General features: G+C 48.7%; 5 protein-coding genes, 2 long non-coding RNA genes and 1 pseudogene across 15 annotated transcripts in view; 4 read left to right on the forward strand and 4 right to left on the reverse strand.

Moving 5' to 3' along the window:
- Mct1 (Monocarboxylate transporter 1) overlaps positions 1–14,830 on the forward strand; it is a 190,408-nt gene extending 175,578 nt beyond the window's left edge. For all 4 annotated transcript variants that reach the window (XM_065440701.1, XM_065440700.1, XM_065440702.2 and 1 more), the window contains 5 exons: positions 23–221; positions 3,081–3,349; positions 6,658–7,043; positions 8,908–9,033; positions 12,217–14,830. In XM_065440701.1, the coding sequence (XP_065296773.1) occupies positions 23–221; positions 3,081–3,349; positions 6,658–7,043; positions 8,908–9,033; positions 12,217–12,515 (1,279 nt within the window). In that variant the 3' untranslated portion in view covers positions 12,516–14,830. The remainder of the gene's footprint in view (positions 1–22; positions 222–3,080; positions 3,350–6,657; positions 7,044–8,907; positions 9,034–12,216) is intronic.
- A 14,956-nt stretch (positions 14,831–29,786) lies between these two features.
- LOC135908897 (solute carrier family 22 member 7-like) lies at positions 29,787–32,169 on the forward strand. Its single transcript, XM_065440734.2, has one exon. It carries the CDS (start codon positions 30,204–30,206, stop codon positions 32,034–32,036), a length of 1,833 nt encoding a protein of 610 aa, XP_065296806.1. The 5' UTR covers positions 29,787–30,203; the 3' UTR covers positions 32,037–32,169.
- A 56,461-nt stretch (positions 32,170–88,630) lies between these two features.
- Positions 88,631–201,885, reverse strand: l(1)G0289 (lethal (1) G0289). Of its 2 annotated transcripts, none has more exons than XM_065440696.2 (14): positions 201,719–201,885; positions 165,801–166,291; positions 154,268–154,405; positions 151,076–151,145; positions 139,198–139,320; positions 135,728–135,781; positions 133,668–133,732; positions 132,137–132,227; positions 126,492–126,587; positions 124,612–124,754; positions 118,732–118,858; positions 106,004–106,081; positions 98,162–98,316; positions 88,631–97,346 (listed from the first exon to the last, which is right to left on the reverse strand). In XM_065440696.2, the coding sequence occupies exons 1-14, from the start codon at positions 201,807–201,809 to the stop codon at positions 97,278–97,280; spliced, it is 1,791 nt and encodes a 596-aa protein (XP_065296768.1). In that variant the 5' UTR covers positions 201,810–201,885; the 3' UTR covers positions 88,631–97,277. The 2 variants fall into 2 exon arrangements, with proteins under 2 accessions (XP_065296768.1, XP_065296769.1); XM_065440697.1 differs by lacking the exon at positions 201,719–201,885 and adding an exon at positions 200,580–200,897.
- Positions 187,518–189,101, reverse strand: LOC135908896 (uncharacterized; annotated as a pseudogene).
- Positions 201,886–203,606: 1,721 nt separating the features above from the next.
- Positions 203,607–217,459, forward strand: LOC135908895 (uncharacterized). Its single transcript, XR_011514177.1, has 5 exons — positions 203,607–203,674; positions 214,078–214,320; positions 215,936–216,101; positions 217,051–217,167; positions 217,344–217,459. It is a non-coding gene; the product is annotated as an uncharacterized lncRNA (long non-coding RNA).
- An 8,449-nt stretch (positions 217,460–225,908) lies between these two features.
- Positions 225,909–237,786, reverse strand: LOC135908894 (uncharacterized). Its single transcript, XM_065440733.1, has 3 exons — positions 236,586–237,786; positions 229,495–229,681; positions 225,909–226,317 (listed from the first exon to the last, which is right to left on the reverse strand). The coding sequence occupies exons 1-3, from the start codon at positions 237,699–237,701 to the stop codon at positions 226,043–226,045; spliced, it is 1,578 nt and encodes a 525-aa protein (XP_065296805.1). The 5' UTR covers positions 237,702–237,786; the 3' UTR covers positions 225,909–226,042.
- Positions 237,787–292,557: 54,771 nt separating this feature from the next.
- On the reverse strand, positions 292,558–929,267 carry LOC135908902 (uncharacterized). 4 transcript variants are annotated; one of them, XM_070532479.1, is made up of 53 exons: positions 880,385–880,514; positions 878,617–878,692; positions 857,538–857,594; positions 795,834–795,995; positions 548,811–548,937; positions 479,806–479,955; positions 478,115–478,314; positions 473,975–474,196; positions 472,088–473,001; positions 464,993–465,253; positions 454,266–454,403; positions 411,047–411,257; positions 403,956–404,207; positions 402,756–402,882; positions 402,024–402,227; positions 394,568–394,734; positions 392,583–392,807; positions 391,409–391,569; positions 389,356–389,484; positions 388,264–388,323; positions 384,927–384,989; positions 384,216–384,434; positions 381,471–381,743; positions 380,741–380,840; positions 379,685–379,898; positions 378,906–378,962; positions 378,016–378,231; positions 376,395–376,567; positions 375,676–375,859; positions 373,734–373,876; positions 371,062–371,156; positions 370,564–370,765; positions 366,336–366,642; positions 365,138–365,241; positions 358,736–358,845; positions 355,461–355,567; positions 351,872–352,045; positions 350,873–351,375; positions 349,635–349,795; positions 348,335–348,503; positions 344,370–344,454; positions 342,765–343,144; positions 324,751–324,861; positions 314,437–314,652; positions 312,369–312,452; positions 311,904–312,015; positions 310,625–310,726; positions 307,456–307,590; positions 304,966–305,106; positions 301,472–301,693; positions 294,637–294,804; positions 294,418–294,564; positions 292,558–293,103 (listed from the first exon to the last, which is right to left on the reverse strand). In XM_070532479.1, exons 1-53 carry the CDS (start codon positions 880,416–880,418, stop codon positions 293,086–293,088), a joined length of 9,372 nt encoding a protein of 3,123 aa, XP_070388580.1. In that variant the 5' UTR covers positions 880,419–880,514; the 3' UTR covers positions 292,558–293,085. The 4 variants fall into 4 exon arrangements, with proteins under 4 accessions (XP_070388580.1, XP_070388582.1, XP_070388581.1 ...); XM_070532481.1 differs by lacking the exons at positions 478,115–478,314; positions 479,806–479,955; positions 795,834–795,995; ... (1 more) ...; positions 878,617–878,692; positions 880,385–880,514 and adding exons at positions 615,499–615,567; positions 670,925–670,970; positions 700,194–700,288; XM_070532480.1 differs by lacking the exons at positions 478,115–478,314; positions 479,806–479,955; positions 857,538–857,594; positions 878,617–878,692; positions 880,385–880,514 and adding an exon at positions 928,367–929,267.
- Positions 716,290–718,989, forward strand: LOC135908864 (uncharacterized). Of its 2 annotated transcripts, XR_011514186.1 has the most exons (3): positions 716,290–716,359; positions 717,515–717,549; positions 718,469–718,989. It is a non-coding gene; the product is annotated as an uncharacterized lncRNA (long non-coding RNA). The 2 variants fall into 2 exon arrangements; XR_010566470.2 differs by having other exon boundaries at positions 716,305–717,549.
- Positions 929,268–1,005,000: the final 75,733 nt, after the last annotated feature.

The following is a 1,005,000-nucleotide window of genomic DNA, read 5'->3' on the forward strand; positions in this document are numbered from 1 at the left end:
TCGCTCTCACCCATCGTTGCAGGGAAGGCGTGCCCCGACGCAACGGAGGCCTCAGCTCGTGCTCGGCGTCCCGCGAGCTGTCCCTGTCGACGGGCACCATCGCTGCCATGCAGGCGGCCGATGGCGTCGAGCAGCAGTCGGATGGCCGCCGCAACCGGCGACCCCGTTCGGCGCTGTTCGCCCGCGCCGGCGGCGGAGGAGTCACCCTGCCCCTGCTCAAGGTGAGCGTGCCCGAGCATTCGTCGAGGTCCTGTTACCCTTTTCAGAGAGAAAGAGAGAGCGAGAGATGGGGGAAAGAGCACTTCGTTTTCTACAAAAGGGTACGATAATTGCATTCGATGACAACTTCAGAGCACAGTGGCAAATCATCATCATCAGTATCAGTCTATTTTTATGTCCACCGCAGTACGAAGGTCCCCCCGAGCGATGTCCAATTACCCTTGTCTTGCGCTAGTCGATTCCAAGTTGTGCCTGTAAATTTCCTCACTTCATCGCACCACCTAATTTGGTGCTGTCCTCGACTGCGCTTCCCTTCCCTTGGCACCCATACTGTCTCTCTAGTTGACCACGGGTTATTTGTTCTACGCATTACATAGCCTGCTAAGCTCCGTATTTAACGTGTTAGCATTCTTAGGATACTTGATGAACTTTCCGGGGACCAAGTATCATCTACATATGCTTGCATCTAACATTATTCCGGCCTACCTGGGTCACTGGGCTGTTCGTGGTCGAATGGGTACGCATCCGTCTGCTGTACTGAGCAGACAAGGTTCGAAACCAACCATCGGAACAAATTGGGTCACTAACTACGTGGAAATACGTATATATGTGCCGCTCTTCAACGAACTTCTTTCATGCCGACATGGCTCACTGCAGATGCGGGACTGGGTAGGTGCCGCTGTTAAAAAAAGAACTGTTTCACACCGACTTGGAGCTCTGGGTTTTTGCCACTCGTTCTGTAATGGTCTTCAATGGACCTCTTAGATGCCAACATGGGTCATTGGGTATGTGCCAGTTGTTGTAGTTCGCTCTTCAATGAACGTCTTCGACGGTAGCTTGGGTAATTAGGTATGCGCCACTGGGAACGTGCCGCTCCACAACGACGAAAAAGATGCCTTAAATTTCTCGCATGCTGATCGGAATCGAGCCCACGTCACAAGGGTTTCTCAACAACAGCAACCAGACGCTTTAGCAGGCTGCGTCATAATTGCACTGGGTATGTGCCACTCTCGAATGAACCTTTCGCCTGCTTGGGCCGCTGAGTATATGCCAGCGAGTGTGCGGCAAGCGAGGGAACAATTCTCAGCGTTCGCAGGCACCCGCGCGCCACGTTTCTCCGTCTCGGAGGCCAAGCCTGGACATCTCGGCAGTGCCACTACATCGTGCCCAGAAAGCAGCGCGAGAGAGAGGCCCGGTTTGCCGCATGACGCGTTTCGAAGCATTCGCGCACACCGGCGCACCATGTATTTCGGAGGCCACGCGCAAGCTTCGCAGCGGCGGTGCTAGATGGCGCCGAGTGTCCTTAGGGGAACGTGAAAGAGCAGTCCCGCCACAAACACGTCTTATACAGAACTCGTTTCGAGGGTGGCAATACGTCATGTCGCTATATTGATTCAATGCTAAACGCCATCGCCAAATTACCATTGACAGTCATCGCGAGACGGATTATGCCGAACTTTCTTTCCTCTTAGTGTCAACTAGTATATCGGCTACCCTCGTTTGTTCTTTGATTCACACTGCTCTCTAGCTATCTCTTAATATTACGCCTAATACTTTTTGTTCCATCGCTCTTTGCGTAGTCTTTAACGTATTCTCAATCTCCTATTCCCATATGTTAGTACCGGTAAAATGCAAGTCCCCGAGTGGGCCTAGCCAGGAGACGTTGAGTTTACTCGAGTCTATTGTGGACCAAATAAAGTTGTCTCACTCACTCACTCACTCACTCACTCACTCACTCACTCACTCACTCACTCACTCACTCACTCACTCACTCACTCACTCACTCACTCACTCACTCACTCACTCACTCACTCACTCACTCACTCACTCACTCACTCACTCACTCACTCACTCACTCACTCACTCACTCACTCACTCTTTCACTCACTCACTCACTCACTCACTCACTCTGATTTTCTTCTCGTGAGGATCCCTTGCGAGTAATTGACCTAGATACAGGTATGTTTGCGCAGATTGTAGAGGCTTACTGTCTGTCATGAATTCTTGTTCTCTTGCCAGGCTTTTGAAATTACCTTTGTGGTCTTCAGTGCCTAATACGCACTCTTAAAAGAAAGGCAGTTGTATAGCTACCCTAGTTGTCACAGTATTCATTACCTTGGTATAACTGCAGTAGGTAACGGTAGATTTAGCTACATTAATGACTAAACAAGGCAGTCACTATTACTAATGGGTCTAAGCTACCAATTCGACACGTAGCTAGCACCACTGAATATAAACTTTCTAGCCTTACGCGTACATTGAACCCACTCTGGAATGTTAGCATCTCTATCATTACTAAACGCACTTCTATCAAGGTAGTGAATGCTTCGAAAACTAGGTAATAGCTATGTTATGAGATCGGTTTAGCAAACACAGCTCTCTGCTGCTTTAGATGCCAATCAGAGAAAAGTCATTATCGTTGGGGTATCGTGTCGCCATTGTCGCGCTAAATAACTAAAGAATGCCGAAGGTCTCTAACCTAGTCTCGTTCTTTTTATCTTCGTTTACGTGTATATTCCTTGGCTGTGCTATCAATCGCACAAGCGCGATGTTGTGGACAACTGAGTAGAGCTTAAAGGGACACCAACGGACGCAAGACATGAGACACAACACATATACTACGATTCGACATACGTCGTTCTTCTCTATTTAGCGCTACTCAGTTTCCCAAATGGCAGGCCAGCTAGACGGTATTACTGCCTCGGCCATGTTATACGCTTTAGTGGGCTGATAGCTGCAGTTTCCGAAGGAGTGTTCGGTGCCAGCTAGCTCTTGTCCTTACATTTAACTTCACGCGGAGACGGCTCTCTTTCCTTTGTCCTCATTCGCGTTCTCTCACCCACCCTGATTTGTGTTCGCAGCTGGAGGACGAGAAGACGTCCATGTCGTGCGTGCACATCGCCGGCTCGAGCCCGCCCAGCCCGACGGGCCCGTCGGCGCCCGCGCTGCACCCGCGGAGCCTGCTGGTGCGCAAGGACATCTTCTACAGCGGCAGCATGCAGAACCTGCCGCCGGAGTACCGCGCCTCCTCCTCCTTCCTGTCGCGCGACATGTCGCTCAGCGTCACCTCGCTGCGCACCATCAAGTCGGTCACGGTGCCCACCTCGGACGAGCGCAGCCGCATACAGAGGTGCGTGCCCGTGGAGAGAAAAAAAACAGAGTTGCGATCGCTTTGTGCATGACGACCGCAACCTGTGCTTAGAGTACACAGGTTGCGGGGCTCTCGAATCTCACGAGGGATATCGACCACCGCGGACTCGGGCTCACGTTATCTTGCGCGCCGCTGTGAACGTGCTCAGACGGCAAAAGGGGGCCGACGAACGCTGCGCACGCAAGAAAACGCAGTACGGCCCAAATTTAACGGAAACCGTTTATTTACTCCGGCGACACCCAGTGCTGCCCAAAACGTCCGGAGCGGCGCGGGAACAAATGGGCTCCCGCGCCAAGGGCTGCTAGCACGTCGCTGCGGGAGCTGCCAACACAGGTTCCGGACGTACACTACGCCGACACCACGTACGCGCTGCCCGACTTTATGGACGGCTTGCACGTCGCTCGTACCAGTCAGTCCACCTTCTGATTCGACTGTGGTGAAGCTCATAATTTGATTTGCTACGTAGCCTTCGTCATGTATCGCCCAGCCTCGATGCGCCTGACGAACGGTTGGAGTGCTCGAGGACAGATACCGCCAAACGCCGTCGTTTGTTGCGCAGCACTTCGAGAGGTCCCGTGTGCGCAAACGGGAGGGGAATATTGTTTCCTTCAATCATTACTCACCCACTGATTGAAGGCAATTCAATAAAGCACTGAAACGACGCAGAAAGCAGGCCGTATCGATACGCGGAGCACGGACTGCACGCTAGCCTAGGCCTTATTTTCCGACCAGTCGGCGTGGCGCGAGGTTCTTCGTTTTCCCTGCAGGTGGCGCTCACAATTTTGGAATTTCGAAAGTTTGCGTTGAATGGGAAGGGATGAGGAGCGAGGAGAAAGTTCATATCAACAAGGAACTGAGGCAGGGGTGCCCATTATCCCCGCTGTTGTTTATGATGTACATGGTGAGGATGGAGAGGGCGCTAGAAGGAAGTAATATCGGGTTTAATCTCTCATACAAACAGGCGGGTACAGTAATAGAGCAGCAACTCCCAGGTTTATTTTATGCGGATGACATTGTGTTGCTAGCTAACAAGCAAAGTGATTTGCAACGTCTGGCTAATATCTGTGGACAGGAAGGCAACGATTTAGGCTTGAAGTTTAGTGTTAGAAAATCAGGTGTTATGGTATTCAATGAAAACTGGGAACAGACAGTGGAGATACAGGGCCAAGAAATACCTCGGGTAACAGAATATAAATACCTTGGTATATGGATAAACGAAGGCAATGGATATATGGAAACACAGGAAAAAAACCATAACAGTAAACGGGAAGAGAAATGCAGCCATAATGAAGCACAGAGCGCTATGGGGATACAATAGGTACGAGGTCCTCCGAGGTATGTGGAAAGGTGCAATGGTTCCAGGACTTACTTTTGGAAATGCGGTTGTTGCTATAAATCAGGGGTACAATCAGGACTCGACGGGTACCAAAGGTCAGTGGGTCGCCTCGCATTGGGCGCTCACGGGAAGACTACAAATGAAGCTGTGCAGGGTGATATGGGCTGGACTAGTTTTGAAGTGAGGGAAGCTCGCAGTAAAATTGAGTATGAAGAACGGCTGAGGAATATGGAAGAAAGTAAATGGGCTGGGAGAGTGTTCAGGTACCTGTACAGGAAAAACATTGATTCACAGTGGAGGAAAAGAACTAGGAAGCTTACCAGCAAGTATGCGGCCTGTAGGGTGGACAACACAACAACAAAGGTCAAGCGGAAAGTCAGAGAAGCTGAATTAATCTCATGAGTGGCGGCAATGGAAAAGAAACCTGCCATGAGTAACTACTTAATAGGAAAAAACGAAATCAGGAAAGAAACCATTTATGATAACTCAAAGGGAAGCTCATTACTTTTCGAAGCGAGATCAGGATGCCTTAGAACACGCACCTATAAAGCGAGATATAAGAAGGAAGAAGAAGAATGTGCTTGCTGTGGTAAAGCTAGGGAAACTACGGAGCATGTTTTATTAGAATGTGAAGACGTCTACCCAGCGGTCGATTTAGGCACCACTGGCCTCCTTGAAGCCTTTGGGTTCAGCGGGAGCAGTAGTAACGCAAACATGTCCACAATAGGCATTAGTAAGAAGCGATTGGAGGATTGGTGGAAGAAAAGTAGGGAAACGACAAAAGACGGAGACGTACAAAAGCACTGTTCGCAATAGGGGATCAGAAAATTTGGCGTGGTAGTTCATAGTGTTTTTTTCTTCTTTTTTCATTGTTTAACCTAGGTAGGAGATTAAGCAGTATAATAGCAAGAGCTTGGTGGCGCAACCCACCGCCCCGTTACAAAGGGGAGGTTCATAACATCCATCCATCGGACCACGCGCGAGCACTACAGGAGAGTGCTATTCGGCTTAGCGTTCGGGAAAAAAAGAGCAACCCAAGATACGCGCTCGTCGTATGTGCACGGCAACGTAGACGAGCTCAAGTCCAAACGATGCCTAAACAATGAAGCCGGCAGACGAGAGGAAATGCGTGTGCGTACATTTTGATCTCCAGGAGAGCTCTCATTCTCGCGCTGCCTCCCCCCGACAACCACCGCGAGTGGAAAGGAGGACGCGTAAGGTCGACAGAATGGGCGAATGCCCACGCAAAGGCGCCGGGGCGCACCTGAATCCCCACAAGGTGTACAGAAAGGAGAACAGGCACACAAGTCGCTCAGCGAAGAGCGCGGTGGACACCATCTTGCGAAAAACAACTGCGCACATGCTGCAGTCACGCGGTCCTCACGTCCCTTGGGAACAGGTGGAACGACATGAAAGGCGTACAAAACTACCGCACACACTAGCTCCTCGAGGCGTCTAAGTTCCCTGCATCGACCAGCGCACTGTTTACCGTCTCTTTAAGACCATTTTATTGCAGTTCAGGGGACCTGTCCCAGTATCGAAACGGGTAGGCGGGAACACTCTTTCAAGCCGTCTATAAGTCGTGGTTGCTAAGCGAAGACCTTGAGTATCCCACGCGATTGCCTGTACCTATCGTCGAGCGACGGTGTTTGGTATCTGTTCGTAGCTTGATATTCCCACCTCCAGTAGAGAGCAAATCCCAAGAGCGACAGGAACAACAGAGGTAGAGAAGATGGGCTGCTACGGTACTCGAAAAACTGGTTTTGACAGAGATAAAAGCCTCGATGCGGGCACGTATCTCGGAATTCCCGCTTCAGTAAAGCCCTCTCACTGGAGCTAGTTTTATGAAACTTCTCATTGTTCAAGTTGTTGTTTTGACGGAGTCACCCTTTCAATCTCTTTTCTTTTTCGTGCATGGAACCTGCATCAAAATGTGCATAATCCTGCGCAGGTTCTTCTGCTCGAGCGAGATGGAGGCGGCCCTGCGCGAGATGATCAACTTCACGCTGCTCAAGTCTCCCGTGTTCCTGCTGTTCGCCACGTCCAACTTCTTCACCAGCGTGGGCTTCAACGTGCCCTACGTGTACACCAAGGACCGCGCGGTCGAGGACCTGCGCATGCCGGAGGAGACCGGCAGCCTGCTGCTCTCCTGCGTCGGCCTGTCCAACACGCTGGGCCGCGTCGTCCTCGGGTACCTGAGCGACAAGTCGTGCGTGAACCGCCTCTGGCTGTACAACGTCAACCTGACGCTGTGCGGGCTCGCCACGGCCTTCAGCTACGCCGCGCAGAGCGCCGTCTCCATGGCCGTCTACTGCGTCATCTTCGGTGCCACCTCGGGTGCGTAGCACGTACGCCGCCTTGACGTTCCGAGCGTGATATAGCTGCCATCGTTAGTCTAACTGAGACCGTCACACGACAGCGAGCTGACCCGTAGGACTGCAATCGCCGCTGTACTTCGTGGAGACAGAAACCTCCAATGCTGTATTCGCAAGTTCTCCAATGTCGTCGCCGCGTTGAACCCCCGTATGCCTAAACATGTCTGTACTGTAAGCTCGTTATTGAATGCACCGAGTAGGCACCACCGAGCGGAGCACAGCACCACCCCGTAAACTGAAGATGACATTGCGATTCAACAACGCTCTTCGGTGATTCCTACGACGAGCACTTGTGTGAGAAACATACCTTCGCTCCAGTGCATTGGGGTAAACGCCGATGGCACCTGGTCACAATATTTAAACCTGGAGCGCTCATGGAATGTTAAGGAAACGCAGTGGCCACTTCAGTCGAGAGGTGGTGCTGCCACCCGCTTTTCTCAGGACCTGCACTGTATATCCACTTCTGAATGGTATTATGAAAAGCTGTTGGAAGACCAACAGTACATTCCATAGGTCGTTTCGAGCGCTCGGAACTCATTCGCCTGGTTAGTCCAGAGCGCCTCTGCTTGAGCTCTTGCTTTCTCTGGGAGCGCTACTGAGATCCGACAGATCACGTGGTGCCTCTGACAGCGAACAGCTTAACGTTCGGCTCGGGCATGCTTCCTTCTGCTCCGATATCGAGAGGCCTGCCTCCGCGTCGGTAGGAACTAGTCAAATGTGCATACCGTTAGGTTAAGTTTTGCCAGGAAAAGAAGAAAACTGCAAACGAGACTGTACCATATATTCATCTCGTCTCCTTTGTTCACTGTCAAGACGCTCCCTTCTCGTTTATACGAGACATAAGGTAATCCTTCGATGGAATTTGTACTTGGCCCAGTTGGTTCTTCCTGAATGACATAATTGCCGCAAAAAAGCTCACACGGAAAAAGTAAAAGAAAACACACGAATCTTTAGTTGCGAGTGTGAAGGAACGAAGGGCAGGCGCAGCGCGCGTTTAGGGCCAGAGCTTCTTACGAATTCCTTTCTGTCCTGTAACTGACTATGATATGCTGAACGAACGATGGACCGAAGTAAAAGACGCATTGCTCCTATTCTGTCGTACTGTGAGTGAAGACGCTGTTGTACCACTTTGAGCTTGCGCATACGTCACATTAATTTCGGACTTCGTTCGCGCGCCTTTTCCCTACATAACTGAGGTTGCCGGCTTTGTTTCGGGAGGATGGGGAGGGTGGGGAGGGAGGGGGGCACGCTGCCCTAGTGCACAATGACGCGCGACAGTTGAAGAAGTTGATTTTCTCGGTATACAGGTCGCCCGTTGGCATCTACCCTTTGCTGGCTCCAGACAGCTCGTGTGCGACTGAGTGATGAAGTGGAAAAAAAAAGAATAATGAGGCACTCCATGCTCTTGGTGTTCTGTGCGCTTTCCCTCTTCCTTCTCCTCAAAAAAATGAAACGTGAAAGAATTGCTTTTTTAAGGGCACGTGTAATGCGGTTTTGGAGGTACAGCTCGCACAGTCAATCCTATTAGATTACGGGACATTACGTGCCAAAACTACGATCTGATTATGAGGTATGCACGCCGTAGTGGGGGAACCACCTGGGGTTCCTTAACGCGCACCTAAATCTAAAGAACACGGATGTTTTCGCATTTCGCCCGCATCGGAATGCGGCTGCCTTGGCCTGGATTCGATCCCGCGACCTCGTGCTCGGCAGCCGAATACCGTAGCCACTAATCAACCACTGTGGGTCTGGTCAGTCCTATAGCTGTCACCGACTAGCAGCGCTAATGCGTCACTGTGCTGACTGACTCGAGGCGTGCCGCGCAGGCGCCTTCGTGAGCCTCACTTCCGTGATCCTGGTGGACATCCTGGGCCTGGAGCGGCTGACCAACGCCTTCGGGTTGCTGCTTCTCTTCGAGGGCGTCGCCTGCCTCGTCGGACCGCCGGTCACCGGTGAGAGGAGACGCGCCCGCTCGAATGTGGTGGTCGAGCGTGCAGTCTTTAAGGGTCATTAATAAAAAGAACACTAAATTTCTTTAGATTAGCAAACTGTTCTTTAAGAATTCCTCTTTTTCGTTCTTTCGGTAGCAAAAAACGAAAAAAAAACGAGAAAAAAAACAAGGTTGACTATTAGCGCAGGAAATAAAACCTAAACTTCCCATACCTCAATTTCACGCTGAAACAACCGCACCGGGAAGTTACCGTGATGTCGTCGTGCTAATGGGCACAGCGCGAAAGAAATGCCAGGACGAAATAAAATCAGACGCCACAAGTGCTGACGTGCAGCAAAAGTGCTATTGCACAAACGCTGAATAAAATTGTGGTGTCTGTCATTGTGTCTTCGTTGTATAATTTGCGCTGTACCCGTTGCCATGAACACGTACCAATTGGCCCAACTTTTCCATCTCGCGTTAGTGTCGATTCACTGCATAATCAAGGCAGCTTTCTTGTAATCCGGTATTTCTAGCTCAACAAAAGCCTAAAAACTTGGTAGGTTTGTCGTTTACTTCTATCAGAGTGCAAGGCGGCCCTTCGTTATTGACAGTGGCGTAGCAACAGGGAGCGGGGGTGCAAGGGGAAGTGGGGGGAGGGGGGGGGGTCATAAATGCCTGAAGACACCTCTCTTTCCTCCGGCTTGACTGGACGCAAATTGCAAAGGATGCTCCGGTATCCCGTAGCCCGAGCTCATGCACCCAATGCGTTGCGCCGCAGAATTGTCGGCTGCAGCTCTATCAACACCCCACGAAATAATTGCACGAATGTGCGGGCTAAAAAAATTAATTCGCGAAATGGTCGCTAAGCTACTCGCCTTAGCGGAACGTTTCATGTAGAGTGAGCTCGTGCTGTGCGTTCATGCTGAGAGCAGGAGTCGCTAAACATACCGTGAGGCGTTGTAAGGCGTTGGGGCTCTTGGGTCCCTCTTCCGTTCAGAACGCGCAGCGAAGACGAACTAAGACAGCAGTAAGAGGGCGTTCAACCAGCGCGCCCGGCGCTCGCGTTTACGGCGAAGCGTTCGTTGAGAGCGACGTTGCATAAGTGGGGCCGTCAAAAGTCGCGAATGGTAATTTCTGGATCGTCTTCAGACTCGGTTCGGCCGAAGAGTTTGGCGGCGTATGACCCGTAATAATCCCGTAATTAGTACTTATAGAGGAAGCATTTCACTTCGAGAATTGATGACTCAAAATCATATTATTAACTCAACAAAAACTTCTTAAACAAAATTGTTTTGGGTGCTACGACCTTACAGTACTTTGGCACTGCGGGCGGTGCCCAGTATATGGCAGCAGCGAAAGAAATACGAAATAGTGGACCAGTGACGTTGATCCCTTAATCCTCTCCATTGCGAGTGCAGGCCAACAGTTGTGCAAGCTTTCGCTGGCCCGGGCTTCATCGCGGCCTTTTCTTTCTTTTTTTATGGTGACGCCAAGAATCGACGTGAAGCGTGCTCTATTCTGTTCCCAATCTTGCGGTGGTACCGCAGCTCGGATAATCACGTTTGTCCGTATAGCAGCAAATGAAAACAAGGCTTTATTGATCAGAATGAAGAGAACTCGCAGTTGTCATAGCATTGGCGCCCGCGCAGCGGGCAGACAGGTAGCGTTTTGTAATAGGGTGGGGAGATCAGCGTCACTGACAAACAATTTAATTTTCGTTTTCGTTCAGGGCTGCCCACAGACAAAATACTGCGTGACATAGTACCTACGACGATTTTTGTTGCAGTTGTTGTTGGGCAAGATATTAATGTCGGCCTTCAATTTTGAAAATGCAATATTGCCGCTAAAATTGGTAATTAAAACTTTATTATAAATATATTTTTTGTTACTTGTGACGTCAGTCGTATTTTCCACGATGACGCATTTGTATTGGCTGCCAAGCCTTACAGTCTGACAGAAGGCGTGCACATGGGCTTATCACGCGTTATCAGTGCAGCACCATGTGTTATTTGGCGCAGGAAAAAAACAGCGTGTATATTTGCTGCATTCGCGATCTCTGGGAAAGAAAGCGAAGGAGATGGGGACCCGGGGAACGTGCGCGGTATCCAAGGCGGCTGTACTGGTGCTGAAACCCGGAAATGGTCGATATCCTCGCCTTCCTCGACTATATCGGGGGGGGGGGGGGGGGTGACAGAAGACGTATGGGCCCCGGGTGCCAGACGACCTAGCTACGCCACTGGTTTTTGATGAACTTTTAGCTAGACCTCAGCAGATGGTACGCCAGTTCACGACGTCAGGAGGGACCGGTACTAGAACGTGAAGCTGGCGTCGCGGTCTGTGTTCTTGCATCTTTCCTGGACTGCCATACATTCTCTTACTGTAAGAGCTCGCTCCCTGCTGGCGCAAAAATGTAGTTTATTAATGCAGCCTGGTTTAATAGTCCTCTTTAATGACCCTTAAGTTATGTCAGGTACTGCAGCATATGTCCTGACGCTATCAAATACACAAAGCGAAAAAAAAAAGAGAAAGTTTATTATGCAATTCGTATTATGTTTAGAACACCTAATACCGAAGCGCATAACCATGCGAGCTGTTAAAGCTGAAAAGATAGTCACAGATGACTTCGGGCGACTCACTAAGTGAATATATAGCACGCAAACGCGCACGATTCGCATTTCAAAGAACTGACACGTCATCGACACTGTTTTTACGAGAATGTGACATGTCGCTGCTTCATAAACTATGCGGGCAACAAAAAAGGGATGGTTCAGCACGCAGCCAGTATTTCGACAAAGGAACCTGTCTTTGTCGCAGCACTGCCTTGACGAAGACAATCACCTTTCTTGTAAGCTTATTGTGTGTGTGTGTGTGCGTGAAAACGGACTCCGGGCCCGTATTCGCAATATATATCCTTTCGCTAGAATATTTCGTAAAAGAGGGTGTCAGCTAATCGTAATTTTGGACCATATGGAGGTATTGGCGAAGGTGACTGTGCAATGACAAACAATGCTTGCGAAAGAAAAGCTTAGTGAATAAGCCTTAGTTGTCTTTTTCCTAATTGGTTAGTGCCTGTTGAGTCCACCTCGTCGGCGTTTATTTGTGCAGCTATTGGAATACGCCTGGCTATCTTATCCGTAAACGTATTTCGCACGACCGCAGGAAATAAACGTGACGCCTGTGCACGCCTTTCTCGCACGCGCAGGCTGGCTCTACGACTACACTGGCTCGTACGACCCGGGCTTCTTCCTGTCCGGCGCCATGATCGCCTTGGGAGGCGTCATGCTGTTCCTCATCCCTTGCACGCAACGCTGCGAGGGTCAGGAGGAGAAGCCGGCCGCAGTCACCACCACCACCACGACGACGACCACGACGACCACGACGACCAGCGGTACCGCCAAGTCCGGCAGCAGCTCGTTCCGGGAAGAGACCACCGACTCCAGCCTCGGCCACACAGTCACCCTTTCCTCGTCGCTCAACGGTCACGGTCCGCACAACGTGTGAGCCGGCCACTCTTCACCCGCCCGCGTGAACCAGGGCGGGCGAACCGAGCGACGAGCTGACCAGCAGCCAAGCCACGCCGCTACGCGCCCGTTTCGGTGTCCCCGCCGACTTACGGCCGGCTTGCAGCTACGAAGCAAGGGTCGCTTGGGACGACGGCCAGACCAAGGCCGTTGGCCGAGGGCGCTTAAGCCCACTGTGTCGAGTTTGGCCGACGCCCAAGCGGCATGGCGTCAGCGGGGTTTCTCCGATCCCACGGCAAGACGTGGCTCAATAACACCCAACGTAGAAGCACGCCGTACTGTAGCGGGCGTGGCGACCCGCCGACGGTCGTCTCTGCAAGCGGAAAAGGTTTCGTCAGAGAGATCCGCGCACGACGGATCGCAACTGTTCTTTCTCGTTACGTCTTTCCAGAAATGCCTCGCCGCTCTTCCGACCAATGCTGCTGAAACTGTGCTCCCACGAAGTACGGCACACGTGCCAAGCAGAGAGCGTTTCCAGTCCCAGGCGCACCGTGCGCCGCGTTCCTTGTTGCGCGCACGGTGCGCCTGGGGCGCGCTCGTCTCTTGGCCTCGAAACCACACCGGGCCGAATGAAAGGGTGACCGCAAAGGGGAGGGACGGGCCTGCCGAGCCGGCCACTCGAGGACGTCGATGCCTTTCCCACGGCGATCGCACCATCCACACCGTGGCCGCTTTGCGTTGCATCACCGTGGCAGTGGCGAAGTGGAGGGCTGCCCACACTGCAAGTTCCTCGAACGGTGTAGCGTGAGCCCGTAAACGTCCAACGCCACTCAGTGAACCGACCGAGTGCATTGCGAACGACACCCCAGTGATGTGTCTGTCCTCTTGGGTTACAGTGCCGTGCTTTGCAGTGCTCGTAGGCAGCAGCTGTACGGGCTGCTTCGAGTGAAGTGTTGACAGCTGAACATTAACTGTCACAGTCACGACGGTGCCTTCGCCACGACTTTCCATTCTGAATTATTTCTTCTTTTTTTAAACTTTTTATCATTTCAGCAAGCGGCACAACCGCATACTTTGCACTTCGTCAGCCTCGGAGGGCTAAGCTTGCCAAAAGAAAAAAAAAATGTTGGCTGTATATTGCATTTGCGACGAGGACGTCTCTTTCGGCGAAATCGCAGCTTAGCTAATCGTTATTTGTTAAATATGTGTATGATTCGCGCTCAAACCATTACCGCGTTAGCACATGTCGTCTATACAGATCAGCGACGCGAAGCTAATGGTTCGTGAATTACTAGGTGGCTCTGTTGAAAGAGCTCGAATGAAAGGAATGGCAAGCGTTACACGTGATAGCGCGCTGCTTGCACACGACGGTGTATTGTATGTGCATGATTATACAAAACCGGCTGTGTATGCCGAAAGTTGAGTAGTGTGTGCAAAGAGCTGCGGTACGTTGAGATGTACTCAAATGTTGTGCCATTGGGGAAAGACGTACTGCTCAATGCCTATTTGGTACGCAGTATGTCGAGCGGAGAACTTGTCAAGGGGAAACGGGGAGGGGTCGCACTCTCTTCTGGCAGTATTGTGTCATTACGCACCGAACACACTCACCGTAGTTCGCCTGGTCGAGTGATTCTGCGCGTATACCGAGTGAAAATGTGCGAGTTCCAACTCTCCCTATTTTTTCTACGCCTACAATGTCCAACTCCCTTACTCACCTTACTCATCTTCCTTCTTCTCTAGCCTGCTCACGGCGCACGCGTGGACGCCGAACCACGAGATTCCGCGTATAAGCAGCTACAAAGTGTGATAACACTCGCCTGCGTATTACATCTCCGCATAAAAAAAAGGAGCCCTGAAGTGACCTTATCGGTGCACACATCACTCGCTGCCGCGCTCCGGTACGCGGTGAAGAAACTGCATGCTTTTATTGCCGAGTGAAAGCGTTTACCCCTCAACTCGCGGATCTATGGACTCGTGTAATCTTAACCCATTCTCTATGTACTTGATCGAGGCTGTTTTACTCGTTCTTTGTGGTGCGTCGTCAGTGTTCGTCGGACAGACAGCCTTTCGCCAAGCAGGCGGAGCAGTGGACAGCCGTGCTGACTGCAACGTTTCTCTTGTAGGAACTCCACGACATTGTGCGCCTTTGCTCCATGCTTCGTGCTGTTTTCATGTTCTCTTCTTTTTCGCCTTCGTGATGAAACGTGATCTAAGCGACTGTGTTATGTAAGTGGGGGAGCGCAGGGGTGAACTGGAATGCTCGCTGCCTTACCATTGCGCAGCTACGCGCCCGTTCTGTTTAGACTCCTTGCGCGTCTTCATTAAAGCCCTAAACGGGAGAAGCACTCGCTGGGAGTACGTTTGCACTGTCTTCCGTGTGTGTGTGTGTGTGTGTGTGTGTGCGTGTGCGTGTGCGTGTGCGTGTGCGTGTGCGTGCGTGCGTGCGTGCGTGCGTGTGTGTGTGTGTGTGTGTGTGTGTGTGTGTGTGTGTGTGTGTGTGTTTATTACGGTGAAAATCGCTCGAAACCATGACCAGAATTTCCTTATCGTTCAATTCTTCACATGCTTTCGGCGTCTTTTGCGTCATAAGAACTTGATTCTCGCCTCGGAGTAATGTAACTGACGCGCTCTCAGCTGCGTTCGCTTCTATGATTGCTGCGACGTGGCAAGCGTACGAAACGTCTCGAAGTGCCAGATGCCACAGGCGAAAAAGATTGATTAGACTGACATTTGGTTCAGTCGTTCCATGCGTGTGAACCAATCATTCTAGCATACGGATATTGCTCTTGGAGACCCTGCGTCAAATTGCAGCACCAGGCAAATTGTCTATTCATTAAAAAGGCCCCAATCGAGAACGCACAGGAACCTGCCTCTCTACCGCAAAGTGTCTGGTAAGAAGAAAAATAATATATATATATATATATATATATATATATATATATATATTTATTTATTTATATATACATATATATATATATATATATATATATATATATAGTAGGCAAAGAGGGTTTCTTCAGGCTACCTTTCAAACGTAAAGAACTTGAGTGGTGCTACAAGGTAAACAGAACAAGTATTTAATTTCGACAGTTTCGATCGGTGGACCGATCTTCGTCAGGGTTTACAAAAATATATATATATATATATATATATATATATAGTCGCAGTACAACGCGAGCAGTAGACAGGGAGACGTTCAAGAGTGAGTGAGTGAGTGAATAAACTTTTATTTGGTCCAGCAAAGCGCGATAAAACGCGCACCTGGCTAATCCCACGACGGGACTGACAGATCTAGTCTGCCGGCCCGATCGCGGGCGCGCTGGACGGCCAGGATTTGATCCGCAGGACAACTTGTTCAAATGCAAAACAGGCCAGAGACACGTCTTCTTCGTCCACGCCGAATCCCACTGACCCACTAGACGAAATCCGTTAATGTCCCTATCTTCGTTGTCGTCTGCATAGAAGAATAGACGCACGCCTCATTTGTCCCTCCCTAAGAGAGCATCGTCCCGATGCTAGACCAGAAGTGTCACTTGCGGAATTAAGGGTCGCTGGCATAGTTATTCGCTCACATACGGCTTCATGCGGACAACGTGCACAAGTTCAGGACAGTGCGTGCGGCGCCGCGTACAATTGGGACTATCGGGGACGACCTCGTACGTGACGTCACTGAGTCGGCGCAATACTCGATATGGTCCGAAGTATCGCCTTAACAGCTTCTCGGAGAGGCCTCGTTTTCGTATGGGTGTCAACACCCACACTCTGTCGCCGACGTCGTAGATTACTATTCGACGGTGAAGGTCATAGCGCCCGGCGTCGTAGTGTTGCTGCTGGCAGATCCGCAAGCGCGCGAGTTGCCGAGCCTCTTCTGCGCGTTGCGTAAACACAGCGGCGACCGTATCAGTGTCGTCAAAGTCATTTGGAAGCATAGCATCCAACATCGTTTGTACATCCCGCCCATGAGCAAGGGTGAACGGAGTCATGCGCGTCGTCTCTTGTTTCGCCGTGTTATATGCAAAGGTGATATACGGTAGGATGTCGTCCCAATTTTTATGTTCAACATCCACGTACATGGAGAGCATGTCTTCAATTGTTTCGTTTAGGCGTTCTGTTAATCCGTTGGTTTGTGGATGGTAGGCGGTTGATTTCCGATGCGCCGTTCCACTTAGCAGCAATACGTGATCTAAAAGCGCAGCCGTGAATGCGGTCTCTCGGTCTGTTATTACGACGGTTGGTGCGCCATGTCGCAACACAATGTGCTCAATGAAAAAGCGCGCCACCTATTCCGCTGTGCTTCTCTGGATTGCCTTTGTTTCAGCGTAACGTGTGAGATAGTCGATTGCTACGATAACAAAGCGATTCCCGGCAGGAGAAGTAGGAAGCGGACCCAATATATCCATTCCGATTTGGTCAAATGGTCTTCGAGGAACCTGGACGGGTTGTAGGAGGCCGGCTGGTTTCGTCGGAGGCGACTTATGCCTCTGGCAGTCGAGGCAAGTGCGGACGTGATGTTTCCCGGTGGTGTTAAGTCTCGGCCAGTAGTACCTCTGCTTCACTCTGGCCAACGTTCTCGTGTAGCCCAAGTGACCAGAAGTCACCTCGTTGTGACAGGCTTGAAGTACTTCCGTACGAAGAGCTGCAGGAATGACGAGCAGATAGGGTACCCGGTTGAAGAAAAGTTTCTTTTGTAGAGGACTTTGGCCCGCAAACAAAAGGACAACAGACCTCTTGCGAAAACTCTAGGCGGTTTCGCAGATCTGCCCTCTAAGTAATTGATGAGCTCAAGCAACTCAGGGTCGTCCCGTTGTTGTTGGGCGATGGTGGATGTGTCCAGAACACAAAGAAATGCCGAGTCTTCTTCGGGTGGAGCAGACGACTCTATCGGCGATCGAGACAGGCAGTCAGCATCCGTATGTCGTTTCCCCGACTTGTACTTGACAGTCATGTCAAACTCTTGCAACCGTAGGCTCCAACACGCCAGTCGTCCCGAAGGGTCTTTAAGGTTTGTCAACCAACACAGTGAATGGTGGTCGCTGATAACTGTGAAGTGGCGGCCATACATATATGGGCGAAATTTCTTAGCAGCCCATACTACGGCGAGGCATTCCTTCTTAGTTGTGGAGTAATTGGCCTCTGTGCGTGAGAGTGTTCTGCTTGCATAGGCAAGTACTCTTTCTGTGGCCTCCTGCCATGCACAAGAATAGCTCCCGAGCCAACATTGCTGGCATCAGTGTGGAGCAATGTATATAGAGCGGTCTCATCAAAGAGAGCGAGCACTGGAGGTGTCTGCAGACGTTCCCGCAAGTCAGTGAATGCACCTTGCTCTTCGTCGCCCCATACAAAAGCAACGTCGTCTCTCGTCAGGCGAGTTAACGGCGACACAATGTGAGCAAAGTCCGCAATAAACCGCCGGTAATAGGCACAGAGGCCCAGAAAGCGCCTGACAGCGGTTTATCGGTTGGTACTGGAAACTGTGCTACCGCCGCAATTTTCTCAGGATCTGGGCGAACACCTGCCTGGCTGACGACGTGACCGAGAAACTGTAGTTCCCCGAAGCCAAAGTGGCACTTCTCCGGCTTCAGGGTGAGGCCGGCGGACCGGATGGACTGCAGAACCGCTTCAAGCCGTTGGAGGTGTTCTTCAAAAGTTGCGGAGAACACGATGACGTCGTCCAGCTACACTAAGCAGGTTTTCCACTTCAGACCCGAAAGCACAGTATCCATGAGGCGTTGGAATGTAGCAGGGGCAGAGCACAAGCCGAAAGGCAAGACTTTGAATTCGTATAGGCCGTCTGGCGTCTCATAAGCAGTTTTTTCACGGTCTCTCGGATCTACCTCGATTTGCCAATATCCACTTTTTAAGTCCATTGAAGAAAAGTAACGCGCGTGACGAAGCCTGTCGAGTGAATCATCTATACGGGGAAGCGGGTACACGTCTTTCTTTGTCACTTGATTTAGTTTTCGGTAGTCCAAGCAGAAACGCAAGCTGCCGTCTTTTTTCTTAACTAGAACTACAGGAGATGCCCAGGGACTCGTTGATGGTTGAATTACGTTGTCTTTCAGCATTTTTGTCACTTGCTGTATGGCTGCACGTTCTCTGGGAGCCACACGATAAGGATTTTGGTGAATTGGTCTTGCCGTATCCTCTGTCATTATCCGATGCTTCGTTAGAGGCGTCCGTCCGACGCTGGACGTCGACGCAAAGCAGTCACTGAACTTCGACAACAGCGTGAGAAGCCGCTCTCGTTCGTGCTGCGACAAAGCAGTGCTGACGTCGAGTGCAGAAGCTGGGCCTTGCGTAGGTGCTTCTTCGAGTAGCGAACAGCAGCCTCGAACATCCGCAACACCATCAAAATAAGCCACAGCCGTGCCCTTCGGAAGGTGCCGTCGCTCTGTGCTAAAATTTGTTAGCAACAGGTTTGTGCGCCCGTCGGTGACATTCACGATTCCTCGTGCGACCGAGATACCGTGAGGAAACAACAACGTGGTTATTTGGTCGGCAACAAAGCTTCGCAACGAAACGGTATGTCACATGCTACCGAAACAAGGGCACACGATCGAGGGGGGATGACGAAGTCGTCTTCTGTTAGACGAAATGAGTTTGTTGCGGCGATAAGCAATGGGCTAAACCGGAGCTCTTATAGAACGTCACCATGCGGTCCGGGATGTTAATTACGGCGCCATATTCGTTTAGGAAGTCCATTCCAATAATCAAATCTTTGCAGCATACAGGAAGGACGATGAAAGCAGCCACAAAAGAAGAATCCCCGATGTTAACTCTAGCAGTACATCTTCCAGTAGGCATCAGTGATTGGCCGCCTGCCGTCCTTATGTGAGGTCCCGTCCATGGCGTCTTTACTTTCTTCAGGCGGAGGACGAGTTCCTGACTCATTATAGAGAAGTCCGCACCAGTGTCGACTAACGCTGTCACCGGCTGCCCATCCACGAAAACATCAATGTCAGCGCTCACAATTTCTTCAGTGTTTATCGGCTTCACGTCGTTCTGCAGCGAGAATGTTGGGGGCTTTTTAGTGTCTTGCGGCGGGCCTGCAACCTTGCCCCCAGAGGTCGCCGCCTTCAGCTTCCCCGACGGGGGCTGGGCGACCTTCGTCCTCGGAGCTCCGCAAAAGTACGTGCAGTAGATGAAGCGATCTGACGTGGAGGGTTTGGAGAGCGCGACCGACGGCCTCAATCGGACCTATCATTGGGCACGTATTCGTCATTCGGGTGCGCTATTGGGGGTCCCTGAAAAGCAGCGTCGTCGCGGTGTAGCATGGCGCCGTCATTTGCACGTCTACCATAGGACCACGGACGAAGAGGTCGAAATGATGTGTCACGATGCCAGCAATGGCGCGAAATATGGCCGGCGCCTCCGCAGTGAAGACCGAGTGGGCGCCTATCTACACTGCGCCATACGTCGGTTCTCCGAAGTTGCGGCCGTCCCGTATATAGCGTCGTGTTGCGGCGGTGACCAAGACGCGGCGAACGACGGCTGGCGGTGTGACTGAAGTGGCATATCGGCTGCGCGCTTCGACGCCTCCTCTTGTGGCGGCGACCAAGGAGCGGCTGTTGGAGGTTGGTGGTATGGCGGTGTGGTTGCAACCGGTGGTGGACATCGGACAGCGGCGGCGTAACTCAGGGGTCGCTGGTGGTCTTGAAGATCGGTTACCGGGAACGCCTGCCGGATTTCGTCACGCATCACTTCGGCGATCGACGCGACGGGTCTATCTAGTGTCGGTGTCATGATCTTTTGAATTTCCTCTCTGATGAGCTCTCTGACCAACTCACGCAAGGAGTTCTGATACTCGGCAGTCACTGCGGCGGCATTGATTGTAGTGCTGGTGGACAGTCGATCGTATTGCCTGCATCTTTGATGAAGGGCCCGCTCAATAGCCGTCGCCTCTTTGATAAGCTCAGCGACAGTGACTGGCGGATTGCGCACAAGCCCCGCGAACAACTGCTCTTTTATACCTCGCATGAGGTAGCGCAACTTCCTATCTTCGGTCATGTTCGGGTCGGCTCTACGAAAGAGGCGGGCCATGTCCTCGGCGAACATTGTGACCGACTCATTAGGTTGTTGCGCGCGTAGCTCCATCATTTGCTGGGCGCGGTCGCGTTGGTCGGCACTCGCAAAAGTTTCCGTGATCCTCTACCGAAAGTCATGCCAACTCGTGAGGCTACCCTCGCGGTTCTCGAACCAAGTACGGCCACTGTCGTCAAGGGCGAAATAGACGTGGGAGAGCTATTGCTGCTCAGTCCACTGATTAATCTGTGCGACGCGTTCATAGTTGTACAGCCAGTCTTCAATGTCTTCGAAGATTACACCACGATAGCGATCGGGAACCAGCGGATGCAGAACGGTTACCTGTTGTGGATTGGGAAACCGACTGGTTTGGGGTGCTTGTGGTGAACTGGTTTCGGTCACTGCGAGATGTGTGCAGCTCCTGGAGAGAGGTGGTTGAAGAGCGGAGAACTCCGGGGCAAGGCCTAGCAGTCGACGACTAGAGCGATGCACGGGTGTCGTCACTGGTGACAGTGCGTCCGGGCTAGGTGAACGACGTACTCCCAGAAGGACTCCGACGCATCAGACGCGATCAGTACCCCGCACCTCCACCAGTGTCGCGGTACAACACGGACAGAACACAGGGAGACGTTCTTCACGAACAACAGGACAATCTGGTCAAAAACAAACAGAGCAGAGACACGTCTTCTTCGTCATCACCTAATCTCACTCTGACCCTCTAGGCGGAGTACGTTAGTGCTCCCGTCGTTGTCGTCGTCTGTATAGAATACACGCGTCAAAATGCAACACTTGCGAACAGTGTTGTGTCGTCTACGAGAGGCCAACTAAACTGTCAAGGCTCCCAAACGCGAATTAGGACGCGCGGAGGTAGCTTATCTTGGTCACGTAACAGGGCGAGGCCATCGTCGGCCTTCCGAGGTTAAACCGACCGCAATAGACAACTTCCCGCAACCACGCATCAAGCAGGATATCAGGTCATTCCTTGACTTGACAGGTTATAACCAAAGATATGTCCCGCTTTACTCCGAGATTGCAAGTTCTTTAACATGTATTCTCAGAAAAACAGAGCCACAAACGATAAAGTGGGATGACGCAAAAGAAAGCGCTTTTAGTATGCTGAAGAAAGGACTAACGAGTCAGCCAGTGTATTGAACGCGCCCGACTATCCGCCATTTATTTTTCAGTGTGATGCCAGTGACAGGGTTATGAGGGTGGTGCTTTGTCAAAAGAGAGATGACGAAAACGAACACTCTGTACTGCACGCCAGTAGAAAGATTTCAGTTCGTGAGAAAGCATACAGTGTATCAAAAAAAGGAATGCGCCTGCGTAGTATGGGTAGTGTACGTTAACTTGCTATATCACTGGTTCAAGGTTCACCATAGAGACTGACCACTGTCCCCTCACATGGCTGCAGTGTATGTCTATGAAAAACAGCCTTCTTTTGCGCTGGAGCTTCGCTCTTCAACAGTACACCTTCGATATTCGCTACAAGAAGGGTAAACTTAACGGCAATGCCGATGGTCTGAGTCGTTGCCCTTAGTGTAGCGAAAGCCTCATGCTCGCTCTGGTTTCCGTGGCATTCTTACGTTGGTACTCTATTTTCATACGTTTTTTTTTTATTATCGCGAAGCTGTAGTTGATTGTCAGCTGATTTTATTAACCACGTCTTAACGCTTTCAAGAAATGGCTGTTTTTAGTGTTTAGAGGGGGAGGACGCGCGATAGGGATGGGAAAGCAGTAGTGGGTTTTCTTTTTTTTGTGTGAGGCCTGGTGTATCTTGGGGGAGGGTGGCCTTGTGCTCGCTGCTTTGTGGTTGAGGGTCAAGTGCTGTTATGGAGTGATTACTTGCCCAAAGAGGAGACGAAAAGTTGCGAGACCGGTATGCAAGTGCAGTTTCAGCGGACCAGACCAGGGAGAAAAGGCATACAAGTGCTCATAGTAAAATATTTAACGCGCACAATTGACAAGGACAGAGTGAAGGGGGACACACGAGCGCTCGTGTGTCCCCCTTCACTCTGTCCTTGTCAACTGACCACGCTAAATATTTTACTATGAATTTGTATCAACTCGCCCAACTATCAGTTCTGCTGCATACAAGAGCGCCACGAGGACTGATGAACGACTCCAAGGAATCTACAAGCTACGAATCATGGGTTCGTCACACCGGAGGGAAATTCTGCTGCTGAAACGCCGATCCCTCACCCAGTGGCTGCTGGTCCCTACGCGTCGGGATCTTCCTACCCCGCCGGAGATGCTGTTAGTACTGGCGTGTATCACCCTGGGGGAAAATGATGCTCGAAAGACCCTGCCAAGCCGAAACGGAGGGTGGATTCCCAATTTTCTATAGTTGTCTCGAGTAGTTGCCGGTCTGGCGGGCGCCCCCAGTATTTACAGACCCTTTGTGTGTGTGCGACCAAGGGGAGAACCCTTTTTGTGAAATGTCCGACCCTTTCCGCGTACCAATGTCGCCTAGAAGAAAAGATCAGCCGCCTATGATAGCTGACCCGCGGGTTACCGTCAGCGGAGGCAAGCAAGTGCAACGTCGCCAAGGAAAGTGGGAGCAGCGGCCAAGCACCGAAGGGACTCGGTGCATGTCACGTGACGTTGACGTGAGCAAGATCCCGCTTCCGATTTTAGTGGGCCTACTTTAGGGGCCCCGCAATGTACTTTTTCAATTCATTCGTTCTCTTCTTATTCTTCACCAACCATTGAATAAACCGTGCAAGTTTCGCACTAGAAATCGCCTCGTCCCTACCTGGTCGCCATGGTCTACCAGACGCTTGCAGCCTGCCGACAACGCCACGCTGCCCAACAGTAACGCCGGCCGAGCTTCGAAAAATAGGCGTCGCAACAATGTACGTTTTTTTTCTACTTTGGCCCTCGCCTGAATGCGGTCGCCTCGGCCGGGAATCGAGCCAGCGACCTCGTGCTTACCAGTGCAGCGCCGTATATCCACTACGCCACCGCGGTGGGTGACTTATAAAGTTGACTTTAGCTGCTAACGACAATTGTGTTGCATATGTGGGGTGTCCCGCGTAACTTTAGGCAAACTTTAAATATATGCAAATACCACGTAGCCGGACAGAATAAGGTAATGTTTACCGTCGCTTGGCGATATTCAGATTATTTTTTGCATTCCGCCTAATTACATAATTAGTACTAATTAATTAGTCAACCTCTGAAATATAGAATGAATAGAATTTATTGATTGGAAAGACAGAGAGGTCGACCTGAGCTAGTGCGCTCTAGTCTGCTACTCTGTACTGGGGAAGAGGGAAGGGGAGTGAAAGTATTGGGATGGATGATGATGATAAGAGAAGTGGTGAGTGCTTATGTATACATGAGACAGTTGCCTCGCTAGAGCCGCTCGTCGAGCTTGGTGTCCTGCAGGAACTTCAACAATACTTTTGTTGCACGCACTGAAATTGCAGTGTCGGGCCATGGGCCGAGGATAGCTTCCTCCGACAGTAGTTGTCTGCCAACGCTGGCTAGGAAACTGTCTAACGTCCTTCGCTCCAGCATATATGCTGGGCAGTCGCACAGTACGTGTTGCAGTGTTTCGGGCATCTGGCAGTGTACACAATCAGGGCTGTTCGATTGGCCGATGAGGTGTGCGTAGCGACGGGTGAAAGCAACGCCGAGCCGAATCCTGTGTAGCAATGATGTTTTGCTCCGTGTAAGCTTCGGGGGCAAACAGAATTTACCGTCTGGGTCAATCATACGTAGACGTCTGTGAATGTTATCAGAGTGGGCTCTGTAAGCCTTTGTAAGGTCCTGCATGAGTGCCTTGATCATGGAGTTGGTGTCAGGTTCTGAAATATAATTATATGAAAAGTGTAGAGCAACAGAAAGCTGTATCGGGTGTTTTTCATGTTGCTGAAATATAATTATATGAAAAGTGTAGAGCAACATGAAAAACACCCGATACAGCTTTCTGTTGCTCAACACGTGCTGCATAAAAGTGTTTTTCTGAGCGTGAAAGAAGCCCGCAAATACACGCAATATTACCGCACCATTGGCCTCTCAAGGCACTTTACGAGCATTCGCGAACTTCTTTCACGCTCTTTCTTTCACGCCCGTGGAGGATCGGGCACATAAATTGGTTGGTAGTAGAAGGTAAATAAAATTAGTAATTGTTCATGGTGAAAATTTAAAAAAAATTAAATTGTAGGGGCTTTTTGAACAAGCTCCACCCGGACATCGATCCACTCTGCCCAGATTGCGGCACTGAATTTAGCTCATTAAATCGCATGCTCTGGCAGTGCCCTGTGTTACAGGATTTTAATACAGAAGAAGAGTGGACGAAGGCCATCACAGACCCGAGACAGGACGTCCAGCTTTTGGCTGTCCAGAGGGCCCGTGAACGAGCGGAGAGGCATGGCCTCTCTGTTCCGACATGGCACTAGCCAGCGGCTGGGTAGGGACCTGCAGGCCCCCGCTTAGCTCCTCAGGACCCCAATAAAGTCGTTTGCTGCTGCTGCTGGGGTTTTACGTGCCAAAACCACTTTCTGGTTATGAGGCACGCCGTAGTGGAGGACTCAGGACATTTTGACCACCTAGGGTTCTTTAACGTGCGCCTAAATCTAAGAACACGGGTGTTTTCGCTCCCATGTAAACGCGGCCGCCGTGGCCTGGATTCGATCCCGCGACCTCGTGCTCAGCAGCCCAACACCATAGCCACTGAGCAACCACGGCGGGTTATGGTGAAAATTCAATACACTGTATTAGGTTCATAAAAGAGTAAATGTTTTCGCAAGACACAATAGTATTTGTGAGTATTTGTGAGCGTTAACATGATTTAATGGTTGGTGGATTGTTTTGTAATGATTTAGTCTAGATGAGTGCTTGTAACGGCCTCGTAGGTAATTAGAACGTGTTATGTTGAAATGGCCATGGTATAACTGATAAAAAAAAATTTTAGTCGTGAAATTATCCTTCTCTGCGAAAGTGGTTTAACGTTTGTCCCTGCGAGTAAACCTGAAGCACGAGATTGCCTTGAGTAATCCAAGTACATAAATCTGACTACTAGTTTATGTATGCGTTCTGTTTTATGAATGATGCGTTTTTTTTATGTGGACTCCAGATTAAGTCGGTGTATTCTAAGCATGGTCTTAGTAGTGTCTTTTAAGCATTTAGTCTTTCATGTGGAGGTGCTGTACGTAATTTCATTCCCAAGAATGATTGTTTTCGCTCAGATTTCTGACATATGGCTGTGATATGTGGCTCCTAATTAAGGTTAGGATTAAGGTTAGTTCAATACCCAAGCATTTTACCTATTCACACTTATTGATTTTAGTGCTTCCAACCGCATATGTGTAGGGGCTTTTTATTATTTGTAAATAAAACGCAATAGGTTTTTGGTGTGTTTAATTTCATGCTCCAAGTGTTACACCATGAGTAGATTGTCTACAGTGAATTGTTAAGTTCTATATGATCGACTGAGTTATGTACGGCTGTATACCCGCCGTGGTTGCTCAGTGGCTATGGTGTTAGGCTGCTGAGCACGAGGTCGCGGGATCGAATCCCGGCCACGGCGGCCGCATTTCGATGGGGGCGAAATGCGAAAACACCCGTGTGCTTAGATTTAGGTGCACGTTAAAGAACCCCAGGTGGACGAAATTTCCGGAGTCCCCCACTACGGCGTGCCTCATAATCAGAAAGTGGTTTTGGAACGTAAAACCCCATAATTTTATTTTTTTACGGCTGTATAAACAATACAGTCATCAGCGAACAGTCGCATCTCGACGGGCTTCATAACGGTAAACTGAATATCATTAATATACAACAGGAACAAGAGTGGTGCAAGAACCGGCCCCTGAGGTACTCCAGAGTAGACATCAAGTTGCTGTGAAAGATAGTTGCCGATTGCTACATACTGTTACCGATTTTTTTAGAAAATTGGAAATCCATGGTTCTACTTTGTTCTGAATACCGAAAGCCATTAGTTTTGCGATTAAATCCTGATGCGAAACCACGTCGAACGCTTTAGAGAAGTATAAAAATATTGCATTGAACTGGCCATCGCCGTTAATTGTGTTAGCTAAGTCATGAGTTAATTCAGCAAGTTGAGTTATAATTGAAATACCTCATCTGAAGCCATGCTGTTGTTCGTAGATTAGTTCATTTTGTTCAGGAATTCGGAAATGCCCTGGAGGAGAGGCATCATCGTCATACCCAGGTATTGAATTTTCGTGGAGACGGTTGCTGCCGTTTTACAGCGAAGCTGTACAGGCGCTCTCAGAATAATTCGGAACGCAACACACGCGGCCGCTCGCCGACGGAGCGCGCCCGTGGAAAAAGTAGTACCATGGTCTGCGCGTGCGCGGTCTCCCAAGCGAGCAGGGTTGGCTCCCTAGTGCATCTAGTTTGGGTTGCGCTGCTCCAAAAGGGTGGCCCTAGGTGCCCCTTAACGTTTTCTCAAGGGGGCTGGGCGGGTGGTGTCTGTGACAAGCTGTGTCTGCGCATGCACTCGCGTTGGAGCATAAGCGCTCGTGTCTGCGTGGTCGGGTGCTTGGGCGCCTTTGTTTTTCATTTTTCCTGCGGGCCGTATTTATCATTTGCTCAAAATATTTATGGTAGGTGACCATGACTAGCGCTGGCAAAGGGTGGCGTTTACGTCTCTTATAAACAGTGCAAGTTTCGCACTAGCAAAACGTCGTCTCGCCCTTACTCGGTCGCCGTGGTCTACCGGATGCCTGCAGCCCGCGGACAACGCCACGCTACCCAATAAGTAATGTCGGTGGAGCTTCGAGAGACAGGTCACCTGCAGTGGGATCGCCTACAAATGCAACAATCTGGTTGCTAACGGAGGGACCGCCCTGAGGTGCAACAATGCCGAGACTGTCAGCGACGCAAGACACCACCAACAAGGCCAGCCGGATTACTACAGCCGATCAAGCCTCCTTGCCGACCTTTTCAGCAGATCGGGATGGACTTGTTGGGACTGTTTCCGACGTCAACATCCGGAAATAAGTGGATCTTCGTGGCGACGGACTACCTCACCCACTTCGCTGAAACTAAAGCTCTGCCGAAAGGTAGCGCAGCCGATGTGGCAAAATTTTTCGTCGAAAGCATTCTGCTGCGACATGGCACCCCAGAAGTCCTCATCACCGACAGGGGAACGGCCTTTACAGCAGAGCTCACCCAAGCCATTCTTCAGTACAGTCAGACAAGGCAGAGGAGGACAAGTGCCTTCCACCCACAGACGAATTGTCTTACGGAGCGCCTGAATAAAACCCTCGCCGACATGCTAGCAATGTACGTCGACGTCGAACACAAGACCTGGGATGCCGGCCTGCCGTACGTAACCTTCGCTTACAACACGGCGGTGCATGAAACAACTCAGATGACGCCGTTTAAGCTGGTTTACGGCAGGAACCCGACGACGACGCTTGACGCCATGCTGCCGCACGTCACTTAGGCGGAGAATTTTGACGTCGCTACCTATCTCCAGCGCGCCGAAGAAACCCGATATCTCGCCCGCTTACGGATCAAGAACCAGCAGCGTACCGACAGCCGACACTACAACCTCCGACGACGCTTCGTCGAGTTCCAGCCCGGTGACCGTGTTTGGTTTAGACCCCAATACGTCGACGAGGACTCGGTGAGAAGCTATAGATTGCGACACTATTTCGGACCCTACAAGATCACCCGACGGGTTGGCAAACTGTACTATTAGGTCGTGCCTGACGGCATTTCGCAGTCACAGCGGCGCCGGGCACGATCTGAAGTGGTCCACGTAGTGCGTCTGAAGCCCTTTTACGCACGCTGACGAACTTCCTTGTTTTGTTGTTTTCTTCGCTACAAGTGCTTTTCTTTATTACTTTCGTTTGTTTGCAGCATCGGGTCGACGCTTTTTGAGAGGGGGGTATTGACACGTGTACTTGTCTTTATAGGGCGACATGTTTCACCGCCTAACAAATGTTATCACACGGTGCAGGACGTGCCTGCATGTATCGGAAGTTTCTGGAATGTTATCGATGGTTCCATCCGCTGTCTGTGACTGAACCTTGTGAAAACTGATTGCATGTGTGCGCGACACGAATAATGTAGAACTTTGTCGAAGACACGCGGGTCCCAGCGATTAGTCTGGAACATTCGACGATTGATGTATAAAAGCCGACGCGCTTGACCCGTTGATCAGATTTCGACGACCGCCGATCATGTCCGCCGCTGTTGCCATTTTTTGAGTGTAGCCTGTTTTTGAGGGCACAAGTTCGCCCAATAAAACGCCCGTTTCGTTAATCACAGTTTTGCTGTCTTCTTAACTGTCACTACCACGTGACAATATAGCCGGGCTGACTCCGTTGCCGCTCATTATTCCAGCGTAGAACTTCACTTCTGTCGTCGTAATGGGGAAGCCGCGTTAACGGGGGCATCAATCATTGCTTAAGGGGATGTGAGCCATTCATTGTCTTACGTGACGGAGAGATTTAATTTCGAAGAATCGCAAGCGTCAATGGCGGGCGGATGCTGCTAACCACGCCGCCGAGCAAATTCGAGACATCGATCGCAAGCGACAACGGCGGACTGCGGGGATACCGTCACTGAGTCGTTCTCTTCGTCGCAGCTGAACATGTGTGTAACCTCCTTAAGAAACACAAACACGGAACCAATAATTGAGAAAGACTTCAATGAACCATCGGGATTAGCCCAGTGATAAAATCTGGGGCCGCACATTTCAGCTTCGCTGGTTAACCAGCGCTGGTACGAAGTGCTTGGGCGGTGATTTTTTTTTTTTTTAGTTCGCGCCCCAGTACGCCGAATTAGCTTGTCCTGCGTGTCTATCCGGGTGCGTACCCAGTGGAACATAGCCATTCTGGAGGATTGGCCAAGGATGTTCACATACCTAACTTTGAGCTTTGTTTTCACCCGCCGCTACGCACATTCCATCGGTCAGTTGAATAGCCCTGAGTCCGAGCACTGTCACAGGCCTGGAACGCTGGGACACATTAAGCTGGACGCTGGACACACTGGAGCGATGGACGTTGGAAAATTTCTTAGCATCGGCACGCAACCACAGTCGGATGACTTCATTCTCGGTCCATGTCCTTATTCTGCAACTACAAGGTGGACCACGAAAGTGCTGTTGAAGTTTCTGCTCGACACGAAGCTAGACGAGCCGCTCTAGTAGAAACGCCATTTAATGTACATAACCATTCAGTTCTCCTACTTCTAATCATCATCATCCATTACAATTCTTTCACTCCCTTTCCCTTTTTTCCAGAGCAGGATAGCAAACTAGGGCGCACCAGCCCATGTCGACTTTTTGCCTTTTATGCAAATAAAATTTCCCTATCTCTCTCTATCATGTAACATGCGCAGTTGCACATACCCAATGTCCCGAGTTATCTATTCCCGCACATACCCAGTGACTCATGCACAGTTACACATATCCAGTGTTCGCGTGAAAGAAATAGTACGGGCGGACATACCGAAAAGTAGATGAAGTTCTCAAAGAATGCTAATCGTATTCAAATTACCTACACCAAACAATCTGTCTTGCAGAAATCATGGATTTACAATTAGGCAAAAAAGATGAAGAGGAGGCACACGTGACGGCGACCAAGAATCGGGGACGAAGAAGAAGAAGCGTTCACTGAATGAGCGGTCAAAGGCGTTGTGTCTGGTCCTGCGTTGCCGGCTGTCCAGCGTCGTCTCAGCATCACCCAGTTAAGCTCTACAGAAACGGGAGCAGCGCGCCAGCATGGCACGTGTCCTGAAGGAGCGACTCGGAGCAGGTGACCTGGAGCCGAGCGAAAGTTTCGACTGTGCCGAGGCATTCGGGTACGGCAGCTACCAAAAGGGTGTCTTGCTCTTCGCCATTGTCGGTGTATGGGTCATGCACTCCCACACGCTTGCCTTCCCGCTCATCTCCAGCGAGGTGGACCACTGGTGCAGCAAGCCGGTCGGCACCAACATGTCAGACACAGAATGGAAGGAGACTGCCATCCCCATAGAGGACGACGGCCAGCGAAGTCACTGCACCGTCTTCGCGAAGCCGGGATATCTGAACGACACCAGCGTGGTACGGTGCAAGCGGTGGGACTATAACGCCGAGGCTGCTCACACCACCATCATCAGTCTTTGGAACCTGGTGTGCGATAGGCGGTGGCTCGTGCACATGGCCAATGCCGTCTTCATGGCCGGCGTCCTGGGCTCTCTGGCTGCGTCTGGCTTCGCCACGGACATCACCGGCCGAAAGCTGGTCATACGTGGTGCCGCGTGCGTACTCATGGTTGCGACGTTCGGCGGCTGTTTCGCCGACACATACCTCATGTACCTCTGCACGAGGTTTGTCATATCGGGCTCGTCGAGCGCTCTCTCCATGGTGGCCTGCATCCTGCTGACCGAGGTGTCCACGAACGCCCACCGGGCCGTCCACGTCAGCATGTCCGGAATCGTCGGCCTCTTGCTTGGCGACGTGTGCTACGCAGCCCTGAAGCAGGCGCGTCTCAACTGGATCGGGCTGCAGCTCCTCATGGTGGCCCCCACGCTCCTCGTTCCGTTGGGTTGCTTCCTCGTAAAAGAGTCGCCTCGATGGCTCATCGCCCGGCGCAACCTCAAGGGTGCCGGAATTGCCATGCAGGCAGCAGCCAAAGTGAACGGCTTCCCAGTCGACGCCGCCGATTTGCTGGTAGAGCGAATCAAAAACCATGACGTCGACAACGCCAGGCGGCCTGCGGCCGCCAGCCACGACAAGAGTGCCTCATCAGCCGTCCTTCGTCGTGGCCTGATCATATACGCCTCCTCTTTCGGCATTATGGTCGCTTATTACACGCTGCTTCTGGCATCTTCGGCACGCGACAAAACTTGGATGCGCTGGACGTCGGTCGTTGCCGACGCTGTGTGCTACGCACTGTACCTGTTCGCCGTAGGCAGAATCGGTCGAAAGGCTCTCGTCACTTCCGTCTACGTTTTGGCGGGCACCTACTGCTGCTTTCTGGCCACCACGCTCAGTACCGGCTCTGCTGAACTATTCAGCACCACCCTCCTGATCCAAGCCAAGGCTGTCACGGGCGTCGGCGTCGTGGTCACGTCACTGTGCGCGGCCGAGGCCTTCCCGTCGGCCGCTCGCGGACTCGGCGTGTGCCTTGCGTACTCCTGCGCTCGGCTCGGCGGAGTCTTCGCCGCTGCAGCGTCCAGCCTCCGCGCGGCGGGCCGGGAGGATCTGCTCTTGGTCATAGTGGCCGGCGCGTTGTACGCCTCGGCGCAGATCTTCCAGAAACTGCCGCGAAAGGTCACCCCCTTCAACCCGGACAGCACGTGGACGACCACTGTTGTGAGCCCGTCGGACGCGGTGGAAGGCATGAAGAAGTCGCTGGAGCAGCAGCCGAAGGGAAAAGTTCGCAAGAAGCGACAGAGACTCGTGGCTACCCATGACAGCAAGATGATCAGTCCCGACAGTGGGGGTTCCAACGTAGATGCCAAGGCGTCTGGTGTTGTTTCACCGGTCAGCATGTCCAGCGCCGACCAAGCGGCAATGAGTCCCTTCACGAAGAAAAGTCACCATGGTGACACGCAATCGCCAGGCAGTTAGTCACCTTGGCCAAACGATGTTTATTTTTACATTTTCTTGCTATTTTACCACGTGTAGTTTTTTTCCTTTCTTGTGTATCACAGAAAGCAATTTTGCCTTTGTATTTTGGGAAAAGGACATTTCTACAAGTGTACTGCGACTTAAAACTTGTATAATTAGGCGTCATTCGATTTCCTTCTAATTTTTGCATTTTCCACTTAAATGTATCGAAAATATTGTTCCTCTGCTTCTGCTTTTCAGCCCTTTCGAGGCTGCAGGGTGATTCCACGAGGGATCAACACGGGAGCAAAAATTCATATTTTAGATTTCCTTGAATATCGTATATTTTGTGTGACTTGGTATCACAAAAGTGAACTTGGCTTTTTGCCAAATGAGTACTTAAGGAGGAAAAAAATACCGAAATTCTTCAGTGTAAAGGCGCCATTTTCAAAAGACATTGTGGCAAATTCACAATAATGTGAAATAGAAAATATTACGGCTACAAGAATACAGTTTTTTGTGTAGGACGTATCCATAAAGAAGAGCCATGTAGCATTGTTTGAGGTTTCTCTGCAAAATGGAGGTATTTTAGAAACATTCCCTAATTTGATACACTTTTCAAAAGTTGCCATATTTACGAATTTTTATCTACTCAACCAATGTATCTAGCCTTCTAAAATTTAGTGGGCTGCGAGACCTTAACCTATTCAATAATCTTGTTGAATATTGTTGCTGTACCACAAATTATCATTTTTATAATTTGCCTCAAATGTGAAGCTTTCACGAAAATGAACACTATTGAAAAATGAAAATAAACTCTCGCTAATTTTTTCTCAAAATCTCGTAAATAGCTATTCCCCTATGAAAATGGTCATTGCCTTTATGTTTCCTTCTTGTGCCCTATGTGACCTTTATGATTCCTTGTCCTTTGTGTGACCTCCGGGACGCCAACTTTGTGTGTACCACATGTTTACTCATCCTAACGTATACCTCGAGGAAGTGACCTTTATTATGCCTCTAGGATGTGTCCTTTATGTTTACGGCAGGATGTTAACTGGGTGTGTACTATGTGTTACCTGAGTGTACACTTGAGTGCACATGTAGGTGACATAGAGTGCACATAACAACTGTCTGTACATATAATACAGGCAGATATATCTGTACTGTGTGACAGCCATTGATACACTCTGCAGAGTCATTGTAAGTACTAAATCTTGATTTATCCTTTCACATAGAAAACAACCCTTATTATAATTATTGTAGTATGTGCCCTTTGTGTTTACGGCGGGATGTTACCTAGGTGTGCACTTCAGTGCACACGTAGGTAACATAGAGCATTATTCTATATATGGTGCATGCATGCACTCTTTATATGTTACCTACATGTGCACTTGAGTGCACATGTAGGTAACATAGAGCATTAATCTATATATGGTGCATGCACTCTTTATATGTTACCTACACATGTAGGTAACAGAATGTGCGCAGTAAGCATCTTTTGCGAATAGTACAGTTAGAGCTATCTGTACTGTATGTTAGTCACTGGCAGATTCAAGGAAAAGGCACTGCTTGCACCCCTCGCACTAGACATGCCGACCGGCACTAATTGTGGCTATATTGTGCGGAAAATGGAGCATGCCATGAAATAGGATGGTGTATATCATGATTTATGCCATGCATTCTCTTAATATATAAAGTATTTCTTACTTTTTCAACCTGCTATTCTCCAGTAGCAAGTCATATGCAGAAATCTGCAGTATTTAACCTAATATGCATGAATTTCATGAAAGTTGTGCGCCAGGCTATCAAATATAGTTGATTGAGTGTTTAAGACGGTTCTCATAGCAGGCGTCTTTCAGATGCTCCGCTTCGCCTCCAGTTTGGGAAATAATCTACTTAATTTATATATCTGGCTTTATATATATATGAGCACTATGTTACCTGTGTGGGCACTCTATGATACCTGGATGTGCACTCGAGGGAGTACACAGCCAGGTAAGATAGAGTGTGCTTATATATAGTGATTATCTTTTTACACATGCTACAGATAGATCGTCTACTTGAACGTTGTATTAATTAACTTTAACTACTGGCGTATCCAAGCAAAAAAAAATATGGGGGGTGCACCTGCCTCCCAATCCTATATCTATCTTGGCCGTATTGATCACCACGCGCCATCAACACTACATACGTACATCAAAGCCTCATGCAGCGAATAATCCCTCACGACAAATAACAATTGCGCGGCGGCTGGAGACGCGGTGGCACGACGCGCAGTGTTCGATGGCTTGCGCTACATGAACCGCAATAGGGGCGGACGCCTCCGCGGCCAATCTGCCGCTTTGCTAGTGAGCGTATATGATTATACAACCATTTAAGTAGCTGTTCTCGTCGCTTTCGTGCTGACCGCAAGTACGAGTAACTGCTGTGCCGATATTAGCACGCGTAGAAGAAGGGCAGCGCGGATCCCGTAAATGCTTGCTTGGGCGTACAACTGAATAATTTATAATTGTGAGTTGGCTGAGTATGAAAGTTGTGTGCGGGGTATGGCCGTATTTGATTACGCGAGCATGCAAGCAGTGTGCCTGCTTCACTTTGGCCGAAGTTCCGCTACCGCTGCAAGCCAGCCATCGCCACATTTTGTTGCCTTTATTCCTTACGCTACGGAAAATATGGTTCCACCTATTCAAGATAAGGCCTGACATTCTCAAAAACACGCCACTGGGCGCCATAAGAAGCGTGTATATGTGTGGCGATTCCGAATTTACGATCGGTGGATGTCACAGCTATCGCGGCTGCCCGCCCACCGTCCGCCATTCAAAGCAGACGGAGCTACATATGGTGCGCGCTGATTGGCTCGTGTCCGCCGGCAAAAGTTCGTGCATAGTTCGTCTAAAATCTCTGTATATACTTTAAAAAACAAGACAGCGCACCAAGACACTTTAAACTCAATAATTTGTGTTTAAATACCAGCCTTCCTTCCAGCTACGATTTTTTTAAATCTCGAAGGCCGTGCTTTTTCAACATGTACGCCCTAAAAGGAAATGCAGATCTCGGAGGCTAAATTCACTTGTTAACCGCAGTGCGGCGCTGCCGCAGTGTAACGGTTGACGGTAAGCTGGGCCACGTTATGTTGGTGTGAGCTGGAGAGTGCTCGTTGCAGTTACACGGTAATTTAATCATATTTTCGAAGTGCCTAAACAAACTGTGATCCGTACCGTGTGCATAAACCATCAGGAAACCTCTGGACTCGTGTAGCGCCATTAGTTCGCCTTATGTTTCCTGTTATACGCCACTGTCTTATGTGTACTACAGCGCCCGTACGAGCTGCCTTTGTTCTCGCCTGTCCGCGTTCGCCCGTGGAATACCTGCTACCGTGGCTTCGAATTATGGTGCGTGGAAGAATTTGTTGAAAGTTGTGCTTTCGTGCGCGGGTGTTCGTCGGCAATTAGACAGTGTTCGCGCTGGAAAGAGCGTCGTCGCGTGGTGCCTGCGAGACGAAGGAGCCGTTTGCCGACCACATTCAAGGTAAGCATGTCTGACGCTTGCGCGCATTCTCGCAGCTTCTGGTTCACGTAGTAAGCTTTGTGGAGCGGCAACAGAGCACTTTCTGAGCGTACGTTGACCACGTTGCTCTGCACATTTAGCAAAGCGTTTCACGAGGGGAGTTTCCGCTTACTTACCTATTTCTTACCGCTTACTTGCTTTATGGAGTGATGTGCTACCACCGCTGATCGTTGGGACTTAATGGGAAAATATTTACGTAAACGCTGAAAGTTACTGTTTTCTCGGTAGTTTCCCGGCCAGAAATCCTTCCGTAGCTATGAATTTCCGCAAGTTACGTGTGTATTACATGTCGATGTGTCACGGGCATCGCGAGTTGGCACGCGACTGCGATGTTTGACACTTGAACAGATATTAGCTTGTGTGAAGATTACTTTATTGATAGTGTTCAGTTTGAAGTCCAGCTTCGCGAGAACTTGTCTGCATTGTTTGTGTTCGACGTGCTCGCGTATTTGTCTTTTATATTGTAGGACAAATATAGACCGACATAACAACAGCGAAATTTCTTGTTAATCGAGGCATGTCAATCAGACGCTCGTTTTCATTAATATTTTCATCCGAAGAACAGGATGTCAGTGCCTGCGATTGTTAAAGACAGTGGCTTGTAGCACTGCCTAATAAGGGATGCGATTTTCTTGCGATGCTTTCCGCTCGATGTTTGCCACTCTTATAATCCACCTTCCATGGCTGGCTGTTCTAGTTAATAACGATAGCCGAATGTCGGTCAGATCAATGAGCAAAAGGAGTAGCATCGGAAAAGGGATCGCTACAAAATCGCGGCCTAGGTTTTAGACCCTTCGTAATCGATTGTTCGTTTCATTTACTAGATATTTAAGTTTTGGTGATAATTTCCCAGGTAGTCTGATGTTTGCTGCTGGTTTTATTCCCGCCTGAATTTTATCATATAACAGTGTAACCACTTGAGATATAGCTACGAGACATCTGTACAAGCAGGCACACAAAGATTTGTTGGCCAGTTGCCTACTCCTAAATGTCATGTACTACTTAGCAGCTGCTGCAGAAATGTTTAAAAGAATTTGTGAGCAGTTTAATACCTGAGTGGACTGGCAGCTCAGTCTGTTTCAAACAACAATTAGTTTAAAGCTTCTGTGTTGCCCTGATGTTTTTTTGAGCTGTTTGTGACTGCTCCACGTTTCTTAGCTGTGTGCATACCGGCCAGGCTGTTCTTGCTTATATGAATATTTTTGAATGAGTGAAAAAGATTGGCTTTTGTTTTATTTTTCAGGTCCCAAGCACCACATTCCAGAGGTCTGCTGTGAGCAGACGTGGCAAATTGCAGTAACATCCAGATAGTCCAATAAACTGTTCGTAGTTTCAGACAAACCTTTGCAAAGCATAGTCACAACTTTCTTTTAAAAGTGCGAGCACTGATCCGACCTGATCTTTCTATCCAAACATTACATTTTATATTAGTAACAAAGACATAACTAGAACAGCAGCACTGCAGTGAGGAACGTACACAGGGCACTCCCAGTGTTATACTGAAATAATCTATGAAGTCTAATTACTTTGTAATTTTAGAACAAATTAGCACGAATTTCTGTGCCATATCAGAGTTCCAATCCGTGCGCTGCATCATGTAGGGAACAGTAACCTTACAATGAAAACCAATGCAAAACTTTTTAACTCAGGAAATGTTTATAAAAATAAAATGTGCACACGGAACTTTTCATCTATGCATGTCTACGTAAAATACAAAAACAAGAAAGGGGCTGGCAGATGGAATGGCACACTGTAGTATAAACTTTTTTAAACAGGGTTGAAGTACCTCAGACAGGCTGGCCAACGTTTCGATAGGTGGACCTATCTTCGTCAAAGGCGGCCTCGTCATCCTCGGCGTGTTAGTTTTAAAGGGTTAGTGCAGTGACGTCACGTGCGGGTGTTGTCGCTGGCGGCTGGTTTTAAAGAGAGAGATTACAAGAGGGAACAGGCGCTGTCGTCCGACGTCTGTGAGCCTCATTCTCAAGACGAAGGGACAAGAGCGTGAGAGTGGGCACGCGGGGAGGAAAGAAAAGAAATAGAAGCAGAAAAAAGGGGAAAAGAAGGAAAAAAAGCAGGGGGGTGCCAGGGCCGTACCAAGACACAACAAAGGGGGGGGGGGGGTGAAAGAAAAAGAAAGAGAAAAGTGAAATCTTTAAGAAATACGGGGGCTTGGGAGCGTGTTGGGGATGCGAAAGGTTAGGAGGTAATCCGGGGGAGTCGTTGGCGGCATGTTTTTGAGGCATTAGAACGGCCGGTCAAGCAATAGGTCGAGTAATTTTGAAATAGTTAAGGTGGCGACGGGGAGTCTGCGGTGCAATGGTGGGGTGACTGAAAGGCAGCGGCATGGTCTGGGGCAGTGCCCCTTGAAAGACCATGCCGCTGCCTTTCAGTCACCCCACCATTGCACCGCAGACTCCCCGTCGCCACCTTAACTATTTCAAAATTACTCGACCTATTGCTTGACCGGCCGTTCTAATGCCTCAAAAACATGCCGCCAACGACTCCCCCGGATTACCTCCTAACCTTTCGCATCCCCAACACGCTCCCAAGCCCCCGTATTTCTTAAAGATTTCATTTTTCTCTTTCTTTTTCTTTCACCCCCCCCCCCTTTGTTGTGTCTTGGTACGGCCCTGGCACCCCCCTGCTTTTTTTTTCCTTCTTTTCCCCTTTTTTCTGCTTCTATTTCTTTTCTTTCCTCCCCGCGTGCCCACTCTCACGCTCTTGTCCCTTCGTCTTGAGAATGAGGCTCACAGACGTCGGACGACAGCGCCTGTTCCCTCTTGTAATCTCTCTCTTTAAAACCAGCCGCCAGCGACAACACCCGCACGTGACGTCACTGCACTAACCCTTTAAAACTAACACGCCGAGGATGACGAGGCCGCCTTTGACGAAGATAGGTCCACCTATCGAAACGTTGGCCAGCCTGTCTGAGGTACTTCAACCCTGTTTAAAAAAGTTTATACCACAGTACGTAAAATACAGGATTTCATCACTGCGGCCACATAACGGATGCATAAAGGTGGGACACACGAAGGAAACATAAAAGCAGTGGCCAAATTTCAACATGGAGGAAACATAAAATATGGTAACATAAGGGATACATAAAGGGAGGACACATGAAGGAAACGTAAAAGCAGTGGCCAAATTTCAACATGGAGGAAACATAAAGTACGGTAACATAAGGGATACATAAAGGGAGGACACACGAAGGAAACATAAAAGCAGTGGCCAAATTTCAACATGGAGGAAACATAAAGGACATTTCCTCATGTGAACTGCGGGAAACATACAGTAAACATAAAGGGCATAACCGTTTTCATAGGGGTATTCGAAGGTAGTTGAAAGAAAATAATAAGAGAATGAAGTATCAAGTAAGAAGTACATGGTATGAAGTATCAAGTATACAATTTGGAGCCACTTACATAGGCTCTGCTACAATCGTGTGGGCGGGATCTTGCTTGCGTCGATGACACGTGACAGGCAAAGAGAGAAGGCCCCTCCTCCTGCAATACCAGGCACGGGAAGGAGAAGTCGATCCTCTTTTCGAGGAATCTGAAAGGAGCGGAAGAGTGAATGACCTCTCCGGCCCTCGTGGGCTACGGCGCAGGGGGTAGAGTGAGGGGGACGAGGTATGGCGCTTGGCGTCCGGCCATACCTAACAGACTCTCCGGCGGGGGAGGAAGATCCCGACGTGTAGGGGCCAGCAGCCGCTGTACGAGGGATCGGCGTTTCGGTTCAGGAATCTCCGAAGAGGTCACGAACCCTTCGTTCGTAGCAGGTAGATTCCGGGGAGTGGTCATCCGTCCTCGTGGCGCTCTTGACATTTCTCCCTAGTCCGGTCTGGTGAAGTTGGTCTTGCCATTTTTCGTCTCCTGCGTGGGCAAGCAACCACCACAGAACAGTGCCGGACCCACAACCACAAAGCAGAGAGCACAAGGCCACTCTCCCTCAAGACACACCCGGCTTTTAACAAAAAAGGAAAAACCTGCTACACCTTTCCCATTTCCTACGCGCGTCCTCCCCCCTTCAACACTAAAAAACAGCCATTTCTTGAAGCGTTAGGACGTGGTTATTAAAATCAGCTAATAATCGGCTTCACTTCGGAAAACATATGAATGCACGAAAAAATGCCATGGAAACCCTGATGAGCATGAGGCTTTCGCTACTCTAGGGGCAACGACTTAAACCGTCGGCATTGCCGTTAAGCTGACTCTTCCTGTAGCGATATAGCAAGCTAGCTTCTGCACCGCCCAACTACAGGAACCGCATGTTTCCAGCCTATCGCAGTGGCGTACTTATCGCACGTATTGGTGCCACCGAACAGTCTGGCCATCTTTACAAGTACGAAATCACAAGCGCGCTAGCCTTGTGGTCACTATTCAGAACGCGTACTAGCGTCGTAGGCAAACTTTTCATTACGCTTACTCACGTTTCTTCCTTTAGTCCCTACAGGACACGTAACTTAAACGAGCAACTAAACTTGCGTAACTTACGCACTCCGCAGAACCCTTAACAAATTGCGTCTGCTAATAACTCGTTCTACGCACGCTCACTAGAGAAGTCAGAATACGGCTGCCCTCAACACACATGAGTAACCCAGTCATAATTCTGCTTCCATCCGTCCACACAGGACAGACGCTAAAGGAACTAAAAACGCTTTTGGTGCAAATCATGCACTCACTGAAAACGTACGCGCTTAACCTTCGAAATAAAAAACGCATAAAAAGATAAAAGGCTCACGAGGTTCATCGAACACAAGGAACTCTACCCCCACACGGTGATTGGCTTCAGGGCAGGTCTGTCCACACAGGACGCCATGAAGCTCATCAAGAGTCAGATAACCGACAATGACACGCGGGACACTCGGGCCATCCTTGGATTAGATTTGGAGATAGCCCATCAATTTATACTGCAATCGATATCCGAGCTTGGTCTGGGCGTAAGATTCCATGATTACGTCAGGTCATTTTTGCACCGAAGAACAGCGACTCCGCGCACGAGACATGATCGCGGAAGAGGTGGAGCTTGGAACAAGGGGCACACCACAGGGCTCGGTGATCTCACCCACTTTTTTTAACCTGACCATGATCGGCCTTTCCAGAACACTCTCACGAGTCGAGGGCATCAGGCATACCATCTATGCGGATGACATTACCATTTGGTGTGTTGGAGGAAGTGATGGACAGGTTGAGAGTGCGTTACAGGAGGCCATCGAGGTCACGGAGGGCTATCTTCGACCCACGGGATTAAACTGTTCGGCTAAGAAGTCAGAGCTTTTACTATACCGCCCCTTAAGAAGAGGTCGTAAGCCCATGGTCTGGAGACCACTGTCTGACAGCACCATTTGTCTTCGCACGGGCAAGGGAGACAAGATTCCTAGGGTCGACGCAATAAGAATACTCGGCATGGTAGTCGAATCTACTGGCTCTAACGCGCAAACGATAATCAAGCTCACGACCAAGACGGACAACGCAGTACGTCTCATCCGAAGGGTGGCTAACCGCCATCATGGCCTTAAAGAAGATAATCTGTTACGGTTGATTAACGCCTTTGTGCTTTGCCACTTTGCCTACGTGGCGGCTATGCACAGATGGCAAAGAGCAGAGAGGAACAAACTCAACACGTTGCTCAGGAAAATAACTAAGCGAGCCCTGGGTATACCGATCTTCACCAACATCAATCGCCTCCTCCAGCTAGGTGTGCATAACACTCTGGAGGAGATTGCAGAGGCTCAGGAAAAAGCGCAACTTGCCAGACTCTCCACGACCGCCGCCGGTAGGAGCATATCACAAGAGCTCGGCTACCCACCATCTGCAGAAGCACCAAGAAAATGCCAGTTACCACGGGACATACGAGATTTGATCTCCGTATCGTCGATACCAAGAAATGTACACCCTGAATATAACAAGGGTAGAAGGAAAGCAAGAGTTTCCGCCATACTCAAACAGATCCAGACAGAGGGGCGTAGAGCCTGCTTTGTTGACGCGGCCGCATATCGGAAGGGGTGCTCCTTTTCTGCAGTAGTGGTGGATTCCAAACAGCGACTCACGAACTGTGCATCTGTGCGAACCGGAGATCCGGCGATAGCCGAGCAGGTGGCCATTGCCTTGGCGATGCTTGATGACAGCAGCGACGTCATCTACAGTGACTCGCGGTCGGCCATTAGGGCATTTCAGTGTGGAGTGATCTCAGAACAGGCTTTTGGGCTGCTTCGTAAGGCAGGTCCGGATAGAATCAAGTATCACTTGCTTACTTGGTTCCCAGACCACGTTGGGCACATGGCGGGTGTCCCCACGAACCTCAATGAGACGGCCCACGCTGCCGCGCGCGCACTGACTGACCGCGCTGGCGCTGTAACGGCCGAAGAGAGAGTTACGCATGGTAGGGACGCGCCTGCCACTTATAATGAACTTCTTAAACACTTCTATCTCTCACGGCGACAATACGCTCCTCCTCACCCCAAGCTCGCTAGGCCTCAGGCACTGACATTCAGACTGTTGCAAACAGAAACCTATCCCAACCTGTTCACGTTACATGCGATATATCCGGAGATTTACACTGATGACGCGTGCCCTGCTTGCGGGGATAGATCAACACTTTCGCACATGCTCTGGGGATGTATCTCTATAGCAAGCCCTGACCTCAGCTCAGCTAGGTGGGAGGCGGCCCTCCGCAACCCACTCCTGACTGAGCAACGTTGGGCTGTCCAGCAGGCCCACGATGCGGCTGGCAGGCTAGGCCTGTCGGCCCCGACGTGGGAGCGGCCCGCGAGGTGCTAATACGCGTTCTGCAGGAATGTAAAATAAAAGTTGCTCAATCAATCAATCAATAAAAAGATGAAGGTTAACTAAAACACACACGCGTTACCATAGGCCTCTCAACGATAACCTTGACACTCAGGTTACTTACACACCAAATTTGAAAGCCTATCTACTTATTAATAAACACCTCGCGAGACTAAACTTTTACCTAAAAGGCATCTTTCCAAACATGGAGCTTTTCAAACTAAAACACAAACAAAGCTCCTACCTTACATATTGAAAGAAATTCCTAGTCTCAAATCGCGAAAATTTCCAAATGTTCAAAAATAAAACAAAACACTTCCTTTCTACGGAAGCTCCCTTGGTCTCCCGTTTCAAACGTTGTTGACTGACTCATACTTTGAGCCGAACTCGAGGGGGTCGCGGACTGAAAGCTACTCTGGCTATGGAGAAACAACAAAAGGGCTGACTCACTATCAGCTCCCCCAAGACGTTACAGTCCCCTGCCAATTTGCGTCCTCGCGCCTCGCTTTCAGCATGACCTCGATTGACCGCGTCGCTACTCCCCACCTGGTCTCGTCTTGCCACCTTGCGCTTCTTCGTACTGCATGCTGAGCTTTGAAAACAGCGACGCAACGACGAGGAATTCGACTGCCCCGTGCCCTTTTTCCGCGTCCGTGCAGAACCTGCTTCTCGGACCCCTTTTGACCAGTGGCTCGAACGTGTTTGATGCGTCAACATCGTCCGTGACGACCGCACCTTTCTGTTCACTGCATCCTGCCTTTTCGCACCTGTTGCCGTCTTTGGCTTCGCTGCTTTAGCCACCGCATTCCTATCCTTACGGCGCTTCTTTCTGCGGCGCTTTCTCTTTGAATTCTCCTTCATGTCGCCTTCTGGCTTCGCTACTTTAGCCACCGCATTCCGATCCTTACAGCGCTTTTTTCTGCGGCGCTTTCTCTTTGAATTCTTCTTCCTGTCGCCTTCTGGCGCCTCGTGCTGGCCGTTACACCTCTCATCGGCCCGGATTGGTCTCTTGCCCGCCCAATCTGAGTGATTATCATTTAAATCGACTCTATCTCTGCCTCGACTGGCGGACAGCTCAACCGACTCTGGCACAATGCAGCAGGCTTTACTCGAGCTATGCAACTCGCACTCTTGCGAACTGCCCTCTACTGCATTGTCCAGCTCACGCTGTGCATCGAAACACAGCCCGTCGGTCTCGAGCGCTGTCTCACACGTACAGTCCGAATGATTCCTAATTAAATCATCCATCACTAGGCTACCTAGACTCGCGGAGAGCCGCACCAATCCCTGAACCATGCAGTTGTTCTATCGTAAGCTACGGAGCTCGCCATCCCGAGAACTACTTTCAACTGCATCGTCCAGCTGGCACCTCACTTCGGCACGCAGATCTGACTTTGCATGGGTACTCGTGTCTGTCAAGTCCGCAGTATTCTGTACCTCGCTAACGACCTCGCTACCATGAGATGCGACGCACACGCGCGGTAACTGTGCCAATTTGTTCGCAGCTGGCCTAGCTGTCTCTACAGTTCTCTGTTGGCACAGCACCTCGTCGCTCTCACTCTGGCCTTTAAAGGCCTCTGTTCCCACTAAGGCATCGTTAGCAGCTAGCCCTTTCCGTTCGAGTATGACTGGGCCATTAATCTCACAGGCAATACTTTTCTCGTCGGCTTTTGGCGAAAGTCTGCTAGATAGATTCTCATTCTTTTGCTCTGTACTGCCTACAGAATTTTCAGACAGGCGCTGTCTTTGTTCCTTTAACTGCTGAAAATATTGTATCTGTTTTTTTTTATAGCCGCTACCGCTTTCTCGTGCTTTTGCCTACGTTCTTCTCCTGCCTCCCGTACAGCGCGCTCGCGCTCTTCTTTTTCCTCTTTCTCTAGGCGCTTACGCTCTTCTTCTTTCTCTTTAATGCTCTCGAGGCATTCCGTCAGTTCCTCGTCGTCTGCCCCGATCGCTTCGATCGCCTCAATGATCTCCGGCTTTCTCTTTGATTCAGCAATTTGAAGGCCCAACTCTTTGGCCAAGCTCAACAATTCCGGCTTCTTTATTGCCTTCAAGTTCATGGCTGCCCTTAGTGCTGCTAAACCTTCACTCAACCCTTCAACGTTTGAGTACTCAACCCTTCAACGTTTGAGTACTTCAAACCTTCAACGTTTGAGGACGTCAAGGACAACCTTGACGTACTCAAACTTCCGTCAATGGTTTAAAGAAAAAATCACTGCTATGTACTTTCCAAAAAATACGTAAAAGCCAAGTGATATCTCAGTGAAGAAAAGCCGTGCACTCACCATATTCAGTCATGATCCAGACACCTTCTTTCCGAACGTTGTTGCCAGGATGAAGAGGCTACGATCTCGTGGTTGTCGTCCAAGTTGGGGTCTCCAGGATTCCGTATCCCAATCGCTGCCAGCCAGTTTGTTGCACCTCAGGGCGGTCCCTCCGTTAGCAACCAGTTTGTTGCATTTGTAGGCGATCCCACTGCAGGATACCTGTCTCTGGAAGCTCCACCGACATTACTTATTGGGTAGCGTGGCGTTGTCGGCGGGCTGCAGGCATCCGGTAGGCCATGGCGACCGAGTAAGGGCGAGACGACGTTTTGCTAGTGCGAAACTTGCACTGTTTATTAGAAGGTAGTTGAAAGAAAATAATAAGAGAATGAAGTATCAAGTAAGAAGTACATGGTATGAAGTATCAAGTATACAATTTGGAGCCCCTTAAATAGGCTCTGCTAGAATCGTGTGGGCGGGATCTTGCTTGCGTCGATGACACGTGACAGGCACAGAGAGAAGGGCCCTCCTCCTGCAATACCAAGCACGGGAAGGAGACGTCGATCCTCTTTTCGACGAATCTGAGAGGAGCGGAAGAGTGAATGACCTCTCCGGCGCTCGTGGGCTCCGGTGCAGGGGGTAGAGTGAGGGGGACGAGGTATGGCCCTTGGCGTCCGGCCATACCTAACAGCATGTCTTGACGTAACGGGCGACGTCGGCGGTTAGGCGCGGCCAATAATACCTTTCTTGTATCCTCGAAAGCGTCTGGGAGAAGCCGAGGTGCCCGGCGGTCGGATCGTCATGTAGGGCGCGCAGTACTTCTGGACGCAGCGCCGACGGAACAACAAGAAGGTAGTTGGCGCGGGCTGGTGAGAAGTTCTTCAGAATAGATTGTTTTGAAGCGTGAAGGAAGATAATCCGCGCTTAAATGCCCTAGGGACAACGTCGGTGTGCCCTTCCAAATATTCGACGAGGCCTTTTAGCTCCGGGTCTGCCCGTTGCTGTTCGGCGAAGTCTTCCGCGCTTATCATTCCAAGGAAGGCGTCGTCATTCTCGTCATCTTGCGGCGGCGGGTCAATGGGTGCGCGTGATAGACAATCGGCATCGGAGTGTTTTCGTCCGGACTTGTAGGTTACAGTGATGTCGTATTCTTGTAGTCTGAGGCTCCACCGTGCCAGTCGTCCTGAAGGATCCTTTATATTCGCTAGCCAACACAACGCGTGATGGTCACTGACGACTTTGAATGGCCTGCCATAAAGATAAGGGCGAAATTTAGCTGTAGCCCAAACGATGGCGAGGCATTCCTTTTCGGTCGTAGAATAGTTGCCTTCCGCTTTTGACAACGACCGGCTAGCGTAAGCTATCACCTGTTCGACTCCGTTTCTCCTCTGGACTAGAACGGTACCGAGGCCTTGGCTACTGGCGTCAGTATGGATTTCTGTACCGGCGTACTCGTCGAAGTGCGCAATTACCGGCGGCGACTGCATGCGTCGTTTGAGTTCTTCAAGTGCGTCGGCCTGCGGCATTTCCCACTTGAACTCAACATCCCAATTAGTTAGACGTGTCAACGGCTCAGCGATGCGTGAAAAGTCATTGACAAAGTGCCTGTAGTAGGCACACGTGCCAAGGAATCTACGCACTGCCTTCTTGTCGATGGGTTGCGGGAACTGTGCGATGGCAGCTGTTTTTGCAGCTCTGGGCGGACACTAGATTTGCTGATTACGTGGCCTAGGAAAGAAGCTCATCGTAAGCGAAGCGGCACTTTTCCGGCTTAAGAGTGAGCCCTAATGACTTGATGGCCTCTAGTACTGTCGCAAGCCGCCTGAGGTGATCGTCGAAATTTCCGGCGAAGATGACGACGTCATCCAAGTAAACGCGACAGGTGTGCCATTTCAATCCTGCTAAACCCGTGTCCATTCCGCGCTGGAACGTTGCAGGCGCCGAGCACAGTCCGAATGGCATAACCTTGAATTCGTAGAGGCCGTCTGGGGTGATGAAGGCCGTCTTTTCGCGACCTCTTTCGTCAACTTCTATTTGCCAATAGCCAGACTTGAGGTGCATCGACGAGAAGTATTTAGCGTTGCAGAGCCGATCCAATGCGTCGTCTGTCCCTTGATACGTCCTTCTTCGTGCTCTTGTTCAGGCGACGATAATCGACGCAGAAACGTAGGGTTCCGTCCTTTTTCTTCACCAAGATTACAGGAGATGCCCACGGGCTTTTGGACGGCTGGATGATGTCGTCGCGCAGCATTTCGTCGACTTGGTGCTTTATAGCTTCAAGTTCTCGCGTCGAAACTCGGTAAGGGCTCTGGCGGAGAGGTCGAGTGCACTCCGGTTATTATGTGATGCTTTGCGACAGGGGTTCGTCGAATCCTTGATCACGTCGAAAAGCACTCTTTGTATCGTCGAAGCAGACTTCTGAGCTGTTGCTGCTTAATCACGGGTAGAATTGGATTTATGTCGAAGTCTGGCTCGGAAACTGCGGTCGCCGGAGTAGATGCGGCGGAATCCGAGAGGACAAACGCATTTCTGGTTTCCAGAATTTCCTCGATGTATGCGATCGTCGTGCTCTTGTTGACGTGCTTGAACTCCTGGCTGAAGTTTGTCAGCAACACTTTCGTGTTTCCTCCGTGCAGTCGAGCGATCCCTCTTGCGACGCATATTTCACAGTCTAGCAGTAGACGTTGGTCGCCTTCGATGACACCTTCTACGTCCGCGGGTGTTTCGGTGCCGACCGAAATAACAATGCTCGTGCGAGGCGGGATGCTCACTTGATCTTCCAGCACACTTCCGGCGCGGTGACTAGGAAGGCTCTCCGGCGGTATCGCATGATCTTCCGACAGCGTTATTGACTTCGACTACAGGTTGATTATTGCGCCGTGTTGGTTCAGGAAGTCCATGCCGATGATGACGTCTTGTGAACACTGTTGGAGGATAACGAAGGTGGCAGGGTAAGTCCGGTCGTGAATGGTAATTCTTGCCGTGCACATTCCAGTCGGCGTTATGAGGTGTCCTCCTGCGGTCCGAATTTGAGTGCCTTCCCACGTATACTCTTAAGTTTCTTCAACTGGGCGGCGATGTGTCCACTCATGACGGAGTATAATCAGCCCCTGTGTCGACTAAGGCGGTGACTGCGTGGCCGTCGAGAAGCACGTCGAGGTCGGTGGTTCTTTCATCTTAAAACATTTTTTCTTCGCAAACAAACAGGGATGAAGAATAGGGGCAACACAAGGACAAACGCTTCTTTGTTTTGCATTACAGTTCGGTCTTGGCGTCGGATCGCGGCTGCGTCGCATTGACCTGTGGCTGGTATGTGACGTCGTCAGGTCGTCTTTCGTCGTCGTATTCTTTGCTTCCAGACTTCGTCGGGACGGCGGCGTGTCGTTATGAGGTAGTTTCTTCGGCGTCTTCGTCGGCGGCGGAGGATCTTCGTCAGTTCGACGAACAGCAACCGCACCTCCATCGGTTGCTGCTTTTAGTTTTCCGGATATAGGCTCGCTGACCGGCCCCGGGTTGGGCCAGTGTATGGTCGGCGCTGCGGCGACAGGTAGCGGCCTGGTGATGGCGAGCGAGACGGTCGTCGAGGGCTCCACTGAGTGGCGTCGAGGTAGTCGGCAATATCGCGGGGCGTTCGCCAATCTGTGGTCGCGGTGCGTTAACGGCGAACCCTCGCAATCCCATCTCCCGCTATGGGCATCGTCGGTAGACGTTACCCGCTTCTCCGCAGTGGTAGCAGAGTGGGCGGTGGTCAGGGGCGCGCCAAACGTCTGTCTTCCTCGGGTAGCTGCGCTGGGCGACGAGTTCGCGTGCCGGCGGCGGCGGTGGTCGACAGAATTGCGGCGTTACAGGGCCCTGGCGCGGTCGTGGTGGGGGCCCTTGACAGCGGGCGACGACGGCGTAGGTCATTGCTTCCGGCTGGGGCTGCGGTGATTTTGTTGCAGCTTATGCAGGAACTCCAAGCGATCGCTCAAGCTCATCTTTAAACGATTTCGGCGATTGAGGCTACTTGAGGCTGCGAGCTGGGGTACAAACGATTTCGGCGATTGAGGCTACTTGAGGCTGCGAGCTGGGGTACAACCTCTGCAGCTCTTCCCGTACGATCGCTATGATAGTCTCGCGCAGATCGTCGGTGGCCAGTGATTGAATTCCTGCGTAATTGGTAGAGGTCGTGCGGCGGTTGAATTGCCGGTTCCTCATTTCGAGTGTCTTCTCGATGCTCGATGCTGGTGGCCTCACGAAGGAACTCTTCTACGGTCTTCGGTGGGCTTCGTGTCATTACGTCGAAAAGTTCTTCCCTCATACCCCGCATGAGAAGGCGGACTTTCTTCTCCTCGGGCATATCCGGGTCGGCGTGGCGGAACAGACGGTTCATTTCTTCCGTGAATATGGCAACGTTCTCGTTAGGTAGCTGCACTCGGGCGTCCAGCATGGCTTCGGCACCTTCCGTGCGCATGACGTTCGTAAAGGTGCGCAGGAAGCCGCTACGGAACAGGTCCCATGTTGTAGAGGTCGACTCCCGGTTCTCAAACCACATTCTGGCGGCGTCTTCTAAGGCAAAGTAGACATGTCACAGCTTGTCGTCGCTCTCCCAGCTGTTAAACGTAGCGATCCTCTCATACGTCTCCAGCCAGCTTTCCGGGTCCTCAAATGTGGAACCGCGGAACGTCGGTGGTTCCCTGGGCTGCTGAAAAATTATTGGGGCCGCTGCGGCTGCCATTGCGGATGTCTTCTTGGCAGTTTCTGGACGATCTTCTTGGACTGTCTTCTTGGTCGTATCTGGTAGAAGACCGTGTTCCGGGGGCAGCTGTTGTAGCCGGCGGCTTGCTTGATGTTCCGGGATGACGTACGTTGGTGTTGTCTTTTCGGTCCGGGCTTGGTTTGTCGGGGGCGTCCGGTACATGAACGTAAAGCACCTCCACCAGATGTCACGTGGTAGTGACGGTTAAGAAGGCAGCAAAACTGTGGTTAACGAAACGGGCGTTTTATTGGGCGAACTTGTGCCCTCAAAAACAGGCTACACTCAAAGAATGGGGACAACGGCGAACACGATCAGCGGTCGTCGAAATCTGATCAACGGGTCAAGCGCGTCGGCTTTTATACATCAATCAACGAATGTTCCAGACTAATCGCTGGGACCCGCGTGTCTTCCACGAAGTTCTACATTACTCGCGTCGCGCACACATGCAATCAGTTTACACAAGGTTCGGTCACAGACAGCGAATGGAACCATCGATAACATTCCAGAAATTTCCGATACATGCAGGCGCAGTGGCGTAGCAACGTGGGGGGCCGGGAGCCGTGGGCCCTGGGTGCACGGGGCTAGTAAGGGGGTGGGGGCATCATATACGTCTGAAGACACCCGAAAATTGTCGATATCCTCACCTTCCTCAACTATACCCGGGGGGGGGAGGGGGGTTGACAGAAGAGCTATCGGCCCCGGGTGCCAGACGACCTAGCTACGCCACTGCGCAGGCGCATCCTGCTGCACCGTGCGATAACATTTGTTAGGCGGTGAAACGTGTCGCCCGATAAAGACAAGTGCACGTGTCAATATATAGCCCAGCTGTAGACGACGACGACGAACGCGGGAGCAGTGGCACGAGCGCGTTCGCGGTTGCCCCGAGGGCGCCAACGAGCTAGCTGTGCAAGAGGAGGACGACGACGCTCGAGCCATTGCTTATAATGACAGTTTTCTGTACGCAAGCGCAGACACACGCATTCTCGTTTCGCCTAGCCATATAAAGCTTCGCTTGAAAAAAATTCGAGGAAAAAAGTAGCGGTTGTCGAGTCTTGAGTTGCGGTCTTTCCGTCGCACGGCGGCTGAAACTACGGTGGCGTTGTATTCTGTTTAGGCTGCCCAAGAAAGCGCCCAAGTCAACTCGGACGTTCCTGGTAGTGCTTCCCTTTCTGCCCGTGCCACCTCTGTGCTCAAGAAAGGGCCCAAGGCATCTGATGAGATGCCCCAAGGCACCTGATCAAGTCCTGGCTCTGAACTGCAGGGTTTCTCTAAGAACTCCATAGGGTGCTGTTCTATCGCCCACCCTTTTGAACATTACTATGATAAAATTACTTGACAACTCAATGCAGTACCAGGAATCAGGCATGCAATATACGCCGGTGATTTCACTATCTGGACCACCACTGGCTACGAAGGAGAGAAACAACACACTCCAACAAGCCGCCGACGTCGCCCAGCAATATGCAAAAACAAGTGGTCTCCGATGCTCCCCTAAGAAGCTGGAACTATTAGTCGCTTGACAGAAATTGCGAAGAAAACTCAATCAAATATACCTACTCGACAACACACTCACCCTCGACGGCAAAGAAATACCTACACTAAACCCCTTCCGCATCCTCGTCCTCCACATATAACAGGACCGCGGAGGCGAATACACCATCAAACGTCTCAAGCAGACCACCTTTCAAATGATGCGAATAGTCAGCTGCATCACCACTAAACAATACGGACTGAAAGAAGGCAACATAACACAGCTCGTCCAGGCCCTGATAATCAGCCACATCGACTTTGCTGCCCCATACCTACCCCTCACTCCCAAAGCGAGAGAGAGAGAGAAATAACTTTTATTTATATAGCCGGCAGATTCGTGGGGGGGCCAACCCCGCCTAGATGGCGGCCAGAAGCCCTTGAGCTCTAGCGGCATCCTCGGCCTGCTGGACAGCCAAAAGTTGGTCTTCGGGGGCCGAGCTGAGCAACACGGTCTCCCACTGCTTCCGATCCTGAATTTTTCGGCCCTGCCGTGGCGCCCGAGGGCAGGCCCAGATAATGTGATCCAGGTCCGCCCTTTCTTGACAAAGTTTACAATTGGCCGAATATTGGTCTGGGTAATAATGATTATAAGACACCGGGTTCGGATATGTATTTGTTTGAAGGAGGCGCCATGCCACCGCCTGCTGCTTATTAAGTGATGGGTGTGCGGGAGGAAAACGCACCCTTCCCAATCTGTAATGATTAGTAATATCCCTGTAGCCAACCATCCGGTCCCCTGTCAGTCCCAACCGCGGCGCCCCGGTGGCTCGGTTTGCGAGTCCTCGAGCCACGGTGTCGGCCGCCTCATTGCCGGGGAGAGAGGAGTGCGCAGGCGCCCAGATGATATGGACAACCCGCTCACCGCGAAAGTTTGCCAGGATACGTTGTGATTCCGGCGAGATGCGTCCCTTTGCGTAATTTAAAATGGCGGTTTTAGAATCACTGACTATTATCGTGGCCAGTGTGGAAGCCATTGCGAGAGCAATGGCCGATTCCTCAGCCACCTCGGCTCTGTTAGTTTTAATAGATCCGCTGACCTTACGCTCACCTTGCGAGTTCACAGCAACGATACACATATTCTGAGTAGTCGTGTACTCTGCCGCGTCGACGTACACCACGTCCTGAGAGCGTTGGAATCTCCTCTGTATAGCTCTTGCCCTTTCCTCCCGCCTTTCTCTGTGGTGTTCAGGATGCATGTTTTTGGGTAGCGGTGGGATAATAAGCTGCTTTCTTATGTCGTGGGGAATGTCTACTTTAGTGCCATACTGTGATGCGTATGTTACTCTAAACTTGTTAAGTATGTGTCTGCCAGTAGGTGTTTGTGAGAGTCTTTCATATTGCGCTATCGTATGGGCTTCTATGAGTTCTTCGAGCGTGTTGTGGACACCTAAGGCTAGGAGCCTGTCATTTGATGTGTTTATCGGCAAACCTATGGCTTGTTTGAATGATCGTCTTATGATGCCGTCGATTTTTGTCTTTTCTGCTACTTGGAGATTTAGGTAAGGGGTTACATATACTATGCGGCTGATGACAAACGCCTGGACTAGACGTACCAGATTGTTCTCTTTCATCCCATAATGGCGATTAGCTATTCTCTTAATTAGTCTCAGTGTTTGTTGTGCGCTGTTTTCTAGTATTCTGATTGTTTCCCCGTTGTGACCGTTCGCTGATACGTGGAGTCCGAGGACTCTAATGCTGTCGACAATAGGTATTTGGGTGCCATTTACAAAAAGCGTGATGTTTGGTTTACCCGTAGAACTCTTACGGCCCCTGCGTGTCGGTCTGTATAGAAGTAATTCTGATTTTTGCGGCGAGCATCTCAATCCTTTATCCATAACATATTTCTCAACCGTATGTATGGCTGTTTGGAGGATTTCCTCAATCTGCCCATCACTTCCACCTGTTACCCAAAGGGTGATATCATCGGCGTACAGGCTATGCTGTAATCCTTCTATATTTTCTAGTTCTGCTGGCAGGCCAATCATAGCTACATTGAAAAGAAAGGGAGATAAGACTGAACCTTGTGGTGTGCCCCGGCTTCCGAGTTTTATCTCTTTGGATTTCACTTCACCGATTGTGATTTGCGCAACACGGTCAGAGAGAAAGTCTTTAACATACGCGTGGGTCCGTTGGCCCACTCCTAGGCCTTGTAAGTTTTCTAAAATAGCCCTGTGGGTGATATTATCAAAGGCCTTCGTAAGATCAAGACCAAGGATAGCTTTTGTATCTAGTGTTTGAGGTCCCGCGTCTATTATTTGGTGTTTTATTTGCAACATAATGTCTTGTGTAGACAGTTTTGGTCTAAACCCAATCATGGTGTGCGGGAAAAGGCCGTTATCTTCCATGTAATTAGTTAGACGTGTGAGGATGACGTGCTCCATGAGCTTGCCAGCACACGACGTTAACGATATAGGCCTGAGATTTTCAAGGTGAAGTTTCTTTCCCGGCTTTGGAATCATTATAACCCGAGCGGTTTTCCATTGACGTGGAATATTACCCTGTTCCCAGCAGGTGTTAATATACTTGGTGAGGGCCGAGATAGATTCATCATCGAGATTTCTCAGGATCTTGTTAGTGATTCCATCCGGGCCTGGCGTGGATTTCGTGTTGAGCCTCATGAGTTCCGCTCGAACTTCAGCCTCGGTTATGGGGCTGTCAAGGTACGGGTTCTCCTTACCAGTATACGGATGTTGTTGTTCTTTGGTTGTATTTCCTACGTATAGCCTTTGTAGTTCCTGTAAAAGTTCTTCTTCCGTGCCTTTGTAGCTGTGAATTATTTTGTACAGGCAGTGTCGTTGTGTGGACTTGCTGTTTTCCGGGTCTAAAAGATAACGCAGAAGATTCCAGGTTTTAGGTAGCCCTATCTGTCTCTCCATGGCGTTGCACGTGGCCTCCCAATTTTGACGCCTTAATCTATTCGCATAGTCCTCTATTTCCTTATTGAGCATGGCGATTTTCCTTCTCAGGTTTCTATTAAGTTTTTGCTGCTTCCAGCGTTTCTGCATGCTGTTTTTTGCCTCCCACATATGTAGGAGTTTGCTGTCCGCCTCCTCTATCCCTGCTTTTTCCGGAATAGTCTTAGTGGCTCGTATCACACTTTGATGAAGTTTTTTAGTCCAAATATCGATGTCTTGTATGACCTCATCAGCTTCCTCCTCCCGGATTTTGCGGAAGAAGTCCCATTCGACAATTGTTATTTTCCTGCCTTTCTTTCGTGATGGGCCTGCGTGTACAGTTGTTGCTACAATGAAGTGATCACTACCCAGATTTTCCTGTGTGTTTATCCATTTTGCATCAGGTGTGTTCTTTGTAAAAGTTAGGTCTGGTGTGGTGTCATTGCTGACACTGTTACCCATTCTAGTGGGCGCCTGTGGATCCGTTACGAGAGTGAGACCTTCCTGCTGAGCGTCTAGCCATAGATTACGGCCCTTGACGTTCTCCAAACGGTATCCCCAAGCCGCGTGGGGTGCATTAAAGTCCCCTACAATTACCATTGCATTTCTTTCTGCTAAATTTAAGGATTTACGAAAAAGCGGGCCGAATCTCACCTTGTGTCGAGGGCTACTGTATACATTTAAGATGAAAAGGCTTCCTTCTCCCTTGCGCGTGGGAATGATTTCAATCAGGACGTGGTCTACACCGGTCACGCCAGTGGTGTGTTCTATGACCGTAAGGTTTCTATGTACGAGAGTTGTAATAGACGCATTCTCGTCGGAAGCACCGTATGCTTTGTAACCGGATAATTTAGCCAGTCCCCCCGTTTCTTGCAGGGCGATGACGTCTGGGGCCTCCTTGCTACTTAGGAACTGCTGTAGGTGTCCCCGTTTCCGGCGATACCCGCGACAGTTCCATTGCCATATTATGTATTTATTACGCGGAGCCATGTTTAATTGTTTGATTCTCCCCGGTGACTTTACTGGTTTCTGTCACCACGGGTCGATGATATGGTTTGGTGGTCGCTTTTACCGGTCCCACTCCCGCAGGCCTCAAGTCCTTTTGCGCGTTTTCAACGACTGTTAATCGGGTTTCAATGCCTTCTATTCTTTGTATAATTTCCACGAACTGTGCCTGTAACCCGGCGAATTGTTGTTGTAGCGTCTTTGTTAACTCCACAAACATTCCCTGTACTTGCTTTTCTAAGTGCGTTGAGACGCTGCTTTGCGCGTCTGACGCGTCTTCGGCTTTTCTTTTGTGGGGCGGCGTCCCTGTCATTTGCGCGAGAGCGGGCGTTGACTCGCGGCTAGGCGTCTGTGCCGTACTGGCGGTAGGCGTATGACTTGGCTCGCGTGTCCTATTCTGCTGAAGCCTAGCGTTTTCTTGCTTTAATTGTTGAATTTCCTCCCTCTGCTTAGCATTCTCACGAGTAATTTTCGCGAGCAATTTTCTAATTTGGATCATTTCCTGCTCCAGGGCGGACCCTTCTATATTAGGTGTTATATTAGATGGAGAAGCAGCGCCGGAGACCGTGTCTGCCCAGCTCACCTGCGTTTTGTTGCCGTCGGACCCGCCAGAGCCCTCCGGGGTTCCGTGTAGTGGTGATCCTCTCGATCTCGATTCAGACCTGGGCCGGGACCTGGACCGGGACTTGGAGTTGGACTGGCCGCCACCGCCTCCACCGGGGAGTCTTGGGAAGGAACTAGAGCGGCTCCTGTCGCGGTGTCTGCTGCCGTGGCTGTTGGTCCATGTCGATCCCTTGTGCGATTCGGTGCTGCCCGACCGCTCCCTGGACCGACTTGGGCGATTGTCCGCCATAGCTTTCTGCGGTGGTTGTTCATTCCGTTGTTGTTGGTGGTGTTGTTGTTGCTGTTGTTGTTTCCACTGCCTCTTTCTGAGAAGATATGGGGTCTTGAACCGTTCACGGCACTTTTTGTCTCCTGTGAGGTGTCCCTTCCCACACATGAAGCATCTTGGCTCGCACTGATGATCTTCGGGTGGATTGAGAGTTCCGCACCCGCGACATTTCTTGCTGTTCGGTGTCGGGCAAACATCCGCTCGGTGGCCGAGGCGGCCGCATGTGGTACATGTCTCGTACTGCTTACGATATAGTAGGCATCGGTATTCAGCTCCGCGGTAGTACACGTAGTGTGGTACGTACGTACCTTCAAACACTATCACAACCGAATCGGTGCGTCCCATGCGTCTTGCGTGTAGTATAGTCGGGTTTCTGCAGTTCACCAGGCTTTTTTCAACGTCTTCAGACGTGTCGTATTCTGGTATACCGTGTATGACTCCCTTGGAGGTGTTCTCCGGCGCAGTAATGTAAGCGGCTGTACTGTAGGTGTTCGATCCAAGTTGGATTTCCCGTATCTGGCTGTAGCGTTTCGCGTTCTCCAGTTTCGGTGTGCTCATGATCATGGTGTTTTGTCTTGGATTGATGCGTAGCGTATCTTCTCCGGCATTTTCTGGTGTCAATGCGGCTGCCAGCAGAACGGCATCCTTTATGTACGCAATGCGTTGCTGCGCCATGTCGAGCCCACCTCTCGGGCGGATCACGACCTTGTAGTCATCCTCCGGTAGCTGCGGTTGCCTCGGGGCCATTGGTCGCTGTAGAATTCGTGCGTTCTTGGTTTTCCACGCCGTTGAAACCGGCGAGTCTCCGATGTTCTTCGATCGTTCATCGAGGTCTGGGCGTCTCTTGGCGTTACTGCGGCGTTCGTGAGCCGCAATCCAGCCCTGGTCGTCATATTCTTCCGGGGAAATTGGCTCCCCTTCCACTTCTACGACGTCCATCCTCGCGTCTCGTGGCGAAGCGGGGGCCCGCCCGCACCCGAGTCAGGCAGCGTTCCCGCCGAAGTGGTGGGAACAGTGGCGTCGTAGACCCAGCTAGTTAGGGTTAGGTTAAAACTGCCTTTGTGGCTCAAAAAATCGCCCACCTGGGATAATCCCGATGTCTTCGGAGTCCGTCGACCTTCCTGTGTTAGGGGTGGTAGTTCTAGACTCGAGAACTGCCTTTTTCCGCCACAATCAGGGAAAGTTTTCGGAGCCCATGTGTAGCCCGTCTTGTCGGCTCGGCCCCCTAGCGGCGTTCCTAACACTGCGGAGTCTCCCAAAGCGAAAGATCAATTAGACATACTTCTGCGGAAAGCATATAAGCAAGCGCTCGATCTACCACCGGGAGCAGCCACACATGCAAGCGATCTTGCACGAGACAGCGACAAGCGATGCGATGGAGATGGCTGTCGCGTTGTCAGATTTGGCGGACGATCCTACCGCAGTCAAGCAGATGTAGGACTCGTCGGACTATCTCGCCGCTGCCATCATTTGAAGGAGTTGAAGGTAGTAGAGAGGAACTCGGTGAACAGGATTTATTTACATATTAAGCATTTTAAGACAAGACATACATTGGCAGTCTAGCGCGACTCCCATATGGAGCCCGCAAGACTAACATGCAGCAAACAGTTTACGAGCACACAGCTCACTACTACATTTCGAGCATAACAACGAGCACTCAGCTCCCGACGACGAGCACGACACGAGCACCCTCTAGCAGCCGGCAAACGCTGCTTATAAGCTCTCCGCTTGACGTCATTGTTCGACGTCATCGTTCGGCATGGACGGAGTCCGAGTGGTCAGAAACGTTCGTCCAATCATTGTAAACTTGCCGCCGCCCCGCAGTACGGCCCACACACACAAAGGCACACAAGTTCGAGCCTACACACACAAAGGCTCACACGTTCGAGTGCCCCGTGGACGCAAATGTTCGTGTTGCACACACACACAGCTCTCAGTGCCGCACAGCTATCGGTGTTGACGTCAGAGGGCTTCGTGGAACTCTGCTCCGTACCACATTCCTGAGCTGACCGCGCGCCACGTGGCTGCCGGTCATCTTAGTTTTCGGAAGGGCGCCCCGTCTGGTGGGCTTGGAACACGTGCAGCGGGCTGAAAGCTGGCACGTTGCCACCCCGTACGGCCATTCCTAACAGCTCCTCCACGGCCCGGAATATCTCGCCTGGCCACTGCTGGCAACCGCTGGGCAGGAAGAGAATGGCTGGCGAGCAAGATGACGCCTTTGCTCTCTGCAACCCCTGCGTATTCGGAATGCCTTCAACCATCTACAACAACTGGCACAGAAGAGTCGACCCGGCAACACAATACCGCTCAGCGTTCAAACGCCCGGAATTAGCTGCTAACCCACCAGGCCTCCTATCACAATTTCCATGCAAGTCACTCAAGTGGGAATCCCAAATTTTGCCCCAAAATTTTGTGCCGCCAAAGCGAGCGTTCACGTTCCTCTTGAGTTCGACCAAACCCGAGCTTCGCGCTGCACAAGAGTAATGGTTTACGCAGAATTAAACCGAACGCTTTCATACACCACTACCCAAACATAACTTAAGCAGCCTAACTTCACGAACAGCCTGTTCTTACCCTATCGCAGTGGCGTGCTTATTTCATGTACTGCTGCCACTGAACCGTCTGGCCAACTCCCCAGGTACGTCATCACAAACGCGCTAAGTTTGTGGTCCCTATTCCGAACACGTGCTTGCGTCATACAAAGTTATCACGCTGACACTTGCGTAACTTACGCAACACAGAGGAACCTTTGAACAAATGTGTCTTTTACTAACCAGCTCTTCGCACGCGTACTAGAGAAGTCAGAATGCGGCTGCCCTCGACACACACGAGCAACCCAGTCATCAACGTTCTCCTTCCTTCCGTCCGCACAGGACACGCGTTAATGGACCTAAGAGCTCTTCTCAGTGCAAATCACGCACTTATTGAAAATCTACGCCCTTAACCGTAGAAAATTCAAAAACACTTAAAAAGAAAGAAGGTTAAATAACACACACGCGCGTTACGATAGGCCTCTCAACGATAACCTTGACCTTCAGGTTACTCACGCATACACAAAAAAAACATCTCGCGAGACTACAGGTTTACTTAAAACGCGTCTTTCAAATCTCGAGCTCCTCAAACAAAACATAAACAGAGCTCATACCTCACATATTGAAAGAAATTCTAGTCTCAAATCGCGAAAATTTGCAAATGTTCAAAAATAAAACAAAACAACACGTTTTCCTACTGCGGAAGCTCTCTTGGCCTCCCGTTCCCGATTGCTTACGACTGACTCATACTTTCAGCCGTACCCGAGGTGGCCGCGGTTTGAAAGCTATTCTGGCTGCCGAGGAACAACAAAAGGGCTGACTCACTATCAGCTCCCCCAAGACGTTACAGTCCCCTGCCAATTTGCGTCCTGGCGCCCCGCTTTCAACATGACCTCGACTGACCGCGTCGCTACTCCCCACCTGGTCTCGTCTTGCCACCTTGCGCTTCTTTGTACTGCACCTGAGCTTCGAAGAGAACGACGGAACGACGAGGAACTTGACTGCCCCGTGCCCTTTGTCCGCGTCCGTGCAGAACATGCTTCTCGGTCCCCCTTTGACCGGTGGCTCGAACGTGTTTGAAGCGTCAACATCGTCCGTGACGACCGCACCTGTCTTTTCTCCGCGCCCTGCCTTTCTGGGTCTCTCGCCGTCTTTGGCGGCGCTACATTAGTCACCGCATTCCGATCTTTTCGGCGCTTCTTTCTGCGGCGCTTTCTCTTTGGCTTCTCTTTCATGCCGTCATCTCGCGCCTCGTGCTGGCCGTTACACATCTCGTCGGCCCGGATCGGTCTCTTACCCGCACAGTCTGATTGATTTTCATTTAAATCAACATTCTCTCTGCCTCGACTGGCGGACAGCTCAACCGACTCTGGCACAATGCAGCAGGCTTTACTCGAGTTATGCAACTCGCACTCTTGCGAACTGCCCTCTACTGCATTGCCCAGCTCACGCTGTGCATCGACACACAGCCCGTTGGTCTCGATCGCTGTCTCACGCGCACAGTCCGAATGATTCCTAATTAAATCATCCCTCTCTAGGCTACCTAGACTGGCGGAGAGCCGCACCGATCCCTGGACAATGCAGTTGTTCTCTCGTGAACTACGGAGCTCGCCATCCCGAGAACTACTCTCAACTGCATCGTCCAGCTGGCACCTTACTTCTGCACGCAGATCTGACTCGACATGGGTGCTCGCGTCCGTCAAGTCAACAGTACCCTGTACCTCGCTAACGACCTCGATACCATGGGATGCGACGCACACACGTGGTAACTGTACCAATTTGTTCGCAGCTGGCCTAGCTGTCTCTACAGTCCTCTGTTGGCACAGCACCTCGTCGCTCTCACTCTAGCCTTTAACGGCCTCTGTTGCCACTAAGGCATCGTTAGCTGCTAGCACTTCGAGTTCACTTATGAACGGGCTGCTATTCTCACGAGTACTACTACTCTCGGCTTTCGACGAAAATCTGTAATCTACTTCCTCACCCTTACGCTGCGTCCATCCAGCCTACAGATTTCTCAAGCCACTGTTGACTTCCTGCGTTTAGCTGCTGCTAATCCTGTATCTGTTTCTTTACTGCTGCAATTTCTTTTTCAATCTCCTGCCGTTTTTGCTCACGCTCGTGGCGTTTTCGCTCGCGCTCTTGGCATTCTTGCTTAATTGATTCCTGTTCCTGTCTTTTTCTTAGAATTCGGTTACCTAGGTTTTCGATTAGTTTCAAATCATTGCTACTTGCGAGAATGGTTTTCCGAATCTCTGATTCCGTCAAGTCCTCATCTACGTTTACCTCGATCTCCTCACACAACCACAACAGGTCAGCCCTCGTCAAACACATTAGGACCATGGTCGCTACTTTAAGCTTTGGCTCTGCTGTCACACAATACTTGCTGCGATACCCACGCAAATCAAAATACAAGTAAAAGATCCCCAGCGAATCAAATCCAAAAACACAGAGAAATTGAAGCCTGGTAAATCTTACAGCCAAAACCAAACGCTTACCCACTGAAGCAGCACCATATCACCAGTCCTTCCCCGCCGTATCCAGTCAGTTGCAAGAGGTGGTCAATCTCAAGTCGCCTCCAACTTGATCAGGATGCCGGTCGGTCACCATGTGCCAACGTCCGTCAGCTGCTGTTGCTGTCTCCGAGTCGTAGGCCGATTTACGAGCCGCAGGCCGATCTAGGAGCCGTAGGCTGATCTCACCGCTGCCAACCAGATGTCAGATTTGGCGGACGATCCTACCGCAGTCAAGCAGATGTAGGACTCGTCGGACTATCTCGCCGCTGCCACCATTTGAAGGAGTCGAAGGTCGTAGAGAGGAACTCGGTGAACAGGATTTATTTACATATTAAGCATTTTAAGACAAGACATACATTGGCAGTCTAGCGCGACTCCGATATGGAGCCCGCAAGACTAACATGCAGCAAACAGTTTACGAGCACACAGCTCACTACTACATTTCGAGCATAACAACGAGCACTCAGCTCCCGACGACGAGCACGACACGAGCACCCTCTAGCAGCCGGCAAACGCTGCTTATAAGCTCTCCGCTTGACGTCATTGTTCGACGTCATCGTTCGGCGTGGACGGAGTCCGAGTGGTCGGAAACGTTCGTCCAATCATTGTAAACTTGCCGCCGCCCCGCAGTACGGCCCGCACACACAAAGGCACACAAGTTCGAGCCCACACACACAAAGGCTCACACGTTCGAGTGCCCCGTGGACGCAAATGTTCGTGTTGCACACACACACAGGTTTCAGTGCCGCACATCTCTCAGTGCCGACGTCAGAGGGCTTCGTGGAACTCTGCTCCGTACCACATTCCTGAGCTGACCGCGCGCCACGTGGCTGCCAGTCATCCGCAGTTCTCGGAAGGGCGCCCCGTCTGGTGGGCTTGGAACACGTGCAGCGGGCTGAAAGCTGGCACGTTGCCACCCCGTACGGCCATTCCTAACAGCGTTATCTAGTCGCCTACAAGCTGTACCCCATGCGAGCAACGACTTAGAGCGACGTCTCCTCGGTGTTGTCAGCATGGTTGTCGGTATGAGGGCAGCAAATACGCGTTGTAACTGGCGAGACGCATGCTTTATTAATATAAGTTGATGTGTTTTACTTTAAAAAGCAGCATAAAATATTTCTGAAGGTCTTGCAGTAGGTTCTTATCCTTGCGCTATAAAAAATTCAGTTGTTTGCTCGTTCCGTGCGACAATCGGTAGTACTTGAGTGATGTACATCCAGTTCTCGCTTCGCTGTCTTACATATACAATTGAAGCAGACCACTTGTTCAAGAACCCCTCATATTACCATATATATTTGTATTTCATTGAAAATGTGTCATGAATCATTCATAGCATCATAAGCAGCTACCCACTGCCAATAAGCCTAATCACTATACCAACCTCTAGCACTAGTTGCTATTGGCTAGTCGCTCATAGCACTTCCGGGCGACGAGCGACGAATTCTAGATTTCCAGAACCGAGCGATCCAGCGACAAGAGCAAGCGATCTGTTCAAGCGACGGCCCGATCTGTCGCTCGAAGCCGTCGCTCATCGCCGTCGCGCACAAAATCGCTCTCATGGGATTTAGCCTTTAAGCTCGAAGTCCTACTAGTCTAAAGCAATAAGAGAAATCATAGACAACCACCTCACAAACCACCGAGAACGTCTAGCCCTGACACCAACTGGAAGAACAGGCGCCTAGGCTACCCCACACATGGCAAATGCCACGAACAAGCCATCTATATGGCTCCCAACATCTGGGAGCATGTCAAGGTAGCCCCTATCCCCAGAAGCATGCACCCGAAACATCATGCCGGTCGTCGCCGAGCTCGCGCATGGACTCCCCAGACAAGATATTGCAGTCTCCCCACCACACTATACACATATGCCGTGCAGTACCCCCAAAAAGCAGCCATGGCGGCCATCATTGTCGACCATAATGTTCCAGAGGTGCTCTCAATGACGGTCTGCACTGCCAGCACCCTCGAAGCGGAGGAGACAGCCATCACCTTGGCCACCACCTCTAGCCTCACCAATGAGCACGTCACAAGTATTACGGACTGCCAGGCAGCTTGCCATAGCTACGCGAGAGGCAGAATATCTTCCATCGCCCACCGACTCTTCAAACAAGCTTCCCAATTCCCGGACGTTGAAATAGTATGCACTCCAGGACTTGAGTGATCATGATCATCATCAGCCTATTTTATGTCCACTGCAGGACGAAGGCATCTCCCCACGATCTCCAATCACCCCTGTCCTGCGCCAGCCGATTCGAACTAGCACCCGCAAATTTCCTAATTTTGTCGCACCACCTAGTCTTCTGTCGTCCTCTACTGCACTTCCCTTCTCTTGGTACCCAGTCTGTCACCATAATGGTCCAACGGTTATCTACTCTACGCATTACATGACCTGCCCAGTACCATTTCTTTCTCTTGATGTCAATTAGAATATCGTCTATGCCGGATTGCTCTCTGACCCAAACCGCTTTCTTTTTGTCTCTTAACGTTATGCCTAACAATCTTCGTGCCATCGTTCTTCGCGCGGTCCTTAACTTGTTCTCAAGCTTATTTGTCAGTCTCCAAGTCTCTGCCCCATATGTCAGCACTGGTATTTATTTATTTATTTATTTATTTATTTATTTATTTATTTATTCATTTATTTATCACAGTACCCACAGCGCCAGTTTGGCATTACAGTGGGGGGGAGAAGTACATATATCATTGAGAAACAGCAGTTGATATAGAATACATGAAAAAAAAAAAGATACAGATCAGGGCAAATCGCCGTCACAACAAAAAGAAGAAACAAAGAAGCAGAGCATAACCGTACATGTGCGAAGTGAAACAAAGCGGTTCTGTTGACGCAAGCACTAAGTACAGAAAAAAAATGCAAGTCATACGGCTGAGGCAAAGGCATCATTTGAAGATAGCGATACAACATCGCTGGGCAACCTGTTCCACTCACTGACCGTCTTAGGAAAAAATGGCATCTTAAAAAGCTCCGTTCTGCATCTATACTCTTTAATCTTAAGTGGGTGATCGCGCCTGCCAGAAGTGTACTCCGGTGGCCTTATGTAGCTATCACGATTGATGCCGGTTTTAGAATGATATATATTCTAAGCACTGATTGTGCACCTTCCTTTTGCAGCAGAGGGTGCTAAGAATCTCTGGGTCCGAACAGGCCGCCAATGGAAACTGATTCTGTCAACCTCGAATCGCCGAACTCTGTCGAGTGAGGCTAGCTTAGCAGTACTGTTCGAGGAACTATCCGACATTGTTTGGGATATCATCAGCCCTAGCGAGGTTGGAAGAATTGGTGAGGCTGATACGTTGCTGAATAACAGCCATGTCCTCTGCTATAGAGGTCTTCCTGATAAGAAGCAATACGGAATAGGATCCTTAATCCATAAGGACAGAGCGGGCAACATCGACGAATTCTACAGCATTAATGAGAGGGTAGCCGTAGTCGTAATTAAAGTTATATAGAAGTATAGATTAAAGGTAGTAGAAGCCTATACTCCAACATCCAGCCGCGACGATGAGGAAGTAGATCAGTTTTATGAAGATGTTGAATTAACGATGAGAAAAGTGCAAGCTCGATATGCAGTAGTAATGGGCAGGGCCGGATTAAGAAAGATGGGGGCCCTGGGCTAATGCGCATGCAGGCCCCCTTTCCCTACATCGACCCCCCTCCCCCATGTCGCCAGTTACGCTACTGGAAATGTGCCATGTTTCATTTTAATTCCACCAAATTAAAAAGAACAAAGTGCGATCGACGGGATTATTATTATTATTATTATTATTATTATTATTATTATTATTATTATTATTATTATTATTATTATTATTAGGAAAACGACAAAACTTGCTTGAAATGCGTGCTGTTGTAAACACCAACTTTGTAATTAATCTGCATTCTGTTTTCAGCAAAAGATAGGCTTTAAGGAATAGTTTAGTGCACTCGAGACCAACAAGAACATAGAAAAGACAACACAGCTCAGATGTCGATCCTTCTGAAGCTAGGCTTTGTTTGCGTCACTAAGTTTAATCCCGTGAGGAGACGCATGGTTGTATCCGAAACATTCTCTATTAAAATTCAAGCATCAGAGTGCAGTAATCATCATACACGTTACTCTATAAATACGCAATAGATATATACAATACTTAAGGCAATACAAACAGCATAAAAATTCGCTAGAATACAGATGAAAATTACCAACTGTAATTACAAAACATTATTTGAAAATATTTTTGTTAAAGGTGAGACAAGCAAGGGCAACACCAAATAAACGTGGCACTATCAAAAACAACAAAAAATTGGAGGACGCTTAAGCTTCGCCTTCAAGAGTGGAACGCGACAGCGTTCCCGTCGACCCGCCAAGGGGTGTAAGACAATGGGCTACAGGACAGCCATCACTTACGAGGCGCCCCGCATCGGACGCGGTGAGCGTCGAGCCATATGGTCGAGCAACGCTGCGTTCGGCACAGCAACGAAACGTGCGCCTGAGCAAGCGGAACGAACCAAAGAACTCGGTATCTCGGAGGGGGAAATGATGCACGCCAGCCAAACGTCGTGATCGGCACGGGCAGAGAGATAGACAGATAGTGATCTAAAGAAAGGAAGGACGCTTCATTCTGCAGAGGGAGCAAGGCGAAGCGTTGTCAGGGGAGAGAGAGTCCGGGCCGCGACCCGCCTCGCACCGGTCCTGGCACAGCTCCAATGCGCGCGTGGCGCGCCATCTGTCGGGGCAGCGCCGTACATGGAGAGGAGGGGGTCTTCTGTGTTTGCCGCAAGATGGCTCTGCGTGTGCGGAAAGCGCAGAAGAAATGCAGCGGAAACGCACTTCGTTACTCGTGTAATTGCGACTTCTGTAAGTTACATGTTCATAATTAACGAGAAGAAAGGGGGTTAACCGAGGGGCCCGATATTTATTAGTCATATGATAAGAAGCCAACAAAGACTGACACCAAGGACAACATAGGGGAAATTACTTGTGCTTGATCAATGAAATTAAGAAACTATAAATTAATGAAAATTAAACTGGATGAAAAAACAACTTGCCGCAGGTGGGAACCGAACCCACAACCTTCGCATTTCGCGTCACGTTCTCGTGACGCCTGCGGCAAAAAAGACGTTCCATGTCCACCGCCAAGGTCTGTGAGTGGTGGCGCTGGCTAACACTCCCAGGGTTCTACTAGGACACATAAATACCCTAGAAAGTGGATGGGGAAACAGCGCCGCGGTAGCTCAATTGGTAGAGCATCGCGCGCGAAATGCGAAGGTTTTGGGTTCGGTTCCCACCTGCGGCAAGTTGTTTTGTCATCCACTTTAATTTCCATTAATTTATAGTTTCTTAATTTCATTGATCAAGCACAAGTAATTTCCCCTATGTTGTCCTTGGTGTCAGTGTTTGTTGGCTTCTTATCATATGTTCATAATTACCTATATACACCGAAGTATAACTTTCCACGGCTCGTTTCGAAGGCAACACCGCATTCACTAGAGGCGCGTTTGTACCGCTTGGAAGCAGGGAACTCGTGGCTGAGTGGTAGCGTCTCCGTCTCACACTCCGGAGACCCTGGTTCGATTCCCACCCAGCCCATCTTGGAAGTTGCTTTTTATTTATGAAGTGCCTGCCGTGATTTATCGCTCACGGCCAACGCCGCCGACACCGACGACACCGGCGTTTCTGCGACACGAGCTCCTTAACGCTATCGCGTTAAAATACAGTTCTTTATAAGCACGCTAACTATCACAAGAAGAACAAACAAGAGACGAACAACGAAGATTTGCATATCTCGAATTACACTGCTCAACGTTACATTGGCAACGTGGAGGTTGGGAGGCGACACAGTGAGGAACATAGATTCATGTATAGCGCAAACAGTCCTCTTTTGAAATGGCATGTTTCGCGCCTTCGCTTTGGCTAAATCAAATATAGTCTGTTCGAAGGATAGATCGCGGAGGAGGTCTCTTTGAATGGACATGATAGCAAGCCAGTTCACCTTGTCGTCAAAGGGGCTTGAACGAAGGCGATTTTTTACCAGTGACAACTTGTAAAACGATCATTTAGTTTCACAGTTTGCCACGGGTATGCTTAAGTACATTCGCAAAGCAATAGATAGGTTCGGAAACACATCAATAAGCTTTCTTTTGTGCAGCAACTTCATTATTCCCGAGGGACTCGTGTCCTGGCGCACAGAGTTGTGCAGAAAGTTCGCAAACTGAATGATTTCAGCAGAAAATGCTGGCTCCAAATCATTCTTGTAGGTTTTCACCAACATCTCAGCCTGCTGTGCCAGAGAGGCGTGGCTCCCAACTTCTGTCAGCAATTTTAAGAATCCGAACCTTTCGCAGAGTTCAGTGTAGGCAGCCTTTCGCACTCGCAAAGCAGAGTCTAGACTGTCAAGTACAACGTTGTAGGTCTCTACGATAAACTTTTTTCTACCTTGTAGCGCACTATCGCTTTTCCGTCTGGGTGCTTACTCAAAATGATGCGTTTGCCCTCATCCTGATAACATTGATCGGTACTTAGCATGCGTGCTCTCTCTTCGAAGGTATCAAAGAGAGGTCGCAAAGAATTAACAAAGCCTTCTAGAGAGCTCAGCAGGTCTACAGCAGTTGAAATGTCAAGGCCTGGTTTCTGAAATGCTACGCTCATTTTGTCAAAGCGCTCCAAGATTTCACTCCAGAAAATCGCCATGAATGCAGTTTCTAGTTTTGTCATTTTCTTGAAGAGAGAGTGCGCTTCGTTCCTAGTGTCACCGTTCTGTTCCTCATTCTTTGATATAGCTTCAAGGCAACACAAGACTGCATTGAAATTTTTCAGAATGGCCTTACATGATTCAGCGTGTCTTGACCATCTGGTCTCAGAGACTTTTCGCAACAAGCTACTGGCCAGTTCCGCCCATGCTGTCTAAAAGATACCTCCATCGCTTAGGTGAGGCAGCAAAGAACACATACAGTCTCTGAATTATAGTGAAAATGTTGACTGCCTCAAGGCAACTGTCAACGCTACACGCGCCAACTAAGTTCAGTGAATTACCAGCACACGGGACGTAGACTGCCAATTCGTTCAGGTGTTTGATTTGAGCTTGCAGTCCTTTGTATTTTCCTGAGATATTACTCGCATTATCATAAGCTTGACCTCTACAATCATCAATTGAGATGCCATTGGTCGTCAAGAGGGACATCATGGTATCGAAAAAATACAAGCCGGTAGACGATTCAATTGGAACAAATCCAAGAAAGCGTTCGTACACTTTCCTATTTAAATAGTATCGCAAAACAACTGACAGCTGATCAACGTGAGTAAGGTCTGGAGTCGAATCAACAATTAAAGAGAAGTATTTCGCGCGTTTCACTTCGTCGACGAGACGTTCCTTGACAGCCTTTGGCATATGCTCGATAAATTCATCACAAATGGTTTTTGTCAGATATGATGGGTGGCCTTTTCCTTTGTTCCCGTAGCTTTTGATGTGCTCCTCTAGAAAGGGATCAAACTTGGCAATGGCCTCAAGCACTCCCATATAATTGCCATTTCTCGGTGAACCAAAAATCTCTTCACTGCCCCTAAACGCTAGATTGCGCTCAGCTAGAACTTTAACTACAACGACAACGCGCTTCCAGCACCTCTGTCCAGTAAGCGGTCTCAGTGACAAGATGCTTAACTAGCTCCTTGTCAAGTGTACTGCTCGAGTTAGAGCGGGCGAGCCATGCTGCCACGTAGTTCCGGTGCTCGACGCTATTTTCATGTGTGCAAACCTTTTCTTCTGCTCTTTTCCAATCAGAAAAGCCGTGCGTGGTGAAAGCACTGAGGTTGCTTGAAATCGAAAATAATTTGCACATGAAACAGTAAACGGTACCTTTGGATTCTGAGTACATTAACCGGTGTCGCTCGTACGCCTCCCTATTTACAGCCTTTCGCATGAAAAGATGAGGTGACATATAGCGTTTGTGAGTTTTGTATTGCCTTTTGGAAGATGGAAAATTTTCTGCCCGATTTTGAAAATACAATGGCCCTTTCTCAAGGTATACACTCCGAAAGCTGTCAGTAATAACGTCCGGCCACTTACCAGGGTCACTTCGGAGATCTTGCAACGTACCTCTTGCTGCAGGAGTGTCTCTACTTCTCTGTTGCCGTAACGAGAATCCATCTCATTCGTCCTCTCGAGGCGCACTTTGTGGGTGGGAACATGATTATTTGAAGCCAAACTAACAGGAAACAAGTGAGTCGGTTCTTGGAGTGTTGTGTCCTGGCGCTCGTCAGTAGATGTAGGCTCATCGGGGAGGTCTGGCATCTGTTGATCAGCAGTAGTAGAAATGGGGCGTGGCGGACCGGACACCTGGAGCTCTGTGGCAGGGGCCCGGCTGAGTAGCATAGACGTTGCTGACTTAGGAACGGGACAGGGCTCGGTTAGCGTCGGTTGCTCAGAAATATGGACCGAGGTTGGCACCATTTTCACAGGATCCAGACAACCAAGGTGAGTCAAACCTTGCTTCTTGCCAGGAAACCGCGGTGATGGAGCTGGCAAGTCCTCCACAAAAGCACAGTCGGTACTATTGGGAGTTTAACACGGACTCTGGGTAGAGCAATCATACTGCTCCGAGGAAGCTGCATTCAGTAGGTACTTTGTCATCTTTGGTAGCTTCTTTGCACGCTCTTCTCTTTCTAACTTCGCCTTACGTTTAGATGCACCACTTTGATGCTTTCGACCGAGCATTTTCGAAAGAATGGATGCTGATTGTTCACCGGGCACTTCGTCAGTCCGACGCGACCACAGGTGTCCAACGGTGGCCGTCCCGATGACTGGCGCACGCTGCCAGGGTAGTCCGTGGCTGGCCGAGAGTGGTGCGTCCCCTGGGAGCTCCTCAGCGGGCGGGCTTATGCAAGCCTAACCAGCGGCTCAGGGCTGAACGCAGCCCGCGATCAACTTCCCTTTATACACGCGCACCGCGTCTGTCTGTTACTAGTGCCAAAGCAGGCGTTCACATACGCATAGAGTTCCTTGTACAAATTCCCTCCTTCTCCATACAAACTCACTCCTCCTGTTCCGCTCTTGTCTTCCAATTGGCTAGAAGCAATCGTTTGTTCTGGGAGGTTCTAGATTTTTGTTTCGCCCCGTCGACGCCGAGCGCGAGGACGAAGGGGAGAGGGTGACTCCTGGCGCGGGCGAAGTTAGGTGCTCTCTGTTGCCTCTGAGTCATCTCTTTCTACTTCTTTCTGGAAAGTTTGGTGGCCAGTCTGACCTTTTTCCGTGTAGCGCGCGCGAGGGTGCGCAGCCACTAGGCAGGAATGGGCCCTGGAGACAGGCCTTTGTGTCCGGCTCTCCAACTTCCCCCTTCACTCTTCCACAACCCTAGCCCGAACAGTGAACATTCCATGCCCCACGACACGCGGACAAAAGCACGCGTGACGTCTTCTTTGCTTTCCTGCCTAGACTCTGCCATCAGACTCATCATCAGCTGCTATCGGACTCATCCTCCCCCGCCCAAATTACCATAACGGCAAAGAAAAGTCGAATGGGAGACAGTGTTGGGTACTGCAGCCCATCCTTTCTATGAGAAGGAAAGCGGCGGAGGAGGAGGAGGAGGAAGTAAACATTATTGCTCTAGAAAGAGTAATTCAGCGGTCGGGCCGGATGTCTCCATCTTCTATTGGTTGATGACGATCTCCGGCCTGCATGGTTGGCGCCCCTATTCCAGGGCACCACTCAGCGTGGCTGCTCGTCGGGCAAGATCCACCAGCCTCCGTTGTAGGTTAGGGTCGCCGCTGGAGAGCACGCTCTCCCACTGCTGCGCACTCGGATTTTCTCTTTTGTGGAATGCCTTATTCGTATTGCGCTCCCAGGTGATGTGATAAAGTGTGAGTATTGCGCCACACCACGGACATGTGTCCCTGTATTGACTTGGGAACATTTTGCATAGTATATGTAAATTTGGGAAAGTTCCTGTCTGCAGCTTTCGCCAGTGAACTGCCTGATGTTGAGTGTCTTTTGAGGCGGGGGATATCTGATCCTCGTCCCTCTATGGTAATTTAGTATGTCAGAGTACGTTGGTATCACTGTCATGAAGTCCTCAGGATCTCTGGTTAGGTCCGCTCGGTTTGTATGCTCGCGAGCGATCCTCTCAACCCTTTGGTTGCCCTCAATCTCAGTGTGCCCCGGTACCCAAAAGATGGTGTGTCTAATGCGTTTATTCTGTTGGCCAGCGCGGAGGAAGATTTGGAGCGCTTTTAGACCGATTCTGCCGTTAATGTAGTTTCGGCATGCTTCCTTGGAGTCTGTTAGAATTATAAGGGATCTATTTGTACGGTAGCCCTCCACAGCTGCTAGAGCAACAGCCATTTCCTCTCCCTCGGTTACCGTACAATGCCGTGCCGACGCGCAAGCGATTTCCCTATAGTCCGAGTCTATCACTGCCGCGACGACTCTTTGTTCTGTTTCCCTTTGTTCTCGAGGATATACCGCAGTCCGCAGCGTCCGTGTAGACCGTGTTCGCCTTGGTTGCTAGGTATTTTTCTACATACTTTGCCCTAGTGTTCCGCCTGGCTGTGTGTAAATTCGGGTCCATGTTTCTTGGCAGGGACCCTACCAGCTGCGGTACTCATCGGGTAGGTTTGCCGTTCTTTGTTCTTCCATTTCAATTTCTTTGTGCCCCAGTTTTTTCAGGAGCTTTCTGCCCGTGGTAGTCTGCTGCAGTCTGAGTAGCTGTGACCCTAATTGTGCTTCTTTGAGCTCCTTGAACGTGTTGTGGAGTCCGAGGGCCAGCAGCTTCTCTGTTGAGGTGTTGGCCGGCAGGTGAAGCGCTGTTTTGAATGCTTTCCTTATGATGGCGTCGGCCTGGTCCCGTTCGCCTTTGTTTGTGTTGTAATATGGGAGGGCGCACGTAATCCGGCTGATTATGAGGCTCTTAACCAACTTGACTGTATCTTCCTCCTTCATGCCGCTTCTTTTTTGTGAGACGCGGGTGATCATACGTGCCACCTGTGCCGTCGCTAGCTTGAGTAGGTTTATGGTGTGTGTGTAGCGTTGATTGCTCTGAACCCACATTCCCAGAATCCTGACGGCTTCTTTTTCTGGTATCTTTTGTGCTTCTAGGGTCACGCTGATTTGTTCTTCCGAGCGTTTTTCTCTTCCGACTCTCAGGAGCTCTGACTTCTCCGTCGAGCAGGCGAGGCCTCTTTCCCTAACACATTCTTCCACGCATGTTGCTGCGGCCTGTAGTCGTTCTTCTTTTTGGCTAAACGAGTCTTGGTTTGTCCAGACGGTGCTAATCGTCGGCATAAATGGCGTGATGTATGCCGTCGATCTCTTCCAGCTTCCAAGCTATCCCAATCATTGCAATGTTGAAAAGGATCGGTGAGATCACGGATCCCTGCGGGGTTCCTTTGTTAGCTGGCGTGCGGAACGTGTCTGTCCGCAGGTCTCCTAACACCACCGTGGCTGTTCTGTTTGATAGGAACGCTGTCACGTAGCCGTGGATTCTTCGTCCGCTGTTGAGATCGTCCAGTCCCTTGAGGATGGCCGCGAGGTTGACGTTGTCGAATGCTCCTTTGACATCGAGTGCCATTATTATGTTTTCTCCGTTGTAGGGGATGTTGCTTAGAACCCCCTCTTTAATTTGTAGTAGGACGTCTTGGGTTGATAATTTGGTGCGAAAGCCGAACATGCTGTGGGGATACAGATCTTCATCTTCCATGTATTAATTGTTGTAGCCTCCTTGTCACGATTCGCTCGTACAACTTGCCAAGGCACGAAGTGAGTGATATCGGCCGTAAGTTTTCTACTAGTAGCTTTTTCCCTGGCTTGGGGATCATAACTACTTCCGCATGTTTCCATTCCTCCGGCAGGGTCCCCGCTTCCCAATGTGTGTTGAGGAAGTTCGTCAGCTGTGTGACCGCCTCATCACTTAGGTTGCGGATTAATGCGTTCCTAATCTTATCCGCACCTGCTGCTGTGTTATGGGTCGACGCCTTAACTGCTGCGAAAACTTCCTCCCTGGTGATGGGTCTGTCTAGGTCGGGGTTTTCTTCACCTCGGTATCTCTCCGTGTACGCTCCGGGTTTATCTTGCCCGTAGCACTTTACACGGACTTTTTCCAGTAGCTCTTCTGTCCCTTCAAAGTGGCGTACTAGTCTTTGGATGGCCTTGTTACTTTCCGACTTGGTTGGGTCCATCAGAGCCTTGGCAAAAGTTTAGCGACTCGCTGAATAGAACCCTCAGCACCGCAAAGACCTGGCGTATCCTCAAGGCTCTATAGGCCGCGTGCACCGCCTATAGAGGCGCCACTGATAGCCACCTAGCGGGCGCTTCCAACAATACGCGTGGGAGCAGTAGCAGACGACAACGCTTTGCAGCAAGGGTGACTGAAGTTCGCGGCTGCGATTTGTCCTTTATTCGGGCGCCAGACTGCTTCTTCTGCGGTGACAGCTGTAGGGAAGACGCAGACCTCTGTGGGAGCGGGTATGAACAAGATGTTACCGGTGTTTGGGGCAACATGGTCCACATACGCGCCAGGTGCGTCCCGCAGACAAACGCCATTTTACATGAAGTGGAGCTGATGTAAACTAGCCGACAAATTTTGTTGACTAATGCGATGTCTCGACCGTGTTTTCTTTTTTAAATTCTACCCTTGCCGTAATGCTGCTTCTGTACCTCGGTAATAAGCACCCGTCGTTAGTGCAGACTTAGATAACAAATCCGCACGGTGCGATGTCTGCATATGCCGTTGTGATTATTCTGCCGATGAATACATGTGACGCCGCCGAATAAGTGTAGTGAAAGTCGCCTGAAGAAGAATAATTGCGGATTTATTGATAGAAACGCGTACACTACATAGTCAACGAAGCCACCAAACGCACGGGTTAATAAAAGCGCGTGTTAGCGCTGTACCGCCGATGAACTGCCGTTCGCGCTGCAGTTTTTGCAATTTTAAATTCCCTAAGGGAGCTTCTTGGAAACGTACAAAGCTATAGTCTGACTAACTTTGCAGTAGTTTTTTTTTTAAATGTTACTAGAGAGAGGTGCCACATGATATATTTAAAGGCAGAGCAGCGCCAGTCAAATTAGATCCAGCGCTGGCGGCAAGGCCGAATTTAGTCCTATGCGGCGTAAGCATAATACGAATTCAGTTGAGTACAAAATTCACTTGCAAGAAGCGACTACGTTGTGAAACAAACAAATCACTCGGCGTGTTAAGTCTGCTCAGAAAGCATCAATGTGTGATGACTTACCAAACGTGACGCGAACTATTCAGCGAAAAATGGATCAGCGAAAAATGTAACAAAAATACCATATGCAGGAACTATTAGCGATTCTCGCCCTGAGCTACCTATTTTCTAAACACAGTTCCCAAAAAATCAGAATATTTAAGATGCCATCGGGCGAAATGAATAAAGCTGTTAAAGAAGCACTTGCTTGGTGTCATTCCGATAAGACACAGCGTGATTTATACCCTTTACAAACGAGGCAGGGTGAAAACCTCGCAGCTTAAAAGAATCAAGAGTTATGCATGAAGCAACTAGCAACAGTTAAACATGTGCGAAGCCACGCATAAAATCGATGTAAAAACATGAAGTGCGCGTGACAGCTGGTGCGAGGATTTACCGAGCCACATAAAACTAACAATTTCAGTTCTTGCAAACTTCTGTAGCTTTAACATACAATACAATGCGCTCGTGCAGTCGTGCTGCCTAGCTAGCCCAACGCGGTAAAGAAGCGGAAAACAATATAAGCGGCAAACGGCATTCCGAACTTTAGCGAAATGCCTTTAAACCGCATGTTGCACTGCAGACGAACTTCGTCGCTTACGCGTCTAACAACAATCGAGTAAAAAATAATAATAAAAAAGAAAAGACACCGAAGCGACAAAGGAAAGGATGAGAACAAGAAATTTCGCGCCGAAGCGACGATCCATTGCCACCGTTGCTCCTGCTGATGAGGCTTTGCGGGGAATAATTGGAACCGTATCGCCGGCACGTTTTCGCCGGTATTTGAGCCCCCCACCCTGCAACAATTTTTCTTCGACATTCTTCGGAAGCTTTGGCCATCCCACACATGCGAAGGGTGTTGCCTATTTTGCTCTGAAAACACAAATAAGGCGGAGAAGCACTATCAGCGACGCAACAAACTACGGCGTGCTACGGCGCGCGGCTCGCTCCTCTCCCATGCGTTCTGCGCAAGGCCGCCACCAGTGGCGCGGCCATCGGCGTGCACGCCGCGTATAGACCCAACCAAGACCAAGTCAGAAAGTAACAAGGCCATCCTGTTAGGAATGGCCGTACGGGGTGGCAACGTGCCAGCTTTCAGCCCGCTGCACGTGTTCCAAGCCCACCAGACGGGGCGCCCTTCCGAGAACTGCGGATAACCGGCAGCCACGTGGCGCGCGGTCAGCTCAGGAATGTGGTACGGAGCAGAGTTCCACGAAGCCCTCTGACGTCAACACCGATAGCTGTGCGGCACTGAGAGCTGTGTGTGTGTGCAACACGAACATTTGCGTCCACGGGGCCCTCGAACGTGTGAGCCTTTGTGTGTGTAGGCTCGAACTTGTGTGCCTTTGTGTGTGTGGGCCGTACTGCGGGGCGGCGGCAAGTTTACAATGATTGGACGAACGTTTCCGACCACTCGGACTCCGTCCTTGCCGAACGATGACGTCGAACAATGACGTCAAGCGGAGAGCTTATAAGCAGCGTTTGCCGGCTGCTAGAGCGTGCTCGTGTCGTGCTCGTCGTCGGGAGCTGAGTGCTCGTTGTCATGCTCGAAATGTAGTAGCGAGCTGTGTGCTCGTAAACTGTTTGCTGTGTGTTAGTTTTGCGGGCTCCATATGGGAGTCGCACTAGACTGCCAATGTATCTTGCTTTTAAAATGCTTAATATGTAAATAAATCCTGTTCACCGAGTTCCTCTCTACGACCTTCAACTCCTTCAAATGGTGGCAGCGGCGAGATAGTCCGACGACTCCTACATCTGGTTAACAGCGGTAGGATCGTCCGCCAAATCTTACAATCCAAAGCGGCGGAACTATTTGAGAGGTGGAGGGTGGCGTGGTGGTGATGAGGGGCAAGGGAGATTAAGGTCCTCATCCCACATTACATGTTTTAGGTGTTTCGCCCTTGCCCCTCCTCTCCAGACAGCAATGGACAGACGGACTGACAGGAAACCATGAAAACTTCCAAGCAAACGCACCTCGCTTCGTAGGAAAGAGGGCCCCGCCGGGGTGGCGGGGGATTCCTGTTTTTGCAGCTCGACAAGCTCTCCCCAAATGATCAGGCTAAATGCATGCGCTAAATGCTCAGCTAAATGCACTTAGGCGGGGGGCCCCGTCTGCTCGTTCTGGTTTTCTCGCTTCATACATGTCACTCGAAGTTCTGTTGCCCATGGTTCCATATACTAAGCAGGTTAGAATAAATGGGCCCCCTTCTCCTACTGTCCGAGGTGAGGCCCTGGGCTGCAGCCCCCGTAGCCCCCCTCTTAATCCAGCGCTGGTAATGGGTGACCAATGCAAAAGTGGGGGAAAAGCAGGCGGGTGAACATGCAATTGGCAACTACGGCGTCGATTCTAGAAACGCTAGAGGAGAGGTGGTGGTAGAATTCGCAGAAAGGAATAAGCTGAGAATAATGAACACCTTTTTCAGGAAGCGTAGCAACAGAAAGTGGACATGGAAAAGCCCTAATGGTGAAACAAGGAATGAAACTGATTTATACTTTGTGCCGATGCCAGCATAGTGCAGGATGTAGAAGTGACAGGTAGGGTAAAGTGCAGTGATCGTAGGTTAGTGAGCAGTAAAATTCATCTCAATTTGAAGAGAAAGAGTAAAATTGGTCAAGAAGAAACAGATCAACTTAGAGGCAGTAAGGGTAAAAGCAGACAAATTTAGGCTGGTACTTGCAAACAAATTTGCAGCCTTAGAACAAAGAGATGATGATGACATAGAGCCAGGCACGTACCCAGGGGGGGGGGGGGGGCGGGGGGCCCGCCCCCCCCCGAAATCAAGTGGCATACCCCCCCCCCCTCCCCACCCACGCCACCACTCCTCACACATTCCTAAAGCGCCGCCAGATTAATGTTGAGACTTGGCAGCTGTTCATCGGTCAGCCTTATGCTGCCTTTTTCACTCCTTTTAGATGGCGGTAGTTATCGGCATTTCTTGTAATGTGAAGGACAGTTTTCTCATAAATTCCGCACCCGCGCGATTAACTCGAGATGCTCTCAGTTGTCACCATCTTTTCAACCGTCACGCGCATAGCTGTTGCTTTTGTTAGTTCAACCTTCTTTGTATAGGCTGATCCTTGTATAGGTCTGTACTCTCATGGAACGAGTTGCGGCCGGAGAAAACACCAATTGCGTTTACCTTTTCCCTTTGCTTCATTATTTCCTTGAGTTACGGCTCGCCGCGATGCTGGCAGATGCCCGGAACCATATACACGTGATATAGGTCAGATAAGGTGGGAAATAAAATGATGTGAAAGAGCGTCCATCATGAAACCCTGCAATAACCTTTAAACCCATAAGCAAGATGACTGTCGCCAGTTACCTCGTCTGTTTTTCCTTAATTGTATAGCACTTTTCGTGCAAAATTGGAAACCGGAAACAAAAATCCCAAGGAGTTGAGAAATTAAGCGTTCTACTAAGGGAGAGAGCCAACGCAGCAACCAAACTGCAAGCAAAAGCGAATAATAAAAATGTTAACCGTTGTTTATGAGAATATTTATGGATCAACATCTTTTTATTTAAAAAGGAAGTAGAGAAAACGCCGCCGGAAGTGGAGACTAATTACTTGCTTTGAATGACGCTTCTACAGTTATCGGTCGAACCGCCTCACGTAGCCACTTCTCTGCTGTGCTTATGTGGGTTTTTTTCTAACCTTTCTCGGTGAGCGCAGTACGTCTAGAATCGCAGAGTCCTGCGCTCTACGCGGTTGTATGGGACTGGCGGCCGCACAGCGTTACGCAAATCGCGGAACTGTCCAAACTGATCCACAAGGCGAAAATAACTGATATTCGAAACTATAACGTGTGAAAGACTGAAGAAGCCGTAAAAAAAAAATGAACGCAGCCTGAAATCAGTAAAAAAAAAACCTGGCATAGGACACACCATGGTGTATGCACTAAAAGATAAGAGGGATAATATCATAAGCAATCTCGAAGATACAGTAAAAGCAGCGGAAAAATTCTAAGCTGACCTGTATACAGTACCCAGAGGAGTCACGATACCTCACTTAGAAACAGTAATGAACAGGATACAGAAGCTCTCCTATAACTAGCGATGAGGTCAGAAGGGCGCTGCAAGACATGAAACGATGAAGAGCGGGAGGAGAAGGTGGAATAACAGTCCATTTAATCAAAGATGGAGGAGACATAATGCTTAGAAAACTGGCGGCTCTTTATACGAAGTGTATATCGACTGCAAGGGTCCCAGAAAACTGGAAGAATGCAGACATTATACTAATCCACAAAAAAGGAGACGTTAAAGGATTGAAATATTATAGGACCATTAGCTTGCTCCCACTATTATATAAGATATTTACCAAATGATCTCCAATACAATAAGGGCAACACTGGATTTTGTCAACCAAGGGAACAGGCTGGCTTCAGGAAGAGATACCTTACAATGGATCACATCCATGTCATCAATCACGTTATCGCGAAATCTGCAGAGTACAATAAGCCTCTCTATATAGATTACGAAAATGCATTTGATTCAGTAGAGATACCAGCAGTCTAGAGGCACTACGTAATCAAGTACAGAACGCTTACGTAAAAAGCTTGAAAAATATTGCTACATGTGTGTGGTATTTGTTTGTTTGAACGAGGTGCGTGGGCGCCATCACTCCAGAAAAGAGGAGGAAGAACGAACTGGGCTCGCGCTGTGAATCTAACCGGTCAGCGCTGCAACCGTTGTTGTAAATATAATCTGTAAATAGTTTCTCGTCTTACTGGCTCGTCCTTCGCGTAAGTATATATACAGAGGTTCTACAGCTACTTTAATTCTACACAAGAAAAGCAGGGAGATACCTATAGGGAAATGGGTCAGACAGGGAGACACAATTTCTCCAAAGCTATTCACTGCGTGCTTAGAAGAAGTCAAGCTATTAAACTGGGAAGGCTTAGGAGTAAAGATCGATGGCAAATATCTCAGGAACATTCGGTTTGCCGATGACATTGTTCTATTCAACAACAACGCAGACGAGTTACAACAAATGATTGGAGACCTTAACAGAGAGAGTGTAAGAGTGGGGTTGAATATTAATTTGCAAAAGATGACGATAATGATAAATAGCCGGGCAAAGGAACAACAGATCAGGATCGCCAGTCGGCCACTAGAGACTGTGAAGGAGTACGTTTACCTAGGTCAATTAATCACAGGGAACCCTGATCATGAGAAGGAAATTCACAGAAGAATAAAAATAGGTTGGATCGCATACGGTAGACATTGCCAGCTCCTGACTGGAAGCTTACCATTATTATTGAAAAGTAAGGTGTGCAATCAGTGCATTTTGCCAGTGCTGACATATGGGGCAGAGACTTGAGAATGAGTTAAGGACCGCGCAAAGAGCGATCGAACGAAGATTGCTAGGCATAACGTTAAGAAAGAAAGAGAGCGGTTTGGATCAGAGAGCGAACGGGTATAGACGATATTCTAATTGACATCAAGAGGACAAAATGTAGCTGGGCAGGTCATGTATAGCGCCGGTTAGATAACCGTTGGACCATTAGGGTTACAGAATGGGTACCAAGAGAAGGAAAACGCAATCGAGGACGACAAAACACTAAGTGGAGCGATGAAATTAGGAAATTCGCGGGCGCTACCCAGGTAGCACAAAAGAGATACGTAACGTTTTCGTAGCGTTTATCCAAGACGATAAAAACGGGTTAAAGAAGACACGAATGAGAGAACTTCGGCGGGAAAACGTCGTATATCTCTGCTAATGTCCGGCTTAATTACTTTCTTGAGACGATCTAGAACAGGTCTGCAAGACGTATTCGAAAAGCTGGTCTAGAAATAGGATTGGGAAAGACACAAGTAATCCCTTTGCCAAAACTATTCGTAACCAATTTCTAAACGTTTTTAGGAGGTTATCAAAAAGCTGGTCTAGAAGTGGTCTTGAAAGGTTTATGATCATCTGAAGCTAATTTTCGCGAGTGACGGGTGCGATCAGACATCGTTGTTCAAAACACGCGTTTAGTTTCGCCTCACGCGACTGGCCTATGCCGCGCAGACGTCGTCAGCCGCACCCGTCGGCACGGCCTAGGCCAATCGCGTGAGGTGAAACTGATCGGGCGTTTCGAACAACGATCTCCAATCGCGCCCCAGATGAGTAGAAGCGTCGTGTTGACTGTAAGAGCCATGGCGCAGTGCCAAGCACTGTTCCCCGCATGGCCGGCGTATCCTCTACCAAGTCCCACGAAAATAAGCCTGTTAAGAATAATGAATCCTTAATACCACCTTTAGTAAGCTACGATGCTTACAACCAAAATTGGAATGACATCCTGCAAAGAACAAATGGTCACGACTTGGCAGGCGGCAAAACCAAGCCCTTCATGCCAAAAGTGAATGAAATGAGAACATTGTGACCAAGCAAAAACACTTTATTAAAATGTAATGCTTATGCAAGCTTCGAACAAACTGTGTGAGAAATGCAAATAGAAGTAAAAGTACATCAACAATGACAAAAGTCGCAGAAAGGATTCGTAATGAACTCGAAAGTGAACATTCACTAACACATAAACAAAATTCCAAGTACACATAAAAAAATGAACAGAAGAACCTGGAGTGTACTAAAGTTTCTCATTTATCATAGTAAAGAGCACGTGCTATTAGATGGACTAGAGTTATGCAGAAGTGACATTCGGAGCGAATGGAAGTAGACTGAAAAATGCAAGAGTATGACCCAGGTAGCACACAAAGTCTTGAAAACGTCGTATTAAGGGATTCAACGTCTGAAACGGATTTTTGACCAAAATCGACGCATCAAAGACGTTGCAAACAAGATAGCTTAAAAACGAGGGGTGAATACGTTTGGATAACGTTGGAAGTCAGGCAGCTTAAAAACTAGGGGTGAATACGTTTTGAAAACGACTTCATATGACTCGCTCTATCTCTTTAGTTATCATGTGACCAAGGTGGCCACGTGATTCGTGATGCCGGGCAGCCGGGCGAGCCGGGCATAGTCGCGTCTTGATGGCATCGTCGCGTCCCCGCACTCGCATTGCGCTGTGGTGTGTTTGCGGCTGTTCTGAGTGTGCTGCCGCTGCCCTTTGCTATGTAAGTGTTGCAGTGTTTTGCTGTCAAGAAAACGATATTCTGTGATTAGTTTGGGTTGTGCAAAATTGTTTGTGTGGTTTTAATTCGGAAATCAGTAGTGTTTTCAATTGTTATCGGACCATGGTGGCCACGTTATTCGTGAAGCCTGGCATAGTTGCGTTATCGCACTTGCATTGCGCTGTGGTATGTTTGCGGCTGTTCTGAATGTGCTGCCGCTGCCCTTTGTCATGTAAGTGTTGCAGTGTTTTGCCGTCAAGAAAACGACATTCTGTGATTAGTTTGGGTTGTGCGATCTGTTTGTGTAGTTTTAATTTCGAATTCAGTAGTGTTTTCAATTGCAGGGCGCCGAGTGGAGGGCACTAATCAGCTCTTCAAGTTCATTGTCATGTTATTTGAGGCGCCTTTTCACTGACGCTGTAATTCAGGCGTTAAGGGCAGTATAAGGACGAAAGTTAGAGGGAATAAATTGTGCCTGTGTGTCCCTAGCGTCGGGATCGGCCGCTATGCGCGATCCTAACAAGAAAGCATTTTGCAGAATGCGAAGAAAGATGGCAAAATTGCTGTCTGTGCGCACCTTGCCAATCTCCGCAATAGAGCCGTCATCGTGGTATTTTAGTCTCCCGTTTAGCAAGAGTGTTGCAGACAAGATAACTGGTTCAAACAGGCTTTTTTTTAATGATTCAGTACTAGTACGGTATCCCAAAAGGTGAGGTCAAGTGCTCGCCCTATTTTCTTCCCTCGCGCTACAGCGCACTGACAGAATTTTGCGTGCACCATATATACCGTGCTTTTATCGTTTACGCTTCAGGTTCTCGATTGTGTTTTCGCCCCCTTTACCCACGTGAGCGGTATTTCATGGTCTTACGGGGTACCACGTGTGTCCATATATTGTGTCCAATATATGAAACGGCCCAACTCTATTTTATTTGACGCCTCAAATGGTATTAATGTATTGAGTCCCTTGTAACTTTGTGCTTGTTATCAATTTTACTACTTGGCGAATGGATACAGCATGTACGCTGCATAACTCGCTTGTGGATACTGCGTACGTGAGTCGAGTATGCTTCAGGTAGTACGATTGTTTGCCGTTTGGGACATGTGTCGGAATGTACGCTGTGCGCCCTTCGCGCTTTAATTAGTCGGCGGCCTGCCGAGTTCGTGCGGGTGCAATGTGTGCGCGTGGAGTTAGCGAAGCGCTCGCGCGGTTTTTTTTTATATGTGTTATGTTCGCGCGCTTCGCACAGCAGCTAGGGCATGCCGCAGTTCTTTGTCCTTGTGCAACACATTTTCCTAGCGTACGCCTGTGCATTATTTGATACCGGTTTTACACGGGGCTCTTTTAACCGCTATCCAATCCGTTACAAATCGAATTTCTCGGTCGTGATTGGCTCTTTTGCGCAAGCTACGACAGTGAGCCAGTCGCATCGATAATTTCGATCCGGATCGGGCGTGATGGCGATCGAGAGTGGTCGCGTGACGCCGGTTTTACACATGGCTCCCACATAGGGAACACTTTAAGTTCAATGCTACTGAGTGAAGAGCAAGTGCATATATATGCCAGTGGTGGTATGTGGGCAAGTCTTTCTGGTGAAGCCAATACTTGTGCATTCAAAACATTTCAACTACCAGCGTAGTGCATCAATGTGTCTACTTCACAAAACCGAGCACCAGTGCAGATATCTGAGCATACCTGTCCAGGGCAGCAAGTGTGTCTACATTTAAACCACTACCAGCTTGTGCGGCAGTTCTATTTCCAGCGGGACTGCAGAATAATCAGTAGGGTGCGCTCAAGCTGTTTATCTATGAAGCTCTGCCTCGACTGTGTGCCGAATATTTTTGGACGTGAAAGTGGGGGTGAATTGGTAAACATCAGTGGAACTATGCCTGGACTTTGTGGCAAATGTTTTTGGATGTGAAAGTGTGGGTGAACTGGCAAAGAATTTGCTCTGGGCTACATGTGTTAAACGTTTTTCTCATTCAGAGTGCTTTTTTTTTTTACTTTAGGAGACTGAAGATGTGCGCAAAGTGTGACATGTCAGTGTGCTAATTAATGTATTTGCTGGTTTGCAAATTATTCGTTGCAACTTTGTCTTTGGCAGAGAGGTACAACATTGCCTCTTGTACAGGGTTTTTTAGATAAAACACTTACTATTTATTACGAGCATTGCTTCCTTTGTTACACAAATGCAGCTTCCAGTGCATTCCAGTTTATTTCCATGTTTATGTAAGTTACTAATATGAGGCTTGCATATTCATTTCTCACGTTCTGGAGTGGCAAGATGCAGCATTACTGTCTCATCGATCGCTGTACTGCAGTCGTGTTCACTTGTTACACTGGATCCCCCGTTTAAGTATTCTGTACTAATTTCACTTTATTGCTTTTTTGTTGTATGGTTATTTTTCTCGCCATTACCTTCTTTGATATATCCTAAAGGCGATATTTCCAATTTTGCATTGTTCCCATTTTTTTATTTCTGTCACAGAAATAAAAAGGGAGACTAAAATACCACGATGACGGCTCTATTGCTGAGATTGGCAAGGTGCGCACAGACAGCAATTTTGCCATCTTTCTTCGCATTCTGCAAAATGCTTTCTTGTTATGTTAGGATCGCGCATAGCGGCCGATCCCGACGCTAGGGACACACAGGCACAATTTATTCCCTCTAACTTTCGTCCTTATACTGCCCTTAACGCCTGAATTACAGTGTCAGTGAAAAGGCGCCTCAAATAACATGACAATGAACTTGAAGAGCTGATTAGTGCCCTCCACTCGGCGCCCTGCAATTGAAAACACTACTGAATTCGAAATTAAAACTACACAAACAGATCGCACAACCCAAACTAATCACAGAATGTCGTTTTCTTGACGGCAAAACACTGCAACACTTACATGACAAAGGGCAGCGGCAGCACATTCAGAACAGCCGCAAACATACCACAGCGCAATGCAAGTGCGATAACGCAACTATGCCAGGCTTCACGAATAACGTGGCCGCCATGGTCCGATAACAATTGAAAACACTACTGATTTCCGAATTAAAACCACACAAACAATTTTGCACAACCCAAACTAATCACAGAATATCGTTTTCTTGACAGCAAAACACTGCAACACTTACATAGCAAAGGGCAGCGGCAGCACACTCAGAACAGCCGCAAACACACCACAGCGCAATGCGAGTGCGGGGACGCGACGATGCCATCAAGACGCGACTATGCCCGGCTCGCCCGGCTGCCCGGCATCACGAATCACGTGGCCACCTTGGTCACATGATAACTAAAGAGATAGAGCGAGTCATATGAAGTCGTTTTCAAAACGTATTCACCCCTCGTTTTTAAGCTGCCTGGCTTCCAACGTTATCCAAACGTATTCACCCCTCGTTTTTAAGCTATCTTGTTTGCAACGTCTTTGATGCGTCGATTTTGGTCAAAAATCCGTTTCAGACGTTGAATCCCTTAATACGACGTTTTCAAGACTTTGTGTGCTACCTGGGTAGTTGAAATCGGTTGGCACAGGACAGGGGTAAATGGAGATCGCAGGGAGAGGCCTTCGTCCTGCAGTGGACATAAAACAGGATGATGATGATGATGATGATGGAGGTGGTGCCCCCCCCCCCCCCCCGAAAAAAAATCCTGGGTAAGTGCCTGCATAGAGCTAATGAATGAACTGTAACGAGGCTGCTTCAGAGGCAGCAACTGAAGTGGGAGGCAATGCACCAAGGCAACCAGTAGGCAAGCTCTTCCAAATAACAAAGGAGCTGATAAAGAAACGACAAAGAATGAAAGTGTCCAACTCAAGAGATAGGATAGAATTCGCAAAACTGTCAAAACTGATCAACAAGCCAAAGATAAGTGATATTCGAAATTATAACGTGAGAAAAACTGAAGTAGCCGTAAAAGATAGTCGCAGCCTGAAATCAGTGACAAGGAAACTTGGCATAGAACAAACCAAGATGTATGCATTGAAAGATAAAGAGGGTAATATCATGAGCAATCTCGAAGGTATAGTAAAAGCAGCGGAAGAATTCTATACTGACCTGTACAGTACCCAGAGGACTCGGGAGAACTCCATTCAGAACGATAATGAACAGGAAACAGAAACTCCTCCTATAACTGACGGTGAGGTCAGAAGGGCCTTGCAAGACATGAAACAGGGAAAAGTGGCAGAAGATGGAATAACAGTCGATTTAATCAAAGATGGAGGAGACATAATGCTTGAAAAACTGGCGGCTCTCTATACAAGATGTCTATAGACTGTAAGGGTCCCAGAAAACTGGAAGAATGCAAACATTATACGAATCAACAAAAAGGGAGACATTAAATAACTGAAAAATTACAGGCCTATTAGCTTACTCCCAGTATTATATAAAATATTTACCAAAATAAGCTCCAATAGGTTAAGGACAACACTGGACTTTAATCAACCAAGAGAACAGGCGGGCTTCAGGAAGGGACTCTCTACAGTGGATCACATTCATGTCATTAATTAGGTTATCGAGAAATCCGCTGAGTACAATAGCCTCTTCATATGGCTTTCATAGATTACGAAAAAGCATTTGATTCAGTAGAAATACCAGCAGTCATAGAGGCATTGCATAATAAAGGAGTACAGAGTGCTTACGTAAATAGCTTGGAAAATATCTACAGAGATTCCACAGCCACCTTAATTCTACACAAGTAGGAAAATACCTATAAAGAAAGGAGTCGGGCAAGGAGACACAATCTCTCCAATGCTATTCACTGCGTGCTTGGAAGAAATATTCAAGCTATTAAACTGGGAAGGTTTGGGAGTAGGGATCGACAGTGAATGCCTCAGCAACCCTCGGTTTGCCGATGACATTGTTCTGTTCAGCAACACTGCAGTCGAGTTACAACAAATGAATGAGGACCTTAACAGAGAGAGTGTGAGAGTGGGGCTGAATATTAATATGCAGAAGACAAAGATAATGATGAATAACCGGGCAAGGGGAACAAGAATTCAGGATCACCAGTCAGCCTCTAGAGTCTGCGAAGAAGTACGTTTACCTAGGTTAACTAATCACAGGGAACCCTGACCATGAGAAGGGAATTCACAGGAGTTGAGTCCCTCCGCAGAAATGAGCATGTGCATGCTGCAGCCCGAGCTCATGCCACCCGGGCCCCGCAAGAGAAGGATACGGCCGCATGTATGGAGCCCTTACTTTTACAATTCAACGCCACAGATGGAACAGACAACACCTACCTCTACACGAGACCCTCTCATGTGTAGATGCCGTAGCATGGCAACAATCACAAACCAACACATACCTCCATTTAATCAGACTGCACGCAATACAGCTTGCACTATACTCATACGAATGTCCCCTTTGTAACGACTACGCCTCCCTGTATCACACCACATAGACGTGCCCTACGTAAAGGCAGCTCCGCAAATACCCAACCCCACACCCGAGCAGTGGGAGGCCGGGCTGACCAGCTTGGACCTTCGTGACCAGCAGCAACAGGTGCGGCGGGCCCGGTAGACAGCGAGAGCTGCAGGAGCCCTGGACTGAAGGCGCCTCCTCGCACAAGCACAAAGACGCCTGCTCATCCTTTTTCTTTAAATAAATGTTTTCCCTCCTCCCCTAAGAGCTAAAGAGAAAGAGCGGGAGCATTGCCTTCTTGAAGATGCTAACTCGCTCTTGAGAAACTGCGACACTGTTCTACCCAATGTCTCAACAGTAAGAGTGGTTTCTTCCTTCGAAAACCATATCGCCCTCCTTCAGACAGAAAAAGTTGACTTTGTCGTGCTTAACCCATTTTCCTGGAAAAAAACCTCCTTTGCTCAATTGCAACTTTGTTCCTTTGTCTGCGAACACACACACACACACGCACACACGCACACGCACACACACACACACACACACACACACACACACACACACACACACACACACACACAAGTATTGCTGTGGACATACGGTATGCAAAAAATTCAATTTGTCTAAACTTGCAATATCGTTGCAATTGCCAAGCTACCTACTAAAAGTGGTTTTTCGGCAAAAACATTTAAATAAGCTTCAACGTAATATCATCCGTTTACAACTAAGAACTCCGCTCTAGTTACCTCTGTCGTTGCCTGTGGCTACAGGAGACAGCGTACCCAGTGGTGTGGATGCCTCTCTTCAAATAAATTCTCTCCTTCTATAGCTCGCTTGGCTTTGACCACGAGCAGAAAACAGCGCTAGACGACGGGACGAAGAGAGGGATACAGACCACAGCGCTGCGGTCCCTGTCCCTCTCTTTGTCCTGTCATTTAGCACCGTTTTCTGCTTGTAATCATGAACCAACCAGCCCAAATGTGTACTCTTCAGTGGCTTTGACCCTTACGTGCACCGCAGTGTGGAGAGCGTAGCCAGAGGTGTGGCCGTCACACCGCCTGGAGAGGCGGCCCCTCGCTATGCTCTCTCTGCACTGCTGTGCTTGAAGCCAAGGGTCAAAGCCAAGCGAGCTATAGAAAGAAAGTGAAGGAGGTAGAATTTATTTCTCCGAGACTGCTTAGACAAACATTCACCAAGCTCGTCAAGGTGAAGCACCAGATGCTCGATTGTTTCATCGGAGTGCCCACAGGAGTGGCACACACGTATGAGGGGCAGCGGTGCTCCTGGCTAAGCCCTTTCCGGACAATGAAATGGGTGGAGCAAGGGTGCACCATGGCGATCTCGGAGGCCACGGGGCGACCGACCTCGACATTCCAATCTGTTCACTCTATAGGGGAGCAATACGCGCTCGTGTCACTTGCGGAAAGTTACTTGCCTCGTCCACAGCAGAAAAATAGGAACTTGCCCATCATGAGTTGCTTTGCAAGAACCGAAAAAACATCACACGCGGGAATTGTAGCCATGCGCCCGGCTCAGATATGCACGACTCATGGTAATGAGCATTCGGATTCCATTGCTCGAATGTTTGAGCACTCAACGCAAGCATTCTTGCAGTGTGCAACTGCAGTTGGCCAAATGACTTGATTTCTTAGCAATCGCTACTTTCTAGTAAGAAATCGGAATATACTACACAATTTGGCACAATGTTGACTACATACATTGCGGTCACAACATACCGATTACATCTGGATCTACTAACCACGGTACGAGTGGGGCAACACGATTATATGACAGCACTCCTTCACAGAGCACTGCCTGCATTCGAAACCAAAACATTGCACCAAATACTTTAAGCTTAAGGCATACGAATGATAGGTGGTGTGACGCAACAATAACACCATATGTTGTACTTATAGTATATTTGGAATGAATTCTGTAGAAGATATTGCAGGTCACAGGTCATTTCACTGTTGAATTCTCACAGTGACATATTCGTGACTGCACTATTTGCATAGTCTCTGTAGCGCTGACTGCTATGTATGAAACAAAGTATAAGCGGCGGACATAAGCATTGTTATCAGCAGAATAAAACAGTCGCATATGAATGGAGCACGTTGCACATGGAGATTAAAGTCGTTGGGCAGACACCTTTTGTATTACTCTGATGTGCAACTACATAGAATGTAACGTTGATTGCAATACGGTATCTTGCTAGGCAAGCATGAAATATTTTTAAAGAGTTTTCAAGAGCAGTGAACTCGATAAAATTGGAGGCATGATGATGCAGCAAAAGTGCCAGTTTGCCCAAAGGACAGGTTTAAAGAGCATTCATTTTATTCATATTAAGAAATGGTGTCACAAATGTTTTAAAAACATGCAGAGCAGAGGGAGGATCAAACACACAGTATATACCAAATCTTGCATTGCATAAAATCTGTAACTGTAACAAACACACTTTAAAAATGACCTCTCTCTCTATATATATATTTATATATACGTATACAATAAAAACACTTTTTCAGCAGTTACCATGCTGTTCAACATTTGTTACAAAGAAGAAAGGGCCACAGGTACGCCTTTTATTGAGAGCTCTGGAGCCAGACTACTCGTCACCTGACGACAGACAGTTCCTACTTGCCAGAACACTAGCACACTTATGCCACAGCAGAAGCAGAACGTGCTGCTTGATATGTATTCTCAATGCCTGCTGTAAATTCCGTTGAATGCCAATATCTGATGTGCTAGGTACTGCCAAGGTGACAAACAGTGAGGCTCTTTATGGGCAAAGGCTCTTATAATGCAACCATCAAAACACACAAATTTATTAGGTCCCAAGGGGAGGCCTTCAGTCATAGGTTGGAATGAACCCTACGTGGCAAGCTCTTACAGTGGCGATAAGTTTTCACATGTTGCCCCGTTAGAGCTGCAAACTAACTTTGCCTGCAAATGCTTATGTGGACTGTGCTACTGTGGATGCAAGTGCATGAAAAATTACTTCCCTGCTCAATCTTGCAAGGCAAGGACAAAATTTGGCATAATAGGCTGCGAAAGACTACTTTCTTTTCTATATTTATATGTGAAATGCATGCCTATCTTACACAAAATGGTTAACGAGTACTACTATGCCACACATAACAAATGGCAGTACAATGCCAAGTATTCTAGCCAGTTAAGAATAAAAAAATATCCCAGGATTATAAGCAACAAAATAAATCAGCTATATTTACTTGCATTGTCCGAGACTCTTGACAACCTGCCTCTCGAATTCCAAGATGTGGGATGGGAGTTAAAATGTGCCACACACTTGCTTCCCAAGCGCACACTACCACAGATACCAACGACTACAGAGCATGAATGCTACACTGCAAGCAGTCCACAAAAGTGTGCTTAATGATACTCATCTGGCAAAGCTGATGCCTCACAATGACCCACTGAATGGTAAATCTCAGGACTTACTGCACACAAAGATCTCCAAACACATAGAAATTGGGAGGGGAAAAAAAAAAAGTCATTTCAGCATAGGGGCAACAGACAGAAGAGCACAAGTATGAAATCAAGGAGGTACCATGCAGGGTAATCACGACTGCATGTGTTTACAAGCCAAACTGTGTGTTTCATGGCAAAGAGCACAGTTCTTTACATTAAAACACTGCAATTTCCACATGCAAACATTTTTCTCCCATTAACACATTACAAAAACAAAAAGAAACGAGGCAAGAGATGCGAGCCAAGAACCTGCACCAAGGCAGGGCTGAATCATATTGAGATGCTGCTTTAATTACAAACCTTCATATATATTCCTTGCGTAACCTTGAGGAAACTTGACAAAGAAAAAGAAATGCTTATGAGATTCTGCAACTACAGATCCAACAGTGACTGACACTTTTTCCCTGTACAACATGCACTGCTGCAGTCATGACTTTTTGCAACAAGCATGGAACTCCATTTTGCTTCCCTTCATCCACGAGGAGCACGACACCAAATCTGGCAAATGGCATTCCATGAAATATGGAACGCACTCCATAGTGCTGCTCCCCACACAGCGAGACTTCTACTTGGTCTTGCCTTCCAGCACATTTTTGAGACTCCAAGTGCCACTGTACAAGACGGAACTATTCACTCTATATGGGTCACTCAAGAGCTAGGCTACCACACAATGTGTGTGTGTCGGGGGTGGGGGGTGGGGTAGTTACAAAAGGAGACCTGGAAGGAATGCTCAAACATCTTGACAGCATGCATGTTTGTACACACTGAAAGTTTTGAACTTAGAAGGAGAAAATATCTACAATGCAAGCATCGGCACAAGTGTGAAATCGTAGCGGAAACAAAAAGTAGCACTGCGATTTTCATAACCAAGTTCCTTGGTTGTACAATGGTTGACAACACCGACTTTCTGTCTACAAAGTGACTGGCGCTGCCATATTCCTCCATCTCACTTGTCTGCCTCCCTACTGCACCTGCACTCCACTGCATGATTGAGCACCCATTCTGCGATTAATGCTGGGTGAGCTAACAATCGTGGATCGCACAACAGACCGTTGTGGCACAAAGGCCATATAAAAAAGAGTACTGTACAGACCAGCGCTTCTCAATCTGCTCCAACGTACTGTTAACGACTCTCCGCTGACTCCTTCCTCCATTTTAACTTTGAACGCCTATACTAAGCAAACTTGCATGCCTGCAGCGAGAGTAAATAGATTTTACTGAGGCTGACTTGCTGGCTTGTTTGCAAGGCCGAGCTAGGTGCACAAAGCATGAAATGTTTCTTTTGGAGTGCTCGACCGCAGCATGTGGCAGCCTGACTTAGTGATGCACTTAGCCAACATCAGACCTGTAACTGCTGAACGGAAATAATACCGGCTGAACCTCGATCTCTTGCTCTTTGTAGTGAAACTTATTTTAATCCTTTAACGGGACGACAAAGTAAGATCGTTTCAAAAATGCTAAAGCTTTGTTGCACATGCAAAGCTTAATGACCCTCACAGCGATGGCCATGCCTGCAAAAACAAAAAAACTTGAGGAAGGTTGTGGGTCAAAACGCAGCACCCAAAATGCAAAGCAAATAGAACTTCCTTTCTTATACCTCAGCACACTGTAGCAAAACAAGGTATGAACATATTACAGAAATAAACCAAACCCATGAAGTTTGGAGTCAAATACCAATTTGAACAAACTGCAAACTGCAGGGGAAAAAATAAAAACGAAGTTACATTCACCTTGTTCTGTGTATTCCGTTGAACACTGTGGCACCAAGTATACAAACGTAAATATATATCAACAGTATAGCAGTGGCAAAGGGGCCAGTGCATGCATTGATCAATCACTCACTTTTCTTACGATACAGACAATGGCAGCGTGCACCAGTCTTATTTTTGGACACTGCAGCAACACGGCCTTCGAGCTGGCTTGCACATACAAACAGGATGGTGTCAACCCTAAGAAAGTTTTAGAAATACTCGCACATGACTGTCTGCGGGTATATATATACATGCATACGGACAATGGATTTCACTGCATTGTAGGTTTGGTCGAAGAGAAGCTGTAAGCCTGCAGTGACCTTGCGAGTTATCTAATGATAGGTTTTCCACCAACATTTTCCTTTCTTTTTTTAAATTTCTGCACCAATTCATGAAAAACCGGAAACATGTGAAGACGCTTTCAAGTTGAATTTTTTTAGCGGACAGATAAAGGATCAAACCTGTTGCAAGTATCTTTCAAGATGTATGTTCTATAACATTTTTTCCAGAGGCACAGGGGACTTGCTTAACACTGAGTGAGGCTGTATGCTTAACAATGGAAGTGCATCTGTGGATTGTGCAAAGAACTATCTTGCCTGCTTCTGTGAGTCCACTCTAGCGTTTTTGTTCTACCCGTCAGAAGAAAAAGAAAGAAAGCAGGTTTACGCAATAATGAGCATCACAGGCATGTGAGCGGTAAGAAGGTAACAAGTTATATTTTTAAGCGCTACAATAAACTATGATACTATAACTACATATACTGTCTTATGTACATACTAAAGAAAAAAAAAAAGAACACGCCCAGTAATGTCTTTGTCGAAATTGAAAAGGTAACATTATGTGAGAGAGACAGAATGCAGATGTAAAACTAGCAGGCATAACCGAGCCATATGCTTGACAACAGTAAAATAATGCACAAGGAACGTAAGTTAGAATGCTAGAACACTCCCCCTCAACAGAAGATAGTGGCCAATGTAGCTATTGACAGCAAAAGAGCTTCCGCCCAATGGAACAAGCGAGGTACTGAACGCATAAAAAATAAAGTGTCACTCTGTCTGATGCACAACAAAAACTGCTGCAATTAAAAAACATGTATCGCTGCGCTTAGGGAAAGTTGCCACGGCTCGTATAAAAGTAAAAAAATTAAATAAAAATAAAATAAAAAGTGCCTCAGAAACAGAGCTGCTAGGTCTTTCCTAAAAAAAGACCACCACTGTCGGGAATGTTGCGAGTTGCTTACTAAGAAGGGCATAGTAAGCGTAGACAAGAGCCATGGCCAAACCAGGTGACACCAAGTAGACACTGAGATGGTTGGTACAACTAACAGTTTACGAAAGTGCCCTTCTGTGAGCTTCTGTAAGCTGTTACGCTGCGTTTTTCAGTTGCTGCATTCTTTCTCAGTTCCGTGCATTCTCTTGACCTTTCCTCTTTCATACAGTGTTTGACCAGCAGAGGCCAATCCAACAGCAGCTACATGATGCAGTGAGCCACTCATTTTGCATCCCTCTTGAATACCATATCAATAGTAGACTGGGGAAGGGTGGGGAATGAGATAAGCTGGGCTTGGAAAACGAAGAAGAAAGTAGTGAGGTGCGAATGTTCGGCACAAACTGTGACCCTCAGCTTGTAGGAAGAGACCCGACAAACAGTGCCAATGGTGTTGCCTTCAAATGTACAGACACTGGCCCATGGACAGGAAAGGACAGAGTGCAAAGCATGCATATGTTCCAAGGTAAAGCAGTGAGAAGCTCTGAAGGCAGCATGAAACAAGCAGTCGCGACCAATGTCGTGAAAGCTGTGCTCTGTCCTTGCTACACCAAGAAAGGCACTTTGTTTAGATACTGAGTAGCGGGGTTATGAGGTTCTTGCAAGAAAGAGATTGTCATTTAGCATATCCTCAACCACTGCAGCACTACAAGCACACGGATATGCATCAGTGGAGACAAATCCTGAAGGCAGAACGATAACAATGCAACTCTGTGTCGCGGTCACGAAAGTGAGATGCACTTGATAGTAGATGTAATGAACTTACACGTAGTGACATTTGAAATCGCACTATCGAGTTCTTCCACAGAGGTGTACATCTGAAAGTGTGGCAACATCTTGCAGGGAAGTCAGCTAGAAGAGATTCACCTGTGCGGCTTCCTTGTGTCTTGGAATTAAATTTAGAGCACGGTGCAAAGCAGAAAGAACGTTAGGGCCATATTTTCGAAACAGTTATCAAAACTACCTGTGCCTACAAAAAGTGAATTCACATTATGAATCCAAACCGCTGATTCAATCCACAGAGGAGCACCAAACTGTGCTGCAAATTGTCTTTCAACAATGCCCTTACACATTTCCCGAATTAGTGCCAGTGAGATATGTGATGTTCTGTCTGCAAGACGAGTCTGTAATTTGGTCAGATCCAAGAGTTTACCTTTCAGAAGATTACACTGCCAACACAAGAAGCGTGCAGTCTTACAGAAGCAGCTTTCATCACGAGGCAGGACACTGCTACGTCCACAGCAGTAACCTCTGCGAGGTAGCTTAGTTTTTGTCATTGGAGAAAACAGCATGTTGAGCACAGACAGGATGGTACAGCCAAGCTAAGTTCGCCGTGTTGGCTCCCACTTTAGTGAAAGTCGTGGAGCCACAGTCATAATAGAAGGTGCACTGTCACAATCTGTGCATTGTAGTGCACTCAACTAATGTGGAGATGATGAAATGTGCCAACGAATTCAGTGCTAGTGCAATGCTGAATCATTTAGCTAGCACAGAATTGTGAATTTCTTTTTTCAAGCTGAACACATTATACAATGCGTATGAGGTAACTTAACTTTTGATTCCTGTCAGTTTGCTGCCAGTAAATGAGTGTTGTTAACAGAAGCTTACAGAAGCTTACGGGTGAAACGCTGTGAGCAATGGCTAAAGGCACAAACAGTGGCAGCATGTGTTGACCTCTGTGAACCTGTAAAATTCCTCGCGAAGTCCCTCAGTCAATGTCTTACGACTTGTATGATACGTAGGGGTTACCTCCATGCAGCCAACGAAATTCAAGACCATTAGGTGAAGCTATCCCTTGAGTTTGTCTGAATGGGCGCAGCACCTAAACACTGATGTGGCTACATAATGTTGCCCACCACGTAGACCCAAACAAAACTTTTGGGTCAAGAGCACAACGGAATGTAAGTGCAGCAGTAGCCTCCAAGCAAATAAAGCCTTTCAGCCTTGTAGCAGCAGCTAATGAATGAGTGCAGAGTGGCTTTCACAATCAATTTGAGAGAGCACTATGGGTGCCTGAATGACAGCACCACGGCAATTCCAGCAGAAAGTTTGCAAATTTTTTGTACTTTAATAAGCATTAAACCCCAGAGTGACAAAGGTGGCCTCGACTACGAAGTTGAAGACAACATTGCCTCTTGACTGAAAGAGGCCCTGCACCAGCACTCTCCTCCAATTTCTACAGAGAGGCATTGCAAGAGAAATTCCTCCCGATCTCCCCTCTCCAGCCCTTTCGCATAGAAGCTGATGCTGCCAAGTTACAAAAAAAAAAAAAAAAAACTGTGAGGAACGCTGTCGAAGTGCAATCGCCACTTCAGTTCAGGGACTGTATTGTCCACCAGTTTCCAGAACCAAGTTGGGGTATCAATTTTGAGGACTGTTTAAAAGTGTGGAGGCCACCATCTCCCTTCCCTCAGTTAAAGCGCTGAGTACTTCCCAGTGTGGATGAACAGGTGCAACACGCAGCATTCTAGCTGTGATAACAGTGCAATAAATAGCTGCTGCAGCCAGTTACGTGCACGACTGCTCCGCTTGAGCCATGCATGTCTACTGCATAAGGTTTTACTCCTAGGTGCCTATTGCGACCGACTACAGTAGTTAGATGACGTGAGGTGATAGGTGCATAAATTTTTGATCTATCGTGTCCTGCACCAGCAATGCTACGGATCGCTTTCACTCTTCCCTGTGCGAGGACCATCACTCATGACATTATCGTGACATAGCAGCACCTACGAGAAGCAAGCAGTGAGCACTTGTGTGGGCATTTACACAGGCTATCCACACCGGGAATCGAAGTACTACCCAACTAGGAAGAGCCGAGAACTCTACTGATGAAAGGTGCCAGCTCTTGCGACACGTCCCAACACCCATAGTACAGCTGCAATTGTACAACAGAGGCTACACCACTGCACTGAAATTAAGCCCACCGTTGCCAGCATGTTGTAAAAAAATTAAAATTAAAATTAAAAAGAAAACTGCTGCAGTAGCGGATTAGTGTCTAGTTAACCTTGTGGTGGGCCCTCGTAACAGTGTAGACAACTTACCACAATTAGTCTCCAAGTTTTCTAAGGGCAAGCAAGCTCTGTTCTGCACAACACTCAAGTCGGCTGAGGGCCAGAGTTAAAGCAGGATTCCTACAAAGTATCCAGTGCAAACTTATATGGTGGCTGAAGTCAAGTGAAAACGACAAGCATTTTACAACAGGTTTGCACTGGACGCTAGATGCCACTAGCTCCACACTTAACACCTCAAGCGCTGACCCACATTCATTATTGATCACTACAAACAAGACGTGAATCTCGCGACATGGCATTCCGCACAATTTCTCACTGAACCAACGAGTACTCGTTCGCATTGCACTTCTGCTGTCTGCCTCGTCAAAGTACAGTAAAACCTCGTTAGTTGGTGGGGAATGTGGATCAGGTATGCCCTAAGTAAAGTACTAATTAACTGTCAATGGTAGATGAGCAGCTATAGACTTACCCCCCCCCCCCCCCCAAAAAAGGGGTTAGTTCTCACTTAAACACACAGAAAGACAAGTTCAATTTGCAAGCAGGCAGCAAACTAAATTTCCTTGCCACCGTAGCAGCCTTGCAGTGACAATGGCATCCTTAACTCCGCAAGTCCGCAAGTCAGTTTCCCCATCATCTCTGTGAATTCCCTTAAGGTGGTCAATGCATTAGCCATGTCAGATACAGAAGGGCCATTATCCACTTCGTCAGCCATGACGAAGACGTGGAAATACCAGAAGCTATGGGAGCAGGAAGCACGTCATGGCTACCATGTTTTGATGTCACTATCAGTGGCAACTGTAGTCTGGGAAAGATCCATGCACTGCAATTTTGCCTATCCATGATCTGCGCGTATGACAGTTCACAATTCCACACTTGTTTGTGCCACAAAAAAATGAAGTAAATACTACGCACTAACCATTTGGAATGTGTTAAATGACTACGGCTTAAGTGGTCAGCCAATGCACTAGGTTCGATGGCGACAGGATGGGGATTGATCGCAACTATATTTGAACCAGAATTACTTATTAAGCAGGTACATATAAACAAGGTTTTACTGTACTTGACAGTGCTGAAAGGGAGGGTTGTGGACCCATAACTTGTTTGTCACGTCTGCTCCTGCTGTCCACTGAAACATCTGCTATACTCAAAACAAATGGTCAACGGAGAAGGCAGTCCACTGCTTGTGTCTTTCTCCATTGACTGCCCAAAATAAAACATGCCACGACATGTTTGCCTGCTGCACAGACGAGTCCAAGCATAACAAGGGGGAAGTGAACAGAAGAAGGGAAAGAGGGGGAGAGCTGAACATCTAGATGAGTCAGTGCTTGAAGCCAGTGGAGCTGATGTCCCCATAGCAAGAACTGGCCCCTCCTTTCGATGTCATGTCTCTGCTCCTGAGGGACCCACGTTCTCGTCAAAGTCGTTTGCCATTGGCCAGCTTCCTCAGATATGGACCGAGGTGGCAGCCGTGTAGCGGGCTTCACCGTGGAGCCTCCACTGGCTCGGACGATACTGCAAGCAAGGAAAAGTATCCAGACAATCAAAATATCTTCACGGATGATGAAACGGTGCAAGCTTGATAAGAGCAGTGCTTCACGCAGCCGATTTAGGCGAAAAACATGCCCCACAAACATTGCTTGGCTAAAGCAGCGGACCTTACAGATGCTCATGGAGAAATGTGACACAGCTGCAACTGACCACAGAATCTAAAACATCTAACATTCACTGCAAAAAGTTTCACTAGACACAGTATCCCAACTGCAGCCAGTTTTGTCCCACTGAATGTGTAGAATTATGGCACAGCAATTAGAGCTGTGAATGAATGACTGCATGAGTACATGGGTATCTTCTGCAAGCATAAAACTGAAACACCCCGAGCACTCAATCTTCAGATGTGTTGTGCATCTTATCAGATGCTGCATTGTACAATGTGCCTCTTGCTTTATTCTGGCATGAAAGTATACAAGAATGTTGTATGCCTCCAGGATTATGCTGCCACTGTGCTAGAAACAAACAAATGAGATGCACTGAAAAAAAGAAAATGAGCTTTTACGTGCCAGAACCACAATCTAGTTAGGAGCTACAGCATAGTGGGGGGCTCTGGAGTAATTCTGATCACCCGAGGTTCTTTAATGTGCAGCCACTACACAACCCACAGGTGTTTAAACATTTCGCCCCCATTGAAATGAGGCTGTCGTGGCCAGGATTTGACCCTGCAGCTTCGTGCTTAGCAGCACAATGTCCTAGCCGCTAAGCCATTATAGCGAGTTGCTGTGCGCTACAAACAGCACCGAATACTCCTGAAAGTGGGCTGTGGAGCAACTCACCTTGATGAGGAGCTGTCCAGCAGGCGTCTGGGGGTTACGGTAGGCATACAGCAGCCACACGCCAACAGCGACTACGAGCACCAGGATCATGATGACCGCAACCACCGTGCCAGAGCTGACAGCGTGTGATGGTGAGGAACCCTCCGACGGCATAACTGGAATTTAATTGGAGGTGTTTGTGATCTGCCCTTTAATTGGCAACAATACTGCACCGACTTTCTTTCGGCATCCTGAGACCAGCATGCGTATTCCCTGCATGCATTACCTGACACTACAGCGTTGCTGGAAACTTCTCAGCCCAATCAATGAAAGAAACAGCCCATGTCCATGTAAAGGGCTCATCGCAGGTTTGGAAATGAGAAGGAAACAAGTTCGACGTGTAAATTGTGTACTTTACATAAAGTATTGCTCTGCAATCATTGCAAAAACGGTGGAAATTTGAACTAAGAACCAGTCGATGCTTCTCAGTGCAGCTGATCTCATTACCTCGATGACAATGAAAATGAATTAAGCTTGTTACAAACCCAGAATGCACCCGCAAGTCGGTGTATTGTTTGCAAAAGTCCATTTTACTTTGCTGCAGAATCTCAGTTCCTTCCTTGGTTGCCGAGGTAAAGTTAAAGCAGTACTACCTTCTACAGTTGGCGACAGATTTTTCGGATTTCGAAAATTTGAACGAATTTAGGCCCCAAAGTTCAATTTTTCGGACTAAATCGCTTGTTCCAAGCCACGTTACCCGATGCTGGGGAGCCGCCATGTAGGATTTCCCACTGGCATGGCCAGGCTTGACTTGCAGTGGCTCGGTTGATAGCCTCCAAGATCACGACACTCACGTTTTCAATGGGCCTCTTCAATTTTACACTTCTGGCTACCCGTGGGCTGCCACAACCAGCCAGGATGATTTTGCTATGGCTGCTCTCTGGAAGTTCTCTGGCTAGCCGAGGACTAAAAGAGATAATGGGTTCTCGCCACCATCTTTGTGGGCACTTTATAAATTGAAACGCGGACGCTTGAGGACTTTACCTCGCCCAGCCAACTGTGTACGGTCATCTTCGGATTTCCTTACTTCTAGCGTTATCTTCTTGGGTGCAAACGCACCGTTCCGCATTGCAAGGCAATGCGATAGGAGTGGCGGTAAACCGCTTGAAGCTTTTTTGTGTGTATGTGTGTCCCATGAAGGCTTCTTTCCGGTGGTGATCAGCGTGCCACGCTTTCATGCGTGCATGTTATTTGCACCGTGTTCCGTGCAAGTTGTAGACGCTCATTCACACACACTGCGGTAGATTTTCGGTTTGCCTTTCTCTGGTGGTGTTCCTTTTCACATATCTAGAGTATGTATCTAGAGCGAAGGCGTTGCGGCTAGCCCGTGCTCGCTCTGTCTCTCCGCCGTATGCTTAGGTGGCAGCTCGAAACCGATATGTGTTCGAACTGCAGGTCGTTGATGCTAAGATTGCACTGGTTGAGTAACAGGCACACGTACATTAGCTTATTGCTCTTATGATCGCGACCAATATTGTTTTTTTGTGTGAAACTTTTCGCTGGTCACAGGTGGCATGCATTTTCATGCGCTAGCCGCATCCCCAGCTCCTTATGGTGGATCCACACGACGGACGAAATCCGTATTTTTTTGCGATGGATGGCATATCACGTGACTACGCGTCACAGATTCATGCCGTCCGCATGTCGTCCGTGACCCCCACGGACGGAAAATGCCGAGCTATTTTTCGCATCCAGATTCTGGGGGTCGAATGCTGCGGATTTAGCCTAGCATGCTCTAGTCTGGCAACCAGCGCGGCTTTGGGATCTTTCTGAGACAGCTTCATTGCTGCTGACACCATTCGTGCCTGTCTACGCTCGCGACTCGCACAAGAGCGACTGCAATTAACTGGAACGACGAGGCAACTTTCTTTTTCGTGCATGTTGTGGAGCAGTTCCCCGCGTTGTGGGACATGACTCTCACTGATTACCCAAACACGAGAGCCAAAGAGACAGTTTGGCAGCAACTGAAGAAACTGCTCTCTTGTCACTCAAAGCAGCATCCGTTATTCCTCAATGTCACTGACCAACAGCTCTCGGTACAAGTGGTTTTGCATACTGAGATGCTTGTCGGCGATATACAGTGGACTCTCTTTAAACGGAACATCAAGGGACCAGGGAAATTGGTTCCGTTTATCAGGAGTTTCATTTACTGAGATACAAAGCTGAATACAATTGCATGAATACAAAACCAACCAACCATGAGGATGGTGTTCAGTTTAAGCGGCAGTTCCGTTTAAGAGGAAGCTTTGGCTCGGGTGCTCCTATCTAAACACATGTAAAAGGAGAATTCATTTTTCTTGGCAACCACTGCACCAAATTTGATGAGGTTTGTTGCATATAAAAGAAAAACTTAAAATCTAGTGATTGTTGGTTTCAAATTTTTGAGTTAGGTTGTCAATTTTTTATTAAAAATTGGCAAAAACAGAAAATTTTCAAAAAATGAAATTATCAAGTTTACTACTCTAACTGAACAATGAAAAATGACAATACAATTCTGTGAATAGCATCTAATAGTACATCTAAAGCAGATAAAATTTATATGTCACACATGAATATAAAAAAATTTTGTAATAGGGAAATACAACTTTTGCAGAACCCTTGTAACCAATGTAACAATGTCACGCAAGATGTCAAATGACATATCGAATTTGTCTGCTTTGAATGATCTAATGGATGCCGTTCACAGAACCGTGATATCAGTTATTGATGCAGAGCTATGAATTTGTAAACTTCCTGCTTCCATTTTTTTTTCAAACGGTCAAATATTTGAAAATCTTTTTAAGAAAATTCAAGCCGTAAATCGAAATTCCGCTTCCAACAGTCACTAGAATTTAACTTTCTCTTTCAAATACAATGAATTTCATTAAAATCGGTCTAGGGGTTATCCCATAAAAACGTTTATGTGTTTTACATGTATTTGAATAGGCCGCGTCGGAGCTGGGCTTGAGCTAAAGCTCCCTCTTAAGCGATTTCCATTCATCGAGATTCCACTGTAGTCCTTTTGGCAACAAGACCTATTTTGATGAAATAAATACTCATCATCATCCAATTCGAACAAAACAACAGTCATTGCGGCCAACCATCGTTTCCTTTCGATCTCCATCTTCATTCACAGTGAAAAACACATATGATGGTATTTATTACACCAATGGTGCCATCAAGAGTGATAGAAACAAGCAGCCATTTGTAGCTTACAGCCACTGAGATCCACCCAGGCCACCGCAACATCTTCGAGGCCATGTTAAGCCACAACAGCCACTGTAAGCCTACAAGCCAAGAATCTGAGTATGGCTTTATGAAACGGTGCCCACTCATCACGAATACTTTGCTATCGAAGCTTCTAGACACTCACTTAAGCCAAATACAAGCCTGAGTTTGAAAGTTACGGGCCACACAGTGGACGATGACGACTTGACCGATTCGAGGCGGCAACAGTGGCTTCGGGCCGTGCCGCCGTCTTTATTTTGCCGGCGCGGTCGTCTGCTCACTCCGTCCGTCGTGTGGATGCGCTTCGTAGTCGGACGGGCGGCGGAATGAGCGTCCACGGAACAGATTTTCGCGAAGCCGTCCGTCGTGTGGATCCGCCATTAGGGTCAAAACAGGAAGCACCATCAGCCGAAACACACTTTCTGAAATTGAAGCCCAAGTAGGTCGGCATGAAATTTTATGCGTATAGGACCTACCCGATATCCTGCTTTTTCATGTCTTGTCAAGTGATGACACAACGCCAACTCATCAATGTCGTCAGTGGGCGACGTGATCGCTGCAAGCAGGGATACTCGAGCGATTGCTTTTAGGGATAGAGTCACTTATGTGTGGTTTTGTGTCTTGGCATCAGACGCATCGGAGGCGGTCTGTTGCGCTGTGCAAGGTGAGGTTGGCCCAGTGCCCGTCCTGTGCAGTGTCGTGTGAAATCTCGTGAAAGTGATCATATCCATGAATGCAACTATATATTTTCAAGGTGGCAACGCATAAATGGGCCAACTACACCGAGCGCTGCTAGGCTGGTAGCATGTTTACATTTGGCCAGCTGTCCCGACGTTGAATTTTGCAAACTTCGGGCAGCTTCAGGTTGTCTTGGGATCCCAGCCCACGTGGCTTCCTATCAGAACCGGAAATAGCTAGCTGCCATCTGGCTGCCAGCAAGCTGCCAGAACTCCAAAATTTGAAGAAGCCCAGTGCAGAGCGCATGACATCCTCTAGTCTCGGAGGCCATGCCCGCTCTTCCTTGACTAACAAAATGCTCTAGGGGACTGCACTTTTCCTAGTTTATTTCATTTTTAGTCAGCGCTATTGTAATAACCACGTAATGCGGGATCCATTTTTATTCATTTATTTATTTTAAAGTTTCTGTTGCTATTTGCATGTGGTGTGTCCACAAAGCAGGTGTGTCTCGAAGACGACGTTGCATCTTTGTGTGTTTGCGCAGCTTTCCACTTGTTTGATTAGCACCACTTCGTGTGCATTCATGACAGCGAAGTGGCGTGAATAAATGGGGCTCATTTCTTTGATCTCCATGGTGATCTCCAGCAACAGAGATCGCAGATCGCCAACACAGTGAGACGGTCTCGTCAGACTGTATGCGGAGATGTCACTCTTGTGTAAATCCAAGCAAATCTGATTGCCTCCAAGCATAGTACATTAGGCAGGGCATTATTAGCGATTTTTGTAAGCCACCCTAAGCGTAATATAGCATATTTTTCTTTTGGCTGAACCGTGTTTTTCTGACTGTTCGATTTTTCAGACTATTTTTTGGTCCCTGCGAGGTCCAGAAAATCGGTCGGCAACTGTATTGTGAGGCAGCTGCATGCCTTGTTCCTACATGCACCTTCCATGCAGTAGCTTACCGCAGCTGTGATGACCCCTTTACCTATCGTAAATACCGGACTATAGGTTGGGCCGGAATATAGGTCGATCCCTCAACTAAAGATTTCTAAAAATGAAAAAAATTTTTTTCAATGGCAGAAGTACCGAAAGACACCCTTACCTTGAAACAAATGCGACTCAGCTAATTGCACAATGGTGACAGTATTTATTTAAACGTTGCTCGCATATGCAGCTGGCCAAGTTTTTAACAGTATCGCACGACCATCGACCCGCATGCTTGTCAGCACCTTATTAATGGCGCTGAGCGGCGAAACAAACGAGATGCGTGCATGTGTACCCATGCGCTTACTTTCGCTACTTCGCCGCTCCGTGCCGTGATGATAAGGTGCTGACAAACACGCGGGTCGATGGTCACGCGATACTGTTAAAAACTGGCCAGCTGTACAGTACACAGAAGGGCACGAAGTACGCAAGCGCTACTCGAAATCAGAGCAACGCCTTTGATCAGAGTCGTCCGAACTAGAGTCGGATGACGAGTGCTTCTCGCTTCCCAGACCATAGGTGCGCGCGATCTTTACCACTTTCAAACAGATGCATTGGCAGACACAGGCAGTGATCTTACACGCAGCTCCCGGACGAACTCCGCAACCTTGTTTTCCAATTCTGCGGTCTGCGCTGCGATCCGCCCACGAAATGACATTTTCTTTTGGTTGCTGCAAGTTGTAACGCGTTGCTTTTGCCTCCGCCACTACTGAATGCTCTTTTCGGATACTCCAAATTCACGCTGTGCCACCAGGTTGCCGTGGGCTTCCACGTACTCAATCGCCTTTTTCTTGTGACGGTGAACTGACGTCGGCTTCAGCTCATTTTGAAACAAAATGTGAAAAAGCAGCCTTTAAAGGGACACTAAAGGTTAATATTAAGTCAACATGGACTGTTGAAATACCATCCCAGAAACCTCGAAACGCTTGTTTCGTGCGAACAAGAGACCTATTTTAAGGGAAAATGCGTTCTGAAGCGTCCGCATACCTCTAGCACAGTTCAAATCAACCGCCCTCCGATCGAGGAGTATTGACGTCATGGTCTCATAGTGACGTGGCGCCGTCAGTGAGTAAAACGGCTCCACAGACGGCACTACAGCTTTCCTGCACAAAACGCAAACGTGCGGCCAGAAACAGAGCCAAGACAGAGCCGACAGCAGTGCGAAAGTGGAACTATGGTGGCTAGCGGAACGGAAAGCGCACGACGATAAGTTGGTTCTTTATTTTATGACGCCAACTTCGATGCTCGTTGCAATGGATGATCCTGACAACAACACATTAGCTCGCGATGCTGGGCTCGAGTTCAGCGATTTAAGCACTGATGAACGTGACCTGCTGATGGGGACTCGCGCTGCTGGTGTCGTTGCGTACTACTACGACGACTGCCTGCTTTGAAAGGCACCTCACGCGACTTCATTAAGTCGGCGTTGAACTCTTAATCCTCTGGACGAAAGTGCAGCGAGCACACTACGTGACTTTTCGGCTCTTTGCCAGCGTGCTGTGGCAGAGGTACGGCACTTAACCACTTTGAATGGAGAGGCTCACTCGTTGGCACAGTGATAAGTAATGTTGGATTCGCCACTGCAACTGCCCTTGGCCAAGTTCCGCGGACCGTTCACGCATCCCACGACATCACATGGACGTGGAATTCTCGCTACTTGTTGCAAATGCAAGTTTCGCGAGCCAGCAGGACCACCACAGCACGACGCGATAAAGAAACAACTGAAACTCCAATCCGCGCGCGGCGCAATGTCAAGCGCGCAGAGTCGAGTAAAAACGAAACTTTTCGATCATCTACACTACTCATGGGTAACGTCAAAATGTTATTTCTTTTTCTTAGGATCAAATAGAAGTAGACAAGTAGCATTTTCTTCCATCTTATAATCTAATCAAATCATCTTTTCAACACGAGTAGTTGAGTACTAGTGACATGAATTATGATGAGGAGTGCTTTCGTCATCAGGCTAGTACAGGAATGTCGCTGGGGTGTCTCAAATCATGTCGTGCATTTACCTTAATTTCTTGGTTACTAAAGCTCTGTTCGCGATTATATTGACGCATTAGACGTTCTAGAGCATTGCATTATCACTTTAACTTGACTTTCTGGTAACCTTTAGTGTCCCTTTAACCAATACAACTTTGTGACAATGGAAACGCAAAGTGCCGGTGCCACAATGTCGCCACGCCGCGCTGCTGCTGATGGCGAAGGCGGCTGTTTACTTCATCCGCCCATTGTTGCAAGACTTCCATAGTTTTTCCGCTAATGTCCGGTATACAAGACGAGGGTCGACTTTTCGCAATGGTTTTTTGAAAAAAGTTCAACCTATATTCCGGTTCTTACAGTTAGCTTGAAAGAATGCAAACAAAACATGTTCTTTGTTGCGGTAAGGATCCCTGCATGCCGTGCATTTAATGATGCCTAAATGCCTCCATTATTTTTGTCTCTATTATGAGCTGTGCCACCACAGTGATATTGCTGTAATTGCGAACTGTTTTGCGCACACTTAATTTTGGGTTTTCTACACTCCAAGAAAAGTTTTTCACTCCTTGGGGTTTATCTTGTCCCCAAACAATAATCGTCATCAGTATTATTGCTTGCGTTTCCTTTCTTGAAAATTGTGAGCTTGCTACTTTCCTGTCCAGAATATGACGTGCTGATAATTCACATTCCGTTCGTGACCTAGAAGTACCGGGTGCGCAACGTTAAAGAAGGCAAATTCACACAAGATTCGAGATGGTTTTTGTTTTGGGGAGAAGATAAGCACCAAAGAGTGCAAACTTTTCTAAGAGCGATCTCTAAGTGCCCTATAATCTGGCTGCACCAGAGGGTGTAATGCATCTGCCTAGAGCTTGTTGATGAACAGGGAATGCTCTCTCGTGCCTTTTCGTTAAACTGACGGCCATCCGTAGTGTCCCAAGCAATTGGTGGACTTACCGGATGCACTGTGTGCCGCTGCATCACCGTGAACATCGTTGGTGTGAATGGAAACCACCTCAGGAATAGTACTGGTCGCTGCACAGAAAAGGCGACCACACGACGTCACTTTGCTTTGTTGTAAATGTGGGCAAATTGCATTCTGGTAGTGCTGTATTTAGGGATTTATTGATGTGGTTTAACGTCCCAAAGAAATACTGGGGCTACGAAGACACCATAGCAGGATAGGTGGCTCGAGGTGAATACAGACTATCCAGAGTTATTTAGTGCACAGGCGCCTTTGCATTCGAAGTTGAATTTTCCATGTCATGTGTAACAGTGCGCCGTAGTTCAGCACGGACGTGAGAAATGTATAGCACAACCTTACATGACACAGGAGACATTAATACAACACGAGACTTTTCTTTTTTGTAGCTGAGAGCTTAAGAAACCCTTACCCATCATATTCCAAACGTGCTATAAATATAACATGAGAAACTTCATTTTCCTATATTGTGCCTCAAACTGCTCAGCTTCCAGGCAGCTGAGCGTTAGAGAGAAGAAGCTAACATATTAATGCCCATAGGAGAATACAAAACAGGAGGGCTAGCAGGAATACAGTTGAGCCGACTTATAATGAACCCGATGGACAGGCTGATTGCATTAGTTACAGTAGAACCTTGTTCATACGTCCTGCAAGAAATACGCAAGAAACATAAAAGAAACATACTAACCGGAAAAATGTACAATCAAAGTAACTAAAAAAATTTGACAGAGTTAACTATTGTTTATATCTACGTAACACAAAGTGTCACGCGGATCATTGCGGCCCGAGACACCAACGAATTTTGTTGCTTTCCTATTGCATGGTGTTTTAAGATGGCTATGGGAAACTAAAACGAAATCGAGCTAGTGGGCGATGCTGGATGCTGCCGAAGCGAAACATGATGACCACATCTTGCCACCTGCGGCAGCGAACGGCAGTGCGTTTGGATTAACGCCAACTAAGAGTACGCAGTATGCTACCAATAGCACTGTGCACCACGAGCTGTAAAACAGAGGTGAAAATGCTTATCGCAACAGGTTTGGCAGCGGCATGCGACCACCTGGGTGGATATATACTGCTCTCGATCGCAAGCACTCGCGCTTCTTCTTGTTCACATGAGATCTAGCGGCTGGAAAATGTATACGAACACAGTCTGCAGCCAGGAACGGTGGCGCGTCTCGATTATCGCTTATTAAAAGCATGCGCTACGCTTCCGACAGCACCATGCGCTGTCAAACAGGTAGGTGAAGATATTTATTGCAATAGGATTTGTGGTGATATCTGTCGATGCCGCAGCAGCTTCACCACAATATTCGCCCACCTGTCTCATGCGAAAACGCCGGTGCGAACTCAGTTTCTCATTTCGGTTCCAGCAAATCGTCTTCGGGGTCCTCACACGCGGCATTCAAAGCTATCACCGCCAATTGTATTGTGATAAGCATCTTCGTCTATCTGTTTAACAGCGTCTGGTGCTGTCAGAAGCGTAGTGCACGCTTTTGACAGGCGGTAACTGAAATATGCCACCATTTGCTGCTGCAGACTGGTCGTACACGTTTTCCGGATGCTAGATACCATACAAACGAGAAAAGGTGCAGGGCTCGCGCAACTGAGAACAGTATCCGTCTCACGTGAAAATGACGCCGTGCACAGTTTCTTATTCCAGTATCAACCAGCAAATCTATGCCTGGGTGGTCACACTCCGAATTCACAGCTATTGCCACCAAACCTATTGCGATAAGCATCTTCACCTATCTATTTTACCGCGCATGGTGCGTAGTGCCATTGGTAGCGTGCTGCACACTTTTAGCAGGTGATAATCGAAACGCACTGCCGTTCTGTGCTGCAGATGGCACAATGTGGACATCAGGTTTCATTTTGGCTGCATTGGGCGTCACCCACCAGTTCAATTACGTTTCGGTTTCCCATCGCCCTCTTAAAACGTCATGCAATAAGAAAACAATAAAATATGTCTCGGGCCGCCAGAGTACAGTTGTACCTGACTATATCGAACTCGTTTACATCGAATTATTCTATATATCGAACAATTTCTGGGCATGGTGTAGCTACAATGAGTATATATAGCAAAAATTACGCTTACATCGAACAAAAATAGCAACGACTCTTGATTTATAGAACGTCAAGCGGCGGAAAAGTGCCCCCAGAAGTTGGCTTTCTCTTGTGGTGGCGGAGAAACCCAGCGGCGAGGGTCCATCCAACTGCTCTTCCTACCGTGAGCACGCTGGCTTGAGCAAGCCGTCGACACCACCCTGCAAGAAATGATCCTGGCCCACCCGCAGCGTTTGCTCAGACAGCCTATCAGAAGCTCTTGTGCCCTCGTCGTGCAAGATGGCAAAAGTGCGAGTTGTCTCGCTGCTTTTGGTTCATTATGTTGCGCCTTGTGGGCCGAGGCGGCAGATTTTGCCTTTTATCGTGAAGCTCGAAATCATAAATCGGGTCGAATGTGGTGAGAAGTCGGATATCCCCGCAGCGTGCAAGATTCCAAGGAGCACTTCCAGCGCGATCTTGAAGAATAAGGGAGAGATTAGGGCTAAAGTGGACAAACTTATGACCCGGTGCCCGTGGCACCCGATGCGTTTGCACCGCCATGTATAAGTGGTTCATCCGAAATTGCTTCTGACATGCCAGCTTCCGCGTGCTCGGTGATGACTAAATTCTGATGAATGCGACGAAGCCGTTGCCGGTGTTGCCAAAGTTTGGAGCGAGCTGTCAGAATTTCCGGAAGCTGTCAAGGAATCAATGGTGGCCGAGTTTGTGAGTGCAGATGATGGTGTCGCGACCGCGGGAGAGCCCGAAATCAAAGACTACATTGCCAACATCATAAGTGAAAGTGGGCAAAATGCCGGCACTTGCACTAGTTTGGTGCTTCTGCGCGAATGCAGAAGGTTGTGGCCTCAGCTGCTCCGACTCCTTAGACAATGTGGAGAAGTGTGTTCATCGCAGGTAGCGAAATTGCCCAAGCAGAAGGAAATGCAGGACTATTTCATGCAAAACTAAGCTAGTTTCATCAATAAATTGTTTTTATAAATGGTATGTGCTTTTATGACATTCAATTATTTAGCAGGCTTATATCGAATTATGCTCCATATCGAACTGACGGGCATTTTCTTGCCAGTTCGATATAGCCGGGTTTGACTGTATCACCAGCTCCATGTGCGTCGGCATCTCGTGTTGCAACGATGCTGCGCATCGCTTCGCAACATGTAGATGTCACTGTCAAATTTTTTAGTTACTTCATATTCTACGTTTTTTAGTTACTTCAGATTCTACGTTTTTTTTACCCAAACCGTATGAATGAGGTTCTGCTGTATAGCGGAACCCACTTAAAATGATACCGGTTTTAACAATACAGTGGAACCCCGGTTATACATCCCCCAGTTTTACGACTACCCAGGCTTTACGATGGATTAGCGCAGTCCTGGCGAAGTCCCCACAGAAGCCACACATTAAAAACCCCGGTTATCCGACGCAATTTTACACCTGACCCGCATTATACGACGACACTCGTGAAGCACGGGATGAAACGGCAGACGAAAGAAGAGTGCTGCGGGTCTCTTTCCTCACTTCGTCTCTCCGCTCCATCTCTCCCCAATCACTTCCTCCCTCTCTCCTCGGCGGCGTCGCCTCTTGTTGCGTTGGGGAAGCATTTCTCTCCTTCCAGTTTCCCAGCAGCAGATCGCCGACAAGGTAGCGCGGAGAAGCCTAGGTTTATCGCACGTGTTCTTTGTCGTGATCCTAGCGACCAGCGTTCAGCGGAGGTTTTTAGTTGTGTGGAGCAACGCAACGCGCGATGTACAGAAAGCAGACAGTTCTGGCGCTCGGCAATAAGCTGAATATTATCAAGGAAGCGGAAAAGCGGCATGGAGCCAAGAAAGCCAGCATTGCCCGGGACCTTAAGATACCCAAATCTTCGCTTAAGACGATACTGGAAAACAAAGTGGTGATATTGCATAATGCCAACAAGTTCAGGCTCAAGCGGAAAGAGGCAAAAGAAGGACAGCATGAGAAGTTAGAAAAAGTTCTGGTCAAGTGGGCTGCATCAAGGACTGAGCTCTGTAATCAACGTTGACGGCGCCATTCTAAAAGAAAAGGCGGACCTTGTAGCATTGCGCCTCGGCATCGTCGAGTTTCAAGCATCGAATGGGTGGCTGGATCGCTTTAAAAAACGAAACAGGACTGTGTACAGCCGCTCCTGCGAAGAAAGCACTTCCGTGGACGTTTCGACGGTGAACGAGTGAATGGAGTCGCTGCCGGAGATGATTGCTGCATACAAGCCCTGCAACATTTTCAATGCCGATGAGAGGGGTATTTCTTACCATATGCAGCCCGAGCAAACCATTGCGTTTAAGGGCGACAGCTGTCATGGTGGCAAGCGTAGTAAAGAGCATGTGACGGCACTATTCTGTGCTAGCGAGGACGGTTCCAAGAGGCTGCCCGTGCTCGTTGCTGGAAAGTTTGCAAATCTACGGTGCTTTAAGAACTTGAAGACGCTGCCATGCAGCTCCTTCAACAAAAAGGCATGAATGACAGCTTCGCTCTTCAGCAATTTTTTGCAGCAGCTGGATAACAAAATGGGTGCTAAGGCGAGGAAAATATTGCTTTTCGTGGACAATGCACCGTGACACCCACCTGATACGTCCAGCCTGAGGAACATAAACGTCGTTTTTGTTCCACCCAACTGCACAAGCCGGCTGCAGCCGCTAGATGCCGGCATCATTAAGTGTGTCAAGCAAGGGTACCGGAAGCGGTTAGTGCAGCGTCGGCTGGCGGCTATGGAGCACAGTGAGTCGGAAGAAAAGATCACTGTGCTCGAAGACATGCATTTTATTGCCAGTTCGTGGAACGCAGTGTCGCAAAGCACAATCGCTAACTCGTTCAAGCACTGTGGCTTTAAGCGAGAGACTGCCTCCTCTGCTGGGGACGCAACAACCTCGAAGCAGCTCGAGGCCGATGCAGGCTTCGCCGACGCAGATTTCGAGGGTTTAAACATCACCATGACCTTCTCAGAGTACCTGGAGGCCGACGACAGTGTTGTGATCTGCGGCGTTCGCGCCGGCTGGCGGGAATCGCGGCAGTGAGCCATGGAGTGCCGTAAAGGTTCGGTTGAATAAACATGATTGGTACCTGTACTGCAGCATTAATTCTTATCGAAATAATTTTTTTTGGTAATTTGGGTTTCCAAGCCCCGCAAAGTATGTTAGTACATTGAAGTTTCTCGCAAATCCGTTCCGCGAAATTAGTATTTTTATAGGCATAATTTATGTTCAGATTTTATGACGCCCACATTTTACGACGCTTTCTCGCGGTCCCGAGAAATTTGTATAATCGGCGTTCCACTGTACATCGGTTATAACAATGAGAAGCTGCTGCACCATCAACTTTTGTATGTTTTCCATGGTGAAATAACCCGCTTACTACAATTCCCCAATGCCGCATTATCGGTTATAACAATGAAGTTTGGCTGCTGGAAGTCCGTGCCGAAAGGTAGTGAAATGCGAAATCCTTGAAATGAAAAAAAAAAAAAATGAAAATGAGAAATTCGAGCCATTGCACGATGCTTCCACCCCTCTGAACACGAATGGACTGTGCCCATAGCTTTATGCCAGGCCACCCTCCGAAACATGAATTTACCGCACCAAGTGCACTGCTCCCAGATTGCTCGTTGGATCCTTATTCAGCACAGTTCTGCAAACCGCTTTGATTGCTCGCGTTCACCTTTGCTGGTTGCGTCGAAATCGTTCTTGGCCGCATGGTTTCTCAGCCTCATTTGACTCGCTGCCGAAACGGAAGATAGCTGATCCGCCCACTTATCATCGGCAATACACGACGTTGCCTGTGAAAAGAAAGCACACAGCTATAGATGTGAAAGCTAAGTGCTTCCAACCGATGAGGTGATCGTCGCGAACATGCTTGCATCGGATAGTGATGGCAACGACGGCAGCGATGACGCGGTAGGGCAGGCTGCCTCAACGTTGTCCTCACAGGAGGCCCAGCAAAGGATTCATTCCCTCCCTCTGGGGCTTTGTTTACGCGGGGAATCTTCCGTGGAGCACATGGATGCGTTGGAGAAGGATGTCGGCAAGCTTTGCATAAAGTGTGCAAGGCTGACGGACATAGGGCTTTCTCGTGCAAGCCAGTGAGAAGTACATGGTGAGATGCTTGTAGCGATCTCACCTCAGCGTTTCTCCTGGATTTCTCAAGATGACAGGCTGCCGCAGCAACCTTCTCCCATTTTTTTAAAAGGCCCCTTTAGGGCCACCAGAGCGATGTCTCAGCGGAGCTCACATATCACTTGCCGTTCATTACACCTCTTAGCAGTTGTTATAGCAATGCCATTCTTTGATGCAGACAGCCACGGCTTGTTACCCACAATGGGAGCGCCCAGGAAGCAGGTAAACGAGTGAACACAATCAGCAGCCAGATGGAGGAAAGTGGTGGCGAGTGGCACTGGCCTTCCCACCATTATAGTTTTCTCACATCAGCTCTGCCATCCCCCTATTTTGATTTTGTCGTGCAACCTCGCTATAGCAATTAATGGTTGTAACAATAGAATTTTCGTGGCACTTTAATGCTGTTAAAAGTGGCTTTGACTGTATACATAAAATATATCCAGTGGAACCTTGTTTATATGATCCTGTTACGTACGACTTTCCGGTGCCAATGTTTGCGATAGAGAACACAAACAAGTGACCCAATACAGTTATGTGTGCATTTTACCAGTTAATACATGTCCGGAACACACAATCTTTCGGCACCAACATTCAGTGGATAGCCAAAAGGCGATCGTGTGATATGTTTCCTTCCAGGCCACTAGATCCTGTGTAAACAAGAAAAGGTACGAGGTGTGTGCCATTGAGAACAGTAGCCGCCCGTCCCACAGCTTCACCACGATGCTCACCCACTTCGCCCGATAACGGTGGTGTGAACTAAGTTTCTTATTACGGTATAAGTAAATCTCCTCCCGGGTTATCACACACCGCATTCACAGCTATCGCTGCTAACCCTTTTGCAATAAGCATCTTCACCTATCTGTTTCACAGCACGTGGGGCATAGTGCCGCTGGAAGGATACGGAACACGTTTAATAGGCAATAACCCAAATGCGCCGCCGTTTGCTGCTGAAGGCGGTGCACAGAAAGCATCATGTAATGCTCTGGTCGCATTGCAGGCTTCATATTCTGGTGTTGTCCATGAACTCGATTTCATTTATATTTCCCGTCGCAGTCTTAATACACTATGCAATAGAAAAATGACAACGTGCCTCTTTGGTCTCTTGGGCCCTACCATCTCGGCGAGTGTCCATGCCTGCCTCAACAATTTGTGCCAACAAAACAGCACCAACCACTCGTAGAAGCTGCCGACCCAGGCTGAATTCGAGGAGCACAAACATAAGCTCGCCAAAGCCATAAAAGCGGCAACATGCTTCTCAGTCCGCTCAAGCCTCACCCGCTCGACTCGCAGCATTGGCATCTTGTGCTGCAATGATTCAGCAATGGTTTTCATTGCCGTATTTATTAGAATCCAACGCACACTTTTTTTTTCCGCTAAAATAGGTCCGAAAATTGCGTGCGCATTAGAATCGAGTACGACCCTGAATCTGTGCCACCACATCGCCATCAGCACTTCAAAGCGGTCGCCTTGCACACGCTTCGAGCCTAGCTGCTGTAGCTTCCTCCATGTGCTGTAGTACGTGCTCTCAGGTTAGTGCACCATCCGTCTTCCCGTTCTCATTTTTCGCGTTTGCTCTATCAGCATAGAAGGGCTGACTGCAAAGACATGCCGAGTTCATCACAATGCCGCAATTAAAAGGAAAGCGATCATGTATGCGGAGGCGGACGGAAATGGGGCCGCATCACGGGCATTCCGAGTTCCTGAAACTTGTACGCGGGACTGGCGCAAACAGGAGAGGCGTTCTACTCCGGCAGCTGCTACATACGGCGCAGTCCCTATCTTGAAAGCAATCTGCGATGCAGACAGAGTCTACACATCTAGGCGCACCATGCTGTCTTCTCGTTGCTTAGTGCGCACTGAAGCAACAGTCCACACAAAGGTCAATTCGCTTGCTCCTGCTACCGCACTTCTCCCTTCCAGCATTTTGATAAAGAGCTTCTGTGGTCATTGCATAAGACTTGTTCATGTTTGCTTATTCACACCATGCTTGTTAATTTAGTTAGTAAGCGAATGTTTAAAAGTTTATACGGCCGATAAAACTAGTATCCTTACTTTTCGTATAGCTGTCTACTAATTTTCTAACGTAATCGATGCTTCACGTTTCTGCCGAAACTGTGACTTTTTTTTTTATTTATCGCAACTTTAGCGCATTGGGAGTAAATCTTTGTTACCTTACTTACTCGAATCTAGGCCGACCTCGATTCTAAGCCGATCCCCTAAAGTCCGAAGCCAAAAAAATAAATACCATATATTACCTCGAATGTAGGCCGAACAAAAAAGCGAAGACAGCGTTCACAAAATACAAACAACATTTATTGAATCTGAACGTGCAGAGCTTATTCAACGTCATCGTCGCTGCTAGACTCATCCCTGTGTTCCTTGTCACTGTCATCTTCAAACAGTGCACTATCTTCGGTACCGTCAAGCGCATTAGATATGCTGCACTTTTTAAAGGCGCACACGATCAAAGTACCTGGGATGTCGTCCTAGGCTGCAGCTACCCAGCCCGTCAGTTGCGATAGCGATGCACATTTGATGCGGCCCGTTGCTGTTAGCATGTGGTCTTCGTCAGTCAACCAGTCCATGTAATATTTACACAGACGGTCCTTGAAAGGTTTGTTGATGCAGACATCAAGTGGCTGCAACTGGCCCATCATGCCGGCCGGTATGACAGCGAGGTCCGTGTTCGCTTGGGCGAGTGCAGCCTTCATGTTGTCGGTCAAGTGCCCACGGTAAGAGTCGACGACAAGGAGTGAGTTCTTTGTCAAAAGGGCTCCTGGACGCCATCACCACACAATCTTAACCCACTCTTCCACCATCACACTCGTCATCTACCCATTCTCATTTACCTGCACAATGACATTTCTTGGGAAAGTTTCTCGAGCAGGCAGTGTCTTCCTTTTAAATATCATATGAGGGAGTTTATGTCCATCAGCTGTGCAGCACAGCATCACAGTTGCGGGCTGCTTCTCGTAGCCTGCATAGCGCACCTTCACCCCCTTGGCACCCTTTTCATTCATGGTGTACGCTACTGGCATATCAAAATACACAGCCGTCTGGTCGGCGTTGCCGATTTGCCCAAGGTTGTAGCCTGCCCCTTCTTTCTGTCACAGCATGTAGTGCTGAAAAGCTATCAGCTTTTCTTCGAAATTGCTTGGCAGCTTCTGGGTGATTGAAGTGCGACGTCGGAGGCTGAAAGCCAAAGCGCTTCATGAAAAATCTAAGCCAGCCCCAGCTGGCTTTGAAATTCTTTGGCGTTAGGCCTCGCTCCCTCGGAAGTTCCCTCGCTTTCGCTTGGAGCACTTCTGTTGTCACTGGAAGGGCAGCTGCTCTCTGCGTCCGAACAAAGTCGGCCAAAACTGTTTCCACTTCGTCGTGACGGCCTTTCTTTGGTCTGCTAAATGCCATCCTCATTGCGGCACACGCAAAAATGCTGCTGTCGTTGTTCCCTCCAACGACAGACGTTTTTCTCGTCGACGCTGAAGTCCCGCCTGGCTTCAAGGTTCGACAATGCCTCTGCAGCTATCACAACTTTTCGCTTGAAAGCGGCCCTGTAGTGGCATCTCCTGCTTGGTGCCATTGCGATAACACCACGCCGTACACCGATACAGCCGGCATGACACAGGTCTAAAAAGCGACCTCGCTTGTGTACGGTTGGCTACTGGCACGGCTAGTAGCGGCTGCGATACTGACTTTTCTAGATGGCGCTAGCTATGCACCATATTTAGTAGTTTCAATGAAAAATCTGGCACATTTTTTAAAATCCTCGAATCTAAGCCAACCCTAGAGTTTGGAATATAATTATTTGAAAAACACTATCGGCCTAGATTCAAATAAATACGGTATTCCAAATGAGAGAAAGTTGTATTCCTGTAAGAAAGAATGAGGTGCGCGGTACTGTAAAAGACTTTTCTTTCTTTAGGTTGCGGCAAACAGGTGTGCCTTACAATTGAGAGCGGTATCAGTTAAAATTGAGGGCGTTACAATTGAGTAAATACGGTATGCGGATATCAACTCAGGGTGTCTACCAAGTTGACATTTCCAAATTCCCTGAGTTTTCCAGGTTTTCCCTGAGTGCCATTGCAAATTTCCCTGAGTGATGCAGAACTATGTTTTATGTCAAGACGGGCTGAAAACATGTCGCCTGATGCTATCACACCCTAGTAGGCACATGAAGAAAATTTCAAAAGCGACTTAATCCAATTTGAATACTAACGAGTAGTGTTAATGTTATTCAAAAAGAGAATAGAAGGCAGTGGTTAGTAAAATGCACAGCAAAATAAAGTGTCTTCGAAAAACATTGCAATGGAGTCGGACATTCTCAAATATGAATCAAAAGGAGATGCATATAGACGCAAATATTTTCGAATATGAGCTATTTCTATCAACTGATCGCAAGCTCAGTGGTATGAGGCCCGAACTTTGTAACAATTGAGATTCTCTCTAAACAGCTCGTAAGTCAACCTCAACTGTTCTAACATACTCTCAGCCCGCGCACGACACCCGAGTGTTTTGTTTCACTGCATTAAAGAGTTTATTTTGGTTTGGATGAGGGACACGTGCACCTCGGCATCAGCCAAAACTAAGTTTTGAGCTCAAGCTCCTTCAAAATGGCGGCAGCAAGCTTCCTTTCCCGTTTATTCCTCAATGAGTAGTTCATTTCTGTTTTGTCCTCCTTCCGCCACTCGTTTGCCCCAAGGACCATTTGAAGCATCTTGGTCAGTTGCACAGTCCACGACCGGTTTTTTCGAACTCCCTAGGGGCCGCGAAAACGTCCGTAAAATCGGCCAGTTGCAAAAAAAGTTGGAGGCTTAACAAGGTTAAGCCCAGTGGATGCGAAGCTGGCTAGGCGTTCTTCGCGTTCTTCATCGGTTTCCGTAGCACGCTGCAGCCTTCGTTTTGCATTCCTATTATTAACGTCCTTAGCGTTTGAAGGCATGTTGACCGCATACACGCCCGGCGCAAAGACGCTGGCGCGGTTGCGGGCACAGATACTGACGCGACGGCGGGGGCGCGCCGCTTCATCCCTCGCGTGACGTCACATATCACGTGATGCAGCGATGGTGGCGCCGCCGCCGCGTCGCGCGCGACGGCGCGAACCGAAGCGTGGAGGCCTCCGCCGGGCGACGTCCGACGGCGCGATATGAGGCCCCACCTGCAGCCAGTGTGACGTCATCACGTGACGTCATGCCACGTGACCGACTTGAAGGTCACTTGAAGGTCAATGGTGGCCACCGCCGGGAGGCGACCGACGGCGCGATATGAGGCCCCATCTGCAGCCTGTGTGACGTCATCACGTGACGTCATGTCACTTGACCCCACTTCGGGGTCAATGGTGGCCACCGTCGGGCGTCGCGCGAAGGCCCGAAACCTACGTTAATATGCTTCGCAAAAAATAAATGCGTGTCATTTACTGCCCTTAGGGACTCAAATCGCCACAGGCACGTTCGAAAACGCTCTGAAGGCCTGTCGCTACACATATTAGACATATCGGTGCACGTAATGTGACAGGAAATACCGGCTGCACGCGTGTATAATTAAGGAATACATACTGTGTTCCGTGGCAATAGTCCCTTCCCACGCTTGTTATGCTTCACTGCAATACTTTTGTGTATGCTTCACCAAGTAACATTTCTTTACAGAGTCAAAGCTGATTTTCAGGAACTGGCATTTTCTATGTCAATCGCGAGGATCACAAAGGCGGAGTCCATGCCATTGCTGACAGCAGCTAATTCTTTCAATAAAAGCTCGGCACCCAACGGCAAGAAGTTTCATGGCGAACGTCGAAGCAGCTAGGCCTAGCGTCGCCGCAGTGATGGCAATGGCTGCCAGCGGATCTGCGTTCGAGATCGCCGGTTCGGGGTGACGAAGTAATCAAAACGGCAGCCGTGGTGCCTTTGATTATTGCCGTTTCGGACCTGCTGTCACGGCAAAATGTCCGGAAAATCGGACGGCGAACAGTTCTTGCGTCGGAAATTTCACACGTTCTGATACGTTGACTCTATCGGGTACGTGACGGTGCCGCGAAGCCGTCCAAATTATCGGGAATCCGGAAAGTCAGTCCTTGACTGTACACTAGCAACTCCTCCAGCCGACGACAGGGCGTCAAAGACGATTCATTACGATTCCTGTCTGTTACTCGAGCCAGCATTACCGCGACTTTCGACCCTTTCAGTAAAATTGCCGCTAATTTTCCCTGATAGAGGCCCAAATTCCCTGAGTTTTCCCTGACTTTTTCCAGACTACTAAAAATCCCTGAGAATTCCCGGTTTTCCCGGTTTTCCCGGTTGGTAGACACCCTGCAACTACAGTTGAGTGTTTCTTTTTAGTGCCTTGGGATTGTTCGTTATCTCAGTTGGTACGTCCTTTCCTTAATTGTTTCCCAAAACATATGAAGAGGTTCCATGTCAGCACATATGCAACATGGCTACAAAAGTAAATGCACACAAAAGGCTGATATGCACAGGCAAGCACTGGATTACTCGAGTGCGAGGTCACAATTGCAGCTTTCTCACCATTGGCGACAGCGATGGAAGCATTGGCTACTGTCGCTGTAGCGGAGCTGCTTGGCGCTGTTGGAACAGCTGGCGGTGGCACTGTGGGGCGTGGAGCGGCACTGCACTGCGAGGCATTCTTCTTTTCCTGCAGAAAGAACAGCTGCTGATTGAGCACGATTCTCAAACCTACATGGCAGTCACTACCACGTGATTAAATGTAGATGTTACCCAGTTGCAATAAAAACAAGTGAAAGTGTCGTGGAAGCAGCTCCACTAGCCCCCTTCGAAATACGATTCTGCGCACTGAACCAGCGACCAAACGCATGTAGCTTCAATCCACGGATCGTGTCTGGCCACGCAACAATAGGGCAGGCTACATGAAACTATTCAAGTAGAAGGCACAGTGAGAGATAGTAAAGACAGCGAAGACTCGAGAAAGTGTGGCAAGCGATCACAAAGCCAGTGGAAACTGTCGCTGCCACCAAGACCAGCAAAAATAAACCGCAGCAGTCACGAATGAAACAAAACTAAGATGACGTCGGTAGATTAGACGGTGTGGAAACAGCATTCGCTCAAAGTCTGGCTTAATCAGCACTTGCTCACCACTGCCGTAGCTCGTTATATATAATGATTTGAAGTAGTTTCATGATGAATTAGGCACTGATACCGTATTTACACGATTGTAAGTCGATCCAAATGTAGGACGACCCCCACCCCCAAAAAAACTTGCGAGCACATTTCACACAAGAGAAATTTATTGACGTGGTTGATGAAGACTACTCATCGTCACTGGAGTTGTCCTCACCGGTGCTGCTGCCGTCACAGCTGCTGCGGTCCCACGGCACGTCGTCACCAAGTGTGAGTCCATATTTGGTGAACGACCGCACCACAACATCGCGCGATACCGCCGTCCACGTAGAGAGGACCCACCCGCACACAGTAGCCATGGAGGCCCTCCTCACACGCCCGCTTGGGGTAAGTTCGCGGTTTTTTCTGGATATCCACTCGTATTCGCGGCGCAGCAGGTCCTTAAAAGACTTGTTGACTCCCTCGTCGAGAGGCTGAAACTGCTCCGTCAAGCCACCGGGGATTACGAGCATGTCGGTGTGCTCCTTGTGAAGCACCGCTTTCACCTTGTCAGTGAGGTGGTCCCGGAAATAGTCTGTAGTGCGGGACGTGAGCGCGGCTGGAAATCAGCACAAAGAAGCGAGTGATACGTCCCCGAAGAACAAGCAACAACTGACTTAATTTTTGCGTTCGTTCAGCCTTTACGGCTCGATTGCACACCCTCGCACCACTTCCCTTTCCTGCATGCTTCACGATGATATTTTATCGAGTCAAAAAGGAAAAGGGTGTCTGGCTGCTGCCAGACACCATATATCACTTCCCCTCCTAGTGAGTTAGCAAACGTTCATAGGACGATTTAAATTGTTCACAAGTCCATATGACGGGACACCCTGGAGACTCGTCTACTGCGTGTCCTTGAGACTTGGCGTGATCCTGCGAATGAATGTTGCCTTCAATGCCTCGTAAATGTTGTCTGCTGGTGGGGAACGTAGCAGGTCTCGAATTTCGCTAGCGGTTGATAGGGGCAGACTGCTCACCACATAATGGTATTTCGTGGAATATGCTGTGATGCGCCGTGCAGCGAATTGTGAATCTACCTGAATGAACCACAATGCAGGGTCCGCAGTCCAAAATGGAGGCAGTTTGACATCGATGCCGGAGAGTGTCGGAATTTCGGTGCTTTGAGGTGTGTCCATAGCACTTGCTGCTCGTCCGGCTCACCAATGTAGTGTGGGACGCGAGCGCGGCTGGAAATCAGCAGAAAGAAGCGAGAGATGCGTCCCTGAAGAACAAGCAACAACTGACTTTATTTTTGTGTTCATTCGGCCTCTACTGCTTGGTTGCACACCCTTGCACCACTTCCCTTTCCCACACACTCCATGAGAATATTTTATCGAGTCAAAAGGGGAAAGGGTGTCTGGCTGCTGCTGTGTGACCTTGAGGCTGCCACAAGTCCAACACTAGCAGGTTGGCGATGTCTCTCTTGAGAGATGCCCCCGGCCTCAGGAGCCACACCAGACAGTACCACTCCGCTACCATATCATCCGTCATACAGCCCTTTGCATTCACCCGTACCACAACGCCTTTAGGAAGTACTTCTTTAGGCATTGTCTTCCTTTTAAACACGATGTACGGGCGAAGCTTCATGCCATCCGCCAAGCATGACAACATGACAGTATAACGCAGATTTTCATTGCCCGTTGTTAGTAAATTCACATCGCATGCTCCCTTAACACTCACTGTCGTATTGCTGGTCATATCAAAGTATACGGGAGTCTAGTCGGCATTGCCGATCTGGCCGAGCAAATACCGTTGGGAGTCGTGAAGTTTCAGGAAGTGCCTATGGAAGGCGAGGACCTTCTCCTCATGTGCAGTCGGCAACTTCTGGCACACGCTGGTGTGTCTATGTAGGGAGAAGCCAACCCTCATCATAAATTTAGATGCCCAGGCCCTGCTAGCTTTGAATTGAGTCCTCGGTATTCCTGCTTCCAAAGCGAAGACACTGGCTTGTTGCGTGATCATTTCACACATGACGAACAGTAATCGTTCGCGCAGATCAGTCACATATGCTGAAAGCTTCGTCTCCAGCTCCGGAAAACGTCCCGACTTAGGGCCGCGGAAACCATGGCACTTGGAGTCGCATGAGAAAATTCCCTCGCGTTGAAGCCGCCACTGCCGCACCACACATTCACTCACTCCAAACTTGCGTCCTGCTGCACAGTTGTTAGTTTCCTCAGCATGGAGCATAGCAGCCCATTTGAATGCTGCTGTGAACGAGCGCCAACAGTTCCTTGGACCCAGGGCACCCATGACAGGCGTGACGATTGAGCACAACCGGCACAACAGGAGCACAGAAGTGACAATCACGTGGCCGTCGAAAAAGCCATATCTCAAAGAGAAGCTCTTCCGTCAACTACCAATACCCCCCAAACCTGTGACTCTTCCACCAATGATCGATGCTCCCACAAGAGACTTGCGCTCGCGGTGCGTGCAATAAATGTTTCTTTAAAAAAAAAAAACCTGCTGTACAAGCTTGTGGAATAACCATACGCTGTGGGTTGATCGTGAAACTTTATTTGCAAGAAGAACACATTCGCTGAGAGATGACCATCCAAGCAACCGAAAGCGGCCACTGCCGCACACGATTTCCTTTACCTCGGGAGTACGTTACTCGCATTCAAGGAGTGTTTTGTTGGTCTCTAATAAACAAAATGAGTATTAGCGAATTCCTTGATTCAATTCATGGAGCTAACATAGCCAGGATTGTATCACATTGCTCAATACATTTCCGAACTCGATGGTGTACGGTGGGCACAGATTGGGAGCGCCAACTTTCAGAGTGGGCATCGCCTGTATTGACGTCAAAATGTATGCAATACGGTAAATTAATGTGCTACGCTTCAACCGTAACCATGAAAACGTAGGTGCAAAGTTTTAACCACGCTGTAGTATCGCTGATTTCACATAAAGGAAAGGTAGTTTATGACATATACAGCCCAAATGTGCTGTTTTCTAAAAATCCAGCTCTTGGCAATTTTTACGTTTTTCAAAGGCCGCGGCACCCCCTTAGGTAATTTTGTTCCACAGTTTTGATTAATCAAAGACCAGGCACATCACACACACCTGGAGCCTTTAAGACCAGTAAAAGGAAAACATCACCAAACAGTAGTGAGCTCGTTATTGGCTTGTGTGCTTGCACATTCGAACATTGCTGGCAAGCAGCAAGAAACACCAAATGTCATGCAGGTGACAGAGCACACCCCTTGATGTGTCTGTCATGGCGGTACGGAAACTGCGCTGACCATGTCCTATCCATGCTTGCAGGTATGCTTGCAGATACTAAGCTCTCAAACATGCCAGTGTCCAGTCGAAACAAGAAAGCACCATCCAAAAGTGAGTTTTGGTACCAATTAAAGGAATGAGCATTGTTTCAGTAGCAGCATGCCGTGTTGTTATTGCAAACATTGGAAAAAAAACCAGGAGGCAATCAATTACGCTAATAAAATGGAAATTTAAAATTATATTCTGGGGTTTAGCATGCTAAAACCATGATCTGATAATAAGGCAAGCTGCAATGGGGGACTCCAAATGAATTTTGAACACCTGTTCTTTTTTTTTTAATGTACACCAAAAGCATGGTAAACAGGTGTTTTTGCATTTTTCCACCATCCAAATGCGGCTGCCGTGAATGGGGTTTGATCCCGCGACCTCATGCTTAGCAGTGCAACAACGCCACTAAGCAGCCATGGTGGGTCAAAACCAAGAAAGCTTGTGCACACAGCCACCCACAGCCCACAGGCACCTAGCAACACCAGAATCTTAAGTAGATGCCTTATGAACAGCTGTCGGCCTTCTCCATGGTGCATACTACTTGGGAAAGGCCAGACAGTCTTGCTACCTGCACACTCGCATGTAGCAGTGCTGTGCCGTGGAATTTGGTGGCTTCGGTCGTCATTGACTTTTGCTAATCAATCTTCCAGAGAAATGTTACTGCCACAACAGATTGTAGATGTGGACAATCATGACGACATATCACCGAACATATCTCTGAAATCGGTAAACGCTGGTGTTCCTCAAGGCAGCATTCTCGGACCGCTCTTGCTTACTTTTTGTTAATGATGTCGCTAACATTAATAAAACCCGTACCTATAGAACCTGCCCGAGCGTGAGGCACGGCTTGAGTCCCGCCTGGTCGCCCAAGCAGCGCTATGCAGATGACGTGACTATTCCATTTTGCAAGTCTAACATTAAAACACTTCAGTTAAACATCAATAATTTTTTCAAAGGCCTGGTGACATGGAGTAAAAGAAATTCATGAAAAGTGCAAAACTAAAGCAATCCTTTTTACTCCCAAACAATCACTGGTAGTTCTCATAGAAGATCTTATGCTTCACCGAAAGACTGTAGAGGTTGTTGGACCCTTAAAAAGATTCAATGTATACTACCACAAGCATGTGTCCTGGGACACGCATGTTAAGCACATTATCACCAAACTTTCGAGGACTGTTGGCATTTTGGCTTTTTTTCTGCCGCCAAATATCCAATTACTGATTTACATCACATTATTTTTGCCCAACTTAAACTACTGCTTTCTTGTATGGGGCAAAACGACGTCATCCAATTTACTTTAATGGAGTGTACTTCAGAAGAAAGCCCTTAGACACATAGCTGGCGTGCCCTCAAATACACATACAGATCAACTTTTGAAGCGGTTTAACGTAATACCTGTTCGTAATCTTTATTCATACAGTACGGCCATACGGTGTAAACATAGCATGAATACTAGGGTAGACATCATAACATTGTTATCGCACTTGAAGATTACGACACCGATATACAACACACGAATCAAAGAGTATTGGAAAGTCCCGTTTTGTCGAACAGAATACGGTGAACAAATGCTTCAATACACCATATCTGCACTTCTAAATTTTTTTCGTGAAAGAGAGATCGATATCGCAACTGTTAGCAAAAACACCCTGTGCTCGATCCTTGCAATGCATTCATGATACCATTTGTTCTGTGTGGATGTGCTTTTCATTATATGCATTTTATGCACGCATCCCTGCAATTCTTCGGATTTTCAGTTTTTATATTTTGATAGCGAAATGTATGCTGTTTGTTTTTAATGCTTCTTGCACTCACGTAACTGAAATGTTAGAAAGTGGATTACTGGTTTCTCCTACTGTATGCCTAGTAAAGGGGGTCCGAGCCACTGATGAGTGAATTAATTTTCACTTTTAGTTCAGACTTTCCTCAATTCAACGTGGAAATAAACTAAACTTGATTCAATTCAACATTCTTCCAACACCACCCCCGCAGGGTACCCACCTCAAGGTCACACTGGTTCTCCAGCCAGCTCTGGCGGTGCCGGTCAATGCCGCTCGAGCAACGCTGCACCGCGTCGCACCACGAGCAGCTGAATGAGAGCTGCGCCGAACGGCATTCCTTGCAGGTCTTCAGGCCCAGGCATGCTGGGAGACGGCAAAGGGAGAGCAGAGTCAGTCACCCCAGACTTGCCGTAACGCAAGCACTGTGTGCGCCTTTGCAAGCACATCTTGCCTCATGTTTTGAGCCCCACTGCCGAAAAGAAATGTCGCTTGATTCCGAAAATGAATTCTGGAACAACTACTTTTTATGAAAAGTGCCACTAAAGCAGAACAGAATTATTTCAAAGGTTTTAGACCAACAGTAGCTTTTGCACCAGGTGTATAGCTGCAAGCGCATGCTACTGTGGACAAGAGAAACACAAATGGCAGTGACAATCTTACAAAGCAAGAAATGTCTGAAAAGACAGGCCAATTACTTTTAGTAAGAAAGCTGGAGCACACAGGTATGGATGCTTGCAGCCTGATCTCTGTATAACAGCTCGCATTATCAGCTAACTGCTCACATGCCCTGCCACAGCTTGTCGCGAATAATTATCCATGCTTTCCACTGTGTTCAAAGAAACAGGGAAACTTTACTAACTTAACCCATTTGCTACTGTGTGCCATGCACGTGGCTTCAGCATTTTGTGTCAAATGTTTGTTGTGTACAGTGCAAGAGGCATTGCACACCTTTGTACAAGTGAAGAGGATAAATTTGTTCCTGATGATAAATGACATCAGCACGAAGCCTGAAAGACTTCCTCATCAGTTGACCAACATCTAATAAATAAGATGACTTAACCTATTTTTGGTATAAAAAGCTTCATCTCATTGAGGCATCAAGTCACCTGGATATTTTATAATTCAGTTATAATCAAACTAATGCTTTGAGCAGCAATTTTCATTTCGCATATGTTCATGGTCAGCGCAGTGGTCAACACTTTCCGTACCATCGTGTTCTAATAAGATGTCCATAATTTGTTCCCTGAAAGGCCATAGTGACAACTAACCAATACCATGCTCCCACTCGCAAAGCCCATCAGAAACACGCAGCAGGCAAAAAAGTCATGGCTAAATATAATACTAGACAACCAGCACTACATGTTCAGACGGTCTTTCAACTTAAAATAAGAATAAAAAAGAACAAGAGCAGCAGCAGCTTGACAAATCAGGCATAAGTACCATGTTTACTCAAATACAGGTCGACTTCAATATGTTGAACTTGCTGAGAAACAAAATAATACAATATTTGACTGTTGGTTGACATATATATATATTTCTTTTAAACAGACCTCTGAACATGACACATCTTTATTTATAGTAAGATCAGCTTGCACATCGCGCTAGTCGATGCAACAAGCTCTATCGTTGGGGCAGTGCCAGAGAATATTGTCCGCCGTGCCTTCCAGTGCGTGGGATGGGCAGCATTTCTTAAAGCTAGTCTGCATAAACCTCACACTGGGTTTATGGCAGGTACTACGAACAAATACTGTTAGCTCAGCATTTCTTCATTGTTCATGAATAGAGGTCAATATTGTGCGGTACCAAATATAGATCAATAGCTCACTCTGAATTACATTTTTAAAAAAAGGTCGACCTATATTTGAATAAATACAATACATGTAAAGTCAGTGTTCTTGCACACCGATGTTTTGCTGGGTTTGCAATTTTCTGTGGCAGCATGCGAGGCTGGTGACCTACAAGCTTTGGTAGCTAGTGGTTTACACGCGAGCTGTGCACTCCAGCACTGCTCACAGTAGCAGTTGCAAGGCTATGTTTAGTAATGACAACAGAGCTATGAGAAAGGCAATATCATGCATATGGGAGAAACCACACACTCACTGGGCAGGGCGGTGAACACAATGGCCGTGTTGCTGCGGATGACGTCACTCTTCTTGCTCACCTGGTGGTACTCGTAGATGGTCTTCCGCTTGACAACTGCAGAAAACAAGGCAGCTAAGTGAGACACAGAGGTGGGACACGTGGCTGCTGCAAGCAAAACTTTTCAGAGACAACTGGCAAGCACACATTTCACCACCAGACAACTTTAGGCAGACCGCAAAGGGCAAAGGCCTCTCCCGGATATCTGCTCTTAAAGGGTCACTAAAGGTTACTATTAGGTCAACGTGGACTGTTGAAATACCATGCCAGAAACCTCAAAACGCTTGTTTCGTGCCAAGGAGAGACTTATTTTAAGAGAAAATGCGTTCTGAAGCATCCGCGTACCTCTAGCGCAGTTCAAATCGCCCGCCCTCCGATCGAGGTCATGGTCTCATAGTGACATTGCGCCATCGGTGAGTAGAACGGCGTCCGCAGACGGCGCTACGGTTTTTCTGCCCAAAACGCAAACGCGCGGCCAGAAACAGAGCCAAGACAGAGCCGACAGCAGAGCGAAAGCGGGAGTATGGTGGCTAGCGGAAGGAGAAACGCGCGACCATAAGCTGGTACTTCATTCTACGACGCAAACTTCGACGCTCGTCGCAATGGACCCTGACGACAGATTGGCTCGCGATGGTGGGCTCAACTTCAGCGATTTGAGCACTGACGAGCGCGACCTGCTGCTGAGGGCTCGCGCTGCCGGCGTCGGCGTACTACAACGGCGGCCTCGACACCGGCTCTCGGAGCGGGAAAGCAACGAGGGCTCCCCACGACATCGCATGGACGTGGCATTCTCGCTGCTTGTTCCAAATGAAAGTTTCGCGAGCCAGCAGAACCCTCACAGCATGACGCGATAACGAAACTACTGAAACTCCAAAGCGTGCGCGGCGCAGAGTCGAGCGCGCAAAGTCGAGCGAAAACGAAACCTTTCGACAACCCATATTACTGAAGGGTAACGTCAAAATGTTATTTTTTCTTAGAATCGAATAGACGTAAACAAGCAGCATTTTTTCCGTCTTATAATCGAATGAAATGATATTTTTAATACGGGTAGTTGAGTGTTAGTAACACAAACTATGAGGAGTGCTTTCGTCATCGGGCTAGTACCGGAATGTCGCTGGGGGCTCTCAAATCGTGTCGTGCATTTACCTCAATTTCTCGGTTACTAAAGCTCTGTTCGCGATTATATTGACGCCTTAGACGTTCTAGAACATTGCTCTACCACTTTAACTTGAGTTTCTGGTAACCTTTAGTGTCCCTTTAACCCTTCAAGAGTCAAAGATGTGAATATATGGTGCTGCGAACAAGTTCCAAATGGTCGATGCTGTATATTTACGGCACCATCTATGTGTTTGAAAAAATGCACCATCAGCATATCAAAATGATTGCCTCGTACGCGGTTTGAGCCAGCTGCCGTAGCTTCCCCCATGTGCTGCAGTATGTGTGCTTAGGCAATACTTCCTTTGGCTTAGGTTAGTGCACCGTCCATCTGCATTTGCTCTATCAGCATGGAAGTGCTGACTGCTACGACACGCCGAGTTCATCATGACGCCGCAAGTAAAAGGAAAGCGATCGTGTGTGTGGAGACGGACGAAAATCGGGCTGCATCACGGGCGTTCGGAGTTCCTGAAACTTGCTTGTGGGACAGGTGCAAACAGGAGAGGCGTTTTACACCAGGGGCTGCTATGTACGGCGCTGCCGTGCAGCCCCTATCTTGAAAGTGATCTGCGATGCAGACAGAGTTTACGCATCTAGGCGCACTGCATCGTCTTCTCGTCGCTTAGTGCGCGTTGAAGCGACAGTCCGCACAAAGGTCAATTCGCTTGCTTCTGCTACCGCACTTCTCCACTCCAGCGTTTTGATAAAGAGCTACCGATGTCATTGCATGAGACTTGTTCATGTTTGCTTGTTCACGCGTGACACCATGCTTGTTAATTTAGTTTCTAAGTGAATGTTTAAGAGTTTATACGGCCGATAAAACTAATATCCTTATTTTTTTTTATAGCTGTCTACTAATTTGTTATCGTTATCTATGCTTCGCCTTTCGGGTAAAACCACGACTTTTCTTATTAATCGCAACTTTAGTATATTGGGAAGTAAATCTGTTTTTTTTTTTTCATATGAGAGAAAGTTTCATTTCTGCATGAAAGAATGAGGTGCGCAATACTGTAAAGGACTTTTCTTTTTTTTTTTAGGTCACGGCAAACAGGTGCACGTTACAATCTAGCGTTTCCAGGGTGTCTACCATGTTGACATTTCCAAATTCCCTGAGTTTTCCAGGTTTTCCCTGAGTGCTTTTGCGAAATTCCCTGAGTGATGCAGAACTATGTTTTATGTCAAGTCGCGCTGAAATCATATCGCCCTATGCTGTCACTCTCTAGTAAGCATATGAAAAAAATTTCAAAGAAAACCGACTTAATCCAATTTGAATACTAAGGAGTAGTGTTTATGTTATTCAAAAAAAAAAAGAATATAAGGGAGGGGTTATTAAAATGCACAGCAAATAAAATGTCTTCGAAAATATTTTCAAATATAGTTGGACATTCTCTAGTACAAATAAAAAGTAGATGCATACAGAACCAAATATTTTCGAATATGAGCTATTTCTATCAACTGATAGCATGCTCAGTGTCATGCAACTGTCCTGACATACTCTCAGCTCGCGCAAGACGCCTCAGTGTTGGGTTTCACTGCTTTAAAGAGTTTATTTTGGTTTGGATGAGGGACACCTGCATCTCAGCATCAGCCAACAATTTGTTTTTTAAGCGCAGGCTCCTTCAAAGAAGCGGTCGCATACTTTTTTTTTCATTTATTTACCCTTCACGCAAAATCACGCAAAGCTTAATTCCCCGTTCATTGCTCAGTGCGTCGATCCTTTCTGTTCTCGTCCTCCTTTCGCCGCGCGTTCGCCCCACGGACCATTTGAAGAATACTCTTGGTCAATTTACAGTCAACGTCCAATTTTTCGGACCCCCTAGGGGCCGCGAAAACTTCCGAAAAATCCGGCAGTCCGAAAAAATAAATTCATGTCTTTGACTGCCCTTAAGGGCTAAAATCGACACATGTACGTCTGAAAAAGCTCCGAATGCCTGTCAGTGCACTTATTAGGCATATCGGTGCTCCTACTGTGACAGGTGAGGGCGGGTGCACACGTGTAAAATTAAGGAATACATACAGTGTCCCGCGACAATTGCCCCTTCCTACGCTTGTTACGCTTCACCGCGTTACATGAGTATAATGAGGCGAAGCAGACTTTCGGGAAAGAGCATTATGCAATGCGCCGTGCTTTCCGAGCTTCAAAGACAAAATTATTACTGTCAGCGGAGAAATGAAGAAACACGGCACCGAACGACAAGAAGCTTAACAGTGAACGTCGAAGCAGCTAGGCCTAGCGTTGCCGCAGTGGTGGTTACGGCTGCCAGCGGATCTGCGTGCGAGAGCACCGGTTCAAGGCGGCGAGGTAATCAAAATAGCAGCGGTGGTGGTTTTCATTAATGCCGTCTCGGACCTGCGATCACGCAAAACGTTTAGACAATCGGACGGCGAAGAGTTCTTGCGTCTGAAATTTCAGACGTTATGATACATTGACTCTTTGGGGTACGTGGTGGTGCCGCGAAGCCGTCCGAGTTATCGGGAATCCGGAAAGTCGGTCGTTGACTGTACACTGGCAACTCCTCCAGCCGACGACGATTCGTTACGAGTCCTGTCTGTTTCTCGAGCCAGCATTACCGCGACTTTTGACCCTCTAAAAAAAATTACAGCTAATTTTACCTGATAGAAGCACAAATTCCCTGAGTTTTCCCTGAGTTTTTCCAGACTACTCAAAATCCCTGAGAATTCCCGGTTTTCCCGGTTTTCCCGGTTGGTAGACACCCTGGTTTCTTTTTCTTTCCTTTTTTTGGTCATGGAAAACGGGTGTGCATTACAATCGAGGGCGCGTCAGAATCGGGTAGATACAATATGCAAGCCCATCTGTATTCATGAATAAACAATGCATGTTTAAAAAGGCTGCAGCACACAAAAGGCACATATAGAGACGAGACAACAAGGACAAGCGCTGAAATTCGAACAACATTATTGTGAATGGTTCACGAATATATACGTGCTGTCCAAGCCAGGGGTTATCATCTACGCATGTGTAAATTTGCCAACTCTTTGTCTGAAAGCGTGATGGAGGCCATGCTGACACATCCCTACCGAAGTCTAGAAATCCATTCAGATTCTGCGTTTTCCAAAGCCACACACATTTTACTCCTCTTGATAACGGAAGTGTTTTCAAGGTTGGGTGAACAGTCCTTGCAAGTCAGACAATGACTTGCCAGAAAACCTTAAAATCTTTTCCTTCACGCGCATTCTTTAGGTTCTTTGCGTGCTTTCTTAACCTATCGTACACAAATCTCCCAGTTTGGCCAGCGTATACTTTTCCGCGCCTTAAAGAAATTTGATAGACTATACCTTCTGCCCATTCAACAAAAGACCATTTATGCTTTGTAGGCACAGTCATGCAGATGCTGCTGGGTTGCCGCCGGTTTGGTCAACCTGCAAAGCTCTGACAGCTGGTGGGGGGCAGACAATGTGAATTTCACTACGTAATGGGGGGCCACCTATTCCAGATTATGTGATAGCGTGTAAATGTAAGGGATCCCAGCTACCTTCTGCCTACGCTGTGCACATCTTTCTCAGAAGGCCCTCTGCGATCGAAATGAGGTGGTGCTGAGCATACCTGGTGCTTGGCAGTCTTTCAGCTAGATTATTGAATGCATCCGAGACACAGTGCGGGTGTGATTTTCCGATGAGCGCTCTTTAGGCACAACGTGGCAACAGCTCATTTAGCGAGTTTAGTGCAGATGGACTTGAAGGCACTTAGAAGTGGTTTGTTGGTGTGCAGTTTCTAGTTCTTCCAGTTGACAAATAAGGTGGTTTCGCTGTTTTACCTAGTAACATTTTTATATTGAAATCGAGTGCGCCCATCTTCTCTGTGTTCAATTCGTGCTCTAAGGTATCCCTGCATCACTGTACCTCAGATGCGTTCAATATTCAAGCTGAAAAACCACTGAGCGCCAGATATCCTCGGCACCTCCTCATTTCAGTCGCAGAGGGCCTTCTCAAAAAGATGCACACAAAGCCGCAAACGTGTGAAGCTTGCGCATAGCGTAGGCAGAAGGTAGCTGCATTCACAGCAACTTTTTCAGCAGCTTAGGTATTGTAGATTTTTGTATGTTTCACGAACTTGTCTTTTTCAAAGCTTCTTTGTCGAAGCTTGTCTTTCTCGAAACTTTCTCGAAGCAGGTACTCTCCTTGGATCCTTTCACCATCAGGACACTTCTAAACTGAAGCTTCAAGGACCGATAGGTGAAACTTTTTTGCAAACAAAATTTATTTTTATCTTGATTAAACATTCGTAAAACAATTCCTAATTGGTAAGCATTATGGAAAATTTGGGAGAGTGAGCAGGAGTGAGCCCCTCAGCCAAATTAGTCCAAAGTGGTGGACATAACAAAAATAACCGCAAGTCCCTTTGAAAGTACCCTTAGGAACTTCGATATTTAGAAATTCTGCTTCCGGAACATGGGTCTATCTCATGCCGAAGTCAAATGGTCACTACTCACAGAAAACCATGCGGTCAAACATGTAGGCATCCGAGATTCCAACTTTGACTGGGTGGCTCCTGTCAGGAATTTCCGTTACGGCCATTGGCAGCTGAAAAATGCGCAGGCATCACCACACGAAATGGATTAAGTGATGAGTCTTCCAACATGGCATATCCCATGATGTAACATGTCACCGGATTGATGTTGGGTCATGATACCATATTTGGTACCACATTTACACAATGCCAGCAACAATCCTGTTTTAATTTATATCATATTCTTGCTTGGGAAAGCACTGGCTTCGATTAAAGTGATCCTTTCTAAACAATGGAGCACTACCTAGCTTGACGTAATAGTTCTGCGGAAAGCAGCAAGGTGTAGAGAAGTAATTAAGTGAAAATGAGACATCCATCCAATCGTAGCAATTAATACAAAGGAAACCCATACGGGTTCCTCGAAAGGAAAGCCTCACAGTTGAAAAAAAATTCGTCCTGGTCCAGGACTCGAACTCAGGACCATCGCCTTTCTGGGGCATCCGCTTTACCATCTAAGCTAACAAGGCGGCTAGCAGATGGGAGGGCGAAGTCAAATTTACCAACAACTCGAAGCAAAGGCAAGAATTTGACGTAATAGTTCTGCAGAAACCCGCAAGGTGGGAAGAATTAGATGGGAGGGCGAAGTCAAATTTGTCAACAACTCGAAGCAAAGGCAAGAGTTTGATGTAATAGTTCTGCAGAAACCCGCAAGGTGGAGACAATTAGATGGGAGGGCAAAGTCGAATTTGTCAACAACGCGAAGCAAAGGCAAGAGTTTGACGTAATCATTCTGCAGAAAATTGCAAGGTGGAGAGAAATAATTAAAAGAGAAAAGCAATTAAAAAGCAAGAGTTTGACGTAATAGTTCCGTGAAAACTCGCAAGGTGGAGATAATTAATTGATTAATTACTTCGAACTCTTGTCTTTGCTTCGAGTTGTTGACAATTTGACTTCACCATCCTAGCTGCTAGCCACCTGGTCAGCTCAGATGGTAGAGCGGCTGCCCCGGTAAGGCGATGGTCCCGGGTTCGAGTTCCGGACCAGGCCGATTTTTTTTTTCAACTGCGAGGCTTTTCTTTCGAGGAACCCGTATGGGTTTCCTTTGTAGCAATTGCTACGACTGGGCGGATATCTCATTTTCCCTTAACTACCTAGCTTGTTCAAATACAGTCAAATCTCAATATACGAGACATGGATATAAACAATTTGTCGAAAGAACAAAACAAATCTAAAATAGTTTCTTTTTTCCATAAGCATGTATACTACAACAAATGTTAATATAATTAGGGTAATTTCACGTTGGACGTGGCTTCATTTGAGTGAGATTGAACTGTATGTGCCTACTGTGTTTTTTGAAAGGCATAAGAAAAACAATTTATTGCCTTGTTCCATGCGGTAGACTTCGAAACACAGGTTGATCTATGTTAAGTATGTACACCTCTAATGCAGCTACTAACACATAAGGCTGACCCATATTCATGGCCAACCTGATTAAATTAAATGAAGTCACTCACATCTTTGTAGACAAAGACAATGTCTCCACTTTTGTGCAGCACAGCCTGGAATGTGTAGTTGCCTCCTGCAAGAAATTTCACACAATAAAAAAATCACCAAGGGGTACTGCAACACTTGTTAGGCCTTTGGGATGAACCAGTCTTCCCCACTACCAGAAATTCAGAAAAGCTCACTTTGACTTGCTTGGGAAACGCCATCACCTCATTTTTAGGCTATAACACTTGCTACATACATTTGCTTGCTATGGCCTTCATAAGCAAGAATAAAAAGGGAGATGTGTTTGTACTTATCAAAAACATCCACAAATCTAGCAAAAGCCATAGAAAGCACCCACTGACCAAGAATAATTATCAATTGAGGTTGAAGAGACTAAATAAAGCCCACAAGGATTTCAAAGCACTACATAGAGTTCCTTAGCACATAACTGCAGGCTAAAAGATTCTACCAGACAATCTTTAAGGACCTAATTAATGCCTAGGCCTGTGCCGACTGCTGATTTGCTATCTTCAGAGCTTCATCTTGACACCTCTAGAGACAATGCCTTTGGGGAATCCTAGCTAATACTTTTCTGAACAAGACTGCTGGCTACACAGAGAATGCGGTGCTGGCAAATGTTGAGTTCATCTGAGCATGCCTGTCCATGCTTCCAAGGTTCACTGCAACTTTGTAGCTTAGTTACACTTCGGTAACTTATCACACACATTATGAGAGTGTATTTCCACTACCTACACACATTCTAATCATTATGTAGCAACGCTTCAAGTCAATGCTGTGTCTATATGCCTGCCATATGCGCATTCTTTGAAAAACTGCCCTCCATGCAGGGAAGACAAATATGAAGGACGGTGTGATGTGTGTAGTGCACGACACGCTGCGGTGGTCAGAAAGGACAGAAGCAGACGACAAGTAGCACGCGCGCCGAGGCGACTGCCGTGCTGGAGAGAAAACGACAACGCTGAAGAGCGTCCGGCACATGGACACGCAGCGCAAGAAAATGAACTAAAAGAAAAAAGCCAACCCAATTAGGAGAAACCACGGAGCGTCAAACAGCCAATGAGAAAATGACGAATCGGCCAGAGCGGGATAAAAACGAGGCGTGCTGGCAGAAGTGGGGAGACGCAGGGAGAGTTCCAGGAAGCGACGCCAGGAGAAGGTCGGGCACCGGACCGGGAGTTGAAGACAGGCCGTCGGGTTCCGGACCCGAGCCACCAGGACTTCGCCCGACCAGGGCCGCCTGCCAACCCATTCCTGTGCGTCGCCACTCTACCCAATCGTGCCGCTAGCTGCCCAAGAGCTTCTGCGCCCCGTGGGCAGGACGAGAGAAGTAGGGCTGTGGGCCCGAGTTCTACGCCCAGCTGCCCGGCCAGAACGCTGCCGCCGCCTGCTTGTGCCGCTAAGCTGCCTGCCTTACCTATCCAAGCCAGAGGTGGCGCGCTCTGGTCGCCCGGTCAACCATCCAACACCCCGACCTTTGGTGAGACCAGCACAACTTCTCTGATCATCTTGTCACCGCTTCTCCACGGCGAGACTGTTATGCACCCCTGCAGTCGTAGTCAACCCGGACTCGCGTACAGTTAACGCCATACTAGCCCTAAGTGTGTTCCTTGCCGTGATGTCTGTTTGAGTGTCTATTTTATGCTTTATCCTCTTTCCAGTTTTATTAAAAGTTTGTGTGTGTATTTGAAACTAACGGCTTTGTCCTCAATTAGGTTCTCGGAGGCTCCGCCTCAGAGAACTGTCAGAACCTTTGAACACAAGAACCTGAATCACAGATGGATGGATATTCACGTTCCAAATTCTCTCGTTCATATAAGAATCAAACAGCAATCACTATACAATTCATATTTGCAACCTTGGATATTCACACACATCTAGAGTATGAGCATGTTCAGATGTTTTTCTAGTCATGGAAGCGCTTATTTAAGATAAAATTTGACTAAAACCCCCTTCCATAAATAAAAAAACTCCCATACCTTCCATTCCAGCTCATGCAGCAACTATTTACTTCAAGGTTGCAGTAAACGCAGTAAACACAATAAAAATGAACAATGAATCTTACCATTGGGTTTGTCCTGCAGTACAACCTGATGCCACTCCACCACAAAGGATGTGCCTGCAATGCAAGATGCATGATTTCTTCAACACACACTGTTCAGGCAAATAGAAAAAAAAAATGCTTGAATGTTCGTTCTGTAAGAAACAATATATCGGTGGAACAGGTAAATCAATATAAGTCAGATTAAACGGACATTGCGCGGACACATCTAAAAAGCTTCCCAAAGCCGTCGCTGAGCATTTCAACCATCCAGGTCATAACTTTGATGAACTTAATCTCCACATCTTACAGTCAAATTTCCGTTCTGAGCGAGAAAGAAAATACAGAGAATCATACCTTACCCACAAGTTCAAGATATTGCAACCAATAGGCATAAACGTTTTAAAGGGAGCTTTAGAATCTATTCGCTTTGCTAAATTTCAAGGTGTAGGCGACAACATTTAGTTTCGTTTCTTAGTGTTTCCTTTTTTTCCTTTTCATTGTTTCCCCCCTTTATTTATTTATACCATTTCTCCTTTTTTTTCTTTCTTTCATTTTTTTAAATGAGCATTGATTTCTGCCACTCCTTCTATTATCTCTTTCAGAGAAACGATAGCCTACGACCACCAATGAAACAGGTAATAGAGGGCTGCTGTGCCCGCCGTTGACACGCCGACTGACACGCGATTGACAGATGGCCGGGTCCCTGGCTTTGTGCACAGCACTCCTTTATTCTCAACTCGGCACGGAGACGCACCTTCGCTCGTTGCTGCACGCACCCGCCTTTCAACCTCTCCCTTTTAAAAAAACCCCAGCTATAAAATCCCCAGCTAGCAACGGTTAGGTTAACAAGCTTTTATTGTGGTTTCAAATCAGATTGGCAGCATATAATGCACTAGCCAGGTTCGTTCCAGGCCAATAATGGCTCAAAAAGGGCCAAAGTAGCTGAACCACATTTACAACTGAAAAGTAGCAGTCCTGAAAGTACTTTCACATGCAGAAATAAAGATATATACATTGAAACCTCGTTAAATCGTAGTTGGCCGGAGCTAGGAAAAAGTATGTACTAAACGGTCGTACTGTTTAATCGAATTAGCATGAGATTGCCTACTTACCTGTCAAAAAGGGAACTCGGAGAGAGTGCGATAAAAGGGGAAAAAACATGCAGTATTTATTCACTTCGCGCGACAAAAGTGTTATTTTCGTCTGATGCCGCGGCGGCCTTGCACGACGTCAGCGGCCTCAAACTTACTGAAGCTACGTGTCAGCTTTTCAGCCAGCCCCCTCTTCTCGACAAACACTTGCATTGCAGATTCCTCGTTGGCGTTACGTATTCTCCATGCAAGCGCGCAGTAGTGCTGCAGAAGTCCCGGGGCGCCCTTTTCATTGCCGGGTGCCAGAGTTTGGAATACTTTTCGTTTGAATACAGTCAACGACCGATTTTTCGGACCCTCTAGGCAACGTAAAAACGTCCGAAAATTTAGGCAGTCAGAAAAAATGAATGCACGCAAAAAAAACGCACCTTTTTTCTTTTTTTCTTGGATCTAGAGGTAAAGAGTGAAGTACCAGGCTTCCAAAACCCTGCCAAAGCATCAGTGAAGTGGCTATAAAAAGAGGCGTTTAAAAACTCTGTATGCAGCCGACTACCGGTTTATTATGTACATGTGCATCGTCGGGCAGCCGGTGTTATTGCTGCAGTGGCTTGAAGAACTTGCTGATTGTTGTTCGGACTTGTTCTTGAGGAAATCCGAAACTGTTTGCTTAGAAATGCCCAACTCTTTGCTCACGTCAGCCTGTGATCGGCCGCTTACGACTTGCTTAATAATGGCAGCTTTCTTCTCCATCGTTAACCGACGGTACTGCTTTCCACGCTTCGATGCCATTGGCAAGGACGATGAAGACAGAGGGAGGGCCATCGAAGGCAAGCGAAATCCTCAAGTTGCGAACAGTGGAGTTCGCTGACGAGTGTCGAAGCACCTAGGCCTAGCGTCGCAAAGCACACTTGATACAACAGCATAACCATACACCACGCTAGCCAAAACGTGGCCTGCGCAAACAAACGAAATGGCGCCGCTCCGGAAACTCCGCCGGAGGCGGAAGTGCGGCGATGAATGTAGCTAGCGTGGCCAGACTAAATCTGTGTGTGATGGCTAGATTCGGCTAGTTGTGGTTCAAAGCGGTGATATGCTTCGGCTGCAATTCGATTTCCGTCGCAAGGGCGCTACACGAGGAGCTAAAGGACCTTCCGTCATGTCACAAAGTCCGGAAAATCGGACGGCGGGGAGTTCGAGCGTTTGAAACTTCAGATGTCCTTATACATTGATTCTATGGGACTCGTGGCGGTGCTGCGAAGATGTCCAAAATATCAGGCATGTCTGAAAATTTGGGCGTCCGAAAATTCAGTCGCTGACTGTAGTTACGTTATCGCGCCCTGTTCTTGTCGCGACGATTGCATTCGTGAGGCTGATGTAATGACCAGCTCCTGCCACTGTCGGGCCTGAATCGCCCGTGCTATCGCTTTTCGTATCTTCCTCATCGCTGTCGCTAGTCGACACTTCGGCAACAACAAAGGCAACGATGGCGAAAAGTCGATCCTCGTAACCGACAACTCTTCGCCGTCGCAGCAGCACTGCCGAGCAACTCCTTCGCATTCCAAATGCCACACACTGTAGTCAACAGCAGATCCCTGTCGTGTGCCAGTGCCGACTTCTTCGTGTCACGTTCGATAGCACAGAGAATGTCTAATTTTTCTTCTATGCTGAGCACTAGGCGTCTTTTTTTATCCAAGCTTCGGCATGACGCGAATCCTCGCTTGAACCACCCCACAACGCTCTCTGGCACGGCGTTGAAATGATGTTGATGTGGCTTCACGCACAAACGCGCAGGGCGCTTGGAGGCCATTGCTCCGATCTCTGAGGCTTGTTCTTTTGCCGGGCCACCCGATGGAGACTACGCACCGCCGTGTTTGCACGACGAAAAGTGGGAATGCTACGTTTTAATCGATGCGTATGCAATAAGCTGGTACAGTTCATGCGGATACAAAACACATTATGTTCAATGGCCGCTGAGTCAGGGATTTGACTTTACTACATTTAAAAGGAAACTACTGTTTAAGCGGGTACGGTTTAACGAGGCTGTACTGTAGACAAATTGTACTTGGATTGCATTGGTTCTTATTGCCTTGTTGTGTGCCACACCGAGCACACTTTTACATGTACACTGAAACCAAAACCAGTGGATGTTGATGCCTCTAACTTCGATAAGTAGAGGTTGAATTCAGGAACTGAACGACTCGAAGCAATGCTAAAAATTTTCTACATTTGAGTGACTGCACACCCCCTTGTAGACAACACGCAATTATGATCCTTCAAAAAGAGTTTGAGAAAATTCTGTAGGTAAACACCAGTAAAGGTACGTTGTGATTTGCAGAAATGAAAAATAAACGTGCTTGTCTACTAGCACACAACTTCCCAGGCAAGTAACATAACACTCACCGTTATCAACGTACTTGATTGATGACTCGTTGCTAGAGATTGTCTCAAAGTTGGCCATGAGAGGCGCAATGAACTGCGTTGCAGCCAGCCACACGTGCAGCATGTAGCCTGTGAACAGGAAACCTGGAGAGGAAAGGAGAAAATCTTGAAGGGGCACAGCAACACTTTTCTTTAACATTGTAGACAAACTTGCATGGTTGCGAGGCAATACTGCCATGAACATCTGAGCCTAGCATTTCCCAAGCAAATGCAGGTGGGAGCCCCTAATCACTCTTGAAAGATTGCACAACCTTTCCTGTAACTTTGTAAAAGTACTGCCACATTTTTCTTCAACCTAAACATGAGAGTAAACACGATGTCTACAAAGTAGATTTCTTTAATACTGTAACAACTAGTGACTCTGGCAATATCTGACAGACTAGTGGTACTGCCTGGCGGTGGAAAACAATATCGGCACACAGATAGCATGGCTTTTGAGATGGGTGACACAGGGTTGTGCTTTACGCTCTTGAGGTCATGGCAATATAAAAGCTTGTTGCAATGATGAGTGTAGCATGGCTGTTGTCGTTCCTTTGGGAGCAGTGGCACAGCCTCAAGAGCAGTTTACATAACACAATGACAGAAGGAGAAACCTGCGAGGGCTTGGCAGCACCAGCATTTCGTGGCCAATAAGTAGACAGAGTTATACATTTATTACGATAGAAAAACTGAACTACATATGTCAAAATGAAACTGAAACTGCGTTTATGGTGTTGGCAACAGCCTACGGTAAGAGCAAGCAACATTGGCATTGTCATCAAAAGACAGCGACAGAACAAGTTCGCGTGTAGGTTGGCAACAATAACAGGGCAATGATGACATGTCACCTTTATGACAAAAAATTAATTCCATGAGGAAGGTAGCATATTTTGCTTGCTAAGCTAAAATCAAGAGATCTGCATCCCATAATTATGGCATTCTGGAGACTTTCGTGCCCCATAGCACCAACTAGCAAGTTGTTAGCTAAGGCATGAGCCACTATCCTGTTGGCGATTGTTGTGGAGTCATTGTGAAATATGAATTAATGTAATGAACTGCATGGAGGATGCGTGCTCCGTACACAGCAATAAAGAGCTGCCTGACAGTGCCAATAGACAAAGCATGAATAAATTGTGTGAATGTAAATTACGCATGTTTCTTCCATTTTTTCAGAGGCATGCAACTTTTTCTTGTTATGAAATCGGGTGCATGCTTGAATTTGGTGCCCATTGAGCCATAAAAAACTGGACGAGCATTTGGATCAGGCAAATATGTACTCAGTTTGTATATTCCTACTGTATTTACTTGAATACGGGTCGACCTTATTTGAACATGTTACCCAAAATGAGCTATCGACCTACATTTGTTACCAAAGCTGGCAAAAGTGCCAAGCTAGCATAGTTCCTCCATCACATCTGTTCTACAGAGTCTGGAGGTCATCTCAACTGGCTTCGAGAGATGCTGCATATGGAACGCATGGACAGCTTGGAGAACGGCATCGTTTAGGATTCAGAGGATGCCTGCAAAGCATCCAACCAGGATGCAGCTTGTGGAATTGACTAGCAAAATTTAGTAGCCAAGATTATGGCAAACAAAGATTTGTTATGTTTAACGTTTCTTGTTTTTCTTATACATGGGTCGATCTGTATTGAAAGTAAACCATTTTATTTCTCGGCGAGTTCGATATACAGCAGAATCTCGGTGATACGATCACGCCTGTTACGAATTTCAAGATTACACAAATTTTTCAAGTCCTAAAGTTCTAAATCTCGGGTGCTGTGAACTGCTTTTCGGGCACGGCAGATGATACTGCTACGACACAGCCACCACAGTGTGGCTGCACTGAAGAGGAGGAAGACGACGTGGACTCGCTTGATATAGCGTCGCCATTGTGGCCTTATGTTAGCTTCCTCTGAATAAATGTATACTATAGCATTGGGCTACAGCTACACGTAACATTAATTTGGTGGAGGTGGACGTCCCCATACCCGTCACGGAGCTTCGCAGCGGTCGCGATGGCGACAGTGCAACTTCGGCTCCTGCTGGCGGCACTTCATCTACACAACCGTCTCCGCCTGCGGCCCTACCTACGTCACCGTTTCCCCACCTCGGGATCCTGGTGTTTTCAACGGCGTCGGCAGTCCTGACGTTGACGACTGGCTCCGCTTATACGAACGTGTCAGCACCAGTCACAGGTGGGATCCGACTATTATGCTTGCGAACGTTCTTTTCTACCTCGACGGAGCTCCACTTGCATGGTTCCAGACTCACGAAGAGGAGATCTCGAGCTGGGATCTCTTCAAAGAGAAGCTCCGCGACCTTTTTGGCAATCCGTTCGGTCGCCAAGTCAATGCCAAAAAAGCCCGTGCCACACGTGTACAGACGTCGACCGAGTCCTACGTGTCGTACATTCTCGACGTCTTGGCCCTTTGTGCCAAGGCTGACCCGACCATGTCTGAGGACGAGAAGGTTAATCACGGCCTCAAAGGCATTGCTGACGACGCCTTCAATTTACTGGTGTATACGAATGTCACCAACATCGATACGATCCTCAAGGGGTGCCGCCATCTCGAGCAGGCTAAAAGCCGCCGGGTATACCAGCACATCACGCGACTTCCCAACACAGCTGCTACGTCCTCCTGTGACGACCTCTTCCACCAGCCGTCGCGATGTGACAACTTGAGCCGCATCATTTGTCGTGAGGTCGAAGCGGCACAACCAGCAGCCCCTTTGTTCCCATCACCTGATCATTCTCCGGTGGCAATCTCCTTGATACAGGCCGTCGTCTGTCAAGAGTTGTCCAATGTTGGCCTGCAATCCATTCGTTCCGTACGCTCAGAACCTCTCTCTCCACGACGTCCCCACCGCACTCTTTTTACTCTTATGGACAGTGCAACACCTCCGAATGGCGAACCGTGGACGACAAGCCGATCTGTTTTTACTGCCGACGCATTGGACATGTTGCTCACCATTGCCGCAGCCGCTGGACTTCTCCGACACTCTATTCTTCTGATTACCACCCTCGCCCCTCTAGCGCATCCTTTTCCTTCGCCCCTTCTATGCCCGCTGCGTCATCTGACCCTACGACACCTTTGACGCGACCCCGCTACTCCCGCTCATCTTCTCCCTCCCGTCGTCAATCTCGTTCGCTCCCGTCGCGCCGTGCTCCTTCTTTGACCAACTCGCCGCACCCCCGACCGGAAAACTACAGGTTTTCCCGCTGAGTTTAATCCAAACGCCATTGAAAATAATCCAGGTGCCAGCCAATTTAATCTGAGCGCCAGCATTTTTAATCCCAGTGCCAATAATTTAATCCAGGCGCCATCACTTTTAATCCCAGCGCCATCCGAATTAATCCGCTTGCCAAGTCATTTAATCCCTGCGCCATCCATTTTAATCCAAGTGCCACACAATTTAATCCCAACGCCAGTCAATTTAATCCTGTTGGAAATTGATTGAGAAACGAATAATTCTTGCAGAAGAGCTCGTAACAGGCGTCATGAATGCCGTATATTCATTGATGTGATCACTATATTGGCGTCAGCACTATAGGAGCACAGTTTCCACGCTACCGGTGTTATGGTTTCTTCAGAAACACTTCCGTGTGTTATACCACTCGCTCATTTCCTCCTTTTCAAGTCGCATTTCCGAGTGATAAGAGACTCACATAAGTGAGGCACAATCGGGACGGATATTACGCGACTTGTGTTGCGATCATGACATGCGATTTCCTTCACAATCGCCTTGCATATCGATCGACATTGTTCGCAAGGGTAAAAACTTGCTCACCATTACTCAGACACTTGGCATAATCACTAAGCACCACTCTTCTCACGCATGCACTATCCTAAACTGCCGGCATGCTTATCAAACGAAGTGCATAGTTGGGTGAAAACCATGAAGAAATCATGTGAGTCACTAGAGATCACCTCATTGGCTGCGTGATAGTGAGCCAGTTATTACCGTTTATAGCCACTTCATTTGATATGCATGCCAGCAGTTTAGGATAGCGCATGCGTGAAAAGAGTGGTGACGTCACGAGAGTCACTAGTGATCACGTCACTTCAGTTAATGATAGGGAGCAGGTTTTTAAGCTTTGAAAGCGATTTCCTTTGATATGTTAGTTGCCTGATCAGGATATGTGTGACGGCGGTGACGTCGAGTAGGTCACTAGTGACCTAATTATGTCACTCAAGAGTAAGCTGTCACATTCTCAGAACCAATTGGTTTGATATTCATGTTGGAAGCATAAGAGTGTATGCAAGACACAAGCTTAGTGAGCTATATTGAGAATCGCTTAGTGATTTTGTCAAGTGCCTGAGTAATGGTGAGCAAGTTTTCACCCTTGCGAACGATGTCGATCGATATGCAAGACGATAGGGAAGGGAATCACACGTCATGTTCGCAACTCAAGCCGCATAATATCCGTCGCGATTCTGCCTCACTTATGTGAGTCACTCTTGTCACTTGGAAATGCGACTCGAAAAGGAGGAAATGAGTGAGCGATATAACACACGGAAGTGTTTCTGAAGCAGCCATCACAACACCAGTAGCGTGGAAACTTTGCTCCTAAAGTGCTGACGCCAATATGATGATTACATCATTGAATATACGGCATTCATGACGCCTGTTACGAGCTCTTCTGCAAGAATTATTCGTTTCTCAATCAATTTCCAACAGGATTAAATTGACTAGCACTGGGATTAAAATGTGTGGCACTTGGATTAAAATGGATGGCGCAGGGATTAAATGACTTGGCAAGCGGATTAATTCGGATGGCGCTGGGATTAAAAGTGATGGCGTCTGGATTAAATTATTGGCACTGGGATTAAAAATGCTGGCGCTCAGATTAAATTGGCTGGCACCTGGATTATTTTCAATGGCGTTCAGATTAAACTGGGCGGGAAAACCTGTAGATAGTGCAGCTTCTGGAGGTGAAGCTGCAATGACGACATTGGCACCAAATCCTCGCTTCACATTATCCACGAACAAGAATCTTTTGGACGTTCTCGTCGACAATGTTCCTGTGTGCGCGTTGATTGACACTGGGGCGCATGTGTCCATTATGAGTGCTGCTCTTTGCCGTCGTCGGCTCAAGAAAGTTCTGACGCACGCCCCGAACCGAGTTGTACAAGTCGCCGACGGAGGGACTGTCGCTATTGTTGGAATGTGCTCTGCCCGATTCACCATTGCTGAGAGACACACCGTCGATCTCTTCACTGTCATCGAGCATTGCCCTCACGAACTCATTCTCGGTCTGGATTTCCTTGCCAATCATTCTGCCCTCATCAAGAGTTCAGCCGGCTCACTTCGCCTTGACTTGCCTCTTCTTGACGACGATGTGGACCCGCCTCCAAGCTGTTCGAGTTGCATGGATTTTATTCGCCTACCGCCCCACTCTGTGACACACGTCGACTTGTTGTCCTCACCAGCTGTACCTGACGGTAATTATGTGGTCGCACCAATTCCGGCAGTTACACTTACACGTAGTGTTGCCGTGCCGCACACTGTGCTGACAATTACTGGCAACCGCACCTGCCTTCTCTTTGTCAGTTTCGCGCTAACCGCGCAAGTTCTGCTTCAGGAGATTTCATTGGCTATAATTACCGCTTTGCAGGATGATGAGATCGAGCCATTCACAGTGGAAGATCGTCACAGCTCAGCCCGTACCGTGACGTCATCGCACGGTACTGACGTCGACATTGAGAAGATGGTTTCCTCTGACCTTACACCTGCTCAAGCTGAAGCTCTTTGCCGCGTTCTTGAAGGCTATCGTGACATTTTTTACTTTGAAAATCGACCCTTAGGTCGAACGTCCGTCGTGACCCATCGCATAAACACTGGCGATGCCAACCCTATTCACCGACGTCCATATCGTGTTTCTGCGTCCGAACGAGCTGTTATCCAACAGGAAGTCAAAAAGATGCTTGTAAAGGACATTATCGAGCCTTCCTGTAGTCCCTGGGCTTCTCCCGTCGTACTTGTCAAAGAGAAGGATGGAACGTGGCGTTTTTGTGTAGATTATCACCACCTCAACAAAATCCCAAAAAAGGACGTGTACCCTTTGCCACGTATTGATGACGCTTTAGACTGCCTGTACGGTGTCGCCTATTTTTCTTCTATCGACTTACGGTCCGTCTACAGGCAGATATCCGTCGACGACATGGACCGAGAGAAGACTGCATTTGTTACCCCTGACAGCCTTTATCAGTTCAAGGTGATGCCTTTCGGTCTCTCTAACACGCCCGCCACCTTCGAACGAATGATGGACTCTTTGCTTCAGGGGTTCAAGTGGTCCACCTGTTTGTGTTATCTGGACGACGTCATCGTTTATTCGCCCACTTTTGACACGCATCTAGACCGTCTTTCAGCGATTCTTGACGTGTTCCACCGCACCGGTCTCCAGCTGAACTCGTCAAAATGTCATTTCGCTCGCCGCCAAATCACCATCCTTGGACACCTCGTGGATGCCCGAGGCGTGAGACCTGATCCAGACAAAATTCGCGCCGTTACGAACTTTCCTGTTCCGAAGTCTACCAAGGACGTTCGCAGTTTCGTAGGGCTGTGCTCTTATTTCCGACGCTTTGTTAAGGATTTTGCGACCATCGCACGTCCCCTTACCGACCTCTTGAAGAAAGACGCCCCATTTTCTTGGGGACCTGACCATGCCACATCTTTTTCGCAGCTCACTACTCTCCTTACCACTCCTCCAATTTTGGCCCACTTTGACCCATCTGCCTCAACGGAAGTTCGAACTGATGCCAGTGGTCACGGCATAGGAGCATTGTTAGCACAACGCCAGCGTGGACATGATCGTGTTATAGCCTATGCCAGCCGACTTCTATCACCCGCCGAGCGCAATTATTCAATCACAGAGCGCGAGTGCCTCGCTCTTGTGTGGGCTGTTGCGAAGTTTCGTCCATACTTGTACGGACGCCCCTTCTGTGTCATCACTGATCACCACGCGCTCTGCTGGCTATCCTCGCTTAAGGACCCCACGGAACGACTCACTCGCTCGGCATTATGCCTGCAAGAATATACCTTCTCCGTGGTATATAAGACTTGACGCTTGCACCAGGATGCTGTTTGTTTGTCCCGCTACCCCGTCGATGAACCAGCTGATGCGGACGCCATCGCTTGCATTTTCTCTGTGTCCCAGTTGCTTGAAATCGGCAACAAGCAACGCCGCAATCCTTCATTACGAGCCCTCATCGACCATCTGGAGTCAACGCCTGGCGACGCTCCGGATGTTTCTCCTTAAGGAGGGGACATTATACCGCCGCAATCTCGATCCACATGGCCTTGACCTTCTGCTCGTAATTCCACTGCACCTGCATTCGACTGTCCTCCAACAACTTCACGATGCTCCCTTGGCTGGACACTTGGGCATTCCGCGCACATACGACCGTGTACGACGTCGATTCTTTTGGCCGGGTCTCGCCCACTCCGTGCGGCGCTGTGTTGCCGCTTGTGAGCCCTGTCAGCGCCGGAAGAAGCCCTCCACACCTTCAGCTGGATGTCTCCAGCCCATCGACATCCCACCGGAACCCTTTTTCCGTGTTGGTCTAGACCTGCTTGGACCGTTTCCTTTCTTGGGCTCCGGAAATAAATGGGTCGCCGTCGCTACTGATTATGCTACGCGGTACGCAATCACCAGAGCCCTTCCGACAAGTTGTGCTACTGACGTTGCTGACTTTCTGCTCTATGACATCATTTTAGTGCACAGTGCTCCGTGCCAATTACTCATTGACCGTGGCCGCAGCTTTCTGTCGGCAGTTGTCGAGGACATCCTCTGCTCCTGCTCGACAAAGCACAAGTTCAGCACGTCCTACCACCCACAGACCAACAGCCTCACGGAGCGCCTCAACTGGACCATCACCGACATACATTCATAGTACATTGCGACCGACCACCACGACTGGGATCTTCACTTACCCTACGTGACGTTCGCGTATAATTAATCGCGTCACAACCATTCACCATTTTACCTCCTATATGGCCGAGAACCCGCGTTGCTCTTAGACACTTTGTTGCCCTCAGCCACACGTTCAGCCACTGAATACGCCCGCGACGCAATCGCACACGCCGACCACGCGCGCCAGCTCGCCCGCACCCATCTCGAGGCCTCACAGGAGCATCAGAGACGCCTCTATGATTGCCACCATCGCGACGTGCACTTTACTCCAGGTTCTCTGGTGCTTCTCTGGTCACCCATCCGACGTGTGGGCCTTTCTGAAAAGCTGCTGTCGAGCTACACTGGCCCATACCGTGTGGTGCGACAAGTGACCGATGTCACGTATGAAGTCGTCCCCGCCGACCCCTCAGCGTCATCGTCAGCTGCAAGTGAAATCGTTCACGTTGCGAGACTAAAGCCATACCATACACCTTTCACCGCGGATGTGTAGATTAAGCACCGGGACGGTGCTTCTAGTGCCGGGGGTGATGCTACGACACAGCCACCACAGTGTGGCTGCACTGAAGAGGAGGAAGACGACGTGGACCCTCTTGATATAGCATCGCCATTGTGGCCTTCCGTTAGCTTCCTCTGAATAAATGTATATAGCATTGGGCTACAGCTACACGTAACAATACGAACAACTGAGCCACTTCATGATCTCTGGCGGAGCTGGCGAGACACCGGCACAGTGGTAGAGGTGGCAACGATGTGCACTGGCTGCTATCACGCCAGCAAAGAGGCCTCGCCAATGTGCCGGTTGCATTCCTATTGCCAGGGCAGGCTATGCCACTCCACCTATTTCTATGCAATCCTTGGCTTTCTTTAGCAGTATCACGCAGCTTTTGGGTGTTTCAAACGCCTTGCAACATCATCATGAGCCAGCAATCTCATGCAACCAGTCTTGCCGTGTCAGCAAGATTGGTACCATTTGCTTCCATCCATCACGCAGAATACCCCACGCCTTCCATTGTCTTGGGCGCAACTGAAAACTTTTGTACCTTTGCACCCATCAGTATGCATGATACAAAGTTGCTTCACTGCAGCAAAGAAAAGTAAGCAGGTAGCCTTATTTTGCTCAAATCATGTCCTTATCACCATCAGGTAATGGCAGCTAGGTCACAGCAACGAAAGAAACTCATGATAACCGGGCGGATTTTGAAATGTTGGCGTTAGAACACATGATGTGTGCAGCCCGCTGCTGTCAAAAGTGTGCGAAACAAGCGCACCAATTATTGAACTCCGTGTCAGCCAATAGGAGCGCTTCCTGCACTCTACACGACTACAGCAACGAATCGCTGTGCTGGTTTTCCCCTTTTAGCGCTCATTCTTTTTTTCCTTTCATTTATATTATTATTTCTGCATGGAGAAATGAGGCACAGCGGCTATCTGAAGCTCTAATCTCTATTGTTTATGTTGATACCAAGATGGAAGCACTGTGTCAACGAAAAGCCGTGCCATCAACAGTGCGATAGCACCTCCGAAAGCCCATTTTAATGTGATTAGCATTCTTTGCATACATCAGATGTTTTGAGCCTATCTATCTAGCCTCTCATGCCAACACAGTGGGAAGTTGTCTACCAGCTTAGACTGCCAAGTACCGTATTTACTACAATCTAGGCCAGCCCAGATTTTAAACCGATGCCCAAAAAAGTCCAAAGAAAAGAAAAGAAAAATAGAGAGAATAAAAAGGAAAGAAAGAAAGGAAGAAAAAAACGTATTTATTCAAATCTGGGTTGATATTTCTCTCCAAATAATCATATGCCAAACTCTAGGGTCGGCTTAGATTCGAGGGTTTTTAAAAACGCACCAGTCTTTCACTGAAATTGATAAATATGGTGCATAGCTGGCACTATCTAGAAAAGTCAGTATCGCTGCCGCTACTAGCAACGCCAGTAGCCAACTGAAGTACCCTAGCGACGTCACTACGATGGCTACATGGTGTTACTGTAATGGCACCAAACGAGCGATGTTCCGTTAGTGCCTCTTTCAAACGAAACGTGCGCTAGCCGCGGGGGCATTGTCAAACATTCAAGCCAGGTAGGACTTCGGCATTGATGAGAAAAAAGTACTATATTGGAGGGGGCAGTGCCAGATGTTTTGTGTGTGTGCTGCAACGAGGATGGCATTTGATGGCTAGCAGCGATAATGAGATAGAATGAGTGTGACACGTTCATCATCATCATCATCATCATCATCATCCTATTTTATGTCCACTGCAGAACGAAGGCCTCTCCCTGCGATCTCCAATTACCCCTGCCCTGCGCCAACAGATTCCAACTAGCGCCCGTGAGTTTCCTAATTTCATTGCCGCACCTAGTCTTCTGCTGTCCTCGACTGTGCTTCCCTTCTCTTGGTACCCACTCTGCAACCCTAATGGTCCAATGGTTATCTAACCTGTGCATTACCTGTACTGCACACACAAAGAAAAAGCCAGAAAAGAAACAAACAAAATAAAAAACTTTACCATGATGCAGTGATGCCACGGTCATCACTGCATCATCCTCAGACAGTCGCTATTATGCATCTGTTGTCATACCATCCTAATTTTGCCATTGAGTCGTGTCACAGCCGTCATTCAACTCGTTACGCCGTCATCATCCCGTCATCATTGTTGTACAGTTATCATCGCGCCATTGTTGTCGTACACTTGCCGTCGCCTCATTGTCCTTACGCCATGGTCATGCCATCGTTACCATGCATTTATATCATGTCGTCGTGGTTGTTCTGTTGTTGTCATTCTAACTTCAGCATGTGACTCTCGCCACACTATTGTCATTATGGTTATCATCATACCACTGTCATAATACCATCTTCGTCACGCTGTTGTTTTACCACCGTCATCACTTAAGTTGCATCATACCACTGTCATACTGCGTTTGTCAATTCATCAGCATCATTCTACTGTAATCATGCTGTGGTAATTCAATCATGATTATGCAATCATTGTCACTGCATTACTGTGAGACAGCTACTATCATGCATCCATTGTCATACCGACATGGTGGTTGTGCCGTTATTATTCCAGCTTCATCATCCGTTTGTCATCACCATATCATCCCCATGTTGTCGTCACGCTGTTGTTGTTGTACTGCTTTCATCATTTAGGAATTGTCATACCGTTTTTGTTGATCCATCAACAACATTTTTTCTTCGTCATTCCATCGTCCCCACAACATCGAGTCATACACTTGCCGTCATCCCGCCATGGTCATGGGCGCCCTTGGCAAGCGAACATTAAAGAGAAGTGGGACGATAGCAGAGCATCTTGTGTATAGCCAAAGCAATGGAAATCTCAGAATGATCACTACAGGTATTCAACAAATATGACTTCGTAAATGTGGCATGTCACTACATAACTCAAACACTAATCACATTACCGTCAACAGTCATCGTGAGTTGGGTTCTGTCGTAATATTTTGGAAGACAACCCAATAACAGAGTGCGATTTTCTCCAATGATGCTGCGTATTTCTTTGTAAAAGTTTGCCATGATGAAGGAAGGTCTTAGGATTACGAAAAAAAATTAATTAGACCACTGTAACCACCTGCCTATCAAATAATTCCAAGAAATGTGAACCTTTTATTATGATGTGACATGTTTGTTATCATATAACTGTAAAAATTACCCCTCGTGCAATGTGTCAAAGTCAAGTTATATGCAAATGTCTGAGGCACCAACATTGAGTCAAGATACTTGGTGGAGGGAGGGTACACTGACTGTAGCCTTTGAACAGCACTTCTATGCCTGTAACGTGGCTGTTTGGGTGTTGGTAAGATATGACAAAAGACTTCAAGCGCACAACCAGACGAGGACGATGAAAGAAGACACACACGAGCGCTCGTGTGTATTAGCCTTCTGTCACCGTCCTCATCTATGCCTGTGGTGACAAATGTGGTGCCTCACCTCCAGTGGCGATGGTGATGTTCCGCACTGGGTGACCATAGAAGGGGAAGTCGAAACTCAAGTTCACCGTCTAGAAGCACAAACAAGAAGATAAAGACACAAAACACTTAAGGTACTCAGTAAAATCTCTCTTCAATGTATGGAAATAAACTGCTACTCAAAGCTGAAGCAAACGGCAAACCAAGCTTAAATTATCGCTCTGACCAAGTACAGTTGCCAATCTATAAGTTGGACACCGATAAGCCAGACAGGCTAGGTAATTTGGACAGCTTCACAGCACCACCAATGGCCACGCGTAGACTTAACAGGTAAAGACGACAAAGGAAAAAGACAGGACACAGCACTAACTAACTGAAAGTTTTTTGCCCGAGAGCAGATATATATATATCACCGCATGAAAGGAAGGGAGACAGATGACACAAACAAATCAATCCAGCAAGATCAACTCATCTTGCCTGGCTAACGCGACAAAAACAACTTGGTTGCACGTAAGTGGAAGTGCATGCAGCAATGAATCAACCACTTCTTCCTTGCACCGGGGCCTTGAAACATAAATATGATAATATTTTTTGGATATATTTGTTTCTTCGGACATTCGATAGTTCAGGCTTCCTTACGTACGCCGTGGAGTACGAATTATCAGTCGTCGACTATATAACAAACTACAAACACCTGTTGTGGATTCCTACCATGATCAGGGAGCAGTGCTCAGCAACGCTCGCAGGTTACCGAGAAATCGGAAAGGGGATGGCCACCACTACATCTTAATTTATCAGCATACAGCCACCTTATGATTGTGGGTTTATTTTTTGCTGGATATGCTGTCACGTTGTCCTTTGCCTTACGTCTCTCAATCTTGGACAGGAACAACCCCACAAAACCGACATCCCCTTGCAGTTCGATAAATCGTGAGGACTCGATAACTCAATAATCTACTTATTATCGATCGACTATTAACCCTTTCAGGGCCAATGACGTAAATATACGGTGCCGCGAACAAGTCCAAAATGGTTGATGCCGTATATTTACAGCGGCATCTGTACATTTAAAAAGCGCACATATTTTCTAAATTTTTCTTTCCTGGCATGTGCTGCCAATATGTGGGAACACTGAGAATTTTTTCCTCGCGCCTCCCTCTCTCGGTTTTCGTTGCATGGTTTGTTTTGGCGCCAGTTTGCTCCGGCGCATCTATATACTACCACTCACGCATTGGCGTTCGCGCGGGCGGACAACGGTTTGGGTTTTGTTCCATGGGCGGTTTCAGCGTCTCATGCTCGCAGAACTGATGGCTATCTCATTACTAATCACTCAAACGATGACTGCCTGTTTCTCACTCGTTTAGTGCACACAGGGGTGCGCGCGCATAGGAAAGGCGCCACCGAGCATGCGTATTCTTTTCTTTTCTTTCTTTTTTTGGGGGGGACTGGCGAAAACTAATTGCCTCTGGTTGGCGATAAGATGAAAATTAGCGGAAGTTTGTCGCATGTTGTACTTTTGTGACGGGCACACAGCCACACAGTTTTCCTGAGTGCACTCACCTATGCAGTTCGATTACGCTATGGACGTAAATATTAGTGTCAGAGCAGGAACATTTGAGACTTGCAAGGTATTCTAATGAATAAAGGGAAAATCAGACATCCACCCGTTTGTAGCAATTGCTACAAAGGAAACCCATACGGGTTCCTCGAAAGAAAAGCCTCATAGTTGCAAGAAAAATTCGTCCTGGTCCGGGACCTCTCCACCTTGTGGGTTTCCGCAGAACTACTACGTCAAAGTATTCTAGTGTGCGCATTTTCTAAGCCTTGAACTATGTGTATAACAATGTATAAAATTTATTATTCTTATAAGTTTATTTCCTTTTTTTATTGTTGTTATTCGTGAATAAACAGTACATATAGACCAACGCAAAATATATTGTTCTCACTTTATGGTCACCCTAGAAAAATTACAGTAAATTTTTTTTTCAAAATAGGTCCCTCAGAGAAATTGGGATCTGCAATTAAAAATATCGACTCTGGGTGGTCGCATATGTAAAGAAAAATCGACCCTGAAAGGGTTATTTGATAAATAAATTGGACTCGATAAATCGTGAAGACAAATCGTGAGGTGGCTTGAAAAAAAGTTTCAAGCCATAACTTCTATCTTGTCACTCTCATGCTCTTCACAGACAAAATATTTTGCCATCATCAGTGCCTTACGCTAGTTTTGCAACAAACTCATGAAGGTGAGAGGGGTAAAGTGTGGGGAGTTTCTTTTTTACACGTTAGAAGTTTTCATAAATGTCTCCAATGAGAATGATACTCTCCTGCTTCACTTAGTACGCTTATCTTTCCAAGTTGTACTTTCGACAGAGACAAGTGCTGCACAAAAGTTTACACTGACCGTTGTTAAAAGCAGCCTTGCATTTCAAATCATCTCGAGCGACCAACCAAAGTACTGCTGGACGAGATAAACTTGCAGTTCTACTGGAAGTGCGAAGCATTGAAGTAACAGCTTGGATGACTAGGGAGGCCTGTCATTTGCAAATCTTCCTTTTTCTTTGATTTCATTCCAGGCCTCAACTGTGTTTTGCCCAGTTTTTCCTCCCAGGGCTGTCTCATTTCGTTTGGGTGGACAGTGTGCCCTGGCAAACTGAAATACTATAAGAAGCCTCTGCGCAAGGCCCTTGGCATTGGTAATTATGAAAAAACGTCGCAGTTTCACCTGAAGGCGAAGTATCAATTGCGATAGCAAATTATTAGACAGCTATACCAAGTAAGGATAGCAGTTTTACTGGCCATAGTAATCGTAAACGTTTACTTACTAGTAGCATTAGCAAGCATGGTGTCATGCACATCCAGGCAAACGTGAACACGTCTCACTCAATGACTGCACACACTCGGTGTCCAAACGCTAGCATGAGGAAGCACAGCAGCAAGCAAATTGACCTTCGTGCTGCCTCTATCTTCAATGTTAACAAAGCTGCGAGAACACAGTGCACATGAAGTTATGAGCCCTTGGCACACCTAGACTCTGTACTCATCACAAATCACTTTCAAGATAGGGCTCGCTTGGCTGCACTCAGCCGCTGGCAGAGTGGAACGATGTCTACAGAACAAATAACTGAAACGTTTTCCATTACTTCGGTTAAAATTGACAGTAGATGCTTAGCACTAGTAGACATACACTTGGAAATGATGCCAAGCAACTTACGGCTGCCCGTCGGTGCGACACAGAAAGCATGTCATGGGTGATGACATGCTCACTGGGCAGCGCGTCCATGTCGGTCCAAAGGCTCCGCACAGTTGCTGGGTCCATGTAGAAAGTGGTGTTGTAATAGTCATGGTGATCCTGCAAGCAGAAGACACGGCAGACCATGTTTTCATGACGACACAGAGAATACAGTGTTGCACAAACAGCAAGTGTCAACACAGCAAACACTACTTAACCCTTTGGTAGACAGTGTGAGATCTCACTTTGCAAGGCAAAGTCACTGAGCTGTAGCAGTGAAATAATATAGTAAAATATAAATATATAGTCGAGCCCACATATAATGACCTCAGAGCAGTTTTCCAGCTTCTACAAATAGTTTCTCAACAATCAAAAGGAGTCTATGAGAGAAGGGCCCAATTATAATGACTCAGTGCCCTGCTCTGTTCAGTTACAACGAATGGAATGTAGCGTAGAGTGGCAGTATCTCGACGAGCAGGGAAAGGTATGACGAGACGGGGATTGCCCAATGTCTGCCAAATTGTCTGCCTTCAGCTTCATAGCTTGCTTAAGCATTTTCTAAATGCAAGAGGCTTTATCTAAAACTGCACCTACAGCTTGAAAAACTTGTACAGCACTGTTGTCAAGTGAAAACTACTTAAGTGGAGCTACCCAATGCATGCCAGTAAATGTAGGGCACGTCATTTTCACAAATATCATACTTGCACGGTTCTAATGTGCCCCAGAGTCCAATGTGCACCCAACTGTTGCGTGCTTAAGAAAATAAAATAAAATTGCACCTGAATGTAATATGTGCCCTATTACAACGAGGATCTCGCAACCTCAGCTAGGCAAAGCTACTGCACCCCTCGAGAAGCGCACCCACTTAACCTCAACAAAGGTTTATCAGCTGGTCCTGCAGCGTGCTTTTTCCCAAAATGAGAGAACATTAAGTAAATGCGGCCACATGCATGAAGCTCACTAAACTTTATTGCTGTGTATGTAACGGCCACTCAATTCATCACGAGACACATCAAAAGAAGGCATGCGAGCTGAAAAATGCCTGATTTGACTGTGTACAGCACAGCGCTTGCCTCATCTGTAAATTTTTCTGAAAGAAGCAGTTTTACAGGCTGGTCAATGTGTTTCGTGCTTTCGACGCTGTTGTGGCACTTGAAAGAGATAGAAGTATACTGTGTACAAAGCTTATGGGATGACTAGGCCACGCTTGCTGAAGTTTGAACACAAACACCGGATGAATGGACCTCAACGCAAACGGGCATACGGTTGCTTCGACAGGAAAGGAGGCGACCAGTGGCATTAAGAGTCCATCTGCTTGGGGAGCAATTGGTACTGGCATCGTGGGCAGAAACTCGAGGTTGTCTTGTCTGTGTCCACCCATTCACAAACGAATAAAATGAGACATGCAGAATTTTCACAGCAGGGAAACGTTCTTTAAATGAGCTTTCATAGCGAAAGCGACGCATCAACGCAGTCATCTGCACTTCATTGGCCACAGATATTAGGCAAACAAGGAGGTTTGTCAAGCGATCACTTACAGAGATACTACTATCACTTTCAGAAAATTTTATGTGACTCGGCACTGCACTTGTTAAAATATGCTGCAGAGAGCGTTTCTGCCACTCTGCACAGATAGTGAGCTTGGCATTGCGCCAGTAATACTGGTACATGTACACGATGACCGATTCGCCGAATTGAATTGAATTATGGGGTTTTACATGCTAAAACCACTTTCTGATTATGAGGCACACCGTAGTGAAGGACTCTGAAAATTTTGGCCACCTGTGGTTCTTTAATGTGCACCTAAACCTAAGTACACGGGTGTTTTCGCATTTCACCCCCATCGGAATGCGGCAGCCGTGGCCGGGATTTGATCCCGCGACCTCGTGCGCAGCAGCCCAACACCATAGCCACTGAGCAACCACGGCGGGTCCTATTCGCCGAAGAGTTGAGCAAAATCTCACGCAAGTGATAGCATCGTCATAAGTGATCATAGTCTAGAACAGAAATAACCCACAGCACACTTCAGGAAAATGTGCTCTGCCGCTATCTCATGATGGCGACGATGCTGCATCTGCCGGCTCTGATGGTAGGCTGTTGCCAAAGCCGCGAACACCGTTTTCATTTCTTATTCTGTTGCAATGAGTAGGCAATTTTCACTCGTTTTTCCAGAAAAAATCTGCGCATTTGAATCGTACAAATAAGCAAGGTGCCTCTTCTGCACCTTGCCGATTTCTAAACCGTTCATGTTGAAAGAAAGAAGTATGATGAATTTCTAATACAGTGAGCATATTTTGTGCAATGAAGGTGTTCAATGTATTCTGAGCTAATTGTACGAGTGTTTTCATAAGGCTATGTTTCTGTATTTAATATGAAGCTGGTCAGTTAAATTTCAAACTTATCAATAAGGCAGGACACTTGTACTGGCTATTTACTTCCTCTTCCACTTGAGCCATTTTGTCAAGGCTGCAGGGCCTTAGGGTCCTTCTCAGCTCCTCAGAGTTGCAGTGTACTGGTTGGTGCAACACTGCATTTGAGTAGAGGGAGCACTGACAAATATTTTTTAAGTGTAAAAAACTATACCACACATTTCTTGCACGTAAAAGAATAAGGTTTAGCAAGCATGAAGGCTGGGTACATAAGATATCATAAGTTAATACTAAAGGGGTCTGAAAATGCCTCCCTGGCATCATTGGCATTATCACATTGCCATGACAGAGCAATATTTAATTAAATTATGGGGTTTTAGGTGCCAAAACCACTTTTTGGTTATGGGGCACTCCGTAGTGGAGGACTCTGGAAATTGACCACCTGGGGTTCTTTGACGTGCACCTAAATCTAAGTACACGGGCGTTTTCGTATTTCGCCCCCATCGAAATGAAGCCGCCGTGGCCTGAATTCGATCCCGCGACCTTGTGCTCAGCAGCCTAACACCATAGCCCCTGAGCAACCACGGTGTAGGGGTTGAAGGACGGGCTTCGGGATGAAAACCAAACTTGGGAGTATTTATTTTACATTATGTACAGGGAGGTGAGAGTCATTTAACAGTCGTACTGTCATTACGGGCCGGCAGCAACTCGGACGCTGCGGCCCGCGGCAAGAAGTTCGAGAGAGGTGAATCAGGGAATCAGGGAATGCTCTGGTCTCTCTGGAAGGCTTCTTATAAACCCTTCGAGCACTGGAAGTCACGTCATGTTCGACCAATGGGAGAGTCCGCTCAGATGACGCCACTTTCAGCCAATGGTAGGCGCCCGTGCGATGGTGTCATACCCAGCAAAGAGAGTCGGCGCCTGGTCCTCCTCTCTTGATCACTTGATCCCCCTGCGCTCTTGCCTCGCAGAATTACAATCCACTTCTTCTAAAGTGGAGAAGGAGGGGGGCGCTCATGCTCCATTGTACAAGGGCCCACTTGCTCCCGGTGGCTCGGCTCCGCAGTGGTGGCAAATGCCTTCTTCAAAGGCGAAAGGGGATGATTGGGCTTCATTGTCCGAGGCCCCCTTCTAATCCCGGCGGCACACGACCTGGGGGCCGCAAACTCGTTTGCACTTGTCTGGTGCTCCTCTGGAATGTGCTTTCCTGCTTCTGCATTCCTCAATTAGCTGTGCTGCGCTTCGAAGTGGTTTGGGGAACTCGAAGTAGCCTCAGGAAACGGCGCCATATCTAACAGCTCGTCCTCGCCCCGGTTGTTCTGAATGGCCGGTGAACTCAATTCGCCGGCCATGAGGAACGCTGAAAGAACCTGCAGGGTATTGGTGTCGAGCCACGTTTGACGAACTTCGGGATCCTGGGCCCTGGAGAACATACGTCAAACAAACCAAACAACACAGCGCTGCACCACGTGTAAGCGCAGGCTCTTCACCCCTGACTCGCCAGGCTATTACTGCGTCAAAATGAACCCTGATCTTTTCTTTCCCCAATTTTGACAAAACAGTTCCAACCACCCCTCCAAACAGCTATCCATTTCTCCTCGAATGCCGACAAGACCAGAGTACTATTGTTGTTGCAAAACAAAAGGGTCGCTGACGATACAAACAACAAATGAAAACAGCCGAACATTACTTAAGTGGCCTAACTACACGAACAGCATGTTTCCAATCTATTGTAGTGGCATACTTATCGCACGTATTGGTGCCACTGAACAATCTGGTCAAGCTCACAAGTGCGTAATCACAAGCGCGCTAGCCTTGTGGTCACTATCCAGAACGCATACTTGTGTCGTAGGCAAACTCTTCATTACGCTTACTCATGTTTCTTCCTTTAGTCCCTCTGGGACACGTGACTTAAACGAACAATTAAGCTCGCGGGACTTACACACTCCGCAGAACCCTTAAAATGATGCGTCTTCTACTAACTCTTTCCACGCACGCTCAGTAAAGAAGTCAGAATACGGCTGCCCTCCACACACGCTAGCAACCCAGTCATAAATCTGCTTCCTTCCGTCCACACAGGACACGCGCTAATGGAACTACGAACGCTTCTCCGTGCAAATCATGCACTCACTGAAAACTACGCGGTTAACCTTAGAAAAATCAAAAACACTTAAAGAAGGTTAAATAACACACACGCGCGTTACGATAGGCCTTTCAACAATAACCTTGACCCTCAGGTTACTCACACACACAAAAAAAGACCTATCTACTTATTAATGAGCATCTCGCGAGACTACATGTTTACTTAAAACGCATCTTTCAAATCTCGAGCTTCTCGAACGAAAACACAAACAAAGCTCATACCTTTACATTGAAAGAAACTCTAGTCTCAAATCGCGAAATTTTCCAAATGTTCAAAAATAAAACAGAACACTTTCTTTCTACGGAAGCTCCCTTGGTCTCCCGTTTCAAACGTTTTTGACTGACTCATACTTTGAGCCGTACTCGGGGTGGACGCAGTTTCAAAGCTACTCTGGCTACGGAGGAACAACAAAAGGGCTGACTCATTATCACCTCCCCCAAGACGTTACGGTCTCCTGCCAATTTGCGTCCTGGCGCCCCGCTTTCAACACGAACTCGATTGACCGCGTCGCTACTCCCCACCTGGTCTCGTCCTGCCACCTTGCGTTTCTTCGAACTGCACGCTGAGCTGTGAAAAGAACTACGGAACGACAAGGAGTTTAACTGCCCCGTGCCCTTTGTCCGCGTCCGTGCAGGACATGCTTCGCGGTCCCCTTTCGACCGGTGGTTTGAACATTTTGGGTGCGTCAACATCGTCAATGACCACCGCACCTTTCTTCTCCTCGCGCCCTGCCCATTTGGGTTTCTCGCCATCTTCGGCGGCGCTACATTTGTTACCGTCTTTTGGTCTTTACCGCGCTTCTTTTTACTGCGCTTTCTCTTTGCACTTGCTTTCATGTCGCCTTCTCGTGCCTCGTGCTGGCCGGTACACATTTCGTCAGCCCGGATCGGTCTCTTACCCGCACAGTCTGAGTGATTTACATTTAAATCTACTCTCACTTTGCCTCGACTGGCGGACAGCCCAACCGACTCTGGCACAATGCAGCAGGCTTTACTCGAGTTAGACAACTCGCACTCTTGCGAACTGCCCTCTACTACATTGCCCAGCGCACGCTGTGCATCGGCACACAGCCCGTCGGTATCGATCGCTGTCTCACGCGTACAGTCCGAATGATTAACAACTGAACCATCCCTCTCTAGGCTATCTAGCCTGGCGGAGAGCTGCACCGATCCCTGAACAATGCAGTTGTTCTCTCGTGGACTACGGAGCTCACCATCCCGAGAACTACTCTCAACTACATCGCCCAGTTCGCACTTCACTTCTGCACGCAGATCTGACCTGATATGGGTGCTCGCGTCTGTCGCGTCAACAGTACCCTTTTCTTCGCTAGCAACCTCGCTAACATTACCAGCGACGCACACGCGCGGTAACTGTGCCAATTTGTTCGCAGCTGGCCTAGCTGTCTCTACAGTTATCTGTTGGCACAGCGCCTCGTCGCTCTCCTTGCGCCCTTTAACGGCCTCTGTTGCCACTAAGGCATCGTTAGCAGCTAGCCTTTTCCCTTCACTTATGAATCGGCAGCCAATCTCACAGGCACTACTCTTCTCGTCGGCTTTTGGCGAAAATCTGCTAGATGCTTCCTCATTCTTTCGCTCTGTACTACCTACAAAATTCTCAGACAGCCGTTGTCTCTGTGCCAATAACTGATCACAATACTGTATCTCTTTGATCAGTGCTGCCTTCTCTCTCTCATACTTTTGCTCACGCTCAAGCTTACATTCCTGATACTCACGTTCGCGTTCCTTCTCACATTCGTGACGCTGACACCTAAGAGTAAGTTCTTGAAGCTCATGCTTCCGTTCATTATCGCGTTCTTCACACCTACTCTCACTCTTAAGTTCACGACGCTCTCGCAAACGTACACGACGCACACGCTCCCGTGGCTCCTGTATCACCTCCCAAGCAAGCTCAATGCTTTTGTCATCATTGCCACTATCCTTAATCGCCTTTATGATAGCTGGCGTTTTCATCCGTTCGTCCGCCTCAACTCCCAAATCGTCGCACACCAACAACAAGTCCAACCTCGTCAACCTTCTAAGATCCATGGCAGCTGCCCCGACAGGTGGTTAAAACTGTTTTCCTTAATTAATTTGTGCAAACACACAATGCATCAAACTCCCGATTCCCAGAACTATCAAAATGAACACACAACATTTGAGTCTGGCGAATCATAAGGAAAAAAACCACGCGCTCACTTACGGTTGCAGCACCCTGCCATCCGGTTCATTTGTCCGCTGTTCCCGGTTCCTCCGGACTCCCTGGGTCGAAGGCTCGCTCCTTCTTCGCTACTCCCAGTTTCTTCGGACCTCTTTCGACGAAGGCTCACTCTTCTTCGCTCTTCCCGGTTCCTTAGGGTCTCTCTCGACGAAGGTTGATCCGTAGCGCTGCCACCAGCTGATGCATTCGGAGGCGATCTCACCGCTGCCAACCAGATGTAGGGGTTGAAGGACGGGCTTCGGGATGAAAACCAAACTTGGGAGTATTTATTTTACATTATGTACAGGGAGGTGAGAGTCATTTAACAGTCGTACTGTCATTACGGGCCGGCAGCAACTCGGACGCTGTGGCCCGCGGCAAGAAGTTCGAGAGAGGTGAATCAGGGAATGCTCTGGTCTCTCTGGAAGGCTTCTTATAAACCCTTCGAGCACTGGAAGTCGCGTCATGTTCGACCAATGGGAGAGTCCGCTCAGATGACGCCACTTTCAGCCAATGGTAGGCGCGCGTGCGCGCGTGCCTGGTCCTCCTCTCTTGATCACTTGACCCCCCTGCGCTCTTGCCTCGCAGAATTGCAATCCACTTCTTCTAAAGTGGAGAAGGAGGGGGGGGGGGCGCTCATGCTCCATTGTACAAGGGCCCACCTGCTCCCGGTGGCTCGGCTCCGCAGTGGTGGCAAATGCCTTCTTCAAAGGCAAAAGGGGATGATTGGGCTTCATTGTCCGAGGCCCCCTTCTAATCCCGGCGGCGCATGACCTGGGGGCCGCAAACTCGTTTGCACTTGTCTGGTGCTCCTCTGGAATGTGCTTTCCTGCTTCTGCATTCCTCAATTAGCTGTGCTGCGATTCGAAGTGGTTTGGGGAACTCAAAGTAGCCTCAGGAAACGGCGCCATATCTAACAACGGCGAGTCAGAGGTATACTTGTTGATGCCACATAGCAATAAGTGATGATGATGTTGCAAACTAAAAACAAACAAGACAGCTGAACACCTGTCTCTCGATACCATGTGTCTGTAGCCATGTGTCTCTAGTCTGACGGCGTGTGGCAGCCGTGGCGATCACAGGAAGGGAGGGTGAACATAGCATGCCATCATGACTCGTATAACTTATGGGTACCAAAACTAAAGCTGATCTGTAGAAAGCAGTACAGTGAAAACATGTTAATTTGACCCTCATTTAGAAAATTTGATAATTCAGACTAGCCATCCAATGCTGGCAATCATATCCATTATTTATTGGCATCAAACTCTCATTCATTTACAAATATTTGGCTGTGCAATAGTAAATTTAGAGGCTCCCAGAATGTGCACTGAGAGACACAGTTGAGTGACAGAAATGCAAAAGTGGCATCTGGCATCGCTGCTGTACTGCGAAGAAATCAGCAAGGTGAGAATTGCAAATTGCAGCTGCCACGATGATGTTGTGCAAAATGAAAATGGGGGTTGCAGATTGTTTACGTAAATCGAGCCAAAAATTAAATGTCAGTATTCATTTAACAAGCTAACCCAAGATGAAGCAGTTCATTTTACCTAGATTATTATCTCCTGAGAGCCAATTCATGACACAATGGCTTTTCAGGTCATCTTTTAGTGTTGACTACAGTCGATCCCGGATATATCGAACTCGAAGGGGATCGTGAAATATTTCGATATACAGATAATTTGAAATATAAAATATGCATGTCAAAAGCTTCTCTAACAACTCCACACATCTCAAGGCAGCTTCCCAATGTCGTGACTAACGGGAACTTACCGATCTGTGCCTCCAAGGCGCGTAAAAAAACAAAAACACAGCGCGATGACCAGAGCACTTTATTTTGGAAGAAAAAATCTGCGACCTTTGTTAGCTTTTTCTTCTGCACCATCAAGTTCATTAGGCTGTCCTCAAGCTTGTTGACAGTGTCCAAATGAGAAGACCAGCTCCTTCCATTGTGCCACAACAGCGGCGAATGGCGCTGAAAGCTGATGCAAGTTCAGCTGCAGTGCATGGTGGTTGGTCCTCTTCGTCGGAACCTTTGCCGCTGCTCGAGTCTGCGTCCCCATCACCCATGATGTCAGCCACAATCTCCGCATCAGCGTGATCCGCTACAGTTTGCACGCCGTCGTCAGCGCTGAAGAAATTGCATGCTGTAACGCCGCCTGGGATGGCGCCTGGGAATGCCGAGAGCTCGCGAAATTTGCTGTCCAGGCATCCATCGTCTGCAGCTACCACAAAGCCTGCTTTGTGGAAGCAGTTCACAATTGTGCTTTTCTTCACGTTGTTCCAAGCACCGGCCAAGCAACCAGCATGGCTCCGGAACACATGCCAAAAGCGGAAAGAAAAACGCACTGCACCACACGAGTCTCAAGCCTTTGCGTTGGCCTCGTGAATAAAAGGAACAAAGCAAATCGAAAGGCGCACCGCTCCGCGTCTCTGCACTACCACAAGCCCAAGCTGCACTGACCTCGTTCGTCTCGCTGCGCCAGCGGCGGCAGCCGACCAACACACAGGAAACGGGCGCTTGCGGTCAGCGTGGTTTCTCCGTCCCACTTCCCTTTCACACCCAATCGCACTCCAAGTGCTCCTCGTCACGTGCCTTCTACCCACACGCCCCTTTCTCAGAGTGCGGGGTGGCGCGCGCGAGATCGCGGGAACATTGCGAGAGCTGAACGCAATTGTTGTTTTGAATGAAGCCTCCTTTCTGCCCCATGAAGTAGCGCTACTGCAAATCGCCGCTCATCATCATCGTTTCTGCCTCGTTCATGGCCACAGCAGTTCCGGTCTCAGCTTAGTAAGCCATGTCAAGACAATCCAGCAGCCGATTTGTTTCTTCGTGCACGACGCTGCGAGTAGGCTACGTTTTTCGTTTGTGCGACTGGTGTCGGCGTGACGGCGTGGTGATGTTTGCGTTGTGTGCTGCGTTGAGGTTGCGGTGATCCAACGCGGCATATGGAAACATCGCGTCAAGTGTCTAATGGCGCTGACAGTGCCCACGCGGACTGCGCTGGGGAATGCCGGGAAGCGGGTGCTGGGAGGCCTATGATCTGTCACCTTCCGATGTGCTACCTACTGACGCTGAAAATGTTCTGCCAAGACCTGCGCAGTGGTTGCATTGCGATTCCGGACACCGTCTCATTTGACAGTTTCACAGGTGCTGACACTGCTGTACTGACATGCGCAGGACTCGACGGCGGCGAGATCATTGGTCAGGTTTCTGCTGCACCGCTGGACGATGACTCTGAGTTGGAAGGTAACGCACCGTGTGCTACGCTGCCGTCGCATGCGGAGTGTGTACAAGCAGTGACTGTGCTTTTAGCCACCTATAGTGACTATATGACCCTCTCCGAGATTCAGGCTTATCTGATTGTGCGTAAACGGAACAGCGTGCAACGGCTCATTCACAATTTCTTAAAGCCTACTGCCGAGCCCGAATAAGTGCGTGAAAATGAAGGATTTCTGTTTCTTTTTTTTGCTAACCTGCTTTTTCGGACACCTGTTTATTCAGACATCTCTGCAGTCCCCGTGAGGTCAGAATAAACTGTCGGCAACTGCAGCATGGTTAAATGGCGACAGCCACATCTCCCTGAATGTGGAAAAAGCAATTATCTTCAGGTTTGAATTAAAAAGTGTTTTAATTTGCATAATCACAGCAAATAATGCTACATAAGTGTTTGACAGGTTTGCACGTTAGTACTTCTTGAATGGTTCCCCCTTCCCAACTTTCCATCATCTCGGAGTATTCAAAACATACTTCACAGATGCTTTTCATCGTGTGTGATAATACAGCAATACAGAATACAGAAACTGAAGAAACAATCAGAGGCAGACGTAATGGAACCAATCTGTAAGGGGGAATGCTATGAGCACTTTACCTCCAAAGCTGCTGAATGGATCAAAAAGGACGGGCAAAAGTAAAGACATGATGCCCTCAAGTGCCCATGTCTATGCAGTCGAGGCACCAAGACATGCCTCACTAAGTCCATGTTGACATCCTGTTACAGCCCTCCTCCCCTTGAATTTCCAAAACAGCACTGTGTCCCCTGTTCCTCATATCACATAGTAAAGCACAGTGAGACACGTACCCTGCTGAGCAAGAAGAATGCTGAGATGCCTGAAGCATGAATTTGGCAGCTTTGATGCCATGAGCTGGCATACGAAGGTTTATTGCCCAGTTGCCTGCTCCTAAGCTCATGCATTATGTGACACCTGTGGTAAGCCAATATTTCGCCTTCGCTGCCTTGGCTGTGCGCAGCACTGGGTAATACTGCTGGGCTACTCTTGTAAAACACAGGAATAGCTGAGAAAGTGGGTTGGAGGAAGGCTGCTGCGGTAGCTGAGTTGGCACACGTAATGCAGGTGTGGGTTTGGTCCCTACCTGTGGCTAGTTATCTTTTCATCTACTTTCATTAACCTTTACCTTATTATTCCTACGTTTCAATTAAGCTTAATTACCTACCTTTATGTTTTCTCTGGCTTCATTGTCTTCTACTTCGTATGGTTAACACAGGAAGGTGAGAGATGGAAATTAAAGACAATGACTAATTTTTCATATACTGTGTCGAGGAAACCATATGTGGCCTTGCAAAAGACAAATCTACTTGTCGAAACGCTGCCTCCCACTTTTACCTCGTTCTCGTTATGCACTTTGTATGGTTGTCACATACATTAACATTTGGTGACTGATTTCTGTTTGATTTGATACTCTTGCTTACAGCAAGAATAGCACTGGAATGTGTTGCGTATGAAACCGAATGTACCGCCATGAGTGACTGAACCAAGATAACGGCTTCAGCAGGTGTTCAGCTCTCACCGTCTGGTTCTGGTATCCTGGTGGCAACGTCACATTGCCCGATTCTACCAGGCTCTCCAGCTCCTCTTCGCTGAGGAAGGATGTCACCAGGGGCGTCACCTGAGTCGTTGTCGACACATTGCCTGCCTCAGCACTGGCGGGCACAACTGCGGGCACAGCAGGGGCACTGGGGGGCACGGCAGGGGATTTGGTGGTAGCATTGTGCATCAGATGCTGCTGCGGTGCTGGCTGTGGAACAGCTGTGGTCAGTGGGGCTCCAGCGGCTTGTGCCGGAACTGTGGCCGGCACCATGCCTTCGACTACTGAAGATTCCTTCTTTGACAGCTCCGGCGTTTTTACAAAGGGTGCCTTGGTAGGCATCTTTTTGTTGTCCAGCGTCGGCTTCTTGGTGACTTCAGGGGCACCGGAGCCCCGCCTGACACGGTGGAGCGGCACGATGTTCTCACGTGACATCTCCGCAGCACCGCCACCAGACACATCATAATGCACGGCTGCAAAAAGGAAAACACATTGCTTGTTAAAGCTTTGCCATCACTGGGCTGCAAAAATTACTTAGACAAAAGAAAGAAAGAAAAACAGCAGAATTATAATAAAATACTCAATACTGCAATGCAGCCAGAAACTTCCACCCAATACAAAAATTCATGTCCTTCTGTTGCTGTATGTAAATACAGGCAATACCTTTAAGAGCCCTTGTCCATTTCTTGAAAAAGCTTCAACTAATGAGGGCAGGTAACATCCTACCTTCACAAACTAATACAGCATCTGACACCCATTTTGTTTTAAATTTTCAACTGAAAAATGTTTGTGCTTTTTGGAGCTGCACATGCCTGTTTTTGATGCACGTATATCATATAACAAATTTCAATCAATCAATAAATCATAATTTTGTTTCCAGAAAGATAGTTGGGTGAAAACCAGGCAAAATGTGGCCAGTGGCAGCTGGAGGGTGTTGACACAAGGCAGCATGCACAGGCATGTATGCATAGCAAACATGCAGTGAAGGAAAAGAACAAGTACAATTAACTAGCACACAAATATATATATATATATATATGTGTGTGTGTGTGTGTGTGTACAGTACGGTGTATGCTGCGGTAACAATATGAGCCAATTCATACTGGATTAGTCATGAGTTATAGGTGTGTTCTCAGTGCAGTAAAGGTTATAAAAATAATAATACAGACAAGCACAAACAACCAAACATGACATTTAGGTATGCTGAAATGAAAGTGTTGGAGAAGAAATTGTGTAGAGTACCTGGTATGGCGTTAAAATGAAAGAAATTGTTGTGCAACTGTTTTTCCAAAAGACCATGAAATTGGTCACAGTCTTCTGAATATTTAGTCAAGAGATATGGGACACTTAAGAAACTGTTTGGCATAAGATGTGTGCCATAGTGCAACTAACCAACTCTCGGGGAGCCTACTGCAAGGATAGATTACCTTCCTTTTTCAGTTGCAAATTATAGCCAAAAAAATGATGCTCTTGTTCATGGGAAAAACAAGTGAGCGGTACTCATATTTCAGCAAAAAAATTTATTACTTGATAAGGGAGAGAGGAAGAAGAAGAAGTGCAGCGTCCATAGCTTGTGTTTACATCGGCTCCATCTTTTCGAGATGTTTTCGCCGCGATTTTCTGTGCATACCAGCTCTAATTTTGTACCATTCGAACCGTGAGACCACCAGGACTCTGTAGATACCAAGTTATCAGGTGGGACATTTATTTTTCCGGGACTGCGACCACTTTTGTGTTACGATCAAGCCATCGCCGCGCTAAGGCTAAGCGCGTGCGCCAGGTGCTCGGCCTACCAGGCTACCTGGCACGTTCCCGCGCGTGTCCGTGCGAGCTCTGCTACGACGCACAAGCCCCTGGCCAAATCTGCGAAGCATGGAAGTCCAAGTATGTGGCAAAGATATTTCCCCAGAAGAGTTAACCGCCGAGATGGGCTGGTGTACCGCCCGTTCCCGTCGGTGTACCGCCCGTCGCCCAGACGGGCAGCGGAGCCGAAAACTATCCCAAGACCAGCAACCTAGGACGCAAGACTCTCGCTCTCGCTATAGACCCAGGCAGCAAGTTAGAACTCAGGTTCTCAAGGCCGGGCGCATGCTCCCACTACCAGCAAATGAGATCAAGATCATCGTCAGACCCAAAGGAGCACTCAATATTACCAAGGTCGGCAGCCCTACAGTGACTGCAGCTATTCTTCAAGCAGCGCAACTTAGCTCAGAAGCCAGTCAAAACGACACAATATGCTCGAACAACCAGCAAAACATCATGGTGATCAGCACGCCCAGCCCGCAAAATGCGGACCGGTACGTAAGAATCAAGTCCATCCAAGTCAACGGGGTAACCCACGAGGTCAGCGCGTACGAAGCCGCCCCAGATAATACCACCAAAGGAGTCATCAGAGGCATCCCTCTCACCGATGACGCCAGACAAGTCGATGCTAACATCATAAATGAGCGTAATCCTCTAGCCCTGGCCGCAAAGCGAATCGGTTCCACCACGACCATCGTCATTGCCTTCGACGGACCTGACGTACCATACATGGTTCGGTATGGCGCAACATTAATCCCATGCTCCCTGTACCGCAAACAGATCGACATCTGTTACCACTGCGGCCGTCTCGGGCACCGCATGGACGTTTGCCCGTTCCCTAATAACAAGATCTGCCGCGGCTGCGGAGCTCGCAACCCAGATCAAGATCACCAGTGTACACCCAAGTGCATGTTGTGTGGTGGACCCCACTCCACAGCGGACAAAGCTTGTACTGCCAGATACAAAACGCCGTACATTATACGAAGACGCCTCGGAGAACGCCGAGTAGCACGGCATTCAGCCCTTCAGTCAGAAGATTTCCCCTCCATGGAGACCAAGCACCGGTCCCGGTCCCGCTCCCTCTCCAGACCGAGGTCGGACCGAGGTCGGTCCAGATCAAGATCCACGTCGACTCCAGGAGCCAGATATACCTCAGAAAAGGTGAGCTTCGCAGAGGCCTTGACGGGCGTCTCGCGAGAGGGTCACGTAAAATCCCCCCCACTGCCTAAACCCAACACAGAAAACACAGACATAGAACACCTTAAGAAAGAAAACGCAATTATGCGTGATTTAATCCAAAAGCTTACCCAGGAGGTTCACAGCCTCAAACAACCCAAAACCCAACCCACACCTAACATCCCAGAACCCGCTACCAGCAGCCAAACCGAAGAACTCTCAAGACCAGCCCCAAAAAAGCGAGCCCTCCAAGAAGGAGCTCAGGGCCAAGTACGCTCCGAGGTCAAGGATATGCTCGTGACACTCCAAAGCACGGTGGAAACTTTACAGAATTCTCTAATCGCCCTTATGCACAGAGTAACCACCATGGAAGCTAATATTCAAACCCTTTTCACGCACACCGCTTCCACCGCTCAAACCATAGCCATGGACACCACAGGAACCGTCGCCGCCACCCTGCCACCTGTGGCATCCCCTATCCTTCATCATGGCCCACACAAAAACTGACACAACATTGTGGCAGTGGAACTGCCGAGGCTACCTCCATAAACAACCCGTTCTCCATCAACACCTCCGTACTACTGCATGTCAACCCGACGTAATCTTGCTCCAGGAAACGCACAATAATCCGGTCAGCCTTCCAGGATATAACTCTTTCACTGCGAACAACGCTCCGCACGGAGTCTCCACACTCGTTCGAAAAAGAATTACCGCAATCGAACACGACCTGAACGATCGGCGCACCGAACACCTCTTCATTGAGCTCATCCCGCACAGAAAACGAATGGAAGGAATATTTATCCTCAATATCTACAATACTCCATCTCAACGCCATAGCCGATTTCTAACCCTCTTCAAAAAGGCCCTTAACACCGCAGGCAGCAGCCCCCTTATCATCGGAGGTGACTTCAATCTCCCGCACACAGGATGGGGTTACAGACACAGCTCTGCTGCAGGTCGTAACTTATGGCAAGACTCCCATGATCTCGGGCTTACACTCATTACTGACCCAGCCTTCCCCACTCGCCTCGGCACTTCTACTGAACGAGACACGACGCCAGACCTCACTTTCACGAAAAACGCAGACAACGCCCATTGGCGCAACACCCAACACGACCTCGGGAGTGATCACTCTATCATCGAAATTACTCTCCCACACCTACCAGCCGTTATGAGAAGAACAAGGGACTTTACTTGGACGGACTGGGATGCGTTCCGTAAACGCCGTATAACAGCAACGACGGACACTCCCATTACCGACATAGAATCATGGTCATGCGATCTACTGTCTGATACTAAATCGGCCACCCGCATTATCCCAACAGACGCCCCGACTGAGCGCATGGACAGTAGACTCGCTCACCTTATCGAGGCCAAATCATCCATCCTCTCTAGATGGAAGGGACAACGGCTCAATAGGAGACTCAGACGGAAGGTCGCACTTCTCAACAAGGAAATTGAAGCTCACTGCCGCGTTCTAAATCAACAGCAATGGACAGAGCTCTGTCACTCTCTAGACGGGCAACTCCACCACCCCCGATCATGGAAAATCCTCAAACATTTGATTGATAGCACCACCACCCGCTCATATCAACAAGATCGCCTCACCAAGCTTTTATTCACAGAAAGCAAGACGCATGGCCAGGACCACGTTAAGAAGAGCTTATGTCAAAAGTACATCCCATCTGGGCCCACTCAACCTCACGGCCCATACACAGGGACCTCCAACCCTGCCCTTGATGAAGACTTCAGCGTGGCAGAGATTCATGCTGCCCTACATAAGCTGAACAGCCGTTCGGCGCCAGGCCCAGATGGTGTTACGAATAAAACACTAAGAAATCTAGATGACCCCTCGGTGCAACAACTCACCGAATACATCAACAACTGCTGGCGCCAGGGATCCATTCCCTCGACATGGAAAACGGCCAAAGTAATTCTCATCCCCAAACCCGGTAAGCCATCTAGCCTCGCCAATCTCCGGCCCATATCGCTAACTTCATGTGTAGGCAAGGTCATGGAGCACGCACTCCTAACCCGTGTAAACACTCACCTCGAAGACACATGCGCTTACCCCCACTCGATAATTGGCTTTAGACAGCATCTTTCCACCCAAGACGCTATGCTCCAACTTCAGCATCAAATCCTAGATGGCAAATCTCGTCACACGAAGGCGATCTTGGGCCTCGACCTCGAGCGCGCCTTCGATAATATAAGGCACTCCACCATCCTCGAGCGTATCTCCTTGCTCAACCTTGGAGAACGCACTTACAACTACGTAAGAGACTTTCTATCCAATCGGAAGGCCTTCCTGTCGGTCGGAGACATCCGATCGGAGGAACTCTCCCTCGGCAGCACGGGCACACCGCAAGGCTCTGTCATTTCCCCAATACTGTTTAATCTGGTTATGCTTGGATTAGCACAGGAACTACAAAAACTCGACGGCATTGAACACACCATATACGCCGACGACATTACAATCTGGGCTGCAAAGGGCAGTGACGGCCAAATCGAAACTGCCCTACAAGACGCCATTGACATCGTAGAAAATTATCTTGAGGGCACGGGACTCCGCTGTTCCCCTGAAAAGTCGGAGCTTCTCCTATATCGCCCCACACTCCGTGGACGCCCCCCGCGGGGCTCCACGACTAAACGCCAATACGAGGAAATCGAACTCCACTTGAGGGATGGCAGACCCATACCCGTGGTCCCTTGCATCCGCGTTCTTGGTATGACCATAGAAGCCAACGGAGCTAACTCTACGGCTATCTCAAAGATCCTTCGACAGACCGCCAATACATCCAGACTGCTGAAACGAGTGACCAACCGGCGAGGGGGTATGAAGGAAGAAAGCCTCATCCGCCTTGTCCAATCTTTTATCGTCTGTCACATTACTTACGTTGCGCCCTTTCTCAACTGGTACAAAGCTGAAAAGACTAAACTGGACATCATCATTAGAGGAGCCTATAAGCAGGCTTTAGGACTACCCAACCACACCAGCACGGAACTTCTATTACAATTAGGTATCTATAACACGCTAGACGAGTTAATCGAGGCCCAACGTCGATCTCAACTAGAGCGGCTTACTCTCACGGAAACGGGCCGTAGCATTCTAAACAAGCTTAATATCACCTACCACCGTCAACACGGAGACAAACACCCAGTACCACGCGACATTCGGCAATGGATACACGCCGACCCTATTCCGAAAAATATGCACCCAGACTACAACAAAGAACGTAGGAAGGCACGAGCTACTTCCCTCATCAAAGCTTACGCCAACACCGCGGGCGTCACCTACGTCGACGCAGCTGAATACCAAGATGGACGGCACTTTGCGGCGGTTACCACAGTAGGCGGCTTGCTCCGACATGCTGCCAGCATCATTACCAAAAATGCCGAGACGGCCGAGGAAGTGGCCATCGCTCTGGCCACTCTTGACCCAGCCTGTCATACTATACTGAGTGATTCTCGCACAGCAGTCAACAACTACATCGCAGGTCGTATTTCTCATCAATCACTGCGTATCTTACGACAAGCCCCGCACTCGCCTGAAAATCAAATCACACTCGTCTGGATCCCAGCACACGCCGGCGTTGTCCACCCGCACCTCACCAACCTCAACGAGGTTACACACTCCGTAGCACGAGGACTAGTCAACCGTGCCGGAGACGGTGCAGGTGCACCCGCAGGACGCGACCGCCTTACAAGGTACAACGACCTTGTAAAGTCATTTTACCTTGCAAGAAGAACCTTCCCCACCCCTCATCGCAAGTTAAACAGGGCACAGGCAACCACCCTTCGCCTGTTACAGACGAATACATACCCCTCCCTCACACGCTATCACACTATATACCCCGACATCTACCCGAGCCAGACGTGCAAGGTCTGTCAAACTGAATCGGCAACACTCCCTCACATGCTATGGGAGTGCAAACATCAATATCCAGACCTTAATCCCGTGACCCTCTCGTCGAGATGGCACGCCGCCCTGCGCAGCTCCCATCTCGACGACCAACTCTGGGCGACCCAGCAGGCCTACGAAGCGGCGAAGAGGCAAGACCTCGACGTCCCATCGTGGGAGGCCTAGGCCCAGCCGACTGAACTGCTGGTGCTCATTAAAGTTTACTCTCTCTCTCTTGATAAGGGAGAGAGAAGTCCCTGGTAAAATCAGTGCATGAAATGCTAGCAATGATTGCTAGCAATGGATTGCCATTTTAAATACAATAAAGTTGTGCATAGATTAGACGGCATGATTGCATTCCATACAAGTGCATGTAAAAAAGTGCGCAGAAAGAATCGCAAGATCTTTTTCAGTAAAATATTTCAAGCACACTCTCCCAGACTTCTCTGAACGTGCCTGCTAGGTGTCGCTGTCTTGCCCAAAAGCTCACAATTGGGAAAACAAATTTGAATTACGTGCCTGAGGGGGTATCGAACCTTAGTCCCCCTGAACAGCAGCCCAATGCTGTAACCCCAATCGCACGTATACTTCTACCGTGCGAATTCCAATTACTGTATTTATGTGAATCTAATGCGCATCTTTGTTCCAAGAGAATGGGTCCAAAACTTGCCTGCGCTTTACAATCAGATACGAAACCAAATCGAACTCATAGCATTGGCAACAGCCATTCACCAGAGCTGTCAGACGCAGAATCAGCGACAAAGCACGTTTTTGCCAAAGTGGCTGCTAGTTTGGTGCTCGGCTATGCTCTAGAGAGGTATTCTTGGCCAATAACTTTCAGAGACACTTTCACTTCTGCCAGATTTCATGTGACTTGGCATCGAATGAATCAGCGTAATCAGTCCATAGCATTTCTGGTGCTTAAAGTCCCCAGACAAAACAAATTTACAAGGTAGCAACAGTCACTGTTCTTTGCACCCTCCTCCTCACTCTCGCACTTACTCTTTTTTCAACGTCATTTGAGCCTGTATTGGCACATTGTTTGTTGTGTTCATATAGAAGGTCCGGACAGGCCGCCAATGGAATATGAACCTGGCAACGTGTAATGCTAGAACGTTATCTAGTGAGGCAAGTCTAGCAGTGCTATTGGAGGAATTAGAGGGCACTAAATGGGATATAATAGGGCTCAGTGAAGTTAGGAGGCCAAGAGAAGCATATACAGTGCTAAAAAGCGGGCACGTCCTGTGCTACAGGGGCTTAGCGGAGAGAAGAGAACTAGGAGTCGGATTCCTGATTAATAAGAATATAGCTGGTAACATACAGGAATTCTATAGCATTAACGAGAGGGTGGCAGGTCTTGTTGTGAAACTTAATAAGAGGTACAAAATGAAGATTGTGCAAGTCTACGCCCCTACATCCAGTCATGATGACCAGGAAGTCGAAAGCTTCTATGAAGACGTGGAATCGGCGATGGGTAGAGTGAAAACTAAATACACTATACTAATGGGCGAATTTAATGCCAAGGTAGGCAAGAAGCAGGCTGGAGACAAGGCAGTGGGGGAATATGGCATAGGCGCTAGGAATAGCAGGGGAGAGTTATTAGTAGAATTTGCGGAACAGTATAATATGAGGATAATGAATACCTTCTTCCGCAAGCGGGATAGCCGAAAGTGGACGTGGAGGAGCCCGAACGGTGAGACTAGAAATGAAATAGACTTCATACTCTGCGCTAACCCTGGCATCATACAAGATGTGGACGTGCTCGGCAAAGTCCGCTGCAGTGACCACAGAATGGTAAGAACTCGAATTAGCCTAGACCTGAGGAGGGAACGGAAGAAACTAGTACATAAGAAGCCAATTAATGAGTTAGCAGTAAGAGGGAAAATAGAAGAATTCCAGATCAAGCTACAGAACAGGTATTCAGCTTTAACTCAGGAAGAGGGCCTTAGTGTTGAAACAATGAACGACAATCTTGTGGGCATCATTAAGGAGTGTGCAATGGAAGTCGGTGGTAACTTTATTAGGCAGGATACCAGCAAACTATCGCAGGAGACGAAAGATCTGATCAAGAAACGCCAATGTATGAAAGCCTCTAACCCTACAGCTAGAATAAAACTGGCAGAACTTTCGAAGTTTATCAACAAGCGTGACACAGCTGACATAAGGAAGTATAATATGGATAGAATTGAACATGCTCTCAGGAACGGAGGAAGCCTGAAAACAGTGAAGAAGAAACCAGGAATTGGCAAGAATCAGATGTATGGGTTAAGAGACAGAGCCGGCAATATCATTACTAATACGGATGAGATAGTTCAAGTGGCTGAGGAGTTCTGTAGAGATTTATACAGTACCAGTGGCACCCACGACGATAATGGAAGGGAAAATAGTCTAGAGGAATTCGAAATCCCAAAAGTAACGCCGGAAGAAGTAAAGAAAGCCTTGGGAGATATGCAAAGGGGGAAGGCAGCTCGGGAGGATCAGGTAACAGCAGATCTGTTGAAGGATGGTGGACAGATTGTTCTAGAGAAACTGGCCACCCTGTATACACAATGCCTCATGACCTCGAGCGTACCGGAATCTTGGAAGAACGCTAACATAATCCTAATTCATAAGAAAGGAGATGCCAAAGACTTGAAAAATTATAGACCGATCAGCTTACTGTCCGTTGCCTACAAACTATTTACTAAGGTAATCGCAAATAGAATCAGGAATACCTTAGACTTCTGTCAAGCAAAGGACCAGGCAGGATTCCGTAAAGGCTACTCAACAATAGATCATATTCACACTATCAATCAGGTGATAGAGAAATGTGCGGAATATAACCAACCCTTATATATAGCTTTCATTGATTACGAGAAAGCGTTTGATTCTGTCGAAACCTCAGCAGTCATGGAGGCATTACGGAATCAGGGTGTAGATGAACCATATGTAAAAATACTGGAAGATATCTATAGCGGCTCCACAGCCACCGTAGTCCTCCACAAAGAAAGCAACAAAATCCCTATAAAGAAAGGCGTCAGACAGGGAGATACGATATCTCCAATGCTATTCACAGCATGTTTACAGGAGGTATTCAGAGGCCTGGAGTGGGAAGAATTGGGGATAAAAGTTAATGGAGAGTACCTCAGTAACTTGCGATTCGCTGATGATATTGCCTTGCTTAGTAACTCAGGGGACCAATTGCAATGCATGCTCACTGACCTGGAGAGGCAAAGCAGAAGAGTGGGTCTAAAAATTAATCTGCAGAAAACTAAAGTAATGTTTAACAGTCTCGGAAGAGAACAGCAATTTACAATAGGCAGCGAGGCACTGGAAGTCGTAAGGGAATACACCTACTTGGGGCAGGTAGTGACGGCGGATCCGGATCATGAGACGGAAATAATCAGGAGAATAAGAATGGGCTGGGGTGCGTTTGGCAGGCATTCTCAGATCATGAACAGCAGGTTGCCATTATCCCTCAAGAGAAAAGTATATAATAGCTGTGTCTTACCAGTACTCACCTATGGGGCAGAAACCTGGAGGCTTACGAAAAGAGTTCTACTCAAATTGAGGACGACGCAACGAGCTATGGAAAGAAGAATGATAGGTGTAACGTTAAGGGATAAGAAAAGAGCAGATTGGGTCAGGGAACAAACGCGAGTTAATGACATCTTAGTTGAAATCAAGAAAAAGAAATGGGCATGGGCAGGGCATGTAATGAGGAGGGAAGATAACCGATGGTCATTAAGGGTTACGGACTGGATCCCAAGGGAAGGGAAGCGTAGCAGGGGGCGGCAGAAAGTTAGGTGGGCGGATGAGATTAAGAAGTTTGCAGGGACAGCGTGGCCACAATTAGTACATGACCGGGGTTGTTGGAGAAATATGGGAGAGGCCTTTGCCCTGCAGTGGGCGTAACCAGGCTGATGATGATGATGGCACATTGTTTGCACATGATGTGCTAAGGTTATATCTATAATATTGCAAAAGGTTCAAAAATAATGTGCATACGCTAATCATCTGGTCGGATGTTTGCCGGAAGAAAAGGCGTAGTTCGTAGACAAGACGTAGGACGATGTTTTAGAGTGTGCTATGACAGCTGGCATAAAAAAAAGCACACGGCGCTGTAATAATCTGCCTGAGAAGCTCCTTCCAGCCCTGTAAAAGTTACTGGGGCCTCAGACGAGGAACACAAACACATCGAAATGTTTTCATCTGTGTTTTGCTGCCTGCTACCGACTGGTGTAGTGTCCCAAGTGACCACAATGTCCATCGTTGCGCAACAACATGAAATGGGGCGTGGTAGCTGACATATGAATTAAACTCAACTTCTGCAAGCACCTGCATTTCCATATCTTGCATCCTTGCCTCTGCTAAACGCCATTTAGAGTAGACTTCATTGAATGCAAGTATTTTTTTTTTTTTAAGTGTGAAACGCCACCACGTTGGAGCCCCAAAACAATTGTATGGCCTCACCAGGCTCTCGTTGCGAACACGCAGCCAGATTCCAGAGTCGGTGATGTACCACAACAAATGTTTTTGCGCTATAACATAGGCTGCGTTTACTTGAATGCTGGGGCTTTGTCTGATTTGCAGTAAATTTTTCCTGAGCAGTTCCTTCAGGTCTGCTTAGCCGACAACAGGGGCAAACATCCTTCTGAATATGCTCACCCACACTGCATCGTCTGCTCGGCATCTAGTTGGCATTTCAGAGTAGAAAATAGAGTAGAGGTCAGAGTAGAAAATAATAATGCAATCAACCATTAGGCTTTTAAAGCGTTCCACCTCGTCAATGCATAATCAGCTGTGTTGCCATCTGCTAGGTTAATTTAAAACCTCTTTTGTACCTTGGCATCATCTGTGTAGGTCTAAAAGTGCAAAACAAAGAGCTGATCTAAATAACGACGACAAATCATATCTAACGTCCTGCCTTCAGCATCAAGTGACACTAAGCAATGGTTGATTTCATATTTTATTTCTTGCTGTCAGAGTGGAGAGTAAGTAACAAGTGTGAATTTGGATCGAAGCAGGCACATGCGAGGCGCCATGGTTAGTGGTGTAAAATATAAAACATGCACAATATCGCTAGTTGAGCATCACGCATTACACTTTTTCCTATACTGTACCTTAAACTTTGAACTAAGCAACTGCTACTATCAAAACATACATGTTTCTATTCTGCAAGATAACTCGCACCAAACATTCCCTTTTTTATGCATGCCCTCGTTAGTTTTCACCCTTCTCAGGGGTGCACCAGTGCAATTTGGGGTGGAGGAAACCAGCAGGAAAGGAGGAGTGGAGCTACCCTGAAAACTTGCTTTATCTAGGGACCTTACTGCTGCTCTAACAAGCTCACCATCTGCGCACAGTGCCAGGAACGCTGTCGGCCACATAGTTCGTCAAATCCAATGCAGTCTCTTGCAAAAGTGACAGCAATATATGAAGTAATCATTCAAGAATACCATTCCTGTGTGGTTGATATCTGTGGCCAATGACTCACAAATGGCAAGGACAATGCGTCGCTTTCATTATGAAAGCTCAATAAAAAAAACATCCCTGTCTGTGAAGGTAAATTCTGCCTGTCTCACTTTTCGTAATCATGCATGTGGAGGGCATGCTATATCTTTATTTTCAAAAATCGGCGGCATGCTATATGGGTGCCCGGTGGTGCATTTTTGATTGCGATCGGGCGCAGTCGGGATTGAATATTTGGGTCACGATTGGCTTCTTTCCTCAAGCTATGGGAGGGAGCCAATTGCAGTTAAGAATTGCGATCCAAAGTGGAAGTGGCCTTGTGACACCAGTATTATATTCAGGTGCACTTTTATTTATTTATTCTTATTATTTTTATTACTTTTTTTTTCTTTAAGCCCTCGAAATAGCGTGTGCGTTAGATTCAGGGGACAGTTCGAACCAGGTAGATATGATAGCTCTCTGGAGGTGATTGCGGTGTGTCACATTGTGTGTACTAGTGCATGAGACCACATGCACATGAGAGTTTCCCTTGTGCTGAAGACACAGGAATGAAATTGGACATATTTATAGCATTTGAGTAACCACTTCATGAAAGCTTCACTAGGTTCCAAGATGTGCATTAGATTTGCAAATTCTTTTTTTTTCTAATGCCGCCAAGACAAAAGAAACAAAACCTTTTGTCACAACGAACGAACAGGGGGAAAGGGCTGTTGCATATTTTGAATGAGCCATGTGGTAGAGAGTTTGGAAGCTAATGCAATATGGTTGCAAGTTTCATGTAATTTCTTCTTATGTGCCTCTTTGCCCGTGACGACAAACATAACATATCACATAGATGCACTTTTTCATATGAAACAGCTCAAATGTAAAGTACCAGTAAGCTCATACCCTGTCAACTACAGCCAGCAAACAACCAACAAGGCAGTCATTCCCCGGGAGCTCCATTTAACGATTTTTGCATGCTTCAGATAGGCCACTTCTGTAGACTATGAGTAATACATGTAACTAAAAAAGAAGTGCTACATCCTGGCATAATCGGAGAACATCGCACAGCTTGCACAGCTGCTTCACTAAGCACTCCCTTCAACAGGCAGACGCCTCGTGCAACGTTTCCTGCATGGTGCAATGTGGTCTGCCTGTGTTTCCTGCTGTGAATTACATGGCACAGCTTGCAGCATGTGTGTGTTTGCTCTTTGGCAAGCTTTGTGCTCTGCTTTCATCTGTGTCCACTTACAGAGAAAGCTTTACAGGCAAGAAACTTCTGCTGCACCAAATGTAGGAGGTAGCTTTTACCATAGGCCATTTTCCCACTGAAATGAATGTGAAAAGCAGCTCGCGCAGGAGATGTGCACTCGAACACAAGGACTGAGTTAGAGCACACGAAGGCTCATACGGAAGGCCTACCCCTTGCTCAATATGCAATACCAACTCACCCAAAAAGCAGCACTGCTAAAGTGAAACATGGAAATGTACCAATTTGACAACCGCTGTAACAATCAATCTGAAGAAGATATGTCGCCTCTGAAACCAATAGGCTGCAATATACAGGGTGTCCCAGCTAACTTTAACCAAGGTTGGAAAATATGCAAAGGACTCTAAAAGGATGCAACCAATGCGTGTTATTGGCTATTGTATAGAGCAAGTCACACTATTTCTTGTATTTTGCTTAATTGCATAAAAGATCAACTTGAATTAACAAACTACACAATTATTAACTCTAGGCCAGAACTTCCAATGAGAAGGTTGTAGAGCACTCCAGGAACAACTTCCTAATTGTTAGGTCACAATTTTTTCTGTGTTTTAAATAGAGTGCGAAATATGAAAGAAGGCACTTAATATGCATGCTTGCGTGCCGCGATAGCAGTGCTCTCAAACATGCCACACAAGTAGGAATAGAACGTTTAGCCTGATGTCCAGCCTGATCTGCTTATCACTATTATGAAGTGCCTCGAAGGAAGCACATCACTGGTGTAAATCATGCAGTCAACACCTGCGCCGCTGCCCTGTCACTTTTGAAGTGGCAGCATGTGTTGTTCGTTCATAAGTGGCATGTTTGAGAGCGCAGCAATCGCAGCACACAAGCGGACAAGTTACATACTTTTTTTCATATTATGCAAGCTTTCTTTAGGACACAGAAAAAAATTATTACGCAACGAGTAGGAAGCTAGAAGCTGCTAAATTAGATGTTACTGTAAGCACTCTACAACTTTTTCATTGGAAGTTCTGCCCTAATGTTAAAACTTCGAAAGTGGCTCATTAAGCTTGACTAATTACGTAATCAAGTAGAACAAATAGAATAGTGTGACTTGTGCCATACAATAGCCAACCATGTGCATCCGGTCACATACTCCTATAGCGCTTGGGCACATTTTCTAACCTTGGTGATAGTTAGGTGGGGCCCCCTGTATATTGCTGTGAGGAGTTTCTTTTGTACACTTTGTACTGGTGTAAGAATGTCCACAGGAAAGTGGTATCTTGCAATTCGCCGTACCTCAACAGTCAACAAAACATTGCATGTGCCTCTTTTCACAACATAGCTTTGTGCCTTCTCTGCTAAACTTTTCAAAAGACCAAAGAGTTTGTTGCATGTACTGAAGACTATTGGCTGCTCCAGCTTGCTCTGCTGCTTTCCACCTGTAGTGGGAGACATGATGAATATAGGGAGTGACTCTGACACTTGAATAGAGATTGTTTTATTGTTCAGTCATTTCATGGCTAACAGAAAATAGAGAAAATGCTCAGTAATGGCTACAGCAATGTTTGGAGGATTGCAATTAGGTACTTACGGTACTTAGGTACTTATTTTATTTTATGGATGCACCATATTAATATGATGATATATATCCAAATAAGTCACAAAGGATAAACACTAGTCAAGTGCTCCGCTATGAGAACGATTATTTAGTTTCTTTTATTGCACTAACGAGCCAGGCAATCAGCAACTTGTTGAGAAATCTGACGTTTCACTCAGAAATGAAGCAACTTGTTTCGATTTATGAGCTTACCAATAACGATAGATTTATTATCCTGACATGCAATTAGATGTTAGCAGAGACTATGCATGCTGATGGTACAAACCCATCGTTTTGAAATGCATGCTTTCCTTCATGACAGACTAGTTGGACTGACGTGACTATGTGTGCTCCAGTACATACTGATGAAGGATGGGAAGACATTTTGAATTGCACCCTTCCTGCCAAGACCATTCAATAATTTGGAAGTGGCAGTTGCGGCCGTTGTGCAATGCCTAAACTCTGCGCTTGCACTTTCAGGAGCCACAACACATTAACACTGCCCGGGCCCTCTTGGCTCTGGATTTATCAAGTTTTCAAATGCTCAATTCTGGATGCGACGGGCGAGCTTGTGTGGACTAAGCACATGCCGCGAATTCCTGGAGGGTCATAGCTGCAGCTGCGTGAAACAGCTCCATTCCACATCAAAGGGCACACAAGGAAGCTTCAGCAGTCTCTCAGATCATTTGGCAGAGGCAGTTGCGGCAGTTGGCTACGCCTAAACTCTGCGCTTGTACTTTCAGGTTGGTTATTTGCATGTTGTTTTAGCTGCTTCAACTTTATTTAGCTGCAACTGTTGCCAATGTTTGTTTCATTTGCCCCTTTTACCTTAGTTCATTTTTTCTTGCTAGTCCACACCTTTGTTACGTCACACCTACGTGTCAAGAAGTTGCCAAAAAAATTTGAACAGCTAGAACGACATTTCATGGACAGGATGGAATCTCTCATGTTAGAAATGGGCTCTAAATTCAAATTGAAATTGAATGACTTTGGTCTGCCTAAAAATGCCTCGCTTCGCAAAAGCACCGACTTTATGAGCAACCTGTTTGATGAGTTCAAAACCAGGCAGGGTGAAATGATGGCTTCAAACAAGGCCTTGTTGGCCCAAAATGAAATGCTTCGGAAACCTGTTGCTGATTTGGAGGAATATTCTAGACTAAACAACATTGAAGTTAAAGTAATTCGTCTGACAAAGAGGGAGGATTGCCGAGCCATTCTGAAGCATATGGGTGATGTCACTGAGTGCCCTGTATCTGAATCTGACACTGAGACAGTTCATTGTGTTCCATCTAAATAATCCGATCAACATTTTAGGTGGTCACTTTGTTTCAAGAGACAAGAAAAATGAATTTGTAAAGGGGGCCTGCAAGGCCCAGCTCCGAGTGAGCCACCTTGGGTTTTCTGGCACTAACGACACGGCTGTTTCCGTGAATGACCATCTGACAATCAGTAATAACATACTGTTTGCAAAGGCACTTGCCCTGAAGAAGGCAAAAAAGTGGTAGTGCCTCTGGACTGAGAACAGCCAGATCAAAGCACGAAAAACCAGCGCTAGCAGTGTGTTCAGAATTTCAGCCGAGTCGGATCAGTGGCTATTCATGTAAGAACCTTTTGTGCTGATCACACATGCCAGATCGCTTTCTCATCACAACATCCTTTACGTATTCGTGTAAACTTCATTTTTTACTTAGCCACAATAATCCTTCATTGATAATTTTATTGCGTGCAGTCTACAAAAGAATCACGAAGGGATAGATAAAGTTTTGTCTTCGCTTGATCATGATTTTTCTTTCATTTGTGCTTCTGAAATGTGGCTTTCTAGCGATGACAGTAATGTGCATGGGTTCCGTTCTTACAGTGCTAAATATTGTCACCGTTTAAACAGTAGGCATGGCGGAGCTGCTATCTTTGTTTCTCCCCGCATCAGTTACACTCGCAGAAATTATTTAAGCTTTCATGTTGATTGCTGTGAAAGGTATGGGTGAAAACTAATGAGCCCCTTGAGGCATGCAATACTAAATGCTTTGTTCTTGGTTGTGTTTATAGGTCACCAGCTTCTAACATTTCCGATTTCCTCTATGCTCTTGATAACACACTTAAGTTACCGCTGGAAAATAAGAATAATGATTGTGGGGCATGTGAACATCAACCTGCTGGATGTTAATTCTAGCTTGTATATAGCCTACACTGACTGCGTTAGTGGTTATGGCTTTGAATCCCTCATCACATCACCTACAAGATGCATTGGTGAGGGCTCTCATTCACTAAGCGATCGTGTTTTAACAAACCTAGACGGTCCCGTTATGGCAGGCATCATTAACATTGACCTCACTGATCACTTTCCAATTTTTTTAGTTTTCGAAACTCGTTTGGCTATCATTGTCACTTCTTACTTCACTATAGTATTTGACACATAAACTCCTTTCTACCATTAGCTTCACTGACTGGTCAGATCTCAATTTTATTGAATACTCAATAGATGCTCTTAATTTCTTCTGCAATTTGTTCACTGAAGCAGTCAGTACTTGCTCTAGAACTGTGAAATGTAAAATTTGATTTAAACGCCCTGAAATTCATTGGATGACAGATCGTCTACGAAAGAGCTCGCAGAAAGCGTAATTTGTACAAGAAAACTAAAAGACAACTGTTCAACTGTTTTCTGCTAGAATGGTACAGAAAATACCGTAACGTTCTTAACACGACTCTCTGAGAAGTCAAAAGGTGTTACTATGAAACAGTGTCCTTGCAGAACAAGAACAACCTTAAAAAGCAATGGCAGCTGCTTAACGACTTTTTGAACAGCGACCTGCCTACGTTTATCCCTAAAATTGTACCTGACAAAAATACTTTTAGTCGGCCTCCTCAGATTGGAAATGTTTTTTCAGATCATTTCGCATTACCTAAGAGAAGTGTGTAAAGAACATTTCAACCTAAAATAGACTGCCTGAGCCATTCATTTTTCCTTCATCCTGTCACGCCACATGAAGTGCTTTCTACTACACTTAATCTTCATAACACAAGTCCAGAATTAAATGGTATCTCAGTATGCCCCCTAAAACTAGTCGTGATGCATTTGCGAGCCCCTGAGCGTAGTATTTAACGTGATCTTTAAATCTGGTGATTTTCTGTCTGCTAAAACATGCAAAGGTAATTCCAGTTTTTGTGAAAGGTAATCAAGAATTTTTATCAAATTACTGTCCAATTCCTGTTCTTTCTTCTTTATGTAAAATAACAGAAAAATTATTCTTGATCAGATTAAGCTAGTAATTGGGAAATTTTCATATAACTAAATCCTGCCAGTTCGGTTTTTCGTCAGGAAGCTCAACTACTTGCTCTACTTTGTCTAACTGACTTTATTAAGAATAGTCTTGAGAATAATGAATTCATTGCTTTCATTTTCTTAAACCTTACTAAAGCATTTGACACTATTAATGATACGATTTCATTTCATAAACCTGAAGACTATGGAATAACTGGTCCCGCTCTGGCCTTTTTAAAAAGTTGTTTGTTGGTAGGAAATTTATTGTAATTGCATGTGAAACATTTTCCCATTCTAAAAAACTTAACCAAGGGGTGCCACAAAACTCAATACTGGGGCCTTTGCTTTTTTTCTGTTTACATTAATGATATGCCAGAGGTCACAGACTTAAGTTATTATGTTCTGTACGCTGACGATACAACTATATCTATAGCTGATAAATATCTCTTCTCTACTAATCAAATTAAATAAAACTCTTGGCTACTTAATGAAGTTGTGCGACGACAACGATCTAATCATTAATCCATCTAAAACAAAATTTCTAGTCTTCCATTTGCACCAAGAGTAGCTAATTAATACTCCTTCGTTAATCTTCGACAAACATTTTATTCCCATTATCAATTCCATTTCATTTCTAGGTGTTATCCCGGACAGCTATCTGAAGTTTCACCTGAACACCAACCATGTCAAGCAGAAGTGCGTTTTTGGTAACCGTGAGCTTATTAAGGCCCGGCACTACTTTTCTTCTTGTGCTTTGTTTTCGCTCTACTTCATGTTCATTCATTCGCACATTAACTACAGATTAATTGTTTGGGGTGATACATATATATATGTTATTCGTTATCAGTCCAACATATGCAAAATCAAGCAGTATGCATCATCACCCACAGTTCACCCCGTTCAAATGCTACCGGCCTACTTGAGCACCACAAAATTTTATGTGTAAAAAGTTATTCAACTACAATTTAGCAATAATGTTTTATAAATTGCTCGATTCCCTATTGACTTTTCCATACATTTAAAGTAGCTCACTTAAGAATACCAACTCCATCAAGTTCGCTTCTAATTATAATTTTTTGTTACATTCAGTTCAGTTCAGTTCAGTTTTATTCCTTAAAGGCCCCCATCTCAGGGGGTGTTACATAAGGGGTGGGATTACATTTGTAGTGAGAAAAACAAACAGCGATGGTGATTTAACATTGAAGGTGATCTGTTACGCGTTCTTGAAAAGCAGGTGTTGAAGCGATGGCGACGATGTCATGGGGTAGGCCGTTCCAGTCCGTGGCTGCTCGAAGAAATAATGAAGCTGAAAACGTAGTAGTAAATGATAGTGGGCGGGCAACTTGAAGGGGATGACTGGTGCGGTGAGATATGCGTGATGCGGCGGCGACATACGGTTCTTGATTGAGAGGAGAATAAAAGAATTTGTGATAAAGGGTGAGGCTAGCAATGCGACGACGAAAAGAGAGGGGTGGCAGTCCGGATGTAGCTTTCAAGGATGAAACACTGACGTCAGATGAGTATGAGGAATGAATGAATCAGGCAGCACGATTCTGCACAGCTTCCAATGCGGTGATTAGATATGCTTGATGTGGGCTCCAGATGGGGGATGCATATTCTAATTTGGGTCTTATAAGTGATTTATACGCGAGCAATTTAACATGTGGTGGGGCAAGACGAAGGTGGCGTTTTAGAAAACCGAGTGTTTTGTTTGATGCTGAAATGATGTTACCGACGTGAACCTGCCATGATAGATTAGAAGAGAGGGTGACTCCTAGATATTTATATGATTGTACTTGCTCAATCTGTGTGTTAGAAATTAAATATTGAAAGAGATATGGATTGGGACGACGAGTGAAGGACATGAGTTTACATTTACTAGGATTGAGGGACATTAGCCAGTTATTACACCAATTTAGTACGCTGTTAAGCTCTGTCTGAAGAGTGTATTGATCGTGACAGTTATTAATGGTGCGGTAAATAACACAATCATCTGCGAAAATTCGAATACTACAGGAAACATGCAGGGGCAAGTCGTTAATATATATTAGGAATAGGAGGGGACCGAGGACAGAACCTTGTGGGACGCCTGAAGTAACCGGGAGAGATGTAGAGAGATGGCCGTTAAGATAGACAGACTGAGAACGGTTAGTTAGGAATTCTTCAATCCATTTGAGAATATTAGGGGGTAGGTTCAGCTTTGAGAGTTTTAGTAATAGCCGGCGGTGGGGAACCTTGTCAAAAGCTTTAGCGAAATCAAGAAAGATGGTGTCGGTCTGCATATTACGGTCTAGATTAGTGTGCAAGTCGTGAAGGAAAAGCGCTAGTTGGGTTTCGCAAGAGAGGCCCTTACGAAACCCATGTTGTGAAGGGTGAAAAAAATGGTTTCGGTCCAAGAAGTTTATGATTTGTGAGTAAATGACATGTTCCATGATTTTACAGGGCACACTAGTCAATGAAATGGGGCGGTAATTCAACGGCGAGTCTCTGTTACCTGATTTGTAGACTGGAACGACCTTCCCCGTTTTCCAATCAAGAGGCAAAATTCCTGAGGAGAGTGACTGTGAGAAAATGAGACATAAATATGATGCGCAAATTGATTCCACATTTTTCAATAGTTTTGAATTAATCAGGTCCATACCAGCTGATGATGAAAGTTTCATATTATGAATTATGGATGAAATGCCTTCTTCGACGAACGTGACTGCCGGCATGGGGGTATCTAAGTTAAAGGGTGGTAATTGTGAAGGTGCGTCGAGTTCGGTAGTGAACACAGATGCGAATGCATGGTTAAATATTTCTGCGCAGTCGTGGTCAGTCACCGCTTCATGTGAATAATTCGTTAGTTTAATATCGGGAGGATGTGTTGGGTTTAAAACTTGCCAGAATTGCTTGGGGTTTCTTATAAGTAAGTTAGGTAAGTCATTATGATAAAATGAGTACTTGGCGTTACGAACAGAAAGTAGGTATGATTTTTCGGCCTCGAAGTATTTTCCCCATGCGGCAGGCGTGTCGTTTCGTTTGGCGGTACGAAACAATCGTTTCTTTTTGTTTTCGAGTCGTTTTAAGTGCTGGGTAAACCATGGTTTATTGCGATTAGTATGAAAGGTAATCCTTGGTACGAACATATTAGTGAGATGATTTAATTTGTTCTTGAATATCAGCCAGTTTTCATGAATTGAGCGAGTGTGAAATGCAGATACGTATTCAGGAAAAAAGGTGTTAAGTTCTTCAGTTATTGCATTATAGTTACCCTTATCGTAGAGTTGTATCGTTTTATCGGATGTCTGTTTTTAAGTCGAGGTAAATGAGAATAAAGCATGCATGACTTTGTGATCGCTGATTTCAGGAAGGTAACTGATGGATGATACATTCTCGGGGCTGCTTGTTAGTATCAGGTCAAGCGTGTTTGCTGATTCTCGTGAGACACGGGTTGGTTGGGAAATTAATTGAGTGAGGTTAAAATTTAAACAGACATCGATGAAGTTCTTCTCCTCTGCATGACACGTTATTGTGGAACTAGCTATGTTCTGCCAATCAATATCCGGGTAATTAAAATCACCAAAAAGAAGAATACGGGCATTTGGATATGTGCGGACAAGTTTATGAAGGATGTTGTTCAGATGACGTGGGAAGTCTGGATTAGTCTGGGGGGGCCTGTAGCAAACGCCAAGCAGAACTGTTACGGGGGGAGCGCAGCAGATGAGCCATATGGCTTCAATGTCGGATGCGACGTCAACAACAGAGCATGATATGCCTCGATGAATGGCAATGAGAACACCGCCCCCCCGTTTGCCTTTTCGATCGTTTCGATACACGTCGAAATTGGGTAAATCGGCCAAAATTTCCGTATCCGTTACGTCACTATTTAGCCAAGTTTCTGTTAGTATTAGTATGTTGCTCCCGGATGACGACATGATGTTTGATATGAGTTCGCGCTTTGGAAGAAGACTACGGATGTTAGTGAATATTATCGAAAACGAGAGAACATTGTGCGGTGGAGCGGGTCGACGATTTGTTAAAGTTTTGTGACGGGGCAATTGCTATGCTATTTCCTTAACGGTTTGGGATGATGCGTCAAATACATAGCGTTTTGGGCCGATGTGCAGGGTTTTGAAGCGCAAGGAGTACTTGTTAGAATTGGCTTTGGCAAACACTAACAACTGTTTACGCGCATGGCGAACGGTGCGGGAGAAGTCCTCTCCAATACTGTAGCTTGTGTCTTTCAATTTACGGCCATTTGATAGCAGTGCGTCTTTGGTTTTATGAGATAGGAATTTTACGATTACGGGACGAATTCGATCGGCTGAATGATTTCCGAGGCGATGCGCTCTTTCAATGTCGTTAGGTTCCAAGGTTATATCAAGATTCTTGCGGCAAACATCAATGACTAGTTTTTCTGACTCGGCCCACGTTTCAGCGCTAGCAGGGTCGGGGATACCATAGAAAATAAGGTTATTCCGACGCGATTGGTTTTCCGCGTCATCCAGGCGTGTTTCTAGTTCGTTAATCTTTTTAGCTTGGTCGATTGTGGTTGACTGCATTATTTCAATATCGTTTCTGAGGTGAAGAAGTGTTTGGTAATGCGTTTCGAGATCGGCCATTCGTTTGTCTAGGCTTGCTATGGTTTGGTCTGTTGTGTTCAGCTGTGTTTTGAGGCCCTGTATTTCCGTAATCAACAGGGTCTGTCCCGCGCTTAGCTTCTGTAGTTCGGCGAGTACAGCAGCGTTGCCCTGAGGGCCAGGGTTAGTCTCAACATCACCTGATAGCATGAGCAAGGAATGAATTACGTGAGCACACTCAACGGCAATGGCAACACAGCAGTGCGGGCTCGGAAACTGCACCAACATATAATTACTGGATTTTTTAGTGAAGAGGGCATACTATGAACTGACCTGCATCGCAAAGGTAAGCGGATTAGGTGGCTGCGCTGTGGTGCAGTCACCGAGCCCACGAAGCGGCGTCAGCGGATTCAGTTCGCGCATCTACATTTGCTACCATAGCCGCGTTTACATGAATGCGACAGTGTCGCATCGCATCGCATTTCTAGCGCATCACATTCATGTAAACAGCAGTAACGCGCTAGAAAGGCGCATCGCATTAATGCGCCAGGCGAGGGTAGATTTACGGGCGCGAGTCGACTCTCGCGGAGCATGTAAACGCAGGATCGTCGCATTAGGAATGATGGGAAGGAATTGCCAAACAACATGGCGGCGGTCCCGGCTGCCCGCTTCGAAATGAATTTGGCGTTGCTTTTGTAAAATGCACTTCGTTCGCAGCAAATGAATGTGTAAACGGCTTTCGCTTAGTCTCAGGCCGCTTCGACGACAGGGTATTATGGATAACCTTGTGGTGTTTTCGAGATCACTTCTCGTTTCGAACGAGGCGAAGCCTAATGAAAGAAACATTCTAGATGTCAGCGCTACCTATCGCTATAGTCGGAAAGTAGCCGCAACGACGACTAATGGCCTCCGAGATCCGAAGATCTCGCTGGCCGGCTAAAGCTGCAAAAAACGTGCGCTGCTTCGCGTCCGCTGCACTATAGCGTATAGCGTACGCTATAAGTTGCGTACGCTAAACTAAAACTGTCTATTTCTCGGCACTCAACCACCAACGTGCACTCGGCCCACAACCGGAAACCAGTTGCACCGGAAGTCGGTTGCACTTCACTTATACGACACCATGTGCGCTACGTTTTTGCGAGAGTTAAGGCGCTACATGTAAACGGCGTCGCATCACCTTTCCCAAATGCGCTTGGAAATGCGATGCGCCACTGTCGCATTCATGTAAACGGGGCTCATTACACTCTGCAATCATTTTCCTGGTTCACTTAAGATATGGCCCACATCTATTTGTTTCAAAGCATCGCGAAAAAAGACTTTCTACTAACCTGATAAGTTTCTCTAATAAATATTTGTATCTTCAAGTAGATACTATTATTTCTGCCTCGCACCCCATCAACTGTTTTTTCTTTTCATTGCAATGTTCACACTGCGTCACATCCTCTCTTCTTGTTCATTCTTGCTTGTTCTTCTACTTTTAAAATTGTAGAGTTTTTTACACTTCCATTGTTACTTCTGTTATACCACATGGCATTAGAGCATTGTTTGTAGGGGTTTCCATGTTTATTAACATTTCTTTTTTAGCTAATATACTATTACCTCATCCACTGTTATGCTGCCAACAAGTGCACAATTCTGTTGCAGTTTCTAACCGAGGGTCCCGTTTTCAGTATTAATACTTTGGGACCCTCGTCTGCATACTAGATTTATATATTTGTTTTGTGTATGAATAAACTCGAACTTTAAAGCATTATAACTTAGAACTGAGGTTGAACAGCGCAAATAAAGCAAGGACATGAGAAAACAAATATCACAGACAAGCGCCAACTGATAACTGGAAGTTTATTTGATGTTCTCCAGCCATTCTATACCTTTTCCACCATAGGCATGCGTACACCAATCGCATATACGCCTGCAAAATGAGCAATGCCTGTAACGCGAGTGTTCAGGTACACTGACGGCTAGTTAATTGTTATGAAGAAAGATATGTGTATTTATTTTCATGACCCAGTCGAAGAAACTTTGGACATATTCATCAACTCATCAGGAGGACTGAAGTTAACATACGGATTACCAATTAACAACCACATTCTGTTGCCCAATATTAATCTGTTTTTCTTTGGATGAGCATGTATGCTGGGCATGTCATCCCAGATATAAGAAAACCTTGCTGCGCTACAACAGTGCACACTCAAAATTGGTTAAGAGTGGCATAACAACCACTTGCATTAAGGCAGCACTAAGAGTCGTGTGAGCATTAGTGTGAGTGCAGTTTTTTACATCAGATAGCATGATTACAGAATGCCCATTTTCCCTGTTCTGTCCTCACTTCAGTATGTGAAGCGATCTTGCAGAAAGAAAAACAAATAAGTTTAGAACCAACACACAAAAAAAGAACAAAAAGAAAAGACCAGCACACACCGTACCATACTTGCGCAAGTTGTTACACAATCTAAAGAAAGTTTCCAATAGACAAAACATTAATTTACTTTTCAGTGCCCCTTGCAAGCTTTCCTCGATATGCAATCGTATGAAAACACTCGAAAGGCCCCCGTGCACCACCAATCATAAATCTCATTTCACTGACTGCAAGCGCAACATTATCTATCAGATACCGCTGAGCTGTGAAAAAGCTTATATAGTACAAACGGGACAGTGTTTCACTGACAAAGCTCGCCAGCACAGCAGTAACGTAAATAATGGCTATGGGAGTCATTTAGCAGGACACTGTAACAAGAGTCTCTGCACTCCCATATATGAAAAAACAAAATTCATAGGGAAAGTAAAAGATAACAGAGAAAAAGGGAAATAACAGAGGCACATCACATTAGACAGGAAGGAGATAAACATGTAAGCGCTTCCTCTCTTGCTTTGTCAAAAAAAAAAAATAGCTTTCTTGCTTGAAAGTTTATGATGTTGCCGATTTTGCAGATGTATATGCGACTGGTGTACGCATGCTTATGCTGGAAACAGTATAAAATGGCTGGAGAATTCCAAATAATTGTCCAGTTGGCAGCCAGCGCTTGTCTGTGGTATTTTTTTCTTTGTACTCTTGTTTTATTTTAGCTGTTTAACCTCAGTTCTAAATATGAACCAACTAGCCCTCACCAAGATCTCATAAAGCGAAGCAATGCAGACGAGTTGTGAGTGCAGCCAAAAATGTGTGGAAAGAGAACACGCCCAAATAGAAAAATGTCCAAAGAGAACACATCCAACACGTAGTCATGCAGTGCCAAATGAGATCAGCACCGCCTGAATGCACAAAGGGGCACTGGTCAAGGCGATGTGGCAACATCTTAGTTCTCAGAAAACATCCACTGGACAGGGAGCTATGGGAAACAGCGACATCACTTACACCTTTTCAAACCACCATTGAGCAGTTGAACAGATACTGTGATGCAGATTTCAGAAATATTTTTGCTTGAATGAATTTGTTTTATTTCTTTTTCCTAAAGGGGTGACATTATTTGACAAGAAGCATGCCAAGTCCTTACTTGAAAAGTGTTGCTGCTCACCACAGCACAGAAAGAAACATTCATTAGTGGCACTGATGCAATGGAATCTGTGCAAGAACACACTAATAGCACCTGTCTTAAAACAACGATTCTGCATAGTATCCTGTGCACTCACAAATGACGACAGTCTTTTGTTCGCAATGCCTGCCCATCGTACACATTGATGTATCTAACATTAACAAGCTCTTCGCTGCCACTAAACAAAACAATACCACCTGCGCTTTCATGCGCAGAAGCAGAGACTGAATTAAGTAGTCACCTACTGCGCTGCATTTGATGAATAGGCTTCCCGTGACGCAGTGCAACAATTGCAAATGCCAGCATGGGCTCCGGATCATCCCTCACACATGCCAAGAGCTTCATTTCTGCTTTGGAGAACTTCAAAGAGCCAATGAATACAGATTATATTTCATTGCCAACAGCCTAAGTCATTCATTTTCAAACGAAAAACCCATCTTGTTTGAGTTCATTGTTTGAACACCTCAAAGACCTCCTGGAGTTATGTAAGACAGCCAGGACTTTGTGATGTGATGTATGTGCAAGGGACTGCACAAGCACTGCTAAGTACCGTTTCATTTCAGAGATTGTTGCATTGATAAGCTGATAACAAAGCAATGTCAGAAAAAAATAATGATCTGGTGCTGCCCAGCATGCAAAATAACAGAGCTCCAAATTGTAGAAGAAGAAAGAAAACAAAGCACACAGTACGAGTAAAAGGATGTGGTGGATGGGAGTGCCCAAGTTTCATTTTTACAATCAGGAAAATGATTAAAAATGTTAGCAATAAAAATAAAACCAACACTGCCTGCAATGTAGGACAATGGTATAAAGAAAGAGCTAGATGGATTGGATTCCTATGGAAGAGAGCTTTGGAGCAGAAAACAATGTACTGGTCCAGAGACTAAGCTGTACTACATTTGGCTAAGCAAAAAAATTATGCTAGCTGTACAATGACTGTTATGGCCTTGCTCGCATTAAATATGAACTTTTCTCAACAAAAATGCGCAGTATCTTCAAAATTTGTCTTCAGCACAAGCAGCAGCATAAAAATGTCAGCTGAAGCCACTCTCCACTTATGAAGCAGTCACTGATTGTCATTATGTTCGCAGAATCTTACCAACTGTCCCACGTGATTGCCTTTTTGATCAGAAAGGTTGATCATTCATGGAAACCGTGTTAAGTGTCAAAGTGGAAAAATGTGTGCGAGTATGAAGTGTGCGACTGCGGTCATGTGGTAGAGGTAGAGAGGGGATAGGAAAGTTTAGAAGAGCTAGAATGTGTGTATTATATATATATATATATATATATATTTATATATATATATATATAGGTACAGGGTGATCAATTTTAAAATGATCACGCTGTACCATGAACGGTGACCAGTAAAGTACTTTACAAGCCGGAACAAGGCGCTGTTTTGCTTTGACTAGTGTTCTAGATATGGCGAAGGGAGGGTGTCCAGCGCGGGCTTTCCACTGAGGCTTCTTTATTGAGAAGTTGGTGATGCCACCATCGCCTTCAACTGAATAAGCAGCCCTATGGGCCGGCAGGATACTTGTCGCATCATAGACACTACCGCAGCTGCAGGCAACTTTGACGGGGTTTCAGTCTGCTGCATATATTTTTAATATCCAGTGGTGAAAACAGTAATTTTATTTCCCACCCACCTGTAGTCAATAAAATAGAGAAAAAGCAACAAAAACGATGCAAATGACACAACAATGACGGTGCATCGAGTTGACAGCTACTCAGCACGTGAGCTCTTCTCAGCCAATGGGCTCTGCCGAAACTGCCGGAGCTTCAGAACAAGGAGACGGCAGTGCCGCTGCAATTTCAGCATTTTTCGCATCACCCTCGGCGCTTGCCAAGGCGTCTAATGCACCCACTTCCCTATGTACACTCCACTTGGACACAGAACGGTGCCAATAGATGTTCGTTGGGCGGGAGCAGTGAGCAAATGTCATATAAAACTTATGAAAAGGTGACTGAAGAGCAATGCAAAATCAATGTTGACTGGTTTAGTACTATTTGAAGACCATATGCGTCTATATGGCAAAAAAGTTACAAGTGTAATGATGTTTATTGAGCGAGTCCAACAAACGGGCGGTAGCTCGGAACAGTGAGCGCGGAGAGCAAGATGGTGGTCTTCGAACGCCGGTCTCATGCCCTCTGTTCTTGATGATGATCGGTGTGCCATTCTCCTCCTTTCTTCATTACAATTGCCCCCGTCGAGAAAGGTGGAGCCATCCTGGCGATCTAACAGGTGGGTACAAGAGGGTCGAAGTACGGCTTGAGGCGGTTTACGTGAACAACATCACGTCCACGTCGACGACGGTCGCCTTGCAGCGTAAGAGGCTCAATGACATAGTTTACGGGGGAAGTACGCTCGACGATGCGGTAGGGACCATGATAATTTGGGAGCAGTTTGGACGACAAGCCAGGGGCGCAGGGTGGTACAAGCAGCCACACAAGTGCTCCAGGAGCGAATGTTGCGGCCGGAGAGTGATCATCATCGCGGGCGTTTTTCTGGCGTTGTTGGTCGGCTGTAGTAAAGCGCTTGGCTAGTTGTCGGCAATCTTCAGCGTAACGGGCCGCTGCTGACACGGGCGTGCACTCTGAGGTATCTGGTGCGTATGGCAGCAACGTGTCGATAGTGTGCGTCGGCTGGCGACCGTACAAAAGGAAGAAGGGGAAAACCCGGTTGTGACTTGCGTAGCGGTGTTATACGCGTATGTCGCAAATGGGAGAACCAGGTCCCAGTTTGATTGATCAGATGCAACATGTGTCGCAAGCATGTCGCCCAGAGTCCGATTAAACCGCTCAGTGAGACCGTTCGTCTGAGGGTGGTAGGCAGTACACGTCCGATGTACAATTTTGCACTGGTGGAGAAGTGCTTGAATTGCATCGGAGAGAAATACGCGGCCACGGTCACTGAGGAGTTCGCGAGGAGGACCATGCCGAAGCACAAAACGCCTCAGGATGAAAGAGGCGACGTCCTGTGCTGTCGCCGTGGGAAGAGCAGCGGTTTCGGCGTATCATGTAAGGTGGTCGACAGCAATGATAGCCCATCGGTTTCCGGCCGTGGTCAAAGGTAAAGGTCCATAAAGGTCAATTCCAACGCGGTCGAATGGGCGTTCTGGGCATGGAAGGGGCTGCAATGAACCTGCGGCAGGATGCGGTGGTTTTTTTCGTCGCTGACACTCGTGGCAGCCGCGAATGAACTTGCGGACAAAGCGAAACATTCCGCGCCAGTAGTACCTTTTCCGTAAGCGTTCATAGGTCTTGAAGACACCACCGTGAGCACACTGCGGGTCGGAGTGAAAGGATGCGCAGATTGTAGAGCGAAGCGTTCGAGGGATAACTAGGAGCCACTTCCTACCATCTGGCGAGTAGTTGCGCCGGTACAAGAGGCCATCACGGATGCTGAAGTGCGAAGCTTGGCGTCGCAGAGTTCGAGTGGTCGAAAGAGTGGGTGCCCCGGATAAAATGTCAAGAAGCGAAGCGATCCAGGGATCGTGGCGCTGTGCAGAGGAGACGGTGGCGACGTCAGGAGCTGACAATGGAAGGTCTATAGTGGATATGGACGCAGTTTCGGTGGATAGTGGTGACCGCGACAGTGCATCAGCATCGGCATGCTTGCGTCCGGAACGATATATAACGCGGATGTCAAACTCTTGAAGTCGAAGAGCCCAGCGGGCAAGGCGACCTGACGGATCCTTCAACGAAGACAACCAACATAATGCATGATGGTCCGTAACTACATCAAACGTGCGGCCATATAAGTAAGGGCGGAACTTGACAAGCGCCCAGACTATTGCCAAGCATTCTTTCTCGGTGACGCTATAGTTTGATTCAGCCTTGGTGAGCGTTCTGCTGGCGTATGCGACGACATACTCTGCGAACCCAGGCTTTCGTTGCGCGAGAACAGCACAGAGGCCGACACCGCTGGCGTCTGTGTGCACCTCAGTTGCGGCCGTAGGATCGTAGTGGCGCAGTATAGGTGGTGACGTCAGGAGACGGCGAAGTGTGGAGAAGGCTTGGTCACATTCAGAAGACCATGACGAGATATTGGAGGCGCTGCTTAGTAGTTGGGTCAAAAGCGCAATTATAGAGGCGAAGTTGCGCACAAACCGACGAAAGTAGGAACATAACCCTATGAAGCTTCGTAACTGCTTTAGAGTCGTCGGTTTGGGGAAGTCAGTCACGGCACGTAATTTAGCTGGGTCCGGAAGCACACCATCCTTTGATACAACGTGACCAAGAATTGTAAGTTTTCGCGCAGCAAAACGGCACTTCTTGAGATTTAGTTGCAGCTGAGCGGTTTTCAGACACGTCAGGACATGGTTGAGGCGTTCTAGATGGGTTGCGAAATCTGGCGCAAAGACAACAATGTCGTCGAGATAGCAGAGACACATGTGCCACTTCAAACCCCGCAGAACCGAGTCCATCATGCGTTCGAAGGTGGCAGGCGCATTGCAGAGGCCGAAGGGCATGACATTGAATTCATATAGACCGTCAGGCGTGACGAAGGCTGTCTTTGAACGGTCGGCCTCTGCTAAAGGTACCTGCCAATACCCGGAACGCAAATCTAACGACGAAAAAAACTCGGCACCTTGTAGGCAATCAAGGGCATCGTCAATTCTGGGTAAAGGGTACACGTCTTTTCGAGTAACCTTGTTTAGGCGCCGGTAATCCACGCAGAAGCGAATCGATCCATCCTTTTTTTTAACGAGAACCACAGGGGATGCCCACGGGCTTTGTGAAGGGCGAATAACGTCGCGTTTAAGCATATCGTCAACCTGGTCGGTAATAACTTGACGTTCCGCGGTGGAGACGCGGTAAGGGCGTTGTCGCACTGGCGAGGTGGAGCCGGTGTCGATGTTGTGGACAATGGTAGAAGTTCGGCCAAGGGCACGTTGGGCAACATCGAAGGAGTCGCGGAACTGGTAGAGCAGCTGGAGAAGAGCAGTGCGTTCAAATGGGGACAGTCCGTCTGCGATGGACGAATCAAATAGGTCAGCAGCTGGAACATCAGAAGGGGTAAGAGCACTGATGACGTCGAGGTCGCGTCGAGCTGAATCTTGCTGCACGGAAAAAATTTGGCCGACATCAATGGGTTGCACGCATCCAAGGGATTCACCTTTAAGCAGTCTGATGGGATATGGAAGAAGATTTGTGAGGCAGAGAGCGCTTGTTCCATTCGAAATAGAGAGGGTCGAATAAGGCAAAAGAAGTGGCTTCCGATTTAGAAGAAGGCATGATGGTTCAAAGAATGCAGCTTCATCACATATGCTGTTGCAGAATACGGGGAGCAAAACAGCTGCTGTCGGCGGAATTTCTGTGTCTTCTGTGACGACTATTTTGTGTGCGGCTTGATGAGCGGGGTAGTAGGACTCGTCACACAAGGGGAAGAGCTCAAGTTCAGATCTGGCACAATCAATAACGGCGTGATTATACGATAGAAAGTCCCAGCCAAGTATAATGTCGTGCGAGCAAGAGGAAAGGACGATAAGCTCGACAATGTAGTGTTCTTTAGCTATAATAAGTCGAGCAGTGCAGGCAGCTATAGGCCGAACAGGGTCTCCATTCGCTGTACGTAAGGGCATCATCTCAAGAGGCGTGGTCACCTTCCGAAGCTTGCGGCAAAGTGTGGCGTCTATAACAGAAACGGCAGCACCGGTATCGACAAGAGCATATGCACGGATGCCTTCTACGAAAACTTCGACAATATTCGACGGCAAAGTTCGAGGACTTGAGCATTTCGACAGCGCAGTTCTTGCCTCACGAACTGCGGAGGCTAGTTTCCCTCATTTTCAGGGGCTGGTCGACGACGCATGGGCGACAAGGAGCGGCGACGGGGTGAAGGTGAGCGACGAGACGTGGGTTGCGGATAGTCACGTGAAGACGTGCTTGGTTGGGGACCCGGATCTTCATAACGAGAGCGGGGACGATCTATGTAGTTCGGTGAACGGGCGTCTGAATATCCTGGCGCGCGACGGCGGCAGAATCGGGCGATATGACCAGGGCCACCGCACGCAAAACAGATCGGCCGGTTGTCGCGCGTTCGCCAGGGATTTGCAGGGATGGGAGCAGACCATGTCACGGACGGCTGAATCGGGGCTGCAGCATACGACACACCATGGGGTGGTGAGGGCTGTTGAAGCTGCTGCCGCTTTACTACCTCAGCGTAACTAAGAGGCGCGGCGACAGGTTGCTGCTGAATGGGCACCGGCATGGCCTCGGAAATCTGCTCTTGAATGACGTGTCGAAGCACGGGAGCCAACGGGATTGGTCGCTGCAGTTGCTGCTGTTGTGGGAGCTCCTGACGCTGAGCAAACGGCAGGAGAGACAACTGACGGGCCACCTCCTCACGCACAAATTCTTTCATTTGTGCGATAAGGTATGGCTGGGCAGGCATGATGTCCAGTGCAGCGAGCGGTTGATTGTACGTCTGAGATGAACGTCGGGTGAGAGCCCGCTGCCTTCTCAACTCGTCGTAGCTGTGGCACAGAGTTACCACTTCAGACACTGTGCCAGGAGACTTCGCAAGAAGCATCTGAAAGACATCGTCGTCGACGCCCTTCATGATGTGCTGTATTTTGGCACTTTCGCTCATTGAGGCATCGACGCGCCTGCAGAGATCGAGTACGTCCTCAATATAGGCGGTAAATGTTTCATTCGGTTCCTGTGCCCGTGTGCGCAGCCGTTGCTCGGCGCGTAACTTCCGCACGGCAGGGCGACCGAAAACGGCAGATATTGCCTCCTTGAAAGCAGACCAGTTTTCAAATTCCGATTCGTGGTTCGTATACCACAGCTTCGCCACGCCAGCCAAGTAAAAGTTCGCGGTACTCAACTTAGTAGCGTCATCCCACTTGTTGGGTCCACTAACTTTTTCGTAGGACGACAGCCAGTCCTCGACGTCCTGGTCTTCCGTACCCGAAAATACCGGGGGGTCTCGCTGGCGAACGGGGCCGGGACAAACGGCGGCCGGGAGAGGTGGCGGCTGTTGGGCTGCGTCAGCTTGCATGGTCGAGTGCAACGTGCGGGATCGGAGTTCCAGGGTGCCGACGATGTGCGTACCCAGCACGATCCACCAAATGTAATGATGTTTATTGAGCGAGTCCAACAAACGGGCGGTAGCTCGGAACAGTGAGCGCGGAGAGCAAGATGGTGGTCTTCGAACGCCGGTCTCGTGCCCTCTGTTCTTGATGATGATCGGTGTGCCATTCTCCTCCTTTCTTCATTACACAAGTGATAAGTGAATACAAGTGAAAACTGCCAGATGCAGAGCACTTTTCCAAAGCATAGCTATCAGCTGGAGAAGAACTGACGAGATCCACTCATTTTTACAGCAAACTCAACATCGTGCTCCCGAGTTGCTCCAAAAAACTCAGTCTGCATGGAGTGAGCACGTCAGCTGAAATAGCTTGTGTCAGTGGTAAAACTTGGGGCTGTTGGGGAAGAACGATAGACGACTACAGACTCCGCTTTTGACCACCTGGGTTGCAACAAGCCTCTAGACCCTCAGTACGATGGTAATTTTCTTTTTCAAGCCTGATTGGAACATTCAGAAAATTAAACTGGCAATGTTGTGCTTTGTGGAAAACGTCAAAGCTACTATAACATGGCCAGCAGGTTGCAACTAACTGCCAAATACTTATTTCACATGCAATACCTAGCAAAAGCAGTGCACTAACTGTGCATTGCAAGCAACACAGGACACTAAGGTTTCTTGGTGCACACTCGTGAACAGTTCTTGCAGCAAAGGCACTTTGGTGAAGTTCTGGATGCCTGCTGGCCACGTGAAGAAATCAGATAGAAAACAAACTGCCATTTCTTCACATGCTGCAAAATTATTCACGCGTGGTTGCGTTTTGCAATGGCATTGCATCATGCTGTTACCAATATCGAAGGGCATGTATCGTCTGCCCGCTACCAAGTAGCACCGCGGGTCAGCAGTGAAAAGGCAAGCACAGCGGTGCAGCTGACGATAACGTCACGCATGGTAAGAGCAAGTGCACCGCGCTTAGTCGTATCTCAGGATCATCTCCTTTCCCTCCTCGACCCTCTCACGAGAAGTCAGAAAAGCGCTGCGGGTCAGCAGCCCGCCGCAAGACAAGAGAAGCAGGAAGGATGCGACACTTCGCGTCGGCTAGGCACGCGAGGCGCGCCAACGAGCCTCGATTAAAAGGGCTGATAGGGGTAGAAAAAAAAAAGAAAAAAGAAAGGAAGGAAGAAAACGCAGCGAGGCGATAGCGAAACTTTGCGCGGTTCCGAAAGCGGCTGAAGTTCGTCTACGCACCAGTATCAGGTTTCGGCGGCAGATAGCGCAGGTCGTGCTTAGTCCTGCCTTTTTATCCTTCCATCCGTGGCGAAGCCAACCAAATGAGGCACGGATTCGCGACAAAGGAAAAGAGGGCGGCTCGAGCACGCGCGTCGAGGAAAAGGCGCACCGCCTGCACTGGCTGCGGGACCGCGCGGCTTCAGCGACAACACGAGGGGCGGCGCAACCGTGAAAAAAATAAAAAAAAAGAAAACGACTACGCCAAGGCGCTCGCACAGGTAGCTACTGCGCTGCCAAAGACGGCAGCCGCTACGCCCTGACGGCAACGTCTTTCGTGAACGGACGGCAAGGCCACTCATGCCAAAAACGCCTCATCGGCGCAGAAGGGTCGCCGAAATCGACAGCAAGTGCGCGCCTTCTGTTTCATTTCGCCAGAGCACGCTTTGCGCGCCCCGCGCCGCACAACAGGGGCGGCTGGGCGACGCACGCCGCTTTGTGTAGACAAACAGCTGTTGACAAAAAGGAAGCACGGCGCAGTCGTTCACCGCGTCACCGAAGGCCGAATCGCGACTTAGCTGCGCCGCCAGCGCCGATTTCGAGGTCGAAAACGCGAGCGGGCGACGGTAAATTAGCGTCCGCGGTGACGCGGAGCTTCGGCGAAACGCGAAGTGGCTGCGGGAAGATCGCGCTCGACAAAATCGCGGTCGCCGGATCAATCCGCGGGCAGCGTCCTTGCCGCAGACGCATGGGGCTGTGCGCAAAGAGGAAGACAGTAAAATAAAAGGAAGAAAAAGAGCACGAACACGATACTCGGGCGCGTTTCATCCGAATCTTGTGACACCAATACGGAAATGACACTGCTACAGGAAACGGCCTTTCCGGTCTCGATCTGGTTAGTGCGACAACCGTATCAAGTATACTCAAGCAACAGCAGCGCGCATATCTTGGGACAGCGCAATTAGTGGAGGTTACTGCTGCAACAAACACTGAAGCCTCTGACAGATGCGTTGCGTGCACGGAAATCGAATCGGCTGTTTTGAAAGAAAGCTCGTCTGTACACACGACGACTTTTCCTTGGACCAGAAAAGTTGCTCGACTAATGCTTGCATCGTGAAAGCTCGTGAATGGTCACCTGTTGTATTTACAAATTCTCTTACCTGAAGTTTCCACGATGAGGAGCACGCAAAGGCTTGAAATTGTAATGATACCCATTGACGAGCGTAATACAGTACACACTCGCGACGCCATCTTCGAAAGTTCACTCGTACGCTGCCTCACTGTAGCGCAGAGTTGCGTCAAGTGCGGCGACCAAGCGCAAGAATGAGCTTCGGCTGTCATCCGTGAGATGGCTGCTGTGCGCCAACTTCGTGTTGATGGCGATGAAATTACGCTTTACGAGCAACTTCTAGCTTTGGCCTCCTCGGTCCTCGTTGTAGGAAACTCTATGGGTCCTTCCACTTGTATGGCTTAGTAGCTCCAGTGAGGCTTTGCACTTTGTAGGTCTAGTGGAGCTGGGCCATGAAGCATAGCCTTTAAGACAAGCGAACACCTGGCGCATATTAATCTCGAAGGCGATGTAAAGCGCTGAGTGTAGTCACTTGCGGCGTTAGTGCGTACTAGAAAGAGAAAGCCTTGGGTAGCCTTGGCAAGCGCCTAGGGTGATGCAAAAAACCATGAAAAACGCTGAAATCGTGGTAGCGCTGCCGTCGCCTTATCTTGTATGGGCTCATACAGTTACTAACCAACCCCCCCCCCCCCCCACCCCCCAAAAAACAGAAAGAGAGAGAGAAACAGCAGTTGGCAACGAAGGTACATGGACCACACGGCCGCGCGGGGATGTGTTACTCCGCCAGCCAATCACAGAAGCAAACAAAATCGTCGTCATGCATTTCGTGATGCAACCTTTTCAAACTGGCTTCATACTTGAACCAACGTACTTAGACATACTTCAGTTTCGCAGCTCCCTATGGGCACATTGCAAGTGCTAGGCGGCGCCCTGTCTTTCGGACCCCTAGCGCCATCTGACGAATAGTTGTTCGAATGCGGTAGGATTACTCACAGCCACACCGTGCTCACAGCGGCTCGCGCTGCGTGTTTGGCGCCCTGTGAAACGGTAGTCATGGCACGAAACAGCGTGCCGATATTAATTTTAGCTGGGTTTCAGGAATTACAAGATATTGACAGCTTTTTTCCTAGAAGGAATTTCGAGAAAGGAAGTCGTCTATATGAAGCGGGGCGGGACATGAGGGAACTGCTGAACTCGCACTGATCGGAAGTGACTGCAAGGTGTGTTCCGCAAACGAAAATCAGCGCACGACCGAGATGCGTGAAGCTCAGCGTAATTTACTTCGTTATCTACGGTGTGGACGCATGAAATTATAGGTGACATTGATTTTTGCAGATCGGCTACAGCAGACAAATCCTAGCGGGGAGCTGCGATTGCCGTGCTGGCATCGCAGGGAAGCGCAAGCACGCCGCGGTAGTTGCCCTGTACATACAGGACGGCAAATGCGAATCGAAAACAAGCCATCCAAGAACGTGGGGCGTACGAACGCCTCGTAAGACCTACCGCGAGGTATGCTAACGTTGCTCTCCCCAAACACAAAAAGTGACGAGCTTACCAGCTGCGTAAGACTACGCTGGGAAAATATTTTCGCCAAGTTACTGGAAGTTCGAGACTTCTTATGTTGCGATTTTTCAGTGCGCGCAAAGGAGGTTCCAATAAACCACGTCGTCAAATATTTTCGTGATCTCAACTGCCCCTTAGTTGATATGCTGTGTGCAGAAGGGTCTATGCCAGCTGAGCCAGCTGCAACCCCTCTTAGTAGCACTCAGCAAGCCCTGACGTTGTTTGAATGGGAGAGGATTGGGAAAGAGTTCCGCAGCTTTACTGCGGTACAGTGTGGAAACAAACTACTTTGTTTTCTGCATATCCTGGTACGCAGTGCAGGTATTCCGTTGCTGCCGTAAAAGCAACGAATTCAGCGTTAACGTACTTGGCATAACGCCGGAACATAAAACAGCTTGCTTCTGCCGTCGGACAAGCGCGATCCAGTGTTGACGCTGTTCTACTTCATACAGTCGGCTCGGAAACCTGTAACACTTCGTTCCTGGTGAGTTCCTGTACGTGCTGTTGCAGCCCACTACGCAACAATTCGTGTTGGACTTCGGCATTGCTCAGAAAAGGCAACAGCTACGCGCGAAACAGTGCGCAGACAGGCTTTCCGAACGCAAGCGGGCCGGTCGTATCCTACCGGGTGCGCGGTAGTAGGCGCGGGATCTACGTTCGCAACCTGCCTACATATAGTAACTCTATGCCGCTGGCCGGCGTGGCCACAGCGGCTGTCATAGGGACTAACGGCGCTGCAGTCGCATCTTTTGCCGCGCGTCGGCTGCTACTGCTGAAATGCGTCGTTTGCACCAACTCGCCTGTAGCGCTTATCCGTCATTAAATGCAGCTTAGGGACGCACTCTGAATTTTGTGACAAACCTGCCGAGCTTAAGCAACAGCGACTTTACTGTGTCGATGTATCTATGTCAATTTGTCTTGCAGTCACGTCTCCCTTCACGCACGGTGCTTCGGCTACTATGATTGGTGCGACGCGTCGTTTGTCCCACCTAATTAACCTGTACTAGTTGCTCGTTAGTGAACGTGGTTTAGCTGCCCGCTCAAATTTTTATGCCAAGGTTAAGAAAAAGAAAGAAAAGGCCAGGCTTAGCTTGGTTAAGCCAAGAATGTGTTGCATATTGCGCGAGTTGGGGTCCAGCTTTTCCTCCGGCTGTCGTGACGTCACGCCGCGTGGTTGCGCTAAAGGTCAATGGTGGCTGCCCGGCTGCGCCCAAGGGCTGAACTGAGTGATTGCAATATGCAACGTATAAAAATTGAAGCAACTTAATAACAAACACAGCGAACTTAAAAGAGAATAGACCCACATATGAGACGCGCAGCAATGAACAATGGCTCATACCCTCAATGGTGGCTGCCCGGCCGCGCCCAAGGAAGGGCTGAACTGAGTGATTGCAATATGCAACGCATAAAAACGAAATTTCTCTGTGCCAACATCGAAATGCACGTGTGGTTAGGAGGCTGTAGCTGTACGGGGCAAATGAGCAGCCAGGCGCGACGATTTGGTTTTCCAACCAACTTTTCCTAGACAGAAGCGCCACACTGGTCTGCTCACTGCTTTTTTTCTAGGAGCGTATTCATGCCATGTGTAATAAAGACGAGCTCCTGTATATAATCTGCAACGGTATTAAGAACGTATCGCGCACAGCTCGAGATTGTAAGGTTCACCAAATGCTACTCCTCTGCTAGTAAACTCAGAGCCTCTCATTATTTTAATGCATAACCCTTCTTTGGCGATTACTCCTTGCAAAATCTGTCTGTCATGCGAAAAGTGTAATGTGCCTTGTATCGACCCAAAAATGTGCCATTTCCGAAGTTAAGACATACATTAATTCGTTAATGTAGTGTAAATGTAGATGATTGGCATCTGAAAAAGCTATAAACAATAAACAAACAATACCCCTATCTGGAAACTGAATGTGCTCGGTGAACTCCGCCCGCCATCTGTTCCTTGTCAAATAAACCTAATTTGTGCATGCCTTTTTGCATGTCCCTCAGGCATCTCTAAATTTGTACCTTCAATGTGATCGGCAGCAAAGTGGCAAGAACTGATCGGACAGCAGAACATTCATCGGTCAAAGGATTATTTTGTTTCCTACGAACAAAATTGGCAGTTAGCATTTGGAGACATTTATTTACTTCATCAACCTTCTTTCAAAGTAATCTTGCATTTTTTTTACTAGTGGGTCACGTGCACGTGCTCTGTAAGCGGCCGTTTCATATCCTTTCTTTTCTCTTTTTTGTCAAGTGAATACGCATGATCACATAAAACTTGATTAGTCATGCGAACGATTACGAATCTTCCGATTCAAATATAGGCACTCGCGGATGGTTTCTCCAGTCTAACTGGGATGTTCCAGAATAAATCGCCGGAAGCAGCATTCACGAAAGTGAGATACATTAATGTTTAATTCTGTACGCGTTCAATAACGGTGAATATACCAGGATTGTTTTCAATGGCCTCATATCTCTGCGAATAAAGAAGCCTGTGGGGGTACAGACTCACGCACATTTAAAGCTACAGACATTTTTCTTCATAGTATTGCACATACTTATGCTTCGGTAGTCGCTTGAAGGTTGTGTTCGGAGGCTTGCTCGAACAAAGTTGCCTCTACAGCAAGACATAACGTTCACAAGCTTTTGCAAGTACTGCACTACGCTGTTTGTGGTGCACATGTGATCTTCTATGTGTCGCTGTTTTACTTTGGCTTGATGTTATGCACACTTGACCGTCCTTAATTGTCAAGCCGTCTGCTTAGAGAATGATTTCAATTATGCTTTTGAACATAGTATAGCCGCTCGAAATAGAATTTTGTGGATTTTGGTGTAGCTTTTCATGCTGCAAATTAGGTGCGATACTCTTCAGGGACAACACTTTCCAGAACTCAAAAGGTTCCACCTACGAGTTGCTTCATGTAAAACGATTCCCATATGGCTGCCGCATGTCGTAATCTTCAATAAATTAAAGCTTTCAGAGTACAGAAGCCAAAATCACTATTGTGAGTTTTCTAACCACAGTCAGTAGGGCATATTTCGAAGGCAAGCACAACAACATTCCAAGCACAATTGGTTTGCCACCTGCATGAAGTGTATCCCTGCAAGCTTCCGCCGAAGTGCTTGCCAACAATCGAGCTGCTTCTGTTGGTGAGCTTCGCTTTTGCATCACATTTATTGGCTTCGAGATGTGTTCGCGAAGACCGGTAAAAACTAAGTTGTGAATCGCGTCGTGAGCAAGCGTCCATGTTTCCAGCGGTGTAATCAATATATATTTGTTCTCAAGAATCAAAATATAGCTCGTCATCTTCAACATGACGTTCACATACGTCGACTTATCTGTGGGACATTTTTTCCTTCGCCGCAGCATAAACTCTCTGGCGTCAACGCGGTGCAAAAAATTACCGACGATTACGTTACTTCCTAATGCGAAATTTGAGCGCAGCAAATAAGCTGTTTCACCTTTTCGATAGATCGAGGCAAAGAAATCGAGCAACACATGTATGCGCTATCACAGAATTTTTTTTTATTTTTCACACGTATTCCATTAACAAAGACTCCACTAACAGTTCTTGACAGTCATGAAGGAAGCTTCGTGGTCGGAGAAATAGACTGATATATGTTCGACTTGGTACACCAATGCTTGATTCTCAAAGACGAGATCTATACAAGTGCCTCGCGAGGTTGTCACAGCCGTGCCACCGATCTGGCTCTCTGATTGCCACCGCACAGGGCGAACGGCAGCGGCAATTTCGGCTCGGGCGGTGCACATATACAGATCCGCCACCACCGATCTGGCTCTCCGATTGCCACCGCACAGGGGTTGCATTGGAGGAGGAGCGAAGAAAGGAATTAAGTTCGAGCCGGCGCTTTGACAACCGGAGACTCGCAGGAAGAGGGGGGAGGGGGGCGGCGTGTACACCCAGCGGCAAACGATGGGGGCAGAAGCGCGCGCAGCAAGCGGACAACACGATAAAGGGAGGAGGGAAGAGATAGCAGCGACTGACTGATGCCGCTGACGCCGATAGTGAGTCAACCCCAGCTGCGGAGTTGGTTTCAGGGACAACGCCGCCGATGCCGACACAAACAATATGATACCCTCGCTTCCGCAGCGCTAAGAACCAGGTCTAGCCGTGGGAAGGTGGTCACGTATTCGTCGACGTGCCGGGGCCTACGTGAAATAACCGGCGCGTCGGCAACTGAAGAGCACCCTATCCGCCACACAAGAACAGGGGGGGGGGGGGGGACCCTTTCCTCCTCTTTCTGCATGGCGGCGACGGTGTTCTATGCAGTCACGTTATCTTGACTCTCTAGCGGCGTCAGCGGCATCCAGCGGTATCAGTCGGTCGCTGTTAGCGCTGGGGGGATGAAAGGGGGGCGGAGCTGGTTACGAGGCCGACGACAACGCCGACGACGACGCGAAACCCAGGAACGGACGCCAAAGAGCTGCGCTCTAAAAGATAAAAAATAGTGACTACCAGCATCACGTTTCATCTGGCCTCTGAAGCAGCCGTGGGCAAAGCAGAACTGCATAGAAAACTTTTTCCTATTATGAGACGCCGAAACGCTTCTGCTCAAAACATTTCACTGGAAGAAACCGCCGCACATCACACGACGCCAACAACATGACCACAGATGGCGACAGACGAAGCAGCACTACCGAAATAAAAACAGAAATGAAGCAGAAGCGAAACCAGAAGTGGTAGAAGTGACAAAAGATGCTGTCGCAGCGCTACTAGTTCGCGTGACCACCACTTTGGCCACGTAGTAGTATGTCTAATAGCGTCCTCGATCACCCGCACCGGTGCGCACCGGGGCGCCTTGGTGCGCACTTTCATCCTCGATCAACCGCACCGGTGCGCACCGACCATCCTCGATCACCGGAAGCGCACCCTGTTTTCCATTGCCCCGTCTCGCACCGAGAAAATCGGTGGTGCGCCGGGGTGCAATCCCAGCAAGCACTGCGGGACGCGTGCGTGCGCTGCCGACTGCAGAACCGTGGATGCTCTGGCCCGATAGCTGCGGTTGCGACGGAGTTGACGGAGTTAGCCAGTGGAGATGTCGGCAGTGAGAAAGGAAGCGCTGCTAATTGCCGCAATCGATGAGCTTTTTTCAAGTTCGTCTGACAGCGAAGATGGCATGCTTATCGACCTCGTCCTAAAACAATGTGGTGAAGAGCGGGCGAAAGTGGACAGGTTCGTTGAAAGGGTCGTCAGGAACGGGTCGTCAGGAACGGGTCGTCAGGATTAATTATAAGATCCATCGGTGTTTGCTTGCAACCAGGTATGTCGGAGCACGCAGTTTGACAAGGTTCGAGCGCTTGCCGCAGATGCTCAGCACCTGCAAACAACAAAATGTGCGCGCGCGCGTGTTTGCGCACGTCTTGCGCGCCAGGGGCAAAGTAGCGCTGCATGCAAGCACCCGGCAATGGGTGCAGTTTTGTCCTCGATGTTGACCCTCCGCAGTGCGCCACCACGGCGGTGCAAGGCCACCGTAGCAAGGCGCACCTAAGAACGTTGCTTGATACCTCCGGACAATTTGGTACTAGACAATGGTTGAATGACAATGACAGTGACAAGAACTTTATTGAAGTGTCATGAGGAATTTGATTGAATGCATAGAGTTTCTAAATAAATAATTATAGTAATATGAAACTCTATGGTTAAATACATGGTCGAATGGGACGAACGAATGGCGCTCTCCTGAGGCGCCGCGTGTGGAAAAATTTTGCGAGGGCGCTTCGAGCGAACTGGCTTGGGTTGCAGACGCGCTTCGCGGCATATTCAACGTAATTTCGCTGCAGGCGCTGAGACCGATTGCACGCGTACGATCTTATAAAAGTGCTTTATTTCAACAGCAACTTTATACTGACATCTTTTTGCTACCTATGCATATTTTACGAATGGGTTATACAACATGATTTTGCTGTCGTTGTCAAGTGCGTCATCTGCTAGCGAGCGCGCGTTCGTTGCGCGGACACTGGCGGACATCCAGTTTTTCCCGCAGAACTGCTGTGGAGTAAATTTTTTTTATGGTATTGCTTGCTCTGGTGCGCCCGCGACTCTTGTCGGCTAGTACAAACTGTAGTTTTAGCCAGGTGAACTTCTATTTTAAACACACTTTTCTAAAACTAACACGTAATTTTTGCCACAGAAGGCGCCTGTCTGCAACATGTAGCTGCGAAAGAGAACTTCATTATCGTGCTATTTTACGCCCTCATCTCTTGGTGGAATATCGATCGGAGAGAATGATCAAATAAAACAGTATTATAGCGAAATAAACCAGGTATAGTGTACACTATAAAACCAGGTTTATTGACTGCGTGGCGCGAAGAGATGCAGATGACTATTGCAGATTTACACTGTAAAAAATTGCGTTTTTTTTACGGCAGATATGCCGTAAAATATGCCAAATCTATACCGTAAATTAGAAAGCAGTGCCACCACTGTTAAAAAGCTTCGAGAGCCTGGAGAGGGACGAAGAGAGAGGAGCTTAGAGAGAAGAAGGACGAGCTGCGCGGATGCTCATTGGCGCGCCGGCCGTTCGCGGCGCGCGAAACGCGCATGCGCAAAGGCATTAGCGCGCGCTGTAGAAGACGCACGCTACAGCAACTTCGGCCGTCCCGACGCCGCGGCTTTGGAGCCAAGTGGAAATCGTACAAGCTTCTAGCTAATCTCTTTCTCCTTTAAAATGGCTTCTTCTCTCACTATAGCTACATTTAACTGTCGGGGTTTGTCGCGCGCTTCTAAGCAGTTAGAGGTTGTAAATTTGGCTAAATCCAGAAGGGTAGATATTCTCGTATTGCAGGAAACTTACGTTCATAGGCTAGGCCAGATCAGCCACTTCGACCGGATTTTTCGCACTCGGTCTTACTGGAGTTATGGCGCGACGGGCAGCCGGGGTACGGCCATCGTTTTGATGCCGCATTTCGACGGCCTTGTTATTCGCCATGCCAGGGATTCCGAGGGCCGCGTCTTGTCGGTGGATCTTGATTGTGGCATTCGAATTGTTAACGTGTATGCTCCAAACCAGGCTAGGGAACAAAAAGAGTTTTTCGGTACATTAGAACCCTATTTGGTCGGTCCCTCTCGACTAGTTCTAGTAGGCGACTTCAACTGTGTGTTAGAACTGGTTGACCGCCTCTCGCGTAGAGGGACTCCAATAACGAAAGATAAGCGTGGTAATGCTGTACTGCGAGACCTCGTCGATGAGCTGGGACTGGTCGATGCTTGGCGCGTGCTTCGCCCTGGACAGTCAGGAATGACATGGACAGGGAGGGGTGGGCAGAGCCGCATCGACCGTTTTTACATCTCGTCGTCACTGGCTCCCAGTATGCATTCTTCGTGGTTAATTCCTTCTGCTCTTAGCGACCACAGCTTCCTATTTCTGCGGTTTGCCGATTCTAGCTTAGTACCAAGAGCAAAGAGACCGTGGCGCTTAAATCCACGTCTCCTAAAAGATAGGCAGGCAACCGCAGAGGTATCATCCATACTATTTCGATCGCTTCACAACACAGCGAATCTAAGTGGTACGGAATGGGATAACGTGAAGGTCAGTGTGCGTGAGTGCTTCATGTCTTGGGGCAGGCGTCGAGCGCGCGAGGAGCGTGAGGAGATAAAAATCGTCTCCGACGCGATCCTCCTGCTCTCGAGGCCACTGTCCGGCGGGCCTGGAGTTGCTCCGGCGCTGGCCTCACTCCGAAAGGAACTTCGCATTCTCCTGCAGCGACGCTGGGATGGCTTGAGGGCCACAACCCGAGCAGAGCTGTGGGAAATGGAAGCGTGGTGCAGCAGAAATGTCCTACGTAAACATCTTTCAAGGAAGAGCACAACTCTCTCTTCCCTAATAGATCCACGCGATAATAGCATAGTCGACTCACCAGACGGAGTGCTTGCACTGGCGAGGCAGTTTTACATGTCTTTGTATGCCGAACCAGTTGCCTCTCCAGCTGTTTTTCCGTTTGCTTTACCAGCTGAGCCGCCGCAAGTGTGCGACTCAGCCATAGATGAGGACGAGCTATTTTCTGCCTTGAAGTCTATGAAGCGTAATCGCAGTCCAGGTTCCGATGGCCTTACAGTCGAGTTTTATGTTAAATTTTGGACAATGTTAGGGAAGCCGTTCACATCACTGGTGAACCGGCTACTCAGTGAAGGGACTTTGTCAGCGTCTCAACGAGAAGGGCTAATCACTCTCCTTTGTAAGGACGAGTCGAGGAGCACTGATCTGCGAGCATGGCGTCCAATCACGCTTCTGAACTGCGATTATAAGCTCATAGCAAAGTGTCTGTGTACGCGACTCACACCAGCGCTCAGCACTGTTTTGGGTCCGTACCAGGCATGCAGTGTCCAGGGGCGCTCTACTCAGCTTCACGGTATAGCATTGAGGGACCTTCTCCTGTGGGCAAACACCAGGAAACTTCCAGGTATTCTTTGCACCTTTGATCAGGAGAAGGCTTTCGACATTATTAGCCATAGGTACCTTTTCCGTGTTTTGGAAGAAGCTGGTTTTAGTGTGGGTTTTCGACAGATGGTCCAAGCTTTGTATTCTCGACCGACTTCTGCTGTTGTCATACGGGACCGCGTCTCGGAGGCGTTCATTGTGGGGCGTGGTGTACGGCAGGGGGACCCCCTCTCACCTGCCCTCTACGTGCTCGCTTTTGAACCGCTTCTGCAGAGGTTGTCTTGTGACCGCAGAATTGGCAGGTTCCTACTCCCACCAGGTTCCCCTCCGGTTGCGCTATTTGCCTATGCGGATGACTTGTCCATTGTCGTCCCGGACGAAGCCTCAGTTTGCGGCGTCTTGGAGGTCATGGACAGTTACTGCGGGGCGAGTGGTGCAAGGTTGAATAGGTCGAAAAGTGCAGCCATGTACTTGAACTCCACTCCGTCCAGTCCGCAGCCCGTTCATGGTCTCCCCGTGAAAACGCGGCTGCGCATTCTAGGCTTCCAATTCGAACCAGATGGTCTGTCTCCTGAAAACTGGCAACAGGCTAAGGAGAAGCTTGAAACCAGAATTCAGCAGTTCAGCGCGTTGTCATGCCCATTGACTGCTCGAGCGACAATCCTGCGCTCACTTTTGTTTTCATTCCTGACGTATGTGGCGTGTGTGTCTCCTGTTTCAACCCGAACCAAGCTCATCTTGGAGAGGGTTCTCTTTCGCTTCCTTTGGAAGGGTACAACTGGTTGTGTAGCTAGGCGGGTGCTCAAGCTGCCCAGGGATAAGGGAGGACTCGGAATTCCCGACCTGGGCATCGTGGCTACCGCACTACACGTCAGATGGACCCAGGTCGCTCTTAACTCGGATATGCTCCTGACTCGAAGCTTTACCTCGTTTTTCCTTAGCACCCGACTCCGCTTGTTTTCGCAGAGCACATTTTCCCACTGTGCTCCTCGTTCAGGAACCCCATCCACCATTTACGCTGCGGCTGCCAACTCTTTGGTCAGCCTCCGCACGGTTCGCCCCGACATCGACGTAGTTTCAACTCCACTCCAAGAGTTAGTAGACATCCTCACCCCAGGCCTCCCTCCGCATTGCCATATGTATGACCTGTCCATTCACAGGCCAAACTGGAAGCTCATCACGGCCAGTTTCCTCGACGCTAGGCGTGCCACTTTCATGTATCGCCTGGCGCGAGGGTGCCTGCCGTTGGGCTACAGGCCCTTCACAGCCGTCCCGGTTCGTGGAGCGTGCCCGTTCTGTGGCGCTCGTGAGGACACGGTTCATGCGTTTGCGCAGTGTTTGCTTCCTGCAGCTATTCTCCGTAGGATTGCTAGTCTTTTTAATCTCCCAGGCATTCCTTATCAGACAGTCCGATTTTTGCACCCTTTGCCTAATCAGGCGGTCAACCAGTTCGTGCTTCTCCTCGCTGAGTGCTCCTACCAAGTTTGGTTGGCACGCCGCGATGCAGTTTTCGGGGGGAGGGCGCCGGGCCTTCACGAAGTGCTTGTGAAAGCACGGAAGGAGGTCTGGTTCCATCTCACCCGGGAGCGGCACCGCTTGGGCGAGAAGAAGTTTCTCGAAGTGTGGGCCCGTCCTGCGGTAATTTTTGATGAGTCAGGCGGAAAGCTTTCCATTAAGTTATGATGCATGCTCCTAAGGTCGCTCGACTCGGCCGTGTGCGCCAGTCGATCTACGGGGTTTTGTTTGGTTCAGTGGAACCCAGAGCTAGAACCGGTGGCGGCGCACCCTTGGTTGGTCGCGCTGCTCCGCGGACGGCTTTGGTGCTCTGCATGGTTGTATGCCTTGGCCTCTTTTGCGCCGAGGCAGTCCGAAGGTCAGTCAGGCTCGAGTCCTGTACGACCAGCACGGCTGTTTGTGTGTTGCGTGCGGTAACTTTGTGTTGCTGCACCACAACAGCCCCCTTGTCCGGGAAGGACCGTTGGCCCGAACCAAGTCCCCCCACCCAGTCAACCCGGGTTGTGGGGGAGTACCGGGGTCGACGTATCGGATGATGATGGGTTGATGAGATATGTATGCTCATGGACGCGGTGCCTTCAAAGGTGCCAAGTCCTCCTCCCATCTGACAACGGTACAAAGAAGAACGGTTGGTCGCCTTGTAAGTGCAGGTAGGTCGAGTCATTATGCACGGGTCAGTGGTGTTCTGCGAAGCGTACGCGATCTTGTTTGAGTGTTGAGCTAGCGGTTGAGCTTGCCAAGTCTGCGGTGTCGCCTGTGGAACGCTTCCGCACCACTCTTCGGCTTCGCCATGTTTGCTTTCTCCCGCTTTTGATTTAAACGGGTTTGGCACATTCATTGACTTGCGCACGTGGTAGTGCTGTTGGAAATTGTTGCTATCCAGTCTGAGCACTACACGTGATGCAGTGCTCTTCGTCACTTTTGCATGCTTTCGTGAGCCCGCTGCTGCCTTTGTTGTGAGCGTTGTGGCCTTGTTCGCAGATCGCGGCGCGGCGGCGGAAGCGGGCGTTGCAGCGCCATTGGGGAAGTCGAGGTGGTTCACGTTGCGGCTTCCTCAACTATGCTTCTCTTCTCCGCCCGTCACCGCAAGAACTCTGGACGTTCTCTCTTTGGTGTGCTCGCATGCCACGGACTGTGTGCGACCCATTTGCAGCCATGTCTCATTGTAAGACAGGTTGATTTGATTTGAGGACACACCGCTTTCTCCCTGCATAATCGCAGCAGGTACGTGCATTCAACGTATATTTGGCATTTCGTTGGCTATAAATGGTGCCAAAAACTTCAATTTTTATTGGATAAAGAAGTTATAATGTAGCAGCCGTATAGCCCCGAGTGTTTTGATGATTTACCTTAACGAATTACATGAGGCACTTGCAGTTATGGGCTGACCTATTACACTGCCATGCTACAGAAAGCAGGCCGTAGTGATGATTTCACTGTTGTACAGGCCTCTTTTATTTACGGAACGGCAGACCAATAAAATTTGGTGTTCACAGTCTAGTTATTGAGAAAAGAAGTCAATATAATGCGAAATGAACGTTAAGACGGTGTAATAAACTAAAGTATGTAACTTTTGTTCTCTGTTTTATACCAAGTATAGTGATCGGAAAATTAGGGCTAGTTATTGTTTTAGACTGGCGCATTTTTGGAAATATCTAACGCAAGCACCTAGTTCGAAATATTAGGCTGGAAATGTTGGTGCCAAGTACATCAGCACTGCATATGGTTCTACAACTGAGACCTCCATATACAAGGGTTTACAAACCAATATGGAATGTTGGTATACTTGAAGCCGATATTTCAAGGCAAGTGTTTTAAACCGCATGCTCTCTCTCTTGAATTTTACAAATATTGACTTACAATAAATATTCACTGGGACCATTTCTATAATTTCCACATAAGCCGTGAAACCTGTGATGAAAAATATAACTAATGACTTCCTGTGAATATCCTATGCTGACAGTATGTTAGGGTCTCATTATGTTAACGACAGAGCTTACTACACAACAGCGAAAATTAATATTTAGTACTCGGTTTTCTCAGGACAGTTCAGCAACAAAATGCAGCCAATATGTGTTATTATTCCCTTTAAACAGTGATCTTCGTGTGCACCATGTAGGGAAGTATGAGTATGCTATATAGTTAATTTGACTGAAAACAAGTGAAAGAGCATACATTTGATCACTGAGCCTGTTTTTTTTTGGCTCTATGCAAAATTTTTGTTGCTGAATTGCAGTTTTAATGTTCTTCCACATATTTTATATAGCAGTTCCATGGGTTACGCAGTCTGCCAACTACATGGACATATCCTTAATATTCAGTTCATTTTCGGGTTGCTTTCTGTTATTCAGTATGCTGCCAGAGAGCCAGTATCTGCATTTTTTATGTGCCAGCAGTCTTCACAAGTAACTGTATAGCAATGGCTTGTAAACCGCTAACTGTATGCAAATGAGTCATAGTCAAGTATTAAAAAAATTGGGTCAAATTTGTCGCAAATTTATGTCTTTGAATGGGTATGCATATGGTAGACGCTCTTTTTGTTCGAGGATGCCTATAGTTTCACTTCTCTTTATTTAAATACTCTTGATAACTTTGCCCAAAATAGTTTTCAAAAGCCATTTATAGTTTCTTTCCTGCAAGACTATTTTGTGGTTTAAAGAAAACTAAAGACCTGCTGGTTTAGGAACAAGTGGCACACAACACTCAGTGAAAATTAGAAAGTGCCCTAGAATGTAACTTTTGGAATGCATATACTTTGCATACGACTGGTAAAGAACAGTTGATGCAGCAGTCAGCCCTATCATGTAAAAGTGACAAGTACTCTTTTCATTTTGTTTAGGTGATGACATCTGGATGCCTGAAGAGTACCTATTGCTTGTTGATGGCCATGTTGTGGCAGCAGCAAAGATGTTCAAGCAAGCATTCCGCATGCTGTTTGCAGCTTACTGCTGCTTCCACATTTGTTATGCAGAGAAGGCGTCATGCACACTTGAATTCATACAAAGGTATATTTGATTTTCTGTTTATGCTTGTATTTGTTTTACATCATGCGCATTAATAGCATATATTATACTGGCCTTAAAAAACGAAACTGTATACAAGCACCTTTAACAGTGCTGTGGATATTGTAAATTCAGTGTCCTAGCTTGATAAAAGAAATTGACGGTAGGTAGTTGGCAGCAGGAACCAGCAGACATTGCTTCTGTGTAATCAAAAATAACACTGGACGATTTGAAGCTTAGTCCACTTTTTTTCAGCTTCATAGTACACATCTGTAAAGCTGAAAAATGTTGAGGCCTAAGTTTCAAATTACACAGAAGTAATGCGTTCCGGTTCCTGCTGCGAGCTACCATCAATTATTGGAGTTATTTGGAAGGTCAAGCTGTTCCCATATTTATAGCAGCGAGATTTATATTCAGTTTTCAAGCCCCCAAGGTAATAAGCAGGTCTAAAATATCCATAGGTAAAATGTGTTCACATTAAAGAATGAAAGCACTTTAGAGATTTGTTGCATCTAAAAGCAAAACCCATATGTGGCTTTTTTCTATGATGAAAGTCAGTCAGACCTCCCACGTGCACCTTACACCAGATGCACCTGTATGATAAAAGTCAAAAGTCACATCTCCTGGGTGTTAGGTGGAGAAACGGTGCACGAAAATCGGGGACAAGACGAGAAGTACACAGCAGGCGTTGTCGGTTACTAGATTTTTTTGCGCTGTTTCCTATTCAACTTTCTCATAAAACAACTTGTCCAACTTTGAATCCTTTCGTAGGCTGGAGTTCTTTAAAACAAAAAAAATGTATTATTTGTATGTCATGCTTGAAATCAGCGCGAGCTGTGGCATTAAAAATATTCCAGATTATCCGAATCATTTCTTTATTGCCGTTATATATAGGCTTTATTGCAATTTTGCCTGCCTTCTCTTTAATGGGGGGGGGGGGGGCGGCATTTAGGGTATTTTCGGCATAAACCCAGACCGTGGACGGAAGGGCAAAAAAGGAAATGTGGCGGTCAGCAAGAAAGTTCTTGCCTTGGTGCAGCGCATTACTGAGTGTGAATGGAATGTCCAGGTAAGTCTGCCCGATATACCTGCCTTCTCTGTTTTGTGCTTTGAAAATATGTTATAAGTCATTCTACCTTTCATAAAATGCAAACCACTCTTTTCAAGAGCACTCACATTCTGTGTAAGCACCTCTTTATAGCATTTGGAAACCCACTGAGTCATTTTTTTTACTTTGCCCCACAGCATGGACTAGTTGACCACACGCAGGGATACTTTTTCGTCTGCCAAGCAGCCCAGAACCTTACAATGCGAACTACAGAAATGGTTCCCTTTCACCAAGTCATCTACATAAGAAATAATTTTAAAGCTACGTGAAGTGCAATAAAGTGTTTTGAAATATTTGTTGTTCATTATAAAACATCACTGGATGTTTCCCAGTGTAAAGTTTTCATTCTGTATCAGTGGTGCTTCAAAACGTGAGCTGGCCATTACAATAAGTTAAGCTCCTCGCTTACTTTATTTGTATTTGATCCGTTGACAGGGCTGATATTTTGTAGCGATGCCTTTTCTGATTCTGTACTTTTTCGTGCTTGGCCATTGGTCAGAGCGACGGTGTGCCCTCATTATCAGTAGGATCAGACAGCCATTTGTGGTGGATTATAAGAATAGCAAATAATAAGGCATCGCTACAAAATAGTGGCCAGGAGTATGGTGCCCCTAATTACCTGCAAATTACTGGCAGCTGTCTCAGTATATTGCATATTTTCTCTGATGCGGTATTTGCACTGCATTGGTGCTTAGTTGTGTTGCACCCTATTTCAGCTTCAGTCAGTAAGTGCGATATATCTTGTTGCAGGAAGGGGAGAGTTCCGCATCCCGACTACCCTGACTAGAACATTCAGATTTGGAACAGTCAGACCGCGTGAAACAAGCGATTAAAAGTACAGCATGCGAATATATTGTTTTTAAGGGACAGTATGTTCAATATTGAAATTAAAGATGCAGTTGTGCAGCGTCTAGCTTCATTTTCGCCGGCGGAATTGATGCCGTAACGGTGGTATTTAATAGCAAAGTAACACAACTGACGAGCGATTTTCAGCAGGAACTGTAAAATTTACTGGCGGTACCCGTAAAAAAATATTACGGGTCTGCGTTATTTTTACTGGAAAGGTGTGAATTTCACGGGCAAGGCCCGTGACTAAGAATAACTGAGATCCGTAATTTTTACGAGAACAAGTTGGCAGCCAAAACTGACGGTCGAATTCCCGTAAAAACAGCGGACAATTTTTTACAGTGTAGGTATATCGAAGGGTACACACACACACACACACACACACACACACACACACACACACACATTATATATATATATATATATATATATATATATATATATATATATATGTATATATATATCTGATACATACACGTAAGAGAAAAATTATCAAATATTCTAAATGCACTGATTGAAAAAGCGAGAACTCCCGACCGGAATGGCGTGTTTCTTTCAAAAGCTGCACCAGCCCCAGGTGCACCAATCTACTTTCCGAGAAAAGGAATCAAGGCAATTATTAGACGTCAATGTGAACAATAATGTTAGGGAAAATATAGTGCACATGTACGCAAACTGAACCAGGGAGACCGGGAAGTCTTTACCAATGTAATGTCCGTGGCTTGTCTGGCGATCTCCTTCAACGTGCCAGGAGGCGAAATGAAGGAGAAACATAATCTAATCGAATAATCTAATCTAGTAGTCTAATCGAATGGTGTTTGCTATTGAGATCGTATTCGACTTCAGAATTCAGTACGGAAAATTATCGAATAGCCGTTTCCGTTCTAATGTAACGCAGAACAGCACTTTTGAAGTCTTGAAGGTGAGGGGCAGATGCAAGCGAGAATTCCTCATTCCGAATGTCTGCACTGCTCGAGAGTCGCGGCTGTAGCGCAGAGGCGCATCAGTTCCCGAGAGAATGAACGCACGGGTGCTAACCGGTTCTGCTGAACAAGTTCGCAGCTGTCATGCAATATAAACGCCCCGTTTTCGTGCAGCCTGTAAATCTGCTAACTTGATTCAGGCAAGGAAAACATTTTTTTCGACGGTATCACCATGTCTGCAACCCATTAAAACTGGGTGCCGAATGTGGTACCACACTTACCTTCTTCAACGAACACAGCAGATTTACAAATGCCTCTACGTGTATCTGAGTCATACCGTTCCTTTATGTGCTTCATTATTGTTCTTATGATAGTACATCGGATAACTGAAAGCAGTCGCTTATAATACAGAAGCTGCCTAGTTGAGCGGACGTACCGTTTGGAATGGCATTAAATTTAGGTATGAAATATAATATAAGTGCAATGTGTTTTTCTCAGAAGTCATACTAGAGAATAATTTATTTCGTTTACACCCCTTAAGAAAGTCGAAGGACGCAGCTACCTCCTTTTTTGTATTTTTTAATTCAAACAATTCTGGCGTTGTACGTCTGGCGACATGATTACGAAGCACCCTGTTCAGTTCTCATCACCTGAAGACCGGACTAAAGAGTTTTGTGCAAGCGGGCCCAGGTGATGAGAACTGAACAGGGTGCTTCGTAATCATGTCGCCAGACGTAAAACGCCAGAATTGTTTGAATTAAAAAATACAAAAAAGGAGGTAGCTGCGTCCTTCGACTTTCTATTCTCTAGTGAACTTCACATTGACTTGTGTACTCGTTTATCTTTTGCAGTGAAAACTTTACTGGCCGCGAACTTGCGATTTCGCCGTGGCGGTGCTCCGAGGAGGCACATGACGTCACAACGCGCGCCTCGCTGCGGATATTAAAGCGAAAGTTTTGCTGGCCGCGAACATGCGATTTCGCAGTAGCGGTGCTCCGCTATTACAAAACAAGATATGCCGTACCAACAAGCCCCTATTGCTATCCTCATCGGCTCCAAGGAGGCACATGACGTCACAACGCGCGCCTCGCCACGGATTTTCACTCTCTCGCGCGCTCCCTAGTCATTACTGTGCATGCGCCACTAGTAGCACCAAGCCACAGGTGTTCCGCCGCTGCGCAGCGCCGAGTCTTTCCGCCGGCGCTGTTTGGTATGGCGTCACACCGCGTTCCTCGTCGTTGCGCTCGCCTCCGCTCGCTTCGCCAGCTGATAACATGTCGGAGGATTGAAAAGGAGAGCTCGCGTGCGCCGCAACCACAGTTGAAGCAGCAGTATGGACGGCGACAATTCTGATAGGTACCCACCGTGGTTGCACAGTGGCTATGGTGTTGGTCTGCTGAGCACGAGGTCGCGGGATCGAATCCCGGCCACGGCGGCCGCATTTCGATGGAGGCGAAAACACCCGTACTTAGATTTATGTGCACGTTAAAGAACCACTGGTGGTCGAAATTTCCGGAGTCCTCCACTACAGCGTACCTCATAATCAGAAAGTGGTTTTGACACGTAAAGCCCCATAATTTAATTTATTTAATTAATTCTGATAAGCAGGAAGAGGCCTGCAATCGACATCGGAACGACATGAAGAGGAAACGAATCGCACAGGAAACAGACGAACAGCGCGCCGTACGACTGGCTAAACGTCGCAACATAGCTAGACAACCAGACTAACCTGGACTTGCAGTCAAGTTTAACCAAGGCTAACCATGCCTTAGCTTTCGCTACGTATATCCTGGCAGAGCCGAGCTAAGCTACTGTCAATTTTTTTTTCGGGTGACCGCTTTTCGCCGTCAAACAAATGTTATCGCTCAGCGCGGAATGCGCCCGCATGTATCGGAAGTTTCTCGAATGTTATAGGTCGCACATCCAGTGTCTGTTGTCGCCGAACCTCGTGTAATCTGATTGCATGCATGCGCGACGCGAATGATGTAGAACTTTCTGGGAGACACGCGGGCACCAGTGATTACTCTTGACCGTTCTATGGCTCGTGTATAAAAGCTGACGCGATTGACCCGCTGATCAGATTTCGACGATCGCCACTCTGTTCGCCGCTATCGTCGTGCTTTAAGTGTAGCCTGTTCTTGTGGGCACAGGTTCGGCCAATAAAAGGTAATTTCGTCATTCACAGTATTGCTACTGTGTTCCTTGACGTCACTACTACGTGACAATACTGACGCTGTTTGTGTACCCGCACCAGCTCAAAAAAAAAAAAGGCGCGGTTGATTGTTGTTTGTACCGCGGCGCGTTCTAAGAAGTAGGTGCCCCTCGAACGGGGTATCACCGATTTTGCTCATTCTGACCATCTTTTTTTTGCATTTTTGTGGATGTACACACACTTTATGTGGGTAAATAACGTATGCAACTTCGCATTCTGTTGGCCTACCAACTTCCTGTGTATGCAGGTACGCCTAGAACATGGCACACCATAAAGCAAGACATGCAGTGGTGAAACGTGATATTCACCCTAACAACTACACCTCATGCCCTATTCAAGTCACGCGTTTTTGTGCATACTCATGCTGTCTTATTACTTATTCGTTTTACGCCACAGGTGCAGCGGTTTCAGGCCAAGGAGGAGCTTGTAAAGCGTTCCCGAAGCTCTTCTTCCAGCCGTTCGTCACGCTGAGGAAAACTCCGAGTGCAAATCATTCACCAGCGGGCTCGATGGCTAGCTGACGATGACAAAATATGACGGCGTGTACACGTTGTTTCGGTCTTGTCTCATACGCTGCTTGTTTGGTCGCGAGTCTCGAGTGAGGTGGCTGTCGCGGCGCCTGCCAAATTGTTTCTCGTGGCCAGCGCACGATGGCGCCACAATGCATCGCAAAATAAAGCCCCTCAATTTTCCAAAAGTAGCGCCATTCTTAGATCTTTCCGCCACCCCGCTCACCCAGGCGCTTCCTCCTCCACTCCTCCTGTCGCCCCAGCCTCCTCCGCTCCCCCATTGGCCAATCTGTGTCACGTGAAAGCAGGCCCCGCGCTTTTCTATATTTTTTTCTTTCCGGCGCAGAACAGGCGCCGCGCTTTTGTATATCTTTTCTTTCCAGCGCGCTGCGACCCCCATTCTTGGGCCTGCGCGACGAAAGTACGGCAGGCGGTTTGAAGGAGCGCGGTAGTTTTATACAATGTGTTAGGGCCGAGTGCTTAATTGCGATGCCGTGATGCTGCGCCTACGGTTGCCACAACAGACCCAGTGACGGCAAAAAGCTTTTTGCTTTACCATCCGCCGGGCGCAACGCAAAACGAAGAAAAGTGTGGATTCACAAGATCGGGCGGCTTTGTGAAGTGCCACGGCTCCTCCAACCTCTTCTTTTGACGCCCGTGTCAAAACGGGCCCGTGTCCAGTGCACTGGGGGCGCGTTAAAGAACCCCAGCTGGAAAAAAAATTAATCCGGAGCCCCCATTATGGCGTGCCTTATGAGATCGTGGTGTTGGGATGTAAAACCCAAGAATCAACTTTTTTTCTGTCTTGTGTGCCTTGACTGTTCCAGTTAACGCAACACTGCTTCCTTGTGAAAACTTACAACGCAAAAGAATACAGACGCACGTAGTATACAGAGATAAAATTAGCACTTCAACCAAAGTGTTGCTGGTGCCAATGAGGGGAGGGGGATAATTATTTTCTGAACCTATTTCCAGTTGTCCCATCAAGTTCCTTCTTTTTTTTTCTATCAAATTCTAACCATTTGCATTGTAATAAATAAATAACGATTTCATATGCTGGTACGTTGTTCAAATTATCTATACCGCCTATGTGTGAAAACGCTGCTCATGGCCACCACAACCTGTGCATGAGCTACGTACATCTGTAAAAGGCGCGGAACAGAAACGGCCCTGCTGCCAGGCATTGCTGACCGCAGACAGTCGGAATCTCTCACGCGCCGGCCGAACAAAAGCATCCTGCAGGTGCGTAAATTAACCTACGAAACCGCGGGCACATACTTTCACGCTGTCAAAACCTGAAACTCTGGTAATTACTCGCGTGTCTGAGCACACCGCGTGCTTGTGTCGTGTTTCAGCAACACGAACTTTCGACGTGCGCGCGCTTTACGCCATAAATAGGCCTTGAATAATGGTGCTTTTCTCTATTTCTTTCGCAAATCCGACGCGACATTCTTAAGGCCAGTTACCGACTGACAAAGCAAGATCTAGATTGAAAAAACTGCTCCGCAGGACTCGAACGAACTTTTCCGCGGATTTCCTCCCGTAGCGTGTTAGCCGTCGTCTGCTACGGGAGGCCCACCACCGGCGGCGCCACCGTCGCGGCCGCGCCGCGCGGAGGAGGGGGGAAGTGAATGGCGCTACTTTGGGAGATTGAGGGGCTTTATCGCAAAAGGCTGATTGCAGCTCAATCTCGCGCATATTGGGGGCGAGCTCCACCACTGGAAAAGATAGCGCCACCGTCCACGTGACGTGGCATGAGGGATCACGTGGACACAGCGGCCGCGCCGGCTGCTTCGGAAGCGCTGAAGCGAGCTGAAAACGAAAGTTTAAAGTCCCACCTGCGCCGCGGTTCTGATTAAGTGGTGAGGCTTTGCCGCCTTGGGTGTCTGCTTGACAACATTTGAGAGTACTATAACAGGTAGCGGCTGCCTTTGGAGGTGTGCAGCATGGTAGGCTACTGCTCGGTGCAGCAGTGCCGCACGTACGCAACGGAGCCCGGTGTCAGCCTTATTCACACGTAGCCGCAGGGAAAGGAGCTGCGCGAAGCTTGGCTGGCGAAACTTATAACCGGCAGACAGCCATCGGCTACAACTCGGGTATGCAGCAAGCACAGACGCGAGGAACATTTCTGCTACCGGGACTGCGCGATGTTCGGTGAGTAGGAGAAAACGCGCACTGAGACGCTCGCCCGCGCCCGCTGCCCGGCTAATGTCATGACGGCTTGGTCTATGAACTTGCTGATGCTAGATACTGGCATGTTCACTGGAACGGAAAGGAAGCGGTAAGACGCACATTAAAAAAAAGGCACGGCATATGGTCATGTTTGTGTTATGAATTAATGCACTGGATTACGAAAAAGAAGCACAGGGAAATCGAACGCTGAGAAGACCGATAAACATAGTGCGACGCAACTTGAGAAATAATATTGAAATGTCCAAGAATTTAGAAGACAAAAAAATATTGAATCGTCGCGACGGCACATCACAGTCGCCGTATAGCTAGGCGTCGAATTCTCTATAACAGAATTATTTTTGAACAGTTCTGATAGCGTCAACAATGGTTGCTAGTGTACTGTCAAATACTCACAGGCTGCGGCCTAAAGCTCACGGCATGGTGCGAAAACGCGCTCACAGCGAAAGCAAAACATTGTGCGCGGACATGCATGCAGACGCGCAGTCGGTCGCTGCAAACCCGTGCGATCGCTGGATTGAGGCTTCGTTCTGTTATGCCCCATTTGGTTATACAGACAGCCCACTGTAAGAACATTTCACATAGTTTACTCTCAGCGTTGGCTGCCTTTCACGCAAGAAGCCGGTTCGGAAGACTCCGTCGCAGCGACCGCGCGCAATGGCGTTCACTGTACGTATTCGGTAAAGAGCGTCTGTAAACGATTCTGTGCTTTCAGTTTGCCCAAGATTATTATATCGACAGTCAAAGACTTCCCTAGTTTTGAGAGTATACCTACATAAATGTCCAGGAGGGCTGCCACGTGTTGTTTTTATTGAGCGCCGTAAGCGAAACCTATGAGGAGCGCGCCGCGTGATCCCTCATACTACGCAAGGAAGGCGCTTCCGACAGATGGCGACTCCGTAACTCCTCCCCACCAATATGGAGGAGAGCGACCGCGCGCAATGGCGTTCACTGTACGTATTCGGTAAAGAGCGTCTGTAAATGATTCTGTGCTTTCAGTTTGCCCAAGATTATTATATAGACAGTCAGACTTCCCTAGTTTTGAGAGTATACCTACATAAATGTCCAGGAGGGCTGCCGCGTGTTGTTTTATGCGAAGCATATTACGAGAGCTCAACCCAGCTCCTCGGGCGCGGCGGTGTCGCCTTGAATACCACGTGACACTGTGACGTCACGACAGAAAAGAAACGGGGCTCCAACTAGCGCCGTCGCTCGCGGCGTCGCCCCCCGCATCGGACGCGGTGAGCGTCGAGCAACGCAGCGTTCGGCGCGACAACGAAATGTGCGCCTGAGCAAGCGCCGCATGCCTGAGCCGACGCCGACGACACCGGCTTTTCTGCGACACGAGCTCCTTAACGCTGTCGCGTTAAAATAAAGGCTAGTATGCTTCGCATCCTGGGCTTAACCTTAGCTAAGCCACAGCCATTTTTTATTGAGCGCCATAAGCGAAACCTATGAGGAGCGCGCCGCGTGATCCCTCATACTACGCAACGAAGGCGCTTCCGACAGATGGCGACTCCGTAACTCCTCCACACCAATATGGAGGAGAGCGGGGAGGCAGCGCGGAAAGGAGGGGAGGACGGCTTCGACTCCGCCAACAAGTGCGTACCACATGCGTACTTTGCAGGCCTGGCCGCGCGTAGTCACGCGCGTTCATCTTGAACTGGTTCTGCAGACGGCCCATACCTTTGTGCGCGCTGGCTTCTCGCCGCTCTTACGTTGACGCGAAGACCGCACGAAGGTCACTTCGTTCGCTGCTGCTGGCGAGCTTGCTTGCACTGTCTCGACCGGGAGTGTCCACGCTCATCGAGCGCCATGTGTTCATATTTGTTTGTGCACGCTTACACCGTGCTTGTTAATTCAGTTAGTAAGCGAACGTTTTAAAGAGAATACGGCCGATAAAACTACTATCCTTACTTCGTATAGCTGTGTACTAATTTACTTTCGCAATCGATGCTTCGCCTTTCAGGCCAAACGGCCATTTTTCTTAATTTGCCCGTTAAACGAAATGCGACAAGAGTATACACTTTTTTTCGTAAATCCACATTGCCGTTATCCACAAAATTTAAGCAGGCGCCGTAAAGTCTTGAATGAGTCGGTTTAAGTGCGCATTTCCAGAAGGCGGCTTCCGGGTTTAAACAAGCCAGGCGTAAACTTTATCGGAACCGAACAAGTTGTACCGCCGAGCGCGAGTGCGAGCTGTCCATCGTGCTTGTAGTCGAGCTTCCATTAGGCGAATCCTCCACACCGGTGGCTTTGCGACCTCGGGCTTGAGGATCAGTGCTCGTTAGGCGTCCTCGAGCCGCGGCCATTCCCGATACCTTCGCAGCGACCTGAAGGGACGCCGTTGTGTTCTTACGGGTCGTCATCGAAGTCCACTTGGTGGCACTGGCGTCGATCAGCGTGCCTTTGCGGTCCCCGGAAGTCGGCTCTGTAATAAAAGGTCGACAGGGCGCATCGGCAACACGATCTAATTATGAGGCACGCCGTAGTCGGGATTCCGGCTAAATTTTGACCACATGGGGCGCGAGCGTTTTTGGATTCCGCCCCCGCCGGAAACGTGGCCGCGGTCGCGGCCAGGATCGAATCCACGATAAGGCACACTTCGTGTACTCGATCCAGGCGCCCGGTAGAGTGCACTCATTTCAGATTCCTAAACCCTCCACTTCAGCATTTATTAATGGAACAACCCCTCCCCACCCCACCCTCCAAAAAAATATTACTGGCCCTTTATTTTGGCCGGACCATTGTGCTCAGCATTGGCCTGTCTGGCTGCTTCTGACAGCTTGGCATGCATGGCCTACGCCTACGTTCCGTCTTACCACACCAGCTACTTCCCTTCGATTAGTATTATAATGATGTGTTGATCATGACGATTTCTATTGGCATCCGCTTTGAAACAAGGCAGCGACAAACGTGCTTGAGTTAATGAGTATAACATACACGCATAGCAGCCTAGCATTTTCCCTATCAGTTATCGATCTTTTCTCTCTCCCTTAAAACCTCCATCTCTATATTTTATCGTTACCTATGCCTGTAACGACTGTGGTTCTGTCAATCTCTTCCCTGCTTGTTCCGTTAATACTCTAAACGTGTCTTGCTCATCTTGACTGCTACCTCTCATTCGGTTCCTCTCTGTCTCCCTTTCTTACTTTTCTTTCATTACACTTTTTGTTTACAATGCATAAAAATAGGCGAAAGTGCTTAAAACCATAGTCAAAAAAGCTAGTCGGGGGTCTAAACTAAAAGATATGCAAGAACGAGCAATAAGTTTTACAAAGCAACGAAGAAATGATAAATCTATTTGTACTCAGAAAAAATAAGCGCAAAAAGCAAAATATGAACAGTGAATCAGTATAGGTAATATTTAACAGCAAGAAGATGGATGCTAATACAATTAACATAACCTACAACATGGTGCTACATACACTGAAATTAAGTTAAAAAGTAATCAAGAACAAAAAGTGTGCGCGAAGTTTAGCCGTTTTTCTGGGGGAGATATATTTATATTTAAATGCGCCTGAAAATCCTTTTGTTTCTTTCACGTTGCGTGGCCTCTCGTTCGGCTTTCACTCCGTTAAATAGCACTAGTCGCTATCCATAAGCGTTGTTACTCGGCTGAAGACTCAAACTGTGTAACGTAACGCGTCTAGATAGGCGGGGTGAAGAAGAAAATATTGACATATTGAAAGGGTTGTTGTGTTCAATGAGGCCAGAGACTGTAACATCAGTTTTACGCTCTCGTCAGATATCAAAAAGTAAGCTTTCCATTCCATGAATGCCAGTGCTTCTGGGAGGTGTCGACGCTCTCCACGTGCCTTATATCTCAATACACTCGTATACGAGTATAGTCGATTCTACGTTGAGTTGGATTATTTCGAGAGGCGGACATTATTTGCACGGGAAATCGAAAAAACATATTCAACTAATTAACGAAAATCCACTAATTCTTTTGAGTTAGTTACTTTACGGTTGCGAATTGTAGCCGGTGAGTTTGCAAGGCGTGTCGACTTGTAATGAATTTCTAGATTGACGCCAGTTTGGAGATATGCGCCATAAACCTGCCGTAAAAATATGCATGGTGGTTCCTTTTTTTCACAAAATTCTCTTTTATATAATGAAGCCCAAAACTAACTGGAACGGCTATGTATTTCGTTCCACCACTTTGGGAAATAATATCTCGAAACTGGTGTCATCCTGGAAATTAATTTCGAGTCGATACGTCTTGCAAGCTCACAGGCTAAAATTTGTGAATTGCAATGCGTGCCGTAAGGTAACTGAAACGTTAATTAGTGAATTTTTCTTAATTAGTTGAACGTGTGTTTCGATTTCCCGTGTTATTAATGTCCGTCTCTTCGAATAATCCCGGTCAAGGACAAGAATTATGCTATCTGCCACTAGCGATGTTTAAAAATTTCATAAAATTTAAGAATTATCTCCATGTATGCTTGTAAAGATGGGGGTATTGCGCTAAAACACACAGACAGCAGAAGTGGACAGGAAAGATGAACATCCACCAACTAGCCCATCTTGCCGCCTTACATACAATTATCTGATGGACACCTAAATGTTGTCGTGCATTAACCTTATACACATATGATTGACGTTGAGTTCAGCACAATGCATTAGCGGGATATCGGTGGTTCTTGTCTCGAGCGCGTCTACCTGTCTCCTTCTTGTACCATCCTGTTTGCGATAAGGCTCATTATGAATTAGCGTTCAGTCATCACACGTTGCATGCAATGTGTCGGCCGGTGTGTGGTCCGAAGAAACTTCGTCTCCTCCTTCTCCATTCCCTGGCCTTGTGCATCATGAGGCAATATGACACGTACTAGGTGGTATCAAAATGTTTCGAGCCTGACTGTTTTGAAGGAACTATCCTATTTATCTGTATTCAAATTATGTCACCTTCGAAATAGTCCCCTTGCATAGCACTACAGCGGTTCTCGCGGTCCTGCCACTTAGCAAGTATCCCCTGGAAGTCTCTTTTCCGACACCAGTCGAGCTCTTTTGTGAGATTCCAGCTTGGTCTAAGCAATCGCGCAAAAAGCTGCGACCTTTAAGAGTTTTTTTTTTAATTTTGTGAAGAGAGCGAAATAAGCGGAATCGTCACCTTACGAACGACGCTGACATGGAGGATCATCAGCAGGGACGAAACTTAGGTGTGTGGTATACGATGCTGAGACGAAGCAACAATTGGCGCAGTGCAAAATCCAAACGCTTCCACGGCTGACAAAAACAACGACTAGGGATCTCTGCAGCGAGCCATGGCTCCTCGGCTTGACCCCCGAGATGAGGCGACGCCAGCGGCGCACTGAAAAATCCCGGACGCGAAGCGCTGGTACTTACGTCATAGCGACAACCACCAGGTCCACGCGTCGTATGCTTAGGTTTTCTTCAAAGGCAGCAAACAACAAAAGCATATGTTGCTACCAACCCTGCGGCTTTGTCAAGGTTGGTTCAGTGGTACACTATACTCATTCACAGCAAATTTAGCCCAAGTGAAATTTGGTTGCAGTTAGCTTTTAAATTACCAGCATCATATTTTTTTAAAGAATACTGCTACTCTCATTTGAGAATTGCAGTAACAAATAGGCCATCCACCTACCTGGGGAAGCGCGGTGTGACGCACTCGCTGCAGTAACACCGCCGAGCAGTTCACTCGCCCCCTTTGGGGCACCTGCGACACCCCTCGTGGAAATGGCGGCTCTTTTGGTCCCTGTGACGTAGCGACGGTGTTTCGACGCAGCTACCGGCTGCGCGCGTAAAGCGGAGCCCGCTTTCGGCACCTGCGCCTGAAAGGGACGCGCAATATTTGCATCGTACTCGTAGTGCAATCCAGTGTGTTGCAAACGCTCTGACAGAGTGTTTTAGCTTACCGTTACCACGATCCTCCGCTCACAGTTAATTTAACGCGCTGCCACGACTTCGCGTTCCCGACGAGTGTTACGATTCTACATGCGGCCCCCGACTTCGCACAAGCAACCGCATCCAAAAAGTTACAAAAGAATGTTCCAACAATTTCCAGCAGTCGGAGCAGCCAACTTTACGACGCACCGTGTCTTCGTCGCATTCGTATCAGGGCCGCACCTCTACCCTCAACGCGACAGGGATACAAGCGGCGTTTCCGTTAACACAACAGCAACGCATTACGTAATCTTAACTGCGCATAGCATACTTGTGATGCGTCCAATAAAACGGGGTTAATGCGCCTTCCTAAGTGTATGCTCCCTAATGGGCCAGAAAGTAGTAGATGTAGGACGTCGAGATGAATATACAGGGTGTCCCAACTATGGATGCACCAAGATTTAAAAACACGAAAATGCCACGTAGTTGGACAGAATCAAGGTATGGTTGTTTGCCGTCGCTTGGAGATACTCACATTACTTTTTTTTTGCATTCCGCCTAATTAGATAATGCGTCTTACTTAATTAATCAACTGTTATATTACTAAATTAAAAGTGTCAATGAGACATTTGTAGAGCAACGTGGAAAACTCCCGATACAATGTTCTGTTGCTCGATACCTGCTGCATGAAAGTATTTCTCCGGCGTGAAAGAAGCCTACGAATACACGCAAAATTGCCGCGCGACTGGCTGCTCTAGGCACTTTGTGTGTGTTCGCGGCCTTCTTTCACGCTCGGAAAAACACCTTTAGCAACAACTGTATCGCAACAGAAAGCGGTATCGGGAGTTTTTCATGTTGCTCTACAATTGCCTCATTGACACTTTTTATCTAATTATAATACTTGAGAAGCTGATTTATTATGCATTTAGACGGAATGCAAAAAATAATTTGAGTATGTCCAAGCGACGGCAAACAACATTACCTTGGTTCTGTCCAGCTATACGTGGCATTTACATATTTTGAAACCTTGGTGCATGATAGTTTGAACACCCTGTATAACAAACCAGCGTAAACGGATAAATGTTCGCCTCAAGGGGAAAGTGAGATAACCGGACCAGCTAGTGCTCCACTCGCTCTGCAACGACCGCGCGAGACTTGGTGCGAACGATGTAGACGCTGGCACATCGGCCGTTAAGATGGCGGATTTCGAACACACTGGTATCCTGCATGCACGACTACAGCACAGCACACCGCTACGCGCTCCGCGTCGCCAGCTCGAGGACGAATAGGTAATTTTGTCCCGGCAGCAGGGTACCCACACGAGCGTTCGGTGCGTGCCCACTTACGTTCTTGGTTGGCGGCCGAGTGGGGAGCTGTACAGGGCAGACTGATTTCACGGCTCTCTGAGCAGTTTGCGTAGACCGGCCTCATCTAACGGGAATGTGCAGTGCGCGAACGGGAGCGAAACTTTTCCACTTCACCGAAGAACTCATAGACCTGCGCGGCTCCCGCAACAAAGTCACAGCGTATGCTGGAGGAGCGGTTACACGGGAGCTCTATTTACGGCAGCACGCTCTAGGGGGTCCTCACGGCGAAGTATCTTGGCCTCGTTTTCACGAGAACGATCTGAACTGTCCGTCGGACGTCGACGGCGAGCTGCGGCCTGTGCTGCTCTCTGCAGAGCGGTCTGCCGAGTCCAAAGTTGTCTGGTTGCTGCCGTGCGCGTAGCTCTCTACGATTCGCTTCTTCGGCAGTGGTTCGTGCCTTGCGAGGAACTGCCATAACGTGCACTGAAGATCTTGTAAACGCAGGTATTCGGACTACGCGGCCCGTATGTCGCCTCCCTTGATCCGTGGCACGATACGATGTTGTTGGTGGCTCACACGATTTATTGGCATGCCCTTTGAAAAAGGGGCGGTGACAAATGGTCCCCTAGCCTGCTTGAGTTAACCAGGTCCAGCTACGCGGGGCATGCAACTGCTACGTACAACTGCTACCTGTCGGGACACCTGGTGGAGAACAACGAAACTGCATTACAATGTTTGCAGATATCGAGGCTACGTGGCGCGCACGTCACATCGCGTGACAAATGGCACTATACTTTCATTCTATAATTTTTGTACACATCTTAATCTTCGTTTTCTTCCTCAAGCCTTCTCTATCTACCTTGTATCACTGCCTATGCGACTGCTACATGGTATGCCACCTGGTGTAATAATATGTAACTACAATACAAAGTGTGCACGTATCGAGGCTACGTGGCGCTCATCTCACGTCGCTTGACAAGTGGAACGACACGATGCTAATGAAGATGATGGTGATGATGATGATGGGGATTTCTCGCCATTCCCCCTGGAACAAACCTGTGACCTGGTGGCAAAAAGACACCTAGCCTGCTTGACTTATTCCATGTTATTATACATGTTGTTAAATGCGAGGCATTTCTTGGCGAACGTTAGCCAATTTGACAGTATCTATCTAGCCGCCTATGTCTTGGTGCTCTCATGGTCGTTTCGTTAACTTGGTATGTACTAACATTGGCATAGTATGACAACTATATGGCGAACATAAATGATCAGTCTTGACATGAATATCCTGACATGTGTGTCATGTAGGTAATGAAACAGCCACCTACATCTTGGACCTCTCATGGTCGTTTCGTTACCTTCGTAGGCACCTAAATTGCCATAGTATGACAAGAGTGCATGACGAAAATAAATGATAAGTCATGACATGAATATCGTGATATGTGTGTCATGTAGGTCATGAAACAACCGCCTACGTCTTGGTGCTCTCATGATGCAAAGAAGGGGTAAGGCGTGCAGACACAGACACAAGAGAAGTGATAACACGTGTTGTCCACTTCTCTTGTGTTCGTGTCTGCACGCCTTACCCCTTCTTTGCACTATGAATCCTTACCAACTAGCTAGCTTTCTGTCGTTCTATGCTCTCATGGTCGTTTCGTTAACTTTGTATAGCATAGTATGACAAGAGCGTATGACGAACATAAACGATAGCTCATGACGTGAATGTCATGATATGCGTGTCATGTAGGTCATGAAACACCCGCCTACGTCTTGGAGCTCTCGTGGTCGTTTCGTTAACTTGGTATGGCCTAGCATGACAAGAGTGTATGACGAACAAAAACGTTAGGTCACGACATGAATGTAATGACATGGGTGTCATTAGGTCATGAGCCAGCCGTCTACGTCTTGGTGCTCCATGGTCGTTTAGTTAAAGGGACACTGAAGACAAATATTAAGTCAAGCTAAAGTGATAGATTAGTGCTCGAGAATCTCTAAGGCGTCAATATTATCGCGAACAGAGCCTTAATAATCGAGAAATTGAAGTAAATGCAGGACATTATTAGAGAGTCCTCCGGGACATTCAAGTACTTGCCCGATGACGAAAGCACTCCTCTGTGACTAGTACTCAACAACTCGTTGCAAAAGAAACATCCTTTTATTGCATTATAAGACGAAATAAGATGCTACTTGTCGAGTTCTATTTCCTTTTTACAATATAAAAAGAACTCATTGAAATTACCGTGGATAACGACGCGGTCGGTTGAAAGGTTTCGTTTTCGCTCGACTCCGCGCCGCCCACGGTTTCGTGTTTCAGTGGTTTGTGCGATGGTTTCGCTGGCTCGAGAAACTCGCACAAATTGCAAGTAGCAGAGAATTCAACTTCCATGTGACGTCGTGGGATGTCCGAACGGTCTACGCCACTTGACCAAGAAACAGCTGCAGTGGCGAATCCGCCGCTCTGTCTTGGCTAGGGACCACCGCCTGTCGGGCGCCGTTTTACTCTTTGACGGCAGCAAAGGGTGGTGATGGCGTATGCAACGTCACAACTCTCCCGGTTGGGTGGCGGGAGATTTGAATTGCGATAAAAGTATTTGGACCCTTCAGATGCAGTTGTCTCGTAAACTAAGTATTTTCTTGGCACGAAACAAGCGTTCCGAGGTTTCTGGAAGGGTATTTAAACAGTCAACGTCGACTTAGCATCAGCCTTTAGTGTCACTTGATAGGCTTCCCGCACACTACTTTGCATAACATCGACTCCTACAGGGCGTGGGATCTGCCGGATTTTTTTCATTACGGCAATTTTTATACCTCACCATAAACTTTTTCTTGAAGCTTCAAGATTTGTCCAACTACCTTTTAGCGCTACCTATGCAACTGCTACATGGCGTGCCATCAGGTGCATTAATATGCAACTGCAATACAAAGGGCGCACGTATAAACGTTACGTGGCGCGCATCTCACATCGCAAGGCAAATGGCTCGATACGATGTCAGTGATAATGATGATTTTTTGGCATCCCATTTGAAACGAGGCGGTGACATAGTCACATTGCCAGCTTGACTTAATCTGGTATGCATGTTTTTTTTCCCTTCTGGCATTTGTGCACAACTCAACCTTTTCTTTCTCGAACCTTCTCTATCTACCTAAAGGGGAGTGTGTTGGGAGGCTAGTGAGTAAGACATTATTAGGGAACTTTAATTGCGCTAAGGACGAGAAAACCGAAGTCGAATAAGACAAGACGTTGTTTGTCCGCGTTCGCCCGGTCTTATTCTACTTCGGTGTCTCGTCCTTAACGCAGTTAAGTTCCCTATCTACCTTGTATCGCTACCTATGCAACTGCTTTATGGCGTGCCACCTGGTGAAATAATACGCAACTGCAATGCAAAGAGAGCACATATCGACGCTACGCGGCGCGCATGTCCAATCGCGTGTCTCCTCGCGCGCTAGTGCGTGTTTATTGGGCACGTTACCACCACTCCATGCTAGCAGGCGCTGGCGTGGCACTGCTAGAGCTGCTCATTCCCGCGCAGAGGGCCCGGTTTCTGTTCCGGCGGAACGTTTTTTTCTTCTTATTCCCGGCGATAGCTGCTACGGACACCGGCGGCGGCGGACACCATCGCCAACTGAAACGGCTATTGGAATGAGCCCATAACAGCTTGGCTGTAAACACACTGGCGACCACTAGAGCAAGTATGTGTGTTTAATAGTCTGCATCGACGGCTGCGACTTAGCAGCCTCTTTTGGCCGCGAGTGCTAATAGCTGTCCACGCCAAATAGACCGTGATCAGACAGCTTTACGACTCAAGTCGGCGACCTAATTCTTCTTTACAATGGCGATGCGCCTACCTAAAGTGGTGCCCAGACCACCCCAAGACTATTCCTGCCCACAACGCTGACCTAGTAGCTATGGTTCGACTTCCGGCAGCGGCGGCCACTTTTTCATGGGGAGGCAACGCAAAAATCATTATGCACCGACCTTCGCGGGCATGGTGGAGAAACCTGTGAATGTTCATAAGGATTTGTCAGCTGAGGAATTCCTCACAGTCTCCTGTGTTCCCTTGGACGCCGAACCTCATCAATCTATCCTATATCAATAATATCGGTCCACCACGTGCATATGCTGCGTCCTAGGCCTGCGGTCTCTCACATAGGCGGAATACCTTCAACGCAGAATGCAAACGTTACCTGCGCGCCTCATATAGCTGATGAAATAGAGTGAGCACACAACCGTTGTGCTTGCAGTGAAAATAAGGATTTTTCAGGCATACTTAAGAAAAATGTGAGGCCATACGTATTAGGTATCTTGCCATAAAAGTGCCAGAAATTAATCAGATAGGTCGTCATTTCATTAAAGAAAATAAAGTACGGAAATTGACAGGCCCCGCTAACCCCCATCCAGTAAACTTCAAACACGCTTGAGGCATGTTAGCAGCAGTCCTGCGACATTTCAAAGAGAACAGATGAAATAAATTGATATTTTTATGTTAAAGGCTCATATGTCAAGGCTCCATGGGTAGTAATTTCAACAGACGCGTATACTCAGAACCGATGGAAAGCTGCTTTGGCGAAGGCTCGCCCTGAGACCTCAGGTTGGGCGCGAACAGCGACCTGAACTATGTGCCCCTGTTCTCGCTCACTTAGTGGTATTTGCACATATTCGTTTTCCAGGATACAAAGTTGTAAACTGTCGATCCTGCAGCAACGACTAAACGCTTCGTTACGGACAACTAAGCAAAGCAACTCGACGATATGCATGCGTACGGCGTCCGTGTCGCGCTTAGAAATAAACAAGTAAGCCGCCCCGCTTCTGAATATGCTTAAAGGTGGACCTGGTGATATTCCTGTACTATACTAGCCAATTTTGTGTTACTTCGTTTCCTCCTAGTACGAGTGCGGCACATGCGGACCATGAAAGCACTTCCTAAATTTTAGTTGTTCTTAAACGGCACTTAAACAACAATCGCTCACCGTTACCACGGCTAGCCGCTTACTGATTAAGCGATAAGTGACTGTAGGCATTAAATTCATTAAACAGCCAAGGAATATGCATGCATCGGAGGAATACATGAAAAAATGGCGCGTTTACAAACGCACAAATAAGCTAAAGTAAGTAGCAAAAGTTTACAGCATTCAGTACCCTCAATTTGAGTTGGCCACCGACTGTATTTTTCGCTCGTGTCAACACTGCGTCGATATCTCATAGTGTCGTAGTGTCCATTAGCGCGAACTGTTGTCTGCGTTTCAGCTTAGGCTGTGAACGATATGTAGCGCATAAACATATACATTACACCTGACTACAATTGTGACCAGTTCATAGAATAAACATAGACAGCATCAGATTACACGTTGCATATTTGACTAAACGACAATAAATATAATTGCACGCACTGCGTTTACTTGTTTAGCATTTAAGTAACCGCTACACGAAAGGTTCGCTTCACATAGACACCAAAATATGCGTTGGACTTGCATAGTTTTTTTTTCTCCTCTGTTCTCGTTTTTTCGCGCAGACAAATTTAAAGCCTCGCTCCATGCCCTTACCTACCTTTCGCCTCAGCGAAATCGATGGGTTGGCGTGCTCATCCATTCGCCAGTAGTCGGTGACTTCTTGAACGTCACCAACCACGTGTCCGTCGCCACCGTCGTTGGCCACGGCGGTGACGTCTTTCAACTTCCCAGGACGCGTCGGACCATCTATCTGCTGCGTCGTATAGCTTCCGTCATCGTGGCTGCGGGCGGCGATCCTGGCTCCTTCGTCGCTGCCGCCGTCGTGTATGCGAGGCCCCATCGCCACCACGCTCGCGCTCTCTTCTTCGATCGGGATCGGCAACGAAGTGCCGTCCTGGTCGAGCATGACGCTCTGGTCGGATCGAGACGCGCTCCCCTCTATGCTCGCCGTCACAGCGGCCACCATAAGCATCAGCAGTCCAGCCAGCAGCGTAAACGCGGCGTACCTCTTGCGTGCAGCGCGCTGCGCCACGTCCTCTTCGGCGAGCGAGCTCCACTCCCCGCTCGACGATCGACTGGCGGGTAGCGACGAACCGCTCGCGCCGCCGCCGGGGCCGACGTCGCCTAGCCAGGCGAGGCCGGTCAAGTATTGCCTGATTTCCTCCGGGATCCAATGCCTCGCGCGCTTTTTCCAGCTGCCCTGAAATTCACTCTTTTCGTCGCTCACCTCAAGGCCTTTCCTGCTTCCGCGGCCACTGGTCGACGACGACTTGGCAGAGCTGATCTCGGAGGACGCACTACCGCGGTTCTCGGAATGCGACGACGATCCGCGCTTGGCGACCTCTGTCGGAACTTCCGATTCCTCCGAATCTTCCGACGGCGACGGCGGCGGAGTCGCTACGTTGCTTTCCGGTGGCTCGTCCTCGGCGGTTATGGTGGACGACAGCGCGGTCGACCACGCTTCATTCGACGTCTCCGCCAACTCTACGCTCCCGACTCCGGAGCTGGCCTGTCCTATGGCTGTAGGCTCCAGTCGGAAGCGTAGGGTCTTTGCAGGTTGCGCTTTCCCTGGATCCGGGATTCCTGTACTCGACTTCAGTATCCCCGAACGCAGCGGCCGTTCTTGGAGCGCAGGCGTCGGTACGGCTTGTCTGATTGGCACAACATTTATGTGTTCTGGAGCATACCACATGTAAAGCGGATAAGGCTGCATGACGGACGGACGAGGTCTTCTTTTCCCTCCTCTTCTACACGAGCACTGGCAACCGTCCTTCAGTATAAATGCGCTCGCTGCTCGCGACTCGAGCCACGCGCACATGAGCGGCGATGGCTATGATATGTGATGTGGACGCGCGGTGACGAAGATGACGCTACGTAGATTTTGACTCAACAATAACCTCCTTGTCCAAGCTCCCGTTGTGGGTAAGTGCCATAATATAGAAATCATTATCGCAAACAACACGCGGACATGGTTCCTTTTATTTCAAATCAAGTCTGCTACATTTCCAACACGTTCGTGGGTCCACGAAGGCGAGAATGTATACGATCTACTCATCGACTGTCCCAGTTACATTACGCATGGAGAGCGCCTCGATAAAGATTGAGTGAGTGAGTGAGTGAGTGAGTGAGTGAGTGAGTGAGTGAGTGAGTGAGTGAGTGAGTGAGTGAAAACTTTAATGTGTTCATAAAGGAAGCGTTGCTCTTGAGCTTGGCCGGTTGCTTCCTCCTTCCGGGATTCCACTGGCCTTGGCCGCACGCCGCACCCGTTGAATGAAGCCCTGTTGGACATCCAGGATTTCGCTTGTTCGATGAACCCCCCCACTGCTTAAAACATCCGTGTGGCGTCTCTAATTCTTTGGGCTTACTCCCACAAGAGCTCCGTCTGCTTGATTCACATCGGGCTTTTTCACTTGACAAAGTATTAGGCCCATGCCTATCCAAATTTGGACTGCATCACAAAGCAATGAGATCACTTCAACGCTTCTTTGCAGACGGTGACATTTGCGACGTACATTGAGGCTACAGCATTGTGTGTACCTCATTTTTCATCTGAGAATTGTGTACCCCAGAGGTTCACGGACTTTGTTACAGTCGGAACTTTTTTATATAGACTTTTACTCTTATTGCTGCTACATATTCTTGTTTTATTTAGGTATCGTCTACTGCAACAATTTATATTTTTAACCCTGCTTTATTAACTAAGTCAAAAGGGGGAAACCGTTGCGAGCAAACCGCGACAATTCCAATGTTTATTTTTTATGTTTTCATAAAACGTTAAAAGAGCAATTCCTTCAATTATGGCACATACCGTGAATGGGAATGGCTACACAATGCTAAATGAAATGCCTAAGTCGTTGGGAGTCATAAATAACAAGATTTGAGAAAAAGCAGGAAAACAAACACATTTTAAACGAAATTATATTAAAATTTTACGATCTACAAAAGGACATGTTACAGAAAGCGCAGCAGAGACAGGCTTTCCAGCAACTCAAGTTGCCAGATGCTTCTTTAGACTTACGAAGTGCATTGCCTCTTGCAATGTAGCTGCGGCAAAACTGCACAGCTCTGGAAATATTAAATTGAGGCAGCCGTCGAACCCTGAAGATGAAGAAAACAGAGTTTAAGGAAAAGTTTGGCTGCTTGTCCAAGTGCCTTCTTACAGATCACTTTTTTTTACTACAAATTGGTTTTGTATTTACTCCGCTGACGTTCTCACGTTTAAGAAAACGGAGCTTAAAAAGGCCTAGTTGGTAAAGCTTCGTCTTTTTTTGTTTTTTTTATGGCACCGCGGCAGGCACAGTGACACACGCAGATCGTGGAAAACGAGCGCATGAAGCGAAGAATGGCGTGCGTTGTTGCCGTCAACGCCTTGCCCGAGGGCAGAGCTCGCACGCACACTCGGAACTTGACAGTACAGTGAACCGTGGTTTAGGCGATCTTCTCTGTGGGTAGCTCTTTGGTAGTTAATAAACTGAGCTCGGTGGACGTTGCTGGCCGCTGGAACTGCCCCTAATCGTGACTGACGACGCCAGCCAAACACCACCGCCGGCCTTGCCCATACTACTTTGTTCTGGCTGGCTGCGTCAACAAGAGCCAGCGACTTCAGCGGGTCCGATGAAAACAAAGTCGAAAATTGGCTCTCCGCCAAGACGATTGGGAGTACCGTGCTGAATTTGAAAAATGTTCAATTATTCCTGTTATCTCACTTCTTTAAGTTAAATTATTTTATGTATGAATTCTTAACTGCACTTTTCCTATATTCTATATTATATTTTTAACCCACAATCTGCTCTGCAAGTTTAACTTTTGCTTTAATTTTAATAAGTATGTTTGAAACCGCCTGCTTCTTGGCCAACCCCCCGAGGTATAGTGGGTATGAGCCAGCATTTGGGGAACGGAACGAAACGATCGCGACAAGTGAAGCGCAAACTGTCAACTGAGTTTTATTCACTTGTCGCGAGTTCCTTGTTTTCCACTAGGCACCGACTATAGCGAGGGAGCCCTTCACTATAGCCATAGCACTACACCGACGGGGCAAGAGCCGCCGATGTAGAACCTGTGTAATAGACCTTTCCGTCTGGTTTCATAGGGCCCTTCTACTAACTGATTAATGGTTGGGATACGTGTTTTCGGAGAGGACGACGACGAAGTTACTGTGCTCGGTTGCTGGTTTTCTTCTTGTGCTGCAGTCTTTCTCTATTTATGTTATTTTCGGGCATCAGTAACAGGCAACGACGTTTGTGCAGAACCCTGAAGTCTCCTACTCTGCTGCGAGATTCTCCCCGCGGAGCTTGCCATGGAAGATGTGGTTTTGGACGCGTCTGGCAGTCAGCATAGACCGCCCGCGGCTCGGAAGCGGCTCAGTTCGGCAGTAAGGTCCGACGCAGCTGATTCCGAGCTTTCTGACTCAAGATCGGAAGATCGGATGCTCTCATACCTGTCAAGCGCCGCCGTCCAAGACGGACGTCTCCGGCATCGTCCTCAAGTGAAGGGACTATCATATTGTCACGTGGTGGTGACGTTGAATAAGACAGTAGCAATACTGTGAACAAGAAAACTAACTTTTATTGGGCGAACCTGTACCCACAAAACAGGCTACACTTATAGCGCAACGATAGCGGCGAACACGCACGGCGATCGTCGAAAATCTGATCAGCGGGCCAAGCGCGTCGGCTTTTTTAGAACAGTCGTCGAATGTTCCAGACTAATCGTTCGGACCCGCGTGCCTTCCACAAAGTTCTACACCATTCGCGTTACGCAATGAAATCAGATAACACAAGGTTCGGCGACAACAGAGAGCCGGGTAGAAGCATCGATAACTTTCCAGAAACGTCGGATACATGCAGGCGCGTGCCTCGCTGTGCGATTACAGTTGTGAAACGTGGTCGCCCGATAAAGATAAGTACACGTGTCAATACCCCCCTCTTAAAAAGCATCGTCCCAATGCTACAAAGATAAGAGAGCGAAACACAAAAGGACACTTATTAAACATAAGCAGCAACAAAAAGAAACAAAGTCGCGAAGCCCCAAAGTTCATTAACGCTGGTAGTAGGGCTTGAGTCGCACAACGTGGACTATTTCAGGTCGTGAGCGGCGCCGCTGTGATAGCGAAATACCGTCTGGCACGACCTCATATTCCAGTGCGCCAATACGTCGGATGATCTTGTACGGTCCGAAATAGCGACGCAAAAGCTTCTCGCTCAGTCCTCGTCGGCGTATAGGGGTCCAAACCCAAACACGGTCACCGGGCTGGTACTCGACGAAGCGTCGTCGGAGGTTGTAGTGTCGGCTGTCGGTCCTCTGCTGGTTCTTGATCCGCAGGCGGGCGAGCTGTCGGGCTTCTTCGGCGCGCTGGAGGTAGGTACGGACGTCAAGGTTCTCCTCATCAGTGACGTGCGGCAGCATGGCGTCGAGCGTCGTCGTCGGATTCCTGCCGTAGACCAGCTTGAATGGCGTGATCTGTGTTGTTTCTTGTACCGCCGTGTTATAAGCGAATGTTACGTACGGCAGGACGGCATCCCAGGTCTTGTGTTCGACGTCGACGTACATCGCTAGCATGTCGGCGAGGGTCTTATTCAGCCGCTCCGTAAGACCATTCGTCTGCGGGTGGTAGGCCGTTGTCCTCCTGTGCCTTGTCTGACTGTATTTCAGAATGGCTTGGGTGAGCTCCGCTGTAAAGGCCGTGCCTCGGTCAGTGATGAGGACTTCTGGGGCGCCATGTCGCAGCAGGATGTTTTCGACAAAGAATTTCGCCACTTCGGCTGAGCTACCTTTCGGCAGTGCTTTTGTTTCAGCGAAGCGGGTGAGGTAGTCCGTCGCCACGATGATCCACTTATTTCCGGTTATTGACGTCGGAAAGGGTCCCAGCAAGTCCATCCCGATCAGCTGAAATGGTCGGCAAGGAGGCTCGACTGGCTGTAGTAATCCGGCTGGCCTTGTCGGCGGTGTCTTGCGTCGCTGACAGTCTCGGCATGTTCTGACATAACGGGCGACGTCGGTGGTCAGGCGCGGCCAATAATACTTTTCTTGTATCCTCGATAGTGTCCGGGAAAATCCGAGGTGTCCAGCGGTCGGATCGTCATGTAGGGCGTGCAATACTTCTGGACGAATTCCTGACGGGACAACAAGAAGGTAATTGGCGCGGACTGGTGAGAAGTTCTTCTTCACGAGTAGACTGTCTTGAAGCGTGAAGGAAGATAATCCGCGCTTAAATGCCCTGGGGACAACGTCGGTGTGCCCTTCCAAATAAACGACGAGGCCTTTAAGCTCCGGGTCCGCTCGTTGTTGTTCGGCGAAGTCTTCCGCGCTTATTATTCCAAGGAAGGCGCCGTCATCCTCGTTATCTTGCGGTGGCGGGTCAATGGGGGCACGTGATAGGCAATCGGCGTCTGAGTGTTTTCGTCCGGACTAGTATGTTACAGTGATGTCGTATTCTTGTAGTCTGAGGCTCCACCGTGCCAGCCGTCCAGAGGGATCCTTTAAATTCGCTAGCCAACACAAGGCGTGGTGGTCGCTGACGACTTTGAATGGCCTGCCATATAGGTAAGGGCGAAATTTCGCTGTAGCCCAAACTATGGCGAGGCATTCCTTTTCGGTTGTAGAATAATTGCCTTCCGCTTTTGACAACGACCGGCTAGCGTAAGTTATCACGTGTTCATGTCCATCTTTTCTCTGGACTAGGACGGCACCGAGGCCTAGGCTACTGGCGTCAGTGTGGATTTCGGTATCGGCGTGCTCGTCGAAGTGCGCAAGTACGGGCGGCGACTGCATGCGTCGTTTGAGCTCTTGAAATGCGTCGGCCTGCGGCTTTTCCCACTTGAACTCGACGTCACATTTAGTTAGCTGCGTCAGCGGCTCAGCGATGCGTGAAAAGTTCTTGACAAATCGCCTGTAGTAGGCACACATGCCAAGAAATCTACGCACTGCCTTCTTGTCGATGGGCTGCGGGAACTTTGCTATGGCAGCTGTCTTCTGCGGGTCGGGGCGGACTCCAGATTTGCTGATGACGTGGCCTAAAAATAGAAGCTCCTCGTAAGCGAAGCGGCACTTTTCCGGCTTCAGAGTAAGTCCTGATGACGTGATGGCCTCCAGTACTGTTGCAAGCCACCTAAGGTGAACGTCGAAATTTCCGGCGAAGACGACGACGTCATCCAAGTATACGAGACAGGTCTGCCACTTCAATCCTGCTAAAACCGTGTCCATCACGCGCTGGAACGTTGCAGGCGCCGAGCACAGTCCGAATGGCATAACCTTGAACTCGTAGAGGCCGTCTGGGGTGATGAAGGCGGTCTTTTCGCGATCTCTTTCGTCGACTTCTATTTGCCAATAGCCAGACTTGAGGTCCATGGACGAGAAGTATTTGGCGTTGCAGAGCCGATCCAATGCGTCGTCTATCCGTGGGAGGGGGTATACGTCCTTCTTTGTGATCTTGTTCAGACGACGATAATCGACGCAGAAACGCAGGGTTCCGTCCTTTTTCTTCACCAGGACAACGGGGGATGCCCACGGGCTTTTCGACGGCTGGATGATGTCGTCGCGCAGCACTTCGTCGACTTGTTCTCTTATAGCTTCGCGTTCTCGCGGCGAAACGCGGTAAGGGCTCTGACGGAGTGGTCGAGCGCATTCCTCGGTGATTATGCGATGCTTGGCGACTGGTGTTTGTCGAATCCTCGATGACGTCGAAAAGCAGCCTTTGTATCGTCGGAGCAGACTTCTGAGCTCCTGTTGCTTAATCATAGGGAGATTTGGATTAATGTCGTAGTCTGGTTCGGGAACCATAGTCGTCGGGGTAGATGCGGCGGAATCCGAGAGGACAAACGCATTACTTGTTTCCAGAATTTCCTCGATGTACGCGATCGTCGTGCCCTTGTTGATGTGCTTGAACTCCTGGCTGAAGTTTGTCAGCAACACTTCAGTTTTCCCTTCATGCAGTCGAGCGATCCCTCTTGCGACGCAAATTTCACGGTCTAGCAGTAGACGTTGGTCGCCTTCGATGACACATTCTACGTCAGCGGGTGTTTCGGTGCTGACAGAAATAACAATGCTGCAGCGAGGCGGGATGCTCACTTGATCTTCGAGCACACTCAAGGCGTGGTGACTGCGAGGGCTCTCCGGCGGTATCGCATGATCTTCCGACAGTGTTATTGACTTCGACTTCAGGTCGATGACTGCGCCGTGTTGGTTGAGGAAGTCCATACCGAGAATGACGTCTCGTGAACACTGTTGGAGGATAACGAAGGTGGCAGGGTAAGTCCGGTCATGAATGGTTATTCTTGCCGTTCAGATCCCAGTCGGCGTGATGAGGTGTCCTCCAGCGGTGCGAATCTGAGGGCCTTCCCATGCGGTCTTAACTTTCTTCAACTGAGCGGCGATGTGTCCACTCATTACGGAGTAATCGGCCCCTGTGTCGACTAAGGCAGTGACTGCGTGGCCGTCGAGAAGCACGTCGAGGTCGGTTGTTCTTTGACTGGCGTTGCAGTTGGGTCTTGGCGTCGGATCACGGCTGCGTCGTGTTGAACTGAAGCTGGAACGTTGCGTCGTCAAGTCGTCTTTCGTCGGTGTAGTCTTGGCTTCCCGACTTCTTCGGGACGGCGGCGTGTCGTTATTAGGTCGTCGAGATGGTTTCTTCGTCGTCTTCGTCGGCGGTGGAGGATCTTCGTCAGTTCGACGAACAGCAACCGCACCTCGATCGGTTGCTGCTTTTAGTTTTCCGGATATGGGCTCGCAGAGCGGCCCCGGGCTGGGCCGGTGTACGGTCGGCGCTGCGGCGACAGGTAGCGGCCTGGTGACGGCGAACGGGACGGTCGTCGAGGGCTCCACTGAGTGGCGGCGAGGTAATCGGCGATGTCAGGTGGGCGCTCTCCAAGCTGTGGACGCCGCGCGTTGACGGCGAAACCTCGCAGTCCCATCTCTCGGTACGGGCATCGTCGGTAGACGTGACCTGCTTCTCCGCAGTGGTAGCAGAGCGGGCGGTGGTCAGGAGCACGCCAAACGTCTGTCTTCCTCGGGTAGCTGCGCTGGGCGATGGGTGGGCGTGCTGGCGGCGGCGGTGGTGGTCGACGGAATTGCGGCGTTACGCGGTCCTGGCGCGGTCGTGGAAGGGGACCTTGACGGCGGGCGACGGCGGCGTAGCTCATCGCTTGCGGCTGAGGCTGCGGCGGTTCTGGTTGCACTTGAGGAACTCCAAGCGATCGGTGCACCTCTTCTTTTACGATGTCGGCGATCGAGGCCACTTGAGGCTGCGACGAAGGCCAGACCTTCCGCAGTTCTTCGCGCACAATGGCCCTGATGGTCTCGCGCAGATCGTCCGTGGCCAGTGATTGAATTCCTGCGTAGTGGGTAGAGCTTGTACGGCGGCTGAATTGCCGGTTCCGCATTTCGAGTGTCTTCTCGATGTTCGTCGCCTCACAAAGAAACTCTTCGACGGTCTTCGGTGGGCTTCTTACCATCCCGGCGAAAAGTTCCTCCTTTACCCCACGCATCAGTAGGCGGACTTTCTTCTCCTCGGCCATATCCGGGTCGGCGTGGCGGAACAAACGGCTCATTTCTTCCGTAAAAATGGCAACGTTCTCGTTTGGTAGCTGCACTCGGGCGTCCAGCATAGCTTCAGCCCTTTCCTTGCGCACGACGCTTGTAAAGGTGCGTAGAAAGCCGCTACGGAACAGGTCCCACGTTGTCAAGGTCGATTCCCTGTTCTCAAACCAAGTTCTGGCGGTGTCTTGTAAGGCGAAGTAGACATGCCGCAGCTTCTCATCGGAGTCCCAGTTGTTGAATGTTGCGATTCGTTCGTAGGTCTCCAGCCATGATTCCGGGTCTTCAGTCGCTGCTCCATGGAAGGTTGGTGGGTCCCGAGGTTGTTGTAGGATAACAGGGGACGCTGGGGCAGCCATTGGGGTTGTCTTGACCACGATCTTCTTTGTCGTCTCAGGTAGAAGTCCGTGCTCTGGGGGCAGTCCTTGCAGTCTGCGGCTAGCACGCTGGTCTTCGGCGATGTTGGTTCTGTCCTCGGGCTTCGGGCTTGGGTCACGGCTTTGCGGGGGCGTTCGGTACATGAGCGCACAAGCACCTCCACCAGATGTCACGTGGTGGTGACGTTGAATAAGACAGTAGCAATACTGTGAACAAGAAAACTAACTTTTATTGGGCGAACCTGTACCCACAAAACAGGCTACACTTATAGCGCAACGATAGCGGCGAACACGCACGGCGATCGTCGAAAATCTGATCAGCGGGCCAAGCGCGTCGGCTTTTTTAGAACAGTCGTCGAATGTTCCAGACTAATCGTTCGGACCCGCGTGCCTTCCACAAAGTTCTACACCATTCGCGTTACGCAATGAAATCAGATAACACAAGGTTCGGCGACAACAGAGAGCCGGGTAGAAGCATCGATAACTTTCCAGAAACGTCGGATACATGCAGGCGCGTGCCTCGCTGTGCGATTACAGTTGTGAAACGTGGTCGCCCGATAAAGATAAGTACACGTGTCAATATACAGCACAATCAAGACGACGACAGTAGCTTTCATGCCCGTCGACGCGATGGTAAGCCTGAATGCTATCTCTCGTCAGAAAGTTAATGATTTCTTCTTCAAACTTGCCGCTGGACTAATCCAAGAGGTTCGCGTGAACCCCTGAAAAAATGTAATTGCTGTTGACACAACTGATGACAAGATGGTGCAAACTCTACTTGGTTTGTCTGAAATATGTGGGGTCCACACGCGTCCCTCCATACCATAGGGTACAAATATAGCAGCTGGTGTCTTATCTGATGTGGACTTGGATCTCAAAGACGACGTTTTTAAGAATATCATCGTTTGCATGCCACCATGCAAAATATTTAGCGTTTGAAGGCTGGGCTCGTCAAAGTATATGAAGATACTTTTCGCCTCCGGAAAGCTGCCTAGTCATATAAAGGCTGGACTTGTGCGCTATCCTGTTCGACCTTTCGAACCAATAATAATAATAATATTTGGGGTTTTACGTGCCAAAACCACTTTCTGATTATGAGGCACGCCGTAGTGGAGGACTCCGGAAATTTTGACACCTGGGGTTCTTTAACGTTCACCTAAATCTAAGCACACGGGTGTTTTCGCATTTCGCCCCCATCGATATGCGGCCGCCGTGGCCGGGATGCGATCCCGTGACCTCGTGCTCAGCAGCCCAACACCATAGCCACTGAGCAACCACGGCGGGTAACCTTTCGAACCACGGCCTTTGCAATGTCATAAGTGGTTTAAGATTGGTCATGTTCAGGGCTTTTGCACCAGAGATCTGGTCTGTGCCAAATGCGGAGGGAATCACCATGTAGATTCCTGTGAAAGTCAGGCATAACGGCGCCCTAACTGTAATGGTGAATATTTGGCAATGGATAAAGTATGTCCCTCATTGAAAAATGAACAAAAGGCACTAAAAGAGAAAGCCCAAAAGAAGGCAGCAGGAGATGAAAGCTCCCGTCGCCGTAGTGCTGCCCCAGCGACTGGAAAAGCAGCGCGTTCAAAGAGTGACAGACACAACGCATCGGAAAGTAGGGGTGCGGACCTTCTGCCTCTCAGACATATCGTGGCCAGCGCTTCCATCGAAACCGTCGGAACAAGTATCTACAAAGACTTCGACCACAGTGGAAAGCACTGCAAACACAGCACCTAAACCAGGATCAGCCAACGACGATGTGCAACTTGTCAATCTTCTGAAGATGCTTGTCAACGTCATCAGATCTCTAATCGCGGGTCGCCAGACACCAGCAGCGTCAGTAGCAGAACAACTTTTGGAGGCCCTCGTTCCTGTCCTCGACGGCCTTCACTAGACGTTTTACCTAAAAAAACTCTAACAGTTGTCAGCAGCCTCGCCCCTTTGTGGTGCAATGGAATGTCAAGTCGATGCGACCGCGGCACGCCGATCTAGTCCTTCGACTCATCGCTATGAAGACTCCACCAGACGTTATAATGCTTCAGGAAACTAACGTAAGGAAAGACGAATATCGATTGCCAGGCTTCGTGGGTGTCCACAGTAACACTCGATGCGCGGAACCAGCTTGTGGCTCTTTCCAGTGTGTGGACGCGGCGCATACGCGCAATGATTCAAAAGCATCAGTGTACGTTCCTGCTGACTTGAACTTCGCGGTTATTGACACAGACGGCATCTGTGACGATGAGTTTGAGTGTGCAGCTGTTACTGGGAGCCTCAGAGGTGTGTGTACGATGGTGGCAAGAATATACAACAGGCCTACACGGTCTTCCGATACCTCGCTACTTGAGTGCTTAGTGTGTCGGTGTGGTGCATCGTATGTGTTATGCGTAGATTTTAATGCCCACCATCCACGATGGTGTAGCCGTCACCAAGACAATCATGGGGCAGAGATTAACGAGATCATTATCAAGAACGATCTGCAAATACTGAATGACCGTTCACCTACATTTATAGGTAGAGGAAAGGAGCACTTCACTATAGACCTTGCAACATCAACGAAAGATGTGTGCTTAGCCTGGTCATGTGAACCCGACCCGTGGGGCTCAGATCACCTACCCATTTGGTTAGCACCAACACATACTGCGGGACGCCAGGGTGTCGTTTATACAGTGACTAACTGGGACAAGTTCCGACAGCTGACCTCAGAGGCACCATCTCAAGATAGCCTATTTAAACTTATGAGTGAGTGCTTATGAAAAGCTACAATACAGCGAAGACGGAGTACCGGCAAACCAAACCCCGATCTAAAGCTTTTGCGGCTCCGCGCATGTCGACGGCGCGCTTATAGACGGGCACAGCGCTCTAAACGACGCACCGACTGAACTATATACAATCGCATTGATGCAGCCATACGGCGGCATACAAAACAGCTTCATCGCAAGATCTGGGAAGCTTTGTGTAGTTCGTTGCATACTGGAAGTGGCTTTGAAAATGTATGGCGCTTACTGAAGACTCTCCGCGCTCCTGAAATCTGCAAGAATCCTATGGCTGCATTGAGCATAGCGACTGGCTAGTCACAAAAAGTAATAGCGGAGGCATTTGCAGACATTTTCGTCTCTCCTGCATCCAGTGACTCCTCAATTAGTGACTTTCCTTCTTTGACAAGTCACAGCACCATAACCCCTTCCTACGGTCCAGCCTGCCAGATGGACGAGGCAGATTTCACTCTTGAGGAGCTGCGACACGTGCTGAGCCTCTCCAAACACCGCACTGCTCCAGGCGAAGATGGTGTGACGTATCAAGCATTGCGGAACGTTGATAAGAGTTTTCATGACCGTATATTGGACGAGTATAATGAAGTACAGAGAACCGGTGTAATCCCTGCTTAATGGAAATCGTCCGTGGTAATACCAATTTTAAAGCCCGGGCGTCCTGCAAGGCACCTCAAGTCTTACCGGCCAATATCCACTATAGCTATAACTGTAATCAAGTTAATGGAGCGAATGTCTTGTTTCGCTTAGATGCCAGACTAGAGGAGCTGAATTTTTCATCTGATGTCATGAGTGGCTTTCGCCGCCGCCGTTCAGCTCTGGACAGCATATCAGACCCTGTCTCAGCGCTCGAATTTGCTAAAGGAGTCAAGCATTCCGCCTACATGCTTTTCCTAGACATACAGCAAGCTTTCCATTCAGTTCCGCATAGGGCGATTATTTTCGCTCTTGGAACCGCGGGAATTTCGGGTCGTCTGCTCCACTTTGTGCATACTTTTCTGTCGGAGCGCCGGATGAAATTGCGTGTCGGAGGAATAACCAGTGAATACCGAAATGTGAAGTGCGGCGTTCCACAGGGCAGCGTATTATCGCCACGTTTGTTTAACACCGTCCTCGCCGCGCTTCCAAGTCGTTTGCCTCGGGACACTGACTTCCCTGTGAGCATAGCTGTCTACGCAGATGACATTGCTCTGTGGATAAGCGGCCCTTCGCACCTTGGTCCGCGACTTCGTGCAAGCTTGCAAAGAGCTCTCAACGCTACTTCGGAGTACTTGGGTGAAGTTGGCCTGCTGATATCACCTGCTAAGTCGGCTGCAATAGCATATCACCCTAAACAACGCGCTCGTCGAACAATGAGCCGACTGTATCTTGACGAAACGCCTATAAACTGGGTGCGACAATACCGTCATTTGGGGTTAATCGTGAATGATCGCATCTCTTGGCGTCCTGCCGTTAAATCTGTGCGACGCTAATCGCGCTCCCTCCTTAAGTATGAGGCCGCCTTGACTTCTAGAGTGGCTGCGGCCAAACAATGGCTCTCCAGGTGAACCAGTCATCTGCACTCTCAGGCATGATGTACGCATTACCAGTTTTGAACATACCACCTAGTTTGATGGCCCAACTGGAACGAGATCATCGCGTTGCCCTTCGACTAATGCTTGAATTACCTCGTGAGGCGCAATCTATTGCATTACTCACTGAAGCGCATCATTTACCCCTGAGGCTGCAAGCAGACCAGAGAGCTCTCTATCATATTGAGCGTCTGCACCGCGTATCGAATGGTCAATCGCTCCTTGATCGTCTCATTCACCGCCCGTTATCTCGCATGGAAAAAATGGCGGCTTTATTTATGAATATCACTACCATTTCTGAACATGCTGCTTCAGATGCGTATCCGCCTCCAAAAGATATCACGAAACACGTGTTCCCCATTTACCTCACAATCCCTGACATGCACAAAAAGTCTGATATGCCTGTTTCGGCAATATTCCAATTGTCTCAGTCTCATATGTTCGAAAAGTTTCCAGATTATCTTCAACTATTCACAGATGCATCTGTACACACCGACGGTCAAGGCGCTTCTGCAGCTTTTTTTCTGCCCTTCAACTCAAGTACGGCGTATTTTTCAAATACCTCATCCAACTTCGTCAACAACTGCTGAGCTAGCAGCGATTAATGTTGCACTGAAATACGTGCAAGAGGAGTTAACTACATCGAAGGTTGCCATCTTTACGGACTCCCGTGCTGCCCTTAGCAGGTTACAACGCAGCGAGATTGACTGTCCACTTCTGCGCAGCATTACCGACTATGCGAGCAAAATTACATCCCATGGGGTGTCTCGTTGCTCAATGGATACCTTCACACGTAGGAATCGCCGGAAAAGAAGAGGCTGATCGGCTCGCTTCAACTTGCGCTTATAACAACGGTGACTGCATGCGAAGAAATTTTGTGCAAGCTTGATGACGCTTGTCTGCTGATTCGTCGCCACCTACTCCAGCAGCACCCAGACCATCGCGTCGCAAATGGAACGTTCCCGCGCCGTGTTCGTGGTCGAGGCTTGCCTCATCGCGCTAGGGCACAACTGCTCAAGCTGAGGTTTGCTTGCGTGAACGTGCACGAACGTTTATACAGACAAGGGCGTGCGGAAAGTCCATTGTGTACGTCTCGTGGCTGCTGCGAGACACTTCAGCACCTTATATTTGAGTGTCCCGCTTTCAGTGCGCAGCGCATGTCGCTAGTGAGAAACTATCATCTCCTTGGCCTGCGGTGTGCGACACTCGAGGAATGTTTATACCCCAGTGGTTGTGCGTCTAAACATGATCAGGCCCATCGCGCTCTACTTAACTTTCTACAGTTAATTTAGGTTCACGTTTTTAGCGTGAACATTCAACATTATGTAGTAGCGTGAGCTTCAGTGACCGACCCTACTTTGTGTGATCTGTACTGTGTTCTACTTTAGTCTTTAGATTTGTCCTGTTGTTCCTCCTTTCCTCTTTCCTGCCCTCCTTCCTATCTTCCATTTCTGTGTTGCTGTCACCTCGCTTCAGAAGAGTAGGCAGGCGTTGTACCCCTTCCGGTGGCAGTTGCCAGGCTGCTCCTCGCTTTACCTTTCCTGTTAACTGTGTATATGTGTTCAAAACAAATAACAATAATAATACTAACTTCGAGTCTCACCATAAAACGGTGACACTGGAACTACCACAACGCAACAGAATGATGATGTTCAAGCTTCCTAAGTTCTTTATCGTAGTCGTCATACGTTGCATTCTTCTTTGCAATAGCGTATGCCGTATTCTATTATGTGTTTGCCCATCCCCTACATAATGTACTTTATGTACACTGAGGTTACTATAAATAGATAAATAAATAAATAAATAAATAAATAAATAAATAAATAAATAAATAAATAAATAAATAAATAAATACTGCGTAGGGCGAGAAAAGCAAGGTATCAGGAGCCTTACTCCGATGAGGCACAGTGACACCGTCCCCACTATGGCGTAAGCGCCGAGGAAATCAGGACAACGTCGAAAACGGCACATAGAAACTTGCAAAGAATGAAAGCGTGAGTCGGTGCTTGGTCTCAAGTAAAAAGGTACGCCGCACAATATGGTGGATAGGCCGTAAATGATGCAACAAATGAAGTTTTCCTTTCTATACTCAAAAAAACGCGATTGTATTTGCGACAGACGCCGCGAATCCTGGGGAAATTACAATCAAAAGCTATAGACGCGAAATAACATCAAGTTCAAAACAGGCCATTTAGTTGCACTGAAGGCATATAGTTAGAACGGTGCTGCCATTGTGCTAGGCTTTCTGTGAAAGACGAAGAAAGAAAACTTAGTCAAACAGACCAACGGTACAAATATTTTTGTACATATTTATCCAGTGCTTTTCACGCTGAAATCCTACACGATTTGATATGCAGCCATAATTGAAGCCTTCGGTGCTCTGATGCGACGTAACTGTCTCGTAAAATCAATTGATTACCTTGTTAAATGCTTTCTTCTTACCGTACTTCTTCAATTCAGTGTCTTGATTTGTTTATTTGTATTCCAGCACCCTATAAATGTTATCGATGTTTCTATGCGCTGTCGTCACCGAAACTAGCACGAAAATTGTGTTGAACTTTCCGGAGGACACGCGACCACCAGCGATTACTCTGGAAACCTCGATGACTCATGTATAAAAGCCGACGCGCTTGACCGGCAGATCAGATTTCCGACGATCGCTCAGTGTTCGTCGCTGTCGTTCTTCTTTGAGTGTAGCCTGTTCTTGAGGACACAGGTTCACCCAATAAAACACTAGTTTCGTCACTCGCAGTTTTGCTGCTTTCTTCACCGTCCCTACTAACTTCGTGGGTATGCACCAGAACACGTTAGATTCGAATCCAGACTATCCGAACGCGTACTCTCGCACCCGCGTTGTCCGGTCGACCAGCGCCATTTTGTACTGGGCTGCCCAAGTGTGTTCGTCGGCGAGCAGTAGACATGGCAAGCGCTAGCTCTTGGACTCCAATGTGCGGAAATGTGCCCATTTTTTTTTCGAAGGGAGCGCCAACAATACGATATGGCCTCGCACAAGCGAAACAGGTCTGATACCAGGTAGCTGCAGTTGCTGGGCCTAACTTTTTGTAATGCAGGTGCGGTTGTTGTCTTGTACCAAAGAGGTCCCTGATGATCCAGCTTTAAGTAGAGATGGTAGTTTTATGTGCCCCATGGTTTGTGCAACAACTGTTCAACACCTGCATCTGTCGTGCTCACCCTGTTATACAGGCTTTGGCTACACATGTAGTTGAACATTATAACCCCTGTATTGTAGTTCCTCCTTTTCCAATGAGTGCAGGTTTAGCGTCATGCGCTGCTTGTTCACGTGCTGTAGGCTTGTGTTCTGAATGTTGTGCTTTTAAGTAGTTGCATGATACAATTGGTCTTGTGTATTTTCTATTTCATTTTGAGAGGACTTGATATCTTACCAACAGTTACGGCATGGAAAAGAACTACAGCCCTTCTTGCTATAACATATAGTTTGTTTTCAATGCGCAGGTGGTGAAGGGCATGCGTCTGCTAATCAGGCAGGCTGTGAGCCCAGTCAAACGACCTCGCCATTGCGTTGCCGAACGTGGCCAACCCAGTAGTGACCATGACAAGACCAAACTAAAAGTGGAGAGGAGAATGTTCTGCGTGCTGGTGGAAACATAGGAACGTTGTTGCATGCTGATATCCAAGCACTATCTGCTGCCGGTCCACAACAAGAGCAACAGATCATTCAGCAGCAGGGGCACACATCACAGCAGGTAGCGTCTGTTCACCAACCTGCAGTGGATGCCCTGAGTCAAACAGCGCAAATAGAGACACCAGGTCACCCTAAAACAAGTGTAGTAGAAGATACAAGCACAGTAGAACTGTATAACAGCAAACTGTAGGAGTTGACATCCCAACGGCTTGATATTGTCCCCGCTACATACGGGGTAGTGGTTGAAAGCACTGAAGAGGTACAGGGCAGCCTCAGATTTTTATTTTGTGACGTATTATAATGCAGAGAATCTTCACACTGTTGAGCTGTCCACAGTGTCATCACTTTGAGAGCCCGAGCAAGCAATAGTACCAATGGGCGTTTCACCTGAGTGTGCGCAAAGAATTTTGCACGAACACTGCTACTTTTCTTGCAGTGTGAAAAATGTTGATGCAGGAAACCAAACATGTTTTTACAGTACAGTTTCGTTACCACCTAGTCAGTACCAGTTTTACTCTGGATTTAGCTATTGCACCTTCTTTGAATTAGTGAAACTTGTGGAGAGTAAGGTCAGCACTCAATTAAAATTAAGCATTAGTGATGCTGTTCTGCTAACTTTGATGCGGCTTAGACTGGTCATGCTCTATGCTTATTTGGCGTTTCGGTATCTGTATCTCTTGTTGGTAAAATTTTTCGCACAGTTCTTCAAGCACTAGCTGAAAATTCCAGACGACATTTTATCATCTGGCTACCTCAAGAGACCATACAGAGGTCACGTCCAAAAACATTCAAATATCGCATGTACAAGAGCACTAGATGCATATTATACTAATATACTGCACAGAGGTACACATGCAGCTCCCTAAGAAGCTGTATGCTCGTTCCCATGGCGTACAGCCAGTAGAAAGGCGGAAAAACCGCAAAATATCTATTAGCCATAGCACCCACAGGCTTCATTATGTTTGTATCTAAAGTATATGGAGCAGGCACGTACCCAGGGGGGGGGGCCCGGTGGGGCCCGCCCCCCCCCCCCGAAATCATGTGGCATACCACCCCCCCCCCCCTCCCCACCCACGCCACCACTCCTCACACATTCCTGAAGCGCCGCCAGATCAATGTTGAGACTTGGCAACTGTTCATCGGTCAGCATTATGCTGCCTTTTTCACTCCTTTTAGGTGGCGGTAGTTATCGACATCTCTTGTAATGTGAAGGAAAGTATTCTCATAGATTCCGCACCCACGCGATTAACTGGAGATGCGTTCAGTTGTCACCATCTATTCAACCATCACGCGCATAGCTGTTACTTTTGTTAGTTCAACCTTCTTTGTTTAGGCTGATCCTGGGACCAGGAGAGGGATGCGACTGTTACTCAGCTGGCCTGTACTCTCATGGAACGAGTTGCGGCTGGAGAAAACGCCAATTGCGTTTAACTTTTGCCTTTGCTTCATTATTTCCTTGAATTACGGCTCGCCGCGACGCTGGCAGATGCCCGGAACCATATACACGTGATATGGGTTAGACAAGGTGGGAAATAAAATAATGTGAAAGAGCGTCCATCATGAAACCCTGCAATAACCCTTAAACCCATAAGCAAGATGACTGTCGCCCGTTACCTTGTCTGTTTTTCCCTAATTGTATAGCACTTTTCGTGCAAAATTGGCAAGTGGGAACAAAAATCGCAAGGAGTTGAGAAATTAAGCGATCTACTAAGGGAGAGAGCCAAGGCAACAACCAAACTGCAAGCAAAGGCGAATAATAAAACAGTTAACCGTTGTTTATGAGAATATTTATGGATCAACATCTTTTTATTTAAAAAGTAAGTAGAGAAAACGCCGCCGGAAGTGGAGAGCAATTACTTGTTTTGAATGACGCTTCTACAGTTATCGGTCGAACCGCCTCACGTAGCCACTTCTCTGCTGTGCTTATGTGGGTGTTTTTCTAACCTTTTGCGGTGAGCGCAGTACGTCCAGAATTGCAGAGTCCTGCGCTCTACGCAGTTGTATGGGACTGGCGGCCGCACAGCGTTACGCAATTCGCGGAACTGTCAAAACTGATCCACAAGGCGAAAATAACTGATATTCGAAACTATAACATGAGAAAGACTGAAGAAGCCGTAAAAAAATGAACGCAGCCTGAAATCAGTAAATAGGAAGCCTGGCATAGGACAAACCATGATGTATTCACTAAAATATAAGAAGGATAATATCATAAGCAATCTCGAAGATATAGTAAAAGCAGCGGAAAAATTCTAAGCTGACCTGTATACAGTACCCGGAGGAGTCACGATACCTTACTTAGAAACAGTAATGAACAGGATACAGAAACTCTCCTATAACTAGCGATGAGGTCAGAAGGGCCCTGCAAGACATGAAACGATGAAGAGCGGGAGGAGAAGGTGGAATAACAGTCAGTGGCGTAGCTAGGTCGTCTGGCACCCGGGGCCCGTAAGTCTTCTGTCACCCCCCCCCCTCCCCCGGGGTGTAGCCGGCAGTAAGAGGGGTGTCTTCAGACGTATATGACACCCGCCCCCCTCACCCCCCCCCCATTGGCCCCTTGCACCCGGGGCCCATGGCCCCCCTGCCTCCCCCCCCCCCCCCTGTTGCTACGCCACTGATAACAGTCGATTCAATCAAAGATGGAGGAGACATAATGCTTGGAAAACTGGCGTCTCTTTATACGAAGTGTCTATCGACTGCAAGGGTCCCAGAAAACTGGAAGAATGCAGACATTATACTAATTCACAAAAAAGGAGACGTCAAAGAATTGAAAAATTATAGGACCATTAGCTTGCTCCCAGTACTATATAAAATATTTACCGAAATAATCTCCAATAGAATAAGGGCAACACTGGATTTTGTCAACCAAGGGAACAGGCTGGCTTCAGGAAGAGATACCTTACAATGGATCACATCCATGTCATCAATCAGGTTATTGCGAAATCTGCAGAGTACAATAAGCCTCTGTATGTGGCTTATATAGATTACGAAAATGCATTTGATTCAGTAGAGATACCAGTAGTCATAGAAGCACTACGTAGTCAAGGACTACAAAACGCTTACGTAAAAAGCTTGAAAAATATTGCTACGTGCGTGTGGTATTTGTTTGTTAGAATGAGGTGCGTGGGCGCCATCACTCCAGAAAAGAGGAGTAAGAACGAACTGGGCTCGCGCTGTGAATCTAACCGGTCAGCGCTGCAACCGCTGTTGTAAATATAATCTGTATATAGTTTCTCGTCTTACTGACTCGTCCTTCGCGTAAGAATATCTACAGAGGTTCTACAGCTACCTTAATTCTACATAAGAAAAGCAGGGACGTACCTATAGAGAAAGGGGTCAGATAGGAAGACACAATTTCTCCAAAGGTATTCACTGCGTGCTTAGAAGAATTCAAGCTATTAAACTGAGAAGGTTTAGGAGTAAAGATCGACGGCAAATATCTCAGCAACCTTCGGTTTGCCGATGACGTTGTTCCATTCAACAACAATGCAGACGAGTTACAACATATGATTGGAGACCTTAACAGAGAGAGTGTAAGAGTGGGGTTGAATATTAATATGCAGTAGATGAAGATAATGATAAATAGCCGGGCAAAGGAACAAGAGATCAGGATCGCCAGTCGGCCACTAGAGACTGTGAAGGAGTACGTTTACCTAGGTCAATTAATCACAGGGAACCCTGATCATGAGAAGGAAATTCACAGAAGAATAAAAATAGTTTGGATCGCATACGGCGGACATTGCCAGCTCCTGACTGAAAGCTTACCATTATTATTGAAAAGTAAGGTGTGCAATCAGTGCATTTTGCCAGTGCTGACGTATGGGGCAGAGACTTGAGAACAAGTTAAGGACCGCGCAAAGAGCAATCGAACGTAGATTGCTAGACATAACGTTAAGAGAGAGAAAGAGAGTGGTTTTGATCAGAGAGCGAACGGGTATAGGCGATATTCTAATTGACATCAAGAGGAAAAAATGTAGCTGGGCAGGTCATGTAATGCGCCGGAGAAGGAAAGCGCAATCGAGGACGACAAAACACTAAGTGGAGCAATGAAATCAGGAAATTCACGGGCGCTAGCAGGAATCGGTTGGCGCAGGACAGGGGTAAATGGAGATCGCAGGGAGAGGCCTTCGTCCTGCAGTGGACATAAAACATGATGATGATGATGATGATGATGATGATGGTGATGATGATGATGATGGAGGTGGTGCCCCCCCCCCCCCCGAAAAAAAATCCTGCGTACGTGCCTGATATGGAGCGTGGGCTTCTGATCAGTTTATCGTGCCGGACTCAGGATTTTGCGGCTACCTCGAAAACTGTGATGATGTATTGGCAGATCGAGGCTTCACCTTGAATGAGGAGATGAAAGCAAAATGTGTTCGCCTATGTATGCCCGATTTTACACAAGGAAGGAACAGTCTTGAAGAAGTGGAGGTCACGAGGACAAGGCGAATTGCTTCATGAAGAATACATGTCGAAAGAGAAATTGATCGTATTAAGACATTCAGAATACTAAAGTATAGTGTCCCGATTCATCACAAGAAACTTGTACGTAAATGAAATTGTTGTAGTTTGTGCAGTACTTTGCAATTTGAAGTCACCCCTGATTCGCAGTGTTGTCATAGTTCAAGAAGGCACACAGTGCGCAAAAGTATATGGCCACAGGCTCGCTGAAAAACACTGAATCTATTCGTAATTCAGACATACAAACTGTCAAGTGGCCGGGAAAGCTTGCAATGTCATGTTTGTACTGCAGTCCTCTATTTAGAGTTATATGCATATATATAGGTGAAAAAAAATCAGCTTAATCGCAGAATTTGTGGTACGTATAATTTTGCTCAGGGTAGTACCTGTGTCAAGTGCATTACTTGCTAGCAATGACTTAAGCGTGGGTGCAGGATTGGTCTTGCAACACTTGCTCTAAAAGAAGGCTCTGTTAATTTTGTTTTGTTGTGTACGGTAAGCTTTTTTATTTTTGCGAGTGATTTCACTTCAAAATCTGAGACTTGCGTTATGTTTTATACATGTTCATAGAGAGCCCGGTAGACTTTTCTTGCGAGAGATTTCACGTGAGCTCTGAGATTTGTTCTAAATATGCCAGAAAAAAATACTGCAAGACACTATACTTGCCAGTCGTCCATCATGTGTACTGACATTTTTTGTGCTTATTTTTATAGTTGTGTTGTGGTATTAAGTGCAATTTGCCAGTGTACATGTAAGGTCATCTCACACAAGTGATCATGGGATTTGGAAGATTATTCTATTATGTTCTTATAGATGTTCACAAAGGAGAGCCTGATAACCTTTTTTTTTCATGTTGCGAGCGATTTCACTCTGAAGTCCAAGATTTATTCTGATAGATTCTGTCAAAGGTATGCCAGGAGGAAAGCATGCAAAATGTATTCGCAGGTTGTCCTTAATGTGTAGTAGCATTTTTTATACAGATAATTAGACCTTTGTTGTAATCAGTACAATTTTATAGTGTACATGTAAGGTCATATCGCACAAGCGCTCATGTGATTTGGAAGGCTATTGCATGATGTTCACAAAGAGGAACCAAGGCGAGTCACCACTGTGTAGCTTCTTGTTTTCTATGAAACAAAATTTTAGCACTAGATTGGATAGTGCATTTCACTGTCCCGAAAAGTACAAGGCTGGAAACCATTTTTTTATTGATTCATCAGCATAAATGACAAGTATTTGTGTTCCAAAGGTGACATCTGTGGACAAATTTCTTTGTCTGTCTCCAGAAATTGTATATATATATGTTGTTACACATTCTGCTTTGACTGCATTGGCGCCAGCTGCAACACCAGCAGCTGGGATATATGGTCCCCACAATGGATGTTTGCTGGACCTGGTAAACAGAACAAACTTTGCGTGGACATGTAAGATGCGCCACTTGTTTTATGCCTCAGAGGAAAACTTCCAAATTAAAATAAACGAGCTATTACACATAGGTGTTGCTGTTTGTTTTTCCGGGCTGCAGAACTCTAGCTTGTAAAATATTCACAAAAAATAAACAATATGCTGCAAATGAACCACTTATGCCACACTGTCATTAATTAAGTAGCAGTACATAGGAACATGTCGCATGCTTCAAGTGCTGTCGAGCGTTGAGTGGGAGAGTCGTCTACCAAAGCTGGAAGGTACACAGAAAAGTAAAAGTTGCGCGATCTTGCAAGGCTGGAGCTTAAGCATGCTGGGTCATAGTTCACATTAACCAGGACAGTTCGCCTGTTTGTCCACACATAAAAAAAGTAATGTTTCCTTTGGCAGTAGTACATAGTGAATTGTGCTTGACTGTAGTAGCCCCCCCCCCCCGCCTCATTTAGAAAGAAAATATTCATCATCTCCCTTACTTACAGCATATTTTCCACTGTACAAAAAAGGAGCAGTCTTCTGCGTAAGGGCACTTAATTTCAAGAATGGAGTCTGTGCAAACAAGTCCATCTGGCCTTGCAGATAGGTACGGTTCAATTTTCGACACCACAGTTCCTAGTCTTGCCACTTTCAGGCCAATTTCTTGCTCAAACACCTCCCTGGCTATAGTTTCACACTAAGTACCATGCATAGTTGCCTTGTTACCTCTGAAGCTAGACCTCTGTAGGGAAGCAAGTGCTTTTATGCGAAGCATATTACGAGGGCTCAACCCAGCTCCTCAGGCGCGGCGGTGACCATGAAATCACGTGACACCGTGACGTCACGACAGAGGAGAAGTGGCTTTGGCTCAACTCTTGCAAGACGGGCTGGGTGGGAATCGAACCAGGGTCTCCGGAGTGTGGGACGGAGACGCTACCACTGAGCCACGAGTACAACGCTTCAAAGCGGTACAAAAGCGCCTCTAGTGAATGCGGTGTTGCCTTAGAAACGCGCTGTTTCTAAGGCGTGCGTCTCTTGCTCAGGCGCACATTTCGTTGCCGCGCCGAACGCTGCTTTGCTAGACGCTCACCGCGTCCAATGCGGGGCGCGTAGTCGCTGCCCTGTAGCCCATTGTCTTACACCCCTTGGCGGGTCGACGGGAACGCTGTCGCGTTCCACTCTTGAAGGCGAAGAAGTAATGCATGAGTTGTTTCTTCGTCTAGCCGAACCAAATATAGCCAAGCAACAGCAGTTCACCAGGCTAAACAGTGGTTCAACAACTAAAATAAAGGCTAGTATGCTTCGCATCCTGGGCTTAACCTTACCTAAGCCACAGCCATTTTTTTTTTCTGGCAATGTTTGCTTGCGCTTAGGTATCTTTGACGTGACTGACGCTGTTATTCTGACCTTTCTACTGCCTTCCCACACACTGCCACGTTGCTCCACTGTTCCTTTGGCCAGTCTAACTTGTGCATCTAGAGGTATGTCTACATACATTTTATAGAAATCAGTACGGCACTGGCAGTTGTCAGGTCCAGCACCACTATCAAAGTCACGAGACGGGACACTACGGGGTGCAAGTATTTCATCTGTGGTTTCTGCAGCTGGTACATTTAGGGTTAAGTTTAAAATTGTGCCCGGTACTAATGCAAGACCTTTCAAAGGAACTGTATCAAAGCTTTTCACAAGCGAATCATGGTCCCTAAACTTCTGAAACTGAGGATAATGTAGCCTCGGTGCAGGTTTCCCAGTCTGGATTTGCCTTCCTATGCTGAAGTCTACGCCTTGTATTTCTCCTGGAACTACGTTCTTCTTTGTGCCACGGTACCATTCAGCACTCTTGTCTGTACATGTCGTGCCAGTCAAACCAAGTCTGACAGCAAACTCTGTCTTCCAAAGTAGAACTCCTGAAAAAAATTTGTAGCAATTCATACTTCATAAGAGACACTCGTTTAAAACTTTTGCACTACTGGGACTGATCAAAATACAAGTTACTTTTAGTTCTTAGAGACATTGTACCATCCACTGCGACTGGACGTGGCATACACGAACAATTATCTCTACCGCATAGGGCGTACCACTAACCCCTAATGTGATAACTGTGGCAACTTAGAGACAATGGAGCACATATTACTAGAATGCCCCACGTACCGCGACGAGAGACAATTTTTTGAGCAACAAATGAACATGATTTGCGACGAACCGCTGACATTAGCCAGCATCTTAGGTCCAATTCCCGGCCCTTCAAAACAGCGGCGGGTTTTGGATTTATTGTTCAAATACTTCTCAGAAATTTGTTTAATCGGAAAGCTTTAAAGAATCACCATTTCACATAGAAAATCATAATTTACCCGACATCTCACTTGTAAATATTATTATCAGGTCCACTTACGCATTTCATAATTATTTTTATTCTCTGCTTTTTTTCCCATTATCCTCTGGAATCTTTTAATCCCATTACCCTTCCCTATACAGAGTAGCATGCCAGCGGTTGTATACGCGCCGGCAAAAATCTGTTCTTCTAATAGAGTATCTCTCTCTCTCTCTCACACACACACATTTAGTTCACTTTGCATCTAAGCAAATGGCAGATGGTCACATTTAAGTGCACAACTCACCCAGCAAAACTGCGTGGCTTTGTAATGCATAGGTTTGTAGCATGTAAGATAATTAGCATACCAATGTGGCTGCAAGCATGCGCTGCAGCTGCCATGCAAGAGCAGTCCGCTGTGACGACACTTCCACTGGGCTGAAGGCAGACTCAAGCTTTATGCGAGGGCGCACTTAACGCATGAGACCTTTCGACTTCTCCTTTGACGAAAATGGAGTGTGTGGCCATGTCCTTGTGTACAAGCAAGCCGCCTACCTTGCCACTTTCAACATAGTTGTAGGCTTCAGTGCTTTTGATGGCATTCACTTCTTCAAGGTCACAAGCTTTTTTCTTCAAAATTAGTAAATAATATGGTGTTGCTGCACAGGAGGCCAGAGCTTCAATTCTTCGATCCACTCTTTGATTTCATTAAATTCAGGCGAATGCAAGGCACATGCACAAAGTACATAAACTGACACGTAAATATACAGTACTCAAGCCAATGTCCTTTAGGTCGCAGACGGAGATATAAAATCTGAAAGCGCTAGTTCTAACAATGGCTAAATAATTCGTCTATGCTGGCATAGCGCGCCTGTAAACCTGAGGAATGGCGGGATTTTGCACATTAACAACACCCGATTGGCTAACAGTAGCGAAATTTAGCTTTTAAGGCTCAATTTTCATAGGATCAGGATGTCACAGATACCTTCTGAAAGGGATTGATGAACGATACACTTTTATTGGAACTCTAAATCGCAGGTGATGCTCGGCAATTGCATGCTTTCAAAACATTTTAACTCATAGGGACCATTAAATAATGCTTTTGAAAAGTCACGGAGAGCACAAAACGAAAAGATCGGCACGAGCGAAGATACTGTTCCAGGAGAGCAGGCCCTGTTTCTACAACGGCCCCTACTGCTCCCGCGGGAAAATCAGTGATGCTATTTTGAAGTTAGAGCACCGGAAAGCGCGTGAATGGTACAATCCGGCATGGCTGATACAGCACGAGCGTCACAGGCGCGAGAAACTCTGTTCGATGTACCGCGCCCATGCGAGGAGAACCATCATCATCATCATCATCATCATCCTGGTTGCGTGCCAGGTTCGCCATTGCGCCATCCAGCCGGTTGCGAGGAGAATAGGTGACGCCAACTAGGAATTTAGCGCATGCTTCTGAGTACTTATGGGAGAAACGCCGCTTTCCGCGAAACTCGCGGCAACGAGTACGCCCGGGCAAAATTTTGCAGCGGGATGCATGTTGAAAAGTAGAATTTTCATAAAGCTTTATAGCACAACCATTAAAAATGTATGGCACCAACACAGTGCTGTATATTCCTCCACAGGTTACGTGCCAAAAATATGGAGATATTACAGCTCACACGTGTTCTTGCATATAGCGCGTGGTTTGTACAGTAATAATAGCGTACTTACCCGATGTATTCGCTTCTGCAGTCTGCACAGCACTCAGTGTGGCCATTGCGGACTTGCATGAGATCTTGAAGTTTGACTGAATCGAGACAGCGAAAATGGCAGATTAAAAAAAAACGCGAAACACGCCTTCCGCCCAGCTGAAAAGCCCAAGTTTCGCTCTTGCGCTGGGTCGCATCTCCCGGTGTCGCAGCCCAGGCCTGCTACTTCGCGGCGTTTGGGATAGATGGCGCGACCGGCGCTTACAAATTAAAGTCCCTTGATAATTTGAAAGTAGCGACACTCTTTGAACTCTGCCGCCGCCGCGCGACCTCCTCGCCTCCTCCTCGCCCCTTGTGCGTTCCCCCCGCGGCAACCAGTTTTGCCCCCGTTTTTCTGCACGACGATTGGTCTCCTTGCCGTCGCCCTTGGAAACGCGCGGATCTTGAGTTTTGCTTGTGTTTTTCTTTTTCGTTCGCGCCATTTTCCTCCTGAGCACGGCCGGCTCGGCGCTTTAGCTCGGCGTAGCGAACGTTGTACGCTGTGTTGTACGCCGGGCTGTTGCGCATATAACTGCAGCAAGAAGCCTGAAGATGGTTATGCCGTTTTTATGATACCGCAAGGAAAGCGTGACGGCTTGCACAGGAAGCAGTGGCTGCATGACATTGGCCGAAATAACTTTGTTCCGACATAGAACAGCGTTGTTTGAGAGCTGAGGCGTTTTTTATAGCTCGTAGCAAATCATCCCCTAATGCTGCATTTTTTTCATTCTTCCGGCCTGGTCACCAGCGTTTTTGTTGCGGTTGTCCTCAGTATGCTTAATATTCTGGGGCGGCTCCATCACCTCGCAAGTCGCTAATTGTTGTTGTTCAGTCTGAAGTGCAGCATTATAGATTCTGCTTTGCGCCCTGAAAAAAATAGTGGCAATTATCGCCGTGGTATTGCAGGTGATGAGCGTTAGCTAGTCAACATCGAGTTTTTTTTTTTAAGTTTAAAGGCGAGAGCCTTTAGATCTCTGTTTCAAGGTCGCGTTGTAAACTGTATCACGTGACCCAGGGAAGGCCAGAGGTGATCCAAAGCATGTACACCCATTGTTAGATATGGCGCCAGATGTCGGGGTTGAGGGACGGACTCCGGGATGGAAACTCGAACTTGGGAGGATTTATTCTACATTATGTACAGGGGACGTGAGCGTCAAGTAACAGACGTACAGACATTACGGGCCGGCAGCAACTCGGACGCTGCGGCCCGCGGCAAGAAGTTCGAGAGAGGTGAATCAGGGAATCAGGGCATGTCCCAGAATCCTCAGGTCTCTCTGGAAGGCTTCTTATAAACCCTTCGAGCACTGCAAGTCACGTCATGTTTGACCAATGGGAGAGTCCACTCCGATGACGCCACTTTCAGCCAATGGTAGGCGCCCGTGTCGTGGTGTCACACCTGGCGGCTTGCTGCGGTCTTGCCTCGCAGACTGGCAATGCACTTCGAACGAGGAGAAGGGGAGGGCTGCACCTGCATCATTGTCGGATGCCCACCTGCTAATCCCGGCGGCGCACGAACTTGTTGGCACGTAAACTTGTTGCCTTAAACTTGTTTGCTCGGCCGCTTCTCTGGAATGCGCTTCCTGCTTCTGCATTCCTCAATTAGCTGTGCTGCCATCCGATGTGGTCTGGGGAACTCGAAGTAGCCTCAGGAAACGGCGCCATATCTAACACCATGTATAAGAGAATGATTACCCAAGTTAATTAATGAATCATTAGTGATTGACATAAGGTGGATTAGGGAGGATTAAGGTTTATAAGAATGTATTAAACAAGATTAAGGTGGATTAGAGTGCATTAAGAAGGATTAAGATGCATGAGCAAATATTAAGGTGGGTGGAGGAGGATTAAGGCGAATTATGGTGAATTAGGGGGAAGGGTTGATGAAAGAGTATTAAGACAGATTAGGGTAGATTAGGCTGCATTGACAAGGATTAGGGAGGATTAAGGTTGAATAATTTGGATTAAGGTGAATCAGGATTGATAAAGGAGGATTAAGACCGAATAAAATGGATTAGGGTATATTAAGGTGGACTAGGGACCATCGCGCTGGATTAGGTTTGATAGAGGTGGATTAGGGTGAATTAAGATGAATTGGGACTATTAAGCAGGATTAAGCTGGATTATCGTGCATGATTAAGGATTAAGGTGGCTGAAGGAGGATTAAAGCGCGCTATGATGGATTAGGGTTGATAAAGGAGGATTAAGACCGTATAGGGTAGGCTAAGGTGCATTAGGGGCGATGTAGGTTGATTAGGTTGTATTATGGGGGATTGGGAGTACTAAGCTGGATTAAGGTGGATGAAGGAGGATTAAGGTGGATTAGGGTGGACTCAGGTGAATTAGGGTTCATTGAGTATTAAGACCGACTAGTCTACCATAATCCTCCTAATGCACATTAATCCACCGAATCCACATTCATCGACCTTAATCTACTCTAACCCTCCTTAATGCACATTAATCCTCCTTAATCCACCCGAATACTCCCTCATTCAATTTAATCCACCCTAATCCATGATAATTGTCCTTAATTCATCTTAATCCACCCGAATCTACATTCATCTACCTTTGTCCACCCTAATCCACCTCAATCCTCCTTCATTCACTTTAATTCACCCTAGCCCACCTTAATCCCTCTTAATCCACCTTTATCCTTCATGCACTTTAATCCACTATAATTGTCCTTAAGGCACCTCAACGCACCTTCATCCACCCTAATTCACCTTCATCAACCTTAATTCAACCTAGTCCTCCTTTATGCATGTTAATCCACCCAACTGCACCTTCATTGACTTTAATCCACCTTAATCCTCCTTAAGGGGACAGGGTAGGTCCTATTCTAGCCATGCATTTTAGGCTATGTTCGTGACCCTTTTTCTCGTGATCTGCTGGGGTTAGAACATTAATCTTGGTGGCATTGTAATCGGCAATGCTAGGTAGTGTTACTGAACTAGGATTATTTCTTTTTAGAGATTAGATTTTTTTGTTTTCATTTTTTTACAGGACCCACCTAATTTTAGAGCCAAAATCTGCAGTAAATAGCCTGTAAACAAAAATCCCCTACAAGAATATTTAAAATCCTAGTTCAGTAGACTTTCTGTAATGTTTGCTCAATATCTGGGAAATGTTATCGCCCTAGCACTTGTAGTTTCTGAAAAAAAGGGTCAAATGCAGCAAAATTTGGTGTTCTGAGATAATTGGCTTTGAAGTGGAAGAAAAAGCTTTATTGCAATGTAGGACTATAGAAACGAATTCTGGCGCATTTTTTCAATAGCCACCAGCCTGGTAGTCCCCTCCATCGTCAACACTTCTTTTCTGTGCTAGCTGCCTTGTTTTCCGGGCCTCTTTAGTTACCAGTCGTGTAGCCCTCTCTGCAAAGTACAGTCGCCGCCGGTCAACTTCGCGCAACCACTGGACTGTGAACCGTCCTGGAGAAACTCCGAATGACCTCAAAATGTCACCTCGAGCAATGCTACGGTCATTAAAATTTAGCACAGCATCCATTGTCACTATTTTCAGCGTCTTGAGGCCAAGAGAGACATTCTTCGGAGCCCGCTCCCATACAACCTTGTTGAACGCCTCATTCGCGTTCTGAGTTTTTCCATGGAGACATTTCTGGAGAAGCTCAGGCTTTCAGAGCTGCTGAAACACCGGCGTTCTGCTTCGAGCGTTCCACAGTGCGCGAAAGCTTCGATGCAGACGCTCACGTGGTGGCCGCAGCGCCCACTCCTGGATTGTGTTGCGGAGAATTGGCGTCATTGGAGGTCGACTTATGCCGGTTTCCGCGGAAGAGAGGTTTTTCAAAGTACTTCTTTGGCTTCGTTATTGCATTAACGCTAAATAACCAGCACCAAAGTTTAAATAAATTCGATTATCCGCGAAAACACGAGCAAAACGCCCCGCGTTGCGAGTAATCCAGCTGCGTCTTAGGATTCGTTTGGCTAAGTGAAATATGCTAGCTAGGTTTTCACTGTTGGTAGATGAGTGACAGCCATTCCGCTAAACGTGACAAAAAATAGGCGGTGAAAAAAATTTTTTTTTTCAGTTTAGGAGAGGCATGGATCCCGAGCATGTGTCAAAGGGGGCGTGGCTGGATGCTGCCTAGGTTTCGAAAAATGTTGATTTTGAGGTAAATATTTCGCGTACGGGCAAATGAAACACTGGGCCATGTTAAGGAGAGAATAGAGATTTTAAATTACACAAAAACAAAAAAATTATTTTTTTCGGAAAATTTGCCTACCCTGTTCCCTTAATACACCCGAAATCATCTTAATCCAACCACTAATCAATAATTACTTTACTAATCATTAATCCTATCTTAACACGGCTGCACATGCTTTAGTTCGCTTCCCGCCTTCCTTCAGTCACGTGATATTTTCTGTAGCTCACAACGGGACCTTGAAACAGAGGTCTAAGGCTTTCGCTTAATAAGCCACACACAAAGGGATGTCACGAGCAATACTAGATCAGACGCACGAAGTAAAGCATCGGATCATGTGGCAGAAAAATTGTCTGGAGTATAGAACTCGCCTCAAAGCTCCCTTTACATCGGTATACCACGTTCATATGGCTTTAAGAAAAAACTGACCTCCTCATAAACGTTGCCACCAGCATTACCGATGCTGTTATTAGCATTTCTCAAAATTTTCAACCCCACCGAGGCGCGCAACTGGCCCAAAATAACACGCCTCCATAGAATCCTGCGGCCCGTCCGCGGGAGCCCAGGAGGAAAAGCGCGCCGTGCGCAGCTGGCGGGCGAGAAGAATCGAGGAGGAAAGCGCCGTGAGGAGGAGATTGTCACTACTTTCAAATCATCAAGGGGCTTTATTACAAATTAAAGCCCCTTGATAATTTGAAAGTAACGACACTCTCCTCCTCGCGGCGCTTTCCTCCTCTATTCTCCTCGCCCGCCGGGTGCGCACGGCACGCTTTTTCTCCTGGGCTCCCGCGGACAGGCCGCACCATTCTATGGGGAACCAGCGCTGGAGTTTTCACGGCGCCTGCAGCGCCGCCCTGGCGGTCAGAACGTGGACAATGCAGCCTCTCCCGCGGACGAAAATTGCGTTGCGTGCCCTTAAAGTCGAAGGTAAACAAAAGGGCGCCGACGATACTGTTGCGTATACAAGTGCTACCACTAAGTCGGGATGAGGGAGGATGTATCCTTCTGCGTCTTTCCATCTAACCCTTACGAACAAAAACGGAGGCGGCGTTGGATCCAAGCAGTCAGGCGAGCGGAGTAAGCTCCCGTCTTGTCGCCCTGTCAAGCGGTGTCGCGCTGGTTTCTAAATCAAATTTCGCGTGTATCCTTGGTTTATTCGATAGTGAAGACGGTCAGCCATGGCAGACAGTACCAAACAGCAGAATCTGCAGTCGGTATTTGGTCGGAAACAAAATGAGCAATAGCATGCACCATCCGGCATATGTACCATTTTTCCTTCGCAATGCCACCACCAAGCCCCTTCCAACGCCACCGCACCAAGTGAACGATACGAAAAATAAAAATTATCCATTCATTGCCAAGAATTATGTGGGAGGGAAGCTGCCTTGTAATACGAGTTGTATGCGCATAGTGCCGGCGCACGCGCGACTAATACACCTACGTGTTTATAATAATGTGCATGCGGATGAGGACTCGACGCTGAGATGCATCCGCCAAATTTATGTATTTAGTGCTAAATGTAGCCAGGATTGTTACGGATCAAGCAGCGGAGCACTGAAACCTTTGCTTGCGCGAGTCAGCTGATGCGATAAAGCTTTCTTCTCCATTGGCTGCTGTGGCGAAGTAACATCAAAATTTTTTATGTCTACCCAGAGAAATATGGAATATCTTTAGGCCAACTAATACTTACGAAACCATAGCGCAGCACGACCGGAGCCATAACTGCTAGATTTGCGAGGCAGGCAGCCACGCAAGCATGGCATCGATACACGACTCAACCGTTAAAGAAACACACGTGCTCGCCGCGACGCACTGTGAAAAATATATAAAGCTTAAAAAGCTTCTTTCGTCATTTCTTCACTTGATGGCGCTAGCTTCTTTACAAGAACTGTCCACTTGAAGCAGCGCGAAAACGGAAACATACGAACTATAATACGGCTGCGTATATGTGTGTGTCGTCTGGTTGTGTGGCTGGAATATGCCGCTTTTCGTCGCCAGGGCGGCGTGCAACGCACTCTTTTCGACGCGCCGCCTATCCAACGCTGGTTCCCCATGGAGGCGTGTAATTTTGGGCCAGTTGCGCGCCCCATTGTAGTTGCCAATGTTGAGAAATGCTGGTAACAGCGTCGATCATGCTGAAGGCAACGTTTATGAGGAGGTTGGTATTTTCTTAAAGCCGTATGAACGGGGTATACTCATGTAAAAGAAGCTTTGAGGTGAGATCTATATTCCAGACAATTTTTCTGCCACATTACGAGATGCTTTACTTAGTGCGTCTGATCTAGTATTGCTTGTGTCACATCACTTTGTGTATGGCTTATTAAGCGAAAGCCTTAGATGTGTTTCAAGGTCGCGTTGTGAGCTACAGAAAATATCACGTGACCGAAGGAAGGCCGGTAGCGAACCAAAGCATGTGCAGCCGTGTGAAGAGATGATTACTGATTAGCAAAGTTAAGTAATGATTGATTAGTGATTGTATTAAGATGAATTCAGGTGTATAAGGAGCATTAAAGTGCATTAAGGATAATTAGGGTGGATTAAGGTGCGTTCTGGAGGTTATGGTGGATTAGGGCGAATTAAAGTGAATGAAGAAGGATTCGGGTGGATTAAGGATGATTAAGGTCATTAAGCAGGATTAGGGTGGATTAATCTTCCTTGCTTCTTCATTATATAATAACCCACCCGTCATGTAATGCTTCCAAAAAAGGGGCACTAAGGTAATAAAACTGAACTGAATTAAGGTGAATAAAGGTGGATCAGTGCGGATTAAGGAGGATTGAGATGCATTAAGGAAGATTTTAACATTAAGGAGGAGACATTAAGGAGTTTAACAGTCTCGGAAGACAACAGCAATTTACGATAGGTAGCGAGGGACTGGAAGTGGTAAGGAAATACATCTAGTTAGGACAGGTAGTGACCGCGGATCCGAATCATGAGCCTGAAATAATCAGAAGAATAAGAATGGGCTGGGGTGCGTTTGGCAGGCATTCTCAGATCATGAACAGCAGGTTGCCACTACCCCTCAAGATAAAAGTGTATAACAGATGTGTCTTACCAGTACTAACCTACGGGGCAGAAACCTGGAGGCTTACGAAAAGGGTTCTACTTAAATTGAGGACGACGCAACGAGCTATGGAAAGAATAATGATAGGTGTAACGTTAAGGGATAAGAAAAGAGCAGATTGGGTGAGGGAACAAACGCAAGTTAACGATACCTTATAGCGTCCTCGATCACCCGCACCGGTGCGCACCGGGGCGCCTTGGTGCGCACTTTCATCCTCGATCAACCGCACCGGTGTGCACCGACCATCCTCGATCACCGGAAGCGCACCGTGTTGGAGCGGTTTTCTGTTGCCCTGTCTCGCACCGAGAAAATCGGCGGTACAGTGTACTAGACTGTATCGGCGGTGCGCCGGGGTGCAATCCCAGCAAGCAATGCGGGACGCGCGCGCGCACTGCGACTGCAGAACCGCGGACGCTCTGGCCCGATAGCTGCGGTTGCAACGGAGTTGACCGAGCTAGCTAGTGGAGATGTCGATAATGAGAAAGGAAGCTCTGCTAGTTGCCGCAATCAGTGAGCTTTTTTCAAGTTCGTCTGACAGCGAAGACGACATGCTGATCGACCTCGTCCAAGAACAATGTGGTGAAGAGCGGCCGAAAGTGGACAGGTTCGTTGAACGGGTCGTCAGGATTAATGATAAAATCCATTGGTGTTTGCTTGCAACCAGGTATGTCGGAGCACGCAGTTTGACAAGGTTCAAGGGCTTGCCGCGGATGCTCAGCACCTGCAAACAATAAAATGTTTGCGCGCGCGTGTTCGCACGTTTTGCGCGCCAGGGGCACTGCATGCGAGCACCCTGCACGGGGTGCAGTTTTGTCCTCGATGTTGACCCTCCGCAGTGCGCCACCACCACGGTGCAAAGCGCACAATTCTGGTTTCGGGGCAACCCCGGGGCAAGGTGATCGAGGACGCTATTAGATGAAATCAAGAAAAAGAAATGGGCCTGGGCAGGACACGTAATGAGGATGGAAGATAACCGATGGTCATTAAGAGCTACGGAATGGATTCCAAGGGAAGGGAAGCGTAGCAGAGGGCGGCAGAAAGTTAGATGGGCGGATGAGATTAAGAAGTTTGCAGGGATAACATGGCCACAATTAGTACGTGACCGGGGTAGTTGGAGAAGTATGGGAGAGGCTTTTGCCCTGCAGTGGGCGTAACCAGGCTGATGATTATGATGATGATGGAGGATTAGGGTGGGTTAAAGTCGATGAAAGTGAATTAGGGCTCGTGAAGGCGGATTATCGTGGATTAGAGTGCATTATAGTGAATGAAGGGGGATTAGTGTGGATTAAGGTGCATTATGAAGGGTTAGTTGTGGATTAAGGTCGATGAAGGTGAATTAAGATGGATGAAGGCCTAGTAAGGTGAATGATAGATTAGCATGGATTAAGGTAGGCTCTACAACTTTAATCCCCTTTATCCACCCTAATCCTCCTTAATCATTGTTCATGCACCTTAATCCTCCTTAATACACCCTACTCCTTTTTAATACACCCTAATCGCTCTTAATACTCCTTCATCAATCCTAATTCACCTCAATCAACCCTAATCCATCCTAATGCTCCTTCATACACCTTAATCCTCTTTCATGCACCTTAGTCCTTATTCATGTAGCTTATTCCACCTTAGTCCTGCTTAATACACCCTAATCCACCGTAATAAACCCTAATCCACCTTGATATACCCTGATCCATCACACTCGGTATTAATGCTCCTTCTCGGCGCGTCCTGCATGTAGCGGATGACGCGTGGGGTTCGACACATATATACACGCTCGCATTGCGGATAACACCTGGCGCAGGGCAATTCCCGCCCCCTAAGAAACTGTCAGCTTGCGCGACATGCATCATGCCCAGTTATCGGGGGACCGCTATATCCGTATTCCAAAATACAATCACCTTGGTGCATGTAAGCTGCGGGTGAGGAGGAAGTCCGGATAAAGTATTATAATCAGCCGCGCCCAACGACTGGTTTGCCTTACGGCCAGAAATCGTTGGATTATCAAATGCTGGAACTGCTTAATCTCTGTCCGTTGCAGTCTCAGCATCTTATCACCATCAGAAATCTAATCAAACCTCTTACATGTATAACTGTGGAATTTCATTGTGTAATCACGACTTATCGTAGATATGCTCGCGAAAATGACCTTGGTCAAACTCGCAGCGCCATTTCAATACCAATAGAGCACTGACTTGAATTATTTATGAAGACATGTGTCACTTCTCTCTGACGATTTCATTTCCAGGATGTTTATAAATAAGAACTACTCTATTACTTGTTTCCCGGCAGGAGCAATAGCAGCACATATTTCAGATTTTGAAAAAAAATCAAGGCCACTATTTGGTTATGTGTATCACTGTAAAAAATCGTCCGTTGTTTTTACGGGAATTCGACCGTCAGTTTTGGCTGCCAACTTGTTCCCGTAAAAATTACGGATCTCAGTGAATCTTAGTCACGGGCCTTGCTTGTGAAAGTCACACCTTACCCGTAAAAATAACGCAGACCTGTAATTTTTTTACAGGTACCGTCAGTAAAATTTACAGTTTTTCCTGAAAATCACTCGTCAGTTGTTTTACTTTGCTAATAAATACCACCGTTACGGCATCGATTCCGCCGGCGAAAATGAAGGTAGACACTGCACAACTGCATCTTTAATTTCAATATTGAACATACTGTCCCTTAAAAACAATATATTTGCGTACTGTACTTTTAATCGCTTGTTTCACGCGGTCTGACTGTTTCAAATCTGAATGTTCTAGTCAGGGCAGTCGGGATGGGGAACTCTTCCTTTCCTGCAACAAAATATATCGCACTTACTGACTGAAGCTGAAATAGGCTGCAACACAACTAAGCACCAATGCAGTGCAAATACCTCATCAGAGAAAATATGCAATATACTGAGACAGCTGCCAGTAATTTGCAGGTAATTAGGGGCACCATAATCATGGCCACTATTTTGTACCAATTCCTTATTCTTTGCTATTCTTATAATCCACCAGAAACGGCTGTCTGATCCTACTGATAATGAGAGCACACCGTCGCTCTGACCACTGGCCAAGCACGAAAAGCCCGAAAAAGTACAGAATCGGAAAAGTCGTCGCTACAAAATATCAGCGTTGTCAACGGAACAAATAGAAATAAAGTAAGCGAGCAGCTTAACTTATTGTAATGGCCAGCTCACTTTTTGAAACACCACTGATACAGAATGAAAACTTTACACTGGAAAACATCCAGTGATGTTTTATAATCAACAAATATTTCAAAACACTTTATTGCACATTACGTAGCTTTAATATTATTTCTTATGTAGATGACTTGGTGAAAGGGAACCATTTCTGTAGTTCGCATTGCAAGGTTCTGGGCTGCTTGGCAGACGAAAAAGTATCCCTGCGTGTGGTCAACTAGCTCATGCTGTGGGGCAAAGTAAATATAATGACTCAGTGGGCTTCCATATGCTATAAAGAGGTGCTTACATAGAATGTGAGTGCTCTTGAAGAGTGGTTTGCATTTTATGATAGGTACAATGACTTATAACATATTTTCAAAGTTAGCGCAAAACAGAGAAGGCAGGTATATGGGGCAGACTTACCTAGATGTTCCATTCACACTCAGTAATGCGCTGCACCAAGGCAAGAACTTTCTTGCTGACCGCCACATTTCCTTTTTTGCCCTTCCTTCCACGGTCTGGGTTTATGCTATAGCGAAAATTTACACTGTGTAAGTTGCTTATGCACTCTGAAAACAGTAACTGACTTGTCACTTCATCCAAATTTTTATGCGTTATACACGGTATTTAGTTGTTTTCCCACGCTTTGCTCGGTAAAATGTGCGGGGCACGGCGTTTATATTAATTTGACATACGAAACGCTGTTCCGAGTGACGACCGATTTGTTTATTCTGTGTTGGTCATTGCAGCCTTAGTAAAAAGTTCCTCACTGAAACGTTCTAGGGTGTCATACTGCCGCTAATCTAGATGTTTCCTAGACTCCTAAAACAACGCTCGCGATACCGACATGAATTTTCGTGAAAATAGGGAAATATGAAGCGCAATGCGCTGAGAAACTTTCACTTTCCTGCTTTAAATGCAAGTATCGCAGATCATTACTAAACCCTCGTTTCTTCAGGTATTTTCGTGAAATACCTTCAGTCAAGAATTGCGATTGACTGTCGATAAATGGGTGAAATTTACATAACTTTATCCCATGGTGCTGGAGACTCCATATATAAAGCAAGTCAAAGTGGGAGAATGACTCTGCATTTTATAGTGGCCCATAATAATTACACAGTATTTAAATGTTTATTTATAGTAAAGTCAGTCATGCAGTATAATAAATCACCCGCTCGAATTACATGCACAGGGTAATTATTGGGCACAAGCATTACACCAAGGGAAGAAATAATCTTTCGCGATTACTACCAAAACGCCCCACTTCAAATGTCCCGTCAAAGATGGTAAGGGCCTTCATGAAAGCGGTCATGTGAGTCATAGGTATTTATATTCTTTTACGCGGTGTATTTCCTGGCCCTGTATTTATACTGTATCTTCACTGTTTTCATTGAATACCTTAACACCTTATTTTCTAGCGCTAAATTTCAGACCTAAATTCTCGCCTTCCTGTCCAGAGATATTAGCCAGACGTTGCATATCACTTTGCTTGTTTCCTAGTAACACAATGTCGTTTACATAATACAAACCTGGAAGCTGCTGCTATACTACTGTACCCGCCTATTTGTATGAGATTAAACGCGATATTACTTCCTTCTGGCGCCCTTTTCATCCTCACCATGTACGTCATAAACAGCAGTGGGGATAAAGGGCACCCCTGCCTCACTCCCTTGTTGATATGAACTTTCTCCTCGCTTCTCATCCTTTCCCATTCAACGCAGACGGTATTTTCTCGGTAAATCTCTCTCAAAAGCTGTAGACAATCGTCGCCTAAGCCTTCCCCCTCCAGAATATCCCACAAAATGTAGGGGTCTGCGTTGCCATACGTTTCCATAATATCTAAAAAGGCCACATATAGCGGTCCCCTTTCTACTGTTGCTATTTCAATACGCGGAGTAAGAGCAAAATAATCATCATCCAGACGCCTACCTATTCTGAAACCATACTGAAGTTCTCCCAAAATGCCATTCTCTGGCCATGCTTGTAGCTTTACTTTAATTACCTGCACTGCTGAATGTATTTATTACCGATGTAATGATCGGCGGTCTATACGAGCGCCTTCTTTCTCCCCCTTACCTTTACAAATTAAATTCATTCTACTTTGTCGCCAACTGTCTAGTATTCGTCTATCTTTTGAAGTTTTTTTCCACTTCTTTCAACAGGGTTTCCTTACTTTCTGGTCCTTGTTTAATAATCAGTCTAACGGGAGCCTCGTCTAGCCCTGTGGCTGTGCGCTTAGGAGGCGAGCGCCATCCAAAGGTGTTGCAAGGAACCGGGAGCGCCGCTCCGTAGCGTACGAGATTTGCGCACGCTGTAGGCAGTCTATGTATCGTAGAAACGCTGGAAAATAGGCTTTTTTAAATTTCCGCGTAACAAAATTGTATGTTCTCGAATATTAAAATTACATTCCGATGCTATCATGTCCGCAGATGTGCGTAAGTCGTACTTTACGATTTTTCTGGTGTATTTTACTTTGAGAAATTCAATTAGTGCAGTAACATTTCTGCGCTAGACGGAGGGTCAGCGTGGTCGGGTATGTGTGGTTCGGTTTGTATGGCTCAGTCAGGCCCCGCACACTTTCAAGTTCCAGCGGTCGCCACAGAGGGCGAAAAATCTACCGGAGCGCGTTCCAGCATGAAGCGCGGAAGTGGAGCTACGCAACTTGGTCGCATACTTTAATTTGCATTTTTTCTGCTAGGGGCGCTCAATGCGGCTAAACATTTGATCTATATATGTTCACATAATAACCGAAAAACATGGTTAACATGCCATTCTGTTACAAAATAAGTAGACATTTGCATTTATTGAACTTCTGTTATAAAGTGTGTGCTTTATTACTTGAATAAAGGTTTTGAGACCTCACTGATGTGTGATAATCAGCAGCCCACTGGCATCGATTGCAGTACGTGCCGTTTATCGATTCAGATTGTACGGCGGTAATGTTTGAGAATGGGGTGGTCGTTTGAGAAGCGTCACGCAGGTTTGCTTTAATTAGATAATAATGTCTTAATCAGTTTATGCGTTCAACATTTGATAGCCGCCACCAAACGATCATGTCTGAAGAAGGTGACTTTTATCACATGCGGCGTTTCACTGGCATAACGGCTGCATGCACGGCTTCCGTCGTTAGTGATGTGCCGCGTCTGGCCGCGTAATGACGTGTTGCTTTGGCAAATGTGTTAGCTAGCGTGAAAATTCGATACTGGAGCCGAGTACAGTCCGTTTGGAAACTATCCACCAAAGCGGATTAACCTTGCAGCCTCTAGGTGTGTGCACCGGTGAGTAAAAGAACACTGCTTCGCATTTTGGAATTTGAATTTCTTTGCCTGTGACTACGGCCTCCAAGCCGCTGCTCATATTGGTTCACCCCCTTGGACTCTATTGTCTCTGGACGTACAAGTCAAAAGTGAATGTGTCACCACTGGGCCAGAATCATTGTGTGTTTCTAAACACTTCACCTAGAACGCTGATTTGTTCCTTTATTTGAATAACTTTTGCAGCATTTGTTGCTTCTTTGCATGGCCTCATGTTTTCTCTTTTGAGGAATAAAAATAGCGATGTGGGGGAGTTGACTTAGATCCATGGTGTAAATTTCTGCAGGGCGAAGCATTCAAGTGCTGGAAGAAAAGGACAAATACGGACGAAGGAAAAATTATTGCAGGAGGACCGAGGAAGACGGATAGAAAAGAGATTATTGGTCTGCAAGCGGCCCACGATAAGCCATAAGAAGCTCAACGTTCACCATAATGACAACAGGTTCTTTTGAACTATGTGCCTAACCAAGAAATGTTTGCAAGTTTATCAGATAGAGGGGTGTGAGCCTTATCAGGAAGATGAAGAAGTGGTTCTTGTGGGAAATCAGGAAAGGCTGGCACTATCTTCTGCAACCCATGCGGGAGCACGGCTCAGCGCCAGCAGGGTGGGGCATATGGGATTAAAAGAAAGAGAGGGTAGGAGGGAGAAAGGTAGAGGGTCGTCCCGGCAGCATCAGAGCAGCCCGGCCGGGAGGGCCCAGTGGCTTCGACCGGAGGAGTAGGCTGGAGGTAGACCGTAGTGAAGTAGTGGCGGATCAGGAAGCCCGAGGTGGTGGGATGGCCGTTAGGCCACCCGTCTTTGTAGAAATTTCCTATAGTCTCGCCGAGAGCCCCGACGAGTCGAGGGGGAAGACAGGGGAAGAGGATATCTTCCTGTCGTGAACATGGGAGCCCCAGGCGGTGGAACTCTTGCAGAAGTCGGCCGCGGTGCTGCAGGTGAGCAGGGCAGGCCAGCAGGAGGTGCTCCAGAGTCTCTGGTTCACCACAAGAGGCACAGGCTGGCGAGATGGCTTTCCCAAGGCAATGCCGGCGGGCTGCCGTCCAGCAGCAGCCAATTCGCAGTCGGAGCAGCAACGAGGCATCCCTTCGTAGGAGGCCGTGCTGTGGAAGAGGCCGTGGAGGCCGGCCCAGGGATACCCGTTTGTCCGGGTGGCAGGCGATGATGTACCGGCGCAGCCTGTGTCTCGAGAAGACTGCGGCCGTTACAGTAGGGCTGAGGGGGACGCTTGAGTGGTGGGCACTTTTAGCAAGAGTGTCCGCCTCTTCATTGCCCGGGATCTCCACATGTGCCGGTAGCCAATGCAGGGATAGTGAGCATCCTGCGTCCTGAAGGGCCGTCAGTCTTGAAGAGAGCAGCGCAACCCCATGGCTAGCCCTGTCAGGGCTCTGCAGGCAGAGCAGCGCCGCCTTGGAGTCGCAGAAGATGGCTGCCGGAGTCGCTGGTAGCTTCCCTGCAAGTAGGTCCACAGCAAGGTGAAGTCCTGCTAGCTCTGCTGCGGTAGAGCTTGCATGTCCCGGGAGACGGCACAGCTTGCTCGTTCGTAGGGCGGGTGCAACGCAGGCTGCTGTGGATGAGCCCGTCTCCGGTATCGCGTATCCATCGACGAAGATGTGAAGCAGTCTAAAGTGTTGTATCGTACCGAGCGGGAATGCTGTAAAATTTCACATAAAAGCTTACTTGCATTTAAGGGCGTTTTATGACAACCGGAGAAGTAAAATGTTGAGTACCAACTTGTTTAAGGTCGTTATAGCTGTGACGACCCGAACACAAACAATGTAGCAAGCTCCTACTTGCTAATTCACAAACTATGTCACCTTCTCATTGCAAATCAGCTTGACGAGCATTACCAGCGACTATCACATGCTCCCTGCCAACATTAATTTGTTACGTCAAAATGCAAATAACTTTAAAACCTTCAAAAACACTCAATGCAATTTTGAGGAACTTATACTTCATGTTGACTGGAGCTCTGGTAGTCACTCTTCAGGTTATTATTATTTTGTAGAAAGTATCATCAGAGGCATATGGCATTAAAGAAGGGAGTGGTTACAAAGTAATAGAGTAAACACACCAACAAGTGCAGTGAATTCTGGTAACGTAATGATTCTCCTGAGCGTACAATGTAAGCTAATGTTTTGCAAAAAAGTTTGTTGTCGGTAATGAACACTATACTTAAGGTAAGGTGGTTTCATTCCTGAGATGTACGGTGGATGAAATATTGAAAGGAAGACTTAGTGTGACATGAATCGATTCCTAACTTACTGCGATGATCAACGCGGCTTGAAATGTACTGAGGCCGCAGTATGAAGTCGTCGTGAAGTGTGGCGTGATGGAAACTCTTATAAATTAGCGAAGGGAGGGGCGCTCTGCGGCAGTTAGCTAGTGGAATAAGTGCTAGGTTAGTTTTCATTGAGGTTATACTCGCGGTGCGGTTATAATGAGAAAGTATGAAACGAGTAGAGTACTTGTTGAACTGAAGTAATAAGATTAACGCTACTGAGATCCCATATTGCAGATGCATATTCAAGTTTCTAGCATATTAGTGTGCTGTAAAGCTGTAGCTTTAAAGTAGACGGTGCTTTGGAAAAGTGGCGCCATAAGAACCCGAGATTGTGATTAGAATTGTTGGTGACGTACTTTATATTAATTGTTCAACTTAAGTTATTTGTAATGTATACATCGTGATATCTATACGACATGGTGAAATCTAAGAGAACGTTGTTAGACGGTAAGTGCTAGGATTAGAATTAGATCTGGATACGCGCATTATTTTACATTTGTTAACTACAGATGGCTCATGTACAGTTTGCATGAAATTAATATCTAGGCTAGCTCTGCACCGTAAGAGATAGCTGGGAAAGGCAAGTGCACACAACCGGCCTACTCCAAACTTCTTAAACATGACAAATCACTAAAGATTGGCAGTGGCTTAGCTCGGCTATGCCAGGATATAGCGGAAGCGATATATAGCGGAAACTAAGGCATAACATGGTTAGCCTTTGCTAATCTTGATTGCAAGTCCAGATTAGTCTGGATGTCTAGTAGCTATGTTGCGGCGTTTAGCCAGTCGTTCGGCGCGCTGTTCGTCTGTTTCCTGGGCGATTCGTTTCCTCTTCATCTCGTTCCGATGTCGATTCCGGGCCTCCTCCTGCTTATCAGAATTGTCACCGTCCATACTGCCGCCTCAACTGTGGTTGCGGCGCATGTGAGCTCTCCTTTTCAATCCTCCGACATGTTATCAGGCATGCGACGCAGCGGGCGAAGCGAGTGGAGGCGAGCGCAACGACGAGGAACGCGCTGTGACGTCATACCAAACGGCGGCGCGTAAAGGCGCGGCGCTGCGCAGAGGCGGAACACCTGTGGCTCGGTGCTACTAGTGGCGCATGCGCAGTAGTGACTAGGGAGCGTGTGAGAGAGAAATATCCGCGGCGAGGCGCACGTCATGTGCCTCCTCGGAGCACCGCCACGGCGAAATGGCAAGTTCGCGGCCAGTAAAGCTTTCGCTTTAAAAAAAATTGGAGCACGCCTAAGCTTCGTCTTTAAGAGTGGAGTGCGACAGCATTCAAAGGCTCCTGACTGCTTTTCATGCTTCCCGGCAATTGCAGCTTATGTAACCGTAATTTTTACCGGGAAACGCTGCCGGCGAACGCTATGCCCGAAGGCAAGTTTTCTGGTAGAAACGCGGCCTCTTGCGTGCGTCGATTTTCTGCTGTTCTTTCGCACATTCCGTATTGCAGTCTGAACAGGTCTAACATAAAAATATGCGTTGTCGGTGTTTTTTTATAACATTTGTTTGTTGGCTGCCGTTCACAAAATTCCGAGTAATACCATTGTAAAGGATGAAAAACAAGGTGTGGACAACTTTGGTGATAGGAGAGTGGTTGAGTATACGTGGTTCGGAAGGATTCCATACCGAAAAGACGGTCGACGCTGTACGCGGGACGCCGAATTTTATATGAGAAGGGGCCCCTCACGCTATCGCGTTAAAACATTTTTAGAGCGCAGCTCTTTGGCGTCCGTTCCTGGGTTTCGCGTCGTCGTCGGCGTTGTCGTCGGCCTCGTAACCAGCTCCGCCCCCCTTTCATCCCCCCAGCGCTAGCAGCGACCGACTGATACCGCTGGATGCCGCTGACGCCGCTAGAGAGTCAAGATAACGTGATTGCATAGAACACCGTCGCCGCCATGCAGAAAGAGGAGGAAAGGTTCCCCCCCCCCCTGTTCTTGTGTGGCGGATAGGGTGCTCTTCAGTTGCCGACGCGCCGGTTATTTCACGCGCCGGCACGTCGACGAATACGTGACCACCTTCCCACGGCTAGACCTGGTTCTTAGCGCTGCGGAAGCGAGGGTATCATATTGTTTGTGTCGGCATCGGCGGCGTTGTCCCTGAAACCAACTCCGCAGCTGGGGTTGACTCACTATCGGCGTCAGCGGCATCAGTCAGTCGCTGCTATCTCTTCCCTCCTCCCTTTATCGTGTTGTCCGCTTGCTGCGCGCGCTTCTGCCCCCATCGTTTGCCGCTGGGTGTACACGCCGCCCCCCTCCCCCCTCTTCCTGCGAGTCTCCGGTTGTCAAAGCGCCGGCTCGAACTTAATTCCTTTCTTCGCTCCTCCTCCAATGCAACCCCTGTGCGGTGGCAATCAGAGAGCCAGATCGGTGGCGGCGGATCTGTATATGTGCACCGCCCGAGCCGAAATTGCCGCTGCCGTTCGCCCTGTGCGGTGGCAATCAGAGAGCCAGATCGGTGGCGGCGGATCTGTATATGTGCACCGCCCGAGCCGAAATTGCCGCTGCCGTTCGCCACTGCGAAATTATCTGCCAGTTCTTTCTGAGCCATGAGCGAGACGACCGATGGAAGTCCTCCGTCTGCTGCTGCTGCTGCTGCTGCTAAACGAGCTGCCAGAGCAGAGGCCCAGCGCCGTCGCCGTCAGAATCCAGAGGTGCGTGCCGCCGAAGCAGAAGCTTACCGTCGCCGCCGTCGAGATGATCCAGGAGTACGCGTCGCCGAAGCAGAGGCTAAGCGCCGCCGCCGAGAAGACCCTGCCGTTCGCGCCGCCGAAGCGGAGGCCTATCGCCGCCGTCGAGAGCAACCAGCAGTAAGCGAGGCTGAAGCAGAAGCTCATCGCCGCCGCCGAGAAGACCCTGCAGTTCGCGCCGCCGAAGCGGAGGCTCATCGCCGCCGTCGAGAGCAACCAGCAGTAAGCGAGGCTGAAGCAGAAGCTCATCGCCGTCGCAGAGAAGACTCTACCGTTCGCGCGGCCGAGGCCGAGGCCAAACGCAAACAAAGGCTCGCATTTGCTGCGCTCAAATTTCGCATTAGGAAGTAACGTAATCGTCGGTAATTTTTTTTTCTTTCTCTTAAAACAGCAGATGACAAACCTGAGAAGTGTGTCTTCAAAAGCTTTTTGAAATATAGACTTACTAAGGTTCGCTTAACGTTCAGTTAATCAAAAGTGGACCGGCAAGGGAAGCCTCTGCGTGGAAACTTATGTTCGTCATGGCCCTCACAAATAAGTTTGCTTGTTGAAAGGTTGGCTCCAGGCTGATGCCCCTTCGTTTCCTTACCTTTGTTACCCAATTGAAATGTTTGTCTCCTTGCAACCTCTTCGACTGGCTTCAATACACAAACCGAGTTGTTTTTGCAACATGAAACCATAAATTGAATTTTCCAAGTATCCGTGACATTAATTGGCCTTACTTATATGTTTAGTGTCCTTGTTTATTCACACAATATTTGCAGAATTTGCAGAGGTTCTTCTAAGCACTGTTGTCTCCACAACGTTCCTCGCTTTCCTACGACTACTCCACTTGTATCGAAGCCTTTACTGCCGCACATGAACACTAAATGTGCAGCAGAAATATCTAGAGCAGACAACGTGTGGTGTAAAAGTTAGCATAACGTCTTCTTTCTCCCCTACATTTCGTGTCTCTCGCCAATGTGTTATGAAAACAATGGGACATTGCAGCTCGAGCTTATCTTGCTGACAGTACATCTTTGCCGAGCACTTGTATTGCGATAGCAATTATATGGACACTCCAGGCGCATTTCACGGCGTCGCCGTCGCCGTGAGGTGACGGCGACACACGAGCGCCGGCAACACTTTTCCATATGGCGTCCGTCAAAGGCGTCTGCTACGGTGTCCACCATTCACGTGCCCAACGCCGTAGTAGACGCCGCAGGTGCCTTCACTTTGTACGGTGTGGCGGCCGAGGAGGACATTGAGGCACACCAGCAGCCGCTTTAGCAGTCGCTGGAGAAGAACGCCCTCCCTCGCCTGACTCCCATCCCCTCGCCCTCCCTCGCCCTCCCTCGCCTGACCCTTGCGCCGTCACCTCATGGCGACGGTGCAAGGGTCAGTTGGCGAACGTGGTTCAGTCTCGCATGCGCGAGCGAGGAACGTGGGCCGGAAGCGTGCCCTCTCCTGTCGCGCGCGAGGCATGGGAGTCAGGCGAGGGAGGGCGTTTTTCTCCAGCGACTGCTAAAGCGGCTGCTGGTGTGCCTCAATGTCCTCCTCGCCCGCCACTCCGTACAGAGTGAAGGCACCTGCGGCGTCTACTACGGCGTTGGGCACGTGAATGGTGGACACCGTAGCAGACGGCTTTGACGGGCGCCATATGGAAAAGTGTTGCCGGCGCTCGTGTGTCTTGAAAGCAGTGTGCGACGTGGTTAAAGTGCGCGTCCTTGCGGATCTCATCTTCAAAGCGATCTGCGACGTTTACAGAGGGCGCTTGTGCCGGTAGCTTCGTATGCGCTGTGCTTTCGACGTTTCGTTCGCGTTGAAGCGAGAGATGCCCGAAGGTCATTTCGCTTGCTGCTGCCGCGATTCGTCACTCCAGCATTTTGACAGCGAGTTTGCGCGCTCGAGCGAGGTGTGTTCATTCTTACCTGTGCGCGCACGACACCGTGCTTGTTAATTTAGTTAAAACACGTTGGCGTGCTAGTTGGTTTGAATCCATGATAGAATGTCTAAGCGTGACTGAACAAGGACGGGAAAAGAAGCACATACACAAGGACAGCGCTCTCTCTGTGTGTCTGTTGCTTTCTACGTCTTCGTTCAGTCACGCTTACACATTTTATCATCAATGTTTAGTTAGTAAGCGAATGTTTACAAGTTTCTACGGCCGATAAATCTACTACCCTTACTTCGTACAGCTATCTACTAATTTGTTGTCGCTGTCGGTGCTTCACCTTTCGGGCGGAACTGCAATTTTTTTTTCCTCTTTTAGTATAGCTGAAGTCGTTGAACGCAGACAATGTTCTGTTAAACACGTCAAGCAGCACTGTACGCAATACAAGTACGAGGATAGCCGAACATAAATATCCTTGCCTGAAGCTTCATTCTCACTGCTTTTGCCGAGCACGATGAGAAAACTCAGCTTCAGCTTTCAATTTCATTAAATAGATGACTACCCCTGCTTCTGTACGCTTGTAAACTCAGTGACTTACAGCATTATATCCAGCTGACCTGTACAAAAATTGTGCGCATGTAAGCTTACTTGTTTGACGTGTTTTCTTTTGTCATTTGGGGCCTCTCGGTATACTGGCGACATAATAAAGATATCTGTAGTCACAGTACCGTACACACGAATACCGCCCCGAAAGCGGTAACAAAGCGCACGAAACCAGCGAGCGAGCAGCACAGTCGAGCAGCGCGGCGAGTCCCACCAGCCGCTACCGTAGCGGGCATATTGCTCACTATGTAATAACGATGATATTAATTTTGGTTTTGCAAGCGCCATCTTTTGGTCGCATACTTTAGTTCGCAATGTCGCCGCTACTCTTTTATGCATTGCACTGTGTAAGGTACGGTTTCCCTTCTCTAAGTTTCGTGGTTCGGTATAACTTATATCGAAACGATGGTCGACGCTGGACGCGGGACGCAGAATTTTCTGCGACACGGGGCCCTTAACGCTATCCCGTTGAAACTTGTAGCGTGCAGGCGGGCTGCAGCCCTTTAGAACGGGGCCAGACGCGGTGGTGATACAGATACAGAGATAGGTGATAGGTGATACAGAGATGTGCTCGGGGATAGACCTCTAGTTGGTCGCGCCCCTTGCAATACTGGGCGGAGTCTCTCATTCCGGGACGCCGTTGGTCTTGACCGCTACGCAGGTCCGCCGAACTAGGGCTTGTTGGGCCGATAGTTCCTGGCAGCCGAGTAGGGCCGCCTCCCACTCCTCTCGGGAAGGGGAAGGGGTCATGGGGGGGAGAGAAGGATTTTGCCTGCATGCCCAAACCATGTGGAAGGTGTCGGCCACCTCCCCACAGAAAGAGCAGCGGCCGTCAAAAGAAGGGTCAAAGTGCTTGAGAACCGCCGGGCAAAGCAGGGTGTTTGTAAAGAGCCTAAGGAGTGTTCGTTCGCCAGCTTTAGCCAGTCCCTTCATAGGAACCGGGTAACGGCGGTGTTCGGCACGATAGTGCTCAGTAATCTCTTTAAAAGAAAGAAGAGGGCTGTGATCTGGGTCAAGGTCCTCCCAAGTGATGCCTGGTGCCCGGTAAGTGAGTGCGCGGGCTGCCTCATGGGCGGCTTCGTTACCTGGCATGCCTTGGTGGCCGGGGACCCATATTATCGAGCGATGAGTTGGATCGCAGTAGCGAATACAGCGGCGAAGAATTTTGTCGGCGAGAGGAGTGATCCATCCCAATTGAAAGTTACGACAGGCTCCACGGGAATCTGTGAGGATGAATTTAGAATCGGGATGGGAGGCTGCGAGGGAGATCGCCACCTCCTCCGCATGCATTGAGCTGGGTGCTTTGAACGAGAGGCCGTCCACTTGTCTTTCCTCGTGTATGATTGCAGCCGTGTACCATCCCCCCGTGGAGTGGTTGGGGCCTGCAATATCGACGTAGAAGACGTGTTTCTTAGCGCCATAGTGGCGGTGAAGGGCATCCGCCCGCGCCTGGCGCCGGCCCTTATGGTCCACCTTGTTCATCTTAGTTGGAAGGGGTCGAACGTAGAGGGCGCTTCTCCACAGATCGGGCACTCGAACCCTTTCCATCATATGGTGGTCATGTTCAATATGTAACCGATCTAAGAGGCGGCGACCGGACACGGTCTGGGCGAGACGCGTGTATTGGTTAACGAGATGCGCCTCGCGAATTTCCCGATAGGTGTTTACCACCCCCAACGCGAGAAGACGCGCGTTGGAAGTGGAGATCGGGAGGTCGAGGGCTCTCTTGAACATTTTGCAGAGTACTACCTCCAAGCAATCTTCGTCATGTTTCCGTAAGCGTAGGTATGGGGTCGAGTACAGTACTCTACTAGTTACGAAGGCATGTGCGAGCCGCAACGCATCTTTACTTCGCAACCCTCCTCACTTGTTGGAAACGCGGCGAACCATCAAGGCCCACCTGGTCGCCGACCTTGCGGAGTTTGGCAAGAGTTGTGCCTGTCTTGCGGTGTTGATTAATGAAGAGACCGAGTATTCGAACCTACTCCACTTCTCGGATGGGGCCACTGGCGAGAGAAAGCTGAACTGAGATTTTGAATTTCGGGGAAGTTCGAATATGCACAAATTGAGACTTGGACGGGGAGCATTGGAGGCCGCAGTACGTGGCATAGTGGTCTACTATGCTCGCCGCTGCTTGCAGGCGTTCCTCCATCTCTCCTATGTTTCCCGTAGTGGCCCATATGGTGATGTCGTCGGCGTACAGCGCATGCTGAACACCAGCGACACCCGCCAGCTGTGCCGGGAGGTGTGCCATGGCAATGTTAAAAAGAAGCGGGGACAACACAGCGCCTTGTGGTGTGCCCCGTGTTCCCATCACAAATGGGCCGTACTCGGTCTCTTGTAGGCGTATATAGGCCAAGCGGTCCGTTAAGAAATGTTTGATATAGTTGAATGTACGAGCGCCGCAGTTGGTCTCGCTAAGGTGCTTTAGTATGACGGCGTGCTTAACATTATCAAAGGCACCCTTGAGATCGAGTGCCAGGACTATCTTGTCGTTATGTGAGTGTTCTGTGGGTTCAAGGATCTCGTGATGAAGCTGTAAAAGGATGTCTTGTGCCAGACGCGGCCGCCGAACGCCTTCGTCAGAACAAGACATGATGCGTTCGCACACCAAGCGCGGTAAGGCGTTCTAGGCTAAACACCCAGGCTTGCCAAGGTGAATATGTCCCCTACCCGCCGTGGCTGCTCAGTGGCTATGGTGTTAGGCTGCTGAGCACAACGTCGCTGGATCGAATCCCGGCCGTGGCGGCCGCATTTCGATGGGGGCGAAATGCGAAAACACCCGTGTACTTAGATTTAGGTGCACGTTAAAGAACCCCAGGTGGTCGAAATTTCCGGAGTCCCCCACTACGGCGTGCCTCATCAACAGAAGGTGGTTTTGGCACGTTAAACCCCATAATTTTTATGCGAAGCATATTACGAGGGCTCAACCCAGCTCCTCAGGCGCGGCGGTGACCATGAAATCACGTGACACCGTGACGTCACGACAGAGGAGAAGTGGCTTTGGCTCAACTCTTGCAAGACGGGCTGGGTGGGAATCGAACCAGGGTCTCCGGAGTGTGGGACGGAGACGCTACCACTGAGCCACGAGTACAACGCTTCAAAGCGGTACAAAAGCGCCTCTAGTGAATGCGGTGTTGCCTTAGAAACGCGCTGTTTCTAAGGCGTGCGTCTCTTGCTCAGGCGCACATTTCGTTGCCGCGCCGAACGCTGCTTTGCTCGACGCTCACCGCGTCCAATGCGGGACGCGTAGTCGCTGCCCTGTAGCCCATTGTCTTACACCCCTTGGCGGGTCGACGGGAACGCTGTCGCGTTCCACTCTTGAAGGCGAAGAAGTAATGCATGAGTTGTTTCTTCGTCTAGCCGAACCAAATATAGCCAAGCAACAGCAGTTCACCAGGCTAAACAGTGGTTCAACAACTAAAATAAAGGCTAGTATGCTTCGCATCCTGGGCTTAACCTTACCTAAGCCACAGCCATTTTTTTTGAATATATCCGAACGATGTGAACGTGTTGTACCGGCGGTACAAAACAAATGTCAAAGGTGAACAGTTTCTGTGAAGGGTTTGTTGAAGGTTTTAGTGATTGTTTAATAACAGCCTTCTCTGGGACCACATGTAGAGCCGACTTGGAGCGTTATAGACAATATGAAGATTCCGATTTTGCGAAAACTTAATGCCAAGCAAGCCGCACCCCGACGCGTTTCGGTGGTTACAAGATGCACCTTGCTATGACTTTGCACCGCTGCACCACTATTACGACTTTGTGGTCCCGTAGCGCTCGTCACCCGTTTCGTGACAGAGCGCTGGTAGCGAAGACTCCGAGCCAGGCGTCGATGAGAATAACAAAAGGGACTTTATACACTATATACAGGTCATTATACAGGACATGAACGGGTCGGCACTGGGGCCGAGAGCTCACAGCAAACGCGACTGGTCTCGCACGGCGACGTCCGGCGAAGACGCGTGACACATCTCACCCCAGTCGAGAGCGGCACTCTGCTCCCGGTGGGTCAGCGGATCCGGTTTTCGAGGCGGCCGCCTCGCGGCTTTATAATCCCCGAGAACCATTGTCACTAAAACGGCCCAATACAAAGCCAGCACTCGACGGTCGTCCGAGAGGTTCAACCAGCGACCGCGCTGGCCACCCGGTTCAAAGTTCGCGCGCGCGGTGACCCCCAGGCAAAAGGAGGCGCGGCGCCGGGCTGTCTGGCACTTGATGACACGTTCGAACATGTTGCCCACCGATGCTTCTCCGCAGGACACCGCTGCCTGACGGCTCAGCATCATGACTTGCCAAGGGAGAATTAGGGCGCTCGCAGGATAAATTCTGCACCTTGCAGATTCGGAATCTGGGCTTGCGGTAATGGCACAACAACCTTCCCTGACTTCGTACGGCAGTGGGAGGCACTACTCGCAAGCGAGGATCAGGAGAGCCAGTTGGCTCTCCTGGACCAAGCTCAGCGAGCCGCAAGAGCCAGTGGAGCCCTGGACTGAGGGCCCCACCCAGACCTGCCATAACTCCGATTAACTGAGCAATAAAGTTGTTTCTCTCTCTCTTCCCTTGGGGCGTGCCTTCACCGATCGAAATGCAACCGATCTCTGAGGGCCCATGCACTTCACGTCGCGCGACGCACAGAGATAACAAGCCGATGCGTTCATAAGGATGATGAGTGATGAGGGATTATATGGGTGTCAGCACGGTTGATCGTGGTTTGAAGCGTATGGATAATGTGGTAAACAGTGATGCGGGCTTATATTAGAGCGAAAGCTCACCTACGCCATGTCTTGCAAGGTCATTCATCGCGCAACCTTGAGCCGCCGGAGCGCAAGTGTGGTTCATGCGACTTAAAGACGCGTTTATAGTCCGATGTTATCGGCGCGCGGGCGAGCGTCGCTGGACGCTGGACGCGTCGGAGCGCGTTGGCCGCGTCCGGTTACGTTGGTTGCGCCAGTGCGTCGAACCATCGGTCGAACTATTGGCGGCGAGGAGTTACGGAGTCGCCCTCTATCGGAAGCGCCTCCATGCCGTAGTATGAGGGATCACGTGACGCGCTCCTCATAGGTTTTGCTGTCAGCGCTCACTGAAAACACCACGCGCGAGCTTTCCCGGACATTTCTGTAAGCACTTCCGAAACGAGAGAAGTTTCTTACTGTCTAAATAATAATCTTGGGCAAGCTGAAAGCACACAATCGTTTACAGCCGCTATCTCTTTACCGAATACGTACAGTCAACGCCACTGCGCGCGGTCGCCGCGATGGAGTCTCCCGAACCGGCTTCTTGCGTGAAAGCTAGGTAAACGCCGAGAGCAAACTATGTGAAATATGTTCTTATAGTGTTTGTAAAACTAAATGGAGCGTAATAGAATTAAGCCTCAATGCAGCGATCGCGCAGATTCGCAGCGACCGACTGCGCGTCTGCATGCTTGTCCGCGCACTGTTTCGCTTTCTCCGCGCGTGCGTTTTCGCACCGTGCCATGAGCTTTAGGCCGCAGAATATGAGCATTTGACAGTATACAGGCAACTATTGTTGCGTGGGCGCTATCAGAGCTGTTCGAAAATAATTTCATTGTAGAGACTTCGACGCCTACGGGGACTGTGATGTGCCGTCGCGACGATGCAATCTTTTTTTTCTTCTAAATTCTTTGACAATTTCAATACTATTTCTAGAGTTGCGTCGCACTGTATGTTTATCGGCGTTCTCAGCGTGCAATTTCCCGCTGCTCCTTTTTTGTAATCCAGTGCATTATTTCATAACACAAACATGACCATATGCCATGCTTTCTTTAAATGTGCTTCTCACCGCTGCCTTTCCAGTCCACTGAACTTGGCAGTATCTATAGTATCGACAAGTTCATAGACCAAACCGTCATGACATTAGCCGGGCAGCGGACTCAGGCGAGCGTCTCAGTGCGCGTTTTGAGAACATCGCAGACCGGGCGCCGTAGCAGAAATCTTCCTCGCGTCTGTGCTTGCTGCATACCCGAGTTGTAGCCGATGACGGCCGGTTTTATGTTTCGCGAGCCAAGCTTCACACAGCTTCTTGTCCTGCGGCTACGTGTGAATAAGGCCGACACCGGCCTCCGTTACGTGCGTCCGGCCCTGCGGCACCGAGCAGTAGCCTACCATGTTGCGCGCCTTCAAAGGCAGCCACTACCTATTGTAGTGCTTTCAAACGTTGTAAAGGAGACACTCGAAGCGGGAAAATTTCGCCACTAAATGAAAACCGCAGCGTACGAGGGAATTTAAACTCGTTTTCAGCTCGCTTCGGCGCGCCCGAAGCAGCCGACGCGGCTGCTATGTCCACGTGATCCCTCCTAGCACGTCACGGCGACGGTGGCGCCAGCTTTTCCAGTGGTGGAGCTCGAGGCCAATAGGCGCTTTGTTCTCGCCAACGTGACGTAACGTGTGTGCGCGCTCACGCCACGTCGGACTGTATTAGTCCTTTAATGGCTGCTTCGCCGGCGCTTAGTCGCTCAATTTGGCCATGGATGGCGCGCCGGCTGGGCCGTCTGTGCGTGCGCTTCAGCACAAGCGACAGGTTGAATCCAATCATTCAGTAGCTATAACTAGACGACAAGCTGCGATTTCTCAGGCAAAGGCAAAGTTGCCTCCTGAAACACTGGAGGAAAGGGAGGCCACATTAGCACGTTATAGAGAAGCTTACCATGCGCGGAAGTGTACCGAGATCAAAGCTACTGCGCCGTTGTTCAGCAACACGAACAACGAGCAGAAGGAAACGAAGAAGCCGTGGATACAAGCAAAGGCACCCACAGCGCATGTTTGATGAACCACACCCTTCAGCTGACGGTACACTCGACTGCGACGGCCAGGTTTCACTGCGACTTCACGGACAACCCATTCGGCAGCGTGTATAACGTGTGTGAAAGACTGTAGCCTAACTTTAATGAAACACTGTCGGCATAGTCTTAGCAAAATCAAGTCAAACAGACCTTTCGCTCATGATAGCTAGGTCTACAAGGTCTTATCTCAGCCAATTTTTGGTCGGAGCAATTCTAACAAGATTAATAAGCACCGATAATGGCTGATATGGGTCGGATCAAGGTTAATAAGGACTGATAAGAGTTGATAAAAGTAATTCATGTTCCATAAGGTTGATAAGGACAGATAAGGGCTGGTAAGGATCGGATAGATTGTAATAAGGTTGATACCGACTGTTGAGGGCTGATAAGGCTCGTACAGAGTCCGATAAGGCTTGACAAGCGTTGGAACTAGTCTGATAAGGTTGATAACGACCGATAAGGGTTTATGCTAATAGGATGAAGTTTCATACGTTGATAATGACACCGGGCTTCGTAGAGCTGAGCAAGTGGTACGATGCTTATACATACTTAGGCAACTCCAAGAGAAGTTTCTGTATGATTTTTAAAACTTTTCCCTATTATAAGCCAGAGGAACATTAACACAATGTGCACAGTACTTCTAATGATTAATAAAAATGCCCCATACCAGTAGCTTCAGCAGATTTCTTACGAAGAAACAGGCCGTCAAGTTGGTGCCAGGCGTGCTACGCCTAATAGAGAGGTGGGCCACACTGTAAACCGTGCCTTCTCCATGATCAATGCCGATGAGTGCTGAAGGAAAACGTGACTCGTACATCATGAACCATGTGTTTATTACTTTAAAAATTATACATGAGCGCTTATTTGTCAGCTAACGATATGGATAAAGAAAAAAATACTTGTGCGACCTGCACGTAGCACCTGCGAAAGAACGGATGGCGCCGGAAAGTAAATTGCTAGATCATGGAAAACTAACGTGCATTCGCTTTGCACAAGCGCAAAAAAAAAAATGGCATAGAAAGTGCAGTGCAGCTTTTTTATACTTAAAAGAAGGAACATCAAATACTTCTAAATCTGCTTATCTAATGCAGTCTTGCACAGTACTAAGGGCTCAATGACAATACAAATTATATTGCGTCATTCGTTTGTATAATGTTAAAAGTTAACACACAGTGTAATTTTTCCGGCCATAGTTCTTGGAACTTGACAAGCTCTATGCTCACACCGTGCTGTTTCTTTCTTTTCTTTCTTTTTAACCGATGGCAGTGAGGTATCACCAAATACTCCTTTCCGTAAACTAGAAGTGTACACCGAAGCAGTAGTAGAGGCGAAGTTGGAGGATCTTCAGCCGCTTTTCTTGCTCTGAAAAGAAAATAGAAAGAAAAACAATGAGCTTGGCTTTGACATAAAACGCATCGACTAAACTCGATATATTGATTGCAAGCACTTCTGCACAAGTTCAGCCATGAAGCACTTTCGCTACGCCAATAAGAACGCATATTAAGTACACTACCCTGAAACGCGCCGTCCCTCGATCGATCAACAGAAAAATACGATTGGAAGTGAATACGACACTCGGCTTGTGAGGCGCAGCCGTGTAGCGATGCAACTCGTGCAACAGATGTTTCAGTTGTGCCTGACACGTTTACAGACACCCTCGTGAAAATATTGGTGCTAAAGAAACGACGCAACATTACATAGGAGCGAAAACAAGGCAAGATTTCAAGGCAATTTCTCATAGAACGAAAGGCAGTTGTCAAATACAGGCTCTACGCCCTCTCCAGGGCACGCAGTTATACGTGGAAAATTTACATTGAGCGAGAGGGCTCCGACCAACTGCTCCTGTTGGCCGTGCTCGCGCCTTTCGACACTGTAGGCTGAATTCACGAAGCTTCTTGTTCGTAACTACCATACGTAGTTATCTGTAGACTACCTTATGATCACAATCGCGACTGGTTAGTGTCGCTGCTTAGAAAGCGCTATAGCCTATTAGAAAACTGGGCACAGGTCTATTCGATCAAATTATGAATATCACCGACTCGCTCGGGTGAATAGACCCGTTCTGTACTACAGATTAAGTGCTGTTCCATATGTGTTACATCCACGGATTCCACTGAAACTTCTTACGATGGGAATCTTACGGGAAAACCGTACCGAAAAAAAAGAACTTATCTTTAGTAAGAACGTTTCGTCATAGACTCGCACCTGGGCGCCCACCAATAATGCTATTTCACGCCTAAAGACTGGCGTGACACCTAGACGATCGTCCTGGCGTTAAGCGTTCGCATACGGTGCTTACAGAAGAGAGGCGAAATTAACGAAGGTTTTCGTTCGTAAGTGCTGTTTGCCATTGGCCAGTCGTTTTCTCAATCCAAAGGCGCCGTACAACATTACAAGTGGCCAGCATCTGCTCTTACGTGCAGTACTATCGTAAGGGCTTTCTCGTTAATACGGAACAAGAACTTTTGTGAATATTGGCTCTGATCATAAAGGTAAAAAAAGAAGACAATTCAAAAGGTGCAGTTAATAAAGAATGCGGCACAGTGTCTCTGTGGTTGTTTTTTTATGAGATCCAACACGCGAAGATAATTTTGCCACGAGTTTTGTGATACAGTTTCGCATGTCTACCATGTAAAAATGAGTCGACCAAATAGTGCAAGGTCGCAGCCTACTCACGCTAACAGTGTTGGGAGCGGCGTGCGTTGCTTTCAGGTGCAGGGACTTCCAGCGTTCAATCTTTTCTTCGTTTGGCACGGCAAACAGGCGGTCTGCTCTTTCCGCCATTTCCGAGGCCACCCGCTCCAGCTCCAGCAGTAGTTTGAGCTGCGAACGAAGCAACGTGATGAGTCGGTCTAGGCTGCCCTGCAGAAAGAGAGCACCGTGCAGACTGCTCACCGTGTCTGGCGGACTCGAATCGGAGTTGCCGGCGGAGGCACTTCTGCCGGCGGCCTGGCCCCGCAGAATGCGAGTTTTCAACCAAAGGTAGCTCAGGAATTCACGGAACGGCAACACTGGGCAGGTCTGGTCACGACGCAGCCTTTGTCGCGTGAAGAGGCGCGCCACCTGGGAAAGATCAGAGTAGAAAAATCGCATTACATTTGGACGTGTGCGCGACGTTTGCAACAGAAAAGCGTACACTTGTTGGCCCGTTGGTGAAGTTCTACCCTAAGTGACAGTTACAGAAAGGCGACGAAAATAAAGAGAAAGCCTGCCTGAAGGACCTTTCAAGGACGCCTCTAGAGAATGTGAGGGCCAAACTATCCCTTCCGCAAACGTGGTCAAAGTTGTTGCCCATGATCGTGTCGATTAAATTCATTTGTGCAGCAAATGCTAAAATGTGAATAGTCACTGGTTGCACCTTGCTGCCTCTTTGTGGCCCGTAATTTATGTGGCTTCGTGCTGCATGCCTTAGCGGAGTGTGGCTTTTTGCTGCTCTGGTGTCTCGCCTTCACACGTGCTTCCTCTCAGCTTGGTGAGTTGGGAATGTTGACAGACCACAACAGTTACCTGAGTGTAAAACACGTACGACTTCGGTTTGATCCAGAGACAGGCTCTTCCCGCATGTTTCTCAACGTTTGAGCAAACGAGCGCACAAAAGCGCGAGAACTGACACAAACACTTCGATGAGACGACGTTAGTGTTTGCGAATCGGACGTACGAACGCCAACAGTTTCCCTTGCTACGCTACCACTGAAGCATCAGCGCCATTACATTACGGTGCGATCGCCAAAACACAACTGGTCGGCTGGTTCGATCGTCCCCGTTATCGCGCAGTTCTTGACCTCTGTTCACAACGAGCGCCTTTGCAGTTCGGAACGGGACACACCAGTGCAGTGCGGGCAGCGACAAGGTAACCCGGCCAGTGATTCAGACTATTTCTTTTAATGTTTATCAGGTGCAGTTTGCAAAGCTGATATTGTTTTTGATTTCTGTGTTACAAAGTTGTACCGTTAATACTCCAGTTTTTCAAACCTTGCAATTTTCAAACAAGTTTTTCAAAAATATTTCTGGCATAAGTTGGAACTCCGCTTCTTACTATTGCTACGTTTCTCAATTTACTTTTTAATCGAACAAACTACATCGAAATCGGTGCAGAGGTTGCCGATGAAAACTATTTCTCTGTTCCCATGTATTTAGATGAAAGCTGCCGAGCTAGAACTCCCTAAAGTCTGGCCATTTTGAGCTGGTGAGTGCAGCGCATACAATGCGCGCTAACGATCGCGTCTGCTAAGTATTACATCCCTACGCGCCGCGGAAAATGCTTGGATTTTAAACCAAACGTCATCTGCCTTTCTCCTCGCGGACGCCGCGCTCCCAGCCGGAGAGTCGACGTCAATCGCTCAAGTGCACCTACGTACAGGGTAGTGATGTGACGTCAGTCAAGATGACACGTGATTTCGAGAATTATTCAATACAAGATCAATTATTTGTTTAATCTGTTGCTGCCGACCGTCTACAAAGACAAACCGAACGTCTGCATGTTTTTGTTTAGCTTCGCACCATAGCAAGTGAGATACGTACTTCCGTTTCATCTGCTTGTTCCGACGTCCTAAAGTGTGGCGCACAGAGAACGAAACTATGTCATTTTCTACCCCGCGCTCCAATGCCGCGATCACGCTCCTTCATCCTCTCGCGCCTGCCTCATGCAGTGCTCGTAATTGTGGCACTGACTCATACCACTAATCGGATGTTCTCGCGCTGAGCGCGCAAAATCGTCCGCTGCACAAAGTGAGACAAACGTAACAGCTCGCCCGCGAGACCGCCACCGGAAGTGCGCCGCTTGATAAGAACGCGAGAGAGTGAGAAAAAAGAAGACGGGGCCAGTGACGCATTCGTGACGCAATTCTCCGGCTCCGGTATGGGAGAAGGCAGGGAAGGAGGAACCCTTGCAGACGATAGACGGGGCAAGTGGAGAGCGCGTCTGTGTTGGCGCTGACGCTCGCCTCTTGAAATCGTGGGTTTACGGCACATCAAATAGTTCTATCTCTGCTATTGACGAACTAATTTAAAAAATTCTTGCGGTAGAACACTACTTAGAGCGCATGTAATAACTTCCAACGTATAACCAAAATTTGCTATGTGGTCTGGTGAGGGGCCCTTTGAAATATAAGTGCCTCATAATTTATCATATAAGGAAGAGCCGCAATGGTTGTAAAAAAAGTTTGTTAACAAATTTTTATTCATTACTCTTAGGAACCTTGTGTTATGAGTGGTAAAATATACGTCTACTTCCTACTGGGCCGCTATTGCAAACAAGGTGTCAAACAGAAAAAGAAAATACCGGTGCGGTTTGGGTTCGGGTTCAACGGGCTCCGATTTCGTTCTGGTTTCAGTTCCGGTTCGGAGAAATAAAATCTTATAAGGGTTCGCGAACCGGTTCAGGGCAGTAAACTTTTCTTGTCATATGAAAGCTACACGCTACGCACCTGATGTGATATACCAGACGTGATAAAATACTATCACGTCTGGTGCGCGCTGACAGCAGCGGTAATGAAAAAGAGGAAAGGCATGTCCCAGATGAATTTAGTGAAAAGTAGTGCTCGCTGAAAACTCCACAGGTATGACTATGAACGCCACGCATCGCTTTGAAAGAATCCGAACATGCTGAAGTGGGTCAAATAACAAATTGATTTTTCTAAATCGAGACAGCGAATTCATACACTCCCGAAGACGAGACCTGCTTACCCGATGGCTGGTAACTATTGTGCATAAGCAACCTCCTCCGTGCGTTAGCTCAGGAACTCGATCGCCAACGCAACAGCGGTCCTTCTAAACCATAATCATTCATAAGATTCTCCAATCGCATCAGTCTTTTTTTACCGTAGACTCGAAGAACCATTGTTGTCACTGCTATTTTCCAACATTCAGCTTACACAGGATGCGTGCCTGACGTCTGGAAGACTGCGCGCGTGATTCCCATTTTTAAATCTGGTCATCGCTGCTTAGTCTCAAACTATAGGCCCATTTCACTAACAAGCATATGTTTTAAACTAATAGAGCACATAATATCATCCACCATCACGAGATTTCTAACACAACACCATTTCTTGTTCAGCAATCAGCATGGTTTCCTTCGTGCTCGTTCCTGTGAAACTCAACTTTTCGAATTGTTGACTGATCTCCACGACGCCGTTCATTGTGCATTAAAAATAGATACTATAGTCATTGATTTTGCAAAAGCATTTGAGAAGGTTCTGCACATCCGCCTAATGATGAAGCTAACAAATCTCAACATCAACAGTAGGATTATAAAATGGATAGCTAATTTTTAACTAACCGAAACCAATCAGTCTATGTGAACGGGCACTCATCTACACTTTCGTATGTAAAATCCAGCGCACCTCAGGGTTTGGTCCTGGGTCCAATCCTGTTTCTTATCTATATTAACGACATAGGGAACACTTAGTCTTCTACTATCAGATTATTAACGACTGTATCATCTACAGATAATTAATTAACACCGAATACAAGAAACTACATTTAGAGCTCGATAAACTCGCATTTCCATGTCACCAGTGACAAACGGAAATTAACATATCTAACATTAAGGCCATGACGTTCAAGAGAGCACATAACCCGGAACTGAACTACTACACAATTTAGTGAATCCATGCTGAAGAAGTATTCACATTTAAATATCTCGGAGTTCCCTTATCCTCTGACTTACCTGGGAACGATCACATCAATATGATAACGAGTAAGGCACCTAAAACACTCGGCCTCATTAAACGTAACTCATACTTGGCGAACTCTGATACTGAACTATTAGCATACACTACGCTTTCGTTCAAAGCTAGAATGCGCACCTATTAATTTGTAATCCGCATCAAACGTATCTGCTCGATCAACTCGAAGCAATACAGTAGAAAGCAGCAAGATTTATCAGAAAGAAATACCTTGGCAACTACAGCGTCATCAATATCGAGGAACCACTTTCATTGCTCTCTCTTCAAAACCGCTCGCTAATAGCGCTGTTATCACATTTTTCACGCGCTTTATTACAGTAAACATTCGCTCTGCGATTCTCACATCAATGCAGTTCATAGTTCTCTTCAGCGCTTTGATCATCCATTTAAGTTGCAACCCTTTTCTGCACGCACTAATTTGTATAGTCGCTCACCACTACTTTTGGCAATATATCACTGGAATAAACTACCGAGCGAGATTGTATCTCTCATAAATCATGGTCTTTTTGTTATCGAGTTGAAGGTGTTCCTCAATTTGTGGTTATTTCTGTGTTCAGTGCTTACTTGATTATCTTTTTTTCTTTATATAATTATATCACTATATTTTACCAATGTTCTTTGTACGTTCGTTATTGTAACTGTCCCCCCCCCCCCCACACACTTCTATGTGATGCCCAAATGGGCCTTTTGGGTATATGAAGAAATGAATCAACATATAAGCACTCGAATGAAACCTTGAAGATACCTCACAGATCCGGGCGTTGAGGTGCCGACAACGCGAACAGCGACCGCACAGTTTATTAATTTTGTCTTCTTTTTTTGTGTCATTACAAGCCGTCGTTAGACATGTTGGTCATATCATAGTCATTAGTAGCCATTACAAGTGATTATTAGTCATTACTGGTCATTACTAAGCATTTTAGACATTTCTAATGAATTGTAGTAGTTACAAGTTGTCGTTAGAGATATGGGTCGTTTCGGAGTCATTAGTGGTCATTACAAGTCATTATAAGTCGTTAGTAGTAATTACTAATCATTATTAACCTCTACCGATCTCTATTATAACGTTATCATTCACTAACTGTCACTATCAATCATTTTTCATTCTTTAAGCTGTCCTTAATCTGTCTTCATATGGCGTGACGACACTTCGGCGGACACTCCGGCGGTCAGGTCTGCTGACAGAGACTTCACTATGAGCCTAGAAAGGCTTTCGCCTTAAAACACATTTCACGCGACGTTAAGCGCCGTTGCTGCTGGGAACTGAGATGGTGACGACATTCATATTAGTCACCGCAGTGTTATTGTTCTAAAATGAACTCGCTTGTTTTCCTTTTTTTCCCTTCTGGAGAATACAGTTATTTTTGTTCTCCGTGTATCCTAGCGTGAGCGTTTTAAGGTATATCTAGTACCAGTAGCAAGCCGATCGTTTATAAAAAGACCGAATCGGGAGCTTCAACAGAAACGACAATTTTTCGGGGCTCCTGAAACTAAGTTTCGGCTGTGGGACAGAAGTGGCATATGGCCGAGTTCAGAAATGCAAGCCTGTTTAGACCTACCCCCCCTCTCGCAAACAACACAACTCGTGAGTCGTAACAACCTGCTAATGGGGTGTGCCTACTGGAGAAGCAAATATTTCGAAGAATCACTAATCTATTAAGCACCCTATTTGCCTGAACTGTTTCGTGTCGAACCGGTAAACATCATTATTCTATTTTTCAGTTCCCGGATTCGGGCGCGCTCTCAGAATATCGGTTCGGGTTCTGGCCCAGTTCCGGCTAAAATTCCGGTTCGACTACGGATTTCGGTTCGACATCCTGATTATCCTGACTACGGATAACCAGTTCAATTCGTAAAGACTTGGTTAAATTGAGGAGAATCTGAAAATGGCATTGCTAAATGGAGAGGAGTAAAGGATATTGCTTTACATTCAAAGAAAGGGGAAAAAATTGACATTCGCACAACAGTAAGACGAAGCTACGAAAGGAACCGAAGCAGACTTCTCAGAAAGAAAGCTTCACACTTGAAGAGAAGCTTCACCTATTCCAGAAATTGAACCCTCGACTATGGAAACCCATGCGGGTGAACAAATATTTTTTCAACTGTGAAACTTACGGGCTTCTTGGAACAAGAAGTAAGAAGAACAAGTAGGTTTCGCAGTTGAAGAAATATTCGTCTAACCATATCATTTCACTTCATAGCTTCATGTATACTGTCGTGTGGATAATAATGTTTCCCTTTCATGAAGCTTCCCCACTTGCAGATTGCTGCAGAACTGAATTGCTAAATTACCTAACTCTGCAGGCGTCGCGTTTCACTCTCGTCCCTTGTTTAAGCCTCTATTATTCGTCACTAAATCATAAGGCAGTGCTCAATGGCATAAAAGGATCTGCGTAAGGGGGCAACTCAATACAATTTCATTTTAGCTAACTTGGTTTGTTAATTTTTATCAATCAGAGGATATATACATTCCAACTGAGTAACCTTGACAAAGCCAAAGAAGGAAACTCGTCCAATTATTTTAACAGCCTTTAAACAGCACTTCAGCCGATGGCGCAGGCACCTTGCTGTATGATGATGTGACGCAGATCAAAGTAACATACATGCGTGCTGATCTCGCGGCTGGGCCAGAGCGTCCAGGCGCGCGCTGGCTCCCAACATTCTGGGTTCTGTCATTTTCGGCAAACGGTAATGGTTTAAGTTCCGGTATCATGAAATTCTAGCTTTTCACGACGCGTCCGCTCGCATTTCCAAAGCTAAATTTTGCACGGAAGCTGCTTCATATCTACACTATCTGAAACTAGACTTCTGATTAGGCGGTCAAAAATATCGCTGGAGCTGACCTCCAGACAATCCATTTTATTACGTCGAGGTTCCTTAAACCGACAATAGTGCACGCTGGTTTTCAATAATCCTCACACGACTATGCCAAGAGAAAATATTCGCAGGCCTCCCAGGTGGGGATGGGGGCGGCGCTTGTGACTCGACGATGGGGGAATCCATTTCAGGCGGGGTAATAAAAGCAAAAGGAGGAACACGCTTACCAAGGCGAACACCAGGAATCCACCGAATACGGCGGCGAGCATCCCGATCAAGCTGACGAGGCGGCTGCTTCCAGCGAACTCGCAGCCGTCTGGCAGCAGGACAGTGGGTATCCTCAGAAGGCGGCCCCACGCGGCCACGCTGCCGCGCAGCAGACCCCGCTCACGTCCTTGCTTTGGTCGTAGCAGCCAAGATGATGACGCAACCAAGAATAACCAGCAGAGCTACGGAGAAGCAAATGTGAGAAATGTCTAGTTATGCCGAAGTAACCAAGTGTTACCGCTTAGCTCGACGGACAATGCCGCCTCCCCACCCGGCACTCAGTCGGGAGGAGGCCGTGATCCTAAGACAAATACAGACCGCGTCGCTCCTCGCCCCCGCAATGCTGCACGTGCTTCACCCAGAGCTCTACCCGAGTGGGCTGTGCGGTGTTTGTGCAGCGGGTCCGGCGGACCAATGGCACATAATGTGGGACTGTGCCAGGTTCCCGACGGCAGCTACCTCCAGGACTTACCCGCCAGAACTTCAAAGTGCACTGCAGTCTACAGACAAGGACTCACAACTATGGGCCGTCCAGCAGGCCCGGGGTGCGCTCGAAAAGCACAAGCCTCATGACCCACTACAAACGGGCCCAACTGGGCTAGTGCAGAGTAGAGTATAACCCCGGGTCGACGCTTAGCCAGCGTCACGACTCGTTAAATCGTCGTTTGCCGGCACTTTATTAAACTTATCCCTATCCTATCCTATGGCAGCTTCGAATGCAGCTACCAATTGGCATTAAATCAGTAAAATCTTGGCACTCAGTAGGCATTAGCATTATATCGCGGTTACGTAAACCCGTAGAGAACGTGCGTTACCCAATGTGTAGCAGACTCCCGCCGCTTCACGAACGGAAGCACCCGCGATGATGATGATAATGAGTTTTGGCATCTTCTTCGAAACGGGGCAGCGACAAATTATCACCTAGCCTGCTTGAGCTAACTGCGCAATCTATACATGCTTTTCACTATAGCGTTCTATATGCCCATCTCCTTAATCTTATCTCTCTTCCTTAAAACATTTGTTGCTACATTGTACAGTTAACTACATCTAACGTACCCGGTCCTATTAATATCCTCCCTGATTTTTTTTTCCCGCTAATACCCGAAGCGTCTCTTCCTTATCTCGATTTGAGTGACTCTTGCTGAGGCGTTTCTTGTCACCGATACTCCGAATGCCCCTTGCTTATCGCGGGTTTAACATTACAGCGCATCTGGCGACTGCTCACTGCCAAAGCTTCGGGCTCCTCAGTGTATTCGCGAGCCGCTTCGGCCACTCCCCATTATTTTACGTCCCTCTCATTGAGGCCTCCCATAAACTTCCATTGCACATATAGAATTCCAATTACGTGATCGTCCAACATGGCGGCGCCTGGTCTGCCTAGGTCTGCCCGCTTGAGGCCGTGCGCGTAACCGTTTCTAACCCAGTCGCCCTCTTCACGGGAAGCGAATGCTGTTTTAGACTTTGGCCACGCTTTATCTCATCTCGCGCCTCCTGGGCCTGGGGATGGTCAACACCTTTAAGGAGCTGCGAGAGGCACACCTGATGAACCAATACACGAGACTCTCTAAAACGCCGTCGGGTCGCCGTCTCCGTGCCCAACTACACATTCATCATTCAATACGTACGGAAGAGCGCGTACATATCCCATCACAGTGGAGGTATGCCCTGCACGTGCGCCCTCTTCCGGCCAACATGACAAGAGAGGACCATAGTGGCAGACGCCTCGCGCGGGCGGAAGCCTTGGCTCGCCACTACGGACACAAACACGGAGTCTTCTAGGTGGACGCCTCCGGCCCGTACCATGGGGGTTGGTACACGGCTGCAGTCGTCCACCAAAACACTGCAGTAAACGGACTCACTTTCCGTGCACACACCATGACACACGCGTAGGTGGTTGCCATCACGCTAGCCGCCGCAGATCAGCGCTCGCAGGTCACCATCACCGACTCGAGGGGTGCCTGCCGCAATATTGAGTAGGGGTACATACCGTACCTTGCCTACAAAATTTTGCAAAACAGCGACTATCTCCGGCTCACACGGGCCTCGAGGGAAACGAGACGGCCGGTGCCGTCGCCCGCCGATGTGACAGGCGCGCTTACTTTCCGGGCACCACCCTCGTGCCCCACTGATCCGGACCCCGAAACCAATCCCGTCTATACTTTCAAAGAGATCGTTCAGCTCTACCACTCTGGCCATGCCTTCTATCGTAGGCCCTGTAACGGCCTCACAAAAGCGGAGGAGCGCATTATCCTTCGCCTTTAGACCAAAACTCTACTGTGCCCGGCAGTCTTAAAATACTTTGACCCCGCTTGCACGGGGAAGTGCCCGCACTGTGGGGAAAAGTCCTGAGACATTTTCCACATGGTGTGGGCATGTCAAAAAAGCCCAAATCTAGCCCACCTGCCCAACCCTTCCCGGGAGGATTGGGAGGCAGCTCTGCTCCGCTACTATGACCTGACGAGCCGGGCGTTGCCTGACGCCAATAGGCTCCCGTAAGGGGGAGCCCACCTAGTGTTTGTATAGGGCAGCCCCTTAAGGACAGCTCCCGCACCCTCCCCGTACAAAACTTCTCCAAATAAATGTTTTTCAGACAGACAGAGAGAGGCAACAAGGCTCGAGCTTTATCTCAGCGGTCTTCTTGATGTTGATTACAGATGTCTAGAATGATCTAGAATGTGCTTATGGGGACACACAGGTAGCTGGCATTGTCACTGTAACAGAACGGTGGCTCCATCTGTACGACGAAATATTCTGCGCAATAAAACAAAGCGCCACCGTTTCACTGAACAGAAATCGGCGTCTTTTGAGCAGCGCAGGCGACACACACTTAGCACTGCCTTGGATTGGCGTAGCTTCATGCAGCATACACCAACGTATATGCTCCTATCGCTCGTGCATCAACGCTCAGACGCATGAAATCGGGTTTAAAAAGATGCAACGACTCCTTAACGCATCCCCCACTTGCCTGAGCTTCTCATAACTAAACTTCACTTTATGCTTCACTGAAGTGGTGCGACAAACCTGCATGCCTCCTTCAGGAGCGACAGCTGCATCGACGGCAAAAAAAAAAAAAACCATCAGCAGAATTCGCAGTTCCGCGGTAACCAATTTCAGTTCAGAAATCAAATAGCCCTAAAAATATTCTAAGTGGGAAATTAAAATTTGATTTCCGTTCAAAGTGACCTTAATGCTCTTTTTCAGCCTCTTGCATTTTTTCCACGTAAAATTTTCTCCCACTCTGCAAACGACATTTACATGGCGTCGACCCGAAGTTGCATCACACAACAATATTTCAAGTCAAACAGGTGCGTCGTTAAGCTGGGAATACTTCGAGAACGAGTCGAGTGTGAACCCCGACACGTTAAGAAAACATCAGTCGAATCGTACAAAAGCGTATGCAATGAGAAAAAAAGAACGCACAAGTAAGTAACACAATGTGAGAAAGGGTGCTTACGACAAGGTATACCAGCTGCTTGCGCCACGTCCTCAGTTGAAGTAGGATGGGAAACCCGTGTGGATGCCTGCTTACGTAGACACCTCGGAGGATTCCGAGAATCGCCAAGAACAGTAAACATCCAAGTAGACTTTGGCAAGCCTGGGGAAAGTTGCGTGCCACAAAAACCACAAGCTCAAGAAACACTTCGTTAGCCTTGAACAAGTTTTCACGGTCACCTACGTCTATATAGAACACCTCCCCATTGTCCACGCCAGTACTAAAACATTTTCTGCAGGGCTCGCGTGAAAACTAAATTGCTATTAGAGCTCGACTGATATAATACTAATGAAGCCCTTGGACGACAATGACAGGCCAGCAGCGAAGAAAGCTTGATAATCAGAGCGTCCCGGGCTTTTGCACATTCGATGCCACGTTATAATATGCTCAGGAAGGTATGAGGCAGCACGTCCCCTTCGCGTCAGTTTTACCATTTCCCACAGCTTGTAAGCAAGGCCGAATGAAACGAAGGCCGCGAGCTCGAAATATGGCATTTCGAGCACGCTGTTGGCTCGTTCAATTATGAACAAAAGAGTAAGTATTGTAACAACTACACTATCAAGTGACACACGCTTACTATAAAATACTCTGGCCATTTCCGAGCATGTGCACACTGTAAAGCAGTGATTTGGGCTTGTTGGTAAGACATCGTGAGGCTTATAGCGCGTTAAAAAGGACGAAAGTGAGACGCGTGCCTATATCCACGGCTTATCGCACCGTTTAAAGAAAATAGGCCAACGTGCGAATGTTAGGGTTGTGTTTTCAGCTTCCACAAAATTGCAATGCCTGTGCAGACTAACCAGACCAGGCCTCTCCGATAAGCGCACGTGCAAAACGAAGCACCAGGAACGGTTCGTTGAATGTGTGGAAGCAGTTTTTTACAACCTTCCTTTAAAGTGTGGGAAGAACTACGTGGGGCAAAGCGGAAGGTGCCTCAACGAGCGTTTAAAGGAACACTGGTATAATGTAGCAGAAAAGCGGGGTGGGTTCCTTGACGCCCACTGCAGGCATTGCAGCTGCACTGTTGCCGGGGTGGATGATGGTGACCACTCGACGTGTGCTCTAGCATACAGAGACTGCTCCAATGTGGGAAAAGCCCGAGGTAGGATAACTCGCGAAATTATAGAAGCAGAAATGATTGATAGGCTTGGCGATAACCGTGTGTCTAAACCATGAATTGCCCTTTCCCGTAAAGAGTTATCGTACCTGCGCAATAGTGTGTAAGGGTTTTTTTGCAAACAGCGCATGTATGATGTACGCGAAAAAGTTGTATATATGTATGGTTCCCTTGCTCGAAATAAAGATTGTTGCAAATTAGCGCCTGTGTGTGTCACGTCTCACTTTCGTCCTTGTCTTTTTAACACGCTATAAGCCTCACCATGTGCACACCACATCTGACCCGGTAAAATCTATTTGTGGTACACGTATGCCTAATATAACAAGACTAAACACCAAAGAAGGTGCGGAGCACACACAAGAGGCTGCGGACGAGCAGTGCAACCGCCTTTCCATTGCAACTGCGCGAGGATGCCATTCTTAGGCCACGGAGCGCTCGAATCGGCCGATAGCCACCAGCAGTGGCCGTTTAGATACTTCTATAAACCACAGCATTGCTATACGCACAATGATTAACATTTGGCCCATGACTAGCTTGAGTCTTCAGTCTTTATTTGTTTCGAACATGTACACTTTTCGTCAAAAGTATGCGGGCTATGTTGCCTCTGACAGTCAGGCTCACTACAGGCTACGTAGAGGAGTTCCTGTAGGAGGTCATAAGTTCGAATGCCCTGGGAAATCAACAGAATCATTGTACCAGAGGCCTGGACTACGGAGTGTCCGGAAGGCCACGTGAACCACAACGCACACCAGAACGACAAATCTATGATGGAAGTGCGAACTAGCCCATATACTTTTGACAAGAGCTGTACGTCACATGGCTGAGAAGGTGGGAAAAAAGACAATCGTATCGTGGCTTGACAAAGCCCCCACCTCCCAGAAGTACACTATGCCGTGGAATATGAATTATTCGAACTATCGCTGTTACGTCATCGCTCAGGAAATTTATCAATGTTGTGATCGCTTCGATAGCAATATGGGTCCATCGTACACAATCTAATATCGTGAGCATGGCGATTTATAGATTTTCGAACCGACGTGAGCACCATCGGCTGGTTTGGAATGCACGATTATAGGCTTATTCGAGTAGTGTGATTTGGCTTGACGACAGCCCACCGTGCTCGCCGCAATCGTCACTGTGTGGTGTTCTGCGTCTGGGAGCAAGTTCACGGAATAAACAATAACATTGCTCCAGGTTATTCTTTCAGTTAGTCTTTCTGTCCGAGCAACGTCACTAACTCGTGAAAAGACAGAGCGGTAAAAGCGTCACTATATCTCTTGGCAAACAAAAACAAGACGGCTAACATTGCAACTATAAACAAATTGAACACTCACGCTGTCAGTCACAGATAGTATTTCAACCACCGCAGACAAGTCTGCGTCGTGCAGGTGAGACGAAAGATAGCATCGATAGCTTGCCCGGATGAAGTAGCAAATGTAGTAGCACACACCACACACTACAAGGGATATCTGAAAGTGAAGTCGATACAAATGTTTACTGGGAACATTACATGCAACAGACAACGAGCAAAGCTCTGCAGAAAATACTATTCCCTGAAGATAAGCGAAAAAAAAGTAATTTTATTCTGAGCGAAGTTTACAGCCTTTTTCCTTACACAATTCCCAACACTGCATAAAGTCTTAGTGCAAAATATACAGTGTACATATCGTATGACACACAAATTTTTATGGTTGCGAACGGCACAGCAGGGGTTGTTACAGCGTAATCTATTATGGGCTCAATCCACAGCCGTTTCAGTTGGCGATGTTGTACGCCGCCGCCGTCAGTCGCAGCTATTGCCAGGAATGAGATAAAAATACCGAGTTCCCGCCGGGACCGAATCTGGACTCTCAGCGCGGGAGTCAGCTACCCTACCACTGCGCCACGCCAGCGCTTGCTAGCTGCTGCGGAAACATGACCTATGCAGGCGTCCTAGCATGCGAGGAGTCACGCGATGTGACATTTGCGCCGCGTAGCGTCTATACGTGCACATTTTGCATTGCAATTTCATATTATTGTACCAGGTGGCACGCCATGTAGCAGTTGCATCGTATCATATGCCACGTGCCACGCAATGTGAGATGCGCGCCGCGTAGCGTCAATACGTGCAAACTTTGCATGAAGTTGTGTTGGGTTTCATGTGGTGTCACGACATGTAGCAGTTGCACGGTGTCGTGCCACTGTTAAGAATGGCGAGCTGCCAAACAAGATTGCCACACAGTTACGACAGGGCGACACGACGCGCATCTCCCCCTCACCGTCGCTGCAGCTGGGAGGCGTTCGAAGAAGCGGCCTCTGTGGTGAAATCCGCCTCCTTCCTCCAGCCCCTTCGACATTGTGACGGAACTAGTTCGGTGTATGAACAATGATTCCGGAGTTCCCCAACGCGGAGCTGATTTGACACGCATGGACAAGCTGCCGCGGGAACGACGTATTTTTGTGCTTTTCACGCTTCGGCGTGGCGCAGAACAACGAGCGACCCTCGATCGGCACCGATAATTCCCGGAACGGCAACCCTCCAACGCCGTCGTTTGGGCTTCGGAATGTGTGTGCCTTTGTGTCTGTAAACTGATCTGCAGAGCAGCGGCGAGTTGGTGATGAGTAAACGAACAGTCGCCGCGTCGTATGACCGGCGGATCGAGTGTATAAAAACTGTGGTTGTGCGAATGCTGAGGACACTTCTCTTGAGCAGTCATGTTAGACTGAGACACTTTTCTCAAGCAGTCATGTTAGACTGATTTAATTTCTGTAAATAAACCTTTTTTCCTCGTTCTCGATGAGAAACAGTTCTTCACTTCATCAACGATCTCAGCGTAAATAAGTTGGACGACGGCATGGGCCAGCTACCTTCGAATTCATGCCGTACTCCAATCTTGGCAAAGGACCACGGACGATGGGATTGAGCCCCCAATCCTGACACCACATGTCAGGGGATGTGACATGCACACCGCGTAGTCTCAATATTTCTTTTTACTCTTCGGTACACGTTACGGCGCCTCCTCGCAAGGTACGAACCGCTGCTTAAGAAGTGAATCGCAGACCTACGCACGCGGCTGCAACCAGACAACTTTGGACTCAGCAGACCGCTGTGCAGAGAGCAGCACAGGCCGCAGCTCACCGTCGACGCCGGGCAGAGTGTTCAATTCGTTCCCGTGACGAGGAGTGTGTTTCAATAAATGCGTGCAAATTAAAACATTGCTTTCCGTATACTCAGTACTTGCAGTTGCCGTCAACCAGTTTACGACGATCTCCTATGGAGCCGCTACTCAAGCTTACGCTATGAGTGTGCTGCGTGTGTCGTACAGGCCTTTGACATTCTTTTACTCAAAAGCCTACTGAACCCCATCATTTTCGCACGAAGGGTTCTTGCGGGCTAGAAATTTATTTGCGACTGCACGTATATGGACACTTCTCGAGAATTTTTGTCGTCGCCGTGACGTTCCGTATAAAGCGTAATTTCCATAAGGTGGCGCCCCGCGCGCCATGCATATGTTGTGGGTGCGAGGGAAAGTGAGAGGGTAAGCCGACAAAGACGGTGACGTGATGCGCACCGCCTTGCTGCGCGCCCAATTTTGTAGGCTGGCATCGCTTCCTCTAGCCCGGCCGTGGCTGCCCAGTTGTCCGCGAGGCCGAGTGCACACGCGGCCCGCGCTCCGTATCTCGGAGATAATCTGCGGCCGGCGCAAAGGCGAGCAGCGATGGCTGGTGGCTCCATGCGCGCCTAGTGTTGCGAGGTTGCGCTATCCCAGGTAGGTCACGTTCGCTCCCCGCTGCCAGTGCTCTTCGTCGCGCCGGCATTGTGACAGGAGGGGGGGGGGATCACGATAATAGAGCGATAAGCGTTCATGCTTGTCTGTGTGCGCGTGGCACCATGCTTAATTTGATTAGTAATCGAATGTTTACTGCAATTCGTACAGTCGGTAAACCTACGAACTTCGTGTAGTTGTCTAATACCTTGCCTATGCTTTGACGATTTTGCCTTTCGTTCTAAACTGCGACCTTTTTAAGGTAAAATATTAAACGAAGTGATTGAACATTAGGAAGCCACGGTTTCGATATAATAGAGGTCGTTATATAGAGCTGTTCTGGTTAGTTTCGACCTACTAGCTTTCTTGACCTGTATAAACTTCGATGCACAACGTTTTCGCATTCTGCTGGCACATAAATGCAACTGCCGCAGCAGTAATTCGAACCCGCGATCTCTCGTTTAGAAAAGCAGAATGTAATAACCAATTTTGGTGGCGCAATTACTTTATTTTGACAAGGTACATGCCAGTATTTTGCTGCAAGTGGCGCTAAATCAACATGACTATGCAATACGGCAGTAATTCTCAAATAATATATTTATCCTAGCATGGTAGTGCATGTATCGTTCACTACGGCTGTCAAAAAAGCAGTCCGCGAACTCAACCAAATTCGTCCTAACCGTTTATTCGTCTCCAGACAAGACCAGCGCAGTTTCATGAAATAAGCTTGAAATGGCTATTCTTCGTTTATACCTACCTCGTGGATGTTCCAGAATTGAAAAAGCAGCGGCCATTTCAGCTTGAGGCCCCTCCAACATAACGATCTCAACCTGCAGCATAGAACTGCTAGGAGGCATACCTGGAGTTAAACGAAGATAAATATTACATAATTTTTACACTCCGAAATAAAAAAAACGTAGAGCGAAAAACACACAAATAAAAATATCTATGAGGATATAGATCTATACACCCGAAAATCACACGGTTTTTATCTTTATTTCAAACAGCCCTTCGTTCGTGTTGTCATCTAATTCAGTATCACGTTATCACGTGGCCTCCGGCGAGAATGGAAAATTCACAGCCTCATTTTCTCGTTGCCGCGAAATACCGCACGCTGATTCTGAGACGATGGTTCAGAATAATGATGGTTCAGAGCCGAAGAACTCGCTAAAGTCTGCTGCTTTTATTTTATTACCCTGACAAGGGAATGTTCAGAAAAGTACTATGCTGATTTTTTTCTGTAATGAACAATTCACGAGTACATGGCGGCCGGTATATCGTTAAAATGGTGGTTACTGGGCAGCTGGTGCATATTTCTCGCTTTTTTTAACTGCATGATGAGAAAGAATGAACAAAAACAACAGTGCGCTAACCTGCAGGGAATCAGCATTGTAGAATTCGTAAGCTACCACATTTTTAAGTAAATGTCTACTGCGAGAAGGATATCTGGACCCCTTTCTAAAGAGTCCGTTGCAAGTGCAGGACGTGGCCCTCGTAACATGAGCACAAATATATTTGATTGAAGCTTACGGACAAATATGCATCCTGAATCTACATCTGGTTACCATTATTCTATAAAATAAATTATTTTAGGTAAATTGTGTGATTTTACGTACCAAAACCACAATATAATTATGAGGAACGCCGTGTTGGAAGACTCCGGATTAAATTTGACCATCTCGTTTTTTTTTTCTTAAAGTGCATCTAAATTTAAGCACATGGGCGTTATTGCATGTAGCCACCATCGAAATCATCATTATTTCGTGCCGTACATCGCACTGTGAATTGCAGTGTTAGGTTGACCTATGTATGGTACGTGAAAACGTAAATTGTCATCCACCCAGATTATAGCAAGAAGTTACAAAGAAACCCCCTACGGGTTTCTCAGGTGGAACGCTTCGCAGTTGAGGAAAAATTTGTCCTAGTCCGGGAGATCGAACCTGGAACCAACGCATTTCCGGGGTGGTCGCGCGACAGTCTGAGCTAACCAGTCGTTCGCCGGAGACGCGGAAGATCTAAGCAATTCGGAACTCCACCTCTAAGAACCCCGCTGACAGCGCTGAGTCCGAGTGAGGAAGCAGGTGTGCAGAAACGGAGACGTGGGAGTTGGTCCGATTGAAGGAGCACGTCTGAACTACCGCCAAACAGCTGGAAGAAGACAAAAAGAGCACACAGTTAATGGTGATCTATGAAATGTACACGTTATAGATACGTTACCTATATATTGAGAGACTAAAGCTAAGCTGCTGTCTCATGACAGTGTTGACGCTATTAAGAATAGATGATATGTGAAACGGCCAACAGATATCTATCATGCCACTTATCACACGACTACCTCAAAAGCGTGCAAGAACAACTATTTGAAAAGCGTTAGCGCTCGTCCTTGCCTGGTGTCATCGTGTTGTTACTAATTCTCACTGCGCATCCATCCTACATAACAGAATATCAACGAGGCCAATCTGCCACCCTTCTAAATTACGAAAGCGTTAACGGAGGCCCACCTGAGAATTTTCAGAGCATGATTGTACAGTTGAAGCTTAAGTGCAGGGTCCCGTACGGCCGCATCGTCTGAACGTTCACGACACCTGAAAAGTGAAAGAAAATGGCTATTGAAATGGGCATGCCTCTTGTTAAGAAGGCCGCGGAAGCCCGCGAAAAGTACCGCGCGACTACTCACACGGTACATTTTCGTGTTCTGCAGGCTTTCTTTCATGCTCGGGAAAAACATTTATGTAGCCCGTATTCAGCAACAAAAAGTTGGATCAGAAATATTTCGTATGGTCTACAATTCTCTCATTGACACTATTGCTTTGAATATAATATTTATGAACTTGATTAAATTCATAATAGGTAATTATGTAGTTGCGCGAAATACAAAAACTCTTCTAGCGAAAAGAGTCTGACTGCCTCCAGGCGACAAAAAAACAATATTATCTTGGTTCTGTCTAGCTACAGGGTAGTTGCTTATCGTAAAATTTTGGCGCAAGTTACGCGGGAGACATAATATACCCGAGTGCGTATGTGACGAAGGTGCGTCGTAAGAGCTACGGCGGAATCCTGAGCCCGCGCCCATACACGTACTCAAATGTGAGCGGACACGCGTTTGGCGAGCGCTCTGATCGAGTGGCGTCCCTGGGCAGAAGGCGAGCATGCAGCGAAAAAACGAGCGAGCATGGCAGGGTGGCCGCGCCCTTACTCTACGCGCTGCCTTCTTCAAACGCTCCTCCCGATCCCTCACCCTTCCGCGGATGAGCCCTTCCTCGCTCCTCCGTGTCATCCTACCATGGAGGAAGGAAAAACTAACGAGAGGCCTTGACGTCACTCCTTGCGAAGCTCAGCGACACCGGAATTTGGCGTTACTCCGTCATGTTGTCGTGGCAGGTTCTCCTCTCTTGTTTAGAAACCACGCTGGGCTGCGCGGACGTGCGCGCGCTAGGGATCCGACCACCGGATCCAATCGGGATGTATACCACCGTGATACCGTTGCATGTCATTTCGGCCGAGTACTGTGCTCTAGCCTTGAAAGAAGTTCCTAATGGACTCTGCAAGTTAGACTGTGAGCCCAGACCCCCGGTACTTTTGCCGTCTTTTCTGACAATAAATATGTGCACTCTCACTGCACTAGGAGAATGCACAGGCGATGACCGTCAGCACACTTTACGCACATCACGAGCTATGGCAAGCCCATCTGCAGTTCATGAGGACAAACAAGTATGCCGGCCGTGGCTTTATAGGAGTCGCTTTACTTTATTCAACAAGTTTCGGGCCGCCGCGCGCCATGGAGATAAGTGACGAGCCACAGCGCGCCGACGTAGAGGACAGCAGAGGAGAACGTCGCTATGCGTATAAATACACTGACTGCGGCCTGAGGTATATTGTTCTCACAGTAAGTGAAGCTTCACGGAAACAAAGTTATGTGGTATCCTCCGCGCGGTGCCGAACAGTAAGCGTGTATGCATGCCTGCAGCCAGCACGTTGACCGGACCGTTTGATGTGCGCCCAGTCGTACGCGCGCAGACGACGCACCACCTCGTAGTCATCGTGGCCGCAGAGCCTGTCTTGCAGCACGAAGCTTTTTTCTCGCGTTTTTGCCATGCCCTCCTCCTTCGCTTTCCTCCTCGCGCGATCATATCGCTATCGCCGTCCTTCATTTCCTGTTGCGCTTCGCGTTCGCTCTTTCATCTTTCGCTGTGCTCGTTGGCTAGGTTACGAGGGGCGCCGACGTTCGCCGCAGGAACGGGCTCCTAAGAGCTATGCTCTAACACATTGGCTTCTTCAGTAAGTCGAGCAGCCGCGGTCTCGGAAATTACAAGTCTGCAAAGTCTTCACAGTCATGAATCACAAAAAAAGTACGAACTTGTTTGCATCTAAATGCTACTTATTACTGTTTTGAAACACTGAACTGTTTTGGAACAGTGATCTAAGAACACATGTAACTCCACAATGTGTGTAGCATGCTACAATGATCAATGCAAAGCCAAAGGTCAATGAACCAGCTTAAGTTAAGAACAACTGAGTTGTCTCAAAGTGCCAATCACGTCATTCAAAGCTCCACGTGCAGCACCTTACCTTTGAAATGTAGCATGGCCAGCTTCTTTTGTGAGCAGTGGGCACAAAGAGTGGTTTCTGTTGAACATCACGTGTTCGCCGTGAATGCACACCCGAGAAGACTGCAGAAGCACTGATCCGGTGGCAAGAAGCAGGCTGTGAGAATCATCATCGCACAACGTGGTCAGAAGCTGTCTCTCCGGTCGACCGTGGGGATCGCAACCGACTCCATTCGTGCTGCAGAGAGATTGAGGAACACGAGTAAAAACATCTTCAGACATTTTGACTAAACTATAATGACCTTAAAAAAAGAAACGATAACGCCTCTCGACATACATGCTCTGGGCCCGTCGATCAAACAAAAGGTGACCACTTTATCATCATCAGTTGTGCCGAAAATTGCAGCGCATCGAATCCTGCCCACAAATATCAAGGCCTCTTTGCCTTTGTGCCACCTGCGACTAGACAGCAGCCTGGCAATAATCAATTTTTCTGCCGCACATTATCCGCGGCAGTGGGACCAGAAACAGTACAGTAACTCAACTCTTACAACCTAAAATTCACTAATTACCTTTTTTACTGTGCCTGTCAGAGCACGCGCTCTGATCATGAGATTGAAGCCCGTGAGCGCTCAAGGAGCATCGATTTACCAGGAGCCCAGTGAGCCCCAGCACCCATTTCGAGACACTAGGCCGCCCTAAAAGCATCCCCAAAATTACATCGGCGTTCCATGTAGTCCATCCCGCTCTGCGTACAAAGGCTTCATGGAAGCATAGGTGCGATACACAATTGCATTTATGCTGCATTTTTAGGACGTGTGCCTTGGTGAAAGACGGCAGTGGTCTCAGGATTCCTACTAAATGAACGCATTCCAATTCCACAATTAGAGCACATCTGCTAAAGTTGATAATTAAAATGTAAGTTAGTGAACCATGCCTTATAAATAGTTTTTAAGATGTTATCGCAGATTCCGCACCCAAACAGCCATGGATGATGCGGTGGCAAAGAAGCTGCTCCACAAATCATCGAAAATAGTTATCAAAGTAAGCGAATAGCTTATGCGGACTGTGGAAATCGAATGGGCGCAGCAATACTTTCCAAGTAGGCTTCTGCCGTTGATAACATTGTTTGATGATGTCGACACAAATTTGCGTCAACGTGTTTTGGTGGATGTCATGGCCGCGTGACAACGACGACAGCGCGACGACGATGGATTGACCACGAAGGAGATCGTGACGGCGCGACAACGACGGCAGCGCGATAAGACGGACAAAGGAATAACGGCAGCCTGAATAACGGCAGGTGGGTGCTGGTGCAAGGTTTCGTCTCAAATAGCCTAACGTTCAGTCAGCATTGTTAATGGCATATTCAACATGCATATTTCATGAAAAGTTGCTATTGATATACAGGCCAGGATACTTATAGGAGTTGACAACCGACAGGGCAGTATATTTAATGGGAGGCGGGGATATATCACAAGGAGTAGAGCTAGAGGAGACGCGCATACTTTTGCATTTAGTTGTGTTAAGCTGCATTAGCTATTTGATGCACCAGTTGAATACCCTACACTATACAGGTCGTCCTGTAGCTTACCGAAATCAGTAAGGTTAGTTATTTTGCGATAGATGACACAATCGTCCGCGAATACCATAATGGTTGCATTAGAGATACAGTCAGGAAGGCCATTAATGTAGATGAGAAAAAGCAAGGTACCGAATACCGATCCTTGTGGTACACCGGATGTTACGGAACAAGGTCTGGACGTAAACTCGTCCAGATAGATAGATTACCTAGGACAGAGGGCGCGCGGCCGTACTAGAAGCGGAGACCCGCGTTAACATGCCCCCCCCCCCCCCCTAGAATTCTCCTCGCCCCTTTTTTGCGGGCGAGAAGACGGCGCGCATCAAGCCAACGCCACCTATAATAGGTTATAGGTTGCCTCGCACCTACGGCATACGGCGCACGGCTGCGGTCTTGTCGCGCTTGGACTTTATAGGAAACATAAAGGCGAGGTCGACGCCCACACCAACGACGACGGCGGAAATTCACCTGGAGCGTCCATATAAACCTTTTCACAGACAGCAGTGCGCTCAAAGCGCACTAGGGGCCACCACAGGCGCGCAGCCATTGAATGCCTTTGGAATCGGGAGCAAGCAGGTATCAGCCGCCGCCGGCCTCTTCAGTTGCGTTCCGCCGATCGGCCGGGGATCGCTTAGTACTATTTATTTGACATGCGGAACAGCAGAAGGAAGATGCGCTCTGTCATGAAATTCAAAAACTGCGACAGAGACTTGAAGCTGTGGGATGAGATATGTGTGCGAGCTTCACTTCCCCTCAGCTGCACACGGAGTGCCCCTTGTTACGACCATTCGCCATGCACACATTTCCGCAAAGCGATCACAAGCTCAACCACCAGCGCTAGAAAGCCAACCACCGGCAAGAACCTCCAGGAAAAAACCACCTGCAGCAACAACAAAGCCCTATCGCCACGGTTCGTACAAAATATCACGAAATGTAATCTAACTTCGACAAGCATGCAAGTCAGCGCCACGTCCTCCCCACGCAAGCGCGACTGACATACTCGAGCAACTTCACTTCCCATAGCAATGAAGTCAAACGCGGAATGATATATAGGCGAACACCGCGAGCTTTCATTTCTTAGCCGGAAATAAAACAGCAGGTGCGCGATCGCTAAGATATTCGCAACATTCCTGTCCACGCGTACGGGCATACATTATAAAAAATTATGAGCCATTCCACTCTGTGAATGTGGATGACCAGCGAAGCTGCAAACATCGTGGTGAGAAAACTTGTGGCAAAGACTTTATTGCATCACTCGTTGTCACTTAATAACGACGGTCACGATATCCTTGTGGTCGCTATGATATACACTGATCGGCATACTCGCAAATGCGGAAATATTCTTTGATAATGTCAAATCGATGTACGTACACCGCTGGGTTGTTGGTTGGGCCGTATCGGTGTGGCACCGCAAGCGATGTGTTTGCAACACAAAACGTCTACGCCACTACCTTTTCGGTCCCCACACATCCACAATGAGATTACCGACAACGACCAAAGGTGAGATATCATGGGAACTAACCCACGCAAAATGAGTAGACATGAACCTTACGGGGCTAGGAGCCATTGAATTGCTTGATTTCTTGCAGGGGTATTGTTTACGGAGGCATGAGCCATTGATGATGAAAGCTCTCGAGATGCTGTTCTGTGCGGTGTTTGCATGATTAGAAATAATGTAAGCACTGTTCCCTTCACTTTGCTGAGTGTTTGTAGCTTATGCCTTACGGGGCTATGAACCATTGCGTTTTTTGCGTGTTTACGGGGGTATGAGTCAGTGATGATGATAGTTTTTTGTTGACGGAGAAGAAAAATGCACGTAACCCTAGCCACATACAGCTTCGCTCTAAAATTGTCGCAGTTTCACCCGTGAGGCGAATAATCGTTCGCAATAGCAAATTATTAGAGAGCCATACGAAGTAAGGATGGTAGCTTTATCTGCCGTATGAATTTGTAAACATTCGCTTGCTAACTAAATTAACAGGCATGGTGTCACGCGTACAGGCAAACATGAACGCGTCTCACTCGATCAACGCGGACAGTCGCTGTCACAACACTCGCGTGAGGAAGAGCGGCAGCAGCGATCGAATTGCCCTCCATGCTTGCTCTCGCTTCACCGCGAAATGAGCGGCAAGAACACAGCGCACACGAAGCCATGCCCTATGCACACACAGCACACCGCTTTCAAGCTAGGACCCACGCGGCCGTGCTTAGTCACACTATACGCAGCCACCTCCGGAGTAGAAGGCACCTCTCGCTGCTGCCTTGCGCGAGATGGAAGACGGCGCGCTTCCTCCTCACGTTCCTCACTTGCGCGCGCGAGGTCGAGCCACCCTTTTTCTCAGCTCACTCTCGCACGTTTTCACTCGCAGCCACAGCATACAGCGCGCGGCTACGAGGCTACGCACTTGGACGTTTACGAAACATCACGCCGACGGCGACGGCGCAAATTCACCTGGAGTGCCGGCATAATTTCAATCGCAATAAAAGGGTTGTAATCAATCAGAAAAAAAAAAACACTCCTAATTCATCTTATCAGCCCTGGCGACAAGAATTACGCGGTCGGGACCAACCACCGTGGTCGGAGCAGGTCGCTAACAGGCATTTTCTGCGCGCGTACACACGCCTATTCCCAAACGAATCTGTTGCACATACAGGTAACGACAATATACGTACGACCGTAACATCCTTACAAATCTACCGGTGTAAAGAGTGGAATAGAGTAGAATATAAAGGGTAAAATCAAACGATTCGACTGTGCTATACAATAGTCGCCTTCAGTCGGTAGGCTTGCGCACAATAAGCTTGCAGTGCAGACAGAACGGATAACTGAACGGTAAACTTAAACTCTTAAACTGCCCGTGCAGCTTTGGCCAGTCTTGTGTCCTCTACCCATTCATTGCGCACCGTCAGGGCCGAAATAGAGGCTGTCTGAGCCATGCCTGCAGCCACCCCGGGCATTGTAAACAAGCCAGCAAACGTCGCTCAGAAGGCGCCCAATGGCAGGTGCGGTCACAAGCCCAAATATATGGCGGTGACCCTGGGTATGGTGCTGTAAACGATTTATAATTGATAAAGAAAAGACGCGCAGCACACATTGGCGATGAACGCCAAGCGATGACAGAGCGCCGCCACAGATCACAGCCCATCTAAACCTCCAGACGCTGCAAAGCTCTCGCGCGACAGCACGTTCTTCCCAAAGAGCCAGTTGGGGTTCGGCGACGAATGCACCCTGCAGCAACGTTCTTAAACATAATCCCTATAGCTCGGTCGCAGAAAGCGCGTGCATTTGCATCAGCGGATAGAGAGCTCGGGCACCGACCACCACGATAACGGGGGAAAGAGCCACTTCTCTACCTCGAGTGAACCGTTTTTAGGACAGTAAAAGCCACAGGCCGCGCTCTCCGACTGGCGTGGCGTCAACCACTTCCTGTAGTATTCTCTGACGTTACGAATGGCGTCGTATATGGTTCGGCTGCACTCTGCCATTGGTATTGTCAAACGCGGTGGCATGCGGAGCGCATCTGTAAATCATAAACTCATCCATTCTTGATGTAAAGGTTGTAGGCATTCCTGGCACGTGACGTCATCTGCTATTGTACTAAGTAAAGCTTTCCCGGTATGTTATCAGATTTATTTATTCATTTCCTCAAAGGTCTCTGTTGAGACATTACATGAGGGAGTGGGGAGTTAGTGACAAAGAGATACTACAAATTACAAAGGGATATTTCCGATGAGTCGCTTGAATGCAAGTGGGTCGATGATAGTGGCAACTTCGGCGGGCAGGCCATTCCAGTCTCGTGTTGTGCGCAGAAAAAATGATTGCTGAAAAGTAACGGTATGGGCTTGTGGGGGATATACTGTATTAGAGTGACTGGTGCGGCCAATGCGATGTGCTCTTTTTATGTACGGGTTGTCAAGAGGCAAGGAATGAAAGAATTTATGAAAAAGATTAAGACGGGCTATTCTACGGCGTGAGGCTAGAGAGGGTAGGTTTATTTGGGCTTTTAGTGCCGAGATGCTTGCATGGTATGAATAAGTTGACAGGATAAATCGTGTCGCGCGGTTCTGAACCGACTCGAGGGCATTAATAAGGTTATTGTGGTGGGGGTCAAAAATAGCTTCGGCATACTCAAGCTTAGGCCGCACAAAGGTTAGAAAAGCAAGCTGTTTAATAGAGGGAGGAGCGAGGAAGAGGTTACGGCGCAGATAACCTAGAGTACGATTGGTACTCTAACATGGTACTTTACTAACAGATGGTACTTTACTAACAATAACATTGTTAGCCACAGTCGGCGTCACTCGAAAGAGTAACATCGATTGCGGGCAGGCAAGCCGAGTCTGTTTCCTCAGACGCGCAGGATAGACGTGCCAGACGTACCCCAAGGAATTAGGTAAAGGTGCAGAAAGGATAAGAATAGTGAGGGTGAAATTTGTTACATAAACATGCGGGGTGGTTGCAAGCAGGGAAAATGGCTGGAAATTCAAATGCAGCTGAATGACAAAGCGATTAGCGTGTACGCCTTGACCTAAACGTATCTACGAGATTTGGAGAAGACACCTGTTATTGATAGTTTTGTTTAGGAAGAGTGCAATAGAATGACTGAATAAAGGAAAGGCGGAGGCGTAGGTATGCTAATTAGGCGAGGTCTGGAGTGGTAAAAGCTAAAATAGACATGTAAGCAGCATTTACGGATTAGCGGCACATGGCAAGGCAAGAAGACGTGGCTGGGAGTAGCTTACCTATGGACAGTTAGTGATAGCAGAGATAGAAATAAGGAAGTGATTGGTTGCATTAGAAGACAGGACAGACGGACGGACAAGGAACTTCATTGATAGTCCTGAGAGGTTTTGAAGACAGAAAAAGAAATAATTGTTCGATTGGAAAGACGAAACCATATAAGTGGTGGAACACGGAAATAAAGCAAGCTATAGAAGAGCGTAAGCAGGCGTCTAAGGATCATCAATAGCCAAAAAGTTGGGATTATATGAAGAGGAGGTGCTCTTTAGATGGAACAGATACTGAGAAAAGAAAAGGGTGGCGAGTGACCTCGTGCAGAAGAAAAAAATGCGCAAGTGAAGGTTGGGTGCATATCATTGGCAAAAAAGACAAAGGCGCCCTAAAAAGATCCTGGAACCATGTAAAATCAGTCGTAGCTTCAACGAAAAATTTTCAGACGGCTATAAGAGATGAAGATGGTAACATCTTCGAAGGAGACGATGCGCTGCGGCACATCACGGACACTGTTAGGGCTTACTTCGGCACAAAATAAAGCATTGTTCGGACCCAAAGAGATCCAACATCAGCAGAGAAGCCTGAGAGATTAAAATTTATATAGAAATGTTGAAGAAAGCAGAATAAAACTTCCCTAATAACATCGCCGTAGGACCCGGTGAAATTTGAATACAGCTACTCAAAAACCTCTGTTCAAAGAGCAAGGCACTGCTGACTAATGCCATTAAACAAATGCTTAAAACGAAGAAATTACAGTTGGATGGCATGAAAGCAAGATGAACTTCATATACAAAGGAAAAGGTGGTAAGGATAGGACGAGCTCGTACAGGCCAGTTACAGTAACATCGGTGCTTTATAGAATGGCAATGCAAGCCATAAGATTAGAACTGTTGAAGTGAGCAGTGCGATAACGGCATGAATTGACTCAACAGTGCATTCAGTGCGCATGTTCTTTTTTGTGTGAACTCATCGCAAGTGTGCCGATAAGCAACACGTCGTGCCTACATAAACTCATGTTTTTCGTGCAATAAAATAATCTTGCAAGAGCTGCTGCTGCTGCAACCACGTAGGTTATTACAGGCAGAAACAAATGATGTGCTGGGGGAACTACGGAATGATTTAAGACCATGCAGACGCTTACGAGATAATATCTTTGTTTCTGACTCAGTGCTTAAAGACTTCAGCAGCTCAGAATAGACCTTTATGGATAGGAGTTATCGCTATTAAGGGAGACCGCAAGAACGTAGACACGCAGTTGCTATGGGATATACTCAAGTATGAAGGCACATATCACGATTCGTGCAGCTTCTGAGCGAGATATATAAGGAAAACCGTGTAAAAATTACAAAGGAAAGCCGAAATTGTAATGAAGTGGTGGAAATACACCAAGCACTGAAGCAAGGAATCCCTCTATCTCCATTGTTGTTCCCGCTTTAGGTTAAAGGCATAGAAAGACAACTGGAAAACAGCCAATTAGGATTTGATTTACCATAAGTGCGTAATTTACAAATTGTACAACAGAAGGTCAGCGCACTGGTGTATGCGGACAACATAGTGCTACTAGCGGACAATGCAAGAGATTTACAGACATTGACCAATAGGTGTGGCAACGCAACGACAAATCTAGGTCTTAAATTTAGCACAGAGAAATCTGGTATTATCATCTTTAATAATAAGACGAGTAGCTACGTGGTGTCGATTCAACAGCAAGTCATGCCCACAGTCAAGCAATATAAATACTTCGGTGTAGCGCTGACGTTCACAAGTATTATTATGTGCCTAAAATCGTATACATTGTCGGCGTTCGAAGTTAATCAAAGATCGGTGGGCCGATTGGCTTTGGGAGTGCACGGCTAAACCACAAATGAGGCAGTGCAGGGTGACAGGGTTTGGGCCCGTTGGGCCTCTTTCGAAGTCACAGAAGCGGGGAGCATAATTAGTTTTGAAGGAAGACTGAGGAACACAGATCAAAATAAACGGGCGGCTAAACTGCGCAAGTATCTGCACTTAAAAATCGTGGGCACAGAACGAAGGAAGAGGTCAAGAAAGTTGGCAGCCAAGTACAGGGTAATTGAAAGTGTAGATAAACAACCACGAGTAATCAGAAAGAAAGTGAGAGAAACGGAGACAGCGAATCGGATGCAATGAATGAAAACGAAAAAAAAAGACCATTAAGATTTACAGGAACGAGAAAAAAGAAATTAGGAGGGAAAATCTGTAGGATATCACGAAGGGAAGTGCCTTGCTATTTGGGGCTCGAGCTGTCTGCCTAAGGAAAAAAAAAGCATACCGAAGCAAATATTCGTAATTAGATGAGGCATGCGTATGCTGCTGCAAAAATCCAGAGACCACTCACCACATCCCAATGGAATGCGAAGGTATTCACCCACTGAGTACAGTACGTGACGTACAACTTCCAGAAGCGCTTGGATTTAACGCAGACGGAAGCATCAGCCGGTCAGCAGTCGAGATAAGCAAGAGACGTTTAGAGTATTGGTGAAAAATAATGCAGGGAATTGACTGATACGACCAGATCCATTACAGGAATAGGCAGCGTTACAAGGTGGAGAGAGAAGATTAAAGAGATGTATGCAAGAATGCTAGAAGGAGAAGCATTGATAGCATAGCTCAGTAACTTAAGCAGGCTAGGTGACGATTTGTCCACGCCCCGTTTCAAAGGGGATGCCAATAAAACGGAAGACACTTTGTCGAGACTAAAGTGTGAAACGGGGGAAGCCTGACACCATTACCAATGGCGATTTGTTGCGTCGGAAACACCACGGAGGCACACAACTCGTACACTGTTATGTGAATGTTTGTTTGTTTATTAAATGCCTGCGACGTCGTTCTGGGCGCAGTGTCTGTTAAAGTAGTTTGTGGCCGCCTGGATCTGTTGCGGCGCCGTTTGTGGATCAGGAGGAGACGCGTCTTCCATGTGTTCGGGTGTAGTTGGCCATCCTCATTATCCACTTCGCTCGATTGACTTGTACTTGCTCTGCTTGCCGCGGCAAGATGGCGGTCACGAAGCTTCCGAGCTTCATTTGCCTTGGTACGCGGAGATGCAGCGAGTCGCTTCAAACGCATTGCCTCTCTTGCGTAGGCCCGTCGCGTCCCTGAACTATGTAGTGTCGGATGCGCCTCGCCACCCTGGTGGATGCAACCTACACGCTCAGCCTCTCTTGAGCGCCGCTTGCGTTCAGCGGCTGCCGTACGTCACGTGTTGGGAGACACTGGTTTAGCGAGACGAGGCATCCTTCCCACACGATACCGCAAAGTAAACTGCCGCCAGCGCCGCCGCCACACCAAACATAAGCAGACGGTCGCCACGCGCGCCTCGCGACAGTGACGTCAGGCCACACAGCGCCCAATCGGGACGCCACCTCAAGCGCCTTACGACAGTGACGACAGGGCGCACCGTCGAACACACGGCCGCCACGCGTGCCGATTTGATCTGTCATCCCACGCGGCGCCGAACCACCCCGACACCCGCACTTGACGACGGTGACATCACGCACGCGAGGCAATTAGGAGACGCACACCTGCGCCTAGCGAAGTGACGTCACGACACAGAGGAGACCAATCAGGAGGCCGGAAAGCTGTGACAGTTTCTGCTAACGGCAGATGACCGTGACAATGAGCCATTAAAGGCTTCCGCCTTAAAATCACCATAATTATCGTAATAAAAAGAAAGCGAACGCTGCCAAAGAGGGGAGAGAGCTGGCTGCGGGTAGACTCAAGCTGCGGGACGGAGGTGGCGCACAGGAAGCAGTTGCGGCGGTTGGCCGAGGGAAATCTCGGCGGTTGATCCGTAAGTACCATGGCGGCACGTTGATGCTTTATAAAATTTTCAGGTATATGTGAACTATTTGATTCGTAATGCTATTTAACTTTTTTATCTAAATCTTTTGTCCCTTCACGTTTGCCTTGTCTCCGGAACCCGTGCACCTATCAAGCAGAATTGCTGCAAGGTGGGTAGGGCTTGATGCTGAGCAGGTCAGAGATACTACATTGGCGTTACTTACCTGTTGATGAACCGCTTGATGCTCTGACGCTGACGGTACAACTCTTCCACGTTCTCGCTTACGGCGTTTGCCAGTAGTACCGTTATCAACAATGCAGAGGAGACGCAATATCTGTAAAGAAAACAGTAAGAATGAATCCCTGTGGCTAAATATATCGACGGCACTGTCGGAGGGACTGTGCGCCCGATTATAGCACGGATATGTGGTACCTCAAGAAATTATGACACACAAAAGAAAACACAGTACAGTCTGGTGCGCTGCATGTTCGTGCACCCCCACTGGAACAATATGTTGGCGGCAATATTATGCTTTATGCATACGCTCATTCTCCATGCGCTCACGAGTGCCTCCCGTCCTCACATCCCTGCTCCTGCTAAAAGCCGCTGTTGCTCAAAGTTATTATTGCGATAATATCGATGAGCGCTCGCGCCGTCGACCTCGCCGTCATCGTCATGCTGTCACGGTATCAACGACGCGTGCGCAGTCCGCGAACGTGGAGGGTTAGGTCTCCAGACTCGAGAGACGCGCAGTGATGCGTATGACTGAGAAAAAAAAAAGCACTCGCAGTTTCTCCCAAAAGGCGAAGCATCATTTGCGGTAGCAAATTAGTAGAAAGCTATATGAAGTAAGGATAGCAGTTTTATTGTACGCATAAAGTTGTAAACATTCGGTTAGTAACTAAACTAAGAAGCACGGTGTCATGCACGCACAGATAAACATGAACACATCGCACTCAATGACCAGGAAAACTCGCTGTCAAAACGCTGCAGTGAGGAAACGCGGCAGCAGCAGCGAGCGAATTGACCTTCGTGTTGTCTCTGACTTCAGTGCGCATTAAGCGTCGAAAGCACAGCGCATACGAAGCTACCGGCACTCAGCGAATGCACTTTGTCCACCTCACAGATTGCTTTGAAGATGAAGCCCGGGCATGTACTTTGTCCACAGCGAAGATCGCTTCCAAGATAGGTGGCCGCGGGGCCGCATCATAAGCAGCAGCTGTCCGGGTAGAACGCCTCCTCTCCCTCGCTTCACGCCGTGCCTCTCGGGCTGTCGTGTAAATTATGAGTGCGCCGCCTAGCTACCATTGACACTGGTACTTAACGGTACCGGGCTCTGCAATCGCCTTCACCTTCTATCTTTCCTTTCTTCTTTATGTCACCTTTTCTTTCCTCAAGGCGTTGAGTAGTGCTCCCTAAAGGGCTGCAGAAAATAGCACTTCTTCCTCTTCACAATCACACTGCCTCTCTCAGTAGACTGCGCGCTCCCGCTCCGCCTTCCTCCCTCGCGCGCGAGAGGGAAGAAGGCAGAGCTCGAGTCGCGATCGTCGGCTGACCCTCGCAAGCTTTCATTCGCACGTGCAGCGTATGGCGCGTGGCGACAATGTTATCGTGTTTGGACTTTATACGTAATGTAACGGCGAGGACGACGGCAGAAATTTGCTCGGAGTGTCCATATAATTGCTATCGAAATAAAAAAAAATGGCTGTGGCTTAGCTAAGGTTAAGCCCAGGATGCGAAGCATACTAGCCTTTATTTTAACGCGACAGCGTTAAGGAGCTCGTGTCGCAGAAAAGCCGGTGTCGTCGGCGTCGGCTCAGGCGTGCGGCGCTTGCTCAGGCGCACATTTCGTTGTCGCGCCGAACGCTGCGTTGCTCGACGCTCACCGCGTCCGATGCGGGGCGCGTAGTCGCTGCGCCGTAGCAAAGCCACCTAGAAACAGTCTCTGTAGCACGCCGCAACCTTCGCTTCTCATTCCAACGAGCAGCTCTGTCTCCAGGCGGCATCTCACCTCGTGAGTGTCTAGCAGAGGCAAGCGCAGCTGCTTATATACCGCCGCGACGCCGCGAGCGACGGCGCGCGTTGGAGCCCCGTTTCTCCTCTGTCGTGACGTCACGGTGTCACGTGGTCAGCCTTGAAGGCGACGCCGCTAGCGACGGCGCGAGTTGGAGCGCCGTTTCTCCTCTGTCGTGACGTCACGGTGTCACGTGGTATTGAAGGCGACACCGCCGCGCCTGAGGAGCTGGTTTGAGCTCTAGTAATATGCTTCGCATAAAAAACGACGAAGTGGACGCAACGTCACGCTCTGCTCAATCGGCTGCGCAGCGCGCAGCCAATACCGGAGCCAGCATTGTGCACACAAACACCAGCTTTGCTGCCAAGCAGGTGTGTCCCCACCACACCATGGTGCATGCAATGATCTCAGTGGAACGAACAGTGCACTGGCACTGCCCGTTCCGGACACTGGCCGTTTTGCTTCAGTTTCACGTCGCGCACCATTTAGTTGCGACACCTGCAACGCCGCTGGCAACGTTCCTCGTCACGCTAGCGCCGTAAGACGCCTGGTTCCCAGGGCGCTGTTTCTGCTGCGCAGCAGGAGCTACCTCGCGTGCCGTGTCGCGCCAGCATGTCAACCACGCGTATTGTTAAAGGGACGCTAAATTAAAGTATAAGTGGAGCTAGAACAGTAGAGTACTCGTCTAGGAGCCTATCGTATTTTTCTCTGTGCAAATATATATCTGTGTTGCGTAGGAAGTTGCCGCCACAGCTCCCACTGCTGGTCCTTAATTTGAACAGCCTTCGCCAAGAGAACGAGCTAACGTAATCTCCATGTGACCCCATCTATGCCATTGCTATGTTATTTTTTTAGAAACTCTTTATTCGGCTAAATATATGGTGCGTACTGATTGGCAACAGCTTTCTGTGTCTCGGCGGCTCTGCTTGCGTTCAGGTTACCGGATACACTCGCTCGAGTCCCGGAGCGGACGAGGATGGTGCTGGTGCTTTCGTGGTTGTAAACAGAGAAAGAGATGCGGCTCGCAGCGGTCGGACATAGTGGTCACTCTCTGTAGATAGGTGTTACCACAGGGCATGAAAAAAAAAGAGTAGCCCATTGTTGCTTAAAAAATCAGCACGAATCAGTAGATTCTTGCTGGTGAAAGAGCCATTTGGTTCAACGAGTTTCTTGCTGTCACGGATCCAGTGCTAATTGTTGACACCACAATGTGCAATCTACGAAGCAGTTAACACGATGCAGTGACTTTCAAAATTATTCTCGCGGTAAGTGGTTTGAAAAACCACATTACAGGATCCTAACCTTTCAATCTAGCTAATTTCAGCATTTGGTTAAGCGACCCTTTAAGCTCCGTCGGAGGAGCTTCAGACGCTAAACTATACGAAACAATGCTAAACTGCTTGTAACCTGTTGTACCCAGATATGGCAGCAGACGCACGCTTCTGCCTTCTGCTATATAGTTCTCACACCTCTAAGTATACATTTAGCTTTAGGAGGTATGTATTACCTTTGTCAAGCAACAGCGTCATCATCTGCACATGAGTATCCCTTAAGGCTCAACCAGACGTACGCGTTCCAATGCGCCCGCACGCGCCGCACCACGCCTGGGCGCGTACGGCGTCAGGCGCGGAGGCTGTTTCGCGTGTAGGCGCGCGGCGGCGTCGAGACCTACAACCGCTAGGTTTCTCGCGCCCGCGCCGGAAGCTGCCGCTCGCGTCAGTAGCATGACGCACCTCACATGACCACGGCAAGCCAACGTCATTTCCGGAACGACTCTTCGCGCGACGTTCAGGCAAGGCCGGGTAGGGTGGCCAGAATGGGAGGTGTCAGCATCGGCTGGGCTGCGCCGCGTATGGCGGTGCGGCATTTTTTCATGACAGCGACAGGTGGCGCGCTCGTCGTCTCCGAGATGCCTAGCGTGATGTGTTTGAGCAATCTATCCGGCTCCACGCGCGCGTCGTGAAGTCTGTGGTGAAGTTAGCTTCGCCTTCCCCGCTTTTATTGTGTTTTCTTGCAATATGTAACACACATGCTTAACATGGCCGTTAAGCGAAGGCTAGACTGCCTTGAACGTGGCAAGCTAGCAACACTGCGCCGCCGCGGCGAGACGCGCGGCTACGCGCGGCAACTCGTGCATCGTTTGGGTGCGCGCCCTCTTCCTCCGTCGGGCGCGACGCGACGTCGAGTCAGTGCGGCGTGTGCGGACGCATTGGAACGCGTACGTCTGGTTGAGCCTTTAAACTATGTTAAGGGTTTCGCGCTAGTAACGCTAAACGGAACGCCCCTGGTGAAGAAGGAGACGGGATGGCAGGGCCCGCGGACAGCTGGGGCACATGCATGGCGCATGCGGAGCAGCTCTAGACGGATGCTGCGCGGTCCTTAAACGGCCCTACGGCACAGACGCAGTAGGGCGGTAGTCTTCAGTAAAATCTATAGTTAATCAAAGTTGGCAACATATCAGCTTGTAAAAAAATAAGAAAGGCGGGCCGGGGGCAATGACTAAACACAACACTAACAACAGCATTAGTTTAGTCTACTCCATTCTTCTCTAATGTTTTGTGCACCTCGTAAACACCACACCTCCACCGCTTTCAATATGACGGTGTTTATCACTCCCAAAGCGTTAGCATCGCACGGGGTAACCGCGAACTGCAACAGAGCGCGAGTATTATCGGGAACATTCCTACATTTCAAATCTCCGCTAAGCAGACAGCACGAGTGTCTACTGTCATTACACTAAAAAGGAGGAGGAAGAGAACACACAAATGTCACAGGATGAGAAGACTGTCTGCTCTCCTGGAAGGGCTAGGAAAAGAAACAGAAAAATAAATGACTGCCTGTCTCACTAGATCAAGACGGAACAAAAAGATCACTAAAAATAAATCAGTGCCCTTCCACTCTGTGAAGGATGACCGGCGAAGCTGTGCATGTGGGCCCCTTAATGGCGAACTGCAACTCCGTTGCGAGTCGGCGCGGCATTGCACCCTGCAGGATCGGCGCACGTACGAGGAGTGATTAACGCCTGCTTCACCTCCGCCGCGGGTCTGCCCGGAATTGCACCATCTTCGGGATCGGCCCACGTATAGGCACGTAAGATAAGACCGGTACAACTAGTTTGGCCGAACGTTAGGTTAGCCTCACTACGTCTTCTCTTTCGTCCTGTTGGTGATCGTCGTCCTTAACCCTCTCGCGGCACCGTGACAATATATTCAAGATCTTCCTTTACGCAGACACGTGCAGCTTCTCCTGATGACGACGGCGAGCTGTTTGTTCGTAGAAGCTGTCCGCAATGGGGAAAGTGCAGCCGGTACTTACACTGCCTAGCCTCCCTGTCTTTCCTCCCCTTCACCCGCCGTGGCTGCTCAGAGGCTATGGCGTTGGGCTGCTGAGCACGAGGTTGCCGGATCGAATCCCGGCCGCGGCGGCCGCATTTCGATGGGGGCGAAATGCGAAAACACGCGTGTACATATTTACACCCGGGTTAAAGAACCCCGGGTGGTCGAAACTTCCGGAGTCCCCCACTACGGCGTGCCTCATGATCAAAATGTGGTTTTCGCACGCAAAACCCCATAATTTAACTTTTTTTTTCCTCCCCTTTCCGAGACGCACTTTCCGAGGCCCCATCGCGCGACCTTGGTGCGCGCGGCTAGGCTGCAAAAGACTTCCCAGCAATATAGCTTCTCTGACGACTTGGGCACTCAATTTCTAGGACAGAGATCTCCGGCATTAGAATGCTGGTTATGCTTCGTGCTTCCCTTCTTTTCGCTCCCTCATCCACCTCCACACTTCGCATTATTCCCCTGTTCAACCGCGAAGCGCCATACAAGGTCTCCCTTGCGCGATATTATTGGAAACTGCTATTCTACCGTCGTTTCTTGTGCAGTCTCATGCTGCCTGTAACAATCTTGCTCACGATGGCTGCTGTTAAATGCCGCGTGCTCCAGTTCTCCCCGCAAAACGTGCAAGCCATGCAAACACTCTTTTCTCGTGCAACTACGCACCTCGCTTTACGATTGCATCTTGAATCCCCTGCTGTTGCGATCCCACCTGATATCTACGGCTTCATTTCTAAAGTTGGCTTTATAATGGTGTTTGCTTCCAACGATCCTGTATACTTGTAAGAAGTTCTTGTTAGTGCAATGTAGGAATATATATCCTCCTTATCCAATTTCCCAATAAGTGTTCTTTAACGTTTTGCTGTTCTTACCAGATAAAAAATTCCAAACATAGGGTCATCAAGTGAAAAAAAGTTCACTTACAAATCAAGCTTTATAATTACTTCAGCACCAGCGGCATACAGTTAGCATTAAACTGCATATACAAATGTAAGCTACGTATCACCGTTCACAACGCTGAGCTGCAATACCTAAGCTTTTCCATCACCAGGCCTAGGACTCGGATTACGAGGTCAGCACAGTGTATTTCCGCTATCCATATGCGGAAAGTAATCTGATATCTGCTACCGACAGCAATGCTGCGATTGTTCGGTCTCTCACAGGCTGTATCGTCTGAAAGAAATCATAATCATCATCATCAGCAGCAGCAGCAGCAGCAGCAGCAGCAGCAGCAGCAGCCTATCTTATGTATCCTGCAAGACGAAGGCCTCTCACAGCGGCCTCCGATTACCCCTGTCCTGCGCTAGCTAATTCAAGTTCACACCTGCAAAATACCTCACTTCATCACCCCACCTAATTTCCTGCCGCCCTCGACTGCGCTTCCCTGTCCTTGGCAGTCATTCTGTAACTTTTATGGTCAACCCATACGTCGTTACTTTTGTGCTTTAATGCATAAAACGACGTTTTGTTAAGAAAGTAACTAGAAGGCCAATACATTTCTACGCAAAGTTCGGGAATTAATATTGTAAGGAAGATAACGACCGTGAGCGCAGAGTCAGCAGCATCGGCAGCATCAAGCGCGCGGCAGAGGCTCGAGCTAAGGGACTGTGCTCGATCGGTACATCCTAGAACCAGCGGTCGCTACGAACCTCGATAAATCACCTTTATAAGTGGTGGAGCCATGCGGGGTAACGTTCCACTCTACTATCCTGGAACTCAGTTCTCAGACGCTACCCTCTGCCATGCCGGACGCCGACAGAAGAGCTATCGGCCTCGGGTGCCAGACGACCTAGCTACGCCACTGGCGGAGACTGCTGCTCTACCAAATGCTACAGCGCAGGAGGACCCCAATCTCATACTTTGCCGTTTTCTCCTTCTTCATGGAGGTCCACGTGAACTTTTAAGCGACAGTGGCAGCGCCTTATCTGAAGTCATCGAACAACTCCTAGCTGAATGCGCTATTGTTCATCGGAAATGCACTGCCTATATCACCCACAGACTAACGGTACCACGGAACGCTTTAATCGAACTCTTGGTGACATGCTCGCCATGAATGTATCACCTGATCACTCTGATTGGGACCTAGATCTTCCGTTTGTCACCTACGCCTGCAACACCGCGACTCAGGCCACTACCGGATTCTCACCCTTCTACCTTGTTTACGGCCGTCATCCTTCGCGCACAATCGACACCATTCTGCCCTACCGGCCGGACCCATCCGAATGCCTGCCGATCTCGGAAGCCGCCAGACACGCCGAAGAATGCCGCCAGCTGGCCCGCCGATTCACCTCGGACGACCAGAACCGTCAAAAAGCCGTTCACGACGCCCAGAACTCGACTCCCACTTTTCTCCCGGGAGCCCTCGTCTGGTTGTTAGTGCCACACCGCACACCTGGGCTCGCTTCAAAACTCCTTCTGAAGTACGACGGGCCATACCGCGTCCTCGAGATAACATCACCCGTTAATCACCTGGTTGAGCCGCTAACGCTGCCGTCCGATATGCGACGTCGTAATCGCGAAGTCGTTCACGTTCAGCGTATCAAGCCGTATCACCATTCTACCATCCTTCCAGAAAACTAAGCCGCCAGGATGACTCCTTTATTTCCGCGGGGCCATTGTAAGGAAGATGACGAACTTGAGCGCAGAGTCAGCAGCATCGGCAGCATCAAGCGCGCAGCAGAGGCTCGAGCTAGGGGACTGTGCTCGGTGCTTCCTGGAACCGGCGGTCTCTACGAACCTCGATAAATCGCCTTTATAATAATATATTGATGCTGGTGTCATCCTTACAATTAGTTCCAAGTGGATCTGCCTCGCCAACTCCACGGCTATAGTTTGTAAATTGCAATATGGGTCATAATTTGTTAGAACGTTAATTAGTGAAGTTTAGTTAATTCGTCGATTAAGCATTTCAATTTTTCGTGCAAGTAGTGTCCGCCGCTTCGATTAGACCACCTCATGAACTAGAACTGTGCTATCTGTCACAAGCAACTTTTAAGAATTTTCGAAAGTGTTTGCTGAAACACCCTCTTTAATGGTCTCCTTTCTACTCTGGATATTAAAATACACTGAGTAAGGAAAAATGAGCTATCGTCCGGACGCCTACATATTGAAGCCATTCTGAAGTTCCCCCAAAATGCCATTATTCTAGGCCCATGCTTGCAGCTTTAATTTAATTGCCTGCATTGCCTTTATATTATCAATGTAATGGTCAATGGTCTATATGAGTTAATTCTATCTTTTCCCCCCTTACCTTCATACATTAAAGTTATTCTACTTTGTCGCCAACGGTGGGGTTATTCTTTTATGTCTTAAAGTTTTTTTCACTGCTTTCAACAGAGCTTCCTTGCTTTTTGGTCCTAGTTCATTAATCAGCCTAACGGCTACCTTGTCTAGCCCTGTGGCTGTATGCTTAGGAATTTTCTCTTTGGCTTTCTTCCAGTTAAAATTTGTCAGCACTAGCTCCTTTTCCATCTGGTTCTCTTTCGTGTTCTTTATATCCTCAAATACAACCTCGCCATTGTCTTGGAAAGACTGGGCTGTTATCTTTCGGATGTAATTTAATGCTCCGTTTCCTTCCAGTTTGTTTCCATCTTCGTGTAGGATATGTTGTTGTATTGATCCAGACTTCCTGCCCAGTCAGTTTATGTGGTCCCAAAATATTCTAGGTGCGGCCTTCTTTTTCTCGCATATTTCTGACACCCAACGTTCCCTTTCACCTTTTATCTTTGCTTGAACCAGTATTTGAAACATACATTTCTTCACCCGGTATATTTAACATTTTCTAGCTACTTCATCCTGCGTCAATTGCATTTTTTTTTTTTTTGCCTGCCTGTGCTCTCGGGACACTTTCTGTTGTTCGGCGATTTCCCTGTTCCACCAGCTGTTGTTTCTTTTTACCTTTCCAACGACTACGTTGCTTCTCTTTCCGTAATTTTATCTTTATTACACTTAGAAGCTCACTATATTTCCTCTCTTTACTTGGACATTTGCCTAGTTCTTCGTCGGCTCTTGTGACTATAGTTATTGGTTCAGCATTAAAATTTGGACTGGCCATTTTGCGCTCCTTGCTTTCTTTCCCAACTACAAATCTCATTTTCAACATGACCCTTTTAGGGTGCCTCCCTATGCTGCTATACCCTTCCTCATCAATGACCATTTCTCTCAACTTATCATGAATTCTTTCTGTCATCAGACAGTAATCAATGGTCAATTGCCGGTTACCCACTTCCCACGTGGTCTGCCCATCACACTTAGGCCCTGTATTCACGATAACGAGGTTATGTTGCTCACAGAGATTTAGCACTGAATTCCAGTTGTTGTCGGCATAGCCATCTAGATCCTGTGTGCGGGCATTCATGTCACCTAATAGGATAATTTCGGCGTCATTCCCGAAACCCTCACTATCAGCACTCAGGCATTCCACTAATTCTTGATTCTGTCTGCAGTTATTTCAGGCCCACAAATACGTTGTGCCCAGCCAAGTTTTCTGTCCACTCATTGTGCCTGATAACCAAAGATACTCTTGACAATTTCACTTTACTCTTTTTCATTTGGCTCCCTGATGGATGAGCAGTCCGACTTCCCTTGCTTTTCTTTCCGACTTAGTTCTGTTGCGCCCTTCCCAAACATAATTCTCAATCACTGGCGTCTCTTCTCAGTCTCTAAGGTGCGCTTCAATGACCACGTGCACCCTTATTAGTTATCTATTTAACTGCTCCTCAACCTCTACCCACTTTTCCTTTCTTCTGCCGCCTTACCACCCTAGGAGTGTTAGCCAGGGCCACCCCTCATGGCCTTGGCCGCGGATATGGAACATCCTTTCTGCCGCAGGCGTCACGTCTACGTGAACTTTTTGGGTGAGGGCAACTGGGCAATAAACCCACACATGCTACCTGAAGGCATCAAATCTGCCGAATTCGAGACCCTCGCTATGTGATGAACAAGAAGAACATATATAGTACCCACTCTTCACCTATTGAACTAGAACTTATGCCGTACAATTAATATTTAAATATTGATCGTCTATAAAATATAGTCTGAATGACTCAAGATTACTGCAAACAACACATTGTTGGTCTTATTGGTTTGAAGTGTACTACTTTAGTTTTAAAGTTTAGGTCAAGTTACATGAAACACCCGGTACAACAGCGCTTATCGTTCTTACGGTAGCACAAGCACTTACATGCTCCCATAAATAACAGCAGCAGTAGATTTTATTCTATATCATAATAGCAAAATGGAAAACGCAAATGAATGCCACAGGCGTCATACCTGAGCCACTTTTCAATGAATATCTGAACTGTACCGCACCTATCGTGAAAATAATCGTACAAAGGGGTAAAGAAAGTTATAAATTATACTAACACTCGCTATAAAGAAGAGAAAGTACGGGGAAAAAAGAAGGAGACGTGCATATGTATGCATAAATACTTCGAATGTACCGATTACTACGAGTAAAACCGAGATTGTTTGTGTGTGGCCTTCTCCTTGCAATGTGCCTTACTGTGGGAAAGCCAGCTTTAAGAACCCGCTTTAGGTACGTTTGCACACGTAGTCAATTGTTAAGGCACATTCCATAACATACTTCCACCCGTTGAAATTGCAAGCAAAAGAAGTTAAAATAACAATATGCGGCGAGATAACAGACGTGCCTGTGACGTTACGAAACCACTCAGCGTCCCTTGTTAGGTAAGCACGAGCCGCGCTGGTGAACTGATGTCGACTCCCGTTATTGTAGCAACGGTACTTCCTGTACAGCTAGCCAACTCGGTGGACTGCGATAGCTTGGTAACCTTTTATGCTCTCAACCCTGTTTCTTATGCAGTACTTCATCAATTTACGAAGCATCTACACAGTGCTAGCAAGTGTTAAGAGCTTTAGCTCGAGTGCTCCTATCTAAATACATGTAAAAGGAGAATTTGTTTTTCTCGGCAATCACTGCACCAAACTTGACGAGGTTTTTTGCATTTAAAAGAAAAACTTAAAATCTAGTTACTGTTGATTTCAGATTTTTTATCTAGGTTGTCAAGTTTTTACTAAAAATTGGTAAAAATCGCAAATTTTCAGAAAACGAAGCTAGCAAGTTTACAACTCTGTAACTCAGCAATGAAAAATTATATCACAATTCTGTGAATTGCATCTCACAGTACATTTAAAGCGGACAAAATTGATATGTTGCACATGAATCTCAAAAAATTTAGACATGTGTAAATAAAGCTTTATAAACGAATTCCCGTAAAATATAAATTTACATATCAAATTTGTCCGCTTTGAATGATCTAATGGATTCCCTTTACAGAGCTACGATATCTGTTCGTGACAGAGAGCTATTAAGTTGCAAACTTTGTGTTTGTTTTTTGAACTTTAGACTTTTGAAAATTCTTTCCAATAAAATTCATGCCCTAAACCTAAATTCCGCTTCCAACACTCACTAGAATTCAACTTTCTCTCTCAAATGCAGCAAATTTCCTTAAAATCAGTCCACCAGTTATCTCAGAAAAGCTTTTTTGTGTTTTACATGTATTTGAATAGGTCGCGTCGGAGTTAGGCCCAAGCTAAAGCTTCCTCTTGAATTTTGATTTCCACTGTTGCATATATGTCCTGAATAGCATGTTGTGTTTGCTTACCTGGTCCTTTTCAAAGACATTAGAGAACAAAAAACTAATGAGCTCTTTTATGTAAACGGTTTCCGTCAACTTAGGGCATTACTGTGTTCTTGCGTGCGTCGCTCGGTAGCCCCTTGTGGCCTGAGCTCGCGCGCAGCGACGCTAGAGGCTGACGGCTGACGCGTCCCTGTAACTCCTTTATACAGCAACCACATTTGCCGCGGCTTTCCGAGGGCTCTACCTTGGCGTTGCATGTAAAAGACCCAACCAGACTTGGTTTGCAGTGCACTTTTTGAACCGAAGCAAACAATCAGTTCAAATAAATATTGTGCAGACCCCCCCCCTCCTCCACACACACACTGTGAGAATCAATGGCATGCGAAGCATTCTGCAGGTAGCTGGCTATCCAGCACGGTAGGGGGTTCTGCAAAGTGACACCAGGTGGACCAACGTGTTTGTGGAAAATGTTGTAACATGTGGGTCGCAATAGTATGTGTGAGTGACGACGGCAACACGACGACGACCACGCTGAAGAGTGTTGTATGATGGCAACGGCATAATTTTAATTTTCTGGGCGAGCCTACGACATATGGCGATTGTTGGGTTCTACATAGGTAGTCGATAATCGATAGGACGTAAGACATAATCGATAGGTAGTGGACAAACATAAGCAAGAGGAACCTGAATTGTGATGTCGAGAGCGATGTGCTATACAGTCGTATGTGTTTATATGGCTTGTCATATGGTGTACGCTAAAACGAAGATGGCATTTGTAATCCAGCAATGTAATTTTAAAACAAGATTAACAATGGCCAATCGTGAAGTTGGTGCAACATTGCAGTTTCTACATAGCGTAATTAAGGTGCTACAAGGAAAGCACTGGAGCAAGTGGGCCGGTCCTGGAGATAGACAAAAAAGCACGGCACCTCAAAGCGTGAGCTGTCACAAGGAAAAAAGACAAAAAAGTGGCACGGAGCACACACACACACCCAGTCTTTCAAAGAACTGGCTGGCTTTGGAACGAGAGAAGTATATGCACGCAATTTTGGCCTGAACCGATGTCTCGATAGCCGTACTTGTTTCTATTTGGTCAATGCGTTCTTTGCCGTGTCCATAGAATGTGCATATTGCCAGCAGTGAAAACATTTTTCTTTAACCTGCACACTTCCACCCAGCCAGTAAAAACAAGGCTCCATGAAAAAGGAGTATATGTGCACTGGAATGTTTATTGCAGACCTTGCAACTAGTTGATCCGAGACCATAGAACACATACTGTTTTATTCTTTGTCGTGACACTCTCTATCTTGGGGCCATCTTACAAAGAACTATTAAAGAAGCACTTCCTACCAGATATATTATGGTATCCAGTTTCTCCAATTCAAAAGGCAATCAGTAACACACTATATGATTTGTTCATGCTATTAGGATTTTTATTCATTACGGAAGAGTCACATGATCAACGGGCAAACTGAGCCACACTGCTTGACAAGAAACCCTTTCGAGAAGAGGCTGAAGAGGCTACTCTTTTGAGTAGAGGACAGGGCTGCTGTGCTTGACAGCAGAGGTTTGCTTCCACCATTGGTCACACATTATTTTCTTTTTATTAAAGCAAGGCAAGATGGGAACTTACCTACCTACTGCAAAATGCCAAGAATAAGGCGGAGAATGCTACACATTTAAAAGTCAGCTCTGCCCAGTGTAGGGTCTTGGTATGACAGAAGACAATGCGTCAAAAGCAGCACCTCATTAGAGATCGCGAGACTTTGGCAATACCTGGGTAAGCACATAAAGCTTGCCTCAATCCAAGGTACTAGGCAGAGCCCGTCATAAGTACATGTTTCCTGTGTCACATAATGGCTTGCACAAACTGAGATTGACAAAGTTTTCCCTTGAGACAGTCCTTTTCCCATAGACACTGTGAACCCTGTCAGGTAGAGTCATGCATTCTTTGTCTCTTGTGTACATGGCTGCTGCTCTTCACAAAGCAACTTCTGTGGTACATTCTCTCCAACTTTCACGTTGCACAAAAGCTCGCTGCACATTTATAGAACCACACCAACCATGAATAATTTGATGAGTAGGAGAAAAATATTCTCCATTCTAGGCAGTGTGCTGTGAAGACTCCCAACTAAAATTTTCGGTAAAATCAAAGTAGAACAAATTTAGCTAGATGTTCTAGATGTTCTGGACACATTTCTTGAGCCCAATCAATTAGTCTGCACATATATGGCCTATTTCAGGTGCATTAACCAATAACAGCCCCATGCATTGTCTCATTATGGTCGTTAGCTTCTGCATCCATTTGTGCAACAGTTGAGGAAACTGCGCAAGCGCTTTAACGATGCGCAATTGCTGCTTGGCTCATACAGTAAAAGTTCTGCTTTGTGCAGAAACATCTGCCTCTTCAGACAAAAAGCATCCAGGAGGACCTTCCTAGTTTTTTCACTTGATGTTACAATGACATATGAAAGCAGTCATTATGAAAAAGCTTAAAACGTGGTTGTAAAATGGTATAATTTCTTACCTCTCTGTTAATGCCCAAAATGTGTTTATACCTACTTGCACTAGTATAACTTCATTGGCTTCATTTCTTGTTGAGAATCACGTTATACATGAAACTGCCCTTATTCGGTATTTACATGATGAGTGTGTATTGTATCCACTATGTCTTTCCCATTTTGTATATGCCCTCCTGCTTTGATCCCAATTGGGATATGTATAAATATGTATGTATTTGCAGTATGTATGTAAATATGTATGTAAATATGCAGTATGTATAAATAAAAATAAATACAACAAATATTAATTAATCAACAAGGGTAGTGATAGCAATGATACTGCCCTTACAGAAAATTCTATCAGTTTGCACATACAAATCAAAATGAAATTATCTCGTTGAACATTACCACCACTGCAATGTTCTAATCCCAGGATGGAACATGCACTATGTGAACAAAGTGTTGAACCATTGTTTGGCACTGCACGTAATGTGCTATTGACATTCAGTGATATGAGTTGAGCCACGTGGTGGCAGAAAGGAAGTGATAAAAAAGAACTGCAGCAAAGTGCTGGCCTGAGAAAACTGCCTGCAGTACCGTATCCACTCTATCCACTCACCCATTTTATCACCTCACAATGGGGACCTCATAATGCTGAAATCTTTCTGGTCTGAATTCTTACCGTGACAATAAAATTCTATATTACATAGATGTGAACAACAAAAGATAGAGGAAGATAAATAAAAAATTCCTGATGGAGTTTCTAGTAATTAATCGAAGGTTTTTCTCATGGACTGCCCAAAACTCAACGTGTCTTGAGAAGCATGTGGCTCTTCAGACTTCTACACTCCCAGTCATAATGGGGTTTAATATGTACAGCCACAGAGTACTTGAAGTCCATTGTTGGGCTACCCAAGGAACAGGACATATGTACTAGGCAGCCGGCTCCAGAGATACAGCACAGAGGCCTAATGTTGGTGTAATGAGATGCACGAATATTTATGAAATATCAGCGAGAGCCATTCTTATCTGTGGCACAAGCTATAACTAATTATTTAGTTATCATTGTTGACACTCATGTTTCTGAGAATAGTTTTGTTTGTTTTTCTCGATGATGCATATTTTTTGCTAAATATTATGTACAATTCCTACAGGAATCATCAGTGCAGAAAGGGTTAAAGAAAATGACAAGTCAAGGCAGTTTAGAAAGATATTAGAAAGGCTGTCCATGCAGTTCTTCTAAAAGAGACATTCTGCTTAGTGGGAAGCATCAAAAACATCAGTAAACAAGTTATAGGAAGAACAGAGGAGTTTGAGGCCAGTCATGGGAAATGACACTGTGCTACCAGCCATGAGAGTAGGAGGTGGCAACAGCAGTTGGGTTAGTACTCAAATCTCGGTATAGTGAACATAGATATAACTAGGTAAATCTAAAAATAAATCGAGGATTTCACTGAACCCCATCTAGTCAGGGAAATCATAGTAAACAGTACACACTGCATCGACCAAGGCAAAATGTACTCAATAGACGTTTCAGCTCCGCCATATGACGATTGTTCACAGTGACAGCGAACAGCGAAATACACTAATTTAGCATCAGAAGTACACGCATGTAGTAAGATAAACCTCGATATAAGGAACCTCAATATAACGAAATTCTCGATACAACGAAGTTTCAACTTTTCATAACCTCTTGTCTATAGAACACCATGTAATTAGAACCTCAATATAGCCGAATCATATATAACCTCAACCTCAACGAAGTGTGTTTGTATGCGATTTCAATAACGAAATTTTCCTTCATCAGCAAAGGAATGCTGAGACAATAATTGGAAACTTCCACAGACACAGATGGTCAAATGGTTGAATTATAAGTGGCTGGTTGCAACCGCACAGAACGACCTCCAAAATGAAGCCACATCATGTTCCCTATAAAGTCTAAGTGCGATAAGATCCTATTGCGCCCCACGCACTTGGTGCTTTAGGTGCGAGTGAAAGTGTGCGAGGGTGATTATGAAAGATGGTGGCTTCACACATGAGTGCTGCCTCCCTGCGCAAGGGAAAGAGGGGGAGGGGAACGACCTCACGGTAACGCGATCATGCGTGCGCGAGGGCTGGGGCGGGGCAGAGAGGGGTAGGGGCAAGTTGGTGCACATCTCGGTCGTGGCTGCGCATCACTGTAAGTGCAGCTGAGTGCATACACAGCAGTGCAACCTGCTTTAGAGGTATTAATCTGCCATGCATGTGCAAAGAGTGGGCATGCCAAGACGGCGTGGCATCATGTAAGCTGTCTTTTGTGTGTTTAGTATTGAAGGTTGCGTAATCTCAAATTTCGGTAACCCGTTGGAGCGAGAGGCATTGGAGGGAGAGGCAGACGAATCATTTACTCCACACTGGCAGCGCTTTTCATGATGGCGTTGTCCCAGCTGATGGCGTTGTCCCAGCGCGGGCAACGTTATCAGCCGTGGGGGCAAAGTGCACGCTGTTATGATCGGCCTTTCAAGTGTTCCCTAAGTTATCCAAGAAGCCATCAACTACCACATTTGGCAGCGGGGGTGCTGTTATGCCTGGCGGTCCCTCATAGCGGGCGGATACCCCACCAGCGATATGCAGCTGTCACGGTTGATGTTCACGCCTTATCATTCACTTCGCTTCAAGATAGCAACATCATCCTCCTGACCATCACGGAGTGGCCACATTGATGACAGGGTCATCGCCAAATACTCCCAGGGAAAAGCGTCGACGACAGGTGGTTGCCTTCTATTGTGACACGTTGGAGACAGGTGCACCACGTACCCGAGCAGCACGTGGAAGACATGAGCACCACGAGCAGCACGTTGAAGACAAGTGAGGGGCGATAAAGGTGGTGAACGACTCGGCATTTGTGATTGGCCAGTGGATTCCCTCACTAAGGGAGAGAGGGAATAAAAAGGGCATAAAAAGCGAATCCGGATGGCTGTGAGGAAAGAGAACTGCTCGGACTCGGATAGAGTCACAACCATGTACGAATGAAGTGAATACATTCTTTTCTGCTTTTCTTTTTCCATCATCACAATGCTCACCTTCGTTGTCGTTTCCTGATTCTTCCACTGAAAACCCACCTCACCTGGTCGAGATTGTGTCAACACGAAAGCGTGGATGGCTTTGCTTAATTCATACCACCTATGTGGATATCGTAGACATGGCATGAAACCATATCATTCGTCGCCGACTCCCAAATTTATTAAAATGGATTGTTTTGTTATTCAAATCTGTTTTGTTTTTTATTGCCTGATAATTTCGAAAATTCTGCGGCCCTTTTCCGTGTAAGAATAATCGATCGGTGACTGTACTTATTTGCATAAACGGTCGATTTTCAATACAACGAAATTTCTATATAACGAAGCAAACTGCCGATTTTACATACTTCCTTATATCGAGGTTTAACTCTAGTAGATCGAAGCGCACTTATAAATGAGTGTACTCCACCATTTGCTGTGATTGTGAACAAGCTGCAGTGGTGCAGCTGAAATGTCGTTTAAAGTGAACACACTTTACTGTGGTCAGCGCTGCATGTATTACTTGCTATAAATCTAAAATGTTTCTCGTCAATCTCAGCATGCAATGAATATATGTTTATAAAGAATATCTGATATAACAAAGACATCTTGTCGTATATAACTTTGCTATAGGAAAATTCAACTGAAACAGTAGTGGTAGTCATAGAATTAGTGACAGTAGCAGTTGTAGATGAAGAGGTAACACAGGCAGCAAAAGTGGCCACAGCAGCAGGCAACAGTTGGTACCTCGTTGCTTTGAAGGCTGCTACCATCGCCAGACACTGCCTCCTGATGGCAACCAGCTTCCTCTCTGAAGGATATCGCATTAAGTGGTGCAGTAGGTGACCGGGATGCCAGCGCTGTACCCATGCCGTGTCCAACCCATCAACTCCAGCGTAGCAGTGTCCACTATCTTGAGTCATAAAACCGGCCGCGCGATGTGACGGGTGTTTAGATAAACGCTTGCAGTGCCGAAGGGGAAACAGTGGGGTTGCAGCGGGGATGCGGATGCGTCGAAGAAGGCGCTGCAGGGCCTCATTGCACGCACATGGAAGCATCGGGAAGGCACTCTGCGGCTTCTGAGAGAGGTGCCAGCACATATATGTACATGTGGACACCACGCAGGCCTGCATTGGAATGGATGAAAGGAGACTAAATTAGTGACACAAGAGGAGACGAAACTAAAGCCCTTCCTTCTTTTTTCATTCCTTCTTTCTGTTTTATCAACGTGTGCATCCACTTCCAAGCTATTCACATCTTTCTATCATGTTGCTAGCCTTGGCATCTGCACTTGCTCAATCGAATAAAGCCGGTATGAGGGCAACGGTTCATCGACAATAAACCAGTAGTTGGTAGTTTGCATTCTCTCATCCTGTCTGGCGTGTCGGTTTGTGTTATTTACCATGATAAGTGCCACTCAGTGCAGTTTAAAATGAATGAACAACTAGACCAGTTCATCACCTTACTTAATAATCTCATACTTTAGCCTGACAAAAAACTCAATGATACACTAAAACTACCTAATAACCAAAAGTTGGCCAGCTGGGAACAATGAATCAATAGTGCTTTGAATGCATCTCATTTCGTAGATGGAATGTGGGCCCTGAAATATGTATAAGAAAAAAAATAGAGAATGGTGAAAGTTGCATTCATGGCCATGGAAAGATGATTCCTGTGCATGAGGCTCACGCCTGTTTTCCTTTAGTGGCTTCAATGAAAGCATCCAAGCCCAAATACCATTTACGTGAAATTAGGACATCTGTTATTCATTTATTATTACAGAATTTAGCACAGAATTTAATAAATAAATAATGCTTTGGAAACAGAGTGACACTACATTTAACAGACTGCATATTTCCCAACGCGGCACACAATGTCTTTTTTTTTATTTGTTATAGCTGGCCTAAATTAACCAGCGATGATCTCGGAACATGACCCAGATAGCAAAACCTTCTTTGCTACAATGGCTTTGCGTGCTACTATAATTATAAGATGCATATACAGTCGAACATCATTACAACAAAATGGCATATAACAAAATACTGGATATAACAAAGTAATGGATATAACAAAGCGAGTGAAGTTTCCCTTGAAACCTTATAGAGATTCATAGTGCAGTATATGCATATAATGGATATAGTGAAGTAGTTGATACAATTAAATAACTCTGGCTCCCCCTTCAAGTTCATTAGAGCGAGGTTTCACTAGGTTTCAACAGGAGAGCCACATTAACATAAAAAGCCTTCTGTATAGCCCATATCCATCATAGAAACAGGTTGTTGACAACAAACAAGACATGACTTGGGAAACCATTCAGAAATAATGACAATGTAATAGAGTGGAGGTACTTGCTTGTATTGGGTAAGCTACGAAGATTGACCACAATACAGCCACTGCTGTTATTTCGAAACACAAAGCATTTGCACCAGCCAGGAACCTGAAGGTGAAAGAATTTGGACAAATCAGTTCTGTGGAAGCCCACGAGGTGAGGAAAGCTCACGAAAGGAACAATTGTCATCCACCTGACCTGTAGCACGAAACCACAAACGAAACCCATGAGCGTTTCTCACGAAGAACACTTTGTTTTCTTTCTAAGGAAACATCCTGATTTCGATTAGGGTGAATTTTTATTCCGCTGCGAAGCTTTGACTCCAAAGAAAAAAAATGGGTTTCTTTTGTAGCTTCTTGCTACAAGTCAGGTAGATTAAGATTACATTCTAGGGCTTTATGCGCCGAAACCATGCTCTGATTATCAGGCATGCTGTATTGGGTGCCTCCAGATTAATTTCGACCACCTGGAGTTCTTTAACGTGCATCCACTGCATGGCACATGTGCGTTTTTGCATTTTGCCCCTATCGAAATGCAGCCGCCACCGCAGGGATTTGATCCCCCGACCTTGTGCTTAGCAGTTTAATGCCAAATCCACTAAGCAACCACAGCATGTCAGCTATGAGTTCACTGTTTTACCTACTGAGAGATAATTTTGTACACACAATTAGAAACTAGCTTTAACAGGAAACAAGGTAAATATGGTGCCTTCATTTATAGTTACAGAGCATCGGCATGACATTTTCTACTATTCATTTTTTTTCCGATTTAGTATAGCTCTTGGACTACAGAACACGTGAAAAAAAAATCTTGCAGAAACGATTTATGATGAATTTCAATGTAACCAAACAGCTGAATGCTTGTAATAGTTATTTACTTTATTAAATAAATGTTGCACTTGACGGTGTATATTTGTAGCAGTGAGGATATTTAGGAAACATTTGCTGATTCATTGGGTAATGTCATGGAGAGCGTAGTGGTTAGCCAGCACATCAGTGGCTTTTGTACAGGCGGACAACATGTACATCCCAAAGAGTGTTAACAGTTGGCATAAGGTGACAAATACAACTCGGGTGCGAGAGAGCATGCACCCTTTACATCGGCACCTTTGTATTGCCAGCAACATTTTAACCTTCAACCATGAACTATGAAATTGGCCAAAAGAGCCCATGAGAGCTATTTGCTGTATTATACAGGAAAGCCTCAGAGTACCTCAATAAGTTGTTATAATAGCTTTTGTACAAACCACTTTCAGTTTATTTTTGCAGGAGGTGTATTTGCCGTGACGTTGTGATGTAGAAAATGGTCATATTGTCAGGAGATCAAGAAAAGTTCATCTGGTCAGGTTTTTTTTCACTTTGACCTGGTCAGCGACCACAATTTCTACTTCAGAAAATGGTCACGTGGGAGCAGGATATCGCAATGTCTGAAACTCACTCCAGCTTGCTCAATCGAATGCAGTAGAATCTAGTTAATTTGAACACCAAGGGGGCCAGAAATTTATTCGAATAAAACGGAGTTCAGACTAAGGAGAGCCCCCTTAAATATAGTGGCCGATAAGTTACGTCACACAGCATGCAAAACCAAAACCATCACTGGGCTTGCATTGAAAAAGTCTCATCTTTCCTCTATCAGTTCACGACAAAATGTGCCAGGAGAAGCCTAGGTTGCTTAAAAAGTAAGTGTGATAAGAGTGCCCCTCATGCACCATTTGCTGTGAGTGCGAGGGAAAACGTGTGAGGATGAGCCTAGAAGGATGGTGGTACGATGTGCACCATTGTTGCAGATGACAGGATCACATGCATGCTAGCAGGGAAGGGGGGGAGGGGAGGCATAGGTGAGCACATGGTAATGTGATCAAGCGCGGGCTGGGTGCTCCTTCCTGCTCCTTTTCATCTGAATGGGAAAAGAGGGCGTGCACCACTCTGCTTGCTCCAGTTTCATCTCAGCTCTTCACGCCTTCCTTTTTTTCCCGTCATTTTTACGGCACATGAGATAACGGTAGAAAGTGATGCGTTGAACCTTTGCCTTTAGCTCAGGTTTGTCCAAAAAGCAGTCCATGGGAGTAAGGAATTGTGTTTGAGATAACCATTGAGCAATTTTTGGAGTTCTCCACTCAAATACACAGGACTTTGCCGAGACCAACAGAGCACTTTGAATTATCCGTCAATGTAAATTCAAATTAACAGATTTCGAATCATCAGGCTTTCCCTGTACCATGCTTTCACTCATTGTGTGGCCCTGTGGAGCAGCATAGCAGACCAACAGGTGAGCTGGAGCAAGTGCCAAAACATCACGATGTCCTGCTCCCACATGACCACCTTTCACTTGCTGTCACAACAGTCTGAAAAATGGAACTGAAACTGCTTCATCAAAAAGCTATTACAGTAATTTACTTAAGGCTCTCTGAGGCATGGCAATCTTTTTTATGGCTTTGAGGTCCACAATATTATTTAAGAAAAAAAAATCAAAGGTAAAAAATTTTATCTGAGTACCTGTTTAAGTAACAAATGTCTTGTTTTGTTATTTTTAATACTTACTGTGCGAGAAAGTATGTAAGCACCCAGAGAACATCAAATATTGACCAAATGTGCCAACCGTAGTGCCAACAACATGTACAGATCAAGTATAGTTTGAACCAGGATATAACACAGATATAATAGAGTAACATAAAACGTAGATATAAATGAATGATCTAATACAGTTAAACCTTGTTAAACCGTACCCGCTTAAACAGTAGTTCAGATTTAAAAGTAGTAAAGTCAAATCCCCAACTCAGCAGCCATTGAACATAATGTGTTTTGTATCCGCATAAACCGTACCGGCTTATTGCGCACGTATCGGTTAATACGTAGTGTTTCCACTTTTCGTCGTACAAACACGGAGGTGCGTCGTCTCCATCAGGTGGCCCGGCAGAACAACAAGCCTCATAGATCAGTACAATGGCCTTCAAGCGCCCTGTGCGTTTGCGCGTGAAGCCTCATCAACATCAACGTCATTTCAGTGCCATGCTAGAGAGCGTTGTGGCATCATGCAAGCGAGGACTCGCATCATGCTGAAGCTCAGATAAAAAAAACGCCAGATGCTCAGCATACAAGAAAAATTAGACATCGTTCGTGCTATCGAACGTGACACGAACAAGTCGGCGCTGGCACGCGAGAGGGATTTGCTGTTGACTACGGTGTGTGGCAATTGGAATGCGAAGTTGCTCAGCAGTGCTGCTGCAACCGCAAGGAGATGTCGGCTACGTGGTTCAACTTTTTGCCATCGTTGAATCTCTTGTTACCGAAGTGTCGGCTAGCAACAGTGATGAGGAAGACATGAAAAGCGACAGCACGGGCGATTCAGGCCCAACAGTGGCAGAAGGTGCGCGTTACGTCAGCCTCATATATGCAATCGTCGCGATGAGAACAGCACCTCACAATGAAAAAAGCGCCCCGCGGCTTCTGCAGTGCTACCGTGCGGGTGCATGGAGAATACGTAACGCCAACGAGGAATCTGCCATGCGAGTGTTTGCCGAGAAGAGGGGGCTGGCTGAAAAGCTGGCATGCAGCTTCAGTAAGTTTGAAGCCTCTGTCGTTGCTGCTTTTGTGGCATGAAGTGAATAGATACTGCATGTTTTTTTCCCCTTTCATCGCACTCTCTCTGAGTTCCATTTTTGACAGGTAAGTGGTCGATCTCATGCTACTTCGGTTAAACAGTACTACCGTTTAGTACGCACTTTTTCCGAGCTCCGGCCAACTATGGTTTAATGAGGTTTCACTGTATAAGGAAAGTAAATAGAAATTTTTGCTATTATTTATAAGCTGTTGCTTAGGTACAAACATGAAAATTACGTACAAATAAAAGCCAATAAACAACAATGAACATAAAAAAAATGCATTGATCTTGACAGTTTTTTACTGCACCATACAAAGCATTCAGAAATTCATTTCAGTGATGTGTAATTCTGCTGTTGCAGTGTGGCGACTGACGAAGGAAGACTCACATTTCAGTGCAACAGACAAGGGTGCCGAGAGAGCCCAAAGTGAGCCCTGCCACCAAGAGCCAGCCAAGCGAGCCGACCAGCCAGGTAAGCCGGTCGGCTGCTGCGTCTGCCACTGAAGGCACTTTGTATGCCACTCCAGAGTCATCACTATCTTCATTATCATCAGTATCTGGCAGAACAAGACAAAACACGGATAGTGACACAGCCGTCTGTCCATCTGTTAGTCTGACTATAGATCAATAATGTGTTGTAGTGGGCCAGTTGGCTTGGTGACATGGTGAAACACTGCACTACAAAGAAGTACCACAGAGAAGAATATGAAGAACTGGGACACACATGAAGCGCAGCTGCCTGTCAACTGTTTAAATGAGTGTGATTTATTGTTGCCCTAGTTTGTACAGCTTCACCTTCATAGAAATGGCACTGAACAAGACGACACATAGTAGTAGAAGATGGGATAGGTTGGCACCTGTCCCATCTACTGCCATGTGTCATCTTGTTCGGTGTCATTTCTACAAAGATGAGCTATCATTTAATGACAGCAACGGTAAAAGCATAAATCCTACGTTCACTTCTGCGAGGACAAGATTCTGGTATGCCAGAGTATTTTTCACAACCTTGCTCTGATGCCGTTACATATTGACACTTTGTACAACACACTGAAATGCCCGCTGAAATGAGTCTAGACTAAATTGAAGGACAATTAAGGCAAATATTCATTCAAGTCAGGGTAACAGAGTAGCACATCAAGGTGTACAAAGAGTCACTTTTACTGGGAACAGCACTTTAGTTAGTGAGGAAGTTATGTAAGCAAGAGTTAGGGTCAGCACCACTACTGTGAGGACGTTGTACCAGCTACCTTAATGTATTATGTCCGGTTTGCTTGCAGTCAGCCGTATACTACTAATAGTAAAGCAAATTGTGCTACATTTCAATATGAAAGAAAACTCAGCTTGTCTAATCTGATTAAATTTTCTTGCAGAAGAACCAACTAATATTACCGCTTCACAAAGCTATGGTAGGTGCCTTTTGCGGGACTGTGCCACCCTCTAGCACAAGGACAGGCTACAATAAACAAAACAATTTGATAGTATGCACCTGTCTTTTCACATGCGACTACAACATTCAAAATGAAGGACCAATAATACGTATGCACATCTCACAAGACAACATGAGTGTGATAACGCAAATCGCATTTAATCTCAGAAAATGTATGTGGCAATGTAAAAACGAGTAGTCACTGCACTCACATGAATTAATTTTGTTAAGTGTGAACGGAACTGGATAAAAATTTACCGACCAAAATCAAGGCACGTTAACTCAGAGTCTCCAAGAGAAGGTGAAGGGCTTCTCTCCTGGCACTCCAAGTAGCCATCTCCAATAGTATCATCATTTCTCCGGTACTGGCGTTGAAGCTTAACCAAGTTGGCCAAAGCTGCTTCCAGCGGGGATGCAGTGTTGCTGAAAAAAAAAAAAGAAAGCACACAAGTTCGTAGGTTGCGCATCCCAGACTTAGTATCTTCCGTTAGAAACAAGTGGTTCAGAAATACTGATGTCCTTCCTAGCTTGCACTGACACAGCTGTTCTGCAAACACTGGAATGTTTAGTGCAAGAATGGGACAATCGGGACAATGAATGTTTTAGCAGATGCTTTAAGGGATTTTTAAAGGGACACTGAATAAGACTATTATTGGAAAATGGTTAAAGCTGCTAAAGAGCAGTGTAATGTTCCCTTTCTGAGGGAGGAAAATCTAATGATGCTACTCAAAATATGTTTTCTTCCACGTTGAAATGCAGAGTAATCAATACTTTTCTTTATTATTGACAGTAGTTGATAACCCTTTTCAGCTGCCTTTTCTTAGTGGCAGTACCAATACTGATCTACATTTATGTAATTTGCTCAATTACAAAGTCTCAGTTCTCTGTATAAGTGGTATGTATATCAAACACCTCAAAGCCCTTATCTACCACTCTGACCTGACTTAACATTTGTCTTCAGTGCCACTATGAACAAAAGGATCCGCTTCAAATTTTAAAAACTATGGATCGAATTCATATTTTCATAACGTAGAGCAACTACAGCCTTTAAGTCTTCCCAGTAAGGTCTTAGCTGTTAAAGTTGCACTGCTCAGGTAAAACACACAGAAATACTGGCGAGAAAAATAGTCACACAAAGACCTTGTACAGACAAAGGGTTCACAGGAAGACGGAGACAAAAACGATCGACAGTGACTCGAACAAGGAAAGCCTCTGGCTGACATTTTGACCAGAGACGTTGTCTTCACCAGGGCCTGGCGAAGACAAGTACTCTAGTATGAATGTTGATTCGCTCATGCCAGAAGCTTTCCTTGTTCAACCACTGTCCATTACTGATCTTGTATGTTTCACACTTTTGTGTCACTGTTTTAATCTCAGTTACCCAAACAGTACGACTCTGACAGATCGAAACATGCCATTGCCATGCTAACTAATCCCCATCAAAGCACTTTCATTGAAGCACTTCCAGTGAAGTCTCGTGGCAAGCATGCAAAGGCTAACCTAAAGACAGCTTCCTCCTCCACCTCCCTGCTTTCCAAGTTCTGTCGACCTGCTGCTGCTTGTTCATGGGGAGATCCTTCACGGCTACGGGCAGGTGTGCTTTCTTCTTGATGCAACTGCCCTTTTCTCAGTTGAGCAGAACTGTTGGTGCTGCTCAGAGTGTAGCTAACATCTTCTTCGTTGAACTGCGACAAGTGAAATGACTGGCCACCAGCACTGCCTCCGGTGCCTTCAGTTCGCACTCTGTATATGCCATACAGTGTGTACAGGCTGTAGCTGGATGATGAGTACGAAGGGGTGCTTTGTCCCCGAGTTGCCCGGCCACATGTCGCATCGAAAATGCAGAAAAGCAGCATCCTGAACCTGGTCCAGAGATTTCGCAGCAAAGCCATGCAGTCATAGTGTCTGAAGATTGCCGTAGGGACTTGGTGAACTAGGTGGACTATGAGACAGACAAGGCCTGCTTCACCAACGTATTGTGCTGACAGACCAGTTGCTGCAGGCTGAAAAAAAAGAAAGAGTGATTGTTGTGCATACTGTTGAAGCAAGCAGCTGCACGGAGCAACATTTCAGACTTGTAAACCATTTAGGCTGTCAGTTCAAATACCTCTGTTTCCCCACCACCAGTGTTTCCTACTGGTGTAGTGAAGCATTGCCTTGACCAACTGACCAGCTGATTGACTGACTGCCTAAATCAGCCACGCTTACAATGTACTTAGTTTCAGATTTCAAGAAACATGAAAGGAGGCCATGCGCTGGGCAAAGAGGGATGAAAATGAACACAATAAAATGTAACATTGGGAGGTAGAGAGGCAGCAGTTTAGATAAAGAACCAAATGAGCACCCTCCAATTGAACTGCCCTCCAACTGAGATTAAGGGAAAGAAATAGGGTTGCGCACGTCATGTGATGTGTCAATCAAATAGATAACTGGGGATCTTTTAGAGCCTTTTTTTTTAATTTATCAAGGGCAAAGGTGGTCAGTCCACAATAGCCTTACCTGAACATCTGTGAAGAAGATGTGAAGTGCGCTCAGTGCACCTGAGAAAAGCACTGTCGAAAGGCACAGTAAAAGCCGCTGGCCACGCGAGAAGGAAGAGCAGCTTTTCATCGTCACAGTAGAGTGCCATAAGTGATGCTCACAAAGTGCATGTATCAATGAGCGCTGCATAGTCTGCAAAAGGAAACCAAGGCATACAAACATTCAAGCACAGAAAAATGCAAGCTATCTGTCACAAAGAGCAGCATCAACAAAGTGCTTCAGTGTAGAGTACTGTTCTGGCGACATAAAGCGTGGGCGACCATTAAGAGTGCAAGCACCTGTTCATGCGAGTGCTCGTCTGGTGTAACTGATCCACAGCGCCACCTCCACCGCCTCCTTTACGCCTACCTGATGCCAGGCCCAAGCGAGGCCTGGGCTTGCTCACTTGTTTCAGTTCAGTGATGTAATAAATGCACTCTGTTAAAGAAGTACTGTAATGTCACCTTTACTTTCCATGCCACTCTAACGCTGCCAGTCATCAAGTCCAGGCCTTCTCACAACAAATAACACCTAAGCAGCATTCCAGCATGAATTATATAGATTTGATATCATAGCTCATTAATGATTAAGCATTCTTTTGACAGATGAGTGATGAATCCATATAATATTGGTTTTTCTTGTGCATGAAAACTGATTAAATTTCCGAACTGCTTACAAAAGAGTCCCAATCTGATACTCAGGTTGCAGTTTATGCTGACAATATCTAATACAGTTAGACCTCAATATAACACAGTCGGTAAAATCTGCTATTTGCTTTGTTACATCAAAACTGTGCTATCATGAAAATCAACATTTTATGCAGATCAGTACAGTCGCCAATTGATTATCCTTACATGGAAGGGGCACGAAATTTCTCGAAGTATCGGAAAATTGGAAAAAGCAAACTTGAATGAGAAAAAATTTAATTCTTTTGAACTTGACAGCCGGTGACGAAATACAATGTTTGATGCCCTGTCGATCTTCACATTGGCCAGTGGTATGAAGCTAAGCCAACCACGCTTTCGCATCTACTCCGCCCCCATGGCTGATAGCACCGCCCACAGTGGGATGATGCCATCACGAAAAGCGCTGGCAGAGGGGAGCGAATGCTTTGTCTGCCTCTCGCCTGAACAAATCTCCGAAACTAGAGATTACGCAACCTCCAGTACTAAACGTGTGGGAAGACACCACACATGCCATCATGCCTACTCTTTGCACATGCAGCAGATTACCTCTAAAGCAGGGCGCGCAGGCTGCATATATACGTCAGCCGTGCTGACATTCATTCAAAGCCATGGCACCGCTAGAAAAAAAAATAATAAGACACACGCCCCCTCCCTCTACTTGATACGTTGCTGCAAGCGGGCTCCCCTCCCTCCTTTCCCCTTCCTCGCGCGGGAAGACAGAGCTCATCAAGCCCCCATCCTTCTCGGCTCACCCTTTCACTTGCACCCTAAGCATACAGAGTGGGGTGTGCGATAGGATCTTATCGCACTTGGACTTTTTACCAAACATGATGCTGCTGCGCTTGGACGGATGCGCTTGGTTGTGTGGCGCATGATTTTCAAAATGCGTTCGCAAGTGGCAATATAACGAAGGGGATTAAGCGTGATTTCAATATAATGAAATTTCCCTGCCGCTTGCAATTCAATGTCGCCATCTGTGTCAGTGGAAGTTTCCATTTATTGTCCTGGTATTTCTTCAAGGTGGCAGGGAAATTTCGTTATATTGAAATCACGCTTAATCCCCTTTGTTATATTGCGATTCTGTATACACAAGGCGTTTCATAGACAAGAAGTTATAAAAAGTTAAATACTTTGTTATATTGAGAATTTTGTTATATTGAAGTTCTCTGCTACATCGAGGTTTAACTGTACGCCGTGATGCTGCCGACGACCCAGTTGCATATTTGTGGCTTCGAAATCTTCATATGTGCCCTCTCCTATCTTGCTTCCATAGACTCTGGCAGTGAGCAAGCACAAAATTGTTTTGTTTGTTTATCTGTTTGTACAATACGTGAAAACCGCAGCTGCTCTTTTACGGTACCTTATACAAATTTGCATGATTCAGACAGAGATTGGTGCACCATGTGAGCTTGAATTATTGCAAACAAACTATTACCGATGCTCGTAGTTACATTAGAGTTTGAGTTAACAAGCATTTACATAATTGTATCCCTTTGTATAATAACACGTGAATATAGTAACTGTTCACTACCATACATTATCTAACCTTGGATAATTAAGATAAAAAATTGCCGCACCATGGGAGCTGCATCTGGGATACCAGCAAGCAAGCTGTTCTTTCACTTATGAATGGACATACACAGAAATCGGGCTTGGCCACAGGAGATTTAATCGAAACCACTGCAGGAGTGGTCTGACACTGATGTTCCCGCATCCCTCCCATCCTTTCATCCCCAAAACAGGAAGCCAAATATAACACTACCCCTCACACAGATGTTATACCTATGTCATGCACATAGTATTCACACATACTAAGACAACATATCGATGAGGTAAAGAAATGTGAACTGGGCAGGCTGGTACGCATTCATGTCTGATGGGCAGTACTAAAACCTACACAGAATGAATGAAAGACAAGGAGCAGGCAGACAAAACATTCCCTTTCAACCGTGGGTTCATTCACAGATAGGTGGAGTTATATATAAAAACATATAGTGACTGGTATCAGTTAAGATCAACCAACCACCTGTTGTTGACATTTTAAAATTACATGAACAATATTTAGAACATAATATTTGTAGCAGCAAAAGTGAATCCAAGCTTATTTTCTCGACAAAAGAATTATTTTACCCAGAAAAATATCCAATATTTCGTACGCCTCAGACCACCCTCCATAAACTGCGCATTATTGACACTTTCCCAAAGTATTAAAGGAACAGTCTTGACACTGCAATCGATACAGTTCTTCTGAATGCTATTAACTATAAGTTCTCTCTGCTAGAATAAATATAATCTTGTCAGGATCTTCATATGTAGAGCAAAAAAATTACAAACATAGCACAAACTTCAGTTTGTGCTCACATTTCCACGCTTTCTTTTACACCACATGGCTTTCACCCACAGTGCTGAAATTTTTCACACATTACAAGCGAATCATTGCATTAACTTATGCTAAAGTTTACCCTTCCAGCCATTTTCTTTCATGTACAAAATTGGCACCAAACATACCACATCCATAATTTAAAGGAAATTTCAAGAAATTGCACAAACTGTACTGCGTGCACTGTATGCACCCCTACAGCATCTCTTTAATGAGTACTGGATTAACAACAGTGAGGAGTGGTTTGGCATCAGTTGGAGCTCTGGCCTCAGAAACCTCTCAGACAAATGTAAGAGCTCATGAGCACGTCAACTTGGGAAACAAATGTAAATGCTGGACATAGCCGTGAGGCAGCTCTTGGTGCAATGGAGAGCACATGCCATGTGACTTTTGCTGTTGTTACCATCACTCACGTGCCTTGGCAGCAAGACACAGCATGTGAAAATTTTCGTGCAAATAAAAGCCGCCAACGGACTCCCTGCCTCACTTTGCCACCACTTACCCTCAGCACAGGTGGGCTGTTCTTCGAAGCGAATGCCTCCCTCTCGATTCTGCCATCCTTGCTGCTTGTGGAGAGCCACTCATCGAAAACGAAGCACCAAGTGCGTTCTGAAATTAAGAAAACATATGTGCTTACTCAGGAAAGCCATTTTCAATACACCATAGATGTATCTAATAGAATTTTTAAAGGTTCTCTTTTTTGCACTGTATCTACCAGACGACTAACAAGCACAAGAAAAGGGAACAAGTAATGTGTAACGCTATTCAAACATTTGGTTATTACATGGTCATGCTTGAGTCCAAAGTAGTCTTGGGTTGCAGTGCAAAGGGACACGGACACAGACACCCTCTTGAATTTTCCTCTTGCCATTCCAAGCTTGTTAAACAGGGGGTAGCTTACTCAGCTCTTAGGTCTGTCATTACTAAGTCATGTCCACACAATATGCAACAAAGTTTTTCACAACAAATAGATGGGCTCGAGAAGGCTAGTTATCCTGTGCAGTTATTATCACTAACCTGCGAAAAGCTTTTAAAATGGGTAAAAAGTTCAGCTAAGAAACAAGAAAAACAGAAAAAGGAGAAAAGGTTTGCTGTGGTGCCCTATGTACATAGATTATCCCATGGTTTACAGAACGTAGCCAATAGATACGACGTCAACACAGTTTTCTCGGCCCCCTGCAAGTTGTCAATCATGTGTCCTATAATAAACAGGAAACTTGAACAGGGTGGAAAAAATGAAAAGATGATTGTGGCGTTAGACATGTGTCCCCTTTTGTGCCTTGTAACACTGGTATAGATTATCAGATTCCACTCATGTGTGGGAAAACATACATTAGACAGAGCAGCAAGTGCATTAATATATTAGACTAAATAAAAGAACACAAACATTCACTTAACAGCCCTAATGCTCCACATCTAGCGTCACACTGTTTCAATTGCGGTTGCAAACCTTTGTTTGATGACACAAAAATTCTTTCAAGACACAAATGCCAAACCACATGGGAAATAATCGAGGCATTCCACATTAAAAGATTAGGAGAGACTTGCGTTAGCCATGCATCTTTGTCTCTGTTAGAATGCGAATTTCAGTATCTTCACAACACGTGTGTTAATCTGAAGTAGTGTCTTTTTGTTGTTTCATTTTCTTTTTTTTTGACTTCCCCTCCTCCTGATATGTTTAACTAATGTCGTTATACCTTGTCATGTTCTTATGCTGCGGTTGTTTGCAATCACCTATATACATGTTTTTCGTTTCAATAAAATTTCAGTTGAGAGTTAGCGCTCGTCCTGTGTCCGTGTCCCTTCGCGCTGCAATCTAAGATTATGTTACCATACCAACTCGCCCAACTTTTTATCCTTTTCCAAAGTAGTTGTATAATTGTGTGCAGGTCAAAATAAGATGAGTGCTTGCCTAGGTACTTGCGCAAGGGCTCAATGTATTGTGCTTTTGTCAAATGTTAGACTAGTACTATATTCCCATGTGATCTACTGCAGTAACTCAAAAGCTACGGCGTTCTGCTGCTGACCATAATGGTAAGCATTTAATTCCCAGCCACAGTGCCCAAATTTCACACCGAGTCTCTTACAGAGCCTCGATGCAAACATTTGTATGTACTTAGTTTCAGGTGCACGTGAAAGAACCCTTGGTGGCCATAATTACTTTGCAGCCCCTTACAGCTACATCTGTATTTGTTTCAGTGTCATTTTCTGGGAATAACTCCCCATGAATTAATCGGTCAATTAATGCATCCTCATGTGAAATGAGGCGCAGATATATAGCTACATATAGACATATATAGATATATACACAATACAAAACAAGCTAGAAGCAGCCTATTTTAGCAGTAAATAAAATTCAGTTTAGCAAGCATGGTTGTTTGAGTAGAAAAATTTGTTAAATTGAATACAAGCATAAAAGGACTGGTTTCAAGTAGCGAAATGAATAACCATAATGTTTTATTTCTAGAAGCTGGACCTTTATGATACTGGCAAACGTGCCCTTTGGCAATAAGCTGACCTGTTGTAATGCTTCAGTGCCAGCAAGGAATCCAAAAAAGCATTAAAATATTACTTTTTCTTTTATTGTACACCTGAACAACAAACTTGTTGAAGATTCGAAATATATATCACATGGGGATAGTAAATTACCGACTTGTGTCTGAAAAACTAGCTAGTATAGAAAGTATAGCTAGTTACTTTCAGGCTAGCTATACTTCATGAAATTGAGATTTTATGCATTTTCCACTGACACAAAGTCAAACTCAGTAACACACACTCAGCCTAGGCTGCAAAGCAATCTGCTCGGTGTTATTTTCCTCACAATAACATGGCAGCACAATCTGAATCACACATTGGTGCTGACTTCTCAAAACTGAGAGTCATGTACACCTTTCGCAAATATGGCCAGATATCAATACATATATCTATATTGAATGCAATTGCTAAGAACATGCATGCTACAAATGTCGTTTAGTTAGAAACTTTCACTTCATGTTCTCTATGTGTTTATTAGCTATTCCTGTAAGCATTTCCTTGTAATGTGTACTGGTTGAGAAGACACATGTAAAATAAGCATGCGAGTTTCACTTAAACATGTTACTTACATCTTGCCTATAAAACAAGCTTGCCAGTGGACAGGTGAAAACATTATTTGACACAACTAATTTATATCTGTCTTTGCGTAAACACCTCAACAGCCATAACAGATGTCCCTTTTGAATATGTCTGTCTGCGACCCTATGTGAGTATCATTCATGGATTTTCAATGGAAATCCTCAGGATGTGTTCAGCTGAGGCGTTCGGCCATAGCCAGGTGTACCTCAAATACCTGCAGTTATTAGAGATGGAATCGTCACATGCACTGTACAAAAGAGTGTGCAATACTGGCACACAGCAGTCATTCCTTAGCGGGCCAGTCACTCTAACAACCCACCCAGACAGGACACTAGTAGATTCCAGGTTGAGAGTGAATTAATAGAATACTTGAAGCCACAGACATATTCAATGCTCAAATGCGCAAGTTCAGCTCAAAACCTGCATAAGAGAAAAGGGACATGCCTGTAAATTGTACCTTTATGCTAGATACTTCTCGGCAGATAACCATTCTCCCTTTTCTGAAGTTTCCTTGGCTTTGTGTATTTTTGTGGAATTCATCTACCTGAACAACCTGAACAATAGCTATAAATTTTAACTATATCGCACATAAATGCAATTAATGTTGCAGTGCCTTCCTTTACAGTGGTCTGTGCATAAAGAGAGGTGCTTTGTGCCACTTACGTGTATTCCAGTGTACCACAGTCAAGTCTTCCAAGAACCAAGATGGAAATTCTCCAGAGTTGTCATGCCAGACCTCGACACTTGCAACATTTCCTAGAGCGATCTTCGTGCTGAAGAATGCAAGGATAAAAATTAAAACAATTTTATTAAAGGACACAACAATATGCCTGCATGTAAGTACATGCAATTAACTCGCATTAGCTTAGGTACCCATATGATTGCATGTCTGTTATAGTCCTTACTTTAATGGGAAGCATTCTTTGTGAACTTCAGGCATTTTGAGTCAGTCCGTCCGTCTGTCTGTCTATCCTCCTATGTCATAATGCCATCTTGGTCATTTTTTCAACAGGATATGTATCGGAAGAGGCATGGGACGGACCTAGCTGGCATGCATACTTGGCATGAATGACATTTCATGACATCAGTGACATCACATGCTTGTCATGGCATGTATGCCATGACAGATGATACGAATGACAAGATGCTGCAGTGGTTGCTTATATATAACTGGACATGAATGACATGACATGCGTGCATAACCTGACAGGACATAAATGTCATCACATGAATGACATACATGTCATGACATGCATGAGCATGTAATTCCATGTCATACACCCATGTATCGCCACACCTATCTTGATACCTATCCAGTTAAAGAAATTCTCACGACACCATCGTCTCATGTTTGCATCATTCATGACAATCCCATCATGACATGCATATCATGTCCTTTCGCTCATGTCATGGATATCCTGATATACAACTTGTGAGAAAATAGAACTGACATGAACGACAATCATGTCATAACATGAATGTCATAAATGAGATTACTATAATGAATTGAATGACATAATGTGCATTTCTTCAACTGAACATGTTCTGGATATGCGTGTTATGACATGTACAGTGCTCACGGAATGAAACGCGTCAATTTAGGGCTAACTAATGCCCAGACTTTCGTTTGTACCGGCTGCAGTTCGTGTCACATCGACGTAGCTTTGGTGTGTACACTTAGAACGGAGTCAGAGTCACCTTTAGTGACCAGATTCATAGCGACATGACATGGTACTCTCGAGTTCTCTGCACATATGCTGGGTTCTACCAAATACTCGCTGTCGCGTTTCATTCCGTGAGCACTGTACATGCAACATTAACGACATGTCAAGCCATGTAGGTCATAAAATGAATGGCATACGAATGCCTGTATGTCAAACCATGCCATGATTCCCATGATTATCATGACATGCATGCATACATGCACGGCATGACATTAACATGACAGGAACTTAAGCCGACCCAGTGGACCATGTTGTTCTTCCCAGAGCTCACACCGGACTTTCACAGCTTTTCTTGTCGTTACCAGGCCGCTTAATCAAACATCGAGGCGTGCTTTTTACATAGTGTCCGACTACGACAATACTGCATTGAATTCCACTATGGCGGCACCATCACGGCTCAGCCAAGGCAATCAGCTGCACCGTACCACTTGGCGAAATGGCTATGAAAGCACATGGGCTTCAGGTTTTGCTGAAGTATCGCCATCAAGCCACTCGTTTCTGTTCTCTAAGTGATACCATGTGCTGCGGTAAGCGAATTTCTTCATTTTTTACCCACCTCACACCTCCATGCCACTTGTTCACATCAATTCGGCTGTTCTTAGAAATGCAATCGTCATTACTGTTGCCATCGTCTTGCTGCTGTTGTCATGCACACACACTAGCGTTACTTCTATGTCACTGTACTCACGTCGCAGACGAAAATACTGGACTTACATGAGCACACTGGTCAACCTGGCAATGCTTTATGGAACCCCAAACAATGCTGCATAGCCAGCTGCCTATAAAATGTTTCGTATAACATTGACTCCCACAGTGCGAGGGATCTGTACTATCTTTTTTATGTCAGATGTTCGTGTTATCTGAGCGTTAACAAAATGCAATCCAGCACAAAATTATGACTCATTTTACACACATACAAAGCCGTCTAGTGTTTGACAAATGTTTGTCTGGTTGGGGATGATCATGACATAGTCACATGAAACATGAACACCAACCACATAAAAAAGCTAGGCGACTTAAAAGGAGGACATTAGACATTGTGCCTGCCACACAGGAGCCTTAATTCCAATATAGTTAAGAACGCCTAGCTGTTCCCTTATTTATAGAACTTCTAAAGCAGTACTGAAACTATATTTCCAACTTGTCCTTTTCTGCATTTAATGAAAGTTCGAGCCCTCTAAACCTTAGAAAAATACTGGCAAGTATGAGAGTTCCCTAAATAATCAACTATAACATACTTGCTTCTACTAACCAGTTTCAATACCCAGGATTTGGATGTGTCATGTTGTCGCGATACACTGGCTCACTGCTATTGCTACGGCTTCCACACGCAGGGTGTAGTACAAATAAATGTGCACAGCATTCTTGTTTTTTTTATTAGCAACACCATCACACCTAGCCTTGTTGCTACATAATGTTTGAATTTTGATGCGAAATTTTGATGTTGATGACACTGGGTGCAGCATATCGAAATTAACTTTAACATCAAATTAAGACGTCCTATAAGTGTTTTCCAACTTCATTACTTGCCAGTTAATAAAGCAAGCTTTATCTTTGAAAAAGAGAGAGCAATAGACAATACACGGTGAGTGGCAAACGCATACAGAACGGGGATTTTCAACACATGACCAGTTTTCAATGTTCACAGACAACATTCCAAACTGCTGTGCGTGCATACAATACTATCCATTACTCCTACTTTCTATCTTGTTTTGCTTGTGTTCCAGTGGACTGGTCAGTTATGAAGGACGATAACTGTGAGTTAGAGTAACACTTGGCCAGCTTTATCAGAACAGGAAGGACCTCGATCAAAAAACTGGAAGTAGTCAAAATGACAACAAAAGCTTAAACAAACATGAGTAGCTCAAAAAACGTATATTATCAAAAGGTAAAAGGTAACAATAAAAAAAAGAAGGAAATATAAAAATACATTAAAAATAATAAGCTAGTGCCAGCAAAAACCATCAACAATAAAACTCCTGCCTTGTGCCATCTTTAGTGCAGCTCCATTAAAAAAATGTTGCCTTACCAACTAACTCAAATTCAGACCTTAATTTTTAATCTTGTCACACTGCCAATCATCTGTGTTTCCTTTCCCTAGGCATCCATATTTGGTTGCTCTAACATAATATAGTAATGGGGAAGGAAAGAAGTGGAATATATTTGAAATGATGATTTACAGCCACGCGCAATATGGCCCATCTGTGCACAAGCCTAGGCACGCCTTTGTCCTCTTTACTTTGTTGCATCTTTGTGGGCACCGCTGATTGACTGTTCCGTGACACAACCCTCCGGCAGCTCGAGCATCGTTTTGGTGCTGCTTAAGTATGACAGGAGTGGGAGCCAGGGTGAACGACGTTTCGCGCACATGGAGCGGTTTGAGGCGCACAATGTGCACAACATCACTATACTATGGACAGCGAGTAGACGGTGTTGTTGGTTCGAGAGTTGTCATTTTGTAGGTGAGGCCGGTGACTTGGCAGAGGACATGGTAAGGACCAGTGTGAGGATGGCAGTACTTTTTCCAAGAGCGCAAACCTACACACTGGAGTCCATAGGAGCATAAGGGAACTTGGGTGAAAATTGGTGAGCCGGCAATGCCTGTCATTTAGCGTCTTCTGGTGTTCTTGTGATGTGGCTAATCGCTGGTAGGCAACCCGACAGCCGTGATCAGTTCGGGCAGTGGCGTCGTGGATATAGCCAGTAAGGGTAAATGCAGGGGCACGCAGAAGGGTGTCCATAGGTAAAGTAGGATTGTGGCCGAACAACAAATAGAACCTCAAAAGTCCGGTGACATCGTGGCGTGACAAATTGTAATCAAACATCACAAATGGTAAGCTCCTATCCCAATCATGGTGGTCCAAAGAAACGCGCATCGACAACATCTCTGTGAGGGTGCAATTCAAGCGTTCTGTGTTGGCACATTTGTCTGGGGCTGTTAACGCTGTGGTAAGCATGTGTCGGGTCACGCACAATCCTAGAATGTTGGCAATCACTTTAAATAGAAATTTCGGACCCCTGTCAGTAAGGAGTTCTTTAGGAGCTTTGTGATGAGGGATGAAATTGCAATACATACACGGAAAATGATGTGCAAGAGTGGCAATGCAAGTCGGACGAGAGCTTCTTCAGTCTTCTACTTTTTTCCCTTCTTGCACTCCGTACATTCATTGGGTACAAGAGTGAGTTATTGGCACCACGATGTTGCCAGTCAGCAGCCTGTAAACCTCGCAACAAACTTGCTGTCTATGCTTAACCAGAATGCTAAAGTAATCTACCTCAACAATGGAGTGACAGAAAAAGCGAGATGATGAGGTGGGTAAGTTTGTTGCAATTCATTTTAAACGTGTAACACAACGCAAGCAAACAGAGGCACAAGGTAGAAAAAAAAAAGAAAACAATGACTTGCACTGTATTATAGTAAATTATTCTCTTGATATAACACCACAGCCATTCTTACTGCACGAAGACGCTTGGTAAGACAGAAAAGACACAAAAACGAAAAGAAGGTGGTGACACCGCCTTGAAATTCCTCTACCAGTATGCCATGATGTTGTGCATTTTGAACCCGTCTCCTTGTTCCCAGTTAAATTTCCGCGGTTAGAAAGGAATTACATTGCATTGTAATAGAGCCAGTGACTGCACCTAGGAAGTTTTAAGAGCTTTTACTGAACCACAATGGCTGAAATGTGAAAAAATACTTATTTTTCACATTTTTCAATACTTAGCTATTCATGACGTCATACCGACGTACCAGCCTGGGTTTCGGTGTGAGATCGAAACAAGAAACTTTCCCCGTCATTTTCTTTTCTAAAATATTACCATGAAAGCAACAATACTAGAGTTTTTCAAGAATACTTGATCGATCTGGACTGATTGAGTGTTCCTCTTTAGTGTCCCTTTAATGAAATCACAGTGTAAATGCTGTTTTGTAATTTATTTGCTGCCTTTTCTCCCTGATTGTTTGCGTAGTGTCACACATTTAAAGTGACAGAAAAAGTCACGTAGCCAGCATCAGTGCCTAGCTTTCTCGATTTGCATGGAAAAATTTGTGCATTTTCAGGTGGCGCTAACCTTTGCAGCACCATCAGAAGAATGAATGTGACATTAAAATGCAGTAGCCATGCTTTTCTGCTTCTGTCTAACTTGTGTTCTGTCCAGATTAGGAGAAGGGACAAAGAAGATAACAAGGAACAAGTCTATCTCACTGACTTTGGCTGAACTTTCCCAGGTCTTTGCAAAAGAAGTCAAGTGCACACAACAATTTTTTTAATGTTACAGCTGTGATAGAGGCTTTCTAGACGCACTTGTGGTGTTGCTACATGTTGTTGTAGTCACTGTTTGTCATGCTGTAGATTGCAGCACTTTCCCAAAAAATGACCATTATCACAGCATCATAGCGATAATCAAATGCTTATAGAATCTTTTTCATTGGCAAATTGTGCGAATGATATACAAGAGACATGTAACAGACCATTTCCACCACTCGTGAACTGCCATGTGCAGTAACCAGTTGCACCAAAATGAAGAAAAAGAAAGGGCGATCTATGCCTGTTCGTAAGAAATCGATGCAGAAGCTTATTCTAGAGGATCATATAAAAGAAGTTGCCCCACCCAGTACCAAACCTGTGAACTTCGCTTGCAGAAACTTACACTTTCATCACTGCATCACCTTAGCATTATCAATATGTGCATATGCTTAAGGTAGTGCTTCTTCCAAGACAGTGGTTGAGGCGCGTGCTAGAGCTCATGCAACAGTGGTAATAAACCAGCACCAACGTAAAGTTGGTGGCAAGAAATGAAAGACGGGATAAGAAGACACGCGAGCAAGAGTTGTGATCGCGCTAAGAAAATGTTTTAGTCCTGTGACATATGGATTCACCTAACGCAATATGCACATTTCAACGTCGTTGTGGAGATGGTGGCGTTCACTGTGAGAATCTGCTGCTGTCGTAGTGAATGACTTCGAAACTGGAGGAATCACTACAAGGTGTCCTGCTTTCTAACACGAAGCATTTTTCCCCGAGTCAATGCAGTTTTTGGTGTGCATCTGGCCACTCTCGTGGACCAATCCTGAAGATTGCGCAGTCTAAAAAAAAGCAGCCAGAAAAAAAAAATGTAGAAAACCATGGCTTGGATAGTTATCCTATATGACTTTTGCCTGAGATAAATTAAAAGCTCTGTGTATATATATATATATATATATATATATATATATATACGCACACACACACACACACACACACACACACACACACACGCACAAGCAAAATGGGACAGTTCTGATAGAAATTGAGCAAAGTTTCAGGTGCTTGTAAAGAAAAAAATAGTGCTGCTGACTTACCCAGCCAGGAAGGAAACTGTGGAACATCTTTGAAGAACTTGGTGGCTGTCAGCAAGCTTTATCACCTCTGAATCTCCTGTCTCTCCATGAAGTATCATTGACACCTGAAAAATAAAAGGCTTGATTACTGCCACGCCCAATACCATGCCAGTTGCAGCATTTCCAGCACAACACAGTTGTTACCATCAACACAGGCAATGCTAATGGACCTACCATGCTAGCTAGTTTAGAGGCTCTTGGTGTTGCACTGCTGAGCTTGAGGTCATCAGTTTGACACCAGCAGCAGCAGCAGCAGAATTTTAATGGAGGCGAAATGCAAAAATGCTTGTTATTTAGATTCAGGTGTACATTAAGGAGCCACAGGTTTTCAAAATTAATCCAGAGTCCCCCCCTACACCATGTTTCATAATCATATTGCGGTTTTGGCACATAAAACCCAAGAATTCATTTCAATGCTGCATGGTAGACGTGATTAGGTCCCAGAATTTGTAGAAGTTGCTTTGAAGCTAGGAACTTGCCTTTGATACATGTTGTAAGACATTATCATGCTATTGCATTACTTAACATTTACATGCTAATTAAATTCATGGAAGCACTTTGGAATGGGAACAAAAACAGAGCGTAGAGGAAGGAGGGTGGTGCTGTCAAAAAAGAAAAGGTCATGTAAATGAGACAAGTAAAATTTTGATGTAGAGTATTGTATGTTCTGTTTCCTAAATGTATTCGTGACTATGCACTGGTCTATACAACAAACTTTCCAAAAATGTAACCAACTTGAGAAAAATGTTTATAATAAATTAGTTTAACAAAGGATATATGCTTGAAATACATTTTCCGCTGCAGGAAATTATGAGTTTTGCCTTGCTGTAACATATTATTTTCCTTTCCTGATTCCGACCCTAAGACCACGGTGAATATTAAGATATGATGTGTACCGGAAGTGCCCAGCACCACATCAAGCAGGTATGATGCCTTTAGTCCAGGGCTCCTGCTCAGTGGCTGTCCAATAAAAAAAAACTGAATTGAGAATTGAATTTTAATAACAAAAAGAATCTCAATAAATGCCTTTAAATATTGCTTTCTTTCTTCTTGCCAGCTAATACTGCGAAGAAATATTTTGAAATAAAGTTAAAATTTGAAGCCTGTTCCCAACCGGAAATATCCCTCCCCAACTGCCAGAAACAAAAGCCATGCGTACCGCTGCTGACGTCCCTGCATTGAAGAAAGGTCCAGTCTGAACAGTGATCACGTACAGGTGTTGCGCTGTCGATCGTGCCGTCTTCAGTGCAAATACGTGGCCCCCTCTTGGGCCACCACGTACCGCACACTTGTCACCACCGCACAACCACCACAATGCCAGGGTGTAGGCAGCCATGGTTGCCACCAGAAAAGATATGACAACCAGGTTGATCTGTTTGCCAAACACCTTGTATGCTGGCAGCTCAACAAGCTGCAGTTCGAGAGAGCCTGAGATCACGGATATGATGGGGGGTCCTCCCTGGCACCTGCAACAGTACCAACCCATGAGGCAGAGACAGACGTCTAGAAATGAGGGAGAAGCGTGCACTGAGGGATTAAACTTTCAGTAGAGATGTGCAAACAGCAGTTTCTGAGACTGAATCGAATATGAATCCAATAGTGCCAGAAGTGAGTCAAATCGAATTTAGTATTGAATATGTTTCTATTAGTTTATGAATTATTCACAATCTTTTCACCCACTTCTGGCACTATTCACAGAAATGAGAATTTTCTCTCATTACACTGCACAAAGGAAGCATTAGGTACAACTGAGAAGATTGTTCTCGGGACCCTTTGGAGCATATGCAATGACACACTACTGTATAAAGTTTGTAGAGGTGATAATGTAGGTCAATCAGATGTGTGTGTCATCTGCAGTGATGGCAGAGTAAAAAAAAAAGAACATTTTCTACAGTTTGAATGGTCATAGAAGATGGTGCTGCTATTGTATAAAGTATGTTGCAATGAAACATATTCTAATTTAGTCCTATGAGGGTTAGAGGTGCTGCATGTACGAATAGTGCGAAAGTATACCCACAGCAAAATGCCGTGTCTCAACAGCATTCTATTACAAGTGACCTTGTTTAGCTGTAAAAAGTCTGGCAGTCTGAGTGACATAGCATGCTCTGCTACATTATGTCCAGAGTGGATGGGACAGAATTTACATTTTTCCTTCAACTTCACACTTGCTTGTGTAGAGTTGACAGTGTAAAGTATTTGAAAAGTATCAGACAGATATTCAGATTTTTTTAGTCGTAGCTATTCAACTCGATTACTTAATTGAATAGTGGCTATTCAATTCGAACACCAAAACAAATAGGACAATGTTTGATTTAATATCCAAAATTTTTAAAATATGCACACACCCTACTTCTTAGTCAATTAAAAACCATATGAAGCAGACAGGCAATAATTTAAAACAGCTTAGACGATATTGTTTTAAAGCGAAGCTATCTTTGCTGCTGTCTTACCAAGTACAGATGTTCATCATCATCATCATCATCATCATCATCATCATCATCATCATCATCATCATCATTAGCCTGGCTACGCCCACTGCAGGGCAAAGGCCTCTCCCATACTTCTCCACTACCCCGGTCATGTACTAATTGTGGCCATGTTGTCCCTGCAAACTTCTTAATCTCATCCATCCACCTAACTTTCTGCCACCCCCTGCTACGCTTCCCTTCTCTTGGAATCCAGTCCGTAACCCTTAATGACCATCGGTTATCTTCCCTCCTCATTACGTGTCCTGCGCATGCCCATTTCTTTTTCTTGATTTCAACTAAGATGTCAACATCTGTGTAACATCTATGTAACACAGATGTTACACAGATGTTTATTACACAGATGGCTAACACCTACATGCAATAAGGCTATGCTCATGTCCTCTCCTGCTACTGCTGCTATTTCATGGACTCAAACTATCTTCATGCCATTTAGATTCCAACAGTGCGTAAAAAGTGCATCTTTTCTTCTTTCCTTTTCCCTGAGCTCTCAAAATAATTTGAGATGGAGATTAGGTTAGCAGCAACCTTTGTGCAGGAAAAGGCAAATGAAAGCAGAAGAAAAGACAATGTTGCTGCCAGTAGGAGCAGAGCCCATAGCCTCTGCGCAACATGCGTGGTGCTCTACCAGTTGAGCTACACTGACAGCTGTTTTTCCATTCCTGCTCCGCGGGCATTTGCGCATGGCTACTTATACCTTAACTAAAGGACGTACTGGTCATTGCCACTTACAGCCAGGGCAGCGCATGTGGTGCATTCAGTAAACTACAGCTATCAACTGTGTCTTCTTCACCTTTCTCTTTTTTTATTAGGAATATAAATATATAGCAAAATTAACTATGTACAATAGTTAGGAAAGAGCAGTAAGATAACTTGCTATTTTTTCCCATGCTCCTCTGAACTTTATGAAAATTGTCAGATTAAATTATGGAGGATTATCGTCCCTAATAAACAGATCGGCAATGAGATGTCATAATAGGGGGCTCTGAATTAAGGGGGGCCACTTCTCTTATCGGTCACATTATGATGCTACTTACATCACTTATGATGAATTTTGACATACGGATTACTAAGAAATTTATGTGTTTTTTGTGGACCATCTTGTAGGTGAGCTCTATTAAATGCTGCTTGTTATGAAGGAGACTAGCATACCAAAATGATGTTCAATGATCAGAGCTTGAAATGCTACACGAATTAATGTTCCACGTTGATTTAGACCAAAGTTGCATCATGTCCAGCTTTTTAAAGTATGAACCCATGGTAAATACCCAAGATAAATTATACCTTTTGAAAGTTTCTGTAATAACAGGTTCATATTTTAGGCCTAGTTCACTGTATAATTTTCTACCTCTCTGACAAAAAATAAATGTACATGTTGTGATGATATAAGCAGAACAAAAAAAAAATAATATATTGCCACTGCAAAACTGCTACATTATCAGAAATGCTGTTTTGAGAACATGAGGAAAAACATCACACGACATGTTCATGGCAATTATGGCAAAAGCTATATAAATTGATCGAGGATGATGCAGAGGTTCAATCAAGCAAACATAACTGCCTTACACGAACCTGGAGCAAAGGGATCCGAAAAACATTTTGGGCCAGCTTTTGGCTCCAATGAGCAGTGTCTTTCCTTTTACCACCTGAAGTTATTTAAGATGCGCCTAAATCTAAATACACAATTATTTTTGCATTTTGCTTTTCCTGGAATGTGGCTGCTAAAGCCAGAAATCAAATCCGCGACTTCTTGTTCAACAGCAGAATGCCACTGATCAAACATGGTGGATGCTTCTTGGCTTTATTGTCTATTGTCTTTCCTTTTCCCTCTCACTTCCCCCTCGCCTCATATAAGGTAGCAAACAGGGTGCAACAGTCAACTTCCCTGCCTTCCCCTCTCTTTTGCTCATTCTTGGGCTCACTTGCAAGTTTGCAAAAGTTGCAAGTGTAACATCTGGCCAATCCAATTGGCTCATACCATGCAAACAGTCACGCTGCAAACATACTCTCGCACAGGCATGCAGCTTTAAAACAGCAAACAATTGAAGGGCGGGGAGCTCACATATTTGACAACTTGTAACAGGTTCCTTGTGCCAATAATGTTTCAGAGTGGTTCTGCTCCCAGCTGTCAAATATGGAGGGCAGAGGACACTAAGAGACTAGTCCGATTTTCGTTGGCTAAGCCTGAGACAATTTCCTGCAGGGCGGGAACTCCTACAGGACCTCCTTCTGTATATACTTATCATGTAATTATCCCCATTTTTGTCTTCAATAAACTGATTCTGATCCTGAAAAGCGTGCCGCATGACACCTGCTTTCAGTTCTTCCCTTCACACCAGTTCTTCTAACAACCAAAATGTCCAAGTGGCAAAGCAAGGAAATGCATTCATGCTCAACGCAAGCACCGGCCTTCTGACCAGCACCTGTGTTCTCATCTCACATAGTAAGAATCGGCAAAGTTGAGTTTTCTGAGCCTCAGGATGTGATACAAGAATAATAAACAAGGCACCGTGTTCAGCCACTAGTGGTAATCTCAGAAACACAACTGTCACCAGTGATGATATAGCCAAGACTGGATGACCCAAAAAAAACAAAATTTCAGTTTTCAGACCGTAGGCACAAACTTATGAGTTATTTCTTTTCTGCAGTCCAATATGTTCTAATCACAAGCTTTTGTCAGTTCAGATTATTACTGTTGCTGGTATACTGGTCTGTACATCATGCGAGTTTGCAGAATGTGGGAAAGAGGCTACTGGCTAGGACCTAACATATTTCAAGTAACTTATGTCCTTGCCTCACACTGTGCAACAACTCGTAAAACAAATGAAAAAAAGTGAAGCGTAAGTTCTGCAAACAGTACTAACTTTGTGAAACGGGGAAATTCATGACAACGGTACGCACTTGCATTGAACAGACTGCACATTTGTCGAGTCGGTCACCAAGCAGCCACGTGAGTCCCACACAGCCTTTTCGGGAGAGAACTGCAAGCACTCCTGCCCAAAGCCTTCCAGTTGATACGTCAGGTTTGAAGAACCATGTGTTAGCTTCCAATTTCCAATGCGTTGTGGCTCTCGTGCGATGGTCAACTGGCAATCATTGTGGTCTAGAGGAAACCAGAAAGGGATCTATCAACGCAATCAACCGATTGATCAGCTGACCAACTAATTCATCAGAACAAAGATAAAGGAAGTTCAATTGTTTATGCCATTCATGAAAAATGTTACGTTTTGAGTTTTCCTTCATTTTTTTTATTCCTTATGTAGTATTCGGTAACAAACAGATGCAAGCAAGCACGTGCAATCCCTGCAACACCTGCCCAAAATTGAATTCACTAGCACAATACATTCATGAATTTTCTTCACTAACAAACTAAATGAAGACACCACGTTAAAAACTCACCATAAAAGGCTTCTTTGTCAATGTAAATCTCCGTCACATTAAATATTTGATGAACTCTGATGCCATGAGATAGGACCAGCTGTTCGGTACCATGGCTGCAGGACAAGAAAATGAAAGCATTGAATTGAAAAGAAAGGATGTATCTGACATGGCACACACTGAGCTAGCTAACAATTAAACTCATGCCTCAGGATAAAGGCCTTGCCCGGTTTGAGCTGTCGATGATGTTGCATACAGAGCAACACACCTGAAACTTTGCTCACCTAAGGAGAAAAAGGTTGAGACAAACCTTCAGGCAGGATGCCCTGAAGCACTCATAATGTAGCTACAGGCGAAAGGGCGGAAGAAAATCATGCATCTTCCTTTCACTGTGGCAATAGGCGTAGCTGACGCTTTGGTGAACCATGAAAACGAAACGGCACAACATGGTATGGCCAAATATAAGCTTGTGACTGAATTGCACCTCTGCCACACGGAGTTTTTTTTTTCTAAGCATAATATTTTATCCTCGCTGGTCAGCTAGCCGAAAAGCTACTGCTGCTGTAGATGATAGTGCTGAATAGCTAGCGGAGGGCTGCCAAGCAGCAAAATGAGACCCTGCTGAGCCTATCAGGAGAGAGGGCCGATGATGACATGCCAAGCCTAGAGGAGTTAGGAAAAGAAAGATTCACTTTAGAGCTTCAATTGCAAGAAGGGCACAGAGCTCGGCAAGAAAAACATTTTTTTTTGGCTGCTTAAATCCAGGAGCAGAGAGGAAAAGAAAGGCAAGTGAAGGCTACAAGAAGAAAAGATGTAATGATATGGCAATACAATGACTTGCAATTTCACTCAAAAACCTTATTGCCAACAGCATTTGCTGGTTTCCTTCAATGAAACACTTGTCATCTTCACTAGCCTTGATTGGCCAAGACAAAATTCAATATCAGTGCTGTTGTGTGCAACTCCCTGTCAGAGGAGCAAGCTGTGGCAGAGAGGCATAGACTGGTTTTGCTAACAGCCAGCTACTGAAAGCCTAGGTGAAGCAAACGACAATGCACACATATATATACAGAAAAAGAATGCCTAGGCCAGTATTTCCACAAAGAGAGAAAAAAAAAACACTTTCACATAAAATTTTCCCACACAGAAGGGACTGCTAGTAGGTAGAGAACATAAGTAACCGACGAAGTCAGAACAAGGCACTGGGGTATACTGTTTAGTTAACAATGACATTTTGGATCACCGCTAGGCTGATAGGTATCCTCACTCTCAGAATGACACAAACAGCTGTACCAAAGCATAGGCAGCAAACGTGTAGCGACCAATGGTTGAAAGCACAAAGGTGTCATTCTCAAGTGCAGTGGCTCTTACGCATTCTCATAAGTAGTCTTGAATGCTCAAAGTATGATCAGGGTGCTTGAAAATAACCATGACAATATGACAGTAGGGCTACATAGCAATCAACGTGCCTGCCCAGAGAACATCATTCCCAATATTTCTTGGAGGTGGGCCGATGATTCAAAGTGCCTGCAACACACCTGAAACTTTGCTCACCTGCGTATAAAGTCCAGGTTGAGACAAAGTTCCGGGCACACCGCAGACACTCAACAGTTGCCAGTGGCTTGTCCACCAATCCCCACAACCCATTTCTACATTAAATGCTTGCCCACACTTTCCGGCATTTGAAGCCGCCACATTTTCTTACCAGTTCTATTGCATCAAATTTGATGTGTTTCTTCGTATCGCAGAATACAAGCATTACATTTCGCACTTCTATGCACTATTCGCCTATGGAATGTCCTTTTCATTAGCACCATGAAACAGTTGAAAAGAGGAAAGTCCTGCCAAGGACAGGCACATCTCTCTCATACCAAGTGTTCATACACAAGTGCCATGTAATATGTGGAAGTTTCGTCTCTTCCGTGAATGTTGAAATCTTCCGTGCTTTGCAAAGTGATAATAGGTTGTCTTACATTGCTAACAATCATCACAATGTACGTACGTGCCTTCTATAGTCCTTACGTTCTAGCTTATAGCCTTATTTGTTAGTTTTGTCGGTAGTTTCCTTGGTATTTCACGTATAGTACTGGTTTGTTTCGTTTGTTCGGAACTCATGCTAATCTGCTTTTTGATATTTCTCTGATTTTGCTTTGTGACGCCTCTTTTAATCAATGCCCTTAATAGTGCCTGTAATGTATTCTGAAATATATGACTGACTGGTATAATAAAAGACAACAATAAAAAAGCAGCAAGCAAAAGTGAAGAACAAGGGTTGCATCTTGCAACAGCCGCAAACTCTAGCTACATCACCATGCCAGAAGCCGTACACTGGCTGTTAAGTGTGGTTTCGTTTACTGAGTTTTGAGTTTTAAGTCAAGTGAAAAACATGCCAAATGAAAGACCAGCTTAATGTCATTAGCAAGCCCTATGATGGAAATCCTCATGAGCTTTAGAAAACTAAGAGGACTTCTATTTTTTTTAAATTGACAGCACCAAAAGTGAATCTTGCGATTATAAAACATGGAAAACATTCTTGCGTGCTTCAGACAAAGACAATTTGGGAAAGCTTGCATCTTTAGCGATAAAGGGCAGGCGAGTTGCTAGAATGCATCTTCTTCCAACCACTCCAGTGGATAAACCCTCGCTGTTTGCCACGGTATGCTGAGTATATGATACCCATCAGAAGAGCTTACCTCAGGTACACTCGAAGATCATTGGCGACGTACCCTGTCTCCACTCTTATGTACAGGTGGGATCGCGACTGATCTTGCAAATTCTTCAGACTGTGTGCATGAACTGTGCCTGGGCTCAGGAGAAAATCTTTCTTGTGCTGCATCTGCGACAGGAAAGCAGTGTTTCAGAGTAAAGAGGTAATGCCACAAATTCAATATCTGTATGTAATGCCCCGCATTTTATTCTTACAACATCAAAAAGAAAACATTAGCGCTGCTTCCTTTTTTTCATTTTAGTTAAGCAACAGGATCGCATCTTTCAGTCTGCATCATTCAATAAAGCACTTTCCACCTTTGCATGCTTTGTTTGCCTGCAAAAGAATTTTAAAGTTCTGTTGTGTGTATCCCTCACCACCAGAGGAGCAAGCTGCTATAGAGGTGTGCGTGTATTCTGTGTCGACCACTTTGACAGGTGCTTGTTTATTTATTCCTGTACACTGTAAATCCTACGGGTGGGATTACCACAGGGTGTACCTACCGTGGCTATAAGATGCACAAACTGTGGGTCACTCAAGAACTAGCGAAACTTATTAACATGAAGAACACGATGTTAGAGACCTTTCTTATATATATCTCATGACAGTAATGTTGCAAGAATTCAAATGATTTAGCAACAAACTGAATAAAGCCATTGCCAAATCAAAAGAAGAATACTACAGACGAATTTTGGCAGTGATTGCCTTAGGAAAGGTGACATCGTCTGGAAAAAATTAAATAACACACTGAATGGAAAGCCTTTGTCAGACGCTGCTGACTACATGGTAGTTGATAATGTTTTACTAAGTGGGGAAGAATTTGTAGATGTCTCTAATCAATTTTTTGGGCATAGAGGAAATACTGCTGATTCCTCGGTTGCTTTTGCCGGTGTTCCCAGATTCCCAGTTTTTTCAGCCTATTTCTATTTCTGTGGTGACAACACTTTTTGTGGGCCTTAGAAATAGTCACAGTCGTGATGCAGACGGATCAGTAACGAAACCTCTTAAGTATGTTCTTGATTTTATCACATCTGCGATTACGCACATATTTAAAAGAGCAATTTCCAGTTTCTTCAGCTGGTATACGAGTAGCCAGAGTAACAGCAATAAATAAAGGAGATGACAAGAATAGCTTTTCTAACTACCACCCAGTTTATATTTTTCCAGTTTTTTCGAAAGACCTTGAGAAAGTTATTAGTACCCACATCAACAGTCTTAGTGAAAAGTTTATTCTTCTAACTGACTGTCAGTTCGCATTCAAAAATAACTGGTCCACAGAAGATGCGCTCCTGCTTCAGAAAAACATTATGTGTTAGGGAACAGTAGTTGCACATGTACAAAGACAGGCATTATAGGCATTTACAGCAGGAGCATACTGGGCCCACCACCCCAAGGCCCTTAGACTGTTTCCCAGAGACGCTAAACGAAAATATTAAGTTGAGCTAGGTTGAAATAGGCTTCTGCAATAACAAGTCTGCCATTTGTAGTGACAACAGAGCGTTTGGCAGCAAGAGAAGGACACAAAATGGCAAACCAGAGTGGCAGCACCTGCTGTGATTTATGGTACCAGCCAGCACTGGTTGATTCCTAAAGTGCCCCATAGAGGGAGATTACTTGAACTCGCCAGTTTGGTGGTGGGCGGTTCAAATTGAGGAGTAGCAGTGGGACCTCTGGTGGCAACTATGTGCGCAATAATATGACGTATTGGCACAAAGAAAACGAAGATAAGCTTCTAGAGAAACAATTTATCTATCTAGCTCAGCTTAATGTTTTTCTTTAGTGCCCCTTTCAGCTCTCGTAAATGCTTGCTCAAAAGCATGGGGGACAGCGGCACCACGTGCGCTTTATGAGCGTACAAAACAGTGCAGAGAGGGGTGACATCCTGCCCCGACGAAGAGGCCTATAGGTAAAGGAAACGAAGAACTCACATTTTGACGGGGAAAATTCACTACGTATGTTCCTTGCTCAAGAGTCGCGGCACTTGGGTTTAGGGCAAACGTTGATGCCACACTTGGGGGTCGGCAATTTAGTAACGGTGCTTGAGGACTGAATGCAAAGAAAGGAAATCTGTACACCAGACAAAATGTAGGCTGTGATGCCAGGGCGCCCGAACTGAAATGAGAGCAAGAGGAAATACAGTAAGCGTGCAGTCCACTAGCAATATGACATTTGTGAGGGAAAAGAAATTTGTTGCACAAGTGAGGGTGATGCTGCCGGAAGTTCAAGCAGCAGCTAAAAACATTACATGTTGAAATATTACCGTGACAAATAAATAAGGGCAAGGAAATGACTGAACATTCTCTTTCTGAACATTGTCTTTCTGCAAGCACTTCTAGCTCCTATTCTAATTAAAATACTAATAAAGAAACACATTTCTAAGCATTTTTCAAGCATGAACACAAACTTACTTAAAACCCCTTCATGTCTTGTTCATATGCTCGCGCATCATCATCTCTGTATCTTAAATGTTCGTGTTAACGAAACTATCTAGGTGTGCTGCATATTTTGTGTTGTGCATCCCTTTTGCACTGTGAAGAAGCATGCGTTACCCAGTCGTACAACACTTTAGTAATTGCAGCCTGTTGACACACGTGCATTGCATTCATAAATAATATTCAAGGCATAATCATTGGTATATATCATATACCTGTTTGGCGGAGTGACGCTGGGTGATATAGTGCCAGTGTCCGAGTGAAAAACTGTTTTTCCTGAGGCCACAGAGCACTGTACATCCATAAAAGCATCAAATACAGAAAGTTCAAGCCAAGCTGAGGAAAAATGCAGCGCATCTCGAGAAACATGGTTGTCTTCAATGAAACTCTGCAAAAAAAAAACAAAAGTGATAAATAACCCAGAGCAGATACAATCCAGGAGGGTGTGCTGTAGCCAGCGGCTAAACATTCTTTAGGTGCCACTTAAGATGAGTAAATAAGTAAAAACTTCAGATACAGATGCTGGCGTATGAGCAATTTAAAATTCTAGAGTTTAACATCATGAAACCATGCAGTGAGTTATGAAAAATGCCACGGTTGAAGCCTCCATACTAATGTTGACTGCGTGTTCTTTCTTTATCATGCACATAAATCTAAGTACATAAGCATTTTAAAGCGAAAGCCTTAAGTGGCTCGTTGCAATGCCTAATTCCCGAAAAAAGCAGCGTCCAGTTCAGCAAGACAAAAAATATAATGCAGGAATGGCTCATACCCTCTTAAGCAAGCAAAGATGCAATGGCTGAATATGAATGAAGAAATGAAAGGAAGAACAAACGAATGAAGGAAAGAAAGAACAAAAGGAGGAATGAAATAGAGAAAGAATGAATGAAAGAACCAAGAAAGAAAGACGGAGAGGAAGAACGAATAAAAGAAAGAGCAAAAGAACATTTAGGTAGTGCATTAGGTGCTCGCATATGCTGTTGAGGAGGTCGACCTGCAGCGCCATACATTTAATTCCCACTGCGGCTCGTTTTGTCTTGCAAGAAGTCTGATCTCTCCGATTGTATGAATTAATGCATTACCCCACATGCAGCAGGCTTTCGCCTTCACATGTTACAGGAGTGTAACACGCTGCCAAACTTCTTGCATTTTGCCTCCATCAAAATGCACCTGCTGCAACCAGGAACCAAACCTGCAACCTCCTGCCCGGCAGCATAGGCACTCAGCCACAGTGGCGAGCATTCTAAAGGCCCCTTCTCTGGATCTTCCAATGCATGCACATGCCTTAGTTACACACGAACCCCCGAATCATTATCATGGCACATCTGCACATAAAACATGCTCATCGACCGCGGAATCGAAGCTCAAGTGAAACGAAATCCATTTTGATTCCCATACGGGAGAAGCCTTGTTCTCAACCGATTAATGAGCAAGGCCTCCGTATGAATTAGCTGTAATGTCACTTGTTTCTTTACAACTTCTTGTGAAACTTTTATTCTGCATTAGGTGTCCCTGTTTCTTAGGTACACAACATTGCCATGATCATCCTCGAGCAGACGAGTTTTCGTCAAACCACCGATTTCAGATCGTTATCGTCGACCACTCTGTTGGCTGCCAGCATTGGGAAACAGGTTAACAGCATTGAATGCTGAAATTGGCAGCATATTTGCCAGTTGAAACCCAACATCCGTCCTGCACACTTCATATTTTGTGTCTTGCATTCTTCAATGCTATGAACAAGTTTCACAACACTCCGCATACATTTTCTTTAGATAATGAAACAAAAATGAAAGAAATGCTACTGGAGAACAAAAGGAATAATTCCTAAATACAAACCTTTATCATGTCTTCGATATTGTGAATGCATTCGTAGAACATGTGCCACGTGTGAAGACTGAGTGTCTGCGCTGATTTAATTAGATGGCCCAGAGCAGTCACAAGTTCCTGCACTACAGCTTCAAATTGTCCCGACATGGCTAGTTGGCTCGTTTGAACATCCTGAACAAAGAACTGAAGCAACTGGGATGCTGCAATGAGGTCGTGTTCTTCTCCCTGCAAGGAAAAGCCAAATCTTATCTTTCTTGTCCCTTCTTACATCTACGTCTTGTGGCATTTCTGCATCACCACAACAACAACAGCTGATACCAGCGCCATTTGGGAATGACACATTAACATTTAATGATAATAAATCTTAATGCCATTACTATTATGATAATGTGACATAATAACCTGATGTAGGGAGCTGGAGCCGAGTCAGGCTGCAATTCGCACCATTTTTTCTGTCCCCTTCATATTTCTCATGGAGAAATAAAACCACCTTTGATTGATAGATTTATAGATTAATGTAATGCTATTAGGAGTTGTGAATAGCGCAGAAGCATTAAAACCCCCTCCATTCATATAGCAGGGTGTCTACCCAATTTACATTTTCAATTTCCCGAATTTTCTCGGAAATGCCAAATTCCTTGATATTTTCTGGTTTTCTCAGTTGTTAGACATGCTTGATACAACAAAAGCAATTATGGAAGTTGTGCAGTTGTATGAGGGTTATGTGGAACTCTGTGGTGCAGCCTGGACAGACACAGTATTCCAAGAGTTGAAAGAGTTCCTATCATTTAAAAATGCATAACCAGAAACTGCATTTCAGTGAGATGTGGAGGACAGGCGACTAGTGCGGCGGCTAAAATAGACACAGACAAAAGCGCTTCACCAAAAGTGCTTCTCACCGGGAATCTGGGCTCCACAATAATATTCCATGTTTGAATAAAAGCTTGCACTGTGTTCTGTAATAAAAGAAACACAATAAAAATTATTTCTTTTAACATATGGCTACAGAATGCAATAAAATATGCCCCATTTTATCCTAGAGATGCCATTCTGTGATAGCTAGAGACTGCCCACATTGCCTGTATTCAAGATTGAAACAGAGCATGCCATAATTGCAAGTAAACATGTGATCACATTACACGATTCAAAATTTAAGGCCCTAGATTTAGGTCTATATCCTAAACTACTAGAAGCAGTAGTTAAAAAGGGCATTACATAGAGGGTGCTTATCCAACTGTTTTCTTTTTCCATTGTTTACTTGGTTATTGTGTTCTTGATTGCAAGCGTTGTTTCCTGTGCCTTAGCGACACAATTTTCAATAACCCACTACACCGACTCAGTGGTTATGGTATTGTGCCCTGCTGAGCACAAGGTCAACGGTTCAATTGCCAGCAACTGTGACCGCATCTTGATGAGGTGCAAAATGCAAAAGTGCTCTTGTACCATGCTTCTGGGTGCACATTAAAAAAAAAAGGGAAGGTCAAAATTAATCCAGAGTCGCATACTATGCGTTGTCCCTCACAAGCCCCTGTGCAGTTATATAATCTAATCTAATGATATTATACAATTATGTTGAATATTCCACACGCTAACAGTACTAACTATATTAGCACATGAAGAAGCTACTAATTTAAAATCAGGTCTGCAAAATTCGCTCAGCGCTGTGCCATACACTTACTACAGGAAGAGATTCCAAGTCTCGCAGTACGCATATTGCGAATCGCCACACACTTCTGAAGAGGTCGAGTTGGTATGTGGGCAAAGTGCTCTTTGGTGCTTCAATACTTCTAAGCGCAGCTATAAGTACTTGAAGTTTGTTCAGCGCTGCTTGGTATTGCTGGTCATCAAATAGTCGGGTTATTCTTGGTGACAGGTGGGATGTTTCGTTTTTCCTGAAAAAAGAAAAAAAAATGCTGTACAGATGATTGCTTACATGTAAGCTTTACTGTCCCGAAATGTGAGCAATGGTTAGCCAAAAAAAAAAAAAATTCCATGCCTACACATGCAACAAAGCTGCAAAGCTTTTGAAAAGAACAAAAGAAATCCACTCTGTAGAATTAATCTAAACCAAGTTTTGCCAGATATGTATGAAACTATTTTTCAACCCCAATTCTTTACCTCAACAAATATTTCAGATAAAGACCAGATGTCTACAATCAAATGTGAAACTGCTAGGCATATTTTTTTTGTTACTCGAACAATTATGACTCATTCAGAGGCACATGCCTGGATCTATTCACTGGGTGGAGTAGATATCATCACCATAATAATCATAATAAGCATCATTATTACTAGGTCATTTAAGTCTACAGTGTGACGTAAAGGCCTCTCCCAGGTATCCCTAACTATGCAGGTTCGATGTCGACTAATTACCAACTCTAAACCCAACAGGTGACAGCACGCCCAGTTTAAACAACAGCAAAATCAACAAATGACCACAGCAGTCCTCTTACGTATCATGCTGCACAAAAGCTTGGCCTTCACTTCTTTCAGTACTGACCTTATGGGTACCATTTAGACACTAAAACTGGACAGCGAATTCGAAGAGACGCACATGGAATAATTTATACAAAGCATAAAATTGTCTTTAGTTTCCTTTAACATTCATTAACTACACCTATGATTTCACATATTATAAAACTGACTGACTCCCTAACCCAAGGTTCTTGATTTTCAATTGTGAATTATGCATGTGGTAAAGCATAAAGCATTGCATAAAGTAAAGAACACTTACATAACAAAAAGTTCCATCGAATTCAGCACTCTCAACACATTTGTTTGTGGAAGGCACAATCGAAATCCATCGGCATCCTGGATGACCATCCTGATGTGCACTGCAAAAGTACAAAAAAAATTACAGTTAGTTCAGGTGGCCAATCAACCACATAAGAAAGGAGTTGATAATGAGTCACATACCTACGGACAAAATGTTCTTTCGTGCAAATAGCATTCTTAGCATTGTCAGACTGCTTCTCTTTCCGGCTATCTAGCTATCACACCAATAGTGTTGGCCAATCTCAAAAGCAGTGGCAGTCTAAAACATGTGGGCTGTTTGCATGGGCATGTGCCACTTGGTATGTGACCCTCTTCAATGAACCGCTTTGATGCCACCTTGGGTTTGTGCTGCTCCTCAATTAACTTATTTGATGGCTACTTTGGTCACTGTGTGCGTGCCACTGGGCACGCGCGGACTTCCCCATCACGCTGCCAGAAGGCATAGCATGTCCAGAGGGAAGGGCGAGAGAAGGGCCCTGCTGTAGCACCATGCCTCACGTTAAACGTGTTTCCGCTATTCACACCTTTGGATAGTCATCGCTCATTAGTTCTGTCCGAATGTGTCTTCAACTGCGAAGCTTTCTTTTTGAGGAAGTAGTATGGGTTCCATTTAGAGCTTCGTGATAGTCTTGAGTGGATGACAACGTTTCCACTCAAATGCCACAATTTGACAAACACACACTGCTCACCAGAGTTGTTTTGCGAGGCCATCCCGGGAGGCAGCCAAAATGAAGCGGTGGAATGAGAGCCGCGGTAAAGTTGTCGCCAGGGGCCAGCAGGGGACAGGCCATAGCTGATGACGTACACGTACGGTTTACGGCCACCTTTCCAGATGGAGCAGTTCACAGTGAAAAGTGTCTCCAGAGCGACACCAGTAGGAGGCTGGATGTTGCACTGACCTCCTGACGTCCCACCTCCAACTATTATCCTCTCCCTTGCTTCTCCCACGGTGTCATTTGAACCTAATAATATTGAAGGAAAGAAACAAAAAGAAAAAAGACCTTTAAATAAAGAGTGTACGAGTCACGGTTTGAAGGAAGCATTACACTCCAAAAGATTAAAAAATAAAGAAAATCAGGTTGTTGTATTTACTACCTAGTTGTTAAAGCATTCACTACCTTTGTTTAACTGCAGCTCGTAATGGTAGAGTTATCAACACTACTGAGTAAACAGGGTAGTCATGCTTACCTGATGGCTCCTGGCTACCAATTTCAAATGTAGTTAGCACGTCTGGATACAGTTTTTAACCTATAATGCCATTATGTCACCCACTATGAAATAAGCCATTTTCTCCCAAAACCAGCGCACATATTTCTTCTGTGAGGCCATTTGCCCTTGCTTTTCTAAGCAATGAAAAGTGAGTGTGTTATGATTCAACAGCTTTGCACTAGAGGATTTCTCTTGTGCGGCATCCGTGGTCATATTATTTTATGTACGTACTGTGCTTGTTATTCATACAGTGAAAAATTTATTGAGAGAGCTGTAATGCACTTGACATTTGGAACAAAAAGTAGTTGAAGGTAATAAAGGCACTAGCATTTATATATATTTATGTGCAACAAAGAGAAAACACTTTTAAAACCTTTTAGCGTGCCTTGAACTTTTCAAGCATTTCCATCAGATAGTATTGATTGATTGATTGACTGATTGATTGATTGATTGATTGATTGATTGATTGATTGATTGATTGATTGGTTTACATATACTGCAGGCCCATGCAGGCCCAAGCAGGAGTGGTGGAATTAGAAAAAGTAATCATACAAGCCTTCAGAACAATTAAAACAAAATGCTCACACCTCTGTTGGGAAACTAACAGATAAAAAATTAATCAGATCTATTGAGTCCGTGCTGTTTAAGAATAATAATGGTAGTTTCTTCGATAGTATGGGGGAAAAAGGAAAATTTGAAAGCGTTAGTTCATGTTTGCTAGGGAGTTCAAGATTCAGAGTGATGATGCCTGGTTAGTCTAGTAGTTAATGGGTGTCCATATAGAGCAGGATGGATTGATAGTTAATTATTTTTGAGGAGGAAAAGAAATTTATTCCTAAAGATTTTCTGCGGTAGTTGTAATGTCTGTATACCATGATTGTGCATGATAATTGTTGGTGAGTCGTTGATACGGTACTTAGAAAAAATAAACCTAATGGTTTTATGCTGAATAATTTCTAGTGCAATAATATTGCGCTTATTATTTGGATCCCAGGCGGTGCATATGTATTCCATTTTTGGCCTAATGAGTGAGCTGTATACATGAAGTTTAGTGTCCAGGGGCATTTGTTTTAGTTTACAACACAGAATACAGGGGTCCCAAAATGAGGCAGCACACACATTAGAGATATCAGAATTCCAACTTAGGTTGTCAGTTATTGTCACACCCAAATATTGATATTCATTTACTTCAACGAGAGGACGAGTAGGAAGACTATATAGAAACATCCACCTATGTTTTTTCTTGGTTATCTTTATGTATACTGTTCTTTCTTCATTCAACTTCATGTTCCACTGTTTACACCATGAAAAAATGTTATGAAGGTTAGTATTCAAAAGTTCCTGATCCTCTCGGCAAACAATCTCAAGAAAAGAAATGCAGTCGTCTGCAAATAAACAAACTTATACTGGTTCAATAATGGCATTAACAATATTGTTAATAAAATAAATAATAAGAGCAGCCCCAGCACGCTACCTTGTGGTACCCTGAAAATGTTTACTAATACACATAGTACTTTTTACGATAACAATAACACAGAATACACACTATGTTTAATTCAAATAAAGAATTGATTGAGTGATTTCATTCCACTTCCAATCCCCAATGATGTCGATCAACTCAGTGCTGCTTTCTTAGAGAAGAACCAAATAAAAAAATTTGGCAGAACACATCTTTTGGGGATGATTACCTACATTTATGCAATTAGCATTCAAGTTGTGAATATTTGATTTGGTAACGGGAAATTCATTATTGGTAGAGATCTTAATGATTATGTTTATGTTTTGTAATTATAGAGTGTAAGTTTCCCGTTCAGGGACATACCCAGCAATTCAGTGACCCAAGTTCGTCTACTAGGTCGAGCTGCCCGCAAGCAAGATTTTGTCCATTCAGGCACATACCCAATGACCCAAGCTAGTAGACAACTTGGATAACGAGGAACAGTATGCATAAGGAGGCTAGATAGATAGATAGATAGACACAAAGTTGCTGAAGTAAGCCAGGAATGCTAATCCCATTAAAAGGATTAGCAGGATGTGGGAGTTAGTAATTCATTTGTAAATGTGCAACACAACGCTTGATTGAGATAGAAAAGCAGTGAAAGGGACACGCACCAGTAAATCACTACCTTCCAACTGATGTTTATGATGAAATGGCACAATATATTATACATAAAATGAGGTACACTATATGCATGTTCATACCAAAGAAGCATACATACACGCACCTTTTCGGCGAACCTTCACATGAACTGCGTAGGAACATTTGGCTATCAGTGCTCCTGGTTGGAGGACGAGCCAACTGCTGTGGCGGAACGAGCTCACAAAGCTGCTGACTTCAACTCTTTTTCTGGAATATCCGAAAATCTTCCTCAAAACTGACGCAGACCTACTGTCCGCAGATACAACGCCAAGCCTGCTGTCAATTCGTCTCGGTCCTTTTGGAACTGAAAGCAAGAAGAAAAATTATGCATATTTTTAGCAACCAAATGATCACGAAAAATTGTTGGGGACCACGAACGGAAAGGAGAATTACTGCCACAGAAACTGAAGGCAAAGCTTTCTCTTTCCAAATTCTGCATGCAATATCATTGCAAATTTGTTGGTTTGTTTTTCACCACTGTTCAACCCCGTGTAGCATTTTTCTGTAGGCCCATCTCTCCTGTCAGATCAAACCCATCTCAAGCTCATTTCATGCTCATGTCATGCAATAAAGTTGGCACAACCTTTGTTCCTGCAGAAGTGCTCAATTGATTGAAACATGCGAGACATTATTCCACATTAACTCCATCAGCAGCCAGCCCTATAACAAAATTCATTGATTTAATCCAACGCAGAAAGAAATTTATAAATGTAATTTTCATCACCAAAACTGCTTGCATTAATTATCACCATGCTTTAAGGCTGGAAGTGTGTCTGAAGTTTCACAGTCAACATACCATTAGAACGTTGTTGTTTTCCAAGGCGGGTGAACCGATGGTTTTCAGTTGGCTCAAAATGAACTGTAGCAGAATGGGAAAAGAAGTAGTAATCAGGCATGCAGGCCGAATAATTACTATGTCTGTAGTGCAGACATAGATATTGATTTCTTGGCAACTTGTGAGTGAAGTAAATTACTTTCATATTATCTGTAGTGAGCCCCTGTGCCCCAAAGTTGGGCACATGAAGCTGCTGACATGACGCTGTATAACCTTAGTTGCCCTTCCCCCCTTTTGCTTATATCCCATAGTTAAAAGGACACTAAAGAAAACATAATTTCACCACTGTTTATAAATTACCATCTCACAACACCCTAACAAGCTACTTTTACTTTGAGAAGATGCTTAGTAAGCCAGAAAAAAAAATGCTAGAGTGAAAGGTGGATGACGACAACCACCTTGAAATTCCTGTACCAGGTTGCCATGATGTCATGGATGGTGATGCCGTCTCCTCGGGCCTACCGCAATATCCCCAGAAATGCCCCACCCTCAAGACAATAACAACCCACTTTTGGCATGATTTGCTATTTTTTATGAAACAGCTAAAGATAGCCTACTACAAAGACCCTATCAATGCAAGACTGTATCGTATTTTCAAAGGGGTATAGGGACACTGTGCCTCCAGCACAACCACAGTGACTACTCCATCGTGAACATAGACCAAACAATGATGCGCGTGAATTGACCGGCAACAAAGACCAAGCACATCACCAGCCAAACGAACATCTACATCACCAACGCTGGTGCTCTTGTCATTGGTTCACGGTTGCATTAGAGCCAAGGACTGAACTTCAAGAACATTTGCCGAAATGTGAATAAATCCAAGCACACCTAAGCACTTGTTATGAGTTGTGAATGCGAAAGCATTAATGTCCAATTGAACACCGCTGAGTGGACTTCCGAGTTTTGTGCTGTGAGTAATGTACCAGAGCAGTACAAGCTTTTCTTGTGAGACTCAGCTGGTAACTTTCACTAATGACTTACATGTATATCTTGATATCGGTTTTTTTACTGATTGCATATTTTTGGATTTTTCTAAAGCTTTTGACAAGGTGAAACATGTACTGCTACTACACAAACTAAGCGCACTCAACATTGACCCGGGAGTACTCAGCTGGATCCAATCGTTCCTTTTGTCTCGTTCAATTTGTTGTAACTAGTGACTCCACATCTAACGCGGCTCCAGTTGAATTAGGTGTTCCACAAGGGTCTGTTCTTGGTCCTCTTTTATCTTTAATATATGTTAATGCCCACATGCCCACCCCTCATGTAATGTCCTATTTTGGACCCTTGAGGTATTAATAAATAAATAAATAAATAATGATTTACCTGATAACATTTCCTCACAAATTTGTTTATTCACTGATAACTGTGTTATATATAGAAAAATAATTGTTTGCGTCTGATATAGCTACCGTTCAACCTGATTTGAATAACATATTTAATTGGTGCCTCACTTGGTGCGTGGAACTCAACATTAACCAATGCAAATCTATGCGGATTTCTCATTCTAACACAACTTGCCCTACCTACGCCCTTAATGACTGCCCCCTTCAATCCATTACACCCTACCGTTATCTTGGCATTCATATAGCTAGCAATGTTTCTTGGAAGCAGCATGTACAATATGTAATATCTAAAGCTAACCGCTCCTTAGGATACTTGAAGATAACTTTTTTGTTTGCGTCAGTTTTGTTTAAACGGCTGTTGTACGCGACATACGTCCGCCTCAATTAGAATATGCCTCATCCGGTTGGGGTCCTCATCAGATCACATCAATTAACGAAATTGAATCAGTGCAAAATCGCTCTGTTCGTTTCATCTTAGCTAACTACCATCGCACTGCTAATGCTACATTAATGAAGAGTACTCTTCAAATCCCATTATTATCTCTTCGCAGAAAAGAATCACACATTTCCCTTTTCCATAAAATCTACTACAGTAACGCATCTCTTCACCCTCTTTGGATCCAACCTGTGCCTTATTATTCGGTTCATCGTGACCACGTACATAAAGTTAACGCACCCCATCATAACACCGTCGCGTGCTCAGAATCATTCCTTCCTAGGACTTCAGTCGACTGGAATAATCTACCTACATCATTAGTAAGCATCAGTGACCCCACTCGTTTTCAGAATGCACTAATCAACATAAAATAATGTATGGAGGCAAATGGCATAATTATGTACTTATTCGTGAACATTGTCTACTTGCTAAAGTGTACTCTTTCTGTATTTTCATGTTATGTAAGTCTCTGTTTTATTTGTTATGAATGCATTACTAGTTTTTTCATATTGTCGCAGCCAGTAGGAATTTCGGCGCCGTTTTGCTGCTCAAGACGAAGATGCTGGCTTTCTCACTCAATGGGGCATTTGATGCTTTTGCATCAAAAATACTTCACAATCCCTGACGTCACGTTGATGAATTTCAGTGCGAAATTCAGGCATAAAACTGTGACGGTCATTTTTTTTTAATAATCAGCCTTTTATCATAAAATAGATGTAAGCAGAGTACTTAAAGACTACTTTATCAATCTAACCTAATTCAATGGTTCTCTTTAATGTCCTTTTAATGGTGTTTCATATTTCAAAGCTGCACAGTATGCTGCAGGACAGGCCTTAGTGAAGGATTGGTTGTGGTCACCAGGGGTGCTATTCATGTACTCCTATCATCATCAGCAGCATCAGCAGCAGCCTGGCTACGCCCACTGCAGGGCAAAGGCCTCTTCCACATTTCTCCAACTACCCCGGTCACGTCCTAATTGTGGCCACGTTCTCCCTATGTCTATGCACACCTAAATACTTAGCATGCTTGCATACCAGAACCACAGAAATGGAGCCAGCATGGTCGAGGATCAAACACATGGCCTATTACTCAGTGACAGATGCCATGGTCACGTGAGCAAAAGCGGCAAGTTTATTTGTCATTCTCAGCAGTTAACCTGTTCAAGCTGCTCATACTGCTTTATGCTTTCTTTCCCTTGAAAATGCTCAAAGCCGCATGCATTCTACTTTTCAACTTCCGTTTTTCAAAACATTTCACCAACTCTTATTTTCTTTGAATGGCATTATGAAGACAGTGGAACAAAGCAAGAAAGAAAAGCAAGAATGTGATGCAGGAAACACTTTTGTATTGTTATTTCTTGATATATGATTAATATTTTGATACATCTGTTCAGCCTTTACACATTGTGAGTTTGGTGAAGCAGAGAGATAAAATTCAAGGCTATGTGCAAGAACCAAGAAAGAAAAGAGAAGGAAATAAAAGCAAGATATGAGCACTGAGCTGCTGTTCATACCATTTTTTGCAGATCCTGTGCCATTGGCAAAGTCTGGAAATGGTGGAAACGGTGGAATTCCTTCAAAAAAGAGAGCACCATATATATTACCATGGACTTGAATGGAGGCCAAACAATGCAGTCAACATTTCTTAATAGACAAATACAAGCAGCCATTTGGCTGCGTTTGAATGTGAATACTACCCTAGCAAAAATACCAATAGCATTTGTTATTGTTTCCACAAGGTGAGATCTATTTGACGAATATGCTGCCATATATTGGTACCAATATATGATTCAATAAGTGGCCGAGCTATTCGTTGCCTCTCTGTTCTCTACTGATCCGATATGCAACAGATAGATGTCACCTATAGAATCCTATTGGTCCAGCATGCAACAAATAGATGTTACCTGTCCTATATTGCCACCAACAGAATTCAAATAAGAGCCCTAAAGTTCCAGTATGTTTCCAGTAGAACCTTAAGACTTGCTCTACTTAACCAACAGAACAGTTTATTCGTGCTTTTTGCTGGTGCTGCGATTGCCCATTTCAGAAAGTGATACCTATAATAAAAAGTGATCGTTCATTTTTCTCCTGACAACTGAGCTTTTCAAGAAGAAGCCAACCTTTCTATATGTCTGTTTTTCTTGTTCACCTTCGGTGTCAACTCTATGCTCATCATACATAAAAGTCAATCATAAACCTCTGTGCTCCACAAACGCCACCAGCAGTCCCCATCTGTTTCCATATGAGACAGAGCAGAATGTGAAGAGCACAAATGCTGACAAGGTACTGGGCTGGCAGTATGCACCGTGCATTTTGCATGGTGCTTCCATGTGGATCCAACTTGTTGATGATGTGCATGTTATAAGGGAAAAGGCTTCGCTAAATTGTGCGAGTGACAGAATATTATTAGCTAAATAACGAATATATGAACAGAAGGCCCAAGATCCAGATGGAAAAAGTAAATAATTAAATTGCAAGTTTTGCAAACCGAGGTTTTACTATGCTGTGCTATAATGCTAACCTAAAGCTGTTCTGCTGGTTTTCTGCAGCAATATGCTGTTTGGCACATGAGACATTAGTTGTTGCATAAGGCAGTATTCACTCACTTGAACCAGCTTGGTGCAATGTGTGTTGAATGTCATATGCTCTTCGGTGAGGAGTTCGGCCAACGTGAGCCCTACTGTTGCCCAGACGCATTTGGGTGCTGCCAATACTGCCATAGCAGTGGTCATCACCTATGTACAAAATGATATACATAGGTTAAATGCGGCCAAAGTGACACTTCCACAAGGGCAAGACTGCGGATGCAGACTAAGAGTCTTACTTGGACCTATGACGACCATGCCAATATACATCTCTTTCGAGAGCAAAGAGCACCTGTCATAGCACACAGTTCCCATTTTTAATAGACCTGTGCTTGCCTCTTACCTTGTTTAATATCTGAATATAGAAGATGTGGCCATTAAAGAAAACTACATCGAAAAATAACTAGGGTGACATATATGTAGGGAAGCACAATTCACTCAGTGCTGGAGCACCTTACAAACTTATTCTGGCCTCTGTAATGGATGAATAATGTTGAAAATGAATGAATGTTGAAAATGAAGTACCACCATTGGCGTAGCCAGTAAAGTTTTTCACCTGGTACCCGCTTGTCCGGGAAGCGGAAGGAAGGGGAACGGGAGCTGGGAAGGTCCCATATTAAGAAATTTTGGAAGGGGGGGGGGTGCGGAGTATGTGCCAGGTGTGCCACTCCCTGGCTACGCCACTGAGTGCCAGCAATGACCTAGCTGTAGAGTTTCACAGAGTTAAATGATCAAAATTCCATCCCTTCTTTTGCAGAACACCATATTCCTTCTTGTGTTGATGCCAACATACTTTCAAACATGTCAAAATATATATTTTGCAACATTCCTTTCACTAGTTTTTGCCTTTGTCACTGGCTCGCATGCCACTGTGCTTCCATTGTCACTCAATCGGCCACTTAACGCAGGACATAATAAGAAAAGAACAGAAAAGAAAGCAATGAATTCCTGGGTTTCTCACATTATCATCTGTGAGAGATGTAGATAATGCAATGGCACCTGAAGGATTCTATTATTTGATGATCAACCATCAGACATTCACATGGAGTGAATGTCCTCATACTACTTTGAGGCCTTGCATTACCATGACTTACTGTTGGCTTTTGCCTTAGCATGATGAAAAGATTTGTGCGCATTTTCTCCCATGGCCTTTTTTAAATGATGTACATTTGATGTCTGTGTAGCGCATTGTTCAGGTGTCTCAGCAGCCTGACATTTCTGTGCTGCATCAGTCTGACAAAAATATCTGCTTGCTCTAACAACACGGTCACCTCTTTTTCGAACGTGACCTCCTTTTTGTAGGGCGTCATGGGGACTAACGCAATTCATACTGCAAAGGCCCTGTACTGCAATAAGTGTAGATGACGTATCTGAAAGTGCACCTGGCGGAGTCTACCAAGCTTTGAGGCTGATGCAATTGGCTCTGCAACCGGCGCAACCCAGCACGCGAAGTAGATCATTATCTCAACGTGCACCCATGGCAATGCAACATCAAGATAGCTTAATCACTCAAGTGTGGACCTCTTCCACTTCTTTTTCCAGACAGCACGAGCAGGACTGTCATGTGACACTGGCATAATTGCCTGCTCCAACCTACCCCTCTCCTGCACCATCATTTTTGTCAGCCCTCAAACAATTTTCTTGCTGTTTGACAAAGGACCTCCACCGGCCCTCCCCTAGCTCTTTTCGATAACAACCCACAATGCCAAACATCCTAGAATTGAACTAGGGTGGTTGCTTGGGCTAGTTGGTAATTCATGATCAAAAATAACGTACAGCGCAAAGGACAAGGACAGTGATAGACGACATACACAGCGCTGTATGTCGTCTGTCGTGTAAAAAAAAAAAAAACAGCGCTGTGTATGTCGTCTATCACTGTCCTTGTCCTTTGCGCTGTACGTTATTTTTGATCCTAGAATTGCCCTTATAATGCAATAATGTTGCACGGATCATTCTGTAATGATGTCACATTATATAAAATGCCTTAATAAGTGTAACACTATTACATGAAATACTATAATGCTACATCACGATGAAGAATAGTTAGAAAATGTGGATCGTAAGTCCTGCTTACCATGGTGGAGGCTCTTGTGATCTGAGAGGCTCCACACTGACCACTCGAAGTCGAGCTCCTCACTGGGGTCGCACTCTTGGCACGACGCAGTGAGCGCCACTTTTTCGTGACTTCGCACGTGTCTTTCATAGTCACATGACTGGCAGCTTACATCAATTAGCCTGGAAGGTGAGAAGAATGTCAAGAAATGATCAGCAACGCCTACACAAGGACGCTGTACAGAAATACAGTTCATACAGCAGAATAAGTTTTGGAATACCAAAAGACTCAGCGAACCAATGTTTTACAAAAAATTTTGTAGGTGGCTGGCTGTCTAGCATCATTTCCACTTTCACAAAGCATTACTAGATGCCACAACACGTCAGTATAGGGTAAAGTGCATCAAACATGGTGCTACATATTGAGGTACAATAATGAAGGGTCCTATGGGAGCCAGCAAACATACTCTATTGTAAGGCAAGAAATTTTGTGTGCAATGTACGTGTGTTTGTAGAAACAATGGCACGGTGATGACGATGATGGCACAATGAATGATTTTTTCTGTTTTGGACGATAAAATGATGAAACCTGTTTCATTACAATCTGGGCCAATCACGAATGCAGTACACTGGGTGACCTGGGCCAATTCAAAAGGCAATGCAGTTTGTCATATAAGTCCTTAAAGCACTAGTTGACATAATAATAATAATAATAATAATAATAATAATAATAATAATAATAATAATAATAATAATAATAATAATAATAATAAAGCTTATTTTCATCTCACCACACATGATAGGCAGAAGGGATGGGTGAAGCTGGCATGCTGGCATACAGGGGAAGCGAATTGTTGCAATGTGGCACAATGTGTGCACGAATTATCTCAAAGTCCCAGCATGGAGATAGGACAGAGTGTCACGCACACATCAGTGGTCTGACTTGCAGGGCATGGGCTGTTCTGCTAGGTGGTCCGGGTTCAAATCTCATAACTGGACAAATAACTTTATGTTTATGTTTATGTGGCCACAAACGAGGTGGCACAAGAACCTACCTACCGCAAAGTGCCTGGTAAGAGGCAAAGAATGCTCCTCGATATTAACAGAAAGGAATTTAAATGATTAAACAAAGTTAAAAAAATAACAACGTGAACCCTCCACCCCTTTCCACATACTTGTTATTAATGTATACCTACCGAGATCGAGGGCCCGTTTCAGATGCATTCAGGACCTGCTGTGCAATGTGAGAGGAGGCGTTCCCCAGAGTCAGCATCGCAGTGAAGAGGAAGGCACTTTTGGAGTCCAGTGAGGAAGCGAGGAAGCGCAGCGTCCTGGTGCTTCGCTTGGCCAATAGCGATGGGACAGGGTGCGTGAAACAGTCGGCGTGAGCGTCGTTCAATACCTCGCACTTCCAAGTAATTCTGCAAATGGAGTTGAGAAGTTATTGATGTGCAGACAGAGGAGGACGCTCGCCAATGCACAGTGGCTGTAAGGAGCTGTGATGCTGCATCTGTATACAGTGTGATGATAGGTCTCGCAATACATTCCCTAGCCCAAAATCCAAATGGTATAAGCTCACTAATGATGTATTATTACAGCGTTTCCTAAATTTGTTTACCTCGCATCTCATGATGTGTTCTACAGAACCTAACTTTTAAAAATCCTGACCAAAGACTAAAATGTTCTTTGGTGATGTAAACTGCTTCGCTTGATGCACGGTTTCCCCCAAAGCTACCTGTACTTTCCTGGTGTTTGATAAAATGGTAAAATCAAGCAGCTCTTATTCTGTTCGGCAAGGATATTGTATCCGAATGCACTTGTAAATAAAAAAAATAAATAAATAATAAATGACCATGTGAGATGCCATCAGTGGCTTCATGCTGGGATCCCTGTGTTGCTCTAGTGATGCATACACGCCACATAATTCCATTGTTACTTTGCTTTTATGTATATAAAGGAAACCTACTTAATTAGCATGGTCTACCGACTCGCCTCGAAAGGTGTCAACCCGTCCGCGCGCTGCTCCTTGCGCTGCGCGGGCCTGTAAATTTGGTTTTTCCACAGTAGGACTGTTTGTGAGGGGAAGCGTGCACCTTGGACCCTTCGTCTTTCACAATAATATGTGGCCCACATAACGTTAAGTGAAATTACAGACAGGTGCACGCACATACACACATGTGCACGCATACACACATGTACGCACATACACATACGCACACACACCCGCACGCACACGCGCGCGCTGACACATACATGCACTCACGCACATGCACACACACAAATGCACACACAAGCACATAGAAATGAATTAATTTTTGTTTGAATGAACACATCGCAAGAAACCTAAGAGGAACCTAAAAATTCACGTATACGAGGGCGAATCAGAAATCTTTGCCTCTATATTTTTTGCCAAATTAGGGCTTTAAATACGAAGTGAACACATCAATTCCCAGCGGTAGACCTTTCTTGCACCGGCCCGGCCTTATCTGCCGGTAGCTCCGCAGCTAGGCGCTGCTTTCAGTAGTTGAAGATGGCGGTTATGCTTCGCACGTCCACGGTGTACGAGCAACGAAGTGTAATTTGTTTTCTATGGAGCTAAAGGACGAACGCCCATCGAAATCCACAGGGAAATGCAGCCCACGTATGGGGGAAGGTGCCTCGCTTTGAGAAGTACGCCGAGGAAGTTCCAGGAAGGACAGCGATTCACGTGTAACGACGAAGCCAAGACAGCAGCAGTCCGACGGCGTTTCCAACGTCAGTCGGACAAATTCTATCTCAAATTCAGTGCTGCAATGCGGCAAACTTCTGAACCGTTGTGGGCACTGTGTGGAAAGATAGTGTAAGGTACGTAGAATAATGCGTATATTTGTAATTACCAGTATGCACCTTATTTTGGCTAATAAAAAACTGGGCCAAATACTTTCTGATTCGCCGTCGTATTTCATTTTCCCCGAGTTTTGCATTCCAAAAACATTTGTCGACGACTTCTAGATTTTGTATTGCTAAAGTCGCTTTCAAAGTGGATATATTTTAAACATTCAATGCCTGTTGTTTATTATTATTTGGTTTATATATTTTTGTTTACTTCTTTATCGTTATTACTTCGCTATATCGTAACGTGCTTTGCTGACTTCCATTAACCTCCTGCAGCACGAGCACGAATGCGGGGTCGCCCACGCACATGTAGTCGGAGAGGTCCGGCGGGTAGACCTCGGCCTCGAGGATGACGATCGCAGACGGGCCGACGGTTCGCCACGAGCCGCCCGCGATGCTGAAGCTGACCGGAGGCGGCACGACGGCCAATGTCGCGTTCGCGACGGCGTACACGGCCGTGGGCATCATGCGGACCTGCACGTGGGAGAACAACGAGATCGGTCACAAACTACGGAACCTTAGAAGAGCACAATCGTGAAATTTCTGACCTGCCGTTTGTTTCGATGCGAAGGCGTCAAAGCGCCCACTGAGCGAAAAGTGCCGGCGTCTGTAGCAGCGAAGCGGTGCCTACGGCTGCGGCGCCACGTCACGATCGCGCCTCGACGGAGCAGAGCGGGCGAACGGGCGCTGCCGCAGTAGCGCGCCAGGTGTTGAGTGAGGGGAGAGGGCACCGCCGCGACGCAGCGTACGTCACCTTCGCTCTCGCAAGCCTGTGTTTCCAGAGGTGAGTCTGGCTGCGAAAGCGAGGAAGCCAAGTGGACGCACCTCGATCGCTCGCTCCATAGAGTTTCTCACTAAGTGACAAACTCTATGGTTCGCTCAGCCGACTCATGAGCATAGCCAGGGCAGCGTTATGCCTTCCGCTGTTGGCATGAACGTTGTGCTGTGCAGCTATATCTGCATGTATAACACCGTGGTGCACACAGCGGTCTGAGTGGAATTGACAGTGCACTTCACGCTGCAAGTTTACGCTCACGCTTTTCCCTGTGTCTCGCCTCGTGCACCACTGATGCGTGACGCCTGCAACGCCGGATGGAGTCGCTCCTCCTCAATGCCCCTGCGTTGTGAGACGCCTACTGCATATAGCCGCCAGGGTTAATTCTGTTGCCTCGCATCCTGTGTCGCTGCCAACATGTCGACCCCGCGTTTTTTTATAACGCCATCTGAGGAGCTTTCGCGCAAAGCTAAACCTTGACATCGATTTCAATGCTTCGCTCTTCAGGTGAAACTATCCAATATTTCCACGAGCCCAAGGGCTCGTGGCAGACGCCCAGGCAAGATGAAGCCCACCCTATTAACTTGCGGGACAAAAATAAAGTTTTCACCACCACCACCATTATTATTTTCTGTTAAATACAGATCCTTGGCCTCGAACCCCCCCCCCCCCCCTTCCCCCCCAAAAAAATATACGCTACAGCGCTCGGAATAATTAGACGATAATAGGTTTCCTACGAGACGGTTTTGATTTCGTTTCCCAGTAGGTATTTGTCATGACAGCGACTACTTTATTGTAGACCAGGCAGAACAACCGGACTCACAGAAAGGCACATTAGACAGCACAAAGCGCTATGTCTTATCTATAATGCGCCTTTGTGTGTGACCCGTCGTTATGCCTGAGCTACCAAAGTACAAGATGCCATACCAACAAGCCAATATATGATTACCCTCATTGATTTGTCACGACACGGAAGCTGGTCACACGGAAGCATCCTGACCACTGTTAGATATGGAGCTGTTTCCTGCGCCTACTTCGAGTTCCCCGGACCACATCGAATCGCAGCACATTCCAGAGGAGCGCTCGAGCCAACAAGTTCACGTGCCAACAAGTTCGTACGCCGCCGGTGGAGCCGTGCCGCCGGGAGGAGAAGGAGCCCTCGGACAATGGAGCCCAATCGTCCCCCTTCTTCGCCTTTGAAGAAGGCATTTGCTACCACAGCGGGGCCGTACCGCCGGGAGTAGGTGAGCCCTCGGACAATGGGGCCCCTCCTCCGCCTTTGAAGAGCGCATTGCAAGTCAGAAGGCAAGACCGCAGGGAGCCGCCTGGTGTGGCACCGCGGCACGGGCGCCAACCATTGGCCGAAAATGGCGTCATCTGAGCGGACTCTCTCATTGGCCGAACATGCCGCGACTTCCAGTCCTCGAAGGGTTTAAAAGAAGCATTCCAGAGAGACCAGAGCATTCCCTGATTGACCTCTCTCGAACTTCTTGCCGCGGGCCGCAGCGTCCGAGTTGCTGCCGGCCCTAATGACTGTACGACTGTTACTTGACTCTCACCTCTCTGTATATAATGTAAAATAAAACCCTTTCAAGTTTGTTTTCATCCCGAAGTCCGTCCTCCAACCCCTACATCACCTTGACGTTTGGCGGACCCTCTGGCTCACTCGGTAGTCTTCCTTGCTGCTATCCGTTGCGCGGCCCGATGTAGCATCATATCAGGCGACCGAGCAAGCCAGGGAGAGCTACAGAACGTCAAGAACAATCTGCTGCCACCTGACGGCCGTCTGTGTCATGACGTCATGACATGCGTCTACTGGGAAACGAAACCGTAACTGGTTCGTAGAATGACTATATAACACAAAAAATTATTTAAGGCGCTCCGGCGCTCGCCAGTATATCTTCTGGGGTTTCGAAGCCAAGGTTATTCAGTTAAAGCAGAAAGTGCAAAATCAAAAATTTATTAAATTGACTAATGCAACTCAAGTTAAAATTCACGCAGAAACACTCCTGGTAGTTTTCTAAGCATGCGTAAGCATTGTGCCGCTTGCTCGTCTCCACGCAGCCCAGTGTCATTATCAATGTTACGGAACTTGATCCGATCGATATAAACCCCTATCAACCCTCATCGGTCGTTCGCTGATCATGTCCGATAGCGAACATGATAAGGCAGGTTCAGAATTCATTACGGCAGTCCAACCCACGACAATTGGTGTAAATTAATGTGAACTTAATAAACCACAGTTAATTGAGGCACTCGAACCCCCGACCTTTGATGGGAGTCGAACCCACGACCTTTGATGATAGGTGAACTAAGGTTAATTTCGCGAAGCTCTTGCAAAACCGCCACTACATTTGCTGAGGGAAGTATGCAACGCTTTACTGATGGTTCGGATGCTTGTTTCGAGCTTGTTCTTTATTGAAACGCACGCTGTTCTGCGTTTTGTATGGACACATATCGCAAGTGAAACGCAAGAGATAACGCAAGGTGTACTCGTACATGGAACATCAAATGGTTCGTTCCAATACGCGCACGCGTTTTCGATCGTGCTTCTCAGTGCCTACAGGGCTCACACTCGCTACATTGTAGGCCTGAAACAATCGCTGTGAATTACTGTACTTCATATTTCTCAGCACAGGCGAAGGAGAGAGAACACGCGATCAAGGAACACGAGGTGATCTGCAGTACAGCGGCGTGCCATGCACTGCACACGATATGATGATAAATAGAACAAGAGCGCCGCTCGGCGCTCTGGTGTGATCTTCTTTCACACTGTCGGTCGCACGCGTCGGACGAACCGCCAAATGCGGGAAGAGAACGCGGCTAAGAGAAGACCGCTATAGCGAATGGAAATGACAGCGGGAACTGCATTGCCGGCTGCACAGACGCACTCATTCTAGATACGTGCACTGGCGCGCACTAACAAAAATAATATTATACAAGGAAAGACAGAAATAGGAAAAGAACACGAACTACAGAGCAAGAAACGTCCTGTCCAGACATTCCATTGGCCCATCTCTCGCGCACGGCTCTTTAGGCACGAAGAGCTCGCGTCAGCGGAGTCAACAGCCGAGTCGCGACCGACGAAACACGAGCACGAAAGTGATGGATAAACACAAGGGCGACCGATGGGCGCAGCGACAACCGAGCGTATCGCGCGCGCCCGTCTCGTCGGGCAGAAAGCCTAGCTTCACGGAGTGTCCCCCCCCCCCCCCCCCCACGTTGCACTGCTGCTATCTGTGCCGTGACAAATGTCGCGACGCGACAGCAAAAGCCGCCTCGGGAATACGGCGGAGCGGAGCATCGGCAGCTGTGAGAGCAAACAGACAGCGCCCGACGCGTACACAAGGGGTACCGCGGCGCTCATAGTAATTGCGGGGCTCGTCGGGCCCCGATCGGTGCGCGCGCGCGATATATATATATATATATATATATATATATATATATATATACAAACACGTCCCGCAGAAGCCCCCGCGCGAGATAAGGCATCTGCGCAGCCGCTAAATGCGGGCAACAAGAACGAGCATAACGAGGTATTAAGGAGGCGAAAGAGAAACAGACAGTGGCTTAGGTGCGAATAAGCCGCCGCGAATCGAATCAAGCGCGAGGGAAGGGGAGGACACGTTCGGCCGAATAGGGAGATAAATGCGAGCGCGGAGCATTTATCCGTGCCAATGAACGCAGCACAAACGTCAATAAGGAACAAACGAGGATTGAGAGAAGGGCGAGAGAAGGAGAATAAGACAAAGCGACGCGAATGAAGCGAGAGTGGCGCAAAAAATCACGAACAAAGTGACGAATTAACCGAGGAGGAGCTAACGGATAGAGAGAGCGCCGCAGAAAGACGCAGGGAAGAGAGACGGTGACATTGCGACTGACGAGTGAGAAGGGACACGAAGAATAATCTCACGGCAGGGAAAGGGGGGAAAGACAGTGAGCCTCGGGAAGAGTGGGTCGCTAAAAAAAAGCGAGAAGCACAGAAGCAGAGAGAGGAGTCATCGTCGTGATTAATGACGAAGAGATGCGCCATTTCCTTCCCCTCTGGACGAGCTGGAAAGATGGCACGACGGCGAGGGGTGGAAGCAGGAGCGAATGGAACGGCTGAATTAATAACAAACGCAATTAATCGCCCGCTGCGCGATAGCGTATGCGCCACGGCTTCCGCAGCCCCGAGGCGCTCGCTTCCGCGGCCGACGACGATGAGGACGAGTGCCGTCCGGAACAGCGGCGCGCAGAGGACGACGACGTTTGCGCTGCTTCTTTTTGTTTCTCTTCATTCGATGTCGCTTTCGCTGCGCCAACAACTATGCACGCGTGTGAGCGAGCGAGTCTGCGCAATCTCCCCCCCCCCCCCCTCTCTCTCTTTGCATAAGCCTGCTTGTAGATTCGACCGCCTTCAATATTGTTACGGGCAGAAGAGAAGCACTATGTTGCGTTTCCTGTACACTGCGAGACAACATTTCGTCCGATGCACTTTCTTTTCGGAGCGCCAGGACGGAAGAAAGAAAAACAAGCAAAGTAGTCAAGAGTTCGACGAAAGTTCGTCTCGTCAGGTAACATGATGATGAAGAAATTACGGCCACTGACCAAGTCAAGGTGAAAAAACACGCAGAGACGTTTCGGGACCCGTACGGGTTCCTTGATCACAGTCTGTGATCAAGGAACTGTGATCAGGAACCCGTACGGGTCCCGAAACGTCTCTGCGTGTTTTTTCACCTTGACTTGGTCAGTGGCCGTAATTTCTTCATCAAAAACAAGCAAAGCACCCTTCTCGTTAATTTAACACGTGATTAGTTTCGGCTTTGATTGACAGGGCTACAATGTGATTCATCGTCATCGCAAGGGTGCTACCAGCGGAACGCGAGACACCCGAGCGTACCAGGACGTGACTGTAAACTCGGCAAAGACGTATTGTACGTAGTAGAGAGTTTAAATTCTGGCGCTGGAGTGCAAGCTGCGATACTTGCTCTGGTGCTGTACCGAGTGCCATCGAGGCTTATCAAAACGCGTTCTGACGACTAGGAGCAGGGGAAACAGTATAGGGACAAGTGCGATAGCGATCATGACTGGTAGACGCAAGACGCAGCTTCCACTGACTCGGGAGGCTAGTGACAACGAAAACCTGCCTGCGCCTGCGAAAGACTGCACAGAAACGTTATCAGCATTGGTTCGGCAACTAGAAAGAGTCGGCTTATGGAGGCGTGTATGTTACAAGCTGGTATGTCCCCCCAGTTCATAGAAGCAACCGTTTACGGCAATGATTTCGGCATGATGTAGGGAGTATCATTACAAAGTTATATCAACGAAAAGCTTGACCTTGCCATTTCACCTTAGAAATCCCTTAATGCGCGACCTGTCAGCACAAAGATAATGAGTCGATATTTTTGTGGCATAATGCTATTACCATTAACTGTGACAGATCTTTTGCTGGCATAAATTATAATCGGCGATTAGCCCTGTCACTGTTGGTTATGACAATATGAAGATTGATTGGCTCATAGATTCAGTTTATCGTCCCAAACCATACGATCGCTCCGAGTGACGCTGAAATGGAGGGCTCCAGATAAAGTTCGATCAAGTTTATTTAACGTTGCACACCGGAGGACGAACCCCCGACCTCCTCGCGTTTAGCAGCACAGCGCCACATCCACTATGCCACCGCGGACGGCTAACAGTAGGCTTTCATTCTTGAAACATCGAGCATTTATAAATGGCGACAGCGTCGAGCATGCATCGTTACACCCAGTCTTCAAGCTCGCAACGGTCAAAGTCAATAAAGACATTTAGAATAGCAGGCGAACCCACCAAGCGTTGGGAAAGGGGGGAGGAGGGGGAGGGGTTACGCACAAGCTCCATTGTAGACACTACGCGCTTTCTTTATGTTCGCCTCACTTTTTTTTTTGTAAGCCCGGTGGCTTACGTCCCTCAACACTTGGGCGCCCTAAAATAATTCTCCCTAATGTTTCGTAGCGGCGCGGCGACAGCGCAACACCCCCCGCAGTCATAAAGAACTCCGCAGGTTGTCCCGCAGGCGCTCCGTTACGAAGCTATTGATCAGGCGAACAGACACATGATCCGTCCGGCCGTGCCGAATGCCGCCTAGTGCACAGGTGTCCTTTTTCTTACTCCTTTTATTGCGATGGCAAGTATATGGACTCTCCAGGCGCACTTATGTCGACGCCGTCGCCGTGATGTTCCGCATAAAGTCTAAGGGCGATAACATCATCGCCGCTCGCCGCATGTTGTAGGGGCGAGTGAAAGAGCGCGAGGAAAGCCGACGATAGCGGCTAATCTCGCGTGCGCAAGGGAGGAAATCGGGGAGGAAACACGCCGTTTTCCGTAAAGGCCCCGGGGGAGAGGAGGTAGCAGGGGCAGCAACTGCGTATTGCGCGGCCACGCTCTCTCTTTTTCTGGAAAGCAATATGCGTCGGCGCCTGAGCCGCGACGGCAGCTCACACCTTTGTGCGTGCTGCGTTCTTGCCGCCCAGTTTGCGTTGAAGTGATACACAGTACGGAGGTCACTTCGCTCGCTACTGCTGTCGCGCTTCTTCACGCCGGCGTTTTGACGGCGAGTGTCCGCGGTCATCGAGCGTGATGTGTTGATGTTTGCCTGCGCGCGCTGACACCATGCTGGTTGATTTAAACAATAAGCGAATGTGTACAATTTCATACGGCCGATAAAGCTACCATCCTTACTTCGTATAGCTGTCTACGCATTTGCTATCGCAATGAATGTTTCATCTTTTTGGGCGAAACGTGTTTTGTTGAGCTTTCCTTTCGCACAAAGTCCCGCGCACAGTATTGACCTCGTCTCCATTTTTCTCTTTCCTCCTCTATCTCTCAACTTCTCGCCACATCCGACATGCTTCGCGCACCGGCTAATTGTTTGTTTCTTTCTTTTACAGTATTAAAATAGTCCCCGTCACCGAAAAGACGAGTTTCCGTCTGATCCAGCATGGCTCTACAGTTTGTCACGACGTCTCACCTTGAGCGACAGCAGGTACCGGCCTACGGGCAGCGTTCCCGCAGGCAGGAGCAGGTCCTTCCGGGAGAGGGCGCCACCACTGTGCTCTAAGACGACGTGCGACCCTGTCGCGTTCAGGACGGTCCACGAGTACCTGATCTTGGCCGAGATAGGGCACGATGTACCGACGGCTGCCTCCACGTACACGGTTTCGTTGAAGCGGACCTATTATCGGACGGAAGGGAAATAAAAAGCGGGATAGGGAAGAGTAAAAGGAAAACACAACCCGTTTTATAAAAATGACCGACACTATTTTATATTGATCCAAAGTGTAGTTTCAGTCGGTTATAGGTTATATACTAGGGACTACAAATTGTTAACATGATTACATCCTCCCACTCTCTCCTCAATTTTTGTAAGCCGTGGCACCAAGTGAAGGCGCAATGTGACTCCAAACGCACCTCTGTGCAAATAGTTTTCCAGCTGAAAAAAAAATCGAAACCAATCAATTTTTGCTTTTTGCCCTAGTAATAGGAATCCTTGCCATATCTTGGAACGTACTGCCGTCGAAACGTTACGTATTTTTGTCGCACGCAGAAGCAATTTCAGATTGGTGTGCTTGGCTGCGCTGCACAGCGGCAGTCCTTCTATGGCGCAGCCAGAATGAGTTCTGGTATTGGAGAAGTCATTACTGCGCTGGTATACGTCTGAGCTGCTTGCATATACAACCTAGATAAGTTATGCGTCACTCACCTCCGTGTACCGGTGGAGGCGCAGTTCGGGCTTGCTGCAGGGCTGCTGCGTCGCGAACACGTTCGTCTCGAACTCGGCGCGACTGAAGGCGTTGTAGGCGACAACCTTGATCCAGTACTCTCGCACCCTGTTCAAACGAAATTCAAGAACGAGAGAGTGTGTGTGGTAAGCACGCAGACTGAACAGGAAGCCGGAGAGCGACAGAAAAATAGAAGGCAGAGAGGTTAAACAAGTAATCGTATAACACGGACGTACTCTTTTCTTTTTCTGCTCTATATGAAGCTCTTGGACCTCGAAACCGTGTGACATCCAACACTGGACGCGCCGCAAGACGGTGTGCATCAAGCCACCCTGATACTGCCTCATTCCGGCACGCATTAATTCCCTCGTACCCCGAAAATATGGTGCGCGGGGAGCGACAGGTTCTTATAACGCTTAGACGTCATCAGGAACTTCACGGCAACCCTGACGGCGAAAACTCATCTGGACTGCCTTTAGAACTGTTATGGCAATGGAAAGACCGTTATTGTAATAGCAAAGGCAGTAAAGAAGCTCCGAAACACGAGCAGCGGATGTTTCGACCTTAGCGCTAGAAAAAGCGAGGGCGTTTTCCTACTTTTATTACGTGCGTGCATGTAACATGCTAGTTTGTCACGTGTGTTTCCACACGGCATATTACACGTAAGTGCTTACAGGCCGTCTCCGTAAAGAATCTGCATAAGTGGCCTGCGGAACTTGTTTGTAACGTGCCCGTAGTCTGTAGGCTGGTTTGCTCCTATCCCAGCACCTCCAAGCACATTTGTTTAGTACGGCTAATCTTTGCTCGTAATCTCGGACGTCATTTTTTTCCCCACAGTTTGCCTTGCGGCAGAATACGGGTAAAGAGCCTTAGGGCACGCACGTGAACCTGAACATCATAGATTTTTCCCTCCGCTAAGAGTCCCAGGTTAGATTCCTGAAATCGAGGCCTCTTCTGACAAGGTATTCTATTTTCCTTTTCTCTCTTCTTTTCAGGCTCAACAGTGAGTTAGAAAATTACCCGTGCGATTCCGCTACGCTAAGGTGGCTTAGCTCTTAACAGCTGACGCTGCCACGCGCATGCGCCAAGCGTTAGCGGCGACCCGAAGAACCTGGGACAGGACAGGACTGCTTTTCAATTGACGCCTTTCTACACAGCTAACGTAGTAACCCTGTTCGCACCTGGTGAACGTGTGCGACACCTCAGGTCCGGCGGTGACCGAGACCGGATCACTGCCGTCTCCAAAGTTCCACGAAAAGGTCAGGTTGCTGCCCGTCGCGTAGACAGCTCGCAGGCGCGTAGGCCGAGCCACCAGCACCGGTCCCAGGACGTTGATTCCGTTCAGGTTGGTCACCCGCTCGACAAGACGAAGCGCCAGCTCTGGCGACGACACAGAGCTCACGTGATTCTGGCAGGTTACCCTGACCACGTAGCTGCAAGAGGATAGAGGAGGAAACAAGTAAGCTGCGTATGAAGGCACTTCACGCGTGTTTCTCCACGCGGAGAAGCACGCTTAGCGCCACTCTCACTTTTGCGTTTGCTTAGGAGACTCGCTTTAGTTCCACAAGAACTACAGCTTGTGAATTGCGGCGCCAGTCCTTCGCGAATATGTTGTCCTTTGTCTTTCTCTACAGCGCTCATTGCCGGCATACTTATAGCGACATACAGCGAGCGTCGCGCACGCTGCTATGTAGACACTTGGCCTTAATCCTCGGTCGTGAGAATGATCTTTCGAACCACAATTGTTCTGACGTCATCGCGCCCACGGTGGTGTTTGTTGCCGTGGAAGGATTGAAATGACGAAGAGAGAGCGAAAAAATAAAACTGTTTAATGGCATTTGGAGAAGTTTGGGTACATGCTTCGCATGCTATTCTCGGTGAGATGGTGAAAAATGTAAAAAAGGAAGTGAGAGAAAAATCAATAAAAAGGAACACACACACATCGACGCATACACACACGCACCTACACGCTAATACCAACAGGCGCGCCAAATGCACCAGCAAAAAACTTATTCTGAGACACAGTGATGGCTGGATAATGCAAGAACGCCTTGAAGGCGCGCAATGTAAAGCCAAGACACTGCCGCGGTCCGAGTAGGTGCCGACGCTCAAGTCGCGCGTCACATCTTTAAAGCGTTTCTCATGACAGCCCTTGAGGTTTTAAAGCGAATACGAACTGGGCGGTCAAAATACTGGTCAACGCAGCAAGAAGGACACGACAGCATGGTCGATAAAGAATGTTATTCCTACAGCGATTAAGCGCAATCACCATTTTCCGCCGTCGTCGCTTCCATTCTGTTGCGTATAATGTTCACATGCGAAAACAATGAAAGGGTCCGCACACAGTATGCTGGTGGTCACGTGATGTGCTCAGGGTGCGAGAGAGAGCATGCGAGGGCAAGCAGAGAGAAATGGTGACCGCGGCCAATGTTGGAGGTCACGTGATCGAGCTCGCGTTTCCTCACCGTCAGGCTTGAGGCTCTAGCCCGGCCGCGACTACCCACGTGGCGGCACATACGCATCCCGCGCGCCGCATGCCGGAGGCAACTTGCTGCCGGCCGAGTGCGAGGTTCACACGCAAAGGCGAGCCGACATGGCTGGTGGCTTCGTGCGTGCTCTCCTACCGCGCACCAAGTATTTGGAGGTCGCGTGATGCGAGTTTCAGTGAAGTGACACGGTTGAAATGGCGAAGCGAGCGGCACCACGAAGCGTTCGCTTTGAGACAAGCTATCCGCTGCCGGCGCTGGTCACCATGCTGGCGTTGTGACTGCGACCGGTCGCGGTAAGTGAATGAGAGCCGTTCATGTTTGTCTGCGAGCGTAACACCGTGCTTGTTTAGCTGGTAAGCGAATGTTCACTGCAATTTATACCGTGTACTAAACTACGAGCCTTAACTACGTGAAACTGGCTAATACTTCGCTATCGCTATCGATGAGTATCTTTTGGGTTGAAGCTGCGACATTGGAATACATAAACGAAGCAGAACCTTCATCACTCCATAGCTACACAATTTCGAAAGGAGTTAACTGGGCAAAAGTAAGCATAGAGAAAATATACATACAACCAAATAGTGAAAAACGGGAACATACTGGAGGCGCAAGGGCTCAAGACATGCGCCACCACTGTTTTGCAACTATATTTAGATGCCCCAAGAAAGCGAGAAGTGAATTCGCGTTCTCCTAGCTTGGCGATACGAAGGCAGAGGCGCGTCGGAAGCAGACTCGCAAAGCAGGCGTTCACTTTCCCTCTCCTGCCACAACTTCGAGCAGGGTGGTACTAGCGAAGTGGACAAAGCATCGGCGGCAGAGAACTATCCCGATAGGTCCTCTAAGCGCAATTCAAGCGTCCCTACACGACAACGTTTTCACGGCACGGGAATGTGCGAATATCTGGTATTTCGAATACTACTCGAACACATTCGTTTCGAATTGGAGTATTCGATTGGTAAACTTCAGATAAGATGTTTTAGAATACATTTACATCACCGAGTATATGCGACAGCTATATTACTAACGCCAGCATAGTCGCCATGAAAAATCGCACTTGCGCGTTGTCCGGCAGCCAGTTTATGAGCGCGCTAAAAGCGAACCAGGAATTGTCATGACTTTTCACTTCTTGCCCATACATAAGCTGTGCCGTTTCTGCGTATTGTGTGTAATCACGAAAAATGAGTTCTTTCTGGGGTTATAACGACTCAGGGAAAAGGTGCAGATGGTGCGGAAAGGGAAAGATGACTCGCCGAAAGAACTAAAGCAAAACTGCAGCAAATATTACAACGGAATTCAAAACAAAAATAAGAGAGAACGACTCGCAGCCTCTTGTGTTAGATAAATGAATGGAAAAAAAGAAAGGGAACACACCGACTAACATTAAGCGCATACCAAGGTGGAGACGGTTGTTACTGTTTACTATAGCCATGAAGTGTGGCAAGTTTTGTCACTGAACACCCCGCTATCCAGCAAACCAAGAAGCAGTCACTATGAGATAGCGAGAGAGAAAAAGAAACAAACAAGAACACAAAATGGCAAAAAACTACCAGACCAAGTCTGCAGAATGTTAAGAAAGAGAGAGAGAAAAATAAATAGTAGGCGACCGTAATATTTGACTTGGGGCTTCTCTTAGTGGCATTCGCACCTCGCCGTTCGTGTTACTTAGGTTAAGCGAGCGAACGTCTTTCCCCTGGCACGATACGCGGGCGAGGAGCGAGGGAGGGCGAGGAGGGTCTGTAAAGTCTTCGATTCTGTGTTTTTGTGTGCGGTAATCAGTTATTTCTAATTAATTCTAATTACTCGAGACACTTCAGTAGCTCAGAGAGAGAGAGAGATAGCAAAGAGAGGAAACTCTCTTTGCTATCTCAGTAATTCAACTTGTAACTAAACTTATGCTCTGATATAATATCTATAATGAAAGCATGAATTTAGTACCATACTATATTTTTCTTATTTATTTTGAATTTCGTCCTCGGTCCTATCAGGAGGTGAACCGAGAGCGCTGTGCAAGAAACAAGAGTGTCACTCGATGCTCGTGCCACTAAAGAAAGAAAAGACTCGCCATGCCGGCCCTGCGAAAGTGGATGTCCAGCAAAGCTGTGGGAGAGCGCCACTACAACTGCTGAGGAGGTATTTTTTATAAAAACGAAATAATTACATTGCCCACGATGGGAAACATCTGGCGTTAACATCCGATGGTACCAAACCCATGTGACCATGTGGTGACGTCCCGTTTGATGTGATGATGAAACGTGATTACGTCATCACGCCAAAGGGCGCGTGATGACATCGTCACGTCAAACGTTACGTTACGTGATAACAGCATCGTCACGTCACAATATCGCCTGATGATGCCATCGCGTCAGACGTGACGTCATGCGATGGCGTCATCGTCAAGCGATGATGCCACCTGACGAAGCCATGTGATGCCTCCTGGAGAAACAGCACACTGTGCGCGGCCCGCTTCTTTGGATTGTCTCCGGGATCGGCTCACATTCTTGTGTGATCAATGGTAGCGCGCGCGGACACGAAACAATATCGACCAACTAAGGCTGTTATAACAGCTTCGCTATTAAGAAAGTAATTTTGGGCCTCGACGCTCTCCGCGTAGACGGCACAGGTCTGGTATGTTAACCCACCTTGACGCGCTATCCATTGATACATTGAGTCCCGTTCAAATCGCACGCGGACAACAAGCATAACCGCTGCTTTCGCGCCTTGTTTTAACTACCACCTGTAACTTAGTCTTAACCCCGGCCCTCAGTCCCCAGCAGCTGCGAAGCAACTGACCACGGCGGCGGTCAGACCTGCGACGCAGCAGAGGGTGCTAAAAATCACTGGCTCCGGACAGGCCGCCGTTAGAATATGAACCTGGCAACGCTTAACGCTAGAACGTTATCTAGTGAGGCGAGTCTAGCAGTGCTGTTGGAGGAATTGGAGGGCAGCAAATGGGATATAATAGGGCTCAGTAAAGTTAGGAGGCCAAAAGAAGCATATACAGTGCTAAATAACGGGCACGTCCTGTGCTACCGGGGCTTAGCGGAGAGAAGAGACCTAGGAGTCGGATTCCTGATTAATAAGAATATAGCTGGTAACGTGCAGGAATTCTATTGCATTAACGAGAGGGTGGCAGGTCTTGTTGTGAAACTTAATAAGGGGTACAAAATGAAGATTGTACAGGTCTACGCCCCTACATCCAGCCATGATGACCAGGAAGTCGAAAGCTTCCATGAAGACGTGGAATCGGCGATGGGTAGAGTGAAAACTAAGTACACTATACTAACGGGCGACTTTAATGCCAAGGTAGGCAAGAAGCAGGCTAGAGACAAGGCAGTGGGGAATATGGCATAGGCACTAGGAATAGCAGGGGAGAGTTATTAGTAGAGTTTGCGGAACAGAATAATATGAGGATAATGAATACCTTCCTCCGCAAGCGGGATAGCCGAAAGTGGACGTGGAGGAGCCCCAACGGCGAGACTAGAAATGAAATAGACTTCATACTTTGCGCTAACCCTGGCATCATACAAGATGTGGACGTGCTCGGCAAGGTGCGCTGCAGTGACCACAGGATGGTAAGAACTCGAATTAGCCTAGACATGAGGAGGGAACGGAAGAAACTGGTACATAAGAAGCCAATCAATGAGTTAGCGGTGAGAGGGAAAATAGAGGAATTCCAGATGAATCTACAGAACAGGTATTCGGCTTTAACTCAGGAAGAGGACCTTAGTGTTGAAGCAATGAACGACAATCTTGTGGACAGCATTAAGGAGTGTGCAATGGAAGTCGGTGGTAGCTCCGTTAGGCAGGATACCAGCAAACTATCGCAGGAGACGAAAGATCTGATCAAGAAACGCCAATGTATGAAAGCATCTAACCCTACAGCTAGAATAGAACTAGCAGAACTTTCGAAGTTAATCAACAAGCGTAAGACAGCTGACATAAAGAAGTATAATACGGATAGAATTGAACATGCTCTCAGGAGCGGAGGAAGCCTAAAAACAGTGAAGAAGAAACTAGGAATCGGCAAGAATCAGATGTATGCGTTAAGAGACAAAGCCGGCAATATCATTACTAATATGGATGAGATAGTTCAAGTGGCTGAGGAGTTCTATAGAGATTTATACAGTACCAGTGGCACCCACGACGATAATGGAAGAGAAAATAGCCTAGAGGAATTCGAAATACCAAAGGTAACGCCGGAAGAAGTAAAGAAAGCCTTGGGAGATATGCAAAGGGGAAAGGCAGCTGGGGAAGATCAGGTAACAGCAGATTTGTTGAAGGATGGTGGACAGATTGTTCTAAAGAAACTGGCCACCCTGTATACGCCGTGCCTCATGACCTCGAGTGTACCGGAATCTTGGAAGAACGCTAATATAATCCTAATCCATAAGAAAGGGGAAGCCAAAGACTTGAAAAATTATAGACCGATCAGCTTACTGTGCATTGCCTACAAACTATTTACTAAGGTAATCGCAAATAGAATCAGGAACACCTTAGACTTCTGTCAAGCAAAGGACCAGGCAGGATTCCGTAAAGACTATTCAACAATAGATCATATTCACACTATCAATCAGGTGATAGAGAAATGTGCGGAATATAACCAACCCTTATATATAGCTTTCATTGATTACGAGAAAGCGTTTGATTGTGTCGAAACCTCAGCGGTCATGGAGGCATTACGGAATCAGGGTGTAGACGAGCCGTATGTAACAATACTGAAAGATATCTATAGCGGCTCTACAGCCACCGTAGTCCTCCATAAAGAAAGTAACAAAATCCCAATAAAGAAAGGCGTCAGGCAGGGAGATACGATCTCTCCAATGGTATTTACAGCGTGTTTACAGGAAGTATTCAGAGACCTGGATTGGGGAGAATTGGGGATAAAAGTTAATGGAGAGTACCTTAGTAACTTGCGATTCGCTGATGATATTGCCTCGCTTAGTAACTCAGGGGACCAATTGCAATGCACGCTCACTGACCTGGAGAGGCAAAGCAGAAGAGTGGGTCTAAAAATTAATCTGCAGAAAACTAAAGTAATGTTTAACCGCCTCGGAAGAGAACAGCAATTTACAATAGGTAGCGAGGCACTGGAAGTGGTAAGGGAATACATCTACTTAGGACAGGTAGTGACCGCGGATCCGGATCATGAGACTGAAATAATCAGAAGAATAAGAATTGGCTGGGGTGCGTTTGGCAGGCATTCCCAGATCATGAACAGCAGGTTGCCATTATCCCTCAAGAGAAGAGTATATAATAGCTGTGTCTTACCAGTACTCACCTACGGGGCAGAAACCTGGAGGCTTACGAAAAGGGTTCTACTCAAATTGAGGACGACGCAACGAGCTATGCAAAGAAGAATGATAGGTGTAACGTTAAGGGATAAGAAAAGAGCAGATTGGGTGAGGGAACAAACGCGAGTTAATGGTATCTTAGTTGAAATCAAGAAAAAGAAATGGGCATGGGCAGGACATGTAATGAGGAGGGAAGATAACCGATGGTCAATAAGGGTTACGGACTGGATCCCAAGGGAAGGGAAGCGTAGCAGGGGGCGGCAGAAAGTTAGGTGGGCGGATGAGATTAAGAAGTTTGCAGGCACGGCATGGCCACAATTAGTACATGACCGGGGTTGTTGGAGTAGTATGGGAGAGGTCTTTGCCCTGCAGTGGGCGTAACCAGGCTGATGATGGTGATGATGATGATGATGACGCGACCGCCGCATCGTCGCGACGTTAAGTAAGCACGCGACGCGAGCCTACTGCAGGTGGACGCACGGCACAACTCACGTTCCAGGCCCGGTGGGGCGAAGGTTCACCGCGGCCGCGTCCGTGACGTAGCGTTCTCGCTGCGGCATCAGAGACCAGAGGAAGCGCAGCGTCTTCTCCGTGGCGGGCACCACCGAGGCGCGCAACAGAAGCCGCTTCTCCAGGGGCAACGTCACGTCCGCGGGCGCGCACGTCTCTGCAGCAGCGGGCGGCCCGACGCACAGGGACGCCTCTGAAAGAAATGCTCGCCGTCAGCACTGCCTCCGCGGGAGGTGACTGTATGGGAACGGTAAACGTGCGAAAACGTCTTCTTTTTTTAAGTCCAAACATTTTTTTTTTAGAGTCTACAGTTATCACTGCTGCAGAAAACTTATTACTACAATCCGGAATTAGGAAGTGAACTTTTGTCCGAACCTGCATACATATAATCTCGTACTGGCCATCGCCATAAATTGAGCGTTCCACATTGTCGCACGAACCTATGTTTTTATTCATTTATTTCTAAAACTACCAATTAATGCCATCATCTGCCGGCCTCAATTGTTAACACAACCGATACATTTGCTTTTAGAACTACTATTGAAGGATACATTTGTTAATCTGGGTTTTAAATGTTTTTTTATTATTATAACCTGTCACCTGCACATGCTCTGTATTTCGTTCCACTCCTTTGCTTTAAAGCCTTGAAGGTTCAATAAATAAATAAATAAATAAATTAATTAATTAATTAATCATCAATTCGAGTTGATGTCACTACGAAGGCGTTTTTTTGGGGGGGTAACCATTGACCAAACTTGGCATCAAAGATGTCTATTAAAGAGCGCCACACTTCCGACGGCACATAAGCAGTGGCCCCAGTTGTACACACCCAGTGTTACCCAGTGGCAGGCAGATATCTTTAGGCTGCACTCTAATCGGCATCGGCCGACGAAAACGCCGAGATGCACCACGAAAGCTGGTTTGACTCAAAGAGGAATGGTTCGCATTATAAAAAAAAAAACACGCAAAGCGCTTCAATTCGGCGCTGATCTAACCAAGCACCGTGGCTCTGTGGGGGGTAACTAGCTTCATCATCAAATAATGTGCTCGCCCACTACAAGCGTGAGCATTAGCATAACTCAATGCTTTCCAATTGTGGTTAACGTGTGACCCACGAGAAAGTGAAATGACGCGTCGCGATATTCACACTTATATAATTTTGCAAAGGCACACTTTTATTCATTTCGATTTTAGCGCACATCACTATCAAGCCGGCACTTTCGGTGGTCATTGACTTCCATCTTGATTGGAACCTCACAAACGCCATCGAAGCACAGAGCAATTTTAACGTGAATGAAGTCAATCACGCTAAAAAATAACATGCAGTAGCACCCGATCTGCATTGTAAATTTGTAATCGATCTGAATCAACAACTGCGTGCTCGCAAGTGGCCGTGTGGCAGGAGTAAAAAATAACTTGCATTTAAAATTTTACGCGGTATTTTAGCAGTCACAAAGAAATTAGTAGGTTTCAAACTATGGCAAGATATACTAGTCGAATGCGTGCGCCAGCGTGGACGACTCTTCCTAAATTGACTTTGTTCGCTACAGCAGTTTATTAAAACGGCTGCAAAATATGGATACTAAAAATTTCTTGGGCACTGTTGTGCAAATTCAGAGCGCGCTATACTTAGAGTTCGGGACGCGGAGTCAACAGATTAAGAAGAAAGGGCGGCTTCGCGAGACCAATCCAAGTCCACTAAACATGAAACGCCAACTAACCTGACCGCTTCCCATGCTATCCAAATGTACGGGCTCCAGGCGACAGAGGAGCGTGTTTTCGCGTATGCACTGTTCGCCTCTATATACGTTGCAATGAAAACGGCACGTCGCCGTGCCGGGAGAACTCGAGCGGAACTCGAGCGCCTTGCGAATCCACGTTTCCAGCGATCCACACAACGAACACCCTAACTGACACGACAGCCCCTTCGCAAAAGCACAGGGAAGCAGGACGCTTCAGCACAAGGCAGCGATGCTTCGTGCTCATCAAAATAGTGGCGGTCAGCGGTCAGTCATGCTTTGCAACACGTCGTGTTCTTCGCAAAAGCGTGCATTCAGAAGTCGTTGTTGCTGCGGCGATTGGTGAAAACAGCGCGAACACGTGGGCGCTGTCGGTGGGAAAGTCACTTAGCTTCACGCTGCCACAAGAGTGTTTCCCACAACAACATTTTGTCAAAGTTGATGTACTCGTTCATATCCTATGAAATTAGCTGTATGCTCCGCGGCGCCCGACTCCCAATACTTGGAAAGTTGCGTCACCACAAGACGAAAAAAGGCGTAAAAACGTACAAACAGTTACAACAGAATACTTATAGAAAAGGAAAAGACGAACAAATATTTAGGGGACATCAGAACAAGAGCACATGAGCGCAGGCAGAAGTTACAAGCTCGATTTGCTCGCGCCGCCGTAGTAAGCAAGGTCAAAGCTGAAGTAATCGCTCAAGAATGTAATTTTAAATGTTTCTCTCTGAGAGTCAGCTGTGTGTCAGCGAGTGACAAAAGTTCTCTTTCAAATTTAGAAACGAACTTGGAGGGAAGCCCATAACAACAAATGCGGCAGTCGGTACTGAAATGAAACTTAAATTATATTCCCGCAAACGCATAATTAAAGCGAAATTCGTCAAGGTTTGTCTTATCGCCAAAGAAGTACGTAAATAGTTGAAGTGAGTGCATGGGAATGACACGAGGCAAAATGAACAACATTGCAGCACTAAGACAGCTTCTGTAACGTTGCGTAGTGTAGCCGATTACTCAAACCAAAAACAAAAGCCACAAGAAAAACATTTGGAGGACGTTTAAGCTTCGCCTTTAAGAGTGGAACGCGAAAGCATCCAAAGATCTCTGAGTGCTTCTCACGCTTCCAGGCAACTGCAGCTTACGTCATAATGTTTACCGGGAAACGCTATCGGCTAACGCTATGCGCAAAGGCGACCTTTATGGTATACAAACGCGGCCTCTTGCGTGAGCAGATCACGGAGATTGTGCACAGCCGCGCCAAAAAATATTACTTCAGTTCGAGGGTTCTGTTATTCTTTCGCACTGTTATTGTTTCAGTCTAAGCAGATTTAACATAAAAGCGTGCGCTGTCGATGTCTTGTTTCATGACATTTGTTTGCGGACTGTCATTTTCAAAATTCTTAGGACTAATTTTGTCAAGAAGTAATTTTGTAAGCCAAGAATGTATGAGGAATTTTAGTGATAGAATGGTGTGACAGTATAACCCGCATATGCCGCATGTCATATAGCAAGACGTGGCACATGCGTGTACCTAAACACACGCAGCAGTTTTCGCTCACTAAAAACTCCACCGACGCCGACACCGGATTTTCTACGACACGGAGCTCCCGTTGACGATATAGCGTTAAAAATTAGCTCTCCAATTTTTAAGTTAAATCAAACGTAATGCCACACGAATGTTTATGGTAGGTGAAAAATAAATAAATGTAAAGATAAGACAGGGAAGTTATTTCTGTTAGCGCCTTGCTGAGGCAGACGCACGTAGAAACAGTACGAGTGGCTTACAAGACTGAGGAAAACGTTACAGAATGACCGAGTTGGAACATAAAAATAAAACGTGTTCGCTCGAACCAATTCACTGCAAAGTGATTCACCCTCCAGCCACTAAAACGCAGGGTAGAAACAAGAAATCACCCTCATGCTGAAACTGCGATTCCCGAAACGACTTGTTCGGCGAAAACGAAAACAACAATCGATAAACTGAAGTTTCAAGCTGTGTTGCGAAGCTCGCAACACATTCGGGGAAGCACGACCGCCAGCGGCAATGAACCGCCGGGGGTCGACGTCCCGTTGCTTTACTCGTCGCTTCATCATTCTTTTTTGTTTTTTTGTTCTCAGCTGCCAAGAACGAAACCAAACAAAAAGAAAGACAAGAAACAGTCACTGTGCGAATAGGAGCAGCAAAACTGACACAAAAAGCTGAAAACATCGTGAAACAGAGTCACCGGAACCGAATCTGCGAGGTAAACACGGACGGTGGATTCCTCGCTCAAAAGAGAGAGAGATAACAGAAACAGACGCCGTAATGACAGGGTACTTAATATTCCTCGCAACAAGCTGGCACCGAAGCGGCGGACGGCACGGACGAAGAGCCGTTTCAAATAAAGTTTTATTCATTCATTCATTCATTCCGGCATAGGTTCTGCACGTGAGTACGTGCGCCCAGTCCAAGTGGCTCGGTGCACAATTGCAGACGCGGAACGACAGACGCTCTCGGAGGAGGTGCGAGGCGCGAAAACCCGAAACATGCGGAGATACTGAGCGGATTAGGGGGTCGCGCTTCGGTTTGTCGAATGCAATTTGAAGCGACAAGAGCGTGACATTGAAAGAAGAAAAAAAAAAAGAAAGATCTCGATGCCCGTGAAAGTCGCGCGAAGTTCGCGTGCCGGTCACAAAAGAAGAAGTAAAACAGGAGCGACGCGAACCTCGAAGAAGACCCCCCAAAAATAAAAAAAATAATAAATATATAAATAAAGAGAAACAAAACGATTCAGTCTACAGCGACGTGAATCTATCAGAAAGGAAACCGAAACAGCGCGAGCGGCACAAAATTCTCTTTGCTTTGCCGTTCTTCAGACTTTCCTGTTTTGCGGGCAGCGCAACCGCGAACGGAATGCCTGCGAAGCGAGGGAGATCTAGAGGGAAACACGTGACAAAGAAAGCGAACATCTCGCTGCCGCTGTTTTCGTCACTTTCGTTTTATAACGATTTACTCTTCCCTTTTTTGAATATACATACAGTCGGAACGCACGGGGCGCACCGATGTCAGAAGGACGTCAGCGACACTAAACCGTGATTGAATTTGCCTCGGTCGTCGTCGTCGTCAAAAAGGCAGGAAGTCGCGAAAAAACTGCAGCGGCGAAAGTGGGCGACGAAACATTCTTGAAATTGGACATAAATAAACCCAAAATGTTATGTGCGTTGGAGGTAGGAAGTGGCACATACCGAAAGTAAGCGGCGGTTCGATTAAAAAAATAAATAAATAAAAAAGAACCAGTAGTTCCAGAGAGCAAAATATATACATATACGGGGTAGGCAGACGAAACTAAAAAAAAAGAAATAATCGTAAAAAAATTCAGCCAGGCGGCGTGTCAGAGCGGAGGCTCTGCGATGAGAGGATTTCGCAGCTGGTGAGCTAGGCGAGAACGAAATGAAAGAAACACGCGTATGAGATAGGGGTGTGGGGGGATGTTACGTTCTTGTTCTGCAAAACCAGCGCGAACAGCTAAAAGACGAGGAATAAGTAATCAGAAACGCGAGTTCCCTGCTGAAATTGATTCCGGGAGGAACAGAAAAATCGAACGAGAAATGCAGTGAAGGGAAATCTGAAAATAGGCTAGCGACCAGAAAAGAACGCGACGCCCAGTTAGCGCTCGTGCGTGACGTCTCTTATATACTTACAGTGTCTGTAAATAAATAAATAAATAAATAAATAAATAAATAAATAAATACTTGCCTCGCAAACTTTTGTCTCGCTTTGTAAACTACGAACTAAAAGAGCCAGGCACCGAGACCGGGTTATGCAAACGCGTTTCGCTGCCGCCGGCAAAAAGTGACAGACGAGAACGCGGCGACAACGGGTTTCCTCGCTTCCTGTGCCCCGCCACTTGGCTGCCTCCGGCGCAAAGTTGTCCCGGTTCACTTTTTCCAAGAAGAAAAGAACTGCGCAGTGCTCGCGTGCGGAGTGCCTGTGTCGGCTATTGTACATGGTGTTGCATTTGGAGAGGATCCCACCGCTGCCACCAGATGTTGGATCTGGAGGACAATACCAATTGCTGTCCCTCAGATTTTTTGAACCTTGCTGTTGGGTGCGGGAGTTGGCCGAGGCTGAGGAGGAGTTGGAGATGAGACTGGAGGTTTATTTACATTATTTACAGTGAGAGTACAAAGAAATTAGCAGTAATAAAGTCATTACGGGCCGGCAGCAACTCGGACGCTGCGGCCCGTGGCAAGAAGCTCGAAAGAGATGAATGAAGGAATGCTCCCGCTGCTCCCGGTCTCTGGCTTTTAAGTCCTTCGGTGTCTCGAAGACACGTCACGTTCGGCCAATCGGGGAGCCCGCTCAGGTGACGCCATTTTCGGCCAATCGGCGAGCCCGCTCAGGTGTCGTCATTTTCGGCCAATGGTAGGCGCCCGTGCGATTGTGTCACACCCGGCGCTAGGGTCGCTCCTTGGGCTCTAATTGTCCGAGGGCTTACTTTTCTCTGCGGTATTGCCTTGCTGGCTTGCAAGCGCCGTCACACTAGGCGGAAGGGGGCATTGCTGCCAGGGCTTCGCGGTGCATTACAGAAGTTTTGCCTCGGGACCCACGTTACCTGGAACAGTGCCAGGCTCCCGCTACACTTTCGGGAAGAGTCAAGCAGTGAATAGCTCCACCTGCGGCTCACGAGGTGGGGGACGCCAACTCGGTTGCACGTGCCGCGCCTCGGGAACGGGGTAGATCTGCTTCTGCGTTCCTTACTTAGGTGTGGCGCGATTCGATGTGGTCTGGTGAACTCGAAGTAGGCTCAGGAAAAGGTCCCGTATCTAACAATGGCTTCCAAGGTAAGACATACCCAGTAACTCTAGGCTATGGTCAGATTACAATGGCCGTTATACTAACGAGGTGAAAAGGTACGTGGCGATCTGTTCTTCGCGCAAAAAACAATGTCTCCCCATGTGCTCACACCATGTCGACTACAATGTGCAGTGACGCCGTCTCGCACAGCACGAACCGAGAATTTGAGTTTGATAAATTGTAGCGACCCCGCCATAGTGAGATCTCTCAAACGCGACCCTTCCTGTTCGGGCGGAGAAACGTACGGCCGAGTTATGCCTCTCTAAACGCCAAGCGCGAAGCTAAATTTAGCTCCGATGGTGTCATGCTTGTTGCGACAACGGCGCCACCTGTGCCCACGACACAGCATGGCCGAATAACGTTTTCTTTTTTCTTCTTTTTTTCCCTCTACACAACCATACCAAGGTAAGCAGCGTGGGTAGTAAGGTTGCAAAACTATGATAGCACATGCTTTCGTTACACCGGTTTCAGCAAGCGAGCGACACCCATGGAGCCACTTCCGACACGTTTAAAGGAACCGTCACAAAGTCTGGCCGTTTTGAGCTGACAAACGTAGTGCGCGCTAACTATCGCGTCTGCCAAGTAATGCATCCCGACGCACCGCGGGAAGAACTTAAAATCTGAAACCAAACGCCATTCGCCCTTCTCCTCGCGGGCGCCACGCTCCCAGCCGGAGAGTCGACGTCAATCGCACAAGTGCGCCTACGTGCATGGCAGTGCTGTGACGTCAATAACAGCGACGCGTGACTACGAGAATTATTCGAGACAAGATCAGTTATTTATTTAATCTGTTGCTTCAGTGGCCGAATTGAAGGCACTGCTGTGGGTGTCCTACGGTCCCTGTCTTGATCACGTGACTCTGGAAAAGCTATTAAACGACTATTCGCTTTACGAGAACCGCCGCATGTGCTAGTTTGGCCGTCATGCTGGAGAGCTCATAGGCGTTGCCGTGAAAAAGTGTCGAGAACTTACGAGTGTTTCAGGTACACACGTGGCGCCATATATTCTGTTCTCCCTCATTCCGCCGCTCGGACTAACTAGTCCCCTTTCCAGACCGCGCTTGTCAGATCAGGCGAGGAGGTCGCAAAGAGTGGAAGAACAAAAATGGAGCAGGACATCAGGGAGGATCTAGGAAGGACTGCGAAGGAAGCGATACGATGCGAGCTTCGCTAATAAAGAAAAAACTAGACGGCGGTGCAGAGACGGGATATTACTCCCTATAGTCGCGAACGGAGCGCGCACCAGCACAGTCGTTCAGTCTCTCTCTTTCTCTCTCTCTCTCTCTGGCGGGCTGGTCTAATGGTGCCTTGATCCGGCGTGCCAGGGTCGCGGGCAAAGGGCCAAACGAGAACTCAGAGGTGAACGGAGGTTACTGCGTAAGCGACACGCAGCAGTGGCTCTGCGATTATGGCTTTCCGCTGTTCAACGCGAGGTAACGGGTTCGATTTCCCGCCGCATTTCCTGACGGCGCAGTGTAAGAACCCCAGCGCGCTCAGATTTAGAGCTCCTTATTGTTTTTCCATGAACCATTGAGTACGGTGTCACTTATTACCAAGGTGTTGTTTTGGGAAGTAAAATATCAATCAATCAATCAATCAATCAATCAATCAATCAATCAATCAATCAATCAATGCTCTTGTTTATTTGCCTACTCAATCAGGACTGCACTGCACTAAACCACTGACGCATAGCCCATTGCAGCAGATAGACTATAATAAGCGAAGCCACTGCTAAGTGGTAAAGGACGTAGGACTGCTACAATGATAAACCCGTTGATGAACACTATGATCGTAGCACTAATGCTAGAATGACGAGCCTGCATGCACGCGAAGCAGTTTCTATTGTGGCGGCTCACCACGAAATTTATTTGTATGCTTTGACACGGAAGAAGACCACCGCCAACACCTCAGCTGACGGATGGCAGGCGTCCAACACATGCCACTTACGTGCAACGGGCGCAGCTAACTCGACCCATTCGCACATAATCATCTCAGTAATGGGCTCGAAATTCTTTCCCGAGCAGTTTGTTACGAGGCTGCTCGAGTAGATTCCAGTCAGCAGGGTCATGAATTGTGCACGATTTGAACTGTGGCGCGAATAATACACAGAAAGCAGAGAGGCAAGAACAGCACCTACTCTCCACTGAATCACAGTAACACGCCACAGAAGCTGCATGTCACGGCTATGGCGTGCAGCACTGCTGAGCGCGGGGTCGCGTTTTTGACCCTCAGTTGCGGAGGTGCGTCATTCTTATAGTGGTCTAATTAAAAAAAAATAAGAACAACAACATATGTGTACGTTTACTTATGTGCGCGCTAAATACTCCGTAATAGACAAAATTAATCGGGAGGTACTCGCAAGACGGTTTCCTTCACAGGACAGCTAGGAGTTGGTTTAGGCCACGAAAACCCGTCGATCTGATTCAGAGTCACGCATGCTCATTCAGTGCTGCATCGCCGGAAGCAACGACGTTCAACGCTAATATTATTTCGCAAGCAACGGAAAGCTGTTTTTCCCGCGACAACGCTCACGCTGAAAGGAAAAAGAAAAAAAAATCTGCCGCGATTTTTCGCGCTCGATCCCGTGTTTCAATGATCGGTCTATACAGCGATCGACAAGAGCGGGTGCTACCGAATCGTTGAGTTCACGCGGCGAAACAAACCGAACACAACTTTGTAGGCAGCGAGAGAAGAACAGCGTGAACGCGCGCGACTTGCCCATGTCGCGAGCTCGCTACGCCAGACTCCCCCGAGCGGCTGAGGATGCGCCGCGTTGGCTGCCTCGTCGTAACTCGTTTAATTGGCGCGCGCGCGCTCACGCAAGCTTGCGGTCATCGATCGCTCTTCGTGCAGCAGAGAGCAAACAGCCGAGCCTGGCGTGAGAGCGACAGACGCGGCACCCTGGCATCTATACACGCATGACACAGCCGAAGACACGCGACGTGCTCGAGTGTCTTTGCGGCGGGTGTGATGGCGCTACTGGCGCTACTGCCCGCTGAAGCGCGAAAAAAAAATAATAATGGGCTCGATCCGTTGTGCACGCACGGCTCGCCGCTGTCGCTTACCCGCCACCACTGCAGCGCTCGGCCGTCGAAAAGTTAGAACGGGGCAAACAAATGAAGAGAACGACTGCCCTCACAGAAGCAGGCCCGAGTCGGCTGTTGGTAATAGACAAATGGTCACAGTGTCACCTGCTTGGAGTGCTTAGAAATTAAAAAAAAAGACACCACGCTTACGTGGCGATATATTCGTGTAGCGTGCGATAGCAAGGGTGCAATTTGCGGGCGCAGCTGCGCGTCGTCTAATGTCACATCACACGCAAAAAAAAAAGACAAAAAAAAAAAGAAAGGGGGGGGGGGCTACGAGGGACGCAGTCGCTGGATTTCACGCAGGCGCAATGAAATTGAAGCGATGGGTCAGTTTTATTTGTACGTTGTGTGTGAAGTAGCATCTTAGCAGCGCACTGTGTGCCGTTGTTTCGAAATAATCGATACCTTAACGTAAAGAGTGGAAGAGTTGTCTTGCAAATGTTCGCTGCTCCTTATAGGTTTCGTCGTAAAGCAAATAACGACTTTCAGCTTTCATAAGGAAAAGAAACAATTAAACATTGCAAGTGTTGAGTGCTAAAGTGCACTCGAAAAATATGATTCGTTGTGCAGATGCGACACTGGGATAAAAATGAAAGAGAACAATATCTTTAAAACACATGGAACGGTATAACGTCGACTGAAATTGGCCTAAGGACGTCCCTTCCCGACAGAGATTATCAAGTACTTTCTCAATCGCTCTTACTTACCACTACAAACCTTGTAACATTGGCACACCCATGTACACCTCAACGTTCCATGAACTCAGCAGCAGGCAAGCCGATATCCATGCCATCCTATTTGCCTGCCAAGGCACGGCACGGCCTCCCCGCTTCGGGAAGACGAAACAAACGCCACCAAATTCGGCATTGTCTACTTCATCTGTTCAGACAGATAAAAAGGCGATCCGGGCCTTTGTTATAACATCTCGGCGATCAACAGCGCGGCCCAGGTTGCACATCGCCTAGTGCTCAAAGTGGAACGAACTGGAGCGCATGCAGTGATCCGCTGGGTGCCACGTTCTCGTGGAGTAAAGGAAAATACGTTGATTGATACAGACTCGCAAGGAAGGAGCTTTATAAAGCCCTCAGTCACTCATAATGACGTAAGTGCACCTTATCCTAAGACCTCATAAGGCGGTAGCGAAAACTTGCTCAGACAATGTTACCCGAACCTACGCACATTCTCATTAAGTCGCTCTGGGCAGCGGTCGTCCGTCCCAGGCGTCTGCCGACAGTGGCTGTCACAGTACCGGCCTCGCGTTGACGAGTATAGGTGTCATGCCAGAGGGAAGATACTCTCACTGCAAACGAGACGCCTGAGCTGACCTGTCCCACTTGATGTGTGCCTGCACCTGTCTGCAACAGAAGCGACACAAATACCTAAGTGTGCTGCCAGCGACACTCGGACCCACGGAGATTCTCTCGTCGCTACACCCTTCACCTGGCTCCGGACATACAAGAAACACACTTCGAGAGTGTGCATCTGTATGTATACGATCGAGCGAATTAGCTCACGTTCTCGAAAAACTTCGGTCCTTACAGCCCCCTTGCCCTTTCATTAATATAGTCAATGACAAGGGATGATTGTATCCAAAGACAGAAATCGAGGTGTCTTAAGCGGACAATAAAGCAAGCAAACACCATTCGAAGTATGACTACTCGGGCCTCGCCGATAATTTTCGTTCCACGTGCTTCACTTTCATTTTGACGTTCATGCAGGCAATTCGTGCCGTAAGCGTATTTTCATCGGAGCCACACGTCTTTAATATATACAGAATCCATCTGCGCACCTCTGTGCTCACCGTGGGGCGAGCCATCGGTAAATGTTCAGTGCTACGGGCTGAAGTGCTCAACCAAAACAAAATCAGCCTTTCTGTTCTCCGAATGAAATCGATGAGCAGAAAAAGCAAGCAACAGACACCCCTGCCCACGCACCCCCTCCCCCCCCCCCTCCGTCCCCACACACAAACCTCATCGCGAGATATCGGTTGCTACACGCGTCTTATTACATTGTTTTAGGCATCGCAGGTCTTCGTTCAGCAGCATTTTGTTCTATTAAAGCTTAAAGTCAGGTCAAAACAATCTGTATTCTGCTCAAGGCGGTTTTCATCTCCTCGCAATTTCTGCTCAACAATGAACGCGCCGCCTACAGGCCTGCCAGTGCACACGAGATGGACGTGGGTGCAGAACATGGTCGGAAGAACGGCGCTAGAACAAAAAAAAAGGACCAGCACACACCAAGGCGAAAAAGAGAGACAAGATGCACTAGCTAGAGAAGAAGAAGAAGCGAGCAGGGGAGATTGGAGGGAGGAGGTTAATCTAGAATGGAAATTAATGCTCGATTGCGCTCGATAATTTGGACTCGTGATCTGCGCAACGTCGACGGCTCAAAGCCGCGGAGCGGACGCGTCCAGAACGCGAATCATGCGGCAGACAGTAGCGGGAACAACGACTAAAATATAAGTGAACGGCGCACTGTTGCAAAAACTGAGCGCCGGAAAGCAAACCGCCCAAGTGTGGCGAGAAGAAGAGGGGAGCAGGATCCGCGAAATAGACACAGCGCGAGCACGCAAGCTAAACAACTAGCAAGCAAAGTTAATGAGCTCCCGAAGCAGGGGCTCAATCTCCTGTATCGTTTTTGTAGGCACGGTCCGTTATCCTTTTTTTTTTTTGCTCCTGAACATCAAATTTTAAATGAGAATCTTTCTTGTTTAGTTTGCAATTTCATAGGCGATTTCTCTTGTGCCTCCTTTCTGTGTATACTCTTTCTTTGTTATCTTCAGAGGACGCTTCGCGAGTGGCGGCACGGAGCCCTTTTTCGTCGCCCGTATCTCGCCTGTTTGTCAGCACTCTGTTATCTCAAGCAATTTGCTGAGTTACGAGCAAACAAACCGTTATTCAAGGGATAAAGGAATGGACGCACCCTAACGGCCGGCACAACCAAAGGAGTGCTGCAATACACGAAGGATGTCTGCGGGGTATTAAAACACGACTCACCATGACCCGCATGAAACTCGAGTTAGATTGCCAAGCTGAGTTGGCAACAATGCAGCTTCGTCTTGTGATCCACACAACTGCAGCTTTCAACGTCCTCCGTACAGATGCCCTCAGATAACCAGGCAGACGGCGTCACAAGTGCGCACAACGATGTAGAATCCCATGGCCATCATAACCTTTAAATGTCGACTACAGTTAAAAGTCTGTACAGTCTCTAACTATTCCAGTACAAACCGAACTACCAACAAGATTACGCGCTTTCACGGTACGCATTCTGCCACAGTAACAGACATTAAATTAAATTATGGGGTTTCACGTGCCAAAACCACTTTCTGATTATGAGGCACGCCATAGTGGGGGACTCCAGAAATTTTGACCACGTGCATATAAATCTAAGTACACGGGTGTTTTCGCAATTCGCCCCTATCGAAATGCGGACGCAGTGGCCGGAAGCTCGCGACCTCGTGCTTATTAGCAACCCAACACCATAACTACTAAGCAAACGCGGTGGGTATATACATGTATATATGGGTACGCCAATATACCTGGTCGCCTCTAATGGTTAGTCTACACCGCTGTTCGCCTACCTCTGAACGTCACGTCTGTAGCTTTCTTTTTTTTCTTTTTCTTCTTTCTTTTCTTTTTTTTTTTTTTTTGCAGTGGGGTTGCTAGATTAATTTCGCCGCGTCTCTCTTTGCGTCCGCAGCTTCGCTGAGTTGGGGGAGAGAGAGTGAAAGCAGAGTATAAGAAATTATGCGTGGCTCTGCTATCGCAAACACCAGAGACCAGTGGAGCTGGAGGAAGGCCAGCAAAGGAGTGCCAAACCGCACACAAAACACACGAGGGCCGGCAATGCGCCACTACGGAATCCTCCAAAGGAGTCTACTACGGCGTCCGCGATTTGCGTGGCCAACGCCGTATTAGACGCCGTGTTTGTTTCGAGTCTCAACGGAGCGGCGGGCAAGGAGGACGTCGAGGCACCCTAGCAGCCACAGGAGAAGACCACCCCTCCTCCCTCGCCTTACCCCCCTGCCTCACGCGCCACAGGAGAGGGCACGCATTAGGACCGCGTTCCTCGATCGCGTGCGCCCCGCTCCTTATTGGCCTCGAGCTCCACCACTGGAAAAGCTGGCGCCACCGTCGGCGTGACGTGCTAGGAGGGCTCACGTGAACATAGCGGCTGCGTCGGATGCTTCGGGCGCGCCGAAGCGAGCTGAAAACGAGTTTAAATTTTCTCGTACGCTGCGGTCCTCAATTAGTGGCAAGATTTTCCCGCTTCGAGTGTCTCCTTTACGATGCTTGAAAGCACTACAATAGGTATGGCTGCCTTTGAAGGCGCGCAACATGGTGGGCTACTGCTCGGTGCCGCAGGACCGGACGCACGTAACGGAGGCCGGTGTCAGCCTTATTCACACGTAGCCGCAGGACAAGGAGCTGTGTGAAGCTTGACTCGCGAAACATAAAACCGGCAAACAGTCATCGGCTACAACTCGGGTATGCAGCAAGCACAGACGCAAGGAAGATTTCTGCTACGGCGCCCGGTCTGCGATGTTCTGAAAACGCGCACTGAGACGCTCGCCCGAGTCCGCTGCCCGACTAATGTCATGACGGTTTGGTCTATGAACTTGTCGATGCTATAGATACTGGCAAGTTCAGTGGAGTGGAAAGGCAGCGGTAAGAAGCACATTTAAAAAAACATGGCATATGGTCATGTTTGTGTTGTGAATTAATGCACTGGATTACAAAAAAGGAGCAGCGGGAAATCGCACGCTGAGAACAGCGATAAACATACAGTGCGACGCAACTCGAAAAATAGCATTGAAAAGTCAAAGAAGTTCGAAGAAAAAAAGATTGAATCGCCGCGACGGTACATCACAGTTCCCGTAGGCGTCGAAGTCTCTACAATGAAATTATTTTTGAACAGATCTGATAGCGCCCACGCAACAATGGTTGCTTGTATACTGCCAATGCTCATATTCTGCGGCCTAAAGCTCATGGCACGGTGCGAAAACGCGCGCGCGGAGAAAGCGAAACAGTGCGCGGACAAGCATGCCGACGCGCAGTCGGTCGCTGCGAATCTGCGCGATCGCTGCATTGAGGCTTCATTCTATTACGCTCCATTTAGTTATACAAACACTATAAGAACATATTTCACATAGGTTGCTCTCAGCGTTTACCTACCTTTCACGCAAGAAGCCGGTTCGGGAGACTCTATCGCGGCGACCGCGCGCAGTGGCGTTCACTGTACGTATTCGGTAAAGAGATAGCGTCTGTAAACGACTGTGTGCTTTCAGTTTGCCCAAGATTATTATTTAGACAGTAAGAAACTTCTCTCGTTTCGAAAGTACATACAGAAATGTCCGGGAGAGCTCGCGCGTGGTGTTTTCAGTGAGCGCTGACAGCAAAACCTATGAGGAGCGCGCCACGTGATCCCTCATACTACGCCAGCGAGGCGCTTCCGATAGATGGCGACTCCGTAACTCCTCGCCGCCAATACCCCGCTGAGCTCCACCCGCTAGCTCCACCCACCCTTGCCGCGTCGCTATGCTGCGCGATGCTTTTTTATACTCTGCTTTCACTCTCTCTCAGCGCTCTCTCCCCCGGCTCGACAAAACTGCGGACGTCAAGAGAAATCCAGCGAGGTTCTAACAGCTCCACTTTAAAATATCATCGCATAGTATTCTCTAGCGTAGCGTGCTGAATCCTTTCAGAGGCGTGGTAGGGATGTCCGCAAGTCCCAAATGAATCGCGACAGTATGCATAACGGATTGACCAAAGGTGTACTTTGCATGTCGTAAAAGCGGTTGGTCGGAACGGCGCAAAACATGGTATAGGGCCAGCGCAATGTACGATGCCAGTGCTCAAGGCACAGCTGTTGTTGAAAAAGAAAAGAAAAAAAGAACGCAAAGAAACGTGCTACATTCTTATGCACGCAGTACGGAAGTGCGCATTAGCTCACAACGACGTTCGAACATAATACTCCCTAATTGGCTTCATGCGGGCTTGTTGGTACATGGCTTATGAAAAATCGGGGCGATAACGGTATACAGCGCAAGGTAACACATGCGCACTGCGCGCAAGAAAACCTTTCCGCAAAGCCTAAGGTATACCATATCGGACGCGCGTCTGGTTGATCTCCATATCTTTCCTTCCACTCAGTCTGCTCCTCCAGGTGAAGATCAATGTTGATGCGAAAGCATCAAAAGCCGGCATCTGTCACTTGGACAAGCGAAGAACGGCACGTAATTCCTATTAGTTGAGACGTCTAAAGTCCCTGAATAAAACTAAAGGGTAGCGACATTCCTCCTCGCCCAGTCTCTCCTTCTCCTGGCCTTGTCGCAGCTCGCTCTTTCTCTCGTAGCTCGCCCTCGCAGTTTCGTCGTTTGCTCGGAAGCCGCCCACAGAGTTACACGAGGTGAGACATAAAACTGTTGTGTGGTTACGCATGAATTTTTACCGTATTCAAGGCTTGATTATTGCGATATGTGCTAGGAGCGATGACGGAACGCTATGAAACTGGCAGAAGGAGATGTTTTTTTGTGCTTTTCCGACCCATAACTGCGCGCTTGTTTTGCGGCTTCGGGTTGGCTGCCTGCTTCCTGTCAGAAGAAGGCTTTTGAGGCTAGTTTGGTGGACAAATTCGTTTTAGTGTCGAGTACAAGCACAAAAATCACAGTTCTTTGTCTCGCCAATAATATATACGCAATGTACACGATGTTTATATACATGACACAGCTTTGCTTGAGTGTTATGTCGTCCACGGCCATGCATTGTACTCGTAGGCAAAAACGCCGTCGCGGCTTGCACAGATCAACCCGCTTCGCGAGTCATTTCTATTGCATTGATCAGATTGTTCATTTGGCCTTCTAAATACACTTGCCCGGCGTGAAAGGACTGCGATGAAGGTTTCGCCGGTACACGCCAAAGGCGATGAGCTTGCGTGTGTGCAGCACTACGTAGCTGCCGATTCAACCTCTCGGATGCGTTTGCGGCGCTCGAAGCGCGTACGTGTGTACTTGCGTGTACCCAATCGACTGCCGTGTGTCCGGCTTGTACAACTTCATAACTTAATCATCTGAGTACCATGATGACAGAGCGCAAGGCGCGTTACATATTCGCCTGAATAACGCGAGCGCCATATAGAAACGTGCGCGATCAACGCGCAGCACCTCAGCTATTCTTGTCGTTTCGTCATGACGCTGGCATCTCTTTATGCAGTGAAACTGATCCGTTGGCTATCAAGCGCAAACATCACAGTGGAACCTGTACTTCATTTGTGAAAAAAGGGTATGCAAGGACGCAAGTTACACATAGAAATGGTTTCGATCAATGAGCACTTTCCCCCTTTTCTTTACGCAGTTCCAAGTCAATATGAGCCAACAAATTCGTGCACCACTTTATCCTGCGGAGAAAGCCTACTCACAATAGGCAAAATCATCTGCATTGCTAGTAAACAGCTTGTCCTCGCAAAATATATTTGAAGCGCCTAACAAGAGCATGGACTGACAAAGCTACGCACTCTCAATACTACAACAATAACACGTGTTACGTTTCTAGCTCGATATATGACAGAACACAGCCTGCGTACTCAATAGCTTCATACACCTGTTGACGATACCGCGATCAGGAAAACAAGTGTGAACGAGCACCGGCAATAGCACCCGTGCATAAGCTAACTATGCCTGAGCTCCGTACCCCGTCACAAAAGAAAAAAAAGAAAACTCTGTTTGTACACGTTTGCTCCTTTAGTACTATTAAAATCAATCCCTACCATGAAACAAAACAATAACTTAGTTCTTCAATGACGCGGTTAGCCACGAAGCTTAGCCGAAACATACGAAATCCCTTGCGAACACCTCGTCGCGGAAACTCGACGGCCAAATCTCATGGTCGTGAGCGCGCCGAGACGCGGAAAAGAAGAAAAAAAATAGAGAAAAGGGCGCTTCCAAGTTCTAGACATCGTGCACGTTCGTAATAGGGGTGAAACATAGGCCGTCATAAGGAAAGGCTGTTGTTACTCTCGCTCTCCAGTTGGTGAGGCACGGCTCCTGGCAGCCACCGCTGTACGCCATGTGATCCTCGACAGTCACTAAGCTATAGATATTTTCTAGTTCACTGTAACTGAGTTACAACGGGAAGGCGTGCCTTATAATTTCACGCGTGACCTATCGCCTGTAGTGCAGCGGCTGTCTCCGGCGCGTCCTCAAAAGCCTGACGTAGATGGGCAAAACTGGACCGGCAGCATCCCACTGTATCGACGTAGACGTCCACACCAGATGGCGCAAACCTACTCCGCAGAGCATCGCCGGTGCTCTTTGAGAGCCCCTGCGGGAGCCAGCGTAGAAACGCGCAAGCTGCAAAAGTGCGGACACGGTGGTGGTGCTACCGGCTCGGACCTCGGTAGATTCATAACGGCCAATGAAACCCCGTCGGCGAGTTTCGGCCGGTCCGCGTGTGTGCAAGAGGTTCGTAATTACGACGCATGGACTGCACCATTGCCACGTTCGTCAGACAACCTTGCGTTTCTTCACTTTTGCTTCGTAACAAAGAGGGAGAGAGGTGAAGGGCACTGCAGCGAAGTGCCTGGCCCGGGGAGCACCGCTAACGGCAGACAGACCGAGGTGGTCAGGCAGCGATTGCGCTGCAATTAAAAAAAATAGACAAGCAAGAAACAAAGCTGCGAGCGAGCCAAACCTTATTACGGGCCGTCGATTTCAGCGCACCGCGGGCGGGCGACCAGCAGAAACGGTGCTCGCGTAATACGCACTCGTAGGGCCGCAGGAGAGGAGGCGAGGCTCCTCCCCTTCGTCGTCAGTTCGGGACTGGCGCTCATTTGCGATTTCCGAGGCTCCATTAGAGGAGCCAGCGTGCGCGCGCGCGCGGATTTATGACGAGACCATTTTTCTTGGCCAGTGGGAAAGGAAGGAAGAGGACGGGGAAACCTTCCGCTTGCCGCGGTCACTGATATGGATATATGCCTTCGCGCACGCATGCACACACGCCGCGCTTACGTAGTGTGAGCGAGCACGGACAGGGAACGGCCGGCAGCACGAACAGCGCCGCGACACTTTCTTTTTTTTTTTTTACGACTAGTCACCCGGTCGCCACAGCAGTGCCTATATAATAGGCGAGAAATGAAGATATACGCGGAAGCTTTACGCCTCGTCCTGCTCTCACCCGTCCTGGCTTCACCTACTTCTTTTTTTTTTTCTCTTATTTCTCTCTCCTCAATCCGCTCCGCGGCAACTAGCTCGCGGTCGTATAAGGAGCAGATCGGGAAGGCGTGCCGCACCGCGCGAAGGCCTTCTTAGCGCCGGGCCTGTCTCGTAAATAACCGGGCGTTCGCCGTCCGCTGTCGTCGGGCCCGAAGCACGGCAATACAGCGGGCAGGATTCATCCCGCGCTGGCGCGCCGAGATACTGCCGAGCGTGGACTTTCGCGGGCGAGGCATGCGCAAAGTGTGCGGCGGCAACTAGGCGATCGTCTTAACGACGAGCGCACGGGACAGCGGCGTGGGACGAGGAAAGCGCCGCCGCGGTGGATTGGCACGTGGCAACGTTACGGAGCCCACGCGGCCGCTTGGCACGGAATCCGCGTTGCGATAACCGCGTGCCGGCGAAGCAGAGCGCAATTAACGCGCAGTTCTTCCACTGCTGCCCGCAACAGCGGAAGCGCAACTCACCATGTGACGGCAAGCGAATGGCGTAACGCGTCGCTAATTGCAAGCACAGCTCAGCTCGGCGGGACCGTACAGTTACTTCTTCTCCAGCTTGCCCGACAACGGTTCTGAGGGAGCAGTTCGTTTCCACTCGGGAACACGCATTACGTAGCAAAAAAAAAAAAAAAAAAATCGCGCCTGCAAATGATCCTCAGCATGCTGGCGACTGAGCAGAAGTACGCAAGAAAAGTTCATTTTCCTGACCTCGAAAATCGATCACTGTGCATCGATTCTTGTTTATTTTCACTCACAAAACACAAGCAAGAAAGCGTTCAGTAAAAGCGTACGTCGCTTTTACTAATGCCCTACCGTGGACCGTGCGGAGCGACTCAAGGGCACGCGGTGCGCAACGCAGGCGCAGGACACGAAGCTCCTCGCGAAACCTCGGCGACATCGATGGTTGGGCCGTCCGGCAGCCATCGCGCTTCCCGCCGGAGCTTCGCGTTCTGCGCCCACCGTGCAGGCTGCGTCTTGCGCTCGAGTCGCACCGTCGTAACGGTCGCGAGCTCGATGTGCCAGAGTAGGTCGACTCCGAATGTCGAAAACCAAGACGATTCGGCACGCGGGTTTCCGGCGCAATAATTTTTTTATTTTCTTTAATGTGGAAAAGAGTCGACGGATGAAGAAACGATACCAGCTGCGTGCATCCATCGTGGGAAATTGTAGGTTACATTGGTGTTTAGGTTTGCAGAATCAACAAAGTAACGTCATTCAACGACATTGGCGACTGTGTAATGAATCTGTTTATGCCGCTGGGCACCAACCTGGCGCGGAAGCTTAGTGGCTGCGGAGGTTGCACTGCTGAGCTCGAGGGTTCGATCAAGGCCACGGCGGCCAGTTTCGGTAGGGGGCGGAATGCGAAAGCGCTCGTGCAAATTTAGGTGCATGGTAAACAACCCCAGGCGGCAAATATTAATTCGGAGTTTGTCACGTACTACGGCGTGCCTCATAACCAAATCGTGATTTGGCTATGTATCCGCACAACTCCAGTTACCTTTTCTGTATACTGAAGGACAGGGAACACCAAGCAAGTACGCTGTTCAACGTTCTAGCCTGATGTCTTAAAGAAAACAATGCCAAAAGCAAAAAAAAAGAAGCCCGAGCAAATGACAGATTAAAAGGGCCGCAGAAAAAGACAACAATAAACAAAGGCCGGCGTCTGGCTCTGCAAGTCTTGCATTTCTTAGAGTTTGTCAGAATTCCTCTGACGCCTATTCGCCTGCAAACGCGGGAAAGTGACCTCGGACGTAACTGCACTGCGGCCTAAATGTTGAGTTCTCAAGCCACATCCGTGCCGCGGCAGCGCCTTTTTCGCGAAGGCAGCGAGCGTACTCTACAGAAGCGAGCTCCGACGCGCCATCTCGAGACCCAAGAGAGAGAGAGAGAAACGCAAGGTGAGGAGCAATAATGGGAGCGAAGCCCGCACAAACGCACAAAGCCATCGGCTATGGACTTAATGCGGGACATCAAAACCAGACACCCCGTGCACCCAGAGCTCACTGCACGGAGCGCAGTTTGGGCGGACTCTGCGCAGGAAAAGTCTGCTCGCTATATACGTGCTCACTGCTGCGCGAACCGCAGTTTTAATCCGAACGCCCAGAAATAGTCGGCGATCATAAAGACGACGCGTCTGCCCGGAAGGCGCTAACGACTTTGGCGGACTGGATGGTACGCCTGCTCGCAGTAGTTTATACGATTCGGATCGACTTTGGTATATACGAAGCGCCTGTCCGCCCCCATTCGCGCTGTGGTATTCCAGCGAGGACGGAGAGTAGAGGGGGAGAGGTGGGAGGGGGGGGGGAGGCAGAGGGGTACGCGCAAGTGAGATAAGAGCGCTCACACGTACGCATGCCATTTCCAAATGATTTCTGAGTTTCGCAGCCGTTCATTTCGCGGCGACAGCGACGATTAAGAAGGCCGCGCCACCGCCGCGCAGATACCTGAGCTTGGCCCCCGGGCGCGCGATTTGCGAAAATTATGTTCTCCCGCTTTTTTACGATCGCCCCGCATCGCGAAACGCCCATTTTGTGGGGGAAAAAAAAAATCACGAGGGAAGTAAAACAGGACCTGTCCGTAAAAAAACGCCGTTGCAGTTCGAAATCGAATATTTTCGCCTCGGTTCGCGCCGGCGCAGATGCATAAAAACATATATATAAAATATATATATATATATATATATATATATATATATATATATAAACGTGAGCGTCAGACTTCGCAACCGAAACTTCGAATAACGCGCCCCGCGAAAGGCCGTTATTAAGGATTTTCGACGAGCCCTTCGCACTACAGCGACCACCACCATAATCTAGAAAGGGCAAAGTTAAACTCATCGTCAAATCCAACAGCGATGCGCCCACGGAGCAATGACGACCGCGTGAAGTAAACGAGGCTCGTGCTCCGTTTCTCGCACGAGCGGCGTGACGCAATACAACGAGCTCGAACTCTGTGCCGATATGCACTGACTTTCGGAGATCTCGATACGCAGGTTTCGTTTGACTTAGATCAGCTGTAGCCCACGTCAACGCTCTGTAGCTCAGAGAGAATTCGCGACTGTCTCGAGTGGTTCTGCCACGTTTCTACAAATATAGGAACACATGCAAGCCGCGTGAAATGAAAAGCGGCCTCGCACGACTGTTGTCGCGCGACTGTTGTAGCATGCGCGATGTTAGCACGACCAGGTTATACGACAAAAGGAGAGGCACCTGGAGAGTCGTGAAATTTCATGACCTGTGGCTAAGGTGGGGTAAGGAGTTCTGGTCCTCTCCATAACTCTTGATGTGCCTTTTCCTTTCTTTTATTTCTTTCTTCACCTCCCTTCGTCTTTGCAACGTGCATTCATTATTGATGATTGGAATAACAGACTCTTCGGCAACCTAGTGTCCGAACTCCGTGATAAACATCGGCTTCAGAAACCCGTATAAAAACATTAACGCTATCTGTGAGCGAGGCGTAAAAAGCGTTCGCCGTAAGAGAAGTTCGTTGGAACTGCATTTTCGTCTCATAATTACACCGACGATTTCAGGGACCTGTCGAAACGACGATTGACGGTCTAAAAGAACGCACACGGCAATTCTTTCTTTTATGCGGAAAACGTGCGTCTTAGTGAAGCACCTACTGAATTACGTCACCATCGAGGTTAGTCAAGTTATATTCATATTCTTGTCACACGTAGCCCAGCGCCGCGAACATGCATTGGCACGAGGCTACAGAAAGAGTTTATGAGCGGACGGACAGACAGGCGGACAGACGGACTGGGTGAAGTTCCCGAAGAATGCTAGCAGCATTAAACATTCTTTCATTTCAAGCCTATATATAGCCTGTCGTTTGCCTGATGTTGGTCCTTGTCTAGGTGGTCAAACATTTCATTTGCATATAATTCGTTTAAGAATGTCTGTAGCGCAACATACATTAGACTCGGCTGAAACTGAACGCGAAGGGACAGAAAAAATGTGTTCCGTTTATTCGAAGTTTCAATCGAGCCAAGTACACGGGAATACCCCGGCGATTATTCGATGCAAAGGGCGTCGAAGTCTTTCTCTATTACTGTGGTGAAAGAAAGCGAGAGAGAGAGAGAGAGAGAGAAAGAGAAAGAGAGAGACTTCACCGCACCCTGTTTAGAGTATTGTATTTTTCTTTCCTTTTTTAGTTTTGTTTTCAAGGTTATGATTATGTGCGAGATTCCCTATAATTCTGCGCAGTTCTCGCGTTCAAAATAGCACTCCAAACTGCATATTTTGCTGTCAGGTATGAAACAGCAATGCACATTGAAACAGCAACATCCCTGTCTTCGACACAAACTTCACCAAAACTTTCAACTGTCTCCTCAGAGCAGATAACATGGGCACTGTCTGATCTCTCTTCTTCCTGGCGGTGTGTGTAAAGCAGTAGTGGCAGCCTGACTGCAAGATCCCGCCTGCTCTGTTGTGCTCCATTCCCCCTCAAGGATCATTACTTGCTTAGCGAAGTCTTTCCCGCAGCTGCCTGATGGATTTATAATAAGGCCATTTTATAATATGGCCATTTTACATGTCTCTCGAACATTTTCAGTTACAAGTGCGGGTGAGGTAGGTGGCAGTTTTGGTTAAAGTTCCGTTTAACCGAAGTTCACCAAAACATGGGTTTCGTTTAATCGAAGGTAGTTAACATTGTGTCTGAACGTTAGCTGAATCTTCTTATAACGCGTACTGAGGGCCCCAGCGTGCAGCAGAAGGGCCTCCGAAGGGCAAAACGAACTAGGCAATGCCAATCATTTGTCAACGGAGCAGCCAGATTTTCTTCCGCTTGCCAGTTGGCCAAATGTAGGAGTGCATTGAACTGTCCAAACTTTACGAATCGCGAAAATGAGAGACGAGAGACAGAGCAGAGCGAACAAGCGCGCACACGCACACACGAACGAAAGCACACGCAAGGCATTCCTCACTTGGCAGGCGCGCAAATACCCTGAGAGAGGGAGAGAAAAGGGTTGCGCGGAAGCCGATCCATCCAGCAAACATGTCCGTCCAGAGTTACCCGAACGAGATGGAGAAAATAAAGCAGTAGGAAAAAAAAGGGGGGGGGGGTGAAGATACAGGAAGAAAACGTCGCCAGGATGAGACGACAACGCTTCGCCCCGCCATCGAGTAGCGAAAGCGCCACGTCGGCTCTGCACACGTCGAGTGGGCTGCAAAGGCAGCGGCACCCGATAAGAGGGGGGACGACAACAGGCGCGTCAGTCGGGAACCGAAACACGAGGGGCGCGGACTGTCGAGTGGAAGGAGGGGCCGAGGTGGCGAGGAGAAAAGCGATAGCGCGACAGCCCCGCGCACGAAAGACAAAAGCCCGAAGGGCGACAGTGTGGACGAGCGAGGAGAGAGAGAGTAGGAGAGAGCGAGAGGCTGCACCGAGGCGAGAAGGGCCGGCTCAACCACAGCTGCGAAACACGGGCGCGCCACAAGCCAGCGGTGGCAGCAGAATGCGACAGCAGCCGCAGAGAAAAGGTTTTGTTTTGCGCCGCTGGTGCTTCGGGTCCCACGCTCGCTCCGATTCCGAGCTTTGCTTTTGCCTGACACACTGTGTGTAGACAACGCCGGCATCTCCTGACTCTCTTTCTCTCGGTTCGACCACTGCGTGCTTATCTCGCGTTTTATTTCCTCTATACTTCCCCTCTTGCACTCTATACAGTCTCCACATTCTCGGACGCGAAGCCGGAAGAGCGCCGACTGAAACCGGAAAGCTTTCGATCGCAACGAGCGAGCGAAGACGATACAGCGGGACTCGGATAAAACTAGAAAGAAGATGACACTGCGGGAGGAGAGGGGGCGACAGAATGAGAAAAAGAAAAGCGAGACACATGATCCAAGCGACCGCGCCTCCCTCGAACAGAGTGCGAGAAAAGAAAGAAAGGAGGAGTAGAAGATGCCAAAGACACCATGCGAAAGCGAAGGTGCATTGGAGCTGGGGACGGCGGCGCTGCCAAAATGCAAATAGGCTGAGACGCGCGGGAAAAACCCGATCACGCTTTCGGGTCCCCACCCGTCGCTGTCGCGCTGCCGACGACGTTACGCAAACACACGTCGCGAAGGCACGTGACGATAAAGCGGATACGCGCAGAAAGAACGCAATACACGAAGAGGAAAGGCGAACAATGCACACGCGCAAACTGCGAAGATTGAAAGACAAAGGAAACATCGGCGCCGCAAAGTGCTTCTTGCTCCGCCGTTGTTTTCTCACTGTCGACGTTGTGCTGCTATGGCAGCGACACGTTTCCCACGGGTCTCGAGAAGGGAGTTGAGAGCGCCCTCTGAAGTCCTCCATGCTACTTATAGCATCGACGAAGGAACGAAAATAAATACGCTGCGGGAAAAATATGTCGAGATGATCCCTCCGTCCCTCCCCCGGTCACCCTGCGCCTGTCACCTTCGATTATTTCCAGCGGGCGCCACAGAAAAGTGCCGAATGCCGATATAAGCGGGTGCGGCGGTGACTGCTTTCGGAGCGAAGAAACTGTCTGCCCGCAGTGACGTCGCTTTCGCGGATGTCAACTGCTCGTGTGATCTCGTTAGGGAGTCCGCGAATGATCCTATCTACTCTGGCCATCGCTTCCCCATCTCCTCCCGTTTTCGGTTTCCACGGCCGCCTTTATATGACACGGGATTGTCTGTGGGCTGGTTCCTTCCACAGTTGGGGCACCCTGGCTTGAGATTGCGTTCCTTCTCCGAGCATGCGTCCAGCAAATTTCGTATCCTATCGTTGCGCTTCGAAGAGCGCAAACATCAATTCGGTGCCCGAATTTTGTGCACTTCGAGCATATCTGTTATTTAGGTTTACACGGGAGATTTTCCGCCTCGATATACTACATCACCTTAGTACACGTGCCAATATGCTTATGGTTGAACTAGGCACCAGTATGAACGAAAAGAGATGCGACTGAATACGGAGAAGAAGAGGTCGGGGCGGGAGAAACTGGCAGGAGGCGATTAGAAAACATAGAATTTGGGTTGTCGGGTTTCCAAACACAAGCGAACTATGGCTTTTTTATGTTTACATAGACGCTTTAATTATTTACCTCACTATATATTATGTAAACACTTCCCTTCCTCTCTTCCTACGGTCTCTTCCACGCAGCTTGGTAATTGTCAGCTGCCTTCGACGTCTTGACGTTCTCGATTACCCTTATTAAGGTGAATTGCTGCCATTAGCGTCAATACCACCCTGCAGTATTCTATCGACGGCCCCGGTTTCAGCTACTGCACATCGGAACTCACTCTGTAAACTTGCATTTTGCAATTACAGAGTGATTCTCGCTCTCGGCTCTAAGGTTCACTCGGGTTCATAGCATGAAACGCAACGGTGCCTCCTCTTTCCCTTCACATATTGTTTCTCTTCCATAGCTCGGAATTCTGACACAAACTGTTTTTCAGCCGTTAATGTACGGATACTATTTCACATTTAAATTCCTCACATTTAAATTTTGCGCGCTAATGCATTCGTCGTATAGTGAATGGTATTGTCGCGTTACATCGCAGTTAAGTTATAGAATTACATTGTAGGGTTTTACGCGCCAAAATATCAATCTAATTTCACGCCGTAGGGGGGTACTCCGGAATAGTTTTAACCACCTCGGCTTCTACAACGCACACCTAAATCATCTAAGTACAGGAGCGTATTTCTAATTCCACCCCCATCGGGATGTGGCCGCCGTGGCGGGGATCGAACCCGTGATGTCGAGCTCGGCAGCGCAACGCCACAACCACTAGGCTACCGCGGAGGGTCGGCGTATACGTTCTTGTGATTTTACTTTTTTTGTTTGTTATTTGTGATACGTTTGTACGATGTGATAAGTTGACGAGCTTCTTCGTGCTCCACTTACGGTGTAACGCTCGTCTAAACAAAATATCGTCGCGTTATTGACATCGCCAATCCTATGTGCACGAATTGCCAACCGGATACTCTAACTTCGTGCGCTGTTTTAAAAACGCCTTGAGCCCAAGCTCACTCCCCTTCTCTCTACTCCCGCGAGCCTAAATGATAAATCCCAACTAAAGTAAAGTAAAAAAAAAAATGTCCCTTTAAAGTATGCATACGTCGCCAGGAACACTGGGAATAACAGCGGCGCAATCTTTCGACCTCCGCCCATAGAGAGAAAAAAAAGGAGCAAGAGAAAGGGTGAGGCTAGCGAAGAAAGGAAGGCAGGGAGAGAGAGAAAGGAAGCCACGCACCGCGCCGAGAGAGAGCTCAATCGGACCCGAGCAGACAACGGGCGCGCAGCATCCGTAATAAGGTCTCATAATTGCCGGCACGCGCCTGCCGACGGCGACGACGGGCGCCTGTAATTACCGCGCGCCCCGAGCCGTCCGGCGTCGCGATGCCATCGAACGCGCACGCGCCGGGCGACAGCGAGGAGCGCACGTCGCGCTGGCGCCGCCGCTGCGAGCACGTCGCGCAGTTCTCGGCGTCCGACTGTCCTTCCGCGGCGCCTCCAAGAGCTGGTGGGGGGGAAGATTATGGCGGGGTGGGGGGGGGGGAGCAGTAATGAGGGGGACCCGGACACTCCGCGAGACGGAGCGGCCGGCTGGCCGCCGCCAGTGCCACGATAGAGTGACTGGCTGCAGCGCACGAGTGGGCGATCAGTACTTGCGCGAGGAAGCTGACAAGAAAAAGAACGAAGGGAGCGGAAGAAGTGAAAGGGAGAGTAACAGAAGGTGTCAAAAGAGTGCCTTTAGCTAGTCGGTGACTGCGGCGGCGACGACAGCGACCACGGTGGTGATGACGAGTTACGGCTTCACGGCTAAGCAGCCATCACGACCAAGGGCTGCACGGTTTACGCTCCAAGGGAGAAAGACATTGCTAACACGAGGCGGAAAGTAAAAAAAAAATGAGTGCAGTACAATGTTTCGCTAAAACGGGCCGGTTAGTGGAAACGGGGAGGTTCATCGTCAAGTACTAGCGGTGGGTCGAATGCGGCAAGGTCCATACAGCGTTGTTACTTAAACATATCTATCCTCGTAGAAATTAAAATGGGGAGATCGGTTGCTAGTTCTCTAGAGAGCCGACATATAGCAAGATATTCGTTCAGACAGAAATGGAGACAAGGAGAGAAAGAAAGTCAGTTTAGGCGTGTGTATATAGCAAGCAGAACAACTGGTGCTCGCGCTATCACTCGATCTTCGACCCAACTCGAAGCAATCGAATTAATTCATTCTTTCTTCGACACAAAATTATCATTATTATTATTATTATTATTATTATTATTATTATTATTATTATTATTTGTTATGAAGGCATATACACAGTTAACAGGAAAGGGAAAGCGAGGAGCAAGCTGGCAACTGCCACCGGAAGGGGCACAACGCCTGCCTACTCTTCTGAAGGGAGGTGACAGCAACACAGAAGTGGAAGATAGGAAGGACGGGAGGAAAGAGGAAAGGAAGAGCAACAGGACAAATCTAAAGAGTAAAGTAGAACACAGTACACTACGCACGTTCTTCTGCCAAATTTCGACTCTGCAGCCGGAATTAAAGTGACGCCGCGTCGAACAGTCTCCACAATTATCAATCTTATCCATGGCTAGTTCACTATGCGGCTAATTGTGCGCTCCACGATGAGACGCCAAGTACAGCTGCACGCAATCACGGTTTCACCGGTAGTCGGTTCACAATATACACTACAAGGTGTTTGAACCCGCCACCTTTCATCTTCGAAGGAAGAAGCGACACGAAATAATTCATTCCAAAGCACGCAATCCTGAATGCTGTGTCATGCTCACACCAATCGCAAGGAGAGGCGATAGCGCTAACTTCAATATCTAGTATCCCTTTCAGATACAACAATTTAAGAAGACTTCTGCTTTAGTGATTGTCACAGACCGGCGCCAACCATGTTATATATATATATATATATATATATATATATATATATATATATATATATATATATATATATATATATTTCTTTAGAGTGCGTTTTTTTCGGGCATCCCGCTCAGAAGCTACGGGAGGAGGCCGCGAGAGAGGGCGGAGAGGACTGCCCGGGGTCGAGGGGCATCTGGAGACGGTCGGCTTTGTGAGCCGCGCAAGTGGCTGTTCTTCGGAGGCGGCTTCACTGTCCCCTTTGACGGAGTCGGGTCTTGGCCGCGGTGTAAGATTACCAGAGTGGAGCAGGCAGAGCGCACGGTGAAGAGAGTTGTGCGCCCTGTGTCCACTGTTCGGTCGCTTCCGCTGGTCGGGATCGCGGAGACGGCCGGGGCCATAAATCGACAGTGCGCATGCTGTCTTCGGTGGCGCCGAGAAAAAAAAAAAACGCCCGTAAATAACCGATGGGAACAGCACTGTCTTTCACCAGCGTCTTCCCTCCGCCAGCTCGTTGGCAGTTTGGTGGGAAGGGACACAGTCGGTTGGAAGCAGGCAGTGAAGAAGGTTGTGTGAGTCTTTGCGGCGTGCGGGGCCGAATTCCTGACGGCGAGGCGCGCGTTTCATCGCACCGGGCGCGCTGCCTTCGAGCCATCGCCGCAACGACTGCCACACGAGCCGTCCCCGTTCTTCGCTGCGCTCCGATATGGTCTGTCCGCCGGCTTGTCCTCTTCTTCTTTTCTGTTAACTATAAACGACTCGTTTGCCTCTAAACTCATTTGTTTACTGTTGTTGTAACCCTGCCTGATTATTGTGTGCTCTGGTCGTGTTCCCAATTGTGTGTACTTCTCGCCAATTCTGTTCGTTCCTACTTTGAGTTCTTTGTTCCCTTATGGTCCTTGATCAGTTTTGTGTATCAGTGATCAGTTTTGTGTGCTTTGTTATCCCCCTTCAACGAGTTGCTTCGTGATTGCCGACGCACCGATACCCGGGCGCCTTGCTCGGGCTGACCAATCCTGAATAAATAAATGTTGTACAAAAAAACCTCTCGCTTGTAGGCCGGGGCAAAGCGTAAAGCGGACCCCTGTGCTCCGTCGGCTTGCGCCTGGCAGCCGGATCGGCGAGCGAGGTGTAGGGTTTTTGTGACAGTGATCTATTTCGGTCTCTACAATCAGCACAACTGAGGGACTTAGCCAAATTATGATAAGCGCACTTGGCAGCAGATAAACGTGATTACCGCGTTTTCCGAGCTATGTTCCGGATTGTCCGGCCCGTTTATGTATTATATATAGTAATGCTTAGAGTTTACGCCACTCATGCGTCCACACGTTACATCACAAGTTCAAACACCTTACTTTTTACTACGCCACGCTAGCCCACACCACTGGGAAAGAAAAATCCACTCACTTGACAATAAAATCTCTCTCTCTCTCTCTCTCTCTCTCTCTCTCTCAACGTTTTATTTTTTATTTTCGTTTTCCACGTGCTGTGTCACACAATAGACCTTTAGCCTTTAAGCCACCTTATTTTCTTCTCCAAATGGTTACGAGAAACAAAGAGGTGCCGGGACTTGCATGCTGTGGTAACGTAAGGCTCAAACATGACCTCCCTATTAATGGAGGTTAGGAAAAAATAAACAAAGAAACCAGTAACGAGCATACGTTCTCATATGCTAGGCCGTCTGTTCATACAGAATGATAAAACGCTCAAACAAACATCAACACCAAATTTAGCTCTTTCTTCTAGCTACCCACTAAAATAACACCAAAGAAAGGCCACCCTTCTCTAGCGTCCGGCTCATTTCTTCCCCCGCCGATAATACGCTATTCGTCTAGATTCTCAATTTCACCACGAACAACTTTTTTCACTTGGTGGGCGAGCATTCCTTTCAGAGCATTACGTTCGTAGTGACGTAACTGTGGAAGAAGAAAGAATGTTTAACATTTAAAAAATTAATGAACTATTCCACTATATGAACGTGGATGACCAGCGAAGCAGTTGAAAAACTGTCGCCACGGCAGCTTGCGCAACAGTGATCTCTACCGTGAAATGTATGCAGGGAACGCTACGTGCTTCGCATAGTTATCAGGAGCACCTTATCATCAATTATGTGATTCAAATGCTTTTCTTTAGCTTCTTCTTTTTATTGAAACATGCTGTTCTGCATGTTTTATGCGTGATTCTAAAGAATGTAGGCACTGTGCGCAGCACTGTGCTGAGTGTTTGTAGCCTCTGCCTAACGGGGCTATGAGCCACCGCATTTTTTGCTTGCTTACAGGGGTATGAGCTATTGATGATGATAGTTTTCGTTGACGGAGAACAAAAATACACGCAACTCTAGGCGGCTTCGCTGTAAAAGAAGTGAATCACTTCGGGCGAGGTACGTTATGCTTGTTACGGCAAATGTGCGCGCAAAATAGTCGAGCCCTTGATTTTACCCCATATACTTTATTTTTTTATTGCGATAAAGTCTTGCCTTAAGGCAATACCATCTGGTGTGTAACGTATGTGTGCTGTAAGGCCTGTGTAGTGTAAGAATTCACGCAGTGTTTTGCGGTACTTGCTGTCGTGGACTCCGCGATCAGGGCTGGTCGTGTCACCGTAGTGGAGGCTAGCCTGCTCCCCTACCTCACAGTTTTTGGTGATTTCAAAGATTTCAAGAATATGGGTTCCGCGCACTCCTTGCACTGCGCCTAAAAGTCGTTCTCTGGTGATTTTTTTTTTCATTTTCTCCCATCATTCATTTTCCTAGCGCGGCAGGATGTCGTCTCTTTTCCCGCACCAACGACTCGTTTCAGGTCCCTGTAGAGCGTGCTCTGCCTCTTACAGACTGCGCGTGCGGGAAAGCTACGTGCTTTTGTTCGTAATGAAGGAAAGCTGACGCAAAGACTTTAAAGCAACAAGGACAAAAGAAGAAAGGGAAAATGTGGCCGTTCGTTAAGAGCTTTGGTGAAACATTGAAAGTAATATAGACCAAGAGACAGTTTCTGCCCGTTGATCTTCTTGATTGTAGGCAATCCGACGCGGCAGTAAGAAAATGCCAAGCGCGACGCCACAAAAAAAGCAAATGTACTTTTCTTTTTTCTATTTGTGCATAAAGAGCTGTAAATTCAGGCTGTGTTAGAGGTACTTCATTTTTTTTTGAAAAACACGGTTCCACGATAAGTGGCGGCGAGAAGCGCCTGGCCGTAATAATGCACTGTGCTTGCCTGCACAGCCATGTACGGCTGCGAACGGCTGTGCAAGGCTAGGCCACGTGTACACACCGCTCCTATTAGGCGCGTACTTTATTTCTGCTTGCGTAAATGTAACTTCGGCCTCTATAAAAATATATATATTTGGCGCAGTTTACATATTTAATAATGCCAGACGCTTACTGCGGCAGCTGGTGAAATCTGCGGCCGATGGGTGCTGGCGCGCGGGAGCGCGTGCTGCAACGCGTATAAATTGCTGCCGAACGTTTTGCCGGTGAAAGGTATTTCGCACTTGGTAGCGGTGATGAAGGCCACCGGTCGAAAGCCGTGTTGCCATGACGACGATGTCGACGCAGTGTACACGCGCCCTGTGACGTATTTGGGTATCATTAGCTGGGCTGCGAAACTGGAAATAAACCTGTCCTAGTACTGTGTCTTGTTTCACGTGCCTTGTGTGTCCCGTGTCTTCGTGCTTATGCTACGATAATTAAAAGGAAAGAGGTCCTTAACTCCAGGGAGCGTTTTAACATTTACCTCAGTTTGTCGCTATGTTTCTGCTGCCGCTATGGCTTCCCACCATTTACTCTCGACATCACTTTTAGCTCGTTTTATGTCGCTGCAAGCGGCCTGTAGACGCAGAAAAAGGAAACACAAAATTAAGCTACCTAGAGCACCCTCTGGGAATGTTTATAGCTGCAACCGACAAGGAATGCGTCCTAGAAAGTTAAAGCGCGCGTTGAATTATATTTAAGAGACAAGAAAACCGAAAGAGGATAAGTAAGGAAAAAAATGGAACAAAGCAGGAGGAAAACTTAAACGCTGCTCGCCATTTCGCGCGCCGCTGCCCCATACTTAAATGGAAATGTCAAGTCCGGCTTATTAAAATCGCCTTTATTTTTTTTTTATTTTTTGCATACGGTACTTTTTTTTATAGTAACGTCATATCTGCACTGCGCGGTAGGAAAAGCTCGAGCAGGCACGTTTCCTTTATGTAGCTTAGGGTCGGCTCTTCACTTGAGCTGGCCAGGAACACCCAGAATAAACTGTAGAAAACAATGTTCTTACATCGATAAAAAAAAGGGTAGGGGGGGTATTCTGCGCTTTTCTTCTTTAGCTTTACGTATGCGTTCTCCATGTTTACGGCTGAGAAAGTTACGTTAGAACAGTTATGACTGAAATTCCTCACAGCGAGATTCGCCAAGTCGGATGCTAACCGCTCACATCGTACGAGACACCAGCGTAATTGGCTCTGCTTAACTGTGTTTACTTTATCCTAAAAGAAAACGAAACAAAATGATCGTGAAATGCTGGGTGCAAACTTGCACGAAGGTGACTGACAAAGTGAGTTCCGCTAAACGATAAAAAACACAAAGCCTTACTTTCAATATTTTTCGTTCGCTGTAGTTACGCGCTGTAATCTACTTCGTCGTTTATTATTTTTCACAGCCACACATCGTCAAAGAAATGGCCACTGGGTCTTTCTTGCTTTGGGGGAAAAGTTGCGCACTGTTAGACTGGGCCCATATTCACAAACAGCTTTAATGATAGAAGTTTTCGTAAGAACCTGTGCCAGCAAACTGTGATGATGGACATATCATTGGCGAAAGCGTTCGGACATCGGCAAACGTCACTAGCGAAATGAGAGAGAGAAAGAGAGAAAACAAGAATAGGAAAGGCATGGAGGTCAACCAGAACAGCATCCGGTTTGCTACCCTACACTGGGGGTGGGGCAAATGGGAATAGAAATAGGAAGAAAGGGAAAACTAGCGAAATGAATGCTTCGTGAAATTCTGCACCTGACACCGAGTGCGCAAAGCACTTCCATCAACCCGCGAAGTTTTTAAACGCGCTGTGCGAAATTCTGGTGAAATCGTCTCGTTGAAAAAAAAAAAGCATTTTTCTTTCAATAAAGAAACAAACCCGACCGGCAGCCTCGCCACTTCAACAGTTGGGAATGCAGGGGACGTTTAGTTGCTCGCACACTGTATAATTTTCATACAGGACACATTTATACCTTCATGACATGTTACAGTAACAAGAATCTAGCGCCACCTCGCCACGCTCCGGGCACCGTAACAACGCACACTTCTTTACGCCTTCGTGTATTTCGGCGACTCCTCCGTGATACGCGCGCGCGTTCGTGAATTTTAACAACGTCTCTGTAATGCGTGTACTGCCAGGAAGGCAAACTAGCAACAAGGAAACAAAACGAAAACGTCACGAAGGAAGCGCTCCAAAACACATGTACTTCTGCGAATTCGACGATGCGCAGCAACAAAGCGAGCGTCAAGGGGTAAAAAAAAAGGAAACGAACAGAAAAATACGTCGCCGATGATAACGGTCGACACATAACGAAGTAATGGCCAGAAAAAAGCAAGCGGAAGAGAAGGAAAGCAACGAGGGAAAGAAAGCTCTAAGTGCACCTGCCGACTGAATCGATACTTACGCGAGCAGCTACACTGAGTAAAATGTGAAAACGAATAAGAAATAAGAAATGAAAGAAAGGAACCGACGGGGGGGGGCGCAGATCGTAGCTGCGCTTTCTGAGAGCGGCGGGGGCCCTCCGCGTATCGTCGTCTTGACGCGGATCATACGCGCGCGCGCGCGCATAATGGACGTTCGACAATACTTTCGCGCGCCGCGGCACATACGTGTGCGAGCTCGCCCGGGTGCGACGTGCGTCTGTGCGCGCGTGTGTGCGTGCGTATGCGCGCACGCGAGCAGAGAGTACTTCGACGCGGCGCGACAGCCCACGGAGAATCCGGCCGGCCGGATTGATATCCATTAAGGCAAAAAAGAAAAAGGCTAGGCACACTGTGAGAGCGAAAACGTGGGACGCACTATAAGAATGGGAAGCTGACTGGAATTATATGCAAGAATGGAGGAGCGTAAACGAAGTGCATGAAGAAATTAGAAAGAAAGAGAACGGTAGAACGGACACAATGAAGACAGAGAAGGGTCAGTTGAACGGAGAACAAGGAAACGGGAAGCGGTGGAGAGGGGGGGGGAGGATTTTTTTCTTTTTGTTAGAATACGCGACTTCTATTAAACGCTGAAAATCGCAGTCACGTATGGAAGAACGTCGCCAGATCAGAAAGAAATTAAGAAGCTCTCGAAACATAGAGGGCCCACGGCTTAAAGGATTAACGAGACGAGACATGAAAAGAAGAAAATAGAAAGCAAAGATGACATTTGAGGACATAGTTTCCAAGTGAAGCGTAGATAGAGCATAATCATCAGACAACCTTGCCGGCCCAATTAGGGCGCACGAGACTCGTTGTGTCTGGACATCTCGAATTTTCGTTCTCTTGGCTTCTCCTACTCTGCCATCCAACTTCCATTCGGTGCGATAAAGACGGCAGACAGAGGATGATCAAAACGCAATAACAATTTGGGTTAGGGGGGAGTCACACTACGTAAATCCTCGACGAGACTGTGCTCGAAAATGCAAGAACGGAAGCCGATTCGCGACCACCCGCTAACCAACGAGCCTGGCGACGTCATCTGTTTGCGAAGCTTTGGGTTATACGACTGTAGTGTCAGCCTAACCTCCCTGGCTCAGCCATAAAGTGGGCACGTTGTAAAGAACCGAGACGTCGACATGGGCGCCGTACAAGCACTGCCAAACAAAATTTTAAAGATGTAGGAAGGAGAAAACTCTTGAATTTAGCGGTAACGCACGCAGGAAATGCGGGCTTAGCTAGGGCTGTTCATGTTTCAGTGCGATTTCCTCCTCTCTTCTCTTTAGTAAGGCGCCTGCTCACTCAATCTAGGCCAGCCACATCGTGCAGTGCCTGACCAAATGTAAACGGTCGACGCGCTTTTAAGGCACGTTCACACCGAAGGCGGAGCGGACAAGCGTGTCCGGCCAAGCGGCCGGATCACGCCCGGACCTATTTTTTTCCGCGCGGACAAGTTGGCCGCTTTAGCCGCAGCCAATCAGAACCCGACACGGCGGAAGCGCTGGTGAACGAATGTAAACGAATGTCTTTCTCCGGGCTTTTCGCTTCTGTTCGTGAAAAGCGTCAAAACGGCAAGTTGGGCCAGTTGGTTGGGATTTATAGTAAGGTTTGTTACAGCGCAACACAAGAAACGAACAAAAGAAGGTATAAAACGACGACACGGTGCCGTGTCGTCGCTTTATGCCTTCTTTTGTCCTTGTCTTGTGTTGCGCTGTAACAAATCTTGAAAAGCGACTATACAAGTGGCGAGTAAAATGCCAACGATCTCGTCTTCGTTTGAGTTCATCATTTTGCAGAAGTAGATAGCTGACGCGAGCGCGCCAACCCACGACGAAAAAAATATCGAAAGTGCGCGTACAAATCCAAAGTGCCGCGAGATGGCGGCACGTCCCTGAAATTTCTAAAGATATTGCGAGATGCCCCGCCTTCCCAGCGGCGCGGACAGCCAGACAACGCGGCTGGTCTGAACAGGCGCTCGCCACCTCGCCGCTTTGAGAATCCGCTTGTCCGCTTAGACGCTTCGCTTTCAGTGTGAATACGCCTTTAGGGAACGCAAGAACTGCTATAGTTTGCTCTAGGAATTACGTCGCACCCAAGTCAACACTTTACCCTCAACAGTCATATTTCCTGCGCATCCTCGTGCCCACGAGCCATGTTCGCTCTCTCCCGCTTTCTATTCCCCCTTTGCCTTACCCGCAGTGCAGGGTAGGAAACCGGACGCTCATGTGGTTGACTTCCCTGCCTTTTCTGTCCTTGCTTTCTCTTAGTCTACCCCACAAATAGACAAACCCCTACCCACCGCCTCTTCTTTCCCTCTTGTGTTACGTGCACCACAACCGCCACATTGACTGCTTTCCTGGCGCCCGCCTTTCCCATTAGAATAAATCAGCCTTAACGTTTTCACGCAGCCGACAAGCACCGCTTTCTGTGATCGCCGAGTCTGCGCCCGCTCTCCCCGATCCCTGCCGTGCCGACCGCAGTCCTTTTCTCGTCCATCGTAACCGTGCAGACGCACAAACCAACGATCCTCGAACATATTCACTCGTCACTTACGCCGAAGACGGCTTGCCCTTACCGGGCTGCGCAACGTCGAGACCGAGAGAGAGAGAGGTCGCTGTCGGAACGAGCGCAGCGAGCTCGCCCCGCCGGCGTTCCTCCTCGGCCCGTTATAAGCTTATTACGGGGACGCCGGAAGGGATGCGAGCCCGCTACGTCATTTCCTCCCGGAGCGAGGCAGCGCCAGGCGGCTGCACTTCGTGGCGCGCTCGCGCGCCTGCGGCCTGCTTCGCTGCGCCGCTACATCCATCCGACGCAGAAAAAAAAAAAAAGAATTTCTCCGTCGAACGCGCAGAAGGGGTCTTCCCGAACGCTGGAGGAGATGGGGTGGTCCTCAAAAGGAGGTTGGGTCGGTTGTTATACGTATCGTGGAAAGAACGCGGGGACGAAACGCGGTAAAAGTAAAGAAAGAACGGAGAATGCTTCGACAATCGGCGAAAGATTGATGGCAAGAGAATGATATGAAACACTCGCCATTAGGTATATGCGATGGGAAAGAAAGAGAGAGAGGGAGGCGACTCCCACACCCAGGCACTTTTTTGTCTTCCCTTCGACAGCCGCTGCTGCGTTTCCTTCTTAAGGAAGCTCCGAGGTTTGCCACGGCGCGCTCACCACACGAGCTCATTTCCGGTGCGCGTAATTACTCGGCGCAGTAAAAGAAAGACGACGGGGCATCTCGCTTTCCTCTGCAGGGACGGCCTCGCCATCCCTTAAGGCCCGTTCCTTCCTCTTCGGACGGCCAATTTACAGGAGGGAACCCACGAGAACGATGTTTCGAGGCTGAGGGATGCGCCCGACTGTTGTATCGAGCCGACAAACGCGGGCCCAAGCCCAGGGCCGGGATTCCTTGGCGTCACAGCGCGTTCGTGCGTGTGCACTCGAGAAATTCTCAGCGCGCACTTCTCGATAGTGCGCGGTAGTCAATCGCTCAAGCGACCTCGGGCATACCTGTTTCAGTCCTGGCTTTCGCGACTGGTCGTTGACAATAGACTATTTTCATAATTCGCAACTGCGCTTCTCTACTTGTGCAAGCCGCCCATATAACGGGACTCTCGAACATGCTTATGACCCGAGAGCCGCGTCTAGGTATTTCACGTCAAAAGGCAAGTAAACTATGCTCGTTCGCACTGATCGAAAAACAATGTCACACCGACATAAGCTTGGCAAACTGCGTCGCGGTAAAGCTACCTTTACAATTGTGAAATGGTTCTTTTCCTGAAAAAGCGAAAGATGATGTCTCAGTTCTCTCTAAATTTTAGACCGGTAACCGCTATAAGCTCTTTCAGTATTCGATCTCTTCATCCATGGCCCGTTCCCAAAACCTACCGTCAGCACGTCGTCACTGCAACAATAAAATAAAACAACTATAGTCTATTGAAGATTCTCCCCGAGAGAGCTTACATCTGTTTTGGGTAGAACTTGACGATTCCGTTCCGCTGAAGTATCTATATGCGTATTTTCATCGAGCGAAATACGAGCCCATCGCGTACACGAGCTTTCCATTCGACGCGACTCGGTTACGGTATTGCGAGGCGAGGAAGGAAGAAAACGAAAAATCATGAGCCCTTCCACTCTGTGAAGGTGCTTGACCAGCGAAGCTGTTTAGCACACGGCCCAGAGGTGACACATAATTTTGAACAAATGTTCGAATTTATTTATTGTCTTGATGGCTGGTCATCGTGACGAAAGGTGCGCACACTCATTTATTGTCTTGATCGGTGGTCATTATTTCACTCGCACGCAACTGCAATCACACTGATAATGATAATGGTAACTTTGATAATGTCAAATCGATGCACATACGCCGCTGGGTGTTCGGTTGGGCAGGATCGGTGTGGCATCGCAAGGGATGTCTGCAACACGGAATGCGTGAACCGCTCCCTTTTCGGTACCGACACATCCACATTGAAATAACCGATAACGACAACAGGGCTAGTGTCATCGCAGCTAAGTCACGCAAAGTGAGTAGCCATGAACCTGACGGGACTACGAGTCATTGCATTTTTTTCTTGCTTACGGGGGTATGAGCCATTGCTGAAGGGTTATGAGCCATTGATGATGACAGTTTTCGACATGCTGTTCTGTACGTTGTATGCGTGATAAGAAAGAATTTAAGCACTGTTCGCTTCACTTTGCTGAGTGCTTGTAGCCTCTGCATTACGGGGCTATGAGCCATTGCATTTTTTTCTTGCTTACAGGAGCTTGAATGCTTACGGGGGTATGAGCCATTGATGATGATAGTTTATGTTCACGGAGAACAAAAATGCACGGAACCCTAGCCATATACAGCTTCGCTGTAAAAAAAACTGCATCTTTCGCAAGTTCACAATTTACGCCACTCATAAAGATTTCTTCACCATGGTACAGTAGAAAAACATGCGCCGTCCGTAGATTCTTGCTCAAGAAAGAAATGTGATGCGTCGCCGTGAAGTGGTTGCCGAACTAAGTCCGCCAAAGCGACCTTCTATCTTAACGCCTAGTTTCATGGCAGCGATGGAATTCATCCCACCGCGTTTAATGCGCCAGCATTACTTGGCTCACTGTCGTCGCCGGAGCCCATAGACGACGAATAAGATGCAACGTGCTTCAGGTACCCGTCGGACGACGACCACGAACACCCCCCTCCCTCTCCCCTCCCCCCCCCCCCCCCCCTCCTCCCAAATTATTAGGTTGAGTTCGCCTACGAAACCGATGAAGAAATGTAGTTGCAACACCATGGTGCCGCTCGGAAATGTACTGTCATCGCTCGGCAAAGTGGTGTCATCGTGGTGTCATCGTGGTGTCATCGACAAAGAACACTCAACGCAGTGTGCGTCAAACACTACTTTAATGGGAACTCCGCAAATAAAACTCAGCGGAGAGATCGCAACACGGCCGCTTTGTCGAGTTGTTTTTCTGTGACCTCTTAAGCAGCAACATTAGATTCGGAAACACAACGCACCAGCACTAAAATCAGCAACATTTCGCCGCAGTGTTAAACTCAGCGACATAACTTGGCGGCACACTCAGCTACAAGTAATGCCCTCGCATTTACGGATCACAAGAATTGCTTTGGTGCACCCATAGTTTTTTTTTTCTGCCACGGAGTGTGCTCTGCCTTGCTATAAAACATCGTTCTTTACTTAAAGAATCAAAATAGGAATAATTAGATCCTGAAGAAGGCGGAAAAAGAATAAACAATTTAAAGCATGCGCTTTGCTCGTTATTCTCCTGAGCATACAAGGCAATAAAAGGCGCACGGTGTTGCTTTGGATCTTTCCACTAAGAAGCAACATCCAAAGAAACAAAGGAAGGTTAAAGATGAGACCGGGATAGAGATTCGCCAAGGAGATAGAGAGACGCAACCGACCCACAAGCTTCTCATAGCCGAATAAGACGAGCCAAACGAGGCCAGCTGGGAAGAGGCCCTCCCGGAGAAAAGCACACTCCGTCTGAGTAGTAACTGGTGAGAGGCCGGCGAACGACGCCAGAGAGGGACAAACGCTGCCGCGGATCGAAAGCTAAAGTTGCGCCCGCTGCAAAGCCGGAACACAACGACCGGCGACCTCAACAAGCGTCTCCGTTTCCTTTTGTTTGTGTGCCTGTCCACTTTCTATTCCTCGTTACTTCTTCTTTATCTCCAGATGCATCTGGTACACTCGTTTTGAAACCGGCCTCCGTTCCACGGCCGCTTCAAAACGACGCCATTTTCTCGAAGGTAGGCGGCGCCGGGCGAGGCGTCGCCTCTTGCCAAAATGGCTTCTCTTGAGGACCACCGCATTTCCTCTCTTGTTCTTCCTCGCTTACCGCTACCTCCTCGGCCCAAAGTTCCCACTTTCCTGCAGTTGGGAGGACTACGACGTGGGCAGCGCGATCAAAAGAAGGCGCGCGGAAAAGAAGAAGAAGAAAAGAAAGATGCGAGACAAGAAAGCGAGGCCGGGAACTTAAAGTTTAACAATAGGGCTGTCATCCCGTGGCAGACGCAGGCAGCCCGATCATCGCGGCTTCTCTACACGCTGCTCGGACTTCAATGGCCTCTTCGCGGGAAAGGAAGACCGGCACCAGAACAAAACGCGCGTTTGCGCGCTGTCGCTAAAAGAGCGCCGCTGTCTTTTCACCAGTGCTCACCGTCCTTCGTTCATTCCACGCTCTCCGTACCGTCCTGCCGTTTCACTCTTCCCCACGGTCCTCGACGGCGTAGCCGTGCTCGTCGAGTGGCTCTGTCGCTGGTCTCCTGCCGTAGGCTTCGATTACCGCCTGCACCGCGGCGGGCGATTTCGCCGGAGAACATAGCAGACCGAAAACCAGCGCGATAAGACCCACCCACGCGCAGAGCGCGATCAACGAAAAACGCGCGCTCTAATTTTGTTCCATGCGGCACGTCCCCTACAGCGCCTCACAGAGCGCAGGCTTTCCGACGAAGGGAACATGCCGCACATTGTCGCTATTACTGTCGTCGCCCGTGACCTTTCAGAAAACGAGCTTAATGTTTGTCCGCTCGAAGGAGCAGCGCAGACTCGGATCGGCGGTGTTTCAAAGTCTGCTCTATCGATCAGCGACGTGAGAAGCAGGTGGGCTGGCAAGAAGTGATAACGCTTTCTATCTCTTCTATCACGTGCCCCATAACTGAGTGATTGCAACAATATAGAAAACGCTGGCACCAGAAATGTCGCCCACGATTGCGCAGCGTTGAAGATGTCGAATAAACGGAACGATTACACGAGCTAAACATCACGAAGTAAATTCACGAGTCCTATTCCCGCCATTGATTGATTGATTGATTGATTGATTGATTGATTGATTGATTGATTGATTGATTGATTGATTGATTGATTGATTGAAAACTTTATTATTCCATCGAGCTGGGGTGCCCGCCTTTTAATCTACACCCTAGGACTGCGTGCTAAGCTGCGACAGCGAAGTGTGTCGCCGCGTGCGTTTGTTCACCGATTTCACCATGAGCTATTTCTATGTCCACTGCAGGACGGAGGCCTCTACCAGCGATCCCCCGTAAACCCTGCCTTGCGCTAGCTGATTCCAAGTTGTGCCTGCAAATTTCCGCACTTCATCGCACGGTCTAATTCTATGTCGACCGAGACTGCGCTTTACTGCCCTTGGCACCCATTCTGTAACTCTAACAGACCACCGATTAACTGCCCTATGCATTACGTGGCCTTTCCGGCTCCATTACCCCCCTCTTAACGTCAGCTAGAATATTGTCTACACCCATAAATATCACCGCCTTCCATTCTTTTGACGTTAGGTGTAACATGTTTCGCTCCATCGCCCGCTGCGCAGTCCTTAACCCCTCCTCAAACTTCACCGTTAACCTCAAAGTTGCTGCCCCCCCACATGTTAGTATCGATAGAACGCAATGATTATACAATTTTCCTTTCAAGGATAGCAGTAAGCTGCCGGTCACGCTTACGCCGAGTACTTTGCACCGATTTACGTCTCTTCACTTTCTCTTTCGAACCCGTTTCCCTTTCACGCCCTTTGCAGAGTAGAAGACCAGGCATTTCGTGGTTAGCCCCTTTGCAATTGCCTTCTAGCTCCCTCTCTCGCCTCCCCAGAGCAGCGTGTCGACCCCACCGAGGGTCGCAAAGCGTTCCCGACACTGAGAGCTAGCTGCGCTAGAAAACGGTCGGCACGCAGCAAACACCAGCATGCCGCAGTGCGACGGGACCGAGCCCTTCGCGGTGCGGCGCCGCCTAGTTCTGCTAATATTAATGTTCGCTACGCAACGCAAGAAGAGCCATTTCAGCGAGAACAAACCACCCGAGCAATAGTTTCAGGGCTGATTATCTCTCAGCAAGCGGCTGTATCCTAGTGGTGGACTCAAATGACTCGGCACGTTGTTGGTTGGCGACTTAATTCCGATGTGCTCCTCAAGAACGGTAATTCCTGCAAACCTTTTCGGTGAAGCTGAGCCCTGTGTATCAGCCTGTCTACGAAATTTCACTTGGTAGGCAGCGCTGGGCCCTCGCCGTTACCGGCCACTTGCGCGCAGCTTGCAACGGATGGTGTCGACGCACACGTGTTTCCCACATTACTCCTCCGTCGCGAATCTATGCGAATCGAAGCGACGATAGGCAGGCATTTAATATTCGTGGACGTTAAATATGGAGAGTGTTTAAACTGTACACGTTAACGCACTTTTATATTTCCTGAAAAAAAAAGAAGAAGAAAGACGGGAACAGGACGAGTGCGTCCTTCCGACTGATTCCATTTAAGGCAACTCAATGGTGAATGACGCGACTTCTGTTGAACCGGAGCACCGGGGAGTGAGACCTTGAGCTCCCTTACCTCGCAACAATTCCTGCACGAGAACCTTGACTTGAGCCCTGGGGCGAGGGAGCTGAAGCCCCTCGGTGACCGGGTTACTTGCTTCGGCCATTAGGTGGTAGGTTCCAGGCGATTCGAACACGCGCTCGAAGGTGGTGCCTGGAACGCAAGGAAAGATCGGAATTATTAGTACTTTATGATAATTAGAATGAGAACAATCATGATGTTATCGTGAAATAAATAAAAAGTGAAAAAGAAAGAAGCAACACACAGTGACGCAACTGCTGATGCCAGCGGTGGAATGCGTGAGTGGGCCCTGCATAATGGGCTAAGACATCTATTTAGTTGTGTTGTGTACTCAGCATTCCATCACAGCAGTCCTGCTGCGTCAAAGGAGTCAATCAAGATACCATACGATGTAGAAAGTACAAGAGTGACAAGACAGAGATTGCAAGTGTACTACTACTTCCGCAACATTATCACAGAGTAGGAAAAAAAAGTAGGGCTACTGGATTTCCGAACTAAGCCCTGTTGCCGCAGTAGCCGAGGCTGGTGGTCGCTGAAGGAACAATGCAAGCAATCACAAAGACGTATGCGAGTATAAGACCCGTGGTTGGTGTAATCCAAGTGTGTGTGACTGGTGCGGTCAAAGCGTTCCTTGCTCGGTTCGAAGGCCCTCCGCCCGACGCTCCCTCTGCGTACCACGTAACTTAGTCCGAGATATCTTTGCCGTGAATAATGCGTCTGCTCAGGACGCATTATTAACGGGTTGTCGTGAGGCACCGCTAAACCAGGTGCCGCCCAGCCAGTTAGAAATTCTAAATTGAAAGGAGCGAGCTGTCCTCGGCGCAGTAAAGCGTATGCAAGCGCACGCTGCCTGACGCAGAGCGTATGCAGGCTACTAACATGGCAAGCCGCTTACGTCTTACCGCAACGACGGGTCCGCATTGGTGGCGTGGTCGTCATCGCTCAACATCGAGAATAAAGTTCACCGCAGAGATGCGAGTGCGGTAAGTAGACGGATTTGACTAACCATTGTGCTATAGTGTCTTCAAACGTTGTTGCGATGTTGCTCATCACGCTTCATATTTCTAAATTTCTAGGCACCCACAGCTTTCTAAAAGCAGCAACGCAGTTAGTATCTGCGAACACGTGTAGTCATCACGCATTGTTGCCCTTATAAGGCAATATTTTTTTGAATATCATATATATGAAAAATTCCGAAGCCGTTGGAAGTCAGAAGGGCCAAGGTATGGCAAGTCCACGTATACTGCACATTTTTCCCTTGCTTGTTAAACCACTATACCTCCAGCTTCCGTAGACACTGGTGCCAAAGATCCCTCTAGCAATTTTGCATGATGGGAAGCTACGGGGTAAACCACTCCTGTGGTAAAAACAAAAAAAAAAATTATCGACAAACACGCACTGAATTCAATACTGATAATCATAGAACTAGACAGGAAAGAAAAGCAGGACTAAGAATTAAACGATCAGCTAATAGAGCAAGGGAAAGCTGAGCCCAGAGTCATCTTCTTGACCACGGGACCCACCTCCGTAAGCGCATCGACGGAACTTTCACTAACCAATACAAGTCACCTGGTTGAAACGCACGCTCCGAAGTGACGCTTGGCGACTGTTCGCATAATATTATTCAATTCCCTTTTCCATCACCCTGTGACCCCCTTTGCTTTGTTTAAACTTACAGCTCGTCACTTGAATGTCAGAAAAAGAGACACGCATGATAGTAGCTGCGGACGGCGGGCGCGGCTATAAAGGCGCCTACGTCTGTCCACGCAGCTTGTTGCGTCTCAACACGGCCATATGCGTTAATTAGACGTTTGCCACGAGACGACCCACACCCATCCGTCAGCGCCTACCAAGAAGTAAACGCAGCGTTCATACCGACGGCCGACAGGTCCGCAAAAGGCACCCACCCCCACCACTACCTGACAGCCTGAACTAACTATGAAACGGGGCCAACGTCAAATGCTACCGAAGAGCAGCACCGACCGTGGTTTCCTAGGTTGCTATCCGGCCCCTGTTATGTGCGCCGAGTGAGCGAAGGCTTCGGAAAAGGGGATGCTGCGGACGGTTGCGATAGCATGGGCGTGGTATCGCAGCCGATTCGACGATTGCGATTGGCTGCGATACAGTCCTCAGATTCCCCAGTCAACTCGCCTAGGGAAGGCGACGGGATTAAAAGCGGATACTTTTCGTGCAGTAGGGCGGAGGGTGCTGATGTGAACTCAGACGCTTAACTTGCTCCTGCATGCAGTGGGCTTCCGTAACTGGAGCCGTGTAACTAATGTCAAATAAACTCTTTTTCCTTCATTCCGACCACTTGACGTATTCGTCGATAGGCTTGGTGTAATCCTTGCCCTATCGTCACCAAGAGCCGCAAAAAGCGATAACGCGATCTCGCATGTTTCACTGGGGATTTGGCGTTTCGCGTACTTCATACACTCTGCGTCGGCTCTCATCTCGGAGGGGGGGGGGGGGGATATCTGTAAGAGCCCACCTTGTGAACACGTCCATCAATTCTGCTGCTGAAGTTCTGATTGACTGGGCCGGGGTACGTGTCGGAAGGAGACAGGCGCACCCGGCCAAGCAGCACTTGAACAGCAGACGAAATGGACACGTCGACTAAGTGGACACTTACGGCGAATTCGGCAAATCGCACCGTTGCGGCCCAATGCGCCCCAATGCGCCGTTTCATCCAATCACGGTCGCACCAGAACGACCCGGTGCGATTTGCCGAATTCGCCGTTGCACAATAGCGCCCCATGTTCCGATGAGCATCGTACATAGGTGTACGAGACGGGTCGCGCATACCGGCACAGCGTCGTATCGGCAACCGATGCTCCAAACTGGGCCGAACGCGCGGGACCCGTTTCGTGTGCGCGGGGCTGCACTTGCGTAGCGACGTTCGGACGCCGCGTGCGACGACAACAACGCTCGGCACCGCACGCGCGCTTCGCGAGCGAATTGATTTAATTAACATAAGCGAACAAGCGCCCCCACGGGCACCGCACGCAGCAACAGACGTTGCTCAATGATCGCTCGCGGCGGGCCTCTTTAATTAGCCGCTGCTGAAACCTCGCGCGAGAGGGCGGAGAGAAGCGCAGCACTGAAGCGGCCACTTCACTTACGGCTTCGCAGCTGCTGCACAGCGTTCGCGGCGTCGACGCGGGAAAGCGGATTCTGCACGGAAGAACGTCGCGCGGCACGCACAAAAGAGCACGCACTACCTCGCTCTGAGATTCGCGAGAAACCTATTGACCCCGCATCGCGCCTCAAGTGGCCGAACTCGAGGTGGAGCGCGCAAGCTTCGAGTTAATAAAACGAGAGCGTCTCTTTGTTGCGACATTCAAACACGGGTACTCGATTCAAACAAGGGAGCGTATTGTTCCGTGCCGTACGGGCAATAGGCGAGTCGGCGGAGATAAATGAGGGACGGCAATGATGGAGAAGGAGAAGAGCAGGAAGATTCAGGTGGACTGTGGCTAACGCGAAGTAATGAATCTCAGTGTGTGAGGCCTTTATGTACTGTGTCGTAAAAATTTACTGGAAGCAATGGGAGCGGGATCGCACCGATGGCTGGCGATGTGCAAGGTTAGAGATGCGGACCCTCGCGGCAGCTGACAAAGGGACGAGTGTCCTCTTCCGTATCGACGGATAGGTCTTCCGCACATATTTCCAAAACTACGAATATCAAGCGCTTTGGTGTGTAAGAGAACTTGTCGATACACTTGGTACTCCCTGAAGGGCATATATTCCAAAAGGGCGCACACGAAAACGAAGATACAAGAAAGGCATTGACGGCAGCATTCATTAAGGATAGAGCAGGGGCAAAGGAAGCGGTTATAGAATTTTAACCAAGGGCAGCATATGACCTGAGATTGCAGATGCTTTCGCAATCACATCCATAACTTTCAGCAGGATGAGCTTTAAGCATATAAAAAAAAAAGACACACACGTACAGGAAGTGGGGAAGGGCGCCTGGGGATAGAAACGAAAAAAGGGGGGAGGGAGCTCCATATGAGACATCTCTAGAAATATTTCGTAGCGCACGACGTACTCATGCGCAGCTGATTTTTGTTTATAGCGACGTCGATAAAGAAACTGTCAAAAGTCTGGTTAAATCTACGTGAATATGCGAGAAATTATTCTCTTCCGAGTTTATTATACTGCGTAGCAAAGCCAGGGGCGCTATAACGTAAAACAATTCAAAACTTTTCTATTCCATTTCTGCTATCAGCCCTCCACGATTGGTCAAAAACATTTTTTCGACCACGCCCACTTCACGTGTCTGTCACGCGACGTCACGAAAACCGCGATACCTCCTCATCTGATATGACGTGTGCTCACTGATTATGCATGATTTGACAGAAAAAAGAAAAACAGTTATTTCTGATTCGACACCTTTTCGCCATTAGCCCTCGGCTATTGGTAAGAAGTTTTCGGGCTGCACCCACTTCACCTGCCTGTCTCGCGACGTCACAAAACCGCACAAACTCACCGCGTCAAAGTGACGCGTACGCGATAAAGATGAATTAATCTGCCGAACAAAACTGTATTTTCTTCGGAAGAGCCGCAGGCTGCCCCGTTCCGAAAGGAATAAAAGATGGCTGCCGCCGATCGCTGAGACGCTGGCTACTCGCACCTGCCGGAGAGCATGGGTGCACTTGAGTATAATAAAACTTCTTGCGTGGCCGTGTAACGTTTTGGAGCCTTTTCGGAACGTTTACCACCTCATTCTGCCTACTCTTCTTTGCTGAGGGTCAGTTTTAGCGTCATTCTTAAGCTTCCGTTGCATGCCGGCGTGATTTTCGACCAGCCACCACAAGCTATAAGTAAGGGAAAGCCGACTAATCACTGACGCTGGCACCACCCTCTTCATCCGGTTATCGATTTTCAGTGCACTGGCTCTGCCCCAGCGAATCCCTCTCCACTTGAGCGTTCTCCTCGCTTCTTGTCAGCCAATTAGATACGACAAGCCGCTCACTGTAGGCAATGTTATTCGTTTTTCAAGCAAACAAAAGTGTACCTCCTATGAACGTGGAGAGTGTTTGATTGGTCTGTTCAGACAACGCTGCGGGTGACCGCCCGGTGCTTGCGTCGGTGGTTACGCAAATTTGACGTCAGGAGATTGGAATAGAAACATATTGGAATAGTTTTACGTTATACGGCCCCAGCGCTGTTATCGCCCACGTGTTCATACCCTTTGCTACGATTTCTAAGGCTACCGGATTCGCTCTAAAGTCATCGTATTGAATGTAAACTAGGGGTGCGATCTTGTACGCGTTCCAAAATAGAACGGAGGCGGTTCGTTCCACCGAGCCAAATACAATTCGTCAATTTGAACCGTGCCGAACGCCATGATGTCAATTGTGACGTGATATCTGCTGTCAATCATTCCGTGTCTTCTGCTATCGGACGAACGGAACGGAACATACCGCCTATTTCATGACGTAAAGAACGAACCGCCTCCGTTCTATTTTGGAACGCGTACAAGATCGCACCCTAGGAGTGCGGCGTAAAATTTCTCAATGGCTGTTGGCGCGATGAAATATCGCTCGTGGAATCACTGAAAACCCGCATGCGCGGAAGAGGGAATGTTGTGGATTGAAACTTTATACATTTCACGGATTGTACTACTCGCACCACTTATACATCGCTGCAATTGCTTGCGCGCTTGATATCTCAAAGCACGTAATAAAGGCACTGTTACAACGAAAGCCTATAACGAGAACGCACGTTAGCTTAAGTGAAGGCGCTGTCACATACGAGTGCACAGAATGCCACTTTAAGGTAAGAATTAATTTCTATGCGCGAAACACGAAAATTCACAGTCAAGCCGTATAGGAACACCGACCGAAGCACGCCTTTCGGTTTACGCTGTTGCACCTGGTCATTTACTGTGCTCTGTAGAATTAAACAAATTCCCAGTTTAATACGAAAAATGTAAATAAATTGGCGATAAAATGGCAATACGTTAATTGATTAATTACATCAACTTTGCATTATTTATACAGTTTCTATTATTCTGTCTTCCCTTCGCCCACAAATCTTTTCAGGTTGAAAATATTTCACTCGTTCCTTTTTTATTTTGTTCGACTGCTTTCAGCCTTACATGTTACCGCCGAAGCGAACGTCTTCCTGATCTTGCTTTCGCGCTGCCATGCGTGCTTAAATTTAACCTTTTACCAGTAAACTCTTTCGCAGAATTACCTCAGTTATCTTTTTATCGCCCTCACTCAAGACGCACTCTTGGCGTTTAATGGGGAACTTGGTGAACGTAGTCGCTCAAGCCAGCATAGCGAGACAAGACATGTCATACCAGACTCTGAACACGACGCCCCAATAGTGTAGGTCCTTTCTTATGAGGCACGCGAGCATCGTGGACTGATCTGAAATGTACGATAACGCGCACGCGACCAGAATCCGAAGAACGCTGTCCAATGCACTCTAACACACTTCTAAGTAACAGGCGTCGGCCGTCGTAGACGGTATAAAAGCCGATGTCTAAACGCGTTGAACTGACGACTCCTCGCGCCCACAACTGTCACGCGCCGGCACTGGGACGAGCAAGCCACTTCCAACACCACTGCTGCAGTGACAAGCGACACAATAACCGTTGCAACCATAAACGGTGATCCTTGCTGTGATCTCAGCGAATAAATGTAGTGCTGGTCGTATGGGAGTGTCGATTAACTATGAAACGTTGCATTGTCCTGATAGAAAATAAGACGTTACTTATTGTCGTAATCGGCTTGTCCCGACCGCGTTCATCTGTGTTCATGTTGAGGCACGTGGAAAACAAGTTATTATATCACACTCTTGTTGCAATAAGCTCGCCAAGGCTCTCGAGGGCCACCATCGCCAATATAGTTCTAATTATGAGGGTCAGTTTAGAATTTATGGGTATGTTGTCACTTAGAAGTACTCAATATGGCCACACGAAGCGAGAGCTATCTTTCGTCCTCCTTTTTTTTTTGTATCATATAGTATGCTTTTCTTTTTTCTCAAAGCTTACACTCTGAGAGTCACCGCTGTTCACATATATGCAGCCTTTCAATGTCAGAACGCAGTTCAGGGACGCATTAATCAAGCACTGGAATGCCTACTAAAAGTGAAATTAATAGAAGCGGAACGCTATTCTTCATCCAAGTTGTCTTATCAGATGAAAGTGGTTTAAATTACCACACTAATGGCTGCTAGCGGCCTCGTATCACGTATTACTTACATTCCGCGCAGTAGAGAGTCACGGCATGCTCTAAACCAGGGCTCGGCGAACATATTTTGCAGTTGTATCATGATGCGATACAAGACACTCGGGAAACAAGTATTTGTGACAAAGACACACGATACCACCGCAATCAATGAATCCGATAAAATGCTTTCCATTTGTACCTTAAGATACTGCGATACATTCACAACTTTCTTATTACGGACATATATATATATATATATATATATATATATAACCTAGCAGCAAACGCGCATGCACAAAAATGTTTGCTTGGAAATTTCTTAACTCCGACCACCCTTGTATCATTTGAATGAAATGCCTGTTCGTATCTCAATATGTTTGTCTTCCTCGCTCAAAGTATAATATTTTCATTCCGAAATAACTTATTGGGGTTGCTTTAGCTGCTTAACATGAAAGCTCTTCATACGCTGCGTCGTCAGCGGTTTTTGCTTGTCACTTTTGTAATTGATGGGAGTCGCTTGCCGATCAGACAGCGGAACGCTATCTTATTACAAGAACGCCAACTCTGCACGATGACGCAAATACAGCTGCGGAGTCTTACCCTGTCCGTAAACGTATTACCGTTAACGCAATACCGGATCACCGTGCAGGTGTACAGCAGTACAGGTGTACAGCAGCAAGAACGCTGGTAGCGGCATTATTTTTTTTTTTCGCATCGTGTATGCAGAGAGCATATACAGCTGCAACGGCTGTGCCACGTAACTCCGCTCCGCCAATTGGGACGCGCAGGCCTCATCGTCTGCCCTGGCTTAATGGCTCTACCGGAAAGATAAAAAAATACCGCTGCCTTTAGTTTTATTTATTCAGTTGGCTTAGTGGCAGCAGTATCAGCTTGAAAAGCAGAGTTTAGTCAACGTTTATAGTTTCGCACGATGACGTTGCGATAGCAGCATATTGTCATCATCATCATCATCATCAGCCTGGTTACGCCCACTGCAGGGCAAAGGCCTCTCCCATACTTCTCCAACTACCCCGGTCATGTACTAATTGTGGCCATGTTGTCCCTGCAAACTTCTTAATCTCATCCGCCCACCTAACTTTCTGCCGCCCCCTGCTACGCTTCCCTTCCCTTGGAATCCAGTCCGTAACCCTTAATGACTATCGGTTATCTTCCCTCCTCATTATACGTCCGGTCCCATGTTAAGGTAAATGATACTTTCTATCGTGTATACAGACACTGATACACGTCTTGCAAGACGTATCGTGATACAGATACAAGATACCAAAAGGGTATCTAAGATAGCGTCCGAGATAGTATCCGACACACACGCATCCTCGATACTGCGCAGCACTGCTCCAAACTCACCTCACGAATCGCCGCGACTCACCGTCGCATCGGGCGCACAGCGGCCGCTCGTGTACGGGCGGAACCTTTCAATTTTCCCTCCATTAATAATGCAGCACCAGCGAACTTGGTCGTGCCTAAACAAGGCGACGGCGCAATGCCCCCCCCCCCCCCCCCCCGCCCCTTTTTTTTTATACCAGCGCGCAAAAGAACACCACAAGGCAACAGAGCCCAGCCGGGGAGAATCTGCAACCCCTTCCCTCTGCTGCGAAATGCAACTGCGATTGACTTCTCCCCGGTGTTGCCGTGCCGGCAGCGTGCCACGCTCAGCCTTCGCCCACCCGAGCGCGCATTTTGGGGCTCGAGCCCGCCCTGGTGAACGCGGCCTGCTCCGGGCGCACGTCGCTGGCGCGAGTGAGGCGCTCCTCGCGGATGCGAAGGAAGCGGCGGCGCGGAATTGGACCGTTAGCCCGCGCAAGAAGATTGCGTGCCCGGGAATCCAATACGGCATCGGGGCCCACGCCGAAGCGCGCGATGGCGCAGAGGGGAGAACAAGCATCGACGTTCTATAAATACGTACGAAGCAGCTCGCGCTCCCTCGTCCCACGGCACACTGTTTCAAACCCGAGCTCGCGCTGGCGTGCCTGCCTGCGCGGCAAGAAGCGATGCCGCGATACGCCGATTGGGAAGGCTATACGTAATGCACTGCCGCCGGCACTTCGGTCGCTGGGCGGGCGCTTCGGAGGCTGCTTAGAACAGAAGAGTTGTCAGTCTATTTGGTAACGCAGCGCAAGCCAGTGTAGTGACATTGCCAACGTTGACCACATATCGAGAACGACAGTGTACTGCCTTCTGTGGGGTTTTCTACTGGACGTCCGAAAAAGACACGGCCTTGACATTTGAAATTCTGCTTGCGACGGTGCAACGATCACTACAGGAGATGCCGAAAGATGTCCACCACAGGCTTGAAGAGATGTCTACTGACGACGACGCTGCATATTGATAATCAACACTGGGTGGAGTTATCTGTGCAATCTACTAGGTAGTGGACGTCTGCAGCTCCTGGAGTTTGTGAGCATTGTTCTCGTACGCCCGCCCTTTAAGGCCACCCCACAGACGTTATCAGACCAACTACAGGTCACGCGCTTTCATATTACACGTGAGCCTGCGATAACATAAGAAGCCCACAAACAAACACACCAAGCATAACACAGGGGAAATTACTTGTACTTACTAACTGAATTAAAGAAATTGTAAGCTAATGGAAATGAAAGCGGATGAAAAAACAACTTGCCGTGGGCGCGGAACGATTGCACGTCTTCGCGTTACCCGTGCGATGCTCTACCAATTGACCTACCGCGGCTCGGTATCTCGAGTGGTAGATCATCGCACGCGTGTTGCGGAGACGTGGAATCGTTCCTCACCTGCGGAAAGTTGTTTTTTCATCCGCTTTCATTTCCATTAGCTAACAATTTCTTTAATTCAGTTAGTAAGTACAAGTAATTTCCCCTGTGTTATGCTTGGTGTGTTTGTTAGCTTCTTATGCTATGACTAATAAATATCGGGCCCCTCGGTTAACCCCCTTTTTTCTAGTGAGCCTGCGATGCCACTCACAATTTTTATCACATGTTTGTTCATTTTCTCACTGGACATTACCTTTCGGACAACTAAGTAGCCTTTTCTGTCTTTTGATGGTTCCATGTGACGTTTTCAGAGACAGCCGAGTGTAGCGGTTGGAAAGCGCGAAGTCACTGTTTCCAGCCGAATCAACCTTTACTGAAAACCGCCAAGGCGCTGCCGAACATTAACGAGAGTAGCTCATGGCCACGTGAAGAAAGTTTGGCTCATCTACGTTGACGAATAAAAGGATAAAGGAGTGGATGTTTCATCAGAGTGTTGGTGGTGGTAGAAGCGTGTCTATTTAAAACTGACATACTGGCCTCCAGGCCAGAGTTGGTAAAATCTACAGGAATCCCTCTGGGGCGTCGCTAGAGGTAGCGACTAAAATCGACGCTACGCCCTGTACCGCCTCCTGCACCGGCCGATAGGTGAGGTGTCTTGTCGCTGGGTGCCAGACGAGAAACGAAGGCACGTGGCGCCGGTCGAAGTGTCCTAATCACACTGGCGTCGTCCTTAACACATAGCCGTAGCCACAGCAAGGACGAAGAAGCCGAACAATCAAGCACTCACCGGTGTTCCTGGCACGTAGCCGCCGAGCCGGCGCCTCGGCGGGTTCGCTGGCCGAGCGCAGTTCCCAGGCGACGGTGGCGTTGGCGCCCCGACGCAGCGCGGCCCGGAACGAGCCGCTGCGGCCGGCCGCGACCACGGCGTACTCGCTCGGCTCGAGCGTCAGGCCCTCGGCGGGGCTGCCCACGTACACGGGCCGATCGATGAGCCTGGTCACGCTGCCCAGCGGGTTGCTGGCCGTCACCGACACCGAGAAACGTCCTCCTGCGGAGACGCCCCCAGAGGAGCACGACACCGAGGCATCATCTTCTCTGCGGCGCTAACTCGCTTTGCATCGACCTCGAGCGGGCCGCCACAAAGGCATGGGGGAACAAGAAAGACAGAGCCTGCCTTTTCGGCCGCGTTCGCCTCCGCCCGCTGTCATGCAGCGGCGCGCGCAGTTTCGCGGATCGCGAGACGCAGTTACGGTCACCGGGATGCGAGGAGAACGAGGCAACGGAGCGACGCGCCTCGCGGTGTGATCTGTGCCCCTACAGCTGGGGTGGCGAGACTCTTAATTTTCACTCGTAACTGCCAGTTCGTGGGTCCTGGATTGCATAATAAATATAGACATGCCCTAAAGAGCCAAGCACGCCCATCTAGGCCGCTGCAATTTCATTTCCCCTTGTTTCTATAAGGTGCCGTTTGCGTTTCGCAGCTGTCCGCGATAAACCTGCTGCCCCCGCGCAGCAAGAGACAGCGCTTCGAGCTCGCAACAGAAAGGGGAAGAGAAAGTTGCCATCAGTAAAGCAAAGCCGCGGTAAATGACTGTCTCTCACAACGGTGGTCACCTCGACCGCAGTTACTGGGAAAGCAAGTGGGGAAAAGGAAATAAGCATTTGGGTGACGACAGGACCGACAGGGAGGCTCCGAGAGGGATGCTTACCTCATGGCCTACGGGGTGAGCAGCCTTCGGCCCCTTCCGTGCATTGCTCTACACTTTCAAAGACTGCTAGGCATCTGAAGCGTAACTTTGTCGCACAACGATATTCGTCATAATTCAATCTTGTGTTCATTACTCTACGGTGAAAACCTTATATGGCTCGTGGGTCGAAAAATCCTGTCTCCGGCGTTATGGCACCAAAATTCATGGCACCAAAATACACAGGGAGTAGAACCCACGATCTTTGGTGTTAATTAGGGCGAATTAGGCCATCAATTTTTAACAAAGCGCGAAGCAGAGACGAAGAAAAAGTGTCAGCACGACCTGTGATGTTAATTAAGGCAATATATATTAAGATACAGTTAATTAGGATAGAGTTTATTAATGTACTCGAGCCCGCGACCTTTAGTGGGAATCGAAGCCAGTTGGAGGTACGGGCGAACCGGCGATATCTGCAAGTTGGATTCCAATTGACATGGTGAGGGCCGAGTGTCGAATACATGATGTATGGTAGGAGTCGAACGCTCGATCTTTGGTGTTAATTAAGGCAAAGTTAATTTTAAGGTACGCGAACCCACCACCCAACACGGAGATATAGGTCGAACCGGCCATATCTCCAAGTTGAATTCCAATTGAAATTGTGAAGGTCACGAGTCGAAACCAGCACCTTGGGAGTTAATTAAGGCAAAGTTAATCAAGGCACAGGTAATTACGACTCTTGAACCCACCAGCTTTGGTGGAAGTCGAACCCACGACCATGGGTGTAAATTAGGGCAAAGTTAATTAATACATACTTAATTAAGACATTCTAGCCCATGACCTATGGTGGGACAAAACAAGTAATAGGAAGCAACAGCGCGTTCTAATTAAAATGTGAAGTAATATAATGAATGCCTCGTGAGCGCGCAGGCTTTTGCCTTCATACTTTTTAGCGTAAGCTAAAGTGACTGTCAGCTCTCTTTGGTTTAACGACGTGCGCGCGGTAGTTTCTGGTGAGCATAGCTTTCCATTTAGTACACATTCTTCTCTTTCTCGGTCTCATGTATCCAGACAATCAATCGATGGACACGACCATACGGGTGAGAGTGTTTGAGCTCCCACGGTAACGACGTCTCCAATATTATTCCGTAGATAAATGTTTAATATCCTGACAATGTTTGGAGGTCCGTGGAACACGTTATGTGTGATTGGCAGTCGTTAGTTGTCTGACAATATCCGAAGGTAGCACCAAACTTGCACCGCGACTTGAACTTTCCTTTTTTCGCATCTTTAAAAGGAAAGAAAACAACATTCAGACTTCAACATTAACCTGCGGGGCATTCTAGGCTCGGGGAAAAGCAGCGCGGGCTCACGTCAGCCATGCTAACATCTACAGCATTTCCAAAAAGCCACCGTCTCTTCTTTCTCTCAGGCTGACTTCATTTCATCCCATATCACGTCACTTCGCTCTTTGAGCCAGCATTCCGCGGTCCATGAACGACACGATGTAATTGTCGCGATATCCGTCGGACAGAACACTCGTGCTTTCGCTAAACAGCAGCAGCGCGCGCACAACCGCAACGCTGGACCTTTGCAGAATACTAAATAGGTGCGCACTTATTCGCAACTCCTCCGTGAGATCCACGTGGGACAAGCTTGTAATGCGTTCCCTGTTCGCAAGTAGAGTCACGTACATTTCCATCACGTTACAGATTAAGGAAGTTAAAGGAGTGTACTACTAGTGTATTAATATTCTTGATGCTTTTCTGTACGTTTCCTACGGCAAACCGCGTATCGACCGTCGCAAGCACTCGCGATAAAAGTGAACGTCGCAGACAACAAGTCGACGCCAGATATCACTCCAGTTAAGCGACAGGGCGTGCCCGCGACGGCACTGAACAACTACGGTGCGGGGGCGGAGAGAAGCACAAACCACGCAACGATCATTCCGCCGCTAGAGAGAATCCTCTGTCCTCCCCGTCGACACGGGCCTCGTGCGACGTCAGTCAGCGCCCAGGACCTCAGCATCGGCTCGGCACTTTCACGGCCCCTCTGCAAAAGCTAAGTCAGCGAACGCGTAACTGCCTCCCGAAATCGCGTTACGAGATCCGTCCGAGCGGGAAGCGCAAAACAACTACGCGAAACGACCGAGGTTTGGGAAATGCGGTCGCGCTCGTGAAATATGTAAGCCACTTACAGCGACAGAAAGGAGGAGAGGCAAGGCGAAACGTTGCCGAGAAGGGAAGAAGAATGAGCGACGATTACGCGAGCACAAAGAGGCCGCGGAAGTGATGACGAAGGCGAGACGTGTCCTCAGTTCGAGCCCGCCGAGGCTGGCCGTTCGGCGCAGCCGATATAAATCAGCTCGCCGATAGAGATGCGCGCGAACGGGCCATTATTTCCGCGCCTTAGCACCGCCCGTCCCTCCCAGGGAACAAAGCGTCCTACCAATCACTCGCGGCCGTTGCTTAGGGAAGAAGCAAAGGAAGCACCGGGGGAGGAGGCGGCAAAATGTAAACGCAGCGTGAGGCCGCAGCACGGCGACGATCCGCTTCGACCACGCAGTCGAGAGCGCTCGATCAGTCCTCTCGACGGCGCGTAAATGATACGAACGACCGCAAACGCCGCGGGCGAGTTGCCGGAACGTACAGTATACCAACGGTGCGTGCGCCTGCGGGCACAGTTCTCCTGACCCTAGCACGTACGAACGTAATCCCTCTTGACGAAAAAGGACAAAGAAAACAGAAACGACTGGCCACACCGGCCGCGAGAAACAGCGTCAGATACGTGACGCCGGTGACAGTGTCCCCTCACATCAGCCCGTTCTCTTCATCGGCGCTCCTCAATCTTCCCGGACCCTCATCACCGCCGTCGCGCCGGATAACCTCCCGGAGGGAAGACGGGGCAACGTTTCGCACCCTCGCGTTTACGGGCCAGCAAAACTGGGAGCAGACGTCGCAAACGAAGGCAAGAGAGATGGAGAAAGGCACCACCACTCGGCGTTCCGAGGAGTCCCGAGAGATCGCCCTCAGCTGGTCGACGAGAAGAGCTGGCCGCTCGCTTTCTCTCTTTGTCTTTATGGCTGGAAAGCAGCGACCACGCAAGGGGGCTGCGGCCAACGGAGGAGGAGGCGAAGTGCCCGCCGCATTAACGCCAAATGGGCACGCGAGGACCATCCGTTTCGGAACGGCGGTATAGGGGGGACGGCGAAGCGGGGCTGCCTCCGCGGTGGCGGCGACTCGGGCAATAAGAGACCGGCGGTAACGACGGCGGGCGCACGGCCGGCTCGTGCCCCGTCGTTCACTCCGCCGTTCGCGCTGGCCTCTCTCCTCGGTCGGCATCGCCCGAGGAGCGATGGCCGCTCCTCGGCCGGACGACGCGCGCTCGGATTCCCGAGGAGGAAGGACGGCGAGCGCAATCACTCCCCCGGCTACTCGAGGGGCGCCTTTGTCAACGCGGCCGCGTCGTCTCTTCCGGCCGACGACCACGGGCGACCGCACTCGGACGGCACGTATAGAAGTCGCCAGTGCGTGCGTCTACGGGGCGAGCTGTTTCTGCCGACGGACGTCGCCTCGGCCGGCTCTTTTGCTTTCCCGCTTTTCTCTCGCTTGTCTGTCGCGTGGGGACGTGCGCGGCTTCGTAACATGCGGAACGATGTCGCCCGGTCCAGACTTGCTTGCCTCTCGTTAGCGTTCTTCCGCAAAGACGGAGCGCTCAGACGCGAGTCTAAATTTCTGACGTTATACTTTACGAGAGTTCTAACGTAACCATCGTGTTATTTTTCTGTAACCTTAAACAACGGAAACATCCGCTTGAGCTTAAACGAGTGTAATATGAGCGGATCATACGTAACTCCGGCGACAGGTGTCATCTTAGAGCACGTAACACAGAACGAACGGCACTGATGTGCGTATTGCGTTAGTAAACTTAATAACGAATAACCTAAACATATATGCCTGCTATCATTATTTAAAGTCAACAGCGCCAGTTGCATATAGAATGTGCAACCTCTATAAGGGATACCCTGTTTCGAGAGTTCAGACAAATATACACGAGAACGTCGAAAACACGGACTGGACCGACGTACCGACCAACCACCCAGTATTTACTGAGTGAACGCTCACGATTTCGCAGCCGGCGAATGCGTTCTACCTTTCCCACGGCTTCGCCCGTTTCACGTGCCTTCCCCGAGGAATAAATCAGTTGCTGTGAACACAGCTAACTAAATCTTTCAACTTACAAGTTGCCAACACGGCTTGACAAATTAATTCTACAAAAATGAATAAGAATATGAGACCGAGAACAGGCAGAACTAAACGGCCCAGCAGGCAAAGGAGAATGTCCGTTTCGGAGTCCTTGCGCCCTAAGAAATTGCGCGTACTTAAGCTGTGGAAAAGTGATAAGCGACGGTAACGACTGAAGCAAAGGCACTTCCCATACAAGTACACCCATCGCAGTAGGCGGAAGCATAGTGCAAAGAGTACGCTCTGCACACCCGATTCTATAATTGCATGTTAAAATGCGTAAGCATTTCTGTGCTTACCCAACGAGAAAACCGTCCGTCCCACCGCCCCTCCATAAGAGAACGGCTTTCGAGATGGCGTCCGCAGCAGCAAGCGAATTCAACTTCGCGTTGCCTCTAGCTTCAACGCCAACGAAGCGGTGAGAATAGCGCTCGCGGCGCAGATCGCTTTCAAGATACGGGCTCGCGCGTCTATATTCAACGCTAAGTAAGCGACGAGAACACAGCGCGCGAAGCTATCAGCAGTCGGCACTCTTTGTCGGCATCGCAGATCGCTTTCAATGTGCGGCCCGCGCGGCGGTGCCATACGAAGCCGCCGCCTCAGTACGTTTGGTCACGGTTCATAATGGTTCGACGCAGATGGATAAGGCGGTAAAGAGCGATAACGGCCTATAGCGATCGGAACGTCATCAGCGCACCTGGTGCCGCCACCTGCCGTACTTTCCTTGCATCCTCAATGCGCCTTGCGCCGACGTCAGCACCAGTTCGTGTCGCCGCCGCACTGTCGTTTGTAGTTGCCTTATCAAGTTTCATAACATTGATAATGACACCGGGCTGCGTGGATATGAGCAAGTGGTACAATGCTTCCGCATACTTAGACAACTCCCAGAAAAGTTACCGCGCGATCTCTTTCTTTGTTTTTAGTGCGGTCCGCTTTCGTAGCTGCATGATTATTACAGCGATCGTTAAAGGTAGTAGCATTGAAACTGTTGACACCTTGGACGTACGTCTACGACGACTTTCAGTCTCTAGAATAGTTCTAAATGTCTGGGGCGCTAAAAGAATTGACTCAATTGCAGAGGAAGCAAATAATGCAAGAAATGCTCCGCATATGCATAAAAATATGTTGCTTGTCGCAGTCAGACCAGAGAATATTCCCTGCAAAGAACAACGGTAACGAGTTGGGCCGCCACCTTAATTGTGTGCTACTGCCACTGGGCCTTCGTCTTGCTATCATTTTCTTTTAATAACCACACCCAACGCAACCACGGTAATACTTAAATCCCGAACACTTGCGAATATCTTGTTTCATCGGGGAATAAATGCAGCTTTTATTGCTTTATTTATTTTTTCTGGGGGGGGGGGGAAGGGTGTACTATTTCTACAGCCCCCGGGCATGTCATAATAGTCCCTCTTTGATGGCGCATAGTATTAACGATAGCTTGGAGTATGGCCTTCTCGAAGCACATATTCGACCTCTCGAACATTGAATAAAACCATTCGCCTTTCGGTAGCAATAAGGAAGATATCGCACTCTCGGACCTGCCGTAATGACAATGGGGAGCGGACGGAACTTGACTTTCGCTTTGCGCACGCTTGCGTTGTGCACAGAACACACAGATGCACTGCTGCCCAGTGCACAGATACGCATCCCTTATCCGACCGAACAATCCATAGTTTCTCGATATGAACAGGCGCGTCTCGTCCACTCTACTCCCCGAGGACACTCCCATCGGAGAGCCGCCGCTGTTACAAGGCGGGATAAGAATGGCGAACGTGAGCGGAATCATTAGCCTCGTCCGCGCGCAAAGCCACTGTCCACACGGACCTCGGTGAAACAAAGGACGCGATACAAGATGGACACTGCTCTCCCCCTCCCCTTGCACTCCTTGTTCCATCGCGTTACCCTCTTCCTCTTCATGTTAGCCAGCTGTGAGGGAGAAGAGACACTCACCGCGCTTGTAGTGATGGGTCACGACGGCCGAGGCAGCGGTGTGCGCCATCGATCCGATGCCTTGCCTGGTGGCCGGCTCCACGCGCTGACTGCTGCCGTCACCGAAATGGAAGACGAACACCACGTCCGAGCCCCGGGCAACGTGGGCGCCGAACTGGACGCCACTCGAACGACAATCGCGCGGCTGCTTTTGATGCTGCGGCGGCGGCGGCGAAGACGATTGGCGCTTCTGTTCTCGCCAGAGCCTCGGTAGCACTTCGTCGTCCGGACTTCGCACCGACAAGCCCTCTTGAACCGTTGGCGACAGCCGGTGGACGTCGTGACGTTTTCTTGCAGTCCCCCGGTTCACTTGGCGAGGCGCACGCTCAGGTAGGAGCACGCGCGGGGCACTTGTTATCGCGGTACTACGGTCACCTTGGACTTCCTCCTCCGCTCCCGGAAGGGAGGCTTCCAGATTCCGCGAGGTGCGTTCATTCCGGGAGATGGCAGACGGTAATGTCACCGACCGATGTAGATACCTCGCCGCGGACTCTTCTTCTAGGTGAACAGCGTGAGTGTGTCCGCCAGGTCTTGAGCGTATCGTCTCCGAAGGATGCCCGCAGTCCCGAAGACAAGGCTCGCCGGTTCCACGACGACCGGTAATGCCCGTGGAGGAAGGCGTCGTCGGCAAGCTGGGGGTTCCTTCATTTTCGGAATCGCCACTCTTGCGGCAAGGCGGCAGCAGAACCGCGTAGCGGCCTCCCATGACGTCGGCGGCGAGGCCGTCGATGGCTTCCACCACTCTCAACGGCCGCCCGACGTGGGCCGCGCGATGGGCGCCATTGCGCGACAGCAGCCCGTTGGAGGCGGACACGCTGACGTTGTACGTGCCCGGAACGCTGAACCGGTGACGTGCGACGCTGGTTCTTCCTCGGCTGCGGGGGGAAGTAGAGAATTGAGAACTATCGCGCTTATTCGATTGTCTTGTGTAACCATACTAAATCGTGGTGCGCTTCGTAAACAGCGAGCCCAAGACATGCAAATGCGCTTCGCAACGTTGGTGTCACGTGCTGCGCTGTTTTCGAATAGTAAAGGGAAATAACACGGCTCCATTCTGTCTTAATATCTCCTCCGATGTTCTTACGAACGCCATCGGTCTTATGTCCCATTTCAGAACCACGGAAGTGGAACACACGTGGAAAGCCCACCTGGCGTACTTCTGGCACGGCGGGTGTCTCCGCATCACTTTTACGCCGCGCGTTTCGTATTCATGCTGTAATTCAGGTTCAAATACATTCTGTATGTTTTGACCTGCGATCACACAGAAGGCCATCCACCCGCTACTGCAGAGTCGGCCTCGTGCGGCACAAAGGAGACGCGGCCACTGATGTATGCCTTTCGCGTAGGTTGCTTCCCTAATTGTAAGTAATCGCGTCTTTACTTGTGCGTCTAATTTCCGCGTGTTGAGTTTGTTGCAGCTGCAAGAAGAGCGAAGACTACGTGACGAGTTCGAAAACTGCAAACAAACAACGGATCTTCGAATTGATTTCCAGATTTTGTAACTGTTCAGGAAATATCAATCTGCTACTTCGATCCCCGCTACGTCCAATAGAATATCAATACTCGGCGAATGACTGAATGCGCTTCGCTATAGTATTTCAGCTGAAACGAGGTGCCTCAACACCGAGGGACATTTTAAAACTGAGGCAACCCGAGAGACATAGCCCGATCAGAAGCATGACAGTCATTTTTTTTGTTTTTTTTTTGTTTACCGACCAGAACGCTCTGCGGCATAAACGTGTGCTTAAATAAAAGCGTGGAGGCTCTCCTCACTTTACGAGTAAAAAACCTGTCCGCTACACCTTCGGCGCATAGTTTCTAGGCTCGTAACGACAGAATGCGGCTTACGTTTCCACGGTTGCTGGTTCGTTGATCGATCTTTCATCAGCGATTCTCCAGCGAAAAGTCAGTCCCGTGCCAGATATCAGCTCGGCCTCGAGCTCCACGGTCTCGCCGAGCGGCACCAGAGGAAAGGACGCGGGCCTGCGTACCGTCAGCCTCAGACCGGAGACGGGTTCTTCCACGACGGCGACGGCAAAGCGAGTTACGGTGCCGGCGCGGTTCGTGCAGCTGCAATCAGGGGTAAAGTTGATAAAAAGAAAAAGAAAACGACACTGTCAGGGTAAGGACGCTAGAACACTAATACTCTCGAGCTCTGGTAAACAAGGCGGTGATCTCACTACAACGCTAAAGTAAAACAGCAACTATGGGAAAATGATGTCTGCCTGTTCGACGTTCCGACAAGTGCACTTGTGTTCTTCAAGGCCTTGAAAAAAGACTAGAGCACTTGTCGAAACGTTGGCTCCCGCATTTACCTTGTTCTCGTTTTGCTCATCCCTTTTGAATTTCTGTTCCCCTGCCTTGCGTTTTCCCTGCCTGCCTATTCATTTATTCATTTTTGGAACAATTTGCCAATACCACTGAAACTATCGTGATCTTTTCCTATTTTCGAAAACAACTCTAAATTATTTATTTTAGATGGCTAATTTTTGTTATAGCCTATTGAAATTAGTATTTCTCCTTATTACTTATAACAGATTACGTCTCCTAAGTGATTTGGAATTTCCTTCAACACGTTTTTGCCGTTTGCACGCATATTTTATTGCTGCGCATACATTTGTTTATATTTATTAGAGAGCTCCGTATTTCTCCTCAACGTTTTGTTTTCGTGCATTGGTGATCTACACTGACTTGGTCGGTCTTCTAGTTGTGTGCTTACGTATTATTTTTACGTTTTAATGTTGACTTTACTGTTTGCAGATTTATCACCGTTTTACTAAGTAACGGTGAGCGGTGCAGCGGTGGCGTAGAGGTAGAGTATCCACCTCGCTTGCAAGAAGACCGTGGTTCGAATCCCAGGGCCGCGAAATTTTCCACCAGACTTAAAAAAAAAGAAATCCACGTGTTGATAAAATTGTATAAACAGGCCTGGAGCGCGGCCTGATCCCGGTGACTAGAACCAGTAACGCACTCGCTCACCAGAGCCGGATTGGCCACCCTGGTGCAGTACTTGGCCACAACCTCCTATACGAATACAACAATCAAACCACGACCCTCAGTCCCCAGCAGCTGCGAATCAACTGACCACGGCGGCGGTGAGACCTGTGACGCAGCAGAGGGGGCTAAGAATACCTGGGTCCGAACAGGCCGCCATTGGAATCTGAATCTGGCAACGTTTAAAGCTAGAACGTTATCCAGTGAGGCGAGTCTAGCAGTGCTATTGGAGGAATTAGAGGGCAGCAAATGGCATAAAGATGGTCGTTAAGGGTTAGGGACTGGATTCCAAGGGAAGGGAAGCGCAGCAGGGGGCGGCAGGAAGTTAGGTGGGCGGATGAGATTAAGAAGCTTGCAGGGACAACATTGCCACAATTAGTACATGACTGGGGTAGTTGGAAAAGTATGGGAGAGGCCTTTGCCCTGCAGTGGGCATAACCAGGCTGATGATGATGATAACTAAATAACAGAGTGTCCCGTTACAGTCGTTGACTGTAGCACCGTTGTCAATACGTAATTATGCTACCTTGTTTTAACTTTTCAGGGGAGTGTAATGAACATTCTGGCAGTGAATGTTCACTATATATGATGTAGCTATAACGAAATTGCAACCGCTTATAGTGGAGGGCAGTCAATAGTGTTTGACGTCCCGTGTGACACAGGGACTCCGAGATACGCCGCAATGGAGAGCTCCGGATTAATATCGACCACCTTGGATTCTTTACCGGGCGCCCAAAGCTAAGCACGCGAGCGCGTTCGCATTTCGCCTCCAATGGAAGGCGGCCACCAAGGCCGGCGATCGAAACCCCGACCTCGTGCTTCGGCAGCAAGAGGCAGCCACTGAGTCGTCACCACGTAACTCGGCCAGCGGCGTTCTCGGTGTATCTCATTATTTCGCTTTATCCGCGGACAAAAAGTAACGTAAGAGGAACGCGCACGTTCCTCTTACGTCGTATTCTCTTTGACATAACTCTGCACCAACTCATGCTATAATAATGGCTGAAGGAAGTGGCCAACGCTCCCCTCTCTTAAAGCCCCCCGCGCCCCATTTAAAAAAAAAAGAAAAAGAACGAAGTTAAACGAAACCCTGAGCTCAATACGCCTGCGATATTGTGACAGGAATAGCAAAGAGATTTTCAATTTGGTCATCCGCACAGTCACGCTTGCATAAGCATGGGTGTCAGGTGTCCCGCAACCAGTGCAAGATGGGTTACGCATTCGAGGGAACAGAAAACCACGTGATACGCTTACATTACGACAAAGGCGGCCGTTTCTAATCAAGGTATCGCTTTAAATGCGCTCGAAATTAGACGGCAGCGCTATAAGAAATAGGGCATTTTTTAATAATAAGTCGGCGTGCATTAGTTACGAAACTCGGCAGATTGCCCGGGGTTCGAGTGGCTAAACTCGAGCCCCGGGCAATCTGCGCGGAATACGTAACGTTTATATTCGGCCTCGGGCGTGCGCACCGCTTAGTGCGTTCGCTCGAACTGCTTCTCTGTTTCGCTCGAACTGCTGTTTCTCGCGAGGAATAGTTTTCGTCAAATTAATGGGCATATCCTAAAAAATTGCATCAATCATAAACCTTGTTCCCATCATTTTGCAGTGCAACGCAGTCATTCGAAGAATTTGTGACATGATACAAAACGCTGTTATCTGGGCATGAGATTATGTGAGATGATATGCCATTGCATATGCAGTTCATGTATAACAAAGAGAAAAAGTGGTCCTAAAATCAAGGCCTCGGGAAGCGCCAATTGATGCAACACTATTCAACGAAATACTACGACGTCTCAGGTTAAAGTATTCTGTCACCCATTTAACGACATAATTGTTTGTATTACACCTTCTGAATTTCTCAAGCAGTAGTGAATTAAGAACAACATTAAAAGCTTTATTTTTTTTATGCGAAGCATATTACGAGAGCTCAACCCAGCTCCTCAGGCGCGGCGGTGTCGCCTTGAAACCACGTGACACCGTGACGTCACGACAGAGGAGAAGTGGCTTTGGCTCAACTCTTGCAAGACGCGCTGGGTGGGAATCGAAGCAGGGTCTCCGCAGTGTGGGACGGAGACGCTACCACTGAGCCACGAGTACGATGCTTCAAAGCGGTACAAAAGCGCCTCTAGTGAATGCGGTGTTGCCTTAGAAACGAGCTGTTTCTAAGGCGTGCGTCTCTTGCTCAGGCGCACATGTCGTTGCCGCGCCGAACGCTGCTTTGCTCGACGCTCACCGCGTCCAATGCGGGGCGCGTAGTCGCTGCCCTGTAGCCCATTGTCTTACACCCCTTGGCGGGTCGACGGGAACGCTGTCGCGTTCCACTCTTGAAGGCGAAGCAGTAATGCATGAGTTGTTTCTTCGTCTAGCCGAACCAAATATAGCCAAGCAACAGCAGTTCACCAGGCTAAACAGTGATTCAACAACTAAAATAAAGGCTAGTATGCTTCGCATCCTGGGCTTAACCTTACCTAAGCCACAGCCATTTTTTTTTGAGACAGTCGATGGAGTTACCTTTGTCTAGGGCCTTTGATAAATCGTGCACGAACTATGCCAGCTGTGTTACGCAACAAAGAAAAAAAGAAAGAAAAAAAGAAAGAAAAAGAACACCGCCACGACAATCATGTTGTTGAAGGCTCAGCAATGAAACCTCACCTAAATGGCGCGTGATATTACTAAAAATGACGTGTTCAAGATGTTCGTAGGAAACGCTTTTGAGGTATACGGGACGGCAATTCAAGACCGAATCAAGTCCGTCCATCTCTCTATACCTGACAGGTGACAGAGCACAATCGAATAAACCGGAGCGATGCCGCACAATAAACAATCACGACAAGGGGGAAAATGACTCGAGTTTAAATAACCCCTTCACACATCAGGGCCCCACTCCTCCCCCTTTCCCCCCAAAAAAGAACAGAAGTGAAAAAAAAGAAAGAAAAGGAGACCGAGCGAAAAAGTAAGCGCGAGTACAGCGAGCAATTCTCGCAAGTCACTGACCTGAGAGTCACGTGGAACGAGCCGGTGCGGGCGTAAAGGCGGCTGAAGCGAACCGTCCACGCGTCGTGCCTCGTGGTCCACCGCTTCTGGGCGCCGTCGTGGAAGACAGCGCGCACGGACAGCGGGGCGGTGCCGGACACGGACGCGCTGAACACGCTGCGGTCCCCGAACGCCGCGGGGGACGCCGCGAAGCGCAGCACCTGCGAATCGAGAGGGTCGGGTGGGCGTCGTGAGAGGCCGAGCACGCCGTGGCACCACGCGTCTGGGCATCGAGCGCGTATGCGTGGGACGGGCAGTGCAACGAGCACGTCGACGCGTTACTGGAGCTCACACCGAGATGACGCGCTCCAGTCCAATGCGCGCAGGCATCCGCGAGACAACTCGTTACGCATCCACTGAAATCGATTATAGAAGCGTGGACGTAAACGAAGGAACTGACATTACGACAGGGTATTACGGCCGGGAGCAAGAGGCGCAAGAACAGAGAGAGCGCGATAGGAGGGGAACGACAGTGAGGCCGACCAAGTGAGGCCGACCGTGTTGCCATACGTAAGGAACAGGGGACACAGAAAAAGGAAAAGGGGCAGCGAGGGAGAACAGTGCTCGCACAAATCGGGCCGCAAGTATTACCCGAGCACGGCGATCAATCAAAATACGGTCGTGAAACTTCCTCGACTACATTTTGGCGCGGAACTCGGATGATTTCTACAGATGCAGCACAAATCCACGACGAACTAGCAATAAGCTACTTAGAAAACCGAAGACTGCTTCACGAGTTTCCCGCGATAGAGTTTACCGTCTTCTGCCGGCAAATTGCCCCGGTTCGTTAATAAGAATAAATTACTGCAGTCTTCCAGCAGACCGAGTGAGTTACGCTATAACCGTACCGGGGAACGTGCACTAAATGTTGCCTAACGAAAATGGAGATCAAAGGAGAACGCATTACGCGATTGGCAACGCAGAGTTGGCAACGCAGAAAGTATAGCGAACAGGGGCTCGATCTGAGGTAGATATTAAGCCCGTGCGACACAACTCACACGAGCTGCGTCCTATAAACATGCTTGTACATTTTGATAAAGCTACACGTTGCACGAGACTTCACGAGCACCTTTAATACGTATGTGCGCAATCGACGGAGCAGGCGCACTTTGTGCGTCTGTGTGATGAAGCTGTGTATGATCTCATTTCTTAGCGATATCCTCAAATTATTTCTCTTTCGTATCGTGCGCTCCATTGAACACGGTGCAACACGATATAAATGACATCGCTTTTGTTTGTTTGTTTGTTTGTTTGGCTGCACTGTAGCTCTTCATTACTTTCCTGTCCTTGCCCGGTTCATCCAGGAACCGCACTCAGGGCATTTCACTCATTGCAATGCACCGACCGCCAATCAGCGATCGAAGCAGTGTATTAAGTGAACTACCAGTCAGCCCATCAGTACTGCTTAATCGATTGGTGGAACGAGTGAGTAGTAAGATTCAACATCCGATCGATATACACCGGATTACGTCAGGCGCGTGCTCCCCTCCACGTGGCGTGTTAAGGATTCGTGTTTGGCCCTCAGCTCGCCCACGCAGCAATTGTTCAGAGCACAAGGACGTCGTTTTGGTGCGGTGTTGCACGCCCTCAGAAGACAATACAGAGCCAGCAGAGAGACATAGGGAGGAGTGAGTAGGGGGGGGCAGGCCAACCTGCGGGCATCGCAGCACGGTAACGTTGGTGGAGGCGCGGAGCTGAGACCGCCGTCGTCCTCGTCCGGCGACGGGGTAGCCTGGCCACGCCGACACCGTCAGCAGCACAGAGCCGGTCACGTTGCCGAGACCGAGCGGAGGCCAGGAGAACTGCGAAGGGAAGAGAGGAGAGAGAAAGAGGCGTGCCTGAGAACGAGAGGCAAGCGCTGGCATCGAAGACAACTGCAGCCCCTCACAGCGACAAGTTATGGTTCAACTGAGGACGCTGAAGATAGTCGAGAAACTAATAAGCAATACGCAAACTGGAAAAAGAAAACACACACGCACGCGCACATCGGTAAGCGAAAGCAAAAGTTATCGCGGGGGAAACGAGCGAGCTCTGTGGCGCCCGGACGAGAACGCGGCCGCGGCGCGGGCCGAGCGACAAACACGATACGTGACCGCACTGACAAGGCCCGCGCACGACGCCAACCGCCGCGACCGCACGACGCGCGCGCGCGCTTATTCAAAATGGCCGCCCCGGCGAAACGGCGGCGAAAGAAATAACACGGCGCTCCACGTACATAACCAAAGCGACGTGACGGGGATGTGTACTCGTCGCGGGCCAGCAGGCGTTGCCAGTCCCCTCGTACATGTACTAAAACAGAGAAAAAGAACGCCGTCGCTCTCGGAGTGTCGTGTACCGCGTGTGCTGCTGCCGCAGTCTTCTGCTCACATCTCCAACTCCACGCGCTTGTCTCCGGCGCCAAGCGAGCCCCGGCCCCCGCCCACCCGCCACGACTTGGGCTACAGGCCCCGTGCGCGTCGAGCTATAGGCATTCCGGCCGCATCCCGCCGCGGGCCATCCCAACGCAGGGCACGACCACCCCGCCGGCGCCGTCGACGCCGGGAATAGAGAAGACGCGTCGGAGTGCTTGTCGTCGACTGCGGGGACGGAGGGAGGGGAAAGGCGCAGACGTCGCGTAGTCAACGTCGCGCCGTTTCGATTAAATGCGAGAGCTACGTCCAATCTATGCCGCGGCCCGAGCCGGCCGCACCGTGTCACTCTTTCCCTCCCTCCTCGCAGTGCGCGCGCCTCGATGCCGCAGGCGCGCGGTGGCGGCAGGCCTCTACGGACTCCCGAGATCCACTGTGGCAACGGGTGCTGCGCTTCTGCCGTGTCATGCACAGAAAATTATTTAAAAGACTTCATCTCATTCCGCGAATCGCACAGCAACTTGACTTTCTTATATTTCTGCGCGCGGCTTGCCACGCCGCGCGTTGTGGAAGTTAAGCCATTCAGAGGCACGGAGGCCCGTTTCATGCAGATACTGCAGGAGCGACTCGCGAAATGTGCTGACCCAATGCTCACAGTCACCAGGTAGGTCTGTTTCAAACAACCCGGGATAAGTTTTTACGGACAGTCTCGATGTAACACGCAGATTCTGCGCATCTGCTGTAACCGCAGGAGGGGAACGATTGGGCCATTGGACGTGCTCTTTCGATGGTAGAACCCATGCGTTAATGACAGATGTAAGGGGGTGCCCCAGCCGGAAGTTTACCGATAGACCACTTTCGCCTAAGAAAGAATGTGAACAAGGCATTCTACACACGGCTTGCTCAAGCAAGGGCACTCCAAGGTATTGCATACATTGCAGGGGTACATATTTCTTGCATATTAACTTTCCAACAAAAAGTAATTGCACGTGGGGCTCAGATCGGAGGAGCTGTGTATTACATGTCCAAGAGGTAGAACTGTGGATTGCACTAGGCATGTTGAACAGACAAGCCCTGATCAATTATACATAGCAATTGAACGTTCAATCTGTAAGTCGCAATTTTCGAAAGCACTGGCACCAAAGTGGGAGAGTGATGGCGATGAAGAGCACTCTGTTATATAAGCCGCTCTGCGCAAGCTTGCATTGGCACACACTGCACCGTAAATAAGCGAATACGACGTGGCGAGTGGACACCGAAACGGTTGACGCCTGCGAGAAGGCAAAAACTGGTAGCATTGTTTGTCGCACCAGGGTGGACGTCTTGCAGACAGGGTATCCTTCTGGGAAACGTAGCCAAAACTGTCTGTAGGAAGGATATTGTGACAAATTACTCACGGCGCTCTGAGAATTGTCACCATTTCTTTTTCTAGAGTTTAGACCTATGGGACCTTCCTTTAACGTAAGATAACCCCCGCACCTCCACCGAAATGTTACGTGACCGAGGGATTAAGCACTGAACGCTATTTACGAGGTATATTTATAAAAACAGCTGCAGCGCTGGCCAGTTCAGCCGACAAATCGAGGCCCAGGAGCAGTTCGTCTTCTTCGTCAGGGGCGCCTGCGCGCATCATCCAAAATAAACACGCAACATACATGTATCAATATCACGTCGGTCGCCATTTAAAGGTTGCTATCGAGAAAACTATGCAATTACCAGTCATGATTGCTTTAACGGTATATACTACTCATTTATAAAAAATTTTGCGAAGGCGAAATTTAGTTGCAGTCGGCCTTTAATGCGGTGTCAAATAGTACAACGTTCATAGAAACTTCAGTTAACCAAGATGCCAGTTTATGATACTACAGGAGATTGGCCGTGGCATGAATCTGACAACAAACTCCTCCAACCCCCTTCCGACCTAGAAAAGTGGATTCATGGACCTGATACTACAGTTCCCTCTTGGACTTCCAGGACAAAAGGAATCTGTAGAGTAACTTATGAACATATTTTTGCGTAATGCCTAAAGGCAGCTTCGAAAGTTAAAAAAAAGAAATATATACTCGGTAAAAAGTAACAATTCACGGAGAAAGACAAAGAGAAGTAAACGGTGTGACCCGTAACGTCGCCATTACCCCAACAAGCTGATCAGAAACGCTCGAAAGCAAAACGTTTCGATAGTGTAGCGGAGCCTGCAAAATCTCCGAGATCAGACGGCGCAACGAGCGTCGAATCAGGACGTTGACGCCTACGAGGCACAACGTTTGACTTTGGCTGCTTAGCGTGCAAGAACTACACCAAAGAACGTGTGCATTCCTAGTCCGGCTCTCCCCGCAACCTTTGTGGCGTGCTCTTTTTATTTTCGTGCCAAAGCTTTCGGTCGTCTAATGCGAATAGCACTCGCGTATTATGCCAGCCCGAAAAGGAAAGTTCGGTGCCCTGCTGTCAGAAACACTTGAGTCTTAGCAGCTCCATAAGTCTCGGCCGCGCTACAGCAAAGCCACGCTTAACGAGTCCCACCGCGTGGGTTTCTTTATTTTATTTTTGTTTCTCTCTCTTTCTTTCTTTTTTTTTTTTTTTGATCCGCCAGCTTTACCGACCTCGCCACCTGTTTCAAGAGCTCTAGCCGAAGTATTCCGCCAATATGCGGCTCTGCTCCTATGAAAATACGTCGAAGAATGTGGCACGACTTCTAGCAAGAATAAAACTGAATAGTTGCAAGAAAGAATCGGAACACCGACGATTATCATGCTCCCTAATGCGAAATTCGAGCGCAGCTCTATACGCGCATTCATATCGCAATATATTGGCTGGCGCGGACAATCTGTTTCTTGCGGCACGTTGCAAACGAAGCGAAGCGTGACGAGACTGCCTCGCTAATCGAGAAATCACAAGAGGCAGCGCGTGAGCGACGTGTGGGTGCGATTCAGAGCAGTCGCCGCAAACAGACCCCCGGTCATGCAGCGCTCTGTTTCCATAGAGACGACGCTCGCTACTGTTAGGGTTGGCGTCTGACACCACGTGGCGACATGAATTTCACCCGACCTTCTACCAGGCTTCGTCGAAATGAGGCTTGACTTCTCCTGCGATGGTTGACGTCACGCACCTTGCGCACAAAGGACCTTCTACCACCCGGCCTTCTACCAGGCTTCGTCCAAATGAGGCGTGACTTTTCCTTTCCTTGCTCCGAGGATCTTGTACATGACAACCCACAGAGTTCCACACGCGTCCGACTTCATATTCGCCTTGAATACTTTACGGAAATTCTTCCGAGTTGACTTCGAATGGGACTGAAGGCAACTTGCAACATAATGTACAAGGGATCTCAGAAGAGCATTTCGGCACAAGATGGCGCCGGCCGCAGCGGGCCAGTGGCCTCTCCTTGCGCTTCGACGCGACGGGTAAGGAATCGTTAGACATTGGAAACGGTTGCCGGCACCCTTCAAACCTGGATGCGGTCATTTTACTGTGATTCTGCCGAAGCTTACAAGTTGTGCCTACCACTCTCAACAAATGAACGATATTGTTACGCGAAGGACGAGTCAGTAAGACGAGCAACCATTTACAGGTTATATTTACAACACCGGTTGCAGCGCTGACCGGTTAGATTCACAGCGCGAGCCCAGTTCCTTCTTCCTCCTCTTTTTTCGAGTGATGGCCCCCACGCGCCTCGTTCAAACAATCAAATACCACACGCGTGTAGCAATATGCGCTTTACTCTGTCTTTCACCTCACCGTCATCACAATGTTTAGGCAACAACTCCCTAATTAAAACCGCACCTCGACCACGCCTAATTGTGCGTGATGGTTTAGCGCATTGGCACGGACTCGTGACGTCAATGTAACTGGCAAAATCAAGCAAGTTCGATTTCCAAGACAGTAAGGGCGCATTGTGATTGGGCGGAGGGGGAACGCTAAAGGCGCATCGGGTGGCCAAATTGTTCCAGATACCTTCAATATGACCTCTTTCACCGTCAGTGCATTTGCCTTAGAATGCTATGGCCCATCAAGAAATTGGTCAACGAGACACGAAGGGAGACGTTTCAGAAAAAGCGTGCACGACCCGAAAACGATGTCCTGCATCAGTTATTATGCGAAGCATATTACGAGAGCTCAACCCAGCTCCTCAGGCGCGGCGGTGTCGCCTTCAATACCACGTGACACCGTGACGTCACGACAGAGGAGAAACGGGGATTCAACTCGCGCCGTCGCTCGCCGCGTCGCGGCGGTATATAAGCAGCTGCGCTTGCCTCTGCTAGACACTCACGAGGTGCGATGCTTCCTGGAGACAGAGCTGCTCGTTGGAATGAGAAGCGAAGGTTGCGGCGTGCTACAGAGGCTGTTTCTAGGTGGCTTTGCTACGGCGCAGCGACTACGCGCCCCGCATCGGACGCGGTGAGCGTCGAGCAAGGCAGCGTTCGGCGCGACAACGAAATGTGCGCCTGAGCAAACGCCGCACGCCTGAGCCGACGCCGACGACACCGGCTTTTCTGCGACACGAGCTCCTTAACGCTGTCGCGTTAAAATAAAGGCTAGTATGCTTCGCATCCTGGGCTTAACCTTAGCTAAGCCACAGCCAGTTTTTTTTTACTTTTTTTTTGTGAACAGAACGCAAGCTTAACACCCTCTCTCGTAGCAAGACACTTGCTATTTGCGTTATTTGCGTTCTTTTGCTTCGAGCGCCCTGTAGTCGAATTAAGTGTCCGAGTTAGACGTACACTTCGTTCAATGTTCAGCAAGTGAACCACAATAAATGCTCCCCGTAAAAAAAAAAATAATCTACGGACGTAATTCACAATGTAAGCTTGTCAGACCGTCAGGGTTCATTCCTACAGCGAGACGAAGACTTATGAGTAGGCAGGGTAATAGTAGGCGATCTTCGCAGCACAATATAGAAACTAAAGATAGGCGAAATTGGCCCGAGTTATATAGTTGTTTGTAGCAGCATTTGAAGAAGCATCTTTGTCGTTACAAGTTATACTCACGCGCATCCAACGTGAAACGGCTCCTTACATTAGGACATTCCAGCAAAGCGTCTAACGGGCTGTAGTTGCTTTCTCCTCGCGCCTATGCACTCGGCGCCTGGCAACTGTGATAACCGTTGCAGTGAGGCCGTCATATTATGTTCAGCCACTCTATCACGAGAGCGGGTGCGAAAGAGCGAGCAGCAGCAACAAACATGACCCAACAAAAAATCATGGAGAAACCTACCGCCCAAACTAATACTGCAGCGTACAGAGAGCGCACGCGAGCTTCCCGCACAGAGCCGCCATTTTGAGATTTAACGTTGGCTCCCTCTGGAGGGGGAGGGAGAGAGAGAGGGCGAGGAAGATGCGGCACAGTACTTTTTTTTTCTTTTGTTCGCACGTGTCACGCCACGCGGCAGTCATCATCAATTCAAATCTAGCCCAGATCGTGGAAAGGCCGCTCAACGAGCCGCTCCCACGAGCAAGCCTACAGTGCCGTGCGCGCACATGTTGGCTTTCCGCGTGCCTCCGACGCGTAGAACGCGCTTGCTCTAAAGTGTATTTGCACGCAACAACCAACTCCGACGGGGGGCGTGGGGGGCGGAAGAAAGAAAAGCGAGGCATACGCTATTTGCTGGCTCAAGAATTTTGGACGCTGCAAACATTAAAAATAAAGTACGGGAAGCCGGAGACACGCCCTTCTGTATCATCCGTCATCGTCAGGCTCGACAGAATGACCCAGCGTATGCGCCGGGTTACGGGCGAGACGAAGACGACGACGACGACGACGGCAACATCAAATCTTCCGACGCGTAACGCCGCGGGCACGCCGGCTGCATGTTCGGGCGAGAGCTCAACCCTCTTGCCCACCTCCGCCCACCTTTGAACTGCACCCCTTACCAAGCCCAACACCATTTGGACAGCCTGCCTCCTAGTGAAGTGAAAAGTAAATAAGAATAACCCGTCGATGAGATGAACAGACTACACGGCAGAAAGAAAGAAAAAATAAAAAAAGAAACTGCCCCTGCGCAACTCTAAGCGCACAGGCAGGTGATCACAACAATCAAGGGGCGAACAGAGATTTTTGACGCCGAATAGAATACACATCGAATCGTGCCAGAAGCGAATCGAATAGAATACTGCATAGTTTTCGATTGGTTTTCGAATAATGAACAGCCGTTATCATAGATAATACAGAACTGTGTTCCCAGCAGTCATAAAGTTACAAGCGTATATCATTACATACTACGTTACGAAGCGTTCTCTATTAAAAGCACAAATGGAGCATTAGGTGCAGACAAGTAGTTACTTCACACGCACAGGGCTCTTCAGAGAGTGCGAACGATCGCTGTACAGCCTGTAAAGTATGGATACCTGAGCGACGTAGCCTGCTCCACTGCGCAAGTTCACATGTATTATGTCTGTACTACACGCCCTCGGGTGTGAAAATTTACCGTGCTTTTCCTACAATGTTATGTTTAATTGGGCGCAGTTAACGTCTTGAACTATTCGAAAATTATACGGAAAGTATTCGCATCTACGAATGGTGACTATTAGATTCGAAAACCGAATCGAATAGAACACTATTCGACTCGTTATTCGAAATTTTCGAATATTCGCACACACCAAAGAGAATCCTGAGAATAATACGCTTTCCGAAGGCACCGTTCCCTAAAAGCACGTGCAAACACTTATCTCTCTCTCTCTTACAAAAAAAAAGAAGAAGAAGGAGAAGACAACACTAGAAACGCAACAGTCGAAGTGTATCATAACAGCAACGCATCACACAGATATGCGTGTCGATGTGCGAGGAGAAAGCCAAGAAAGAATGCCGTGCACATGCGTCATTGTGGAAACGTAGACAATATACTGTCACTCAACACCTGCAGGGTAGCATGCCAAGACAGCATGCCAGAATAGCAACTCCAGCTTTTCACGAAAGTAAGCACTTTTTAAGGAAATAGCGCCTCTTCCTCTCCACAATCTCTCTCTCTCTCTCTCTCTCTCTCTCTCTCTCTCCCTTGCGATATCCGAACCTAAACAAACCTTACCGCGGGAAGATTCCACGACTGCCCACTGAAGAAAAAACGAAGGTCACTGACTTCGACAAACTAATTTTCCCCAAATGCCGTGCGGAAAATTTTCTTGCCGGTTGGCACGCAAGTATCACCAGGTGGACGTTTATTTGTATGACCACGTAATCGCACCATCTCCACGTGGACTGAAGACATGACGACAAAACAATGCCTTTTAATGGCCCATCTCCTTGCTTAGAACCGCACAAGGAAGTTTCAATGCTGTAATGTGTGTATAGAATGTGTCGGCTGTTTCGGCGAGCAGATACCTCCATGTCCGAGGAGGAGGCAGCTGCAGCTTTCACGATGCCTGGAGTCAAATTGGAACTATTTGCCGGCCTTGTGCATATATCCTCCTGCTACTGTAGAGGGGTTCCTTGGTGAGGCAACCACATGGGTGATGCTTCGGCAGCAGTCGTCGCAATATGAGCGTCTCACAGCCACCGCCTGCTTCATAATAATAATAACTTCTTTTATTTCCATCAGTGATGGAGGAGACTGCGGGTAAAAGTCGCTTTGGGCAAGCGACTTGACTAGAGCCCGCAGCCTCCTTTACAAGGCAAACAGCGATTGCACAGGAGGCATATATATACATAACAATTGACTATATGTGAAAAATGCACAAATATAAACGCAAAAAACACAACTTATCTGAAAAACGCTCTTCAATTATTTAAGAAAGATTGAGTGACAAAATGTTCACGTAAAGCTCGTACACCAGTTATATAAATGTCAAGACCTGATTTCAGAAACAAATTTAAAAGTGCTGGTAGTGTGTATGATATCTTTTGTGTAGAATAATTGGCACGCGGAGTGACCACCTTCCACTGTTCCGTACACCTTGTAATGTAAGAATGTGTGTTCCTGGTGAGATTAGATAATTCGTGAAGAAACTTTAAGTTCTCTTTTACCTCCCGTTTGAAAGCTTGACTTAACTTGTAATTATAAAGGTTAAAAACGGGTATTACATTTGCTGTCTGAAATAAGTCTGATGTGTGGGCATTGTAAGGCAGGTTAAATAGTATTCGCAAAAATTTTTTCTGCAGTATATGTATCATTTCTAGATTCGTATGTGATGTGGTACCCCACACGAGCAGACAATAATAAAGTGTAGAAAAAAATAGGGTGTTATAAATAAGAACCTTGATTCTGTAAGGTAAAAGAGGTCTCAGCCGCACCATCATCCCAACTACACGAGATAATTTGCCCAATACCGATTCTATGTGCATGTCCCAAAGCATATTTTGTGTGAAAATAACGCCAAGTATTTTAAAACTATCTACAATTTCTAGGTTTACATCGTCATAAACAAGGTTGATGGAACTGGTTATTTGCTTGGATTTTGGCCTAAAGATTATTGCTTTTGTTTTGTTTATATTGATTTGTAGACAGTTTTGTTTTGACCATACATGAAGAGTTTTCAGAGCAGTGTTAGCTTTATTCTCAAGGCTACTAGAGTCAGGTGACGAAAAAAATATACTGGCGTCGTCTGCGTACATTACGTATTTCGCATCTTTATAGATATTTACTAAGTCATTTATATATATGATAAACAGGAACGGGCCAAGAATACTACCTTGAGGAACGCCTCTGGTGATATGCTTCAAATTTGAGCGGCTATTGTTTATTTCAACATATTGATAGCGATTATCAAGATAAGATTTTATAAGGCTTCCACAGTGCCCTCGAATACCGTAGGTTTCAAGCTTATCAAGAAGAACAGAGTGAAGGATGCAATCAAATGCTTTGGTGAAATCAATATAAATACCAAGGACAATGTTTCTAATTTCAAATTGCGATAAAATAAACTCTTTTTGATGGAGTAGTGCTAATTCTGTAGACCGTCATTTTCTAAATCCAAACTGGGCTGGAGAAATTAGGCTGTGCTTGTCAAAAAACTTCGAAACCTGCATTAGTATTAGTTTTTCTAGACCCTTCGAAAAAACAGGTAATATAGAAATGGGTCTATAATTTTTAGTATCATTAACGTCACCTTTCTTGAACAATACAGACACTTTGGCTATTTGCATCCGTTTAGGAAAGATAGCGCTTGACAAAGACAAATTAAAAATATAGGTAATGTACGGGGAAATGATATCAAGCACATACTTGATAGGGCGAATCTGCATGCCTTCTGCATCGCAACTTGAGCTATTTTTTAGTGAAAGGAAAACTGATGTCACCTCATGCTCAGTAAAGGGATGAAGAAAGAGTGAAGATGAATTTCTGTTCGGCATAAATTCACTAGTGTCAGACGACGCATTACCACCAGAAAAGTTTACAAGGTAATCATTAAAAACATTTGCAAGAGCACTTCCCGATACTTCGCTCCCACCAAGTATTAGGGTTTGTATTCGCGGAGCTGATTTTCGACGATTTAAGACATCATTTAACTTTTTCCATAAGGTATCAGGTTTGTTCAAACAACCCTCGAATTCTGCATGAAAATAGGACTTCCTATGGGATTTTAGTTCCTTATTTAGCTTGTTTCTATACGACTTGTATTCCTTTAATATACTTGGATCCTTAGCCTTGACGAACTTGTGATAGAGCGCGTTTTTATAATTAATACGTTTTAGCAATTCGGGGCTTACCCACGGCTTCCGTAATTTTTTACCGAGCCTGAGCATTTTTTCTGGAAAATGGTTCTTATATATTCGAGAGACTTCATCAATAAGCTTGCCATACGCGATTTCGACGTTATCTATTTCTAAAATTTGTTTAAGGTCGCACCGTAGAAGTTCGTCTCTGAAGCTATCTAGACGTGTTTGAGTAATACTTTGACATAGGATATACTCATGCTTCCTCTTCTTCTTAAAGTTGTGTTTTCTTAGAAAAAGAAATCCTGGAAGGTGATCACTAAGGTCGTGTGACATCACTCCGGCAGTAGCAGTTTCAGTGTCAGCATTTGTAATGAGCAAGTCCAACAATGTTTCACTTTCGGATGTAATCCTTGTTGGCGTACGGATTAAATTTTCATAACCATTTGAAGCTAAAATATTTAACATAGTTTTTTGTGGTACAGAAGTGGTCAGCATGTCGATATTGAAATCACCAGCGGACACCAAGTAATTGCTATTTTCTGCAGTAAAAGACAGCAGCTGTTCATAAAAAAAAAGGAACTGAAGAACATTTCCATTTGGAGGCCTGTAGCACACAGAAAATATGTACTCATTCGCACGAACTGTTACCATTTCAAAATCGTCGCAACAAACACAAAAGTCGGGAAGCAATTCACAACTGACATGTTCTTTCAACAACAGCAAAACACCGCCGCCACGGCGGTTCGTTCGGTTCACACAAAACGATTGATAATGTCTAAACTTAGGCACGTCACGACCATCTCTGCACCAAGTTTCACTGAGCATTACAGCATCAAACAAAAAATGAAAACCATTGATAAAGTCATCGATATCTGTTTCTTTGTTATAGAGCGAACGAACATTAAGGTGAAGACACTTCAATGAACCAGCATGTTGATTTGACACAAGATTATCTACCTCATGCGGAAAGAAGGGACTATCAGTAGTCATCTTTAGGCGGGAATGATCAACTTCAGTACGCTCACAAGAGAGCAGGCTCAGGAAGGAAAGTCTGATCTGTGACGCACTACGATCACAGAGTCGCCCTCGTTCTTTCGCAGCAAGATCTTTCCATTCCTCGCGACATCGCGACACGAACCGCGACACGAACCGAAAACGAAAGTCTCACTGACCTTGTACGGCGTGTGGCGAGGGAAGAACTCCAAAAGTTGCAAGCAGCGAGACCCCTCCCGAATGTGACGGCAATCACAGATGCGGTACGTGACGAGATCCGGCAGGTAATGCAACCTCCTCCTGCCCCCCTCCCTTTCATCACTTATGCCGAAGCGGTGTGCGCGTCAGCGCAAACTATACAGTCCGCTTCTCGTCTCCGACGGGACAGACAGCACCGCGGTTTCCGGGAGCTGCAACTCAGTGTACGGCCACGTACAGCGACCCTCGACCGAACGCGAGCAGGACAAATGTGTGGTACATGACCGATAATTGTCCACCACTGTGACGAAGCCGGTCACTTTTTACCGTGACTGTATTCGCTTCACCAAATGTATCCGCGGCTTTTTAACCGGACGCGCGTTGCCCGCGCTAAGGTGAGCGCCCTCGGGAAATCGAAGCGTACCTGGCGCAGGGCACCATCACCTTGCGGTTCCAGAGCGACGGCAGTCTCGATCACCGCCTCCTAGGCGCTTCGTGCCCCATAGCCTACCTACCCTACCTCCTCCGATTCTGTCGGCCGCAGTGGCTCCAGCCCATCTCGGGGAAATTGAGGACAGCGACCTGCGGGGGGGGGGGGGGGGGGGAGGTCACTGACCGTGAAACCGTCAAATTTCCTCCCTCGACGCAACATGTCACTGGGGAGGTTAGTAACTGACCGAGTCCCGACTTCTCATCCGATGCCACAGCCTTCAACTACGTATTCCAATAATCAATTAATTGGTATTGACATTCCGAAATATCACAGGAGCCACGGGACACTTCGCAATAGTGGCTTTCGGATCTGTTCTGAAGCTCCGGGGATTTTTTCTACCATTCAGGAAACGACCAGTGCCCGAGCATTCTTTCATTCCGTTCTCGTAAAAAAGCATGACGGCCGCGGCTAGAAGTCGAACCTCCGACCGCGTGCTCAGAAACAAAGCGCTACAGTGACTCGGCAACCTCCGCGACAGGGACTAAAAAATAAAACGAGCGTAAAACACAAGTCCCCAGAAGAAAGCTGCGGGACGGCCACCTCTCTTGCAACTCAGTCTCATTGCGTACTATACCGGGTAATGTTATATGCGTTTGCACAGCCACGTGATAACCAAACTTTGTGAAATAGGTCTTTAAATAAAACGCGGCTATAGGATACGCAGCGCTTCGCTGTACAAGTGCCTCATATGGGAGAACTTACGCAGCCTTTTCTTTTCTTTATTTTTTTTTCACATTGCGCCGACTCGGAACACAGCGAGCTTAGCGTTCGAGTACGATATATAGCGTCGCGGAAAGCCGCCTCCGCTCCAACGTTTCACGCAGCGTGCAATCGCGCTAGCTATAGCCCACTTCACTATATGATTATTGAGCTGGAAATGCCAAGTGGCGGCCGCTGAGCGCGTCAGATTTCCCCGGCATTTCACACCGAGCGTTCCGCGAGCATTTCTCACCCTCCTGGGCGAAGCGCAGACATCAGCGCCCACAGTGGACGTGATCGCGCGTTGGCCGTCGGAACCGCTCGGAGATTCTGCGGAGGCATTTGGCGCGCAGAGCTCGAGCGCGTTGTGTATTACAAAAGCAAAGCCGCATGACAAGCACCGCACACGCGTGCGGACAGGCAAATGTGCTAATTTTTGTTTATTATTATCTTATTCGCTAGCTTTTTCGCAACGCCTCCCCGGGAGCACCAGCGACGCAAGAGAAAGTTCGCGACAGCGACGGAAAATTTGCGAAATATAGCAGTTCGCTTAAAGCAAAGTGTGACCGTCGCTATACGAAATTAGCATAAAGGGCGCTACGCACCGAAAAAAATTCTGCGAAGGCGTCTCCGTTTTCGCAACTCGGCGATGCTCCGCGAGGGAGAAAAAAAGAAAGGACTGCAGGAAAGCGAGAGATACGGAAGTCTCTTTACTCGATTACCGTCGTCAGTTGCTCGGGGCCTTCTGAGGCCGTTCTGGGCGCTTTTATTTTTCATTTCTTTACGCTCTGCTGTGGTGTTCGTTTGTTGCACGGATGTCGCTGAAAGCCTTTCGTTCGGGAAGAAGAAAACCGGCCCCGCAAGAGAGGGCCCCTGACTGAGTTCGCGCATAATAATTCCCAGAGAAGCCACCACGCGTGTACGGCGCAGTATGCAGGAGTGTATATAGTGCACATTTATATACCAGGCGCCGGCTGAATTCGAGACAGACGTAATGCGTGAATTTGGCGAGGGGCTAGCCGCGGCTAGAAAGAGGCGCACAGTGATTTCCAGCGTGCGAACAGCAGAAGCGGAAATCACACATGAATGTGCGGATGAAAAAAAGAAAGAAAAGAAAGAAAGAGAAAGAAAGAAAGACGCGGCCGCGAGATGTTAGAAGTTCGTAAGAGGCAAGAGGACCCGGTTAATAGATTCAATTGCCGCGCAACCACAACGCGATGAACGCAAACAAAGCAAAGGAAATTTCGCTACGCGAGGAAAAGCGAAAGGAGAGAAGCGCGGTGCTGGAGATGAGATGCAGATTTCGCTCGCGCCGGGGCATTATACGGCGGCAGACAGAGAATTTAGGGGGAAAAAAAAAGTGGCTGAGTGAAACAGAGGTGCGCGCTCTACCGACGGTCAAGGAGGAGGAGCACCCTCTGAAAACCACGAACGCGAGCCGCTATTTTACGCCTGAGCGCGGTGCGGATTCGGGCATATAAAACAAGCGACGACGCGTCCAGCCCAGCCCGCCGTCGTCCCATTTGCGTGTATGCAAATGACGGGATGGCGGCGCGAAGGCGGCCAGCGGCGTCCATTCCGCGAATTATTTATTCCGTTCCGCGCCAAAGCGCGCCCGAGGGCGGAACAAGCGGGCGCTCTCGCGGCACGCGACCGCAACTCGAACTCCCTCGTCCTTCCCCCCCCCCTCCCCCTTTCATCCTCTGTTTGGCTTATTCGTGTGCCCGATTTCCCTTTCGTTTTCTCACCGTTCGATTTCTCCCTGGCACTCCGCGGCAGGGCGCCGTGCGACCTGCGCGAGACGTCACTTGCTACCCAACGTACACACTCGCCATCGTGCTGCGCTCTAAGGGAGTGTCCGCTCTTGCTGAGTGTCTTTCTCTATGATCGCACTTCATCCGAACACGCACCGGGTGCGCTTCTGCATGATATTTTAACGCGACAGCGTGAAAGAGCCAGTGTCGCAGAAAATCCGGCGTCGGCGTCAGGCGTCGTTACGACGAAAAAAAGATTTCGAACCACCCATACCCAGGCCCTCCATGTGGTGCAAGGATGTTACTGAACTAATTGTATTTCTCAAGCTAGAATATGTAGAGAAATCGTAGAGTGCGACTTACACACAACCTACAAACATGTTATCGTTGGATGGTAATTTGAATATACGAGAACATATAATTCTGTTACGGAAAACTCAAATATACCCTCTTTTCCAGCGTTTCTACCATTCATAGACCGGCCATGGCGTCCGCCATGTGCTCGCACCAGCGCGCGTATATCTTGGAGTCCACGAGGCGGAGCACCCGTTTCCTTGAAACACTTCCAGATGGCGCTCGCCTCCATCGCATCGTAAAGCCCCTATCGCATCGTGGCCCACGCAAGAGGCCACGTTTCTATCAGAAAGGCCGTCTTCGTGCATTGCGTTCGCGGCCAGCGTTTCCCGGTAAACATTACGGTTACATACGCTCCAGTTACCGGGAAGCGTGAGAAGCAGTCGGGGATCTTTGATTGCTATCGCGTTCCACTCTTAACGGACGAAGCTGAAGCGTCCTCCAAATTTTTATGCGGGTGCAGGAGATCTTCTGGTGGGATGCCCTGAATGCTTTGAATGAATGCGCCTTCATTTTGAAGAATTCCATATCGCTCTTTACAGCCTGTGTATTTCTTAAACGTAAGCGGATGCATAGAAGTGTTCCTTCATTGTTCGAGTTAAGTCTGACGGCAGCGGTTTATAGAATCGACATATGCTGCATTTCGTGTAAAACAATCGATTCTGGCATATAGTGGGTTTCTTTAAAGGTATGTGAGGGAGACCAACCCGTGTGGCTCGCTGACTACGGCGTTGCGCGGTCGAGCGCCACGGGGTTGTAGGTTCGACTGCCACTCGAGGCGACCGCACTCCGGCGCATCCGAGTTGCAAGTACGCCCCGTTTCGCAAGGTTTCGTTTTGCGCTAAAAAAGGGCCAAGTTGTCATAACATAGCCCGAACTCACCAACACGGCATCCAATCGCCCCTGTATTGCTAAGGCGAAGTATTAATTATTAATTAATTAAGTATGACTAAGTCTAAAAGTGAGGCGAAGGAAAGAATCGTAGCCAGGAAACTCCGAACGTTGAGCGAAACGAAGAGACGTGGGCCATTTTGTCTTTGATGACGAGGCTAGCTGAAAGTGCAAGACTACACCGGCGTTTCGAAGGTTTGCTGGCCCCAAGAAAACTTTGTAAATATGACTATAGCGTATGCGTGCGTGTGGTGATTGTATGTGCAAGTTGTGTGTTTATGTGGCCGTTGTATATGTCATAATTACCACCCAGCACCTGGACCTATAGCGTGCCAGGCGATCAGCCAAGCGAGCATCTCCAGCATATCATTAAGAGATTGTCTCTCTCTCTCTCTGCGCCTTAGTGAAGAAACGAGCGATGAGAGTTTGAGCAGTACGTAAACCATTAAAGAAAGAAGACGGCGGTCGCATTACAACCGTGTCTGCTGTCGAAGTGAGAATAGGGTCGTCACTATCGTGAGCTACACGAGTGCGCGAGCGAGCAGTCAGCGCCAGGACGCAGGCACGAGAAGGGAGCACGAGGTACAGTGGGAGAGATCAATCAAACGCGCCGTTATGGAGGATTATGCTACCCGAAACCACGAGCAATGGAGAATGAGATGGAGGGCGACGGCCTATTGCAATGCGCTTACGCGCGATAGTTGCAGATAGTAGTCGACTGCATTTATGGTATCAGCAGATAAGCAACGCAACATTACTCCAAAGGCAGAACCAATGTTACCAAAGGTTAACAAAGTTAGAATATTCAGGAAAGAGGCGACATCTAGAGGAGAAGCAAATTATGTGGCATGTGAAGTAACATGATAACCATCTTGAAATATAGCGCAACGTTCATCGGTGTTGTCTTCCTTTCTGTTGCGCCGCCCCGTTGCGCCATATTTCAATATGGTTCTTATGTCAAAATACCAACTAGCTCAGGATTCAACTCTTTTAATGTGAAGTGATAATATCCAAAATTTGGAAACGCTTAAGAAAATGCAATTTTTTGATCAGAATAAAGTGTGTGTGTGTGTGTGTGTGTGTGTGTGTTTGTGTGTGTGTGTATGCATGCGCGCGCGCGTGTGTGTGTGTGTGTATGTGTGTGTGTGTGTGTGTGTGTGTGTGATAGATAGATAGATAGATAGATAGATAGATAGATAGACAGACAGACAGACAGACAGACAGACAGACAGACAGACAGACAGACAGACAGACAGACAGACAGACAGACAGACAGACAGACAGACAGACAGACAGACAGATAGATAGATAGATAGATAGATAGATAGATAGATAGATAGATAGATAGATAGATAGATAGATAGATAGATAGATAGATAGATAGATAGATAGATAGATAGATAGATTTTGGAGATCAGGTGGTGATGTTGGAAGTATGTGCTTCCTGCTGAGAGTACGTACATGACAAGAGCAACGGAAATAAATGGGACAGCCCAGACATGATGCATAGAGGTAATGTAGAAAGAACTAAGTGACGACAGCGAATGGCAGCGAGGAGGGGCCAAAGCGCGCGGAAGACGCCAGTGTGACGACGCCGAATGCGTCGCCAACGCGGCGCCGCAGAATCGACGCGCGCCGAGCAGGTGTGTCGTGCGCTGTTAGCGCTAATGGCTGCCAAAGCTACGGAGTACGAAAAAAAAAAAGAAAAGAAACGGAAGAGACAACGGGAGTAGCGAGAGCGCACCCAGGAGCTCACACGTACGCCCGGGGTTGCGACAGCGCGGGTAGCATATTAGACCGAGTCACACGCCTCCTCGAAGATGATGAAGGTGCGAGCGCCCCACGGCACGGAGGCGGAGAACACGGTGGAGTCCGCGCGCTGATGACGGCCTCACTCTCTGCCCCGCACATCTCGTACTCTTTCCTTTTTTTTTTTCGTAATTCTTCCACATTTCGTGCGCCGGTGTCCGCTGCTTTCTTTAATATTATTATTTTTTGTGCATGTGCCTATTTGTGCTGTGCTCTAGCACCGGCGTAGTTACGCTCTTTTCTCTGTTTCGCGCATAGCTCACGGGAGCGCTGATACACCTGCCCGCCCTTTTTCTTCCCCAGTCTGCATCTAACATCTTTCCCCTCAACGCCTCTCTCTCTCTCTCTCTTCAACGGATCAGCGATTCCATGTTCTCTCACCCTCGGCGTTCCCGTTGTACGTCGTCGCCGATCCCCTTTCCCCTCCTGCCGTCTCTCCTCCTCGGCAAACCAGCGTGCAGGCAGCAGCAGCAGCAGCGGCACCGGCCGCAGACGGGGCGTGCCAGAAAAGCAGCGCACCGGAATGCATCTTCATTGTGCTCCCCAGGGCGCATTACTGTAATAACCCTTAGGGGACCAACCGCATTGACCTCTCGGCCTTTCTTTATGATGGCTGGCGTTGCGCCTTCATTTTTTGCCCCGTTCTCGCGCTCGCGCGAGCAAAAGCCGAGCGAAGCAGGCGCACCACCCTCGTTCGCGCTTCCTTCCGTTACGAACCGTATGGATTTCCTTTATCTTTTTCTATTATTTTTTCCCCACACCGTTCTCGTCTCCCTCCTTCCCTCTCGCCCCTCGTGGCGCCCCAGTCGCTCCTCACCCTCGGCTGCGAGCGAGCGAGAGACGCGCGCGCGCGAACTCTGGCTCGGGCGCGCCGGCGCTAACGAACGCGATAAATATTTACCTTAACGACCTGACGCGCGCGGGCGCCAGATAAGGCGCCGCGAGGCGTGGCAGTTCGTCATGCGCGCGGCCGGCCTCGCCGCCGGGATGTTTCCCGCGCAACGGAGAGCGAGACAGAAACGAGCTGCAGTGTATGTACACTACGCGCGAGGCGTAGCCGAAGCCCTAGCGCAAGCCGCACGCTCGCCAGCCATGGTGAGCACACAGAATGCTGAGGCGCGGCGGCCTCGACGCTTTTGGAAGTTTAGGGGAAGCGAAGGAGCAACACTCGATCAGTTTAGAGCCGCGAAACAACAAGAAACTGCATTTTCTTTATTCGGCGGTAACGCGGTGAACGCAAGCGCAGGAATAACGATGGCCTAGCTTCACTTTTTTTTCTGAAAATCCGCACTCATACCTGCAGCGCCAGTGCAGCCGAGTGACGTGACAAGTATCAAAGCATAACTTCGTGTTTAGACACGTGCCTGTGCACGAAAAGATCTCGAAAAATAGTTAAAATCGCGCATTTTCTTTCTCTAGACACAATATTCAATATGGTCCTTCTTTTAGCGATAGACAATTCACTTGTTAACAATGAACACTGCAATCTTGTAGCGCGCGTGTTTCACAGGTGGAAACGCGGCTGAAGAAATGCCGCAGAGGCGAATATGCGCGCTTAAAGGGCCTCCCACCATTAAAATTTCGGTTATCGATACGCAATAGAATTCCGGAATGCGAGTGCGTACACTTTAATTACTAAAGTATGCAGTCTCAGGGGCATTACAGCTTAATGTATTTTTTAATGCTCTAGTGATAGGCGAAATAGAAGCAAACGGAATGTTGGGAGGAGAAGCTGCGACGAGGCGAACTCTGTCTGGTCAATCCTGGCTGCGGCAGCCGAATATCGATCGGGGCGATAGTGCGACACTGCTCGCGTGCTTAGATTTAGGCGCACATTAAAGAGTCCCAGGTGGTCTAAATTAGCCAGGAGTTGCGCACTACGATGCCCTTTTTAAAATAATATCGCGATTTTGGCAATTCAAACGCCCAGGACGTAATTGAGGCTCATATCAGGTGGTGGCTTCGCGCGCTCTGCGTTTGACGGCAACCTCGGAGGTGTTCGAACTGCTGGCGGCTATTGGTGCGCGGCGTGTGACGCGAAGTCCGCGGTTGTGACGTCATTTCTGCTCGCGGAAGGAATGGCTTCTCCGACTAGAAGGGCGCGCGGGCCTTAATTCTAATTTCCCGCTGTTACGCGCTACGAGAAAACGGATACGAATTCCAGGCTCGTTAAAAAGCTCAACTTATTCGTAATTCAGGCGCGCAAAAGTGAAATTGACGAGTGTTTTGGCAAGCTGTAGCCGCCAAGTTTGGACTGCAGCCCCCAGTTTCAACTTAGGTCATATGCAGAGAAAAAGAAAATATCGTGTTTATTGTGGCATCACTGATATCGTTAATTTTACTCAGCGGTGTAATTTAATCACATAGGTGCAATACAATGCGGCAGCGATCGGCACCACAGGTCTACACACCGTGATTGCCTATTTCTAACGTGCGAACCTAGTAAGGCGCCAATTTAAACGATCTCGGGCGACAGCGCATACGTACAACTAAGTTGTGTTCAACAATGACAAAATCGCGCCATAAGGAGAGACTGAGAAAGGCAAACGCGACACAAGGGCAAGTCACTGCTATTGTTCGTTGCCCTTCAGTCTTCATGCGTTCCCTATACTTTCAGAGAAAAAATAATCTTAAGCCTTCCAGCAGTACCGAGAAGTACATGTACATATTAGTTATATGTGCTTCACGCATTTTATGCCGCTGGGCAAACTTTTGAACTTAAGTAAAAAATCAGTGCCCTTCCACCAATGGCGTAGCAACAGGGGGGGCCGGGGGGCCGCGGGCCCCGGGTGCAAGGGGCCAGTTGGGAGGGAGGGGGGGGGGGGGGGTCATATACGTCTGAAGACACCCGGAAGTTGTTGATATCCTCGCGTTTCTCGACTACACCCGGGGGGGGGGGGGGTGACAAAAGACCTATGGGCCCCGGGTTCCAGAGGGCCTAGCTACGCCACTGCCTTCCAGTCTGTGAAGGAGGAGGAGCAGCGAAGTTGTGTATGTGGAGCCCTTAATGGCGAACTGCACCTCCGCCGCAGTTCGGCTCGGCATTACACTACCTTCGGGATCGGCACACATACGGGGGAGTTTTGTGCCTACACACAGACACGATCCTTACGGAACTAGCTCTTAACAGCTTCGCTGTAAAAGGAGAAGAAGAAGAACGAAACATGGCGCCATGAGATCAACACGTGCAAATCGCCAAACCAAAAAAAGGAAGTTAATCGAATTCGAGCAATTTCACTGCATTTTCTTTTATAGCGCCTTGAATCAGAATGTTTTCTGCTTACCATTTCCTTCAGAACGCTCGATGAGAGTTGTACTCAGCGTCATCAACAATATACTAGCACCATTTACAAAAATATCGCGGTCACACAAAAATATAAAAACATAAGGAGTTATCCGTTAATTTCAATGAATGTTGGCTTTCTCGACGGTTCAATAGACTGCCTCCCCATTCCCGACCGAGACATACGCACCGGAAGTAATCTCGCGGTATCATCAGAACTTGAGTCGGTTGGCGTGATCAAGGCAAGCCGACCAACCCAAGAAGAGAGTAGATGCCAACGTACGACAACGCCGAGTGACAATACGGGCGCGCGCGCGCGAGCACTCTAAGCTTCGGCGCGCCATTCTGCGATATCGGCTCCGGGGAGTGCACCCGCATGTATACGCGCGCACACACTACTCGGAAGCATGCAGCGGCAAAGACGAACCAGCGCTGCCCACATCGTTCTCAACGACCGACTCATCAAAAAACTGACGCAGCCAAACGTGGCGAAAACCCCGGCTTCTGTTTCGCGGCAAAGAAAACGCGCGAGCGCGCGCTTTTTTCCCGAGCTGCCGCAGAATGCGCTCGCGCGGAGGACCCGCGCATGGCGACAGCCCACCCACGCGTACTAAACGCGCGCTCTCGAATGCTCGGGTAGAGCGTGCGCGCGTGCGTGTGCGTGTGTGTGTGCGTGCACGGCGCGCGGGCGGTAGAGTGGAGCGGAGGATGCACTGTCTTTCTCGTGCCGTTGGTTGCGTAATCACCGCAAACAATGGCTGCAATCAGAGGCAGCCTCGAGGGAGCGGAAAATGAGCTACAATAGCGGTGCGCGCGCGCCAGCGAGTGAGCGAACGAAGGAGAAAACAAAAGGGGCGGCCGAGCAGAGGAGATGGAAGGAAGGAAATATAGATGAAAAGGAAAGGAAGTGTGGCCACCGCCCGCCCTGCGGGAATAAAACGTCGCAGCTAGACGCGACGAACACGCGGAGCGCGTCGGTAACCCATCGCGTCGAAAGGGTCGGAGAGAACAAAGTAACAAACAAACGACAACAAAAGAGCGCTAACCCCAGAGCGACAGTGCGAGAGACGGGAGTAGCGAGAGCACCGTTCGAGCGAGCAGGTGTCGAGAAGGGAGTCGAGCGAGAGACAAAGCGGAGAACGGGAACGCGCGTTACACAGCGCCGAGAACAGCGGCGGTGTGTACGGGAGCACCGACGTAAAACCAAAGCGGCGGCACCGGCGAGCCCGAAAGCCTGGTCGCGCGCAGATAAAACGAAGCTGCACCTCGGCCCCCGCGCCACTGCTGCACTCTCTCCCTCGCGCAGCGGAGACGCGCTCGGAAACGAAATAGAGCCGCAATGCGTACGCCCCGTCATCGTCGCCGCCGAAAACGACGGCTCGAAAAACAGAGCGCGCTTTCGGTGCCTTTCTTTCGGCCACCGCGCTCGCTGATGAGAAGAGAGGCCACCCGGCGAAAGAACAAGAGGCGGGTTAATTAAACTCGGCTTCAAAGAAGCCGGGCTCGAGGGGCCCGAGTCACACGCACACCGCGCGTAGCTCCGGCGCGCCTCGGGGGAGCGCTTACACTTGCCGCTGTCGGCGGTGAGCGCGCGCATAATAAAGGCGGCCACGGAGGGTGTTACGGACATCCAACCGGTGCCGCCAGTATTACGAACTTGTACCGCTGCACCACGATTACGGCTTTGTGGTCCCGTAGCGCTCGTCACCCGTTTCGTGACAGAGCGTTGGTAGCGAAGACTCCGAGCCTGGCGTCGATGAGAATAACAAAAGGGACTTTATACATTATATACAGGTTATCATACAGGACATGAACGGGTCGGCACTGGGGCCGAGTGCTCACAACAAACGCGACTGTTCTCGCACGACGACGTCCGGCGAAAACGCGTTACACATCTCACCCCAGTCGGGAGCGACACTCTCTCCCGGTGGGGTCGGCAGATCCTGTTTTCGAGCGGCGTGTCGCTGCTTTTATAATCCCCGAGGCCCATTGTCACTCAAACGGCCCAATACAAAGTCAGCACACGACGGTCGTCCGAGGGGTCCAACCAGCGACCGCGCTGGCCACTCGGTTCAAAGTTCGCGCGCGCGGTGACCTCCAGGCAAGGGAGGTGCGGCGCCGGGCCGTCGGGCACACGCGGACACGTCAAAACACGCTGCTCCGCCGAGGCTTCTCCCGCACGAAGGCGCAGCATTTTGACTTGTGAAGGGAGAATTATGGCGCTCGCAGGATAGATTCTGCATCTTGCAGATTCGGGATCCGGGCTTGTGGTAATGGCACAACAGCATCCCCGCCCTCAGATAAGGCGCCGGGAAGACGAGCTGCCTCCACGTGGCTCGGATGCCAGGCGCGCACGTTCGTCAGGCTCGTCCAAGTTCACGTCCAGTGTCGGGACGCCAGGTAACCTCACGTGCCCAGGTCCGACTCGCCAGGACAGGAGCTCCGCTCACCACGTCGTCGCCAAGGCACCTTGACCAGCTCCGCTCGGGTCGTTCCTAAGACCTTGCTTCTCGCCACTGGTCCCGCTTGGTCGTTCTGCAGCTGGCAAAACCGACCGGCAAAAGGCAACACCCAACACGAACAAGTGCCCTCTGTCTCCCGTCAAACACCAGACAAGGCCATAATTCAAATCAACCTAACTAAATTGCTATCCCTCTTTTTGCTCCCGCTGCAACAAGAGGCGGGTGTACGATCTAGCACACAAGGCTCAAACAATCAGTTTTCAAATCAACAACTCAACAAAATAGAAACAATTATTAATCAGCAATAATAATTACAAATAGAATGGTCCCCTTGAAATCACTTGGACCGAAAACATACTTCTGAGGAAGCAAATGAGGTCATTCATTTTTCCCGGCGATATTTTCGCGGAATCCGAAGCTGCTTATATTTGCGACCCTGCTTATCCGTGTAGCGGCGGTACAATAAGCCAGATTCCTTGCCAAATGAAACCTCCTTTTTTTTCACTCCCCGTTTGACGCTCTTCCTCAGATCGGCTAGTGAACAATCTTCCTGTTGTTCGCGAATCCGAGTTTCCCTTTCAACTGCAGCCTGCTCCTGCCAGCTGGCGGAAACCGGAGCGAGTGTGGAGCCCGCGTCGCCTAATTGCGGCGTCGCGTCTCTATCGCGGCTAGCACTGCACGCGTCACTCCCACTCACCTCCAGGACCCGCTCGCCTAGGCCAGCCTCCGAGCTCTGCCTCTCCCGTGACTGCTCGCCACTCAAGTTACCGTGATCGGTCCGTGTGCCGCACCGCCTTTCGCTCACCGACGCTAAGTCAAGTTCCCTCGACAGCGGGCGCGCTTTGGATCGCGTGGGGGCCATGTACGCCACGTCGGCAAAGAATGATTTGCCCTGATCCCTCAGCAGCTGCTCCGAGCTATTTGAGAAGAGGTAGGAAAATTGCTCCGGGAGGGCGGCTGACACAGCGGCTTCGGTGTTAAGTTTTCCAAACTCTCCTTCAATGATAACCGTTGCGATCGGTAAACAGACACTCTCCTTCTCGGCCACTTGCCGTATCCTAACGCACTCTCCCGTAAAATCACTAGAGGAGACGAAAGACGGGTGAACAACGTCCATAGTTGCTGCAGAGTCCCGCAGTGCTCGGCACTTCTTGCCGTTTACCTTAATTTCCTGCACATAGGGCTCCAATAGACGTATGTTCTTGTGAGTTTCCTGTATCGTTGCAAAAGCAATTCTCTCTGGGCAGCTTGCAGCGATGTGCCCTTGCTTTTTGCAATTGTAGCAGGTTAACGGTTTTCGCTTTTCAAAAGAACGCGTCATTTCGTTTCGCTGTTTCGGACCATCGTCATCATTCTGAGATGCATTCTGCCCTTCCCTTACAGTTTCTTTGGTAAGGGATTCGTCGTCCCGAAACTCGCGACGCGTGATTTGCTTCCGTTCGTCGGGCTTCCCGGAAAACCAATCTCTCCTATCAGCTTTTTCTACGCGCACTGCCTTGCTGTGCAAGCTGCGGCGTGTGTAATACTCTTCCGCTAACTCTGCTGCCTTGTTTAGCTTAACATCCTTTAGCCTATCTTGCAGCCAGAGCCGGACATCCTCATCAATGCAACGGTAGAACTGCTCCAACGCGATGCATTCGACAATTTTGTCGCGGTCGTCGAAAACCTCTTCGCCCTTCAGCCATTCCACCAAGTCGGCTTTTAGACGAAACGCGAAGTCAACATTCGACTCCTTACCCTTTTTTGCATACCGGAACCTCTGCCGGAAAGCTTCGGGCGACAATTCGTACTTCCGCAGTAGCGCTTCTTTCACATCACTGTAGCTCTCAAACGCCTCTTTCGATAAGCAAGTTATTACGTCTGATGCCTCCCCAGGAAGCAACGCTAACAGATTCTGTGCCCAAAGGGATCGCTCAATGCTATTCCGTTCGCACACGTGCTCAAATTTCACGAGGTATTTGGCCATATCCTCTCCGACGACAAAGGGTGGAAGTTGATCGCGTATTCTTGGAACGTTAGAAGTGAGACTAGGCGCTGGCGAGCTATTTCGGGTCTCCAACTCTTTCATTTTAAGCTCGTGCTCACGAATCTCTCTCCTTTCCTCCTTTTCCTCCTCGCGACGTTGCTGTTCTCTCCTTTCCTCCTCCTCGCGACGTTGCTGTTCTCTCCTTTCCTCCTCGCAACGTTCCTTCTCCTCCCTTTCCCGACGTTCATTGATACCCGCCAAGGCCTCAGCGGCTTCCTCAGCCGTTACGTCCCCAGTCCTCATGACCTCAAGGATCGCATTCTTTCTTTTGGTTGAGCCCAACTCAATGCCCAACTCCTCACAAATTTCGAGAAGTTCCTTCACCTTGTACTTCTCCATCGTTCACACTGTCCTCCTGCTGTTTACCCTTTTTGAATATACCTGCCGTACGCTACTATAACACTACTAGTAAGACATATGCAAGTATATCACACACTGCCCTGTTTACCCCCTCAGCATCCCCTGGTTTTCAAAACACTCTTACTAGGCTTGAAACACACAAGGTTATCACAATGCAACACCAAATCCTTCCCTAAGCTACTATAACCTGTGTCAGAGAAAGTCTGGTGTTTGAGGTAAACTTCAGGCACTCACCGCGCCGAGGTAGCTGATGCCGGTCAATCCCGTAGCTGCCATCCAGTGTTACGAACTTCCAACCGGTGCCACCAGTGTTACGACTCTCCAACCGGTGCCGCCAGTATTACGAACTTGTACCGCTGCACCACGATTACGGCTTTGTGGTCCCGTAGCGCTCGTCACCCGTTTCGTGACAGAGCGTTGGTAGCGAAGACTCCGAGCCTGGCGTCGATGAGAATAACAAAAGGGACTTTATACATTATATACAGGTTATCATACAGGACATGAACGGGTCGGCACTGGGGCCGAGTGCTCACAACAAACGCGACTGTTCTCGCACGACGACGTCCGGCGAAAACGCGTTACACATCTCACCCCAGTCGGGAGCGACACTCTCTCCCGGTGGGGTCGGCAGATCCTGTTTTCGAGCGGCGTGTCGCTGCTTTTATAATCCCCGAGGCCCATTGTCACTCAAACGGCCCAATACAAAGTCAGCACACGACGGTCGTCCGAGGGGTCCAACCAGCGACCGCGCTGGCCACTCGGTTCAAAGTTCGCGCGCGCGGTGACCTCCAGGCAAGGGAGGTGCGGCGCCGGGCCGTCGGGCACACGCGGACACGTCAAAACACGCTGCTCCGCCGAGGCTTCTCCCGCACGAAGGCGCAGCATTTTGACTTGTGAAGGGAGAATTATGGCGCTCGCAGGATAGATTCTGCATCTTGCAGATTCGGGATCCGGGCTTGTGGTAATGGCACAACAAGGGAAAGCAAGTGGCAGTCTCGTCGTCGACTGCTGCTTCCAGCTGCGCCGGCCGAAAGCGCCAGAGCGGGGAGCGCAACGTGGGGGCGCGGGTACCTGCTTGCCGAGCTTCGTGTTACACCGGTGTTTCACCTCTCTGCGCACGTGTAATGCGCGATCACTGCGCGTCTTAGTGTAGCGACGCGTAGATACGTACAACTTGGAAGGAGGGGGGGGGGGGGGAATGGCAAACAATACCAACCGACAAAGGCCTCCATTTATTACGCGTCTCGTTTTCGTAGCCCGACTACTTAGATTCAGCGTATATCCGCGTTCGTGCTACGCCTTCTCTTGCTTAAGTTTTTCCACTGAAATATCGACGGCGGAGACGGAATTGAAATATCTGGTACAGATCTCCAACGAACAACGAAAGTGAGTTATAGCCTAAAAAAAAAAAGAAAGGAAGAAAGAAGACCCAAAGTCCATGAGTCCACCGAAAGAAATATCTGTTCGCGCATATGTGCGCGTGTGCCTTTAATGTGCGTCTTGGTATCTCGGTATTTTGTTAGTTTTCGTGTTATAAGTAACTTTTGACAACATGAGCCAACCAGCCCGTATCACACTCCCGGCCAACACATGACATTAAATTTCTTCTGATCTCTTTCTATCTACCAGTTTAAGCATTGTGAACATACCGGCATAAAAGAACGTGCGCTGCATCTACGTTTACCCCGACTCAGGCGCACTTATTAAGTGTGTGCCGCCACAATTTGCCGCAAATGTCGGTACGCTAGTGATTTCGCGCACTGTCGCCACCAGACGGCAACCGCCGCTACAAGTATCGAATCTCTCACCTCACCTCGCGCTCAGAAGCCGAATGCCATAGGCATAATGAGTCGCTCAGGCGGCGGGTTCTATAATGTCCACGGCCCTAACGGGTTCTGTCCGTTTACCCGATCGCCACGCAGTAATTTCATTGCGTGAGACACGAAAGGAGGACCAAAAAGATCGACGAGCAGCTGAATGTATACTCCAGCCCATGCAACCTGCCTAATTACAGCGACCTCCAAGACACCTCTCGCTTTCCCCCTCTCCGAACGAAGAGGGCACTGCAGCGGCGAACTCGCACGCGGGAAGATTAACAGCCATGCTCGGCCAACGCGGCCACAGACGGCAAGTTTCTTCCCCTCGCTTTCGAAGATGCCACCCACCGAGATGGCGGTAGGAGAATCCCCGCTCACGGACGGCGGCGGTTCCCTCCTGCGTAAGCCTTCTTTCTCTTTTTTTTTTCATTTATATCTATACTTCTCGCTCCCATCGGAAAGAACCCGTGTGTACTTTACGATCGCTGGCAGAACGCGCGAGACAAGCAGAAGCAGCAACAGCGGTGAGACCAAATGAGCATCAGCGCCTTAACGGTTTGGTCAGCGACGAGAGAGAGAGAGAGGAAATCGGGGCGCGAAGATACACGGCCGGAGGAAGAGAGGCGGCTGGCGGACGGAACGATTTATACCGGAACCGCAATCCCAGCCCGCCGGTTATACAGCCGTGCCGTGTTGTCGGCAGCGGTGGGCGCCGGGGCTCGTATTACAGGCCGACCGGCGGCAATTCGTTGCCGAAATAAATGGCCGCCGACAGTTTCTTTCCTTCCCATCCGAGCGACGCGACCCACGCATCAAGCCAACTCGCAAGGACTGGACGACGGAGGTGGAGGCGCAGACAATCTCGCTCTGACGGGATCGCTTTCCTTCGTCCAACTCAGTCCTGCGCTGTTTGCCGCCGCATCGCTGGCCACGGCGGCTTTCCTTCGCGTCCGTTAATTTCGACCACTGGCGCGGTACAAGGCTGCCTGTCGATGTGTAAGAACGCTACCTGTTGCAGTTGTTCCCGCTCTTCGACCTTTTCGCGCGAAGGAAAAGTAAGGGAGTTCTTATTTTCAGCGTTTAAAATTTAAAAAAAATAATTTATGGGGTTTTACGTGCCAAAACCACTTTCTGATTACGAGGCACGCCGTAGTGGAGGACTCCAGAAATTTCGACCACCGGGGGTTCTTTAACGTGCGCCTAAATCTAAGTACACGGGTGTTTTCGCATTTCGCCCCCATCGGAATGCGGCCGCCGCGGCCGGGATTCGATCCCGCGACCTCCGCGCTCAGCAGCCCAACACCATAGCCACTGAGCAACCACGGCGGGTTTTTCAGCGTTTGCGCACGGCCTCGCGCCACTTAAGTTGCTCCGGGGTTTTTCTCACTCCTATCCCAGTGCGGGCTTCGGTTTACCTCTGTCCGAAAGCGCCTTCCTTAATTGCCCACCACGCCGTTAAGGAAGAAATGGAACCGCCGTAATTAATGACCCGAAGGGCCGTTCATTACTAGCGTAAGGCTTATCTCTTAAAAAAACCAATATGTTTTTAGCTGCGTAATTACCACGCACGATAAAGTATTTGTGAAATCGAAATTCGCACGAACATAAAACATAATGGCGGAAGTTAAGCACGCGCTTTTGCACATCACACCAAAGACGTTCTAAACCGTATTTGGATGATGAGGTTTAGTATCGGTCGTTTTGCTTGACTCCGCGATTCTGTACGCGAACTTCAGAAGAGAAGAAAATTGGGAATGAGAAACGATCGAAACGAGTTATTCGCGCACATGTTTCTTTGTTCGTTTCTTTGTTCGTTTCTTTTTGTTTACGCATAGATACAATGTTCTCCGACGTCATTAAATGCCATGGCCGTTTCTTACTCTTGCTAGCTTTATGATCACTTGTTCACCGGAGATATCACATTCTTAATAACAACGTACTCCGTGATGATAACGCATTACGCGTGCTCTAACAGATCCGAGAAAATGGTCGCTTCGAGCTAATATTGCTGACAATATCTGTTTCAAGCCCAGCATCATGTTTTGCATAACGTTGGGTCCTTAAGTGCTCACTTGCGTCGGAACTGCTGCCTTTATGACAATAGTAAAGTTTCAGCGACGAAAAAAAAAATAAGTGAGCCAGCTTGCCGGGGCACCAATTTGAACGTCTACAAATCAATCTCTTTGAATCCTCCATATGCCTACAAGGTTGACCTGAAAAGATAGTTTACAGACAGCGACATCTGACAACGGGTATTTTTGAGAAGCTTGTGACCAAACCGAGCAGAGTAGCGCAATGTTGTTCGCGTGTATGCTGGAAATCCGAACGGCAGGTTGAGATCGAAGGCTGCCAAGATTTTAAGCTTTTTCTCGGATACCACGGTCCGTTAAAGTTTGACCCTGATTGTAAATATATGTAGCTATAATTTTCGTGTACATGTTTTGAGCAATTTTAACTTGTTTATTTCAATAGGAGAAGGTACTCTAACGACACTGGGCACATCAACACCATTTCATATCATGTTCACATCATGTCATCATATCATAGCGACACCTACACTGTTCGCCCAATGCAGAGTTATATTAACGTCACGGCAACGTGACGACATATACCATAAAGACACTGGTACAAGATTAGGACAAGCAGTATCGCGGTTACAACAAGCGAACGGATAGGACAGCATCAATCGCATTCTCACTGTGACTTTCTTTATTGCTAACTGCATGTTCAACGAAATGGTCACGATACAATCGCATCTCAAAAAATAAAAAAGAAAACAAGATAGAAAAACGACAGAAAAAGAACGAAAAATAAACAGGAAAATAAAGAAAAAGACAGGCGCGCGTGGATAGGAACACGACGGGACCAGTTTCCGAACACCCATCTCTGTAACACATCCGCAAATCGCTATACTGCAAACATGTTTACTCCCTTAAGGTGGTTTACTTGTCGCACTGGTAACAAACTTACCGGTCGGACCTCACACAAATTTATAGAGGACGACAACGGAACTCTAACTAGATGTGCGATGACAAAAGATGCAGCTGAAAACTGTGTAATCGTTCTGACAGAAATATGCGACAGAAGAGTTTTATATCTATCCCTGCGAAATTCTCCTATCGGTAGTTCTGTGCACCCAAGGCTGTCAGAATGATTACACAGTTTTCCACTACGTATTTTGTCATCGCACGGCATCAGAATAACGGCCTCAGTCCTCGTGGTGGACGCACAGATGTTGCGTCCAAAGAAAAAGCAGCTTCTTTTGCGAGGCACCGGATACTTCTCCCCTGTTTCGGGTTCCTGACGAAGAACGGAAGCGTACCGAGCAGCTTAATCCGGACAGCTTTATGTGCGGGAAAAATGCGACGCTGTAAATTACGGTGCGCTTCCCGAACGCCAAACGGAGTAAGTACGAAGGCAGCGCCGGCCTATTACAGGCTGCGAAAAAATATCGGAGCAAGGCATCTAAATCTCATTCTGTTCCTGTGGTGGTAATGTCATTCGACCAAAAAATCCCTCGCACAATGCCGCCGACCGCCCAGATAATTCTTTCGAGGTTAAAGCCACCCCAAAGAGGCGTAAAAAGAAACAAGAAAGAAAGTCATTCGATCTTGTTAGGCGTGTTTTGTTCTTTTATTAGGCGTGTCTAAAGAGATGTTGACGCCAGTAGGTGGTGCCGGTAACTACTCTTCTACCACATGTGATAAACGCGCACAAATCGCTGCAGATATTACAAATTAAAAAAAAAAGCACTGGGATCGGTTATGACGTTCACAAAATGCCATCTTTGTCGCTACAGTCGCAATTAAACGAAGCAGACCTGTCCAGTATTGCATTAGCGGTCGCCTACACCGAAGTTTTGCTGCACATTATAACGTGTAAACAAACGTTTCATTGTGCGTTCATTGCAATGTTCCCAAATGAAAGCGGAGCCTTCCACTAACACAAGTTAAGCGCTGCTATACACAATATTAACGGCTTCAATCAACCCATCGCTGCTTCAGCCGATAGCGCAGCAACATACACAAGATCATCCGGGCACATATAGTGGTATCATCATTCACATATGGTCACACCATGCAAAACCACGAACTGTGCTCCTGCGTTGCGTTGCTGCAGCCGCCACATTCTCAGGCACTATTGGTGCGAGTAGCCATCGTCGGCTGCGGGAACGCTGCGTTGTCCTTCTTTCCACAAATAAAGCTTTAAATAAAAGAAACGTGAGGACCGAGATAATAATAATAAATACGCGTGACTCGCAATTCGGTTCGAAATTCTCTTTGGCGGAACGACGCCGACGCGGGACGCCGACGCCGGATTCTTTTGCGACACGGGATCCTTGTCGCTATCGCGTTAAAGAAGAACAGTGCAGCGCCGGCATCACTGACACCAACACCCTTCGGTTACGCACCCGTATGTAAAACACACACACACACACACACACACACACACACACGCGCACACACACACACACACACACACACACACACACACACACACACACACACACACACACACACACACACACACACACACACACACACACACTTGCAACCCGACGACCTTCTTTTCGTGTTCGTTGTTCCACATTTTCACTGCGGCATTTTGTGCTTGGAGTACACCGAACGATTGGTTTTCTTTAGCGCCAGCTTAGAGAAGCATAAAATATAACAAAAGCTGCTCGATTATTCGTTTCGCCTTCGGCCACTAATTTCACCGTCGACCAGTTCGAACCGCTGATGTAATGGAGTCCCTGGGGCCATTATTGCGCAATGGGACGTGGTGTACCTAAAGGAGCGGCTGAGAACGAAGAAAGGGTCCTCGGTCCGCGACACGCGTGGAAGCGGGCAGAGGGACACCTTGGACGATCTCCACGGAAGAGAGGAGACCGAGGGGCGGGGGGTGGGCGGGGAGCGCATCACTCGGCCGTTCACTCGGCTGCCGCAGACTCCGGTGAACACTAAACATTTCCTCTCCGTCTTGCTCTGTTCGCGCACGCCGTTGCGAATTGAAATCGCGGAAACGTACACATGACGGCGCTGCTCTAACCACGCGCACGTTCTCGCTTTCCTTGCAGCCCCGAGCGAAGCAAAACGAAAGCGAAACCATAAGTTAACGCCAGAGAAAAGCACGCTCGGATCGCCGCGATTCAAAAATAGCTCGAGGTGCTGTTCGGAAGCAGCGGAGGAGCGGGGATAAAGGCAGCGGCCCCTTCACCGCTCCAGAGGCCACCGGCGCGATAGAGCACGTAAAAACATCAGCCCCCATCCCCCCTTTCTTCGTCTTGTTCGGCGGCTCCGCCCGGCTCCTGACGGTATATATACGGATTATACGCGGCCAACGGACAGCGCCTCGAGGAGAGCGGATTTATTTTCCTTCGGCCTCAGTGTGTTTTTTCGGCCAGCCTCGGTCAGTCCAGCTATTTTTCTTTTTTTCTTTCTCTCTTGCGCAAAGAAGCCGCGCCAGCCGCCAGCCTGCTGCCCCGCCGCTGCCGCCACCTTCTGTTCCTCCGTCGCACTTTTTCATTCCTCCGGACTCTTTCGCTCGCGTCCATTTTCTCACTTTGGCTTGCCTTTCTTTCCAGTCTTTAACTCCACCCTTTTGCTTTTTCTTCTCGTCTGGATGGTTTCCACTATACTGTTCCGTTCGTTCCCACCCCTTTCGATCACTCTCTCCCCAACCCTTCAATATTTCGTTGCCCGTTGTTTCCCATCCCAGCCATGACCACATCGCCCGAGAGGTTCTCCTTCTTGCACACCCAGTCAGCGCTTTACTTATTTATCACTCTATTTCCATTGCCCCCTTCTAGAAGCTCGGTCTCGCGGCCAACGCTTTCCGTGCCAAGGGGTTATTTGTCTCTCGCCTTCTTCTCTTTTTTTCGTTCTCTTTTTCGTCCGCTTTTATGTGAGTCAGCGCTTTCCACATACTCAACGTACTCCCGGTGCTCTTAAACTATCGTCCAGTGTACACAATACTCCGCCCTCGACTCCAGTAAGTGAACGGCAGTGTTAGCCTTTGACTGCCGTGCTCAGAGGTACATCGACAACAATGCTCCCTGGCGATTCATAAGCTGAAATTTCTTAACCGAGGCGCTATCGCCTTGTACTCGGAGACACTGGCGCGGAAGCGTGTTTGGCAAGCAGAAATCGTCGAGCAACGGTGTTGAAGCGCAGTGCACCGTTCTTTCGAGGGTCGGCGCTGTCCTGCGCAGAAACCATAGGACATATTTTTGTTAACATGTAGCACGTCGCGGTATTCAACCAAAGCTCAATAGGCGGTGTCGAAAGCATGGCGGCTATGACGCGTTTGTGGTTCCAGCAGTGGCTTCCGGCGCATACAATCTGCAACAGCATCGCCTTCGAGATCCATACCTGTTCCTCCAAGTAAGCGGTTGTTGCTTACTGGATTTCGGCGCTGTTGGTGAGGAAGTAGTAAACCGGTAATTCCGTCTGAGGCCTTGGGTTTTAAGAGTAGTAGAGGAAATCTTAATAAATCTGCGGTTGAATACATGCAGTAGAAGACGGATTGAGTATTGATGGATCACAGGCAGCGAAGATAATCGAATTTAGGGCAAGCGTTATGTATCATGTTCGATCGTTCATTTACATAAAAAGTGGGCCTAAAGGACGGATAATAAGAGCAAGAGAAAGGTAAGAACAACTATTTCGGTGACATTAGTCATTTCAAAGGAATGATGTTAACCTCTATGCATTTATCTATGAACGGTGACATGATTTCATGCAAGAGGCCTTCATAAGAGCTTGGGGTAGGCGTCCGATCAGTAATTGTTATTTAGCATAACGTTATTTATTTTTTCATGGCACCGCCACATTAGTCCGAGGTTGCAGTCCCTGAGGCGCTTATGCCCTTAGAAGAGAACACAAAAGAGGATATACCTACAGTGCCCAGAGCCGTACATGCGCCATAGACATATTCAGTGCACTTAGGAACATTGCTTTTCATCTCGTGCGTTCTTATTTTTTTGACAAAAATTTGTGACAAAAATGCAGAAGATGGTACGATAAACTATACGTTACCTTATACGGTGTCTGCGGCTGCTGCGAGACCTGATATTGAATGATATATATGCGGTTAACGCAAGGCGTTAACCGCAGTATTTGACGCCCCAATGCAACATTGACGCTATAAGGGACAACACGGTGGAGCCAAATCCCGCATTAATTCTTGCCACCTAGGGTTATTTGACGCTGTCGTCGTACACGAGTGCTTTCGCAATCTGCCGCCCCCATCGTAATGCGGCCAGCGTGGTCGGAAATTGAACCGGCGACCTTGTGCCGAGCGCCGTAACGCAACTGCAACCGAGCCGCCATTCAGGGTCACCGATGGAAGAGCTTCCTGTCGACACCTGCTAGTGAGCGCGGGCGCTTATATAGACGAATAGCACAATGGATCCCCGTAACATGCAAGAGGACGTTAGTGGGCCCCGACGAATTACGTCACAGAAAGACCGATCGAAGGCGCTGCGTTCCTTCTTAATCGCGACTGGCGTATAAATCTGCAGGGGCCTTGCCCTTCCTAGTGAGAACGTCGCAAGAACTTGGTGGGATAGTGAAGCGCAGCGTCGCAAATGGATCTCGCGGGAGACGCATCTTCGAAGCTTAATCGCGCACGTCCCTGAAACGAAGCGCCGAACGCGAGGAGAGCTCTGCATACTTTCTTCGTCAACATGGACAACGCTGCCGTATGGAACAGACTCGCTGCCCGTTTTTCGAAGCTGCATCCCAAAGCCCTCGCGGCCCAAGACAGAGCAGCTGTGGCAAATATTACTCGACGGGGAAGATGCTGGCTCTTGTCCGAACGCGTGCCAAGTGTTTCAGGATAACCACGTGCATTCAAATCTCACCACAGGGTTCTGTGGTGTTTTTAATGCTAATAAAACAGGCTAACTGCGATTACGTAGGGGTTGACTGGGAGGGGGGGGGGGGGTGTCATTGTACGTCGCAAAAGGGAGGGAGCCGCCGAACCGAGCGCTTTTATTGAGGCGCACGTAGGAGCGCAATACGCGGAGAAGAATAAAAACGTAAGTAATCATGATCACTGTACGCATATGGCGTTGTCCTCGTATAGTCCAGAAGCTTAAATGTGCAGTGAAGACGTGCGTAGTAACTGAAGATCGCTGGGAGAAGCCTTCATTTGACAGAAAATATGCTGATGATGGTGCGGAAGGCGAGCAGAATAATCTTTCTTTAAAAGATATCGTCGTTATACGGAACAGCGGCTAACTTTTTCTCCAAAATAGGCGATGAAAATGTTGAAGTAATGTAGGAAAGAGCGCTACGTAGGAATTTCGTTAGAAAGTAGAAGGTCTGTATACACACGAGCACAGCGAAGAACGCACATGCGCAGTTCTCACAATGCTCTTCTCGCATAGCAGTTAGCTCCACCGGCAGATGTCTCCATGCCATGGGAGGCGAGTTTTGATGTTGCACCGCACATATCCTTGAAATTCCGTCTGCAACGCAAGAAAAGCTGTGCAAAGTTTCCTATTGCGGCTCAATAATAATGTGCTGAATTAGCACATGAAAAAAAGAAAAAAAAAGGACACAAAAAATTACCGACGATTACGTTACTTCCTAATGCGAAATTTGAGCGCAGCAAATAAGCTGTTTCACCTTTTCGATAGATTGAGGCAAAGAAATCGAGCAACACATGTATGCGCTATCACAGAATTTTTTTTTTATTTTTCACACGTATTCCTTTAACAAAGACTCCACTAACAGTTCTTGACAGTCATGAAGGAAGCTTTGTGGTCGGAGAAATAGACTGATATATGTTCGACTTGGTACACCATCGGTCATCTCGCTCATGGCTCAGAAAGAACTGGCAGATAATTTCGCAGTGGCGAACGGCAGCGGCAATTTCGGCTCGGGCGGTGCACATATACAGATCCGCCGCCACCGATCTGGCTCTCTGATTGCCACCGCACAGGGCGAACGGCAGCGGCAATTTCGGCTCGGGCGGTGCACATATACAGATCCGCCGCCACCGATCTGGCTCTCTGATTGCCACCGCACAGGGCCAACGGCTGCGGCAATTTCGGCTCGGGCGGTGCACATATACAGATCCGCCGCCACCGATCTGGCTCTCTGATTGCCACCGCACAGGGGTTGCATTGGAGGAGGAGCGAAGAAAGGAATTAAGTTCGAGCCGGCGCTTTGACAACCGGAGACTCGCAGGAAGAGGAGGGAGGGGGGCGGCGTGTACACCCAGCGGCAAACGATGGGGGCAGAAGCGCGCGCAGCAAGCGGACAACACGATAAAGGGAGGAGGGAAGAGATAGCAGCGACTGACTGATGCCGCTGACGCCAATAGTGAGTCAACCCCAGCTGCGGAGTTGGTTTCAGGGACAACGCCGCCGATGCCGACACAAACAATATGATACCCTCGCTTCCGCAGCGCTAAGAACCAAGTCTAGCCGTGGGAAGGTGGTCACGTATTCGTCGACGTGCCGGGGCCTACGTGAAATAACCGGCGCGTCGGCAACTGAAGAGCACCCTATCCGCCACACAAGAACAGGGGGGGGGGGGGGACCCTTTCCTCCTCTTTCTGCATGGCGGCGACGGTGTTCTATGCAGTCACGTTATCTTGACTCTCTAGCGGCGTCAGCGGCATCCAGCGGTATCAGTCGGTCGCTGCTAGCGCTGGGGGGATGAAAGGGGGGCGGAGCTGGTTACGAGGCCGACGACAATGCCGATGACGACGCGAAACCCAGGAACGGACGCCAAAGAGCTGCGCTCTAATAACGATAAAGGAACGCAAAAATGCACTGCTAAAGCAGGAGAAAGGTATATAAGATCAACAGAAAGTCGACCAATGTCTTCTGTTTTTATTCCGCTGGAACATATGCAAGGACAGGCTTTCTCTCCCTCTCTCTTTCTATCTCTCTCTCCTTCTTTTTTTTTTCTCATCGCACGTATTTTAGTTTTTAGCATCGACTCCATAAAAGCACTCGGGAACCAAGAAAGACACCCCGCTATGTAAAGCCTCACGCGCATTCCTAAGGATGATGAAACATAGCAAGCAATATCACGACTAGAATTGCCTGCGAACGCGATTTCTCCTTTTACTGTTGCGAGGTCACGCGCGTGTTCGAGACTTTGCAGAGCGCATCACGGCGACAAGAAAGAAAGGGAGGAGAGAAAAGAAAGAAAACCAAACGCCGTCGCGCCGTAGCTGTGGCCACGTTTCGTAACAACGCCGAACCCGGGCAAGCTAATACGTCTTAGCCGCGCAACTGCGAGAATCGATGCTGCTCTTATACAACGCTCGGCCGAGCGGACACCATGGCAGTCAATAACTGCTTATGCGCGGCACCCCGAGCGGATATGCGCGCAAGCTCCTACAGGGTCTGGGAATTCGCAACAAGGTATAACAACGAAGGCGCAGCGACAACCGGTTGGGCAATGCGCCAGGCAGACGACGAAGCGCTTTTAATGCCTCTCGTTCACGGCTCGTTGGCAGCGACGAACGAATCCCGCGCTGTCTCGCTTATCGACTTTCGAATGCAGATAATGCACGCGCGCACGCCTCTCTCGTTTTTTTTTCTTTTTCGCTTCTTTCCCCTTTCGTTTTTTTTTCTCTCTCTCTCTAGCCCCTATATAACCTTTCCGTCTTTCTCGTAGCGGTCATCCAACGAGACTGCGGCGGCAATAGAGACGGCCGTCTCCCTCATTTATCACGCTTACAGACGACACTCTTTTCCGGTCGTCTGCTTCTGCGCATCTCTGCAGACGTGGTTCTTGCGTAAACCTTGTTTGTTCGTTTCGCTTTCTTCTTACTCGAACATGACTACTAGAGACAGACCGACACTCGCTACTTGAATATTTTTCTTCTACTCGTTTTCGGTCGCATGCGAGATTTTCATGGGGTGGCGTTACCAGCAGACATTGGGCGAAAATGCCCGCAGCACTCAGTCAAAAATAACACGCCAGAAGGTTACTGGGCGGCATGTGGAAACAAGGCGTGGGGCGTTGTTCAAGGCCATTTTCTTTCGACCACACGTAGCACGCCACGTATACGCGAGCTGCCCTCGCAAACCTATGGTAAGCTCACGCCGCAAACGTAAGCGTTCATTGTTGCGAATTCATAACAGCCAATAAGTACGGAGAAATAGGGCGCATACGACAGAAGTTCTTCTAAGGAATTATTCGACCATCAGAGGCACAAATTGCGAAGAGTTGCGAACAGCCCAACGTTACTGTGTGATGTTTCCGGTTTCCTTTTTTCCCTCCTCTTCTTCTTTCTCCTTTTATTCCCTTTACCGCTTTCCATAGCACAGTGTAGCCAGCCGGTGCTTACACTGGCTAACCTCCCTGTCTATCCTCCACTTTGTCTCCCCCCCCCCCTCCCCCTCTGCCGCCGGTGCTTAATAAGAAACGCTCACGACGCGGTTAAGGTAGGTACTATTGCGCAGGTAGATGCACACTGAACAAGAAGTAAAACAGAGGGAGAGATATTGGGAGGAAACGAGACAGACATGCTACGATATTTGATTTGATCCACTAAAGCACATCAGTGCATTTTCGCAGGGGATAGCTTTCAAATATCGGGAGCGATGGCAGCGTTATTATCTGTCGTAAAGTAAGTCACGCGACCTTCAGTAGCACCGAGCAGAGCCCTACGTAGCTTGAAACGACGCCGTCTTGTCCATATGGCGACGACACCTAGATGTTACGCATTAGAAAAGAAAAATGGCACCGAAACGAGAAATTATGCACTTTCCGCACAGTTTGAGATTCGAACCGAAGTCAACATTCTAGCCTACACTGATGGTCATTTACAACGGGAAAGTAAATTGAAAGAAAGAAATATCTTCCGCAGACATTGCGAGACGACGCAAAAAATCATCGAAGACATCGGCAAAGCTAAACGCCCACGCTAACACAAAATCGCGCTTGTGCTTGCGCAAGCGAGCAACCATCCGCCCCATACAAAAGCGAAGGAAATAAACTACAGCATAAGCAAACTACAGAAATACTCAAGAAAAAAAAACTTATAGCAAGTTCTATGTTTATCAATAATCCCATTTCATTAATACACAGGAATTTCCGATATTGCTCTTTCACTATCTGTCGAGCTTCACCGCAATGCTCCAGCATAATTTAATGAGCATGATAAAAAAGAAATATATTTCATAAGATCGGCCAGATTTCAATAACTTTCAATTAACAACATCGAGAAGGCACGTCCTTCTAATACCCTGCGTAAATAGGGCACTTTGTCGAAACTTCCCTGCTGCGATATCGAATATTTTAATCCTGACCAGAACAGTCAGCATCATTACGCAGCAGGGAAACTACGGCTAAGTGCCGCAAATACGCATGCTATTAGAAGGGCTTGGAATCTCGACGCTGGTGAGAGTTGTTGAATTTTTGCCGATTTCTCAAAACATATACGTTGCTAATGCTGCCCATTAAGTTAGGCATGTGTATTGCGGCGAAGTTGGACAAATAGGCGAAGGTACGTTGTCCCCAATTTCTGGACATGCCAATATTTCTAAGACCGCTACTAAAGCCTTTAGAGAGAGAGAGAGAGAGAGAGAAACTCTTTATTTGAGGGCAGACATTTTTTCCGGCGTGCATAAGACCACTGCCACGCTACTCGAAGGAAAACGCTGACTGGAATATTCGAAAGGGAAGTTGAAAAAAAGAGAGGGCGCCCGAGAAACGAAGATAGAATCCGATAACGCGCACGCAAAGCTCCAGCCTCTAATTCCATTTCTTTAGTTCGTTGCGTCGTTCCCCACATACACGTCTCCCCAACGCGAAACGCGCACGAGCCCCGGGCGGAGGCTCGGCGGAGCGCCGTACGCAGCTCCGCGGACCCGTCGCGCATGTAGAGCCGCGCAGCAAGGCGTGTATACGGCAGTCGCACGCGAGGTGGGAGAGGGGGGAAGGGGCAGGGAAGGACAGGGCCCGGCGCAGCACGGTGCTGGTGCACACGCAGCCGGTGGCTCGGAAGAGGACGGAGGTTCTTCTCTCGCGGCTTCGGGGCGTGATCGATGCGCCGGCCAGTAGAGCCTCCTGCCACGGGAAATGACGCCCGGTAATTGATTGCCAAATAACGGCCCCGGCGCGGTTGCGCAACCACCGCCGATGCCGCTACGGGCTGCCCCGAAGCTGCCCCGGCCATCCTCTCCGAAGCGCCGAGGGGGGCAACTTCCCCGCAAGGCACCACGCCCTCCGCCGCAGTCGCTCGCTTCGGCTCCCTCTGCGTCTGTTTTCTTGTTTCCTTCTTTTTTTTTTACGATACCAATGCTGTTTCTCAGGATCTCTATCAAAATTTTCTTTTACAGTGTTCACGGTTTCTCGTGTAGCTCGGCCACCGTACTTAGCAAAAAATAAAGCAACGCAGGTAAAATTAAACCACTACCTGTCTGCGTCGGAAGCTCAGTTATTACTGGATGTGCGAGTGTTGTATACAAATCAATACTTTTTTACCGAGCTAGCAACATCCTTCAGTTATTATATTGTCCCCAAAGTACAAACAAAAAAATGATGACGTGACCTTGCGACAGAACGCCGCGCGTTCATTGGTCTCCCTTACGCCGGGACATTCCTCTCTTTCTCCGAGCGATATCGCCTTGACGTAACAGCCAGACCGAACCGGTTCCAAAGCGAACCGTTACAGAATACGGCCTCTGGGCTGAGTTTTCTGGTAACGCTCCACGGCGGAACTAAATGTTTAAGCAGCTCCGCTGCTAAAAGAAAGAAAGCGATCTCTTCGGGTGCGCGAAGCGGCCCAGTCAACGAAAACGCCGCGGCGTGCATGCGGTGAGATAGTTAAGTTCACTTTCGCATTTAATGATTCGTAGCACAGGGCGGAACGAAGAAGTAACCTGTATAATGTACGATTTCGACCAAGAATATAATGCGCAAAGATATGCATGCCTCCATTATCGCTTATATGAGCCAACGCGCTCGAAAAAAGAAGCAATCCAACCAGGCTTTAGTCGAAGACTAGAGGTTACTCTACTGTTTATTATAGTGTGTTAGAACCCCGCAACGCGCCGTGTTGTGCAAAGGCCACATGCTATTATAGCCTCAACAGCGTTCGCATCTTCGCTTTCTTTTTTTCTCCCAAGTTCATGCATTTTACAAAACCTTCGTGCAGGGCACGCATTCGATCCGAACACGCTACCCTCCGCGCGCGACCGCCTGATCTTAATAATAGATCAAATCACGCGACGTCATATGCCTAACCGCATGCAGCGCCCGCCCCCAGCTCTCCAAGTTTCATCTCGCTAATGGCAGGCTCGCGACGAGAGCAGCGCCGGCCGACGTCGCTGCGACGGAGGAGCGAACTCACGCCACGACGTCGTCGCACCGGGGCGCCTCCCCCGCATCGCACGTAGTAGCACCGCGACAAAGCGGCCACTTGGGCAGGCTACGTGCCTGGCAGGCAGCGCGGCGCATCGCATGCCCGAGACGGCGACCGAGCTGCTGTTGACGCAAGCGGGGAACGCCGCTTTGGAGGAGGCCAAGCGGAGAGGGCTCTCCTGTTGACTCGGCAAAGTCCAATACGGACCGCACACCGATCGGCCCACACGGTGGTCCGCACGCTAGGTTCGGGCCGGAAACGGGCCGCCGAAGCCCGCCCCGGTCGATCCCTGTTATAACAGACCGTATTTTCCCCCGTGTGGTGCCGTCGCGCTCGCCTCGGGAGCAGGGATCCCGGGCCGCCCTCCGTCTTGGCTCCGGTGGGTACGCTGAGCCGCATCGGCCTGTCACGGGATCACCGCCGGCCGATTAGCGGGTGGCCGAGAAGGAGAACTTGGGCCGAGGGCCGTTTGAGCCTAAATCAAACGCTCGTCGCCATACGCGCGCGCACGATTCGTGTGTGCGCGCGGGGATCGAAATGGGCAGGGGCAGAGGCGCACGCGCGCGGGCGAATGGGTCGACACTTTGGGTCGACAGGCACGGCACATGTGCGGGGACGCCTCGTGTGCCTCACAGGTTGTCCGCGAGGCGAGGTGCGCGGGATTCTCGATGGCCGGCGTTACAACGAGCACGGGTGCGTGCCGCTGGAGAGGCCGTCGCGTTGGTCTTTCCGACGCTTCGACGCGCGCCTTAATTAGGCCGTCGTTATTATCCGACCTTCTCTGAAACCACTGGAGCAATAACCAGCATCTCAGAGCGAGCGTGCCCTTTCTTTAGCCGCCAACGAGCACGATTTTTGCGACGCGAGCGTGGCGTGACTCGCGCGAATTACCACCCTGCGTCTCATGTGCTGCGGTCCCGTGAAACACTTCTTGCGCGACTACTGGAGAGCGCTGAACGCCAGAGCACATTCCTTCGTGCGCTATAATGCTTCCATGTGTGCGAGTCTCCATCTTTTTATTTATTCTTTTCATCATAACCGGAACATCCTCAACCCGCGTCTGCTATCTGATCCGCGGAGTTATATTCGACTGCTATTGGCCTTTCAGCAGCGCTGGACGAGAATGAAGTCCGATGCTTATTTTCTCAACAAACAGTGGACAGGCCATGTGAATGAGTTTATTGTGAGCATTCTGAGCTCATTAGATTGGGCACTTGGTTGTATTAGAAACGGTTAATTAGCCTCGGCTCAGCGCTGTCCAAAGCTCATGAAACCAGCGCGGGAACTTCAAGCTCGTTTTTAATGTTTGCGTCATTTGTGGCGAACGAAAGACACCATTCCCGGTAAGGTTAACGTTTATGGTATCCTCGAAGTGTACCTTACAAATACAGATATATTCACTCTTTCTCTTTAGTGTTTTCTCACCAATACACGTTGGCAAGATGTATGCACAATAGGATCAATGACGAATCTGGAGAATGACGTGCGCGTTCAAAAATACACTTCGCAGACCTCGACCACACTTTGCTCTCACCTATTGCTCTCACGGAAGGAAAGAAAGAAAAATGTCTAGTACGTAAAAGATTGTTACTCCCGACTCTAACTGACCATCCTCTAATTGAAGTAAGCGCTACGAGACGGTGCCACCAGCGCTACAATGCACGTCTGTTACTCCAGTGCACCAGCATCCCGTTAACTGTGATGATTTTACGGACAAGATACGTGGAGGGGCATAAGCAAGTCCAAGCAAAAAAAAAAAAGAAGAAAAAGACGGAAAAAGATCACGCAAAACCTCCCCCCCTGGGAGTTCTTTAGGCATGCGTAAGCACTGTGCCACTTGCTCGCTTCAGTGCATGCAGTCCGGTGTCATCATCAACGTTATGAAACTTGATCCGGCCAGTACAAAAGAAAGCACTGCGGCGATACGAACTGGTGCTGACGTCGGCGCAAAGTGCATCGATAGCGCAAGCAAAGTACTGTCGGTGGCAGGTGCGCGGATGACGTTCCGATCATTACGAGCCGTTATTGCTCCTTAACGTCTTATCCATTCGCGTCGAACCAGTATGAACCGTCATCATACTCACTAGGGTGCGTATGTGGCGCGGCCGCGCGGACCGTGTCTTGAAAGCAATCTGCGATGCGGGAAGAGAATGTCGACTGCTGATAGCTCCGCGCCCTGTGTTTTCGCCGCTTCGCGTGGAAGAGCACGGACCCACATCTTGAAAGCAATCTGTGAAAGGGGCAGGGTGAGGCGTGTGCCGAGAGCTTCGTGAGCGCTGTGTTCTCACCACTTCGTTCGCGTTGAGGCGACAGGGTGCACGAAGGTCGAGGCGCTCGCTGCTGCGGGCTCTATCTCGGAAGCAATCGTCTTACATGACGGACGGACGGACGGTTTTTCTCGTTGGGTAAGCATAGAGATGCTTGCCCAACAACCGGGCCCAGTGGCTGTAAACCTCACGCTCCCACAGAATAGAAGAGCACCTTTTCCTGCGTATAGGAGCAGGCACGGCGCAATAGACGCCGGCCGACTGATTCTTTGCATCCACATCCGGTGACGCCTTCTGCCTGCCGCCTCTCGTGCCATTTGCGAAGAAATATCCGTTTGTGAAGTTCACTGACAAGCCACACGAGGGCACCACAACATTGGGCTTTCACTCCTGAAGGCGCCTAAGTTCAACTAGAAGCATTTTGAAAGGGGAGTTTCATACTTACGGAACACCAAAAACGGGAGCGAAGCCCCTACAGAATCAAAATGTCGTTTATATATATATATATATATATATATATATATTGTCGCGAAGCACTTTGAGCAGTAAGCGTTCGCGACTAGAACGTTGGAGCAGCGAGAGGTAGTGTAGCCGACCGAGCACCGAAACAAGGTTGTTCTTTCTCGTCGTCGTTGTCTCTCTCCTAGCCACAGTCCCACTGCTCCCTATTTTACAGTACAGTTATCTCCCCCGCGGAAAAGGAAGCCGTCCCGGTGACCTACGGGTAGGACAGCACAGGCGGATCATAGTAGGGCTTGAGACGCTGGGCATGCACAATTTCGCGTCCACGGTGGCGATGATCCAAAGGTAGCTCGAGGGGTTCCACAATATAGTTGACTGGAGACGTTTGTTTGATCACGCGGTATGGGCCCTGGTACTTCGACGCGAGTTTCGGTGACAGTCCAGTGGTAGAGGCTGGAACCCAAAGCCACACCAGCGAGCCAGGAGCATAGGATACAGGAGCATTGGAACTTTCTCGATGGTGCTTCTGGCGTTGCTGGTCTTCTGACGTAAATATACGGGAAAGCTTGCGACACTCTTCTGCGTGTGCAGCAGCTTCGGATAGGGTAGTTGTTTCCGTGGAGTCAGGGCGGTACGGAAGGATAGTATCCATTGTGGAAAAAGGTTCGCGTCCGTACAGGAGAAAGAAGGGCGAAAATCCCGTGGTAGTCTGCGTGGCGGTGTTGTAAGCGTAGGTCAGAAAAGGTAGAACATGGTCCCATTTGGTTTGGTCGGATGCAACGTACATGGCCAGCATGTCACCAAGAGTGCGATTAAAGCGCTCGGTCATGCCATTAGTCTGCGGATGATACGCAGTAGTGGTGCGATGAATGATGCGGCATTCTTTGAGGAGAGCCTCGATGACGTCGGAGAGGAAGACGCGGCCTCTGTCACTGAGTAATTCCCTGGGAGCTCCATGGCGAAGGATGATGTGGCGCAGGAGAAACCAGGCGACGTCACGTGCAGAAGCGCTGGACAAAGGGGAAGTTTCCGCATAGCGCGTAAGATGGTCGATGGCCACGATTACCCAGCGATTTCCATCTGATGTGGTTGGCAGAGGTCCATAAATGTCGATGCCTACTCGATCAAAAGCACGTGCTGGGCAAGGCAAAGGCTGCAATGGGGCGGTTGAACGACGAGGGGGATCTTTACGGCGTTGGCAAACCAAACAGGAGCGGACATAATGATGGATGAATCGATACATCCCCCGCCAGTAGTAACGAAGGCGTAGACGCGCGTATGTCTTCAGTACCCCTGCATGCGCACACTGGGGATCGTCGTGGAACGCTGCGCAAATATCCGAACGCAGGTGTCGCGGGATGACAAGCAACCATTTGCGGCCGTCCGGGAGGTAGTTGCGACGGTACAGGAGCCCGTCGCGAATGGAGAAGTGATGTGCTTGGCGACGTAATGCGCGATTGTTAGTGGGTGTCGATGGGCTGGACAAAAAAACGCAGCATGGACACAATCCATGGGTCTTTCTTCTGCTCCAGAAGAATGTCCGTGGCAGCAAGGGAAGACTCGGACAACGAGGCTTTCGGGAAGCTAGCCGCGTCTGTTAGTGGAGAACGAGACAAGGCATCCGCATCCGAATGTTTTCGGCCAGAACGATACAGTACGCGAATGTCATACTCCTGCAGTCGAAGGGCCCATCGAGCAAGACGACCGGACGGTTCTTTTAAGGATGACAGCCAGCACAGCGAATGGTGATCAGTTATGACGTCAAACGGGCGGCCATAAAGATACGGACGGAATTTGGTTATGGCCCAAATTATAGCGAGGCATTCCTTTTCTGTGACAGAATAGTTCGATTCAGGTTTAGTGAGTGCACAACTGGCGAAGGCAACGACGTACTCATCGAAGCCAGCCTTTCTCTGAGCGAGAACGGCCCCAAGGCCAACGCCACTGGCATCCGTGTGTATTTCAGTTGGAGCGCTGGGGTCGAAATGGCGCAGGATTGGTGGTGACGTCAAGAGACGACGCAGCTTTGTGAAGGCGGCATCGCAATCCCGTGACCAGGTTGAAAGGTTGTGGCCACCACGAAGAAGCTGCGTTAAAGGTGCAATTATAGTGGCAAAATTGCGGATGAAACGGCGAAAGTATGACGCTAATCCAATGAAGCTGCGCAGTTCTTTCAAAGTCGTTGGTCGGGGAAACTGGGCAACAGCTTGTAGTTTCGCCGGATCAGGAAGTACACCTTCTTTCGACACGACATGGCCGAGGATGATCAGCTGCCGGGCAGCGAAGTGACACTTCTTCAAGTTAAGCTGGAGGCCAGCATCGGCGATGCACTTTAGGACGCGTTCAAGTCGAAGTAAGTGGGAAGGAAAGTCCGGTGAAAAGATAACGATGTCGTCCAGATAACACAGGCATATCTGCCATTTGAGGCCGCGCAAGATGTTGTCCATCATTCTTTCAAATGTGGCAGGCGCATTACACAGGCCAAATGGCATCACGGTGAATTCAAATAAACCGTCAGGTGTGATGAAGGCCGTTTTCGGACGGTCTGACTCAGCCACTGGCACTTGCCAGTACCCGGATCGTAAGTCTAAGGATGAGTAGAATTCAGCGCCTTGGAGGCAGTCTAGCGCGTCGTCAATACGGGGTAGCGGATAAACGTCCTTGCGGGTGATCTTATTAAGTCGCCGGTAGTCCACGCAAAAGCGAATTGTGCCATCTTTCTTTTTTACCAGCACTACAGGAGAAGCCCAGGGACTGTGCGAAGGTTGTATGACACCGCGTTGGAGCATGTCTCCAACTCGCTCAGCGATCACGCTACGCTCCGTGGCGGATACACGATACGGCCTGTGGCGTAAAGGCTCATGGTTGCCGGTGTCGATGTGATGGACAACAGTGGAAGTACGGCCTAAGCGTGATTGTTGTAGGTCGAATTACGTGCGAAAGCGGTCTAGAAGATGGACGACCTGGGCGTGCTGCGCTGGAGTGAGGTTGGGATCAATACTCTGGTAAAATGGTGGGTCACACGGCGGCGTGGGAGGAGAAACTTGAAGGGCCAGAGCGTCAACCGGAGGAGAAGCCGGGTCGTCAGGCACATCGTAAAGGAAGCTTGGTTCGATTTCGTCGGCATAACCAAGACACTCATTGTGGAGCAGCCTAGCAGGGCAAGGAAACAGGTTTGATACATAAAGTGCGCTCGAACCTTGTCGAATGGCAAGAAGGGCAAAAGGAAGCAAGAAAGGATGGCGGCGAGCAACAAGCTGAGACGGCGTGAAAAGAACTGTGGAGTCGGAAAACCCAACGCAGGAAACGGGTACAAGTGCGGCAGAGTATGGAGGAATCTCGGTGTCGGCGGCGACGAACACACGACTGGAAGTGTCATCAGTATCTACAAAAACGTCGGTGCCGAATGGCGACAGCGCGAGTTCAGCACGGGCACAATCTATAACGGCATGATGAGAGGACAGAAAGTCCCATCCTAAAATCATGGCATGGGAGCAGCGAGGCAGAACAACGAACTCCATATGGTATAAAGCGCCGCTTATAACAACACGCACGGTACACTTCCCTAAGGGTTCAATCGGCGCAGCGCTTGCTGTACGTAATGAAATGGCTGAATAAGTCGTTGCGACTTTTCTAAGGGTAAGACGAAGCTGGTCCGAAATCACTGATATTGCTGCTCCCGTGTCTACAAGCGCATGAACGGCAATGTCTTCTGCATAAACTTCAAGGATGTTCGCAGGAAATAAATGAGGTCTTGAGGAGTTCGCTGAGATCGCAGTTCTTGCCTCCGGAACTGCGGTCCTTAGTTTTCCTCTCGGATAGCTTCAGGACGACGGATAAGCGGCGACAGAGAACGCCGACGGGGAGACGGAGACCGACGGGTATTGAAGGGTCGGGAAAGAGGAGACGAGGCTTCGAAGGGCTGAGCGGCAGCAGCAGAACGGGACGTAGAGTCGAAACCGTTACTTTGTGCCCTCGGAGAGTCCGAAGGATACCATCCACGCCGGCGGCAAAGCCGTGCTACATGCCCAGGTAGGCCACACGAATAACAGATAGGCCGATTGTCATGGGTGCGCCATGGATTGAGAACAGCGGGCGTAGACTGTCGGAAATATTGGCGAGGTGGGCGCACGGGCTGCTGTGGCGGCCAGTAGTTGCTTGGGGGGGCAGGAGAGTATGTTGCAGCTGCTTGCGGAGGTGAGGGAAAGGCGCTGGTAAGTCTGGATTGATTACCTGCAGAAGGAGGCCTTGGATTGGCGACAACGGCAGCGTACGTAAGTGGCACAGGCGGAGGAGGCGGTTGATGAGCAAGTGGTACTGCGTTAGCGACTTGTTCTTGTATCAGGTGACGGAGATCTGGAGACAAGCGCGGCTCTGAGGCTGGAGCGACTGGCAGAAGAGAGAGTTGGCGCGCCACTTCTTCTCGTACAAATTGCTTGATGCTGTCGAAAAGTTCGGAACTGCAAGGAGCAGAAGTGACGCCATCACTCAGAGCGGAAAGTGCGACGTCCGGAGCGAGAGCTCGGCGCGTAGAAAGCCGCTGTTTGCGCAGCTCTTCATAGCTCTGGCAAAGCGCTATGATGTCGTTGACCGTCTGAGGATTCCTTGCCAAGAGCATTTGGAAGGCGTCGTCTTCTATGCCTTTCAAGATGTTCTTGACCTTGCCATCTTCGGTCATATCAGGGTCTATACGCCGGCAGATGTCAACTACATCTTCAATGTAGCTCGTGAAAGTTTCGCCCTTTTGTTGGGCACGACAGCGAAGCTGTTGTTCAGCCCGAAGTTTGCGCACAGCAGGGCGACCGAATACTTCCTGAAGTGCCGTGCGGAATGCTGACCAGGTGGAAAAGTCAGCCTCATGGTTGCGGAACCAAAGATGGGCGACCCCGGAAAGGTAGAAAGGGACGTAGCCAAGCTTGTCAGCATCAGACCATTTGTTGTGGGCACTCACTCGGTTGTATGATGAGAGCCAGTCCTCTACGTCATGATCATCAGTTCCATTGAATATGGGAGGATCCCGTTGGCGTGGCGCACCAGGACAGATGACTGGAGGCGGTGCCATGGGTGGGGCGGTAGGGCTAGTCTCCTCAGGCATGGGAGATGTGACAGGGATCGTCCGGCTTCGGAGTTCCAGGTTGGCAATAAGTCCAGCACCTTCCACCAAATGTCGCGAAGCACTTTGAGCAGTAAGCGTTCGCGACTAGAACGTTGGAGCAGCGAGAGGTAGTGTAGCCGACCGAGCACCGAAACAAGGTTGTTCTTTCTCGTCGTCGTTGTCTCTCTCCTAGCCACAGCCCCACTGCTCCCTATTTTACAGTACAATATATATATATATATATATATATATATATATATATATATATATATATATATATATATATATATATATATATATATATCTCACGATATATTTCAGGGCTCGAACAAGTTTACCCGGGCCTGAGCTATAGTATACGAGCGAGGCAATGGCTGAGAGTACCTGCCTGGAAGAACTTCCCAAACATGCTCCTTGCCGCTGGAGGACTTGAGGGGTGTTAAAGTATGGGCGGGGTAACAAAGTTTACATGATCTGTTCAATTATTGAGCGTTTGAGGCTGCTTACGTCAGTAGCAGATGGTTAAAAGGTACATACAAAAAATACAAAAATAAACACTAAGCGAGCTTAGTTCTGCGTAGTATTTCTTTCGGGAATAAAATTGCACTTATTTGGCGGAAGAAGGCTCACTGTTATATTAGCGGAAAGAAGAAAGGCTAACTCTTCTCGTTCGTGTTCAATTGTGCGCTGGAACGATGTTTCATAATGCAAAGGCCAAGGCTTCCTTTCTTGAATATGGCACGTAGATGTGGCATCACCACGTTTTGCACGTTCAGCACGTCTTTGCCGAGAAGACGTTCTTAAAACTCACGAGGTGGAGTGTGGGTGTTTCCTTTAGGATGCAGGGTGCAATCCCCGTTTGCCCATAAACCGTTAACTAGCGCCGATGAGACACTGTCTGTATACAATGAAGTCGCGAAGAGATACCACGGTCACTTCAAGCAGCTCTTTTACCTTTCGCTCTTTTACGGCTTCCCAATACTGAGATCATGGTACCAGGAGCGAAATTCATCATTAGATGGAAAGATAAAGTGCCCCAATATGTCCTATATGACAAAAACTGTGAACTAATACGAGACGGCGGCATAAAATTGTCCTTCGCGCGCGCTTGTATTGATAGCTGGCAAGTGAGAACGCCCAGAAACTGCGCGTTAAAAAATCTCTATTGACAAAAAAGAAAAAAAAAGAACGGAGAGAAACGCCGCCATATATTCAAAACACGAGGCCGAGATGTACACAACCGCGTGCAATCAGAGCGCGATACAGGAAAGTGACTGCATAATTTCCTCGTCGGAATGGGGCTGCTGTGGGCGGAAAACAATACTGTGACTTCGTTTTAAGCAGCTAGTAAACATACTGTTGGCAGTGTGGCAGATTCTGCGTACGGCGTGATGAGAAGGTGCCCTCCAAAGCGTTCCGAGCAATATATAAGATTAATTGCTGACGTTTTGCATCGCAGTATCCGGAGTCAGCACTTCGTCCGATGTCGTCAAGGTGCCTTAATCTTCTGACCATTGTCCACAGCAGGTGCAGCAGAGGAGCATGGGCTAACCAGAGTACCCGGCCGAACAATGTTCGGCACTGCCGTTAACGAGAGTCGAGCGCGCATCCCTCTCCCTGCCCTCCCAATTGCTCCCTCCTCTCACCGTCTCGTAGGCTATCGTGGGCGACCCGCGAGAGTGTCTCGCCCCTCTGCGGTGCCTGTCCTACAAGGGGTCATCCATCACGGGCGGGGGTCCTATAGTCGACAACGTCTTGTTCAGCGCATCGATCAGAGAACCCGGCGGGTACACAGCGCCGGCCAGCTCCCGCCGGACGACGCGTCCACGCGGCTATGCGAGGCACGGTGACGCAAGTATACGGCGCGTTGCGAGACCGCCCTCCGACACTGCTGTGCTCCAATGCAGGCACTTTCGCGCGCCGCAGTTCTCGGTGATGCGCAGGGCGGCTTATGCGTATGCGCGCACTAAGGCAAATAAGCACCCACAGACATCGGCAATGCCCGATAAAAAAAAAGGGGGGCAGGAAGACGCGCAGCCGGTTCACTATCGTACACGGTAAGAAAACGGTCGAGGGCTCTGAAGAACCGAGAGAAAGGAAAGCGAGCACTGGGAATGCGATCATCCGTAAGTGCACATATAGTGCACGCAGGCGGTCATGAGGTCGGTCGACTTGAGGAACTGTAACAGTGCCCACGTCGCCTTCTGCGTTTGCAAAGCCTGAGACCACCATTAGAGGTCCCTTGTCACGGAGGATGGCCTCGAGTCCTGGAGATCTGGCATGATGCGGAATAGGATGCCCTAGTTGCCATAGCGGAGGCACATGCAGTGAAGATGTTCCAAAGACTTTTCACACTCGCAGCGGTCCAATGAATGTGTACCGCCTAATTGTCCGTGCCATTCCCTCCAATAAGGAACGAATAAGGCTTTGTGAACGCCTCACGAAGAAAAATCGATAGAACGAGAGTATAAGACTACAGGATCATCACAATTTACCAAACGGCAGCGTCTTAAGTTGAAGGAAATTTGATCACGTTTATCGGAGCTTAATGTTACGACATGAAGGAAAGCGAACTGTTGAAAGCAAGAGAAAGTGGTGGTATCTACATCACAACAGACAGAGATGAAATTTAGCAACCATGTACAGGCGCCGACAAAAGTGGTATTGGGGAGAGCTCCACCACTGGAAAAGCTGGCGCCACCGTCGGCGTGACACGACATGAGGGATCACGTGGACACAGCGGCCGCGTCGGCTGCTTCGGAAGCGCCGAAGCGAGCTGAAAACGAAAGTTTTATGTCCCACTTGCACCGCGGTTGTGATTAAGTGGTGAGGCTTTGCCGCCTTGGGTGTCTGCTTGACAACAATTGAAAGTACTATATAATAGGTACTGGCTGCCTCTGGAGGCGTGCAGCATGGTAGGCTAACTGCTCGCTGCCGCAGTGCCGGACGTACGCAACGGAGCCCGGTGTCAGCCTTATTCACACGTAGCCAGAGGGCATGGAGGTGCGCGAAGTTTAGCTGGCGAAACTTAGAACCGGCAGACAGCCATCGGCTACAACTCGGGTATGCAGCAAGCACAGACGCGAGGAATATTGCTGCTACGGCGCCGGGACGGCGCGATGTTCGGTGAGTAGCAGAAAACGCGCACTGAGACGCTCGCCCGCGCCCGCTGCCCGGCTAATGTCATGACGCTTTATTAGGTCTATGAAATGTTGATACTGGATTCTGGCAAATTCACTAGAATGGAAAGGGAGCGGTAAGAAGCGCATTAAAGAAAAGCATGACATATGGTCACGTTTGTGTTATGAATTAATGCCCTGCATTAAGAAAAAGAAGCAGAGGGAAATCGCACGCTGAGAAGACCGATAAACATACAGTGCGACGCAACTTGAGAAATAATATTGAAATGTGCAAAAATTTAGAAGACAAGATTGAATCGTCACTACGGCACATCACAGTTGCCGTAGGCGTCGACGTTTCTACAACGAAATTATTTTTGAACAGTTCTGATAGCGTCCACGCAACAATGGTCGCTAGTGTGCTGTGAAATGCTCACATGCTGCAGCCTGAAGCTGACGGCACGGTGCGAAAACGTGCTCACACCGAAAGCAAAACAATGTGCGCGGACAAGCATGCAGACGCGCAGTCGGTCGCTGCGAACTCATGCGATCGCTGCATTGAGGCTCGATTCTGTTATGCCCCATTTGTTATGCCCCATTCGATGCCCCTGCAACGCTCAGGATACAGCGATCTCTATGATCAGAAAACATCACTAGTCATCGAGTCTTATGACAAACAGATGAAAAGCCGCGAAGGTTCGAACGAATGCCCCTGATGTCACAAATGCGACCGTTTTCGAACGCCGCGCGATGCCGAACGTAAGTATAAACTTCTGTTCATTCAACTGAAAAAGATCAAAGAATAAAAAATGAAAAGAATTAGAATTACTATATATGTATGTTACTTTCATGGTCTATGCCTGTTGCAAATTACACAGGTACAATGCTAGGTAAGACATGCGAAACAGAAACTGAATAATGAAAAGCACCACCGAGGACCTCAGTCGGTATTTTTGCAGGAAGCCGACGCCGCTGAACAAGTAAATTAGCGCGTTGCAGGACACAGACACGAGAAAGGGAGACTGTCCTTTAGCGAGCTAAATTACTTGGTCAGCGGGGCAAAACCAAGTAGCCCAACAATTAATCCTTCAATACCGACATCGTCGTCTCACAACCAGCGGAACAACATTGAGACTCTGCTGACTCACACACAACATTTGATGACGAAAACCCATGTTTACACGACGCAGCAGTTACACCAGGCCAACGCCTCCTAGATAGCAGGCCTGTGTACTCTGCTTTATGACGTCATGCTTCTTCGACCAAAATTTCCATTGTCAAGCCCGGCGTGACGAAAGTGGTGACGTCAAAATCACCACAACATACTCGGGAGCATCCCCATTAGATTATATGGCAGTCGGGCAAGATAGAATAACGTCATGGATGGAAGGGCACAGGCCTCGTGCTATCCAGAAGGCGTTGATCAGGCCGGCCGTTTCCGACACGCCATTTTAATTTCCCTGCTGGTTGCCGACGGCGAGACCGATCCGCAGAGGAACAGAAAGGCGAAGCGTAGAGTAGGAGAGATGAGGCAGTCGGTCGGGCGATGAGCTGGGCCAGTGGCTGCGAAACGGCGCCCCGGAGAACGTGCGAACGACGGTCGTAAGCTCGTCTGGCGAGTTATGGCGCGCACGGCCTTCCTCATCGGCCCATCCAGCAGCTGCTCAGGCACGCCGAAAGGAGGGGGAGCCGCGAACGAAAGTACCCGGGCTCTCCTCCTCCTCCGACGCACGAGGTTCGAGATTCCGTGCCTCGCGCGCGTGCCAGTGCCGTGGGTGCTAGCGATATTTACACGACGAAAGGCCGCATATATCCCGCCCCGGTCAGGCAGTCCGCGCGAGCAAGACACCGCGAGCAAAACGTGATGAGACGCAGACGGGCAGATTGCGATAAAAAAAGAAGTAAATGAAATGAGAACGTTAACACCAATGTCGCAAGTGAGAATGAATAAATAAACCCCAACTCTCGTCTAGATGCTTCTGTATGGAGAGCTCAGCGAAACACACACATATATATATATATATATATATATATATATATATATATATATATATATATATATATATATATATATATAGAAAGAGAGAGAGAGAAATCAGAGATATATACACATAACGCTAGAGTTTCTTTATTAGCGCGTCGAATAACGGCGATATAATATACCTGCCATATAGATGAAACGTCACAAAGCTTTCGCCCGTGTCCGAACGATTAGTCTACGAAGTATTAGCAAAGTGTTCACACTCGCAGGAAAAGCGCGCGCGAGAGAGAGAGACCTGCTCGGTTGTCCTCCTGTTCACCTTCATCTCATCTCTACTTTTCAGGAAGAAGGAAGCACAGAGAACGCAATACTTTCGTCGGAATCATTCCTCGAACCCGAGCTCAGCGCGCGCTCATCGCGAGCTACCTGGCCCCGCTTAATACGAGCCTTCATTTCCTCCCAGTCACGCGAACCGACTTGGAGCGCGAGGGAGAATGGGGCGAGCCGTGGCGCTTCCCAAGCTGTACGCAGGACGGGCATTGCCCGAAAAGGAGTAGGAACAATGGGCTTGAACTTTCTCGATGCGCACGGATCGAGGGGCCACGGATAAAAGTGGGAAGAAAAGGGATCTCACTGTCTTCCCAACTGAGCTAAAGAAAGAAAGAAAGACAGCGCCGAAGTTGAACAGAGGAAGAATGTATGGAAAGCGCCGCACAGAATACAGGTAAGAATTCACAGAGTCTGGCAGCATTCGAAGAGAATGAGCCTTCCTTTTCTTTTCATTCTGACTGGTGCCCGTTACGTCGTTGTTGCTTTTCTCTATGTCGCCGTTCATTCTGCGGAGTACCGAGAAACGGCACGGACTGCGAAGGAAAGGTGTGTGCTCGAAGAGAAAAAGAAAGAGCAAACAAAACAAAAATGAGAAAGAAAGAAGGCAGGAAGTTTTTGAAAACGAAGGAATGAAACTCACAAGGAGAAAGCGTATCGACGGAAAACCAATCTCGGGTGGGGGGGAGTCACGTCCGCGATACGGAAGGCTCGTTTCGCGGAAGTGAGGCTTGGCGGAACCGCATCGTGCGCGATGGGCAGAAGGAAACGGCGGGACCGGTGAAGATGCAGCGTATATCGGGGGGAACCACCGCGGAGAAACCGAAGTGATGGGATGCGGGGGAGGAGCTGCTCAACATTGCGCCAACGTGGAACTATGCCGGTCCGAAGAGAGGGCAGCAGAGAGAGAGGTATCGCTTCAGAATCCATTCGGACTTATATGCGGTAGACTGCGGGAGGGAAACGCAGCACAAAAATGGCGATTGTCGCGAACGAAGAGCTCGAAAGAACGCAGAATGGGGCAGTCCTAAGCGCTGTTGTCGAGACGAAAGGCTGTCGTGACGGAAAAGTGAGAGAGAGAGAGAAAAGCAAAAAAAAAAAACAAGCCTCGCGTGTCGAGTTTGTGGAATGCGCGGAAACTCATTTGCGCCTAATTGTGCCTAGTCGGCATAACTGCAACTTGAGCTGCTCAACGATGTCGCTGTAATGCGAATGTTGGACCTTTCTTCTTTTCGCTGATGTGATTCTATTTCTTTATAATTTTGAGCACAGCCCCACAAATATTTATAGCAAGCCTGGGTGGAAGTCGACTATATATAGAGGTATCTCCACAACAAGAGAAGGAGTGGAAAAAAAGAAAGAGAAATAAATATGCAGCCCTGTTCGTTAGCGCGGAAGTAGTGTTTTCAGTGACGTCAAAAACAGCAACATGCTAATATGGGCGCATTCAAGAATTCAAGTGACGTCAGGGGCTGCCGTCATATTCACAGCTTCCACATCTGTGCTGGAGCACAGCCTCCTATAGACTACGGCTGGAGCCCAGCGTATGGTAATAACGGGCAGCCTTCCTCCCCCCTCCCTTTTTTTTCATTTTCTTTTCTGGGTAGTTTCCTTCATCGGTGGTAGCAGTACATCACCATAGCGCCTTCCACGACGTCAGAGTACATATCTCTCATGCGTAATGTTTCTCGCAGAACTTTTTGTTGGGCTAGTTGGTGCATGTTACTGAAGTACTATAGCGCCAAACAGGCGACACAAGAAGAGACAGCGCTCGTTCGAAGAGAAGCGCTCGTCCGTGTCTCTTGTTGTGTCGTCTGTTTGGCGCTATAGTACTTCGGTAATGTTTCTCCACGGCCAGTGCAATGGCTGATATTCATTCAACAGCGACGCAGCGACAGTTGCCACCTGGCGCGTTTCGTAGCAGCTCGCGTTCGCGTGTCGAGGACTATCCTAAGAACGAGCATGGCTCAGCTAATGCAGTAAACGTCTGACAATAAGAGAAACCGACGCGACTACCACCCGTATTCCCAAACCGGCCCCGACCGTAAGCTCTTACCCGGCTCCACACTAGCGGAGCACTTCCACTCTAGTGCACTCAAGTAGACGCTGAGTGCACCTGGTTGCAAAACTTGGGCTCAGAAATCACGCTAATTCGAGAGGCGGCGCTGTCGTCCATTTCAGCGAAGCAATCCAGAGAGAAGTGCCTTGCTTTTTTGAAACCCGAGCTGGCTTGGCTGTTCAGGAAAATAACACAAAGAAGCAAACATTCGCATCAAAAAGTGACCTGTGTCTGCTGCAGCAAAAATAAAAAAGAAAGAACAAACGTTTAGACGATTCAACACAGTGTGATGGAATGTCAGGAAGTTTCATCTGCTAGAGCCAAAGCGAGCGTCCACCTTTCAGAAGCGTCGAGTTCAAAGCTGCTGGGAGTATTTGCTGGTCAGCGGTGACGATCGGCAAGAGGCGATTGGAATCTTGGACTAACCATTCCCTTCCCCACGCGTGGGGTAGCAAACTGAACTGAACCTGCCTGCCTTCCTCTATTCCTTCTCTCTTGGTCGAAATAAAGAGCGGGAAAGAGACGCAGACAGGGTTACCGGGGTTATATATACTCGCACTAGACTGAAAAGTTCGGCATTGCCTCAGTCGCATACACAAAGCGCCGGTGCATAATGAATTTCCACGAGAAACAATGAGAAAAGGAAAAGCGACAACTGAATCGCAGAAAATAAAATTAAAGGAAAAGGACCAACGATGAGTTTATACTTACAGCCAGCCTAGTTTTTTTTTTTTTTTTTTTGAAGAACGAGAACGATATGGCTCCATAAGCGCTTCCTTTCTGATTGCGAGCGCCGTCACTGATCCTCATTTATCTTTTTAGCTGCATGTTTTCGATAATCCATAAAAAAGAAATGGCAGACTATATACGGTCGTGACGATAAGTACATAAACTTTATAATCTCGGTCTCAGCGCTCTTCTTCAGCGCCTGGCTGCCGCTTGTAATTACCGCTCTCTCGGAGGGGCAGTGTACATGTTAATCACGGCATGTATCAGAGAACACGAGACGACAGAGGGGTGGGGTGGGGGTGGGGGGCACGGCCCGTCTTTTATTCGCGCTCCTTGCACTGTGTAATCACAAGAGCCAGAATAAAGCCCCCCATACACAGAGCGCCGGGGTCGTCGCGCATTCTTCCAACTAATCCTGCTCGTGTCATTACACACGGTTCTTTCGGCCGCTTCGGCTTCTATCGCTCTCTCTCTCTCTCTTTCTCTTTATTTCCCGTTCCGCTCGAGCCTCATCCTGGCAGAAAGAACGGAGCGCACGCGCGGGCTTGCCTATCGGAAATCTTCCCCGAGTTGCGAACATAAACACACTTTGTCTAGCTAAAACCGTGCGGCACTGCCGGAGCTACAATGGCTGCTGACGGCGAGCGAGGAAAGCATAAATTCTCCAAACAGGGACTTGCAAAGCAGCAGGAATAGAGACCGAGGATGAAGAAAGACCAAAGAGCCGGCCCAGTTTCTCAATGCTGGTGGTTCACTTCTAGGCGCCTTCCCGCCCGCGTTTTTTTGTCGCTGTCGAAGTTCTCGTTCGGTAGACGAACCGATCAGGCTATGAACCGGTGTTGCTTGGCCTAATTCGAGGAATCGTTTGCACGTAAAGACCGCGCCAGGGATGTGACGGGTGCAGTTCTCGATCGCCTCTTGGGTGATAGAGGCTCGTTCGGGTGCTATAGCGTGACCGGTTTACTGCCCGCGTGAGGTAGCACGCGGCAGCTGCACGAAGGGCCCCGTATTGGCCAGTAAGCAACGCTCCTTTCCGGCACGCCTTGTGAACAAGTTCGCTTCGTAAGGAACTGTTATTTGCTTAGCCGGTGTTCCGATTCAGAAATCACCTTCTTCGACAACAGATTGGCACCGATGGCCGTTGGCTGCTGCTCTTTTGGCACACCGCGTCATATCCTTTCTCCCTTCTGCACATGTCGCCTTGTGGTGCATGCACACCTGGGAGTGTGTACGAAATAAAACGGTTCGAAGTAGCCTTACGTGTCGCCGTTTCTGTTCCTCTCTCATTTACGTATTCTCATGTTCCTCTCTCTCTCTCTCTCACACACACACACACACACACACACACACACACACACACACACACACACACACACACACACACACACACACACACACACACACACACACACACACACACACACACACACACACACACACACACACACACACACACACACACACACACACACACACACACACACACACACACACACACACACACACACACACACACACACACACACACACACACACACAGGACGACACAATCGGGCAACAAGGGCGTTGCGCTCGCAACTAAACGTTTTACTTCACCGTGTACATCGCCCGTATTGTCTGATTTATTCCTTCTATGTTCCCCTGGCGCTGTTTGTCTTCGACGGTGCTAACCTACCAATTCGCCAAACTCACCGTTGATTCAGTGCGTCCTTTGAACCAGTTCCCCGCTCGGTCGGCACTACCTCTATGCGACTTCTTCACATACGTAGCAGCGCACGATAAACAAGAACAAATAGAGAGCGACGGTGACACACCTGGCACTGACTTTTCAACTTTTACGTGTGTCCCTGTCTCTTTTTCTAGGTCCTTGTTTATCGTGCGCTGCTATGTCATATTTACCAACTCTCAAAAACCACTGCGCTTGTGCTTGCTGCACTGTATTAGGCGACGCAAAGTGTACACAAAACCGTTTCTCTCTCTCTCTCTCTCTCCTGGATCGGAGAGAACGCCGGTCTGCCGCGTCGATCGCTACGGCGCCGCGAGGAGGGCCAGTCGGCGAGCATTGCAGCGGCTGCGCCGCGGTCCGGGGCACGCGCTCTGAAAGTGGTGAGCGAGGGGGGGGGGGGGCGACGAGGAGGAGGATCATTGCGGGCGGGGGCGCAATTTAGACAGAGCACATCGATCGGGCCACGGGGGCGAGCAGGATGTGAAATGCTGCGGCACAACACGCGCATCGTGCCCGACCAGTGCGCGGCTTCAGTGGCACAGCGCGCACACAGGACAACCAAGAAGCCCACAGCGCGCCTCCTCGCTTCTTCCCCATCGGACACGTGCCCTTGCGACGAAATGGCGTCGTCGCTCGGTTGCTGCGCCGTAGTGGGACAACGCAACCTCGACTCCAAATATCGCGCGTGTTCCGCAAGGCTTTTAAATCTGGGGTCGTGCTACGTGCGGCGCCATTGCCTGATCTTAGTAAACGGACCTTGCTGATGTCATAACGTTCCTGCTGCCCATACTAGGCGACGAGTGATAGTGCGCGGCTGAATGGAATTCGTTTACGCATCAGAGTCATTATCCGGAAAGCAATTCGTACGCTCGGACGGTTCTTGAGAACGATAGCTTGTCGACTGTCATGGCCAACGTATTAGTGAATGCGGCCAACCATTGAGGAGTAGTTCGTATAGACCCTCCTCGCCGAGTAGTTTGCTCTATAGGAACGAGATGGAGCTTCCGCCGGCGTGCCGCTACGTACTGCACTTTGCCTCACGCGAAAGCGCACGAATGCGAAACCATCGCCGCTTCTTCACTGCTACTATGGGATCGGCTGTCGGAAATGCAACTGAGTGATCGGTGTTGTGCCATTACCACAAGCCCGGATTCCGAATCTGCAAGATGCGGAATCTATCCTGCGAGCGCCATAATTCTCCCTTCACAAGACAAGATGCTGCGCCGTCGTGCGGGAGAAGCCTCGGCGAGCAGCGTGTTTGGACGTGTCCGCGTGTGCCCGACGGCCCGGCGCCGCACCTCCCTTGCCTGGAGGTCACCGCGCGCGCGAACTTTGAACCGGGTGGCCAGCGCGGTCGCTGGTTGGACCCCTCGGACGACCGTCGTGTGCTGACTTTGTATTGGTCCGTTTGAGTGACAATGGGCCTCGGGGATTATAAAAGCAGCGACACGCCGCTCGAAAAGAGGATCTGCCGACCCCACCGGGAGAGTGTGTCGCTCCCGACTGGGGTGAGATGTGTAACGCGTTTTCGCCGGACGTCGTCGTGCGAGAACAGTCGCGTTTGTTGTGAGCACTCGGCCCCAGTGCCGACCCGTTCATGTCCTGTATGATAACCTGTATATAATGTATAAAGTCCCTTTTGTTATTCTCATCGACGCCAGGCTCGGAGTCTTCGCTACCAACGCTCTGTCACGAAACGGGTGACGAGCGCTACGGGACCACAAAGCCGTATTCGTGGTGCAGCGGTGCAAGTTCGTAACACTGGATGGCAGCTACGGGATTGACCGGCATCAGCTACCTCGGCGCGGTGAGTGCCTGAAGTTTACCTCAAACACCAGACTTTCTCTGACACAGGTTATAGTAGCTTAGGGAAGGATTTGGTGTTGCATTGTGATAACCTTGTGTGTTTCAAGCCTAGTAAGAGTGTTTTGAAAACCAGGGGATGCTGAGGGGGTAAACAGGGCAGTGTGTGAAATACTTGCATATGTCTTACTAGTAGTGTTATAGTAGCGTACGGCAGGTATATTCAAAAAGGGTAAACAGCAGGAGGACAGTGTGAACGATGGAGAAGTACAAGGTGAAGGAACTTCTCGAAATTTGTGAGGAGTTGGGCATTGAGTTGGGCTCAACCAAAAGAAAGAATGCGATCCTTGAGGTCATGAGGACTGGGGACGTAACGGCTGAGGAAGCCGCAGAGGCCTTGGCGGGTATCAATGAACGTCGGGAAAGGGAGGAGAAGGAACGTTGCGAGCAGGAAAGGAGAGAACAGCAACGTCGCGAGGAGGAAAAGGAGGAAAGGAGAGAACAGCAACGTCGCGAGGAGGAAAAGAGGGAGAAGGAACGTTGCATGGAGGAAAGGAGAGAGATTCGTGAGCACGAGCTTAAAATGAAAGAGTTGGAGACCCGAAATAGCTCGCCAGCGCCTAGTCTCACTTCTAATGTTCCAAGAATACGCGATCAACTTCCACCCTTTGTCGTCGGAGAGGATATGGCCAAATACCTCGTGAAATTTGAGCACGTGTGTGAACGGAATAGCATTGAGCGATCCCTTTGGGCACAGAATCTGTTAGCGTTGCTTCCTGGGGAGGCATCAGACGTAATAACTTGCTTATCGAAAGAGGCGTTTGAGAGCTACAGTGATGTGAAGGAAGCGCTACTGCGGAAGTACAAATTGTCGCCCGAAGCTTTCCGGCAGAGGTTCCGGTATGCAAAAAAGGGTAAGGAGTCGAATGTTGACTTCGCGTTTCGTCTAAAAGCCGACTTGGTGGAATGGCTGAAGGGCGAAGAGGTTTACGACGACCGCGACAAAATTGTCGAATGCATCGCGTTGGAGCAGTTCTACCGTTGCATTGATGAGGATGTCCGGCTCTGGCTGCAAGATAGGCTAAAGGAGGTTAAGCTAAACAAGGCAGCAGAGTTAGCGGAAGAGTATTACACCCGCCGCAGCTTGCACAGCAAGGCGGTGCGCGTAGAAAAAGCTGATAGAAGAGATGTGTTTTCCGGGAAGTCCGACGAACGGAAGCAAATCACGCGTCGCGAGTTTCGGAAAGATGAGTCTCTTACCAAAGAAACTGTAAGGGAAGGACAGAATGCATCTCAGAATGCTAACGATGGTCCCAAGCAGCGAAACGATACGACGCGTTCTTTTGAAAAACGGAAGCCGCTAACTTGCTACAATTGCAAAAAGCAAGGGCACATCGCAGTGAGCTGCCCGGAGAAAATTGCTTTTGCGACAATACGGGAAACTAACAAAAACATACGACTATTGGAGCCATATATGCGGGAAATTAAGGTAAACGGCAAGAAGTGCCGAGCACTTCGAGACTCGGCAGCAACTATGGACGTTGTTCACCCGTCTTTCGTCTCCTCGAGTGATTTTACGGGAGAGTGCGTTAGGATACGGCAAGTGGCCGAGAAGGAGAGTGTCTGTTTACCGATCGCAACGGTTAGCATTGAAGGAGAATTTGGGAAACTTAACACCGAAGCCGCTGTGTCAGCCGCCCTCCCGGAGCAATTTTCCTACCTCTTCTCAAATAGCTCGGAGCAGCTGCTGAGGGATCAGGGCAAATCATTCTTTGCCGACGTGGCGTACATGGCCCCCACGCGATCCAAAGCGCGCCCGCTGTCGAGGGAACTTGACTTAGCGTCGGTGAGCGAAAGGCGGTGCGGCACACGGACCGATCACGGTAACTTGAGTGGCGAGCAGTCACGGGAGAGGCAGAGCTCGGAGGCTGGCCTAGGCGAGCGGGTCCTGGAAGTGAGTGGGAGTGACGCGTGCAGTGCTAGCCGCGATATAGACTCGACGCCGCAATTAGGCGACGCGGGCTCCACACTCGCTCCGGTTTCCGCCAGCTGGCAGGAGCAGGCTGCAGTTGAAAGGGAAACTCGGATTCGCGAACAACAGGAAGATTGTTCACTAGCCGATCTGAGGAAGAGCGTCAAACGGGGAGTGAAAGAAAAGGGGGTTTCATTTGGCAAGGAATCTGGCTTATTGTACCGCCGCTACACGGATAAGCAGGGTCGCAAATATAAGCAGCTTCGGATTCCGCGAAAATATCGCCGGGAAAAATGAATGACCTCATTTGCTTCCTCAGAAGTATGTTTTCGGTCCAAAGCGATTTCAAGGGGACCATTCTATTTGTAATTATTATTGCTGATTAATAATTGTTTCTATTTTGTTGTGTTGATGATTTGAAAACTGATTGTTTAAGCCTTGTGTGCTAGATCGTACACCTGCCTCTTGTTGCAGCGGGAGGAAAAAAAAAGGGAAAACAATTTAGTTAGGTTGATTTGAATTATGGCCTTGTCTGGTGTTTGACGGGAGACAGAGGGCACTTGTTCGTGTTGGGTGTTGCCTTTTGCCGGTCGGTTTTGCAAGCTGCAGAACGACCAAGCGGGACCAGTGGCGAGAAGCAAGGTCTTAGGAACGACCCGAGCGGAGCTGGTCAAGGTGCCTTGGCGACGACGTGGTGAGCAGAGCTCCTGTCCTGGCGAGTCGGACCTGGGCACGTGATGTTACCTGGCGTCCCGACACTGGACGTGAACTTGGACGAGCCTGACGAACGTGCGCGCCTGGCATCCGAGCCACGTGGAGGCAGCTCGTCTTCCCGGCGCCTTATCTGAGGGCGGGGATGCTGTTGTGCCATTACCACAAGCCCGGATTCCGAATCTGCAAGATGCGGAATCTATCCTGCGAGCGCCATAATTCTCCCTTCACAAGACAAGATGCTGCGCCGTCGTGCGGGAGAAGCCTCGGCGAGCAGCGTGTTTGGACGTGTCCGCGTGTGCCCGACGGCCCGGCGCCGCACCTCCCTTGCCTGGAGGTCACCGCGCGCGCGAACTTTGAACCGGGTGGCCAGCGCGGTCGCTGGTTGGACCCCTCGGACGACCGTCGTGTGCTGACTTTGTATTGGTCCGTTTGAGTGACAATGGGCCTCGGGGATTATAAAAGCAGCGACACGCCGCTCGAAAAGAGGATCTGCCGACCCCACCGGGAGAGTGTGTCGCTCCCGACTGGGGTGAGATGTGTAACGCGTTTTCGCCGGACGTCGTCGTGCGAGAACAGTCGCGTTTGTTGTGAGCACTCGGCCCCAGTGCCGACCCGTTCATGTCCTGTATGATAACCTGTATATAATGTATAAAGTCCCTTTTGTTATTCTCATCGACGCCAGGCTCGGAGTCTTCGCTACCAACGCTCTGTCACGAAACGGGTGACGAGCGCTACGGGACCACAAAGCCGTATTCGTGGTGCAGCGGTGCAAGTTCGTAACATCGGTGACGCACTGTGCTCCATTCATGCGGTAGAATGTGGAACTGTGGAGGGAAGACGCGTACAGGAGTTGACTACAAAAATAGTGACTGGCACAGCAATTGAATGCAGCTGCGTGGACAAGTTCACGGACCGCTGCTACTCAAGGACTGCCCGTGTTGCCAGTCCTTCGCAACGCATGGTTTTCCTTTGATGGTAAAAAAAAAAAATCGCTCATCCACCAGCGTTATATCGCTAACCTACGATCACATGACTTCAACCCCGAAACGTCAGCAATAGTGAGTACCGCTCGTTAAACAGTGACAAAAGGAGTAGCGCTGCTTCCTAGCATATCAGGATTATCCAACGTTATCTGCACACATCCACCCCAACTCACACTTAAAGTTACGCGCACTCTGTCGCTCACGTATCTACAATAAGTGAACGGGCGCGCTACTGAACAAATGCGAGAAAGCGTGGGTGACAGACTGCACCAACAACACACGAATCTTCAAAGCTGAACGTTTTGTGATGATCCACAGAGTAAGCGAGTGACTAGTGATAATACGTTTTTGCTACAAGCTATCACGAGGTGCAGAACAGCTAAGTTAAATTATAGGGTTTTACGTGCCAAAACCACTTTCTGATTATGAGGCACGCCGTAGAGGGGGACTCCGGAAATTTCGACCACCTGGGGTTCTTTAAAGTGCACCTAAATCTAAGCACACGGGTGTTTTCCATTTCGCCCCCATCGAAATGCGGCCGCCGTGGCCGGGATTCGATTCCGCGACCTCCTGCTCAGCAGCCAAACACCAGAGCCACTGAGCAACCACGGCGGGTGCAGAACATCTACGTCCCCAGTCTAGCGAGCGGCAAGAACAAATCTACCGCTGGTGAGCAAACCCGCAAACGATTACACAGAAAATAAACAATCGGATAGTGTCCGTCACGAAGAACATTGCTAAGTCATAATCACGAAAGGACGTTGCTTCAAGGTGACCGGCAAATAAAGAACGAAGAGCAAGAGACGCTGATCTGGATTTATCTCAGAAGTGCAAAGTGTCCGCAGCTTGGAATACATTTCTAGCCCTGCTGTTAGCACAAGCACCGTGTATGCTGCTGGAACTGTTTGGACAAGGCGTAGTGAGCGCCGAAAACGCTTACATGTCCTCTGAATCACGTTTCGAAAATTAACAGCGCAAAACAGACAAGGCCGAAGGAAATGAAGGACGCGACACTGGTACTGACTCACAACTGAAGCTTATTTTGAGGAAAACCACATTTATATACACAGGCCACACACGTGGAAACCGTGTTCTTCTTTCCTTGGTCCTTGTCTGTTTTGCGCTGTTAATTTTCCAAAGATGAATTATCACCAACTCGCCCAAGTTTCTCTTCTACAACATTGTGTTATAAAGTTTGTAAACAGGGATAACGTGACTCAGAAAGGCTGGCCAATGTTTCGATAGGAGGACCTATCTTCGTCAAAGGCGGCCTCGTCATCCTCGGCATGTTAGTTTTAAAGGGTTAGTGCAGTGAAGTCACGTGCGGGTGTTGTCGCTGGCGGCTGGTTTTAAAGGGAGAGACTTCAGAGGTAATGAGCGCTGTCGTCCGATGTCTGTGAGCTTGGTTCCCAAGACGAGGGGACAAGAGCGGGAGAATGGGAACGCGGGAAGAAAAGAAAAGAAAAAAAGCAGAAAGAAAATAATGACGAAGATAGGTTCTCCTATCAAAACGTTGGCCTGCCTTGCTGAGGCATCTTATCCGTGTTTGCAAACTTCATACCACAGCTATTCCATCTGTCAGCCCCTTTCTTGATTTTGGTCTTCTAGTACATGTCCTCTGAAGCTGTGGCCAACGCCTTATGTCGTCCATCTAGTCACCGTAAACGATATCCGCCTAAATAGAGGGTTACTGAGCCGTCCCGGGGCGTCAGGTACATATATTGTAAAAATGAAAACAGATGAGGCAAGCAATGGACGCATCACCACGTGATCAAACATGGCGGCACCCACGGGACAATCGCGAATAGCGTCTGTACAAACTAATTAATTTAATTATGGGACTTTACGTGCCAAAACCATTTTCTGATTAAGAGGCACGCCATAGTGGAGGACTTCGTAAATTTCGACCAGCTGGGGTTCTTTAACGTGCACCTAAATCTAAGTACATGGGTGTTTTCGCATTTCGCTCCCATCGAAATTCGGCTATACAAACCAATAACATTATGAATCCAGACCTAGAGGATTAATTTTGAGACGTCTATTCTCCGGCGTCTTGGTCGAAAAGCGCACGCGCCAAGTGATACAATGAGACACGATAGTAATGTATACTTATGGCTCATAGTTTTCAGATGAAACTGATTTTTAAAAAAAATTGGGGCAGCTTCATACTAGTGGCGCGAAGACTGGGAAAACAGCGAAGCTGGCGGCCACACCTAGGTTATTCTTGGTTCGGCTAAGTTTATGCGTGGTAATGCTTGGAGACTATGCCAAGTTTTATGCGAGGTGTCGTCGTTAGCCAAAGAGCAATGAACACTCAGTCATTAAAGTATGCACAATGTGTGGTTTTTTAAATTTTCAGCACCAGTCATTTCTTTCTATCGACCTCAACGCGTCTGGCTGCACGCACGGTTTTGCTCAGTAACGCTACCTCGTGACTCCGGATCTTCTGCAACTCACTGACGCTCCACCGCCGCTTCATCGGTGCGATATTCGGGATTGGACCGAAGTCGTCGCATCCGTTCTCGAGTACAAGCACTTTCGCGTTGCGCTTTCTCTTTTTCTGGAGTGACGTTCTTCTGTCACACCATCTCTCTCTTCGTCGGAGACCCGGCTGTTGTGTCGGCGAGGCGGAGCTGCTTTTAACCCCCGTGGTGACGTCGCGGCTTAGATCCGCATCTGCGCATGCGCGGCATCCGTACGACGCGGCGAAGCAAAGCTACAGTGAAGCGGAGCTGGCGCGCACGATGACGTCATCGATTAGCGAGGTTTTGCTGCGCACGTTCGCCGGCCTAACCACCAGATTAAACAGTATCGCTGTTAAAATTCGCCGATGATTACGATACTTCCTCATGCGAAATTTGAGCGCAGCTCTATACGTGTTTTTATTTCGCAATATCTTGGCTGGCGCAGACAATCTGTCTCGTGAGATACGTTGCAAACGAAGTGAAGTGTGGCGCGACTGCCTCGCAGACCGGGAGATAGCGAGGGGCAGCGCGTGGGTGACGCGTGGGCGAGAATCACAGCAGCCGCCGTAGACAGACCTCCGCTCATGTAGTGCTTTATTTCCATGTCTGGTATCGATGGCGTAATCGGTGAACAGACGACGCGCGCTACTCTGGCCCAATCTCGCAGCCATCGTCGTCGCAGAGCCCGGCTTGCGAGGCACTACGTTTTTCTTCTTACGCTTTCGTCATATCCTCCTTCACTCTCAGAAAAATTTACGCCCTTTGGGGCGTATCTTGTCCCACAACAATAATCGTCATCCGTGTTGCCCGCGTTTCCTTTCTTTAACGCTGCGAGCCCGGTACTTCCCAGTTACGAGCGGCATGCGCGTTATCAGTGTGACGCAGCATTCTCGACAGGAAAGTAGCGAGCGCCGAGTTTTCAGGAAAAGAAACGCAAGCAAGGCAGATGACGAATATTGTTGTGGGACAAATATACACCCCAAAGGGTGCAACCGTTTTAAGAGTGTTCTCCGCTTTCCTCCTCGTGCTTTCCTCGCTATCGCTGTATTTCATTCCCCGCTGCGATCCGTGTTCGTTCTTTCATCCTTCGCTGTAATCGTTCGCTCGGTTACGAGGGACGCCGACGCTCGCCGCAGGAATGGGCGCCTAAGAGTTGCGCTCCAAAAATAAAGGTAGGCCAATTATTTGGAGGGATTCCCTTTGAACTGAAAGGGATCAGTGGCAGCAAATCTATAGGACGGCGATATGCTAACAGCTGCGAGTTCTCATGGAGATTGCGTACATACAAAGTGCCAGGCGAGGTCAAGGTCACGTTTCAGCACACCGTAAGCAATATTTAATCTTATTTGCCGGTTTGCCTGCTGCTGCGACAAGAATGACAAGCGAGGATGGGCGGTACATAGTGGTGTCGGGGGACACTGGCCCACGTCCTTGTCCAACTATGTTCCACCGTTTCTTCTTTTTTTTTTGAAAGCAAATGAAGATTCTAACACCACATGCGATGGAAAAGTCAACTGCAAAGAAAAGGAAGATGAGGGCTTACCCTGATCCCGTCATCCGAGGCAGGCGCGAAAGAGGCGTCACCTGGCGTCCAGCGGAAAAGAAAACCCGACAATTCTGATGGCCGTGGCTTGTCAACTACAACTTCCCACGAGATGTGCTGCCCAGACCTGCAAAGAGATGACATTACTTTAAGTATAGGCATTCTGGATGAGGAGCTAACAAACCAAGCAAGAAGCGACAGTACATGGTTACGATATGCACTCCTAGCATTCATCTTAAAGGAAATACACAACCGCTAAAAAGCACCTGCCGAAATGTGGAACGCACGATGTGTACTACAGTGCGTCTGTAACTAGTGCAACTGACATCTGCCCCATCACCATATGCATATCAGCCTTGACCACATAATATGAGCAACCGAAAATACGAGTTCTGTTTTTTTTTTTCTCTTAGCCATGTCCTTGCTCAATGTGTTTCTAACTGCAATGCTAGCACATACGAAGAGAGGGATGAACTAATAAAAGGAATAACTAAAGAGTTATGAATGACAAAAAGTGCTGCGTCATCCCATTTATAGATAATAATAAGAGAGAAGAAAAGCAAAAGAAATAATTGCTCCAGGAGACGTGAGAAAATAAATTACACTTTTACACAGCTTCTTGTGTTTGTTACAGTTGTTGTTCTTTGGGGCGAGAAAAGGATAGCCCATTTTCAAATCTTCAAATTTTCGACTCCTAACATTCATCGCCATTACTAGCTTTCGAGCGCAACGATAACATGCGTCAACGTGGGTAACAATCTACTGAATGTAAAGAAATAGTTGGTCGTTCACAAAAACTTCTGCACCAAGAACTCAACTTTGTATCTCCACAGCATAGCAGACATAGTTTTTTGCGCAATTACAATGCGCACACGCTATAGTACATCGTCTTTCGTTTCAAATGCCGCACAACTGAGCTTACTACTTTTTTTCTTTCCCCAATTCAACTGCTTTCCATTTGCTATTGCTTAAAATATGGCCCAGCCAGCCTAATAATTAATCAAGTGAAACTCCCGCAGACACGATGAAGCCGTATCAGACAATGCAAACGAACCTGACATCCACCCATTGAAGCCAGCTTTCCTATTCTTCTTGGCTTACTCTATGGCCAGAAAGCACAAACGCACGCATATGTTCGTTCCCATTCCTCCTCACGCAGCCTAAACAATGTAGCCAAAGCGCGAGCTTAGGGAAGACGGGAAGAAAGAGACGGCGCATCGCTGAGTAAGGGTAGCAGCGGTTAGAACAGAACTGTAGGGCCTGCAGGTACAACTCGCACGTCACGGGAGTACGTGAAAGTCGGTGAAGGCAAAGCGTCCAGGCGCACACGACGATCCGCTGCCGACTCCCTTGAGCTCCTTGGCTCTTAGCCCAGCAGAGCAAAATTTTCATGCCACATGCCTGCAGCACTGAGAAGCGCGGAGGAAATGACGCAGCGGGGGGAGAACGCGAGTGTGAGAAGAAGGGGCACGGAGAACTAAATTCGGGGAAAACGAGCAGCGCTGGAACAAAACGACAAAAATAAGAAAGCAGAGCCCGCACCGAACGGGCAAGCCGGTCGCTCGCTTCCAACGCGGCTTCGGAGGGAGACACCAGCAGCATTTCCAGCTGAGTAGCTGCTGCCGGCGCGATGAGCTCTCGGTAGACTATTAAGCAAAGAGAGAGGGAGTAAGGGAGAGGAATTCGAGGACAAGACACGCGCCAACGACTGCTCGACACCGAGCGAGTGAGTTCCAGAGCACCAGCTCGCGAAGAGGAAATCAAAAGCAAAGAAGAGGGGAACGCCAATAGAGGGCGTGGGGGGGGGGGGATGAGGGGAGTTCAGGCCGTGGCTCAGGAGCATGCGCGCACGCAAGCCACACCCCGGCGATAGCCATTTCGGCTGCCGAGCTTTTGTTGCCTCGCTTTCCATTATCATTGATTAAAGCCAGCGCAGTAGGGAAGCGCCACAGGGAGAGAAAACCTTTCTTCCCACGCAGTGCGGCCGCACAGGAGGGTAGGGATGTGACGAAGCGAGAAGCACGCTTAGAGACAGCGACCGTCGCCTTCGCACGCCTCATCGAAGCTGCCCCAGCACCGTCTATGGCAACGGCCACTGGTACTATACACTCCATTTGCTTGTTTATTCCTTTTTCAGATTCTCTCCCAAAACCAGGCAAGACCACGCCACTCCCTAATCCCGACAGACTGCTTTGATGGAGTCGCCCTCCTCCGAGCCGCATCCTTTCTCTGGCGCAGCTTCGGCCAATCCGCCTATTGTCAAGGAAGTCCCACTGCTTGGCGATGGTCAAGCGACCGCTGAACGCTGCTCACTCCGCGGTCGCTTCCGCGCCCCGAACTTCCTGTATCATATTGCCGCACGGAGCTCTGCCGTGACTGCGGTAGCAACGGCCAAATCTGCCACTGCCTCTTTCTTTCTACATGCTTCTTAGATGAAAGAGACCGTAAGCACTTCCAAACCGCCCTGGCGTAGCGTGTGCAAGAAAGAGGGCGTTCTTTGTCGACGTTATCTCGATTTCAAAGGAAACGCACGCACTTATTGTTGCAATGTGTCCGTTTTACCTCACAACAACAATATCTAACCGCTGAACAATTCATAGCCAGTGGGGGACACTGCGATAAAAATTCTTGCCAACACTTGCAAATGCATTCAATTAGATCAGTAAATCAACCTAACGTCCGCAATAAAAACCTGACAATCTGCAATGCTGGCTTCGCCTTTCGCTCGGTTGTTATGTGGCGGAGCTTGAAGAAACGCAATGTACGTTTCGAGTCACGAAAAAATTCTGAGCCGGTCTCTCCAGAGAGCGTGAGAGAGAAAGAGGTACTTATTATGATATAAAAGCTGAGAGGTCAGCCGAAATCAATGTTCTGACCTGCTACTCGGCGTTGGGGAAACGGGAAAGGGTATAGACAGAAAGAATAGAGAAGACGTTGATTATGAGGATGAAGATGGTGGTGAACATCTTGCACGCTCCAAGACTCTTCAATGTCTCTTGTCTAGTCCGCTCTCATATAAAAATTTGTTGAGAGCCTTCAAACTATCAGGCTGATGACGAGGATGAGGCGAAGGTCCCAATGGAATCTTTTCAGTTAATGGCCCAACGACAAATTTTGACAAGATGTCTCTCAGCGATTTTTCAGTAGCCGCAGAGCTGGGTGTGAAAAGAAAACCTTCTTGCTGCCATAGGAAATAAGTTTGTTTTCTAATCGGAGGAACAAAAAAGTGCGACATGTATGGAACACCGAAATCTGCTCATGACACCACAGCATAACAGTAGGCTGGCGTCTTTTCGTTCGCGTGTTTTCTTGAGGACGCCTCGCTAGTAAACACCAAGTAAGGAAAATCCCTAGTAAGAACAACATTCAAGTTATCCACGAGAGACCTGCACATTTATTTATTTATTTATTTGAACAAAATTTGAAGAGTAATAAGAGCGTCATTGTTGGCGCACACAGAAACAAGCTGCAGAAGCAGTAACTTCCTTATCCAGATAAAACAAAAAAGACAATGTAATTAGGGGTTTGGCCGTAGAAAAAGGGAGCATAACCACGTAAGCGACCAAGTTTGCTTCAACTGATAGCACTATTGATTGATCCCAATACATTGCTTATAATGAGGCTGTTTGTTTTGTTCTGTATTGCCGTTTTATTTTCGTTCGTATTACCCACCGTGCTTGGACCTTGATTCCATAGTTGGGGCGAAAATTAATTAATTAAAAGTACACTTCGATTCATCGGGAGGTGTCTTCGTAATAGGTGCACTTATCTCTCAGCATCTAGTAGTAATAAAAACTGCCTTAACGAGCAACATCAACACATAAAACGAATCGTCAGTAATGTTTACCCCCCAAAAAAGGGCAGAAAAATGAACAACTAGATTAGTCACAAACGCTTTTTTTGTTAAGGACTTTTATGGGAGTCAGGAAAACGAATCAGGTCTAAATTAGTCGATAATCGGTGACGCTGACTAATGGCGTCTATCAACAAGACGAATATCCCACAGGAACCAGAAAGTAGCAAAAATTAAAAAAAGAAATTGTTCAGAGTGATAAAGCAAGCGAGAACGGTGTGTGCCGGTGAAAGCCTGGAGGAGAACAGCGCAGGCAGCGCTGGCACAAGAAAGATTTAAACCCGCAATAAATTGCCACCGAATGAACTTCGAAGGGAGCGAGCCGTAAACACCACGATACGCAAGAAAACGGTATATAAAAAAAGAAAATAGCAAAGGTTCTAGGAGCAGAAGAAAGCAAGAAAAAGAAGAAGAAGAAAACAAGAGGGGGGGGAGAGGGGGGAGAGGGTGGGGGTAATAGAGGCGGCAGATACGGCCGTATCTCACGCGTTTCACCTTTCTCATTTCTCCTTCGACGTACTCGTGGCTTCCAATTCCGTTTCTGCAACCGGCTTATCTCCTCGTCAATTCTTTTTCTTCTTTTGTCATTTCTACTTTCCATCAGGGTGTCTACGAGTTGAGCCCAGACGCAGGCACTAAAACGGAGACATACCAGTGGAAGAAAGCAAGCAGGTGGGGCGTTGAAAGAGACAGAGAAAGTGATCGCCACTTTCACCTCGAGGCCAAATTAAACCGTCCGGCAGGAGGGATTTGTCACTAGGCAAAAGAAAGGTGCCAGGTCGCTGCCGCTTATGAGACTGCCTTCCCTCGCCTTCCTCGCTTTGTTGTCTTTTCGACACCAAAGAAGCCGTGGCGCGAAGGAAAGAACCGGATAGCTTTCTCGGGCAATTCGCCGTACGTGCAACGCGAAAAACTTTCTCTGTCGTGCCGAGAGGATAAATGCACTGCGCACAACTTCAACGTGCAGCTAAGCTAGCAATTAAAGTGAGCTAGTGGCTACAAGGGAAAACGCTGCCAAAGATGAGAAAAGTAAGCGATACAGCAAAATATCACAAGAAACACTTTTTAAATGATCTTCCTAAACAAGTAACATTCATATATCCAAAAACAGCCACATCTGAGCTTGAACCCCTAGTGCCTAACAAGGACGTCTAAACGCAATTTAAGGTTTGTTTGCTTGCTTGTTTGTTTGTTGCAAATTTGTAAATTATAGGCTTTTAACGTCAAATGAATCTGAAAAGTAGATATAATGAATGCACTCAATAATTATCAACGCTTCAGTTCGGTACTTCTGATATCTTGCCCGTGAGTAGACTTCTTGTATATGCGATTCCGAACATAACCCATGTCAAGCACGGATATGGGACGAACGCAACCGCTTGTCAGATTCGCGAAAGGAGTGGCGTAAAGATTATTCTGGCTAGTAACGACACCTGATAAATCTTACCTGCAAAGGAGGGCGAAAAAGGAAAGGGTGCGTTTTCCCACGCACTGCGGAGACTACACGTGTGATGCGCGTTTTCTGAAATTAGCTACATCGGCAGGACTAAAGATCACAGCCATTCATAGGCTACGACGTTGCTTTCTCCGAGTTTCGTTCGCGCTCAAGAGAACACATCTCACATCGCACTGACGACCGGCAATGGAGCGTCGCATAGAGAGAAAACGCGTACGAAAGACGACCGGGCCACGAGTCGTTAACGTCAAAATCGGTGACACAGCCTTAGCTGAACACTTAGGAGACGGCAAGCAAATTGCGTGACGCGAAATAGCAGCGCTTCTACTATTTTGCGGAGTTAAAAACTCAACAAGGCGCTATTTGCGAGGAAAGTGCCCGTAGGACAATATCATCAATGTGGCTCGCGTGCGTGTCTTCCATACAGGAGGAACCGCGTCCATGGACCACCTGTTGAGCCTATTTGACCGGGACCCAAGGGAAGCAACTATAGTGGTCATAACTTTCGAAGCCAATCTCGGTGGTATTTTTAAACTACGAAATATATGTATACGTATATAGAAATACAGTACTTTTCTTTCTTTTCTTCGCATATGGTTAGATCAATACGATCGGGAAAGTGCGAAAAACACCAGAATCCCCTGCCCCGTGCTCAGCTGACTTATCGCGCTGCGCGTATTCGCACAATTCGATGGCAACAGTTGTTCGTGCGTCCTATTTCGCGCGCGACTGTCTATCCGCAGCTTCCCGGCCTCATTTCCGAAGAGACAGCCGTCCGAAGCGGCGCGAGACGATGGCCACCGAATGCGCGCCGCCAGCTTATGCAGAGATTAGCCGCTCCGTTCGCGTCCCCTTCAAGCGCGGCTTTCCGCGGCACCTGATGATGTCCAGCGGAAAAGAGGGCAGGGGAAGGCGTACACGGAGGACTGCCAACTGCGTCCACAATTCTTCGGGGACAGCTAGGCCAGCCCATACGAAACGCGGAGTCTCTTCCCGGAAGGAAGGGAGAGCACCGCTTTACTCTGGCGTCGCCAAACCAGCGAGCCTCATCAACGCTAAGCTCGTCAACGAACAAGCGTTCCAGCGCGAATAAAAGGACGGCGGGCGAGCGAGCGCGGCGGCAAACGAACGAGGGCGCGCGCAGGCGACTTGAGCCGGGGCATAATTAAACTTTGCAAATCATCGGCTCTCCCACGCGCCGAGCCGAGCTCCAGACGCACCTGCATTATCCTCGCGGGTGCTCGAGCGCGCCCGGGCGGCCGCAGCGCGTACTGCGTTTCTCGCACCCTCCGCTACGGCGGACGCGCTCGTTCGGCCGCGCAACGTTTTGCGCTCGCCGCCGAATTTCGTGCAAAGCCCGTCAGCGCGGAACCGTACGTGGCTGGAGGCGGAAGGAGGAGAGGGGCCCGGGCTTTGTCTCGGCAGCAAGTGGGCGGCGCGCGCATCCATCATCCTTAACAACTCAATTTGCACAACAATGGCCGGCCCGGCTCAGGGCCAGAAAGCAAGGGTCCGCGGCTGCCGACGAGGGTTTCGAATTATTAAACGGTGCCCCCTTTCTGGCCGGGCCGCGCGGCTCGAAGCGTTGAACGGCTCGCCGCCGAAAGGGCGCACGCCTACGTAGCGCAGCTTGCGAACGCTGCGCGATACGCGACCTGGCCCCGGCGGCACGCGAGAAGCGCTGTAGCGATCGAGTGGAACGGCAAGCGGGAGGGAGTCACTCTCCTAACAGGGAGAACCCCCGCCGCCTGTGCGAGAATGTTTAATTCTGAACGAAACGCCTAAATTCATCATCGCCGCAGCTAGCTCCCTCGGCTAATGCTCGTCCGAGTGCGCCGGTGCAGCTAGTCGTTGTACATAGCGTGTACAGCGAGCACATAGCTGCCCGCGTCCTTTCGCGTTCGGGAGACGCTTGCCGCGAACAATCGGGAATTCGTCGATTACGGCCGGAAAGGAGGAAACTCGAGCGGTCAAATTGGGGAGCGAGGGAGAAGTAGCGCTGTGGGAGGGGTAGAGCTATGCTGGAGCGGTGTTAGCCTGACACGTTGAACGCCCAAGAACACGAATTAGTTAATTACGTGACCAAAACCACGTTAGCTTGCTCGATAAGCAAGAGGAACTCTGCTGGAGTTCTCAAGCACAACAGGTGTAGACGACCACTTGCAGACGTGTATATACATCCACCTGTGATCGTAGCTTATATAGCTATCGTCATCGATGTTACCTCTGTGTTTTAAACAGAAAGTGTGTGTGACTAGGATGCCGGCGTTTCTTCACCTCCACTGCTTAAAACTGAAGTAATCATACCAGGACACGCGCCCCGCGTGCGCCGCTGGGTTCGCTGCAGTGCCACCAAGTGGCGCTCCACCCCGCACATCCAGGCAGCGGCGTAGCCGGCCGTGCGGAGCATAGAGTCTCTCACTACAACACCTAGAGGGAAATCGGGCGCCACCGCCTATGGGAGTTTCTTAAGGGGCGCCGTGCCGTCATGGGAATGACTGTATATGTGTCAGCGAGGCTCGTGTTGGCTGGTGTTGTAAGAGGCTTCGTCTAGAACGTGGATTTGGTTACCCAAATAACGCATCCTTAAAAAAAAATCTTCATAAAATGTTTCAATTCACGCATATTACATCTTTACTCATCTACAATACATAACCAAGCGAACAAAACCAAGAACAGACGACAAACTGTTCCAAAGCGAGCGCGAATCTTGTCGTCTGTCCTCCAACTTAAACGTAAAAAGTGCCCGCTGGTACTTTTTACGTTTCGTATAGTTGTAAATGCAATAACAAGTTCTCATAATTAAACGAAACATGCTTTTGTGTAATAATAAAGCTAAAGTAGCTTTTTGCGTGCTGTTTTAGTAGAAAATTAATCATTATGACAGACGGAACGGTGCTTGCCTGGCTCTCCGAGAACGATGCCAATCCGAAGTCACAATATACCGGCATTCCCATGCATACCACAGCGCGGCAGCGCCAGGTTTCCCTCTATGTAATATAGTGAGAAACTCTATGATGCGGAGGAAAGAAAAAAATTGGAGGCTTATCAAAGTTAAGCCCAGTGGATGCGAAGCATCCACTGGGCTTAACCTTAGCGTATCCTTAGCGTTTGGACGCATCTTGACCGCATACACGCCCGGCGCAAAGACGCTGGCGCGGTTGCGGTCACAGAGACTGACGCGACGGCGGGCGCGCGCTGCTTCATCCCTGGCGTGACGTCACATATCACGTGATTCAGCGATGGTGGCGCCGCCGCCGCGTCGCGCGCGACGGCGCGAACCGAAGCGTGGAGGCCTCCGCCGGGCGACGTCCGACGGCGCGATATGAGGCCCCATCTGCAGCCGGTCTGACGTCATCACGTGACGTCACATCATGTGATCTCACTTCAGGGTCAATGGTGGCCCTCCCGGCGGTCGCCTCCCGGCCACCGCCGGGAGGCGACCGACGGCGCGATATGAGGCCCCATCTGCAGCCGGTGTGACGTCATCACGTGACGTCATGTTACGTGACCTACTTGAAGGTCACGAAGGTCAATGGTGGCCACCGCCGGGCGTCGCGCGAAGGCCCGAAACCTACGTTAATATGCTTCGCATAAAAAATCCCACAACGATCTCCTTCGCGCATAGCGTTCGCCGCAAGCGTTTCCCGGTAAAGATTGCGGTTGCCGGGAAGCGGCAACTGTTTCACACGAAGAAGGGAGTGAGGTAACTACACTTTCGTATGTAAAAGAAGAATCCGCCAAGCAGCCGATTACACCTGTGTTCTGATGCTGCTATGGAAAGGACACGCATAGTTAGGACTCTTTAAGAGCAGCCTGAACATAATCAGCGGTGACGGGAACAGCAACTACGATGTGTACAACGGCGTCGTGCTCAGGCTAGGTTGGATCCAGTTCAAGGCTACGTCACACTGATGTATCGGATCAGGTGATACTGCAGATTCTTTGGCCAACCACCTTCACAGCGTGGATTGGAGCCCATTAATATTATTTGTAGCTTGCCTCAAGTAGAGTAGAAAACCGGACGAGCATTTGCTCAGCCTCCCTGCCTTACTTGTATATACGATGTCTCTCACATTCTCTCTATAAGAAAAAAAAGGAAGAAAAAAAAACGTCGACTAACGTTCTAGAGCCCAGACGCGCCAGACCGAGCTGCCATCGCTCCAGACATTGGCTCTCCTAACATCTTGAGGACAGAATGATACGTTTTTCTAAAGATAATCGTAGTTTTGCCAGAAATACGGAGCATTGATTGTGATAGCAAATCATTAGACAGCTATACGCACTAAGGTCGGTAGTTTTATCAGCCGTATAAACTACTGTATAGATTCGCTTACTCACTAAGTTAACAAGCATGCACGCACGCACAAGCAAACATGAACCCATGTCGCTGAATGACCGCGGAAACTCGTTGTCAGAACACTGGCTTTATGAAGAGCGGCAGCAGCGGCGAGCGAATTCCGCCTCGTGCTGCCTCCCGCTTCAACGCGAACTAGGCTCGCGAGAACACAGCGGACACAAAGCCATCAGCTATCTCGGCTCGGCTAGTCTTCGAACCCATCGGAAATCGCCTTCAAGAACGGACGCGCGGTAGCCGCGCCACTAGAAACGCAGACGCGCGCTACTCTCCCCCTTTCCGCTCCCTCCCCGCATCTTAGAGCATGCATATCTCCCCGCTCCCTCCAAGCGAACTCGATAAGTCGGCGCGCACCCTCCGCACCTTGCGCGCACGAGAAGACGCCGCCACACCAAACGACCATCCTTGTCGGCTCACCCTCGCATGATTTCCCTCACACCTACAGGACACGGCGTGCGGCCGCGATCTTATCGCACTTGGACAATATACGGATCGTCATGGCGACACCAACGAAGGCGGTGACGGCGGAAGGAGTGTCCATATAATTTCTATCGCGATAAAAACTTGTTTTGCGTCACCTGGCGTCCGCGCGTACACGTAGCACGTTGTTACGACTTTGCACCGTTGCCACCACTATTACGACTTTGAGGTGGTCCCTTAGCGCTCGTCACCCGTTTCGTGACAGAGCGTTGGTAGCGAAGACTCCGAGTCAGGCGTCGGTGAGAATAACAAAAGGGACTTTATACAGTATATACAGGTCATTATACAGGACATGATCGGATCGGCACTGGGGCCGAGAGCTCACAGCAAACGCGACTGTTCCCGCACGGCGACGTCCGGCGAGACTCCAACGCGTGACACATCTCACTCCACTCGAGAGCGGCACTCAGCTCCCTGTGGGTCGGCGGATCATGTTTTCCAGGCGGCCGCGTCGGGCCTTATAATGCCCCGAGAAACCATTGTCACTCAAACGGCCCAATACAAAGCCAGCACTCGACGGTCGTCCGAGAGGTCCAACCAGCGACCACGCTGGCCACCCGGTTCAAAGCTGGTGAGCGCGGTGACTTCCAGGCAAAAGGAGGTATACGGCGCCGGGCTGTCTGGCACTTGGTTGCACGTTTGGACATGTCGCTCGCCGATGCTTCTCCGCAGGACACCGCTGCCTGACAACTCAGCATCTTGACTTGTCCAGGGAGAATTAGGGCGCTGTGCCTTTCGGCGCAGCCCCGGGTTTGTCCAAAGGGCGTTCGCACGATAAATTCTGCATCTTGTAGATTCGGAATCCTGGCTGGTGGTAATGGCACAACAACGTCGATTGACCAAGCAGACTATCCCAAAGACTACGAACAGTTAATTATAGACTATAAGTCCCGCAGGCCACTTATGCAACTTCTTTCAAGAGAAAGAAAAAAAATTCAGATAGCTGCACTAGCTGAAGATAGGGCATTCAGTTTAATGAAGAATCACGTGAAACGATTCTAACAAGATTACACTTGATTACGCAGGGTAAGATATATAGGCAGATGCCGGCCAGCTAATGGATTCGATCCATGATTAACCTCTCCAAGGGCGACGCCGTTGTGGCATGCTCCTGAGTAATTTCGGCTACCTGCGGTTCCTCAAAGTCCGCATACATCTCGAGGTTAAATCGCGTGCTTTAGTATTTTGACCATACAGGAATGCAGCTGCCGAGGCCAGACATCGTACTCGCGCGCTCATGCTCAGCAGCTAGCGGACGTTGAGCCGAAACGGCCTTAAAATTAATTTTAAATCATGTGGTACAGCGCGAAGCAGGGACAAGGGACGCAAGGAAAAAAACGAGGACAACGAGGACCTTGTGTCCCTTGTCCCTGCTTCGCGATGCACCACACAATCTAAAATGGAAAACCAACTAGCCCAAACCATCGCACTTCTAACTTAAAATTCAGTTTCGTGCGGCTGACACAAAGAGATCTGTATCATCAACATTATACGAGCTCCGCGGAGCCAAGGGCGGTACAGAAGCCAAGCCACAGCGCTTACTATTCGAGCAGTGGCTTCGTAACTTCCAGTGAAGGTTGTACAGGTTTCTGGTTACGGCAACCGGCACCGCGAAATGAGAAAGAAAGAAAGAAAGAAAGAAAGAAAGAAAGAAAGAAAGAAAGAAAGAAAGAAAGAAAGAAAGAAAGACAATACCTTTAAACCAAGCGCGCCACGCGAAGGCACGGAACAAATAAAATACGGACAAAAAGAATTGCTGTTCAGTAATTGCCATTCCAGCTGTAGTCAAGACACCCTGTATTTGAAAGTTCTACGCAAAACACTTTCAAGATAATGTGCAGCGCTGCACAACGTAATCACTGCAGGAGGCGTCAAAGCGCCCAGCACTCAAGGGCGAGCATGAATGAACCAGCCATCTAGAAGGCCGGAAGAGGGAGCGAAAAGCTGCTAGTACTATATAAAATGAAGAATGCATTCCTTACGACCCGCATCGTTTCTATTTCTCCCTACGTTCGCGCAAAAATGGCTACCAGAAAAGCGAAATAACGATGTCACCAAATTTCACATCCGCGCAGCGCCCTTTTGTCGAAGAATAACGATCGCCCCGAGGAACTTCCGAATAGGAGAACTCGGCCGATACAATTAGTACACTGAGGCTCGGCGAACACATTCCGACGAGAAAATATGCGGAGGAGAAGATGACCAGAAAAAGATACACTAAGATTCTTTTTTCTCCGATAGACTCGCGATCGCGGAGACCGCTCCGTTCACCTGCGCGCGAGTTGGAGTATCGATCGCATTACAGAACGCATCTTCACTCTCGTTTCTCGTGTTCACCCACATATTTCTTTCGCATTGCGGCCATTGATTCGTCCATGGGAATGTGCTTCACGGCTTCTATAGTTTATAAAATTAAGAAAAAGAAGAGCACACACTATCTTTCCCATGGATTTATGCTTCTGCATGTTTCCGGCGAGATATCGATTGAAGCATAGCCAGAGTACGTTTCTGATTATCGCTGGCTCTTTTTTTATTACACTCCAGGCGCACTTCCGCCGTCGTCGTCGCCGGCGGCACTGCCGTGGTGTTCCCTGCAAGGTCCAAGGGCGATAACAGAGAATTTTAGTGCGTGCGGTATTCCGGTAAACGCGGGCGGTTTGCCGGATGAGCGGGGGTGTAAACGCGAGCGGCCAGATTGGTGGCGCCAGCTAGTGTTGCAAACTTCAATAACTTGAACACTGAGCCAATTGCTATATTCTTCTTAGCTGCTGGTGTAAATTTTCGACAGCGGCGTAATCGTGTTCACAATTACGCTGCTGCCGAAAATTTTCACCAGCAGCGAAGCAGAATATAGTAGGTAACTGCAATTTTAGGTCTGTGTTTGTCTGGTTGAGCTTTACGCCAGCAGGCGGCTGCACCGCTCCGGCCGCTCACGCTTACGCCCCGACCATCCGGCAATCCGCCCAAAACCACCCCCGTTTGCCGGAATAGCGGACACGCTAAAAATATTTAACATCGTCACCGCGCGCCGTATGCTGTGTGTGCGAGCGAAGGCTTGCGAAGGTGCGTGGACGATGGTGACTCAATCTCATGCTCGCATGGGAGGAAAGCGGGGAGGAATCCCGCCATCTTCCGTCGCGCGCAAGTCACCGGGGAGAGGGAGGGGGCGTTCTACTCTGGCGGCTGCTGCGCATGGCGCGGCCGCACCCGCCCTATCTTACAAGACATCGGCGATGAGTCCAGAGTTTCAGTGCGCCGCGGGCTCACTGCTTCGTGGGCGCTATGCGCTGGCTGCTTAGCTAGCCTTGAAGCGAGAGGCAGCACAAAGGTAAATTCGCTCGCTGCTGCTGCCGCTCTTCCTCACTCCAGCGTTCTAACAGCGAGCTTCCGCGGTCAGCGAGAGTGAGATGTGCTCATGTTTGCTTGTGCGCGCGTGCATGCTTGTTAATTTAGTAAGTAAGCGAACGTGTGCAAGTTTAGACAGCCGATAAAAATACTATCCTTACTTCGTATAGCTGTCTACTAATGTGCTGTCGCAATCGATGCTTCGTCTTTCAGGCGAAACCGACTTATATTGCGATAGAAATTCTATGAAAACTCCAAGCGCATTCTCCAAGCCCATTCTGGCGCAATCAGCCGCGCCCGCTTTGGGCCGCTGTTTCTTGAAAGCCATCTGCGCAGATGCGAAGATCAATTCGCTCGATGCTGCTGCCGCGCTGACTCACTACAGCATTTTGACAGCGAGTTGACATGGTCATTGAGTGAGATGTATTCATGTTTGCTTGTGCGCGCGTGACACCATGCTTGTTAGTTTAATTAGTATGCCCATATTTACAAGTTTATACGGCCGATAAAACTACTATCCTTACTTAGTATAGCTGTCGATTCATTTTCTATCGCAATCCGTTGCTTCGCCTTTCGGGCGCAAGTGCGACTTTTTTTTTTTAAGCCGCACTATTGCGAAGTTTTCTCTTGTAGTTCGTCGTAATGTTCCCATTCTTTCACGTCATCGTTTCTTGACCCCTACGGAAGTGTGTCTATGCACGGGTAGCTGCGGAATTGAGGGTCCGTTGCGGATAGGAAGAAGCGTTGGAAAAAAGCACCCTTGCTGCAAGGAGAACGCATTGGTGAACAAAGCAAGAATTTCTCAGTGTTAAGGCGCGCTCACACTAGCGGGAAAGCGCGCAACGCAGAACGTTTCCCGCACGCCGCTTCCCGCACAAACCGGTTTTTCTCCCGCAGACAGGCTGCTCTGCCGTCCCGCAGAGCGATGGGTCGGGTACCTATTTTTGCCGTGCCGCTGACGAGAACAGCCAATGGGGGCCGACCGTGAACCGTGACGTCGGTCCCAGTTCAGTGACCCCGTCGGCCGAGGCAGGAGGCTGCGCGCGTGCTGCGGGACACTCGGCTGTTGCTCGGCGCGCTGTCCTGTGTGTTCCTGCCTCGTTAGGGTCCTCCCTCAACGCCTCCTCTCTCTACATTCCAAGAACCGCAGCGAGAAAACGCGCACAGTGTGATCGTCATTCCGAGCAGCTGCGACGCAGCGGCGTCGTTTACGCTGTGCCGCTGCGGGAAGTCTCCCGCTAGTGTGAGCGCGCCTTTACTCACTCGTTTGTTTTGCCTGTATCGTACTTTCCTTTCGCTTTCCGTTTTAAGCTATCGTACGAGAAAAGAAAAACATTGAGGAGCATGGACTTGTCACGTCGGAAAATCAAACGAACAAGACAAGAAGGCCATCGACTTCCGTGTGCAAAAGAAAAATGAAAGAATATTGACTGAATCCTAATGTGTTTATGGATGGGAACTCTGAAATTCGATGCTTCTGAGGGGTGGGTGACAATCTTCACTTTTTCTATTTCCTTCTTCTTGCGACAGAAGAAAGATGGAATGTAGTATCAAGAGAATCTACTAATCTGTTGCAAGAGAATCTGCACTTCAAATACTGCTCCGGCTGAGTGCCAAACAAGTCGGTGTCAAAAGTACGGCATGAGCTAAGTACACCGGAAGCAAGCGAATAAACAACGCACATTAGCAAGCACTCTATCGTCTCCTATATCGTGGCGACTATTGAGGGTTTGTACGATGTGCATTACGCACGCAGAATGGTGCAAGTAAGCGCCCAGAGGCAGACACGCATGCACGCAAACACACGCACACCATAAGCGCCTTGTTGGCGAAAGCACCGATTGCTGAAAACGATATCGACGGAAAGCACAGCGAAAGCTACTCTAGTCACCGACAATGGTCTGGCAGAAACCCGACGTTTCAGCGGACAAAGCATACGAAAGAAGAAGAGAGACGATGTCATTCTTCTGACTATAAATTATTTGCAGTGCCTCGCGTTCTCGGTCCGGATGTAGGTTTTTGGCAAAGGAAGCGCTTGCGCGCCTCCGGGTCTGAGTTCATATTTTGCCCGTTTTCTCCGAGTTCTCTTCCTTTTAAATGGTTCTTTCTCATCATTTCGAACTCCCCCATTCATACGCGCTACCTGCATTTGCTGCCGTTGATTCTATCGACGTTCCGACGCTTTCATTCGGGCCCAGAGTAACCAAATAAAACAAATAGAAGGAAGCAAGGAAACAGCGCAACAGAGGGTAGGCGCCACTCAGCTCAACCCGAAAGACAGCCATGGCTGCGTAGTTTTGTACCGAGTCCCTTCGCCTGCGCTGTACACAAAAACGCGGGCGCCGAAAAAAAAAAACAGGAAGAAACGCGCGTCGATATGTACCTGCACCAACCCAATGCGATTTGCCGTGCGGCTTTCGATTTTCCTCGTCTCCCGCGCTGCGCCGCACTTATGGGCCCACACGGGGGCCGACATATGTGCGGGCGTGTTTCTCCACGTGTACACTTCGCTCTCGCAGCCTTCTCTGCCCCGGGATGTGCGCGCCCCTCACGCTCTTAGTTCTGCGCACGCTACAGCGGCCCCGCCCTCACGCACACGAGCGACGTTCTCACTTTTTTTTTCTTTTGTGCGTGTGTACTCCCCCCTTCTCCCCGCCAATTCCTACCCACGCTGCTCTAACGTAAGTGCATTCGGGTAGCTCATAACGATCAGCGCGACATGGCTTCGACTTCGATCCTGCCACCCACCCACCCTCTCGAGTCGAGCATCGAGCGACGACGACTTTTCGCAGGGTCCCTTGCGAGTCGCGCGAACGCAGCGCAGTCTCTCTCTCTCTCCCTGTGCAAAGGTGAATGCTACGGCGGCGCAAACGAAACAGAGTGAGGAAAAGCCAGGAGAAACGAAGCGAGATGAAATACGCGACAATAGAACGAGCGGCGCGGGAGAAAGTGGCGTACGTACGAACTGGGGCCCTCAGTTGGAGGTATAGGGGACAGCCATCGAAAATCGATGGAGAAGAAAATATGGCGCTTCCTCGCACCCCCACCTCCCTCCCCCTCACCTACTTCGATCTGCTTCTTTTCTCACCACCCTTCCACAGTCGCAAGTTTCTGGCTACTGAATCGTCGGTACCTCCTTCTGCGCGGCGGTCCGCAGAGTCTTTCTTTCGTCGCGTGTTCTCCACGAAATAACAGATGATTTTTGGCACAGAGACTGTTTCTTGCTTTTTCCTTGCCAACAAAACCGCGAACGAGGGACTCTCGTGTCGAAGAACTTTCGAAACGCCAGTGCCCGATTTCATTTTCTTTCATGGAGGAGAGTGCGCATGTTCGTGCGAAGTATGGTCGTTTCTCGCCGCTTTTCTTGGCCTATACAGTATCGCGAGCACTTGAGCGGACGCGGGTGAGAAGCCTGATGGAAGGCGGGCGTAATAATCCGAAATCTTAACACAAAATTATGCCTGCGGCCTTTCTGACGGTAGTGTTGCGAGAATATGATGGCAACGGGCTCGGGCAAAGTGCCTTAAGAGCGCTCCCAGCACTTCCGCCGCAATGTGCGTTTGTAATGGTTGGTCTAGGGCGATCGCAATAGTCGTCACTGTTGATGCGCATTCAGGCAAACCGAGGCAAACTCCGAGAGCCAGAGCTCGAATAGCCTGTAGAGCACGAAGGTTTTTCCTGCAAGTGTGGAATCAATACGCGCAAACTGCATCTCAAAAAAAAGCTCAGAAAACGAGCCCTGTACAATTCCGACATGGCATGCACTGACATTCCCCAAAAATTTCCACCCATAAACTTGAAAAGCTGGGAGAATTCTGTCAGGCGCTGTTTCAAGTAGGTCACGTGCGGCCTCCACGAGAGATCTCCAGCAGTGCTTCCTGCTTTTCCCCTTTCTTCTGTCTCTCGGCGTACGCGAGTGCGCCATAGTACCTTGAATTTTGAGTTTGGGCACGACGCTCTGTGCCCAACGCTTTGGTGACAGAAGTGTACTGGAGTGCGTCCCATAAGGCCACGAAACCTTACGAGAGAAATGTCACAGCTAGATGTTGTCCAGGTAGATAAATGGCTACATTACCAATTTCTGTACGTGTGCGTGCGTGCGTGCGTGTGTGCGTGCGTGCGTGCGTGCGTGCGTGCGGGCGCGCGCCGTAACTGTACGATTCACAGTGAACACGTAAATCTCAGTGAGGGACACTGGGAAAAGTAGAGAAAAGAAGGTCGTCAAGGCAACGGCAAGCGAAGACGAGAATAAGAAATCAGGGCGGACGGTGCTGCATTCACAGCTCAAGCAGGCCAAACGGCTACATCTTGCTCCCAATGTTAGTCTTTCTTTCCCTCCCCTCTTCCGAGGAAATCCGAGTCAGCAATTTTCTCCGCAGCACGACATCAGCCGAACCGATGTTCTTGCAATCTTTTCTTGGCCTTGCTGGTTTCTTGCTCGCCGGGTTTCAGCACGAGACAGAACCTCGACGAGCATTAGGGGTTCACAGGCAACGCCGTAGGCCGAAGCAAAAAGAAAAACAAAAAGAAAGAAACAGAAGCACAACGACCACACACCCGCTGAAAAGCGAAATCTGAAACGCAAGGCACGTAATACAGGGGACCGGGGCGGCTTCGTCACCAACCAGCTCTCTCCTTTTCAACGCGTTCTACAACCCAGCCCGTCCATAAAAAAAAAAGAGAAAGAGGGAGAGAGAGAAAGAAATAGAAAAGAAAGATAGACGTGGTAGAAACACAAACAATGCCGTTCATGAGATAAAAACAAGCAAAATAAGTTTGTCGCATAACCAGGCAAGCACCGGTTCAGACAAAAAAAAAAAAGAAGTTTAGTGAGAGTGATAGGGGAGGTGGGAAAAGAGAGAATAATGAACAGGAAAAAAAAATAAAAATTGCAGCGTTTCTGTCAACGACGCAAAGTCGGCGGCGGGGTATTAGAAAGGCGCGTGATCGCAGTTCCCTCTATTTGCACCGAGTCCGCAGCCACAGAGCGCGCAGGAACAAATCTGTCGTGCTCGCCAGCTGCGGGTGGGAAGCAGCAGCACGACGACGGTGCAGCCGCTGAAAAACGGGCGCGAGCAGAGAAAGCGCGCCGACGCACAACATCGACGCGGACCTCAACGTCGCTCGGCGACGACCGAAGGGAGCGACCGACATGCGGGGCCGACCGACCGTGCCCCTGCGAGGCGGCAAAGCAAGTGAGCCCCAGGCTCGTGACATTTACCTCGTTCTTTTTTTCCTCATTTATTTGTAAAGCTCGTCTCCATCTCGTTTTCTCTCTCTCTTTCGCTCTCTTTCTAGTTTTGTCGTTGTAACATCTCTCGTGCCGTGTTTTGGCTCGAAATGGAAATGCGGTGCTAACTGTATTACGCGCTCTCCGGTGGCGGCTGGCATGCACGAGCGAGAATGCAGCGCTAAGCGAGCCCCGTGACGTGGCGAATTCTCGCGAGGGGGCCGGCGAAACGAAAAGAAAGCTGAATAAAGAAAAGGAGAAAACGCGGTAACTGAAAGCCGAGCGCGGTATGTAAACGACAGCCAGGAGCCATTCACCTTATTCTGTCGACCTAATAAGGCCGGGTGCCGCAAGCAGCTTCTCTTTCTTTTTCACCTCCGCTACTTCCCGGTGCAGAGCATTCTTTTTTTTTTTCTTGACCGCTTTATAAGAACTTCGTGACTAACAGTGTCTTTGGAATGCCTGCAGCTAGAATGACATCCCGGCTGGCATACATATGAATTCGCGCGCTTTTCGCGTTCGCGAATTGTATCGAGCCACCTTTTAAGGAACTTTTCTGCCAAAAGTTCTACAGTGATTCCAGAACTGAGCACAGTTTAACCCAGTTATGACGAAGTGGTTCGCCCGTATAAAATTTAGTTCGATATATGCAGTATTTTAGTATAACCGAACCCGGATCGAACGGCCCTTCTGTGATGAGTTTGTTACACACGGGTAGAACACAGCTGCGTCACAGTGCTGAAACACCGCCCAGCACTTGTGGAGATAAGAGACAGAGAAATAACGTGGCCAATGTAGCGCGGTTAAACGGACGACATTCCCTGTTCTGCTTTGCTACACTCACTGGGAGAAGGGTAAGGAGGAAAAGAAAGCCCAGCAGAATAGCGCGCACAGAAAGCAAATGCGCCGAAAAGGAAAATGAGGGGTTGGCGAACGCCCCGCGAGTGTCAAAGTCTATCTATATACTAAGTCGCTGGAATGCAGAAACTATAGTCGAGCGTTGAGTCTTCTGTTTTGTGTATGTTGTGTACCTGAGTTGTGAACTGCGCGCATCATTTAGTTTTTCAAGCCGTCCATCTGGAGTAGCATGTAGAGCGGCCCGAGGGCCCATCGTCATCCTCCTTCAGAAGACCCGTCACATGATTTTCTCGTGAAGCAATAAAATTGTTTGCCTACCCACCTGCGCGTGCAACCAGGCGGACATCTCATTCATATATATATACTGTATATATATATATATATATATATATATATATATATATATATATATATATATATATATATATATATCACTCTGCGTCTCCAGAACGTAGAAACTCGAACAGCACCTTCACCGACTTCTGGTGTGACGCCCGCACAGGCCAGCATTCCAGGACCGTCTGCTGTGAAAGCAGCCGGTCATCGAGACGTGGCGACGCGGTTGCGAGCCGCTGCCTGTGTCCGCCACAACAAGCACAACGGCAAATGATATGTTCTGTAGTTCCCTCGCTACCGCAGTCGCCACAGGCAAGTAGTCGTTCATTCCGATGCGGAAAGCCAAGGGTATTGTCAAAGATACGCCAAGCCGCAGTCGCGAAAGTACTGCTTTTCTCGGGTCGAGCCGCAATTGTAAGTAACGCAGGTCTAGCTTTCTATCTAGCTTTCTATCTCTATCTGGTTACGCGCCGTACCGCCTACTACCTCGTTCCGTCATCACATGGTCCAGCACGCTCAGCAGCGTGAATAAAAAGAATGATAATAATAACGACATGCTCGGAAAACATCAGCAGCAGACGCAGAGCCAAAACCATCTGACTGAAACGTGGTAGGCTTCGATGTTTAAGCCGGACTTGGTCGACCAACGTGAGGTCGTCGCCCAGACCCGGTCCAGGTCAGAGGGGTCCTGGAATGAGGGACCCTCCTACCTCGAGTGGCAAGACACTGTTTCAAATAAAGGTTTATTCATTCATTCATTGGGAAAGCATGCGCAGGACGAAGGTGATGTGGGGAGTTTTTATGGCAAAGGTTGTAGGGGGCGGCGCAAAGTTCGATATATCCTCTATCCCGTTCGTTCAAGGAATTTATTTTCCGTCCGCATTGTCTTCATTCGTGATATTTATTACAACGAGGAAGAATGACGTACGTGCACGAACTATATACAGTATTCCGAGCGCGAAATGGTCGTATCCATTGATAAGAATGTGAGGCGTACAAACAAAGAATAGTAACCTCTTACAAAGCAACCACAACATGCAATTTACAGCGCGCTCGATAAGGGACGACCGCAGATACAAAACACACAGGGCACTATCTAATGCACTGTGACACTAGACTCCGATGTGTATCCCATGTTATAGACTTTTCCAGCCACGCGACACACTCGGGAGCCCTCGCTCGTACGGTCTGTCCTTCGCGGTGACCTGCATACTCACTTCAGCAAGCGGAGTCAAAATGGCTGTCATTACAGAGCCTCGCTGGACTTCCTTCACGATGCGGGGTCACATTCACAGTGATACGACACATAACTGCCAGTCGGCCTAGTTGGAACCGATTCATCATTAAAACTTTTTTGTGCGCAAACAAGGACAAACAAGCGCTCGTCCTTGTGTTGCCCCTATTCTTCGTCCTTGTTTGTTCGCGCACAAAAAGTTTTAATGATACGACACAGCCTGACTTGCATGCAACATTATTTCGAAGTGCTCTCGTTTTTTTTTTTTAGTGTGCCATTGCGCAGTGCTCATCTAAAAAAGAAAATTAGCTCGAACCCCAGTTTTAGCAAAGCAACTAGTCATCGCACTAAAAAGCCAGAAAGGCGGTGAAGCTAAACAGCTAATCAAAAGTGGATGCCGGTGTCATGCCAAAGTGGATACCTTGTTTTGTTATCAATAAACCACCAACGACATAAATGTCACAGATAACTGATGTTAGGAAAAATAACAGACCACCAGCAAGCGTCGACACGCCTGTCGCTCTGACGAACGCAATAGAGAAGCAATACACGATAAGCCCATTCAGTACGAAAACGGGCGAGGACGACCGAGACGTATTATGGATGCAAATCCTGCTGCCGGAGCACGAGCGCATAAACAGGCAGAAGCGCCGAGGGCGGGCGTAGATGCATCATAGGGGCAGAAAGCACCGGGTTTGCCCTACGACCTCATGCAACACCGCTTCCCATCCTCCCCTCTCTCCACACACTTACCTTCTAGCCAGACCTCACACGCCCTCCTCCTCCCCTGTGAGACTGGTCGGCTCCCCGGCAAGGTCTCATCTCCTTCCACCATACCGCGCACGCCGCAGGAAAGCAAGCACAGTTCTTGAGGAAAAGATGCGTTGCCGGCCCCAAAGACCCTGCGTGTCCGCTTTATTTCCAACGTCTGTCGCGGCTTCTCCTTCTCTATTTAATTTTGCACGCCCGTGGGTTTTCTGGCATTGCGCTCTTCGTATAGTCACGGGTCTCACACGCACAGTCGGGAGAGGAAGGCAATGCAGAATTCGTGTGGGGCCTCTGCTTATGCAACGAACCCGGAAAGGTCGTGCGCAATCATTGTCGCCTCTCCTTGGCGTGGGAGCGTTCGGTTGCGGCGTGTCACATATCGCGGGACCACCGGGTGCGCCGCCACGTATTCCCTTTTTGTTTGGTTGCTTTCGTACAGACCTAACGAGTGTTATAAACATGCTCCCGCGCCATCATTTCCTATCTTAAAGGGCATACTATAAATTGAGGCACAGATTTCAGCTAGTCAGTCGAACATAACTGAACTAACTGCACGCGGAAAGAACTTGGACAAAAGAATGAAGAAAAGGAACACAGCAGACCGTATTCGTGTCGCTATTTCTTGTCTCGAAGGTCTATCTTCGCGACGTTAGTCTAATGAAGTATACGATACGTTATTTTTTTTGTGTGTTCGGCACAAATGACACACGCTTATCAAGTGGAGGAGAACGTCTTACTGACAAGCACAACGGAGGCTATAAAGCAATCCTAAGAGGCGTTAAATGCACACGCGCGTGTCGGTGTCCATTCGAGCGGTCCATCACGCGATTTGACTCGACCGAGAACTGTAAACAGTCGCAACGTCCTTTATACTAATTCCACAAAGCTCGAACTGAAGAGTTTTTCTCTCCCTGTCTCTCTCTGGTTATTATTTTTCCTTTTTTCGAAAAATGTATCCATTAAATTCGGCGTCAAAACGACATAGGAAGAAACGAGGTAGGTCGCGTTTCCAGAAGCCGCTCTGGCTCCGTCTCCCGTTCGGTGCTTTTCCGAAGGACACGGACGCATCGAACGTCACAAATGCTCGTCCGTAACGTCGCTGCCCACAGCGACGATCGTTTCGTACGCCCTGCCGGTGACGCTATAAACCATTAGTGGCGAGAACGCCGAAACAACGCAGCTACAGCTCGTAGCCAAAGAAAGAAAGGAAGAAAGATGAGCGAAAATAGCGGGCAGATCGAAAGTCGGGATAATGCACTGCAGCGCCTGTTGCGACCGAGAAGGAACGGAGCGACAGGTATTGGAGCAGCCTTGGCACAGCGACGAGGCGCAAAACCATCAGTGGCGGAGCTGGAACCGAGGAGGGAGAAAGAAAGAGCAGCGGACAGGCCGCAATGATAAATCGGACGCGCCGCAGCGAGGAACGGTTCCGAGAGAAGTTTCGCCGCCCGGCGCACAGCGTCACGACAAGGCTGCTGCAGCACGGCGGCGCGTCGGCTCGCCCAACGAAAGATACGCGGCGAGCAGGCGGCGACCGAGGACTGCACTACCGCGTTCCGGGAAATGTATTGATCACCACTGCGCGGCCGTTCCAGAAGAATGGCCGACGCAAAGGGGAAAACGTGAAAGGAACGCGCAAAGTTTGCACCACGCACCAAAAGAAACGGGACACGATTCGATCGCCATCGTCGCGCTCCAATAAATCCCCAAAGCGGAGCGTGTGCACCGAGGCATACGCGTCCGTCGGTGCGCCGATCAAAATTTTAAACCAGGCTATTTAACAGCCTTTCTATGATTAACTTGTGCATTAACCGGCCGCGGTTATTCTGGCGGGCGCGATGTAAGAACTGCATTAAAACGCGTGCTTTGCACGAGAAAAACCGTTCATTTAACACGGTTAACAGCTTGAAAATGGGTTTGCTAAGGTTCCTAAACGTGTTTCTCGTGTAGAAATAAAAGTTCCTTTGAATGATCGATCGATCGATCGATTGATTGATTGATTGATTGATTGATTGATTGATTGATTGATTGATTGATTGATTGATTGATTGAGGTACGGTGTTCATGTGTTTTCTTTCTCCTTTTTTTCAGTACCACGTACACCCATATGCAACCATCACGGCCAGGAATGCCTACCACGACCTCGTGTCGAGCGACGCAACGCCATGGCCACTGAGCCTCTGCAGTGGGTGTAATGAAATACGAAGCGCGTGAAGACGGACTAAGCAAATTAAGCTCTTTTCACTACCACACAGCGCACGTGCCTCGTGCGAAAGGTACAGAGGACTGGCACAGAACCACGACAGCATCGAATGTCACATCCTCCTCCTCCTCCTCCTACTTCTTGTTACAGCCATCGAAGTCATAATAATGAGAGACGCCGCAGCGGGTGCCTGCGAACCCCGAGTCAGTCGCAAGCCAATTACCGGCCGACGCACGAACACACGCACACACGAGCAGAGGGTCTCATTAGCCATTCACGTACAGCTAGCCTTTCACGAGGATATATGGCAGAAGCGCACGCAGTAGCACCAACAGAAACACAAAGAAACAAACAAAGGAAAGCCAGGCCCGCGAAGGGCGGGATGTTCTCGAGAGATAAATCACAATGAAAACAGGCGGGCCTGCCGGAACAGCGGGTTCACCTCTTCAGCGCCGAGTCGATATGTGGCTGCGCTGAGCCGAATCCATGCCAGTCGCGACACAAAGAAAGTCAGCGAGACAAATGAGAGAGGAGGAAGGGGAGAGAGGGACAGTGGTTTAACAAATCCTGCCCACTTGACTAGAACACACACGAAGCATTGAATGGAGGGAGGAGAAGGAGCGGGGTGGGGAAGGAGAGGCCGAGTTTATAACACGAGTGCGGTGGGTGGACAATCGACTCTCGGCGCACCGTCCTCGAAAAGGGAAAACAAATTAGCGAAAGGAGAAAGGAGCCCCGAAGCGCCAGTCGCTGTAATCACTGCCCCTCTCCTCCCTTCCCACCACCTCCACCCCCCTTTCTCCCCCCGCCGCTTCATTTTCCCCTCGTTTTGGGACAAAAACGAAAGCGGCGAAACCCCACGGGGCATTTCAGATGCGAGGCACAAAAACGGGTGTCATCAGGGAGGAAAGATGAATCGAAGATGAGGTAACAGAGCAGAAGAGGGCCCCCTTTCCTCTCCGGCGAGCCACTGCCGGAGGCTCGGTTTTGGGAAGTGGAAGCCAAGCGTGAAAGGGTGGAGGCCGAAGGAAGCGAAGGGGTGGAAGCGATACTGAACAGCTTATAACGCGAACGGAGCGCGAAAACAAAACAACGAGAGCACGCAAACTGGGAAAAAAGACGAGAATGAATGAGCCGGAGGATGACGATGATAGCCCAGTCGCGTTTAATTAAGCGCAAGTGTCTGCGACACAACGTGCCGGAGGAGGCAGCGACAGCAGAGCGCGGGCCAGGTGAATGCGGGGAGGAAAAGTGGGGAGAGAGAGAGCTCACATGGAAAGGAGGCTGCGCGAATGCAATGGACGGAAAGCGCGAAGAGCAACAGCGACCGATAAAGGAGCCTGCGTGATCGCGCGCGCCATTTCAACGCCGGATGTATGCAACAACAAAGGGATGAACTTGTTCAAATAGTTTCGTTGTTTCTTTACTTTTATTTTTGCGAAGTTGCGTGCTCGATCTGCCTGCAGGTATGGTGCACGCGTTGCGAAACGCGACCTTTACTTTTATTATTGTCATTTTTTATCATTCTTAGGCGGTGCCCTGCTCCCGCCCGCGTCGTCGTTTCCTAACAGTCTTGTTAGAGCCTTTGCCCCCAGGTAAGGCAGAGTCGGGGAACGAGAGCGTCGTGGAAAGCGAAGGCGGCGCGGAGAAACAAGTGCGCAGGAGTGGGAACACAGCGAAACAAACAAATACAAAACGTGCTAGAAATGCATGCAGAGAAGGCCCGAACGAGGGAGCCCATACATACGGCACAGTGCCTGCAAGGCCGCCGGAGGGGTGTAGGGGAATAGCCCGCGCACACGTAGGGAGCAGCTGACGCCGGAGCGGTCCCTTCTCCACGAAGGGACCCTCGGTTCGATATTACCGCGCTGCTCCGAGTCAGTCGCTAAACAAAAGGAGGGGAGGAAGCGATCCCGACTCATAAAGCAAGCGGGACGGTTAATTTGTAACAGGGCCCGGTGAGCGCGCGCACACAAGACGTAGCGACTATACGAAGACGACGACGCCGACCAGAAGCAGCAGCAGCAGCGGGAGCGCAGCGTTCCCGCTCAGCGCCCCCCCCCCTTCCCTTTTCGTTCTTTTTTTTTCGTTTTACGCCGCTTCTCCTTTGTTTCCCGCGTTCCTCTCTCCGTTCCATCTCCTCTGCCCATCACTGCTCTGCCTCTCAGCCCCTGCCGCCTCCCCTCGCGCCATTCACCGAGCCAGCAGCGACCGTCGGGCTGGAAAGGAGCGCGACCGTCAAGACCGACTGCCGCCGAAACTCACCCGACGTTTAATGAAGCCAATTTCCCCCCGCGGCTATGTTTCGTTCTTTGCAAATCTGTGCTTAGCGGCCGACACACGCGAGCCCGCGTCCCCTCCCGCCTTTCTGCTTCCTAACCCTCGTCCCTGCGAAGCTCAGCTCGTCATTTGGTCGTCGGTCTATACGCTTCGATAGGAGCGTGGGGAAGAAGGGAAAAAAAGTAACGCGGGGAAGAAGGAAAAGAAAAGTAACGCGAAAGTGCGCCTTTGGAAGCGAGTGACCAACTACCGCGTCGAAAAACACTCGCGACAACCGAGAAACAGCCCGAGGACTGCGCGCTTCCCCTCGCCATATAGGAAGGCCTCGGCAGGTTCGACGTTTGGCTAGCTTCGTCGGAGAGTGCCTGACCGTCATTGCAAACGATCGAAGTCGATGCATGGACATTGCTTTGTATGAGTGTATTGAAGCACACATTTATCTACATTTAGTTCACTTATGTCTTTGAGAGATTCCATTTGTTTATAATATTTCTCCTAGCTTCGTTGTAGCTATATTAGCAAAACGTAAGTCCCGCTGAATGTGGTTGGATAGATTAGATCGATTTTCCGAGAGCGGCAATGTGCTCCCCAAGTGACCTGTAATCAGCTTTTTCTGACGCAATCGGTCACATCTCTGGTGGAAATCGTGCGCATACTTACTGAAATTTATCACGTCAGCCTGAATTAATATTTCGCTCTAGTGTCCCCTAAAGCTTGTTTTCCCGCAATAAGACACATTATGGGGAGAAGCCCACTTAGTTCTTGTTTTTATTAAAGTCGGAAACTGTCAGCATATTGGCCAGCAATTTCATGCTCTTTCGCGTGCTTCGCATGCTCTTTCGCGTAGGTACGCGCGAGACAGAAAGTGAGCACCACCAGCATCCACGGGTTTTTCGACCTAATAACACGCGTATCGATACGCTGCGACGAGGTCAGCGCACGTTAAGCGGGGCTTTAAGTTTTTCTTCGATTCTCTAGCGACTCAGCTTATCCGTGATTTGTAGCTGTCATTTCTGCCATTACTTTTCCCAAAGCCACCTGAATCTGCGAAAAGGAAACAATCCCGCATGCTACACAGGCAGTCGCGCCGGCTGAACATATCCGATTCGGCTGCACGCATGCAGCGTACTGAGGTATTTGAGCGTTTTCCCGTAAACTACTTCAAGCGATACGTGTATTTTTCTTCCAGAACAGCTCGTGAGGGTTTTAAATATCAATGCACAGTTAAAACAGGCGGCGAGAAGAAAGTTAATTAAATTCGCCGTGCTAGCAATCGTCGGTCGGTGAGTTTAACATAGAAAAAAAAAGTGTCCAATGACTCCTAGAAGTTGCGTACAGAGCATGACCCTCGCATCAATCTGGCCCCCTGCACCGGTGCAAATTTAGTCCACAATAATTTCGTTTAGACGAAGCGTGGCGACCGTGGCTTCAACGTATCGTGGAAACGAGCAAGGTCCGCGAGCGTTACAGGAAAGGTTGTTAGCTAACAGCTGCTAGTCCTTTACGGTGCTGCTATGCTAGCCGTGTGGGCGAATAACTGTGCTGAAAGATACAATCCGGTATCTTCCCTACTTCACCAGTTTACTGCAGCGAGTGGAACAAAATAAAATGAAATACTTTGCAAAGTTTGCCACCACAAAACAAGCAAAAGGGGAAAACGAGATAACCTGCGAGTCAACTATTCGAGACTTGGGCGAATGGAAGGTTATCTTAAGTGTTATATATTTCTTAAGCCTGTATACGCAATTGTTCTGCCCAGTATAGGGTACACTTAAGAAATATATAAAGCCGAATGACAACGCGATAGCAAACCGAAAATCACCCTGCATAAACGCGTAGGAGACGATGCCCCACGTCTTCTTTGGCGGTCGAAGACTCGTTTGAGAGCTTTATTCGTTGCGCAATGGCACGAATGTTTCTCTTAAAACACTCTATGTTTCGTTGTCAAATGGCGAGGCAAAAAGGACGCGTCACCGAGGGACTCCTCCTTCGAGCATCACATCACTCCTTTCTATAGACTAAATTACGGAAACAATGGAGTGCCGCCATTATGGGCCGTTCACGCGACTGTTTTCTAAACAGCTAACACGTGGTACGTACCACGACGGTCAATTCGCATGCACGAGAAAGGTTACGCAAATTTGTCCCGTATCTCCCAACCGTGCCGATTCGGCAGCATTTCAGTTGCGGTAGAGAGAGAACGCGTTCGCGCGACAGCCAAAGACGGCTGCACCAAGGAACTGAAATTTCCGCCATTAGCACCTCTCGCACACACACTTCAACTTCCCACGCTGCCTTCTCACCCCTGCGCTCCGCCGGCTTTTCCCGAAGGACTGCGTCGACGTGTGTCGCGGGCGAAATACTGCCGGAAAAAGTACAACCGAATACGCCTTGCGGGAGTGCTGGGGAAGGCGAGGAAGCGAAGCGTGTGGGAGAATAGCGGCTGCACTCGAGCTGTAGCGCGCCAAGAAGCCGGCGCACGCTTACAGCTCGTCAGAATGACGGAGGGCGGTGTTCGAGAATCACTCGCCGCAGCGCCGACCGGCCGCGGGCGCAGCTGCGCCTAATGTCGCTTATCTGCACGACGCCCGCCGGGGCGGTTATTGCGGCGAGCGAACGGAAGGCAGCGCCGCGAATTCAAATTCCCCGGCACTCTCGCTCGCCGCCGCCTATAACCCGCGCGCCAACAGAGCACTCCGCATGCGAGCCGCCCTCGCGCGATTCATTGCCGTCGCTTTAGTGTTCCCGAACAGTTGTCGGCGGGAAGAGGCAGAGAGGGAGAAACACTGCGGCTCCATCGAATGGCGGCAGACACTCCGCCCGTCGCATTACGACACCCCCGAGCGTACCTCATTGTCAACGAGAAAGAGAGGATTGTCAGGAAGGAGTGCAAAGGGGCAAGAAGAGAGAGAAAGAAAAGGCTAACTAGAAGGACGAGCGGTTGCTACCCTGCACGACGGCCTGGAAGAAGATACAGAACCAAAAGAGAAAAGGGGAGATGAGCCAAGAAACCAAAATCGCGTGCAATATCGGAGACCGCACGCGTGCCTCTCATAGCTCGTCCTTTAACTAACTTGTTCTGCCCAGTGCGTTGATCAGGATGATCAACGCATTTTCCCGTAAATGTCTACGTCCGGATCTAGCCATTTCCCATTCACGCCACTTGGTTCACTGGGTAAGTGGCGTTGGGTACGTGCCGCTGCATATTTGCTACTGGGTATGCGCCACTCTTCGATGAACCTCTTTGACACCAACTTGGGTTACTGGATATATGTCACCACGTACGCGCCGCTTTTAATACTAATCATCGTACAAAAGATATCGCCACCCATTACAAGCTAAACTGCTAATCGCATTAACGCGGCCAATCATATCCAAAGGATGGATGCGCCGCCATTAAAAAAAAAGATATATTTTTTAGAAGTACTGACTGTTGAGCTACTTCATCTTGCATTCTAACTACGGTGGCACGGCATGAAGTGGTGGACGTAAAATAGTGCTCATCTTAGCATGTTACGTGCTTGCCTCTGTCCGACACTTTGGGCTGAGTTACAGTGGTTACTGAGCATGTCTCATCGGCCCGTGGACCGGAAGAATCGAAGGATCACTCCAGCTGCCTATAGTGACGACATCACTTGCGACCACTCCCTCTATACACTTCGCTTTGACAATGGCCGTTTGTTCCGTCTCTCCATCGCGGCACACAGCGCTTGCCCCTGCGTACTGTGACGCGGGCGCCCACAAAGTACGTGCGCAGCTGTCTAGTCGCAACAGCAGGTGCCGCAGTTATACGACTGTCGACCGCTACAATAAGACAAGGAGGCGGCCGGCCATAGGTTGCATTTAACGTGCACACTTCGCATTGGCATAAAGGGATAACGGGATGTGTAGATGAAGAAAGGTAAAAACAGCAAAGATGTTACTTGCAAATGCAAACATGTAGGTAAACAAGCGCGTAATTCTGGAGCCATGAAAAAGAAAAGATACGCAGAGCGTAATGTGTCCACTCTAATAATGGCATTCGGGACCAGCGCCGAGAACGCCCTTGCAGTGTGAACTGGGGGAACGTCAAAAAAACTCAGTGGTCAAACTTTTTGCGCAGTACCCCACTACTGCGTGCCTGACAATCACATCGTCGCTTTGGCACGCACTACCCTCGAATATAATTGGTTTCTTTAAAGAACTAGCTATATATAGGTGGGCACTGAAGAAGCAGAGTGCAGTCACAAAAGGCGACCGCCTAGAGTCATAGTTGGGTCACTAACGACCGCTCCATATTGGTAATAAATAAATTGCTGCGCACATACCGAGGGAGAAAATAATTTTGCTGTTCCATTTCTCTACGTTCGCCAGAAAAAAACTAAATTTTTTTTTCAGGTGATATAATGGTAATCCTAATACAGATGCGACGCGGACTTCGGTCGGCACTAACTGCTACTTATATGACCAAGCACACTGGCGAGTTTTAGTTCCTGTTATAGTACAGAATATCAAAGGCAACACTGCACACATCGCTAAATATATATATATATATATATATATATATATATATATATATATATATATATATATATATATATATATATATATATATATATATATATATATAAAACAAGCTGCGAACTCCTGCCGTAGTGTGACGCAATCTGCAGGAACAAGCGTGAGGAGTTCCATTCCGAAAGATGCGATCGCCGTGTCGCCTCTTCCAGAGCAGGCCAGAGATCACACAGCATCTCCGCTTTCTCCCTTTATTTTCCCTTCCTCCTCACACAACAAGCGACGCTGTAGACCAGCGATCAAGCACTGATCCGCAGGGCGATGACAGCGAGGCACAATATGGAAAGAACGATCACTCCCGGGATGCGTAATGTGCGTTCGACGCTCGAGCTCATTCTTCATGGCTTCCAATGTATACGCGGGCAAGCAACACTGCCGCACCTCGTACAGACAAAGTCCACGTCGCACGCGCGGCATGCCCAGTGCTAGAATGCAAGCCGGAAAAAAAATCCACAGCATTCATTTTTCTTCTCGATCACCGCGCTCCGCACATCATCGTCTTAATATATCGCGGCTACGTTCGGCGTCTTCTGCGTCCACGTGCACTTTTATTTCCACCCTCAGCAGCTCTCGTCAAAAGAGGTCGCGCATACTAAAGTACGTGCCAGCTCTTCCTAAGCGTCAGTTTCATAAGCGGCCTGGTTTCCTTGTTATTTTTTTATTTTACCGTTTGCCCTCGTTGTCTCCCCGCCGGTTCTCTTATTTCTTCGATTTTCGGTCCTCTCGTCCTTCCGTCGCGTATATTAAAGAGCACCTGTCAGAACCTCTCGGCGGCTGCTGGGGTTGCGACCTCGAGCGTTAGCGCTGCAAGAATTTTGCAGTTTTTTCGTTATTTTTCTCCCGCGAAAGTGGGCAGGAGGAAGAGACGCTCGAAGAGCGACGTGCAAGGAATCAAGCGAGCGAAACGAGGTAAATAGGCATACGTAGAAGGCGCCGAGACTCGATCAATCTCTATACGATGTGCGCCGAGTCTCCGACGCTATCAATAACGATCGTTCCGCGGAGCTCCCGCTCGATTCTGAACGCGGGCGCTTGATACGGTGTGACACGGGTTATGCGCAGCGTGGCAAGCTAGTTTCCAGATGCCAGCTTGCATTGTTTCGCAGCGACTTGCCGGGAGAGACTCGCACTTCCTACGAACGTCGTCTGCCTTATACAGCCTTATAGCGTTTCAGGTACAGCTTCCGTTATACTTAATCCGAACACGCGATATATTTTTTTTTTTTTGCTTCCGCCGCGAACGGGTGCTAGTGACTTCTGGTCTTTCCAAAGCATTAGATGCTTGCTTATGACAACCCATGTTCGGTGAACTTAAGCGGCCCAATATTGACGTGTTTCCATAGTCAAGCTTTAAGTCTGGCGGGGACTGTACGTGATGACACTTTTCCCCTAAATAGTGTTAGTTACCCTCGCCATTGGTTCTCTCCTCCACCGGCGTACACGCACACGTATTTACGCCAAACTCTCTCTCTCTCTCTCTCTCTCTCTCTCTCTCTCTCTCTCTCTCTCGGGGCTCTTGGCAAGCGGTCATGCTTCGGCACCTCCTTGCCAGCAGTGTTTTCACCTATGGCATTTCTGTACAATAGTTTGTTCCGCGGCAAAACCTGCTGAATCACATCGGGGATTTCATCATCGGCGTAAATAGCGACAACCAGATGCGCTTTCGAGCACAATTTATTTTGTGGAACTGCGCTGCCAACCAGCTCTCCATCCGGAACTGTATCCGTAAGGCACAGAGAAAGCGCTGCGTTCCATTCCGGCCCTAAAGGAATTGCACTCCGTCCCACTCGCCAATCCCGCTTCCGCACTTACGCCACACGTGTGTACGTATGGCCACCGGGAGGAGTGAGCGATGCGAATCGGAACCGCTCCGTTTCAATCACTGCGCTGTGTTCCTCAATTTTCGGCCCTTCCGTCGGTCATCCATTTCTGCGCTTTCATTAGAGACGAAAACGAACCAATGAACAAAAAGAAAAGGAAAACAATGATGGTACAGCCCAGTGCGGCACACGAGTTTTATTGCTTACGATGCCGTCGAAATCAGAAGAAAGAAGTCTACCCGGCGCGTTTCTCAATACACCGGGGAGGCCGCGCCGAGACCGGCCGGGTAAATGATGGCCGGTCGGATGGACAGACGGAAGGCGTCTGCCGCGCAGCAGCGTCAATAGGAGGGAGGCAGGAAGGGGAGAGGCGCGACGATCGCGGATGCCATCAATCTTGCGCGCTCAGCCGCCGCCGCCGCCGTCGTGAAACAATTCAATCGGTACACAGCCGAGCGTCGCTCGGAGATGGGCGTCCGTGTTTAACGAGCGCCTCTCCCCCGCGCGCCGTCTGCTATACGAGCACGGAGCGGAGCTGAAGGCCGATCGTCTGCTTGTTAAGGTGCATCGTGAATCGTCAAGAAAAGCGTACGGGCGAGGCAAATGAGAACGTACTACTACGCCGTTTAGTTGTGTATAGCGCGAATGGGAACCGGCGAGCGGACAACCGCTTGCGAGCGAACCTAAGTAAGTGCCGCGATGCGGGTGATGACGCCGGGACTATACACGACGACGACGACCACAGCGTGGAAAAGGACGGGCGGACACAGCAAGCGCAGGCCTCGAAGGAAGCCCGACAAGCGACTGGTGGATTCTGCAAGCGAACTTGCCAGGACGAAAAACGCAAATCCGTCTCCGTAGGCTGAACCGTGGGGTCTGTTGCGCGGATACGCTGTAACCAGAAGGCACACACAGACAAAATGTACATTGCTTAGTACTCTCAATCGTATTCTATTTACCTTATATGTACTTTTACTGGATTTATTCCAAAGCATACGCAGCTTTTTTTATTTTTCGTTAATATGAAAAAATGAAATTGCACGTCTTCCTGCTTTGCTTACTTTTTTATGCGAAGCATATTACGAGGGCTCAACCCAGCTCCTCAGGCGCGGCGGTGACCATGCAATCACGTGACACCGTGACGTCACGACAGAGGAGAAGTGGCTTTGGCTCAACTCTTGCAAGACGGGCTGGGTGGGAATCGAACCAGGGTCTCCGGAGTGTGGGACGGAGACGCTACCACTGAGCCACGAGTATTTTTTTTTTTTCTTTATTGCCTGTTTGCAGCACAAACCAAGAACACATTCGAACGCTAAAACATGTCAACCACACTTTGGCTAACATTATATATTAAAATCGCTTCAGCTTGATCAGTTCATCAAGAATAGCCACCCACTCGGGAGGCTCACTTTGGGCACGATATATTTCCCGAATATACGCGACACTTTCGATGAAGTTTATTCTCGCCGGACGGGCATCGACATCGGAGTGTCGCACTGCCATTCTCGTTTTCCACAGACTGTGGAGGCCAAGGAGCATAAACATATCGTACGGAACTCCTCCTTCGTTATCGGTTGGCAAATATCGAATACCAAGAGGTGTAATCGGTAGTTCTTTTTTAAGTGTACGTTGTAAGACATCCCAATGAAATATTGCATCCCAGCAATCGATGAAAACGTGTTCAATGGTCTCTGGCTTTTTACAAAGTAAGCAGTTTACTGTCCATGGCACATATATTCCTTTTTCGTCTAACCATGTTTTTACGGGTAGCGTGTTTGTGTGCAGCTTAAAGAAAAACGTTTTTTGAGAGGGTCTAACTGGCATTTTTTTCACCCGTTTCAGTACATCATCTCCTTGGCCTCCCCAGTTTACAGACCTGTACAATGGTATTGGCAACATTGTATCAACTAAGTCTTTATACAGTGTTTTTCTTGTCACAGAGCACAGATATTCCATGGAAAACCGCACACGCAACATACGAAGTGACTCAACCACTTCGCGCAGATATCCCCTAATACTTCCTCCCTTCACATCACTGGTCGTTACAACATATTGCGGCAGTGCTTTTCCCAAACGAACTTGAATTACTGTGCGTAGAAAATCATTTCTCTGATCCCGAAAAAAAAGAAAACGCGACACAATTTGTCTAATAAACAAATGCGACAGACCTAGCCCACCACTTCGAGCTGAACGAAACAAATTTGTTCTGCTTATCCTCGAGTACAACGCTTCAAAGCGGTACAAAAGCGCCTCTAGTGAATGCGGTGTTGCCTTAGAAACGCGCTGTTTCTAAGGCGTGCGTCTCTTGCTCAGGCGCACATTTCGTTGCCGCGCCGAACGCTGCTTTGCTCGACGCTCACCGCGTCCAATGCGGGGCGCGTAGTCGCTGCCCTGTAGCCCATTGTCTTACACCCCTTGGCGGGTCGACGGGAACGCTGTCGCGTTCCACTCTTGAAGGCGAAGAAGTAATGCATGAGTTGTTTCTTCGTCTAGCCGAACCAAATATAGCCAAGCAACAGCAGTTCACCAGGCTAAACAGTGGTTCAACAACTAAAATAAAGGCTAGTATGCTTCGCATCCTGGGCTTAACCTTACCTAAGCCACAGCCATTTTTTTATTTCTTATCTTTGTCTTTATTCAAAACAAATATTACTTTTCGCTGGCATGCTGCAAGTATTACGGCAGCTGTCTTCGACTTGCGGTACTCGTAAATGACAAGTTCAGTTTATTTGGGGAACGAATAAGTAAGCATCGTTTCGTACATGCAGAAGCTGTCTCTCCACTACAGAGACAAACAGAATAATTGCGAGTACACCAGCGTGTCCTCCGAGATCGCACCGCGCATGCGCAAATGCATTGCCGGAGGCCACGACCAGCCAGGACTCCGGCAAAATACACACCGCGCGAGTGGCCCGCTCCGGCCGAAACAGAAGCGTCGCCGCCAGAAAAAGAACGTTGCGCGCGTTTTGTTGTTGCGGTTTCAAATCGTGGCTACGTGAGCCGCGATTTTGAATTCACAACGACAACAACAACAACAACAACACGTGCGCAGTTCTACGCGTGCGTACGCACGCGTTAGCGCCTCAAACCCAGCGGCCACCACGAGACGTCGCTCGCGTCCCCCGGAGCTGGCTGATCGGCCCTACAGGCCTATGAATACGCTGGTGCGCGCTCCATCTTCATGCCACGGCGCCCAGAGAATAGGGCAGCCCGAAGGCCGGCATGGTGGTCAACCGGCACTCATAAAAATGGCGGTCGCTTACGCAAACGACGTGGTCACTAAGACCCCAGAAAGCGTGCGAACTTTTTCTATTATTATTTTTTACGAACAGCTCGTTTCATAACGAAAGAATGCGCGACGTAACAAGCGCAGTCGCGAAGCGCCGGTAAGAAACTTACCAAGTTTATGGAATTTGTCACGCGCAGGGACTTTTCTGAAAATCTCGACATCGCATGGAACGCAAGGACAGAAGGGGAAATATATATATATACAAAATGGCGCGAACCAGCCGATTTGGTGGAAAGCGGGAGTTGGTTGGAAAGCGCGAAGCAACTAGTGTGGCAAACTCAGCACGAACGCTTCCCGTGTTCCTCGGTCGCTAGAGTTCCTTCTTGACCTCCTAACCGAGAAAGACGAGAACCGGAAGAACGGGCACTGCATTATGCCGTTTCTTAGCGTCTATCTCCCTCCCGATCATGATATGCATTATTGGGTATGATTGATGGTTACTCGTTATTCGTAATTAGTTATTGGTTATTATTACTGGTTTATCGGTAAAGATCGTTTACACTGTATTCAAAAATACCGAAAGACTGAACTCAGTAAGGTTCAAGAAATTGTGATGAGCCACAAGTTAATTCACAACTCTACATTCGTTAACTTACGCGACGATACATTGTATATTAGAGAAGAAAATAAAGAGCAAACTTCCATTTTGTGAATTTAGCACAATAACCCCAGCGCCGGAACGTCAACGTAACACCATAGATATATTCTTTTTTTTTAATATATTCGGAAATTGTGACTCCGTACAATTTCTTGATCCCTGCCAAGTTCACTCTTTCGGTATTTTTGAATGCAGGGTAGACGATCTTTACCAATAATCATGCCACAGCAGACGCCATCAGATCCATGTCCTCATGGCTGGCTGGTGCGGGAACTTCCGAGATGACGTCGCCATCTGTTTTATATTTCTTTTGCGTGTTTTCTGGCGTAACAAGCCTCTTATCACAATAAGGATGATCTTTATTTAATATTGCAGAAGCGCAATTTACTAAAAGAGATCAAATAAATGTTATCTTTAGTGTTCTTTTAGAAAAATCGCGTAGGTAATAAAAAAGAAAAAAGAAGAAGAATATCGGAGCCATTTTACACTGTGAAGGTTGATGACCAGCGGAGCTGTTTATATTGTCAAAAATATGTTGATTAAAAATAAAAGACAAATATCACAATGAATTTCGTGCTTCCGCTATTTTTGTTGCTGTTTTATTAAATAGAATACTGACTGCTTTTTTTTCTTGTATGCTTAAGCTTCTTTTGTTTGCCTTCTTTTTATTTATTATTTGGTCACGAAGGTAACTGTCGCTTTATAATCGTTATGATATGCGGCGAGTGGATATATGTGGCAGCACTGGAAAAGAGCTTGGCGAATGTGAGGTCCCCACACGACCGATGACGCGCCGTGGGCACACTGATGTTCGTGCAACGTCGAATGCCGAATCTTTCCAAGAGAAACGCCACGAAGCACTTTCCGACTGTCCGAGACACGTCTATGTTGAAATCACCCACAATTCCGATGGGAGCGGAGTCGGTATCGGGGTGATCCAACCAAAGGTGCAAACGGTTGGAGTTTGCCGCACCATGTTCGCCCGTATCGCACGTGCCGCCCGCCGCCGCAGCCGCGTACACAGTCCCGCATCTTGTTGAGGACGGCGTTCTTCGCAGGCGCGCCGTTCTTCCGCATTCCTCACCGCACGCAGCCTACGTACCCCTTGTACGGGTGGAAAGGAATTGAGATAAGGTTACGTGGTTTGCCTATAGAGCCCGTGACGTTAGACCGCAACCCATACTAAACAGTGTGCATTCCGGCTTTACTTTTTTTTATTACGATATTTGTTTTTATCACAACAAGCTTTGACACTTCTCGCGATTAAACGCAGCTGGGAGGTACCCTATGATACGCTTTTCCTTGATGCTTTAGATCTTACAGCTCTGGTGTGGCAGCCATCTTTCTTTCTTTCTTTCTACCCCCTATGCACACAAGCCGCCAGACCCTAGCGTATAACAACTCCGCTGTACAAAAAAGAAAAAAATAAGAACACCAAGGAAGAAGCTCTCATCGGGCCGAATAAAATTGAGAAACCGCGAGGGATGCAAAGGCGACGGACGGACGCATCTCGGCTCAATTCATCTCACGCCGAGAATAAAAAAAAAAGAAGAAAAAAAGCAAAGCTAATCACAGCTCCGCCGCTGTTTCCTTACGACGCTGGTCAGGCCGCGGAATGAAGTCTCTTCTCACCACGAGCGACGTCGTGTCCTCCGGGCAGCTTCGATATTGGCCACAACGCGGTGGCCGCCGCCATGATGGGCGTCCCGTTCGATATTCCCGGCAGCGGCCACTCAATTAACCGTTCTTCAAAACGACCAGGCGCGACGACGCGAAAGGGATGAACGCTCGAGGGCCCGAGACACGTGGGAGGCACATAAAACGGGCCCCCCCCACTGCTCGCGGAAGGCATTCGACAAACTCTAGGCGCGCGCGCGCGCGTACACACACACACACTGCAAAAAAAGAAAAGAAAGAAAGCAGGGCGTGAGACGAAATATACAGGAGAGACGAAATATACAGGCCCCCTATATATATATACACACACACACTCGGCGTACGCACAGCGCTCCGTATACGTCGTACCCCTCTCCCTGGTGGCCACTGCCAAAGCAAGCAGAGAGCGAGCGATAGCGACCAAAAAAAGAAGGGACTGCGGCGCTTCATTACTCGCCTGGTCCGCGGTGACGATCGAGAGCGCGCCCGAATGGGGGATGCGCCATTTCGCTTTATTGCCGTCCGCCGACGAACGACGCTGGCCAGGCGCCTTCTTCCTCCCATTTCGGTGCGTCCAAAGCAGCACCCGGGTTCGCCAGACGCGAGGTGCGCGTTCGCTCCGGTCAAGGACCGCTTTGTGGGACGCTTTTTTTTTTTCAACCGAATACGAGTACGGTATCTTTGTGCGCAAAGCTGCCACAACACTAGAAGCCCTCGGAAAGCTAGGAAGTTGGCTTAAATAAAATACGAGAAAAAAGTAAAGATCCAGTCCAGCGTCTTCAAAGCAGCAGGGCGACACGGTAAGAAACGAGTGTCTTTGCTACGTCATGCGTTAGCAACGATGGAGAGAGGTGACGCGCTTCGAGCATAGTTTCCGAGACCTCTGGCGAACGGTGCCTCTCAAGTACCTTGACCTAACGGCAGCTGCGCTGATGATCTCAGAGGCAATGTTAAGAGCCTGTGGAATTCTACGCGATTCAATCTAGCGACACCTAACGAATCACCATAAAGCTGCAAATGGATCGCACGTCGCTTCTTCGCAACTGCCGTCTCCGTTGCGTTAGCAATAACAGCACGGCTGCCGTCGACCTGCTAATCGGGAGCGGTAGACCGGAAATTGAATTTCTCAACCACGAGCAAAATTTTGGTGTTCCAGTGGCCTCCTACATTCAAGAGCTCTGGTTTTCATAACGACTAGAGTGTCATGACTTATGCGGCCTCCCATTAGGGTACGACATCGTTATCCGTTTGCAGCTCTTACAAGACCCGCTGTGTCAGAAAACACGCAAGCGCGCGCACGCAGAAAAGCCGGGAGGTCAACCATAAAAGAAGGTCAGTTCGTTACCTTGTACGGGGTGGAGGGGGGGGGGTGAAATGTATTGGGGGTGGGGGGATTCAAGGATAGCGCCAGGGAACTCGATGACTACGGAAATGGAAATGGGTGCCCCCTTTTAAATTCTGAGGCGCGGCACGCGTATAACGGTCTATCTCACATGCCCAGAGAGCGCAGGAAATGGCCGCGTCTAGCTGCCTCTAGAACATAAGCGCTGTATCAGGAACAACACAGCAGTAATGAGTGAGCGGCTAATTAATTTGCTTCAACCACAGCGCCGGGTCAGCTGGGTGGAGAAAGTGAGGTCTCGACAGATTTGAGCAGCCCACTCACCGACGGTTGCCAGAATTTCCTAGCATAGGCCCTGCGCAAACGTTGTCTTTCTGTTTGGCTGCTTCGGTACTTCCACATTGTTAATTGGCAAGGGACGAAACTTATATGAGGGAGACAAACAGGCTCTCTCCGGAAACTTCGGGCCGGGGCGGTGCTTACATAACCATCACTGGAACCTCGGGTGCACTTTACGAAGAATATGTCCATCATCTCCCGTGTCGGCAGCGGATGCCCGCCATCTGAATTGGACACGCTGTGAGAGAAAGACAGCTTGTGGAAGCGCAATCGTAGATATCAAGTACTACACCTGACCACTATGGGCGTTTTTCACACGTCCATAGTGGTCACACGTCCAATTTCACACGTCCAATTTGACACGTCCCTGTTAGAGCATGTGCACGGAACCGGCCTCTATGCTGTACCTATGACTTCAGTTTCGCACTACGCCACGTGGTAACACGTGCAAAGAAAGAAGTAGAGTAAAAAAAAGAAACACGGAGACCACCCCGACAAACTTCCAGGACAATGCGAGTGACAGCCGCTCCCGAACGGGTCTTGCTGCTGAAGCCGCTGCACAAAACTCTAAAGACGAATAAAATAAGTAGCATGTCGGGAACCGAGCTCCCGTCGCTGCTGCCAATGCTACTGCATTATACACGGAATCAGGGGTTGGTTTCTTGATTGTGCTCGGCCCGCATAAACGCGCAGTGTCGCGCCACTCCCAATCGCAGCGCGAGCCCGAGGTGTTCGTGTAACTGTAGGGCGGAGCCCCGGAGCCTCGTAAACCTGCACCAATAAACTAAGGGAAGACGAGCGAGAAAGGAGCAAGGAAAGAAAGAAGAAGGAAACAAAGAAGGAACGGAAGAGCACAAACGCCGCATCGCGACAGTCGTAAAGGCGCGGCAACCGCCGCCGCCCTCCTCCTCCTCCGACACGTACGCACCACGCTCGCTCGCACGGCGATCAGCGGTCGTCGGGAGTTTTGGCAGCGAGGCGCGAACGGGGTGGGAATTAGTTAATTCGCCCGGGCCACAAATAAAAGGAGCGAAATAAAAGAGGGAGTAACGGCTTCTCCGCGCGTTCGCCGCCTATCGTGTTTAGCCTGTTTACTCGGCTCGGAGGCGTCGATGTACTCGCCTGTTTCGTCTCGCCGCCAGCGTCTCGCCACTTTGTTCTTCCTTCCGTCGTCTGGCTGCGAGCTTCTTCGCGCGCGCCTTCTAGACGCCCCCGCCCCCCCTCTGTCTCTCTCTCTTAATGGCACGAAGCTGCACCCTGTGCCATCCTAAAACGGTGCAGCGATGACGTGACGAGCGCCCACGTATAGCCAATCACCGGCCGATCCCGCATGGATTGTCACACGCTTGTCTATAGTATGTAGCAGGCCAACGGGCTGTTCGCGTTTCTATTTATTTATATGCATATTAAAGGAGACTTCCGTCACTTAACTGGCATGCACAATACAGTTTCTCGTTTCGAGGACGAGACAAAGCTTAAGAAAGCAAGAAAGAAAGAAAGAAAGAAAGAAAGAAAGAAAGAAAGAAAGAAAGAAAGAAAGAAAGAAGTCTGTCAAACGACACACGCAGAACTAGCAACGATCCATAGTATCCAGCGAGATGTAGACAACACGGACATTTCCGAACACGCCTCCAGTCAAATTCACAGAATGTTTGTGAAGTTCGCAATAAGTAATGAGAGCGTTATCGCAGGCTTGCGGTCCATCAGATATTACTCGAGATATGAGAGCAGAAACCCACGATGTATATCTCCAAGATATGCGTAAGACACTTCCAGAAAAGCTGGCCGACTCATCCTTCCAGCATTGACTCAATATATGCCGCAAAGAAAGTGGTCTTAATTGTGTGCAAAGCTCGCAACCATAAGAATGTGCCAGCCATAAGAACGTGTCATAAGCAAATCTCCGAACAATTTCACCTGGTTCACTCAGAGCGCTCGGGGGGCGCTCTCGCTCTTCGAACTATAGAGCGCGACCAAAGGCCGGCAGGATCTCGACCACGTGGTTACTTCCATTGCCCTGGGAGCAGCTGAACGTTCGGCTGGGGCAGACTTTCTCTGGCTCCAGTCACGAGGGGTGCCCGCGTTGCTGCAAACACAGTTGGAGCGCGCAACCAGTCGAGAAAGAGAGGAATATTTAATGATAGGAACAACGGAGAGCTCTGCTGCGGCAGAATGTACCGAACTAGGACCGAATTTCGCTTACCATGTACTGCCCCGAGTAGGAGGCCCCGCGTATACACACAGCAACCCGCCGTACTTTGCGTGTTGGTCAATGTCAGTTCTAGTGGCGGTAAGGTAAGTAGACTGAAGAACAAATTAATAGAAATAGGGCCAAGGACGCAACTAATTTTATTACCGGAAATCGCACGCATAGCACAAACAGCTTGGATCTGCAGATCCACAGAGAGCAGAGTATCATCAGTATATACTCCACAAACTGTCCCAGAGTCGTACCTAGAAACTGAAACTCGATCTTGGATTACGAGACATGAGGTAACGCATGTGTCACCGCTCACGTTGGCAAAAAAAGTGTTTCGATTGGCTCCTGTGCAATTGTATCACGGATTCTTTCGAAAATGCGATTGTGCATAATTACGGGGGAAGAGGAAACACCGATCTCAACTGAACGACGAAATTCGGTTACAAAATCAAACGTTGTGGTCATATCAGCCATCATCGCCTTGACTGGCCGCCGCGAGAGCAACCTACCCCCCTCCCCTTCAACAATCGCTCTCAGTACAAGCGAAATTGCGGATTTGGCCTATGATTGTGGCTTACGTCAGAGCCGCAGCTATGACGCAACACTGCACGCATTTCGCGTGATCGCGGAGGGCAGATGCAGCCGAACAAATGAAGACTGGAGAAAGAGTGTAAAAGAAAGAGGCGAGGGAGGGAGGATTATGAGCGGCCGATATCCAATTAAGGAGATGCACCGATGGGAGACTGCTCCCTCTCCGCACCCCGTTTATTGGCGCCCTTCCTCCCACGGCCCGCCTCGCTTGGCCTTCACTCCGTTCGCCATTTCATATCCAGCAGTGGCGAAAACGTGCGAACGAACTCGCTGTCTTACGACTGTCGTAAACGGGACTCTCAGGGAGCGCGAGCGAACGAGTTGCGCCACGGGCTCCTATACGGGGAGGGCACGAGATATTAATTACGTGATGGCCGTACGGGGCTATTGGCAGGGAACTCGTAGGTGCGTCATTTCGTTTTACTGTCTCCCCCATCTAGCTGCGCAGAGAGCAACGAAAACAAAACAATCCGCTGGATGATCATAGGCGTCGGCCGACGTGGCAAGGCTTGCGCCTGCGTCCACTCAAAAAAGGGTGTGTTCCAAGAAGACACGAAATGAATAATCCTTTTGATTCTTCTCAGAGGACAGTGAGCGTATCGAGTGCTACGTCCTGCTAAGCCAACAGAATGGTACTGCGGTGGCGGGATCTGCTGTTCATCGACTAAGTCACACCTATATTATCAAGAAGAGGAAGCCCTATGATAAACACACATAACTTGAGCCAACAATTTAAAAATGAAAGCCGCGCGTCGGAAGCGATTTGCACCAAAGGCATACTATTCGCAGTAGCCTATAGAAACAGAATTTTTTTTCCCCATAACTCACTAATTAATGAAGTCTAATCACCCAACCTTTAATTCTTCGCTGAAGACCCCAAGTATGACGAAGCTTTGTAGAGCACCTTCAAAAGCAGCGATCGAGTTGTTTTCTTTACGATACCTCTCACGTAGTCCCTTTTTCCCAGGTTGCAAAGAGAGCCGGCGAAATATTAAAAAATCCACGTGACGGAGCGCTTGCGCAGTGTTATCGTGCTGCTCTCAAGCGTGCGTTCAGTGAACAAGATCGGCTCCCGTCGGATGACGGCGAAAATGCATGCCGCTGGCCGAGCGCTGCCGATGTTGATATAAAGAACGCCCGGCCGCTTCCTCCTCGCCAGTCCCGATGCAGCCGACCTTTTGTTCACCGTGCGCACGCTTGCGAGCAGCGCAATACCACTGCGCAAGCGCACCGTCACGTGGCTTATTTCATACTTCGCGGGCTCTCTTTGCAACCCGGAAAAAAGGACTACGTGAGAGGTATCGTAAAGGAATCAACTCCATCGGAGGTTTCTGAAGGTGCTCTACAAATCTGCGCATCATACTTCGGGTCCTCAATCAAGAATTAAAAAGTTGGGTACATAAATTTAGTTAATTAGTGAGTTATGGGGAAAGAAAAATACGTCTGAGTTACTATAGGCTATTGTGAATAGTATGCGCTCAGTTCAATTCGCTCTGGACGCGCCTTTCATATTTAAATTCTTGGCTCAAGTTGTGTGGGACACCCTATATATAGCTACTTGCTATTAAAACTACAGTGGAGACACGCAAGGTGGTGCACCAAGAGCTCCAGCCCACGGCTTGGAAAATGGGTGCAATATGAAAAATGCTCGTGTACTTTAGGTGCACGTTAAATAAACCCCAGGTGGTAAAAATTAATCCGGAGTCTCCCCTCTACGACATGTCTCATAATCAGATCGTGGTTCTGGCACGTAAAACCTACAGAATTTAATTTCATGTTGAATGGTCTGGCACATCTTGATCGTTTTCTCGCGCACGGTCGCCTTTTTCAAGTAGTTTCGTAACAGCTTCTTACGACGGCGTTTCTGATACTAACTAAACGGCAAAGCTTAATCGGCTAAACCTCTGTACTCGGACGACAAACTAGCACTAGCAACATTTAAATGAATGCGACACTAACGGTGGCATTCTTTAGCGCATCACGGCAAGCACCATGCGACAGCGTTCACACGTGGCACATCCCCCTTCGTCCAAAACAAGCTGAAATCTGTTTCCGTTCAGCCGGTGGGCTGGAGGAGAGCACATGACGGCAGCCGTACCTCTCTCCCTCAATGCGATACGCCAGCGTTGACGTGGTTGAGACGACTTGGCCCGTCTACTCCCTCCTGTGGCGCCAGTGCGATTCGCAGTTATAGCCGATTATAGAGATGGGGGCGGCCAAGGAAGCTTTAGAGCAGCTCTAGGAGCAGCGAATTTTTCCCTTTGGAGCAGCTTTGGAGCAGCTTTGGAGCATGAATTGTCCGTTTTGGCGCAGTAAACGCGCGTTCTGGGGCAGCTTGGTAAAAGGGCAATACGAATGAAATACAGACAAACGAAGAAAAGGTGTTCCTTATTTGACTTTGCAGAACACTGCTAGGTTACGGCAGATCGGTTCTGCGGAACCCTGCAAGGCGAGCGAAATTCACGACAGGAAAAAAATGTCATCCACATGACTGCAGCATGAAGCTACAAGAAAACAAATACAGGTTTATCAGAAACCCCCATAACATTAGACACCGGATGCAAGGTAAATATAACTGGTAGCGAAGCTTCCAAATGAATCCATACGTTCAAAACGTGCCGGTTCATAGATCATTCATGGGGCTTAACGCCTTCTGTATGTGAAGGAAACACTTCCGGCGAAAGAAAAAATTATGTGACGCCATATCCGTTAAAAACAGAAGTGACGTCATGTTGTTTTCGAAGGCGCGAAATTCGTTTTGTTGGCCTGCCTTTAGAGCTATATATTCAAATGCCTCGCCATTCAACTTGATGGGCGTTTCGAGTTTCGAGCGCGGAAAGCGATGCAGGAAAAGGCCAGCATTACGGTTGTCAAAATCGCACCCCTGCACAGAACATACTTTCTTTGGAGGCCAACGAAAACTTTAGGTGTAGAGTACTGGTCATATCGTCGGATGCCAAGCTCGGCGAGCGCAGTCGCACGAAAACAACTAAACAATTAGCTGGCGGTCGTAACTCACTACTTTTGACTGAACAGGTCAGAAGCGATGAGGCTACCCGCGTCACAAAATTCAGGCGAATTTCGACAAGCAAAAAAGCACAACGGCTGAGGGGGGCGTATTTCAACAGGTGAGTGAACTTTACGAGCGCGCCTTTCTGCACATTTCAAGAGCTGCATTGCAGTGCGAGTGATAGCGGCGTCAACGCTCCCTTAACGATGGGCGCTGAAAAAAAAATGTATTTATTAATATTAATAAAATTAAATAAACTTGTATTTTCTTAACTCGTCACAAATATATAAAATTGACCAGGAATTCTATTTTCGTTGAATACATCTAACAACGTCTCGCTAGAATTTAAAAAAAAACGCTTTTTTCTTTCCCAATGTTTGTTCCCTCCTAACATATTCGTGCTTCAATCGCTGCACCCATAACCACCCTTGCCTGATGTCGGCGACAATTTGTTCTCAACCGCTTTTCGCCCGAATCTTCGCGACCTATTTGGATTGACGTTGCCGGATGTGCCAACTAAATGTGGCCAAGAAAAAATAACCGAAGGCTTTCCGTTCATAGGCTTGTGTTATGCTAGCCGAGCATTTTTGTTTTTCATTGTCAACAAGCAACTAATATTTCATTTTAGTGAACTAACATAGATCACCTTTCCTTATTCAATAAGGTGCCAATGCAAAGGTTGTGGAATGCGTCAAGAAATGGCCGCTAACAGCGTATATAGCGACCTAGGACTTGCGTGGTCTCTTTTTTTACCGACAAGAAAAGAAAAGCAAGAAAAAGGATAGCGCGCGCACACACACACACACACACACACACACACACACACACATAATATATATATATATATATATATATATATATATATATATATACACACAAACACATATAACGTAATAATCTTGCGATGGCTTGGAAAGCAAACCGTTACAAGATAGCGCAACTTCGCGTGCGACAGGGACCGAAGATTAACGCACAAAACTTCTGACGCGACGAGAAAAAGGCGCGGCCGCTGCTTCCTAGTGCCACTGTTTGACGATGTTTGCGTAAAGATAGATGCATTTTTTTGGTGCGCAATATTGTCGTCACGGTCACAGCGTTTTTTCTTCGTTCTTCGTTCACGAATCCTAGGCTGCTTTAAATATCGTTAGCGGTCATTCCCCAACGTCATACACAACCTTTTCATTACCATCAATTCGATTAGGTATACTTATAACTTCAGCTAATTAAACGTACTCGAGCGCAATCAACGTGAACATCGTTGCTGCGAATGCAATTTCGGAGGCTTGTGGTTTCGCCTAACGTTTAATTAAGGCACGAATTTGGCCGCCAAGGTTGACTAAATATGAAACATTAAATCCTTGGCTTGCGTTCTGCGGGGGCGAGAGCCTGATTTTGTCTGGTGTGGCCGGGCAGAAAATAGCGTAGCCTCAATGCAAACTTGACTGACGACTGCGGCTGCCATCGGATGTTTGTGACCAGGATGCGTCATGAAAGCGAGCAGGTCGTCTGTCGGCGTGCCGCACCACCGTCCCGGTAAGCGGACGTGGCGCACGTGCGAGTTAGATTGAGAAAGCCACACGCACGGCGTTCGCACATTAATGTTCGTACATTAAGATGTACCAACATGGCGCAATATCGAGCGCTAAAATGCATAGCGAAACTGATGAACTACACGCTGAGAAGACTGCGCTACCTCGTCCATTCAGCGCGGCTTTCCTTTCCCGACCACCTCGTGAAATTAGCGCCAGTTCAAATCATCTTCGGCTGGTCCGCATACACGCAAACGCGCATATGCTTTTGTCGTAAAACATTAGTAATGCATTGTTTAGCACAAAACGCTTTTTTATTTTCTTGCGGCCTTGTTAAGAGTTATGCCGCCAAACTCACCCACACTCCAAAGATACCGGCGCTGAAACGGATTGTTTAGCCCTGCAATTAGCCAACGCATGTCTACGGGCTGTGTGGTTGCCACTGAACAAGCGCATCCTGCTAACTTTGACAGCTTCACTCGAAATTGGTGCTTCGGCGCAGGTTGGCGCAGCTCGATGGTTTGGCGCAATATGGCTCAATTGGCTCAGCACTTACATCGCTCGGATTAGCACCGTTCATGTGAGCGCGACGTGCCAGAAATCCAATTACCCTTGCACCACTCGCGTAAATACCGCCTACTCCCTCCCCTTCATTTCTTCCTCTCCACATTGTTTTTTTTTTTTTTTCTGCGACCAGTGCCCATTAATCTGACACCTTATTTTCACCAAGAAATCGCACAGACTGTTTCACCGCTAAAAAAAAAACAAAGAAAGAAAATGGAAAGAAGGAAAACACAAGGCGTCGAACTCTGAGTGAATGCGAAACATTTTGTCGGGTATGCTTACAAATACGAACGGCATGTGGAAGGACATGATGTCAAGTATCTTACGCACTGACAAAATTTCTCATTACTTTTGAAGGTCCGCTTCACCTTGAGCGCCCTAGCTATGCAGAGAAAACTACCACATACTACGCAAAGCAGTTTCTCTTACTGATTGAACAATAGGTTTTAATGGCGCAAGGGCCAGTTTTCACCAAAGAGCGCCAAAACCATATCGCCTATGCTAGCGATTTGACGTCTAGGCACGTCATATATATGCAAATACGGAACGAATGGGTTAAAAAGAACTTTAAAAAACGGTAAGAGGAATACTCTTCGGATGGAAATTTCAATACAGCAGCAGTAAAGAAACACAACGCAAAAAGAAAAAAAAAGAACAGAATCCCCAAATTCAATGCTCCATAGCCGGGCTTTCTTTATAGACTTCCATGCGTGCCAAATAATGGGAGATATAATGCAAAATACCACAGTTCGTGTTGCTAGCGCCAAAAGGACCACGGACTATTTGGGCTGTCACTGGCGCTGAATATACTGGCACTTGTCGAAGTAGGTGCGCTCACCTGTCGAGCATAATCAATGTTCCGTCAATTCGCTAAATATGAAACGATATTGAACAAAAGTTTTTACGGAGCACCTCCTAAAATCTCAAGCTTACAGAGGGTGTATATGATCTACCAATGGAGAGATTGCATGAGATGGCGATCATAGTTCTCGCCAAATTTGCCTCGTTTAGATTTAGTGTCGCCGCGAGTTGCACTTTTTGTACAACTTCTCCTATGGCTCCGCACACATATTTTGAACGCACAGCCGCTACCAGAAGCTAGATAAAATGGAAAAAAAGAAAGCGATTTCGTTGAGAACGAAACACAGCTTGAACGAACACGAATGATGTGCAAGCAAGGCTATCGAACACTCACCAAAATCGCAGGTATTGCTCCCCCTTTGCTTGCGTCCGTCTGACGGCGCCAAATGATGGTGCACGGTGTTCTAGAATGGAACGGGTTCACACGAGACGTTCGATCACACGAAGCTAGCAGTCCAACGCACACACAACAAAGGTCCCACAGCGCAGTTCTACACTTTTCTTGTCTTGACCTACCAACGTTCACCAGTCCCGGAAATAAACCACACGGCATAAAGTCCAGACAGCGTCGAATCCAGCTCAACAACGCAAGTATTGCACTCCCATTTCCTTCTACCACGACCCCGACGTTGGCGAGGCGCAAAGCGGCCGGTGTTTGAGACGAGCCAGCTCGACGCTTTCGCGCTGGCGCGTACAGCAAACGTCGACGAGCGCTACCGACGCGGCGCACGCGTCGGCAGGAAACCGGTAATTTGGTTCCCGCGAGACAACCGCCGCTCTCGCTACACGGAAAGGCGTTCACGAGCCACGTCAATCCATAGCGCTCCACACCGGCGGCTCGCAACACATCAGGCGAGAAGCACATAACCTTTCATCAACACAGCCGCTCGCTGCCGGCGCAGCATCCAGTCAAGCAGACGAAAAAGCAGACGACGGCCGCGAGATGCGGACGCCGCAGCAGACGCCGCGCGTGCCGCACGAGAAGGCGCGAGAACCGGAGGGGGAAGAGGATATAACAGACGCCGCCTGCTCGAGCAGCCATGCAGACGACGACGAGCGGGGGAAAGCGTGCGCGCACTGGCGCCGAATATGCGGAGATGAACGCCGCGCGCTGGCGCAGGGCAAACACAATAAGCCCCCCCTTTTTTGAAGCCGCGCGCCAGAGAAAAGCTGACAGGCCTTTCAACGCCGTGAACGCATTCTTTTCTGCTCGCATGTATATGGGAGCGCATCGAACGCGATCGACGAACGGCTCGCTGAGGCTACGCGCGTACATCGCACGTATAGCCTCCTGCTGCGGCGGTGAAGAATTAGACAACGTGGAAAAAGGCTCGCCTTCGGCCTCTCCAGAGGGGTTCCCGGCGTGAGATATTCAGGGGGGCGCGGCAGGTGGCTTCGAAGACGCATCACGCTTTTGTGACGAGCGCTGTTCAAGGGTTAGCGCGGGCGAGGTGTTGATGTTTGCGGGCACCACCACCATTGGACACGACAGCAAGCGCCTCTCGCCAATGGCTTCCGTCCACCTACTTAGAGGGAACGACTCTGAATTGTGCAATGCAAGCCTGAGAGGCGAAAAGTCAATTACCGGGGGAAATACATCCTTTTCCGTTTCGCTGTATATGCTCAGAGGTTGAGTGATGTACAATCAGCAAGAGCGGCGGAGAGAAATTCGTGCGACACATATATTCAGGTAGACTTAGATGACAAGCAGAGACAGTTCAGGCTGCTGGCGATGCAAACAACGGAGTACCGAACGCCATGTATCTGAGGTGACAAAAAGTTCCAATAGGACGCAACAGTCGGTGGCACACGCGACGCGACTGACGTTTTTCTCTTCTTTCTTTCGTTTGTTTCGCAACAGTAGCCCAACCAACGACTAACGTGTATGGCCAAGCTGTGCCAAGCCACTCTGCTAGGCTGCGGAGAAGTGAGTTCATGAAAGCCCAACAGCGCTGGTCGCCTATCCGTCGACACACCGAATGACGCAGTTTATGGGACAGCTAGTACGGACATGAGGAGAAGCGCTGCTGGATGACAGCACATGTGATACAATCGAGACAGATGCACTGTCCATTGCATCTGTACATTCGTGCCACTAGTGCCGTCGTCTACACTATTCGCCGCACCAAATGTAGACCAAGTAGCCAAGCTTAAAGCTCTCGTCAGCAACTGCTTAATCTTTTCTTTTTTTCCGTTTCAATATGCACGTGTCCCAGTCCCCCGAAGTAACACCCATCGACTACCACGTCCCTGCAAAATAAGTTTTTGGTATCAGCCGTTCACAAAGTACGCTAGCTATTTGCATTTGGCTGGCCCTCCATTTTTCTGAGCGGAAAGATTGCGGCCAAGGTTCTATTTATTTTTGTGTAATACTGCAAAGCATGGAAGTCTCTCAGCCAGTTAAGGCCGAAGGCACCGCGTCCGTTAGCGGAGGTCCATGATTGTACGTCCTGATGCACCAAGAACCGGGATGCAATGACGATTAACAAGCTTTAGAGGCCCTATGTAGTCTTTATAATCGGAGTTAAGAAATCATAACAGCAAAGGAAGTACTGCTTCAAGTCTTTATAGTCAGCCATAATATGATGACTGTGAGCCGCATTGTTCATTTCTTCTTTCTTTTCGAGAGAGAGAGAGAGGGAGAGAGAGAGGCTAAACGGAAACTAAATCGCATTAGACTGGTGAAATCTTTTATCGAGACCGCCTAAGCTTATTTGCCAGGTGAAACGTCCCTTACTATGGGAGTAAAGGAAAGCCAAATTTTCGCGTCAGCGAACATCATACCGATACATCCGTTCCGGTGCGCCAGTACGACGTGGCTGATTTCAAAACCTCCTATGTAGTACATTTGAAACGTATTCGTGGAGAGGCAGCGCCGTAAAAAGGACTGGTTGTGTCTGCAGTTTTTTCGAAACGCAAAACGTAATTATTTTCATCGATAAACAAATAACCAGCATCGTGCACCTTCTCTCAAAATTCATGACGTCAGGGGAAAGGAAACGCGGGAAACTGAAAGTGGTGTCGCCGCCGTTCTTTTGTTCTCGCGCCCCTTTTCCGGCTCGCCAAGCTTCCTTCTAATGGTAAGATCAGCCACATCTCGCTATTGTAGAATTGTAATTTACCGAGTAGCCAATTAAGCGGTAGCCCTTTAAGAAGCAGGCGACACATTGAACGTCGTTGTTGAGCTGCACGTTACGGAGACAGAAGCGCCTCGCTAACGCTGGCCTGACCACGAGCCGGCCAAGTATGCGCCGGCAGAAGCTACGGCGCAGGTGCGACCAGACGTGGCGTGTCATAACTTCGCGCACCGCCGGCCAGTTGAAACAAAACCTTCCGCATCACGAGCGAGGAAGGCAGGCGCAAAAACAGTTGCGTGTGCGCGCGGACGGCGCCGGGAGCGGTTGCTCCTCCAGAGTGCTCGCCTCGCCACTAAATCACGCCGCTGAGAAGCAGAAAAAATGCAGCCTCCAACCGTCGCTTAGAATTACTGTTAGGCTAGCGGGACACGCTTGACTGTTGAGGAAAATGAGCACGCACACAGACGGCAAGAGGGGGTGTTCCGTCTCCTTCAGCTTCGTGTTAGTCAAGTTTTTGTAGCGCTGTAATTTCCCTGCACATAAAGCTGAATGCGAGCTAGTTCGTACGAACCAATCGGCGAAAAAAAAAAAAAAAACAGCGCGAAATAGGTATCGACGAGGGAAACACACAGGACAAGTTGCAGTTGGCAGTCTTCACTTGTCTTGTGCTCCTCCCTTATCCGTGTTTTTATTGCACGCAGTTTTTTCACCGATGGTTCTCTCAACAGTTGCAAACACAGTATTTCACACTTAGAATACCAGACACAAGTCTGGTTGGCTAGTGTACATGCGGGTACTGCCATTACGGCTGTTCACACAGCGTGGGAATGACTCATTTGCCTCCATAAGTGGTGTCCAAAAGCCTACGCCTATGTGTCAAGTACGACGTCGCGGGTTTTAAGCTTTTTACTTGTACTTGGATCCTTTTGGCACCGCAAATATTCTTGAACTTCGCTAAATTCACTATCGTGGCTCAATAAAATGCAGTTAACCTTCGCCGATAAACAAATCACTACACCCGTGCAGACAAGGCCAACATCCACGATGTCACGCCAGCGGGCTTAAATTTCACATCGTCTTCGCGGTTTACTCAATAGTTTATTCGTAAATATTAACTACACTGGACTCTAAGGTAACCAAAACAGGAATCTTGCAAGTTTCGAGAACTTTACTCTTCGCGCAAGAAGTTCCCAAGTATGACAAAATACTTTCATATCCACAATAACGTAGTAGCTGCCAGATTGCACCGCGATATTTAAAAAAAAATTTGCATAAAGCTTTGTGTTCGTATTCTTCAGTTATAGAAACGTTTACTTTTTCTCGAAGTAAACCAAAAGAGTTTCCAAAGGAAAATTTCAGTTTAGAGCGATTTACATACGGTTGGTCTTCAGTAGAGGGACTGAATGAGTTCGTTGGTAAACGATCTCAGTTAGCAAATAGCGCAAGAGGCGAACTATTGCCCGTAAAAACAGCGTGATCTTGGTCTTGTTTACGTCCCAGTCACTTACTAAGACGGCCTTCGTTGAGCCTTTCAAGTGCGCGTCAGAAGCACAGGTGCACCACGCCCACGTTGTGTTCGCGTTCGTCAAATTTCCTTCGTCTGTTCGACGTTACGTTACGCCGCGTGCCGCCAATATATATCGGGATTCGTCGGACGCAGCGAAAGCTGCACTCCGGCTCCGCGTGAGGCACGCTCGCCGCTGCGGCCTCCGGTTTGCCGTGGTTCGCCGCGCGTGTCTGCACGAGTGTGTCGGCAGAACGCCACTCGCGCTCGAATGCCACGAGAGAAAAAAAGATAGAAACGCGCCGCGAGCCGTGTCGAAAGAAGAGTCGTGAGACCACCAGCACAACGCCGCTACGGTCCGGAAGAAAAGAGAGAGAGAGAAAGGGATACGCTCGGTCGCGCACCTGCGCGCCGTAGCTATGCGCGTGCATCGCCACGGTCTGGGCGCCTGTGCGCGAATGTAAACGAGTGTTCGTGCCTGCACGCCTACACCGCCCTGGCGCAGACAAACACGGGAGAGGAACGATCGTCGTGCCTTCCCTGCGCCGTCTGTCTGCCGCCACGCCAGCGCCGAAACACCGTCGCGACACGACCGGCGAGGAACGCGCCCCGAGCGCGCCGTCGCAAGCCGCGTAGGCTCGCGAGGTCCAGTCGGAGGTTGAGGTGCGCGCGCGAGATGAGCCGACGTCGCCGAAGGAGGCGCTTCTCTGGTAGAAAGTGAACTCCGTTCGCCGAGCTATGGATTGCTCGAACGGGAGTATCGAAAAGCCGTGTCGGCTTCGACCCCTTCGTTACTGTCGCCGGCGCGTGTCAGTTTGACGCGTCCTTTCCTCTCCTTGTGCGGTATTCATAGCCCCACGGACATTGGTAATTTCGTCGCGTCGTCGCGGCGATGGTAAAGGCTACGCGCGACGCTGTGTCTTCGAGCCACACCGACCCACCCTTCGTTAGACAATGAGCCCTCCTATAGTAAAATTACGAAACAATGGCGTCGAGATCGATCAGGTAGTATAGGAATGACAGAAATCGCACGAATTTGTCCCATATTTGTGAATCTGGCCTTCAGACGTTCTTGTCAACTTGTTTATTTCGCTTTGAATTTCTAAGCCGAAAGCCTTTCTAGGCTCGTGCTGAAGTTTGTGTCAGCAGACCTTACCGCCGGAGTGTCCGCCGAAGCGTCATCACGCTATATGAAGAGAGATTAAACAATGAAAAATTATTTATAATCACAGTTAGTGAATGAAAACGTTAGAGATTGGTAGATGTTAATTATGACCAGTAATGACTAATAATGACTAATAATGACTAACAATGACTACTAATGACTACTAATGACTATAGTATGACTAACATGTCTAACGACGGCTTTCGCCGTTCACCTCTTCAGAGAGATCTTAAGCGACTCCCTAATTCTTTAATGTCTCTAAAGTCTTTAAAGTTTAAAGCCAAGCAACCATATAGATGATTCTACGCACATAAATAACCACTGCAAGTGGTAGTATTCACGAAGCAATGCTCCGTCGGAAAGGGTCGATTTTCAAAGCGCCGAAGTCGTCTGAAGTCAAAAGGACGAACGTTAGGCGAATCCATGTACAACCCACCAATCCCGTACTCACAGCCGTCGCGGACTCTAGAGCCAGATTCCCTCCTTGTGTAACTTTTGCGAGAAACTATGTGCGACCGACCGAGGAGAGGGAGCGCCAGCAATGGGGTAGAGGCCGTTTGCATGTCTACGAGAAAATGGCCGAGCGCGCCCACGCTACCCCTCTCACCGAGACCGCCGCATGCGCGAGTGCGGTGCGCATGCGCGGGGTGCATTCTTCAGCTGCCCGTCAATTGGGGTCGACATCGAAGGTCGCGCACCTGCCGTCTGGCGTGCGCTCCGGTCGTGCGTACACGCACTGCGTGGACGCCGTCGTGCGTGACCCTGGGCGGCCAACCCGCTTCCCGAACGCTTCTTCCGCGGGCGTTCTGCAGTGAAGCCTGCATTCCTGCAATGCGGCTCGGTGGCATCGCAGAACGGGGTGTGCGAATAAAAATGAAAGCGACGATAGATTGCAGGTTTTTACGGCCCAAAACTGCACAGGCGGTTGTGATTACGAACGCCGTGTGGCTTTGACTTTTGACCAGCTGGGGTTCCTTAACCTACACTTGGGTCTAAGTACGTCTTTGCATTTCTGCCCCATCGAAGTGCAGCTGAGATTCGAACGCAGGACCGCGCGCTCAGCAGCCACTGAGTCACCGGGGACGGTGGAGCGTGCGAGATGCGATGGAGAGGAGGCAAGACGTACAGAAGCCACCGTACATAACTCGAACAGGCGTCTAGCACTCACTTGCCTCTCCTGCGAAAGGGTGCCAGAGATTCATGGTTGGTGTGCCTCGATCGTGCGAGCACGATGCATCCGCCTTCAAAAGCATTCGATGTTTGCTTCTGAGAGCCCCGTCTGTTAATATTGAGCCACCAGAGATGTGTCTGCATTGCTCGCGTCAAGTCTAGCGGCGACTGTACGCACCATACAACGCACACACACGCACACATCTCGATGCACGTACAGTGAGGCGACTAGGCCACGAGGTCAGTCTGGAGCTGCAAGCACTGAAACACAATGCAGTGCCAGTGAAAGCACCCCTTCTCTATGCGTCCTGCCAGATTCCGTGTTTGACGAACACTACAGTATTACACATTATATAAATAAAAGGCATACCCTCAATGACACACGGCAAGTTCACAGCCTAACTAGCAACGGCCATGGGTCCACAAGTGGTTCCACTGTTTGAGCTTCAAATATAAATAAATAAATAAATAAATAAATAAATAAATAAATAAATAAATAAATAAATAAATAAATAAATAAATAAATAAGCACTCCATTCTCAGCGTTCCCCATAACCTCCAAGTTTTGAAAGCCTCCGTCTGTACATAGTGTGAACTTCTTTCCTTCTTCCCACCTTTAAGCCCCTCTTCCCTTTCGCCAGTGCAGGGTAGCCAACCGGGCTCAACCCGTTTAATCTCTGTGCTTTTCCCTCATCAGTTTTTTTTTTCTTAGGTTTGTCGTTATCTGTTCCTGTATCTTTTTCTTGCATGCTCCCAGGAGTCAGCTAACAGAGGCAAACACAATGGCTCAACTTCGTCCGCCAAGAGGTACATGCCATTAGGAAACAACGCCGGAAGCAAGGACATTGCATTTTCAATTTCTTGCCTTCCTTACCAACCAAAAATGAGAGAGAGAGAGAGAGAGAGAGAGAGAGAGAGAGAGAGTGTGAGAGTTCACGATGACCTTTAAATCCACGTACTATAAACAGGGCGGTCAACGTTACCGCCATTATTTATTTATTTATTTATTTATTTATTTATTTATTTATTGAGTTTTTATTTAACATTGTAAAGGAGAGAGAGCTCCTCTTATTTCGATGACTACGAACCGGAAAGTCCACAAGCACCCGCTGACAGTTTGCGATGGTTTCTTTGGTCATTATGATTTACCACGATTACTACGCATTGCGGAAAATCTTGAAGCGAAATCGGATCGATTAAGTCAGCCTTACCGAATGCTGGCAACATCTTTTTAGGAAATCTACTCCTTCCAATTTGGGAAAACACGGCATGAGCTTAGATCCACGTTATGTTATTGCACCAGAGCAATTTTATATCGATAAAAAGCAGGAGTACCGTTAGCTAAAGGTAAAATTACTTTTTATAAAGATAATGCGCGCACTGTTTTTCAATCAATCTATACTTTGAGTGGCACACTCCCTAACTACAGCTATGTAGAATTACCAATTCCCATTTAACCGAGAAACAACGTATTACCGTTTTATTTTCCTTATAATAAGCAAGGGTAATTAGAACTATATTATGTCAGGGTTCATAGCCGAGAGAGGGTTTTACAATTCACTCGCGAAGGCTGGCCGAATATCATGTCTAGATAATAACAAAAGAAGATAATGTCATCAACTTAAATTCCGAATGACCAACTTTTACTGCATAACAACATTCCGGCCCAAGAAAATAAAGACGCCGGAGAAATTACCTAAGCTGTAACGACATTAGCGCCAGGTGGTTGGACATTTCATCGACTTTGAACAATCAAACGCCAAAGATTTAGTCGCGTTTGAACGATTTGGATCGGCTATGAGCAATCCCAACGGTTATCCTCATTATGCGATACGTATTGAAAATCAGTTACCCAGGCCAGGCGATTTAGTCAAAGATTTACGCATCAGTTTTCGTAATGTGAATAGTTTTGCGTCTGAGGGCAAGGATCATTACTACACTTTTGCTTTTTCGGCAAAAAGGAATACTGGCAATGCACACAGTGTTACCGCTTTAGTTATCAAAGACTTTGGCCGAGGTGGTAGTCCTATTGAAGAAAAGATTATTAATACTGTGACCTTAACGTTGGTTAACGAGACAAGTAAAGGAAAGTACCAAGTCGAGCTAGATCGACGGCCCATTCGCTTAGAACTCCATCATCGTTTTCTCTATGCCAACATATCATTTTTTTTTTTTTGCTAAGGAAATCGCCATCGAAAGTCCGGTAGCTGCTTCTCAATTTGAGCCGCCCGCGCCAAAGCGGAGGACTTGACGTTATCTCCACGTGATCACCCTCTCTGTCGTTGTTATGTCTTTTGCAGGCTCTTTATTTAGTTCTACATACAAAGCGTACTCTTTGGCGTGCGTTCAGCTTGCGTGAGTCACTCCGTGGGGCTCTGCTTGGGTTCAGGTTGCCAGTTAGGGTTACTCGAGCCTACGCAGCCGGCGCCGGCAGGTTGGCCAACTGCCCACACGCTGGCACCTCAGCCGTCGTCGACAGAGAAAAGCGATGCGGTTCGAAGTGGCGGGTAGCGGCCGCTCTTGGTGAGTCGGAGGAGCTGACGCCACACACAAGAGGTGCCACTGTCGACAGCAGAAGGCGCCGCTCCGATTTTCTGTTTCCGTCTCGCTTACAAAAGCTCTGTTTTCGTTGTGGACGAAAAATCCGTTATTACAGAAGAACACTCTCTCATTATAGCTCGACTTAGTATTTGCCTTCAGTGTCCCTTTAAGCTTGCACGAACATATAGCAAAGCGTACTGGGAAAAAATAAACAGACGAAAATAAGTAATGTTGCTTTGACTGGACTTTTTATTCTTTTCGGTGTACCTGAGACACTGGGATAGAGGGCGTAAACAGACCTACCTCCACAATTTCCTCAAATTAATTTTCGAATTAAAAGATGGCCGAACAAGTAGGCATCGAGAAAGGTGGCGTAATGGAGGGGAGATAAGTGAAAAGAGAATGGTGCAAGGGTCCAGTCCTCGCATACAAATTGAGCTAGACGGCCAGAGACCAGAGACAGTAGGAAGAAGAGATAGAATAGAAAAGAAAAAAAAAAGAATGGCAGTGATAGTTTGAAAGACCTATGCCCTTAGCATTTGTCCTTTTCTTTTTGTTTCTCTGGCTCTCTCGTAATGCTTCCCGGACCCATTCACGTGACCGTTTAGGACGTAGAATAACGTCCGAGGGCGGGCCATTAGCCGGAGCCTTGTCATTAGAGAGATACGCGGCGCCCAGTGCACGCAGCGAAGGCAGGCACACGGCGGCCTATTCTCGTTGCCGTAATATACGAGCAGACGAAGAGGAGCCCGAACGAGCCACCTATGCGAGAGGAACCTGCCAGGAGCGAGCAAAAAAGAGAACGCCGTTTATCTGTTGGCCAAGTGCGCGCGTAGGTGCGTGCGCGGAGGCGAGCATTTATGTGCAGGCGCGTGCTTATGTGCGCGTACATGTGTAGGTGCGCGCGCGCGTGCTTGAGTGTGCGTGCGTGCGCGTGTGAGTGCCCACCTGTCTCGGTCATAGATTCCGACCGAGCGGCTCGCTGGGAAATCGATGCCCGCCGAGAGGTTTCAAGGCAGTACCAAGTACACGCCTGCGTCACTACCGGTGTGCGCCTTAATACAGCGCGATAAGAGGTTTTGCGCACGCAGATGGGGAAGCACTTCGTGGTGCCAGTGTCACAGCGCGGGGGAGGGCGCAGTAACGATGCAAAGAAAACAAATGGCGGAGAAGAACCGAGAACAGTTTAGGTGATTGCGCAGCGGGCACCCCGAATTCACGTCTTCGCGAAAGGCTTACATCACGAATGACAACCGCACGCCGGATGCTCTCGTCGGTCCGTGCTTACACAAGAAAAAAAAAAGAAGGCGAGCACCTGCTCGGGCTGACAGCGCCTTCGCCACCACCTGCGCGGCTATGCAGGCGGCGTACCAGGCGGGCGTCCGATCGCGCGCCATAAATTTACCTCCGCGCACAAAGCGGAAGTCGACAAGCGTGCGGAGATGCCGAATAAAGGTCGGAGTCACGGCCGGCACGCAATGCTGCGAGCTATTGCCTATTTATGACGCGAGCACGGCTTGCGTGATGCAGAAAAGACAGGTAATGTTAAGTGTGTGCTACGGCTGCCACGAATGCGAGCCCATTGTCATCAAAGTGTACACAGCCAGCGGGGGAAAAAAAGCCCGATCGGAATAGCAACGTAGTGGTCTTGTATATGCAGGCGTATTCCAAGGTCGGCCACCTTCCTATATACCCCTGATTGGTCGCAATTTTTATTAAATATGAGGCGACGATTCAGCCTGGCAATAGCATCGTTATTAAAGAGACTCATTTGTTTATGTTGAAAAACAATAGGAATCAAGAAAGAAACTTATAAGAAAGAGAAGGAACCTAGAAACCTCCGATACAGTTCGGAGCAGTGATGGTACGAGTCCGGCGTTCCTATAAAGTCGAAGTACAGTTGCTGTATGCCTCACTCTGCTATAATGTGGACGGCGGTTGAAAGTCTGTTTTCTCGAGCCCTCAGACATGTAAATCATACACCTTGTTTCAAAGGAGTGCGCCGCAGACACAGAGCAATGCCTGCCTTCAGAAAGAACAGATAAATGTATAAGTTGGAGAAACTAGGCGGCCAGGCACCGACGAAAGGCTCAGAACCTTCAGAAGGCACGTGTACATGAACCAGACAAAGTCAAAGGGAGTGGGCACGTCGAGATCTGTAATTCGGCTGATGGTAGACTCAAACATGGAGGTAGCTGGAACCTCCTCAAGCACTTGCTCAACGAGAATGAAACAAGGACAAGCAAGAGAACAGCTATAGCTAAGTTGGTTCATCAGGAAAGCCAAGATAAAACAGAGAGGGATATCATGGATAGTCTCGCAGACAAATATCTCCCACTTAAACAACCAAACGAAGGAGAGGAGAGCCCCGAGTATACGGGAGGCATATGTGAAGAACTTGACCGGGACTTCACTGAGAGTGAAGTGAGGGCCGCTCTTCACAGTCTTAATGGTAGATCGGCGGCTGGACCTGACGGAATAACTAACAAGATATTAAGAAATCTAGATGATGCATCAATCTATTATCTAACTGAACACTTCAATGAACGTTGGAGAAAAGGGGTATACTCAGAGGAATGGAGGGTGGCCAATACTATCCTCATACCAAAGCCAGGCAAACAACTCACTCTAGACAACCTCCGTCCTATTTCCTTAACGTCATGTCTAGGCAAAGCTATGGAACATGTCATCCTAAATCGACTCACGAAATACGTTGAGCAGAACGAGATCCTCCCATACAACTTGATCGGCTTTCGTCCAGGGCTGTCAACTCAGGATGCTATGCTGCTGATCAAACATCAACTTATACAGGCTAGCCCAGCGCATACGAAAGCTCTTTTGGGATTGGATGTGGAAAAAGCTTTTGATCGTATAAACCATAAGGCAATACTTGACGTTCTCTCGGAGATGGGTTTGGGTAAGAGACTTTTTAACATGATTAAGGACTTCCTTAGAAATAGAACTGCACAACTCATGCTGGGTGAGCTTAAATCAGAAGCTAAGAATTTGGGAAATAGGGGCACTCCACAAGGGGCTGTGCTCTCACCCATGTTATTCAATTTAGCAATGTCCAAGGTTGCAAGAAATCTGGAGAAAATTGAGGGTATACGTTATGTGATATATGCCGACGACATAACCATATGGAGTGCCAAGGGCAATATAGGACAGACAGAGAACAGATTACAGGAAAGTTTATACGTTTTAGAGAACACACTGAAAGCCATGGGGTTGAAATGCTCGGCAGCCAAATCAGAACTCTTAGTCATTAAACATTGCAGAAAAGGTCGTAAATCAAGAAAGAGGTTACATTCCGGAAGATTAGCCAAGACTGTGCTTATATACTCATGAAGGATCCGCAATCAGGCTAGTTGAAAAAATCAAGGTTCTTGGGTATCACATAGACGGAAACAATACTAACTACAGAACAATACAACATATCTCGAATAAAACAGATGAAGTCATTAGGTTACTAAGGAGAATTACCAATAGACACTGAGGCCTGGGAGAAGACAGCGCTTTGAGGCTAATACATGCCTTTGCTCTCTGTCACTTCATTTACGTGGCTGGATTATTCAAATGGAAGCAGGCAGAACATAACAAACTTAATGTGATGCTCAGGAAGCTCGTTAAAGTAGCCCTAGGGATACCCAGTAACGCTGCAACCGACAAACTCATGAGTCTAGGGGTGCACAATACAATGCAAGAAATTGTGGAGGCCCAACAGCTAGCGCAACACGAAAGATTGACAAAGTCACGAGCTGGCAGGAACATATTACAGGCAATACGTGCAGAACTGAATACATCGAGGAGTCCAATAGAGGCTGAAGTAGAATTAATAACTGAAGTTAGGAGTAAGATCAGAACCAACCCTCTCCCCAGAAACATGCATCCAGAATATAATGTCGAAAGGAGAAAGGCAAGAGCTAAAGCACTCTTGAAGGAAATAGAGCAGCAGAACCAACTGGCAGCTATAGTTGATGCCGCCTGGGGGAACGGTAAAGAAGCCTATACGGCCATTGTATCAAATTATCAAGGGAAGGTGCAAGACGCTCTCACAATTTTTGCCAAGGACCCCATGGTGGCGGAACAAGCGGCAATTGCTCTAGCCATCAGGAGTAATAAGTGGGCCTTCATTTACAGTGATTCGAAATCCGCTGTAAAGTGTTTTGATAAAGGCTACGTAGCTGGAGTTGCAGCTAAACTTTTTGAAAACATTGTGATTGTGACAACTGAAATCCGATGGTTTCCTGCGCATATGGGGAAAGTGGACGAGACTCGGGTAAACCTCAATGAGGTTGCTCATGACTTGGCACGAGGACTTGCTAACCATGACAGTCACAACCGAGCCGTTCACCATCAAGCCAGGGAATCTAGAGATCATTTATTAACATACAATGATGTTACCAAACATTAGTATTTAGGACGCAGACAATTCCCATTGCCACATTCAAAACTGAACAGGGCTCAGGCAGTCTCACTGCGCTTATTGCAAACGGGTACATATCCCACACCGTACACCATTAATAAAATATATCCAGAGAGGGAGATTAAGATAGACTGCAATGATTGTAATGGCATCATTGGAATCAGATATATGCTGGCGGGGTGTCTCGCGACTCTCCCCAACCTCGTTGAAGAATGGACACAGTGGGAGAAAAGGATTCAACGCCCATTGTTTCAGGACCAACTAAGGGCAGTCCAGAGGGCCCATGATGTCGCTGAAAGGCTTGGCCTGACAGTGCCAACGTGGGAGCGGCCCGCCTTGGCTTGAGAAGTCGAGCCTCCGGACCTCAGTACAATAAAAGTTTTCACACACACACACACGTCGAGACAATATCCAGTCATTGGGTTCGCAAAAACGGAAGCGGATCGCGCCAAGGGAGAGTGACGCATCGCATTGGGTCATCCGTACAGCGACGAGTTGCTTGAATCGCTCGACCCGCTCGACGAAATTCACGCAAATGCGTTCGGGTCGGTCGAGGTCAGGCCGACTTCCGACGCGACCCGCTCGCTTCGAGTTCACGTAAACGAAGCTAGAGAAACCGCAGAGGGGCCATAATACTTAAGCCAAAAGTAAGGGCTCGTATTCTAAAACTGTTCGTAAGAGCAAACGCCCGAGCACATCCCGGGGCCGAAACCACAAAGCTTTCAGTTCGTAAGTGTCATTTGCCACTTACGAACAATTACGAACACCTTCGCTAATGCAGCATTAGGATTGCCTACCTTTTTTGCTTATGAACAAATCTAGCGCGAGAGATTTTTGTGAATACCGATCCCGATACAATACGTTAGCGAAGTCGGCCGGCGAATTATGAAGAGCAATTATGTTAACGAAAAGCTTCGTGAATCCGGCCCCAGAACGGCCGAGACAAGCAAGTACAAGGTGGTAGCCACGACCGACCCGGTACTCCCGCAGGCCTAGAAAGAACGAACGCGTCGCGTTTCATCAATGGGCAGACGTGGACGGAAGAGACGTACAGTAATCGAGGAGGCAGACCGTGAATGGGCGCGTCATTATCGTGGCCAAATGTACACAAGCGTGCGCGCACGATCCAGGCAGCAGGTGCACGCGCGGAAGGCGCCGGCGATCGCGTGTCTCCAGCGGCCACATTTCATTCGCCCGACAGCGAAATGGCCGGGCCCCGAAAACGGTCACGACGGACGGACGCACGCAACCGACGCGCCCCCTGGAGACAGCCGGCTCGGAAACGCCGGAGGCCGGGGCTGCCTGCGGTGCGTGAAAACGAGAGAGAGAGAGAGAAAAGAAGCCACGCACCGAATGAGGTTTACGGCAGCACCCAGTCGCAGTGCATGGCGAAAGCGAAGACTTAACGCAAATTGGATAGCAAGCAAATTAACAGCTATATAGTTAGACCGACGCAACGGTGTCGGGCGCTATTAGCACGTCGTGTCTTCAAGCGTGCCGCTACATGGCATGCGCACAATTTCGCCACTTGCATAGGAAGCTGCATTTGGCAAAATGACGCACTGTTAAAGGGCTGTGCGGTTTTAAAGCTTACTATCCTTTGTTATTTATTACAGACACTGCGAACCACTGCTGCGGTCCAACAGGAGAGGCCTTCAGTCGTACAAGATAACAAAAAGAACAAACGTTTACGGTACTTTAGCCCTACGTAGACTTGTCAGAAAGCTTATATACAGCGCTGGAGCGGCTGGTTACTTCTATAAAACCCAATTCCTTGAGGAAAACGAAGATAGAGAAATAAAACGCCTGCTTCAAGCACCTCTACACTTCCTGGTGTCTCCGCGCCTGTCTCCACAGAGGTGCCGTTTTTGCAGTTAGATTTAAATCGTGCTACGTAGCAGCGCAACTTGGCAGTGGCTAAACATGCGACTGCACGCTTAGCCGGCCCCAAACTGTGTGTGCGGTCAGCAATGTGCCGCACTTCAGCCTTCAGCGTTCGCGCACTTAACGAGTCTGTATAGCGTATCGCATAATTAAGCGACACAATGGCCCCACGGCAGGGCCGACGGCGAATTTCAACAGCTGCACACAGCACCGGAATATATGGCATGAGAAAGAGAGATAAACCAGATTAAAAAGAAACAAACAGAGAGAGAGAGAGAGAAAGGGGCAGTGGGCGGAGCGTGGGAAGCACGTATGTGCGGGACTTGAGGCCGCAGCAGCAAAGGCTGCAGCGCTGAGCTCTGCATCTCAATACTGAATCGGTAAGCAGCAATGGCGTCACGGCGTAGCGAACAAGCAGGTGCGCGGACGCAAGCACAAGCTCACTGCTAGCACAACGCGCGCGCTAGAACTGAACGCGAGCGATCCTCTCGCGGCGTTGCCAGATGGAATGGACGGGCACACACACACACACACACCGCCGTACAGCGCGGGCCTCATCACTCTCCATCAGCGGCTCTTCTGCATTCGTAATGAACGAGGGGTCCACCTTTATTTCCTCCCCGAGTTGAAGGGCTACCCCGCGCTACACAATGCGGAGGAAAAAAGACGACCGGCCCACGGGTCCACAGCTTCGGCTACCGCGAATCAATATTGCAGCGGCCGTGCACGGCAAGCTGCCGCTATAGGGCCACCGAGATGACGGCGGGCATTTCTCACGCTGCTCGAGGGCCTTCGCCATTCCTCAGCATTCTGTCTCTCTCTCTCTTTTTTTCTTCCCCTTTCATGCCTCGGACAAGCGAGTCTCCGCATGCACGTCTTGTGGATTCCTTCAATGTTCTAGACTGGCTCCCTCGACAACATCCGGGCAGCCAAAGGAAGTGGCGTGATTGAGGCGGAGTCGCGCGTGTGTTCACGCGGCCTGTCGTTTGGCGCATCGGTGACAATGTGAACGGCTGTGAGAGCAGGAGCGGACGAAAACAGAAGTGTATGTCGCATTTCTAAAACGCATCCTATTTGCCTCGCAGTGATCTACACAGAGATCGGAAACCCGCTGCAGACTCGGAAGAGAGAAAAAAGAAGAAATGATCAGACGGAGACGCGACCAGACCGTAGATAATTGACACGCGCCACAGTTGCGAGTTGCGAGCCAATACGGACAACCACGTGAACACATCCGCATGAAACCACTCGCGAGAAAGAGAACTGTAAGCTGAATTACTGAATTACCCATATTACTGAAGGTAACTTCCTTTGTATATGTACGCATGATTCGTAATAAAGAACTGAAACACGATCACGCGCTGTCAAACACGATCGCGCGCTGTCGCATCTGCCACGAGACAGCGTTGTCGCAGACTTTAAGGTTCAAAGCACCGCAGTTTTTATTGTGAATAGGCGAAATATTTTTTCCAGAGCCAGACGCGTCATTCACGCGAAACGTTACTTTTGTCACTGCGTCGGTTTTCACTAATCAACATGGGGCGAGGGGGTCGACACGAGAGCGTGGCCACACACGCAGTTGCACCCGCATGTTGAAGAAGAAAAAAAAAAGATTTTGTTAGAACCTGGGTTAACCGAGTGCGAGACGGTAATTTAACTGCGTAGCTACTTCGTCAGCTCGCGGAGCGACGGGGATATTCATTACACCAATGCGGGACAGCGCCTCTGAAATGTTGGGCGCAGTGCGTTGCTCCACAACGAAGATCTCTAAACGCCCCGAGCATCCATGATTCGCACGAGCTCGCTAGATGGCAGTACGGTGCTGCACATTTCCGACGACGGAGCAGCAACGTGCCCCAGAAGGACATCAATGTCGACGTTGAAGTCTTACAATCTCATTTATTTTTATTCTTAGAAATTAAGCGATCAGAAACTAACACATGCAAAATAGAAGAAATACAAGAAAATACACTCTCTATCAAATGCACAGAGTATGTTAAATGTCCGAGCAAACGAGGGAGATTTGTTTTTCAACCTGAACCCAATTAGCGGCCAGTACTGAACAACCTTGCGTTCGGTTCCGTGCTCTAACACTGCAATGGTGGTCACGCTGAACAGAAACATACAATAAAATTCTTCGGCGTGACAAGTGGAGGAAATTTTACTTGAAACACGTAGGTGTGTTCCGGGTCACGTGTTCCAGGGCACATAGAGTGGGGTGGGATGGTTCTTACCTGCGAAAAACAAAGGAAAGAGAGGAAGACAAGAATGAATATCACCACACGAATATCTCCGCATGACAGCCAGAAAACATTACGTGCACAGTGAACGAAAATTGCGGTTTACGACGAGAGTTGTTCGCCATTTAAGGTGTACATAGTCGCCGTCAAATGATTTAGAGGCGCTGTTCTCACGAAAAAAGCCGAACATCTGCCCAGTTCGTGAATGCATCTGAATGAATGAAACGCTGTGGGTGTCGCACGTACTGACCGCAACTCGCAGTCCCAGGCTATGTACATATACTGGCCTAGCGGGAATGCAGCCCTCTTCCACGTTCTGCGCACTACATTTAGAACCTGAACTTTGATCGTCGAAGGTTGCTCGACAAATAAAAAAAAACGAAAAAGAAAAACAAACAAACGCTTAGAGGAAGCCTCAAGCGCGCATTGAGACAACGAATGAGAAACGAAAACGCGCGTTTAAATTAAAGAAATGGGGCGTCCGCGGCCCCTCGATAGAAAGTCAGCAAACGTCCCGCCCAACCAGGAATAACTAAACGCACAGCGGCATCGAGAGGCTTCGCTCCCATTCATCAGGACGGCTGAAGCATACACGCGCACGACTCTTCAGCAGCCAATGCGTGCACGGCGGCCGGAACTTCGCAAGATGTTCGCATCGAGCCTGTCGGGTCGCACGCTTAGAAAGCTGTTGCAGCCGCTCATGTTGAGGCGCGCCACCGATGACAGCGCACTTGACACGGCAGGCATGCCGTCAGTAGGGATCGCGTATCCGCAGTAATAATTTGGCGCTCTTACGGATCATTTGTTCTGACACATGCGCTCACTTCAGAGAGAGAGAGAAAGGCAAAGGAAAGACAGGGAGGTTAACAGGGAGGCAAGGGGATGCGATTGGTGAACGAGAGAAAAATAACGACACACACACACACACACACACACACACACACACACACACACACACACACACACACACACACACACACACACACACACACACACACACACACACACACGCACGCACACAGGCACTGTCGCGCAGTCTGCGAAGGCGTTCCTCGTGTTACACAGTGTCACCGTCCCAATCTTCGTCACACAGTGTGTAGTCACAATTTGTCACAAAGTCTGGAGTTCAGGATCCCTCGAAACTATTGCGCTATAGTCGAAGAAGCCACCCCAGTTAGTGAAAACAACGGCCAACGTAAGCATATTTTCTTTCTTTATGTTATTATCTTTCTCGCAACGAAAACACAGGCAAGCAAGGCAAAATAGCGCCGCCTATCGCGAACAAATATTCCCAAGCTGTACGAGGCTTGCGAAATAAAAATAAATAAATAAATAAATAAATAAATAAATAAATAAATAAATAAATAAATAAATAAAACTTAACCTTCTGTTGTTTATCCTGTTTTATCATTGCCAGCAGCGTTACTGTCATGGCCGTAAACATTACTATTACTGTTACGCAAACCAATAAATGACGTGCCATTTATCATCGCGTTTGTAATCTAGTTTTCAACGCGCATTTTCTTTTACTAATTTCGTATAGCCTGTCGGGTCTCGAGGTGCCTCGCCTATTTATTTATTTATTTATTTATTTATTTATTTATTTATTTATTTATTTATTTATTTCAGTATTCTAAACGCCCGAAGGCTTTACATATAGCAGTGTTTTGTTTTGTTGTTACTTTTTTAATACGCAAGAAGCTCCAAATGTAACTTTCTTGAAGGCGGCACCATCAGTAATTGCAGCATGTGAATGAGGGAGACGCTCATATTTCCTTGCTCGCCATTCGTTGCTCTTTCGTGGTATAAAGGAATTGGAAGAAATGTTGCTACACCATATGGAAACCCTGACTATCGAGTCCGTTCACGACTGTCGCCCTTACTCAGCGTGATATTTGCTGGTGACTCATTACTACTACCACTACTACTACTACTACTACTACTACTACTACTACTACTAATAATAATAATAATAATAATAATAATAATAATAATATGTATGTTGTTGCACCTGTGGTGGTGGTGGTGGTGGTGGTTAAATGTACTGAGGCTAAATGCTATAGCTAGAGCGCGTGTCGTAATAGCTGAGTGATGAGGGTTACCGCGAGAATCCGATATGCATATCATACATGATATATATAATATGATATATACAGTCTTTTGCTTTTGTGAAATCATTTGTGAGGGCACGGGGATTGAGGAACTTGAGCATAGTACTGCCAAAGCGCGCCAACAAGAAACTGCAGGACGAGAAGACGACCAGGGCACCACCAGAGAGCTCTACCTCAACACACAACTCCCCGCTGCTCCCCCTTCCCCTGCGCCCTTACACATGGCGCCCATTGTGCCGTTTATAGGAAGGGTGTCTGCGGCAACGAACTTCACCGCATGGGACACTGCAGGAGTGTCCAGGTGACATGTTTTGTAACTGATGGCCCTTGCGTCACAACTGATGTTGCATCTCAAGTTCAAGTGTCCGCAGGTGGTACGAACATATACCTTTGATGTGGAGGCGTGTAGCACGCGATCAAGCTCGAGGCGGGGGTGGTTGATGTTAAGTCCCTAAAAAAAAAAAGACTGTCCGTGTTCGTCGTTTTGTTTCTAGTCGTCGCTTTCGTTGCAGCTTACACCGTTGTCGCTGAGCAGCTAGATGTTGCTAATGTGCGAGGCAAGTGGAAAACAAGACAAGCCGAGCCACTCACGAAGTGTACACGCAGCGCGCCTTGTGGCCGTGACATTGCTTGGCGCGAGGAGAAACCAGACAGGGGGGAGAGCAGGGCACGACAAGTCCGTTACTTGTCAACTGTACCCTTCCTTCTCCAACCCTTTCCCGTGTTGCTTCTCCCTTCCTCCGTTTCCCGCCTACTTTAGTTTTACCGAAGGTACGCAGCAGTACCAAGTGGGACAAAACCACTGCGCTTGTAACTAGGCACCTCAGTGGAAAAAAAAAAGAACGATCTGCATTGTTCGAGCACCGAGCGATTGGCTGCTACGTAAGAATAACGAACAACAGATTCACGCTACACTACACACGAGCCCCTGAACCGCAGCCACAACTGTAGGGCTTGCACCATACAGGAAGCATAGCATTACTGCAGTCATTTTCCACGCACGTGGACTCAATACTGCATTGATTCTTGTAAATGTAGAAATAACAGGGACACAAGGCGACGCCACTGGAGTAAACAACACAAGAAAAAGCAGGGCACAAGTGCGTTACTTGTCAGCTGTACCCCTAGGCTAGCATGTACATACATACATACATACATACATACATACATACATACATACATACATACATACATACATACATACATACATACATACATACATACATACATACATACATACATACATACATACATACATACATACATACATACATACATACATACATGTGTATTGTCACACAATGACGAACATTTAGTTTCGATGCGCTGGAGCTGACAAAATAGTGGACGCACTAGAAACTTGGTACAATGTGCACGTAAATGTAATAACGACAGAGAATTGAAGAAAACCACAAAATACGCAAGAAAGGATCAATCACAATTGTAGAGGAAGCGTTGAGGCATTCGCATAGCGAAGGGAGAAATAGACAACAACAAACAAGCGATTCATTCGTGACAAAATAACCACGAACTAAAGTAAGATTGAAGCGACAAATGTACCGACGTTCCAGGCGGCTTATTAGCACCGCGGAAAAGTGAGCATTGTAATGTGCTAACTGGAACATACGCGCATCTCGACATCTATATTTTGAAGAGTTACTTCTTAAAACTGGTGCTAAGTACATGATCTCTGCTAAGTAGTTATTCTGCTTAATTAGTGTTCGGTTTCAGCATCGCAATCAGGAAGTGCGCTCTAGAATCGTTAACCACGAAGTTAGAATGGAGAAATGTCGTTATTAACCGATATTACTCTTCAATTCGTTTTGCAAATACAGGTTCTGCTTCTTTAGGCAGTCCAGCTGATGTGACACGATCGCGATATCCACCAAGCCAGATATTTACGTAATTCCACGAAAATACGTCACCCAGCGTATATAAATTCGTGTCGGAACGGAACACGGAAAAAAAGCGATCTAACAAAGTAGAGGAAGAAATAAAAGGTTGCTTCGAGAATTTCGTTTCTCATCGCATTTATTATTAGGATATTTCGATTCATGCACGTTTAATTTTTTTCTTTGTCGTTGGTTCTCCTTGTCGCAGAGTAATCACGACACGGAAACAAGCTGTCCACATTCCTCGTTCCACGCCGACGAGGCAGCCAGGGCGACGGGGATTTCATTTCCTTTTCGCCAGGTGCGCAGCTCTCCGGGCCCGGGCGCTGCGGAGGCGAGCGCAGCAGCAGCAGCAGCAGGTCGATCGCGCGGGGTCAACTGTCAATCCCTGCTCCCACGTGGGTCTTTCCCGCTCGCCCCGGCAGCGCTATACGCCGCGGCCATTCGTGCAGATCCCCCCGAGAACCATCCTCGTGCGTTATTCATGCGCGCATGTTCGCTCTTCGACTTGGATTCCCTCCGATCGTTCCCGCTTTCCTCCTCCTTTTTTTTTCTTTTCCCCAATCTCGCCCAACATTCGCACGTGCTCCGAGTCGGGTCGGACGCCCCCTTTCAAAATCGCTGCGCGGTGCACCGCGAGCGGGCGTCCTTCCGTTCGCGAGACAAGCGGAAATGTCGAGATGGCGGCCGCAGATCTCCACGTCGTTCCTCGACGGGGCCGTCAACGAAGAAGCGCTCGTCATTTCCGCGCGGCCGACGTTTGGCGATAACGCCGAGCTTTAATTGACGCGCCGCGCGCCGGCCTTCTTTCGTATTAATAGAAAAGTCGGGCCAGTCGGTGGCTAGTAGCGAAGGCAAACTGGAATTACGATGATTTGGACATTCCGGGCGTGACGCTTGCGTACACCGCATTCCTTACAAACTTGCACACAGTCATACCATGCACACAGTGTGGAGCACATATTGTACACTCAGGACACCTCGAACGTTCCGTTAGATACCTTCAAAGCGGGTGAAGTGCGTCCATAACGCGATTGCATTAAAAAGCCGAGACAACATACATTCACGAAAATCGTGCAGCTGCCCGTGCCGTTTATGCCGATAGCGAATTGGAACGCAGAAGTTTGAATAATAGTTCCACCCACTCTTGACCAATCGGGCACTAAGACCGTTGTTACGTCATAACTTCGCAAGAAAAAGAAATCGAAGAGATAAGCTATGAACCCTACCAGACAGAGCGCATCTATGCAATTTCGTTTCATCCGCTCGCTATGTTGCGTTTGAGGAGTCTGACGGCACACCGCCTGGCGAGGTTCAAGCACGATTGAACTGTTTTGGGGACACTGACCAAATGAAATCAGAAAATTATTTACGCTTCGGTTTCGCCGCACAACTCTCGTTCACAGATGCCACGGAAAGTGTCAGCGCAAGATCTCTATAGTATTCCGGGCTAAGGCGGTGAAACAATGTTCACAATCAACTCGCTCACAATGAACGAGAACAAAAAAAAAACTAAAACTACAGTGCACCGGAACGATCGCGGAGAGGATAAATAAAAGTGTCAGACTATGCGATACGGCGGGTTAAAAACATCACTTGGCAACGATGCAGCAAAAATCTGCATCCATGTCTCATAACAAAACGCAGAGTAGTGTCCTCGTCAAAGAAAGGGCAGCAAGTTGCCGGTATTTCCACCTTCCACGCCTTGTCCCTCCTCCGAGGCAGTATAAGGGAGCATTTTGACTTGTTGCTTCACGCGCTCACTTCGGTGTCTATTTCCGAACCTCCAAACACGAACGCTGCAAGCGCAATCTTTTCATACGACTGGTTCGTCACTTTCGAAGGGAAAGACATGCATTACGCAAGCCCTCAGTCGAAAACTGCGCGTCAAGACAACAGAGGAGGCCTGCGGAATGGACGCGAGTATAGGCAGCCTCGGCAGAAGCCCGCCACCTGGAAGCAAATCCCAGAGGAAGTCGTCCTTCAACGGGAGGCGCCGGCTAATGCCGGTCGCACTTCCTTCCTCCTCCCGCCAGGATGAGAACCGGAAGGACGTACGGACAGGAAAACGGAGAGCGCCCTTCTTCCATGTTTGCCCCGTAGGAGAGGCGAAGAGAACAACAGAAGACGAAAGAAGGCGGGCGTTAAAACAGTGCCTTCGCTCGGGCACCCGCGCCAAATGAATGCAGCGGGATAAGGCGACCTACTGTGGCGTCAATTAAACGTTCAACTCCACGGCGCTATCAGCACGAGCGACAGATAGCGCGCGTACAGTCGACGCCCGACGAGAGGGTCTAAACAAGACGAGCCCGGGGCACGCGGCACCGGCTTGTCCGTCAGCCGCACGCCCCCCCTCCCCCCCCCCCCCTCCCCCCCTCCGCGAGAGGAACGGTATCGCCACTTCGATTCGCAGGCGAGAAGCGAAGAAAAAAAAAAAAACGGGACGAGCGCGCCTTGGGTGGCTGGAAGAAAGGGGCGGCGAGCGAGGAACACCGGCGCGACAACATCGTTCCAGGGCTTCCTTCCGGAAAGGAAGTTTGCGCGCCACTTGGTCCCGGAAGTCGAACATTCCGGGTGCACCGCCAACGTTGGCTCCGCGACAACCACTGCAAGCTTCCGCTTGTGGCCCTGTTTATTATTTTTGTCTTCTTCTCTATCATGCGCACCAAGCAGGGTTTTCCTCGCAATATGTGGCCGTGAATTGGAAGGAAAGCGTGGAGAAGCTTTGCATATACGATGTCGGCGCGTACTCAACTTTTCCTCGCCTCCGCTGGCGAGGTGGCGATGGAGGTCACGTGACCTGCTTCTCCGACTGCTATCTCTGAGCGCTGCGGACGAGGACAAGTAAGCGGGCGCCGCTTTCGCACAGTCTTCCTTCCTCCCGTAAGAGATTCGCGCGCACCTTCAGACTTTCTAATCTCTGAGCCGCCAACGCATTTCGCTCAGACTTGCAATCGTCGGCAAACCTCGCATGTGTAAGCAGCACGCGCTCAAGAAAGGTGCCCCAATCAGCGGAAATGTGAAGTGCAGGGAGAAAACAGATTGCGTTTTACTTCTCGGCAGAAATAACCATAAGGAATGGTAATCTGCAAACGCATTAAAGGACTCAAAAATGTGCTGCGCAAGCAAAAATGTCAAAGATCCGTAATGGTACCGCACCGTAGCTTTGGTAAAACACTTTATAGACATTTCCACAAAAAACTAAACCTGGCTAAAATGGTCCCACGGAAATCGTGCTGCTTTGCAAATGTAGTAAAAGTAAAGCTGAAAAATAGAATGTCATGTAGAAAATAAAATGGCAAAAAATGTCAGAAAGAATGTAGACGGCCAACAATGAAATATGTGGAAGCAAGTGTACGCAAATATACAGAGAGAAGCAAGGAAAGGCAGGGTGTTTAACCAGACGTACGTTCTATATGCTACCCTGTACTGGGAGGTGGGAACAAAGGGGCTACAAAAAAAGAAAGAAGGGAAAACAAAGAGAGAGCATCAGAATGTTCCTTTTGTCATCGGCGTATACGTTGATGCTTGATTTCTGTTACTACCGTAACTTAATGCCCTGTCCACGTCGCATTGTGTTCTTAACTAGTTCTTATCACCCTCATCATGAATAAAAGGTTGCTTCTTTTTTTTCATTTTTTAGATACCACAATTTTTTTTCACCAACAATCATTACCAGCAGTACACAAGGCGTTTGAGGACAGGGGCTCTTCCAAAGATCTCCAATTACTTCTGTCTTGGTTCAATCGAAACAACGCCACACTGGCTACTTACGCTCACATCACCCCGTATGACTCACAGCCGTCATATGCTGGAGTGAGCCTCCTTGGGAATGCATTCTCCAACAGACCCCTACTGTAGTGCTTCACGCACTACAGGACTTTCCTAGCAGTACCTAGATTCATGTGTTGCAGATCATTAAAACACGGCTATAACCAAAGAGCACTTGACCTTTAATGAATTCTCCTGTCTGTCTGTACATTAAAGTTGCCTCCATCCTTCTTCCTTCCATTGTTCGTTAAATTCAGCATGGATATATAATGACGATGATTGTCACCATATTTCTAACCACTGGACCCTGCTTCCATTGACACATCACTTGTCTCGTAAACCTTTTCACGGCGTAGTGCGGTTGACATAGTTGCAATAAAAAGTAGAGCAAAACGAGCCTAATCACAAAAGAGGGATCAAACAACGTTCTTAGCGCTTGCTTTCGTTCTTAATTTTTTGCGCTCCTTTGCGATTGCGGTTATTTTGCGCTATTATCTGTTTACAGCATTCGTCATTGTACACTTCGACCTCCCCGTTCGCCGACTTCAATTGTGAAGCTTCCATAATGCGCCACGCACAGTCCCTGATCTCCCTTCTCCTTTTAATCACTTCCCAAAATAGGCCGGGAACTATCATTTGAGTGTATTATTTTTTTCTCCTTCGGAGTGTCCTAAGAGCAGTAAATTCAACCTCTCATATCGCGGTGAACACTGTTGTGTGTGCGAGCGTATCCCTTCTCCCTTTTCTGCCCGTTTCGACCTCCCCCAGAGCAGGGTAGTAAACCAGGTGAAACGTGTTCAACCTCCCTGCTTCCGTTTTCATCATCAAGGAGACAATAAAGTTTCATCTCTCTTTCTCCCTTAACCAAAGGCGCGAACCCTGTATAAGACTCCTGCAACCTCGCGCAAAGTTCCCCAACAGGATGCGACAATGGCAACTCGACGACAACGGCGAAGACGATGACACGACATGAAGACGATGGCGCACACTAAGGGGTGGACGGACGACTGGAGCAAACCCGTTGTCGACCTTCCAGCTGCTGTTGAAGGGCCTCTCACCAGGTCTGGCCATTTTGAGCCGACAAGCGGTGTTCATACAATGCGCGCTGGCGATCGTGTCTGCTAAGTATCGCATTGCTACGCGCCGCGGATAGAGCTGAAATTTCTAAGCGTACGCCGTTTGCCCTTCTCCTCGCAGGCGCCACGCTTCCAACAGGAGCGTCGACGTACATCGCACAAAAGCCCCCACGTACATCGCACTGCTTTGACCTCACTCGTAGCGACACGTGACTTCTAGAAATATTCAAGGCGATATCTGTTATATGTGTAATCTGTTGCTTCAATAGACGAACTAAAGTTTAGAGAAATAATAAAACACACAAACCGAATGTATGCGTGCTCTTGTTTTACTTTGCACAGCGACAAGAGAGATGTACTTTCGTTTTGTCTGCTTGTTCCCACGTCGTGCAGTAGCACACGCAGGCAACGAAAGCATGTCATTTTTTACCGTGTTCCAGCGCGCGATCATGCTCTGTGATCCGCTTGTGTCTGCCTCAGTATTCGCGTAGCACTGACTTAAACCGCTAGTCAGGTGTTCTCGTGCACAGCACGCAAAATCGTGTGCAGCCCGAAACGGGACAAACGCAAAAGCTCGCGCGCGACGCCGTCAGCGGAAGTGCGCCTGGCAGCAAGAAAGCGAGGAGAGAAATGAAGGCGGGGCCCGTGACGTATGCGTCACGCGATCCTCCAGGTGCGGTATGGGAGAACGCAGGGAAGGAATTTCGCTTGCGGAGGCTAGACGGGACGAGTGGAGAGAGTGTCTTTCATGGCAGTGGTCCTCGCCTCCTGAAATCATGGGTTCGAGATAATGTAATATTTCTGTCTCGGCTATTAACGAACCAATTTGAAAAAATTCTTGCAGCAGAACGCTACCTAGAAGGCACGTAACAGCTCCCAGCGTATAACCGAAATTTGCTATGTGGCCTGGTGAGGGGCCCTTTAAGCTAAAATGGCTTGGAGTGCGTATGCCACTCCTAGTTTGTGAACGACAGCTTACCAATAACCTTGAAAAGGAAAGCACATTACATACAATCGATGCAGTATGGAAGTGCTGACATCTTTGGCCGAAACTTGAAGCATAACAACGAATCCTGAAAGAACGCTACAGATCGCACAAAAAACAATATGACGCAGGAAGTGATAGGCGCACGCTTAGAAGGAACACTGACGAATGTATTAATTCGAAACCAAGTGCCGGTGTACATGGTGTTCCCGTTTGCATTGGGAGGAAGAAATGTGGCTGGGCGGGTATGGTAACACGTACAGCAGCAAATTCGTGGCCTACTGGTGCAACGGATAGAGAAGGAAATTGATGTCGATGAATTAGGTATTGTGCTGAGATTAGGAAACTTGCAAGTCACCGGAAGGAGTCAGCTTACGCAAGAAAGCGGTTATTAGAAATCTCCAGGGGATGCATTCTTCCCGCAGTGCATATAAACAGGTTGCCGACGATAAGGTAAGAAACGATACGCAAATAGCACAAAGGTGCGCGCTGCGAGCAGCGGCACAGCGAAATGGGCCTCCAGTTCCCGAAGAACAAAGAACTCCCGCGCCTGTCGGCGAAAGATAGCAAAACACTAATCAGCGCTCTATGAGCCCTTTTCGGGCGTCGTTAGTCAAATCGGCATTGAAATATGGCGAAGTTTGCCGCCGTACGACGACGCATTCTTTCATTTGGGTGTGAAGCGCAGTTCAGGGCGCATACGCACTCATACAGGGGTGCATACGCACTCACCTGCATTCATACGCTTCGGGGAAAATGATATAGAAAACAAGATAGAGAAGCACCGGAAGGCGCAAAAATGAAATCGGGAAGCAAACAACCAAACGAAAGTAAAGCAAGCACACGCGGACACACAACGAACTCAGTGAATGAAGAACGAGGGAGTCAGTGGAGGGATACGTAACCGCAAAGAAAACGAGGGAATAAGAGGAGGCACACGAAAGGTTTCCTTTGACAGAGCGCACAAAGTGATCTCTCTCCGGCGGCGTGCGAGCGCTGCGCGTGTAGAATACACACGGCGCGCGCGCGCGCAGGAGTGTGCGGAGCGTCCGGGAAACGCATACACGTCGGCGAGTGCCTAATGGAATTCCACATCCTCTTCGCGTTGTAACCGCGCCGACGACGGTGGCCACGCGGGCACAAAGGCTGCTAAAATGCGAGTCCCCCCCCCCACCTTTTTTTTTTTCGTCCGCGAGATATGATTCGCACCGAGTAGCAAGCAGCGAGCGGTACAGCTATGACGACAGACAAAAGCGGCGCGGCCCGTGGAAGGGAGGAGGACAGGCGATATATACGAGCGGGGCAAGATGGCTGGGCGATCTGCCGAGCCCGAAAAAGGCGAGCGAGCGAGCACAGTGAGCCTATACGAGAAGGGTGCGCGGTAAACCGCAACAGCGCTCAAGCTGCTGGCGGCGAAGCGCGCAGGCCGCGCACAAGACGAGAACCTGCAGCGTCGCAGCGAGATCGCGAGAAAGCGGACGGAGAGGCCGAGAAATCGGCACAAAGGAACTCGAGAAAAGCCGCGAGGGCGAAATCGAAGAACAAGAAGCTGAAACACTGTCCGCACCGCAAAATACCCCCCCCCCCCCTCCCCGTTCCCATCGCCTTCTTTTTTTTCTTCTTTCTCTTCTACCCGAAAGAGCGAGTTGGCGCTGCGGAGATGCGGGGATGACGCACTCGCGAGTTACACTTTTCAGCGCAAGTCAAACGGAACATGGGGCCCGTTATATGCCATTTCAATAGCAGCAAAGAGAGAGAGAGAGAGAGTACACCCGCAACAAGGCCGTGAGAGAGCAGACGATGAGAGAATTGAAATAAAGCTGGGAAAAGAGGTAGGGTTCGCGCTGCGCTTCACAGACACACTGTGGAACAGTTTCGCACGGCGCGAAACGAAAGCAAAAGTAAAGCGGAGATAGAAAGACAGGCAGAGAGAGAGAGAGAGAAAGAGAGACGGCCAAATAAATGGGAGGTGAAGGCGTTACGGAGGCTGACGTTGCCGGTGCAGCGCATGCACGTAACAAAGGGTGCAGATACGAAGACCAGAGAAACGGCGTAGAAAGTGGTTGAAAGAGAGAGAGAGAGAGAGAGAGAGCAAGTCGGGTGGAAAGAAACGCAGGTACAAGGGAAGAAAAGAGCGACTTGAATGACTCTCTCTTGCCGCTCGTGTTGATAAGGCAATGCTGGCACCACGGTGCCAAAAAAACGTTTTCTCGAGTACGCGAAATGAAAGGAAAATGCAGAAAAAGGGAGCCAACCGGGCGCGAGAGAGCACCCCCTGAAAAAAAGGGAGAAGCCGCCCTGCGCGCTCGCAATAAGTGTAAACAGCGGCGGAAGAAAAAGAGAAAGAACGAGAAGCGGCGCCGAGGAAAAAGGGAAAGTCAATTCAGTGCGTGCGAGGCAAACGAAACCGCTTTTTGAAATTCGTCCTCTAATGCGTTTCCCGAGCGCTCTCGGGCCCTGCAGTTACAAGAAACTTGGCGTCAGGAAAGGAGAAGAAGCAAAGAACCAAAAACGAAGACGCTGAAGACAGGAATGAAGAGACGCAACACCGAGACGCAGCAGCGTGCGAAGGAATCGTGGCGGCGGAACAGGCGCCATGCGAGGAAAGGTGCGCACAGAGCGGAGAACACAATCTGCTGCCGCTTCGTATACGCAGCCAAGGAGGAGCGCGCGCGACTCGATGCAGAAATGTAATCTTAGCGACAGCGCCGGCTATTCAATCGCTTCGCGCCCAGAGAATGGAAAGAAATAATCGCTCGCGCTCGCGCGGCAATGTGACAGCACTAGGAAGAGGGAGCGTACCAGACCAGGGAGAGAGAGAAACTTCGAAAATAAAGTAGACGAGGTATACATACAGCAATATATGTATACTGGGCAAAGTGTGGATACGCAACGATCCTTCCTTGCTCCAACGGAAGCCATTATGTCAGTGTCTGCAAGCGCCATCGAACACTGTGGTAATTTATTTTCTTTCTTTTTTTAGGTTGTAGGCGACATCGTTTCTACTCGCACTTCTGGTCGCGATCGCCCTGCAATTCATCTTCCACCGTTAGATTTCACTTGCAGCAGAAGCTATACAGCGCTCGACGTTTATGTTATATAATATGTGTTGTAGAAGGCTGGCGAAAACGTATAGACTAAATTCCGCGATGATCGCGTGTCCTTCGCGACGCACTGTTCACGCTGGCACTCGGGAATGTATCGTTAAATCTGCTTTAGATTTTAGAAAAAGAAGGTTTCTGAACCTCCCGTTCCGTTAGGATTTAGCCGACAATCATAACGATTGACCGACTTATTGGCTGATCCATTTATTTCGTGATATCCAGCCTGTTGGCCGCTTCTGTCGCAGACTTTTTCGCAGCGTTTGATCGCCCCGTGTGAACACAGAGAAATAAGCACGCGGAAGCACGAAAGAACGCAATGTCCCGTGCATACAGCTAATCCGAAACTAAACGGTAGCGCGTGAATGCCTAAGATTTTGCTCCCTCTTCTCCGATGTGGCGACACGGCTGACGCCGCATCGCTTGTTTCTTGTTTTCCAACTAAGTAAGATTTTTTTCCGAACAGCGTGTCCGCTACATGTTACTGCCTTCCATCGCTTTCTGTATTAGATTGGCCTCAATTAAGCTGCCGACACCCGGGTCATAAGACGAGCATTAATCCAGCCACGGCAGGTAGCCTCCTCTAGGTGCAAACGGTTACAAACCAAGGAAGAAGGAAAATTAACGCGACATATATGAGTACTTATACAAACAAAAAAAGTACAAGCTCACTATATTGTGCTTCGAATTGGGCAAGCCTCACCGCAAATGCCTTCCGCGTCGGTTAACAGAAGTGCGAGGTTGGTCATGTCCTCCTGTGATCGCAGAGACGAGACACCACGCCGGTTCTTCCGCCAGGTGCAAGCGCACAAACTCCTTCTCGGTGCTTTCATCGAGAAAGAGGCATCGGCATGCATTTTGTAGTGTGCCCCACACGTGACCACGGCGCTTAGACGTCCGACTATCGGCTCTGTACTTAGTGGGACTAGACGGGAGACATCGAACGTTATTTTCTCTGCGGTCGTGCCCGATCTACTGCGATTAAAGGGGCGATCTTCTTCAGAATTTGCCTAAGGCCTTTCGTGCGCGTGGGCTGCAGCACTTTGTGTTTATAGTCAGCAAGGAAGTTTCACGTCTTCTTGCCTCCCTATAGCAGGCGCTGGTTTGCGGGGACACGCAGTGGCATGACTCGCTGACGTCGCAAGGGACTGTCAGGCGGAGTCAGCAGTCAGCGATCGACTAACGCCACGCAAACGTCACTTTGCGGCAAAACATTCAGTCCTCGCTATTCACAGGCGCGAAAAAAGAATAATGACAGAAGTAGTTAAATTATACTTTCGCCTACTTTCGAGTGCAGCACTGTTTGTTTTATATTAAGCGGCGAATAACTAATTCCTGGCGACTCGTTACAGCAATTTTTCACGTCACATGAAGATGCCGCTGTAATTTAACGGCGGCGTGTTGTCATCCTCTATAGATAACTCTGTAGTTTCTGGGAATATGAAGCTCTTCATAAAACCAACCTATACTTGGCATTCCAGAAATGAATTTAATCTCCGAACCTGCGACGACCAACTCTGGGCGACCCAGCAGGCCTACGAAGCGGCGAAGAGGCAAGACCTCGATGTCCCATCGTGGGAGGCCTAGGCCCAGCCGACAAAACTGCTGGTGCTTATTAAAGTTCACTCTCTCTCTCTCTCCGAACCTGCGGGCTTCGATATCAATTTCCCTGTGTCTCCCTGGAAGACTCAATACGCGGATCCCTTGTTTATTTTAATCAGCAAGTGGCAGGCACAGTACGCATCGCAAGAAGCAGAATCCGGTGACAACGGCGTACACCGTAGACGAAAGGGAAAATGTTTCGCGATTAGTTCTCAAGGATGATTTGTTTTGTGATCTGTCTTCGGGTAATGACTGGCGCAGCCGCGTTTCGCGGGTTCATTGTTATCGCAGCACCGTCCCAACGGCGTCGGGGGAAATGTCGACACGGCCGTGCGACTATGAATATCTGCAGTTAATATTTTAAGCCAATAAAGTCCCAGCGCTCGTATGCGTTATGCATGAGCTACATGGCGTCGGCAAACACGCGAGCCCGCGCTATGAAAACACCCCGACTGATCTGCATGGCCAAGCCGGCTTCTGCATTGGTCCCCCGGCGGGTTCTTAATATCCGTCGCTGCTTTTTTTTTTTTTTTTTTGGAGGGGGGGGGGGGGCATTCGAGCACCTACGTATATAACGCAAGATGAGTACGACGCAGTATTAAATCGATCGCTTCACGATCTTTTCTCTGATAGCTTGTTATGCACGTGTCGGTAGAATAAGCATGACGGCCGACCATAAACGTGGAGCTCAATACACGGTTAACAGAGTGCTCGCGTTCCATATATATAACCTTATGCATAAGGCTGTCCTCCATTACGCTTGCCGCAGATTAATGAATTCGATAGTCCGCGAGTGTGTGCGTGCGACAGTAACCCTGTGGTGCATTTCTGAGGTACAGCCTTAAGGACAGATATGAATAAGACATGCTTATTGACGGCGCCACATCGCTTTACTTGCCACTCTGTTCGCTTCATGGTGTTCACTGTTGCCCCTTTCCGAGCTTGCGTGCGAGTGAATGCGAGTGCCCCCCCTTCTTCTATCTCGTCCATTGGCCTCTTGTTATACATTAAACATGTAGCAGCATACCAAAGCCTATCGCTTCGCTAGCCTCCCCAGATATAATTTAACTTTGTCTCACCAGCACGCACGTATTTTCACACACTGGTTGATACATCCGGTTTCTTTGTGATATAATAGTTTTGTATACACAAGTTGCCTGAACGATGGGTTGGCTATGCGGTGTGAATAAGGTAAGGTGGCGGTGCATGTTCAAGAGCCCATTGCCTTTGGCTAGCGGTTTGGAACAAAGCACAGCCTTTCTCAGCAGTTTAGCTGACATGACCTAAATGCACAATACGTCTCATTGCTCACGACTGTGTAGATACAGGCGGCTCCTCGCCTTCACGTTTCACCGCCGCGTCACCATTGCCGTTTCATTGCCGCCCCATTTGGTGATATATTTGAAATACACGGCACATTCATTTTTTTTCGTCGTCCTCGATGACGCAGCAGTACATCTCATGCAAAGCATAAATTCTCTCGAAAGTCAGTGGCAACAAAATTATTACACGGTTGACGTATGCTGTCGGCTGCATCTAGCTTTTGTTTACGCGACGTAGTTTTAGCTGATCATTTCTGGTTTAACATTGAAAATTATGAAAGATATTTCGCCGCCACGTTGAGTCATCTCGAAATCCATGTCTCTAGATTATAGAAATCAGACTGGGGCTTCATCACCTCGTCGAGCAAGGACACTACATCACGTTACAGTGGATTCCAAGCCACTGTGGCATAATGGGCAATGAACATGCCGACGCAGCAGCACGATCTGCAGACGAGGAGAGCTTGCAAGACTCCATTCCGTTCTGAAGAACAGACGCTGCAATGAAAATTCGTGTCCTTGCAAATGAAGCCATCAGAACTTTACGGAACACACCAAACTTGCACACACGCTTACACCGGCTGGACCCATCCCTTCGACTTGAACTGCCGACATGAACTGTCGTCGCACCGAAAGTCGGTACGGCTTTGTTGACCTTTTTACGTGGCAGTGGCCTATTAGAAAGACTATAATGATCCCATTCTCTCCCTGCTCACTTTTTTTCAGGCTTTTATTTTTGTCACCGCTCTTCTTTCCGTCTTTACTTCCCCTTTCCCTTCCCCTAGTGCAGGGTAGAAATCGGATGTTTTAACTCTGGTTAACCTCCCTGCCTTTCTGTCATTTGCATCTCTCTCTCCCTCTCTCTCTCTCTCTCTCTCGAACGCGCGCGCGTGCCTGGAGCCCGCAGTGACTTAACAAACAAACAAACAAACAAACAAACAAACAAACAAACAAACAAACAAACAAATAAATAAATAAATAAATAAATAAATAAATCATCATTGAAGATGCCCTTATATATATATACAAGCGTGGAGTTTGCATCAGACCAAGGACCAGAGGGCGTAGCAGTTGCTACAGCATGTGTGGCACTAAGTGGAGGTACCTATTTCGTGCGGTCAACACAATGATTGTCCCCGCAGTAGAAACTGGGAAACCCTGAAAACGTCGTTCATTCGCGGACTCCACAGTTGAAGTCGCGCTAAATCATCTATGCACCTATGCACTGATTTATCTATGCACATTATTTGAGAAGGAAACCACTTATCTTGCTTCATTGTCCATTAGGTCCCGATTCTTTCGCGTAAAAAAAATATATATCGGCATTTGATGCGATAGTTGAAATGTTCTTGAGTATTCGTATTCTATTCTAAAATTTGCATATTCGGGCACCCGAAACTGAGGCGTGCGTACGCTCCTGCTACTGCTGCTGCCCAAACCGGGAGCAATATAGAGCGACTATAGAGTGCCACGTTAATCAGCCAGCGTCTCCAGTCATCTATAACGGAGTCGATTACGTGATTTTGGTTTCCTGTTTTGTAAAGAACTCCGCAGAAGTTATTGTCGGACCATTATTCGCTCCCTGACCTTATAACAAACTCTAGGTGGATACGTGACATCCAGTAGAGCTTTAGCGTTCTTTTCTTTTTTTCGCGTTCTTTTTCTTCGTTCAATCATTGGCTCGTTTGTTGCGCAGAAAGAAAAAAAAAAGTACGAGTGCGCTCCTTCGTTTAGATCATGCCGCTGGCTGCACTCGGAGATTAGAAGGCGCACGCCGAACGCAGCCACTGAAGGACGTGGAGACAGCGCCACGCGCGAAACGACCGCGAAACGCCGGCGCAATGCACTAGTGCGCACTAGCGACACCGGTAACCAATGGTAACTATGGCAGGCGAGGAACGCACGATAACGAAGCAGAGTAAAGAGCAAGGACCAATAAAAAAAAATTACGGTGGGGCGGAGGGGAGTCACGACTGAGCGCCTGACAAAACTAGAAGCCTGACCAGCGCACCGCACGGTGCAAACGTCAAAGCCGCACGTCCCCACAGTTCGGAAAGGCACTCGCCGAAGAGAGAGAGAGAGAGACGGGCGAAGGCAAACAAAGGGAAATTTCACGGCGGCGATCGAAGCAATAGAACGCACATGCAGTACGCCGGGGCTAGGCAGGCCTGCAGCGTCGGCGAGGCATAGCCGAAGCGCGGTGTGCCTATACCAGACTCAGACGCGGGAGCAAAGAGGAGGTCCGCGCACGTTCCGCGTGCCGCGAATACGTGACCGAGATAAGAACGGATACACTCCGACTAATTAGCCCGCTCGCTGCTGCGGCAGAGAGGCGGGGGCTGCAATGCTTGGCCGACGGCACCACCGCCTCGTCGTCGGCCACGGCGAAACAATCGCGAGACGTGAGTTCCGGGGCCTGCAGCGCGCGCGGTGGCCGATCGGAGGTGTATACACTGCGGGGACGGCAGGAGCCGGACAGGGCCGGTGCATGGCTCGCCAACGGAATGAAAAAAAAAAAAAGAAGAACCGGCTAAAGGACGATAAACAGATAAGATACGGTGGCGGCTTTGGAACGCGAACCTCCGCTTGCAGCCTCCCAACTCTTTCGCCAAAGCCTTCGCTGCACGGCTTCCTGGTCAACGTGACCGCCTCGCAAGCTCGAAGTCGTTCCATTCGGCGGCCAGCGCATTTTCTCAAGAAGAAGGCATAAATGCCGAACCAAGGCCCGGTCCACCGTGGTTACGTTGTGTCTCCTAACTGCTCATCGTACATCCTAACTGCCAGGGGCGTAGCCAGGGGGGGGGGGGGGGGGCTTATGGGGCTTCAGCCCCCCCCCCCCCCCGAAATTTTTTCGTGCTGTCCATGCACCGCCGACCAAAGTGACCTCCGGCGCCAGAAATCACTCTGGATTTTGTCTAGAATGTCTTTTTGACGCTCGAAAAGACATTTAACCACGAAGATTGCAAACTCGGGCTGGATTTCGTGGCAACGCCCATACACCGGAAGTCACATAACGCCAAGCAGTCCCATCCGAGCACAAAGTTTCGAGGGCGCTTTGATGGTGAGCGGGCTCGCCGCGGCATCTCACTGAGGCCACGGAATCTGTGGAGCGCATGGATATCAATTGCGAAACTTTATTGGTATAAATCTCATAAGCTCTTGATGTGAAAGGTGCATTGACATTTCCGAAGTTGTGCTTTAGATTTTCAATTGCGGAACTTTGTGGGCTTAATGTTGTTATAAACATTTGACGCCAAATGTCTATTGACTTTTCTAAAGTCTTACATCGGAACATAACAACGAGACAAGCCAAATCAACACACTAGCAGACGAGTTGACAAACAGGCAGCGAGGTCCAATGAGACGAAGCGTTGGGGTGGTTCATTTGTGCCGTCATGTCACATAAAAAATATAAACATTTTTTTTAACCTACGCCAGAACATCCATGTCAAGACACTCAAGCCAGCCAAAGTAAATACGTTCTTATTTATTTTTTCTACTTTGACTTTTATTCGCGAGGACACATTGAGCCTCTTCGATTTTTTTTTTGTTCTCGCTACCCTAACCGCGGGCTGCCAGAGCCAACCAGAGCGCATACGTTTTTCTCGTATGGCCCCGACCACCGTGCGGTACACTTTGGTGCGCGTTGGGTTCGCTCTGGCCGAGTGGATTTTCACCGGACAGAGTTTTGGACGTTTTCTGGCTAGCAGACGAGAAAAAAAAAACAATGGTCGCTCGCCGCCATCACTGCGGGAACTCGAAGGATTGCACCGCATTCCTTGAGCGGAACCTTTCCGGAAAGTCTTCTTTCGCCGCTGTAGGATACTGAGCAGTATGCGTATGGTTCTCAGTGGACCAAGTGTCTCATGTTTTCTTCGGTATTCCCTCCGTAGCCACATTAGGTGCCCGAAGTAGGCATTAGATTCTGGCCAAGATACTTTCCTATGCATTTCTTTTTCCTTTCGGTGCCTCCGCCTCACAGAAAAAAAATACATTGTTGCGGCGCAGCGAATTGTCGCATGGTGAAAGTTCGATTTTGATACTTCTTTTGCGGAAAGTAATGGGCGACGGGACGCTTCAGTTGCCGGATACGTTTATTATATTATTGCGAAAGCAATTATATGGACACTCCAGGCGCATTCCTGCCATCGCCCTCATGTTTCGTATAAAGTCCAAGGGTGATAACATCGTGACCACGCGCTGCATGCTGTATGTGCGAGTGAAAGCGTAGGAGGGGAGGTGGAATGGGTGAGCCGACGATGGTGGCTCAGTCTTGTGTGCGCAAAGGAGAAAAGCGGGGAGCAAGCGCGCCGCCTTCCGTCGCGCGCAATACATCGGGGGGAGTGGATGGAATGGGCGCGGAATCAAGGATTCTGTGAATCTATGATTGTGCAACATGTTTATTTGCCTTGTTTGACGCATTATATACAGTTACTTCTTTATTGCAGTATTATGTACGCATTATACAGTTATTACAGTTATACAGTTATTAGACGCATTATATACAGTTAACTTATACAGTTACATACATAGACTCATTGGAGACTTATACGTATACTTAAATATCTTGTTGCGAGGTTTTGTGTATACATGCAGTGAACTTTGTTTCCAGTGACACTTTTTTGTCCTTTATCAAGCAGTATTTTCGCATTTGCATATCCCATTGTATCTTTGCATTTCTAATTTACGAGGGCGAGTCAAATGAAAGTGAGCCTACCCTAACCACGCAATAATGGTTTGGTTCATTATCTGCGAGATATGCGCGTAGGAGAACGGCATGTCTCATTTACAAAAGTGACACGCAGGTGTGAAGATAAATGTTCTTTAATGCTCTCATACACTGGGTTGAATATGGTTGCGTCACATAATGGACACTTCAAAAGTTGAACAACTCGGTGTCGCGAAGTTTTTGACAGCTGAAGGTGTTTCCGAAGCAGAAATTAATCACCATATGACTGCCGTGTACGTTGAACACTGCATTTCATTGACCACTGTGAATCGTTGGAGCAAACCGTTCAAAGGACGTTGCAAAGACATTCCAAGACCGGGCCAAACCATCGTGCAATCACCCCCCACACAATTTCAAAGGTTCATGAGCTGCTGAAACAAGAACGGAGGATAAGCATCGATGAACTGGCAGACTGTCTGAACATCAGTCACGGTTCGGTTCACGCCATAATTCATGAGCTTCTTGGCTATCGGCTCTTTGGTGCGCAATGGATCCCCAAGATTTTTATCCATCGCGAGAAGACGAAGTTTCGCGCTGCCTTGACTCATCTGATAGGGTATCACAATGAGCATGGCGACTTCTTGTTTGCAACTGTGATCGGGGACGAACCTTGGTGCCACTACTACGAGCCTGAAACACGACGGCAAAGCTTACAGCGGAAACATTCGAATTTACCACGCCCAAAGAACGTAAAGGCCATCATTTCCGCTGGAAAGGTGTTGTTGACTTTTTTTTTTCGATCGACAGGGTCCATTACTGATAGAATTTGCTAAATCTTGAGAGGCTATCAATTGTTTCCGATATTGTGAAACGCCAGAACGGCAGCGTGTCGCAATCAAGAACGAACAACCTGGAAAATTGACGAATTGGGTCATCTTGCTCCACGACAATGCCTTTCCCCACGTCGCTTATGTGGTTAATACAAAACTGGCAAAGTTCAAGTGGGAAACGCTGCAACATCCGCCATACAGCTCAGACCTGTCACCTTGCGACTTCTACATTTTGGGGCAACCGAAAAAACAGCTCAAGGGAACCAGATACAGACTTTTTGAAGCAGCAACCCAAGGAGTTTTATAAGACGGGAATCGTGCAACTCGTTAGTCAATAGGACAAATGTCTAAATTCTCATGAAGACTACTTTTAAATAAAGTACCCCGTTGTTGGCTCATTCATTTGAATTGCCCTCATATATCTTGCAGAACTCCTGCTTTTTATACGTGCTCTCTGTCGCGACTATAACTTCGGTGCAATTACTCACGATACACGACAAGGGACAGCTACTCCTGCGTAATACAATGGAGCAAACGACAGCGTCATTGATATTTTTCGCTAGCCATTGCATATATACAAGAATGTAAGCACGGTTCTTGAATGACAAAGTTTCATTAAGATATTTGTCCTCAACTTGTTCAGTTCATTGCCTTTTAATTTTTCATATCAGCGGCATGCACTGCTTTCCTGGTTTCGAACTGATATAGTTCTAAAGTTCGTGTGATATTTTCTTTACTTAATAAATAGACAAAAAAACATGGAAGCATTGACGTCAGTTATGTTGGGCACAATTTTTGGCACATACGAGTATAATATTTTATGAAAAAAAATACATATTTTACTTGTATTTACAGAGCGTAGCTTTCAAGAATTCGTTTGCAGCATCTTTGGCAATGACAATGCAGTTATTATTCATGTATTTGATCCCTCGATAAATTGTTTAAGAGGAAGCTTTAGCTCGGGCCCAATCCGACGCGGCCTATTCAAATACTTGTAAAACGCAGAAACACTTTTCTGAGATAATCCTGCTAATCGCTTTTATTGAAATTGGTTGCATTTGAGAGAGAAAGTTGAATCCTAGTGTCTGTTGGAAACAGAACTTCGATTTAGGGCCTGAATTTTGTTTAAAATATTTTGGAAAATTCAAAAGTTTGAAAAAATAGAAGCACGGCGTTTACAAACTAATAGCTATGCATGAAGAACAGATATTGTGGTTCTGTAAACGGCATTTATTATAACAGTCAAAGCGGACAAGTTTGCTGTGTCAATTTGTATCTTACGTTAATTGGTTACGTTGTGTACAAGGGTTCTGCAAAAGCCGTATTTCCACAATACTAAATTTTTTCGAGATTCATGTGTAACATATTTATTTTGTCCGCTGTAGATGTACTATTAGATGCAATTCACAGAATTGTGATATCATTTTTCATTGTTGAGTCACGGAGTTTTAAACTTGATAGTTTCGTTTGCCGAAAATTTTCAATTTTGGCCAATTTTTAATAAATAATTGACCTCCTAAATGAAACATTCGAAGCCAGTAGTCACTAGAATTAAACGTTTTCTTTTAAATGCCACAAACCTCGTCAAATTTGCTGAAGTGGTTGCAGGGAAAACCGTGCAGCTATATATATATATATATATATATATATATTGTTACGGTGAAGTGAAGGAAGACGTTGAATTGGACTAGAGAAAGACGAAGTCTGGCGGTTGCCTGAACGCCATATCCATCATTTGTAAATATAAGTTATTTTACACTCGTGGGCCTGCTTTCTTCCCGCAACATTTTGGTGGAGGTGCGGGGTACCACCACGGAACTTCGCAGCGGACGTCATCTACCTGCTGCCACAATGGCAAATCAACCGACACAAGCGACAACGCCTCGGCAGCCCGTGCCCACGGTCATCCTCACTCACCCACGGGACCCGGGAACATTTTGTGGCACGGACAACGTCGACGTCGAGGACTGGCTTACGATGTACGAGCGAGTGTGCCACAACAGGTGGGATCCTACAATGATGCTTGCAAACGTAATATTTTATCTGAAGGGAACTGCGAAGCAATGGTATGACACACATGAAGCTGACCTAACGAGCTGGGATGTTTGCAAAGAAAAAATGCGAGACCTGTTCGGCAGACCTGTCGGTCGTCAGCTGGCAGCTAAAAAAGAACTTGCGTGCCGCGCTCAGACGTCCACAGAATCCTATGTCGTGTACATACAGGATGTGCTGGCCCTCTGTCGCAAGGCTGATGACAACATGACCGAGGCAGACAAGATTGGCCATATATTGAAAGGTATTGCAGACGATGCCTTCAATCTCTTGATGTGTAAGGATTGTGCCACTGTGGATGCAATTATTAAGGAGTGCCGGCGCTTCGAACAAGCGAAGGGCCGCCGCGTCACTCAAACTTTCGACCGGTTGCCCAATACCGCCGCGACATCTTCTTGCGAAGACCCGCCGCGGTTCGTTCAGCCCGCAGGACCGGAAGAAATAACGCGCATCGTTCGCCGTGAGCTTGAGGCCATGGCCCCGGCTCCCGTTCGTTCAGACTGTCGGGAAAGCGTACCCGCTATCTCCCTTATACAAGCGGTCGTTCGGGAGGAAATAGCAAGTTTGGACATTCCATCTCTCTGCTCAGTCCGCCATACCAACACCTACCAAATTTCTCCGACCGCTCGCTCCCGGACGCAAAGCTTTCCACCACTCCGTCGCAACCCAGCTGAATGGCGCACAGCGGATGATAAACCCATCTGTTTTAATTGTTCCGGTATTGGACACATCGCCCGTCATTGCCGCAACCACTGGTCGTCGCCTCCTCGGTGGTCGTCTCCGAGTCACTACAGCCAAGTACCCGACAATCGCACTTTCTCGCCCTATACGCCGACTAGGAACATCAACGCCGACAGTGCTCCACCAAGATCCAGCCGATCCCCGTCTCCGCAAGGTCGTAGGTCCCGTTCGCCTCTCGTTCACCGCTCTTCGTCCCCTTCTGCAACCGGTCGCTTCGCTTCGGGAAACTAGGCGGTGTTAGATATGGAGCTGTTTCCTGCGATTACTTCGAGTTCCCCAAACCACATCGGATTGCAGCACAGCTAATTGAGGAATGCAGAAGCAGGAAAGCGCATTCCAGAGACGACTCGTGCAAACAAGTTTGCGACCCCCAGGTCGTGTCCCGCCGGGATTAGAAGGGGCCCTGGGACAATGGAGCTAAATCGTCCCCCTTCGCCTTTGAAGAAGGCATTCGCCACCGCTGCGGATCCGAGTCACGGGATTAGCAGGTGGGCATCCGACAATGAAGCAGGTGCACGAGCGCCCCCCCCCCCCGCTCCTTCTCCAGCCTACAAGTGGATTGCCAGTCTGCGTGGCAAGACCGCAGAGAGCCCCGACAGGTGTGCCCCGCGACACGGGCGCCTACCATTGGCTGCAAGTGGCGTCATCGGAGTGCACTCTCCCATTGGTCAAACATGACGTGACTTGCAGTGCTCGAAGGGCTTATAAGAAGCCTTTCAGAGAGACCTGAGGATTCTGGGACATGCCCTGATTCCCTGATTCACCTCTCTCGAACTTCTTGCCGCGGGCCGCAGCGTCCGAGTTGCTGCCGGCCCGTAATGTCTGTACGACTGTTAATTGACGCTCACGTCTCCTGTACATAATGTAGAATAAATCCCTCCCAAGTTTTGGGGTCTTCTTCCCGACGTCCGTACTCCAACCCCTACATCTGGTTGGCAGCGGTAGGATCGCCTCCGAACGCTTCAGCTGGTGGCAGCGCTACGAATCAACCTTCGTCGAGAGAGATCGTAAAGAACCGGGAAGAGCGAAGAAGAGAGAGCCTTCGTCGAAAGAGGTCCGAAGAGACTGGGAGTATCGAAGAAGGAGCGAGCCTTCGACCCAGGGAGTCCGGAGGAGCCGGGAACAGCGGACAAATGAACCGGATGGCGGGGTGCTGCAACCGTAAGTGAGCGCGTGGTTTTTTTCCTTATGATTCGCCAGACTCAAAGGTTGTGTGTTCAATTTTGATAGTTCTGGGAATCGGGAGTTTGTTGCATTGTGTGTTTGCACAAATTAATTAAGGAAAACAGTTTTAACCACCTGTCGGGGCAGCTGCCATGGATCTTAGAAGGTTGACGAGGTTGGACTTGTTGTTGGTGTGCGACGATTTGGGAGTTGAGGCGGACGAACGGATGGAAACGCCAGCTATCATAAAGGCGATTAACGATAGTGGCAATGACGACAAAAGCATTGAGCTTGCTTGGGAGGTGATACAGGAGCCACGGGAGCGAGAGCGTCGTGTACGTTTGCGAGAGCGTCGTGAGCTTAGGAGTGAGCGTCAGCGTGAAGAACGCGAGAATGAACGGAAGCAGGAGCTTCAAGAACTTACTCTGAGGTGTCAGCGTCACGTACGTGAGAATGAACGCGAACGGGAGTATCAGCAACGTAAGCTTGAGCGAGAGGAAAAGTATGAAAGAGAGAAGGCAGCACTGATCAAAGAGATACAGTATTGTGATCAGGTATTGGCACAGAGACAACGGCTGTCTGAGAATTCTGTAGGTAGTACAGAGCGAAAGAATGAGGCAGCATCTAGCGGATTTTCGCCAGAAGCCGACGAGAAGAGTAGTGCCTGTGAGATTAGCTGCAGATTCATAAGAAAAGGGAAAAGGCTAGCTGCTAACGATGCCTTAGTGGCAACAGAGGCCGTTAAAGGCCGCAAGGAGAGCGACGAGGTGCTGTGCCAACAGATGACTGTGGAGACAGCTAGGCCAGCTGCGAACAAATTGGCACAGTTACCGCGTGTGTGCGTCGCTGGTAATGTTAGCGAGGTTGCTAGCGAAGAAAAGGGTACTGCTGACCAGACAGAAGCGAGCACCCATGTAGAGCCAGATATGCGTGCAGAAGTGAAGTGCGAGCTGGACGATGCAGTTGAGAATAGCTCTCGGGGTGGCGAGCTCCGTAGCTCACGAGAGAACAACTGCATTGTTCAGGGATCGGTGTGGCTCTCCGCCAGTCTAGATAGCCTAGATAGGGATGATTCCGTTATTAATCATTCGGACTGTGCGCGTGAGACAGCGATCGATACCGACGGGCTGTGTGCCGATTCACAGCGTGCGCTGGGCAATGTAGTAGAGGGCAGTTCGCAAGAGTGCGAGTTGTCTAACTCGAGTAAAGCCTGCTGCATTGTGCCAGAGTCGGTTGAGCTGTCCGCCAGTCGAGGCAGAGAGAGAGTAGATTTAAGTGAGAATCACTCAGACTGTGCGGGTAAGAGACCGATCCGGGCCGACGAAATGTGTACCGGCCAGCACGAGGCACGAGGCGACATGAAAGTGAGTGCGAAGAGAAAGCGCCGTAAAAAGAAGCGCAGTAAAGACCGAAAGTCGGTAATTAATGTAGCGCCGCCAAAGATGGCCAGAAACCCAAAAGGGCAGGGCGCGAGGAAAAAGGTGCGGTCGTCAAGGACGATGTTGACGCATCCAGAATGGTCGAGCCACCGGTCAAAGGGGCACCGCGAAGAATGCTCTGCACGGACGCGGACAAAGGGCACGGGGCAGTTAATCTCCTCGTCGTTCCGTAGTTCTTTTCAAAGCTCAGCGTGCAGTTCGAAGAAACGCAAGGTGGCAGGACGAGACCAGGTGGGGAGAAGCGACGCGGTCAATCGGGTTTGTGTTGAAAGCAGGGCGCGAGGACGCAAATTGGCAGGAGACCGTAACGTCTTGGGGGAGCTGATAGTTAGTCAGCCCTTTTGTTGTCTCTCGGCAGCCAGAGTAGCTTTGAAACTTCGCCCACCGCGGGTCAGGCTGAAAGTATGAGTCAGTCGTAAGCGTTTGGAAAAGGAGGCCAGGAGAGCTTCCGTAGAAATGAAGCGAGTTGTTTTGTTTTTTATTTTTGAGCATCGGAAAGTTTTCGCGATTTGAGACTAGGTTTTCTTTCAATATGTAAAGATATGAGCTTTGTTCGTGTTTTCATTTGAGAAGCTCGAGATTTGAAAGATGCGTTTTAAGTAAACGTGTAGTCTCGCGAGATGCTCATTAATAAGTGGATAGGCTTTTTTTTGTGTGTTTGAGTAACCTGAGGGTCAAGGTTCTTGTTGCGAGGCCTATCGTAACGCGCGTGTGTGTTATTTAACCTTCTTTCTTTTTAAGCGTTTTTGAATTTTGTAAGGTTAAGCGCGTAGATTTGAGTGAGTGCATGATTTGCACGGAGAAGCGTTCTTAGTTCCATTAGCGCGTGTCCTGTGTGGACGGAAGGAAGCAGACTTTATGACTGGGTTGCTAGTGTGTGTGTGAGGGCAGCCGTGTATTCTGACTTCTTTAGTGAACGTGCGTGGAAAGAGTTAGTAGAAGACGCATCATTTTAAGAGTTCTGCGGAGTGTGTAAGTCCCGCGAGTTTAATTGTTCGTTTATGTCACGTGTCCTGTAGGACCTTCAGGGAAAGAAACGTGAGTAAGCGTGAATGAAAAGTTTGCCTACAACGCAAGTACGCGTTTTGTTTAGTGACCACAAGGCTAGTGGGCTTGTGATTACGTACTTGTGAGGTTGACCAGATTGTTCAGTGGCACCATTACGTGTGATAAGTACGCCACTGCGATAGATTGGAAACATGCTGTTCGTGTAGTTAGGCCACTTATGTTATGTTCGGCTGTTTTCATTTGTTGTTTGCATCGTCAACGACCCTTTTGTTTTGCAACAACAATAGTAGTCTGGTCTTGTGGGCAATCGAGGAGAAATGGATAGCTGTTTGGAAGGGTGGTTGGAACTGTTTTGTCAAAATTGGGGAAATAAAAGATCAGGGTTCATTTTGACTCAGTAATAGCCTGGCGAGTCAGGGGTGAAGAGCCTGCGCTTACACGTGGGGCAGCGCTGTGTTGTTTTGTTTGTTTGACGTCTGTTCTCCAGGGCCAAGGATCCCGAAGTTCGTCAAACGTGGCTCAACCCCAGTACCCTGCAGCTTCTATCAGCGTTCCTCATGGCCAGCGAATTGAGTTCACCGGCCATTCAGAACTACCGGGGCGAGGACGAGCTGTTAGATATGGAGCTGTTTCCTGCGATTACTTCGAGTTCCCCAAACCACATCGGATTGCAGCACAGCTAATTGAGGAATGCAGAAGCAGGAAAGCGCATTCCAGAGACGACTCGTGCAAACAAGTTTGCGACCCCCAGGTCGTGTCCCGCCGGGATTAGAAGGGGCCCTGGGACAATGGAGCTAAATCGTCCCCCTTCGCCTTTGAAGAAGGCATTCGCCACCGCTGCGGATCCGAGTCACGGGATTAGCAGGTGGGCATCCGACAATGAAGCAGGTGCACGAGCGCCCCCCCCCCCCCCCGCTCCTTCTCCAGCCTACAAGTGGATTGCCAGTCTGCGTGGCAAGACCGCAGAGAGCCCCGACAGGTGTGCCCCGCGACACGGGCGCCTACCATTGGCTGCAAGTGGCGTCATCGGAGTGGACTCTCCCATTGGTCAAACATGACGTGACTTGCAGTGCTCGAAGGGCTTATAAGAAGCCTTTCAGAGAGACCTGAGGATTCTGGGACATGCCCTGATTCCCTGATTCACCTCTCTCGAACTTCTTGCCGCGGGCCGCAGCGTCCGAGTTGCTGCCGGCCCGTAATGTCTGTACGACTGTTAATTGACGCTCACGTCTCCTGTACATAATGTAGAATAAATCCCTCCCAAGTTTTGGGGTCTTCATCGCGACGTCCGTCCTCCAACCCCTACAGCGGTGCAGCTCCCGGAGGTGAAGCTGCAACTCCGACCCGGCCCACAAATCCTCTATTGACCCTGCCTACATGTGGAAACCTGCTGGACATTGAAGTCGATGGCGTTCCTGTTAGATCTCTCGTTGATACAGGAGCGCAGCTTTCAGTTATGAGCGCTGCTCTCCGCCGCCGGCTCAAAAAGGTTCTGACCCCCGCCGTACCGTGCACCGTGCGAGTCGCCGATGGGAGTACGTCACCTGTCCTTGGAATGTGCACAGCACGTGTGACCATTGGGGGCCATTATACCGTTGTTCTATTTATCGTCCTTGAACACTGCCCACACGACCTAATTCTCGGCCTCGACTTCCTTTCGAAACACTCTGCCCAAATTGACTGCTCCGCAGGTGTTGTACAGTTGGACCTGCCGCTTCCTGCCGACGCAACCACTTGTGCTCCACACCGCTTATGTGCTGCTGAATTTGCAAGGCTGTCTCCACAGGCTGCTACAAATGTCCTGCTGACGCCCTGTCCTCCCGTACCTGATGGCGAGTACGTCCTGTCGCCGCTTACTGACGTGGTTTTGTCGCGTAATATTGCCCTACCGAGCACCTTAATTCGGATCCGCGAAAACTGCGCTCGCGTGCCCATCCTCAATTTTGGGTTCTCGTCACATGTTTTGCCACACGGTATCGCCATAGCGCATATCACTCCTTTGGAAGAATTTCAGATTTCTTTTTTGACCTCTGAATCCTTCCTCAGTACGAACGGACCTTTGTCATCCACTCCTTCGTACTCGACGCCTGCGGACGATGTTTCTAAGATGATCGCCCCCGACCTTCCTTCCGAGCAAACAACAGCTCTTCGTCATCTCCTGTCATCCTATCGGGACATCTTTGATTTGGACGACCGTCCACTTGGCCAGACATCTGTTGTCACGCATCGCATCAACACCGGTGACGCCAGCCCCATTCATAGGCGGCCATATCGTGTCTCGGCAACAGAAAGGGCCATCATACAGAAAGAAGTAGACAGGATGATCGACAAGGACATCATTGAACCCTCCAGTAGCCCGTGGGCATCACCGGTTGTCTTAGTAAAGAAAAAAGATAACTCGTGGCGCTTCTGCGTTGACTACCGTCACCTCAACCGGATAACAAAGAAGGATGTTTATCCCTTGCCTCGCATTGATGACGCTCTTGACTGCCTTCACGGATCCCAATACTTTTCATCAATTGACCTCCGCTCCGGCTATTGGCAGATTAGCGTCGATGAGATGGACCGCGAGAAAACCGCCTTTGTCACACCGGACGGTCTGTACCAATTTAAAGTCATGCCCTTTGGATTATGCAATGCGCCAGCTACATTCGAGCGCATGATGGACTCTCTCTTGCGCGGCTTGAAGTGGTCTACATGCCTGTGTTACCTCGACGATGTGATTGTGTTTTCGCCGAACTTTGAGAGCCACCTGCGGCGCCTCACAACCATACTCTCCGTGTTTCGCAGGGCTGGCCTTCAGCTAAACTCCTCCAAGTGCCATTTCGGTCGCCGTGAAATTAACATGCTTGGTCATCTCGTCAACGCCGCCGGAATCCAACCTGATCCACAGAAAGTTCACGCCGTGCGAAATTTTCCTGTACCTTGTTCAACGAACGATGTCCGTAGTTTTCTGGGCTTATGCTCTTATTTTCGGCGATTTGTGAAAAATTTTGCGGACATCGCTCACCCTCTCACTGACCTTCTTAAGAAAGACGCCTCTTTCTCTTGGGGACCGCTACAGGAGAAAGCCTTCTCTACCCTGATTGAGCGGCTTACCACTTCCCCGATTCTCTCCCACTTTGACCCTTCTGCGCCCACTGAAGTACGAACTGACGCGAGTGGTCATGGCATCGGCGCTGTCCTCGCTCAGCGTCAACAGGGCCAAGACCGTGTCATCGCTTACGCTAGCCGCCGCCTTTCCACGCCCGAGCGAAATTACTCCATTACTGAGAGAGAATGTCTCGCGCTCGTATGGGCGGTCGCGAAATTTCGCCCGTACCTTTTCGGTCGGAGCTTCTGCGTTGTCACCGACCATCACGCCCTCTGCTGGCTCTCCTCTTTGAAGGACCCAACTGGACGACTTGCACGTTGGGCATTGCGCCTACAAGAATATACATTTTCTATTATATATAAGTCAGGACGCCTGCATAAAGACGCTGACTGCCTGTCCCGCAATCCCGTGGATCAACCGGACGATACCGATGCAGACTCGGACATCAGTATTCTGTCCCTCTCCGGCTTCCTCCACATTGGCGACGAGCAGCGCAAGGATCCTGTTCTTCGAACACTTATGGAACGCCTAAGCTCCTCGCCCAATCACCCGTCCCTTCGGATGTTCACCTTGCGCGATGGAACTTTATACCGTCGTAGCGTTCGTCCTGACGGCCCGGAGCTCCTCCTAGTCGTCCCCAAGCACCTTCGACTCACCGTGCTCCAGCAACTTCATGACGCTCCTACTGCTGGACATCTGGGCGTCACTCGTACTTACGACCACCTGCGGCGCCGCTTCTTCTGGCCTGGCATTTATCGCTCTGTGCGCCGTTATGTCGCTTCTTGCGACCTGTGTCAGCGCCGGAAGACGCCTGCTATGCCTCCCGCTGGTTTGCTTCAACCCATTGATATACCTACAGAGCCCTTCTTCCGTGTGGGCCTCGACCTCCTTGGTCCGTTTCCAATTTCCATCAAAGGAAACAAATGGATTGCTGTAGCAACCGATTATGCCACTAGATATGCCATCGCACGAGCCCTGCCAACCAGCTGCGCTACAGATGTCGCCGACTTCTTACTAAAAGACGTCATCCTGCACCACGGCGCCCCTCGCCAGTTGCTGACGGATCGCGGCCGCTACTTTCTATCGAAGATCGTTGATGATCTGCTCCGCTCCTGTTCTACAGAACATCGGATTGCTACCGCGTACCACCCTAAAACGAACGGCCTCACCGAGAGACTCAACCGCACACTCACTGAAATGCTCGCCATGTACGTTTCCAACGATCACCGCGACTGGGACGTCGCTTTACCATACGTCACTTTCGCATACAACTCGTCCCGTCACGACACTGCCGGATTTTCACCATTTTTCCTTTTGTACGGCCGCGACCCCACCTTGCCTTTTGACACGTTGCTACCTTCCGCAGTACAGTCACCCAGCACTGCTTACGCTCGCGATGCTATTGACTTAGCCGCCCAGGCCCGAGATGTCGCCCGTCATCGCCTCACAGTCTCGCAAGCTTCTCAAAAGCGACGCTACGACCTTCGGCACCGAGACCACCATTTTTCACCTGGTTCCCTTGTCCTTCTCTGGACGCCTTCACGTCGTGTCGGCTTGTCGGAAAAATTACTGTCCCGTTTTTCTGGTCCGTACCAGATCTTACGCCAACTGTCCGACGTGACCTACGAGATCGCCCCACTCGGTCAGCCTTCCGTGCCTCCCAACTTAACCAGTGATGTTGTTCACGTCACCAGGCTCAAGCCCTATGTCCCCCCAATAAGTGAGGCTGTTTAACTTGCACCGGGACGGAGCTCCCCCACCGGGAGGGTGATGTTACGGTGAAGTGAAGGAAGACGTTGAATTGGACTAGAGAAAGACGAAGTCTGGCGGTTGCCTGAACGCCATATCCATCATTTGTAAATATAAGTTATTTTACACTCGTGGGCCTGCTTTCTTCCCGCAACAATATATATATATATATATTGGGCCAGTGGCGTAGCCCCCCCCGAACAAAATTTCTGGCTACGCCACTGCTAACTGCTCATCACTGATGTTCACCACAATCACCCAACAATCGCACCTCTTCTGTGCATCTGTCCACATTAAACCTCGGAGAAACGGACGCTGCGTACTGCGTCAGATAAATTTGACAACCCGTCGGCGCAAAAGACAACTATAGGTCAACGCTCACGACGGACGGATGCACCAAAGGCAGCCTAAGCGCAAGGTCGATTCCTGAGGTCTGCGAACCTACGGGAGAGACTGTGACAGTGACGTGTGCTACCTCGGAACTGTGTGCACCGATTTCAGTTTCACTACCGATCTTTCTTACTTCCTATATTTTTTAATTCCTTTCCCGTCTTTTTCTTCCGTACAGCGTAACAAACTTGGTTTTCTCTGGTTAACTTCCCTGCCTTTCATTTGTTTCTCTTCCACCCCCCCCCCCTCTCTTTCCCTCAATGCGCATGTTCGAATATGTACGCAATGCGTTACCAGAAGACACACGACGGGACAATGCACAATGTCAAATTACATCAATCGAAAAGCGTGGGTCCTTTGCCGCCTTCCGAAGGGCCTCGGATGAACTGCGCTTATTTGCGGTTCGTTTAACACAACTGCAGAGATTTCCGCCAAATTGCGCATCTCAGGTCCTGTACTAGACGAAGTTCGCAATGTAAGATGCTAAGAATAACCAACAAAGTAGAATCGGATATCATACAGACCACTTCTCTGCTCTAAGGTCGACAGACATAGTGGATCAGCCATCAAAGAAAAGCATCACACAAACGAATAAACCACTGTTTCAACGGGCGGACCGAACACTGCTGTGAAAGGTAAAATCGGCTACGCTATTATTTAACGCCGCAGACGAGTTTTAACACAGTTGTGTTTCATCTATTTACCATGAAGAGAAAACGGGGATTAACTGTTGGTCTTCCTTCCGTTTGCTTCGGTCTCGAAATGGCACAGGACGAGTTTAAGAGTTGCAGCTTTTGCATTCGAAGCAAGAAACGCCGTAAATGGAAGTGCTTCGGGTCCCGCAGAAAAGGCGGTAATATGCATGAAATGAGGAGAAAGCAATGCTTCCATCGATTCGGAAGATCTCGGCATGCATAAGATGGGTCAGGAAATGGCAGAGAAATCTAGAACGTGGGAAGTTGCGCTACCGAGCAACACAGATTACTGATTAACCTAAAGCCAAGGCGTACGCACTTGCGTGCCGAAAGCCATTCATATCATGCAAGGTTACCGCATGCAACGGTGAAGGTTTGTTACTTTTGAGCAAGTGGGGCTGTTTGGAAAGTTAACGATATTATTAGTAAGGCGTAAGCGTGATGACTGCTGAGGCGAAAGAACCGCCTTGGAAAAAGGTCGGTCAGTTCTCAGAAGAAAAAATATTCCGCAGAACCGATTTCAACATGACTGTCGACGGTAACGCGCGTCACAATTAATCACTATAGCGACACAACGCATTGCCACTGTCGAAACGACTTATCTCTGAGGCGTGTACCGCAGCGAAACACCTCTTTCGCGCTTCCCTAAAAACACACGGCACCATCTAATGCCGCCGCCGCGAAGCCTGCGCGTGGCATCCGAAATGCATGGCGCGCAGTTGCTTGCGAACCCTTAGAAACAGCAATGTTTTGAGGCAACAGCAACAACGTCATGCGGCAACCGGGCTCCTCTCTCACGCTTCCTTCTGGACCCGCTCCACCATCTAGTGGCGCTGCCGAGAAGTCCGCGCATGCCCTCCTAAACGAAAAGCCTGGCGCGATAGCGGGTGCGAACGCTAATAATTGTTCTCTCGCGTGCCGCACACTCAGTGGCACATACTCAGTGACCCAAGTAGGTGAAAGGTTCACTGAAGAGTGGCACATACTCAGTGTATTCATGGCGCAGCTCGCTAAAGCGTTGACGTGAAAGGCGTTCACTGAAAAGCGGCACATACCGAGTGCATTTGCGGTGCTGGCTGCTAATGAGTCGGGTTGCCGTCCTTGAAGAACCCGTGTGACGTGGGTTCCATTTCGCTCGGCATCGGATAAATTTAAGAGATCTCTTTCGTCATTCTAGAGTGGCGCATTCGCAGTGGCGCATACCTAGTTACCCAAGTTGGCGTCAAAGACGTCCATCGAAGAGCGGAGCACGCCTGCTGGCACATACCGAGTGACCCATGTTGCCATCAACGAGGTTCACTGAAGACGAGCGCAGACCGAGCGGCACACGCTCAGTGCTCCAAGTCGGCGTCAAAGAGTTTCGCTGACCAAGCGGTACCTACGCTGTCCCGAACCTGCAGTCACCCATGTCAGCGTGAAAGAGGTTCGTCGAGGAGAGGCACATATAATATACACACTGCCACATGCTCAGCGACTCAAGTTGGTCAGACGGATGGCTTCGAACACTGTTTCATCAGCACAGCAGCCCGATGCGCTACCCATTCAAACATGGGCAACCCAGTGACCCAGGCAGGCGGGGAAATACATACATACATACATACATACATACATACATACATACATACATACATACATACATACGTACATACATACATACATACATACATACATACATACATACATACATACATACATACATACATACATACATACATACATACATACATACATACATACGTATGTACGCACGCGCCGTGGTACACCAGCGGCTGTGGCGTTGCGCTGCTGAGCTCGAGGCCACAGGGTCAAATCCCGACCACAGCCGGTCCATCTCGATAGGGAAGAAATGCAAACAACGCTCGTGTACCGCTGACTGGGTGCACGTTCCAGAATCCGAGATGGTCAAAATTAATCCGGAGTCCTCCACTGCGGCGTGGCTTATGATCAGGCTATGGCTTTGGCACGTACAACGGCACAATTTTCTTACATCAAAGTACCCTCTGGATAAAACGCTGGAGAGCTAGCCGCTAGAGACGTACGCACAGCGGTAGAGAAGAAGCAGGGCTGGCTGTTTCCAGCCGCGCGGGCTATTAAGTTGACCCCGTGCGCCGCCGGTCCCTTTGGCCAATTAGAAGCGCAACACGCCTCACTGACCAGTCCGTCGCAGGCCCGCGCTTCTCTGCGTCCGCGTGTGTTTGCGACGCGCGCGTTAGCGCGGCTGCATCGGCGCTGGGAAGGCGACCCCGTAAACAGTGGCGCACGCAGCGTTCCCCCCCGCCTCCCCTCTCCTTCCCTGGTGAGCAGCCAGCCTACGGAGAAGGGGCGCCCCGTTCGCCCGAGAAGATGTAATCGCATTAACGACGCACGGGAAATCGAACGAACGAGGGGGCAAATGTCTGGCGAAAATGGCACCGCCGTCGACCCGTCAAATGCACGCCACCTGGTGGAGCAGAGAGGACGCACCGGGTCGCGGCGGCAGCGCGCGTAGCGGGCGCCCGTCGCGTCAGCTCTATACGTAGATTTCTGTAGTGTCAACTGCGTTAGCGAGGTAAAGCTAGGTAAACGCAGGTTTCATTTGCACGCTTTGCGGTAAACTAAACAACCACTGCAGGAAATTTGAAGTAGCAGAACTCGCGGGCCGTCGGTATTGATTAGCGTTTTGTAATAGGCAGTTTGCCCCCGCCCCACCGGCATCAAAACTGATGCCTTGAAGGGACACCGCAGCGAAGCGGTAAATCTATTTAAACTGGTGAACGGTTCTTTCGAAACTCCATTTTCGTTAACATCACGGCAAGAGGTTGTTTATTAGAAGACAAAATGATCGCCACGGTTCCAACCCCAGCTTCGGTGTGACGTCACGGACTTGAGCGTAAGATCTCGCATTTGGCACATTACGGCGCCATGAAAGTTCTTAAAACGCCGAGTTCTGTCTTTCGCTCCGCCAACGAAGAGTAGCTGGCCAGAGGAATGTGCCTCAGGCCGACCTCTTCCCTTCGTATCATTAAACCTTTCTCTCTCTTGTCTATATCCATAAAAGGTAACTAAGCTTGCGCAGACATCGTCAAACATGCACGATAGGCTGATGCAGGAACATGATCGCGGCGTCGCCACCCGTCCTTCCTTTCTGCGTTTTGTTTTTCGATTTTCCTTTTCTGGCTTACGAAACGCTGTCACGGTAAGATTGCCTCCGCAGCTCCCCCCCCCCCTTCTTTTTTTGGTACTGCAGTACAGTAACTTAATAATGCAGTTGAAACGTTTTTGTTTTCTTTAAATTGCCTTTAAAGCTCAGAAACCGGCCATCAGCCAATGACAATAGCAGAGAATTTTCATTAATTTGACCATTTCGCCTACAGTACCATTGGACAAAAACGAAATAAGCCACTGCACCATAATATATGAGAATATTACCGACAGGTAGTACGCCTGTCAACCTTGCTTGACATTTTGACGTCGTAATGCTACCTCCGGTTCTTCACGAGTTGGCTTTCCGGCCCGTTGGAACACGGCCGCCACTGCGGGGACCGAACCCGAACCCTCGAACAAGCGCAGCGCGCCGTTATCAAGCAGGTCCACTGGGAACCAGCACAGACCAAATGGCACGTACCCAGTGCTCCAAGTCGGCGTCAACGAGCCTCGTTGAATTAACAGCAGTACCTACGCAGTCCGGCATCTACAGCGACCCGAGTCGGCGTGAAAGAAGCTCGTTGAAGAGCGGCACGCATGTACGCACTGACACGCGCTCAACCGCCCAAGTTGGCGCGACGGTGGGTTTCCACCACTGCTGCCTCACCACAGCAACCCCACGCGCTACTCTTTCGACCACGGACCACCCAGCGACACAGATACGAACATACATAGCTGCCGAAAAAGTACGTTAAATACCCTGAGAATGCCAACGCACTAAAGAAACAAAAATCAAGTCTAGAAAGAGTTGATTCGCCAGCGCAAACAAACTCGGGGCCGCTCTTCACTGGCTCTTTTAAGGAGCGAAAGTTTAAGAGGACGTAAATAAGATATGCGGAACGGATGAATCCGGATAAAAAGACGCGTTGCCAACAACAGATGGGAGGGCGATAAGGAAAAGGACCCCCCGGCTCAAGTTCGCAGACTGCGCGGAGTTCGCGTATCGTTCAATCAGAGTTTGCATCAAATGAGAGGCAAGCGGAGGCGGCGCAGCGCGCCCGCGGCGATGATAAATCGATACAGTGTATCGAAGCGAAAGCGCGCCAAGCTTATTGAGCCGCGCACACGAAGAGCTGCGGGCGCGGCGGCAGGGGCAGAATAGAGGGGGTTACATTTATGCGCGGCGACGGCGAGATGGATTAGTGACGCGAGAACGGCAGCTTATAACGTCGAGCGAACGCGCCTTTCTCCCGCCGCAAGACGCTGCAGCGGGAGGGAGAAAATAAAAGTTTAAGATAAGCGAGACGAAGCGATAAACGCGCACGCTGTGGGTCGAAGGTGTATCCGGCATGCTGATTACTTTTTTTCGGACGATTAAAAGTTGCGATAAAAATGGGGAGCTCATTAGCCACCGCAGACTCGCCCGCCTGTCGCGACGTTTTTTGGCGGCCGAGAAAGGAGCGACGCTAACAGCGCGAGTTATGAACGTTGAGCACACAGAGTGATAACAATAACAACGTCAATCCATGGCTCTCAGTACAGGCGCAAGCTTGCCTGTGAGGTCGATCGGAGTGCGCAGGAAATGCATCAAAGCCCGCAACCGCACCGCCATCCACTTCATCAGCAAGTTTGCACAGCACTCGAGCCACGCCCTGTATCTGGTCGTCGAATGAATGTCGCACTGGACGCCCGAAACCAGTTAACAGTCCGCACAGTTATAACGTTAAGGGCAACGTTCGGAAAGGTTCCTGCCTTGCACTTATCTACAGCACAGGACGCACAATTCCTCAAAAGTTTGGCTAACGATATTAGATTCATCATCCGTTTCAGAGTATTAGAGCACCACCTAAAATAGAAAAAATAAACACTCGCACCGCCCCCCCCCCCCCAAAAAAAAAAGTTATAGTGAGAGACATGCGTGCATGCACTTGCCACGTTACAAAAAAAGAAATTAAACATCAAGTATCCAATATTTTTAATGTGTATTTAGTTTTCTTCTTTTAAGTATGGAATATTCTTTCTTTTTTTTTACTTTTATCTTTTTTTAAATCCAAATGTTGAGCTGCAAAGCACGTGGTCACGATGTCGAATCCCGGCCACTGCGCCGGCATGGGGGCGAAATGCGAAAATACTCGTGTGCTTAGAATTAAGCACGCGTTAAAGAACCCCTGGTCGTCAAAAAAAAAAGAAAGATTGTTAAATACTGAGAGGCAATACTTTTTTTTTATTCTATCATACGTTTTGTTGGTAACTTACAATGCGCAGCTCAATCTTCGTTTGTTATCAGTAAAAACATAGCGCCATCGCCGCGCGCTTAGCCCGTCTTTTGAGGCCAAAGTCGCACGGTGAGAACTAGCGCCCACGGCTAAAGAGGGGCCCCATATTGCCACTAGCTAGCACTAGGATTTGCAGCTGCCGCAGATGCAGCAACAGCAGCATTTCGTTTTCCGAAGGGGTGCAAAAGTGAAGATGCGGACGGTTAGTGAAGGTTGCACAGCTCCCTCCTTGTGGGACTCGCCACTCATAGTTCTAACTTGCCACATTGCGAGGCGGGCGATCTGTACAGTGTATACTCGACCGCGATCGTCGCTCTTCACTTCTCGGTGAAGCGGGCGTCGGCACTCATATTCTTGTGGAGATTGTTCACGCGATTTTGGAAGTACCCGCTGCAATTATAAACCGCCGCAGGTCCTTGGGAATCGGTTGTCGGTCCCCTTTAAGATGCACAAGAGTCTGCTTATACAATCTCCAAGCAGAGAAAATAAAGCTTTAATCGAGGTCGTTCCCGAAACGTAGGCGCTTCGCACATGGTTTAGCGGTTCCTGGAAAGGAACACTTCTCTGCCGCATTTCTTTTTCTTTCGAACCAACCGCCTTCTTTCCAACTTTATCATTGTTAGCGCACTCCATAAGCGCAAGTCTAATTACCACTGTTAATAAGGCAACACGCGCGTGCCCTCGTGAGTCAGTTTCGGGCAACTTTCTTCTAAACCATTTATCAGTGCTGCACCCCAAACAGGCGGATGCCACACGGAGAAGATAACGAATAGATTAGTGCGCTCGTCTCCCTACTAATCTCTATTCGAACCACGTGAAAGCACGTGACCAACAAATAAAACCTAAGACATGCGTAAGAAATACAAAGAAGAAAAAAAACTACGCTATGAAACTTTCACAACCTGCAAGATTATCACATCCTCGAGTGAGTGAGTGAGTGAGTGAGTGAGTGAGGTGAGCGAGTGAGTGAGTGAGTGAGTGAGTGAGTGAGTGAGTGAGTGAGTGAGTGAGTGAGTGAGTGAGTGAGGTGAGCGAGTGAGTGAGTGAGTGAGTGGGTGCTTCCATCAGTCGGTGAGCGAGCGAGCCGTGGTTTCTGTAGTGGTAACAGCGTAACAGTGCTGCGTGGATTGCCAACCGCAACTGCTTTCGTCATCGAGCGATAGAAAACCAGCTTTAAAGTGGCTCCGGTTTCTAATTACCGTTTCAAGCGGCCAACGTGCCGCTAATTCCTTTCGCGCATGACTGCTTATTGCAGCGTCATCGTCAGAAATGAGCCACGAGATAGCTATACCTTAGAGCTTCCTGCAACAAATATACTGCATGAAACTCTACGAGCGATGCTACATCAAGCTAAGCATGTGTAGTTTTCTCTCTCTCTCGCTCCCCTCCGAACCGAAAACAAAGCTAACGCGGTCATTTCGTTTTTCCCGAGCAGCATGCGAAATGGAGCACGCATCTGTTAAGCGTTAATACCCGATACGCAGCGGGAGAAGGAAATAAAGAGGGACGCGAGCGTGCCAGCTAACAGACACGTAGCCATAGTGTATCGCCAGAACCATCGGGAACTCGAAGCAAAGCGCACGCATGCAAGCGAAAAAAAAAATACTAATAAAAAATTAATGCCGAAAGAAAAGCGCTCCCACTAATGCATCGTGCACCCCGTAGCGAGAATTAATCTCGACAGCTTTTGAGATAATCTCCGCCCTGCTGCCGCGCCCTTATGTTCCCGGTCGCTTCGCTGCCCGGACGCCTTCCTTCACAGATACTTATTTCTTTTATCTATCTTCTTTATTTGCTCCTCCTTGGTCTTGCGTTAGGGTTTCCGCGAACGGGACGATATAGCGGTATTTTCGGAACAGCTTGAAAAGGCCATTTCTTTAATCTAGGAAAGGAAGTTATGACGACAGACCGCTCTTACGTGTCCTTTTATTTTATTTTTTTTCGTGTGTCAATTTCTTCTCCGGTAAATTTCTTCTCCGGTAAATGTCACACTGCGGCCCTCGTGCCGCAGTGTGACATCCCCGAACGCGTAGAAACAAATCGAAATGAAGAAGAACATGTTGCGAGGAAGCTGAGGTCTCGGTAAATCTTGTATGCGAAAACAGAAAGAAACGACACTTTTATATCGCCAGAAAGCTGCGAAGGCGGAATTTACATTATTCAATAAACGTCGTGCTACAAGCGATAAAACTAAGAGTGAGCGCTGAAAGATGTCTACCAGTCCATGAAAAAGGAAAAAAGAAAAGAAAAAGAAATCACACATCTATAAAAGAAATTGAGCTTTTAGTATTCGAGGACACGTTCAACCGCTTGTAATGTAATATCGGGCCACACTGACAACGTTTACATTCTTTAAGAGGAGCATGCACTAAAAAACTGCACGTCGTGCTGGGGCCGTACCGACTAAAGTCATTTGCATATCAATCTGCCTCGTGTTACGCTTTTGTTGAGCTAGGGGTGCTTGGCTGTCTGCAATGAGTGATAAAGGTAGCGATGAACGCTAGAAAAGAAAATGTCGTACGTGGGGTTCTAATGACGACAGTCGAAGTACTAATCCCTATTCATTAGTAAACTTGTTTCTTATCTTGATTTGAAGCGTGCCCAACGGGATATGGTGGCTACGCACGAAAATACCTTCACAGATGTCTATAGGGAGACGCTTCGCTCGTTCTTGCTAGAAGAAGCGCGCTCTAATTTCGCCTTAGGACAACTGCTAAGCAAATATATATATATATATATATATATATATATATATATATATATATATATATATATATATATATATAGAGAGAGAGAGAGAGAGAGAGAGAAATATTGATTCTTACGTGCCAAAATCGCGATCTGATAATTAGGCACGCCGTAGTGGGGGACTGCAGAAATCTGGACCAGCTGGGATTCGTTAACGTTCATCTAAACATAAGTACACAGTTGTTTTCGCATTTGGCTTCCGTCGAAATGCGGCCGCCATGGCCGGAATTCGATCCCGCCCACTGCGGGTAGGACCAACTGCTGGGGATGCTAGGTCGCCATCACTCGCAAGCGGCATGGCCACCCCTAACCAGGTCAAATGCGAGCTCCCTGCAACTTGTAGCCAGGATATTCGAAAAACGGCAGCCACCGCTAGGTGACGCTGGCGCAGTCCGCAGCCGGCCGCTTTAGGCAACTGCGATCAACACCATATGCGTTACATATACAGCAAACTTAGCTGTGCGTGTGCGGAGACGGCCCGAAGATGGCGCTGTCACGGCCGCGATTTCTCGGAGCCGACTGTTGTGCAGTTGTTGAACTCGGCGTTGACAGCGATTCGTCAAGGGTTTGAAGGCTTCGGAAGCTCCAAGACGACCACCTGCAAGGTGGCTATGGTCGACGTCGCGCAAGATGTTGGCGATACTATTCCAGAGGCATGTTGAGCAGCTCAAACAACGTGGCATTCAACGAATGGAGGCAGCGGTTAGCTGCTCGTGCAATTTCACAACCTCGTATTCGCCCAGATCCGTCCCGCCGCGCCACAATACGCAGTCTGTGAACAGTGCCCGAATGAATTCCGTGCAGTCCGTGCGGCATTCGATAACAAAATAAAATAAAAAGTAAGCCACTGCCATGCCTGCGAAGGCCGCCACAGGGAATGCCTGGGGTGAGCGGTCTTCATTTGTCACAGTTGTGATAGTCGGCTAGTTGCAGTGGCGAGCAAGCTGGAGGCGGGTCTGATTAACGGGAAGAAAGCAAGTGCGCCGTCATTTAATGCACTTCTTCGCAACTTCACCACCATTTCCACGCCATGCGCAGTCTCGAAGCATTCTCTAGCCATAGCCGATGCGTGCAGGTGAAAGCAGATTTGGAAAACTATCGTGTACAGTACTTTGAGTCCAGGTTGAAGGACTGGTGGCTGTCATAATTAATCCGAAGCACTCCACCAGAGCGTCACTGGCAGTTTCTGCGATGCTTTTGGATTCTACGCTGCATCGATCTCACCCATTCATTTTTTATATTAACGGACAAAACGCTTCCGTGGTAATATTTACCGGGTAATACAAAGTCCGATTTTTTTTTTTCGTTCAAGGACAACATGGAGCCCGAAATAATTGGTAGGCTCCGAAAAACGAAAGGAAAGCAGCATCCTTCTAAACGCGACGCATCCCGCGGCCTTTCTGCGACGCCTCCTTTCCATCACCTTACTGCGCTACTCTCTCGCCCCCACACCCTTCACTTCCCTTCACACCGCCCCTGAATCGCTCTTTCGCAGCGTGGTGCACACTTTGCTCGTCTTTTTCCTTCCTTGCTTTCTTTCTATCGCGCGGTTGCGCTACCTCGGTTGGGCCGAGACCAACCACTGCGGCACCGGACGGCCCGTCGGTGATCCGATCTAGGGGTCGCCGTAACCAAATTTCCGTTCAATATGCGTGAGCTCCCACTTTCGATTGCGCCGAGCCGACGCAGCAGCTCTGGCCGCCTTACCTCGCCGTCTCCAGCCTGCAGGTTCCCAGGCGCGGCCAGCGAACCGAGCGCGCCTTCGCCGCTGCGCCAGGAACGAGCGGTCGGTCGAGAAGGCCCTTCGTGGAGGGGTACACACGCACGCACGCACACAGCACGTCGACGACGTCGGCGGCAAATTGCCTAAGAGAATCACGTTTCCCCGGCGTCCGCGCTTCCATCCGCGCGAGAGAGCGAGCGTAACGAAGTGAGAATAACGCCCGTAACGGCGCCGGCGGTCGGCCGCACACGCACACACACGGCCCGGGCCGAGTTGCCGCCGCCGTGCCCGATTCGATACGCGGCGGAACGCGTCTGCGCACTTCACGACGTCGTCTTCCAACCCGCCCTCTTTCCTCCGATTGACTCTCGCCATCTCGTCCGCGATCTCTCTCTTGCTCTCTCTCTGAACACACCAGCGAGCCGAAATGAAAGAAAGAAAAAAAATATGAAAAAGAAAAGGAGGAGGTTGTTCACGTGAGTTAGGAGTGCCTGACCCCTCCCCGACTTTTCACGACGACGCTCTCTTTTTTTCGAAGGTTCTTCACTCGAACCAATAACGGGAGCCTACAGAAACCGCCGCAAGAATGGCCCGTTGTTACTGCGATAAAAACATCCAGCGGCATAAACGATGGTCCCGGGCTGAGGCCTCCCACGCAAGTCGCCCCCTCGTGGTCCCTTTACACGAGTCTGGACATTTCGCATACCGATGCATTCCTCCACCTCCAATTTCAGAACCAGCTTTACGTCCACTGACGCGATGTGTACGATCCAAATCAAAGATGTGTTGGTTCCGAATCTTAAGGCCATTCGGACGCAGAGATGGCGGTCACCCGCCATAGTGGCTCAGCCGCCATGCTATGACCCTGCTAGGCACGATCTCGAGGGATCAAATCCCGGCCGCGGCGGTGGCATTTAGATGGGGACGAAATGTAAAAACACCCATGTCTCCTCCTGCATAGGGGGCGCGTTAAAGATCGTCTGGTGGTCAAAATTAAATGTCGGAACCGCCCCAACGGCATGCCTCATAATCAGATCGTAGTATTTAGACGTAAAAACTCCAGAATTCAATACAAGATGCCGGGCACTTGTGATGACGAAACATACGATAACTAAGACGCTAGTGAATGATTACAAATAGAAAGCTTCTTGCTTTCTGTTCATTGATTCGCACAAACTGGTTCATGACAACTGCCTGGCCGGAGTTGGCACCTTGGAAAAAGCGTGCGTCATTATCAGGGCTAAGCGCCGTTCTTTCTTATGTAGCGCACCGCATTAAAACAGGTTTTTGATATCCAAGCCCATACGAATGAATGCCAAAAACGTTTATCATTTTAACATTTCATAACGAGGGAGATAGTACCCAAGACGCAGACCACTGGCAAATAATTCTTCCGAACGAAAAACGTTGTGAGGTCGGCATTGTTTTCCCGCAACTTGCCTCTGGTAGGATCGTTTTTCAAGACAGTAGGCACTGCAGATTGAGTAATGGCCAGGCGCAAGGACCGAAGCGGATTGCATAAGAAGCCATGCTTAGGCAAGAGTGTACCGCCATGCACTGTGGTCTCCTAAAGCAAGCCACACGTTTCGCAAGCGGCCTCAGCTCGGTGTGACACACGATGTCGCCGCTGTGATCGTAGCCTCTTCGGTAGAGCACAGATCCAAGCATTCAGTCTTCCTGGCGTTAACTGATCGCTCGAGAATCGTTGCAGAACTTCCGTAGTTCGCTTCGGTACGCTTGATGACTAGTCAGTAGTTGCATTTCGCAAAACATTGCTAAGTATCGGGAAGATCGCTGAAAGTGGTGGGATGGGTGATACCGAAGTGAACGTTCAATTGTAGCGAATATATATATATATATATATATATATATATATATATATATATATATATATATATATATATATATATATATATATATATATATATATCAGAGAGATTAGATGACAAGGCTTCTTATTCTTATATTTTTGCAATCTGCTTCATGCAGCTTGTAGCCGCGAAATCTTTAGCTTACGACACGACACGCGACATGTCCACCGAGCAATCGGCGATATAGCAACTTGCAAGATCAAAATAAACTGCAGTACACATATACCGTACCGCACTGCACCTGTGGGGAGAAAAGGAGTTCCGACGGCTACTCAATAAGCCCTCTGACATGCAAATCGTTCTTTAATAGCTCGCCACATGCTTACCCGTTCTGCTCTAACGACAGCTCTGTGGACCAGCTCGCATCATCCAATCTTCCTGGTGAAACCAAAACGAATCCACGAAAGCGACACAGATACCAAGAACAAGAAAGGTCAAACGCCAGTCAATGACAGAAAAAATACTAAAGAGGAAAGTCGACGTAAGCGCTGGACATTTGTTGCGGTCGGCGAGCACGGCTGCGCAAGCAGACAGAGCCCGCGACGTAGTACGCTCTTCCACAATCGAGTTAGGCCTATAGCCTAAGAGCGCGGCGGGCGCTTTAGGCCTCTAGCACGCCGGTGCGATTCCCCGAAAAGAAAGCAGTCCAAAAAGACACTAACTTCAGAAGCGACCGCTAGAGAGAGTTCGAAAGGGAGGCCATCATACGATTGCCAGCGCTGTCAGAAAGGAGGAAGTACAATATCGACAAAAATGAAAGAAGACAGAAGGGGTTGCTCCACAGCAGACGACAAACAAAGAAGGAAGGAACGAATCCAAGTAGCAGACGACCGCGGATCGGTGAACGCCAATGGGGCGTCAGCGCAGCGGCGTTCCGTATATAAGACTGCCATGAAGACCGATTTGGCCGATGGTTTGCTGCGGCCGGCATTTTTCGGCGTACCCGTCCAATTGGCCGAAGAAGTCCAGAGATCAATCCCCAGTGATTCTTCAGCGACGAATGATCATAGCCGCGAGGCAGGGAAAACAAAAGGAGAAAAAAAGGAACACGGCCGTGCTGGAAAGGCTCGTCTCTTTTTCAGGGCGGTTGTGAGCCACCATGCGATGTGAAGCTCATCATCCTTTCGCCCTCAATTACGTACCACCACTGGTCTCTTGGCGACCCAGTCATTACTGCGCGAAAGTTCTCCCGAAAAATTCGCACTCTCTCTGTGCTTGCGTATAGCTTCTTCAAAGCTGTGTAGTGAGCATTGAAGAGATGCAATACGACGCTATTGTCACTGATTGTGCGTGCTTGACTCTCAACACAGCTGTAACGAGGGCCTAGAAAACGTATTCGCACGCGGTGAAGAAATCGGCTGAGTCAAATGTACTCATGTCATGAACACCTGATGCAAACTTTAGGCGCGTAACAACAACAACAACAAAAATGAATGACCTCCCAGGCATTCCGTACAGATGGTTCCAGCGAAGCTGAAACGTGCGGCTCCGTTGCTTATCACTGCCCAGGTTAATCCCTATGGTTCATTAAACGATGGCTCGGTAGGCTGCCAGTTCCTCGGTACGCAGTTGCTGCTTGCGCTCGGCTGCACGAGCCTGTTCTTGTGCCCAAGCTGTAGAATCAGCACGGCGTAGACGAGCTCGTTCCCGGTTCTGCTTGCAGCGTTGCTGATCGAAAGCTGCCTGCTCCTCAGGAGTACGTATGACGCGTGGCCTATCCATTTCGAAGCCGGAGAGAAATTGCTGCGCGCGCGCTCGACTGCGACGGGAGAGACACGACGTCACTACTGGCGCAGCCAATCACGCGCCTCTCTTTCTCTTTCTTTTTTCGCGCATGGGCATGGGGTTTCGCCGGCGGAGTTTTCGGCGCACAGACGACAGATAGACGGACGAATCGGCTAGCCACATACAGTTTTGCTGTAAAACAGCTACCCTAGAATTTTGCAAAAAAGTCGCTGGTCATCACGTGCGGTTTCTTGAAACATTGTCGTCCTTCGTTTAGTGAGTTGACGCAAACCAGTATCAAACGGCTCATTGGGGGCGTTCCGTTAGATGTCCCGAACAAGCAGAGCACTGAAGAGAACAAGTAGTGGAGGAAACAAAATCTGTCTCAGAAGAGCAAATTGTGCGCCTAGAATTGGTCGAACCCCTTGATCCGCGATAGAGACACAACGAAATAAATAAATAAATAAATAAATACAGAAAGAAAGAAAGAACGCCAACAAACCTGTTCCATCTCTAGCTAAAATCACCTTCTCTATGGGCTTCTGAACAAGCTTCCTATTCTTATTTATATCTGTACTACGGAAAGATTTTCCATTCTATAAGCCGTTCTTTTCAATATCGTGTGCACGAGTAGTATCTTGCGTCATAACGTCATCAATCACTTTTCATTTGCGCGACAACGATGGGAATGTCACACGACTGAGGAAGAACAATTCCTTACTGTCAAAAAAATGGCTCTCGTCATCGAGTCCCAATATAATAATAATAATAATAATAATAATAATAATAATAATAATAATAATAATAATAATAATAATAATAATAATAATAATGTTTATTACATTCATTCACGTCACATTTACATATCCAACCCACATAAGCAGCATTGCTTGTGTGCGAGGTTGGACAGTCGGCAGGTAGTACTGATACGTGTACACAACGGAATAATAAAACACTATATAGAAAAAAAATATTGAAAAATAAAAAAATAAGGATTACGTAGTGTGATATTGAAAAGGCATGCGCATCTATGTATGTAAGGTAGATTTTTTAAAAAAAGATATTGGTAGCAAAGATACCTTCGCAATCAGGTGGGGCTTTCGGAATATGGTGCATAACGTGATGCGCTTGCTTCCTAAGTGAGAAGAAATGAAGGAATTTCGTCGACGACATAAAATCTGCGATCTCGTGCTTAGAAGAGAAAGCACCATACTGACATCTGTCACTACAACGTGACTCTACAATGATGCACTACAACGTGACAATACGATACGATCATGGTAACAAAAGTGATTCCGGTCAAACAGCCCGGCATGCTCTTCTAGACGTGCACAATAGTTCATGGCGCGAAGGAGTGGATTCTGCTGCATGGAAGTCCAGCCGCCTTCTGCCTCTGCTCAAACCAGGTAAATTGACCCAAGACGTGGCGTCTTATCGTCCCATTGCGCTGGCCAGTTATCTAGAAAAGGTGATGGAGAGGATGGTGCTGGCGCGTCTAGAGTGGTTTCTAGAACACTGCAAGTCATACCCTGACGCTATGACAGGCTTGCAACGCGGGCGCTCCTGTGGACAACGTCAAATATCTTGTCTCGTCTGTTCAGCACGAAAAAAAAGCCTAAGGAGACTGTCAGCGACGAAGTTACTGGACGTTAAAGGCGCTTATGACAACGTAATCCGCCGAGCCATCCTCGACGCCTTGGGCGATGTCGGCCTAGGTGGCCTTGTTTTTCTGTGGATATTCAGCTTCTTGAAGGACAGGTAATTTTTTGTGCAAACAGAGGACGGTGCTTCATCACAACACAACACCTACCGGGGCGTACCATAAGGCGGAGTCTTGAGCCCCACTCTATTTAACCTCGTGCTCATCGACCTGGTTCATACCCTTCCGCAATCCGTCCATGTGTGGATCTATGCAGACGATATATGCATTTGGTAATCAAGAGCGACGCGTCCCCAGATGCGGGCCAGACTGCAAAAAGCAGCCACACTAACATCAGGTTATCTTCGAGCACGAGGTCTGGAGGCATCCTCCGAGAAGTACTCTATGGTCGCTTTCCCGCACAAAGCAATGAAACCATATGTTGTCAGAATTAATGGAGAGTCTATTGGCTACGAGAAGACGCACCGCTTTTTAAGAGTGATAATAGATCGAGACCCCTCGTGGAGTCCTAATATTTCCTACCAAAAAAAAAAAAGAACTGGTCAAGATAACCCACGTGCTCAGATTTCTTGCGGGAAAGTCATGGGGTGCATCTGTGAGTGCGATGCTCCAACTTTATAACGCATTATTCTTGGGTCTCCTGCGCTATAGCTTAGCTGTACTGGGTGGGACCGGTAAGACCAACCTCCGTGTCCTCTAGTATGTGCAAGCTCAAGCTCTGCGAATTTGCCTTGGTGTTACCAGATGTGCATCCACGGCAGCAACAACAGCCATTGCGCATGATCACCCCATCAATACGTATGTTCAAGTCCACGCTTTAAGGATGCATATCGGGCACTTCGCCCGACTTCCATCGCATCATCTCGCCTCTCTTCCTGCCGCTCGACCTCGTTCAGCGTTTAGCAGGATTATTGCCGCCAAGCATGGAACTTTACCGTCAAACTTCACGCCTGTAGCACGACCACCTCTACCACTGTGGTGACTCCATCCACTACAGGTTCTTCTTGTTAGTCCCGGCATCAAAAAGAAAACGGAGATGTAATCTTTTGCCCTCAAACAAACAGTGCTTTCCTTCCTACATGACAAGCACAAAGAAGCCATCCACGTTTACACGGACGGTTCTGTCTCCTCTAAACATTCAGCTGGAGCAGTGGTAATTCCCGCAGAGTCTGCCACCATCAAATTCAAAACGTTTCACATTACATCATCGACGGCTGCAGAACTCGCAGCTATCCGTGCTGCTCTGGCATTTATTGGTCACAAAGCATCACATTCATGGTCCATCTTACGTGACTCGAAGGCAGCTATCCAGTGTCTGATGTCCCCTTTCAACCACGGACCTAATGTGCAACAAGTCACAGACATCCGACTACTCCACCATCATGCTATCGACAAGGGGCACAACATCATCTACCAATGGATACCAGGTCATTGCGGAATTTTGGGAAATCACAGTGCGGATGATGCGGCCCGATCGGCCCACGATGGTGCCCATATTTACCAATACCACTGTCAAGAACAGATGCAGCCACAAGTCTTCGATCCCTCGTGGAACACCTGGAATATCTGTGGAACACCAATGAATTCACGAACGCACGTCTCCACAGATTGGATCCACGTCTGCAACTCCACCTGCCACCAGGGTTACTACGAGCAGAAGCAACACTTCTGTGCCGGCTCGGCGGGGCATTCACGAACTCCTATTTCTTCCGCATTGGAATGGCCGACAGCCCTAGTTTTCGACACCTGCGGCTACGAGGAGATAATCGAGCACCTCCTTTGTGACTGTCCACGTTACAATGTGCCAAGAAAAGTGCTCGTGACCACGCTCGAAAAACTCCACAATCGCCCCTTCACAGAGGAAAAAGTTCTAGGACACTGGTCCAGACGGGATTAGGCACTCAAGGAACGAAATGCTGCCGCCGTGGCCGGCATTCGATCCCGCGACCTCGTGCTTAGCAGCCCAGCAACATAGCCACTAAGCAACCAGGGTGGGTTGGGATTTTTTTTATTTTATGATAACATTAAGTATTTAGTTTACGGCAGTAAGGAAGGAAAAAAATGTTTTTCAGGCTGGTTTACAATGGCACATACATAAAATATTGTTCAGTATTACATGTCCGGACAACTGAGGCGCTTGTAATAGATAAGCAACACGGTTGTGTTATAAATCCAAACCAATTTGTACATAATAATAATAATAATAATAATAATAATAATAATAATAATAATAATAATAATAATAATAATAATAATAATAATAATAATCAGCAGCCTATTTTTATGTTATTCAATTACTCTTGTATTGCGCAGCTGATTCCAATATGAGCCTGCAAATTTCTTAGTTTGATCACCCCACCTAGTTTTCTGTTGTCCTCGATTGCGCTTCCCTTCCCTTCGCACCCATACTATAACTCTAATGGTCCAGCGGTTATCTGCACTACGCATTAGAGGGCTTGCCCAGCATCATTTTTGCTGTTTCAATGTCAAGTAGAATACCATCTATCCCCGTTCGCTCAGTGATACACACCGCTATCTCCCCCTCTCTTAGCGTTACGCCTACCATGTTTCATCCCAACGCTATTTGCGTTGTCCTTAACTTGTTGTTAACGCCAAAGGGTCTGTCCCATATGTTAGCAACAGTAGAATGCAATGATCATACACTTTTCTTTTCAACAAGAGAGATTAGCTGTCAGTAATGATTTGGTAATCCAGTAAACTATACCAGATACCAGTACCAGATACCAGTAAACTATCGCAGGAGACGAAAGATCTGATCAAGAAACGCCAATGTATGAAAGCCTCTAACGCTACAGCTAGAATAGAACTGGCAGAACTTTCTAAGTTAATCAACAAGCGTAAGACAGCTGACATAAGGAAGTATAATATGGATAGAATTGAACATGCTCTCAGGAACGGAGGAAGCCTAAAAACAGTGAAGAAGAAACTAGGAATTGGCAAGAATCAGATGTATGCGTTAAGAGACAAAGCTGGCAATATCATTACTAATATGGATGAGATAGTACAAGTGGCTGAGGAGTTCTATACAGATTTGTACAGTACCGCCACCCACGACAATAATGGAAGAGAAAATAGTCTAGAGGAATTCGAAATCCCACAGGTAACGCCGGAAGAAGTAAAGAAAGCCTTGGGAGATATGCAAAGGGGGAAGGCAGCTGGGGAGGATCAGGTAACAGCAGATTTGTTGAAGGATGGTGGGCAGATTGTTCTAGAGAAACTGGCCACCCTGTATACGCAATGCCTCATAACGTCGAGCGTACCGGAATCTTGGAAAAACGCTAACATAATCCTAATCCATAAGAAAGCGGACGCCAAAGACTTGAAAAATTATAGACCAATCAGCTTACTGTCCGTTGCCTACAAACTATTTACTAAGGTAATCGCAAATAGAATCAGGAACATCTTAGACTTCTGTCAAGCAAAGGACCAGGCAGGATTCCGTAAAGGCTACTCAACAATAGATCATATTCACACTATCAATCAGGTGATAGAGAAATGTGCGGAATATAACCAACCCTTATATATAGCTTTCATTGATTACGAGAAAGCATTTGATTCTGTCGAAACCTCAGCAGTCATGGAGGCATTACGGAATCAGGGTGTAGACGAGCCATACGTAAAAGTACTGGAAGATATCTATAGCGGCTCCACAGCCACTATAGTCCTCCATAAAGAAAGCAACAAAATCCCAATAAAGAAAGGCGTCAGGCAGGGAGATACGATCTCTCCAATGCTATTCACAGCGTGTTTACAGGAGGTATTCAGAGACCTGGATTGGGAAGAAATGGGGATAAAAGTTAATGGAGAATACCTTAGTAACTTGCGATTCGCTGATGATATTGCCTTGCTTAGTAACTCAGGGGACCAACTGCAATGCATGCTCACTGACCTGGAGAGGCAAAGCAGAAGAGTGGGTCTAAAAATTAATCTGCAGAAAACTAAAGTAATGTTTAACAGTCTCGGAAGGGAACAGCAGTTTACAATAGGCAGCGAGGCACTGGAAGTCGTAAAGGAATACATCTACTTAGGGCAGGTAGTGACTGCGGATCCGGATCATGAGACAGAAATAATCAGAAGAATAAGAATGGGCTGGGGTGCGTTTGGCAGGTATTCTCAGATCATGAACAGCAGGTTGCCATTATCCCTCAAGAGAAAAGTGTATAATAGCTGTGTCTTACCAGTACTCACCTACGGGGCAGAAACCTGGAGGCTTACGAAAAGGGTTCTACTCAAGTTGAGGACGACGCAACGAGCTATGGAAAGAAGAATGATAGGTGTAACGTTAAGAGATAAGAAAAGAGCAGATTGGGTGAGGGAACAAACGCGAGTTAATGACATCTTAGTTGAAATCAAGAAAAAGAAATGGGCATGGGCAGGACATGTAATGAGGAGGGAAGATAACCGATGGTCATTAAGGGTTACGGACTGGATTCCAAGGGAAGGGAAGCGTAGCAGGGGACGGCAGAAAGTTAGGTGGGTGGATGAGATTAAGAAGTTTGCAGGGACGACATGGCCACAATTAGTACATGACCGGGGTTGTTGGAGAAATATGGGAGAGGCCTTTGCCCTGCAGTGGGCGTAACCAGGCTGATGATGATGATGATGAATGATTTGGTAATGTCAGCCGTATGCACTCCAACCCGTTTTTATTTTTCTGTAAATTTCCTTCTCTTAGTCAAAGTCGCCTGTGAGTTGCTGATCTATATAAACGTACTCCTGTATACACTCTCGAGGCTGACTGGCGATCATAAATTCTTGTTTCCTTGCCACGCTGTAAACATTACCTTTGTTTTCTGCGTATTCAACCCCACTCATGCACTTTCTCGGTTAAGGTATATAGGCTGCCCAAAACCGAACCACGCTTATTAAATGACTGAAAATTATTTAGAAGAGTTTATCTACCCCGACCATTCGCTCAAGAGCTGGTACCTCTGGGCAAAACCCGCAGCTATACCACAGCAGTCTTCATGCACCACCTTCATCACAGTCGCCGTCGTCGTCGTCATCATCGTCATCATCATCATCATCATCATCATCATCATCATCGTCATACCACCGTCTTCACATGCATCGTTCTGTCTCCCTCGGGAGACCAATAAGTGTTTTCATCTCTTATGTTTTCGAAAGAAACGAATATTAGACAACTTCAAAGTGCGAACTCTAGAATCGAGTACGAGTCCGGTAGCAGGGACTATTTGAATCGTATTCACAACTGCGAATATTCGCTGCACTTCTGCCAAAAACAAAATCTCGTTTATAATAAAAAGAAGAAGAAAAACTCTCCGTTTCAATGCAAGGGTGCTCCTCAGAAAAGCCTGCTTTACAGAGCATACGTACTGGACGCCGAACTAGTTCTTTCCCTGAAAGAACGTTGCCGACGACACAGGGACAACGGAAAGGACGCGTCTAAGAAAAATTACAGATAAGCAAAAAAAAAAGCATCGACGAACGCGAGGTTTCAGTTAATGCCTCTAAAAATATAAAGCGTCAATGTAAAGCAATTCAGAAACGATCGCGACAGGTTGGGCAAAGCAATGACCAGAATGCGTATGCGTTTATTTAGCTCCATATTGTACGTGGATAGCCTGGGCGCGTAGCATGAGAAATAAAGAATAACCGCACAGACATCGTAAGAGCATCGATAAAATGTAAATTACGTAACAGAGCACATAGCTGTAAAATGCGAGAGAGGGGGGCGGGGGAGTCGCGTAGTCAAGGACAACATGCATTATGTTCTTTGGTCGTCGTCGTTTTTGAAACTTTATATATTTCGTTCAAGCCACCGCGCAATATTCTTTAAACAATTGCACAGAAGTTGCGTTTGCAGAAACTTAACATTTCTATTTCGATGCAGAACAACCATTATTACAAGTGTGTGTGGGGAACATCAAGCCCACGTAAGAATTGGAGAGCCCGCGTGCGTTTCAACTAAACGCCGTATAAAATAATTGGAAAGGCATATTTTGTACGAATAATATAGGCAAGCTATAGCACCTGAATAATAAAAAAACGACGTTAACGATACTCCCTAATGCGAACTTTGAGCGCATCTCTGTACTTGTTTTCATTTCGCGTGTCAATGTTTTGTGTTATGATTACATCGGCACACATTCTACATTAGGAATATAACGCTGAGAACAGCGCGCTTACTTTCCACACAGGCGACGCGCGATACTCTGCCGCCATATCGTAGCCATCGTCGCCTGTCTCGCGCGGCACTGCACTTTTATTCTCACGCTTTCGTTCCACCGACGACGAGAGCGGCTCTTCGTCGCGGAGAAATCGTGTCACGAGTGTCAGCGACGACAACACGCAGGGGAGCATCACATCGCACGTTACTCGTAGCCGCTCGCCATCGCCCCTTGCAGAGGCAGTGACCTCCGTCACACACACACACACACACTGGTACTGCGGGCGAGCGCAACACTGCCCACCTCACGATGGGTATGACGCCGACGCACAATGCAGGAGCGGACGCCTAAGAGCTGTACTGTAGAAAAGAGAAAAGCTTACCAGGGTTGTTTGCGAGCAAATCAACGACCATGACAGCGTCACTCACCTGGAAAACACAAGAAAGAAAGAAAGAAAATCAGACGCGTTAGTGAAGCAATCAAATAGCAAAAGCAAAGAAAATGTTAGCCCAATTATAATGAAAAACATATCTAAACTGGTACCATCGGGCTATCCGTGAAATAATTAACAGCGAAGTCTATTTCGTGCGCGCAAAATCGCATCTGCACAATAAAGGTGTATTGAGAAATCGTCGGAAGCACAGAGAACGACCACACTGGCACAATTATTAAATCAAAGGTCTTGTTTATATAATGGGACAAATAAAGTAAAAGCAAATAAGCAGAAGAAAATCAAGTGCCCGCTTTCTTGTTCACTCTACAAGGTGATAATCGTCAAGTTTTATGCAATTTTTATAAATAGCCTGTTGCACATAATACAATTCTAGTCCTTGAGCCCGATTATTCAGAGAGGTGAACATTACTTGCACGAAAAATCGAAACACATATTCAACATATTAACCGAAGCCCACTAATTATCTTTTGAATTAATTACCTTACGGCACATATCCTAATTTACGAATTGTAGCCGATGAGTTTGTATGGCGTATCCACGTGGAATTAATTTCCAGAATGACGCCAGTCTTGAGATATTTGCCATCAAATTTTCAATAAGAATGCAATGCTGTTTCACTTACTTTAACCAAATGCACTTTCATGCACTGAAGCACCAAAGTAACTGAAACGCTCATATATTTTGACCCACACATTCGCAAACAATATCTCGCAACTGGTGTCATCCTCGAAATTCATTTGACGTGGTTACGTGTCGCATGCTCACCTGCTAGAATTCGTAAATTGCAACATGTCCTGTAACGCAATTAAGAAGTTTATTAGTGAATTCTCGTTGATGAGTTCAATATTTGTTTCCATTTCTCGTGCTGGTAATGTCCGCCTCTTCGGATTGTCCAGCTCAAGGACAATAATTCATAATACAAAAACGATCACCCCGTATATTAACTGTACTTTTAAAGTCATCCGCTGTGCAAAGACCAGCTCTTTCAGCTGCACTTCTCCATACGCCCAACTGGACAATGCGGGAAACGCAGTCGTACTGAAAGGCTACCTGGGTCTAACTTGCTCACTCGTTCATTTTATCCGAGCGCGACGTGCGAGTAATTTCAACGAGGACAAAAGCAAAGCGGAGACAAGGAGAAGCGCCAGGCTAACGAGCGACAACCAGAGAGAAGCCAGCCGAGGCGGTAATCAAGTACCTCCCCTTCCTCGTTATCCGCATCCAGGAACAGCGCGTTGTCTTAGTAGAGCGCGCCACGAACGTTGAGAGAGCCACGGCCGACGATGCAAAGAGGAGCCGAAGAAGAACACGCGGAACGCGGTGTGTGTGTGCCGTCGGCGAAGCAAGAATGGCGAAGGGCTAAGGCAGAACACCAGCTGAACACAAAGGGAGTCGCTAAGAAATTTTCGGCTTTTGTTTAATACGCCGTTTCGACAGTTCTCCGGCGTAGCACCAGGTCGTAGGGAAAAACAAAACCGTACAGATATCCAGGTTCAAGTGGAAACGAGCGGCTAGGTTCTGCAGACCTGCTCGCTGAATACAGCGCCGTCGACGGCGAGGGTGTAAGCGAATAATCAGGTGACGGCTGAAGAGTCGCTGCAGGGGCGACAGGAAGGGAACGTCAACACTCGAGGCGCCCCCAGTGCGCCCCCCACCCCCTGCCCCCTCAAACACACCCTTGTTACCCGCCGGCACGTCGGAAGCTGTTAAGTTCTATTTAGTACTTTACCTCTTATCAACAGTTTGACGCAGAGAGCCAGAAGATAAAGACAAGAAAACTGCCGAAATTAAAGGCGAGACGCCTGATTTAACTCCTAGTCTTTCACGCCTACCTCTTACTTCAAGTTGTGTTCTTTTCTTTTCAGCGACAGAGCTCCCTTTTGTTCTTTAAAAACATGGTTAGGGGTGGTCCTCTTTATAGAGTTGGTTCCGGAGGCAAGCACACACGGGGAGGCGAGGAGCGAGTTTAACGAGACGTGATCAACGCAGGGTAATGAGGCCTCTCGCTCGCTGCCGGCGTACGCTCAAGAACAAAAGCAAGATGCGGAGGAGAGCGCGAGCAAAACAACCCGGTTCGCCGTCGTCGTCGCTTGAGACCCGCCTCAAAGACGGCCGGGAATGGGGAGCAAGGAGAAGCGGGACTAAGCGGAAGCAAGAAAGAGAAAAAAAGAAGGAGATGGAGAAGAGGAATTGACTACGCGGTGGGGACCTAACCAACGCGTAATAAAAGGGCGGCCGCGCGACGCCAGATGCGCCGAGCGGGCACAGAAGAGCGGCCTCGCGTTTTCCTCTTCTGCTTCGCGTACCTCTTTTGGGGAGAGGCAAACAAACGCAGACAGAGCGCTCCCTCCGGGACCACTTGGTGGCCTGGCCGCAATTTTCTTCACTGCGCCAGGTTCCTTTTTTTCTCGTTCTTTTTCATTTCTTCTCCCGAAGTCTTTCTTACCCCTTTCATTGCACTATTCTTCTGAAGTCATTTGGTTTCAGCGGCCCACTTATCGGACTCTAACGGTTCAACTGCCTCCTCTAACCCTGTCGTCTGAACTGCCGGGAGGCGGCACTGCAATTAGCAACGGACGCGCAGGTCCGAAAGGAAAAAAAAAAGAGATAAGGAATAAAAAAAAACAGGAAAAGCTAGAGGTGCGGTTACAGCCTCCCCCCCCCCCCCCCCCACACACACACACACACCCAGCAAAGAAAAATAATCAGAGGAGCTGCCAAGGTGGCACATGAACTGTTACGAAAACAGGTGCGCGCGAGCCAGAACCAAGGAGTAAGCCTTGGAGACGAAGTAGAGCGGTGTCGGAGGCAATCAATTTACTCGGAGGCGTTGATTGGTGGAGCCGGGCCCCCGTTGGCACTACGTAATATGACATAAAAGCGCATGCAAGCAAATTAACTGGACGGGAAAACTAACGCCGAAGGGGTCGCTCGCGTTGCTGTCTTCTGCGCCGTTCTTGTAAGTAGGTGGCTGTCTGCAAGTAGATATTGAGGTAACCAAAATATCTCGCTTTCTCCGCCAGTCGATCCCCTCCTCCACCCCCTTTCCTAAAAGAAAATGCTGTCATTTCATTTTTCGGCCAGTCCGACATTATACCGCACAGTCACGAGTATTTCGCTCCTTGAGAAGTAGGCAAGAACTCGTAAACTCGTAACCGTTTAACTTGAACTCGCAAACTCGTTTGCAATGCCGCCCTGCCCGCACAGAAGTGCCCGCATTAATCTGCGGCATGGGCCGTAGTCCATTGCTGCCAATCTCATGGCAATGCTCACAAGTGCAACTCCGCATCAATAGCGACGGTGTTGTTTCTTTTCCAGACGCAGATTCCACAGATTAGTTTCGCTGCGCGCGTTTTTTTCAGTGCAAGTATATTCGCCGTTTCACTGTGCAGCGGCGAATGCACCTCAAGTTCGCCATTCTTTGCTTTGCACCCGGTGCATCGTTGGCGTTCGGTAAGTTGTGGTTCCTCATCGTGAACCGCGTTTGCATCTCATTGCCCTCGCTGCATTTCTCCGACGGACGACGTCAGGCTAAGGGGCCCAACCAACTGGAAGTCGCACTCTCTTCAACGCAAAGCGCGCACTGAAAACAATAGCCGCTGTTACGCAGAGTCCGTTTCGTTACCCTAGATCGGGCCACGCGAGTACTCCGGCCGCGCTCATTCTAACCCTTTGCTTAATGCCCGTGGTCGCTTTATCTCCTACGTTGCCGCAGCTGTCTCGTTCGCTTCTCCGTCGCTCCTTCGCCCCGAGGGAGCGACGATGCGGCGCCCTTAAACAACCGCCCACTAAACCCGCAAACACCGCCGCCCCGCAGCACCCGCATAAATTTCGCTCCTCCGGCTACAGAGAGCGTAACAATTGCCGCCGCCGACGCAGCGCCTGCTGGCAACGAGAAAAGGAAGTGGCGGCGCGCTCGAGCTAATGAATTTCGAAAGTCCCGTCCCTCTCTTTCTTCCACAGAAAGAAAACGTTAGCTACCGCTCTTCGACGAACTACAGCCGCAGGAAGCCAGTCGGCAAGCGAGACAGACGAGGCGAGGACAAAAGAAGAGACTGCGCGGGAGAGCTCGCTGCGACATACCAGATGTCTCAGGAGGGAAGGCGCCCAGTAATATACACTCGGCGGGCAAGCGTACGGATCGACGGAAGGATGAATAAAGCTGCGAATAAAGCAACGGTCAAAAACAAGCGATCCTACTCTCAGCATCTGTGCGGTTGCCTCGTGAAAGAAAGAAAGAAAGAAAGAAGGAAAGAAAGAAAGAAAGAAAGAAAGAAAGAAAGAAAGAAAGAAAGAAAGAAAGAAAAAGAAAGAAAGAAAGAACCATGAGGAGAGGCATTCATGTGTATACGAGGTGAAAAAAACCGTGGCAAAAGAGCGAAATAAGAATCTCTACGAGAGGAGATAGAGGTGGCGGCACCGAGCTAGAAGCTGCCGCCGAGGAACGCCAACAAAAGCGGCATAAATTCTCCCAACCTCTCGCGTAACCTCGTGGCCGCTCCTTCCCTTCGCGCGTGCCATCGCGGGTGTTTACGGGGGGCCCCCATCAGAGCCGTCGGCTTCGTTCCAGAAATCCTTCGAGCAACGAAAGGGCGCCGAAAATAAATAAAGTGAAACAAAACATCGGCAACCGCGGCAATGAACGCTGCAGCGGCGGCGGCAATATGGCCGCACGGGCGAAAGCGTCGTCGTCGTCTGCTTCACGCCTTGCGCCGAGCAGACGAAGAGGAACACAGTAAAGACAGCGGCGGCGGCGGCGGCGGCGAAGTGACGTTCATCCGGGCGCATAAATTTGCCGAACATTCCTGGGAACAAGAGACCAACGAAGAAAGGAAAGAAAGAGAAAGGAAAGAATACGCCAAGCGGATTCAAGAAGGCCGCAGCGAAAGAAGAAATAAATAAGTAAATGTGCGAGGAAGGGGCGAAAGTGGAGGAGGTGGATGGGAGGGAGCGCTTTCTTCTTCGAAACAGGTTGTTCGCGGCGATGGTCCAAGCCGAGTTGTTTCTGCGGGCCAAAATCTACGGCTGCCAGGTTGGGCTTAGAGTGAGCCGCCGAGTCCGCGGTCTCCGCGTTTGGGTCGGCGACAACGGATTCCACGCGTTCTCAGCGAACACTACAGCGTTCCTTCGGCATCCAGCCTCTTCGAGCTGGCGGCTTTTCTCCGCTTGAGTTCCTAAGCAGCACGGACTCCTTCTTCTCGCAAGTGTCTTTCGATCCGCGAAGGAACTATTTCGTGTCAGCATTGCAGTAGCCCGAATATAAATGCGAAAAATCTGGAAGGAGCTGGCCCTTGTAACCACGGCTATCGCGATTGAGCGCTGAGGTTGGGCTGTCCTGACGAGGGGCAAACGAAAGGATGGCTCATTTTACATACGAATGGTTCCGTCATGCGTACAGACTTGACAGTTTTGTAAATTAAAGAGTAGAGGGCAGATAAACGTAGCATCAAAAAATCAACGATTTTAAACATATTGCACGTCTGTGCCCTCACTCGTACCAGATGACGGAGAGCAAGAATTAAATATTTAAAAATTAATCTGCCGAATGAATGCCGAGATTACGGTATGATTATGAGAGACACCGCAGCAGGGGACACCGGGTTAATTTTGACTGCCTGCGGTTCCTTAACATGCACCCAGTATCCGGTACACGGGTGTTTTTACATTTTGCCGCCGTCTAAATGCGTTCGCCACGGCAGAGATTTGATCGCGCGCCCTCGGGCTAAGGAGCGCCGCACCCAAGCTGCTACGCCTACCAATGCGGGTAGCAAGAAAAAGAAAGAAGAAGAAAAGAAAGACAAATCCCCGTTCGAAGTGAAATAAAAATGGCTGCTTATAGGGAAATGTTCCGCTAACTGAAGTGGGAGTACCAGTACTCGCACCTATTTACTCATTTGATAATGCATGTTCCAGTTTCTCTGTTGCTTTGGCTAGCGGCAGTCGCGAAGCTGTGGAGAGGCCCAATGTCCGTGTCTGAGGGACCGCTGCGCCATTCAAACGGAAACTGTCGCCACAGGTCACCACATAGCGTCGCGTGTCGTAAACTTTCTGAAGCAAGCAAGCAAGGAAACAGCGCAGGTCGAACATCCTGCACTCCACAGTGAGTCGCTGAGAAAGCACTCTCACAAACAGTTAGCAAAGCTAACTTTTTCAGGGTGCACGCACGTCCCCCAACCACACTCTCGGTTTTCAGAAGAAAACACGCGGGAAAAGTGTCAACAGCCGCTCTGGACTGTGAGGTGAAAAAACAAAAAGTCCCCGAATTAATTGGGAGGCGACTCGCACGCGCGTCGCGAGTGCTACTTTCGTTTTTTTTTTTTCCACTTAAGGAACAAAGGGTGCCCGTGTGCACTCGCTCCCTCCTCTCCCGAAAGAGCCACTGGCGACTAAAGGGGAGAAGAGACGCGGATCGGATCTCACGATTTAGAGCGACCGGGTTAATTTCGGGGAAGAGTCGAGTGCCCGAACCTTTCCCTCCCATCTCGGCGCCTCTTTCACAGCCGCCTCCAGACTTGTAGGTGCGGGCCAGCTCTCTTTCAGCGCTTTTAAATATCATGCAATCATGTTGGGCCACTGAAAGGGGGGATGTTCCACTTTATAGGAGCGCGAACAATTGGGAGCGCAGTTGGTGACAGCGGCGGCGTTGGGAAGCCACGGCGGCTAAGCGCGAGCCTGGAATTCCTCGGTGTCGCGCACCCGAGCAAAGAGGGCTCCGGACGTCGAATGAATGGCGAGCCACTGCGAGTTGGCCGAGGGTCCGGACACTCTTTGACAGGAACCGCTAAAAACATGAAAGCAAAGCAGTAAGAGAGGCGCGGAAACGAAAAAAAAAAAGGAGGGGGAAAGAAAGAGAAGTGACCGTACGGACTAACTTGGTTCTCGGAGGGGTTTTCTGTCGTACTTGCTATTCTGCCGGCATTTTTAGATTACCTCGCACCTACTATAAGTCTGCCAGTCCCTTGGAAGCACTCGCGCTTCCTTCCTTTGCCGACCGTTCAAGCTCAGTTAAATCTCCTGACATCAATTAGTTCGGATTTTCTTGACCCATGGTCGAAGGCATCCCGAGGGACATTTACTTGAGCAGTCTAATGCAAGATCGCTGAAAGAAAGCAGAGACTAAGTATTCACTAATGCAAACATTAACCTGACCCTGTGGAGTGCATACAGAATACTGAACTGTTCGTGAAGTTGAGGCGCCGATGTGCTTGGTTATACTCATCATACGTGCATATCATTTTCTTGCAGTAATTCGTCCTTGGTCTTCGTGCCGAGAGTTAAGTCATCTAACGTATCGTTACGGCCTTGGTTTTCTATACAGATGTGTTTTACGTTCTGACCTTACTAACAAATTACTAACTGATAAACTTTGTGAACGGAGTGTGCCACCAACCGCGTCTCTCAGTCGCCGATTTCTTTTTTCCACTGGAATTTTCTCATGGTGTTCCCCCGCAAGGAGCTCATCAGATGCTTAGCTTTTACCGCCGCCTACGTGAAATCTCAAAGCGAACTACACCTAATTTAATAAGGCGATAAATGCCAACAGTACAACGTGGCCGAACAACCTTGTAAAGCTCAAACTCACTTCAACCTCCAAACAGATCTGAAGGCCTCAGTGAACCACACTTTCATCCTATGAAGTTTAGGTGCTTTAAGGAGACCTCACGTCTAGTTTTAGATGCTTCCTGCGACTTTCCGAAGACTTCGTCACAATTTCGTTATTACGTATAACGTCAGTTCATGAATTTCAATATCATTTAGCGAGTTTGTTGCAAAACTAGCAAACATGCTCTGGTGCCTCCGGTATAGGTGACTCAAGGTCCATTACACAACAAATAACATAGTACGAAAATTACATCACACTTCGGTGCTTCGTAAAAGCACTGCATCAGTAGGTTACAGTTCCGAAGCGAGTTATGTCGAGGCGTCCAATGGGTTGGGTAAAGCCACGGCCGCGCTGGACTCTCCGCGCGCGGTGAAGGTCCTTTGCGAAGACCCTGAAGGGCCTTCAACACAGAAGGTGTTTTCCGCCGCCGACCGCCGCTCGTCAGTCCGGCCGTCGTAAACTATTTTGAAGTTTTTCTTGTAGCGCAAGGAAACACGAGGACGCAGAAGAGAAAAAAACACACACGCGCACTCTTCTGCGTCCTCATGTTTTCTTGCGCTACAAGAAACACTTCGGAATGTTACACCAACAAGCCCAAATATCTACATTTATGGTCGTAAACTAGACGTGAATGGAGACATACTTATAAACAGGTAAACATTTACATCAGCACAAAGTCGACTAAGCATCTCAAACTGGAGCGAAGCAGTGACGTAATTGTGGAAGGCATATTGGTCTCACAAATCGAGAATACCAAGCATTCGGCCCGACAAAATTATACACGAGGCCGAATGAAAAGAATCGTCAACCACTCTCGGGGTATGTCTCACAGTCGCCGACCTAAGCGCCACCTCAATTTGTGTGCGAGAGAGAAAGAGCCTAATGGAATCTCAAGTAGTAAGCCCTGCTAGATGCAGACCTTGCCACATCACGCAAGATGTTTGAATTGTCATGACGAGACAAAGAAAGGGGAAAAAATATCAGTGATAAAAATAGGAAAATACTGATGAAACAAACAAATGAAGCCCGTGACAAACAAAAGGTCAAAGATTGTCTGAGGCACCGCACGTTCTGAGGTGAAGCCATCCTATAAAGCGCAGGTCTCCACAAAAGGAAATGAACGCTCTGAATCTCGAATCTTAGCCGTCATGTTCATACACCATCTTGGAAGCTATCTGCGTCGAGCGCCGTCATTGCACTCGCGTCCATATCGTCATCATCGTGTCGCTATCGTCACGACGTCGGCCTGCTTTTCATCGTAGCTGTCGTCGTGTTCACTTTAGGTGTTGTTATCGTTAACCGCCGTAAAGCCATCGTCGACCTTGTTGTCATAGTGGTGGGCCAGCTTACATCTTTGCTTTTTTTCCGAAACTTAGGAAAATTTCTTCTCAATGGCCCCAGCAAACTTTCTTTCTTTCTTTCTTTCGTATTTCCACACACAGGGAAATTAGCTCTCGTAGTAAGGAAGAGGCCGGAGAACCTCGTATGCGAGACGCGCGCGGACGAGGGAAACGCCCGTACGTAAACCTTCGGCGGCTGCGGAACCGTGAGGTACGCGGCGGCATGACCAGCCTTTCAGCAAGGGGCTTTACCTTTCAGAGGATCGCCTCAAGACGTGCGCAGCATGCCCGAAGAAGCACCACGCACAGTTTGAGGGCAAGGGAGAGGGGGGGGGGGATAAAACGCACACGCCACCACGCCCAGCGTTTGCGACCGTGCGCTTGTGCGCGTACCGCTGCGTTACAAAGAGCGCCGCCGCCATCCTCCGCCGGGCGCGGTCGGTCTCTTACGTGTGCGGGTCGGAGTGCCGCTTTTGGCTGTTGTTTTAGTGGTTTCGTGGACTTTCGCCGCTTTTCGCGTGCTTCGTTGCCAAGTGCGGCGCGACCGAGGGCGCGTTGTCATAAAATTATGAACGTTGAAGGGACCTAATTGCCGACATGCGTTGCATTACTTGGACCCCGAGGTAACGTCTATCTGGACAACAAGCGGCGGCTGCGTGTCACGTTAGAGCTCGCTCAGCAGAAGGGAAAACCGAAAGAGAGATACGTAGGCAGGACAGCTTTGTTAGAGCGTTTCGACATTTTGCATAATCGTATGTAAAACGACTGCGGCCAGGTAAACTCGCCTCAGCCTAGATGCCTTTTCGCACTGCCAACGCGGCAATAACGCTAAATGGTGTGACGCCATCTTGTGATAGTAAACCAAAGCCGATTCGTGGGAAAAGTCGACTTTTTGCGAGACCGAACAGCGCAACAGCATCGTTCTTGACTCAAAACTAGCCACTATAGTCGGTGACAACTTAAAAATGCCGTGGCAAGTGTACCGTTGCACGTTTCCGAAGAGAATTTGCATTGACGCGCCCGATGGCCAGTTGTGTTTGCGCACGTTCATTACGTCAAGGCGCCGGCGGACGTCCTTCAGTGTCGGCGCCTCTCGGGAACTGTTTCGTGGAGCGGAGGTGCACAGACGGCAGGCGCACTGCAATTTCGTGGGCGTATCTAGCTCTTACTGAATTTAAAGGTTGTCTCCGCGTGCAGTAACAGTTAGTATTTCACCGAGCAGAAATTAAGGAAGCGCACATTTTAGCCTTTATGTGGTGCGAACTATGGCGGCAATGGAAGAACGTGCTACGGGCGCTATTGGGTTGTCACGCTATCTGCAAAAGCCAAAGCACAAAATCCAAAGTACGACGCGTGTACGTAAACCAGACAGCACCACGTTGCGTTCAGTAAATCTACTCGCTAGACCAGTAATTTTAATACACTTTACGCAAGCCTTTGGTGTAAGCTGCACACCTTTCTCGTGAGCCATCCCCTTGCCCCTCCCCCAGTACAGGGTAGCCAACCGGAGATAATCTCTGGTTAACCTCCCTGTTTTTCCTTTGCCTTTCTATCTCTCTCATAGAACACACGTCAACAGGAAGTTCACTGATGAGGATTTGAATATTCAATGTTAATCCGTCTAGACAGAAAAATATGACGACGGAACCCACAAATACAGCTAGGCCAACAACCATGTTTGTAAAATAAATAGCAGAAAGCAGGCAAGGGATTGTGTCTCCAACCGCACACAGTAATACATAATTATTTAAACATATATTGGCAGTACGAAGAGGGAAACAGAGGTGCGCTAGAAATTGCCTCCTCAAAGGAACAGCAAGCAAGTACGCACGCAGACTGCCCGAAATCTACGTAATTCAGTGCGAGTCTTGCTTCGCCCCATCCCCCACCCCGCTTTTGTTTGTTTGTTTGTTTGTTTGTTTGTTTGTGTGTGTGTGTGTGTGTGTCTGTGTGTGTGTGTGTGTGTGTGTGTGTGTGTGTGTGTGTGTGTGTGTGTGTGTGTGTGTGTGTGTGTGTGTGTGTGTTATTTGATTGTTTTGCCAAATTACGGCTGTAAATACGAAGTGAACGCATCAATTCCCAGCGGTAGACCTTCCTTGTACCGGCCCGGCCTTATCTGCCGGTAGCTCCGCGGCAAGGCGTTGCTGTCAGTTGTTGAAGATGGCGGTTGTGCTTCGCACGTCCACGGTGTACGAGCAACGAAGTGTGATTCGTTTTCTATGGAGCTAAAGGACGAACGCTCATCGAAATCCACAGGGAAATGCTGCCCACGTATCGGGGAAGGTGCCTCGCTTTTAGAAGTGTGAGGTGGTGGTGTTGCGGGTTCGCAAAAGGCCGTGAGAATGACAACTTGGATGACAATGAGCGTTCGGGGAGGCAGCGTGCGTCGCTGACTGACGACATTTCCCGCGTTTCTGGACCACCCGCCATACAAGTAAAGTCCGGACCTCGCCCTTAATGATGTCCACGTTTTCGGTCCGCCGAGGAAGTTCCTCGCAGGAGAGCGATTCACGTGCAATGATGATCCACAGTCAGGCGGACAAATTGTACCACAGGGGCACCTGTACAAATTTAGTGATGTGATGGGACAAATGTCCAAAGCGGTGTGGGGACTATGCGGGAAAATAGTGTAGTATACGTAGAATAGTACGTATACTTGTAATGGCCTGTATGCACATTATTTTGGCTATCAAAAGATAAGGGAAAAGACTTTCTGATTCACCCGCGTACTTCACAGTATCCTATTCAATAGTCGGTGACAACCTAACAATTAATAACAAGGACAGCCCACAAGAACGCAGCGCACCAGCCATTGACTTCTGAAAGAAAGCCGAGCCAGCTGAAGTCAGCCAAAGAAAGAAAGAAAGAAAGAAAGAAAGAAAGAAAGAAAGAAAGAAAGAAAGAAAGAAAGAAAGAATATGGCAAAAAACGAAGGGCGGGGTTGCAAGGAGTCAATAAACTTCCGTCGAAAGTACGACGCGCGCTTCACTGCCGCCGGTAATTAGGCGAAATTTCCGTGAATATAACAACGCAAACCATGTACGACAGAAGCACCGCAAAACAGATATTGGCTTAACAGATGGATGCGGCCGAGAGGAAGCGCAGAACAAATATGACAACGCAAGAGCTCGGTGACACGGGCTTTCCGGGAAATTACGCCAACTTCTCGCGGTTAACTCGTAGTCGCGAGATTGTGAGCACAAGCGGACGTGAAGAAGGATGGGTCCGGCGGTATAAAGCGCGCATGCGCGCACCGAGGCGGCGCTGCAGAGCGAAGCGCGCGGTTCTCATAATGCGTGGGCGAGCGGCCCTTTCAGCCATTCCACCTTCCAGCCTCCCCGCCCGATGCGATCCACGCCTCCCCATTAAATCTTCTCCAAAACTCATAACTCAGCGTTAAACAGAAAAAGAAAAGAAGTAGACATTCGGCAGAGTTTAAAAGGGAGAAAAAATAAACCGCTAGATGAATGAAGGAGGAAGGAAAGAGAGGAATTTGTACGCGCTGCACGCGAACTGCCATCACGCCCTGGAGCACATGCGCAAGTGCGGGCAAACCGTGAGGTTAAAAAAAAAAGGGGGTGAAAAAAGGAAAAGCAAATATGTCCCGCGCTTATTTATAGTGCGGGCTTTAATGCTTTTATTCGTGTCCACCCCCTCGGAGAACGGCTCGCAATCCCGGAGGATTAAAACGCGCCACGCATAAAACAGAGCGTCGTCGTTTGTCGGTGCCTCCCAGCGCGCAATAATATCACCGGAAAAATGACGGCAAGAAAAATTCTTTTTTTTTTCCTTTTCAGGAAAGAAGCAGAAATAGGAAAACCGAGAGACGTCAAAAAGGAGCACAAGGAAACAGAAATAAAGCTTGCTTTCGATTTATAAATCAAGGAGAAAGCGAGGGAAATAAAAAGCGAGCGAACGAAAGATGTGACTCGAAAACTTGAGCGGCCCCCTGCGTGTTCTTCTGTCTTGCCTCCCGTTATTTATTCATCTTTTTTTGAATTTCGTTTTGGACTCCGCGTCCTCATCACCTAATGCAAAAGACCTTGCTGGTATTGACGCCATACGTTCCTTCTCGTCCCTGCCCTTCCACTCCCCTACGTCCTCGCCCACGTTCCCGTGGCTCTGCTTAAGAGCAGTGCACGTTTATTGCGCGCATGTTATGAATATGGAAGGGAGGAACTGCAATGTCAAATGAAAGGCAGCGGCGCAATATATATGCTCGAAGCGCATACGCGAGGTTTAATTCGCGGCAGCAACGGGAAACGAATGCAGCGTGTACGTCGAGCTTGGCAAGCAGCACACATTAGCGACAGAGACGATCGCAGAATAAACGAAGGGCCGCTAAGATACCGACGGACACGGCAAAGCTGCGACTCCACCAGCCGGGAAAGGAATGTCTCTACGTAAAAAAAAAGAAAAAGAAAAAAAAAAGCTATGAAACTGTTTGGTATTGAGAGAGACCGAGGTGTAATGGGGATATCAGAGCGGAACCCTCACGTTTCCGCCGATAAATACGTTTGCAGTAAGCATTTCACAACAGCGTTCCTGCCTTTCACAACGCGTAGGCACCGTGCTACGATGGGCATAAAGTGCTCCTTCGCTGACACTCCGCCTGACAACTGTATCAGGTATTGGGAAGTTACCGCAAGAAAACGAGCGGCGTGTTGTCAAGTCTCGTGTTTTCTTGCGGTAACTATCCAAAATCGTGAATAACCAACTGGCCTACACCCACACTCAACTGTATCAGGTTTTTCTAGTTCGTCACAGGAAGATTCCAAGCTGAATGTGCGAAATAACTCTACCGCAGACGTGACAGTCACCGTCCCCGAAAGGTCAAATCACAGAACATAAAGCACGGGGAATGCCGAGGACGTGGGTTCGCTTATTATCATCCGCAAGTTGTTTTTTCGTAGGCGTTCATTTTCCATTACTTTATCATTTCTACATTTTGATTATAACAACAGGCAATATCCCCTTTGCTCTTCTTTACTGCACATTGTTTCTTGGCTTCCTAGTTATGACTACGAAAAGATCGGGCCGCTAGAGAGAGAGATTACTGAAGTACAGAAAATTTTGTACACAGGAAGTACAGAAAAGGAAGGCGCCTACTTGCTACTCTTCATAGGGAAGGGATCGGGGACAGAAGGACCCTAGAAGGAAGAGGAGTGGAAACGAAAAAGAAAAAAAAAATTGAACTGCATTTGATCATAGCACTTGCAGGTGCGACAAAATAATGATTGTTTTCATGTAAACGTACCACCGCTTGTCAATTAAGCCGATGTATTCGATGAATATAACAAGAAATTTTAAAGCTCGTCGTTGCGAGAAAGCGTACGAGCTAGTATTCTTCCCGAATCTAGTGGTTCTTGGAAAATAGAAGTCCATTATACCGACATAGCAAGTTCTCTCGCCTTTGTAACCTGGACATTCCAACAAACTATGTTCCACAGACAACAGAGCGCCGAAATACGGGTCGGCGTAACTGAGGCGTTCCCGTCTCGGCGTTCATCGCCTTTCCACTGTCACGCACAGCGTTCCACTACATGCGACGCCAGAAGGTGCAGTCTCCCGCGAAGCATGCGCAAAGCGGCGCGTCTAACTGCGTCACTGCGCGGGTGTTGAGCTGCGAAACGAGCCGCCACAGTTCCGTCACTTCAGCAGAACCGGCGCGGTGCAGTTGTCGGGGGCACCCGGCTCGCAGGCGGAAAATTTGGTGGCCGTATACACACAGAGAGGCGCACAGCGGCGCCGTCCAGGGTACTTTCTGCACCAGGAATATTTGCAAGCCCTTTACTAACAGCGGAGCCAGGAGCAAATTAACTGTTGCGAGGTGACTGTGCGAGGAGGAGAGCTACCGTGCCCGCACCAGGGCGCATAGCACCGAGGGCATAGCCGCTGCACGTGTGTTTTTTCTGCGTCAAGCACACTTTGACAGTGTGCTTTCGGTCTCCGGAAGCAGACGCAGCGTCGGCGTAGGTCCCGCGTGCGGCGGTTTCGCATTCGCCCTAACGTAGGAAAATAGAGAGCGAGCTGTGACGGTGTCGTCTACGCTAGCAGCATATATGGGACGTTTTTGCGGAGTATAACCAGTATAAACGCGCAACTAAGGTGACCCAATACATCGCACACTATTCTTTTTAATAAATTTTTATACAACTACTACTTTGCAACGGCATAACATGAAGATGGACCTTTTAAGGGTGATTCGCATCCCATTGTATCTAGAATATAACTTAATGTAGTCAAGTATATATATATATATATATATATATATATATATATATATATATATATATATATATATATATATATATATATATATATATATATATATATATTTGAAATAAGAGTTGACGAAAATATTTAAATATTTGCTTTCTTTCGCGAGCGATATATATAACAGAGCGCGGGGTGTCACAGTCGTTCAACTGTAGCACATATAATTATCAGGGCGAAGGTAGCCAAGGTCCCTCTTTTTTGTAGTTGGTCAACAAATAATTAACCGGCATTTTTTTTTCTGCCTCCCCTTCAGCAGTCCACATGATGGAACAGCTGCTTTCGCAGGACATTCGGAGCGATGGAGGGATCATCACGACAGAGCTTTACCTCTTTAAATCACAAAGTAACATTCACGTGTAACACGCCCGCGGGTGCAGCTCCCGGCGTCACTTTGGAATTACAGCCTACGCGCCAGGGACAGCGGCTCCTTCGACGACTGCACAAGACTGAGTGCGCCTTCCGCCGTAATGCTCCACCCATAATGTATTCATTCACCAACAGCCGCTGTCTGCACCGTGTTGTATAGTGCACACGGAGAAGCCCTGAATGCATAACCACAAGGCGCAGACAGAGAGAGAGAGAGAGGCAGCTCGGCGTGCTCCCACCATGCGTAACTCGCGCGCTGCGGAGGACTCCACGAGGAGGGAGGATTTGCATCACAAACGATCTCGCGGAGAATGGGGACGAAACGCATTAGCCGAGGGCGTATTTGGCGACTGACGGGAGAAGCCGAGCCACTCATTTTCATCATTTCCCATCGCGCGCCTCTTCGGCTGAATGAGTTTTGTCTGGCGCGCGCGAGCGATATAGCTGCTCGCAGTGTCAGCGCCCCAAGCGGCAGTGGACGGTGGAGAGCGCGGAAACAAAACGAAAATGATTAGGACGACTTGACGAACGCTAGCTTTACGCTCTCCGAGGCAGACCGACGTGAATGCGGATTTCGCCTCGATATGTCTCTGGGCTTGAAGGTGCCCGTGGCTATTCAGTGTGTTAATAACGCCACATACTAGTCGAACATGTCGTTAAGAGGAAGTTTTAGCTCGGGCGCTCCTATCTAAATACATGTACAAGGAGAATTCGTCTTTCTCGGCAACCACGGCACCATATTTGACGAGGTTTGTTGCATTTGAAAGAAAAGCTTAAAATCTAGTGACTGTTGGCTTCAACTTTTTTTATTTAGGTCGTAAGTTTTTTCATTAAACATTGGCGAAAATCGAAAAATTTCTAAAAGAAAGAAAGCGATACTGTCAGGTTTACGACTCTGTAACTCAGCAATAAAAAATGATATCACAATTATGTTAACTGCATCTAATAGTACATCTAAAGCGAACAGAATTGGTATGTTACACAGGAATCTAAAGAAAGTTAGCAAGACGAAAATACAGCTTTCGCAGAACGCTTGTACACAACGTAACAAATTCACGTAAGATAAAACTTGACCTATAAAATTTGTCCGCTTTGAATTATCTAACAGATGGCATTTACAGAACCACGATATCTATTTTTGATGCAGAGTTATTAATTTGTAAACTTAGTGCTTTTACATTTCTCGAACTTTCACATTTTTTGAAAATTGCTTTAACAAAATTCAGGCCCTAAATAGAAATTCCGCTTGTAGTAGTCACTAGCGTTTAACTTTCTTAAACGTAACAAACTTCATTAAAATCGGTTCAGGGGTTATCTCAGGAAAATGTTTTTGCATTTTACATGTATTTGAATAGGCCACGTCAGAGTTCGGCCCGAGCCAGAGCTTCCTCTTAATCGATGAAGCGTAGCCAATGTGACGTCGCAGAAAGTAGCATGCACTGATGATCCACGTTTTAAACAAGCACGTTAAGTGAGTGCCTTTCAACTTCAATAACAAGCGAATACCCACCACTCCAGAAGAGCGAAGCATACTGAGCTTTACAGCAGTGCTTAGAATGCTGCACCAATTACAATTCTCGTCGAATCATACGCCAACCAGCTTAGCTTAGCTGTTCAACGATATTCTCACGTCAACTCGACAGCCCGAACATAGAGACACAAGAGGAAAGATCGAAAGATAGAGAGAGAAAGGACTAGCGGCAAGACTCGAGTAAGCTAGAGACGCAACTCGTATTTCGTGCCGTGCGCACGGCTTCAAGACCAAGCAATGGTTGCGACAAAGCGGGCCTGGCCCCATCGGCAACTCTTCCGGATCGGCGAGTCAACCGTGACCCACTCGCGACAACGGCGCGCCGGTGTACCCCCCCCCCCTCCCCCTTCCTTCGTCCCCGTATCCCTGCGGACCACCGTCATCGACCGTGGGCCGCGTAATAGCGAAACAATGAGACGGCCTGCTTGGCTATGCAGGCTCGCCATCAAAAACTCGTTCGTGCTGCGCTACTTAGCTGGATGCAGCGACGGGCCCGTAATTAGAGAAGAGCCAACTCCCAGCTACGAAGGAGAGGGTAGGGGGAGGGGGGGGGGCTGCTATCTGGCGGACCATGCGCGAGCGGGTTACGCCTGCCTGCCTGCGCCCCCTGTCACCGGGTGTACGGGCGACTACGAGTCGCGCGTGCGTCCTTGAGCCTCTGATATCGCGCATCAACGGGTGTGTGAACACAAGGCGTAGCTGGCGCCGAGTAGCTTCGGCAGCCCGAGGGGAAAGCGACGAGCGCGCGTGAACGTCGCGTCGTCTCGCCCGCATGACGAACGGCCGGGCAGGACCCGTTAAATAATAATCGGGCGGGGGGGAGACGCTCGCATATTTCGAGCGAAGATGGGGCCCTCGATACGGAAGACACGGGGGCGACGACCAAGGGGAACAGGTTTGTTCCAGCGCTGAAGAAAAAAATAACTGTGCGACTCGGAGAAAACTCATCACCCGAAGCGTCCAGTATAATGTCTCGGCTGCAGATAATGGCCAAGAGGGCCGCCGGACGTTGTCTACGACGCTTCTCGCGAAAACATTACGCGGAGCAATGTCGAGGAAGGCACGAGAAGGAATGTGTGTAGCCGATCGCGCGCTCGAGGCACCAGCATGAAAATGAGGTATACGGTGTACAAGTCGCGTCGCGCACACTGCACCACTGGGCTGACGTGACAGCGACGCCGCAGGTTCGACTCTCTCACGTTCTATTCCGGCGGCTCTGAAATCCACAAATACCTGACCGTGTAATGGCAGCCTAAGAACCCTCGCAGCTGAAGAAAGGTCCATTCTGGAGGTTGCACATATTCTGCATTACGCGCGAAGTGCAGTCGATTAAGCTAACGCGGCGGCCATTTTTCTGTCCACTTCCTTGGGCACTTCTGTAAGTGTAGATATGAGTCTCGGAGTGTCGGGCCCTCACCGCTTCATCAGCTTGTATTGATGTGGTCATGACGGTTGCCTATAGGACGCCAGATCCTATGGCCAACGAAGTCAAATTCGTTGAGCAGGCTGCATGCCAGCGCACAAGGGTCGGGTCAGCTATTCCCGACCAAACCCGAAGAAGCGCACATTATCTTCCTGCACTCTCCTTTTTCACTTCGGCACACAGTGTCACAAGAAAGGTCGAGCTGCCGAGAACCACCGTGCTTATATTCGTTGTCGAGTCAGAGTATCCTAGCCCAACTTTTTCAATCAACCCGTTTTCGTAAAATTAATGTAAACGAACGTCAACGTAACATAGCGTGTAACATATAATACGCCAACGTACAACATAATAATGTCAATATGTTCGCGTGCGCGCAGACTGCGCGCTGCATGACATGCGTGCAACAAAAAGCGACGCCAATGTCTTAAGCGCGGTTGCGGTAACATAGCTGAAGCTGAGTGCAGCCGGACGATGTCTTTCGTACATGACAAGTCACAGAAACAACTCGCATGAATACGCTTCGACGTTTTCTTCCTTCTTTCTTTCTTTCTTTCTTTCTTTCTTTCTTTTTTTGGAAAAAAAAAGCGGCGAATAAGTAAGCGCACGCAACTGCCTATGAGACTTGTTGTCCCGCTTGCACACCTGGTCTCCGATGTACACGCACAGGTTTTCGTGCACTTTTAATCTCTTTTGTCGAGCGTCAGCTCTTTCTTCGGTGGCGCTTCTTCACCCGCCGTGGTTGCTCAGTGGCTGTGGTGTTAGGCTGCTGAGCACGAGGTCGCGGAATCAAATCCCGGCCATGGCGACCGCCTTTCAATGGGGGCGAAATGCGAAAACACCCGTGTACTTAGATTTAGGTGCACGTTAAAGAACCCCAGGTTGTCGAAATTTCCGGAGTCCTCCACTACGGCGTGCCTCATAATCAGAAAGTGGTTTTGGCACGTAAAACCCCATAATTTAATTTTTTTTGCGCTTCTTCACTTTCGCTCTGCGTATGTTCCACATAATTTCTAGCAATTTTGCAAATATATTTAACTCACAGCCGTCGTGGTTGCTTGGTGTCTTTGGCGTAGCGCTGCTAAGCACTATACGTCGCGGGAAGAAATGCTGCTCCCGGGGACCACACGTATACCCCTGTCACACGGGAAGATTTAATGTCATCCGAATCCAATGACATTTGCCATCGAATGAGTTAGGGGAACTCATTCGATTTCGAACCGAATGCATACTCTTGACCCCAGATATACAACAGCGACACGCAACGCGAAAAAATAATGCGTGCATCAGCAAAGTCAGAAGATACTTTTTTTAGACTTGTAAAAAGGGATAATTATTTTTGCCGCGATGATATTTTCACCACGGGCTGTGCTCAAGCGCTATTACTCTTTGCATCAGGAGTGTGTTGCGGCGGTCGGCCATATTGGATGGGTTGATCGAAGTGCTTTTAGCTGTGAATAATTGGCGTCAAAATGTCTTCGTCCGTTTTAAAAGTACTCGCAATAGTTCTTAGACGCGTTTAATAAACACAAAATTTATTTGAATTTCAGAAATTTTGTTCCAGATCGTCATTGCTATCATTTGCGAATGCGATTATATTTTAGTGTGTAGCACCGCAAGGAGACCGAATGGCATTCGATGCATCGAATGCCATTCGATTCGAATGACATTAAATCTACCCGTGTGACAGGGGTATTGGACGGGGTCGAAATTCAAGAACGTCCGTGTCCCGTGCATTGGATGCACGTTAAATAAACCCAGGAGGTCGCAATTAATACGGAGTCCCCCACTACGGCGTGCCTCATGACCAGCCCTTTAAGGCCTGGGCATCGAATAATCTTTCAGCCTCTTCTGGTTTATTTTATATCGCTAATCCTGTGCCGTTTTTTCTAAGTAGTTTTCTAACAAGTTAGCTCCTTTAACCGTAGCTACATATAAGTTACCGCACCAGAGAATAACAGTTCCTGCGTATCTCATTTAAGCGTTCATTTCCTTATGTCCCGAGAGGTGCAGGCGAGTGAAAAAGGAACTACGAAAGATAAATAGACAAAGATAAGAAGCTCTCAGAACGAAACGCGATCTTCCTGTTGCCAGCACCCCGAAAAAGAAAAGTCGAGGCGTCCCAGATCTCCCGCCATCCACTTCGGTTCCTCGGCGGCGGCGGCGGCGATACGCATCGTTCTCGGCGGCATGGGCGAAACAATCACTCCCGCGCCAAACCGAGCATGCTAAAAAACCGCAGAAGAAGCGGCCGAGTTCACTCACGTGACGTGCGCCGTTCGCTCCCCTGAGCAGAATCTTTCCGCTGCGCAGCCAATAGATTTTGCTCGCCCCTCTTCCCCATCCATTCGCCCTCCGCACCTTTCCAGCTCTTACGTCTTTCTTTTATCCAAGCACACTTTTATCCACAAATGCTATCGTGCACAAAACGCATGAAAGATATAAAGAAAGAGAGAGAACGTAGAAAGAAAACATTCGCTTTCGAGAATTCTGATCCCACTATACGCGATACGCTCGCCCAGCCTTGCGGTCACGGCTCATAGACTTCTTTCAGCCGGCAACGCTGCAGCGGCTCACGTGAAACTTACGCCGAGTAAGATGATGATGAAAGATGGCCTAAACAAAAGCTGAACACACCCAGTTTCCTTCCTACCAAACTTTTTTTCTGCGCCACACACACACACACACACACACACACACACACACACACACACACACACACACACACACACACACACACACACACACACACACACACACACACACACACACACACACACACACACACACACACACACACACACACACACACACACACACACACACACACGAAGTTGTGACGCTTATAGGCGCACGCCTTCTACCTGCACAAGGAACTGCGATTCAACGTGCGGTAGGAAAGAGCAAACAAAACGAAAGCGAACCAAGTCGCCACGGCTAGACAGTGCCTTGCTTCTGCATGGCTCCACGGACGGCGTACAGCAAGGCAAGGCAACGAGGTGTCCCGAAACAAGCAATGAAAACTTGGTAGCAGAGTTTAACGGAGAAAGAAGAATTCACTTGAGCAAACGCAAACAGATCATTCTGACTTATTCTGGCCTGCTACTCTGCTCAGAGCTTGCCGGCACATATCTGGGCGAACACTCGGGGAGAGCGGGAAGAAACCACACTTACTAAACGAAGCAAAATAGGTCAGAGCACACACAAAATGGCTTTTTGCAGATGCACGCGCGATCATCTGCAACACGACCACGAAAGTGTGTGGTACAGTCTAACCACCACAGAAACCCTAAGTAAGGACGCTGATAGTATGGCCGCGTGCATCTGTGTGTGTGCGCGTGTGCGTGCGTGCGTGCGTGCGCGCGCGCGTGTGTGTGTGTGTGTGTGTGTGTGTGTGTGTGTGTGTGTGCGTGCGTGCGTGCGTGCGTGCGTGCGTGCGTGCGCGCGCGCGCGCGCGCATGTTCACACTTGCGCGAGAGTGTTGATTGAGCCCCGCTGCGAAGGAGACGCAGCGGGATTCAGAAGGAACACTTGGAAGTAAAAGCAACCGACGAAACGCAGCATGGGCACCTTGTGATTATATTTATTTTTTCATTTGTTGGCTGTAACGCATGCCCGAATATTTCGACAATAGGAGGTCGGCGAACAAGGATGCTAAGCATAACCCAGCCCCACGCTGGAAGCGCATTCGTAAACACCACTGTGACGTCGCACGGCAGCAGCTTGGGCGCAAGGGTGCAACATTGGCGTAACGATGCTTATGGTCCACGTGCTGGCCCTACGTACGAATACATACACAGCCACATATATTCAGTACAGCACAAGAGAAGACCGGCCAAGGCCGCACGCTATGGGAATCGGAGGGACGCCCGAGGACACGCACCGACATTGTCCCACGGCACCACACCGCGCGGTCCCTACAAGTGATGGTCCCACGGTATAGGGGCAGGTATAGGGAAGAGATGGCGATACGGCGGGACGCCAGGCTTCGGATGAAAAAGGCTCAGTGCAGAGGTGAATGATGGCTCTAATGATGGCTAAAAAATGCACTGTCGTAGCCTCGTTGTCGCGAACCCGAAAAAATAATGAAGAAGACCTGGCTCCTCGCACGCACCGCGTGCGAAATTCGCCCGGGAATTGCCTCCACAGAGACCATATTTCACGTGGTGACCACCGCGGTGACACTGCCTGCTTCATTAATTGCCGTCTCCCCCTGAACGTTATATTACGCGCCGCCTACCGTCTCCTCGTATTCTCATTCAAAAGAGCCCCAGGACGGAGAAGAGAAAGAGAGGGGAGACAGCGAAGGAGGGCATCGGCGCCGGTTACGCGGGCACAGGGAGGCCATTTCCCGGGCGTCCGCGACGCCAAGGAGAAGTGAGCGGGCAATAAACTGCGTGCCGAGCGCCAGGCGGCATAAATAGAAACATAGTCGCAGTGAACGGCAAGAAGGGTTGAAACAGGAAGGGTCGCGAGAGGCAGGCAAGGAGTAGGCTTTCCTTTCTCCCCGTTCGCTTAATCGGCTCTATTTATTTTCCAGAGTTAGCTTTTCTCTCCCGTTTCATTTGTTTGTTGTTGTTTTTTTCGTTCGTCTCCTTTCCGGTCGAGCCTCTACGTGCCTCCAAAGGGGAAAGGTCAGCTAGAGGTCGAAGCAACAAACCAACCGAAGCAGCGGTGCGAAACAGAGAGGAAAAAGAAGAGCATGTGAAAGAAGAGATAATATTAGGCAAAGAAAGAGCGCCGCGTTGCCCACCACTCTTGTATCTTTTCCGTGCCTCGATGCTGGCGTGCGACGCAGATCGCGCCCTCTGGACCTGCGGAGACCCCCGCGGGCCAGCTTGGCAATATGTGCGCGCGGTCATTAATATCGCCGCTCTCTCGGGCAGCGTCGGGCATTTACGCCCCCTCTCCGAGGGCGCGTAGACGGCCACACGCCCTCCTCCTCCTCCCTCCTCATTGCGCTCTCCGTCCAAGCGGGCCGACGCCCAGCACGGTGCCGTGTTTGCGCGCGCAAATATGCGCTCGCAACGCGGCGACCGAGCCGTCGAGCCGCATCGCACGGCGGCCCATTTCCGGTAAACGGCGGACTGGCGCACGGCGCAGGCAGTTTTAATCGGAAGCTCTCGTAGGGGTCGCCATCTTGGCGAAAGCCCGACAGTATGTGTTCACGACGCACCGGTGGGCTTGCACTGAGACGCGACTGTGGGAGATGCACTCAATGGCACTGCACCCGCCAGGGTGGCTCAGTGGCTACGGCGTTGTGCTGCTGCTGAGCACGAGGTCGCGGGCTCGAATGCGGTCTGCGGCGGTCGCATTTGCATGGGGGCGAACTTCAAGAACTCTGGACCACATAGATTTAGGCGAACATAAAGGAACCCCACCCAATTGGTCAAAATAAGTCTGGGACCTCCACTACGCCATCGTGCCAGCTCTCGTAACAGACTGTGCAGTTTCGGTACGTTAAACTTTAGGAATCAGTCAGTTCTAATGCAAGAATGTAGACGTCTCATCGGTCAGTGAGTCAGTAAAATCGGCGCCAGTGAAAGGACGGATGGAATTGAAAATACCTATTGAACAATTTGGCAATTATAAAGTGACAGCAGAAAGCAAGGAAAAAATACTGTCTGTTCTTTTCACTCAACAGTCTGTGTGTAGGTGACAGGCTTCCGAGCCTTCGTGCGCCAAGTCCGCCACTCTCGCGAATATTGCGTTAGCATCAGACTAGGTTTGGGTCAAAGCCTGCAGATTAGTTGCGCGCTGTCTGACGTTCGGCGTATTATCTTCGGCAGCCTTACAACTTGCCCCCTGACAGCAAATGAAAGAAAGGCTGGATTCTTTCTCAAATGCAAACTGTTTATTATCTGCAGAGCGTCCGCGTGAAGCGTGTTGCTGCCTTCCTCGGCCGCGTCTCTCGTGCGTCTCTCCGTGCCGTCTCTCTGGTTCGGCTGGCCTCCGGCTCTTCTCTCTCGCCTCGCTCGAACCCCCGTGTCTACTCGTGGGTCTCTTCTTACAGTTCCAGAAACCATGGCGGAGCATCGGTGCGATGAGTCTTTCCTCGTGTTTACACAAGGGTCTCTTGCGGGGAGCAAAGTACCATGCGGGGCGCCTCGTGATCTACGGGATTGCGGCAGTGGAGCTCGCTGCCTGACAGGTCGGCGTAAAATGCGTGACGGCCAAGTTATGAGAGTGCGCGCCGCTCACACGGCCTACCCAAAATTTGCGACTGTCCTCAGGCGCACGTGTTCGTCGATGTCAATTCCTCGGTGTCCAAGGCGCGTTCTTTGTACTTCCTCAGCTGTTCGACGTTTACAGTTTTTTCGTTTGATCTTCCGGGGATGGGGGTAGCCTTGCGTGGGATCCACCGGTACGTAAGAAATTCTAGGTAGTACTTGGAAGATGTGCTTGGCACAGCTGCCGCGTCCATGTACCTTGTAGCGTGGTCGATGCCATACGAGGATATAACGTTCGCCTCCATCCAGGGGACCCATGTGATCGAGAGAGATGACAACATTGGGCTCGTTTGGAACTTCTCTGGGGCTGAGGCACTCTTCAACTCGAGTCGTTCGTGAGTTAATCATCTGGCACGTGTGGCATGACTCGATGTAGCGGCGGATGTCCTTTACTATAGATGGCCACCAGTACTTTCGCTGGACCAAGGCTTTCGTCTTCTCGCTTCCGAGGTGTCCGTTGTTGTCATGGAAGACTGCCATTACGCTGCTTCGGAGCGCCGCAGGAACCACTACCCTTTTGCAAGCTCGTCCGCCCTCGATCGATCTTCTCACCACGATGTCGTCTTCCACTTCGTAGATGGAGTTAACAGTTCCTGCTTCCGGCCGGAACTTTTGGCATTCGGGATCGCTCTCTTGAAACTGGCGGTCAGCGGGATAGGATCTGTATGTCTTTGAGGCGACGGGAATATCGTCCCTGAGTTCGATGCTGTGCTCATCGTGAGCGCAGAGCCCCAGCGCGTCCTTCCTCGTCCTTCCTCGTGGTGAACGTTTTATGGTGACGATGAAGAACTGAGCGCAGCTCATCTCGTTCGTCGGCGTTTGCGTCGCGGGACATATTGGATACTGCCTCTTCAACCTGATTGTTGTAATCTTCGTCAGGACCGGGGTCCTTTGTCTTTAGCTGTACGAAGCCGATATCGCTCGCCGGTAGTTCGTCTAGGACCTTGCGATTGCTAAAGGCTGTTATTAGAGTCTCTCCAACGCGATGCGCACTGTGTGCGCTTGGTGCGTGACCCGATGGCTCACTCACCGATGGCTGAACGGGGACGAGGGTGACGTCGTTAGTGGGGTGGAACGTGACGTCAACGTTCGCAGCGCGGCGCCAGTCCGAACCAAGAATCAGGTCCATGGCACCTGGCAACGGCGCGATGACTACATCCTCGAGCCGCACTGTCGATGTTCCGATGGTCACGTTCAGAGTCGCCACTCTCGCCGGTCTGATGCATCGGTCGAGCACTTCTATCGTTTCGGGAGACGTCCAGGGTCGGGGATGAACCTCAGGGCCCACGGAGCTCTCGTCGAGGACGGAGACGTTGGAGCCGCTGTCTATGCAGACTCTGACCGGCCGGTTCTCAACGAAGCCGTTCACGATGGGTAGGGTGCCGCCCGTCGATTGCAGGAAGCAGTTCGCTTGCCTGGAGGATGTGCCGGCATTGCCTGCGTCATATCTGGCTTCTCGGCGTCGTTCCGCGTGGATTGTGGCCTCCGTCTTGGGTCTGGTGCACTCCCTCGACAAATGTCCCATATTGCCGCAGTTAAAGCAGGCTCGTGCTCGGGCCGCTCGAAGTGGTTCTCGGTGTTCGCGCCGCATTGACTGATCGCTCGGCACGGGACGTCCGTCGTCAGCTGCCGCTCTGTTCTCGTAGCTGTTCCTCGTTTGGTTTCGTTGGCTCTGTTGCCCAGCTTGAGATTGTCGGAACTGCGTTGTTTGCGTCGTTATTGCTTTACGCCGCCTGGTGTCGAGCAGCGCTGCGCGGTCTATCAAATCAATGACGCTGCTGCAGGGCTGTGCAGCGAGAGGATTCGCCCAGGTGTCGTCTTCGATCCCGCTGAGTATCAGCGAAATTCTCTCTTCATTCGCAAGCGGGTAGGGAGACTTGTCCAGTAGAGCGTTCTTAGAGTACATGTATTCCACTAGGGTCTCCGAATTGCGCAGTTTTCGTGAAGCTTGCAGGTCCAAGAACTCTTGCATTGTGAGCTTCCGGTCGAACCGAGAGGCAAGTGCTTCCTTCCAAAGGTCCCACGTTTCACAAGCCATACCGTAAGAGCTGTGCCAGTCCTTTGCGGCACCTTGCAGCCGGGTTGCTGCCGTCGCGAGCGTCAATGATGGGGACCAGTGGGCCAGCGCAGCAATGCGTTCCACCTGCGCAATCCACGTTTGGACATTTCGTTGTACATCACCGTCGTACTCGGGGATGGCGGACGCGGTATCGTTCGTAGACTGAATCAGCACGGGCGGAGCTGGCGCGGACATTCTCGACAACGCTTCCGTCATCTGCAGCTGCGCGCGTGCGAACATGGCCACGATTTCAGTCATGCTTGGCGTACCTTCTGGAGCTGTGGCAGTGGTGTTCTCCGGCGAGCGCTGTGGAGGTGCGCCACGGTTGACTTCAGCAGGCCGTTGGTTCGCTGCCGTAGCGGAGGCTTGGATCCCGTCGTAACGTTGGGAGCCCGTTTCGTCCCCAGCTTGCGCCTGCGTTGGCTTCGGTTCCGCCGTTGTGTCACTCGTAGCGTGTGACCCGCGTTGCTGGGTTAGAAGCCGTCGCAGTTGGTCAACCTCGGCACGCAGACTCTCGATCGTAGCCGGCGCCTTTGAGTCCGCCTTTTCGTGGTCGTCGCCGTCAGCTTCGGTCTGGAGGCGAGTGTTGTCGTCTTGGAGACGGGTCACGAGATCGTCCTTGCGGCCGCTGCACGGAAGTCCACGGATTCTCAGCTCGTCAGTCAGCTGTTGCTTTTTCAGGGCGCTCAGAACTTCGCGGACAGTTGATTTCGTCGGTGAATACATGAATGTCGACTCCGAGCTCACCGATGGCGTTCTGCTGGGCTCCGTGGTGGCCGCTCGTTCTTCGTTCGGGAAAGACACGTCTGCAGATCCTGTCGGCTGCGCCATGACAGCAAATGAAAGAAAGGCTGGATTCTTTCTCAAATGCAAACTGTTTATTATCTGCAGAGCGTCCGCGTGAAGCGTGTTGCTGCCTTCCTCGGCCGCGTCTCTCGTGCGTCTCTCCGTGCCGTCTCTCTGGTTCGGCTGGCCTCCGGCTCTTCTCTCTCGCCTCGCTCGAACCCCCGTGTCTACTCGTGGGTCTCTTCTTACAGTTCCAGAAACCATGGCGGAGCATCGGTGCGATGAGTCTTTCCTCGTGTTTACACAAGGGTCTCTTGCGGGGAGCAAAGTACCATGCGGGGCGCCTCGTGATCTACGGGATTGCGGCAGTGGAGCTCGCTGCCTGACAGGTCGGCGTAAAATGCGTGACGGCCAAGTTATGAGAGTGCGCGCCGCTCACACCCACACTACGTGCACAGTGATTAACGTCCTCCTGTCATTTCCTCGAGCATATCCAGATACTTTTAATGATGTGAGTGAGAAGGAGTTGGAGAGAGACGAACAGCAGCGCTGATCTATCGGTGAAAAAGTTGACGCACAGATCATAAGCATACCAAGGGGGGCAGTGGGAGCACACGACATGTGACACTGAAAGATCAAAAGATTCGTAGAAGTGATGAAATATCAGTCCATATCGTGTCCGTCGAACTATTGGCATATATACACCATTCGTTGTACAATCGTTCAGATGGAGTGCTAAATTTGTGCTGTCGCAGTGTTTTCAATTTACACGTCTTTAGCGGGATTAAAGTTCCCATTGTGCCGACCATTAGATATAAATCATCACGTCACAGTGCCGTCATTCTCTACAGTATTAAAGGCGTCATTAGAGAATTTGCGTCTTGACACCACTTTGATCCAGTATTTGGTGACGCATAAACACAATTACGTGCCTTGTGGCATCAACAAATGTGTACAATTATTTATTCATTTAGTTAGTTAATTAAATAGTTGGTTATTTATTGATTTATTTGTTAGTTAGTTAGTTAGTTAGTTAGTTAGTTAGTTAGTTAGTTAGTTAGTTAGTTAGTTAGTTAGTTAGTTAGTTAGTTAGTTAGTTAGTTAGTTAGTTAGTTAGTTAGTTAGTTAGTTTTCCGACCGTAAGCATTGCAGTTTAACACCCATTTACTGGTCTCTGCCCCAGTGTGGCATTAGAGAAGCTGGTTTCACCTCACCATCCCTCATGTTGTGGAGAAGCTAGTCTCTAAAGCATCAGCTGCGTATGAGTACACGGATATGAGAACAGAAATGAATTCCCAATGTGAAGCAATTTTCATATCTTTACATTGTGTAACGTTTATGTTTCAATTATGTTTTCCTACTCGAAGTAACGTTATCCTTTTCGAATTACTCGAACTACTGGAAGAATTAGCGCAACACTTCTTTCCCCACTCCCCCTCTAACACACACGCAGTTGCGTAACCTATTTTCGTATTGTGTCTTTCTCACAGATTAATGATATATCATAATCTTGAACAAAGTTACACTTAAATTAAAGAACTTCAAATTCATAAATAAGTCACCCGTAATGACAGGATACATACAACAAAGTCAAATTCGCACACTGAATGCGTTCGTTGAGAAGCTTGCAACCGGGCGTAGCAAAGAAACACGCTGACTTTTTATCCTTCACCGCAAAGTGAGAACAGAAGAAACCGAATAAAATGAACGTACCGCGATAGAATGGGTCGACAGCGCTATCACTAAAGCATAGAAGTGAGAAAAAGAATAAAGCGTGCCACTATCTCACGTCCCAAGAAACGGCAACATTCTACAGCAAGATTGAAAAGGCCTGTCAGGCGCCGCCCGAGGAAGCGGAGACAGATTAGGGTATTGTTCCATTATTGCCACCGGGAAATCCGATCGATCAGGTGCGGGATTATATACTTTGCGCGTATATACAGAATGGGGGCGCTAAGCGCATGATTAGGGGGGTCTTTCCTGCACGGCACGAGCCCTGTCGGTCTCTTATTTCCCGCGGTGCGCTAACAATGGCTGATAAAGCAAGTTGTAAAGATTGCACGTCAACTGGAAGATATGCGACGGAATCACGTCTGCGGGCCCGCACGAAATCCAGGGATAACGCCTAGACACGCAGTTGCGCTGCTTCACTTTCTGCTTTACTTCCTTCGTTTCTTTCTTTTAAAGCGAAGCAGTATAAGGTCAAAGTTCAGCGCATTTTTCGTGTGCGTCAGTAAAAACTAGCATCATCAATGGCTCATAACCCCGTAAGCACTCATACCACCCTAAGTACTCATACCCCCGTAAGCAATAAAACATGCAATAGCTCATAGGCCCCTAAGGCAGAGGCTACAAGCACTCAGCGAAATGAAGCGTACAGTGCTTACAATGTTTCAAATCACGCATACAACATACAGAACAGCATGTTGAAAACTTGCATCATCAATTTTTCATACCCCCGTAAGCAATGGATATCCCCTAGCAGCGCGTTTCCTATGCGTTCTCCAGTTGCGATGGGAAGGCCACGATAGACGAAAAATCGTGAGCCATTCCCGTCTGTTACAACTTGCCGGTTGTTGGATCTGGAGGACAATCCCAATTGCTGTCCCCTAGATTTTTGGCCCTTGCCGTTGGGTGCGGGAGTTGGCCGTGGTTGAGGAGGACTTTGAGATGAAAACTGGAGGTTTATTTACATTATTTACAGTGAGAGTACAAAGAAATTAACAGTCATAAAGTCATTACGGGCCGGCAGCAACTCGGATGCTGCGGCGCGTGGCAAGAAGCTCGAAAGAGATCAATGAAGGAATGCCCTGTTGCTGCTCCCGGTCTCTAGCTTTTAAGCCCTTCGGTGTCACGAAGTCACGTCACGTTCGGCCAATCGGCGAGCCGGCTCAGGTGACGCCATTTTCGGCCAATCGGCGAGCCCGCTCAGGTGTCGTCATTTTCGGCCAATGGTAGGCGCCCGTGCGATTGTGTCACACCCGGCGCAGAGGGTCGCTCCTTGGGCTCTAATTGTCCGAGGGCTTACTTTTCTCTGCGGTATTGCCTTGCTGGCTTGCAAGCGCCGTCACACTAGGCGGAAGGGGGCGACGTTTCAGTGCTGCAAAGCAGCTTTGCTCGGGACCTGTGTTACCTGGAACCGTGCCAGGCTCCCGCTACACTTTCGGGAAGAGTCAAGCAGTGAATAGCTCCACCTGCGGCGCACGAGGTGGGGGACGCCAACTCGTTTGCACGTGCCGCGCCTCTGGAACAGGGTAGATGTGCTTTTGCGCACCTTAATTAGCTGTGGCGCGATTCCATGTGGTCTGGTGAACTCGAAGGAGGCTCAGGAAAAGGTCCCGTATCTAACACGGTGTGCAACTGGCCTCGGCCATGTCTACGCACACACTGCCCTCTCTTAGTCCGCGCTCCAATCCCGTTCCTGGTAGTTTCCCCCGGCTCCCCTGTGATCATGTTGGAGGCTTCAATGCAGACATTTCAAAACCAGACAGAAATGGCTCAGTCAGTTGGTGCTAAAAAAAAGTTTGGTCTGAGGTGCCCCCCCCCCACCCCCAATCCAAGTCACTCAACTACTAAAAACAGTCATGTATAGATTTAACTTTGACCAAAATTCTGTCTAAGGTTGTAACCGAACCAATCAGTGTATATTACAGAAATCACAAAGCTATCGTCCCCTTACCCAATCGTGAAATACACTTACCTTCCACCTTCACAGAGTAGCATGGCTCCTCAATACCTATCCGTCCGTCCGTCCTTTCTGTCTGTCTTTTCTGTCTGTCTTTTCTGTCCGTCTTTTCTGTCCGTCTTTTCTGTCCGTCTTTTCTGTCCGTCTTTTCTGTCCGTCTTTTCTGTCCGTCTTTTCTGTCCGTCTTTTCTGTCCGTCCGTCCGTCCGTCCGTCCGTCCGTCCGTCCGTCCGTCCGTCCGTCCGTCCGTCCGTCCGTCCGTCCGTCTGTCTGTCTGTCTGTCTGTCTGTCTGTCTGTCTGTCTGTCTGTCTGTCTGTCTGTCTGTCTGTCTGTCTGTCTGTCTGTCTGTCTGTCTGTCTGTCTGTCTGTCTGTCTGTCTGTCTGTCTGTCTGTCTGTCTGTCTGTCTGTCTGTCTGTCTGTCTGTCTGTCTGTCTGTCTGTCTGTCTGTCTGTCTGTCTGTCTGTCTGTCTGTCTGTCTGTCTGTCTGTCTGTCCGTCCGTCCGTCCGTCCGTCCGTCCGTCCGTCCGTCCGTCTGTCTGTCTGTCTGTCTGTCTGTCTGTCTGTCTGTCTTGTCCCAACGGGCAGAAAATATGTCGCCTTCTGCCTTCGTTTCCTTTTTCCGTAATTCAGAACAACAGTATCACAAAACCGAAGCTGCTTACACAATTAACATTAATTAATTAGATAAAGTCGGCTGTTTTACGAGCTGATATCTCGGTGTGATTATGAGGCATGCCGTAATGCGGCACTCCGGATCAATTTTTACCACCTGGGGTTCTTTAACGCGCACTCAATTCACGGTACACGGACGTTTATGTGTTTTGAACCCATCGATATGGGAACGCCGCGGGCATGATTTGAAGCCGTGACCTCGCGCCAAAGCCACTATGCAACAACCGCTGAATCGATTTATAACTAAACCAACCCTACGGCTCAATAAGCATAGCAGTCACAGAAATGGCCGGAAGAAGATGCCGGTGCCAGCCTGCTCCTCGGTTTCCCTTTCCTGTCATGTGTATGCATGTTTTCAAATCAAATAACAGTAATAATTGTCACGTCGACCGGCCGTCTTGAATGCCTAAATAAAAGATAAGAATTTAATACATGTGCTTGCATCAAGTTTTATTAAGGCGCAGAAAACTCGAATAAAAGTTAACGGCAACTTCTCATAACGATGTGTCGATGTAGCTCACCAGCACATTGCCACAGCGTCTTCATTCGCGCGAAGAGTGCCAAGAACCACGCGCTCTTTCATTTTTTATTTTTATCTCAGCCAACTAGGGACACGGACTGTTGACTCTGGTCGAACGGATTTTTCTTATACAAAGTAGCGCCTCGCGGAGCCCTGCTGCACGCATACACGACCCGCACTCAACGCCACACAGCGCGGGCCCGCATGGAGTTCCTTTTCACGCTGTCGCCTCTGGATGAGTGCAGAAATTCATTCCGGCGAGTTGGTGCAGCACAGCGCGCAGTCGGGTCGCTACCACGCTCAACCGGACAGGGAGATCGTTATTGGCGCTGCCTGAAAAGCAATTTGCAAAATAGATCCCGGTCCTCCCTCATTCGCGCGTAATTACCCTTATTAATCCTGAGCGGCGGAAGAAGAACGCATCGCCGGTCAGCAAAAAAGAGAACAAAAGGGCGCCCTGCACCCTCGTCCTCCAGACAGCTCTCTTCTAAACGCCCTCTCCAGCTCGCATGAAGGAAAAGAACAAAAGAAAGCGCAGGAAATGAAAACAGCAAATAGGGACGACAGCAAAAGCAGAGAGAAAGAGAGAGCTGAAAGTCAACGAGCCTACTTTAGAGGGACTGCTGGGAAATGACATATATCCGTGATCCCTGTGGTAGAAGGCGGAGGAATATCCGAGGCACGAACAAATATGCGCGAAAAGTGGTGCCGAAGAAGGCACGACTCGCGAAGTGAGGCTTCGAAAGAAAAGCACAAAGGCTCAAGACGAGACGGGAAAATAAGAAAACGGACGTCGAAATTATAGGAAGAGTAAGTACAAAAGGAGAAGGGCGACGTTGCTACGTTGCCTGATCTCGCGCTAGTAGAATTCTCTCTAAAAGTTCCGGAGAGTAGCGTAAAGATAGGTGAAATAACTAGCACTATGAATAAAAGGTAAGCGATAAAGAAAAAAAGAACACAAGACTAGCAAATGCTGCAAAAGAAAAGTAGATGGAGCCACATAGCACGCCGGCAACGTTTCGTAGGGCAAAACAAGACAAACGGTACAAACCGCGCAGAGAAAAGGCAACCGAGACAAGCACACATACTATACGCGCACGGAGGAGTGGGCGGGCCGAAAGGCGCAGTCGAGAAGCAAGAAAACGAGAAAACTCCTCCTCGGGAGAGATGGGCAGGAAGAGGAAAGTCATCTTTCCGAGAAAAGGAAGAAGAGCGAGACAGGGCGCGCTACGCTCCCAGAGACGGCTGCGATAATCTAAGGGCAAACACGGGCACAAATTCGCACGCACGCGCCGTCGCACACGCAGCAGGGCATCGCCCCCTCCTGCTCCGCACACGCCGCTAGCACACACGTACAGACACTGGCCAACACACGCACGAGCACGCTCGCACATACACACTGACGCACTTTTTCTCCACGCGCGATGGCTCTCTCCACATCGGCTCGTGGTGCAGAGCGGAGGTGAGAGAGAGAAGTAGATGTAACTAGAGAAGCCTCCAGAAGCTCATGCAAGTCAATGCGACAGAGCTTCGTTCCGCTCGGAACACGTATATAGGAGAGCGACCGTATACTTCTTTTATTTTTCCTTCTCGCCCACTCGCTCTTCATTCCTGTTTTGTCAACTGCTGCTGTTTTCGGGGAAGAAAAGGGGGAAGAGAGGACGAAAGTGTTGTAATCGATTCCTCATTAAAGGGGGTCAGAATGAGAGCAGGAACGCAGGAGCTGTAGGCGAGGGCGTGTGTTGTGGTCCTCTCGTATACGACCCCAGCCAGCCACAGTCTTTCCTCCGCTCATACTTCATCTCTCGCAGACACTTTAGCGCCGCTCTGGGAACAATGTGCACAAAAACGGCCTATTTTATGAGCCCGCTTGCGTCTCGCGGTTAATCTGCGCGTACACACTCTCCCAATTGGGGAAACCGAAGCAATCATTCTCTTTCGAGCGGAACCGGTGAGTCTACTGGCCACGGTAGTGCGAGAAGTTAACGGCGTTTGATGTAGCACGGCCACACACGAGATTGCGAAAGGCGCCATACTGAAGGCAGCGCTCAGGCTTAATTTGTACCGCCTGGGGTTCTTCAACATGCCGCGAAGCTCGGTGCAATAGTGCTTTTTTTTTCTTCTTCATTTCTTTTTTGGATTCGGTGTTCATGTAATTGCGGTCGCCAAAGCCGGAAACTGAACCCTCGCCTTAGGTCTGTTTTAGTTCTCTCTTTCTCCCTTTGACTTTGTCTACACAAATGTCAGCGAAGTTTGATGTGGTTTTCTTAAAGTTTTGCTTTATGCGAGTGCAATGCAAAGCAGGCCACTCCATTTTCTCATGCGAATATCCAATCTAGACGCCAGAATTGAAAAAAAAAATGTGCCCATAAGCACGCTCGATTTCTTTTTCTTTCTCTTTCTTCAAAGGAGAAAAATTTCCCTTTCCTCCGAAGAGTCAAGCATTGACTGTGATAGGAAGGCTTTGCGTTGCGTTTCCATTTGTGGTACGGTGTTCCAACTATACGCGGGCGGCACTCTAAAGGCATCAATACGCAGGGCCTGTAATGACATCGGACAGGCGCCACTACGCTGCCCCTAAAGAGCAGCGCCAGTAATATTAAACTTCTTTCAGGTTTGAGCACTGATATTATTTCGCACTGTTCATATTTAATAGCCCGAGAAGAGTTAAGAATAAAAGGCATGCGCTGTAAATGGTATGTTCCATCACATTTGTTTGTGCGCTGCCATTCCGAAACCTTAGAATAATCATTTAGTCAAGAACGTAATGCCTGGTATGAGGAACTTAGTGATTGAAAAGTGTAGCAATATAACCCGCATGTACGCCACGAAGAAGCATATGAAGTACATATAACTAAACATATACCGAGCCCCACGGCGACGACGACGGCGAACATTTGCTTGCATCCATAAAAATGCTATCACAATGAAGGTAACGAGAAATTTTCGCCAGAGCAGGCTAACTCACCTCACTACACTTGCTTTGCTGCTCTGCTAACACTGTCGAAACTTGAAACTTCCGGAGAATGAAACTTGCGACTACCTCGACTGGGCGCCTGGCATGAAAGTTTAGCACAACGTACCACGCCCTTCGCAACAGTCACACGCCGACAGCGACAGCCCCAGCACACCAACTAGCACGTTCACAGTAAACAACTAATCTCGTCAGAAAAGAGAGAAGGGCGCGGAAGAATTGTGCATAGAGAAGTTGCGCAGCCCGCCGCTTGCGGGAAACCCCTGATCCCCACTTCATTTCGGTCGGGACATGACACACCGACATCGCATTCGGGCAGGTAGCTAATTCAAAACGTGATTTACGAAGACATACATCTGTAGAATAAAGTGTTCTATAAATATTGCCGAGAGAGATGTATGTAAGTGTCGAGAGACCTAAGCGCAAATCTGAGGTAAGGTGCAGGATTACTTCGCTTTAAATGTTTTTTCACTTCTCGTCCCTGCCAACTACCCGCCACGGTTGCTCAGTGGCTATGGTGTTAGGCTGCTGAGCACGAGGTCGCGGGATCGAATCCCGGCCACGGCGGCCGCATTTCGGTGGAGGCGAAATGCGAAAACACCCGTGTTAGGTGCAAGTTAAAGAACCCCAGGGGGTCGAAATTTCCGGAGTCCTCCACTACGGCGTGCCTCATAATCAGAAAGTGGTTTTGGCACGTAAAACCCCATAATTTAATTTTTTAATTCTCATCCCTGCCAACTGAAGATGTGACACGCACCAACTGGAAAAAGCTTCCTCCGTTTCCTTCTAAACTGCATGGTTGAATTATATTGGATATTTCTCACACTTTACTCCTCCTAAATTTAACTAAGGGCTTGGCCACAACCTTGTTAGGTTCCAATATATGCGTCATACCGACGAATTTCTAGACGTAAACCAAACGCCACAAGTTTACCCAGTAAGAACGCGCAGGTGGACGGGGTTATGGACTAGGACAATTATCCTCATAATTCGCGTCCTTGCTGCCTAGCTAGCACTGCAGATCTTACGCTCTTCCACATTATTCAGCTCTAAACCTGCCTGCTGTCGTGTTGGTGACTATGCCCACTTCCTACCAAAACCAAAGGTATACCCTGCAGTTATCATCGGCGACACGCTGAAGAAAGCATGCAAGAGAACACCAGGAGTGGCGACGCAAAATCTTCTATACGTTTCCTAGTAATAAAGTACCCTCTCTCTCTTTCTCTCTCTGAATTATACTAGCGATTTCCAATTTTAAAATCCAAAATAAGTTCGACTCAACGCGGTGCGTTGTTGAACGGATAAGAAACATTTCCTACCCTGTTTCAAAGAAGTAAGGCTGTTGGCACTACGACGGTTTGCATGGAGGAGCGTCAGTCTTAATTGTTACCAGTCAGAGCATAAAAACCAAAAAATAAGTAAGAAAGAAAGAAAGGCGCGCGGCAAAAAAAACCATGAATTGAAGCGACAAAACAGGGACGAAGCAGAACTGTACAAAAATCACGCCGACATCATTATATAGGCATTTGTCTTGTGCTCTTCATTGGAGGAGATTTGTCGACAAAAAGCTTTCGCAAAAGGCGAATCTTCCCGACGATGTAGCCTCTAAGAGTCAAAGCAGGAAAGACACAGAAGAAAACGAGGCACGGCGGGCCATTGCGAGACAAAGTACTGGATATCACAGGCAACCATCTTCCATCGGCGGCAAGTCAAGGAGAAACAAAAGAAAGCCGAATTCGCAAAGTGACCCGCTATACAATGATCGAGAGGCGAGCTTCTTTAACAAGGTCTTCCGGGTCAAAAGAAATCGCAAATGACGTCGTTCGACTGAGGCCATAGGCTGATAGGAATTGAAAGGAAACACAGAAAAATGGAGAAAAATTCAAAAGGACGCACCGAAGAACTCGACTTCCTTAAGAAAGAGAGAGAGAGAAAGCAAGAGGGACGACACGCACAAGCAGCCGAATGAAACCAGAGTCCTAATAAAGGAACGAGTCTTGCCAGCAGAGCGGCAGACGCGAGACGAGGGATTATGCGCAGCGAGCGCCCTTCGCCTCCTCCTCCCCATCGCTCGAGAGAGAGTCTGTCATCCCGATGGAAATGACCGGCAGACTGTGTCTCCCGTTCCACTCCTTCTTTTTCCGCTGCGCGTTTTCTCAACGCCCTTTCTCTTCACCCAACCACCCTCCTCTCCTTCTTCTTCCCTCTAGCACGCGCTGTGCGTAGGCCCACTCGGCGCCGTCCTTAAATCGAACTGCTTTCGCCTCGAGTCTTTCGTTCGCCACCGTTCACTGTGGCACTCGTTAACAAACCCGCGGCAGTCTCTGTCCGGCCACTCTACGCTGGTGCACGAAAGACAAAATTTCAGCGAACGCTTCTTTTTTCTCGCATGCGCGTAAGCAAGCACCGGCGCGGGGCCAAAGTTTCATTTCAAAAGGATCAGCGCGCGTCTCGGGGCTTTGCGTACACTCTAAATGCAGATGACGCCAGAGTACGCAGTGGCCTTTATTTGCCTTTTCTCCATCCCCTCCGCCCCAACTCGCTCTCGCTCTCTCTCTTTGGTGTCTCCTACTCGGCCCCAATTTACCCCAGTGTTCGCGTCCACCGCACATCGCTTCCCAGTCAAGCAGGAACAAGAAAATGCAGGCGACGGAGGGCAGCGACTTCGGGAACCCGCAGTGTCGCGGGGACTCTGCAACTGACACTGAGCTCTGCTCGACACGGGACGGCGATCACTAAAGCCGGTACGACGCCCAGCGATTTTAAGAGCGCACTAAAGACAGGCTACTGGGGTCCGGACTGGTACCCATAAAGGACAAAAAAGATTTCCCTTCCCCCTCCTATGCGACGTATTTTCCGACTATTATTTAAGCTAATAAACGGTGGATTCACTTCGTACAAGGCATGAGTAATAATTGCACGCTGTTTTTGCAGTGGACATACGCTATGATGGTGGTGCTTATAAAAGGATTCTCTAAAATGTTTGTTTTCGTTCATCTGGTGGAAATACGTTTATTCTTTAGCGGATAAAAAATAGGCCAAACTCTCCCCCCTCCCGTCTTTCTTTGTTTTCTTTTTTTTTTTTGTAATCTTTAGCCCTAAGCTCAGCGAAGGTGAGTCGGAATGACAAAACGGATTTCAATGTACTTTCTCTACTTAGGGACCTTACGGCACCTAAAAGTTTTTCACAACCTATTGGCTTGAACTTTCGATTCATACACGACGCAGCGATGCCGTATTCACCGACACGCAACCATAAATAGACCGCAATATACAGCCATAAATACATTACCTATACGCTAAGTAGGTGGTGGGAACACACCAGCGCACGTGCGCCACATGTCTTGCGTTTTCCCGTCTATTCGGACTCGCCAACTCTCTCCCCTCGCGGTAAGAGCACTCGCTTTGATATTGCAGAGGCGCAATTCGATAGCACCACCCGCTGGTGCGTAGCGTTTCGCAGCAGAGTCTGCTGATGCACCGGCTGTGGTGGGCGATATTCAAAACTCCCCACAACCAACACCCCCTATACGCACACTGGAAGTGCAGCTTATATATTTGAAGATATAAGTTTCACTTCTGACTGGCGCATTCATATATGACACATCCATGAGCAGGGAATCTTGATTCGGAACTTGAGAGTATAGTGCGCAATCTTGGTGGACAGCGTCTATGCAGCGCTTGCGCTTCGCGAAAGGAATACGCTGCCCCGAAATCCCTCCGATGCATTTTTTTTTTTGGCGACGCCTTACTGGTCTCTCCTAGTCGAGTAGCCGCACCATGACAGCCCTCCCCCTTGCGACCTTTAACCAGACCATCCCCCGGCCTTGACCTTTCACCGAGCGCGACTTCTCCGCACTCTCGCTCCATCTTTCCTCGTCAGCCCCCGCGTGCGGACCAGCGGCAGGAGCAGCAACAGCAACGAGAGTGCGCCAACCGGAGCGCGAGGTCGAAGTGCCAAACCGGAGACGGCCTCAGCCGCCAATGCCTTAGCGCAGCCAGCGCGACGCAACACATGCTCCGGACAGCGCTGGCGCAACCGCTCAAGATTCGCCGAAGCAGCAGCAGCAGCGGCGCGTCGAGGAGAGAGAGCCGGGCCGGCGCTTAGCATTTCAACCGACTCCCTCCTTGACGCAAAGCCCCATTTCCAAGTCGGGAGGCTTTCGCTAGCGAAGTCGCGCTCACGCGGCTGTCGACGGCGGTCAAGAACACGCTCGTTCGGTCACCGCTTGAGGAAAAAAGAAAACACGCGGGAGGCGCAAAATGGAGACGGGCGCAAAGAAGCGCGCAAGGTGCCACAGAGGCTCGACTCTCTGTCGCTTCTCGCGCGCTCTCTCGTAGGGCTGCAAACGACTCCGAAAAAAAAAAAGAAAGAAGCCCGACGGCCCCTTTCCGCTTTCGCCTGGGACATCGTTGTTTCACGGCGTGTCTCGTGTGTTTGTCAGCTTTGCTTTTCCACAGCGCCTTCCTGTCGGAAGGCCGCGTCCGAGAGCACGAATAGTAAAATAACAAATGCGGAACGAAGAAACGATCGAACTCTACTGACCGAGGGAGATAAATAAATAAATTATAAAGAAGCAAACAGAAAACATCAATGTCGACTGCAAGCAAGTTCGCGCGGAAAGGCAGCAAAAGGGAAGAAAGTACCGACGTTCAACTAGAAGCCATGCGTGAGTGAGTGGAGAAGGAAAAAGACAAAAAAAAATAACATTTTTTTCCGGGGCCTGGACCAACACAACCCGATCGACAGAGTCGAGAGTGGATTTCGCTTCGATCGCGGCAACGCCTCCTGCAGTTCGCGGTGCGAAACAGAAAAGCATTAGGAAGCAAACTTGACCGAACATCAAAGACCCCGTGTTGGTCTCTAAAGGATAAGACGCCGCAAGCCTAGAAAAAAAGGGCTAAGGGGAAGAAAAAAGGAAAAAACAAAAAACAAAGTGAAAGTCGAAAGAAACCACCATGCACGAAGCCAAGAATTCAGGCAGTCGCAAAGCAACAGCTCTAGAAAGAAAGAAAGAAAGAAAGAAAGAAAGAAAGAAAGAAAGAAAGAAAGAAAGAAAAAGAGAAAGAAAGGGAACCCTGGTTGAAAGAAATGAAGAGCAAGCAACTCGTCGCGGCGGCGACAAAACGGCCGCGACAGAGGAGGCAGCCGCACCAGCAGCCAGTGCAAAACAGCTTGTTTCGAACAACTGGGGTTGCTCCCGGTGATAGGGAGGAGGGTGGAAGAAGAGGAGGTGCCGGAGGCAGTCGGTGTATGTAGCTCCCGATATCACACCGCGTCCTCCTCTCCTACCCGGCCCGACCACCACGCGGGCTTCCTCACCCTTACGCTTTCCCGCCGAAGCTTCTTAACTTGTGCCGGCTGATCTACAATTCCCGGCCGCTGTTCCTCCTCGGCCTCCGGACGGAAATATACGGACCCGCAGCCCGCACTGGTTTCGCTTTCCCTCTGTATATGTGCTGTGTATAAGGAAGCCGCTGTACTGCCCGAACCTCGCGATCCAGAGACAACAAAGAATGTGGGGAGTCGCCGAGAAAGGAAGAAGGCGCTTTTCCGACGCCTAGCGACCACCATGTAGCTCCGAAGCAAAGAACGAAAAGACAACACGCGAGGCTATGCTCTTCGGGAAACAAGGAGCCACGGGAGTGTGGCAGTGGATGCGAGGAGACTTTCGCGCCGTTCCCTTTCTATCTTCAACGTCTATTTGTTGTTCGAGCGGTTGCGGCTCGCTGCAGAAAGGGCGTGGGGATGAACGAAAGAGGAGGGGGAGCGGTAACATATTGAGGGAGCGCATCAATTCCAACGCCTTTCCTCTCCAGGCACAGCTCTTAGGCGTTGCTTCGACAGGCAAGCAAAAATCAAGGCGAAGCCGTGCAGATATGCTTCCGGGATGCCCACAGCTTTGAACCGAAGCTTGAAGGGTGGTTTGCGTACAAACATGCGTCTGTGTGTGAGCGTTCAATGATGCCACCAGCAATGTCGTCGTTGCTGGAACACGTAGCGGCTTCGCGACCAGTCGACTTTTTATCAATCGGGTGCAGAAGCAATTAGCGCGGTTAGAGCGCAGAAGCGCCGCAAAAGCGGGAATTGTTTTTTTCTCAGTCGGGTACAAGGTCCCCGTCAATCAAAATCTCGACAAAGTGCGACAGCATGTCCGCGACGCGCATAAAATCGCGTGAGCTCGACAACCAACGGGAAGATTCTTCGGGAAGAGTCACTGTAGGCAGGATCGCTCGCCCGCCTCCTGTCGTGCATCGCAACGTTCAGCTGCTGTGCGGACGACTGCAAGGAAGCGCGGTGATGCACCTAATGTATGCTCCTTCGGGCTATACAGGCGGCTAATTCATGTGTCCAAAGGCGCTGCTGCAGTGACGATTCTGAAACAGCAAGCCAGCCGTACAAAAGTGCTTTGAAAGTGACCCGTCTTTAGCGCCACCGGGACAATAAAAGGAGAACGGAACCGTCCGTGCACTAGCTCCGCCAGATTCAAAGTTATTCAGCCACGCCAGTTGAGCAACACATGCCATACCAATTTTCGAAGCTGGCTTCATCATGTGGTCTGCAGCAGCTAAGACGTGCACTATGCGGTAACGCCTAAACCAGCTGAACAAAGAAGCAAGCACCGAAGCACGTGCACAGCGCTCTGATATCGCTTCGGAGAAACAACAGCGATATGACGCATCGATAAAACCTTACTGTAGCACGCTTGAAGCTTTCCGTACATTTTTGGAGGATTTTTCTCAAAAAAAAAAATGTTTAAAGCTCGCTGTAGCGACTTCGCCTCTTTTGGGGACATTATCATGATAATGTTCAAGTAATGTCGTTCAAGTAATGTTCAAGTAGTGTCGGCCCCTGCAGGGGCCGACATCACTTGAACGCAGGTGACAAAGCTCAGTTACCTCCCTAACACCCTCTAATTTGGTCACTGTTTGGTCACTCGCCAACTCACGGGACTAATAGTACCGAAGCATCTTTGACAGAACTGTGAGCCAAGCGAAAGAACGCGCAGTCCGAGGATAACCCGAATGAAATTAAAGGACGCGGTTTTAAGCATTCAAATAGGGAAGCGGATGAGCTCGCGTTTCCTCGCAAGGCATGATATTGCAAAAGCACACGAGAACAGTATATGTATATATAGTTTCCTCGAATCTTAACAGACCAATCCCCGCTTGCGCATAGAAAAGGCCTAGAAAGGGCTTTCGTGCGGACAGTAGCCAGCATCACGCACGCCAAGGCAGCGCTAGACGTCTTTCGTCCGAGACTCGTGAATAGTGCGGTTCACTCCATCCAGCTAGGCCCAGAGAACGCGCGGGAACGCTGACTTCAGACTGCAAAGGAAAATAAGCGAGAAGAAAAAAACAGAGCCAACAACGCAATCAACGACGGTCGTCTGAGTTTCTCCACAAATGTTTGATAGCGTTGCCCTTTTTTTTCATCTTCTTCTTGTGGCCCTCTCAAAGCCGGTGATCTAGGCGACCAGCGGACCGCCCCACGGGGACTGATGACAAACGAGAGGTCGCCATTCGAGCTAACAATACGTAGCGAAGAGGAGACAGAGGTGCACAGCTCGGGAATAAGAAATGAGAGACGGACGCGGCCAAATGGAGAGGAAGTCGGGCCGGATTGCCAGAAGTCCGCGAAGCCGGCTTCCGCCGCAGAAAAAAAGGAGGAACGGCGGCCGCTCGAGCCTGCGAGTGGGCCACATTCGTCAGCGCCAAACGGGCGGCCAGCGCGGCCGCCGGCGGAACGGACGCGGGACGAAAAAATAGAACACGAAAATGTTTACAACAAGCACAGACGGAAGCGCCAGCGCAAAGAATAACGATCACGGAGGCGCGTTGTGCCACGCTGGGGAAAAAAAAAAAAACGGATTTCTCCGTTGAGCACGGCCGGAGCAGAGAAGGAAGCGCGGCGCGTGACTCGTCTGTCATTCTCGAACGATTCGCTACGACGGTTACGACATCGCGCTGGGTGGTTGGCCGCGCCAACCGGGAAAGTAATGGAGTTAGAAGCGGACGCGTTCCGAATATAATGCAAACGCAGCAGCACCCAACGGCCAAACGAGCTATACACTGCGGATGCCCCGACCTGTCGCGTATTGCTCTGGTGTACGCCGGTCACACTTATTGAAGAGGCACTTCATGCTTTCGATTGCTGTGCCCCTCAAGTGATGCACAAATAGCACTGAAACTCGTTCGTTATCCAATAAGTTTGCTAGAAGTGGCTGACAGTGCGCGTGCACTGCACGAATGTGGCACGACAGAGACGCGTCCGGATGACATCTTTTTCAGCAGGCGAATAGGCTGTACGTGTTCATTTCGCACCTAATGTGCTCTCTAGGCAACAAGCTCTCTCGGTCTGTTTGGCGAGGATACGCAGCGGTGACACCTGTATTGCAAAACTGCTCCAGAAACGCTCTTTCACTCCACTGCTTTTTGACTAAATGCTGAGAGCGCGTGAGTACAAAGCTTTCGGCCAGGCATCGCCATGCAGTGTCACTGAAGACGCACAGTGGCCATTTTACTCACTGAGAAGTTGATCATATTGAAATGTCATAGTACTCTACGGCTTTTTTTTTTCGCTTTTTTTGTTGTTGTTGTCGTCGACACAAAGTGAACGATTCGTACAGCCTGTGAGACAGATACCAACATATGATATTCTGGTAGGCCCCACGAAAATTGGAATATATCCGGAGGTCCGAACCTATGGAATTGTATGTAAAGAAGAGTAATTTTTATCTTCGCTTCTTGAAAAAAAGAACAAATGAAAATAAGAAGGCCCCCTACCCTGCCCTCGACTCACTCAGCAGTACGTACCCAAATAAATACTTAAACCTCGCGGGAGTCGCTGAAATTTGTGATGAATAGACCACACATTCTCCAGTTACCAGAACCACCACATCCACTTCTACACCGTTATTCATTCCGCTTGTCATTTCATTGAAATTAGGCCGCGCAAGAAACAGTGCGCCACAACAGTGCCGCCGTGCCACTTAAACACTTTTCAGTTCGTCACTCGCCGCAGCCGCCCGTAAACACCGCCAGACCTGGAAGAGCGTCCCGTGCGTTTCCCTCCACGCTTACAGCCGGCTATCATCGCTAGTCACGCGGTGCCAAATACGAGTTGGTACAAAACCGAAACCTGACAGCACACGCAGGCATACGTCTAGGTGCCTTATGGCACAGCCTTCTCCTAAATCAAAGGACAACAATAGGAGCACGAGCCGTTCTCTGCGCGCCTGGCGGCGGACGTCGAAAAGAGCGCCGCCCTTCCCGCTCCCCGTCTCCCGCTCAAAGCAGTCGCGCTGCCGCCGGGCCGATTTATTATGCAGCAGCGAGCGAAAGCTGCGGTCATTTGGGCCGCTCGCGGCAGCACCGGCTGCCGGCCGGCGCCGCTGCTAATGTGATTAAGCAAATGGAATGCGCCCGCCGCTCCAGCGCCCCTCCGGCTCGCCGCCTCACCCGCCCACGCCGTCACAACCATAGAGTTAGTAGAACAACTCTAGAGGAAAAGCTGGGCCGGAAAAGTGGGAACCTCTAGGGCGCCGCCCTGTTGCTACTGGTCAATGTGGCCAGCGCAATTACTATTGAAAGAGCTGAGGACAAGTACAGGTCACCTTATGCTTTGTCACCTAAAAACGCATACCTGATGGCTTTATGAAGGTGGTACGTTAATATTAAGTTTACAGAAAGTGATCGCTAAGTCCGTGACTTATGTAAATCACGATGTACGCATTCATGCAATAAAGGATGACGCGAATTTCTGTTTCGAATCTGTTTTTTGGATGCGTAGTAGTTTCGTTTGACATGCGATCGCGCGTCGACATCGGACGCTACACACTCGTGCCTTATGTGCCACCGAAGCCCCGAAGTGGTCTGGCATATATACCTTCACATGTAAGTAAACGAATTTATCTCCTTGTTGAGAATATCACGCGAGTAGGCAGCTCTTGTGGTACATCACAATCGTTCGAGAAGCGTCACAGTAGAGCATTTTTCTGCATGCGGAGCGGTGTTTTTATTTGCAGGTTTCCCTTCAGTAGGAAATTGCTGGACAGGCGGACCAGCGCACCGGAATTGTACTGACGAAGCCACAAGCAACTCAAAGAATCTGTTTAATTGTTGCACTTTGAACAATCATGCTTCTACAAAGGCCACAGCAGAAAAACAGCCTGATGACCGAGTATTTCTGTGCCACGAAGTAATCAAGAGGCGAGTGCCTAATGCGGACGAAATAGAGTGCATCGAGACTTAGAACGACAGAAAGCTGAGCTAGTTCGTAAGGATTCATTATGCAAAACAGAGGTGAGGCGTGCAGACAGGACACAAGAGTAGAGAAGTGGGCGGCGCGCGTGTTGTTTGCTTGTAAATACTTTACTCTTGTTTCCTGTCTGCACGCCTCACCTCCGTTTTGCATAACGAGTGCATCAAGCCACATATTAATAGCTTAGGCGTTTTATTAACTGTGCAATATTTTCAACACTTCCTTGTATGCCATTTCATGTAGCATATCTTTTCTGGTCACAAATTTGTGCAGCGAATCTATTTGCATGATCGACTCCGGGCCTGTGGGACCGTTCACTTGCACTTGATGCTGAGTCTTTTACATGTACCCATAAACTGCAGATATGCACATCAGATCCCTGCGAGCACTTTCAAAATTCAATTATTTTCGACAACAGGCACATATGCAATACTGACATAATCCGGAATACCACTAAGCAGCTGGGACACATTTTTGTTGACCATACTCGCAGGTAAAATAAGTACATCATGTGGACAGCTCCAGCTCATTTTCCTTAAGTCAGTGTGTACAAGGGTTATGCAAAAATATTTTTTTTCTCGCGCACCGATTATTTTGCTTTATAAGCAAGAGAACCCACCACGTTAGTGTAACGTATCTTGTGCATCACACTAATATGTGCTTTCATTTACCAAGTGAGATGAGTTACTTTTATGGCTCATTCAGTCATATCACACTGCAAGCTGCATTCATCAATCTTCAATGGGATTTTGCAAATGTTTAATGAAACATGTTTCCCTTTTATGCAGATATGCAATGGCAAGCCCTTCCGTGTGTTCCAAAGGTAAAATGTAAGCTCTAAATTAAAGAAGACATTTCTAGTCAGAAACAAGCAAAAATAGTGAATGCAGAGTATCAGAAGCCCAAGGTACAGAAATTATGAGAAGTGTCGAATGATTTTAAGGAAAGAGTCGTATTTAAAAATGCAAGACCCTTTAGTGGAGGTCAAGCAAGTCAATATAGGTAGAATACTCTGCAAAATTATGCGAGTGAGGGGATGTCAAAGAATGGGTCAGGAAATGCAGTTTTTCTGCAAAACAAAAGCTGATTGCCATTACATAAGTCACTTTAGCATCATGATAAATTCAGAAATAAACCAAAAAACAAGACACGCAAAAATAAACAAAACATTTAATGATATTTCAGCAGAACTTTTTGTTGGGCTAGTTGGTGCATATTACTGAAGTACTATAGCGCCAAACAGACGACACAAGAAGAAGAGACACGGACATAAGCGCTCGTCCGTGTCTCTTCTTGTGTCGTCTGTTTGGCGCTATAGTACTTCAGCCATTTAATGATGCTCTCTCCACACTGGGATAAATAAAAACAAACACATCACATCTAATGTGGACATATCAGATGCCTTGTGAAACATAAAGGAACAATTCAGTTTCGAGCTATGGCACTTGCCGCATAGATGTGGGGGGGCCTTGCACCAATAGTGATAGTTACCACTGCATTTAGAAATTGAAAGCATTCGTGCAGACAAGGATGATTCTTTATATTTTTGGCTACCACTTCAAATGCCTCCACCAAGTGTTACAATGCTGCACGCAGCCATACTAAGGATCTCGCAACAACACCTGCAGGTAAAAAGCAGAAGCAGTCAAAGTGCTCTTTTAGGCAAGAAGCGTGCAAGAAGCAGAGATAACTGCATTTATTTCCATAATTCCCCATTTAAATGGCCTTTTCTTTTTGCTTAGACAATGCCTACGCCTAGCCACAGCAGCTCCCTCATACAGACTCCGCAAACCAAGAGGCCGTGGAGGCAAATGCAGGTAAGAGGCAATAAGCAATAGCACTGGTATCGACATTCATCTAATTTCTTTTTATTTCGTTTAGGCAGCCAGCACACCTCGAACAGCCACCTTGACTGCGGGTGTGTCACCCTGGTCGCCAAGGAAACATTTGAGGGAAAGTGACAGGCAATGTGAACAGCCACTCCTCCATGTAAACAATACTCTTTCTCTCGGATGACTCCTACGCCTCACCACGCCAGCACACTTGTGCACAAAGATGCCGCAGAGGCACGTGCAGGTCAGAGGCAAGAAGCAGTGGCACTGGTGTCGACATTTACCCAATTTCTTTTTCTTACACTGAGGCAGCCAGCACACCTCGAACAGCCACCTCGACTGCGGGTGTGTTAGTTGATCCCTGTTGTACATATGCTCATAATAAACTTCAGTAAACTTGAACTTCATAATAAACTTGAAGGCAAATGGTACATTGATGCATTGTATTTTTGAACATTTATTGTACACATACAATATATGTTATACTTTGCAGTGCTACAGAGCGTATTTTGAAGCTTCCCCCTATATTTTGCACCTTTAATTACGTATGTGTTGTGTGGCCCTCAATGCAGTTCATGTTGTAGCAGCTGCTTTGTCTGTGTATCGCACATTGGCTTAAGCTCGTGATATCCACATACTTCTCTCACATATACAAAATAAAGTTCTATGTAGTCCTCAGTGTTACAACAAAAAATGAAAGTAAACAATCCGATCGTGGAATTATGTTTATTACAGTGATTCCTACGACAGTTACTGACAAGTTGACAACTTGAACTGGTCAATCGGTCCATAGCCTCCTCTATTTTTCAAAAATAAAGGAGGCTATGATCCGTCATGGCAAGGAATTGTATGTATACATAAAAAAAGGGGGTATGTGTGTGTTTGTAGTGGGGGTATAGGATTAGGGCGGTACAAAAAAATGTACCAACACCGTCCTCTAGACCAATTCCGTTGAGGTACCGTAACAAAACGTATTATGCATAAAGTTCATACCACCAACTCTGATATTACTACAGACGCCAGGCGACGCGAGCTACATTTGTCATGATGCATTCGCGACTGCACCGGATGCCCTCCACATTATTCTCGTTAATCGTGCTCACTGCGCCGAGGCAAAAGAAAGACCATGGGCGCAGGTGCCTTTAAAGTATCTCGACCTTGCGAGGCACGGCTGCGCGTGCCAGGGGAGCTGTCCGTGCGAACACTCCCTGGCACACACCTGCCTCGGCGGCCCCAACCTACGTACCGTTCTGCTTCGAGCTTTGATCCCCCCACTGTCCCTCGGGTGCCCTGGAGTTCCTGCGCCGCCTGCTCTACTACCATCTCAGGTGCTCTCCTGAGACTTCCGTTTGTCGGTTACATGTGCCCTACAGCTGGATCATTACTTATAATAATAAAAAACCCGATCTATCGTCACGACGATAGATCGCGAAAGCGGCTTTTGCAACATACCGCGCCCGTGCGAAGATAATTACGGAACGCCAACGAGGAATCTGACCACAGCTTCGAGCTCGTAACGTCGTCGAGTGACACTCATGCAACAGGCGTGACCGCTGAAAACCGCATACCGCCAGAAGCTTGAACAGGATCATCCCTCGGTTGCATAACTGCCAGCTCTACGGCCAACATGGACCACACCCACACCATCCCGCAACATAGAATAAAGAACCGACTTATGAAGCCCAAACACACGGCTGCACACACACATCACAACACTTCAAGCGAGACGCCATGCTGCTACGCTGCTACTGTTGCCGGATTAAAACTGACTACTGTCACCAAGTCTAGCAAGCGTCTCAGGAGCTGGCAACCTCGGCGCGTAGCAACATGGCGGCGCTCTTGAGGTTCCCAATTTTAATGCATGGGCCCTATGGGTAGCTTGTCCTCTAGAGTCAGTATAGTAACTCTATGGTCACAACTGCCGGAGGGCGCCGTGCGGCGAGGGAGGTGTAGTCCAGCTGGGGGCGCGCGAGTGAGCAGCGCCCAGAGCGACGGCAGCGGTGGCTCTGCCGGCGCGCGAAACCGCGAGGCTTACCTTCGCGCCAGGAGCGCAGCCGGCACGCCATGAGCTCTTACCTGGCACGGCTCCTGCCCTGATGAGCCAAAGATGGCGCGCAAATTTCATTGGCCCCGAAAGCCTACATGCAGTGGCGCAGGAAGGATTTCCTTTTTTCGCGGCGGGGAAGGGGGGAGGTGCGGCAGCACGGCTGGGCACGCCGCGTACTAACAAACACATGTAGTGGCGGGGGGCGAGGGGTGGTGCCCGGTGCGCCACCCTCTGGCTACGCCAATGTCTATAGGCCTATGCTAGTGACATATTTCGCAACCTCCACGCGTTTATTTTGCTGTCTACCGCAGAAGCGATTTTTCTCGAGATTTGCTGGAGAGTGGCGCTTCGTGAAACCTGCGCCATCGTTCGACATGACCTTAGCCCGTTTGCCCCATTCAGGGTGAGTGAATCGTGTTGCAGACTTTCGCTACCTTTCATCTCACCTCGGCAGCAAATTTGTGCCGTTATGTCAGCGGTCAGCAAATTATGTCAGCGATTCAGATTGGTTACGACGATATCCATGGAAGAACGCCTAGCCTATGAAAGACGCAGGTATCTCGCCATTGTCCCCGTCTTTGATTTGTTCGGCCGGGCAGCTAGCGCTCTCAGTGCGTGGCATCTCGTGCTTTGAAATGATTGAAACATTCGTCGACGCGCAAAAACCTACGACCGCGCCAAAGCGCTTCGTTTTAGCGAATACAATAATGCGAAATAAACAAGAACATAAAGGCACACGTGCGGGACTCTGCGCGACTCGGTATACTATACAGTGTGTTGCTACTGGCCTGTGCCATTTCGAAGCAGCGTTTGGAGCAGTCAAAAATGTATTTTGCAGCATTAATGCGTACTGTCGGAGCAGGCTTATCATAGAAATTGCAAACTATATCATATGCAACTTTTACAATGGGAAAACCACGTGAAACCAGTAAGCGGTCGCTGCTTCATAACCTCAATCCAAAACACTACATATGACACATGCACTTTTTTCATCGCAGTTCTCAATATGGATTGCAATAAAGCAGTGGTAAGATGTGCTTAACAAGCAGTGGCTTAGAAAAGCTCGGAAGCACTTGGACGGGATGCGTGCAGATTTCGGAGGCGTTTTGGGAACATTCGTTGTGATTTCTTAGATATAGATGTGCTCCTTAAAACGGAGTACTCTGTGAAGAACAGAAAAACAAGAAAGAAAAAAGAAAACCGTATTCTCTTGACACAGTAGAGCCAGATGTATTAGGTGTGCTCTCCTCCTTTAGCTTCTTAAGTAGGATTGGCGTATTCTTTTTAAATTTATTTTCGGGTTGCTGCCGCAACACCGTTATCTACACGTTACAGAAGTCTTTTAGACTTAGAAATTTCAGTAATTTTGACACTCAGTACGATAATTTCGGAATCATAGGCGAGAGTTTCTACACAGACACCCCCTCCCAATTGACACAGCTTATCGCGGGTGAATGTGAGAGAGGGCAGTGGTGCAATCGTTATATAAGCTCTGCCAGGCTCCTTGGCTAGCGCGCTACATGATCAACTAGATGGCATGGTGGGTTCGCCTGTGTGGCGAGACTTCCGCCTCTGAATGTGAAATTAGCACACCATTAGCACATAGCGTACAAATGAACGGGGCAAATGTTTTTTTCCCACGACCTCCACGTCTGCGACCTCGTGCGCGATTTGTTCGGAAAATCGAGCGACCGAGACATCCAACAGCGTCCGAAGCTTCGCTCATCGTTTTCGCAATGGCCATACAGGTGGCGAGCGCGAGGCCTGGCTCGCCGTCCAAGCGATCGCTCTCTGCCGCCTGAAAAAGCGAGGGTGCCCCGTTGCCTAAGCAACCCGCACACGGAGTGGTGGAAGGTATGGCTAACAGAGAAGAACCCACGGAAGAGACAGCGGTACGACACACACTTAAGCGGAGGGGGCTTGGTTACGCCTACCTAGAAGGCCACAAGGCAAGGGACCTTACCATTCACGGAGCTAGCGCTGCCGCTGGTCCGCGCCATGCCACTATTGTTGGGGCCGAGAAACGGTGCTTGATGACTTAGTTCTATTTTCTCACGCACACAATTCAACGTCTCGCCTTACGTAATCTATGATAGAGCGCACAGTTTTAGTCGCACCGACATTTAGCAAGCGCTGAATCGATACCTTGGGGAACGCGCAATTTGCGCCGCCTTTGACTCGGTATGTGTTTTGCCGCGTGACACCCGAGCAGTGCGGCAAAGCCATACAGAAGCGACGCTTACCTCGCCTAGAGCTAAGAAGACGAACCACTCTATTGAATACACCTGGGCGAACGCTTTGTTCGGCAAAAAAAGCCTCTTCGCTGACTCGGCTTCATACAGGGCTTCTCCCGATTGTGTACACTGCAAACATCGTTCGCTTCGAATAGCGTCGTTACCACATTAGACGAAGGCTAATCACCGAGATTCGTTATATATCGTATGAAAATAATAATAGTAAACATAGAAGTACGCAGCATAACTTTGTCTCCGCAATTCAAACAATATTGAATTAAACCGGACACCCAACAAAATGTAACACAAAAGCTTTGGGAAGAATACCATGGCTCTTAAGCGGCTCGCGCTTGCTGTATCGAGCACAGCAAGTTCGGTGAAGAAAAGCTGCCGCTGTTAGTTCTATAAAACGTCACAAAAAGGGTCAATAACCACTTTTTTGTTCAGGCAAATAAACCCTAAAAAAAAGAAAGAAAGAAGGTACGATAATGTAGAAGCAAGGAGAGGAAAGGCCGGGAAGTGGCCAGAGATGCGTCCGGTTTGCTACCCTACAATGGGGGTAAGGAAAATGGAGTATAGAACAAGTGAACAAAGAAAGAAATGATCTGAAGTTTCGTCTTGTACGACCATTTTTCACATTCTCCAACCTCGACTGAAATTTGTTAAACAACGTTATCTTTACTGGTTGACAAGAACCCACAGGAAAAGCCAGGCTTTCCTAATTTACCACCTTTTTCGTTCGCAGGGACCCAGACCAATACGACAAGAAGGCAAGAAACCAAAAAAATAAAATAAAGATAGAAAGATGGAAAGTCCAAAATAATCGGAACTAGACAACGTTGGCACCGAAAGCAAGCACCGACAAGACTCGAAAGAAAACCGACAATTTCCGAAAAGCCAAAGGAGCAATAAAAACGCGAGCGCGGGGGCACAAGATGTGTCCACTTAATTTACCTTTTCGTTACTCCTTCCCTCGGTCTTCGCACCAAGCCGCTTGCCGGCTCCAGACACCTGTTCTCGAAATTGTGAATATCCACTTACGGCGGGCCATTTTCGCGGAAAGCCCTCCTTTACTTTGTCTCCAAATAAGCGCACTTTATTTCCTCTGTCCTCGCCGCGGCTGCTGGGCCCAAAGCGGCGGTGGCGACGCCACACTTTCTTTTCACCTCGCGCAGTCGGTCGGTGGCAGAGCGGCCTAACGTCCTTTCCTCGCAGCCGGCTGATGAGATTAAAAGGGTCTCTCCTAATGTCGTCATGGTACGTCCTTTCTTTCTTTCTTTCTTTCTTTCTTTCTTTCTCTTTTACAAACCGACGGCGACGCGGAGACCCGAGTCTCGCGGTTCGAGACAGCAAAAGAAAATGCAGTATCAGCGCTACCGAGACGGCGTCGAAGCTCGCCAGCGGGCCGCCTGCACAGAACGCTCCCTAACCATTTCCCCCTTTCCTTCGACACCCTCTCCCGCCGCCGCACTGCCGACGAGTGAACGGCGTGTCGCATCTAACGGCAACAATCTGTCACGACAAGATTTATTCGGAGCACCGTCCTTTCGTTTACCTGAATCCTTATCACTTACCGCTGGGTGAGCTCGGGCTTTCTTTTCACTTTATTTTTATAATTCCGCGCAGATACACTACTTTCATCTTGATTTATTCGTTTATTTAATCTATCGTATTTAATTTTTATTTCTTAGGCTTTACGCTACTTCGAGAAGACAATGTGTAGGCGCACCTTCAACACTTGCCGGGGCTGCGAAATGTACGTTTCATTGCTCATCGCAAGCATACTCCGTAGTCTATCGTGATCGCCCATAGTTCGACATGACGACCGTATACTTCATCCCGAAACACCGATTCTAAGCAAAGCATTAGCAACTCAATAGCGCAGTCAAGTAACAAGGTAAGACAGGCGGTGTACAACACCACCACCTATACTGTTATCTTGTTTTCCAAGGTGCTTTACTACAACATGAAACCACCCGTCCACACTTTGCTACGGCGGAAGCGAACTTCGCGAGACTGTGGTTGCCTTGTCCGTCCACTCGGTTGTGTTGACGGCCACCATAGAGAATTTTTAGTGCGTCCGGTATATTCCGGCAAGCGCGGGCGGCTTGCCGGATGAGTGGGGGCGTAAGCGTGAGCGGCCATATTGGTGGCGCCAGCTGGTGGTGCAGGGCTCAACCACATAAACGCAGAGACAATTACTATACTTTTCTTAGCTGCTGGTGTAAATTTACTACAGCGGCGTAATCGTGTTCATAATTACGTGGCTGCCGAAAATTTGTGCCAGCAGCGAAGCAGAATATAGTAAGTTTCTGCAATTTTAGCTCTGTGTTTGTCTGGTTGAGCTCTACGCCACCAGGCGGCTACACCACTCTGGCCGCTCACGTTTACGCCCCCGACCATACGGTAATCCGCCCAAACCACCCCCGTTTACCGGAATGGCGGACACGCTAAAAGTCTCTACTTTATTTTGTCGTCATCAGGCCGTACGCTTATGCTGAGCTTCACTGTCGCCATAGGGCACATATAAGAACTGTCCACAACCGCCACCGCCGACATTCGAACTCATGTCATTGCAGAAAACACAGGCCGACTGGGCGCTTTACCGGAGGTGCGGAGGCGTAAACGTGAGCGGCCGGAGCGGTGCAGCGACCTGGTGGCGCTGAGCTCGACCAGACAAACGCAGATGTAATATTGCAGTATGAATGAATGAATGAATGAATGAATGTTTATTTCATCTTGAATACACTTTCAAGAAAGGTGCAGTAACCAAGTCTACCCTTTTTTCGCTGCTGGTCTAAATTTTCGCAGCGGCGCAATTGTTTCACGATTCGTAGCTGCCGGAAATTTACGCCGGAAGCGTAGTAGAACACCGCTCGTAGAGGCCCACAGTAGATCGGCTGTTAAAGTGAACCTAAGTAAAAAGTTATTCGAGGTCTAATCTTATCGTGAGGAGAGGACAAGGAAGTCAGAAAAGAGTCATAAACAAAGGACACACAGAGGCGCACGCAAAGGATCGTGCTGAAAGAAAAGAACGCGCACGGACACACATTACAAAGCGACAGCGTACAATACGGCGCAGCATAGCTATAACTGTTGCGAATCTACGTACATAGCGCACTTGGACCGGCTACTTGCCGCCACATGTTACACCTGTCGGCTAGTAGCTTTTGAGCTCCGGGTCGCACTGGCATGCAGTACAAGCTCACGGACACGTGACCGAAAAAAAAAACAACGTTTCGGTCAACGGAGAGTCGTGCCAATCCGCGCTGGCAGCGAGCAGTCCTGCGAATGCAAAGCGGTCTGCGCAAATTGAGAACGGGCCACCCCCGCGAAAAACGCGCGGAAGGCGCATCTTCCTATGCGACGCACATAACGATCGCCGCGCCCTCGAGCCGCGGGCGACCGTTATGATTAACCCAATAATGGCGCACGTGAAATATGACAAGCGTCGCGTCGCCTAATGAACGCGATACGGCGAAAAGAGCCGCGCGCAGCGACGCCGCGGCTACGGTGGCTACATACCGCGGTCCCGCTTGGATACGGCAGTCACGCCTTTGCAGCTACACGACGAGCGGCACGCATCCTGCGTAGCTACAGGTAACGCGCACCTCAACCTGCGCTGGGCATCGTCGAACGCGCTTCCCATGGCTTGGCCACGTTAGGCGCCTCCGGGCGGCGACTATATGGTGCACGTACATAAATTAAGCGTGTGCGTGCATACGCACGCGGCAAGTAACTGCCGAGGCCTAAAGCTCGGCATCGAGCCCGTCCCGACAGACAATTACCGCGCTCTTCCTGCCAGCTTCGTCTCCCGCTATATACGCGCCGCGCTGAAGGCGGCTTGGGCGTATATCGGATTAGAGCAACTTGTTAATAGGGTTATTTCGTTCCCTCGAAACTCGGCGCCCGCGCTTGTTTCCCACCGTAAGGACGGCGGGGAGAAAAGAGCCGTGCGGCTCGCTCGACGAGTACTGTAGGGGTTGGAGGACGGGACTTCGGGATGAAAAACCCAAACTTGGGAGTATTTATTCTACATTATTTACAAGGAGGTGAGCGACAAGTAACATTCGTACAGTCATTACGGGCCGGCAGCAACTCGGACGCTGCGGCCCGCGGCAAGAAGTTCGAGAGAGGTGAATCAGGGTATCAGGGAATGTCCCAGAAATCTCAGGTCTCTCTGGAAGGCTTCTTATAAACCCTTCGAGCACTGTAAGTCACGTCATGTTTCACCAATGGGAGAGTCCGCTCCGATGACGCCACTTTCAGCCAATGGTAGGCGCCCGTGTCGCGGTGTCGCACCTGGCGGCTCTCTGCGGTCTTGCCTCGCAGACTGGCAATCCACTTCTTCTAGGCTGGAGAAGGAGGGGGGGGGGGCGCTCCTGCTTCATTGCACAAGGGCCCACCTGCACCCGGTGGCTCGGCTTCGCAGCGGTAGCAGATGCCTTCTTCAAAGCCGAAGGGGGACGATTGAGCTCCATTGTACGAGGCCCCCTTCTAATCCCTGCGACGCACGAACTTGTTGGCACGTGAACTTGTTGCCTTAAACTTGTTTGCTCGGCCGCTTCTCTGGAATGCGCTTTCCTGCTTCTGCATTCCTCAATTAGCTGTGCTGCAATCCGATGTGGTCTGGGGAAGTAATCGCAGGAAACAGCTCCATATCTAACAGTACGTGTGGCGAGCACCCGCTTTCCCACGCAACCCCGCCTGCCCTGGAGGCCCCGTTCCGTCGCTGCTGCTCTCCTGTTCTTGTAACGGTGTTTGTCACTAATTCTACGTTACCCCAACAAGCGTCGCTTCTGACTAACTCGCCGCCCTCCTTACAGAGCATGCTAGATCCGTCAGGATTTCCAAAATGATGCGCCTCCTTGGAGCCAGGGGAACAAGAGAGAAAGGCAAGTGCGTATATCTCGCTGCTGGCATAGAACTCAAGCAGGCAAATCGATACAGCGGAGGAAAGAAGCACGGCGCACGCATACAGAGCGCGATATAGTGGTACTCGCAACCACGCGAAGAAAATGAGTTCTATTATGAAACAATCCAGGAGGCGCCGTGCGAGCAGGCAAAAAGGAAACGCCTCTTGCGCAACACTTATAACCCGCGCGGCTCCCACAGGACGGATCAATCGCGAAATAGTGGCGTAATTCCTCGACAAACAGACGATACGCCCCTGGCTCGTCGCTGCACTGCAGGTTATTCGATCGTATTTTCCTTCCCGTTCCTTCCCGTTCCTTTCTTTTTTTTCCCCCTTCTGGAACAACGCTGCGAAGCGCGCGAAATTACCCTTTTCTGCGACTGTTTGCAGTTATATAGCGACACCCCCGCGAAGGGTTTTTGTTCCACCGCTGTCGCCACAATCACGTCGCGCCCTCCCCTGCTCCCCCTCCCCCACCCCCACCCCCGGACCCCACCTTTTCGCGGGAATTGCGCAACCGTGCCGTATGATTTACGACTCGCGACAAGAAAGGTGCAATAGGCGGCTTCAGAAACGCAAGGGGTCCGGCACAGTTTGCGCAACATGTTTCGCTGCCGTCCAATGCGATTCCCGCCCGCCGAGCATGGCGCGGTGTTTCTCAAGGCTTCGCTCCCGGCTCCCGTCACAGGGCGTACCGGCGATGAAGCTTGCTTCCTCTTTATTGCGATGAGTCTAATCTTATAACGATGCTCTAACTTTAATGCGATAGGATTATATGGACACTCCAAGCGAATTTTTGTCATCGGCGGATCGGCGTGAGGGCCTGTGTAAATTTAGATATGTACGCTATATGCCCCACGTCTTGCTATATGACATGCAATATATACGCGTCATATTTCCACACCATTCTATCACTAAAGTTGCTCATGCCAGGTCTTGCATTCTTGACAAAATAATTCCTCAGTATTTTGAAAATGGCTGCCCACAAACAATGTGGTGAAACAAAAAACACCGACACCGCATGCCATTCATCTTAAATCTCCACGGAGTTAAATACGTATTAAAAGTGCTAAACAATAACGCAGCTCAAAGCAGAAAATGATGCAATTTTAGTGGTGCGGCTGTGCACTACCTCCGGAATTGGCCCAGAAAAAGGTTTGACACATATACGATACGTAAAAGTGGTGTTAAAGTTACTAAGAAATACGTTTACTTTAATTAATAAACATAAACGCAATTGTCCTGTGGCAGGGCTCAGACAGAGGACCATAGCACAACAGCTTGATTTTATTTTATTAGCTTACGTTCACTTCAATTCATCCTGTCACTACAGATACGAGTCTTACACTTCTTGTATTATTGTAAGATGTTGTTATCGTATTTATTGTTTCTCCTTTATGGCGAAGCTGTGACATTTTTGATGACCCTAACGCGTACTAGGAGTCCTGAAGCCCCTTTGGAGAAATGCTTCTATCACGCAAGTTCAGACTTGTGGAACTTGTGCAAAACGTAATTTCCTGAGTTTACCTTTATGTTCTTGCACGTTATAATTTGCTTCTATAATCTGAAGCCTTTTGTCTGACGCCTATCTTGAGTCATATATGCCTTCGAAATGCGTAGTCGAACAAAACTTTACTCGCTATAGCAAGTTATGCAAAATGATTTGCACTGCTTTCCGTCATCTTGTCTAAAGCCCCTGGCCTGTCACATGTCCAATCACACAAAACCGATGAAATGAGGAAAACGATGAAAGGCACGCATCGAAATATTGTAGGCAGTAACCGTTGTTCGCCCAGCGCATGCTAGATACCGTGTTATGGCAAATACAAAGGGCTCATTAAGGCCCGTATAGTAACGGCTTGCGCCTTGCTACAGCAAGTTTGTCAATGTGCACCCGAAGCAGCGCTCAGTGATGAGCAACAGATACGTCCAGTGGCACCATATGCAAGATATAGCTCAACTTGCTGCCACAACTTCTCTTTTTTTAATATTATGTTTTTGTCTCACTAAGGGAATGATACTGACACTGAACGGAGTGAGGCTTTCCACGCTCTAATGTTCTAGAGCAAGAGGGCGACGAGGAACAAGCAAAAACAGAATTTTCGCCCGCGTTCCCACCGAAAGCTGTCAGCAGAAGCATGCCCAAAACCATGCGCTGCTTGCATAAATGTGCATTTGGGACCTGGCGGACGCGCCAATCACTGCGCTATCCCGTCACTTTTGAACCAACTTGCATCGGAGGCTTTTCCCAACCGACTCCGACCAACGTATGTGTCCAGAGCATCTGACCATCCCGGACCAGGACGAATTTTTCCTCAACTATATAGCGTTGTTTCTGGGAAACCCATGCGGGTTTCCTTCGTAACTTACGGGTGGATGTCAATACGGGTGGACGTCAATTTTTTTTCCTTTGATCTGTCTTTGACTGCAAGCTACCAATCCGACGCAGTTCAACGACGAAAGGCATTGGCAGAACTTCCCAATTATATGCGCCTGACCGCCTACGATCAAATGAAGCGCAGGTTTGCTTTAAATTCCGCTTTTTTTTTCTGTATGCTGTGCCACGGCTATGTCCCAAATTAACTAACGAACCTCGAATGTAGCAAGCCGGCGCACCGAAAGATGTCAGGTTGATAGACCGGCGTTGGTGGTTACCACGTCCCGGTGGGCAAATAGCTTTAACTAAGCGCGTTAGCGGCGCGCACCGTTCCGAGTTAACGATGCAAGCCCGGGCAGCACGCGATCTTCCCATTTCTGCCGCCCTCTGAGCACGCATAGCGTCTAGGGGAGACGAGCGGCTCCGTTGAATAGAAATACAGAGTAAATTTGAATGGAAATTATACAAGGAGTTTCGTTAGGTGAAAAAGTCGCGCGGCATTTACAGTTTTTCGACTAGAACGAGCATAAGGACGTATAGCAAATAGCAGGGCGCAACATATTCAATAATCTGTGCAACAAAAGAGAGCCGGCTTGAATGTCACGCGCGTGTCGACTGTACAAATCAGGCACGACGGCGAGGCGTCGCTACTGCAGCGCGCAAACAGGCGCGAGACGAACCAGTTTGCGACGGTATAGGCATGCAATTAAAAGGAAGACACTGTTCGCAAGACTTCGCAGCGGAGGCAAGCCTGAAGAAACCGAAAGCTTGCTTCACGATTTGGAATCTGCTATAGCGCAAGGCACAGCGCAGGAAAGAAGTTGCGAACTCAGTCTTCCGACCTTGCTGAGAACGACGCGTGCTTAGTTCTGCGAACGGGATTGCGTTGTCCTCGCATTTAGCTTGAGTTGAGGCTCGAGCGGTCCGCTGAAGCGCTCGAATTAAAACGGCCTACTCTCCGGAGACCTCTCCGAGCACACGTTGCCAACTAAACGTTGACCGCCAGACTACAGTAACAAGTATTAGAGGATCGCACGTGGTGTTCACTCGGGCGACCGAATCCCATCGGGTAATAAATATCAGGTAGAATCACTCCACTGTTCTGCAGCATGCCGCGCGTGTTTGAGGTGGTGCTGTCGAGATTGGTCCAACCATGCTATTGGTTTCAGATTGATTCTCGATGACCTTAAGTGCTGGCCAGCACAAGACCGGCGGTCGCAGAATCAATTTCGACGACGCAATAACGCTAAAGAGGTAGGTTTCGTTAAGGAAGCCGCCCTTATGAGGGGGCCTTTAAAACATGAATGTGACCGCGCAGTCTCATTTCAATAGGAACCGCCGGACGACCTCCTACAGACTAGAGGCGAAATGAGGCAGCGTCCCTTTTTGACTTGCATACGCTACTGCACGCGTTGCATTCCCTACTTTTCGCGGCTGCATCTGCGTATGTTGGAACAAGATCAGCGCGCCCCGCATGCGAAACGAACGATGAAAAAAACCGGCCGATTCCTCTCAATCGAAAACGAGCCGAGAGCCGATCCATTTCGTCCTCTAGCGCAATCCCAGGAAGTGTCGAGACGAAAACTAGAACCAAAACAAGGGCGCGAAGAACACAAAGCAGTCAGCTGATCGGGGAAAAAGAAAGAAAGAAAAAAGATCGGCTCTGAGGATTGGAACGGGTGGCTTTTGGCTGCGTGAGCGCAATGAAAAAAGAAAATGTTGAGGCGGGGGAAAAAAATCGAAAGTTGGGAATGCAACTCTTCGGCAGCACTGCTTCGTGAGCGATTCACACCTCTCGGGTTCAAAAGCCCGCCTCCGTTCCTGTTCTTACACACATATTTTCCTTTTGCCCGTAACATTTGTAGCTTTCTTGTTTTTTCTCTCTCTTGGGTGTTCCTGTGTCAGAATTCTCGCCGGAGAGCGTAGCGCCCGGGCCGAAATTGATTTTGGAGGGCTGCAGCAAAGTAGGAATCGAACGAAAAACAGAACTGGGTATCTGCGCTGAGACAACAGCAGCCACGAGAAAGGAAAAGCGGGGAGCGAACGAAGGAAAACCGGAGGAGACGCAGGTGCGCGCACGGGTTACGGAATACAAAGAAAGTGCGTGCTCATGGAGATCAGTTACAACAATGTTGAATCATGTCACTACGTTTGAAACACTGTTGCTGAATTGCAACCTTGCTCGCTTTACCTGCGCAAGGCGCGCAGTGAGGTCCACTGTTAAAAGGATCATTGTAAGGTGCGGTTCTCACTTCGCAGGCGCTCGGGAGCGTCGGTAGAAGCAACGTCAATGCACTGCACAGCTATGCAGAAAGGTGCAAGCGCTAGCAACGACGAATAATACGGTGCAAAGCTGAGAGGGAAGAATTTTCACATGCGCTACCTTCCCGTGTTCTCTTTAAGAGTTGCCCGCACTGCACAGAGTCCGCTATATCCAAATACATATAACAGTAATGCTTACGCACGTAATACGACATTGACAATTACGCATCTTTGAACGAAAGATCACTCGCGGAAATTTCGTTCTCGACGGTGGTTAGAAATCGAGCAGTTTAGTCTTTTCATGCTCAACGTCTTCCATGCATAATGATTCCCAACACTGAATGGTGGCTTTTCAGTTACCTTAACTGAATGACTGAGAACAGCTAGCGCTTATGTGGGGCTGACTCTTCGATATAATTAGAGACCCCCACGTGAGCACTGCTGAAAAACTCGGGCGCTCGGGCGCCACCCCGAGAACTCCTGACACGTACGAGGAGCATTCTACCATAAGAATTTTTTGAAAAGGCCTTTGCAATAGCGGACATAGAGCCAAACGAATCGTTCCGAGGAGATAGTGCAAGTGGGCTGGCGACCCTCCTCGCAAGAAGAGATTTCTCCCCTCGCCTCGGCCAGCGTCCGCGGCTCCTCGTCTCGATTCTCGCTAATCGGAGCCGCAAACTCGAGTGAGTGAGTGAGTAAAAACTTTACTGAATATGAATAATATAATGCACGATGGTTGGAGCCCCTATTCCAGGGCCCCACTGGCACGAGCGGCTCGCTGGGCTTGGTCCAGAAGAGCTCGAAACCACCTTGCATGCGACGGCTTGCATGCGACAGCAGACGCGCCCATGTCCGTAGCGCCATCAATCGGAAATCAGGGCATACAAAAAGCCAAGTTAGCGCTAGCCGTCCGAAAGCGCTCCCTGACTGTGTTTGCCTTTATCCCTATAGTGCACTTCCGCACATTTGCCTTGCGAACCTATGAGTGCAGCTAAAGGGAACATGTTGCTAGACTAGCACTTGGTTAAATTTTTGCAGATTTATGTAAGAACATCGCCTGTTCCTGAGTCTTTCTTTTCGTCTTCGTTCAAGAGCGTGCGCACAGCGCGAAGAACGAATCAACACGATGGGTTTCACTAGCGCTGTTCACAGAGAAACGCGATTTCCATTCACGTCAAAGCATAAATAACTTCGGCAGTACGGACCTCCCTTGCAAAGCCCTGCACGTCATGAGCGGTTTAAGTAACAATAATGACGGTAAAAATTAGAACAAAGGGCTACAATACTCCGAACTATATCAGGATCTCCTCATCATAACCAAGCCAAAAACCCAAGTACCACGCGTGCGGGCTTATGCAATGAAAGGATACAGAAAGAAAGGAACGCCGAGAGAGCCATCGAGGACCGGAAAAACTCGAGCGTCAGTGTCTTTCGACACCATGCCGGATAGAAAAAAAAGAAGAAAATCGTAACAGAAAAGTCACCGACAATTACGATACTCCCTAATGCGAAATTTCAGTGGAGTTCCTTAGGTGATTTGAGTTCCGCTGGTTGCGTGGCACATCGATCAGAAAGAAAGCGTGAACACTAGAACGCGTGGTTCGCGCGGTGCGCAATCTCTAGCGGCGGCGGCGCATGCGCAGTGGGTCCGAAGCCAACGCCACCTTTTTGTTTTCATATATGGTATCAGTGGAAGCGCCCGCCGAATGCCTTAGTAATGACGTCATCGGCAACCGGATGGCTGCGCAAGCGACTATGGCGCCATCTCGTAGAAGGTCGCCGCGTAGAGCACGTCTCGTGCGGCACTCCGCTTTCCTCCTCACCGTTTCGACTTACTCTCCCCCGCTTTCCTCCTCATGCTTTCGCTGTACCCTTCTCCGCTTTCCTCCTCGCACTTTCTTCGCTATCACCGTCTTTCATCCACCGCTGCGCTCCGCTCTTTCGTTCTGCCGGATACACCGAGGCCGAGGCCATCGCTCAACGCAGGAACGGGGGCCTAAGAGCTGTGCTCTAAGTCGCAGTTCCGCTCTAAAGGCGAATCATCAATTGCAATAGCAGAGAGAGAATGAAGAGGAAAGGCAGGGAGGTTAACCAGATATGAGTCTCCGGTTTGCTACCCTACACTGGGGATGGGGGATAGGGGTTAGAAAGATGACAGAGGGGAAAAGGCAAAAAAAAGAAAAAAAAACAAATTAGTGGACAGCTATACAAAGTAAAGATAGTAGTTATATGGGCCGTATAAGCTTGTAAACATAGGCATATTAACTAAATTACCAATCATGGTGCCACAAGGGCACAGGCGAAACATGAACGCATCTAATCGATGACCGCGGGCAGCGGACCGGCCGGGCGCGCGCGATCTCCCGGTGTAGGACGCCCCCCCCCCCCCATCTCCCTCCCCTTTCCCTAAGCTTTGCGTGCAAGGGAGGACGGCGCGATACCTCCTCGCTTCCTCCGTTGCGTGCGCGAAATAGGGCCGCGATCACCGGCTCGCCCTCGCACGCTTTCACTCGCGCATAGAGCATAGGGCGCACGGCGTCGATATTATTGCCCTTGGACTTTATACGGGAACTCACGGCGACGCCGACGGCAAACATGCACCTGGAGGGTCTATAAATTTGCTATCGCAATAAAAAATCTAAGATGAGTAAGAATAAAGGCAACGGGAAACAGACGCGCCAGGACGGCTACAACGAGGACCCCGCAGGCGATAGAAGTTACGAAGTAGCGCCATCATCAGGTGCACGCTCTTTAGTTCTCAGCTGCCCGAGCACTTAACCCTATCACCAGAGAGACAGCCATTCGCTCACCTTATCCTGGCTGCTCTTTGGTGTCGCCACTCTGCCTCTTCTCGGCATAGCTCGCAAACGAAAAATGACCGCCCAGAAACAAACGGTAAAAAGAGAGAAGAGGCCCGCGCGGACCAGAAGGGGACGCGTCAGTCTGCGTCGGTTGTGGACATCGACGCCACCGCAACCGCTGGCTGCACAGATCACCAAGCAGAAAACGAGGAGCCGAGCGTGCCGGGCCCGTGGAGCAACCACACAGACACTCGATCTGCAGCGGGCGAGAAGAACAATGGGCCGAGAGAGCGCCACAATAAGAAGAAGCGCCGCCGGATGCGTGGAACGATGTCATCATCGCCGCGCTGCTGCCACCACAACGAGTGGAAGGCGTCAGCGCCATGGTCATCATCGGCCGGCAAACGTCTGGCGCCCCCTTTCGCGCGCGAAGCGAAGCACTCGAAGCGACTGCAAAAAGCATGGCAAAAAGAGATTCGCGCGACGGTTTTTTTTTTCCACACTTGCCGGCTTGCGAGAGCGAAAGGCCGGAAAATGCACTATCCACTTCGCCTTCGCGGGATGACAAATGGTCGCGCGCCTCAGTAGTTACGTAGGTGCGGCAACGCCGACTCTCCAGCCGGCGAAACGAACGCCCCCCTCTGCAGCAGAACAATAGCAGCGTTCCGGAGAGTATTGCCGTTAAATCCGGCGCGAACCCCGTCTACACCGCACAGGCAGTCCCCGGTGGAGATTATCCAGCAAACCTAGGCGTATCCTCGTTCGCGCAGCCGAGTGTTTCCGTAATGACAACAGGACAACAGCTAAACCAAGAGAACGGCCGCTTCAGCACTTCTGGTGCACGCTTCGGATGCTCCCACGCCAACGATTTCTTCATTCTTGCTAGTCAAAGTGGTTAAATTGAGATCCCGATCTCATTAGCATAAAACGCATGTTAAGGCAACGTTGTACATGCAGACGTCAAATGGCTCTCCTCGTTACGAGAAATGGCTGGCATCGGTGCGGTGAAAAGGGGGCGTCAGATAGATGGAAGAGGTGTGGCAAAAACAACTTGAAACGGTTGATGCAAGAAACGTTGAAGTAAAAAGAAAAGAAAAAAGAGGTACGGCAAAGACAACTTGAAACGGTTGGTGCAAGAAACGTGGAAGTAAAAAGCAAAGAAAAAAAGAACAAGACGGCCAATCGAGGCGCTTAGCTAGAAAACGAGATTTATACAAAATACGGCGCATCAAGAGATATAAAGCGACACGCGCAACTGTAACTTCATATTACCTCTGACAGCAGCTTTTTGTCTGGTTCGTGCTTTTTACGTCGATAATCTTTTTCCTTGCCCCAACTGGGCAAAGAGGCGCCGTACGAACTTCATTAAAGGTCAACTGCAGGGCGAAACTTTGCGCTCATAAAAAGGCTTAGTTTCAGATAATGCAAATACAGAGAAGCCTCCGTGTTTTAAATAACTTGTCATAACATGCTGCCGTATTCACGTCACATCCATTGCCGGAAATGGCGCTGAATCTACAAACCTAAGCGGCTAAGCGGTATCACCTCCGAGATCAGCGGTGCATCCGCAGTGTGCTGAATGTTTCGAAGGACGTCGTCTAGGATTTGCGCCTTCTCCGCAAACCACCAAGTGAACATGCCAGCTGCTTTAAAGGCTGTTGACAAGAAAATTTGACAATTACCTGCCCTTCAACTTTGCCGTGATCGCTTTAACTGCTCTTCATAACCAGTTCAGCAAAAGTGAAATTTGATTGCAGTCGGCCTTTCAGGACAGCGTGTGGGCGATGGCCGTTTAGTGTTCCTGCGCCCGTCGTCCTTTGAGCTCCCCGGGGAGAACAATGCCCAAGCTAGTAACTAGCCCACCAAACAGAACCGTTGTAGTGGTTGCGAAACGATATACCACAGCGTGCACAAAAGAAGCTCTCGGTTTCATTAAAAGGCTGTTGACGCAGGTCCACTCACGATCTTTTTGAGAGCCAAAAGAATCGAATGACAGCAGGTTGTGTCGCTGCCCAACTCACCTGGAAATCGAAAAAAGAAAAGAAAAAGGAAACGCCACGATTAGTCCAATAAACAAACCTGCTGTTGATATCTACAAAACGCTTGCCGCAACCATAGGTACGGTGATCTCATTACAACAACGGTTTGTACTGACAGCAATACCACCAAAAACGGCTGCGTTTGCACTTCAGCAGGCAATAGAACCGTTATTCTATCTCGGGCAAACGTACCGCAATGTATGGAATTAGCCTCGTCTGAAACACCACTAGAAAATGGTAATCAGACAATGGGAACCTGTCTGAGAGAATGAGATAAAAGAAAATCAATCATTGATCGATTGCCTTAAACGAGAAAGTCTGCAAATGTTGTGACAACCGAAATCACTGTCTTGTGGCGGCAATCGACTTCATCCAACGACTGCAAATTTCCTCATCTTTACCCACCACCCGATACCCCGCGAAGCTCGACTGTGTTTCCCATCCATCGGCACCCACTCTTTTACTCTAAGCTACCACCGGTTATGTGGTCTACGCAATACTATGGCCTGTCGAGCAGGATTATTTCCTCTTAAGCTCACCTAGAATTATATGTACCCTCTTTAACATTACGTAACCTCCTAAATGGACACTAAAACATTTTAGACGGACAGAACATTCTTCACACACTCGAATTTCTACTATTCTTACTTCAATTTTTCTGTCATCAAATTTTCGATAATAGGTTGATCATTCGAAAAGAAAACGAAAGCCAAAGTTAACTGTTCTTTCTTTTTTAATTTCGCCCCGAAGCTCCGCGCCATACGTCAGTGTGACGTGACGGATTTCAGTGCAATTCTTCGCATTTGGGTATTGCTGCTAGGCAGATGTTTTAGAATACAATGTACCCCACCTTCAGTGACGAAAGAAAGCAGGCCCAAAAAGACAGCGTCAAAGTTAATGGCGTCAAGGAGAGCGGATGCAGGAACTTGAAGGTGGCGTTGGCACTTGTCTTTCGTTTTCGCGCCGTTTTCTAGCTTGCGAAGCCCCTTTCAATGTGAGAGTGGATTTTCTGGCATTGTATAAAGGTAATTTACTCATACAACTCAAGATATGTGTCTCTTTAGCTGGTTTATAACGCTACAGCCTTGCTACACTAAGTGAAAGAAGCTGACCATTTGAATACATGCTACTAAACTTCAGAGAAGCGGGCCAACATAACGTCACCTGCCAGTTCGCGTGCTCTCTCTGAACAGCGCACCGTAACATAGATGTTGCCGTTTACGGAATACCGGAGTTACCAGAGACGTATACGTCAACAGCCACGCTGGTGGCGCCGTCTTGTGGCACGAAGTTTAACCAGTAAGTAAACGAAGTTAGTAATGCAGTTACCTACTATATTCTCTGCGGCTGCTGGTATATACGAGTCGGCTACTATATACGTAATAGTTTACACACAGCCTCTCTATTTTTTATTCTGCGAGAACACCCATGCAATATAAAAGCGTTTGTAAAACGTTGTGGTAGGATATGGCATCACAAAGTGTCGCTAAATGCGTTCTCGCTGCCATCCCCTTTTCTGGTAACTGTGATGGAAGCGAATGAGAGGCCCTCGACAATGCTCGGCTGTTCGGTTCCTTCCTCCTCGTCCTTTTCCTTCGCCCTCGCGTGTGATATCGCTGGTTGAACTCGTAATACGCATCCTGCTACTCCATGAAGGGTACTCGGCATGCGGACATGCTAAGGCTATCCAATGTCACCAGTGTTATTTCGCAAATGGCAATAGTACACAAACAAGCTAAACCTGTCTAGTGTACACGCAGTTCGACGCCTGTATCGTGTGCGCACGCATAGTGCGAGCGAAAGAAAACAGAAAATAAAATATAATTTAGCAATGAACTTGAAAATCCCTTAGAAATGATACCAGTGCCACTCTCTTCGTGGCTACGCTTCCATTAGAGACCGCCACAAATGCAGCCAGCAGTGCTGAAGCGCAGCGTTATAGCTAAAGACAAGCTTGCAACTCGGTAAGAGTCAAGACACACACGCGTGATGCTCCGCAGGAGCCTCGCTCGGCTAGCCCTCTCACGGGAACGAGGCGGCAACCGCTGTCTCAGTACTACAAACAAACAATTCAAGCGAGGCACGACGCCGGTGTACAGCCACGGTAACGCAGTTTTCGCTCGCACACCCGCTCGACCCCGACCGCAGCTGCCAGCGGCGACGTTCATCTCGACCCGGCCGTTCACCGCATGCAAATCTCTTTCATACGCTTATTAGGTTAGTCACCGCAACGTTGCGAGGACTCGCTCGCTCGCGTCCGCTAGACACGCGCACTCTACGGCCCCGCTCGCCGAGAGCACGCTTCAGCACGCTCGCGTCGCCACCGAGGCTGCAAGCGAGGCAGCTCGCGTTCCCTTCCCATCTCGGCATCGCTTCTTCGGAGAAACGTCGAGACAGCGAACGGGTGAGCGTGTCGGCGCGACGTGGAAGCCAAGTGCTGCATCAGGCCGGCTGTATAAAATGAAGACGTACACCCGCAAGCAAAAGTATACGGAGCAGGGGCTGCGCGATAAAGCCGTTTTATTTTTTCCTTCTGCCTGTGAACGCAACTACAACTTGAGGACTGCAGTCCAAACTTGGCATTGCGACCTTTTCAATGTACTCTTTAATTACAGCTTACGTTTGTTAATTACGAAGGAATTCAGTTTCTTCGGCGACTCTGTAGTCCGTATACTTTGGCTCACGGGCGTACGTTGCTCATTTACGCGAAGCAACAAACCCGAAGGGATGAAAGCGGACGCTCGGGAGCGGGCTGTGAAAAAGAACATCACAGAGCGCAAGTTGCGACTCTTCCACGGCGCGGCGAAAGAGGAAGTCTCGTAAGCGGCGGCGGAAAGAACACGGGAAGAGCGAGGCAAGTGTGACGCCCCTCTGGGCCACGAGGGCTGCGCACGCTGCGGGACGAGCTGCCCTTATTACGTGCGAGGAGCTAACGCAATCAGCGCCGCGACGTCGTGTCGACGCAGCGGAGAGCTCGCAGGCAGCAAGCGCACCTGCAGCAGAGGCGGCGGCGGAGGAGGCGGAGACAGTTTCGACGCGTCGGTCCGCGGGACCAAGGCGAAAGGAAGGATCGCCGCTAGTAGTACCGGGACATTCTCAGAGCGCGGCAATCCGGCTTATTGGGTTATCGTCGAGTTTGCAGCACAAACAGGAGAGGCGCGCACCGTCATCGGAGAGGAGGCCGGTGGCGTTAATGGCGGCGCAGCTGTCCCATTCGCATTTGGGCTTCCCAAGTGCACCGGCCGTTTCGCAGCGCCTCGGCATTACAGCTGTGGTCGAACGGTCTTTGGGCATTTCAAGAAGACCAGCGCGGCGCGTTGAGTCACGCGGTGGCGGTCGATGCCGCAAAGCATTATGCAATGCACTGGGCGAGAAGAGCGGGAAAACCGAACGAAAGCCCGCGCACTTCTTCTCCGGGTAGCTCCACTCTCTCCCACCAACTGCGACGATGTCACAGGCAGTCGCTTGCGCATCAGAAGCATCACGGGAGATGAAGCCCGCACTTCAGTTTAAGTCAACTTACGGAATGGGGTAAACGGGGGCGGAGATGATGACGTATACATCACCTGGACCCTCAGTTGTGATATGGCGGAAGGCAGGGGAAGATAATGGAAGAGTACCGCTCTGCCGTGGGGACGATAGCTCACCTTCCAGCACAACAGCCTCGCAACATTTCATGTGCTTCTCTCTTCGCTGTTATATGTATACTAATGTCTTGGTAAAAACCATTCGGCGGTATAGCTTTCACTCGACGACCCTTTGCAACATGAAACCGGGTGCAACAGAAAATGCTGGGCCATTTAACATTCCTACATGACACAATAAAAAAAATATTAGTCCTGTCATGTTTCTTATCACTACGATAATGACCTGCACTGCACTTCTGCGCTTCAATGGACGGAAGGAAGGATTTAATATACGGGTATAGGCGCTTTTTAATGCACTATTAACACATGTCTGGCGGTCTCCATTAATTAAGGAGGAGTGCAAGACTGTCTATATATGGTTAATTTGATTGTCACATTGCAATCTCGCGAAAGTCGACCGGCATAATGTCGCAAATGCTGGTGTGTGTGTGTGTGTGTGTGTGTGTGTGTGTGTGTGTGTGTGTGTGTGTGTGTGTGTGTGTGTGTGTGTGTGTGTGTGTGCGCGCGCGCGTGCGTGTGTGTGTGTGTGTGTGTGTGCGTGCGTGCGTGCGTGCGTGTGTGTGTGTGTGTGTGTGTGTGTGTGTGTGTGTGTGTGTGTGTGTGTGTGTGTGTGTGTGTGTGTGTGTGTGTGTGTGTGTGTGTGTGTGTGAGAGAGGCAAAGGAAAGACAAGGAGGTTAACCAGAGATTATCTCCGGTTGGCTTGAAATGTCGCAAATGCCTTGGTGGTCAGAATGCCCTTGCGGCATTCTGGCGGCGTCACCACTCCAGCTTGAGCGAGGCATCTGGACGAAGAATCGCCCCGAGTATCAACAACGGCAACGAGGTCGCTGATGCAGCAAGCTAAAAATGTTTCATAGCTGACCACGTGCAAGTGCAGTTATCACGCAGTGATAACGTCACAACTGTCTTAATTGAAACGAACGAATGTAATATAATTAACAATTGGGACGTTAACAATAAAAAAAAATTAGTTATGGAGTATTACGTGCCAATCTGATCAGAAGGCACACCGCAATGTGAGAATCTGGATTATTTTGGTCACCTGGGGCTCCTTAAAACGCGCAATAAATGCACGGTAGGCTAAGTATTCTTGCGTTCCGTCTCCATCGGAATGCGGCCGCGGCAGCCGTGATCGAACGCGCGACCTTGAGTTCAGCAGGGCAACGCCACAGCCGCTCAGCTACCGCATTCTACACATTCACAACAGGTCACTGACGTCGGCTGCGAGAACATTCTCAACTGCAAGATGCTTAATTCCCCACAAGCTCAGCACATAAACACTTCTATTTCTTGCATATCGTTCAACAAGTATGTCAACATGAACAAAAAAGAAGAAATAGTATCTTCACGTGTTACCCAACAGAGGCACCCTGCAAATATTCACCGGCAAAAAGTACACGTCTCACTCATTCGTGCACTTTTGATAGGCGCACCATGCCTTTCTTTCTTTTCTTTTTCTCGCTTTACACGATGCCAAATCAATGACCGCACGAACCGGCCGCTCAGGTAAACGTTCTTTTATACGTGGCTTCTATACCTGGCGCGCGGCTTCGACAAACGGTAGACCCAGGGTACTCCAGACGTCGGCGCAAACACCGCTGGGACCACCTCGCGTTTAACTCATTTTCCCTGTTTGCGATGTGGCCCGAACGGGAAGGCAGCGAAGAGTCGCCGTTCACCCCCTCTCCTTCTTTGTCGACCGGGGCGCGGTCCGCAAAAGTGAACCGGGCAAACACTCCGCTCCAAAAAGAAAGAACTGCGCCATCACTTCTGCTCACACTGGCTCTGCCCCACTTGGGCAAGTCGCGCGTAGATGTGCGTGTTTGCGTGCGATTCTGTACGGACGCGCTGCGGCTTGTCCCTAAGCGCGTGCGTGCTGGAATTATACACGAACACAGCAGGATGGAATCGCGAGGAAAAGGGAATACAAAAGACCAAGTAAGGTCACATGTACTCTGCGTTGACCAAAGCCACGGCAGCCCCGGCGGACGTCGTGCATCAAGAAATGGGCGCCGCAACGCTGTGTGAACGCATCGGAGATAGTCGGTCAACGCGTTAAACTCTTCTTATTCTGGTTAACCTCTCTGCCTTTTCTCGATCTCTGGATTTCCTTATTGCGTCTACTTAACGAGACCAACGGAACTTTCCGAGCAAGAAGGCCTCACCAATTCGTAGGGCCTCGGAAGTATTCCTTGCCACATTTTCAATTTGTATAGGGGCGCTAGCAAGCGTTGAATGCTTGGTCGATAAGTCCAGCGTGCTTAACGCTCCAAAGAAACGCTCCGACTACGAGAGTCGCCGTAATGGAGGGCTTAAAATTAATTTTTGGCCAGATGGAGTAACTTACCGTGCATCCAAAGCGCGCTACACGAGCGTTTTTACACACGGTCCCCATCGGAACGTGGCCGCCATGGCCGGTAGTCAAACCTGCGACCTCGTGCTCAGCAGTGCGATGCCATGGCCAACCACTGAGCCACCACAACGGGCCCCTATATAGCCAATGTAACAAATTGAACTGATATATTTTCGAACAAATGTCCTCAAACCAAAGGGGGTTCAGGGAGGGAGGCGACGCTTTTTCGAAATTTTGCGACAATAGCAGTACTCAGCCCATCCTCACCGCTCACAGGTGGATAAGGTTACAGCGCGTCTGCCCATCTGCCCGGTAGAAGACCTGCCCGGTAGTGCAGGTCTTCATCGCCACACAGAAGTACAAGTCGCGTGCTTGAGAAACCGCCCCATTCATGATCGACAGAAGAAACGCACCTTCCAGGCAGCGATCACGAATGACCGACCGCGCCATGATCTCCGATATGACATTTCGTTCCAGTTGTTTTGCTTAGTTCGTCTCGATGCTGCCTTTATTCCCCGGGAAGCAATCCGCTCAAGTGAACGTCGCGGCCTCCGCAGCCCACTGCTTTTCGCTGCAGGCCATCCGATAAGCACGCAAGCAGGCCGGTCGATAGCTAGTAGCCGGGAAAAAAAATACAGAAAAGAAAAGAGAAAGGCTGCCACGAAAATGAAAGGACAACGAGGGGAACAGACGGCAAACTCGAGCCGCAAGCGCGACTGATGGACGACGGATCAGCGCGCCAGGAGAGAGGGAGAGAGAGAGTGAGAGCGAGAGAGAGACGCTTGCACGTCTTCGGACGTAGCCAAAGCGCAGAATTGAGACAAACAAAGGGTAAAGCACCGGTCCGACGTGCGGAGGAGGAAGCCAGAGACCAGCAGAATGGCACCGAGAGCAAAAGCAAGAAAGGCACTCGACGGACTACAGAGGCGCCTCTGCCCTCTCGCCATTGGGGGTCGAGTACCGACGCTAACGAAATATGCGCCGCTCGAGGGCCTCGAAGATGAGAAGACGAGGACGGGGGCTGCTGCTGCTGCAGCCACTCTTGCATGAATGCCGAAATTATTCATTATGCGCGGCGACTGCTGGAAGCCCGCTTACCACGTCCCGCGCCTCCTCGCACACGTGTCAGCCAGCCCTCTCCGCTTCTCGTCTCGTCGCAAATATGACGCCTTCTCTCCCACACCCGAGGGGTCGCCCGTCTTGAATCGCCGTCGAAGAGGGAACAAGGCAGCAGCAGGAACGGTGTGAAAGGTACAGAGAGACGGAACGGGGGGCTCGGAGATTTCTCGCCGCCGTGCTCTTGTTATGCATACACACATCTCGGCGCGGCCGCCCGGGCTCCTATCCGCTTTCGCGAGTGCCGGCTCAGCGATGGCTGCGCGAAGGGGGCGCTGGAAGAGGAGCAAGGTTCGCAAGGGAGCACCAAGATGGAAAACGCCGCTGCCAGGGCGCTTTCTCCGCGCGGACTACGGAGGTGCCAGGCCGACGCAGTACAAAAGCTCGCAGAGAGAAGGAAGAAGGAAAGAGAGAGGAGAGAGAAATATGCGCATTCCGTATACGAAGGATTCCGCGACGTCCAACCAGCCGAGCGATGAGATGAAGGGGAGAGGACGACGGTCGGGGAGGGCAGACAGCGGCGGCACTGCACACAATGCCGTCGGCAAAGAAAGCCAACAGAAAGTGCTAGGGACTGAGCCATGAAGTACAAATGGTTAGGGAGAAGACAGAGAGCAGAAAAATTACGATAGTCGAAAAGGAGAAGGGAAGCCATTTTTGCATGTACAGAATGCAGGAGCGCAGAAACCGACCCGGACGATATTTGGCAATGCCGTCGTGTCAGGGAGCTGTCAAATTGGCACAGGCGAAAATTTTCCTCGTTTCAACAATAAGCTGCCGAAAACGCGGGAGAGAAAAAGCGAAGTAAGCATGTTTGCTCTCCCTTTAGATAAACTGTAAGCACTAAGCAGTCTGCTGTTTGCAAACAACAAACTGTTTGATGCGAGATATCGATATATTAAGACCTGCAATGAAGAAACAGTAAACTGCTTCATATAATATATTGATATATTAAGATTTGCAGCAAAGGTACACATCACGAAGAAAAATATTAGGTTCGCTCGGAGTACGACACCGGCGAACCACTCGGACACAACAAACGAAGTAGGGGACTCGATAGGTCACGTGCGCAAGACGACGCAATTGCGTTCAGATTTCCCAGATTCCTCCTGTGACGTTGCAGATTGTGACAACTGGCAGGTACACGTCAGTCGCTATTCGCTTTAGAATAATATAACCGTGCATTCTAAAGTAACTGAATGATATCACGGACATATTAGTTGACAATTTAAGGTCTTTAAGAGAAAGAAGGCGGGAGGTGTTGGGCGCGTTGTTTCACGCCACGCAGTGACGTTGTCGATTGAATGTATTTGGGTAAGAAACAGTGAGTAGAACAAGCGCGGCGATGAACAGCGGTTTCCTTTATGAACAAGCGTAAATGTCACTGACACGCTTAAAAAGTAAAGGTACCCGCGTTTTATTATTATTATTATTATTATTATTATTATTATTATTATTATTATTATTATTATTATTATTATTATTATTATTATTATTATATGGTACATATAAGATGTTGGGAGGAAATTAATGTGCTGCGAAAAATTCAAGAACAGGACGTAGTAAGGGACACGGACAGGCGTTGAATTTTGCGCAGTACATTCATTTCCTCACATTGTGAACCAATTCGCCCAAAAAAAGTATTGTGGGAGATGTCGTCTTTAACTGGCCCCGTCTACTCTTTCTTCAAATAGAGGTACGAGAAAAATAAATACAAATGAAATAATAATTAGGATATGTGCATTAAAACTAAAAGTAAACTCCAAATCCCAATTACACAAAGTCCAGACACATAAGTACACTAATGCCACACTAAAACTGAGTCAACTCAAACACAGCAACGAAAAGTCCAGTCACGTGGGTGCACTAAAGTGACCACAAAGTCCGGTTACCTAACTACATTAGAATCAAGGCACATAAGAAAGTTTGCATTAGATTTAAATTTAATCAGGACAGGGGTAATTGGAGATTGCAGGTAGAGGCCTTCGTCCTGCAGTGGGCATAAGATAGGGTGATGATTACAACGACGACGACGATGATTATGATATTTAAATGAAGGTACATGAATCCAGGAATTGAAGTAACCAAAGTCGTGTAAAACGATCCACACAGATTGAGCTTATCACAGATAAACGCTCCATCCAATACTTTCAGAGAACACTGCTCGCTTCTAGAAATTTTTGAAGGGCGAGTAGCGCTCGTCCTTGCAACGAGTGTGTTGGAACCCAGGAGGCTGAAGAGCCTGCGGTCTAATGCCACTAAATCACGCGCTAAGCGTCGTCTGTGTGTGTCGTGTCGCGGGCATTCCGCCAGAAGATGCTGCGCACTCTCTTGCGCATGACCACAAGTGCATTCCTGACTATCAGCTCTTGAAATTCTACGCAGAAAGTTTTTTGCGTTGCCGAGCCGCAGACGGTGAATGAGCGTTTCAAAGGCTCTCGTTGTATCCAATGTGGACGGGATTTTAAATTGAAGCGATTGGACAATGTGAAATAAATCGGAAGATTTCGAGTTCTGACCAAACCATGTCGCTTTGCAACCACGGGCTGAGATATGTCTTAGTAGGTGCCGCAATTCGCCTTGTATTAGAGGGAGACCATGTGGGTCGTGATTAACATGCGCTTGTCCAGCTGCCTTGTTTGGTGCAACATACCCAGGCAAATTGCAGTGGCCAGGTATCCATTGAAACATTATTGTGCGATTCTCTTCACTTGCTTTTGTGAGTTTCTCTAGCGTCTCGTAAACTAACGCCATGTTTTGCGAATTGCTAATGTCACCACGAAGTGAAGACAAAGCTGCTTGCGAGTCACAAAGGATGACCCATTGCTTCTCTTTTTTTGCACTGAATGTATGTATCGTAACAAAGACAATATTGCAAAACGCTGTCGTGTAAGATAGTTCAAACATTTGTATTTGGTTCCATTCTCGAATGACAAAGGCAGCTGTAGAAGAATTTGTTTGGCAAGAACCATCTTTATACGATTGAATAAAGCCAGGGTATCGAAAGTATATCTGGTATAACGCAAGTTGTGGTGCTGCTAGCATAAAGATAAACCGGTATTTAGTGTCAGTGTAAATTGGGCGCGTAGCCATTCTCTTTCAATTAATGTTTAGGACTACACCTGGGGTCTTCCCATACTCATTCAGTTCTTTTCACGCCCTAGCTTTATTTTTCATTTTTGTTGTTGACATTGGGCGAAGTCAATTAAATTGCGGCGGCAAGGATGTCAACCGAAGGACATCTCATTTACTATACTACAATGGCGTGGGAGGGGGGGGGGGGCGAGAATGAGAAATATGAAAAAAAAGGAGGAGAGTGTGGAAGAGAGTAGGCGCAGCCTAGAAAACATGTTGTAGTCGCTTCCACAAGCCGCCCAATCACGCGGAACTTAGTAACGTCTTCATCGCTTCTCGGCTGGGCGGTTGTAGAAGCCGCCACTGCGGGGAATGTCTGCTGCACAAGCGACCGGTCGTCAAGACGAGCTATGGCACAGTTGCGAGCGACCGCCTCTGTCAGCTGTAGCGAGGATCACAGCAATAAATGTGCTCGATCGTTTCCTCGCTGCTGCAATGTCCGCAAGATGTAACAGACATATTAACATACAAAAATAGATGGTCGCTGTCATGAGCATCAGCGTCAAAGTCCCACGTGCTTATTCTAAATACGCCGGCGAACGTGATACGGCGGTTGCGCAACGTTCCTAAAAAAAAAAAAAAAACGTTAGATGACTACCGATGTCACACACACACACACACACACACACACACACACACACACACACACACACACACACACACACACACACACACACACACACACACACACACACACACACACACACACACACACACACACACACACACACACACACACACACACACACACACAAAGAACATCGAGTAAGGACAAGCCCGTTACGCAATATGCAGAGACTTACAAGGACCAACACAATAAACAAACAACCGCTTTCAGTTCTGGAAACGAAAAGCGCCTGTCTTGCAGCAACAAATAATGAACAAGGCGTTCAATTCTCTTGCTGCTGACTCAGGACAATCCTAGCACCTGAGCTCAGCTCGCATGCACGGCTCAAGAGGCTTAGAGCTGATTTGTTATGCAACGGGTGCTGGGACGGCGGCAACAGCCATGCTTGTCAATGTCTGGAGCCCCGTCTTTATTCGTGGAATGCCATTTTATGTACATCCCTTTCTTTGTCAATCCGCTTCCAGATTTTCGCTTTCTTTCCTAGTACCGCGCCTGACTCGCTTTCGGCTTTAGGTTTGTGTCGGAGTGAAGCTGTTGCTCTTATAGTTATTATTTTACCTACTCTAACCAGTCTTTTCTTTCTCTTAGCATAAATGACTGCCAGCGCTTTAGTACAATGCTTACGTTTGCTTGCCTGTTTTCTGTTTTATTCTTCGGTTGCGTGCAACAAGAAATGCCGCGAAAGGCGCCCCAAAGGCCCTGCCATAAGCAGGAAGCGACGGTACACCGACGTAGGGCAAGTAGTGCCGCGAAGCCGGCTTTCCTGTTTCCAAGAGCATTGCGGCAAAGCCCGCCACTGCCACCGACAGCCTGCCAGGAAACCGGATATCTCTGGGCCCGAACCGATTCCTCGGCGGGAAACAATCGCATATCCGGTACGATCAGACAAAGGCGGCAACGCCAACTCACAGACACAAAAAAAGAAAAAAATAATGCTAAACACTAGAAGGATGCATCGAGTCCGCCTGACACGCACAGACATAAAGATAGCGATAAGAGAACACTTTAGGGACCCCGGTGTTGAACTTCTTCATTTCTTTTTGTTTTATTGTCACTGTAGTACTTGCTTCGCATAGGGCGCTTATCTTGCGACGTGCCTGAGTTGCATCCGGTGGTCAAGATATTCCTCAGGACACTTGGAAATCAACGAAATGATCTTTAGGAAGCCAGTGAAACTGACCAGCATCGCGCCGGATGTGCCAACCTACGCCACGGAAGGAGAAAATCTCTAAAAGACGGCGACGATGATGATGACGATTAACGGGTGTGTCTGGTGCGAATTCACCGCATGTCGTAGAGCACCACAGGAAAGCCCAGCACAATCCGCTATAACGCACATTCACTATACAGCCAGTGCGATTTGCAGAAGCCGATTGCATATTCCAATTTTTCTGTTAAGCGCAGCAGCACAGCCTTGACTGCAGGAGACACTCGGAGTCAGGATCTCATATATTTCGTTCAAGTCTCCGGTAGATTTCGGGTCGAGGAGAACCAGACCCCCAGCACTTCCGAATGGTGCGAGAACTGTCTTATACAGGTCCGCTGTCTGCAATGTACTCTAGCTTCTCGCATTTGCATATACCTGCGAAGTATTTTTTGTTTCTTTCGCACGAAATATCACGTGCTCCGCAAACATGGCACGTTGTCACCTCCCGTCGGAAAAGAGCGAAATAAAAGCGAGAACAACGTCATCCAAAACCGAACATCCCCATCAAAGACAGAAAAAAACAACGCTCATTAAAGTAGCCGTCATGCATGTCACGCGCAGATAAATGCGCGGGCACATTGAGAATCGCGCAGCAAAACCAGTCGACAACATCGCACGTACTCGTATAGCTCGAAACAGAAGGGGGAAATAAAGAAAGTCAATCGGCATCGAGACCTCATTCCCACTTCCGGTCGTGTAGATCGTCGCATGCACGACTGGCAGTACGCATGCGCGCGAGAGTCGCGCGGTAGGGTGATAAACTCACTCGTATGGTCTCGTCGCTCGCCGAATCGGTTAAAGGCAGACTAACATCAAGAAGGAAGGAAAAGTGCTGGTAAGACGTTGGAAAGCGGAGAAGAGACAGATAGGAACAAGAAAAAGGGGAAATGCGGGAAAACGCCCACGGCTGTGTACAGCGTCGAGTGAAGACGCCTTGAAAAGAAACAGAGCAGCGAAGAACTCGAAAGGAACAAGAAGAGAACGAAGGGTGCGTGACAAAATGTGCCTCTCTCTCAGACCTCGATTCGAAGATCTCTCGGCCGACGGGTGCGCCGCCCCGAAAAACCGCCCAGGGTGCAAATTTGGCAGCAATTTGCGATCGATCGGCGGCCGCCCGCGGGGATCCCATCCACGAGGCTCGGGCGGCGGTAGGGACACGTCGGGCCACCCTTATACACACACGCGTGCCTGTACGTTCTACCGGGCACGCGGGACTCGGAGGGGGGTGGGGGGGTTGGGGGGGGGGGGGGGCGAGAGACCAAGGCATGCAGGGCGACAGCGACAAAACGCCACACGGGTTGACGGCGGCGTGTACCGGCGGCAGGGCGCCCAGCGCTCGACGAGCACGCCTACGCACCTCGACAGCGGATATCGCGTGCAGTGCACGACCGGAAGACGAGAGGTCGGAAATGGCGAGTTCGTCCTAAGCACTTTTGCCGAGAGAAGAAAAAAAAATTCGGGCGCTCTGCTGACGTTCATTATGTCCCAGTTGGCCACGCAATGGCAGCATAAACGCCTGATGCGTGAAAAAAAATAAAGCATGTACATATACGTGTGTCTGCGCGCGTTTTGGGTTCTCTCTTTGCAAGACGGGCACTCTTGGCGCAAGTAGTTCTGCTACACATAGGTTAAAACACAAATTCGAAAGTCGGCAGGGCCAACGCTCCTGAAACCCAATGTAGACAATATGTGCATGGAATGTTTGTGCATTGGATCACAGCGCGCATAATGAATGTCACATGGAGCTTACTGACAGTGTAAGCCGTATGCGGTGGACGTGGTTCACACGTCGGATGTCGGTGCCGCAATTATACTTTAACACAAAGCTGATATATTTGTGGTGGCATCTATCAGGTCTCGCTGTTTTGTTTTCGAGAGCGTCTGCCCACCAACGCCACGGCCCCAAAATAAATCGCCCAAATGTCGCAGCATTGGCACGTTTTGCTATTCACTGCAATACACGCGAGAAGCAGAATTCGTTTCGCGACCAGCGTCCTGGTATGCCTCTTTCACTGTCGCGTTATGGCCCCAGCCGCGTGCTGAAATGCATTCGGACTAGCCTTTCAACGACGGTCATTACTCATAGAACTACATGTACACTACGGTACACATTAAAAGGGAACATCCATTTGGTAATTGACAACCGATCACATCTAAAATAATGACATGGAAACACATAGACAAATTATTTTTATGGGCAGATGCTAACCCAGGGCGTCCTAGCAGATATTTTTCTCTCTCAATAGGGAAAAATTCTTTCAGTTAAAATTGGCGTTATATTCAGCAGCAATGTGTTCCCTTAAACAGGGAACCGTATTGCACTACATTTTTCTGACGGGCGAAACAAACAGGCGGCTTTCTAAAGAGCAACCTCCACTAGAGTTTTTGCGATTCGCGGAACATTTCCATCGCCCCAAGAAGGAGCGTTTCACTGTTACGGTAGTTTATGAAGCAACCGCCATCCACAAGTGCACACGATTAAGCGTTCAGTTATAGTCAATTGCACAGAACAACGCCGAGATCTTGTCGCGTTCTCCGCGACTCCCGCTGAAGGAGGTGCAAAGAACTCTCGTGAAACCCCGAGGAACAGATCGTGCCGGTCATTTCCGCTATGACTACGGCCTAGGCATGACCCTACAAACGTATCGGCGATAACCGCAAAAAACGTCTCTTCGAAGACCTCGCGTTGCGGGGGCGCTGCTGTAACGACCAGTAAACACTTTGTCAATCGACCGAAACGCAATGCGTCGACTCCACTCCGTGCCACAGAGCCTCCTGCACGGAACAACGGCACAGGAGTACACGTTCGTTCGACAACTGCGAATGGGCCGCCAAGGAGCAGTAGTAGTAGTAGCAGCACCAACGGCGGCAACGCGTGTACGTCCAGTCGGAACGAGAGCTATCTTTCTCTTTCTCAATTCCTCACCAAACTAGGGGGGGGGTCACACTTCCCTTCATTCCGGCCAGCCGGCTTTTCCCTTTTACTCTCCTTATTTTTGCCCCGTTCCTTTCCTCGTGGGTGGCGGCGGCGACTCCATTCGAGCGCGTCCCTTCCCCGGGCAAGGAACGCATTAACCGAACGCAGGGGCCCCGACATCAGTGCCGTGTAGAGGACTCGGCCTTTTTTTGTATTTTCCTCCCTTATTTTGTTTTCTCTTCATCAATGTCTCTATTTGCGGCGCGCGTAGAGTTTCTTCTTCGCCAGTGTTTCCCACACGTTTCTCTGGCTGTCGCTCTCTAGAACTCCACATCTTTCTCCGTTCTGCATTACATGTTCTTTTTTTTTTCCTTTCCTTTCCAATATACGTGACCCGACATGTAGGCGTGTTTGCTCGTCGATGGGTCAGAGACGCCACTCTGCGTCCGGCACAAATCGATCGCCTCAAGAAAGTAGTCCGGTGGAGAGACCGCGCCTAAAACGAGCCGTTTCTGTCGGGAAGGATTACACTCTGGGACGCAGGGAAATAAGAGTGAGACCAGTGTACATGCGCGGCGCTCGCGACCAGAAAAAGGAAGAAAAATAAAGGAAGGGCACTTTACGGACTGCCTCGACGGTGCATTAACTGCATTTAATTTAGACACTTACGCGGGTGGCAGGTTGCACGCCGAACGGAGGCCATGCGTGACGCCTTCGCTTAGTAATCCCGCGCTTGTCCCGTTTATGATGGCAATTATTTGTTTATTCACTTACTTATTTATTTACAGAATACTGCAGGCCCCGATAAGCCCACGCAGGAAGCACACTTCAACCTCTCCGTGGTGGCATACTTGGTTTCTCGTTGCGCTGCTAAGCACGAGCTCGCGGTTACCAAGTCATGGTCGCGATAGCCGCGTTTCTATGGAGGCGAAATGCAATTAGTCCCGTGCACCGTGCATTCAGCGCAGGTTAAAGAAACCCAGGTGGTTGTAATTGTCCGGAATCCCCCACTACGGCGTGGCTCATAATCAAATCGTAGTTTTGGCACGTTAAGCACAATAATTTTTTTTAAAAGAAGGACAATTTAACAAGGATAGAAAAAACACATCTGAAGTATGCACTGATAAAACGGCGATGTACGGGAAGAAATAGACGGTTCAATAGTAAATACATTCGGTAATGAAGAACTAAACATTAGCAATGGTCAATAAAAGCACTGTCACCACGTGCCAACATCACAAGTAAACAAACAACACAACGCAAAGTGCATTTATTTATTTATCAATAGTTTTGATGTTCGTTGTTCAGGCTGACGGTGATTCGTACCGCTTCCTCGCTGTCTGAAGAAAAGATGAGCATTTAAATGGGTTAGTTCTGGTTTTGTATAGAATTAAAGATTGCGTCATAAGTATGCATTGCTCGTTTCGCCTGTAATTTGTCGTATATCAGAGAACGAATGTGAGTAACCTACGGAGTTAGCAGAAGACAATGTCCCGTGCGGCGGGGCTGAAGATGAGCTGTGAGAAAATGATGACGAAATTGCGAAACTTTCGGGAGAGGTTGCAACTTTGTCAGGCCGCGATACAGCGTTTTCTTTTTTTTTTTTTCATGTCCTCAGCCATGTAATGTAGCACGTCTGGAACAAATAAAAAGACTCAAATGAATTCGCCAGAGTGTAAAAGTATACGTCAATGCGCAGAATACTAAGGCAATCTTCAATATAGCCTGAAGAAAAGAAGAAATAATAAGTCGTAGTAGGACTGTTGAAGCATTCGTCCTGCAGTACAGCAGTAAAATTTCCGCTCGACAAAGTCGAATCCAGTCTTGTATCGGCTTCAAGGTCGAGGCTTTTCATTCTGATTGTTCTTCCAAGTAAGGAGCTGCTAGACTGTGATTAAAGTTTGCTCTCCGTGCGTCCAATATTTTCGAATGCCCAACGCCGCTATGCATGCAATTTCGGAAAGGCGGTCACAATACTTTACCATAAAATGCGCCTCGCAGATCGGTATCGATGCAAGACGCCAACAGAACAGATCTGATTCGTGGCCTTTAACGTCGCTAACCAACACTGCAGCTACACCACAGACGCCGCAATGAAGGGCTCTGAATTACGTTTGCCCACCTGAGTGTTGTATAACCTACATGCAAACCAAAGTCACTATTTTATTTTTTTATTTAACATCACCGGCTTCGCGCGGCTTACGTAAATAGCGTGGGAACATGGCAGTGGTCCCGGCCGGCCGCTTCAAACTGAATTTGGCTTTGCTGTTGTAGAACACACTCAGTTCAATCAATCAATCAATCAATCAATCAATCAATCAATCAATCAATCAATCAATACAACATACAGAAGAAGAAAAAGCGTCATGTGACTGTTAAAAACGACTTTCACTTGGTCTCGGGTAGCTTCGACGACACAATATCATGCAAGAGGTAACTTTCCGGAGTTTTCCAGACCACTCCTCATTTCGAACGCTTCGAGGCCTAACAAAAAAGAACTTCTGGGATGGCAGCACCGATTATCATCGAGGTCCACAGCTACGCGCGACGGCTGGCTTGTGCCGACTTCGCCGCTGATTAGCAGGCATGGGAAGTCTATAGGAGGCTATGCATGGTTGCCAGCACGACAAATACAACGCGCTCCTGGCTGTCACTGCGCTGCTTCTTGCACGCATACTGTGTCTATTGATATGCTTCCATCGACACCGAGAAAAGAACCTTCGAGGTCCTCTTGAGCAGCAAGGAGCGAAAGCCACTGAACGACTTTTGAGCGTACAGAGAAGAAAATGACGTACAAGGATGCAGAAGCACGCGTCCTTCAGAGGCCAATTAACATAATCTGCAAATTGAAAGGCTTTTCAATGAAAACCGCGTAACGACAGAAAGCAAAATAAAGTTTAGCGACCCGATTATTGTCAGCTGAGAACTGCCGTAAGGTAAGAAAAGACGCGAACACCGTTTGCAATAGGAAAGGGCGCTCTACCGCATCCGAAAAGTCACGAAAGAAGCGAACAAGCAGCGACAAAGAGCCAGGAGTCCTCGAGCGAGAGACAAAGCAAGCACCAGTTAACTCAAGTTCGAGCGAGCTAACCCGATTTGAGCGCGTGAGTCGTCGTCATTTCCCTCGTCGCCCACACTCTTCCCTCTCACCGGGGCGGTCAGGCCGTCGCGTCGCTCTCTCGAACGCTGCGAGTCTCTGCTCTTGAGAGAGAGAGAGAGAGAGAGAGATGCGGCCTGGCTATCACTCGAAACAAAAGGCCGGCCGTCGACCACGAACAAAATGCGCCGGCCCGCCGGAAGCACATTCTTCTCTTCTTCTTGCTGCTCGAGAAGAGAGAGAGAGAGAGAAAACGCCACAGGAACAGTACGGCCACAAAGGATGGACTGCGCGCCCTCGAGGGGGAACGCCGGAGCCCGCCGTGTGTCCTGTAAACAATGGCTGCGCGCTGTATTTGGACCGCGCGCTCTGCGGCCGCTGCGAACTCTTTTCCCTCTCGGCCTCCTCTCTCCGCAAACCAGGCGCCACAGACGACGCAGCGGAAACGCTGAAAAAACACCGGGCCCATCGCGGTGGGCAAAGGACTTGCCAAGGCCCCGGGGGCGTTCTCGGCTGGATGCGACGGACACCTTAGCAACGAGCGCATTCCACGAGCACAGCGGAGCTATGGCGTCGGCAAGCAACTAAACCACGCTGCAGCCTTCACACAGAGGGATAACGTAGGTCCGGGCACAGACCTGCACAAGCAGACCGCCCCGATCAATATGTATGACAAGAAGTTGCACACACTCACTGAAGTACTCGCAAAAGCTGATCGAGTTCTGCTTCTCTCAGGACGTACTGCACCTTTTTCCAACATTGCCCATCAATGCGCAATCAACCAGCCGTTTATGAAAGCCAGCAGCGCTTCCGTTGCACGCACCGCTAATGCTACGCTTCCCACGGGCCAAAAACAGCGTGAAGCTCGAGGTATGCGTCCCCACGCAAACGTAGCGACATGTTCACAGTCAGCGAGAAAAGCAATGCGTCAGCCGCGATACGCCACGTGCGCTTACCTACACGCATCATCTCTGAGGCGAATAGGCGTGCTGAGGGACAGGAACAAATCTCAGAGACGGTAGCGCTAGCGGTAGCGTAAACCTTGGAAATGCGAAATCAACGCGTCTTGGAGCACACCTTTGCTGTCACCAATGTACGAAACGCAGAAGCACCAGGAAATAGAAACATAAACAAAATAAGCGAGGAAGAAAAAAAAATGCAGACAGAAACTCCTCTGGGAGTTGTCTAAGTATGCGTGAGCATTGTGCCACTTCCTGATCTCCACGCAGCTCTGCGTCATTATCAGTATTATGAAATTTGACCTGACCAGTATAATCCCTTATCAGCCGATATCGGTCGTTATCAACTTTATCAGACTGGATCCGACTTTTATCGGCTGTTATCAACCGTATCGGAGTCGATACGAGGCTTAGCAACCCTTATCGGTCAGCATCAACATTCTCGGAATCGATACGATCCTTATCTGCCCTTATAAGCCTTATCGAATATCACTTGACCCTTATCATCTCTTATCAGTCTTTATCAACGCTATCGTATTTGATCCGACTCTTATTAACTCTTATCCATGCTTATCAGCCTATCCAGAATTGTTCCGAGTATCCCTTATCACCTCCTTATCAGCCGTTATCACCCTTTAGCACCTTATCCATCCACGTCGAACCATTATCAACCATGATGAGAACCCTATAACACTTTCATCACTGCTTATCAACTCAGTGACAGGTTATCTGTGTTGCCGCATTAGGCCTCGGAGATCGGTGGTATTTCGGTTGGTGAAGGAACGCCCCAACGAAAGGTGCAACGCGCGACCACCGAAACGCACTGGTGATGTGGCGTGTTTGGCATAAAATTTTCGCAAAATCGGAATTTCCCTTATGTCTACAATGCTCCAAGTGTCTATATATGGTCATAGAAGTTTATATCTGGTCCTAGATGGTGTTTTTATTCTGCCATCACCAAATCTTTCGACAAACCTTTGACAGAAACTGTTATCCTTTTAGATTTGTTTTGTACTGCCGGTACAACACATTCATAGGGATCAGATTTATTCATCCTCTGGAAGCGCGGTTCTTTACCTCAGTCAAATAAGAAAAAAAAAGGGGGGGGGGGGGGCGGTAGGCCCAGTTGGCAAGACACTCGGCTTCTGAGCGTGGGTCGTAGGTTCGGAACTAACTACTGCCAATGTCTTCCGAATTTATTCTGTTTTACAGATTAATTTCTTTGTAGCGATTCGTCTTACGTGAGAGAGGGACGTGCGGGTTTCCCCGTTGGGTCGGCATTGCAATGCTGACGCATTAAAAATAAAAAAGCTACAGGAAAGTTGACCGCCACGGCGAGATGGGAAAAGAAAAGAGTAGCAAGAGCAAAACTGAGCCTGGATGACGCACGAAAAACAGAAAGCAGCGTCTATGCGCTGTTTTTTTTTTTTTTTTTGAGCCACGCTGGAGGAGCATCCAGCAAGTGCACTGTCCCGGCAAAGCTGGAACGACTGAAGAAGCGGCTGGAACAGCAGCAACAAACTGCTACGCAGCAGTTCCCTGTGTCGCGCGTGCTCTTGTTGCGTCGGGGTTCGTTAAAGGCCGGCTCTTCCCGGAGGCGACCAAATTAAGAGGCCGCGCGAGCAGAACACGCAGGACGCGACAGCCAACCGAGCAACGGCAGCAGCAGCAGCAAGGAGCGGGGTGGTGGGCATCCGGCGACCCAGCGACGAGGAGAGGACGAACACCGCTGGAAACGCGGGCCAAATGCTGGCGCCCAGAGGGAAAAAGAAAAGGTCGCGCACGCGGGGACACTGGCAGAGTCGAGGGTGTTCGAGAAGCGGAGCTGGTGAAGCGGAGGCGCGACGATGAACATCCTGTCGCCAGCCAGCGCGGACGGCAAACAGTGAAAGGAACGCGTCAGCTATTCGGGTCCGCCGCTTGCGTCGCGATGAAGGCGGCGGCAGCTACGAATGTCGCCGACGTCAAGTGCGACGCTGACGTTCGTTTAGCTCGGCGCCGCACGGCACTCCTCAGTGTGTTGCTGCTCTCTTGCAGAATGGCTTCGAAGCACTGCCTCCGGGGCCTCGGACGGTGCTTGAAAGAGCTGGAGCCGATCTGGGATGTGATCGAACGCTGCTGGCTATGCTGAGTTTCTTTGTGCAAAATATCCAAGAAGATGTCTAGAGCACAGACTTTGAAATATTACCTTTTTTTTTTTTTAGAGAAATGAAATCATTTAAGACTTCGTGGACCGATCAGAAAGTAGGGATAATCGCGCCACAAAAAGAAAGAAAAAAGAAACGTGGAAGGGAAACAACTATAACTACACTGTTTCACATTTCATATTCATAAAATATGCGAACACATTCATCCATCCATTCATTCATCGGTATTAATCGGTCAATATATGTCCAACTTGGCTGACGCAACGAATACTTACGTTTAAGAAATTTCAGACGAACGTACTTCACATAATTCAATGCATCAGCGATGTTAGAGAAGTATGCCCCCGCTGAAAGGAATCGTCAATCTCGCACCAACTCGCTTGTCAACACGTTTAAAGCATGTTCCCGCAATTTCAATTTATTTTCCGTAAAGCATGACGTCCCATTCGTGAAATCGTGGAACGGGCCCACATTCTTAAACTTCGCGAAAAACTCGGAAGCGTTGGGAGGTGTATATATATGCTAACAAAAATCTGGAGAAAAACAGTGTGCATTTTTTCTTTCTTGAAAATCCCTCTGTATTCACTTGGCGAAACAGGGTCGCTTATCAAAGTAGAACATCGAAGCCTAACTTGCAAGCTAAATTAAATTAGAAAAAAGTAAAAGTTAGGTAGCATGCTACACCCCTGTAACACGCGAAGAAGAAAGCCGGCTGCACACTTGGTGCGACATTTCGCATCGCTCGCAGTTCGGCTTCTTCGGCTCGTTTTCGACGCTGAGCTGCGGCTTCGCGCGCTCCTATAGCGGGGTGGGACTCGCGGCAACGACGTTTGTCTTCGACGTTGCACCCTCTCAGTAGGTGATTGAAGCGCAGGCTGTTCTGAATGTTGCATGGGTGATTTCAATGAATGTATGCACTGTTCGCGTCACTTTTGTCAGCGCTTGTAGCCTTAGCCTTTCGGGGGTATGAGCCATTCCGTTCATTGATAGCTCACGGAGTTATGAGCCATTGAGAAGGTCAAGCGTTTTTTTTTTTTGTACCATTTGACTACACGTCGCGTTTCTGAACGTTGTATGCGTGATTCCAATAAATGCATGCCATGCACGCTTTCCTTTGCTGCGTGCTTGTAGCCTCTGCATTACGAGAGCGATGAGCCATTGCATTTTTTGCTTGCTTAGAGGCGTATGAGCCGTTGTTGTTGACGAATTTTTTTTTGTACCATAATGAAGCAGCTCACCTAGCCACCCGAGCAGCAGATGACCGGGGGATGGGATCACTCAATCCGGATGGCCGGCTTGAGCCCATCCTCAGATATAACAAATTAACTCAATTTTACAAGGATTCGCGCAGAGCGTATCCGTTCCCGAGCACGATTCTCTCCTGGGACCAGGCCGACTCTACGGCGGATACAGACTCGATCCGTGCTAAGCTCCAAAAGGCTGGCCGAAATTTCTACACGAGAGGTTAAATCTATCTGCAGGCACTGCGAAGCACTAACCCCCAGACCAAGATCACGTACTTTGGGAGTGCCCATCCAACCCCCAACAAAAACGATTCTTCGGCAAGCTCCCACGCTCAAGGCCTGGAGGAGGAACTAGAACACAAATGCGCGGCTGCAACGAAAAATAAAAAAGACAGCGCCTTTCGGTTAGGTCATTCCACTCAGGACGCACAGCTGTGCCAAGATTTCATATCTCAGCTGGCCTGCTTAACCTTAGTGACACAGCCAAGCAGTGGAGACTCGAACGACGAATGCTTCGCATAGCTCATTCTAAAATCTCAGTTTAGTTTTCGGCTACGATTTGCGCAATGAGCATATACCGCTACAAAGATAAGGTCGTTTCCGGCGAGATCAATAAATATTCCAGTCACTGTTTCACGGTAAAAACAGTTGGCTAACCGAAATGATTCCGGTCTACAGCCAACACGCTAACGTAGAAACTGCAATAATATATATATATATATATATATATATATATATATATATATATATATATATATATATATATATATATATATATATATATATATATCGCTCAGCAATTGCTACGAACAGGTGGATGTCTCATTTTCAGTTTATTATATATATATATATATATATATATATATATATATATATATATATATATATATATATATATATATATATATATATATATATATATATATATATATAAATGGAAACCCACTCCAATTCACTCGCGATACTCGTTAACATACCCCGCAGCAAAACTCAAAAACATTACTCGCAGCGCAAGTCTCGAAGAACCACTCAGCGGCGTTCAATTGGACATGAATGGTTTCGCATTCACAAACCAGAAGGAGTGCTTAGGTGTTGCAAAATTTTTTTTTCCCTTTACATTATGCGTTCGCTAGTGCAATATCAACTAGATCGATGTCACGCATTAAGCTTCTTATCTCGCTGCTTTAAAGCAAAGCTTTCTTTATCTCTTCGCTTCTTTGCAGCTGATGGCTGCTCCTGTTTTGCCCAATGTAAAACTTGAGTCACTAGGTATACGCGTATACCATTGGCTGTGCGTCCGAATAGACAACTTGAGAAAGTGTTTATTTCCGATTGGACATGTGCCACCGAGTGTGTTAACAATCATGGCTGATCCCCAAGAACAGGCATGTGCTACTGGGTACGTGTCCGAATAGATAAGCAGAACAAGAGGCCAGATGATCAAATTTCGGCAACAGAAGATTGGAGAAGTCGGCCACAGAAAAGGGGGGAAATTGGCGACAGAAACAGCCGAGTGTAGGAGAAGAAGTTGAGTGAACAAAACGAAACGAAAGCGTACACTGAGCGAAGGGGGTTGAGCTACGCAGAAGAGAAGACATTTCAGTAAAAAGGAAAGCAAACTTCGCTTATCACTGATTCCCACATAACGCGTGAAATCCGCAGATTTTCTTTTTTCCTTTAGTTATCAGACAACCACTCGCGCACATGTAAGTGGTTGGCTGTAGCTGAGCAGTGGCCTAAACTTTAACAAAAGAAATAGAATATGTGGGACAACTGAGACTGGGCGGCGGGTAACATGAAGAGAAACCGACCGCGAGAGAGAGAGAGAGAGAGAGAAAGGCAAAGGAAAGACAGGGAGGTTAACCAGAGATTATCTCCGGTTGGCTACCCTGTTCTGGGGGAAGGGAAAGGGGATGCAATAGGTGAGAAAGAAAGAAGGATAAAAAAAGGAAAAAAAAAACCTAAGCACACACACGCACGTACACACGAACTATTTCTGTGGGCACTGTCCCGCAACCCGCAAAGGCATTCCTAGTCGTACGCAGTGTCACCGTACAGTCCTGCGCCACACAGTGTACTGTCACAATTTGTCAGAAAGTCCCGTGTCTTTCAAGTATCGCAGCAGCGCCTTCATAGCGGATCGCGCTGATGTTGGCGTAGGCCAGGTTCCAAGGATCTTGTCTTCTGTCATTGGGCGCTTGTCCAGTTTGTCTAAGGTGGCTGAGAGGACAGTTCTTTGTAGGTTAAAACGAGAGCACTGACAAAGAAGATGCTCGATCGTTTCGTTGCACCCGCAGAAGTCACACAGTGGGCTGTTGGCCATTCCGATAAGGAAAGAGTAGGCATTTGAAAATGCTACTCCAAGCCATAGACGGATAAGAAGGGTGCAGTCACGTCGTGGAAGCTCGGACGGAATATGGAGCCGTAAATTAGGGTCCAGAGTATGGAGGCGTGCACTTGTGAAATCGGATGAATTCCACTGGGCTAATGTCAGGTCACGCGCAAGTGTGGCAAGTTTTTTCGCTGCGTCGGCTCTCGAAAGAGGAATGGCAACGCAGTTGACGCCGTCATGGGCAGATCGGGCAGCTGCGTCTGCTCGATCATTGCCATGTATGCCACAGTGACTAGGCAACCACTGATATATTATATCGTGTCCTTCGTCAACTAGTCGATGGTGGACTTCTCTGATCTCTGCGGCGAGCTGCTCATGTGATCCATGGCGCAGTGCTGAGAGTACACTCTGGAGGGCTGCCTTGGAATCACAGAAGATTGACCATGCCTGGGATGGTTCCTCCTTAATAAAATGAAGGGCCGCACGCAGGGCTACGAGTTCAGCAGCTGTCGTTGATGATACATGTGACGTCTTTAGCTGTATCTTGACGGATCTTCTTGGTATCAGCACAGCGGCAGCTGCGCTTGCAGATGTAACCGAACCGTCGATGTAAACGTGTACGCGGCCACTGTGCACCTCATGTAAATGTTCTAACGTGGCCTGCTTAAGGGCAAACGAGGACATGTTGGCTTTCTTCATGATTCCTGGGATGGTGAGGCGTATGTCAGGTCTGTGCAGGCACCATAAAGGTAAGGATGGTCTTGCTGCAGGCATGTAGTTCGATGGCAATGAGGGGCGATTGGCATCAATTAAACGACTGAAAGTTGTGTGTGGCCTTTCTGTGGGTAGAGCGGCAAGATGGTGAGAAGGTAATCGGGCAACGTGCCGAATATGCGCCCTGAGAGCGTCGGTTGCCAAGTACGTTGATATTGGGTGATCTCGAGCTATGACGATCGTTGCCGCTGTAGACGCACACCTCGGAAGACCGAGACACGTCCTTAGGGCCTGAGCTTGTAGTCCCTGGAGTACACGCAGGTTTGTTTTGCAGGTGTTGCCAATCACAGGGAGGCTGTATCTTGCGAAGCCGAGGAACAAGGCGTTATACAGCTGCAGCATTGACCGCACCGAAGTGCCCCATGACTTTCCGCCGAGAAATTTGAGGAGATGTATTATTGTCAATAATCTCTTCTTCAGGTATGAAACATGCGGGCTCCATGATAGGTCTCGGTCAATAATTACCCCTAAAAAGCGGTGTTTTCGTGCATTTGCTACTGCTTGCCCATTGACCTTTACACTGTAACGCTTCATTTCCTTCCGAGTGAATGTAACAAGGCAGCATTTCTCTGAAGACAGCTCTAAGTTCTGTTTTCGCAAGTACAGAGATGTTATCGTAGCTGCCTTTTGCAGCCGTGCTCGTACCTGCAGCCGTGTTACGGCAGACGCCCAAATGCAGATATCGTCGGCATATATTGATACCTGAACTGTGTTGGGCAAGGATCGGACTAGGCCAACGAGCACTAGGTTGAAAAGCGTCGGGCTTAACACTCCGCCTTGTGGTACTCCACGGCACGTTTGGTGTTGAGTCGTGGCGCCATCCTCGGTCATCACGAAGAAATGCCTGTCGGTCAGATAACTGCACAGCCACTGAAAAGTGCGGCCACCGATTCCGGCTTCAGTAAGAGCATTTATAATGGCATAATGTGCTATATTATCATAGGCGCCTTTTATGTCTAGGAATAATGCAGCAGTGAGTCGTTTCCGGCGTTTTTGATGCTGAACGAATGTAACCAAATCGATGACATTATCTATGGATGAGCGCCCACGCCGGAAGCCAGCCATAGCATCTGGGTACACGTTGTAACTTTCCAGGTACCATTCCAGGCGAGTCAAAATCATTCGTTCCATTATTTTCCCTATGCAGCTGGCCAGAGCGATGGGGCGGTACGATGACAAGTTTAACGGTGATTTGCCAGGTTTGAGAAGTGGAACCAAGCGGCTGCATTTCCAGTCACGTGGAACCAAACCGTTGCGCCAAGACTCGTTGTAATGGTTTAGTAGCATGAGTCGTGCTGTCTGCCCAAGATTGGCGAGCGCCGCATAGGTAACCCCGTCCGGGCCAGGTGACGAAGAGCGCCTGCAAGTCACCAGTGCCGCTTCAAGCTCCTCCAGCGAAAAAATTACATCCATGCGGGAATCCCGTGGCACAGGAGTAGCACATGGTGTAATTGCGCGTTGGATCTGCAAGCTGGAGAGTCTTGAGCAAAATTCTTCAGCAATGTCAATTTCGCTGCGACCTTGGTGCAAAGCGAGGGCTTTGAAAGGGACACGCTGTTGTGGTGATACGCGAAGCCCACGCACGGTTCTCCATATTTGAGATAATCGCTGACGTGGATCCAAGGACTCACAGAAACGTTTCCATCTTTGAGATTGTAGTGCATCGATGCGACGTTGAATCTTCTTTTGCATCCGCCTTGCCTCTCGGAGATCATGGATGGATTTAGTTCTCCGGTATCTTCGTTCAGCCCGCCGGCGAATTGCTCGTAGTCGCTGCAGTTCTGCTTCAAATTCTGCATATTTCGGGAACGGCTGGAAACTACGCGTAGCCTCTTGCATGGCTTTTTGAATTTCGTGTTCCGGACTTGAAGGGTTCCCTTGCTGACATACTCCCTCCATGTGCGACCGAAACGCCGACCAGTCAATTCGCCGGAGCGTCATGGAGGAGTATTTCGATAGTCCCTTGATCTTCAGGTACGTCGGAATATGGTCGCTTCCATGTGTTTCAACGTCTGTAAACCATTGCACGTTTCTTTCAAGAAGCCGAGAAACCAGGGTCAAGTCTAGGCAGCTGCTGTAGGTAGGCCCGCGTAAATATGTCGGACTACCATCGTTGAGGCAGTAAAGGTCGTGCTGTGTGGCAAAGGATGCTATTCGCCTTCCCCTGGAGTCCATCTTCAGGCTCCCCCAAAGCGGATGGTGAGCATTAAAATCTCCTGTGAGAATCGTAGGGCCGGGTGTCGCTGATAGCACGTCGTGTAGTCGTTTAGAGTCGAAGCCACTTGAAGGAGCAATGTACACAGCAACGAGTGTGAACGTAAGCTTATTCGATTTCACGATTAAACAAACGTACTGGTTGTCGTCGTGAGGCGGAACTGGGTGCAACACGTAAGTCAGATCACTTCTAATATATACAATTACCTTGCTTACATCACCACAGGTAGAGGACATGAATGCCTCATAGCCAGAAATACGTATAGCATTCTGCACGTTCGGTTCGCAAATTACAAGGATGGGAAAACGGTTTTCGAAGACAAAATGTCTAAAATCTGAAATTCTTGATTTGAGACCACGGGCATTCCACTGCAGTAAAGATGCTTTCTTGACTTCCTTGTGGAAGGGCAGCGAGGGGTGGGCCATGGTGTTTGTTATGCGATGCTTTCAAGTACTGGAGTCAGCGCGTCCAATACTTGCAGTGCGCTACGAGCAGCTGGAGTGTCCATGTTCGTCAGTAGCAGACGCATGACATTCGTGAGCGATTTGAGCATGGCAATCACTTGTGAGTCCTTGTTTTGCATTTGGTCAACTGTAGTGACATTTGACTGTAAATGGCGAGTCATTTGCTGTGGCTCTGGCGCGTGGCATGTTCTCGGCAGTGCCGGCCACGCATCACTTGATGAAGCATGGCCACTTCTTTCGTTGACATTCGTGCTCTTACTCGAGACAGATGGAACAGCAGGTGGCGTTGCCGGACGAGACATTTCCCTTGAACTGGAAGAGGGTTTCATGGACTTTCGTTTCCGGGAGCGATGTCGCCTTATCGCTTCAGATGCATCTCTGTGTGACGATCCGTCTCTGGCCATTTTTCTCAAGATTTTCTGCTCTTTCTTTAGGCGTGGACAGTCTTTTGAGGACGCAGCGTGCGATCCTTGACAATTTGGGCACTTGAGCTCTGTTGCACGGCAAGTGTCGGTGTCGTGATGTTCGGAACATCGTGGGCATATCGTTGTATTTCGGCAGACAGCACTCACATGTCCAATTCTGTGACACCTTCTGCACTGAAGTGGTTTTGGTACGAAAGGTCGTACCACATGACGAAAGTGGCCGACCTTTACATGTGATGGTAGGCAGTCACCTTTAAACACGAGCCTTACACAGGTCGACTTGCCAAGGCGCCGAGCTTGTAGTAAGGCAACACCATCTGTCGCAGGTTTGATTAAAATTGGCAGGTCGCTGTCGTTAATGGATGTGTCAATGTCATAAACAACACCGGCCGTTGTTTCGTTGTCTTGCGGAATGAGGTAGTGGACATTAATGTTGCCCAGGAGCTTGACTACCATCAAAGCATTGATTGCGCTTCGGTTGTGGACGTCAATAGCCAGGATATTCTTTCGAGTATTAATTCTGATATCTTTGATTTCTCCTGGGACAAGAGCCTCCAGAGAAACGGAAATCGCTTGTCGATTAAGGCGGTTGAGGTTGTCGGCGGGTGCGTCCGGCACAAAAAGAATTGTGTGCGCCGATGGCCTGCGCTGTGGAATGACGGTAGACTTACTTGACGAAGACCGTCCGCTGATGTTTCTTCTCTTGGCCTTCCGGTGTACCACTCTTTCGAAGCCTTCGTCATCTGAGGCGTCATCGCTTGAGTAGGAGTACAGCGCAGTGTCCTCGCTGTCAGCTTGACTCAGTGGGCAATTTCTCTTCCTCGGGCCGGTACCTGACGAAGCAGTCACGTCGCGTCGGCATTCTGCCGACTCCACTTCCATTGCCGTGGCAATGAGAGCGGCGTCTCCCAGTAAAACACGGGAAAAAGCTGAAAATACTGCAGCGCGAAGGAATAGTGGTCTCTACGAGAATCACTTCGTCTTCCTCCGACCGCGAGATTTTTCCAACAACCAGGGACCTCGGCAAACTTGGCGCAGATCCACAGTGCAAGAGTAAGAAGTCAGCAAGAGTGAGGGAAAGAGGGCGAAACAAACACGTGCCGAACCGATCCCGCTCTCGGCGCCGTATAAAAAAAAGAAAAAAGAAAAAGAAAACAGAAGATACCCAGGCTGTGCCAGCCTGTACGGCTTCTTCCTACACAGCGTAGTCAGAGACGAGGCGCATAAGACCCACCTTCCCACAGCCTCGGCATCCGGCTGTGCAGCGAAGGCTGTCTGTTAGTAGGTTCCAGCGCCGCTGACTGCCTCGACGCAGCGAGGTACCGAGGCCGTATATACACACATGGACGAGGGCGAGTGAGGACGCGTCAGTTTGCAAAGCTCGGCGGCTCGCCGGCGCCTCAGGGGAGCTCGGGACGGGAGTGCGGCCGCGGTGGCGACTCGAGCAGCGCGAGCCCCCGAGGTTCTGATGCTGACCCGCATTTTAAAGACCGTCGTCCAGAGAAAAAAGGCCCGGAAGGCATCGCCTCAAGGCTGCACGGCAAGCGTAAACGGCCGCCCGGCTTGAAGAGCCGCTGTTTGCCTTCAAGCAAAGGAACGAAGATAAATAAACAGAAAGAGAGAGATGTAGGAATACGAACAGAAGGGAAAAAAGAAAGGCACACAAGAGGATGGCGGTGGAGGAGGCTGTTGTATAATGCCGTTTTGTGTTCTGCTCTACGCGGATCGGATGAAACCGTGGTTTGCGTGCGAAATCGAGTCACGCAAGCGCTTCTCTGTCGCGAAAGAACAGCCGGGCATCTCGTTCGCTGTTGCGTATAATGGTAAAGAAAAGAGGACGCACACATACACGGGGATGCAGAGCAACGTAGACGTTACTCTGTGAAAAAAAAATAATAATGGAGAAAGAACCACGCGTCGTATAAATGATTATAGTTATTTGCGTGAGGTCAGATATCGACGCAACTGCTACCGCGTTGCATGCAGCCCCGGTCACGTCGGTGGCTGCGTTAACGAATACAGCAGACGTGGAAACGACGAATCGCATAGCTGTTCACAGGACATAGAAAAGTCAAGAAAGAAAGAAGGAAAGAGAGAAAGCGGAGTGTGTAACACATAACCGCCGAGGAGACGTAGCTTTTAACGGCCGAAGCTGCGAGCTCGGTGGCGTCGTAAAAACACCGGAAGAGAAACTTTTCGTCACACGGCCTGCTATATAAAATGGCAGCAAACACAGGAAACACAGCAAAGGCTAGAGAACCTCGCCATTTCTGAATAGCTACCGAGCTCGGCAAATGGTGACTTCCTCAGCAGGACTCCAGCGTTGTTAAGATACTTCTTACTTCACTTATCAGGATGCATTACGAAACATTAGAAAGTAATTATCCGAGAGGTGCACAGTCATTATTGAGTAGCAGGCAAACTACAGTTCAGAATCGTGGAAATTTCCATCACATAACACTCTCGAGTGTACACTGATGACGTTTAGTGTGAAATTATTACATGATGTACTCTCGTCTCCCGCGTTCCAGGATTTGATGTAACACATGAAAGTCAACCACGCTACGTCTAGTGGAGCAGCGAAGGAATATTGAGGCTGGAGGAACGGAGACGAAAGGATAGAAAAGAACTTCGCATGCGACCCAGAAGCTGGGCTATTCGCATTGCACGCCATGATAGGAGCGATAGTGTCGCTCGTGATAAAAACCCACGTTATAGCTGACACCCGCCGGAAGAAATCGGCCGGAAATTAAGCGAGTGGAAAAAGTATTGACAGAAATGGCAAAATATAACTGCAAGATTCTAGGAATCCCGAAACGAAATCCTCGTGAGAAACGATTTATAACATGTTACATGTTTCAAAATAAAGAAAAGAAACGACGAAAACAAATGGGGGAGCACAAATTAACAAGCACGAGGCTAGAAAAGAAAAAAAAAAGAAGGAAGTAAAAACGTCTGGTGATGTGATTGGTTGGAATCGCTAAGGAAATCCTGGCCTGCAGGGCATACGTGGCCGTAGCTGAGCCCACAAGCCAAGAAGGGAGAACAGAAATTGTCACGTACAGTCTGCGAAGACGGGGAATTCCCATAGTACAGTCTGAGCCACTCTGCATAGCATGCACAACCCACCATCACTCTCCACCCCGGATGTTTAAGCCACGTACAGCGATGCGACGCGTACACGCTGGACCCCGCTGCGCTGTCGTTCCCTCTAACTTGCTTGCCTTGCAAAGTGCTGTTCCAAAGTTGCCTCAACGATTGTAGACACTGCAATGCGTAGAACGAGAGTCCCGTGCGCCAGCGCCAAGCGGCAGTGCGGGGAAAAGAAGGGGAGGGGGGGGGGGGGGCGACTGAGAAGCGCGGGAAGGGGGCACGCGCAATCTCTCGTCATGGACTGTTTACCCGCGAATTTTCGTGCGCACACACACGAGCGCCCCCGCTTTCGCGGACTGTCTGTCTCTCTCCTCGCTCTCTCCACAAGCGGCCGACCCCCATCACGTACTTGCCGATCGAAACGCACCACTACAGTTCCCCACTTCTCGTCCTTAATTCCCGTCTGCACCTTCAGTTATCGCGTTCACCCATCGCTACCAGCTCACGCCTACCCTCTCCCTGTCCGCATCACTATCGCTCTCACCACCAGCACTCTCCAGTATCGTCTGCTTGTTAATGGCGTAACACCAGCGGATTTCGTAGCGGGCGCTCACGTTTCACGTTGCTCTATGCATTCTGGGATGAGTCGCTACCGTGAGCGCCGAACGCCGGCTAGCAGCGGCAGACCTCTTTGGCAACCCAACCCCAACCCGTCAGCCCCGTCATCCCCAATTATGCGGCCGCAACAGATATCGAAAGACCCGCACAATGCCCCCAGCTTCCCGCCGTTTTCACCCAAGACGCGCATATGGCAGGCGTTCGCGAAGTGGACTTAAAATGCGCGCTTGGGGCACGCACGGCCCTCCTCGGAATGTCTTGTCGCATCCGATGGGCGACATGCGGGTGCTCGTGCTTCGCAGAAATCCAAGCTGGGAAAGGGAAAGAAGTATAAATCTTATAATACATCGGAAACAACCGCACTGTCTGTCCATGTTATTTCCATCTGCCGCAAGGTATATGCACTGAAACGAACGTCTGATTCCACAGTCCGCAGACATTCCGTTCGCGGGTTCGTTCGCACGTCGGTGATCCAACTTGAGGCAACAAATGATTGCAGTCATTTTCTGGTTTTAGAGCAATAGCTCTACTACTGCAGGTACACCCCAAGAAAATGCCTGGTACCAGCAAATGTGAACTTCGAGCTCAGCCAAGGTCAAATTGGGACTTAGCTCATGCGTTGTGGCGTTAAAACGAACAGCGGCTCAAGGTCAGTTCTTCGTGCCGCCACCACCAGAGGTGATGGCTACATCCAAGTTCAAACTGGATGCTGAAAGTTTGTGGTGGCGCAACCTACCACAAACTTTCAGCATGTACCCAGTCACTGGTGGTCTGTGTTGCGGCGCCGAATATTGGCATTGTTCTTTTTCTTCTTCGTCTTCTTCGTTTTCTTTTTTTTTTTACGGAATAAGGCGTTCTTCTTTGTGCAACAACGTTAGCGCCATGTTCTTGCAGCATGCCATGCGCAGTCGGTGGCACTGCTAGTAGAAATTTCCGTGGCAGCGCAGGAGCTTGCGTGATAGTTGGATGCAGCAATAGCGGCCGTCAACAGCAAAAGTTTACGGGGTACAGTTTCCCTGCAAATGTTAATTCCTGCACCGCTAAGGCATGCCACTTCTAATTTAATGAATCGCTGTGTAAGCGGCGAAGGCTACTACATGATGGAACATTTAATTTGAGGCTGTACGTGTGTCCACGCTTCGTCAGAATTCAGCTTCTTGGCAGATCCTGCGTCCCGTAACCATCTGCTGTTGACGGAACATTGTGATTTTATTTCGAGATAAATCCTGCCCGACCGGGGTTTCTGAAATAAAGTTTCCTATCCCCCTCCACCCTCGCCCTCGTTCATCGATGCCTCTACGGCAGTGCAGATCATTTCAATGTGCGTCTGCGCAACGAAACATTGGGAAACTGTCCGCCCGCCCAGGAAGGCCAAACGGGTTTTGCGTACACGACGTGGGCCCTGCTTGTATTCACGGCTTTCATATTTTCTCTCTCAACCTTCTCCTTTCCTTCTTTATTTTACCAAGTGCTCGCACGTAGGAGATTTGAATGAATGCTCTTATCAGCATCCGTCTTTCACGTCCACCGCTCTTCGCTCGCCTCCCTGGCCTATCCACACCCCTTCCTTTCCTCCAAGAAGAAGGAGAAGAAAACATGATCTCTGGCACTGCTTATCGCCACCGGACATCGCTTCCACGCGTGAACGGGTCATTGTTGCCGCCGCGTGGACGCGCTCTCAAAAGTCTTCTCGAGGCGGCGATTCACCACGGAGAGCGCGCGCAGAGGTATCGCGGCAGAAGCAGAACAGAAAGAGCGAGGCCAAAGCCAGAATGGAGAACGGCGCGGCGAGAGATAAGGGGGCGACCGGCCGCGCTGCAAGAATGTGCGCGCGTCCCGGAAAGACAATGTGCGCCGCCTGTGCCCACTTTTGTCCAAACACAAAGAAAGTCGCCGAAGGGAAGGAAAAGTCGCGGCCCAGAGAGCGCATAACGCCGGAAAGATGGCGCGCCGCACTGCCAGGTTTTTCTTTTCTTCTCTTTTTTTTTTGTGTGTGTAGAAGATTTTGCTTTTGCTCCGGCAACGGAGGCTGCAAATGTGAATTGCCCAAGACCAGTTCCGCAACATTATTCGGTGCAGCGGCATTTCCAAGAACGAGAATTACACCGTCGGTGGACTGAAGACTGCAGACAGATGTCAAACAAACATACTTTTTTTTCCTAACTAGTATTCTGCAGATTGCTGTTCGGATAAATTAAAGAAGCAATGAATGCATTCGCGACGTTGGTGCGAACACGAATGTACAAGATCAGCCACACTCATGCAGAGGCGATGTGTAGCTTAAGGTTCTTCTCGAAGACTTTGGGTGCAGGTGCCTGCAAATATCCGGATCATTATTGACACATTTTCTCTAACACAAGTCATAAAGGAACTCCTCGAAAGTCATTTTCAATACCTCCAATGTCAGATCCACTCATCACGATTGCTTTGCGCCACAGACGCCATCCAGAATGCACTTGAAACAAGAGATATCAGCGTGTGCCAGTGCGAATTCATTGACGCCAGTGTATGGAGGCACAGCGGAGATGACAAAGTCCTCTAATAACGGATCTATGGAAGTGCTATGTCAGGTACAAGAACCACTCCTGGAGCAACGTCGCACAAAGAACGAGAAGACCTGCGTGGAGGAAGAGTGCATCACAATATTTCTACGAGTACGAGTTGCCTCGCTATACTACATCACGTCGCACGGCTGCACCCAACTACCACGGAAACTCGTTCCCTGCCGGAACCGAAGGAGTGGCGCTGACCGCGCGCGGGCTGCGGCAAGGACAGGCAGGCAGGCAGCGGCCGCTGTTCCAAGGTTGCCGCTTTGAAAAGACAACGAGATCTCCGTGCAGACAGCGGGTCCCCGATGAGAGCCTGTTGCAAGAGCTTGGCCGAGGGCTTCAATGGGTGGGGGCGAGATTCCCGACCCCTCATTGACCTAAGCGTCCGTCGCCGTCCATGCGCAGGCCATTCGACGCCATTCTGGTGTCGCTGCCCTCTGTGAGGAAGGAAACGGTCAGCCGTCGGCAATAAGCGTTATGCCCACCAGCGACACCGGAGCCTCTCGTGCAAGCCATAAACGAGCGTGCCTGAAAAGCAGGGACTGAGTAAATCGACGGATGATTCACCGTCGAGAAAGATTGTGCGGACACTCGAGTGTTTAAAGCATTCTATCGGGGATTCCTCTAGTAGTCAATTTCGACTACTTGCCCAACTTCCCCATTTGTTTGTGTAGTGAAAAAATAACGCTTGATTTGATTTGATTTGATTTGATGCGTGCAGAGAAAGGAGCTTTTTATCGCGAATTTGATGGCCTGTGTATACAACTTACTCAGCTGAAGTAATGCATGAGGAAAGTGCGAATGCCGTCGCATAGGAACTACCCGGTAGTCTTGGAGCTGCGAAGTGGCCCCTATGACGGCCTAGTACCGGACAAGTGTTGAATAATCAAGGTCCCCAGATTTGTCAGTGCGAGTTAGGCTAAGCAAAAGCTCAAAGCAGCAGTGAGAAGATAAACCAACCCGAAACTTGAAGCACCGTCGTCACCGCAACTTATCAAACAATGAACCAATAAATTTCACTCATGGTTTCGGTAAAAGAACCCCAGCATACGTCCTTGGTAGTTTCATTGAGGATCGGAGAATCGGAATTGGCTCATCGACTAAAAGCGGAGCTAGAAGCGGGCGCCGACCACAGTAATTATGGCAAGAACCAGAAACATGTGTAATGAACGATACAGACTGGCCTCGTTTATGGTTATATAATCTTGAACGTTACAGCAAACCGCGAGGCATAGATGAAAATCGGACGAGTACAAGCGCTGTACCCTTGAGTGGTAAACGCGTCCCTGCCCGCACTGCAACACGCTGAAGTTTGGAATGTCCTACCCAACACGTACAATAATATGCGACACATGTTGAATACAGCCTCGTTCATACACACAGGACGCTGCAGGAACGACACTCGGCGGACCCTAACTTATGACGGCCCAGAAATTCACGGGCCTGTTACGAGCTGGTACCGGTTGTTACGGCGACGGGGTTTCGGTGACCTTCAACAGCGTCTGCTTGGAGCTCGAACCAGATTGAGCATCGGAGAGGGCAGGAAAGACGAGATGATGTAAAAACAAATAACAGAGGTTTAATACATCGTTACGGGTGAGCGGTGCGCTTCAAGACAAAAAGTACAGAAACGTTCGGCATGCGTGATCCTGCATTGGAGGGCACAGATGTGTCTCAACGTTGCAGCTCACTGGTTTTCTTATGCCCCACACCATCCGGGCAACCTCATTCTTTCTTGCTCCCTGGTAGAGGGCCTTGTCAGCATACTGGTTAGGCCACAAGAAGAATTCGGAGAGAAACCACTCCCTGGCGTAGATGAGGTGAACGTAGGACAAAGGAGAGTGGGATTTAGACTGTTGCATAATCCTGTCGCACAAACCCGACGGACAAGTCTTTTCGAGTTGACGAGCGTGACGACTAGGCGCGTTGTGTCTCAGGCGCTTGGCATCCGTTGCTTTGGGAAGACCGGTTTATCAATGCGTGCACTGGAGCCACTGGAGTAGACGCTAAGTGCAAGTAGAGTTTGCAACGAAAATTACAAACACTAATCACACCTTATTAAGTCGCTGTACCGTAGGAAATCCTGAATAACATCATGAGTCTCGTGACCACAAACCGCAGTGAAGTTATTGCATTTCGGAGACACCAAGAGCTAAGCCATAACTGATAACTAGCACAGTGCGCCCGAAGATGGCCGTCTCGGTAAGCTTCAAATAAAAGAGATCGAAGCACGCCGGCTTTTACCACTACGCGGACTGTGCACATGTCGGAACGTGACTGCCGTCACACGAAGAACAACAACAGAATGGTGCAAGCGACGAAGCTACCTGCCCGACCCTCGCCATGGTCCAATCACGTGAGTGCGGTGCCTCTGTGGTGACGCGGACCATGTCTCGGTCGGCGCGAAAAGGGGCCGTTGAACTGCGCGACGCACACCGGTCGCCTCGCTCGACGCTTGCATGCAACGACTGCCACGTGCTACCGGCTCTCAGTCGCAGGCCTGGAGACGGCGCTAGCCATATGGCAGCGTGCTTCTATTCAACCTCCGTCTACACTCGTCCTCCTTGTGAGTCGCGGAACGACGGAACGAGCGTACGGGCAAGGAGGTGTGCGTTGTCTCTCACTTGTCCCCAGTGCGCTCTCGACGGTCGTCGTGATCCCGACAGGTCGTGATCGCCGCGTTTGCAAAGAGGGGGCAGATACGGCGTTCTTCTTGATGGCGGCGGAAGGCGCCTCCTTGAAGGATGGGCATTCCGCAGCGCAGACGCTATGGAAATGCAGGGCTCGATCGCGTACGCGGCCAGCTCCTGAGCCCTATACTCTGAGGTTGTGTAGTGGGAGGTGCTTCTACTCTGACAGCGCACAGTCGTAAATAACGGGCAGCGATCGAATCGACGCAAGAGGACGCACGAAAGCCAGGTCTCACTACACCGCCCAGCTCTCTTTTCCGGTCGATTCAGTTTTTCGGAGGGCAAAGTTCTCGAATTGACGGCACAAGCACAGCAGTTGGCCTGCACTAAACGCGTGACACGAGAGCACGTATCAGTCTGTAACCGAGAAAGTGGTAAAGAGATATCAGAGAGCTCCTTTCCCAGCTGTGAGAGCGTCTGGAAGAGGAGTGATTGTGATGCGAACGTGCTCCGCACACCAAGAGCAGGCAAGATCGCATTATACAACTCCCTGATACGCGTGTAATATGCGCATCATCCGCTAAGAGCGCAAAATGTGCACTAGTTAGTGCAGAAGTCTCACTAGGAATCATTTGCGAATAGTGGGGATCTGGCGGAATGACAACTGGAACGGCAGAGAAAAAGAGCAGCAACAGTCAAGACTGTAGCGGCTAAGGAATCCGCTCGAAGTGCGTTTGCACTCAGCAGAAAACGGGGCTTTTTCACCAATGAGCGAGGTACGCGCAACATTTCCGAGCCGCTTATCACAGCTTGAGCCTTTACCGAACCCACCTGCATCCCGGTACCCCTGGAGCATTTGTCGTGATTACAGACAACGTTGAAGTCCTGCGTTAGCGCATCTTCCGCGCCGCGTGTTTCCAGATGATGCCATACTAAACCGACACCACGCGGTTGGCGCTGGAGTAGCTCCCCTCCTATCTCTGCCACAGGCAGCGGTAGCAAAGCTGTCGATCTGGGCAATGCGAAAAAGGAAAGTGTATACAACGAGGCGGCGGATTCGCACGCCGACAAAAGGGAAACGACTCCCAGCGCCGGCGCGTGATATACGAGCCAGCCGACCTTGGCGGCGTGAGCCACATTCACGCGCCGCCGCCGAGCGTCGGTGGCGCTATGTGCGGCTCACGTGGAGGGCGTCGGCCCGACGCCTGCGTCGGGCCGCACGACTCAGTGCTACGCTGGCTATTCGCGCCGCCCGTGCGGCTGGGGGTCGGGCCTCGAGATTCCTCCGGCAGGTGTTCGAGTGACGCCGGTGTGCCTCCAGGGCGTTATTTATTACTACTACTGCTTTTTCTTCCGCGCTCACCCCTTCCCCTGTACCACTGCCTTCCTTCCTCGGGCTTTGGTTTTGTATTGCTTGATCGACGGCCACACGAGAAGCCACTCGCATTGCTGGATCGCCCGTCGGTGCCGCAGAACGCAGAAGAAACGAGAGGAGTCGGAACAGGCAAATACAAAGAGGAAAAGAAGGCAAGAAGGCTGAGAAAAGGAGCGGGCACTCGACCGTGAACGCCACGTTGGCACGGCGCAGGCTAGACCATCCTACCGGCGGCTGCGGCGTTATGGCCCCTTGCGTTACACGGCAACGCATTCCAGCGCATACCACACGCCTTGCTTCTCCGCTGTGCCGCTCTCGCCTAACACCCTCCCCCTCTGGCCAGTTCCCGCCCATGGCGCACACAGTCCATTATGAAGGGGATGCGAGCGGGCAGATTTGAAAGCACGTGCCCTTCAAGAAGGAAGCACAGCCTGGAAGCCTACGTAGCTTAGCCTCCCTTATCCCTTACCCCTTCTAATAATAAAGTTGACACTCACTCACTCAACCCTTGGATAAGCACCCTTGACCTTTATCCGGGCCCGGCGTCCAACACCTTAAGACGCCGCGCACTACCCTAAATGTGCTGCTGCAGCTTCTATACATTGAACATTCACCATCTGTTGTGCCTATGTCTAGGAACGAGGGCTACTCGATAAAGCTTTCTAAGAGATGCACCAAGATACCAACGGATCAGGCAAACATTTGCAGGAGTTGGCCCATGGACGATAAGTTTCCTAAGCCATTAGCCGAGGAGGATATCCACACTGTTATTTAAATACAGATATATATTACAGCAAAAGCAGCTAAAAGGAAAAGAGAGAGAGATGACTTCACCGATGATTACGATACTGTCCAAAGCCAAATTGAATCACAGCTGTATACGTGTTTTCGTTTCGCGATATACTGGCTGACGAGGACAATCTGTCTCGTCCAGCACATTGTAGAAGGAGGCAGTAGAAGTTGTGCTTCTGCATGGCAGATTGTTCTCGACCCGTTTCCAATGTTTTCCGCAACTGATATTAAACAGAGGAGCGTTTCGCGCAGTGCGTTAAGTTCGACATCGATGTCACTGCTTGGCATTGTGTAGAAGAAATAGAAATGCTTTCTCTCTCTCTCTTCGTTCCTCGCGAGAAGCTCGGAGACCCAACGGGTTGCCACATTTAAACTCAGCTTGTCGCCAGATGTCGCATCATCGTCGCAATTTAAGTAGACCGAGAAACCAGAAATTTTGCCGCCTGATGCCATGCTCGCGAGCGCCGCGGCGACCGACGAGCACCCGTCCGTCTCCACTGAAAGGCCAGCCGCACATTCCAGCGTGGCTGCTCATCCCTTGTAAGTCCAGACGCAGGGGGGTTCGGCGCCAGCAATACGAACTCAAAAAATAGAGGCGCCCTGCGCACCGACCATGTGTGTATAAATATATATATAGGCGCTAATGAAAGCAAACAGAAAGAAAACAAAATATAGGCGTGACTACGAGCGCCGCTCGGACGCGCGAAAAGAAACGCAAGACGGTGCTATAGAAGGGGGGGGGGGGGGGGTAGAGAGAAGGAAAGGCACGCGCGATATTGCGAGAACGCGGGAAGCTGCCTTTTCACACGCTCGCGGCGAGATACGCGCTCTCCTCGCGAGCTGCACGGGTGGCTGGACGGCCGACTCGCGGCACGGCGGCCCGCTGCTCAGCGTGCGTGCGCGCGCTGGCGCAGATTCCACGGAGGCGGCGGCGGTGTGGTGCGCGAAAGGCGATCACGCGGGCGGTTCCGCGCGAGAGAAAGCCGAGAACAGAGCGGGGCGGAGGCGCCGACCAGCGAACACGGCAGCGACGCGCTTCTGGTTCCTGGACCGCTTCCAGCGTTTTGCGACGCGGTCAGCGCGGCGAAAGTCGTTTTTGGCAGCCTCTGCAGACGCCGAAATGGCCGCTGTTCGCGCTCGCGTTCGGCCGAGAGAGGAGGGGGAAAGAGACAGAAAGAGAAAAGACGCGTCTTATGTCGGAGCCCGACAACAGGTCCGAGGGAAAACACAGCGGTAGCGCGGAAGAAACCAAAAAGGTGCGAACAATAGACCTGCAGCACTCACATCCATTTGCCAAGTACGCGTATATACAAGCACGCGCTGTTTTGAGATCACAAGGAAAGTGCCTAATCGTGACCAGCGAAATGAAAACAATGTGCGCGGCACCGCGCAGAAAGAACGTTTGTATTTCTTACTTTCATACTCTTCTGAAAGCCGCGAAGATAAACTCACGTTTGTAAAGTAAAACGTTTAAAAAAATGCACTCGCAACGCGCAAGGGGCGAAATGGTTATACCAATGGCAGCACTTCCTTTCGACGCACCTCTTCTGTCGGAAAGGGACCTGGCACAAGCGCCAACACCCTGCACAGCTCGCCGTTTGCGAGCGGTTCGGATCAACAAACACAAACGGTGCACATTGATATGGGTTCGTTTTTTTCCTCACTGCTTCTCTCGCAGATGGATGGCGCCCCTTCTCGGAAGCCCAAGGACGCGGATATTTTGCGCACGAGGCAGCGGCGCGCCCCTACAGCTCTTCCCTATATAGTGTGCAAACAGAGGAGCAGCTCCCAGGATCGGTACAAGTACAGTTAACGCGAGCGCGTTATCCGTGTCGACGAGAGATCGGAGGCAATCCGACACCTCGGACGGTATGGAGGGTGCAAATCCGCCGTCGTCAGAAGCTGCCTCGTGCGAGCGCGATTCGTGGACCGACACGAACGCTCGATGGGAGCGGCATCGGGTGTCGGCGTCTGAGCGCTACGGGCTCCGGTTACACTGAACACTCCCCCATCGCCCACTGAAGTACGCAGACGCGACCACTATATTATACTCTCTTATGCGCTGACGTCATGGACGAAGATCCATTTCAAATTACCTTCCTTCCATTCATTCATTCATTCATTCATTCATTCATTCATTCATTCATTCAGTATGCGAGCTGGTCGAGAACTGCGTTTGAGCAACCAGGCGGCCTGCGGCGCGCTGTACACCCTTAAAACGATTGGGAAATAGCGCGGACCGGACACATGCCGAAATACGATCCATCTGTTGGGAATTGAAATGGTTAGAGACGCCAAGACGCATCATCGATCTGTTCCCCACGAGAACTTCTGTGGCGTCTGGGTCTGCACAGCTGATAAACTTCATTTTCTTAGTACGAGATGCACACAGCGAATGCCCTCTCACCAGAAAAAAAGGCATATCCTCCATAACGACGCTTCACCCATTAATTAAAGGAACGAATAAGGACAGGTAGAAATGCAAGCGCAAAAAGAAAACAAAAAGAAGAATGCTGCCACTATGTCATGATGCGCTAGACGAAGGCGGAAAAGGGGACTCGTTCGTGATGCATACATCTCGAACGAATAATTTTTTCGCCGTAGTAACAGCTTCCTTCCTGGAAGGAATTCCAATTTCCACAGCGTCGTGAAGTGCGCAACGACGACCTAAGTTAATGGCAGCCAAGAAGTAAGGCCGGAGTACATCTTGCTCGCAAGTGCCGGGCAACACTGCCACTGAGCGCTAACGAATCGAAGCTCTCTTACGAGGTTTCCGAATTGTCGCGGCCTGCCAGCCAAGTGGGTCTCGCCAGGGAACGGACGTCCTCTTTCGAGCACCAAACTCCGTACGGTCGGCGATAAGCGCGCGGCAGCGATTCGCGCGGGCGGGCAATGACTGAGTCACGTGTCGGGTCCTCGCGCGACGTCGTGCATCGTGCGTCCATGGTAATGCACGCGTCCCCGGGGCAATCGCTCTCGAACACGAAGAGAACCTCCTGGCGCATGTGGTCGAAGGAAGGAAGGTCTGCCGTGAATCGCGAAGTGCGTATAGCATTTGCGCCGAGAAACCATTGCCTTCGCAATATTGACGCGCCTCGATCTGTTCATTCGTGCGACCGCCTTTACGGCGACACGGAATGCCCCTCGTCTCTTCCTGCGCCCGCATCGTTCCAATACACGCTGACGTTAAACATTCGTAGCTTGTGCCGCAGCGCAATGGCCTAACGTTCGACAGGGCTATCGGCTGTTATCCACGTATCCAGCGCCACATGCACCAATGGTGAAGAATCTTCTATGGCTGGCTTCGATTTACCGCAGCTTGCCGAGACCTCGCGATGGCGACAAAATCGGGGAGGCTCTGCAAGATAAGTGGGACTCTCACGGAGCGCCAGGATTTATTTCTGCCAGCGATCGTTTCATTCCTGAAACAATCGTTCCTGAAAACCATCACGATGACGAAAACCTTTTGATTCGAAAGTGTCAAGTAGGCCCATTGAGCGAAAAAGCCGTCGACGTCTGTAGCAGCGAAACTTCCCATTGGCTGGGACGCAGCCTCGCGCTTACTGGCGCGGGCCTTGACGGAGTAGACAGGGCGAAAGGGAGCCCCCGCCGCCGCGATACAGCACGAGGGGAGAGGGCATCGCCGCGACGCCACGTCACCCTCGCTCTCCCGCTCGGAAGCCTGTGTTGTCCGCGGGTTCCTTGTTTGCGCAAGCTCTCGCCTCCCTTCCAACTGCGCCTGGGTGAGACCAAACCAAATGCTCTCGCCGGTCCGCGAGGAGCTCATAACTCGAAGGAACGCTCAGCGGCGTTCAATTGGACACTAATGCTTTCGCATTCACGACTCATAAAAATGTGCTAAGATGTCCTCGGATTTTTTATTCGGCGTTTTAATTGACTATTGGCCAAACTCAAGAGTGAGCCTACTGTTTTAAAAAACTGTCAAGATTTACCTGTGCTGGAATCACTCTTATGTCGTGCTTAATGTGATCGCTATGTAGTTCCCTGCTACGTACACCCCTCCTTCCCAAGGCATTCTTTCCCTCAGTATTGAACTTTCAATTATTCTTGTTCTCAGCCTTCGAAAATCTGCATTTGACAACTCCTTTCATTGATCTAGCACTAATATTCGCGACGCCATTATACACATCTGTCAGGTACTTCAAATACCGAAGTAGTGGCATTACATCAGCTGCTGACCGGATATTTTTTTTAATTTTTCATTGTACTTGACATTTTCTTTTCTCCTGCTTCGACAAAACTCACCAGTGAAGGTCTTCTCTCCATGACAGACCACTCAGCCAATTTGCGTCGACTGTCAACGCACGCAGCATTTACCAGCAGACGACCGGCTTCGCTGGGTTGGCTGGAAGTTGTTTCTTACCAACAATTCTAGCATAAGATCCTTTTGTAAATGCAGGCCGAGAAGCCTTGTGAATTCAACCCCAGATCTCAGGCAACAGGCAGAATGTGTCGCAAGAAACCTTGATATATATAGCTTAAACTTGAACAAATAAGACACCCTATAAGTTGCTTGCTGTATTACTATATTATGCGAAGTGAAATGTACTAGACCAGGGCACCATGTAGATTGTGAAACCACTTTGACGAAAACACCCATACCTTGGCGGCAGACAGATACGTTTCTGTCAACACATAAGACCGTAAGGCGCCAAGGTGAGCGAGGCATGGAAAATACAATCTTCGCTTGTGCGAACTTCACGTTCCGGCTAAGGCTTCCGGTATAGTCGCATGCATACATCGGTTAGGGTCTCAGGTACAAAGGCAGCGAGAAAACGCGTCGGCCACTCTGGCACAGCAATACGGACCATGCGAAGATTAAAAGAATAAAAAAGAAAGAAAAAGAATAAGACAAAAAGTCAAACGAAGCAATACGCCGCGGCGTCCAATGCTACAGCGTGCTTATTCCAACGAAACGAGAAACCGGCGAAAACAAGGCAACATTGAAAAGGAACCGTTCTCCGCTGCGTATACACCTTGGCTCGCTATCGACCTCCTCTTATAGTGCACGTGTTCGCTGCGTAACCCAAAGAACGGCCGATTCCCTCTTACGTTCATTTTCTTCTCTTTACGCGTTTCTTGTCTACGCGGCCTTCTTTATCGTTGTTTTCCCTTCCTCCCACTCGACTCCCTCCTGGCGGGCGCGGTAAACGGGTTCTTAGCGTTGAATGGCTTCCCGGCTCCATAAAGGGGGTCCTGCTGCGTCGTTAAGGTTTCCAGTGGCGCATACGGGGACACGCTCGCACCAATCGCAGTCGCCGCTGCCGACGACGAAGCCGCCGCTGTTGCTGGCGCGGAAACTGCCGCGGCACGCTGCAGGCTGCTCGCATTCGCTCGTGCATCGAAAAAGCGCGGAGGCACACGGTCTAAGCGATGCCGCCTTACGGGAAGGTAGCGCGAAAATAAGAATAATAAAGAATGGAAAATCGCGAATCAATGCGAATAGAACGGCTCGAGCTGAACAGCGACGCCCGGGCAAAAGCCGAAGGAGAGCCGCAAAAATAACGGCGTCGAGAACCTTCTCCTTATATGGCGCAGCTATTTGGCGCGCGGGGGCTTTCATGCGCGGTGAAGTTGATATTCGAGAATCTTGGAAACAGGCGCATGCTCGACGTCGCTGTAGCTTTGCTCCTTCTTCTCTACTATCATTATTCTTTTTCTTGCGCGCGAGTGGTTCTTAATGCAAGCAGAAGACAATATCGAGATCGAAGTAAGGCCAAAGAAAGCGAAATTGAAACGCACCCTCTCGCAAGTGATTTTGCGACACTCATTCGACTGTACTGACCTCTCGCACGGAATTAAAAGGCATAGGCAACCATGCGCCAAGGAGGCCCTCATTTTACTTAAGCAGAAAAACGAAAATACCGGGAAACGGCCTTGTAAGAAGAGAAGCGCACAGAGCAGGCACGTTAGAACAAAAGTTATCGGCAGGAAGCCCACATTGGCGCTGCATTGACACTGAGCAGGCTGTCTGAAAATAGCCTGGGCGCCCGCGACCGAAATGAAGTTATATTCGGTTACTACCAATAAATACCAATAGAAATTACTGCCTGCCTTCTGAGGTGCAATGCGAGAAGAAGCAACGCAAGTTAATTGAGACAGTTATACCCCAAACTCCCTAAGAAACATTCCTTCTACTTTTATTAGATATTGTGCAGGACGACGCAGATTCATCGATGGTTAAAAATGGGCGTTTTATCTGACAAAGCGACCCAGCGGTGTGGGCCCCATACATTAGTTGTTTCAGGCAGTCTCCCCCGAGAAGCTTGTCCTATAGGTCACCAAACATAGAGTTTCTCACTATAACACCTAGAGGGTAATCTGGCGCCACCGTCTATGGGAGTTTCTTAAGGGGGCACCGTGCCGTCATGGGAATGACGGGATATGTGTCTGCGAGGCTCGTGTTGGCTGGTGTTGTAAGAGGCTTCGTCTAAAACGTGGATATGGCTGCGCAAATAACGCGTTCTCAAAGTAAAATCTTCATAAAATCTTTCCATTCACGCATATTAAATCTATACTCACCCACGATGCATGACCAAGCGAAGAAAAGCCAGAACAGACGACCAACTGTTTCAAAGCGAGCGCGAACCTTGTCGTCTGTCCTCCAACTTTAGCGGCCCGCTGATACTTTTTACGTATCATATAATTGTACATGATATAACAAGTTTCCATAGTTATACAAAACATGTTTTCGCGTAATAATAAAGCTAAAACAGCTTTTCACGTGCTGTTCTAGTAGAAAATGAATCATTGTGACAGACGGAACGGTACTTGCCAAGCGCGTCTTCAAGGTGTCCTGTCTCTACGAGAATGATGCCAATCCGAATCCACAATATACCGGCATTCCCATGCATACCACAGCGCAGCAGCGCCAGATTTCCCTCTAGGTAATGTAGTGAGAAACTCTATGTCACCAAAAGTAGGTCACGTGACCGAACCCACGGTTGGAATGGTACAGGAACGATGACAGCCGCAGCCGTCGCGCCTCGTAAGTACCGTGCTGCCCTGCGGCGGTGGCGCGCGAAAAGAGCCGACGTATTGCCACGACGATGATTGGTGGGAAATCTAACACATAGTTACAAGGCCGTTCCGAGTATAGCGAGAGCCCTGCTATACGTGACAAGAGCGATATAGCTTGTCGTGTAGAGACTGCCACGCCCTGTTAAGCCAAGATAATATCTCTTCAATGTGTAGCGAAGAAGAGGAACGCTATGGTGGGCCATTTTCTCCAGTGCTTTCTAGTGGGTAAATCTCTGCAGCGCTTTGCTCGGGGAACGCATCTAGTGCTGAGAGTCCGTGCCCTACTGTGACAGTCGGCCGAACGCTGGTGAATACTAAACACCATTACAAATGCAAGAGTTCTCTACGCCCGATTTTCGGCATTTATTAAATACTTTCTCTGTTCGCAAAAGCAATTGTGCAACAAGCCGCTTTCACAGCACTCTTTCTGCATGCCTCAACTAAGCAGCATTTCTTTGCATTAAACAGGCGCGGGGGGGGGGGGAGGAAAACAGGAATAATACAAATGACAGATCACAAGAATCCGAGGACACCTAAGCATTTCTTACGAGTTGTGAACGCGAAAGCATTAATGCCCAATTGAATGCCACTGAGCGGTCCTTCGATTTTTTGCGCTGTGAGCAATGTTTTTGAGTTGCTGCGGGATATGTTATCGAGTTGTGCGATTAAATTGGTGCGGGTTATTATTTTTTTTACAGTTTCTACATTAGCATGCTGGCCGTAGACCGGAATCATTTGGTTGCTGAGAAATCAAGGACTCAGCATGCTACCGACGGACGTCCTGCGCGACGTGAGACCGAGGAAGCAGCAGCGGCCACCAAGGCCGGCAAGCGCGCGCAGCAGGTAAGTCCAGTGTGCGTGTGAGAGAGAGAGAGAGAAAGTGAGAGACACGGTCCGCGCGCCGGCTCCCGAGAGCGAGACGGCGGCACTCGCACGCGCGCGTCACGACAGCCCGTCTCGACCTACTGCGTCGCGTCGCAGTATTTCGCCGATGCGCGCTGGTGACGTGGCGCCGCGACGATGCCCTCTCCCCTCACGCAGCACCTGGCGCGCTAGCGCTACAGCAGGTGTTCCGATTCGCCCCCTCTGCTCCGTCGAGGCGCGCACGTGAAGGGGCGTCTCAGCCAATGGGAATTTCGGTGCCGTTTCACTGCACGCTACAGACACCGGATTTTTCGTTCAATGCACCATCCCACGCTTCCCCGTCAAAACGAAAAGGAACGCGTGCTGCCCGCTCGGTTAAAAGCGCGCGAAGGGGAGAGTACGTGAAAGGGAGGCGTCCGCATAAACGTACAATAAGCGCACGCTATTGCGACAACGGCACGGAGCTCTCAATGACCGCTTCTCTCGCCGTTACAGAAGCCACGGCATTTTCGGTCGCAAATTGCCAGCGTATACGGGCCACCGCGCCTGCCACCACCGCCGCTGCGAAAGAAAGCCAATTAGGACACCGCCTCAAACGACCTGCGAGAAGGAGAACCGAGGCTGCCATAGCGACCGCAGCGCCGCTCGCTCCCCAGCGGGGCAATTTTTTTGAAATGCCGAGCGCGGCGCGCCCTCAGCGCCGCAATCTCGCAGCGGCCGCGGCACGTACGCGCTCGCGAGTAGCGCTTTTAATCCCCCGGTCCGAAAAGAAGCGAGCTCAGGGGAGACGCAGTGTGTCCCGGTCTGTAGGAATAACTTTCGCTCAAACGCGTGCCTCATGTAGTTGCAGAGCGATGCGATTAGCACGAAACGGGCTGGCTTCTTATCCAGTGGTTGCTTGTTTCCTGCAGTCGCGCTCACGCGCTGGCACTGCGCCGCTGCTGCGAGCAGTGAGCTCTACGGCTACAGTGTTACGCCCAAACGAGGCACCGTTATAACACCGAAGACCTCTATAGGCCGCAGCGATTATGCGCGCGTGTCTATGTGTTCAGGTAATAGGCGTTGCTATATATATATATATATATATATATATATACAGTGAAGTAGACGCGCGTATGAAGCGGTTTATTGACGTTTCGGCCGGGGATGAAGGCCGGTCCCCGGCCGAAACGTCAATAAACCGCTTCATACGCGCGTCTACTTCACTGTGAATATTTACCCGGACCCAGAACTGCTTTTTTTCTGGTATATATATATATATATATATATATATATATATATATATATATATATATATGTGTGTGTGTGTGTGTGTGTGTGTGTGTGTGTCACGTCAAAGGGCACGTTTTGCGACCCTCCCTAAATCAACCCCGTAGCACCAAGCAAAGCGGATAGAGAACAAGAAGGAGACGAGAGAGAGAGCGCGAGCTGTCTAGTGAAACCGGGATATTTATGACGGCATACAGGCTATTAGTCGCCTACGCGCTACGCTGCATGAGGGATTGAAAAGCCTTACAAAACACAGAGCCATTTCGTCGAGCTTGATAAGCGGAACAAGATGTCCCGACCGCGGGGACTCCATCGATATGGGAAAGCAATGCAAAAACGCTCGTGTAGCGTTTGGGAAAAGGTAAAAATAAATAAATAAATAAATAAATAAATAAATAAATAAATAAATAAATAAGAATTAAGGTAATCAAAATCGGGAGCTCTCCACTATACGACGTCCATCATAAAGGCTAAACCCCATTGGCGCGATTTTGTGCGCGACAGCGACGAGCGACGGGTTCGCGCGACGGATCGGGCCGTCGCTTGAACAGATCGCTCGGTCTTGTCGCGCGATCGCTCGGTTTTGAAAATCTAGAATTCGTCGCTCGTCGCCCGGAAGTGCTATGAGCGACTAGCCAATAGCGCAAAGCCGGAACTGGATGTACATAACTCCAGTACTTCCGATTGTCGCACGGAACGAGCAAACGATTGAATTTTTATAGGTGCAAGGATAAGAACCTAGTGCAAGACTTTCAGAAATATTTTATGCTGCTTTTTACAGTAAAATACATCAACTTAAGTTAATAAAGCACGCGTCACGCTAGTTTTGGCGCCTATATTGCTGCCCTCATACCGGCAACACTGGGGAGACGTCGCTCGAAGTCGTCGCTCGCATGGGGTGCAACTTGTAGGCGACAAGCGAACGCGACAGCCATCTCCATCGCGTCGCTTGTCGCTGTCGCGTGCAAGATCGCTTGCATGGGGTTTATACTTAACAGAGGCAACACGTTGCCTCCTTCCCCTTCACCCCCTACTCCCGCATTCAAAAAATAAAGCCCAATATGTTAACGGCTGCAGCCAGGTTGCCGTTACGTGCGCTGTAGGAGCTCCGCTTTTACGAAGAAGACACAGATGTATCATCAAGACATTTTTCTTCCTTCTTTTTCAATGTCGTCTTCAGCTACACTTCATCTAACTGTACTACAGGCCCTGAATAGGTGAGCTGAGGCCATCATCTTAAGCTGGTATTCGTGCGGACAAACGGTGCGCCTGCCGTAAGGGTCACGCCCACGGACCGTCGTCAACTCCACTTCATCAACAAAGAGAGCATTATACAGAGACACTATGAGAGAGAGAGAGAGAGAGCACAGTTTCACGTTCAGTGGAAGGTTCGCACCGAGTCTACACACGGTTCCCCAGACCTGTCGACTTGAGGTATTTCAAGAGCGCTTTCGTGGCTATCTGTGCCGTCGACGCGTACGGTCAGGGTCCAAGGATCTTCATTACGGAAAATGGTCTAGAGTCCAGCCGGTTCGGTGCTGTCCGGAGAACTTCGCGCTCGACGTCGTAATGAGGACAGATACATAGGATGTGTTCAAGCGTTTCCGTGGTTCCGCAAGAGTTGCACGTGGGCGTATCCCCCATTCCAATGCGGAACGAGTAGGCCTTCGTAAATGCCACCCCGAGTCAGAGGCGGGACAATACTGTCGCCTCATTTTTTATGACAGTTGTACCTTTAGAAACGGATCCAGCCTTTGAAGATGACAATTCGGGAGATTGGGAGAAGACCAGTATTTGTGTGTCGTAGAGCCACAATATGAAGCTTTCGTCCAGCGTCAATTCTTGACAAGGGATTGGAACTGGTCGGGCATCCAGATGGGCAGACCGGGCGGCTTCGTCGGCGAGGCCATTACCAGCAGTGCCGGTATGTCCAGGTAGCCACCGGAATATAATTTCATGCCCTTTAGCGATAGCTTGATGGTGATCTTCTCTTATTTCGTATGTCAGCTGCTCATGAGTCCTGTGATATGGGACGAAATGCAGACTTCAAAGTCTTGCCCTAGAGTCGCAAAAGATTACCCATTTCTGAGGTGCTTCTCGCAGGAGATAGTTGACGGCAGCCCGCAGGGCAGCAAGCTCTGACGCTGCTGATGTTGCCATGTGGGACAGTTTGAATTTGATTCTGGTTTTCGTAGCCGGAATGACAACGGCACCTGAAGAGCTGGTAGGCGAGACCTAACCGTCAGTATAGATGCGTATTCGCTCCCCGAATGTCTCATTGATTAATATCAGCGTCAGCTGTTTCAGAGCTATTGCTGGGTTACTGGCCTTCTTCTTTACACCCGGAATACATAGGCGCACCTGAGGCTGTGGGAGACACCACAGGAGTAACGGAGGCCTTGCTGCTTGTATGTATCCTAATGGAAGACAATGCGAAAGAAACGCCAGGTAAAATCAGGGGCTTCGATGACAGCGTCTCACACGATCTGAACGTTACTAACGCCACAGGCGGGGTCTTGTGTTTCAACACAAGCCTTGTGTTTCAACAGGCTGAAATTTTTAACTCGGAACCAGTGACGTAAAAATTCGTCGATGGAACTAGATAGACGCACTCTCTCTGCCTTTTTCACTTTTGTCTCCATTGCACTGTCGGTCACAAATGGCTAAGCAAGCGTTTTGCGAAAAGGCTACATTCCTGTAACACCAGGGCGCATAGCCTTGTATTGAAAGTTTCTGTCCACGTACGCTGCCTAGCCACCGATTTCTTCATTTAGAATCGCCAAGCGTTAATGGAGCAGACACTCAAATTTGTCAAAGCAGAACACGCGGTGGTGGTGATAACAACTTTATTGAAAATCCGGCAAATTCGTGACCTTGGCCTAGGGCGCCCCCGAGGTGGTCCGGAGATCTTGTCTCCTCACCGCATCACGGGCTTGCTGGATGACCCATAGTTGATCTTGGAGGTTTGAGCCGCGCACCGCGGCCGTCCACCGCGCCGCAGCTTCATCTGGGGAGACTGCATTTTCTCTGCCTATAACCTCACATTGCCAGAGATGCGTGAGCCCTGCCGCATAGCTTGCAGTTATCGTCTGAATAGATGTCTAGATATATCCTCCTGAGACTAATGGGGTTGGGGAAGGTCTTGGTTTGTAACTGCCTCAAGTCCACCGCTTGGGCTCTGTCGAGTTTGGGGTTAGGGGGTGGATAAACACGCCTGGAGTTTTGATAAAATTTTGTAGTGTCACAGTATCTTATCAATCTTTCCCTCTCTGTCCATCCCTCCATTGTATTTCCATCCCCCAGAGAGGATCCTTCGACGCGAACACGGAATGTGAGACATCGCGCTACGCGATGGAGGTCCTCGTTGAGGTTGAGTACGGGGGTGTCGGGGGACGTGTGAGCCGCGAACCATATAGTGGGTCGTTCCTTCGTCTCCTCGGAGGAGATATAGTTCGCGTTGGCCTTGAGTATCGCCTCCGCCTGCGGCGAAAGTCACTAAGTACGTATCTGCTACCGAGGTTAACGATGGCTAGAGCTATCGCTACCTCTTCCACTATCTTGGGGTTTTGGCCGCGCGTACTGCCCGAACTGACCAATTGTTTGTCGGTAATGAGGAATTCCACTGCGAAGGCACGTGCATCCTCGTATTCTGTCGCGTCTACAAACAGCGCTTCCTTGTCCCTACCGAAGGCTTGTAGTAATGTCATGGCTTTACTGCCTCTTCGACCCTGATTGAGTTCGGCGTGCATGTTCTTGGGTAGGTTAGCCAACTCGAGCTCTTCCCTGATCGAGCTTGGGAGGGATATCTTGTCGCCGTGCTGCTTGTCATAGGTTATACACAGTTTGTCCAGGATGCTCCTGCTCGTTCGTGTCCTGCTTAGTATACCGAGATGCGAGATTTGGTGCGCCTTTATTAACTCTTCGAGCGTGTTGTGGACGTCCAGCTGTAGCAGAAGTTCCGTGCTAGTGCTATCTGGAAGGCCCAGTACATTCTTGTGTGTTCTTCTAATGAGGATCTTCAGTTTGGCCTTTTCAGCCGTGTACCAGTAGCAGTAGGCGGATGCGTAGGTGATGTGACTAATGGCAAAGGAGTGTATGAGTCTGACGAAGCTGGCCTTCCTCATACCACGATGCTTGTTGGTGATTTTTCTGATGAGCCACATCGTGTTCGTGATCACAGTCTTGAAATTCCTGGCGGTTTCTCCATTCGAGCCGTTGGAATCTGTGATGACTCCGAGCACCTTAATCTACTTGACCACGTGTGTTTCTTGTCCGTCTTTTCTGCACGCAAATTTCTTCGTACGCAGCATGCTGGATGTAACCCTTGGGAGTCTTCCCTTAAGCGTCGTGCGGTAGAGGAGAAGTTAGGATTTTTCTGGCGAGCAGATGAGACCGGTTCCGACGAGGTACTCTTCCACCACCTCAACCGCGGTCTGTAACCGCTGCTCGATTTCTCCGTCGCTTCCCTCGCAATCGTAATGTCGTCTGCGTGTATGGCGTGATGCACTCCCTCGATGATAATAATGAGATTAAAGAGCATCGGCGAGATGACTGACCCTTGCGGGGCGCGGACACTGCCCCTTTTCCTGTCTTCGGATGCGAGTTTGCCCAACGTTAAGGAGACTCCTGTTTGTGACGAAATCCTCAACGTAGCTGTACGCTCGGTTTCCTATATTGAGCGCGGCAATCCTGCATAGTATGGCTGCGTGAGCCGCGTTGTCGAAGACTTTCTTGAGGTCTAATCCTAGAATGGCCCTTCCTCGTCTTGTTGTCGAGTATCTGGTGTTTGATTTGTAACATTGCATCCTGCGTGGATAGATGAGCTCGAAACCCGAGCATGGCGTCCGGATACGCTTCGAAGTCGTCCGAGTGTGCGTTGATCCCGCTGAGGAAGGCGTGCTCCACCAATTTGCCAACACACGACGTAAGTGATACCGGTCGAAGGTTGGCGAGATATGGGGGTTTCCCGGGTTTGGAGATGAGCAACATTTTTGCTCTTTTCCACTGGTCGGGGATGGATCCTCGGGTCCAGCAATCGTTAATGTTCTCGGTCAGTTCGGAGATGGTCTCGTTGTCCAACTTATGAAGGGTACTATTGATTACGCCGTGTGGTCGCGGGGCGGAGTTGCTGTTGAGCTTTTGCAGAGCGGTCCAAATTTCCACCTCGTCAAAGTCTCTGTCCAGAGAGGAGTTGGGTTTTCACGCGTATTCCCCGTGTGGAATACGCGGTTTCTGCGGGGTTTATTTGTCGCAGAGTTCGGAGAGGATTTCTTCTTCGTCCTTGACGCGTGTGTGTATTATCTTGCGCATGGTTTCCCTATGTATTACCTTAGTCTTGGTCGAGTCTAGCAGGTGCCGGAGCAGGCGCCAGGTGTGACCGGTACCAATCCGGCCGCCCATCGCGCTGCGGATCTCAACCCATTGCTCTTCACTAAGAGTTCTGCAGCGTTAATTTTTTTTTATTTATCTCACCTATCGCATCCCTTTGACCCTCGCCCAGTACAAGGTAGCCACCCGGAGATAATTTCTCGTTAACCTCCCTGTTTTTCCATTGCCTCTCTCTCTATCTCTCTCTCTGTGCAATGTTCTTCTATTTGTCTGTTGAGTAACGATATGCGTTTGCTCAATTTCCTAATGTGTATGTTTCTGCAGAAGACCTGTCCGCAAACTCTTGTGGCCGACTGCAGATACTAAATGTAGTAAGCATACTTACTGGTATGTTTTGAACACACGCTTAACACCGTGAACCAACCAACAAACGGAGAACGAGCGAAGCGTGCGCTCTGGACTCGCGGAAAAACTGGAATGCGAATCTCCCCGCCACATAACGCCGCTGCGTTCAGCGCAGGAAACGTTCGACGGAAGCGGCACCGGCAGCCCCCAGACACGTAAGTGGATCTCGTGGACGAGAGGGAAAAAATGAATCAACATGGAAATCGTCAAGGGAGGGGGAGTTGGGCGACGGGCAGTAAGCGCCGGCGCCGCCGTCACCGACGTCAGTGCATCGCGTAAGCAGCGGCTGCTGCGGCGACACACTAATCCGCCGGCGCGCAGGGCGCCCGAAGCAAACACGAGCGGCTGCGCGCAGACGTACACGCAAACGCACGCAGCCAGGGCGCGACGAAGCGGCGCGGCTTTGGTGATTCGAGTGGATTAGCCTATACTGAGGAGAGGGTGTGTGGGGGGGAGGGGGAGGGACAAATCCGCAGCCGCGCCGCTGGCTACACTCGAAACGCGCCGGGCGAAGCGAGAAAATAGGCCCCGGCAGACCTCTCCATTCTCGTCGAGCGCTGCCCTGCCCTCCTACCCGGCCACGGGGGCGTCCGGTGTTATTTCATTTGACCGCGATAAGCGTAGTCGCCTTTCTCTCGTCCCTCCCCTCTCCGCATCTTTGGCAACGTGTCTTTGCCGTGTCGAATCTGGGCACGAAAACGGCCTCTAGCGAGCGGTGCGACACGTACCTTCTCCCTGCTCGCTATGGGACTCGCCATAAGCGCCTAGAAGAAATTCTGCCGCCTTAATGGGATGAATTCTCGCTTTTCCCGAGTACTCACGTTGGTCTTGCTGTGAACTATTCACGCGTTGGGAAGGTTAGCGTTCTTTGCACCGACATTTCCTGCGGAACGCGTGAACAGGCAAGCATGTGTCAAACCAAGGGCGACGGTTTCCCTCTTCTTTCCTTTTCATATTTTTTTTTCGTATTCGCAATGCCCGCAGACGGTGGTGCCACGCAGCGGCCAAGGAGAGTAGTGCCTCGAGGAGGACGAGCAGACGACAACGCCGTATGGCCACGTTTTCACGTGTCTAGTCCGGGCTGTGCCTGCACCTGCCATGCAGGCACAGGCTTTTGTTTACCTCTTTCGCTCGCACGATGCTAAATAACAACAATGGGAGGTGAGGCGATGATTAGACTAGGTTGTGACTCCACCAATGAAGTGGATTACGCGCAGTTACAGAAAGTGGCATCGGGCACTTCTTTTAATAATGGAAAAGCGCGAACTGGACGGAGAATATAAGAAGACACTCGCGCGTATGGATAGGCTACGCTTACACTTGCTTCAGTTTGTCTTCTCTCTCTCTCTCTCTTTTCTTTTTTTTTTCAGGGCACTGGATGTAGAATTTTCAGCTGTCATACCAGGCAAATAAAATTTTTGTGGTGTGCTTATCAGGCTTTTACGTGTTACCATACTATCAAGGCGTTAAAGTTTACGCGCCATATGAAAGGCTGCATAAATCAGGCTGAAAACAAGTTTTTACCAGTAACCTTGCACGAAGTCCAAGCAATATGTCAAAGACGCGCAGCAATATGTCTTCCAATACAGTACGGTATATTTATTTATTAACGTTATTCCCATCTCACCTGCATTGCAATACATTTGCCCGGAGGGGAAATGCGCAAGAATGAAGTATGTAAGACATCGATGATTCACATAATGATGATTACTACGAGCATTGGCGAATGATTTTCTTTAGCTGCGTAGGTAATGTTCATTAAGTCGAACCTAAGCGTATGAAGGACTGTTTGATGCTTAAAAAACGCCACAAATAGCTGAGAGATAAAAGGGTAGTACTTGTCACACAATACAGGTGACAGCTTTCGTTATTTTTTTTTTTCTGTTCGAGTGATAACGCATCATGTAGAGCATCATGTAGGCCCGTCCTCTTAAAATTATCCCGTGGCACTGTATGTACGCGAGTGGAACAAGCTACATAATGTCCCGGAAAATGCATTAGCATGGATTTAATCTGTGCTTATTCATCTTTATTTACCTATATAATCGCAGTTCCGCTTCCAAGCGGCTCAATATTTCACGTAATGAAGATGACGTGGTGACACAAAGTTGTCGCAATACAACACGTTTCCGTGCACTACGCTCCGCACACGATTCTTTTCCGGACAGCCATCTTGGTTTATCATGCGCGCCTTCTATAGGTTGCGGGCGTCGCAAATAAACAATGAAATTAAGTTAGCTAAGCACTCTTTATTTTTGTATACATCATCAGCTACATTCGTCTTATGTCTTCGCTCCCCTGTGGAGATTAAAAAAAATCTAGTACACACCGGCTCAAGCCAACCTATCTTTCTTTTTAGTAGCGAATTCTGTCGTTTCTGTCTATCTCCGACTTCTTTGGTGAAAATGGCCAAAAGCAGCAAATAACCTTGGTTACGCATCCTGCCTTTTCAGGAATGCGAGTGCTTCAAGAAGGAAGCCGCCGCAAGGACAATAAGTGCAAGTGTCCTAATGTACTGCCTCGCTCTAACAATACAGTTTGATAGATCGTAAGGTCGTTCTCTGTAACCGTAAATGTTGTACTGGCGCAAAACGTCAATTATACGGTAATAACATTTTTTAAATGTTTTGCCGACGGGTGTTGTCCAATATGGAACTTAAGGAAAGATTTGAGATTTAATAGAATGACATTTTCCATCAGAAAAAAAATGAGTTCGAGGGCATCTAACGAGTCAAATGAACGAGATAAATTAAGCGTAAGCTCCGAGAAACAACGTCACTGGTCGAATAATACCAAATCATGTAGCTAAAAAAGCAATAATATAAAAAAGCAGGTTATGGTGTGAGGGAGACTAGGAGATAGCCACACAGGTATAAAACAGACGATTACAGATGTGCTCAGTCCTCAAGTAGTATGCAGTCAAATGTGTGACCTCCATTTGGTGTAAGCACCGTCGGGCACGATACAGCAATAGATTCAGCACGCGGCGCGCTCTTAATATTTATTTTGTTCAAACTACGGAAGCAACAAGAAGGCGTATCGATTGAAAAGCCTCATTTAATCAGAAACACCTTAGTGCTTATTACATGTCGAAAGATATTCCCGAGGCCTTCGAGTTCAGAGAGATTTGCTAAAACGTAGGCCACAATCTTAGTGGTGTGGAACCGGGCGCAGACAACAGCAAATATACAGTTATGCACAGCACACTATAGAAGACTTATCCTTCTACGTGCCCAACTATTAGATTGCGCAATGTTCCCAGCAATCCAGTACCCCCGAATTACAACACTGCCCTGAACGGAAACATCCAGCTTCCAGGGACGGCAGCGCTTCTCGAAATGTCGGCAAAAGCTGGTTTTCCCAGGTTCGTTCAAACTTCATTAAAGGGACTCCAAAAAGAAAAACAAGCTGGGTTGTATTAGTAAACTAAGCTTTCGCAATCCGCTCTTACCCTGAGAGGAAGCTTGATGAGCCACCCAAGACGCAAAAACGAAGGCTTACGCTAAGTCGCTGTGACGTCATGACATTCGATGGAGCCTGATCAAGCCTCGTTAAATTTTCATCCGTAAAGATGAATTAGATTTCATTCTAAATGAGCCAAAGACTCGAGTTAACAAGTTTCTGCAACTCTTACTGCCCCCACAGGGGCCCAAATTGGAGAACATGCCTTGGAACCCATGGCGTCACACTGACGCCGTGGGTTAGCCTTCAATAATTAAAAAAAAAATTTCTCCATAATAATGAACCTTGCACCGTGAAATAAACGAAGATAGAGTTTTGAAAGGGGTCTTTGTTAGTCTCAAATGATACAGTGGTACCTCTTTAGCGCTCCTCCAGTTAGCTGTCCGCTATAAAACGGCGAGCTCGAGTTCAGCATATCTGCGTAGCGTTTCCTTTCTTTCTTTCTTTCTGTTTCGGCGTGGCAGGCGAACACGCCGATCCAACAAGAGAGCCGGACCGTCCAGCAGCACTCACCTGCATGACGCGACGACGGACGGGCCGGCGATGCCGAGTCGCGACGGCAGCTGCTTTCGATCGCCGAGCACGAAGACGCCCCGCGTCGCTTTGGCCGCCGGGGGAGACGACAGCGCGGTCACGGACACCACGCGGACGCCGGCCTCCAGTCGGCGCCGCCACCTGCGGGAGGACGAGATACGCACGTCAGCGAATGCGACACCAGCGTCCGTTGGTGCCGTCCCCCCCCCCCCCCCACCCTTCAACCCATTGTTTAGCATCGGAGACAGGGCAGGGCGCTCAACTCGAGCGGCCCGCGTTTTCTGCACTACAGATCACGTGCGCAACCCCTCCTCCTTCCTCCCCGCCGACGATTTTGCTCTGAGTATGCCCTCGACGTTGCGCGTTCGAAGTTACTGCGTCAAACGCTGCTCGTGGCAAACACTTTCGAACTTTCTCTGAAACGTTACGAACAATTATTTCCCATTGTTTTCAGGTTTCTGACAGTTGTTTTGCGAAAACGAGCTCCAGAGGGCGATTGTAACTGTTAGAACTGAGTGTGGCGGGGCACTAAGAAAAAGAGAGGTAATACAACTCGCACACGTAGGACCTTCTTAATGCGTAAGCATTCTTTGGCAACTACACCTGCAAAATCTGTCTGTCACGCAAGAAGTGTAATGCCTTGTATCTGCACAACTGCATGCACAATCATGCACAATTGCATGCACAATCTGCATGCGTAATTTGAGAAGACATTCTTTCGTTATATTAGTGGAAATGTAGAGGACTGGTAACTTTATAAGCGATTAGGAACAAGTGAAACCAAAAGAACATAAATTGATCAGAAAGAATACCCACACGGTAAGAATTATGCATACCCATAGGGATACCTAGGGCTCCACAGAACATGCATGGGGAAGCCTATCTGTGGGCCAACTGAAATTTAGAGATGAGCCAAATTAAACTTGGGGTTGGGCCAAACTTGGGTGTGGGACTGCATAAAACTTGGGGATGGGCCAGCCTAAAATTGCGGGTGGGGCAGCTTGAAATATGGGGATGAGCCAACTGAAATTTGGGGATATGCTTACGCATGCTTAGCCAACTCCAATAAAGTTTCTGCACACTTTTTTGCTAGCTTGTTTGTTTGTTCTCCTCACTCTCTTCGACGTGTATCAATACCTTTATTCCGAAAACTACTGAAAAAACAGGCTTCTTCTCTGCTACACGTTTTTAGGCCAACGCGCATAAATAATTACCCCACAAATGCTGAGTGGCTGACCTTGCATGTAAAACATTTATTGCATATATTTTAACTGATTGCATTATGACAGATGACGCGTTTGTGAAACAAGCCAGCCAGCTATCAAAGTAAGTGTACATCCGACAGAGGAATTCAGCCGATAGCTACGTTTTAGAGATATCCCTCCGCCTTTTGTGTGAACTCCATGGTACAGTAATGCACTCCGTTACATATTTTGAGATGAATATCTCAAAACTGGTGTTGAGTTGAGAAATCCAACCAACCACTCGAACACAGATCAGCTTCAATCTCCGCAAGAGCCGAATATGCTCTATGAATCCTAATAGTAGATAGATAGTAGATAAATAAGTCATGACTCAGGGTGAATATGAAATTCGCTGATGTCCAACAGTGCAATTAAGTATGCACTGCCGCGCAACGCACTTATGAAAAGACAGCATAAAAAACGCTTCTTTAGCGCGAAATCACACAGCGATTGTGGTGCGGTACAGACAGCTCTGCTGTAGCCTTCTCAAATGGTGCACAGAAGCACTGTATTCACGATACACGACTTTGCATTCGGAGAGCACGTACTCTTAGCGGTCAACTAAACAGCAGCAACATCTCTCACCTTCATCTTCTAATTTGGAGTTTCTTTTTAGAACAAATTCTATGCGATTGACTTCAGTTTTTGCCCCGAAACTACACGCTTCCCAAACACGCCGACAAATCAGCAAGGCAAAAACCGGCGCGTCCGTGCCTCAATTCGAGACGGCTGCTCCCTCTAATCAGGGTCGCTTTGTGTACGTCTATATCTCTCGCCGTTTTCTGTCCTTTCTTACATTTATTCGTGCTTTTTGCCCCCGTTTCGTTAAAGCAGCACCGAAAATGCAGCAACACTTGCGTATAATGTGTTGTAACAAGCTGTCCTACGTAATACGTAGAAGGCATCTTACGCAAAAGACCTGCTTGCGCAGCCCTTTCCCTTCTTTCCACGCGGAAATACGGCTTCCTGGAGATTGCGATGTGCAAAATTCCCTGGTGTTCAAGTCGCCAAGCATTTTAAGGTACAGCTGACGGTACCACATGTGGCTTATGAGTTAATTTGCCCGATATTTTTTTTTTTTTCTAGCTGCTAAATACCTTTTGACCACATTGGGAAAAGTGTTCGTGAAAAGTGAATACAATGCACTACATAAGCTTAAAAAAATAATTAGTACCTGTTACCTGCTAATAGACGTTCTTGGAGCTAAAGAACCTTAATATCTCCCAGATCTTGCTGTTACGCAAAAAAAAAAAAGCGACACGACGTGTTAGGGGCCGAGAAATAAAAGCGCTCCCACCACTGTGTCTGTTTAAGCGTGAAAAAAAAAAAGATTTTACGAAGCCGGGGTAAATCAAAATTGTAAACGCATTTGCACTGGCATTACCCAACAAAAGACTGTGTTGCTGCTCAAAAAAAAAAAAAACATAATAAAACATTGGGCATCTTATAAGCGGCCCGGAGAGCGCGTATCGCCACGTAAAAAGAAGGGGCTCTCAGCGACGCACAAGTCCAAGGCAGCAGGGCAGACACGAGCTCAAGGGGAAGGGTCACGTAGGAGAGGAGGAGGAGGAGGAGGAGGAGGAGCGCCGTGGTCTCCGCGCTGCTAAGCTGCGCGCGCGTGCGCTTTGCACGCACGGCCGGGCACGTTGAAAAACCGCATTGCGCCGCTACAAAGCTGGAATTTCGCCGTCGACGGCGGCGGCAGCGGCGGCTTTGTCAAAACTTGTCCCGCGGGGGAAATGATGCGACCATCTTCCCTCGCCCTTTACCCCCTCACACGTACACACACACACACACCCTAACCTGCCCCTTGCCTTCACTCCACACCACTGGCTTCCCTCTTACGTCACGTGGTCAAGAAGAAGCGAGGCAGGCGCAGAAATAAGGAGAAAACGTAAAGTGCGCCACCTCAGTCACTGTCCCGATCTCGCATGCTGTCCCGCAAAGCGAGTGCGCCATGCGGGAAAGCTCGGCTAGCGGTGAACGCAATCAACGAAGTCGGCACAGAGGGAGAGGCCGGGGGATGGCGTAAGTTCGAGAGAGCGGCGCGTTATGAAAAGGAAGCCGACGGGCATACAAGGTGCAGGGAGCAGCGCATGCGCTTATGCCTTTCTTTGTTCTCTCTCTCTCCTTTCCTTTTTTCATCACTCCCCTCCTCTCAACGTTCTTTCCCCGTCGTAATTCCTTGTTTGGCCTTCTCATTTCCTTCGCGAACGCGGCTCGTGTGTACACGGGGCACTCGAGTAGAATTTCTGAAGCAGGGGGAAGATTTTTCCTTCCTGCTTTCGTAGTTATTTTCCCGACTTCGTAGTTTATGTGCAAAGCGTTCAAAAAGAGGGAACGGGGAAAGGAGGGGAGTTAGAATAAAGAAAAACTTCGCCGCCGGCGATGCGCACTTAAATTTTGGGCAGTTAGCGCCTCGCGTGATATGTGTGCACAAATAAATTGATGGCGCAAGGCGCGAAGCCTTGATTTTCTCTTGCTGAAAGGGCAAACTGTTCGTACAGCTCTCCGCGTGAGGATACAATGTACCGAGAAACTTGCTTGTTTGTAGATTCCCAATGGCCAGATGGAACGCACTAGCTGGTGGCGGCAATGTTCACAAACAGCTGGCAACTCGAAACTGGAGGTTGGGTCGATGACTTACCGTACAACGCCTGAGCGCTTCCTTCGTCTGTGACTACGAATCCTTATACTAAAGAGTAGTTTCAACTGCTTTCATTCATTTAGTACAATGTGCAGGTAAAAATAGGAAATGAAAGCACAGATGAACGGAATGCAGAGAAAAAAGAGAGGCAGAGGGGACGAGGAGACAATGACGACTAGTTTCGTCTAAGGTACAAAGGAATGACAGCGACCACTAGTTGAACTATCGCAAAGCGTCGGGCTGTTTATTTTCCGTTTCCTTTCTTTCTTTCTCTCTTTATTTCTTCTTCACTGAGTCACTTCGCGCTTCTAGCTTCCTTATTGAGATGACGCGTTGTCAAAATGGTGTTGCAGTGGCCTTTTGAAATGACACGAATCATGACCGTCTTTGATCCAAATGATGTTACCGAGCCAGTTTTTCGCCCCTTCGCCCCAAAGTCTTCTTCATTCTTAAAGTATACCTATGACCAGGCCCCATAGTAAATTTTGGTTATACGCTGAAAGTTGTTACGTGTCCTCTAGGGGGCATTCTGGCACAAAAAAAAAGAAATGAAAATTGGCTCACTAATAGTCGCGATATAAATATTTCAGTTCCGCAAAGCCATGATTTCAGGAGGCGAGCTCCACTGCTTAGCTCTCTCCACTCTCTCCACTCGTCCCCTCTAGCCTCCGCAAGCGAAACTCCTTCCCAGCGTTCTCCCATGCCGGACCTCGAGGACCGCGTGACGCATACGTCATGGCATACACCTTCATTTTGTTTTCTCCTCGCTTTCTTTTTCGGCGCCGCGCACGCGTTGTTCTGATTGTCTGGTTTTGCGCAACGCAGGATTTTGCGCGCTGTGCACAAGAAAACATGACTAGCGGTAAAACTCAGTACTACACGAATAGTGAGGCAAAACAAGCGAATCGCAAAGCATGATCACGCGCTGCGACACGGTAGAAAATGGTATAGTTTCGGTACCTGCGCACGTGACTGCACGACCGGGCGAACAAGCAGACGAAGCGGAAGTGCATTTCTCTTGCTTCGATGCGAGGTAAAAAAAGAAAAAAAAACGCAGGTATTCCGTTTGTGCGTTTTATTATTTCTCTAAACTTCAATTCATTAATTCAAGCAACAGATCACACAAATAACTGATGGTGCCTAGAATAACCGTCGAAGTCACGTGTCACCACGAGCGACGTCAGACTGCGGACAGCAGTACGTAGGCGCAAGTTCACGAGTACGTCATCCTCCGGCTTGGAGCGCAGCCGCCGCGCGGAGAAGGGAAAACGGCGTTCGGATTGAAATTTCAGACCTTCCGCCGCACGTGGCTATGTAATTCTTTGCAAACACGATCGTTGGCGCCCATTGTATGCTCTGCGCTTGTGAGCTCAAAATGGCCAGACCTGGTGAGAGGTCCTTTAAATTTTTCCACTCTGCGGGCTTTTTTTTTTTTCGTCACTTCTTCTTTGTTTGTTGCCTATAATACCCTCAGATAACCAAATCAATATTCAGGTTCTTTCCTCGTAAATAACTGCACGGTTCTAGCAATCCGTGCACATGACGAGGCAATTACACCAGTTTCGTAACGCGGCACAAACCAACTCAGTGTTTGGAACGCTAGTTACGCCACACGGTGAAGACATCTTAAAGCCCGTCGATTACACCCGTTAGGCCCGATAAAACACCACATCACCGGAAGCGCCGCAAAGTGCGCCTCGGACAGAATGCGCCCTCTCGGTCGATCGCTTTAAGGGCACAACACGTTCACTGCGCATTCGCTGGGTAAGCCTGCGTACAGGATGCCCGTCGCTCCAGCGAGAGGCATCGCGTTGGACGTCACGTCACACAATGATGAACGTAGCCCCGGAACTGAATGCGGTTTGCCGCGGCAAAAAAGAACGAACGAGCCGCGGCGACGGTGGCTCTGGATGGATGGATATTATGAGCGTCCCCTTTGGAACGGGGCGCTGGGTTGCGCAACCAAGCTCTTGCTATCATACTGCCTAATATCCTACCTAGGTTAAACAATGAAAAAAGGAAAAAGAAACTTCTGAACTACCACGCCCAAATTTTCTGATCCCCTATTGCGAACTGTGCTTTTGTACGTCTCCGTCTTTTGTCGTTTCCCTACTTTTCTTCCACCAATCCTCCAGTCGCCTCTTACTAATGTCTATTGCGGACATGTTTGCTTTACCACTGCTCCCTCTGAACCCAAGGGCTTCAAGGAGGCCAGTGGTGCCTAAATCGACCGCTGGGTAGACGTCTTCACATTCTAATAAAACATGATCCGTAGTTTCCCTAGCTTTACCGCAGCAAGCACATGCTTCTTCTTCCTTCTTATATATCGCTTTAAAGGTGCGTGTTCTGAGGCACCCCGATTTCGCTTCGAAAAGTAATGAGCTTCCTTTTGAGTTATCATAAACGGTTTCTTTCCTGATTTCGTTTTTTTCCTCTTAAGTAGTTGCTCATGGCAGGTTTCTCTTGCCGAAGCAGCGCGACCTCACACGGCGTGCTTCGCAGCGTGACCTCCTCTCCCCCACAGCGCATCCGCGACGCTCGGGCGGCGCTGCAAATGAGGATACGGCGAAGCGGCAATCGGCACCCCTTCCGCGGCGCCGCTACGCGAGGCGTGCCATGCGGCGAAGAACACCCCCTGCGGCTGCTCGAGCGGGATCGTGGGCGCATCGGGGCAACGCGCGGCCGCTTCGTGAAAGGGAAACCTGCGTGCGAGTCGACGCTGCTTGGCGATGGGACTCCGGCAGCGGCCCGCCTAGCTTTATCAGCGTTTTCTTGCGTGCAACGCTTGCACTAGGAATTCGTCCGAATGGTGTATCGACCGCGTTCGTTGCAAGCTTCTCCTTTCTGTATTCGCAGTGAGAAAAGCCAAGAGCTGCGTACAATCTTTCAAAGTGTCTGAGAAAGCACAGAAAGAAACAAGATAAAGAATGACAATACAGAACGAATGAAAGAGTGCATTAATTAACTGGAAGTGAATTCGCGCGCGATTGAATGAAAGCACGACGATTGAACAGACGAAATAAATTTTACTGAATGGGCCGATGTGAAGAAGAATTATTCCGTGAAACAAAAGAAGTGTGAAGATAACAAATACACGAACGACTGACTGAATGAAGAATTGAAAGCGCGTAATAAATAAATGCAGAGGTTGGACTACGAGCCCATAATGTTACTGAACGCATCAACAGTTGTAAACGCCAGGCACTTGCTCGATGACGAGCTACTTTTAAATTCATCGTGCCGCTACTGAAGTACCTGAAGAGGACATTCTTCACCACGGAGAACGGCATTCCAAGGCGCTGTGCGCTGTGATGCATTTGCCGTTCCTTTACGGTGGCAGGCACCGGCTACAGCGTGCGCCGTTTTCAACTCATTCGGGCCTCTTAACAAAGAGTGTAAGGGCTAGCCGGGTGAAAAGGAGCCGCTCGCCGACAGAGGGGATCGGCACGTGACTACACGACGCAGCGAGCGAAGGCCTGCCACACGCGCCCGTGTAAAGGCTCGCCGGGAGCGCGCCTGCTTCCTAATTAACGCCGCGCAAGAGGAAGGGAAGCGACCGAAAGCCCGCGCCCGACAGCGCACGAAAAATCCCGCGCAGGTAACACGAACACAAAGGCACGGAAGGGCGCTACAGAAAAAGAAAGAGGGCGCGGGTATACAGCGGTTTTGCGCGAAACAATTACCGACGGCCCCATGAAACTTTCAGCGTGTACTCGCTCGTATAGTCCGGCTAAGGAAGCAGAGACAGCGAGCGAGAGCCGAGAGAGAAAGAGAGAGAGTCGAAGGCCGGAAGAAAAGAAGCCGGTAACGGCGCACGTCCGCGCGCGAGGCGCACGGTAAGTGCGCGCCAGAGGCCAAGGCGGCGGGCGCTCAAGCACAGGTAGCGCACGACTCCGCTCGCTGCACCGCTGGCAACACGACGGCAGCGGCGGCGACGCTTTTTTCGAGAACAACGAGCCCACTTACCTGCCGGCCTTCGCGCTCCTTCTCGGAACACCGGGATCTACTCGCCCCCGGCGGCAGCGTACGCGCGACGCTGCGTTAGCAGCAGACCCGGTGACGTTGCTCGTCGTTGGCCTTCTTCCGCCTCGGCGGACGAGAAGGGCCGGGCTCTCTATTACAGAGGGGCCATACACGTACACTCCTCACGCTCAATCAATAATTTACCGTTAGGCGGTGGCAGCGCGCTTTCTAATGGGAGTATCGGGCTGACGCCGAAGAAGGCACGTGATGGGGGAGGGGGCGATTCGGGGACAGCGAAGAGGACGGGGAGAGTCGCGAAGATGGGTTGGGCGCTTAGTTGACGCTGCTGTGAACAAGCGTACGTATGCCGGGAGCAGCCTGCGTATGCCGAGCAGATGACACGAAACGCCAGAAAGAAGCGAAAAACTCGAGCGCCAAGAGCTCTGGAAGGCGGCTTGGCTCTTCGCATCTCTGCCCGAGCCTCTTCTCGTTCGTTACTTCCAGTTCGTCCGCTCCACGTAACACGCTTCTCGCTCGGTCCCCGGCCGGCTGCGTGCGGTGAGGTGCGACCTGCGCGCGCGCGTTCCGCTGCTGCGGCACGAGCGCAAAGAGTTGCAACTCTGCGCTGCCTTTGATCGCAAGCGTTCAATCGAGTCTCGGCGAAACAGCTCAGTCATATACACGCAACGGCGAGACGACGATAGCCGAAAGTGATCCGAAGGAGCGACGTCCTTCTTTGCGCGGTTAGCATCGGCAATCGACTACACAAAGCGCAGCCCGCGGAGCTTTAAGAGGAAGCTTTAGTTCGGCCCAACTCCGACGCGGCCTATTCGAATACATGCAAAACGCAAAAAAAACACACGCTTTTCTGAGATAACACCTAGACCGATTTTAATGAAATTTGTTGCATTTGATAGATAACGTTAAGTTCTAGTGACTGTTAGAAGAGAAATTTCAAGTTAGGACCTGGATTTTGACAAAATAATTTTAAAATATAAGCAAGTTCGAAAAACATAGACGCACGAAGAACATATATCGCGGTTCTGTAAACGGTATCAGATCATTTAAAGCGGACAAATTCGGTATGTAAATTTATATGTTATGTGAATTTGTTACGTTGTGTACACAGGTTCTGCAAGAGCTGTATTTCCATATTACAGATTTTTTTTAGATGCATGTTTACCATAAATTTTCTCCGCTTTAGATGTACTATCAGATGCAAGTACCAGAATTCTGATATCATTCTTACCTGCTGGGTTAGAGAGTTGTAAATTCATAGTTTAGTTTTCTAGAAATTTTCGATTTTTGCCAATTTTTAATAAAAAATTTACGACCTAAACTAAAATTTGAAACCAACAATCACTAGATTTTCAGTTTGTAAGTCACTAGATTCAGGTTCTAACAACGCCTTCAAAGGCAGTTGTCACCTATTGTAGTGTTTTCAAATGTTGTCAAGCAAACACCGGAAGCAGGGAAACATCCCCACTTAATCAGAACCGCAGCGCAGGTGAGAGTGGTTTCGAAGCAGCTGACGCAGCCGCTGTGTCTACGCGATCCCTCCTAACAGGTCACGCCGACGGCAGCACCAGCTTTTCCAGTGTTGGAGCTCGCCTCAACTACCTTAGATGTTCCTTAAGCATTAGCCTAGGAAGCCTATTATACCAGCCATATTGTATCAAGAAACGACAGAAAAGCTAATCATCGTAGCGGCATCACCAATGTCCTCAGAGAAAACGCACGAGCACACAAAGTGATACAGGTGCAGATGGATCTATACCGTACGATTGCTTTGTAACAAGGTTTCTGTCAGAAATTCTAGAAAGTGGAGACATAAATTGCACCCTTACCAGTTACGAGGTCCTCCTGTTTCAATAGCTATACAGGGAACCGCTATAGCACTTCGCAGTATGTACAAAGGCACAACCCGTGTGAAATGGCGCTTCACGAGGATAGCACTGGGCGTCGCGCAACGGTGAAGCAGAACAGACCCGCCGCTTGTGTTGGCCTTAGTCCAAGAATGTCGCCGGCACGTTTTCGGTCACAGCTAGTGGTTCTACCTACCAGCCCCTATCCTCCCCACCCCCCGGCCCCAAACACAGCGCCTTGCTTCGAGCATCGCTGCGCCATCGCTTTCTGCGAATCAAAACCGATTTCCCTCGGCCACGCCGCCTAACGTGTGGAATAAACTTAGCGACCCCCGCTGCTTCCAACGCCGTCGCAGCCGCTGCGTCCTCGCGTGGTGCGTGGCAACCGCGGACGCTTTTTATGACAAACTTTGATTGGCGGAGGAGGGAGGGGGGGGGGGGGACGTCGCTCGGAAGTCGTCGCCACGCTGGTGTCGCTGAGACCGGTATTTTTAGACGCGTCCGGAGGCGCTCGCGTCAAGACGCAGCGCGAAGTTGAAAAATACCAAAATAACTCAATAACATTTCAACGCGAAGAATATTACAGGGCGGCGAATGGATAAAGACCATAACCGTGGTGCGTTTAGAGGTGGCTGAGCGTGGCCACGTGCTATTTCTGCGTGCGCGCAAGCATATACACATATATACACACGCACAAGGCCCTATAGGACCCAGGCGACAGCGCATCCACCGACGGCCAAGCATCAAATCCCTGTTATGCGCTTGCGCTGTCTCCTCTGCCTCATCATGCCAGCTTTGTTATTTGTTTTTTTGCGTTCCCCGCGTCAGCGGTGACACGCCGGTTCTCCACGCGGCGGGGCGCTCCCGGTGGCCGTCAAGCGTGCAGGATTCGCGCCGCCAGGGCGTGACGCCCTCGCTCGCAATCCACGCGTGGAAGACGCGGCGGCGACGACAATGAGAAGAAGCGCAGCGCGTCTGTGCGCGCGCTCGGCGACCGCGGCGCTCACGCGGATGCGAGCCGTGGAGAACGGGGCCCGAACCCTTCGACACCTCCGTCTCGACTTCAAGCGAAAAATTAGCTCGATCGAGCGACGCGAATCCCAGAGGAAGGCAGGCTGCACGCCGCTCCGGCGAGGAGCACACGGAGACGCGCAGCGACTGTGTATATAGAGAGAGCTGAGAATGTCGCCATCTTTGCCGCGGTATTTATAACGCACGCGCCCGCCTCGAGGGCATTTTCGTAAGCTCTTCCGGGTCTGCTGCTGCGGCTGCTGCATGTTGTGCCGCCTATGTGCCCCCGTGAGCGACGACGTGAACTCAAGCGAGGACTGTATATATCGTCGAACGAGCGCGAACACGCCGTCGTTCGGTGCTTGCATCACCGCCACCGGTGCGAACGCACGGCGATTACTACGTGTCAGCCAATCTTACGTCCATTTTCTCGCCTAATGTGGCACGCTTTCTTTCATTAAACTTTTCAGACGGGCAGTACAGGCATACAAAAGACGCGCCTCTGCAGGTTCGCTAGAGGCAGCTGGACGAAGGCACGCAAATTGGTGCCCTTAGTTATATATGCCACCATTTCCGAGCCCACTCACTCTAAATATCGGCCTCATTGCCAGATATACTGCTGTTGCGGGAGCCTGAAAGCGCATTCAGGAAACTTCTCTTCGTAGGAATGTTTACTCAGTGCCTCCCGCGCCGGCGACTCATTGAACAGTACTACTAGAACCAAGAAAGAAACGATTTGTCTAATGCAGTGATCACGACGATGATTTATTGGCACCCCCTTCGAAACGTGGCAACGACAAATAGTCCCTTGGCCTGATTTATTTAACCCGGTATACTGCTTGTATACACCTCCATACCCCCCCCCCCCCCCCTTTTCTTTTTGTCAGTACTTATCTGCCATGTATCGCTACCTAAGCCTGTAACACACCCGGTCGTGTCAATCTCTTCCCTGCTATTTTTTCCACCAATACTCTAAACTTCTCTTGCCTATGTGGACGGCTGAGCGGTTGGTCCACTTTAAACTCAAGCGCTTCTGGATGGTGCACGTTACCTACGGCTCTCGCCGAGTGAATCCCTTCCCGTTCCATTAGGAAGTGCTGAGTGGCCTCCGGATTTTCGCTACAGTATGCACATGCCCCGTATTGTTGCGAATATTTGCTCCGGTATACTCGGCCGGCGCCGCGAGCTCTGCAGGCGTGTAATCAAACCGGATTTCTCGCATCAGCTGCGCACTAATGAGAGAACGAAACGTGCGCTACCCGAGAATGGTCAGTTCAACAAAGGTTTTCTAAGTACACACTGGTAAGCCTTCGAACAACTACATTTCAACAGCAGCAAGAGAGGAGCTTCATCTGTGGATGCTGGTGGGTGTTCCAGTTTTTCACAGCACTGAACACTCAGTTATTTCTTAGCGCATGTGGAACGCTACACGCCCTTATCCCAGTGTGCGAGAGAAATGAGGGCGCATGTGCGACCACTTCGTAAAACTGCACAGTCAATAAAGAGCCGTTGTCGATTCCCCACTGTATAGAGACGGCAAAAGAGAAACATTCTCGAACGCTGAGATTCAGTGGCGCGTTCCAGCGGCAGCGCTCACCAAACGCAATCCTTTGTTATTTTTATGCCCCCACGTTCACCTGACCAAGTTTCCGCTTCCCACGCAGCTTAAACCGCAGTGCAGCGCCACCGTACATCAACAACAGCAGCCAACCGCGGCCGCCCAACTGCTCGCACAACGGCTCTGCCTGCGCGCGCCCTGCTTGCCCATCACGGCCTCCGAGACCACTTATTTCCGGCTCGGGGTCTCCGGCCCTTCGACGGGCACGCACACGTACACACCCTTCGACCGCCGCTCACAATGCGTCCGGCCACACGAAATTCGCAGCCGCCCAGCCACGCTGTTCTTCACAATGGTCCTTTCGAACGGCGCCTGCCAAGCCCTCCTGCAAAATCGGGAACGGGCTCCGAACGAGAACGCCCGGAGAAGCGCTGGCGTGTGCACACGGAACGGCAGCCAGCGCAACGCGGGTCGCCACGTGTCGGGCCCTAATTATCGCCTACGAACGGCGGCCGCCCGGCGCTGACAGGCCGCTGACAACGGGGCCGGCGTCGTCGGCTGAAACACAAAGGAAGGGGGGGGGGGGGCGACGCCGCCCTCCCCCACGCGCCACAGCTTCCGAATCTCTCCCGCCAGCCGCGCTCGACGTCGCCGAGGACGTCAGCGTTGCCGCTGCATGGGCGATCCGCGGCACACGCGTCAATGGAGCGGTTGCAGCTGACGCGCCGCGGCTATCGTCGACGACGCGACCACAGCCACAAAAGCCCGCGGCCTGAGTGACGCGCCAATGCTCTCTCCTCTCCCAGCCAGCGGTGGCGTCGACAAAGAGTGCGCACATTTCGCCGCCGAGCACAGACAAGGTGGTTCACTGCGGTGCCTCTGCACTATTAATCACCACTGAGAAACGAATTCCAAGAGTCACACAAAATGCAAACCCGCCTATTGTTCACCTGAGAGTGCCCCGGCACGTGTATGCTCGCGTTTGTTATAGATGGATACTGGAACGCATTTGACTGTCCTCAAGGCAAAACTGGATGTTGTGCGCTCGTCCCGACGCGAGACGGTGCTTCAATACGACTTCGGCATATATATATATATATATATATATATATATATATATATATATATATATATATATATATATATATATATATATATATATTATATATATATATATATATATATATATATATATATATATTATATATATATATATGTGTGTGTGTGTGTGTGTGTGTGTGTGTGTGTGTGTGTGTGTGTGTGTGTGTGTGTGTGTGTGTGTCTGTAAGCTTGACCGATTGCGGAGATGGCTCCCCCCCCCCCCTTCATCGTTTTCGGCCTCCCAAGGTGTTTACGCCAACATCCAGTGCCGCAAGAACAGCACCCGGCACTTACCAGCGGTCCAAGTCAACGTAAATTGGCCGCCGACACGAGCTCGTCTAAGAACGTTTAGTGGAAGTGCATCGGCTGGCCGAGCACGTGACAGCGCGCAAAAAAAAAAAAGAGGGGACTTCGTCATTAAGAGCGCCGACCACAAGGAAGCGAACCGGAGAAGCAGGCTGCCTGGCTCGACAGACTCGATCCCTTGTATGGAGCACAAATGATTCTGAGAAGCCATCACCGAAAATAGAGCCGTTCGCTATTCGGCGCTTCATTACGTCTTTCTTTTTGGCGCGGTGCAGACGGAATGGCGACCAGTCACCTTTCTGTCTTTACATTGCACGTACAGGAAGCGACGCCTTCCGCCTTCTTCTGTTTCTGCTCCGCAAATGTTCCGCCGCAGCTGTTGGACACGAGGCGCATTTGAGCAGTTCGTGCCACGGTTGGTCAGGTTTAGTTGCATTGTGCGAACCTGGCTACTTTTGAGGCTGCACAAGATTTGAATCTCGAAGATACAGCTCCTATTTGGCTATCTTTCCCACGACTGTCACGTATAGCAGATGTATACGAGTGCCATATTCTCCAAAACCAATCAGGCTTCTTTGCACCGTGCAGAAAGCGCGTCCTCACCAATTTGATCTATAGAAAATGCCTTTCTTTAGTTAAATTATAATATGACATGTTCAGAATATATGGGCCAAAGGCATCTCTCATGTCCACACTGAGTGTAACGGACTATTGTTGCACACGGGCTGCTATCATTTGGTCGAAGCTTCGTCACTGCGATGTGGGTAAGCGCCGCGGTGGCTCGGCGACTATGGCGCTCTGCTGCCGAGCACGGGGTCACGTGTTGGTTTCCGAGCTGTAGGAGCCACATCATAACGGACACAGGAGTGCCACGCATTCCGAATTTAAGCTCGCGCGTTTAAACGAGTGTAGGTGCTCAAAACTAATACGGTGTACGAACAGTGCGACATCTCTATTTTAAGTAGTGCTTTGGTACGTCGAAGTCCATCGATGAACAAACCTTCTTAGGAGGGTTAAGGCTGGGACTAGAAGGATGTACACGCTGAAGTGAAATGCGTAACAGTGCCACAAGAACGAAATACGGAAAGGATCTACGCATGCACCTCCACAAGTGCACTCGTGCTGCTGTCGTGCTAGCGCTTATCACTCGAAAACTTTCTAAGCTGCGACGTTCCACACTCGTGGTGGACCATACTCCCACACTTTGCATGGAGAAATCAGGTTCAAGAGGGGGGAACCTTGGGCCAGTTGGTCTGACAAGTTTAAAGACTTACTGGCCAATTCGCTACTTGTAGAATTCGCAAGTTTTGTTCTGTAGGGGTTGATATCACTCGACCAGCGTTGCGCCGGTGATACCCTGCCCTCCTTGTGGCCCCTTTATCTCACGCAAGGTCGCGCCATTAGATTCGTCGGAAGATCTCGCCGCTGCCACCATTGGTTAGAGTTGTCGGACGATCTACGAGCTGTAGGCCGATCTCACCAGTGGCGTAGCCAGAAATTTTGTTCGGGGGGGGCTACGCCACTGGCCCAATATATATATATATATATATATATATATATATATATATATATATATATATATATATATATATATATATATATATATATATATATATATATATATATAGCTGCACGTTGCAGCTCAGCCTCCTCCTTAAGAGGAAGCTTTAGCTCGGGTGCTCCTATTTAAGTACATGTAGAAGGGGAATTCGTTTTTCCCTGCAACCACTTCACCAAATTTGAGGAGGTTTGTTGCATTTAAAACAAAGAGTTTAATTCTAGTGACTACTGGCTTCGAATTTTTCATTTAGGTGGTCAATTATTTATTAAAAATTGGCCAAAATTGAAAATTTTCAGAAAACGAAACTATCAAGTTTAAAACTCCGTGACTCAACAATGAAAAATGATATCACAATTCTGTGAATCGCATCTAATAGTACATCTACAGCGGACAAAATAGATATGTTACACACGAATCTAAAAAAAATATAGTATTGTGGAAATACGGCTTTTGCAGAACCCTTGAACACAACGTAACCAATTCACGTAAGATACAAATTGACACAGCAAACTTGTCCGCTTTGACTGTTATAATAAATGCCGTTTACAGAACCACAATATCTGTTATTCATGCATGGCTATTAGTTTGTAAACGTCGTGCTTCTATTTTTTCAAACTTTCGAATTTTCCAAAATATTTTAAACGAAATTCAGGCCCTAAATCGAAGTTCTGTTTCCAACAGACACTAGGATTTAACTTTCTCTCTCAAATGCAACCAAGTTCAATAAAAGCGATTAGCAGGATTATCTCAGAAAAGCGTTTCTGCGTTTTACAAGTATTTGAATAGGCCGCGTCGGATTGGGCCCGAGCTAAAGCTTCCTCTTAAACAATTTATCGAGGGATCAAATACATGAATAATAACTGCATTGTCATTGCCAATGATGCTGCAAACGAATTCTTGAAAGCTACGCACTGTAAATACAAGTAAAATATGTATTTTTTCATAAAATAATATACTCGTATGTGTCAAAAATTGTGCCCAACATAACTGACGTCAGTGCTTCCATGTTTTTGTCTATTTATTAAGTAAAGAAAATATCACACGAACTTTAGAACTATATCAGTTCGAAACCAGGAAAGCAGTGCATGCCGCTGATATGAAAAATTAAAAGGCAATGAACTGAACAAGTTGAGGACAAATATGTTAATGAAACTTTGTCATTCAAGAACCGTGCTTACATTCTTGTATATATGCAATGGCCAGTGAAAAATCTCAATGACGCTGTCGTTTGTTCCAATGTATTACGCAGGAGTAGCTGTCCCTTGTCGTGTATCTTGAGTAATTGCACCGAAGTTATAGTCGCGACAGAGAGCACGTATAAAAAGCAGGAGGTCTGCAAGATATATGATGGCAAGTCAAATGAATGAGCCAACAACGGGGTACTTTATTTAAAAGTAGTCTTCATGAGAATTTAGACATTTGTCCTATTAACTAACGAGTTGCGTGATTCCCGTCTTATAAAACTCCTTGAATTGCTGCTTCAAAAAGTCTGTATCTGGTTCCCTTGAGTTGTTTTTTCGGTTGCCCCAAAATGTAGAAGTCGCAAGGTGACAGGTCTGAGCTGTATGGCGGATGTTGCAGCGTTTCCCACTTGAACTTTGTCAGTTTTGTATTAACCACATAAGCGACATGGGGACAGGCATTGTCGTGGAACAAGATGACCCCATTCGTCAATTTTCCACGTTGTTCGTTCTTGATTGCGACACGCTGCCATTCTGGCGTTTCACAATATCGGAAACAATAATTGATAGCCTCTCAAGATTTAGCAAATTCTATCAGTAATGGACCCTGTCGATCGACAAAAAAAGTCAACAACACCTTTCCAGCGGAAATGATGGCCTTTACGTTCTTTGGGCGTGGTAAATTCGAATGTTTCCACTGTAAGCTTTGCCGTCGTGTTTCAGGCTCGTACTTGTGGCACCAAGGTTCGTCCCCGATCACAGTTGCAAACAAGAAGTCGTCATGCTCATTGTGATACCAGATCAGATGAGTCAAGGCAGCGCGAAACTTCTCCGTCTTCTCGCGATGGATAAAAATCTTGGGGATCCATTGCGCACCAAAGAGCCGATAACCGAGAAGCTCTTGAATTATGGCGTGAACCGAACCGTGACTTATGTTCACACGCTCTCCAGTTCATCGATGCCTATCGTCCGTTATTGTCTAAGCAGCTCATCAACCTTTGGAATTGTGTTGGGGGTGATTGCACAGTGGCTTTGACCCGGTCTTAGCTCGCCTTTTCAACTTTCACGTCCTTCTTTCAACCGTTTGCTCCAACGCTTCACAGTGGCCTATGAAATGCAATGTTCATTGTACACGGCAGCCATACGGCGACTAATTCCCTTTGAAGAGACACCTTCAGCTGTCAAAAACTTCGCGACACCGAGCTGTTCAACTTTTGAAGTGTCCATTATGTGACGCAACCACATTCAACCCAGTGTATGACAGCATTAAAGAACATTTATCTTCACACCTGCGTGTCACTTCTGTAAATGAGACATGCCGTTCTCCTGCGCGCATGCCTCGCAGATAATGAACCGAACCATTATTGCGCGGTTAGGGTAGGCTCACTTTCATTTGACTCGCCCTCGTACATTAGAAATGCAAAGATACAATGGGATATGCAAATGCGAAAATACGGCTTGATAAAGGACAAAAAAGTGTCACTGAAAACTAAGTTCACTGCATGTATACATAAAACCGCGCAACAAGATATTTAAGTATACGTATAAGTCTCCAATGAGTCTATGTATGTAAGAAGAAGTAACTGTATATAATGCGTCAAACAAGGCAAATAAACATATTGCACAATCATAGATTCACAGAATCCTAGATTCCGCCCCCATTCCATCCACTCCCCCCGATGTATTGCACGCGACGGAAGGCTGCGCGCTTGCTCCCCGCTTTTCTCCTTTGCGCACACAAGACTGAGCCACCATCGTCGGCTCACCCATTCCACCTCCCCTCCTACGCTTTCGCTCGCACATACAGCATGCAGCGCGTGGTCACGATGTTATCACCCTTGGACTTTATACGCAACATGAGGGCGATGGCAGGAATGCGCCTGGAGTGTCCATATAATTGCTTTCGCAATAATATAATAAACGTATCCGGCAACTGAAGCGTCCCGTCGCCCATTATTTTCCGCAAAAGAAGTATCAAAATCGAACTTTCACCATGCGACAATTCGCTGCGCCGCAACAATGTATTTTTTTTCTGTGAGGAGGAGGCACCAAAATGAAAAAAAAAAAACGCATAGGAAAGTATGTTGGCCAGAATCTAATGCCTACTTCGGGCACCTAATGGGGCTACGGAAGGAATACCGAAGAAAACATGAGACGCTTGGTCCACTGAGAACCATACGCATACTGCTCAGTATCCTACAGCGGTGAAACAAGACTTTCCGGAAAGGTTCCGCTCAAGGAATGCGGTGCAATCCTTCGAGTCCCCACAGTGATGGCGGCGAGCGACCATTGTTTTTTTTTTCTTGTCTGCTAGCCAGAAAGCGTCCAAAACCTTGTCCGGTGAAAATCCACTCGGCCAGAGCAAACCGAACACGCACCGAAGTGCACCGCACGGTGGTCGGGGCCATACGAGAAAAACGTTTGCGCTCTGGCTGGCTCTGGCAGCCCGCGGGTACGGTAGCGAGAACAAAAAAAAAATTGAAGAGGCTCAATGTGTCCTCGCGAATAAAAGTCAAAGTAGAAAAAATAAATAAGAACGTAGTTACTTTGGCTGGCTTTAGTGTCTTGAGATGGATGTTCTGGCCTAGGTTAAAAAAAAAAGGTTGATATTTTTTTATGTGACATGACGGCACAAATGAACCACCCCAACGCTTCGTCTCATTGGACCTCGCTGCCTGCTTTGTCAACTCGTCTGCTAGTTTGTTGATTTGGCTTGTCTCGTTGTATGTTCCGATGTAAGACTTTAGAAAAGTCAATAGACCTTTGGCGCCAAATGTTTATAACAACATTAAACCCACAAAGTTCCGCAATTGAAAATCTAAAACACAACTTTGGAAATGTCAATGCACCTTTCACATCAAGAGCTTATGAGATTTATACCCATAAAGTTTCGCAGCTGATATCCATGCGCTCCATAGATTCTGTGGCCTCAGTGAGATGCCGCGGTGAGCCCGCTCACCATCAAAGCGCCCTTGAAAGTTTGTGCTCGGATGGGACTGCTTGGCGTTACGTGACTCCCGGTGTATGGGCGTTGCCACGAAATCCAGCCCGAGTTTGCAATCTTCGCGGTTAAATGTCTTTTCGAGCGTCAAAAAGACATTCTAGACAAAATCCAGAGTGATTTCCGTCGCCGGGGGTCACTTTGGTCGGCGGTGCATGGACAGCACGAAAAATTTCGGGGGGGGCTGAAGCCCCATAAGCCCCCCCCCTGGCTACGCCCCTGGATCTCACCGCTGTCATTCAGATGTAATATTTGGCAGTCGTAGCTGTAGGAAGGAGCTTGACTCTTGGTCGGGACTTAGGAGAGGAGGATTTATTTACATTGTTTACATCTTAGACAAGACGTACATCGACAGTCTAGCGTGACTCCCATATGGAGCCCGCAAGACTAACATACAGCAAACAGCTTACGAGCACACAGCTCACGAGTACATTTCGAGCATGACAACGAGCACGCAGCTGGTGGTGGTGGTGGTGGTGGTGGTGGTGATGTTGAAGCAGGCGGGGTTAGCCTGGCATACAAAGCCGGCAATTGTTCCGCCTGATCCTCCTTCGAGTAGAGATCAGTGGTGTGTCACCAGATGTCGATGAGCCCCGTGTCCCGCAGGAAGGCTATCAGCAGGCGTTGCGCTCTCTTCCTGAATGCCGCAGGCCCTCCGGGGAAAACAACGTCTTCAAAGGTCCTGTGCGTGAGACCGCTTTTTTGCAAGTTGTCGACCATCGCTTTTCTTTCTGTGTCAAACTGCGGGCATAGCCAAATGAAATGTTCGATGTCGCCAATGTCACCACAGAAAACACAGAGTGGGGAAGCGCGAAGCCCAGTCTTGTATAACCAAGCTGGGGTATACGCGGAGTCGGTCCTGATGCGGTATAAAAGCGTCGCTTGTTCGCGTGTAAATCCATGAGTCACACAGGATTCGTGTGGGTTCTTGTACATCTCTCTAAAGTGAAGACGGATTGCACCCTTAGCATTGCGAAAAGCTTTTGGAGCTTTCACTTTTGGGACAGATGTCAGCGCTAGGCGTGCAAGGGCGTCAGCTTCCTCGTTTCCATCAATTCCTACGTGTGATGTATTCCACTGAAACCTTATCTTAAATCCTTTGCTCGTTAGGTCGTCGATCAGTGTCAGAGACTGCCTTGTAAACTTCTCTAGAGGTAGACCCCGATGTAATCTCTGTAATGCTGACTTGGAATCCATCAGCACCACGACATCTCGTGCAGGAAAGGCCCGTAGTTTCCAGTAGTGAGCACGCAGCTCACTAGTACATTTCTAGCATGACAACGAGCGCGACGACGAGCACGCACTAGCAGCCGACAATCGCTGCTTATAAGCACTTGGTCCCCCCCTTGATTCCAAGCGGACGGAAACGTTCGTCCAGTCATCGTTCGACGTCACCGAAGATGACCCGCCCTTTTGGAGGTGGAGGAGGGCTCACATACACGTGCCGCACACACACACTGGTGTAAAGGTAGAACTCTGCTCCGTACTGGGTGGCGCGGCCTGGTAGCACATTGTCTGGTGTCTCGAAAAGCTCATGGGGGGGTTCCGCCAATTACCTCCCCTCGAGAACTCCCCTGAGCTGACCCCGCCCATGTGGCTGCCGGTTATTCGCAGTTCTCTGAAGTGCGCCCCGCCTGGTTGGATTGGAACACGTGCAGCGGGTTGAAATAGCTGGCACGTTGTCACCCCGTACGGCCATTCCTAACAGCGCACGCACGACCGGCACGCGACAGTGTCGCGCGGCGGAGGTCTTCTTCAGGTTCAGGTATCACCGCGTGCCGTTCGGTGGCAACGGCGATGGCCAATTACTGCTAGGCCCTGATAAATGTTCCAACTGCGCGTCACGCCTCCAGCGATCCCGCGAGCTGGAGGCAGCCAAGTGCATAATGGGAGGGTTGTCCTACTCTCGAGTCCCGTGCTGTGACACTTTCAACAGCCTCTACAGCGATGTTGGCTGTCCTTACACGCCTCTCATCGCTCCCCTCGGAGGAAGAACCTTCTTTTTCCGAAGATGCGAGGTTCCTGCACTCACCGCGCCGTTGATCCTCGCCTCCGCTTCCCTCCGAAGCAACGCTTGCTCGCCAGTGTAGCTTCTCACGGCCGAGACGACTGAAGAAGTGCGAAAGTAGGCATTTCTATTAGACTGTATTGCAGAGAAAGCGCGCGGAAGCAATTACCAGCATATTTAAATGCCTCAAAACATATTGATCTCCAATACGGCGTAATGGTCGCGACAGATTATTGGAGCGCTAATGCGATGTATACCCGGCCGGAGTGTTCACTCGAAGCAAAACACCAGAACTGTATAAAAGCATGTCTGGGGCCTTGCAGTAGCGACTCCTCCCTAGATATCATGGGTGCCCTGCTCTAGCATCTCGAAACTATAGGCTCACGACTATAGGCCTCCTTTTTCTCAGAGGGCCAGAGGATCAAGACTATCGTTTTCAGTAAGGCTGTTTGCTCTCATGCGAGCCACGTGGGGCAGCCGTAGTGACATGTAACCAACTACCATCGGCCATCTGGGCAATTTAACGCGTAGAAGAATCTATACCACACGAGAGAATTTTCGCATGCGGCCCTATCCCAATGACGCCGCAGTGAGAAAGATTCCATCACGCGAATTCACCCATAAACAGCAGTACGCACACAGCCCTTGCGGCGGTTGAAGAAATACCCTTCGGAGGGCAAGGGAGCCGGTCGTCTTCGAATACGGCTCCAGTGCTCAACAGCGCTTGCATCATACCGACGTCGGGCATCTGCATGCCCTGCACACAACTAAGCGCATTACTGTGCACCGCCGCGTGCTGCGCGCTTGCGATGAGTGCAACGTGCAGCAGCGGGTTATGGACACCGCGAGGCCGCCGTGTGGCGCCACAAGCGATTTAGGGAACAGCGCCGCTTGTGGCGGAGATCTCATTTATGACGTGCGAAGCAGACGAAACTCCGGAGGATAAATGCACGATGGCTGGCCTGGATGGAGTTAAAACGTTTGCAGAAGTAGTGTTACAGTTCCAAGCTAGCTGTGTCAGGGTTTCACATCTTAAATGATTTACGAGTCGAATGACTTAAATCGTTTAGCTGCAGGTTACGGTGCGCCAACTGACGCCAAAATTTTCGCACGCAAATTTACCAGTGTGATCTACCGCGTCGCATGTAAGGTATGTTGAACCCACAGTGAAGAAATAGACGAGGCGTATATAGGCGCGACATGTTCGGTAAAAGACTCAGTAAGATTATTTGCTTTATCTTCCAGTCAAGTTTAAATGCTTTGCTTTCTTTGGAATCCTAGCTAAAAGGATCAGCAGTCACCGCCTCACGGTGATTAAGCTTCATTTTACATTTTCAGGTAACTAAATTTAAGAAGAAAGAAAAAAAGAAAACAGACAGTAGCATTGTTATAACGTGAACGGCAGCAAAAGTACTACTGCAGGGCCTCATTAACACGCACAAGTCAACCCCGCAATGTCGATCGCGTTGTAGCTAATAGTAGTCACCTATACTAAAGCCGCCAGTATGAAAACTATAACGCTGCCCCATCGGAGCGGACTCGATGCATCAACTATTTACCGCAGCGAGCGCCGGGCGCCGAGAATTCCGCGTCATATCTGCGGGGAATCCTTAATTAATTTGCTGCTCCGCGCCCTCAAAGCACTACGAGCGGGGTTGCTATTACAGCGGGCATGAAACAAACAGCAAAGCGGCCACGGGAATTATGCCGTTAGAATAACTCGCGTTTAGGTTTGAAAGAAGAACTTGTACACCAATAGACATCCCTCCCCCCTTCCCCAATTTCGCCTTTTTTCTACATAGCAAAAATAAAAGTGGAAATGTGCAGGAAAGTGGCAGAGAGAGAGAGAGAGAGAGAGCGGAAGTGGGTGCGTAGGTGGATACCAATTTCGTCCGTTCCGTGCCATCTAGATAACGCATGGTAATTGAGCCTAATAACACACAGCCTCGCTGCTTTGCATACATTTGCTGTTACTCGAAAAAAAAAAGAGAGAGATGGAAAATAGAAACTGAGCAGCGCACCAAGCGCGGAGAGCGTATTTAGGGAGCTACGCAATCCGAGGTCCTCTTGGTGCGCTGGCGCTCCCGCATTCACCGAGCCACGACGCAGCAGCGGCAAGCCAATTAAGCCTCTCTTCGCAAGCGCACTACATACGCGACCATTATGATGGGACGAGCTGGGGGCAGACAAAGAAAACGCATCGAGAAACGCGCTTTCTCGCGTTGGTTCTGGTTTTCCCTGCGCGGTGTCCGGGGGGTTATCATTTGCCGCAGGAAAATGGGGAGGTCCGGGAAAGGGAAGCACGTACAACACGCGCTCCCATTAAGGACAGGAAGAAAGCGACGGACGGGAAGAACGAAGAAAGGGGAAGAAAATGGGACCCCTCGAGGGAGGCAAAATGGCGACGGAGTTGCGCAAGCTACACTGGCACGCACACACGCATAAACGGGCCTGAAGGCGCGCGGGGCCCCGTATGCGAAGCTCGTTACGAGTGAATTTTAATTGCCGGTACGACGTGAAACGTAACACTGTTGCATTCGTGCAGCGCCACAGAGGTTTTCTTCCGAGCGGATTCCGAGCGCATATAGAGAAATTCCGAGCGGATCTGGAGAAGGACTTACCGCAAGGTTGGGAGCAGGTCGGTCTGCCCACGATCGTCGCAAAGCATACACGGCGCTCGTCTTGTCGCTTAATGAATAGCCCCAGCTATAGGCGGTCCGCTGGCGTAGTAGCGACAGCGGAAATACGATGTCGAATTATTCCTCGGCTAACAGACACTAAAGCGAAACCTTCAAAAAAAATAAAAAAAAAGACGCGCTGATTACGCTGTTGTTTTTCAGAGGGATTATTCTTCATTCAGGACTCCCGGCTTTTCCAAAGACAATTCCGAACACTTTTAACAAGGAAAAAAAAACGCTATTAATTTATTTTACGAGCCGTCAAGAATGAGTGCGCTAAAGAAATTCCTTCTTTTGATACCTCCGCCAGGCACAGGTCAGTGTAGAGTGTAGATGTAGGTCCTTACGTAGGAGTGACATGAAACCATAGTGGGGGATTGGCCAAGAATCGGGTAGCCAAAGTAAGCGGTCTGAGTGTGTAAAAAAATATATATATATAAAGATATTAAATACAATTAGAGAATAGGTAAGCTAAATAAAATTTTAAAAAGAAATTAGAGAGCATGCCACTAATCGAAATGAGGGAATAAATCAAAACACGAAGAAACATAACACAAGTCACACTAAATTTGGCGCAATGTAATATTATAGGATCCCAAGTTCCTATTATGGATTTAAATTACATTGTATACCTAAAAGAAAGTCCTGAATGGCAGAGCAACCTTTCCCTTAATTCACTGTGCCCAAAAGTCTGTGTCGGTCCTTGTAGCAGTCGCTGAAACCTTCAAGAAATTTGGTCCCCGACGAATGAAGGCTGCACCTGAACGCGTGGAGACCAAACATGAGGTGATGCCTTACATTCATAAGGCTTCACACAACCTCAAGAAAGTGGCCAGCAGGCACAACGTGCCGCTTGTTTTTTCTGCACCACCAAACAAGTTGGCGAGGCTGTGTCCCCGCATCTGCGGTGAAGGTCAGCGTGGTAGCAAAAAGCAGCATGAGGATGTCTTCGTCAGGTGTGCCCTAGGAGTGGTATACTTTATTCCCCTGTCCCGCAGCAAGTGCTATATCGGGCAGGCCGATGACCGCTTAAGGGAACACTCTCAAAACTTAACAAAACAAGACAAGCTTGCGAATTTAGTTTCGAGTGTGATGGTTCGCGAGTTCGTGCCACGGTTCAAAGAAGCAAAGGTTCTGGGCAGAAGTGCAAGCGCTAAAGCTAGAGTTTTGCTGGAAGCTTTCCACATACAAAAAAAAAATGCGGCTCTGTGCATCAGCGATGTTTCAATAAATTTGTACACGGCTGAGCGCACACTTCTGGAGGGATTTGAAAAACCGTAACATATGGCTTTTCATCAATTGGTCATGTGTTCACTTCTTGCTGCTTGGGTGTTTTACCATTTCACTTCCCGTGATTGTTTGTGATACTGCTAAAAAAAAAGGCTGGCGCAGTTCGGTTGTGCGCATGTGTTGTGATTCTCTTAAATATTGAACCCTTTTCAAAAAATAAACCAGTTGTCAGTAGCATTCCCTCGTCGTCGTGTCGTCTTTTCTTCGTGTGTCCGTTCCTTTTTAGCGCTACCATCAGTTTTAAAGAATGCATCGCCAACTAGCCCAGCACCAAGTTTTATTGGAGTTTTATCAAAAGTCGAGGAGCACAATTATAGTAAATTCGGAAAAGTTAGAAGTAATCCAAGGAGATGGAGCGGTATCTTTAATGTATTTTTCGTAAAGATCTATTCGAAAAACATTCCTCTTTTAAAATGATCTACATTTTCACTTTTCTCGCCAAAATAACAAAGTGGCGAGGACGCGAGACCAACGTTGTGTAAGGAAAAAATTGAGAGATGGCATTTGACCACGTTGCATAGTGATGGCGATCCCAAGTTCTCGCGTTTGGCAGCGTTTATATTTTTCCTGTGTTGCAATAGCTGCTTGAAATACAGGGGTTTTTTGTTAACGACGGCAATGAAAATTCACACAGCATCGCATATCACTGGAATCTAGCGGCGGTGGCGAAGCTGACGAATGTAGAATTTGAATAAGCAGACCACACAACGGCCTTTGTCAAATAATCTGCTTTTTCGTTAGGGAATAAGCCCTTTTCCAGTCGCCCACACCAATAGCGGATAAAAAGGTAATTGAGGAGACACTAATTACTTGAAGGCTCGCAATAGATGCGACTCAGCAGAAGCAGTCAGGCAGGAGCACAACGACAGAGAGTCAGTGACGACTGATGTTGAATCTTTCATGAAAATGAAGTACAAGTAAAAACAAGAGCTTTTCTTTTAGTTTTGAATGCGTGGAAACAGAAGAGTTGATTGAAATGCAGTGCGAACTTTCGCAGGAGCTACGCGCAAAAACGCAGTCTTTTTTTTTTTCGTACGTCAGCCGTCAGGTGTGCCTTATCCCAGTATAAGTGATCAGCAGTGAGCGCACAAGGAATCACCCCGCTGGAAAGCAACGTTGCGACAAAAGCGAGGAATGGCCTTCGCAAGGGCTAATTCGTCACGCTGAAGAATGGGCTCCACGCCGAGGCTTACCTTCTGCGCCCACTGTTGCTCATTCTTGGCCGCCATCTTCTTGTATAATATCGCAGGCTACTGCCAACTCCATCCTTAGAGTAGTGATTCGTGGTAACACATAAACACCACACTATGGAAAAAAAAGCAAAAACAAACAAAACAGACTATACGACTATAGAAACGAATAAAGCAGACTATATAAAGGTCTATGCAGTTCATAAGTGTTAGTTTTTTTCCTTTTATTCTTTTTTTTGCACGTTTCTTAATTCAAATGATGTACGAGTGGCTTGCTGTTCATCGCCAAAGTGAGAGCTCGCGCCTTTGTCAAGCTGCCAATTTGGACCCCATTTCATGTACGCGTGATGGGAAACCGTCGCCGTCATCACCGACGTCGTCGCATCATCATCATCATCATCATCATCATCATCATCATCATCATCATCATCATCATCATCATGTCATCGACGTCGTCGCCACCGTCATTATTATTATTATTGTTATTGTTTATTATTATTATTATTATTATTATTATTATTATTATTATTATTATTATTATTATTATTATTATTATTGGATACGCACAATTATTCCCCTTTTCCCTTCCCCAAATGTAGTGTAGCCAACCGGGCACGTCCTTGGTTAACCTCCTACCTTTCCGTCTTCGTTTCTCTCTCTCTCTCTGTCTCTCTCCTTCCCAGTGCGCTTCCCCGCAAATCTAATCTGACCTACACAAGATGGCGCCGGTTGCGCTAATAGGGAAAGTGGAACAGAAGCACACGAGCCGATACGGCCTGTCCGTGCCACCGTCTCTTCCTTAGTGTACATGCTCGTTGTTTGCAAGCCTTCCCTAGGCTCAATAATGTTGCCGTCGGCCATATCGTGTACGGCAACCTGGTACTGTAAAAAGGCCTACTTCCAGTATTTCACTCAGTCCCTGTCGTCTCCGCGAAGGTGGACTGCACCCATCCGCTTGAAGACGAAAAAAAAAGAAGAAGAAGAAAGAAAGAAGGGAGAGGGAGACGGTGGAAGGCGCACAATAGGGACAGCCTGGAGGACACTACAAGAACACGCTGAGCTGGAAATCAATGTTGCCGGCCACTCATTCCCCTTCTTCGCCAAGAAACAACTACAGTGTTTAGAGCGAGGCTTCTAATTGACAAACGACCAAGAAGTGAAAAACGACGCCTCAGAAGAACACAGTATAAGAGAGAAATCAGGAGGAAAGGTGGGACGCGGAAGCTGGTGAGAAGCAGAGCCATAGGTTCGCCAGTAATTGCCGGACGAATGCCGGTAAAACTAAAGCCGGGAAAAGAAAAAAAAAAAAAGCAGGCTCTGAAACATTTCGTCGGTAGCGCAGCAGCCACCAGAATTATAGCGCGCCATAACTGCTCACAGCGTCGGAACCACGAGGGTGACAGGCGCTAAATCAAAAGAAACCGCGGCACGAAGTCGCTTCGCCCTTTTCGGCCAGGGAGAGGCGACGTCGTGCACCGCCCTGTGCCGGCGGTCCCGTTTCCATTGGCAGATTTCAGCAAGAAGCATTATCTAGTCGGAAATGCGACGAAATACCGCGACGAAGAAACTAACAAGCGCGAAGAAGTTGTAACAGTCTATTCTCGATTTGCACGAGCCCACCCAGGCGGCGGGCTCAACGGGTTTAACCTCGTCGCTGGCAAGGACCACCCGACCGACCGCGCCCGCAAAATTAGTCTCCAGAGGCAGCAGGAGTAGCGGGGGGTGACTCGGCCGCCCAGCGGAGCGGACTGCGGGCGTAAAAGAAAATGACCGCAGAAGCGCGTGGGAAAGAAGGCACGAAGAAACGCGTCGTCGCCACGGGCGCGCACCGCATATCCGCGCCCAGCGCCATGCCAGCGAGAGGCTGGCCCCTCGTTGACGTAGGGGCATCCTTTAAGGATTTCTTTCCCTCGACGCTCCGGTGCGGTGCCGCGAAACGCGTCACACGCACGTCGCGGCTCGCTTTCCACGAGGGAGGGACGCGAGGAAGGGCGATGGACGAGCCGCGGCCGCCGTCTCGCGCAGACCCCACGACGACGCGCCGGCCACGAGGCGGCGAGGCGACGAGAGAGCGTCGCCGGGTTCGCGTCGCCGCGGGAACAGGGGGAGCGCCGCGCTAGGCTAATTAATCCCCGACAAGACGTCTTCCTGGCCTCTGGCGCGCCGCACTGCGCCCCTTCGCTTTTCGGTCCCAGCGGAGCGTGCCTGAAACGGGCGTCCCGGCTCCTTCGCTGGCGCGCCCCAAAGCACAGCGCGCACGCACGCACACTTTTTTAACCGGCGAATAATTTATGCGCCTCGCTCGGCCGGTCAAGTGAGTGGTCCTCGCCTTTCTCCGACGACCGCCGCCTTTATTCCAAAGCGCAACGGAAGCGAACAGCGACGGAGAGGCTGAGATGGAAGAGGGTGCGAAGGGGCACTTTCCCGAACCCCCCCTCCCATCCCCTTGATTCGCTCGAGTGGGCCCGGGCCGTGTGTCACTGTCAAGCGCCTTTTCTGCGCACCGCCAAGTCAGCTAGGGGCTACGGACACCAGCCAGTGCGCGGGTCGGAGCGGAGGCGGTTCAGCCAGCACCAGCGGCCCGAGCGCCGTCTTTCCTCCGGCAGCGAGCGGTCTTCGAGTGGCCTTCGCCACCCCCGGCGCTTTAATTAAAAGTGCGCCGCGTCGCCAACGTGAAACACGACCGGCTTCCTCGAGCGCGCCGCGCTCTCCATACATCCCCCACCGAGCCCGTCATTCACGAGCTCGCGTAAATATACGGCCCGGCCTCGGCTACCGCGTCCTCGGAAGCGGACACTGCTTCTCCCGACCCCACAGCCACCGAGGCTCGTTCGAGTGCGCCGTGACGGTGCTCGGGGCGACATTCAAATTGACACTGGAAGCACGACGAGATACGCGTCGTATATTAGGATACGCCCAGGCGCCGGACGCTTGCGCGGGCACGCGGAAAGGGGCCTCGCAGTGCACGAGTACGGCGACGCGCGCTATGCGCTGGTCGTCCGTCGTCTCGCGCGCAGACCTGGCGCGAGATTACAGCGCGCGCTGGCGCACGTAAATTGTTCGCGGCGAGAGAGCTGCGCACCGAGCGCGCGGCAGTGAGGATGACGTAATGCGCTAATAACTTAATTGCGGCACCACCTCCTCCGATCCTTGTGCATCGTTGCTGGAGCGTAACGAATGGTCTCGTTGCAGTGGCACGGACGTGACGTCGAGCGGCAAGCGTTGGATGCACGCTTTCTTAGTGCGCACATCCTGGCATTTAGAACGCGCAGTCCTTGACCGGAAGCTCCTTGCGGGCGCGCATTAATTGAATATCGCGAACGTTTGCAAGGGATGTGACGAGAACCGCCGCAGTGCGCGGCTCCAGATAGCTGTAGATCAGCCGGGGCTCTTAAGTTGCATCGTATGCTCGGCATTTACTATGCTCGCTTCTTGCACTCCATATACCTCTCGTAATGCGGCCATCACAGCCGGAAAGCGAACCCACAACCTCGTGCGCAGCGGCAATACCTTAAATTCACTGCGCTAATACGGCGAATACTGTCACCGCAATACCGTACTTCACAAACGCTTCGAAAACGAATTGCACGAAAGCGATGTCCCGAGATACGCAAAGGCCTAAATGGAAAAAAAAAAAGCTAACAAGACATCAGGACGATGGTTACATTAAGTTGGATTGTTCTTCAGTAATATCGATTGTTCGAATAAATGTCCTTTTTATGATATTACTATTTACCCTTCCCGAACGGGTAAGTGTAAAATGTGTGTCGGGAGTGCAAGGCGCGATGCGAGCTATAGGAGCTGTGTCTGCGAATGGTGCGAAAGCGCGGGTTCACCAGGAAAAGCCAACAGGCAGTTCGGGGCTACGTGACGGTCCTCTAGGCCACCCATCGGTGGGATCCGGTTTTCGTAGTTCTGCATGTCTTCGACGAGGGCTTCCACGAGCGCTAAAGTACCTGCTTTATATTCGCAAGTGAAGCAGAGCATCAGTCAGCGAAGAAACTGGATGTAGCTGCACCAACGTATGCACATTTTACGCGCACTTTTCTCCACCTGTTGTCTTTCAAAAGTTTCCATCGATAAGTGAAAGAATGAAGAAACGTCAGTCTTAAAGCAATTGTCTCATTTCTTTTTGCCTTCCTCAAAGAGCGCCACTACATGAAAGAATGCTACCCACGTATGTTAATCCGTTCGAAAAACAACCATCGGAGTAAATCTTGCACTGCGGATTCCGCTGCGTTCAGAAAACGCACTGCGGTCTCACGACACTTGCTCACCGTTATTATTTTTTTTTCATAATCCTTCTCCCTATAGTTCCACGCAAGATATGTATCTGCAATACGGGGAGAAACTCATCGCAAATTCAGCTTCCGCATCTCCTCATCCTCGTGAGTTCCTTCATTTCAACTTCGCGGCCTTCGTACTGAGAGACACACAGACACAAACAGGACGAAGAGTAAACAGACGGAAGAACGGCCCCCATGCATTATAAACCGCAACAGTAGCAGCAATAAAATACACCGAACAGGCGCGGCACCGGTGGATTTTGGGTGCCGCGTAATCGATTGCCGCCCGCATCGACCGATGGACCGTGTGGCTTCGACGTTCCTTTGTGTCCGCACCTGACAGAGAGAGAGGGGTGCAAAAAATAAATAAGGAAAGCCGAAATGATGGCCCCGAACGCAAGCACCGGAGGCAGGCCGGGCCCCTTCGTTCACCCTAATCCGAGATAAGCACCTCACCCGACCGGCGGCGGGCGAGCAGCAGACCTTAGCGTCGCTAGCGACGCTCAGCGCCGCGGGCCGCACTAGTGTAGTGCGGAATGCCAAGACAGGGCACGCACGCGGCGGCCTCTCCCGCATGGCGCGGGGAGGTGGGGGCGAAGCCAAGGAGATTTCCGCTCACATCCGAGATCACGTTTTCGGAAATTCCTCTCCCAGTCCCTCGTCCCCCCTCTCTCTCTCTTCCATAACCGCGGCTCTCTTAGCGAGAGCTCCAGTCCGCTCCTTGCCTGTACGTCTGTCGGGGGTCGGCCTCGCTTGTCGATTTTCACTGCTTGCGTCCGCGCTTGCTTTGCTGCGGTTTATTAACTGCGACAAAATGGGACCTTTGGCGACTAAACAGCTTGATCTCAAATCGTAGCTAAAGGCGAAGTTTCAAAAACGAAAAAAAAAGCATACGTCGACATTAATAAAAATAACTATTACCTTTCACAATTGCTTAGATCGGAGAAAAAGAGACGCTCTCACTATTATATACTAAGAACACAACACAATATTGCAAATATGTCGTGCGTAGTGTAGCACGGCTCGGTGCGCGAAAACATCCAAGGGCTCCTATTTGAGGTTGGAGCGCCAACCCCAAAGAAGGCCGCACTTTGTACACGGTCGATCCTGGTGCATGTACTCCAAGAAGAAACAAAAGTCACTAGTCACTTTTGATTCATGCTTGAAGTACCCGCACTGCAAAACTTAATATTGCCTCGAATTCCATGCGCATTCAACACCGGGAAAGAGCTCAGACGAAGCGACAAGAGGCATGCGAACGAACCACGTCCTGCCCGCAACTGCAGTGTCGCGTCAACTGCGGTGTTTGCCGTATTACCGCATTCTGCCCATGAAGTACTCAAACATGCTCCTTTGGTTACCTTTCTCGTCAGAATGCGCATATATATATATATATATATATATATATATATATATATATATATATATATATATATATATATATGTGTGTGTATATGGTCAGTTGGAGATTGAGAACGAATGTACGAAACAATTAACAATGACTTATTTCCTGCGTTTCGGCCTGAGCCCGGCCCGAGTCAGGTATTCCCTGACAATGGCCGGAGACCCCGGCCGAAACGCAGGGAATAAAACATCGTTTTTTTTTTTTCTCGTACGTGCGTCCTCAGCCTTAGTTCTGATGCAATGTGGCGACGCACCGTATTGCCACTTTGGTGCAGCCAACTTCAATTTTTGTTACGGATATCTTCTTCATTTCTCTGTAGCTAAAGGCTCGAGACTCACTGAATGCACGCTCTCTGGTACCATTCCGTTGAATAGGCTTCTTTCTCCACACTCGGCTTACACACTTTCGTGCCGACTTCCTCACGTCTCGTCTCTTGTTCTGCTTGTCCATCCAGGCACCTGCGCTCACTGCCACCCACTCATTGTGGAGGAATTGCAAACAATGTTCGCACATACCTAACGTCACATGTCCTGCTGCACATACCCAATGGCCCAAGAGATATTCGGACGCATAGTAGTGGCAGGTGCCTAGTCAGACATGCGCAGTGACTCAAATTGTCTGTTCTTGCAACACACCCAAAGGCACAAGTTGTGTGTTCTCCCTTCTCTATTCGTTCATATGTCCAGTGGCACACGTTGGTGTGGAAGAGGCTAGATACGGACATGTTACAGAAAAGTGCGTGAATTTCAAAAAAAAAACTGCTAATCGCATTAATAAATTCAGTTCGCGTTACGAAATCTGCCTTTGTACTCGAACGGTTATCGGCCGAACCGGATGACACCCGAGAACGTGGACAATGCCGCGGCGGCTCAGACAGGAAGCCAGCATTTGTGGCGGATAGCGCGCGGGCTTTTTCTTTTCCTTTTCGTGTCCCTCGCGACGCTCTGTCACCATGGCAACCGCGCCCTGTATCTCGAAACCCGTACACTGCGCGTGTACTTGACAAGACCAAGCGAGAAAACAACGAAAGAAGCTTACTGCACACTGCGCCACACAACACCGTCAGCCACAGTACAAAGAAAGCGACAATAAAAAAAAAGAGAAAGAAAGAAAAAAGGACCCGGCCGGTCGGCGTTCCGCCGGTATGCAAAGAAGCCCGACCGCCTCCTTTTATTCCGCGCACATCCATCAGGCATAAAAAAAAAAGAACGTCGGGCAACCTTTGCGCCCGGCTAAAGGACAATTCGCTTCACTGCTAATCTACTACTCGTCGCGATTCGATCACCAACGCTCCACACTGCCGGACCAAGAACGGCGGCTGGAGCAATGGCTAGTGGGCGGTGCCGGCGAAATACGAGGAAGAGGGGTAAGCAAATTGCGCAAAAAAAAAAAGCGGTGAACGATGCTTTTGGGGAAGCTGGGCGGCGCGTGGATCGAGCGGTCGCGGCGCTGTGGAGCGCCTCTGATCAATGGCGGCGGCGAGCACTCGCGGGGGCACAGGGTCCTTCCGCACACGCGACACCACAAGCTCGGGGAGACGTGCAAACAAGCACGCGCTATTAAAGTAGGCTGACACTCGAACGAGCAAATGTCAACAGCCACGTGTGTCTGCCTCGTTCTTGTTTACCCTAAGCGTAGTTGTGGGCAGCGTTAGAACCAAATAGTGCACGGGAAATACGCAGCCCCCCGGTGGCGACATCACGCGGTGATTAATAACAATTCGCCAAAGACAATTTCTTGTGTGCTGCAAATCAGCTTCTCGATAAGAAAAATGCGCAAAAAATGCAGCTTCTGATGCACCTTGTACACAACGTAACAAATTCACGTAAGATACAAATTGACATACCTAATTTGTCCCCTTTGAATTATCTAACGGATGCCGTTTACAGAACCACGATATCTGTTCTTCGCGCAAAGCCATTAATTTGTAAACTTCGCGATTCTTCTTTTTTTCGAACTTTCGAATTGTCGAAAATATTTTCAACGATATTCAGCCCCTTAATCGATATTCCGCTTCAACGGTCACCAGAATATCACTTTCTCTTTCAGATACAGCAAATTTCGTTAATATCGCTCGAGGGGTTACATCAGAAAAGTGTATTTTTCTTTTTGCGTTTTACATGTATCCGAATAGGCCGCGCCGGGGTTGGGCCCGAGCTCTTAACATTGGGTACGGACACGCGTTGCAGGGCGAACGACGGGGGCCACACAAGCCGCAACCGCGGGGCGTCCGTTATCTCCTTTACGGCGGCGCCGCCACAAAGGCGCCTCTGCTGCCTTCGGGGCTCAATTTCACGCTACGACGGGCGGAAATGAGCGCACTCCGTTACACGCTCGTTGTCGGATATGGAAGCGCGCATTAATCTCTACGGCCGCATGCCGCGTTCGCAGGCCCCGACGAGTCGACTGCGTCGCCTCCTCTCCGAGGAGCCCGAGTTCTCTTCCTTTCCTGGCACGGGCTCACGGTAATTAATTAATTCGACACCCTAATCGCATGAACGGGTAGCGACAGAGGCGGCGACGCGAGCGGGATCCGAGGCGAAACAAGTTTCACGCTTCGCGCTCACAGAAGGGAATTGAAAGACGCTAGCTTCTTCGCAACGTGCAGCGAGCGTGTCCCGGTTAACACGGAGCAAGTTCTGAAGAAACAGCAAGTCCGTCTGGGTGCACGAAACCACACTTGTCTTGTTAGCAGCTGCCACCAAGGAAGCATCCAGTATTTTTTTTTTTTGTGCTCTGATTCAGTAATGCTGTAGTGCTAAACAAACTTTTCAATTATTAAACCTTCCAGCCGCTATGTCACAATGCAAATTTTGTAAACATCACTCTTGACTGCTTGCGACGCCCTTCCTCTTGCTGAACTTTTTCTTTTTTCCGCAGTTCAAAGATAGGGGCTCTAGCGCGTACGCGGTGGGCGCCTAACGCAGCTAACTTAATGCTGTGCATCACTGACAATGTGCTAAGGCCTAGCCACTGCGAAAGGCCAGCTGCTTTTCAATCAAATATCGCGGAGGAGGAACATTCAGTTACGTTTACCAAATGTATCACATCGCGCGGGGCAAAAGGCGCGCTGACCAGCAGAAAGATACACGTTTATGCTACCATTATGTTTACCGGCAAACGCTGGCGCCGAACGCTATGCACGAAGGCGAGCTGTCTGGTAGAAACGCGGCCTCGTGCGTAGGCAGACTCCGGAGGTAGTACGCCGCCGCGCCAAACATCAGACGGCAGCTGGAAAAGTGGTGTGTGTTTGAGTTTCCGAGTAACAGAGTTACGTTTTCTCGTGTATTCCAATTACAACCCAACTCCGCTATCATGTCTATAGGTTATGTGTAAGTCGTACTTTACAAATTTTCTGACGCATTTTACTTTGAGAGATTCGATTAGTTCAGCAACGCCCATGCGCCACGCAGAGGAGGGCCTGCTTGGTGCGGCATGATTTTTCTCTCACAGACAGCCTTGCCGACTCGGACACCGGATTTTCTGCGACGCGGGGCCCTTGACGCCATCACGCTAAAGAACCAACATAAGGGCACACTGTGCCCTTTCTACACAAGTCAGTCAATCAAACAAACGAAATGAAAAAATAAAGGCACATATTAAGTGGTAATACAGAGATACAGTGCCGCTTTGCTTAAAGAAAGTTATCAAAGCTTCCAGAGCTGATCGCTGCAGTGACGTGTTATCCCATGGTTCAAGCAGCATTTCTATTGTGAAGGACGAAGCGGGCACTGGTGGCCAGTGCGTGCATACGAGAGATATGACGAAGGGTAAATCCGCACGATATGGCCCCTTGCCACACCTTCAACTATTCAAAGGACCTTGAAAGCCACCGTTGCTGCAGGGATATAAACAACATTTTGCAACATGCACATTTCAACAAAATTTAAACTTGACGTCTCGAGCGTGGCCGGCGCTCAGTGCAGGTGAACCGACGAGGCAGGAACTCGACAAACGTTGGTAGCAGCCAATCAAGAGACAACTTCCGATGACGCGCGTAGCTGTCACACGCCTGTCGTCGGACGGGTCGAACAATCGACGCCGCAGGAGGCCGTACAGCAAACTATCTCTGCAAAACTATCACCACACGACTTGGCGCACGTCAACCCATGTACATGCTCTACGCGTCGTTACACGGTATTAATTACGCACGCATGGCTTCGTGAAGAAGATAATAAAAATATAGTTCGGAAAGCTGCTCCTACGTGTGACGTATAACTAATGACAGCTGTCATCGGAGGCGAAGCACGACGCAGACACACTGACACGCTTTGCGTGAGGCGCTGCGGTAGTAACGTCTACTAGATTAAAGTCGAAATCGTGTTTGCTTGTGCATTTGATTTTGAAGGCCTCTCGTACTTCGCGCGCTCTATTGCGAAACTGCTTTCTTTTCGTTAATGTGAACTGAAAGCAGATGTTGCCGCCTTAGTCTACGCCTATGCACCTTGTATAGCTGCTGCCATGTACTGGACCAGTTGGACAATCGTCCACTATCAGAACTAAAAGCTTTAGGTCAATGCTCCGAAAAAACATCCGCGTTAAAGGCCTTACTCGCGTTATTAAGGTTCCTGCGGTCTACGGGGCTTCACGACAGACTCTAAGAATGCCGCCCCCTACCGCTCTTTACTGTACGCGCTTTGTTCGTGCTTGTCTCTCTTTCTTTCTATCTTCCTCTTCCACTCTGTTTCTCTTTTTATCCCCTTTAACCCTTCCCCCTGCGCAGGGTAGCCAACCGGAACTAACCTGGTTAATCTGGTTAACCTCCCTGCCTTTCTCTGCATTATCTTATCTCTCTCTCTCTGCCATGTAACGGTCACCTGGGCCCCGTCAAGCCGTTTTCACGGCTGTTAGGCCAGCGGACCTTGCATATTGTCTGGTAAATAAACTTGAAATTGAATTTGAATATGGGCGCCGGCTACTCCTATTCTCAGGGCATGCAAAACAAAAACGCAGGAAGGCTACATGCACCAGTGACGGTCATACATTTGCAAAGTTATACCCACAGGAGACAAACACAGTTCCGTGAAAAAACACAAACAAAAGACAAACACAGTTCCGTGAAAGAAAGAAAGTGCACGAAAGAGTCTGGAAACACGTTCATAAGGTCAGTTCTCATCTACACAGCAGGACACATACAAAACATATAACAACGCCAGACATGAGCTACAGACATCAGCAACACAATTTCTATCTTCGCATGTTTAAAGCGACTCTCCGTGAAATGTTTGTAAAATCCCTGTCAGCACTAGAAAACTGGGCGAATTCACAAAACATTCTTACGCTAAAATTCTTCCTAAGATAAGCGAAGGCAACCGGCCTATGGCAGGGAGCACTTACGAAAGAAATGCTTTGTGAATTCTGTCCCTGTTTTCTACCGTCCATATCTCAATGAGGAATGTGAGCATGTTAGTTTTCCTGCCTCATGTCATATACAAATATATACTATGTGAAGTGATTATTCAACGTATGGTAGCGAAATGGTCAACAGCTGAGAGCTGGCGGTTCGCCTACAATCATCCTTCATTTACTTAACAATTTAGCATTGCAGGAAAGCTGGCCACATAGTGTACCTGTTGCCAACATTTTTGATAGATAGATAGATAGATAGATAGATAGATAGATAGATAGATAGATAGATAGATAGATAGATAGATAGATAGATAGATAGATAGATTAGATAGATTAGATAGATAGATAGATAGATAGATAGATAGATAGATAGATAGATAGATAGATAGATAGATAGATAGATAGATAGATAGATTAATTATTTGCGAATCCACTAAGCAATCTGACTGTACTAGTTCAACGCTTAGCGTACTACTGCAGCTTGGCATGACATCCGTGATGCGAATTATAAAAATTCACACACACACACACACGTTTATTTTTCCGTCTCGGGTTTTCAATTTGCCTCCGCAGATACAACATTCGCCGTGTCGTGCCGCGTAAAAGGTGTGTCGAAACACCGCGGTGTCCTTCGGCCGGTGGCCGCGTCGTTTTAGGCGCAGGTGGTGGCGAGCGACTCCGCTTCTCGGCAGACACGCTCTACCGAGCGCGACAAGAAAAGAGAGAGAGAGAGAGAACGTAAGAGAGACAAAGGACATGTGTTCGATGAGGGCTGCGACACCGCGACAGACAAACGACAGCGCACGACTGTACAATAATGAGGCGCCCTTCCAATTTAAATCGGGGTCAGAGGCTGCAGCCGCTGTGTATCTTCCTCGAGTTGGAGGAGGAGGGGGGAGGGGTACGCAGGGGAGGGGGGGGGGGGGCGCCCGCGACCCGGAACGAACGGCTCGCGGAGTTTCAATTGTTCAGCGCGCCGTGCGACGACGGAAGTCGCGGCGGGCTCGCAAGGCAGCGGTTCCACAGATCCACGTTGCGAATGCATCCGCGGACGGCACGAAAGGAGCGGTGAAAGTGCTGACACGTACAGTCACGTTTCGCGCCGCAGGACAAGTTGGTTGACAAGACGCGAACTACTTCAAAACTACGCGCAGAGTGAAAGTATAACATCGAACTGACTGCAGGCCTATACGGTGGATGTGGCGGATCATTTCGTGGCACCGTCAAACCATTTACTGTTGCGAAAAGATCACCGCAAGCTTTGCAAACATTTCAATATCGCTGAAATCGGTCAGTGAGAGCGATATAGTATAAGAGGCGCCGCCAAAAAAAGCACAGCTTTCCTAGCGTGCGGCAGTCGTCTGCCTGTTGTCCGTAGTCCTGTAGAGCAAGTTGTAGAACAGAGCAAGCTGTAGAACAGTTCTGCACGCCACGGTAGTCCAGCGACTGTAGCGTTGCGCTCCGCTGATCTCGAAATCGCGGGATCGAATCCCACCAGAGGCGGCGGCATTTCGATGGGAGCGATATGCAAAACCGCTCGTGCCGTTACATTTAATGGCACTTACAATCCCAGTTGGTCAAAATTTATCTTCAGTGCCCTACCATGGCGTGCCTCATAAGGAGATCGTACTTTTGTGGTTAGCCCAAAGTAATAAACAGCAAAACTTAGTTTATTTAACCTAAATACAGTTGTCTACTAATTCCTGATTGCATTAGATACTGGAGAGTTTTGGGATGCTGAGAACAATTATTATTATTGTTATTTTTACAATAATAATTGTTATTATTATTGTTTATATTTAAGTGGAGAAGGAAGGCAGGGAGATTAACCAGCTTAGCCTAACCCGTTTGCTACCCTACACATGGGAGCGGAGTGGGGGGATGAAAGATGGGAGGAGAGAAAGAGAGAGTCAAAAACTGAAGAAAACGATCAAGATGAACGTAAGACAGGTATAGAAATACGGGCAACAGTTTGAAACGCTGTTGAAACGCTCTAGGGGCGTGCATGTCGTTACATAACGTCTTAAAGTGGCTAAGATTTCCCAATGATAAATTTGCGACAAAGATGCCAAAACAAGATCCATAATTTCGAAAACCAAACGGAGGTTGACGCGATCACGTGGTTAGGTGCGGGCCAAGTTTGCACACTGAACTCAAGCTTGGCGATTTCTCGAGGCAGAAGAAAGTGACCCGAAGCGCGCTCGTCGACTGAAGTGCTCATTGTGCTTCAATGACACTCGACGGCGGTGCCTAACCAAACATTTTAACGCGACAGCGTTAAGGAGCTCGTGTCGCAGAAAAGCCGGTGTCGTCGGCGTCGGTGTCGGCGTCCGCGGCGTTGGCCGTGAGCGATAAATCCCAGCAGGCACTTCATTAATAAAAAACAACTTGCAAGATGGGCTGGGTGGGAATCGAACCAGGGTCTCCGGAGTGTGAGACGGAGACGTTACCACTGAGCCACGAGTTTTTTTTTTCTTTATTTTACCACTGAGCCACGAGTTCGATGATTCAAAGCGGTACAAATGCGCCTCTAGTGAACGCGGTGTTGCCTTAGAAACGAGCTGTTTCTAACCCCCGTATGCAGAGATGCAACTTAAGTCGAAGCACATGCTTGACTTGATTTAGATGACGCCTGGCGTTAACGTGCCCAAAGACGCTCACTGCGTTTCCTTCGGCGCGTTCCCGATAGGCGTCACTCGGATCAAGTCAAGCATGTGCTTCGACTTAAGTTGCATCTCTGCATACGGGGGTAAGGCTCAGGCGTGCGTCGCTTGCTCAGGCGCACATTTCGTTGTCGCGCCGAACGCTGCGTTGCTCGACGCTCACCGCGTCCTATGCGGGGCGCGTAGTCGCTGCGCCGTAGCCCATGGTCTTACACCGCTTGGCGGGTCGACGGGAACGCTGTCGCGTTCCACTCTTGAAGGCGAAGCTTAAGCGTCCTCCAATTTTTGTATCCGGGCACTTTCGGCGTTTATATGAAAGCACTGGAGGGAAAGAGTGTTCCTCAGTCAATTCCACGGGGTAGGAATCACCGCGACGTGTGCACAGAAAACAAGCCGAGATCTCATTCGCCATTTAAGCGAATGAGATGCGAAATTGACACGTGACCTTCTCGCCGTGTAGAATGTGCCATTCGGAAGCGGCTCTGTTGTGCCAGTCGTCTGCAGTGTACTCGCAGCACAGGCCAGTCCTCGTAAACTCATAGAATAACAAGCGAGCTCCAGCGCTGTTTCTGCCCTTGAGAAACACACCGACACGTGCCCCCCAGCGAACACCTCTTCAACTGGCGTCAGCTGCGCTGTCACCTCCGGACACGCACACTGGCGTCCCTTGGGACAATGCCAGCTGCGCTGGGCCGCCTGTGGCGCTACGGGATCGGCCAGGACCGGCGGGCCATCGCCGAATCCGTCCCTGCCTGCAACCGCCTGCCGCAAGCGACGCGTGAAAGCGACTGTTCCAAACCTCGCAGGTCCCGCATCTGCGTTCGTGCGCGCGCAAACCGGTCCGCAGCGATGTACTGCAGCGCGCAAACTGAACGCGCCCAATCGATGCTCGGAATGAGCGCGCATCGCGAAGCGGCGCCAACGGACAGCTGCCAATCGACGCCGAGCTGGACGGCCGCGCGACAAGGAAGCGTCTGTCGGGCGCACGCACCTCGTGCGGAGCCGTCGATTACGAGCTGCGAATAAATACTGGCGAGCCTGCACGTTTGCGCAAGCGCACAACCTATTAGCGGGCATTTCGCGATTCTCAAAGCGCGAGAACGTTCCGAAAACGCTGGTACTGGTTCATGTGTAAGGTACGCAGTCCACGCACGCTACAGAGGGAGACAGTCTGTCGGAACGTAAGGCTCTTGGGACAGAGTGTCCCACATGCAGCTTCCCGACATTGCCTCGCGTAGCAGTGGTCGATTCTATTCAATATCATTTTTTTTAATGTCTATTCATCCAGAACTACGGGGTGACTAATTCAATAGTGATAAAATGGGATAAACTGGTATAGTAAACTGTGACAATTACTTTCACTTTTCCTCGGCGCACATAGACGACAATCCCAGAGATGGAATGCGAAGAGCACCGATCGGGAAAGGAATATATATTTCAGAGATGTAGCTCTCGCATTGCATAATACGGATTGTGAACGCAATCGACGCATTGCCGCGTTATGTGAGTAAACACATTAAAACACACACACACACACACACACATACAAATCGTATGGCGAAAGAGGTCCGAAAGCAACATTAACAAACTCCTTTTATTACAAAAGAAGACGATTGGCCACATTGCAAATGCTTCTCACGACGCGCACACAGGCCGCGGACTGTCCGCCATGCTGAACGTGATTCCCCTGCAACACGTTTTCCAATTTAATCTTATTATGAAACATAAGCACAGTTCCCAATTTCATATTTTTTTCTAATGTTATGTAATCTCAGAAAACACCATGTAAGCCAATATAGCATCAGGAATAGAGACAAATGCTTAATACCTCTCTTTCGCAAAAAAAAAAGAAGAACATGGATTAAATAGACTAGAATAGTGCATGCCCATTTACTTAAGACACCTACACTGCCAAGGAATTTATTTGTACACCATTACTAGGAATGAGTTCAAAATATTTCTCATTCCGAACATAAATTGACTACACCCAGTTTTACATTTACATAGATTTCAAAGTCGGCACTGATTAAAGTGTTATATAGTATCTCTTGTTCAACTACGCGCAATATTCCTATATGTTTGATGCTAATGCACCTCATTTATGTTAGTGAAATAATTCCTTAAGTACACTGTTTATACGAATGTATTTAAGTTTAATGTTATTTACTCGTTCCACTATGTACATCTTTACTGTGTGTGGGAAATAATTCTATCATGAATGTGTATTTTTGATATAATGTCCTGTGTAGGAATGCATATCACCACATTTTATATGCGTTGCCCACCTGTATTCATTATGTTCATTGTAGAAATTGTATGGTTTGCTTGTTATCCTCTACGGGAAGACATGGATGGGCAGGATCCTCGTCAAGCTACTTGGCTGTAGCTTTTTGTTCCTGTACAAACATTTTTCCTCTTTCTTTGTAAGAGGAACAAATTTGAAGTAAAGTAGACGACGACGACGACGATGATTTAACGCCCGCCAAGCCACTATGCTATAGCGAACATGAAACATAGGCGAACAACACAGGGTCAGCGCTCAGGTGCGGGTACCACTAAGCGAAGGGAGAAAAGGCTTTCAACAAGGCAAACCATGGCGTCTAGAGAAAAAAAAAAGAAAAACAAAGGCAAAACGAGACAGGATCCTTAGCTGTCCGCTGCTGTCAACCAGGTGGCGAGAGACCGCAGTGTTTGGCACCTTACGCAACAAATCCTCAGCGTCGCATGAAACGGAGCGATCCTCCCGAGCGCTTGACGGCCCTTCACGGACTTCGCAAGTACGAAAGTGCCACCCTCTTCCTCCGCTCCCTCCCTTTTTCTTTTTCTTTCTTTCTTTCCGAGAAGGCGTATCTCACGAGGAGGAGGCGTCAGCCACACATGGCAGGGAAGCAGAGTGAGCAAAGGCGTGCATCACGAAACAGCACATGGCCACAAACGAAGACACTACCCACCCCGACGCCTTCTTACGCGAGACAAGCCGCCGCCTCTAACACGATTTGCGGGGGTCCGCACACTCTTCTGCGCGCAGGCACGCACTAGCCTCACGGTACCTAAAGAGCACCGAGAACAGCGGAAGGGGGGGGGGCGTAAAGGAGCTCCCATGCTTTATTTCCACAGCAGCAGCAGCAGCGCTTGCTCGCACTTTACACACTGCCTGGCCGGCAGTCGCAGTCCTGGTTGGGCTCCCCCCGGGCTTCCAACAGACCACGCCAGGCGGACGCGCGGTCACCGGAGCTACGGGCGCAAGAGCGACGGCCTTGAGCCATTGACTTTCATGAGCCGCCGCTGCCGCACGCCGAGCTGTTGCTTCTCCAGATCCGGCCAGAACACGCAATTCGCGGCGCCGAGGAGGGGGGCTCGAGCACCACTCCGCTCCCCCTCCTCAGCCGGGGAGTCCGCTGCACCGAGCGGGGCCTCGCTCGGAGGTGCTCGACCCTCCGATGCCTGCTGCACCCTCGCCTTTGTAAACGCCACAGCTCCGCAAGGCAGCGCGCGCGCGCTTCACCGGCGGTGCCCGGCTACCAGAATTTGTGTACGAAGCAGCTCGGCAAAGTTTATATACACACGGGCCACCCACGTTTCGCGGGAGGGGCGAGAACGCGCGCCCGTACAAGTGCCAAGCGTGGGCGGTGGCGAAAATCCTGTTTGCGACGTGGGCGCTGTTAAAAAAAAGCCCGCCTTAAGAGCCCAAAGTATACCTTACTTTTGCCCGTTTCAGAGCACGCCGAGCAGCGCCAACGTCGCATGAGAAAACCAGGTGCTGAAACGCTAAGCTCTCTTATTGACATGCGCAGAAAGGACGTCGTACAAACGTGACGAGTGGCGTGCAAGCAGGCAATCTGAAGCCAACCATCTCAGCCTGCAAGTGCGTTTCCCGCTGCCCGCGTGTCCGTCGTCACACAACTACAACTAGGAAGCGCTACCTCAAAATTACTTCGGCATGCCACAGATTAACCTAACATTTGCCATCATCTGTCCTCATCTCTAAACATCTAGCGTTAGCACTTTCGTGATTCCCTCCGAGTGCGCATACAAACACACAGCAGTCAGCCGACCGTGAAGTCGAAGCCGCGACGAGCTCTCCACTGCCCGAGTTTGTTTTCGCGCAAAGCAGTGGATGCGACATTCGCTCGCTCGCCAGGCGCCCGAAGAGGAGCGTCGTGGAGACGAGAAGCCGAGGGATCGAAAGGGACCGGGAAGCAGTGCAACACGAGGTAACCACGAAATGCGAGTGACCTTCGCGTGTCGGTTTTTGAGCCTCATCGGCGACGCTCGGGTATACACGCCGGCACGTGCCGCAGCGACGCCACTTGGAAACGCACCGTTCCCGACGCCGGGAGCGCCACCGTCGCCAGCGCGCGCGGTCCGATGAACGTGCGCGAACGCGGCGGCGTGCGCCGTGTGAGCGCATTATAACCCGCAGTTCTGTATGCGTATCCGGCAAGCACCCTGCTTTGTGGAGAACTCACGAGAGGCGGTGCGGCTTCCTCCAGCACCTGCAGCTGAATGTGTCCGGGCGCACTCCATTTCTCCATCGGTGCGCGTAACTTTTTTGAGCGCTGGTCACGGTTACGCTTAAAAAAAAAAGAAAAAAAAAGAAAAAGAAAACACAAAAACTACAATTCCTTGTTGGCAAAACAAAGCCCCCTGCGAAATTCAACATATAACCGCGGCAAATGTCGTTGCCCGAGTATGTAACGAGACAGCATCGCGAACAGCACGAATTTACTGTCTTTCACGGCGCTTCTCATGGCTATGGGCGACTTTTCTAACGTGAACTTCTCGAGCGCACGTCCCTTCTTCTCTAACCCGTCATCCAGTGAGGCTAATCAGTTTATCACTATTTGTTCTGACTTTACCATAGTACAAACGCTCGCTCTTCTAACACGTGTAACAGGCACTTCGTCACCATTACTTGATCTTGTGCTGATATCATCGGCTGATACTATATCCCCGATAACGCACTTACCTGGCCTTAACGAACATGATACATTACATTTTTTTTCGATAACGATGTCGCTACCGCTCAAACGTAAACGATTTAAACAACTAAACGATTATAAAAAGGCTAACTTCTCAGCAATAAACAACGAACTTGCTTCCTTTTTTGACACGTTTCAACTCGGCCGTCTCGATCGTTCTGCCGAGACAAATTAGCGCCGCTTTAGAGGAAGAGTTTATGATCTAATAAGTCGTTATATGGCAGTCCGAGGTATATATTCAAATAGTAACGCACGATGGTATAACAGACACCTTAACATACTAAGTAACAAGAGAAACGCCTGTTTCGCATCGCTAAACGGTCACTAATTCCTGAACACTGGTTCTGTTCTAACTTAGGTCTGCGAAGCTTTCCTTCTGCAACGTTACCCTTCCCAAGCTACTGAAAACTAACAATTAGGCATTCTGGAGTTCTATTAAAGGAGACAGCACTGGGAACCAACTGGGAACGCAATCGCCGGCCACGCATGCGCTGATGAGCTAAATGACACGTTCGTACAGGGCTTTTCATCGTCTTCACATGTTACTCCTCCTCCCGAAATACAACGTAAAAACAACCCCCAGATGTATCCCATAGTATGTATCAGTAACGGTATTAATTCAGTCATAACTAAATTATAATTAAAATTGTCATGTGATGTTGGTGGAATAAACATTAACTTTTTACGCAGTACCAGTGAGTACTGCTCTATAATTTTAGAATTAATTTTTCCTCAATCGCTTCTCAACGGCACATTGCCTCTAGACTGGAAAACGGCTAAGATAATTCAAATTCACAAATCTGGCGATACGCATAACCCTTGTAAATTTAGGCCCATTAGTTTGACTTCAGTGCCCTGTAAGATAAAGGAGCATGTAATTTATTCCCAGGCAATCAACCGCCTTGAATGTAACAATTTGTTTACATCTAGTCAACATGGATTTCGTAAAACATTCTCCTGTGATACCCAGCTTCTTTGCTTTACTAACGACTTGCACTCTAACTCAGACACAGTATTTCTTACGTACTGTATCTTTCTTGATTTCGCTAAAGCATTCGACAAAGTACACCACACATTATTGCTGTCTAAACTAAGCGCACTAAATATGTATACTAGTGTACTTAATTGGATAAAAACATTTCTAACACACCCCATGCAATTCGCAAACGCTAATGAAGTTAATTCAACTCTGACGCCTGTCGAATCTGATGTTCCACATGGGTCTGTACTTGGGTCGCCCTTAGTTTCGACCTACGTTAACGATCTAAATGATAACATTTCGTCTAAAATTTGTCTTCTTGCAGGTGACTCCATAACATATCGCAAAATTACTAATGACGCTAATATGTCCTTTCTTCAGGACGATTTAAACACACTGCATAACTGGACTAAAAATGGCACATGCAACTTAACGTGAAGAAATGTAAATCAATGCGAATATACCGTGCTAACGAAGCTTGTGCAGCCTGATTCGTTATTAACATTACTTCAGAGAGCGTAATAAACTACAAATATATCCGCCTTCATATTACCTATAACTTATCCTGGAAATACCATATCGAGTTCATAACGAACAAATCTAATCGCACTCTTTGATATCTTCGCAGAAACTGTTCGTTCGCACCATTATCACTCAAAGAATTGTTATACACGACATATGTTCGTCCACAGTTGAGAGAGAGAGAGAGAGAATGGAAGAAGGAAAGGCAGGGAGGTTAACAAGACTGACTCCAGTTTGCTACCCTACACGTGGGGAGGGGAATGGGGAGTGAAAGAAATATGCATCATCAGTATGGGACCTGCCTCATGCCATTTCAATTACCTGCCTTTAAGGCGTCCAGAATCGCTCTGCTCGGGCTATATACTAATTAATCACCATCGTACGGCACGTATAACACAAATGAAGACTACACTTAACCTACCTTCGCTGTTAACCCGCAGGAAACAATCATGCCTATGCTTATTTCATAACATTTACTACCAGAATGCACTGCTTAGGGTCGGCATGGATTAATCCAGCACCATTCATTTCCTCACGTAGAGATCATGCGCAAAAAGTACATGTGCTTCGCTCTAACACACTAATACATTCGCAATCATTTTTACCAAAAAACATGCAACGAATGGAACGGTCTGCCAGCATCTATTGTTAGTATAAGCAATATTTTTTCAATTTAAAGCTGCCTTAGTTAACTACACCAAATATATGAAACTTGTTGTTCATACATTGTGACTTCTTTATTGTATAGACACGAAATCTGCAACTTAACTATGTTTGTATTGATCTGTCATTCCTAACTTGTGTATTGAAAAGTGTACCATGAGATTTTTATGGTGAACTACCACTACTATTTTTGTGTTTATTATGTGTAATTAGTGAGCTAGCAAAATATTTCTTGTTACTTATAATGTGCCTTTTCTGTGAAATCGTATTTTTAAACTCCTTTATGTAGCTTCTCCCCTCTATAAATCATACTCTGAGGGTACTGTAAATAAATAAATAAATAAATCCGTGAATAAAAAAAATTACTTTCAGACTATCAGACGTACCAAGTAGCAATGCAGCTGCTAAGTACAATGCCAAAAGATACCACGACACGGTATGTTAGTTTCTGCCCCGTTATATCACATACTCAGTGTCCCAAGTCGTCTGTAGGCCAAACAGCAGCCTGCACATAGATCTTAGTGACCCAAGTTGAACCTGCTGCTCATCTTTGTTACTGCGAGATCGCTCAACAGCTATCCAAAGTGGGCGAAGCAGCTAAAGAAAGATATCGCTTTTTAAATTCTCATTTCTTTCTGGCACCGAGGGATGATGACAAGCTGCGATACAAGTAAAGGTTACTTGTTTCAGTGAAGATACAACATCTCGAAGGCGCCTGAGTGAAGGCCTCATAACGTATCACAATACCTTTCACTAGAGGGGCATGGCAATCCCAATCTCCAAGCAAAAGGCACGTCACATCACAGAAAGCACGAAATTCCATCACTCTTCGGGAGCATAACACAGATATACACGCACAGAAAATTTGGAGATTTAGCGCTATAGCTGCTATGGTTGGACGAAAGGAAGGGTGAAAAATCGCCGCAACAGAAGCCGTTTTTCTCCTTCCTCTCTCGCATCCCGGGCCTCCTTGGATCGACGCTTTGAAAAAGAGGCCCCCCAGCCGCCGCACTCATTTGTCAGCCCGCGGGGGCCACCGCGCAAAGGACCGGCGCGAAGCCGCGTACGTTTCGTTTGTTCGTCGGAACGGTTTGTCTCTCCGGCGTCGGCGGGTGAGCGAGTAGCGGCCAAACCGCAGGGCTCTCACTCGAGCCGACGTAGCGAGGCTCGATGGGAAGAAGGGAGGGCGCGGGCGAGGTTGCGCCAATGGACCGTGGACGCACGTTCAGCGTTGCCCTTGATTAGATTACCGCCTCGACGAGCGGCGCCTTCATAAGAGGCGCCTGCAGGAACCCGACCGAGATTGCCTCTCTTCCCCATCACCCGTCCTCTGCCGTCCCCAATCCCCAACGCTTGCGCGGCGAACCTTTTTGGCCGAGCAAGGCCGTGCTAGCAACACAGGCTGTAAACTTGGGCCACGCGAGGTTCGCGGTGTTCCCATCTCCTGCAAGTTCCAGAGCCACGCAACCTGTCCGTCTCCTGTATACCGGGCGCCATTCGCCCATTTCCTCTCTCTCTCTCTCTCTCTCTCGCACACACACACACACACACACACACACACACACACACACACACACACACACACACACACACACACACACACACGCGCGGCACTCGGCGATGTAGACTGCACACCCCAGACAGCCCATCAATCTGTGGCGGCCGGAGTCCGCACCGTCTCTGTCCGACGGGCTGCATGGTGCCCCCTTGTACGGAGAGCGCCAATCCACGCTGCAGGGAAGAGGCAAAAGCCCTTTCCACCTGCTTCTTGTAGCGTGCACCCCTTTTCACGCTCGCCCTTCTTTTTATCTTTCCAATTGCCTTTTCAATCTGCAGCCGGTCTTCCCGCGCGCATCTACGCGCAAAGCTGCGAGGAGCTTTTCCCGTGGCAGCGGCGTCGGCGGCTTGTCTGCAACACAGCGTGCGCTTCCGCCGCTTTGACGGCATCGGAAGTTTTATCGAGGCGCCGATGAAAAGCAAGAGCGGGCTTCGCCGGCGCATCCTCTTCCGCCAGGCAGGCTAGCAGCCCCGCGTGCTTCTCCTCCTCCTCCTCCACTGATCGCGCAGCGCAACACACGACGGCCGCGCGCTTGTCTATATATACGACGACAGTGCGTAGCGCGGGAGTCCCGGGTTTCGGTTGGGGAGCGCTCAACGACGCTCCGACACGACCGGAAGAAAACCATGAACACGCGATACGCTTGAAGAGAGTCAACTTTATAAGCAGGAAGGAGATGGCGGCGGGGGTGAGGACGAGTGAAAAGGAGATTGGGGATCGACAAAGAGAGTGGAGATGGTCATAGAAGAAGAGAAGCAGTTTCAAACGAGCCTGTAGAAAAAATGCTCTGCGTTGTTTGTTTAGTGAAGACTTATGTCGCAACTGGTGCGCTCGCTTCGAATGCGGCTTTGCGGAACGACGAAGCGAATGCGGGGCCTACGTACGCAAGTTTTGTACAGGCTCTCGAAGCTTTTGGCAATTATTGTGGGAAGCGTCAAACAAGTACGTTGTTACGACTTCCAACCGGTGCCGCCACTGTTACGACTTTGCACCGCTGCACCACTATTACGACTTTGTGGTCCCGTAGCGCTCGTCACCCGTTTCGTGACAGAGCGTTGGTAGCGAAGACTCCGAGCCAGGCGTCGATGAGAATAACGAAAGGGATTTTATACATTATATACAGGTCATTGTACAGGACAAGATCGGATCGGCACTGGGGCCGAGAGCTCACACAAACGCGACTGTTCCCGCACGGCGACGTCGGGCGAAAACGCGTGACACATCTCACCCCAGTCGGGAGCGACACTGTCTCCCGGTGGGTCGGCGATCCTGTTTTTCAGGCAGCGCGTCGCTGCTTTTATAATCCCCGAGGAACCATTGTCACTCAAACGGCCCAATACAAAGTCAGCACACGACGGTCGTCCGAGGGGTCCAACCAGCGACCGCGCTGGCCACCCGGTTCAAAGTTCGCGCGCGCGGTGACCTCCAGGCAAAGGGAGGTGCGGCGCCGGGCTGTCTGGCACACGCTGACACGTCCGAACACGCTGCTCGCCGAGGCTTCTCCCGCAGGACACCGCTGCCTGACGGCTCAGCATCTTGCCTTTTCAAGGGAGAATTTGGGCGCTCGCAGGATAAATTCTGCATCTTGCAGATTCGGAATCCGGGCTTGTGGTAATGGCACAACAGCATCCCCGCCCTCAGATAAGGCGCCGGGAAGACGAGCTGCCTCCACGTGGCTCGGATGCCAGGCGCGCACGTTCGTCAGGCTCGTCCAAGTTCACGTCCAGTGTCGGGACGCCAGGTAACTTCACGTGCCCAGGTCCGACTCGCCAGGACAGGAGCTCTGCTCACCACGTTGTCGCCAAGGTACCTCGACCAGCTCCGCTCGGGTCGTTCCTAAGACCTTGCTTCTCGCCACTGGTCCCGGTTGGTCGTTCTGCAGCTTGCAAAACCGACCGGCAAAAGGCAACACCCAACACGAACAAGTGCCCTCTGTCTCCCGTCAAACACCAGACAAGGCCATAATCCAAATCAACCTAACTAAATTGCTATCCCCCTTTTTCTCCCGCTGCAACAAGAGGCAGGTGTACGATCTAGCACACAAGGCTCAAACAATCAGTTTTCAAATTAACAACGCAACAGAATAGACAAGAAACAATTATTAATCAGCAATAATAATTACAAATGGAATGGTCCCCTTGAAATCACTTGGACCGAAAACATACTTCTGAGGAAGCAAATGAGGTCATTCATTTTTCCCGGCGATATTTTCGCGGAATCCGAAGCTGCTTATATTTGCGACCCTGCTTATCCGTGTAGCGGCGGTACAATAAGCCAGATTCCTTGCCAAATGAAACCCTCTTTTTTTTCACTCCCCGTTTGACGCATTTCCTCAGATCGACTAGTGAACAATCTTCCTGTTGCTCGCGAATCCGAGTTTCCCTTTCAACTGCAGCCTGCTCCTGCCAGCTGGCGGAAACCGGAGCGAGTGTGGAGCCCGCGTCGCCTAATTGCGGCGTCGCGTCTCTATCGCGGCTAGCACTGCACGCGTCACTCCCACTCACCTCCAGGACCCGCTCGCCTAGGCCAGCCTCCGAGCTCTGCCTCTCCCGTGACTGCTCGCCACTCAAGTTACCCTGATCGGTCCCTGTGCCGCACCGCCTTTCGCTCACCGACGCTAAGTCAAGTTCCCTCGACAGCGGGCGCGCTTTGGATCGCGTGGGGGCCATGTACGCCACGTCGGCAAAGAATGATTTGCCCTGATCCCTCAGCAGCTGCTCCGAGCTATTTGAGAAGAGGTAGGAAAATTGCTCCGGGAGGGCGGCTGACACAGCGGCTTCGGTGTTAAGTTTCCCAAACTCTCCTTCAATGATAACCGTTGCGATCGGTAAACAGACACTCTCCTTCTCGGCCACTTGCCGTATCCTAACACGCTCTCCCGTAAAATCACTCGAGGAGACGAAAGACGGGTGAACAACGTCCATAGTTGCTGCAGAGTCCCGCAGTGCTCGGCACTTCTTGCCGTTTACCTTAATTTCCTGCACATAGGGCTCCAATAGACGTATGTTTTTGTGAGTTTCCTGTATCGTTGCAAAAGCAATTCTCTCTGGGCAGCTTGCAGCGATGTGCCCTTGCTTTTTGCAATTGTAGCAGGTTAACGGTTTCCGTTTTTCAAAAGAACGCGTCATTTCGTTTCGCTGTTTCGGACCATCGTCATCATTCTGAGATGCATTCTGTCCTTCCCTTACAGTTTCTTTGGTAAGGGACTCGTCTTTCCGAAACTCGCGACGCGTGGTTTGCTTCCGTTCGTCGGACTTCCCGGAAAACCAATCTCTCCTATCAGCTTTTTCTACGCGCACTGCGTTGCTGTGCAAGCTGCGGCGTGTGTAATACTCTTCCGCTAACTCTGCTGCCTTGTTTAGCTTAACCTCCTTTAGCCTATCTTGCAGCCAGAGCCTGACATCCTCATCAATGCAACGGTAGAACTGCTCCAACGCGATGCATTCGACGATTTTGTCGCGGTCGTCGTAAACCTCTTCGCCCTTCAGCCATTCCACCAGGTCGGCTTTTAGACGAAACGCGAAGTCAACATTCGACTCCTTGCCCTTTTTTGCATACCGGAACCTCTGCCGGAAAGCTTCGGGCGACAATTTGTACTTCCGCAGTAGCGCTTCCTTCACATCACTGTAGCTCTCGAACGCCTCTTTCGATAAGCAAGTTATTACGTCTGATGCCTCCCCAGGAAGCAACGCTAACAGATTCTGTGCCCAGAGGGATCGCTCAATGCTATTCCGTTCGCACACGTGCTCAAATTTCACGAGGTATTTGGCCATATCCTCTCCGACGACAAAGGGTGGAAGTTGATCGCGTATTCTTGGACCGTTAGAAGTGAGACTAGGCGCTGGCGAGTTATTTCGGGTCTCCAACTCTTTCATTTTAAGCTCGTGCTCACGAATCTCTCTCCTTTCCTCCACGCAACGTTCCTTCTCCCTCTTTTCCTCCTCGCGACGTTCCTTTTCTTTCCTTTCCTCCCTTTCCCGACGTTCATTGATATCCGCCCAGGCCTCTGCGGCTTCCTTAGCCGTTACGTCCCCAGTCCTCATGACCTCAAGGATCGCATTCTTTCTTTTGGTTGAGCCCAACTCAATGCCCAACTCCTCACAAATTTCGAGAAGTTCCTTCACCTTGTACTTCTCCATCGTTCACACTGTCCTCCTGCTGTTTACCCTTTTTGAATATACCTGCCGTACGCTACTATAACACTACTAGTAAGACATATGCAAGTATATCACACACTGCCCTGTTTACCCCCTCAGCATCCCCTGGTTTTCAAAACACTCTTACTAGGCTTGAAACACACAAGGTTATCACAATGCAACACCATATCCTTCCCTAAGCTACTATAACCTGTGTCAGAGAAAGTCTGGTGTTTGAGGTAAACTTCAGGCACTCACCGCGCCGAGGTAGCTGATGCCGGTCAATCCCGTCGCTGCCATCCAGTGTTACGACTTCCAACCGGTGCCGCCACTGTTACGACTTTGCACCGCTGCACCACTATTACGACTTTGTGGTCCCGTAGCGCTCGTCACCCGTTTCGTGACAGAGCGTTGGTAGCGAAGACTCCGAGCCAGGCGTCGATGAGAATAACGAAAGGGATTTTATACATTATATACAGGTCATTGTACAGGACAAGATCGGATCGGCACTGGGGCCGAGAGCTCACACAAACGCGACTGTTCCCGCACGGCGACGTCGGGCGAAAACGCGTGACACATCTCACCCCAGTCGGGAGCGACACTGTCTCCCGGTGGGTCGGCGGATCCTGTTTTTCAGGCAGCGCGTCGCTGCTTTTATAATCCCCGAGGAACCATTGTCACTCAAACGGCCCAATACAAAGTCAGCACACGACGGTCGTCCGAGGGGTCCAACCAGCGACCGCGCTGGCCACCCGGTTCAAAGTTCGCGCGCGCGGTGACCTCCAGGCAAAGGGAGGTGCGGCGCTGGGCTGTCTGGCACACGCTGACACGTCCGAACACGCTGCTCGCCGAGGCTTCTCCCGCAGGACACCGCTGCCTGACGGCTCAGCATCTTGCCTTTTCAAGGGAGAATTTGGGCGCTCGCAGGATAAATTCTGCATCTTGCAGATTCGGAATCCGGGCTTGTGGTAATGGCACAACAACGTTGAGGAATATGAATGGGAGCAATAACTCGCTGAAATAGAGTGTCTCCTGAATGTTAAACTACGCATCCAGAAAGCTGAAATGCACAACTAGGGAGCTCGAGTTCAGGATGACGGCGAAGTCGGACGTGTCACTCAAGCGCACAGATGCGCAAGTGCATTTCAGGCAATCCCGACTTAAATGTGACGACAGTGCAAGCACGTTCGACGAACAACTCGCACATTGCGGTCACCTTCTATCGTGTTAACTTCCATTGCATCGACGGCAGTCTGTCCAGGCAATATGACAGCACAAATTGTTCGTAACGAGATATTTCAATAAGCGACAGATACAAATCACAAGTTCAGGTGCGACTCTTCGTAAGGCAAGATAAAGTTCGAGGTTGCGACAGGGACTCGAAACGAGCTGCGACTCCATGCGTGAGAAGCTAAGCTCACCAGCGGGCCGCACTTAGCGGCACATTTGTCATACGAAGGTATACGATCCCTCGGCCACACTGGACTGCTTAAGTTATTCATCGCCGAGTCCCTTTTTCGTAACGCCGATGGACGAAGTTAAAACACTGCGATAAACAGGCGCTGAGTGCAGCTAAAAGCGCAAAGCAAGAAAAGCAACATCTGTGCGCGCGGGAAGAAGCGATGAAAAAAGAAAAGAAAGAGAAGGTCAGTAAAACAGCCGGCAAGAATTCCTGAGCCTAGAGATCATTAGCGGAAACCAAAGTTTCACTTTGTTGAAACCCCATCCTCCTCTCGGTGAACGCGACACCCGGCGCTCATTTGCCAGCAAAGGAAGAGCGAAGTTAGTTGCGCCGCGGTCTTCTTCGCTTACCCCCTCCCCCCTTCCCCCTCCCTTCGCACGTTCTGCACCGCTCCTTAAGCCGCCTTCCTTTGCCGGCCTTATTTGCAAACTTCTCCACTTAGGCTACGTTACGACATTCGAGCCGCTTTCCCAACGGGCGACGCGCCACACGGCGCTGCGCGAGGCCTTCGAGACGCCACACTGTGCGTGCGGCGCGCGCGCCCCGTCGTCGTCATTATTATTATTAAGACGATCATTATCATTGCGCTCTCTCATTATTTTCGCCAGAGCTCGTAGCTGCGCCGCGTCGCCGCTCCATCACCGTGCGCGCTTCCGTTTCACAGTGCTCCACCTCCTCCCTCCCCCCTCCTTCGACTACGGCAACACTCTGCGCCGCGTTGACACAATAGACGCGCGATCAGCGCAAACTTGCAGCAAGCGCGTGCGCGGTCACTCGTTTCCTCGCGTTTTTCCCTGCTCTTTCCCTCTGGATTTTTTTTTTCTCCTTTGACGCCGAGCCGCCGACAGCCGTCTATCGGGAAGTCGCAATACACCCGTGGCGATGCATCGGCAAAAAAAAAAAAAGTTTCTCTTTCTTTTCCCCTCTCTCACGTTACTTCGTTAAGCAAACATTTTCCCGGCACGCGGGCGTCAAGATGAAGAAACAAACCCGACGGCGGCATTGGGCGTCCGGACTTCCTCGCCGGCGCCCGCAGCATCAGCGGAGGAAAAACAAGTGATGCGGCATCGCGGCGAAGACAACAGTGTTATAATGTAAGGAAAAGGGAAAGAAAGTTAAAGAAGAAACGAGCACGCATCGGAGAAGGAGAGAATGCCACACGCGACGCCGAACGGATCGAGATCGCATGAAAGCGCGATGCCGCACCACTGCGGTCGCTGAAAGCGGATCAAGCTGGTGCGTATGATTTAGCGCTTAGCACTTTTTCTTCTTTCATAAAGAAATTGAAAGCCGTCCCGAAACGCAGCAGACCCCAAAGCTTTCTTTTTACTTATTATCGCGAAACGAGAGCTCAAGAGGAAAGCGATACACCGATATAGAAAATATAAATAAATAAAACATTTGCAAACATGATGGCCGCACCGCTCGTTTGAATGAAGACGAAGTGCTCGCTGCGAATGTTGGGATTTGTCTCTTGAGCATGGTTTCATCACGAGAGCCACGTGTATACATTTAGTATTTTACTGTGCGACCACAAGCAAACCACGGCAAACCGTGCTCATGCACGCTTATTGCAACACTAACCACGCCGCCATGGCAGTCTTCGGCATGAAACTGACTCAGGGAAAAGCTAGCTTTAATATTATGAAAAGGGTCCATCACGTGTGCACAAGACCGCCTTCGCAATGTTGAAAGAGCAGGGATGGCAACCGGAGTACATTCGTTGCTTTACAGACACCAAACAACTACAGACTCGTTCACTGCTGCGTAGAGCGCGCGTGCAGCCGGTCCCGCGGGCGCGCGCGACGCCTGGCGACAGCCGCTACATTCGAAGGTTACGGAGACTAGCGCATCAGCGACCGTTGGCTCCCTCTGGCGATGCCTTGTATTCAAGTATACTCCCATCTAAAAAAAAAAAGAAATCTATACCCCATACCGCATATGAAGATATAGGAGATCCAATATAAAAACGAGTATCTTCCCATATATCATACGAAGACATTTATATATGGAAGACATTTTATATGGAATCCACATATGTTCATATAGAACCAAATGTTACACGTCCCATGTGATATTGAAAAATTGATACCATGTTGTGACAGTTGACAAGTGGGGGAAAACGGTCACCGGAAAAGTAGATGAAATGCATACGCGTGTTGATGTATATGAACATACAGGTTTTTGTATGGGATCCCCATATGTTGATATGGGATTATTGGATATCCGGCTGATGAGTTTTTCGATAGGGCCATGCCGAAAACGGGGGCTACGAGCGCGTTCTCGTAACGACATCATTAATCCCTTGAAATATTCGCGTTAGTGGTAGCGCTGACGAGCGGTCAAGCCTTCGTGCAATCTTTCGGATGCACACCGAAGCCGCGCGCCGAGCTTACCTGACGCGCCGTCTTCATTTGAGCCTAATTAACACAGTTACGGCGGACTGCCAAGATGCGGCAGAAACTCGTTCGCTGTTTCTCGCACGCTTTTTTGCGACCTCTCCCTTACTCGCGCCATGCTAATTATAGTTACTACAGCTGCCCCGTCATTTGTTTCCTCGATAACTTATATTTAAACTAAAAATGAGCGTCAGCGAAAGGTAAACAAATTCATTAGGTTCGTTTTCATTTGTGTCTTTTGAAACTGACAGCGTCGAAGAGAGAGATAGAGAGAAAAAGATGCTGACCCATGAAAAGCTGGAAATATTTGCCTCGATGACGGCCTTGCATGCTATTCATGGTGCTGGGCGAGATTAATACTGTACACAACGATCAAGAAACACTCGAACAGAACATACACAACTTTCAAAAGTACTGGAAACGGTTTTGCTGCGCGCCAAGCGCAGGCAATGCTTCTTCGTGGGGAAATAATGTCCCGCAGTTTCAAGCTCGGGTCACGGTGCGGACCGACTAACGGCTGCGGTCGCATACAACGTGCTGCAAAAAGTGCTCACGAACACACATGGCACACAGCACGTGTAGACGTCGGTGACGACGTCTACACGACGAAAGCGTTGAAGACGAGAGCGTTGACGACCGCCTCTGGAAACGAGGCGGTCGTAATTGACGAGAGCGTTGAAGACGACCGCCTCCAGTACTGAGCAATCAGCGCAGGCAATACTGGGCGATCGAAAACGTCAGAAGACGAGGTATCAAACTCCGCGAAAGGAGAAAAACTGGCGCTCGCCGAGAGGAGTGCAAGCCGTCAGTAAGGACATTAAGCCTAACCTTACTTAACTCAACAAATATCCCCGGGCAAATGGCGAAAGGACCGGCTGCGCGCGTCACCTACTTTCTCGTCTCGTTCGAGTGTATTTACGGAGATGAGGCGTGCATGGGATGCGAGATCGATTCATGGCTCAAACGATACCGGCGCCGCTGGGCTTCGGCATGAAGACCGAGTGAACGGTGTGTGATCACGTGCCTTCTGCCCGGCACCAACAAGTGGACAAGAAGCGAACGAAACGAGCGCCCCCAATTGAGGGGAGGGCCCGCGGGAGATAACGCCCAGAGCAAACAGCGCTCTCTCGACACCGATTGCCGTCACCTTTGGAGAGTGCACGTGAGAAGCAGAAGAGAGAGAGAGAGAGAACACTGGAATAGCGCTAACGGCTTCGGAGGAGGAGGAAAAGGCGCTGCCTCATCGATTCGTCTACACGAAATCGATCGAGCCAAGCAAGCACAGACAGACACACGGTATGATATACAATGAAACGAGACTCCATGCGCAAGACTTCATGTGTGGTCTCGAAGGAGAGAGGAAATAACGAAAAAATAATGAATGCGTGAGGAAGCCCTATACGGCTTTTCCTCTAGCCACTGTTAGGCGCACAAGACCCTAAGGGACTGCTCTGAGCAAACCGAATATCTACGCTGTTTTTCGTGTCGGTCCTGAGCGATAGATATACACCAGAGCAGACGCTACCGTATTCCCCAATGCTCGAGCGGTGCGATCGAGCTCAGCTAGTTTCTATACCTGTTTCAAGAAATCTTACAGTTAAACATCTGAGACGGTAGCAATGCGCCTGACAGTACACCCTATCGCGCGAGGTAAAATGTTTCGAGATGAAGAAACGTGCAGTAACCAATGTAAATAAGCGGTATGCAACGTTGACGTATCGTCTCCAATTTCTAGAGCACAGGGGAAAAAAAAAGAAGACCAACCCTTCCCCTACCGGAAAATGGGGATAAGCGAAGCTTGTCCTGCGTGCACCTGACCTTTGTCACGGTTAAGTAACCCACAGGTAATGGTGCCGCATTACTTCCGCTTTCCGCTCCCTCAGCTAGAGATCTCGTCGCTGTCGGTTCGCCTCGGCTCCGGCGGCTCTAACGGCAGAATCAGCGCGCCGACGGTGAGCCCTTTCACGTGCGAGTTCTCGCCGCCGCTCGTCGAAGGCTGCCCGTTCCTCGGGGAACGCACAACGAGCGGCCATCGGATCCGTTTTCCGAGTCTGAACTGAACAAAAACGAAGCCGGCGCAGCGCGCGCAATACTCTTTCCTGCCCTTTCCCTCCCCGGCGGAAGCGAAACGGCTCTGATTAGTTGCGAGCGTGGCGCGAGCGCGCGCCTATGCAGCTGGAATCCTTGCTAATCACTCACGTCCCGGCGCCGGCGGAGCTGTCAATTTGTCGAACCGACCTTTCCCGCAGCTGCTCTGCTGTGGGAGCAACTGCTTTTTTTTTTTTTGCGTGACCACTACAGCGCCACTTGTGAGCCAATACAAGCTTCGCTTGAAGAAAGAAGATCGTACAGTCCCTATGTAGCCTTCAGCACTCGATGCAGAGTCGGTAAGTAAGTGAGAGCTCGTAGCAAAGAACAAAAGCTAATAATGTGGAGTGTCACGTTAAGAAAGAGAAAGAAAGAAAAAACAATGAAAGCCAGGAAGGTTTACAAGACGCACGTCCGGTTGGCTGCACTGCACTGGGGACAGACGACGAACGATGCAAATGAGAAGGCAAAAGGGGAGACGTAGTTCACGTGCACAGTATAGCAGACACAAGCTCTATATGCAAAATTGTGTCACGCTCAGAGAGAGTGGAAGTGAGAGAGAAAAAGCAAGGAGAGAAAAGGCAGGCAGGCTAACCAGACAAGCGTCCGTCTTGTTGCCCCACACTGGGGGTAAGTGAAAGGGGGAATAGAAAGAGGAAGAGAGTGAGCACTGAGTGCACGTGGGAGGATGCACAGGGCACTATAAGCGGTCTGTCATCCGGTGCACTTCAAGTACTCTACTAGTGCACGAATCGCTCTTTGTGCCAGTGACAAATGTAGCCACATTTCGAGTACCTTTGACTCAGAGAACGGTCGCGAGTCCAGTCGGTTTAATGTTGTCCGGAGAGGCAGGCGTCGTAGGTCGCAGCGAAGACAGATACACAGTAGATGCTGGATGGTTTCCGTGCACCTACAGGAGTCACACATCAGGTTCTCGGCCATTCCCATACGAAAGGAGCAATCGTTCTCCCAGCCACAAGGGGCACAGCAAAGTAGTTTCGCCGTGGGAAAGGCTAGACGGCAGTTGTAACCGTAGCAATGGGTACAACTTATGCAGTCGGCAATTGAAGGCACTTGAAACTTGCGAGAAGTTGCACACTAAACTGTGAGGGATGCCGTAATGGATATCAACCGAGTAACTTTGTTCGCCTGGAGTTCTTCAACACGCCTCAAAACCACGATATGCGCGAGCATTTTTGCATTCCACCCTCAATGGAAAGCGGCCGTCGCGAACAGGAATCGACCCCGGGCCCTCGTACTCAGAAGCAGAACGCTATAGCCCCCGAGAAACCGCGGCGGGTTAAACCGTACATTCGAGAAGTAATACTTTACAGGCCACTGACAGTCACTGTATTGCATGAGAAGATCATTCTATGCAATTTGATTGCAGCAATGCTATTACTATCACGTCTGCTTCGGGGAGATAGAAAATATAGCCGAGGCGAAAATTACGGTGAAACTCGCAGTGCGTTCCCTGCAGCAATGTCGTCACGCCCTAGCAGTTTACAATGTGCCGTTGAAGGATTCCGCGCCTGTATATCCGACGGTATATCCAGCAAGACTGAATATCCAACAGTGGATATTCAAGCTCCTCGGACGTTCAAATTGGTCGGATACACAGACACGATTGGATATGCCGCCTCATTGGATATAGAGCTAGGGTTGGATATTCCATATTTATCGTTGTACATACAGGGCTGCTTCGATATACTATTTCTGGCTGTGGCGCAAGAACTCCCAAGTTCACTTAAAAATTATGCGAGTTTCGTTTTTCTTGGCACCTTTGGATGTGTACTTAGCATTGCTCTTTTTTTTTTCTTTTTTTCTAGGGGGGTGGGGGGGGGTTTAATCGCTGAAATAACGATTGTTTGCAAAACTGTCGAGTCTAAAAAATTGAATTCAACCCAGGGCTGGCCCACCTTGTACTGAAGGGCCAACGTAAAGAAGAATTTACGAAGTCTACAAAAGCCGCGCAATGCGCTAGTGTCCACTAATTATTATTGCAAGCTTCCTATTACACGCTGCAAACAAACAAACAAACAAACAAACAAACAAACAAACAAACAGACAGACAGACAGACAGACAGACAGACAGACAGACAGACAGACAGACAGACAGACAGACAGACAGACAGACATAGATAGATAGATAGATAGATAGATAGATAGATAGATAGATAGATAGATAGATAGATAGATAGATAGATAGATAGATAGATAGATAGATAGATAGATAGATAGATAGATAGATAGATAGATAGATAGATAGATAGATAGATAGGATGAAAACGGCGATTAAGCGCGGCCAGACGTGTGCTCTTCATGAGTGCGTGCGCCTATACAAAGTAAGCGCGCAGACAATGCGCGCGCGTGGCATCGTTAATCGTACGCAGGCTGCCTTCCGTCATCGCAGACAGAAACGCTGACGGGCATTACGCCAACTGGATCCGAGGGCAGCGCGCGTAACCAGCGCAGGCAACGCGACAGCCGCGCGCCACCCGTGACGCCACCATCAGTCACGTCTCGTCGCCGCCGCCGCCGCACGCGGGCGCCCGCAGTGCTCGTCACGGGAGGAACGTTTCGCTACCTTTGCTGGAGACTGCGAGGATACACCACGGCACGGGCGACGTTGTCAGCGCTACGGCTGTAGAACAGAGAGAGGGGGAGAGAGCATGACGCCGAGCAAAATAGTCTTAAAAACTTCAATAACTGAGCATATATGCAAAAGCAATTGATTAAAAAACTGCAAAAGTTGTTCGAGGGCATTTAGTCTTCCGCTGCAGCGATCGTCGCTGCGTGCAATGACAGGAAAAGACAACGATGGCGTGCTCAAGCCGGGATGGAAGCGAAACTTAGGAAGCTGAGAAAATTTTAGGGCTACCCACCGCTGCTAAGCGCTTCAAGTACCTCGGTAGCTACAGCTCGGTAGCTCAGTAGGAATCGGTAGCTATAGCTACTCGGTTTTACACACTCAGGCAGCAGCGCTAGAAGAACAAGGGACCGAAGAACGTAACACTGACGCGTGCTGGTTGCCGGCAAAGCCGACACGCATCGCTGCATTACATCGGTGTCGCGCGCGTGGAAAGAAGCAGCGTAACCAACACAAAGATAGGTATCTCTAGAGTGTTATCGCCTATTAAAGAGTGTGCTCAGGTTTTAATTTAGTTCGTAAGAATTTTTCCAAAAGTACAAGCGAAGGGGAGCTGACGCAGGTGTCCTATAGCCTTCGACTCTGCTTTGGCGGCGCGCACATCTACATGCATCGAAAAGCGCGTGTCATGAGTGCAAATTTATTAACGTGATGTAAAAGTTTTCCGCCTAACGCTTGCTCGATTGCAGCGCTCCTTCGGTTGAGGGATTAAGCAACGCATGTGCGCGGCCGCCATGTAGGTACTCTTGTATGGCACATTAAGGACCCGTCAAATGAAGGTCACAAGCAACGCGAGGAGAAAAATGAAGGAAACAAGCAAGGCACCTAAGTAATTTTCTACAGGCTACAGTTAGAAGGAAGAAAATATTGCTTCACCCGAATTCGATTTATAATGCCTAGCAAACTTCACTTCACTTTGCAATATTAGTCTGGCGTATCAAAAAGAAAACACAGAGAGAGAGAGAGACATAGTATTCGAGATTCCGCGTAATACAGGCCAAGGCGATTGCAATTCTTTGCCCATTCAAGTGAAGAAAGCAAAAGGGTTAAACGCCTACCTATTGTTCAGATGTTTATGCAGAGCGCAAGAGTTACGCGGCCGCAGGGCTACTGAACTAATAGAAATCAATTCAGAGAGTGTGTATCGGACAGAAACAAAACGGGGAAAAAAAATAACAACGCACGGGGTTTACAGCCCAATCTTATAACTCTAATGTACAGAGAGGCGGCTTTGATTTGGTAGGCGCCGTAGATGAGGGCCGCTGCGAATTAATTATGACATCTCAGGATTTTTTTAACGCGCAAATAGATCGAAACAATAGACAACCAAACAGCAGGAATATTCCCACTTGGCCACGGCAAGGCGCCATTTCTTCGTGTAAACTACATGACATGCTCATATTCCTCAACGAAATAACCGCGCAACGTCGCCAATTGCATGCCCTTCGAGCAATGGCAACAAATAAATAAAGAATTACGGAGCAGTGAGACCCCCCACCCCAACCCTCTCACAATAAAAAAAAACGAAAGCAAACAGAGAGAGGAAACGATAGAGAGCCATCAACGGCTGCTTTGCGGGCCGCAGTAGTTGCAGCGGCAGTACAAGGATGGCCATGTCCAACAGCCGGGTAGGGCGAACTTCGCAGAGGAAACAGCGATCAGCGTTCGAAGAAACGCCACGCATTTCTTGTACGAGACGGTCCACGCTGTTCGCACACGCATCATTCGGGCCCCTTCGCTCGTCTTTCCGTCCTCATGCATCTCCCTTTTTCTTTTCTCTCTGCTCTGTTCGTACTGTAGTCCCGTCGTTTTCCCTTGAGTCGCTCATATCCATCTCCTGTACTTTCGTGTTCGTTGCATTCTCGCCACTCGGGTTTATTGCTGCCAATCTCGCGCTCTCGCCCGCGCTTTGAACCCTGGGCCCCCCCCCCCCCCCCCCCACGCTCCGGCCATGTATGCGGCCGTGGCCTATTCACACAGACGACGCATTTCGACACGCGCACCTTGAGCTATTTTTCGCGTGCAGGCGCCGAAAATATTTCGGGCAACGACGACCACGACGACGAAGGTTGGCGATGCGAAAGCGAAGCGCTGGTGCGAGGGAATGCAGCGGTGGGGAGGGGGGGGGGGTGGCAGGGGCGATAAGCAGCCAACGAAGACCGTTCAGCGGACGCATGCCATTAGCATATTTGAGCGATTCTGGCGAAGGCGACGAAGAACAAGTGTGCGCAGTGAACGCCGAGGTGCGAGAGAAATGGCGACAGGCGCGGTGCCTCGGCCGCCACGCATTGTATGGCGCACACGCGACTGCCTGCTTTTTTCCTACTGCTTGACCTTTTCTGTGTGTGTCTGTGGACAGCATTTGAAGAAATAAACGGTTTGTTGCGTGTAAGGATCGAGTAGATGACTGCACCGTATTCCTCCGCGGTATACAAACTGCCCAAGGGGATGATTCTGCCTTGTAGTTCCTCGCTTCGTCTCTTTCTTTTTTTATCCGCTCTCCTTTTTCCGGTGTGTTCGCGATGACGCTAAAAATCGAAAAGTTATTTTACTCTCAGTCGTTCTCGGTATTAACGACAACATTATCAGGAACCTTTAACAAGCATTCTTTACGAATGCGGTAGAGAGAGAGAGAGAGAGAGAGAGAGAGAGAGAGAAACGAAGAGGGAAAAGGGAGCTTAACCAAGAACGTGCCCGGTTGGCTACCCTATACACTTGGGAAAGAATAAAGGGGAAAATTAATGCGTGGACTTGAGGAGAGACCTGAGGAAAGGGGAAGAGTAGATAAAAAAGGAAAGAGAAGAAAAACAATAAAACATAAAGATATCTGTCGCAGAGGAATGCCCACTGTCACAAGCGTTCGTACAGTGCAGTAGTAGCCTTCAAGGACTGAAGAAGGGTCTCTGTGACCGTTTACCGGCAAGAATGCATGGGTCTTCTGTGTCAATACCCATCTTTTGACGCACTAACGTACTCTACAAGTCAGACTCTGCGTGTCAGATAATAGAGCGCTGTCGGAGGAAAAGATCCTGGGACTACGAAGACGGAAACTGCCTGTTAAAGCTGCGCGAATCAGAACAATGTGCGCTGTGGGTATAAAGACGCGGTAACTGTAAGTATTAAAACGCACGGTTTCTCGATCTTAGCCAATTAGAAATTAAAGCAGCGAAAAGGTGAGAGTCTTCGTATAACACGAAGCGGCGGGCGAGTCGTTTAAAAAGGGGGGAAACCAAGCAGCCGACAGTTTAACGACTGCCAAACATGCGGGCACAGACGCATACAAAATTTATTAGGGGTGCGCAAACGGTGTCTTGACTACATGCCGTCTCGTGAACGTCCACATACCATGCCGCGTTCGCACTCTTTAGCACCTTAGCACTACGCCTGGGCTGTTGTTACAATGATGGCATGCAGATCAAAACACATCACGTTCAGTTATCTTCGTGCACGCGATTTTCCTGGGCTGGAAAAAAAAAGCTCCCTACTGGTCGAGCTGCAGTGCGCGTGACCCGCTTCTTCGATGCCGCAAACAACGCCTCAACCTTCCTCAGTTAGATGAGAATTGCTAACTCTAATCATATACAGTTCACAGTAAAGGCACAGCGGCGCTCCAAATACGCGGCGACCCCCTGTATGGCCACTCGTGGAGAGGCGCCGTATGGCACGTGACCGGGCAGAGCTCGCTTATCGCCGAGCACCAGTTCCGACGGGGACCAGGTGCACTGCAACGCACGCACGCACGCGTGTCCGGACCCTCACCGAGAACGCGATCGATGCGCGAGATCGATACCGCCTGGCGACGGCACCACCACCGCCACACTGGTCGGCGCACACACACACGCACGCACACAAGCGCCGCGGCTACAACCCCGGCCTTCCCCGCGCCGTGAGGTGCGTCCGTCGCTCGCCGCAGCGTCCTCGCTGTGAGCGGCTAATTGCGCAATGAGACGCCGACTCTCCGAGTGAGACAAAGCGCGCGACGGCAGCGACAATGACTATCGTGTACGGCATGGAACCAGGTCGCCAGGGGTCGAATTCACGAAGATCTTTGTGCGTAACTGTTCTCGGCCACTTCGTTAATAATATGTCCGTCATCACCATTGGCTCGCATCTGCTCTTACGAACAGTTTCACAGTAAGAACATCGACTTGATTACGGACACTGGTTCGCTCCATGCGAGTAAATTAGCCGAGCGAGCGAGCGAGGGTACACGGCACGGTGCCAGTGAGCGGGATGGTGTTGTCTGCGCCGAGGGAGATTGCATGACGCCAAGCGCGCCTCATCTACCAGCACAAAGCGTCACATACAACCTCGCGTGGGTATGCGTTATTATTATTTGTTTGGAACACATATACACAGTTAAGAGGAACGGGAAAGCGAGGAGCAGGGCCGGCTGGCAACTGCCCCCGAAAGGTGCACTTCGCTTAAGTTGAGGCACTGCAGGAATTCAAAGCGAAGAGCTCACAAGCGCTTCACGCGGTTTATAACGCGCATACAGAAAACTCACAGCTTAGGCACGTTCGCAATAACCGGTGAATCTTAGCGCCTGTAAGTCAAGCTAGCAGCTGCGAAAGGTTGCGCGCTGATTGCCCAGCTCGTCTGCAGAGTCTTCGGACAGAAGTTCTTCTGCGGCTCACAGGGGCCGACATCATAGTAGTGTTTCGAGGTAGTCCTGCATCTGATGATGCAACGCCTTGCATCTGTGCTAAGCCTCGGAACTGCACGGTAGCTACAACAGCAGTGACAGCTGTGCTGGCAGTGATTAAAATGACCATGCACTGCCCTCACTCGATAGTGGACCCGCTCAGCGGTACCTAAAGCAGCACGGTGATAACAGTAATAAGCTTCCGAAAGCCCACGACGCTCACACGACGTCCCCCCCGTCCCCCTCCCCTCCCCTCCGAAGCTCTCACGCTGCCTCAGCAGGGACACGATAAACGAGTGGCGACGCGCAAGCACTCAAAGTATACGGCACGTCGGCGGCGCGCAATCGTTTAGCGGGCGAACGTCACAAGCCATTCGCATAATTTTTACTTTGTCGTCTCAAAGCCGCCACTGGGAGCTTCCTTTTTTTTTTTACTTTTCTAGGTGGGGGGGTGGGCGTCACTTCGTGGAAATGGTGTCCGGCCACTCTCCGGTTATTTACCGCAGCCGGACCAAACCCTTCAAATGCATCTAGCCACTATAGAAGGGCGTCAACGTTGCTTGTTCGAAAGTCGAAATAAACAAAAAACAAGACGCAAGACATAACGGTAAGCCGACGAATGCTACAGCGAAAAAGGGGCCGCATCAATCCGCAGCGCTTTACAGCGCTCCACCCCAGAACGAACGATGGCGCGGAAGCAGGAGCTCTTAAGCGAAAAGAAAGAAAAATGAAAGAGGGAGAGACGGCAAAGAACAACAGCACGAGAGCGGCCGCCGAGCGGGCGTTGCTCAAGAAAGTCTTCCCTGCGCCGGCGTTTGCCCGTAATGGGACCGGCTAGCCGCTCATATTATGACCATCGACTTTGGTGGCGGCGGCGCATTTTATGGCGACCGCCCGCGCGCCCGTTTAAAACGATCGGCCGCGCAATCCAGTGCTGCTCGGTGACTCCGCAGCGATCACCCTCTCCACTCTACGCTCGGGAATGAAGGGAACGAAGAGGCGTTACTCGTCCCGAGAGTTCCGAAAGGAGTCTGGAGAGCGGCCGTCGTTGCTAGCCCCCCGAAAAAAAGTGGAGAAAGAGAGTAAACACGCGAGAAAAGTCTGAACGCACGCCGTTACAATGACGTTCCAAATTCAAGAGAGAAAAAAAAAAGGGAAATGCGAGGAGAAAGCACACGCATCGGTCGGAGAACGAAACGAGCGGCCGCGCGTGCAAGGGCATCGCGTGGAACGCGGCTATTAAGGCAGCAAACGCGGTCCTTTATATATATATATATATATATATATATATATATATATATATATAAAGGACCGCGTCTCCTGCGCGACGGCACCGTAACCGGGACCGCCGCCAGAATGAAATGAACACACCGCGTAAAGGAATCATTCTGCAGGGACGCACCCGCCTTTTACAGCCAGCGACAGATACACCGTTGCAGAGGATTGGGGCCTGTCCAACCCTTCTTCCTCACCCCTAACAACGAGCAAGCGGGAACGAACAAAAAAAAAAAAAAGGCTGGCATAGACAACAAACCCAACTATGGAAAGAAACGCACAAAAGTGCACTCTCACAGCATCGCAATGAGCACGGCATCCATTACTACGTTTGGTTACATTTTCCCTTATTTCTTCCCCCCGCTTCTTATTTTACGTTCCACTTCCAACGCGATACGAAGTATGCGCGCATCTCGGGAACGACAACGCTACTGCGCCTCTACGAGGCTTTGCCGGTCGCGAAGGTTTCCGTATTTTTTGCGCAAACCGCGAGGGTGGGGGGGAGCCTCAGATCCGTACAGCGTGTTCGTTTTGCCCTTTCTCTCCTCTTTTACCGCTCAATGAATGCGCGGCCGCACGTATACCCGCGTCCTTGCTTGTTCGCGTGCTCGAGGGCGGTCGATGCAACGGCCCGCGGGCTCAGCCTGCGCGGCTAGGGAGAGAAAACTTGTCACGGCATCGTCGTAAAGGTGTCCCCAGAGGGGGGTCAAGTAAGTTCCGCAGCACGGTCCGAAGAAACTGCTTGTTTCCGGACCAATCTCTCTCTCTCTCTCTCTCTCTCTCTCTCTCTCTCTCTCATTTTTCCTTTCGTGTAGCTCTTCTGATTTCGCTTTCCAGCCTATATGTCGTCTCTCTTTCCCGATCGTTTCACTTCCAGAAGTTAGTCCGTTCGGGACATTCACAGAAGTGGCCGGAATGCACGCGTTCTTAGCGGCAGAACAAAGTACAGCGCGAGTTTGCAATAAATTTGAGCCCATTTTATGCGCTGCTATAGAGTAAGTGCGCGAGAATACCGCTTTTTGGGACCGAATCGAATACGAATCGAATAGTGCCAGAAGCGAATCGAATATCGAATAGTTTTCGAACAGTTTTCGAATAATGAACAACTACTGTCACAGTAGTTATAAAACGTCCACATCCTAGTATTCTTAAGCTAAGCGAGTTTCTGCCACTACATAGTACGTTATGAAGCGATGTTTGAATAAAAAAAATTATACAGAAATTATGAGAATTGTCTATGAATGCGTAAGCATTCTTTGGCTCGGCTGTTACTTTTTGATCTTTTTTGCCAAACTTCAATTAGCCAACCCCATTATTTCAAGTTGGTCCACCCTCAAATTTCAGTCGGCCCATGCACCAGCAAATATGAAGTTGGCCCAAGCCCAAATTTCAAGTTGGCACACCGCAAGTTTCATGTTGGCCCAACCCCAAATTTAAGTTGGACGGCCCCAAATTTTAGTTGTCTCACCCCTACCATAGGCAGCCCCATGCCTTTTCTCTGGAACTTTATGCATCCGTATGGTAACGTGTCACGCTTTTCGCGTTACGGACGCGATCTTGCTGACGAAATTATCCGATCAGCATTTCTTTTTGGGTTTCAATTGGTCCTTATTGCTCATAAAGCTACCAATCATCTACAGTTACACTATCATAAAGATTAAATGTCCTACCTTCGCAAATTATGCACTTTTGTGCCGGTACAAGGCTTCACACTTTTCGCCTGACAGACAGATCTTGCTGGGGTACTCGCCAAAGAATGGTTACGCATTAAAACACAAATGGGGAACTAGGAGCGAACAAGTGGTTTCTTCGCATGCACATGACTCTTCGGAGAGTGCGAATGACAGCTGTATAGCCTTTAAACGTATGGCTATATACCTAAGATACGTAGCCTGCCCCACTACGCAAGTTCCCACGTTTGATGTCTATGCTATCCCCGCGGGGGTGAAAATTCACCGTAGTTTTGCTCCAACTGTATGTGAAAGTGGGCGCAGTTGACGTTTCGAAATATTCGAAATGCATTCGAAAAATATTCGCATTTACTCATATAAACTATTCGATTCGAAGACCGAATCAACTAGGACACTATTCGATTCGTTATTCGAAAGTTTCGTATATTCGCACGCCCCTAGTATAGATGATTAATGTTATCTATGTGTAATAATTTCTTCGACTGAGCCCGTTATCTTGGCCCATATCGAGACGGCGCCACGCGGAGACACAGCGCAAGTAGGCGTCGTCAATGTTGTAAAAGAATAATGGTAACACGAATAGCCCGAGAAATTGCACAGAAAGCAATAAAATTCAACTTGCTAAACTCATCAACAAGCCCCGCGCACCAAAACAACGCGCCGCCCAACTTACATGCAAGGTAACGCAAGTAGACAAAGAGTAATAACGCATTTAAATGAGATGAAATATTCGCCGTACTAACAATAAGACCGTAAAAACAGCAACCATGAGAGAGAGAGAGAGAGAGAGAGAGAGAGAGAGAGAGAGAGAGAGTAGTACTAGTAGCAGTAGTAATGCACGTCTTCTGCAAACCTAAGCCAGTCGAACGAGAATAAAATTCGACGAGAAGTAACGCAACCCGTGCGCTGCGAATGCTTTTCATGGCGAACATAATGGCTTTGGACGCAGATAATAGCCTTTTAGTGTAGGCACAACATATCGAGGTAATACATGAGAAGTCCTCGTCTTGAATTGCGCTTGCAACAATGTAAATATGCGATGACGACAAGCGACGTCAAAAAAGCTTGAAAAAACAGAAAATCCAGGGCATTATAGTGGGCAGTGTGCTGGCACTTCGCAAGAAAACAAACAGCGACTTACTTATCTAGTGAATCGCCGAATCAACCTCACAAGTATAAAAAGGAGCGAAAGAAAAAGACTTCAGAACGGGGCTTCAGGGACATGTGACCCACTTGCCCGTGCATTATTAAAACCACCCAGCTGCATCACGCTGAGGAGCTCTCGTCTAGAAGCTGAGCAGCAGCGAGCGCAAGAGACAGTCATATGAAAGCGGGACAAGAATAAGTGAAATAAATAAGTAAAAGGAAAGAAAATTGCGTCGGATCGAGCTTGCTGCGCAACAGTATATACGCCCGCGCCCCCTTCGCATAACGCAGATTCCGCGCGTCACCAAATAGGGAGCCGCGGAATTCAGCTTCTCCCGTTGGCAGAGCAGCTCGGCTTGGAAAACGCGCCGTGGCCTTTCGAAAAGCGGCGCTGGTAAGGCGCCGAATGGAAGTGAGCGCGCACGGGCAAGGGGAACGCCGATCCCCGTACACGCAAGCGGCTGGTACACGTTAGCGAGAGTAAAACGCGCGCCCTTCACGGCACGTAGGCAACGACTGTCCGAGAGACAAGGAACAACCGAGAGATAGAGGGAGAGAGAAACGAATCAACCGAAGAAGAATATAGAGCTGCTGAGCGGAAGACTGGCAGGAGGTGGAACTCTCGCGAAGTAGGGAGGCGAGTCGAGATTCCGGTCGTCCTTCGCTTGCGCTGTTGTCGATGCGAGACAGCGAGGAGGGCCAAAGAGGCGAGGAGGAGTCTTGGGAACAAAAACGAATCCTCTCCATGGGCCGTGGATGTGCCTCCCAGCGGGCCACTGTCTCGCATCTTCTACGCGGGGCCGGGGTGGACGCGGACTGGTTGCCGCTTGGCGACCGGCAGCGGTGCCGGGACCTGCGGTCGTCGACGCAACCGGAGAACGGAGCCACGCGTTGGCGGAACCAAACACACTGCGACGCTCCACGGCATGGGCTAAAGGACGCGAAATGCTTCGAGCCGGATTTACGGTGCTCGCGAGAAGGACATCTTCGGAGCCGCTTTTTCGTACGAACAATATGCGCCGCGCCATCTTGCGCGACTCCAGGCCGACGGCGAGGGTTCGCGGTTGCGGATCGCACGTTCCATTGCGCGGAATCATGACATCACACGCAAATCTCCAAAGAAAATATTACCTATGTAATCCGCTGTATTCGGAGAAGTTCGACAAAAGGTGCAAAACATCGCTGTTTTAACGCGGACTCGAACTTATTCGAAATGCTCCGAATTTTCACTTACCCATACGTCCCAGCAAGTCATTAATCGCATTATTCATCTTGCTGTTCTTCGTCCCCATTTTCACATCATCATTATTATTATTATTATTATTATTATTATTATTATTATTATTATTATTATTATTATTATTATTATTATAGTAGTAGTAGTAGTAGTAGTAGTAGTAGTATTGCGCAGTGGTCAGTAGTTCACCTTGTGTTGGCGAAAAACATTTGCCGTTTGGCAAGCTGGTGAGGCAACATCGGGGGATGCTGAGATGTCAGGTAAGCCCACTGCCAAACAGAATGCTGGCGAACCACGCTGCTCCACACTTCGCCTGTTTCCCCTCGAGATGATCTCAAAAGGTCTCTCTCTCCGTAAGATCTCACAGGCCACGAGGCGAAAAACAGACATTTTACACTGAAATCCCAAAAATATTCCGCAAGATATCAAACGCCAAAAAAAGGAGCGTTTGATGTTGCTCATACGTAAGCTCCAAGTGCGCGCGACCCTGTCTGTGGTACGCAACTCCTCGTGCACGTGATAAAGTTACGGTGCGGACCCATTATTCCAGCGCAGGGTAGCCACCCTGTCTTTACACTGGCTAACCGTTCTATCTCTCGCCTCTCCTTTCCCTCTCTCTCGGCCCTCTTTGTGTGAGACCGTCGCGCAACGAGGGCTTCGTTGCGCAGATTACGTGTCTACCACGCACTGATACGGGACGGCGTGCGAAGAGTCGCCTCCGTGCTGGGTGTCCCGCAAGGATTTAGCAGGCGCGCGTGTCCGTGGCTGGCAGATGACAACGAGCGGCGAATTGCGCTATCACCTAGCCGTCGGTGTTACACGACTGAGCCTCTTAGCGTACGCGACTAGACGTCCGCAAGCTGCGGCTGCGTGCGTGTGCCTTGCACGCGCCTGCACGCACGCGACGGCTAATTGCTTTCTCTTCGGCGAGCCGAGAGGAGAACGCTACAGCGGAAAGGGCAGCATAAGGGGAGAGGGCACGCCTCGGGGTCCGTAACGCTGCTGCGTGGGCTTAGGAAGAGCCGCGGGCCTAAAGGTGCACTCGGCGCGCTTAGCGAATCCGGCAATTCACGTATCGACCGAACACGCAGGCTGCGACGCAGGAGAGCACGCAGGCACGCGTATACGTCAATAACGGAATAAATCGCGAGGACAATAAAAACCACGGACTTTACCATTATGATCACACAAGAGAGTCTCGAACAAGCTTGAGCCAATACAGATCGAACTCAATCGAACTCAACCAAAATCGCACCAACCACATGCAGGTTACTGCGAAAAACCGTGGCCGTAGCAAAGCTTTTCGTTCCTGATTGCTATTGGCTGACTGCCTTCGTTGATTGGTTAATAACACGTCCAACATTTCTTATGTAGAGTACATGACTAGGCGTCGAAGAAATTTATTCATGTCGCTTTCTCTTCCTCCCGTGCGGCCATAGCATTCCTAATGTGCTGCCATTCTGAGGCACGCTTGATTTCAAACAAGCCATACTGATGCGTTCTGGTTGAATCACGTTTGAGATAGTTGAATGGAAATTTACAAATCCAATGCAAAAATCTATCTATCTATCTATCTATCTATCTATCTATCTATCTATCTATCTATCTATCTATCACTATATATATATATATATATATATATATATATATATATATATATATATATCACTATATATATATATATATATATATATATATATATATTACCCAAGGAATTGCATGTTACACAAAAAAAATCTGCATTTTTTTCTATGGGATTGCCTTAGCTTCCTTCGTGTTATTGAGCAAGTGTAGGCAACCATTTAGCAAATAAGCTAGCTCCATGACAGCAGTGACGGAAAGAAAAAGGGAATCCAGGGAGGCAATAAGCGGAGAGGCCTCCTCTCCGTAGCTAATATTGCCCCACAGCAGAGGAATTGGAAACACCCCCCCCCCCCACCCCACCCCCCAAAAGAAAGAAAAACCCAGAAAGAGACGGGAGACTCGGCCCCCGAGCAGCGCCGAAGGTTCGCGCCAACGTGGCGGCAGCGGGGTGCACCGCGGAGCACCTGCGCCTCTGCCTCTTGCGAAAGCAGCCGGCTCGAAATGGGCGCTGTTCGTCAAGGCCGAGGAAATGAACACGAACCGCGTGCGGAAGGCGAGGGAGAGGACGGAGGACCGAAGACAGGCACACCGCTGTGCCGAAAGGGGAGGGAGATGCCGCGCGGTTATTGCAGCCACACTGCTGCCTGTCGAGTGACGGCGGGCGTACCACTTTCCATGTACTCGCAGGGAGGGAAGAAGGCAGAACGCACAACAACTGTGTGAATGAAAGAACGAAAAGAGACAGCACGGAGAGAGTGAACCAATCCTTGGAGAAATGGCGAACTGGTCGGCTGCCTGACCTGACTTACAAGTCGAGTCAGTCGAGTCACTCGAATATGTGACTTGACCGGACTTTGCTCGAATTAGTGACTTTGCTCGACGTGGCTCCTTTGACTAATAATGTGGATCAGCCCACGTACGAATGAAAAAAAAAAGGAAAGACGCCACACGTTATGTATTGTACATGCGCAATAACACTCCTTCGGAAAAAATGAACAATGAGCCGGCTTCCAGAGACAGAATGCTAACCACTGCTAAACCCATGAAACTAAACAAGCGCAGCGGGAGGTCACGAACGAGGGCTGGCTCTTCTATCCGGACTGTTTCCGCAGCTAATGCAAACGAGGGGAATTCGGCGGAGTCAAAACCAACACGATAGACGAAAAAGAAAAAAGAAAAACAGATGGCATGCAGTCCAAGTTCACACTTATGAAAGTAGAGGCCAGTAGAAGGCAGCGAGAAATTACATTTACGCAATATATAAAACTAACTTTTAATTAACTGCGACTTGTTTCCGAGAGCTCGCGCAGGAATCTGGGCTGTAGCCACGCGAGCGCAAAATTTAAACTAAACCGCTCTCTACAGAAAACGTATCTAAAAAAAAAGTGATGGGGGGGGGGGGGGGGGGTGCGCACAATGACATCGCACACGGCAACGGCCGCGAATGCACCGAACACCTGGAGCGCACAGTCTCACGTATTAGAAAGGTCTGGGCGGAACTCCCGGTAGAGGCAATTTACTTCCGCGGAGTTGGAGTATAACAATCCGCCACTGCACTGCAAGACGGAAGAAAAGAAATTGCAGGTCATCGCGCAGGTGAAACGAGCCAGTGTGTGTTTTCTTTTTCTTTTATCTCTCTCTCTCTCTTTCTTTTTTCTTCCCCGTAATTATATGCCTGCAGGACTACAAAGACTGCGAAAGGACAGGCAGAGGCAGCATTAGGAAGAAGTGCCAGAGAAGAAAAACACGAAACACGAAAATGATGTTGCGGTGTTGGAAGCTGGCCGTTTGAGAACTCAGATAACATTTACTTCCGTCGTTATTTGATTCAATTAGAAAAGCTAATTTCACTTTTTTTGCCACCACTTAGAAATATCGGTTCCAGCGACCCTTCCTTGGCTTCATTGTTAATGGAACAAGCACGTTCCACGTCTGACTTCGCTTTCTGATTTTTTTTTTCGAACGTTTCTTTTAACTTACAGTCGAAGCGCGGGTCCAGTGAGAAGTATGAAATAAAGAAAATGCAGTTTACGCAACTAACGGAAAGACATAAAATACTGCGCACCGTGCTCGCGGCATGTGGCTCGGGCAGGGCGCGTGTCTGCGCCGGTGACCATAATTTCGCGGATCGCAGGACCCCAAGCTGCGCCTACACATACACTCACATACTCTCTCTCTCTCTCTCTCTCTCCCACACACGCGCGCACACACACGCGCGCACGCACACACACACACACACACGCGCGCACGCACAAACACACACACACACACACACACACACACACACACACACACACACACACACACACACACTTGTTCTATGCCTCTACGCGGGCTTTGGATCGCGTCAATATATATATATATATATATATATATATATATATATATATATATATATATATATATATATATATATATATATATATATATATATATCATTTGCTGATATAGATTGTACGACGCGCCGTCGTAAAGTAGGAGCCTTTCTGTCGTATGCCTTCGTTCTCTCACTTCTTCTCTCCCTCCATTTTTACTCATTTGCCCCAAGTTTCGTTAACGCAGTTTTGTATGCTGCTAAGTCCTCTCATTGTAGGCGACCATTTGCCCCATGTCTTTCTGTCTTGTCTGGACTGAGCAAGCGCGTGCGTGGGAAAGGCCAAATGACAACGGCCCGCAGCTCTATCACGTCGCAGCGAACGGTGCGTAAAGTTGGGAAGGGGGGCAAGGGGGGAGGGACTCTATCGAGCTAAATACTAGGGCAGAGCGCAGCGCCTCTTTCGCGCAACGAATTAAGACGAACTAAGTGGAAGGAAAAGGCACGACTTACGGCACAGTATTCCGTGGGAGGCGCGCTTGTGGATACTTCGGTAGGATGTACCGTTCAGTTTTCTTTGCGCTATCTAAGGTCAGACGGCCGCCCTCTTCACTCTGGCGTAGGATGCAAGCTCGAATGACGTTAATTAAGAATCGAGACTGGAAGCGGCCGCCGTTATCTGGTCCTTTGCTTTTCTCCAAGTGGCGCGAGCCTCTTCTCTTCCGAGGGTCCGGCTTCGTACAACGCCCGATGGCGCAGCGCACATGGTAGAGCGCGGGGCGAGATGAAAAATAAAGAAAGAGAGGGAGAAAAGAATGTCCACTCGGAAACTTCCCCTTCACTTCTCTCATTTTCTTGCGACAGCTTCGCAAGTTGTGCAGCTTTTTCCTTTTTCTATTTCATCTCCCCCTCCTCCACCCACCTTTCGGCCAGGCGCTTTCCGCTCACGTGTGTTCGTTTCCGTTTTACTTTTGGGCTTTGCGATTTCTGACTTAGACTGGCTGGTAAACGTCTTCAGCGGAAGAGGAGGAGGTGGAAAGAGATAGGGAAATAGATGCATACTAGCAAGTCCAACTTCCGCCTTGCTACCCTGTTCTGGGGAAAGGGAATCGGAGATAGAACCAGAGAATGGATAAATAGAGAGAGATAGAGAAAATAAGTGCGCAAATTAACGCATTGTATGGCGCTACAGCTTTTGAACTGACCGCTGCCCTTCAGAGGAAATGAAAAGCTCAGCCAGGTTACACACGTCACTGATAATGCGGGCATTTGTGCACAATAGCTGGGAAATCCACGATCCTTTCCATTCTTCAATTATATACACATATAAAACCTGTCACAGAGCAGCTAGAAGAATTATATAACACACGAGCACTTATTCATAAGGCTTCTGGATTAGACGTACGATGTAGATGAACCTGATAGACCTATACAAGCATTTCGCCTGTCACGAGGCCGCTTCTGGCGGGGCACCGAGGCCCGTATTACGTTCACGCGCAGGCGCTTGTTAACGCGTACATGTGGTCGTTACGCCATTCCGCCTATTCCAGCTTCCGACAATATCAGCCAACGGGAAAGCTAACCTCAGGGACTGACGATACACGATTCCCTCGCTTAATAATTCAATGGGTGCCGGGGTGATGCCCGAAGGCCCGCGCTTGGCAACGGCAAAGCCCTCCTCGATGAGCTCGCACATGCTCGAAGAGAATTGCCGTTAACGCGAATTATTGCGGTGATATGCACAAACCGCACGAGCCACCATAGACCGCCACACGGGCCGGACGAACATAATCCTGTCGAAATCTCCCGCGTCTGGTTTATGCGCGTGTCTTCTTTTTTGATTCGCTCGCGCAGGTCAATGATGCTGTCGTTAATGCTGCAAACAGCTGGCGGCTATCATGGCGACTGGCGGTGAGCAATGAGCCGGACCCCTCTTCCAGTTTGGTTCTCATTACACGGATAGGCATACGCAACTCACAGCAACCGCCGCACACGAGACGGTGCCTGCAGAAGTCGCCGCCCCCGTCTCCAAAAGCACTCGACGCAACTTCGCCGCCGGGCTCCAAATACGCGCGCGGTTAAGCACTCGCAGCAGCCGCGCCGGAAACTGCGGACTCTGGACTTCCGGCGCCGCAGCTGCCCGACACAACAGGCGGCTCTCTTTACGCGAGCGCGCCTGAGCAAGCGCCGCCGAGGCACCGTGCGGCCCCAAACGAGGCGGCCCCGCGAGCCGCACACCGTCGGCTTCTGCGCCGGCGCAGCGGTCTATACCGGCACGCACTCGCTGCATGCTTTAAATGGCCAGAAAATTTTAGTTAGTCATGGCTGGGGAATGTAAACAAAGCTAACTCTTCTGTGCTATATTACTCTCATGTTAATTCTATTGTAAAACTATAGATGTCTACAAACTCAAATATTAGAAAAAAATTAGTGTTGCGCTGGACTCGAACGTGCGTTGCGGCGGTGAGCGGAGTGTGAAGCTACAGCGCAACGTGTTCCTTTCCCCAGGTTCAACTCCACCGAAACCTGCTTCGCACGTTACTCGTTCCGAAGGTCCACAAGTCTGTCACACCGGAAATGCAAGGCGAGAATAAATTACTCGATTAGCGCTTTCCCCCTCAGTGCGGACGCTCAATGCACCTAGAGCAGTCTGTATAAGAATATATAGTAATTTATTTACAGATACTGTCAGCTCTTAGACAGAACTATTACAGGAGTGGAATGGAAATGTATAATAGTTAACATTGTGGAAAACAATAACGTCGGATATTTTTGCATTCGCGTCTAACCGGTGAAGCGACAAATTAATAGCACCGACTAACGAATAAGCCAATTGTTAGCAAATAAACGCACCAAGTAATATATATATATATATATATATATATATATATACGAACGATGTTAGAACTGGGTCCGTATTTACACATCTTTTCATCTGCAAGCTATCTTTTAGCCGGCTTGCCTTTGTTAATGATATGACCAGCATAGGAATTGCCTGGAACCACCGGCTGGAACTTCAGGTTACAAAGAAATATAGCGTAATAACTTTTTATGAATACGGGTCTTGATCTTTTTCAACTAACAAACTGAGACATAGCTTACGCGTATTTCATTTTTAACTGCTTTATTTCTTTCCTCTTCACTTATGTGGAACAATTAACACCATACGCAACCTGAAAACATCTGACCACAAAACAACAAAATTACAGAGCTCCAAGACGTTTACACAGTTGCCATGTGAGGCAAACTCACTTCTTTTTGTCCCACACAGTATCACGAATATAAGCTGGTCCACCTTGGCAAATTTATGTCAAAAAAATTGACTCGCCATTGCGGCCTACGCGAAAGGTGATGTTTAGCGAAGCTGTTGCACGACCGCCACTACACCTGCCGAGGGGGGTATTCATGGTTCGGATGCTTGCTTTGAGCTTGTTTTTTATAGGAGCATATGCTGTTCTGTATGGTGCACGGATGATTTCAATGACTGTGTCCACTGTTCGCTTCACTTTGCTGAGCGTTCGTAGCCCCTGCCTTACTGGGGTATGAGCAGTTGTATTGTCTGCTTGCTTACGAGGTTATGAACCATTGCTGACGAAGATAGACGCTTGTTTTGAGCTTGTTTTTTATTGAAACGTACGCTGTTCTGTGCTTTGTAGGCGTAATTCGATTGAATGTATGCACTGTTCGCTTCTCTTCACTGATCGCTTGTATAGCCTCTGCATTACGAGGGGAATGAGCCATTGCATTCTTGCTTGCTCATGGGGGATATGAGCCATTGCTAATGTGACAATTTTGTGAAAGTGCGGTATAAACTGATGTTTTCTGTCTCTCTCTTTCACTCTTCATTCCCCTCCCCACATGTAGGGTAGCAAACTGGACTCAATCTGGTTAACCTCCCTGCCTTTCCTTCTTCCGTTCTCTCTCTCATTGTTCCCGGAGAGACACAAAAAATGCCGACCACCGAGAGGCTAACAGCTTCGCTGCAAAACTTCAGACCCTCTCACAATCCCTGCTCGATTACAAATGCTTTTGCATGCACTATTAATTTCACTAGCGCCCGCGCACGGAGGCTTAGGGAAAAATAAAACCATAATTTAAGCTCCTTTTTTTTTTGTTACGGCGCCGAGCGTGCGACTACTAATGTTGGAAACGTTAAAATGAATTTAAATAGAAAGCATCTGGATGAACGCGGTCCCCTTACGCCTTGTTAGCTCTCTTCATCAGCAAGTCAATCGGGTGATATCAAGTTAGTCTTGCAGTCTCACGTCGCGTGAGGCGAGCGCCAGGGTTTGTGATCTAGCTGGCCCTGGGCTATCTTGCTGGTGATGCTGACCAGGGCAGCGATCAAGGCGACACGTGCAGTGAATACGTAGCAGCTATTCCGGCATCTTTGTTTTACGTACGCGTTTTCTTCTCCTGCTTCCTTTCGATTACTTCTGTTTCATTTTATTTTATTTTCTATTTGTTTTCGTTCTTTTTCTTTTTCCTGCGCGTTGTGGGCAACGCCCGCCGCATTAAAATCCGCTCGCGTTTTCATTCCGCTGGTCGGAACATGCGTCGGTCGGGTTAACAGCATGCAAGTCTCTGAGCTCAGTTCATATACATACTATCTGAATTAAAAAAAAAAAAATGTAACCGCGGAAGAAGAAAAGCCTAAACGTGTGAAATGCACCGGCCACTTCAATTACTCTAATCAGCAACGAGACCCGCAGAAGCACGGGCGCGCACCAGGCTAATTATGCATGCGGTGATGACGCACGCGCTTTAGTTTTAATACACGAGCTCTTGTTTGTCTCCAGCGCGCGGGGCAAAGCGCCCGCCGCGCTTCCTCCATAATCACCGGCGGCTCGTTTTACGATCTCGCAGCAGTTACATTAACTGGCGCACGCTTGACTGCCGGTGTTTACAAGTACACAAACAAACTGGAGGAAGGGGTTTTAAGGTCCGCTCATTTTCACTCGCTCTCAATGTCCGTCGCAAAAGTTGTACGCCATGCAGTGAAACGTGAGCGCTTTAAAACATCAAGTACGAGGTTTTCTTTATTATTATTTTTTTTTCAAGGCCCGGCTTGTTGCGAAATGAACGCCACAGCGAGAATCCGACGACGCCGTCCCTGGTGTGCCCGCCAATCACGTGAGGGCGCAGCTGTCAATTCTGACCTATATTGTAAGCGCGCAGGGAGCACGAGCTTCGAACAACAGAGCCTCCCGCGAAGCATGAAGCTGTCGTTCAATTTCTGCACGCTTAGGGGCGCATTTGCAGCCGAAATTCATCGACGAATGAGTAACGCGCACGGTACAACTTTCACGAGCGACAACAAAGTGCGGCAATAGTGCAGGAACTGTTTGCAGCAGGACGCGCAGACAGACGTTCGTGATGCAGGCGGGCAGGGAAGGAAGCGAGGGCCTACACCGACGATCTCTTTTGGCGAGTGGATCAGGCGATTCGAGAAAAACTGTCGGTTCACAATTTCTGTGTTGAGTGATTCGTTTCGCGAAATTTCACGGTCAGCTCTCTATACCACCGTGACTGAGACACTCCAGCACCGGAAACTCTATTGGATCAGAGCGCACAAGAAATCGACAGGGACTGACACACTAAAGACACCACCAACCACCCTTTTCTTTCTTTTTTGCTCTGTCAGTTTCTCTCGATTCACTGTGCGCTGTAATCCAATAGATACGTATAACCAACTGGCCCACCAGTTCGTTCAGCAAAGTCTGTGCGAGGTGGGTTCCCAAGATGCTGAACCAACATCACAAAACACAGCCAATGGACGCAGCCTTAACTTTCTCCAGCGCTACCACGATGAAGGAGAAGGTTCTTTTAAAAAGAAAATCGCCACGTGGGACGAGACATGGGTTCGTTTCGAAATTGAAGAAACAAAAGAGCAATCCCAACAGTGGATACATTCTGATTCCACGAAAGCAAAGAAGTTCAAGGGAACCTTCTCCAGCAGAAAGTGCATGGCTACTGCGTTCTGGGACAGCGGCGGTGTTCTCTTGGTGAAATTTGTGGAAAGTGGCACGACCATCACTGTAGCCTTGTGCAGCCTGACTGCCAAAGGCAATTCAGAACAAGCAATGAGGAATGTTGTCATCGGGCATTGTCCTCCTTCATGACAATGCGCGGCCGCACAGTGCAGCAGCAACAAAGAAGCTCCTGTAGCGTTTTCGATGGGGAGTGCTTCATCACCGACCGCACAGACCGGACTTGGCTCCCTCTGATTACCATCTCTTTGCTCACAGGAAGCGCTGGCTAGGAGGGCGGGAGTTTGACTCAGACAGCGAGCTGCAGACCAGCGTACAGAATTGGCTCAAAGCGCAGCCGGCTGCCTCCTATGGCCAGGGTGCAGGAAACTTGGCACCACGCTACGAGAAATGTCTCAATTGGAGCGGCGACTGTGCAGAGAAGTAGCTGGAAAGTGTACATAAATGTTCCAAATAAAACAGCTTTGATTTTCACTGTGGTTTTCATTTGGCGACCGATCGGATCTTGAAAAAGAAATATAGTTCTCGTAGCTTAACCCAAGACGACCACGCTGCCACATCGTTGAGTGAGTGGTTGGCCATGCGATCGCCTTTTTGTGCAATTACCTTTACAGTTACTTCATCCAAGAAATCAATCGACAAACGCGTGCACCTATTTTAGTGCGTAAGCATCCTTTGGCGAGTACGCCAGGAAAATCTGTCCGTAACGCGAAAAGTATAATGCCCTGTATCTGCACAAAAATGCGTAACTTGAGAAATTAACGCATTTAATCGTTATGCTAGCGTAAATGCAGATGATTGGTAGCTTTATAAGCGATAAGAAAAATACTGAAACAAAAGAAAATATTGATCAGAAAGAATACCCATATGATCAGATTTACGCACACCCACAGGGATATTGAGGGCTCCATAGAAAATGCATGGATAAGTATATAATAGGGTTGGGCCAACCGAAATTTGTGGGTGAGCCAAATGAAATTTTGGGGTGGGCCAACTTAAAATTTGTGGGTGGGTGAATTGAAATTTGGGGGCATACTCGCGCATACTTAGACAACTCCAGTGGAGTTTCTGCGTAATCTTTTGGGCTGCGCGGACTAGTATAACATAACATAGCACGCAAAGCAAATAATGTACCTGTAACGTTGCGCTCGTATATGTCGTCCAGATACAACGTCGCGGAAGAATACGGGAGTTTCCGTGGCGGTCTTACCTGCAGAAAGTGAAAAAGAAACAAAATTTAGTCACGGTGTCACATGACGAAGGAGGGTTGTAGGACACACATACGCCAGAGCAAAAAGGACGAAAAAGAGATTGTTTGCACTGCAATGACTCACATCGAGTTGTAAACTAGTAACAAGCCGTAAATAAAATGAAAAATTCAACGCGTGTGCTTTTGTGATTTAAAGCACGGAGGCAGCTATATATTACGTCGTAAACACCACGGTGAGACCTTTGAGATCTTGTCTCATGGTACGGGACCGTAGTTACACAACACTACCTGCCTAAAACGGAGGCAGTTAGTTCATCGTTACAAAGGTTCTCAGTTCGAATCGCCATCTAAACCACGCAAGAGTCGCATCTATTTATAAGGGTGCAACATTTATGCAGTCAAGAATATTACGCTTATAACCAGGCCACCCATATGGGGAGCTGCGCGTGGTAATTCTTCCACTATAGTATGTCCGGATACAAGTACTTTGGCCTCATCTTCATACTTAACATGTTGTGGTCAAAGCATATTGAATTCATGCAATTAAGCACTAAAAAAAAAAATGGGCCATCTAAAGCGCACATTGCGAAAAGCTCCACGTGAAACAATATCGCTAACATATAAATACCTCGCCCGACCCATTCTCGAATATGGTTGTCCCATCTGGAACCCTTTATAAGGTATCAGGCATTAACACCCTCGAATCAGTTCAAAAGAAAACAATCCGTTTCATGTACAGCCCTTTTTGGCTGGAACTTCTCAACCTAATCTCACCTTGTCGAAATAGGTCTCCAACCTCTGTCCAAGCGGCGCGATCGTGAATGCCCTAAAATATTGCAGAATCTCATTAACATCCCACGCTACTCATTAACTAACAACGATCGGTCTCCCGCTAAATTAAAACCTACTGGGAATAGCCACAAACTTAACCTCGCACTATTTCAACCGCGTACTAATCTATTTAAATAGCTTCTTTCCCCGTACAATTAAAAAATAGGGAACTTACTACCAGCTGAAACCAAGTCGTTGGCTTTACAGAAATTTTCGTATAAGTTATTGACGCTTTGTTTATTATCGCCTGTTGTATCTTTGATTTCGAAACAATCATGATGTCTACGGTGTTGAAGTTGATTTGGGCAGAAAAATGTTTTGATGTTACATTGAATGTGCAAAGCCACTCCTGCGATAGCCAAATCGGGCTGCTGTGTGCATAAATAAATAGTGGACAGCATGTCAACCATTAAACATCCCTGAAAGCCGACAAGTACAGCCGTATCATCTCTTCGAATAATATTTTATGACAAATACAGATGCCATAAGGTCAACAGTGTCCTCCTTGAACAAAACAGGAATTATGGCTCATCATTCTTATCTTTGCAAGCGACGCAATGTCGTCGGCGTCACACCAGTCGACAGCCAGCTGCTTAATCTTGACACATCGCCGCGAAGTCACGCAAGCTGAAAATGTTATCAGACTAGCACGCCTGCGAATGCCTGCTACACATGTTTCCCAGTTATTACAGCAACGAACACTGTGCAGAAAAATGCGCACTCCTACACAATAGCAGACAATTACTCCCGCTCCTCCACCCCTTGCGCAAATCGCATCGATCAATTACGCAGTGTGAGCACAAGCTTGCACGTAAAAAAGGAAGGCATCTTTCTTTTTTTTTTTTTGTCGGCATTACTCACGCAAACATCCATCTTCGTCCAGCTGTGCCAGCATTTAGAGCATGTATACACAAGAGCTGCAAAGGAAAACAGCGGAGGGAACGCTGAAACGAGCGCCGACAAATCCCGCGCGCCAGTCAGCACGCGAAAACCGTGCCTCCCGTCAAAGGCGTGCTGATTATGGAAGCGACGTGAATCGTTTCGCACACACAAACAAAACCGCAGCGCGCGTGATTTCTCGGAAGCACAAAGCTCGACAGAATACGCGGAAAGCGCAGCTCGACGTAACGTCGAAGTGAGGCAGCCGAGGGGGGGCCAGAGGGTGGAGAACGGAGCGGAGGAAGAGCTGTACGCGAGAGGGCGAGCAAGTGCGTCGAATGGCGCACTCTGCGCGCGCTTGCGACCGTGTGCTCGCCCGCGCAGGCCTCGCTGCGTCCGTAGCTGTGACCGAACGCACCGCGCCGACCCCTAGCCGCCCCCCCCCCGCCCCCCGCACCGAGGGGCCCAGGCAACCACACCGCGGGTTGAAACGACAGCGCGGCACTTACAACACAGAAGCAGGCACCGCACTGCCGCGAGAACAACGCGTTGTTGTTGCAGCAGCAGCGGTGGGAGAGGAAGAAGGCAAAGGGCGAACTCGGCGTTGTGTAATTGCAGGATCGGCCTGTTCGCACTAATTACCGCTAATGAAGAAATAATTAAAGCGAGCGCGCGACCCCCGCGAGCCGGCTGAACAACAAGCGATCGCGAGAGGGGGACGGGGGGGGCGGCGTTGCGGAGGGGGATGCAGCTTTTACCGCCTGCAGGCCAGTCGATACCAGCGCACGGGCCGCAGGCCGCGTTGTTTGCCGCGTGTGCTGCCCGCGGGCGCGGCTTGCAGCGGCAGCAGTGCGGGGGACGCCGGGTGCAGCGGACGCCGGGGGGAGGCGCTCTCGTTACCGAGCGCGGATGGAGGGGAAAGGGAACCGAGCAGACCGAGGGCTCGCGCTGGTCAGAAACGCTGCTATACACGACTGGCTGCTAGCACGGGGGAAGAAATACAAAAAAAAAGAACAAGAGAAAAAGTAATCGTCACAAAACCGCTTTCGGGGGGGGGGGGGGCGCTGCTCTATATAAGCGCACCGGGGCAATGGCTGCACGAATTTGCATCTTAAGACATTGCATGGCGAGACACGGCGCAAACGTTGCATACTTTTCGAATAATAGAGCATGGTTTCAAATCAACCCCGCGAGCAGGTTTCGGAAGAATGCAAGACGGGACGACTGAGAACGCAGTCCTAAAGAGCGTTAACTGCAGGCGGAAAGAACGTTGAAGCACGCACCTAGAGATATTGAATTGGATTGTTCCTTACTGCGCCTCAAAACAGCGCGTTTGCATGCTAACGTCTGCAGGCGCGGAGTTAGGGGATCGTACGTTCACACAATATTAAGCCGTCCGGCGTAGAGAAAGATAACTTGAAGCTGGGACCGTTTGATCGGGATTATACTAGCACGGCCACCATGCTAAACAAGGAAAGACGAAGTCGAAGAGGGCAATGCTGACACTACCCGCATCCATTTCGCACGTTCTTGCGCTTCGCGCTTTCTAGTCTTGAAGCCGTACTCGTAGAACAATGTAAAAGCTTAGAAGGTCAGGAAACACCGTATATTGCATAGCGGAGCGGGAATAACAAACGAACGTGTATATGCCACAAGCCTGGCGTCAACTGAAGCTCAGTAGGGATGCGAAATAGAATGAACTGTAGAGGCCATCCCAGGATGATGCCTATATGTGCATATAAAAGCAAGGAAACATGGAACAACAGAACGCAAGAAACCAGGAGAGAAAGACAAATGAAAGAAAAAGAAAACCCGTCAGTTGGTCCGGTGCCGCGAAGGTTCTGTGTAGTGTCTGAGATGTGTTAAACAGATGTTAAGCGATGAATGTCACGCTATATCGGTATGTTATACTTATGCGATACTAAAATGAAACACCAATCTCATGGTTAACGGAGTCGCCACTGGCCCGAGAAAAAAGGAATCCGCAAGAAGGCTTATCTTTCTATCATAACTTCGCTCTAAACAATGCTTAGCCCTGCCACGTCTTTCATGGTTATATAGTGCTTGTGACACTGTGCCCGTTTTCTAATTATATTTCGCAGTTACTACTTCGTCATGCACTGCAATGACATATCGAAGGCTCCCACTGCGTTACTGGGGATATCGTGTCTGCGCATATCTCGATGATACTGTTATTTATTTATTTATTTATTTATTTATTTATTTATTCCCCCCCAAAAAACATACCTGCATGTTCAGGCCTTACGACGTCTTAAGCAGCGGAATGCAATCTCACTTCATGGCTTTGAAATGCCTAAGCATTTCTATGCCTACCCATAGAGGAAGCACGTCGGCCTGTCACGTAAGACGATCGCTTTCAAGACAGGGCCCGCAGTAGCGAGCGTATTCACCTTCCTGCTGCCTCTCGCTTCAGCGCGAACCAAGCGGCGAGAACAGGGGCCCGCGCGGCCGCGGTTTACGCCGCGGCCACCGGACTACGGTTGATTACGGTTGATAATGACTCGACGAGGATGGATACCGATAACGGCCTATAATGATCGGAATGTCATCAGTACACCTAGCGCCGCCACCTGCAATAGTCTGCTTGAGTCATCAATTCACCTTATGCCGCCGTCCACAGCAGTTCGTGTCGCCATAGCGGTGTCGTTTATACCGGTCGGATCAAGTTTCATAGCATTGATGGCTGCGTGGAGATGAGCAAGTGGTACGACACTTACGCGTACTACGACAAATGGCACGGCTTTGCGATGCCGGCACAATAAGCAAAGCAATGCTCTCGCATTAAAACCGGCCAACCAGTCTGAGGCCAGCGGGCCTTCGCGTAAACAGCGTGCTCGCCACTGCGTCGAAGTTCACCTGCCTCTCACTGACGAAGACCTCACGAGAAGCAGCCCCCGAGGACACAAATCAAGAACGCGCCGAGCCAGAGATTGGGGTAAGCGAGGGAATCCAACACGAATGTTCAGCGCCGTCTTCAGCGCCGCTCTTGAAGCGCCGAGATTTGAGGGCCAGATGTGCGCGAATACCCGTCCCAAAACGCCGGGGCGTCATGACGAAGTACTACGCACCCGCCGCGTCTCCTATGATATCTGACCTCATTGCTTTAGTGCCATACGTGAGTTAGCGCCCCGCGTGTGAGTCTGTGCGTGTGCTCATGCGTGCGTGCGTACGCGCGGCCTTAAATTATCAGCGCAGAACGAATAAAGAACACTTAGTCGCTCAGCTAACAACCAAGGATAAACTCAAGTAAAACTCTTGCTTGGGCTAGTTGGTTCATGCTTGAAGTAGTAAAGGCAAGGAGCAGAAGATCAGGACTCACGAAGAAGAACACAAACGACAGGACCGGCGCCTATCCGGTCCTGTCGCCGGTCCTGTGTTCTTCTTGAGTCCTGGCCTTCTGCGCCTTGCCTTTACTACTTCAAGGATAAACTACAGCTAGTGTTAACTGACGATATAAACTACAGAGCATATGCTACAGCGCCCTTTTGGCCTGACTTCATGTGTTTATTGAAATCTACATTAACGAATAAATTATGCTTAATCTACGACGACCAACGACTCAGCAGCATCATGGAAACTCCGCTTGTAATCGTCGTTGGTAATCCTCTCTCGCGTTTACGGGAATCATTTCTCTCTGGCGACCAGACCAGATCACGTGACATATAGGAGCTCCGGCTGTGTACGAGGCTCTGAATGTGAGCGGGCGCAAAGTTCACAGTCCTTTATTACGTCAACGCTCGTTGCGTTACGCAGGAAATGCGTCGCTGGTTACAATTTATTATCCCTGAGAACAGAGAGCTTCTGAGCTTCTAGAGATCGATCCGCGAAAAAAAAAAAATCAAAGATGCTGCAGAACTAACGGCGGTGTTGTCGGAAAAAGGTGTCAGTCGCAGCGAAAACAGGCGCCCGCGACGGCAAACATATATTTTCCGGACTATATGGCCATGAATTATAGCGCTATAAATAATGAAATTTAGCGTGGTCTGGAATATCTATGGGTGCGCACTACACGTAAACCCGGCTGCGCCTGCAACCTACCACCTGTTAAATCGGAAAGCTGCATCAACTGTACACTGGTGAACCTAACTTAGCGAGGCTTACTGCGTAGTGGTTGCGGAGTATCTCCAAGAAAGAAAAAAAGAAAGAAATCCCGCCATACTGCTTCCCTGCGGACAATACAAAGAATGGGGACTACAGTCTGGAATATGCGGTATATGATGCATCCCACTTGCTCGTCTCTTAATTAACGTCGCTCTTTGTCAATAAAACGAAAATTTTAGCTCCAACTGTTAGTGTTCTGAATTTTCTTGTTGTCTTTCCTGTTGGTCTTATTGATTTAATTTAAATGCTCTGAAAATCAGGTCCATCTATTAACAAATCTAAGTAGACGGCTGTCAAATGGAGATGCAAATGTAATTGTAGACGGAAAGCGCTCGGAAAGTGCTCGTATATTTGGCATGAGTCTTTTCTTATCGCGACCTCCCTCCGCAATTAGACGGGCCTCTTTGTCGCCTTTCGTAATCTCCCTCCCTCCCCCAGCCTCCTTTCCAGCCCCAAACAACGTAACACTCGGCAACACCATGCAGTCAAGAGCCAAAACGCGCAACCCCCGCATCGCAGAAGGGAACCAAACTGCGCCTTTTACTTTCCCCTCCCTGCCCCGTGCTGTTTATTTCTTCTTACGATTAAACGGCTCCGAGACTCGAAGGGTAATAAAATGGGGCGAAGCGAAGTGGCATGGCGTCTCCACAAAGGCGTCGGACGGTTCATTAGTCGGAGGAGACGCAGTGTATATGCATGGAACTGCACAAACTGTCGGCGCCCTGTTTGCTATGTAAATCCGCGGCGTTTCGAACCACGCCTTTCTTCCGAATGCGCGCCGCTGAATCTAATATCGTCAATGTCGCCATCATCGCCATCGCCATCAGCAGCAGCAGCAGCCTCGGCGATGCGCCGGCACCCGCTCCAGATGGAGTGCGGGGGAGCGGAAGCAACGGCGCTCAGCCAAACGATCGGAAGGCGCTCGGGCGGCTCTGGTTGCAGCGTGACTGGCGTTCGAACGCGCCCGTGGAAAGAAAAAAAAAACAAAGAACAAGAACGCCAAGCGATCTGGTGTCGTATACAGGATGATGCTCAAAAGGAGAATTTCCGTTGAGTACTTTCGGGGAACAACCTGCCGGCTCCATAATCAAAAGCCGTGAAAATTTCCGACCAAGAGAGGAAGAAAAGGGTGATGTGCGCAAATGGGCCATCATTCAAGAAAAGAAAGAAAGAAAGGAACTCTGAGAAACATCTATACTCCTTATGAAGAGAGAGAAAGAATTAATGAGCCCGTGACAGACAATTAAGCACTAAGCTAATATGCCGGACTAACCAGCTTTCCAAAAGTACCTATCGGACACAGTGGCAGATCTGTGAATTACGATACTTTTTATTGGGTGAGCTTGCGCCCACAAAAGCAAGTTGAATTCGATGCACAGCAATAACGGCGAACACAGTCGGCGATCGTCGAAAATCTGATGAGCGGGTCAAGCGCGCCAGTTTTCATACATGAGCTATCACACGTTCCAGGGTAATCACTGGTGCCCGAGTGTCTTCCAGAAGGTTCTACACCATTCGCGTCGCGCATACATGCAATCAGCGGATAGAAGTATCGATAACATTCCAGAAACTTCCGATACATGCAGGCGCGTCCCACGCTGAGCGATAACATTTATTAGACAGGTGAAAAGCGCTCACCCGAAAAAGATAAGCAAGTCCACGCGTCAATATTAGTGGATGCGCTACATACACTGTAAAATCAACTTATACGAAGGTCCGTATAAATCAGTGTGTGATGATGTGGATCGCGTGGCGGTGACGCGAGGAAGAGGAGACGCGTGGCCACGACAGCGAGAGTGGCGTGCGGCTGGAGAGACTCCGTTTCATTTGTGAACGAAAAAAAGATGTTTAGAAGAACCCTTCCAAAAGCTTGGTTTGCGTTTCACTCTTCCTGTAATTTTTTTTTTTTTCACCCTTTGGGCCTACCGTACTGGGTTAGAGCTACAGGAACGTTTGTGAAGCCCTCTGCATCTTTCTTCGTGAGACAAACATAATTGCATGCTAGAATTCTTCTTAACTATTATTACGCTTACGACAACTTTATGTAATAGTCAGATTATTGATTTTTCATATCTGCAACAGTACAAACACTTTAAATCAAAATCTGCAACAAACTTCTTTCATTTAACCCAAACTTATTTAAATAAAATTGATAACAGTCCCTTCAACGCCCGATTCATGGCCGATTCCCCAGAGTTGGTTGCGCCATCTCACCAGGGAACAAGGACAAGTCTCGGACGGCAGCTCGCTGACCGCCGGTTACAGTCACGACCTCCTACAGCCGGGCGTCCTCCGGCCATGCGGACCTGGTGAGGCCGATGCCCTGCACTACGCTTGCTGCTCGCCCGGCGACCGGCGACCTGCTATAGTAGCGGCCTGGTGCCGTATTTGATCTGAAGGCCTCAGCGGTGTTCGCGGCCTTGGGAAGGCACCCGCCTGCGGACCAGGTGATCCGATGTGCACGCAGCGTGCGGCAACTGTGGCTGGAGAGCCAGTGACCTGTACTGCAGCGGCCTGCTGTACAATACCACTCCTGCTGCTACGTCACGGTCCGGTACCAGCCACCCCGGGAGCTGCTGCACCGTCGACTGCCTCGCGGAACGGCCCCGACGACAACCGCCACGGCAACGACGACGCCACACCGGCGAGTGGGACGTTCGATGTCTGCTTGGGCGCGTTAGGAATTCCAGACATCCCAAACTATTACGATTCTCATTGTTCTGTTGTTTGTCGAGCGTGTAAATTATCGTGTCTGTGTTGTCCGTACAAAGCACCTGACTGCCACGTCAATTCTTAAGGATCCTGGGCACACATTATCTACCTTATCAGAAAGTGTTTCGTTGATATCAGTGCTCTTCTTGTTATCGTTTTTTCACTGTCGCCTTAAATGTTAAGTGGTAGCACCGTTACACACACACGTTTTTGTTTGCACTCTTAGTTTGGCAGCTATATGTACACTTCGAAATGTTGCGTTCGATTCTTCACTAGCTGTTACATTCTAAGCAATTATGTGGACACAATATGTGAACATTATGTGGACAGTGGTATAGAAATATATGTAGAAAATTCGCAAGCCGCTTCAGCGTCAACTTTAAGGCTATGAACGACAGTCTTCCTGTGTGAGTTCGGGTGATTGGAGGGTGTATGAAATGCATTATTTATTGCGAGAACCTTGCCGAGGCATCTACGTTTGGTCGACGTCGACTAGAGATTGCATCGCCTTCCAAACTTTTGTCGTCGGCTATTATCATGACCATCATCATCGTCACCATCACAATCATCACAATAATCGCAATAATCTTTACTATCATCATCATCATCATCAGTCCCAGTTGCACATGACCAGTAACCCCAAGGGCACGTACGCCGTGCCAAATGCCCGTAGTCCCTGGTGGACAATATCATGTGCCACATAACGAGTGGCCCCAGTAGCGCACATTTAGACTTATATCGTTGGGTTCGGCACGCGAAGGAGGCTAGAAACAAACTACAAGCATACATACCCGGTATGGGAAAGTGGTGGCAGTAATTCGCCGAAGAATACATTGTATTTAAATAAACATACAGTTCATGAAAATGGGGTTAGCTGGCACCATGAACACGCGCCAGCGACTCATTTTCATTGTCAGTAGACAAACCAAAACTCAGCAGAACCCACCTCACGATAACTTTAGACGGTAGTGGATTTGGCATTGAGTCAATTTAGCGACACCACGTATTGCGCATGGTCTCCGAAATGCGTGGCGTGCCGGTGCGTGCGGACGCATAGAAACTCGTCATGCGGGAACCGGGTTCCTATTTCGCGCTTCTTTCTGGACAGGCTGCGCCATCTAGTTCCAGCTGCCGAGACGACCGCGCGTGGCCTCCGAGAAGCGTGACGCGCCGGTGCCTGCGAACCCTGAGGATTGTTGCTTGCCGCACATCCTGGGGCACATACTCGGCGACCCAAGTCGGCGAGAGGTTCATTGAAGCGCATCACATGCCCAGTGCATGCATGGCACAACTCGCTAAGGCCGTGGCGTGGAAAACGTTGATAGAAAAGCGGCCCACATCCCGTGAATTTGTGCCGCTGGCTGCTAATGCATCGGGTTGCTGTCCTCGAGGAACACTTGTGAGGTGGGTTCGACTTCGCTCAGCACAGATTTAAGGGATCTTCTTCGTCATTGTGGTGCGGCACATTCCCACTGGTGCACACCTAGTTACCCAAGTTGGGGTCAAAGACGTTCATCGAAGAGCGGAACACGCCTACTGCCACATACCCAGCGACGCATGTTGGCATCAAAGAGGTTCACTGGTGACCAGCATAGACCGCATGGCACACCCCGGTGCCCCAAGTCGGCGTCAAAAAGTTTCACTGAATAGCGCTGCCTACGCAGTCCCGCATATACAGTGACCCACGTCGGCGTTGGAGACGTTCGTTGAAGAGCGGCACATATATGCACCTTGCCACATGCTCAGCGACTCAAGTTGGTCCGACGGTTAGTTTCGCACCCTGTTCCCTTAGCCCATTCGTTACCCATTCCACCATGTTACCCAGTCACACAGGCAGGCGGGGAAAGTGTTAGATACGTGCAACCATGCATACATACCTAGCCCCCGGAAAGTGCGTGACCAACTGTAAGAACGCGACCGCACTAAAACACGAAAATATCAACGTTCTCAAGTTTTTCTGCAAATTCATCGGTCCATCAGTTCGTGCGCCTCTCTGCTTCTGCCTCAGTGAATGTGTACTGCTTTGTTATATCGCTGCCCGGAACACTAATCCGAGAACATAATACTAGATCGCGCTGGAACATTGCCGTTCTACCGACATTAGTTGACTGCAACCATGCGCATCTTGCCTTTACCCTTTACCTCTCTCTGTGTGCCCGTCACACATTACAATATAACGCTACCAAAGACATAAACTCGGGGACGCTATTTCAAAGTCCGGCTATCTCGGTACTCGCGCCAAATGTGCAGCCAGTCATAGCCGGCACTTCTCATTATGCACCCCGCGCTCACTGCATTCGATTTCCTCAACGATGTATAAAGACACTCGTACGGAACACAACACAGAAACAAACCAACAAACGACACCAGTCAACGCCCCGCCATTCTCATCGGCAAGAGCTGCGAACAAAAACGGAATCACAAACGGAAGCTACGCGATTCACTCGCACTTCAAGCGCGCAGCGTCACTTTGAGGAAAACCGCTCGGAGAAAACGCCGAGGCAAACAACTAAGCAAGGCGGCTATGCAGATTCTTAGCAGGGCTTCAGTTCGGCGCGCAGTTATAGCTCTGCCTTTTCCTTGCTTCCATTCTCATTCGACTCGCCTCTGCTAACAGCGCGCACGCAACCATGCTTATCGCCTTCTCTGTTCTTTCTCGACGTCTGGCAAATAGCAGAAGACACACAGTCTTAAAGACAGACAGAAATAAATAAATAAACGCTCACAACGCATCTTTTTCTCAGCCTATCTGTGTGTCTTTCTTCCTGCATCCCCAACTTCCCTTTCCAAATCGAGTTCCCCCTCTTTTATTGTTTTTTTTTCTTTTTTTTCTGTCCGGGGGCCCGGTTACGTCTGGAATATCGAGTATCCCTAATCGCCGCACATCGTTCCCGACAGCGTATCAAGGCGCAAACGGAGCCATCGCGGCAGCAGTCGCCGGCGCAGAAGTAATGGAACGATGGCAAAACGAGCCATTTGCGTCTCTCCCCTCCACCATCTTTCAGTGCACGCACAGAGAAAGCCGGTCACAAGCCAGCGGTGCCTCTGACCGCCGTGCTTCGCTTCTGCCGCTCTTTCCTTTCCGTTTCATTCTTCAATTGTGTCTGTGAGCGCAGACACGTTCAACGTTTTTACATCTTGCTCAAATAAGATTCCCTAGACCACATTAAAAACGAAACGTCATTTTATTGACGCTCTCTTTTAACGATGTCTGCCATCTCTTATCTCCGTGAGGTAGAGTAATTTAGAAATAGATAGATAGATAGATAGATAGATAGATAGATAGATAGATAGATAGATAGATAGATAGATAGATAGATAGATAGATAGATAGATAGATAGATAGATAGATAGATAGATAGATAGATAGATAGATAAAAAAGAAAGAAAGAAATGGATGTACTTTTTACTAAAGGCTGCACCAACTTGACGGCTATATCTGACTCCGGCTATAATTCTGCCAAAGCATTTGCACGTACGTAACTAAGGTTTTCGTGAACGGATAGCGCCTTTGTCACTCTGAATCGACACGAGCAAATGGTGCGTTACGTCGCCAACGTTGACAGAGTGCTGCTGAGCGGAAACGAGTAGCCGTTGCCACTCGTCGTGTAACGGTAAGGGCATCCATATAACCGGCACATAACGCGTCCACGAACATTTAGCAGCTATTTGGCATGTGTGGGGGAATTCGGCCGGTGTCCTTTTTCACATCGCCGGGCTAACTCGCACGGCACTGTAGCGTAAGGAAACGTACAGCATACACTACAACATTGGCTATGGTGTTGGGCTGCTGAGCGCGAGGTCGCGGGATCGAATCCCGGCCACAGCGGCCGCATTTCGATGGGGGCGAAATGCGAAAACACCCGTGTGCTTAGATTTAGGTGCACGTTAAAGAACCCCAGGTGGTGGAAATTTCCGGAGTCCTCCACTACGTCGTGCCTCATAATCATAAAGTGGTTTTGGCACGTAAAGCCTCATATTTTTTTTGCACAATAACATACGCGCAACGTAAGCATAAGTAGAACGTCAGGCGATCAGCCACGCTAACACATTAATCGTATCGTTTAAGTGTGCATATCTCTCACCATTATGATAAAGTAAGAAAAAGTAGGTAAATACAAAAGAGATCTCACAATAGTGACGAAACAACGCTATTAAAAGTAATCATCATTCGAGCTGCCTCAAATATAAATATATTTGCACATTTATAATTTAACTAGACAAGTTCTTATTCTGATAAGACCTTAATTTTTCTTTATTTTATTGCACCGCACTCGGCCCCCACTCCGCGGCATCGAATACATTCAAGAGTTCCGAGCCTTCCTACAACACACGTCTTGGATGTTTTGGCAAGAGCGAGAGAAACGAGCTTTTTTTGACAGACAGCGATTAAAGGGCAAACTACACGTACGCTTGCCGACGCGCGGAAGCTCGTGCCCACGCGGGTGACGCATGAGCAGATGGTGCAGGACAGATCGTAGGCGTCAGAGCAGAGCGCGAGCGCAGATATCTTCTCCGTGCGAATATCGGTGTTCTGGCTGCCTTCCAAAAATACGTAACGATGTCTACGAAGGCGAAAATAGTGAGCCAAGTGGACGCGCGCTGGCGCGTGTCTTGTGGATTCAAACCGCCATTGCTCGCGAGGCGCGGCAAACGCAAGGCGCGTGGGGGCGAGCTCTCGCGGGCCGCCACGCGTACCTGTAGTGTGACCTTAAGAGGAAGCTTTAGCTCGGGTGCTCTTATCTAAATACATGTAAAAGGAGAATTCGTTTTTCTCGGCAACCACTGCACCGAATTTGACTAGGTTTGTTGCATTTAAAAGAAAAACTTAAAATCTAGTGACTGTTGGTTTCGAATTTTATGCGAAGCATATTACGAGGGCTCAACCCAGCTCCTCAGGCGCGGCGGTGACCATGAAATCACGTGACACCGTGACGTCACGACAGAGGAGAAGTGGCTTTGGCTCAACTCTTGCAAGACGGGCTGGGTGGGAATCGAACCAGGGTCTCCGGAGTGTGGGACGGAGACGCTACCACTGAGCCACGAGTACAACGCTTCGAAGCGGTACAAAAGCGCCTCTAGTGAATGCGGTGTTGCCTTAGAAACGCGCTGTTTCTAAGGCGTGCGTCTCTTGCTCAGGCGCACATTTCGTTGCCGCGCCGAACGCTGCTTTGCTCGACGCTCACCGCGTCCAATGCGGGGCGCGTAGTCGCTGCCCTGTAGCCCATTGTCTTACACCCCTTGGCGGGTCGACGGGAACGCTGTCGCGTTCCACTCTTGAAGGCGAAGAAGTAATGCATGAGTTGTTTCTTCGTCTAGCCGAACCAAATATAGCCAAGCAACAGCAGTTCACCAGGCTAAACAGTGGTTCAACAACTAAAATAAAGGCTAGTATGCTTCGCATCCTGGGCTTAACCTTACCTAAGCCACAGCCATTTTTTGAGTTAGGTCGTCAATTCTTTATTAAAAATTGGCAAAAATCGAACATTTTTCAAAAAACGAAACTATCAAGTTTAGAACGGTGTAACTCAACAACGGAAAATTATAATACCATTCAGTGAATTGCATCTAATAGTACATCTAAAGCGGACAAACTTGATATGTTACACATGAATATAATAAAAAATTAATCATATGGAAATACAACTTTTGCAAAACCGTTGTAACCAACGTAACAAATTCACGTAAGATGTAAAATGACATATTTGTCCGCTTTGAATGATCTAATGGATGCCGTTTACAGAACCACGATATCAATTCTTTATGCATATCTATGAATTTGTAAACTTCGTGCTTCTATTTCTTTCAAACGGTCAAATATTTGAAAATCGTTTTAACAAAATTCAAGCCCTAAATCGAAATTCCGCTCCCAACAGTCACTAAAATTTAACTTTCTCTTTCAAATGCAACAAATTTCATCAAAATCGGTCCAGGGGTTATCTCATAAAAACTTTTTTGCGTTTTACATGTATTTGAATAGGTCGCGTCGGAGTTGGGCCCCAGCTAAAGCATCCTCTTAAGGGTTTACATTATTATAATGATGAATTGCTGCGTAAGAAGTTGCTGTGTCGCCATTACGGTATTAAAGCACAGGCCGTTGATAGATTCATAATGAACCCTAGCCGATAACTATGTTTTCAATTTCATTTGCTTGGATTGAATAGCAAGCGGCCATAACTGGGTAAAATTGACAATGCCGGTTGCGCGAGCCTGTGACAGGGCTTCTGCAATATACTTGCCGCTCTGAAGCTCCAGAGAGCGAGAAACTCCGCTTCTGTGAAGCAACGGAGTATTTCGGCAACGAAAGTCGCAGAGAAGACCCGGCATACCCGGCTTGTCAAGGCTAGTGCTAGATTTTCTTCCACTCCGCCAGAAACACGCGTTCGGCTACTTTCGAGACAGGCTGTGCGTCAACGGTAGAGCTCATCTCACGCACCAGAAACGTCAGATAAACAACACCGCTAGCGAAGTCGCTTTGTACCCACGCCTTTCCTATACGCGGCCTCGGCGAGAATTAACTGCCGGGGTGCACTGGACCGAGTTTGGCGCATCTTCCAGTCTAACGCGACTCGAAGGAGCCAAATCTGTTCGGCTCGATGATTCGCGGCTCGCCTTCCTTGTCCGGCGTCTCCGAAACGCAGCGTCATCGTGCCAGCTTCGTCGCGCGCTGCACGGAATCGGCGGGGCGGGAACGTCGACGCTCAGCGGGACGCCTCGGGCCGACGCTTGCAGACAGCAGGAAGCGGGCGAGCCCGAGGAAGTCACGCCGGCGGCCAAGGCAAGCGTGGCGGCGCGTCTGCATGCACGCTCGTCTCGTCGACTGACAGCGGCAGATCCGCCGCGCATGGCTGGCTCGGCGGCGGCGGCGAGGAGGCCCCAATCGCCGAGTCAGTCGGGTTACGCGGCGCGCGTGCAATGCTTCCTGCTATGGCAGCCACGGCGTCCACTCAGCCAGGGAAAGCGTTTTGCAGCCGCGGAAGGTTGCGGAATAAAAGCAAGAACCGGCGAAGTGGCGCGGGACTGCTCCGGGGGTCCGTCGAGCCACGTTGGGCGCCGCGAACGGCCAGTCATCGACCGGTGGCTGGCCGTCGCGATTAGGGCGACCGATTCGCTATGGCTTCTTTTTTTCGTTTGTTCAGTGCTACTTTTTATTGGCTGGCCGTCTCCCTTGACGATACGTTCCGACCCTACGATTGCTCCGCATCTACTCTTACGGACATCGTTGGGATATTAAGGTTATCGTGAATCTAGGCTATGGTATCGCGAGCCAGCGCGCTGTGAGACCGACTGCGCTGTAGGCGCGAATGTGCGCTCTGCGGGATATATTTGGACACTCAGAAATCAACCACGAACGACGCAGTGATTTCGCTAGTGCGAAATCGATTCTCGACTTACGTATATGTGCTAGTATCATCGCCTAGATGCATCAAGCTCTGTGGGCGGAACTTACGAAAAAGCAATACGTGAGAGCCGATGACCCACCGAGAGGTACGTTAATACTGAACTTAATCGCCTCGAGGAATTCGCCCTCTGAAATAAGTGAGGTGAGCATGAAAAATATAAAATATTAAATAAAGCATTTCTACCCCCTTCTCAATATTTTCCATATATAAATCTATTTTTTTTTTCTGGCAGTCAATATTCTCCCAACAAGTTAAAGGGAAGCTGAAGAGTCTGTCGAATTCAATAAGACGCTCATATACGGATGCGGGAACCTTATAAACCATGTAGGTCAAATTTGGTTTTTTTTTTTTCAAATAGGAGCGACGTAATCGTCGGTTGAAATTTCGATGTAGCTCCGCCCCCCGTCGAATGCCGCGCGCTGCTGCTGACGCTGACGATGCGAGCGGAGACTGGAAACCGCGGTGTTGTGACGTCAACTTTAGTGTTTTGCTACTTCGCAGCCTGCGCGACCGTGCCTGACCGTGCTTGTTTCTGCGTGCGTGCCGTCGTAATCTGCTGCGATCGACCCTGCATTTCTTTGTTGGTGCGTCTGTGTGTATGTAAAGTGGTAGTCAACGTGCGCAGCATCAACTGATGTGGTGGGCCGATCATGCCGTCTTTCTGTGCAGCCTACGGTTGCGCGAACACCAGCGGCCGCGACGATGTTGTCTTTCATTGCTTCCCACAAGACAAGAAGCTTTTAAGGAAGTGGGAGGCTGCTGTAAAGCGAAAGAATTTCAAGCCCTCAAGAACAACACTGCTGTGCTCCAACCACTTCTGTGACGACGATTATCACCAGAATTTCCACTAGCAGGCTATCTAAACGCAGCGCGAAAAGATCGGAGCAGCGAAAACAAAGACGGCACGAGTGCGGACTGACTGATGATAACTGGTGTTGGAAGGCTTTATGAATACACGAACTCGCCCAAACCTGGATTTTGATTTACTGCGAGCTCCTTCATGTTAGCACGCTGAACGGAAGGTGCATGTTTATTTCCCGCCCTCGACGCAGGTTTCGTCGCAAAGCGCCGCGAATTTTCTATTTGCACGTGTGTTGTAAAACAGCCTGCACGCAGCTACCATAACGCAGTGCAAATGTAGAGTTTGCATGTGCTGGAAAGCCGGCGCACGCCAGGACGCTACGCTCCCCCCCGTCTCTCGCGCACAGCGAGAAACCGACCGTCTCACGTAGCCGACGGAATTCGCCGCCTTTACGACTTCGGTTACGAGTAGTGTGCGGATGGCGCACAGATGGTCACTACACGTACTGCATGAACGGGGAAGCTTTTCACGCGTTTGAACCGTCTTTGTACGTTGCCGACAGCTTTGGACAGCGCACAAATGCCGACGATCGCATCCCCGCTTACGTTCCACGAGGAGGCATGCAGGAACACAACACTGCAGTTGTTTGACCGGAAACGAGCTCACTAGATCAGAGAAAGATCGGCGAGATCACTAGATCGCTTTGCAAAAACATACTCACCAAAGAGCATTTCGAACACGAGGAGATCCCAAGACTTCGCTTTCGTTCTCGTAGAAAGCACTGCTGGCACCAGCATCGTTTGCTTCTTCGAGAGGCCGGCTCTTTGCAATCGGCTCGTACGTGTAGGGAGCAACGCCGAACTCTTCAGAAAAACGCAGTCTCTCTAAATTTTCTATTACCTCTTAATTTTCCATTACGGCACCAAACTACCTGGCACCGCGCTTCATGTGGAGCGGCAGCGGTCGGTCGCTAAAGTTGACGTCACGGGTCGCCCGACCAATCACAGGCGGAAACGAGACGCGCGAGCTGGGCGTGTCCGCTGCTGCACTTTTCGTCGAAATAAAATATATTTGCGCTTTCTTTCGCTCAATTTCAATACGATATTCGAATTCGTAGGGTTGAAAACCATTATGTACACATGTTCACTCATTTTTTCTGGAAAACCTTTCAGCTTCCCTTTAACTTCTGCAGTGGCACTGAAGGCACGACTTTATCATCAGGTGGCCTGTGACCTGCTGCCGTTACCATCACGGTGCCAAGCGATAGAACGGCGTCATAATTCATAGCCCACGGCTTCGTCCCTAGTAATTGATTTTCAACTTTCAATATCACCGGAACGCCAAGTTACCGGACACTGTCGTTCCCGCGCAGAGTGTCTCAAACCAGAGTTCAGATTTATAGTATGCGTACGCAGAGAGAGAGAGAGAGAGGCAAAGGAACGGCAGGGAGGTTAAGCAGAGGATACCTCCCTGTCTCTACTCTTTGGGTATGCTAAGCCACTTTGCGCGCGATATTTGTGCCCCCTGCTGACGTACCGGCCACGTGCAGTTCGCAGAGGGCGCTACCCGTCCGCTACACTACAGTGCTCCAGAGCATATTCTACAGCCCCCTAGCTACCCCCACCGCGGTGCGCCAAGAGATGCTAGAGCCCCATCGCAACGGCGAGCCCCCGCGGCAGCAGGGCCGACCTCGCCGCGCTCACGGCGCGCCTCAATCAGCAAGAAGAGGCGGGTGCGACGGGGTCCGCGTGAAACGGCTCGCTGGCGAACTCAGCGGGGCTGCCCGCCTCACGCATGGCGGGGTGCCGGCCCAGCGCCTCGCTTCCTCCTCGATCCACGGCTCGCGCGCTAAGTGGCACTCGCCGCAGGTTGGACACAGCAGCAGGCACATGCTCAACTGGCTGCTGCTGCAGCTGCCACTGCTTTGTTTGTCGCCCCTGCACCATGTCACGCTCTCCTCTTCCCAGAGCACTCGGCGTGTGCGCATTCTGGAGCCGTCACTTCCCACACGGCGACACGAGTGCGTCAATCGCACGCACCACTGTGAAAACTAGCAGGCTCGACCGGCCGGCTCGGTGGGTCATCGCGCATGCGCAATGCGAGGTAAACCGGAAGAAAAAGAAAAAAAGAAAGAAAGAAGAGGAAATGTTGGCGTTGCGCAGACCGCTGCTAGCACGATTCGATACGCCATGTGAGGCAATGATAATAGAGAGTTTTAGCCCAGCGGGTTTACGGCCAGCGGAGCGGAGCGGGCGAGCGGAGACGCGACTGCGCATGCGCACCACGCTGAGGCGGCCAGCGGTTTTACGGAGCAGCGTTTACGCCCGCTGGAAAGCACTCCCCAGCGGAGCGTATACGCAGCGCGCGAGCGTGCGTAAGGGCGCGCGGGCGTGTATGGGAAATGCAAGACGGCCGCCGCGAACATGAACGCCGGCAGTTCTGCATCGAAGACGGCGAGTGCCGCGCTGACCCGTACATTAATACTCAGTACATTATTGACAAATAATGCACTGAGAACATGTAATATATCTTTATTCAACATTTCTTGCATAATAAAAGCAAGCGTAATTCAATTTCATTTCTCAGTAATTCCTATTCGAACCACTAGGTGGGGCAGCAGAGCTCCCCGCTCTTTACCCCGCTCGAGCGGGTGATCCGCTGGGCTAAAACTCTTTTTTCGCGCGCCGCTCCGCTGGCGCAACGGTGGAGACCGCTCCGCTCCGCTGGCCGTAAACCCGCTGGGCTAAAACTCTCTAATGCTCGACCCTGTCAGAGATTCACGTCTTTCACTTGTTCGAATACGTCTTTCTCTGTGTTCTGTGGATTACGCGGACAAGCAGCAGTGTTGCACGCAAGGTAACGTTTAAGATCAACCCAACACTCTCGTATTGGACTTAGCGCTGAAGAAATTACACATTCGCCGCCAACATCACCGCTAATTATCGTCAATCAAAGCAAAAGCATACAAAGCTTCGCTTACATCCATTCCCACAGCTAGTGCGCGGAAACTTCATATTATTATTATTATTATTATTATTATTATTATTATTATTATTATTATTATTATTATTATTATTATTTTACAGTTTGCCCGCTACTGTCGTCATTCTGGTAGTAACGTTTGTTTTTGTGAAGAGACCCCAAATGAGGCACGGTTTGTGACAGCGCTATTCTCGCCACGATCCTTCCATGCATGCTAGCCCTTACGAGCAAAGAGCGATTATTCACCCGTCCCTTCACGGCGTTGGCTTTGGGCCTTCTCCGTCTCCTCTTTCTACCACTCTGGGCTGTTGCGAGTAAGTACAAAGGTAAGCGCTGCAGCTCCTGCAATGCTTTTGCGGGGGGCTCACACGTAATTACAGCCTCCCAAAGGGCATGGTGACAAGGGCCAGGGAGCTCCCAGAGTTTACTGCAGCGGGCATTGCTGCGAGACCATCGGAGTTGTTCGGAAAGGTCTCATAGACAACTCTCCCGGTGTTTATTTCACGTATATATTAAACACGTTCTCAACCACCCCCCGACGCAACGCGCAAGACGGCAGCAGCAGTGGAAAAGTCGAAGGAAGAGGCAAAGAAAGCTTGTCATTAAACGAGAGACACCTGCTCTCGAAAGAAAAGCTGCTGATACAAAGCTACGTACCAAGTGCGCCGGTGAATTAAGACAAAAATCCACGGTTTTGGTCTGCTACTGCTGCAGATGAGCGCAGCGCGGTTGAAGAAGAAAAAAAGGAGAGAAAAGACAAATAAACGGCGCAGAATGGATGGCGCCTGCCAAACACCCAACACGCTGGGAACAGGCGAGAAAGAAGCAGGAAAGCAGCGAACGCGGCGAAAAAAGAAATAAAAAAAATCCTCGTCTCCCGCGCGGCGTCAATTCGTCAAAGTGGCCGCAGTGACAGGAGCTGAATGATGGGCTTCGTGGGCAGCTCCGTTTTCCTCGAGAGGCTCGAAATAAGACTCCGGCAGCGGCGCTGTTGTGCACGAGCGGCGCTTGCTCGGCCGCTTTTCCTCGGCTTGTGCGCACGCGACCAAGAAGAGCAACACGGCCGACGGGCCACAGCGATCGAGCCTGGCTCCAAGCACGATGGAGACAACGCCTCCACAAAACGCTGGACACGTCGCTGCATGTGCCAGCGCAACCCACCCGCCACGGTTGGCTGCAGCGGCTACCGCTTTCCGCTGCTGAGCATGAGGTCGCAGGTTCGGTGCACGACTACCCACTGGAGACGAAGAAACAAAGAAAGAAAGCTCGTTTAGCGCGTTGTGGGCGCACGTTGACGAGCCCCGGGTGATCGCATTTAGGCCGACTGTCCCACACAGCCGCTGCCCCAGTCGCGTCACTCGTAGCCCGTGCGTTGCTCCGGAGCGCCCGAGTTCAGTGAATCGAGGCCCGTGTATTGACCACAATATTTAGCGCTTCTGGGTGGTACTCATCTTCTGCCCCGGACTGCGGAAATAGCGCTCAGAACGCATGTTTGCCGCCTGTATTCGCTCGTCGTGGCTGTGCCATCAGCTATTGTGTCAACAAGCCCGCTGTCCCAGCGTGGGCTCCGCCGACAGATGGTGAATAGGTCGAGAGGAAGTGTTCTCGCTCTAAACGCTTCGGGCCTACAGCTCCGCTGAGATGCACGGCCATGACTGCAGCTGAAACGGGAACGGGGGGTCAATTCCAATTTATACACAAGCCACAGAGCGTGACGTTGCGAACATATGGCAGCGCTGCTGTTTGTTTCAATTAAAAGAGAATATGACTCGCGGTTTGCAGTTTTCTGTTGGCGAAGGCTTTGGGATAGCCGGCTTTTTTGGTGACCAAGCTTCACTTTTTAGAGCCCGTAAAGAAGAGCAAGAAGGCGGCAAGGCGAATTCGACGAGTTTCTCTGACACAAATTCTCAGCAACCTCGGCGCACGATGACCGGTGGCTCGTCCAAGTTGCGCCTACAGTGTTGCCGTCCATTGTATCAACTCGCGCCAGTCACAGAGCTGACCAGTGGAAGCAGCACGTATTCCGGCACCCGCTAAACTTGAAATCTAAAACGGAAATGCCACCTACGAAACAATTACTACATTTTTATACTGCAGATTGGAAAGTTCACCTTGCTGGTGAATCATCACTATATGTAGGGAAAGCGCGAGGGCAGAAAGCACATAGGAGTAGACGCACATGGTGGTACACCTATAGTAATGAAGAAAGAAAGAAAGAAAGAAAGAAAGAAAGAAAGAAAGAAAGAAAGAAAGAAAGAAAGAAAGAAAGAAAGAAAAGTGTTTATTGGCACACACAGAGCATCCACGCAGCGTGAGTGCTTTTTAAGCTGCTGCAACGTTACTAGCGCCCCATTCCATCCACACCTGGTCCAGTCTTGTGACCTCCATTTATATATATGTATTTTTTTTCTCTCCGCACAACTTCTACGAAACACTGCATCGAGGAGCGTAATGCATCGGAGCAATCTGTCAGTTCCAGGTAATGGTCTGCGCGAGGGAATATAAACAGGTAGGCAGGGGGGAATCACACACACACCAAGGACGGAGACCCGCGGAAGACCTGTAGGCACCTGTATAGCCTCGACAACTCGAGCTGAACGGGAATGGCACTTTTGACACACCAGAGGATTCCGGCACAACTTCTTTCTTCAATTTCTCTATTCTCCTGGCTCCATGAAGTGTTGCGTTGTACAGTCAGCCCGCCTGTCCCGCCACTAGCAGCCCGGGTCGACCACAGTAAATAGCAGTGACGATACTGCACTGTCAGTTTGCTGCTTTAATTTGTTTGTTAGCCCTGCGACAGCTCGGCTGCAGTCATTTCACAGAGATGAAGACGGAGCTAAGAAATGAACGTGATGGCAATCATCAACGCGTCAACACAGAGTTACACGTGGATAAGATATTTAGTTAGCTTAAGCCGGAATTAGAAACTGAAATCAAGTCCTAAAGATGGCGCCTTGAGGAAAAAAAATTGTGCAAGCAAAACAAACAAGGAAAGATGCACGACAAAAAACAAAGAAGAAAGCAAAACATAAGGTAACAGATTTGTTGTCCTTTCTTTCTATAACAGCATTTATAAACAACCTATAAAATCTTTAATGACACTTTAATTATAAGTGAGGAGATATGTAAGGTCACGCCCGAGGTCACAGTAAAGTAGAGGCTTTTGTCGAAGAGCCCGTAATTATCGCTAGCACTTGGCCTCCGTCATCTGCCGCGCCTAGGCGGAAAGTAAATTAAACCGTTGTTCACCGCACGGCCACTTCCTGACCTTAGAATTTGCGAGCTAATATCACTGAGCATCCGTCGTAATGAATGCAATCACAGCGTCGCCATCCAACCCGCCGAAATATCGGTTCGCGCAAAAATCAAAGTGTATAGCTAGTCTCCCGGGCAGGCTTATGGGCCTGTTCCTTAGTGTCAAGTGAGGTGAAGGACAACAGGCGATCTACCCCACACTTGCATGCTGCGACAGTGAGCGTGTTCCCGTTCGGAGAACTTGTTTTTTCGCGCAAGTGAGCAACAAAAGCCACGCTGTGGCAAGCGACGTCTCTGCGTAGCTTTTTTTTCTTCTTCTTCTATTCTTTGTTTCGTAATACATTCGGCGCACGCATGCGAGCGCAACGCTTTTGTGGACGCCTACAAAGAGCCTTTACTCCTTTATTTCCGGCCGGACGCAGCCGCCGAGGACACGGGTACGTTTTCGCAAAGCCCACGGAAAACCGCCCATTCGTTTGCATGCGGTCAAGTCAAACAAAATGCACACGAAAAGCAAGCCGAGCAATGGCGGCACCCAATGTAGAACGTTAGTGGCACGTATTGTCTTCCTCAATTATTATTATTATTATTATTATTATTATTATTATTATTATTATTATTATTATTATTATTATTATTAGAGAGAGAATTAAAACTTTATTTGAAGTAGTGATTTGTCAGTCGAGGTGGAGGGTCCCTTATTCCAGGAACCCTCTGTCTTGGATCGCCCTCCGGGCCTGGGCGACGAGTTCGCACTGGTCGACCAGGTCAGGCTTGGAGATCGCAGCCTCCCACGCTTCAGCGAGGAGGTTTGGGTCTGCGTCTGTTGGTATTAGTTGTGGCGCTGTGATGCTTGCTGGGGTGTTATTGCATTGCAAGAGGAGGTGCGCCAGAGTGTCTGGCACGTTGTAGTGTGGACAGGTGTAGGTGTATAGCGTCGGGTGGAAATGATGCAGTAAGCTTCCGTGGGTAAAAGTATTGCTCTGGAGTCACCATTATTATTATTATTATTATTATTATTATTATTATTATTATTATTATTATTATTATTATTATTATTATTATTGTGATCACAAAGAGTCACAAGTTGAAAGCGGTATTCGTTGCTTCCCAAGCCTCTTTTCCAGCATCGAGCTCCGCCCGCCACGAAATCGAGCGCTCCGGCAGCAAGCCGCTCTCCAAAAGGTAGTCGCACCGCACGCAGAGCACCGATCTCTGCACCGATCCCGAGCGGTCGCGCGCGCAGCCCAGAGGGCGCGCCGGCGGCCGCGTCGCGTTGGCGGGGTGCCATGATGGAAGCGGCAGACGTGCCCTATCTAAGGGTGTGGTCCTCCTCGGGCCACAGGCACGCCTACTTCTTGCACTTTCGCACGATCCCCTCGCATTTACCTTCTCCTTCACTGAACACTATCCGAGGTGCTCGAGTATTTGCCTCTCTCGCCCTACCAAGCCCCGCGTGCACCGCCCTCTCTCCCCGCTAGAAAAAAAAAGAAAAAAAAGAAAGGGGCACGTGGACCGAAGGCAATATCGGCTGCGCGCGTGGCTCGCGACCCGCGGCGATTTGTCTGCCGACCCCCCCCCCCCCCCCCACCAACCGACGAGGATGAGAACGGCTATAAAACGTCGCGCAACGCTTATGACCAACTGCGCTCGCGAAAGAGAGAGAAGACGGATGGCTCTCGCCGCAAAGCGATGTTTCATGAATAATCCTAAACCGCTCCCCGACAGGAACAGCGGTTGGCAGAGAGGAGCCACGGGGGGGGGGGGGGGGGGGGGGGAGGAATCTCACGCGCATCGGCGGGCAGTGTAGACACGCGAGAGGACGTGCGACGCGACCGCGGATCAAGAGTCCCGTTATGGCGCTATTAATTTTTGGCCGCGCGGAGGTCTCTCGATCGCGTCCGCATCAACGGCGGGGTCCCGCTCACGGAGAAACAACTCCCCTTTGGTCTGAGGCCTGCTGTGGATGGCTTCCCACGTGAACTCGACTTCTCGCTTAATTCGCGACTTAATTCGCTTAATTCTCGTCTTTACGCTTAATTGTCCCAATGTCTCTGGGCGAACTTCCCCGGAATTCGCTGACCGCGGCTCGTGCTGTCTTACCTAATAGCTCGCACACATGGAAGCACTCGCATAAGAAATCGGCCTATCTGTAACACTCCTACAAATGTGCTCGCTGACGGCCCTGTTATCGGCGGAACTGCGCCAAGAAACAACAAACAGTACACCTAAATATATTCACTGCAACAAATACACGCCTTCCAGAAGATAATCGCCTTCATAAAGCGAAGCCTGTTATGCCTTCTTTCCCTGGGTTTGTCACGCCCATTGGGCCGTTTTCTCGACGAGTAAAGTGGGCCGGTCCTCGAGAGAATGCAACGGTAAACTGGGCTGATTCCTTACTATAGTCGGATACAACTTTAGAAAAAAGGGGGCGTTTACTCCTCCGAGGAGGATGCACACGAGCATCCTCCAATGGGCGCGCACTCTGGACCGACGTCATGCGCCGGACGGCCGGTGACTTCGCCGCTTTGGTCATCTGGGCGGAGCCTCCCCTTTTTTCTAAAGTTGTATCCGACTGTAGCGTTACTAAAGTTCCTGCGGTCTATGGTGCTTCACGATGGACTTTAAGAACGCTGCCCCTTACCGTTCCGTAGTGTACGCGGCTTGTTTGTGCTCGTCTCTCTTTCCCTATCTATCTTCCCCGTCCACTCTCTTTCTGTTTTTATCCTCCTTAACCTTTCCCCCTGTGCAGGATAGCCAACCGGAACTACCTCTGGTTAACCTGCCTGCCTTTCTATGCATCATTTAGCTCTCTCTCTCTGTCACTCTCCCTCTCTCTCTGACGGGGCGTGATGTTTACTAAAGTTGGCCGATCTCGGAGGGAGAGCAATCCACGGTCTCGTGGATTCACGTGGGTTGAGTGCTTCTGCGTCTTGCTCATTTTGCGGGCAGGCACGTAATCGCTATGCTCAAAAACGCGTTGGAGAAGGTAAGCAGCTTTTTATAACATTTAAGGAATCGCGTCACGACATCTTCGCTTCACATATATCCCGAAATGTGCGTTGCATCTGCACAACTTTTTAAAAAATTATTTTCTGCACCCGACGTATGAATATCCGACAGTCAGGGACACGAAGGCTACGTGCGGTTTTCGGCCTCTTCGATCGCCTTCGAAAAGTTAGAAGCAGATCTTCGCAAGGATCGAAACTGAATGCGTCCCAGCACGTTGTCGCCCCTGCTGCGTTCGCACCCGACTAAAAGTCCATACTGGACAGCTACAAGATTTATCTACACGCGGTCTTGCATTGGTAGGGATACAACGACACACGCACTACCATAGCGCAGAGTGAGTGTGGATAAAATGGGTTGTGGCAAGCTGTAATCTGATTGAATGCCCAGGCCCGAGTGCTTGCGCTTGTTGGCACTCCGAATGAATCTACGATTTTACCGATCAATGTGATCTCCTCTCAGCAAATTTGCTGTTTCCGTAAACCTGCCGCTACAACTGCTTTGATTCGACAGTATGTTAGGGCTGTAATGTGCAGTAGAATACCGCTTGTATTAAAACCAAGCGATCTCATGAAACCAAAAATCAGAATTCGGCTGAGTGCAGCCTATACCGAAAGCTTCTTGTATAAGATAAGCAAAATTGACAAAGTTACATGCTCACCAGGCTGAAAAGGACATGGAGCACCTCCTTTCACATTGCAAGAAATGTGACCCTCCACGTAACACGCTTTCGAAAAGAGAATCAAACGATAAGAAATGCAGGGTCCGTGGCTATCAGAAAAATTGCTACACGTCACCACCTATGAATTAGAACAAAACTTTCTAGAACACTCTAACACTGCTGCAAGCGCGATAGTACAATTCTTGGATGAATCAAATGTCAGGAATTTAATAAATCAGATAATGATTTCTTTCACATTTCTAATTTAATTCTTGCTCTTCTTCCTGTTCGCATAGGTATTGTAATTCTTTTGAAATAGCACATATTCTGTTTAGATTCCTTTTCGCGTTTCCTTGTGTTCTTATGTTTCTGTGGCTCTTCTGTCTGAATGCGCGAGCGTTCTTCTTGAAATGTAAAACTCTAGACAGTCCTCATCTGCATTTGACCTAAAATCATTTGTGCTGTGCGGACATTTATATCTTGTGAAAATTTATATTTTTTGAAAGCGAACTTTAGCTATGCGAATATCCCGGTTTTTCTTTGTTTGTTATTGTTTTGTTTTGTATTTCTAAGTGCTGTTCATACGAACGTTACGAGCACAACTACCATGTCCAAAAAGAGGAGCAGCTGAAACCAATTCCACCATAAGTACAGTCAATAACAATAATAATAAGAAGAAGAAGAAAAAAGAACGTGTATACGAGAATTGTCCGTGTAACGAGGCCATGACCCACAAATGAAAAAAAAGCATGCTAACAATGTTTCCCAGTTTTTTCCAGCCAGTGCCGTTGCGACTGCATCACGTGGTGATTTTTCTTCTATAATGGTTAAGCTATATAGCACGTTTTTTATGCGAGCGATTAACAATAGCCACATGAGGGAAGAAGTGTTTACATTATACTAAAGTTAAATTTGCTGAATCGTGCAGAAAAAGAATAAAATGATTTCGCCAAACGGCCCCACAAAGATTCGGTATCTCCATTTGAGAACGATCAAGGAGTCCCGCAAGAAAATGAAACTATTATCAGTGGATTATTTAATCCACTGTTTTCATAGTAATTGGAGAGCAAGAAGAATGTGTCTTCTTTGTTGGTATCAATCCTCACTTATTTTTCATTTATATATTCAGCTCTGTAGTTCTATTCGTGCACGTCTCTCTACCTCCGTCTCTCTTTTTCTCTCCCTTCGTTTTATCTCTCTCGCTCTCTATAAGCTGAATTTCTTTTCTGCTTTACAAGGCTTAGTCAAACGGAATCGTGCATGTTCATGTAGCATTGACGAGAAAAAGAGAGGTTCACTTGAAATGTTCCATACATCTTCAAAGTGGATAAGGCGCAGGCCGAGCTACTTCAGTTGATTACTGGGCAGCAGCACTGCAGCATACTTAGACAGAAAGCAGTAGTTCTTTTATGCGTTGCATATTGCAATCACTCAGTTCAGCCCTTGGGCGCGGCAGGGCAGCCACCAACCACGTGACGTGACGTCACGACAGCCGGAGGAAAAGCTGGGCCCCAACTCGCGCGGTCGCGCGCGGCCGCAGCCACCACCTGACTGCCGCTCCTTCCGCTAGGGGCGCTGCACCGGCGCGTGACGCGAAAATCGAGTGCCGCCAAGCAATACCTCGCCCTCAAAAAAAAAAAAAAAAAAAGACCGCGCAATATGCAACGCATTCTTGGCTTAACCAAGCTAAGCCGGGCCATTTTTTTTTTTAGGTGGGCGTATACCATCAATTCGCACAAATGTCTCAGTGATTTCACCATTAATTAGGCCTCAAAGACACGCGGATATTGGTTCCAGTTATCCGGCAAAGTATGACGCACGCACAGACGACTTCTGAGCCTTCTTGTGATTACCAGCGAATTAAAGGTCGGGTCGAGTTAGCCGCTATCAAACTAATGGAGATAGGCTATAAATTACGGCACGCTTCCTTGGGGGCATTTAATGCCGGAATCACACGGCCATACAGATTTATTTATTTATTTGTTTGTTTGTTTGTTTGTTTGTTTATTTATTTGTGATACCCTCAAGGTACATAATTGTACATTGCAGAGGGGAGGGGCGAGTATAGATTCCAAGAACAAGGAATTTCCAAGGAACAAAATCAGTATGAAAAAAAAACTAGCAATGCATTCATAACAAATAACAGAGACTTACATAACATGAAAATACATAAAGAATACACTTTAGCAAGCAGACAATGTACGCGAATAAGTGCATAATTATGCCATTTGCCACCATACATTATTTTATGTTGATTAGTGCATTCCTAAAACGAGTGGGGTCACTGACGCTTACTAATGATGTAGGTAGATTATTCCAGTCGACTGAAGTCCTAGGAAGGAATGATTGTGAACACGCGACGGTGTTATGACGGGCTACGTTAACTTTATGTACGTGGTCACGACGAGCCGAATCATAAGGCTCAGGTTGGACCAAAGAGGGAGATGCATTGTGGTAGTGAACTTTATGAAAAAGGGAAATGCGCGATTCTTTTCTGCGAACAGATAATAATGGAATTTGAATTAATGTAACACTAACAGTGCGAAGGTAGTTAGCTAAGATGAAACGAACAGAGCGATTTTACACTGATTCAATTTCGTTAATTAATGTGATCTGATGAGGATCCCAAACGGATGAGGCATATTCTAATTGGGGGCGGACGTATGTCGTGTACAACAGCCGTTTTAATAAAACTGGCGCTAGCGAAAAATAAGACACAGGTAAAACTTTGACAGATAAGTGAAAGCCGTTCGCTTAGAATCTAAAAAAATAAACCATATCGACTACGATGATAAGGAGAGCACAAAATACAAGGTCGAACATCCCCCGACATGTGCAAAATCAGCGGCAAAGGCGAATGTACGCGAAACTCGCACAGTGTAAGTATGCGCTGCTACGCAGTGTGACACAAGACGATCGCGTCGGTGATTGCGTATGAGCTCAGTCCACGTGACTGGACGATGGATCACTGACGCAGCCCGCAGACAAGTGTAATTCGGCACAGCGGCACCGAATCACACCGCAGTCGAGCTGCTAGAGGCGCCCTTCGCCATGGAGCTTCACACAATAATCACTAGAGGGAACACTGGCTACGGGAGCTGCGGTTGGGGCGGTTTGGCCGGCATGGGAATTATGGGAAGAGCGCGGATTTGCCTAAACTTCCTCCTTCTGGCTTCGAACGGCTCCGCGGCCTTGTAAATTGGTCATGTTCAACAATGTACTACGCAATAAATAATGAGGTAAACATGACTAAATATTGTCCGACGGCGGGATTCGAGCACAGAACCTCTAGCACGTAAGCCTCATTATGGAAACCATTACGCCACGGACGCACGCAACGACAAACGGCATAGAACGCCTCTGTGAATTTATTGCGGGGCAAGCTGCAGCGTGTTGAGACGCTTGGCGCGTTTTAATTTGGCAACCTCGACAGGTTGAGCCGCTGTACTCAGTAGCGATTGCGCGCGATGGCAGAGTATTTTGCACTTGGAAAAGTGCATGTCGCTTTGAAATTTATGACAATGAAGAGCGATAAAACGTAATAAACAAAGCCACAAGAACGTCTGAATCCACAAGTACTAAGGTCACGCAAATCATTCCCATCATTCCCATGGTGGTTGAACGATTGCAGCGCCATAGTTCCCTCTAGCAATTGTTGTGCGAAACTCTGTGCCCTTCGCCGCAAGTTCAGCCACGCCACCTTTGTCCGTGTGGAGTGAATCAGCGATACACGCAGTTCAAGTGTCGCTGGCGCCACAGAATTAAGGAGGCAGCCTTTTTTTGGGGCCATACAATTCGGAATTCGGAACGTCACCTGTAACTAAGGGCGCAGGACGAATGCGAGGAAAAAATAAAGACGAAACAAACACAAAGAAAAGCACCACCATAAAAAAAAGTGCAAGAGAGATGGGTGGGTGGTCTGCAGGTATAGAGACAAAAAGAAGAAAGAAGAATGAAAAGAAAAAATGAACAACGAGAGAAGAAAGCCTCGCTGAACGACAAGAAAAGGGCGTGCTCTCGCGCGCGTATCCGGCCGTTATCGGAGCACGTATAGTGGTAGTATAGTGCGATTAATAGAGACACAGAAAAAATGCAAGAAAGAAAAAAAAATGAGAGAAGCACGACTCCCAGGTGCGCAGCGCTGAATATTTTAGGGAGCCCAGCCGCCTCGTTCTCCCCTCGCTTCTCGGGCTCTCTCTCTCTCTCTCACTCGTTTTCATCTCGGTAACTCCGTCCATGGGTGCGGTCCAGGTTTCGGCCTGATTAATGGACTCAGTCCGCAAGGGCGGCGAAGAAAACAAAAGAAATGCCTGCGCGGCCCTCTTCCTCTTCCGCCATCACCCTTTCCCTCCACTCATCTGCAATCGCGCCGCGACCATTTCATAACCCTTACACTCACTGCTCTCTCTCTCTCTATCCAGCTTGCGAGCCACGCGGGCAGCACACGTTATTCGATGCGTGTGTCTAAGAAATGGAGAGGAATAGAAAACAAAATACTGCGAAAGAGTAAAGAGGGATATCGCGATAAGAGTCGAGGCAGCGACGATTTGCGGACGGGAGGGAACCGGCCCCGGCATTTACATGAACACTTTCGTGAAGCGACGGCGACGAATGGACGAAGATTAGTGCGCAGCCGAAAGGGGGGATCGCACTAAGTGAATCTGGGCTTCACTGCCTCCCTTTTTCCCTCCTTATGCTTATTTCTGCCTCTCCACACCACTCCACCCTTTTCTTCCGGCTTCCCGAACGCGAACGGAGCGCGCAAACGACGTCATCGTTCCGCGAACTGGTATATAACCCGACGAAAAAGAAGCGTCATTAAACAACGAATCGCCAATCTGTTCCTGCTTCCTCGTTGCATATTTCGGCTTTTTTTTTTTACTAATTTTGAGCAAGAGCAGAATAAGAGCAGTTTACCCCTTCAGTTTATTTGCTTCAAGCTCCAAGCTATAAACTAAACAAACCTAACATGTTTCTCGGCTACGCTCAAAGCTGAAAAAAAAAAAATGTACACACCGATATGAAGCAAAGGGGACCGCCTTCGACATCAATTGAGACAGCGCATTCGTCGCAGGCGCAGGAAAGATATTCGAGTACCACAGTGCAGTCCTTCAATATGCTCTGACAAATCACTGCATGAAGACAAAATATAGAAAACGCGGACACCACTTATAATTATCGAGTGATTCTTCAAGGTTGTTGTTGGTGGCGGTGTTGTTTGCTTCCTGGGTATTTATTGCGGCAATGCAGCAAACATTCTGAGCTGCTATACTCAGCGCCCGCGTCTGTGCCTTTCTGTAAGCGCCGATCTTTATCGCTGCTTTCATCGAGAAGTTCCTCCAGCAGATTTCGCAATGAGCGAAATGTGCAGGCTCTACACCTCCATCTGCCAGAGTCGTCGTAAATTAACCATGATGTAATTGGCATAATAATAAGAAAAAAAAAGAAGGAGAAATGTGGAGAAGGGGGACGGAGTTAAAACCGTATGTTATACGCATCCGCGGTGCCTTTTGTTTTTCAGGCTCCATATACATACGAAATAAAACAACGTTACTTATATTCTATCCAACCCCCCCCCCCCCCCCCTTAAGAATGAAAAAGAAAACTACTTTGGAAGAACGGCAGCTTTTGAGTATGCTATGCGAACCAGCAGATTTCATTGCAGCTTTTTTTTTTTAAGGTGGGAGCACTCAGATAACGCAGTGTTTTTTATTTTGCTACCTCATTTAAAATAAAGCATGTAGTGCGACGACTCCACGCTTACTTTAGCGCCCTTAGCCGTTCAATGAGGTCACCGCTCACAGCAAGGATCAAATTTCGCAGGGCACAAGTCGTACTCCTTGAGCTGCTTCAGATGAAAGCGACGGTTTCATTTTCATATATATATATATATATATATATATATATATATATATATATATATATATATATATATATATATATATATATATATATATATATATATATATATATATATATATATATATATATATATCGCCTGCGGCCGCGGGGACAGCGGTGTACGTGTATGCCCGCGCGTGCGCGTGTGTCGCTTGCGCAAGCGCTCACTACAGGAGCCCTCCATCACGACTTTTGAGCCGAAGGGCAACAGTGAAACGAGGAAATTGTCCCAGTACCCGTATGGTCGCATATAGTAAGGATTCTGTTCGTGCGATTCTCTCGGTTTGTCGTCGTGCCGGCTGTTACGACTTTGCACCGCTGCACCACGATTACGACTTTGTGGTCCCGTAGCGCTCGTCACCCGTTTCGTGACAGAGCGTTGGTAGCGAAGACTCCGAGCCAGGCGTCGATGAGAATAACAAAAGGGACTTTATACACTATATACAGGTCATTATACAGGACATGAACGGGTCCGCACTAGGGCCGAGATCTCACAGCAAACGCGACTGCTCCCGCACGGCGACGTCCGGCGAAAACTCGTGACACATCTCACCCCAGTCGAGAGCGGCACTCTGCTCCCGGTGGGTCGGCGGATCCGGTTTTCGAGGCGACCGCCTCGCGGCTTTATACTCCTCGAGAACCATTGTCACTCAAACGGCCCAATACAAAGTCAGCACTCGACGGTCGTCCGAGAGGTCCAACCAGCGACCGCGCTGGCCACACGGTTCAAAGTTCGCGCGCGCGGTGACCTCCAGGCAAAAGGAGGTGCGGCGCCGGGCTGTCTGGCACTTGCTGACACTTTGAACATGCTGCCCGCCGATGCTTCTCCGCAGGACACCGCTGCCTGACGGCTCAGCATCTTGACTTGTCAAGGGAGAATTTGGGCGCTCGCAGGATAAATTCTGCATCTTGCAGATTCGGAATCCGGGCTTGTGGTAATGGCACAACACGGCCAGCCTAGTGGCCGACTCCGGCGATAGTGCGAGCGGTGGTGCGTGCAAACGAATAACGAGGGGCAGGAAAATAAAGCAAGGGAATATGAAAAAAAAAACGTTACAGAATACGGCCTCAGAGCGTGGAGCCTGGAAATTTAACCGCACACTAAAGCGCGCGCAGCAACCATTCATTCGGGGCTAGCGGCACCTTACGCGGGTGTGTGCACGCATCGCGCGGCTTCTGCTGTGAACGGAGGAGGCGATATAAACGACCACGCAGACTTCCGCATCTGCAACAACGTGATCATCGGATGTTGTACAGCAGTCAGCAGAGCGTGCTTACGACGCTCTACCGTCGCAGTTTTGTTTCGAGTCGCCATTCGCTCTTGAATGTTTCACTTGCTTGTAAGTTTGCCCTCTGGACAGTTATTACGTATATATTTGCGGGAAGCTTATGCGATTAGAATCGCTCACGATGCGGCCAAGCTTAGTGGCACGAACAGGAAAGTTAATAGGATTTCGCGCTAGCAGTTGCGCACGTCTACTATGCCCGGATAATTTCAACATTTGATTAAGCATAAACACTGCGGACAACTATGTACAGATAGACAGAAGGTTTAAACGACGGCCTGTCAGATTACAGGCCCTCTATGTGCGTGGTATATCCCCCGTATAGGTGAACAATAAAATGCAAAAGGGGAGAAGCTTATTGAACTTTAATCATGCGATTGGCGCAGTCTGGTTAAGCAGGGACAGAGGTGCACATGATAAAACAAGAATAAATTATAACAAATTACAGCGACACATGGCTGCTGCAACATAAAGACCCAGCTTGAGCAACGATGGAACATCAGTCTCGTCCAGGCGAGCGTCGCAAGGGAGAAGGGAAGAACGCTTGCAGCAATGACACCGCGCTACAGCGAGCGAGCTCGGCGCATCGAGGCGCCCTAACCAACCTTTCAGCTAAGCGCACAGCGACTACGATGCAGCGCGCAGCTGCGATGATGGATCAACCCAGGCGGCGCCGACGCATGACGCAAGCCTGGCGCACGCGCCCGAGCCCCCGCGAGAACCTTTCGCGAGCGTCTTCCCCCCCGCCCGGGTCTTCGCCGCCGAGAACGTGACCAACAACGTGCCTTGATGGATGCGCGCGCGGAACGCTTGGAGACGCGGACGTCGAGCGCGCCCGTGTCATCAAACGGCGATTGGGGAGCGTTACGCGATCAGTTAAGAGCACATAAAGGGCCCAGAGTTGCCCGACGTCGAAACGGGGACGCGACGCACGGGTGCTGCCGACGTCTATGGAAGGGCACACAATGGGACGCGAACGTCGGCGCGCATGCGGTGCGAGCCAGAGATGGAGAGGACAACGTCTGAAAGACGCCATTACGAAGGCTCTCGTAAGAATCTCTGCAAGATGACCGAAAAGGCGTCGCCGCATTACCGACCGAAAGACGTCTTCTTCTCGTGATCCACTATGCCTTTCTTGAATAGGATTTTGGTAGTTGCGCTTTTGAACGGCCCCGATACCCTACACACTGCTTGCGTACCTCAGGCTTGAGATTCCGCGGTTGGCTAAATGTCATTTCAGCATCGCTTTCTTCACTGTGCAGGAAGTCGGTCATGCGCAGATGAATCAGAAAACGCTTTTACGTATGTGGTTTCTGCAATCTGTCTCGAGCTGTTTTACAAGCAATGCGTGTGCGGAAATTGAGGAAGCGGCTGAAGGACGCCTCTGGTCCCGCAATCGGACAAGGATATTAAGCCGGCACAGAGTTACAAAGCATATTGTTCCGGGATATACAAGTCAGATCACCTCCACTCGCCAGCCACTCTGTAAGATGAATTACCCATTGATTGTTAGAGATGAACTAGGACAGAGTGTTTGCAATAAATTGCACAACTGAAGCCTTGCTTACAAATGCGAACACAACTCATTGCGGCCAGGATAATGCTTAACTGTTGACGATATCCAAGTGGATGTCTTGCTCAATAAAAATATCTCTAGCGCGTTTTTTTTTTTTAAATCAGGCACCACCGGAATTACCTGGTCGAGGCAGCTGAGCAACACTTAAAGAAGCGTGCATTATGCAGCGTTGCTTTCGTTAGCACGGCCAGGACACGGCGCGTAGCCGACGAAAGCAGTGATGCACCTTCGGTAAACCACGTCAGATTCCCAATAATTTCTTACTCTACCTCTCCCTCCCTCAACCGCCCTCTCTCGCTCTCTCACCCACACAACTCTGCCTCCCGGGCTCTCTCTCTCTCTCTCTCTCAGGCACACACGCACTCAACGTACACAACGCACGTGCACTTTATACAGCTCCAGCATCATCGAATGAAGGCGCTCCTACCGAGATCCGTCTCGCAGCAGCCCATCCCACCTCATCCGGGAAGCCCCTGGGAAGAGGGCGCTCTCACCAGGCTGCGGAAGATGCGCGGTTAACGTGAAGCCAGGGCCGGGGCCGGCGAACAAAGGCGAAAGTGCAGGCCGCACTCGAAGGGGAGCCCCGCGCTACCTGGCCCCGCTGGGGGCGGACAGGTCCGGTCAGCGCGGCCGCAGAGCAAGGTGCCCGCAACAGGTGCCGACTCCGCCACGCCCGCCGGTGGATGGGCCCTCCTCGCAGCCTTAAATGTCCGAGGGCAGGGGAAAGGGGAGCGGCCACGCGCGCGAGGCCGCGCAGCTAATCTGACACCGTTGTCATCGCGCGTGCACGCGCTCGCGGTGAGTAATTGCTCGCCTCTTCATCGCGGGTTCCGCTTCCCACCGGTCTGTACACCGAGTTGTACAGTCGACGCGGACCCGCGGACAGGCGGGCGCAGCGTCAGTGTAAACGTGTTCTGCAATCGTATAGATAAGCCGCAGGTAGGCTTCACCACGCGAAGAGCAGGGAGGCACTTGCAGCAGCACCCTACACTGTACAACAGACACGCAGAAGGGTTTGCCGACGAATTCAGTATATACGGCGGCCTACGAGGCCGGGGCATCATTGGGCGCTTACGCCGGCATCGTTCGAGAGAGGAAGGAAAGGCAGGGAGGTTATTTGGACGTCGTCGAGTCAGCTACCCTACACGCGGGGAGTGAAAGACAGAGAGAAGAACGGAGGTCTTATCAATCACGTCTACTAGACGAGGTGCGGCATATTTACAGTCCGTTTGTCAAGTCCGTCGCTTTCAAGTCTTGCAGAACAGGTGGTGTGGCTTTTTTGGGCACACGAGTTGTGACAAGGTCAGGCTCTCAGGACTTTAAGCTTGTCCAACGGGACGACAGTCTGCTCTCGTCAAGGCATACCCAATACTCCGGCGTTATTCGCGAAGCGGGCAACAGTGGCAGGAGGCTACATGAAGTTAATAATATGCGGCTGGAACTATTTCCTAGTACCACTCCATTGTTCTCTCTCTCTCTTTTTATGCGAAGCATATTACGAGGGCTCAACCCAGCTCCTCAGGCGCGGCGGTGACCATGAAATCACGTGACACCGTGACGTCACGACAGAGGAGAAGTGGCTTTGGCTCAACTCTTGCAAGACGGGCTGGGTGGGAATCGAACCAGGGTCTCCGGAGTGTGGGACGGAGACGCTACCACTGAGCCACGAGTACAACGCTTCAAAGCGGTACAAAAGCGCCTCTAGTGAATGCGGTGTTGCCTTAGAAACGCGCTGTTTCTAAGGCGTGCGTCTCTTGCTCAGGCGCACATTTCGTTGCCGCGCCGAACGCTGCTTTGCTCGACGCTCACCGCGTCCAATGCGGGGCGCGTAGTCGCTGCCCTGTAGCCCATTGTCTTACACCCCTTGGCGGGTCGACGGGAACGCTGTCGCGTTCCACTCTTGAAGGCGAAGAAGTAATGCATGAGTTGTTTCTTCGTCTAGCCGAACCAAATATAGCCAAGCAACAGCAGTTCACCAGGCTAAACAGTGGTTCAACAACTAAAATAAAGGCTAGTATGCTTCGCATCCTGGGCTTAACCTTACCTAAGCCACAGCCATTTTTTTATCCTACATTGTGCAATGGCGCATCCCGGAGACAACGAAGGCATGGAGGTGACATAGCCCCCGCATGACTAAGGGCGTAAATAGTGTCAATGGATGGTCCGGAAATAACGGCCACAGATGAATTAAACTGATGCCCGATCACGTGTAACGGGTGGACGACGATTAAGACGCGTACAAGGCGGCTGAGCCTAATCAGTGCGCTGTGCATGTTGACCGACCATCGCAGCGTCACTTTCGGACAGCGCGCAGTGCTAGGACCTAAACTTCGACCTGTGGCATCTGAAACACAGGTCGCATCTTAGAGGTCCCATGATCGCTCGAGCGTGCACTGCGATCACGTACGCGAGAACTCGGGGCAGAGCGCGGTTCTCCTGCACGGCCTTGACGCACCTGCTGCCGAGTGCGCGCAGCGTGCCGCGATGTTCTCGGTGCTGACTACGCCGTCCCGGATCGAGCATCCTGCGGGCGCGTCGTCGTGAGTTATAAGTGGTGGCGGTTGTGCAATGCGCGCGTTGTAAAGCCAAGCAAAACGCCGCCAAATGTATGTAAGGGGCTCATTACCTTTTAGCCAGCTTTGTGTTCTTGCTAGCCCGGCACTCCACCGACGCAATTCATAGAAGTAGCAAAAGAAGTAAGCTAGGGGTAAACAACGCGCTGCGCACGAATAGTCGTTTCACCAATTGCGTTGGCTGCCACACTTCAAGTAAAACATAAAAATCAATCAATTTGTAGGATCTTTACGTGCCGAAACCAGGATCCGATTACCAGGCAGGCCGTAGCGAGGGAGTCGGGCTTAATTTTCACCCCGTAGCGTTCTTTAACGCGCACCTAAATCTAAGTACATGAGCTTTTTTATTGTTATTATTATCATGTTTTTTTTTCATTAATTCGCCCTTTTCAATGTGCCGCCGCCGCTTCAGGAATAGTCCTGGGTAGCGCAACGCAATAGCCAGTAAGCCACCGAGGCGGGTATTCCTGGGAATTATTAATCGCGGAAACACTAACCTTGCCATTTTATTGGGAAGGCCTGTTACACAGACGTCGTTACGACCGGCCATTTGGGAGGGAATTACTGCAACCCTTGCATGAATGACAGTCTCGGTTGCTACCACCGTCGTCTTCATTCTTTATCTGCCATTCTTTTTGATAAAACACCCATTCTTAATCTAATCAATGGCTGGTATGCATGCTGCCCAAGTCACTCTTTGCGGTTCGAATAGGCGTTCACCCTTCACCGTCTTCGGTATCTTCAATCGCCCTTTTTTTTCTCGCATAATGAGCTCTTAATCCGACAGCTGAATCATTGTAACGGCACGAACAATACGCACTAATTAAGCTGGATAAAGCGGTTGAGGCGAGAGGACGATGGGGGTAGCAACGTATAGCATGGCTGGACACGGCGCTTTCCTAAAAGAAAAAGCTAGAGGGAGAAACAAAAGCAAAAAATAAACAATGTGCGCAGTGGAGCAGAGGTTAAAAATAAATAAATGAAAAAGACCGCCGCAACCGCAGTTTGGGGCAGGAGAAGCGCTGGCCCCGCTCTTTCAATTAGGCGCACGTAACAGACCGGCAGCTGCGCAAGCAACTCGATGGAGTCAGACGTCCAACACAACAAAACGCCTCCTGCGATAAACAGCAGCAGCTGCGCGATTGTATAGTCGCCGCTAGGAGTCGCAGTCGGCGTACTGTGGTGAAGAGTTGAGAAACAAAAGCACGAAATGCCAAAAGCTGGACAAAAGAAGAAAAGTGTGGCACGACTAAATAGCGTGAGTCAAAATTTCGCGAGAAGTGGGGGAAAGAACAAGACATCCTCAAAGCGGAAGCGTCCCTGTTGTAATGCGACTCGCGTTTGTCAGTGTCTGCGGAACTGCAGCATGTGCTCAGTGTAACGCGATGCGCTTTTATTACTAACTAGTATATTTTCTTAGCTGCCATAAGATAACGAAAATAAGAGGAAGAAGAAGAGAACAAACGGCACACCTTTTAACTAGAGCTATTGAGCAAGCGTAACTCTGACTGCGAATATCGAGAGACCTATGTTACTGCAAGAATGCCTAAAACATTCCTACGACCTCAGAAGCTAGCCGCTATTATGGAGCGATACTTCTGAAATCACGTGACCCAATTAAAAAAAAGAAGAAAGGTCTTTTTTAAGAATCATTTGGCTAGCTTCCTCAGTTTGGCACCCGGATCTTGCTAACTTTAAACGCAATCTGCTTGCAATGTAAATACAATTTGCAACTCGAGCAACTACATACGCTGCAAATGGTTATGCGTGAACGCCAAGAGAGCCACACCTAGTTCGCCAATGTAGAACTTGTTCAAAGGTCGTCTGTGATGGCGCTTCTCGCACAAACGCCCAAATTGGGAACCCACTTGCGAACTTTGATAAGCACGTATACCTCGGCGGTGCACCACGCTACACCAACGTCCTTGCTTTCAACTCATGCTCTGTTACCGTGGCTAGACCACAGCCTCAAAGTGCGCTAAGTTGGTCGCTGCCATGATTCAACTGGAAATATTATTCTTGCCCCGTGAACTTCTATAAAGAAAGAAAGAAAGAAAGAAAGAAAGGAAAAGAAAGTGCGTTACAAAAGTAGTCGGCACGCAAACTTGAGCAGAAATTTTAAAACTGCGCCTTAATTTATTTATTTATTCTTCTTAAATATAGTTTCTGATCCCGGAGCAGAAAGCAGCGGAAGATAAGGTGAGCCTGGAGCGGGCGACAAATATATCGCAGGACATCTTGGAAGGCGTTATCTAAGCGATCGGCTTGTATGCGAGCGGCATTGGAGTCGGGGAGGAGGTCCCGTTCCACGCATGTTCTTGGCACAAAGGAACCGCCCGTGCAGAGCAGTATGCGACATGAAAGGTAACAAACTTACCTTGTTAGGGAGGGCGCGCAGAGACGACATAAACAAAACACGGCGCAAAACACGAACCATGCTTCAAAGGAGGGTCGCTACGATACACCTTACGAATATATATATATATATATATATATATATATATATATATATATATATATATATATATATATATATATATATATATATATATATATACAGACGCGGGCACCGTCGCCGCAATAAAAGGTGTATCGCAGAGATGCGTATGTTGCCATCTTGTAATTTTTTTTTCAGTTTATTTGAAAGACACTGTTTTGATTTTTACTGACGCACGCCTATCATGATAAAAATTACTTTCATAAGCGCTGCATCTGCTAATTTTTCCTTCATATCAGAACAGCATTTTGATAAACGCCCTATGCTCGCAACGTCCATTACGTAGCCAAAATTGAAACGTGTCTGACAAAAAGGTGCTACCAGCTGTAGGCTTGAGAGAAGCGGGCGGTGTGCAGACGCAGGGTTATAAGAAGGCTCGCTAATCTATTTTCGACGCACGCTCACGTCCGCTCTATATAATGGCGGCATCGACAGGAACATTAGCGAAAATTAAGCGATGCGGATGCCACGCTTACACCTGCTGCGAGCAATAAAAGCGGCCACACTCTTCGCTCCTAGCTACCAGCGCTTTTGTTTCTTCGCTCTCTATCCGTGGAACAATAATACGTGCTAGCGTTTAAGCGCACGCTCGCTGCGAACCTTACGGTCGCTGCAGCGCCAGACGCAAGAAGAACGTACACACCGACTTCATCCAGCCTCTAGGGGGTCAGCAATCTGGCCCTCAAAGTGACACCCTCGGCGCCATTTATTTCTTTCTCATGCCCTATCTCGCATTCTCCTTTGCAGGGTAGCAAACCAGATATATACGTCTGGTCGACCTCCCTGCCATTCCTTCCCATTTACTCCTTTCTATATCTCTCCCTCTGTCTGGAACATTATATGAAAGGAGTTACGCGAAGCGCATATGCGAAAACCGTCATATTCTTAACAGTGTCATAGGTAAATGAAAGTGCAAGAAATGAGAACCTGCCGCCAATACAAGCAGATGCACAAAACCTCAGCGTGTTGTCCGCTTTAACTGACATACGGCGAGGGCAGGTTATCACCTATGCTTTCTTGAGCATTCCTGTAAGTGCATTTACAAACTTGGACCGGGGAGTGTTCGACACAGCCATTGACGGTGGCGGAGACGGAATTGGAACTGCTATTATACAGAAGGTGTCGCGTAATTCACGACCCCAGGAGCAGACAACTGGTCAACAAGCTCTTTATATGCAGTGAGTGAGGATAAAACAAGGTTCGTATAAGTTGCAACGTTCAAATAACGGTTACATAGCTATTGCTCTGAGTGTACTGTGAAATCACTTGCGATTTCTTTTTTTCTTTCATTACTCGCTACGATCCCGGGGTGGCATGCCAATACAATTTATCAGGACACGCATTAGAAATGCCTGCAAGATTTCCAATTCGATACATGCGTAATTAATTGAGTTCAGATTAACGAAAGTGTGTCGATGAACTGCAAGAGCAAGTATACTAACTTTATTGTCTACATACGGGCACCTCTGTGTTCCGACAAGCAGCTGTCAAGTAGATAGCTGTGGCCAGCGTGGACGACAAAAAAATGCAAGTGATGAGCCTCTCTTTAAGAGAGCTGTTGTCCAAACACAGTCAAATCGCAAGGGCCCGTATTCACAAAAACATTCTTATGGCCAGAACTGTTCGCAACAGAAGATGTCAGCCAATCGTGAAACTGGACATATCACTAGTGAAGGCTGCTTACCAATCGCAAACAATATTTAAGAACGAAAGGGCTTGTCAATGCGGCCCCAGATTCGCGAGCTAGGTGTTATGATCTCCGTAGTTGTATCTGAGCATTGTGCATGAGATCAGCCTACGTAATGCACGCGTAATGGCTACAGCCTTTCGCATTAAAGAAGTGAGTTGCGTGATATATCGAGTTACGTGCAACGGCAAGGGTTCGCCTTCAATCTCACGATAATTAAACACTGGAGTGAGACTACGCGCACAAATTGGTAATTCATTTTCGATCGATGGTGCAGCGTCGATGCGATTGCCGCAGGGCACGGGTGCTCGACATCGACACCACCACACGAAGGCGTCGTCGACAGGGCGTGGTGTCGTAAGCTTCATATGGAATAAAGTCACAATGAACGAGTCCGGCGCCACGAAGGACTGTCAACGCCAGCGTTATGGCGGTGCACACAAATAAGGCGCCAATGTTGCACGTCAAGGAGCGGATGTCGGTTTCACGCAGAACTGCAGGGGCGGTCTCGCCAGCGTGCGCGAGCTGTTGCACCGTGCAAGGCCCTCGCTCGCGTTAGCCAAGACGTGGGAGAGTTCGTCCCTCCGAAAGAGTCATGGAAGCAGGTGTCAAGCAAAGGCCAGAAGCAGGCTAGTGAAGACTGTTAGGGAAAGTGCTACGACGCTGCGGTGAAGTTGGGCTCAAGGCGGTACCTCACATTCCGTGACGCAAACGAAAACGTCTTGACGCAGAACGTTGTATGATTAAGAAAAAAAAAAGAGAAGAAATTAAAAATAAAAAGGGAAGTAGCGTTAAAATTCAATAACGACAGCCATGAGTTCTTCGTGACTCGCTTAGGTTGTCAAAAAGCGCAAAAAAAATGCCTAAGAGGGAAAACAATATAAATAAATCAAGCAGCACCGGGCAGGAAAATAAAAGTCCACGTTCTCAAGCGCGCTCGAGCGACTCGCGGGCCGCCGCGGGCGTTGTCATCACTCGTCGACGCACCCGCCCGAGTCTAATCCGATTTCGAATCGATGCTTCTCGTCGATTTATTCGCTTCTTTCTTTCTTTCCTCTCCGTCCCAGTTACCCTCGCTTGACCAGCGTGTAAACACGCGGAGCACACCAGCGCGCCACGATTGATGAGACAGAAACGGCTCGTCGATGGCCCGCGGGATTCGCCGCGGCGCAGTGCACGGTACGGAAGCCGCCGCCGCCGACGACGAGGGCAAACGCGGGAGGGGCCGCTTACCGGCCGACAACACACGAGTGCCGACGACGCCACCACGTCTGGCCGAGTGGAACGGTTAGACGCGAGCTCGGGGAGTTCTTTGCTGTAGGCCACCCGTCGACATACCCGCCAGTCTGGCCCAGCGGACGCAGCAGCTGCTTTACGTCTGCGGCGGTACGAGCTGGCGGCTCGATCAACGGACACGCTGGTGGCGATGTATGGCGACGGCGTTGAATGCAAACAGCCAGTGCAACGAAATTTCGATGCACGTTCAAGAGTTCTGGTGGCCGAAAATATCCTGGAGTTCTCCACTATGACAACATTCGCTCACCCACCTGTCTACCCACAATCAATCAATCAATCAATCAATCAATCAATCAATCAATCAATCAATCAATCAATCAATCAATCAATCAATCAATCAATCAATCAATCAATCAATCAATCAATCAATCTTTCCATGCTTTGTCATTGTTTTCTACAACTATGTATTAGCTTTCGAAGCTAACCACGCCTCTTACTTTCCCGTGCAATTTCCTGGTGACCTCGCGATGCCATCCTTCCAGCACATGACCTCGTCATCGGTTTCGTGGGCAGAGGCGACCGCAGCCGCTGAACTGGTGCTAGCACGGTAGCCTCGTGGAGGGCGAGACCTCTCGCCAGTCGTGGCGCTATTTCGCCAGGACTGTTAACACGTGTGGTACGAATATGCGCTGAGGACCGGCGTGCGTGACGCTATGGGACTGCCTGAGCCAAGCCCAATGATGCACACCGCGAATCCCTGAGTAGCCCACGGGAGGGCAACGTACAAGCGCTGGTACGGAACAACAGTAACTCGGGAACACCGAGCATGGAGCATTCACGGAGAAGACAGGCAGAAGTGAATAGAGTTTATATATTCGGCTCGTCCAGAAGCGCAGGCAGGAAAAGAGAATAGATAACCGAAAAAAATAAGAAATACGTGGGGCATACATTCGGCTAAGTGTACTGCCCACCACGAGCTCTCGCTGCGAGAGGCCAATGCAAGATCTCGAGCATTTGAGGCCGCAAATACCAATCCAGTACTCGTAGCGCAGCTCGCTAACCTTACGCCGGAGTTGTGTGCGACACTCTCAAACAAGAGTCAATAAACCAACCTAATGTAACCGCCCTCGTCGAAGTTCGAAGAAGCAAAATTGGCGAGAGGGACAGTGCTTCTTTTTTCCTTAATATATAAAAAAATAAATAGCAAAAGCAGCACCACTTTGATATATTAAGGGTCGAGAAAGCTCGGAAGGAGATGGAGGAAGAGGAAAGAAAGAAAGAAAACGGGACGATTTGTAACGCGACCACCACGGCGGAATGACGTCGCCGTAGCGAGCAGCCGAACTCCGCGAATGTCTCCTCCACAAACGGTGCAAACAAGTCAACTCGCCACTGCGTGCGTGTCGCGGACCTCAAAGCTCGGGCGCCGGCCGGTGGCTGCCTCGAAACACACTGGCCTCCCTGGGATCCATTTGTCCCGCTAGCTTTACGCCGTGTCAGGCCAAGGCACGCGGCGAAACAATTTTTAACGCGGCCGGACGGAGTGATTAATGGTCGCTTTCCGGGACCGGTGTCCGCTCGCAGAGAAGGAACCTTTGCCTACTTTATTGTTTTCTCTTTCATTTCTCTGGTTTTCCTATAGCGTACGAGACACACGCCGGAGGCTCCGAAGTCTAGGGTGTATCCTGAACGACACGCGAGACAGATGACGTATCTGCAATTGTCGAGGCAAAGCGGCCGACACCCCCTGTACGGGTTCCTGGAGGAGGAACCATTTCGCCCAAACGCCACCAGCTTGGCCGTTTCGTTTCAATTCACTGCCACTGCGGAAGAGACGTACTGGCCAAAATCCACTGCGACTGTGCGAGTCCGTGTGCGCAGTTCGGTTGAAACGACGAGTAAGGACTGACATTACGGTGTGCCTTTACATAAGCCGACTTAGGAAGACTTGTGGAATTTGCAAAGAAAAACTAGCGACTAAGGCAAACATAAACCATCCCCATACCACGAGGTCAACGTTGAACTGTTCTTTCATTGTCGTTTACCTCTTTCCCTTACGCGAGTGGATAGGGTAGCAAACCGGACACTCGTCTGGTTCACCTCCCAGCTTTTCTCTCCATGGATTCTCTATCTCTCGGCTCCTTTTTCATGTGTGATATGGTACGTTGTGGGCATGCAGGTAAGCACAAAATCTTAATTTTGCGACGCTGCAATAAATTACTGGTGGAGAAATCCTGGCACACTTTGTAAACGGACACGACTTTCCTTGTGCACTGCTTGCAATGTAAGAGAGGATATAGTCCACTTTATCTGTTTCTGCAACCGCTTTAAACGGTCCTTTGCAGCAGCTGGAGCAAGTCTCTGGCTAAAATCTCAAAATGTTCACCTACGAAATGTCCGGTACCTCCATTGGAGGCGTTGTAATTCCTATGCGAGAAAACATGCCAGAAAAGCTTTCTGATACACCTTTGTTGTTCACATTCACACTTCTCTCTCTCTCTCTCATATAAATGTCGCATTTTGTATCATTTTTTCGAATAATGGTGACGCCCGGTGCTTACAAAGTCGCGGGCGAAGGCACAAGATTTTCCGAAATAGCTGAGAATCAAAATCTCACCGTAGACTAGCCTGCCGCTCGATGTACATTGAAAATGATACCGCTGCGATGAAAACGTCTTCGCGCCCTAAAAAAGTTGCATATACCCAATGACCACATGATTATCACCTGTAAAACAATTGATCACGATTGCGCTGCACTTTGATTGCAACTTAGAGACATTAGAACCCATAACGACGACATGAACTTCAAGTAAACTCTTCACAATTAATAAAGATTCCGTTCGCTTTAAGATACGTGCATAAAAAAAGAACAGGAGCAGCGATCACCTATGAAGTCGGGGTCGTGCACCGTGATGGACTATGAATTTTAAAGCAGAAGCCAAGTGTGTTGCAGCAGACGTCTGAACAGTATCTGGCATTTCAGAATCAGCCTTTCATTAAGCGCTCCCTACCACATCAATCGACTTCGCATCCAGTAAGTTCAACTTTACCTCGTCATTCGGAGGGTGCAAATTTTTCAGCGAGTGAGCTTTAAACAAGAGGCAGTAGGCGAGCGACGCAGATTCCTTTCAGTGACGAGCTATTATTGTTCGGAGGACAAAGACTCTTCTAGAGCAGAATTAAGCGTAAGAAGTGCAGCACGAACCATGCATTGAACGTAGGCACGAGGAAGCGTACAGTCAAGGACGTCTTTTCAGGCTCTCACACAAATCTGAACCCATTGAAAAATTTGCATGCAGCGAGCTGTAAATACGGGAACGTATACTTTGTTCGGTAATAAGCCACTGTAGCGCTGCCGTTATATACATTTGCATATGCCACATTAACATCTCAAAATTACAAGAAGAGACAAAAACGATCATGTTTAAAGCCTGCCTCACGCATCCAAACGTATTTACGATTGAACCTGCGCTAGGAATCATGTTAATGTGCACAAATCAAGTCGCAACAGTTTGGTGAAAGGCAGCAGTGATAAATGACGGTGCTAGTAAGTGAACGAGCCGCCCATCTTTGCTCTTCTTTTGACAAACAAAATTTTATGCCAGACAAATAGTGAATTTTGACTGAGTAGTTGAAATATCTCTGGGATATATGGCATGTAGTTAGTGCATTGGTGGACGCAGAAAGACTCCGCGATAAATTACAAATATTAGTCTGTTCTAGGTCGTGGTAAGACGTAACGATTCGGTTTTTCGGCTCTACACCGTTTTTTCATTATCTATCGCTCAATACCAGACGATTCTGCTGATAACGTGTAAGGCCGTTCGGATCGAACGACGAAGCGCGAAGAAGTATAAAATTGCGACAGGGTGCTTACATTGCCCCGGCCCTGGTGCTTTCCGTCTCTAATGGTGCTGAAGATGGCACGAAACGCTAGTGCGCCTAAATTTCCACCACATAGAATTGTTTCACGCGGAAAGCGATAACGAAGCGCGCCCTGGCGAACGAGGGCCAGTAGACGGCGCTTTGACACACAGGGACGCGCAGCGCTTAAGAAATGAGAACCCGCGCATTCGCTCTTCTGATTGGCTGTCGCCAGCTGCCGCTTCCGCACCGGGGGACGTATTACGTAAGGATTCTTTTAGTCCGATGCTTATTCGCTGCCGATCATCCGTCCCGCGTTAGCGGGGGCTCGGCTTCGTGCGAGCCGAGGACGATGGGCGAAAACAGAAGGAAAACGAGAAGGATGATTACACAATACGAGCCGAGTGCGATCTCCGCGCGGTTTCATATTCCGAAAATAGGCGGTGTCTGCGCGCCCGAGGTGACGCAACTCGCAGGCAAGCTGATGAAACAAAAACTATACGGAACCCAGAATGAGCCCATAACTAGGACGATGCGAGCCGCTGGTAGAGGGGAGCACATAGGGAGCAACAGCAAGAGCTTTGGCGCCGCCACAATCCGCGATGGCTTAGCGATGAACACTTCAGTGTGGTGTCGTTGAAGTTGAACAACTCAGCTGGGAGTCAACATTTCCTTCATGAGAGAAAAGCTGCAGCGTACCAGTGTATACCGGCTTGATCTAGGCGACCATATGAGTGGTTGCGTTACGTAAGTGAGTGTCGCCAGCGTACTTACTGAAAACGGAGGCTCTTAAAAAAAAAAAAAGGTCAAACGCTCCGGATGTGTCAGTATTCGACGCGGAAGAGAAAACCGCCCTGACGTTACCGCCATGCCGCAACGTGTACAATAGAGACTGCAGCCCTGAACTTACTACTGAGACTCACATTTCCTCTATGGGTTCTTTGACGCTATGGAACTTATAAGAACGACGGCATCCCGGCAAATGGCGACGTAAAGCGGTTGCTGATACCCAAAGCAAGAAACAGTCGCTGCGAAAAGCTCCAACATACAGCCAGGCACAGTCAATTCACAGCGATGTATCACGTACAACTGTCGACTTCAATTGCAAGGTATGCGCAGATATGAACAGCGAATTACGATGAAATTATCCGTTGCGGAATCGAATACAGAAGTCGAATTCTGGCATCCTCGAAAGCCAGTGAAAACGGTAATCAAATGAAATTATACGGCGAAATTCCGCTATATGCGGACGTTTTCGACACGGCTAGGAGTGATTGACTTGCTTATTATGGTCCCCTCCCCCCCCAAAAAAACAACAAAAGAAACAACGCGCTATTTGGACAATCACGGGCGATTATCGGAGCGCGCAACGGCTACAACGGCCGCGCGAGCTCGCGCAGGGCGAACGACGGCTGCCGCGACTGGATGCGACCGGGGAGTTTGAAGGGAAAACTGCTGGAGTGCAAACTACGTCCCGATGGTGAAGCCGCACAGGAAGGGCACGACAAAACTATAAATAAGCGATAACAAAAAAAAAAACGTCGGAATAAGCGCTTTTCGCCCACTTCCCGCTAGTTGATCAACTTCCTCGGTTAATCATGGCTTACGTTACCAAACAGATATGTATCTGCGTATTACTGGTTTTAGAGTGAAATCTGAATATCCTGGCATATTGGTATTGGGCACAACGTCATCGATATTAAGAAAAAAAAAACACTATTTTCGTTGGGAACAAATAGCTTTTATTTTCTAATTAGCCTAGCATTACAATAATAGAGCCAAATCACTTGATCTGTAAGCGGACATCACGCGACAAGGCTCTATTTCAGGTGAAGGAGGGGCAAGAATTGGCTTCAGCTTTCCTGGTATAAGAAGCTATGGGAGCATCCACTCCGGCAGTTTCACTTTAGCCCCATTCGATGCGACACGCAGCTCTTATCGTCGATATCTTCCCGCCGCACATCGAAGCCCAGAGAAAGCCGAAGACGTAAAATTTAATATCGTTCACGCTTGAAACAAGTAGCCATGGTTGCATAGTTCGCCGTTAAATATCTAAGATGCCCTTTCATGGGCGGCTCCAACATCGCTTTGTGCATGATATCCACATAAATACTGCCGTTGTCTTTTTAACATTGCGTTGTAATGTGAACGCAAAAACACTGAGATATGGAACTTATAATCCAGCACGGAAAACTATTGAGTAGCGCCAGTTTAAACAAAGCCAGTAGCGCAGTTACAATAATTAGATTATAACAGTCGAATTTCCTAATTTTATGATTGACGTTTAGTGGAGTGCGCAGTAATGGTTAGTGCGGTCAGCGATCCAATCAAGGCTCTCTAGATTCTGAGTCACGGCGCCAGAAAGGCGCACGGGCTCTTTGCGCGTACAAACCTGAAGGACGGCCTGGGCGGTGAGTTCGGTTGGAAGCTGCCGATCCGACGTGCGGTGAAGGACAGATGCCGGCTCGGCGGGCACCGAGCGGGAGCAGCACCGCGGCGTGGGTCCCGGTCACCGGTTGGGTTCACACTTGAGGCGTCGGCGGCGCTCCAACACCAGCACAGCGGCAAGTCCGCCGCTCAAGACGCGCGGTAGCCGACCGGGCGAGCGATCGTCGCCGAAGTACGCTCTGAAACGCATCCTCCTATTTTTTCTGCATTTCGGAAGGACAGGCCCCTTGCGTCGGCTCTTCACTCACGCGCTTCGGCGAACTCTGTCGACGATGTGTCCCGTCCGCAACGGCGGAGTGATTCTTACACAAATCCAAACTTGGGCAATTACTTTCGATACAAGATCTCGTAATGCTGACGGCGCAGACGAGGGAGAGAGTGTCCCTTCCGATTTTCTTCTTGCACAAGCGCGATGATATTTCTAGGACAAATTATTCTCTCCGTACACTGGGGTAGCCGTTCCGGTACCTCTCCTCAGCGATGTCCGGCACAGGCGCCTCGGCTTAAGCTGCCGGTACTACAAGTCCTGCGATCAATGAGCCGGCCAATAACTGCCGAAACTTTCACACTACAGCAGAGAGAAGTGTTGCAAGAAGTACCAGGCGTGAAGGGAAGAGTGGTCGGGTTAATTCCACGTCGGACACTGTGAGAAACGTCGGATCCGCCCCGTGCACACCACGCCTCAAACTCTCCAAACCGACGCTGGTGGACTCTCTCTTGCCCCTCTGGCCGGAAGAAGAGCGGCGCCGAGTCGATGCAACAGCGGCTCGCCGGCGGCAGAGGAATCGAGTGGGGGAACCGCGCAACCGTCTAGGAGGCCCTCAGCTGCCGGACTGATTGGGCCGGTGGACGACGACCGTCTGCCGACGCTGGCTGCGCGCTGGACGGTGGCGCCACCTGGCCGCCAGCGCCGCGGCGGCGTTGCCAGCGTCGCGGGCGCAGCGCGGACGCATGCGCCCTCCTGCCGCTATCCCCCCTTCACGCCCTTCTCTCGCCCCCATCAGGCAGCCCTCGCCGCTCCTCCCACGCGCTGGCCCTCCCCCCCTCGCACTGTGCACCCCTCTCCCAGCACGGGCCGCGGCGATCACCGGCAGTGTACGAGGTGCCATCACGGGTGGTCATCTCATGGACGGTGCCGGTATCGGTCCCGGAATCGCAGTACGGTACGCCGTAGGGGCGCGCTCTCAAGGAAGCACGACCGATTCTTACATATGTGCACATGCGCAGTGACGACGCAGACTCACGCAATTGGACTTACTACCAGTCCATCATAACCATCTGTAAATTAGAAACGGCAACTGGCAGCTTACGTCGATGCTACGATTATATCGAGGATCCTGAACTTTCAATACCTCGTCAGCGCAGAAACGCCAGCACCTATCGAGGAGTATTAAGGGGCGAGGACGGAGGACGGAAGAGGGCTGGGTCCACGAGTATTTGTAACCGACACACTTGTAACCAGTGTTTGTGTAAGCGATATCTGCTGCGAAATTGATTATCACTGAGGATCAAGAAAGTTGCTCCAAAACGCACATCTACGCACTTGCAGACACGCGTCCACTCGCACAAAAACAGGCCCACTGTTGGCTAAGCGGCTGTACGTAATGGCAACCGATCGTCCGTACTACTGCCACAAGTGCATGGTAGCACAAAAGTTATTCTTGAGGTCGGGACAGGCTCAAGGCCTGTGAGCGGATGGTGCAAAAATATCGCCAAGCTCACCTGTTCGCAGCAGAGAGTGCTAACCAGGCTCCCAAACGTAATAACGGAGTATGCACTACGAGGAGTTACTGTCATCTGTATATGCAGCCACTTCAGCCCAATAAATAGCCATACTTACCTTGCAAACAGCATAATTTTTTGAAGAACGCTGAAGCTATCCTCCTGAGCTAGGATACATTCCCAAGGAAAATGTGTAAACACAATCTGTTCATAACCTGCAAAGCGAATTCTCTGAATTGACGGATATATAGCAATGTCCCCATCCTCAGGTTCAAACTGCAGGGTCGATCACATCGGAAAAGCCAAATTACTCCCTGTTATATTTTTGTTTTCGCCACCATATGTGACAACCAATCCATCGAACGAGTGTGGTCATGTTAATTGCGGTATACCGGCGGTAACTTTATCTGATCATGTCTTTCTGCGCGCACAGATGCGCAGCGTTGCCACCATCATGCGTGATAATTGTTAAAGCATTTACTGTATACAGAGGTTCAGATACCGATGTTGAAACACGCAGCTCATTCGGGGCACCAATTATACAATCATAAAACACAAATCAAACGCGACCATCGTTATTATAACGTTACGGCAAATAAATACGCAGTCCATCTCTTAGCGAACAAGAAAACCAACCTTGGAGACATTGCTTTTCTTGAAATCTACCAGCTGCCTTTGCTAGTTCCGGAAATACTGCGGTAAGGCAGTAGCATGTGCAGCGAATAATTTGCCGTAACTTATTACTTGCTACGGTTAACCAATCAGTCGGTTACCATCTCGGTTACCCAACCATGGCCTAAGAACGCCAAAATTTAAATGTAACACAAAAACGCGCGTGAAGGCTGCTAATTGTTTGACCAACTAGCCAACCTTAATTTGTTACTGCGCTAAAGTGATATTGAAAATGGGAGCCCAAGCAAGAACACCTCGTATGTTTCCGTTGATTTGGTTCGTTGTTTCTTTAATGGAAACAATACGGACTAACCAGGGAAGGAGGCCAAGAGAGAGAGAGAGAGAGAGAGAAAACATGCCGAGAATGATTTGCTGGCGCCGCAGGCCATACTTCGTGTCCACCCAGATAGGAGGTTCTTTCACGGAAATTGATTGCTTTCGTCAAACGTGCGACAATTTGCTCCGAGAAAAATAAATGATAACAGGTGGGTTGAATGGAGCGTCATCCTTACTACAGTTGGGGCAATCAAACTTGTACGGCAGACAATCACTGTAAAAACAACGTTCCTGCAAAGGATAACAGCGAGGCCAAGTAAGCTAACAAAATCCTTTTTAGTGCACGTGGCCGCTCAGCTGCCAGTCTAAGAGGACAGCAGATTGAAGGCAGGCGAACGCAGGTAATAATTAATTATGGGGTTTTACGTGCCAAAACCACTTTCTGATTATGTGGCACGCCGTAGTGGGGGACTACGGAAATTTTGACCCCCTGGGGTTCTTTAACGTGCACCTAAATCTAATAAGTACGCGGGTGTTTTCGAATTTCGCCCCCATCGAAATGCGGCCGCCGTGGCCGGGATTCGATCCCGCGACCTCATGCTCGGCAGCCTAACACCATAGCCACTGAGCAACCACGGTGGGTTGAACGCCAGTTATCAAGCTTTCTTAAAAACGCCAAGGTGTTTGATATACGTGAGCGTACGAGTTGTATATCAAAAGGGCAGTTGTGCGCATGCGCGGTTGACACGAATGTATTTGAGAATTCAATAAAGATAGGAAAGAAAGCGATCGTAAACTATGCGCACGTCCTGCTTGCTGTACCCAAATTGGGGGAAGGGGGTAAAGGGTCGAAAAGGGGGAAAAAGGGGGTAGAGAAATAACACTAGTTGAGCACGCAAGCGCGTATATGTACATCGAATCTATAGACACCTGTCAGGTTTGTGGGCAGCATTTTAACGCGGTACGTGCTAGTAATGTCTCCTTGCCCTCTCATCCTCACCCCACATAATCACGCACGCCGACATTCCCTCGTACATGCTTTACACCGGGGTGAGCTGGGTCGCACTACCTGAGGGCCTGCGCCAGATTCTTTGGCTGCTTCTCGCGCGCCAAGTCAACGGGACGATGGCACCCGTAGCCAATCCGCCACCTCCACAAGCGGTGACGCTAGAGGCGTCATAAAACCAAGTTTTGTTTTTCAGAAATGAGCGCAAGCAAAACACGCACAAGAGGAAACACCATGACCTAAGTGCTTTGTTTGCTCTCCTCTAAATTTTCAAGTGTACCGAATGGACTAGACCACTGAGGTATATACCTTGTTCACCAGAATAGTTTAGTACAGCGAAATTCGGCACCTGACTTTGATGTCGTGGTTTCAGCGCCGCCGCCTCAGCAATGAAACTTAGAGAAACACAAAAAATAAGGCCGAAGAATACACTATAATGTAGGCTACTCTTTCGAACATCTCTCTGCGTTTCCTCGGCAGACGACGGTTACCTTAACAGCAGAAAATGTAATGGGCGAATTTCTATCTTTGAATCTCGCGCCATAATCGCGCAATTTATATCATCGTTGTGACGACACGAATTCCCCAGCATCCTTTTGCACCTTTGTCGTGAACAGGAAAGATACGCAAATGTTGCCTTTCTGTGTGGTTATTTGACGTCCCTTTTCATTCCTTTTTTTTACTACGCCAACTTCGCGACAAAGCTAACCCCCCCCCCCCCCCTTAGAGAAAAAAAAAGCACCAAGAGAGGCATTAGTCAAGGCTGTCGTTATTCAGTACAACACAATCTTCTTTAATCGTGTATAGCGAATTGCCTTACGCAGCCATTGCCAAAACCAATGATGTCCCAGCAGACCGTGGGAATTTCAACATGACGTTTAAGGCAGTTTATCGTTTCTTTTCTTTCTTTTGTTTCTTCTGTCTACCGAGCTTTTGTAAGCATGGCTTGTTTGCTGTTGCCAGAGGCGTAGTTGAACAATATGGCTTAACTTCACACTTCTGCATAGCGTTAGTCTAAAGCGTCTCAGTTGACCACTACCTCAAACGCATTTGCTACAGCGTGCGCAACATCGCGCACGAAAGGCAACCCACTATCATCATCATCATCATCATCATCATCTTCTTCTTCTTCTTCTTCTTCGTAGTCATCACATCGTCATCATCATCACTCTATTTACATTAGTCTGCTGCAGGATGAAGGCTTCTACCAGTGGTCTCTAAATACCCTTGTCTTGGGCTAGCCCGCTTTGCAGCGTAAGATAAATATCAAGTTAATTCAAGCTATTTTAGCGCTAAATACGCCGTTTTGCAAGAAGAGCACAGATTCAAAAGCTCACATTATGCGAGAGCCATTTCATAAAAAGAGGAGTCTACTGTCCATTGCAGACCGCAGCGACGTGCAGACCACAGCGAAGGGGCTGTCAAACGAGAAAGATTTCCCATAAGGTAATTGCTCAGTGAATCCGATGATTGGTAACAAATGCATACCTGCTTCCAGCGTCCACCTCGTATTTTACTGGGAGAGCATTCAGAGCTCGGAACGGGTTAAGGCGCTGTCCGTCCATCAGTTCATGGGCCGTCGTTTTTACCGTGTCATTGTCGTGAAGCCGCGTCCTCATCCTCTGTTTCAAGGTCGATATAGGTCGAGGAATATCCTTCACAGATGCATGCCAATATGACGACATCGAAGGCAGCGAAGCTGCGTAAGCGCGTTCACACAGCCTTCGAAAGGGGTCTGGGCTCAAGGCCTCACTCGAACGCAGCAGGTGTTTGTGAGCGCGGTCGTGGCTGCCTGTTCTGAGCTCCTAAGCCGGCTGCGTTGCAGCACCACGACGTCAGCTTTCACCGTCGAAGCCCTACCAATTCCTAGATGACCTCCAAAAGGGATCCGGCGTACGGCGACGTGAGAAACAAGGAATTCTGGATTATTGGCTAAAGAAACGGCGCTTATAATTTGCTGTCTATTCGAATGAGATATTAATTATGGTGTTTTACGTGCCAAACCACTTTATGATTATAAGGCACGCTGTAGTGGAGGACTCCGAAAATTTCAACCACCTGGGGTTCTTTAACGTGCACCTAAATCTAAGTACACGGGTGTTTTCGCATTTCGCTTAAGCTTGCCACGTTTTTATAGAAAAAAAAAAATCGCTTTAAGATTACTTCTTGAGAGAACGGCGGAGTCCGCTGTAAGACTGTTGTTGCAGGAAATGAGTTGAGAGCCGGAAGATTAATTAGTAGATTGCTTTGCCTTTGTGAATGGATCATACCCACTATGAGGGATTGGCGAAGAATCGAATGAGTTAGAAGAGCCGGGCGAATTGTTAAACTCTGCTGATATTGCTTCTTTTTATTCTTTTACAGCGAAGCTGTATATGGCTAGGGTTCCGTGTATTTTTCGTGTGCGTCAACAAATACTATCATCATCAATGGGTCATACCTCCGTAAACACTCGCACGCCCGTAGGCAAGGAAAAAATGCAATGGCTCATAGTCCCGTAAGGTTCATGGCTACAAAATGTATGTGCATTTGCCCTCTTGACTCGCAAGAGGACAATGCCAGCGCCTATGGGGATGGATGCCTGTGCTGTAAAAACGAAAGACGCAATTGTGATATTCACTGTGCGTATATCTCCAGGCACACCCAAGTGGGATATGAAGAATTTCTTGACCACGCAATTTCTTTGCATGGGTTATCCGTAATGACACTAGCCCTGCGGTCATCGTTGGAGACTTCAATTTGCGCATTTCAAAACCCGACAAGAAATGGTTCGCTCAGTTTCTGCTAGAAGAGTTTGATTTGAAGTGACACACCAATCCAAGTCATTCAACTGTAATAACGGTCGTGTATAGAGTTAACTTTGACCAAGATTATGTCTAAGGTTGTAACCAAACCAATCAGTGTACATCCCAGTAATCACAAAGCTTCACTGCCATTACCAAATGACGAAAATGAATATATTTACCGTTGTATAACCCTGTGTGATATGCTAAAGCTTCGCTGTGGATCCACGTTTACAGAGTGGAACGGCTCCTCAATATTTTAGTGCAGCAACAATAATTTCCATTTCCTTCGAACACAAACTATCGACAAAATCATCGCAAAACCTGGTGGGCCCTTAGCCGTCTTTAACTTCACTATATTAAGAAACCAAGCCAAGAAAGAGATCAGATTTCATCCCGCTTCCTGTTTCGGTGAAGGGCATTCCGACTGCATCAGAGGATCAAAAAAGAAAAGCGTGCGCGCAGCATTCTCGAACGCCCAGAGCCTATCATCTCTCATGCGCCGAACTCTCTTCCTCTAGCACTTCGGCCGTGGAATATACCGCGCAACAAGAATGCGGTCTTTCTCCGCTAGAAGTACCGTTTCTTCCAGACTATGCTCCAGAGATATTTGAAAATTGAAACACCGCGTACTGCAAACTGTCTATATGTGCGTGTCGTACATTATTTAATCACGGAAGTTTGTAGGTAGGCTTGAAAAAAATAAATAAAAAGAAAGCAAGGACTGATTGCGCCTAGAGTATTTAACGTGCTACACCACGTAGCAAAACCAGCAACAAAGTCCAATAAAAATAAAAATGCAGGCTAATAATGGACCTAGGGTTTTACTGCATGACCCAGTTATTATTATTATTATTATTATTATTATTATTATTATTATTATTATTATTATTATTATTATTATTATTATTGTTTGCTTAGACACTGTCTACACTCGCTGATAGTTACTAAAATATTTATTGTGAGCCTAGTTTCGCCCCTGCAGTCTACACGCACCTTATGCGGACTATAGTCCAGCAAGTACGATACCTTACCCTCCACCCTCTTTCTCTTGTATGGACGAAGCACAGGGCTCCTCGAAGTGGGACTCCCTGCTGCAGGTATGATGAGGCGGACGGGGCGCGTGGAAGGAGGGCCTGCAAGCACGCCGGCGCAGGATAGAGGAAGGGCGGAGGGGGGGAGTCCTTGAACTTGCCATTGTTGCCCGGTGGCCTGCACGGCGTCGAAGGGGAGCGAGAGGAGGCGTCGGAGGCCCACATCCCAGCGCAGGCTGTTCGGAGCAGCTTTCCCTGCCGTCTAACGCCTGGGCAACGCGGCCGTTGCCTCGAAGAGAGTGCAGGCAGTCTCGTGCGCGTCCGGCAACGGCAACAGCGAAGGAACGAGCAGGTCGCTTGAATAAACAGAGAGAGAGCTGCTCCGGCTGCTTGGACGGCTGCAGCCGGGGCTGCCTGCAGTGACGAGGTCGGACCCGTCAGAGCGCGCCGGTCGAACGAAGACGGCCGATATGGCCGAGCCTGACGACCGAGGCCAGCAATTGCTTCACCTGATCAAAAACCTCAGTGCAGGTGTTTTACCGCACGTTCAGGTTTACTGGCCAGCTGGCTGCTCCGAAACTGACGTACAAACGTCCAGAATAGTGGTAGTGCCGCGGTAGCTTAAAGAGCGCCGCATGCGTAATGCGGAGGATGTGGGTTCGACTCCAACGTGCGGTAACTTATCTCTTAGAACCACTTTCACTTCCTCTTTTCTTATTATTTCGTCATTATGTTGTTAAACATGAGAATTATATTTCAGCAATTTTAGCTGTGCTTTCTCTGGTTGCTTTGTCTGGTTCGTTTGTGTATAGTTAACACTAAGAAAAGAAAGAAAAAGGGTACCCCTCGGATCCTTTCGCTATTCTCGCTCAGCCTGCAGCTAACCAGTGTTTCTTAGGAATACAAGACGCGAAGCTTCCTTGCGGGACCTTTCTCAAAAGTTGATGTTGCACGCATGCACGAACAAGGTCTTTTTCTTCTGTAGGTCCTCAGGAAGAACGTGCCTTTCGTCACAGCACGTTGGGCAGCGGCCACGAAAATTGTTATATGTCTCCTTTCTCGTAGCGCTCGCGGAACGAAATTCGGAGGCTTAGGGCACGCCTGCTTGGTCATTGTAGTCCGCGAGAGGTGGCAGCACTCACTGCACACCCAGACGTTGCACGACTAAGAAACAGGCTTTGCCATCTATTGTGTGAACGTAACAAAAAAAAAAAGCAGCAAGGCACAGGGATCTGCTACTTCACACTAACTCGATGGTTGCCGCAAAAATTGCCAATATGAAAGGAGCGTGTTCAAATACATTTATCTTCAGATGTCTGTTGTCTGTTCTCGGCACGGCTGCAGAGTAGAAGGTGCCTTCGATACATTAAAACGTCACGTTTTCTTAGCTCGTTGCTCATGCTATGTTCAGACTACGTTCGTAAGGCGCCGATTTTTCATAACAAACGTAAGCGGAAGCGCAACAAGCGTATGCGTCTAGTTCAGACTGCGAACGTAAAGGTACCAACGTGCGCAATTCTCGCAAAAATCGTGGGTGAGAGTGTTAAAGGGTCGGCAACATTTACGACTGTTATGTTACGACCGTTGCGACACAGCCAATGACCGATAAGCTTTCGGCTTTCAACAACCGGTGACGACACTTCCGTCCTCCCGTCTGCAGACAGCTCCGGGCGCGGGAAGTGCCATTCCGCCATTCCGTGCGCACGATTGGCTGTGTTCGTGAAAATTTTTGCAGTGCGCCTTGCGAGACTGTTTTCAGTTCATCTGGTTTATCCGCCGAGGAAATCGATGGCCGCAGATGCGTGCTCCGAACTTCGATGAGTGGTCTCATTAGGTTTTCAAGGAAGCGGTACTGCTGGGGCGACATGCGCATGATGTTATGAAACATCGCAGCGTCACCAACTCGGAGCTTGGCGAAAAGGTTGTGAAAATCGCCGTCCGCGGCCCTGTCGAGAAATACTTGCCGCACCCAAACCATTCTGCGTCGCCTTCGTCGTCTTTGGGCGATTAAATACATGACTATAAGTTTGTTTTGAGCGTGAATTTCTTCGATCTCGGCCAGCGCTCGCATGTTGGCAGGAGCCATATTGGACCGCTGGTGACGTCGATTCTGCAGCTCTAAATTTGATTGGCCTGTTGTAAAAGCTGTAATTTAAGCAGGAGTAAATGTGAACAAAGGTGCCGGCTTAACTGCCGTAACGTTTTTTACAGCCGTTACGTTCGATACGCCAAAAGAGCTGTTGCGCGCGTTACGACCGTAGTGTGAACATAGCATAAGTTTCCACAGTTGGCGCCGTCCGCATCGAAAGAGATGAACAGGGGAGCTGAAAGGGGGCGACAGATGCGTCAGATGAAGGTGCCTGCATTTAGCGGAAGCACACGACACCGCGTCGTCGTAATCCCGTCGTTATACCATTGTCCCAATGCCATCGTCGACGTCACGCTGTCGTCGTCATACCGGGGTCATCATTTCAGAACCGTCATCCCATTTTCGCTATACTGACTTCAGCAGCGCCACTATACGCTTGTATTTTTTTTTTGGCCGGCAAGCACTCAAGCACCGAAAACAGCCTGTACACTGAAATGTCATGAGAGAAGCAGGACCTTCGGGACCCCCATGCGATTAGGCGAGCTCGAGATCGGCAGCGAGAATGCCTAGCCCGCGCCACAGCTAACGCCTAAACATTCGCGTTACGCACTTTTAACCGCCCTGTCAGTTTTTTTGTCTGTGTGATGCTGGCGATGGCCTTGAAGTGTTTATGCGGACATTCTCGATTGTTATACAGTGCGCGTATCTCCCTTCGTTTCATTTCATTTATTTCCTGTCAGGACTGAGACAATACAGGGAGGAGTGGGTTGCATGCATCAAAATAAAAACAGAACACATTTTAGCAGCGTAGTAGGATTACAACAAATTGTTAACTAAGGCTCTTTTTAATTCGTTCGCATTGACGATTGAAGCAGTGGAAACGGGAAGATGGTTCCAGTCGGCGCTTGCAGTGGCAATAAAAGAATTGAAACGAAGGTTAGTGCGGCAACACGGCACGTCAACCTTGAACTAATGACTGCCTCTGGAAGAGATGTGCAATGGTGGCAACAAAAGGCTGTCGCTTAAGGTAGGATTGTAATTATATATTTTATGAAATAGACAGAGACGCAAAACCTTACGACGAAGTGATGGAGTATGCAAATAAAAATTGGATTCATTAAAGTGACACTTGCTGCACGCGACTAGTTCAAAAATAAAGCGTCGTGCGCAATCCCGAGAGGCTTCTATGCCAAGATTAAGTGAACTGACATGAGGATCCCACACGGAAGATGCATATTCAAGCTTGGACCTAAATAACGAATTAAGTAAGTTGCTTGTCTCAGCAGAATCAACAATGAGAGGATCCATAGGAGAAAAAAAAATATGTAGTGATTTCAGGGAATGAAGTCCGTTCGGTATAAACAAATGACATCGAGAATACAGCGTTAAATACGGAGCGAAAGTAATCCCCAGATACAACGATATTGCTGGCAGTGGTTAGATCGACTGTTTGTTCAATATAACAGTTTACCACTTGGCAAGATTTTCGTGGATTTGATATTAACAAAGACGGAAGCGTTGTTTGAAAAAAAAAAAAAAAGGAATGGTAAGCACGTGACACAGCATGCGTGCACTCGGTTGCTGTAGCCGTGATATGTTGCCCAATGCGCAGGGGCTGGTGACGGCCTCGCTCTTCTGCAAAGACGCTGCTTCTTATTGCGTAAGCGTATACGCAGTTTCGTGAGCGCACTTGTCAATCCACACGCAGAAGTGTACACGGTACAGAAAGGCCACGTACTTGACCTATCGTAATTCCTTGTCGTCGTCTTCGTTCCGTTGTGTGTATACCCCTTCCCCCCAGCGTAGAGCAGCACACCCAGAGCACGCTTTTCCGGTCAACGTTTCTGCATTTCCTCTCGCCAAACTTTCCTCTGTCCCTCTCTCTCTCAGCCCGCCTTAATCGCACAACCGTTGGTGAGAGAAGTGCCACCAGCGATAGCGCGATGACTTTGGCCTCGGAAATTTTTGCGACAGATGGTGCACGTTTCTTCCGTGCAGTTTCCGAGGTGTACGGAGCTAATCGATAAATAATTGTTTGGTCCCTGCAATTCCATGCACGGAAGATTAAGATGCAAACCGCGTTCAGGATGGCATCACCCGCTACGGCGTTCACCACCCAGGCTGCAGGCTCTGCTCGAGGCTCGGCCCAAGCGCTTCGAACCACGAATGGCAAAAAGGCTCACGGGATACATTAGTAACGATTCATACGAAAAACAGGGCAAAATGTACGCTAGGGGCGACGAGGCCCCGCAGAAAGTGTGACGGAGCGCAGCTTAGCCAAGCTGACGCCCGTTTCGCTCGCGGACACCACCACGATAGCCAGTCAACGGTGCATAGAGAGATGAGAAGAGACTAAGGAGCACGACGTTACTCAGCAGATTATCTCCTCGATAACAGAGCGGATAAGTACAGAGTAAAGAACAAACAGAGGGAGTGAGCGGGCACGCGCTCCTCGGCAAGGCACGACCGTCCGTGCACTCCGCGGGGACCCGTCCGATACACCGGCGGCCTCCGATGGTGCGGGATGGTGTGCACCCTTCACCGGCGCCCGTCCTCATCTGGTTCGTATCTCGGTGCGGCTCGTGATCGCACTTGGCAGACGCGGGAATCGAAGAGAAATTGCGCGCCGCGCGGGAGGAAGGCACCTCGCATCGCCGGTCTCCTCCCGTCGGGCCACTGCGGCGCCCAAATCGGATACCGTGCTGCGAGAGCGCTGCACACCCGTACCGCGGACCATGTCTTCCTCCGGCGACCAGGAAGCGGGAGCGGCCGACGCATTCAAAGCTCCGCTTCTCGAGCCGTGGAAACGTGGCTACGGTTCCATCCTGCTTCGCGTTCCAGCAACGAGAAAGGCACCGTCGTATTATGCTCATGACGCCGGATTACGTGCGAGAAAGTGGAAGCGAGTTCTCGTCTTTAAAAATGTTTTGAGCACGACCTGAGAAATGTTGAGGAGGTCGAAGGGGAAAGAGAAAAGTAGAAGGCAGGGAGGTTAACCAGAATAACGTCCGCTTGGCTACCCTACACCGGGGGAATGGGAAAGGGGAAAGCAAAGATCACAGGGAGAGAGAGGAGGGAAGGAAAGAAGGAAATTGCGGCAAGTTCGCTGACGCGTGTGGTTTTACAGTAATTGCCTTAATAGTCACAGGTGGTCGCACAAACCCGTCGTCCTTAAGAAACACAATAGTGCCTTCACCGCTTTATGGGCCGACGGGCGATGGGGGCGGTGTTCCAGCAGTACCTGCACAGAAGGCGGCCGATTGTCCAGTTTTTGGAAAGCTTTGGCAAGTTCTTGTCTCTCTAGGGCATATCTTGGACAGTGGCACAGCAGGTGGTCGATGTATTCTTAGGTGCCACAGACCTCGCATGCTGCACTGTCAGTCACTCCAATTAATGTAGAGTATGCCTTTGTGAAGGCCACTCCTAACCAAAGGCGACAGAGAAGCGTAGCTTCACGTCGAGGAAGTCCGGGTGCAGGTCGGAGCTGCAGGGAGGGGTTTAGTCGATGTAGTCGTGTCAGTCGTAAGTTTTGCGAGTTCCACTCGGTCATTGTGAGGCTACGTGCCAGGTGTCGAAGCTGCCTTGCAGCGTCAGTCCTCGAAAGCGGAATCGGAACGCTGTGCTCTTCTTGATGAGCTGTGCGAGCAGCGTTATCGGCGGCATTATTGCCCCTGATTCCACAGTCGCCAGGTATCCACTGAAAAACGACTTCGTGGCCTTTTTGTTGGACATCATAAGGGCGCACAAGCGAGCAAGGAGAAACTTGCGGGGTTGCTGTGCCCTGCGGCACGACAAATGAAATACCTGCCTGCATTAACCGTATAATGCAAACAGAAAAAATCATCGGGGAAACTTCGCTGCCCTTGAGATTTGAAGCGGAGAAAATAATAAAGAAGTGGAAATGGACGAAATGATAACGTCTCACCGGTGGGAGCCGAACCCCCAGGCTCCGCATTGCGCGTGCGTTGCAGTACCAGTTGTGCTGCGGCGACGGCTATCAAACTGTCCACTAACTTGGATATTTATGTTTGCTGGATCTAGCCCTAGGAGTAGCCGGCATTGCACTATCTCCGGGATCACTATCTTCGGGATTTAATCAACCATGCGCCTCTTTCCTCGAGTCGACGGCGCCTGCAAGTCAAGCCACGTTTGGCGGACCGTGTATTGTTACCTGGTTGGATGTCGTCTTCATGGTCTATTTGCAGCAAGAGAGCTTCTCGGAAAAGGCTGTCTTGCGCTGCATTTTCTTCGGGCCCCAGGATTTGTCACAGTCTACTGACACTCGTGGCGACTACTGAGAAGTCAGCTCTGGAATTAAGAGGCGCCGGCTGGGGTCAAGCGTGACAACCTGGCTACGCGAGGACCTACTCAACTCGGAGGGTTCTGGGAATCCGAACTGCGTATGTGAGTGTATGAGCCTAATGTGAGTCTAATGCCTTGTACTTGCACAAAAATACGTAATTTGCAACGTTAAGACATTTAATCGTTATGATAGTGTAAATGTACAGTCACCCGCAAAAGTTTACGAGACGCGGGATTTGCGAAAGAGCCAAATTTCCGCGAAGCCTGTGCACGTAGCTTCTAATTAAAACCTTTGATCTGTAGCAGTTCTTCCGAAGTACACTGTGATCCGTTAAATTAGAAGCGCTACACCTTAACAGAGCAGAAATCCGCATTTGTGCAGAAAGCCGTGGTCCGTAAACATTTGCGCGCGACTTTACATGATTGGTAGCTTTTAAGAGATAAGGAACACTTTAAAGCAAAAAATAATATAAATAAGCATCTCCAGCGCCAATCGTAAGGCGACGATGGCTGTCGTCTGCTGCAGCTTTTCTTTCGGTCTTTTCTTCCCGTGGCCTGTTGCCGGTCACTGGATTAATGCATGCAAAGCAAGAACGAAGCGGCGTCTATTTTTTTACCGAGAACGAAGCGTTTTCAGTGATACGCATAGTGTGTGCGTGCGTGCGTGCGTGCGTGCGTGCGTGCGTGCGTGTGTGTGTGTGTGTGTGTGTGTGTGTGTGTGTGTGTGTGTGTGTGTGTGTGTGTGTGTGTGTGTGTGTGTGTGTGTGTGTGTGTGTGTGTGTGTGTGTGTGTGTGTGTGTGTGTGTGTGTGTGTGTGTGTGTGTGTGTTTTACTTCACAGCATCTCTTGTTCAGCAGTCCACATGACTTTTGTATCAATGGTAGCACGTGACTTTATCTGCCATTTCCTTTTTTTATATGTCGTCGTTTGACGACCCACTTCATATCAAAGGCAGGGTTACCGTCCGTTATACGCATACTTTCGCTCACACCGTGGGCCACAGGATGAGCACGATCGTGGGCACAAACTTGGTGCTGAATTGAAACTACGAGCAAAAATTTATGCGTGGCTCTGCTATTGCAAACACCAGAGACCAGCGGAGCTGGGGGAAGGCCAGTAATGTAGTGCCAAACCACCCACTTTACTTTCTAACTTCTGTGTCTAACTTTTGCTGGACTTCCCCCAGCTCCGCTGTTCTCTAGTGCCTGCAATAGCATAGCCACATATAATTTATTTTTCCAGTGTGAGAACGAGGACTGTCGCAGCGAGCACGCGCGTTTTTATCGGAGAGCAATGACGTCGCACCACCTGTGTCGCCGCGGCGCCGCTCCTTCTCCCTAGCTAGGATCCACGCATCCTCGCCGCGTTGCTATGCTATGCTGCACGATGCTATTTTTATACTCTGTTTTTACTCTCTCTCAGCTGTCTCTCCCCCAGCTCAGCGAAGCTGCTGACGTCAAGAGAAACCCAGCTAACTTCTAACAGCTCCACTGTGAAAGAGAATACCCATAGGGATACATAGGGCTCCTTAGAAAATGCATAGGGAAGCTTATATTAGGGCTGGGCCACCTGAAATTTGGGGTGAATCAACTTTAAATTTGGAGGTGGGCCGACTGAAATTTGGGTGCGCGCTAACTTAAAATTTTGGGGTAGCCAACTTGAAATTTGCAAGCGGGCAAACTTACATTAGGGGCTGTGCTAACTTGAAATTTGGATATATGCCAAATAAAATTTGGCGGTGGGCCAACTTGAAAGTTGAATAATAATAATAACAATATTTGGGCTTTTACGTGCCTAAACCACTTTCTGATTATGAGGCACGCCGTAGTGGAGGACTCCGGAAATTTTGACCACCTGGCGTTCTTTAACGTGCACCTAAATCTAAGCACACGGGTGTTTTCGCATTTCGCGCCCATCGAAATGCGGCCGCCGTGGCCGGGATTCGATCCCGCGACCTCGTGCTCAGCAGCCAAACACCATAGCCACTGAGCAACCACGGCGGGTCTTGAAAGTTGAAACGTGGGCCAAATGAAATTTGGGGGTGGGCTAAGTTGAAATCTGGGGGTGGGCGAACTGAAATTTAGGGGTGGGCGTACTTAAATTAGGCGATGGGGCAGCTAGAAATTTGAGGGTGGCACAACTTAAGTTTGAGAGTGGGCCACTAACGCTAACACACACTAACACCTTACACTAACAGAAACGATGAAGTGTCTTAACTTTTGAAATTACGCATTTTTGTGCAGATACAAGGCGCTACACTTCTCGCGTGACAGGGCTGAGGAGCTCGCCAGAGAATGTTTACGCATTATTAGACAATTCTCAGAATTTCTGCAGCTTTCGTAAGGCCTTTCGCTGTAAGTTTTCTGTCCAGATGATGTTTGTTCCCTTTACATAGAGGACGTCGCCGGATCTCATACTGGGAGAGACCAGCAATGCGTTGAGGAACCAAGAATCTTTATTTAGGACCTATTATTATTCGTACGTTCAGACCCCCCCGACTGTTCGGAAAGAATACGCATCCCGTGGCCACGGCTGCATGCTACACCTGCGACAGCTCCACCGCCGAAGTCAGGCGCTCACTATTAAAAAAAAAAAAAGTAGTTGTAGAGTTACTACGTTTTTGCCACACTATACTATACGTTGGCATAACTGCAACTGATAACGGTGCAAGTAGTAATACTCCTGACTAAGCAAGATAGTTACTGTTACTCAAGGGCCTCAGCTACCAACTGCAGTTATATCAACGTAATGAATGCTGTGCCAACTAGATAGTAATTAAAGAGACCCATTTTTTCCGTGTTTTTTTCGAGAGTTGAACCACCGATCAGCTAAACGAATGGGCAGCTGAAAGGCTGTCTCCATCGTGGATGCTTTCAGCGGGAGAGAGGGAGAGACCTCGCGTCATTCGGGCGTGCCAAACAAGCAGCCCACCACGGAGCCAGCCGAGAAGGGAGCGACAAGTGCTCCACCGCGGGGGCTGCCGCCCTAGCGAGTCGGGGCTAAATCGATACTGAAGCCACACGTACCCAGTGCACGGGCACAGACACACGTCTACACTGCAGCACGAGGAGAGGGAGCGGAGTCGGCGCCCGTAGACACGCGAACCAACGTCCTGCTTCTGGAGCGGAGCCAATATAACGTCGTCGCCGTCCCCGTGCACAGTTCGAGGTTCACCTTTTTAACGAAGAAAGAAAAAGTGAAAACGAGAAAGAAAGAACCACACGCCTATAAAAGAGAAAAAGAAATGTCAGAGAAGGGAAACGTAGAGAGAAAGAAGCAACCGGAAGGAAGAGAAATCCGTGGCGCGCGCCAGGGACCCGCCCGGCGGTGTCTATATAGTCCTTTCCGGCAATAAATGCCCGTCCCTCGCTGTCACCCTCCTTGCACAACATTTCTCTTTCCTTTGTCTTTTTTACATGCTTTCCTTCAGACGAACGATGCACCGCTGGCCGCCTCCAGTTCCCTCGATGATGGCTTGCACGCAGAACGAGCAAGGCGTACAGGTGGGAGGGTACCAACGCCATAAGAACATATCCAAGTGAAATGCATTTAGCAGAACATTTCTCTGCGTTGCCGCTACTCTTTGCGGCAGTCTGATGAAGTAGTTGCGAATACACAGCTATTCGAGCCAAAAGGTATTCGTGCAGATGCAGAAGCCAATTGTGCCGCTAATTATCACGACGTTAGAGCAAAAAATAACTAGTTTTCCGACATCTCGAACAAAGATTTGAAGCGCGGAGGCATAGGGAGTGCGGTTGGTTGGCTGGAGCAGTTGCGGTGCGGTTTTGCGGGCGGAGTTCTCACTGAAATGTTTAGTTCGTCACCGAATACAGTGGTGCGAAACCTAAGTAACCATTCATCAAGGCGCCACAGAGTCCGGAATTACCACGAAGTCACGTGCATTCGATTCAGCAAGTTAAATAATTAGTGTGTAGTCGTCCAGCGTACGCACCCATATCCAGGAAACATGCGCATATTCGAGTAGATTAAACATTGCTCGTGGTCTATGAAGTAAATCCACGAACGCGTCGCGTTATTGTGCGGTCGCGGTGACCGCTTGCAAATTTCGTTCGAACCTTCGCTGCTCGAAGTGGAAGTCTTGCGCCTGAAGGGTGAGATTAACCTTCATAAGCAAGCACCCAGGCCAAACAGAGAAGCTGTCTTTAAAATTTTGCCAATTTCTGCAGGAGAATTTTCTTGCCAACTACGAGGGACGTTCCGAAAGTCAGTTACGTCATTTGTTTTCAGACGGAAACTTTATTGCCTCCCCCCCCCACAAAAAAAAATATATATATACCATGGTGGAAGTCCCAAGGGTTGACCCTCACCTCGCACACTTACTCGAGGCCAAGGCTTCGATACTTGCGCGATGGAGAAAGCAGCGTCTCAACAGACGCCTGCGCAAACGCATCGCGATCCTCGACCGAGACATAGACGAATACTGTACGGAGCTCACAAGACTCCAATGGCACGAACTCTGTTCGGCAGTAGACGGCCGCATGCGGACAGGAGGTAAGTGGAACCTCCTGAAACGCATGTTAGACGACAGCCAAACGAAGGATAATCAAAGTCACGCGCTAGACCGACTTCTACACTCACATAAAGGGAAAGGGGGAACGGAAGAGTCCTTCTTGGAAGAAATTGCCAAACGGTATCTTCCGCTAGGCGTCGCTCACCCCAATGATTACCCGATCATAAAGTGCGAAACCACTCCCGAACCAGACGCTGCCTTCACGGAAGCAGAAGTCCGAGAGGCGTTACACAATCTAAACAGCAGGTCTGCTTCAGGACCCGACGGTGTAACCAACCGACTGTTGCGTAACCTAGACGACCAAGCCGTTACATTACTGACGAAAGACATCAACCGCGTGTGGGAAACAGGTGAGGTACCAACGCAATGGCGCATTGCCACGGTGGTCCTCATACCAAAACCCGGCAAACCACTTAACCTCGACAACTTACGACCCATCTCTCTTACGTCATGCGTGGGTACAGTAGCCGAGCTACTCTACTAGGTATGCACAACAACATCGACGAAGTGATCGAGGCTCAGACTATGGCGCAAATACTCCGCCTATCCTCGTCCAAAGCCGGTAGGCTAATCCTAAATGACGCCAATGTCTCCCCGTCTCCCTGTCTCGAGCACGCGGTTACCCTACCGAGCGAAATTAGAGACAAATACAAAGTCTCACCGTTTCCCAGAAACGTCCACCCACAACACAACGTGGGTAGGCGCCGGGCCCGCGCCCGCGCGATTCTCGACCGCATCGACGCGGATCGTGAAGCCACAGCATTTGTGGACGCGGCCCAGTACGGCAGCACATCCACTTTCGCTATAGCGGTCGTGGACGGCAACGGATCGCTACGATTTCAACCACCGTCGAAATGCGGCCACCGAGGCCGGGATTGTAAAAAAAAAAAAATTAAGGAGGCCGACGCTTCTCCTACTCCTATCACGCCAGATGTGACGCGATACAGAGCCGTGCGCCGTGATTCCATCCCATTGTTGCCGCCAACTCGCTCAGGAGGACGTTGTCTTCGACTGATTTCAATTAGAGGTTGAATGCACCTTTTTTTCCTGTATTTTAAGCGACCATGTACGCGCATTAGCGAAAACAACTTAATAGGCAAAATTGGATCAAATTGTTTTTCAATAATTCATTTAGTTTCGCCCTAAACGCCCGGACTCATTACGTGAGGGAGGGCTTAATACTTGCGTCAATGTCAGAACAAATGAACAGAACAAGAACAACAAAAAATCAAACAAGGACAAAACAGGAACAATTGCGAAAAAAGGGAAACATCGTGTTGGAGTAAGGGTGGGGTAAGATCGGTAATTAAGCAATGTGGTTATTTAAAATTTCGACAATGTTTTCTGGGAGGCTGTTCCAAAGGGTTATTGCGTCGGGGAAGAACGAAGTGTTCATGGCAGATGATCGGGTGATAATGCGTGCTATAACTCAACGATTTATCGTTTGTTAGGAAGCTAAAGACAAAGTAGTTGCTACCATTTCCCATCACATCCAAATCAATCTATCAATCAGGAATACCAGATATTAAACATTGCGTTCGCAGGATTGGTCCACACGTCCAAGTTAGTCCTGCACAGGATGGCGGACCTCACGCTAACAACAGCGTTAGAGTCTGCTTGCGGAGCCGCGTGTGAAAACCGCCGAAATAGCGAGAAAAGGAGAACGCCACCAGTTAGTGCGAACTGCACTTGCACCGCATTGTCACCTGCTTACACTGGTGCAGTGCACTTGTACACTGCGAAGTCCGCCACTGCTTGTGAGTAAAACGAGTGCGAAAAGCTCATACGAGCTATGAAACAAGTTGGAAGTATCCCTCCCTCTAAGGCAAGGTTGACAACTGGGCGAGTTGGTACGGTTCCACGATGAAGTCAACGTAGCGCGGAATAAAACAAGCACCGAGAAGTAGACTAGACCGAGAGAAGAAAACAAAAACCGAGTAGAAGTTTATTCAGAGAAACAGAAAAGGGGTTCGGCCCGGGTGGTAAGCGATTAGTATGAAAAAAAAAAAGTTTCGCGAGGGCTTATTGCTAGGAGTGCAGTATGGCACCACGGACAGAGAGGACGCTTGCCATCGGAGGACGGAGAGTCGCAACCGAGGCATTCGCATCCACTAACCGAGGCTGAAAAGGCCCGCAGAGCGGTAGATCGGCTACGGATGCGCGGCGTTGGAAAACCGACGACGACGACCGAAAAGAAGCGGACGGCGAAAGGAAAGAAAGAGCCGCAAGCACGGGCCTCGTTACCGATGTTAACAATATTGAGTTAGGGCAATTAAAGAGTCGCTGGAGTATACCAGCTTTCCTTTAATATTTTCTTGACAACTCTCCTTATTTCTGGTTTCAGAGCCTGAGTACCTGATACATCCAAGAAGAAAGATTTATTCTGGGGAAGTTCCGGACCGGTTTGATAGCGAGTCGACAGGTTCGACGGCGTCACTGTTCTTTTCTATAGTCTTGTTTTGGCCAAGTGTCGCCGTGAAATGCCGTTCTAGCAATCCTCCATAGGAGAACTGCTGATCACTGAAAAATGACTTACGTCTGGGTTATGAGTGAGAAAAGTCAAAGGAACTTAGAAGGTTTCATTTCAGACAACTATCACACGAACTTAGCAGACACCGAAGCCAAGGAAAGCGCAAGTTGAACTACCTAATTTCAAAAATTGAACCAGTGAACCCCTTAAAGCGTGCTCGCAGTTTCGTAAGGATGCTTGCTTCATGATTGCCCGTCGGCGAGGCGCCAACTGTACCGCCACATGACGTATCCTAAGGGTATGACAGTTGCATTTTTCGGGAGTATAGTTTCGGTTTTCTGAATTAAGTTACCCAGAATTTATAACGCTGCAGAAATTCTCAACGCCAGCTTCTTGCACGTCTAGAAGCGGTTATGAATTTCTAGGATGAGGGGCTTTAAGTCCCGCATTATGAGAGAATGCTTAATGCCTTCGCTTAGAATATTAGTATAATTTCCTTAATTACTTCTCTAATTACTACATCGAGTCATGTTGAAATGCATGCGACGTTTGTAAAGGTAATGCCGAGGAAACCGCTTCATTATCGCACCTTCGTCACATATTAGAAATTTGGAACACATTTTCTGTAATGTGTATGTGCATCGGCTGCTTTATCGAACACTTTAAAACATTTCTTGAGATTGCCCGTGGCAGGTAACACAATTATAGTCTTGGAGCTGGTCTACTCAAAGAAGTCGACATTACTTGCAAAAAAAATAATTCAAATGCATAATCAAGCAATTAACAAAATGTGCTAATTATGTTTTCACTAATTGCCTTATGGCACCTATTTCAATTTACAAATTGTAGCGGGTGAAACTGGAAGGCATATCCACTTGAAAAGAATTGTGCGGATGACCCCATTTACGAGAAATGCGTCGTCAAACTTGCGGTAAAAAATGCACTGTCCTTCCACTTACTTTCTTAACAAAACGTCGTTTTATGTATTGAAACACAAAAGTAAATGGAACACCAATGCATTTCTCCGCAGAGTTCAGGAATTAACATCTCGAAACTAGCTTCATTCTGAGAATTCGTTCCAAGCAGATCGGCCTTGTGAAGTCCCCGGTTAGAATTTGTATATTAATATGTGCCATACAATAATTAGCTAGAAACTTAATTCATGATTTTTTTAATTAGTTGATTATGTACTTAAATTTTTCGTGTAAGTAATGTCCGCCTGTTCGAGTAGACCAGCCCATAAACTAGAACTGTGCTATCTGCTACAGGTATTTGTTTTTCTAAATTGAAAGCGTTCGGTGAAACACGCGGTATATAACACCATTACGGGAAAAGCACCGGCCCAAGCCGGTGATGACCTTCTAGGATCTGGTTACGGGCTAGCGGGAAAGGCTTACTTAAATCAACATTGACCTTCGCCTGTGAAGCTTCCGTAGTGAGCCCTACTTAGCCATGTCCCTTGCCCTTAAAATCATCCACAGATAGGCTTCGAGACACCACTTAGATGTATTCTCCCAATCTGACCTGTAGGTTTAAATGACCAAATAGACTTACCCTCGAGAGAAATGGAGACGGTGAAGAGATAAATAGAAGCAACTGTTTCTCACCTATTACATTTTCGAAGTCTGCAAGCAAGAGTGTCGACAGACAAGGGTTACAAGAGAAAGCGCTCAGAAGTGCAGGGTCATACGGACGGACCAGCTCGCATACTACGGACAGTTAATTATAAAGAATAAGTTCCACAGGCGACTTATGCGCAGCTTCTTCAGAGAGAAAGACTCCACGCATTTTAGCTATAATATGTCGTACGACAAATTGCCATAAAAAAAAATTAAAAGAAAGAAAGAAAGGCATGCGTTCCAAAAATGCTTCTTACATAAATGTAATGAGCACTGCAGGTGCTCGATTTCACAGGCTCCTGAAGCAGTCTGCCATGAATAAAGAATCAAACCTACAGCCTAATATAGCAGGTTATGGCAACAGCCCCTAGCTAGGGAACAGGCGCTGCGGCTCAGCCCCAGCATTTTTTTTTTTTTACGTCCACGTGTCACAGGCGTTCCGTTCTGTATTATAACTTCCTTTTTTTTTATTTGTCCACGCGAAAAGGAGAGATATATGGATAATAAATACTGAACACGTAAGGCACGAAAGAAAGAGAGAATGAACAGGAATGTTCGGGAAAGAGAGATGGAGAGAGTGAAGCAGGCGGTGTTTTCCTTTGCCGCAAGAACAACAAACAGGTCGCCCCGGCAGCCAGCGACGGCGGCGCTCTGGTTATAAAGCATCCGGCAAAGACTTCGCACCGCTCCTCCCCCTCTCCCCCCACGCCTCCTCTTCCTCCTCTTCTTCTTCTGCCCAGAGGACGGCGCTCAAGCCGCCGGAACGGGGAAGACCGCTAAAACTCCCGCGGCAAAGAACGATTCGGCGCTCGTCGACTCGACTCGGCTTCCTTCCTTCCGTTTCGGCTCCACAACCCTCCTCGCCCTCGACCCCTCCCAGACTCCTTCCCGCAACCACCCGGCTCTCCTTCTCCCTTCGGCTTTACATCATCTTGTTTCACCATTTTGCGAGCGGTTTTACTGCCTCCCCGCGCTTTCTGCGCTCCCAGCAAACCTACAGCCCCGAGAGAGAGAAAAAAAGGAAAGGCGGCAACAGAGACGACGATGCCCTCGGTCACGTACCACTGCTCTCTATCCATTTGTGCCACCTTCTTCTTCTCTCAGCCCTGGATCTTCGCCCGCGGTCCGCGTTGCAGCGCGATGTGCGAGGTGTTTCGGGAACAGCGGGTCACTATATTAGATTTGTAGCGGCTCGAGCGTGTACTACTTATATTGAAACCGCCGTGGGCCGCGCCGACCGCGCGCGCGCCGCTCTCCCGCAGGGAGGAGGCCCGGACGAGGAGGAGGAGGGCGCCGCCTCACTTAATATTGCGGGGACTCCGCTTATAACCGGACCCTGCCGGTGCCGGCGGGGCAAAGAGATTGGCCTCGGCGCGCGTCAGTCGATCTGTCGGTCTCACTGCGAGCCTCAGCGCATCATCGGGATGGTGCTGGACGGGTCTTCGAGGGATTATAAAAAAGATGTGCATAGCGCTGGTCGACCTGTTCCAAGGCGCGCGCGAGATGCCCTCGCTTACTCGGGCGGGAACAACGCGTGCAGGAACGGCTCGGTGGCCGGTTCCAGCACTAATTCCGCACAGGCCCGTGTAATAGCCGCTGTCGGAGGTTTGACCGCGCCCATTATGCGTCGTCTACATCGTTCACTAACCTTACAGTGTGCTGTTCGTCTCAGGTGGCAAACATACCCGGCTAAGTCTTGCAGTAATGTGTAGAGGGTGGGGCCAATAATAGATATACTGAAAAAAAAAGAATGACGAACTTGGTAAATTTTAAGTGTTCGATTTAAAAGCCTGGCAACAGGTGCAGTGCATTGCGAGAGTATGCTCAATGTTGTTCGGAAATTACACGTCGAACACTTTTACCAGTCTTCTGCACCACAAGCGTACAAGTTGTTAACGGCGCACTCATTTGGGCTCTCTGGCATATCTTCTTAAATAAAGGCAGCTTGAAGCAGCGCGACGGAGGACACAGCAAGAAAACCACAGGAGAGAAACCTCTCTCCTGCGGTTCCTTTGTTGTGTTGTGTGTCGCGCTGTTCAGTATTGTTGTGCATGTAAACATGTGTCACTGTGCAAGAACGCTCGCGTTTCTTTTTGGGGGGAAAATTCGGCGGCAATACTCTGGTTTGTGTCGAGCACACGCCTTCGTGCCCCTCCTCATTTTTATTACCGCGGACTAGCTCGCAAGAGCAGAACCACAGAGCGATGTATCCATGTCTTTTACTCTAACGAAACATTCCTTCTCACTGTGCTCGGGATTCAGCACTAACCGGGTCACTGCTATAGCCGCAAATTAATACAGTGTAAGTTAGTGTTATTTAATTTGTTCCACTTTAGACAGAGGCAAGGGCCACCATCTTCCATCATACTAAGGTAAATTTTTTTTTCTTTCTCCAGAACGACGGTCTTTGTTCCCTACGGGCTGCGAAGCCTGATGAATTCTTTGTGCTCAGAGCACTTTAAGTGTATCGTCATGAAAGGCAACGGGTAAAAGTAAGACGATCACAAGTTTACATATATGATAACACATCATAGAAACAAGGCTTGAGTTGGGAACCACTGTCTTTGCGACGAAGAAAATTAAGGTTAATGCTGTTTTTTCAGATAGTGAACACTAAAGTAGGAAGTAATAAAGCAAAGCACCTAAAATAATAATTTTACATCGCCAATCGAAAGGATCGTGTCCTAAAAATAGACGTATAGCGGCAATGGACGTGCCTGTTCGCTGACTCATTTTCTTTCGCAGAGCATCGCGGAAATGGAACCTTAGTGCAGGCGTGCAGGCAATGTGGGAAAATTCTTGAATAAAGAATGAAGTAAACAGGACAAGCACCGCTTGGCCACGTTCTATTTGCTCGGTGTCTGCTCTGGGGGTTGAGGTGAAGAAGACACACATAGATTTATATCTGTCTTCTTGCGCTCCTTTACTGACTTTCATTCGACACGTATTGCAATGCAACCAGCCTCCACAACGGCAGTTATTAAAGGTACCTTGGACTAGGGTGTGCACGCTATTTGCGGTAGGGCGCCTTGCCAGAGATGAAAAAAAAGAAAAACCAACTTCAGCTACTGTTTTAGGCGTCTGCATGTCGCATAGCCCATTGAAGGTAAGGTGATACTGTGTTCAGGTCGCTAAGTTGGTTTATCATTTTGCAACCTTGTTTACTTAACTTTACCCGAAAGAACGGTATTGGTCGCATTTAGAGGATTAAGTATGGCAAGAAAAAAGCATAAAAAGAAAAAAAAAGAAATCTGTGATAAACAACCACATAAGCTCGTCACTTGAACAACAAATCCAAATACACTCTAAAAAAAAGTTGACACCCCTTGGGGCTTATCTTGTTCCCAAACAATAAACATCTGCCTTGCTTGCGTTTCCTCTCTTGAATACTCGGCGGTCGCTACTTCCCTGTGGAGAATGCTGTGTCAAGCTGATAACGCGCAAGCCGTCTGTGACTAGGAAGTACCAGGGTCGAAGCCTTAACGAAAGGAAACGCGGGCAAGACAGATGACGATTATTATTTGGGGACAAAATACAACCTAAAGGGTGTAAACTAGAGTATTTTAGAGTATATTTAGAGTATATAAGTTGGATTCAGTGATTACAACTACGACGAGCCAGTAAAGAAGCAATACACAAGGACTAAGAAAGTGTGCAACGTGAATGATTGTACTCTAGCCTGCAGGGCTGCCTACCGGATAATTAGATTTCGGTGTAACACTTTAAATTATAACTAATTATAACAACCCAAAGCAAGGAAGATCTCTAAGCATTCACAGAATGAATGAAAGCGCCACAGAGATGGCATGTGGCATGCTTGTGTGATCACACGATGTGGAAGGGGTAACATGAAAAAAGCCTGTCTCTGAATTGGTGCGCATTTCCTTGTTCGGCTATTGGACAGTGATGCTGGGAACGACATTCCACACGCGAATAGCCAAAGAAGTTTGGAGCAAGTAATGCATGCGCCGTCACGAGCTTAGAGGCATACCCAATAATAGTGCTGATCTAGACTGAGAGATCACAGTTACAGAACAGTGAACAGGCCACGAGTAGCCTATGTGGAGGCTTTGTAAGCCAAAACAAATGCGCAAACCGAACAGATGTGCCAACGCTACTATCAAATTCTCGCACCAGCCGCCTGTGACATCATGAAGCTCCACACAGCCTGCTCGGGGCGACTTGAGCGCGTTACATTACAAGAGAGATCGCACAAGAGAGATCGCAATACATTAAAAGTAAGCAAAAAGTGAACTTAATAATATCTATCACTATTTTTGCACAAAAATAGCCCAAACACGCAAAAATACTATTAAGTAATTGACGTCACAATGACATCAGGAGATGCCAGATATTTATGCGAAATTTATGAAATTAAAAGTTTGCTTCCATTTTCTCGGCTGCAGTAACTAAACTTTGCCCGCCAAGAAACGCATATGGAGTTGGGAAAAATACTTCACCTGTTTAAGCTGACTTAGTGTGTGTTTGTGTGTGTCTGTTATTGTGTGTGTCTGTTATTACAGCGGAGCTGTCTAAGGTCCAGCGTTTTGTGACGTGCGTGTGCAAAAACTATCATCATGTGGGTCGCGTTTGCGGGGATGTGAGCACTTGCTTAAGGGGGTATGAGCTTGTAGAGGGTATGACTCTATACGCAAACGACTTAGAGATCACGTAAAAGTAGCATGAGCCGTTAAGCGGTCTGGACATCATAGTGTGCGGCGACCTGCGACAACTGCCTCCGGTTCGTGGAAACGAGGTATTTAGGCGTGTAAGGGGTCCCGACAAGGTGTTCGGCCGGGATGTGAAGCGGCATCATCTCTCCTGCTTCCCGTTGCAGCGGGATGTTCGTCAAAAGGACGCCGCTGTTGCGGCTTAGGGTGGCGTTAAGGCAAGGAATCTACCATGTCCAGCGACGGCTACGTCAGGTTCTAAGAATGAAGGAAAAAGGGTTTATTGGCTTAGTTACACGGCTCCAGTTACGGAAGCCCACTCCATGCATGGCGCAAGTTAAACGTCCGAGTTCATGCCAGGACCCTCTGTCCCACTGCTCGAAATACCTATGCTTTTAATACTGGCGTCTTCCCTAGGCGAGTCGACTAGGGAATCCGAAGACTGTCCAGCAGCAAATCATAATCGTCCATTTCGTTGCGATACCACGCCCGTGCTCGCAACACTCCGCAGTAACTCCGCCTTCGAAGCCCGATGGTATGGATAAGCGGCATGATCGAAACCTGCGAATCCAGGGTTGCCTTCGTTCTTTGGTAGCATTGGATGAGGCCCACTATTACATCCTTAGTTGAGGCTGTCAGGTAATGGTGGGGTTGATGGCCTCATGTGAGCTCGTCTAGAGTCGGTCTCCACGCTGCGTTGACCATATGGATAAATGCCGATGGATGGGTAGTGGTTAATTGCCTCGTGGCAAAAGTGTAATTAAGTGCGAATCCCAGGTCGCCTTCGTTTGGTAGCATTGCACGCCCCCCCCCCCCCCCTTTCATCCTTAGCTCAGTCTGCCAGGTAATGATGGTGGGGTTGTGGTCTTTTTTTGGTACCCGTCAAGAGACTGTGTCCACGCTGCGTTGGCGTCTGGATATATGCGCTGATGGATGGGCGGGCCTTGTGGCAAACATCCAATTAAGGCCTTTGTGGTGTTGAGACGTAACACAGCGTTCACGGCAATCCTCACTAAATCGGGGACGGGAGGGCCCTTCAACCGGGAGACGTGCGAATCATCGATAGTCGCTTCGTCAGCGCCGATCGAGCCTTTGTCGTTGCGTCCGGTGCTGTGCGACTCTTCTACTCCAATAAGGACGTCGATGCGTTTAAACACCGATGATGCCCTATATGGCGCGGGAGACGTGCACGAGGCTAGAGCAGATGATCTGTACCTCGAATACAAGTCCCACGACGAGTGTGTTCGCGCACAGGCTAAGGTGGCCGGTATGACGCGTGTCGAAATGGGCAATGTACCCCATACAATGCTGCTCGCTCGGGGCAAGCCCTACATGGTGACGTTCAATATCGACGTGAAGGCCGGACTCATGAACGGTGCCATCGCCGAGGAATCTGAACCCGAGCGTATGCACCCTTTAATCTCGTACCAAGACATCACACGACACTACAAGCTGACCCGCAAAACATATGCACCCCCACACAAGTCACTACCCAGAGAGCAGGAGCGATTCCTCCGAGCTCTACAGGTTAATACATTCCCCCACCCAACCAGAAATCACCTCATAGCACCTACACAATTCTCTCCGTAATGCTGCTTCTGCGCAGAGCCCGGGTCCCTCAGACACATAGTAGGGGGTTGCAGAGCGGCACCATTAAATCCTCCGAACCCATACCCCACTAACGAGCTTTGGGAGAGAGCCTTGGCCAGCTCCGACCTCGAGGATCAGCAACGGCTGATTGCGAGGGCCCAGACGCGGCCCGAGCTCAAGGCATTCTGGAATGAGGACGCCTCTCCAACGCTGCATTCACCCAATGAAAATATTTATTCTCTCTCTCTCTCTCAATGTGTACTTCGAGAGGTCGAGTACAGGGAAGGCGACGCGCGCGATGCAGTGCGCATTTGGGTGAATTTTGATGTGCCACATCAATTCAGGGGGTTAAAGAAAACTGCTAAAGTGGGAACGGTGTCCCGGAGGCGAAGCCGCACAGGAGGGACAAAATAAAACGATAAACGAAAAAAAATGGTGAAGAAGCGCTTTTCGCGCACTTCCCACGAGTTAATCAACCTCCTAGGTTAATTATGACTTATTTATTAGACAGATACTTATCTACGTGCATCTCTTTATTAATGGTTTTAATGTGAAATCTGCATATCCTGGCATATTGTATTAGGAAAAAGCTTTGTCAATATTAAGAAGAAATTATTATTTTCGTTGGGCACAACCAGCTTTTATTTTCTTATTAACTTCGCATTACAATAACAGAGCCAAATCACTTAACCTGTAAGCGGACATAACCTCACAAGGCTATATTTCGGGTGAAGAAGGGGCAAGCATAGGATTCACCTTTCCTGGTAAGAAGCTACAGGAGCTTCCACTGCAGCCGTTTTTCTTTAAACCCTTGTGCCACATACTGGCGGTGTGGCTCAGATCAAAGGCAAGCCGCTCGAGTCATGCTGCTCTGAGGCGGGGTATCAAGATCATGGCCGATTGGGTGCCCATCGAGTTGCGTACCATAACCCTCACTCTGGATAGAAAGACTGGAATGAGTTGCCGACGAAGGCAGTTTCCGGTGGTTCAAGCTAGTGCGGTCACCGTGAACAAGCCTCAGGGGGCCACCTACCCTGAATTGGTGTACGAGTACGACCGGAGGCGCCCACATAAGCTAGCCTACGTGGCCTTGAGTCGCTGCACTGACGTTAACCGTCTCTACTTTACCAACGCCACGGCCGATCACACGTTCCGCCATGCAAAAGAAAACTTGGATCGCGACCTACAGGACGAGTTTAGGCGCTTAGACACACACCATCTTCCCACTGTCACCAAGGCGTACGCTGCTCTGCTCCTCGAGCCACATTCGCTCGCGCTCGCGGCGTTGAACGTGAGGTCGCTGCGTCTTCACGCCACGGATACCGTGCACGGTGCCGCGCTCAGAGGCGTGCCTCTCACGTGCCTGGCCGGAACCTGGACGGACGTCCTGTTTCAGGTGGATGGCTACACTGGCGTCGTGTGCGACACGCGCGTCGATTCCCGAGCGGGCGGCGTTGCGATCTGCGCAAAGAACGACAGCGCGCCCGCTGCGCCCTATGCCTTACCGACGACGACGGGCGAGAGCCTCGCCGTGCAATGTGCCGACGCGTGCGCCGTACAGACTGGGGACGGAATTGTGGCCCCAACCGTGTACGTTAATCCCGGAACGTCAAAGAGGGACCTTGAGGGTGGATCCTGCCATTGCGTGAATCCTCCCGATGGATCCCAATCCCATCGTCAATGTGGGTGACTTTAACGTCGATGTGTCTCGTCCCGACGGAAAGTGGTTCTTGGCGTCTCTCTTGGAAAGCTTCGGCCTTCAATGCTACGCGAAGACCAACGTCCCCACGACGCGCCGTCGGTCGAGCATATATACCTGACGTTCGCTAAGAACATCTCAAGCGTCGTCACAGAGCCCATGGCCGTATATCATAGAGACTAAAAAGCAATAATTACTGAAGTAACGAGATAAACGTAAATACAAATTAACACAAAAAGTGCATACTTGTGCAATATTTTCCTGCTGTTTTATTTTATATTGTTACGGTGAAGTGAAGGAAGAAGTTGGATTGGTCGAGAGGAAGACGAAGTCTGGCACTTGCCTGAACGCCATTAACCTCACTTGTAAATATACATTATTTTACATTCGTGGGCCTGCTTTCTTCCTGCAACATTTTGGTGGAAGGTGCGGGGTACAATCACGGAACTTCGCAACGGACGTCATCTACCTGCCGCCACAATGGCAAATCAACCGACACAAGCGACAATGCCTCAGCAGCCCGTACCAACGGTCATCCTCACTCACCCGCGGGACCAAGGGACATTTTGTGGCACGGACAGCGCCGACGTCGAGGACTGGCTTACGATGTACGAGCGAGTGTGCGACAACAACAGGTGGGATCCAACAATGATGCTTGCAAACGTGATATTTTATCTACGAGGAAGTGCGAAGCAGTGGTACGACACACACGAAGCTGACCTAACGAGCTGGGATGTCTGCAAAGAAAAAATGCGAGACCTGTTTGGTAGACCTGTCGGTCGTCAGCTGGCAGCTAAAAAAGAACTTGCGTGCCGCGCTCAGACGTCCACAGAATCCTATGTCATGTACATACAGGATGTGCTGGCCCTCTGTCGCAAGGCTGATGACAACATGACCGAGGCAGACAAGATTGGTCACATACTTAAAGGTATTGCAGACGATGCCTTCAATCTCCTAATGTGTAAGGATTGTGCCACTGTGGATGCAATTGTAAAGCAGTGCCGGCGCTTCGAACAAGCGAAGGGCCGCCGCGTCGCTCAAACTTTCGACCGGCTGCCCAATACCGCCGCGACATCTTCTTGCGAAGACCCGCCGCGGTTCGTTCAGCCCGCAGGACCAGAAGATATCACGCGCATCGTTCGCCGTGAGCTTGAGGCCATGGCTCCGGCTCCAGTTCGTCCCGACTGTCGGGAAAGCGTCCCCGCTATCTCCCTTATACAAGCGGTCGTTCGGGAGGAAATAGCAAGTTTGGGCATTCCATCTCTCTGCTCGGTCCGCCATACAAACACCTACCAGATTTCTCCGGCCTCTCGCTCCCAAACGCAAAGCTTTCCGCCACGCCGTCGCAACCCAGCTGACTGGCGCCCAGCGGATGATAAACCCATCTGCTTTAATTGTTCCGGTATTGGACACATCGCCCGTCATTGCCGTAACCAATGGTCGTCGCCTCCTCGGTGGTCGTCTCCGAGTCACTACCGCCAAGTACCAGACAATCGCACTTTCTCGCCCTATCCGCCGTCTAGGAACATCAGCGCCGACAGTGCTCCACCAAGATCTAGCCGCTCCCCGTCTCGGCAAGGTCGTAGGTCCCGTTCGCCTCTCGTTCACCGCTCTTCGTCCCCTTCGGCAACCGGTCGTTTCGCTTCGGGAAACTAGGCGGTGCAGCTCCCGGAGGTGAAGCTGCATCTACGACCCGGCCCACAAATCCTCTGTTGACCCTGCTTACATGTGGAAACCTACTGGACATTGAAGTTGATGGTGTTCCTGTTAGATCTCTCGTTGATACAGGAGTGCAGCTTTCAGTTATGAGCGCTGCTCTCCGCCGAAGGCTCAAGAAGGTTCTGACACTCGCCGTACTGGGCACTGTGCGAGTCGCCGATGGGAGTACTTCACCTGTCCTTGGAATGTGCACAGCACGTGTGACCATTGGGGGCCATTATACCGTTGTTCTCTTTATCGTCCTTGAACACTGTCCGCACGACTTAATTCTCGGCCTCGACTTCCTTTGCAAACACTCTGCCCAAATTGACTGCCCCACAGGTGTTGTACAGTTGGATCTGCCGCTTCCTGCCGACGTAACAACTTGCGCTTCACACCGCTTATGTTCAGCTGAGTTTGCAAGGCTGTCTCCACAAGCGGCTACAAATGTCCTCCTGACGCCCTGTCCTCCCGTACCTGATGGCGAGTACGTCGTGTCACCGCTTACTGACGTGGTTTTGTCGCGCAATATCGCCCCGCCGAGCACCTTAGTCCGGATCCGCGAAAGCTGCGCTCGCGTGCCCATCCTCAATTTTGGATTTTCGTCGCATGTGCTGCCACACGGTATCGCCATAGCGCATATCACTCCTTTGGATGAATTTGAGGTTTCTTCTTTGACCTCTGAATCCTTCCTCAGTACCAACGGGCCTTTGTCCCCCACTCCTCCGTCCTCGACGCCTACGGACGATGTTTCTAAGATGATCGCCCCAGACCTTCCTTCCGAGCAAACCGCAGCTACCTCCTGTCATCTTATCGGGACATCTTTGATTTCGACGACCGTCCACTTGGTCAGACATCTGTTGTCACGCATCGCATCAACACCGGTGACGCCAGCCCCATTCATAGGCGGCCATATCGCGTCTCCGCAACAGAAAGGGCTATCATACAAAAAGAGGTAGACAGGATGCTGGACAAGGACATCATTGAACCTTCAAGTAGCCCGAGGGCATCACCAGTTGTATTAGTAAAGAAGAAAGACAACTCGTGGCGCTTCTGCGTTGGCTACCGTCACCTCAACAGAATAACAAAGAAGGATGTTTATCCCCTGCCTCGCATTGATGACGCTCTTGACTGCCTTCATGGATCCCAATATTTTTCATCAATTGACCTCCGCTCCGGCTATTGGCAGATTAGCGTCGATGAGATGGACCGCGAGAAAACCGCCTTCGTCACTCCGGATGGTCTGTACCAATTTAAAGTCATGCCCTTTGGATTATGCAATGCGCCAGCTACATTCGAGCGCATGATGGACTCTCTCTTGCGCGGCTTGAAGTGGTCTACATGCCTCTGTTACCTCGACGATGTGATTGTGTTTTCGCCGAACTTTGAGAGCCATCTGCGGCGTCTCCCAACCGTACTCTCCGTGTTTCGCAGGCTGGCCTTCAGCTAAACTCCTCCAAGTGCCATTTCGGTCGCCGTGAAATTAACATGCTCGGCCATCTCGTCAACGCCGCCGGAATCCAACCTGATCCACAGAAAGTTCACGCCGTGCGAAATTTTCCTGTACCTTGTTCAACCAACGATGTCCGTAGTTTTCTGGGCTTATGCTCTTATTTCCGGCGTTTTGTGAAAAATTTTGCTGACATAGCTCACCCTCTCACTGACCTTCTTAAGAAAGACGTCTCTTTCTCTTGGGGACCACTGCAGGAGAAAGCGTTCTCCACCCTGATTGAGCGGCTTATAACTTCCCCAATTCTGTCACACTTTGACCCTTCTGCGCCCACTGAAGTACGACCTGACGCGAGTGGTCATGGCATCGGCGCTGTCCTCGCTCAGCGTCAACAGGGCCAAGACCGTGTCATCGCTTACGCTAGCCGCCTTCTTTCCACGCCCGAGCGAAATTACTCCATTACTGAGAGAGAATGTCTCGCGCTCGTATGGGCGGTCGCGAAATTTCGGCCGTACCTTTTCGGTCGGCGCTTCTGCGTCGTAACCGATCATCATGCCCTCTGCTGGCTCTCCTCTTTGAAGGACCCCACTGGACGACTTGCCCGTTGGGCCTTGCGTCTACAACAATATACATTTTCTATTATGTATAAGTCAGGGCGCCTGCATAAAGACGCTGAGTGCCTGTCCCGCAATCCAGTGGATCCACCAGACGATACTGATGGAGACTCGGACATCAGTGTTCTGTCCCTCTCTGGCTTCCTCCATATTGGCGACGAGCAGCGCAAAGATCCTGTTCTTCGAACGCTTATGGAACGCCTAAGCACCTCGCCCAATGACCCGTCCCTCCGGATGTTCACCTTCCGCGATGGAACTTTATACCGTCGTAGCGTTCGTCCTGACGGCCCGGAACTCCTCCTAGTCGTTCCCAAGCACCTTCGACTAGCCGTGCTCCAGCAACTTCACGACGCTCCTACTGCTGGACATCTGGGCATCACTCGAACATACGACCGCCTGCGGCGACGCTTCTTCTGGCCCGGCATTTATCGCTCTGTGCGCCGTTATGTCACTTCTTGCGACCTGTGTCAGCGCCGGAAGACGCCTGCTATGCCTCCCGCTGGTTTGCTGCAACCAATTGACACCCCTACAGAGCCATTCTTCCGTGTGGGCCTAGACCTCCTTGGCCCCTTTCCGATTTCCATCAAAGGAAACAAATGGATTGCTGTAGCAACCGATTATGCCACGAGATATGCCATCGCACGAGCGCTACAGATGTCGCCGACTTCTTACTATACGACGTCATCCTGCACCACGGCGCCCCTCACCAGTTGCTGACGGATCGCGGCCGCTACTAACTATCGAAGGTCGTCGATGACCTGCTCCGCTCCTGTTCTACACAACACCAGATTGCTACCGCGTACCACCCTCAAACGGACGGCCTCACCGAGCGACTCAACCGCACGCTAACTGAAATGCTGGCCATGTACGTTTCCGACGATCACCGCGACTGGGACGTCGCTTTACCATAGATCACTTTCGCATACAACTCGTCCCGTCACGATACTGCCGGATTTTCACCATTTTACCTGTTGTATGGCCGCGACCCCACCTTGCCCTTTGACACGTTGCTACCTTCCGCAGTACAATCACCCAGCACTGATTACGCTCGCGATGCTGTTGACTTAGCCGCCCAGGCCCGAGAAGTCGCCCGTCATCGCCTCACAGTCTCGCAAGCTTCTCAAAAGCGACGCTACGACCTTCGGCACCAAGACTCCCATTTTTCACCTGGTTCCCTTGTCCTTCTCTGGACGCCTTCACGTCGCGTCGGCTTGTCCGAAGAACTACTTTCCCGTTATTCTGGACCGTACCAGACCTTACGCCAACTGTCCGACGTGACATACGAGATCGCCCCAGTCGGTCAGCCTTCAGTGCATTCCAACGTCACCAGCGATGTTGTTCACGCCGCCAGGCTGAAGCCCTATGTCCCCCCATTAAGTGAGGCTCCATAACTTGCACCGGGACGGCGCCACTCCACCGGGAGGGTGATGTTACGGTGAAGTGAAGAAAGAAGTTGGATTGGTCGAGAGGAAGACGAAGTCTGTCACTTGCCCGAACGCCATTAACCTCACTTGTAAATATACATTATTTTTTCATTCGTGGGCCTGCTTTCTTCCTGCAACAATATTATTTACAGTAACACACAGCTACGCCGGTGATTCACCTTAACAGAGTGGAATGACTCTGAATGTTTCGTTTATTATTCGCTGGACTTGGCGGAAAGCATACAAAATATATTGTACAAAAAACTTAGCAAAATACGCGAAATAAATGCACGCAGCCTTGTTTGATGTAGGCACTGCAGCAATGAATGCACGCACTTGTCCGTTATGCAACGAGCAAAGTCATCCGGTATCTTTAGTGTTTTGCACTAGCTCTCTCTTGACGTTTCGGCAAGCGGCATACCAGCAAGATGTGCCGATATGCTTCGAAGAACCCTGCTACACCTTTGAGCAAGAAGCACTTCGTGCTCTCAATGTCGCTCACTTGTGAGCGGCAGATTAAGCTCAGGACAACCCAGTTGCCTCGAAAATTCTTTTAGCTCTCCTGATACCGGCTTTTGACAACGTTCGGCACTCTTATATTCTTAAGTCCATCTCGGATCTTGGCCTCGGCGCACGCTTTCATGACTATGTCAGGTCTTTCTTGTCAGGCAGGAAGGCTACCCTGAGTGTTGCGGAGCTAGAGTCAATGACTTTAAATCTTGGAGACAAGGGGCGCTCCTCAGGGAGCCGTCATCTTGCCCACATTGTTGAATCTGGCGATGGTCGGATTGGCCAAGGAGCTCTTGGAGATTGAGGGGATTAAGCACACCATGTATGCAGAAGACGTGACCATATGGTGTCCCGGGGGTAGTGAAGGCTATATCGAAAGTGTTCTGCAGTAGTCAGTAGATGTAATTGAGAATTATTTGGACCCGACGGGGTTAAGGTGCTCCCCCTCCAAGTCGGAGCTGTTGCTGTACAGTCACACTAGAAGGGGACCCAAGCCAAGGGGATGGATCCCCGTGGACAAGCTGAGCATTCAGCTTCGCACAATAAATGGCAATCTCATACATAGGGTAGATAAGATCAGGGTTTTGGGGATGCTGATTAAGTCGAACGGCGCCAACACGCTGACGATCCAGAAGATCATTGCCAAGACAGAAAATGCGACACGCCTAGTGAAGAGGGTGGCCAACAGGCAGACGGGGTTGAAGGAGGATAGTCTGATTAGGCTTATGTACGCATTTGTATTGTGTCATTTTACTTATGTGGCGGCCGTGCACAAGTGGAAACCATCAGAGAAGGAGAAGCTTGACACGCAGATTAGGAAGATCACCAAGGAAGTGTTGGGAGTGCCAATGTGCAGCAGCACCGACCGACTTCTCCAGCTGGGAATTCATAATACGTTGGATGAGATAGCTGAGGCTCAGGAGAGGACGCAGATGGTTCGTCTCTCTACGACTAGCACGGGTCGGCAGATTCTGAGAGAGGTAGGTGTTCCTCAGGAGAAGATTTCGCAGTTTCCCGTCGGTATTCCCTTGAAGGTCCGTAAGCGGTATCACGTCAAGCCTGTTCCCAGGAACATGCATCCGGAGCGAAATGTGCGAGGAAGAAAGACCAGGGAGGCTTGCCTGCTGAGAGTCATTCGTGATGAGAATCAGAAGGTTGGCTTCATCGATGCTTCTTTTAACGAGGAGAGGAAGGTGCTTACCGTAGTTGTCGTGGACAAAGTGGGCAGTGTCGTTAAAGCTGCTACCGTTCGGACTGATAGGCCAGAGGTCGCGGAGCAAGCAGCTATTAAGCTCGCCCTGGTTGACAGGCGCAGACCTTTTGTATATAGTGATTCAAAGTCGGCCGTTAGGGCCTTTGAGAAGGGCTCGGTGGCTAAGGTTGCTTTTAAAATTATGTAGACCTGTGAGATCTTTCCACACTACTTATGTTGGTTCCCTGCTCACCCTGGGATGATTGATGGAGCCCCTCCGAATCTCGATGAGTCCGCTCATGAGGCAGCGCGAGATCTTACCCTCCACTCTGCCCCGCGCCACGGCGTGGCGGTACTCCCCGAGAACAGACTCCCCTTCCACATACAATGAGATCCCGAAGTATTACCTTCTTAATCGCAGGGTTTACGATTTGCCGCATCCTAAACTAAATAGGGCTCAGGCACTTACATTATTTCTACTACAGACTGGTACTTATCCTTGCCCACGGAGGCTGAACATATTTTACCCTGAGACGTATACAGAACCTTATTGCCGGGATTGTGGTGCTGCGGTGTCACGCTCGAACACATGCTCTGGTCTCGCGAAAGAATTGAAGACTCGGCGATCAAGGACGCGTCCAAGTGGGAGGCTGCACTTCGCAGCCCGGACCTGGATGAACAATTATGAGCTGTCCAGCAGGCTCACAACGTGGCCGTGAGGCTTGGCCTTCCGGTCCCGACGTGGGAGCGGCCCGCTTAGTGGTTAATTATCACTACTTGCAGGACCAAATAAAGTTTTCCATCCATCCATCCTGATACCGAAGTAACGAAGTTAGGATTTTAAATGGGGTTCAGTGCTATTAGGTCCGTATATAGGAAGACGTGGAATCGGCGATGGGTAAAGTCAAAACAAAATACACTATACTGATGGGCGACTTCAATGCCAGGGTAGGCAAGAAGCAGGCTGGAGACAAGTCCGTAGGGGAATATGGCATAGGCTCTAGGAATAGCAGAGGAGAGTTATTAGTAGAGTTTGCAGAACATAATAATATGCGGATAATGAATACCTTTTTCCGCAAGCGGATTAGTCGAAAGTGGACGTGGAGGAGCCCGAATGGTGAGACTAGAAATGAAATCGAGTTCATACTCTGCGCGAACCCTGGCATCATACAAGATGTAGACGTGCTCGGCAAGGTACGCTGCAGTGACCATAGGATGGTAAGAACTCGAATTAGGCTAGACTTGAGGAGGGAACGGAAGAAACTGATACACAAGAAGCCAATAAATGAGTTAGCAGTAAGAGGGAAACTAGAGGAATTCCGGATCAAGCTATAGAACAGGTATTCGGCTTTAACTCAGGAAGAGGACCTTAGTGTTGAAGCAATGAACGACAATCTCATGGGCATCATTAAGGAGTGCGCAATAGAAGTCGGTGGTAACGCCGTTAGACAGGAAACCAGTAAGCTATCGCAGGAGACGAAAGATCTGATCAAGAAACGCCAATGTATGAAAGCCTCTAACCCTACAGCTAGAATAGAACTGGCAAAACTTTCTAAGTTAATCAACAAGCGTAAGACAGTGGACATCAGGAACTATAATATGGATAGAATTGAACAGGCTCTCAGGAACGGAGGAAGCCTAACAACAGTGAAGAAGAAACTAGGAATAGGCAAGAAGCAGATGTGTGCGTTAAGAGACAAAGCCGACAATATCGTTACTAATATGGATGAGATAGTTCAAGTGGCTGAGGAGTTCTATAGAGATTTATACAGTACCAGTGGCACCCACGACGACAGTAGAAGAGAGAATAGCCTAGAGGAATTCGAAATCCCACAGGTAACGCCAGAAGAAGTAAAGAAAGCCTTAGGAGCTATGCAAAGGGGGAAGGCAGCTGGGGAGGATCAGGTAACAGCATATTTGTTGAAGGATGGTGGTCAGCATATTTAGCGCCAGCAAACAAGGACGTAAGGGAGACGACAAGACAATGCGCTATGTCGTCTCCCTGACGTCCTTGTTTGCTGGCGCTAAATATGCTTTCAATTTACCAACACGCCCAACAAATGGCAATGGCGATGGTGGTCAGATTGTTCTAGAGAAACTGGCCACCCTGTATACGCAATTCCTCATAACCTCCAGCGTACCGGAATCTTGGAAGAACGCTAACATAATCCTAATCCATAAGAAAGGGGACGCCAAAGACTTCAAAAATTATAGACCGATCAGCTTACTGTCCGTTGCCTACAAAGTATTTACTAAGGTAATCGCAAATAGAATCAGGAACACCTTAGACTTCTGTCAATCAAAGGACCAGGCAGGATTACGTAAAGGCTACTCAACAATAGACCATATTCACACTATCAATCAAGTGATAAAGAAATGTGCAGAATATAACCAACCCTTATATATAGCTTTCATTGATTACGAGAAAGCGTTTGATTCAGTCGAAACCTCAGCAGTCATGGAGGCATTACGGAATCAGGGTGTAGATGAGCCATATGTAAAAATACTGGAAGATATCTATAGCGGCTCCACAGCCACCGTAGTCCTCCACAAAGAAAGCAACAAAATCACAATAAAGAAAGGCGTCAGACAGGGAGATACGGTCTCTCCAATGCTATTCACAGCATGTTTACAGGCGGTATTCAGAGACCTGGAGTGGGAAGAATTGGGGATAAAAGTTGATGGAGAATACCTTAGCAAATTGCGATTCGCTGATGATATTGCCTTGTTTAGTAACTCAGGAGACCAATTGCAATGCATGCTCACTGACCTGGAGAGGCAAAACAGAAGGGTGGGTCTGAAAATTAATCTGCAGAAAACTAAAGTAATGTTTAACAGTCTCGGAAGAGAACAGCAGTTTACGATAGATAGCGAGGCACTGGAAGTGGTAAGGGAATACATCTACTTAGGGCAGGTAGTGACCACGGATCCGGATCATGAGACTGAAATAACCAGAAGAATAAGAATGGGTTGGGGAGCGTTTGGCAGGCATTCTCAAATCATGAACAGCATGTTGCCACTATCCCTCAAAAGGAAAGTGTATAACAGCTGTGTGTTACCAGTACTCACATATGGGGCAGAAACCTGGAGGCTTACGAAAAGGGTTCTGCTGAAATTAAGGACGACGCAACGAGCTATGGAAAGAAGAATGATCGGTGTAACGTTAAGGGATAAGAAAAGAGCAGATTGGGTGAGGCAACAAACGCGGGTAAATGACATCTTAGTTGAAATCAAGAAAAAGAAATGGGCATGGGCCGGACATGTAATGAGGAATGAAGATAACCGATGGTCATTAAGGGTTACGGACTGGATTCCAAGGGAAGGGAAGCGTAGCAGGGGGCGGCAGAAAGTTAGGTGGGCGGATGACATTAAGACTTTTGCAGGGACAACATGGCCACAATTAGTACATGACCGGGGTAGTTGGAGAAGTATGGGAGAGGCCTTTGCCCTGCAGTGGGCGTAACTAAGCTGATGATGATGATGATGATGATGATAGGAATACTGTTACGAACACTTCTCAGTAGTAACCCCCAGGAAACTGTGACTTGTTGCGGAAAGACACGGGATTGTCTGCAACCTTTACAACATAGGGTCAGACGTTACGCAGGGCAAACGCATTAGAAGAGCAGTTTTCAGGCGATGCTACAAGGTCGCTCAGCATGACTAACGACTGTATCAAGTGGGCGCCTCTTTGTAGTGTTGCGCGCAGGATGCTAGAAGACCGCATATGCGCCGACGTCTGCATAGACGGACATCTCCACTGAATGCGGTCTGTACTTCTCGAGGTCAACGGAGGGATCGGTGAGCAGATGTGCAGGGGAAGAGAACATGAGGAGGAGTAGAAAGAAGACGGCGAAGACAATTCTATACGGGATGATCATTTTTCGGTGCTCCGGAATAATAACAATAAAAGAACGCCTGTTGCAGATAACATAATTCTGGTTCTTGAGCGGCATTATTCAGAAAGACGGATGCGCTATTTGCACGAGAAATCGAAACACACATTTAAGTAATAAAACAAATCAAATCTCCTTAATTAATTATTTTAGGACACATATTGCAATTGACGAATTCTAGCTGGTGAGTTTGCAAGGCGTATCCATCAGGAGTTAACTTCCAGAATAACACCAGTTTGGATACATGCGTCATCACACTCGCTGTAAGAATCTATTGCTGTACCCCTTATTTTTTTAGCAAAACGCTCTTTTATGCACTGATGCACGAAAGTAAGTGATACGCACCGGTATTTTGTCCCACGCTTTGCGAAATAATATCTCGCAACTCGTGTAATCCTGGGGGTTTATTTGAACTGGAGACGTCTCGCCGACTATAATAACTAAATTGCAGTTCGTGCCGCAAGGTAAATAATTAGGAAGTTGATTATGGAAATTCTATGAATGAGTCAAATGTATGTTTCAACTTCTCCCGCTCTTAATGCCCATCTCTTCGAGTAATCCATCTCGAGAAAAAGGATTATTCTAAATGCCACAGGTGATTTATAAAAATTCCGGAAAACTAAAAATGATCACCCCGCATCGTGCATCGAGCTATGCGCATGTTTCGACGTAGGCATAGGGCACCCATGCATATAGGCGTCACGTTCCTTATATATACGTATGTGCGTCGTTTCACTTGTAATGAAAGGTGAAACAGAGACCTTGCACAGCTATAGTTAAAGGGGCGTGGGTTTATCAGCGATAAGTTCGCTAAGCCACTATTCAACTTCTGATCGCACATGACGAAGGCCTGCTCGCTTTTATATAAAGACACAGATATCCGGCAATGCAAGCTGAACGGACACGCACACTAAAGAAAATGATGAAAAAAAAAGATGACTGCCGTTCCTGATTGACACTGCTGCAACTGCAGCGCTTAAAGAAAACCTCTGCTGTTAATGTGCGGGTTAATTCATCTACCCACAACTGGGTTAACCTTTGTGAATCCCCTCTAGTATTGTGCATGGCGAGGATATTGCCCCGCCGAGTTTCTTATTTCCTCTTTCCATTTCCCTTTACATTAGCCCCATTGGAGGGGAGCGAAAGGGGCGACCACCCGGTAGGGCTTTCTTCCTTTCTCCTCCTCGCTTTCTCTTCCTCTCTCTGCTTAGACGCAATGGTTTCGTCTACGACTTCCTTGGCGATCACTAGGAATATTCCTGCCAGGTAACAGAATAAGGCAGCGAGACTAAACAAGCTCTCCTTGCCACTGTGTTAAAAATTCGTACAAAGTTAATAATTACGTCTACAAATACCTTATAACACATACCTTTAGTATTTTTTCGTTGCCTTTCCTTCGTTCTAATTTCTAATTCTAATTCTAATTTCCTTACGCACGCGGCCGGCGGGACCCGCCACCGACAGATGAGCCGACCCTTCACCGGGGCGCCCAGCCGCAGCTCGAACCGCCGGCGGCAGAACAGCTGTTCGCCGATAAGCGGCCGCGGAAGAGCTCCCCAAGTGGCTCGCCACGTGACGCCTCTTGGGAGGCCGTACGCCTGCATACGACGCCACGGCGCGCTGTTGCCACCGAGCGACGCAATGCTTGCCATCTGGTTGTAGCATCGGCCGCGAGTCGGCGCACCAAACGGCTGACACGGCTCATGTACGGTGTCCTAAGCCATGCGATGTGCAGCTACTCAATGCTACGCAGGTCTCCCCCTTTTCTCCACTTTAATTTTCGATAACAATTAGAGTGACTGAAGTAAGCAGCAGACACACGGATCACAGGTTTGTTTCATCGGTGCGACAAGTAATGTATCCTAGGTTCATAGCTCTGACACAGCCGATCTTGAATGCAAAGGGAAACCCCCGATTCCTAACCAGATTTTTGCTGGGGCCCCCACTGTTATGCGTACCTAAATACCAGTGAGATTAATCAAGCAGCTGCCGCCCTTATACAGTTATTGTAAATTTAAGCCGATCCATCAAGAAACGCACGTTATGTGTGACGCAGCAGGTACTTTGGAAGTGCACTGTGCTAAACGTTCCCGTAGGCTAGTATAGAATCATCATGCCACTTGTACGTGGTTTCAGATGTACTGACACGGTCAGCAAAACATTCTATTGCGACAGCAATTATATAGACACTCCAGGCGCATTTCTGCCGTCGCCGTGAGGTTGAGGTCGCCGTGAGGTCGCCGTGAGTGAAAGCGTACCAGGGTGAGCCGGCGAACACGGATCAATCTCGCCTGCGTGAGCGAGGAAGCCGGGGCGGAAGCGCGCCTCTTCTGTCGCGCGCGAGACACAAAGGTGAGGCGAGGAAGGGGGCGGGGTGGGAGGCCTTCTTCTTCGGCGGCTGCTGCTTGCCCGTGCAAGCGCGGAATCTTCAAAGCGATCTGCGATGTTTGCAGAGTGATAGTGCCAGTAGCTTCGTGTGCGCTGCGCTTTCGACGTTTCGTTTGCGCTGAAACGAGAGATGCACGAAGGCCAATTTGGTTGCTGTACTTCCGTGATTCCTCACTCAAGCGTTCTGACAGCGAGCTTCCGAGGCCAAAAAATTATGGGGTTTCACGCGCCAAAACTACGATCTGATTATGAGGCACGGCGTAGTGGGGGACTCCGGAAATTTGTGCCACCTGGGGTTCTTGCAGCTAAATGTAAGTACACGAGTGTTTTCGGCTTCTGCCCCGTCGATATGCGGCCTCAGTGGCAGGCATTCCTTCCCGCGATCTCGTGATTAGCAGCCCAACACCATAGCCACTCAGCAACCACGGTGGGTGAGTTTCCGCGGTCATCGAGCGAGATGTGTTCACGTTTATCTGTGCGAGCATGACACTGTGGCTGTTAATTTAGTTAGTAAGTGAATGTTTACAAGTTTGTACCGTGGATAAAGCTACTTATCTTTAGTTCGTACAGCTATCTACTAATTAGCTATCGTAATCGGTGCTTCGTCTTTACTTCGTATAGATATCTACTAATTAGCTATCTCAATCGGTGATTTGTCTTTCGCGCGAAATTGCGACTTTTTCCGTTCCCTTAACGCGTGAAACGGCTATACGCCCGAAACCAGACGTGTTTGCGTGGATTCGCACGCGTTCAGACAGTTACATAGCGGTGATCTATATGTTAGTCGCACTCAATTCCAAACCCCCCTGCCGCATGCGGCTTTTCTGCTTCGTTTTCTTATTTTTCACCACGTGCCAAAGAGTTGACAGACGCTCGCACTGTATATGCCCAACCAACAAGTGCACGGAAGGCTCCGACGTCGCTTATAATATCTATAGCGCTATATCATAGTACGGCTCGCAATGTGAGGCAGGCGCCACATTCAGCACGCGATGAAACATTTCACAGTAACAGTGAGAGTTTCTGACCCAACGGAAGATGGGTGTTAGAAGGAAGTACCACTTCTAGCGTGCCTAATGGTTCTCACACGAACATACGTATGCAGAGAGTCAAGAAACTCATGACGTGAAACACGCCATGCTTAAGGACGGAAAGCGAGCGAGGCGTCAGAGTAGACTAACTGGTAGAGCGACTCAGGTGGTTCTTAAATGCGTCGCTCAGGCGTCGGGCGGGCGGGCGCACACACGCACACACGCACGCACGCACGCACGCACGCACACACACACACACTCACACACACACGCGCACACACACACACACGCACAAACGCACACACACACGCACACACACAAACACACGCACACACACACACACACACACGCGCGCATGTTAACTATTTTTGAAAGCGAGCTCTATGTTGGTCCTTATAGGGTTACTAAGTCAGGCTTCTAGAGACGACTGCCGATGTCTAGCTTACATGGGCAACGTATCGTTTAAGCACCCATCCATGGCAGCCGCTGCCTTAGGATTCACTGGCACCTACAAATGTTACAGATGTTATTGTAGATGTACCAAGCGAAGGTAAGCGCAGTACATGACGGCAGAAAATTAGGTAGGGGATGAAATCAGTAAATGCGCAGGCATTAATTTGAATCCGCTTGCGCAAGGTAGGGATAACAAGAAATCGATGGGAGAGGCCTTCGTCCTGCTGTGGACACACACAAACACACACACACACACACACACACACACACACACACACACACACACACACACACACACACACACACACACACACACACACACACACACACACACACACACACACACACACACACACACACACACACACACACACACACACACACACACACACACACACACGCCCTTATATCTATATATGAATGCTGATGGTGACGTTGTAGAGACTGTCACCGCCTGATGGCATGGTGCTACCACAAGCCGTTACCCTTAACGCCCCTTACAGGCACCAACTATGAATCGGAGGTAACACGTGAACGGTACAGTGAGGGTAACGGCAGACTGAAAAAATGGTAAACATGGTGGTAAACGTGATTGTAAACGCACGCGCACCATACGGCCTGATTCGTTGCGGGCGCGTGGGCCTGGAGGCTAATGGAACTATTCAAACCTGCTGGAACATAATTTTACGACTAGCCGTACCGATGGGTAGGTTAGTATATAGATGCGTGTGCCTCGCACGCTACAACATAAATTTGTGCGTCCCAGAAAGAAAATGCCACTTACGAGGCTTGAACTGGGAGAAATAGACACCCAGCAATACCGTGAGGCCGTATGAGCCCGAGAAATAAGCTGCATATAGAGGCGAGAGCGCGCCCCCGCAACAACGAGCTTCCACCTGCTCTCGTTCGCGCGTGTACCGCCGCGGATCCGGGCGATGCTTCGAAATCATCCTGGGGCTCACCCAAGAACTACAGCCCCCAGCGCCCGCATCTCTCGTCGGCGCTGCACTTTTGACTTAGCGCTCCGCTAGACCGAAGCCGGGAGAGCGAGGGGAAGACAACGAGCTGCGGGGTTTCCCGTGGAGCTAGGGGTGAAACAACCAGTCGAGAGCCGCGGCGCGAGCACAAGGGTGCGGGCCTGGAGGGCCCTCGGCAGCTGCCAAACACAACAGCTGCCCCGTGTCTGCTCGGCTGCCGCTGTCGACGCACGAGGCCGCCGCTGAACGCGAAGCCAGCAGCGGCGCCCGGACGCCTGTCCAGGGATAGAAACGGCAGCGAGAGGGGCCGAGCGAAAGGCTGGCCTCCCCGTGATGTGACACAGAAAGAAAGAAAGAAAGAAAGAAAGAAAGAAAGAAAGAGAAAGAAATGAGAGATACAACGAAAAGAAGTTCAGTCTCGGTCGGCCAACTTCGATGCTTGCCGGTGCCATATGCTTCGCCGAGTTAATGCACCGGTCGATAAAAGTTGCGCAACTACTGTCGAGCGCCAGCGGTCAGCCGCGTAACGCGAAGCGCGCGGTCAGCGAGCAGGCGGTGGCCCAGCCTGCAGACTCCTCGCGACGACCGGAGCGGTGGCGCAAGTCAGCTCCCCGAACATGGCATCGAACCGAAAACCCGAATTGAACCGTTATTTTCAGCCGAACCGGAACGGAACCGAACCGTTAATTTTCCGCCGTCTTAGACCCGAACGCGATCCGGAACTTATTGGATGAAACGTTCCCAAACGGTTCGACTAACGGTTCAGAAGGGTCTATGGGTACGTGTATTGTCAGCTTGGGCACGTCCGAGTCCAACGTTGGAACAGGCTCAAAGCCAACCGTAGTTAGATCGGCCGACATGTTCCCACGATTCAGGCATAACTCGAGTAAACTCCTAATGACCTCAACTAAGTTCCTTTGATGGTTAATGTTGTTAATTCTTGTGCCACCAAGGCTGTGAAATGAAAATATACGGGCTCGCAATGCGTGCTGGAACGTCTTGCTGCAACCAAGGGGCCTGAATAACTTTTAAACCCTTAAGGCACTCCAAAATTCTAGCCAAATTTGATAAATTTTTGGTACTCAATAATATTTTCAGACTGTAACTGCATCAGGTAAATTTTATGAATTATACTTTTTTTATTTTGTGACCTACAATGGAGTGTTTCATAAAGTGCGCTGGGTCTTTATGGGTGAAACACAATATGCAGGCACTTGGACATATGTTAAATTTAGTAAGTTCCTAAAAGAAACTGCTTACAACGAAAACTCGCACCAAACTTTTCGGAGGTGCATAGTTGGCTTTCCTATGGCGAAATTAGTTTTGATTTGGAATGCTACCGCAATAAGTTACCGCAGCACACGGGACGGAGAAAGAGACCACACTTTGCGATAACTTCAATAATGATGATTCACCAGCTGGCCTATACCCACAGGCTTCTAAGCAAAATTAGTGTTTGAGTGGTAATTAATGTTTGGTTAAGCTGATGTTCTTATCGTTCAAATGTGCGTGGTATATCACTTAGGCAGGTAACGGGGAAATGGTTTTCGTGCCGCTTTCGCAGTCACACACCATCCTAATAATGTTTTTTTTATACGGATGAAGACGTTATATTTCATGATGTATGTAGGCATAAAAATTAAACATTCAGAATTTGACAGAATGGAGATGCGAACATTCAACATTACTGGTTGTCGCTCCTGCAATGGCAGCCGATTCCTTGCATTTCAATTCTGCTGTGTGCTTTGCTTGGTGATATCTAAATAAACAGATTTCTGTAGACTTTGCTGGCCTATCATCAGATCAAACCGACACTGATTCCGACTGCGGGTTACGCAACCTTTATTCTACACTTCAACTCGTTTACGAATGAATATACATTACCTTTATAGTTCTGTTTTTCATCCCAGGGGCTTTCCAATTTCTAACATAGCTATGCATAAATGACCTGTTTCCATCAAAAACCTTCATTATATATATATTGTTGTCGATTTACCTAAATTTCCGGTAACGTTCCTCACTATTTGTATGACTGTGATCATCGTCATTTCTATAGAGGGAAAGAAAGGGGCGGGGAGGAATAATGGCAGTGAATGAATAGAATTTATTGATAGGAAAGACAGAGAGGTCGACCTGAGCTAGTACGCTCTAGTGTGCTACTCTGCACTGGGGAAGAGGGAAGGGGAGTGAAAGTATTGGGATAGATGATGATGATAAGAGAAGTGGTGAGTGCTTATGTACAGGAGACAGTTGCCTCGCTAGAGCCGCTCGTCGAGCTTCGTGTCCTGCAGGAACTTCAACAATACTTTTGTTGCACGCATTGAAATTGCAGTGTCAGGCCATGGGCCGAGGATAGCTTCGTCCGACAGTAGTTGTCTGCCAACACTAGCTAGGAAACTGTCTAACGTCCTTCGCTCCAGCTTATATGCTGGGCAGTCGCACAGTACGTGTTGCAGTGTTTCGGGCATCTGGCAGTGCACACAATCAGGGCTGTTCGATTGGCCGATGAGGTGTGCGTAGCGACGGGTGAAAGCAACGCCGAGCCGAATCCTGTGTAGCAATGATGTTTTGCTCCGTGTAAGCTTCGGGGGCAAACAGAATTTACCGTCTGGGTCAATCATATGTAGACGTCTGTGAGTGTTGTCATAGTGGGCTGTGTAAGCCTTTGTACGGTCGTGCATGAGTGCCTGTGCGAAACATGGAGTTGGTGTCAGGTCGCGACTATAGGCAATCCGTACTTCATCAGAGGAAGAGGAGGCCGATCTTGCCTCACTGTAAGCGAGTTCATTACCAAAAACACCACAATGGCTAGGCACCCATTGAAAGGTGATCACGTGGCCACTTAACTCGGCACTGTGAAAAAGTTCGAAGATTTCCAGCACGAGCAGAGAATAATGGCAATGTTAATGTGTTACTTATTCCCCAATTATACCTGCAACCATAACCATTTTTTTAGCCAGCAAAGCGGAAAAAAATGTATTTTACCTCAACTGAACTATCACGTGTCACTGAGAACCAAAAAGCCCTACAAGCATCCAGCCTACTTGTTAAAGTACAGCTGCATTCAGTTTATTGTAACGTTATAAAAATATACATTATGCATGTCATGTTTTCATAATTTACGGCCTTCTTTTCCATTAACATGTCGATGAAAATCAGCTTCCAGAAGCAAATACTAGGAGCGATGAAAAATAATTAGGCTGCGCGTGCAGCGGCGCCTGTAGTGGTCTCAACTTAAGTTTGGCGATGAATAGAGAGAGAATAGACATCAAAATAGACGGAAAACTACAATGTAGTCATCCTGGCAAAGCTCGCTGTAGCTTTATTTAAATATGAAAATTTTGCTGCACTTCAGAAAGTAGGGGGCGCTAATGGCTAATGCTGTACACGGCTGACTGAACTGCTGTTGCAATCCAACTACGCACAAGAAATCTACAATGTTGAAACTCCCGACGTTCCGTTCGGTTGTGGTCAGCGTCTCGTGTGATGTGATAATTAATGCTTCATGATACAATGACGATGGAGCGAAGAGGGAGGAAAAACGTCCCGTTGAACCTAAAGACCAGGGCTCATATTCGCAAAACGCTACTATGCTAGAATTGTTCGCATAACAGAAAATTTGAGCCAATCCTGATGCTGGACATATAATTAGAGAATGCGGCCGGCTAATGGCAGAAAACGTTTACGAACGAGAGACATTGTGAGTTCGGCCGGAGATACGTACATAATTGCTAAATAACGTTTTTACTTAGAACTCCAAAGGATTACCCTCGTGCGCGTAAGCTTGCTCTACTTAGTACATGTACGTGGAGTTACGCTAGACCGTCTGTGCAAGTTGGCTAACGTTGCGAAATAAGACAATGAAGAGAAACACAACCTCGATAGCTGCTTTATGGGTGCCGCGTCATATGGCCATAAAGGAATGGATCTCCACCAGCTATACAGCATTCGAAAACATGGCACGAAAGCCCATAATGTGATGATCACGGTAATTGAATTCTGGGATTTTACGCACGCCGTAGTGAAGGAGTTCGTATTAATTTTGACTACCTGGGGTGCTTTAAGGCGTACCCAATAGACGGTACACGGGCCATTTTGCATTTCTTCCCCATCGAAATGCGGCCGCCGCGGCCGGGATTCGATCCCGCTCCCTCGGGCTTAGTAGCTCAACGCCATAGCCACTACACCGCCACGGCGGGTCGCGCTAACTCAAACGCGCAAACACGTTCGACAGCATCAAGTAGCAGTCATTTGAAATAACGGAACCTTAATGGATGCGTTGTTAGAACTCAGTTGCCGACTGTACAGAACAAAATTTCCGTAATAAGGGCGACGCCTATCACGCAGGCCTTCGGCGTTGCCAAAACTTATTAAAATGTGTTTTCTAAAAATATACTAAATTAAAAAAAAATCCATCCATCCATCCATCCATCCATCCATCCATCCATCCATCCATCCATCCACCCACCCACCCACCCACTCGTCCGTCCGTCCGTCCATCCATCCATCCATCCATCCATCCATCCATCCATCCATCCATCCATCCATCCATCCATCCATCCATCCATCCATCCATCCATCCATCCATCCATCGATCCAGGGATAACCCTGAACTGAGCCTAAAAAATATGCACAAGTCTGAACCTGAGTACGAACCGAAACCAAAAACACTTCGGTTCGACACCCTGTCCCTGAAGTGCATGTACCCTTTGTGAAACAATCCCGGCGCCTTGGCGCTGCGTCAACCATGAAAGAGAACCCGCCATGGTTGCTCAGTGGCTATGGCCTTGGGCTGCTGAGCTCGAGATCGCGAGATCGAATCCTGGTCATGGCGGGCCGCATTTCCATCGCGGCGAAATGCGAAAACACCCGTGTACTTATATTCAGGTGCATGGGAGTCCTCCACTACGACGTGCCTCGTAATCAGAAAGCGGTTTTGGCATGTAAAACCCCATAAGTAATTAACCATGAAAGAAACTGCGGCACTAGCGCCATCTATTAGACAACCCAGTAACCAAGTTTCCGTGCAGTTAGCATTCTTTTTTAAAAAATTATATTATGGGGTTTTAGGTGCCAAAACTACTTTATGATTATGAGGCACGCCGTAGTGAAGGACTCCGGAAATTTCGACCACCTGGGGTTCTTTAACATGTACCTAAATCTAAGTACACGGGTGTTTTCGCATTTAGCCCCCAACGAAATGCGGCTGCCGTGGCCGGGATTCCATCCCGCGACCTTGTGCTTAGCAGCCTAACACCATAGCCACTGAGCAGCCACGGCGGGTGTTAGCATTCTTAGGGTGCGCACTTTCCGGGGTGTGTACTGTGTTTGTGTGTATGTTCATATCTATCGATGTATATTCGTATTAACGTTTTTCCGCCAACATGGGTCACTGGCTGGTCCGTGGTCGAATCGGCAGCGTATCGGGCTGCTGCGGTGATTGAACAGAATTCGAAACCAACCATCGGACAAACTGAGGTCACCGAGTATGTGACAATGTATGCATACGTGCCGCTCTTCAACGAACATCTTTCACACTGACGTGGGTCAGTGTAGATGCGGGACTGGGTAGGTACCTCTGTTCGAAGGAACTCTTTGGCGCCGACTTGGAGCACCATGGGTATGTGCCACTCGATCTGTGCTGGTCTCTAATGAACCTTTTAATGCCAACTTGGGTCACTGGGTAGGTGCCAGTAGGCGTGTGCTGCTCTTAAATGACAAAAAAGATCCCTCAAATGCTGAGCGGAATCCAATCAACGTCGCAAGGATTCCACAACGACAGCAATCCGACGGTTTAACAGGCTGCGCTACAAAGGCGTTGGACATGTGCCGCTTTTCAATGAACTTCCTTTAGGTCAATGATCTAGCTGTCTGCGCCAAGAATGCATTGGGTATGTGCCGCTCCTTAATGAACCACCCGTCAACTTGGGTCACTGTGTATGAGCCACAAGTCACTGATCGTGTGCCCCACAATCTGCCTTCTCCATTTCCCGTCAGTGCGGTGTGGCGCACGCCACCGGAAACGTTTTGGAAGGGTGCCAGGCCTTTCGCCTGTTGACTTTTGAGCCTGCGCCCATGTTGAGTGTGCGTCGGTTGTGCGTTTCGTGGGGCGCAACGAATTATTATACAGTTTTGGTATGAGTCCCAGCATAGGTAAACCGCTTGCGTTAGCGTGAGACGCAACGCTAACGCTAAGAAAGGCTGCAATACGCGGCAGAAACTATTCTTTTAGAATAGCGGAACAGAGCAAAGCGCTAACGCCAGCGCAAACATATACGGCGCCATCTATAGACCCGAAGGACTAGTGCAGGCTTTGTGCCAACTCGACCCCCTACCACTGCCGAGGGGGGCAAGCAATGCTTTATTGATTCAATTTTATCGTAGTAACGGTAATTAAAACCGACGTCTTTCTCAGGGATCGCACGAGGACTTTTCCCTACCGGGTACGTTTCAAACCTCTTTCCTGCGCCGATCCCGGAGGCTGTGCACAGCCACACCAATAAAATGAAATAACTTTCAGGTTTCAGCTTTGTTATTGTTTCGCACTTTTAATATTTCAGCCTGAGCTTTAAGACAAAACGCATGCTCTGTCGGTGTTTTTTCTGTGGGCTGCCATTCTCAGAATTCTGAGGAATAATTTTGTCCAGAATGTAAGACCTGGTATGAGCAACTTTAGTGATACGATGGCGTGGCAACATAATTCTGTAACGTGGAAACTCAAAGACACAGCCGTACAGCTGCCGTTTGTTTGTGGATGAGCACTGCGCACGCGGATCCCTACCAACTTAGAGGCTAACAGTTTCGCTGTAATATATACGGAACCTCACGGCGACGTCGACGGTAAAAATTAGACTGGAATGTTCGTATCGCTGTTATCTAAAAGGAAAATATCCGGGGACATCTAAGCACTTCTTATGAGTAGTGAATGCGAAATAATTAATGTTCAATGGAACGCGGTTGCGCCGAGTTGGGAACTCGCGGTCAAGCGTGGAGGAAAGAGAAAAGAAGAAGGCAGGGAGGTTAACAAGAATAACGTCCGGTTGGCTACCCTACACCGGGGAAATGGGAAAGGGGAAAGCAAAGATCACAGGGAGACAGAGGAGGGAAGGAAAGAAGGAAATTGCGGCAAGTTCGCTGACGCGTGTGGTTTTACAGTAATTGCCTTAATAGTCACAGGTGGTCGCACAAACCCGTCGTCCTTAAGAAACACAAAAGTGCCTTCACCGCTTTATGGGCCGACGGGCGATGGGGGCGGTGTTCCAGCAGCACCTGCACAGAAAGCGACCGATTGTCCAGCTTTTGGAAAGCTTTGGCAAGTTCTTGTCTCTCTAGGGCATATCTTGGACAGTGACACAGCAGGTGGTCGATGTTTTCTTCGGTGCCACAGACCTCGCATGCTGCACTGTCAGTCACTCCAATTAATGTAGAGTATGACTTTGTGAAGGCCACTCCTAACCAAAGGCGACAGAGAAGCGTAGCTTCACGTCGAGGAAGTCCAGGTGGAGGTCGGAGCTGCAGGGAGGGGTTTAGTCGATGTAGTCGTGTCAGTCGTAAGTTTTGCGAGTTCCCCTCCGTCAATGTGAGGCTACGTGCCAGGTGTCGAAGCTGCCTTGCAGCGTCAGTCCTCGAAAGCGGAATCGGAACGCTGTGCTCTTCTTGATGAGCTGTGCGAGCAGCGTTATCGGCGGAATCATTGCCACTGATACCACAGTGGCCAGGTATCCACTGAAAAACGATTTCGTGGCCTTTTTGTTGGACGTCATGGTGAAGTTTCACGACTTCGTATGTCAATTGGTCATGACATCCGCGTCGGAGAACTCAATGCGTGCACTGTAATTCCGGTTTTGAATCACAGAACACAGCCCATTTTCTGGGTCTTTCCGAATCAATGAATTCCAGTTCTCGACGCAGGGCCGTTAGTTCTGCCGCCGTTGAGGTCATGACACGCGATGTCTTGAACCGCAGTGTCATTCCTCACGTTGGTATAACCACGCCACCACCAGAACTGCACGACGTAGTCGATCCGTCGGTATAGATGTGCACGTGGTTGCTGTACTTTTCATGCAGAAGAAGTAAGCTCACCTGTTTTAGAGCAGGGGCCGGTAGATCTGTCTTCTTCTGTAGTCCTGGAATCATTATCTCAACTTGTGCACGGCTCAAACACCACGGAGGAAACGCTGGCTTGGCCGCAGATGCGTACCCTGAGGTAAACGACGCACGATGTGCACTGACAATACCACTAAACGTCGAGCAGGGCCTTGCAGTAGTGAGGCTCGCCAAGTGGTGGGAAGGGGTCCTAGCATAATGCTTGAGATGCATACGCATTGTCTCAACGGTAATGTGCGTCGAGATCGGTTAATCCTGCGCTAGGGCAATGGTTTCAGCCGTTGATGCACTGCGTGGTAAGCCAAGACATATCTTAAGGGCTTGGGCTTGAATACTCTGAATCGTACGCAGGTTAGTCTTGCAGGTGTTGGATATTGCAGGCAGGCTGTATCGCAGGAATCCAACGAACAACGCCATGTACAACTGTAACATAGCGTGTATAGATGCTCCCCAACTTTTTCCTGCAAGTAAACTGAACAGGTGGCAGATAGCAGTCAGCCGCTTTTTCACGTAATTGACGTGCGGAGTCCAAGACAGGTCTCTGTCAATTACGACTCCCAAGAGCCTGTGACTTCTGCTGTATGGTATAAGTTGTCCGTTAATAGATATGCCGTAACCAGACATTGGCTTCCTCGTGAATGCCACCATTGCGCACTTTCCGCATGAAATTTGAAGTCCTTGTTGACGAAGGTAGCAAGATGTCATTGTGGCTGCCTTCTGAAGCCGAGCACGAAGCTGAAGTCGTGTCACACCTGATGCCCAAATGCAGATGTCGTCCGCATAGATGGAAAGTCGTACGGTGCTTGGCAGGTTGTAAACTAATCCACTGAGGGTGAGATTGAAAAGAGTCGGGCTAAGCACTCCTCCTTGAGGGACTCCTCGGCTACCGTAATGCTCGGACGTCGGGCCATTTTCTGTGTGCATGTAGAATGGTCTCCTCTGTGAGTAGTTGCACACCCACATATACATCTTACGACCAAGTCCGACGGCTTCTAACGTGCTAAGGATGGCTTCATGGGTGACATTATCATAAGCTCCTTTAACGTCTAGAAACAGAGCAGCAGATAGTCGCTTATAGGCCTTTTGGTGTTGAACAAATGTTATCAAGTCAACAACGCTGTCTGTTGACGAACGGCCTCGTCTGAATCCGGCCATAGCTTGTGGATAGATTTCATAGTACTCTAAGTACCATTCCAGACGTGTTAAAATCATTCTTTCCATTGTTTTTCCGACACAGCTGGCAAGTGCGATCGGACGGTATGAGGAAATGTCCAAAGGCGACTTGCCAGCTCTGAGAAGTGGAATGAGGCGAGTCGACTTCCACTCTTGCGGAACCGTACCCGTCTGCCAGGAGTCGTTGTACAGGAGCAAGAGTGCCTTCCGAGCTTGGTCTCCTAGGTTACACAGGGCACGGTATCTAATGCCGTCAGGTCCTGGCGCTGAAGAACGCCTGCACAAAGCCAGCGCAGCTTCTAGCTCTTCCATAGAAAAAGGGCATCCTATGCGGGGATCGCGTGAGAACAGTGGGTGGTCGAGCGTTCCCGTACCCGTTCCATCGGAATTTGCCTCGCCAGCAATCTTTCTGCAGAAAGATTCAGCGACGTCAATATCTCTACATTGTAGATCGAGTGCCAGAGATTTAAACGGGTGGCGCTGACCAGAGGTTGTGCGAAGGCCACGAACAGCCCTCCATATAAGCGACAAAGGTTTTCGCGGATCCAGGGACTCGCAAAAGGATGCCCATTGTCGCGAAGCCAGCTTGTTCATGTGACGCTGTATTTTCTTTTGTGTTCGTCTAGCCAATCTAAAATCATGATTTGACTTCGTGCGTCTATATCTTCGCTCCGCACGACGGCGAATGGCTCGAAGTTTTGCTAGTTCAATGTCGAAATCGGTGCGGGAAGAACTCCTCGAAAGCAGATGCGTGGTTGTTTGTATGGCATCCTTTATCGCGCCCTGTAGGTTATAAGAGGTGCCGTCACGACAACAGTCTTCCATTATTATTTTGTATTTAGGCCAATCGGTGCACTGGACGGTTCTGGAAGACTTGGAACTAGTCAAACCTTCGATCTTCAGATAGGCTGGGATGTGGTCGCTACCCCGCGTTTCTAAATCGGAAAACCAGTGCACTCTTCTCGAAAGCGACCATGACACGAAGGTTAGGTCCAAGCAGCTGCTATACGCTGATCCACGCAAATAAGTAGGGCTGCCATCATTTGACAAACGAAATTCCCGTTCAGAGGTAAAGGACACCAACGTTCTGCCTCTAGAGTTAACTTTGGAGCTTCTCCATAAGTAATGGTGGGCGTTAAAGTCCCCAGTGAGCACCCACGGCTCGGGAGTCGATGTCAAAATTCCTCGTAGGCGCTCACAATCTAGACGGCTTGCTGGAGATAAATAGGCTCCAAGAATTGTAAACGTGAGCTTTTTCTTCTTCACTGTTAAGCAAACGTATTGATTTGCTTCGTCAGGAGGCACTGGGTGATGTACATAAGTCAAGTCACGGCGTATAAACACAACAACCTTGCTGCACTCTCCGTGGGTAGAGGACATAAAGCACTCATACCCGGACAGTCTGATGGGAGCTGACAGGTCGGGCTCGCAAATCACGATAATGGGGAACTGGTGCGTAAAGACAAACTGTCTAAAGTCGGACATGCGTGACTTAAGCTCTCTGGCGTTCCACTGCAAGACAGATGCATGCTTGACTTCCTCTTGAAACGACGGCATCTCTCGGGCCATGGTTTTACCCTAGAGCCGCAAGCACCGGACTCAAGGTGTCCAGCACCTGCAGTGCGCTCTGTGCCGACGGGGTTTTCATGCTGCTCAGTAGAATGCGCATGGCGTCCATAAGTGACTTCAGCATCACTATGACTTGGCGATCCTCAGTCGTCGTCCCATCCGCGGTTCGTGAGGTCATTGTGGGCGGCGCACTTTTTTGTGACTCCGAGGCAGGTTGTGCACTTGGAAGTGTAGGCCACTCTTCAGGAGGTGAGCGTGTTGCCCCAGTCTTCGTTTTTGCACTATCTGTTTTTGTGGAAGTCGCCGTTGATACGGTAGCCTCCTTGCCGGAAGATGGTGTATATCTTTCAGTAGACAGCTCTTCGTGCTGCTCTTCGGTGCCGATGTCGTCGTCGCCTGAGAGTAGCGGCAGCCTCTTTGTGTGTTGAATGGTCCCGTACCATACGTTTGAGTACTGCTCGCTCGTTCCTCACCCGCGGGCAATCATTGGATGAGGCCTCATGAGTACCATGGCAGTTAGGGCACTTTAACACAGTTGCGCGGAAGGCATCTGCTGAATGAGATTCGGCGCACCGTGGGCACACGAGGTTATTCCTACAGACACCGTTTACGTGTCCCATCTTACAGCATTTGTAGCATTGCAGGGGCTTCGGTACGTATGGGCGGACTGGATGGCGGACGTGGCCAACTTTGACATGTGAGGGAAGGCTGTCTCCATCAAACCACAGCTTCAGGCAACGGGTGTTGCCAAGTCTTGTGATGTGCGTGATAAGAGTGCCTTCTGTAGTTGGCTTTATTAATATTGGTAAGTCGTCGGTTGGTATAGAAATATCAACATCATAAATGACGCCGATAGTCCCATTCCAGCCAGTAGGTATCATGGATCGCACCTGTACTTTGTCGATCTCCGTTACGTGCCGCAGGCTTTGCAGTGCACTACGGTGTAGAACATCTACTGCAAGGGCATTCTTCCGTGCGTTTATTCTCACGACCTTTATCTCATTTGGCGCGACTCCCTCAAGAAACGCAGAAAGGACTTGCCTGTTTAGGAGTCGCAGATTTGATACTGGGTCCACAGGCATGAAGAGCATAGTGTGCGGCCAGCGCTGTGAAGTTGTCTTCATGGTAGAGACACTTGGCGACGATGACCTCCGCAGTAGTCTTATTTTTGTGGTTCGGCTCATGACAAGCGTGAAATCGTCATCCGACGAGTCGACGCTGTCCGAGTACAACTCGGTTGCCTCGCTGTCCGTGTCACTTGACGCATTTCCACGTTTCCTGGACGCGACCGCACGTGATAGAATAGAATATTTAGGGTTTTACGTGCCAAAACCACTTTCTGATTATGAGGCACGCCGTAGTGGAGGACTCCGGAAATTTAGACCACCTGGGGTTCTTTAACGTGCACCTAAATCTAAGCACACGGGTGTTTTCGCATTTCGCCCCCATCGAAATGCGGCCGCCGTGGCCGGGATTCGATCCCGCGACCTCGTGCTCAGCAGCCCAACACCATAGCCACTGAGCAACCACGGCGGGTGCGACCGCACGTGATGGCTTGGCTCCAGGAAGGTCTTCGAGGGCTTCTTCGTCCATTGCCACAACGCGGGAGCGGCAGCTCCCAGAGTTTGGAAAGAAACAAAGCGAGACAACGGTACTACAAGCGTTCTATGATAGAAACACTTCGTCGTCGTCTCCCGGCTCAAGCGAGCGCGCTGAGACGCTTGGCGCGTTTCGATCTGGCCTTACCGAGGTGCAGATAAAATGCAGGCGAGAGCATGCGCCGACAAGGAACGCGCGGATAGCACGGGCTTGCCAGAGCGAGGGTGACGTACAGTCGCGGCGATGCCCTCTCCCCTCAAGCAACAGCTGGCGTGCTACTATGGCAGCAGGTGTGCCCTTTCACCCACCGTGCCCGCTCGAGGCGCGCTCGTGCGGTGGTGTCGCAGCCAATGGAAATTTAGGCTTCATTTTGCCGCTACAGACGCCGGCGAGGCATATGACGCTCAATGAGGCATTTGACGCTTTCGCATCAATAATATACGGGGATGTTGCGGTGATTATGAAAACAGGCAGTGAGCGGCAACAGGACTCGGCTCCGTAGTATACGTCCCTTCGGAACAGTCGTGTTTGCAAGCGAATAGTCAGCCCTGCCGGTGCTTCTATTCGCGAGAGCTATGGAGCGTCTGAAAGTTTAGATGGTGTCCTTTCACACGGGAAGGATAGCACTCCTCTCGTGCCTCCGCCCTCTCCTCCGCTAAAGATGTGCTGATTAACGGCTGTATTTTCTACGGAAACAGGCAACGAAATAACTAACGCTACCTAAATATTCTCTGTGCAACAATTACAGGCCTTCATATGCATCATTCTTCTAATAATGCGAATAAATTGCTTTCTACGTGCGCTCGGCTATTCGCTTACACTGGAAGATCATCATCGATGTTTTGTGGACCATTTCTAAAATACTGTTTTCCTTTTTCGCTGTGGCCAAATGATAGATAGAGCACAAGCGCATTCTATCGCTGCTGATTTTCAATACGTAAAAGCATTTCTTTTAAATGGCGGACGAGAAAAAATTATGGGGTTTTACGCGCCAAAATCACGATCTAATTATGAGGCACGCCTTAGAGGGGAACTGCGGATTAATTTTGACCATCTGGGGTTCTTTAACGCGAACCAGATCTAAGCACACTGGCGTTTTTTTATTGCATTTCGCCCCCATCGAAATGTGGCCGCCATGGCCGGTATTCGATCCCGCGACCTCGTGGTATGCGGCGCAACATCGAAGGCCCTAAGGAACCAGGGCGCATAAATGGTGGCAGGAGCGCAAATTTTATCAATTGGGTCCGCGCTTGCCATACTATAGGTAGCATCAATTCGCTGTTACAAACCAATTATAGTGTTCTTAACGCGTTAATTAGTGTATACTGGTACAATATTCGTTTCATTAGTGAATACCAAACATTACAACAAAAGATGTGCCGACAAAAAAAAATAACGGCTATGTTTCCACTTCTGTATTGTGCTTAAGAAGTATTCACAGTCTCTCCTATGAGACATCTCGTACGAGAAAACACTGTTTGCAGCCATCGACATGCGTAAGCAAAGAAAACGAACCGCGAAACCTCGTCGCGCGCATGCGCGTAGCAGCGCAGATGCGCTGGCATAACTGCAACGCGGACAGCGGCTGCGAGATCAGGCACCGCGAGATGCGCACCTCCGTAATAGCCTCGGGGAGTGGGCACCAGGGACGAGGGGCGCACAAGGAACTCGCGCTGCCGAGCACGAACGAGAGCCGCGGACAGGCACTCGAGCGTCCGTGTCAAGCGGCGCGCGAATAATTAGTGCGAGTCGACGCGGACGTTAAGCAGTGCCCGCGGAGGCCATCCCGATCCCGACTACAGCAATCGTCTCGCACAACGCCGTTCCGTCCCAAATGATTGCTCGCCAACGGATTCTTGGAACGGATGAACGTGTTTGCTTTCGCAACGTCGTACGAACGTTACAGCGCATAAAACACGCTTATTCCGATCGCTATCCGCTGGCAAATCAAGTTAATCAAATTACAGACGTCGCTCAGAACATGTGACCACACACGGGTGTTTAGGTCATCAACGCTTTCAACTCGCCGAATCATTAACTTTTGTGGTATGTAGTCGTACAGACACTGTGTCAAAAGCTATAGAAGTATAGTTGGGCTGCTAAGCACGAGGTCACGGGATCGATCAAATCCCCGCCACGGCGGCGGCGTTTCGATGAAGGCGAAATGCGAAGACACCCCTGTACTCAGATTTAGGCGTGGATTTAGGTGCACGGCGAAGGACCCCATGTGTTACAAATTTCCGGAGTCCCCCACTATACGGCGTTTCTCATAATGAAATACTGGTTTTGGCACGTAAAACCCCTTAATTTAGTTTTTTTTTATGGAAGTAGAGCGCTGCGTTCAGTGGCTGTTGCTCTGGACAGAGTCAATTTCCGCGATATTGGCGTTCTGAACCAATTAGAGAGGGCCTAGCTGCCCTGCGAGCCAATCAGAACAGACAAGATGGTGACAATAGGGCGGAATTTGAGTTTTCACAAAAGCGCCCCTGTATTAACTAAAGCTCACTATAGCACCACTGCACTCGGCGCGAATGGCGGCCGGCTGGCTGACCGGTAGAACGAGGACCATTAAGGGCGCGCCTCAGTTCTGATGTGTGCTTAATTGATTAGTAATACGCGCACAACACGCTAGATATCAGAAGGCGCGAAGGAACGCCGGCTACTGAGGAGATCACGACGATATTGTAGACTAGTCAATATGCATTTCTTAAGAGGAAGCTTTAGCTCGGGCCCAACTCCGACGCTGCCTATTCAAATACATGTAAAACGCAAAAACGTTTTTATGAGGTAACCCCTACACCGAATTTATTGACAGTTGTTGCATTTGAAAGAGAAAGTTAAATTCTAGTGACTGTTGGGAGCGGAATTTCGATTTAGGGCTTGAATTTTCATGAAAAGATTTTCAAATATTTGACCGCTTGAAAAAAAAAATAGAAGCAGGAAGTTTGCACATTCATAGCTCTGCATCAAGAACTGATATCGTGGTTCTGTGAATGGCATCCATTAGATCATTCAAAGCGGACAAATTTGATATGTTGATTTAAATCTTACATGAATTCGTTACGTTGTGCACAAGGGCTCTGCAAAAGTTGTATTGCCCTATTACTAAATTTTTTTTAGATTCATGTGCGACATATCAGTTTTGTCCGCTTTAGATGTACTATTACATGCAATTCACAGGATCGTATTATCATTCTTGGTTATTGAGTTACAGAGTTGTAAACTTGATAGTTTCGTTTTTTGAAAATTTTTGATTTTTGCCAATTTTCAATAAAACATTGACGACCGAACTCAAACATTCAAAACCAACACTCACTAGATTTTAAGTTTTTCTTTTAAATGCAACAAACCTCGTCAAAGTTTGTGCAGTGGTTGCCGAGAAAAACGAATTTTCCTTTTACATGTATTTAGATAGGAGCACCCGAGCTAACTCTTCCTCTTAGACTCATGGTGCTTTACGTGTGGAAACCACGATGTGAATTTGAGGCATGCCATAGTGGGAGGACTCCGGCTTAATTTTGACCACGCGGGGTTCTTTAACGTGCACCTAAAGTTAAGTGCACGAGCGTTTTTGCATTTCGCCCCCATCGAAATCCGTCCACCACGGCCGGAATAAAAAAAATGGCTGTGGCTTAGGTAAGGTTAAGCCCAGGATGCGAAGCATACTAGCCTTTATTTTAGTTGTTGAACCACTGTTTAGCCTGGTGAACTGCTGTTGCTTGGCTATATTTGGTTCGGCTAGACGAAGAAACAACTCATGCATTACTTCTTCGCCTTCAAGAGTGGAACGCGACAGCGTTCCCGTCGACCCGCCAAGGGGTGTAAGACAATGGGCTACAGGGCAGCGACTACGCGCCCCGCATTGGACGCGGTGAGCGTCGAGCAAAGCAGCGTTCGGCGCGGCAACGAAATGTGCGCCTGAGCAAGAGACGCACGCCTTAGAAACAGCGCGTTTCTAAGGCAACACCGCATTCACTAGAGGCGCTTTTGTACCGCTTTGAAGCGTTGTACTCGTGGCTCAGTGGTAGCGTCTCCGTCCCACACTCCGGAGACCCTGGTTCGATTCCTACCCAGCCCGTCTTGCAAGAGTTGAGCCAAAGCCACTTCTCCTCTGTCGTGACGTCACGGTGTCACGTGATTTCATGGTCACCGCCGCGCCTGAGGAGCTGGGTTGAGCCCTCGTAATATGCTTCGCATAAAATACGTAGGACGCTTAAGCTTCGCCTTTAAGAGTGGAACGTGATAGCATTCAAAGATACCTGACTGCTTCTCCCGCTTCCCGGCAAGCTTAGCTTATGTAACCGTAATGCTTACCGGGAAACGCTGTCGGCCAACGCTATGTGCGAAGGCAAGCTTTCTGGTAGAAACGCGGCCTCTTGCGCGGGCCACGATGCGGCGGAGGCGAGCGTCATTAAGGAACCGGGCACGCCGCTGTGTCGCCTTTGAGGCCATGCCCGCTCGATGAATGGTAGAAACGCTGGAAAAGGGGTTTGCGTTTTCGGCGTCCGCGTAACAGAATAATGTTTTCTCGTATATTCAAATTACAAACCAACGCTATCATGTCTGTAGGTTGTGTGCAATTCCTACTTTACGATTTTTCTGACGCATTTTACCTTGAGAAATTCAATTAGTTTAGTAATTTTCTTGCGTTACGTGGAGGGCCTCGCGGTTGGGTACACGCGTGGTTCAAAATACCTTCGCCAAAACGACGGTCGACTCTGGACGCGGGGCACTTAACGCTGTCGCATTAAAACCGCGACCTCGTGCTCTGCAGAGCTACGCCACTGCGCTACTATGGCGGCTGGCAGACGGAATGGTGGGATTGTGCATGACTGGGAACCTTCACGAAAGTTTTGTTTTACGGTTGCGACAGCATTGTAAGGTTACCTGCCAGCGCAAATGTAAACACAAGTAACAAGGCGAAGCAAGAGAAAACAAACAGTTCAGAGGTAGAAGGTTGCCCTAAATTTACAGTTTGGCGATGTAGGATGAAAAATGGTAAGAGACCACCCAGAGAGGCCACGTTGCCCGTGATCGTTAATGAAGCGCAAACAATCACATTTCTTCGGTAAACTTTAGCCCCAACCGCCACTGTAGATATATAGCCTATGTCAGTTCCACACAAGAAAGGGCTGAATACAGTCCCCTTTCTTGACGCGGGACGCGATGCTACAAAGCTCGCGCCACCATGCTCCACAATTTGTTGCTGTCGACGTTTCGCATGAAATGCAACTGCAAAGAAATTGATTTCATTTGTACAAGTGAAGGAAAAAGGCAACACAAATATCGAACACATATGCAAGCTTTCTTGCGCGTATTACAACTAATTCAATATAATTGAATTAATCGCAGGCCAACGTCGGCACAAGTGAGCGCGTAACAAAAGGAGGCAGGAATGCGGTGAGACTTCTACAGCCAGCTTGGGACACAAAGTGGAGGTCTGGCAAATTTTGTAGCACACAGCTGTCACGCGAAAAGTTGTCGACAATGCAAAAGAGCGCTTGCACGAGGGTTTCCCATGCATGATTAGACTTTCTGTAAGTGGGCTGCGGGAGCGCATACAGTAACTCTGATATACACTCTGTTTCAGACTCCATTTCATCAGGTGCAACGCTATCGAAGCTACGCAAGAAGTTCGGCCAGCAAAATTTGTCGCTCCGCGCGTTCCATCCATGCTTCCGGCTGGCAAGCGGTGTTTGCTCTCCCAAGCATGTACGTGAGGGAAGGTGTCACACCGTGCTGGCAAATAAATAAGTAGATGAAAGAAACACGAGAAGAAAAACAACGAAACGCTAACTGATCAACAATATCAACGTGTTAGCAGCCGTGTAAGTGTACGATGTGTTTGTTTCCAATGATTATTTTTTCTTTCATTCAGAATTGAGCATAGATAACATTTCGTCCAAAATTGGTCCAAAAAAAAAAGACACCTAAGGATAACTAAACGCGAACGTAGCTACTGCAAAAAATACCTCTAGTATCCCCAGCGTTGCGCCTGATGCATGAAACGGTGTATAGAAGCAGCTCCATACACGGAGCGCAAAGGATAAACGAGGGTGCGCTGGTACATTCAAGCCGTGTCGGTTGGCCGTGTTCGTTCCTTGCGACACATTGGGCCTCACTTGTAAGTGCGATTGTTACTGCCGTCTGGAAGCAAGCGCACTTTTAATGTATGTAAAATCTGCCCTGAGAAGTGGGCACGTCATAGCATTTCAATGGTTTCCCGGACACAGCCATGCCGATTGAAATGAGGGCGCAAACTCAAAGTTTGCTTCCCGCAATACTAATTCTGTTTACATTCAATTTTCTAGGACAGGTGCTAACGCTGTTACACAACATCATGCGCGTCCACAAGAGAAGTTACTGGTAGCAGTTATCGTCATCGCAGTCATCATTTGCTCGATCATGGGCTTCGATTCTGGGTAGCACGCAGCCTCCAAAGAAGTCGCGCAAGCCTTCTACATAGAAAGAGACTTGGCGTCGCCATTATCCAACACTACTGCCACATCAGTGACCATGCGGAGAGCTCGGACGGTGAGAATTGCACAACGTCGGTGACTACAGACCAGTCGTTTGGTACGTTCCCGCTGTAGCCGCGAGAGAAACTACAGGTACGCCTCGACAACCGGCCACTTACTGGGAAAAAAAAAGCCTGCTATTGAGTTCACGACCAAAATAATTTGCGTGTCAGGCTACGAAGGGCACTGTGGCAAAGCTTCCAGTATTTGTCAGTCATCTTTTTTTAAATTAATGCGCATCTACTTGCCTTTCCGTATCATAATCATGTTACCTTTCTTCCCATCTTATTTTTCCTTCCTTACCTCGATATCAAGTAGGACGCTGGAAAAGAGTAGTTCAGGCCGCCCTCTGAGCTATTTCTTTGCCACAAATCAGTCTCTGTTCGTTTCTCACGCTTAGCGGTGCAAGAACACGAGTAACGGCCATGGCGTGACGAATACGTAAGCATTATAGAGATGCACGCTTCCTGACAAGCTGCATGTTCTTCTGGCTTAGGCAACATGGGCTCAGCGATTCTAGTGCTCGGGACACCTTTTGAAAAGGAAGAGCGAGGACCACCATGATACAGACTGCGTAAACCCTTCGCAGCCGACGCACAAAACACAGAACCTTTCCCGCAGATATACTAACACGTTAGTTACGCTTCGACACAGCGAACGAGGGACGCCACAAGTTTGAAAACTCCGCATTTAAAAATCCTCTTCCCTATCGGTTTCTCTTCCAATGTGGGCTCAGACCTTTCGCTATAACTTCCGGGATTTCGTACAGCAGGAACGGGGTTCGTTATCACGAAGGACATGTCTTTGCGTTCTACTGTTTGAGAGAGAGAGAGAGAGAGAGAAAGGCAAAGGAAAGACAGACAAGTTAAGCAGAGATAATATCCCGTTAAGCCCGCGAACTGCGTATGTGATCGCGACGTGCCCTTTAATTTCTTCCTTTCGAGTCTGACCACCCCCTCCCACAGAAACCGATCGTAACGTACGCCGCCTGCCAGGAATTAAGCTTGACGGCGTCGCCCTTTATTTACCACCGAAACTGGCACCGATCGCCCAACCCGACACGCGCTCGCTTAAGTATGCCACCACGGGAAGCCACGCCAGCGCCGATTTCGGCGAGACGTCGGCGCGGTCAAGTCGGAATTTCGCAAATTGGATCTTCGCTTCCTTTCAGTCTTACGCGGCCCTTTCTCCCGCAGCGGTCGTTGATGGTGTCGGCAACCTCTCTCACCCAGAGAGAGGGAGAGAGAGGGAGAGCTGCTCGCCACGCTTCGGGAACGAATCTATCTCCAGACATATCTTCGTCGTGGCTAGAGGCCCCGACGTTGGCAAAGAAGAGTTAAGCAATAAGGAGCAATAAAAAGCACGCAAACAAGAAAAGCGAAGCAGGATGACGCGAAGAAACGAAATAAAAGTGTCTCGCTCGTCTCCTCCGAGTCATGCGTGCGCACCACAGCGCAAAAGCAGCCGAAAGGGAGAGAGAGAGAGAGACCCAGAAGCAGCAGCAGCAGCGGCGGTAGCAACAAGAAGGAGCAAGGAAGGACGACTGCCGCCGAAATCCCATCAGGACGTCTGAGCCGGCAGAAAACGGCGAATGGTTTTTGCGGCTCCCGTGGGCTTCGGTCGTCGCCGCCACCGTCGCAGCACTGCACACGCGAACGAACAGAGCAGCTCGGCCACCCCTTCCGCGCCCTTGCACGCGGAAGAGAGCTGACCGCGAGTTGCGCGCCGAAGCACAGTGTTTAACCAGTCCCACTCGCCGCCTCGCCCTCATTTCCACTGCAGAGCGAGCACCGCGTAGTTCATACCGCGCGCTCTCTCTCTCTCTACAGCTGCCCTTTAGCGTCCTAACGCGACTACTTTCATTTCCTCCTTTCCTTTTTCCTTTCTTTCTTTCTTTTTTTTTTTTCATTCTCACCTCCGAAGCCCTCATCCCCGAGGCGCTCCTATGTCGCAACCGTGGTGGGGCCGCGGTCACCGCGATAAAAGAGAGCGCAGCTGTTGAACCAGCTGCGGCGATCATCTCGGACGCTGCGGTCACTCACTCATTGGCACGCGCCACGGAGACCGATTGCGCATACACAGCGCTACGCTCTTGGCAGTAAGGTTGGCTTTACGACGACCCGCGCCAAATGAATCGCGGGAAACGGGAGCGTGGTCGTCGTTAACGCCGGGGAATCGCGCGGATGAAGTGGACCGCTCGAGGCGGAAGGACGCTGCGGAAGCGCTGTCCGAAAGCCGCTCGAACGCAGGCCCGAGAGACGTGACTAGGTCCTCGTGGACAGGCTGCAGGACATTACGAAGAGTGCTTAGTGTGCAAACACCGCTGGCACTGGAATATCGTGTCGAAGCTCCCGCAGAGAAAGTAGAACAATGGAATTATCTTTTCTCTAACCAAGATCTCTAAGCGAGAGAAAGAGTAATAAAATAGGAAAGAGAGATTAACCACGGCCGATGTAACGCAGTGATCTTTTTCTGCTCTCTTTATTTATTTGCCTATTTATTCATTATTTTCCATACATACATACATACATACATACATACATACATACATACATACATACATACATACATACATACATACATACATACATACATACATACATACATACATACATACATACTGCAATAGCCTTCATCATATGCTGTGTTAAGAAACGACACTGTACCAGCAAACAGGTTCACAAATAAAAAATGCAGGAAATTGACACCTACAGGAAACAAACGTTGATAAAGTACAAAATAAAGCGAGCACTTCAAGACATACACACGACGCCGTCATCTCGGTCGCACCGACCACCAAACGGGCCTCTACCACGAGTGCCCGTCGTCGTGGTAACGTAGGTGGGGCACTGTTCGGGCCACTGGCGAAGTGCTAAAATGAAAGCAGTACGAGTTGAATTGTTGCATTGTCGCGGCCCAGAGTAGCCATCCGGTTGGTTACTCTGCGCGGAGGAAAAGAGGGTACGAAGCTGAAATAACCAGGAAACTAATATGTGAACGTGAGCCCTCCATGCATACATAGGCCCTCCGGTGCCTGACGACAATTACAGTGTTTCACACAGTTTCAAAGAAACTCCACAGTGCTTTTACATGCCCTCTGGCTGACGCCGGCAGAGATCACAGCCCAAGAATCCTGCTGGTTGCTTGGAGACTGGGGACGGTTGTCGAGTTTGTTGAGCCAGGTGCAAAGCGCTGTTCTTTGCGTTACTGTAGCGAGAACCAGTTGCAGTGACGGTGCGCAATCGTTACTTCACACTCTCGTCAGGAAATAGTATCAGGAAACGAAGATGAAGCCGGGCATAGTGATGATGAAAAAAAAAATTGTATTCACTTCATTGGTGCATAGATGTGACTCTCATCCGAGTCTTCAGCCGTTCTTCCCACACGTACGTGGGCCAGCACTGCCTTAAATAACGACTGGTGGTCCTGTCGTAGTCGCCGTCTTTCTCCGGAGCCTGTCTTTCCTTTTTGCCCATCCTTGGCGTCAGCTCGGGAAAAAGCATGATGCCGTCTTAACCTCCGGTTTCTTCTTCTATCCTTTTGTGTCAGCTCGCGGAGAACGAAGTGGTGTCGATACGAAGAGGGCAATTATGTTGACGTGGAGAAGCCCGTTTGCATGCTTCTCACACATGACACGTCGATCGTAACAACTCAGAGAATTCTCCTTCGGGCCAATCGGCCATTCCGATTAGAAATAAGTATATAGACGCCTTTGAATGTCACTCCAAGCCAGGGCATCTAAAATATCGTGCGTGGTCGATGTTAATTTGTGTCGAAAGCTGCTTTAAATTTAGCAACGCCATTAAAGAACCACATAACTAGGCAATATTTCATGCTTACACGGAAGGCTGCTCAAGGAAGGAAAGCAATACCTGCCACTGCTCCTAACATTACGGGTGCGAAAGGATGTGAAGGACGCACACAGTTTAAAACTTAGAGTCAACTTAAACGCGATCAACTCCCACAGTTTGTTATCTGGAAGCGAGGTATGACCAGGGATCAAGTGTTAATTTTCCATGCAGAGCTGAAACGTAACACCACGTGCGTAACTTACGCACCGAATGCTTGATATGGTTTATCACGGACTGCAGTGGTCATAGAATACACATGGCGCTCTCTCACTGACAGCACGCATTTGATCGCAAGTGGTTTTACTAAAGACATGTGATGAGACGCCGTCCCGGGCATTTCGTATCTCGTTCCTGTTGACATGTTTCACGATGCCAATAACCAGTTCGTCCAGCTTCCGTAAACAGTAACTGCATAATATGACCACGCTGCGTAAGCCTTCGAAGTGGCTGCCATCGGATTAAACACCCTTTCATGACCTCCTCCATATGTGTGTGCGTGCGCGCAGACAGGCAGAACCGAGCGACGAATAAAATAGGCACGTGGTAAGCACAAGCGCTGCTCCCGAACGAGTTCGCTTTCCCGTTCTGTCCCGCTTGTTCCCGAGTTCCCCCATACACTTGCACCTTCCATAAATTTACGACCTGAACTGGCGTGGCCGTAGCACTGGCCAAGGGCTAAGCGGTGACCTGCGGCTGATGTGGTCGGCGTGCACCCCAGGTCAACTCGCAGCGAGTCACTGCCGCCACTACAATAGTCCGGTCGGTGCCGGGCGGAGTAGAATGTTATTTCACGGTGCAGCAGGTGCCACTGAAAGCAAGGCAGAGAGGGAGAGAGGACGGCGCCGCAGTGCGACATGGAAACGCATGGATAAATAGGCTGCGGTATCCCTGAATAGCAATGGTAGATGGCGTTCTATACGGCCGCTTCGCGTGCAAGCACTAGGTGGCGCACGCCCGCGCATTGAAACACGCGCACAAACAAACACGCACGCACAGGCAGCTGTACTGTGATGCAGCGAGTGGGCCGCGGCCGAACAAGCCGGCCGATTCAGTGTGCCGACTTCATTAGAGCGGGAAACAAAGCGAGCGCCCTCTCGCCTGACTCCCTCTTCCCGAAGCCTGCAGAGCCGAAAAGCCGTAACTTATTTCCCTTAGCCCCGGTTCCCCTTTGCGACTACGACTGCGCGGACGCACGCTGCAGCATCACTTCCGGCCCACTAGAAAAGCGCGCGCACAGACGGACAAACGCGCACTGAGCTGCTTAACCACCCATTTAATAACGCGGGCGCGAGCGAGGCAGCCCGCGGGCGTGGCTGGCTCGGCGGGTGGCGCTGCGCAGAGCCAAAAGAATGGCCGCCCGCGCGCGGGAGAGAGAGAAGGTTCCGGGTTTGGCGCGCACGCCAACAGCGAATTCGCCATGGTGAGACAGCCGGCGAAGGCTGCGTGCGCCGAGAGAAACGAAAGGCGATAGCAGAGAGGGACGACGCCGTATTGCGGAAAGGAGCGACAGCAAAACAAAACGCGAGCGTGGCGCATCTTCTCCCTTCGTGCCTCTTTTACGCCCGGGCGGGTCGAGAAATAATCGTTTTCCCGGGGATTATACGCCGTATAGGTGGGCTCACGTGCGCACTCCTTTCCCTGCTCCGGCCCCGTGTACGTATAGGCGCGTAGGGAACGATTTGGCCCGTGTCCGTCGTGTTCCCGCTCGCCTCCCTTTCCGCCCTATTTCTTAATGCTTCGTGCTGCGGCAGTGAGCGGCGCGCCGAGCGCATATATCGCCGCGCACCGCGTAGCGGAGGCCCCCGCTGCGGTTAGGCGCAGGGGAACAGGTTTTCACGCGAATTTGGCTTCGATTCTATACCGCCGGCGGAACGGTAATGGCTGCACGAGCCGGGAGAGGTTTGCAGATTAGTGCGACGTCAGCACGCGCGCGCAGTACGGATCGGAGTTAATGAGGCGATAATCGCGCGCCACTTGGTTTATTTTCCGTTTTTGTCTTCGTGCTTTCGAGAACCCGTATACACCTGTATCGTGAATTCGTACGGGCCGCGCAGAAGCGTCAAGACGAGCGCGGAAGAGCGTATATTAAAGTGGAAGGGGGAACGTAACTTGAGGTCGAGTCACAACTCTTGCATTTTTCTTTTTGCAAGCGAACCCTGGCAGGCAGCCGATTCCGGAACTCAATTTCACGGGCGAATCGTGACGTCCAAAAAATTTAAGTCGAGTGTACATTCGGCGAAGTTAGGGAAGGCTGCGTGCACGTCAAATTCTACATGGATTCTAAGCGTTGGCAAAATGAGTTCTTTCGTAACAGGGGCTGTTACGCAACGCTTAAACAGCTTCAAACAGCTTAAACGGATATTATAATTTTTTAATCCTTTCGCTACCGAAACACAGAGGTAGCACAAGGTTTGCGGTCCGCAACTAACAGACAGAAAGCCGTGCGATGGGACTAGCGCTGAGTTCAGCGCAACACAGCAAATAAATCGGCGTGACTGGATCAAAATGGCGCTCAGGGGTCTGTTCGTGTTCGAGGCAGCGTGACAGGAAGTACGTTTTTAATTTTCCCACTGCAGTGATGAATGTAGGCTGCAAGGTCGCTGCCTGCAAATTTGGAACTGATGATTGGGTTTTGCGCTAATGCGTTATTACGTAATGCGCTACTTACGTTATACAGTTACTCGCGCTGTACAGGTCGCACATGAGCAGCAGGCACAACGATCTCGCGGAAAGAAGTGGAATGCGTAATTTCATACCAGAAATTGGGCCGGAAAAAATTCCACACGGGAAAAGCTTTGCCTCAGCTTTGACGTCAACGAAATGAGCGAACTTTATTGTCTAAATCCATTATACAAACGCTCTCTGAGTTGCACAGCGGAGTAATTTCCTCTGCACTTCTAACTTGTGACCAACCATTGTATCTTCGTGTAGACGCTGCGTCTGTGGCAAACAGCATCGTTTATCAGAAAAAAGAGAGAGGGGGAGAGAGAGAAGAAGAAATGGGGAATGCTGGGAGGTTAGCCAGAATAGCAAATCCAGTTTACTTCTCTAAACAGGGTATCAGGCGAGGGGGACGTAGAAAAATAGAAGTGTTCCAGGCAACATAACGCCTACGAAGAGAAAAAAAGAAGAGTCCCATCTAGGTTGCGCCACCAGAAAGGGATTTAGCAGGACCATTATATACTGACTGTTTTTGTGCCCCACTTTTCTTGCAGTCAGAGCGCAAAATTTGAATCATTAAAGTGTGTTGAAAGTGCCAAAATTTGGACTCCGCTTTGGGCAAAAGAGCACGGTTCAACGGGGATTTATAATGGACGCCGCAAGACGTGAAATTCTCCGGAGCTGCAATAGCCCATGTGCCCCGACTTCGGCTATTCGAAGCAGCGCGTTTCTAAAAAACGAAATATGTAAAGAAATGACAGTGTTCGATAGATAACTTACATTGTCAAACGCGTGAGTAAATATGAGGGTCATCTCCCGCCAATAATCAGTCGTGAGGAGAGGACGCTCGGCTAGTTGGATGGTGACACTACGATTACGGCCAACACATTGAAACAGGCGTGCCAGTACTGCGGGATGCAACAAGGAGGCGAAAGGTGCAGGAAAGGGAAAATTGCCACACACCCGAATGTACCACGAAGCTGCAAAAAAAATCCATACGAGTTCCTGAGGAAAAAAAAATAGAAAGCTTAGCAGTCGAGGTAAATACCAGACCAAGGCGAATTTTTCCACAACTGCGAGGCTTTCTTTCTGAGAAAGCCGTAAGGAAATGCTCCGTAGTAACATTCGGTTGGATGATACTCCTTCTGCATTCCGGTGGATGACAGTTTGCCCTTTCACAACGTAACACTGATGAATCACGACTTTTGCAGGTTAAATTGTGCATTAGCACAGGCGCTATTTGGGGGGGGGGGGGGGGGATCGCATATCAGCGGTTTGCTGGCATCACATTTCGAGCATCCCTGCACCGTTCACCACTCATTTTGCGCAAACAGTCGTACAGCCTCGCTTTCGTCATCATCTGTACTTAAAGGTTTGACGACTGCGATACACTGAGTAGTAGCGAAGCAGGAATAGCTAAATTGAACGTTCATAGATGTTGCACACAAAACAAGACAAAGAAAAATAAACAACCAAGCAAGCAAGCTTGTTAGAACCGGCTTCACCTTAGCATCGTAACCTATGCGGGAAAGCCTGCACGAACGGCTCTCTCTGTTGTACACGGGTTACTCCGTACTGTGTGCACTCGACGTTTGTTAGTTAACAAACGTCGTTAGTTAAGAAACTTGTGTTCGCGGCTGGTAAGATACCACGGCCCCGTGAAGCATCGCATAGGTGCATAAACGAGACCCACATTAGCCTGCATCGGAAAGGCATCGTTTTCATTCTCAGACTGCAGCATTTACACTATCAGGTCATCAGTGAGTTGGAGCGCGCTAAGGGGATCAATGCACTTCTCCACAGTAATATGGCATTGCAATGAAAATTCTGGGAAGCAATTTAGCAACACACACACGAATGCACACGTGTAATCAAACCTGTAAGGCCTAATGGCTCCGCAAAGAAGCCGGGTCACCTAGTGACACGGGCGCGCACACGAAAATCGAGATCAGTCCACCTGAAGTTCGCTATGAGGACACCGCAGTGGTGCACCGATAACATCCAGGTTAAGTGAGTGAGTGAACAAAAACTTTATTGAATATAAATAAAATAAGGTTGCAGAAAGAAATTTCAGCTCTTGTTCTGTTATACACGAGTTCCGTGGAGAGATTAAGGGACAGAGCACCACGGCTACTACGGTATTCTACGTTATGCGGCAAGAAAAAGAATAATAATGGCTACAATGTGAATGAATAAATGAACGAAAGCATGTAAAAAAATTACGGCAGAACTCATCTCACGATGAATGTCGATGGTAATGTTAGCATTCGAGCAATGTAAGCGACACATTGTATTTGTTAATCTTGTTTAACGTCTACAGTTGTCATTCTGAGACTTTCGTTCCTTCGCGCTATGTATGACACATTCCGGCATCCTCCCGTGCGCCTAATGCTATGGCACTCGCTTGCCAATGTCGCCCACGAGCATGGCGGCATGACGACAATGCAACGACGACGATGGAACGACTAAGGCGGTCTGACGATAATGACATGACGACTTTAGCATAAGCGGAAAGTACATTTTTCCGGCTCGTCCCTTGAGCATCGCTCGATGATATCGTTATATATATATAGATATATATCTATATAATAAGCCAACACTGACACCAAGGACAACATAGGGGAAATTACTTGTGCTTAAAGAATGAAATAACAAAAACGATAAATTAATAGAAATGAAAGTGGATGAAAAAACAACTTTCCGCAGGTGGGGAACGATCCCACAACCTTCGCATTTCGAGTGCGATGCTCTACCAATTGAGCTACCGCGGCACCGTTTTTCCCCATCCACTTTCTCTGGCATTTATGTTTGCTATCAGACCCCTGGGAGTGCAAGCCAGCGCCACCACACACAGACACTGGCAGCGGACGTGGAACGTCCCTTCAGCCGCAGGCTCCACGAGAACGTGGTCTTTCTGGGTGAAGGCACCTGGTAAAAAAAACCCACATGCTATCTGGAGGCATCAATGTTACCGGATTTGAGATCCTCGTTATGTAATAAACAAGAAGAAATGGGTTAACCAAGGGGCCCAATTTTTATTAGTCATATCATAAGAAGCCAACAAACACTGACACCAAGGACAACATAGGGGAAATTACTTGTGCTTAATAACACACACACACACACACACACACACACACACACGCACACGCACACGCACACACACACACACACACATATATATATATATATATATATACATATATACATATATATATATATATATATATATATATATATATATACATATATATATACATATATATATATATATATATATATATATATATATATATATATAGCGAGTGACTATTACAATAAGGTTCGGATGCATGTATGAATCTGCTTGTTCGGTATTGAAACGAAACGAGTACCGTTTTGTACGTTGTATGCGTGATTCCAAAGAATGTATACACTTTTCGCTTCACTTTGCCGAGTGCTTGAAAGCCTCGGCAAAGTGAAGATCTCCTCCGCGGGTCGGATGGGTAATGCACTTCCTCGGAGATCAGCCCACATTTTGGCCCATGGATGAAGGCACGAAAAACGCCGACCAACTAGAGGTTTTCAGTTTCGCTGTAAAAAGACCGTAGATGTGGGCCACATTGGAGAATTACAAACCGATTTCCAGCGAAGCTGTATCTTTCGAACAATTACAATAAGTTTCAGCTTCTTGTAATCAAGTGGCATACTTTAAAAGGTCGCCCGTATATATATGACTGTTTTGCTTGAAAACTTGCCCGCCTGTAATCATTTAGAGCAGTTCTTGATGAGAATTTAAAAAAGAAACAGCCGTTCATCAACAAACATATTACTTCACCTTAACGTTTTCGATGGCATCCTCGCCCCCTCCCCCCCCCCCCCCTCCACTCAGTTGCCGCAGCATTTGACAGATGTTGAGTTCACAGTTCTCCCAGTGCAACGGGATAAATTCTTTGTTCGGAAAACACACTCACAAAGCTCCGGATTACTTGCATGCGAAATTTACTGCAAATGTCATAATTACTTTCCTGTCTTTGAAGTTTACCTACTTACTAGCCATAACGTGCCTTTTCTTTCGCCAAATATAAAAAAAATTTCTTGCTCAGTTCAGCGAGCACATCACCGAAACCAAGTTGGAACGTGTAATGACGCCTGAAAATAGGGCAAGAAAGATGACGACTGAGCATTTATTAGCAACAATTCTAACCGGGCCAGGAACGCAAAAATTTTATCGCGCATTGCAGTTACCATGTCCCCCCCCCTCCCCTTTAAAAAAGTTATAATCCTGTTGTAAACTGCATACAGCTATCTCAGGACACTGGGAAGCACAGTTCATAGTGGCCATATCACATGCTCTGGCACACACCGCATTTAACTTCGCACAGAGAGTTTCCATAGTGTAGCACCAATTTTCGCTAAATTTGGTCTTGGCTACTTTGATAGCCAAGACTATCATATATGATTTTTCCACGTTCGTCAGACACGCTCAAACACTCTACAGTACTTGCATACATAACTTATTGTATAAGCTGCAATTACCCATCTATTTTGAACTTGACCTGCACATCACCCACTAACTTCTCCTTGCAGTCACCAAACATAACAAAGCTGCCTCCTTTAGTTTAGCGAGGACAGCAGGCGAAACTAATATACCACGCCTGAGAAAGTAAGAAGAAAATAAATGAGGGTTCAATAATTATTCATTAACGCTTTTTAGTAAGCCAGAAATGTTGAAACTACGGGACATATTCCACTTAAAATGCTGCCTCTTCGTTCAAAGTGCAAAATATCTGAAACGTAGAGTTCTCCAGGGACGTTGGAAACCTAGCTAATAGCAGCAGCGCGATATTATCGAACACTTGCTTACAATATTTTTTGACACTGTATTTGATCAACACGCATTTACCACCGCACATGAACTTGGCGTATTGTTTCCCGTATGTTCGCAAAATTTGAACTCAGCTGTAGCTGTAAATATGCCAGCGCAGCCAATCTAAGTCTCACACCGGTCGTAAAACAGATCAAT

This window comes from Dermacentor albipictus, chromosome 1, assembly GCF_038994185.2.
Source record: "Dermacentor albipictus isolate Rhodes 1998 colony chromosome 1, USDA_Dalb.pri_finalv2, whole genome shotgun sequence".
NCBI classification, from domain to species: domain Eukaryota; kingdom Metazoa; phylum Arthropoda; class Arachnida; order Ixodida; family Ixodidae; genus Dermacentor; species Dermacentor albipictus.

Excerpts from the sequence above, each read along its gene's own strand:
- LOC135908897 (XM_065440734.2), top strand. The coding sequence starts at position 30,204 with ATGGCACGTGTCCTGAAGGAGCGACTCGGAGCAGGTGACCTGGAGCCG.
- LOC135908894 (XM_065440733.1), bottom strand. The coding sequence starts at position 237,701 with ATGCAGCCTTATCCGCTTTACATGTGGTATGCTCCAGAACACATAAAT. Across the intron at positions 229,682-236,585 it reads CGATTTCGCTGAGGCGAAAG|GCGCAGGTGCCGAAAGCGGG; the intron begins GTAGGTAAGGGC and ends CGTCCCTTTCAG. Across the intron at positions 226,318-229,494 it reads GTCACACCGCGCTTCCCCAG|AGCCGACTTCCGGGGACCGC; the intron begins GTAGGTGGATGG and ends CTTTTATTACAG.
- LOC135908902 (XM_070532479.1), bottom strand. The coding sequence starts at position 880,418 with ATGCTGGCACAGCTGGACGAAGATGGATGTTTGC. Across the intron at positions 548,938-795,833 it reads TCCGTCGTCGCGTCATGCAG|GTCTGGGCAGCACATCTCGT; the intron begins GTGAGTGCTGCT and ends ATCTCTTTGCAG. Across the intron at positions 305,107-307,455 it reads TACTATCTGTGACTGACAGC|GCTTGCCAAAGTCTACTTGG; the intron begins GTGAGTGTTCAA and ends AACTTTCCCCAG.